The following is a 1,153,433-nucleotide window of genomic DNA, read 5'->3' as shown; positions in this document are numbered from 1 at the left end:
GGAAAAGTACAGAAATGTGACATGTAGCTTTTGGTTCACACTTGTAGCCAAAAACATGGTGAGACAAGCTTAAACATGTTTCTGTACACACATCATCCCCAGGCTGCATTCGGCTGCACATATTAAGCGTTATACAATGCATCTCAGTAATGTGTGTATGAATGCCAGAGCACTCCTCCTACCAAGAACTTTGTTGCATTAAATGCAGGCACCCTTGCACCATGATTCTGAGCAAGGCTCAAGTACCCTTGAGGCTGAATTACTACAGCCATACCACATGGTAGGATAATGAAATGAAGATCTAGATAGCCACATGATAATGTACACACACATGAACAGACACACATATAGCCATGCCATTAGTTTTCTGTAATGGGTCAAATACAATAATTATAAAGAATTGTGTTTATCTCCAAAAAGTATGTCAAAAATATCGTGTTCAAAATTGCTTAGATTGTGATGGCTACCTTGCTGATGCTGGCATACATATTTTCACAATCCTGCATTTTGTTTGTCATACTGCTAGAGGGAGAGGTATGTTGTCTACAAAACAATTAGATATAGCACAGCAGGTGTGTTTGGCCATCCTTAACAGATTTATTTTTAGCTGGAGAGCTGACAAGTATGAAGCATGTCTGTACTAAATTGGTGGAAAATGTATGGCATAATCACACACTGTGTGACTATGAGTCCATCATACCTACCTGCACATGCTTGCTATCAGTGTCTGTGTATTAGTATTGCACATCATCTGCACCTGTGTTATACACAGTTTTGGACTTATGCAACAGAACCCTGCCCAGACATGCTTAGCACACTTCACTGTGCAGCTACATACATCCATGATTGTTTAGCTGAGTGCTGCTTGCTGTAAGAGCTTCAGTTTAACTCATGCAGATACAGAACCAGATGATGGTTACTGTGCCGAAAAATGACTATAGATGCGCAAACATTAACACAAATGTAAAAATACTTACATCCTGTGAGCCTGCTCACATACACCCTACATTTACAATAAAATTATTCCTTATTCTATCCAAAGGAATCTGTAGGCAGGTTATGTTGTGTGACAGCAAATTGATAGTAGGTGATTATAACCTTCTACAACACAGAACAATGTTACATTTCACTTAGATTACAAGCAGACATAAAAATGCTACATGCATGTACTTAGAACACTTACTGGAAGCAGTAAGGTCCTGGAAGGAGTCCACCTCTCTGCTGGTGAAGGATAGATGTCCACCTGGAATACATGATTTTGGACATTGCATTGTAAATATTGCTTTAACATATGCTTACATTTATATCTTATAAACTATGCTATCCCCAGTATTTCAGATTTACACAATAGTTTAGACACCCATATCTAAATATGGACAGATTCTTGGACACAGTTAGGCCACTTTCATTCTGAGTTGGCTCGATAATGAAGTACAGATGTATCCATCATCAAATGCCAGAAACATGCCTCAGGCATGTGATGTATTTAGTAATGCTGTCAAGCATCATGTTAGACTCATTGTATCACACATCGGTGACAACACTGAACACTGAACCTCGGAATGACTATTTGGTGCTATACTAGAAAAGGATACGCATGCATCGTATGTAACATTATAAAGGAATACAAGGGATTACTGGCACTGGTGCACAGAGTGCTGACTAGTGGTAAATCTTTTTACCTTCCAACTTTGTGCAAGGATGTATGTGTTGTGAGCAAGTATAACATGTTGGTGTTGCCCTGAAAAAAAAAACAGTTCTGCACATGTAGGTATTTATGAGGCATATTAATCTGCGTACATATGTCACACTATGTAGCTCACATACAAATTCACAGACATGGAATTTGGACATAAATCCCCTGCTTTCCCTTCAACAGTGGGTGTGCTGGCAATTTTGGAGCATCCCATGGTCATTAATGTGTGTTACATGAGGAAATGCTAATGATTCCATGCATTTATTTTAGAACTACCAAAACCTGGGCTGCTATGGGAATTCACAAGGACATATTATCAACCCATTATCACCGCTTTAGCTGCAGTTTCCTGCTGATAAAGCGGCGATAATTTTATCACCTGTTCTTGATAATATGCCCCTATGTTCGCTCTGGACGCTGCTCTACTCAACTTGAAAGGTCTTCTGGTGGTGCCAGCGCACACGTTCCCACCGATCTTTCTTATCTTTGGCTTACCCTGCCTGAGCTGCCACCATTCTGGGCAGGTAATGGACAGTCAGCCAGATCAGTTCATCCAACTCCTCCTCTGTGAAAAGTTTGCCCCTCTCCAACATGCCGCTATCTCTCCCAAAGACACTATACCCAAACTAACGACGTTAACAACTATAACTTCCCTAACAGTTAAAATCCCAAAAAGACGAACTCCCAACAATACAGTGACAAATACTTGACATAACAATGTAAAAGGAAAAGATGGTATGACAAAGACACAATAGAGGGACAGAGCACGCACTGACAAGACCAAACAACCACCAATTGCACAGACACTCTCAAAACACCTCCAGCACCCAGCCAAAATTCACATAGAGTAAGAGAAAGTGATAGAAACTTCACACTTCCTGGTATGCAGCCTGCCACACCTATTGCGTATTTTTCGAATGTGTGTCAATACTGAAATTGGCATTGTGATGAATACACAGCACATTAGCACTTATGCAGTTGTATAGTTGCATTGGCTTTGATGCATGTCTTACGACAGTCCCAACTGGTGCAATGCGCCACACAACAGGGGCATTGCATGGTTTCTGACCCATGTTACCAGTCTAATCTGTGGGACCTAATGTAGAAGACTGTGAAATACAGGGACTCGCAGCTTAGACACACCTCCACAGGTTCTAGATTCATAGTAGACAAGTTTAATGTTGGGTTATGTGTGACATTTCATTGGTCATATTGTGCTTCTGTGTGACATAATACCTTCATACCTGTAACATCTTGAGTGACAACTTACTGGGAGGGCAACCAAGTAATTATTATAATGTATTGAGAGATTTTTAAGTTTATCTTCTTTTTGTGGTTTGAATTTGGCTTGTTTGGACTTGGGTAGCTGCAGTGATGCAGCAGTTATGTAATATATCTGTTTTCTACATCCAGTGTTGCATGTAACCTGGCACAGCTGTGGACTTGCTTGGCAGCACTTGACAGATCCATGTGTCAGAGGGCAGTGTCCAGGCTGATAATCTGGGTGGGTGTAATTAGTTCATGTCCCTGTCAGAAACATACAAAAAAGGACAGTGAAACCATACAGCACCTAGCACCGAACCTGCTATCCCCGATTTTATATCAACAAAGGGAAGTACCCCAAATATGTGTGCACACAATAAAAAGCCCCCCTGTCACGGTGCAGTCCACACCCAGACTTAAGTTAGACATGGGCCATGGAGTGAAACTGGGTTTAACGACTATATGTGCATTCCTCTTCACTCAGCCTGGGGAATAGCAGACAACATGACAGCACAGCAAGGCAGGAATCAGGAGGATTCTGATCACACTTAAGTTGTCACAGCCATTACCAGGATACTCACCAGAATGTCCCCCACAGTCATAGGTTCATGTGAAGTATGCTCATGGGGCCTATGTGCCACGCTACTGTATTCCCTATTCTGTCCAATATCTTTATGCATTTAGTCTGTCAAGGATCTTGTCATGGGATGTGACGTGCAGCACACACTTAGGAAGCCCAGAGACAGGCTGCCTCACCCATACTACCGTGTATGTCCCACCCAGCTTGCTGATTTACTGGATATTTCAAAAAGATATGTTATTTGTTCCAATATGGCACACTTTTTTTGCACACAAAGCTAGGAAAGGTTCGCCATGTGATGTGGTGGTAAAGACATGTCTGCATTCTGAGCTATATGCCTGAATCAATATATGTGGCGCTTGCACACAGTGCCATGGTAGATGTGTGGAAGAGGTGTGGCACAGCGGCCAGGGTTCCTGACTATGGACCACAGGGTTCACTGATCGATCCCCGGCGGCAGGTTAGCCCAGCACATTGTGACTCTAGGCAATAGCTTGCTTAATCTTCCCGGCGGTCCCCAGCGCCAGGACATCTCAGTTGGAGGTAGCTGTGCGCTTTGCAAATTCTGGCATTTACATTTACATCTGATTGCATATTGTTTGAGCCAAGCAAGTGCCATTAATCATGAGTGGCACAATATATTGCAAATCACTGCATTGGTTCACCGTGCACATGAGAGAGTCTCCTTGACCATCACATCCAATGGTTAAATAAGCATTCAGAAACATACCACACCAGATAAACCTGGGAATGCACCAGTAAGAACTACCTTCCCAGAGAGGCGTTCCAAGGACATGTAATATGGCTTACAGGTCCATTGTTGACATTTGCTAATTTAGCATGAGCTTCGTTGCCATGAGGCTGCTTTTGCACATGATGCTGCATGCATATATTTCGCAAGACCCTGTTTGTGCCCCTTTCACATGAGAACTGTCTACCTTGCGCGTTCTCTGCTGTGCTCTGAGGTTTAGTCTGCACATGATGTTCAAGGTTAAACAACAATGCACCTTGTTATTCTGTTCTGGTCAATCCCTCGCACCTAGAAAAAACCTGCTACAGACAGCTGCACTACTGGAAATCGTGCGCTTTAATATTGCAAGTGCAACATGTTTTGACACACTTGGAGAGACACCTTTCCAAAGAGAAGAGCTGTGTTTGTCCTGCAATGTGAACATTGCATCTAGGCCTTGAGGTATGGGGGTCTGCTGACAAAGCCCAGAGGTCTTTTTTTTTATAATAAACTATCTCTTACCACGGGAAGATTGGTTAGGTCATTTAGCCCTTTTCCATTTATTTTTATAAAATTATATCCCCGTTTGTATTCTATGGTATTGTAACAATGCTGACTATATTGTGTTTATGCATTTTGCTGCTTGTATTGGCATGTGTACTGCACCATAATGTACCTTAGATGAAATAAACATTTTAAACTATTCCGCATCTCAGATTAATCGCATTGTGGACAAGTACGAGTGAGTGAGCGAAAGAGTGTCTGGCTCCCGCGATTCCAAAGATAGAGTGACGTGTTCTGGATTGTCTAATCAGTGGTAGCTTCACCTTAGATGGTGAACGAATGAAATACTATAGCTAGTCGGTTTGGGATTTTGGGTACTAATGTGGTAGGTTGGTACACCCCTAAGCACTGAGGTCCTGTTTTCCTGTGCATAGTTCTGTATATGTGCAGAATCCCCGCAACATGGTGCCGCCAACGTTTGGTCTGGTTCTTATCTGTGAGAAGCTTGAGTAGTGCTTGTCCACAATACCCTCACTTCTGCCTCCGGAGGTGGCTGAGACTGTGTAACCTCCTTTATTGACTTTTTTATAGGTTCTTTCATCCTGCGTTTCTAAAAAAGATTTCTCTCTCTCATATTTGCCCTTGTTGTGCTGCTGACTATTAAGTTGTCCGATATTCTTTTGTGATGGGGCATAATATTGCATTCAATACACACGCTCCGCTCAGGGATTACTTGAGAACCTATGGCGTCCTTGATGCTGGTGTGGATTTGATTTTTATAGTAGAAGCAGATCCTGCATACCTGTTCGAGGTCTTTTACTCTTGGGTCACCTTTCCGGCGGTGAACGGAGACGACAATCTGTTTTGATGAATACATCTTCGGTGCTGTTCTGATTGCGTATCAACCCTATTTGTCCCTTGAGGTTCCGTTAACAGCTTGGCAACACCAAACCTGGTTTAATGGCGCCCTTCCTCACACTTTCCTGCCGGTCCGCTTAGGTCTTTTATCAATTGAAGGGGCCACATGGCCGTTGTTGGCTGGGTATGCACCTCACCCAAGTGGGTTGTCAACAGCTACGCTGCAAGAGCTTTGTGTGTTGCATACTTCTCTGACTCAAGTACATAGAGCTGTTATTTAGTTTGTGTCGCGTACTTTCCAGGTGGCTCCACCTGGAGTTGTTGCGCAATCTACGGGACTGGTGGGGTGACTCTCAGTCCTGTTATGGTTAATTTGGTAAGGGTCAAGTGTCCAACAAATAAGGATGAATTGCCTTATTGGCTTGCAGAGAAATTTGGACAGCTTGAAGCTGTTTTTCCTAATAACTCTCTTGTAGAAAAACACCAAATCTTGACTATCAGTCTGCCTAAAGACTTGATTCCCAAGTTAGCTGATTGTAACACCTGGAGCAAGGTGTTTGCAGCTGTGTATTTGAAGTGTTTTGGCACTCCCTCTATGACAGCCCTCCCCTCTGTGATTAGGCGTGTTCAAGATGAGCATGGTGCTGAAGCAGCTGTGTAACTGGGGATGCGTCTGATAGGAGTGTTCGACATGGAGGCTGATATGATCCTTGCTAATGTCAAGGGCGATGCAGTAAGCTTTCAAGTCGCTAACGGCTTGGCAGCAGTCCCTGATGGGGACGAACAATGCGAATTACCAAACATTATTGCAAAGGCTTATAAAACCATTGGCCACAATAGTTTGGGGGTTAAACCTTTTAGTCAAACGCAAATTTAGTCTCAAACACAATCAAAAGTTCCATCTGACACAGATGGACGCCCAGTCTTTTCTAAAAAGTATTTGAGGAACAAAAAAAAGGGGGCAGAAACAAAAACAGAAGCAAGGATCGCGTGCTGGTTCACCAACACATGATACTTCTGAGCGTACTTATGACTTGCGCGACCGCTCGAAAATTAAGACTCCTGATAGATTTCAGGTCTCTGATCAGCATTCTCCTTGTTCTTCACAGGACTCGTCTGGCTTGCAGGTCGGTGGTGTGGAACGCTAGGATTGTGGCGCGAGTCCTCCTGTTCCACAGGGACGTGATCAGCCTCGTCAGTTTGATGGCAATGGGAAGCAAGAGGAACAACAACGCTTCTGTGCCCCTTTTCAAAACAAAAAGTTGCTGCTTTGACAGCGAGATATGCCTCAGATGGTGAAAACCTGACTGCTGGACTGGACTTGGGTAGTAACCCTGATAGGCAACGCAGCGGAAGTTACCATAATGTTTGAGGCACTGCGTCCTTGTCTGGAGGTGACAGCAACTGAAACTTTCATTACTGTTGAGACAGCCGACACCTGGGTTGCCCCCCCGGATCGACTGTACAATATGGTTTTTCCTATAGAAGGTGACATTGAGCGTGTAATAACAGGGATTTTTTGGGAGAATCTAACAGGTTACTATGGCATTTTGCTAGCGGAGGCAGATTGGTCCCCACCTTTTGTTCTAGCCACGGCTCGCAGGGAGTACATGATACTTCTGAGTTTTTCGAGTTACATCCCCAAAGAGCATGCAGAGGCTTATGCAGCTGAGTGGGCTGTGGCCCCGGCAGCGGCACTGTACCGTAATCAAGTTAGCTGGGATAAAGATTCACCACCACATGATATTCCATTGCAGTCTGTGCCTCAACCACAACCCCAATATCCCATACGGCGGGAAGCCAAAGGTCCTGTTGCTGATATTCTCGCCCAGTTGGAGTATCAAGGAGTGATTGAAACATGTGTGTCACCAATGAACAATCCACTTGTTACTGTATCTAAACCTGATGGGTCTTATCGCATAGTTTTTTTGAATTCTCATTGTCGGACCTTTGCCGTATATAATACCCATAGCTCTGCTATAGTAGACAGCATAGTTCATAAAAAATATAAAATGACACTTGATATTTTCAATGGTTTTTACAGCCATAACCTGTCCCCTGAATGCAGTCAATGGACCGCATTCACGGCCAGTGGAAAACAGAAAAAATAATGGCGTTTGCCTATGGGGTATAAAATAGCCCCGGGGTTTTAGCCACATGTGTTGTCTCTCTGTTGGACAGCATAGACCCAGATACATACTCATATGTGGATGATATCTATCTCACAGATGACGAATTATGGCCACATCTGTGCCGTCTTGATCGCATAATTCTTGAATTTGCAGACTACTGCTACAAATTTAATTTTGCCAAATCCCACAACGTGTGTCATGCGGTGCTCTTTTTGGGCAATGAGCTCAACAATGAAAGTCGGGGCTTGGCTCCCCACTTTCTGAAGAAATGCGCAAGTTTGCATTCTCCAACTACCCTGAATAAACTTCAGTCTTTACTGGGATTTTTGAATTTCGGGTGTTCCTATAGTCCCGAATATGCCCAACGTATCAAGCCGCTTTATGCTTTTATACAACCTACATTTTCAAAAGCCAGCTGGTATCTGGAACATGCTGCTATTTTACTTTCTTTCAAATCTGATTTGCTTGAATCTAAGTACTTGTTGACGCGTGATAACCACACTAACCTGGTGATATGAATCATGCCAGTCACTTACTTGACGTAAATGAAGGGGACACAGTACCTATCGCATACAAATGAACCCTGGGCGAAGTACTACGCTACGCTCGCGTAGTTTGCAAAGTTTGCGCTCTTCGTACTACGCAAATTGCACGTAGCACAGTGCAAACATGCAAAGCATAGCATAGCAGTCATTTTTTGCTTTCTCGCGGTCAAGTTGGTGACCGTGAGTGAGCAAAATGACATCCCGGTGAGACTTGTACCTCGTTCGCGATCAAGTTGCCGATCGGGAGGGTAGAAAATAAACCTCCCGGCAAGATTCTCAAAGCGGGGAAGTCAGGTTTCTCATTGCGAGTGGTCACGTATGCTCACGTCCGCTCGTGATGAGAAACTACCAATCCGATTTGAGAAAGCTGCTGCTCAAGTAGAAATCTACACAAGTAGCAGAAATTGACCGCTTGCACTGTGCAAGATGCGGTTTGCACTGATTGCACAGTGCGGAGAAGCACCCAGCACTGTGCAATCAGAGCGAACAGTATTTTGCACAGTGCACTACACAGTTCGCGTAGCTCACATAGTGCGAGGTGCACTTCACGTAGCTACGCATAGCGCTACTACGCGAATTACACCCAGGTTTAATTCAAATGACATTAGTACACTTCAACCGAGATGAGGTTTTCAACTGTTGAAAAAGTTTTGACAGCTGTGCACTGGCACAGGGAAAAGGCATTTTAGTGGTTACACCTTACCCTGCTTTGGAAGCAGTGACAAAGGCTAGTGTGTCAAACTCAAAGGCTTTGCTTCCCTGTTGGATACAATGGGCTACTTCTTTGCCATCCCCGGATGTCACCTTTATCTCTGACCCCTCTCTTCAGACACAGGAGTTCTTGCAGTATGAACCCATTCATCCAGCTCCCCTGTCTTTGCTTCCTTTGGAGGAGTACGCATGTATCATTTACACCGATGGTATGGCGCAACCGGCCACGGATTCTAAACATGCTTACTCAGCGGCTTGTGCTATTGTGGCAGGTACAATGGTGAATGGAGAATTCAAATCTTTCATAGTGCATACTCAGGCACTCGGAGACTGATCAGCACAATTGGCTGAGCTGCGCACTCTGGTTCTTGCTCTCGAGTTTGCTGATCTAAATGTTTCGACTCTCATTGTCTGCGACTCTTATTACTGTGTTCAGTCTTTCAATGACAACTTATTATTTTGGTCTCAAAATGCTTATCGAGATACTAAAGGCAGCACAATTAAGCATAAAACATATTGGGCTTGAGTGGCAGATCTTAAACAGCATCTACCGCTCACACATGTTATACATACTTTTGCAGCGCTCCTGAATCTGGTGGTCACTGGCTTCCTAAAGTTGGCGATCTGGTCCGAGAAAAGGTGGAGAACAAAAAAGAATTTGGTCTCTCTTATAGTGCACTGGTTCCAGTGCTTGGACTAAAGGATACTCAAACAGTAATTTTACCTCCTCTTCCAGGTCGCAAAGACAATAGATACATCTCAGTGGACATGCTACAACATCTGGCCGATCCTGAATAGTGTGACACAATTTTGAGGACTCGTGAGAGCAGAACGTCTTCCAATATGCCACACGACACTGTCATCAAGATGGATGCCACACAACACTTTCATCGAGATGGACCCTGTTGTTGACCATTCTTCTGTTCCCCCAGCTTCCTTAAGCAATGTGGAGGCTGTATGCACATATACCACAAGTGGGTCTTTACATGATTTGTTGGATAGTCCTCTGCACCATGACAGTTTTTCTTTTGACTCTTCCTCCACCTCCTCCAGGAACCAGACAAAATTGTCCATTTTTTATCCTGGTTTAATCACACTTATTTGGTTCCTCCGTGGACATACATCTGGTTGATACTCATTTTTTTTTGTTATGTCAATTGGATTCGTAACTGTTTTATTCCTACTCTTCAATGGTCACTATTTGCCTGAACGCTCTGCTGTGAACTCTGTTGATGGTATTTTGGAACCCCATTCATCTTCCCACAAAGCGTGACCAGACTCTTGTTAACATTTTGGCGTTCCCAGTTTCAGATGGTATAGTTTGTGATAAAGTGGATTTCCAAGTTCATGGTCCGACAGAGCTCATTAGTGTGCCATACATCTTTAGTGTCTCCATGGGTGATGTGGTGACACAAGACATACGTTCTGATGATTGGGATGTGCATGCAATACAAGCCTTGTTTTTAGATTTAAAATATTATGCTGCCTTTGATGCTGAAGACTTGTATATGAATTCTGCAAATTATGCCGACCTGTTCTGTTATCAACATTATGGGCATCATTTCCTACACAGGACCAATACATTACATCCTGTCATAAATTACACTCAGTGGGAACATTGCCCTACACCATTAAAAGGCAGCTCAAAAAAATTTAAGAAAAGGTTAGCATACTTTACAGATTTTGATAAATCAAATCCTGAGTCATAGTACTTCAAATTAGGGAGCCCGTCCTCTCAGAAAACCATGTTAACCCATTGTAAGTTAGTAAATTCCAACTCTCTCTTTTCGATAGGTTCTGTCCATAAAGGGTTATGACCATTGAAAGGACACCATTGATCTAAAATCAATTTGGGGTTCTAAGGATTGGCAGATGCGAGGCTCTGAAGCCTCGCACTGTTACTGCCTCATCCCAACACAAATTTTGTTTTTAAATAATACAGTATACCAAACCACATGCTTTGGTTTGGCTACTGCTAAGAAAATGAATGCCCCAGTCATTCCAACATTAACTTAATATAATGATTGTCGCACACATACAAATTATACCATTGAAGCTTTATAAAGTTTATTTCAAAATAATTCATTTAGTGAATCTACCATAAAACCCTAGGTTGGCTATTTTGACAAACTAGTTTGAATGCCTGCCAACTTCATTTCCTTAACCCTAGTTTAGGTTTTGCGCAACACAGACCCGACCCTAGATTTTCTGATTCTCATACTGTCACAACCTATTCTGTGGGTAAATTATGTCAACAGTGGTTACAGCACTCTACAGTCTCGTCCGTTAAACAGCACTTGTCGTTGTTGTCCAACAATATTAATTTGGCCAATTTCGTCTTTGGACCTAGAGCTCCTAGAACAAAATGATGGATATATGCTACATACAATGAAATTTGGAAACTTTCTCAAATTGAAGCAGCATCTTGTTTGCAGGAAATAGACCAGGCAAACTTAGAAAAAGTTTTTGTTGTTGTCGATAACAGCATTAATACACTGTCTTCACACATATATACATTATATAATATTGTTTCCTTTGTTATTGACATTGTACAAGAAGATATGACTCTGTTATATAATAGTCAGAATCAACTGTGTTCTGTAATGCAATTTACATGGACTTTGCAAAATCTGAAAATGGGAAGAGTACTATGGGATTATTTGAATGTAACTGCTTTGTTTTCTCCCTTTACCCTAACAGACAAACAGCAATTCATGTCCATGAAAGATGTTACCTACACGCTTCTGCACATTGAAAAAATAGACCCTTTACCTTTTTCTGTAGCAGAATCTGACACTGCTGTTTGGTTATTCTATGGGGTAATATCTTTTAAATTTAGCTCCTGTATGAAACATTACCCTGTAGGCCGCTCTTCACCCCTTGGAAGTGCTTTTCTACATGAACTTTGGTCCTTGACTGTCACTTATCGATGTTTAAGGGAAGAGACAGAAGGTTACCTTAGCAGGGAGGATTGTGATTCCACAGTAGGGTATTCCCTAGTACGCAAAAACCTACAATTGCATGGAGCATGTAATCTGTCAGCTCCGAACCTCGCATGTGTTTAGAAAGGTAAAACAGTGCCCGCAATCATTCCCACGTTCACTCTGCTTGCTAACGGTAGCTTTCTTATTTTACAAAACCAGGAATGCTGCGGCTTGCTTGCTGGCATACCATACATTGTAACGGTTTCCAAGCGCATCATTTGTTGCAATAATGTGCTTTTTCCACCCTAGAGTGGGCCACTGGATAGTTCAGTTTAGCCTACAATACCAACTTTGAAAGCAGATTTCAACCAGTTGAGCAGATTAAAAGCACTTTTAACGCAACAAGAAGTTGCACTGACTTCCGCACGAGAAACCTTCACCCTCCAGGTGCCTAGCGCGGCCACTGAAATTCAAACACTTGTGAATATAAACCTCCCACTACTTTTTTGGGAGTTAATCCATCGCATTTTCAATGCGTCGACTACTCAAGGCCTAGCATATATTTTTAAAGCTGTGTGTTCTTGCCTTGTGTCTTCTTTTCAGACTATATTTGGTGTAATACCTGCAGTCATTCATTCTATCTTTACCAGCGTTTTTGGCGGTTTTCCTTTAATATTGCCATTAGCTGCTGAAATCTTGCTTCTGCTGTGCCTGCTATGCAATGGCTGCTCCTCTTGTGGTACTGCACAGACTGGGCCCGCTGCAATTGCTTCGTGACCGGATACATGAATGCTTTGGTACACTGCCACTTGCGAAACTCGATAATGTGAAATATGCCAGCAAGGGAATTTGTTTTATAAGAATTAATCACAGATTGTAGACATATGTATTATTCACACCTGATAGTCTATTCCAATCTGATTGGTATCTGTTTGCTGTAATTTCAGTCTCACAATTAAGACAAAGATAAAGAAGTGAATCAAAAGAAGAAAAAGCAACATGGGGAATTAGTTATACGAAAAATTGATTATTTTATATATATTTTGAAAAGGGTACAAATCAATATTTAAAATTGATCATTAAATGCATTCAAATGAACAGTATTCAAATCACTTTCTCCTTTAATCCATCTGAACTCAAGTCCAATCTAACATCAATTATAACCAACGACTCCTGTATTACAATAAAGAAAACGTTGTTTTCAAAAACTTAGTCAAAACATGAAAGATATGGACGTTCAAGTCGACGTTTCGGTCTTATGTTCGTTCACTCCTTAAGACCAACTTCAGGACAACAAGTATTTACATAAAAATGTGACCCCCTGAAAAGATACAATGTAAACATTGTTATCTTTTAACAGTAATTAAATTATAATAACCCATGTGCAACAAAAACAGTTTTGACCTCATCTAAAACCCTATATAATCTCAAATACATAACTCATTCTTTACAAAAAACATTAATGTCAGTGGTAATTAAAACTCATCTCAGAAAAAATTATTATCTGGTTATTAGAGCTACAGCTCACTTTTCATTTAATTGTAATATATTATACAATTATAAAGGTCTGGAGATCCCTCCTTTTTTAAGCGTAATGTCTAAGAATAATTTACTAACCAAGTACTGCTTCTAAAGAGAACGTTTTTATTAATAAATCAAACTTGGAACCTCAACATACATTGTTGTGGGTGATTCAATATCAATAGTTGCATGCTTGTTCTTTTATGTTTAATGTACCTGGTCAGTCTTTTTCTCACTTTAGACTGGTGGAAGGTTATTCGTAATTTTGCCTCAGTCTTCACGAATATTTAAAAACCTGAGAAGATAAATTTATGGAGTGAAATTTACCCACAACAATGCATGTTGAGGTTCCAAGTTTGATTTATTCACTTGACACGGAAGGCATTCTTTCCCTCTCTCAAGGGGAAGGCAGTGCAGGTGTTTACGGACAACACCATCACCATGTGGTACTGCAACAAACAGGGAGGGGTGGGGTTGTGAACCCTTTGTCAAGAGGCTCTTCATCTTTGGACATGGCTGGAACATCAGGGTATTACCCTGGTGGTTCAACACCTGCAGGTTCTCTGAGCACCAGGGTGGACAAACTCAGCCGCCGTTGCCTGGGTGATCACGAATAGAGCCTTTACTCAGAGGTGGTATAAGGTCTCTTTCAGCAGTGGGGAGAGCCTTGGTTAGGTCTGTTTGCCACCAAAGGGAATGCACAACGTCAGCAGGCGGCACTCTTTCTGCAACTCTTTTCATCATGAGTGGAGCTGCGGCCTCCTGTAAGCCTTTCCACCTGTACCACTTCTGCCCAAAATGCTGAAAACGATCAAGCACAACTGGGTCCAAGTCATTCTTGTGGCTATGGACTGGGGACAAAGAGTTTGGTACCTCAAACTCCTGAGCATGGCCATCGATCCTTCAACCAGACTACCCCTTTGACATGATCTTCTATCGCAGCAGCAGGGGCAGTTCTCCACCCGAACCTGTCCAGCGTCCACCTCCTTGTGTGGAGATTGAGCGGCGACAGTTGACAGCTTTTGACCTTCCTCTCGAAGTCAGTAATGTCATCTTGGCAGCCAGGCATCCCTCCACTAAGACGGTATACGCCTGTCGATGGACCAAGTATGTGGCATGGTTCACAGCAAAAGCTGTGGATCCCCTTTCTGCCCCTCTTTTTGAGGTTCTTTTTTTGTTCCTTTTCTCTTTGGCCCAGCAGGGCTCTGCTCTGGGCACTCTTAAAAGCTACCTGGCAGCCATTTCTGCTTCTCTTCGGCTACCAGATAGGCCCTCTCTGTTCAAGTCTCCTATTGTAAGTAGGCTCTTTAAATGCATTATTCATCTATTTCCTCCATCTCTTTTCATAATGCCTCAGTGGGACTTGAACCTTGTTTTGACTTACCTTATGTGCACTCCCTTTGACCCACTTCACAACTGTCCTCTTAGGTTTTTCACTCTTAAGACTGCTTTTCTTGTTGCCATCACCTCTGCTCGCAGAGTGAGTGAGCTTCAGGTTCTTTCTCCTAAGCCCCCTTTCTTCTCGGTCCATCCGGACAAACTGGTGCTTCAAACGAGGGCCTAGTTCCTACCTAAAGTTGTCACTCCTTTTCACATCAGACAGACTATTACTCTGCCAACCTTTTTCCCACCTCTGCACCCTTCCAGGGAGGAGGAGAGACTCCAAGGTCTGGACCCGAGACGTTTGCTGTCTTTCTACCTTGACCGCACAAAGGATTTCCGGGTGGACGATCAACTCTTTGTTGGCTATTTGGGTGGCAAGAAAAGTCGGGCTGTGCAAAAGCGTACCATCTCTTGATGGGTTGTCCTTTGTATCAAGATTTGTTGCGCTTTACCTAAAAAGGAACCTCCAGTGGGGCTGAAAGCTCATTCCACTAGAGCTACGACAGCAACTACTGCTTTGTCGCGTGGAGTTCCACACATTGACATCTGTCAAGTGGCCATGTGGGCTTCTATGCGCAAGTTCACCAGACATTATTACTAAGTATGGGCGAAATTTGCGAATTCGCAATCCGCGAATTCGTGCAAAAGCAAACTCGCAATTCGCAAAATTCTCAAATTTTTGCGAATTTGCGAATTTGCTGTTTTTGCCAGTTCGCAAGGGTTTTTTACAAGTTGGGGAACGCAAACTTACTTTTGTGGTCGCAACGGTCGCGACCATGTTGTTTCTATGTGTCCAGCCTGTTTGCGACCCTGTGGTTCATCGCAGCCACCCTCCGGTTCATCACTGCCACCCTCTGGTTCACCAATGCCACCCTCTGGTTTGCCACTGCCACCCTCTGGATCATCACTGCCACCCTCTGGTTCACCACTGCCACCCTCTGGTTCATCACTGCTATCCTTTGGTTCATCACCTTGTGGTTCACCACTGCCACCCTCTGATTCATCACTGCCACCCTCTGGTTGATCACTGACACCCTCTGGTTGATCACTGCCACCCTCTGGTTCGCCACTGCCACCCTCTGGTTCTTCACTGCCACCCTCTGGTTCATCACTGCCACCCTCTGGTTCCGCACTGCCACCCTCTGGTTCACCAGTGCCACCCTCTAGATTATCACTGCCACCCTCTGGTTCATCACTGCCACCCTCTGGTTTGCCACTGCCACCCTCTGGATCATCACTGCCACCGTCTGGTTCACCAGTGCCACCCTCTGGTTCATCACTGCCACCCTCTGGTTGATCACTGCCACCCTCTGGTTCAAGGCTGCCACCCTCCGGTAGATCACTGCCACCCTCTGGTTCATCCCTGCCACCCTCTGGTTCATCACTGCCATCCTCTGGTTTGCCACTGCCACCCCCTGGATCATCACTGCCACCCTCTGGTTCACCAGTGCAACCCTCTGGTCCATCACTGCCACCCTCTGGTTGATCACTGCCACCCTCTGGTTCAAGGCTTCCACCCTCTGATTCATCACTGCTATACTCTGGTTCATCACCTTGTGGTTCACCACTGCCACCCTCTGGTTCATCACTGCCACCCTCTTGTTCATTATTGCCACCCTCTGGTTCGCCATTGCCACCCTCTGGATCATCACTGCCACCCTCTGGTTCATCACTGCCACCCTCTGGTTGATCACTGCCACCCTCTGGTTCAAGGCTGTCACCCTCTGGTTGATCACTGCCATCCTCTGGTTCATCCCTGCCACCCTCTGGTTCATCACTGCCACCCTCTGGTTCTGCACTGCCACCCTCTGGATCATCACTGCCACTCTCTGGTTCATCACTGCCACCCTCTGGTTCATCACTGCTACCCTCTGGTTCAAGGCTGCCACCCTCTGGTTGATCACTGCCATCCTCTGGTTCATCCCTGCCACCCTCTGGTTCATCACTGCCACCCTCTGGTTCGCCACTGCCACCCTCTGGATCATCACTGCCACCCTCTGGTTCATCACTGCCACCCTCTGGTTTGCCACTGCCACCCTCTGGATCATCACTGCCACCCTCTGGTTCACCAGTGCCACCCTCTGGTTCATCACTGCCACCCTCTGGTTGATCACTGCCACCCTCTGGTTGATCATTACCACCCTCTGGTTCACCACTGCCACCCTCTGGTTCATCACTGCCACCCTCTGGTTCATCACTGCCACCCTCTAGTTTGCCATTGCCACCCTCTGGATCATAACGGCCACCCTCTGGTTTATCACAGCACCCTCTGGTTCACCACTACCACCCTCTTGTTCACCACTGTAGATTGTGGGGGGAAAGCAAAGCACACCTTCCCAGCCTCAACTGAGATGAATTCATTTGGGGCTGGTTAATGTGTCACTGAATTTGAGCTTTAAGTCTGGCACCTGCTTCCTTAGCTGTAAGTGCTTCCTGTTGCAGTTACATTTATTTTACAGGAGCATTGTGCCATACTTGTAACTATTCTCTGACCCAGCTTTGAGGGTCAGAGCAGGGTCAGAGAATAGTTGCAAGTAGGCAACTGAACTCTGGAGGGGCCCCTCAGGAAGCACTACAGGGAATGGTTACAAATTAGCTTGAACTTTTGCACCTGCTGAGTGCTTTCAGTTTTGCAAAATTTGTTTTTCTGCAATTTCGCGAGATTCACGGGGCGCGAATTCGTGCTAAATGGAACTCGCAATCCGTGAATTCGTGCAAATTTGCGGATTGCTTTTTTTTGCTTGTTCGCGGGTTTTTTTGCGTCTTCGCAAGCCGCTTGCAGCGCACCGACCGCGAAGTTATCCATGAGGTCGTACATGGGCGCGGCCATCTTGTGCGCATTGCGTATTTCCGGTTCCGGGCGCTATTGGCAATCTCGCGTTGATTGCGGCACGCTATTACGAGTTCGCCTGTGTTTTTGCGTGCTCGTGGGCAAAATATTGCGCAAACTTACCCACGCGGTCCTCTATGGGCGCGGCCATCTTGTTTTTCATTCATTGCTATGGTTTTTGGGCATGCTACCTTTCGATCCACCTTACATCTTTGTAATCCTATGTTTTTCTGAACTTTTTTTTGCTTTTTTTGCTTATTATCTATCTCTACAATTTCCTACATCTACATTTTGTGTTTTTTTATACTTTTTGTTACTTTATTACCTACTTTATTTCTTTCGCTCTCTCTCTTACTTTTTTTTAACACCTATTCTTCTTTCCTTTTTCTTGTGCCCAGGACCATGGCAAAGGGAACCGTCAAGGGTAAGGGGAAGGGCCCAGCACCCCGTACCCGGCTCCCTTGCGGGCGTTTGAGGGGGAAGCTAGTCCAGGCCAGGGAGATCTTCTCTGTGGTGGAGGTGGCCTCCTTGATGGTGTTTGTGCAAGTCCACCTCCCCAAGACCGTGGCAGCAGGTGGGCGGATTGCTTCTGGTTACGGCCTCCGGGAGCGTCGCCAGCTGTGGGAAAAGGTGTGCCGGCGCATGTGTAAGGAGTCTGGGGTCCGGCGCACCTACCAGCAAGCAACGCACCGGTGGACTGACATCCTGGACCGGGAGCATGATATTTTCGACCTGCTAGGATTGGAGATCCCTGGCCTTGGTAAGTAGCTATTTAATAACTACTTTTTTTTCTTTTGCTCTGTTATATTGCTAATCTATTTCTTTCCTGAAGAGTACGAATGCTGCTGATTCGATTGCATTGCAGGTAAATTAATCTTTAAATAGCTTCTGTCATTGCAGGTGCTCGCCTGGTTATTGGCGTTGCTACTATGCTTACTTGTTTGCAACTTTTTACTCATTTGAGAGCATTACTGCATAATGGTAGAGAGAGTACACTCAATTCTAGTCCTTCTTTGTACTCCTGCATGCTGCTGCCACTTTGAAGAGATAGTGGTGGATTGATACGTTGAGTATATTATTTATTACTTGTTATAGGACATTTGTTAGTGGTCTGCAATCATGATGACGGACTGTGTCTGTCACGTGACGTCTCGTGCTGCTGAGTGATGGCAGTCGCACTAGAACCTTTTTGTTGTTGGTGTAGTTAGTGAATTACATACCTTTCCTATTAGACGGTCTGCGAATCCTGCAATACTGTACTACTATCCTCCTAGTTGCAATTGTTGTTAATTTGTTTCCCCGACATAATTTTAGATTGTGTTCAAAGAAATCAAATATTTCCCAAAAAACAATCATCCATGTTGTGTTTCTTTATTGCATGTTCAACAGAAGCTCCCAGGGGCAAGGCGGCGACGGCGACTGAGACTCCGGTGGAAGAAGGTGGACAGGATCAGTCCCTTGCAGGCTCTTCTGCTGGCCCCAGTAAGTTGTTCTATTGTTATATTAATACTTATACTTCCCTAACGTTTACAGCTCCTATTCATTACAAACTGTTTCCTAATAATTCTATGTTTTACAAAATAGTCTTTGATCTTCTTCTAATGTAGACTACTTTCTACATTCTTATCCTGCCTCTACCATCACTCTCTGTGCTACTACTATTTACGATTATGAGTCGGTCTATGTAGGTAGCTAAGTTTGCCCATTCGGCAAACGGTGTGAAACAAAACTCTGATCCAGCAATAGCTCTAGGCACTGAGTGCAGTCCTCTGGGTTGCCCGTGCTGTCTATTCCAGTCTTCTTAATGTAAGTTCTTTGACAATTTCCAACAACAAAATGTCATTGTTTACACCAAGTAAAAGGTAGCAGTTGCCTTTTTGATTTGAGAGGAGCACATCCCATACCGCTAGTGTTTCAGGGACTATTCTGCACACAAAGAAGCATGGACAAGAGAAATAGGACATTGTTGATGATAGGTGCAGTTTGACTTTCGACATAGCTCAGTCCGAACAGAAGTTGAACCCCCAATCCCCTGACCGACTATCTAGTGTGTCTGACCAATGATTTTACGACCCCGAAGAACAGAAGAAGACTACCACCGAGTCCCTGCCTATCTGAGTCACTGAAACATGACTGCCAAGTGCAGTAGTTGAAACCCTTCCGCACACTCACTCGTGAACAAAAACCACACAGTGTTTGTTAGTTTTAAAGTTTTATTTTCAATTAAGAAATGAAAACATGATTTCTTTATTTTTAATAGCGTAGTATTCGGAGCGAGCAATGGTGATGGATGAAGATGACGTTAAAGTTTAAACAACATTCCCATGAATGAAATTAGTATTACTAAAACTTAATATTAGTTAACAGACACATGAAATTATTAGAATAACTGTGCGGGAGCCCCCACCTTCTTTAGAGTACTTAAAGTACTGCTGGTGATGACTTACTAGTAGTTGGTGAATGGTCTGGCAAAAGGGCAATGGAATCTTCTTTCTGTAATGAGAAAAATGGTGCACGTTAAGCAATCATTCATCAGTTGTCATAAGAAGAAGTGTAGCATTTAATGGAATAAGCATATAAAAGGTTAACACTTCCTCCACAAAACCGTTACTTTTTTTCAATCCCAGTAATAAAAAATGTGTTATGTAACATTTTCTTCCATTACGAGATAAAATAGGGGGTTGTGTATGGCATCTGAAAATATGACATGTTTTTCCTAGACGTCACAACATCTAATGCGGCACAGATGACCACCAGTGCCGGGGCCAGCAGTGCGGAGGGGTCCACTCTGGATGCGGCGGTGCCAACAGGAGGAGCTGGGGGGGGAAGACTCAGCGGCGGCGGACGGTGGTAAGTTATTATACTCCTTACTCATTGAAATGTTTTTGAGTAGGCTCGCAAAGGAGTGTATGATGTACTGTACAGTAGTACACAGTACACTAGTATAAGTAGACTGTACTGTTAATAACAGTTACTAATTTAGAACTACTTTTTGGGCTACTCTCACGGAGAAGACAGTCAACCTTCACTTGTAATAGCATTAGCTGCGGTACTTCTCGGGTAACCAATGGCCCCCTCTATTTCACTTCAACTCAGCTGGCAAATTTTTATTGTGAAGCCAAGTCATATCAGATGTAGTTTAGGGATGTGTAGAACGAAAAGTTAAAGGGTGAAACGAAGGACGAGCGAGTCTTAATATTTATGACTGTAAAGAATGGTTTTGTTGAATGCAATTCAAGATAAGAAGACGGCGGTTTCCAAAATATAATGAAACGGATGTTAGTTGGTTGTTGACAAAAATACATTTTGGTACATTTGAGACATTAAGAAGAATCATATACGTACTTTGGAAGCCTGGATGTTATCTTCTTTATCCTCATCGATAGCAGAGGTGTATGATAGTAGAGCAGACGCTGAGTGGATGAAGTATGGCCAGTGGCAGTGCCACCCCTATAGAAAAGTAAGACATTCCTATCCCCACCTGCATGTACTGCTTAAAGTACTGGGAGTCTGCATCATCATGGCCTGTGTCTGTATTTCTTGGGTGAAAGCTGAGTGAGCTGCCATTATTGCGGCTACCACAAGTTCACGTACCAGTAATTTCTTTTGCAACACAAGAGAAAAAAAGTAAAAAAGGCCTTTTTTAGTACTCTCTGACTATGTATGTAGTAGTGAGTCCACCCATAGTGCTGCTAGTGGAAATCCTGAAACTCCCAGTAATGTCACAGGCTTACAAAGACGGCGGAAAGATACATGCCAAAATGTTATACTGTTACAACAGGTATCTGTGCACACGTCGCCTTTTACAGAGTAAATGCTGTAGGTAATCAAACAACACAAGCAATAGACAAACAATGTGGAAGTAGTCTTGATGGAAGTTTTTCTTCAATTCAGATTTTATTCACCACGCCCAGCCAACACGTGTTTCGTCAGGGCTAGTAGCCCACGACTTCATCAGGGCTCCCGCGGGCAGCGGCTCCAAAGCTATTGCCACAATGGCTGTGTGCTCTCAGCCGGTTCTAATTCCGACCCGGCTACCGGGTACTGTGAAGGTTCTCGCTGATTCGTCTCAGCCGTCTCAGCTTTCCAGCGTCTCCGCGTGTAAATGACTTCCGCATTTACACGCGGAGACGCTGGAAAGCAGAATGGCTTAACCTGCCGCGCACACGGATACTCCTATGGTGTATCGCATCTTTGGTATTAACCATCACACGGACGGCTGAGACGAATCAGCGAGAACCTCCACAGTACCCGGTAGCCGGGTCGGAATTAGAACCAGCTGAGAGCACATAGCCATTGTGGCAATAGCTTTGGAACCGCTGCCCGCGGGAGCCCTGATGAAGTTGTGGGCTACTAGCCCTGACGAAACACGTGCTGGCTGGGCGTGGTGAATAAAATCTGAATTGAAGAAAAACTTCCATCAAGACTACTTCCACATTGGTTGTCTATTGCTTGTGTTGTTTGATTACCTACAGCATTTACTCTGTAAAAGGTGACGTGTGCACAGATACCTGTTGTAACAATTATCTTTGGATCTTGGTCCTAATTGGAGGTTTAGGTTCTTCCTCCTATCTGGGGCACCGTCAAAATAGTGGTTAAAATTATAAATAACGTCACACACGGGAGGCGCCAGTTGTGGATCGGCAATCAAAAAACCTGGTCCGTTATCTTCAAAATGTTATACTGTGTTTGCTACTTGCTGGTGTTACTGATGCTGGTGTTACTGAGTGTCAACTTTACGTTGAATTATTTTGACTTTATGGTAAAGACTATTGGCTACAGTATTTTTCTTTCTTTCTTCATAGATGCTACTCCTAAAAAGCTAACCCGCGCGGAGATGGCTGTCCGGGCCAGGGCCCATAAGCTGGAGGCTATTTGTGCCGAGTATCGGCGGTTGTGGGCTTGGGAGCATGAGGACACATCAACAACAACCAGTACATCCTCCTCCACTGCCCCCGGGTCCACCAGCCACAAGCCTCCAGCCAAACTGAGCCGTGGCCCGATAGCCTCCCGCCGCCGCCGCACAGCAGCAAAAACAACAGCTGCCCCCCCCCCAGAGCCTGGATGGCATGTGTGCGCCGCCTCCGAAAGCGAGTGGACTACCTGGAGCGGTTGGGCGAAAAACATCAGCGACAGCTCCGGACCTCCGCAAAGAGCTGCGGGACGTGCAGCACCAGCTGTCCACACTACGCCACCGGAGGAAGTGACTGTCCCTTGCCCCTTTTTTAAAGACTGTTGGGGGGGTGGGAATTGGGTTTTTGGGAAAGGGGACTTTTTAATTTTTGGACATTGGTTTGGTTAGTGAGGGGGGGTGAGTTGGGGTAATTTATTTTATTTTTGTGACAACAACATCCATAATTTATATTTCTTAATAATTATATTTTTCATACCAAAACACAGTATATGTGCTCATATTATTTTGTGTGGGGGTTGGCGGTGGTTACTGGACGTTTGGTTTTTCAAACTTACCAGCATGAATGAAACATATTGTCCTGAAATGTACCAAAATGCAAGTAACCGAGTTAGTCAATTCAATAGCCCTACTACTGTACTTTACTAGTAGTACTGTCAGTCTCTGCTCTCCTCCCAACTTAGTCCTAGCCCATTATTCTACTACCTCTCCAATAGGCTTATCTTACCTGTGATTTGTGAATCACGGTTGGTGAATAAGGTTGGTTGTTGACTTGAGTCCTCGACGGATGCAATATCATTGTTGTGCTGGTAGCAGTAGTGGTACACACTGGCAGTATCACCATATGAAAAAAAAGGAAATGAAACATTGAGTGGGCTGAGCGTAGCATTAGAAACAGTACATTAGATAGTACGGTAGAGAACAGTGCCCTAAATTGTTGCCTAAGCAGTGTTAAATTAATGTAAATATAAGTAGTAGTTGCGTGGAGTTGGACTGCTATAAGAAATTAAGGCAAAGGACACGTCATCAACGTAACGTAAGCATTAAGCATTTGATTGTTCACGTCGTGTAGGAGGAGGATGTTCTTATCAATCCACGATGGCGCACATGAACTTCTGATTGTAATGATTTTGGATGCTTTGACCTTATCCTCCCCAGCAAGTGTGTGGAATTTATTGTTGTTGTCAGTCACACCACAATGAAATACCACACAGCCCGGGGGAAGAGGGTTAGGGTTTGAAAATTGGATGGGAATGGGTTTTTTTGGGAAAGTTTGGTAGAGAGGAAAAAACACAGCATGGACAGTCAAACAACAAATGAAGAGAAACAAATCTTTGGATTTGAAGATATTGATAAATCTTTAAAGGGACATAAAGGAAGTGCAGTACTGCATGCCAGAAGTTGTTTACTAAATGGATGGTTAGGTTACTGCAAAGTAGCACTACTACTTACTGCAACTTACTAGTAACAACGAAGAAACAAGTTGAGAGTACAGGGCTGCAGTCATTACGCAATTTCACTTGCCTCTCTGCCCTCAGAGAGAATAAACACTTAGAACATTAAAGTACTGTTAAACATAGCAAAAACATAGCAAATTTAGAAGCAGAGAGCAAAGAAATGCAGAGTCACACTCATAGAAGTTCACAGCAATAACATTACTTAAAAGATAAGTAGAAATGAATGGATACTGTTACTGTATGTTGTTGTACTTGTCCTGTTGAATTTGGGAAGTTGCATGCATCAAGCCATTCCTCTTATTTGCGGTACTCCTCCGTTCCATCTGACGCTTCGTCGATCAATATTGGTGACCAGAAGACACCCTGTCCACTGCCTGCCCGGCGGATGCTGAAGTGCGGGTCGCTAATGTGAAGCCTGACTTCATCCTTTTTTCCATTGCACAGGGTGAAAGCCGCCCTGTAAATGTTGATGCAAAAACAGGAAGTGATATTAAAACACCACTGAGAAAAAAATATAAGGTACGTACGCTGTGTAGTGCAAAAAGTCACACTTTCAGTTTCAGAATCGACAGTACGATAGTTTCGAAAGGGCGTACTCTGAGTCTCCTTTTGAAGGATAAATAATTATGGGCAAATTTTGCCGATCTTTCCCCTCAAGCTAGGTGTAGTGTGCACTACGATTTTAGAACAAAATGAGACCTTCCCAGCAGTGCTCCCAGACCCTCAAACACAGACGCTAAAATGTAGAATACCCCAATCAGACCCCAAAAAACGTGCGATACTGCTACCTGTCTGAGGCCTAGTGGAAAATGGTGACAAAACGTACTTTGAAAGTAAAGTAGTCCCAAATCCCCCCTTTCCCACCATGGATTTTCTTCAAACCACTTGCAACCAAAATTACACATTTCTCGACAAGTGCTCCAAGAGTAGACCCCAGAACCCAGTTGCCAAAATCTCGAACACCCCCAAACACATTCAATACTGCTAACCCTAACAAGCCCTAAGTTAAAAATAGTGTCAAACGCTTTCTTCAACTAGGCCCTAACTCCCCTTTGCCACCATGGATTTCCGTCAAACCTCTTGCAATCAACAGTATCCATATCCAGCGTTGCTCCAAGACCCCAAAACCCACCCACAAACACCAGGAACCCCCCAAACAGCCCCCGAAAACGCTAAAGTGAGCGAAAGTCCTAAAAATGGAAAAACTTTTTCACCTCCGATTTTCACCAAACCACTTTTATCCAGTATTAGACCTTCACAGCAAAGCACCAAGACCCGTCAACCCCGGCGGAAACAAGTTTAACACCCCCAAACAGGCAAAAAGCAAAAATACAAAAACGGGGACTTAGAAATATTTAGCCCTAGTTCCAAAATCACTCCGTGCGCGCACTGCAGCTAGGCCGTAACTCCCCTTTGCCTCCATGGATTTCCGTCAAACATCTTGCAATCGAAAGTATCCATACCCAGCGTTGCTCCAAGACCCCAAAACCCACCCACAAACACCAGGAACCCCCCCAAACAGCCCCCCGAAAACGCTAAAGTGAGCGAAATTCCTGAAAATGGAAAAAGTTTTTCATCTCCGATTTTCTCCAAACCACTTTTATCCGGTATTAGACCTTCACAGCAATGCCCCCAGACCCGTCAACCCAGGCGGAAACCAATAAATCAATCAATCATGACATTTGTATAGCGCGCTACTCACCCGGGAGGGTCTCAAGGCGCTGGGGGAGAGGGGTCCACTACTGCTCGAAAAGCCAGGTCTTGAGTAGCTTCCTGAAGGTGAGATGGTCCTGGGTTAGCCGAAGGTGGATGGGGAGGGAGTTCCATGTCTTGGCTGCCAGGTATGAGAAGGATCTTCCTCCGGCGGTGGCTCTGCGGATGCGTGGAACGGCGGCGAGGGCGAGGCTGGTCGACCTTAGCTGGCGGGTGGGCGCGTAGAAGGTCAGGCGGTTGTTGAGGTACTTGGGGCCTTGGTCGTGGAGAGACTTGTGTGCGTGGGTGAGGAGTCTGAACGTGATCCTGTTGCTGACGGGGAGCCAGTGCAGGTCTCTCAGGTGGCCGGAGATGTGGCTGTGTCGGGGGATGTCCAGGATGAGTCGTGCGGAGGCGTTCTGGATGAGTTGGAGTCTTTTCTGGAGTTTGGCTGTGGTTCTGGCGTAGAGGGAGTTTCCGTAGTCCAGTCGGCTGGTGACGAGTGCCTGGGTGACCATCTTCCTGGTTTCGGTGGGGATCCATCAGAAGATCTTTCGGAACATGCGCAGGGTGTTGCAGCACGATGATGAGACGGCGTTGACTTGTCTGATCATCGAGAGGGAGGAGTCCAGGATGAAGCCCAGGTTACGTGCGTGGTCCGTTGGCTTGGGTTCGGTGTCCAGGGCCGGAGGCCACCAGGAGTCGTCCCAGGCGGAGGGGGATGATCCCAGGATGAGGACTTCCGTCTTGTCTGAGTTCAGTTTCAGGCGGCTGTTCTTCATCCTCTCGGCGACGTCTCTCATCCCTTCATGTAGGCTGGTTCTGGCGGTGGCTGGGTCGTTGGTGAGGGGGAGGATCAGCTGGGTGTCGTCGGCGTAGGAGATAATGTTGAGGTTGTGTTGACGTGCGATGGCTGCGAGGGGGCTCATGTAGACGTTGAAGAGGGTGGGGCTGAGTGATGATCCCTGTGGTACGCCGCAGATGACTTCTGTGGCCTCGGATCTGAACGGGGGGAGGCGGACTCTCTGGGTTCTTCCGGCGAGGAACGAGATGATCCACTCCAGTGCCTTCTCTTGGATTCCGTTGTTGCTGAGGCGCTGCACTAGGGTGCGGTGGCAGACAGTGTCGAACGCTGCGGAGAGGTCCAGGAGGATGAGGGTCGCTGTTTCCCCGTTGTCGAGCAGGGACCTGATGTCGTCAGTGGCTGTGATGAGGGCGGTCTCGGTGCTGTGGTTGGCTCGGAAGCCGGACTGCGAGTGGTCGAGGGATCCATTCATCTCGAGGAAGGCGGCCAGCTGTCTGTTGACGGTCTTCTCGATGACTTTGGCCGGAAAGGGGAGGAGCGAGATGGGGCGGAAGTTCTTGAGGTCGGTGGGGTCCGCTGTTGGTTTTTTCAGGAGGGCGCTGAGCTCGGCGTGCTTCCAGCTTTCCGGAAAGGTGGCGGTGTTGAAGGAGGCGATGATGACGTCCCGGAGTTGGGGTGCGATGATGGAGTCGGCCTTGTTGAAGACGTGGTGGGGGCAGGGGTCGGTTGCGGATCCGGAGTGGATGGTGTTCATCGTGCGGGTGGTGTCTTCGGTGCTGACCGGAGTCCAGGCGCAGAGGGTGGTGGTGGGGGGCATTGGTTCGGTGGTTGGGTGCGTGGTAGGTGCGCCAAAGCTGTTGTGTATTTCGGTGATCTTGCGGTGGAAGAACGAGGCGAGTGAGTCGCAGAGGTCTTGCGAGGGAGCGATGTCGTTGTTTCCGGCGCTGGGGTTGGAGAGCTCTTTGACGATGCTGAAGAGTTCCTTGCTGTTGTGGGCGTTGTTGTCCAGTCGTTCTTTGAATGCTGTCTTCTTGGTGGTGCGGATCAGCTGGTTTTGTTTGCGGGTGGCGTGCTTCAGGGCAGTCATGTTGTCTGTGGTCTGGTCGTTGCGCCAGGCTTTCTCGAGGGTGCGGCAGTTCTTCTTGGAGTCCTTAAGTTCGTCGGTGAACCAAGAGGCTTTCTTGCTGCCGTGTCCGTTGGGAGGGGTCTTCAGTGGTGCGAGGTCGTCTGCGCAGTTGGTGATCCACTGTGTGAGGTTGTTAGCTGCTTCTTTGGGGTCTGTTGTGCTGGAGGGAGGGTTCTGGCTGAGGCAGGTGGTGAGCTGGTCGGCGGTGATCTTGTTCCAGTTCCTGCGAGGAAACTGTTGCGGGTGGTGATGGGTCGTGGTTCTGCTGAAGTGGACGCAGCTGTGGTCAGTCCAGTGAAGTCCGGTGGAATGGCTGAAGGAGATGTACTTGCTGGAGGAGAAGACTGGGTCAAGCGTGTGGCCGGCGTAGTGGGTGGGGGTGTTCACCAGTTGCTTGAGTCCGATTGTGGCGAGGTTGTCCAGCAGGGTGGTGGTGTTGTTGTCCTTGTTGTTCTCCAGGTGGAAGTTGAGGTCCCCTAGGAGGATGTAGTCAACGGAGGGGAGGGCGTGCGGGCTGACGAAGTCTGTGATGTCTTCGCTGAATTGTGTGCGTGGTCCCGGGGGTCTGTAGATGAGGGTGCCTCTGAGGGTGGTCTTGGGGTCGGTGTGTATCCAGAAGTGGAGGTGTTCGGCGGCGGTGAAAGTGTCCCCTGAGCTGGTCGTGATGCGGATGGTGTTCTTGTGTACGATGGCGATGCCTCCTCCCGTCTGGTTGACGCGGTCCCTCCGGGTGATCTTGTATCCGTCCGGGATGGCAATGGCGATATGGGGCGCTGAGGAGGCGTTCATCCAGGTTTCAGTGAGGAAGGCGACGTCTGGTGATGTTGTATCGAGCAGGTTCCAGAGCTCGACGGCGTGTCTGTGGACGGAGCGGGTGTTGAGCAGGATGCACTTGAGGTGGTTGCTGCTGGTGCTCGGTTTGGCAGGTGCGGTGCAGGTCCGGAGGCAGGTGAACTTGCAGGCTTGGCAGGTGAAGGGTCCGTGGATGCGTTTCGGGGTGGCTCGGTAGCAGGCGGGGTTCCGTCCGGCATTGAGTGCGTGGAGGGTTGCAGCCTCGTAAGTTCGTCGGGTGTGCTGGCATCGGCGAGGGCCAGCGGTCCTGGCGCTGGGCGTGGTCCAGGCGCGGACGGGCGCAGACGGGCTTGCCTTTGGCGCGCCTTCGGCGCACGATCGGCGCCCCCGCTGCGCGTCCGCGCGGTCTCCATTTAAGGCAAAGTGGGAGGGAAGAGCAGCTGGGAGGTGGGAGCGGGGAGGACACAGAAGAAAAGGGGGCGGGGCCACAATGTCACGGCGGCGGGAAGCGGGGAGCGGGGGTCACACCAGGGGAGAACAGAGTTACAGAGTTACAGATTAACAAAAAAACAACAGAGGTAAACTGCAAAGTAACACAGCAATAATCAGGGCACAGGAGGGCAAAACGGCACAACGAGCAGCAGCGAGGGGGGCACAGACACAGCTGGAAGGCCGTGCGGCGCGGGGGTGTCGTGAGGACAGGTCACACTCACCTGCACCGCGCGGTCTCCATTTAAGGCCAAGTGGGAGGGAGGAGCAGCTGGGAGAGGGGAGGACACAGAAGACTAGGGGGCGGGGCCGCGATGTCACGGCGGTGGGAAGCGGGGAGCGGGGGTCACCCCAGGGTAGAACAGAGTTACAGAGTTACAGATTAACAAAAAAACAACAGAGGTAAACTGCAAAGTAACACAGCAATAATCAGGGCACAGGAGGGCAAAACGGCAAACCGGCAAAACGGCACAACGAGCAGCAGCGAGGGGGGCACAGACACAGCTGGAGGGCCGTGCGGCGCGGGGGTGTCCTGAGGACAGGTCACACTCACCTGCACCGCGCGGTCTCCATTTAAGGCCAAGTGGGAGGGAGGAGCAGCTGAGAGGCGGGAGCGGGGAGGACACAGAAGAAAAGGGGGCAGGGCCGCGATGTCACTGCGGCGGGAAGCGGGAGCGGGGGTCACACCAGGGGAGAACAGAGTTACAGAGTTACAGATTAACAAAAAACAACAGAGGTAAACTGCAAAGTAACACAGCAATAATCAGGTCACAGGAGGGCAAAACGGCACAACGAGCAGCAGCGAGGGGGGCACAGACACAGCTGGAGGGCCCCCAACAGGCAAAAAGCAAAAATACAAAAACGGGGACTTAAAAATATTGAGCCCTAGTACCAAAATCACTCCGTGCGCGCTCTGCAGCTAGGCCCTAACTCCCCTTTGCCACCATGGATTTCCGTCAAACCTCTTGCAATCAAAAGTATCCAGACCCAGCGTTGCTCCAAGACCCCAAAACCCACCCACAAACACCAGGAACCCCCCAAACAGCCCCCCGAAAACGCTAAAATGAGCGAAATGCCTGAAAATGGGAAAAAGTTTTCACCTCCGATTTTCTCCAAACCACTTTTATCCGGTATTAGACCTTCACAGCAATGTCCCCAGACCCGTCAACCCAGGTGGAAACAAGTTTAACACCCCCAAACAGGCAAAAAGCAAAACCGCAAAAAGCGAGACTTAGCAAAGTTCGGGCCTACCTGGAATTCTGTCCAAATGCGCTGTGCAGCTACGCCCTAACTCCCCTTTTCCACCATGGATTTCCTGAAAAACAAATGCAATCAACATTAGCTGTGCCAGCAGTGCTCCCAGACCCCAAAACCCACCCACAAAAACCTGGAAGCCCCCAAACAGCACCCCAAAGACAGGCAAGTGAGCAAAAACGCAAACATTTTTTCACCATGGATTTGGTCCAAAACACTTGATTCCGATATTAGACCTTCCGAGCTATGCCCAAAGACCCCTGCAGCCACCCGCAAAAAAGCAGAACAGCCCCAAACAGGCAAAAAACTAAAATGGGCCTACCTTCAATTCTGTCCAAATGGGCTGTGCAGCTAGGCCCTAACTCCCCTTTTCCACCATGGATTTCCTGAAAAACAAATGCAATCAACATTAGAATGTGCCAGCAGTGCTCACAGACAGGCAAGTGAGCAAAAACGCAAAAACTTTTTCACCATTGATTTGGTCCAAAACACTTGATTCCGATATTAGACCTTCCGAGCTATGCCCCCAGACCCCTGCAGCCACCCGCAAAAATGCAGAACACCCCCAAACAGGCAAAAAGCAAAAATGAGCCTACCTTCAATTCTGTCCAAATGCTCTGTGCAGCTAGGCCCTAACTCCCCTTTTCCACCGTGGATTTCCTGAAAAACAAATGCAATCAACATTAGACTGTGCCAGCAGTGCTCACAGACCCTAAAACCAACCCACAAAAACCTGGAAGCCCCCCAAACAGCACCCCAAAGACAGGCAAGTGAGCAAAAACGCAAAAACCTTTTCACCATGGATTTGGTCCAAAACACTTGATTCTGATATTAGACCTTCCGAGCTATGCCCCCAGAACCCTGCAGCCACCCGCAAAAAAGCAGAACACCCCTAAACAGGCAAAAAGCAAAAATGCAATAACTCATACTTAGAACGTTTTCAGCCAACCAGTCAACATCAGTCCAAACGCGCTCTGCAGCTGGGCCCTAACTCCTCTTTCCCACCATGGATTTTCTTCAAATCACTTCCAATAAAAATGATGCTATCCCAGCAGTGCTCCCAGACCCCTAAACCGTCCCCCAAAATATTCAAAACATGGCAAATTGCGCTGTTCACAAAACATTGCTGTTTTCAGCACTTCCACTACTTTGATCCTCTTGGAACTCACCTGGACAGTTACTTGTTCCAGCTATTCACAAGAATCTCAGCAAGGCAGAACAAAATCGAACTACTGCGCTCTTTGAAGAAGAAGAAGAAGGTCTACGACTAGTTTTCACCCAAACACACGCGCCTGCAAAACACCCGAAAAGGCCAAAATTCTGCCAATTCTGGACCAAAGAACACCAAACCCCCCTAAAACATTGCCAACATCATTATGAACGAGCCTGCATCGGGCCCGAGCCCTAGAATCAGCGTGAACCATACCAACTTAAACCCAAAAACCCTAGTAAAACGCACTGAACCCTAAACCGTAGATATGCTCTGTCTGTCTGTGTCAAAGAGCCTAGGTATGCTACATCAGGAGGATGCTTCACTCAGTGGTGCCTGCCTTGACCGTCTGCATGGCCCTGCCGCAAGCATGGCCCAAAAATCCGTTCCGCTCAAGAATTTTGCAAATATAACGGATGTTTGGCCCAAGCTTGAGGCAGTGCCATGCAGAGGGTCAAGGCAGGCACCACTGAGTGAAACAACCTGATGTAGTATACCTAGGCTCTTTGTCAGACAGACAAAGCATATCTAATTGTATGCAGCAAGCCACATAGCCCCAATTTTACATGAACTGCTGTCTGTAGTGGGTTCTGCCTGGCATAACAACAACAGTACACTGCCTCGCCCTCGACCAATACATACCACGAATAGACAGACATGTAGTCCTGCTGTAGTAGTTGTTGTAGACTGGTTTACCTGTTTGCCACTCACGAATTGGCCATAGTTCTTCCGTAAATCGACGCTGATGATCCATCCATCCCAGTGAGTGACTGTAAAGAAAAAAGATATATTATTTAATCAATCATCATGGTATATTGGCAAGTGAGTCCACTCCAAGGACATTTTGCATATTTTGTGAAAAGCAATATAGTGGCCCCTGAATTTGAAGTACAATTTTAATTAAAAAAGGTTAAAAAAAAGAGTTGTTGACATGAGTTACAATTACTGTGTGAAAGATTAGATAATAACTAAGACAAGAAGACATATGAATCATCATTTCATGCACAAAAAACAAACAGCAATTGGTTTCATCAGAGCCAGACAGCCATTGCTGTCCAATGCATGCCATCTTCTCAATTATTCATTACCTGTTCTACTTTTTGTCCGCATCTTCTTCGGAAATTGAGGGCCCACAGGGCAGCCTCTCCTGTCAATATCAAAAGTAAATCTGTCAGCAATCAGCAAGCATGTAGTCAGTCAGTAATTTCAGTCCAACTTGAGGGGACTCGTCGTAATCCATCTATCTGCCTTGAGGGAAATGGATAGGGGGAGTCTGGAGGAGGAGTATAAAGGAGCATGATTGAGTTGTGAACTTGTGAACCTCAGGAATGCAGACTGCGGCCCCTTCAAATCAATAAGGAATATAAGATGAAGACAGTGCTGCTAATGGACTTGTTGTGATTAGGTGATTAGAGTTGTGTTGTGGTAAAAGTTGCAAAACAAAGAAAGACACACAGGAATAAAAGTGAATAAGGACGAAAAAAAGGAAGTCATTTTCAGGGCTAGGTGTCAGGGAAGTAGAGCTCATCCTCCAACTCCATGAATAGAGACGGGAGTAGGTCAGGTAACAGAGAAGAACTTCCGTCACCTAAGTCGGTGTCCTCTTCTTCCTGGGTGCATTCACGTACTTTGTAATCTGGTGGTATCAAGTGCTGATTCATCTTGATCAGTGTTAACCTCTCCACATTTTCGGCCGAGAGGCGGGACGTTTTTGAAGTTACAATGGCACCAGCAGCACTGAAAACCCGTTCAGAAGACACACTTGCGAGTGGGCAAGACAAATAATTTAGAGCCAGGTTGCTGATCACTGGCCATAGAGCCATTTTCCAATACAGCAATGGGTTTGTATGAACAAAGACCTGTGTTGGCTCATCAAGATAGGCCTGCACCATCAACTCAAGGTTCTCCACGGTTGCTCCACTTTGCGTACCATCTGTGGCCTTCTCAGCACTGGAAGGAACAAACCCTTGATGAGTTAGCCAATCCGCTTCCGACAATATTATGGGTGGGCCTGGTGCAGGTGAGGATGATGATAGGGTTGCTGCTGGTGTCGTTAACGGCTGTGAGGGAAAGTTACTCCCTTCGCTCACAGATTCAGAAGTGGAACTTGACGCTGGATCGCCTGCTGATTCAGTTGGACTTCTGACGGCTCCTTGAATTTTCTGCCGCTCTTTTTCGAACCGACTGGCTGACACAGCTATCCAATGTTTGTACTTTGAAACATCTACCTCATCAAAAGGAATGAATGCTTTGCTGGCCACTGCCTTTTTATACCGTGGATCCAGAATAGTGGCACAAATGTAATGTTGTTCCGTATGTATCTTTTGAAGCCTTTCATTGGCAACTAGGTGGGTTAATAAGTTCTCCGCCAACAGATATGCAGCATGCTTTCCACCATCATCTCTCAACGTTGAAGACACCGCCTTCAGTTGGTGCTCTAGCATGCGCAACAATGGGATAGCTTTGCTCAAAGAACAGTCCTCCCTGCTGACTTCACGGGTGAAGACCTCAAAAGGACAAAGCATGTCTGTCAGGCTTTTAACTAGCTGCCATTCCTCCAACTCTAGCCTCAGGTCAATAGAACCTACTGTAAAGATATAGTCATTGATTACCATGCACTGCTCAAACAGACGCTCAAGCATGTAAAACGTTGAGTTCCAATGTGTTGCCACCTCCTGGATGACTCCTTTGACTGGCACTTTATGTACATGTTGAATGCTCCTCAGCTGCTTCCGGGCCTTAAAAGAATGGCTGAAATGTGTGCAGATTCTTCGGCAGGTAGACAGTAACTTCTTGATTTGGTTTTCAGTTTTCAAGAAATCTTGAAAAACCAGGTTTATACAGTGCGCCAAACATGGCACTCTGAAATATTCACCGTCCTGCATGGCCTTAACTATATTACTGCCATTATCCGTGGAAACATAACCAACCATGCGATTTCTTGGTTTCAGCCATTCAGAGACCTTACTGTTAAACTCATCCAAAATGTTTTTTACAGTATGAGGTTTCTCCATGGCAAACATGGCTAATGTTGCATGTTTCTGAGAAACTTGAAAAACTGTTTCCAGGTCAACAACTGCACTTGACTTGTCTCTAACCCCTGCAAAAGACCCTGAAAAAGAGACCAAGTGTGCAGTGATGCACATGTAATCAAGGGCTTGGCAACTGGTCCACATGTCTGTTGTCAAGTGGATAGTATGAACAGCACTCTTCTGCAAAGCTGCCCCAATCACCTCCAAGAAATCTTGATGTAGTGCTGGAACCGCAACTCTGGCAAAATAGGATCGGCTAGGAACCTTCCATTTAGGGCAGACTGTTGCCACTAATTCTAGAAACCCTACCCCTTCCACGAAAGAAAAAGGAAGAAGGTCCAGCGCTAGCATTTTAGCCAGCTTTGCGTTATACAGCCAGCGTTGCGTTCAAATGGCGCCTCCGACCACAACATTCTGCTAATGGTGGGCTGGATCATTTTACTTGATGATGATGATGATGACCTCTTCAAACCAGTTAGGCCCATTTATGTAGTTTTTTGCATTGGTGTCTCTACAACACTCTTAGTGTGCCTCATAGATGTTGCAGGGGTAGAGGGCGATACCACTGCAGTGCTGCTGCCAGCAGAACTGGGTGTACTAGAAAAAATGTCTGTCGCTTCTTCACTTCCCCCCTGCACAATCAGATTCTCGTCATCATCAGATGCAATATCAAGGGATACATTTGGATTTGTTTTTCTTTTGCCTTCCTCGATCTTCCTCATGTGTGCTTCCCAAATGATAGTGTGGTGTTGCTTGAGATGACCTCTCTGGCCTCCGGTACCATAGTTGGTACCAAGCTTACCCCGACTAACGGATACTTTACAAATCGAACAAACGACCATGTTTTCCGCCTTTGGGCTAACAGTAAAGGAGTCCCAAACTGGGGACTGGTGATGTCTGCTGAAGGTGGAGGTGCTACTTTGACTTTCAATGCCAGATGAAGTGGAGGATGGGCGTGGCTAAATTAGTTTCTGTTGTTCACTTACAGCACCACTACTTGAGGTCGAGCTGGATGGAGGTCCATGCCGGCCCTTCTGACTAATAAAGATGGAAGCTGTAGGTCGTGTTGGTGTTGTAGTTAACAGTGGTGGTACCAGTGCCACGCCGCCCATATCCCGCTCAGCAGCCATTCGGGCTAGGGTTAAAATGTCTGTCTGCTGCATGCCTGCTGGGGCTGGAGTGACGACTGTGATGACTGGGTCATCGTCAGACTGTTCTTCAGCAGAAGATACCACGTCTTGTTCGTCGTCATCAGCCATAAGTCGAAGCTTTGCGGGAGCCTTCCTTTTAGGCTTAGCTACCTTTATTGACTCATCATGGCGTTACTCACTCTCAGACTGCATTTGTGGTTTCCAATCAGGATCAAGGTCATCAGAAGGAAGGGGGCTTGAAGAAGAACTTGTAGTAGTAGTAGCCCTCCTTGACCTTTTTCTTGCTGGGGATCTGGAAGGCAATGAATCATCATCAGGAGGAGTGGCTTCCTCGGGTGATACCTCCTCTTGAATAGCAATTTCCTGATGTGCCCCTACTTCTGGAGGAACAAGCGTTGTAGGCAGTTGTGCCGCTCCATGAACCTCTAGTCGCACCTCTCCGTGCACCTGTCCATGCTCCTCTCCTTGCGGCTCCCCTTGCGGCTGTACTTGCGCCTCTCCTTGCGGCTGTACTTGCGCCTCTCCTTGCCCATGTACTTGCGCTTGTACTACTTGCACCTGTGTTTATGGCTGTGGTTGTTGAACACTCGTCAGCTGAGTTACACCCGGCGTTGATTGGATGGTACTTTCTTGTGATGAGCCAAGATCACTGGTCGATGGTGATTCAACAACCAAAGTGGCTGCCGCAGCAGCACTCATGGTGGTCTTGGACCTAACTTGGCGTGGTGGCACTGAGCCCAATGAAGCGGAGGTGCTGCTTCCAGCTTGGTCCCCGGCGGACACCGCTGCTGCTGCAGGCGTAGTTTTTTTTTCCCAAAAAAGGTTTCAGTGGGTACACCAGTCTCCTTGGTAGGTGGTGCCACTTGCTTCTTCTGCTCCTTCCTACTGGCAGTGGCACTGGCGACTTTTTTCGCTGAGGCGCTACGGCCAACTTTCTTTGGGGCCATCTTCTTGAGATGTCAGAACAGCAGGCCGCAGTTGCACGAGTTGCAGAGTTGTCTTGTCTGTGGCCACACGTGACGTCACGTGACGTTGTGCTGCACACACCGCTGCAGGACTTCTTCCTGGCACTGGTGATTCTCTTGTGCACCTAAAAGCAATGGAAGCCAGAGGAACATCAGTTACACACCCCAAAAACTCGAAAAACACTCAAAAATCACCACAATCCCATGCCATCCATGCCCTCAATGATGTTTAATTTCAAGACACCCCAGAGAAAGACTAGGCCCATGCACCACTGAGTACCCCTGGGCATAATGGTTGAAAGCAAGGCAAACTGGGTGCAGGCCTGAGCACACTGCCTGGGTTAAAAATGGCCCCTTGACCCCCACCACATGGCCAGGCCCTGCCTGTACCAGGCCTCAAAATGCCCCCCACCCACATGGCCAGGCCCCAACACCACCCCAAAAAGTCAAAAAAATCTCAAAAATCACCACAATCCCATGCCATCCATGCCCTCAATGATGTTTAAATTCAAGACACCCCAGAGAAAGACTAGGCCCATGCACCACTGAGTACCCCTGGGCATAATGGTTGAAAGCAAGGCAAACTGGGTGCAGGCCTGAGCACACTGCCTGGCTTAAAAATGGCCCCTTTACCCCCACCACATGGCCAGGCCCTGCCACCAGTCCTCAAAATGGCCCCAACCCACATGGCCAGGCCCCAACACCACCCCAAAAAGTCGAAAAACACTTACAAATCACCACAATTCCATGCCATCCATGCCCTCAATGATGTTTAAATTCAAGACACCCCAGAGAAAGACTAGGCCCATGCACCACTGAGTACCCCTGGGCATAATGGTTGAAAGCAAGGCAAACTGGGTGCAGGCCTGAGCACACTGCCTGGCTTAAAAATGCCCCCTTGACCCCCACCACATGGCCAGGCCCTGCCTGTACCAGGCATCAAAATGGCCCCCACCCACATGGCCAGGCCCCAACACCACCCCAAAAAGTCGAAAAACACTCAAAAATCACCACAATCCCATGCCATCCATGCCCTCAATGATGTTTAAATTCAAGACACCCCACAGAAAGACTAGGCCCATGCACCACTCACTACACCTGGGCCTACTGGCTAGTGAGGCTTTACCGGCACCCCAAAATTAAAAAAAAAACAACAACATATAACAGTGAGCTAAAATTCCATGACATAAATGAGAATTAAGTTAAAAAACAAATCACAGAAACAGTTGTATCATGCACCCATGACTAACCCTGGGCCTACTGGATACTGTGGCTACCCACTACAATATATATTTTGTTAAAGTTGTGAAAAAAGTTTTAGAACTGTAGTTGCCTCAACTGCAATGCCCCAAACAAACAACACCAACTTACTTGTAAAATCTCAAGTCCAAAAGTGATCCAAACTCCAAAGTCCAAAAAGTCCTCAGATACAAATCAAGCAGCAGTCACAGAAAGTATTCCTTCCAGCTCAACAGCCAAATGAAAAGTGACCAGTACATGCACAAAGCACTGGGAGGAGCCTGCTGGACAGGAACAGGAAGTTGGAGACTCGGAGGCACTTCCTTCCTCCCACCCCATCCCAAAAAATGGACTCCTGCACCAAAAAGTGCAGTCAAATGTCAATCTGAGGAGTTATTCTGATCAAAATCATCATTTTCACAAAGTTTATGCTTCCTGCGGTGGATTTCTTGTGCAGAATTGCAATTTTTGCAATTTCGGGAACGCGAGCTGTTCAAATCTCCTGCTGTAGGTCAGCTGCGTGCCGTTGCGGGCTTTTATGACGTACTCGCGTTGTCAAACTCTCGCCGTGCAAGATGGCAAGCCGCGATAACGTAATTGCGTTCGAAAAACTCTCGCGCGATCACGCATCAAGATCAAAAAAGGCGCAGCACACGCAAAACCTGAAGAAAAACAACTCGGCGGACTAAGAATCACGGTAAGACAACACCGCGCGCGCGATACTGTATTTCAAGCGCGACCAAGCAAAATAATTTGTAGCTTGCGAATTTGCGGATTATTGAGTACATTTTCCGCGATTCGTGGATCGCAAAATCATCAATAATCCGCAAATTCGCCCGCGAAATGGATTTTACGCCCACGCTTAATTATTACCTGGATACTCAAGTCCAGAGGGACGGGTACTTTGCCCGTTCTGTCCTCCAGGACTTTCTGGTGTGAACTTCATTTGCAGTCGATCCTCCGGGGTTGGTATTGCTGGTATATCTATTCTATTGTAAGGAATCTATAGCTAATATTCTCTTTCAGATGAACAAGTTACTTATCTTTGGTAACAATGTATCTGTTAGAGACATTTATTAGTTAAAATTCCTTACCACCCCACCCATCCTCCCCGCTCTGCGAACTGACTTCTAGGGATAGGGACTCCCTTGTAGGGCCCTAGTGTGGCACACTAGTGGTCAGTGTTTTTCATGGCTCTGAGCTTCTGGCATGGAAAGTTGTGTCAGAACTAATTTCAATGCACATGGGCCGCGTCTAAGTAGGCACTGCGACGCCATCCCGGCAACCACGACGCTGTTGACGGACATGATGTCTACCGACGCGCAGGAGTATTGCTAAAGAAAAATTCTCCGGATCCAGTCTGACACCTGGGGGTAATTCTAAGGTAAGGAATCTATAACTAATAAATGTCTATTACTGATACATTGTTACTGAAGTTAAGTAACTTGTTCTTCAGTTAGATAGAGCATATTACTTGCAATGTCCTTTCACATATTGCCATAGGCAGAGACTATCTATGCTACAATGTGTGGCTATGCACATTCTATGCCCCTCTGTTTACAATTGCAGTACATTAGGGGAAGTCTACTATGATCTACATGTCTCTGACGTAAACAAATATGATGTACCACACACACATTCAATCATCGCACAATATTTGGTTCTACACTCCCTTTAGGCAGTGCTTGAGTGTCAGAAGGTGAACACATTCTTGCAGCACTCACGCTTTCAGCATGTGCACATTGTTCCACATAGCAAGCTTTTTGTTGTGTATATCTTGAACAGGCACATTTGCTATACACATGGTGTTGTCATGCACACATATTTTTGTGAACATGATGTTGGGCAGGGGTGAGTGTGACACACAGCAACATACCTTTGGAATCGGTCTGTGAGCCATTAGGCCTCACTGCAGTGAACCAGGGTCACATGGTCATGTACACTACTAATGTTCGACAAACATCATTCTACCATACACACATGATCTCTGTCTCACTCCTGTCATAGGCTGTAGCAGTACATCTACTCTGAGGGCCGGTCTTTGTGTTGTGCTCCTGTTCCAAGAAGACGGCATTCCCTGACACAGGGCTATGTAATGGCACACTGTTAAAATAAACTCCCAGGAAGCAGTTTAATTGAAGAAAATGCGGAGTTTATTCAGAAGGATGGTTCCTCAGATTGCCTAGCCTAACGCTCTCAGGTAGGAATGCCAACATTCTAAAGTACACTCCTGCTAGCATTCTAGGAAAGAACACTAATGAGGGGAATGAATAATGGGGCATACCAAATGAATAAAAATGCACAGTATGAGGAACGCTTAATATGGGAAAATGTACAAGAATAGGAGGGAGGTTATAACACACACATTAAATGCCATTTCCTCATTGGGATGATACAAGATTTGTGAACCCCTCAACTATGTACTTGTACAGTCAGGGCAGGGCTAAACTACTCTACCCATACAGCAGTAAGTGTTTATCCAATTGCCTCCATCGCACCATGTTCAATGAGTGTGTGTGTTTAAACATATGGTTTTGTCTGACTCTGCACATGGACATATCACACTCTTGACATCTCTGTAATCTTCAGGTGTTGTGATGTTTGCAAAAAAAATGTATATTGTCATACTTCTAAGGGTGCAAATTAATCTGCTCATATTGTTGTATTACAGGACTTCGAGTCCCATAACATCATTGTGCAAGGCCTATGAAATGTATATTCTGACTACTGTAGCCTGAAGTGGTTTATATGACAATGTGGCCAGGAACATAGTCACATGTGTATTGTTTTGAGGATCCCCAGACATGTCTGTATACAATCTGTACAAACACAATTTTCATCTTGTGCACATCATACTTTGCTCCCTGTCCGTGACAACTGTCATTCAGGATCCATCAAGTTATGTGCTATAGCATTAGCTCCTGTAAAGTGCTGCCATTGTGCATGGTACCACATAGGTGAGACACACTACACTGAGTGAATTGTCTCAGGTATGGAAATATTGGATGGTTTATTGTCTCAGGTATTGACATATTGGGTGGTTTTTGTTCCAATACTCACTGAGTTCGATCTAAAACACACTCTGCTGCTGCAAAACACAGCAAGACTGCTAGCTAAGCAGTACTGTACTGTTCAAATGCATGAGGACAGGAAGAATCATTTTCAATGTAGATATGTGGCATGCCTGGCCTGTCCCCTTAGTGCACTGCATCACATTGCATTTCTGTATAGGTGGCTTGATTACCGAGCGCCATGGCCACATGTTGCTCAGTCGGTCTGACAACATGATTGATATATGTTGAGGTCTAATTTTAATTGTTGAGATGTGAGTGACTTGATTTTTACAGTGACTGTGACATAAAAAGTCAAGGTTATGAATATGTAAAAACCTTTATTTTCATGTTCTACATTTCTTTTAAAATCTGAGATTTTAGGTACACAGAGTAAAATGTAAACTAAGCAAGAAAGTCTGCACAGTGTGGTTGTATCGCCGCCTGACATTGGTGAACAGTCTAAATATTGAATTTTAAATATCAAGTTGCCAAAATATAGAATTTTAAATATAGAATCCCCAAAAATATTGACGTATAAAAATATAGTGGTGCAGAATATCTAAATGAAGGTAAGAAATATTGTTTTTAATAATATCGAAGTTAGTTACATTGAAATCCATAATATAGTTGTTAAAAATATCGATTTTTTTTGTATTTTAAGTGTTGGTATATGTCTTAAAAGTATATATTATGTTTGTAATGTATGTTGGAATTTTTTTAAAGTAATGAACTTTATGTTAAATTTTTTTTGTATTTTAGTTTTGTAGCGGGTTTATAGGGGAATAGTGTGGGAAGCAATTTATTTATAATATATTGATTAAGATTTTATTTGAATTAATTATTTACATGTTAATTAATTTTTGTGTAATTTTATTCCATAGCGTGTTGTAGGTTTATAGGGGAATAGGGTGGGAAGTAATTTCATTTAAATTAGTTAATTCATAAATTATTGAATTAATGATTTTTATTTAATATTTTAGATTGGTAATTGTGTTGCTTAATTAATTAATAAATATGTATCATTTGATTCATAATAAATAATAATTTATTGGTAATTATTTTTATTTTGTAAAAAATATTAAATAGTTAATAATTTGATATTAAATATAAATATTTAATTTGTTATTATGTTACAAGAGTACTTTTTTTAGGAGAGGGTTGTGGATTTATAAGGGAATAGGGTGGGAAGTAATTTAATTGTAATTATGTAAATATTACATTTTATGTATTGGTATTGATAATTAATGCATTGTTAATTATTAATTGGTAATTGTTTTTTTATTAATTAATTAATTGATAATTATATTAATTGTATTAAGTATTAATTGGTAAATAATGTTTAATAGTTATTATTTATTGGTATTGATAATTAATTTATTGTTAATTAACTATTAATTGATAGTTAATTTATATTAATTGATTAATTGATAATTATATTAATTTTGTGAAATTTTATGTGGAGTGGGATGTGTGTTGATTGGGGAATAGGGTGGGAAGTAATTTAATGTTATTAAAGGTATTATACATTTTTATTTATTGGTATTTTTATTTAATTTATTGTTAATTTATATGATATTTCATTATTTATTTACAAAAATGTTTTAATTTATAAGTATGTTATTTTTAACCCCTACGCCATCCAACACTTTCCCCACTGTTGCACTCACTGGAGTGGGAGTAGTAATTTTTACCCACCCGCTATCCTACTTTCCCTACTGTTGTACTCACTGGAGTGGGAATAGTAATTTTTACTTACCCGCTATCCAACACTTTCCCTACTGTTGCACTCACTGGAGTGGGAATAGTCATTTTTACCAGCCCGATATCCAACACTTTCCCTACTTTTGCACTGTTTGGAGTGGGAATAGTAATTTTTACCCACCCGCTATCCAACACTTACCCTACTGTTGCACTCACTGGAGTCGGAACAGTAATTTTTACCCACCCGCTTTCCAACACTTTCCTTACTGTTGCACTCAGTGGAGTGGGAATAGTAATTTTTACTTTCCTGCTATCCAACACTTTCCCTACTGTACCACTCGCTGGAGTGAATTTTAGAATTTAGAATTTATTTTATTGCACAGTTAATAAAAACTCACAATATTAAGCAATAGATAAAAAGTCATTGACTGCTTAAAAAACTTTTAGAAAAAGTATTGCACATTAATAAAATCACTAAGAGTCTGTAGTAAATCCAGGCGCAATAAAAAAGGTGACGGAGCCTCCCGTAAAAAAGAAAGCGGATTTAAAAGGGTTACTACTTGGCAATGAGCGCATCAAAGCGAGTGAAAAAGCGAGTGAAAAGGCAGTGATTATTAAAAGTAAAAACAAAGGGACCCCTCTCAGGCAGCCAACCCTACCTGAATCGTTCACCCGCCCAGACAGCTCAGACGGTGGGACATTCAATAGGAGCCAAGGAATCCCCGGCGTTACAGGGCAAGAGCTGGATCACGAAGATAATCAAAATAGCGTCCTCGAGGACGCAGCGGCAGTGACAGAGGCAGGTAGTGGAGCACGGAACGTGAGGGACGCCGAGACAGTAGTTGCCAAGCAACCAGCAGCACTGATTTCTTCGAAGCACGAGCAGGACGCCAGCAGAAGCAAACAGGAGGTAACAGCTGGGAATGCGGGACAGAGGGCTGGGATATGCATTGAAAAAGTCCAGGCAAAGGAGATGCCTCAGAGGGGGTTCATTGAAGTCAAGAATAATGATTCTAATGAAAGGGATAAGGAAGTGCAAATGGAGGCAGGAGGGGCAGGAGGACCGTGGGTACAGGAGAATGCTGATGAAATGATGCAGGCGATTATGCAGGTGGAGGCAGAACTAATGACTAAATCCCCTAATCCCACATGGGGAAGCACAGTTAGCTTGGTGGCAGAAAAGCCAGCATTCGGTCACCCCACAGAGAGGGGAGATGTATACTCATTCGAGGGGGACCGCTTTTTTTCAGTGGATGAGGATTCTGATTCTGTTCAACAGGAGGGAGAAATCTCAGAACTAGAAGAGGAGGAAGAGGCAGATAAGGAGGAGGATGAGGATGAGGAGGAGGATTCATGGGTGGCTTCTACCTCTTCAGAAACTGATATTGAAAAGGATTCTACACTAAAGAAGAAGCAGACAAGGCGACACAGGCACGAAAGGTCTCCCACAAGGGGGGCTGATAGGAAGCTGGACTGGGATTACTCGGCAACATCACAGACATACCAAGAAGAACCGGAATCTGGTCTGAACCAGGATGATGCACTAGGAAGAGTATTCAATATGCTGAAGCAAATACATTCAGAAGCGAGATCTACAAGTCGGAAAACAAGGCAGGACTTTTGGAAAATTCAAACGACGCTTAGAAAAACAAACAAACTTTACGAAGGTCTGGCGGGGAGAGTTTCCGAGGTTGAGGAGGGAACTGGCAAGATGGAGGATGACTTTCGCATTTTTAGCGAATTTAAATCACAACAAGAAAAGAAGGCGGATGATATCCTCTGGAAAATGGAGGATTTTGAAAATCGCCAAAGGCGCAATAATGTTCGCATTTTGGGAGTGGCGGAAGGGCTTGAAGGGCAAGATCCCAGGGGGTTTGTGATCAAACTATTAAAAGGGGCGTTCCCTGAGTCCCAGTGGCAGTGGGAGGCAGAGGTGCAGAGGGCGCATAGATTCCCCTTTGTCCAGCGGAAGGCATACGGAGCTGAAGGAGGGTCAAAAACACTCCCCCGAGCAATACTAGTGTACGTGGGAAATTTTTTACTACGGGAGGAACTTATCCAGAAAGTCAGGCCAGATAGTAAAAGAACTGTTGAGGGTGTTACATTTTTTACTAGACCTGACTTCTGCCACGTGACAGTAGAGAGGAGGTGGAGGCTCAGAAGAATGATCTCGGAGTTTCAGGCTTTAGGATCAGAAGCGTATTTGTTATTCCCAGCCAGGTTGAAAGTGGTCACAAAGGGCAAGGTCAGGATGTTTTCTTCGGAAGTGAAAGCACAGGAGTTTATTCAGGATTTGGAGAGGGCGAAGAAAGAGGGTCACTGAGATATAAAGGTACTTTCTTGAAGAAACGGGGGGGCACATTGGAGAAAGATGGGGGAGGGGTGCGACTAACACAACCAGGAAGCGCCCACATATAGGTCAGTATTGACCTATTTGCCTGTAGGGGGGGGGAAGGGTGGGTAACTCAGGGGAGGGGGGGGGAGGGAAAGTAAAAAGCAGCTGAAATGTATGGTTTTGATATGGCAGTTAGCACACATTGATTACATATTTTGTTTGTTGTTTATAGTTTTGAGTACAGAGGGAAGGAGGAAGAATGGAAGGGGGGGGAGACAGTTGAAAGAGGCAGCTGGGTTAGGAAGAGAGGGTCTTTTTTTCAATATAAAATGTCATACAAGATTGTCTCCTTAAATGTATGTGGGCTGAATGATCCAAGAAAGAGGGCAAATGTAGCAGCGTATTTAAGAACTTTACAAGTGGATCTTGTATGTTTTCAAGAAACGCATATAGAGGAGAAGCAGATTTATCTAATGAACCAATTGGGTTTTGATGTATTTGCAGCTAGTAGGCAAGGATCTAGGACAAGAGGAGTTGCTATCCTGGGGAGAAGAAGAGAAGTGGCAGTTAAAAGAAAGAAAGAGGACCGTTGGGGGAGATGGGTTATGGCGGAATTATGTGTTAAAGGGCTCAATGTAACATTAGTAAATATATATGGTTCCACTGAAGATGATTCAGAGATATGGGAATTTTTAGATATAGAATTAGCACAGTGGCCCGAACCAGTAATCTGTTGTGTTGATTTTAACATGCACGACCCCACAAGTTCGTTTATGAGTACAGGTGCAGCCTATAATGGTAGAAAGAAAAAAGTAAACAGAGCTATTGCCAATATGGTTAGAAATAATCTTTTGGCAGATCCCTGGATAATGCAACACCCATTGGTCGATGGTAGCACTTTTTTTTTCAGCACCTCACCAGGTGTTGGTGAGATTAGATTATTTCTTAGTTTCTAGGTCTATGGTACTAGAGACGAAGATTGAGAAGCAACCAAGAACTATTTCTGACCATAGTCCGCTAATACTGACATTTAAGGTCCCGCAAGTACAGATCAAGAGGTCTACATGGACGTTTGAGAGGAGTCTGCTCCAAGACCTTGAGTATAGGAAACATATGGAAGGCTGGATTAGGTTTTTCTGGGAGATTAATCATGGAACTGCCGCAGTAGGGCAAACCTGGGATTGTTTTAAAGCAGGTGTCAGAGGAGAAACACTGAGCTATGTGATGATCAGACGTAAGAAAGAGAGATTAAGGAATGAAGTTATTCGTCAAAAGCTGATTATCGAAGAAGAAAAACTAGTTGATGCAGTAAGATCTAAGTCCAGCTTGGAAAATATATTACTAACATTAGTAGCACTGAAGGCAGATGCAATAGAAAGTCTCTCGAAAAGGTCTGCTGAAAAATATCTGGCTAAGAAAGAAGAGCTATATGAGTGTAGTGAGAAGGTGGGCCACATACTTGCGGTTAAAGTTAGACAGCAGAGGGTAGATGCAGAGATAAAGGAGATATTAGATCCAACGGGTGTTATTGTCACAGGCTCGGATGAGATAAGGGATGTCTTTAGAGGCTTTTATGAAAAACTATATACACAGGGCGACACAGAGGGAATAGTGGAAGTTAGAAATTATCTTAGAGGTGTGTGCTCACCCTCTGTCACAAAAGAAGAAGGAGAAATGTTAGACTCTACCCTAGGTTTGGAGGAATTTATCAATGCATTAACCAGCTTACCATCAGGAAAGGCAACCGGACCTGATCAAATTCCGGTTGAATTTTATAAAGTATTTCGCGATTCTCTGTTGATCTATATGTTTGAGGTTATGGTATATGTGCAGCAAGGAGGACCATCACCAGACTCATGGCGGGGTGCGGATGTAATCGTTATTGCTAAAAAAGGGAAGCCCGTAACCCTTCCTGGATCCTATAGACCCATCACATTGATGAACTCAGACAGCAAGGTTTATTCCAAGATGCTGGCAAAGAGATTAGCAGGTTGTATTGAACATTTGGTGAGCCCATCACAGCATGGTTTTATACCCGGGAAGGGTACTACACAGCACATTAGGACATTGATCACTATGTTTGATGCGGCAGATGTTACGGGTGATCCTATTTCAGCACTGTTTTTAGACGCCGAGAAGGCTTTTGATAGGGTCGACTGGGAATATCTATGGGAAGTTATGAAGTGGTGTGGTATCGGTCCAGGTTACATACGAGCTATGCAAGCCCTATACAGAGACCCGGTGGTTAAAATCAGAGTAAATGGTGGGCACTCAGATCTAGTACATATACAGCGGGGGACTCGCCAGGGCTGCCCGTCTTCTCCACTGTTATTCGCCCTGTACATAGAGCCATTATTACGTAAACTAGAGGGAAACCGTATTATTCATCCTATGTCACTAAATGGTTGCACTGTGAAAACTTTGGCCTATGCCGACGACGTGGCTATATTGACTCCAAATCCGGACATAGCCATGGTTGGAGTCGAGGCAGAAGCACAGGAGTTTGGGCTGATCTCAGGATATAGTCTAAATAAAGCCAAAACCCAGATTATTGTGAATAGGTTTGCATCAAGTTTAGATAGCAGAGTGGTAAATAATGCAATATACTTAGGGATTGACATATCTGCAAAACTGGAGGAATTAGTTGAGCGCAATATGGAACCATTGATTGCGAAGGTTAAAAAGGATCTGGAAAGGATAAACAATCTCCATCTCTCTTTGGTTGGATGCACAAATGTGTTGAAAATGATGGTCCTGCCCAAATTTTTGTATTTATTCAGGTCAATACCATTGATTTTCGACAATAAATGGTTCAATAGGTTGGAGAGTGTGGTGAATAGATTTATCTGGGCACGAGGAAAAACTCGTAGGGCTTATAAATTTATCACCTTGCCAAGAGATAGAGGGGGGTGGGGTGCACCAGACTTTAGATTATACTACCTGGCTGCTGCTCTCCAGTATATGCAGGGAATAATTGGGGGAGGTGGGGGGTCATCAAAGACCATAAATATGTCAAACGAAGCTTATACAATGGTATTAGGACAAAATACTGTTAATGGTTTCCTGTATTTTACGGATCTGGGTTATCTCAGAAGGCAGACATATAAGACTCTTAGGGCGGCACTTAAAATCTGGAGTATTTTCTTGAAAAAGACCGGTATGGGTAGATTTAATAGGTACACCAAAGTCTATAGAAATAAATCCTTCCCTGAAGAAATTTTTGCTGATTCAGTAATGGCGGATTGGGAGGGCAAAGGGATACAGCAAATCGGGGATTTAGTAAATTCAGAGGGTGTCATACAATTTGAGGAATTGATTAAAAAACATAGCATAAACAGAAGGGACTTCTTTAAATATCTCCAGATTAGGAGTTTTCTTAGGAATAAACAAGGAGGGCCATTGGGCTTTCACCCAACCGAATTGATGGAAGGGCTAACTACGGGAGAGGAATACTCCATTAGGCTAATATACGCTGCACTGGCAAAAAATAGACCTGATGATCTAGATAAGCATAGGGTTAAATGGGGGGAAAGGATAGAGGCTACCCCTGAATCATTCAATGAATCACTGGAACTAGGCCGGTCTATGCTATGTTCTGCCCCTTTGCAATCCCAACACTACAAAACATTATTTTCGCTATATTATACTCCAGCCAGGATCGCGAAGTGGGGGGGCACCGAGGGTACTACATGCCCCAGATGTGACTCTACTGAGGCAGATATTGTCCACATGTTCGCTACATGTCCACAATTATATACATTAATCAAGGATGTTGAAATTTTTTTAATCAATTCATTAAAGATAAGGACAACCTTCACTGTAGGTGTAATTTTGTTGGGTGTGGACGTAGGAAATGTACAAATAGATTCAGGCGATGCAATGTTTGTCTTTATGGCAGCGGCTGTCTTTAGATTAATGCTAGCCAGAGTATGGTTAGATAAGACCCCCCCGACCTTGCAAATATGGCTATCTAATCTCATTTCTATACATAATTTAGAGAAATACATATATGCTAGGAAGGGTAGGATAGGGAGAGCCCGAGGTATTAAGATATGGGGACCTCTGGAGAAGTGGAGAACTGGAATAGGATGAGTCATTTGGTTGTTGACCTATGATTGCAACAAAAAAAGGAAAAAAAAAAAAAAAAAAAAAAGAGTCTGTAGTAAATTAGTGAGTCTTTTTCCTGTTGGCCGTGACCTTAGTACTTGTAGTTCTTATGATTTGTAATGCCGTTGGAGAAGTCGCTATTCTCTTGAAATGATTGATTGTTGCACCCAACTGTATTTTCGTTTAGTCTTATGAGTGTTTCATCTTTTATTGTGATTGCCGTGGCTTTGGTAGATGTGGCCTTGTGGTTTTTTTTTAAGGCCATTAGTGGAGTCCGCTATTCTCCTGATGCGATTGGGTTATTCCACCCAAGTGTTGTTTCATTTAGTTTTTTGGCCACTATGTCGAAGAATTTGACTGTTCTACAGTTTAACTGGGTCTCTTTAGGGTTGAAGCAGAGCATCACTGCCTGCCTGCAGGTTTTTACTCCCTTCTGGTTCCATATGGGCCGAAGCATGGAACGCCTTGTGTCCACGAGAGCTTTGCAGATACAAATGATGTGTATAAGGTCCTCCTTCGCAGATTGGCAAAGGCGACATGCGTTTGATGGATTAGGCCTTTTCCATGGTGCCAGATGACGTGCTATGGGTATGTTGCCTAAGCGCATGTTTAGGAACTTATTTTTTGTTTTTTGTGTGAGGCCCGTTGATAAATTCTCTTGTGGCTTTGTGGTTCTGTACCCTTCGAGCACAACCCATCCCTGCGCTCTCTTGGATAGGGTGGCTGTGTCCTCAAGTGAGGAGACCAATTTGATGACTTTTGACACAGCTTTTTTAAAGGTCCCAAAATCCATTCTTGTTTCCCAGAGCGTTTTTAGGCCTAGGCTCTCCAGTGAGTTAGTTAGGTGGGTCCTTGCTGGTGAAGTTTCTTTGGCGGTAAGTTCAATCCATAGGTTGGCGTTTAAGGATCCTTGCTCGGCCTCTTTAATTTTACGCCAGCTTTTTATATATTGACCTTTCCTCTCCACTGATTGTTTCAGCAGTCCGAATTCAAGACGAATTTGCGCGGGCGAAGAGTTTTTAGGAAGATGGAATATTGCCCTATATGCACGGCTGATTGTATTATCTAGAGTGCTTGCATCTTTACCTCGCATTGATTCGCTGCCGTAGGAGAGCATGGGCTGCAGGTGACCTTTTATTACCTGTAAGAGAGGGGCTAATGTCCTGTCAGGGAGAGCTTTCTGCAGGGGCCTTGTTGATATTTGGAAAGTCATGCCCTTCCGGCGAATGGCCTCTAGTTGTTGCTTGAAGGAGCCTTTGCCATCTATTATGACTCCTAGGTATTTATATGAGGTCACCAGTTCTAATCTTTGATTGTCCAGGAACCATGCGGGTTTCCGTTTTTTGTTATGGTTCATTGGCATGACTTTGGTTTTGTTCAGATTGATTGTTAGAGAATTTGCTTTCGAAAATGCAATAGTTCTGTCCAGAAGGTTTTGGAGGCCGATAGGAGACCGGCTAATGAGGACCAAATCGTCTGCGTAAAGCAGATTTGAGAGCGTAATATTTCCTAACCGAGGTGCGTGTGATGTTACTGTCTTTAGCTTTTCGGGAAGATCCGCGAAGAAGAGATTGAACAAGGTTGGGGCTAGGACGCAGCCCTGTTTTAGTCCTTTGCTTGTTTTTATTTTTCTTGATAGATGTGTGCCAGATCCCAGTTTTATTCAGACCCAAGTGTCGGTATGTAGCATTAACAGCTGCTGTAGGAGGGGACCAGGGATTCCCCATGAGCTCAGCTTCCGCCATAGTTTGTGCCGATCTACATGGTCGAATGCGGCAGTGTAATCAATGAAGCACACGTACAGGGAGCTTTTTGCCGTTTTTACTGCGTCGAACAGTAGGGTTAACGCCATGATGTTTGATAGGGTACTCTGGCCCCTCCGGAAGCCCGTCTGTGTAGCTGGAATGATGTTCTTTTTTGTTACCCATGTTATTAGATCCTTCAGGATGAGGCCTGCGTAGTACTTTACCTCTACGTCTATCAGGGCAATCAGACGGTAGCTGCTTGGATTGATCCTAGCGCCTTTTTTATATATTGGGCTTATTATCGAGCCGCTCCAAGATGTTGGTATTCTTCCTGTTTCCCTTACTTCGTTGAATACTGGAGTCAAGGTAATGCTCCAAAAAGCTGGATCCTGTTTATATAATATCGGAGGGATTCCGTTTGGTCCTGGAGCCCCCTCAAGTTTTCCCTTGGAGATTTGTTTAAGAATAATATCTGCTGTTTCCTGAGCTGATGGTTCATTCTCGATTATTCTAGGCTCAGCTATGGTTGGACCGGCTTCGTCCTCTGTTGGAGCGTGGGACACGGTTGTTTTCTTTTTGAGCGCCCGGTTTGCATTTTTGACGAGTGTGACAGTTTTGCCCATTTGGTGGAGAGCTCCCTCTTCCGAATCTACCCCTTTGACTTTCTTCATTGCAGGGTCGCTTGTGTTAAAGTGCATTGTTAAGTAGTTGGCCCAGTCGGATTCCGGTATTTCAGAGTTGATGCCGTTGTGGTCTGGCTGTTGGAGCCTATGGATGGTCTTCCAAAAACTAGAGCTGTTCTTCTGCTTTGAATTATGCAAAATTTTAACACAAAGTTCTTCGTTCAATTGCCTTTTCCTTTCCCAAGTTTTCTTTTGTAACAACGCTTTTGACCTGCAAAGCTGCAGTAGAATTTCCATGTTGTTTGGATCTTGACGGAGTTGCCTGAGGGTCGTTTTTATTTCAAGCTTGATATTTTTTGTTTCTGCAGTTGTTACTTTGCCAAGAGTGAACCTTGTGGTATTCCCTTTTTGAGTTTTCTTCCCTGTGGCATGTTTTTCTCCTAATGCCGCTGTGAAGTCTTCCCAAAGAACGAGAGGATTGTCGGTTGTATTGGATATTTCTTGTATTATTGTTTTTACACTGGTTGCTAGTGCTTCCATATCCGTGATCTTACATCGTAACTGCTTATAATTAGCGGTATATTCTGTACACATGCTTCTTGTTTCTGCTGCTTCGTTCTTACAGGTCAGGGCTAATTGAGCTTCTAGCGGCAAATGGTCGCTCTGAGCTCTGTCTCCTATCTTGAATGATTGTAATTTGTCATACAGCGGGAGAGTTACTAGCATGAAGTCAAGGTAGGAGGAGGTTATTGACGAGTAGTATGTTGGTGCTGGAGGGATATCCTCTTTGAATCGTCCATTGAGAACGCGCAGGTTCAATTGCTCTAGAGCTTTTACTAGCTGGGAGGCTGTGTTGGTTTGTTTGTGTCGGGAGGGGATTGATTGAGTTGGAATTTTCCATACTTTATCCATTTCCTGTGTCATGTCATTGGTTGCTGGTTCACCAAATAGATGGAGGTTGAAGTCGCCGGCCAGTAGTATGTTTTCCGTTTCCCCATCCTCCATGAGTCTTGTTATCTCTTGAACTAGTTCGTTTGACCCGGTCAGCTTATTCTTAGAGTGGATATATGTGTTTACGACGTGTAACTGACGGCTTTCTTTGGTTATTATCAATTGTGAGTGATATTGCCTGTATTGCGTGCGGTGGGGTAATATTTATGCTTGTTGTTTTAATTTCTCCAGTAACTGATATTGACGCGAAAATTGCAAGGCCGCCAGAGCAGCGGCCATACTGTGATTCTTTGCTCGCTGGAGTGGGAATAGTAATTATATCCCCTACGTTATGCCCCGAGCCCCATATCCGGCACTGATGCGTCTAAACCGCATTGGCACAGTGTCTATTTTACCCATTTTGTAGCATAATGAGTATTCCCTGTCAGCGCCGCATATGGCCCCGATTTGTTGTACTAGCGCTCTGCCTAACCCCACGGGCGCCCACCCGAATAAGTGATATTTCTAAATCAGCAACACTACTTGACTAGTAATGCTAAACCTTTAGCAAAATCAGGTTATTTTCCGATAAAGGGTAAAATAATTGGTTTTATTGGGGTTTATACCTTCAAGAAATGACATGGTTTTTGTCGTTCTCTTTTCTATTTAAATTCTATTCGAATCATTAAAGTATGTTTGGAGAACATTGTGACCATGATCCTGACTCCATACAGGTGTCTGCCACAGTCCGTTTTTACATAAGAAAGCAATTTTCCGATTACTGATTTTTTTGCCTTTTCACATGGCCACTAGTATTTACTATGAACCGCTCATTGTGCATTTCCAGAATGATGCGAGGCATGCATTGAACCAGAGAAATTTTGCCACTAACTTGTGATCCAGGTGCAAGAATATGCTCGGCCACAGGAGCATCGCCCAAGTAAGTCTCCCCCCTCATTACCCACCGTTTAGGGTATACGGCACATGTGCCAGTGATCTATATCAAGAATTGTTTTTCTCTTTAGGAAATTAGGAGCCCACATTGGCCCACGCAGTGACGGTACAGACGTCGACCGTTTAATAGTTGTAGGTATTCCCCCAATTACAGCCTGTTCTTATAATTTCAGTTCACCACAAGCATTTAATGCCCGATCCATTATTATATTTTTTAGGTGCTCATTTTTCGCATTTGTCCTGACGAAGACCCCAACATGAGGCAAAATTAACCCTTCACACTTAAGGGGGTCGAAACGTAGACTACACCAACCCAGCACGCCATAGGACCCAATACAATGGATTTGCCTAACCTATGAGCGATGTGTTTAGGGAACATGTGTACTATTTTGAGTGTAAAGGCCTACTGATTTTAATGTGATGCTATCAATGTCACACCTCCTTTACCCAGTCCCTCACTAACCCGATCACATCCCCTCCCTCTTCCACTGAGAGCACCATCACTTTAATGTTTTTTGAAAACTATGCATTTATACTGTGAATATAACAAAGTTCCTTTTGTGATGTAGCAATTCATAACCTACACGATTGTAAGAATAAATACAATCATACTTTGAAAAATACAAGCTTTATTGTTCACTCGATTCAATAATGTATAATGAGATGTCCAGGTGGTGAACTTTCTGAATGTAGTGAAACAGAATATCGATAAATGATTGTGATAACTCAGACCATTTTCCTTGCACTGTACTTAGCAACCCAGGTCCACGAGTTTTTAGAGTATACCCCGTCTAAGACTCAATATGTTGCACTCACTGGAGTCGGAACAGTAATTTTTACCCACCCGCTTTCCAACACTTTCCTTACTGTTGCACTCGGTGGAGTGGGAATAGTAATTTTTACTTTCCAGCTATCCAACACTTTCCCTACTGTACCACTCGCTGGAGTGGGAATAGTAATTATATCCCCTACGTTATGCAACATTTCACTATTGTTATATTTAATGTGCTGTAAAATATTAATTTAAAAAAAATATTTGTAATGTTTTAACTTATTATATATAATGTATTTTTATATATATTATAGGTTTATTTATATATATATGTATGTAATTATCTTTTAAAATGTGTTTTTACCTTTTTAAAATTATAAATAATAATTACTTTTTAATACTATTAAATTATTATACATATATAAAAGATAAAATGTATGTTTATTTTTTATTAGATTACATTTTTTATGTATTAATTTCGACCTTTTATACTTAATTTTGAGTATGTTTTACTTAATTATATTTATTATTTAATTAATGTTATATTGTTTTTCAGACATTTAAAAAATTTGATATTTTAGCATTCTATATTTTTAACATCGATATTTTTTATTCGCTATTTTTGCACTTACCTGTTTGAAGTAGGGAGTCGATATTCTGTCATTCTATATTTTTACTTTGATATTCTGGTAAGTCGATATTCTTGTATTCTATATTCTGTCAGTGATCCCCAGCCATTGTGTGTTGGATCTCTCCTCCTTCCTCCTCCTCCTCCTCCTCCTCCCCCCTCAATTGGTTCCTGCTCCTCATGGTCCACATCCCATGGGTCATTTGTATATACACATACGTTGTGTAGAATGGCTCACACCAGGCTAATCTTGCACACCCTAGGGAGCGTGTATAGTATTCTCCCCTGACATGTCCAGGCATTGGACCTTGGACTTCAGCATACCAAACATATGTTCCAGTATGTTTCTGGTCTTGACCAGTGCATGGTTGTACTTACATTCTGGCTCAAGCCTGGATTTGAGCAATTGGGGTCATGACCCATAGCTACAGACCATATCCTTGGTAAGCTGAAATTAGAAAAGACATACTGCTGTCAATAATTATGCTTATTGTTACAGTGGCATTCTAGTCCTTATTTGTTAAGTGTACTGAATGATTCATACACATTTCCTACAGTATTTAAAAATGTATGTTACATATACATTTGGGCATTGGTTACATGTCTCTTCCAGTTCTCTGTGTAATAGCAAAAGACAAGCATGCTCTGATACTTTGGACTGGAAAAATGTTTTACAACGTAGTGCCTGGTGTTGGATTTTAAGCCCAACACCTTCCCTACTGATAAACCGACTGGAGTTTGAATAGTAGATTTAACTATTTCAATGTCCAACACTTGCCTAAAGCAAGTCATTGTAATGACTTGCATTGTAATGGAACTCGTGGTAAAGGCACAGTCGTGGTATTGACTGTGTTGCTAAGCCACACATTGTTTTGGCATGGGTGGTAACAGATGCTATTCACTTTGGACGCTTCTGTATGTAGACATTCATATTTGTCAGCAGCTTACTCTGATAGGTATTTTGAGAGGCTCTTGACCGCTCTATGTTATGTGCACTCACTGCATTTGCAAAGTGATAGAATAGTGATTTGATTTTTGGCCTTTTTTTCCTTCCTAGGTAGACCGTGACAGTGCCAGCATGTTTGACACTCCCACATACATATGTTCTTGTGGAACCACTGATGTTGCTGTTGCCCTAAATGACATTAACACAGCTTTTCAATTGTTCATTTACTTTCACATGTGAATTTGATGCATAAAAGTGGTGCGCTTAAAGCATGTCACATAGATAGTTGTACAATTTGTTATCAGCCTTCAGCTATTGCTTTTCACCAAACAAGTTGTCATGGTGCACTTGTATTGACACATAGGTATTACGATGTGAGCCATCATTATGTAGGACACACTACTCTTGTTACAAGTAGCTGTTGGCCACAGACTTGGGCACAATACTTTGGTTTTTCACATGCATGTGTATGACTCTAACTTGTAGGAGATTGTGTACTTCTGTGTCTTGATTTGTTCATCATTGCTATGGTAAATGAATGTTGAGATTGGTATCCCGAGTACACTGTGCAGCCTTGGCCACGTTGCATTTTATTGTATGTTCATAACTGATATATGACATGTTTGACAGCATTGTGAGCTTGACATTGCTGAATTCATATGCTTTTCATTTGGGCAACTTACACACCTCAAAACTGGTGATCTATCAAATTGGTTACATATGTCTATTTGTCTTGAAACCCATGTGTAGGTGTGCACATAGACTATCAGTATGGCTAAGACATATGGGTGTTTTGCACTGCTGGTGTCACAATGTTATCCAGTATTGACATTTACACATGTCCGGGGCCTACACTGACATTCCATGCCACAAATTGCCTTCCCAAATACTTCTTCCTGTGTTGCTCCTGAAACTTTGATCAACATACTAGTATACCACCATATGTGGCACACTTACTCATTTTCACAGTACTTGTTATCACACCATTAAATGTGTTGATATTTAACTGATACCAAGAGTAGGTACACCATTGAGGAGACACTCATCTTACACTTATCTACTGTGTAGCCTTTGTACTCATATAGACTGGTCTGGCATACCACATGGTATTTGTCGTGATTCATTGCCCAGTGCAGATGATGTGATTCCGTCCATTTTCAAGGAGTAAAATGACACATTACTACTCACTGATGTTCTGTAGCTCCTGCCATTGACAGATTAGTGAGGGAATGTCAATGTGGGAAATCATAAGCTACATGTTGCAGTATGTTGTTCCCACTATGTTCACATGACACAAGGGCACAGATATTTGGAGAGGTAGCACGGTGCAGTGCAGAAAGTCACCTATCTGCGCGTCACTGCGTCACTGGTAAGAGGCAGTAGTGCACAGTGTTTTGGCCGTAAAGCCCATTCCTGCCCTTTCACCCTGCACTGGCACACAATGGGCTGCCTAGCACAAACCAGGCACACTAGCACCACAGTGAAAGGGTACCTGCATTGCATGGCGGATTGTCTTTTCGCAGGAAGGGACACCTTCCTGCACATAATGAACTGTTAGAGGCATAGTTGTCTAGGTATGTGTGCCACGATATGCAGTACACATAGGAAGCGGGAATTACTTGGATGACGTAAGTTATTTATACTTGTCATACATCACCTGGGGAGGCCAATTCATTTGATCATTTTCAGCTGTATCTGGTGTGGTGTACATGACATGCGTTATGAACCATGGCAGTTGCATGGAAACACCCATACAATGCCCATGGAAACTAGCCCTGGGCAAAGCACTACGCTACGCTCGCGTAGTTTGCGAAGTTTGCGCTACTTCGCACTACGCGAATTGCACGTGGCACAGTGCAAACATGCATTGCGTAGCGTAGTGCAGCAGTAATTTTTTGCTTGCTCGAGGTCCTCAACGTCAAGTTGGCGACCGCGAGCAAGCAAAATGACAACCCGGCGAGACTTTTTCCTCATTCGCGATCAGCAACATCAAGTTGCCGATCACGAGCGTTGAAAATAAACCTCCCGGCGAGATTCTCAACACGAGGAGGTCACGTTTCTCATTGCGTGTGGTCGAGTATGCTCGCGACCACTCGCGATGAGAAACTACCAGTCCGCGTTGAAAAAGCTGCAGCTCGAGTAGAAATCTGCTCGAGCGGCAGAAAATGCCTGCTTGTACTGTGCAAGATGAAGTTTGCACTGATTGCACAGTGCGGACAAGAATCCGGCACTGTGCAATCAGTGCGAGCAGCATTTTGTACAGTGCACTACGCAGTTCCTGTAGCTAAGCGTAGCTCGCGTAGTGTGAAGTGCACTTCGCGAAGCTACGAGTAGCGCTACTTCGTGAACTATTCCCAGGGTTAATGGAAACCCTTCCTTGCACACAGTGATGCAGTACTGCATTTTGCGCAACGTTGCATTGCTCCAAATATTCACACCATTCAAAGGCACCCAAAGTAGCTTTGCTTGTCGTAAAATATCTGACTTAAGGGTTTTCATTACACATGTACCATGATGCATGATGCAAGTACGAGGCACACCCCTCATACATATGGCCCTAGCTCAATTGACAAATGTATTATATCACACATTTCTGAATTTTAGCAGGTCTGCTTTGGACTTGAGATTTGCTTACCAACAAGTACACCATTACCATATCGCGCATTCTGGAAGCGCTCATTTATGATGCAGTGCCTGAAGATGTAGGCATCATGTGCACTTCCCGCGTATTTTGCTAGCACATTGGTGAGCATCTCCAGATGGTCCTCGATGGCCTGGACATTGATTGAGTAAATGTGCTTCCGGTTCCTGTACAGGTGTGATGTTTCTACAGGGGGAACTAGTTCCACATGTATGCAGTCCATGGCACCTAGCTGAACGGGAAATCCCGAAATGGCAAAGAAACCTTGCTTGGTCTCCAGCTGTTGTTGGTGAATGTTGGGAAAGAGGAGGTACTGGGGTGTGAGGTGGATGATGGCTTCCAGGACAGAGGGTAGGAAGGCAGAAAATCATAGCTGCGAAATTCCTGCCACTCTGGCTGTTGTGATCTGGAAGGAACCAGATGCCAGCATGTGAAGCACTGCCATCAGCTTGACTTGCAGAGGGATGTTTGTGGGTCTGGCAGATGGTGGCTGGAGCCTTAGCACTACCTTGTTCGGCAATTCCATGATGGAGTCCTTCCTGAGTCTGTGATATCTGATGACCTCATTCACCCTGAGGTCAATGAGGGAAATCCACTGCCAAAACAAATGCTTCGTTCTCCAGCACTACCTATATGGTGGCGATCTCCTCATAACTCCCTGCTGCATAATGATGACCACCATGGCATAGTTGTGCATGCCAAATTGTTGTGTGTGGCTTGTCTTTCTGTACCACGCCTGAGTTATCAATGTGTAGGAATTTTTGCATATTACAGGCTTGGCGCGCCCCTTGCCGACGATGCTGCACGCATCGACAAAATCATTGATATCACTGCGTAAGTTTTATATTAGAATTTGGGGTTTAACACCTACCTTGCATATTGTATTGTGTGCATGAAGCAGCCAGTTTTGGTGCTGCTATTTTTCTACGTAGGCCTTTGAAAAGTGGTGCATTTGGTCACATATGTCAGCTTGTAGCTATGTAGTACTGACACAACGGCAGCACAGCCCTCTCATAAATATGCCCCTAGATGTCAGGCATCTGATACTTACAATGCCAATGTACCTAAATGTTAGGCAGGAGTAAGCGAAACTGCAATTGTTTTCTTGCGTGATATGCATATTTTCACAAAGTGTATTTGTTTTACATTCAGTACATTTCTACAGTTAGCACCAAGAAAATTGTATGCAAAAGTGTAGCTTAAATATAAAACTGATACAAGATACCAGAAGACCAATTTGTTTCAGTTTCACAGTTCCTGCGTGAAATTTTTTCTTCAAATGGGTATTGATAGGGGAAAAAATATGGAAAACTAATTCTAGAAGGAGAGATGTTTTCTTCTGACCTTTTCAATTTTAAGTCTTGAATGATATTTTTATATCATTTTTTAGTTAAACTTCTTGTAACCCCTTAAGAATTCTGACCGTAGTAATAAGAGTGTGCCCCTGCTTACACTTCATGCTTTACATGAATTTGAATGTTTGCTGTCAGTTTAAAAGAAATGGCATCACATACACTTATTTTAACTTTGTGGAGGTTATATGATGGTCTCCTTGTTTTCAGAATAGTACATACTTAAGCTGTGTCTGTCAATTAGTGACATCCAGCTTCACTTGAATCTAGAGGTAAGACCAGGACCTATACAAATAGAACTACAGGCATCGAAATGTTAGCTCTCTACATTGGTTTACTCTTTGTGCTCAGGGTCTGAAACATTGTGGGTTGATGGATGAGGTGTTTACTCTTCACTTTCCTGTAACATGTTTTTAATTTATTTATGTGTTTTTTCTTAGGTGTAATATGTCCAGGCCGGGCGTAATTCGCAGAGTTTTGCTGTGTGGAACTCAACGAAGTGACAAAAAAACTCCAAGTAGTTCCTCAATTGAAAGAGTGCAGTGCAAACTGCTGTTTGCGCTGATCTTACAGCTGCTCGGGTAGAAATTCTACCCAAGCGGCAGCTCGCACTTGCCAACTTACCGTTGGCGAGCGCGAATGGGGAAAAAACTCTGCTGCACTACGCGAAGCAGAGTTTTCTTCACTTTGTGAGCTCTGCGGAGTGCAGAAAACTCATTGAACGGAGCAGAGTCCACCATCCAGGCCTAAATTCATTTCACTTGTGACACAATATTATCTATCAGTGATTGGTGATTCACTGCATTCTGTAGTTATAAGGATTTGTAATGAGCGATTCTCTTCATTTATTGTTACCCCTGATGAAGGGTGATTTACACTTGAAATGCTTTTGGCTATATGAGCACATGTCTGGGATATATCTGCTTTACAGACTTGACTTCCTTGTAAATTGTCAGATATGATGATAACATTTGCAAAGAGATTCATTTTGCAACAAGCGACTGAATAAATCTGCATTTTTCTTGGAGCAAGACTATTTACATGTTCATGCACACTGTACCAAGAAGCCCAATGCATTGCTGTGTTTCTAGGACAGTACTGACCTAGTTTTCTCGCAGTTCACCTTGGCCCACTGTGGAGCCCGTCTTTAGCAGTGTATGCAAAGTTTGTTGAAATTCTTTTTAATATTGTAACTTATTTTAGTAACCTTTTTTAATACAGTGTACTTGAGTGAATAACAACAATTCTTTCTTGTTGATGGGAGTATCCCATATCCAGAATACCAATGATGGAACAATAGTGCCAGAATAGAGAATGACTATGCATTTAGTATTCATGCTGCACATTTGGAGGTTAACGTCCTGTACTACCAAACCTAAAAATGTCAAATTTAAATAAAATGTACATAGAGCACTCAGAAATATGTTCCGAATCAACAATTTATCTTGCAACTGACCAGTACCTGTAAACTATAGGACCTAATATTTTAAAGCACTGTTTAGTGTAAAAGTAGAACTAAAGAAAAGCTTTTTCACATGTTCTTACATGCCTTTATGAATCAGCCTCAAAATGTCCAACTCTCAATTAAAAAGTGATGAGGGTATAGTCAATTCTAATTGCACTACTTGTATATGAATATTCGCTGAATATTTAAATGTCATTCTCATGTTAGATGATTTGAGGTCAATTCACAAAGGTGCACAAGAGTATGTAAAAGGGTACTACCGGAGTACTGTTTTATGTACTCTTATATGGCTTTGTTTAAATTCCATATGTGTTTGTATTTGGCTAATTAATCATTTTCCTTAGACAATGTACACTCGAAAATTAGATAGATAGATGGATAGATAGATAGATAGATAGATAGATAGATAGATAGATAGATAGATAGATAGATAGATAGATAGCCTTTTTGTAGCTCAAAAATATATTCAATATTCTCTTCTATTTCTGTTACAGTGATGATGTTGTTAAGAAGACAGACCCTATTTCTGTGTACGCATTTGTAGCTGTAGCAGCATTCTTTACATAGATTATCAACAAACACTGGAGACTTTCCTGTTATTAAATTTAGCCTTCAAACTCACTGTCCAATGGCTCGCATCCAATCAACTCAAACTCAACACAAAGAAAACTGAATTTCTCCTGATCGCCCTGCCTAAAACCAACCTTGAAATTCAATCATGGATTAAGGCTATCACAGCCCTGAATTGCCCATCAACCATCGTGGATTCGGCCAAATCCCTGGGAATCACCCTCGACAGTAATCTGAACATGCGCAACCACATCAATTCAATGGCCAAATCAGCAAGATTCCACTTGAGCTATCTTAGAAAACTGAAACCATTCCTCAATAATCTCGACCTAAAAATGGCAGTCCAAGCACTTGTCATCTCTAGACTGGAATACGGCTGCTCTACCCTCTCGGGTCTACCCAGGATCTCCCTGGCACCTCTAAAAGCCTGCCTGAACGTGGCCGCCAGTCTACTCACCGGCACGAGGAAATACAAACATATTTCCCCACACCTGAAAGCTCTCAACTGGCTTCCCCTGGAGGCAAGAATACAGATCAAAGTAGCATGCATCACACACAAGGCCTTATACTCTAACTCCCTGGCATATCTGAGGCAGAAACTTGTGATGTCCGGAGGAATCAGAAACTCCCGATCTGCCAGAGACCTCCTGCTCCAACCTGCACACTTTCGGAAAAAAAAAACCTACAACCGGATTTTCTCCGGGGCTGCTCCAAGAATAAGGAACTCTCTCCCACCGGAATTCAGAAGAATGCCCTCTCTAACTCGCTTCAAAAAGGATGCCAAATCATTCCTCATGAGCAAATATCTTGTTTAAACTTTGCCTCCACCACCACCACGGCCCTGATCTATAGCCATCTATCACCTCCCTCAGATTATCAAACTCACCCCATCAGAAACCAGGGGCCTTATCGCGAACATTGGTTAACGAAATCCTTAAATATGTTATATCATCTTGATTATTTGGATATTTATTCTGTAGAGATGTGCCCTATCTCCCTTATGTACCCTGCACCATGCCCTCCGTCCTTCCATCTGTAACTTGATGATGCTATGCCTACTCTGACTATGTTTTTCCTGTAAAGCCCTCTGATACCCTAACGGGTCAAGTTTGCGCTCTATAAAACACATAAATAAATAAATAAATAAATAATATGTGATTTTAAAAACGTCCATCATAGCACATCATCTTTAAAAGATAAAAAGTAAATGCCATCCTGTTTACTTTAGGTCTTGCTGATACATCTTTAGTTACCTGATGTCCAAGAACCTATGATGTACACTACAAACACTTTCTGGTGAATTTCAGTCTTCCCATTACTTATCATTGTTGGGCTTTTTGTAAATCTTATTTGTTGTCTCATTGACTTTCCATTGTCTTCTTTTCTTTATCCTTTCACTCCCTCCCAGTGTTTCAAATTGTATAAGTGGTATCCTTCCACTGCTTGTGATCAGGGCACTACTTTTTTATTTTTATTTCAGCACCTTCTAGGGAGTGACTGTGTTGTCCTCTCTCTGTCCCTTTTGTGCTTGTTTTGTTTCTCAATTTGCTTCCCTCTTTTCACTTTGTATCTTTACCCTCACTTCCTTCATTTCTTTCTGACCCTCTGCTCTTCCATTGCTATTAATCTCCCAATAGTTCGTACATTGCTCTTACATTCCTTCAATGGTCACTTCCCCGACCACCTCCACCTGTTACTCTAATTTATATTGCAAGGGCATGTCAGCTGCACACTACTTTCTGGTTTGGTTGTTCCTTTATTTTTGCTCTCCCTGATTACTTTTTCGTAATTTAATTTAGTGGTTGGAAATGGCCAACAGCCATCTTGGAATGTAAAATTAAGCATGCAAACAAATCCATAGTAGCCGCAGATGCTTTACACACATACACATGTGAGACTATGCATTACAAGCAAAAATTGCAAAAGCCAATAACTTAGCCCGTCATTTTAAAGGCAAGACCTGTTGGTTCTGCCAATATATGTTTCCTTTTGCTGCCAAGTTTCCAAAAACATTTTTAAATCATATAATAATGAGAGGAGTGGCCAGGGCTGGTGCATTAACATTTGTTGCCCAGAGAGAAGTGAACATTTCTATATCTGCCTTGCCACAGATGCAAAATGTTATGCTATTGGGGAGTAATCTTATACCTCTGGTGCTGTGCTCTGGGCAATGCAATGTTTCCTAGCCTAAGACACCATTCTGACATTGTGATATTTGCTAGATGCAATGTTCATGTACCAATGATACTTATAATTGGGGATTGTATCACTGGTGTGACCTGGCCATACTAGATGGTGGGCACTAACTAACTTCCTTCCTGAGTGGGACAATTGACCTGACACCATCAGGAAAGCTTTGAGATATCCTGGGTTGAGGAGAGACATAAGGCATGGCTGATCAGTGGTGACAAGCGTGAGGCACTCAAAGAAGCCCTATGGTCAACGCAGGAGGAGCTGGGGCAGCAAAGGACTGCAGGAGCAGAAGCCTGATTGCAGCTGCCGCAATTGTAGCCAAGAGACCGGCAGCACCCTGTTGGGACTGGGGGCCATTGCAGGAACTTGACTCACCCATTGCCAGTGACGATCGGCGGTGAATGCCAGAGGGGGTTCTGAAGAAAGAACTGAAGGGGTTGTGACAGCAGCAAGACACAATGGTGGGCACCTTAGTCACGATTGAAGGATGTGGGGCCCTTAGTAACCTCCTGTAACCAAAGCAGACTGGTGGAGATCAGCCCCCACCCCAATGCATTCCAAGGTGGTAGGTTTGTAGCCTCACCTGTGGCCCACGGGGAGAGTAAACACATACCAGTAGCATGGGACGACCTCACCAGGAGGACTGTATTGTTGAGGCAGGGAGAGGAGTCAGCCACCAAGTGCATCCCGAGGGAGGGCCACTTGGGAGGGCCTCCCACCTCTTGAGAGGCACAAGTATTGGTAGCTTGGAGGAAGGTCTGATGCATGGCACAGACTGTGGCACAGAGTGGATCAGAGTAAGCACACTTGTTTGCATGTGGCTGGGCCCACACAAAAACACAGATAACTCCTGCGTTAAGGCCATGGGATCTGCCCTTCTTTTTTTGCTCACCCTAAGCCCTGTCTTGCACTGGTTAGCTTTAGACCTGGATGCCCAGCGTCCCCTTTATGCACCTGATATACCACAAGACTGATCATACCTCCCCAGACTAGACTAGCCTTGTAAATGAGACAGGGGGATGGTGGATCTCAGTCTGTGAAGTGTGGAGCCCACCTGGAAACACATCACTTGCTCCTCCTAGGAAAACTGACAAAGGTCAAACTGTGCACTACAGTTAGAAGAAGGGTCCAAGGGCGAGTTTAGTCACATACCCCATACAAACCATATATAATACCAAGAGTAACTGTGGGTCTACAAGTCCAGTCTGCTGTACTGTGTCTCGTACTCAACGTTTACAAGAAGAAAAAGGGAACTAAAGTAACTAAAGTACCACAGGATAACTCCACATTCGTGAAAGTACCCATCAGTCATTGGTCTGTTCCGCCCTTTGCATCATATGGGCCTCCTCACACAGAGGAAAACAATCCTGTAACTACTTTAAATCTGTAAAAGTAGATGCCTCAGTGTTTATGGAGGTATGTGGCAGATACTCAGGAGACTGATGACTGAAAGCAGTGCGTGCAAAACTAGAAAAAAAATGATGTGAAAGTATAAAATTGGAGAACTAGGAGAGGAACATTTTTAATATAGTATCTCCTGAGTTTCCAAAGTTAAAAACCAGTGCAGAAGTATAGTAGGTGATAACAAATAACTACTATGATCTAAATGGTCGACATGTTTCTGCAGACTTGGGACCCAAAATGGTGTCCAGCTGCTTTCTTCAGGACCAATTTCGCTACTGCTTAATCTAAAAATGAGAAGTGAGAACAAAAATGAGTGAAAACCTTACTTTAAATGTATTTGTAGTAAGCCAGGGAGTCCTTTAACAGGTACTCATCCTCCTTGTAAGTATGGAGAGGGGAGAGAAAAACACAGACACAGACGACAGACAAGTACAAACATAATTATAGTCAATATAATGTAAACTTTGACCATTGGTAGGTATGTATTGATCCAGTGCTCCTACTAAAATTCTGCATAAATGATGTCACTATCTACCACCATACTTACCAATCAATACCAGGCCCATAAAATAACAGAGCAGCTGAATCATGAGGTGAATGGATCTGATATGTTGTGTAAACTATCTACAATAAACAAGACCAGCTTGTCATTTTAAAAGTTTATTCAAACATATTCAAGAAAACTTAGGCTTTGGAACTTTATTAAGCAAGCATTTAAAAGGTCATAAGAAAGTTTTATTCAGCATTTATAAAGAGAGCTTAATTCAAGAAAATATTATTCATTAGCAGAAATAAGTGAAAAAGAGCATTTCCAAATCCTAACTAACTCTCTGTCTCTACCCTCATCGCCTGAAAACAAAGTCTTTTAAAGTCAGCTTTCCTTACGTGTATTCATCGGACAGCAGAACACGTCCCTCTGGAATCAAGAAGCGTAAGCCAAAAATCTGCTCCTAGAGCCTATTCTTATACCCTAAAACTATGCCTAAACTAACTAATTTCACATACCATCAGCTGAATTCTGGCTCCCCATTGACTGAACCACCTCACGCCACAGTAAACTGTGACATCTTTCACCTCAAGTCCAGGCTTTTACACAAAGCCATTGTTCATGCACAGAGTCCTGGCAGCACTTCCTTAGGCTGCTACATTTTGTAGCAAAGATTGTTCATGTAGTGCACAAAAATGCTGCGACTCACATCCTGGCCTTGAGCCTGTCCGTTCTGAGCTTCTCGTGGCACATTAGCAAAACCTCTCCACAGAGTGCCTTTTGCAGTTCTTTTCAAAAAATTTTCACAATAAAAGTTCATAGGCTTCTGATCCTTTTTAAAATAAGTTTTTCTCATGTGGCTTTTCATCAGCAGGCCTCTTTTCAGAAAGCGTTAATTTTTCTGCGCCACTTTTGCTTGCGTCACTGCGCCACTTTTAGCTCGCGTCACTTTCCAGAAAACTATTATTTAAACAAACACAAAACAATAATTAATTCAGGAAATGAAAGTCATTCTGTTTCCAACCTACATAGCTAATGTTAACCCATTATTATAAGTCACCTAGCAGAAGCACACAAATAAAGCAGCACATTTAAAATCTACCATTCTTCATAGAGTCCAGCTGGAATCTTGATATATCTGAAAGAGTAAACAGATGACAAACAAAACATATATAAACAGGCACAACATAGACAAACACATAAGCACACATAATAAAAGCACATGCCATCAGATAATCAGCCGCATTAATGTTGACAAAGACCATAGGACTAACAAAACAATATTAGTTATGTGTTACAAAACAGACTTGCAAATGCAACATAAAGCACATTAGTTCTGTATAATGATGTGGAATTTTACTCTAGGTTGGTTTAGTTATAACAAGTCATGCAAAAACTCATTAATATATTAATTCAAGTTATGAGAGTATGACATCACGAGCTAGAATAAAATTATTTCTAAAGCTCGCTCCATCAACTCCCTCATCTGGTGATTTCAAAATCACCAAACAACACCCAAAAATTTTACTTAAAAATTTTATCTATTGAACATGTTTCAGGCTTACTCAGGATTAGTATTTAAACTCTAATTTCATCTATATTTCTGCAACTCTCATAATGAGTATTGAGTCTCTCATCCTACTAATTCTGTATCCTTTACCCTTTCTTTATTCAGCTAAGTTGGATCCTTTCCACCTTTGAATCCCCAACCCCCCAATGAATTTATAGGTAACTAAGTTTTAAATTGCATAACTACATTTTGAATTGCACCAACAAAACAAATATCAATCTGAGTAGTATAAAACAAAACAAAAAACAAAAAGTAAATTTTGAAAAATTAGTATATACCCCCTCTTTTTTTTTTTTTTTTTTTCAAATTCTAAAACATGTTTTCTTCGACCTTGCGTCTTACATAAAAGAGTTTCCAGCTGACACAATTTCTTCGACCTTGTGTCACCCTAACAAAATTTCTTCAGCCTTATGCAAAAAATAAACCTCAACTTACCTCAACTTAAAGAAAACTAAACCTAGTCATTGTCACCATTTTGACTGCTACTGCGCTCCTCAACTATTGGAGGGATAGTTATGTAGGCCCATTCTGGAGACTTGTATTTTACATTTGGTCTCAATGGTCTTTTGCTCTTCCTGGTAATCATTTCAATTTTCTCTTCAGCTTGCTCTTTTTTTTTGTCTGAATCACTCTTCTGACTTGACACTTCGAATTTGAACTTTAAATCTTTTGGCCAGACATCACCTTTTCTCAGAAGCTTCTTCTTAGGCTTCATTTCAATATGTTCAGCTTTCCAAGCCCTTCCTCTGAATTTTCTTATTTCAGACTCTTCATCACTCCCGTCTGTATCATTTTCTGAGACTTCAAATCTGTACCTAGGAACTTCTTTACTCAGCAGCTTCACTCCGTTAGGAACATCATCCTTACAGCTGGTACTTGGTAATTCTTCCTCTTCTTCAGAGATCACCTTTAGCTTCCCAGTTTCAGAATTCTTGCTCCTGCACACAGAGCTACTCCTTTGCCTTTCAATATCCTGTATTACATTTTCGTCTTGCTCAGAATTTTCTGCTTCCGAATCTTCTTCTTTTTCTTGACATTCTTTTTCCATCAGATTTTCATCATTTTCTGAATCTAGAATCACAATCTCTAGATCTTTTTCATTCAATGTTTCATTCACATTGACATCATCATCCAGATGCCGACCATCTTGTCGATCTTCAAGATCTGGATTTTCTTCAGAAATTTCTTCTTCAGAGTCTGAATCAGTTGCAGTGTCTTCACTAACTTCATCAGTGTTATCAGGTGCAGGTACACAAAGGGTATTACTGATATGCATCCACCCAGTATCTGTTGTGACTAGTATCACCTGTCTTGCTTTCTGCCACCTGGGTACAAGACAGTTCTTCCTCCGATGAACCTTTGTCCTGACCAAGTCTCTTGGCAATAGATCATGAGCCTGCTCCTTTTCTTTTGCAATTACATCTGTTTCCAACTGATGGAATACAGAAAATGTATCATTTTTTCTTGTTGGAAAAGCTTCTACCCATTTTGAAAATAAACAAATGATGACTAGGACATATCTCAGTTTGTTATGTTGGGGCATTTCAAAAAGAACTGTTTGAATATTTGTAAATGAACCACCCTCCCGGCCTATGGTTCCCAAACTCTCAATTGGACCATGGTACATCCGTGCCATGTCAGCAATCATGCAATTGGGCATAACAGGTCTGTCAGCTTTGTAAACCCAAATTCCATCTTCCTCTCACTGTCTGAAACCTTCTTTGAGCCATGTGTTTTTCTCCTCATCATGTGCCTCATCTTGTAATTGTTTTAACTTTTGCCATGTCTGTATTGCAAAGATTAGTATGAGGATGCTTGAAACATGTTCATTGAATTTTTCCCCATTGATTGCAACCCACTCCTGAGCACAAAACTTAACAATGGTACCTGCGTGCTCATCGCCTTTTGAGACATAATTATTTTTCTCTCCATTTGCAGCACATTTTATCACTGCTATTTTGTCAAGAAGCTCAATTCCTTTGTTGAAATCTGGCATGCCCTGAACAGGAGCTTCACTCAAACTCTTTTTAAATTGCTCAATGGCTTCGAGCTCAATTTCTGTCAGGACAATTTGGTCTCTTATATCTGCTTTTGTCAGTCTTTGCAATGGCCTCATAATTACTGAGAAACCATTAATCCATTGGCAACAGTAACCAACCATGCCTAGGAACATTCTTACCTGTTTTTGTGTCTTTGGGGATTCCATTGCCTGAATCATTTTAATTCTCTCAATAGTTACCTGACTGGGAATTCTCTCTTGGAACCTGAAAGCAAAAATTATTTGACTCTCTGGGTGCATTGGGACCCAATACCACTCAGCATCATGTGGTATCTGACAAAGGATCTCTGCTGGGTTGGGCACAATAGGACAACAAGGGATAACTATCTCGTTAACCTTTCTCAGGTCCTGTACTATTCTGTACGTTTCATCTGGCTTTCTAATACCCATATTTGGTGAGTTACAAAGACTGTTCTCAATCTCTTTTAGGACACCCTGCCTAACGAATTTTTCAATAACAGGAATTGTTTCTTCAATTTTTTCTGACTTCATCTTGTACTGTGGAACTTTAGGAAATGAGTTTCCCTGCTTGTTTGCAATTTTAACTGGATTAGGTCTGTTTTCCTGGTCTCCACTGAATCCTGTATCTGTATTGTATTTCTGCTCATTAACATAATTTGGAAATGGCAGCGGAGGTATCTCATTCTGCTGAATCACCTCCTGTCGCTGAATTTGTAGCTGTTCATTCAGTAGCTGTTGCTGCTGATTTATCTCACTCTGCATCTGTGGATTTTTACACTCTCCTACAAAAGCTAAAGTCGCTTTTTCCTTCTCCTTTTTTTTCGTCCATTTTGTTTTCCATTTTTTCAGACTACCGCTTTTTCTCAAAGTCCAAATTAAATCTTTTATATGGGTAGGGGCAATCCTACCTGTATTGTTCAAGCTTTCCATGTCCTCATCATCCTGATATGTTTTTAATCTGTCTGTACTGATTGTATCATTTAATAATTCTTCTAAATCACTTTTTAATTTTGCAACATCCAGTAATTTGTTCTTATCAGGCTGTGTCAGGTCAATCAGGTCAACGTCAGAGTTTTCACTAGGTGAAACTAGAGTCATCACTCTCTCTTGCTGAGTTGAAATCATTACTAGCTCATTTTCAGGTACATTAGAATAAAGTTTTTCAGCAAACTTTTGAATTTCACAATTCAATGGGACCGTTAAAACTGTGGGACTAGTTTAATCTTTTTTAAGCACTGAGAGATCAGGTCCAATTACCAAATGAACTGTCACTGCTTCCATGCCTGACGTTAACTGCTCAATTAAATCATTTGTAAAATTTACATGATCAGGAATATTAATTCCAGAAGTACTAGGCATCTCATCATACCTACCTGTTGTGACACCTTGAGAAGGGGTCTGGGCTGGGACTCCATTAATCTGAACTGGTACTCTTGGCTTTACATTAATCTGCTTTCTTGGCGTAACATTAATCTGTTCTGGGGATCTGCTTGAATTTCTGTCCTTATCTGTATTTACAACATAATTTTTACAATGATCAATTAATTCTTCTCTGACAGGTTTATTATTTACATTCGCTGATTTGGGAGTCGATTCTTCATCTAAAATTATTTCAACAACCTTTTTAACCTTTTTAAATACATTTTTCACTTTCTGATAGCAGAAAGACGTTTTCTTCTTCTTTGGATAATAATTATCCATGATTTAAAATACTTACCTTATTAAGATTGATCACAACGCAAAAATTCACTAATTAGTCCACCAAGCCAAGCGTTTGTCAGACTTTACTTTCTCAATTTGGGCAGTAGAAAAATAAACCAACTGAAAGTACCAATGAAAGTAATCCAATTAATAAATCAAAAATAAGGACAGAACTGGGTATTTTAAAATAATATTTCTGCGTGCGCCACCTTGAACACAGCACAACCTTCCTAATGCACTTCGTCTATTTTTATGCTGCTATCAATAAATCATATGCAGCTTTGTGGGACACTATAATTACACCAGTAATTAATACAGTAACAAGCAAAATGCGTGGAAATATTTATTTATTTAATTTTGCTGCACAACCCTCCGTTCTCCCCCTCTGACAACCAGCTTTAAAATCACAGCTGTGGCTTATGCTATGATACTTGCTAATTAGGTAAAAGTGTCTCTCTGAACTATTTCTAATGTCTAGTAGATAACGCTATAGACAAGAAATAGCAATATACAGAACCAAAAATTTGCTTGGAAAGACCCTGAGCTTCTATACAGAGCCGATCAATACTCAACATGAACAGATTTTTCCTTACACTGAGGTATTTGCCAGCTGCTCTCATCCATCAATTAAACTATAAGCGCACACAGCTTCTGAAGTGCTTTATTAAAATTCACTTCACTGAGAGAACATCAGGCAACACTCATTTTGCTGAATTAGACACTGCAAGGAAACCAAATCGGGGACATTTACAACTGTAAATAACACAATAGCGCTTCAGCCAATCACAGCGCGACTTTGCTGTGACATCACAAAACACCTCAGCCAATCGGAACGCAGCTTTTGCGATATTCAGTCAATTTCAGCGCTGCTGTAGCTGAAACGTACGCTGCTGCTAGTGCAGTCTCTCTCTCTTGCGCTCGTCACACATCAGCTGTGACACGAAAACGATAGCGCGGCGATGAAGGGAACCGAAGTAGAGACAAATATGCTTATTTTATTAACCACACCGGTGTTGCAATATATTTTAAATCAATGCCGAGACACTCATGATGTAAATAAGCAACTCGGCAGTCAGTTGCAACACGGCATTCACAGCACGATCCTGCTGTGACACTACAAGAGCCACAACTAATCACAGCGCAGCTCTGCTGTGACACTGCGGCACCTTAACCAATCAGGGCGCAGCCCTGCTATGATGCTGCGGCACCCTGACCAATGAGAGCGCGGCGGCTGTGACGTAGACAGCCGCTGCAGCTGACAGCTCTCCCTCGCGCTCCAAGCAGCCCAACGCACAACACTCGTTACACGCATTAGCTGTAACACGCTTCTTCTTTTGACTCAATAGCGCGACAAGGAAGGGAACTGAAACGGGGACTTATCTCTATTTTCGAGTGTGTTCTGTAAACTTGAGGACACTTGTTAAATATTAAAAATCTTGACAGGCAGTGGCGCGCATCAGCCAGTCACGCGCAACCACTTCTTAACACTGAAACGCTCTACAGCGAATCACAGCGCTGCTTTGCACGACGCCTCATCCAATCAGAGCGCGGCGGCTATGACGCACAAAGCCGCTGCAGCTCCAAGCTCTCCCTTTCCTTTTTCACTCACAAAAACAGCCCCTCCCTTACAATTTTCGATCGGGACACTTTTCAATGGATTTTTTTAGCGCGCAATACTTTTAAATGTATTTAAGTAACGCGAAGCACTTTACAATGCTTTTACTTTACCCTGAAGGCTTTAAAAACACTTTCCAATTACTTTTTTTTTTTTTAAACTCAATTAGTAACTACATAAAAGAAACCATTTGCCTGCTTCTCTAAACAAAGAGATAGTTTTATACATTCATTCAAGTATTCTCAGCGTGGAATAGACGACGCTCTTCTCACAGAATAGTCTCAATCGCCAATAGAGCAATTCTTACCCTACCCTTCTAACAGATAATAACCAATCGTGTTATTACAAAACATTCACGCACTTTCAAACAAGAAAACCGTAATCATACACCCACAAAATCTTGGCAGGACTTGAACCAACCACAGAAAACGTCACACGTTAATAAGAATAGACGACGCTATCTCATCCTTCTCTCAAGCTTGGATAAATTCTACTACTCTTTTCACAAAAAGTTTTAAAACGGGCAACAAGTCCCTATACTTAATGCTACGATTTCACAGGCAATCCTCACTATACATTTAACCAGACAATCTAATGTCCCTAAAATTGTGTTGTACGTCCACAACACGTGATATATTCTATACCACAATTTTGAAGCAGAACAAATGCACTGTGTAACTCTTCTAGTCACACTACTCTTGCCATGGCAAACCAGGAATTTTTCACACTGCTGGAAAAATCCTTAAGACTACATATAACAATCTGACAAAATCAAAAACTCAACATATGTTAAACATTAATCCTATGATTTATACTGACATGTATGTCAAAAACAACATATAACCACTGACTTCACATGGACAGTAATCGAGCAACCTGTGATTCCTGCCCATGTTGTGGACATCAGTAAATTTCTTTTTAAAAAAGAACAGAAATGGTGTTATAAATTGAATAATGACAAGGGAGGGTTGAACGAAGATATCCCATGGATAGCATTATAATTCGGTAACACAGAAGATAATTGTTACTAAGGTGTCAGGCAGATAAGGATTGGACGACAGCTTTGTCTATACGTCCTCCATCACATATCCATAATACACCTAGTATGCCACAATGAGGGTAGCATCTCCTAGCTGTATACACTTGTCGTGCTTAGAGCGCTCCACAAAATTACAAGTGGTTCTGTAGGCGTGACTGTATTTAAAAGCCAACCTTTTGATAGGCTATATAAGACAAACTCAACAGAACTCAGTATGCTGGCGTCAATATCTTTTCAATCTAGTGTAGCGGGGCAGTCTGATTTGGCCAATTACTTTATCTGCTCCTGAATATGCTTTCTTAAACCAGGTTTCTTGATGACAAACAAGTTCCGCTTTTGAATGTTACTCAAAGGGACTACATCGCCCAGCATGCACTGTAGCTGTGTGAGTCTATACATCAGTGTCGGTATCGGATCTGACGCTTTATCTGTAAGAACTTTATTCAATTTCTCAATACATTTAACACTCTTACGATGTGTGTGGGTTGCATTTTGCACTTCGACATTATGACAACATTACGGGTTCGCATACGAGGTCTATTTCATCGGAACCTCACTTCCCAGAATACACAGCAGTCACGTGTGAAGAGAGGCGTGGCTTTGGCGTGTTTACGCGACAACGCGACTTGCACTAGCTACAAAGATGGCACCCACTGCTGCGTCGGTACCTCCCCGAGACGGCCCAGAGGGACGCCCGTAGTACCGACGGGCAGGTGGGTCAGCGCTTTGCTTTGATTGCTGGTTTGTTTGCTTAAGTCAGAACAGCCTAGAGGATCTGTGCGGGACCATCTTTAACGTATATATTGATTTGGTCAAATTTACTTGGTCACCCGAGCCCTTGGCAGTTTAATCACTTAGAAAAACAAGCTCGTTGATGTGCCGTATAGTCGTTAACTTTGCTGCATTATGTGATGTGGCATTCTGACAGAATACATCTAGGTGGTGTATATACTGAATAATAGAACATAAAGTCTTTGAAAAGTCAAAACGGGACAACAGGAAATTGTAACATAATGGATACAACATAAACTTGCGACTCGATTGGCTGCTTTTTTTCGAGTTGGTGAAACAATTTGGCTTGTTGATCCAAAGTAGTCTCTACACATGCCATGAGATATGTTGGGGATTACAAAGTCTTCTCAGTGTGTTATGACCTATTTTGTTGATGTGGTGTCCTATGTCTGTTTGTTGTCATAGCGCAGTGCTCCCTTCTACCTGAGGCGTGGCCAGGTGAGGCGTAGTGCTTACCTTCTATTTACAAGGTAAGCGAGTGGGGGCCATCATAACGAGCCCTATATGTACTATAAGACATGTGTCTAGGGATATGTAAGATAGATACCTACCAATGGTCAAAGTTTACATTATATTGACTATAATTATGTTCGTACTTGTCTGTTTCTGTGTCTGTGTTGTTCTCTCCTCTCTCCAGAGTTACAAGAAGGATGAGTATCTGTTAAAGGACTCCCTGGCTTACTACAAATACATTTAAAAAAAGGTTTTCACTCATTTTTATTCTCACTTCTCATTTTGAGATTAAGCAGTAGCGAAATTGATCCTTAAGAAAGCAGCTGGACACCATTTTGGGTCCCGGGTCTGCAGAAACATGCCGACCATTTAGATCATAGTAGTTATTTGTTATCACCTACTATACTTCCGCACTGGTTTTTAACTTTGGAAACTCAGGAGATACTATATTAAAAATTTTCCTCTCCTAGTTCTCCAATTTTATACTTTCACATCACTTTTTTCTAGTTTTGCACACACTGCTTTCAGTCATCAGTCTCTTGAGTATCTGCCACATACCTCCATACACACTGAGGCATCTACTTTTACTGATTTAAAGTAGTTACAGGATTGTTTTCCTCTGTGTGAGGAGGCCCAAATGATGCAAAGGGCGGACCAGACCGATGACTGATGGGTACTTTCACAAATGTGGAGTTATCCTGTGGTACTTTAGTTACTGTAGTTTACTTTTTCTTCTCGTAAAAGTTGAGTACGAGACACAGTACAGCAGACTGTACTCGAAGACCCACAGTTACTCTTGCTATTATAAAAGGTCAAACTGTGACAGAGCCCTGAGAACCCCCTGGTATGGGACGACAGAATGATGGGAAGCCTCTCCCTGTGGTGTAACCCACTACAGAGCCATCTATTGGTGTTGAGGACACAGCTAATGGCCCAATCGCACTGACAGAAGCACAGCAGAACAAGTCGGAGCCCATGGCGGCAAAGCTGGACATGATCCTCACACCATTGCTGAGGCCAGATTGGACCTTGGGGGCACAGTAGACGCAGTGACAGTTAAAGTGGGCCTCCTACTAGAATACCAGCGTAAGCACTCACAGAGTCAAACACGCAAAATCTGTCATACAATACCACTACCTTCAGACTAAAGCCCTTGAGAAGCAAGTCATGTAGCTCATTAATAAAGTTTGCTCCACTGAATACAAGGTTGTAGATGCAGAAAGGAGATTCTGGTGTATCAATATATGTATAATAAGTTTCCTGGAACCTACTACTTTCTTTGAGGATTGGCTCTCCATGCAGGTGGCATCCCCATTTCACGACACAGAAAGCCCATCCAGTATCTATCCTGCGCCCTCCACCTAGCTTTACTCAAAGACCTGTAGTAATTAAATTACAGCACTACAGAGATAAAGACTCCTTCCTACAGGCTGCCAGACATAAGGCCTGCCTAGCTTATGAAAATGTTCAGATCTGCTACTCCCATACTATACTCTTACAGTTCAGAGGCTTTTTTGGCTGTGCGACACTGGCTTTCATACTCCCTGTTATGCCTGTTATTTCCAGTGAAACCAGGAAACTCGCTGATGCCTAGGACTGGGTGAAACAGCAGCAGTATGACTCACTGGAGAAAGTAACTACTGCCCTGTGAAGGTGCCTGAGGCTCCAGTGGAGGGGACAAGTCATGCTTCAAAAACCAGTAACATGTATATCCACCTCAAGCACACCATGAGAGAATCTCAGCATTGGCCACAGCATCTTATCTAAGAGAGCCTGACATGGCCTGTTCTACAGATGTATCGGGGGATGCCTCTTCAGAGACTTCACAGGTAAGCATGGCTTCTGTTATACCTCCCTCCATTATGCTCCAAACAGCTGAGGACATAATTTGATTGTGTACATTGCTTATGTGCCTGACCTAAACCATTGAGATGTTGTCTACCTTCGACAGCCATGGAAGAGCACTATAGGCTGACATTAAATTGTTCCCCTACACACAGTGGCCTCTGAATCTGTCAAAATTGAGCTGCCTGTGCCTGTGTCATGCTTGGACCCCCTCCCATTTTTGTTGGGCACAGCGGTTGAGGGCTACTCATGGGGACCCCTGCTGGGCCCCACCTCCATGCATACCCAGACACATTGTTCATCTGTGCACCTCAGCAAGCTTGAATGTTCCCACACACCCTACATCTACTTCAAAATGCTGGGTCCCCTCATGGCCCCACTGTGGCCACATCTACCGGGTCTGTCCAGTTGGGCACCCACTTCCAAACTCTGGTCCCTGCCGCTAACAGTACACCATTCTGTAGGTTTCCCATTGTTGTACTAATATATTAATTGTATGGGCAGATGTTGCTCTGCTGTCCCTGGTATGGGAATTGAGTAGTTATTACCACTGAGCTTGATTCAGATTATGCACCACCAGTTGTCCCCGGATGGCACATCAATCTGAACATTACTCCTCCTCCTTTTGCCCCTCTCTACTATCCTGCCATGCTACCACATACATAGTATAGGCAAGTTGTCATTTATAACTTGAAATATCCGCAGTATGGACACTGCGCAGAAGTAATACTCTAAACACCTGTACCTTAAGAGGTGGGGGCACATAGTCTTCTTACAGGAGAGTCATTTTAGAAAGTGGGAGAATCTCGGGCTCCAAAGGCACTGGTGGAGTCAATGTGATGGTACTAGCTAGTCAGGCTATTCAGGGGGTACTAATTTGGAATTTCGTTGCACGCACTGCATCGCATTTGGGGATGCAGTGCACTCAACAAAATTCACTTTATTTATTTAAATGTTTACTTACCTGGGAAGCTCCGTAATCCATACATTACTACCCCACACCCTGCCCCTCCCCCCTCCCCCACGTCACCACCCTGCAGGTACTCCCACTGCCGGCAGCGGCTGCCTATAACCACTACTGTGGGTCACCGGTCTACACGGTACCAGCTTTCTCGACCTGGGCAGCACAAAATGGATGCTGCCAGCCACAGACACGATTCTGCTCTCCTGCTGCTGAGCCAAGCTAGAGCAGAGGAAGGCATGACAATAGGCATCCTGTCACAGGGAGGTGTGACCACCTCCCAGGCAGGGTTTAGTGTATTGGGGCTGGGTGGGTGCACTCTGAGAGTGCCAGAAAGTCTGCACTGGGGGCGCATTTGTTGTCCCTGTGCATAGTCCAGCTCAAACCAGTCCTGGGAGCCATTGGCCCCTGCTCTGGCGCGAGACTGGACAAAGGACATGGGTGTAGCCACCCCTCTGTCCTGCCCCACCCCTAGGAGGGTCCACAGAATCCGTCCAACCCCTTCCCATGGGTAGAAAGTGGGTTACCTGACTACAGGACTTTAGATTTTACCTGGAGAAGATTCTGCTAAGTAGAAACCAAGTACTTTGACTGCCTGCACATCGATTGTACGACTAAAGAATCTCCCCTGGAGTAAAGGAGTTACTCCCCTGCTGCAGCAGGCACCTAAACGCATCTGACCTGCTTGCTTCTCCAGAGCTCCTGCAGACTCTCAAGACTTCAGCAAAATAGGAGGTGGTTGCAGAAGGTCCCTGACCTAGATCTGACCTCTCAGCAATTCTGAGACCAGTATCCCTCGTGGGGGCCGTACAACCCAAACCCCTGTGCAACACATACATTTGCAAGTGCATATGCCTTTTGGTGATCCCTGAGCCTGTGCATTGAACTCCATGTAGTCCTGACAACGAGCAGTATTTACACTGAAGATATCCGACCTCCACTCACCGAGTGATCTGTGGGCTGGTGCTTTGTAAACTTGCTTGAGGTATCCTCGCGATCCAAAGTCCATTGGCCTGTGGATCCTAGCGAGGGTAACCTTGTTTGTTCTTGGGTAAACCTGGTTGCTCCAGACATGCCATGACTCTCCATTGCTTGGAGAGTCCCCTGGACCTTGCTGTTCTACACTGTAACCTGTTTCCTCTGACAGCATGGGTTGCATTTGCCAAGGCTTGTTGGTGCTCCAGCCGGACACCGACCCCTCAGCACTTGACATCCTTCATGGGACAGCTTACCTCTGAATCCTGGTCATCCTCAACATCTCCTGGTCCCCGTGGCTGCAGAGTCAAGCATCCCTGCTTTACATTCCTTCAAGATGAAGCCTGAGGCTGCTCTCCATAGCCACCACTAGGATAGCTTTCAATAAGGTTATCTTTGACTTCATACATCACAAGGGTCATGTGTCCTGGTACAAGGTGCCCACTTTAATAAGTGGACAGCATATACCAACCCACCTTCTCACAACACCCACCCCTCCCTAGCTCACCCACATCGCATGTTTCAGCTTATTTGTCACAATGGATGGCTCATTGGTCCCTAGTGCACAACTGGAAAGGCGCACCCCCAGATGCACAGGAGCATTCCTTTAATTCCCCCATGCATATGATCCACAGGTGAGGTTAGCTCACTTTCTATGCCACCCTGTCACACAGCTACTAGTCTCGCACATTGAACACTTGGGTAAGACCCTCTCGTGAACACTGCCCACTTTTACTCTTGCTTAACTGGGGGAGACACACACCTCTGGTCTCCATCTGAGGATTGTAACCCGGATCTGTAAAAGACAAAATATTCCATGGAACCACGCATGAAACTATCACAAATTACATTACTGAAAATTACAATACTGCCACTACATGACTAATATAGTGGGAAGAACTGAAAACAGTGGTAAGGGGGCACTGCATCCACACAACCATGGGTGTGAGAGGTGTGTGACACCACAATCTAGAGCAACTCAAAGCCGGTCTGTGCAACCTAGAGGTGGTTGCATTGAGAGAATACTCTACCTGAGATTAACTCTTTGCTGCGAAAGAATGCCATGCCCGACTGCTCAAGTCATTAAGCTGCATAGACTACAAGGCCCGCCAGGCAAGGATGTATGTGGAAGGAGAAGAACTGGGCGCTTATTAGCATGCTTTCTCAGGCATGAATCAGCTACTACATCAGTGGTTACCATCTGCAATTCCCCTAACCTCACTGTATACTCCCAGGATGCGACACAGAGTGTTCTACTCACCCAATCAAGGATTGTACTTCCCCTTGATTGTCCCTCAACAGCCCAGAATAGACTTCCTCCCCACTGTAACACTGCAATCCAGTGCCAACAGAGCAGAGGGATGCCCTGGATGGCTTGATTATGGCTCAGGAGATTCAGGGCATCACACATGACTCCCCCACATGTAAGATCTCAGGACTCAATGGTTTAACTGTTGAGTTCTACAAAAAATATCAGGACGTACTGGTCCTGAAGCTATCTGAGCTATACACTACCACTCTCATCTTTGGACTCCTACCGCCATCCATGCGCAAGGCAATGTTGGTCTCTCTTCCAAAACCAGGTTGTGACACCCTTAATGTTGCATCCTACAGGCCATTGGTTGTGTTAGGAAGTGACTATAAGATCCTCATCAAAATCCTAGCAACTAAATTGCTGGAACATATGCAGAGGCTTCTCTACTCTAACCAAAACAAATTCATACCTGGTAGATCTATGTCCCTCAATATTTATAGGTGCACAGATGTCTTGAAGAGGCCCACCACTTTGCTCCTTTCGGCCTGCCTGGTGTTAGACCTGGAAAGGTCTTTCAACGCACTAGACTGTTTGCGGTCCTTCGAAAGATAGGCCTTGACAAAATGCTGCAACTAATCAAAGTTCCACACACAGAGCTGATGTCCTGGGTCAAAATAGGCCAACTGATTACTGATCCTTTTCCGGTTATCCTTGGAATGCACAAGAGGTGTCCACTCTCTCTGCTACTTTTTGCACCGACAAGGAAACCACTGGGGCTGCACCTTCATCAGTCCGGGAGCACCTTGGGCATGCTTATCAATTGTGAGACAAATGTTATCTCCCTCTGTTCTCATATATTTAAGAGACATATGAGCCGGAGTAGACACCATAGCACATATCTTAGGCATCTTCAATGTGGCCTCTGGGCTGAGGGTCGATTTGATCAAAACCTGCTTGTTTCTGCATGCTTCCTGCTTGTCCTGCATATGACCTAACAGTTGAGACCCACCAAAACAAGTGGGAGCCTCACAGCTTTCGCTATCTGGGCATTGACATGTATCATACAACTTGCAATTTGCTAGACGACAGCCTCATGAAGGCAAAATCCACTCTTTGACCCCAAATTGCCTTCTGATGCTCCCTCCCTCTTTCTGTACAGAGCTGAGTTGCATTGTCCAAGATGGTAATTTCGCTACAACCATTACAACCAATTCCCCATCTTGCCAATCCTCACAGCATGTTCTATTTACTAAACTGTATGCTAGGCGATCTGATCTCAAGTAAAGAGAGGGAAAGAGTAGCCATGGCCAAACTGCAGCTTCCCACTGAGAGTGGAGGACTGGAAGCCCTAATCTTCCAACATAGCTAACCTAACTACAACTTAGTAGTGGTGGATGTTGGAAGGTGCAAAGCTCCGTGAGTCTCCCGCCAGAGCGATTTCGCCAAAGGTCGACTGTACCTACTGCCCAAACAAACTGCTCTGTGTGGTGTATGGTAGCTACCTACTCTCATTTTAAGGCTCACCAAATCTAAAACTGTATGCACTGGAAAATCCCTTGCATAAAAGATGCACCTTTAGGGCGGCCTTGGGCCAGGAGGGGATGGAAACTAGGGAGTCCTCTGGGGAAGGCAAGTTTGGTGGTCTGTTGCAGGAGGATACCTTGATTCCATTACATCAGTTGTCTGAACAATATGGCCTCGCAATGGTACAGTTCCTGACTCACTGGCACTTAATCGCAGAACTGGGACAGCGTGAGAGGTCACAACCTCGGATCCCACTGATCACCTATTAACCTGGGTGCTATACACAATGGGCTGTGGACAGAGACTGATCTCTTAGATTGCTAGAGCCACAAAGGAGAGGACTCTAGACCCACTAGCTATCTTCCAGCAGAAATGGGAGTTAGATGTAGGCTGCCTCCTAACCCCCAAAGATTGGGACATTGTGCTCACATATCCATGTAAAGTCGCCTGTAATGCGAGATTCCAATGCATATAGCACAACATCTTACACAGAGCTTAGTAAAAGCTGACCAGACTCCATAAAATCTATCCCACGGCATTGCCCGTCTCCCCCGATATCACACCCCCACAGTGGATCTTCTACATAGGTTTTGGGCTTGCCCCATAGCCTGCTATTTCTGGGATGGGTTCTTCATGGCCCTCGCATGAACCATTAACGGCCAGGATCTCACTTGTTGACAGCTGCTTACAAGGCCTCTATAGACACCAGAGGGCGGAGGGAGAGGCCAACCACTTTATCAACCTGCCCTTCATTCAAGCCAGGCATATAGTCACAATGCCGGGGCTTACAGGGGTTGCACAATGGCAAAATACCATGGTTCATTGATTCTTGTCAGAGTCCACGGTACAACACAGGGAGGAAATTCAGGGTCTGTGGAAGCACCAAGTTGTGGCTGCTTGGAATGACTTACTAGTCATGTTACTGAGCACCCCTAATGACAACACCAGGCTGTCCTATATTGGCACATAAATATAATTAAACCTCCCTGCAAGCCCTCCACCCCTATGTAACATGTTACATGACCTAACCTTTCCCCACTACACCTTAACTATTGACATGGGGAAGAACCTTCATACTGCAACTTACCACCTGTGGACACTGCCTTCCTATATTCATCTAAACTATTGCACAGAATCAGGTTCACAATTTTTTTGTTTGAATTCAATGATACCTTACTTGAGTTCTAGCTAATGGTGACATTTCCTTTTGTAAAGTTGTAAGAATGTTCTGTTCCTGGGGTACTGTCACTGTCATAACAGAACATCTTAATAAAGATGGCTTATTTAGGCATTGTATTTACAACTGTTTATGTAGTACTGGTAGGAGCCATATCGATTTTTCAACATATCAATTTAAATTATTCAATCAATCAATCAGGGTTAGTAAAGCGCACTACTCACCTGTGAGTGTCTCAAGGTGCTCAGGGGGGTGTGAGCAGCTTCATTGGGGTCATTCAAAGAGTCAGGTTTTGAGGACCTTTCCGAATTGGTGAAGTGTCGGGCTTCATCAGGGGTGAAGCAGGAGTTTGTTCCACGTCTTTGCTGTGAGGTAGGAGAAGGTTCTTCTACCTGCTCTGGTCCTGTAAAAACAAGGTACATATACAAAAAGGGGTCCCCGCAAGGGAAGCGTATTGTAAACTACATACACTAAAAGTATTCTAGACTAACAACCACAAAATTAAATAATAAAGAGGGATTTTCAGGTATTGTCATTTATTTATCAACACCGGATATCTACCATTAACAACATACAATCACATGAAATTAATAGCCCCAAAGGGGGGAGGAAGGTAAGGGAGGGAGGGGTGGTGCTCAAGGAAGTGTAAAGTCAAGGAAAATGACACAGTCCAAGACAAGTACTAATTACAATATTACAAATAGAGTCGTGACAATTCAGATACAAAAGCCCAAAGTCAAGGCGTACATTGAAACTTATTCAACTAATGACATTCAACGGTCACATACAAAATTCAGAATTATCGGGGGCATGTGCCGGAGGTCCAAGAAAGGAACAAACCGTCGACGTTTCGACCCTTGTCTATAGGCTATGTTAAGTCCTTTATCGGGGTCTTCATCAGGACATCTACAGGGAAGAAATGGAGTGGGGCAATCCTATCATGGAGTAAAGGCCCAGCTGAGCTCTGAACGTAGGAATTGAGTAAGCCACGCAGGATGTCGTGGTCGATCTCAGCGATAATATTTCGCAAACATGCTTCAAACGTTAGGACGAATGGTAAGTCAGTTGTTGAACCACAGTCGTCATTTATCGGGTTCAAGGAACTGAATGGGCCGAGGGTGCAAACAAAATGCACGGGATGAAAGAGCGGTGGGGGCCAGCAGCCGCTGGTTGAGTTGGAAACATGGGGCACAATTCGATTGCGGTAAAAGTCGCTCCGAGTTGACAGCGGGAGGGAGACTCAGTAGCTGAACTTGTTTCCGGCCCGGTCTGTTCTAAGGCAAAGCCGGCTTAAAATCCGCAGGTCAGCGAAGGCACAGTACGGACACCCGTTCCGTCAGCCTTAGTGGGATTTAATCAGATGCCCAAAGGGGCCGCTGCAGTCTACGCCGGTCGTTCGAAACTCCGCAGGACTGCGGAGTTTCGAACGACCGGCGTAGACTGCAGCGGCCCCTTTGGGTATCTGATTAAATCCCACTAAGGCTGACGGAACGGGTGTCCGTACTGTGCCTTCGCTGACCTGCGGATTTTAAGCCGGCTTTGCCTTAGAACAGACCGGGCCGGAAACAAGTTCAGCTACTGAGTCTCCCTCCCGCTGTCAACTCGGAGCGACTTTTACCGCAATCGAATTGTGCCCCATGTTTCCAACTCAACCAGCGGCTGCTGGCCCCCACCGCTCTTTCATCCCGTGCATCTTGTTTGCACCCTCGGCCCATTCAGTTCCTTGAACCCGATAAATGACGACTGTGGTTCAACAACTGACTTACCATTCGTCCTAACGTTTGAAGCATGTATGCAAAATATTATCACTGAGATCGACCACGACATCCTGCGTGGCTTACTCAATTCCTACGTGCAGAGCTCAGCTGGGCCTTTACTCCATGATAGGATTGCCCCACTCCATTTCTTCCCTGTAGATGTCCTGATGAAGACCCTGATAAAGGACTTAACATAGCCTATAGACAGGGGTCGAAACGTCGACGGTTTGTTCCTTTCTTGGACCTCCGGCACATGCCCCCGATAATTCTGAATTTTGTATGTGACCGTTGAATGTCATTAGTTGAATAAGTTTCAATGTACGCCTTGACTTTGGGCTTTTGTATCTGAATTGTAACGACTCTATTTGTAATATTGTAATTAGTACTTGTCTTGGACTGTGTCATTTTCCTTGACTTTACACTTCCTTGAGCACCACCCCTCCCTCCCTTACCTTCCTCTCCCCTTTGGGGCTATTAATTTCATGTGATTATATGTTGTTAATGGTAGATATCCGGTGTTGATAAATAAATGACAATACCTGAAAATCCCTCTTTATTATTTAATTTTGTGGTTGTTAGTCTAGAATACTTTTAGTGTATGTAGTTTACAATACGCTTCCCTTGCGGGGACCCCTTTTTGTATATGTACCATATAGCGCCCAGGTCCCCGCGACTGCATGGATTCAACCCCCCTTTTTGTAACGTCTGTAAAAACAAGGGGCAGTGGCTAGTGCGAGGTCAGCTGAGCGGCGGTTTCTCTTGGGGCGTGGAAGAAGATTCGGTCATTGAGGTATTGGGGTCTAGTGTTGTGGAGGACTTTGCAAGAGTGTGTAAGCAGCTTCAAGGTTATTCTTCTTTTGACGGGGAGCCAGTGGAAGTTGCAGAGGTGTTGGGTGATGTGGTTGAGCCATGGAATGTCGAGGATGAGTCCGGCTGTGCCATTCTGGACGGTCTGGAGTTTGCAGAGGAGTTTTTTGTTGATTCCGGCATAGAGGGCATTGCCATAGTCCAGTCTGCTGGTGATGAGTGCATGGGTGATGGTTTTCCTGGAGTCAGGGGGATCTACATGAATGTCTTGCAAAGTATGCAAAGGGTGTTGAAACACATGGAGGATACCGCGTTGATATAGCAAAGAGTGAAGAGTTGAGTATTATGGAGATATTGTGTGCATGGTCCGTTGGGGTGGGTGGGTTTCTGATGATGGGGGGCCACCAGGTCTTGTCCCATGGAGAGGGGCTGGAGCCAAGGATGAGGACTTCTGTTTTCTTCACGTTAAGCTTCTGGCAGCTGTTGCTCATCCAAGTTGTGATAGCTTTCACCCCTTCATGGAAGTTGCACCTGGTGGTGTCGGGTTTCTTGGTGAGGGAGAGGATGAGCTTGGTGTCATCGGTGTAGGAGATGATGTTGAGCCTGTGGTTTCTGATGATGGTTGCGAGGGGGGCCATGTAAATGTTAAAGAGTGTGGGGCTGAGGGAGGATCCTTGGGGTACTCCGGATCTAGTCTCTGTCGGTTCTGAGAGGAAGGGCGGGAGTCTTATTCTCTATGTTCTGCCTGAAAGGAAAGAATATATCCAGGAAATGGCTTTTCCTTGGATGCTGGCGTTGTGTAGTCTGGTGGCTAGTGTGAGGTGGAAGACGGTGTCAAATGCTGCTGATACTTATAGGAGCATGAGGGCTGCTGTGTGGCCTTGGTCGACAAGGGTGTGGATGTTGTTGGTGGCAGAGAGGAGGGAAGTCTCGGTGCTGTGGTTGCTATGGAATCTGCACTGAGAGGTGTCTAGGATGCTGTTGGTGTCTATAAAATATGCGAGCTGGGTGTTGACGGCCTTTTTGATGACTTTGGCGGCAAAAGGAAGCAATGAGATGGGTCTGTAGATATTGAGGTCTGTCGGGTCTGCGCAGGTCTGCAGGGCTTCTTTAGGAGGGGGTTGACTTTGGCATACTTCCAGTTGTCGGTAATGTGGCAGTCTCAAAGACACAGTTGATAGTTTGGCGTAGCTCGGGTGCAATGGCAGTGTAGAAGATGTGTGGTGGGCAGGGGTCAGAAGGTGCTCTGGAGTGTATGCTCTTCATTGTCTTTAAGGTGTCTTCTGTGGTGAGAGGGGTCCAGTTGAGAAGGGTCTGTTGGATGGCATCATTGGGCTTGAGAGTTAAGGTGGTGTCGTGGTCTTGGTCGTCAAAGTTGTTGTAGAGCATCTTGATTTTGAGTTGAAAGAAGAAGAAGAGTTTGTTGCAGAGGTCCTGGGAGGGGGGACGTTGGGTGCTTCCCTGTTGGGTTTGGTGAATTCCTGTATGATGGCGAAGAGTTCCTTGGAGTTGTGGGCATTGGAGAGGATTCTGTCTTGGATGAAGTTTTTCTTTGTTGATTTGATGAGTTGGGGGTGTGCAGTGATGGCTATTTTGTTGGCAGTGCGCTTCTAGGGTTTTTCTGTTTCTCCACGTCTTCTCCAGTCGTCAGCAGGAGCAATTGAATTTACAGAGATCCGTGGTGCACCAGTTGGCTTTCTTGTTGTGCCATCTCGTGGTCTTCTGGAGGGGGGCGAGAGTGTTGGAGCAGTTGGTGATCCATTGGTGGAGGTTGCTTGCCGCTGTGTTGGCATTTGTCGTAGTTCGGGGAGGAGTTCAGGTGATGGTGGAGGTGTTCTTCTGAGACTTTGTTCCAGCTTTTGCAAGGGAAGTGCATGTGTGCTTGTGTGTGGTGGGTTTCGAAAAGGAGAAATGGATGCAGTGGTGGTCTGTCCAGAGCAGATCCGTGGTGTGGCTGAAGCGAATGTTGCTTCCTCTAGCGATAATGAAGTCAAGTGCCTGTCCTACTGTGTGGATGGGGGTGGAGTCAAGTAGCTTCAGTCCTATGTTGGTGAGGTTCTCTAGGAGGGCGGTGGAGTTGCGATCGCTGTGGTTGTCTAGGTGGAAGTTCAGGTCTCTGAGTAGTATGTAGTCCATAGAGGCAAGGGTGTGGGGTGCGATGTGGTCAGTGATGGTGTTGGTGAAGGGGGGTGCGGGGTCCAGGAGTTCTGTAGGCAAGTGTTCTGTGGAGCGTCGTTCTGGGTTTGGGCTGGATCTGGAAGTGTACGTGTTCCATGGGGGGGCATGGCGTCATCTGAGTTGGTGGTAGTCAGTCGAAGGGAGCTTTTGTGGACGTTGCCAAGGCCTCCTCCTGGGCCATTGGGGCGGGTTTTTCTCAGGAACTTGTATCCATCTGGGATGGCGGTTACGATGTTGGATGTGGAGCTGGCACTTATGCAGGTCTCTGTGAGGAAGGTCAGGTCGGGCAAGTGAGTGTTGAGGAGGTCCCATATATCTACAGCGTGTCTGTGCAGGGAGCCTACATTGAGGAGGATGCAGCTCAGTGGCTTGTGTGCGGTGGTGTCCAGCGGGTTGGGGGTAGCTGCTGGGGTCTGGAGGTGGGTGAAGGTTTCGGCAGCAGTGTCTGCAGGAGATCAGGCCTTGTTGCTTGGCGTCGAGAGCTGGCAGTTGTTGCTGCGTCTGGGGTTGAGTGCACGGAGAGTGCTGGGGTCATAGCAGCTGGGGTGTTGGGGGCTAGGATCTTTGGTGCTGGTCGTGCACAGGCTTACCTTTGGCACACTTTTTGCACACCAGCAGCAAGCTTGCTGTGTGCGGCCACCATTAAGTAGGGGTCAAAGGAGGGTGATCAGCTGGGAGACAGGAGCAAGATGCTGGGGAGAGGGGCCACAGGGCAGCAACGGTGTGGAGTGCAAGGGAAAGGGAAAGGAGGCAAAGAGACGGGCATATAGAAAGAGACAAGGAAAAAAGGAAAAACACAATGGCAAACAGGAAAAAGGCAAAGAGGACACAACAAGAAAATGGCAAAAAAGACACACACAGAGCAAACTAGCAGAAGAGCAAGCTCTTTAACTAGACAACCGGGGATGAGGCACAGGCACTAGCCTGTGGGGGAGGAGGGCATTGAACACCTACCTGGCTGGGAGCTCAAGCTGTGCTAAGGGCAGTCTGACAACAGTAGAGCTGCACTGGGGAGAGCAGTGACTCTGACCTGGAGGTCAGAGGTCTTGCTCTTTTTGCTGCGCAGCATCTGTCATTAAGTATGGTTCTGGGTGGGGCGATCAACTGGGAGGCAGGAGTGGGAGCAGGAGAGACACGCTGGGAGAGGGGTCACGGGGGCAGCAGTGGTGGGGAGCACAAGGGAAAGTGGCAAGGAGGGAGGCATGCAGAAAGAGGAAAGGAAAAAAGGAAGAACACAGGGTAGAAAGGTAATACACAATGGCAAACATGAAAAAGTCAGAGAGGACACAACAAGAGAAAGGCAAAAATGACACGCACAGAGCAGACTAGCAGAAGAGCAAGCTCTTCCACTAGACCACCAGGATGATGAACAGGCAGAAGCTTGTGGGTGGAGGAGGGCCTCAAACACCTACCTGGGAGGGAGCTCAAGCGGTGCTAAGGGCAGCTCCACAACAGTAGAGCTGCGGGGGAGAGCAGTGACTCTGACCGGGAGGTCAGAGGTCCTGCTCTTCTTGCTGCGCAGCGGGCGCCATTAAGTCGGGGTCGGGCGGGATTTCAGCTGGGAAGCGGGGGCAGAAGCTATATGCTGGGGGAGGGGCCACGGGGCAGCAGCGGCAGGGAGCACAAGGGAAAGGAGGCAAAGAAAAGCGTAAATAGTAAGAGGCACGGAAAAAAAGAAAAACACAGGAGAAAGGCAAAACACAATGGCAAACAGGAAAAAGGCAAAGAGTACACAACAAGAAAAAGGCAAAAAGGACGCACACAGAGTGGACTAGCAAGGGAGCAAGCTCTTCCACTAGAAATGAGGAGCCTGCGGGTGGAGGATGGCCTTGAACACCTACTTGGAAAGGATCTCAAGCGGCGCTAAGGGCAGTCCCACAACCGTGGAGCTGCGCAGGGGGAGAGCAGTGACTCTGAATAGGAAATTATTCCTCTTCTGTCTGTCTGTGCAGAATTGTATCTTTTTCGGATATCTAGAAAATGTAGCACTTGAATAACATTAAATGACTCCCTTATATTATGTCATGGGTGTATATATTTTTCAATTGGCACGGTTTTCCAAGAAAAGGTCACACTGCCTGGAATTGAGAAGCCTAGTTGTGGTTTAACTGAAATCGGTGGTGTGGCCTTCAGAAGACTGGAGTCTTATGTGCAGCAACTTCACCTCACTTTTACATGTTTGTGTCCCTAATTGATTGAATCCAAGGCATCGGCAGGGTTGCATCGTGAAAAAACAAGTTCACCCCTTCATCACCTGTCTCACTTCATATAGTCTTTTAGGAAAGAGTAAAAAGGCCATCCACAAATAGTGACATGAGTGATAGGTGTGTGGTGGTGTTGTAGTCAGGAAATACGAGGGAGAGTGCATGGATGCTGGAATGAGGAAGAAGTAAGCAGCAACATCTCGACGCCATTATACAAATGAATTCTGGTAGCAGGTACAATTTAAGTAAATGCCTGCTTGTGCTTACATAGTTTGGGAAGGTTAGAGAACATTGCTAATACTAGTACATCCACAAAACATAACACAGTTTCACAAATAATCATCTTAAGTGTATAGTTATAAAAGGATGCTAGGAGCTCAAGAAGTGACAGGGGACACGAGCATATAGTCAGTGCACATGGACCCTGTGAACAACTGAAGGAAAACTTGGCATTTATGACAGTAAATGCCTACTTTATTAAGTGTGGAATGGGGGAGGGGAAGGGATATGTGTATCTCTGTTATCCGAAAAGGAACAGATCGGGGTTGCTTCATAGGGTTAGTCTAAATGATCAGGATTACTTTGTTATTACAGGGCAAGGCATTCAAATCGCACACTTTTCTGAAATATAATTTCAGGCTATCAATTATTGTGTATGAACATTGCATCCCGGCTCTGGGGAGCCTTTAGCAAGCTGTAGCAAAAATCAATCCCGTTTTACAACTCTCACTCTGGCAGTGAGCCAACTCTTCATCCGCTTCCTACTTTAACTATAACATGCCAAAGCTCTCCTGCAGCAAATATATTCAAAATGTTAATTTGTTACATATAATATAACTGTGCTTGAATTGATGTTAGTCCGGCCTTTTTGATTGTTTAGACCAATTAAAGCAAACAAATAATACTAGATGCACTGAGTCCATAGGCAGATTGTTTATTCCAAATGGCACTGCCCTAAGACTGCATGGTACTGCATATATTTCATGTCGATTTCGAGGCCTTGCACGATCGCTAGAATTAAGCTTATTTTTTATTCTTTTCTTTTCTTGTAGTGTGGTCAATTAAATATAGCTTCATGACTAAACTTGCGCTTGTATTTCGATTCATGCGGACAATTGACCAGTGGCGGCTCCTCCGCTAAGGCAGAGGAGCATCTCCCCACTCCTCTTTGAGCAGTGCAAAAAAAAAGAAAATGTCAATACCAAGACATTATTATCATTTTATTTTTCTGTGCGGGACTCAGATCCAGGTCAGGGCAGGAGAGGGCAGGGCCAGACCGGCAATGGCGGGCACCGGGCATTTCCCCGGTGGGCCGGAAGGGTGGGAGGGCGATTTTGTACCGGTGGGGGCAATTTTTGTTGCCGGGGGGCGGTTTTGCAGCAGTGTCCCTTCCTGCAGCAAATCCATAATTATGCAGAAAACACTGCAGTTGCAGAACCCCATAATTCCAGTGGTCCTGAGCATGGGAGTACCCAGAAAAATATAATGCACCCCACTTTGAACGAAATGGCATAAAACTTGTGAGCAAAGTGAAAGATTTTGGCCATTTCTATGTAGGTCTGTGATAATTGTTTCCCCACTCCTATGGAAAGAATAGTGCAAAATTATGCGATATTTACAGTGTGATTTAAAAAAAGATAAGCAAATAGCAAGCTTTTGCTTCTTTCTTTTCTTTGCACCTTATATGTATGTTATCCTTTCTTCTTTTTTCTTTTTATTCTTCAATCATTTTTTCCTTTTCTATTCTCCATTTATTTATACCTGCTATCGTTTTACCTTTCCTTCCTTATATCATAATTTCTTTTCTACTATTTGATTCTTCTTTCCTGCAATATTCCTTAGCTTCGGCTTTTAACCTGCAAATCACTGATAAAAGACAATGTGCCAGATGTGCAAATCATTTTATATTTCTCAAACAAAAGGCATTTTGCCATGTACAGATGTCAAAATGCAACATGGTAACTTGTTACTGAATCGCATATTGCTTATGCGATTCGGTATTAGGAAAGAGGGTGTTTAGGGTGTCCCTTCCAAATACTGAATAGCACTGGTATATAAGAATGTTTTGCGACCGGGAATGAGGTCACAAAACATTTACAGTTTCCACCAACTTCACGTTGGTGGTAACCCATTCATGAACATGAAGGGGTCCAGGGACAACTTCCTTTTTGTGAATGTGGGAGCCAACATTTTTTAAGAGCAGGCAGTGGTCACCTGACCCCGACCCCTGCATTTTTAATTTTTAATTGAATCCTGTTTTCCTTTAGGGAAAACAGGCTGGATTAAAAAAAATATATATTGCTTTATTTAAAAGCAATCACAGACATGGTTGTCTGCTGATCCGAGCAGGCCACCATCCCTGTGATTTTAGCCATTCACAATGGGTTTCAAATTGAGACCTGCCTCATGAATATGAGAGAGAGAGAGAGAGAGAGAGAGAGAGAGAGAGAGAGAGAGAGAGAGAGAGAGAGGGGCAGAGACAGAGACAGAGAGACAGAGACAGAGAAGGACAAGGACTTCACCAGTATCCACCAGGATACATAGTTAAGTTTGAAGCAAGGTAAGGTAACAAGATAACCTCAGTAGGTGGACCTTGCATATTGCTGTAAATACATTAATTTCAATCAATGAGAATAAGCAGTATTGCATTAATGTTTGATCTGCAACAATTTTGAATCCAGGACCACTGCAGTGAGGAAGCTGCAAGAAGTTGGTCTGAGGTAATGTCGCCTTGTGAATATCTCTTTAGATGGAGGTAGATTGGTTGAGTCAGATGGTTAGAGGAAAGGGATAAGAAGGGAACAACACAGGAACTCCTTGAAAAAAAACAAGTGGACTGGAGAAGAAGAAAGAAAAAACATGAATGGAAGCAAGAGCAGTGCGTTAACTGTGGCAAAAATGGACAAGGCATGCAATGAGAAGTGTTGCTAAGTATTGATACAAGTCATTACCCGATCTAAATCCTTTTAGCCTATGTTTCCCAGAAGTTCCTCCCCCAACCCACCCTTTTCATCAAACGACTGTCAAACCAGTCTTTCTAAAGATATTGCCCAACACATCTATGTTAATATTCTTGTCATATACCATTGCTAATTCTGAAATATTGATCACACATAAGCTTATAGAGTATCTCGCTGCCTTCAAGAATATATACTCTATAAGATGCTTTTTTGTGTACATAAAATGCATTTCCTCTGAACGAAGACAATTATTATTTTTTAGAAGTGGTGTGCATTCTGTATTCAACTGCATGACTTTTTAGAATAGTATTTATTTTAATTTTGTTTTTTGATACAAGCAAAATTATAGTTCCAAGAAGAAATGTTTCCTCATTGGTTAAGCATGTTAGTCGGTTTTAACTGCTTGACACTGCAAACCCCAATCTCAGCGTAGGCCACTGGACCAGAGTGTCGTCAGGAGAGAAATGTAGAAGTCAAAAGACCATCAACACAAAAACAATACAGATGAACTTAGTTGGCTTTGGTGAAAAAAGAGAGAAGCACGGAATGGGAAGGTGATTAGGTAAATGCGAAAACTGATAACATTTCAAACATTGAATACAAGCAGACCACAGAGTGATAAAATACATTATCTATTTCCAGTTGTGTCGAAGCATCTGTATTAGTAGATTTGAAGGATCTGGTTTGCCCAGTAAAATCAGTGGGTTTCAAGTCTGCAGGATGCACAGATTTGGAGAACCAGAAAATCCTAGAAGTTATAGAAATCCAATAGCTATCATGAACTCAGGTATTGACAACCTTCCCATACGTTAGGAACCTAAATGACCTACAAAATATTTGATATGTGGAAATGGCACTCGGAGCTATAAATGGAGTGTAACAAAGTGCAAAGTTGAAATTTAAGTCTGGGGCAAATATTCCAGTTAGATGTTACAGGGCAAAAAACCCAAGTCAGGGTTCACTTATGTCAGAATTGTACACATAGAGAATAACTAGCATTGATAAATTAATTAGGCACAATTACTGAAAATATTCTTATAGAAGATTTGTGCCTGGAAGAAATGTAGTTGCTAAATGGTAGTCAGCTATGGAAATTAAAATTCATCAATGATACATGATAAAGAGATCTGCCAGTCAAAAGTTGGGATGAGATTACATTTTGGAAATACAGTCCTCACCGTTTGAGTGGGAAAAGAAGGGATTTGGCGATGCACCTAGCCCAAGTAAGGCCTTATGGATAGATATAGAGAGTATGTTAAATGCAAGAAATGTAAGAGATTTGGCAAAATATGGACCAATGAACCAGAATATCTATTACCCTTGTACACAAAAAAAATTATACCAAAACAGAGCAGGTACATCAGCAGTGTTGTTCAACATGGGAGAAAGGCCGCTCATTGTCAAAGAGCCAGGAATAAAGGACAAGTACTGGTATGGGCAGGCAAGATAAAACTATAAGTATTGACCTGACTGATCTGCCCAACAACCTTGAGTTCTGAGAAATACATTACTATATAGAACTAACACATGTCCGATCCAACTCTTCTGCCATTCAACAATCACCGCTCTGTACCAATTATGTAGAGATTTTAGGCAGGACCCATAAGAAATGTGATTGTGGTGATTTTTTGAGCTAGTAACTACTCTTGGCTGAAGTATGGCAAGATAAAACAGACCTAAAAGTGGAGTTCCTGCATTGTCCAAAGGGGTGAAGACAGATATAACGATGTCACAGATGCAGTCAATCAGTCAGAGCTAAGTGGAAAAAGAAGAATTGGAAACAGAAAAGATGTATCAAGAGATTTCAAGGGACCATTACTAGGACAGAGAAGGAAGGATGCCTACCACCTCAAGAACTAAAAGTAGGGGGACACTAGTTCCATCTAGAATTCACACAAATGATGATAAACGTTATAAGAGACAACATCCCAGTAGAGAATACAGTCTGCAGTAGGGGATGATCAGTAACATATTTGAATTAAAAATCTTGAATAGTCGAGTGGAAATGGCAAAGACATAAGCAGCACTGCGTTTGAAATCAGGATGTACCAACCCACGGAAAGATAATATGAGGCTCACAGAATGAACCACCATTCTAAATAATTTGCATTGAGTCAATTATAGCGGGTGGTGAGATCAATGTCTGGAAAAAAATAATCTGAGAAAGATTTGTAAAGTCTAGCCATGATATCACTCTTCAATATGGTAAAGTGCATTTCCAGCTTGATGATGTTCAGCTTATACCTAAAGCCCTTAGCAATTGGGAAGTCTAAATAAAAACAGGCAGCCCCTGGAGCAGAAAAAGCAAAAAGAAATGGGAGACAGGAGGATTCAGGCAACATTCCTTCACCCTTTTTCATCGGCATTTTACATAAACTATATTCTAGGGGTAAAACAGTTGCCCAAGGATGATTTTAATCACAGCTCATTAACAATTGTTCTCAGAATAACGAGAAGCCTTCCATTGAGAACCATTCCAATGTTCAAGAAAACCATTCAACCACTGAGAAAATAAACGACAACTGCACTGCAAACATTATTAATGTGCTGCCAAAAACAAAACATATTTATATGCTGCCAACGAGAAGAACCAGAGGTAAAAACATTGGGATATGTGGGAGCACCATGTTGAGGTCTCCTGTATTCAGTTGCCAACATGAGTATCCCTTGGTGGCACTACATTTTTTGTGCATGGGTCGCAAAATCAGGAAAACAGTTGAGATATCACCATTGTTTTGCTAAGATAGATAAGTGTGTATTTCCTACTTCTACTGTAGGGTTTTTGGGCAGCATAATTACACCCAAGTGCATTAAGATATATGAGAAGAAAGTGTCAGCAATTGGTTGGTGGTCAACACCAGCATTTCTGAAGGCTATAAAAAAGGTTTTGGGGCTTGCCATCGTTTATTGGAGGTTCATTATTCAATTTTGTGCAAAGTTTTAAGACCCATCACCAGATTACTTCGTAAAGGTGTAGATCCTGGGCAGGTCCAACCAGTAGCTTTTGGGTTTCAAAGTTTAACATCAGCAGAACTAAACTATACCATCACTGATAAACAGCTTGTGGTGAAAAAGAGGTACTTCAAGTGGTAGAGGAATTACTTGATGGGGGCCAAACACACCTTACAGTAAAATACTAATCACAGATGTTTGAGATTGTTGAGATCAGGTAGAGCATTGACTCCCAGACAAAATTAGATGGACCATGCTATTTTCCAATTATGATTTTCTAGTTAATTACAGGCCCTATCCCAACAATGGTAAAGCAGATGCTTCATTCAAGCAGAAACTACCTGAAAATGAGAATTAACTGATCAATGGTCCACTTGTTATGAAGTCATTCAAAATGTGGAATTATGATTCTATCACTTTGCAGAACAGGAAGATAGAAATGATAAATATGAATTACTGTATCTAGACATGGCGAGTTCCTTCCCTTCAGTTCAGCTAAGTTAACAGACTATGAGTTGGCTTAATGATTCGAAAACTGTTGGGCATTCTGAGATCACTAAACAATTAGAAAACTGTTAGGAGATATATTTGGTGGCAAACCCTGGTTGCAGATGTGAACCAATTTGTTCAAATGTGTTCCATTTACTATTTGGGAATTTTGAGACCATCACATGATGAACTCAAACCCTAGTCTTCAAAATCAATTGCTTTTTATAAGAGTTACCTACAAAATAAAATTGCAATAAAATCTTTGTGGTTGTAAAACATTTAACTAAAGTAGTTCATTTGATTTTGTTACCATAATTACTCACTTCAAAGGAGGTAGCACAAGTCCATGTACACCACATCATCTGACTAGAATTTATACCACAATTCTTAATGACTGATGTGGGTCTCAATTCACCTCAAGTTTTCATCTGCTTTGTGCAAGGAATGTAATATATGGGCATCTATCTTGCTACCAATTATCACCCCCAAAAAGAAGGGCATGCTGAAATGTTGATTGAATGTGTCTAACAATATTTAATATTAAAGATGCAAGCATTGCAACAAAAAGAAAATTGAATTTAGACATTGTCATTAGTAGAATTAACTGAACATTCAGATACTGGGATGTCACATTTATTTTCTATGTATGGACATCATTCCAGAGTACTACTATTAGATTTGTATTCAACTATATCAGGTCCTTCAGCACAAGAAGATTTAACTGAGTTAAAAAAAATCAGCACAAGAAGCCTGAGCAAGATAAAAGCTGTTTGCTGACTGCAAAAGAACCCCTACACCTAAATATATAGTGGGTGAGAACATATGGTTACACACATTGGACCTAATTCACAAGGGTAAACCGAGACGAAAGTCTAACTACACATCTTTCGGTATTCACAAAGGGCATTTGCGAGTAGTAAAGTTAGACTTTTGTCTCAGTTTTGGTCTCAGTTAAACCTAAGACCAATACTTAAGTTAAATTGTGACAAAAGTTTAACTTTATTACTTGTAAATGCACTTTGTGAATACCAAAAGTCGTAAAGTTAGACTTTTGTCTAGTTTACCTTTGTGAATTCGGCCCTATGAATTTAAATTTGAAAAAAAAGTGTAGGGCATTGCAATGCATATGCTTTTACCACGCATGCCTTTACAATAAACGTCATTGTAAAAGCATGCACGGTAAAGGCATATGTGTTTCACATGTAAGTATAAGGTTTTAAGGCTTAGAGTGGGTTTGGGTTTTGGGGTGTAGGGATAAAGGTTTTGGAGTTCCAAAGTTAATTTTAGGGTTTGGGGTGGATTTTGGTTTTGGGGTGGCAAGGGTAATTTTAAGTTTTGGGGTGGGTATGATTTTGGGGTAGCAAGGCTAATTTTAAGGTTCAGAGTGGGTTTGGGTTTTGGGGTGCTAAGAGTAATTTTAGGGTTCAGTGAGAGTTTGGGTTTTGGAGAGTCAAGGGAAATTTTAGGGTTCAGGGTGGGTTTGGGTTTTGGGGTGCCAGTGGTCATTTCAGGGTTCAGGTTGTGTTTGGATTTTGAGGTGCAAGGGTTCATTTTGTTGTAACAACACTTGTGTTGTAACAACCGCTTATAGTGGCATGCAATAAATTTGTATGAGATGTATCATCATACATTCATTCCAGGTATCCTTGTTGAAACTCTGCACAAACAAGTCTTTTTCAAAATCTTATGCCTCTTCAAGTTATGCTGAAAAATAATATGAAGTAAGTAAATGTCTAGATGCAACAATTGTGAGGAAAGAATTGCATTATTTGGTAGATTGGAAGGGATTCTGCCCTTAGGAGTGATCATGGGAAACAAGATTTAATCTTCATGCTCCATGCTTATAAAATACATTTTATGCATGTATGCGAGAAGAATAGAACCAGAGAGAGTTAAAGCAACACAAACAGAGAGAAAGTGAGGTCTTCTTTCAGACCATGGCCAGCACATTATGCTTTTGCTTATGACAGATGTTTAACTGAGCCACTAAACCAGGGGATAATCTTGGAACTCCTTAATTTCCCTTTGTCAAGGTAAAAACTGTGCACGAGCACTGGAACTAAGGATGCAACAGGCATTGCAGAACCCCCATACCTGGAGGCAGTTCAGAAAGAAACTGGAAGCTAATGAGATCTTTCAGTCAGTATTCTTTTCACTGCAGCATTAGCTGTCTGTTCAAATGCAGTGAATGGCCAATGGGTATTAAGGAGAGCCCTGAGAGCAACTTTTAATAAAATCACTGCACCTTCGCTAGTCATGTATATCTGGATGTAAATCACAGGGATTCAAATACATGGCACTTGCCAACAAACTTGCATCACTCATTGCATGGGGTCATATGCAGGATGAAAATGTAATTTAAAAATTGCTGCCTTTGAAAGTTTTTCAAGAATTAAAAATAAGGCTTATTTGGACCATTGCATTGTAGAATGTTATGGCAGAAGTATTCAGAGCAGGGTGAGAAAACAAACCAATACTCTTGTTTTCAAAACTTCTGTACACTTAGAGATACTACCACATTGATTTAATAATGGTGTCTTTTAGATGACTCTTTCAAATAAAAAATAACACAACTGTATCCATGTAGAAAAATATTGCATCATAATGCACATTTGATCCACATTTTCACAAAAAAAGCCTCAGACTACAATCTCATCTATGTCTTTCCATCCCGACACAAACCAAGCTCAATTTAAAAGTGTTTTCTTCATTTCCTACACACGTCTGTTAAGTAAAACCATGATTTTTAAAAACTCCTACAATTTTTGTGAGCTGATACCACTGGGGCGAAACCCCATTCAAGAAAATTGTTCCAGCAGCATTGAAATTTTGAATACCTCTGGGGTGTCCTCATTCTACTTTTACATTATATTTTAGGTGATTGTGACTAGGATTTTCCTTATGAGAGAACTGTATCCATTTGTGCTAGCCAAATAATATGGAAAAATACGACTATAAAAGATCCAAGTAGGAAGTCAGAGCTCAATCCACAGACTGGCATACATGTATAATGTGGACCACAAATTGTCCCAAATATCCATAATCTTAGAGGTGTTTTAGGCGTTTCTCTCAATATTAAAATCACCTAAAAGCTGGCTGCACAATTGCAGATGAAAGGACAGAGCTCCTGACTCTTTTGCTTACTTGAATACACCTTATGTATGCACAGTTTACAATTTCTAAATCCTATTCGTGATTTACACTTTCAGATATGGTATAATTGTGCAAGTAAATCAACTGCTGGGGGCAGATGTGTCAGCTTTCCTGATTGGGCTCACATGGAAAAGTTGGTAAACATCCACAAATGCTGAAGTGCAGTTTACAGATAGGTTGTCATCTCAAAAACGCTCATACATAACCCCTTGTCAGGGCATACTTTTGAGGTCTGAGGCTGAGGAGGACCATAGTCAAAATATATGGGGCTGTAAGCTAAGTCAATTCTACTTTAGGGAAAATATTATCCTTGTGAAGAAAAAAAAATACAAAATAGTTTTCAAGTGCAAATGCTACTTTGAGCCTTGTTTCCGCATAACAATAGGAGCATCTGTTACATTTTTATATGCAGAGACGTTTTATATGTAAGTTCCCATGGAAATGTGTGAATATTGCACAGTGCATGGAATAGTCCAGAAATATTTTGTGAAATCATAAAAAGTCGAAAATCATTACCAAAACTAGATGTACCCTAACAGGAGAAACTTTCAAATTTTGTCCAGTGAAGCTTGTGAATCGGAACTGCAGTGTATAGAGTGAGATGAGCATTCACAGGTCAGATGGTCACTTATTCGGTATCTGACTGTTTCCTTAGCATGAGCAGTTCAATGCCAGAAGGTGGTTCTGGGAAAGGTATGAGATATATTCCTCCAGGGAAGACACATGCAGATGTACATTCTGAAGTTATATGTCATGATGATGATGATGATTTTGGTGATGCAGTAACATGTCTGTCTATATTGAAACATCAATTTTTTACATTCCTTTTATCCTTTTTGTATTATTCCTGCTCTCTTTTGTACTTAGTCACACTCTCTAATCACACTCACTCTCTAACGCCCCACAGATCCAAAATCCATATCACTAATTCCTCCTCAGTTTGAAACATATAGAATTTCGAATGTATTGTTATCATATGGTCATGCTTGAAAATACGGGACTGTAATACATCCACTTATGGCATTATCATCCACTTTTCAAATATTTAAGATTTATATGTTTTGTTGTGGCTGTTCCTATCCTTCCCTTAATTCCTTCTTATTCTCCTTTCTAGAGCCTCAAATTCTTATAGCTATTAATGAAGCAAGGTTTCATATGTACGAAACTTGCTTGAACTCAACCTTCTCGAAATGACATGTAATAACGTAACCAACTAGTTTTGTGATTACCAATAATTGCACCATACGACATTTTCTTCATCTAGGGGAAGCTTCTCAATGTGCTGTAGTAACCAGTAACCCGAGTGTCTTAATGTGGCTGCCGAAAACGCGGGAACTCTTCTGCGCATGTGTCTACTGCATCAACGTCGTATGACATCCTTTGCTTTTGGTAGGAATTCTTTGCAGCTGCGTAGTAGTATTTAAGATGGCAGCTTTGAACCTCACATGCTAAAGCATATGGCTATGCTTAAACTAAACTTTGCATGTTTTACTAATCTGCTAATGCACTAGTTAAAAAAATAATGGGATTAGAGTAGGAATAAGTGTTATACAGCGCATTCATTTATTTCTGTATTCTAACATGTTTCTCTTTGACTTTATAATTAGTTTGTATTTGGGCCTGGATGGTGACTGAATTCTCCATCTTGTCTAACTTTGTACATGCGTACTGGAATCATTCTGAACGCTGTGCTGTGACATTTAACCACAGCCAAGGACTTTCGAACCAGCAAGAAACTTGAGAACCTCACCTCTTGACCCAGAGCGAGGAAGAAGAAACTGGGCAATTTATATACATTGTACATACAGTAATGTGAATGTTGCTGGGAGGAACAGTTAAACCAAAGAAGATGACTTCATATTAGTATGGTGGGAGGACCTCTCCCCATCCCACTGACCAATCAAATTAAGGGAATACACAAATATTGAAACATTGGAGGGAGGTACATACACTGAAAATAGTATAACTAAGGTAGGCTCAGTCAGTTAGGTTGTCCGACTTGTCACAGACGTGTCACTGACCCAACACTGCAGAAGAAGACGGCAGATGCCACGGAGATCAAAGGGCTGGTTGAGACTCTGAGAGAAGAATGAATCAGTAAATTGCTGAAGGAGAAGAATCTGTCTATCTAGAAAGGGAAAGAGAGTAACACCAGAGAGGGGTGTAACGCTGGTGTTGCAATTAGAAGAGGTTACCTGTCCTATCCTGCACCTGTCCTGAGCTGCTGGCTCCTGACTATTCAGGAGCACCCCTTTTCCAGCCCTTAGCCAGGGGTTGGTCCTGGCACCATTCTAGGTAAATATAAATCAGTGTGGTATGTCCTTGTACCGTTTCCTTATCCTCCCTTTCCAGGTACCAACGTCATGAGATTTTATTAAGTTTTTCTTTTTGTTGTCTTTACTTAAATCACAATTTCTCTTCGGAGGTTTGGTGTTTTTTACACGTATTGGTATTTGACTCACATAATTATTGCTTAGATGAAGGTTTTAAAAAAAAAAGAGTCTGTGGTCATTCAAAGAATTTAAAGTAAATGTTGTTTAATGCCTATTATGCTAACAGCCTGATTTATTGACCAGAGGAAATAGAGAGCTGAAGTAATAAAGGTAATGGTAAGAAACAGTGTACAGGTATAAGTCTCTATAAGGTTAAAGTAAAATTCCTGATTGACTGTGGTTGAATATCAGCTAATTGTATGTGTGTTTAGGAGCCCAGGTGAGTATGGGGTTTAGAAATAACCCAAGCTGTTAAAAGCTGCACCATCAGTATCCGTATGTAGACCTTGAGATTCCCACTCTATGATCCATCACCCACTTGGTATCTCCTTTAAGATTCACACGCTTGATGTTCTTCCATCCATGTGGCTTCTAACACAGTCTCTGGTCTGTTTTATACTCTGTGTCCCCTCACCCACTCATTGCCTCCTAACTTGTGTCCCCTAACAACCTCATGTCTTTTTTTTAAACTATGTACCAATTCTATACAATGTCATCATGAAGAGCACTTACACAGTGTTTCCCCATATTCTTTTTTTTTTTTTTGCAGTTTTATATTCGGCAAATTCGACCCAAAGGTATCAGAGCGCTTTACATGAGTACCAGTTGCGTTACAGATGGACACATTCATTTTAAAAAACAAAAGCAGGAATGGGGAGATTAAGTGATTTGCCAGACTCGTCCCTGCTTCATTAACACTCATTAAAAGTTCTCTAACCAATTATTGTTACCTAACGCATTCTCTGCCCACTTCATGCCATCACCTACCCTGTGGCCTCACCATCATTCTAATCTTAATCACCTATACTGCGTCCTCACCCACTCTGTCTCCTCATTCATAACGTAACAGATACATGCAATATTCAATCACCTTACTTTCTGTTGCTTAACTTTGTACTTTCTCACTATGTGCCCCTTCACAAAATCAGTACCCTGATTCACGGTCTGCTACCACCTGTATATCCTTGCAACTGTGGATTCTCCTATCCAGTGGTCTTCACCCACTATGTGTACCCTCACTCATTCTGTGTCCCATTCTGCATTTTGCATCCTACCTGGAACTATCAGCCAGATTCATCAATGTCAAATTCTGCGATTTCTAAATTGCGAGAAAATGCGAATCGCAATTAAGAAATCGCAGAATGGCATTCATGAATATTTGCGAGAAAAAAACCGATTTGCAATGGGCCGCAATCGCCGATTGCGAGTTCCCAAAAATTGGTAAATATTCGCAGAATCGGCCAATACCCGTGTTGAAATTGTGATCTCGCAATTACCGAAATCGCAAATTGCGATCCCGCTAATTGCGAGATCGTAAAAATGGGAAGTCGCATCCTGAGCACAGTGATGACATCACAACCAGGAAGTAGGCAGGTTCCACCATCATTCAGCAGTGAGAGCCTGAAGTGGAAGCAGCATTGCCAGAGCTCCCCTCCACAGTGCCTACAGGGGAAAACCAGGAGACACCCCAGTGGCCAGCATGTCACAGGAAGCTGCAGGTGGAACTTCCAGTGAAAGAAAAAGAAAAATTAAATTTTCGGAGCAAGAGCTCGAATATTTGATCGAAGGAGTCTGCAAGGACCACAATCGGCTCTTCGGTAAAGACTCCAGAAGAGTGCCTCAGGCCGATAAAAGGCAAATATAGTTGCGCATCCGTGCAAAAGTGAACTCTGTGGGGGTGACCCAGCGTTCCGTGGACGAGCTCAAAAAACGTTGGTACGACCTCAGAGGGCGGGCAAAGGAGAAGATTGCTGAGAGGCTGGGGGAGTGTGTTGCGACAGGTGGAGGGGAGCCCACTCTCCCACCAAACACACCACTCGAGGACAATGTCCATGACTCCAGAGCATCCTATTTCAAACCCCAGTCATGCAGCCAAGCACACCACTGAAGCGCTATTGCATTGTGGGACATGTAGTCTGACCACAATTACCATCTAGCCCCATAAAGCCAGACATGCTTAGTGAGAGTCAATCCTGCAGCGAGTCAGGGAATGGTAGTCTGCATGCATGTAGGAAGCCTAAATGTGGAAGAAACATGTCACTAATCAACGTCCACTTTACATCACAGGTGGCGCTGAAGTCCCCAGCACAGACAGTGATGCCCTGCTAATTGAGGACATCACAGAGGACACAGAGGGAGACACACATCTATCCCCACAGCCCGGACCATCAGGGCAAGCTGCCGCACCAGCGGTCATTCCATCAACTGCCCCTGTGGACAGTGCCATCCCTGCGCCAACAGGCGCTGCAGTACCACAGCGCGTCACCCAACCACCAGTGGGGCTTGCAACACCAGCAGCAGTTCGCCGACCAACCCGCCGCCCTGCGGCTGTAAGGAGCCAGTCAAGCGGACTGGTGAGGGAGCAGCGCAATAACAATTCCCGCGCTGGCAGGGGACCAAACGTGCAGCCAGGTGACCTCTCCATTGAGCGCCGTATTCTACATGTCCATCAAACACAGGCCCGTCATCTTGCGGCTATCCACCTCCAACTAAACAAGACCGCCCGAAATGTAGCACAAATGTCAGACCGCATGGACAGGATGACAGCTGCTATGGAGGCCAACACACAGGCCATGTACAGCCAGCGGGACCTCACCCACCGCAGACACCGGCAGCTGCTGACCCGCCTGTCAGCATGCACGCGGTCCAACTACATTATTGGCAACGCAACCTCACAGCTCTCGCGCAACGCTCCTTGGCCATGCAGGTCCAAATGGTCCAGTGCTGTCAGGACATCGCGAGAGCTCTGGAGCAGGTTATCAACAGCAGTACAGGGCATGCAGGCTACCGGCCATGGCCAGGCGGGGGGGTGACGACACAAGTGAGGCTACTTCCAGCCATAGTAGCCAGTCCGTGCCACCGGGGTAGCACCCCGCCGCAGCAGCAGGCCCTCTGCTGCCTCACGGCCGAATCAGAAGGAGGATGTTGAAAGGAGGTTGGGAGCATCTGCCTGGAGGCGGCATTAAACATTTGAACATTTACATGAGGGGCCATACTGCTGCTACAAGCATGCCCTCCAGAAGAACAGACATATGACGCAATATGTCATTCATGTGCCAGTTTGGAGAATCCCCACTTTATTGTGCTGTAACAATAACAAATATTCTGTCTAACTTAATCTGACTCATGTCATTATTAATGTTGTCATGCATGAGTGAAGTAATGGGTGTGGGGAGTGGGTGCACTAGATATAGTTCATGCAGATTTGGTTATGGCGCCTGTGTCCTTCTGCAGGATTCTCCCCGCGCGCGTGACGCACATGTGCAGGTGGTCGGTTGTTCCCTTCCGACTCACTGCCAGAGATGTCTACAGGTATCCTGCGCTTGGTAGCAATGTTGTGGGAGATTGCACACACGGCCACGATGTGGCAGCAGACCTCTGGCTCGTATTTGATGGCCCCACCAGTCTTGTGCAGTATGCGGAATCTGCTCTTCAAAAGGCCAAATGTTCTCTCAATGCAATTTCTTGTGCGTATGTGTGCTGCATTGCAACGCCGTAGCTGTGGTGTTGCAGGGTTGAGGTATGGTGTGAGGAGGTACTCATGGAGAGTGTAGCCGCTGTCACCTGAATGATAGGAGCAGAGGGTGAGTGCCTGTGCTGCACAGCTACATTATCACAGTGTAATATTGTGGGGAATGTGTACTTACCTAGTAGGTGTCCTTCACCAAAGTCTCCCCTGGCCAATCATGTGTGAATGCCGCTGTGCCGGAATATGAAGGAGTCATGTGTGCTCCCCGGGTACTGTGCCACTATGTCCGTGACGATTGTCTTTGCATTGCACACCATCTGGATATTGAGAGAGTGGTAGGACTTGCGGTTGCGATACATGTATTCCGTTTGTGCTGGTGGGCAGATGTGGATGTGGGTACAGTCAATGCATCCTATTATATGTGGAAATTGTGCTACGTTGTAAAATTGTAGCTTGGTGTCATTCAAGTCCTGTTGGCTGGTGGGGAATGAGATGTAGTGGTGTAGCCGGGTCAGCATGGCCTCCAGGAAACTCCTTAGGCAGCGGGACATGGTGGGCTGGGATATCCCCCCTGCAACAGCGACTATCCCCTGGAAGCTTCCGGAGGCCAGAAGGTGCAGGCTGCACAATACCTGGACATGTGTGGGCACGGCATTGGTCCTCCTTGTTGGGTGCTGCATCAGGGGGTCTAGGACCTGGATTAGCTTGATGATCATTGGCCCATTCAGGCGGTACTTAGCGTAAATTTGCTCCCTGGTTTGGCCCAGAAGGGTGACCCGCTGGCGGAATATCCGCTCCTGGATCCTACGTCTGTTCCGTGCTGCAAGCTGTAGCCTTCGCCGCCTGACCACCATGTAGAGTCCTGGCATTGTGAGAGTCCTAATGCACCAGTTGCATATCCTTAAGTGTGTTTGGTCAGGCCTGCACCTGTTGGTACTTAGTAAACGTTTTTTTGTGACTTTTTTTTTCCCTTACTGGTTACCACCTGGTTTGGGTTCTCCTTAACTTGCGCGTCACAAATAGCGATTCTCGGGAATTTTGCTTTTTGCGATTTTTCATGAATAGCGATTCGCAGATTCCATGGTTTCTCGCAATTTCAGAATCGCTAATGGGCTTCTTCCAGGAGTCTGCGAATTTATTTGTGAAATCGCAATTTTTCTTTTGCGAATTCGCATTTTTAGGAATTACACTGTCATGAATTCTTTTTCATCAAATTGCGATCACAATTGCTTATTCGCAGCTATTGCAATCGCAATTTGGCTTCATAAATCTAGCTGTATGTGTCATGTCACCAACTGTTGTCTGCTCACTCACTTTGTTCCTCTCACCCCCCATTCTGCTCACGTTCAAAGACTCTGCTCTGCTCCCCTCTCCTCCAATCTCCTCCTCGCCTCACTAAGACAACACCAATTCTGTGTGACACCCACTCTGTGCTCTTGCCAAGGGCTCCTATTAACTTAATGTCTGCCTATTTAAAATCGATATTCCAGCACCATAGCCACTAATCTCAACCTGTTCAATAAATTCATTTACATTAAAATGCTTTCCTGGTTTCAAAGTTAATTGAAATTAAAATAACTTATGAATAGCATTGAGGGTTTTAATAACAACTGGTGCTTTTATTTGCAAAGACTTCGTTTTTTTTTATTTACACTTTGTGGCTTCCTCAACCTACATTTAGTTTCTCTCTGCCCTTCTGAAGCTTATCAAAGGAGTGTACACAAACAGAAGGGCCCTCCTTACTGTCAAAGAAAGACTGGTCATGTTGACACTTTAACTTTGCACCCAGCAGTATTCATTTTAATGGAATGCTCAAATTGTCCCGGCATTTTCTTTTCATATGACTCCCATTTCAATGTATAGAGATCAATATCAATCACAGTGAACAGTTCATGCTATTATATATTGAGCCTGCTCCCTTCGACATTGCTATGTGATGCTTAAGGGGGCACTAATAACGTAACACACGGTTATTAACAAAAAAAATGTATTAATAGGTGGCCCTTTTCATTAGACCCACAAACAATGACTTGTCTTTACTTCTCTTTTGACAAAGCCACTTCTCTTTCAGAGCAAATGCACCTTTTTGAGTCCCTTGCTTAGGCATTCAAATCCTTGTGAATGGCTTAAGCAAAGGTGACATTATTTCTCACAGTCCCACTGCAACGGGGAACATCCTTTACAACACGGATGTTACCCCGCAGTGCAGTTACGAGGAATAAGGAATAGTAGATTTACTATTCCAACACCTTCCCTACTGTAAGTAGGCTGGTGTTGGAATAGTAAATTTAACTATTCCTACGTCCAGCACTCCTACAGCGCAAGTCGTGTTAACAACTTGCGTTGTAAAAGACGCGTTGTAAAGTACCGCAATGTAATACATTGCATGGTAACAACATCCATCCCACTGCAACCATCACCAGATTAACCCTCTTAGAGCTTTATTATATCTTCAGATATCTATCAACCTTTTTTTACAAGTCATGTGCATTCCATAGATAGCCTAGTACTAAGGGCTTGGCGGTCATTTTTAAGTTTGTGGGGACTTCGTCATTGCAAATGAGAATTATACTACAGAGCCCTGAAAGAGATAACCCCATCCGCCAATAAATAATTCAGACCCTAAGACTCAAGCTTCTCCAATAAAGATTCTGGAAAGACTGTGGCACTGGATTAGTGATTCACTGTTTCATGCAAAGGTCTGCTCCTGGATAGATCATTAAATAATTAAAATTCATATTACAAGACTAAAATGAAATGATTAGCACTCCATTGACGTTTGTAGATTGGACGTGTGATAAAGTCACAGATACAGGACCACTGATTTAAACATTTCAGTGGCGTAAAATACTGCCTCTCCTCAAGAACTGTTGAGTTCTGGAGGACAGTAGGAAAATCAGGGTCAAATCTCTTGCTTCCACTCTTCCAATAATTGCCGAAGCTGCAAGTAGAATCTGAGCAACCTTCCCATGCAAAAATCCATCGCATTTGATATTTGAATTATTCATAGGAAGGGTCAAAACAGCCGAAGAGCCAGTGGTTGTAGAGACTTAGGGCCAGATGTACGACCATTTTGCGAGTGCTAAATCGGTCGCAAAACAATTTGCGCATGCAAAAATGGTTGTCTGCAATGTACAAAAGGCACTTGCAAATTTCAAAATTGCTAAGTGAGCGAATACTGACTTGCAAAAAATGTGCCCGGTCTTTACGTTCTGAAAATAGCGACTCGTAATTTGAGAGTCGCAAATGACCATGTACATACCATTTGCAGATGGGAAAAATTTGCAAATTGGCCCGTTTGCATATGCAATTTACCATTAATTAGAACCAGGTGGTAAACAGGCCGAGCCTATGAAAACTGGCCCAAAATGCATCTGAAATCTATCCACAATGACTGCCCTGTATGTGATAGCGAGGAGGATGCGAATACTGGCTGCTCAGCAGAGGAGGCAGAGACAGGATCTTATTTTAAGAATCAGGCTGACATTGTTTGAGAAGACAGAGGAGAAGATTAATGACCAGTACAGGCTGAGTAACACTGTCATCCTAGACCTCATGGACACCTTGAAGACACAATTGGAAAGCAGAAACATGCGCAGTGCATTTGCAGGTGTTGTGCTCCCTCCACATATTGGTCATGGGTAGCTTCCAAGATGTCATTGCAGTGGACCGAGGTGTGACGTAGAGTTCGCTTTCACGTTTCTTAGACAATTGCCTAGATGCCATGCTACACCACATACATCAACACATCTACCTGCCCAGGAATGATGATGAACTTAAATTAAATTTAAAACACTGAATCAGAAAAAACTGCACCACAAAAATAGGCAAACAGACAAAATTTGTGTAAAAAATAATTCCTTGCATCTACAGACAGCATGTGGGGATATGGCACGTGGGATTAGTGGCTGCTGACTGCTGCTTCACCGCTGCATAGGGGTTTCTGCAGTGGAAACACTGCAGCGGCTGGACTTCTGGCTGTCTGCTGTCTTTGTGGTTCCTCCAGCGGCAATCATGTTTGTTTGGATTGCCTCCACTGCAGCCCTCATGCAACGCCACCACTGTAGTGGACCATTTCTATCTGCAGAGCCAGGGTGCGCTTGGTGTACTGTGTTGTTGCTGTTGCTAGCCTACTGATTATCATGTGTGCCTGGCTGCGCTCCATTCTCCTCTGCTGCTCTCTCTCCTCAGCCAACAGTGTGCACAGCTGCCCAATATCCCCTGTAAGGGCATCACATTTTCCCTCAATGCGGAACTGATTTTAAGCCATTTCTTGTGTAATGTTTAGGAACCCCTGGCTCAGCTTCAAATTGATCAGCCTAACCAGTTTTTGTTTCAGGTGCTGAATCTTCAACATGGCTTGCTCCAGGCCACCAAACACCGCCTGAGAGGCTGCTTCAGTATGGGTGGGAGTGTGCACCCTAGCTTGAAGCCGCCTTCCTAACTGCTGTGTCGGACGCAGAACCCGGCATCCTGATGCCCAGAGTGCGCTGGAATGGTGCTTGCTGCTGTGGTGCTGGTATGTCATGTGCTGTAGCCTGTGATGACCTGTATGCAGCACTTGCCTGGACATTTGAAGTACTTGGCTTAATTGCTGTTTCCTCATCCTGCCCTTCCTCCATCTGGACTTGCTCCTGCTGTGCGTCACTATCATCTGCCCTTATCTCTCCTCCCAGAGGTGTATCTATGTTATAAAAGTGGAAACAAAGAAACACAATCTGAGTCACTATCTCAGTGGTGGTACTATGTTCTTCAGCTCATGTCAGACCCCAACTGCACTGTTTATGTCACATACTACATTTCTCATAATGCACCAACTTTGACTTTTGGATCATGTAGATGGAGCATGTAGATGCAGTTGGCACTGGTGTGTGTCATGCATGTGGGGATCAGGCTTTTGGTTGACATACTAATATGGCACACATTTCACACTTACCAGGGGCTGGGGGAGGTTGGGATGTGTTTTGGGTCCCAAATCTCACTCCAGCCGCTCTCTTAAGGGTACTTTCCACCATTGCACCTGTTGTTGAAGGTTTCGAAACATTTGATTGGCCTCCTCCTGTTCCTTGTACTTCAGGCAGCCATGCTGCCACCCTCTCCTTGGCCCTGGAATGCAGATCATACCACCTTTTCTTAATGACCTCCAGGGACCGGTCAGCCACACCCAGGGCATTTATGCACAGCTGAATCTCTCTCCAGATTTTCCTTTTCTCAGAATCTGGGACAGTAGAGGATGATCTCCCAAATAGCTGCTCGTGGTTGTTGCAGCATTCTTCAACTAGTATGTCCTGTTCCTTCTCTGAGAATTAGAGATTGTGCAGCCTCTCCTTCCTTGCCTTCTCACTGGACTTGCTGGACATCTTGATTTTCTTCGGTTAGATGACTTGTAGTGTTGAACAGTGCTGCTGCACCGTGCCATCTGTTGTAAATTTTGTTCTGAATTCTCCAGGGACTCTACCTGCTGTGTAGGGTCCTTCTGCTCTCCCAGGAAGAGTTTTTGCTTTCTTTTTTTATCGTGGTTACTATTTACAAATGCAAAATGTCCTTTTCAGCTGCATACCCAATTTGCACTTGCTAAAATGGCTGTTCCACCGTGAACTCTATCTGCGTGCAATTAGCGAGTTGCAATTTGTCTCCTTGCTAAATTGTGATGCGAGTCATTTGCAACTCACTAATTGGGGACCAGTTGGGTACGTATATTGATTTTTGCAACTAGCAATTTGCGAGTCGCAATTTGGTGTAATTTGCGACTCGCAGATTCATGCGGTCATACATCTGGCCCTTAGCTCTTGATGTTCCACTTCTCCTGTTGTCACAGAATGACAGTTGATACATAGGCCATGAATGTCTCCGTCTGCAAATGTTGTCGGTGAATTACGGAAAATAGCTTCTCTTCCATCAATGGAGTCCTAGGGCAGACGTTTGACAATATACCCTACTGCATATATCTAGTATTAAAAGCTCCCTAGGTTTTGATGTTCAATTTCAGCTTTGGCCAATAAGCTGGGGATGGCATTTAATGTGTGCATAAACCATACAATCCTTCCTTTTAAGTCACCTCGCACAAGAAAAATGGCTAGAGTGAACAGAAGAAAGGTTGGGTGACATTGCTAACAAAGTCAAGTGCACAGTGTTACTGACCTTGTAGACCTAGTAATAGGTCAATAATGCAAGTTATTATCCACTACTCTCCTAATATGCTCTCACGGTATGTAGAAATATTGCTGTTCTGGCAATAATGATTAATTAAGGTCCTTTATGGATCTAGGATAGAGGAACAACATTAGCTTGGGAGAATCAGGTGATAAAAAGAGCCTGTTTAAAAAATGTTTATGAATGCTTCTGTAGACATTCATCATCTATATTATAGTTTCCGTACGTATTTAGAATTTTCAATGTCAGTAACACAATTTAACTTACATAACTACAGTTTCTCTGACACTCTTTTCTATAAACATACCACAGATGAGGGCATCTCAAATAGTCAATTCTGAGAATCTGTTCAACATTGCATGTGTTTCACCCGGTTAGAGGGGAGTGTTGCAAATGGGTTCCACCCATGCATTACACCAGGATTTTTAGTTTTTGAATCACCCAGTTTTGAACATTTATTGAGGGTGAGTATCTTTAACTGGGTCTCACTTCAGTAAAATCATGGCAAATTGGACTACACATGTTTACCACCAGCATGTACCTTTTTATGAAAAGGCTACTGCGACACAGCTAGGGTAAGTGGCACTGGTCTGATTACATGTGAAAACTTAAGCACACACATTTGCGCATGGGCACCGGCTGCACATGAGAGACTACAGTAGTGCACAGCTAACCTGCCTGTTGCAGTTTGAAACTGCACGTTTGACCTGTGAAAATCTCCTTTTTTACAGGCCTAAACCTTCCTTCTAAATATTATTACCTCACCTATATGTAGGCCTTAATGTCCTTAAAAGCAGTGTGCAGATATTTGATAGTAGGGCATGTCTAAATTAATGTTAAACAAGTCCTTACAATGGAATATCCCCAAAAAAGATTATCACTGTAGCAAGGCTGCCATCTGCCATAGGGAATCATAGGACTACATTGTTACATTTATTCAAAGTTAAACTTAGTTAGGTAGCAGCTAGAAAAATATTTCTTCTACTACAAAATATTCTGTCAGGTAAAGGTGCCTACAAGGGAATTTATTTAAATATATGAAAACATTGCTTCACACTGACTTTTAGGAGTACCCAGATAATGGCCTCAAACATATACAGTCTGGAAATTAATTCATACAAACCAAAAAATAGAATAGATCAAAACAAGAAAGCAGATGTATTGTTTTTTGATAAAATATATATTACAATATATCAAATTCAAGAGTAGAAAAATGTTCTCATACACAAGAATGACAGAGATTAACAATCCTTTGATCCACTATCTACTTGTCACTCATGTAGAATACTAATTTCTAATCACCACTTCCAAAGAAGTTTTGTTAAACATATAACAAAAAATTCTTGTCCAGACTATATGCTGACTCTTTTGACTACGCGACAAACGCTGAAACGTCATAGATCATTGCTTTGTTTCCAAAGATATACCGACCGTCGACAGAAAAAATATTGCAAAAATTCAAATATCTTCATAGGACCAATAAATGAAAGCAAAAGAATGGGGAAAGGGGTTTTAAGCACAACTGCACCTATCCTAAGTGCTGCCTTGTTCTTTCTTTTTTGGTGCCACGGATCAGAGATTCTGTTTCCCCTAAATCTCCAAGAACAACTGATTGTTCCAACATACAATTTGTTGACAATATTGATCCAGCACACAAGTCTCTTTTTTGTAAATATATACAATGGTAACCACAATTTGTAGATCACAATGGAAAAACGTTCAGTAGCAGAATCAAGGATGTTTTTTTTTGATGTTCAATCTTTATTTATTCTTCACAACACACTGTAGCCAACGCGTTTTGTCCTCCACGGACTTCTTCAGGTCAAAAAAAGAGAACTCTTCTTGAATGTAAGTGTAGACAAGTATTCTTCCGTCCAGTCAAAGGAGTACTGGGTATCTTCTCTTATTTAGTGAAAGGCACTGTGTTTTCGAAATCAAGATCACTCAGGTCGGATAGCCCGGTGTGGTTGAGAATTTGGGAATGGATTTAAGCCGGCTCCAACGCGTGGCGTCTTCCGCTACAATGGAAGACGCCACGCGATGGAGCCGGCTTAAATCTATTCCCAAATTCTCAAAAAACACCGGGCTATCCGACCTGAGTGATCTTGATTTCGAAAACACAGTGCCTTTCACTAAATAAGAGAAGATACCCAGTACTCATTTGACTGGACGGAAGAATACTTGTCTACACTTACATTCAAGAAGAGTTCTCTTTATTTGCCCTGAAGAAGTCTGTGGAAGACGAAACGCGTGGGCTACAGTGCGTTTTGAAGAATAAATAAAGATTGAACTTCTAAAAAAACATCCTTGATTCAGCTACTGAACGTTTTTCCATTGTGATCTACAAATTGTGGTTACCATTGTATATATTTACAAAAAAGAGACTTATGTGCTGGATCAATATTGTCAAAAAATAGGACCAATAAATGTATGGTTCTACATTGATTTATTTCTCAAAGAGTCTTTTATTCTACATAAGAAGATTCTGTCCTGAAGATGGTCTTATAGATGAATTCATAACAAGACCGAAACGTCATCCCACATACTACCCATTTTCACTGCTGAAATAACTTTTGTGTATAGGAAATGTTTTCTTCAATTTTTATCAAACCTTCTTTGGAAGTAGTGATTAGGATTGGGTATTCTACATGAGTGACAAGTAAATAGTGGATTGAAGGATTGTTAATATCTGTCATTCTAGTAAATGAGAATATTTTTGTACCCTTGAATTAGATTTATTTGACTATACATTTTATCAAAAAAGAATACACCCATTTTCTTTGAGGCCACTGTCTGGATACTCCTAAAAGCCGGTGTAAAGCAATGTTTTCGCATATTTAAACAAATTGCCTTGTAGGCACCTTTACCTGACAAGAAAACCTTCAGAAAGTTTACATTTTTCTGCCTACTTTTTCTGGGATTTTCCAGCTGCCTGGAATTGTGGTAGCTCTTCCACTGGGATATGTGTATTTGAGTGAGAGGGTGCACAAAAGGGGCCTGAGTGTAAAGGGAGTGGGTCTTCCAGAAAGGAGGGCTGGGGAGGAGGTACCCTAATTACACATCAAAGACATTTTTCCCATCACACTCCAAAAAATCTGGAACCAGCCTTTTGCTTCACTGGGTGTGCCGGAGCTAACCCAGGAAATGGGAAAATTAGACCAGGGGGAATCCCCCATCCACAAGCCAGAATAGGCATAAAAGTGGCACCCTAGAACATACAGAAGAGCAAGTCTGTAGCCCCAGACTGCAACAGCAGCAACAACATGGACATCCGGAAGAATAAGCACCCTGAAGACCCCAGAACCAATGGGTCTCTCCAAGGCCAGTGATGCTGGCTCCCTTACTCATCCTGAGGATCAGTTAGGGGAATACTTTGACTCATCTGACCCTGCAGATACCCTGCAAGACTGCCAGAAGGCCATTGGTGTTTGTTGAGGGCACAGGAGAGTAGAAGGCTAGTACAGGGAGCCAGTGAAACCAGGTCCTCACAGAGTGCGTCCCTTTAGAGGCCTGCTGAAAGGGCTCCTGGTGACTAGAGCTCACCACTTGTTGAAAAATGAACCCAATATCATTGAAATTTGCCCAACGGGGCTAGAGATATCCTCTGCTAAACACCGTATTTTTGATCCCATGGACAAAAATCAGAATGTGTGGGGGCATCTGCTGCAATTAATTATATTTGGCCACAGAGAGGGTGTGCTTGGACCCCTGTTCCCAGACTCAATCTTGCCTCTAAGAACCTGCATCTCCTTGCTGGATGATGCATGAAGAAATCAGAGGCCTACGAACCCACCCCAAGCTCCGAAGTGCAGTATTGTGTAGGGGGAATGCCTTAGCACCCCCCAAGCGATGATGGGTTCTGTCCCGCTCTCGTGTCTGGGGGAGCGGGACAGCCGGCAATCCTGGACCCTATCTGGATGTAGTGGTCAGAGAGAGAGCGCACACAAGCCCCAAGCTGACTCACAACACCATTGCACCTGGTGGAAAGCTGGCTGGGCCACGCAGAAGAGGGCTGTCTGCACTGCCCCAACACAGAGCACCTTCGTGGGACTATTGTGATCAGGACCTCAAAGTGTCACTTGTAGGTCATAGTTTCTGCTGTACCCAATGCTATTTCACTTATCTTTTTTATTTCTTACCCATGCTTTCATTTGTTTTTTGCGGGTATGAAAGGTCTGTCTGAATGATGCCATCAGCATTGAGTACCATGTATTTGGCTTTGGCTGTGTGTGTTATTTGCTTAAACCCCATAAAAGCCATCAACAGAAACAGGGGCATTGCAGACGTCAGTATTTACAACTTTGACAAGAATGTAGTTTACTCTTAAAAATAGTATATAGCAACTTTGCAACACGTATGCATGTACCTTAGTCTGCGTGCCCAATCTTAATTATCATTGTTCTCTGCGTGTTTGTCTTTCAATCGTTTTTATCTGAAAAGGGAGAAAGAACGCCTTTCAATTAGTGGCAGATGACTTCAAGTGGCCTTATTGCAGTGGAAGTTTGCTTCCTTATTACACTATTTTTATTTCCTCTTATTCTCACTGGCCAGACTATGCTTTATTATCCTCTCTTAGCCGCTCACTCTGCTTTAGCCCTCAAGTAATCTTCAATATGTTGGGGATTTGATGAGTCACAAAAAAGCTACATATGTGGCTAGCCTGACTCAAGGTGCTTGCATTGTCTATGATTTGCTAATGGGAAGCCATTAACCTACTACTTAACTGCTTTCCTGAATGGGCATGTTTTCACTCTATGCATACATTTACTATATAACCATCCTCATATGCTGCTACAGGGTGAGCAATCCACATATTTGTGCTGATGTAAATTTGCATTTAAAATCAACACATCGTGACTCACTCACAATACAAGTGTGGTGTAAGACACACATAAAAATGCTAAACATTGGATCTAGGGTTGGCTTTCACAAACAAACTTAGGGGCATATTTACAAGGGGTTTGTGCCACCAGAATTGCACTGTATTTGGCATTCCACTAGCGCCAAGCCATACACCATATTTACAAAGTGGCACTAAGCCAATTTTTGTGGCGTAACGCCGCTTTGCATATATGGTACGCTTTCATGCAGGTATCTGGGTGTTGGTGTGGGCGTTCTGCTGAAACACCCATCGCATTTTGACGCTGCCCCAGATTTACACGGAGGTGTTGTTAGAAATGGGGGTCTCTAGCTGGCAAAGGTTTGCCCCTTTTTCCAAGTAGGAACCCTTCTTCCTGATCAGAGTAAGGGAGATACACTTCAGAAATAACCCCTTTTCACCCTCTTGGTAGCTTGGCATGAGCACACAGGCTTATCTCAGAGGCAGTGTGTAAGGCATTTGTGCACACATACAAAACACTACAGTGTAGAAAAATAAGAAATCTTTCTCTAAATCAAACAGGACCAAAATGACAAAAATAATAAATAAATTATAAAAATATGACTTTGAAAAGGTAGAAACAGTTCTGTCCACAGCAAACTATAGATATGACACTTTCAACATGTGGTAAATATTTAATTTACCGTCTTAATTTCTATGCAGGTAAGTACTTAATCAATAATAACTCAATCGGAAAGAAAGAGGCAGAGTCCGTGGTGTTAGAGTTCTTAGGGGTTTTATTCCTTAAAAAGGAATCGTTCTAGAACTGGATATCATGTTCCTGCAACCACAGGGGTTCAGGAAGGGATAGAGCAATATTTTATTGACAATACATAGCTTATATACTTGAGTTACATTATAGACACCAATGCAGGAGGCGTAACAGCTGAGAGAAACAAGATAACAGCATGATAACAGCATCCACGTGTTAGCAATACGTAATTAGAAGGCGTGAACTGGGCGTGAACACAGAGGTGTGTGCTAGAAACGTCACAAGTAGGTGGCAACAAAGCAGAATCTTGTAATGTCAGCAGAAATCAGAGGCATGGATGCGCGCGCAGCTGCATGACGTATGATTGACGTGGAACAGACGGGTGCAGGGAACTTGACATTTACACTGGCGGAAAGAGACAGAAGTCTGGCATGTCAGATCAACTCGTACTTCTATCATATCTGATATCTGATGTTTGGGAACCATACTATCTAGAGGGAAAGGTCTCTGGGGCAGAAGCTACTCTATACTGACTGTGAGTGCGTGTATAAGCGCCTGAGTGTCTGCATGAGATGCGGGGGGCATGGGCCTTCCATGGAAACAGAGGCTATGAATTACTTGCACAGAGACAGCGAGGCCGGGCCCTTCGCCCTGCATCTGGGGGAATGTTTACTTGAACTAGTAGGCAGGAATGCATTTTCAAGGAGCGGAACAGATAATTTCGAAGGTTGAATACAGTCTTGGCAGGCAGCAGGCTGAGCTAAGCGCCATGAGCCGCACAGGGAGTAAGGCAGAGTTCAGAGATACAGGTGGGGGCTGTGACTTCGGAGCGTTTCAGGAGGCTCGAGGCCTGGACTTGCATCTGGGCCTTGCGGAGCCTTAGAAACGGGTGCAATTTGACCATACATGCACCATATAAAGACGTTGGCATGGCATACTTAGGAACTGAATTATCGATCCATTCATGGCGGATCTGAAAGAGGACATGTTAACGTTGGACGCAAATGTATTTGCGTCTTCATAGCTGGCACAGGAGGGAAGTTACATGCACTTTAGGCTGGTACATGGAGACGGTGGGGTACACGTTAGGGAACATTACTTGACCATAAAATTTATATTTCCTCATTCCCTCCTTGTTCCCTACGGACCCTTCATGATATATCGATTCTCATAAACCGATCAGTCTGTTCTTGTAACATCATTTGCTCATCTTTCTTCTTTTCGCGTTTTAAGAGAAAACTGGAATGTTCAATGCATGAAGTGACGCACAGGCCACAAATCGCTGGCCCACACTGTAGGCACAGACAACAACTGAATACTATGACAAGGGCAATGCCCAGGAAGGATAGGAGCTTCCATCCCCAAGCGGTTAATGTTGTCCAGAACCAACCGGACCAAGTCCAGGTGCCTGGATTCTGATGTATCAGATCTGCAATTTTATGAAGACGTGTAATAGCTTGATATACTGTTGGCGCGTTTTCTGGAATGAAAACACAGCAACTTGACCCGATGACCTTACAAGCTCCGCCTCTGTCTGCCAAGATGACGTCAATAACAAGACGATTCTGAAGGACAACAATCCGCATGGCGGACTGCTCTTCTGTTAAGTTACCTAGGGCGGAGGCAGTTTCATTCACTACTGCTTCAAGTGTTCTAGTTAATCTGCGAATTAGTTTACTATTTTGGACGGGGCCTGTGAAGAAAAAGAAACCTTTATTGAAATCTGTGTATTGCTCCCATGCCGTTTCAGTATAGTCGACAATCGGGAGATCTCTTCGGAGTCTATTCTTTACTAGATTTGTATTTCTGTGATAGTCAGGAGGAGCTAGGAAAACAGGTGGCAGAAGGAATGCAATGTAACAGGTACCATCCCAATCTGGAGGTAAGCGTATGTATGCGGTATGACCACAAACAAAGTAAGAATGACGGGTAGCTCTAAAAGAAGATTTGCCTTGATCACTGAATTCGACCACAGTAGTACATTTACTATGACCTAAGTGTACGGAACCTTTCTTACTGACACATAATTCACCAGTGACTGGTAATACTGACATAGCAGAGAGAACTGGTGCAGTTTCGGATTCAACAGTAAGAATCATAAGGTTAATTGTATAATTACCTAATCCATATACTTCATTTTCTAGATCAGTTCCTATTCTAATGGGAAGTCCCTTCTTGTCAGGATAACAGGCATTAAGCAGAACTAAGTTCAAGTTTCCCCAAACCCAGCTCCCTTTAAAAACAGCAATATCAGGATCTACGGAATTAATTATTCTAAACCATGCTCCACAGGAGCCATTGTGAGTGAATGGATACGGAAAGAGGGGCAGAACTCCCTTGTATTTCTGATAGGGAGGGAGTCGGCCACATATCCAACAGTTTGTAGCATTGTTAGTCTGATGGGAGTGATGTAACATACTAATGAATGTGTTGTTGCGCAGCGCAAGTCTGTAAGATAGTTCATGGGGCGGTAACTCACTAAAAGAATGTTCAGCAGTGACATTGTAAGCAGATTGTTCACGCTTGAAAATAGGATAATATATAGAAAGCAATATACTTGCAACAATAATCAGAAGACTTAGAAAAAACATAATCAATAATGTCACCATACAGTGACTACGTAGTGATTTACAATATGCGTGTTTCTTGAGTTGTTTCTCTCTCTCTCTATCTCGATCTAGGGGATACATGTCAGAAACTATTTAACCGATTCACCTAGGGGAGGACTTAAACAATTAAACTGTCTGACTTGCTAGATCGGAGTTTCATTTTATACTCTTCTTGGGGAGTTTTCTCTTGTTTCAGAACTTTAAAGTCACTAGGTTCGATACAGTCTTTGGAAGGGGTGGACGAGTCTTTTCCTGGCATTAGTTCATTGTATTTTTTCACATGACTTGTGTGGATCCACCCCTTTCTGCCTTCGATCTTAATAGCGGTCCTCGTGGTGAGAAGGACGATCTTCGGCTCTTTCCAGCGGGGCTCCAGCGGACTTTTCCTGTCGAAGTTCCTTATCAAGACCAGATCGCCTGGACGGACATCATGCGGCTTTACATCAGTGTTGTCAGGGAAAGCTGCGGCAACCTGTGAACGACATGATTGGAGTGCAGACATCAAGGAGGCAAGGTAATCTGTCAGCATATTACAATCAACATCGGTAATTTTCTTCGGTATGGGCGTCCCCCACATATTCGGTGGCCTGCCAAAGACCACTTCATACGGGGATAGTCCTGATCGCGAGTGGGCGACCATCCTCATGTAAAACAATGCAACTGGCAGGGCGACTATCCAGTCGACCCCTTTTTCTTTACAAACTTTAGCAAGACGGGTCTTTAATGTCTGGTTATGCCTCTCTACAAGGCCTGCGGCTTCGGGATGTCGGACGCAATGGAATCTCCACTGATATCCTAGCAGCAAGGAAACCTGCTTCATCAATTCGGATGAGAATGGCTGTCCGTTATCTGAGTACACGACACGAGGCAAGCCGTATCGTGGGAAGAATTCTCGAACCAGCTGCCTGGCAGTGGTCGGAGCAGTATAATCTGGGACTGGATATGCTTCGGTCCAACGGGAAAGTGCACAAACAATTACGAGGACATATTTGAATCCTCGACAACGGTCCATCTGGATATAATCCATCTGGAGGACTTCAAAAGGGTGATCAGGAGGATGAAATCCACCTTGCTCTACAGGGACGCTTTTACCTGGATTGAACTGACAACAGATCATGCAAGTACGCACTTTCTGTTTTGCTGCTGCTCGTAAGTGTTTGTTATACCAGAGATTCTGTATACTGTCTAACATTGCTTTCTCTCCTAGATGTGCTGGACTATGTGCTGTATTGATTATGACTTGAACCATAGAGTCGGGGAGAAACCATGTAGATTTTCCCTTCGTCATCCATCCTTGATCTGTCTGAATCCCTCCTAGTTTGGTCCATTTCTTTATTTCATCTGCAGTAGCATGTGTCTGAATATCGATTACATCTAGGGCGGGATCCCTAACTGTCATACAGTGTGTCGGTACTATTGTCTTTGTCATATCAATTGTCTGAGTGTGAGTCAATGCTGTATGTTTTGCTGTCTGGTCTGCCAGGTCGTTACCCTGGGAAACGGAATCGGTAACTTTAGTATGTGCTTTACACTTCATGACGGATATACCTCAAGGCAGATGTATTGCTTCTAACAGTGCTTGAATGAGGGGACCGTGTTGGATCTTGGCACCGTGAGAGGTCAGGAAACCTCGTTCTTGCCATAACATTCCGAAGTCGTGTACAACTCCGAAAGCATAACGTGAATCTGTGTATATATTAACATTTCTGTTCTTGGCTAGTATACAGGCTCGGGTCAGAGCAATAAGCTCTGCCGCTTGAGCGGACAGTGTAACAATACGGTATGTTTCTTTTACTTCGGTTTCAGTGGTCACGGCATACGCGGCCACTAATTCTCCTGTACTTGTTCTCATACATGAACCATCCACATAAAGTGTCAGGTCTGGATTTGTCAATGGAACATCGGTTAAGTCTCGTCTGGGCTTTGTTACTGCATTAATGATCTCTATACAATCATGCGGGACTGAATCTGTCATAATTGAAGGTAACAATGTTGCGGGGTTCAGAATACTGCAGCGTCTGATTTCTATGTGTGGCTGGAATAGCGTTAATTCATAACCTGTCAGTCGTGCTATGGTCAAGTGTTGAGTCTGGGTTCTGTTTAAAAGAACCTCTACAGAATGTGGAACTTGTACTGTTAATTGATGTCCTAGAACAATTGAGTCGCTCTGTCTGATTGCTAATGCTGTTGCTGCTACTGACTTCAAGCACGCAGGGAGTGCCTGGGCTACTGAATCCAATGTACTTGAAAAATAGGCGCAAGGCTTATGTGAACCTGCTTGATCTTGAGTGAGGACAGACAACGCTGTACCATCACGTTCTGTAACAAAAAGTGTAAAAGGTTTGCTGTAACATGGTGTTGCTAAAACTGGTGCTTGACATAAAGCTTTCTTTAATTCTTCAAAGGCTTGTGTATGTTCCTGAGTCCAAGGAAGGACAGTCGAAGTCGCTGCCTCCTGTGTTGTCAACTGAATGAGCGGTTTAGCTAGAAATGCATACTGAGGAATCCATTGTCTACAGTACGAGGTGAGGCCTATAAAGGCCCGCACTTCCTTTTGTGTCTGGGGTTGTGGCATATTTACAATTAACTGAATGCGATCAGGAGTGAGCTGTCTCCCCACTTTGGACAGCAAGTGACCCAAGTACACAACTTGCTGAACACAGAATTGTAGCTTCGAAGGAGACACCTTGTGTCCCTTGTCGGCCAGAAAATGTAAAACTGTCAGTGATGCTTGCTCACATTCGTGCTCACTTCGTGCGGTGATCAGTAGATCATCGACGTATTGCAGTAAAGCGGTGTTAACTGGCATCTGAATACAATCTAGTTGTCTTTTCAGTGCTTGACTATAGATGCTGGGGCTTTCTGTGAATCCTTGAGGTGCGCGTGAAAATTTGAAACTTCGTCCATTTAAACTGAATCCGAAGAGATATTGGCTCTCTGGATCAATAGGCACACTGAAGAAGGCGTTCTTCAGGTCAATTACAGTAAAGAACGTTGCTTCTGGATCAATAGCAGTCAATAGGGAAGAGATGTCGGGAACCACAGGGTACTGTGGGACGATACATTTATTCAGTTCTCGTAAATCAATCACCAGCCGATATACTGGTGGAGCATTGGGATCAGTACGTTTAAGAATCGGAATGATAGGGGAATTACAGATATTGGAGTCGGTCTCTACGACCACTCCTTGGGCTATGAGCTCTTCAATGATTTTCAGTAAAGCCACTACAGCATCGGGCGGTAACTTGTATTGTCTGATTCTCGGTAAAACAACACCTTGTTTCAATGTAACACGGTATGGGGTAATGTGCATGCAGCCTACATCGGTTGGGCCTTGTGCCCACAGGTGTTTCGGTACATTTTTCAATCTGGCATCAAATTCTCGTAATACATAGTGACCTTTAAAGTCACGCAAGAAAAGTCTCACTCCTTCTGGAGAACAACATATCACTGCTCCTAGAGCCTTCAATGTCTTTATTCCTAACAAGTTTTCTGGACATGATTTCGTAAGCAATAAGTCTGTAACACGTGATAATGGACCCACAGCCAAGGGAACTGGTTCTGATACCTCGTTTACAATAGGCTGTCCTGAAAAACCAAGGGAAACATTCTGTGAGCCTGAGAGGGGTGCCCCTGGGACTTCGTCATGGCTGATTGTTGTGCGGCTTGCCCCTGTGTCAATTAAAAATTTTCTGTCTTTTCCCAATACTTGACTGTGTACATAAGGACCTTCTTGATCTACAGGAATCTCAATAAGAGGCAAGCCAACTTCCCTCTCTAGGCTGTTTCATGTGTATCGCTGATAATCGGGATAATCAGATTGGGCATACTGATACATTTGTTGTGAAACTTGCTGCGTTGCGGCAATGGGCTGTGGCTGTGATACCGTTGCGGTCTGTGCTGTATGTGGAGCATGCATAGGTTGGGAATTCGGTGAAGTCTGTTGCTGGACCTGGTCTTGTCTAGGTGGATGCGGTCTTTCCTTAGTTTTACCTGTTGCTATATTATGTTGCAGGACTGGACATTCATGTACCTAATGACCTGGCTTCTTGCAATAGTTGCATGTCCCTTTAACGGGAGCTACGGCATTTCCTGTCTGGGCCGTACCCTTTCTCTGGCCGTCGGCTGGAACCGACTGGGCCACTAACATTTTCATTTTCGTGTCTTTCATACGTTTCTGTTCGTGATCCTGTTCTTCTCTAATTCTGTTCTGATGATATTGTAACATTTGTAACATCTGTGATGGCGTATTTGCTTGCCATGTACTCTCAACCTTGTATACACGGTTTTTAACTGCTATCAGAGAATTTTCTACTAACTTTGATACAAAAAGGTGCGGGTACGACTCGCTACTCGGTTTAAGACCACTATTAATAATGAAACATTTCTCGAATCTTGAATAGAAGTCACTAGTATCTTCATCTGGTTTCTGTTTACAGGCTGAGATTGCATCCCAGTCTTCCTTTCTAGTTGTCAGTAATCTTGGCAGAACCTGTACTATTAAACCTGGTAATGCTTTAGTTTTCTCCCCAAGGCCTAGCCCTGGGGTACGTTTTTCCTCCTCGTCTTCTATTTCTGCCCATACAATCTTTTTGTCTCCCACCTCCCATTCTTTTTCCTTGAGTTTCTCGTAGATGCCCGTGGGCAGCAATACCTTTAACATTTTCATGATATCTTCATATGTGTAATCCCCCATCAGTAACATGTCTTTAAGTTCTCTGTGAAAACCTGCAGGGTCTTTATCGTGGCAGGGTACTAGCTTTTTCATTTCCAATAATTCTAACTTGGTCAGAGGTGTGTGTACATACACACGTTTCAGATTATTATCGGTACCCATAACTGGATGTACTTCTCGTAAAGGGTTCTGACTGTCAATACCATGTAAACGTTCCATATGATACATTTTTCTTTCTGGGGGCGGAGCGGAAACATATTGTGAACCTAAAAAGGTATTATATCTGTGTCGTTGTTCTAGAATTATTTGTATTAACTTGGTACTCAGACCTCTCCATCTATCCATGAGTAGTGCTTCTAATGTATCGTGTAAGGGACCTGGATCAGAATGTTGGTTTCTGTATAACGTGAGGAGGTGCTGAATCATGTATACACCTGCTAATTTCTGTTCGTCTGGAGATAGGTTCAGAAATGTCTGCGCTACTGTGTCATCATTATATATATTAGGATTGTCAGCCCATAATACTGCTGACCGTGCTAGTTCTTGTTCATCCATAGAATTGAGTACGTGGTACCCCATTCGTTCTCGAAGCATTTTATCAGTGTCTTGGAACTGATGTTCGGGAGAATTCGGTTTTGATATACCAGAGAGAAAAACTCTCTTACTTTCTGGACGAATGCCTTTCCTAAGGTAAGTTCCCTTACCTACATACGCTATCGTATCTGTAGTTTTTTCTTGTTCTTCAGATTCTTCCTCCTCCTCGGAGGAGGCTTTCTCTTTTTCTCTTTCATGTATTTCTATTATTTTTCTTCTTATTTTCTTGTACATACTGGCTATGCAACCCCCTTTGTCATGTTTTCCTTCGGATATATTTTTACCCCACTTATTTAGTGCTTCCATTTCATCCTGATCTGTCTCGGGCCTGTCTCGTTTTCTTATTAGACAATTTATGAAAAAACGTAATATATATGCTTGAGTGTCAACTTTCTGATGCGCCATGGCCTCCTTAATACTGTCAGGGTCTTCCCCAGTCTGGACAAAATGATATATTCTATCTAGGCGCTCTTTCATTCCTGAGAATAATGTTAGGTAATCTGTAGCTTGTCGCAATCGTAGTGATGCTATCAACATTCTATCGTCTTTACCGGGTACTGGATCGTATCTACAAACTGGAAGCGGTTCTTTGAGTCTGTCGAGACGGGGTGATTGAAGCGTGAACGGATTCTGTAGGTCCCTAAGGTGTAATCTGTGTGTTGCTGGCGGGGTCTGGAGACCCCCTGTTGCACCTCCTGAGGCGGAAGCTTGGACATTATCTCTCTGTGGAGTCTGTATGTGTACTTGAACTTGTCTTTTAGTAGGATCAGGTAGAAGCGGTTTCGGTATATCACTTTTAGGTGCAGGAAGTGGTGGAGGTGGGGGAACGACAGGCTGTCGGACGGGATAACCTGATTGCAGTAACGGTGGGTTCTGGTCTGGAGGCGGGTTGCCATCTTCGTCACCGTCAGTAGGCGGGACGCGGACACGTGGATTGGTGTAAGCGGGTGCTACATCCTCTAGATAGGAATTCAGAAATATGTCTTTAGTAGTTCTATGATTTACTTTGGTTGGAACCAGTGGTGGCGGCAGATTTTTCGGTATTTCTGAAGTGGCCTCAGGCGAACCCTCGGCCACTAGATACATACCATTTACGAGATTATTTCGTGCACGGTCTACTTGTTCTTTTTTTACTCGGATTCCTTCAGTAACTAATTCGTTTTCTTGGGCTTTAACTGATTCTTTAAGTCTGTCTTCTCTACGGAGTGCTTTTTCAGCACGCTTATGTGATTCCTTACGCCAAAATTCTATGGCGTCTTTCTGAGATTGTCTGGCTTTCTTTTTCCATAGTGCTTCTTCTACCTTCATGATGCACTCGGCATCCCATGTTCCTGTAACAGGCCATCTGTGTCTCTCGTCTAGATGCTTAGTATAATCGGCCCATAAATCTAGATACAATATGGCGTCTAAACCATGCTTGTGGTACATGAAATTTCCAGGAGTGTCCCTAGGGGGGATCGGAATTTCTTCTTCTAGTATCCCTTTCCTAGTTCCTATCTGCTTTAATTTGTTGAAAAACGGCATCTTGTTTACTTAATACTGAATGCTCAATCTTTGCTACTTAATTCTGAATACAGCTAGTTACACAAGAACACAATAATGCACATAAGAAAACAATCACACTCATACCACGACATTAATCACATGAAAACATTTTGGAACATATATCTCTACCCTAGATAACTGATGTACTGCTAAACAGCACAGATACACTGCCAAGAACAGTGCAAAAACTTGAAAATAACTGATATACTGCTAAACAGTACAGATACACTGCCTAAAACAGTGCAGACCGCGTTTGTGTACCCAAACCCGTCTTGATACGTCCCAGCAATGGTACTCACCGGGAAGCACGGAAATCGGAAGGCCTCGGAAAACTCGACTGGACTGGACCGGACTGGACTCGACTCGACTCGACACGTGGATACTTCGGAAAACTGGTGGGCCTCTTGACACCTCGGACCTTGCTTCTTTCAGCTAGGCTCTGGTCGGGATCCTCCGCACTCCTCACCGCCTCGTCTGGGTGCTGATCGCAGTCTTCGTCACCTCCGTGGGCCAGAGGGAGATACAGGAAATCCTGCCAGTACGCGTAGTTTCCGTCTAACTGATGGCAGGGGACAGAGCTTGCAACGCACCAACCGGCGCGTGGGGTGGGGGAGGGGTCCCTGTTCGGGCGCCAAAATAATGTGGTAAATATTTAATTTACCGTCTTAATTTCTATGCAGGTAAGTACTTAATCAATAATAACTCAATCGGAAAGAAAGAGGCAGAGTCCGTGGTGTTAGAGTTCTTAGGGGTTTTAGTCCTTAAAAAGGAATCGTTCTAGAACTGGATATCATGTTCCTGCAACCACAGGGGTTCAGGAAGGGATAGAGCAATATTTTATTGACAATACATAGCTTATATACTTGAGTTACATTATAGACACCAATGCAGGAGGCGTAACAGCTGAGAGAAACAAGATAACAGCATGATAACAGCATCCACGTGTTAGCAATACGTAATTAGAAGGCGTGAACTGGGCTTGAACACAGAGGTGTGTGCTAGAAACATCACAAGTAGGTGGCAACAAAGCAGAATCTTGTAATGTCAGCAGAAATCAGAGGCATGGATGCGCGCGCAGCTGCATGACGTATGATTGACGTGGAACAGACGGGTGCAGGGAACTTGACATTTACACTGGCGGAAAGAGACAGAAGTCTGGCATGTCAGATCAACTCGTACTTCATTCATATCTGATATCTGATGTTTGGGAACCATACTATCTAGAGGGAAAGGTCTCTGGGGCAGAAGCTACTCTATACTGACTGTGAGTGCGTGTATAAGCGCCTGAGTGTCTGCATGAGATGCGGGGGGCATGGGCCTTCCATGGAAACAGAGGCTATGAATTACTTGCACAGAGACAGCGAGGCCGGGCCCTTCGCCCTGCATCTGGGGGAATGTTTACTTGAACTAGTAGGCAGGAATGCATTTTCAAGGAGCGGAACAGATAATTTCGAAGGTTGAATACAGTCTTGGCAGGCAGCAGGCTGAGCTAAGCGCCATGAGCCGCACAGGGAGTAAGGCAGAGTTCAGAGATACAGGTGGGGGCTGTGACTTCGGAGCGTTTCAGGAGGCTCGAGGCCTGGACTTGCATCTGGGCCTTGCGGAGCCTTAGAAACGGGTGCAATTTGACCATACATGCACCATATAAAGACGTTGGCATGGCATACTTAGGAACTGAATTATCGATCCATTCATGGCGGATCTGAAAGAGGACATGTTAACGTTGGACGCAAATGTATTTGCGTCTTCATAGCTGGCACAGGAGGGAAGTTACATGCACTTTAGGCTGGTACATGGAGACGGTGGGGTACACGTTTAGGGAACATTACTTGACCATAAAATTTATATTTCCTCAAACACAAGATGCTTCAAAATCATGAACAAAAAAAGCCACAGGGAAGGTGATGCGTCAGTTCCTTACATACAGGGAAGGTGATGCATCGGTTTCTTACTCCAGGGGAGGTGATGTGTTGGTTCCTTACTGCAATGAAGGGGAGGTGATGCGTGGTTCCTTACTGAAAGGCAGAAGATGCGTCGGTTTCTTACTGAAGGGGCGATGGTGCGTCTATTTCTTACTGTGGACCCAGCATTGATGTAGACTTGGCACCCCGGTGCAAAGCATGAGGATCAGAGATGCGTCCGTCCTCGATGCGGTGGCAGAAACAGCACTGCGTTGGTTTCTCCGGCCGCGGGCCCAAGATGCATTGGTTCTTGCAGTCGCACACAGGGCCTGCATCAGAATCGGTGCGGTGCTCTGAGACTTCATAGTTCAGTGCACTTGATGCGGTGTTCTGATTTATCCCACCGCAGCAGGCACCTCTTTCCAGGTCAAAACTCCCAGAAAGGAAGTTCAGGGGATCTGGGGGTGAAGTCTTTGTATCCCTGAGACTTCAAAGCAGAAGGCAAGATCTACCTCAAGTCCTTTGAGATCTTCCCCAAGCATGGGACACAGCAAACAGCAAAGTTCTTGTCCTTTCCTTGGCATAAACAGCCACTGCAGGCCAACCCCAGACAGCACACCGCAAAGGGGCAGTACTTCTCCTCAGTTTCTCCGGCTCTTCTCCTTGGCAAAGGTTCCTCTTGAATCCCAGAAGTAATCTAAAAGTCTGGGGCTCTGAGCCCCACTTTTGTAGCACAAATGCCTTTGCTCTTTGGTGTCAGAGAGGCTCTGTGCTTAGTCAAAACCAGTTCTGTCCTCTACGGTGCAGCTTCCCGACAAGAGGTGGAGACAGCATTGTGTAAGGCAGAACAAGCCTATTCAAGTGCAAGGAAATCTCCTCCCTCTACTCTAAATGCAGCCAGGTCTATTCAGCCCTGGCTCATTCAGGAAAGGCAGGACACACATCACCTGCAGTGGCTTTCTGAGAGAATGCACATCCCCAGCCCCTGTCACTCCAAAGCCAGACAGTCAATATGCAAACTTAGCAGAGGCACACTGGATGGCCAAGCAAGAAGAGACCCACTTTCTAAAAGTGGTATTTTCAAACCCAGAATATAAAAAGCATCATTATTACAAGTTGCATCTTTATATCCTGAGTTCAGAAATACTAAATTCCAACTTTTTACCTTGTCCCAGTGGGAAGATAAATTTATAAGATGGTATAAAAAAAACTCCCATTCTATCCATTGGGACAGATAGCCTTTCAATAGTGAAAAACAAAATTAGCAGTATTTCACCATAAGAACATGCCACACACATCAGTGAATGTCCTACCTTTCCCATACATTGCATACTGCCCACAGGGGTACCTTGGGCCTACCTTAGGGTTAACTCACATTTAAGAAAAGGGAAGGTTAGGTCCTGGCAAGTGGGTGAACTTGCCGGGTCGACATGGCAGTACCAAACTGCACACAGACACTACAGTGGCAGGTCTGAGTTACATTTACAGGCTGTTCATGTGGGGGGCACACTCAGTGCTGCAGGCCCACTAGCAGCATTTAATTTCCAGGCCCTGGGCGCACACAGTGCACTGTACTAGGGACATAATAGTAAACCAAATAAGTCAATTATCGAAACACCATTCCATGACAACAATTTACAGAGGGAGCACTTGCACTTTGGCACTGAAGAGCAGAAGCAACGTGCCCAAAGCATCTAGACCAGCAAAAACAAAGTCCAACACACAATAAACCCTAATAATTCCCATGCCACCCACAAAAACATACCCACCTTAAACCCTAAAAATATTGTTGCAACCCAAAACCCCACAACTACCTTAAACCCTAAAAAGGTCCTTGTCACCCAAAACGCATAGCCAACTGAAACCCTAAAAACACCCTTGCCACTTTGTGTTCCGGATAGATATACCTGATGTTTTATAGAATAAGAAAAATATATGGGAATGAATGATGTGGACAATATTCATACATGTGCACTTTATATTATGATGATCCGGCACTGTGACAGCATTTAAGGGACTTGCACTTTAAGATCAGGAGGTGGTTTCTGCATCTACAGTTCATTTACTCCACATTCAGGGGCAGCTCCTCCACGTGGGTAGAGGGGTGTCGCCCCACTGCTTTCTCGCAGTATGAGAAGAAGAAACATAAAATGGTATAAATATAATTTAATGTTTCTGCTTCTCGCACTGTGAGAAAGCAGAAGAAGGGTTTGTTTGGGGACAGACGGGTGGGCGGGTCGGAGTGGCTAGGCCAATGTTGTTGGCGCTGACTGTTTGGTTGGCCCAAAATATATGTTATATGTTATGTCACTCGTATAGGTTTCTACTTTCACTCTTGATGACACATTTTTATATATTACCTACTGGCGGTCACCGGTAGGTATTTATAGTTACAACCTAGTTGCCATAGGAAGAGCATTTTTTGATTTTCTAATAACTTTTGCCTCGTTTGACGAATCTTTGTGAAATTCTCCCAAAAAAAGTTTATCCAGGTCAGCTCCTATCCTGAAAGTTTAGGGGTGATTCGTTATGCGGGGGCTGAGAATAAAGGGGGAGTCCCAAAACGCATTTTCCCCATTTTAATTCCCATAGGAAATTTTGCGACGAGCTACAGCCCGAACTGCTGTACGAAATTACCCTAAATTTGGCAAAAAGGTAGAGCTTGGTTCAGAAAGCAATCTTTTTTTAAATGATGTAAATCCGTTCAGTAGTTTTTGAGAAATTCAAAAAATAAGAGTCAAAAAAATAATTTCCCATAGAAAAGTTTGGGCAAGGCTACAGCCGAAACTACTGAACGGAATTACCAGAAATTTGGCGAAAAGGTAGTGCTTGGATCAGAAAGCGACCTTTTTTTTAATGGTGTAAATCCGTTCAGTAGTTGCTGAGAAATTAGAAAAATAAAAGTTTCAATATTTGGGCAGAGCCTAAGTCCAGAGCACGAGCTTCACTATGATTGGCTGCTTCCAAACCAGGAATTGTTGGCAGCCATCTTGTGACTCGGTAGTAGCGAGTCAGCAAAAAACAGAGAAACAAAGATATAAAACAAGAGAAGGGGGCAGGGTAGAAACACCCTGAACCCCTAGGCCTGTTCAGGGGGTCCAAGAAGGACCCCCAGGGCCAAAAAAAGCATGTTAAAAAAATAAATCCGGTGCAATTCGCGTTGGGGTTGCGGTTTCCAGTGTTTTATTTTAATGAGGCCCCTGGGTGGGCTAGGTTCCTGTGGCATTTCTTAAAAAATATTATTGGGGGCTCGCTGGGGCTGCGAGGGCCCACTGGGGTCCCCACAGCCCCGGGGCTTCATTAATGTTGGGAGGGGGGTTGCACGACCCCCTCCTGGAGCCCTCCATGTGCTTATAACTTTGGCGTTGTTCGACAAATCTTTACTAAATTTTCCAAAAAGTTTCTCCTTTTTGATCAGCTCCTATCTTCAAAGTTTGGGAGTGATTGGTCAAGGGGAGCTGAGAAAAAAGGGGTGTCCCAAAACGTGTTTTCCCAATACTTTTACCATAGGAAACTTTAGACAAGTCTACAGGTCAAACTGCTCAACGGAATTACGCCAAATTTGGCAGGGAGAAAGGTCTTGGTCCAGAAAGTGTGCTTTTGTTAAAATGGTGTAAATCTGCTCAGTAGTTTTTGAGATATTAAAGGAAATTTATATATATATATATATATATATATATATATATATATATATATATATATATATATATATATATATATATATATATGGGTGGGGTCTAACTCCCAAGCATGAGCTTGCCTCTGATTGGCTGCTAACCCTTCAAACCAGGAAGTGTCCTCTGATTGGCTGCTGACACTTCAAACCAGGAAGTGTTAGCAGCCATCTTGTGCCTTACATCTAGTGAAAATATAAGAGAAAGGTCCCAGGGGCAATTTAATATACCCGAGCTCTATCTGTGTGAGATAATCCTTTCACGCTCCCTCTGCCCAACATCACCACCTCACAGCTATGCCTTTAGAAGCCAGTCCATCGGCTTAGTTGCGGCTCTATACCTTTGCGAGCTAGTACGCTGCTGTGCCTCTACCTTTGCAAGCTACAACGCTGCTGTTCCTTTGGGAGTGGACGGCCTGTAGTTCTCCCTCTGCAAGTTGATCCCACGGGCCGCAGTTGTCTCTCTGCGAGATTGGGTGCAAACTGTTCATAAATCACATTATATGAGCATTGAAAAGCCATTTTGTGATTCAGTCAGTCAACTGGCATCTGTCCGGGCATCTCTGAAAACAAACCGGAGCTCTGTCTGTGCGAGATACCCCTTTCACGCTGAGTCTCCCCACATCAGCAGATAGCGCATCCTCTTCCCACTTCACCAGCATACCCCAAACAACCTATTTGGGCCTGCAAGTCTACCTCTGCAAACCATGTGTCGGCTCGCAGCTCTTTGTGTGCGACTTCTCGGGCCCGAACTTGTATCTGTGAAGCCAAAACTGGAAATAAACTGCAGCTCTGCTAGACACCTCTTTCACGCTTCCTCTCCCCACATCACTGTTCCGCAGCTATACCTTTGGAAGCTGACGGCCTGCACCTTTCCCCTATACCAGTCGGCCCACAGGTGTTCCTCTACGAGCTAGCCTGCAGCTCTCCCTCTGCGAACTGACGCCCTGCGGTACTCCCTCTATGAGCCAGACAGTCGGCTCGCAGCTCTTCATCTACGAGCCAACCCCCCGGCTCATAAGTCTATCAGAACAGATGCAATGGAGGCAACGATCATGCAGGTCGGACACCCAACACTGCTCCAACATCCCCCAGCAGTAGCTCCTTGTGTGCCATCCCCCCTCACCCCCACCCTCCACAAACAAATGTGACAGTGACGGTAGGGAATCTGGAACGTAAAAAATTGGGTAATGTCATACAATTATTAATAAGAAGATGCTTGCGAGGTTGGACAAATAAGAATCTTAGTCATGTATGGATTTACATATAAAACATTTTATTAAAACAAAACAATAACACATAAAACTATGTACAGCCATGGTGTGTTATCTCATCGCTGGACCATTTGTGAATCACAGCCTGCAAGACAAAAAGAAAGATAAGATGGTGTGTCAAGCGTCCAGCAAAGGCCAGAGGGAAAGAGAGAGAGAGTGAGCGAGAGGAAGAGAGAGAGAGAAAGAAACAAAGAGTGAGAGAGAGAAGAAGACAGAGAAAGAGAGAAAGAATGAGAGGGAGAAAGAGTGAGATACAAAGAAGAGAGAATGAGAGAAACAGTGTGAGAGAGAGGAAAAGAGAAAGAGTGAGAGAGGAAGAGAGAGAGAGAAGAGTGAGAGAGAGGATGAAAGAGAAAGAGTGAGATACAAGGAAGAGAGAAACAGTGTGAGAGAGAGGAAGAGAGAGAGAGGAAGAGCGAGAGAGAAATAGTGAGAGAGAGGAAGAGAGAAAGAGTGAGAGAGAGGTAGAGAAAGAGAAAGAGCGAGAGACATGAAGAGAGAGAGAGAGAAAGAGTGAGAGAGAGAAAGACAGAGAAAGAGAGAAAGAGTGAGAGAGAGAAAGACAGAGAAAGAGAGAAAGAGTGAGCGAGAGAGAAAGATAGAGAAAGAGAGAAAGAGTGAGCGAGAGGAAGAGAGAGAGAGAAAGAGTGAGAGAGAGGAAGAGAGAAAGAGTGAGATACAAGGAAGAGAGAAACAGTGTGAGAGAGAGGAAAGAGAGAGAAACAGTGTGAGAGAGGAAGAGAGAGAGAGAAAGAGTGAGGGGAGGAAGAAAGAGAAAGAAAGAATGAGGGAGAGAGGAAGAGACAGAGAAAGAGAGAAAGCGTGGGAGAGAAAAAGGAAAAGAGGGAGAGGGAGTGTTGACACTGGAGAAAATCTTCGCAGCTCACCTTTCTGCCACCGGTGTGTCTCCAACCACATGCCGGGACATAGTGCAGCCTCAAGTTTAGTCATCTGAAAGATGGTAAAGAATTAGTAATTGCAGAGTACATACAACTGCACACGCGTAATTCTCTGTTTCGCCGCTGGGCACTCAGGCTGCTGTACCCAATCCACTCCCACTCTTCTTAGGTGTCTGTGCGCTCTTGTGCGCCCAGGCTGCTGCACACTATCTACTCCCACCGCCCAGAGGTGACTGCCCGCTGCTGCGGAAAAAAGCCTCTCTGCTCACCTTCTGCCACTGGCATGTGTGTAAGAGGAGTTGCGTACTCGCGGTAAAGCAGAGCGCAGAGTTTTCTCATCAATAATTTTACAGAAAATGTTGCAGTGATGTGAGCAATGATGTCAATGATGTCATAGAAGATGTCATGAGTGATGTGATATGTGGGCTAATTTGCGTTGCATGGCGAGGGCACAAGTTATAGTTACCGTAGGGAAAACACTTTTTTGACCCCCAGTCGGGTCCTTGTGGCACCCCACCATCATGCCCAAAGGGGTCAGGATATTCCTACCTTGCCCCCTTGTGTTTTATTAGGTGTTTTTTCTGCGACTCGGACCTGCAGACCCTCTAGGTCTCTAGATATACATAAAACTGTTTTATTACAAAAAAATACTGAATGGATTTACACCAAATTGCAAAAAGCAATCTTTCTGGACCAAGATCTAGCTTTCTGCCAAATTTGGTATAATTCTGTTCATTGATTCCAGCTGAAGTTATGTCTTAAAATATGGGAAATTAAATAGAGAAAACACACTTTGGGACCTTTCATTTTCTCATTCCTCACTTAAGAAATCACCCCAACACTTAGGAGACAGCAGCTGAAGTGAGTGGCAAACTAGTTTTGAAAATTCCTTGAAGATTCATCAAACAGCACCAAAGTTATTAGCAAAATAAATAATGATTTTCCTATGGAAACTAGGTCCTAACTATAACTGCCTACTGATGACCGCCAGTTCATATAGACATATTACCTACTGGCAGTTGCCTGTAGGTAGTTTCAGTTAAGACATCTTTCCACTTCCCATGCTAATTCCCATTGGGATTTTGAAACATGACTACAGCCCCAACTACTGGATAGAATTGCATCACATTTGGCAGAAAGGTTGCTCTTCATCCAGAGAGTATGCTTTTTGTTATTTGGTGTAAAAGTGTTCATTCGTTTTTGAGAAATTAAAAGAAAATCTAATTTGTATATCTAGGTATGTGGATCCTCCGAGGATCTGATAGGCTAGCGCTGGTATCTGACTGACTGTCAACACTTCAACCAGGAAGTATTGCCAGCCATCTTAAAAAAGCATTTTAAAAAAGAAAAGGAGGCAGGGTAGGAATACCCTGACCCCTAGCCCTGGTCCTGGGGTTGCTGTGGCAACCCGACTGGGCAAAACAGCATTTTGTTTTGCATTTTTGGCAAAAATCCCATCTGATTCACAAATTCAGTGAAAATTTTTATAATTTAGCCCCCAGTTGGGCATGGTGCTGGGGGAATGTGGTAAAACAGGAGTGGGGTACACAAGCCCCCCTCCTATGGATGGCTCTATTGTGCCCGGGGACATCCACCTCCCCGGATCTTTATTATTATAATGGAGGGGACCGTTGGACCTCCCCTTCATAGGCATAAGAGAGCCCCGGGGGCCACCACCTCCCATGACTTTGGAATTAAAATAGAGAGGGGCTACGCAGACCCCCTCCTGGGAATGATCGAAGCCCTAGGGACCACAACCTCCCCAGGTCTAAATAAATACAAATGGGGGCTCTGCTGACCTCCTCAGGTCTCAGGGCCCCCACCTCACAGGGGGCCAAATGCCATTTAAAGAATGGTAGGGGGACTGTGCGGCCATCCTCCCAGGCCATGTATGGTCCCGGAGACCACCACCTCCCTGGGGCCGTCCTGTGCTATTTTAAGGAGGGGTACTGCATGGCCCCCCTCCTGGGGCCATTAATGTACCTGGGGACCTCCATCCCGCAGAGCTGGCTCCTCCTATCTCCTGAAGTGCCCACCCTCAGGACATAGCTGTTTGCTTTAGCTTTTCAGGAACTGTGACAGCTGCCTCCAAGTGAGCGCAAACACTAACTCTGCTCCCAGGAAGCGGGAGCTGTCAAACTGCTTCAGCTGGCTGGGAGCAGAGTTTTCATCTGTTTCACTTCCCACTGGAATGCAGTCAGGGAAACAAATGAAAGAACTACTCCAGCATGCAGGGAGCTACATTTCTATCAGTTCACTGCATACAGGAGCAATGCTGGCAGCCACAGATGGCAGGAAGCTGGGTGGGAACGCAGGGGCCTTGATGCTCCCCCCGTGGGCCCCAACAAAACACACTGGGTCCCCTGGGTGGGGCTAGGGCACCCAAGGAGATGTGGCCGGGCCCTGGGATTCCTTGGGCCACAATTGGGCCCGGAAGGGGGCCTCACGGTACCCTTCCCCCATTGAATTTTGGCTGGGCTCCGTGGGATAGAGTCCACTGGCCCAGGAAGTGGAGCACCCCCTCACAATTGCAGAAGAGGGAACAACTGAGGGCAGAAAAGTAAAAACATGAGCAGAAAAGGCAAAACAGAGGGCAGAAAAATTAGTAGAAAAAGGTAAGCCAGAGGGCAGAAAAACAAGCAAAAAAGGTAAAACAAAGGGCAGAAAAATTGGATGAAAAGGCATAACAGTGTCAAAAAGGCAAAAGGGAGGACAGAAAAGCAAGCAGGAAAGTCAAAACAGAGGACAGAAAATCGTGCAGGTAAGTCAAAACAGAGTGTAGAAAATCGAGCAGAAAAAGCTAAAACAGAGGGCAGAAAAACAAGCAGAAAAGGCCAAATAGAGCAAAAGAGGGCAAAAAGACGAGCAGTGAAAACAAAACGGACAACAGAAAAATTAGCAAAAAAGGTTAAACGGAGTAGAAGAGGCAACTCAGACACTTACACAGCCATTAACAACCACTCAGAGACTCATGCACCCACTCACAGGTCCACTGAGGCACTCATACCCCTACTCACAGACCCACTCAGACACTCACACACCCACTCACAGACCCACTCAGAGAATCACGCTCCCACTCAAAGACTCATGCACTGACTCACAGACCCACTCAGAGATTCATGCACTCACTCACAGACCCACTCAGAGACTCATTTACTCACTCACAGATCCACTCAGAGACTCTCACACCCACTCGCAGACACACTCAGAGACTTACAGACCCACTTAGACACTTATGAACTCATTCACAGACTGACTCACACACTCATGGATGCACTCACAAACCCACTCATCCACTCTGACACCCACTCTGACACCCACTCACAGATCCAGTCATCCACTCATATACCCACTCAGTCATCCACTTAGACACTCATGCACCCAATCACAGACCCACTCAGACAAACACCCAGTCACACACCCAGTAACACACTAACTGAGCCACTCCGAGACCTACTCAAACACCCACTGATACACTCATGCACTCACACACACACTCACTCGCAAAGAATACAGCTTACAGTTAGGAAATAAAATTAGAAAACCTTAGAAATTCACCTAAAAAAACAAAGGTACTGGGACATTTTAGGTATCACAGAACATTTTTTGTAAAAACCTTAGAAATTCACTAACAAAAAAAACTGGTGTGGGATTATTCATCCACGTCCAACGTATACTGTGAGGATGAGGGGGCACAAACCCCCACAATGGACCTACTATATACAACGCTGAAACAAATGCAGGGTGAGGCAAGGTCAGAGTCCAAGATATCAAAACAGGTTAACAAAAAGATTGAGGGCGCTCTTAGCAAGATGAACAAACTATATGCTGAAATGGCAGGTCGGGTGACGGAGGTGGAGGAGACGACAGGGAAACTTGAAGATGAGGTGTCCCGTTGGCAAGAGTTCAGAGCCGCACAGGAAAAAATCAACGAGGATACGCAGTGGAAACTCGAGGACTTTGAGAACAGGCAGAGGCGCAATAATTTTAGACTGTTAGGTATTCCTGAGGGGGCCGAGGAGCAGGACCCCAGAACATTTGTGGTTACCCTTCTGAAGGAGGCATTTCCAGAGATCACTGGCTGGAACTGGGAGGTCGAGGTCCAGAGGGCACACAGGTTTCCCTTGGTCCAAAAGAGAATATATGGTGCCTCCCAAAACGAGAAACCAAGAGCCTTGTTGATTTTTGTGGGGAACTATCTGGCCAGGCAAGAAAACATGGACAAGGCCAGACCACAAGACAAACGCTCCTTCAAAGGAATAACCTTTTTCGCAAGACCTGACTTCTGCCACGTGACAGTAGAAAGGAGATGGAGGCTAATGCAGTTAATCGATCCCTTTCAGAAGATAGGTTGTGAAGCCTATCTCTTGCTAGGCTGAAAGTCATACTGAACGGACGGACTAGAATGTTTTTCTCTGAAAATAAAGCAGAGGGTTTTTTGACGGAGTTAAAGGAAAAGAGAAATTGCGGGGAGGCTGGGGCACCTGCTACTAAATGACTAAATGTCTAAATGATTATTTTTTTCAGGCAGTGCACTAGGTGGAGAAGTGTGGCTCAATGGTGAGAGCGGCAGACCCTGATGCAGAGTTCTAGCCCGGAACCAGGGTTCAATTCCCCACCTCGACGGGTCTTGGGCTCAAAATTCCATGGACCTGATAATTCTCGCCTCTGTGCCTATTCTAATCATAGAGTCCCACTTTGCAACTATGGGCAATAGCTTGCTTAATCTCCACAACGGCCCCCACAACGCTAAGGATGCCTGACCTCCACCCTGGGGGTGCCCAGGAGTGAACGCCTCACAGGGAAAGCCAGGACGGGTTCCACAGCGGTATTCGTACAAGTGCCTTGAGACCCTTGTGGGTGAGTAGTGCGCTATACAAGTATCAATTTACATTTACACTAGTTTAAATGAATGGGGTATTAATAATATGTAGTCGGAGATAAGACTGATTTAATTTATCAGCCAGACACGAGGCTAGACTTATTGGGGTACCTGGCACACGCATTGTTGGTTATGGAGTTTGTTTTTTCTCTTTAAGTTGGTTTTTGGAACTTTGGCACTAAGGGAGAGAGGGGGGGAGCAACACTCTAGGGGCTAGGAGGCAGTCCCACTTAGGTCAGAATTGACCTATTTGCCTGTACGGGGGAGGGGGAAGGGGCACAGGGCAGAATATAGGGAAAGGAACTAGGACATATCAAAACGACAAAACTATGCAAAAGGAACTCAGGATACATGTAAGGGAAACAAGGGTTGCATTCACGCTTAAATAGTTAATCTTGGCTAGATTATATAGCTGGAACTGGCAAAAAATTAGACGAAAACTTAAAGGCAAAGATAACGCCACTCACAGTAAGGGTGGTACTGAGGGTGGAAAAGAAATTCTTTCTCTTTCGGTCAAAAGGTTCCGAAATAATAAAGACTTAGGATGAGCTCAAAAGTTAAGGTGTTAACGATGAATGTATGTGGGTTGAATGATAGGCTGAAAAGACAAAAGGTAGCCCTATTAATGAAAAACACTCAGGCAGAATTTATATGTTTACAAGAGACCCACATAGAAGACAACAAGCCTTTTTTGTTGGAACAACTGGGGCTGCGTGTGCTGGCATATTCAAAACAGGGGGCAAAGGTCAGGGGGGTGGCCATTCTAACTAAACTATTTAATATTAGTACTAGGAAGAAACTAGAAGATCCTTGGGGTAGGTGGGCCCTGATTGAGTGCCTGATTGGAGAGGACTGGGTTACACTCGGGTCAATTTATGGGTCAACAGAGGATGACCCTGAAATATTAAAAGTTCCTGGATATAGAACTGGCTACCTGGGCACCAAGAGTGATCTTCGCAGGAGATTTCAACATCGACGGGGCATCAGGTTAGGGACTGAACACTAGGGGCATATAGCAAGGAAGGAAAAAGAGGGTGTGCAGAGCAATCCTAAGTATGGCTAGCAACAACGCCTTGATGGATGTCTGGGAAGAGCTTAAAGTGGGCGAGGACGGCTTTATCTACTACTCGGCCCCCCACAGGAACTGCGTCCGTCTGGATTACTTCATTACCTCTGGGTTACCTTTAAATACCCTTACGATAGCAAGGCTACCCCGTATTTTGTCCGATCACAACCCCCTAATATTGACAATAATGGGTAGTGGGCTTAGAAGACAGGCTAAATCATGGACATTTAAAAAGGGAACTTTTGACGGATATAGACTATATTACACACATGCACGCTTGGATAAAGGGCTTCTGGGATATCAACAGAGGGAGCACTAATTCAGGAAATGATTGGGATACTTTCAAAGCCGGGGTGCGAGGTGAAACACTGAGCTTTAGCCTAGCCAATCAGAAAAAGGAGAAAGCTAAGGTAGACCAGGTAAACAGCGACCTGTTGAACGTAGACCAGAGACTTGAACAGGCTATTGCAGAGGGGCGGGAGCTGGAACAATATTTAATGGAGGCCATGGTGGCTAAAGCAGATGCATAGGAGAGCATAGCAATAAAATCAGCTAAAATGTAAATGTAAATGTAAATGTATGTGTCTTGTAAAGCGCACTGCTACCTGGAGGCGTCCTGGCACTATAGACCGCTGGGGGACCCATCCTGGCTTTCCCTGTGAGATGTTCCCTCCTGGGTATCTCTAAGGTGAAACCAGGCATCCCCGGCGTTTGTGGGGGGCCGTTGTGGAAATGAGGCAAGCTAATGCCCAGAGTTGCCGAGTGTGATCCCTGGTTAGAGTAGGCACTGAGGCGAGAATTATCGAGTCCGCTGACCCTGGTTCACGACCCTGCCGTGTCGGGAATTGAACCCTGGTCCCGGGCAGTCCTCTGCTTCCGGGTCTGCCGCCTCTAACCAGTGAGCCACAAAAATATATAATGCTAAGAGAGAGCAGTGCTATGAATACAGAAAGGGTAGGGCGGACATTTGCAGCACGCACGTGACAGAGGATGGCAAAAGGTGAAATTAAGGAGATAAGAGACAGCGGGGGCAATATGGTTTCAGATAGGGAAGGTATCCTCGAGGTCTTTAGGGAGTTCTATAGCAAACTTTATGAGGAGGAGCAGGATAGGGATCCTGCCGATATTCAGAGGTACCTGCAAGAACTACCAAGTAAGGTTCTACAGGATTTAGATAGGGACTCTCTCGAGGATTGTTTAGAGGCAGAAGAAATGAAGGAAGCTATGCTCAGCCTGCCTTTTGGCAAGGCTGCCCGGCCGGACCTCATACCCGGGGAATTTTCCAAAGTATTTTATGCATCAATCATCTCAGATCTAGTCAGGACACTTAGGGAGGCACAGGCAGGGCATTCTATACCAGCCAGCTGGGCAGGGGCAGATATTGTTGTAATCCTTAAAAAAGGGAAACCCCTGCAGAGCCCGGGTCATACCGCCCGATTACATTGATTAATGCTGGCCTAAAAATCTTTTCTAAAGCATTAGCGAACAGACTTGCTAGGGTAATAGTACAACTAGTAAGCGTTAACCAGCATGGATTTATTCCACAAAGAGGAACTACACCTCACGTTAGAAAGATGATAACGCTATTTGATGTACAAGGGGTGGAGAGGAAACCAAGGGCGGCTATAGTATTAGACGCTGAAAAGGCCTTCAACCGCGTGGCGTGGGAATTTCTGTGGGCAGTGCTAAGGAAAGGGAGAATTGGAGCAGGATTTATAAAATCAATGCAATCACTGTATGCAGGACCAACGGCGTGTGTAAGGGTGAATGCAGGTCGCACCATGCCATTTAGAATTACACGGGGCACACGACAGGGGTGCCCGTGCTCACCCCTGCTCTTTGCATTTTACATAGACTCATTTATTAAGAAACTGGGGCTAAATGATCGAATTAGGCCGCTAGATACTAAAATGGGACCGATAAAGGTACTAGCATACGCAGATGATATCGCGATTATCAAGCCCTCACCGGCAGAGGCTATTAGTATAATAGAGCAGGATGTGGAGCAATTTGGGCGGGTTGCGGGGTACGCATTAAACAAAGCTAAGACACAAATTATAAAGAATACATAGGCAACATGCACAGATTCACGGGTGGTGGGCGAGGGAGTCTACTTAGGAATAACTATCACTGCTGACCTGGACAACTTAGTGGACCTAAACACCTCTCCTATCATCGCGAAGAAGGATTTGGATAGGGTACACAATCTGCACATGTCCATAGTTGGCAGGGTAAATTTTATCAAAATGAACTTCCTCCCGAATATCTATATTTATTTAGAACTATCCCCTTATTTTTTAGCCCACTTTTGTTTAGTAGAATAGAGTTTATAATAAACCGGTTTATTTGGTCACAGGGCAAAACAAGAAGGGCACTAAAATTTATGGCATTACCAAGAGAGAGGGGGGGGTGGGCACTACCGGATCTGAGACTCTATTATTGGGCAGCAGTGCTGCAGCAAATAACGGGCCTCACTGGCGGGGCAGAGATGGAAGTAGAATTTTACACCGCCTCGTCACAGAGATTTTGGGTTTGATTCTAGGCGAGGAGGCACAGAATGTGTTTCTCAGATACACTGAACCGAGCTACTTTAAGAGGACCAGATTCAAGACACTGGAGGCAGCCTACACGGTGTGTAAGGCGTTTAAAAAGAGTTTTGGACTGGGTAGATGTCATGCATATACTAGGTTAGGAAACGACCCACATTACCCCAGAGATCTTTAGTGATACTGTTTTCAAGGAATGGGGACGGCTAGGAGTAAAAAGAATGGGGGATCTGATAGGCCCGCTAGGAGTGCACCAATTCGCAGAGATACAGAGAGAATTTGGGGTCAGTACAAGGACATTTTTTAAGTACTTGCAGACAAGAAGCTTACTGGCTGGAAAGAGAGGAGGACCTTTAGGATTTGGAGATAATACAATACTACAAGTAATAGAAGGGGGACACAGCTGCACGATTAAAAGGTTCTATGCCGAACTTATAGCACACAGGGGAGACGACTTGGGTAAATTTGAAGCAAAATGGATGGATAGGCTAGGGATTACGGAGGGGATCTTTGAGAAGTCATTGCAGATGGGACAGGAGGTTCTCCACTCTTCATCATTGCAAGCCCAACACTACAAGACCCTGTATAAGCTATACTACACCCCAGCCAGAATTGCACAGTGGGGGGGCCACACAAGAGATAACATGCCCAAGATGTGATAGCCAGGAGGGAGACTTTGTGCACCTGTTTGTCGAATGTCCGAACCTGGTCCACCTGATAAAAGAAATCGAAGGGTTTCTAGATAGATCGCTGAATTGTAAGTTAACAATGACACCCGAAGTGATATTAATGGGATTGGATGGGACTGGAGAGCAACTACAGTTGGAGAACTTTGTGTTTGTAGCCATGGCAGTATTTCGTCTATGCATAGCTTCGGCATGGTGAGATAAGCTCCCCCCTACTATGCAGCAATGGTTGGCCAGGCTTTTGTATATATACAACATGGAAAAAGCGTTATATGCCAGAAAAGGGAAGAAGGGCAGATACCTTGGTCTTCAGATCTGGAAACCAATAACAGACTGGAAGAATAGGGTGGCGGGAAACACAGAACCACCGTAGGGTTTATTGGCGGCTCTGTAATGTAAATCAGGAATATTAATTACGCTGTATTCATGGGGTTATGTATATGTTTATTTTATCCTCCTTCACAGTTTTCTTTTCCAGCTGTTCTGATTGTTCTGATTGATGCTCTTGGTTACCCTTTATATTATGTTAGGCCAATATATTGAAACCTGAGATACAGAAATGTCCTAGAAAGTCGAAACTGGATTGTATTCTTTGTTTTTTTCATTTCCTGTGCAGGGGGGGGGGGGGGGGTTAAGGGGAATACATGTTGTAAAAACCTTTGAATAAAAAAAAGAAATTCACTAACAAATCCAAAGCATGGAGGGGCATTATAGTTGGGAAATAGAATTAAAAAACATGAGAAATGCACTGAAAAAAAACAAAGGTTACAGCGATGTTATAGTTAGTCTCAGATTTCACTGGTACAGATCCACTGGAATTCAGCAGTTATGTTTACCTCAGCTAACTATACTTACACACTGACAATGCACTGCTCATGACCTCACATATTGCACCACTCATTACATGGTCAGTGACATCACTGATGACATCTCAAATGACATCACCAAGTGAGTGTAAGTGTTTCTAAGAATTTATGGGTGTTAAACATATATACTAACCTACTAAAAAGTTAGATTAGTATGCTAGTTGTACTACTAATGAGTGATACTATCTGTAACATGTGTAATCTGAGTGGGTGTGTGACTGTATCAATGTGTGAGTGGGTGTGTATGGCTGTATGGATCTGTGAGTGCATGCATGAGTGACTGTATGGGTGAGTGAGTAGATTTCTGACTAGGTCTATAGGTGAGTGAGCGTTTGTATGGGTGTGTGAGTGGGTTTCTGATTGGTTGTATACGCATGTGAGAAAGTGTGTGAGTGGTTTTGAGGGGGAGTGTGAGTGGCTGTATGGGTGTATAAGTGACTGTGTGAGTGGCTGTATGAGTATATAAGTAGGTATGTGAGTAGCTGTGTGGGTGAGTGAGTGGGTGTATGAGTGACAATGTTTGCTGAGTGAGTGTATCATTGGCTGTATGGGTGAGTGAGTGAGTGGCTATGTGAGTGACTGTGTGTGTGAGTGAGTAGTTGTATGAATGACTGTATGAGTGAGTGACTAGGTATGTAAGTGGCTGTATGGGTGAGTGAGTGGTTGTTCCAGTGAGTTTTCGGTTATGTAAGTTGGTGTATGAATTGGTTGCAATCTAAATTTGCTTGGTACACTCCAACCAGGCTGCTTCGCTCTTCATCGGCTAGACTGGTGAGAGTGCCTAGGTTTAGGAAGGTTAGATCAGGGGGTAGATCTTTCGAGGTGGCAGCTACCAAATTATGGAATAAGCTCCCGTGCGAGATCAGGCAAATTAAGGAGCTTCTTCCCTTTAGAAAAAAGTTTAAAACCTGGCTATTTCCTGAGTAACTCAGTCTGGCCCACCTATTCTGACACTCTTCCGCCCTCTTGAGCCGCCAGCGCCAGGATGCCTGTAAGGTGATAGTGCGCTTTATAAGACTAACAAATAAAATAAATAAGATTGAGTATCCGTGTGAATGACTGTATGGGAGAGTTAGCAGATATGGGAGTGCCTGCAGGGATATGTGAATGGGTATGTAAGTGGTTGTGTAGTTGTGTGAGTGAGCCAGTGAGTGCTTGTATGGGTGAGTGAGTGGCTGTGTTGAGAGTCTGTATGGGGCTGTGAATGGGTGTGTGACTGGCTGTATGGTAAATAGGTCTGCAAGTGAGTAGCTGCATGGGTGAGTATATGGCTGTGTGAGTAGCTATGAGGGTGAGTGACTGGTTGCATGTGTGGCTGTATGGGTGAGTGAATGGTTGTGTGACTGGTTGTATGAATGTGTGAGTTAATATATGAGTGGCTCTATGGAGGAGTGAGTGAGTGCAAGTACTTGCATGGGTCTGTGATTGGGTATGTGAGTAGTTGTGTAGATGTGTGAATAGGTGAACAAAAGGTTGTATGGTGGTTTGAGTCAGTGTGTGAGTGGTTCTGTAGATGATGTCATCAGTGATGTCATCAGTGATGCCACTGACCATACGATGAGTGACGTAATATGTAAGTTCATAATCAGTGCATTGCAGGGGCGTAAGTTATAGTTAGCTCAGGTACTATAACTGTAGAATTTTATGCTTTTGTACGAGTAAAATCTGAGCCTAACTATGCTGTTCCTGTGACCTTTGTGTTTTTTTCAGTGAATTTCTATGTTTTTTTAATTCTATATCCCAACTGTAATGTCCCTGTAACCTTTGATATTTTAAGTGAATTTCTATGCTTTTTTAACTAGTAGTCGCAGTCACAGAGTGGTGGAGAAAACGGTCTGGGCCACAGACCAGCTATTGGGAATCCCGCTGTGTCAGACTTACTGGAGGTAACAGGAGAGCTTTTTGCCCCTCAAAGACCCTTAACATCCAAGGGGGCCTCATCCCCTTACTAGTAGTGCGCCAGGATGTGCATTTGCAGAGTGGTAGAGAAAGAGGGAGGCTCTCTGACCAGCTCACAGCAATCCAGAAGTATGGGACTTACTGGAGGTAACAGGAGGGGTTCTTGCCCCAAAGACCCTCAGCATCCAAGGGGACTTCAACCCCCAACCAGTAGGGCACCACTAGGTACATTTGCAGAATGGTGGAGAAAGGTGGCCTGGCCTCCAAAGACCTCGCCGCAATCCTGCTGTGTGGGACTTACTGGATGTAACATAAGGGCCTGTTAGACCCCAAGGACCCTCAGCCTCCAAAGGGACTTCATCTCCCAACCAGTAGGGGGTGTGTTTGCAGAGTGGTGGAGAAAGGGGGTGCGGTCTTCAAATACCTCTCAGTAATCATGCTGTTTGGGACTTACTTGAGAAACAGGAGGGCTTGTTGGCCCCCAAGGACCCTCAGCCTTCAAGGGGACTTAATTCCCCAACTAGTAGTGCGCCAGGAGGCACGTTTGCAGAGTGGTAGAGAAAAAGGACAGGACCTCTGATGACCTCTCTGCAATCCCTCTGTGTGGGGCTTACTGGAGGTAACAGAAGCAGTAGTTGACCCCAAAAGACCCTCAGGAGCCAATGGGAGATTCATTCCCCAACTAGTAGTGCACCAGGAGAAAAAAGGAGGAGCCTTTGCAGAGTGGTGGTGAAAGGGAGCGGGTTCTTTGGTGACTTGTACGGGATGGCTCTTTTTAAAAAAATTGTTTTATTAATGAAGAGGGCTCTTCCCTGAGCGGATTTCGGCCCCAGACACCCCATCCCCGGAGTGCGGCCTTTTAAAAAAACATTTTTATGTAGGGAAGGGGGGACCATGAGGCCCCCTCCCCAGGCTGATTTCAACCCCCCGGGACAGTTTAAAGAAAATGTAAATGTTTGGGAGAGAGGCACATGCACCGCCCCTCCCCGGGCTGATTTTTTCGCCCCAGTGACCCCAACCCCTGGGGCCTACCCTTTCCAAAATAGAGGAGAGTTGCCATGCGGCCCCCCATCACAGGCCAATTTTCACCCCATGGACCCCATGCCACAGGCCCCGGCCTTGTCTGCTGGATGCCCCCTGGGCACCCAGTCTCCACTGGGACTGCAGAGAAGCCTGGATGCCCCTGCGTTCCCTGGCAGTTCTCAGCCTAATATTGGAGTCACCATTTATTTCATACACAGGGAGCTGCTGGAAAGGCAGTTCCCCATGTGTGAGAGCAATTCTGAGCATGTTCAATGCCCTTGCTTGCTGGAAGCAGAGTGTTTGCTGGAAGTGGAGTGTTTGCTTTGGCAAGCCACAGCAAACAGCTATGTCCCAGGGGTGGGCAACCCAAAACATAGCAGGACCTGCCCCTGGAGGTGGTGGTTCCCAGCCCATTATTGGCTCCAGGATGGGGGCAGCGCAAGACAAAGTTCTATGAGCACAAGTCCACTAAATTACACAATAGAAGTTGCAGAGATGCAGAGCCTAAAATCTATAACAACTTAGAATGTTTTCAGGACTGTGCTCTGAATATACGTATCTAAAATACAATAACTGGGTAATCATATACTTGAAAAATGTTTTATTCAATTACAGCAAATAATGAGTAATTGACACTAGAGAATCCAGGGGGTTTTGTACAAAAGAAGTGGTGGAGTGAGGTGTTAATTGTCATGGCTTACCGCCTCACTCCACCACTCCAGAAATGCAAGCCTGGACCATATTTACAACAATATGGTGCAGCCTTGCATTTCCCTGACGCTGGTGCTACACTCAGCTGTGTAGCGCCAACACAGGCACCTTTGCACCATAGTGCAAGGGTGTCTGCCTGCAGGGGAAAGATTGTTTATGTACAGAAAGGTTCCCCTTCCTGTGCATTTACAATTTTGAAATGCCATTTTGTCACTTCTATGTGTGCTGCTTAATGCAGCAAGCATGGATGTCAAAAAATGTCATTTTTTTAATGATCGTTTATGTGCAGGAAGGAAGACCTTCCAGTACATAAACAATAAAAGGCTTTCTTTTTTCTATGTGTGTTGCACAAGGCAGCACACATGGAAAAAAAAAAACAAGGAGAAATATAGCATTTCTCTTCGTTTCACCAACTTAAGACCAGGTTTCACCTGGTCTTAATTTTGGCGCTGCCTCCTATCTATGCTGCCCATGTAAATAGGGGGCAACTTCAAAATCAATGGGTGTTGCAGTGGAATGCCCACCTGGTAGCTGCACACAGGTAGCCTGTCTGTGGCAGTTTTAAACTGCAAATTTGACCTGTCAAAATTATTTGACTGGCCTAATCGTTCCTTTTAAATAATAAAATGGCACCCCTCAATAGGACTTATTGCCCATGCATGTTTTTTTTTAAAGTAGAGCAGGTAAATATGAATGACCTTACAGTGAAATATCTCCAAAAGCTATGTACATAGTTGCAAGACAGGCTGCGTCCATATAGAAACATTGGGCTGCATTGGTACATTTATTAAATTGTATTGTATTGTATTGTATATTGGATTTATATAGCGCTTATCACCCAGGGGTCTCTAAGCGCTTGCCTTGGGAACCCGTCCTTGCTTTTCCCTATGAGATAGCCCCTACAGGGCACCCCCAAGGTGAAAGCCAGGTAATGTTAAATTCGGATTGGTTAAATTCAGATTGGTAGCAGCTAGATAAATAATTCAAGTTCTCATTTTAGTTCTAATTTAAAATCCATTATAATGGTGAAAACAAAATTTGTCTGAGTATTGAGTGAAAAGCTCTTTTAAAACGTTATCACCTGCCTGCTATATGGATCCACTGTAGTGAAATGTGTGTAGTCCCAGAAAGTTGAAAAAGGGGCCTGGGTGTAGGATAGGAGTTATCCTCCTTGATAGGATGGCCTGCAGCTAGCCCCAGTAACTTGATTATCTTCAAAGGGGTTCCCTTGCCACAGGCAGATGTAGCTGGCACCTGTGTCTCCGCTATCTAGTGTCCTGAAAGCCAGTGTTGCTTCAAATCCAGCGAGGGGAGGGCTTCCCAAGAACTGGTCTGGAGTGATCATAAGGGAGTATTTGCTTATTATCAAAGCCACACCTCTGGATGGCCATGGGACATCTGAGCAGGGGAACAAGGGTTCAACCGTATTCGGATGTCCTAGAATGATGTGCAGGAGGGATGGGACAGGGATGAAGGAATTATATGGTATCCAATGATTGGTAAGGGATGCCTGGCATGTAGAACTTTCCACTTACACTTATAAACCCCTGTACAAGGGAGACACATAGAGAAAACCCTTGGACATGGATAGCGATGGCAGGAACACCAGGGAAAGCTGGAAGGGGGAGCCACCTAATGCCCCTAATGGACTAAGGACTTTGCCACTGACACCCAACACTTGATGGGGCTATCAAGATTTCCCAGGGGGGAAATGTTGCACACCCACATCAAAACAAAAACACAAAAGAAACCATGCACACAGAGCTGCACAGTGGGCAAACCCACTTATAAAATAATAACTGCTCCGACTGGAAGTGCCCCATGATGCCCTGCGAGGGTATCATTTTAATATCTTTCTTCCTTGTGGTGACCCAAGGAAAGTCAGGGTCAGCATCAGTAAAGTTTGTGTTTTGGTGGGCTGCATTGAGAGCAGAAGTCTGTTCCCCCGGGAACTCATGACTCCAGAAGAGTTTTCCATTGTTGTTAAAGCACTCCATAGCTGGTGTTTTTATCCTATAGCTTATGTGTACAGAGACTAATAAAGGTTGGTCTTTTTATGTGGCCTGAGTGTGTAAAAGAACATTTTGGAAATATGTTATGTTGGCATGCAATGCCTTATTTACAAATACTGCCAATGAATATTGCAATGCATTTTTATTACAAATGAATGCCTTTGGCTTTTATATTTCATCATAACTTGTGGTCACTCCTTTGCAAAGCTATATGTTTGATTACCCCTTGGCAAAACCAATTGGCTTGCCTTATATATTGATGGGATGCCCCCTTGACAAAACCAATAGGCTTATCTTATATTTTAATGACACCCCTTATATTGTGATTCTATCTGATGTCAGTGAGGTGTATTGTGATTTTGGAGTTCCTATCCCACTAGGAGTCAAATGTAATTTCAGAATGTCATCAAAGGTTTTTCCATCTGCCTGAATATAAATTGTCAATTAATGTGTAATATTTAGTAGTGTGTGTATTAAATCTACTTTTCCATTTTCAAAGAACAATCAATGACTGGAAAATTATTTATTCAATGTTGTGTGCCAGCCGGGGACTGCCACTTCCCCAAGGCTTAGCTTATTATGCGCAAGGGGCACTCGGCCCCCCTGCAGCCCCGGGAACTGCCAACTCCCTGGGGCTTTTTTATTAAAATGCGTGGGGGGCTCCTCTCCCCCATGCTGCCCCGGGGATTGCCACCTCCCTGGGGCATTGGTAATTAAAAGCAGGGGGACCTTGTGGGCCCCCCCGAAGCCCCAGGAATCGCCACCTCCCCGGGGTTTTATTCTAATAAGATGGAGGGCCTCAAGGGCGACCCCAAGTTGTAGGTAACGCCACCTCCCCAGGCCTTTCTCAAATAATTAGTGTGGGGGTCTCGAGCCCCCCACACTGCTCTAGGGACCACCACCTCCCCGGGGCATTGCTTTTTGAAATGCGGGTGTCCTCAGGACTCAAGTGGACTTCAGCCCACAAGCAGCAGGGCGCTAGAAGGTGCCTTTGCAGAGTGGTGTAAAGAAGGAGCGTGGCCTCAGACCACTCTCTGCATTCCAGCTGTGTGGGGCTTACTGGATGTACCTGGTGAGCTAGTCGGCCCCCAGGAACCCTCATGAGGAAAGGGGACTTCATCCTCCAACCAAGAGCATGCCAGGAGGTGTGTTTGCAGAGTGGTGGAGAAAGGGGGTGTGGCCTGTGTCCACCTCTCAACACTCCCATTGTGTGGGGCTTACTGGAGGTAAGAGGTAGGCTAGTTGACTCCTAAGGACCCCAGGCAGTGAGGGGGACTTCAATCCCCATCCAAGAGCACATCAGGGAGCACATTTGCAGAGATGTGGGCAAAGGGGACATGGCCTGGTATGAGAACTTAGCAATCCTGCTGTGTGGAAGGTATAGGAGAGGTAGTTGGCCTGCAAGGGTGTCCTTGGGGGACAGCTACCCCTCTTGTTACATCCAGTAAGACACACAGTAGGATTGCTAAGATGTCTTTGGAGGTTACACTCCCTTTATCCACCACTCTGTAAACGCGCCTCCTGGCAGACTATGGGATGGGGATAAAGTCCACTTTACTCCTGAGGGACTTTGGGGCCAAGAAGCCCTCCTAGTACCTCCTTTAAATACAATGCAGCGGAATTCCAGAGCGCTGCTCGGAAGCCCAGCACCCTTTCTCGACCAATCTGCAAATGCAACTACGTTAAAGAAGCATCTTTCTGCACCTCCGACTTAGAGGTAGTTTTAACCCCCGCCCCATTATGTACAAGGGCCTTACAGGGGAGGTCATGCCAATCACAGGGCTACCCCAACCCATAGGTATGTAGGTGTTTTCACTGTATTCTAAGTGTCTTTTAGCATAGCACTGGTTCTAGGCCTGGTTAGTCAGACTAAGTTACCACCAGTACCCATCAGCAAAAAGTTGGGGCATAGGATGCCTTTGCAACATTGCCCCTTTCTTCCCCTCTGTTGGTTCTTTCTGCATATCTCTTGCTTCTTTCGGCACCTTTCTTTGTCTTTCTGGACTTCTGTTACCTCTTTCTGCATTTCTCTTGCTTCTTTTTGCGCCTTTCTTCCTCTTTCTGCATATGTTCTACATATGTTGGCAGTTTGAAATTAGCATTTAAAAAACCTTTGAAATTCTCAGAAAAATACAGGTTTCAGGGTCGCTATAGTTAGAAAGTAGCATTTAAAAAACCTCTGAAATTCACTGAAAAAAACATAGCTTTCAGGGACATTATAGTTAGTTTGAAATTTCACTTGTACAAAACCAGAGAAATACAGCCATTATAGTTAGTTGAGATAACTATAACTCGCGCCCCGGCAATGCACTGCTGATGACGTCACATATTACATCACTCATGAGATGATAAGTGACATGAGTGGGAGGTGGCACCATCTCTGCGATGTCATCAGAGAGGCTGTGCTGTCGAACTGGTCTGCGGCGTATACAGCAATTTGAAGTTGGGACAATACTTTTCAGAGATGCCCTGAATCCTACCAAGGAGAAATAACAGCTTTTTAAATCATCTTCGACAGGAACCACTGAGGGAATATAGTCGGCTCGAAGAGGAACTGTGTTTCCCAGCATGCAGCATAATCATTTTTGCATGCTCAAAAGCAAAATAAAAGAGAACCTATCCTGTGGGAAGAGTGTAGCAAGCCTCTGATGAGATGTGCTCTGCATCAAAACGCGTCAGGCAAGAATACGCAAATGAGGGATACCTCAGAGAGCCTGAACTACAGACCGGATGGTAGACTTCAACCTGAGTGCCCTCCCGAATGCTGAATATATATATATATATATATATATATATATATATATATATATATATATATATATATATATATATATATATATATATATATATATATATATATATAACAAAATGATTGCAATGACAGTGCTCTCCCAAAACGGTGCAGGAAAAGTGGGTGGAATACAATCCGTGAATTAATTCAAACATCAAAAAAGAAATGGGGCACTCCAGAGATCCATATTTCAGAGGTTTTAATTCACAACCACTCCCACCAATGTGTTTTACCACCAGGGCTTGTTCACCATGAACAAGCCCTGGTGGTCGCCAGTAGGTAGTTATAGTTAGGACCTATTTTCCATAGGAAATCCGCAACATTCTATTTGGAATAACTTTGGCGCCGGTTGATGAATCTTCGCAAAATTTTCCAAACTAACTATTAGCTCTAGTCCGCTCCTATCCTGAAAGTTTTGTGATGATTCGTGTAGCAGGGGCCAAGACAAAAGGGGTCCCAAAACGTGTTTTGCCCATGCAACTTTCCATAGGACCCTTTTGATGTAGCTACAGCCCGAACTGCTGAACGGATTTACACCAAATTTGGCAAAGAGGTAGTCCTCAGTTCAGACGCGTGCCTTTTGCTTAAATGGTATCAATCTGTTCAGTATTTCCTGAGAAAATGACAGTTAAAATCATTTATATATCTATGGCCGCAGTGGATCCGCCCACCCTGAGCGCAGGATGAGCGCACCAAAAGCGCACCATAAGCGCACCCTTCCGATCACGCGATGAATGCTAATTGGCTGTGAAGTGGTTGTCAACATTCGAAAACAGGAACTGTTGGCAGCCATTTTGTGCCTCAGTAGAAGCAAGGCTGAAAAAGTCAGTAGAACAAGTGTGCAAAACATATAAAGGGGCGGGGTAGAAATATCCTGATCCTCAAGACCTGTTTAGGGGACCCCTAGCTCTTTTTTAAACATGGCAGGTGTGCGTAGGGTGTGCGGATTCTTACGTAAAAAAATATATATATAACGTCGCTTCTTTTATAATTAGCCCCCTGAGGGCAAAATCCTGGGGGCAAATTAAAAAAAATGTATAGGGGCCCACTAGCCCCAGGGACTGCCACCCCCCAGGGATATAAAATAAATGGGTGGGGGGCTCCAACGACCCCCCTGCAAAATTGGTGGTTGGGGGCCTCAAAGACCCCCTCAAGCCCTGGGGACCATCACCCCCGGGACTTTCTGTATTGTGGGATGGGGGCTGTGTGGCCCCCCTCCTGGAGCTCTTGAGGGCCCTTGGGACCGGCATCCCCCAGGGCCAGCTCCTGCAGTGTCCCGGGGCTCCCACCCTCCCATAGCAAACTTGGGGCCATATTAGCAAGAACCTTGTTAAAATTATCGCCGTTTTAGTGGCAGTAAACGGTTTCTGTACAGTCAGTACCTTTCAACCCTACCTCCAAACTACTTACTGCCTGTTACCATAGTAACAGTTCATGGAACACTTAAGTGAGCACAGAGGTTAGAAGTTCACCATGCAATGTTGCTGTCGAAACCGTTACTGTGATGGAGTTTTAAAATTTTTCCATAAGAACCGTCAGTCGTACCTATAGACTTTGGTAAAGGGCTGTTTAAGAGTTAGCCTCAGTATTATACTTCTAGTTATAAATATCATTTGTATTTTTAAATGTTTTCTAACTATATGATTATCACACTAAATATTAGTGAAATGTTGTCAGAAGAAGACGTATATACTTTTTTAAAATGAACTTTTATTGAAACAACAATAAATAACTGGAAACGTAACTTTAATATAACAATATAATAAATAACTAGAAATATAACTTTAAGAAAACAATATAATGAACAAAATGTGATATGGACTCCAATAGAAGTAGGGTAGGTAATCTGCAAAACAAAAATGAAAATAAGTGTTTAAAATAAGATCAATGTGACTGAAGGAGGTCAAAGATTACAAGTTAAGGTTATACTTGGCAATATTTGTTAATTTACACGTCTGCAGTGTGCCTTATACATTCCACCTCTCTTATAGGCCCGTGTTCAAGAGGTGTCTGTACGGGAGTGCCTACTGTGTCAGATTTACAGTATGGACCAACAGGTCTTTAAAATGATTCAGAGATGAGATAGAATTAGGTGAGAGATCAAGTCATTATGCAGGACAATATTCTTTGGGGCTTATTTACAAGCCCCTTGCGCCACTTTTGCGTTACTTTACCCATGTTAAAAGTGATGCAAAACTGGCACAAGGAGCTTGTAAATAAGTCCCTTAATTTCTAACACATTTAATCAGAGTTGTTGTGTATCTAGGCCGCTCTGCTTACCTTCTGTAAACACTGTAGCGAACAGACTTCACAACTTGAACTCAGCTTTGGTTGTACACTGCAGACTGTATTACATTCAGCTTTGATTTTTTTATGGGCAGAGTAAACAGCAGCGTCCATAACTTTAAAAGAAAAAGAGAAACGATGTGAGAGAGAATGAGAGAAAGAAAAAGAGAAAAAAAACATTAAAACTGTGAGAGAGAGAAAGTTATAGATGGAACAGTTAATACTGGAGAAAATCTTTGTAGCTCACCTTTTTGCCTCCTTTGTGTGTCCTAGCACATGCCGGTTCATATTGCACCCTGTATTTTAGTGATCTGAAAGATAGTATAGAGTTAGTAATAGCAGAGAATGTATAACTGCACAGGTATATTTTTACTTTATGTCTTTGTAAAGACAGGATAGTGTATTTCATCAACTTCCACTGTAAGGAGGTGTTTTTCTTCCAAAGTACTATATCCCATGCGCTCCCACTGCATAGCAGTGAATTCTCAATACTGCATACCCAGACTGTTGCACACCATTGACTCCCAGAGTCCGGAGGTGAGTGCTTTTTCCAGCGCACTCAGGGCAGATTTACAAGCTCCTTGCGCCACTTTTCCCATGCTAAAATTGGCACAAAAGTGGTGAAAGGGACTTGTAAATCTGCCCCTGTAACCTATCTATTCTCACTGCTCAAAGGTAATTGCACATTCCTACGCAGTGAAGCTGCTGCTCACTACCCACTCCCTCCATCCACCGATGACTTGTCATTGTTTCAGAAACAAGCTTCTTTGCTCATCTTGTGTCATTGGCATGATTCAAAGAGGATGCACCACGTGTCGAAGCACTCTTCTCAGACGTTGTTACGATGGCCACGCATCATCGCAGAAACACAACCTGTAAGATAAAAAGGAAGTTAACATTGTGTGTCATTTCTTTATCAAAGGAGAGAAGAAGTGAGAGTAACTGAAAAAAATATTCTCAGCTCATCTTTCTGTCACCGGTGTGTTTTTCACCACGTGCCGGGACATAATGCACCCTGAAGCTCTACATCTAAAAGATAGTAAAAGAAACATGTTATGATTTGGTGTTTGTTACTATCTTAATGTGGATTAGAATTACATCGCCCTTTCACACACCTTCCCTCCCGGATTTAAAAACAACTATTTGTACAGTTCCAACTTGCTTAATAGGCTTCGATTTTTGAAAAATTACTGTACTGGTAATGTTTTTATCCGGTTGTGAAAACAAGTGGTGCGAAGTGATACATGTGGTTTTGGACATTTGACCAATTATAAAAACGTTCATGCTATTGGAAAAAAATATATAAATGTAATAAGATATGGTATATAGGACTGTGTACGCCTAAATCGCTGTGTCGCCTTTTTGTATCCAGTCTGCTGCACCAAATCGACTCCCTCCGATGCGCACCCAGGCCTCATTGCTCACCTTTTTGTGGACAGGACTCCTTCTACATCATGCAGTCCTGCTCCGCCATCAAGAAGTCTGACATATGGTGCTGAGTCTTGATATCGTTATGGGAAAGGACATACTCCTGCACCTATCTTCATCGCAGGTTCTTCACCCGCTCAGTCCTTGCGGTACCACTAACTCAGTGACCAAAGAGGCCATTCATGTGGTAGTGGGTCCCCCTACTCGGTGTTTTGGGCCTACATGAGGCACCCAAACCACTAGGACGGGCCATCACAGTGCTTGCGATGGGAGCAACTCTAAAATGGCACAGAGCATGTGCGCCTCGTCTTTTTTGTTGGTAGGGTCACGTGTGTAGTGACGCATTTGCTGGATAGGTGTGGCGTGGGTGTATACAAGCCATAAGAGAGTGTGTGTGTACCATTCTGACAACTAGACCTAGAACTAAGAAATCAGTACAATGGAAATCTGGGCAATGTTGCATTTTTGTTTTTTCCTGGAAGCATAAGCGGAGTGAGCTGGCCTGACGTATGCCAGTGCTGCACTAGGCTCTGAACCATGATTCTGGAGCTATGGGCATGGTTCTGTCGTGAGCTATATGAGAAATCAAGTGATTTGGGTGTCCGCCTTGTACTGCTGATGTCACCCAGGTCTTAAACGCAAATGTGTCATTATATCTATAAAGTTCCGCAACATGGTCAACATGGAAGGTACGGGATAACACTGATTCTATATTCATTCATAGTTGCATACATAAAAGATGATGGACATGACACATTTCTGCGATTATGAATGTTTGTTGTACATTCAGTGGAGTGTTGTAACTGTAGTAATACAGGGCTGTGAAAAGTTTAAGTTGCAGTTTTTGGCACATGAAAGGCAGATAATATATATATGTATGTGGTCATTCAGATATACTGTTGAACTTGGTGCTGGAAATCAGTGTTCAAGGCTCGGAGTTGCATCCACATCCTGTTATTGTAGAGTAATTACGCAATCTACGCGTGCCTGAAAATGTACTGTAAATACGGTGGTCATGTAAAGTGTTGATATAGTTTTGGGTTGACTTCGCGCTATATAAATATGCACAAAAAAAAAAGGAGGAATAGCCCACACTTACTGTCAGAGGTAAGATGGTTGTATACGATATTTATATCACAACATAATGTGGTAGGGCATATGAGCAGCATTTTACAAACATAATAAATACACAGACACAAATAGATAGTTGAAGTGTGTACGGGCACGTGTGCTTGACTCCATTTTATCACGTTGCTGTTGGTAATAAGTAGAATAGTAATCATGATATCATACATAAATATTCAATCGTGAATGGTTTATGACTTCTGCTGTACAAAGGTAGGACCACTACATGTGAAATAATACACAGAAGATTTTATCGTAAAGGGTTCATGAGTTGTGGTGCTCTAAGGTAGGGTCGGTTTGTGTGGAACCTGCGATGATGTGTGGTTCAGGCAGACCACACTGCTAAGAATGTCTTTTGGCTACTGAATTTTTCCTTAATAAGGCCACGTGGCGATTATTTATGGTGCACTGAGTTAGTGGTACGTCTGGTAGTCAGCGTGTTCCCTACTGGACTGCATAATCTGTAATCACGATTGAAATAAAAGATGAAACATGTATGGAATACGTTGTCGAAATGTGTATGTTTCAGGGGCGTTATAGTTCAAGTTGTGACCTGTGCTGTCCACAGTGTAGACTTCCATTGAGTGTGCCTTTGCACTTGCAGCATTAATTTTGTTTTTCAACTAAACCTAGAACTGATAAAGAAGAAGTTTTTGAAGGAAGGCTACTAAAGGGATATTGTATAGGGTTTGATAGATGTGTTATTTAGTTTGGTACTGCACTCGGCTAATAATGAATGAAGAGTCAGTTGAATTCTGCCTGAATATGGCCACGTGGCGATGAATTATGGTGCACTGAGTTAGTAGTACCTTTGGGACTGAGCGTGTACGTAACCTGCGATTATGCGTGGTCCGGACAGACCGCACTGGGGTTAATGTTTTTTGACTACAGAATTTTCCCTTAAAGTCTCAGGGCGAATATTTATGGTGTACTGAGTTAGTGGTACATCTGGTGTTTAACGTGTGCTCACGCTGCGATGGTGCGTGGTCTGAACGGGTTGCACTCAAAGCATTGAATGTTGCATACTGGATTGCATGTACTTTGAAGGGGAAAAAAAAATCTACCACCAATAGTTATCCGTTGGTCTGCAACCTAAGTTTACTGATTGCTCCCCATAACAAATTAAACGATTGCACTTCACGCTGTGCATTCTAACTTTCTCAAAATGGGGACGTATGTCTGGTGACGATGTTGCAGATTGGGGGCATTTAGTTTCCTTAACCGATTATAGTCTCTTACACAATTTTCATCAGTACTAATTTTGAATTGTGAGCCCTACTGTTCGCATTATGGGCCGGAGGCAGTCGTCAGGAAGGGCCACAGCCATGTGGCATTGATTTGAGCTGTATAGAGTTAGTGGTAGGTTTGGTTCTCAGCATCTACGCAGCCAGCGATGATGCGTGGTGTGGGCCAGCCGAACTGGGAGCAATGTTTTTTGCCTAGTGAATTCTGTCTTCATAAGGCCACAGGGGGATGACTTGTGATGCAGTGAGTTAGTGGTACCTGAAGAACTCGGTGTGTGCGTATCCTGCGATGATTCGTAGTTCAGGAGGGTCGCACTGGTACAATGTCTCTTGCCTACTGGAATGCGTCATGTGCCATCGCCATTCCACCTGAATCGTGAGCCCTCACAATGTAGATCGAAAGCAGTAGTCATCACAAACATCAAGAAATTCTTTTTGTCATATCTTTAAACAAAATCTGAGGACATAAAGTACAATTATCTCCACCTTAAATAAATCAAGGCTAAATTTCATGCTGTCTGTAGTATAGATTCAAAGCTGAATTGAAGTTGTGAACCCAGCTGTCCGCACTGTAGATCGAAGGCAGTACTGAGCACAGATATGGACGAGTGATTTTTGTCTCTTATTTTAACAAAAGCTGAACACATACAGTATAATTGTCTCTGCATTAAATAAACCAAGGGTGAATTCCCTACTGTTCGTAGTGTAGATGCAAAGTTGAGTTCAAGTTGTAAACTCTGCTGTCCGCAGTGTAGATCGGAGGCAGTATTCGACACAAACATTGATAAATGCTTTTTTGTCACAGTTAACAAAATCTGAGGACACAGTACAATTGTCTCTGCCTTAAATAAATCGAGAATGAATTTAATGTTTAATGTAGTGCTGATGTGCCAGAGGTATCATATGGTCAACTCTGTTGATCGCAGTGTACATTTGAAGTCAGTAGTTATTATAGCTATTGAGCAATGTTTTTTGTGGCATCCTTTAACAAAATTGTGTCTGCCTTACATAAATCAAGGATAACTTGAATGCTGTCCGTAGTGCAGATGGAAAGCTGAATCGTTGTGAACCCTTGCTGTTCGCAGTGTAGATCTTAGGCGGCACTGCATTATCTGTAATGTACTCCATACATTGACTGTTGCATACCGAACTGATGAACTGGTATCAAGTAGTAAACTCTGTTGATCGCAGTTTACATTTGAAATCAGTACTCAGTACAGATATTGAGGAATGTTTTTTGTCGCATCATTTAACAAAATTGCCTCTGCCTTACATAAATAAAGGCTAACTTGAATGCTGTCCGTAGTGAAGATGGAAAGCTGAATTGAAGTTGTGAACCCTGCTGTCCGCAGTGTAGATCGAAGGCAGAAGTTTACACAGACATGGACAAATGTTTTTTCTCTCTTATTTGAACACAATCTGAAGACATATAGTAGAATTGTCTCTGCATTAAATAAATGAATGATGAATTTCCTACTGTTCATACTTTAACAAAATCTGAGGACATAGTACAATGGTCTTTGCTTTAAATAAATCGAGACTGAATTTAATGAAGTCTGTAGTGCTTAAGCACCACTGGTATCAAGTTTTAAACTCTACTGACCGCACTGTAGATCGAAGGCCGGAGTCACTACAGATACCTACGAAGTACTTTTATCACTTATTTTAACAAAGTCTGAGGACATAGAGTAGAATTGTCTCTGCCTTACATAAATGAAGGATAACTTCAATGCTGTGTGTAGTGTAAATCCAAAGCTGAATTCAAATTGTGAACCCTGCTGTCCGCAGTGTAGATCGAAGACAGAAGGCAGTAGTCGATACAGACATAGGTCTGTAGTGCTGTTGCGCTGAGTTTGCAATCGGCCTGTATCGAGGAGGCACGTGGTCATGGTGGCAGCCATGTGGCAGGGTGAGGACCTTTGCTGTGGCAGAGTCTTTTCTCTCTGTGGAAGTGAACCACGCTCAAGGCGTAGCCTAAATATTTATACTCTTACACTGGAGTTGCATACGTTGGATCAGCCCACTCCACTTCTGCTTCAAGGGGGGGGAATCAACACAGCCACATGACCGAGAAAATCCCCAGAGTCTGAGATAATATGGTTGCGTCCACACTGCAGTACACACGTATCAATGGTATATCTACACATGGAAAAGTTTTTATTTTCTATAGTGAGTTGGATATAGCATTTCACCGGTAGTCTTGGAATTGTGTAAATTATTGTTGATGTGCAAGTTCCTTCCCTTATACATAGTTGGTTACCACATCTCTGAACATTGAGCAAGTGTGCTGTTGAGGGGATATATTATCTTGGGAAGTTCTGTTGTCCTGTTCTGCGCTGCCTCTGAGGTAGTAGAGGGAGAGGGGTGAGGAGGGGTGGTTGTAATGGTGGTGACGCTGGGTATTGTGATTTTATTGGGTGTCAGAAGTGTATAATTAGTACCTCTATCACTTACTGCTCTTTAATTATGGGTATGAGTTTAATGTAATTCATGCAGTACATAGTCGACGTCTTTACACTAGTTAAATGTTGATGGTAATTTGTTAGTGGAAAGTGAAACTATTGCTTGTTTTTTAAGGTAGCATTGCAGATTTGGTTTCTAGTTGAAAATATGGGGAAGTGGTCAACATTAAAATTAGGAATTGTCATTTAAAAAACCTTTGAATTTCAATGAAAAAAACCATAGGTTTCAAGCAGGTTATAGTTAGGAATTATCATTTAAAAAACCTTTGAAATTCACTGAAAAAACCTAGGTTTCAAGCAGGTTATAGTTAGAAATTATCATTTAAAAAACCTTAGAAGTTCACTGAAAAAACCATAGGTTTCAAGGGTGTTATAGTTAGCTGGATATTTCACTCATACAAAACCATTGAACTTCCTCTGTTATAGTTAGTTGTACTAACTGTAACTCTCGCGCCTGCAATCCATTGTGATGATGTCACATATTGCATCATTCATTACATGGGCAGTGACATCACTGATGACATCACTGATGACATCTCAAATGACATCACTGATGACAAAGTAGAAAAAATGAAAAGGCAGTGTATGTGACAGTTCTTGTATATAAATAAATATACATAAAACTCATTGATTGCATGAGTGACTATATAGATAAATGTATACTAGTAATAGTGATTTCATAGCACAGTAAGTATGAGTTACTATCTATATGAATAAAGGAAGTGCTATTTGTATAAGTGTGTAGCTGAGTAAATGTAAATAGGATACATTGTTTGCAAAGCTGAGTAGGATGACCACAAAACTGAATAGAATGTTTGCCGGTGTGTAATGTCAATATTGGTGTATAAGTATGTTTGATAGTGTTCCATTGATCATTGACAACATGTATGAGTGAATCTATAGGAAATTGATTAGATGTGTGTGTTGATCTAGAAATCACTGAGTGGGTTTTTAGATACTTGTATTGCTGTGTCAATGGATTCAAATATGGTACTCTGTATTTTACAGTGAGTGATGAAAGGTTATACTAGTGTATGATACGATGTATCTGATTGTCACGTGGATGATGTCATCAGTGATGTCATTTGAGAAGTCATCAGTGATGTCATCAGTGATGTCACTGACCATGTCATGAATGATGTAATATGTGACATCATCACCAGTGGATTGTGAACGTGAGAGTTACAGTTAGTACAACTAACTATAATTGAGGAATTTCAATGGTTTTGTGTGAGTGAAATGTCCAGCTAACTATAACACCCCTGAAAACTATGGCTTTTTCAGTGAATTTCTAAGGTTTTTTTATGATAATTCCTAACTATAACCTGCTAGAAACCTATATATATATATATATATATATATTCACTGAAAAAAACATAGGTTTCACACCAGTTATAGTTAGGAATTAGCATTTAAAAAACCTATTAAATTCACTAAAAAAACCATAGGTTTCACATCAGTTATAGTTAGCAGGAAATTTTACTGACATAAAACCATTGAAATTCCACGTTATAGTTAGTTGGACTCACTATAACTTGCGCATGTAATGCACTGCTGATGACGTCACATATTACATCACTCATGACATGGTCAGTGACATCACTCATGACATCACTCATGACACCATCCAGTGAATGTGTGCCTTTCAGAAAAATAAATATGTTTTATTTAGTATATGTAAAGGTCGATGGAAGAATAAATGTTTAAATAAGTGTGTAAATGGATGTTTTTTTTAAAAAAATGATTGGTTAACTGGCTTATTAAGTGTATCTTAGTGAATACATATATTAACGAGTAATGTTTAAATATTTAAATACATGTATCAGTGTTTCACTTTGTGTATAAATGGCTGCATGGGTTGGTGAGTAGCTACATGTGTGTGTATATGGGTTATTAGATGTTATTTTAGTATCAGTATGAGTGTCTGTATGGTGTGGTGGGAGTGTTACTCAGCACATAGATGCATCAATGACTGACTCACTGTTTGTATGTGTTTTGAAGACGGCATATGTGCAGGACTGTATGGGTGGATGAGTGTGTATATGCGTGTGTTAGTGAGTGAATGACTGTCTCATTAGTGTCTTTATCAGTACCTACATATGTTTTAATCTAGTATATGTGAGTATTGATGTATATGAGTGAGTATATGTGAGAGTGAGAGATTGAAAGAGTTCTTGTTTAAATAAGTATGTGTTTCTATAAGTGATTGTTTAAGAGAGTAAGTATGTGTAAGTTTCCTTAGAAGTAAGGTGGTAGTGTGTGTATAGATGTATATGCAAATAAATGGATGTTCAATAGTTTATTTGCATGTGTGAGTATGTGCGTGAGTAACTTTTGGATGACTGTCGGTGTGTAACAGGATGTATAGGTGTATCACTACATATGATGAGTGTATATATGTATGAGTGACTATATAGAACTGTTGGTGAATGAGTGAATGTGTATATAGATGGTGGAATTATTGAATTGGTTGTGGTAACTGGTATGGGTATCTCCATTTAAAAAAAAAATTAAATTTATATTTTTCAATATGTGTTTCATGGGTTACATTACAGTGAAAGGAGGTCTGTCACTCTGTCACAAGGATGATGTCATGAGTGATGTCATGAGTGATGTCACTGACCATGTCATGAGTGATGTAATGTGTGACATCATCAGCAGTGCATTACACGCGCAAGTTATAGCGAGTCCAACTAACTATAACGTGGAATTTCAATGGTTTTATGTCAGTAAAATTTCCTGCTAACTATAACTGATGTGAAACCTATGTTTTTTTTAGTGAATTTAATAGGTTTTTTAAATGCTTATTCCTAACTATAACTGGTGTGAAACCTATGTTTTTTTCAGTGAATTTCATAGGTTTTTTAAATGCTAATTCCTAACTATAACTGGTCTGAAACCTATGGTTTTTTCAATGAATTTCATAGGTTTTTTTAATGCTAATTCCTAACTATAAGTCTCACTTTATAAGTAATACTGTTAGCGCTCTAGTTGTTTAGAACACTCTGATACATTCTGTCATTGGGCTACAGTTGGGCTATATTTGAGCTATATTTTTTTTTGTCTCTGGTGGCCATCTTTGGGCTACATTGGGCTACATTGGGCTACATTTGGGCTACATTTTGGCTCTAACATATATATAGCCCAATGTAGCACAATATATATTTTTTCAAAGGTAATTTTCGTAAAAACCACTTAAGAATAGGGCTCCAAGTCCCTACAATTTTTCCCATTTTTTTTTATTTTTTATTTTTGGAGCGCTCCGGGGAGCGTCCCGTAAGCGCCAATATCGCGAACGAAAACATGATCGTGACGTATCGCGTAGCCGCGTCCGCGTGATACGCACGGCGTAAGCGCACCCGGAAGTACTCGAGCAAATACTATCGCGCAACGTAAACATCCGCCGCGCTTACGCTACCCGGGGCGTGCCCGGGGGCTCGTAGCGTAAGCGCGTTTGGTCATGTGACCTGAAAATAACACTTTTCATTGGTTCATAACAGTTTTGGTTTCATAATGATGAAGCCCCTGGTCTTGTGACCTGAAAATAACACTTCTCGTTGGTTCAGGACAGTCTTTTTTTCCAAATGATGAAAGACCCCACCTTTTTTCCTTATTCTGACTTTGTCCTTTGACTTAGGAAGACCTGTTTGTACCTCTCTGTACCTTTTTGATCTTTATAATGGCTTCAGTAGCAGCAGCAGCTGGTGCATCTGCCCCACCACCACCACCACAACAACCAAGAGGACCAGCTCAAGATTACATTGGTGGTCAACAAGAGGAGGAAGAGGAAGAGGAGGATGGTGGAAGATGGCTGCCTGAACAAAGTACCCCATACAAGCCCAAGTCACACATTGTATGGGAGTTTTTTTCACTCCCAGAGGGCAAGAAAAAAGTGAATGCGGCCAAGGTAACTTGCCTAATCTGTAAGAAAGAACTGTCAAGGGGCAACCCAAACAAAAAATATTCCTTTGGTAACCATACCATGATTCGACATATGACCCGTAAGCACCCTAACAACTATTCTCGTGCAGAGCTCAGGAAACTGGCCAGTAACCTCCCCCAGTCATCAAGGACCACCTCCCAAAGAAACTAACCCACTTCATCGGGACCAGAAACATCAGAGATGATGCCTTGTATTCAGCCACGATTTGCTGATTTTAAAATCACTTGTACTGCATGTGGCAAGCTTATCGCCTATGGTGAAAAGAGCGTAAAGCTCATCGTCCTTGCAGGTGACAATCACAAGTGCCCCAAAAAGAAGTAATTTTTCGGGTTTTTTGTTTTTTTGCTCCAGTTGAGCCAGTTTCAATTCCCTTTTTTTGTTTCTCCCCCTAAAAAAATACAAAAAAAATATAAAACTGTTTTGAAAAGCCAAAAAAAGTACAAAATGTTCAAAAAACACAAAAAAATATAAAACAACAAAAAGAAGAAAAAAAAAGTTCTTTTTAGAACTACATCCAATTTCTAAAAAAAGGCTTCATTTTTTAAAAACTCTGTCATTCTTTTTTCCTCATAGTACGCTCCCCGGTCCACTCCCCGGTGCACGTACCGGGCGCTCCCCCGCGCAAAACGAAAAAAAATATATATTTTAAATGCCCCGCGGGGCCCTTTTATAGCCCCCACATCAAACCTAGGGGGTCAGAGGGGGTCTATCCCTGACGCCTTATGGTCATTTCCCCCTTTGTTTTAGCCACCTCTTGTGTCTCGATTTTACTGAGACACAAGATGGCGGCCGCTCCGGACTGTTTCGAATGTTTACAGACACCTGGGAGCCAATCAGCTTTCCGTGTGCACCTCGCGTGGCACGCCCAGAGCGCTCCCATACCGGGGCGCTGCCATAGATATATATATTTTTTTTTAACCTAAATTACTCAAAATCCACTGGAGCACATATCTTGAGACATAGCAAAGGCACATCGGGCTACCAGTCCCTACAATTTTGCCAAATTTGGTGGAAATCCATTCAGCCGTTCGGGCTAAAAGTGAAATCGACCGCTCTATGCAAATTAACATGGGAAAAATGCGTTTTTGGGACCCCCTTTTATCTCGGCCCCCGCTTGACGAATCCCCCCCAAACTTTCAGGGAAGGACCGGAACGCCGCGAGGCCATTTTGAGGACATTTTCAGTCCGATTCGTCAACCGGCGCCAAAGTTATTCCAAATAGAATTTTGAGATTTAACATTGAAAAAAATCCTAACTATAACTACCTACTGGCGACTGCCAGTAGGTAATATATATATATATATATATATATATCCAAACAAATTACCGTCTTTTCTTTCACAGACAGAGAGTCGAGGCCCAGATAGCTTTTCAAGTGTTTTTAATCTGCAACACTAACACTGGACACAGGAGTGTTAGTGTTGCAGATTAAAAACACTTGAAAAGCTATCTGGGCCTCGACTCTCTGTCTGTGAAAGAAAAGACGGTAATTTGTTTGGATTTACAAGGGGAGTGGCGATACCCCGTCGAGGCCCGCCACAAACTGAGAAGGCGCCGGCATGACTTTCGCTGAATAGTATGGATATATATATATATATATATATATATATATATATATATATATATATATATATATATATATATATATATTACCTACTGGCGGTCGCCAGTAGGTATATATAGTTAGGATTTTTTCTCTATGGGACTTTTGAAAATTCTATGTCTAATAACTTTGGCGTTTGTGGACGGAATCGGCTGAAATTTTCAGGAAAATGGCACATTTTGTTTCTGAGCAGCCCCTGAAAATTTGGGGGGGTTCGTCAAGGGGGGGCCGAGAAAAAAGGGGGGTCCCAAAACGCGTTTTTCCCATGTTAATTTCCATAGGGCGTTTGGCCTCACTTTTAGCTCGAACGGCTGAATGGATTTGCATGAAACTTGGCAAAATTGTAGGGACTGTTAGCCCGATGTGCCTTTGCTGGGTCTCAATATATGTGCTCCAGTGGATTTTGAGAAATTAACGTTTTAAAAAATTTATATATCTGTGACAGCATCCCAGATAGCGCTCCAGATCGAGTACTTTTCGCGTCACAGAGCTTTGCGAAGCGATGCTGATTGGCTCTCCGGTGTCTGTCAACATTCTAAACAGTCCGGAGCGGCCGCCATCTTGTCTCTCGGTAGGATCGAGAGACAAGAAGAGGTGAAAAACGAAGGGGGAATTTAATGAAAGGGGGCAAGGTAGACCCCTCTTGACCCCCTAGGAATGATGTTGGGGTTATTAAAGGGTCCCGTGAGGAAAATTAAAAAAATTAGATTTTTCACGGTAGAAGCGCTTCTCGGTTCGCAAATTAACGGCTGAATGGATTTGCACGAAACTTGGCAAAATTATAGGGACTGTTAGTCCGATGTGCCTTTGCTGGGTCTCAATATATGTGCTCCAGTGGATTTTGAGAAATTAACGTTTAAAAAACAGCAAATATCAAAAGCTGTAAAATGTCAAGTACGTGGTAGGTAACATTTTTTCGTATTTATGCACGCTGATGTGCTTTCAACGCTGCCCCCCCCCTCCTCTTTTCTTTTAGGAGTATTCTCTCTTTGCAGATAGTGAAGGGTAGGTAACACAGGCCTTTGCCCCCGTTGTAATCCGTCGTGCCTGCTTCCCTCTCCATTTGATTGATTGTTATCCTAGCATTTATTGTTTTGGAATTGGTTCTCTTTGGTTCATTCTCTATTTACCACCAAGCACAGAGTCGCAATACTCTGTTTAGTCTTTTCAGATAGTGAAAAATCGTTAAAAAAACAAAAGGAATCAAGCAAAATCAGTAGGCCACTAATGGGATCTCTTTTTGACCTCGCTAAAATAGAAACATTATGAACAACCCCTCATGACAAATACGAAACTAGTGAGAGGAACTGAGCTCGACACCATGATGGCTGCAAGACAGCTCGGCTCTGCCGCCCACCCCACCCAAAATAACGACAAACACTATGCAAATATTATAAATATATACAACACACCAGCAAAGTAACAGGCTAAAACGTTTTATTAAATAACTATTTACATGGCAGCCTGCTGCAACATCGATCCAAACAAGCCTTTGTATTTTGGGCTCAAAATAAACCATCAATAGTAAGATTTTCATAGGTGAGTGTAGGTTCATGGTTTTCCATCCACAGACTAAAAGCCTGGAGTGGGAGTGAAAGAAAAATAACTAGGTAAGAAGGAAGGCAGAGGTTGTGGGAAGGACTCTGGATATGGTATGTTGCTTGGTCCCTGAGATGCTTCGATGTCACTGCCTTGCACAAATGGCATAAGTCCTGGATGTTGGGTGCAATAGTTAAGGGTTCCGAGCAATGCTTATAACACTGTCTGAAGCTTATTTGCACCTGCTGCAGCTTCACTATTCTCAAAGTAAATGGGGGCTGTTTGTGGACCTGACTGCATTGGAAAACAATGTGATGCGGTGCCTCCCTGAACCACTTGACGGAGGCCCCCGAGATAATTGCGCCTGCTCCACACCTTGTCCCACAATCCGTTTGACCTGAAGACACGTCCTGCGGTGCCCTGGTCCGACCATCACATATACCTGTGCCAGGAGAAGGCATGGGGTGCAGTAGAAGGGAGAGGCGGCGCGAACGAGCCTCCCCCACCTCCCCAGGTGGAGGTTTCTCAGCTACACCCCAGCGCTTCACTCGACCAGCTGACTTGCGCCCGCTCTTGCGACACAGTTCCTCGCTTGGCCAGCTGAATTGCGCCTGCTCTTGCTATTACAACGTCTCACCCGCCATCCAACGGAATTGCACCCAATCTTGCGGTACAGTGACAGGCGGCTGCTACGGAGCTCACGAAATGGCGGTCGGCTCCACAGACTTGGGCCTGGCCTGCAAAGTTGGCTCTAGGCAACCGTGGAGCTCGGACGCTTGACTGCTAGGGCATGGGCCCCATTCCCAAAAGAGTCCCCTCAGCCTTGAAGATTCTAAAACAGTCACCGGGACCCCTGACTCCCGTAGACTTCCGGTGAGGAGCGTCTGCCATGATTGCTCGCGGAATGGCCACGACGTAGCCACGAGATGGTGGTGCTCTCATGTTGACGAAAGCTTCAGTCTGAAACATCCAGAAACACTGTAGACTACCAATTCGATCAGTTCCAGTGGAGCCCCAACGTGACCCGGTAGAGAAGAACTTGCCCTCCCCTCTTTGACTGATGGTTCTTGTTGCCTGTCCCTTCTCTTGTCATTTAACAGAACTTTTTGGACTGCTGAAAGGGGTTGTGTTCCGACCGCTGGTTGGTGGAGACATTTTGACTATATTCTGGACCTGCGTTGTCGCGTAATGCGTCATATGACGCGCCACGTTAGCGCACCCGGAAGTGCTCCGGTGCGCGAGGCGCAGCTTCCCGGAAACGATCCAGAGCGCGGCGCGCAGCGCGTAACGTAAGCATAACAGGTCATGTGACTTGTTAATAAAACTTTTCATTGGTTCATTTTACTTTTGTTATTCTAATGATGAAAGGCTTGGTCATATGACCTAAAAATAACGCTTTTCATTGCTTTCGAACATTTTTTTTTCCTAAATGATGAAAGCCCCACCTTTTTTTTTCTCGCTCTGACTTGTAAAGCAAAGGACCCAGATGCATTTACAGTTTATCACTAACAATGTTCCAGGCTAATGTATTTTCCCGGGAAATTTACAACTGTCCTGCAAGTAAAATATTCCTATTTCGAGAAAAAGGGCGTTTCTTCGTCCCATGAGAGAGCCGTTAAGCAAAAGAGGCTCGGCCTGCTGTCTTAGTCGCTGATAGGCATGAATATCTGATTCTTATCGATCACTTTATGTTGCAGGAGTGGAAAACACAACAGCCCTTGACCATTTATCTTTACTGCGTTCCTGCGTATTATACCTTTCAACCGTCATGTAATCGGGCTGCTTTATTTCACTTGCCTTTTACTCATTCGAAAACAGTGGCTATTATTCAAAACTATACCAAAAAAGGTACTACTACCATGTTTTGTTTTAAAAACCTTTATTGTGAAAATGTCAGTATACAAATACGGGCCTATAACCACGTGGGCCGGCCACGGAGCAAACTGGAATCGTATATGATGAGGGGACATTTACACTGTAGAAGAACGTAACGAGCGGGCCATTAGGTTGCAAGAACTAAGGTGTCTAACAGTTGCGGAATCGGGGAACGTACATTTTATAATTAAAGTACGACAGGGCCAGTTACAATAAAATTATCTAGATATACATTTGCGGCCAAGTACCATGAGTGACGTTAATTCGAACTTTCAATAGTACAGTAATCAATAACACATCAGAACTTAATATCAATAGGGATGTCCAAATGTTCAATCAATTCTCGTCCCCGCCCGCCATGTGCTTCGAAACTGCATACGTATCTCGTGATATCAAGGTTGGGCAACCAGTACACAACAAGGAGTTACGAGTCCCATTTATACCGGCGCCATTTTGTGCGAGGCCGGGCAGGTCCAGGATATAGTCAAAATGTCTCCACCAACCAGTGGTCGGACCGAACACCTTTGGGCAGTTCAAAAAGGTTCCGTTAAATGACAACAGAAGAATTAGGCAACAAGAACAATCAGTCAAAAGAGGGGACGCTTTCGTGAATGGGGCCCATGCCCTAGCAGGCAAGCGTCCGAGTTCCAAGGTGTCCCAGGGCCATTTTAGTGGACCAGGCCCAAATCCAAAGAGCTGGCCACCATTTTGAGAGTCCTGATGCAGCCAGCTATCACTGCACCACAAGGGTAACCGCAATTCAGCTAGATGGCGGGTGAGTCACTGTACCGCAAGAGCGGGCGGAACTCAGCTGGATGGGGGGTGAGGCACTGTGCCGCAAGAGCGGGCGGAACTCAGCTGGAAGGCGAGTGAAACGCTAAGAGGCGCCCCACTGCAGTTGAGGTGCCTCCACCTGGAGAGGCGGGAGAGGGCCGTTTGCGCCGCCTCCCCCCCCCCCCGGGCACCCCACGCCGTCTTTCGGCGCAGCATTGTAGGATAGCCACACCAGTGCGGCAACTTGCTGGACACCACCTCGGTGCCATCCGGATCTCGGCGCGTTGTGCTGCCTTCGGCCTATTCACACATCGGTCTGCTACTGACGCCGCCTCACAGGCCAACGGATTTTGTAGGCTTTTTATAGCCCAAAGCCGCATAACAGGTCATGTGACTTGTTTATAAAACTTTTCATTGGTTCATTTTACTTTTGGTTTCCTAATGATGAAATGCTTGATCATATGACCTAAAAATAACACTTTTCATTGGATTGAAACATTTTTTTTTCCCAAACGATGAAAGCCCCACCTTTTTTTTTCTCACTCGGCAATCCAAAAAGGTTCCGTTAGATGACAACAGAGGGGACAGGCAACAAGAACCATCAGTCAAAAGAGGGGAGGGCAAGTTCTTCCCTACCGGGTCACGTTGAGGCTCCACCGGAAGTCATCGAATTGATAGTCTACAGTGTTTCTGGATGTTTCAGACTGAAGCTGGCATCAGCATGAGAGCACCACCATCTCGTAGCTCCGTCGTGGCCATTCCGCAAGCAATCATGGCAGCCGCTCCCCACCGGAAGCCTGCGGGAGTCGGGGGCCCCCAAGACTTTTGTAGAATCTTTAAGGCTGAGGGGACGCTTTCGAGAATGGGGCCCAAGCCCTAGCAGACAAGCGTCCGAGTTCCAAGGTGTCCCAGGGCCATTTTGGTGGACCAGGCCCAAATCCGAAGAGCCGGCCGCCATATTAAGAGTCCTCTGGCAGCCGCCTATCGCTGCACCGCAAGAGTGGGCGCAATTCAACTAGATGGTGAGCGAGACGCTGTAGCCGCAAGAGCGGGCGGTAAACAGCTGAATAGCGGATGAGGCACAGTGCAGCAAAAGCGGGCGGAAAACTGCTGATTGGTGACTGAAACGATAAAAGGGCGCCCCACTACAGCAGATGAGCCTCCACCTGGGGAGGCCCGTTCACGCCGCCTCCCCCCCCCCCCCCCCGGGGCGCCCCACACCGTTTTTCGGTGCAGCATTGTAGGATGCCAAAACCAGTGCGGCAAGTAAAGGACATCACCTGGGTGCCGTCCAGATCTCGGCGCGTTGTGCTGCCTTCGGACTATTCGCACAACAGACCGCTACTGATGAGACACAGTGCAGCAAAAGCGGGCAGAAAACCGCTGAATGGCAAGGGGGTGCCGTCCAGATCTCGGCGCGTTGTGCTGCCTTCGGACTATTCGCACAACAGACCGCTACTGACCATTGTTGCTGTGTTTACATTTTTTTTTTTACGTGTTTACTGTTTTTGGTGCTTTGTATATATTTATAAGTTATTAAAGTGTTATAATCCTACTACTTTGTTGGAGTGCTATATATATATATTTTTTTTTTTTAAACCTTTATTGTTCCGAAAAGGCAAACAAATACGGGCCTACAACCATTCGGCCGGCCTCGAAAACATCATGAGCACAGTTGCAAGTAGACGGATCCCAGCAGCATCACAATTCAAGTTACCAAACAGTCCAAGGTACACTGAACGTAGGAGAACTGCCGGGGAACAGGAGGGATAAAGGTTAATTTTAATAAGTTTTAATAACATACTATAAAGAATAGAGACTAAGTAGGATCAGGGACCAAACAACCACCCAGGAACGGGAGCGGGCAACGCCATCAGCAATAAATAATCAGGCAGAAACATAGGCGAAATAGCGGCATGAATCAATGCAGAAGGACAAAAAACCACTATCCATAACACGTGCCGATCGTCACACCCCCTCCACCCAACCACCCCACCGATCCAAGGAAAAGGGGAGAGAACAGTAAGACCAATAGAGAGGAAAAACAAGGCCCATAGAACTAAAGACAAACAAAACCCACCCCCCAACCCCCCACCCTACACGCATGCAGAGACTACGGCCTACCCCCCCTTGCAGTGTGCCTGTCGCCCAATAAAGAGTACCCGAAATACAGCTAGAGAGAAAGGAGGAAAGGAAAAAGAAGTCACGAATGAACCAAGAGGAGGGCCAGTTCCATATACTCCCGGTCACCCCGGCCCCACACACATCCTCCACCCCAAGTATCATCAACACGATAGCAAATAGCAAACATTATTACAAATGGGGAGAGTCATCTCTTAGTGTGCAACCGAATCATACATAAAACAGTCCCAACCTAGTCTCCGCCAGCCAGTGAATCAATTCCACGAAAGAAACCGCCTAGCCCTGGCCCGATCTTGGATGTCCCCCCAAACACACCCTCCGTGGAAAGCCAGTCCCCTCTGAGACAAAGAAAAAAATGGCCGCAAAGAGAGAGGGGGAGGTTCATGAACACAAAATGGACGTCGCCAGCCTCCAAGAAGTTCGTTGTCCTCAATGAAAAGCCCCTCCGATATATCCTGATGGCACAAGTTCCATAACAGGGAGAATGAAGACCACAAAGAAAGAGCAAACGAGGGGGCGAGAGGCCGTGTATCCAGCGCCCAAGACAGTGGTGATGTTAAGTGAAACAAAGACTCAGTCCCCGAATGAGAGGGAAACAAAGTAGCACAAATAGACCTGACGGACGGCCGTCCATTGGTGCAAATACTGGCAATAACAGTACCATGATCGCTGTGAGCACGTGGAGACATTGCATCCCATTCAGTCATCGGCAAAGGCAAGTCTAAGCGTTGCCGGGAACAGACCCTCCGCTCCCGCCCCAGATCGAACACAGTTCCATCAAGCTTCTCACCAAGTGTGCGGGAGCCTTTTTCCAGCGCTGACCGTAGTTCACCAAGGGCAGCTAAAACGTCCCCATAAGACAGTTTGGGCTGCGGTCCCCCTGTCTCCAAATCACAAGAGGATGCATGTAATCCGGCCCCCAGCTCAGACATGGAATCGCAGTTCCAGGGCGAGGGTGGGCAATCTTCCCCATGCTGCGAGTAATCAGGCACAGCCATCCTGCCAATAATCCAGTGTGAGAGCTGGGGGGGGGTGCGCGGCACGACTGAGTTGCAATCCAATCCCCCGATGCCACCAGGGCCAACTACAGGCAAGCGTTCCTTGCAAAGAGCAGCATCGACTCAGTTGAACAGCCGGGGCGGAGGAGCAGTTCGCCGATACCAGGCAAGAACAGCGATGGGGTCCAAGCAACACACCGTCAGCGCCAAACAAAGGAGCCTCGCGCTCAACACGTCCCCGCCTCGCACTCGCGCTATAATCCCAATGCACAATAAACCACGGCAGGCTGTGCAGTCCAGTCTGTGTCCCGGGCAGGAGGCAGCGCTTTCCAGTCTCCGGCACCACGCGAGCAGCCCGGCCGCCACTGATCCAGCGAGGTCCGGCGGCGCGCGGCGATGTAAGCAGGGGTCCAGGGCTGCGAGGCGGTTTCCAGATATCTCCGGTCACCGGACAGGCGGAGAACTCGGAGGAACGCTGGCGAAGTCAGCACAACTTCCCGCACGTCCCGCCGCTAGAATGCATCAGGATATTAAGCAGGATTCCGGTGCGGGGCTCAAGGGCCGGTGGAGCCGAGAGCCTACACGTCTGCTCCGGTCGCCATCTTGGCTCCTCCCGGAGTGCTATATATTTTTAATGTGACACATAATTGTGAAGACTTTGATGTACAAAAAGGCATCCCTGGAATCTTCCGCTTCAGGCTCGGTCCCACACACCCTCACAGTGAGAATCCCCTCCCCAATCACAATACAGGATCGTTATCAGATAGTAGGAACGCGTGTGGTGTGACGGATCTCATGGGGTGGGGGCCTTGATCTACTGTAACTCCTTTGAAGAGGGGTGATTCTTTACAGTTGAGGCCATAAACTACATCCGCAGGGCTAGGTGATAGCCTGGGACCGGCCTGGACAAACAGACACAAAGGAAGAGGAGTGTCAGAGGGTGCGGTAGTGAATAGGGTGGAAGGGAGGTGTCGGGCGGGCACAGGGCGTGATTCTCAGGGAAGAGCAGCGCAGATGGGGGGAGGTTTATGGGCCATGCATAAGAGAGAGAGCGGGGGTGACCAATGCGTGGGGGAGATGCTTGCGAGGGTGGGGAGCCATGCTGAGGATCGGCGGCGTGCAGAAAGTGGGTCTGTTCAAGGCATCTAAAATGGCTGCCGTGCACGACAAAAGTGTGGCATTGGAAAAAAAGCAAGATGGCGCAGACAATGTTTATCAATACGGATTAATTTATAACAATTATTTTTAACAATATATTTACTCGCAGTGTCAAAATGGCGGTCAACACTTCCTGATTTCCTTCGAATCGAACGTTAACAGACGTCACGATCGGCGTCGTGCAGAGAGTGGGTCTGGTCAAGGCATCTAAAATGGCTGCCGTGCGCAACAAAAGTGTGGCATTGGAAAAAAAGCAAGATGGCGCAGACAATGTTTATCAATACGGATTAATTTATAACAATTATTTTTAACAATATATTTACTCGCAGTGTCAAAATGGCGGTCAACACTTCCTGATTTCCTTCAAATTGAACGTTAACAGACGTCACGCAGCATAAAAAAAAAAAAAAAAAAACGCTCATGCGCAGCCGCTGGAAGACAAGTATCAACATATATGAGCATCCTCAGCCACCCTCAGAAAACATAGGGGGTCAGGATACGTCTCCCGTACCCCCTTACACCCATTTCTCACATTGTTTTTCCTCCATCTTGTAATTTAATTAAAACGAAACACAAAATGGCGAATTCCCGTTTCGCGTCTCGATTCGCTACCCGGTTCGCGAACCGGAAAGCGCTTCTACCGCAAAAAATCAATTTTTTTTTTATTTGCCCCACGGGACCCTTTAATAACCCCAACATCATTCCTAGGGGGTCAAGAAGGGTCTATCTTGCCCCCTTTCATTAAATTCCCCCTTCGTTTTTCTCCTCTTCTTGTCTCTCGATCCTACTGAGAGACAAGATGGCGGCCGCTCCGGACTGTTTAGAATGTTGACAGACACCGGAGAGCCAATCAGCTTCGCTTCGCAAAGCTCCGTTACGTGAAAAGTTCGCGAACCGGAGCGCTACCCGGGACTCTGTCACAGATATATCTGTTTGTTAAAACGTTAATTTCTCAAAATCCACTAGAATTTTCAAAAGTCCCATAGAGAAAAAATCCTAACTATATATACCTACTGGTACTGGCGACCGCCAGTAGGTAATATATATATATATATATATATATTACCTACTGGCGATAGCCAGTAGGTATATATAGTTAGGATTTTTTCCCTATGGGATTTCTGAAAATTCTATGTCTAATAACTTTGGCGTTTGTGGACGGAATTGGCTGAAATTTTCAGGAAAATGGCACATTTTGTTCCTGAGCAGCCCCTGAAAATTTGGGGGGGGTTCTTCAAGGGGGGGCCGAGAAAAAAGGGGGGTCCCAAAACACGTTTTTCCCATTCATTTTTCCATAGGGCGGTTGGACTCACTTTTAGCCCGAACGGCTGAATGGATTTGCACGAAACTTGGCAAAATTGTAGGGACTGTTAGCCCGATGTGCCTTTGCTAGGTCTCAATATATGTGCTTCAGTGAATTTTGAGAAATTAACGTTTTAAACAAGATATATATCTGTAACAGCGCTCCGGTTCGCGTACTTTTCGCGTATCGGAACTTTGCGATGCGAAGCTGATTGGCTCTCTGGTGTCTGTCAACATTCTAAACAGTCCGGAGCGGCCGCCATCTTGTCTCTCGGTAGGATCGAGAGACAAGAGGAGGCCAAAACAAAGGGGGAAATAAAGGAGAGGGGGCAAGGTAGACCCCTTCTGACCCCCTAGGATTGATGAGGGGGATATTATAGAGCCACGCGGGGCAAAATTTTTTTTTTTTTTAAATTCCGATTTTTTCGCCGTAGAGACGCGTCCCGGTACGCGAACCGGGCAGCTAACCGGGCAGCTAACCGGGCAGCTAACCGGCAGCGTAACGGGAGTCTGAGGAGTAGCTGATTGGCTGTCAACATTGTAAACAGTCCGGAGCGGCCGCCATCTTGTCTCTCGGTAGGATCGAGAGACAAGAGGAGGCCAAAACAAAGGGGGAAATGAAGGAAAGGGGGCAAGGTAGACCCCTTCTGACCCCCTAGGATTGATGAGGGGGATATTATAGAGCCACGCGGGGCAAAAAAAAAATTTAAAAAAAATTCAGATTTTTTCGCCGTAGAGACGCGTCCCGGTACGCGAACCGGGCAGCTAACCGGGCAGCTAACCGGGCAGCTAACCGGCAGCGTAACGGGAGTCTGAGGAGTAGCTGATTGGCTGTTAACATTGTAAACAGTCTGGAGATCGAGAGACAAGAGGTGGAAAAAAAAAGGTGTAAATGAAGGAAAGGGGTAAGGTGAACCCCTAGGATTGATGAGGGGGCTATTAAAGTTGCCCGCGGGGCAAAAGAAAAAAATATTGCGATTTTTCGCGGTAGAGGTGCTTTCCGGTACGTTAACCGGGCAGCTAACTGGCAGCGTAATGGGAGTCCGACATATTGTGTTTTTGGAACGTTTGTGATATGTGCACGTGTGGATTTTGTCTAATTAAGGTAAAAAAAATATATATATATCTTTAAGCGTGCTCTGGCGCGCTTACGTTATGGGTTTGGTTTGCGCTGCAGAGACGATACGTCACGGTTATGCGATGCATCATGAGGCGTCTCACGGGCTACGTGATACGTCACGTAATAAAGAATATATTTTACAGCTATAGATATTAGCTTTTAAAAAACCAATGAAATTCACTGAAAAAACCATAGGTTATAGACCATATATAGTTAGGAATTTGCATTTACAAAACCTTGAAAATTCACTGAAAAAACCATAGGTTATAGACCATATATAGTTAGGGATTAGCATTTACAAAACCTTATTTTACTCGCACAAAACCATTGAAATTCCATATATAGTTAGTTGCACTAACTATATATCGCGCACCCGCAATCCATTGCTAATGATGTCACATATTACATCATTCATGACATGGTCAGTGACATCACTGATGACATCACTGATGACATCTCAAATGACATCACTGATGACATCACTGATGACATCTCAAATGACTTCACTGATGACATCACTGATGACAACACCCAGTGACTGTATGTTTCTGTAAAGTTAAAATATGTCTTACATATTGAAGAATGAGTGGATGTATAAGTGTCTGGATGAAGGATTTAGTAGGTGCATGACTGACTGTATGAGTGAGTGATTAAATGTGTCTCACTGAGTGCATGGGTTAGTGACTAAACTGTCTTAATTTGGCAATCATTATATATGTTGTTCTGTAAACTGCTGCATGTTTAAATCAGTAGCTATATGAGTAACTATATGGGTTATTGAATGGTTGCCCAAGTATTTGTATGGGAGACTGAGTATGTGTGTGGGTGGCTGGGAGGTGTATGACTCTGTGCATAGATGTGTGAGCAGTTGATTAACTAAATGTATGGGTTCAAAAGTGCATGTGGAAACAGCTGTATGGGCGGTCGACTGACTGCATGAGTGTATTGGTGAGTGAATGGATATCTCAGTGCTACATGTCAAAGTAAGTACATATGTAAAACACAGTCCATGTGAGAGTTGACATATATAAATAACTGAACATAAGAGCTAGTGAATGTGAGAGTGGCTGTATCGATCATTGTGAACTTGTATCAGGGATTGTATAAGAGAGTAAATATGTGTTAGTATATGTTTGAATAAGTAAGGTGTGTATAACTGTATAGTTGAGGAAATGGAGGTGTGATTAATCTTTTGCATGACTGAGTAGGTGTGTGAGTAACTCCATGGATAAGTGACAGTCTGTGAGTGTCTGTTTATACTGATTGTATCTAAGGTTATATTAGAGTCTGAAGATGTTCATTGTATTATCACATAAATGATATCATCAGTGATGTGATCAGTGGAGATGTGTGGCTCAAGTGGTTGGAGCGGCAGACCCTGATGCAGAGGTCTGGCCCGGACCAGGGTTCAATTCCTCGCCTCGGCGGGTCTTGGGCTCAAATTTCCCCGGACCTGACAATTCTCGCCTCGTGCCTATTCCAATCATGGAGTCCCACTCTGTAACTCTGGGCAATAGCTTGCTTAATCTCCACAACGGCCCCTCGCAGCGGGATGCCTGGCTTTCACCTTGGGGATGCCCAGTAATGGGTTATCTCGCAGGGGAATACCAGGACGGGTTCCCTAAGCAAGCGCTGGGACGCTTCCGGGCAGCCATGCGCTCTACAAATCAAATTTCATTTCATTTCATTTCATTTCATCAGTAATGTCAAATGAGATGTCAGTGATGTCATCAGTGATGTCATTTGAGATGTCATCAGTGATGTCATCAGTGATGTCACTGACCATGTCATGAATGATGTAATATGTGACATCATTAGCAATGGATTGCGGGTGCGCGATATATAGTTAGTGCAACTAACTATATATGGAATTTCAATGGTTTTGTGCGAGTAAAATAAGGTTTTGTAAATGCTAATCCCTAACTATATATGGTCTATAACCTATGGTTTTTTCAGTGAATATATATATATATATATATATATATATTACCTACTGGCGGTCGCCAGTAGGTATATATAGTTAGGATTTTTTCCCTATGGGATTTTTGAAAATTCTATGTCTAATAACTTTGGTGTTTGTGGACGGAATTGGCTGAAATTATCAGGAAAATGGCACATTTTGTTTCTGAGCAGCCCCTGAAAATTTGGGGGGTGTTTGTCAAGGGGGGGCCGAGAAAAAAGGGGGGTCCCAAAACGCGTTTTTCCCATGTTAATTTCCATAGGGCGGTTGGCCTCACTTTTAGCTCGAACGGCTGAATGGATTTGCATGAAACTTGGCAAAATTGTAGGGACTATTAGCCCGATGTGCCTTTACTAGGTCTCAATATATGTGCTCCAGTGGATTTTGAGAAATTAACGTTCAAAAAAATATATATATCTGTGACAGCGCTCCGGGTAGCGCTCCGGTTCGCGTACTTTTCGCGTAACGGAACTTTGCGAAGCGAAGCTGATTGGCTCTCCGGTGTCTGTCAACATTCTAAGCAGTCCTGAGCGGCCGCCATCTTGTCTCTCGGTAGGATCGAGAGACAAAAGGAGGCCAAAACGAAGGGGGAAATGACCATAAGGGGGCATAGTAGATCCTCCCTGACCCCCTAGGTTTGATGTGGAGGCTTTAAAAGGGCCCCGCGGGGCAAAACATTTTTTTTTTTTTTGCGTGGGAAGCTCCTGGTTCGCGAACCGGGAAGCGGCCTGGGGAGCGTTCTATGAGGAAAAAAGAATGATAGACTTTTAAAATATTGTATGTTAATTGATTGTTTGTTTTGTTGATTTTTTTTTATTTACTATGTAACACAAAAAAGTTGCACAGTATATTTTAAGTCTCATTTTATATAATATCCTTTGGGTACTTTTTCAGCATTTTCAAATAAAAAAGAATAATGTCTGAAACAATTTTAACTTATAAAATTTAAATTTATTGCTCCGATTTCTCAAAATCTAAAAGTATTTGCAACATTATTTCATCTGGTATGTCGTCCTTTTCATTCCATTCTTCAATTTCATCAACACATTTAATTAATTCTTGGTCCACAGTTTCATCCAAAAAGTCTATTTCATCTATTTCTTCCTTAGGATTGTTATCCATATTTATTTCAAATGAAATATTATTTTCTTTTGGTAGGGCTTCCATTTTCTTGCTGTAAATTGCATAAAAAATAATTATATCAGTAGAGATAGGGCACTGTTGGGTTTATATTCAGAGAGGTACTTGTGAGTATATAACAGAGAAGTTATCTTTGGGCAGTGTATGGTTTCAGGCGTGAAGTAGTACTATTAAAAAGAGCCTGTGAAGAAGTCTAAGTAAATTCATAATTATACAAGCCTTTCTCAATGTTTAACTGTTACAGAGGGACAGTATATAACTATCTGAAAATGTTTTTCCAAATTCATTTAAAGTGCATAACATACTTCTCCTTCCAAATTTATAAAATAACATCTTACCTTTAAAAAGAAGTTGAAGTTATCAGTGAAAATCCTATTGAAATGTACACCAGGAAGTAGTAGTCAAAATGGCTGTGTTTCCTTCTCTTCCTTTATATATATTCAGGTACATAACCAATCAAATGTCAGGTAAAAAAAATGAAAATGAAAGTAACATTTTCATTGGTTGTCAATTCCAACACTTCATATGTGTTTTGTGAAGTAATTTACCTCAGGGTATTTACAGAGGTCCACAGGTTAAATGGCTAAATGGATTTCCAAATAAATTTATGAAAATGGTAGGGATTGGTATGTAGTATGAGCTAATCTATATTTGGTGAAAGTGTTTCCAGTCCTTTTTTTGTAAATTACTTTCCCACCTTTTTTAATGGAGCGCTTTCCGGAAAGCGCCCCGGTACGCGAACCAGCAGCATTACGGGAGTCCACCATTTTGTGTTTCAGTCGAATTAAGATACAAGATGGAGGGCAAAAAATGTTCAGAATGGGTAGAAGGGGGCACGGTAGACGTATCTTGACCCCCTAGGTTTTCTGAGGGTGGCTGAGGAGGCCCATATGTGCGGGCAAAAAATTTTTTAAAAGAAATTTCGCGCGGTTAGCTTCCGGTTCGCGAACCGGGTAGCGCTCCGGGGAGCGTAGTTTGTTGAAAATTAGTGAAAAAAGTTAGAGAAAAATAATAATTGTGAGTGATTAGATGTAGGGTAGCTCTCAGTAGAGCTTTTGGGTTTATGGTACATTTAGGTACTTATAAGTAGGTACCAATGCACAGTCTTAAATTCAAAATGAAAATTCTGTTGCCCTCATCTGAGAAGTGAACTCCATCTCCTCTGTACATATCTTGCATGCAAAAACGCAAGTTATTGTTGTACATGGAGCCCATTCCATGGTCTTTCATGTAAGCTGAAACAGATTTGTTTACATGCTTCCTCAACTTCTCAATTTGTGGACAAAATTGGTTCGACCACCTCCATTTCTGTCTTTGGCATATATTTGAATATACCAAGGCAGTTTGAGGAAAAAGTGCCATTAATTGCTCAAAGGTGTCCTTTAAAAGCATTTCTAGACCTACCCCAGTCCAAGTGCCCAAATCATTACCTCCACAGTGCACAATTAACAGGTCAGGTTTTGGCAAATGCATAAAGGTTTTCACCAATGGTATCAATTGGTGACATTTTAATCCTCTGTGGCCAAACCACTTAATTTCCACATCTTGTAAATTGAGGTTAGGTAAATTTCTGTTCTCAGCATACCTTTGAGCCCAGTAGATGTAACTATGTCCAACAATCCAGACAGTAAACATGGTGAGTGAATTTTCTGCTGCAGTCAGATGAAGTGTGGTAATGAAATGGCAATTGAAACAGTAGGAGTTTGTAAAGAAAAACAAACTGTGGAGTTTCAGTGCTAATGATTCACTAGCAGTGATTGGTGGATTTCCATTTCTGAAAAGAGAAAGTTAGGGTGCATGGATGTGTTCTTTGAAAGATGTAATTTGAATGGTCAAGGAAAAAACATTTAATGAAAGATTGCACTGGATACGCAGGTGCACTGAGAGTTCAGAGTTCAATTGAAACATTGTTGTGTGAACTTGCAAACATCAGATGTCTTTCAGGAGGTGGTTGCTATGCAAAAAAAGCAGAGAGGGCAGAGGGGGGAAGGGTTTTGATTTGAAAAAAGTGAGGGAAGAGTTTTGATTGGCTAACATGAGAGATATGTGTAATGAATATCAGCATTTCTGTGCTTTCTATAGCTGCAGCCTCTGGAGTGCATACTCTCTGTTCTGCTGAAGACAATTTGGTGTATTTCTGAGACTGTTTTAAAACTCATTAAGAATTTGCTAAGGTGAGAAAAGATTTATTTAATTTAGATAGACTATATTATGCTTTAAGGACAAAATTATGAAGAAAGCTGTGTTTTTAAAATGTTGCTTTGTCTAAAGTGTTTTACAAATAGATGTTGTTTCTTTGAGAAATTGTAATTGAAAATAATGTGAAGTATTAGCACTGTCAGGGTGTTTTTGTACATAGGAGCTGTGCAGTGTTTTCAAATTATTACTTGAAAATCGTTTTTGAGGAAAAGGAATGCTTTTAAAATGTATCACAAGGAAAAATGGTGTCTGTTTCTTTATAAGGCATTTGAGTATCTCTGATGTTATTTTTTCCATTTTAAATTATGAGCTTTCGCCGTGGGGCTTGTTCCTTGTAAATATGCTCCCACCTGTGCTTGGCAAATTTAGATTTTGATTCTCTGAGTTACATAGCCATGTTAAAAGTGTCCCAAAAAATGGTGCAAGGGCAATCAAAAACCCCTTTCATGTGTCTTAAGGACATTTTAAGTCATTTCCTCTTGAATGTAGGTATACAATTGATTTATATGTTGTGTTTAAAAACGTTTTTTTTTTTAAATCAATTACATTTCTGGATATGTACTGCTAGAGCTTCATAGGTTGTTTGGGGCATATTTATAAGGCATTTAAGTGTGTCTGATGTTATTTTTCCCATTTTAATTTAAGACCTTTCCCCGTGGTGCACGTTCCTTGTAAATATGCTTCCATTTGTGCTTGGCAAATTTAGATTTTGATTATTTGACTTACATAGCCATGTTAAAAGTGATCCAAAAATGGTGCAAAGGCTTTAAAAAAACACTTTCATGAGTCTTAGGGCATTTTAAGTCACTGAGGAAACACAGGTGATGTGATTGTGCAATGAGGAAAAGAAACTCCAGATTTTTCAATTAAATCACCTGTGTTTCCTAAGTTTATGAATAACATTGTGCAGATGAAGAGCTTTTGCCGTGGGGCTTGTTCCTTGTAAATATGCTCCCACCTGTGCTTGGCAAATTTAGATTTTGATTCTCTGAGTTACATAGCCATGTTAAAAGTGTTCTTAACAATGGTGCAAGGGCAATCAAAAACCCCTTTCATGTGTCTTAAGGACATTTTAAGTCATTTCCTCTTGAATGTAGGTATACAATTGATTTATATGTTGTGTTTAAAAAAGTTTTTTTTTAAATCAATTACATTTCTGGATATGTACTGCTAGAGCTTCATAGGTTGTTTGGGGCATATTTATAAGGCATTTAAGTGTCTCTGATGTTATTTTTCCCATTTTAATTTAAGACCTTTCCCCGTGGTGCACGTTCCTTGTAAATATGCTTCCATCTGTGCTTGGCAAATTTAGATTTTGATTATTTGACTTACATAGCCATGTTAAAAGTGATCCAAAAATGGTGCAAAGGCTTTAAAAAAACACTTTCATGTGTCTTAGGGCATTTTAAGTCACTTAGGAAACACAGGTGATGTGATTGTGCAATGAGGAAAAGAAACTCCACATTTTTCAATTACATCACCTGTGTTTCCTAAGTTTATGAATAACATTGTGCAGATGAAGTTTAGGTCTGTCCACGGACACAAAAGAGGTCTGGCCTTTGTTCCAGAGTGAAGTGGACATGACTTACTTCATTGGTAGGCCTTCACATGTATTATCTCCTCTGTACTCTGCAGCGGTGGTGCAAAAGATTTGCTATGTGGCGACATATTTTCAACTTGATGCATCTAGACAGATGTGTCATGCTGTAAAGTCCTGTGCCACATGAAACTTGCGTCAGGTTTCATATAGGTGTTTTGTTGCAGGGTGGGCATTCATTTGCATGAAAGCCCTGTAAAAGTAACACAGTGAAATTTAGAAGATTTCACTGAGTCAGCTTTATAGCATTCCTGAATCAAATCCTTATGGCTGTTTGAAACAGGCATAAGGAGTGAAGCACCATGCAATGTGTGGCTTCCTCCTGTGCATTGCAGTAGACATGTCGTGTTTACGACGTGACTTGTGCAATATGTTGCTTTTGCGGCACCGATGCGTGACGCATCTGTGCTGTTTTTATTCAATGGTGTTCCACAATGTAAATGTGCCACACCATGAGTAGCAGAGCAGTGGTGCACATTAACTGGTGCATTCCTGGGGATGTGTCAGTTAATATAAATCTGTCCCTATACATTTAAGTATGTGTAGGGGACACAGAGTCGGTGAGGCTTATCCTAGGTTAAGAAGAGATGAGTCCTGTTTACTGAAGACTTAGACATAGGCCTCACCTCTTCAGCATCGCTGGACATGGCTAAATAATAGCTGCAATATGATTCTCTTGTTAAACAATTTTACTATTCTAGCCTCTGAGATTTGTGTCTTAGTCTCCAACATCTCATTGTTGTTCTCTTTTTTTAAAGATAACGACAACATCAAGCATGAGTGATAATGAGCAATCAGTTGATCTCGATCTTATCGTTGAACTTGTCATTGAAACGTCAGTGGAAGTAGATCCTTTAGATCATTTAAATCCTGAGGATGATGAAGAATATGATGAGAATGCTGATTTGTCAGAATTGTATGATATAGGGTGGGAAGCTGATCTGCTTGAGCCTATGTAGTAAAAATGTAAACCATTTCATTTAAAATTAAACAATAGTTCAAAAATAGTATGTGTGTAGTTTCTTTATTAAAATAATCAAATATGCTCGTAAAATTAGTTCAGATTCACATATAAAACAACACAGGTAAAACAATTAGCAATTGCTACTATTTGTGATTTCTAAATTTGCCAATGCACTAAAAATTATTCTATGTTAAAATAACAAGCAGGGTGTTACGTTTTTGATGACTGTTATTGATTTTCTGTTTGGTAATAGTGATTAATAACATTTTTTATTATATTTTAGCACAGATTCAACTGCAGATTATTTCAAAATTTGAAAATGCCAACTAAGAATCGAATTAGAAAGGCTACAAGACGTCAAAGACAGCTGGTCCATCAATTACTGCAGCAGTCCTCTACAAAAAAAACTTGTCAAGTCACCAAGAAAGCACCGGGTAAGACCACGAAAACATTCATAAGAAAAATTTGTAGTAAAAAAAGTATTTCTACAGAAAATGTTTCAGTCCAGAAAAAGAGAAGCAATTTAAACGGAAAGGAAGGGCCAATCAAAAATGTTACTGCTAGAGCAAGAGATAACTCTGTGCATGATAGCAGAAGGAAAGAACAGTTTAGGGACATTCGTAAACGAATGTTCCGCAACAGGATAATTGGCAATTTGTTAAAAAATATTAACAAAGGTCAACAGAAAGTGGTTTTTTATAAGAGAAAAAAAAAAGTTGAGAAAGTTATTGATCAAGCATTTGAAATTAAACGAAAGTTATTTATTTTGGTAGTCAACAGAATTAGGAAGGTAAAAAAGGTAATTTATGATTTCAAAACAAATAGTAGATGGAAGAGAATAATTAATCGTAGTAATTTTTGTGATGTTTTTTCAGGAGACTGGATGCATAGTTCAAGTTCTGAGGCATTTTTTAATGAGGAGAGTTATTTCCAGGATAATGATTTGGTGCATGCAGTTGACACCAGTGGTCGAGCTTATGAAGTGAAAGATGGATGTCCAGTTGAAAAATAAAAACTTGTAACAACAGAGACAGAAGAGGTGTTAGGTAATGAGGCTTTAGGAAGACGTCCTAAGGGTCCTGTGTACACCTGGAAGTATAGTAGTATTTGCAGTGTGCGACAGGATTCAATCGATTTGCTTTGTGATTTTGTACAGACATTTAATAAGAAAAGTTTGAAGCAGAAAATGAAGTTGTTGCAAGAATTAGATCCTTGCAGAGTGAGAGAAGTGACAGGTTTGCATGGTCATTCACTGGCTTGTCTTTCCAGGAGAGTATGCCAGAGTGTTTTTCATCATTTTAGGATGCTAGCAGTGCATCATAATAAAGTGAGGAAATTAATTAGAATGTTGTATTATGCTAAGAGTCCAGCAATTATGCTTAAACAATTATGTGCTGCTCTTTTCCATGGTTCTGAAATAGATGTGAAGAATATTTGTGAAGAAATTGAGTTTTGTTACTTTGGAAGTAAAGAGGAGAATGTTCAAATTGACCCAGAAGAAGAGGGTAATGTTGAAGATAATGTACAGGTTTCCAGTACAGATAATTTTCAGAAAGAAATTGCCACGTTTCAGGTGAAATCAAGTGAGAGGCCTAATTTCACTTGTGTGTGTTGTCGACGCACTTATTATAAGAATCAGACTAAGTTAGTGGATTTATATGCAAAAAGTGAAAGGGAAAATAATAGTGAATGGAAGGATTTCGCAACATACTTGATGGTAGAAAATTGTTTTGATTTGGGATCGGATCAACGTGTGTGTACTTATTGTTGTAACAAATTAAACCAAAACCAGATGCCAGCTAGGGCGGTTCATAATAATCTGGAATTGGTAGAGATTCCTTCTGAATTGAAGGATTTAAATACTTATGAATCTATTTTGATTCAAAGTATCCATCCCTTTCAGGCTATTGTAAGAATGGAGCCAAAGACAGGGAAGTTGCCTCTATCAGATTTACAGAGAGGATTAAAGGGAAGAGTTGTTTATTTGCCTCTAGATTTGAACAAAAACATTAACACAATTGGAGTAGAGAAAGTGGAAGAGGAACCTCTAGTTATCATAGTTAATGGTGTTCCGACAAAGAGTAAGAAAATATGGCAAGATTTAGTGGATGTTAGGAAAGTCAAAAAGGCAACATTGTATTTAAAAAAAAATAATAAGTACTATAAGATTGTATATGTTGCAGAAGAGGAAGTAAGTGAGGAAGAGGATAGCGATTAGTGTCCTGGTCAAATTGAAAAAGTAGAAGTCTCTAAAAAGGAAGAAATTTATGAACATTATAGTGTTCATCCTTTGCATTCCAAGGAAGCTATGGGGAATGCTATTGAGTTGTTTCAAATGAAACAAGCCAAAGGGAGTCCCATTAGTGTTTGGGAGGAAAGTTTGGAAGCTCGTGTTTCCCACAGCTATTTCCCACAGGTCGAGGAGGACGATAAGATGAGCGACCTGTTCAAATTCCTGCTTCAGAATACCGGACTTTACGATTGTATGCAGAAGATGCTAGGTTTCGACAATGCATTCCCTATTTGTTTCATCTCCTGTTTGAAAGCGATCTGTCAGGACTGTCATATGCAGTGAACCACTTCTTGAAAAGTGGTATACAGATGCGAAACATCTCGGCAAGGGACTTTATGGATAAAGTCAATGTCCAAGACAGTATTTTGGATTCTCACCTAATTAATCTCATGGCGTGTCAGCGTGGTACTAATGAGTACTGGTACCGTCGTCATGGTGATTTAAAATGTATGCTGAGGAACTTAGGAACTCCAACATGGTTCCTCACTCTGAGCTGTGCCGAGTATAGCTGGGAAGACTTACTTGAATTTCTACGAGAGACAAATGGAAACATTGAAAATATTGAATTCAAGACACCCGGAGAACTGTGCTCTTTGGATCCAGTGACTGTATGCAGGTACTTGAATCATAGATTTGAAGCTATGATGTCTTTCATCAAGAATAAGAAGAATCCACCTCTTGGAGAGGTGTTGGATTTCTTCTGGAGAAAGGAGTACCAAGCAAGAGGTGCTCCTCATATACATATGCTGCTATGGATCAAGGATGCACCTAAATTTGGAACAGATCCGGATGACTTAGTGATAAGTTTCATAGAACAGTATTCTACGTGTGCTGTTCCAAACGCAAAGGAGAAGAAAAGCCTAAGAGAACAAGTTCTACGTTTCCAAAGCCATCGTTGTGGAAAGTACTGTCGTCGTAAATTCAGAAACAAGGACAAGTTCTACACCAAATGTCGTTTCAACTTTCCACGACCGGTGATTTCTAAAGGAAGAGTAAACAGTTTGATGTCTTCGCTGCGACATAATGTGACGAGGAAATCACCCAAAAACACATACAATTTGAAAAGAAACGAAGAGTCCAAATACATCAACGACTACAACCCTGTGATTTTGTCCATGTGGAATGCTAACATGGATATACAGTTTGTGGCTGACAACTGTATGGCTGTGGCTCGGTATGTGACATCTTACATCACCAAAAAAGAAAAGACAGAATTGAAGAATATGTGGGAGGATATTTCCCATGAAAAGAGCCTCAGCAAGAAGTTGTACAGTTTCAGTTTGAAGATGTTGTCGCATCGAGAAATCGGAGCTTACGAATGTTCTGACCGGTTGTCTTCAGCAAGTCTCTATGCCAAATCCAGGAGTATCGTTTGGGCGAGTCTTGGTCTTGCTGCAACGCGAAATCGAGTTCTAAAACCTGTCCGGGAAATTGAGTATTTGGCGGAAAAGGAGCCAAACAGTACCGACATTTTGAAGACCAACATGTTGGATACATATTATCCAAATCGAAGCAGTCACCTCGAGAATGTTTGTCTATATGAGGTTCTACAAAATTACATATTCAAGAGGAACATCAAAGAAGATATTGAGAAAGGAGTGTATGCTGTAATTGGAAGTGAGGGATGTCTGGTCAAGCAAAGAAAATGCCACTTGGTAAACCATCGAAAATTGAGTGGCGAATCTCCAGAAAAAAAAGAGTTTTTCTATTTAGCACTCTTGCAACTTTTCAAGCCTTGGCGTGCAGAAGAAGAACTGCTTGGAGATTTTCTTTGTTACGAAGACTCTTTTAATGCCGCCAAGGAAACCATAGAATGTTCTGCTTTTCCCAAATATCTAGAAATGTTGACTTTGGAAATCGAGCAGGAAGCAACGATTGCAGCCGAGATTGCTAGAGACAGTTCTCAGGACAGTCAGAGTTCTGTTTCAATGAGTCAGGATCCACTAGGAGGACCTGCTATCGAAAATGAAGCCGCCACTGCTATGAATGAAGTAGAAAGAGCCATGGCACATGCTCAGGAGGATGCGGTTAACTTAGAAGACTTGGAAAGACAACTCAACGTTAAGCAGAGGAAAATATATGACGAAGTTACCAAGCAAATTGAGCATGGATTAAGTCATGAGAAGAAAGAGTGCTCATGTACGTCGTTGAAGCCTGTCCGATTGTACGTGAGTGGAGAAGCGGGAACTGGAAAAAGTTTCCTCATTAAAGCAATTTCTTGTTATTTGCAGGAAAGGACTGAGTCATCGCTGTCTTGTGTTGTCACCGCTCCAACTGGATTGGCAGCACATAACATTAAAGGAATTACTTTGCATCGTCTACTGATGTTGCCAGTGGAGCATGACAACAAATTACAATACCACAAGTTATCTGGAGATGCTTGTTGTGAAGTATCAAGAGTCTTGAGGAAAATGAAACTTCTTATCATTGACGAAGTAAGCATGGTTTCAAATCTCATGCTTGCCTTTGTGCATTTGAGAATGCAAGAAGTTCTTAAAACAGAGTATGATGTGTTATTTGGTGGCAAACACATCATTGTTTTCGGAGATCTTCTGCAGCTAACACCAGTGAAAGGACAACCTGTGTTCAAAATACTCACGCATGAAGATACCAGGAAGTGCCTAGGGAGCATTGGCAATGTCAATATATGGTTAAACTTCAATTATGCTGAACTGCATGAAAATATGCGTCAGGCGAAGGATGAAGATTACAAGAATATTTTACAAGATGTTAGAATTGGAAAAGTGACCGAGTATGCGAAAGAAGCTTTACATGCACGATTACTGTCAAATTTATATCCAGAACAAGACATTGTGCCTGAGAATATTTTTAAGAAAATTACTGAGAAGAAATCTGGAATATGTTTGATGCCAACTCTTGCAGAATGTGCCATCTTCAACAACAAAATGTTGAATTTAGAAAAACAAGAGATTGTGAAACTTGAAGCTATTGACAAAATAGAGCATATGGGAGCAACAATTATTTTGTCTGAGAATTTGAAATCTAAATTGGATTCATTAGAGAAGACTATATCTAAAACTGCGGGTTTTGAAAAGACTTTGAATGTGTGCTTAAATTGCCGAATCATTTTGAGAAGGAATTTACATGTTGAAAGAGGTCTGGTAAATGGATCAATGGGTAATGTTGTTGATTTTGAAAAATACAGAAATAGAGATGGTATTGAATTTTTAAAAATTAAATTTGATCGCATTGAGGAAGTACAGCTAATTGGTCGTTCTTCTGCTAGATTTTTGCTTGTAAAAGACTTATATGTGCGCCGTAAGCAGTTTCCTGTTTGCTTGGCATATGCGGTGACAATCCATAAATCGCAAGGTTTAAGTGTAGATAGTGCTTTAGTGAATATTGGCAGTTCTGTGTTCAAGGAGGGTATGGCTTATGTGGCATTGTCACGAGTTAGAACTTTATCGGGATTGTACTTGATTGACTGTGATGTCATAAACATTTGTGCAGATCTAGATTGTGTTAAGGAATACAATAGGTTAAGAAGAGAGTATGCGCCACATTTGCCTCAATATCCTTTGTTTGAGAAACGTGTGGTAGGCCGGAAACTAAGAAATGTGACCAATAGTAGGGAGGTTATAGCAAAAAGACGAAAAGTTGATGAACCTGAAATTATAAGCAGAAAGAAAATGGATTCTGTTGAAGATGTTGTTGGTTTTAAATTTGAAAATAGTTCTGGTGTCAACTGCTATGCTAATGTAGTGGTTAATGTTCTCTTTTCACTAGAGACTTTCAAAGAACAGATTGTGATCAATTCGGAACAAAGTTTATGCTGTTTGTTGAATTCTGTGTTAGAGAAATGTAGTGCTGATAAAACGAGAGTAGAAAGTGTGTCTGAAATTCGTTTTCTGTTAGACGAATGTTCAGGTCAAACAGAATTCTCTGAAAATATTCAGCAGGATTGTCAGGAGTTTTTAATGTATATGCTTGATGTATTGCAAGATGAGGGTGTAGATGTAGATTATCTATTTGGCCTTTCTTATCAATGGCAGCATGACTGCGAGAATTGTAGGCTATCAAGTACTACTAGTGTAGATTCTGAAAGATTTATATATTTAACTTTGTCAGACAGTAAATCAGTGTCCTTTCATAAGCTAGTAAAAGCAGCTGATCACAACATGGAGTGTAGCCAATGTAAATCTGAAATGATGTCAACATTATTTTTACGAAGATATGGCCTGTATGTCATTTTAATGTTCCAACGATGTAGGACTGATGGAACAAAATTGACAACTTTAATAAAAAATGTTGTTGCTTCGCAGTTGTCAATATCAGGAAGGACTTTTGTAACTGCAGCAATTATATTTCATGACGGTCCTACAACAACATCAGGACATTACACAACTTATTTAAAGTCCAGAAACGGCTGGTCATTCTGCAACGATTCTGCTTTAACTTTCAAAAAGAAATTGCCTTTTGACCTTAAAAATTCTTACCTGGTGTTTTTAAAACCAAAATTTTAGGGACAGAATCTCGGGAATCGTTCTGAGCAATTTCTAGAGGTTCATGGAGTAGAGGGAATGTAAGTCTGCAATGCTGTCTAGATTATTTATCCAAACTTTGGATCATAATGTCATTTTAAAAATTCAAAAATATAAACCTGATGCAAGTAACTCTGCTTCATAGTAAGCATTATCAGTGTCATAGGAAATGTAGAACATGAGTGAGCAACAAGGGTAAGATATTAATAGTCCAGGATTGTGAAAGTAATCTTAAACGGTTTCTTTCTGAAAGTTGCTAAAATAGAAAATGACGGGATTTGCTTACAAGAATTCCAAGAGTTGTAAATCGCTCTAACATGATTTGGCCTTGTGGAAACATGTGGTAGAATGTGAAAAGTCTTTTATCGTATGTAACATATTTTTCAAAACGATAGAGGTTTTCTTTCAGAAAGTGGCGGGCTGAAAATATTAACAGCACAACAGAGTGTAAGCTGTTCATAGGACATCCTTCGACATCATGGAAAGTAAGTTAATTTTAAGGAGTTTTGAATTCTGATTTCTTATGTTGTATGGGTTTTTTAAACACAATCATTTTGATTGTGTTTTTTTTCCCCGCTGTTACATGATGAATACTTTCAAGTCACTGATTTTAGTGAAATTTGATACATTCTGAGAACAGCAAAAATAAACCATTTAACATGTATAATAAATTCTCTACTTTTTGTACTTATGATATACATTTAGAAATGTGAGGTAGACATGGAGAAACTGAGGCTTCCAAAGTGTCAAAGTTAATGCATACAGTGCTGCACTTCTGGGTACTGTTTTATTTTGAAACCTGAGTAGGCCTCACCTCAAACAAACCTCTGGAAAGGACACATCTTATTTGCATCCTGAAACAATCATTTAAAATGTTAGGGACAATTTTATGATGGCTTTACATCTCTTTTGCGCTGCCATTGCATCACTGTTGTGAGACATCAGCAGTGCAAAAGATGCACCATGTTCCAAAATAGGCCTCACTTCATCAGCATCAAGATACTGTTAGTTTAAAATATATATCTTTAGGACTGTGTAGGGGGCCTAGAGAAGCAGAGGCTTCTGTAAATGTCAAAGTTGTTGAAAAACTGTTTGTCCTTCAACCTTTTCCCTTGTCTTTTCTAATTTTTAAATTCATGTTTTAATATTTTTCAAATGTTTGTTCTCTCTTTCACAGATTGAAAGTATGAAAAAAAAAGTGAATAAGTTAACAACAATTATAAGGTAAATGTTTTCTACTCTTTTCGTTACATTTCTATCACATTCACCTACTATAGGGCTTCAGACTATAGAGCTTTAAACAAAGTTTAACTAAATGTGGAAATTTGGAGCTGTGCCTGTGGCTTTTAGGTCAATGCGCAAGTGCATTGACCTAAAATGCGTGTGCACATTACCAAATCGCCGTCTGTTCCCTCAGCCGCACTCCTCCCACACCTTTGAAGTGAAGATTAGCTTCACTTCAAAGGCCCCGGCTGCTTTACACCCTCATTCTGCTCTCCCCGCTCCGTCCCCTCCCCTGTCCGCCGTGTGCATTTCTCGTCCCCCCCCTCCCCACACTAACGCCACTCACACACGCAACGCCACTCACACACGCAACGCCACTCACACACGCAATGCCACTCACACACGCAACGCCACTCACACACGCAACGCCACTCACACACGCAACGCCACTCACACAGGCAACTCATCCACGCAACGCCACTAATCCACGCAACGCCACTCATCCACGCAACGCCAATCATCCACGCAATGCCAATCATCCATGCAATGCCACTCATCCACGCAACGCCACTCATCCATTTGCAAAACCAAAAGGACAAACTCTTCTATTGTGTGACCTATTGCATTTTCAATGCTTGATTCTTTCACTTCCTTATCTATTTTGTTTTCTACAATTATATCCTCTTCCATCTTTTCTTCGGTAAATAAATCTATTAAACAGCATCTCTGGTTTAGTCCCTATAGCTGTCTTTCTTTTAACATTACTCTCTGTTTACTTCCCTTGTACTTACTCCTTTATTTTTTTTAAAAAAATTTTGGGGTTAGCTCCCGGTTCGCGTACCGGCGAGCGAACCGGAAAGCGAACTAAAAAAAAAACAGCTTGCCAGAGTGTTACACTTTCTAGCAATTTTTGTATAAAGGGGAGGTAGTTCTGAAAAGAACTTTTTTTTATGTTTTTGTTGTTTTATATTTTTTTTTTCTTTTTTGAACATTATTTGTTTTTTTTGTATTTTTTGAACAATTTTATGTTTTTTTTTTTTTTTTTTTAAAGGGAAAGAACAAAAAACAGGTATTGAAAAGGTCTCAACAAGAGCAAAAAAAAAAAATATTTCTTGTGACGTTTAGGGCATTGGTGTTTTTCAAATGCTAAATTAACTAACTTAACACTCATATTCGCACATGAAAATAAGGCGCCACAATATAAACAAACAATTTTCATATGCACAAAATTTTTCGGGATGTTTGGCACTGTATCTCGTTCCTCTGCAACCGACAAAGATATTTCTGCTGATGTCCTGGCCACAGAAGTTGAAGGGTTATCTTTGCGGTCACGCATCTCTGCCCGGCTATAATTCAGAGGATGCCACCTCTGCATGTGACGATGCATAGTGTGGTTCCCATAACTATACTTCTTTTCAGTGCCTCTAGATAACTCATCCTTGCAAATTAGGCACGTCACATAGCGTGCATTAACTTTTTTCTTTCCTGCTGGAATTGAAAAAAACTGCCAAATAAAACTATTTTTATAATGAGATACCCGGGGCAACTCTTTTAAAAATTGTGGTGCCTGTTCTTCCTCTTCTTCTTCTTCTTCATCCTCTTCCTCCTCTGGGTTTGCCAGGAACTGTGGAGGTGGTCCTCTCTTCTTTTGAGGAGGTGGTGGTGGTGGTGGTGGGGATCCAGCAGCTGAAGCAACTAGTGAAGCCATTTTCCAAAATAGGTCTTCCTTTCTCAAAGTTGAAAGTCAGAGTGAGAAAAAAGGTGGGGGCTTTCATCATTTGGGAAAAAAAATAGTTCTAAACCAATGAAAAGTCTTATTTTTAGGTCACATGACCTAGTCTTACATCATTAGGAAACCAAAAGTGAAATGAACCAATGAAAAGTTTTATTAACTAGTCACATGACCTGTTCCGCTTACGTTACGCGCTGCGCGCCGCGCTCCGGTTCGCTTCCGGAAAGCTGCGTTTCGCGCCTCGTTCGCGGTCCGGAGCACTTCCGGGTGCGCTAACGCGGCGCGTCATAAGACGCATTATGCGGCAACGTGATATGTCGCGCTTCCGCGACACGTCACGATGTTGATTTCTAACGCGGCAGTTACGCAAACGGAACGTTTACCGGTTAGCGGACCGGGTCGCGGCATCAAATTGAGCTAACGGAAAGCTTCCCGGTTCGCGAACCGGGAGCGAAAAAAAAATATTTAAAAAAAATTAATCATAAACATATAAAATATATTTTTGGATTTAAAGAAAAATACATTTTACAGCTACAGATATTAGCTTTTAAAAAACCAATGAAATTCACTGAAAAAACCATAGGTTATAGACCATATATAGTTAGGAATTAGCATTTGCAAAACCATATTTTACTCACACAAAACCATTGAAATTCGCATATATAGTTAGATGCACTAACTATATATCGCGCACCCGCAATCTACTGCTGATCATGTCACATATTACATCATTCATGACATGGTCAGTGACATCACTGATGACATCACTGATGATATCTCAAATGACATCACTGATGACATCACTGATGACAACATCCAGTGACTGCATTTTTATGAAAAGTCAAAATATGTCTTACATATTGAAGAATGAGTGGATGTATAAGTCTCTGGATGAAGGATTTAGTAGGTGCATGACTGACTGTATGAGAGAATGATTAAATATGTCTCACTGAGTGCATGGGTTAGTGACTAAACTGTCTTAATTTGTGCATCATTATGTCTGTTGTTCTGTAAACTGCTGCTTATGTTGATCATTTGCTTTATGATTATGTATATTGGTTAATGAAAGGTTGCCCAAGTATTTGTTTGAGAGAGTGAGTGTGTGTGTGGGTGGCTGTGAGGTGTGTGACTCTGTGCATAGATGTGTGAGCGGTGGATTCACAAGATGTATGGGTTTAAAAGTGCATGTGGAAACATCTGTATGGGCAGTTGACTGTGTGCATGAGTGTATTGGTGAGTGAATGGATATCTCAGTGCTACATGTCCAAGTAAGTACATATGTAAAACACAGTACATGTGAGAGTTGACATATATAAATAACTGTGCATAAGAGCCAGTGAATGTGTGAGTGGCTGTATGGATCATTGTAAACTTGTATCAGGGATTGTATAAGAGAGTAAATATGTGTTAGTATATGTTTGAATAAGTAAGGTGTGTATAACTGTTTAGATGAGGAAATGGAGGTGTGATTGATTCTTTGCATGACTGACTAGGTGTGTGAGTAACTCCATGGATGAGTGACAGTCTGTGACTGTCTGGTTACACTGAGTGTATCTAAGGTTTTATTAGAGTCTGAAGAGGTTCATCGTATTATCACATGAATGATGTCATCAGTGATGTGATCAGTGATGTCATTTGAGATGTCATCAGTGATGTCATCAGTGATGTCATTTGAGATGTCATCAGTGATGTCACTGACCATGTCATGAATGATGTAATATGTGACATGATCAGCAGTAGATTGCGGGTGAGCGATATATAGTTAGTGCATCTAACAATATATGCGAATTTCAATGGTTTTGTGTGAGTAAAATATGGTTTTGCAAATGCTAATTCCTAACTATATATGGTCTATAACCTATGGTTTTTTCAGTGAATATATATATATATATATATAACCTAGGTATATTTAGTTAGGACCTAGTTACCATAGGAAGTTCCGAACATTCTATTGGGAATAACTTTGGCGCCGATTGCGGGATCTGCCTGTAATTTTCCTTAAATTTGCCTCGCTGCGCTCCGCTCCTTCCCTGAAAGTTTCGGGGGGATTTGTCAAGCGGGGGCCGAGAAAAAAGGGGGGTCCCAAAATGTGTTTTCCCCATGGTAATTTCCATAGGACCATAGGGACATTCTGACAAGGCTACAGCTCCAACGGCAGAACGGAATTACCCCAGATTTGGCAAAATGGTAGGGACTAGTATGCAGCAGTGCCTTTTGTATGTTTGGTGTAAATCCCTCCACTAGTTCTTGAGAAAATTGAATTTGAAGTTTTTCAAATGGCATTTTCTATGGGACCTTTAGACACGGCTACAGCCCGAACGGCTAAACGGAATTACACCAAACTTGGCAAAATGGTAGGGACAGGTATGCAGTAGTGCCTTTTCTACATTTGATGAAAATCCCTCCAGTAGTTGTTGAGAAAATTGATTTGAGCAAATTATATATCTATATGCGCTCAACATTCTATTAGGAATAACTTTGGCGCTGATTGAGGAATCTGTGTGTAATTTTCCAGAATTTTGGCCAGCTCTGCTCCGCTCCTTCCCTGAAAGTTTTGGGGGGATTTGTCAAGCGGGGGCCAATAGGGGGGTCCCAAAACGTGTTTTTCCCATGTTAATTTCAATAGGGACCTTTAGACACGGCTACAGCCGGAACGGCTGAATGGAATTACACCAAACTTGGCAAAATGGTAGGGCCTGGTATGCAGATGTGCCTTTGCTATGTTTGATGAAAATCCCTCCGGTAGTTCTTGAGAAAATTGAATTTGAAATTTTTCAAATTGCATTTTCTATGGGACCTTTAGACACGGCTACAGCCCGAACGGCTGAACGGAATTACACCAAACTTGGCAAAATGTTAGGGACAGGTATGCAGTAGTGCCTTTTCTATATTGGTGAAAATCCATCCAGTAGTTGTTGAGAAAATTGAATTTGAGCAAATTATACATCTATATGCCCTCACCGTACGCGCACCGTACGCCTACGGTACGCGTACGAGCGCGTACGTGCGCGTACCCTATCGTGTGCGAGCGAGTTTCTGATTGGCTGGCAATCGACTGTCAACATTCCAAACTGTCCAAACCAGGAAGCGTTGCCCACCATCTTGTTTTTCAGGAGAACTGAGGCACAAGAGAGCCCAAAACAAGAGTGGAAAACACGAAAAGGGGGCAGGGTAGAGACCCCACAACCCTCTAGCCCTTCTCAGGGGGTCCCTAAAGGACCCCCAAGGGCAAGACATTTTTTTTTTAAATTGCGGGGTACGCGCACCATACGCTTACCCCACGATTTAAAAAAATATATATTTTTTTGCATTTGGTGGTCCTTCTGGGACCCCCTGAGTAGGGCTAGGGGGGGTCAGGGGGTCTCAACCCTGCCCCCTTTTCGCGTTTTCCACTCTTGTTTTGTGCTCTCTTGTGCCTAACTTCTCCTGAGAAACAAGATGGATGCTCAGGTGGTCCCAGAAGGATAATAACATATATAAACGTTATCCGCTAATAGAATTAGCATTTACCAAACCTTTGAAATTTATTGAAAAAAAATATAGGTTTCACGCCTGATATAGTTAGGAATTAGCATTTTAAAAAACCTTGCAAATTCACTGAAAAAAACATAGGTTTCAAGCTTTATACAGTTAGTAATTAGCATTAAAAAAACCTTGCAAATTCACTTAAAAAACCATAGGTTTCAGGCCTTATATAGTTAGGAATTACCATTTAAAAATTCTTGCAAATTCACTTAAAAAAACATAGGTTTCAGGCCTTATATAGTTAGGAATTAGCATTTTAAAAACCTTGTCAAATGACATCTCATCAGTGATGTCATTTGAGATGTCATCAGTGATGTCATCAGTGATGTCACTGACCATGTCATGAATGATGTAATACGTGACATTTTCAGCAGTGGATTGCGGGTGCGCGAAATATAGTTAGTACAACCAACTATATAGGGGCAATTTCAATGGTTTTTTAAATACTAATTCCTAACTATATAAGGCCTGAAACCTATGGTTTTTTAAGTGAATATATATATATATACTAGCAGCCCGCCCCAGCGTTGCCCGGGCAGAAGGGGGCTGGGGGCAGCATTTCAGGCTTGCGTGCAATCCCTCCCCGGCCCCCGCCCGCCACAACATTGTCTGTGTCCCGGACAATGTCGTGGCGGGCGGGGGCCGGGGCGGGAGTGCATGCAAGCCTGAAATGCTGCCCCCAGACCCTGAGCCTTACCGCAGTTGTTCCGGGCCAACATCCCGCACCGGCTCCCTCCTGTCCCGTGTCCCAGAGCCTTACCTGAGTTGCCGCTCCTCCCCGAGCTCCTCACTTCACCGCCGCTCCTCCTCGTCATCATGTACGTTGCGGCCAGCGCTACGTCGTGGCTGTCAGCGTCGCGGCCGGCGCGACTTTCAGGGCACTACTTTTTTTTTTTTTAAAGTTATATTTTTAAATTTACGTTTTTTTTATTTTCTATAGCCTATGTCTATCAGCACACCCTGAGGATTACAACAATGTATTGGGTGTGTGGATTGGTGCTGTGGTTCCCGAGTTTACCTTGTCAAAAGGTTTGTGTTCTCTCTTTATAATAGTAGTATAGATATATGTATTACCTACTGGCGGTTGCCAGTAGGTAGTTATAGTTAGGACCTATTTTCCCAAGGAAATTTGCAACATTCTATTCCCAATCACTTTGGGGCCAGTGGGCAAATCTTCGCGAAATTTTCAATACTTATGGCCCGCTCCGGTCCGCTCCTATCTTGAAAGTGTCAGGGTGATTCTGCAAGTGGGGGGCTCCAAAATGTGTTTTCCCCATGCAACGGATATACCCCAAATTTGGCAAATAGGTAGTTCTTGGTTCAGAAAGAACCCTTTTTGTTAAATAGCGAAAATCCGTTCAATAGATGCTGAGAAAATGATAATTGAAAAAGTTTTGATTTCTATGGCTGCGCAGGTTCTGCGCACCCTCCCGATCATGAGCTGAATGCTAATTGGCTGTCAACACTTCAAACCAGGAAGGGTTGGCAGCCATCTTGTGCCTCGGTAGAACAGAGGCACAAGAAATCAGTGAAATAAATCTGAAAAACACAAAAAGGGGGCAGGGTAGAAACACCCTGACCACTAGGTCTGGGGACCGCCACCCCCTGGGGCTTTAAAAATAACTGGGTGAAGGGGGCCCAAAGGCCTCCCAAGCCCTGTGGATGGCCAACCCTGGGGCTTTTCAAAGTTATATGCGGGGGGCTCACAGCCCCCCAACCCCGGACACTGCCACCCCCCAGGGGCTTTAAAAATACATGGGTGAAGGGGGCTCAAAGGCCCCCCAAGCCCTGGGGACTGCCACCCCTGGGGCTTTAAGAAAATATTTCTGGGGGCTCACAGCCCCCCGCAGCGCCGGGGACCGCCACCCCCCAGGGCTTTAATGAATTAATTTAAGTGAAGCGGGGGGACATGGACCCCCGCTGCCCCAGGGACCGGCAACCCCCGGGGATTTTTTAAATAAATAATCCTGTGTGGGGGGCTTGAGCCCCTGCACATGCTCCGGGGACTGCCACCTCCCTGGGGCACTAAGTATTTCAATTTGGGGGTCCGTTAAGGACCCCCAAGCCCCAGGGACCGCCACCCCGTGCTTTTTAAATGTTGGGAGGGGCCGTGCGCCCCCCCCCCTCCTGGAGCCCTTGATGGCCCTAGGGACCACCACCCCCAGGACTGGCTCCTGCATTGCCCGGGGTGCCCACCCCCGGGACACTGTAGTTTGCTATGGCAGGGTGGAAGCCTCATGGCAAACTGCAAACCTGCTCTCTCTTCCTAATACTAAAGATGATTGCTTTTCCACACGGGGAGCTGCATCTTAGCAGCTCCCCATGTGGAAAAGCAATCATCTTTAGTATTCACCACCCCCTTTTCTGAATCGTTTTTGGCCACTATAGGTGTGGCAGGGTATACTCAGACATGAGTCCCTTTCTCACTGCACCATCAGGATTCAAGCAAGCCGGGCCGAAGAAGGCTGAAATGCCAGAAACCGGTCCCCGGTCGCTTGTCTCCTTTCTGGTGAAGAATTGGCTTGGTAGTTTAGTCTGCCCTGTTCCCATGATGCACTGGGCCAGGGACAGACTGATTTGCATATAGCCAGGTTCTGAGCTGGGATGGTGCAGTGAGATAAATAACGGTGATGGATCAAGCCCTGATCTTTGGACTGGGTAAGAGTGGTCTGCCTAATTCAGACACTCTGTTCATCACCACCCCCTTTTCTGAATCCGCATGTGGAAAAGCAATGCCGGCTCCCGCAGGACGTGGGGAGCCGGTGGGAGCGTAGGGGGGTTGGGGACCCCCCACGGTCCCCAACGGAGCCGGACAGCCCTGGGTGTTGGGGTCCCCAGGGTCATAAGTAGCCTGGGAGAGGGGCTACGCAGCCCCCCTCCTAAAATGAGATTTAAAAAAAGATGGCCAGGCCCCGGGGATGGGGTCCCTGGGGGCCAATTATGGCCTTGAGAGGGGGGCACACCCGGCTCACTTCCAAATTCATATAAAAATAAAATAAAAAAGGGGTTAGGCCCTGGGGAATGGGGTCCCCAGGGCCAAAATATTAGGAAAAGAAGGGGGCCACACAGCCCCTTCTTAAAACAATAACAATTTAAATAGACTGACATTGCGCCGGAGGCCACGCCCCCTCCCTGCAGCACTCTGCAAATGCGCCCCCAGCACGTTTGCAGAAGGGGAACTAATTCCCTTTGAATATTGGGGGTCCCTGGGAGCCAACTAGCCCACCAGGAACCTCCAGTATGCGCCAGAGAGCTGCGTTGCAGAGAGGTGTTCTGAGGCCATGCCCCTTTTTACACCTCTCTGCGACACAGCTCTGTGGCGCTTAATGGAGGTACATGGTGAGCTAGTTGCACCCCAGGGACCCTCAGGATTGAAGGGGAGTTAATCCCCCAACTTAAAACGTGCCATGGTGGGCGTTTGCACAGAAGTGAAGGAAGTGGGCGAGGCCTGAGGTGATATATGTGCAAACACGCCATGTGGCGTGTTTTAAGTTGGGGAATTGATTCCTCTTCAATCCTGAGGGTCCCTGGGGGCCAACAAGTCCACCATGTACCTCCAGTAAGCGCCACGGAGCTGCGCTGCGGAGTCTTGTAAAAATGGGCATGTCCTCTGAACAATTCTCTGCAACGCAGCTCTTTGGCGCATACTGGAGGTACTGGTGGGCTAGCTGGACCCCAGGGACCCTCAGGATTGAAGAGGAATTAATTCTCCAACTTGAAAGGTGCCACAGGGCGTGTTTGCAGACATGTCATCTCAGGCTCCGCCCCCTTCCTTCACCATTGTGCAAACGCGCCTCCTGGTGAGTTGTAAGTTGGGGAATTAATTCCTCCTCAATACTGAGGGTCCCTGAGGGCCAACGAGCTAACCTGGTACCTCCAAGGTGTGCCAGGGAACTGAGCTGCAGAAAGGTGTTCAGAGGCCACGCCCCTTTTTACAACTCTCTGCAACGCAGCTGTGTGGCGCTTACTGGAGGTACCTAGTGGGCTACTTTGACTCTAGGGTCCCTTAGGATTCAAGGGGACTTATTCTCCCAACTTAAAATGGCCACAGGCCGTGTTTACACAGTGGTGAAGGGAGGGGGTGGAGCCTGAGGTGACGTGTGCATACAAGCCCTGTGGTGCGTTTTAAGTTGGGGAAATAATTCCCCTTCAATCCCGAGGGCCCCTGGGGGCCAACTAGCCTACCAGGTGCTTCCAGTAAGCGCCACTGAGCTGCGTTGCAGAGAGGTGGTCTAGGACGTGCCCCTTTTTACACCTCTCTGCAACGGCGTTTACTGGAGGTACCTAGTGGGCTAGTTTGACCCTAGGGACCCTCGAGATTCAAGGGGACTTAATCTCCCAACTTAAAATGGCCCCAGGGCTTGTTTACACAGTGGGGAAGGGAAGGGACGGGACCTGAGGTGAGATTTTAAGTTGGGGAAATAATTCCCCTTCAATCCTGAGGGCCCGTGGGGGCTAACAAGCCCACCAGGTGCATCCAGTAAGCATCACTGCGATGCGTTACAGAGAGGTGGTCCAGACCATGCCCCTTTTTAAACCTGTCTGCAACACAGCTCTGTGAGGCTTACTGGAGGTACCTAGTGGGCTAGTTGGACCCTAGGGACCCTCAGGATTCTAGGGGACATAGGGCCAGTTGTAGGTAAATGTAATTTGCCGATTCTTAAATACCGAATTTTACCGAATCGGTATTCAAAAATCGGTAAATGAGATGTACTGAATCGTTAAAATTCGGTATCGTACTTTCGGTAATTACCGAATCGGTATTTACCGAATCGGGATTTACCAAATAGGTATTTCCCATTCAACCCTATGGACCAAAAGGCCCATAGGAATGCATTGGAAATACCGAATCGGTAGATACCAATTCGGTAAATACCGAATCGGAAAGCAAGCAAAAGTGAAACTCAATACAACAGCCAATCAGGTGCAACCACCCTCCCCCTTCCTACCAGAAAGTGGCTACACAGGAAGCTGCAACTAATTAGAAGGTTCTGGAGAGGCAGTTGGAGCAGAGAGACTGGGAGCAGCAGCAGACAGAGTTTGTGCACCTTTAAACCTCAAACATGGCAAGCAGCAAGGACACAGAGCAGACAGACAGAAAAAGAAAGCTCAAATTCAGAAGCATGGAGCTCCAGGTCCTTGTGGAGGAGGTGGTAAAGGTGGACCACAAACTTTTTGGAAGGCAGTCCCTCTCGGTGCCTGAATCTGCAAAAAGGAAGATTTGGCATGAAATCCTTGATAAAGTCAATGCAGTGGGAGTTACCACCAGAGTCACTGAAGTTTTAAAAAAGAGGTATTATGACCTAAGGAGCCTCACAAAAAAAAGTTGCATACCACAACAAACAGTCCTCGCTAACGGGTGGAGGAAAGAACACAGCACCCCCCCTCACTGACCTGGAGGAGATGGTGGCCACAACCTTGGAGCCAGAAAGCGTCTACGGACTGGGAGAAGTGGACAGCTCGGCGAAATCTGCAAGTAGAAAAGGTAAGATGCATGCACAGCAATCCCCCTCACACCCTCATCCATCCCACCCACCCCTTGAAGCTAAGTTACCCCAGTCCCAGTGTGTCTGTGCAAAAAAGTTGCAATGCATCATGGTACATGTAGTCAGTAAATGAAAGACCATGTCATACAGCACAGTAACCACCAAGTCAGGCAAATGATTGCAGACACAATGAAGGGCAGGCAGCATGTAATAAGTGCAATTTCCCAAGTTTAATTGTAGTGGCTGTGAGACATTTGCACCTAGCTGATATGCGCTCATATGTCCACAGGTCACACATCCAGAAGGCAGTCACAGGAGGCAGAAGGCACAGCACCCGAGAGGGATGAAAGCCAGGTCCCAGTGCATCACAGGACACAGGTGTACCGAGTGGGCAGCCACCTTCCCAAGAACCTGATATCACTGAAGAAATGTAGGCATCCCCAAGACCTTCACAGTCCCCACTATTGGTATCTTCACCAGAAATACCAGCATCACTGGATATTGAAACACCTGTAGCACAACCTAGCAGGAGGCATGTCGTTTCCCCACTGATGGAAATGGAGTCAGCTGCTGGTGAAATGGTGGGTGAAGACTCACACAACTTGCCTGGAGCTGACATCTCTGCCACACTGCAGCCCAGCGCAGAGCCTGTACCTAGTACCACTAGATGCCGCACAGTACAAGGAAGGAGTGTAGGTGCACGTGGGGAGGGGTCCAGTGGCTTCCAAGGCCTGGAGGGATCCATGGTCAAGATTCAGAGGATGCAGGGTAAGGGCATCATGTCCTGTCAACGACAAATGCGCAACCTCAACATCAACATGCAGGAAATTGGCAAGGGCATCAGGGAACTGGTGGAAGTTAACAAAAACATGGCCACAGGGATACATGACATGACCCAATCCATGCAGCAACTGTGCACTAAACTGGACTCTGAAATCACATCAAGGCGCAGGGAGAAGCAGCGTGCACAGAGAACTGACAAAGCTATTCACCGCCTGGCAACAGCTCCATCCCTGCTACGCAGGCGTAGCATGAACAGTCAGGAAGTCCTGACTCAAAAAAGCAATCACCTGACAAGGGGCATAGCCGGAATGACCGGTGCGCTAGAGGCTCTAATCAATGCTCAATCTGCACAAACTGCTGCTATTGATGTGCAGGAGAGTGAAGGTAGCACCAGTAGGAGCAGCACGCCAAGCGCCCTTGTTGTAGAGACAAGGAGGAGCAGCAGGCGACAGGGTGAGGCTACAGGCCAAACGCCCGGGGAACAGAGTGAGACACATACATCTGCCAGTGCAAAGCGTGGCCGCAAATGACCAGTTAATAGTATGGCCTACTGCCATTGGACATACAATTTAGAAATCTGAAAGTCTTTGTTGCACATTTGTGCTATTGAAACCTGCGTAGTGACAATATACAACTACGGTGGGTGCATTCCACACCTGTCTGTGTGTGTTTACTCACTGTGAGCATTGCAGTGAAATGCTTACTGGTGCACTTTTGTTCCTTAACATACCTACATATGTTCTAAATTAAATAAAATATTGTGCTTACAACATTGGTCTCAGTCTCCTTACTTACTCGGAAATTGTTGTGTGTAATCTCCTCATGTCTGTATCTGCCATCACTTGGTGTTGACACTCCAGCAGGTTGTGTTTCAGGCACAGCAATGTCATCATCATGATCCTCATAGTCTGACAACTCAGCCTCAGTACCCTTCTTCACAGCAAGGTTGTGCAACATAGCACAGGCAGCAATGATCTTACAGCAGGTGATGGGGGTATACTGCCTTGCACCTCCACTCTTGTGCAAGCACCTCAACCTGCTTTTCCAGATACCAAAGGTACGCTCAACGACATTTCTTGTGCTCTTGTGGGCCCGGTTATATCTTCTTTGCCTGGGTGTTGAGGGGTTGAGGTAGGGGGTGAGTGTGAAGGAGCGGAGGGCATATGCACTGTCACCTAATAGGAAATGGGAAAACATTACTCACATGCATACATGTACTTTTTACTGCAATTGGGGTTATAGGGGTCGCACGCTGTGTCTTACCTAGGAGGTATCCTTCACCAAATTCCCCTGCAGTCAGCCGTGCATAGATGCCGCTGTTTTGAAATATATAGCGTGTGCCCTTGGGGTAGTGTGCTCCAACAGTGGTTGGAGGTCCCTGATGAGGTCCAAGATGGTGTCTGAGTCCAACCTGTACCTCTGGAGAATCTCTGCCTCTGTGAGCATGAACAGGGTGATCCTCTGTCTGTAGACCTGCTCCTCTCTCTGCCATTCCCTCTCTCCTTCCTCCTGTAGCCGTAGCCGTCTTGCAATGACATAAAATGCCTCCATTGTGCAAGAAGAATTGCATTTTGGGTCCATTTTTATAGGCTGCACCTGGTTACCACCTGATTCCAATCCATGGTAAATACCGACTCTTAAATACCGAATTTGAAGCAAATTTGGTATTTCAGTGCTTACCTACATCTCATAATTCAATTTTACCACTTCCTATTTACCGATTCGGTATTTTACCGATTCGGTAATTTTACTGATTCGGTAAATATTCCGATTCTGTAAATGTACCGATTCGGTATTTTTACCGATTCGGTAACTTTTCCGAATTGGTAAATTATCCGATTCGGTATTTTACCAATTCGGTAACTTTACCGATTCGGTAAATTTACCGATTCGGATGATTTTCGGACTCCTACATCCCAAATGCTCAATACCGGTCGGTAACGGCCGAAAATACAGATTTTCGGCCGTTACCGACCGGTATTGGGCTACCTACATCTGGCCCCAAATCTTACAACTTAAAACAGCCACAGGGTGCATTTACATAGTGTTTAAGGGAGGGGATGGGGCCTGAGGTGATGTGTGCAAACATGCCCTGTGGCGCGTTTTAAGTTGGAGAAATAATTCACCTTCAATCCTGCAGGCCCCTGGGGGCCAACTAGTCCACCAGGTGCTTCCAGTAAGCACCACTGCATTGCATTGCAGAGAGGTGGTCCAGGCCGTGCCCATTTTTACACCTCTCTGCAACACAGCTCTGTGGCGCTAACTGGCGATACCTGGTGGGCTAGTTGTACCCAAGGGACACTCAGGATTCAAGGGGAGTTTATCCATCAAATTAAAACTGCCACAGGACATGTTTGCACACGGCAGCTCAGCCACCCCCTCCCTTTACCAGTGGGCAAATGCGCCCTGTGGCGCGTTTTAAGAGGTAGTTTTAATCCCCTGCCCTATTATGTACTAGGGACTTACAGAGGAGGCCATGGTAATCACAGGGGTACCCGACCGCATAGTATTCCCTAGGGTATGTAGGTGTTTTAACTATATTTTAAGTGTCTTTTAGCATAGCACTGCCTCTAGGACTGGTTAGTCAGAGTCAGTTACCACCAGTACCAGGTTTTCTGGGACTTGTAGTCTTCATTTTTCAATGGTGAAGAAGGGACTGTTCATCACAGAATGAGAAGCACAAGCACTTACCCTCCATGAGTCAGTCTAGATGTAGCTGGCCTGGGTTACTAAAAGCTCTGTTAGGGTGACAGCTCCAGACCTTGAAGTCAGAGGCATGCCTGGAGGCCAGTGGGCACAAGGCAGCGCTAGAAAGACTCCAGGTGCTTTCGGGCTTTGAAAATACTTGGCAAAGCCCTTCTCCTGCTGTACAGTGGGAAACAAGATATATTTTGGATTCCTAAGCTCTTTTGAGAGCAAATCCAAACCTCAGATGTGCATGTCTACAGCCAAAAGTGATAAGAAAGTGGCCAATTAATCATTTTATAGAGTCAGTTACCACCAGTACCCATCTGAAAAAGTTGAGGGTACTGGATGATTTTGCAACAAGGCCTCTTTCTGCTCCTCTGTTTGTTCTTTCTGCACGTCCTCGATCTTCTTGTACTTTCGTCATCTTTGAGGACTTCTGTTGCTTCTTTCTGCATTTCTTTTTCTTCTTTCTGTGTGTTTTTTCCTCTTTCTTCACATGTCCTACCTCTGTAGGCATAGTTAGAAACTAGCATTTAAAAAACCTTAAAAATTAACTGAAAAAACCATAGGTTTCAGGCCCGTTATAGTTACAAATTAGCATTTTAAAAACCTTTGAATTTCACTGAAAAAACCGTAGGTTTCAGGCACGTTATAGTTAGGAATTAGCATTTAAAAAAACTTTATAAATTCACTGAAAAAGCCATAGGTTTCAGGGGCAATATAGTTAGTTGGACATTTCACTTGTACAAAACCATTGAAATTCCCCCGATATAGTTAGTTCAGATAACTATAACTCGCGCACCTGCAATGCTCCGCTGATGACGTCACATATTACATCACTCATGACATGGTCAGTGACATCACTCATGACATCACTGATGACATCGCAAAGGACATCACTGATGACATTACTGATGACATCATCCTTATGATAGAGTGGAAGACCTCCTCTCACCCTAATATAACCTTTGATACACACACTCAAAAATAGAAACTAACATTTTTCAAAACAATGGACATACCAGTACCACCTACAACACACCTATTTAGTAATTCCAAGATCTACACACACATCCACTCATTCAATAACAGTCCTATACAGTCACTCATACATGTACTCACTCATTATATGTACTCATACACCTATACATCCTGTTACACACCACCACTTATCCATAGAGTTACTCACACACATAGTCATACATGCAAACAAAGTATCAAACCTCGATTCACTTGCATATACAGTTATACACACACCACCACACTTACTTCTACAGAAACTTACACATACTTACTCTCTTAAAAAATCACTTATAGAAACACATACTTATTTATATAGGAACTCTTCCATTCTCTCACTCTCACATATACTCAATTATATACACCAACACTCACATATACTAGTTTAAAACATATGTAGTTACTTATAAATACACTATTGAGACAGTCATTCACTCACTAACACACCCATACACACACTCATCCACCCATACAGTCCTGCACACATACTGTCTTTAACACATACAAACAGTAACACACTCATTCATGCATCTATGCGCTAAGTAATACCCCCCACCGAACGATACAGACACTCAGACACTCATACTGATACTCAAAAAAACAACTAATAACCCATATAGACACTCCTGTAGCTACTCACCAACCCATGCAGCCACTTATAAACAAAGTGAAAGACTGATACAGATATTTATATATTTAAACATTACTCACTAACCCATGTATTCACTAAGATACACTTAATCAGTCAGTTATAGAATTAATTTTTTATAAAAGAAATAATCCATTTTTACACTTATATACCCATTTATTCTGACCTTGAGATATACATATATAAAACATATTTAGTTTTCAGAAAAACACATTCACTGAATGATGTCATAAGTGATGTCATTTGAGATGTCATCAGTGATGTCATGAGTGATGTCGCTGACCATGTCATGAGTGATGTAATATGTGATGTCATCAGCAGTGCATTGCGGGCGCACAAGTTTTAGTTAGCTGAACTAACTATAACAGGGGTGCTGCACAACCATGAAAATATCCATAGCATCGAAGGGAAAGAAAATGCAGAGTTTATTGGTGGGGCAAGTGTGTGTGTAAAACTGAAGGGGCAGTGAAGTGGAGGAGGAAGTAAATACAGTTAAAGAGGAAATAAACTGTAAAGTGTTGGTAGACAAAAGGTGTAAGTAAATAACTCAGACAGAGCATTTGCAGAGGAAGGCAGTGTGATGGAAAGAAGAGACAGTCTTTCGCAAGTCATTGTAATGTTTAATTCACAACATTAGTTTCAGAATTTTTCATAATCTCTTTTTTTTCTGAATTGATTCACTTTTAATTATCATTGTTCATTGCAATGAGTTGTTAAGTATGTATTAAATGTCCAATACAATTCAGTGCTAACGATCTTTGGCAAAGCCAACAGCCTGACTTGTTTTAGTTGTGTGGGTCTGTTTTGTTTTATGTTAAGATGTTCTTACAGAAACCAAGAACATAGGCACCCAGGTACTGTTCAGGTGACACACTGTGTCAAATAAAGTCCTGGAATCTGCAGTCCCGGCTGGGCCTGGCCACAGGAGCAGGCCTCGGGCTCACCGGCGGTGCTGTGGTAACAATGGCTGCTGCGTGCGTGTCAGTGCAGAGGAGGGCTGCTGAGAGGAACTGGTAGCCAGCACATTCCTTCTGCTGTAAACTCTTGGCTCGCACATCGTCGCACAGCGCCACTTGAACAAACACCCCCGGAGCCAGGGCACTCTAAACACGGGGCAAAGACCGGTCTCCAGCACTGCCGAGGCCACAACCCGCGCTTTACTCCTGACCTTTATCTAAGACACAGGAAGCGGTTCTGCCCCCATGAATGTACCGCTGGCTGCCGGAAGCCGCCAGGCCAAAGGCCTGAGAACTGACAACGCTTCATGAGGTGCCCTCCAGCTTTCCTGCACCAGTCCAGGTTTTCTGGGACTTGTAGTCTTCATTTTTCAATGCTGAAGAAGGGACTGTTCATCACAGAATGCGAAGCACAAGCACTTACCCTCCATGAGTCAGTCTAGATGGAGCTGGCCTGGGTTACTAAAAGCTCTGTTAGGGTGACAGCTCCGGACCTTGAGGTCAGAGGCATGCCTGGAGGCCAGTGGGCACAAGGCAGCGCTAGAAAGACTCCAGGTGCTTTCGGGCTTAGAAAATACTTGGCAAAGCCCTTATCCTGCTGTACAGTGGGAAACAAGATATATTTTGGATTCCTAAGCTCTTTGGAGAGCAAATCCAAACCTCAGATGTGCATGTCTACAGCCAAAAGTGATAAGAAAGGGGCCAATTAATCGTTTTATAAAAACCCGGTAACAAAACAAGGCATACCCAACTAGGAATGTAGCGTTGTTGTAAGGGGTACCGAGCCTCATTAATCCAAGGCAGCCCTTCTAGGCCACATTAGTTAGAAATGGCCGGAAGGAAGCTCCACGTGGTGGGTGCGAACATTCCAGGTCTACCGCAGAAGCCTGCGCAGAAGCCAGGGAAGAAGAATCAGAGCAGACCGGACCGAGGCCTCTGGGGCTCTTCCTGAGAAATAATGTTCAAAAGTAGGAAGCGCACAGCTGATTAACACAAAATTATTGAGAACGTGATGTTCTTCAATGTTATTAGGGGATCGGGTGCTCCCAACAGGTAACGTGTCCGTCCTTAACACGTCTATTTAACAATGAATCATGTGTCACCATGTGACCATAGTGACATCCCTGAATGTCGGGCACTCCTTAGGTTCTCATGGAAGTGAGACTCCAAAAGTAGTTCAAAAAGAAGTTCAAAAAGAGAATTTTAATCATTCATCTTGAATTCATCAATCAAATTTTCACTCAGTAAATGCATCCAAAGAAAGTTATCCCAATGCTCCAATGCATTTCGGGCAAAAGCGAGCCCTTCATCGGGGAGCCTCTGCAATTAAACCAAACATAGCAATCAAAATCACGATAGAACAAATGAAAACGAATTGAGTACAACAGAGTGGGTGAGAGGGTGAAAAAACTGAAAATCAACATGAATAAAATCAGCGTGCCGGTTCATTCTAAGAGCGTGTGATGACGGGTTTAATTGTGAAGAGTTACGATGTGCTCGAAAAGTAAACGTGCCTAGCGGTATACGCGGGTGAAAAATAATAAAAATCCGGGTGAAAAGTGAACGTGGAGGGGAGTTTAAATGTGCCTAGCGGTATACGCGGGTGAAAAATAATCAATGTCCGGGTGAGTTTACAAGGACGCGAGCAGCGTTTTAACTCAAAAGGTAAACGCGGAGGACGCGGGTGGAACATGCTTGAGTTTACAAAGACGCGTGCAGCGTTTGACAGCGCTTACTAATGTTAAGAAAACGATTAGGAAAAAGAATCTTAGAGTTGCAGTGATTCAGTTACTCACAGTGAATAGAGTGGTTGCGAGCTTCAAACGCCGGTATCGGTGAGACAGGAAGTGTGGTTAGTTTAGTAGAGAAAGAAAATGAAGATCAAGAAAGGACTATCGCGGGTGTGAAAAAACGTGGTGGCCATCTTGGAGAAGTTACCAAACGGGTGAGAGTAAATCAAAAAGGTGCAAAATAACAAGGAAATAACAAAAAGGTTATCTAAAATACTCGCATGTAGGGAAACAATGACAGTTATATTTAAACAAAGCATGAAAACTCCAGGCGATCATTAAGACCGGTAGGTTTCATTGTCTGCATACGATAAATCCAAGCCACTTCCCTCTGAAGTAAGTGCTTGTTGTTGTCCATTCCTTCGATTTTGCGCACTTGTTCCAAAATCAAAAACTTAAATTGGGAAACATTATGTCTATTTTCGTTGAAATGCACAGCCACATTAGATTTGGTGTTCTGGAGTCTGATGTTGGATTTATGCTCGTTGATACGAGTTTTGATCTTCCTTTCAGTCTTTCCTATATAGCATTTTCCACAAGGACATTTGATCATGTATACGACGTTAGTTGAGTCGCATGTGGCATCTACAAACAGTTTAATGGGGTTACCTCTCATTGGGTGATTAACTGTGGTTCCTGCAATAATATTATTGCAGTTCCCACAATTTCTACATGGTCTTGTGCCTTTAGATGGTGCTTTTTCTTGGTGTTTGCTTGTCAAGAGTTCTTTGAGGTTGGCACTGCGGGTATACGCAAAAAGCGGAGGTTCCTTAAAAGTGGTACCAAAATCTGGTTCAACGCTCATGATGGGCCAATGTCTTAGAATTATCCGCTTGTATGTGGAACTCATGTTGGAAAATCTGGAAACAAGTACCATTCTGTTACTGGCTTTAGGAGGAGTCTTAACAAACAATGACTCTCTCGGAGTGTCCATGGCGTTCTTCTTGGCACTTTCAATGAGAGTGGGAGGATATCCCCTGGTTAAAAACCTTTTTCCCATTTCGTGTAGTCTGATCTGAGTTTGCTCAGGGTTAGAGGTGATCCTTCTAATCCTCAACATTTGTGATGCGGGCAAATGTGTTTTCATGGATCCTTGATGGTGGCTTGAAAAGTGCAATGTATTATTGCGGTCGGTTTTTTTTCGGAACAGGTCCGTTTCAAGGCCATTGGTGGTGATTGTAATCCTAACACCAAGAAAGGTGATGGATTTATTATCAATCTCCCAGGTGAGTTGTATGCGTTCATTGGCTTGATTTAAAACAGTGAGGGCTTGTGACAAGGATTCTTTTGTGTCTTTCCATACGATGAAAACATCGTCAATGTACCTTGCGTACATTTTTGTGTTGTTGGTCCAGGTCGGGTTATCATAGATGTGAGTCTGCTCAAAGTACTTCATATAAATGTTGGCGTAGGTACGCGCAGCGCAATTACCCATAGAGGTTCCAGACAGCTGTAGATACCAGTCGTTATCTAGTTGAAAGTAGCTTTGATATAAGGTAAACATGGTGAGTTCCATGAGAAAGTGTTGCATATCAGGTTCAAGGTCGCTCTCTAGGATGGATTTTTCCCTAGCTTCAATGCCCCCAGCAGGGGGGATGGAAGTGTACAGGGAGCGGACATCCGCTGTACATAATGTTATCTGTTCATCCTCTGTGAAGTTTGCTTCAGCCAGTTTTTTCAGAAAATCAGCAGTGTCCTGAATGTAACTCTGCATGTTCCTGACGCTGTGTTGTAAGTATCGGTCAATGAATTTTCCAACGGGTTCATGCAGTGAGCCCTTGGTGGAAACTATCGGCCTGAAAGGGGGATCCTCTAGGCTCTTGTGGATCTTCGGTATGAGGTAGATGATGGGACTCTTTGGGAACGGTTTAAGTAAGTATTTCTTTGTCCTGTCATCTATAGTTCCATTTTCATAGGCTTTTTGCACAATGTTGGTCAATATCTCCTTGAATTGCATAGTGGGGTTGCCTGGTAGTCTCATGTATGTTTGCTCATCCTGAATATGTTCTTGCAACTTGCAGTGATATAGAGATGAGTTCATTATCACCAGGGCACCGCCCTTGTCTGCCTTAATGCATTTTATTTCTTTGTTTTCGGAAAGTCTTCTCAAGGTATCCTGGTCTTTTTGTGTGATGTTTTTTTGTTTTTTCTTCTTGTAATTTAATTTCAAGATGTTTTGGTTCACCAAATTCTCAAATAGGTCAATACTCTTGTGACTTATAGGTGCTTCAAAGGTGCTTGTAGGTCTAAGGCCCATGAGTAGATCTTGTTTACTGGGTAGTGGTGGTAATACATGATCAAAATAGTGTCGCAGTTTAAGTTTCCTGATGAATTTGTATGTGTTGACTTGTAGTTCTAGAGGATTAGTTCTGTATGTCGGTACAAATTATGTACCTTTGGATAGTAAGTCCATTTCGTGTTTATTTAGAGGAGTATCAGAAATATTAATGATCAAGTGTTCTTCTTCTTTTTGTCTTTCTGTGTGCTCCGTGTGCTCGGGTGAGTTGATTCTTTCTCTTTTTCTTTTTCCTTTTCTGAGACCCCGCCTGGGTCGTTTATAATGTCTCTGCTCTCGGCTAAAAAAGGAACCGCAGTGGAGGAACCTGGTTGTTGACTTTGAGGTTCAACGTTTATGTTGGATTCAGTTGACTTGTTTGCAGGTGTGGGAAATTTCCTGAGTGGACGGTTGGAAGTGTCACTCCCAGAGGAGGATGTGTCTGTTTGAGAATTAGGTGGTCTGTTTCTCCTACGTTGGGCATAAACATCTGCCCACGTGTATACTTCTCCCAATTTATAATCTTGGGTGTCTCTCCTGAATTTCCTGATTTTCCTATCGTTAATTTCACGAGAGTGTTTGTCAATCTGCACCTTGATGTCTTCCAATATCTTACTCCATTCCTCAGTAGTGGTCATCTCAGATAATTCACTCTCCACATCTTTAATCTCCTTGTTCAATTCAGTTAAAATGCATGAGAGTTCTTGAATAATAAGCAATATCAAGTCTAAGCTGCATTTATTTAACACTGCGTTCCATTTCTCTTGGAAGGGCTTAGAGTTCTTGCATAGCGACGGAACCAAGACATCTTGAAATTAAATTACAAGAAGAAAAAACAAAAAAACATCACACAAAAAGACCAGGATACCTTGAGAAGACTTTCCGAAAACAAAGAAATAAAATGCATTAAGGCAGACAAGGGCGGTGCCCTGGTGATAATGAACTCATCTCTATATCACCGCAAGATGCAAGAACATATTCAAGATGAGCAAACATACATGAGACTACCAGGCAACCCCACTATGCAATTCAAGGAGATATTGACCAACATTGTGCAAAAAGCCTATGAAAATGGAACTATAGATGACAGGACAAAGAAATACTTACTTAAACCGTTCCCAAAGAGTCCCATCATCTACCTCATACCGAAGATCCACAAGAGCCTAGAGGATCCCCCTTTCAGGCCGATAGTTTCCACCAAGGGCTCACTGCATGAACCCGTTGGAAAATTCATTGACCGATACTTACAACACAGCGTCAGGAACATGCAGAGTTACATTCAGGACACTGCTGATTTTCTGAAAAAACTGGCTGAAGTAAACTTCACAGAGGATGAACAGATAACATTATGTACAGCGGATGTCCGCTCCCTGTACACTTCCATCCCCCATGCTGGGGGCATTGAAGCTATGGAAAAATCCATCCTAGAGAGCGACCTTGAACCTGATATGCAACACTTTCTCATGGAACTCACCATGTTTACCTTATATCAAAGCTACTTTCAACTAGATAACGACTGGTATCTACAGCTGTCTGGAACCTCTATGGGTAATTGCGCGGCGCCTACCTACGCCAACATTTATATGAAGTACTTTGAGCAGACTCACATCTATGATAACCCGACCTGGACCAACAACACAAAAATGTACGCAAGGTACATTGACGATGTTTTCATCGTATGGAAAGACACAAAAGAATCCTTGTCACAAGCCCTCACTGTTTTAAATCAAGCCAATGAACGCATACAACTCACCTGGGAGATTGATAATAAATCCATCACCTTTCTTGATGTTAGGATTACAATCACCACCAATGGCCTTGAAACGGACCTGTTCCGAAAAAAAACCGACGGCAATAATACATTGCACTTTTCAAGCCACCATCAAGGATCCCTGAAAACACATTTGCCCGCATCACAAATGTTGAGGATTAGAAGGATCACCTCTAACCCTGAGCAAACTCAGATCAGACTACACGAAATGGGAAAAAGGTTTTTAAACCAGGGGATATCCTCCCACTCTCATTGAAAGTGCCAAGAAGAAAGCCATGGACACTCCGAGAGAGTCATTGTTTGTTAAGACTCCTCCTAAAACCAGTAACAGAATGGTACTTGTTTCCAGATTTTCCAACATGAGTTCCACATACAAGCTGATAATTCTAAGACATTGGCCCATCATGAGTGTTGAACCAGATTTTGGTACCACTTTTAAGGAACCCCCGCTTTTTGCGTATACCCGCAGTGCCAACCTCAAAGAACTCTTGACAAGCAAACACCAAGAAAAAGCACCATCTAAAGGCACAAGACCATGTAGAAATTGTGGGAACTGCAATAATATTATTGCAGGAACCACAGTTAATCACCCAATGAGAGGTAACCCCATTAAACTGTTTGTAGATGCCACATGCGACTCAACTAACGTCGTATACATGATCAAATGTCCTTGTGGAAAATGCTATATAGGAAAGACTGAAAGGAAGAACAAAACTCGTATCAACAAGCATAAATCCAACATCAGACTCCAGAACACCAAATCTAATGTGGCTGTGCATTTCAACGAAAATAGACATAATGTTTTCCAATTGAAGTTTTTGATTTCGGAACAAGTGCGCAAAATCGAAGGAATGGACAACAACAAGCACTTACTTCAGAGGGAAATGGCTTTGATTTATCGTATGCAGACAATGAAACCTACCGGTCTTAACGATCGCCTGGAGTTTTCATGCTTTGTTTAAATATAACTGTCATTGTTTCCCTACATGCGAGTATTTTAGATAACCTTTTTGTTATTTCCTTGTTATTTTGCACCTTTTTGATTTACTCTCACCCGTTTGGTAACTTCCCCAAGATGGCCACCATGTTTTTTCACACCCGCGATAGTCCTTTCTTGATCTTCATTTTCTTTCCCTACTAAACTAACCACACTTCCTGTCTCACCGATACCGGCGTTTGAAGCTCGCGACCACTCTATTCACTGTAAGTAACTGAATCGCTGCAACTCTAAGATTCTTTTTCCTAATCGTTTTCTTAACATCGGTAAGCGCTGTCAAACGCTGCACGCGTCTTTGTAAACTCAAGCATGTTCCACCCGCGTCCTCCGCGTTTACCTTTTGAGTTAAAACGCTGCTCGCGTCCTTGTAAACTCACCCGGACATTGATTATTTTTCACCCGCGTATACCGCTAGGCACATTTAAACTCCCCTCCACGTTCACTTTTCACCCGAATTTTGATTATTTTTCACCCGCGTATACCGCTAGGCACGTTTACTTTTCGAGCACATCGTAACTCTTCACAATTAAACCCGTCATCACACGCTCTTAGAATGAACCGGCACGCTGATTTTATTCACGTTGATTTTCAGTTTTTTCACCCTCTCACCCACTCTGTTGTACTCAATTCGTTTTCATTTGTTCTATCATGATTTTGATTGCTATGTCTGGTTTAATTGCAGAGGCTCCCCGATGAAGGGCTCGCTTTTGCCCGAAATGCATTGGAGCATTGGGATAACTTTCTTTGGATGCATTTACTGAGTGAAAATTTGATTGATGAATTCAAGATGAATGATTAAAATTCTCTTTTTGAACTTCTTTTTGAACTACTTTTGGAGTCTCACTTCCATGAGAACCTAAGGAGTGCCCGACATTCAGGGCTCTTCCTGAGAAAACAAGCCCCGAGATGGAGGCACCCAGCTGCTACCACGCCAAACATGGAACATCACCGTCATTTCCTGCCTGAATACCTGAGGCTCACCGGGTGTTGATTCAAGCAGAGGCATGTGAGCCAAGAACGGCTCCAACCCCGCTCGAGCCAAGCCCCTGCCTGGCTCTGGGCCGCAGAACGGTACAGTTGTAATTTTAATTCTGGCGTGAGCCAAGACCCTTTGTTTTTGGCACACTCTTCAATGAAACAAGCGCTGAAACACAAACGCTGCCGGTGGCCGTGAAAGTGAAACAGTACTGTAGTGGGAGGGGAGGGGGTGTGCGAGAGAACACACAGCGATTCCGTTGCCAAGGCTCGCTCCCGCAAGGGAATCGCCAAAAGTGCACGCATTGCCATTGAAAGCAAAGCAATGCGTGCACGTTTTTGGCTGAAAAGCCGAAGCGAGTTCTATAAGTCTTTCTCCTATGCAGCGCATGCGCTGCATAGGTGAGACCTAAAAACTGAAAGCATTTCCTACTGAGGAGACTGCAGTAAATGAGGAAATTAGGAAACTTCATAACAAATAAATCTCCCAAGATGGTCACCAAAGACAAAAGAGCCCAAATGTAGCGCACATATCACCCAGATGTAGCCAACATGTAGCCCAATGACAGAAGTGTGCAAAACACTTTTTCTTTTTGTGTTTTTGCAGTTTTAAATAGTGCAGACTTGTCAAGTATTGGAGTGCTTCACATGAGCATTGGTTACATCAGACAAGAACAAATTCATTTTGGTTGTAGACATGGGGAGATTAAGGGCCAGATGTAGGAGATCAAATACCGGTCGGTAACGGCCGATTTCGGCCGTTACCGACCGGTATTTGGGTATTGAAATATAAGGGGCCATTATTTTAGAGTATCGTAAATTTACCGATTTGGTAAATTTACCGATTCGGTAAAATACAGAATCAGTAAATTTACCGATTCTGTAAATCCAGATGTAGGTCACACTGCAAACAGTGCCACAGGCCCCTAAGAATTCGTTATTTACCATGTAATGCTATTGCATGGTAATTAACGAATTCCTGTGTACATGCACATCTGTGCATGTACACCTGTGCCATGTTACACACATACATGCCCTTAGGGCATGTATGTGTGCCACATGGCACACAAGCCAGAAACAGGGGTGCAACAGGGTGTCAAAGTGACACCCTGTCCCCCTTGGCAATTCAGTATTTTTACTGATTCGGTAATTACCGAATCGGTATTTGTCATTGATTCCTATGGGCTTCAAGGCCCATAGGAATCAATGGCAAATACCGATTCGGTAATTACCGAATCGGTAAATACCGAATCATACCGATTCGGTATTTGTTACCGAATAATTACCTACATCAGATTTACCAATTCATGAATACCGAATCGGTAAAATTCAGTATTTATGAATCGGTAAATCTGATTTACCTAGATATAGCCCTAAGTGATTTGACCAGAATCACAGAATGTCGAGCTGAAGCAGAAACTCCAACCTGGTTCCCCAGTTGCAAAGTCTGCAGCACTGGAAGTAACACCACATCCTCTCCCCTAAGTGCAACATTTAATCAAGTGGTCAACTGGATAAAAAAACATAAAGATAACAAATAATTTAAAAGTACTTTGTCGCTATTTTAAATCTCAGAAAATATGTCCTAATTTTAGTTTTTTAGAGCACTAACCATAATTTTGATGCAAATAAGACCCTCTCATATATGTAATTTCTAAAGGCGTTCCACACTTTTGTAATACATATAGAATGTTAGCAATCTAGTTGTTCATTAGGATACTATTGAGAGGCAGAGGCCAAGGGCACGGACTTTGAACATTGAAGGCAGGTAGCAGGGTGCAGAGGCAACAATTTGACCACACTAGGCAGTCAGGAAGGGCAGTGGCAGCACAACAGACTATGGAGGGCAGTGGAAAGGGGGCAGGGGCAACCAACCAACAATACAGGACTGGCAAGAGAGGCTGTTGCAATATAATAGACCATTGTAGGCAGAAGGAAGAGGCAGTGGTAGTACAACCATACATGCCAACAGACCCGAATCAGCCAGGAAATGTCCAATGTTTTTAAGCCCAAATGGGATTTAGTTGATCTGTCACCTGTCTACAATCTCCTCTTTTTCAATGGAAGTTGAAGGGGAAAATCAATACCCGTTTTCTTTCAAAATCTCTTTCTTACCAAGTTTAAAATGTTAGCAATTATGGTACATTGGATCATGGAAGGCAGGAGTAATTGGGGTAGGGACATGGACTCGGATAACAGAGGACAGGAGGGACATGGAGAGGTGCACCAAACTGACCCTACAGGGCAGGCATCAGGGTTAGCAGCAGCACAATACACAACACAGGGTATGCGGGCTCGGGAGTGCACTACAACAATCCATAGAAAGCAATAGGGAGGGGACAGGACCATGCACATGGACAACAGAGAACGGAGGGGAAAGAGGCAATGGTAGCTAAATGACCATAATGGACAGACAGGGTAGAAAGCTGCAGCATAACAGACCATAAAGGGCAGGGGGGATGGATCAGGGACATTACAATGAAACAGACAAGCCATGAGGGAGGGACTAGGGTTCTACACATGGAAACAGAGGGCTGGGGGCAAGGGGGAAGGACAGGAGCAGCAAGATGACATGGAGGTCAGGCAGGATGGGCACTAGAAGCAAGACACACCATGGAAAGCAACAGTGAGACTATAATGGCATACACACAGACCATGGAGGGAAGGTGGGAGAGGGTCAGGGGCAGCTAGCTGACCACACAGGGAAGGTGGGAGGGGCCGTGGAAGCACAGAAGACCATGCATGGCAAATGAGAGGGCTAGTGGCAGCAGAATGGCTGTGATGGGAAAGAAGGAGGGTGCAGGGGCATGCACAAAGGACCATGGAGGATAGAAGGGAGGGTCAGGACATGGGCAATGACAAGAGAGTTCAGGGGAAAGGGCCTCACAACAGACCATGTGTGGCAGGCAGGAGGAGCAGTTGCAGCACAACAGACCAGGGAGGGCAAAAGGGTGCAAACGTAAAATGGGCCATGGGGGACAGGAGGAAGGGGATAGGTGCATGGAATGTGGACTGGCATGGTGGAGGTGGCAGGGACAGGTTAGAGTCATCTGACAATGCTAGGCAGGTGGGAGGGGAGTGGCAGCTCAACAGAACACTCAGAGTAGATAGGAGTGGCAGGTCCAAGAAACCTGGAGGGCAAAAAGGATGGAGAAGGGGCATGCACACAGACATGGGAGGGCAGGGGGAAGGAGTAGGGGCAGTAAGCTATGCACAGAGGCTAAGCAGGAGGTCAATGGTGGGGCATAGAGTTGAGCAATGGAGGGCAGGAGGAGTGGAATGGTACATCATGCTAAATGGAGGGCAGTGATAGCATATCAGACCATGTATGGCAGGAGGGAGGAGGCTAGTCCATGGATTCAGACAACAGAGGATAGGGAGGAGGTGGATTGGGCAGCAAGCTAACTGTTCAGAGAAAGCGGGAAGGCCAGTGGCAGAACAACGGCCACACAGGACTGTAATAAGGGAGCAGGGACATGGACTTGGACAATGGATGGCTAGGAGGAGGGAAGGCAAGAGCAGCAAGCTTGGGTGGGGGCATTACAATGCCAGGCCCTGCTTCCAGCCCCCACCATCCACTGTGATATGCATCTTACTTAACGTTAAAAAAGACCTAGGAATTTGCTGAAAAAAACAAAGAGTACAGGGACGGTATAGTTAGACTCAGATTCCACTCATACACAACCAGTGAAATTCAGCAGTTATAGTTACCTGAGCTAACTATAACGTACGCCCCCGCAATGTACTGCTAATGACCTCTGACATTACATCATTCATGACATAGTCAGTTACATCACTCATGACATCTCAAATGAGCTGTGAATGGAATGGAACTATAATCGCTAGAACTTTATTTAGGGATAGTATGTGTATATTAACACCCCTTTTTTTTCTTTTCTTTCGTGTAAGAACCATTATAATACGCAACGTGCCCAGATTAATATGGCCGATAGCCTTTCACTTTAAAGTAATGTGTAGTCCATTGTTTATGTTGATGTTTGCAATGTTTTACAGAAGTTATAGTTAGGAATTAGCATTTAAAAAACCTTAGAAATTCGCTGAAAAACCATAGGTTTCAGGAACGTTATAGTTAGATGGATATTTGACTCATATAAAACAAGAGAAATTTGCTTGTTATAGTTAGTTGAGCTAACTATAACTCGCGCACCCGCAATGCACTGTTGATGACGTCACATATTACATCACTCATGTTATGATCAGTGACATCACTGATGACATCACTGATGACATCTCAAATGACATCACTGATGACATCACTGATGACATCATCCAGTGAATGTGTGTTTCTGTAAAGTTTAAATATTTTTCATATATATTTATGCCAAGGTGTATTGAAGAACGAGTGGATTTACAAGTGCCTGAATGGATTATTTAGTAGGTGCGTGAATGACTGTATAAGTGAGTGATTGAACATTTCTTACTGAATGCATGGGTTAGTGACTAAACTGTGTTAAAGTCTGTATTATTCTCTCAGTTGGTGTGTAAGCGGCTGCATGGGTTGGTGTGTAGCTACATGAGTGTCTACATAGGTTATTGATTTGTTGTCTGAGTATCTGTATGGGTGACTGAGTATCGGTATGGGTGCCTGAGTGTCTGTGTGGGTGGGTGGGGTGTGTGTGACTGTGCATAGATGTCTGAGTGGGTGATTTACTAGTTGTATGGATTCAAAAGTCCATCTGTAAAGGGCTGTATGGGTGAGTTAGTGTGTTTATGGGTATGTTGGTGAATAAATAAATGTCGTAGTGGAATATGTGTAAGTAACTACATATGTTTTAAGGCATTATATGTCAGTGTTTAGACTATATAAATGAGTATACATGAGAGTAAGATATTTGAAGAATGGTTGTATAAATCACTGTCTGCTTGTATCAGTGATTGTATGATACACTAAGTATGTCTTAGTATCTCCATAAATAAGTGATGTGTTATGTGTATAAATAACTCAGTTGGTGTATAAAACAGTATACATGAGTAAATGAGTATGTAATCCATTCTTTGCATGACTGACTAGGTGTGTAAGTAACTCTATGGATGAGTGGTAGAGTGTAACTGTATGTATAGGTGTATCAGTATGTTATGTTATGTTACTGGAATTTTTAAGGGGCTCTGTTACCCTGGGGTGTCCCGGCGCTGTACGCTACCATCCCATAAAGGAGCTGTGACTGTTGGCAGGATAACAATTTATATGAATAGCCACATTTTTAATCCCTTCCTAAAAGGAAGACGCTCAGTTGAGTTTCTAAGAAGGAAGGAAAGGCTGGGATAGAAGAGGAAAGGGGGAACCTAGGGGTCTTGAGGTGGATGACCTCCTCTCCCTCCCCCTCCCTTCCTGGTTATTCACCTCAAGGAGTATATGTACAATTCCATGGGCCCCTCGAGATTGTCTAGGAATTTGGGCACATGTCAGTAGTACCTTTCAGATGGTACACGTTGTATTTTGCAACAACCATTAGTCCATAAAGAATGCATTGTATATATTTTAGATGTATGTACTTCTCTCTCTGGACTCTTCTCTAATATAAGCTTTTTTATTCTCTCTTTCTCTCATTCACAGGAGGAAAGGAAGGGACTATGTCTCAGGCCTGCGGCCTCCTGTTCCCTGACCTTTTCTTCGTAATTCTTCCATCCATTTCTCCTCAAAACGATAACAATTTTATAAAAGGACTTATGTATATTTCATACCTGCACTTCACTTTTAGTTTACTTATTTTGTATATTGATTTACTTCACTTGTGATATTTTGTCTTTTGACATGGGAGGATGAGAGGTTTCATTATCAGTTCGTCTCTATGCCATCAATTAACTGGATAGGACTGACGCAAGGAACATATACCCACTAATCCGGAATGTATAATTAGCTGTCTTGCAACAGGATGCTCATAAGACTTCTCCCACTAGCAAGGAATGTACACTGAGCCTTAGATGTATCAGGTACTGTATTTTCTCCAGAAGTTTGCTGTCACTTTTTCATCCACAACGCACTTTGGCGTTCATTCTTTGAATGAGCGGAACCACCAGGGATACATACTTGGTCGACAGGTCATCCACCTCTACACCCCTAGGTTACCTTAGTGACAGACAAACATTCTGGGATGTCTGCCTTAACATCAATACAGGCACGGGCGGACTACCTTTCCCATCAGACACTTTGGGCAGCAAACAATCCCGTGTACAGGGTGACATTTTTTCCACAAGTCTTTATCAGTCTCATTATTCCCTTGACAGGTTACTTATACCTTGGCAGCATGTGTTTTATATTTAATAAATACCTTTAGATTACTAACAACAATTTAAGTCGACTAAAGTACCGCCAAGCATTTTGCAGTTACCGTAACGTAAACATCTACATACACACAATGTAAAGGATGACATTATGTTTACCCGCATTATTTAATGTATTTTACTTTTGCAATGTTGTTTTGCAGTATTGTGACCTACGATTTCTCTACTTTGCAAAGATGGCGCTTAATTGAATGTTAACCCCTGTCAGTCCTCTTTCCAATGTTATTGTCTTTATTGTTTCATGGATATATAATGGATCAACAGTTTGCATTAAGTCGTGGGAACAAGCCCTTTTGGGGGGAAACGCGTCACAATAAGTTTATGAATACAATAAACCTTTTGGTGTTGGCATAATTGCGGAACCTTGTTGTTTATTTTGGACCTGAGTGCTTGATTGGACACCATTCTGCTAGCCATAGACTTCACTGCTGGACATTTCACTCATACAAAACCATAGAAATTCCTCCGTTATAGTTAGTTGTGCTAACTGTAACTCACGCGCCTGCAATGCACTGCTGCTGATGTCACATATTACATCATTCATGACATGGTCAGTGACATCACTGATGACAGCACTGATGACATCTCAAATGACATCACTGATGACATCATCCAGTGAATGTGGTTTTGTTTGAAATTTAAATATCTATTATATTTATACCAATCTGTATTGAAGATTGAGTGGATATATAACTGTCTGGATGGAGGATTCAGTAGCTGTCTCACTGTTTCTTTAAGTGAGTGATTAAATGTGTCTCACTAAATATATGCGTTAGTAACCAAACTATGTGAATGTGTGTGTCACGGTCTCTGTTGTTGTATAACCTGATGCATCAATTAACTATAAGAGTGTCTATATTTGTTATTGATTAGTTGGCTGAGTATTTGTAAGGGAGACTGAGTGTATCTGTGGTTGGGTGGGGGAGTTGTAACTCTATGCATAGATGTGTGAGTAGTTGATTGTCTAGGCATATGGGTTTAGGCGTGTTTATGTTAACAGTTTTTTGGGTGTCTGAGTGTGTTTATAATTGTGTGACATGCGTATTATTGTACTCGACGCTTGCGCGGTGGTGGGTCCACGTGACATCATATACGTGCTGGGGCGCGCTGGGTGCGCGACTCCCGTGAAACTTTTTATGTTCTAAAATGATACGTACGTGTCTTTAATGTACACATTATGGCAAAAGATTATCTAAGGTATTCATAAAAACAATATATTTCTACTTCTAATAAACATATTATTTGTAAATATCTTTTCGCGAAGTCGCGTGGGGTTCGCAGTTCATGAGCACACGTTGCGTGGATCCCATGTGACCTAAAAAAAAAAAGATTTGATTGGTTCATAACATTTCCCACTGTAACTATTGAAGGACCCCACCCATTTTAAATATTCTGTTTGGAGCAGTTGATTGATGAGAGACATCTCTTCTTCTTCCAGAGCTGGTTTAGGAATTTTGTTGGTGTTTTAAAAAAATTGCATTAGAGAAATGGCATCTGGTTCGCAAGCTCCTCATCATTCTTTCAGTCTGTTTCATTAACTTTTATTCGATTATCATTTCAATAATCATAAAAAGTACATAGTAAAAAATTTTTAACACATAAATAAGGAGCACGATATTAAGAACAAAAAAAAAGGAAATAGGGTTTGAAATACTGTTCAGTTCTCTTTTAACTGGAAATGCTGCGACGTATTGTTAAGACTTCTTTGAGGAAGGTCGCTATGAATTTGGCTTCATGCATTGACTTTAAAGATTGCAAATAAAGATATGCTGCCTGCGTTTGTCTGTGACCACTGATTCGAAGAATCGGAATAATCCATTTTTTCCTTGATGTTTTATAATATTTACAAAAAAGGACTACATGGATCGTAGTTTGTGTGGAAATTCCGTCACAGGGACAGTTCAGCAACTTTGGCGACCAGTTTTTCGTTTCAGGGAATGTAACTAAACGAAAGAAAATATTGAATCGAAGTCTTGTTAATAGATACCTTTCATAATTTGATAAAAAATACGTCAGATAAGGCTGTATACATTTTCCAGTTTGTTGGGCGCCGATTTTTTTGTTTGATGGTTTGGTAATCTCTGTCTGGTTCCGTAAATCCCTTAGGTGGTCCAGACACATTACCTTTAACTGTTTCCTGGAGATATCTTCTGCTGAGGGTGGTTCTTCAAAGTAGGAATCGCGATCCAAGTCTTTAAAGAAGTTGGATACATAGGTTAACCATGGGATTTTACGCCAATTTGCCAGGGCTAGACAGTCAGCGATGAGGGAGCGGGTTAGATGACATTCAGGGTTGCACCATATTCGATGCCACAAGAGGATAGGCTGGCATCGAATGGTGTCAACGATATATTCCATGCCAAGCTCCCGATGTGAGGCTAGTGTCGGTGAGCTTTGAGGGAGGGACAGGATATACTTTACAAAAGAGTTTTCAGTGACCTGTATTTGGTCGATACGTCCGTAGCCCCAAATTCCAGCACCATAAGTGGCCACGCTATGACATTTTGCGTAGTATATAGTCAAAAGTTCAGATGGGGCTGGTTTCCCCAGTTTCCGTGAGAAAGATGTTAAAGCTGAAGTAGCTCGCCGAAAGTGAAGATTCCTGGCCTCAATTGCCTTCCGCCAATTCAATGCGTCGTCCACTAGGATACCCAGGTATGGGTAGACCTGGGTTTTTTTCCAGTTTGATGTTATCTACCATTATTGGTTTTGTGGTTTTGGTCCTTGGGCCGAGGTGCATTGTGAAGGTTTTCTTGATATTTATTTTGAGACCAAGTGAGTCCATAAATGCTGTGTACTTGTTGGTTTGGATCTGGAGTTGGTTTAGGGTCCGTGCTAGAATCACTGAGTCATCAGCATACAACAGCGTAGGTATCGGGCGATGATTTATCTGTGGGAGATCCTGGCTCCCTTCCAGCATAGCCTGTTCGAGTCCATTCGTATAGAGATTGAACAGGAAGGGAGCCAGGACACAGCCCTGTCTTACTCCCTTCGTTATCTGAAAAGGACGTGACAGCTCGCCACTGGTACCATATCAAACTCTGCCTTCAGCATTTGAATAAAGTTCTCGCAGGAATGTTATTATCGGGGGATCCACACCCAGGTCGCTTAGTATCTGCCAGAGTTTCGCGTGCTGGACGCAGTCAAATGCCGCACTTAGGTCGACATAGACGAGGAAGATGTTGCCTCCTTTGGCGTGTACATATTTACCAGCCAATAAAACGAGATTCAGGGCCTGCTCCACAGTCCCAAGCCCCTTCTGGAAACCATATTGCAGATCGGTTAGGATGTTGTTCTCCCGGGCCCAAGATTGTAAACGGTCCAGGAGTACCCGACCTGCAATCTTGCCCAATGAGTCCAGAAGGGAGATTGGTCTGTAGCAAGCGGGATCATTGCGGTCTCCTTTTTTGAAAATGGGCAAAAGGATGGAAGTAGACCACGAGTGGAAAAGAACGATCTTAGTTACTGCTGACATGACCCGGGTGATTAACTGCGACCAGAAGTCCACATCATGGAGGAACAGGTCCATTGGAACACCGTCAGGGCCTGGGGCTTTGCCGGGTTTGGAGGCCCTGATTGCCTTTATGATTTCATTTAGATGAAAATGAATCTTAATTGGGTAGATGTTGTTACTTGTTGACTGGACCTCATATGTTTTGTTTTCTGTTGCAGGGTCTGGGGCTGTTCCGAAGATTTTGGCGAAGTGGGAAACCCAGTTTTCCTCTGAAATAGCCACATCAAGGTGTTCAATGTCTGTGTTGTTGGCCAGGAAGGGCGATCTTATGGTTTGCCAAAATGCAGTAGTATCTTTTCTTTGGGCACTATCGTGTAGGCGCAGCCAGAGATCATTTTTGATTTGTTTTCTGCGATCTTGCCTTGCTAAGTTGTAAATCTTCCTCAGATAGGAAATTTCCTTGGGATCTCTGGTGGGCTTATGCAAGGCGTCTTTGAGTGATGAAAGGGCCTTTCGACAAGCGGTGTCAAACCATCTCGCAGTAGGGTGTTTGATCTTGTTTTTTATTTTGACAAATAACTCATCCCTAATTGTTTCCTGAATGTTTTGGAAACTGCTGACAATCGTCTGCGGTGATGCATTCAGAGACGTGCATTTAGATAGCCACTGACCTGTTTTTTCAAGGACCCTCTGTGTCACCTCTTCAGGGTCGATGTTAGCCCATTTTACTGTGTACCCGTTCAGTTTATTCATGGAAAGAGTTTGTTGTTTGAGGGAACTCAATTTTGTAGTATGGGCTCTTTTCCGTTTGATGTTGATTTTTATGCTGAGCGGGTAGTGATCACTTGTTGGATTTGACCCAGTTTCAAAGTTCGCTAATTGCCCTTTGAGTGAAGTTGAGGCTATTATGTAGTCTATAATTGTACAGTAGCCTCGCCCGTGGAAAGTAGGCTTGAAATCCTGCTGCGGGTTAACCAGTTCATTCGCATAGTCCATGTCTAAGGAGAATAGGATTTCATTGAGTTTGTTACCGCATAGTGAATGAGCAAAGTGAGGTATGGGGTTCCCAAGTTCGTTTTGGAGGCCGCAATTTCCGTTCTTGTGGTTTGGACACAAAGGGAGATTGAAGTCACCACCCCAAATGGTGTGATTTGTGGTCTTAGTATTGTCAATTTGGAGCGCTATTAAGGCTGAGGTGATCTCCTCTAGGTTTGACCAGCTGTCCAAGGTACCTAGATTATTATAATAGTTTATGAGTATATATTTGTTGTTTTCTTTGGATGCTGTCAACTGGGTAAATTCAAGGATTTGAAATTTTGATGACTCCTTTATTAGTTTCATTCTAAGGGCGAGGGTATTAGCTACGTACGTCGTGAGCCCCCCTTTAGATCTGCCCATATTTCCCTGTACTGCTGTGGTGAAAAAAGTTTTGTAACCCGCAAGGTGGAGTGGGATTGTGCACCAAGTTTCTTGCAGGCACAATATCTGATGTTCTCTAGCTGTTTCTAGCCATGGCTCTAGTGTTATTTTCGATAGCAAGCCTGCGATGTTCCAATATGCAATAGAGATGGTCAGATTTGAGGAGTCTGCGGGGAAATGGGGTGAATCTAGCGGGATATTTACAGTTAGAGTGTCCTGAGGTTGGCAGAGTTCAATCTGCGGGGAGTTTGCAGGAACTTTGGGAGCTGTGATACAGTGGTAATGCAAGCCAGTGTTATTTCTATCTGAGACTGCGGAGGTTTTATCAGTAGCTTTATTGGAATTGCTTGTAGAAACAATTGAAGTTTCCGGGAATGAGTTGTCAAAGGTAACAATATTGATGAAGCTAGAGGGAGCAATTAATGTTTCTGGAACTGGGTTTCCAGTATTACAATAAACTGGCTCCGGGGGAACTTGATGCTGGATGGGGTTTATTTGTTGTGATAGGGTGGGGGTGTTTATGTTCCTGGAATCAGCCCTGGGTGGTCAATCGACCATCTCCAGACAGTCAAAGCGGTTTTGCGTTGGGAAGCCCTGCCAGCCTTCGTAGGATTGTAAAGGCCTATCTTGCCAGTGTTGCCTTGGCCATTCTCTCGGAGGGTTTCTGCCTCCCTGATCATAAGTGTACTCCGGCTGGAACCAAGGCTCTCTTGGGGGCTGGCGCCAGGAATCCCTAGGGGTCTGGTGCCAGTTCCAGGATGGAGTATGGCGGTGTTGTCGCGCAGGAGGGTAAAAAAAGGAAAGGTGACGAGCGTCAATTCCCCCCTTTTTTTCCAGTGCGGGCCAGGCACAAATATGATCCACTACGGAGGGGTCTCTGCAGGTTACTATTATGCAGTCTCCGCGGGTCGTTTTTGTTGTTTTGCCTACCCATACTACCCTGCGGACTGTGGATATCCCTCCCGAATGGTGGGGTTCTAAGGGCCTGTTGATGCTTAACCACTGCATGACCTTGTTTTTAAGAGACCATGCAGTTTCAGGTGTATCATCGGTTAGCTCTGGTACACCGGTGAGTACAAACGTATATGGAGTGGCTTCTGGGGGCAGGTGGACTGATCGTCTAATAGCTGGTGTTTTGTTAGGATTATTTTTAGGAGAAGGCTGGGGGGCCGCTGACTTTGGCTGGGGGGGTACTGGCTTTTTTGTTGAGTGGGGTTTGCTGGATTTACTAGTCACCGGTCCTGGGGTATCTTGATTTGTCAGGCCTGTGCTAGACGTTGGCTGTTCTAGTACCACGGCGGTTTTATTCTGATGTGGTTGGAGCTCCACAGTATGTGAGTTATGATTTGTGGTACTTTGTATTTGGTTTTTTGGGGGTGGAATAGTCAAATTTGGTCGTTTTGTAACTTTAGATAGTTGTGGGTGTGGATGATTTTTCGAGGACTGGGGGGCTTTTCGCTGGCCTTTTATTTCTATACGTGTGTTTGTATCGAGTAGTGATGCCGAAAGGATGGTCATCTGGGCTTCCAGGTTCCTAATACTAAGTTGGATGGGTTTTAAGTACTGATACAGTAAATCTTTTACCGTTGTCAGGACTTGTGAGGTGACATTGCATGTTCTGCAGAGGTTTGGAGTTGCCTCTTTCAGGGTTGTTTGATGGGGAGTGTTGACTGCCGGGAGAAGTGGTATGCTTTGTTGGGGAGATTGTACTTCAAAATTTAAGTGGTCTGTATCGTGAGCGGGAATAGGAGCTAATTCTGGTGCACTATCGGTAGGTTTTGTACTGCCTTTTTTTGAGATGGCTCCTTCCCTATCTCCTTGGGAAAGTGAGATAACGTTACACTGGGATTCTGTCTGGGTTTGGGTTTGGCAGGCCGCTAGGTCGGGGGTTGCCTCGAGATTGTCCAAGGTTAGTGAAAGGTCAGACTCTGTCTGAGTGACTGAAAGGTCTACTATAGATGGTACTGTAATAGTTTCAGAGGCTGACAAGGTCACAGGTAAGGAGCAGTTTTGGGAGGTGAGGTGGATCGGGGACGTGGCAGTTGCTATAGGTCCTAAGGATGATCGCTTTGCGTTCATAAGGTCCAGTGACACTCTCTTTTCGAGAAGGGAGATGCTCTGGTTTATTACCTCATGGGTACGGGTGATAAACAAATCAATGGGGCCGGTTATTTGTGCTACCTCCTGGGCATTTTTAGATTTGCTTTTGGTAGTGCTCCTGGTTTTCGGCGGCATGTTTATAGTCTGCTACAGGATTTGAGAAGTCAGGGGGATGGCCCGGTCCGGTCACTATCGGGCACTAACGGGCAACAACGGGCCCGCCCTTGTCCCGGGCTTCTCCCGGCGCGCTCCCGGCGCGCTCCCGCGCCGCGGCACTTAGGAGTTGATTTATTGCAAACGTGGGAGGGGAGGAGCCAGCAGGGAGAGCGTCGCAGCTGTGGTCAATGCAGAGGGGCAGGCGCTCCTGGGACTTGGAGTCCTGCGCCTGCCCTCGCTCGCAGCCCTGCACCTACCGCCGCCCCAAGGTCACAGTTCACAAGGTCCAGGAATCCCGTAGGCGAAGCTCGAGGAGTGACAGCAGAGGGAAGAGCAATCCAGTGTAGAAGTGCTCGCAGTCCCCAGTCCTTTGGCAGGTGAGAAAGGAAAGAAGCAATCCAACGATGACCTCAGGCACAAAGATTTTAACAGGGCTGAGGCGGGGGAGGAGCCAGCAGGGAGAGCGTCGCAGCTGTGGTCAAAGCAGAGGGGCAGGCGCTCCTGGGACTTGGAGTCCTGCGCCTGCCCTTGCTCGCAGCCCTGCACCTACCGCCGCCCCAAGGTCACAGTTCACAAGGTCCAGGAATCCCGTAGGCGAAGCTCGAGGAGTGACAGCAGAGGGAAGAGCAATCCGGTGTAGAAGTGCTCGCAGTCCCCAGTCCTTTGGCAGGTGAGAAAGGAAAGAAGCAATCATTCTTCAGATGAAGATATCTTGGAGGAAGATCCACCCAAGCAGAGGCCTGAATCAGTGATATGGAGATTTTTCACATTTCCTGCTGGAGAAAAAAAGGTCAACGCAAGAAAAGTCACATGCTTGCTGTGTGACAGGGTTCTATGGCGAGGCAGTGACAAAAAATACTCCTGTGGAACAGCGAGTATGTATAAACATCTGCGGACCATTCACCAGAAGAATCTAGCACGAGAAGAAATGAGGCATGCAGCAAAACATCCACCACCAGGCATTGCTAGCACCTCCGGAGCGTTCACTTCAACACCACCAGTAGACATTTGCCCAGAATTTGCTTTTCTGCAGCAGCACTGCACTAAGTGCAAAACCACCATCTGTGGTAAACAGTCAGTGGAAACTATTTGTGCAGTTCAACGGAACCACAAATGCAAATTGTTTTATTTTTTTGTTTTCTGGAATGATGTTGAATTTCAAAAGCTAACTGTTTACTTAGTTCCTTTTTTGTTCAATTTTTAAAAAAACACCAAAGAAAGTACAAAAATGTTAAAAAACTACAAAAAAAATACAAAACAAAAAATAGAAGGAAAAAAAAGTTCAGAACTACATTATCTGGTTTAAAAAAAGAACTATAATTAATTGCATGGTAATGTCTGAAAGTTTGGTTGAATGTATGTGTAGAGCATGATTGACTGAAAGAATGTATTAGTACTGTATGGTGAATTTATAGGGGCAGATCTATGAGGAAGTGTTGCAGCGCGACACTGCAAGCCCTTTAGCTGCACCGCGCTGCGGCACTTCTGAAGCACAGGGATGTGACATATTTACATTAATATTATGTCACAATTCTGTGCTCCCTCTGCACTAGCACACAAACTGCAGCCATGCAGTGACGCAGGCACCCTTGCACCATTGTGTAAGGATATCTGTGTCGTGGGGAGATTGTTTTTGTGCAGGAAGGGACTACTTCCTGCACAAAAACAATCACTAAAGGCATTTTCCTCCTTCAATGTGTGCTGTGGAATGCAGCATGCATTGAGAGAGGAAAACACAAGGAGAAATGAAAAGATTTCTTCTTGTTGTGCCTCGCTACACCACCTCTAGGGTGGCACACCATTCACACGTATCTACAGATTTACACTTTCTCATAAGTCGTGAGATGTGTTATTCCATCGGTGTTGTGTGGGAACAGACACAGCAACACCCATGGAACGGCCCTTCATGCAAAGTGCTGTGTTTGAATCGGTTGTATTTCCAAGGAGAGGAAAAGCCACGCAGGGTGGCTTTTCCTCTCCTTGTAAATATGGAGGAGTCCCCAGCACCATCACTATTATTATTATTATTAATTGAGTTTTATTAAGCGCAAACAACCCGGGGGCCTCGTAGCGCTAAGTGTTGCCAAACTGGACAGAGAGCGTAAAACTAAAATTAGATGAAAAGTAAAGTTTTCAGTTTCTTCCTAAATTTCAGAAGGTTCGATTCGCTGCGCAGGGTAGTGGGCAGGGTGTTCCAGGCCTTGGCGGCATTCCAAGAAAAAGAACGTCCGCCCCATCTGGTTCGTTTGATCTTATTGATGGTGGCCAGAAAAGCAGTGCTAGATCGCAAAGTTCGATGGGGGAGATACGGAGTTGCTAAGGAACGAATCATTGCTGGCGCGGTCTTCCACATGGCCTTGTGCATGATGCACATAGATTTGAACAGTACTCTGGCCTTAATAGGAAACCAGTGAAGTTTTTTGAGAGCCTCTGTGCCTGATTCGCGATGGTTAAGGCCCAACAAAAGGCGGGCTGCCGCATTTTGAGTGACCTGGAGCTTCCTTGTGGTAGATACCGGGGCCCCAAGGTATAAGGAGTTTCCGTAGTCCAAACGGGACAAGATGATGGCTTGCACCGTTATTCTACGGGCTTGGGGGGGAAGAAGAGGTAACACCTTCCTAAGCATGCGCATAAGGCCAAAGCAGGTGGCAGACAGAATAGTTGCTTGTTGTGTAAAGTTTAAGTTGGCATCTAGCCAAATGCCCAAGCTTTTTATATGGGTTTTTGGTTGTGGTGGGGTACCTAAGAATGTAGGCCAATCCAGCAGAGGAGTAGAAATAGAAGGATTGCCCAGAATCATTAGCTCAGTTTTTTCTCCGTTGAGCTTCAAACTACGTTACAAAAAGTGATGTACTGGTGGCACAGGGGGCTTGTAAATCTGCCCAATAAGTGCTTAGGTATTGGCAGAATGATACAATAAGAACATAGTGCTGGATGGCTGATTGACGAACTGCATGAGACTGACAGGAGGTATCCTAGGGTGCATGAGTACTACTTCAGTATTTAGTGGAGTGTACCAATAGTATGTATCTGCTTAGAGGTTTGTAGGGATTTGCACAGAATATTGAACATGTACTTGTGTTGGTGCCTAGGTCATTCATTAAGAACATCACTAGTAACTAGAATGATGACTGTGCTTCAAATAGAGTGGTCAGTTAATGTATAAGTGCTTAGGTATTGCATCAATGCTTGAGTCATCATGCAAGTGCATAGACAGTGACTGGGTTCCTAGAGTGCTAGTAGTTGACAGCAGGATACGTTTATAAGGACTTATGTTTCAGCAGAGTGATAAGATACAGACATGCTTCTGTCAGAATGATTGTAGTAGTGGACACAGACTCACAGTGTGATTCCAGACAAGCATGACTATTACCTGGACTTTTGCAGGACTGACTCATTAGTCTGCAAGGGGTTAAGGGACTACATACATTTTGAACATTTGACTTACCACTGCTTGTCTCAAGGCCTGAGTCATTCTGCAAGTGCATAGACAGTGACTGGGTTCCTAGAGTGCTAGTAGTTGACAGCAGGATAAGTATATAAGAGCTTATGTTTCAGCAGAGTGATTAGATAAGGACATGCTTCTGTCAGGATGATTCTAGGAGTGGACACAGACTCACAGTGTGATTCCAGACAAGCATGACTATTACCTGGACTTTTGCAAGGCTGACTCAGTAGTCTGCAAGGACTTAAGGGACCGCATATTGTGCACATTTGACTGTACCACTGCTTGTCTCAATGCCTGAGTCATTCTGTAAGTGCATAGATAGTGACTGGGTTCCTAGAGTGCTAGTAGTTGACAGCAGGATACATTTATAAGCTCTTATGTTTCAGTAGAGTGAGGACATGCTTCTGTCAGAATGATTGTAAGAGTGGACAGAGCTGCTTTAGAGCCACAAAACAGGTCAGCAGAGCTGCTTTAGAGCCATTGAACCAGAACATCAGAGCTGCTGTAAAGCCAGAGAAACCAGGTCCGCTAAGCTGCTTTAGAGCCAGAGAACCAGGTCAGCAGAGCTGTTGTAGAGCCAGAGAACCAGGTCAGCAGAGCTGCTCTAGAGCCTAAGAAGCATGTCAGCAGAGCTGCTCTAAAACCAAAGACCCAGGTCAGTAGAGCTGCTCTAGAGCCAGGGACCAGGCCAGCAGAGCTGCTCTAGAGGCCGAGAACCAGGTCAGCAGAGCTGCTGTAGAGCCAGAGAAACCAGGTTAGCAGAGCTGCTTTAGATGGAGATAACCAGGTCAGCAGAACTGCTTTAGAGCCATAGAACCAGGTCAGCTGAGCTCTTTGGAGGGAGAGAACAAGGTCAGCAGAGCTGTTCTAGAGGCAGAGAGCCGGGTCAGCAGAGCTGCTTTAGAGGGAGAGAACCAGGTCAGCAGAGCTGCTTTAGAGCCAGGGACCCAGGCCAACAGAGCTGCTCTAGAGGCCGAGAACCAGGTCAGCAGAGCTGCTGTAGAGCCAGAGAAACTAGGTCAGCAGAGCTGCTTTAGAGGGAGATAACCAGGTCACCAGAACTGCTTTAGAGCCATAGAACCAGGTCAGCTGAGCTCTTTGGAGGGAGAGAACAAGGTCAGCAGAGCTGTTCTAGAGGCAGAAAGCCAGGTCAGCAGAGCTGCTTTAGAGGGAGAGAACCAGGTCAGCAGAGCTGCTTTAGAGCCAGAGGACCAGGTCAGCAGAGCTGCTCTAGAGCCAGAAAAACCAGGTTAGCAGAGCTGCTTTAGAGGGAGGGAACCCGGTCAGAATACCTGCTTTAGAGCCAGAGAACCAGGTCAGCAGAGCTACTCTAGAGCCAGAGAACCAGGTCAGCAGAGCTGCTTTAGAGCCATAGAACCATGTCAGCAGAGCTGCTCTAGAGGCAGAGAACTAGGTCTGCAGAGCTGATTTAGAGGGAGAGAACCAGGTCAGCAGAGCTGCTTCAGAGCCATTGAACCAGGTCAGCAGAGCTGCTGTAAAGCCAGAGAAACCAGGTCAGCAGAGCTGCTTTAGAGCCAGAGAACCAGGTCAGCAGAACTGTTGTAGAGCCAGAGAACCAGGTCAGCAGAGCTGCTCTAGAGCCTAAGAAGCAGGTCAGCAGAGCTGCTCTTGAACCAAAGACCCAGGTCAGCAGAGCTGCTCTAGAGCCAGGGACCCATACCAGCAGAGCTGCTCTAGAGGCCGAGAACCAGGTCAGCAGAGCTGCTGTAGAGCCAGAGAAACCAAGTCAGCAGAGCTGCTTTAGAGGGAGAGAACCAGGTCAGCAGAACTGCTTTAGAGCCATAGAACCAGGTCAGCTGAGCTCTTTAGAGGGAGATAACAAGGTCAGCAGAGCTGTTCTAGAGGCAGAGAGCCTGGTCAGCCGAGCTGCTTTAGAAGGAGAGAACCAGGTCAGCAGAGCTGCTTTAGAGCCAGAGAACCAGGTCAGCAGAGCTGCTCTAGAGCCAGAAAAACTAGGTTAGCAGAGCTGCTTTAGAGGGAGGGATTCAGGTCAGAATACCTGCTTCAGAGCCAGAGAACCAGGTCAGCAGAGCTTCTCTAGAGCCACAGAACCAGGTCAGCAGAGCTGATTTAGAGCCATATAGAGGAAGAGAACCAGGTCAGCAGAGCTGCTTTAGAGCCAGAGAACCAGGTCAGCAGAGTTGCTCTAGAGCTTAAGAACCAGGTCAGCAGAGCTGCTCTAGAGCCACAGAACCAGGTCAGCAGAGCTGCTTTAGAGCCATATAGAGGCAGAGAACCAGGTCGGCAGAGCAGATTTAGAGGGAGAGAACCAGGTCAGCAGAGCTGCTTTAGAGCCAGAGAACCAGGTCAGCAGAGTTGCTCTAGAGCTTAAGAACCAGGTCAGCAGAGCTGCTCTAGAGCCAGAGAACCAGGTCAGCAGAGCTGCTGTAGAGCCAGAGAAACCAGGTCAGTAGAGCTGCCTTAGAGCGAGAGAACCAGGTCAGCATTGCTGCTTTAGAGGGAGAGAACCAGGTCAGCAGAGCTGCGTTAGAGGGAGGAACCAGGTCAGAAGACCTGCTCTAGAGCCATAGAACCAGGTCAGGAGAGCTGCTTTTGAGCAATAGAACCAGGTCAGCAGAGCTGCTCTAGAAGCAGGGAACCAGGTCGGCAGAGCTGCTGTAGAGCCAGAGAAACCAGGTCAGTAGAGCGGCTTTAGAGGGAGAGAACCAGGTCAGCAAAGCTGCTTTAGAGGGAGAGAACCAGGTCAGCAGAGCTGCTTTAGAGGCAAGGTACCAGATCAGCAGAGCTGCTCTGGAGCCAGAGAACCAGATCAGCAGAACAGCTTTAGAGTCATAGAACCAGGTCAGCAGAGCTGCTTCAGAGCCGGAGAACCAGGACAGCAGGGCTGTTGTAGAGTCAGAGAACTAGGTCAGTAGAGCTGCTCTAGAGCTTAAAAACTAGGTCAGCATAGCTGCTCTAGAGCCAGAGAACCAGGTCAGCAGAGCTGCCGTAGAGCCAGAGAAACCAGGTCAGCAGAGCTTCTTTAGAGGGAGAGAACCAGGTCAGCAGAGTTGCTGTAGAGCCAGAGAACCAGGCCAGCAGAGCTGCTTGAGAGCCAGAGAACCAGGTCAGCAGAGCTGCTCTAGAGCCAGAGATTCAGGTCAGTAGAGCTGCTGTAGAGGGAGAGAACCAGTTCAGCAGAGCTGCTATAGAGGGAGACAACCAGGTCAGCAGAGCTGCTCTAGCGCCAGAGAACCATGTCAGCAGAACTGCTTTAGAGCCATAAAACCGGGTCTGCAGAGCTGATTTAGAGCCAGAGAACCAGGTCAGCAGAGCTGTTGTGGAGCCAGAGAACCTGATCAGCAGAGCTGCTCTATAGCCTAAGAACTAGGTCAGCAGAGCTGCTCTAGAACCAGAGAACCAGGTTAGCAGACCTGCTGTAGAGCCAGAGAAACCAGGTCAGCAGAGCTGCTTTAGAGGGAGAGAACCAGGTCAGCAGAGCTGCTTTCGAGACAGATAACCAGGTCAGCAGAGCTGCTTTAGAACCAGAGAACCAGGTCAGCAGAGCTGCTCTAGCTGACACTGACTGACTGACACTGATTGACACTTATTGACTGACCCTGACTGACATTGACTGACTGACACTGACTGACACTGATTGACTGACACTGATTCACTGACGCTGACTGACTGACTGACACTGATTGACTGACACTGACTGACTTACACTGCCTGACACTGATTGACTGACACTGATTGACTGACGCTGACTGACTGACTGGCACTGACTGACACTGATTGACTCACAATGACACTGACTGACACTGACTGACACTGAGTGACTGATACTGACGGACACAGACTGACTACTCTCTACTACTCTACTACTCACTCTCTACTACTCTCTTCTACTCTCTCTCTACTACTCACTCTCTACTACTCACTCTCTACTATTCTCTACCACTCCCTCTCTACTACTCTACTTATCTCTACTACTCACTCTCTACTTCTCTACTACTTTCTACTACTCACTTTCTAGTACTGCTCTCTACTACTATCTCTCTACTACTCACTCTCTACTATTCACTCTCTACTACTCACTCTCTACTACTCACTCACTATAACTCTCTACTACTCACTCTCTACTACTCTCTACTACTACTCTCTACAACTCACTCTCTTCTACTCACTCTCTACTGCTCACTCACTACTCTCTACTACTCTCTACCACTCACTCTCTACTACTCTACTACTCACTCTCTACTACTTTCTACTAATCTCTCTCTACTAGTCACTCTACTACTCTCTACTATTCAGTCTCTACTACTCTCTCTCTCTACTATTCGCTCTCTACTATTCACTCTCTACTGCTCACTCTCTACTACTCACTCTCTACTACTCTCTACTATTCACTCTCCACTACTCACTCTCTACTACTCGATTTCTACTTCTCTCAACTACTCACTCTCTACAAACTCACTCTCTAGTACTCCACTACTCTTGACTCCTCTCTCTATTAATCACTCTCTAATACTCTCTACTACTCACTCTACTACTCTCTACCACTCACTCTCTACTACTCTACTACTCACTCTCTACTACTACTCTCCACTACTCACTCTCCACTACTCTCTCTCTACCACTCACTCTCTGCTACTCTCTACTACTCACTCTCTACTACTCGCTCTATACTGCTCACTCTCTACTACTTTCTACTACTCATTCTCCACTACTCACTCTCTGCTACTTGCTCTCTATTACTCTCTACTACTCACTCTGATACTCACTCTCTGCTACTCTACTACTCTCTACTACTCTCTCTACTACTCACTCTCGGCTACTCTCTACTACTCACTCTCTACTACAAACTCTTCTACTTGCTCTCTACTAATTGCTCTCTACTATTTTCTACTACTCACTCTACTTCTCACTCCCTACTACTCTCTACTACTCGCTCTACTACTCACTCTCTACTACTCCACTACTCTCTACTACTCACTCCCTACTACTCACTCTCGACTACTCTCTACTACTCACTCTCTACTACTCTCTCTACTACTCACTCTCGACTACTCACTCTCTACTACTCTCTACTACTTGCTTTCTACTACTTTCTCTCTACTACTCACTACTACTCACTCTCTACTACTCACTCTACTACTCACTACTACTCACTCTCTACTACTCGCTCTACTACTCATTCCACTACTCACTGTCTACTACTCACTCTCTACTACTCTCTACTACTCACTCTCTACTACTCTCTCTCTACTACTCTCTACTACTCACTCTTTACTAGTCTCTACTACTCTCTTTCTGCTGTTCGCTCTCTACTACTCACTCTACTACTCACTCTCTACTACTCTCTACTACTGTCCACTACTCACTCTCTACTACTCACTCTCTACTACTCACTCTCTGCTACTCACTCTACTACACTATACTACTCCCTCTCTGCTACTCTCTCTACTACTCACTCTCTATTTCTCACTCTCTACTCTCTTCCTCACTGCCTCTCTCTACTTCTCTCTACCTCTCTACCTCTACCCCTTTACCTCTACACTTCTAGCCTCTCTACCTCTCTCTACACACATACATATGCACATATATATATATGCATTTATATATTTGTATGTGTATATATTTATATATATACATACATATATAAACATTATGTATACTCTGCATATCTATATAAATACAAATATAAATGCATGCACACAGATACATATACATATATGCATACATATGCATGTTATGTACATGAACGTTTGAAAAACACTAACAAAAGCAAAGCTAAAAAGCCACCTAATTACAAACAGAACTGCTTTAACTTAAACGAGGGTGAGACATATTGCATGTTCAATGCTTGTTTACTTTAATTCCATCAAGAGGGCACTCAGATGTGTCACACATTTGCCATAAATTCTGAATGTTAGCACTCTAGTTGCTCATTAGATCACTGTAGTAAAGATATTGCCTGTCAGGGAGGTCTGCTGCTGGTATTCAAAGTGCATGTTTCAGTCTGCATGTTAGAATTTTTTAATGAAAAAGAAGAGTATTTGAGAAGTCAAAATGTGCTCTAATTTTTCTTTCTGCAGCACTAATCATAATTTCTATGGCAAAAGGAAGCCCCTCATTTTGTTCCTTTGCAAATTAAATGTTTTAAGTGTTGCCACTTTATTCCAACGAAGATGGCTTCAGGTGTTCCATACTTTTGTCATAAGTAAGACTGTTAGCGCTCTAGTTGTTCTTTAGAACACACTGGGACATTCTATCATTGGGTTATACTTGGGCTACATATGGGTGATATTTGTGCTACATTTGGGCTCTTTTGTCTCTGGTGGCCATCTTGGGAGACCTATGTGTTATGAAATTTCCTAATTACCTCATTTACTACAGTCTCCTCTGTAGGAAATACTTTCAGTTTTTTACTACGGTTCCATCAAGAAGGCATTCAGATGTGTCACACATTTGCCATGAATTCTGAATGTTAGCACTCTGGTTGCTCATTAGATCACTGTAGTAAAGCTACTGCTCACCAGGGAAGTCTGCTGCTTGTATTGAAAGTACATGTTTCAGTCTGCATGTCAAAATGTTTTTAATGAAATAGAAGAGGATTTGAGAAGTCACTCAAAATTTGCACTAATTTTTCTTTCTGCAGCACTAATCATACTTTCTATGGTAAAATGTGTTCATGATGTTCCTTTTAAAATTAAATGTTTTAAGAGTCACCACTTTATTCCAATCAAGAGGGCATCAGGTGTGATACATTTTGTCATAAGGCTGTTAGCACTCTAGTTGTTCTTTAGAAAACTCTGGGAAGCTGCAGTAGAACACCAAGGAATCATCTGACAGTCTATGTCCTTGTTGGATGTACATGTTTTACTGAGAATGTCAGACTTCATTCTCACATGACTGAGAAAGATAATGTGAATTTACAGAAAATATGCTCTCAGTTTATCTTATAGATCACCTTCCAAACCTCTGTGGGAAAAGCACGAGAAAATAGTTTTCTCTCAAACATGATTCATGATATCCCAGCAGAAGGCTTTTTCACATGGTAAAATCACCTTAGAACACACCACAATTCCTAAAATGAGTATGGTACCATCAACAAAGGATTTATAATATAACTAAAGTCTTAAAACCTTCTATTAACTGCAATGCTTTTTAATGAGGGGCTATCATGTATATTGGTCCCAAGATGGCTGCCAACACTTCTTGGATGAAGTGCTGACAGCCAATCAGATCTCACGATGAGATGTGTCATTAGGCTCCGCCCAGATATATATGTATTTTTTTCCTTTAATATCTAAAAAACTACTGAACAGATTTACACAATTTAACCAAAAGGCACGAGTGTGATCCAAGGACTACCTCTTTTCCAAATTTGGTGTAGTAGCAGTTCAAGCTGTAGCTGAGACAAAGGTTCCTATGGAAAATTGCATGGGGAAAACACATTTTGGGACGCCTCTTTTTTCTCGGTCCCTTCTTGATGAATCACCCCCAAACTTTCAGGATAGGAGCGGCCTGGAGCGCCCCACGAGTTTTGATATTTTCACTAAGATTCGTCGACTGGCGCCAAAGTTATTGCAAATAGAATGTTGCGGATTTCCTATGGAAAATAGGTCCTAACAATAACTACCTACTGGCGATCGCCAGTAGGTAAAATATATATATATATATTCACTAAAAGAACCATTGGTTTCACACATGTTATAGTTAGCTGGACATTTCACTCATACAAAACTGTTGAAATTCCCCCGTTATAGTTAGTTCAGCTAACTATAACTCGCGCACCCGCAATGCACTGCTGATGACGTCACATATTACATCACTCCTGACATGGTCAGTGATATCACTCATGACATCACTGATGACATCTCAAATGACATCACTGATGACATCATCCAGTGAATGTGTGTTTTTCTGAAAAATAAATATTTTTATATATGTATATCTAAAGGTCGATGGAAGAATAAATGGGTAAATAAGTGTCTAAATGGATGTTTTTTTTGTAAAAATGATTGCATAACTGACTTATTAAGTGTATCTTAGGGAATACATGTATTAGCGAGTAATGTTTAAATATGTAAATATTTGTATCAGTATCTCACTTTGTCTATAAGTGGCTGCATGGGTTGGTTAGTAGCTACATGAGTGTCTATATGGGTTATTAGTTGTTTTTTTGAGTATCAGTATGAGTGTCTGTATGGTTCGGTGGGGGGTATTACTTTGTGCATAGATGCATGAATGAGTGACTCACTGTTTGTATGTGTTTTGAAGACAGCATGTGTGCAGGACTGTATGGGTGGATGAGTGTGTGTATGGGTGTGTTAGTGAGTGAATGACTGTCTCAATGGTATCTTTATGAGTAACTAAATATGTTTTAATCTAGTATCTATGAGTATTGATGTATATAAGTGAGTATATGTGAGAGTGAGAGATTGGAAGAGTTCCTGTGCACATAAGTATGTGTTTTTACAAGTGATTGTTTAAGAGAGTAAGTATGTCTACGTTTTTGTAAAAGTAAGTGTAGTGGTGTGTGTATAGCTGTACATAGAAATACATGGATGTTTGATGTGTGAGTAAGTGTGAGAGTAACTCTATGGATGAGTGTCAGTGTGTAACAGGATGTATAGGTGTATGAGTACATATGATGAGTGACTACATGTATGAGTGACGAAATAGAACTATTGGTGAATGAGTGGATGTGCATGTAGATGTACTTAATAGGTTGTTGTTACTGTTATTGGTATCTCAATTTTTTTTAAATTCTAGTTTCTATTTTTGAATGTGTGTATCAAAGGTTATATTACGCTGAGAGGACATCTGCCACTCTTTCACAAGGATGATGTCATCAGTGATGTCATCAGTGATGTCATTTGAGATGTCATTGGTGATGTCACTGACCATGTCTTGAGTGATGTAATATGTGACGTCATCAGCAGATCATCGCGGGCGCGCAAGTTAAAGTTAGCTGAACTAACTATAACAGGGAAATTTCAATGGTTTTGTATGAGTGAAATGTCCAGCTAACTATAGCATGTGTGAAACCTGTGGTTTTTTCAGTGAATTTCTACGTTTTTTTAAATGCTAATTCCTAACTATAACGTGGCTGAAACCTATGGTTCTGTCAGTGAATTTCAAAGGTTTTGTAAATGATCATTTTTAAATGTATTAATAGTTATATTTTTATTATAGTGATTTACTACATTATTTTAAAGTATTTATTTTTAGATATTTTATCTTTTAAATTACATTACATATTTTTAATATAAATTGAAAAAAAATGTTTTTACAAATATTGAAATTGTAATCATTTTTTTTATTTATATATTTTTTTATTGATATATATATTTTATATAGCAGGAAATGATATCCTATACAAGGAAATTCAAGTTACTGGTAAGTACGGTTAAAATTACTTTTCAGGGACAGTAGTGAGCTGAAAGATGCAGCACTGAGGTCTTTCCTGATAACAGGTGAGTAAATCGGAAGTCGTAGTTTGACTGATTTTAAAGGAATTTTTTTAAGTTCCAAAACTCCACACTTAGAAGAATTTCCAAGTGAAACCAGTCAATTTTAGCCTAAGGAAGGAAATTCAAGTTACTGTAAGTATGGTTAGAATTACTTTTCAGGATTAGTAGTGAGCTAAAAGATGCAGCACTGAGATATGTCCTGATACCAGGTGGGTAAATCAGAATTCGTAGTTGGGCTGATTTTAGAGGAATTTTTTAAAGTTCCAAAACTCCACACTTAGAAGAATTTCCAAGTGAAACCAGTCAATGTTAGCCTAGGCAGGGAAATTCACGTTACTGTAAGTATGGTTAGAATTACTTTTCAGGATCAGTAGTGAGCTGAAAGATGCAGTACTGAGGTATCTCCTGATAACAGATCAGTAAATAGGAATTCGTAGTTCGGCTGATTTTACAGGAATATTTGTACGTTTCAAAAATAGACACTTAGAAACTTTTCTGGTGAAAACCACACAATAGATTCCTATGGAAGGAAACACAAGTTACTGGTAAGTACGCTTAGATTTACTTTCAGGATCCGTACTGGGCTCAAAGATGCAGCACTGACGTCTCTCGTGATAACAGGTGAGTAAATCAGAATTCGTAGTTCCGCTGATTTTAGAGGAATATTGTGCTCAATAGTGAAGGAAGGGGGCAGGGCCTGAGTTGACATGTGAGCAAACACGCCCTGTGGTGCGTTTTAGGTTGGGGAATTAATTCCTCTTCAATCCTGAGGTTCCCTGTGAGCCAACTAGCCCACCAGGTACCTCCAGTATGCGCCAGGGAGCTGCGTTGCGAAGAGGTGTTTAGAGGGCACGCCCCCTTTTTACAACACTCTGCAACTCAGCTCTGTGGCGCTTACTGGAGGTACCTGTTGGACTATTTGGCCCCTAGGGGACCTCTGGATTGAAGACGAATTAATTCCCCAACTTAAAACGTGCCACAGGGCATGTTTGCATACATATCACCTCAAGCCCCGCCCCCTACCTTCACCACTGTGCAAATACGCCCCGTAGCACGTTCTAAGTTGGAGGATTAAGTCCCCTTGCCTACTGGGGGTCCCTGGGGGCCAACTACCCCACCAGGAACCTCCAGTATGCCCCAGGGGGCTGCGTTGCGGAGAGGTGTAAAAAGGGGCATGGACTCATTGCACCTCTCTGCAACGCAGCCCCCTGGCATGTTTGCAGAGGGGGAACTAATTCCCCTTGCATTCTGGGGGTCCCTGGGGACCAGCTAGCCCACCAGGAACCTCCAGTATGCACAAAGGGGCTGCTTTGCAGAGATTTGTAATGAGGCCACCCCCCTTTTTACACCTCTCTGCAACACAGCCCCATGGCACGTTTGCAGAGGGGGAACTAAATACCTTTGCATACTGGGGGTCCCTAGGGACCAACGAGCCCATCAGGAACCTCCAGTATGCGTGAGGGGGCTACGTTGCAGAGAGGTGTAATGAGGCCATGCCCCTTTTTACACCTCTCTGCAACGCAACCCCCTGGTGCGTTTGCAGACGGGGAACCAATTCCCCTTGCATATTGGAGGGTCCCTGGGGGCCAACTAGCCCACCAGGAACCTCCAGTCAGTGCCAGGGGGCTGCGTTGCAGAGGGGTGTAAAAAGGGGCGTGACCTCATTGCACCTCTCTGCAACGCAGCCCCCTGGTGCGTTTGCAGAGGGGGAACTAATTCCCCTTGCGTACTGGGGGTCCCTGAGGGCCAACTAGCCCACCAGCAACCTCCAGTATGCGCCAGAGGGCTGCATTGCAGAGAGGTGTAATGAGGCCACACCCCTTTTGAAACCTCTCTGCAACGCAGCCCCCTGGCGCGTTTGCAGAGGGGGAACTAATTCCCCTTGCATACTGGGGGTCCCTGGGGGCCAACTAGCCCACCAAGAACCTCCAGTATGCGCCAGGGGGTTGTGTTGCAGAGAGGTGTAATGATGCCCCTCCCCTTTTTACACCTCTCTGCAACGCAGCCCCCTGGCACGTTTGTAGAGGGGGGACTCATTCTGCGTGCATACTGGTGGTCCCTGGAGGCCAACTAGCCCACCAGGAACCTCCAGTATGCGCCAGGGGGCTGCATTGCAGAGAGGTGTAATGAGGCCACACCCCTTTTTACACCTCTCTGCAAGGCAGCCCCCGGGCATGTTTGCACTGGGGGAACTAATTCTCATTGCATACTGGGGGTCCCTGGTGGCCAACTAGCCCACCAGGAACCTCCAGAATGCGCCAGGGGGCTGCGTTGCAGAGAGGTGTTCTGAGGCCATGGCCATTTTTACATCTCTCTGCAACGCAGCTCCTTGGTGTGTTTGCAGAGGGGGAACTAATTCCCCTTGCATACTGGGGGTCCCTGGGGGCCAACTAGCCCACCAGGAACCTCCAGTACGCGCCAGGGGGCTGCATTGCATAGAGGTGTAATGAGGCCATGCCCCTTTTTACAACACTCTGCAATGCAGCTCTGTGGCACTTACTGGAGGTACCTGGTAAGCTAGTTGGCCCCCAGGGACACCCAGTATTCAAGGGGAATTACTTCCCCCTCTGCTAACGTGCCAGGGGGCGTGTTTGTAGATTGGTGCAGGGAGGGGGCGGGGATTGAGGTGACGGATTGCACCACTCTGCAAACGCACCCCCTGGTGCGTTTGCAGAGGGGGAACTAATTCCCCTTAGATACTGGGGGGCCCCAGGGGCCAACTAGCCCACCTGGAACCTCCAGTATGCACCAGGGGCTGCGTTGCAGAGAGGTGTAGAAAGGGGCGTGGCCTCTTTACACATCTCTGCAAGGTAGCCCCTTGGCACATTTGCAGAGGGGGAACTAATTTCCCCTGAATACTGGGGGTCCCTGGGGGCCAACTAGCCCACCAGGAACCTTCAGCATGCGCCAGTGGGCCTCGTTGCAGAGAGGTGTAAAAAAGGGTTTCAGGGACGTTATAGTTACTTGGACATTTGACTCATACAAAACCATAGAAATTCCACCGTTATGGTTAGTTCAGCTAACTATAACTCACACCCCCGCAATGCACTGCTGATGACTTCACATATTACATCACTCATGACATGGTCAGTGACATCACTCATGACATCACTGACTACATCTCAAATGACATTACTGATGACATCACTCATGACATCATCCACATGATAATCTGATGCACATACTGATGTCCTACTATATAAAATTTGATACACCCATTATAAAATACAAACTACTATTTTTGAAACCATACACACAAGAATGCCATATACTGTATACCACTCACTATTTCCTAGGTCTACACACACATCCAGTCACTTATACATGTAGTTACTCATCAATACAGGACTATATTATGCACTCATACATCTATAAATGCAGTCACACTCCGCCACTCATCCATAGAGTTACTCATAAACCTAGTCAATATTGCAAAGAATCAATCACATACCCATTTACTCATGTATACAGTTATACACACCAGCTCTGTTATTTATAGACACACCACATCACTTACTTATACAGATACTAACATATATTTACTGTGAATGTGTGTTTTTGTGAAATTTAAATGTTTTTATATATGTATATGTTGACGTTGATGGAAGAATAAGTGGGTATATAAGTGTCTAAAAGGATGAGTTTGTTTGTGTGAAACTGATTGTATAACTGACTGATTAAATGTATCTTATTGAATACATGGGTTAGTGAGTAATCTTTAAATGTGTAAATATCTGTATCAGTCTCTCATTTTGTGTATAAGTTGCAGCATGGGTTGGTAAGTAGCTACATGAGTGTCTATATGGGTTATTAGTTGTGTCTGAGTCTCTGTGTGTTTTCTTGGGGGTATTACTTTGTGCATAGATGCATGAATGAGTGACTCACTGTTTGTATGTGTTGAACACAGCATGTGTGCAGGACTGTATGGGTGGATGAGTGTGTGAGTGTGTGTATGGGTGTGTTGGTGAGTGAATGACTATCACAGTAGTGTCTTTATGAGTAACTACATATGTTCTAAACTAGATATGTGAGTATTGGTGTATGTAAGTGAGTATATGTGAGAGTGAGAGAGTGGAAGAGTACCTGTAAGAATCAGTATGTGTTTCTATAAGTGATTGTTTAAGAGAGTAAGTATGTGTTAGTTTTTTTAGAAGTAAGTGCGTTGGTGTGTGTATAACTCTATACACACGTAAATGGATGTTTCATACTTTCTTTTCATGTGTGACTATGTGTGTGAGTACCTCTATGGATGAGTAGCGGTGTGTAAGTGTATGTATAGGTTTATGAGAACATGTGATGAGTGAGTGCATGTCTGAGTGACTGTTTAGGACTTTTGGTGAATGAGTGGATGTGTGTGTAGATCTTGGAATTAGTGAATGGGTATGTTATAACTGGTATTGGTGTGTCCATTGTTTTGAAAATGGTATTTTGTATTTTAGAGTGTGTCTATCAAAGGTTATATTAGGGTGAAAGGGGGTCTACCACTCTATCACAAGGATGATGTCATCAGTGATGTCATTTGAGATGTCATCAGTGATGTCATGAGTGATGTCACCGACCTTGTCATGAGTGATGTAATATGTGACGTTATCAGCAGTGCATTGCGGGGGCTCAAGTTATAGTTAGCTGAACTAACTATAATGGTGAAATTTCTGTGGTTTTGTATGAGTAAAATGTCCAGCTAACTATAACGTCCTTGAAACCTATGGTTTTTTCAGTGAATTTCTAAGGTTTTTCAAATGCTAATTTCCAACTATAACGTGTCTGAAACCTATGGTTTTATCAGTAAATTTCTAAGGTTTTTCAAATGCTAGTTCCTAACTATGCCTACAGAGGTAGGACATGTGAAGAAAGAAGAAATAATGCACAGAAAGAAGCAAAAGAAATGCAGAAAGAAGCACCAGAAGTCCACAAAGACGAAGAAAAGTGCAGGAAGAAGCAAAGCTTGTGCAGAAAGAACCAACAGAGAAGCAGAAACAGGCCTTGTTGCAAAATAATCCTGTGCCTGCAACTTTTTCAGATGGGTACTGGTGGTAACTGACTCTGACTAACCAGGCATAGAGCCAGTGCTATGCTAAAAGACACTTAGAGTACAGTGAAAACACCTACATACAGTAGGGAACGCTATGCGTTGGGGTACCCCTATGATTATCATGACCTCCTCTGTAAGGCCCCAGTACATAATAGGGCAGGGGGATTAAAACTACCTCTTAAAACGCGCTACGGGCAGCATTTGCACAATGGTGAAGGGAGGGGGGGCTGAGTTGACATGTGTGCAATCAAGCCCTGTGGCGCGTTTTAAATTGGGAGATTAAGTCCCCTTGAATCCTGATGATCCCTGTGGTCCAACTAGCCAACCAGGTAGCTCTAGTAAGTGCCACAGAGCTGCGTTGCAGAGAGGTGTAAAAATGGGCATGGCCTGGCCCACCTCTCTGCGACACAGCACGGTGGAGCTTACTGGAGGTACCTGGTGGGGTTTTTGGCCCCCAGAGACCCTCAGGGTTGAAGAGGAATTAATTCCCTAACTTAAAAAGGACCACAGGGTGTGTTTGCACACATGTCACCTCAGGCCTCGCCTCCTCCCTTTACCACTGTGCAAAGGCGCCCCATGGTGAGTTTTAAGTTGGGAGAATGAGTCCCCTTGATCCTGAGGGTCCCTGGGTCCAACTAGCCCACAAGGTACCTCCAGTAGGCACCACAAAGATGTGTTGCAGTGAGGTGTAAAAAGAGGAGTGGAATCTGAACACCTCTCTGCAACGCAGCTCCCTGACGCATACTGGAGGTACCTGGTGTGCTAGTTGGCCCCCAGGGACCCTCAGTATTCAAGGGGAATTAATTCCCAAACTTAAAAAAATGCCAGGGGGCGCGTGTGCATAGTGGTGAAGGGAGGGGGTGGGCCCGAGATGACATGTGTGCAAACACACCTTCTGTCGCATTAAAAGTTGGAGAATTAATTCCTCTTTAATTCTGCTGGCGGCCAACTAGCCGACCAGGTACCTCGAGTAAGTGCCACTGCGCTGCGTTGCAGAGAGGTGGCCCAGGCCACACCCCTTTTCACACCATTCTGCAATGCAGCTTTGTGGGTCAAAGTTTGCTATGACAGGGCGGGAGCTGCACAGCTCCTGCCCTCCATAGCAAACTGCAGTGTCCCGGGGGTCGGCATCCTGGGACACTGGAGGAGCCGGCCCTGGGGGGTGGCAGTTCCCAGGGCCATCACTGGCTACAGGAGGGCCCCCCTCCCAACAGTGACAACGCCCTGGGGATAGTGGTCCCCGGGGGTCCATTATGGACCCCCACATTTAAATTGTAGTGCCCCGGAGAGGTGGTGGTCCCCGGGGCGTGTGGGGGTGGACGAGACCCCCACACAGGTGTTTTTATTTTTTTTAAAAGCTCTGGGGTGGTGGTCCCCGTGGCTTGGGGGGACTCCAAGGCCCCCCCACAGATTTAAAAACAAGCCCCAGGGGTGGCAGTCCCTGGGGCTGCAGGGGGCCATGTGCCCCCCGCAAATATTGTTGCAAAGCCCCAGGGGCGGCGGTCCCCAGGGCAGGGTGGGGGGATAGGTGGCCCCCCGACGCATTTTTTTACTGCCCCCGGGACGTGGCCCACCCGGGGGCTTCAATTAAATGAAGCACAGGAGACTGCTCGTCATTTTTTTTTCTCTGGCCCGGATTCGTGCACCCAGCGTAAATTCAGCTGATTTAAAAAAATATTGCTTTTTAGGGATGTATGATGTAACAACGCGTATTATTACAATGCGTGCTTTTACATCGCAGTTGTTACAACAACTGCATGTTACCACGCTATGCCTTTACAACGCAAGTCTTTACATTGACTTGCGCTAGGTGGCGTGCTAACATTAAAAAAGTGTATTTTACTATTTCAACTCCAGTCCACTTATCAGTAGGGAAGGTGTTGGGATAGTAAACTACACCATTTTTAATGTTAGCACGCCATCTAGTGCAAGTCGATGTAAAGACATGCGTTGTAATGGTATAGCGCTGTTACATGTGGTCGTTGTAACGACGGTGATGTAACAGCATTGCGGTGTACTAACTGCGCTGTTAAGGATGTTTCCCGCTTTTTAGGGCCATGGGGATCCTTGTGCAACCCTCTGTGCAGTCCTAGTGGGTCAGGGTAATTCTAACCTGCCCCCTTTTCTTGTTTTGCGCCTTTGTTTTTCTGTTTTCTTATGCTTGGTTCTACCTAGACACAAGACGACTGCCAATACTTCCTGGTTTGAAGTGTTGACAGCCAATTTGAATACAGCTCATGCTCGTCAGGGTGCACGGATCCACCGCACCTCTATATATCGATATTTTTATTTTTTGATTTTCTCAGCAACTACTAAATGGATTTACACCATTTAAGAAAAAGAGTTCTTACTCAGGAAAGGGCTACCTTTATGCCAAATTTGGTGTAATTCCGTTCAGCAGTTCGAGCTGTAGCCGTGTCTAAAGTTTGCTATGGGAAATTCATTTTTTGACCTCTTTTCTTTTATATTTCTCAGGAACTACTGAACGGATACACACCATTTAACAAAAAGGGCTCTTTCTGAAATAAGGGCTACCTTTTTGCCAAATTTGGTGCAATTCCGTTCAGCAGTTCGGACTGTAGCCATGTCTAAAGTTTCCTATGGGAATTACCATGGAGAAAACATGTTTGGGACCCCCCTTTTTCCTCAACCTCCGTTTGCTGAATCACCCCGAAACTTTGTAGCTAGGAGTGGACCAGAGCGCCCCACTGGTTTTGAAAATTATGCAAAGAGTTGTCAACCGATGCCCAAGTTATTGGGAAAAGAAAAAACGCTTTTTGAATAGAAACACAATCCTAACTATAACTCATAATATATATATATACTTGAAGATGAATGATCACAAGAAAAACAACTGCCAGCCAGGGCAAAAATCTGGATCCCAAAGGATACAATGAGCCTCAAAGAAATAAAATATCCAAGAAAGAAGTGACTCAAACACATAGATTCACCAAAAAGCAAAAATAAATTTCCACTACAACGTTTTAGATTCCGCCTTCCTCAGGTAGTACAAGATGGTTTGCTAAGTGGCTGCACATATGACACATCTGAATTTTCAAAAGGCATCATGATTGAAGATTCTATTTGGAATATGGAATCAATGCAGTTCTGAGACCTCTTGACATATGTAGTAATCAGGTTGTGTTGCCAGTAATGTTCAGTCCATCTGGATACAGTGACTTTAAATGGTACATCCAGAAGTTTTCCCTGGAGTCCAGTGGTTCTTCCTTTGAAACATGCTCCACTGGGAAATCTTCAAATCTGATAGTGAATGAAACACAAGGTTAAAAGGATTGGCTACAGCCTGCTCAATTTTCTTTTTAATTATTGCTGATTTGTGGTTCCTGAATCAAGTACGGAGGTCATTTAATGTATTGTCTACATATTGTTTTTTACAGCTCTGCCGTTGGCACTGAATCACATAAATAATGCATGTTGAGATACATGTGAGCTGCTGCCTTATTGCATAGGTCCTTCTTGTAATAGAACTAGTTATTGATTATGTGTGTAAAAGATATTCACATGTGATGCACCTTTTAGAGTCACAGCAATGAACCCCTGCATTTGTTACAGCTTGCTTGAGTTCGACTCTCACAATAAGGGATCATAAATTTAGAGCATTGTGGTAAGCAATGACTGGCGGTTTTGGAAAAACATTTTGCAATTTTTCACAAGTGGACAGTAAGGGACTTGTTTTTAGCATTATATTTCTGTATTTCAACTACAAATGGAGTTCTGTCACTTTTGTTTCTGCCTTTGGTATTCCAAATAAGTGCTTCTCTGGGTAATTGCAAAGACTTGTCAATTTGTTGCTGTATGATACGGAGAGGATAGCCTTGCCTTTTAAATAATGTAGCAAGCTCCTGTAGATGGTCTTTACAGGTTTTCTCCTTGCTGCAGATGCATATTGTTCTTAGCGCTTGGCTGTAGATGATGCTCAGTTTAGTGTGGTGTGGGTGACATGAAGTCCAGTTTAGATACAAATGAGAATCATTAGGCTTGTGGTACAGATCAGTTGTAATTTTCTGTTCATGAATGGTGAGTAGCACATCCAGAAAAGGGAGATGGTGCTTCTGTTTAGTATTGCTGCTGGTTAATTTGATGGTAGGATGGATATTGTTGATATAAGCTTTGAATTGTTCCAATGTTCTACTTTCTGCATCCCATGTTATAAATATTTCATCAATGTATTGTAGCCATACCAGTGGTTTGATGCTAGAAGTAGCAAGACTACAGTTCTCTAGTTTGCCCATGAAGATATTTGCATAGTATGGAGCCATCTGAGTGCCCATGGTATTCCCTTGTATCTGCAGATAGCGTTTACCATTGAATGTAAAAATGTTGGTTTTAAGGATAACTCTTGCAAAGTTGGTAAGCACATTTGTTGAGGGTTTTTTCACAGTTCTTTTATTAAGAGCTTCAGATAATGCCATAAGCCCATCCTCATGTGGTATATTGGTGTATAATGATGTAACATCAAATATAGCCAGAAGAGTATCATTATCAAATGTGTAGGTTTGCTTTAATTTTTCAATATTCTGAAGGAAGTGACTGGTATCTTTAACAAATGATGGAAGTTCCTGTGCAGTGGGCTGGAGTTGCAGGTCGACATATAAAGATAGTCTTTCAATGGCTGTGTCATTGCCAGAGATGATGGGACGGCCAGTATTGTTCATTTTGTGAATTTTGGAAAGCATATAAAATCTCCCGGGTCTTGGTTTGGGATGAGCAGGTATATCTGTTGTTGTTTAATCAATGAAGTTTAATCTCCTGTACCTTACAACCATGTTCTTAATTTCTTTGTTCAAGTTACTGTGGGATCAGTTTCTAAAGGTTTGTATGTGTTGGTATCCATTAGTTGTCTCATTCCTTCCTCAATATAATCACTTACTTTCATGGCAGCCACTGCACCACCTTTGTCTGCTGGTGTTATAATGGCATCCATTCTCTGTTGAATGAGGTGGAGAGCTTTTCTTTCTTCTTGGGTAATGTTATCAAAAATCCTTTTAGGTGTTGATTGCTTGAAGATTTTGTTGATGGATAAAATGTATGTATCAAGAACAGGATTTCTACCACATTGAGGATTCCATGATGTGGGATGGTGGAACTTCTTAAATGGATCTGGAAGGTAGCTTGGCAGATCAACATTAGAATTATTGCAAAAGTATTCTGCAAGTCTGCATCTTCTCTCTTGTTTTTATGTCCCTCATCATGTTGGCCGTATTATGGTCCTTCGGTACAGGCCTGAAATAGAGGCCTTTGCTCAAGAGGTTCAATTCACCTGGTGATAGGAGCCCTTCAGTCAAGTCAATAACTGGGTCGGATGTCTGGAGGGGTTTTAGCTGGCTGATGCTATGCAGCTATGTGTGTCTTATAAATCTTCTATTCTTTTTATGTTGTTTACTGACAGAGCTTACACTGACAAGAAAATCTCCAAAAACAGAATGATTTATGAAGTGGTGAGTTGGAAGAGGAGGTATATGAAATCTTACCATAACTCTTTTTAGTTTTGCAGATTTAATTTTAATAACATTCCTGGAAGTCATCTTTTTTACTACTGCAATCCTCTGTAGTATGTGTGCCACTTTAGAGTCACTTTTTATGTTCTTTTAAAGTTCCAATTCTTTTTGTAGCTTGGCTTCAAGCATCTGCATTTTTTGAATGGTTACTTTAATAGATACCAATAGTAGGACTATTGATGAGTTATGCAGTGAAATATTTCATGTAGCGGACCGTTCACAACTAGTTAGTTTAAAAGGTGGCTGAGACTTAACCTCCAATCCCATAGGATAGATGTTACGTTTTTTATAGATTTGTAAATGTGCTAATGTAAATCGGCACTTACTGATTTTCTCCTGAATGAACAGTGCATATCTAGGATGTAGATTTGTTCTTGACATGGTGGTTGCCTCTGGCTTGAGTGTCGGATCCAGGGATGATACTGGTTTGTGATTCCGAAAACAGTATACTTGAAGATGAAGGATCACAAGAAAACAACAGCCAGCCAGGGCAAAAATCTGGACCCCAAAGGATACAATGAGTCACAAAAAAATAACATATCCAAGAAAGAAGTGACCCAAACAGATACATTCACCAAAGAACAAAAATATATTTCCACAACAACTTTTCAGCTTCCACCTTCCTCAGGTAGTACAAGATGGTTTGCTCAGTGGCTGCACAGATGACACAGCTGAATTTTCAAAAAGCATCATGAGTGAAGATTCCATATGGAATGTGGAATCAAATCAGTCCTGAGAGCTCTTGAGATATGCAGTAATCAGGATGTGTTGTCAGTAATGTTCAGTCCATCTGGATACAGTTATTTTAAACGGTACATCCAGAAGTTTTCCATGGAGTCCAGTAGTTGTTCCTTTGAAACATGTTCCATGGGGAAAATCTTCAAATCTGATAGTGAATGATCCACAAGGTTGAAATGATTGGCTACAGGCTGGTCAATGTTCTAATTAGTTATTGCTGATTTGTGGTCCTGAGTCGTGTACGGAGGTTATTTAATGTATTGTCTACATATTGTTTTTTACAGCTCTGCCGTTGGCACTGTATCACATAAATAATGCATGTTGAGCGACATGTAAGATGCTGCCTTATTGCATAGGTCCTTCTTGTAATAGAACTAGTTACTGATTATGTGTGTAAAACATATTCAGATGTGATGCACCTTTAAGAGTCACAGCAATGAACCCCTGCATTTGTTGAAGCTCGAATGAGTTCAGCTCTCACAATAAGAAATCATACATTTGGAGCTCTGCGGTAAGCAATAACTGGTGGTTTTGGAAAAACTTATTGCAATTTTTCACAAGTGGGCAGTAAGGGAAATGTTTTTTTGCATTATATTTCTGTAGTCGGGAGCTGATGGATGATAGTCAACTAAAAATGGATATCTGTCACTTTTGTTTCTGCTGTTGGTATTCAAAATAGGAGTTTCTCTGGGTAACTGCAAAGACTTGCCAATTTGTTGCTGTATGATATGCAGAGAATAGCCTTGCCTTTTAAATAATGTAGCAAGCTCCTGTAGATGGTCTTTATAGGTTTCCTCATTGCTGCAGATGCGTCTTATTCTGAGTGCTTGGCTGTAGATGATGCTCAGTTTAGTGTGGGGTGGGTGACATGAAGTCCGGTTTAGAAACAAATGAGCATCTGTAGGCTTTTGGTACAGATCAGTGGTAATTTCATATATATTAAAACAAAATTCAGTGCTGTTGATAAACTCACAAAAAATACTTTCACACCAGGGTCACTTTTGAAGTCAAAGTGTATTTAACAGCATCAGCTCTACCGGAAGGTTTCTTGGAGATACATATATAGAGTCCATATGAAAGAGAGCAGGATATAATGTTGGGGAGATTCGGGCATCCCGAGAAATACCTTTATGTAGCTAGAGAAAAGGCTGCCATACAGAATAGATCAGCCCTTTTGGTTAAAAGGCCTGGGACCAGGAAGGAAGGGAACAGCATCAGAATGATTACCACCTTTAATATTGGGGCCACAGCAATACGTGGCACCCTTAAAAATCATTGGCATATTGTGAAGAATGATCCGGTGATAGGTTTGTTGGTCAAGACACATCCTCTGGTTACATACAGGAAGGCATGAAAAACACGGTGGGTGGGGGCCAAAGGGAATATTTAAAGACCAAGCATATACACAATCCCTAATACTGTTGTGTCACAATAAGAATGTCTATGGGTCTAATCAAAGGAAACCTTATACCTTAAAAAATGCAAAGTAAACAGAAAAATAGGATACAGAAACAGGGAGTAACTAATCCTGGAGAGATCCTAAAAGATAAGGATACCCACCACACCACACAATACCGCCCTTCATCATTTGGGACACCTTTAGGACCTTTCCATCTTGTGAGAGATAAATGATGTATGAGGACTAGATAGAATGTCCTCCATCCAGATATGAATCACTATGCGGTCCTACTGATATCAACTCATGGTGTGAATTGGTGGGTGACAGAATTGCAGTGCTAGTGAATGTGACAGAAAGTGAGTTGAAATTGGGTGAAAGAGTAACACATCTTTTTTATTATTTTCACTCAATCCTCCAAAATTAAAAAACAGAGCAACAGAGGGCAGTTTTAAACAAATATCCGCCCTGATAGTAAGTAGGTCGACATGTTTCAGCAATATAGTGGACCAAGTAGTCCTTGCCTTCCTCAGGACCTTGGTAATTAAGTGCTACTGCAATGTGCTAATGTGAATAAATAGTGCTGCCTCTGCATTCTCTGATAGCCAGTGATCAAGAGTGATACAGCACTAAAAACGCATTTGGCAGTATTTTTCAAGGGGAGAAAATGCTGGAGATGTGGCGGCTTCTACCGGGGGCCGAGTGCTGTAACCACTCTTCGTGTGATGTCTCTACTTGGGCAACCTTGTTTTTTGATGTTAGAGCGACCAGCCCGGTCGCGGAGATGTCCCGCCGCCTGCTTGTGGGATCTTGGTTGCTCGCAACCACGTGCACCTCCGGGAGCTGAGGGGGCTTGACCTCCGGATTGTATTGGCAGGCGCTGCAACCTTCACCCGTGCCTTTCCACACACTTGGGATAAGACATTGTACAAACCCACAAGGGCAATATTTTTAATTAGAATGCAATATCCAAACAGGGTTGTTTAAGGAACTCGAGTCTTGGCAAAACAGTGGAACTACTACTACCAGAATGCCCTGCTTGCTGACGCCCATTGGGGCGGGACTTTTACTTCAATAAAGCATGTTCCTATCAAAATCGCTGCCTCTGCCTTCGCTGATAGCCAGTGATCAAGAGCGATACAGCGTAAGAAACACTTTTGGCAGCATTTTACAAGGGGAGAACGTGCTGGAGATGTGGCGGCTTCTACCGGGGGCCGAGTGCTGTAACCCCTCTTCGTTTGATATCTCCACTTGTGCAACCTTGTTTTTTGATGTTAGAGCGACCGACCCGGTAGCGGAGATGTCCCGCCGCCTGCTTGGCGGATCTTGGGTGCTCCTAACCGCCTGTACCTCCGGGAGTTGAGGGGGCCTGACCTCCGTATTGTATTGGCAGGCACTGCAACCTTCACCCATGCCCTTCCACCCACTTGGGATAAGACATTGTACAAACCCACAGGGGCAATATTTTTAATGAGAATGTGTAATGACCGACTTTTTTCGGCCCTCTTTGGAGGGAGAATGATGGAAGATGACTCCAGCCTATTACCCTTTTAGTACAGGGATTAGGACTATAAACAGGACTTATCCATGAGGCACAGTAGTGCATTTTCGTACCCTTTTCTTTAGATCAGGCCTTATAAATTTAGGTTAGGGGATAGATTCACTAGTATTAGTGATGATCCGTCCTTTTGCAAGAGTGTTAGTATACCTTCTATGGAGTTATGCTTATTTCGGGCCTTGTAGGCCTCAAACGGGACAGACTCCATTTTTGCTTTCTGCCCGGCAGCTTGAGAGGCTTTCTAGGTCAAGTGTAATGTTTTAGTTTCGAGGTGTTGTTCGCTTGGAGAGAACCGGCTCAGGCTGGCCCTTATCGAAAGACTGTATTTTTCTCCACTCCGAAGACACAACTTCAGGCCGGCCGGCTGGGAACGTGTCCTTGGTACGGGGAAGTACAAGAATTTGGTGGGCGGCAGGTTACTGGCATCGTAACTTTCCATGAAGGGACAGGCTTCGATATTAGCGAAAGTGTTAGGCAATGAGTCAGTCAGTCTGTAGGCGGCTACTAGCCGTTAGCATCTATGCCATTAATTATTTCCAGGCAGACAGTCGCCATTTTTGAAGTCCGAGAAGATCATGAAACTGAGACTCTCTGAGAAAGACTGAAGGAAAAGGAGAAGTAGCGCAGAGAGATCAGAGACAGAGAGAGAGAGAGAGACAGCAGCTAATAACGAGAGAGGTTCCAGTGACTTGGAGGGAAGCAGAGGAGATCAAGCATAGCGGTGCAGACGTGTACTCGTGACTGCTAAGGTGTAATTCCGAGACGAGCCAAGACACAGACGAGAAGGGAACCTAGATGACTGCCGAACCCCGACTTCACGTTAATCAGGTGACCTCCGCCCTTTCCCTTATAGAGTGCACATTCTAACCTTTTACTTTTCTTTGCAGAATATATATGCTATCGTGTAGTATTGTGTTTATAATTATTGTAATAAAAATACCCCAGTTCTTAGTGAACCGACATGTGCCTTGTATTCTTGTTCAATCAGGGTAACCTGGTCTTCTAGTCAGACATTGTTTGCATGAACGGATGCGAATCCCGATCAGGTAAGAAGTGACTGAGCAATGAGGGAGAGAGGGAACGTTTGATGCCAAGAGCAGAAGGTACATATTTCAATTTGGAGAGCCGTACTAAATTCTATTATCGTAGTTTTATCCTGAGTAGACAATGAGAGATTTCTTCCATAGGTGTTTATAGGAAAGTGATCGTCGTTGGTACGCAGCGTTAATGAGAGCACCGGGGGGAGACGGTGTGGAGGTCCGCCGGATTGTGGACCGGATGAATGAATGAGAGCACCGGGGGGACACGGTGTGGAGGTCCGCCGGATTGTGGACCGGATGAATGAATGAGAGCACCGGGGGGACACGGTGTGGAGGTCCGCCGGATTGTGGACCAGGTCCGCCGGATTGTGGACCGGATGAATGAATGAGAGCACCGGGGGGACACGGTGTGGAGGTCCGCCGGATTGTGGACCGGATGAATGAATGAGAGCACTGGGACTGCAGGCCCGTGTGTAGGCCCACTGGATTGCGTGTCGAGTGAGCACTGATAGTGATCAGTGTGTAAGGGTACATAATCAGACCTGCCCCAGGGTATATTAGTCTGGGCCTAAGTGGCCGCGAGACTGACTGGTATGAATAGGATATTGTAGAAAATCTATGCATGTTTATTGCTATTTGCCCCATCCTTAGGTACGAAATGTATATACATATATCTATACCCATTGTAAATAGGTTCTAAGGAAGGAGGTGATTACGTTCCGACTGGGTTAGAGGGGCTCCTAGGAGCTGATTCCATCTGGTCCAAAAATCCGGTTGTTACAGAATGTGATACCCAAACAGGGTTATTTAAGGAACTCGAGTCTTGGCAAAACAGTGTTACTACTACTACCAGAATGCCCTGCTTGCTGACGCCCATTGGGGCGGGACTTTTACTTCAATAAAGCATGTTCCTATCAAAATCGCTGCCTCTGCAATCTCTTATAGCTAGTGATGAAGAGCAATACAGCGCTCGAAACGCGTTTTGGCAGTATTTTACAAGGGAAGAACGTGCTGTAGATGTGGCAGCTTCTACCGGGGGCCGAGTGCTGTAACCCCTCTTCGTGTGATGTCTCCACATGGGCAACCTTGTTTTTATATATATATATATATATATATATATATATATATATATATATATATATATATATATATATATATATTACCTATATATGGGTTGGACCTAGTTTGCATAGGAAATCCGCAACATTCTATTGGGAATAACTTTAGTGCTTCTTCCCTGAAAGTCTCGGGTAGATTCGTCAAGCGGTGGCTGAGAAAAAAGGTGGGTCCCAAAATGTGTTTTCCCCATGTTAATTTCCATAGGACGATTAGACACGGCTGAACGGAATTACAAGAAATTTGGCAAAATGGTAGAGTCTGATTCGCAGATCGCCCTTTTGTTTAAATGGTGTAAATCCCTCCAGTAGTTCCTGAGAAAATCAAAAGAGAAAAAAAATTATATATCTATAAGCGCGCACTGTGCGTGCACCGTGCGCGCACCTTCCAGTACACGAGCTGCATGCTGATTGGCTGCCACTGTCTGTCAACACTCCAAAACAGAAATTGATGGCAGCCATCTTGTGCCTCGGTAGACTGAGGCACAAGAAAGCAGAAAAACAAACATGTAGAACTCAAAAAGGGGGGCAGGGTAGAGGCACCCTGACCCCCTAGGCCTGCTCAGGAGATTCCACAGGGACCCCCAAGCCAAAAAAAATAAAAAAAAAATTTTCAACTTGCACCCCGCGATTTTCCCAAAATTTTGTAAAAACATTTTGGGCCTTAGGGGTACTTGTGGGACCTCCTGAGCAGGCCTAGGGGTCAAGGTGCTTCTACCCTGCCCCTTTTTGAATTCTAAAACTTTCCGAGCAGGAGCTGCATGCTCATTGGCTTTCAACACTTCAAACTAGGAAGTGTTGGCAGCCATCTTGTGCTCGGTAGACCGAGGCACAAGAAAGCAGAAAAACAAACATGTACAACACAAAAAGGGGGCAGGGTAGAAACCCCCTAACCCCCTAGGCCTGCCCAGGTTGTCCCACAATGACCCCCAAGGCCAATTTTTTTAAACCCAGTTTTTTTTTCAAATTACCCCCCGGGGGACAAAATCATGGGGGGCATAGTGAAAAAGAAGTGTGGGGGGCCCAAATACCCCCTACAGTGCCCGGGGACCGCTGCCCCCTGGGGAAAAGCAACGCAGCCCCCTGGCGCATAATGGAGGCTCATGGTGGGCTAGTTGGCCCCTAGGGACCCCAAGTATGCAAGGGAACTTAATCCACCAATTTAGAACACTCTACAGGGCGTGTTTAAGTTGGGGAATTAATACTTGTTCAATCTAGAGGTCCCCCAGAGGGAACTAGTCCAACAGGTATCTCCAGTAAGCGCCATGGAGCTGCACTGCATAGTGTTGTAAAAAGGGGGCGTGCCCTCTGAACACCTGCCTGCAAAAATGTAGTAAATCAGTATAAAAAAGTAACAATTAATACATTTAAAAATTGTCATTTAAAAAACCTTCGAAATTCAATGAAAAAACCATGGGTTTCAGGCTATATATAGTTAGGAATTAGCATTAAAAAAACTTGCAAATTCACTGAAAAAGCCATAGGTTTCAGGCCTTATATAGTTAGGAATTAGCATTTAAAAAACCTTTGAAATTCACTGAAAAAACCATAGGTTTCAGGCCTTATATAGTTAGGAATTAGCATTTAAAAAACCTTTGAAATTCACTCAAAAAACTATAAGTTTTAGGGGTGTTATAGTTAGCTGAACATTTCACTCATACAAAACCATTGAAATTGCTCCTATATAGTTAGTAGTACTAACTATATTTCGTGCACCCGCAATCCACTGCTGATGATGTCACATATTACATCATTCATGACATGGTCAGTGACATCACTGATGACATCTCAAATGACATCACTGATGACATCACTGATGACATCATCCACGTGACAATCACATACACCTTTTCATACACTAGTAAAATCTTTCATCACTCTTTGTAAAATACAGAGTATCATATTTGAACCCATTGACACAGCAATACAAGTATCTAAAAACCAACTCAGTGATTCCTAGATGTATAGTTACACACATCTAATCACTTACCTGTAGATTCACTCATACATGCTGTCAATGAACGATAGAACACTACCAAAAATACTTATACACCTATATCGACATTACACACCAGCACACAACCTATTCACATATGAAGTTATCCTACTCACTTATGCAAGCAATGGATTATACTTACATACTTACTTAGCTCCACACTTATACAAACACCACTTCATCTATTCATTTAGATAGTAAGTCATACTTAGTGTATTATACAATCATTATTACAAGTATACAGTTATCCATACAGTCACTCACACAATCATTGAGTCTTATGTATACTTATTTATATACAACAACTGACACATACACTGCCTTTTATTTTTGTAGTTTGTTGGACATGTACCATTGAGAAATATATTTGCTCTTCACCACACCCATAAAGATATTCACTCACCCAAACAACTGTTAGAACATGTAGTTTTAACTTCATATATCTACTGAATCAACTATTCACACATCTTTGGGCAGTCAACCCCCCCCCCCTCCGAACCACACACACATTCACTCTCCCATACAAGTACTCAGTTAACCAATCAATAACTAATATAGACTTTCACATAGCTAGTAACCAACTGGAGAACCAGTTTACACAACAACTGACAAAGTGATACAGATATTCATGCAGTTTAATCACTATCCACTATATTTAGTGAGACACTATAAATTGGTAAAGTAAACAGTCAATTACACTGCTACTAAATCCTCCATCCAAATTTTTATTTTTATATATCCACTCATTCTTCAATGCAAATTGCTATATATATAATGCATATGTAAATAACGAAGCAAACCACATTCACTGGATGATGTCATCAGTGATGTCATTTGAGATGTCATCAGTGATGTCACTGACCATGTCATGAATGATGTAATATGTGATATCATCAGCAGAGGATTGCGGGTGCGCGAAATATAGTTAGTACAACTAACTATATAGGAGCAATTTCAATGGTTTTGTATGTGTGAAATGTCCAGCTAACTATAACACCCCTAAAACTTATAGGTTTTTGAGTGAATTTCAAAGGATTTTTAAATGCTAATTCCTAACTATATAAGGCCTGAAACCTATGTTTTTTTTCAGTGAATTTATATATATGTATATGTGTGTGTGTTCCACACACCAGGTTGAGCATATAGCCATTGATCAAGGGCGAAGAGCCCGAAACGCGTATGGCGCTTCTGTTGGAGGAGTACACGCGCTTTACCTGCTACCTACAATAAAGAAGGAAAATCTCCATCTGTGTTGGCGTTCCCTTGCAGGGCAACTTTTGCAGGGCAACCTGGTGTGCGGAACATTGAATTGCGGCACGCCTCGCCGCTGAAACGCCCCGCTGCATACCCTGCGGACCGCAGCGCCTTACAGTACGGGCACTTTGAGGAGATGTGAGAGCCGATGTTGTGGGATTAGGACATTGCAGGTCCTGTGTTGTTGCCCCTCCACAGTTTACAAAATACATTAAAACCAATACATCCATAAAAAAAAATTCCTTAAGGCAAAATATTAAAATTACAAGATGAATAAAAGCTCAAAAGTACTGAGAAGTCATGAAGAATTAAAACAGACAGACAGGAACAATGTAAGCCTTTTACAACAAGCATAAAACAGTATCCACTCCCAATACTAATCGTAGTATGTGGCCCAAATTTTTTCGAACTTCTTGAGCCTTACTACTCGTAAAACATAAGTACGTTCACTTCTTTCAACACCTTTCATCTTAGGGGCCCATTCATGGACAGAAGGTGTAAGGTCAGTCCGCCATCTTTGCAGCAAAAGTGACCTGGCTACTGCCATTCCAATGTATAAGAATTTAACAAGCTTGTCAGGAAAAAGAAGATCTGGATCAAAACCTATAATTATTAACAAATTATTCACTTCTAATAGAATACTGCATTCAGATTCCAAGCGACGAAAAATATCCTCCCAGAACCTCTGAATCCTAGGACATTGCAACATGATGTGTGACCAATTAGCTGTAGGATGATTAATACAGCAAAAGCAGTGCACCAATTGATTGGTATACATTTTAGAGAGGGAAAGAGGGGTTCTGTAAAGTTGCCATTTACTAAAGAACATCATCCTTTGCCAATTTACACCTCTTAGCGTACTGAAATTAAGTTTATTAATGACTGACCACATACTGGCGTAAATTTCTCATTCTTCATGTTTCATCCATTTTGTAATTGCCTTCTGCCCAAGATCGGGCCCTTAACTGAGGCTAAACGCTTTTTCCATGCTCCAGGTTTTTTACCAGCCGTATCCTCTAAAAGTTTATGAACTAGATGATGTTGTTTGCAAATTTGGGATAAGTCTAATTCAGTAAGGAATTTACTGAAAATGCTTTATGACCCCAAAAGAAGAAAATCATTGACAATCAATTGTGACATTTCAGTCAAAGTCAACCATCTTCCATTCCTCAAAAAATCAGGGACTTTGCGAAATACAGTGGTGGCCCACTTTAGTGTAAGTTCTGAAGATTGTCTAATCCCTGATAATAACAGAAGGCCAGATAGCGAGATAGCAGAATTGACCACAGGAATGGAATATCTTTTATAGAGAGCCTGACGTTTAAAAAAAAAACATTGTAGGCACCGCACCAGTTTAGGAGATTTAAAGATTGACAAAGGGGAGTGGATCTGCCTTTCCTTACACATTAGATTCATAAAACTATTGATAAAAAGATGTGATTGTTGTTGGGACTTAAATCTTGATGTATATTGTGCAAAATAGGCAAAGTAATAGTTCCTGAGATTCGGAAGAGCTAAACCTCCCTGTTCCAACTCTTCGTATAAAGTGCTGAGTGCAATTCGCGGAGGTTTTGCCCAAAGGAAAGTTGTAAACATAGACTCTATTCGGGTAAAAAAAGAGCCTAATAAAATACATGGGATGGTCGAGAACAAAAAGGTAAAATGAGGAAGGACAGATATTTTATTCAGTGCAAAGCGGCCCAAAATAGATAGTGGAAGAGAGTTCCAGCGTGAGAACAAATCCTGAGATTTTTGTAAAATTCTAATGATATAAAACACTTATACTTTCTGAGAAATAAACACCCAAATATCTCTTAGGTTTGGTGTTTACGCAAGAGAGAATATCAGGGTGCAAATCCAAGCTCGCTCTGCCGCACTGAATAACTTCAGATTTCTTTTTATTTTTTATTGATTCTATACCCACCTAAAACCTTAAAATCCTCAAAAATCTGAAAGATTTTTGCTTGAACTTCTATCTCAGGTTTAATAATAAGCATAACATTGTCCGTGTATAATTTAAATTTTGCTATAGATGGAATTTTGGGAAAAATATCAGCGCAATTCCTTATTGCAATCACCAATGGCTCAATAAAAAAGGCAAATAATACCGGCGATAAAGGGCACCCCTGTCTTGTGCCTAGTTTTACTTTAACCTGACCGGCAACTGAAGTATTGATAATTACATTGGCTTTAGCATTAAGATATACATTTTGGATCAGGACCATGATCTTAGAAGAAATACCAACGTTTTGTCAAATAATAAACAGGGTCTCCCACAACAAGGTCAAATGCCTTCTCGGCATCTAAAAGAAGGACTAATGCGGGTATCCTCTGGGTCTCAAAATAATCCAATGCCTCAGTTAAATAATGTGTATTAGTAGCAAGCTGGCTGCCAGCGATAAAACCATTTTGGTCCGGATGGATCAAATTTGAGGCGTATCGATTAAACCGAATAGATAACAGTTTGGTAACAATTTTATAATCCAAGTTTAATAATGTAATCGGAAGATAAGAGTTCTGATCCTCACTATTTTTAGCCTTTTTTTGAAAACGAACTATATTGCCTTGTCTAATGGACCCTGGTATCGCCTCACCTTCTAACATAGAATTTACTAACCAAAGAAAATAGTCTGAAACTGAACTGTAAAAAACTTTTTAAAAATTAAGCCAGAAAACAATCTGGACCACAGGCCTTACCATTTGGTAGATTCTTAATAACCCAGTCCAACTCATCCTTTGTAAAAGGTCTTGCCATAGTTGATTTTTCAATATCCAAAAGCGTCTGTAATCCATTTTTCTGCAGGAAGTCTCTCAGAGATGTAATATCAACAGTCTGTGGTTGACCATTTATAGACCCATAATGCTGTAGCATTATGTCGCTAATTTTTACTGGTTCATCCGTACGAGAGGCGGTTAAGGGGGATTTTAACGCATTAAACTGATTAGAGGCAGCCTGCTCCCTAGCCTGCCAGGCCAAAAACCTATTCCCCGGGATTTACCGCGAATCGGTGATTATTAAAGGTTTTTCTCCCCCACTCACACTTCTTCCATTCATGCGTCTTTCTTCCTATTCCTGCGCTGCAACAAAGTATCACTGAGCGGCGAACTGGTTTACCGCGCTCAAGAATGCCAAAACTCTGGCGCTATGCTGCCCCGCCATTGCCGGTGAAGGGGACGTAGTCACCTTCGGCTACACAGAGGCGTGGTTCTCCGATATAGCAGTGCCAGGTAAGCAAGGATTGACAACGCTTTCTTCTGGCCAAATAATTTATTAGATTAGCAGAAAAGGATGCATTTCGCCTGACCAACAGGCTTGTTCACTGATTGGTCAGAACGTCTCCTAAGTGAATCTCTAAGGTTTTTTTAAATGCTAAATTCTAACTATATCAGGCTTGAAACCTATGGTTTTTTCAGTGAATTTCGAAGGTTTTGTAAATGACAATTTTTAAATGTATTAATTGTTATATTTTTTTTATACTGATTTACTACATTTTTTAAACTATTTATTTTTAGATATTTTACTTTAGTTTAAATACTTTGCAAATAGGCAATAGACTTTTAAGTACAGTAGTTACAGTTGTTGCAATGGGCAACACAATTTCAAACACAATGCAACATTGACCTCAATGTGTTTTTTTAGTTAAATGAAATTAGTTTCTTTATGGATTACTTTTCTAACCCCAGGACTGGATCCTAGATTCAGTCCTTGGACATCTCCTGTAAATGATTGAGTAAATTCTTTTTAGTTACAGTAGTGATTTTTAAGGAATATTATTGCATTTCAAAAGTTGACACTTAGACATTTTTTCACATAGAATCACCAATGTTATCCTATGAGAGGAAATTCACTTAGCAGGTAAGTAGTGTTATCATTACTTTTTCTTACTCAGTGGTGGATCCTGGATCCAGCACTGGTGCATCTCCTGTAAACAGTTGAAAGAATGGTGAAAACCAGACAGTGGATTCCTATGGAAGGAAATACATGTTACTGGTAAGTACGGTTAGAATTACTTTTCAGGGTCAGTGCTGGGCTAAAAGATGCAGAACTGGGTTCTCTCCTGAAAACAGGTGAGTAAATCGGAATCCGTAGTTCGGATGATTTTAGGTGAATATTTTAAAGTTCCAAAACTCCACACTTAGAAGAATTTCCAAGAGAAACCAGTCAATGTTAGCCTATGGAAGGAAATTCAAGTTACTGTAAGTATGGTTAGAATTACTTTTCAGGATCATTAGTGGGCTGAAAGATGCAGCACTGAGGTCTCTCCTGATAACAGGTGAGTAAATCGTAATTCGTAGTTCGGCTGATTTTAGAGGAATTTTTTAAAGTTCCAAAACTCCACACATAAGAATTTCCAAGTAAAACCACTCATTGTTACCTGATGGAAGGAAATTCACTTAGCAGGTAAATAGTGTTATCATTACTTTTTCTTACTCAGTGGTGGATCCTGGATCCAGCACTGATGCATCTCCTGTAAACAGTTGAAAGAATGCGTTCAAGTCATACAGGCGATTTTTAAGGAATATTTTTACTTTGTGAAAATAGACACAGAAACTTTTCTGATGAAATTTAGACAATGGATTCTGATGGAAGGAAATATAAGTTACTGGTAAGTACGGTTAGAATTACTTTTCAGGGTCAGTGCTGGGCTAAAAGAAGCAGCACTGGGTTCGCTCCTGATAACAGGTGAGTAAATCGGAATTTGTTGTTCGGATGATTTTAGATGAATATTTTAAAGTTCCAAAACTCCACACTTAGAAGAATTTCCAAGTGAAACCAGTCAATGTTAGCCTATAGAAGGAAATTCAAGTTACTGGTAAGTATGGTTAGAATTACTTTTGAGGATCAGTAGTGGGCTCAAAGATGAGGCATTGAGGTCTCTCCTGATAACAGGTGAGTAATTCAGAATTCGTCACTGAGCTGCGTAGCTGAGAGATGTAAAAAGGGGCACGGCATGCACCACCTCTCTGCAACGCAGCGCAGTGGCACTTTCTGGAATCACCTGGTGAACTACTTGGGCCCCATGGTCTCTCAGGTTTGAAGGTGAATTTTTTCCCCAGCTTAAAACGTGCCAAAGGGCGTGTTTGCACACATCACGTCAGGCCCCATCCCCTCCCTTCACCACTGTCTAAACACGCCCTGTCACCGTTCTAAGTTGAGAGATTAAGTCCCCTGCAATCCTAAGGATCTCTAGGGTCAAACTAGCTCACTAGGTACCTCCAGTAAGCACCAAAGAGCTGCGTTGCAGAGCGGTGTAAAAAGGGGCATGGCCTCTGAACACCTGTCTGCAATGCAGCCCCCTGGCGCATACTGGAGATACCTGTTGGGCTATTTGGCCCTCAGGGACCCTCAGTATTGAAAGAGAGTTAAATCCCCAACTTAAAATGCACCACGGGCGCGTTTGCACACTGATGAAGGAAGGGGGTGTTGCCTGAGGTGACATGTCTGCAAACATGCCTGTGGCGTGGTTTAAGATATAGAATTAATTCCTTCTCAATTCTGTGGGTCCCTGGGGGCCAACTAGCCCACCAGATACCTCCAGTATGTGCCAGGGGGCTGCGTTGCAGAGAGGTGTTCAGTGGCCATGCCTTTTTTACAACACTCTGTAACGCAGCTCCGTGGCACTTACTGAAGGTACCTTGTGGGCTAGTTGTCCCCCAGGGACCCTCAGGATTGACAAGGAATTAATTCCCCAACTTAAACCACGCCACAGGGCTTGTTTGCACACATGTGAACCTAGGCCTCACCCCCTCCCTTCACCACTATGCAAATGCGCCCGTGGCGCATTTTAAGTTGGGGGATTAACTCCCCTTGAATCCTGAGGGTGCCTGGGGTGCAACTAGCCCACCAGCTACCTCTAGTAAGTGCCAAGGAGCTGCATTGCCGAGAGGAGTAATAAGGGACGTGGCCTCAGAACACCACTCTGCAACGCAGCCCCCCTTGCGCAAACTGTAAGTTCCTGGTGGGCTAGTTGGCTCCCAGGGACCCCCAGTATTCAAGGGGAAATCGTTCCCCCTCTGCAAACGCGCCAGGGGGCCCGTTTGCAGAATGCTGCATGAAGGGGGCTTGGCCTCTGGCGCAATGCCGTGTTTTTCTTTTTTTTTAAGAAGGGGGGCTGTGTAGCCCCTTTCTTTTTCTATTTTATTTTACCTGGGGACCCCATCCCCCAGGGCTTGCCCCCTAATATTTTTTTTTAATAAAAATATGGGGAGGGGGGCTGCGTGGCCCCCCTCCTGAGGCCTCTTTTAGCCCATGGGACCCCATCCCCCGGGGCTCTGCCAAACTTTTTTAAAATCATTTTTTGGGGAGGGGGGCCCGTGACCCCCTCCTGGGCCACTTCTAGCCCCGGGGACCCCATCCCCCGGGGCTGGACCTCCTCGTTGGGGGCAATGGGGGGGTCCCCAATCCCCCCACAGGTTTCCTTTTCTCTCTTCCAAAAACCAAAGCAGTTTGCAATGGTAGGGCAGGAGCCGCGAGGCTCCCGCCCTACCATAGCAAACTACAGTGTCCCGGGGTAGGCACCCCGGGACACTGCAGAAGCTGACCCTGGGGGGTGGCAGTCCCCACGGCCACCACAAGGCTCCAGGAGGGGGCAGCGTGGTCCCCCTCCCAACATTTAAAATACCCTGGTGTGGTGGTCCCCGGGGCTGGGGGGTCAGTCATGGATCCCCCTATTTTGAATATTAGAGCCCCGGGGAGGTGCCGGGCCCTGGGGGGTGTGGGGGGGGGGGCTTGAGCCCCCCACACAGATTTTTTTATTTCTTTTATAAGCCCCGGGGGGTGGCGGTCCTCGGGGCTGCAGGGGGAAGTGGGCACTCCATACATAATTTTAAAGCCCTGAGGAGTGGCAGTCCCCAGGGACACCACAAGGCTCCAGGAGGGGGCTGTGCGGCCCCCCTCCCAACATTTAAAAGCCCCAGGTGAGGTGGTCCCCGGGGCTGGGGGGGTCTGTCACGGATCCCCCTATTTTGAATATTAGAGCCCCCGGGAGGTGGCGGACCCCGGGCGTGTGGGGGGGCTTGAGCCCCCCACACAGGTTTTTTAAATTTCTTTTATAAGCCCCGGGGGAGGTGGCAGTCCTCGGGGCTGCGGAGGGAAGTGGGCACTCCATACATAATTTTAAAGCCCCGGGGGTGGCGGTCCCAGGGGTTGGGGGGGGCTGTGAGCCTCCCCGCATACACAATGTGAAAGCCCCAGGGGGTGGCGGTCCCCGGGGCTAGGGGGCCCTCTGAGCCCCACGTTATTATAAAACACATTGCCCCCGGGACTTGGCCCCCCCATGGGGCTAATTAGAATTAAAGCATGGGAGCCAGCGCTACGCATATCCTACACGCATCCCGCGATTTAAAAAAAAATATTGGGGGGCCTTGGGGGTCCGTGTGGGACCCCCTAAGCAGGCCTAGGGGGTCAGGATGTTTCTACCCTGTCCCCTTTTCTTGTTTTCCGCTTTTCTTTTTCCGTTTTCTTGTGCCTCGGTAGCCTACTTCGTCTATAGATATATCTATAAGTTTACTTTTGATTTTCTCAGGAACTACTGCACGGATTTACACTATTTAACAAAAAGCGCGATCTGCGAACCAAACTCTACCTTTTCACCAAATTTGGTGTAATTCCGTTTAGCAGTTCGGGCCGTAGCCTCACTTAAAGGTCCCTATGGAAAATTGCATGGGGAAAACACGTGTTGGGACCCCCTTTTTTCTCAGCCCCCGCTTAACAAATAACCCTGAAACTTTCAGGATAGGAGCGGAGCGGAGCGGAGCGCCCCATCTTCTTGGAGAATTTTGCAAAGATTCGTCAACTGGCACAAAAGTTATTCCAAATAGATATATATATATATATATATGTATTACCTACTGGAAGTCGCCAGAATGTAGTTATATTTAGGATCTATTTTCCATAGGAAATCCGCAACATTCTATTTGGAATAACTTTAGCGCTGGTTGACAAATCTTCGTGAAATTTTCAAAACTGGTGGGGCGCTTTGGTCCGCTCCTATCCTGAAAGTCTTGGGATGATTCGTGAAGTGGGGGCTGAGAAAAAAGTGGGTCTAAAAACGTGTTTTCCCGATGCAATTTTCCATAGGTACCGTTCATCGCGGCTACAGTCTGAACGGCTGAATGGAATTACACCAAATTTGGCAAAGTTGTAGTCCTTGGTTCAGACTCGTGCCTTAGCTTATATGGTGTAAATCTGTTTAGTAGTTCCTGAGAGAATTACAATTAAAAGTACATATATATATCTAGGCCCCGGTGGATGCGCGGATTATGAGCGCACCGTCCCGATTGCACTCAGAATGCTTATTGGCTGCCAAGTGGTTGTCAACATTCGAAACCAGGAATTGTTGGTAGCCATTTTGTGCCTCCGTAGAAGCGAGGATCTAGAAAATAGAGGGACAAGTGTTTAAAAGGTATAAAGGGGCATGTAATAAATATCTTGATCATCCAGACCTGCTTACGGGGTCCCACAAGGACCCCTAGGGTCCAAAAAGAAAAAAAAATTGGGGGGGGGGGGTAATGTGTGTTGGGTGCATGGATACGCCGTAATAAAAATAAAAACAAAAACAAAGCAGGGGCTCCTGTACTTGTTTAAACATTAGCTGCCTGGGATGGCCCATTCCCGAGGTCTAAAATATTACATTATATGGGGGGCAAGAGGGGCCCTGTAGCCCGGGAACCGCCATTCCTTGGTGCTACAAAATAAATGGGTGAGGGAGCTCAAAGGTTCGTCTAAGCCCCGGGGATTACCACCTTCCGGGGTTTTTTATATTTTGGGAGGAGGGCCACGTGGTCTGCATTCTGGAGCAGTCGAAAGCCTTGGGGAACACCACCCCCCAGGAGCGGCTCCTGCTGTGTCTCAGGTGTCTACCCCCGGGACACCGCTGTTTGCTCTGTCATAGGAAACTTGAGTGCATATTAACAAGTACTATTTCAACGCAATTTTTTTAAAAAAATGCAGTGAAAATGATATTGCCCTATTTACTAGGCGACACTAAGATGCATTAATGCATGTTAGCAGCAGGTTTGCTAAGCGCTCGCCTCATATCTCCAAGGAGTTGCAATGTAGGTGTTGTCAGTGGGAAGGTAGGTGTTTCTATGAGAATATTAAAAGGAAGAGGGAGGTATGACAATAGCATTGTATTTACCAGGCGGCCCTGGATTTGAGGACCGATAGGAATACTATTGCTAATTGCGGTTTATGTCAGATCCTAACATCTGTTCTGAAGTAGACTTAAGCATGTTTATTATGCAATGTGGCAGATTTACAAGTTCCTTGCGTCACTATTGCATCACTTTTAACATGGGAAAAGTGGTGCAAGGGGCTTTTAAATCTGCTACACAGTGTTCTGTCTTAGTTTGCTTTCCTTTCTGTCATGTAGAGGATCCTGGGTAAATATAACGGTTTCTGTACAGCCAGTACCTTTCAACCCTACATCCAAACTGCTTACTGCCTGTTACCATAGTAACAGTTTATGGAATACTCAAGTGAGCACATAGGTTACAAGTTCATCAGACAATATTGCTAATCCAAACAGTTACTGTGCTGGAGTTTTTACAATTTTCCATATGAACCGTTAATCACAGGTACAGACTTTGGTAAAGTGCTGGTAAAGAGCTGGTAAAAAGTTAGCCTCAGTATTATACTTCTAGTTCTAAACATTATTTCTATTTTAATTGTCAAATGTTTTGTAAGCATATGATTATCACACTAAATAATAGTGAAATGTCAGAAAAATAATTTGTTATTAACTTTTATTAAAACAAAAATAAATACCTAGAAACATAACTTTAAGTAACAATATAATAAATAATTAGAAACATAACTTTAACATAACGATATAATAAACTAAATGTTCGATGGACTCCAATGCAAGGAGAGTAGGTAATCTGCAGAACAAAAATGAAAATAAGTGTTTCTAATTAGATCAATGTGACTGAATGAGGTCAACGATCACAAATTAAGGTAACACTTGGCAATATATGTTAATTTGCACATCTGTAGTGTGCTTGATACATTCCACCTCTCTTATAGCCCACGTTGAAGAAGTGTCTGTACGGAAGTGCCTAATGCTTCAGATTTACAGTATGGACTAACAGGTCTTTAAAATGATTCAGAGATGAGACAGAATTAGGTGAGAGATCACGTCATTATGCAGGACAATATTCTTTATTTGGAACACATTTAATCAGAGGCATTGTGTACCTAGGCCGCTCTGCTTACCTTGTGTAAACACTGTGGCGAACAGAGCTCACAACTTGAACTCATCTTTGGTTCTACACTGCAGACTGTATTAAATTCAGCCTTCATTTTTTTATCGGCAGAGTGGACAGATGCGTCCATAACTTTAAAAGAGAAACAGAAACAATGTGAGAGAAAGTGAGAGAGAAAAAGAGAAAAAACGACTTTAAAAGTGTGAGAGAGAGAAAGTAATAGATGGAGCAGTTAATACTGGAGAAAATCTTTTGTAGCTCACTGTTTTGCCTTCGTGGTATGTTCAAGCAAGTGCCGGTTCATAGTGCACCCTCCAATTTAGTGATCTGAAAGATAGTATAGAGTTAGTAATAGCATAGTACATACAACTGCACAAGTATCTTTTTGCTTTATGTCTTTGCACACTCAGGATATTGTATTTCATCAACTTACACTACAAGGAGGTGTTTGTGCGATATTATTCTTCCAAAGTACTATACCCCATGCATCCCACTGCATAGCAGTGAGTTCTCATTACTGTGTACCCAGACTGTTGCACTCTATTGACTCCCAGAGTCAGGAGGTGAGTGTCTTTTCTTGCACACTCAGGGGCAGGTTTACAAGCCCCTTGCGCCACATTTGTGTCACTTTTCCCATGTTTAAAGTGACGCAAAAGTGGCTCAAGGGGCTTGTAAATCTGCTCCTCAGACTGTTGCAACCTATCTATTCTCACTGCTCGGAGGTAATTGTACATTCCTACGCAGTCATGCTGCTGCACACTACCCACTCTCTCCGCCCACTGGTGACTTCTCATTGCTTCGGAAACAAGCTTCTTTGCTCGCCTTGTGCCATTGGCGTCATTCAAAGAGGGTGTACCACGTGTCAAAGCAGCCTTCTCAGATGTTTTTACGATGGCCATGCATCATCGCAGAATCCTTGAACGTTGAACTTTGGAGGTGTTGTGGGGACGCCAATTTGTGAAACACAACCTGTAAGATAAAAAGTGAGTTAATAATGTGCGTCATTTCTTTATCAAACGAGAGAGGAAGTCAAAGAGTGACTGAAAAGAATATTCGGAGCTCACCTTTCTGTCACAGGTGAGTCTTTCACCATGTGCCGGGACATAATGCACCCTGAATCTTTACATCTAAAAGATAGTGAAAGAAAGATGTTATGTTTGGTAATTGTTACTATCTTAATGTGGAGAAGAATTACATCGCCCTTTCACACACCTTCCCTCCCGCATTTAAAAAAAAACTATTTGGACAGTTCCAACTAGTTTAATAGGCTTCGATTTTTGCAAAATTACTATAGTAGTAATGTTTTTTATCCAGTTGTGAAAGCAAGTGGTGCGCAGTGATACACGTGCTTTCGATCATAACAAGTGACGGACATTTGACCGATCATAAAAGCTTTCCTGCTATTGGAAAAAAATACAAATGCAATAAGATACGGTATATACAAATGATTACGCCTAAATCGCTGTGTCACCTTTTTGTATCCAGTCTGCTGCACCCCATCTACTCCCTCCGCTGCGCACTCAGGCTTGACTGCTTACCTTTTCATGGACAGGGCACCTTCTACATCATGCAGTCCTGCTCTGCAACCAAGAAGTGTAACATATGGTGTTGAGAATTGATATCGCTATGGCTAACAACATACCCGTGCTTCCATTTTCATTGCAGGTTCTTCACCTGCTCGGTCCTTGCGGGACCACTAACTCATTGACCAAAGAGGCCACGGACGTAGTGGTTGGCCCCCCTGCTCTGTGGTTCGGGCCTACATGAGGCATCGGTACCACTAGGACGGGCCATCACAGTGCTTGCAATGGGAGCAACTCTAAAATGGCATAAAGCACGTGTGCCCAGTCTTTTTTATTGGTAGGGTCACGTGCGTAGTGACTCATGTGCTGGATGGGTGTGGTGTGGGTGTATATCAGCCATGAGGGACTGTGTGTGTGCTGTTCTGACAACTAGACCTGGAAGTAAGAAATCACTACAATGGAAATGTGTGCCATGTAGCGTTGTTGTGTTTTCCTGGAAGCGTAAGCGAAGTGGGCTGGACTGTCGTATGCCAGTGCTGCACGAGGCTGTGAACGATGACTCCGGAGCTATGGGCGTGGTTCAGTCGCGATCTATATGAAAAATGTACTGGTTTGGGTGTCCATGTGGTAGTGCTGCTGTCACCCGGGTCTTACACGCAAATGTGTCATTATGACTGTAAAGTTCTACAATATGGCTAACATGGAAGGTACGGGATATCACTGACCCTATATTCATCCATAGATGCACACATAAAAGATGGTGGACATGACACATTCCTGCGAATATGAATGTTTGTTGCACATTCAGTGGAGTGTTGTAGCTGTAGTAATACATAGCTGTGAGAAGTTTAGATTGCAGTTTTCAGCACATGAAGGACAGATAATATATATACGTATGTGGTGATTCAGGTAAACTGTCGAACTTGGTGCTGGAAATTAATGTTCGAGGCTCGGAGTCGCGTCCACATTCTGTTATTGTAGAGTAATGATGTAATCAACGTGTGCTTGAAAATGTACTGTAAATACAGTGCCCATGTAAATTGTTGATATAGTTTTTGTTTTAGGTCGACTTTGTGCTACATAAATATGCTAAAAAAAAAGAAATAGTGCACATTTATAAATTGACTATACAGTTTCTTTGTAGTATTGTAGTGATCCACTTTGTACATTCGTATTTGTTGAATGAGCGAGAGAAATTTATATAATCAAAGTTTTTGTTATTGGCAGAGGTAAGATGGTTGCATACACTATTTATAGCACAATATAATGTGTTAGGGCGCAGGAGCAGCATTGTCCAAATATAATAAGTATACAGACACAGATAGCTAGTTGAAGTGGGTATGGGCATGTGTGCTCGACTCCATTTTATTACGTTGCTGTTGGTAACAAGTGCAATAGTAATCATCATATCATACACAGATATTCCACCATAAATGGTTTATGACTTCTGCGGTACACAGGTAGGAGCACTGTATTGGAAATTATACACAGAAGATTTTATCGTAAAGGGTTCATGAGTTGTGGTACACTGAGGTAGGCGCGGGTTATGAAGAGCCTGCGGTGATGCGTGGTTTACGCAGAACGAACTGGTAAGAATGTCTTTTGGCAACTGAATTTTGCCTTAATAAGGCCACGTGGCGATTATTTATGGTGTACTGAGTTAGTGGTGTGTCTGGTGCTCAGTGTGTGCTCACCCTGCGATAATGCGTGGTGCTAGCGGGCTGTACTCAACTATACATCGCCTTGATTGCCCTCATGCTCCTATTCCCAAAACCTCTTCCGGCCAAGATCCCCCACAGACATTCCCAGGTCACACAGTCGAATGCTTTCTCCACATCGAGGAGGATCATGGCTATGTCCTCACCCGCGGCGGCATGGGCATCGAATAATGTTATAGCACGCCTTATGTGATCCGTGGTGCCTCGACCTGGCACGAACCCATGCTGCCACGGGGAGACCAATCGACCAACGATCCCCCCCCAATCTTTCCGCCCAGACCTTGGAATATAGTTTTTTGTCCGCATTAATAAGGGAGATCGTACAATATGATCCTGGATTGTTCTTGGGTTTGCCTTTTTTATGGAATATGACAATATTTGTCTCCTTCCAGGAATCAGGGATTAAACCCGAGCACACTATACCGGTGAATAGATCCAGCAGGATTGGGGCAATTTCGTCCTCCAAGCATTTGTATACTTCGAGGGGGATCCCATCAGGCCCCGCCGCTTTACCAGCTGCTAGTTCCTGTAGCGCCATCTTTATCTCAGTCAGAGTCATGTCGCGTTCCAACATCTCCCTACTTATCTCATCTAGTTCTGGGCCATCATCTTTGAGGACTGGACTTTGTACAGTCCCCCCACCCTCTTCATCATATAGTTTCTGGTAGAAGGTTTGGAAAACTCTCAGTATTTCTTTAGGCTCAGTATGTTCAGTCCCATTTACCTGTATACTGGAAATCAAGTTTTTAGATCTCTCCTCACTGATCCGGAGAGCTAATTGACACCAGCGTGCCATTCTTCCTGAGGCGAAAAGCCGGGAAACATTGCCCTTATGCACTTTACATTTTGCGTGTTAAAATTGTGACTTTACTTTTACTATAGTGATTTTACTTTAAAGCTTTTAAATTTGCCAATTTGCACATACTCGATATCTTGACACTGTTGACACTGTTTCCGCTTCCCACCTCGGACCGCACAGCAGATTGAACGCTGTCGCGGCTCGAACCGGGGGTCAGCCGCCATCTTAGGGAGGTGCAGGGATCGCGGTCTAGGCTTTCAGACCCTCCCGCCTCCCAGGTATTTAAACGCTCTTTTTGCACTGCCTGGTGATTGACACCAGCGTGCCATTCTTCCTGAGGCGAAAAGCCGGGAAACATTGCCCTTATGCACTTTACATTTTGCGTGTTAAAATTGTGACTTTACTTTTACTATAGTGATTTTACTTTAAAGCTTTTAAATTTGCCAATTTGCACATACTCGATATCTTGACACTGTTGACACTGTTTCCGCTTCCCACCTCGGACCGCACAGCAGATTGAACGCTGTCGCGGCTCGAACCGGGGGTCAGCCGCCATCTTAGGGAGGTGCAGGGATCGCGGTCTAGGCTTTCAGACCCTCCCGCCCTCCCAGGTATTTAAACGCTCTTTTTGCACTGCCTGGTGATTGACACCAGCGTGCCATTCTTCCTGAGGCGAAAAGCCGGGAAACATTGCCCTTATGCACTTTACATTTTGCGTGTTAAAATTGTGACTTTACTTTTACTATAGTGATTTTACTTTAAAGCTTTTAAATTTGCCAATTTGCACATACTCGATATCTTGACACTGTTGACACTGTTTCCGCTTCCCACCTCGGACCGCACAGCAGATTGAACGCTGTCGCGGCTTGAACCGGGGGTCAGCCGCCATCTTAGGGAGGTGCAGGGATCGCGGTCTAGGCTTTCAGACCCTCCCACCCTCCTCCTGTATAAATGTGCATCATTTCCCGTCCGCGCAGCGGGCGGGCGCAGCGGGCGCGCCGATGGCGCGCCAAAGGCGCGCCAAAGGCGTGCCCGTCTGCGCCCGTCCGCGCCAAACCGGGCCCCGGGGCCAGAACCCCTGGTTCTTCTCCATCGGCTCCGCGCCCATACTCCAGAAAACAATTACTTGACTTAAGACCTGTCAATACGCATATAACGCACTCCTTTGACCTGCTTGGAACTTTTCCTTTGCATTGCCCTGACTGCCCTTTCCTATTAAATACTCCTGATTTATGTAAAAGTCAACAACAATTAGTTACCACTCCTTCTCCTCCTGGCTTTCTCTTTATCAATCATAACTGTCGCTCTCTGCCCAAGCATAAACGCAATATTTTTGACTTGCTTACTGACGAGGCGCCTGATGCGCTGTTTGTCACTGAATCTTGGCTCCACGACAGCTCTGGCCCTGACATCGCCGAAGCACTGCCTATTGACTATGCCATTGTCCGTAGTGACCGTCCTGTAAGGACTGGAGGCGGTGTGGCAATAATTTTCAATAAAAAATACCAATGCCATTCTCATTCTATTACTCTGAGCAAATGTGATGCTCTTCACTTCAAGCTCACTCTAAACCCCAACTATACTATTACTGGACTTTTAATGTATTGTCCCCCTGGCACTACTAATTCTTGGTATACCCAATTTTTGGACTACATAGCTTCAGTATTCGTATCTTCCAGTAACTTTTTTGTCATTGGTGATTTAAACTTACATTTGGACAACCCCAACGATAAGGCTGCTAGAAGCTGTATCACCGATCTTGCTGCTATGAACTTAATCTTACATAACAAGGGCCCCACCCATAGGGGTGGGCATCTTTTGGATCCTATTTTTTCAAACTCTTCACTAATAACATGCTCTCCTGCTTTATCTGTCTCTTGGTCAGATCATTATCTAGTTAAATTCACTGTAGCTACCAATAAAACTCAGACCACACCTAATTCCTCTCTCAATTTTAAAAGGAGAATCTGGAAGAATTTGGATACTACAGCTCTCAACTCAAAACTGCTTGATCTTTTGCCTAAATACTGACCCAACTTAGACAACATGAACTCAGCTGCTAACTCGGTGAACTCTTGGCTCTCTGATGCTATAAATATCTGTCTTCCTTTTACAAACAAGAAAAATGTTGTCCATAATTCTCCCGCCCCATGGTATAATGAAACCCTTCGTCTACACAAAGCTCAATGTAAGAGACTAGAACGGGCCTGGAGGAAAGATTACTCTACTGCCGCCGGGCTTACGTATAAAGCCGAACTGAAACTATACCACAAGGCCTGTGTTCACACCAGAGCCACCTATGTCACAAATTTGATTACAGAAGCCATGAATAAATCAAATGTTTTATTTAAAGTGGTAAAAGACCTTGCTGGCTCACAGACAGTTGCTATACCCCCTCCTCTCTCGAGTAAGAAATGCGACGAACTTGCCCAATATTTCACATCTAAAATCGACACAATCTATAGAGATATAAAATCTCTTGAGGAATCCACTGCCTGCCCTTGGTCACCCCCTATTACCACTTGCCCTCCCCTGGCTTCTTTGCAGACTTGGCCTGACCTTGTACCAGCCACTCTCTTAGAAATTCTAAACAATATCAAATCTGGTTCACCCATGGATCCCGTACCTATTTCGGTTCTACGTCAGCTTGAATCTTCCCAACTTGAAGTGATCTGTTCTTTACTTAACGCTTCTCTTGCTTCAGCCACGGTCCCCAATTGCTGGAAGCATGCAATGGTTACCCCACTCCTTAAGAAACCCACTGCAGATCCTAATGTTGCTGCTAATTTCCGGCCTATCTCATTGTTGCCAGCCTTCTCAAAAATTTTAGAAAGACACGTTCATCTACATCTCTCACGCTTTGTCACTTCCAATAATCTTCTTCACTCATCTCAATCTGGCTTTCGCCAGGGCTTCTCCACAGAAACCACCCTATTAGGTGTTACTGAGAACATTCGCCAATTATTAGATCAAGGTGAAACGGCTGCACTGATTTTGCTTGATCTCAGTGCAGCCTTCGATACTGTCTCCCACAGTATCCTTCTCGATAGCCTTGCCTCTTTTGGCATTTGTGACAAAGCCTTACTCTGGTTTTCGTCCTTTCTTTCTGACAGGACCTTCCAAATCTTTTCTAATACTTCCACCTCTAACATCTACAATTCCCCTCATGGTGTTCCCCAGGGTTCTATTCTTAGCCCTCTCCTTTTCAATCTTTATGTTGTTCCGTTAGCTCATGTTGCACAGCTTTCTGTTCTCAATCTTTTCACTTATGCTGATGATTCTCAGATTGTGTTTTCCTTATCTCAAGCAGACCCTTCTTCTCCTTCCTCTCTGCAATCTGGTCTTAGTGACATTTCTCGCTGGATGAGCCGTAATTTTCTAAAACTTAACAGCGATAAGACGGAGGTACTCGTTTTCGGCAACAAGCCTGACCTTTGGTGTCCGAGACACTGGCCGTCAACCATGGGCGTTCTACCCGTTCCATCGGAACGTGCTAGGAACCTAGGGGTTCTCATTGACAGGGATCTGTCGATGAAAGACCAGGTCAATAAAGTCTCAGCCACCTGTTTTACTATTCTTAGATGGCTGAGAAAGATCTTTTGGATTCTGCCATCTGACACCCAAAAATCTGTTGTGACGGCCCTGGTGACCTCTAGACTGGATTACAGTAATGTGCTCTATCTGGGGGTTACCAAGGCGATCCTGCATCGTCTCCAATTGGTTCAGAATGCTGCTGCCCGGCTCCTGTGTGGATGCCGGAAATATGATCCAATCACGGAACGCATTAAGCAACATCATTGGCTTAATATTGAAAACCGAGTAAAATTTAAGGCACTATGCTTTATGCATAAGATTAAAATTGAAGTTGCTCCCATTTACCTTCGAGCACTCGTCAAGCCTTATTTACCTACACGCTCACTTCGCTCTTCTTCCCAACATCTGTTCTGCGTACCTAGGTTCAGGCTTTCCAGAGTGGGAGGCCGTTCCTTTGCTGTACTGGGACCCAAATTGTGGAACTCTCTTCCCGTGAACTTACGAATGGAGCAGTGCCATCTCCGTTTTCGAAAAGCCCTAAAGACCTGGCTGTTTGCCCAATAATCCCTTTCTTTCAGGATCAATCATGTTGTTTACTGTCAATTAGCGCCGGGAAACCCTTACGGGTAGCTGTCGCGCTCTATAAGATTAATAATAAAATAAAATAATGCTCTTCCTGCCTGTTCCCCCGTCTCGTAAAGCTTTGCCCTAGAAGAATGATACTCCCTAGACTCCTTCTGCATCACTACCCCCTGGAGATCTGCTTTGATGGTGGCCATTCTGTTTAAGCTTGCCTGACCATCAGCCCCTGCCCTATCTCTTTAATATGTTGTGTTTCTGCTGTTCCTAGCTCCCCAATCAGAATCTCAACCTTCATCCTATCCTCCTTCTTCAATCTGGCTGAGCAGCTTATTGTGTCCCCCCTCAGAGACGCCTTAAAAGTTTCCCAAACCACATTGCGGGAAGCGCTATACCGATTGATCTCATAGAATTCCATAGCCCATTGTCTTATATGTCTCACAAACCTGTCATCCGCAAGGAGCTTTCTCTCAAATGACCAGCTATTTTGACGCCTTTCGATATTATCTGCCTCACATATTAGAATCAAAGGGCTATGGTCAGATAGAGATTTGGGTACATTTTTAATCTAAACTTTACCAAGCTTCTCTGAGGATAGCAGAAAATAGTCCAGCTTAGAGTATTTCTGATGTGGGAAAGAGTAATATGTGAAGCCTGGATCGATAGGTTCTTTTGCACCCCAGACATCCTTCAGACCGTGCGATCTCATTAAAGAGGTCAGGGCCCGAAGCACTCTTGGTTTACCCCCTGAGTAGATACTTGGTCTATTCCAGTCGATCGAGATATTGAGGTCACCACAAAATATAATGGGAGTTGGCCAATCTGCAAGCTCCCCCTCTAGTATATCAAACACTTCCGGATCATCATGATTTGACCCATACACTGTACATATCGTATATACAAGAGTCAATTCCACTATTACCCATCTCCCTGAGCTATCGACCTTAGATCTCTTAACCCCACCTAGAATTTGTTTGGCAAGGATAGCCCCCCCCTAATCGTCGAAGTTTGCGAAGAGCAGGCCAATAGCTCATAACCCCTTATATTTAATAGGATTCTCCTGGCCCATGGAAGGTGGGTCTCCTGCACACACAGAACATCCAGAATATTAAATTTAGCAAAATGACATAGGCTTTGACGCTTTCTCAAGTCACTTAACCCTCCAACATTAATAGAGCAGATTTTAATGTGCAACATCCTCTTGAGATAATCTTTTCTGAAGGGGAATATTCGATACCCATAACTTAGCCATTGTTATCCATATTATCCTCTGATTGATACCAGAAACCTCTTTATTCCAAAACATCTCATTTTTTGCTTTTTTACCCTTCCCACTGCTCCCCTTTCCTTCCCATCCCCCTTCCGTCAGCCCCCCCCTACCTCCCTTCCTTTTCCCCCTCCCTCCCCACCCACACACCCACTCATGTGAGGCGCTCAGACCTGGTCTGTGCACGTAATGGAAAAAGCGCCTGAAGCAGTGGAGATGTGACCAAACAAAACCATACATAGAATCCAACCCCTGAATATAAATACACCAAAAATTGAAATCCCTAAATGCCGCAAAACACACCACACCACCCACCTGCATCCGTGAATGATAGTTTAACGTGAATTACATTTGACCCACTAGTAAGCTTATCAAGCTTATCAAGCTAGTCAATATTCCATTGAGCGACTCCTAAAGCAAGAACAAAAAACGAAGCAGGTTATTGTCCAGAATCAAACCCCATGAGAATCTAAATATTCTTTAGCCTTGATTTCAGAGGTGTTAGTGATAAGTAGAACTATTGCCTGTTTTTTTAGGTAGCATTGCAGATTTGGTTTCTTGTTGAAGATATGGGGAAGTGGTCAACATTATAATTAGGAATTTTCATTTAAAAAACCTTTGAAATTCACTGAAAAAAAGCATAGGTTTCAGGCAGGTTATAGTTAAGAATTATCATTTAAAAAACCTTTGAAATTCACTGAAAAAACCATAGGTTTCATGCAGGTTATAGTTAAGAATTGTCATTTAAAAAACCTTTGAAATTCACTGAAAAAGCCATAGGTTTCAAGCAGGTTATAGTTAGAAATTATCATTTAAAAAAACCTTAGAAATTCACTGAAAAAAACATAGGTTTCAGGGGTGTTATAGTTAGCTGGACATTTCACTCATACAAAACCATTGAAATTCTTCTGTTATGGTTAGTTGTACTAACTGTAACTCTCACGCCCGCAATCCACTGGTGATGATGTCACATATTACATCATTCATGACATGGTCAGTGACATCACTGATGACATCTCAAATGACATCACGGATGACATCACTGATCGATTTATTCACAACAAAACAGACACTGACGGTCTGTTTTGTTGTGAATAAATCGATTTGCGATTTGAAACTGTCCCCGTAAGTGCTTATACTCTTTTCCTGGTAAGGAGATAAGGAGTGTGGAGCTCAAATGTCATGTGATGCACCACCACATAGAGCACCCGCCCGAGAGTGACCTGTTTGGTGCAATCTGGAGTGTGATATATATATATATATATATATATATATATATATATATATTACCTACTGGCGGTCGCCAGTAGGTAGTTATAGTTAGGATAATTTTCAATGTTAAATCTCAACATTCTATTTTGAATAACTTTGGCGCCGGTTGACGAATCTGCCTGAAATTTTCAGGAAAATGGTCTCATGGCGGTCCGGTCCTTCCCTGAAAGTTTGGGGGGGATTCGTCAAGCGGGGGCCGAGATAAAAGGGGGGTCCCAAAACGCGTTTTCCCCATGTTAATTTCCATAGGGCGGTCGATTTCACTTTTAGCCTGAACGGCTGAATGGATTTCCACCAAACTTGGCAAAATTGTAGGGACTGGTAGCCCGATGTGCCTTTGCTATGTCTCAAGATATGTGCTCCAGTGGATTTTGAGTAATTTAGGTTCAAAAAAATATATATATCTATAGGCGCTCTCCCGTGCGCGCACCGGAGTGCGCTCCAGGCGCGACACGCGACTTGCGCGCAGGAAGCTGATTGGCTCTCAGTTGTCTGTAAACATTCTAAACAGTGCGGAGCGGCCGCCATCTTGTGTCTCGGTAAAATCGAGACACAAGGGGTTTGAAAAAAAAAGGGGCAAATGACCATAAGGGGGAAGAGTAGACCCCCTCTGACCCCCTAGGTTTGATGTAGGGACTAAAATAGGGTCCTGCAGGGCATTAAAAAAATTTTTTCGTTTTGCGCGGGGGAAGCGCATGGTACGCGCACCGGCGAAGCACGGGGAAAATCCAGGTCCATATTTATGAAGGCCTTGCGCTGTTAGTTTTGCGCTTCCTGTGCGTCAATTTTTGTGACGCACCAGCGGTGTAAAAAAATGCGCATTGTTATGCAATATTTAAAAAGTGACGCATCTATCTAGATGCGTCACTTTTTAAATATAGTGCAACGAGGTACATTTTATTACACTGCTGGTGTTATGCGTCACTTTTCTGTGCGCACTCCTTATGACATTCCAGATGTGTCATATTTAATGTATGACGAATCATGTTGCAAGGAGTTACAGATACGTCAGTATTTCTGACATATCTGTAAACATAAAAGTGATGCGAGGCAGGTGCAAGATTTTGACGCAACAGCATCCTAAAAGTGACGCAGAGAAATCTTATAGATTTCAGTACGTCGTTATTACCAAGCTTTTTGCGGGGGAATGCCCCCTTTGCATACATTATACCTGATGCAGATACAATATGGCGCAGAGTTTTAAAAAGTGACCCATGTACCTAGATGCGTCACTTTTTAAAAATAGCGTCAGGTATAATGCATGCAGAGGGGGTGTTCTCCCGCAAAAAGCTTTGTAATAGCGACGCAGTGAAATCTTTGAGATTTCACTGCGTCAGTTTTAGGATGCTGTTGCGTCAAAATCTTGTGCCTGCTTTACAGCAGGTGTTAGACTGAGGCAAGACCTTTCATATGCTGCTTTCCCCATTTGAAAGGACACATTACTGGAGTTGCGTCACTTTTGTGACGCACTCCAGCAATGCGTTACTTGGAATGTCATAAGGAGTGCGCACAGAAAAGTGACGCATTGCACCAGTAGTGTAAAAAAATGTGCCTCGTTGCGTTATATTTAAAAAGTGAGGTATCTAGGTAGATGGGTCACTTTTTAAAATCAAGCGCCACATTATATCTGCGTGAGGTATAATGCATGCAGAGGGGGTGTTCTCCCACTAAAAGCTTTGTAATAGCGACGCAGTGAAATGTTTGAGATTTCACTGCGTCACTTTTAGGATGCTGTTGCATCCTTTAAATATAGTGCAACGAGGCACATTTTATTACACTGCTGGTGTGATGCGTCACTTTTCTGTCCACAGTCCTTATGACATTCCAGATGTGTCATATTTAATGTATGACGAATCATGTTGCAAGGAGTTACAGATACGTCAGTATTTCTGACATATGTGTAAACATAAAAGTGATGCGAGGCCGGCGCAAGATTTTGACGCAATAGCATCCTAAAAGTGACGCAGAGAAATCTCATAGATTTCAGTACGTTGTTATTACCAAGCTTTTTGCGAGGGATTGCCCCCTCTGCATACATTATACCTGATGCAGATACAATATGGCGCAGAGTTTTAAAAAGTGACCCATGTACCTAGATGCGTCACTTTTTAAAAAATAGTGTCAGGTATAATGCATGCAGAGGGGGTGTTCCTTGCAAAAAGCTTGGTAATAATGACGCAGTGCGTCACTTTTAGGATGCAGTTGCGCCAAAATCTTGCGCCTGCTTCACAGCAAACCTTTCACATGGTGCTTTTTCCATGTGAAAGGACACATTACTGGAGTTGCGTCACTTTTGTGACGCACTCCTGCAATGCGTTACTTTTGTGTTTACAGATATGTCAGAAATACTGACATATCTGTAACTCCTTGCGAATTGATTAGTCATATATTAAATATGACATATCTGGAATGTCATAAGGAGTGCGTCCAGAAAAGTGACGCATCGCTATTTTCACGTAGCGATGCGTCACTTTTCAGAAATGAGGCCTCCAGTTTATTCACTGTGTCATAACTTTCTTTTCTAACACTCACCTTCTTTCATTCCTCCTACTTCACTTCCTTTCACCTCTCATACCTTTCTGTTCTTTCTTACTCATTCTCCTTTCAATTATCAATGCACTATATTTCACTTACTCTTCATTTTTTAAGATTATAGCTCTTTGATGAGAATTGGAGGTAGTTCTGAAAAGAACTTTTGGTTTTCTTCTTTTAACTGAAGAGGAACAAAAACAGGGAATAGAAACTGCTCAACAGGAGCAAAAAGAAAAGAAAAAAATTAGGGGTGGGAAGGGCAGTGATGGTTCTCCAATGCCCGAACCATGAGCAGGACACTTTGCTCCCCATAGGTGAGGAGTTGATTGCAGTATCTGCATCTGACGACCCCATGGTTGAATGCAGGTTGAATGTTTGCTACCTGCCCCTGAGATTGTTCTCTTCCAGAAGAAGTTGCTCCTCCTGTTGATGTAGAGGCCCCATCTCTGGGAACCTCCTGTGCCAGAGCCCTGACACTTTCCCGGGCAAAATTCTGGGGGTGCCTCCTCTCCACATGGCGAATCATGGTGAAGTTGCCAAAAGAGTATTTTTTTTGGGGGTTACCCCGTGACAGGACCTGTTTGCAGATCCTGCACTCTACTTTTGGTGCATTCACCTTCTTCTGGCCTGCTGGAAACTTAAAAAATTTCCAGATGAAATGTTCCTTCACCTTTGGGGTAGGAGGCTCTTCATCAATGAAATCATTGGAGTCATCTTCACTGCTGGATGGTCTGGCAGCCATGATGAATCCAGGAATATGGAGCAGCAAAAAAGGCAGGTCTTTCAGTCACAAAAGTGAAAGAAGAAGTGAAGGAAATGGGTGGGGATTTCATTCATTGTAAAAAAAAACTGTTAGCAACCAATGAAAAGTGTTATTTTAGGGTCACATGACCCGACGCGTTTACGCTGCGCGCTCCGGAGCACTTCCGGGTGCGTTTACGCAGCGCGATCGTAGGCGCTTCCGGGGCGCAAACGTGGCGCGATCGTAGGCGCTTTTCCGTGCGTTTATGCGCCGCGCACGTATGCGCTTCCGAGGGCACTTACGTTGCGCGCCGAAGTGACGTCATCAATCTTTTATAGAAATGCATAATCATTTTCCATATTAAAAAAAACAAATTTTATTTGTATGGTACGAAATGTTTTGCATTATTATTAACTTTTCATTCATATTTTTTTTTCACGAACGACAGTTGCGCTCTGGGTGCGCTTTCAGATGAGCTCTCGGAGAAGCTTACAGGAGAGCTTAGCTGAAAGCTTCCCGGAGCGCGCACCCAGAGCGCAAAAGAAAAAAATTATAAAAAAAAATGAATACTTAAAAAAAAACAGCAAATTGTAAAAAAAAAAAAGGTTCGAAACTCGATATACAAAGGAATTAGCATTTAAAAAACCTATGAAATTCACTGAAAAAACCATAGGTTTCACACCAGTTATAGTTAGGAATTAGCATTTAAAAAACCTATGAAATTCACTGAAAAAACCATAGGTTTCACACCAGTTATAGTTAGGAATTAGCATTTAAAAAACCTATTAAATTCACTGAAAAAACCATAGGTTTCACACCAGTTATAGTTAGCTGGAAATTTTACTGATATAAAACCATTGAAATTCCCACGTTATAGTTAGATGGACTCACTATAACTTGCGCGTGCAATGCACTGCTGATGATGTCTTATTAAGCCAGTTAACCAATCAATTTTTAAAAACCATCCATTTAGACACTTATTTAAACATTTATTCTTCCATCAACTTTTACATATACATATATAAAATATATTTATTTTTCAGAAAGACACACATTCACTGGATGGTGTCATCAGTGATGTCATGAGTGATGTCACTGACCATGTCATGAGTGATGTAATATGTGATGTCATCAGCAGTGCATTGCACGCGCAAGTTATAGTGAGTCCATCTAACTATAACGTGGGAATTTCAATGGTTTTATATCAGTAAAATTTCCAGCTAACTATAACTGGTGTGAAACCTATGGTTTTTTCAGTGAATTTAATAGGTTTTTTAAATGCTAATTCCTAACTATAACTGGTGTGAAACCTATGGTTTTTTCAGTGAATATATATATAGATAGATAGATAGATAGATAGATAGATAGATAGATAGATAGATAGATAGATAGATAGATAGATAGATAGATAGATAGATAGATAGATAGATATATCTATACTACTATTATAAAGGAAGAACTTTGAGGCTTTGAGGCGGGTAAACTCAGGAACCACAGCGCCAATCCACACTCCCGATACATCGTTGTAATCCTCAGGGTGTGCAGATGGGCATAGGCTATATAAATTAAAAATAAATATGTTATTTAAAAAATATAAATTAAAAAAAAAAGTAGTCCCTTCAAAGTAGCGCTGGCCGCGACGTGCGTGCTTACATTAGGAGTGGCGTACACGAGCGCGAGGAGCGGCGGAGATCAGAGCGGGGAGGAGTGGCGGAGATCAGCGCAGGGAGCAGCGGCAGAGATCAGCGCGCGGAGGAGCGGCGGAGATCAGCGCGGGGAGGAGCGGCAGAGATCAGCGCGGGGAGGAGCAGTGACGAGGAGCGGCGGAGATCAGCGCGGGAAGGAGCAGTGACGAGCCGCGGACATGAGCGGGGGACAGGCGGTGAGGATCGGCGGGCAGGCAGTGAGAAGCGACGGCGGGGAGGAGCGGTGAGCGACGGATGAGGTAGGGCGCAAAGTAAGCAGTGAGCAAAGCAAACGTGAGGGAGGAGCGGCGGCGGAAAGGAGCGGTAAGTGAGCCACAGACACCAAACGGAAAAAGAAACGTGTGCAGGTTACAAAAGCGTACAAAGTGGAGCGGTCAGCTGAAAGCTAAAATGACAATCGGGAGAAGGTAGCAAACGGGGCATTACAGTAGGAACAAGTGACTTGGGCAGTGATGTGGGCAGGTACCAAACGAGGCATTACAGGTGAAAAAGACACATGTGCAGGTTACAAAAGTGTACAAAGTGGAGCGGTCAGCTTAAAGCTAAAATGACAATCGGGAGAAGCTATCAAACGGGGCATTACAGGAGGAAAAAGTGACGTGGGCAGTGACGTGGGCAGCTTACAAAAGCGTACAAAGTAGACATAGAGGCATAATACTGCACAACGTCAGCGAGGGCGGGGGCCCTGAGCCATGATTGCTCCCGGACAACGTCGGGACGGGCTGCCAGTATATATATATATATATATATGCTCTCATGCATCCACAAATCCATATATTACCTACTGGCGGTCGCCAGTAGGTATATATAGTTAGGATTTTTTCTCTATGGGATTTTTGAAAATTCTATGTCTAATAACTTTGGCGTTTGTGGACGGAATTGGCTGAAATTTTCAGGAAAATGGAACATTTTGTTTCTGAGCAGCCCCTGACAATTTGGGGGGGTTTCATCAAGGGGGGGCCGAGAAAAAAGGGGGGTCCCAAAACGCGTTTTTCCCATGTTAATTTCCATAGGGCGGTTGGCCTCACTTTTAGCTCGAACGGCTGAATGGATTTGCACGAAACTTGGCAAAATTGTAGGGACTGTTAGCCCGATGTGCCTTTGCTAGGTCTCAATATATGTGCTCCAGTGGATTTTGATCAATTTGGGTTCAAAAAAAGATATATATCTGGGCGGAGCCTAACCACACATCTGATCTGATTGGCTGTCAGCACTTCATCCAAGAAGTGTTGGCAGCCAACTTGGGACCAATATACATGATAGCACCTCATTAAAAAGCATTGTAGTTAATAGAGGGTTTTAGGACTTTAGTTACATTATAAATCATTTGTTGATGGTACCATACTCGTTTTAGGAATTGTGGTGGGTTCTAAGGTGATTTTACCATGTGAAAAAACCTTCTGCTGTGATATCATGAATATTGTTTGAAAGAAAACTAATATCTCATGATTTTCCCACAGTGGTTTGGAAGGGGATCTATAAGCTAAACTGAAAGCATATTTTCTGTAAATTCACATTATCTTTCTCAGTCATGTGAAAATGAAGTCTGACATTCTCAGTAAAACATGTACATCCAACAAGGACAGAGACTGTCAGTTGATTCCTTTGTGTTCTACTGCAGCCTCCTAGAGTGTTCTAAAGAACAACTAGAGCGCTAACAGTCCTACTTATTACAAAGGTATGGCACACCTGAAGCCATCTTGATTGGAATAAAGTGGTAACTCTTAAAACATTTAATTTAAAAAGAAACAACATGAGGGGGTATATTTTGCCATAGAAAGTATGATTAGTGCTGCAGAATGAAAAATTAGGGCACATTTTGAGTGACTTCTCAAATCCTTTTCTATTTCATTAAAACATTCTGACATGCAGTCTCCCAAAATGGCCACCAGAGACAAAAGAGCCCAAATGTAGCCCAAATATCACCCAGATGTAGCCCAAGTATAGCCCAATGACAGAATGTCCCAGAGTGTTCTAAAGAACAACTAGAGCGCTAACAGTCCTACTTATTACAAAGGTATGGCACACCTGAAGCCATCTTGATTGGAATAAAGTGGTAACTCTTAAAACATTTAATTTAAAAAGAAACAACATGAGGGGGTATATTTTGCCATATAAAGTATGATTAGTGCTGCAGAATGAAAAATTAGGGCACATTTTGAGTGACTTCTCAAATCCTTTTCTATTTCATTAAAACATTCTGACATGCAGTCTCCCAAAATGGCCACCAGAGACAAAAGAGCCCAAATGTAGCCCAAATATCACCCAGATGTAGCCCAAGTATAGCCCAATGACAGAATGTCCCAGAGTGTTCTAAAGAACAACTAGAGCGCTAACAGTCCTACTTATTACAAAGGTATAGCACACCTGGAGCCATCGTAATGGGAATAAAGTGGTAACTCTTAAAACATTTAATTTAAAAAGGAACAAAATGAGGGGGTATATTATGCAATAGAAGGTATTATTAGTGCTGCAGAAAGAAAAATTAGGGCACATTTTGAGTGACTTTTCAAATCCTCTTCTATTTCATTAAAAAATTCTGACATGCAGTCTCCCAAAATGGCCACCAGAGACAAAAGAGCCCAAATGTAGCCCAAATATCACCCAGATGTAGCCCAAGTATAGCCCAACGACAGAATGTCCCAGAGTGTTCTAAAGAACAACTAGAGCGCTAACAGTCCTACTTATTACAAAGGTATGGCACACCTGAAGCCATCTTGATTGGAATAAAGTGGTAACTCTTAAAACATTTAATTTAAAAAGGAACAAAATGAGGGGGTATATTTTGCCATATGAATTATGATTAGTGCTGCAGAAAGAAAAATTAGGGCACATTTTGAGTGACTTCTCAAACCCTCTTCAATTTCATTAAAAAATTCTGACATACAGTCTCCCAAGATGGCCACCAGAGACAAAAGAGCCTAAATGTAGCCCAAATATCACCCAGATGTACCCCAAGTATAGCCCAATGACAGAATGTCCCAGAGTGTTCTAAAGAACAACTAGAGCGCTAACAGTCTTACTTATGACAAAAGTATGGCACACCAGAAGCCATCTTGATTGGAATGAAGTGGTAAGTCTGAAAACACTCAATTTAAAAAGGAACAACATGAGGGGGTTAATTTTGCCATAGAAAGTATGATTAGTGCTTCAGAAAGAAAAATTAGGGATCATTTTGAGTGACTTCTCAAATCCTCTTCTATTTCATTAAAAAAATTCTGACATGCAGACTGAAACATGCACTTTGAATACCAGCAGCAGACGTCCCTGGTGAGCAGTAGCTTTACTACAGTGATCTAATGGGCAACTAGAGTGCTAACATTCAGAATTTATGGCAAATGTGTGACACATCTGAATGCCTTCTTGATGGAACCAAAGTAAACAAGCATTGAAAATGCAATAGATCTCGCCCTCGTTCAAGTTAAAGCCATTCTGTTTGTAATGAGGTGGCTTTTTTGCTTTGCTTTTATTAGTGTTTTTTCAACTTTCATGTAAATAACATGCATCTGTATGCATATAAGTATATGTATGCATGCATTTATGTTTGTATTTATATAGATATACAGATGATATATGTTTATATATGTATGTATATATATATATATTCACTGAAAAAACCATAGGCTATAGACCATATATAGTTAGGAATTAGCATTTACAAAACCTTGAAAATTCACTGAAAAAACCATAGGTTATAGACCATATATAGTTAGGAATTAGCATTTACAAAACTTTGAAAATTCACTGAAAAAAATTATAGGTTATAGACCATATATAGTTAGGAATTCGCATTTACAAAACCTTATTTTACTCACACAAAACCATTGAAATTCCATATATAGTTAGTTGCACTAACTATATATCGCGCACCCGCAATCCACTGCTGATGATGTCACATATTACATCATTCATGACATGGTCAGTGACATCACTGATGACATCACTGATGACATCTCAAATGACATCACTGATGACATCACTGATGACAACATCCAGTGACTGTATGTTTCTGTAAAGTTAAAATATGTCTTACATATTGAAGAATGAGTGGATGTATAAGTGTCTGGATGAAGGATTTAGTAGGTGCATGACTGACTGTATGAGTGAGTGATTAAATGTGTCTCACTGAGTGCATGAGTTAGTGACTAAACTGTCTTAATTTGTGCATCATTATGTCTGTTGTTCTGTAAACTGTTGCATGTGTTGATAAGTAGCTATATGAGTAACTATATGGGTTATTGATTGGTTGCCCAAGTATTTGTATGGGAGACTGAGTGTGTGTGTGGGTGGCTGGGAGGTGTATGACTCTGTGCATAGATGTGTGAGCAGTTGATTCACTAGATGTATGGTTTCAAAAGTGCATGTGGAAACAGCTGTGACTGTATTGGTGAGTGAATGGATATCTCAGTGCTACATGTCAAAGTAAGTACATATGTAAAACACAGTACATGTGAGAGTTGACATATATAAATAACTGTGCATAAGAGCCAGTGAATGTGTGAGTGGCTGTATGGATCATTGTGAACTTGTATCAGGGATTGTATAAGAGAGTAAATATGTGTTAGTATATGTTTGAATAAGTAAAGTTTGTATAACTGTATAGTTGAGGAAATGGAGGTGTGATTGATTCTTTGCATGACTGACTAGGTGTGTGAGTAACTCCATGGATTAGTGACAGTCTGTGAGTGTCTGTTTACACTGATTGTATCTAAGGTTATATTAGAGTCTGAAGAGGTTCATCGTATTATCACATGAATGATATCATCAGTGATGTGATCAGTAATGTCAAATGAGATGTCATCAGTGATGTCATCAGTGATGTCATTTGAGATGTCATCAGTGATGTCATTTGAGATGTCATCAGTGATGTCATCAGTGATGTCACTGACCATGTCATGAATGATGTAATATGTGACATCATCAGCAGTGGATTGCGGGTGCACGATATATAGTTAGTGCAACTAACTATATATGGAATTTCAATGGTTTTGTGTGAGTAAAATAAGGTTTTGTAAATGCGAATTCCTAACTATATATGGTCTATAACCTATGGTTTTTTCAGTGAATATATATATATATATATATATAGCCTGCAAATCCGACCTATCTAAAACGCCCCACTACTTTCCTGATCTAGGTCTGTTGAAATGCTCATAAAATATCATATAAAAAAAATACATTGCAATTTTAATACTGTAGTATGGTTGATTATCGACATGGCATGGAGTGTTAACAACCTTGTGAGAAAATAAGCCAACGCTTCTGCAAATAGATAAAATGCTTTCTATTAATTTCGGATGTCTGATTCATATTCTACTCAAGTTATGTTTTTGTAAAGTCTTTCATGCAGCCTAGAAGCAGATATGTATGCACTATGTGTGCTGTGCCTGCTCCTTTATGCAAACTGGCCCGATTCTCCAGCAGATGGTGATGGTCACAATAAATCAGTGAAGCAACGTTATATATCTCTGCTGTGCCTGGCACACCCATTAATATTCATCTCTTTTTAGCAAGGGTCAGAGGGTCGGGCTATGCAATAAGCTATAAAAGCAAAATCAAATTAATATGACCAGTAGAGTGGGGAAAGCTATTTTCAAAAGATGTAATAAAATGTCGTCCCCTTTCTGAATTTTTGAACACCTACCAGAGTCTTGGTGGGTTCTTACCTTAGTCACACAAATAGAAACATGTTCTTATTATTATACTGAAAGGACACATTGTGTCATAAGGGCCATAGGAGTTAGCAGGAAAGCAGCGTCCTCTAGCATGAAGCTGCTGGCTGGTAGATATCAAAAGTTGACATAGCAAGAGGTTTATTTCCATCACTGTGCTCAAGAAATCTAGTTCATTTAGGAAAATTAAGCCCAATTATTCAAGTAAAGTTCGAATATGAAGTCTACTAAACTATAATCTCTTTTTGGCGCCTAACTGAAAAGCTTTTTATGTGTGTTTAAGATGTTTTGTTTTTGTGCTTTGAGTTCACTTTTTTAGTTGTCTTGATTCAAGTCTTGATTCAAGTCTTCATTTTAGGGGCACTTTACTTCATTTTCAAGAGACTTTCGTGTGAGGTAGAGGTCAGCTCTGGGAATCAGATTTCAGCGTGACATTGATTGGGCCGATTCAAACAGATTTCCTATGAATAGGTGTGACCCACTCTTGCAAATTCGAAATCCAGGAGTACGTCAAAAGTAGTGTTGGCTGACTGCTGGCTTCCTCCTGAAGTTCATGAGGCCAGGAGTACTACAAGAGGAAATCACTGCAAAATGTGAATGGGGCCTATCGTGAGGAACCTTTAACACGCTGAACAAGCATTTGCAATGCAATAGGTTTCGAATTTCGGAGAGTATAAGCTATTTGCATTGTAAATGACAATGCCTTTTAGTTATATGTTTTGATAATTAACACGTAAATGAAAGGCATTGTCATGTACAATGCCAATAGCTCAAACTCCTATAAATGCGAGACATATTAAAAGAAGCATCTGTCATTGTCCCGGGCTGCTTAGAAAGTGAAAGGGCGCATAGTGGGTGCACTCAATGTTGCAGGAAAGCATGTTGTGCCTGCAGTAGGATAAACTATTTAAAGAAAATAGCGTTTATGAGACTCCCTGTGTACCAACCTTTGTAAAAGGGTCAGTCCTCATGGGAAGTTACGAATGAAGACAAGGTGGTACTAAGGAGGGACTAACGAGCCAATTAATTAATCAGAAGCCAGCATTTACGGAGGAAAATGACACAAGCCAGTGACAAATATAGACAGGGAGTGGGCGAGGCTTCTATTCCATACTCCAATACTGCTGGCTGCCCGGGGTCCTCGAAGGAGACCCACTAAAAGGGTGGCCTATTTAGTGCCACAAGGGGCACAGGAGGCAGCCTCCCAGTGTTTGGGACCCTCAGGAGTCCAGGTGTGCCGAGTCATTTCTGGGAGTGGGGAGCGGGGGATGAGGAACATATACCTCTCCTCGCCCTCTGGGCGCCCTCTTTGCCCACTACCCCAAGGCCGTTTCGGTTGTGTCCTTTGTGTGCTGCGGACCAAGAGGTTAGTAGGCCAACCCCCTCCCCATGGGGTCCCACCATTTGGGCCAATCCCGGGAGGGACCCCGTCCCAAGTACTGGTGTCCGCCCGGCCCCCTTGTTAGATGCGCACCTTTTGGCCGTAGGGGGCTTGGGAGGAGGACCAGGGCAAGAGGGTTGTCTTCTTGGGGGATGGATCCGCTGTTCAGGAGATTTCCCCCCAGGCATAATTCCACAATGTTAACTTTGGTTTGGCTTTATCAAAACATGTCGTGTAAGGTGTCATACGATTTGGAATACTATCCCCTCGACAGTCCTGTCGACAGGGATAGCATTCCACCCCTCTAGAGGGAGACGACATGTTACTTTGCTAAAACGCGGTTGATTTTAAAAGGAGCCTCAGCACCACAAAATGGATGCCTCTGCCACAGACACGGGTCTGACCTCCTGCTGCTGACCGAACCTCAGCCAAGGAGGCCTGGACAAAGGGTTTCCTGTCACGGGGAGGTGTCACTCCACCCCAGACAGGAGATAGTGGATTGTAGCAGGGAGGTTTGAAAGAAACCAGACACTGCCTGGGGAGCACAAGGCTTCCCCTTGCATAGTCCGGTCAAACCAGTTCTGGGGCACACCAGCCCCAGTCCCAGCGCGACCTGGACAAAGGGAAAGGGGTGTAACCACCCCCTTCCTGGGTCCCACCCATAGGAGGGGACCTAGCAGGTAATCCAGCCCCCTAGATTGGTATAAGAATGGGAGCAGTGCCAACGCACTCAGATTATCCTGACTGAAACTTAAGAAAGGAAACTCTGGACCCTTCGACATCCTACTCGACGTAGAAGACTGAAGAATCTCCCTTGTGGTCAAGGAGTGACCACCCTGTGCAAACAGGCACCATCCAGCACCTCGACGTTTGCTTTGTTGCAGTTTCCGCCAGAACTCGAGCAACAGAGTTCAACAAGACCAAGCGAGCCTGCCTTCTAACAGCCCGATCCACAGTCCCTGCAGAGCTGAGACCCGTGGAGGCGACCTGAAGCGTGGGGCCCGCCATCTTGGAAAGACCACGAGACGCTGACATGCAGCCCACGAGTGCCCCTTGAAGCTGTGCATTGGGGTCTGAGAAGCCCCAGTCCTGAGCCTCTCTTGCACCGAAGCTCACCCCTCTACACTCCCCGAGTGCTGCGTGGGGCCCTTCTACATCTTTTGGCTCAACGCGTTGGCCCGGACACTTGCCCGTTGGCTTGTGGCCCCTGTGCCGATGAACCTTGAAAACCAACTTGTGAATCTGGTTGCTCAAGACTTGCACTCGCTCCACTGAAAAGGAGCGCCCGCTCTGACCCTCTTGGTCCGAGTGTAACGCCATCTTTAAATCCTGCATAGGTTGCCCTTGCCAAGTGTTGTTGGCTTCAATCCGGAAGCCAACACCGCCGACAGTGAGAGCCTGCGTGGGACAGCTCGTGATCCACTCCTGGACATCCTCGGTGCCCCAGAGTCCATGTGGCAGTGGAGAGAAGCAACCCGTCAGCGACCTGAAAGTGCCCGACATCGCCTGGTTCCATCTGGTTCCGGCCTGGTCACTGCTGAGTGACCCAGACTCTGTCCCCTCTGCTTTCAGATCATCTTTAACTTCGATCCACCCTTGGATGAAACCGGACACTTCTCGACTCGACGCCTGCAGCATCTTCAGCTCCAAGCACCATCAACCAGCGTGACAAAACCAGACACTACTTCGCACCTGTGCACCCGCTTCCTGTGGGTGAGGTAACTCATCAACGCCAGTGTTCCCACACTGGTACACACCTCTAGTGTATGTGTCTAAAGTTTCATCTTGCTAGGTTAAGCGGAAGTCTCCTTAAACTATAACTTTATAACTTTTACGCACCATTGACTTTGCATTGGTGCATGCCTGTGCTTCAAGCGCTGCACCTGAATCCCACGGGCTTTTCCCGACTTCAGCATTGCTAGTCCCGACTGCTCCCAGCGATTCCCTAGTCCCTAGGCCTTACCACTGTTCGATTGGTATCTCTTATACCACTTTTTTAATATATGGTTTGCGTGGACCCCCGGCCTCATCCATAATTGTGCAACTTTTATATGTGTAACTGTGCTTTTGTTTTAACGCTTGTGCCTCTGCACTCATAAAGAGTACAGAGGATTATTTTAGAAAGAAATACATATATTTTTATATATAACTTGTGTGGTGTCCTTTCATTTGGTATTACAGGATTGTGATTGGTAAAACAGCTTGCTTAACACGACCTCTTGAGTTTAGCCTTTAAGGCTGCTTAGTCCATGCTACCACTAGGATAGCTTGTCTATAAGGTTGACTTACAACCAGACACCATAAGGGATTGTTTGTACTGATACAAGGTGGTTTCAGAATTGGAAGCATCACATATCAGGCCAACTTCTCACAATGGGCAAGCCGTTTATCAATAGTTATGGGGAGGTGCATACTTAGTGGCCAGCCAACACGAATGCCCCTCAGAATAACTGGTGGGTACCACAGGTCATCAGTAAAAGGGATAAGCAGGCACCACGCAGCTGGCAGTAGGTGTGAGGCTAGCGTGCGATCCTCATGTTAGAAAGTGGCCATTTAACGGGGATGCCCCTCAACATAAGCAGTAGGTACCACAGGATGCTTCAGTTATGGTTGAGACTGCCTGCCCCATAGCTGGCCGAGCCAGATGGGTAGGAGCGGTTGCCCTTAGAGGAGGCAAGGTCCTCAGGGTTTGGAGTAAACTTGTTGGAGAACTCTTGATGATAAAGTGTAGTAAAGCGCCTACTTTTCCGCTACTGCATCAAAAAGTAAGGGCAGGCAAGTTATTTGGTTGATTTACTACAGGGCTTCACTAGCCACGAGCCAATTGACTATCTTGTGAAAGAGGGATCTATTGCAAGAGATGAAGTCCTCCATGTGTAAGTTTGGCTTCGATTGGGGGCATGTGAGTTTTGCTTGCCAGTCCACAGGGTGTTTTGAAGAAGATGGGGTTACACCTGCTAAAAGTGGGCTTGGACTTGTCTGCTGGACTGGGGAGAGACCAGCTGGAGGTATGTAAAGAGGCCTACCCTTGTCCAGAGGGGGCATGGACAGGTTTGCTGGACTTGGAGAGGGGCTCGAGCAAGCAGGATGTAGGTAAATAGGCTTAGGTGCAAACTGGAGGTATAGAAAGGTGTGCAGTGTGAAAATTAAGGGTGTTAAGCAACCCAGCATTTTTTTATTTTGCAAGGATCAATGGTTGGGTTTATGGCCTTTCATGCGTCTTCAGGTGGCACGAGGGGAGGAATGCAGGAATTGGAGACTGGTGTTGTTTCCACCACTGAGTTCATTTGGTTTGGGGGCCTAAGGCTAGCACTGGAACAGCTTGCTGAAGATAGCTGCTGCACAGACCGGGGGGTGTCTTCCCTCCTGACAGTGGGACATACACTTAAGAGGCAATGAGTTGTCTTTCCTGGGTAGGAAGGCACTACTGTAAGAAATGAAGTCCTCCATGCGTAAGATAGCAACTATTGAGGGACATGTGAGATAGTGGTCACAGATAACCCCTTGCTAAGTGAAGCAATGAGCGTGGTCAAGGGAGGCCAGGAAGCTTCGCGCTAAAGAGTTAACTGTGCCATGCATAAACATTATTTGGCTAGGATACCCAGGCAGGCGCTGGACCTGCTTGCTGTAGAAGATGCAGCAGAGTCTTGGGGGGGGGGGAATTCCTCCTCCTAATGTGCGGATGATACACCTGGCTGGGAATTATCTGGCATTTCTGTGGAGAAGGGAACTGCTTCAAGCATTGACGGTCACCATGTGTAAGTTTGGTAACCAGCTGGGGACCTGTGAGATATGGTGGTCTGAGATTACGCCCCAGCGTGTGGGGCAGAGCGCACAATCAAGGGAAGTCATGGAGGTCTCTCGCAGGAAGGCTAACAGCACCATGAGGAAATTCACTGAGCAAAGGGGGTTTGGCTTCAGCCATCCTGGGTTACTGCACACTAAGGCCATAAGGTGTTTTGATGAAGAGGGGGTACACCTGTCCAGAGTGGGTATGGACCTGTTATTACTTGATCTGGGGGAGGCCTTAGAGACAGCAGGGTGTATGTAAGGAAGGCTATATTGGTGGGGGGTTCTGGGGTGACGGTGGCCACACCCAGAGCTGGGGCGGAGTTACAGGGCGATCCAGAGGCTGTAAGGTACAAGCTGTTGTGCTCTGTGGGAGCACAACAAGGGTGCAAAGGCCAAATATCCACAGGGAGGTCCTCGCATTGGACCCTGGAGGAGCAACAGCGCCCCATTAGTCCTATGGGGGGTTGTGGACCTGAGAAACCGGGGGTTGCCTGCAGGCTCCACCCCCTTATGGGGCATGAGCAAAGGGGTGGGCTGTTGGCCCACCTGTGGGAGGGTTCTCCCCTCCCCAAAAATATGGCAAACACCGTTGGGCAGGTCCACAGTGTCATTTGGCTCATCAGGTGGCAGGCGGCGAGGGGCTGCCTGCCTTGGGATCGCCCGTAAGATAACCCACCAATGTTGCCATATTTGTAATGCTAATATACCTGCAGCAATTTTCTCCACAAAAAAAGGTGTCTTGTCTGGTTATTGCTCTAGGAGAATGTTGTATGGAGGAGGGTGAGTGTTTGCCGATATTGGCACTAAGCATGACTCGCAGAGCAGTGCATACGCTGCCAGGCTCGAACTAAAAACGGTGAGCATCCACTAGCTTCTGCCCCAAGTATGGTTCCTGGAAAAGCCATAACTCGGCACCCGGAGATCTATGACTAAGCATGGGTGTAGATTTATGACATTTTGCAAAGCAGACAACATTCCGGCAGTGCCCGTGAGGAGTCTAAGCTGTACTCCTTCAAAGTTTTAGTGAACTCCTTTTTACACGCAAAAATATACAAATGCACGTTTTGAAATGAAAGAAAGTGCTAATGTTCTTGCTAACTTTGGGACACATTAGCAAGAAGCTCGTTAAAATTATCGCCGTTTTAGCAGCAGGAAACTGCCGCTAAAGCAGTGATAATGGGCTTGATAATACACGCTATAGAATTCCAATAGAAGCCCAGGTTAAATGTCCTGCACATCTAACCTGGGCAGTTTCCTGCCGCTGAAACAGCGATAATTTTAACAAGCTTCTTGCTAATATGGCCCCCTATTCTTACTTCTTTTGCCAGTTGTTTTTGCCGTGGAGAAACCTCTTCCTCTACATCTTCACGTTCCCCATTTTGGGACTATTCCCTCTTCACACCCTTCCTGGAAAGGGATTTACTCCTGCCCTTGACAGGATTACATTTTTGGCAGGGTATGCCCAGACGAGCGTCCCTTCCTCACTTTGACACTGGAGTCAAGCTAGCCTGGCTAATGGCGCCTGATTAGCCAGAAACCGGTCCCAGGATGCTTGTTTCCGGTCCAGGGAAGACATGGCTGAGCAGTTCAGACTGGAGTGTTCCCATGAGGCACAGGGTCAGACTGATTTGCATATGGCCATGTCTGAACTGGGGTGGTGGAGTGAGCTAAAGAATGATGATGGATTAAACCCAGATCAGTAGACTGGGGGTGAGTGTTTGATTTGCTCAAACGCTCCGTCCATCATCCCCGTTGGTATGGCGTTGTTTGCCCTAAGTTGGCATGGTATGCCCAGACGTGGGTCCCTTGCTCACTCTACCACTGGATTCAAGATATCCTGGCTGATGAGGATTATGATTCCAAAACCGGTCCCAGGAAGCTTGTTTCCGGTCCAGGGAAGACATGGATTGGCAGTTCGGGCTGGACTGTTCCCATGAGGCACAGGGTCAGACTGATTTGCATATGGCTATGTCTGAACTGGGGTGGTGTAGTGAGCTAAAGAGTGGTGATGGATTAAACCCAGAGCAATTGACTGGGGGCGAGTGTTTGATTTACTCAAACGCTCCGTCCATCATCCCCTTTGGTATCGCTTTGTTTGTCCTAAGTTGGCAGGGTATGCCCAGATGTGGGTCCCTTGCTCACTCTACCACTGGATTCAAGATAGCCTGGCTGATGAGGATTATGAATCCGAAACCGGTTCCAGGAAGCTTGTTTCCGGTCCAGGGAAGACATGACTTGGGAGTTCGGGCTGGACTGTTCCCATGATGCAAAGGGTCAGACTGATTTGCATATGGCTATGTCTGAACTGGGGTGGTGGAGTGAGCTAAAGAATGGTGATGGATTAAACCCAGATCAGTTGACTGGGGGTGAGTGTTTGATTTGCTCAAACGCTCCGTCCATTATCCCCTTTGGTATCGCTTTGTTCGCCCTAAGTTGGCAGGGTATACCCAGACGTGGGTCCCTTTCTCACTCTACCTCTGGATTCAACATAGCCTGGCTGATGAGGATTATGATTCCGAAACTGGTTCCAGGAAGCTTGTTTCCGGTCCAGGGAAGACATGGCTTGGCAGTTCGGGCTGGACTGTTCCCATGAGGCACAGGGTCAGACTGATTTGCATATGGCTATGTCTGAACTGGGGTGGTGGAGTGGGCTAAAGAATAGTGATGTATTAAACCCAGATCAGTTGACTGGGGGTGAGTGTTTGATTTGCTCAAACGCTCCGTCCATCATCCCCTTTGGTATCGCGTTGTTCGCCCTAAGGTGGCAGGGTATGCCCAGACGTGGGTCCCTTGCTCACTCTGCCACTGGATTCAAGATATCCTGGCTGATGAGGATTATGAATCCATACCCGGTCCCAGGAAGCTTGTTTCCGGTCCAGGGAAGACATGGCTTGGCAGTTCGGGCTGGACTGTTCCCATGAGGTACAGGGTCAGACTGATTTGCATATGGCTATGTCTGAACTAGGGTGGTGGAGTGAGCTAAAGAATGGTGATGGATTAAACCCAGAGCAATTGACCGGGGGTGAGTGTTTGATTTGCTCACACGCTCCGTCCATCATCCCCTTTGGTATCGCTTTGTTCACCCTAAGTTGGCAGGGCATGCCAAGACGAGGGTCCCTTGCTCACTCTACCAATGGATTCAAGATAGCCTGGCTGATGAGGATTATGAATCCAAAACCGGTCCCAGGAAGCTTGTTTCCGGTCCAGGAAAAACATGGCTTGGCAGTTCGGGCTGGCCTGTTCCCATGAGGCACAGGGTCAGACTGATTTGCATATGGCTATGTCTGAACTGGGGTGGTGGAGTGAGCTAAAGAATGGTGATGGGTTAAATCCAGATCAGTTAACTGGGGGTGAGTGTTTGATTTGCTCAAACGCTCCGTCCATCATCCACTTTGGTATCTCTTTGTTCGCCCTAAGACTTGGGTCCCTTGCTCACTCTACCACTGGATTCAAGATATCCTGACTGATGAGGATTATGATTCCAAAACCGGACCCAGGAAGCTTGTTTCCGGTCCAGGGAAGACATGGCTTGGCAGTTCGGGCTGGCCTGTTCCCATGAGGCACAGGGTCAGACTGATTTGCATATGGCTATGTCTGAACTGGGGTGGTGGAGTGAGCTAAAGAATGATGATGGATAAAACCCAGATCAGTAGACTGGGGGTGAGTGTTTGATTTGCTCAAACGCTCCGTCCATCATCCCCGTTGGTATGGCGTTGTTTGCCCTAAGTTGGCATGGTATGCCCAGACGTGGGTCCCTTGCTCACTCTACCACTGGATTCAAGATATCCTGGCTGATGAGGATTATGATTCCAAAACCGGTCCCAGGAAGCTTGTTTCCGGTCCAGGGAAGACATGGATTGGCAGTTCGGGCTGGACTGTTCCCATGAGGCACAGGGTCAGACTGATTTGCATATGGCTATGTCTGAACTGGGGTGGTGTAGTGAGCTAAAGAGTGGTGATGGATTAAACCCAGAGCAATTGACTGGGGGCGAGTGTTTGATTTACTCAAACGCTCCGTCCATCATCCCCTTTGGTATCGCTTTGTTCGCCCTAAGTTGGCAGGGTATGCCCAGACGTGGGTCCCTTGCTCACTCTACCACTGGATTCAAGATAGCCTGGCTGATAAGGATTATGAATCCGAAACCGGTCCCAGGAAGCTTATTTCCGGTCCAGGGAAGACATGACTTGGGAGTTCGGGCTAGACTGTTCCCATGATGCAAAGGGTCAGACTGATTTGCATATGGCTATGTCTGAACTGGGGTGGTGGAGTGAGCTAAAGAATGGTGATGGATTAAACCCAGATCAGTTGACTGGGGGTGAGTGTTTAATTTGCTCAAACGCTCCGTCCATTATCCCCTTTGGTATCTCTTTGTTCGCCCTAAGTTGGCAGGGTATACCCAGACGTGGGTCCCTTTCTCACTCTACCTCTGGATTCAAGATAGCCTGGCTGATGAGGATTATGATTCCGAAACTGGTTCCAGGAAGCTTGTTTCCGGTCCAGGGAAGACATGGCTTGGCAGTTCGGGCTGGACTGTTCCCATGAGGCACAGTGTCAGACTGATTTGCATATGGCTATGTCTGAACTGGGGTGGTGGAGTGGGCTAAAGAATAGTGATGTATTAAACCCAGATCAGTTGACTGGGGGTGAGTGTTTGATTTGCTCAAACGCTCCGTCCATCATCCCCTTTGGTATCGCGTTGTTCGCCCTAAGGTGGCAGGGTATGCCCAGACGTGGGTCCCTTGCTCACTCTGCCACTGGATTCAAGATATCCTGGCTGATGAGGATTATGAATCCATACCCGGTCCCAGGAAGCTTGTTTCCGGTCCAGGGAAGACATGGCTTGGCAGTTCGGGCTGGACTGTTCCCATGAGGTACAGGGTCAGACTGATTTGCATATGGCTATGTCTGAACTAGGGTGGTGGAGTGAGCTAAAGAATGGTGATGGATTAAACCCAGAGCATCATCCCCTTTGGTATCGCTTTGTTCACCCTAAGTTGGCAGGGTATGCCAAGACGAGGGTCCCTTGCTCACTCTACCAATGGATTCAAGATAGCCTGGCTGATGAGGATTATGAATCCAAAACCGGTCCCAGGAAGCTTGTTTCCAGTCCAGGAAAGACATGGCTTGGCAGTTCGGGCTGGCCTGTTCCCATGAGGCACAGGGTCAGACTGATTTGCATATGGCTATGTCCGAACTGGGGTGGTGGAGTGAGCTAAAGAATGGTGATGGGTTAAACCCAGATCAGTTAACTGGGGGTGAGTGTTTGATTTGCTCAAACGCTCCGTCCATCATCCACTTTGGTATCTCTTTGTTCGCCCTAAGACGTGGGTCCCTTGCTCACTCTACCACTGGATTCAAGATATCCTGACTGATGAGGATTATGATTTCAAAACCAGTCCCAGGAAGCTTGTTTCCGGTCCAGTGAAGACATGTTTTGGCAGTTCGGGCTTGACTGTTCCCATGAGGCACAGGGTCAGACTAATTTAAATATGGCAATGTCTGAAATGGGGTGGAGGAGTAAGCTAAAGAAGGATGATGGATTAAACCCCAGATCAGTTGACTGGGGCAGAGTGTTTGATTTTCTCAAACGCTCCATCCATCATCCCCTTTGGTATCGCCAGGATAGATATGCGTGTGAAGAAAATTGGATATTTGGGGACATGTCTTAATTAGTCATGAGCTAAATCCAAACCCTGTTCAGTAGATAAATAGAAAGAATATAAATGCACCCACCACCAACTGTTATAAACTAACCTGACATTCATTGGTGAAGCGATTGTATACAATCGCTTCACCAGTGAATGTCAGGTTAGTTTGTATCAAATTGAAGATGAGTTTACCAATATGCCAGCACTTCACCCACTTGTAGAAGAATGCATAAGTTGTGTGACAGTTTATACATATGGTTTCGGTGCAATGCTGATCAGATGCAAGAGACTAAATAAGTAACAGTAGATTTTGCTGTGAGGTCACTGAGACCAACAGAAAAAAAGGTATTTCAGTACAACAAAGTACATTTTGGTTTCTGTTAAGGTTGCTGAGATGTTTCAGTATTTCTTCTTTGGCAGGCCATTCATTTTGAGAACTGATCCCAGGCACCAAGAAGCTATTTTGTAAGGAAATTCAATAAGAAATCCATGCTGTAGGTGTCTAAATCTGCAGCCACGCTTTTTAAATTTAATATGAGGGTGAGTACATTCTGTGGGCAGGAATGACAGGACCAGTTGTTTGTTAAAAAGGTGATAGGATGTGAAGGAGGATAAAGTGAATGACGCAGAGGAAGACATTTATATTTGTTTACAGCGCAGCAATTTTTAGCAAAAAAGTCAAGAAAGACAAGGTGTCAGCAAGAGCAATGTTGATGATTGACTAACGAAAAGGTTTTGAAGCAAGAGTTTCAACCATTCTGGAAGGTGGAAGATTTCTGATGAGTTGCTGATTGGTTCTGAGATGATGTTCAGAAATAACCAGATAGTTACACTAAAAAGCATTAGGAGTACTATCTTGGACACTGCACAGGAAAGCATTCTAGACATAAACCTCACCAAAAGAAAAATCAGGACTGGATGTTGAAGTTCAGAGGATGGGTACACAAATGTATAAAGTAACATTTTAATAATAAACATCTTGTAACTGACCAATTCTCAAGAAAGCTTTTGCTGTCTGTACTGACAGGGCTTGGCAAAGCGTAGTAGTGAATTTCTTTGTTTCATTTCAGAACTTATCAAAACAGATGAGAAATATGGTCTTGATTTTTGATCAGTCATCTAGATGGGTTGCGTTTAAAAACATGTCAGAATCTGCATTTGATCTAGAGTTCAAATTCTTCCAGGAGTGTTTGCCAAAGAAGTGGCTCCTGAAGTTGGCCATTTGGGTAATAACATTCCGTTCAGTTCACATGAGTGAGTGTTTTGATGGAAGTGGAATCATGCACTCCACTGCACTCCACTGCGCTCAAAGTAATGGTATGGCAGAAGAATTTTAACAAGCCTTAGTGGAATGTGTTTAGAGGGTTCAAATGTGCAAACTATACATGGCCAAGGAAACTTGGAAATCTTTGTGGCCTTGAGATCTTCGTCGCAATGGCTCCTGCATTTTACCTCTCTGAATCAGTGGCAGATCTTTCTTCTACCTTACTACAAAAACCTGAAACTCTCTTCCACACAGATTTCAAGATGATCTTCTTGCTTTCCATAAATCCCTCAACATTTTTATGTTATAATCCTGTCTTTATAATTCTCAGTCTAGGTTCTGTTAGCATGATCTGTAGCACCAGGTTGCCTATATGGATGTTAATGCACTCTCCAAATGTCTACAATAGAATAGTGCAAAAACCACAGGTGATGGACAAAATGCAGAACAATGTCATACATTCACCCCAGTACAGAGATCTGGGCCTAAATCCATCTTTTTTTTGCACTCCACACCATCCCAGTTCAGACATGGCCATATACAAATCAGTCTGACCCTGTGCCTCATGGGAACAGTCCAGCCCGAACTGCCAAGCCATGCCTTCCCTGGACCGGAAACAAGCTTCCGAGGACCTGTTTCTGGCATTCCAGCCGTCTTCAGCCCGGCTTGCTTGAATCCAGTGGCGTGGAGTGCATGGGACTCACGTCTGAGCATACCCATCCCACTCAAGGTGACAAATGCAAAAACCACAGGTGATGGACAGAATGCAGAACAATGTCATACATTCACCCCAGTACAGAGATCTGGGTCTAAATCCATCGTTTTTTTGCACTACACACCACCCCAGTTCAGACATGGCCATATGCAAATCAGTCTGACCCTGTGCCTCATGGGAACAGTTCAGCCCGAACTGCCAAGCCATGCCTTCCCTGGACCGGAAACAAGCTTCCGAGGACCGGTTTCTGGCATTCCAGCCGTCTTCAGCCCGGCTTGCTTGAATCCAGTGGTGTGGAGTGCATGGGACTCACGTCTGAGCATACCCATCCCACTCGGGGTGACAAATGCAAAAACCACAGGTGATGGACAGAATGCAGAACAATGTCATACATTCACCCCAGTACAGAGATCTGGGCCTAAATCCATCGTTTTTTTGCATGGATTAAACCCAGATCTTTTGACTGGGTGTGAGTGTTTGATTGATTCAGATGCTCCGTCCATCACCAACTCCTTTTGTACAATAGAATAGAACAGGGGTGATTAATTGGAATGAGGACATGCACACAATGCCACATAAAGCTCAAGTGATGCCTGATCTCAAGAAATCAATGGAGAAAGATAGATGAAGATAGAGCATATGTTGATGTCTGTGGGAACCAGGGTGCTAATAAAAGATCTCATTATGGTAAAAAGGGGGTTGTCTAAATTTAGGGAGGTGGTATGAATACAGGATGTTAGACTTTCATTGGGTGTACTGACCCAAACCTTTTCCCTCTTCTCCATTTTGCAGAAGCAATTTTTGTTGACCTAGGGCTCTGCACACTTTAGCGCTGCTACCCAATGCTAAAGTGGTTGCGCTCTCTCCTTAAAACATGGCAGAATTGGCTCATAACAAATTGGGAATTTATTTTTGGTGGGTCCCGAGTGGAGTGCCACTATATGTACCCAGGGCTGCAACTTAAATGCTGCTAGTGGGCCTGCTCACTGGTTGTACCACCCACTTAAATAGCAATTTAAAACATGTCCAGACCTGCCATTGCATCCTGAATGCAGTTTTAAACTGCCCTGTTGACTTTGCATTTGAACCCCATTAGCAAGCCTTAAACTCCCCTTTTATTACACATAAATCACCCCTAAGGTAGGCTATAGGTAGCCCATAGGGCAGGGTACTGTGTAATTAAAAGGTAGGACATGTACTTTTTTTTACATGCCCTGGTGGTGAAAAACTCCCAAATGTACTTTTCACTACTGTGAGGCATACCTCTCCCATAGGATAACATTGGAGTCCTTATTACATTATATAAGTGTAATTTCCAAATGGGACCAAGTTACCCTTTCATGTTTGATGTCTCTGGAACTGGAATTTAAAATCATACCTTATGGTGAAATCGGATTTTAAATTACAATTTTAAAATTGGCTCTTTTACAAAGTTGCTATTTTTCTTCCCTCAGCAATTTTGTGCCTGTAGCCTGTCTTGGGTCACATGACTGGGTGTAACTGACAGACTTGCTGATTTCCTCCCAGACAGTCACATAATATTTAGATTAGGTGGCCTGGATGGGCCATCTGCTGACAGGATGGGGCGGAGCTGAGCGCAACCTCACTTACAAGTGAGTAGCCTGCGCTCTGCCTTCACATAAAGGGTCTAACGACCATGCATTGTTACTGCAGTTAACTAAGAGCTAGGGCAGGGGGGCATGAGATTCCATGCACTTCGAAGCTGCTGTCTAGAAGTGACTTCCACCTTCCAGAACCAGAGCACCAGGGTATAAAAGAAGGACCTCAGATACCAATTCTTCAGTACACTTCTGGACCTGTAGATACTCAGCCAGGAAAAAGGACTGCTGTGCTGCAACAAGGACTGCCACTCTGTTGGATATTCCTCTCTAAAGGTACTGCTGCCTACTGTGCTGAGCTGGTGCCTGCCGCCCTCTTGCCTGGGGAAGAACTGCACTTCAACTTCATCTTGAACCCAGGACCCCTGAGTAACTCCAAGGGCTATTCTGCTGGCCTCCTAATCTGAGCATCAGGGATACATATGGCTCCCCCACCAGCTCCTGAACCAAGCTGCAGTGAGTTCCTATCCTCCAAGTGGTGCCTCTTAGATCCTGGACTCCAGATGTGGCTTATGAGGTCTTAAAGTGAAGCTTTGGGGCTCTTCTCGACCACAAACAGGCACATTTGCTAAGGAACAGTGCCACTGGCACGAAGTTAAGCTCAAGCCGCCACCAACCTGTTTCTTTGCACAGCAAGCATTGATCGACCATGGAGGACTGCCACATGAAGCTACAGCCTGCCCATCCACGAAGCTCGGCCAGCTATTCACTCTATTCTGACAACTGCCCTCATTGCTCTCCTTGCTCCCTGCAACCCTTTCCAACAATAACAAAACTTTTGCCATTAAACTTGAGAATGTAAAACTTTAGTGGGACTAATCTGGGACTGTACCTGACCTGGGCACCATTGGGGTTGGCCTGAAGTTTGAGTTTGGCCTCGTCCAGCATGACCAGATAGCCGCAGTTGGCGCTCTCTGCTTTTTGGTGCTATTTTACATCTTTATAAGTTCATAACTGCGGTTCTCCTGAACGGATTTTTGACGTTTTGGTCTTATTGTATTTGGTAAATTCAGATCTATTTTTCTAACCTGGTTTGGGAGTTTTTTGTGTGGTGTTTTCGCCATTTTACTGTTTGAAGTGTTGCACAAATAAATTCACATTGCCTCTAAGTTAAGCCTGACAGCTCTGAGCCAAGCTACCAGGGGGTTCAGAGCAGGTTAATTTGGGGATTGCTTGTGCCTTACCCTGAAGAGGATAATGGTTAATGTTTGACAAGGTTTCACACCCAAGTTAACCAGTAACCCAATTTCGAACACAAAACATCAGAGACAATGCTGTGAGAGTATTGCGTGGATAGTGATGGATCTTGAGCAGGGTGGTGAATGTGGATAAACAGTTCCCTGGAGTGGTGTGTTGGAGAAAGGAGAGAGTAGTGAAAGGTCCTGGTGTGCATGCCACATATGAAGGGAAAAGTGAAGGGGTTCTGTGTATTGCTCATGCTCCTAGGCCACCTTGCAGATTTAAGGGTACTGAAATGGATTGAAAAGCTCATGTACCTATTTGGCACACAAATTCTAAGCTGTGTTGTTTCTTTGTCACTTTTTCTGTTAATTGGTGAGCATTTCTTTTTTAAATCCTTCATGTTTTTTTTCAATTTGGTATGAGATTTGAAGCCTGTTGATCTAGGCTCACGTTTAAGTTGCAGTGCTTTGTCTACTTCTTCAAGAAGCCTTTTGTTCTGGAAGCTGTCTTCAACCAATTGTTTATGGATACTACGGTTTAAATTTACGACCCTGTCACATAACACTGTGGGCTGTGTAACAGGGTGAGAGAACAAAAATGCTTCATCTACAGAGATATGGCACCCTCCTACTCTCTACCTTGCACTAGCACACAATCAGGCAGCAGAACGCCATCTACATACCTTTGCATCATAGTGCAAGAGTGTCGGCTTGAGTCTAGCATAGATTTTGTACTAGAAGGGTACCCTTCCTTTGCAAAATACTATGCCTACACAAACTGTAAAACCTTTCCTACTTTGTAGTGGGCTATAATGTGCAGGACTATTTCCCCTTTTAATGCCTATTTGAAAATGGTATTAGTTCTTGGTGCAAAACCCTGTCTACTGCTGTAAGAAGATAGGGTTTTGAATCCAAAAGTATGGGTGGTTTTACTGGAATGCTTATGTACACCCATGTAACGCCCTTCTGACTCAGATTTGCCGTACTTTTAGGCAACTTTCCAGCACAAAACAAGTTTTGCGCTGGAAAGTAATATATCAAAAAACATTTTGCACAGGTTTGCGTCACTTTCGTGATGCAAGCCCAGTGCAGTAGGTTTGTAATTATGGCCCTCATGATTCTAGTTCTGGCATCTTGTTCCTGGTTTTTTTAGGCTTTTGACCTTAAATCAAATGTAAATGTACATGTATTTATATAGCGCAAATCACCGACCCGGTATCTAAGCGCTTGCTTAGGGAACCCGTCCTGGTATTCCCCTGTGAGATAACCCCGGCAGGGTATCCACAAGGTGAAAGCCAGGTATCCCACCACGAGCGGCCGTTGTGGAGATTAAGCAAGCTATTGCCCAGAGTCGCAGAGTGTGAACCCATGAATGGAGTAGGCACCGGAGCGAGAATTGTCAAGTCCGTGGACATTTTAGGACTCAAGACCTGCCGAGACGGGAATTGAACCCTGGTCCCGGGTTGACCTCTGCTTCCAAGTCTGCCTCCTCTAACCAGTGAGCCACACTTCTCCACCAAATCAAATCAAAGCACTTATGACTTTCAAGAAACATCTGTTTCGTCTCCATCTCATCTGAATACCTACTGATCTCCAACAGGAAGCTACCTCAAAGCATCTACATGTTTAATATTGCTATCCAATACTATTTACTTTTGTTCTGATTGCACATTGTAATTTCCTGTTTTCTGTAAAGAGAGGGAGTGTTATATAAAACTGATAAATACATGAAACAATTTTAAATCTTTGGGATTGTATTACTTCTTTAACAGTGAAGATGTGTGGTGTTCTTGATTTGTGTTCCACAGGCTTCCATTCATGTTGGTCAGCTTTCTGTCATTCTTAAATAATCGTTTGTTCTGGATGCCCTGTTGACCCAACTGTTTATCAACAATTCATAACTTCAATTCTGTCTTAATCCTACCTTTTTTTGAGGCCTGTTATTTGGATCAAAGCATATTTTACCCATTTTAACCATTTACCATTATAAGACATGTTGCAGCACAATTCATTAAAAAACATCACTATTCAAAAGTTAATTTTCTTTAGCCATTACTAATATGTAAAATGCAAGCAGAAGTCAAGCAAAACTGTGTGCAAAACAAGCTATAAATACATTAAGAAAATGCATGAAAACTTTCTTCCAGCTATATATATAAAACCTATATTGATAGAATAAAAGAGTCTTTAAAAAATGTTGCCTAGTTGCTTGAGGGCACACTCAGCAGTCTACCATGATTATGCCATACCGCCTGTAAAAATTTGATCGTAGCAATGGCTATTACTGGAGTGGTGTTGCTCCTTAATATTCTAAGTTCCACTATATATTTTGTTGATTTCAGAGTTTGGCATACAAGAATAATCCATTTCGGGGACGGGTCATGGTAACTCGGACAGAAGAATAATATGTGTGCCTTGTCTTCATCTGCCAAGCCACATGCCGAACTAGTACTAATACCAGGGGCCTTGTGCCATTGACTCGTTATTGATCTCAAAGGCAGAGTGCCAAGTCGAAAATGGAAATGAAGACTTTTGGCCAGAGGGGAGGAGATGAAATTTAAAAATTCCTTGTAACGAGAAAATGGCTTAATGTCTAAAAATCTGTTTGTTATTTGTTATTTAAGTGAATATCTTGGATGTAAGTCCAATAACTAGATTTTGTGATATTAAAGTCAGTCTTACACATTCTTTCTGGGTTAATCCATAAATGTGTCAGTCCCAACTTGTTAAACCAATCAGAGACAAATTGGACCCAGGGTATTGAGTTGGCAACCCTTATATACAAATGCCTATAGTTTTGGAAGCAAAGCCTGCTCTACCAAGATAGCCAGACAGTGCTCCATCTCACATAAATAAGGCCTCCTTACTCCCTTAACTATTGAGTTTTTTCACCCCACTGCTAAGACCTTTTTTGGTTATTTGTGGTAGTTCGCACCTAGGCCTCTATAACTTTCTTTCCACATTAGGGATCCATCCTAAATTTGCATCCTTTTTCTCGAACATACTAGGTATGCTGTATCCAGGATTTGTGAATTCCCCTGGAAGGGACTAAGAAAATAGCAGAAATAAAGCTACATTTTGAGTTTTTGGAGAAAAAGGAAACAAGAGCCTGTTTGTTTCGTTAAAAATAGTATTAATTAAAGATTTGCTATGCTAAAGTAACCATCTTCCTAGCTTTCAGGTACATGTACAGCTGAATCAAAAACCTTATTTTACCACAGTTTAGTCATTTCTTAAAGCAGTATCCCATTTTTAATAATTTTTGTGCTTTTAACCTACTTCCAGTCCTCAACTCCCATTAACCCTGGTTTGATCAGTTCCTATTGGGGTACTAGGCCCAGCCACACAAGTGGGGTAGCGTTTTTTATAGGGACAAGTGAGGAAACGCTGGGTGGTAGTATTTTCTGGAACCTTGTCGATTCTGGAAGTTTACATCACAAAAATGCAAGAAAGATTAGTGATTTTAGTCAAAGTTTAATGTTTGCAGGGCAGTGTGGGTAAGAAAACATTGTGAGATCTATGCACAGGCATGTCACCCTGGACTGCCCTTTATGTATAGTTTTCAAAAATGTATGGATCTGGTAGGTTTCTGCAGGTAGCGGCCTACCTAAGTCTAAAAAGTGGAGCTATTCAGCATGACAAGTGGAACAACATTGGGATTTGGCCACACTCTCCTGGCCTATGTGTAAAAATAACACCCAAAAGAAAAATTGTCCTCTCGCTTGCCATTAAGATTGGGATGTTTTAGTCTGCAGGGGAGCAGAAAGACTGTTGATACTTTAGGGGTTAGGGTGGGGCTTGCTGTCAGGATAGGCCAGACCCACCCCATTATTTTATTTAAAAAAATATACCTGCCATCCAGTGGGCTTTCTGCCCCCTGGGAGCAAACTGGTGCCAAACCCCCTCTCTGCCCTTGTGGGAGGCAAATAACTGGTTCATCTCCTTTAGGGGTGGAGTATTGCCCAATGCGAGGGTGCAACACCCTAGGAGGAGGCAGATTAAGACAAACCTCCAATCCACCCCTGTGGGGCAGAGAGACAGTTTCATCCTTTATTGGGTGAGGGCATGGCCTTGCCCATGGCGGGCAGCCCCCACATCTATGTATTTATTAACAAATATTAAATATTCTCTGGTGTCTAGTGGGCTTTATGACCCCCTCCCATCCAGGGGCGGCAGTTTGAGGCAAACCTCCAATCCCGGAGGCAGAAATACTTCCCCACCCTTTTTTTGGGTAGGAGCATTGCATGCCCATGGTGGGCAGCCCCCACCTTTATATTTTTTACTTATCTATTCCCTGGAGTTGAGTGGGCTTTCTGTCCTCCCGGGAAGGCAGATGAGGGAATCTCTTCCCTGTTGGGGCATGGCCATAGTGGACAGTCCCCACTCATATTTTGTTTTAGAGTTCCTTTGTGTCTAGTAGGGTAGATTGTGTATATTCTTGTGTGGCTTGGAAGGGTGGGGGTAGGAAAACTAAAACCTTTTGGGTGGGAGCTGAGGGGAGCACAAGCCAGTGCACAAAGGGGCGGCTCCTTCTATAACCAATACCTGGTGTCTAGTGGGTGGAACACAGCTTAGGGATCACCCTCCTGTGGCAAACTCCAATCTGGGATCCACTATGTATGGATAACGTTTTGAAAGGGGAGATTCTTCTCTTTCCAATGATACCACCCCAGTCGAAATCAGTGGTCAGGGGGCTGAACTATGCCCCCAAGCACCGATTCAGTCATAGTGAAATTAGTCAATCGGCTCATTTCAATTTCACTCTTACAGAAATTACGTCAGCATGCATGCTTTTCATACCTTCCTTGTTAAAAAATGTGATTCTGGTTGCTGAGGATGCACTTCCCCAGCAGCCAGAGCATAAAATTGCTGAGAGCACAAGAGGGTCCCTTCCAGCCCTCTCTTGTGTCATCCAATGGTCGTCCCATGCACCAGGGTGGTAGTGCAGGCACCAGCCATTGGCCAACACCCACACCAAAAGGGTTAAAGCAGATGCTCGCAAAGAGAAATGCTTTAATTTCTCCAAACATTTCACACATTGAATGTGTACTGCCTTTTACTTATACATACAGTGTGTGGAATATTTAAGATTATGTACTGGAAGGCTATGTTTTCAGCACAAATCCTATGCTAAACATTCCACATACACCTCTGCACTATGATGCAAAGGCTGTGTGTAGTATTAGCAGCCTGTTCGTTCAACTGCACAGCGGTAGTGAGCAACATTAGATCTTTTTTTGTTAATAAATATGGCTGCTTTCTCCCCCTTGGGCAATGCTATGCAGTGCTGCGTTGTGCTAAAAAATAATAATCTTCCCGGGTGTATTCTTTATCCTATGTTACCATGCCAACAGCGCTGCCATACAACTGTCTGATGTTGGATTTGCAGATGCACCGCAATCACCAGTGTTGTACAGGCAAGAAACTGCAAAAGCTTGGATACAGGCAAAAAGATCAATCAATAAATCATTTTTTATCTCTCACAAAATCCTGCTAGCATGTAGCTAGATCTTTCTGAAATCAATCTCTTTCCTTCAGTAGAGGATAAACAAGAAATGTTTCCCTTTTGATTGATGGGATGACATTTTTGGCAACAGGAAGCTCAAAATAGGTATACAGGGACTTTCAATGTTAATTTGAAATGCAATATATTTCAAAAAGTGTCTAAAGGTATACTCTATTTTCTTACCATTCTTTTTTAATCATTGGTTTTTAGGGGAGAGCACAGAAATGCTTCCTATCAAAAAGATTACAATTGTCTGCAGTATTATTCTGTTCCTAGAAATCATTGATGTCCGTCTCCATTGTTCCTTTTTCTACACCTGTGCAGGGGGCTTCCATCTATCCACCCAGGATCTAGAACAAAGACCCATACTCATCAGGACTGCCCACCGCTGCTTCAATTAAGGAAATAGTTGAAAGCGTACCTCTGTAAATAACCCTACATCACAATACATTAGCTGACCATGTCCATGATCCGATGTCCGCTCCCTTCTTTCATTGACTTTATGCTTGTCTTTGACCCTGTACAGCACTCCGCTGCCTTTTGGCTATTTTTGAGCTATAGAAACACAATATACATAAATAGTGCAGTGGATGCAGTGACACTCGTGGCTGTGGGTGAGTACCAAATTTCACCACTTCATCGTGGTATTTGGATAAGTAAATCCTTCCCACAAAAGCATTCTCAAGATGCATCTTGAAGGTCTCATGTATGAAAGTGTTGCATAGCTGTTTTCCCACACTTTTTAGTGTGCCCACCCTGTGGCACCTTGACTGCGCCATATTTACTGCACGGTGCTCCATGTTCCACGACATGACAACATCACCCAACACCTCTGCGACCTCCACTGGCTCCCCGTTAAAAAAAGAATAACCTTCATACTGCTCATACAAGTCTACAAAACCCTCCATAACACCAGACCCCAATACCTCAATGAACGAATCTCCTTTCACGCCCCGAAGAGAAACCTTCATTCCACTAACCTAGCCCTAGCCACAGTTCCCCGCACCACAGGACCAGAGCAGGTGGCAGATCCATCTCTTACATCACCGCCAATACCTGGAACAAACTCCCCCTCCACATCAGACGAAGCCCTATATTACACCTATTAAGAAAGACTCTCAAGATCTGGGTCCACGGAGCTGCTTAAACCCCCTCTCCCTCCAGCGCCTTTAGACCCTCACAGGTGAGTATCACGCTTTAAAAAAAGAAAACTGATTGACTTATTGAAGGATTTACAGATACATCAGGAATCCTGATGGATCTCTAGGCGCAAAAGTGACGCATTGCTGGAGTGTGTCTGAAAACAGATGCAACTCCAGCAATGTGTCCTTTCACATGGATCAAACCTCATATGAAAGGGTCTGTGTCACCCTTACGCCTGCTACGAGGCAGGCGTAAGGTATTGATGCAGTGGTGTCCTAGAAGTGGCGCAGTGAAACCTGATAGATTTCACTACGCCACTTCTATGATGCTTTCTTGCGGCAGAACGCCCACACTGCATACATTATACCTGACGCAGGTATAATGTAGTGCAGGGGTTTACAAAGTGAAGCATCCAGATGTACCTCTAGGCGCAAAAGTGACACATTGCTGGAGTGTGTCTGAAAACAGACACTACTCGAGCAATGTGTCCTTTCACATGGATCAACCCTCATGTGAAAGGATCTGTGTCACCCTTATGCCTGCTACGAGGCAGGCATAAGGTATTGACAGAGTGGTGTCCTAGAAGTGGTGCATTGAAATCGGATAGATTTCACTACGCCACTTCTACGAGGCTTTCTTGCGGGGGAATGCCCACACTGCATACATTATACCTGACGCAGGTATAATGTAGTGCAGGGGTTTACAAAGTGAAGCATCTGCCTAGATGTGTCACTTTGAAAATATGGCATAGCGCATTATTTACGCCGCCAGTTCATCAACAAAGTGACGGACCGGTGGCATAAAAGTGCTGTAAGGGATTCATAAATAAGCCCCAGGGTATCTACTGGTGAAAGACCTAAGAATGGCCTAGTCTTTCCATCCAGGCTATCAGGACTTTAACTCTCTGCAACATTTTGAATCTAATGTTGGTATATTTGATGGTGAGTTAGTGCAATAATCTGTCCAATGCTGCTGAATGATTAACTGTTTCCGCACCACCAATCCCAGTAAAAAATACTTTATTGCAACTTGCCCCTCCTTCTTATAGACACATTTGCCCCCAAGGCACTCTGAGCCCATCATCTGATGTTCCTAACCCAAATAAAATAAAAAATATTTAAATGGATAAATACCAACCGGGGACATTGGCGCTTGTTTTCATGAAATTGAAAAACACAAAGGGGCAGATTTACAAGCCCCTTGCGCCTCATTTACGCCACCGTTGCATCACTTTTGTGATGCAGCAGCAACGCAAATCCTGCTCCATGGTGCGGGGGTAGTTACAACTTGACGCATCTGGGAGATGCGTCACGTTGTAATGCCCTGCGCCACATGTAGGCGTTCCTGTGCAGGGGGGTGGGGGCGTTCCGGCGCAGGAACGCCTCCTAAAAGTGGCTGAGTGAAATCAACAAGATTTCACTCTGTCACTTTTAGGCCCAAGCTGTGTCAAAACCCTGCACCTGCCTGAAGCAGGCGTAAGGATTGACGCAGCATTAACTAGATAGTGCCCCAGGGCATTGCTGGAGCTGCATCGCGCTTGCGACGCAACTCCAGCAATGCTTCACTTTTATGGCACAGATGCGTCACGCATCTCTGCCGTTTTTGCCCCATTGTAAATGCGGCGCATCCATAATGGCGGAGCTGTGACGCATAATAACTGGCGCATCCCTGTTGATATGCAGGGATGCGCCAGTTATTGTAAATATGCCCCAAAGATTCGATAGCATGTATTTCAATAGATGTCCAGAATCCCAAAGTCGTGCATTGTAACTTCACAATGATTTGAGATGATTGCAATTCCAAATATTAGTATATTTCGGTGGGGCACGGTTATGTTTGAGTGGCCCAAGAAGCCACTCACGCGTGAAATAGGTGGGTGTCTTAAATGGACTTATTCGAATTGGTCAGAATGTCTGTGCTTGGATGTACATACACCTGGTTTGCTTTCTATATAGTGAGAATTCGGATGACGCGAGGGAGGCATTAAATTATGTGTGTTATCATTATTTAGCCAGACTGTAGACAAACAGATTAATGTACATATGCTGCATGCATAAGGCGCAGGGGGAAAATCTAAAGTGATAGTAGGTGGAAGACAGGAAGCAAATCTGTTCCTGGTTTCAGTGTCACGTGCCAATCAACAATGCGCACTTGCTAATGAGGCTGACATGTTGGAATGAGGTGAAACAATTTGCATTTGTCATGAAAGTGAGACATTATCTGTGTGAATAATGATGAGAAGGACAGATGTGCCCCAGAAAGGCTGCCACCTTACACAGCTTGCTGCTATCAACACCCACCGACTCTCCCGTCTTCGACGACACCACCTGTCCTCACAGGAGCAGGTGACCTGGCGACACTGTCAGTCAAAGGAGCCAAACAGGGCACTTAGGTTTTTAGTGATGGTATAGGATTTATTGCAGTAGGTCAGTAAATGTGGAAAAATATCATGATTTGAGTGGGTTTTATATTGTACACTGCACCTAGTCTTCGATGCAATTTGTACCATGAACTCAATATCCGAACATCCTTAGCATAATTACAGTATTAAACATACACACACTTATTATGAGTAGTAAGTGTTAGAATTAGTAACGCAGAACAAAACAAGCAATTATTGACCTACGAGCATCATCTGCTCAAAAACAACTCACAAACGTGCTTCTGTAGGCGTCTTTTTAGCACACAAATGCTTAATAGTGGAATTCTAAAATCTATCCAAAGGACGTTGTTAAAATAAACACATAATAACTATTTTGTTCATCGTATAAGGACTTACTGAAAGCTAGAAGCACATTCTTTGTCTAATTGCTGTTCATGATAAAAGGAAAATGGCATGCATGTCTATTAATCGTGCTTCCTTTTATTTTATATTTTTGTCCTTAATTAGCAAAATAAAGTGCTGTAATAAAAAGGGTTATGTTCTCCCTTTCATATTAATCTAAATTTAAGATCTCAAACACATTTTATTTTATGTAGAGTAGAGCAAAACAAAAGGAAAATCAATGTGCATTCTATATTTTCTTAATGTATTATTATAGCCACTACAGCAACGTACTCCTCTTCCAAACATCTTCTGCAGGTATTTCTGAAAAATTGCAAAGTGAGAAGCTACTAAATAATGTGTGAAAATTACAAAAAACAATTTGATTGGTCAGAATGTGGATCAATGTCTTACATTCACCCCAGTACAAGGATCTGGGCCTAAATCCATCGTTTTTTGCACTCCACACCACCCTGGGTCAGATAATGGCTTTATGCAAATCAGCTCTGACCCTGTGCCCCATGGGAACAGTCCAGTCCGAACTACAACAGCCATATCTTTCCCAGACCGGAATCAAGCATCCGAGGACCGGACCGGTTTCGAGGTAACACCTCTCATCAGCCCAGCTAGCTTGACTCCAGTGGTGTGGAGGCTCTGGGACCCACGTCTGAGCTACCCCAGTACACTCAGGTAGAAAATTACAAAAAACAATTTGATGGGCAGAATGTAGATCAATGTCTTACATTCACCCCAGTACAAGGATCTGGGCCTAAATCCATCGTTTTTTGCACTCCACACCACCCTGGGTCAGATAATGGCTTTATGCAAATCAGCTCTGACCCTGTGCCCCATGGGAACAGTCCAGTCCGAACTACAACAGCCATATCTTTCCCAGACCAGAATCAAGCATCCGAGGACCGGACCAGTTTCGAGGTAACACCTCTCATCAGCCCGGCTAGCTTGACTCCAGTGGTGTGGAGGCTCTGGGACCCACGTTTGAGCTACCCCAGTACACTCAGGGAGAAAATTACAAAAAACAATTTGATGGACAGAATGTAGATCAATGTCTTACATTCACCCCAGTACAAGGATCTGGGCCTAAATCCATCGTTTTTTGCACTCCACACCACCCTGGGTCAGATAATGGCTTTATGCAAATCAGCTCTGACCCTGTGCCCCATGGGAACAGTCCAGTCCGAACTATAACAGCCATATCTTTCCCAGACCGGAATCAAGCATCCGAGGACCGGACCGGTTTCGAGGTAACACCTCTCATCAGCCCGGCTAGCTTGACTCCAGTGGTGTGGAGGCTCTGGGACCCACGACTGAGCTACCCCAGTACACTCAGGGAGTAAATTACAAAAAACAATTTGATGGACAGAATGTAGATCAATGTCTTACATTCACCCCAGTACAAGGATCTGGGCCTAAATCCATCGTTTTTTGCACTCCACACCACCCTGGGTCAGATAATGGCTTTATGCAAATCAGCTCTGACCCTGTGCCCCATGGGAACAGTCCAGTCCGAACTACAACAGCCATATCTTTCCCAGACCGGAATCAAGCATCCGAGGACCGGACCGGTTTCGAGGTAACACCTCTCATCAGCCCGGCTAGCTTGACTCCAGTGGTGTGGAGGCTCTGGGACCCACGTCTGAGCTACCCCAGTACACTCAGGGAGAAAATTACAAAAAACAATTTGATGGACAGAATGTAGATCAATGTCTTACATTCACCCCAGTACAAGGATCTGGGCCTAAATCCATCGTTTTTTGCACTCCACACCACCCTGGGTCAGATAATGGCTTTGGATGCTTGATTCCATTCTGGGAAGGACATGGCTTTTGTAGTTCGGACTGGACTGTTCCCATGGGGCACAGGATCAGTGCTGATTAGCCATTGTCTAACCCAGGGTGGTGTGGAGTGCAAAAAAACGATGGATTTGGGCCCAGATCTTTTGACTGGGGTGAATGTGTGACATTGATCCACATTCGGTCCATCACCTGTTTTGTTTACTAAATAATGTGTGGCATAGAATAAAGAGTTGAACTAAGTGTTGGTATGGGTGAATACGATGTCAACGCATACCATGATATATGCAGGCCCGACAACAGCAATACCAATAAATGCTATCTCAACATATGCCATAAACTATACCCGCATAACAATGTCAATACCAATAAATGCAACTGTCAATGTATGCCATAAACAATGCCCGCATCACGGTGTCAATACCAGCAATACCAGTAGAAACAATGTCAATGTATGCCATAATCTATCCATGCATAAAAATGAATACCAGTAGAAATAATGTCAATGTACGGCATGATCTAGGCACGCATAACAATGTCAATATCAATAAAGACAATACAGATGTACGCTATAACAACTGTACCCACAATACAGAGAAGGTCAGTAAAAATTATATCAATGACTGCCACATTATTTGTAGCAGTTCTAACAAATATGTATAATTGCTGTTGGATTCACCCAAGGTGACCTCCCCATCAAACCTGATTCAGAGATACGTGGTCAGGCAGGCCCCGCGACCCCAACACATACCTATTGAGTTATAGTAGGTCACAGTTTGGGTCTCACTTAGCCTAAAGACTAAAAGCGCATCCAGAGAAAACCCTGATCGATCCCACAGATAGACAGTTGCACCACAAACAGGTCAGAGGAAATTGGCCCCACTAAAACATGTTTGGCCAGAGGCATGTATTCCACCAAAGCTAGATGCCACGTGTAGTTAGGAACACTCAGAAAACAGAAGTTTTAACGAGGGTCTAAGGGCAGGATTAACGACCTACATGCAGACACGGGCCCCAATAATACGCCATAACAACAAAGGATGTCTGAGGGTCAAAAGGAAAGAAAGGGTTCAGATGTGTATACAAGTTTGCTGCACAACTAGAGATGACAAAAAAATGGTGATAGTGCAAATGTGTGACAAAAAGCACTACATTCCTTAAGTTGGGAAAAAGTACCCATCAGTTTCCACTCCGTACCGCCCTTGTCATCATATGGGCTCTCAGTAACCCAATAGAGAGTGCTGCCCGTCACCAAATGTTACTGTGACAGACAATCGACTAGGGATGAATATATATTTTCATAGGTGATACCAAAAATTATGTATCAGATGTCAGTGAAAGGGGTAACTGATTTGCAGTGCAAAAGTGTGAAGTGAAAAATGTGAGATTTATAAATTAGATAGAAATGAGTAGAGGTAAGTAATTTAATGGTTTCTCTCAATTCTTCCAATATTAAAAACAATATAGTATGCCAACAGATTTAACATAATATCTGTTTGCAGAAGGGGTCAACATGTTTCAGCATATCTGGCAAAAAGATCCGCCACTGCTTTCTTCAGGACCAGTATGTAAATGCTACTGCAATAATAAATACAAAAGAATTATATCACCTGTATGTTTCAGGTCATAATCAACATCCTCCAGAACACTGAAGAAACGTTGCGCCCAAAAAAACAGGAAACAAAAAGAACCACAAGGAAAGGGAAAAGAAATAGGACAAACATTACTATACTGTCAAAACACATAATACATTTTGTTTAATGTGCCACTAGAATATGGTGGAATTTTGGTAGTTTAGTGTCCAGCCACGGCCGGTAGTAGGTGTAACTGCAGGGCGGAGACGTAGGGAGGGGGAGGGGCAGGGTGGGGGGTTGTAATGTATGGATTACGGACTATAACAGGTAAGTAAACATATAAATAAATAAACAAAATTTTGTTGTGTGCACTGCATCGCATTTGGTGATGCAGTGCACACAACAAAATTTGTTTTATTTATTTATAAGTTTACTTACCTTTTATAGTCCGTAATCCATACCTTACAACCCCCCACCCTGCCCCTCCCCTTCCCTACGTCACCGCCCTCCAGTTACACCTACTACCGGCCGTGCCTGTTAGTGTCACGTGACGTTTTGCAACACGTGCTTCGTGATCTGGCAAAACAAAAAAGCCGATCATGCACAGACCGGCGCCCCCCAGATTGCTCAGAGGATGCATCGGTGTACCGATGGACAGGTTAGTGGCTTAACTAGGCAACCGTTGACATCGGCGGCGGCACTTTAATATTTGTCACGATAGTTTCATCATGCTGGTACTCCTGCCATACCGCTGATATCGGTTTGAGTTAACATCTACTAATAATACAAGACCGGCGCTTTTAAAGCATTTACCCTCTCATGGGGGTATTGCGCCGTTTTTCTTGCAAGCTCCCAACCACTTGCCAATTAAAGAACATCACACGAGATGGATATGTATATACCTTTAGACATGACGCAATCAAATAACACTGATTGCGTGACGACAAAATCTTCTTTCACTATGCCCTATCTTTTAGCGCATGGCTTACCATTATTAACAACCGCCACTATAACATCTTGGCTATTTATTTATTTTATTTATTTATTAGGCTTATAGAGAGCGACAGCTACCCAAAAAGTGTTTCCCGGCGCTAACGAGACAGTGGGCTAGGCAGCTAGAAAATTTCCATCATGTAAGATCAAAGAGAGATCATTGATCAAATAGCCAGGTCTTAATGACTCTGCTAAAGCGGGCATAACTGGGTTCCCTTCGGATAATCAATGGCAGAGAATTCCATAGGTTTGGACCCAATAAAGAAAAGGACCTGCCTCCCATTCTGGAAAGGCGAATCTCGGGCAAGCTAAAAAGGTCAAGAGATGAGGACCGCAAACCGCGAGCAGGGGTATACAAATGCACCAAGGATTGTAGATATCTCGGGCCATACCCTATTTTATTTTGTGCATATAGCTGAGAGTTTTAAACTTAACTCTACTCTCAACCCTTAGCCAATGTAAACAACGGAGATGACCTGACAGATGTTCCCTTCATTTACATAGCAGCCTGGCCGTAGCATTTTGAACAAGCTGAAGGCGTCTGATGACCACCTGTGACGCCCCCAGGTAGCGGACGTTGCCATAATCTAACCTAGAAGTGATCAGGGCATTAACTACTGACTTCTGTGAGTCTTCTGGCAACATCCAAATGATTTTCTTAAGCCAGCGTAGAATGATGAAGCATAAAGCAGTTAACTTCCTAACCTGGGGCTGGATAGTCAGGGTTTTGTCAATAGTCATCCCCAAGTTTAGCACCTGGTAAGGCTAAAAACAAGTGACTCATGTTGCCACTTGCCGGTGGTGACAACTAACATAAGAGAATGCGCAATTTAGACGCCTGACAATAACAAATAAATTGATGCGATCTAATGAACCAGAGATCGCCCAGAAAAAACACTTTTGGTAATTAATATACTAGCGAGTTTGTGAATGTATGTTTGTTTTGTTTTGTCTTTCAATTAGAGCGGTGCTCCACTCGCCTGAGCTGCAGCCAGGTGGGGTGATGCATTATTCTCCTACCTATTAGGTAAGCAAATTCTTTGACTTGGGTAAAGGGATATTGCACCATACTCTAGTGGCTCTTTGTGTTTCCTGTTTTTGGGCGCAATGTTTCTTCAGTGTTCTGGAGGATATTGAGTATGACCTGAAACATACAGGTGATATAATTCTTTTCTATTTATTATTGCAGTAGCATTTACATACTGGTCCTGAAGAAAGTAGTGGTGGATCTTTTTGCCACATATGCTGAAACATGTTGACCCCTTCTGCAAACAGATATGTTAAATCTGTTGGCATACTATATTGTTTTTAATATTGGAAGAATTGAGAGAAACCATTAAATTACTTACCTCTACTCATTTCTATCCAATTTTATGAATCTCAAATTTTTCACTTCACACTTTTACACTGCAAATCAGTTACCCCTTTCACTGACATCTGATACATAATTTTTGGTATCACCTATGAAAATATATATTCATCCCTAGTCGATTGTCTGTCACAGTAACATTTGGTGACGGGCAGCACTCTCTCCTGGGTTACGGAGAGCCCATATGATGACAAGGGCGGTACCGAATGGGAACTGATGGGTACTTTTTCCCAACTTAAGGAATGTAGTGCTTTTTGTCACAAATTTGCACTATCACCATTTTTTGTCATCTCTAATTGTGGCGCAAACTTGTATACACATCTGAACCCTTTCTTTCCTTTTGACCCTCAGACATCCTTTGTTGTTAGGAAAACTCAGCAAATTCGGCCACAACATGCGCAGCACACATAGTGATCACACGCTCCCCATGCCAGACATCTGGATACATACATACTAGCACACCCTAGCTCTCCCCGAGGTCAAGCGCCACCTGTGTCACCCTAACAGATGATTGCACTTGTTATTTATGAGTAAGATGCTTGTCCAAGAATTAAGAAGTGGTTTACTGTACTTCACGTGATGTATATATTGTTAGTCAAAACTCTGTACAGGTAGAAACTTTCTTCAGACGCAACTCGGTTGATACTCTCCCCGTCGCTGCGTTTAATTAAACCAACTCATTTCTGTTTTGCCAAATGCCTCTCATCTTTTCATTTCTTTAAAGTAAATTCATATCTGAGCAACATAAGATTTCGAGTTAACATGCATTGGTGAAAAAAATTCTAAATTTGCCAATGCTTTTTGAGCACCACTGTTGGCTTTACCAAATTTCCAGTGCCAGATATTTTTTAAATGTGCCAATAGAGATGTGAGCACTCATTTTAAATGTCTATTTGCTATATTTTCAAGATGACCACTGTGTTGTGTCTTTCAGCTTGATATGGTGGACTGTTCCCATTGGACGCAGGGTCAAGACTGGTTTGCATTTTGCTCGGTCCAAACGGGAATGGCATGGTGAGTAAATAAAACGATGGATTTAGGCCTAGATCTCTGTACTGGTGTGAATGTATGACATTGGTCTGCATCCTGTCCATCAATTGTTCTTTTTGCATTTGTCACCTGGAGTGGGACGGGTATGCCCAGACGTGGGTCCCAGGCTCTCCATGCCATTGGAGTCAAGCTATCCTGGCTGATGAGGGCTGAAAGCCCGAAACCGGTTCTAGGATGCTTGTTACCAGTCCAGGGAGGATCTGGCTTGACAGTTCGGGCTGGACTGTTCCCATTGGGCGCAGGGTCCAGACTGATTTGCATATGGCTGGATTTAGGCCCAGATGTCTGTACTGGGGTGAATGTATGATTTTGTTTTGCATTGTGTCCATCAATTATTCTTTTTGCATTAATATGGTGGACATATTGAAAGTATGGGAAATACATTTTTTAAGTCCATCAATTGTTCTTTTTGCATTAATATGGTGGCCATCTTGAAAGTATGCTAAATACATTTTTCTAAATTTAAAGATGACCACCATATTGTGCAATGCAACGTGCCATGATAAAACATAACACCCATCTTAAAAATTTACAGAATACATTTTATTTCTTCAAGATGGACACTACATGCCTGATGCAGAGAAGTGTAACACTACTTTGTGGCAATCTTGAAGCCATGATAATATTTGCTGTACTTTCTGGATGGCCACCATGTTGCGTCATGTTCCACTGCATCTTGCACCATGGTGAACATCTTGAAAGTGTAAGAATTAGACTTGGCTTAGCCAGTTCCATTGCATTTACAATCAGGCAGCATACGCAAAGCAAGCTGTGGGGGGCAGCCTTGAGATTTGGCTTAGACAGTGCCATCATATGTAAAATTATACAGAATGAGAAAAGCAACTTTTAGGGGCCAGAGTGGAGCAGGGTAGTGCCAAAAGAATACGGGCAGGGAAAAATGGGAAAGCTGGGGAAGGTTAGAGGGAGAAAGGGTGGAAGGGAAGGGAAATAGAGACAGGGGAGAGCAGAGATAGAATGTTACATCAGGCCACAACATTGTTCAGTTTATAACCATCAGATGGAGAGTCGGAAGAGAGAGACCGGTGTGAGAGAGTTATAGGAGTGAAGGAAAGAGACTCTGTGCTCTTTGTCAAAGAAGAGCCAGAATAACGGGAAGGACATATACTCCAATAGAATTCTTAATTAGGAAATAATAATGCAAAATCATTTTTTTTACAATGTAAGTAGTGGACTGATGCAAGTCAGTGAACCAAACATAAGTGTAAAAGAGAATGCTCCAGGGATAGGACAAATGCAGTATTGGAGAGGATCAAGAACCTGAGATAGACAAGAAAAGCATCCAAAAATGAACAAGGGGAGGACCCTAAGACCCCTCTGTGGAGTTCTGTCTGCTATTTTGCCAGAGACAAACAGTTGTTGTTCGTAATTATTGGGCAGCAAAAATGGAAATGAGAGAACCAATGATAAAAAAAGATCTCAAAAACTATTGAACAGAGCAATACTCCAATATTGCATTAATTGCTCCACAATTTAATGGACTCAACAAAAATTGCAACCAAGCACCATCATCCACAAGGCTCCTGAGAACATTAAATATGGCGAGGAAGGGTAGAAATGTCTGTCTCAACATGTTCCTCAGATGTTTAATGAGTGTAAGTGAGACGGAAATCTCTTTCGGAATGTCACCTAAGGCCTTTGAGGATTTTTCTTGATTTTCTGGCTTATTCCCAAATTGCAGTACGATAATGGCAGATGGGATGGCAAAAGGCATGCCACAGCCAATATCCTCTACAAGTACCCATGAAAGAGGAAAAGCAGAGTGAAGCAAGACATTTCAGGGGTGAACTGAATGAGTATCAGGAACGGTCAGCAAAGAGGGCCACCAGCAGTAATAGCTCTCCTTCCTGGCACCAATAATATAGTGAAGAAAATATAGATGATGCAAGAGATAGAGCAGCACCAATAACATACTTTTTATTTCAAGATGGGAGAGCATTCACTTTTTTTTGTTGCAGTTTTTGTATAGAGCAAACTCGACCCAAAGGTATTGGGACGCTTTACATGAGCACCAGTTACATTACTCAAGGACACATTCCTTTTTTGGCAGGCACAGGGAGATGAAGTGATTTGCCTAGAATCACAGGATGTTGAGCTGTTGCCGAGACTCGAACCTAGTTCCCCAGCTCCAAAGTCGGCAGCTCTGACCGTTACACCACACCCTCATGCCTTTGCCTAAGGATGGAACAATAATCCCAGCCCGGTTCTTGATGTACACCCTTTGTATTAACATTATGTAGATATCAACAAACTCTGCAACTGGAACTTCTGATCGACCCATTACTAAGCACTTCACTGTCCTTATGGCCACTGAAATCGATAGAAAACAAAGACCTCTTAAACAGCTATGCTTTCTTTCTACAGTTTCTGCTCCTTTAACTTTCCCAGGTCTGGCAGCTGTCTTTGAGTTTTTAGGTTTCGCCTACTATCATTCGCTTGCGAATGTAATAGGCGAGAATTCAAGTGCTCCATCTACTCGTCAAACCACTGCGGTTTTTTCACAGTGCATGTGAGTCACGTGACCACAAAAGCGGGTCACGTGACCACACAAGCATGCGCATCTCCCTAATCCACCTGCCACACTTCTCCTCCCCTCGCTCGCATTTCCGCCCCCCCACCAGGCTCTCCCGCCCCCATCCGGCTTCCCTCCGCGCATCTCCCTAATCCGCCTGCCACACTTCTCCTCCCCTCACTCGCATTCCCGCCCCCCCAACCAGGCTCTCCCGCCCCCATCCGGCATCCCTGCGGCCATTTGCCAGCATTGCGAGGCCATTTGCCTTCCCTCCGCGCATCTCCCTAATCCGCCTGCCACACTTCTCCTCCCCTCGCTCGCATTCCCGCCCCCCCACCAGGCTCTCCCGCCCCCATCCGGCTTCCCTCTGGCCATTTGGCAGCATTGCGAGGCCATTTGCCAGGAGCTCTCCCCCGCCCGCAGCTTGACAATGTAAACTCCTATCGCTACAATACCTATCCGTTTGCAGTTAGTAATCTCTCTTAAACTGCCTATGCACTCCCACCCACACAGAAATAGTACTGCAACTTCCTCATTTCTATCTATGTTTGCATCTGTTTCTCACTAGAGCTAGGGGTTGCACACGCTTCCCCTGGCACAGTCGTACTCCGTTAACATATTGGATTCTACGCATGCCCGCCCAGTGAAGCCCCCAGGCACCTCGGGGTTCCCACCCTCTCGCAGATGCGGGACTGCGAGACAGTACACATGGACCTTGGAATGCCAGGGAGTGCACACGCGCCTTTTACGCAGAATAAGAAAGCCACTGCACGGCTCGCCTACCCTGCCTGCCCCGAGTGGAATCCCTTTCTGAAAAAAAATGCACCATAGAAACATTAACCCTGACGACACCTTGCAAGAGGCTGGCATGCGGAGAAAACGCTGCGATCGGCCGCTCATCGCTCTCTACCTGTCAGACACACCATAGCCTTGGAGCCACGAGAGGCACTTGGAAAAGGGCTGGTCGAATACGATGGCTCCTGCTGTAGGTTTGGTTTTTTTGTTGCAATTTTATATAGCGTGAAATCGGCTCGAATGTAATGGAACACTTTACACGAGCACCAATTATGTAACACAAGGATACATTCGTTTTTTTTTTTTTGGTATGCTCGGGAGATTAGGTAATTTACCCAGAATCACAGGATATTGAGCCTACTAAAGGATCCATCAACTCCTGATTACGGTTACTAAAGGACTTGTAATGCAGTCTGTTCTCTAGGAACGTTTTCCTTGCCATCAAGTCCAAACAGTATTTGAAATGTGCGGCAGTGTCCGACTGCATCACCACATGCCTCCGGAGCTTAACGCAGGAACTTTTAACCACAGCGGGCAGCACCTCATCTGTTTACTTGTTATGTAGTGAAATATGCGACAAGGTGCGTGGTAAAATTAAGAGTGGGTTTGTGACAAAATCTTAATTGAGGGTGGTCGCTCTACACGCATGACGCTGACATTCTAAGCATTGACTCGTGAGGCTAGAACCAAAATCGTTCATTGTGATGATATGAAAGTCCCGGGTTCAAATCCAGGCACCGCCATCCCACCCCTTCATCCAGTCAAGGTCAACCAAAAAATAACAGGCAGTCCCGTAAGAGCTCACCAGAGAGGGGAATCATGTACTCTCGGTCAAAGCGGTATAGCGCATTCCCGTTTGAGATGCTAATCAACAACCAGTCAAACATCACTGGCTCAGGTTTCATCATCGTGGCGGCCCCAGAAAGCAGGCACATAATTATATTATTGACATTTCACGGGCGGGGCCTTGTAGTACGCTTTACACACTAGAACCACCACTCCCCTCGGCCCCTCCCCTACAGGAAGGCTCTGACACGCACCACACCCCCTCCCGGGAGCTCCTGCCTGGCCTGTGGTGCAGGCGAGAGGCAGTCTTGACTTCTTCGCCAGTCTCTGGGCCACATAGATTTCTGTGGGAATCCAAAAAGGCCTTAAGCAAAACAAGCACTGCCGTTGCCAATAGGTTTTGCATTTGGAAAGTTGGAGCTATTGGTTTTGTAAATGACATTTTATATTTATATATCGTTATTGGCATTGTCAATAACAATATATAAATATAAAATGTCATGTACAAAACCAATAGCCCCAACTTTCCAAATGCGAAACCTATTGGCAACGCCAGTGCTTGTTGGGTGAGACATCTCTAGAGGCAGAGAGCAAATACTTTTCTTTTTGACCACTACTGGAAAAGTAGCAGTGCTTCTCGGTCTCTGCCTTCTCTCATCTTAACCAGGAGCCTCCAACGGTACCTCAAGCACATAATTCTCAGGGATACAACACTATTTTGAAAGCATAAGGTTTGAGGCTTGTGCTCTCTTTCCCTATCTAAGGGAGCCTTGACATCAACTGCACACCGAATGCCAATCAGGCCCACCTGACATTGGGAGAGAGCTCCCAAAATAATGAGAGGGTAAGGGATGGAGCATTTAAGGGGACTACAAAGTTGATCTGATAATATGACACTGGACTGTACTTATGTGACTGCACTCTTGCATGTGAGACTTCACTTTGACAAATGAGTCTATAGTGTAATGTAATGTAATGCAATGTAATGTAAAAGACATTTCTAAAGTGCTCTATTCTTCCAAGAAGTGTCCTGGTGCTCTGCACCTCTAATGGTATGTAGCTGAGAGAAGTAATACTAATCCTGCTCCCGAAAATGGGGGGGTAGCTGAAATGCACAGTAACTCCAAAGGGAGTTTGTTCCAAAAGGAAGGTCCCAAAAATTAAAAGGACCTGCCCCCAATTCTGGACCGTCAAATCCTAGGGATTTTGGCAAGAAAGAGGATGGATTAGGGCAAACACCTGGAAGGATCATGAAAGCAAATTCTTGCTCTGAGGCACCTGGCGAGAGACTGATGAAGTGCCCTGCGAGCCAATAGCAAGGTCATGAAAAGGATCCTCTTCCTAATGGGAAGCTAATGCATTTCCCTAAGATAAGGGGATACATGAGTCCTCAAGTAGCAAACTGAGAAGTGTGCGTGCTGCTGCATTTTGGACCACATGCAGCTTCCTGTTCAGGTAATCAGGCAGGAGCTAATGCAGTACATTGCTGTAATCAAGCCTATATGTTATTAAGAGGAGATTCCCCTGACGTGTGTAACAACTTATAATTGCTTATCTACCAGCGTCAGTAAATGCATAAACAGGCACTGGTCAATTCTTACAAGCAACAATCACAACTGGACCAAACCCCTTTTTTCCTACCGGAGAGCGAGACGCCTAAGAGACACGCTAGTACATACTCGACCTCCCACACACCCAGTACCCATACAGAGCACCGTACTTAATGCCTGGGGTCTTCCCCCGGTACTGGGTCACCATCCCTGTGGAGGGTGCAGTGTCTGTCACTTGACGTCCTCAAGCAGAACTCTGACTCTTGAACCAGGAAAAACTTGGCACTTACGTCAACACACCAATTGTAATTCCTGTAACGTAATCTACCTCATCACATGCCCTTGCGGCTTACGTTACATAGGAATGACGACACGGCGCATAAAGCTGAGAATTGGCGAGCCCCGTAGCAATATTAGGTGCAAAAAGAACACTACTAAATTGACAACCCATTACATTGAGGCCAATCACACTCCAAATGATGTTAGGTGGACAGTGGTAGAGCAGATACAGGCTGGCACCAGACTTAATGAATCCCTGTTCGAAAAAGAACAGAGGTGGGTATACCGTCTGGCAACCCACTTGAATGGCCTTAATGACAATATTCCTTGGGGCACAGTGATGCATCGATAAATCTGCCTTACCAACGCTATTCTGTATACCAACTTCACGATTAAGGTGTATGCCTCATTTCAATAAAGAGAGCCAAAATTGAATTAAGTCTTCAGCAGGTGGCCTTGTTGACCAAATGAGCTCTGCATAGTGGGTTGTGTATTGCACACTACTGAAATATCATCTTCAGCCCTCTATATACACATACATATATTGAGAGCCTCATACTGTTGTAGAACATGCTCCCATGAGCACATAATCAAAATAATAACAGCTGACCCAACGTTATTATTATTATTCTCTTATTTAAAAACTGATTCTGACTGGTTTATTAAATTATGATTTCCCATAAATAACATGCTGTGCCCTTTCATCTTACATGCACCAGTAGTGTGTGTGTTTTGTGCCTCCTAAGGGAATCGATAAAGTTAGGTTGGAAACTAGACCAAGACTGTCCCTTTAAATCCCGACTTCCAGTTCTCTATGGAGAGCCAAGTATGGTGATTCGTCACTTTACACCACGTGATCGGAACAGTTGCATTTTGCCGTTTCGACTCTCGGCATTGGTCACCATTCGGGCAGTGGTTGTGAACACTTTAGGTCACACGCGGGGAGCCATCGGAGCGCTGGTAAGTGCAAAATGCTGCCGTTACAGACAAACGCCGATATTTATATTCAGTGGAGTCAGTGTTGGCGTTTAGATTTTGAGACGGCTTGTTCATTTCTTTTTCACTCTTCCAGTTTCCTCTGATGTGAAGAAAACCCCCACCACTTGTACCCATGATGTGAGGCGAATCTTGGTTTCACGTAAATACAAATACTTTTCCTCTTTGTTTTGGTAGCGCTAATAGGTCCACAATGTTGGGTGTGATGACTTTACGCGGTACATTTAGTGTACTGCTGCATATTTAGCTGTTTGCACTGGGTTACAAGTCGTGTTTGTTTATTTCTTAAATGATATTTTGGCGATTTTGCAATGCCAATACGCCGTTTTTCCTGAAGTTGCATGAACTCATTTGGGGTGCTAATAGGTAGCCTAATGGGCTCAAAATACTTCCTAGGAAACTGACTCATTCTGACTTGCACCTTTTGGGGTCAGTATAATCATGCCAGCTCGGCAATACTTAATGATAGAATCACATTTGGTATGGGGCCTTGGCTAAGTGGAGTGCATGTGGGTTTACTGATAAGAATAAGGATGATGTTTACACATGTCACTAATGGAAATGTACATATGTGTTCTTCTCTCCTTGCTTCCTCTACAGATCCTTATCACCTGGAAATCCCAGGTTTAATCGGTATTAAGAACCGTGAGTTAAAAATATTTAACGATAACACTGAGGTTAGGGTGCACCTTAGTGAGTGCATACCGCCCAGTGTCCATTTCCTTTTTGGTCCTGATGAAAGCTCGGCCGACTTGGCCTTCAAGAGCAGAAACATGTCGACCCAGTGATTTGGATAATACGACTCAAACTTAAGGTCTACATTGTCCATCTCACCCTATTTTATTCAGATGCTCACGCCGATCTTTATTAAAGTTTGGTTTGGATCAGCGTCCGCACCTTTTTTAACTTTATCACTTTCACACTTTATTCACTGTTTTTATTCAATCCAGCTCCACTGCAAATGCAGGTGTGGTAGCACACCAGACAGGTCTTTTACTTGCCCGGTGAAAACTACCCAATGATGAAGCATGTCACCCAATAGTCGGGTGAGTGAGGGTAATATATAAAAAATCATTATTATTTTTTCCACATTTCACTTCACTTGAAATCTTCTTTTTTAGTCACTCCTTTGTTGTTAATTATAGATGTTATTAAGGCCTGTGCTACCAGTTTCTGAACAAAAAGACAGAAAATGGAGGAACTTCCCAAGCACGAGTAACAAACCAAAACAGGTCCCAACTACTGCATTAACCTGAGACAAAAAAGAGAGCTTACCATCACAATAAATACCTAGATTTTTGACAGAGCTTGTGCGAATTAGTGGAGGAGGAACACCCTCTGGCCAAAAGGACTACCAATGGCTCTTTTCCTACACCAAAAAAAGTCTTAGCAGCATTACACTTAAGCAGCCATTGAAATAGTGCTATCAAACAGATTAAAACATTTTCACCAGGGAAAACTTTATCCCTACACCAGGAAAAAGGTAACCGGGTGCCATCAGCATACAAAATAACTTTTGCTTCCAAAGGCTCTGATGCATGATGCTATGCTGTCAATAAGAAGCTGTACTGAGAATATAATGAAACACTTGTTCATACAAGGCTCTACTGTGCAAATTAATCTGCATATGTTATCCTAAGCTGTATTCAGGCTTATCTGTCTGTTCCGTTGTATTTCAGGCTTGGAATGAGTATCTGAGACTATAATTCCCATACTGCCTATTTCTGGGTATGTATAAGGTTATGCATGTGGGGTTGTACCTGTGATTACATACCTTTGTACACAGGGCTCTACTTTATATTATGAGGCTGTGCCTGGCACATGAGATGAGGGTCATTGGATTACTGTACTTTAGAAGTACACCTCACACATGAGACCCAACAAGGCTAAAAACTGTCTGGAATTGCATATGATCCCGTTCATCCAAAACAAGCCCTAACAGTTTAGGCTACTCTGTACATTTCAGGAGGGACCAAGGCAAGAATGGATGTGGATGGGCCATGTTCTAATGGTATAGATGAGATCAGAACTAAAGTAATGAAATGAAATGTTTCACTTATTAATTAGAATTGGCTGGGGTTAATCCAGCATTCAATTAATCATTTTTGGGCTCTCTAAAATAATCTTCCTAAGTGGAATGGACTGCCCAGATGTTAACATGAGTGTCATTGATGTATACAACATGTTTTGCATATAACTGTACGCATAGTGCATTTAATGCCCAGTATTCAACAGCATTCCTACTGTGGCTTTAATTCACCAAGGTAAACTTACTTGTTTGCTTCTCACGTAGGCATTTTACTAGTAGTGTCTTTACGACTGCAGAGCCACTGCACATACAAAAATAGGACAGTCCTATCTTTTTATGTGCTGATCTATAAAATAAATGACAGACTTCCTCAATTTGAGGTGGTGTGGGGAAGATATCTGAATGTGTAATATGGCAATCCTAAGATATGTCATAGAGTGTTGCATTGTGCTTGACCCTGGTTCTTTCTTTTCCATTCCTACCCCTTTCTTCCAGAGTAGAAACTAATGCCTCAGAGGCACAAATATGTAGGTGGTGGAGGTTAGTCAAATGTATGATTTCTTGCTCTTTGGGGCTTTGGTGCCTGATGGCTGGGAGATAGGAGGTGTAGTGCGATTTGTTTGGGGTCCTGTAATGCAAAGGTCGAGGGGATTTATTGGACTGTTTTATTTGACTACATAACAATCCTCTGTATTAGTGAATGCTTCCCCTTTGTCTAGGGTGACATGCTGAGAGGTTGTTGGGGAGGGATTATAAGGGTAAGGGTTCCACTGGTCCTGATTTTCTTAAGATATCTCTGATGCATCCTGAGACATGAACTCTTGGCTTGATGTTGCCACCAGACTGAGGTCTTTGTTGTGGTGGAATATAGATTCAGCTGCTATTGCTGATGTTCTGTATATATATATATACAACAGTGGTGTAACATCAAGTTATGTCCTATCTCCTGTACAATGTAATGCGCAGTCCCCAAATCTCCGATATCTCACAGATTTTATTTGACTTTGGCCTGAATGGGGCCCCCTGAAGTACTGGGGGCCCTTGATGGGGTGCCCCCTCAAGCTGCAGGGGCTTGTGTTACCCCCCGATATATAATGAGGCCATCGCAAGGGTAGTAAAAACAATAAGCAAAGGATACTAATGTTTTACTGGACAGTAACAATTTTGTGAAGAGGAAGCAAGGGTCAGATTAAACAATGGAGGAACACATAGGGCTCAATTACAAGTCAGGTGGTCCACGGACCGGCAGACTTGCCAGGGGCGCAGCGGTGGGGGTCTTCTGACCGCCCAATTACAATTAGGGCAGTCGGCCTGCCAATGCCACGCCGGTTCCCTGGCAGTGTTGTGGCGGTCTTGAGGACACAATATGCTTGGTGGGACCACCGCCGTCCCACCAAGCATATTACAAGTTTCCTCTCTGCCATGGTTTTTATGGTGGTTCCTACTCCATGAAAACCATGGTGGAGAGGAAACAAAGGGGACCCTACAGGGCCCCCTTGTGCCTCAGAGTCATGGGGTGCAAGTAGGGGGCAGAACATGTGCCTCCCTGTGTACATGCACAAGAATACAAGTAAAGGAGTTCACAGTGATAAGATATAACTCTTGAAGTACTGAGTCAGGAACTGTTGGTGAGGATAATTCTTTGCATGGTATTCCCCAAATTTTTGCCTTCCTATTCTGAACACTTTTTTGCTCGTCATAGCACTCCATGCACATTACCCTGCCAAACAGGGGTAAAGTGCATGTGCATTCCTTTCTAATAATAGGTAAATTGGCGGACACGTAATTGTCACACTTAATTTACTTATAAGTATCAAGTACATGGTAGTACATACTGCAGCACTTGTGCCACCCACTAAGCTAGTACTATACATGTCTCCAGGTCTGCCCCTGCAGTCTGGGTATGCAGTTTTAAACTACTATTTCAACCTGGCAAAATAAACCTTTATAGTAGGCATAAGCCTTCCATTTCAATACCTCGAAGTCACATCTAAGGGAGGCCCTAAATGCACACATAGCAGGGTGCATGGCACTTAAATGGAAATACATGTATAGTTCAATCAATCAATCAAATCAGCTTTATTCGATTAAAAAATGATTAATCATAAAAGCAAGAATACACTGTACATTAAACAATATGCAGAATTACATTCAAATTGATTTCCTAAGTTTTAAAATAGACTTTAAAAATGCACTAACAGAGGCTAATAATGTAGACTGACTCCAACCTTTGCAGGGCTATAATTGCTGGTCGACAGTGCCTCACACCAAAAGATTTCAAAACAGGGAGAATCCACCTTTTCCTACGAATAGAATAAAATTTACACAAAAACATAACTTGTAAAGTAGATTGGGTCGATACTTTGTCGCATGGGCAATTACATAGGAATTCGGACCAATCGTTCTGCTCGGGATAACTTAGTAACCTATGGATGATTCCCAAGCGGAAACAAACTAACAAAAATCTGTCAAAATCGCCCAATGCAGTTGTGATACAGTGTTGAATCGTTGGGCATATGTGTATCAGCTGGTGTGCCTGTACAGAGGTCTTCTTCAGTTCTATTTCAAGTCTACGCTCATTTAAATAGCCCATACACAGTTTTTTCAAATCCCTCCTCGAGATGGTACATAAGGTGGTGGGATCATTATAATACTCCTGGTGGTCTACATTCTGGAAAAAGGATTTAATGTATGCTAACCATCTAATCTTCGACACCCCTTCTAGCTTCATAAGATCTAGAATAATAAAACGAATCAAAGACAATTTTTCCGAAGTCCAAATGCTATGCCATTCTAGGGAAAAGGGCTGTGAAGGGTTTTTTGAGAAATTCAGAAACTTGGGGCGCTCTGCCTGGAGTTAACGTTAAGTTCCGTTGGGAAAAAGTGTGTGGGCGCGGTGCGTAAAGAGCGAACGGGGAAGCCCTTAACCGTTCATAAGAAAATCACAAGACTTTCACAACTTATAGAAAACAATGCTCTCGCAACCACATAACAATGTAAATTTAAGAAATTGTATCACTATGAAGTTATAACAAGCAGGTATTAAACAAAAGCAAATCTTTGTGTTAATATTCCTTATGGAAAGATGTTTATTAGGTCCACATTCAGCCGACACGTGTTTCGTCGTGTTCAAAGTTGAGTCAACACGACTCTTCAGGGCTGGTGGAGAGACCCAAATGTCTGTGGGTCGACAAGGAAAAATATTATTTTGGGTAGATGAATCCCGATGTAATAATTGCTGCGTATTCAGTATTAGTACTTGAAAAACCCTGCTCCGGGTTCGGAGTGAAGGGTTAGTCTTCTACGGATATCCTTCAAGCCAAGTATGGCTAGTTGGTATCAAAACAGACTAGACACGTGTTTGTGTCTGACTGTACCGGGAGGGGATCCAAAGGAACGTGTTATAACTGGTTAGTGGTTCGATCCATCTGTGGATTTACGAACTGTGGATTGGTATCCCTCCTCTGTGTGTTCCCGGTCGCCGTGTTCGAAGGACGGACCTTGGAACACGGCGACAGATGGATCGAACCACAGACATTTGGGTCTCTCCACCAGCCCTGAAGAGTCGTGTTGACTCAACTTTGAACACGACGAAACACGTGTCGGCTGAATGTGGACCTAATAAACATCTTTCCATAAGGAATATTAACACAAAGATTTGCTTTTGTTTACTACCTGCTTGTTATAACTTCATAGTGATACAATTTCTTAAATTTACATTGTTATGTGGTTGCGAGAGCATTGTTTTCTATATGCTATGCCATTCTAGTATCAGTTGAATTTTTATTGTGTCCTTCAAATAAACAATGCCCAATTCTGCATGAGATATATATGTTGAAGTAGAGTCTGGTACCGACAATAAAAATCTTAAAAATTTATTTTTCATGATGTGTAATGAGGTAACATCAATAATCCCCCAGACGCCTGCTCCATTGGAGGCAACAGACACGCATTTGGCGTTGTATATTTTTAATAACTCAAGGGGAGGACTCCTACTCAGTTTCTTGCTAAAATTGCAAAGGGCAGTCAGAGTTCTAGCAAACAAGATCCTCCTGGCTTTCACTGCTTGATGCCAGTTATAGTTTTGGTCAAACAATATGCCCAAATATGAGAACGTTTTAATATATTCGATGGGCTTCTTATATACAAACATAGTTTTCGGCCTCATATTCTTTCTATTTTAACTGGTCATAGCAAACGTTTTAGAAACATTTATAGTCAGGCCTAAGTTTGACATAAAGTTCTCAAAAGAGGTCATTAATGTTTGCAAAGCCATGGGAGTGCGAGCTATTAACACAGCGTCGTCGGCGTATAGGAGTGCCGGAATAGGTGCGGTGTCTATCTGAGGTAGATCTGTGCAATTTTGTACTAAATATTTTTCCATGCCGTTAATGTATAAAGAAAAAAGGAAAGGAGCGAGAACATAGCCCTGTCTCACTCCTTTTCCTATCTTAAAATCTGTAGTACATTTTCCCCCTGCCCCATAGCGTACCCTAGCCCTGGCCCCTCCATAAAGCTGTTTAAGAAAGGTGATTATTATAGTGTCCACTCCTAAATCCTCTAAAATTGTCCACAGCTTAGCGTGGACCACACAGTCGACTGCTGATGATAAATCGACGAAAATTAAAAATGTATCCCCCTTTTTTGCCTCAGTGTACTTATTAATTAAAAGATTTAAATTAAGGCCCTGATCCACTGTTCCCATACCCTTACGAAAACCATATTGGGTATCGCAAATTATTCCCCTATCCTCTGCCCATTCTTGTAGTCGGTTAAGTATGACTCTTCCAACAAATTTCACAGTGGAGTCTAACAAGGAAATGGGGCGATAACAGGCCGGGTTTGCTCTATCTCCTTTCTTGAAAATGGGGACTAAAATGGAAGTTAAGCAAGTTAGTGGGAAACCATATGAGCTACACACATTCAAAAATTGTGTTAAAAGTGATCCCAACAGCTCAATATTAAATTTAAAAAGATCTACAGGGATGCCGTCCGGCCCTGGCGCCTTTCCCCCTTTACTAGCTAGTATAGCTTCAGTTACTTCATGAAGTTCAAAAACTAGATTTTCCTGCATATCGACATAATGAACAATTAACCCCTACCATGCTGATGACGGCCCCCGGCCGTCATACATCACGGTGGGCGTGTGCTGATGACGGCTGGGGGCCGTCATGATCCCGCCCACTCTTTAAAACGGCCGCACAGCGCAAAAATTCACTGCGCATGCAAGGGGTTAAAATTAAGTATGGGCGTAAAATCCATTTCGCGGGCAAATTTGGGGATTTTTGACGATTTTGTGATCTGCGAATCGCGCGAATTTACCCAATAATCCGCAAATTCGCAAGCTACGAATTATTTTGCTTGGTCGCGCTTGAAAAATACAATATCGCTCGCGCGGCGTTGACTTACCGTGATTCTGAGTCTGCCGAGTTGTTTTTCTCTAGGTTTTGCGTGTGCTGCGCCGTTTTCGATCTTTGTGCGTGATCTTTTCGAACGCAATTACGTTATCGCGGCTTGCCATCTCGCACAGCGAGAGTTTGACAACGCGAGTAAGACATAAAGGCCCGCGAAGGTGCACAGCTGACTTCCGGCGCGAGATTTGAACAGCTCACGTTCCGGAAATTGCAAAAATTGCAATTCTGCACAAGCAATCCACTGCAGGAAGCATAAACCTTGTGAAAATGATGATTTTGATCAGAATAACTCCTCAGATTGAAATTTGGCTGCACTTTTTGGTGCAGGAGTCCTTTTATTGATGTGGGGTGGGAGGAAGGAAATGCCTCAGAGTCTCCAACTTCCTGTTCCTGTCCAGCAGGCTCGTCCCAGTGCTTTGTGCATGTACTGGTCACTTTTCATTTGGCTGTGTATCTGGAAGGATTACTTTCTGTGACTGCTGCTGGATTTGTATTTGAGGACTTTTTGGACTTTGGAGCTTGAATTTGAATTTGAATTTGAATTTAAAAACATTTGTTGAGCGCACTTATACCCAGCAGTTTCATGGCGCTTTAAGGATTATGACCAGCAGACAGCAGCAGAAAAGGGCATACTAAGTGGCAAAGGCGCTAGAAAAGAGAAAAGTTTTCAGATTTTTCCGGAACTCTAAATAGGAGGATGAAGTACGAAGCGCCAATGGGAGGGAGTTCCAGAACACTGGTGCAAGGGTCGCAAATTTCGCCCCGCCGGCTTTCTTTTTCTTGAAGCGGGGTGTGGTCAGAAGTGCCATGTGGGTTGAACGGAGTTCTCTGCCCGGTAAGTAGGGACTGATGGCTGAACTGATGAACTCGGGGGCAGTTCCCATCCTGGCCTGGAAAGTGAGGCAGCCTAGTTTGAATAGGGATCGCTCTCTCACGGGCAGCCAGTGCAGTGCCTTTAGCAATGGAGTGGCTCGATGGTATTTGGGCAATCCATGAATCAGGCGGGCAGCCTGATTCTGCACTAACTGCAAGCGATGTATGGCGTAGGCCGGCGCGCCATTGTAGATTATGTTTCCATAGTCAAGGTGCGAAAGCACCATAGCCATTACGATGACCTTTAACGCCTGGATGGAGAAAAAGCAAGAGATTTTCCTAATTGTCCTGAGAGAAAAGAAGCATGAGGATACCACCAAACTAACTTGGGAGTGCACAGAGAGTTGTGAGTTGAGCAGAATCCCAAGGGTCTTGACTTTAGGGACCGGGAGTGGGGGAACACCAAGTGAAGGGGGCCAAAATAACGGGGACCATGGACTGCAACCACCTCCAGGCAAGACTAACTCAGTCTTGTCAGCATTGAGCTTGAGGTGGTTGCAGTTCATCCAGTCCTGGATGAATAACATAACAGTTTGAACATTCTGAGCGGACGAGGGGGAATGGGAAAGATTGAGGATTAGCTGGAGGTCGTCGGCGTAGTTGAACACCGTGACCTCCAGCTGCTGCAACATAAAAATGAGGGGTTAATGTGTAGATTAAACAAAAGGGGGGAAAGTGATGAGCCCTGGGGGACGCCACACTCCACCTTACGGGAGGCGGCAGTGAAGCCAGCAAGGTGGACCGCTTGAGCCCTGTCACATAGGAAGGACTCAAGCCATGAGACGGCTAAGCCCTCTATGCCCGCCGCCCTGACACAGGTGAGGAGGATGGAGTGGTCCAACGTGTCAAAGGCGGCGGACAGGTCCAGGAGGATAAGGGCCTGCGAGAGATTGGTGTCAATGCCCTCGCGAAGTCCATCCATTACCGAAATCACTACCTTCTCCGTGGAGTGTAGCGGTCGGAAGCCCGCCTGGCGGGGGGAGAGACAGTGATTTGCTTCCACGTGAGCGCTCAGGGTAGTGGTGACATGGGTTTCCATAACCTTTCCCAAATAGGGCAGCAGGGAAATGGGGCGGTAGTTGGAAGGGGATGAGGGGTCAACACCAGGTTTTTTCAGAATTGGAATAACGACCGCTGCTTTGTGAAAGTTGGGGACAACACCGTTGCTGAGCGAGTCGTTAAGGAGTGTGAGGGGGGGACAGGACAAGTTAGGTAGATCTCTCTAAGGACGTGAGCAGGGCCGAAGTCCAGAGGAGAGCCCGATTTTACCCGTTGGAGCAGCGGGGGAAGGGAGTCCGTGGTCAGTGGAGGAATAATGGTCAGTTTAGAGGCAGTGGGAGGGGGAGAGGGGTTGACAAATGTAGGTGAGGGAAGGGGTATGTTAATTTTAATTTTTGCAACCTTCTCAAGGAAGAAATCATTGAGCGAGTTGCATAGATGTTGGGAAGGGGGGATCGTGGCCGTGGCTCTGTTGGATAAGGCTAATTCGTGTACCGTGGCAAAAATTTCTTTGGACTGGGACTCGGCCGCTAGTATCCTGTTAGAGTAAAAAACTGTCTTGGCCTCGAGAATGGCTTTTTTATAGGTCTGGAGGGCAGAGAGGTATGCGATTTTCAGTGTAGGGCAATAAGCTCTCCTCCAGGCTCGCTCAGCTCTCCGCGCATCTAGATTTTTTGCCTTGAGGTCAGAGTTGAACCATCTGTTGGCTGCGTGAGCCCTTTTAACCGTAATCCGTCTCAGGGAAGCGAATTCATTGCCTGATTGAATCAACCAGTTGTTGATAGTTGCCAGCTGAGCTGGGGCAGTAAGGCCTGAGAGGTCCGGGCTGGTCTCAGCCAAGGACGAGCAGAAGGAAGGCATGTCAGCTTTGCCCCATTTCCTGACCCAGATATTCTTACGGAGTGGAGGCTTAGCATCAGGGGCTAGGGCAAGGGAGAAAGATATAAGAGAGTGATCTGACCAGAGGCAAGGGGAAACAATAGGAGGTGATGTGGGGACATTTAAAGCCCAGATCTGGTCCAGCATGTGACCTTGGATATGAGTGGGACAGTGGATGTATGATGTGAAATTGAGACTGTTCATGAGGTCGGTAAAGTCCTTGGAGTGGGGACTTTCGGCTGGATCGTTTGGCCAGAAATTGAGGTCTCCTAGGACTAAGTTGAAGAGTTGTTTATCGCCAGAAGATCTTGAAAACTGAAATTAAAAGAAGGGGTAAGTTGGGGGGGCGGTAGATGAGGACACAAGTCAGGGGTGTTTGATAAGAGGTCGAACGTGCTACCAGGTAGTCCACTTCCGGAATTGGGGGGGAGGGAAGGATCTGAAAGTTGAGGTCAGTGCGAGCTATCAAGGCCACTCCTCTACCCCTCTTTCCCTCCGGCCGATCCGCTCGGATGGCAGAGTATGAGGGGGGCAATGTAGCTAGAATATTGGGTAGGGAGTCCGCCTTGAACCAAGTCTCTGTCAAAAACAGAAGATCGGGTGCATGCGTGTCGATGTAGTCAAATAGCTCGTGCTGGTGACTGACCGCTGACCTGGTATTGAGTAGTGTGGCCGAGATGTTAAAAGCCGGAGCTTGGGGAGTGAAGGGATGGTCAAGGGTCAGGGGTGATGAGACATGCGAGGGTATCATCTGTGACACGATCGCGGGAGGGGAACGGGGAGGGGAGGTAGACAAGCCAAGGGCGGACACATAGGTTGCTACAGAGGAAGAGATGGTGCCAGGCGTCCAATAAGAGCAAAGTTGACATGAGGAGTAGGTAATCAAACGGGCAGAGTGGGGTGCCCCTAGCCCCTGCCAGCCGCGGACGGGCGCAGACGGGCTTAACTCTGGCGCAACTCCGGCGCGCCTTCGTCGCGCCTGCTGCGCTCTTCCGCTGCGCTGACTCATGTGAGCCGTTTAAATGGAGGAGTAGCGTGGAGGGAGTGGCGTGGGTGGAGTTCGCCGGTCCTGCCCAACCAAAGATGGCGGCCGCAGCCGCTGTGAGCCCGCCTGGGACGATCAGCCCACAGCCAGCCACGGGCAGCCCCTGGAATGGAGAATGCAGGTTAGTGACCTGTTGATTTTCAGGGCAAGGCTAAGCACAGTAAAAGTACTGAAATTATAACATTAAAAAAGCGTGCCACCGCTCGCAATCAGCGGGACAAAGTACAGTTTTAAAAAATAAAGCAGCGACCATCCAGCTAGCGCCAGCAAGCCCACTGCCACCGGGCTGCTCGCAAGCTTGGATCACTTTTGGACTTGAGATTTTACAAGTAAGTTGGTGTTGTTTGTTTGGGGCATTGCAGTTGCAGCAACTACAGTTCTTAAACTTTTTTCACAAATTTAATGTAATGTAATGTAATGTAATGTGTCTTGTAAAGCGCACTGCTGCCCTGAGGCGTCGTGGCGCTGTAGACTGCTGGGGAACCCGTCCTGGCTATCCCTGTGAGATGGTCCCTACTGGGTATCTCCAAGGTGAAACCAGGCATCCCCGGCGAATGTGGGGGGCCGTTGTAGAGATTAGGCAAGCTAATGCCCAGAGTTGCCGAGTGTGATCCCTGGTTAGAGTAGGCACCGAGGCGAGAATTATTGAGTCTGCTGACCCTGGTCCACGACCCTGCCGCGTCGGGATTTGAACCCTGGTCCCGGGCCGTTCTTTGCTTCCGGGTCTGCCGCCTCTAACCAGTGAGCCACACCACTCCACTAACAAAATATATATTGTGGTGGGTAGCCACAGTATCCAGTAGGCGCAGGGTTAGTCATGGGTGCATGATATAACAGTTTCTGAGATGTTTTTTTTTACTTAATTCTCATTTATGTCATGTAATTTTAGCTCAGTTATATGTTGATTTTTTTTTTATTTTGGGGTGCCTGTAAAGCCTCACTAGCCAGTAGGCCCAGGTGTAGTGATTGGTGCATGGACCTAGTCTTTCTGTGGGGTGTCTTGAATTTAAACATCATTGAGGGCATGGATGGCATGGGATTGTGGTGATTTTTGAGTGTTTTTCGACTTTTTGGGGGTGTTTTTGGGGCCTGGCCATGCGGGTGAGGGCCATTTAGAGGCCTGGTACAGGCAGGGCCTGGCCATGTGGTGGGAGTCAAGGGGCCATTTTGAAGCCAGGAAGTGTGCTCAGGCCTGCACCCAGTTTGCATTGCTTTCAACCATTATGCCCAGGGGTACTCAGTGGTGCATGGGCCTAGTCTTTCTCTGGGGTGTCTTGTATTTAAACATCATTGAGGGCATGGATGGCATTGGATTGTGGTGATTTTTGAGTTTTATTTGACTTTTTGGGGTGGTGTTGGGGCCTGGCCATGTGGGGGGGGGGCATTTTGAGGCCTGGGACAGGCAGGGCCTGGCCATGTGGTGGAGGTCAAGGGGCCATTTTTAAGCCAGGCAGTGTGCTCAGGCCTGCACCCAGTTTGCCTTGCTTTCAACCATTATGTCCAGGGGTACTCAGTGGTGCATGGACCTAGTCTTTCTCTGGGGTGTCTTGAATTTAAACATCATTGAGGGCATGGATGGCATTGGATTGTGGTGATTTTTGAGTGTTTTTCGACTTTTTGAGGTGGTGTTGGAGCCTGGCCATGTGGGTCGGGGGCCATTTTGAGGCCTTGGACAGGCAGGGCCTTGCTTTCAAACATTATGCCGCGGCCTAGTCTTTCTCTGGGGTGTCTTGAATTTAAACATCATTGAGGGCATGGATGGCATGGAATTGTGGGGATTTTTTAATGTTTTTCGACTTTTTGGGGTGTTGTTGGGGCCTGGCCATGTGGGTGGGGCCATTTTGAGGCCTGGTACAGGCAGGGCCTGGCCATGTGGTGGAGGTCAAGGGGCCATTTTGAAGCCAGGCAGTGTGCTCAGGCCTGCACCCAGTTTGCCTTGCTTTCAACCATTATGCCCAGGGGTACTCAGTGGTGCATGGGCCTAGTCTTTCTGTGGGGTGTCTTGAATTTAAACATCATTGAGGGCATGGATGGCATTGGATTGTGGTGATTTTTGAGTGTTTTTTGACTTTTTGGGGTGGTGTTGGGGCCTGGCCACGTGGGTCGGGGGCCATTTTGAGGCCTTGGACAGGCAGGGCCTGGCCATGTGGTGAAGGTCAGGGGGCCATTTTTAAGCCAGGCAGTGTTCTCAGGCCTGCACCCAGTTTGCCTTGTTTTCAACCATTATGCCCAGGGGTACTCAGTGGTGCATGGGCCTAGTCTTTCTCTGGGGTGTCTTGAATTGAAACATCATTGAGGGCGTGGATGGCATGGGATTGTGCTGATATTTGTGTGTTTTTCGACTTTTTGGGATGTTGTTGGGGCCTTGCCATGTGGGTGGGGGCCATTTTGAGGCCTGGTACAGGCAGGGCCTGGCCATGTGGTGGGGGTCAAGGGGCCTTTTTGAAGCCAGGCAGTGTGCTCAGGCCTGCACCCAGTTTGCCTTGCTTTCAACCATTATGCCCTGGGGTACTCAGTGGTGCATGGGCCTAGACTTTCTCTGGGGTGTCTTGAATTTAAACATCATTGAGGGCATGGATGGCATGGGATTGTGGTGATTTTTGAGTGTTTTTCGACGTTTTGGGGTGTTGTTGGGGCCTGGCCATGTGGGTGGGGACCATTTTGAGGCCTGGTACAGGCAGGGCCTGGCCATGTGGTGGGGGTCAAGGGGCCATTTTGAAGCCAGGCAGTTTGCTCAGGCCTGCACCCAGTTTGCCTTGCTTTCAACCATTATGCCCAGGGGTACTCAGTGGTGCATGGGCCTAGTCTTTCTCTGGGGTGTCTTGAATTTAAACATCATTGAGGGCATGGATGGCATGGGATTGTGGTGATTTTTGAGTGTTTTTTTACTTTTTGGGGTTTATAACTGATGTTCCTCTGGCTTCCATTGCTTTTAGGTGCACAAGAGAACCACCAGTGCCAGGAAGAAGTCCTGCAGCAGTGTGTGCAGCACAACGTCACGTGACATCATGTGTGGCCACAGACAAGACAACTCTGCAACTCGTGCAACTGCGGCCTGCTGTTCTGAAATCTCAAGAAGATAGCCCCAAAGAAAGTTGGCCGTAGCGCCTCAGCGAAAAAAGTTGATAGTGCCACTGCCAGTAAGAAGGAACAGAAGAAGCAAGTGGCACCACCTACCAAGGAGACTGGTGTGCCCTCCGACACCTTTTTTGGAGAAAACAAAAACTAGAAGCAGCACCTCCGCTTCATTGGGCTCAGTGCCACCACACCAAGTTAGGTCCAAGACCACCATGAGTGCTGCTGCTGCAGCCACTTTGGTTGTTGAATCACCATCGACCAGTGATCTTGACTCATCACAAGAAAGTACCATCCAATTAATGCCGGGTGTAACTCAGGTGACGAGTGTTTAACAACCACAGCCACAAACACAGGTGCAACTAGTACAAGCGCAAGTACATTGGCAAGGAAAGGCGCAAGTACAGCCGCAAGGAGAGGCGCAAGTACAGCCGCAAGGAGAGGCGCAAGTACAGCCGCAAGGAGAGGTGCATGGACAGGTGCATGGAGAGGTGCGACTAGAGGTTCATGGAGCGGCACGACTGCCTACAACGCTTGTTCCTCCAGAAGTAGGGGCACATCAGGAAATTGCTATTCAAGAGGAGGTATCATCCAAGGAAGCCATTCCTCCTGATGATGATCTATTGTCTTCCAGATCCCCAGCAAGAAAAAGGTCAAGCAGGGCTACTAAAAGTTCTTCTTCAAGCCCCCTTCCTTCTGATGAACTTGATGTTGATTGGAACTCACCAATGCAGTCTGAGAGTAAGTCATTCCATGAGTCGACAAAGGTAGGTAAGCCTAAAAGGAAGGCTCCCGAAAAGCTTCGACTTATGGCTGATGACGACGGACAAGAAGTGATGTCTTCTTCTGCTGATGAACAGTCTGACGATGACCCAGTCATCACAGTCGTCACTCCAGCCCCAGCAGGCATGCAGCAAACAGACATTTTCACCCTAGCCCGAATGGCTGCTGAGCGGGATATGGGCGGCGTGGCACTGGTACCACCACTGTTAACTACAACACCATCACGACCTACAGCTTCCATCTTTTTTAGTCAGAAGGGCCGGCATGGACCTCCATCCAGATCGACCTCAAGTAGTGGTGCTGTAAGTGAATAACAGAAATGAATTCAGCCACGCCCATCCTCCACTTCATCTGGCATTGAAAGTCAAAGTAGCACCTCCACCTTCAGCAGACATCACCAGTCGCCAGTTTGGGACTTCTTTACTGTTAGCGCAAAGGCGGAAAACATGGTCGTTTGTTCGATTTGTAAAGCATGCGTTAGTCGGGGTAAGCTTGGTTCCAACTATGGTACCGGAGGCCAGATAGGTCATCTTAAAAAACACCACACTATCGAGTGGGAAGCACACATGAGGAAGATCGAGGAAGGCAAAAGAAAAACAAATCCAAATGTATCCCTTGATATTGCATCAGATGATGATGAGAATCTGATCGTGCAGGGGGGAAGTGAAGAAGCGACAGATATTTTTTCTGGTACACCCAGTTCTGCTGGCTGCAGCACTGCAGTGGTATCGCCCACACCCTCTACCCCTGCAACATCTATGAGGCACACTAAGAGTGTTGGAGAGACACCAATGCGAAAACCTACATCAATGGGCCTAACTGGTTTGAAGACGTCATCATCATCATCATCACGTAAAAAGATCCAGCCCACCATTCTCAGAATGTTTTGGTCGGAGGCGCCATTTGAACGCAAACACCCAACGGTACGCCGGTATAACGCAAAGCTGGCTAAAATGCTAGCGCTGGACCTTCTCCCTTTTTCTTTCGTGGAAGGGGTGGGGTTTCTAGAATTAGTGGCAACAGTCTGCCCTAAATGGAAGGTTCCTAGCCGGTCCTATTTTGCCAGAGTTGCGGTTCCAGCACTACATCAAGATGTGCTGGAGGTGTTTGGGGCAGCTTTGCAGAAGAGTGCTGTTCACACTATCCACTTGACAATAGACATGTGGACCAGTTACCAAGCCCTTGATTACATGTGCATTACTGCACACTGGGTCTCTTTTGCAGGGTCTTTTGCAGGGGTTAGAGACAAGTCAAGTGCAGTTGTTGACCTGGACTCCATTTTTCAAGCTACTCGGAAAACATGCAACATTAGCCATGTTTGCCATGGAGAAAACTCATACTGCACAAAAACATTTTGGATGAGTTTAACAGTAAGGTCTCTGAATAGCTGCAACCAAGAAATCGCATAGTTGGTTATGTTTCCACTGATAATGGCAGTAATATAGTTAAGGCCATGCAGGACGGTGAATATTTCAGAGTGCCATGTTTGACGCACTGTATAAACCTGGTTGTTCAAGATTTCTTGAAAACTGAAAACCAAGTCAAGAAGTTACTGTCTACATGCCGAAGAAACTGCACACATTTCAGCCATTCTTTTAAGGCCCGGAAGCAGCTGAGGAGCATTCAACATGTACGTAAAGTGCCAGTCAAAGGACTGATCCAGGAGGTGGCAACACGTTGAACTCAACCTTTTACATGCTTGAGCGTCTGTTTGAGCTGTGCATGGTAATCAATGACTATATCTTTACAGTAGGTTCTGCTATTAATGACATGAGGCTAAAGTTGGAGGAATGGCAGCTAGTTAAAAGCCTGACAGATATGCTTCGTCCTTTTGAGGTCTTCACACGTGAAGTCAGCAGGGAGGACTGTTCTTTGAGCAAAGCTATCCCATTGTTGCGCATGCTAGAGCACCAACTGAAGGCGGTGTCTTCAAGGTTGAGAGATGATGGTTGAAAGCAAGCTGCATATCTGTTGGCGGAGAACTTATTAAGCCGCTAGTTGCCAATGAAAGGCTTCAAAAGATACATACAGAACAACATTACATTTGTGCCACTATTCTGGATCCACGGTACAAAAAGGCAGTGGCCAGCAAAGCATTCATTCCTTAGAGGCAGATGTTTCAAAGTACAAACATTGGATAGCTGTGTCAGCCAGTTGGTTCGAAAAAGATCGGCAGAAAATATAAGGAGCCGTCAGAAGTCCAACTGAATCAGCAGGCGATCCAGCGTCAAGTTCCACTTCTGAATCTGTGGGCGAAGGGAGTAACTTTCCCTCACAGCCCGTTAACGACACCAGCAGCAACCCTATCATCATCCTCACCTGCACCAGGCCCACCCATAATATTGTCGGAAACTGATTGGCTAACTCATCAAGGGTTTGTTCGTTCCAGTGCTGAGAAGTCCACAGATGGTACGCAAAGTGGAGCAACCGTGGAGAACCTTGAGTTGATCGTGCAGGCCTATCTGGATGACCCAACACAGGTCTTTGTTAATACGAACCCTTTGCTGTATTGGTACAGGAAAATGGCTCTATGGCCACTGATCACCGACCTGGCTATAAATGATTTGTCTTGCCCACTCGCAAGCTTGTCTTCTGAACGTGTTTTCAGTGCTGCTGGTGCCATTGTAACTTCAAAAGGACCCGCCTCTCGGCCAAAAATGTGGAGAGGTTAACACTGATGAAGATGAATCAGCACTTGATACCACCAGATTACAAAGTACGTGAATGCACGCAGGAAGAAGAGGACACCGACTTACGTGACGGAAGTTCTTCTCTGTTACCTGACCTACTCCCGTCTCAATTCATGGAGTTGGAGGACGAGCTATACTTCCCTGACACCGAGCCCTGAAAATGACTTCCTTTTATTCGTCCTTATTCACTTTTATTCCTTTGTGTCTTTCTTTGTTTTGCAACTTTTACCACAACAAAACTCTAATCACCTAATCACAACAAGTCCATCAGCAGCACTGTCTTCATCTTATATTCCTTATTGATTTGAAGGTACCGTAGTCTGCATTCCTGAGGTTCACAAGTTCACAACTCAATCATGCTCCTTTATACTCCTCCTCCAGACTCCCCCTATCCATTTCCTTCAAGGCAGATGGATGGATTACAACGAGTCCCCTTAAGTGGGACTGAAATTACTGACTGACTACATGCTTGCTGATTGCTCACAGAGTTACTTTTGGGCCCTCACTTTCCGAAGAAGATGCGGACAAAAAGTAGAACAGGTAATGAATACTTGAGAAGATGGCATGCACTGGACAGCAATGGCTGTCTGGCTCTGATGAAACCAATTGCTGTTTGTTTTTTGTGCATGAAATGATGATTCATATGTCTTGTCTTAGTTATTATTTAATCTTTCACACAGTAATTGTAACTAATGTCAACTATTTTTTTTTTACCTTGTTTAATTAAAATTGTACTTCAAATTCAGGGGCCACTATATTGCATTTCACAAAATATGCAAAATGTCCTTGGAGCGGACTCACTTGCCAATATACCATTATGATTGATTAAATAATATATCTTTTTTCTTTACAGTCACTCACTGGGATGGATGGATCATCAGCGTCGATTTACAGAAGAACTATGGCCAATTCGTGAGTGGCAAACAGGTAAACCAGTCTACAACAACTACTACAGCAGGACTACATGTCTGTCTATTCGTGGTATGTATTGGTCGAGGGCGAGGCAGTGTACTGTTGTTGTTATGCCAGGCACAGTCCACTCCAGACAGCAGTTCATGTAAAATTGGGGCTATGTGGCTTGCTACATACAATTAGATATGCTTTGTCTGTCTGACAAAGAGCCTAGGTATGCTACATCAGGTTGCTTCCCTCAGTGGTGCCTGCCTTGACCCTCTGCATGGCACAGCCTCAAGCTTGGGCCAAACATCCGTTAAGTTTGCAAAATTTGCTGTTTTTCGGTATTTCGCAAATCTCGCGAAAGTTCCGAAAAATCGCAAATTCTGGAGCGGAACGGATTTTTGGCCCATGCTTGCGGCAGGTCCATGCAGACGGTCAAGGCAGGCACCACTGAGTGAAGCATCCTCCAGATGTAGCATACCTAGGCTCTTTGACACAGACAGACAAAGCATATCTACGGTTTAGGGTTCAGTGCGATTTACTAGGGTGTTTGGGTTAAGTTGGTATGGTTCACGCTGATTCTAGGGCTCGGGCCTGATGCAGGCTCGTTCACAATGATGTTGGCAATGTTTTAGGGGGTTTGGTGTTCTTTGGTCCAGAATTGGCAGAATTTTGGCCTTTTTGGGTGTTTTGCGGGCGCGTGTGTTTGGGTGAAAACTAGTCGTAGACCTTCTTCTTCTTCAAAGAGCGCAGTGGTTCGATTTTGTTCTGCCTTGCTGAGATTCTTGTGAATCGCTGGAACAAGTGACTGTCCAGGTGAGTTTCAAGAGTATCAAAGTAGTGGAAATGTGAAAAAAGAAATGTTTTGTGAACAGCGCAATTTGCCATGTTTTGAATATACCAGTATTGCATGTTTTTGGGGGGCTGTTTGGGGGTATTCTAGATTTGTGGGGGAGGGTGTGGGGGTCTGGGAGCACTGCTGGGATAGAATACATTTTATTGGAAGTGATTTGAAGAAAATCGATGGTGGGAAAGAGGAGTTAGGGCCTAGCTGCAGAGCGCGTTTGGACCAATGTTGACTGGTTGGCTGAAAACTTTCTAAGTATGAGTTTTTGCATTTTTGGTTTTTGCCTGTTTAGGGGTGTTCTGCATTTTTGCGGGTGGCTGCAGGGGTCTGGGGGGATAGCTCGGAAGATCTAATATTGTAATCAAGTGTTTTGGACCAAATCCATGGTGAAAACGTTTTTTGCGTTTTTGCTCACTTGCCTGTCTTTGGGGTGCTGTTTGGGGGGCTTCTAGGTGTTTTTGGGTGGGCTTTGGGGTCTGGGAGCACTGCTGGCACTGTCTAATGTTGATTGCATTTGTTTTTCAGGAAATCCATGGTGGAAAAGGGGAGTTAGGGCCTAGCTGCAGAGCGTGTATGGACTGAATTGAAGGTAGGCCCATTTTTGCTTTTTGCCTGTTTGGGTGTGTTCTGCTTTTTGGCGGGTGGCTGCAGGGGTCTGGGGCATAGCCTAGAAGGTCTAATATCGGAATCAAGTGTTTTGTACCAAATCCATGGCGAAAAAGTTTTTGCGTTTTTGCTCACTTACCTGTCTTTGGGGTGCTGTTTGGGGGGCTTCCAGGTTTTTGTGGGTGGGCTTTGTGGTCTGGGAGCACTGCTGGCACAGTCTGATGTTGATTGCATTTGTTTTTCAGGAAATCCATGGTGGAAAAGGGGAGTTAGGGCCCAGCTCCAGAGCGTATTTGGACTGAATTGAAGGTAGGCTCATTTTTGCTTTTTGCCTGTTTGGGGGAGTTCTGCTTTTTGGCGGGTGGCTGCAAGGGTCTGGGGGCATAGCTCGGAAGGTCTAATATCGGAAGCAAGTGTTTTGGAGCAAATCCATGGCGAAAAAGTTTTTGCGTTTTTGTTCACTTGCCTGTCTTTGGGGTGCTCTTTGGGGGGCTTCCAGGTTTTTGTGGGTGGGTTTTGGTGTCTGGGAGCACTGCTGGCACAGTCTAATGTTGATTGCATTTGTTTTTCTGGAAATCCATGGTGGAAAAGGGGAGGTAGGGCCTAGCTCCAGAGCATATTGGGCCTGAATTGAAGGTAGGCCATTTTTGCTTTTTGCCTGTTTGGGGGTGTTCTGCTTTTTGGCGGGTGGCTGCAGGGGTCTGGGGGCATAGCTCGGAAGGTCTAATATCGGAATCAAGTGTTTTGGACCAAATCCATGGCGAAAAAGTTTTTGCGTTTTTGCTTACTTGCCTGTCTTTGGGGTGCTGTTTGGGGGGGCTTCCAGGTTTTTGTGGGTGAGTTTTGTGGTCTGGGAGCACTGCTGGCACAGTCTAATGTTGATTGCATTTGTTTTTCAGGAAATCCATGGTGGAAAAGCGGAGTTAGGTCCTAGCTGCACTGAGCATTTGGATTGAATTCCAGGTAGGCCCGAAATTTGCTGTCTCTCACTTTTTGCGGTTTTGCTTTTTGGCTGTTTGGGGGGGTTAAACTTGTTTACGCCTGGGTTGACGGGTCTGGGGGCATTGCTGTGAAGGTCTAATACCGGATTAAAGTGGTTTGGAGAAAATCAGAGGTGAAAAAGGTTTTCCATTTTCAGGCATTTCGCTCACTTTAGCGTTTTCGGGAGTCTGTTTCGGGGGGTTCCTGTTGTTTGTGGGTGGGTTTGGGGTCTTGGAGCAACGCTGGGTATGGATACTTTTGATTGCAAGAGGTTTGACAAAAATCCATGGTGGCAAAGGGAAGTTAGGGCCTAGCTGCAGAGCGTGCACGGAGTGATCTGGGAAATATGCAGAAATTTGATAAAGTGCCCATTTTTCCATTTTTGCTTTTTGGCTGTTTGAGGGGGTTAAACTTGTTTCCGCCTGGGTTGACGGGTCTGGGGGCATTGCTGTGAAGGTCTAATACCGGATAAAAGTTGTTTGGAGAAAATCGGAGGTGAAAAAGTTTTTCCATTTTCAGGCATTTCGCTCACTTTAGCGTTTTTGGGGGGCTGTTTGGGGGGGCTCCTGGTGTTTGTACGTGGGTTTTGGGGTCTTGGAGCAACGCTGGGTATGGATACTTTTGATTGCAAGAGGTTTGACGAAAATCCATGGAGGCAAAGGGGAGTTAGGCCCTAGTTGAAGAAAGCGTTTGACACTATTTTTAACTTAGGGCTCGTTAGAGTTAGCAGTATTGAATGTGTTTGGGGGTGTTCGAGATTTTGGCAACTGGGTTCTGGGGTCTACTCTTGGAGCACTTTTCAAAAAATGTCTAATTTTGGTTGCAAGTGGTTTGAAGAAAATCCATGGTGGGAAAGGGGGGATTTGGGCCTACTTTACTTTCAAAGTACGTTTTGTCACCATTTTCCACTAGGCCTCAGACAGGTAGCAGTATTGCACTTTTTTTTTGGTCTGATTGGGGGTATTCTACATTTTAGTGTTTAAGGGTCTGGGAGCATTGCTGGGAAGGTCTAATTGTGTTCTAAAATCGTAGTTTACACTACACCTAGCTTGAGGGGAAAGGTCCGCAAATTTCGCCCATACTTATTTATCCTTCAAAAGGAGACTCAGAGTACGCCCTTTCTAAACGATTGTACTGTCGATTAAGCATGGGCGTAAAATCCGTTCCGCTCGCGGATTTTGCGGATTTTCGGTTAATCCGCAATCCGCGAACTCTCGCGGATTTACCGCAAATCCGCAAATCCACGCGCTGCGGATTTTTTGCTTGTGTTCGCACTGCTCGCGGCTTCCACGGTCGATTTCGCACGACGCCGCGCCTCGCGAATAGCGCGAAATTACCGAAAAACGATTTTTGCAAAAGCAAAAGCAATGAGCAGGTGCAAAAGTTCAAGCTCATCATTTGTAACCATTCCCTGTAGTGCTTCCTGAAGGGGCCCTCCAGAATTCGGTTGCCTACTTGCAACTATTGTGTGACCCTGCTCTGACAGTCACAGAATAGTTACAAGTATGCCATTGCCAACAAAGATCCTGTTAAAAAAAATTTACATTGCAACACAAAGTAAAGGGAGCAGACAAGCAGGTGCCAGCCTTCATTAATGTCAGTTGGGGCAGGGCAGGTGTTGTTGTAATTTAATTTTGCAAAACTTAAAGCACTTAGCAGGTGTGCTTTGCTTTGCCACAATAATGTACACTCACTGGTCAACCAGAGGGTGCTGTGATGACACCGAGGGTGGCATGGGTGTGCCAGCCAGAGGGTGGCATGGGTGAACCAGAGTGCCAGTGTTGACAGAGGATGGCAGTGCTTTGCTTTCCCCCAATAATGTACACTGGTGAACCAGAGGGTGCTGTGATGACACAGAGGGTGACATGGGTGAGCCAGAGGGTGGCATGGGTGAACAAAGAGAGTGCCAGTGGTGACAGAGGGTGGCAGTGATGAAGAAAGGCTTGCAAACAGGCTGGGCATGTAGAAACAACAAGTTCGCAAAACTGGCGACCCGATAAGTAAGTTCGCAATTTGCGAAATTGTACGAAACCCTCGCGAACTTGCAGAAACCCGTGCGAACACAAAAAAATCCACAAAATCCACGAGAATTCGCGGATTTTGCGGATTTTTGCAATCCGCAAATTCGCAAATCCGCAAATTCGCGGATTGCGAATCCGCAAAATCCGCCCATGCCTACTGTCGATTCTGAAACTGAAAGTGTGACTTTTTGCACTACACAGCGTAGGTACCTTATATTTTTTTCTCAGTGGTGTTTTGATATTACTTCCTGTTTTTGCATCAACATTTACAGGGCGGCTTTCACCCTGTGCAATAGAGAAAAAAAATGAAGTCAGGCTTCACATTAGCGACCCACAATTCAGCATCCACCAGGCAGGCAGTGGACCGGGTGTCTTCTGGTCACCAACATTGATCGACGCAGCGTCAGATGGAATGGAGGAGTACCGCAAATAAGAGGAATGGCTTGATGCATGCAACTTCCCAAATTCAACAGGACAAGTACAACAACATACAGTAATAGTATCCATTCATTTCTACTTATCTTTTAAGTAATGTTATTGCTGTGAACTTCTATGAGTGTGACTCTGCATTTCTTTGCTTTCTGCTTCTAAATTCATCCCTTCAGCCATTGTGTAGTTTTACTTTGCTATCTTTCGAACTAATTTAATGAACAAAGTGTTTCTCTGAGTGCTGAGATAGGCAAAAACGCATAATTCCTGCAGCCCTGTAATGTCGCATTCTTTAATTCATTAGAAAGTACTACTTAGTTTAAGTAACCTAACCATCCATTTAGCAATCAACTTCATGCCTGCAGAAGTGCATGCACTTCCTTTATGTGCCTTAAAATATGTATGGATATCTTCGTATCCAAAGATTTGTTTATCTTCATTTGTTGTTTTTCCATGCTGTGTTTTTTTTCCTCTCTCAACAAAACTTTCCTAAAAAACCCCATTCCCATCCAATTTCCAAACCCTAACCCTCTTCCCCCGGGCTGTGTGGTTTTCATTGATGTGTGAGTAAATGACAGCAATAATTCCACACACTTGCGGGGGAGGATAAGGTCATAGCAACTGAAAATTAATTACATTTCAAGGCTGGTGAAGGAATCAAAGGTTATATTCTTACTCAGCTTGACACAGACCCATGACTATTGGCAAATCAAAGCAGATTTTCATTTACGCCATCAACTGGATTGATCATGAAGAACATCCTCCTCCTACACGTGGCAAATGATTACGCTGCTGTGTCCTTCACCTTCAGTACTATTTCTTGTAGTAGTAGCCAATGTCAAATTCCACGCAAGTAGTAGTTATACTTTCAAAACTTTAGCATTTGTAAGGCTACATTTTGGCACTGTTCTAGTGTACTGTCACGTGCTATAGTATCTATCGTACTGTTCTAATGCTCTGCTCAGGCCAATCAAGGTTTCAATTTCTTTTTTTTCATATGCTGCAACTGCCACTGTGTTCCACCACTAGGCCCACCACAATGATGCCATTTCAACCGCCCAGCATTGCCATCCTTAATCACCATTTGCCATGCAGCCAGCCCTGTGCCTAGCCCTATTTTCAAACACGAATTACAGGTAAGATAAGCGTTTGGGGGAGGAAGAATAATGGAGTAGTATGAGAGACGAGAGACTGGCGGTGGTACTAGTAAAGTCATAGGACAATTGAATTCACTAACTCTGTGAGAGGCACTTACTTTTGTAAACATTTGGGCAATTACTTACACAATTTGAATCAAGAAGCCACTTAAGTTTCAGGAAAACAAACTTACAGTTAGTTCCAGCCTCAACTGCAGTAAAAACACGTACGCTATGTTTTAGTTGAAAGTAATAAATATTTATATCCCTAACAAAAATAAACTATCCCGCAAGACCCGACCCACCCCCCCTACCTAACCCCAATGAATGTCTGTGAAATAAAAAGTCCCCAAAGTCCAAAAAACCCAACTCCCAATTCCCACCCCCCATAAGTCTTTAAAAAAGGGGCAAGGGACAGTCTCTCCTTTTCTAATGCCGCCGGCGGCGTACTTTTTGGGCCAGGTGGTCATGCTCCTTGCGGAGGTTCTTGAGCAGGATTCTCAGTTTCGTCTGCTCCTGTTCAAAGTAGGACACCCTGAGGGTTAGGCAGTGCACGTGTGCCTTGCAACTGCACTGGGGGGCAGCTGATTTTTTGGCTGCTTGGCGGTGGCGGGTGGCTGCGGTACCACGGCTCTGTACCGCTGGAGGCCTGCGCTGACTGGCTGACCCAGGGAGCGCGGAGGAGGGTGCAGCTGTCCCTGTGGATGTTGTGGTCAACTACGTGTCCTCCTCCTCCTGGGCCACCAGCCGCCGATATTCGGCGACAGTTGCCTCCAGTTTCCGTTGCCGGGCCCGTCTAGCCAGCTCCTTCCATGACAGTTTTGAAGGAGTATCTATATGAAGAAAGAAAAACATAGTCTGTAACCAATGCTCTATAAGATTCACACAAAATAATTCAGCAGAAAGTTGTGTCACAGTAGAACTAGCAACTTGCAAGCACAGTACATAACATTTGTGGCCTGTTTCTAAATAACCTCCCACTTCTTCAGCCTTGCTCTAACATTAGTGGGAGTTTCAGGAATCAATTCTATGAGCACTATGGACTCAGCACATTAGAGTCGACTATGACAGTACAACAGTCTTATTCTGCTTCTTCTCTCTTGTTTAGCGAAATTGGTACTTAAACTTCTGGAAGCCAGCATAATGCCAGCGCAGTCAACTTGCATGCCATGATGACACAGGCTTGCGTTACTGTACCAGTCCAGTACATGCAGGTGGTGAAGCTCTTACTTTTCTATTACGGGTGGCACTGAGAATACTCTGTTACAAGGGCTACTGATTAATTAATTTAACTTTCACCCTACAGTGCCAATGACTACTAGAAAAGGAAAATGAAGAAGATAAATAATATGATTATCTATCCCTTCACAGGATATGTATTTGAATACATATGGGATGACTTTAGGTGCTTTGTTTTTTATTGAGTGAACACTGATAGGCTACACATGAATGACAGAGTTTTACTAAAATTATTAACAGAGGTAGTGAGTGGCCCCCGTAATCGCCGGATATATGCTGCACTTGCAATACAAAGTACTGCTACCATTCATGGTAGTATTTGGAAAAATTACAACTTCTTTTCCTTGCCTTTCCTACACTGGAACGGACGTGCGGGTGCTGTGTTACATGCTCTTCAAAGTAACACTTAGTTCATCCAGTGACCTTCCACTCTCTCTACATACACATATGCTATCTATGAGTCAGATAGTACCATGATCCAGGCATCCATCCATTCAAAGTAAATGTCAATCATTCTTCTTAATGTCTCAAGTGGACAAACCTTACTTTTTCTCATGGGAAAAGAACATTTTCATTTTATTTTGGAAACCGCAAGCCATGCACCCGTGCTTGACTTGCATTTGAATTTCAACCAAAAGATATATTGCGCACACATACAGTTTCTGTTTCACCCACCCAGGCAGTCCTCTTTCCTTTCTCCTTCCACCCATCCTTGCTTCATCCTTCAACCGGACATGCATCATATTCCCAGCCACCTCGGGCAGCATTCAAAAACACGTATCATTCTTTGCCAGTCATCATTACTTTTAACTCGCTTGTCCCTCCACACTTACTTACACCCTTCTTTCCCTTTCCGTTCATCCCATCTATTGAGTTCATCTCTGATCTGACTTGGATTCTCGAAAAAACTTTCACAGCTGAGTTGAAGTCAATTTAGAGGAAGCTACTACCTGGTTAATAAAAACTTAGTTCTAAATTTGTAAGTCTTCTTAACAGTATAGTATACTTGTACTGTACAACGTATACACCCGTGCAGAGAGCACACTCTGCAGTCTGCTATCTCAATAAGTAAGGAATATAATAGCTTACCACTACCGTGGCATCCCCCACAGCAGCTTCCGCTAGCTGTTGCACCGCCTCCGCCCCAGGAGTGCCCACCTCCCGCTGGCCCTGGCACCGGTGGGTGGTTGTGCCGATGTTCCGCCTAGAAAATACATTTCAGATTCTTAGATGCCATATACACCACTCCCTAGTATTTTGTCTAGGAATGAAAAAATGTCACTACGACTACACAAACAAATGTAATAATTTGTGACTGTCTAGTCAAAACTAAAAATTGCACTTTGTTTCATGGAAGGGTGTTGTCTTGCTACACTTGTTGGCACAACTGATGAATGCTTGCTTTTTAACATGCACCGTTTTTCTCATAACAGACAGAAGCTTCCCTTCTTAGAACAAGAGCAACATCAGATCATCATCAGTAGGAAGGAGTCAGCAACGATTCAGCACCACAAAGAAGATTTGAAGTTCCAACCAGGTGAGGGTTCGCCCACAATTAATGTGTGAGATCACTAAGCACTTTTCCATTTTCAATCCACCGTTTATGTTGTATGATGAACTTGATTTTAATAAATGTTTTTACTTTTAATAAAGCTTTAAAACTTACATAGACACTGTGGTTTTTAGTCATGAGTGAGTGAGGGAAAGGGTTTGCAATTTGCAAGCATGAGTCCGTGGCTCTGAGAGTTCTGGACTCTGACTCCGTAGTCTTATGTCCTGGGTTGGATGATCATCATTGGGGACCAATCAATGATGAATTAGGGAGCTAAATGACTCTGTCACACTAGTTAGTCAGTAAGGAGATTGGGGGTTCAAATTCTGTTATGACTGAGGTATGTGGAAAGTCTAACTGCGCCTATTATAATTGATAAACAATGCACTATTTAGTGTCCATAGTTCTGTTTGTGCAGAATTGTCCCTGCAACAATAGTAGTATGGATTGTCCTCCTATCCAATCAAAAAGTAAACTAGTATCTTATTCTTTCTTGGTGGTCATTGACAGTTTATTATTGGGAATTGTCAAAGCATAAACATTTAGAAGACTTCATAAGACATTATGGACAACCCAGAGGACTGCACTCAGTGCATAGAGCTATTGCTGAATTGAATGGGAGTTTCGTTAACACTTTTTGCCAACTGTGCAAGCTTAGTTAGCTACACAGACAGACTAATAATAATAATCTAGTAGTACCACAGGGAGTCATAGTAGAGGCAGGATAAGAATTTAGAAACCGTCTACAAGAAGATCAAAGACGATGTAGGAAAAATCGAATGTGGAAATTTAGTAAAAAAGAGGTACTCTAAAAGATAGGGAAGTATAATTATTAATATTAACATGAAGACTTACTGGGGCCAGCAGAGGAGCCCTCGCCTGACCGGTCCTGGCCTTCCTGGTCCTCGTCCGCCGGCGCCGCTACCTCCTCCTCTGTCCTCTTGCCCCTGGGGGGAGCTGATGTACGACATGAAAGAAAGACCCAAACATGGATGATTGTTGTCAACCAAATCAAACATTTCAAAAGAACAATAACAAATTATTTCGGGGAAATAGCAAATAGACAACAATTGCACTACATTTACTGACCTGTCTGATGTGGTCTACTAGGATATTAGTATTGCTGGATTCGCGGACCGTCGACTTGGAAAGTTATGTAACTCACTAAACAAACTACAAAAAGGTTTGACTAGGACTGGCAGGCAGCACTACGCAGCACGCGAAGTGACAGACAAAGTCCATTGTGATTGCAGACCAGTGAGAACACTAAAAAGTAAGTTTCCTACTACATAACCAGTCATTAAAATACTCAAACTATCCATCCACCACCACTATCTCTTCTTAGTGGCAGGTGTACAAAGGAAGAACTGGACTTGAGTCTCTAGGGGCAGATTTACAAGTCCCTTGCGGCTCTTTTGCTCCGCCATTGCGTGACTTTTGTGACGCAGCGGCAGCGCTAAAGAGGCGCCATGGTGCGGGGTATATTAACAATGTGACGCATCTTGGAGATGCATCCCGTTGTAAAGCCCTGCGCCATCAGGGGGCATTCCGGCGCAAGGGAGTGCGTTCCTGCGCAGGAACGCATCCTAAAAATGGCTGAGTGAAATCTACAAGATTTCACTCAGTCATTAGGCCAATGCTGCGTCTTTCAAATCCCTGTGCCAGCTTGAAGCAGACTTACGGCTTGACACAGCATTGGGGAGATAGGGCACCCCAGAGCATTGCTGGAGCTGCGTCGTGGTTGCGACGCAACTCTAGCAATGCGCTGCCTTTAGGGCACAGATTTGTGACGCTTCTGTGTCGTTTTTGCCCCATGGTGCGCCACATTGTAAATGCAGCGCACCATGGGTGGTGGAGGCGTGGCGCACAATTACCGGAGCATCTCTGCTAATTTGCAGGGATGCACCAGTAATTGTAAGTGTCTAGCATTACGCAGTTCTGTAAAGTACACTCATACATAATTACTCAGGCCAATGAAATGAGCAAAAAAAATAAAAAACAAATGAGCATAGTAGCACCGCCACTGAGCAGGAGAGCGGTGCACCTGAAATGCAATCACAGAACATTTTGAAACATAATTTACCTACAATCTAATCGGCAGCATTATTGCTCTTCGGAAAAAACAAAAATTTCCAATATGATAACACATAGAGCAGGAGAAAACAGAGTAGTGATTAAATAGCTACTACTACTCACCAAGCCCGGGGATCTCGACGCCTAGCAGGTCGCGTTCACGGTCCAGGAGGTCGGACCACCAGTGCGTGGCCTGGTTGTAGGTGCGCCGGACCCGAGAGTATTGATACATGGCCTGGCACACCTTCTCCCACCGCTTCTGACGCTCCCGGAGCCGTACCCGCTAGCGAACCTGCCGCCTGCCGCGATGGTCTTGGGGAGGCGGCGCTGCATATAGTAAACCAGTGCGGCCCCCTCCTCCGCGCTGAAGATCTCCCAGGCTGTGACTAGCTCCCCCCGCAATCGCCCGCATGGGAGCCGGGTACGGGGTGCAGGACCCTTCCACTTCTCCTTCCTGGCTCACTTTGCCATGGTCCCGTACAGCAGAAAGAAAAAAAAGGAAAGAATAGGGAAAAAGTAAAGTAAAAAAAAGTTTAAAAAAGTAGCTTTAAAAGTAACAAAAAGTTGAAAAATACACAAAATATAGTCTAGAAAAAAAGAGGGATAGATATAGAGTAGAAAAGATAAAAAAGTCCAAAGAAATAAAGGATTGCACAGTTGAAAGGAGGATTAGAAAGCATGCACAGAACCATAGCAATGAATGAAAAACAAGATGGCCGCGCACATTGAGGACCGCGTGGGTAAGTTTGCGCGATTTTTCCCCCGCGAGTACGCAAAAACACGGCGCAACTTCGTAATAGCGTGCCGCACACAACGCAACATTGTCAATAGCGCCGGGAAACGGAAATACGCAACGCGCACAAGATGGCAGCGCCCATGTACTACCGCATGGGCAACCTCGCGGTCGGTGCGCTGCAAGCAGTCCGCGAATAAGCAAAAAACTGGGCGAACACGCAAAAAAAAAGATATCCGCAAATTTGCACGAATTCGCGGATTGCAAGTTCGATTTTGAGAGAATTCGATCCATGCGAATCTCGCGAAATTGCCGAAAAACGAATTTTGCAAAACTGAAAGCACTTAGCAGGTGCAAAAGTTCAAGCTAATTTGTAACCATTCCCTGTAGTGCTTCCTGAGGGGCCCCTCCAGAGTTCAGTTGCCTACTTGCAACTATTCTCTGACCCTGCTCTGACCCTCAAAGCAGGGTCAGAGAATAGTTACAAGTATGTAGGTGTGGGCGGAAAATCCGTTACGCTCGCGGATTTTGCGGATTTTTGGGAAATTCGCAATCCGCGAGATTTGCGAATTTCCCGCAAAATCCGCAAATTCGCACGCAGCGGATTTTTTTGGCGGCGCGCGGCGTTGGTGATACAATTTTTGCGGCGCGCGGCGTTTATCATCGTTTGCCGAGTTGTTTTTTTCGATAGTTTGCGAGTGCTGCGCCATTTTGGATCTTGCTGTGTGATCCCGCGGGAATTGGCGAGCGCGATTACGTCATCGCGGCTTGCCAGCGATAGTTTGTCAACGCGAGTACGGCGAGATCACGTCTCGCGGTACTTCGCAATTGCGAGATTTGAGATGCGGCGAGCGAAAATATAAATTTGCAATTCTGCACAAGAAATCCACCAGCAAGCAGCATAAACCTTCTAGAAATGATGATTTTTATGTGAATAACTCCTTAGTTTGACATTTGCCTGCACTTTTCTAGCGAGGAGTCCATTTTGGGGAGGGGGGCAGGGGGGTGGGAGGAAGGAAGTGCCCCACAGTCTTCAACTTCCTGTTCCTGTTCAGCAGGCTCCTCCCAGTGCTTTGTCCATCTCCTGGTCACTTTTCATTTGGATCTGGAGCTGGAAGGATTACTTTTTGTGGATGCTGCTGGATCTTTGGATTTGAGGCCTTTTTGACTTTCTTTGGATCACTGTTGGATTAGAAATTTTACAAGTAAGTTTGTTTGGGGCATTACAGTTGCTGCAACTAAAATTTTGGAATTTTCGATTTTTGGGCTGTTTTGGGGCCTTTTGCCCAGGGGTACTCAGTGGTGGGTGGACTGAGTCTTTCTGTGGGTTGTCTTGAACTTAAACATCATGGAGGCCATAGATGAATTGGGATTGTGCTGATTTTTCTGTGTTTTTCGATTTTTGACCTGTTGTTGGGGCCTTGACCAGGGGTAGTGAGTGGTGCATGGGCCTAGTCTTTCTATGGGCTGTCTTGAACTTAAACATCATGGAGGGCATAGATGGAATGGGATTGTGCTGATTTTTCTGTGTTTTTCGATTTTTGACCTGTTGTTGGGGCCTTGACCAGGGGTAGTGAGTGGTGCATGGGCCTAGTCTTTCTGTGGGGTGTCTTGAATTTAAACATCATGGAGGGCATGGATGGAATGGGATTGTGCTGATTTTGCAGTGTTTTTCGATTTTTGGGGGTGTTCATGGGGAGGGACATGCCATGTGGCTGGTGGCCATTTTGAGTGCAGCTACAGGCACTGGCCATGTGCTGGCAGGCAAGTGGCCATTTTGAATGCAGGCTTTGTTGTTAGGCCTCCAACCATTTTGCCTACTTTTCAACCTTTATTTATGCCCAGGGGTAGTGAGTCTTGCATGGGCCTAGTCTTTCTGTGGGTTGTCTTGAATTTAAACATCATGGAGGCCATGGATGGAATGGGATTGTGCAGATTTTTCAGTGATTTTCGTTTTTTGGGCCTGTACTTGTGGCCTTTTCACCAGGGGTATTTGAGTCTAGCATGGGCCTAGTCTTTCTGTGGGCTGTCTTGAATTTAAACATCATGGAGGCCATGGATGGAATGGGATTGTGCTGATTTTGCAGTGTTTTTCGATTTTTGGGGGTGTTCATGGGGAGGGACATGCCATGTGGCTGGTGGCCATTTTGAGTGCAGCTACAGGCACTGGCCATGTGCTGGCAGGCAAGTGGCCATTTTGAATGCAGGCTTTGTTGTTAGGCCTCCAACCATTTTGCCTACTTTTCAACCTTTATTTATGCCCAGGGGTAGTGAGTCTTGCATGGGCCTAGTCTTTCTGTGGGTTGTCTTGAATTTAAACATCATGGAGGCCATGGATGGAATGGGATTGTGCTGATTTTGCAGTGTTTTTCGATTTTTGGGGGTGTTCATGGGGAGGGACATGCCATGTGGCTGGTGGCCATTTTGAGTGCAGCTACAGGCACTGGCCATGTGCTGGCAGGCAAGTGGCCATTTTGAATGCAGGCTTTGTTGTTAGGCCTCCAACCATTTTGCCTACTTTTCAACCTTTATTTATGCCCAGGGGTAGTGAGTCTTGCATGGGCCTAGTCTTTCTGTGGGTTGTCTTGAATTTAAACATCATGGAGGCCATGGATGGAATGGGATTGTGCAGATTTTTCAGTGATTTTCGTTTTTTGGGCCTGTACTTGTGGCCTTTTCACCAGGGGTATTTGAGTCTAGCATGGGCCTAGTCTTTCTGTGGGCTGTCTTGAATTTAAACATCATGGAGGCCATGGATGGAATGGGATTGTGCTGATTTTGCAGTGTTTTTCGATTTTTGGGGGTGTTCATGGGGAGGGACATGCCATGTGGCTGGTGGCCATTTTGAGTGCAGCTACAGGCACTGGCCATGTGCTGGCAGGCAAGTGGCCATTTTGAATGCAGGCTTTGTTGTTAGGCCTCCAACCATTTTGCCTACTTTTCAACCTTTATTTATGCCCAGGGGTAGTGAGTCTTGCATGGGCCTAGTCTTTCTGTGGGTTGTCTTGAATTTAAACATCATGGAGGCCATGGATGGAATGGGATTGTGCTGATTTTGCAGTGTTTTTCGATTTTTGGGGGTGTTCATGGGGAGGGACATGCCATGTGGCTGGTGGCCATTTTGAGTGCAGCTACAGGCACTGGCCATGTGCTGGCAGGCAAGTGGCCATTTTGAATGCAGGCTTTGTTGTTAGGCCTCCAACCATTTTGCCTACTTTTCAACCTTTATTTATGCCCAGGGGTAGTGAGTCTTGCATGGGCCTAGTCTTTCTGTGGGTTGTCTTGAATTTAAACATCATGGAGGCCATGGATGGAATGGGATTGTGCAGATTTTTCAGTGATTTTCGTTTTTTGGGCCTGTACTTGTGGCCTTTTCACCAGGGGTATTTGAGTCTAGCATGGGCCTAGTCTTTCTGTGGGCTGTCTTGAATTTAAACATCATGGAGGCCATGGATGGAATGGGATTGTGCTGATTTTGCAGTGTTTTTCGATTTTTGGGGGTGTTCATGGGAAGGGACATGCCATGTGGCTGGTGGCCATTTTGAGTGCAGCTACAGGCACTGGCCATGTGCTGGCAGGCAAGTGGCCATTTTGAATGCAGGCTTTGTTGTTAGGCCTCCAACCATTTTGCCTACTTTTCAACCTTTATTTATGCCCAGGGGTAGTGAGTCTTGCATGGGCCTAGTCTTTCTGTGGGTTGTCTTGAATTTAAACATCATGGAGGCCATGGATGGAATGGGATTGTGCTGATTTTGCAGTGTTTTTCGATTTTTGGGGGTGTTCATGGGGAGGGACATGCCATGTGGCTGGTGGCCATTTTGAGTGCAGCTACAGGCAGTGGCCATGTGCTGGCAGGCAAGTGGCCATTTTGAATGCAGGCTTTGTTGTTAGGCCTCCAACCATTTTGCCTACTTTTCAACCTTTATTTATGCCCAGGGGTAGTGAGTCTTGCATGGGCCTAGTCTTTCTGTGGGTTGTCTTGAATTTAAACATTATGGAGGGCATGGATGGATTGGGATTGTGCTGATTTTGCAGTGTTTTTCGATTTTTTTGTGCTCTATAACTGAACTGATGTTCCTCTGTCTTCCATTTTTTTTAGGTGCACAAGACTCAAGAGAACCACCAGTGCCAGGAAGAAGTCCTGCAGCGGTGTGTGTGTGCAGCATAACGTCACGCGACGTCACGTCTGGCCTCAGACAACTCTACAATTCGTGCAACTGCGGCCTGCTGTCTGACCTGCTCTGAAGAAGATGGCCCCGCCCCCAAAGAAAGTTCTCCGTAGCTCCTCTAGCAAGAAAGTTGCTAGTAAGGAGCAGAAGAAGCAAGTTACCAAGGAGGCTGGTGTGCCACCCGCCACTTTTTTTGGGAGCAAAAAAAAAAGTACGCCTGCAGCAGCAGGATCTGCTGGGGACCAAGCTGGGAGCAGCACCCCTGCTCCATTGGGTTCAGTGCCTCCACCACCACGCCAACTTAAGTCAAAGCCCTTGAGTGCTTCAGAGGCAGTCAGTGTACTTCTCCAATCACCATCGACCAGTGATGTTGGCTCATCGCAAGAAAGTAGCAGCAATGTCCCTGAATCAACACAGGTTGTTGTAACTCATCTGACAAGTGTTGAACAACCACAGCCGCAACAACAACACCATGTGCAAGTACACGCCCAAGTACATGTGGAAGGAGAGGCAGCAAAAGGAGATGCGCAAGCAAAGGTGCATGGAGGTTCACAAGTGCCCACAATAGTTGTTCCTCCCGAAGTAGGGGCACATTTGGAAATCGACAATGAAGCCGAGGTATCATTGGAAGCCACTCCTCCTGATGATCATTCATTGTCTTCCACATCCCTAGCAAGGAAAAGATCAAGGGGGGTGTCTACATCTTCTTCAAGCCCACCTCGTTCTGATGCAAGTGATCTGTCTTGGGAACCACAACTGCGGTCTGACAGTGAGGCACACCATGATCTGACACCGGTACCTAAGCGTAAAAGGAAGGTCGTCCAAAAACTCAAACCTATGGAGTGTGATGAGGCTCAACAAGAAGTGACAGATACTGCTGGTGATGAAGCCTCTCACGATGACGACGAGCCAGTCATCACAAAGGTCACTGCAGCCCCACCGGGCATGCAGCAAAGAGACATTTTGACCCTATCCCGAGAAGCTGCTGAGCGTGATGATGATGTCGGCGAGGAGGCAATGGAAATGGAATCATTAGATTTGGAGTTAAGTAGTACACCAAAACCTACCGCTTCCATATTTCTTCCTCGCAAGAAGGTACCCACCTCGTCCTCGACCTCAATTTGTGGTGGTGAAAGTGCAAAACGTACTGAAGTTCGGCAATCCACATCCTCCACTTCATCTGGCATTAGCAGCAGGACCACCACCACCAGTATCGCCGCCTCCTCCGGCCCCCGAAGACATTTCAAGTCTCCAGTTTGGGACTTCTTTAGTGTTTGCCCAAAAAATGAAAACGTAGCCATTTGTAGCATTTGTAAGCTTCGAGTTAGTCGTGGTAAGTTGGGTTCCAACTATGGTACCGGAGGCCAGAGAGGTCATCTTAGGAGAACGCACGATGTCCAATGGTTTGCGCACCTACACACGATCAAGGAAGCCGCAATTGCACGCAATGAAAACGTTGTTTTTTCATCTGGTGATGACGAGGAGGTAGAAGACGATTCAAACACTTCACTTACACCCAGTTCCCCTGTCAGCAGCACACCCCATGGGAGCCACACTAAGAGTGTGGGAGAGAGTGAGACATCAATGCGGAAAAGTTCATCAGCGAGCGTAACTGGGTCGAAGAGATCATCATCATCCCGTAAATCCTTGGTCCAGGGCAACATTAAAAAGATGTTGTTTACAGAAGCGCAATATGAACGCAACCTCCCAATGACCCGTCTGTATAACACTAAGCTGGCTAAAATGCTAGCTCTAGACCTTCTCCCTTTTTCTTTTGTAGAAGGGGTTGGTTTTCTAGAATTAGTGACAGCGCTCTGCCCTAAATGGAAGGTTCCTAGCCGGTTCTATTTTGCCCGAGTTGCGGTTCCAGCACTACATGAAGATGTTCTGAAGGTGATTGGGGCAGCTTTGCAGAAGAGTGCTGTTCACACTATACATCTGACAACAGACATGTGGACCAGTGGCGCAGGCGCTGATTACATGTGCATCACTGCACACTGGGTCTCTTTTTCGGGGGCTAAAGCAAAGCTAAACTCAGGTGTTGACACTAACATTGTTTTTAAAGGTGCTCGGAAACATGCAACACTAGCCATGTTTGGTTTGGAGAAACGTCACACAGCAGAAAACATTTTGGATGTCTTTAACACAAAGGTCCTTAACTGTCTGTCCCCACTAAAACGCAAGGTTGGTTATGTTTCCACGGACAATGGCGCCAATATAGTTAAGGCCATGAGGGACGGTTACTATTTCAGAGTGCCGTGTTTGGCGCACTGTATAAACCTGGTTGTCCAAAAATTCTTGGGTAATAAAGGCAGTGCAGCGTACAGTGTATTGGAGACCTGCCGAAAAATGTGCAAGCATTTCAGGCATTCTTTTAAGGCCCGGAAGCAGCTGAGGAGCCTGCTATATCAACATCAAATGCCAGTGAAAGCACTCATCCAGGAGGTGGTAACACGTTGGAACTCAACCTTCTACATGCTTGAGCGTCTGTATGAGCAGTATACGGAACTCGATCAATATTTCTTGAAAGAGGGTATAGAGGAGCTGAGGATGGGTGGGCCGCAATGGAACATAGTTGAAAGCCTGACACGCATGCTTCGTCCTTTTGAGTTCTTCACGCGTGCAGTCAGCAAGGAGGACTCTAATTTGGGAAAAGCTATCCCATTGTTGTACATGCTGGAGGACCAACTGAAGGAGGTGTGTTCTGTGTTTGGAAAAGATGACAAAAACCAAGACTCTTTGCTTCTGGCTGAGCAATTATTAGAGCTCCTACAAGGTGATGAACGTCTTAAAAAGATCCACTCAGAACAGCATTACATTTGTGCTACTATTCTGGATCCACGCTACAAAAAGGCGCTGGCAGGCCAAGCATTCTTTCCTTTTGATGATGAACATGTTCCAAAGTACAAACGTTGGCTAGCCTTGTCAGCCAAGAAGTTTGAAACAGAATGGCTGGAAATTGAAGGAAATGGCAGTACATCAGCAGGCCATCCCCAGTCAAAACAATCCACTTCTGCACCTGTGGCTGTGGCACAAGTGACCTCTCAGCCGTTAAAGACACCGGCAACCGGATCATCTGCACGAAAGACAACAGAAACATTGGAGGCTGAAGAGGATTGGCTAGCTCTGCGTGGGTTTGGTTCTCAAAAGGTCAGAGGCACAGCAAGAGCTAAGCAAAGTGGAGGAACCTTGGATGAGGACCTTGAGTCGATGGTGAAGGACTATCTGAATGACTCAACAGAGGTCTATGTTAATTCTGACCCATTGGCGTATTGGCATGGGAAAAAAGAATTGTGGCCACAGCTCACCAACCTGGCTTTAAACTACTTGTCTTGCCCACTCGCAAGCGTGTCTTCTGAACGGGTTTTCAGTGCGGCTGGTGGGATTGTAACTCCCAAACGGAGCCGCCTCTCGCCCAAAAATGTGGAGAGGTTAACAATGATCAAGATGAATCAGCACCTCATACCACCAGATTTCAGAGTACGAGAGAGCGTGCCGGATGAAGAGGAGGTGGCCAGCAACATAGATGAGGGAATTTCTACTCTGTCAGGTGACACTGAGCTCTCCCTGCCTGAATTCGCAGAGTATGATGACGAAGCCTTATTCTTATTCCTGGACCGTGATACCGACTTCGAGCCCTGAAAATGAGACAACGAATCAATAACTTTCTTTTTCATCCTTATTCACTTTTATTCCTGTGTGTCTGTCTTTCTTTGTTGTGCACAGTTAATATAATTCAAACTTTAATCAGATAATCACAAAAACAAGCCCATCAGCAGAACTGTCTTCACTTGTTTGCTAATTTATTTGAAGGTGCCGCAGTCTGCATTCCTCAGGTTCACAAGTTCAGAAGAACATGCTCCTCTATCCTCCTCCTCCAGACTCCTATTTCCATCAAAGCAGAGGGCTGGTTTACGCCCAATGAAGAAAGACTCAGCACTTGTGGGGGTGTTGTTCTACCTCTTTGCAGGTGAGTTGACGGGTCTGGGGCCATTGCTGGGAAGCACTAAAAGTGGTTTGGACCAAATCCGAGGCGGAAATTTTTTTGTGTTTTTGATGACTTGCTTGCCTTTGAGGTGCTCTTAGGGGGGGTTCCGTCTGTTTGTGGGTGAGTTTCGTGGTCTGGGAGCATTGCTGGGAAACTCTAATCTTGATTGCATTTGCTTTTCAGGAAATCCGTCGTGCCAACCCCGACTTATGGCCTAGCTACGCAGCGCGTTTGGACCGAAGGCCCAGAAATATTGCAAGTATGAGATTTTGCTTTTGGCCTGTTTGGGGGTGTTATGCTTCTTGGCGGGTGGGTTGCCGGGTCTTGGGGCATTCCTGGGAAGGTCTAATACCGGGTAGAAGTGGTTGGGACAAAATCCAGGCCGATTTTTTTTTTGGCTATTTCTGACATTTTGCTCTATGTAGCGTTTTCGGGGGTCCTGTTTGGGGGGCTTCCTGGTGTTTGTGGGTGAGTTTCGTGGTCTGGGAGCACTGCTGGGACACTCTAATCTTGATTGCATTCGCTTTTCAGGAAATCCGTCGTGCCAACCCCGACTTATGGCCTAGCTACGCAGCGCGTTTGGACCGAAGGCCCAGAAATATTGCAAGTATGAGATTTTGCTTTTGGCCTGTTTGGGGGTGTTATGCTTCTTGGCGGGTGGGTTGCCGGGTCTTGGGGCATTCCTGGGAAGGTCTAATACCGGGTAGAAGTGGTTGGGACAAAATCCAGGCCGATTTTTTTTTTGGCTATTTCTGACATTTTGCTCTATGTAGCGTTTTCGGGGGTCCTGTTTGGGGGGCTTCCTGGTGTTTGTGGGTGAGTTTCGTGGTCTGGGAGCACTGCTGGGACACTCTAATCTTGATTGCATTTGCTTTTCAGGAAATCCGTCGTGCCAACCCCGACTTATGGCCTAGCTACGCAGCGCGTTTGGACCGAAGGCCCAGAAATATTGCAAGTATGAGATTTTGCTTTTGGCCTGTTTGGGGGTGTTATGCTTCTTGGCGGGTGGGTTGCCGGGTCTTGGGGCATTCCTGGGAAGGTCTAATACCGGGTAGAAGTGGTTGGGACAAAATCCAGGCCGATATTTTTTTTGGCAATTTCTGACATTTTGCTCTATGTAGCGTTTTCGGGGTCCTGTTTGGGGGGCTTCCTGGTGTTTGTGGGTGAGTTTCGTGGTCTGGGAGCACTGCTGGGACACTCTAATCTTGATTGCATTTGCTTTTCAGGAAATCCGTCGTGCCAACCCCGACTTATGGCCTAGCTACGCAGCGCGTTTGGACCGAAGGCCCAGAAATATTGCAAGTATGAGATTTTGCTTTTGGCCTGTTTGGGGGTGTTATGCTTCTTGGCGGGTGGGTTGCCGGGTCTTGGGGCATTCCTGGGAAGGTCTAATACCGGGTAGAAGTGGTTGGGACAAAATCCAGGCCGATTTTTTTTTTGGCTATTTCTGACATTTTGCTCTATGTAGCGTTTTTGGGGGTCCTGTTTGGGGGGCTTCCTGGTGTTTGTGGGTGAGTTTCGTGGTCTGGGAGCACTGCTGGGACACTCTAATCTTGATTGCATTTGCTTTTCAGGAAATCCGTCGTGGCAACCCCGACTTATGGCCTAGCTACGCAGTGCGTTTGGACCGAAGGCCCAGAAATATTGCAAGTATGAGATTTTGCTTTTGGCCTGTTTGGGGGTGTTATGCTTCTTGGCGGGTGGGTTGACGGGTCTTGGGGCATTCCTGGGAAGGTCTAATACCGGGTAGAAGTGGTTGGGACAAAATCCAGGCCGATTTTTTTTTGGGCTATTTCTGACATTTTGCTCTATGTAGCGTTTTCGGGGGCCTGTTTGGGGGGCTTCCTGGTGTTTGTGGGTGAGTTTCGTGGTCTGGGAGCACTGCTGGCTATATATACTTTACTTTGCAAGAGGTTTGAAGCAAATCCATGGTGGCAGAGGGGACTTAGGGCCTAGCTGCAGAGCACGCGCAAAGTGATTTGGGAAATTTGTGAAAAATTGACTAAGTCCCCATTTTTGTACTTTTGCTCTTTGGCTGTTTGGGGGTCTTCTACTCGTTTTCTCCTGGGTTGACGGCTCTGGGGCCATTGCTGGGAAGCTCTAATACCGGATAAAAGTGTTTTGGACCAAATCCCAGGCGGAATTTTTTTTGTGTTTTTGATGACTTGCTTGCCTTTGAGGTGCTCTTAGGGGGGGTTCCGTCTGTTTGTGGGTGAGTTTCGTGGTCTGGGAGCATTGCTGGGACACTCTAATCTTGATTGCATTTGCTTTTCAGGAAATCCGTCGTGCCAACCCCGACTTATGGCCTAGCTACGCAGCGCGTTTGGACCGAAGGCCCAGAAATATTGCAAGTATGAGATTTTGCTTTTGGCCTGTTTGGGGGTGTTATGCTTCTTGGCGGGTGGGTTGCCGGGTCTTGGGGCATTCCTGGGAAGGTCTAATACCGGGTAGAAGTGGTTGGGACAAAATCCAGGCCGATTTTTTTTTTGGCTATTTCTGACATTTTGCTCTATGTAGCGTTTTCGGGGGCCTGTTTGGGGGGCTTCCTGGTGTTTGTGGGTGAGTTTCGTGGTCTGGGAGCACTGCTGGCTATATATACTTTACTTTGCAAGAGGTTTGAAGCACATCCATGGTGGCAGAGGGGACTTAGGGCCTAGCTGCAGAGCGCGCGCGGAGTGATTTGGGAAATTTCTGAAAAATTGACTAAGTCCCCATTTTTGTACTTTTGCTCTTTGGCTGTTTGGGGGTCTTCTACTCGTTTTCTCCTGGGTTGACGGCTCTGGGGCCATTGCTGGGAAGCTCTAATACCGGATAAAAGTGTTTTGGACCAAATCCCAGGCGGAATTTTTTTTGTGTTTTTGATGACTTGCTTGCCTTTGAGGTGCTCTTAGGGGGGGTTCCGTCTGTTTGTGGGTGAGTTTCGTGGTCTGGGAGCATTGCTGGGACACTCTAATCTTGATTGCATTTGCTTTTCAGGAAATCCGCCGTGCCAACCCCGACTTATGGCCTAGCTACGCAGCGCGTTTGGACCGAAGGCCCAGAAATATTGCAAGTATGAGATTTTGCTTTTGGCCTGTTTGGGGGTGTTATGCTTCTTGGCGGGTGGGTTGCCGGGTCTTGGGGCATTCCTGGGAAGGTCTAATACCGGGTAGAAGTGGTTGGGACAAAATCCAGGCCGATTTTTTTTTTGGCTATTTCTGACATTTTGCTCTATGTAGCGTTTTCGGGGGTCCTGTTTGGGGGGCTTCCTGGTGTTTGTGGGTGAGTTTCGTGGTCTGGGAGCACTGCTGGGACACTCTAATCTTGATTGCATTTGCTTTTCAGGAAATCCGTCGTGGCAACCCCGACTTATGGCCTAGCTACGCAGTGCGTTTGGACCGAAGGCCCAGAAATATTGCAAGTATGAGATTTTGCTTTTGGCCTGTTTGGGGGTGTTATGCTTCTTGGCGGGTGGGTTGACGGGTCTTGGGGCATTCCTGGGAAGGTCTAATACCGGGTAGAAGTGGTTGGGACAAAATCCAGGCCGATTTTTTTTTTGGCTATTTCTGACATTTTGCTCTATGTAGCGTTTTCGGGGGCCTGTTTGGGGGGCTTCCTGGTGTTTGTGGGTGAGTTTCGTGGTCTGGGAGCACTGCTGGCTATATATACTTTACTTTGCAAGAGGTTTGAAGCAAATCCATGGTGGCATAGGGGACTTAGGGCCTAGCTGCAGAGCGCGCGCAAAGTGATTTGGGAAATTTGTGAAAAATTGACTAAGTCCCCATTTTTGTACTTTTGCTCTTTGGCTGTTTGGGGGTCTTCTACTCGTTTTCTCCTGGGTTGACGGCTCTGGGGCCATTGCTGGGAAGCTCTAATACCGGATAAAAGTGTTTTGGACCAAATCCCAGGCGGAATTTTTTTTGTGTTTTTGATGACTTGCTTGCCTTTGAGGTGCTCTTAGGGGGGGTTCCGTCTGTTTGTGGGTGAGTTTCGTGGTCTGGGAGCATTGCTGGGACACTCTAATCTTGATTGCATTTGCTTTTCAGGAAATCCGTCGTGCCAACCCCGACTTATGGCCTAGCTACGCAGCGCGTTTGGACCGAAGGCCCAGAAATATTGCAAGTATGAGATTTTGCTTTTGGCCTGTTTGGGGGTGTTATGCTTCTTGGCGGGTGGGTTGCCGGGTCTTGGGGCATTCCTGGGAAGGTCTAATACCGGGTAGAAGTGGTTGGGACAAAATCCAGGCCGATTTTTTTTTTGGCTATTTCTGACATTTTGCTCTATGTAGCGTTTTCGGGGGCCTGTTTGGGGGGCTTCCTGGTGTTTGTGGGTGAGTTTCGTGGTCTGGGAGCACTGCTGGCTATATATACTTTACTTTGCAAGAGGTTTGAAGCAAATCCATGGTGGCAGAGGGGACTTAGGGCCTAGCTGCAGAGCGCGCGCGGAGTGATTTGGGAAATTTGTGAAAAATTGACTAAGTCCCCATTTTTGTACTTTTGCTCTTTGGCTGTTTGGGGGTCTTCTACTCGTTTTCTCCTGGGTTGACGGCTCTGGGGCCATTGCTGGGAAGCTCTAATACCGGATAAAAGTGTTTTGGACCAAATCCCAGGCGGAATTTTTTTTGTGTTTTTGATGACTTGCTTGCCTTTGAGGTGCTCTTAGGGGGGGTTCCGTCTGTTTGTTGGGGGAGTTTCGTGGTCTGGAAGCATTGCTGGGACACTCTAATCTTGATTGCATTTGCTTTTCAGGAAATCCGTCGTGCCAACCCCGACTTATGGCCTAGCTACGCAGCGCGTTTGGACCGAAGGCCCAGAAATATTGCAAGTATGAGATTTTGCTTTTGGCCTGTTTGGGGGTGTTATGCTTCTTGGCGGGTGGGTTGCCGGGTCTTGGGGCATTCCTGGGAAGGTCTAATACCGGGTAGAAGTGGTTGGGACAAAATCCGCGAGGAAAAGCCTTTAGTTTTGGCACTTTTTGTAACTTAGGGTTCGTTAGGGTTAGCCCTAGCAGCAGGATTGCATGTGTTTCGGGGTGTTCTAGATTTTTCCAACTGAGTTCTGGGGTCTTAGAGCACTCGTGAGAATGTGTAATTTTGGTTGCAAGTCATTTGAAGAAAATCCATGGTGGGAAAGGGGGGATTTGGCATAGTTAAAGAAAGCCTTTGCCACTATTCTTAACTTAGGGTTCGTTAGGGTTAGCAGTATTTCTATTGCATGTGTTTGAGTGGGGGGGATTTCGAGTCTTGGAGCGATGCTGGCTATAGCTACTTTTGCTTGGTTGCTTGCAAGTGGTTTGAATGCAATCCACGGTGGGTAATGGGTAATTAGGAAGGGGGTACTTCGGCCTACTTTTACTTTCAAAGTAAGTTTTGTCACCAGTTTTCTGCTAGGCCTCGTTTTTTGAGATTTGATTGGGGGTCTTCTACATTTTTGCGACTGGCTTTAGTAAGGGTCTGGGTGGGAGCACTGCTAGGAAGATCTAATTTTGTTCTAAAACACAGTTTACAGTACACCTAGCTTGAGGGGCAAGATCCGCTACATTAATTTGCCCATACTTATTTATCCTTCAAAAGGTGACTCAGAGTACGCACTTTCAAAAATATTGTACTGTCTACTAGGAAAATCAAATTGTGACTTTTTCCACTCCACAGCCTACATACCTTATATTTATTTATCAGTGGTGTTGTAATATTATATCACTTCCTGTTTTTCGTTGAATAATTACAGGCCGGGTTTCAGTCTCTGCAATGGGGAAAAAAGGATGGAGTCAGGCTTCACAGTAGCAAGCCACAATTCAGCATCAGGCAGGCAGTGGACAGGGTGTCTTCTGGTGACCAACATCGATGGACGAAGCGTCGGCTGCAATGGAGGAGTGCCGCTAATAGGAGGATTTTTTTTCTGCAGGCAACTTACTTACCACTTCCAACAGGACCACTACAACCACATAGATACAGTATCCCTTGCCTTTTTCTCTGACTGTGACTGCATTTCTTGGCTCTCTCTCGGCTTCTACATTGATCCCTTAACACATCACTTAGTCCACTCCACTATCACATCTGCACCACACATAGTCATTTGTAAGTGCTCCTACGTAATTCGCAAGTCGCAGCACGCCCCAGGCCGTAGAGGACTGGGATGGCCCCAATGATGAAGCATGTCACCAAGGGGCAACCCTGGTGAGTGAGGGGACACCTAGAAAAAAAGCAATTTCTCCTTTTCTATCTACTATACCTTCCAGACCAACCCCACTGAGTGTTGTTGTGAATGGATTTATAGTGACCAGCAAGGCTCTCGGGTATCTGGCTACAGAGACCTTATGTTGAATATCGTTATCAATAATTTACACATAGGCCCTTTACTGTTGCATTCTTTCTTCCACAGTTGTCGAATGTACTACTTACTTTTCACTGACATGCATGCAGTAGTGCATGCACTTTCAAAGATTGATGGATAGGTTTGTACCCAAAGAATTGTTTATGTTCAATTGTTTGTCTATGCTGTGCTTTTTTTACAGGGTGTCTTCTGGTGACCAACATCGATGGACGAAGCGTCGGCTGCAATGGAGGAGTGCCGCTAATAGGAGGATTTTTTTTCTGCAGGCAACTTACTTACCACTCCCAACAGGACCACTACAACCACATAGATACAGTATCCCTTGCCTTTTTCTCTGACTGTGACTGCATTTCTTGGCTCTCTCTAGGCTTCTAAATTGATCCCTTAACACATCACTTAGTCCACTCCACTATCACATCTGCACCACACATAGTCATTTGTAAGTGCTCCTACGTAATTCGCAAGTCGCAGCACGCCCCAGGCCGTAGAGGACTGGGATGGCCCCAATGATGAAGCATGTCACCAAGGGGCAACCCTGGTGAGTGAGGGGACACCTAGAAAAAAAGCAATTTCTCCTTTTCTATCTACTATACCTTCTGTCAGGTTACGCAGCCCCTAAGCGCCTACCGTACTATGAAACTACATTTCCCATGAGTAGGCGGGAGACTTGCAGGAAGTTTATCTGGGGAACAGACGCGCTTCCTGTTGCGCGTTATTCTGGTTTCTGTTCTGCACCGGCATGAGAGCGGACGCTCTGCATGCTTTTCTATCGTGTCTCCTGTGGACTATCACCTTCCCCCCCCCCCCCTGAGGCTCAGTGGGGAGCGCTTCCGTGTTCTGTCCTTGGCGGTAGACGGACTTCACGCGTCTTCAGGTAAAGCCGCTCCAAACTCTTCGGCCGCCCGTGCGGTCAGCTGATTACTGCCTGAACGGATTGTTAAGGGAGGTTCTGTGACTGTTTTCTAACAGAATTCTACCTTTGCTGAATTCCTGTTTGGTTGAATTGTGTGTGGCGGAGCACAGTGGCGGTCTATACCACGTGTTAGCGTTCACATCGGGGATCGTTTTTGTACTATTAAAACGGAGCGCGGTAGTAAGGACAACTACGCGTCTCCGTTGTATAACTGTGTATTTCAAAGGACCTCCATAACTGGGCATGTAGTGAGGTAACTACAGGCTACCCCAGTTCTCTTTGTGTAGTGCACCGTGGGGTGTGTTGTTGGCAGAATTCAGTGGTGGTCGCAACTACGTTTTTCTGTTTGACCTTCACCAAAGATTCTCTACTGGGTCATTACTTAGAGAGCGCAGTGTTGTAGTTCTTGCTTCCTACACACTACCGTTTCCCTCTTCCTTTTTGTTGGACCATACATCTTTGCTTTGACTATTTGGAACCCCCTTTGTACATTGAGTCCTCTACCATGTTTGTGGTATGTTGTGAGTAGTGGGTTTGATGTCTTAGTATAACGCGAGTGTGTTTGGTGCGACAGGAGTGTGTTCGTTAACTATATGTTTATGTGTTTCTTAGGCCTTCCTCACAGATTGTGGCAGAAGGGCTATAGTATTTCCTATCCAAGGTCATGTTTTCTTGGTGCTCAGGTACTTGTCTACTTCCTTGGTTATTTAGTGAGACTATATGAGAGTAGCCTTGTATGTTAGGACAGCACTTCACTGATGCCTGTCTTGTCTTCTGTTACAGGTATCCATTCCCTGCTGACCCTACCTTTACCCATCCCACATTTTTTATTTTAGTTTGTTATTTTTCTCCCCCGCCTAATGGCTCGAACACCCTGTGTTTACACTTCTGGGTGTTGGTGACATTTGGAGGTGGAACCATATTTGCATCGACTGGATCACGGGGAGTAAACCTGACACCTTCCAGACCAACCCCATTGAGTGTTGTTGTGAATGGATTTATAGTGACCAGCAAGGCTCTCGGGTATCTGGCTACAGAGACCTTATGTTGAATATCGTTATCAATAATTCCACACAGGCCCTGTACTGTCGCATTCTTTCTTTCCACAGTTGTCGAATGTACTACTTACTTTTCACTGACATGCATGCAGTAGTGCATGCACTTTCAAAGATTGATGGATAGGTTTGTACCCAAAGATTTGTTTATGTTCACAATTGTTTGTCTATGCTGTGCTATTTTTTCTTGTCTCCCAAAACCTTTCCCAAAAACCCCCGTACCCATCCATTTTTCAAACCCTAACCCTCTTCCCCCGGGCTGTGTGGTTTTGATTGATGTGTGACTAAATTATTATTACAGCAATAAATCCACACACTTGCTGGGGAGGATAAGGTGATAGCAACAGGCTGGTGAAGAAATCCGAGGATATATTCTTACTCTGCTTGACAAAGAACCATTGCTAATGTGAAAGAACTTCAACCGAATTAGTAGTTATACTTTACCATTTGTTAGGCTACAATGTGGCACTGCTCTACTGTACTTCTGTCACCTGCTATATTGTCAGTTGTACCGTTGAATTGCTCAGGAGGACAAACCAGATTTCATTTTCTTTTTTTTCATAGGCATGCAACTGCCACTGTGTCACACCACTAGTACCACCGCTATGAGGAAATTTTATCCGACCAAGATTGCCAACCTTATTCGGTGTTTCCCGTGGAGCCAGCCCTGGGTCTAGCCCTACTTTCAAACACAAATTACAGGTAAGATAAGCGTTTGGTGGTTTGGGGGTATAATGGAGTATTAGTACGAGAGATGAGAGACTGAAGGTAGTACTACTAAAGTCCTAGGACTCTTGGATTCACTTCACTTAGTCTGTGAGAGGCACTTAGTGTTGAAAACATTTGGGCATTTACACTTAAAGGAAGAAAATGGAACTAAACTGTAAGGAAAACAGTCAACGTTAAACCCCCACCCACCAGGCAAGCAGTAAAAAACAGGTATGCTCAGATAAAGTTTGAAAAAGTATATTTATATCCCTAACAAAATAATCTCCCGCAAGACCCTCCCTAACCCCAACGATTGTCCTTCAAAAGTCCCCAAAAACCCAACTCCCAATTCCCACCCCCCAAAAGTCTCTAAAAAAGGGGCAAGGGACACTATGGGTGGATGCTGTTAACTTTTTGGGCCAGGGCATCATGCTCCTCGCGGAGCAAGGCGAGCTCCTGCTGAAGGCGGGACACCATCAGGGTAGTGCGGCGCAGGCGTGCCTTCACTGCCTTGCAGGTGCAATGCCTGTGAGAGGCAGCTGTTGGCCTTGCTGCTCGGCGGTGGTGTTTGCCTTTGGCAGCCCGGCTCAGTCTGGGTGGACCACTGTGCTGGGTGGCAGCCCGTGGGGCCACGGAGGCCGATGCAGACGACGTTGTTGTTGTTGTCGACTGCACACTTTCCTCGTCCTCCAGGGCCACCAGCCGCCGATATTCCGCAACAGTGGCCTCGATCCTCCGTTGCCGGGCCGCTCTAGCCAGCTCCTTCCTCCTTGTTCGTTTGGAAGGAGCATCTATATGAAGAAAGAAAGACATAGTCTGTAACCAATGCTCTTTAAGATTAACTCAATCATTCAGCAGAAATTTGTGTTGCAGTACAACTAGCAACTTGCAAGCGCATTACATAACTATTGAGGCCAGTATCTATCTAACCTCACACTTCTTCATCCTTGCTCTAACATTAGTGGGAGTTTAAGGAACAAATTCTACGAGCACTGTGGACTTCCATTGGAGTCGACTATGAAAGTACACCAGTCTTATTCTTCTTCTTATCTCTTGTTTTGGAAAATTGGTACGTTATTTTCTGCAAGCCGGCATAATGCCAGCGCAGTAAACTTGCACCCGAGAAAAAGAGACGCACGCCATGAGGAGTGACCTAGACTTGCGTTGCGTTACTGTACCCGTCCAGTACATGCAGGTGGTGAAGCTCTTACTTTTCTATTACGGGTGGCACTGAGAATACTCTGTTACAACTCAAGGGCTACTGCTTAATTAATTTAACTTTCACCCTACAGTGGAAATGAGTACTAGAAATGGAAAATTGAAGAAGATAAATAATCTGATTATCTATCACTTCACATGGGATGTTTTTGCTTATATATGGGATGACTTTAGGTGCTTTGCTTTTTATTGAGTGACCAGTGATACATCCACACATGAATGACTGAGTACTACTAAACTTATTAAGAGAGGTAGGGAGTGGCCACCGTAATAACCGGATCTATGCAGTGCTTGCAATACAAACTACTGCTACTATTTATGGTAGGATTTGGACAAAATTAAAAGTTCTTTTCCTTGCCTTTCCTACACTGGAACGGACGTGCGGGTGCAGTGTTACATGCTCTTCAAAGTTACACTTAGTTCATCCACTGACCGTCTACTCTCTCTAGATCATGGGTACTCACAAACTTTCTCTCAGGGGCTACATTTACAGTGTAGTTTGGGGCCGAGGGCCGCACTGGTGGGGGCGGAGTCAGAGGGGGCGGGGCTAAAGCAAAACGATAACTTGTGACCATGAGGTTGCACACAGGTCCCTGCAGCAGATGCCCTCATCCACTGAGCCACCAGACCCAGCATTTACATACATCTCTCTCCCTCCTGCTCTCCCTCCTGCCCTCCCTCCATCTCTCTCTCCCTCCTGCCCTCCCTCTCCCTCCCCCTCTGTCATCTCACTGTGTGTGTGTCTATCTGTGTCAGCCTTCAGCCCGGGTTGAGACCGCTTCCTCAACGCGCACACACAGACAACAACACCAAAGTACTTAACAGGTCTTTAAAAGACCATTAACATATTATTGAGGCTTTGTTTGTTGTAGCGCCCCTGCTTCTCCACCCTGACAATCACTGCTTGCCCGGCCCCACAGAGCAGAGGCTTTGTTCTATTTCACCTCTTTGTGGCCTTGCATCTCCACTCTGCTCTGTGGGGGCCGGGGGAGCAGTGATTGTCAGAGTGGAGATGCAGGGGCGCTAACAGGTGAAATACAAAAAAGCCTCTGCTCTGTGGGGGCCGGGGGAGCAGTGATTGTCTGCAAGGTCTGCGCACCGCCAAGGAAGGCTTGCCGGGCCACCACCGGCCCGCGGGCCGTACTATGAGTACCCCTGCTCTAGATACACATGTGCTATCTAAGAGTCAGATAGTAGCATGATCCAGGTATATGGACACATACAGTTTCTGTGTCACCCACCCAGGCTGTTGTCCTTCCACCCATCATTGCTTCATCATTCACCCAGCCATGCATCTCATATTCTTGCCTTCCCAGCTAGTCTTCAATCTCAATAAGTAAGGAATATATAAGAGCTTACCTCTGGCCGCCACCACCACCGTCTCAACTCTCACAGCCGTCGCCTCCTCCCCTGAAGAATCGCCCTCCGCCTCCGTGTCGAGCACCACCACCTCCACACTGGCCCCGCCACCAGATGTTCCACCTACAAAGTACATTTAAGAATGTTAGAATAAAGCACTCACTAGTCTTTGGTCTAGGAATGAAGACATGTGAAAACAATGTAATTTGTGACTGTCTACGTTAAAGTTAAAAAAAATGTCCCTTTTTCCAGGGAAGGTTGTCTTGCTGCACTTTTTGGCACAACTGATGAAGGCTGTTTTTTTAACACGCACCATTTTTCTCCACACAGACAGAAGATGGACTTCTAACAACAAGATCAAGTTGAAACCAGGTGAGAGCTCGGCTCGACCACAAGAAATGTCTTCAATTAATCGTCAGCACTAACCACTTTTCCATTATCAGTTAAACGTTTAGTTTTATTATGACTTCATTTTAATAAATGTGTTTACTTTTAATAAAGCTTTTAAACTTAAATACAATCTGTGTTTTTTGGTCCAGACTAGAGTGACTGAGCGAAAGGTTTTGCAATTTTTGCAAGCATGAGTCCAGATAGAACACTTCAAAAGACATTATGGACAATCCCAGAGGACTGCACTAAGTTGATAGAGCTATTGCTGACTAGAATCATGGGAGTTTCGCCAACCGTGCAATCTTAGTTAGCTTCACAGACAGACTAATAAGAATAATCTAGTAATACCACAGGGAGTCATAGTAGAGGCAGGATAAGAATTTAGATACAGTCTACAAGAAGAGCAAAGACAATTTTGAAAAAAGTCAAATGAGGAACGCTAGGAAAAATAGGTACTAGTCTAAAATGAAAACTTACTGGGGCCAGCAGAGGAGCCCTCGCCTGCCCGATCCTGGCCCTGTTGAACAGCATCCGCCGCCTGCTGCTCCTGTGTCCTCCTCTCGCCCCTGGGGGGAGCTGACGTACAACAAGAAAGAAAGAACAGAAAACATGGATGATTGTTGCTTGTCAATGTCAACCAAATCAAACATTTCAAAAGAACAATAACAAAATATTTCCGCGAAATTATATTGATTATGGTTACTTTTCATTTATTTGCGGACCTGTGACTTCGAAAGTCACGTAACTCACTAAACAAAGTACTGAAACGTTCACCTAGGACTGGCAGGCAGCAGTCCGCAGGCAAGACGCAAAGTGACAGACAAACTCCATTGTGATTTCAGTCAGATCAGTGACAACACTAACAGTTGCCTGCTACATTACCAGTCATTTAAATAGTCAAACTATCAATCCACCGCCACTATTTTTCTTATTGTCAGGGGTACAAAGGAAGGGGCAGATTTAAGCCCTTGCGGCTCTTTTGCGCCGTTCTTGCGTGACTTTTGTGACGCAGCAGCTAAACAAAAAAGGGCGCCATGGTGCGGCGTATAATATTATAACAACGTGACGCATTTGGGAGATGCATCCCGTTATAAAGCCCTGCGCCATCAGGGGGCGTTCCGGCGCAAGGGAGGTCATTCCTGCGCTGGAACACATCCTAATAGTGGCTGAGGGAAATCTACAAAATATCAATCAGTCACCTTTAGGACAATGATGCGTCACACAAACCCTGCACCTGCTTGAAGCAGACGTACGGCTTGACCCAGCATTGGGGAGATAGGGTACCCCAGAGCATTGATGGAGCTGCGCCATCGTTGTGACGCAACTCCAGCAGTAAAGCTTCGGTGACGTTTTGGGCCCATGGTGCGCCGCATTGCAAATACGCCGCACCATGTTTGGTGGTGGTAGCGGGCCGCACAATTAATGGCGCATCCCTGCTACTTTGCAGGGATGCAACGGTAATTGCAATTCTGCCCCTTAGGGGCATACTTACTTACGCGTTCTGGCGCATCTCCAGAGATGCGCCAGATCAAATGCGTCACGCAAAACTACCCTTGCGACACGGCAGATGTGCCTCATTTACAATGCAGCGCGCCCTGGCGCAAGGGTAGGCACTTGCGTGACGCATCTCGTCACGTAAGAGCGGCGCATCGCTGGAGTCACGTCGCCAACGCAATGCAACTCCAGTAATGCTCAGGGCCACCCAATACTTAACATGCTGTGTCAGTCCTTTCGCCTGCTTCGAGCAGACATAAGGAATTGAATTGACGTAGCAGCGTCGCAGAAGTGCCTGCGTTAAATCTTGTAGATTTCACGCAGGCAATTTTGCGAGGCGCACAGCCACTGGACCGCCCACCCTGCGTACTAGGAACGCACCCATTGTGGTGCAGGCCCATGGCTTTATAACGTGACGCATCTCCCTAGATGCGTCATGCTGTAAATGACTCGCAGGGATGCGGCACGTTTACGCCGCTGTTGCGTCACGCAAGGCAACGTAAACGTGGCGCAAGGGGCTTGTAAATGTAATCTGCCCCCTAGTGTCTAGCATTACGCAGTTCTGTAAAGTACACTCATACATAATAGTTACTCAGGCCAATGAGACCACGAAATAGATAACAAATAAGCATAGTAGCAACGCCACTGAGAAGGAGAGCAGTGCACCTGAAATGCACAGAAGATTTTGAAATATAACTTAACTACAATGTAATCGTCATCAGCGGCATTATTGGCTTGCTCCATGTAAAAAACAAATATTTGCAATACAACAACACAGAGCAGGAGAAAACATCATAGTAGTGAGTGATTAAATGGCTACTACTACTCACCAAGCCCGGGGATCTCCAAGCCGAGCTGGTCCAGCAGGTCGCGCTCGCGGTCCAGGAGGTCCGTCCAGCGATGGGTGACCTGGCTGTAGGTGCGCTGGACCCCGTAGAGGTGGGATATGGCCCAGCACACCTTCTCCCACCGCTTCCGGCGCTCCCGCATGTTGTAGCCGCCGGCCGCGATCCTGCCGCCTCCCGCGATGGTCCTGGGCAGGCGGCGCTGGACGAAGTAGACCAGCGCGCCCACTTCCTCCGGGCTGAATATCTCCCGTCGCGTCACCTGCTCCCCCCTCAATCTCCCGCATGCTGTCCTGCCACTGGGTCCAGCACTACTCCCCGCCGCCGCTGCGGCCCTCAAGTGCCTGGGCAGCTTCACGGCGCCTGGCTTGACCATGGTCTGGGCAGGTAAGGTAGGAAGAAGTAGAAAATTAAGAAAGAATAGGATAGGGAAGAAGAAAAGAAAAGAGTTTAAAAAAGTAGTTTAAAAGTAAAGAAAAATAGCAGAAAAGACAAAAATATACAGCTAGGAAAAGAGAGGGATAGATAAGAAGCAAAATCGTAAAAAAAAAACTGAAAACAAGCAAAGGATGGCAAAGATACCAAGAGGATTAAACACCATGCCCAGACACAGGAAATGAATGAAAAACAAGATGGCCGGCGCCCGTTCACGAGCGCGAAAGTAAGTTCGCGCGAGATTTTCCTCGCGATCTCGTGCGAACCTCGATTTCCCGCGCGATCTCGTGCGAACCTCTACTCGCAATGCGCTTACTGCGCGAGATTATACATAGCGGGCGGAAACGGAAATACGTCACGCAAACAAAATGGCCGCGCCCGTACTCGACCTTGGGGTAAATTCGCGTGTTGCGCTGCAAGCGGCTCGCGAATACTGCAAAAAAACTCGCGAAACAACAAGCCGCAAAAAAATAAAATGCTCATTCGCACGAATTGGCGGCTTCCGCGGTCGGTTTCGCACGACGCCGCGCCCCGCGAATAGCGCGAAAAAAACGAAAAACGATTTCAGCAAAAGCAAAAGCAATGAGCAGGTGCAAAAGGTCAACCTCATGATTTGTAACGATTCTTTGTAGTGCTTCCTGAGGGGGCCCTCCAGAATTCGGTTGCCTGCTTGCAACTATTGTGTGACCCTGCTCTGACCTTAACTGTATGCCACAAAGGTCCTGATTTACAGCTAAAGGAGCAGACAAGCAGGTGCCAGGCTGGAACTTTAAATTCTTTCAGTGACACACGAGGGTGCTGGGAGGCTGTGATGATGAACCAGACGTAGAAACAACATAGTCGCGACCGTTGCGAGCCGACAAGTAAGTTCGCAATTGCGAACTAGTACCAAATCCTCGCGAACTGGCAGAAACAATTGCGAACACACAAAAAAAAAAAATCCGCAAATTCGCGGGAATTCGCGGATTTTGCGGATTGCGAGTTCGCAAATCTGCAAAATTCGCGAACGCGAGATCCGCAAAATTCGCCCATGCTTACAAGTATGGCACAATGCTCCTGTAAAAGAAATTAAACTGCAACAGGAAGCACTTACAGCTAAGGAAGCAGGTGCCAGACTTGAAGCTCAAATTCAGTGACACATTAACCAGCCCCAAATGAATTCATCTCAGTTAAGGCTGGGAAGGTGGTGAACAAGAGGGTGGTAGTGGTGAACCAGAGGGTGCTGTGATAAACCAGAGGGGGACAGTGATGATTCAGAGGGTGGCAGTGGCAAACCAGAGGGTGGCAGTGATGAACCAGAGGTTGGCAGTGATAAACCAGAGGGTGGCAGTGGTGAAACAGAGTGTTATGAACCAGAGGATAGCATTATTGAACCAGAGGGTGGCAGTCTTGAACCAGAGGGTGGCAGTGATCAACCAGAGGGTGGCAGTAATGAACCATAGGGTGACACTGGTGAACCAGAGGGTGGCAGTGCGGAACCAGAGGGTGGACGTGATGAACCAGAGGGTGGCAGGGATGAACCAGAGGATGGCAGTGATCAACCAGAGGGTGGCAGCCTTGAACCAGAGGGTGGCAGTGATCAACCAGAGGGTGCCAGTGATGAACCATAGGGTGGCACTGGTGAACCAGAGGGTGGCAGTGATGATCCAGAGGGTGGCAGTGGCAAACCAGAGGGTGGCAGTGATGAACCAGAGGGTGGCAGTGATGATCCAGAGGGTGGCAGTGGCGAACCAGAGGGTGGCAGTGGTGAACCACATGGTGATGCACCAGAGGATAGCAGTGATGAACCAGAGGGTGGCAGTGGTGAACCAGAGGGTGGCAGTGATGATCCAGAGGGTGGCAGTGGCAAACCAGAGGGTGGCAGTGATGAACCAGAGGGTGGCAGTGAAGATCCAGAGGGTGGCAGTGGTGAACCAAAGGGTGCTGTGGTGAACCACAAGGTGATGAACCAGAGGATAGCAGTGATGAACCAGAGGGTGGCAGTGGTGAACCAGAATGTGGCAGTGATGATCCAGAGGGTGGCAGTGGCAAACCAGAGGGTTGCAGTGATAAACCAGAGGGTGGCAGTGAAGATCCAGAGGGTGGCAGTGGTGAATCAGAGGGTGCTGTGATGAACCAGAGGATGGCAGTGATCAACCAGAGGGTTGCAGTCTTGAACCAGAGGGTGGCAGTGGTGAACCAGAGCGTGGTAGTGGTGAACCAGAGGGTGACAGTGGTGAACAAGAGCAACTGTCCTATTACCTAGAATCAAACTCTTTGTTCCATGATTCCCAATCAGGATTCAGACCGGACTTCAGTACCGAGTCAGCGCTGCTTGAGGTATCCGAGTCAATTCGAGAATGCACGGATAGGTGAGAGGAGGCCATGCTGGTCCTCCTTGACCTATCCGCAGCATTTGACACCATCTCCCATGACACACTACTTGCTCGCCTGCAAGAGGTAGGTGTCAGCGGAACTCCCCTCACTTGGGTCAAATCTTTCCTAACGAACAGATTCCCACAGGTGATGCTGGGCTCCTTTCTTTCCTCCAAGAAACCATTGATCTGGGGCGTTCCGCAAGGTTCTGCTCTCAGTCCGCTCTTATTCAATGTGTATCTAAAACCACTAGCAAAAGTGGTTGAATCCTGGGAAGTCAAAGTAACCTTTTACGCTGACGACACCCAACTAGTGTTCTCCTTCAAAGACCACTCCGAAAAATCATTCCACAACTTTCGCCACTGCATGATGAATATCGCTTCCTGGATGTCTGCTAATAACTTAAAACTTAATACAGACAAGACTGAAGTCCTATTTTTTAATCAGAAATCCCCCACACCTTCCATTCTCTGGTGGCCGACTGAACTCAACCCTCCCCCGGAACCAGTCCAAGCTGCCCGTAACCTAGGCTTCCAATTTGACACTGCCCTCTCCTGCAAGACTCAAATTAATAAAGTCACCTCGTCTTGCTTTGGAAAGCTCCGCATGATAAAAAAAATCATCCCATACCTGCCACTAGACTCTCGTAAAACAGTAGTACATGCCCTCATTACCGCTCATCTGGACTACGCAAATAGTCTATATGCAGGTGCCCCGGCGTACCTCATAAACCAACTACAGAGAGTCCAGAATGCAGCGGCCAGGCTGATTTGCAACATCCCATACGGCCACTCCATTTCTCCCCATCTGATCAAACTTCATTGGCTCCCAGTGAGTCTGCGCATTCAATTTAAAGCCTTAACCCTAGCTTTTAGAGCTCTTAATGATCGAGGACCTACCTACCTGCGTCATAGAATGAAGTTCTCACAAGCACCCCGAAACCTCGGATCCAACCATCTCCGCCTTATGATCTGCCCCGGTTTCCACCTGGCTCGCATGGGAGGAAGAGCCTTTGCCACCTCCAAGCTGTGGAACCAGCTTCCTATAGAGCTAAGATTTCTGACGTCAGAGCCTCTATTCCGAAAAAAACTCAAGACCTGGCTTTTTTCCCTCATCTAATCTACCTACTCCCTACCTCATCCCTCTGACCCTTTCGAGATAATGTCTTCAGCACCGGGACACCTCCGTTGGAGGTAGCTGAGCGCTCTACAAACTACTAAATAATAATAATAATAAATAACCAGAGAGCGACAGTGGTGAACTAGAGAGTGGAAGTGGTGAACCAGAGGGTGATGTGATGAACCAGAGGGTGGCAGTGGTGAACCAGAGGGTGGCAGTGGTGAACCAGAGGGTGCTGTGATGAACCAGAGGGTGGCAGTGATGAACCAGAGGGTGGCAGTGGTGAACCAGAGGGTGATGAACCAGAGGATAGGAGTGATGAACCAGAGGGTGGCAGTCTTGAACCCGAGGGTGGCAGTGATCAACCAGAGGGTGGCAGTGATCAACCAGAGGGTGGCACTGGTGAACCAGAGGGTGGCAGTGATGATCCAGAGGGTGGAACTGGTGAACCAGAGGGTGGCAGTGCGGAACCAGAGGGTGGCAGTGATGAACCAGAGGGTGGCAGGGATGAACCAGAGGAAGGCAGTGATCAACCAGAGGGTGGCAGCCTTGAACCCGAGGGTGGCAGTGATCAACCAGAGGGTGGCAGTGATCAACCAGAGGGTGGCACTGGTGAACCAGAGGGTGGCAGTGATGATCCAGAGGGTGGCAGTGGCAAACCAGAGGGTGGCAGTGATGAACCAGAGGGTGGCAGTGATGATCCAGAGGGTGGCAGTGGCGAACCAGAGGGTGGCAGTAATGAACCAGAGGGTGGCAGTGATGAACCAGAGGGTGGCAGTGGTGAACCACAAGGTGATGAACCAGATGAGAGCAGTGATGAACCAGAGGGTGGCAGTGGTGTACCAGAGGGTGGCAGTGATGATCCAGAGGGTGGCAGTGGCAAACCAGAGGGTGCTGTGATGAACCAGAGGGTGGCAGTGATGAACCAGAGGGTGGCAGTCGTTAACAAGAGGGTGATGAACAAGAGGATATCAGTGATGAACCAGAGGGTGGCAGTCTTGAACCAGAGGGTGGCAGTGATCAACCAGAGGGTGGCAGTGATCAACCAGATGGTGGAACTGGTAAACCAGAGGGTGGCAGTGTGGAACCAGAGGGTGGCAGTGATGAACCAGAGGGTGGCAGGGATGAACCAGAGGATGGCAGTGATCAACCAGAGGGTGGCAGCCTTGAACCAGAGGGTGGCAGTGATGAACCAGAGGGTGGCAGTGGTGTACCAGAGGGTGGCAGTGATGATCCAGAGGGTGGCAGTGGCAAACCAGAGGGTGCTGTGATGAACCAGAGGGTGGCAGTGATGAACCAGAGGGTGGCAGTCGTTAACAAGAGGGTGATGAACAAGAGGATATCAGTGATGAACCAGAGGGTGGCAGTCTTGAACCAGAGGGTGGCAGTGATCAACCAGAGGGTGGCAGTGATCAACCAGATGGTGGAACTGGTAAACCAGAGGGTGGCAGTGTGGAACCAGAGGGTGGCAGGGATGAACCAGAGGAAGGCAGTGATCAACCAGAGGGTGGCAGCCTTGAACCCGAGGGTGGCAGTGATCAACCAGAGGGTGGCAGTGATCAACCAGAGGGTGGCACTGGTGAACCAGAGGGTGGCAGTGATGATCCAGAGGGTGGCAGTGGCAAACCAGAGGGTGGCAGTGATGAACCAGAGGGTGGCAGTGATGATCCATAGGGTGGCAGTGGCGAAGCAGAGTGTGGCAGTAATGAACCAGAGGGTGGCAGTGATGAACCAGAGGGTGGCAGTGGTGAACCACAAGGTGATGAACCAGAGGATAGCAGTGATGAACCAGAGGGTGGCAGTGGGGAACCAGAGGGTGGCAGTGATGATCCAGAGGGTGGCAGTGGCAAACCAGAGGGCGGCATTGGTGAACCAGAGGGTGGCAGTGATGAACCGGAGGGTGGCCGCGATGAACCACAGGGTCGCAAACAGGCTGGACACGTAGTAACAACATGGTAACAACCGTTGCGACCACACAAGTAAGTTTGCGTTCCCAAACTTGTAAAAAACCCTCGGGAACTGGCAAAAACCCTTGCAAACGCTCAAAAAAAGAAAATTCACACAAATTCGCGGATTTTGCAAATTGCGAGTTTGCTTTCGCACGAATTTGCGAACCGCGAATTAGCAAATTTCGCCCATGCTTAGTTAAAATCTCCCACCACAATATAACTACATCGAGTCCTGAAGCCATACTAATCTACCCTTCAAAGACCTCAGGATACTTTCAAACGGTGGCACATTATTATAAAAATTAACTATGATCAACATTGGCAATGAATCACAAGATAGGCATATAACTTGATAATAGGAACCATCATAAAAATTACATTTGTCGTAATTCGACAAGTTTGAGAATGTATATATAAAGGCCACCCTTCGCTCTCCTGTGGGGAGATGGAACTGCTGGAGTATGAAAGGTTCTATATCCTTCCAAATGAATAGCCTCCACTGACAATGTCTCCTGGAAACAAAGGATTTTGAAGTTCTTTACAAAGTCCAACCATATACCATTTGACACCTTCAAAATCGGACCTGCGATGTTCCATTAAACAATTTGACATCCCTCTGCCCTAATTCCAGCATTATCACCCCCACATGTAGCTTCTAGAATAGATGTTGGTATCAATTGAGAAGGGTTAATGTGTGGGGTGGGTATATAATCTGTGCTAGTAGTTGATATAATATTTGCACTGGCAGGGTAGGACTCCCGTGGGTCAAAATGTTCGGTGTTAATTGCAGTTGCCGCTAAGGGTGTTATTGGGGTCGTGGGTTTAGTGCTGAAACTGCCAAATATGTTAGGGGGACAAGGCGGATAGCAACCTTACTTGTTCCTTTATCCCCAAACTTATTTTAGGTATGATTTAGGATAGGATCTTTCATGGAATCCGCCACGTAGGTCGTATTGTTGATATCATATGATATCACCCTGGTGGCGGGAATTAAATTACCCCCTATTCTATCCATATTACTAAGTCAATCTACCTCCTCAAGAGAGGGTAGAAGATCATAACGATTATGTGTTAGGACAGAGAACCTATAACCATGTTCCTCACTTGGAGCCCTTTTTTTCAACATACTCGGTTTATAGAAAAAACCCAAAGGGACCACGCCGATGTTACCCAGGGTCATGGGGTCATATTCCATTTTGCTAAATATCCAGTGTACTAACTGCGGGGTCTTGAAATTCAAGATCAAGCAATCACCTGGTGCATCTTTTACGCCTCTCCCCACCCAGCTAACCTTTCTTGCCATTTTGAACTCTGCAAAGAGTCTATCCGCTTCTCCTACCCTGGTCCCTAGCCAAGCTAGTGACTTATTTCTCAGCACATACCACGGTTCATGAACACCAAGACGCAATTTTGGAACGTTGATTAATATCACTGTTTATGGAGAGGCGGCAGATAGTAAGTCTAATATTGGGGCGGACTGTTCTGGATCTAGGTTTACAACCAAGTCTACATTACTCCGATTTATGCCTTCAGTACCATCTATTTGATTACTCCTCATAGTTTGCCTACAATTTGTATGGTTAGTAATATTATCTGGTGGGACACGGCCACCAGTATACCCAAAATTCACCTGCGTACTCCCCAAATTTGATGTGGCCTTTGTCTGGTCGTTATTAGCCCTAAAAGTAATTGAGCCAGGGTGTAATGTTGGAACCTCAGAGGTTTTTAAAGTTTTGAGATGGATTAGTAGTGACTCTTCAATCACTCCGAGTCTAGTTAGAATATTGCATATAGAGTCTCAAAGGAATTTATCCATAGCCTCGATTTTGCCTTTTAAAGCCACCAAATCTTTCTGTGTACGTGCCTGAACGGGAGTTAGTTTGGTTCCTCTGTTTATTTTTTTAGAAATCGAGGGAGGCTTCTTAGTACTCTTTTTTTGGTGCCATCTGTGTGACCACCTTAGCCCTCACAGTGTCTTCTAGCCGTATATCTTGATCAGAATCAGGATTTCTCGTACGTTTAGTGGGTGGTTGTAACTCTACATCCTGGTCGGTGAAGGAAACATGATCTGAAATATTCAGGACACACCCATTACTTTCTACATTTAAATCATATACTTTTTGTTTGGTCGTATTCGCGAGTAGGTCCCCTGAACCGGCAGTGCCCGCCGTGCTATCGCAAGAGATGGCTTCTTCCACTGACACGATTTGCTCCTCCAGGGCGCCCATTGCTCCCGTTAGGTAATTCAATATAGAGACACGTGGTTCCTCCCCAGTTTTAGGTACCTTCTTCAGCTGTGAACTTGATGCCTTTCTTTTCACCATTCTAATAATTGCACAATAACCTAAGGGCAACACAACTACAATACAAAACAAGACAGATCCACCTAGGGGGGTACTTGGTGCCTAGATGTTACCCATTCGTTAGCCAAAAAAGATAGCAATATCAGATAAGTTAGGGCCAGATGTAGGACGGCAAATACCGGTCGGTAACGGCCGATTTCGGCCGTTACCGACCGGTATTTGCAGATGGAGATGTAGGGGCCTGAAAATGTACCAAATCGGTATATTTACTGAATCTGTAAATTTACCGATTCGGTAAAATACCGAATCGGTATATTTACCGAATCGGAAAATCTACATGTAGGTGGCACTGTAATCAGTGCCACAGGCCCTTACTGATTCGTTATTTACCACAAAATACTATTTGGTGGTAAATAAAGAATTCATGTGTACATGCACATCTGTGCATGTATACCTGTGCCATGTGACACAAATACATGCCCTAAGGGCATGTATGTGTGTCACATGGCACACAAGCCAGAATCAGGGGTGCAACAGGGTGTCAAAGTAACACCCTGTCGTCTTGCAAATTTGGTATTTTTATCGAATCGATATTTACCGATTCGGTAATTAACATTGATTCCTATGGGCCTCAAGGCCCATAGGAATCAATGACAATTACCGAATCGGTAAATACTAATTCGGTAATTACCGAATCCTACAGAATCGGTAAAAAATACCGAATTTTTAACTACATCTCATTTACCGAATCTAGAATACGGAATCAGTAAAATTCGGTATTCTAGAGTCGGTAAATGAGAATTACCTACATCTAGCCCATAGTGTGGTAAGAAATAGTACATTAGAAAACACAAGTCCAAAATATAAAGCTAAAGTGCCAAGGTCCGTGGCCCAGCCCAGTCTACTCCTGGCTATGACGGGCTAAGACGGGTCCGTCTTGGCCCGGTCTTCACCCAGGCCGAGCCCCGGCACATCCCGCGCTGCGGAACCTGACCTCCTTGCTGCTGATAAGGGCTCCACCAGGGGCCATAGTCAAAGTGCACGTGCAGATCAAATTGCCCAGGGGCTGTGCAAAGACGCTGTGTGCCTGAAACTCCACTGAGGTCTCCCACGCTGCTGGACCTCCCCGCTGCTGATAAGGGCTCCACCAGGGGCCGTAGTCAAAGTGCAAGTGCAGATCAAATTGTCCAGGGGCTGTGTAAAGACGCAGTGTGCCTGGAACTCCACGGAGGTCTCCCGCGCTGCGGGACCTCCTCGCTGCTGATAAGGGCTCCACCAGGGGCCGTAGTCAAAGTGCAAGTGCAGATCAAATTGCCCAGGGGCTATGCAAAGACGCTGTGTGCCTGGAACTCCACATGTATAGTTAATGTTTTGCATGTCCTGCCAGTGTAAAACCTCCAAAGTAATTTTTCACTGTGGCAAGGCAAGCCCTACCATAGGGAAACACTGGGTTACCCTATAACAACTTACAGTGCTTAATTTCTAGTTTGAGAGCAGCTAGAAATATGGCTCAAGGACTGATTTAAATAGCAATTTAAAATCCAAGGTAATGGTTAAGTCAAATTTAGCATTATTGCTCGAAAATGACATATTTAGAAAGTTCTTTTGAATATGGATACAAAGTGGTGAGTTGCACACCTATATCATCACGTTTCTCCAAATAAACTAAGTTTTAAAATAAAGCGTGACACGTGGAAACATACTGCGTTCTTGTGCTTCTTTTGAAGAATTACGAAACAACAGAAATGAGTAAAATGAATTGAAGGAAATCAAGGAGTACAAAAGATAAATAGAAAAGGATAAAAATTGTGGAGAAAGCGTCTTATGGATTTAATTCATTGGATTCGTTCCGAATAAATGGTTGTGCAGCTTGATGGGAATCAAAATGCGGTTCCCTTGTGTTCTTATCATATTTAGAAAGTTGTCACTTTCCTGCCAGAGTGAAGTGTGCCTTTTTGCCACTGTACACTGTCACGCAGGAGCCAAATGGCTCCTTGATGAGGTGTTGAGTGGTTTCCAGAGCTTAGTCAAAGGGAGGGTGGTTGATCTTCTCCTGACAGGATGGGTATCTGGGTTGTGCCCTGGAACGTAATTAACGGCAAAGCGTGTCTCTTCTGTCATATGCCAATGTAGCTCACACCTGACATGCCCCCTCTATCTTCTGCATGCCAGCCAGGTACCAATCCCAGTGGGGGAGGAGCTACCTCGAGAATAGGTTTGGTGTGGCCCATTATCATAGCCAAATCTCTGGGTGAGCACAGAGAGCTATGTAGAGGGGAATAATGTTCTGCCATTTTGAATTTAGGTAGAGAAGGGCACAGTGGTATAATTTACAGTTTACAGTAATACACAGAGGAAATGCTGTGAAAGTTGGTACAGTCACCTCTTTTATCCCATTGGCTAGGACCTGGTGAGGCATTTCCCCCACCCACAGACTGACACTAGGCTTAAATGTGGCAACACCAGTACACTTCTCAGATCACTACTGGACCTTAGGAAGAAGAGAAGAGGACTGGACCTGTTGTCTGTGACCAGAGAATTAGTAAGGTCCTGGCCACCACATACCAATCCTACCTGGTGACCCTCGTACAAGAGGGACAAAATGGCTTTATACCTAACCGCTGTATGTCACACAACATTAGGCAACTCTACCGTGTATTAGATGTGCTGGTGTTCTCATTGGACATAAGGAAGATGTTCAACTTATTGCAGTAGCACTGCCTTCAGGTGGCCATGACCTGGATGGCCTTGGGAGAGGAATGGATTAAACTATTATATGTAGACGCGGATAAGCACTGGCAGGTGTATCTCAGACTCTTACAGGGTCCACCATGGCACATGGCAGGGCTGCCCGCTCTCCCCCATGATGTTGCAGCTTGCGGTCAACCCATTTGCATGCTTGCTGTGGGAGTGGGGCCAGGGGAAGGGGATCCTACTGCATGGCAGGGAACGTGCAGTTTTGCTTAACACAGACAATATGCTTCTTTTCTTGAGAGACAGGGGCACTGGTTTTCCATGGGGTGAGGCCCTCTCAAAGGAGTTTGGCCATGTTTCTGGTCTTCAACTAAACCTGATGATGATGTGCGCTTGCCCTTTGTCCCCTAGATGACAGAGCTCCCAAAGCCAGTGGTAAATATTGAACTACAGTGGGAACCGAGAACTCTCTAATGTCTAGGGTTGTGGCTCTATCACACAGATAATGATATCCAAGTGGGCAACCCTGGGTGAGCACTCTGGGCTCTCCGAGGCACTGTAGCCTTCTGGAGGATGCTGAAGCTTCTCTTTGTGGCTCAAGTGGACCAGAAGAAAAGGCTCATGCTGCCCAGAGTCCTTTATTACTATACAAATATGCCAATATGATTTCCAAGGGCATGGTTCAAAACATTGGTGTCTTGCTCCAGGAACTGATATGGGAAGGACAACATAACCGAGTATCCCTATGTACACTACAGAGGCCAACTACTAGGGGAGAACTTGGGGTCCCGGACTTTGAGCTTTATCACTTTGCTACACAGATACAGTGGGTTGCCTGCTGGATGAGTTGGAGACCGACAGACGCCTCCCGGGCACTCAATTTCTGACATATGATGCATTGGCCGCAGAAGTATGGCAGTTTTAGGGTGCCCTGGATCCAGAACCCCCTGCCCATGAGCTACTTCAGACTCTGTAGACCTTTGGCAGGTGCCGTCCACTTGTCTACTTGCTGTATAACATGACAACCACTATGGGGTGGATGACTTACTATACCCAAAAGCTAAATGTGAGGTCCTGCTTGGTAGGGCCTTCATGGGGAAGAAATGGGATCAAACCATAGAGCGGTCTTATAAGTTCTCTCACAACACATGTTTTAATTTTATCCAGTTCAACTACCTGCACTGTAAGTATCTAACACCATATAAACTGAACATCCTGTTTCATGCCCCCGAAATGAGCTGCTCTCAGTGCACTCTAATGGATACCGGCTATTCAAATATGGTATGGGGTTTCCCAGTCATAGAGCGCTTTTGGGCGCATTTAGCAACAGACCTGGAGTGTACCCTCAGTAGTCAACAACTCTGTAAGGTGGAATTTGAAGAATGCAACATAACGTTGCCCTGTGCTATTTGAGGGAAGGAACTATCTTTAGATGAACATGCACCATAGCATCCACTTCTGAAAGATTCAATTTTGACACATTTACCACATGTTCAAGTGTTCTTGACTCCCTGTTCAGAATTCCTATTTCTATTTCTTTGCCACATAATGTTTTACATCCGTAAGAAAAGAAATACTACAAGGCAGAATGACTTCTTAGATTATGCAAACATTTCACGTTAACGTTAAAGTCCACTAACCATACCAAAGCTCCCCTTTATATCTACCTGTCTGCCACTTTAAGATCTTTTCCTCAATACTGTTCCCCCAGTAATGCCAAAATATCCAATAAACTTTCATCTCTTTCCAATTTACAGTATATCTTTTTTAATTGAATCTATCATATCAAGTGTCTCTGCTACTTAGAAAGGGAGGTTTTAAACCTGGTCACCTTTGAGTTGACTTTGTGTTCATTGACAGTTTCTGCATTGGTTTTGTAGCTTAATGCATCCTCTTCAGTGTTCCAAATCCCTACTGCTTAGCCAGTGTGTGAGGTCATGTAGAATGCTTGGATTGGGTTGAGTGCCAGTTGAAGATATGGGCTAAGCAGCAAGGATGCTGCTCCTGGTGGGGGTTAGCTATCTACTAACCTACTTGTAGCTTAGCTATCTACTAACCTACTTGTAACTAAGATTTAATAAACCTTCTTATAATCTACACTATGGCCACTGGACTTCCTTTACAACAATCTGCTTATCATAATACCTTCATTCATGTAGCTCTTCAGACATCACTCTTGCAGTTTTGCAGCACTATAAATAGCAGATACTATTATTACTCAAGTATATGGTACTTATTTTTCCAACCTGGAAGCCATTAAACACTGGGGGGCAGATTTACTCCAGTGTCACCCAACACAGAACAGCAGCCAAAATTGCTGTGCCGCATGAAAATGAGGGAGCAGGAGAGCACCATATCTACAGCAATATGGCTCTCTCCTCTCCTCTCCCTAGCACCGGCGCAGAATGTTGCTGCTGTGCACCATGCCCGCACCTGTGCACCAGTGGTGGCTCCTCTGCAAAGGCGGAGGAGAGTTGCCCCCCCTCCGCCACCTGCCCCAAAACTTGAAAAATAAAACCATAATATCACAGGTTTATTCTCGTTTTACTTTGCAGCACAAATGAATCTTGGGGGGCGGGGGATGATGAAAGGGTGTGAGGCTGGAGGTGGAGTGGTGCGCAACACTTGTCAGCGCGCATGTGAGTTTGGCCGGCTGTCTCGGGCCAGCCAAACTCACTTGCGCACTGTGCTGCCTCCAACCCTAGCTGCATTGCCGGGTTGGAGACTGCAAAGCTCAGGCTCTCAGCCTCCCTGGGAGTTTAAATTCACAGCGCTTGGGCTGCTTTCAAACATGAGAGCATAATTTTAAGAGACAACGGTCCATTACAAGGTAAATCAATATCAATAGCTACAAAATTAAAATCAAGACTGGGTCTACTTGTGTCTAAATAGACAATATTTTGATATTTAATTCACAAACAATAACAGCATAACAATACATAACCAATAAGTGAGCAGGGTGTGAAAGGGTATTGGGAAATCAGCCGATTTCCTTACCCCAGGCAGGTGACTTAAAAGTAACTTTCGGGGTGTGGATGCAAATTAGCAGAAGTCCCAATCAAAAAAACATCTAGCACTCCACAAATTTCTTAATTTTCTGTTTAGAGTTTAAGATATAGGTGTCAACGGAGTTTTGATCCCCAACAAGGCTATGAGATCATCATCAGGACTAAAGCATAAAACAAATGCCTGGGAAGATGCCTGGATAAGCAAGGGAGAGGAAACGGGGGAAGGGGGTGTGGGGTGGGTAAAAAACAAGGGGAAGAGTTAAAATATCTTAGAGGTATAGTCACACACTACAATAATCGCTCTAAAGCCAGCTTAGATTAGTATTCACATAAATGAGCAGCACAACCTGGATCCCCAGTGTAGCAATAGTGTGACAGTCGGTAGGAACCAATTCAAATGTGAAGGTGAACTAATGAAGCCAATTACAGTGTGCATAAGTGAGACATCATGAGAAATTTGAATTAAAAGTGTAGTGCGAAGATCAAAATTAAAGGCTAATGTTCAGCACAGCCCCCGCGGGTCGGGCATAGGTCTAAACCAGGGGAGTCTAATGTAGCTCAGTTTGTGAGAAAACATGATGGTTACATGATGGATGTATTTGCTAGGAAATAATGTAAAATGCAACGAGAGGAGCTTACTCAGAAACAGCTTTAACAAATCAGTCCCATATAATCGCAGAATAGCGTATGATCTCGGATGGCGAATAAGGGAGGTGATTGGACGAGCAGGCAGCCTGAGTGGGAGGGAAGAATGGGTGGTGAGGATACTGTAGGTGTCGGGTGGGAAAGCCAAGGAGGTGCACTGTAATGTAGGGAGCTTATCGGAGGGAGTTTGTGGTCTGGAGCAGGGCCAAGCCATGCGAGTGCCCTGGGGAGGGGGGTTTGGTGCGGTGGAAGACCGTGTGAATCCTACGGGTTATTAAGCAATGCGGTATCAATAGCGGTAAGGCCAGTGGCAATGTGGCCGAAGTTACTTGGCAATGCAGTACCAGTAGTCAGTAGTGTAGCCGAAGTATTGTGCCAAACCTGCAAGAGAAGGAAGAGGAAAGCTTGAGGGTAAGGGCGGGGTGAGGGAGTGGAGACCAGCGGAGATAATGGAGTAAGTGGATGGGCGCTTACTTGTATTAGGCGAGAAAGGTCCGAGAAGGCATGATGTTGGAATAGCAGCTGCCTGGAACTGTGCACAGTGGCGAGTTTCGGTGTACTGCTTAAGGCTGGGCAATGACTCCTTTGTATGATGTAACGCGAAGGTGCGCATACGTGTAAACAAAACAAATAGACAACATTGCATAATTACAATATACCAGACATGTATGGAAACCAAGGTCTCGGAGGCCATCAATGATTTAAATGAGAGAAGTGATCACGATGTGCACAGGACAAGGTGGTCAATGTACTTATTATAGGAGATTGGTCCAGTCTTCCATGTGTTTTAGGCCTGTATGGAAGCTGTCCATGCGTATAATCCATGTGTGGCAACTCAAGATCTGTTTGAACCATCTGAAAGGGCCTGATACCGTTTCCTATAATAGTTAAGTTGTCAATATAGTGTATGCCTTTCTCCTTCCTTACAGCCTAGTCTGGTTCAATGACCCAATAGTGTGGTAAACAATATAGTTGACAAAAATATCGTTTACCACAATATTTTGCTCCTATACCTATAATTAAGGCCCCCAGTTTTCCGTTTTCACTGATTTTTACGGATAGATAGAGACAGAAAACAATGTGTTTCCTGTCTTTGTTTATTTTTAAAAGTTGAAAAATACTCAAAAGTGGGCTTCTTTGAGTGACTCTCCATTCTGTCTTTCATGAATCACAGGGCAACAGCTGAGCAGATAGACAGCATGGGGAGTTAAAAAACAAGGTAAGATATTCTTATGCACAGGCATACGTTAATATAAAGACAATATTTGGGTGTAGTGTTTTGTTATATCTGGCTGCCAAATTTGCTAAAATGCAACAGAGTATGAATGCATGTTCATCAGTTAAATAAATGTGGAAATATACTATTTTGCAGCAAATTTTTTCCCCAAAACACAAAATAAATATGGATAAATACCAATAAGATGGCCTAAAAATAAATATGCATCAATACAGACAGAATTGTTAAAAAAATAAATACCAAAAAGCAGGGAGCCCTACTTATAATAGAAATATCAAACATATTTTAAAAAATATAGTGGACAATAATATCATCCAAAAACATAAAAATATTGTTTTTTTAGTAAATTAAATATCTACAGTATAAAGTCATAAATGTTAAATATTATATAGCCTTATAGCCCACCGTAGAGGGCTATACCGGATATTAAAGGCCCTCTCCAGCGTTAAAGGCTCCGAGCCGAAGGCGAGGGCCTTTAACAAGGGAGAGGGACTTTAATAGCGGTATAGCCCATCTACGAAGGGCTATAAGGCTATTGGAACATTCTGTCACTAGAGGGCAGAATGTTCTAACAAAAAAAACAAAGCCTTTTGGGAGAGTGAGGGGATTGGAATCCCCTCAGGTTCCCTGAAACCTTTGTTCACAGCCAGAGCTGTAAAAACATTGGAATGTTGGAGCTCCAGGCTTATACCAGCCATTATAAGCCCAGAGCATTCCATTTTTTTCAATGTAGCTCCCAACATTCCAACGTTCTAATAATATATAAACTTAAAAAGACGTTACACTTACTATTCCCACTCCAATCTAAACAACAATACTTTGGACTTTGGAGGGGTTACATTTATTATTCCCACTCCAGTCTAACCAACAGGAGGGAAAGTTCAAGATTCAGAGGTTTTAGATTTACTGTTCACACTCCAGTCTAAGCAACAGTAGGAAACATCAGAGGAGATACATTTGATATTCCCACTACAATCTAAACAACAGTAGGGACAGTGTTGGACTTTGAAGGGGTTACGTTTAATATTCCCACTCCTGTCTAAGGAACAGTAGGGAAAGTGTTTGACTTTGGAGGAGTTAGATTTACTTTGCCCACTCCAAACTAAGCAACAGTAGGCAAAGTGTTGGACTTTAAAAAAACGCTCATGTGAGCCAATGAACTGACAAGGTCTCCTGGGTTGCACCTGTGTACCTGTGGAGTGGTACTGTGACCTGTGAAGACTTGGGCAGCGTTTCAGCAACCCCAGATGACTTTTCGCTGATCTCTACTTCTTCTACTGACCCCCTAGGTCTGAAAAACTTTCGACCAATCTCTCACCTCACTGTCCCTGCTAAACTCCTGGAGAAATTCATCAACATTGAATTGATGAAATGCATTGAATTACAGAAGATCTTGGCTCTCTCTCAGAACGGGTTCCACGCCAGGCAAAGCACCAAGTCTGCCCTTATTGCGGCCACTGACTGTATTTCAGGTTGATGAGGGGGGCTCGGCGGTGTTGATTATGCGCGACCTATCTGCAGCATTCAACACAGTCTCCCCGGTCCACATGTTTCAGCATCAGTGGGAGTCACAGGAACATCCCTGCAGCTTCTCCAGTCGTTTACATCAAGCAGAACCCACATCATTAGCTGTTGAGGCTTTAGAGCTAAGGACTTTGGCCATCCTTGTGGGGTGCCCCAAGGATCTTCTTTGAGCCCTACACTTTTTAACCTCCATATGTTCTCCTATTGCTGAGCTGGTGCAGTTGTTCGGATTCCAGGTGCTCTCCAATGCGTATAATACGCCAATTATTATTTCCATCTCGAATGATTTGCAATCAGTCGCAGATAAGTTCAATCAGTGCATTTCCAGCAATATTTGGTGGATGAAGGGTCATTCACTTAAGATCAATGCAGACAAGATCGGGGTGCTGGTATTTGGCTCACAGAATTCCATCTGGTCAAACGCCTGGTGGCCTGTAGAATGTGGTCCCCTTCCTTTCCTGGTTAGGACAGCAAAAAACGTGAAGGTCATTTTTGACGATGGGCTGACTTGTGATACACAGGTCAGCCGCACAGTTAGCACCTGCTTCTATATTCTAAGAACTCTTAGAAAGGTGTTGCTGTGTATGCCATCCGAACTGTATCAGTCGACCATCATTGCACTAGTCACCTCTTGGCTGGACTACTGCAACACTCTGTAACTTAACATCAATGCGGTGTCCCTTAACCTCTTCGCTGCTGATGACGAGCTCAGCTCGTCATCAGCTACGGCGCTCGTATGCTGATGACAAGCTGAGCTCGTCATGTAACGCGGTATTTTGAAAATTGCCGCACACAGCGGGGAAAGCCGCCGCAGCGATGCGGTTAGTAAGCTCCAGGTGGTAAGAACGCAGCATCAAGGCTGATTATTAACATTCCGAAGCATCAGTCTGCCAGGAAGGGGATTCACTCCCTGCACTGGATCCCCATTGGGAAGCGTATCTCCTTTAAAGTTCTGTGCATGGTATTTAAGGCCATGCACAGTAAATGCACACCATATTTGAAAACCATTTTCCAATGGTACACTCCTGGGAGGACCTTGAGATCCTCCACACAGAAAAAACTGGTGTCTCCTAGATCGGGCAGGTCCAGATGGGGTTGCCATTCTTTCTCTGTAGCTGCAACCAAATTTTGGAATTCCTAGCATACCTTCATTTCCAATGCGAACTCCTTCTAAGTTTTTTTAAAAAATCTGGAAACATAGCTATTTTCATCTTAGATGGCGGCAGGTGCGTTTCCCTCCTCCTTTGTATGCACAGCACCTTGACACCTTCGGGTATAAGCATGTCCTATAAACACTATCCTATCTTATCCTATCCTACTGATGAAGGGCTAAACCAAGAAACACGTGTCTAGAGATAACAGCACTACCTGGACCAACTTTGGTCAAAAACTACACCAACTTAGAAGTAAGCGTACTGCATTTTCCAGAGTGCAATGGGGTGAACTGTGCTGCGATGAGACACAGTGTACTTTCTCCCCCTTTGTACTCACTTATCTAAACTTACTTTAACAATATTTTGGCAATCAATATTCTGGCTATAATATTTTGGTGCTCTTTATTCAAGTGGTATACTACTTGCACATAGGTCCGTGGCGGTACACTATATTACATGGCATACATGTATTATGGTGGACTTGACTGCCCTTGTGAGAGCACTGCAGGGCAAATCCACCTGCACCTGGAAGAGAGCAGCATTTCTTTCTTACCTTGCCCAATGAACTACTAGTATTTGCCACTTATGATCCACAATGCTCCATAAATCAAACTAAATGCCTACATTTGCAATGAGATAAAATGCCACCAAGGTACTCTATGGGAACAAGCTCCACAGAAATTCTGCAAAATTTGTGTCAGCTAACCAGAGAGAGAAAATGTCCCACAAACATAGGACTGTCCAGTTTGGACTCTTCGTGAAATTCTCACTACCAAAATGCGTTTGAGTCAACCTCACAAACCACACAAAATGCCTGTTTTGTGGGTATATCAGGCAGTAGGTGTGGTTCTCTCTGGACCTCAATATGCCAAAGAGTACTAAGATATTGTATAAATGGTAAAATCCGAACATTCTCAATTTCACCTAGGGGACAAAATTGAATCATTTTGGTAGCTCAATTTTATTCTGCATTTAACTTAAAAATGGGCAAAAAAGTTTGATTTTGCATATTGCAAAATAATTTCTCACACCCTAAGGGCCTCATTTACAAGCCTATTGCGCCACCAGTTGTCACTTTTTTTTTGATGCACTGGTGGTGCAATGGCATGCCCATATTTACAAGGCCATGTAAAGTCACCCAGCATGACTTTTCATAGCCTTGTAAATATAGGCCCCTTTCTGGCATTACTCTACATGAAAGAGGCATTCCATGGGTGTTGCTGTGGGTGTTCCCATGCCACATCTATCGAACCTGACACACTCCCAGATTTACAACTGGTTGTAAAGCTGGGTATGCATCAGAATCCTATGCCTACCCAGGGGAGGAGTAGGAATGGGGCAATGAAGAGAAATACTTTTGTTTCTCCTTGTTTTTTCCCCTTCATACGCGTGCTGCCATAGAAAGAGGAAAATGCCATCAATTATTGTTTTTGTGCAAGAAGGTGTCCCTTCCTGCACAAAAACAAACATCCCTGCAACACAGACATACTTGCAACATGACGCAAGGGTTCCTAGTCGGTGCATGGCAGCCAATTGCAGTGCAGGCGAAACCCCACGGATGCATCATATTGTTGTTAATCAGACGGATCCCTGTGGTTTTAAAATGACGCAGCTCGGCTCAGCAAAATGGCTTGCAGCGACGCACCGCGCCATTTTGTAGTAAATGAGGCGCTTAGTCTGCAAATTGAATGGAATTACTATTAAAGAAATTAATCTTTTGTTGCTGTCAAACTGAAATGTCATAATGGTTAATAAGTAGAATAGGCCCAAATCACAAAGATGTTGCTGTGTGTAGGTATGACATACTCTTGGAGTACTCTTGGCTTAATAATGAGTTTCAGGAGTAAGTCAGGAGCATCCCAGGTTCATTCTACTCGCTGTGCCTGAAGACAATGGCCACTCAAAGGCAAGAGATAGAAACGGAGGGTGAAACACATCAATTTACCATTTTCAGGCTGCTGACTGTGCGCCATCGCCAAGCACATTTAAAAAGTAACAAATAGCCATTGTGCTTACTTCATAAACGTGTCAGAGCGTCTTCATTTTATTTTCCTGAACAAAACTGAATTTCTGTACAGCTCATCCCCAGCCAGTTAATAAATACATCACCCTAAAAAAGTGCTGTGGTGTTAAATTTGCAGCAGATAAAATATGGATGAAGTTCCTGTGCTTCAGGTATGTCAAGTGTGATTTAATATCTCTCACTACTCTTATGAGGAGTAAGAGATTACTCGGCTGCGGCGACAGCTAGCGGGAGACCTTTGCTCCCAAGTACCAGCCACTCAGCAAATAGCATCAAATGAAGAAGTTGAATAACATATAGATTTGCCATAAGAAAAAATTGATCTAAATGCGTATATCAAATCTGCTGATCGGTGCTTTGGTGAGGCGTCTCGCAATCCTTGGCCGTGCAAATGGAAAGAAAAAAAAAATACATTTCAAAACAAAAAGTACCTCTGTGAGGAAAAAAGAAAGAAAGCAAGAAAGCATCTCTCCCTATTTAGAATAAATCAGGTGACCTCCAAACACCTGCCTAACAGTTTGCAGCCACGCGCCACCTGCGAAGGGACGCTCCTTGAACCTTCGATAAAGAGCGAGACGAGGAGGCCGCCATTTCATGGCAGCGCTATATAAATGAAGGAGAGGGTCCCCCGGGAAATTTCGCAACAAGCTGATTTAATTTCTTTTTAAAAGAACAGTTATAGCTGAAGGTGATGGAATCCCCAAGGGTCACATTTGTTTGTAATGAAAATAAATCCTGTTGATTACCATTTTGCCATCGTGACTGCTGGCTGCTAAGAAGAAAAAAAATCTGTATAAAAATCTGTATGCCTGCGCACTTTTAACGGGTAATGAAAAACAGTGACAAAATAAGACTGTTTGAGCGTTTTAAGGTAAAGAGGAGGTGTGCGACGCCTGCTCCCTATGCGCGCTTCGCACTGATGGATGCACCTGAATTTGGGCTGGTACAATTCGTGACGCCATGCCCATTCATCTGGTGAGGAGCATTCCACCACAGAAGTAAAAGTAAGCAGGTTCAGTGACTAGCACTCTTAATCAAACGATTAAACGACTTCCTCCACATAGAGCCCAGAGTCCAGGGCTTGGGGTTACAATTATACCCCACTGGAACAACTGATTTTTTACAGAATGAACTCCAACATTTTACTCTCATGCTTTGTGGTATGGGATAGGCGATGGCCAATGAAAAAGGAACAGAACAGGTTCATTTCAAAACGATGTTGCTATGTTAATTTTGTGTTTGGTTAATGTGAGAAAGTGGTTTATTAGATGGTTGCTTTGGTGTCAACCACAAGTAATACATTCACTTTCTTGTTAGGTCCAGTTAAAAGTTTCAGTGGTTTAAACCTGAGCTCACCCCTGGTAGCTGTGGCATAGAACAGACAGGCTTAAGTTACAGAAAATGTGTGAAGCATTAGAATTGCTAAAACAGTTAAAAGTGGAATACACAACACAATAAAAAGTCGACTTCGTTTTTTAAACATAGAGAAAAATCTAATAAGCAAAGCGACAAATTTCCAATAAGGGGAACTGGTGATATGATTGTTTAAATATTTTAAGTGGAAAAAGAAGGAAGGAAGGAAGGAAGGAAGGAAGGAAGGAAGGAAGGAAGGAAGGAAGGAAGGAAGGAAGGAAGGAAGGAAGGAAGGAAGGAAGGAAGGAAGGAAGGAAGGAAGGAAGGAAGGAAGGAAGGAAGGAAGGAAGGAAGGAAGGAAGGAAGGAAGGAAGGAAGGAAGGAAGGGAGGGAGGGAGGGAGGGAGGGAGGGAGGGAGGGAGGGAGGGAGGGAGGGAGGGAGGGAGGAAGGAAGGAAGGAAGGAAGGAAGAAAGGAAGGACAAACAATTCGGGAGATCCTTACAGGTGAAGAATACCTAGAGAAATATTATCAGAGGGTCTGCATAGAGAGACACAATCTGTACACATAATATGTGAGGTCCATTGACACCAGCAACTGATATTTCAGCTGCCATGACCTCACAGTATACAACATGGTGCCAAACTGATCCAGATAGACTGGAAACTAAAAATGGCCCAACAAATGTTTTCCAAAAGTGAAAAGAGAGGGATCCAGCTTTTTTTAAAGCTCATCTATGGTATGAAGTGTGTCTGAAAACAAAATCTGCCTCATAGGTGGACTAGTAAAAAAAATGGTAGCTTCTATGTCCAACCTTGGGAGAACGGCCTGTGTTTGTGCTGTCCTCTCTCCTTGCATTGCACAATGGTCAAGGGAGGCAAGATCTGCTGATTCTTATTCTGGAAGCACAAACTAGTTAGCATTTCTGAATGACTTCCCTCATCCAATCAGAATGAGTGTTTGTGGGTAGATCATTCTGAATGTTTACTTGGAAGCCTCTCAGAACAGCCAAGTTTGACACATCCATCCCACTATGGACTGCCCGTGACAAATATTGACCTTCAACAATATTAAGTGCAGAATAGCAACTGCCACTATAAAGCCAAGGTAAGTATATATAGGTAAGTAGATTTACTATTCTTAACTCTAAATCCACATGCATTGAAGATGTACACTTTAAGAGGATTTCCGTAATTTGTACATTCATATCTGAGCCTGGATAGCCTCCCCGCTGTATCTCCCAAGCTCCCCCTCCTACAGTTATTTTAATAAAATGTCTCCGGTCCAGTTAGTAGAAGTCAATTACATCAATCAGGGACCTCCTAGAGAACAAGACAGTTTGGGGCAGTTGCCTGCTCGAAGATTTCTTTTAGGAATACAGTGTGTGGTTTTTAGGAACATCAACCTCCATTTATCTCAGAACTGTGAGGGGAGTTATCACTTACACCACATGGCCACCTGTATGATAGTCTAGAACTTTAATAGACTAATATTTATTTCAAAATAGGGCTCTACTGATTTCCTATCACAGTTTCCCCCTGATTTCCTATCACAGTTAGAGGTCCTCCACGGGGCCTAGTGTCTAGCCTGGCTGAGGTATTGAACCCTGGGGTGTCTAAGAAGGGAAGTAGGGCCCCTCGTTGCTCCTGGTACAACACAGCGTGCAGGAAAGCCAAATCAGAGCTATTGTTGTCCCTTAAACCTACTTTGTTTCCCTGAGCTAGCCTTAAAAACATTAAGGTACTGGCGCCAGCTCTGGGTTACACCGGAGTTCATCAATTACAGACAGGAGCTCAGAGAAAAAATGCTCTCTAGTATGAGCACATTCACAATTCCCTGGCTCACCTTCATTAAGAAGGAATTTACAAGGCTGGGATTTCCTGTCTTATGGGCTGATCCTGAGAGGGGCTGTAAAGAGATGTCGCGCGCGCATGCTCGCGAAGGCAGTTCGTGCTGAGAACCTGAATGCGGCCCTGTGCAATCCGAAAAACGGCTCTAGAACTGCTTCCTTCCTTATGGTCAAAGACTCCTACCACTTTGAACAATTCCTTGATGACATTTTACTAGTTTTAGCCAGATAATTGTATGTACAATGGAAGCATGGAGTATTACCTGTATGAGGCTTTACCAGTAACTGGTCTACTCCTGCCCCGGAAAAATGTCCTCTCTGTGAATGTGATAGCGAATCGGAGATACATGTCTTTTTTTTTGTCCTGCATATCATAAACCCAGGAAGCACTGGCTCGTTCCTTTGTGTAAAAATCTTGGTTTCCGGCAATGTACATATGCACTTAGAGTTTTAAAGACTGACACATCCGGACCCATCGTTTTTGCTGTTTCGCATTTTCTGGCAGCCATGTGGCGTATACGCATAGTTTTAATTACCCATGGTTAAGTTGGGCATATAAGTCTAGAGACTAACTCTCCTGTGCTTTTAACCCCTTGCGTGCGGGGCGTTTTCCCCGCCTGTGCTGACTCCGCCTTGCGCGGGCGGAGTCATGACGGAACGGTTCCGTCATCAGCACAGCTCAACCGATACTGATGACGGAACCGTTCCGTCATCAGCATGGAAGGGGTTAATCAGAAACTTATTTATTGCTCTAGTTTTTTTAACGTGGTCTGTAAAGTCTTTTTGCTATGTCTAACTGTTAATGTCATCTAATTGTACTACTGTTATACGTTTTTATTTGTGCTTTTATGGTATCTTACCGAAATAAAGATTTTATGATGATGACTATTCTTAACTCTAAATCCACATGCATTGAAGATGTACACTTTAAGAGGATTTCTGTAAATTTGTACATTCATATAGGAGCCTGGATATCCTCCCCGCTGGATCTCGCAGGCTTCCCCTCCTACAGTTATTTTAATAACATTTCTCCGTTCCAGTTAGTAGAAGTCAATTACATCAATCAGGGACCTCCTAGAGAACAAGACAGTCTGGGGCTGTTGCCTGCTCGAAGATTTCTTTTAGGAATACAGTATGTGGTTTTTAGGAACATCAACCTCCATTCATCTCAGAACTTTGAGGGGAGTGATCAATTACACTACATGGCCACATATATGATAGACTAGAACTTTAATAGAATAATATTTATCTCAAAATAGGGCTCTACAGTAGGTCTTCCTTTCAAGATGACCTTCTCATACTGGGAATGTGACTCTTACAACTATAAGTACCCTGGGAACAGAAATAGGCCTATTAGGTTTTCCACCAGTGGCACAAGGAAAGAGCCTCATTTAAGTTACTAGTCCATGTGTGGGCTAGAGGAAGCAGAGCTGGCCTTCTGCCATCCTTAGAGACCCGCCAGATTTATGTTTTCTTTGATTGTTTTGCAGTGAAATTACAAGAAGTACTACTAAATAGGGATGAACTGACACTTTCATAGGGTACGTTATCATCTGTCACCAACTGATGACTACTATAAGTTGGCCTCCCACCCTAGAGACTTTGGAACACAACTGAAATTGGTAGATTTGAAGAAGGTGAAACCTGTTGCTATTTATCTGGTAAAAGATTGAGGTCTCAGATCATGCTTTCTCTTGAACCCAAGTCTTGGAAGCACTTCTCAAGGGGCATACACTTGCGCATTCTGTAGTCCCAGGGAGATAAAGGACAAAAAAGAACATCTTTATGCAAGAACTATTGGAGGCTGGGATTTAGCTTGGCCAAGGCTGGAAAGTGTATTTGAGTCTGTAATTCCACCACTGTCTATGCCCTTGTATTTTGAGTGTTGACCATAGCAGTGTGAGAGCATTAATATATTCCAGGAGGAAGATATCAAGCATCTTGAAGAATTTGGAATTATTCAACAAGTTACCCAACAGAGGATCAGAACAAGGTCACCTATGAAAGACATAAACCTGATGAGTAGGATCTTTTGATTTGCTTAGCTTATTGATTATTCTTGCAAAATTTGGTTAGAACATATTCAGATAGTATTTGATCTCTTGGCACCCTATCTAGTCTTGGCTCAGATCTTGACATGCTGGAGGATTTCAACCTAAAAAATAGTGACGGAATCCAAGCATACAGGGACAAAGGGTGAATACAACAAAGACATCCAAGGAATAAGAGGACTTCTGTGGCTGTGATTTCCAAATGTGCTTGCCTTGATCTTATGGTGTTATAATTCAAGGCTTCAAAAGAACTTCTATTAGAGCGAACCCTAAGATTTACCCCACCTGCATTCCATGTGTGGTCAGGCTGAAAAGGTATGTTTGACCAGGTCGCTTGTGCATAGATTAACATTGACCTTTATTGTCCATCTTCTTTCCTATTAGTTCTTTCTGCAGTTTACTTTAAAAAAGTCACAATTCTTGATCCCCATAACTAATAAAAATTCAGACAGTGGGTGACCCTTAAACATTGTCATGTACCCCATCATATAATCAAAATTCACTGTTTCCCACTGGACATGAAAGTGTTCTAAATGGTTTATGACCCACACATAATTATCTGATTAGAAAGTTCTGACATTTCTGCGTGATGAACTTTAGCTTTATCTCCTTATCTGACTGCTTCAGTTTTCACTTGCTAACCTTTGGAAGGGTCTGGGATTAAAGCATAAATGAAAAGGATGGCTGCTTTTTCTATGTTGTTGATACCTGATCATGTTGGCAAATCATTCTAGGCTCTGGAAAAAGTCGAAGAAACACCTTTGTCAAAAATAGATTGTCAGTGGTTTCTTAGCTGATTTCCTTGATGTTCCTCTGCTCACTGTGACAGTAACCATAAGGAACTGTGGGGCATATTACCAAGGGGGCGATAGGCAATTGTCGCCAGATTAGCGTCCGTTTTCGGCTGCTAAGCGGCGATAATTCTATCGCTCTTTTAGCAAGCTGTCGCTAACTGATGTTAGCGACAGCTTTTAGGCGATAGCGAGTGGTTTGGGGCCCGCTTTGCATGTCAGCGATATTTATCGCTAATGACTTGCAAAGTGGGCATACACAACCTGTTAGCGACTGAGAGCAGTCACTAACGTCGCTATCGCCTATTAGCAAGGCGGGCGTAGCGATGGAAATATTCCTGCTATCGCCAAAAACTAACGCCTGCTCAGACCAGTTCTTAGTAGGTACAATAGTAATGGTCAGAGTCTATAGATTCAATATGACAACAAATGTAATGTATGCATTCAGTTATATAGGAAGCAAAAGATTGCTCAATCCAAAGTGTGCTTCAATTTTTATTCATTATTTAAGCACATTATTGCTTAAGTACCCAATTCCAGTCATTGGGTACCAGGATTGTGTGAAGTGTCTCTCAATTCAAACATATAAGATACAATATTCAATTACTTCATTGAATCACACAGTTGCCTTGAAGCATAATTCTCATTTGATAATATAGAATTTATAAGAAGAAAGCAGCACAATCAATATAAAATCATCGTATTTCAACGCGCTCGAAGTGATGGAAAAGGAGAAGTTAGAAGGGATAGGTGTGATGGGAAAGAAGTGAGGACTAGGTAAAGGTGGTTGTGACCTTAAAACAATCACAGTGCTATAAAATACATCCTTTACAGTCTAGATTACGATCTGTAGTTCCAATACACTCTTAAGCATAGGGTCCGTTTTGCTCTGTTAATTATTCCTATGCGTAGAGAAAAAGTATGGTTTGGTCTACGTTTCGACCCCCTGGTTGACGGGAAAGTTAAATCCTCAGGCTGGGGTCTTCTTCAGGACAAGGAGAAACAGGAGCGCTTATTATGAGGCCCTTGAGTGGCCATTGTCGTAGGACCGTCGAAGGTTCCTTTGGTTCTGGTTGTAGTTCTGCAATTATTGGGATCGGGGGATCGTTCATTCACGGCGGTTGCAGCGAGGAGGCAGCATCACGGAGACACATTTCACTGACAAGGCTGACGAACCACGTGGGTTGTGTGATTCTTATACCGCAACAACGTTTGGCCAGGTGTGACCATTGTAACAACAGGATGTTTGATATGGAAATGCCCCGATCCCAATAATTGCAGAACTACAACCAGAACCAAAGGAACCTTCGACGGTCCTACGACAATGGCCACTCAAGGGCCTCATAATAAGCGCTCCTGTTTCTCCTTGTCCTGAAGAAGACCCCAGCCTGAGGATTTAACTTTCCGGTCAACCAGGGGGTCGAAACGTAGACCAAACCATACTTTTTCTCTACGCATAGGAATAATTAACAGAGAAAAACGGACCCTATGCTTAAGAGTGTATTGGAACTACAGATCGTAATCTAGACTGTAAAGGATGTATTTTATAGCACTGTGATTGTTTTAAGGTCACAACCACCTTTACCTAGTCCTCACTTCTTTCCCATTACACCTATCCCTTCTAACTTCTCCTTTTCCATCACTTCGAGCGCGTTGAAATACGATGATTTGATATCGATTGTGCTGCTTTCTTCTTATAAATTCTATATTATCAAATGAGAATTATGCTTCAAGGCAACTGTGTGATTCAATGAAGTAATTGAATATTGTATCTTATATGTTTGAATTGAGAGACACTTCACACAATCCTGGTACCCAATGACTGGAATTGGGTACTTAAGCAATAATGTGCTTAAATAATGAATAAAAATTGAAGCACACTTTGAATTGAGCAATCTTTTGCTTCCTATATAACTGAATGCATACATTACATTTGTTGTCATATTGAATCTATAGACTCTGACCATTACTATTGTACCTACTTTTACTGACCCAGGTCAGAGAGTTCTTAGGGTATACCCCATTGTAACTCAATACAGACCAGTTCTTAGCCATGTTATCCAATGGGAGGTGGATAACATGGCTAAGAGCATTTCATCTCTAATGCGTGAATATCTCTGTGTTCTCAGGGATATTCACGCTATCGCCAGAAAAATTATCGCTTTGGAGATATACGTTGCTTTCTCAGCGATAATTTCCGGCGATGCTTAGCGATAAAAAAATCGTTGCAAAGCCTAGTTAGCTATACATATCGCTACTCGTTGGTAATATGCCCCTGTGTTTTTAACAAATAGTTTCAATAGACATGACATACAGCTGAAAGAGAAAAAGCCACACAGAGCATAGCATAAAGCAGAGTGATCAACCTGAAAAATCTGAAAATGTAGGTATCGCTTCCCTGGTATCTTCAATCCATCAGAAGATGACAGTCACCTCAAGCTGTAAAAGATTGAGTAGAGTGGCAAAAGTAGCTGGACCCTTGAATATCTGTGTAATTGTACTCTCCAGCAGATCAGCTTATGACACACCTCTATTCCAAAGTGTCTTTAAAAACATATCAGCCATTACAGTTCAGTGTGTGCTGCTGTCAAATATAATTAAAGCAACCAACATACTATAACAAAACATTAGTATCAACACCTTATTTTCCCACACCTATGCAAACTAAAGCAGGAGAATGAAAGACAAGCTTCACAATATGAGAAGAACAGCATATCCTTGGAACCTCAGTTACTTAGTAGCATAGCACACTACAATCAAGATGACGGATTCTGGATTCTGCCTAGTGAAGATAAACTAGATTATGAAGTAGGAATAGTATGTCAAGTTCAAAGAGGGATAATTTTTAAAGCAAAGGAATTATTAGTTTGCACACATTATTGTGCTCCTGAAACAGTCATGCGCATTATGGAATTTAGATAATGGAACTCAGCATGAGAGGCAACCACATTTGTGCTGCCAATTTTATTAGCTGTTAAGATACTCTCATTAATAATGTGAACAAGCTTATGTGTAAATAAAGCATGCTAAAATACAAAATTTGTAGCAGGCAATCTTACTTAAATGTTATAGGCCTTCAAATGAATAAAGGTGATAAACTAAGTTCGTCTAACTATTGATGCCATGTGACCTGGAAAATAATGTAGTAACACTGAAAGACCTGTTTTTCAGACTGAATAGTTGGTTAGTCACAATGTTTTTCTCTCTTTTTGCAGATGTTGTAATTTTCCAGAAGCCTTCTGTTAACTAGTGAATATTCACTTGTTTTGTACTTGACAACTGAGAGTTAGGTTCTCACCAGGAGGAGAGGAAGCAAAAGGAGTGGATGATTGAAGGGAAAAGGCATTTGGACCACAAGAAAACAATGTTGTCACTTTTCAATGGCTAATGTCTGAAAATCTATTATGCTCTGATGAGAAATTGAGAAGTTTGCTTACTCACAGGAGTCTGATGTGATTCTACTGGAGGATGAAGAAGATGGAAGAAAATAACATTCTAACATGGAATTTGTGTGTTTATATTATTATGTGTTCTTGGAGTAGCTAGCGGAGTCCAGAGACTCACCTTTGAGTTTTTGATGCTTTTTGTCATGGGAAGATGCCATACTTAGATTTTCTAAATTGTCTGCTGACATCTTTGAGCTGAGAATACTATCTAGCTTATAATGCAAAGGTTTTATGCTAGTGCACTGAGGCTCTCATCAGAACTCTTCATTGGGTTTCTGAACTGACACCTCTTCTTTTTCTCTCATTATCCCAGTTTATTTAGAATGAAGAGGTTTTTTTATGGAACACACTTGCTGTGTTATTACTATATTGACTGTGATTCTAACAAATAGATTGTCCTATTTTATAATCAAATATCGATTGAGGGATTATATTCATTTGTAATGCTGAATTCAAAAAGAAACGCCTAATGAATTAAAAGATGAAAGACAATATATTTGAAAAATAAAACCTTTTATGTCACTTCAATTTTCTTTATTGACTAAACTAAAAGTCTTTAATATTTTATTGTTATGTAGATGATTGTTTCTCATTTCTTTTTGTCAACCAACAAAGGCCCACACAATCAGTGGCTGGGCCTATTTAATGATTATACTCAAAGACTGAGATATAGAAAACCCCGCTCCCACACTTGCTTTAATATTTGGTTGATGTTTAACTGGTCTGATCCACATAGATACCCTAGAGATTATTGAAAGAAAAACGAGATTAGGATCCTTGAAAGACTCAGTCACAAGGAGCATGCAGTCTATGTTAGAAGGAAAGAGTATCACTAATTCAAGTCACAGGAGAAGCCATGCTCAATGTAGTTCAAGGTTAGCAAGAAACTGCATTTATTCCTGTACATAAGTTATACTTGTTAATTTAAGGACATTTTCCCGGCGTTAAAGACAGTTTTTCATTAATGTACATATACAATTTTACGGAGAGACAACTATTTATTCTTCTTTTCTTCTATATGCAGATATTGAGTTTTGTCTTAATTTTTTACAGGTGGCTTACATGTGTTGCAATACATGTAAGGAAATGTTTTTTTTTTTTACTTTCACAGACTTGTCCGTAAGACACAGCCTGTGAGTAAAATGCAAGTGTGCTGATGTCTAGTAAACAGAAAGCAAAATACTGGTTACCCAAGGGTGAGTTTTAGAAAAATATGTTTATTTAATATCCTGTATATCACAGAGGGTATTCCTTATTAAGTATGCTATTTTAAATGAAATATAGGCAATGAAGGTCAGAGCACACTGCTTTCCAAATTTAGGATAAGACATCACTGCACAAAACTTGGAGGAATTAAGATTTCTCGTAAAACAGAACAGATGCCGATTCACAAAACCATTTGTGCTCATAAATAAGATTTGCTGCTACAAAGAATTCACAAAAGATTACTTTGTTGTACTAAATCCTTTTCTTTTACGCAGGAGGGAACCCAATGCAAAAAGTCAAGATTGGGTGTTCTAAGGCATGGTTAGCCATGACACTTTGTGAGCACTTTGGTGTCTATTCACAAACTGCATTTTGTTGTAATACTATATAGTACTACAAATATTCTTCAAAATGGTATTTACAAACTTACATTCAGGGTTCCCGCCCCAACCTCTCCTATCTTTTTCTTTGTGAAGATCTCTGCCCCAATTGATGAGTCTCTGCACACGTAAGTATAAATTTTAGTAGCAAATGTGTAGGAGGGGCTAGTGTCTGGAATATGTGGAATACTTACCACTAAAGAAGAGGGGTTAAGAGAGCAGTAAGGATGGGTTGAGGCAGGGATAGGGAGGGGTTTAGGGAGCTACGTGCACTCACCCACAAAAAAGTAATCCCATTGCAATTCTCAAACTGCACTTCTAAAGCAACTAGAGCCAAAAAGGGACCCAAAAGGGACCCAAAACAGTTGTAAATTACTCCAACTCAGAACTAAAGTTAGTTCATCATTACTCATGGCAGTACTACCAGTACTGCACCACTCTCCCATAGAAAATAATCTAGGTAGGGTCTTATATTGTTTAAAATAGTTAAAAATATAAATGCATATAATTTAGTGCTAACACACATTTAATAAACAATACATTTTCATTATTTTAATTAAAAATAGAATAATAACATGTTTGTACTTTTTAGGGATATACACTTAGAAACAAACGGAGGAGAATCACATTACAAGTATTGCAGTACTTGCATCACATTGGTTAATGAAATTAGTGATTGTTCCCAACTCCACACCCATCTCCAGCTAAAACGTATTTCAATATCCTCCAATCACAGACAGGCTGAGCAAAAGAGAAATGAGCTCACACAACAAATAACTTTATCTGTGTTCACTATTTCACTGAATGTCTTTGTAGGATTGGCCTATGTTTTGAGGAGGAATTATTTGAGGAGGAAGTGAGAGTGGGTTAATAGGCAAAGGAACAATATATTTGGGATGGCCGTTGAATGGATCATTGCCTTGTACAACTTTTCACTTGATGTTATCCTCGACATGGTTGCTGACTGGTAGCTGGATTGGTCTACAGCCTGCTCCTTGCCTATGTCAAAATACTGGCAGCATTCCTTTTCATGGGCACTGGCTCTTTCCCATAGGGTCTCAGACAACATTGGCATCTTAAAAGTGAGGCAGTACCAATGCTTGCATTAGGTGCCGAGATGCATCATCAGAACAGTGTACCTGTTTATCACCATGGGACAGTCACTGGCGGGAAGGCAAAAAGTGAGAAGGACATCAATGCTTTTGCCCGCTTTCCTGGTGCACTAGGTGCCACTGACTACACCCATATTGCACTCCTGTCACCAACCTACACAGCACACCTTTTCTACAACAGACAACACTGGCAGTTCACCAACATGTAAGCTCTCTGCAATGCCATTAGCTGCTTCACAAATGCCCACAAGGCCTTTCATGGAAGAAAATGCAACAGTTACATTATCTGAAAGTCATTGTTTGTGCATTGCTTGGTTGCTGGGGATTTCAGTGTGGATTATTGATAAGTAACACAACCTAGTGGCATCTCAAACCTAATTAATAATCACAACAACAAAATACACACACATAACCATGGAACACGGTGCATGAAGTTAAGCATGATGTAGTACAATTTGAATAGATGCCCCTTTTGCAGTTGTTGCCAGATATACTCTCTCTCCCCATCTCTTCACATCCGCAGACGTCATCCTACAGTAGCTCAGCAGAGTTACAATAGATCAGACATACGTACATGAGCCATTATTGAATGCGCTTTTGGGGTCCTCAAGTCTCAATTATGATGTATTCACTGTACAGGAAGGTGCTAGTGTAGCCTGTTGTGTGCGGCACAACATCACCATATGGAGGGAGGGCTTACATATTGGTCTTGACCCTGATCTACCATACATTCAGGTGCCCATGATAGGGTACAATATAGAGGTCAGTGTATGCAGCTGGAGGATTGCTGGTTTACTAATTTGTCTCTTAAACTGCTAGTTTGCTTGCTCAATTTATGTGATTGGAGAGTATCTTCTCAATGATGAATGGTGATCGACTAACACACTGTCCATAGATACCATCCTCTGACAAATCTTTTTATTTCACATTATGTCACCAACTAACACACTATGCTCAATATTAAAAAAAAGTAGCTACTGAGTGGGAGGACAACAGAATTGCTGCTGCTTTAGATCAGGGGCTGCATGTATCAAGAAAGAAGAATGGATGCAGGTGTGTGGAGGTGATGTTATGCTACTGAAATTAGTGGAATACACTAAGTCAAGGTGGCCTAATAAATCCAAGATTTCTGCAGAACTGAGACATTATTGGGAAGTAAAACATGAGTTAGCTGTAGAGGATGGCATAGTGGGAAGGTGGGAAAGAGCTATTCCTCCGAGTAGCCTGAGGAGTAAACCAGTCAAATTGTGTCATGAAGGAGATGCTTTGATGCAGGTATAGGAAGAACCAAACAAGTAATCAAGAAGTTGTTTGGTGGCCTGGATTAGATGTGTTGGTAGAAAGGATGGTTAGAGTGTCTGGCTTGTGCTAATTCTGAAAAGTCTCTTAGGACTCTACGACCCAGTATGTGTGAGCCCATTGTTCCGCATGGTCCATTTAAGACTGTGGCTATTGATATAATGGGTCTCATAGGAAAGAGAAAAAAAGTATGTGATTCCCTTAATCAACACTTGTGAGGACTGGGGGTCTCTAGTTGGCTGAGGCAGTTACATTAGTCCAAATAGGGATCCTTGAATCTAGTCAGGGAAAGGAGGGACACCCTCTTTGATAACCCCTGCTCACACCCTGGTAGCTTGGCACGAGCAGCCAGGCTTATCTACAAGGCAATGTGTAAAGTATTTGCAACCACACTGCCAGTGACAGTGATAACACTACAAATGGACGCCACACTGATGTATGAAAATAGCGGTATCTTTATCAAGAAGAAAAATACGGTAAGACCAAACGATAAAAATCCAATATATGTGTATTCGTAATATTTCACTTAGCTGGTTATTAGGCCAACAAACAATTGTAGGTTCTTGCTGTATTAATGAGTAGTTCACAATGTTGAAATTCAGTCTTAATGCAAGGCTATGCAGTTTGTAATGCAGTTCGTATTGTCAGACCAATGCAGTTTGTAATACAAGAATAATGCAATCCTCAATACAAGTAAATAGGCCGTTCGTTATGCAAGAATAGTGTAACACTCAATGCACGTAATCAGGCAGTTCGTAATGCAAGAATAATGCAATCCTCAATGTACGTAATCAGGCAGTTCGTAATGCAAGTATAACGCACTCCTTAATGCAAGTAATAAGGCAGGTCGTAATGCGAGAATAATTCAATCCCTAATGCAAGTAATAAGGCAGTTTGTAATGCAGGAATAATACCAGGCCAATCGACGTGATTAGCGCGGGCACACCTAGGCACCAACCACAGACAACAGTCCTGAACTTCCGAAGGTGGCCCAGTACTACTGGGCAGGTCCGGGCTGCTCGAGGACTCAGCGCGTCTAAAGCGATGCAGCAGGAGAGAGACAGGAGCACTCCTGGACTCCTCCTGCATGCCTCCCCAGGCCACACATGCTAGCGACTCCCGACCGGAGTCCAAGTCTTACTTGGGGGATGCGCTGCCTCTCTCTCTCTCCCGCTTGTTGGATGTTTTGCTGGACGCTCCCAATGATGACGCAGGTCCAATGCAAGGCGACGCTGTAGTAGGACAGGTTACGGCACTGCCTTCTCCATTGCTGACGATCTTGTCCAGATTGCTCTTGCGAACAATCACGATTTCCTCATGACTTCCTTAGCTTTACGAAATCCTTCAGCATGTTGTGGCTAGGGCCGGTGGTGGTGATATTGGTCAGCAGCCCCCGTTACGATGGTGGCTCGGGCCACAAACAGCTACACAACAGCATGGATGATGATTCACGCTGCGGGGGCATTGCAGTCACGGGGCACTTCTCAACCAGCACCATGGACCCCATGCAGTCTTAGGCTGCACACACACAAAGCGGTTGGATTTCAGGCCAAACAGTCCCGGGACAATCCTTACAAAGGTCTCAGGCTGCAAAAAAGCACGGACACACAGCGTCGCTGAGACACACTCGGAAACTTTGATGTTCCTGTGTTTACACAACAGGGAGCCAGCTCTCTTTGGGCCCTTGGAGAAGAGTTAACTCGGGACACAGCACACAGCAAAGCCCTTTCAAGCAGCGGGACACATTAACGTCCCTTAGCCTCTCCTTAGTAAAATCAGCAAACTGCAGGCCAGCCCCAGAACACACAGCAAGGGTCAGTCCTTCTCTTCAGTCTCTTCAGCTGTTCTTCCTTGGCAGAGGTTCCTCTTGACCACAAAGTAGTTTCAATCCTTTTCAGTCTTGATCAGTCCAACATTCAGGGGTTTCAGCTCTCATAGTTATACCCCTACATGTCTTTGAAGTGTTTGTGTTCAGGGGGCACTGACCCCTGTCCAAACCATTTCTGGGTGTCTCCATGCCAGTGACACCTTCTTCCTTTGACAGTGGGGGTCTGGTCCACCATTCTTTTATCACAGCAGTCCAGGCCTCTTCACATCTATTGGGCTACTCCTCCCCCTACACTCGAGATGCAGGTCAGCCGGTTGCTGTCTCACCTACTCCTCCCCTGGGTCAGGACATTTCCCAGATCCTATCATATTCAAATAAATCCAGACAGTCAATCCACAACCAGGCAGAGACATACAGAATTGTTAGAACAAAAAAAACAGCTCCTTCTAAAAGCGTGGGGGCTCATTTGCCCTTGCATCACTTTTACGCCGCTGGTGCGTCACTTTCTGTGATGCACCACCGGAGTAAAAAATGTGCCTTGTTGCACCATATTTGCAAAGTGATGCATCTAGGTAGATGCGTCACTTTGTAAACCCCTGCGCCCGGTATAATGTATGCAAGGGGGGCATTTTGAGCTAAGAAAGCGTCATAGAAGTGACTCAGTGATATCTATAAGATTTCACTGCGCCATTTCTTGGACGCTAATGCGTCAAAATATTACACAGGCGTAAAACTGACACAAGCACTAACAACATGGGACTTGCCCATGTGAAAGTACACATTGCTGGAGTTGCGTCACTTTTGTGACACACTCCAGCAATGCGTCACTTTTGCGCCTACAGATACGTCAGAAATACTGACGTATCTGTAACTCCTTGCGACATGATGCGTCATACTGTAAATATGATGCATCGTTAGTGTAGGAGAGCCCAGTGGAAAGGGACGCATCGCTGTTTTCACGCAGCGATGCATCACTTTTCATAAATGAGGCCCCTGGTTTCTAAACACACAATTCAAAAATCACCTTTACAAAAAGATGTGTTATTAAAATATTAGTTCAGGCACACTAAACGTTACCTCTCCATCTTAAGACTATGGCAAGATAGGCTGGAAACATATAGCACTGGATTAAAGCAAGCCGGGCTGAAGACGGCTGAAATGCCAGAAACCGGTCCTCGGAAGCTTGTTTCCGGTTCAGGGAAGGCATGGCTTGGCAGTTCGGGCTGGACTGTTCCCATGATGCACAGGGTCAGACTGATTTGCATATGGCCATGTCTGAACTGGGGTGGCAGAGTGGGCTAAAGAACGGTGATGGATCAAACCCAGATCTGTTGACTGGGTGTGAGTGTTTGATTGGTTCAGATGCTCCGTCCATCACCACCTCCATTTGTACTGCAAACATATTACACAGCCTTCCCTATTCTGTCCTATGGAGAACAATTTTACATGTCTAAATTCAATTCAGTCCAAAAAGGACTGAAAATTAAAGAAGATTGGGAAAGAATAGTATGAGTACACTGAGTTTGTTTTCCTACAAACACTCAGAACACTGTGATGTCTCCTTTCCCCGGTGAGACCCTGCCTCCCTACAGTATTGGTATAAATTGTATTTTTTAGAGTAGAGTTTTCATGGCGGCAACTCGGTTCTGCATTTAAATTTTATTGTGTAAGTCACTAATACTTTGTTTCCACATTACATCATGTGAGTAACATTATCCAAACACGAACAGTTCGAATAAGTTTAACTAAGAATTCGTGTGATCAATACGATTTTGCCAAATCTTCTGATTTAGATGGCTGATTCAGTAAGTTTACAAAAATAATAACTGAGTTTAGCAACATCGTAAGATAAATAGCGATGATAACATGTAGGTATGACTCCCAACCCTATAATTTACCTGTTCCAAGATGGCCGACAACATTAGTAACAGTATCCAAACACGAACAGTGCGAATAACTTTAATTAAGAATTCATGTGATCATAACAATTTGGCAAATTTTCTCATTTAGACTGCAGATTCTGTAAGCTTATAATAATATTAACTTAGGTTAGCAATACCGTAAGATAAATAGCGATGAAAACATGCAGGTATAAATCCTATCGCAATATTTAATAGTTTACCCGTTTCAAGATGGCCGATAACATTAGTATCACGTGATCGGGTTAATTTTAGTGACCCCTGACCCCGAGGCGTTTATAACCAGTGAAAACAGAAGGCCTTTTGCACACCAGGAAGCTGTACCAAGACCGGGTTACAGGGAGGCTGCTGATTTTTATTAAGGTATGTGGAACGTATGCTACGCGGGCTTTCAGTTAATTTCTTGCTCGTAAGCCACTATGGTCAAATTCAAACCCTATCGAGTTTGCTAAACCGGCCCTATTAGAGTGTTTTGTTGATAAGAATCGTGCGCTATTGAACCGCGAGGTATGCCACAACGGGTTTCGCGACCTTGTGTGCATTAAGCCCATTATATTGTCCGGCGCAACAGAGATAGTCGCGCATAAAAAATTGGATATAAGCACAGGAATTTACTTAGCCCTGCGATATTGTTTTATCCAAATTATAGAGACATAATGTGTAGAGATAACTATCGTAGGATCCGATTTTAGAGGGTCTTTCAGTACGTATACGAGACATCAGTATTAATATTAATATGAGGTAACCTTTTCCTCTTAGACTAATGCCTTAACGCGAAGATACATATAGCGGCAGAGGTAACAAGCAACAAGGCGTTCCCTCTACTAAACTGTGCAGCAGTTTGATGATTTCCCAACTGCGTGACTCCATGATGGTATCGTGTTTAATAATCCAATAAGAGGTATTGATTTATGATTTGTCCTTTAACTTTATCTAAAGACTCCAGGACATGCCTAAAAACTTTTTTACTAAAAACAAACAACGTGTATTTCTGTCTATTTAGTACGATCGTGTTGATCCGACTTCCATTTATTCATACGGTGGTCACCCTTGGTACAGCATTTATCTACACCAATGAAACTCTTATCCACAGGTATGATTCTACTTGGCCCCTCAATATAGGAGTTAATAATGTGACAATGATAGGTATGAACATGTGTCCAAATAAGTGCCTCGACATATTTTATGCCCTAGGTGGATGTTAAAAAAACTCTCACCAACTGCAAGATACGACACTAAATGGTCAAGTAGCCGTATCGTTTCGTCACCATGTGTAAATTTTCATACTAATCTCTCAACATTTGAGGTATGTTTCTCTATGGGGGAATTGTAATGATTGCATACACAATGTAAGGTAAATTTGCTGTTTAAGGTATATTGTGTGATACCAAAAAAAATATGAGTGACATATGTGCAAGTATGCTTATAATAGCTACCCCTTTTTCTCTCAAATCTAAAGGTGTGCTCTTTATGGGGGAATTGTAAGGATTACATATACAATATACAGTAAAATTGTTGTGTGTGGCTCATGCATCAGTAGGCTCTTTTAGAATAGTAAAAAAATGATCACAATTAACAAATACCGCACCACCTGTATTTCTACTTATCTTGACATCAAGTTGTTGACTCTGGAAACTAAAAGACAATATTAAGAAAGTACAGCGCCTTGAAATATTTTCTTTATTCAATAGTTTGTGTTTCATAATTGCCTGACAGGTTTGTCCACGGTAAAGAAGAGGTTTTACTTGTAAAGGGCATTATGGTGTTCATGTATCTTGCAAAATGTGTTACAGTTAATTGTCATAGTAATTTTTTCTTTATCTCTGTGCTGCTGGTAATTCTCATACCTTTTTTATTCCTTTTCTACTTTGCATATTGATGCTTTAAAATTAATGGTGATTTTAATGTTAAATTGTGTTGAAATCTCTGCTTAGTAGGATTGTGATATTTTATGAGACTGTTCTTATAATGTTACTTTTTTTGTGCTTTTATGGCAGTAACAGCCGAAATAAAGTTATTTGACTTACTGACTTTTCATTCTCTAGCACTGTGCCTTAGTCTGATGATGAATAATAAGTTCTGGCCCCAAAAAATGAGAGTCTTTACACACCCGGGGCAACCACTGACAAAAATGAAGCTCTCGCAGCATTGAAAATAGAAATAGGCAATTGTCATTCTTTGCATTGACCTGTGTTGGGGGTCCCAAGGGGTTACAACTACAACCCCTTGGCAACAGACTGGGATCCCTTCCACTCTTCTTGCGACCCATGCAGCAGCAGCAGGTAAGCGCAGTGCAGTGGGGCAGGACGCGGAGGTGGGAAGTCGACAGGCGACAGAATAGTTATTATTTATTTAATTACACCTGTTCGGTCGTATGGCGACTTCCCCCCTCCCACCCTCCCCGCCCCCATCTATTCCGTCCTGTCTCACCGCATCACCGAGTTTACCTGTGCCAGCCGCCACTGGACCCATGTCACTCTTGGCTCTGAATCATGTTTGTCAGGACACATCCTGTCACATTTTTGGATAAGCAGGAAAAATAATAGCTTCTTTGGATTAAAATCATTGTAGTAGGCAGTGGGGCAGCTGTGCTATGCAGAACACATGCATTAGAAGCACTCACTCACTATTATGCATACATGTATGAGGCTGGCCATGTGAGGCCACGTCAGAAGCTTCAGTCTGGTGTGCAGCCCCTGATGGCCACTCCATGCAGGCCTTGCCTTGCTGATCCATTCTCATAGATCAATTGAGGGGGAAAGGATCACTTGTCCTGGTAACCTGGATTTTACAGGTAAGTGGGATGTCCCTTGGTAAAAAACCCTCATGTACGTGAGTAGATGTTTTCTGGTAGCGATATATCTTGGTTCTCCGCTATATTACTCACGTGTCTGCATATTCACAGGGTTTTATTAACTCTCCGAACGTCGTTGTCGATCTTATTCACTTACCAATTGCCCTTTGTCTTTGTTCTTGACATTTTTAAGATTAGGGGCGGCTTTTGTTTCCAATGACTATTCAGATTTTAGTCACGTGGTATATTAGGCAGTCAACCTTGCTAAGTTGGTATATTACGGTAATGTCCATATACATTGGCTGTGTGATGATTATACGTTTTATTCGTACCAGTTAACAGCATGCATTGATGGTAGTAATTTCTCATTTGACTACATTATTTAGGGTAGCTAAGATATAAAGAATAGTGTGTGTGCCAGGAGATTGGATGTTCATCTCGGTTCCACAGACTATTAGATAGTGTCTCGTGTATACAATTTTGTAGTTGTGAGTACTGTTCATAGTTATTATGCTTATCGCCCGCAGTCTGTGTGAAAAAGGCGGTTGGGATTTTTGATCCCTTGTTATCATCTATTCAAACTGGCCCATGGGATATTGTCATTGAGACCTCGTACATCAGTGCCCAGTCTGTGTACCCACCTTTGTTCTTTTTCAAAAAGGGTACGGTCTGCGTTGTGGTCCTTGGTTTGCAAAGTTTCCAGGATTAAATATTGTAGGTCGTCCACTGTGTGGCCTTTTTCTAGGTAGTGCGTCTAGGTAGACTGAGCATGAGTATGAAACATGAGTAGAGAATACTGAGCAACGGCTGGGATGGTCCTGATGTAAGATGAGAAAGCTTGATATGCAAGTGCTCCAAGAAAGGAAGTTCGAAATTTGTGAGAGATGATAGGTAAAGAAATTAATAATCAATGAGGGTGAACAAGAGCTGGATGAGCAGAACTTAAAGACACAAAAGGTCGGTGGTTGGCCCAGGCTGAAACTGCTGGTATTTATACAATGGCAATGTTTATAGTTATATAGAGGCGCCATGATAAACAAACAAAATTCTCTGCTCCCGTGGGCTAAGTTTGTTTGGTGCAACATGAGGTTAGCAAGGTCTCTGATAAGGGAATTAAAAACAAATAGGTGAAGCCTTTTTGTAGGATTATAATTCCGGAAGGGGTTGCTGAGCAAACCTTTTTAAACAGAAACTGCAATTTTCACTAACCGCTCAATACAGCAGCAGTATTAATGTTCTAGAGCTCAGCAAGGAAGGCAGAAAGTGCTTGAAAAATAGAAAGCACTTTGATGAAAAAGCAAATAATAAAGAGTCATAAATGTTGCTTAGACAATGTGATATGAAAGTAACAGATAATCTACCTGTGCTTAAATCTATAAAGTCTCTTATGCAAAAGAAATTGGAGCGCACAGGGTGTGCAAGATTTTTCTAAAAAAAATCTCTATTAAAAGGTATTCATTTTCTAAACAACATCCTTATTAAAAGGTATTCATTTTCTAAAAAATCTATATTCAAAGGTATTCAATCAGAATTTCCAGCAGTATTGAAAATAAATTCACTGCTAAGCCAAAGCAGAAGACTGCAGAGGGGGGACCCAAGGGAAGTAAGGGGGGAAACAACAAAGGGGCAGATAAGGAGCAAACCCTGGATGAGACTACGAAACGGAGAGCTATGCAACTAAGCTGTTGTAAGGCAACCGACAAGTGTTATTAACAGCTCCTAAATTCCCCTGGAACATCACATATTCCCTATGTGTTTTGCTCTGATTGGTCCCTCAGTGAACTTCACTTGGAAGGTCCACCTGATACCTTTGTGTTCCAGCCACCACTGACTAGCCTCCCAACTCCTCCAGACACACTTCCTCTTGCACTTTCCCTGCTGTCTCTATCTCCTAATCCTGTTGATCTCAAGTCTCCCACTACCTCTAATCATGACACAATTTAATATAGTAATATCAGCTCTTATAAAGCTTTCTTAAGAAGGCTTTGTCCCTGGAAAGTCTCACCACCTCATTTAGTAAAGTCATAATATCCGTGAGCAGAAAATAGTGCTTTCCTTGGAAGCTGACAAAGCATTTGACAGGGATGAATGGAAATACATGTTCATAATTCTATCCAGGGCTAATATTAGGCTGGATTTCATAGCAAATGTTAATGGTTCTACCAAGAACCAACAGCTAAAGTCAACTTTAGTGGATTTCTGTCAAATGTCATTCACATTTACTCCCATCCCTCCCTCGCCTTCCTTCTTAACCCATGATGTCCTCTGCCTCCCTAAGACTCATTCCCGGGCTATAAAAACACCCCCCACCCCACCACCTCCTGTACGTAAACAAGCTGAGTCTAGAACTCAGTTGGATTGCACCAGGAGGGCGGGAGGGACCGAGAAGGGAGGCTGGAGAGTAGGACTAGGAGTAATGCCATTATCATTAAGTAATGGACGCATTAGCAATTAAACTTTCCTATGTCACTCTCTCTGCTCATTCTGGCTCTAGAACCACTAGTAATAACTGTTAGGAAGTCTCAACAAGTGAAGAGCACACAGACGCAGGCAGAGGAGAAGTAACTTCTGTTTATGCAGATGACACTGATAACTCTCTTGAAGCTCGATAACTCAGTTACCTCCTTGATAGTTCGGATATTTAAATTTTCTTCTTCCTCAGACTATAAAATAAACCTGCCAAAAAGTGAAGCCCAATCTATGTCTGCCCATGCTACAGAGAAATCAGTAAAACAATATCCAATCTTTTGGGTCGCAAAACATTTGAAATATCTGGTGATACTATAAAATTAAGTTTTAGTTATGGTACATAACAATCTGATTTCCCTTAATACTAAGACCTCAGCACCCTTGCCAAATAGAAGCCATTATGACTCTCCTTATGGGGAATGTGCAGTCTTTTAAAATGATAATGACAGACAGATTTAACTAGTTGTGTAGTAAGCATCCTCCCAGAGTTCTGGATGGCGTAGCAAGGGGGAGCGTGGAACTAGTTTTGAGGACTGTGGCCTCCCCCCACTCCTACCTGCAGCAGTGTGGGGTCGCAAACACAGGATTTGTTTGCCTGCACCCCCGACTCTTATGGCCGCCACAGGGCGGTAAAGGCTGGGACCGCCACGAGCTGCAAAAGGCCTAGCTACGCCACAGAGAATTCCCCACCACCCGCTCTGGTACAAAATATTAACAATATACAAAAACACAGCATAGGACAACTCCCAACCTCGATTGCAAATGTTCAAACAGCAAATGTATGAAGGTACACTGTAGGCAGATTGAGGTCACTGCACATGCAGTCTTACTCTGAGGCTCACATCTTTTGCAGGTTGTGTATAGGAAAAGAAGCAATATGATCCCATGTCTCTGAATGAGACATCTTTTGCACCAAGGGCAAGCTTACATTGGAGACAGTACCATTATATGTCCCCCTGGCATTTCTTAATTACAATGCTGAAGCTTATCTGTTGAATCATCTAAGTGCCCTAATTTGTCTCAATTCAAGATTCCTAATTTTTGACCGCACATTGTTAGTACACATGTAAATCAAGAGGGATTATAATGATGAATCACTGACAAAGAGGTGGCCAAATCCAGACGTTTGGATCTCTACACCAGGAATTTCATTTGTCTAATGGCGAAAAAGGAAAATACTTAAATTTACCTCAGTGCCTCGGGAGGCAATTACTGGCTGAGGAACTCCCTAAGCAGAACTCAACGATCTACTCGTACCCGAAAAGTTGGTGACATTGTAGTGGAGTGCTGTCCGCTATACAGGTGAACATCATGTGAGAATGTCACTCTAAACCAAATGAAACTGGCCTATGAATAATCTAGCAGGATTAACTCAAACATTTTTATTGCACAAAGATTGGTCAGAGATGCTGTTGTTACATGACCATGACTTGAGTGCAGGCTGCCCAAAATGTGGTATCTTCAAAGTTATCCAAGGCTGCCTATGAATGATCCATAACCAGCATGCAAAAAGGGACTAATTCCCTCTCTTCTTTCTGGAGGTAGCACCAAACATACTATCACATTATTAACATACTGTGGTATTGTAAAACCCTTCAGACATGCTGACACAGCATTTGGGATTTTATAAAAATCTTTGGAAACTGAATATAATGCCCTCTGCATTCTTAGGCTCGCACCACAAAATGTTGGACATACAAGGACGGAATAATCATAGGTAAATGTAAATGTAAATGTAAATGTATAGGCATTTATATAGCGCACTACTTACCCGTAGGGTCCCAAGGCGCTTCGACCGCTGCGAAACCCTTCCTGGCTTCCCTGAGAGATGGTCCCTTAATGGGTATCTCCAGGGTGAGACCAGGCATCCCCGGCGGTCTGGTGGGGCCGTTAGTGAAGATGAGGCAAGCTAATGCCCAGAGTTGCCGAGTGTGATCGCTGATCAGAGTGGGCACCGAGGCGAGAGAATTATCGAGTCCGCTGACCCTGGTCCAGAAACCTGCCGCGCCGGGAATCGAACTCTGGTCCCGGGCCGTCCTCTGCTCTCGGGTCTGCCGCCTCTAACCAGTGAGCCACACTACTTCACTAGGTGACAATGTTTGGACACTTTGGGCCTCATTAGGATGGCGAGCGGGCTTTGACCTCCCGCCATCCCATCGGTAAACGGGACCGACCGCCATAAGGGCAGGGGTCCCATGGGGGGCATTAGGATGTGCCCGCCACAGTGGCGGGCCCATCCTGTATTTTCAGTATTGTGGTGGGCGGAGCAGCATTAGCAGCATTTACATTAACAAAGCGGGAGGCACCGCGCGGTGCCTGCTGCTTCGTTTATGCAAATGTGGGGGGGAACACAGGTACCCCCCATGTGCATGCCCCTACCCACCTTCACTCTGGGGGCCCACAGGGGGCCCCCAGAGTGAAGACTGCCTGCCTTTCCGTGGCGGCATTGCCGCCACGGATAGGCGTGCCAAAATGCCTCATTTTCTGCCCCGGCCGCAAGGCGACCAGGGCGGAAAAGTGGCGGGCGGTGTCTTGCTCCGCTGCGGTCCCCCCCGCCATTGTAATATGGCGTGGGGGAATTCAGGGACGAATGTCTAATTAATAACGATTTGACCTTCCGAAACGGGCCAAATAAAGCAGCACCGCACTCCCACATTTTCAAAATGCAGGGATACACCATATTCACAAGAATACGGTGCACCTCTGTGTTTCCCCTATCGCTGGTGCAAAAAAAGCTGCCTAGCGTCAGCACAGGCACTCTGCCGCCATGGCGCAAGAGTGCCTGTGCTGCAGGGACAATTGTTTATGTGCAGAAAAGGACACCTTCCTGCACATAAATAATGAATAATTGTAATTTGCACCTTCTCTGTGTGCTGCAGAAGGGGCAAAAAATGAGGAGAAATAAAAAAAATTAATGTCTAGTAGACCATGGCATTTCATTTTTGGCACTGCCTCAGCCTTGTAAATCTCGAGCAGCGTCAAAAAGCAATGGCTGTTGAGGTGGAATACCCACAGCAACATCCATTGCACATCCCTTTGCCGAAGGGGACTGTGGCAGAAAGGGCCATTTTTACAAGGTGACATTAAGCCACGCAAAGTGGCTTAGCTCCACCTTCTAAATATGGAAAATGTCACTGCGCCACCGGAGCATCAAAAAAAGTGAAGCTCAGATGGAGCTGAGGGCTTGTAACTATGCCCCCTTGTTCATACACATGTGGCCTAATTATGAGCAGTACATAATTGGTGCAATAAAAACCCGGCATGTGAAATTAATGTTGTCATGTGGCAAAACCCTGCCAGTACCATATAATTACAAGCTAATCCCCCCTGAATGGGGAATAACTGTGTGGCCCTCGTTTTACCGCCTGTAAATTCACTTGATTTTCCCAATTCCCAGAGGATTGACGCTCACATTTATCACCCGGTCTGAGCAAATGTCAAATGTGAGCCATGGGGTAAGTGATAGGCAGAGGGAAGGTAGGGGGGTTGGAAGGAAAGGGGGAAGGGGTTAAATGTCCCCCTCCTTGCTGGAAAAGAAGACATGGCACGGAAGGTAAGAGAGGCCTAGCTGCTTGTTGCTGCCAAAGCCACAAGTGATTTTATATGATGGGTTTTCAGGTTGATAAAATATTGTTCCTGCACCGGGAAAAACCAGGGGCGGGAAGAGCTCAATTCCACACATTAATCATGCCCCGCCGGACTTCTGATTGGGACCTAGGCCTGTAATGAAAAGTTCATTTAGATGAACTTGCCACATATAATGAAACACTATAAGGTACATTTTTACAGCATTAGACTGCAGGTTGCATTGCAAAAAAATTCGCTTCCCATGGAGTCTGAAGTTAAAAATAAAACTGCAGCAGACTCTGTCAAAATGTCCTACATGGTTTCCTAATAACCCCTAACCAAAACAAATGGGCCTCTGTGTTAATGGATGGTCCTGGCCTATTTTGACAGCTCTCCAGTATCATCACTGCTGTAATGACAGAATGGTGCGTGCTTGCTTTCTTCAGTGTTCACTCATATAGGCAGATACTACACACAATAGTCAAGGCTTGTTGGAAGATAAACTGAAAGATAAAGATTGACAAATCCTTATCTGTATGGCCTGCCACACCTCTACATCTTGTCTCCACAGATAGCATTACAGTTCCATCATGCCAATAACGTTTGGCACACTATTGAATTATCGTGACAGAGTGTTTTTATTTTGATGGATATTTCCAATTGAGGGAGATAGAAAAAAACGGCAGTAGGTCAAACACATAGAAAGTAATGTGTGTTATAATCTTTTTCAACAGGTTGCTTCAAGTAAAATTGCCACTATAAAGCACTTCACTTCATAGAAACGATCTAACTGTATACACTATGGCTCCCTGAGATGAACAACAAAAGAGTGGGGTATTGGATGCTTGAATTAATCGGAGGCATTGGTAACTATTTGGGTCATGTTTCAGTATTTTTTTCCCCTCACTGTGCCGCCCTTAACAGGGACCCACCTTATGAAAATCAGCTTTATCCCTGCTCCAATGGGAATAGTCCATCACAAACCGCTGGGTCACATTCTCTATGAACGATAAATCAAGCCACGCAGATGGGAACACAATCCAACAAGATCAGTATACATATTATTAGTTCTCATCAGGGTGCATCTTGATTCCTATTGTACAGTGAGATCAGAACTTACATGTCAACAGTAGATTGGCGGCCGGCACGGATCGGGGGTGTATAAAAAAAGCAGAAAGAAAAAACTTACCTCCTCGCTGCTTCCTTGACGTGTCTCTCCTCTGTAGTCCCTTGCTACGGCTTGAATAGGAAGCACACCCAGGCTCGCTCGAGCCAATTGCAATGCAGCATTGTGATTGGTCTGAGCGCCATGGTTCGGCACTCAGACAGGCAGTGGTAGCCTGGGCATGTTCTCCACTGTGGCTGCTTTACAGCCTGGGTGGAGAACGTGCAAAATGCGCCTGAATGTTTGGCCAGCCCTAGACTGTCGGCCAAATATTTATGTGTACTTACAGAGTGTGCCTACCACTCCTCCCGCTGTTCTGAGAGCACAGCAGCCCACCCCACCCAACAAAGTTGCTCCAGTGATACCAGATAAAATGATAAGAGCATCAAGTTATTCTCATTTTATTTTTCATTTATTTCACTGCTGCAAAGCAATGGAGCGATGCTCCTCCGACTTAGCGGAGGAGCAGCTACTGCAACAGTGCACACAAGTACACATACACAATGGCTGACTTCTTTGAGCGACGTGGCACCTGGCACAGACACAACCAAATTGTCTGCCTTCATTGGCTAAAATTCATTCAACAAGGTAAACTTGAGTAGAGGATGGCCATGCACATGCACTCGCTCTTGTCTACTAGTGTCTCTTACCCCTGTGCTGTTGACACCCATCACACAGTTACAAACTCAGAACTGGTCCATCAATGTCCACACAAACCATCATATATATCATACGTCATGAAAAATCTTTTATCCCACAGCTTGAAATAATGATGGGGCATATTATCAACAAATAGCGATATTTATCGCTAAGTAGGCTTAGCTGCAATTTTTTTATCGCCGCGCATCCCCGGATTTTATCGCTGAGATAACGTGCTATTAGCAATGTTTATCTCAAAAGCGATAAAATTCCCGGCGACAGCGGCAAAATCCGGGAATATCGCTGAGAATACAGCGATATTCACGCATTATCGCTAACAGGGTCTTAGCCATTATAACCACCTCCCATTGGATATAATGGCTAAGAACTGGTCTGAGCAGGCATTTGTTTTTGGAGATATTCGCGCTTAGCGCGAACATTTCCATCACTACGCCTGTGTTGGTAATAGGCGATTGCGATGTTAGCGACTGCTTTCAGTCTCTAACATGTGGGTACGCCCACTTTGCATGTCATTAGCGATAAATATTGCTGACATGCAAAGCGGGCCCCAAACCGCTCGCTATCGCCTACAAGCTGTCGCTAACTGCCGTTAGCGACAGCTTGCTAATAGGGCAATCGAATTATCGCCGCTTAGCGGCCGAAAACAGCCGCTAAAGTGGCGATAATTTCCTATCGCCCCCCTTGATAATATGCCCCCTAGTTCCTTACAGGCTGTGCAGTAGATAAACAGGTGGCTGATGGCACAGAGCAACAGAGTAATGTGCGATAAATGAATTGTGCATAATAGTTACTGCAGTAAAACACTAAGGCTGAATCAAATTTGAAAAGATTTTAAGGCAATTGATGCCCGATACATTCTCAGTCAATTATATTATGTTTAGTACTCAACAGTCTTGGAACTTCAGTTGGAGCACCTTGTATAGTGTAATTGTGGAAATACTATTTAGAATGAATTAATAAAAGCCCTTGCTCTCAACTATCCATGGACAGTTACAGCAGCTTTTCACCCCCAGACCATCTAGTTTTGCTTTACTCTACCTGTGCAATCATCCTATTCATCCATTGTCATGCCAATCATAGCAACAAAGAAAGATGTAGGAGGCTAAGGTGGCAATTGAAAGTGGAAGGGGGTGGCAAAAGAATGTCCATGGCTCCAAACCTCATAAGAAACATCATTGTGAGGGCATATTTTCCACTTTAAACACTTTAGAAAAGACAGCAAAACAGTAAACCTGCTCTTCCATAGTAAACAAAGAGATCACAAGAAGGATACAGTTGGTGTGACAGAGTCATAGGGCTGGTGGCTGATGATATACAGCCTCATGTATTAAAAAACCTATACCTCATCCAATTCAGAAAAAAACCAATGTCAATGACACTTTCTGTAAATGATGTTGCTTAAGCTGGCAAAGAAAAACCAAAGGAAATGATGGACGGAGAGTTGACAATACAAGCACTCACCCCAGTCAACTGATCTGGGTTTAATCCATCACCGTTCTTTAGCCCACTCTGCCACCCCAGTTCAGACATGGCCATATGCAAATCAGTCTGACCCTGTGCCTCATGGGAACAGTCCAGTCCAAACTGCCAAGCCATGCCTTCCCTGGACCAGAAACAAGCTACAGAGGACCGGTTCCTGGCATTTCAGCCGTCTTCAGCCCGGCTTGCTTGAATCCAGTGGCAAAGTGAGCAAGGGACTCATGTCTGAGCATACCCTGCCAACTTAGCGCGAACAAAGAAAAAACAAAGGAAATGATGGACGGAGCGTTGACAATACAAGCACTCACCCCCAGTCAACTGATCTGGGTTTAATCCATCACCGTTCTTTAGCCCACTCTGCAACCCCAGTTCAGACATGGCCATGTGCAAATCAGTCTGACCCTGTTCCCCATGGGAACAGTCTAGCCCGAACTGCCAAGCCATGCCTTCCCTGGACCGGAAACAAGCTACCGAGGACCGGTTTCTGGCATTTCAGCCATCTTCAGCCCAGCTTGCTTGAATCCAGTGGCAAAGTGAGCAAGAGAATCACGTCTGAGCATACCCTGCCAACTTAGGGCGAACAAAGAAAAACCAAAGGAAATGATGGACAGAGCGTTGACAATACAAGCACTCACCCCCAGTTAACTGATCTGGGTTTAATCCATCACCGTTCTTTAGCCCACTCTGCCACCCCAGTTCAGACATGGCCATATGCAAATCAGTCTGACTCTGTGCCTCATAGGAACGGTCCAGCCCGAACTGCCAAGCCATGCCTTCCCTGGACCGGAAACAAGCTACCGAGGACCGGTTTCTGGCATTTCAGCCGTCTTCAGCCCGGCTTGCTTGAATCCAGTGGCAAAGTGAGCAAGGGACTCATGTCTGAGCATACCCTACCAACTTAGGGCGAACAAAGAAAAACCAAAGGAAATGATGGACGGAACGTTGACAATACAATCACTCACCCCCAGTCAACTGATCTGGGTTTAATCCATCACCGTTCTTTAGCCCACTCTGCCACCCCAGTTCAGACATGGCCATATGCAAATCAGTCTGACCCTGTGCCTCATGGGAACAGTCCAGCCCAAACTGCCAAGCCATGCCTTCCCTGGACCGGAAACAAGCTACTGAGGACCGATTTCTGGCATTTCAGCCGTCTTCAGCACGGCTTGCTTGAATCCAGTGGAAAAGTGAGCAAGGGACTCACGTCTGAGCATACCCTGCCAACTTAGGGCTGATCTAGCAGGCCAAAGGAAATTCAGTCTTAAATAAACATCTCTACACCATGATACTCACCATAATTCATAAATCTAACACTAGGCCCATAAATGACTGAGACATGATTTTACTAACTGAATCATATGACCTAATTAATCAAACACTTTATTAACATTTAATTAAGTCAATATCATAGGCAATGGATTAACCAATGGTAACTCAAAGAAACAAACAAGACCAGCTTGTCATTTCAAAATCTATTTTATTAACTTTATTATCAGGCAAAAAGCTTTTTTTTTAAATAATTTAATTCTTTTATTTGCATTTAAATAAGCAGCATTATTTTATTGGAAAGGCACATTAGACTGTCAGTTTAAATCAAAATCAGCATGAGAAATGCTTAAACATTTAAGAACTCATTCCCTAAACCCTATTTCCCTAACTTAACTAAAGAAAACCTAAAGGGAAAAAGTAAAGTTCGAAGTATCTTACGTGAGTCAAAAGTCCGACAGCATCTCTGGAGCACAGGAACAAGCCAACAGTGCTCTTTCCAAGGGGGCAATTTTTATACCTTTTCTCTATCTAAAACTAACTAAAAGAATACAAATATCCGACCAACACGAAGCATGATTGGTCGAGAAATGTCACTCGATAAAGTCATTCGCCTTTCACATTGTAAGAATCACGTTCTTTAAGAGCGGCATTGTCCTTTAACTACGTGTGTCACAGGCTCTTCCGAAGCTTGCAACATTTAATAAAAAAATGTTTGTTGCTTCCTCTATCCAAGCTTTTCTGCCGCTACACATCCTGTCCTTGGCAAAGAAAGTTTTTACAAAGATTATCTCAATGCTCTGCACAGCCTTTTTTCCGCATGTGTTTTTCAAAGAATTATGAAGAAAATATTTTATTTTCATTCACTGCTGTGCAAGGCCCAACTCGACAGGACTTCGGACATCCATTTTAGAAATAGTCCACAGGCCTCTTTTAGCATGACTCTAGTATGCAAGGAAACACAAGGCATCAATTAATTCAAGAAATGATAATTATTCTGTTACCCACCCCCTTGACTAATGTTAACCCATTAGTCTATGTTACCTAGCATAATGCATAAAAGACAAACAAAAACTCTGTCACATGAAAGACACGACATAAACAAAAGCACATTTAAGAGAATGCACATGCTATTATTTAAAACAGCCGCAGTTAATGTTTGACAGAACAAAAGACAAGGTAAATATATTATTAAAAACGTATTGACAAACATGACAAGAGCACATATAATTAGTCCCATATGTTTGTGTAGGTGCACATTATTCTAGGTTGAATCAGTACGAAAACATGCAACACTCGTTAATAAATTAATTATGGGAGTTTAAATCAGCATACTGAATCTAAACTTATCTCTAAAGTCCGCTTCATCAACTCCCTCATCTGGTGATTTTTAAATCACCAAACAAAACCCCAAAATTTACTCAAAAATGTTATTTTTAGAAATGTCATATAATGATCTCTCTCTGTTTTAGTAAATCTAAACTCCTGTTTCATCAGTCTGTCTGGAACTCTCATATTGAGCCCTGCAAAATTCATCCATTTCTATCTCCTTCTCCTGAGCTTTTCTGAGTTTGTATACATGCTTCTTTTCCCTCACATGCTTCTTTCTCTTGTGAATCATGCAACTAATTTTTAACAAAAGTGTCACTATAACAATGATTATTACAGGATAAAGCACTTTGCCAATGATTGAACTGCCAATTTCAGCAAACCATTCCCTGATTGCCCCAAATCTTTTAGCCAAACGTTCAGAAAAACTGTCACTTTCCATTGGTTCTATTTCAGAGTGAAATTCAGTGATATTCTTAATCAGCAATTCTATGTTCTGACTCTTGTCTGGGATATATGTGCAGCAGTGCTGAACATGCAAAATCCCACAGACTCCTCCCTCTTTTGATAGGAGAATGTCTAACACAAGCCTATTCTGCATAACCATGCTTCTGGTGGCAATGAGCTCAGTATTGACCAATTGGAAACCACTTGCAGTATCAGTGGATAATCTGTCAACAATTGTGGAAACCTTTCTGTTTTTGATTGCATTCAGAGTTATTCCCACCATAGGAATTATTGCACCAAATATATCTCCCTTGATCTCAGAGAAGCTTTCTCTTTTATATCTATTCAGGTGTTTGCCAATTTCAAATGAACCTTCCCCATTTCTGTCAACATGGAAAATTTTAGGAAAGACTAGACCAAGGGAACATGTACCATACCAATGGTCAGGGAGACTGAAATATGCTTTGTTCCCATAGACAAAATAAATTCCTGGGAAAATTGGGTCCCTACCACCTTTAAATCCCCAACCCCCTACAATTCGATAAGTGTCCTCACATTGGCTTGCACCGACAAAATAATTGTCGTAAAGCGTGTAAATCTCTTCTAATGCAGAACTTTCCACTAACTGGATCATCTATATGAATAGCAGCAAATCTATTTTCACCATTAAACTTCTCATCTTCGAGCTGCCAAAACTTAGATTTAGTCTGTTTCAGCATTTCATTCCTTTTGTAAATCGCCCTCCTCTCCTCAACCAAATTGAGAAAAGATCTTTCTTCATCTCTCATTTTGCAGGTTAGATTATTTTTGTAAGCATACTCGTATGTGAGTTCATTAGTTACCAGGAAGAATTCCCTCATCTGTTTGGCAGGCCTAACTTTGTTAAGACTATGTACAACCTTTAGGTTAGCGAATGTCTCATCGAAGTCTGAGTAATAGTACTCCAGACGACCTGTTTGATAGAACAAGCTAGATATAACACTGCATGTTATTCCATAAGTAAGAGGAAGCATATTATACTTGACCCCTTCAGAAACTGAAGTGGGAAGCTTAACACACACATAACAATCTTTGACATCCATGACTCTAACATATTCTGATAAGAGTCTTGAAAAGGAATTAATAGAAAAATCACCAACAGATCTATCCTGATGGATCTCTGGTTTATGCTCAATAATCCTGTTAGTATTGCCTGCAACATCATGAGCAGCTTGTTTAGATTCAGCTTTGCTTGTCATGTTCACCTTGTAATCCTCTTTGTCTATACCAAGAGGAAAGATGACTGCTAAAATTAACCAAACTAGAATGATTAGAATCACACAAATGGAAGACATTTTACAACATCTTCTGAGGATAGCACACCTTGAATTGTCAGAATTAGGCATTTTACTTTTTTACTTAAAACAAAAATTTTAAAATTAGTATTATTGTCAGAATTAGGCATTTTACTTTTTGACTTAAAACAAAAATGTAAAACAAAAATTTTAAAATTAGTATTTAATTAAAATAATACCCTCCCTTTAAAAAAATTTTTTTTAGTAACCCTCTAACAGCTTTTCTTCGACCTTGCATCCATAAAAAGTGTTTCCAGCTAACACAATTTCTTCGACCTTGTGTCACCTAACACAATTTCTTCAGCCTTATGCCAAAAATAAACCTCAATTTAAAGAAAGCTAAACCTAATCATTGTCACTATTTTCTTCCAAGTCTTCCTGACTGCTACTGCTGATCTCAACTACTGGTGGGATTATTATATAAGCCCACTCTGGCGACTAGTATTTCTGATTTGGCTTCAATGGTCTTTTGCTTGTTCTGCAAATTACTTCAATCTTCTTTCCAACTTGCTCTTTATTGTCTGATTCGCTTTTCTGACTAGATATCTCATTGATCTGTTCTTTAGATTTTTTCACCAACTTGAACTTCAAGTTTTCTTTTGGCCAGACATCACCTTTTCTCAAGAGTTTCTTCTTAGGCTCAATTTCATTACATTCAGCTTTCCAAGCCCTTTTTCTGAATTTTCTTATTTCAGATTCTTCATCACTATCATCCGAGTCAGTTTCAGAGGTTTCAATACTGTATCTAGGAAATTCTTTACTCTGCAGCTTCACTCCGTTAGGAACAACATCTCTGTAGCTGGTACTTGGCAATTCGTCCTCTTCTTCTGGAATTACTTCTAACTTCCCAGTTCCAGAATTTCCGTTCCTGCTTTCAGAGCTTCCAATCTGCTTTTCAGTACTCTCCTGATCTTGAATCTTTTCTGACACAGTTTCTTTTTCAGTTCTTTTTTCTAGAACATCTTCATCATTTTCTGAATCAACAACGACAATGTCTAGATCTTTTTCATTTGATGCTTGATCTGCATCAGAATTCTCCAGACGTCGACTTCCCTGTCGATCTTCAGAATCTGGATCTTCAGGTTCTCCTTCTGAGTCTGAATCAGCTGTAGTGTCGTCACTATCTTCATCAGGGTTATCAGGAGGTGGTACACGAATAGTGTGGCTTGCATGCACCCACCTTTTCAGACCCTTACACTTAACAGCATTTGTTGTGACTAGTATCACCTGTCTTGCTTTTTGCCACCTGGGCACTAAACAGTTCCTCCTCCGATGAACCTTTGTCCTGACCCAGTCTCCTGGCAATAGATCGTGAGCCTGCTCCTTTTTTTTTTAAATCACATCTGTTCCCACTTGATGGAATACAGTAGTTACCACGTCAGACAGCTGCTTACAGTAGTCTAAAATTTATTGCTAACAATTTAACAACTGCAACAAAAGCCTGTCTCATAACTCTTCCCATGAGTATGTCATGAGCGCTAAGAACTGTTCTTTTATCTGGAGTGCTTCTCAAAGACATCAAAACAAGTGGAAGTACGTCTGTCCACTTTACTCCTGTAGCTAGGCACATTTTTGAAATTCTGTTTTTAATTGTGCCATTAATCTGTTCGACAACACCTGATGCTTCTGGTCTGTAAGCACAATGCAATTTTTGTTTTATGCCAAAAGCCTCACAAATTAATTCAAGCAGTCTGTTTTCAAAGTGTGTACCACGATCACTTTCACATAGTCACTGGAAATCCATATCTAGGTATGATCTCCCTTAAAAGCAATTTTGCCACAGTAACTGAGTCATTGTGACGTGTTGGGAATGCTTCCACCCATCTTGAAAACAGACAAACAATAACAAGGACGTATCTTAACTTGTTATGTGGTAGCATGTCAATGAAATCCATTTGCAACCTGGTAAAAGGACCACCCTCCCATCCTATGATTCCCATGCTTACAACTGTTTTTCTGTTTTGATTGATTTGTTGGCAGATCAAACAACGCTGGCAAAGTGACTCTGCTATAACCCTAAATTTTGGATTATACCAAGTCTCCCTGAACAGTCAGATCATTGTGTCTCTTCCTAAATGACCTGGACCATGATACATCCGTGCCATGTCAGCAATCATGCAATTGGGCATAACAGGTCTGCCATCTTTGTAAACCCAAATCTCATCTTCCTCTTGCTGTCTGCAACCTTCTTTGAGCCATGTGTTTTTCTCCTCATCATTTGCCTCATCTTGTAAGTATTTTACACCCTGCCATGTTTCTACCACAGATATTAGCATGAGAGAGTTCAAATCAAATCAAAATAGTCTTTATTCGATATTTTTCAATCATAAAAGACATTTACAAGTTCATCCCCCGCCCAATAGATAGTAAGATCCACAATTGATCATTTCAACTTTATCTAAAAAACGAGCTTACTAGCTCATTCATATTGACAAAAATTTTAATATATTATATTAAAAAAATAAAACAGTATTAAAAAGGTAATTCATTCAATGCTAGATACATCGGTTTCTCAATACAATTTACAAAATCGAATAGCAGCATATAACAACTGGTCCTGGGGTTATTGCAAACTCATTTTACGGGCCCGAATTATCCACATCCAGTGTACGAATTTAGACATGGCTATAACAACTGGCTGAGAAGTATCGGTTCTTAAAATCCTAATGGCCTCGCTAGCAGTTTTGAGGCCTAACTGAACACAAATCGGTTTAAGCCACGATCTTCTGGGTACGTTATATTCTGGGCAGGCAAACAGTGCATGCCCAATATTTTCCCTTTGGTCAGGGCAAAAAGGGCACACCGAACTTTGGTTCCCACGCCATTTTGCAGTTAAAATATTTAGTGGTAGTGTCCCCACCCTCATTTGGTGAAACTTCTTCCGGTCCCCTGGGATGGTAATCCAATCCCAGTAGGGTTCTAGGGCCGGTACATGCTTGAGCTCTAAGAAATCGGTGGTAAAAGATGATTCAATACGACATCCAAAAGTCTTGGCCTCAACCATGTTCCAATACAGATCACAAAGTGTTTTCTTGGGTGGGAAGACATTCCTCACAGGGTCATCCCATAATGGAGATAGACCCATAGCCATATAAATTGCTTTCACCTCCCTCATCCATTGAATTTTATGGGATTTATCTGAGTCTCTAACCTCGAGGAAGCCCTGGGCATACTGGAGGAGTCCTGGGGTTACCCATAATCTCCTCCAGTAGTCGACTGATCTATATTTTGCCATATCCTCGAAGCTATGAGATCCCAGATCATAATGGAGAGGTATCAAGGGGGTGGATACTGGTAAGCCGGTGATGTTGCGAAAAAAATTTGTTTTGAGCAACCATCAACTTGGTGAGGTTGCTGGGCCCCAGAGTTCAGCCCCATAAAGGACCGCTGCTCCAACCTTTGCATTGTGAATCTTTAAAACTGGAGTGATAGGCCTGGTGTGTGATGAGTAAAATTCCTTGGTGAGTGCTCCTGCCAATTGTGCATGCCTCGTAACCAGCTGATTGGTGTGCTGTTTCCAATCTAACTTGTATGACAGGGTAATGCCCAAGTAGTTAAAAACTTGGGTCTGTTCTAGTTGGACCCCGTCCATAACCACCTTCACTCTGACATGTTTCCGTTTGTGCAGAACCATGAATTTTGTTTTAGCTGTATTGATAACAAGACCATGGTCTGCACAAAACACTTCAAAGACTCCAATGGCCTTCTGGAGCCCCTGTTGTGTCTTTGATATTAATAAAGTATCATCCGCAAACATCAACAGGGGGATCAGTTTTCCGGCCAACTTAGGTGCGTCGGTCGGTTGCTGCTCAAAATTCCTGATCACCCTGTTGATGTATAGCGAGAAGAGGGTTGGGGCTAGTACACAACCTTTGTGTACTCCCCTTGCAATGGGAAATTTGTCAGTTACGCTACCCTGCTGATTCCATCGGACTTGGGCAAAATTATTCTCGTGCAATCTAATTAAGAAAGACACAATTTCATTTGGGATGCCCTGTTCTTGTAGAGCTTTCCACAACTTAGCACGAGGGACCAAGTCGAATGCTGATTTAAGATCAACAAAGGCTGCAAAGAGCATACCCCCCCAAGTAACACTACCCGTCAATATAATAAAACAAATCTAAAAACTTGATCTATGGTGCTAGTATGGCAGCGAAACCCTGCCTGTAAAGGTGACAAAATATCTTGTTCGTCTATCCAGCCATGGATAGGCTGCAGTACAAGTCTCGCCACTACCTTTTGGATGCATGCAATAAGGCTAATAGGCCTATAATTTCCTGGATCCGAGCATTCCCCTTTTTTAAAGATTGGGATAATCTCGGCTCCCTTCCAGGTCTCAGGGATAGGTGAGCCCTTTGCAATGCCATTGGCTAGCAGCTGGATATAGGAAGCCCAGAGGTCCTTGTTGTGCATAAATAGGTCTGCAGGAACCGAGTCCAGACCTGGGGCCCTCACTTTTGGCATGTTGTTCAGGGTTTTTAGAACATCAGCTTTAGTGAAAGATAGATAGCTAGCACTCGGATTTATATCCAAAAATGCTTCGCATCCATCTTCATCACTGTCCTCAGAAGCGAACTGGGACGCATAGTGGGAAACCCAAGCGTCTGGTGACACATGGTTCGTGGGTTCTCCTCTTTTGACCCCCCTTCCCCACTTAACCATATCCCAGAAGGAGGACATAGATCTTCCTTTACTGGCTCTCAGGAGATCCTTCCAGTAGCCATCATCCCATTCGCCTTTTGCCCTGATTTGTGTTTTTTTATACATGACTCAGGCATCCTTTATCTTCACTATATCTTTAGTCTTAACTGCATCTGACAAGGCCCTGTAAGCAAGCCTGCAGGATTTATCATACCATTGATCCTCCTTCCTTACTGGCCTACACTGTCTTTTAGTGACCTTTTTAACAAAGAAGGATCTCAATTTATTAAAAAACACATTGTGGATCCTACTAATGTTAGACACCGGATCCTCCACAGTGGAGTTACTCCTTAGATCTGTGATAGCCTGGGTAGTTAGGTCCCTCATAGCTGCAGCACTCTCTTCATTTGTTACACAGTTTGACCATCTAATACGTCTGTGGTCATTTGAAAGAGAAATTTGCACATTATCCCTTAGTACTTCACTATTTGATAGATCAAACAACCTAAATAACAAGACTAGTGGGTCATGATCACTTTTGGCCCGTGGCTCTATCCACATATCGACAACACTAGACCAGTTCTCCTTATTAGTAAGAATATAGTCAATGCGACTATGTGATATACCATTGTTGAAAGTAGGGGCACCCTGTGTGTCAGAACCCGTTCTTCCATTAGTGGCCCATAACCCATGCTCCACACATAAAACTTTTAATTGCAATGTGGCCTCTGACCACTTTTTTATAGGTAATAGGGACAGCTGAGGGATTTCCCAGATATAGTCTTCTTCCAACGTAAGATCTATGTCATAATTATCTAGGGGTTCAAAACAACAATTAAAATCACCAGCAACGATAACGTTGCCGTTCGAACAATATTGTTTAAAAAGAATATCTAGTTGGTCAATTGCCTCAGTGGGTTTACCGCCTGGAAGGCCCCTTGAATAAATGTTAAAGATGTAAAGATCCTTACAATGAAGTCGCTGGACTTTGACTAGCAGAATATCAGGGCTATTTGTAACCAACTGGAAAACACCCAAAAGTACCCACTGTTCTGTTTTACCCATGTGACCAGTCCCCCCTTTGACCTTCCCCGTAAGCTCGGAGTAGCCGAGATGTAAAAGTGTAGGTAACCTTGCTTTGGTTCTGGGGTTACCTGCCAAGTTTCCTGGAAAAGGATTATATCCTTAGTATCCAGGAAAGCTAGCCAGTCCAGGGATGTGATTTTACTTTTTAGGCCTGCAACATTCCATGACACCAGGGTAAAATGAGCAGAAGCATTAACATTAGATTCTTCCATGCTAGTGATTTGACTAACCCTACAATCTTGAGATGGAATACTTTCATTCATACAATTCTCAATTACCACCAAGTTAGAAAGTGTTTTTACATTTGCATTAATATTAGTATTGGATACAGGTGGGTCATAGAGATCATTAGTTCCATGTGAAACCTCCATAGTATTTTGTTTGCTCGTTACATTTATCTGAGGTGTGGAAATATCATTTGTTGATGTATTCAACTGAACTGTGGCATCTCCCACTTGGTATTTGCCAGGTGGGATAGAACATGCAACATTACTTCCCCTCTCAAGTCAATCACAATCATTTAACCCCGATAGGGCATCATATCTATTTCCTAGAGGCATTCCCCATTCGTTAGCTGGAGCCTTTATTCCTCGTCTGTTTCTCACAGTGTCCCATACTGGCCCCGGGGTCTTAGGGAATGTTAAATTTTGTTGTTCACCGTAGAAAAATTTTTAAGTGAGGGGAACAACAGTCCCACTTCTTCTTTGTGGCGGAAGAATATTGATCAACACATTGGGTAGAACAGCCGGGTGGGAGAAAGTCACCGCTACACAGTCTCCTGTGAACCTTTTTGGTCGGTTCCCAATCCAGGTGACCCTTTTCACTCCCTTGATTTCGCCCGCTAGTTGCTGTTTCCCTCCTGGCGCCATCTGCATATTCCCTGTTAACCAATGCAGCGCCTTGCTGGACAATGATGCTGGAGATTCCCATTGGCCGGTCGCCAGAGGTGGAACATTAGCCAACACCAGTACCACTGGAGAGGCTTCTTCTATAAATTGAAAGGGATCTATTTCTTGGCATAGTGCAGGCGGGATATTTGGTATTGCTAAACCACCATCTGTTACCGCAGGGTGATTGTTGGTCCTTAGTGGAGCCTGAGCCGGGCGGATAGGTGACATCGAGCCGCCCCCTCCATTGTTGTGCTCCCAGCATTTTCTTCGGTTGCCTGAGCTACTTTTGTCACTAGTATTGCCAATTTATCACCCTCGTCCACAACCTTAGTCTGGATCCCGTCCATTTTTTTTATCTCAGCGTTTAGTTTATCAATCTTGGCGACCAGGAGCTTAATGATAGATTTGATTTTGGAATCTATCATATCGGCTATCTTGTAGAACAGTTCATCATCCATAATGCATTTGGCGCTATCAGCCCCATACTCCATACTTCTAGCCTTAGTTTTCCCAGGAGGAGATGCCCTTTTCTTCCTTAGTCCTGATCGTAGGCCTGCTCATTTTGGCTGGGTTTTTCTAGAAGTTCTGGCAGGTTGAGTTTCCTCTTCAGAAGAGGAAGAGGGATCATCGTCCGTGATTTGAACACGTGTCTCGCGGTCAGAATTGACGTTATTTTCTGGGTCAGTTACAACAAGATTTTCTGAGTCAACTGCCGGGACATTATTTTGGTCATCATTATCACCTGGATGAATGTTGTTAACTATCAAATCAGTGGGAGCATCCAACAGTGGAGTTTCTACCTGTGAAGATGATTGGGTTGGACTCAGGAGTTGGAGATTAGGAGACTGGCTTAATCCCAGTGACTGTCTCCTGTCACTGTTTATTTTCGAAACCACTTGGACCAAATAGTTATCTAGTGTTTTGGAAACGATTGGCGCTGTTTTTTTTGGCATACTGGACATTTAAGTAGATAGGTACACTTGAAAGAAAATGTGTCAAGTCACAAGTGCTGCCGCTGCATAAGATGAAAGAATAGAATACTCAGCTTAGCTTCCCATGAACAGTAACATACATAAGTAATAGGTAATTTCCTTACTTCAGAGGCAAGAGGTATGGCCCAGTCCAGTCGCGGACAGTCTCAGACTGTCTAAGACTGTCCGCCCTTTGTCCGGGTTTCGTCCGGGTATCGTCCCGCACGCGTCCCACTTCGCGGAGAGCACAGACTGCTCTTGTAGCCCTCAGTAGTTAAGGGGGCATGGCCGCTGCAGGAAGAAGCTACAGCTGGTTCCAAAGCCTCGCAGTCCCGCAGCGGTAAAGCAGCAATCAGCGGCACTCTGGGAGAGCGAGTGCGGCGCTTGTGGCGTCCTTCCAAAGCCCCAGCAGCAGCAAAGCCAGCAGGACTCCTGGTCCTCCGCAAATCCCAGTAACAAGGTCCAGAGCAAGTAAGTTAGTGAGTGGCACCCGCGAAGCGGGTGCCGTGAAAGGTTATGAGCTCGGCAGATAAGGGGGCGTGGCTGCTGCGGGAAGAGGCTACAGCTGGTTCCAAAGCCTCGCAGTCCCGCAGCGGTAAAGCAGCAATCAGCGGCACTCTGGGAAAGCGAGTGCGGCGCTTGTGGCGTCCTTCCAAAGCCCCAGCAGCAGCAAAGCCAGCAGGACTCCTGGTCCTCCGCAAATCCCAGTAACAAGGTCCAGAGCAAGTAAGTTAGTGAGTGGCCACAATGAGAGAGTTCATTATATGGTCATTATTCTTTTCCCGATTAAGTGAAAAATTATTTTTCGCACAGTAACGTGCAGTTTTCATCTGCAAAGGCATTTCCTTTAGTTATATAGTCTTCTCCTTTCTTGTGCGCTCCACATTTGACAACAGCAATCTTTTCTGGTAACTGAATGCCATCGATCAATCTTTTGATTAATTTTGCATTCCTGATCGGAGTTCCCGCAGAGGTCAAATAACCTCTTTGAGACCAGAGCTGGCCATAGTCGTGGACTACGCCATATCCATACTGACTATCAGTCACTATGGTAACATTTTTCCCTGATGCTTTTTCGCAGGCACGAATTAAACCAACTTATTCTGCCACTTGTGCTGAACGAATTCCTTCAAGAGTTGAACCCTCAATTATTTCTGAAACTGTGCAAACTGAATATGCTGCTCTCAGAATGCCTTCATCTGTTCATAAACAGGAACCATCAACAAAGTAAACAATGTCTGACTCTGGCAATGGAACATCCTTAATGTCTTTTCTGGGTTTAGTACAGTATTCCAAAACATCCAAACACTCATGATCAACATCATCAGCTTCATTGTCAATTTCAGAAACCATACTATCTGGTAAAAGTGTAGCAGGATTGAGATTAACACATCTCGCAATGGATACATTATCTGATCCCAGAATAACCTTTTCATATTTGGTCAATCTGTTACTTGACAGATGCTGTGTCTTACTTCTAGTAAGAAGTGTTTCAACTGAATGAGGTACATACACTTTTACTGGAAACCCCATTATGATTCCTTCACTCTGCTCAAGGCTTACACTTGTTGCAGCCACTGCTTTTAAGCAACCTGGCAATGCTTTTGCAACAGGATCAAGAACAGCTGAAAAGTATGCTATAGGTTTTCTCATCTTTCCATGTTTCTGAATGAGAACTGATAATGCACAACCTTTCCTTTCACTGCAATACAGCTCAAATTCTTTGTCGTAAACAGGCATCCCCAATGCTGGTGCTTCACAGAGACTTTTCTTTAGTTTTTCTAAAGCCTCCAATTTTTGTCAAAACAATCGGGTCTTTTATGTCTGCCTTTGTTAATCTTTGCAGTGGTTTCGCAATTACGGAAAACCCACAAATCCATTGGCGACAATAACCAACCATTCCTAGAAACATCCTGATCTGTCTTTGTGTTGTTGGTGGTTGTATTGCTCGAATCATTTTTATTCTCTCAATTGTCACTTGCCTGATTCCCTTTGCAATTCTGTGACCAAGGTATTTAACCTCTTGTTTGCAAAACTGTAATTTCGCAGGTGACACTTTATGTCCCTCATCTGCCAATCGATTCAAAAGTGTAATAGTGTCAGTTACACAATTTTCTCTTGTTTTTCCTGCAATAAGGAGGTCATCTATGTACTGGACCAATGTTGACTCTCCAGGCAATATTAAATCTTCCAGGGATTTCTTTAACAACTGATTAAATATAGATGGACTCTCAGTATACCCTTGAGGAATAAGACACCATGCTAATATGCGATCCTGGAACCGGAACGCAAAAATTTGTTGGCTATCTGGATGCAGTGGAACTGTAAAGAAGGCATTACATAGGTCAATGACCGTGTACCATTCTGCATCATGCGGAATCTGATATAGAATTACCGCTGGGTTTGGTACAACTGGACAGCAAGGAACGACTATTTTATTAACCTTTCTCAGGTCCTGAACTATCCTGTAAGTTCCGTTTGGCTTTTTGATTCCCATAATCGGTGAATTACATGGGCTGCTTTCAATCTCTCTCAAAACACCTTGCTTAATTAATTTTTCAATCACAGGATTGACACCCTCAATAGTTTCAGGTTTCATTTTGTACTGGGGAATGTTTGGAAAATCTATTCCCTGTCTCACAGTAATTTTTACTGGGTCCACATGTTTCATTAAACCCATTTCATCACCAGTTAAATCGCAAATTTTCGGATTAACTGCCTCTTTCAATTCTTCAGGTAAATTGTTTTTATCAAAAGCGGGGAACATTTTATTTTCTTCGTCAACCATTAGCAATGCCAAATTATACAGACCATCTTCTGCTAAAGTTTGAAGCTCAATACCTTCCGGTGAGCAATAAATTTTGCAATTCATCTTGCACAACAGATCACGACCTAAAAGATTAACAGGACTGCTGTTACAGACAACAAATCTGTGCTTGTCTTTATAGTTTCCAATTTCTACATCAACTGTTTTTGTCAAATCAGTTTTAATTTGCTGATTAGCTACGCCAACTACCTGGATGGTTTCACCCGAGAGAGGAAGATTTTCTCTTTCCACTGATCTAACAGTAGAACGGGTAGCACCAGTGTCCACAAGAAAAGTGATATCTTTGTCATTCACTTTACCATTTACAAATGGACCTGACTGATCTACCTCAAGAGTGGCTCCAAGCACACACTCTTCTTCCTCTCTCAGGCACCGTCATGAGTAATCCTCTGAGTCACTGCTTTTCTTTTAGCCAAAATTGTTGAGAGACATTTGACACATTTACTTTTTGTGATCTTTTTACCTGTTCAGCTCCGCAGAAACCCGTCTCTGGACTGTATCTCTGTGTATTCATGCAATTGGCAAGGGTGGCTGTGGAATTTGGCTCTGCTGATTCAATTGGTTCTGCTGATTCACTAACTGTCGCTGTAGCTGTTGCTGCTGACTTATTTCATTTAACTGTTGCTGTAGCTGTTGCTGCTGATTTATCTCACTCTGCATCTGTGGATTTAATGATGAATTTTTTTAATTTCTGGGCAGATTTTTACACTCACGCTTCCAGTGTCCAATTTCGCCGCAATTAAAACAAGGTAGCTTTTGTTTTAGCTCTTCGATATTTATATTAAATTTAGGCTTATTTGTAAAGTTCCCTTTGAACTTTCCTGGATTCTGCTGCAAATTTTTATTTTCTAAGGTTGCTATCTGCTGTTCAGCTACCTTCACTTGTGCCCACATTGCCTTCTCCTTGAGTTTCTTTTGTTTCGCATCTAACTCATCACTGCAGTATTTTGCCTTCCTCAGGATATCATCGACTGAAAGTGATTGCCAACCGACAATCCAGTTTCTAATCATTTCCCCTATTTCAGGTCTGAGGCCATAAACGAATCTGTAAATGAAGTGGCTCATGTCACTTTCACTTAATTTTTCATAGCCTCTGTATTGTTTAAATACCAGGAGTAATCTTTCATAAAAGGAATGAACTTATTCCTTTGGTTCTTGGTTTGTCCTGTCTATTTTAACCCAATCTACTTCTTTAGCAGGAATCTTGTCTTTCAGCCAGACAATTACTTTGTCATAGAAATCCATGACAATGTCTGAAGGAGCACCAGTTACTTTATGTCGAGGCGGTTCCTCTTTAGGCCAACTAATAGAAATTTTACATTCTGTCCAAAGATCTGATGGGACAACAATATCAAAGAAACCATCAAGATCAATCCACAGAACTTTCGAGACCTCAATGAATCTGTCAACCTGACGATACCATTCTACTGGCTTTTCTCTCAGCCGAGGGAAATCATTTGTAAAGAGCAGAATGTCCTGTCTTGTCCATGGAACATGAACATAACCTCCACCAGCTATTTCCCTCATAGGAAATTCGCCAAAAACTTCTCCTCTTTCTCTCTTTTCTTCTTCTCTTTTCTTTGTCCATTTAACTCTCCATTTACTTAAATCACCTAATCTCTTTAGAAACACAATTAATTCTTTTACATGGGTTATTCGCCTGAGGTATTTAGATATTTAGATTCTCAATATCTTTCTCAGAAAAATCCACTCTGTAGTGTTTTTGCAATTGTTTCTGGCGACTCTAATTTATTTCTAATTCAGCAGCCACTTCTTCAAATTGTTCATATTTATTTTTAGTTTTCCACTGAATGCTCTTACAAATGAACAACAATTCATCATCCTGATATTGCTTCAAACAGTCAGTACCAATTGTGCCAATAATTAATTCTTCTAAATCTGCTTTTAATTTTGCAACATCAAGTTGTTTAGACTCAGGAACTTGCTGAGGAATCTGTGTTAAATCTGTTTTATTTGTGGGCTTTTCTAAAGAACCAGAATCAGAATCTGAAAATGGTGTTGTGACACCATTTGACAAACTTTGATTTAAAGTTAAATTTGACATTGTTTTATCCCTGTGCATTTCTGTTAACTCTGAATAAAATTTTTCAGCCACTTTTTGAATTTCTGCATTTAATGGATTTGTTACGACAGAATGTCTATTTTCATTTTGCTCAAAAACAGGTACTACAGGACCAATTGTAACTGGAACTGTTACCGCTTCCATGCCCTTTGTTAACTGCTGAATTAATTCTCCCTTTGCTTTTAAATATTCTGAAATGTTTGGTATATTTTCAGGTAACTCTGCCTTTTTGTCATTTTTCAAGAAATTATTTCTCGAATTGGAACTTTCTCTTGGAGTATTTGATTTACTTCTTGATCTCGCCCTTTCAGGTAATTTCAAAGATCTGGGTGAATTATCATCAATCTCTCTAGGAGGTGCACTAGGAGAAATTCCTGAAAGACTTCTCGGGGTAGAATGTGAACAACTTGGCTGATAAGGTGGAGGATTAATAAAAATTTCTTCTACAACTGCATCATCTAATTTTTCATCAAGATAACCTTTTTCTGGGAATACTTTTGACCTGATGTTTCTACAACCATTTCTAAAACCGGATACAAACCTTCATACATGTCCCCTTTTCTCCAACGACGCACTTTATCTTGGTGGGTTTCCTTATTTATGCCTCTTGGTGTTCCCCAATTTTCTCATTCAATCTCCATCATTTCAACTTCCCATTCAACTAAAGCTTCAAATTGAGTGGGTCTGGGTCTTGGTGAAAGAGCCATCATTTTATCTCTTACATTTTTTAAAACACCATCATTTTTAGTGTATTGCATCCAATTTTCAAACCAGAGAACAGTATGATAACCATATTCTCCTTCCATATATGCTGCGGGCGTTTTGTACTTATGAAGTAATTTTCCACCATGCGCTTCAATTTTCTTGTCAGGATTGAATACATTTTTAATTTTCTGAAACCATGAAGGCTTCTTTTCTTCTTTATACCAATAACTCATGATTTAAAACTTTTTTTTGTTTAATTTAGAAAAAGATTGTAAGTATTTCCTGTTGTTCCGCTACTCTAGCCATGCCGTGCGCGAAACTCACCAACAAGCCAATCAGGTTAAGCCACGTCACTACCTTGTTCAACCAATGAGAATCCTGTTTTCAGAAAGGACCAATCAGCTAACAGCGTGTTTTGGTCACGTGAACCTATCAGCGTGCTTGCTGTGACGTATGTTGACCAATCGCAGCACGAACCCTGTGACGTACACTGCCGCTGCAGCGAAGCTGCGCGTGTCAGTGTCACTCCGTAAACTCACCCCTCCTTTACAAAATATTTTCACAGCGCCATTTTAAAACAATCCTTTTCAATGGATTTCAGTTAATAACTACAGAAAAACAAACAATTTCTCCGTTTCACTAAACAAAGTGATAGTTTTACCAGACATTCAAGATTTCACTCTCGTGAAATAGACAAAGCTATTTTAACAAAAACAGTTTTACACATTCATACGGGAAAACCTATTCATGTATACATGAAATCTTCAGCAGGACTTTAACCAACCAATAGAAATCCACAAATGCCAGTAAGAATAGACTACGCCACCTCACCCTTCACACAAGCTCGGAAAAATCCTATTACTCTTTTCGCAACGAGTTTTAAAACGGGCTCTTAGTCCCTATACACGGAGCTACGATTTCATAGGTAAACCTCACTATACAAACAACCTGTCATACCTAAAAATCCCTAAACTTGTGTTGTACGTCCAAAGCACTTAGTAATATTTCAGTACCACTAATTTGAAAACAGAACAAATGAACTGTGTAACTTCACCTGTCACACTACTCTGCCGGCACATAAGATTTTTCTCACTGCTGGAAAAACCTTTCAACAACATATAACAACTAGACAAAACTTAACATGTGTTAAACATGTATCCTATGTAATTACCATGTAACATGTCAGTTACCATAGTAACCGAATTCTGCTACCAGAGATTTGATCCAGCGGGCCAAAGGAAATTCAGTCTCAAATAAACATCTCTACACCGTGATACTCACCATAATTCATAAATCTAACACTAGGCCCATAAATGACTGAGACATGATTTGACCAACTGAATCATATGACCTAATTAATCAAACACTTTATTAACATTTAATTAAGACAATATCATAGGCAATGGATTAACCAATGGTAACTCAAAGAAACAAACAAGACCAGCTTGTCATTTCAAAATCTATTTTATTAACTTTATTATCAGGCAAAAAGCTTTTTTTTAAAGAATTTAATTCTTTTATTTGCATTTAAATAAGCAGCATTATTTTATTAAAAAGGCACATTAGACTGTCAGTTTAAATCAAAATCAGCATGAGAAATGCTTAAACATTTAAGAACTCATTCCCTAAACCCTATTTCCCTAACTTAACTAAAGAAAACCTAAAGGGAAAAAGTAAAGTTCGGAGTATCTTACGTGAGTCAAAAGTCTGACAGCATCTCTGGAGCACAGGAACAAGCCAACAGTGCTCTTTCCAAGGGGGCACTTTTATACCTTTTCTCTATCTAAACTAACTAAAAGAATGCAAATATCTGACCAACACGAAGCATGATTGGTCGGGAAATGTCACTCGATAAAGTCATTCGCCTTTCACATTGTAAGAATCACGTTCTTTAAGAGCGGCATTGTCCTTTAACTACGTGTGTCACAGGCTCTTCCGAAGCTTGCAACATTTAATAAAAAAATGTTCGTTGCTTCCTCCGTCCAAGCTTTTCCGCCACTACACATCCTGTCCTTGGCAAAGAAAGTTTTTACAAAGATTATCTCAATGCTCTGCACAGCCTTGTTTCCGCGTGTGTTTTTCAAAGAAGTATGAAGAAAATATTTTCTTTTCATTCACTGCTGTGCAAGGCCCAACTCGACAGGACTTCGGACATCCATTTTAGAAATAGGCCACAGGGCTCTTTTAGCATGACTCTAGTACGCAAGGAAACACAAGACATCAATTAATTTGAGAAATGATAATTATTCTGTTACCCACCCCTTGACTAATGTTAACCCATTAGTCTATGTTACCTAGCATAATGCATACACGACAAACAAAAACTCTGTCACATGAAAGACACGACATAAACAAAAGCACTTTTAAGAGAATGCACATGCTATTATTTAAAACAGCCGTAGTTAATGTTTGACAGAACAAAAGACAAGGTAAATATATTATTAAAAACGTATTGACAAACATTACAAGAGCACATATAATTAGTCCCATATGTTTGTGTAGGTGCACATTATTCTAGGTTGAATCAGTACGAAAACATGCAACACTCGTTAATAAATTAATAATTATTGGAGTTTAAATCAGCATACTGAATCTAAACTTATCTCTAAAGTCCGCTTCATCAGGGCGAACAAAGAAAAACCAAAGGAAATGATGGACGGAGCATTGACAATACAAGCACTCACCCCCAGTCAACTGATCTGGGTTTAATCCATCACTGTTCTTTAGCCCACTCTACCACCCCAGTTCAGACATGGCCATATGCAAATCAGTCTGACCCTGTGCCTCATGGGAACAGTCCAGCCCGAACTGCCAAGCCATACCTTCCCTGGACCGGAAACAAGCTACCGAGGACCGGTTTCTGACATTTCAGCCGTCTTCAGCCCGGCTTGCTTGAATCCAGTGGCAAAGTGAGCAAGGGACTCACGTCTGAGCGTACCCTGCCAACTTAGGGCGAACAAAGAAAGACCAAAGGAAATGATGGACGGAGCGTTGACAATACAAGCACTCACCCCCAGTCAACTGATCTGGGTTTATTCCATCACCGTTCTTTAGCCCACTCTGCCACCCCAGTTCAGACATGGCCATATGCGAATCAGTCTGACCCTGTGCCTCATGGGAACAGTCCAGCCCGAACTGCCAAGCTTAAGCTGGCATCCACTGGTGCATGCATCCTAAGTGTTATGGTAGTGACTAAGAAGGTCATAAGAGGTGGATGGTAATAGGAATTCAGTAAAATGTGATGACTGCCACAACCTCCCTACTCATACACCTCCTTCGTTATTTTAAATTTGGAGAATTCTGTGTTTTTCTGACAGTGGAACTGTTACTCACTCTGTCACTGGATACATGTATTTTGCGCACAGAGAGGCTTTCAGATGCAATGACCACTCTCACTTCTCTGTCCAGTGAATGCCATATGTAACATGCTATACCAGGTATGAAATATGTAAAAAAAAATAATTCCAGATGCTGTGACACAACTCTCAGCTCAGTAGGGACTCCAGGTTTCGATTTTCTGAACACAGACCTCCTTTATGGACATGTGTCTTCAGAAAATGTAAAAAAAAGTGTCCTGTGTAACCATATCTCCAGTTCTTACAGCTGGAGACAGATGTATCCTCAGAAGTGAATCCGAAGAGGGACCTCCCCACCCCCTTAATGGGCCACAGCACACAAGTATAACAGGCTGGACAGATAGAGCTACACCTGGGGTACAGAAAAAGAGAGCACTGACATCTAGGGTCCTGCAATGAGATATGGGATTATGTCAGTAGGATGTCTTGGTGGTAGAACAAGTGCAGCAGTGCTTAGCCTTACAGCAACGGTATGGAGGAGCATCCATCTCTGTTTTTTTCAGTGAATCAGTTACAACAATTGCTGGGAAAGAGCTTTGCTAAAAAAAAGATTTGTCTGGCCAATAGGAAAGTCTGCATCGGGTGGGCTTGCTTTTGCAGAGTTGACAGGCACAGTGTCTCTGCCACCCTCCCAACTGCTAAACCCTAAATGAGGTCAAAAACACAAAATATTAGTTGTGACGCTTTCCTTATGAAGCCCTGATTGAGAAAGATCATGTAAGTCATTTAAACATAAAGCATGGCAATATCTAGTTGATACCTGACCAAACGATTTTTTGATTTATTAGACCTGCTTTGATGTATTTGTGTACTGAAGTGGGTCTAGAGACGTGTCTTATTAATGCCATTTTCACATTAATACAAATTTCAAAGACATCAAGCACCAATAAATCCATGTACAATTAATGGGTACTGTAGAACGGCATGATCACATCTGAAAAAAATGTCCTTACATAAAGGATATAATAGTTATATAATATTAGATTCATAAGTCATGCAAACTAATATTGAATTGTTTTCGACCTAACTGCACCATCGCCCATGGACCGGGGTAGGCATGTTCATCATTTGACAAAGAATAGAGTCAAGTTGTTAGGACAGGGATAGCTTCCAAAAGCTTATTGTCAGGGTTTGAATATTACTGAAAAATCAAGAAATCACGTTCATATGAATATAAGCCTAGAGTTTGGTATGAGAAAAAAAAAGCAAAAAACACTCATTAATAATAATAGTTTGGAGGAAGAGACACATTTGTATTAGTACAACATTCTTTTCTTCTTAATTCAGCTTATTCTTGCAAATTGATGTTGTCACATAATATAGGATAGGGTTGAATTAAATTATAAAGGCAAATAGTTTCACTCTATTTGCTCTTAAAACCAATGTATTCGGAAATAAAACTAATGAAGCTTAAAGATATTTCAAAAATGGTAGATTTCAATTTAAATACTATCGGCCTGAGTCACGAAGGTACATTTACACTTTTGTGTAAGCTTATGATTATTTGCTATTCACAAAGGTAATTTACAAGTAGTATCTACAATACTGCAGAGTCTCCACACATAAAAAGTTAGGGCTGTCCTATCTTTTTACATGTGGAGAGTCCACACTCAAAAAGATACTAATCATAAAATACCTTTATGAATAGTAAACAATCGTACACTTGCACAAAAGTGTAAGTTTACCCAGAAGAATCAGGCCCCATGTTATATAGTTAATAGCAATGGTAGTGCTAAGAGTTTGATGGTTGTGTGGTTGTCTTGCCCCTCGCCTCAATCAGACAAGATCACAATTTCAAGTAATACATAAACTTGGTCTAATTAATTCAAAGTAATTGTGATTTCAATGAATAAGTATAATTTCAAATTCATTGCAGTCAAACAAAGTGATTTGAGAAATTTGAATTCAAACCAAAGGGATGGCAACTATTAAGGTAGAGTAATCACAGAATAGGATACCTATCTCTTAAGTCAGATTGAAAATTGCTTACAGTAAATCCCAGAAGCAATAAGTCAGTACAGAAACAAAACTCTCTCAGGTATGATGATACCAAAATTATGGTTATTTATCCGTTTATGATGTGGTCTTCTATAAATATGTTTCTAAAATACCTGAATCATACTCCTTTGATTAGTCTGGAAGAAGAACAGAACTAGTCGCATACGCCAGACATGTTTATTGTCCATCCTTTATTAATGTGGGGCGGGCCTGATTAAGTCAAGAAAAAGAAATGCTAATATCTCCAAATGGGAGGAGGGTACGAGATGGAAGTGGGCAATATATTATTGCTCTTTCCCAATCATAATCTAGTATGGGAAAAGGCAATCAAGGCAGATAAAAGGGTCTTCTGTGTTAATGATACGTGAATAATAGAGGCGCTTACCACTCATATATATGGACAGTGATAATATGAGATTCACAAAGAAAAAGAAGGGGAACCGTCACCTACAAACCTTGGTGACATGATTCATCATAGGGTTGCCTACGTTTGTCAGAAATGACTACAGTGAGAAAGGGCCACTCCTATCTTTGGTGTGCTGGATCTGTTTTGCAAAAGGCAAAAAATCTCTGTAGCTCTGCCACATAGGAATTTTATTCTTGGGAGGCTAGAGGAACGGTGAAAAATGAGTAAAGAGGCTTTGAATGTCTACTACTCCTGCATCGCCTTGGTCAAAATGTTTCAGCCACAAAAATGGCCCATAGGATTCAAGGCTTTCATTAGGATCTAGATACCTGTAGATCCTGATTGATCACTCTTGCAGCATGCTGCATTCACACTAAATATCGATTATGAAATACGTGCTGCAATACTCATGGTTCTAGTCGAGTTCTTGGTGAAGATAATTCCTGAAATACAAGAGTTAAAGACCAATGAAGAGAACACCCAAGGAACCCTTATAGTCACACTGCTAAACAAGGCATCATCCTGTGATCATCCTATCCCATTGTTTGAGGGCTGCGGGTGTTCACTGCATGGGTTTCGTGACAGTGCTACAGGGATTTTAGACTTTCTTGCACTGGATCCCACACACCAAAAACATATTTGCTTTATTCAGGGAGCCCATTTGCCACAATATTATTTGTGACAAATGGGGCAGACCAATGATGAAGCATGCCACCAAGGAAGTGGGTGAGGGTTCACCTTACATTTTTTATGAATCCCAAATTATTTCTTTCCATATATATGAGTGGTAAAGGCCTCCATTATTCATGTAATGTTCACATATTCACATAGAAGACTCTCCTATCCGTCCTGATTCCCTTTTATATATTAGATTATGTCAAAATTATGTCAAGAAATGAGGCATAAATAATTTTTCAGTTCAGGAAATGAAAGACTTGTGACAAATCTAAACACATCCCCAATCACCGTTGTTAGATTCAAAAAGAATCATACAGGCAATATACCAGTTTACAAGGTCGAGATAGAACCATTATTTTGACTTCAAAACCAGCTGAAGAATGAGAGAAAATCAAAATGTTATGAAACCAAAACCATCACAAAGTGACCCATTACAATTAGGCTAGTAATATCTGTTCAGGTGCAAATGGGAGATTGTCCTAAAATCAGGAATACAAGTAATACAAAAATACCACAACCTTTTACACATGAGCAAATATGTTTCACTGCTCTCTTTCTTTATTGCTTCCTGGCCCTCACAATTGATGAAGGTGTATGTACTTGCTAATTCACAAGCAGCATAGGGTAAGACTGGGCAGCTAGTGTCAGGCATTGCAGTACCCTTAACATGATACATTGCCACTCTGTTTTAATCTTCCACATATTACATTCACAATAATCCATGATTTACCGCTTTTCCATGTGGTAAGCCCTCCATGCACCCACAAGCAGGAACCAGGCCTTACATGTAATTTGTGCTTCACTTCGTGTGAACGAAAAGATAAACATGGCCTGACACATTTAACCAATGTTTTGAAGTCAGACACATTTTCACACAACACAAAGTAGATGCTATCTGTATGTATAGACCATTTTCTTTGACTGAATGAATTGTACCCCATACACACGGTTTGATATAAATGCAGGTGGTCGAGTTAATGGCTCTTTTGGACACTGTGAACATGACACTTAGATGTGTGCACTGGTGAATCACATTATTTGAATATTTGAAAAATCATGGGTTACTATGATCTAAAATTTCATGCATGACTTCCATTTCTGTATGTGCATTGGTCCATGGCAGGATCATTCTGTGTGAGTGTGTGTGTGTGCATGCATGTGTGTATTGAGATGAATATATTAAGTGTGCTATATTTGTCCTCTACGATCATGTGATCTTGTCTTTCTTTTGTCCTGAGGAGTCCCATGATTTAACATGAACAAAACACAACCCGGGTAAATGGAGGAGTCTTTGTTTATGGAATGAACTAATTAATAAGGACATCAAGGAGCAAGTGATAAACTGGAGGGGTATTTGTTTCACTTCCTTGTGATCTTGACTCCAAAACACCTGCATTTTCTCTACTAATATTGAGAGACAATTTTTGGGAGGAAGTAATCTACGTTGTATGTCTGCTATATATGGTATTTAATGTACATACATTGTTCAGAAAAACAGAAACCTAAAGAAATATTAACTAAATGACATGATAAACATGTACACCTTCTAGACTAACATTGTGGGACAAGGAACAAATACTTTTTTTTTTCATTTATCTTTGTTGTATGTGTCAGCACCCAAAATTTGAGAGGCCAATTGATGACCATTGCAAACCCAGAGCACTTACAAAAATGTCCTCCTAATTTTCGCGTCACTCCATCTTCAGGAAAATGGATCTTTGCCACCATATTGGAATGAAGCTGTAATCAAATGCAGTTCAAATAAAATCATCAACTTTCAGTATCTTAATGTTCAGTCAATGATGAGAGGGTTAGAATCATTTCAAACCTTAATTTCTCATTAAGAGATTAGGAATGGTTTTTGTTGTTTTTATTCAGATTAGTCCAATTACAAAAAATTCGAGAAAGGTTTAGTTAGAGTCTGCATAAAATAGATAGTGTGTTCCATAAAGAAAATAGTTCCTATCTTAATCTAAGAGACCTAACCTAAAAAAGATCCCATAAAAAGATATTTTGGAAAAGAGCATGATTCTGGAGCTTCTAGCTAAAAAGAATGAACTCCCCAGAAAGAGCAGTTCCGGAAAACTCAGCTGAGTGCCCCAACAAGTTGCAGATGCAACTGTTAATAAATCAAAAGAAATGAATAACAGCAGAAGCACGATCAACATGAGGAGAAAGTTTCTCCGCCAAGGGTCATGGTTAAAGGAAATGGCCGTTAGCAGTAGCACACAGCAATTTGGAAAAGAATAAGGGAAAACCATGCATAAAGCATCGAGGATAAGATGGCAAAGGGTATTAGGGATCAAGGGGTCTAGCACCCTGGAAATTGAAACATTAAAAAAGCATGGATTGATCTGAATAGAAAAACATATATATGAAACATAAAACATAAATGCAACATTCAGCATGGCTAAGTCATTCTTGTCCAGTGGAAATGAGTCTTCTGCCGGTCTGTCGTCTCTCTTCCCATTTCCCATGGTAAGCATTCATGCCAGTGAGCAGTTATCTAAACATTTCTAAATGTCTTGCACTAGATACATGAAGGAATATACTCATGAGAACCTTTACAGGCCTATTCTGTTAGCTGTTGTCAGTGTCCCATAGTGTGGACAAAGGGCTAGTCTAAAGCAATTAAACATTTCTATCAGTAAAATCCTGATTAGACCATGCAAACAATATCTTCAGTAAGTTTCACATTACTAATACTCTATTGATTATAATAATATAGCAAAGTACATTGTTTAGAGAAATTAGCACATCATATGGTGTGGGCAAAACAAATAAATACATTTCTCTTGCAGCAGCACATTTTCAAGTGAAGAACGATTTTGCAGTTAGATGATTAGGTCAACAGTTTCTAAAAGGCATTTCATTTAAATGCAAAACAGAAGTCGAAAGAAAGTTTCACGCCTAGTTCAAGGAACGCATTAGGTATGAGGGCCTACTAGTTTGTTTAAGCTGCACGTTTGTTTGACATGTTTATCAAAGCATCTTCTCCTGCAGTTTAAAGCTGCATGATTTATTTATCACATTTTTAAGAAGCATTTTTCATTGGTTTTCTACTATGGTTATGACAAAAAAAACACATTTTCTAATGTCAGGCACATTTTCTTCAACATTAACCGAGGTCCATTTTTCATGGAAAATTTTGACTTTAACAGTCCCTCCCTTCGGATGCTTTTAAAATCATCACTCAATAAAGTTTTACATGCAAATTTGTTTCAGAATGCACTTTCTTTGGCAGATTAATCTTGTTTTCTTTTTAGTCCCCTAAATTTTAGACTTGACACCACCTCACCCACCACCTACTCTCATTCACGCCTCCCACCCTCCCATGTGTGCTCGTCACCCCATGCTTGCCAAAATTACCCCTTCCTTTCCTATCAGCCGTGCCAACATACTCTAATGTTATTCCCTACTCCCTCTTTGAAATAAAGATCAAAAGACAAGATAACCTTCATTATTGTCCCTCCTTTCGGTGTAGTTAAAGAAACTAAGGAAGGGCTATAATGAAGGCTCCCTTTCCATGTAAACTTTATTTGGAATAGAAACAAAAGGAGGACAATATCGTAGGTAAAAGAACCTTCAAAACTGTTGGATTGTATATATGCTCTCACGAGCCACGTCACGAGCATTCAGCTGTGTCTGGAGGCTCGTGACGAGGCTGTGCTTGTGGGGATGTTGTGATGTTTCAAAACATGTAGAATGCTTACAGTTAGGCCATGTTCTCGTTATTGCATTATTGACTTGAACTCCATGACTGAATGACCGGAATAAACTTGGTCTGCTTTTAACTACTTTCCGTGTTGTTCCTGACTTTCCTACACTGGCGACGAGGGTGGGATGATGAGTAAGGATTTGGAATTAGGACGTGTCAAGAAGTATCTTGTCCATGGTTGGCCTGAACAGAGGAAGTTATCTGGAAGTATGATGGTTTTTTGTAAGGTCCAAGAGGAACTTGCCTTGGAAAATGGTTTAATTCTGCGTGGTGATAAGATTGTACCACCATTTTCTATTAGAAAAACTCTACTTGACATTGCCAATGAGGGACATTTGGGGATATCCTTCACCAGAAGACGTTTAAAGGAGTCCTTCTGGTGGCCAGGTATTGATTCATGTGTAGATCAGTTTGTGCGTACCTGTGTGTTTTGCTCTAACAGTGACAAGACAGCTGTTGCCTTACGTCCTGAACCATGCCCCATCGATTTACCCTCAGGTCCCTGGCGTAAACTGGGGATAGACATCATTGGTCCTTTTAGTTGCTTACCTAAACAGGAAGCTTTTGGTATTGTACTTATAGACTACTATTCCAAGTGGCCAGAAGTTAAAATGGTTAAGGAGGTTACTTCTCGTCATGTGATAGAGTTTTTAGATGAGATTTTTTGCAGGGAAGGCATCCCTCAGGAAGTCGTGACCGACAATGGTCCGCAGTTTGTGAGCAAGGAAATGGAAGATTTTTTTGTAAAATGCGGTATCATTCATAGGAAGATTGCAGTTTTCCATCCTGAAGCAAACGGCCAGGTTGAGCGTTTCAACCGGGTTGTCAAGGAAGCCATACAACTTTCTATCAAAGGTAATTTAAATTGGAGGAATGCTTTGCAATCTATGTTGTTAGCTTACAGGACTTCTCCTAACTCAGTGACCCTGGTCACCCCATTCAAACTTTTACGAGGACGGAAGCCCAGTACCAAGTTAGTTCCTTGGTGGCTTAAAAAGAATTTAGTTGGTTCTGAAAATTGTTTAAAGGTAGATTTTGAAGCTGTTCAACACAGGGTTCAGTCGTACAAGGACAAGATGAAACATGATTTAGCCAAAAGAATTGGTTCTACCTCCTCTCGTTCTATTAAGGTGGGAGATTCTGTCCGTATTAAAAAGAAAGAGGGTGTCAGTAAGGGTTTGCCTGTTTGGTCTAGTCCAAAGAAGGTTATTGAAGTGTTTAGAAATGCGGTCAGGGTTGATGGTGGCTCTGTGTGGAATTTGAGCAGAGTCTCTTTGTTTAATGGACCTAATCAATCAGCGGATGATTTGGACAGCAATGTTTTTCTGGATCTGGGGGAACAGGGTGACCATGGGGAATCTCTTCATGCAGAACGTGATCCTAATAATATTAGGGCCACATGTTCTTATCCTTTACCAGAATGTAATTCTAAAAATGCTAGAGACACTAGAGCCACTCGCTCTCATCGTTTACCTGTTCGGTTTGATGATTTTGTAATGAACTGATTTTTTTTTTTTTTTTATTGTTTTTTTTTTATGTTTTTTTTTTAAGGGGGGAAGGTGTGTTGGGATTGTATATATGCTCTCACGAGCCACGTCACGAGCATTCAGCTGTGTCTGGAGGCTCGTGACGAGGCTGTGCTTGTGGGGATGTTGTGATGTTTCAAAACATGTAGAATGCTTACAGTTAGGCCATGTTCTCGTTATTGCATTATTGACTTGAACTCCATGACTGAATGACTGGAATAAACTTGGTCTGCTTTTAACTACTTTCCGTGTTGTTCCTGACTTTCCTACAAAAACAGTTTGCCTTCTTGTTCTCTGTCTGACGCAAGAGAGCTAACGCTGTATGTTACCAAATTAAACCCAAAGCTATTGACTTCGCCAATCTAATGATGATACATTGTTGGTTAGCAGATTCTCTGAAAAACGTTTTGGGTAAAAATAAATACAGAACAATGAACTGCCTACGCACTGAGGAAGAAGTAAAATATATTCACCATATTTTTGTGAATGGATAAATTGAGCAGAAGGACAAAATTAAAGATGGTGCTAAATCATGAACTCTGTTGTTGAATTGTTGCCCTTGTAGTGCATAGTGTGGAAAAATGCGAAAGGTGAAATCCTGGTCAAGAAGTATTAGGTGAGTCCTTTACAGATCAGAAAGAAGTTAATTAACAATAGGTTTTATTCTACTTTTCTAGATAGGGTTTATAATGTAACATATTGTGTGGCGGAAATCCAATACAAATAACCAAGTTCAACAAGCCATCCACAGCAGCAAGTGAAATATATGAGCATTTTACCCATCTTCCCTTTGTTTAATTGATACCATTAAAGGCTAAGGGGCATATTTATGGGAATGGGGGCGCAGGGCAGTGGAGCAAGTTACCTTGTTACCCTGCCATGCGCCACAGGGAAAGGCCAGGAATAAAGTGCCTTCGTATCCTTTTCCCCTACGTTGGTGCAGTTTCGGCAGCCTAGTGCAAAAGCAGGCACCTTTGCACAATGGTGTCCGGATGCCTGTGTGGTAGGCAGGATTGTTACTGTGCAGAAAGGGGCACCTTCTTGCACAAAAATAATCCATATAGGTGTGTTCCTCCTGCTATGTGTTCTGCAGAATACAGCACAATAGAAAGAGGAAAAACAAGGCGAAATAAACATATTTCTCCTCGCTGCGCCTAACGTCGGGAGGCGTAAGATTTTGACAAATTCCGAGGTCTTCAAGTCCTTGTTAATCTGGGAATGCATCAAAAAACAATGAGAGTTGTGTGGGACCTACCACCGCAATACACATGGAATGCTTCGCTTGCCCAAAGTCAGGCGACGCAGAGATTTGCACTACGTTGTCTTACTGGTTTATGAAGCCTTTCAAAGCCACGCAACGTGGCTTAGTGTGGCTTTATAAATCTTATTAGAGGTTTGCATGTTGCAAACTGTGATGCAAGCCTCTCATTAATATGTCCATAAGACACCAACTGCCTCAATATTAGGATGGCAGTAAGTGTGCGGAGCGAAAAATGTCCAGTAAGTGGATTACCAATTTTCCTCTCCATACCATTACCAACATTTCAGCTAACTGCCAGAAGTTGCAATTATAATACCCCACATTGAAACCGAATATCACACACCTACTGGTAATTACAATAAAGTGTCCAACTTCTTTTTACTGCTAGAGGTGACATGCGTTAATCACTAACAGAAACAATGTTTCTACCAGTTAGTCACTGAATTAACGGCCTGCCTTCTAATGTTTCTAGATGGTACAAGCTATTTCTTGGCCAGATTGTAGTGCTCAAGCTGGGCACTGCAAACCCAGTAATGGGCCAAACAAATGCAAGAATTGTTTTTTCTTCATAATGTGTAAAGCTTTTAAGAAATGTAATATAACTGAATTAGAAAATAAAGACCTTCGAGCACCACATTCAACATAAACTTGTGTTGTATTGTGTAATTATCTTAGATTACACATGCGTGGAGGAATACAAAATTCAATGACATTTGGTTTAATTATTATTATTATTATTAGTTTATTTTGCTTTTTTATACAGCAAGGACTATGCTCAAAGGCATTAGAGCACTCTACAAGAGAGTAGGAAGTAAGGGGATGATTAGGATGGCAGTGGGATCACCACCGACAATCTCATGGCTTGCAGTCAGAAAGACCAACCGCCATGCATCCGACGGGGTGCAGCGGAGGGGATTGCATTTCTTACCATGATGGCAGTGCCTGGCAGGCACCGCCGTAGGGATTACAATGTTCCTTTCCGCCGCCTTTTAATGGTGGTTAACCCGCCATAAAAAGGCAGACGGAAAGAGACTTTGGGGGCCTGTAGCGGGCCCCTTTCCACCCTGGCCCTGAGCTGTGGGTTGTGAGCGGCACCTAGGGTGCCACCCTACATATCCCTGCACCAAGGGGCAGGCACCGCATGGTGCCTGCCATGTAGTGCAGGGATATGTCTGGTGTCTCTATTTTGCATTGCAGCAGGTCCTGCAGCCAGCAGCACCCGAAGCAATGCAAAGCAAAGGCATTGTGACGGCAGTGGTGGGGGACGCATCATAATCCATATGTCGGGACAGCCGACAGCCTGTCAGGCGGTCCCGTTTTCCAATAGGGTGTAATCAGCCCCTAAATTCTGATTAACAAACATCATAAAACAACCAATTAGCACCATGAAAACAAGAAACAAACAGCTCATATCAGCAAAAACATGTGTTAGAAGATAAGAAGTGGCACAGAGAACATATATTTCAAAGTAGGAAAGACACGTCAAGTCTACACAGGAGAAGAGCAATCCCACTTTAACCAAGGTGTTTCTCAAATAAGTGGGTTTTGAGTTCCCTTTTGAATATAAACAGACAAGAGGCTTTGCGAAGGGCTGGTGGGAGGGTGTTCCAGAGCATTTGTGCACTATCAGAGAATAAATGGCTTGATGTCTAATGCTTTGTTCTTGCCTGAAAGTCAAAAATATGTCACATGTAAATTGAAATGTATGCAGTTACTGTAAGAACAGGTCCGGAAGTCAAACTCAAAATATATAGTAAAGTACGACCTGACATAACATTTGAACAATATTTATTTCAAAAGCAAATGAAACCGTTCTCATGTGTGTTGCTTAATAGAAGGATGCTCTCCAACCCCAAAACTTGAGGACATATTGGAGCAGCATACATCAAATGGCAAAACAGTAAAACCATGTCTTCACAAGATTTTATATTTAATTTTCATTAGAAAACTTGGGTAAAACAAATATTCTGGTAAAAAATACCCTGTATAATGTATTGATATAAACTTGCTATATAAAAATAAAAATGTGCTTGACAACAGACATCTCTTGAGGGTGTCAAGCTCTTAGAAATTGCCTCAATTTAATTAAATATTAAAATATCCAAGGACAGGCAATTGATGCAATCTGTGCACAAAACAAAAAAGCAATACAGCACAACAAAAGCATGTATTTGTCACAGTCAAAATAAAGCACATGGAACACGTTATTGGTCAAGTCAGCAGTGCATTACTACAGCTAAAATAAACATAATATCACCTTCAATTCGGCAAATCACACAAACAATGCTGTGATTAACAACTTGTATTTATCTATGTAGGGAATTAACCTTATCAGCATAGTACCATGAATTTTTCACTTTTGGTTGGATTCTATATTTTTGCAGGCTTTAGAACTTGGTGTACTTTACACTGTGCCACCGCTTTAAACATGGCTGAATTGGCATACCCCTAAATGGTATATTTAACTTACCTATAACTTCCTAGTATGTTGTACAAAATGTACCCAAGACCTGGATGTTAAATGCCACATAAATGCGTATGCATACACAAACACTTGTATGTGTATATGTGCACATGTACGTGTAAACATACACATCCCAGTATACAAATACAGATGCACATTTCCATGTACACTTACACATACACGTGTACTTCTTCATATACAAATGCATGTGTACATGTACACGCAAACATGTACATTTACATAGTTACTCATACATGTGTACCTTGTACATGTACACATGTTCACATACAAATATACTCTTAGGGGACACAGACACATGTACGTGTACACATAGACATCTATGTGCACACACACATAAACTTGTACACATACACATGAACACATACACATGTATGTGTAAACATACACACACTAGTACATAAATATCTGTATCTTACACATACATGTGTATGTGTTCACATATGTATACATGTCACACAACACATGTACACATAGCATGTACATGTACACATACACATGTACACAAACACATACATGTGTACACAAACACTTGCACATGTACACTTACCATGTACACACGTAGCTATACACATACTATTGTGCACCAACATGTGTACACATACATATGTACATGTACACATACAAATGTACACATGCATGTTTGGTAACTAGGCAGTGAAAGAAGATGGCGAGGGAGCCAGCCCTCGCATCTAACCAGACTCTAGATACCTTTGTTAGGTATTCATAATCAAATAAGTCAAAGGTTGTTGGAGTCCGACTAGATACCAGGACTGCATTCTCTCCAGCTTCTTTCACTGCCTACTTAACAAACATGTATTCAGGGAAAAAATGCCACTCATTATTTTACAAAGTAACCACTGCAGGAGAGATTTGCTTCTTTCCACCAACAGTGGACCATAATAAGAGATGGGTATTACTTTCATAAGAATTCATTCTGTAAAGGAGGAAATATTCATACAGAATTCAGAATCAAGGAAAGATATCATACCTTTCCAGGGAACCAATCCATCAAACAAAAACAGCACAAGCAGTTGGGTGGATTTCTAACATTGAAGGAGAGAGGGGGATGTAGTGATGTAAAAACGTCACAACCCGAAGCTGTCCTTCTTCAAACCTCTGTCGAAGCTTTGTTCATACAACAGTCTTTCAAGATTTTGAAACTACATTGTGGTTGCTTGGAGTCAGATGTACTTGAAGGTACTCTCCCAGCATGGTAAAGATATGACAGTCACACAAGTAAAGTTGATAAGAAGTACTACGTGCAATACAAACAGTGAGCTACAATCTAGCACTTCGAGGTAGATCCTTGAGCATATACAGTCCATGCCCTACACCAATATACTCTACGTTGATTCCAACTAAAGATGATTAGGGAACCTTTGTCATTGTCATGGAAGCAGCAACTGTCATTGTAGGTTTTTTCACATTTACAATTGAGAATACCTTGGGGAGAAGTTGTCCAATCCCTATTTATCTCTAATAGTTTGAGGAATTCTCTGGTCCTCACTGGTATTCCTGCATGGTCCAGGTATGCATGCTGGAGGCTCCCAAGATGCTGGTAAGCACGAGTAGTATTTACAATACCCACGCTATCATATTCCTTAACTGTTATATTCCAATATTGTCATGAGCCTGCAGATGGCATATCACTCTCTTTACAAGACATTTCTTGAGCTTTGGAGTTCAACTAAGCATTTTTTTTAAATGTTTTATTGTCTATGTCAGGAAACTGCAATTACAATCTAAGCCCTAACTTAGGGCCTGTTTACATGACGGATATCCTGTTCGCCAAATTACGCTTCTAATATATCCTACGGAACTGGTTTTGAACAAGTGAAATGTGAGCCTAACTATAACGTTCAAATAACCTTTGTTTTGTAACCTTTATTTTTTTCACTGATTATATGTCTATACTCACTAAAAAACCCAAAGATTACATGGTTACAGAGATGTTATAGTTAGGCCAAAATTTTCACTTGTGCAAAACCAGAAAAATTCAGCAGTTATAGTTACCTGAGCAAACTATAACTTATGCCCCTGCCTCATCAGTGAACAACAGGAGATAATATTCAAATAAATCACCAGTTCGGGTATTTTCCCAGATCCATGGAAGACAGTCTCATTCCTACCACTCTTAAAGAAACCAAATTTGGAAACAAGTGATCCCAGCAGCTACAGACTAATTTCCAAGATACCTTTCACAGCTAAGGTCCTGGAAAAGATATTGAACATCCAACTTACAACCTTTATATCATCAGCGGATCTGCTAGATCCCTCGCAATAGGGTTTCCAAAAAGGGCACAGCAGGGAAATGGCCCTGGTTATGCCGTGGAAGAGCTCAGGGCAAATCTGGACGCAGGGGGCAAGGCCGCTTTGATCTTATTAGATCTATCCATGGCTTTTGACACCATGAACCATGATATATTGGTCAAAAGGCTTTCTGAGGCAGGGGTAAAGTACTTAGCTCTTAAACTAATTAAATCCTATCTGAGCACCAGGTTTCAGTATGTGCAGTGCAGAACTTCTTCATCAGAGCATTTCATGCTTCCCTTTGTTGTTCCACAGGGCTCTTCATTGAGCCCCATGCTGTTTAACCTTAATGTGACCCCCTTGGCTGAAATAATTAGACAGTTTGGTTTCTCTGTGATATCCTATGCTGACGATGCAAAGTTAGTCGTATTAATCTCTAGCAATATGGAGGAAACAGCAGACCGATTAAACCACTGTATGAAACAGGTGAACCAGTGGATGAGCTCAAACTAGCTAAAGCTGAACGGGGAAAGACGAAGGTACTCCTATTAGGTTCAGACACCTCCTTTTGGTCACACAGATGGTGGCCAGATGGACTGGGTGATTTCCTGGTCCTAGTCAGGAAAGTGAAGAAACTGGGCATCATATATGACCATAATTTAGCCTTTAAACACCAGATCAGCAATCTTTCCCCTATTATTTTCTTCATTTTAAAGATGATTAGGAAAGTTCGCACCTTCATCCTGCAGAATTTTGTGGCAACCACTTGTGGCAGTATTAGCCCTGTCCAGAGTCGACTATGAAAATGCCCTTTATATGGGACTGCAAAAGCAGCATTTATTTAAGATGCAATGCCTGAAAAACACAGCAGCCAGATTGCTGCTAGATGTTCCTAAATTTCAGTCAATCTCTCACGGACTGACCAAGCTGCACTGGCTCCCAGTGGATAAAAGCATAGAATCAAAATCCTTATGCCTAGCTTTCAAAGCATTGCAGGGAATGGCCCTCAATACCTTAAAAAACATCTAACCTGGTATATGCCTACTAGAATGCTAAGATCATCACAGAGTAAGCTCCTACAAACCACCAAATTCAGCAAAGCTTGATGGGGCAGAAGAAGTTTTATTCTGGGGACAGTGAATTCTTGTAATTAACTTCTGATTGACATAAAAATTAGTCCAACCCTGTTTTCCTTCAGAAAGGCACTAAAAACGTGTCTCTTTGCCAACTAAATCTCCACTCCACTTCCTGTGGCATCTTACTGCTCAGCGCCTAGACGCCCTTGGGCACTTGTGCGCTAAAAAAACTTCTCAAATCAATCAATAAAATCAATGATCTCACATTTTACATCACTCATGACATAGTCAGTGACATCACTGATGACCTCTCAAATGACATCACACATGACACATCAAGTGAGTGTAATTGTTTTCTAAGACTTTATGATTGTTAAACACATATACTAACCTACTACAAAAGTTGAACTAGTGTACTAAGTGCACTAGTACTGAGTGAAAGTGCTTCTAACATATATTATGTGAGTGGTTGTGTGACTCTATGTATCTTTGTGTGTATGGGTGTGTGAGTGGCTATATGGGTGTATAAGTAGCTGTGTGGGTGAGTGAGTTGGTGTGTGAGTGGCTGTATTGGTGAGTGAGTGGGTGTGTCAGAGGCTGTATGGGTGAGTAGGCAGCAGTATAAGTGTCTCTATGGTTCGGTATGTAGGCATGTATGTGACTGTATGGGTGAGTGAGTGGGTGTCGAAATTGTCTGAATGGTGGTATGAATGACTGGTTGTGAAAGTGGCAGTATGGGTGAGTGAGTGGCTACTTGAGTGGGTGTTTGGTTAAGTGAGTTGGTGACTGAGTGGCTGTATTGGAGAGTGGGTGTCTGTGTGATTGGCTGTATGGGTAAGTGAGGAATGTGCAACTGCTTGTATGGAAGTTTTAATGGGTATGTAAGTGGTTGGGTGGGTGTGAGTGTGTGAGTGCTTATATGGGTGAGTGAGTGGCTGTGTAGAGAGGCTGTATGAGTGAATGAGTCAGTGTGTCAGTGACTGTGTAGGTAAATAAAGGGAGTGTGTGAGTAGCTGTATGGGTGAGTGTGTGGCTAAGTGACTGGCTGCAGAAGTGAGTGACTGCTTGTTTGAGTGGCTGTATGGGTGAGTGAATGGCTGTGTGAGTGGTTGTACTAGTGAGTGACTCAATGCATGAGTGCCTCTATGGAGGAGTGAGTGGATGTGTGAGTACTGGTATGGGTCTCTGAATAGATATGTGAGTGGTTGTGAGGGTGTGTGTAACGGGGAGCACCAGAGGGTGAAAGACCTCTCCCCCTCTTGCGAATGGTGGGTCGCTGATTATACCTCCCCTCCTTTCCTCCAGAGCGACTGGACTTCATTTCCATTGATAACCCACACGGAGGAAAATGAGGCCCTTTAACTGGGCGTATACAGAGAATGAAGCCACACCCCCTCATGACGTCAGGACAGCAGGAGTGGAGAAAACCCAGGAAATCCAACAGCCGGTGTGTGACGACACCCAGGAGGTTTTGGAAGGAGCGTTGCGGAGAGTTGACGGTGACGGGAGCGGAGTGCGGATTCAAGGGAGAGGAGAGAAGGAAGGCAAGCCAGGAGGCCAATGACCCTGCAGAGCGCCATGCCACACTCCCGAGGGAGGAGTGTGGCTGAGACAGGTATGGCAGCGGTTCGCAGGCTGGGTCGGGAGAAGGGGAGCCTCTCCTCCTTAACGCTGCGAACGCCTAAACACCGCTCTCTATATATCCTGTAAATATACACTTTTCCCATTTTTCCCACATCCTTCCCCCCTTTTCCCTACACGTTTTCCTCACTGCGTGACCCACATCACAGTCACTGCTATATAATGCACTTGACAGCGGTGATCCCTCACAACCCGGTTCCTCGTGGGTGCCTAGGTAAAGACCTTGAGGCATGACAGCCTCTCCTCTGTTTTTTTGTTCAACATCTGACCGGTGGGGAGCCAACACAGACGCCTGACAAAGAGGAAGACGGAAGACGAGCTTTCCAACCGACCCTACGATGGAAACCGCAACCACGGAGCCTGCCGACTTTGCTCGTGAAAGGCTAGCCTCCCGCACTAGAAAATCATTGACAAAAATAAAGCCCTATCTCACAAGAAAGAGTCTCCGGTCCCTTACTTCACCCACGTCACAGTGTGTTAGTGGGTATACGAGAGGTTGTATGGGGGTGTTAGTGGTTCTGTGGGTGACGTCATCAGTGATGTCATTTGAGATGTCATCGGTGATTTCATCAGTGATGGCACTGACCATGTCATGAGTGATATAATATGTGAGGTCATTAGCAGTACAGTGCAAGGAGAGTAAGTTATAGTTAACTCGAGTAACGGTAACTGCTGAATTTCTATGGTTTTTTACAAGTGAAATTTGAGCCTGAACTATAACATCCCTTTTTCCAGTACATCCCTTTTTCCAGTGAATTTATATGATTTTTTAAATTCTATTTCCTATTTCCTAACTATAATGTCCTTATAACATTTGTTTTCTTTTAGTGTATTTCCAAGGTTTTTCAAAATGTATTTCCTAACTATAACTTCCCAGTAACCTTTGGTTTTTGTTGTTGTTTTTTCCCATATAAACATAAAGAGGTTACTGTAAAAAAAAAGATATTATCATAGGCATAGATATATTACCAAAAGGAATTATTATTTCATCATAAATATACAGCCAAACAAATTCTTGACCAACAGCTAACAAAGATACCATGCAAGAATATACACAATTTCATTCTGTTTGAGTTCATCTAAGAGCACAGCCCTAAACAGACAATCCTAAGAAATAACAGCAGCAATTCTGGTAGGGCTGATTAAAAATCCCAATCACCTAATGATTTTAGTTTAAATAACAACTCGCTACTTTCTATATTTGCAGGGAAATCCAAGCTGTGAGTTGCCCCCAAATCCTATTTCCCTTAATCTTCCCCTTCCTACTTCTTCGTTCACACACAACTGTCTCTACATTGTAAATACGTAGGAAGCGCCCTATCTATTGCTGAAAAGTCGGTGGTAATGGATCCAGCCAAGTGGAGGCAACGCACAACCTGATGCCTGACATGGCAATAAAGATGAGCTCCTTCCGTTTTTTCCTATCAGGCTCGTCTATTCCTAATAGCCTAATCTGAGGTGATAGAGGGATATCCACCTTCAGTTCTGCCCTTAAAAAAACAATTATTTCCCTGCCTATTGATTCTATGCAAGGACAGGTGGAAAATATGTGACCCAGGTCCGCGCCTACAGCCCTGCATTTAAAACACAGAGTCCATTTCACTCCGCCCCATTTTGCCATTTTGGCAGGTGTTATATATAAATCAAACTAGGTTTAGAAAAGCTGTGACTGTGGGTTGGCAGAACACAATATAGAACCCCCCATTTATAATGATTCAAAAAAAGGAATCTGGAAGCCCTAGCCTGACATGACACTTCAGGGTATGTTTATCCAGATCATCTGGGGCCTCTTCCAGCAAACAGATGCATATTTGTGGAATTGAGGGGCTTTTGTCTTTTATTAATAGTTCCATTAAGGGGACCTATGAAAACCCTGCCGCTCCTCCAGCTTTTTTGAGTAAGAAATCCCTTAATTGCAAATATTTTAAAAGGTCCCTGGGGCCGATGTTGAATCTTTCCCTAACCACTTCGAAGGATGCAATATAAACTCCTACCAAGAGATCCCCAACCCTACCACAGCCAGCCGTTTTCTCACCTTGCCAAGCAATCATCTTACAAGGCCCTAGGTAGCTGTGTGGTGTATCTACTAAATCTGTCAATCCCAAGCTGTTTCCGAATCCCTGCACAGTTCCAGAAGGCAGTGATTACAATCTTAAACTTTGTTTTTTATAAGTAACTTGCTTCGTAGAATTTCACTAGGCAGCCATTAGCCCTATCCCCTATCAAAATCTCAAATATCGATGGGACATAGCTAAGATTGGGCCCTGCCCTTTCCTTGTTGCTAAAAAGAGGCCCATAATACTGCAGCACTGCTGCCATGTAATATAACTTAAAATTAGGAAGCCCCTACCCCCCTCTACCCCTGGGTAGACTTAGGAATACTTTGGCCCTCCTTGTTTTTCCATAGGACCAGATAAACCTAGCGACCTCCCTCTCGATTAGCTTAAACCAGTCGTTATGTATACAGAGGGGTATTGTTCGGAAGATGTAAAGTAGCTTTGGCAAGATCATCATTTTTACTAGGTTGCACCTCTCCATTATTGAGAGTCTTAAGTTATCCCACAGCAGAGATCATCCCTAATTTTCCCCATTATAGGATAAAGATTTAAATCCACTGTTGCCTCTACTTTTTCTGTGATAGTTATTCCAAGATAGACTGCTTCGTTGACATTCCTGCTATCAGAACCGGGGGTAAATCTTTTTATCAGGACCTGCGTTTTAGTCTTACTCAGTAAAAAGCCAGATTGGATCCTAAACCTATCAGCTATGTTTTCAACCACCTGTAACGCTCTGTCAGGGGCAGTAGTAATTATGGCCACATCATCGGCTAATGCCAATATCTTGGTATCCCAGCCCTGCAGACTAACAGGGATAATATCTTTGGGAGCTTCCAGTCGCCGAAGGAGCGGGTCTAGGTATAGTGCAAACAACAGAGGAGAGGAGGGAAAACCCTACCTTGTTTCTCTTTCAATTAAGAATGATTTAGACGGGAGGAGGAGCCAAGATGGCGACCTGAACGGACGTTCCGATTCCCGGCTCCGCGAGCCTGTACATCCAGCACCGACATCCTGCCTTCTATCCTGACTTTTAACCGCAGCGAAGCGATGCTGTGACCGCGCTGAATCTACCCGTGCTCTTCCGAGGTCCCTGCGTGCCGTATTGGGAGAGTTATCGTCGTGCTGACTGGACGACTGCCGTAGCCCTGGCTCTGGGACCCGTTTAGCTTCTCTCCGCCGACAGTCGCTGGACCGGCAACAGTCTGCTGAACCCGAGGTGTGCCGGTGCGATCATCCACGCCGCTGTCACAGGGGGAGTCTGACGAAACCTTGAACACCCGAGTGCCTCGCTCCATTAGAACGACTCGTCGTGCAGACGTGTACCCGCTGTGGACAACTCCCCTGGGTGGCACTGAGACTATTCTAAGCCGCTCCATCTTGTGGGTCGCCCCTGTGTTTGCCTTTGCCTAGGGACGGAGCGGCAATGACATCCCCCGTGCGGCGCTCCAAGGCCGTGTGCTGTGCCTGCAACGGCGACCCGGATTGCGGTCACTCGATACCGCGCTCGCCCCCTTCTCCGTCTACGCATCCCGAGGAAGAAGAAATGGCAGCTGCCTTCCCCGAGATGGCGAGGGCTATCTCGCATTGCAATTATACCACCCTGCCCGATAGCGAGCTGGGGGCTGCACTCAGTGAACCATCCCCTAATGTGGAGCTAGAGTGCCTGCAACCGAAGCCAACGTACAGGACCATTCTGGCCGCACTTGCCGAGCTCCGCCGTGACTGGCGTGCCCTCTTCGGTGAGCTGGGTGAGCAACTCGACGATGTCCTTCTCTCGGGTCAGGGGAGACCGGCCAACTCTCAGAACTGTATTGGTTTGCCTTTGTCTGTCTCTGTGGGGGACACCAGGATGCGGAGCGAGTGCGGGGAGGTGTTGACTTTCCCTATTTGCCGTGATGCTTGTGAATGGCCGTCCAACAGCTTCAGTGGCGCTACAATGTTTCCCCTTTTGTCGGGGTCTGAGACTTTGTCTACGGAGAGGTTAGTGTTTCAAACTTTGCCTTTGCTGGCATCGGTCCCCTTTGAACCTGCAGCCTCGCAAGCATTTTTCTCCAGGCGATGGATTGGATGTCGTCTCATGTGTTTGGGGGTGATTATCCTGTGTGCCTGCGGCTCGACAAGTGACTGGAAGCGCCCATTTTGTCTCTGCCTCCCTTTTCTTCATCGGTGGTGGCCATTTTGTCCTCCGGCTTTGTTTGGATCGGACCTCCCCCGGAGGCCATGTTTGAAGAGACGGTCACAATCTGGCCAGGGCTGAGGGAATATTTATCAGTGCTCGTTATAGACTGGCTGGCGGAGACTCGACTCGGAATGTTTTTACGATATATTCATTGGACCTGAATGTGCCTGATGTGCCAAATTGCCTGAGTCGTACTGGTTCTCTCTCCTCTTGTTTATGTTCCCCTGGACTGCCTAACTTTGCGCTGATTTTATCTACTTGGCTGGCGAAGACCTGAACTGGGATGCTTTCCTGGAACTTTTGTATGCGCTATTTGCAATGATCTTTTTCCATTTCAGGTTGCAATTGATGTGTCCGTTTTTGATCCTTCTTAACGGGGTGGATGTTTTTGCGGGCTGGGGGTCCGGGGGTGAGTGTTGCTGCTGGTGGTCTCAGTATTGTGTCTGATCGGCTGGCGGGGACCCGGATTGGAACGCTATTTCGCTATGCTTAGGGGCTCTATTTGTGATATCCCTCCCCACTTGCGGTTACAACTGCTGTGTTCTTTTTGACCTTGTGGATGGGGTGGAGGTTTTGTGCGGGCAGTGGAGTCTGGGACTCAGTGATTATGGCCCTCCTCCGGGGTTAGGTGTTTCATGGGAGTTTTAGATTAGGTTACTCTTTTCTTGCTCCCTATATCTTAGGTGTTATGGTACTTCTCTCTTTTTTCCTTCTCTCACTTTCTTCTTCTATATTTCGGGTTTATTGGGCGACAGACACACTGCTGGGGGGGGGGGGGGGTAGGCCGTAGCCTCTGCATGCGTGTAGGGTGGGGGTTGGGGGATGGCTTTTTATTTTTCTTTTCTGTTTCTATGGTGCCTTGTTTTTCTTCTCTATTTTATTTCTTCTTTTCTTTTCTACCTTGGGTCCGTGTCGATGTTGCTGGTGGGCGGGTGGCGGTAGACAATTGTTAGGATGTTGGCTCTGATACCCTTGCTGCACGCTCTATGGGCCGCCACACCGCCTGTGGGGATTTGACATTAGGGTTGCTGGGCTATGTGTGACTCTGTCGCTACTGTTATATCATGCCTACATGGACCCTGATTTCTTAGTTTATAGTTTCTATTTTCAATTAAAACGGAACAGTTGGACTTTAATAGCTGCTACAGAAAACTTTAAAAATTAACCTTCAATGCTCCTGAGGCGTGATAGCACGTGATTTACAGTGTAACTGCTGAATGCTCGCTTATTGATATTGATGTGCTATTGCGTCGCCGTATTGCATGCGCTAGTGCTTAACCCCTTCGATGCTGATGACGAGCTCAGCTCGTCATCACCCACGGGTGTCGTGTGCTGATGACGAGCTGAGCTCGTCATGGTGCCACTAAAATGGCATTTTCCAGCACAGGAGGGGGAAAACGCCTAGCATCCAAGTGGTTAAACAGTATTCGTGGCCGGCCTGAGGGTTGTGGGCCCGTATTTGTACTTTTATGGATGCACAAATAAAGGTTTTCAAAAATTTTAAAAAAATTAAAAAAAAAGAATGATTTAGACTCTTCCCCCATTAATCTCACTCAGACAGTAGGTTTAATATGCATAGCCTGTATTGTCTTAATAAAAGATGTGCCGAGGCCATTAGTCTCCATGATCGTCCAAAGATAGCGCCATGACACCCTGTCAAAGGCCTTCTCGGTGTCAAGAAACGCAACCCCCATAGACTTTGCAAGAACCACTTTGGCACCCAGTAATGTAATTACCCACCTAACATGATTCACCGTTTCCCTTCCCTGTATAAAGCCTTCGTTTTTTTCAATGATTTTCTATGTTTTTTTAACTAGTAGTTGTGTTTGCAGAGAGGTGCAGAAAGGGTGCGGGCCTCCTACCAGCTCTCAGGAATCCCGCTGTGTTGGACTTCTTGGAGGTAACAGGAGGGCTAGTTGGCCCCCAAGGACATTCAGCAACCAAAAGGATTTCATCCTCCAACCAATATTGTGCCAGGAGGTGTATTTCCAGAGTGGTCGAAAAGGGGGCATGGCCTCTGATCAGCTCCCAGTAATCGTGCTATGTTGGACTTATGGAGGTAACAGGATGGGTTCTTGGCCCCAACCAGTAATGCACCTGGAGGCGCGTTTGAAGAGTGGTGGAGAAAGGGAGTATGGCCTCCGAAAACCTCTCATCAATACCGCTGTGTGGGACCTACTGGAGGTAACAAGAGGGCTTGTTAGACACCAAGGGCCCATAGCATCCAAGGGGACTTTATCCCCCAACCAGTAGTACACCAGGAAGAATGTTTCCAGAGTGGTGAAGAAAGGAGGCGTGGCCTCCGAAGACGTTGCAGCAATTCCACTGTTTAGGACTTACCGGAGTAAAAGGAGGGCTTGTTGGCCCCTCAAGCGCCTTCAGCATCCAAGGGTACTTCATCCACCAAGCAGTAATGCACCAAGAGGCACGTTTGCAGAGTGTTGGAGAAAGGGGGTGGGGCCACTGATGACCTATCAGCAATCCCACTGTGTGGGACTTACTGGAGGTAACAGGAGGGGTCGTTGGCTCCCCAAGGACCCTCAGGAGCCAACGGGACTTCATCCCCAGCTACTAGTGCTCCAGGAGGCGTGTTTGCTTAGTGGTGGTAAAAGGGGGTTTGGCCCCCGGCGACTTGGTCGGCCGCCTGTTTTTTTCTTTTATGACTGGAGTGTGGCCACATTGGCCCCCTTCCCTGGGATGAAAACCCCATTCCTTGGGGCCAGGCCTTTATGAAATGGGGAGGAGGGCAGCACGGCCCCCCACCCAGACTGATTTCGACCCCAGGGACCCCATCCCCCAGGACCGGCCTTTTTTTAATTAATTTTTTTATTTAAGGAAGAGGGGCCAATTTTGGTCCCAGGGGGCCCATCCCCCAGGGCCTGGCCTGTCCTTTTTAACATTTTTAAAGGGGAGTGAGCCGTGCAGCCCCGCTTCCTTGGCTAATTACAGCATGATGAACCCCTTCCCCAGGGCCCGGCGTCTCTGTTGGGGGCTGCGCCTGCGGTCCCTGCTGCCTACCCACCTCCTATAGCAGCTGATTGCTTCGATTCACAGGGAGCTGCTAAACATGCAGCTCCCTGTGTGTCAAAGCAAATGCTCTGCTTACAGCAAGCTAGAGCATTTCTCCACTCTTGCTTGCCGAAAGTGAAGTTTTGGCTGTGGCTTGGTGGGAAAGCTCCCGCCAAGCCACAGCAAACAGCTAAGTCACAGGGGTGGGCACCCTCAATCAATCAATCAATCTATCAAACAGGGGGTTTAAAGTGAGCTGCTCACCCGTGAGGGTCCCCCGGTGCTGGGGGGTGCACCTCCGGTTCAGCCCTGGTTCAGGCAAAGAGCCAGGACACCCTGGGACATAGCAGGAGCTAGTCGTAGAGGTGGCAGTCACCGGGGCTAAGTATGGGTCCAGGAGAGGGGCCCAAATGCTCCCATCCATTTATGTCATAGGGCCTGCCCTTGGGAGGTGGTGGTCTCTGGGTTGTGTATTGTCAGAACAACAAAAAAGTGGTTTCAGCACTCTAAAAACAGTAAAGAATTTCTTTCAAATTACACATTCAGTATTCAGATTTTCTATCTGTTGACAATATGCACATAAGGAAAGAAGAAGTCCAGATTCAGTCGATGTATTTCTTGTTCCAAGATTTTTTCTCTTTATTATTCATATGACAGAAACTTCTCCCAGAATTAAAATCATCAAAGACATAGCCAACGCGTTTCGTCTCACTAGGAGACTTCTTCAGGGCTTCAAATCAGTAATGTATATAATCTTCAAGTTACGCAATTGAAAGGTATTCACAATGGTAGTTACAATGGAACGTTCATTAGCATATTCGAAAAATCGCAAAAAATGGCATGATAACCACACAATCTCCAATGCATTCGAGGGTTGCGTCAAATGCATTGGAGATCGTGTGGTTATCAGCCCTGAAGAAGTCTCCTAGTGAGACGAAACGCGTTGGCTATGTGTTTGATGATTTTTCTGTCATATATTTAGACTCTTCCCCCATTAATCTCACTCAGACAGTAGGTTTAATATGCATAGCCTGTATTGTCTTAATAAAAGATGTGCCGAGGCCATTAGTCTCCATGATCGTCCAAAGATAGCGCCATGACACCCTGTCAAAGGCCTTCTCGGTGTCAAAAAACGCAACCCCCATAGACTTTGCAAGAACCACTTTGGCACCCAGTAATGTAATTACCCACCTAACATGATTCACCGTTTCCCTTCCCTGTATAAAGCCTTCATTTTTTTCAATGATTTTCTATGTTTTTTTAACTAGTAGTTGTGTTTGCAGAGAGGTGCAGAAAGGGTGCGGGCCTCCTACCAGCTCTCAGGAATCCCGCTGTGTTGGACTTCTTGGAGGTAACAGGAGGGCTAGTTGGCCCCCAAGGACATTCAGCAACCAAAAGGATTTCATCCTCCAACCAATATTGTGCCAGGAGGTGTATTTCCAGAGTGGTCGAAAAGGGGGCATGGCCTCTGATCAGCTCCCAGTAATCGTGCTATGTTGGACTTATGGAGGTAACAGGATGGGTTCTTGGCCCCAACCAGTAATGCACCTGGAGGCGCGTTTGAAGAGTGGTGGAGAAAGGGAGTATGGCCTCCGAAAACCTCTCATCAATACCGCTGTGTGGGACTTACTGGAGGTAACAAGAGGGCTTGTTAGACACCAAGGGCCCATAGCATCCAAGGGGACTTTATCCCCCAACCAGTAGTACACCAGGAAGAATGTTTCCAGAGTGGTGAAGAAAGGAAAAAGAAAAAATCTTGGAACAAGAAATACATCGACTGAATCTGGACAGTGAACAGTGGAATAGAGCATAGTGGAGTGGGGTACAGTGGAGTAGTGTAGACTGGAATAGAATAGATTGGAGTAGCGTACAGTGGAGTATTGTACAGTGGAATAGCGTTCAGTGGAGTAGCATACAGTGTAGTGGGGTGCAGTGGAATAGCATAGAGAGGAATGGCGCAGAGTGCAGTTGCATACAGTTAAATAGCACAGAATGGAATGGCATACAGTGTATCACTGTACAATGGAGTGATGTAGAGTGGAGTGGGATGCAGTGGAGGGGGTAGAGTGGAATTGCATAAAGTAGAATGGCATGCAGTATTGTTGCGTATTGTGGAAGAACGTAGGATGGAGTGGAGTAGAGTAGAGTGTCATAGCGGAGTGACGTAGAGTGGAGTAAAATACAGTAGAATACCATGGAGTGGAGTGGGATAAAGTTGAGTGGTGTACAGTGGAATAGCGTACAGTAGAATGGCATAGAGTGTAGTTGTGTACAGTGGATCACTGTACAGAACAGTGGCATACAGTGGAATGGCATCAAGTGAAATAGCATACAGTAGAGTGGCGTAGAGTAGAGTAACATGCAGTGGCGTAGGGTAGAATGGGGTACCTTATACTGTAGTGACATACAATGGAATAGTGTCCAGTGCAGTCACGTAGAGTGGAGTGGCATACACTGGAGTGGTGTTCAGTGGAGTGGCATAGTGAAGTGGAGTACTGTCAGTAATGTAGAACATGGTGTGCAGATTAACACAATCATAGCCACCCTGGGTTGCTTTGGAAGGGTGACTTAATAATTGCATTTAAAAAATCATAAACTAATACATCATCTCTTTCAGCTGTTCTGTACCATATCCCTCACTAACATTGATGCTTAAGATTACCATTTTGTTACACCTTTCTTTAGATTTATAGGAAAAGGCTTTACCAATGGATTCCCTGTATTCATAATCCTGACCCTTTCTGGATTTGTCTGCAGTTGTATGTTTTTTTACAATCTTGTTCTGCCTATCTCACCTTTTCCAACTGTGCAACCTCCACAACCTGAAAAGCCCCCACCCTAGCTAGCTGGCCGAACCTGTTCTCCCCATCTCTCAGTGGCTCTTCCCAAGCCACAGGGGAAAATCAGCCCACATTTTTTCTGCCAAATAGTATAGGGAGCAGTATGCGACTGACTCTGCCCACCCACTGTGTACAGCAGGCGATAGTAGTGTAGGAATATCACGTTGATGTCACCTGTGCAAACAAGCTGACCTGTGGAATCCTGAATCTGAATCTGCAGTATATTGTGCCCACCCATCTCCTCACGGAGGAGCCAGGCATGCATGTTCCCTGACTTGTCTCACTCAGCATGGGCCCTCACAACTTATACCCTATAATCATAGTGGCGCAGGCATTCTACGGTTGTAAACAATTTACTGCATTTGGCACGCATCTGCTTTCTCCAGCAGGTGTTTTGCCCAACTCCGGGGGGAACCCAGGACCAATTCCTGTTGGCGTATATCTGAGAGGCCATGTTGCTCGCATCTCAGACGGTCCTACCTATCATCAAGAACCTTCTGAATGCCTCTATTGCTTCTGGTATTGTCCCTCCTGCCTGGAAACAGGCAATGGTCCGAGCACTGATAAAAAAGCCTAACCTAGACCCATTGGACTTTGCCAACTATCGTACGATTTCACTGCTCCCCTGGGTGAGTAAAATTGCGGAGAAGTATATCAATCTCCAGCTGGTTAGCTTTCTTGAAGATAACCAGCTGTTAGACTCTACCCAGACAGGGTTCAGACCGAAGCATGGAACAGAGTCCGCCCTCCTAATGGTCATCGAGGAGTCCAGGAAAATTCTTGATCAAGGAGGATCAGTGGCAGTGATCCTCCTTGATCTCAGTGCGGCGTTCGACACGGTCAGTCATAACACCTTACTGAACCGCCTTTTGAGCGTCGGCATTGTGGACAAGGCCTGGCTCTGGTTAAAATCCTTTCTAAGCAACAGGTCGTTCCAGGTGTTTGACGGACAGACAGTCTCCTCCAGCATACCCCTGAAGTGTGGAGTCCCCCAGGGCTCCTCTTTAAGCCCCGCGCTTTTTAATATCTACATGAGGCCACTGGCTGAGGTAGTTCGTCCGTATGGAGTTAAGATCATTTCCTATGCATTTCCTATGCGGACGACACCCAGCTGGTGGTCTCACTAGCGCAGGAGGCTCAACATCCACTCTCAGGTGGACTAACAAAATGCTTGGAGGAGGTGAAGGCCTGGATGACTCTGTCATCACTAAAGCTCAACGGTGACAAAACGGAGCTTATGCTCCTGGGCCCGGCTGATCCAACCTTCTTCTACTCACTATGGCCCACCTGTCTTGGCCCCCCCCCCCGGCCCCGAAAGAAAACATCAAAAGCCTAGGGGTATGGCTGGACAGGAGTCTCTCTCTTAACACTCAGGCCACAAAGCTTTCCGCCACCTGCTTTGGACTACTCAGGACATTGAAGAAAGTTCTTCCTTTGCTCCCAATGGAGGCAAAGCAGACAGCCATACAGGGCATAATACAGTCACGACTGGACTCTAATAACGCCCTCTATTTGGGTGCCCCAGACTACACATTAAAGAGACTACAACTAGTACAAAACTGTGCTGCCCGCACTCTACTGCAGATCCCTCGCAGAACACCAGTCAGTGAGGCACTGACCAGCCTACACTGGCTCCCAGTGCGCAAGAGAGTGACTTTTAAAGTAATGTGTATTGCCCACCAGGCCTTCTGGGACTCGGGCCCCAAATCACGCGCAGCCTAGTTAGCCAATATCGTCCAGGTAGAGACTTGCGCTCTAGCCAGGCTTTCATGGCAACAGTCCCTAGAATTAAAAGGACAAGATCAGGCGGAAGGATGTTTGCCTTCAACGCCTCTAAGATCTGGAACTCCCTTCCTTTTTATTTGAGATCCAACCCTGACCTCGTCTCTTTCCGCAAACAATTAAAAACACATCTGTTCATATCTCCTTAACAACTCAGCTTCACTCCCCTCCCCCCAGTCTGCAAGCCTCAATCATACTTCCATCTGGTTCCTCTAGCGCTTGGACGCCTCAGGGCAGCAATCACGCTCAAAAAATCAATTTTCATTCATTCATTCATTCATTCAGTGCAATTGGGCACACACTCCAACCTTGTTAGAGCTGCAGAAGCCACACACAACCACCATAAAGGTCTCTCATTCGCCCCCCACCGAAAATGATAAGCCCTTGTTCTCAAGCCAGAAATCTGTGATCCTCTTGTGATGCAAGGACCATGACACCTGGTCCTCTAGCAAGGCTGGGTCCAACCAGTAGGTCGGGATGCAGGACCAGAGAGGAGACCACTGCAACGTACATAAAAGGGGGCAATGGTCAAAGTATCTCCCTGCCAGGTTTTCAGGATCTATTATCCTCCCACATACTGCAGCACAGCCAAGTAAATTGTCCAATCGAACCTCCAGGTCATGTAAACCAGTGTAATACAAATACACCCACGCCCAAAGGTTCCTCACCCTCCAGCATTCTGGCAGGCTCCAATGCCATACCCGAGTGCAGAAAGCACCCGCCAATTTAGACACAGTTGTCAATCACAGAGGGGGGTCGGCTCTGCCCATATTGATGTCCCTGACACAATTAAAGGATCCATCCGCTATTTGAATGTACAGCAGCATGGACAGAAGGAGGAGAGACCAGCTATCCAGAAATTAAGCCTGACCAGTATTGGGAGCGAATACATTGAGCAGTACAGCATCCTTACCATCCAGTCATCCCAGTATCAGGACAAAGCTTCCCGACAGGATCAGTAATTGCCTTATGTAACTGGAAAGGTACCCCAGGTCTGATCCAAATGAAGGCCCCCATTGCATATGCAGAGTAAGCTGTGTAATATAATTGCACTCCACCAACTCCTGTGAAGTCCCCTGTCCTCAGCATCTGTCAGGTGAGTCTCCTGAAGAAATGCAACCTACTCGGCGCCCCTCCATTTTAGGTAAGCCAATATATTATAACGTTTGGATGGTGAAGAGTCCCCATACATTCCAAGTTATCACCCAGAGTCTATCAGCCATCCCAAAAACCGTCTGTGTGAGCTAGGGGCACACCACCTCTGCAGCAGGAGCCCCACAATAGCCCTAAGTGCCATCCTATCAATGTGTCAACACCTGCTAGAAACACAACAAAAAGAACAATCAAACAAAGCCCCCCAAAAAATACCTTTAACTTGCCCACAGATTGAGACACAAGTGCATCCTGTCCAAACAAGATCAACTGGGGCCCAACAACAAGGGCCGACCAGGTCCATGTTGGGAGTGCTCAAGAGTGGAAAGAGTCTAGCCAAACCAACAGTTAGATAGTATAGAAGGGAGTAATACAGGGTGCATGAAGTCCAAGTCCCCGCCCATTCCCAGTACCCCCTGCCAATGAATAAGATCGGAAATGCATAAAGTCACTTTGATTTTGAAGGATATAATTTGTCGCCACATCACAACGCTGAGCAAATTACAAGTCGCCCCCATCAGCATGTCAAAGGAGGCCGTCTACCATGCCAGGGGTAACTCACCAGAGAATTTCTTCCACCCCGGGCACTGTATAGCCCTCCGAACTCGAAGCAGATCCCCTACATGTACAAGTCTCAGAATAAGGAGAGCTCCCATCGGAGCACAACAAATTTGCTATCTCAACAGCCCTCATCCCTTCTGAAGCTGCTTGTTGCATGGTTGGACGATTCATCCCACAGCATTGAGAATGCCCACGCCTCTGATGCATCAATCAGCAAGAGACCTCTGACTCTGAGCGTGCCATCTCTTTATCGTAGCTTTCCACCCAGTCCCATGCTGCATCAGGATCTAGGAATAAAATGGGCGTTGTCCTCCACCTGCACTCTCATGGGGACTGGGAAGAGTAGGAGTATGTCAGCACCAGCTCATGGAGCCGCCTCCTGATGGAGAGGAACGACCAGAGAGGAGACCACTTCAAGGTACATAAAAGGGGGCAATGGTCAAAGTATTTATCTGCCAGGTATTCAGCATCTATTATCCTCTCACATACTGCAGCACAGCCAAGTAAACTGTCCAATCGAACCTCCAGGTCATGTAAACCAATGTGATACAAATACACCCACGGACCAGGGTTCCTCACCCTCCAGCATTCTGCCAGGTTCCAATGCCATACCCAAGTGCATAAAGCACCCACCAATTTAGACACAGTTGTCAAGCACAGATGGGGTAAGTTCTGTCCATATTGATGTCCCTGACACAATTAAAGGACCCACCCACTATTTGAATGTACAGCAGCATGGACAGAAGGAGGAGAGTCGAGCTATCCAGAAATTAAGCCTGATCAGTATTGGAGCATATATATTGAGCGGTACAACATCCTTACCACCCAGTCATCCCAGTACCAGGACAAAGCTACTGGACAGTATCTTTAACTGCCTTATGTAGCTGGAAGGGCACCCCAGGTCTGATCCAAATTAAGGCCCCCCTCAGATATGCAGAGTAAGCTGTGTAATATAATTGCACTCCTCCATCTCCTGTGAAGTGCCCTGCCCTCAGCATCTGCCAGGTGAGTCTCCTGCAGAAATGCAACCTACGCGGCGCCCCTCCATTTTAGGTAAGCCCATATAATATAGCTTTTGGATGGTGAGGAGCCCGCATACATTCCAGGTTATCAGCCGAAGTGTATCAGCCATTCCAACAAGAGTCTTTGTGAGCCAGGGGCACACCACCTTTGCAGCAGGAGTCCCACAATAGCTCTACGTGCCATCTGATGAATGTGTCAACACCTGCTAGAAACACAACAAAAAGAACAATCCAACAAAGCCCCCCAAAAAAACACTTTTAACTTGCCCACAGACTGAGACATGAGTGCATCCTGTCAAAACAAGATCAACTGGGGCCCAATGACAAGGGCCGACCAGGTCCACGTTGGGAGTGCTCAAGAGTGGAAAGAGTCTAGCCAAACCAACAGTTATATAGTATAGAAGGGAGTAATACAGGGTGCATGAAGTCCAAGTCCCCCGCCCATTCCCAGGACCCCCTGCCAATGAATAAGATGGGAAATGCATAAAGTCACCTTGATTTTGAAGGGTATAATGAGTCGCCACATCACAACACTGAGCAAATTACAAATCGCCCCCATCAGCATGTCAAATGAGGCCGTCTACCATACCAGGGGTAACCTACCAGAGAATTTCTTCCACCCCGGGCACTGTGTAGCCCTCCGAACTCGAAGCAGATCCCGACATGTACAAGTCTCAGAATAAGGAGAGCTCCCATCGGAGCACAGAGAATTTGCTACCTCAGCAGCCCTCATCCATTCTGAAGCTGGTTGTTGCATGGTTGGACAATTCATCCCACAGCATTGAGAATGCCCACGCCTCAGATGTATCAATCAACAAGGGACCTCTGACTCTGGACGTGCCATCTCTTTTTTGTAGCATTCCACCCAGTCCCATGCTGCAGCAGGATCTAGAAAAAATGGGTGTGTTCCTCCACCTGCACTCTCATGAGTACTGGGAAGAGGAGGAGTATGTCAGCACCAGTTCATGGAGCCATCTCCTGATGGAGAGGCACTATGTATGCTGAGTTTACACTTGGAGGGTAAAGTCAGGGTACAGTGAAACCTTTGCATTTTCCACTGTGGAGGGGCCATGGAGGCTGGCTTATTGTAGAAGTAAGTCTCTGTCCTGAAAATGAAGGAGATGAGCCACCACCGTAAGGGGTGGAGCCCCATGCTTGGCTGGGGAGGCTGGAACCCTGTGCACCTGGTCCATTTCGTAGAATTTAGACAGTCCCTTTGGGTCCACTACCTCTTTGAGCCAGTCTTCCAGAAAATCAAGCATGGTGTCACCCTTCACTCCCTCTGGGAGGCCAATAACCCTAATATTGTTATGGCAGTTTCCCCTCTTGATCGTCGAGCTGGGCAGCCAGCCGCCTCTGGTGTTCATCCAGTTCTGTGAGGCGGCATTCAGTGACTTGAGCGTCGCGTACCAGAGATTGCACCATTGCTACCAGGGCTGACACCCTCCCAGCCACCTATTAAAGTCCTCACGGATTAGGCCATGCTCAACCGCAATGCAGTCTATCTTACCATCCAGGCACTGTAGCGTTGATCGTCGCACTAATATATTGAGTCTAGAGTCCATGTTGGATGCATTTCTTCCCTTAGCGCCCTACTTGATCTCCTCTACGGGGACACTCAATGGAGTTTCATCCCTCATTCTCTGTGTGCAGCCCACATCCAGCATGTGTGGGAAATTGTCAAGGCTCCACCCCAAAACAGTACAGGCTACCGAGCAGGGCCACTAGACCACAAGGCACCACACTACCTCTATTCTCACTGCTCCCCAATGACCACAAAGTCAGAAGACGTGGGTCCTGTGCTCACTAAGCCACTGGAGTCAAGCTATCCTGGATGAAGATGGCTGATAGCCAGAAACCGGTCCTAGGATGCTTGATTCCGGTCCAGGGAAGACATAGCTTGGCAGTTCGGCTGGACTGTTCCCATGAGGCACACGATGAAGACTGATTTGCATATGGTGATGTCTGAACTGGGGTGGCTTGGTGAGCAAAATAACGATGGATTAAACCCAGATCTGTGACTGGTGATGAATGTTTTGCCATTGTGCAACATTCCGTCCATCATCTTGTGTGTTTTGCTGTTCACCCTATGTGGGAAGGGCATGCCCAGACGTGGGTCCTGTGCTCACTAAGCCACTGGAGTCAAGCTATCCTGGCTGAAGACAGCTGAAAGCCAGAAACTGGTCCTAGGATGCTTGAATCCGGTCCAGGGAAGACATAGCTTGGCAGTTCGGGCTGGACTGTTCCCAAGAGGCACAGGGTCAAGACTGATTTGCATATGGCCATGCCTGCACTACGGTGGCTTGGTGAGCAAAATAATGATGGATTAAACCTAGATCTGTGACTGGGGGTGAATGTTTTGCCATTGTGCAACATTCCGTCCATCATCTTGTGTGTTTTGCGAATTCCACATAGCATCATGTTCACTCAATTAGATCATGCTGAATGCTCGTTTTTTTAAAGATAATAATAACTACCAATGGCACTGGTGTCTTGTTGATTCGATATTTTGCAATGGAATTTTGTGATGCACCTCATATCAATGTTTTCTAATACTGGATTATTTCATGTAACAAATTGCATTTGTGGCAAACAATATTTTGATATTGAAAGGGATGTATTTGTATTGCAGCTTATCCCGGTGGCGATGTGTAAAGCATTTTCACAGCACACACAGTAACACCATACTAGGCACACCACAAAAGGAACTTCACACAAGGTTATATATAACAATAGCCTTTGTACTATCATAAAACACATTAGATGGTAATCACACAATATACACTGTGCCAACTGGCATTAGGCAATATTTACAGGGGATTATTTACACATGACAGGGCCACGTGGGCCACTGTCAGAATCATCACTAGGTAGAAATAGTAAGAGTAAGAATATATCATGAACTTAGAACACAACCAGTAATCACTGGCAGACACCATACTCAGCATCAACCTGTAACATAAATCATATCATGCACAGTATCACATAAGGTGAGAAATCTATTCTGCGCCAACCTCATAAGCCTAAACATAGTAGACCATAATCTCCCAAACATAACTTGTATTAGGAAACAAACTTACTAACATAAACTGCAGGAGGGAATAAATCAAACCTAAACCACAGTAGAGAATCAAATAAAACATAAGACAATAGGTAAAACCTGATAATCATAAACTCACATCTCTAAGCATAAATCAGGGTGCATAAAACATAGCATATACATTACATTTCCTAGCACCTATATAAATCCCACTTGGGCCTGGCGCCCTTCAAACCTAATAGTCCCCCGGGCCAACTGGCCATCTCTAAGGGGCTCAAATGCCCTCTGTCAAAAATAGTCAGGGCACGCTGCCAATGCAGCGACAGTCAAGGGTGCGCACCTTGCGCAGGCCTAAAGGTAGCAGCTGGCACTAAGTGCTGCGCAGCTGTGGAGAAAAAGAAGGGGGCGAAGGAGTGCGTCTCACTCCTGAATTCAAAACACGTCCCCTAAAAGAAAGAAAGACCTAAACAGTGCAGCTACCCACTACTTGCAGGGCAGCTGGAAATGAAAAATGAGGCATGGGCTCTTAATGGCCCTTTAAACAAATGTGCTCCCTTCGCTGGAGCAACAGGGTTCTGAAAACAATTAGCAAAACGTTAAAGCCACCTAGGTTCTAAAAATAATCAGGTCCCCAAGCACTGTGGAGCACCTAGGCGCTTTAAATAAATATGCACATGAGGTTGGAGCGGCCCGCTGCCATCCGGGGCCGCTCTAAATGTGGAACTGGCCCTGGGCTTCGAAGGGCACCACCCGGGGCAAGAACACAGGCTCCTCTGGCCCTGTAAGCAATTATGGCCAAATGTCTGGAGCCACCTAGGCTCTAGGAATAAGGATGCCCCCTCCTTGCAGCGGCCCGCAACTGCGGTGCCGCTGTGAAGGTCAGCCCCACACTAGGGGCGCTGAAAAAGGGTCACAGGCCCCTCATGCCCTTTAACCAACCAGGGGCCCCCTAATCAATAAAAGCATGGGCCCCTTTGGGCCCTCTAAGCACATACAGTAACAACAATGGTGGAGCAGCTGCTCTCTGGCGGGACTGCTCAGGATCGGGGCCTCGACCTGCACCACCCTGCCCCCTACCCCGCCCCCTCGGGACCTCACTCACCGGCTCTGGGGGCAGGACTCCGGTCCAGCTTCTTTCCTTTCAATTGTTGCGGGGATTCCGCCGGGCTCTCTCCTCCCTATGAAAGCCCCACCTGGAATCATCATCGGCACGCAGAGCTTCCTCTCCGCAACGGGAGCCCCGAAGGGGCAATGGCCGACTTCTGGGTCCCATTCCCTCGGGCGGGGGAAGGCAGAAATGACACCCACGGCCCGCCCTCAAACAGGCAATTGAGCCTGTCTTTCGGGTCGCACTAGGCAGCGGCCCGGGGGAGATTCCTCTCGCGGCTTGGGCCGCGGCGGTGAGACGAGGGGTGGGCACCATCTCCTTCAATATAGCAAAGTCGCGGGGTGGGCACCTGCGCACCAATCAATAAAGAACACGAAGACGCAGGGAGGGCACCTGCGCACTGTAACACGAATAAGTGGGGTGGGCACCCGAAGCTATTAAATGCGATGGGGATTCCCTCTTAAAGGGCAACGTCCAGGCTCTCCTCCTCTGGATGCAGCAAAGGAAAAAGGGGGCACAGCACTCCCCTGTATCAGGAAAAGAGCCAGGTGCTCTTAAAATCCAAGCAAGGACCTCACAAGGCCCAGGGAACAAGATATTAAGCAAGAGCTTCCAGGGCATAGCTGGGCCCAGGGAGGCAGCCCTCCTGGCAAGCCCTCCTGGTCCCCAGCAGCAGCACGCCCCCCCACAAATCAGGATCCAAGATTGGAACAACATCATGGGGTCACAGCCGCTTTTCTTTACAGCATTTCCCTTTGTTCTAACAGTGTAGGGCAGTGATTCCCAAACTTTTGACTCCAGAGGACCCCCACTGAGTCACCACTGGAAGCCAGGGACCCCCAAGCAATTTGTAGGATTTAAATTTCAAACATTAAAACAGTAATACGAAAAAAAAATAACACATGTGTGCACACAAAACAAATACTCAAATTACTAATGATTTTAGGTGCAAATTTACAAGCCCCTATCACCATGAGAACATCACTTTTTGCGACGTTACCTCGCCTTATTTACAAGGCAGCATTAAGCCACTTAACATGGCTTAACGGTGCCTTGTAAATAAGAACCCCTTTCACCCAATGCTTAGCGTGAAAGGGGTGCGCAGTTGGTGTTGCGGTGGGCGTTTCCCCTGCAACACCCATCGATTTTGATGCTGCCCCCTACTGACAAGGGCAGCGTAAATGGGAGGCAGCTCCAAAATTAAGACCAGGGAAAACCTGGTCTTAACTTGGCGAAACAAGGAGAAATGCTTTATTTCTCCTTGCTTTTGCAAAACGCATTGGTTTGTTTATGTTCAGGAAGGTGACCATTCCTGCACATCACCAATCTTTAAAAATAAAAAATAAATGATATTTTGTAACTTCCATGTGTACTGCATTAAGCAGCACACATAGAAGTGACAAAAAGACAATTCAAGATTGTTTATGTGCAGGAAGGGGGACCTTCCTGTACATAAACAATCTTCCCCTGTTAAGTTTAGCGCCAGCGCAGGGGAAACCCAGGCTTGCACCAAATTCTTGTAAATATGGTGCAGCCCTGCGTTTCTGACATGGCGGAGTGTGTTAAGCCAAGGAGGCTAATGACACTCTCCACCACTTCTGTTGTATTTTATATTGAAAGAATTTGCAAGAAAACAAAAAAAGTTAATGGGAAGGTTGGTGCTGCATCTCCGTGACTAACTTTTCAATGGTTGGTTTTATTTTGCAGTACGAGGCTCCTGCTCCTGCCAGGGCCAGCCTGGAAACCAAAAGCAGCACTGGCAAATGTTTTCAGACCAGTCCCCATACACTGCACAACAAGTGCAGTGAGTGGGCCTGACCACTACAAAGGAGGATTTGGGAGGCTCTCCCCCCAAACATTTAGGAAACAATGGTGCAGTCTACAACACATTTATCATTATATATTGAATTGTATTAGCTTTATAAAGAACAGTAAATGAAGACCTGACTATGCACCAGAATACGACAGTCTTTGTTGTTGTTCTTCAATGATTTCCTCACTATCACCCTGCAACAGTGCCTCTCATCTCTCCATAGCCCCTTTGTCACATGTATTTCTTTTGTCTTATAGCATCTCTCATACCATTGTAGGATGTCAGAGCACTTTAAATCTCACACATATATAGAGACAGTAAATCATACATGTAAATCAGTGTATAGAAAATGTTACATAAGGCAAAGGGGACTACAAGGTGTAGGGTTCACAGGCCATCCATACTGGTAGGCATTTTTAAAGAGTGCTTGGTCTGGAGAAGCACAAACTCAGGATTCAGAACATTACACAGTGATTAGCATTGACTTTAACAATAACAATGTATTTCCACCCAAATAAACCTTTTAAGCAGCATCAGGATAATGAAAGAGTGGGAAAAAACATAAGTCACTAACTTGTACCTTGCAGTTTGCAAGCAGCTGTTTGATGACAGTTTATAAGTCACTGTGCTACATTACGATTCTCACTTATGAACGGCACAGTAACAAAATAATCTCTGACAAAATCAGTAACACACTGACCTATGTATAAAAAATACTGTTTTATAAATGCATGGTACATGTTTTTTGCAGAAGGCATATTAACCCTCTGTGTCAGGGCCGTTTCTAGCTGTTTAGCCGCCCTAGGTGAGAATTGAAAAATGCCGCCCCCTCCTGTGTCCAGGTTTTTATGCTTTTAAAAGTTATAGCAAAAGCACAGAACAGTATCGTGACAAGTCTGGGAAAAGTCACAGGATTTGCCTCCCTGGGCACATCCTGTTCTTGCGCTCTGCTCGGGTCAGGGATTCGTGTACAAAACAGCTGCAATTTGAACCCAAGACACATGTTTACCAAGTGGAGCCCCAGGGCTAAGAAACACTACATGGCTTGAAGGGGGGCAGTGAGAGGAGGGGTGAAGTTGACCTAAAGATGTACCAAATGCTCAGAAACACTTGTTAAACACAAATAAAGGACCATCAAATATAAACTTTATGTAACTGACATTAACTCCAAATTGTTTCATACAGAAGTCCTAGCTGGGGAGTGAAATCAGATTAGGTATGTCTGCTTCCTCTGGATCGGGCAGGTGCATTTTGTAGATCTGTCGACTTCAGCTGGCCCCCCACTCCAAAATAGCACCTGTGAGGATTACAGCTTTGAGCTGTCTGTGCCAGGGTGGGAGGGAGCCCTACTGTAATTTTCTGAGCACATTTGGAGTCACGTGGAAGGGCCTAACGCGAGGCCAGATTTGTACCCAATGCGAGTTTACTTTTTGCAATTTTTAAAGGCAACATCAACCTAAAGGTATCGGAGCGCTTTACATGACTGCCACTTATGTTACACAATTACACATTCATTTTTGGTTGGCACTGGAAGGTTAAGTGATTTGTCCAGAATCGCAGGATTTTCAGCCGACGCGGAGGCTCGAACCTTTTTCCCAGCTCCCATGTTGGCATCTCTGGCCCTTACCCCACATTCTCTCTCCTTGGCACCAGGAGCATGTCATAAAAGGGGGAGACGTTGATCCAAAAATAAAACGACTGATCAGAAACACATTTTCAAGACAACACCATTAAAAATAACATTTCTGGTTGAAATAAACTTCATATTGTTTACCACAGAAGCCCTAGGCTGCGCTAAGAAATGAGGCCTGTCTCTAGTGCTTTCTCAGGACCGGGCACACCCTTCTTCTGTATCGTTGCACGTGCTACATTAGATAAGGCAAAGCTGCCACTGGACAACACTCATCTCTCTCCAGCAGGGACATTATTCACTGACGTTATCTTCTTGACACTTTTATTGTTCTTTAAAATCTACTAATTAAACATCATACTTTGCAGTGCTTTTAACTGCTGCCTGCGAACCCCCTGGGAATATGTCAGGGACCCCTGGGGGTCCACAGACCACAGTTTGGGAAACACTTGTGTAGGGCATGGCAGAACAAGATACAACTGGTTCAGGGGAGCTGCTGAGCACTTTGTTTTGCTCAGCTCCTCTCTCCCTCTCCCTTTCAAATGACAGGCCAGGGACATCAGAAGCACCACAGGGGGTGGAGCCAGCATTGTGGAGGGAAAGCCCAGCCCTATTCAGGTCCCAGGTGCAACTCCTCCCTCCCATCTACATGCAGATCTCCCAATTCACCCCTTCCAACAGCCACTAAGACGCAGTCTCTGTCTTCTATCTCTGTTGCAGTTGGGAGTTTAGCTACCATTCGCTTTTAAATTCACTCTCCTATGGCCAAATTTGCTTTCACAGTGATTAGTTTTGATGGTGACATTGGTCTATATAATGAATTTCAAACAAAAATATTGTTAGATAATGACACACCTCTATGCATGTATGTTTGTATTACACAGGAATTGAGTCTTTTTTCACTTTCAGAACAATTGGTTCAAAAGCACTTTTTTGAAATTATGTAATCATGTGACTGAAACCTGCATATAGGTGAAACGCATTGTTACATTGCCTTCTTCCGGCAATTGAGAAATAAATACAATATCCTGATTCCGCAGTGACCTGTGTCATTCTGTTGTTCTGTTATACGTGGCGGGTGTTGGATAGCTCGCAGCACGACCCCTCGCTATGCAACTATGTGTGAGCTTTGAATTTGAACATTCCCTTGAAAAAAAATAGATAGATGGACAGACAGACAAACAGTTAGATAGATAGATAGATAGATAGATAGATAGATAGATAGATAGATAGATAGATAGATAGATAGATAGATAGATAGATAGATAGATAGATAGATAGATAGATAGATAGATAGATAGATAGATAGATAGATAGATAGACATTCACTGAAATAAACATACGTTCGAACGACAATATAGTTCGATGAAAATGTCAGTTAACATATACTGTTTTATTAGAACAAAACCACTAAAATTCCCCAGTTATAGTTTTCTCAAGTAAGTGTAACTCGTCCTCTAAGGTAACTGTTCGAAATGGGATCTCTGGTTGGCTAAGGCTTGCGCAAAGCCAGGCAGAGACCACCACTCTAGTCAGGGCAAGGGAGTTACACGCCAAGATAACCCCTGCTCACCCCCTTGGTAGCTTGGCACAAGCAGTCAGGCTTATCCCGGAGGCAATGTGTAAGGTGTTTGCGCAACACACACAAACAGCAGCAAAACACTAGGCATACCACAAAAGGAGCTCCATACTAGGTTAAATATAAAAATAGCCTTTGTATTATAATAAACACATTAGATCATAATCACACAATGTACACAGTGCCAATTTGCACTGTGCAATATTTACAGGGGACTGTTAAAACACGACAGGGCCAATGGGGCCACTGTCATAACCATCACAAATCACCAATTGTAAATGTAGCACAAATAAGAAAATTAGAGCACAGCTAGTAACTACTGGTAAAGTTAGGAACTTAGCATGAGATTCTGCAATGTAAAACAGAGGATGCATGAATCACCTTGCGCATGAATCACCTTTGGCATAAAACTACATTAGACCCAAACCTCATTAGTATCACACATTACGCAATAGGCATTACTGTAGGCATCCCAAGCATACAGAAAGGCCAACTTCTAAAAGTGGCATTTCTCCACCAGTCACCATAAATCTGCGCACACCATTGAGCAGCATTTATTCTCATGAGTTCACACATACTAAACTCGCCATTGCACTCCTCTCATACCAGGAATTACCATGGACACACATATCCCCCATGCATTCCTAAGGGAGGGTAGGCCAATCTCATCACATGTGCACAGAGAGCGTACGCACTTTACACTAGGACACAGTGCTAACGTGCACAGAGGCTCAAAATCACTACCACTATGTCAGAGCTTAAGGCAAAAAGTTCAGGGGTTAACCTGCCAAAAGGGCCAAGTCCAACAGTAACTATAACTTGCTCCCTTGCCAATCATAATGTTGTCATCAATTATGTGATTTGAGATGTTGCAGTGATGTTATCAATGATATCATAGGACATGTCATGAGTAATGCAATATGTGAGGTAATTAGTAGTGTACGGTGGGGGCACGAGTTATAGTTACTGTAGGGCACAAATTATACTTACTTGAGATAACTATAGCTGGTGAATATCAGTGATTTTGTTAGCTTAAAACAGTATGTTTTAACTGACATTTTCCCTTAGCTATAACGTTCCTTTAACCTTTGTGTTTTTTCACTCAATTTATACATTTTCTTTAAATTTAAGTTTAGATAGAATTAAGATTCCGAGCTAAAGCGTCACTTTAACCTTTATTTTTTTTATTGAATTATTATGGTTTTATTAACCCAAAGTAAGGTGTACATCACAGTGTGTGATGTTGGCTTGGGTGGAGTGCCTGGCCTGTGGCCAAGGTCTATGCCCAACCCAACATGGGCACCCTACCTCCCACAGCACATGACTTATGGCTGTGCACCCATGGGGTTGGATGCAGGGACTCATCTGTGGCCAGACCCTGCACACAACCTCAAATGGATGCCCTATCCCCCCTGCGCATGGCCATTACCTATGTGCATTGTTAGTTTGGGAGCAGGCCAGGCCTGGTACCAAACACTCTCATGGGCGCGCTCTACTGACTATGTGATATAACAGCATTAAGTAAGGCAGACCTATTGACTTTGCCAAAAAGTCATCTAAAACTATAGTAAAGTCTACATTTTGTAAATTCAAGCATTGCAATGTTTAATAAAAGTAATTGTCATTAGCTATTTTCAATTAAACCTTTTTAAAAGAAAACATTAGCGTGTCTTTGAGACTTTTAAAAAACATTTTTAGGCCACAAAATGCAACCCTGCACTCCAGCTTAAGAACATACAGCTCCAGCTCGGAGTGCTCTAAACAAATATGGTAAGCTCTACTGCAGTCATAGATTCAATGATCCAGAAGACTGTGCTATTTAATGTTGCTGAGGGGCTACTGCACTCCTTCCAGCCTCCCACAACATTAACAAAGATGGTTGGTGGTGCCCATGCCTGTTCTATGGACATCACAAGGGTGAAGAAATATGATTTTAAAAAGTCCTTATTACTATATGGAGTGCTCCTTGCCAGAGCAGTGAATACTAAATAAATAGCTCCTACTGCTCATTTACTTCTTTTGTTTTGGTCTATGTGTTTTTAAAAAATGTCGATGCCCTGCTACCCTCCTGCTTCCACTGGTGGCTCCTCACCCAACACCATTGCCGGAGACAGATAATTTGTTATTACTTTGGTCAAAGTGGATGCCAACGGGGGCACCCTCCACTTCTTTAATAGTTAGTGGTAGCAGAGGGGCCCCTATGCCCCCATCGCCCAGCCAGCTCCCAGCCAGCACCTACAGTGCTGCCATCATGAGCCAGCTCCTTAACTTTGCTCCCACCAGGCAATAACAGCATTTTTCCCTGCTCTAGTTCAGGCAGGAGCAAAGTTGTGTTCCCTGGCTGGGAGAGTGCTGGCAGGGAATCACGGGGCATATTATCAAGGGGGTTTATCTCCGCTTTTTTGGCTTTAAAAGCAAAGAAAGCGGAGATAAAATTATCTCCCTATTACCTAGCTGTCGCTAACACCAGTTAGCGACAGCTAGTAGGAGATAGCGACCATCTTGGGCCCCACTTTGCATGTCAGTGATATTTATCACTAATGACATGCAAAGTGGGCGTGCCAAGATGTTAGCAACTGGAAACAGTCGCTAACATTGCTATCTCCTATTACCAACTTTTTGAGATATTCGCGCTAAGCGCGAATATCTCCAAAAGCTAACACCTGCCCTGAGCAGTTCTTAGCCATGTTATCCAATGGGAGGTGGATAACATGGCTAAGAGCATTAGCTCGGTAATGCATGAATATCGCAGAGTTTTCAGCGATATTCATGCATTGCGGCCGATTTTTATCGCATTTGCGATAAACCTTGGTAATACCAATGTTTATCTGCGATAAAACTCGCCGCAGCTCAGCTGTAAATTTTTGTCTCTAACCAAGCAATAGCGATAATTATCGCTATTGCTTGGTAATATGCCCCAACGTTTCTACTTCCTGCCTGCACTCCCCCTGGTAGGGAATACTGCTGTTCCGAGGGGTGGTAGATGGGAACACTGCAGCTGTATGCTGCCCTGGGGGAGTGGTCCTTCTGGCCAATCTATGGCTTTGTGAGGGGGCCACATGCCCCGTCTCAAAATTAAAATCACACCCCAGATGTCAAAAATGCTCGGGAGGGGGTTGCATGTTCCCCTCCCCTAAAATTAACATCAGCCCAAGAGATGGGGTCCCCGGGACCTCAATAAAGCCCGGGAAGCGGGGACAAGCACCCTCTCTGATAATTGGTTTATCGGCCCCGGGGAATTTGGGATACCTTGGCCTTAAGAAGGCTCAGGGAGGAAGCCACACAGCACCCCGCAATAAAATTAAATGTGCTGACCCCCCAGGACGTATCCCTCCCCAGGGGAGCTTAGTTTTTAATAGCGCTGGCGACTGTGCCTTCTTTTCAATACCTTGCCTCTGATCCAAGCTGGCAAGTAAAAGAAAGTTGTCTTAAAATAGACTTAAGACAGACTTAAGACAAATTCCTAACTTAAGTCTGTCTTAAGTCTGTATTAAGACAAACTTAAGACAAAATCCTAACTTCTGCGAATACCAAAAGTAGTAAATTTAGGATTTTGTCTTAAGTTAGTACTGTGAATCGGGCCCAGTGTGTCTATTAGGAGAGTTCTTTTCTGGTGGTATCTGCATGGCTGAAAAAAGTATATAATGTGTCTGAAATTCCTTTGAAGTGAGGCATTCTGCATGATATTTGTATTTTTTTCACATTTTATAACTATAAGAATAAGAGATATCAGGAGGTGATGGTTTTATGTGAATGATCCATGCCTGCCTACACGAAACAGAACTATTTTAGAAGATGCTCAGCACCTCAATGACTGCATTTATCTAGCAAAAGGATGAGGTCTTTCAATGCTAAAGAGTTTCTTCTTTGGGTTATAGCTGTTTAAGGAGACACATGATGTGCAGCAAAGCTTTAGACAGGCATTTTCTGTCACTGGCTATAATATTATTTTTTAGAAAACATTCCAAACAGAAAACACACTTAGTGTCAGGTTGAATTAACCTGTGATAGGCCCATTTATTGAACTCCATGCACTAATAGAAATTCATGAAATAAATTACCCCAAAGTATTTACCTTCAGTGTTAAATGGAAGAGAGAAGGATGCGAATCTATAGTGACTGAATTGCACAACCAGGAAAGCTGATCACAAGTCCCAGCTTCACCATTTGACAAAACGGTGTGATCCGAGGCAAATTGCCTTACCTCACTATGGGCTGGATGTAGGTAATCACAATTTACCAATTCCTAAATACCAAATTTTACCGATTCAGTATTTAAGAATTGGTAAATGTGATGTAGGTAATAAATCGGTAAAATTTACTGATTCGGTAATATTCCTTATTACCGAATCGGTAATACCGATTCGGTAATGAGGAATACCTTCCCATTAATTCCTATTGGCCTGGAGGCCCATAGGAATGAATGGGAAGCCATTCACTTTTACCGATTCGGTAAATACTAAATCGGTAATAGCGGGAGCATATTCAAGGGTGGCAGGGTGCACATTGACACCCTGTTGCGCCCCTGAATCGGGCTTGTGTACACATGTGGCGCACAGGGCATGTATGTCTGCCACATGGCACTTTTAAAAAAGCAAATAATTGCTTTTTGAAAGGTATTCGGTATTTACCACCAACTTGTAGTTGGTGGTAAATAACTAATCCTGTAAGACAAAATGCACTCACTTGAGTGCCTCCTACATAGCTTTTAAGGATTCGGTAAATTACTGATTCCTTAAAATAAGGAATCGGTAAATTACCGAATCATTAAAACCTGCCTGCTACATCAGAAAAGGCTAAATACCGGTCGGTAACGGGATAATTTCCGATTTTCAGCCGTTACCGACCGGTATTTAGCTACCTACATCTAGCCTTATATATTTTTTTCCTTACCCATTAAATGTGGTAACACATTGGAGTAATTAAGTTCAGAATCTGCTTTTTTACAAAAATCTCAAATGTGTTTAGTTAATGTAAAACAAGCTTGCTTCACATTTATTAGCAATATAAACTATATAGAGAACATGACAAGCAGCTACGTCTTGGGTAACTCTTGCCAATGTCAAAAGGGTGTGTGGGAATTCTTGCATGTTACATGTTTAAAATATATAAGTTTTGATTAGTGTCACTCAATGCAGTGATATAATTGTATGTATATAACTGAGATACTTAGAAATGCTAAAAAAAATGCTTTTGATTTCTTTTCTTCATCACAGTTTTTGACATTTATTTCTTGATTAACATGTTGAATGTTTTGATGTCTCTACTCATAGTATGACTCTTAAAGCCAAGCCAGACCAATGACTTGGCTCTCTCTATAAGTTTGCTGGCTTGACTTCTAGGCTGCGAAAGCTAGTTTTGTCATATGGTCTGGGTTTATAAGGTGATAGAGAGCTTCTGTGCTGGTGTGATGGCCAAACTTCCCACCATAATGCATGCAATACCCACTCTTACAGCCAATCAATCAATCAACCAGTATTTGCATGGCACGGCTGATTCACCCTCGAGGGTCTAGAGCCGGGGTCTCCAACCGGTTGATCGCGAGCTACCGGTAGCTCTCTCACACCCTGTTAGTAGCTTGCGACCCTGCTTCAACTTTTGTACCCTATTGTTATCATTTTGTTTGGTTTTAAGGCCTTTTGAGGCCTCTTGTCTGTGCTTCTCTGCCGCCATACGAATCAGCCGCTCACACTGTCTATTTGAGCCTATCCGGGGCGGGGCGAAGGGGCGAACGTTGGGCCAGCAAGAGACGCCTTAGCCTGCCCACGGAGAATCATGATGCCTGCCTTCTGCTGCCCGGAATGACAGCTGTGCCACATGCCAAGCAACTTATGTTAGTGTAACCTCTAACCGTCACGCATATTAGTGATATATGCACATCTCTCAAGGACTGGACAATATCACGCATGTGTCTGGCACTTGGCAGGGCTAAGCTGAGTAAATTAAACTCTCCAGGTAAAGTCCTTTCTTCTTCCGCCACCTGCAAGTGGCAGGCTGAGGTCTTTTTCTTACGCCTGGGATGAATCCTACAGACTCTTTGCCCACTAGAGAGCATTGGGCCAGCGACCCCCACCCCCTTTGCTTGCAATAAAGTCATTTGTTGGTACCCACGTGCGCTGTGCAAACTCTATGTTGCCTTCCCCAGCAGTGGCTCTTGTAGTGCCCTAGAATCAGTTAGCATTCTAGTGTTAACTATGTAAATACACTGTTCACCCACCCACCACTGATGTCAGTGGTCAGGTGACACAGCTTAAATAAAAGAGGCCAAGCCCACGTGCTCTGGGCCAGTTGCACCCAGTATCTAGCGTGTCTGTGTGTCCAGTCATTTCCAGCATGAGGGCCTAGGGTCCACAACTTTACAGCTCTGATACTCCTGAAAGCAAGAAAGCGCCGAGGAGAGGCAGGGAACACACTCCGCAAGACTGCCCTAAACAACAGGCTGAAGGAACCTGACCCCTCTCTAGACACACTGTCCTGGCCGGCTAAATACTTCTTCTTTGGTGATTTAAAGATCCAAGGCTAATGCCTTCTCCCCTGCAGCTGGAAGCCCCGGCACGGAACTATATGAGAGCAGCCGCCAAAGTAATCATAAAGTCGTAGAGGTAGGAAGTGTGCTCGTCACTTTACTCCTCCTGTTGTCAATGTGCATATAAAACACATGCTCAAACACACAGCTTTAATAATAAACTTTTTATAAAACTGCAAGCTTCGTTACGAGGTGCACGGACATTATTTGGAAAGACACATATTTCACTTTCACAATGGTGTTTCTTCATTAACATATTTTAAAGTCAAATATTCTGGAAACGACATATTTTTCCTTCAATCATTTCTCTTGCTGATATCGCTTTACATTAAAATAAGACACCACATATGTTCGTTAAACATTATGTGAAGAATATACTTTTTAAAGAGTAAGGGATATGGAGAGTAAGGGAGCAGTGATCAGAATAATCCTGATAATCGCGAGTTTGAAAGTGAAAACTTTTTTGTAATTGTTTGTTTCAATTCTCCCCACAATTAAAAGAACACTGATATTTTTGGGAAAAATTGCTAATTTCTGACATTCAAAACTTTGTTATCCCGGTAACAAAGTGGCACTCAAATTGTTAGACATAATACTTTGAAATGCCACACATAAAACCTATAAATATCAACCATAAAAAAACTGGACCCTTGGCAGTTATGGCTATGATCCTGCGTGATTTGGCTGCTGGAGCCACAGCCTTGAATGCACAATTGGCTCTCCATCCCGCAGCACAGGAGATGCAGCGCTTGCCACTTAGGCACAACCAGACAGGCATCAGGATTGTGGTCTAGAGGATTTTTTATAGATGCCTGTGCATTGCGTATTCAAGGCATCTAAAACGAGAGCAGTGCTTTATTTTTTTTTTTTAAATCCATTAAAAACACTTTTAATTTAATCAATAAATTAAAGCAGAGCTGCACATGATATTTTACTTTTAAATAATGTTCCTGGCCACAAAACGAAACCAAGAACATCATTTTGCATTACATTTTAATGAAATAATGCGAGAATTGTGAAACTTCCTGGCTCCGGATGGTGCCCAGAGAAAACTTCCAAGAGGTGCTTTATTTGAAAAACAAATATCTGTAAAACTATGCTTTTAATTTTCTGATATCATGGGAGAAATTTCAAATGAAGTGTTGATTTTATGGTACAATGTACATAAGACTTAACATTTCACTTTAAATTGATCCCATTTTAAAAAAAGTACCTCACCCTTGCATTGGCCATATTTTTCCATTGTAAATGAGGCCAATACATTTACAGGAAGAGCTGATCAACGGACTACCTTAGGTCTGTGACCCCGGCCTTGCATGAGCAAAGATTTGAAATTAATGTAAATATTGGCACAAAAGTCATTCAAAATATGATGGAATGTGTTGGAAAATCATGTTTATGTCTCCTACAGTATTTCATATGAATAACATATTACCTCACTACATTGAGAGGCATTTTTTAGAAGAAATAGCTTTTGATCGTGAAGCAGTCAGGGACTCCCACCATTCCGGACGACAAAGCTATAGTAAGGAACTAAGTGGTAAGCCATGTGCACCATTCATGTGGAATAGGTTATTATTACGTGGAACAAATGTATAGTCTGTTAGGAGAGAATTTTGTACCGTACACACCCTGAACTCAGGCACTAAAAGGTCTAGTTGTGTGGTAATGTAGACTAGCGAAAGGAGGGAAGATAAATAAAATAATTGTATTGCAGCATATAGTGCTTACAACCCTTATGTGGTGCACTGAAGCACTTACATGGTCAGCAAGCTAATTCTGAGTGGTTGGAAAGGTGTTGTTTTTATTTTGTGTTCCTATATGGGAAGTCTTTCCATGTTGTGTGTGATCACCACTGACGTACAAATACAGAGTTATGGAACACAGTAGTGTGGCGGATGAAAAGGTGTGAGACACAGATGTGCAGTTTTATGGTTTTTAGTATGCTGACCCCTTTGAACAGCACTGCAGGTCTGTATGATTTCTTGTGATAGTAGCCTTCTTAGCTGGTAACTACTGAGGTCAGGAGCACGCACGTTGTTGAAGAGGGAAGCCAGTACTAATACCAGGCTCTCTGGTTTCATATTATGCATTGCAGACACTAAATGGATATCTCTTTATCCCTAGTCAAAGAAGTTGGGCGTGGGGGGGGGGGGGCTTGGGGAATAATGTGCAAGTTGGATTGCCTTTAGTAGCTCATGATGATTTTCACAGATCATAATTGGCTTTCACTACAGAAAAGGTTGGAGACCCCTGGTCTAGAGGCTCTGTGGAGTCATGCTGTGCGATTGTGCTGCCTGTTCCCATTGGTTGAACGTCAAGACCTGGTAAAATATCAGTCAGGGCACCTCCTTCGCTCATCCAATAAGCTCCTGTTGAAGAGCCCCAAGGTGCGGACTGTAAAAAATGGGGACAGGTCCTTTTCCAAAGCTGCTCCCGAGCTATGGAACTCGCTGCCGATACAACTTCGCCAGGAAATGAACCACAAACAATTCCGAAAAGATCTAAAAACTTGGTTCTTCTAATCTCTGTTCTCCCCTCTAGTCTTTGTATTGGCAAAAGCGCTATGAGACTTATGGGTGAAATATGTGCTCAATAAATATCTACTAATACTACTACTGAACTGTTGGAGTGATGCTGAAGGGGAGGGTGTTTAAGGTCTTAGCCGCCAGGTGGAAGTAGGCGCAGCCTCTGTTGTTTACCCGGCAGATGTGCTGGGTAGCTGTGGGGAGTGGGATCTGGAACGTAGTTCACTGGTAGGCTGAAGGAAATGCACTCATTTGTTGAGGTACGCAGATCCTTCGTTGTGCAGTGCCTTGTAAGCGTGGGTGAGCAGCTTGAACTAGCATCTCTTCGCGACTGGTAGTCAATGGAGTTTCCTGAGGTGAGGGGTGATGTGCCAATGTCTTAGGAGGTTGAGGGTGAGGCTGGCTTCTATGTTCTAGATGGTCTGGAGTTTTCTCATGAGTTGGGTGAAGATTCCTATGTAGGGGGAGTTGCCATTATCAAGTCTGCTGGTGACGAGAGCTTGCTTGACAGTTCACCTGGTGTTGGGAGGGAGCCATCTGAAGACCCTTCTGAGATTTCAAAGGGTGATGGAGCAAACGGCAGCACTGACCTGCTGCCTCATGGATAGATGTCTGTCAAGGATGATGCCAAGGTTGCAGGTATGTTTGGGGGTAGGGCCTCGATCAGGTAGCCACCATTCTTTGTTCCATTGGGTGTCTTTGCACAGAAAAGCAGTTCCAGCAAATGCCAAGCTAAGGAATGGGAAAATGAGACATAAGTTTGCTCGCTGGGTGCAATAGTCGTTAGGCGATGCATAACAATTCCATTCTTACAGCCTTAAGAACCACAGAGGCAGGCTAAGGAGAGGGACATGATTGAGTGGGAAATAAAAGATGAGGGACGGTGAAGAGATCAAGAAAAGGCGAGAAATTAATGGAGAACCGGGTGGAATGGTCATCCATGATACAGGAGCTGTCTCATCTTAAGCATACCAGACCATCCTAAAAAGGGTACCTCTAGTTTACATTTTATGGCGAAAGATGGGGAAAGGGTGCTTGATAGAGTTGCACATTATCACTTGTGAAGAATGTGACTAGAAAAATCTGAAAGGAGAAGGATTATTTACAGAAAATGTATAGCTGGTAGGTGGAGTCTAAGGTACGAATGTAATAAATGCACTGCAAATATAATGCTCCATTTCTGTTTATTTTGGACACCGAAGTCTCACTGAAGAGTACTGATAATATGCTACTGCACCTAATTAATCTGTCACTGGGTTCCACGAACCTTGATGTTTTTGAAGTTTATATACGCTTTGTAGCCTAAAAAACCGTTTAAAAAAATACAGCCTAAGAAAATCTGCGCGAGCTATGGAGATTACTATATATACGCACTGGCAGCTTTTCCGGGCTAGCCAGGTGGCCCCCTTCAACTTCTGGCCGGCCTCTTCACGGATGCCTCTCCTACAAACTCCCATGGGAAAATGAAGATACACAAATGCGCCATTTTAGTCTGGGTTTGACCCCACAGCAATATGCCTATTGCTTTCCTGGTACCTGAATTAATATATTTGCATCTATTCAAGCTCAGCAAGAGCTAAATCAAATGGAAAGTCAATTTCACACCTGGCCCCCAGTCAGCCTGAATGCCAAACAGTAATTACATAATTTGAGAGCCCCAAAGTAATTGCTCGCCCATTCCTTCTGATCGTGAACTAGTAAAATTATATAATCTGAAAAAAACACCATGAATCCTCCTTGAGGTTTATGATGTCTGTAATTGTTTTGCTGCGTGAAAAACATTAGACATAAGCATGTTATTTGAAGAAAAAGGAAATAGGTTTCTTTCACACTCGGTATATGTCCTTATAAATGAAACAGGAAACATCTAATGGTAAACAATTTATAAATCTTTCGGCAACCATCATCTGGTGGGATTAAAAGAGCAATTACCGACTGATTCATTATGGTCTTAAAACAAAATCCCAAACCTCTGATGTTGCAGGCGGCTTTAAAAACAAATATGACATAGAGCCCAAAAACACTTCTCCTCCTACAAAACCACCTCCTATTTTCTAATGGTCAACATGAATGATATTGCCATCTCAAATACATCTACGTGTTTTTTTTTATTAATTTGTAATCGATACTTAAATATTGCATTCGTCTAAAGATCGGCTTGATAATAAAACTTTGGGGGACATATGATGAGCTTTATTACGCTTGCCAAATGTGTGGCTCCATGCACAAATCTGCCAAAACAACACAGTTTGATTCCCATTGTATTCTAATTAAAGCTTTAATGAGCCTCCTTGGATAGCCAAATCCGTAATCAGCTCTATCAAAAATATGTCTGCTCGGAGAAAGACTCCTGTTAATTCTGCTTAATTCCTGACAGTGGTTAAGCGCCATTAATACTCCATAATTTCCTTGTATGCCATTGTAATCATATCAGCGTATATCTCAGCAGCCGCAGACGGCTCGCGAGGCAGCGCGTGAATTATCAGTCACGTGACCGCCTTTCAGGAAGCGGCGATCTTCCATCACAGCGAGACCTCCCCTGCCCTCCGCGCCGCCGCGAGCCCAAGCAGATATTAATAAAGGTCTCCTTTTTAAAATTGCACTACTCTAAATGGTCTTTAAGGGACCCAGCGGTAATCTCAAGATCCCAATATTTCAGCAGAAAAGCAGGACGGAGGAATTAATAAAAGCTCTTTTTTTTCCCTGTGCAAACTGCTCCCTGCTCCGAGGCTATATCCTGATGTCAGGGCGCTAAGAGAATTTTAAATGCACAGGATGGATTGTTTGTGTTGCCAAAGCGAAACAGGGGGCAAAGGCTAAGAGACTTGAGAAAATTGAAAGACTGCCAGGGATGCTGGGATGCAAATAGCAACAAAACAGGGATAAATGCTCCCGCTCGCATATGCTGGAGTCCTGCAAGGAAGGGAGAAAAAAAAGTGTTATTAATTCACCGGGCTGCATCTTACAGCTGGTAGCTCAGCGTCAGTTTTAGGTGTAATGAAAATGGCCCGAGCAGAAGATAAATGGATCATAAAGTGGACCATTTAGATGCAATCGAGACTCAATCTGGCCAGTGACTAATCACGTCCCCCCAGTAAAGCTGAATTCCACGAGCAGACTTTTTTTTTTCCTGCTGTACCAGTGAATTGTAGTCAGGTCTAAGTTCAAGGCTGGCAGAGAATTATCTTGATTTATTGGAGCGCTGCCTGGCTGTGCCACTTGCTCTGCTCTGGCTTTGTGGGCTCCTGCCCTGTTGCTGTCGGAGTGTAATTTTTACTGTTCCCCTGTGACTAGCGCACAGCATCATTTTCAGCAGCTAGAAAAATGGGCTGCTTGCACACCTGCAATTTTTCTTCTCTTACGGCTGAAGGTGTATAATATATCTCTAAAGGGTATAATAAGTTTCAGAGGAACGTGCTTTTAAAGGGGATTGATTCCAATAGTTTACAAACCGGAGCAAGGCCGCACAGGGAAATGTACTGCATTGACAGTGTTTGTTTGGCGGAATGGGTAGCCATATTCGTCGCCATTTTTGGAGGTTGGGATTCCCCTGTTTGGAGATTGGACTCACTGCTGTTGCAAAGACGTTCAGTAGCAGAGAAAGTAATATATTTTATTTGCTTTCAGATTTTCATGAAAAATACATGTTTTGTGAGAGTACTTTAGGAGTGCAATATTATTTCGTGGCAAAAAGAGTTTCAGCTGTGTTTGGTCCATCCTCATTTACATGCTCTTGCATGTAAATGCCAGAGCATGTAGCCCGTGAAGGCCTCTTGTAATCAAGAAGGTGATTAGATTTCCTTTAATGTTTTTCTTCAGAGAATTGAGAGTGATCCATGTGCCCATTAATAACTGGTTCACCTGTGGCCTGAAGGTCAAGCAAGCATTTACAGAGCGGGGCAGGGGCGGGCGGTGAGAATATGGCCAATGAAAAACCAACACTGTCTTAATGAAAGGAAAAACAAGCAATGGAAAAGCCAATAGGCTTTTTAAAGTATATGTAGTTTTTATAATTATGGGCCAATTGAAAACAATGGTCATAGTAGGAGACATAAATAAATGTACAGAGAAAGGAATGAAGTGTATTGAAGCTGTACAACCGCTGTCATGCATGCCTTCTATCATGAAACCTACCATTGTACAAACACGTATCCATGCACATACACACTCACCCACTCACACCCACACACATGCACACACACACACACACACTCACTCACTCCTGAAACTCAAGATCAGGGTGATCAAGAGGAGCATGACAATGACTCCCTACAGCCTCACGGCTTAGGAGAGGTTTGTGAGGCACTTTCAAGAGGAAGAGGCGCTGCACCAAAACTTTGGAACGCTCTTCCACCGGAAATTCGTAGAATCTCCTTCAAGGTTGCTTTCAAATTGGAATCAAAAAGATTCCTCATGAATAAGTTCTAACCTTGACACAATGGACAACTGTAAGCCCTAAACGTTCTGCAAATACTACAGCATTGGTTAATAATTCTGTTTGTTACTATTGTATTTGCCCCCCTTACATCATTATGTATCATCCCTCCCATGATGTCATTTTGTATCTTTGACTATCCCACCCTACGTTACCCCTGGTTTATATAGGATCTGTTATGTTGGCACTATATGGTTTTATACCTATTAGATTCCCCATTTTAGTCTTGTTGTGATCTTTTTCCCTCCTCTCCCTCTAACTGTAAAGCCCTCTGATATCCTTCGGGATCATGTTCACGCTCTATAAAACTTTATAAATAAAATAAAATAAATAAGGATGACCTACTGGATTCCTATCTGGCAACACAATAATGGACACTACACTGAAGGGCTCTTCCCATGATTTGATTTTTGTATGGCTTTGTAAGCTTGGTTTGGGATGTATGTGATGTGTGAATGTGTGAGTACGGTATGAATGGCTGTGATGGCATGCGAGGTGTGATGTGATGTGAGGTTGATCATAATATGGGGAGTTGTATTAATCATGCTTACCATGTGTATACATTATAAAAAGTTGAATCACACATAAATTGTATTGTATAAAGAAATGCTTTTTATATCAAAAATCAATTTTTTTTTACTCTCTCTAAAAAATGATTATGTTAAATAAGATTGTAAATTAATCAAAAATTGTCTCATCTATTGTATTCCTATAGCAAACGGCAGCCCAGTGATCTATTAATAGCCATTGTTAAATTGATATAGGTCGGGTGGAAGTAATTCTCAGACCATATTGTTGCTTTACAAAGGATGAACCAGATGCTGACAATACTACCAAGTGTGCTTTAGCAAGGCATGGAGGCCTTTGGAGACGGAGCCTCATGAAAAACAGGGATTGCAAGGGTTGAGAAAAAGTGTAAGGCCTAACTGCATGATCCAACATACATAAATGTCCTGACAGATTAAATGGTTAACCTCTTCGGTGCTCATGACGAGACCAGCTCGTCATGAGTTACAGTCGAGTTGTGCTCATGACGAGCTGGTCTCATCATAATGGCTCTGCTCTGCCCACGCACAATTGATTCCCAGCCTGTTCGGGCGATTTAATAAGTGGGCGGGGTCGTGACGAGACCAGCTCGTCATGAGCACAGCTCCACTGTGACTCATGATGAGCTGGTCTCATCACGAGCACCGCGCTCACCCCCCCCGCACCATGGGGGAATTGCCTCCACAGGGAAGGGGTTAATACAGTTTGCAAGACAGGAAATGCACCAACCTCATAGGGTTTCATCAGATGAAGACTGAAAATCCCTCATGATGTGGGCAAGAAGGTGTAGAGGGCCACAACTGCACAAGGGAGAAAAGCTAACTCCAGGGCCCGAAAAATATATACAAACATAAATTATCGGAAGCAATTGTTGATACTACATCTTCCCTGTTTCTCTGCCGTTCAGCCACTGAGAGTATATCTTGTAATATTCTACAGTGGTGCGCATTCTTTTCCTGGATTATATCCCTGAGTGTGTGGAGTCATCCTGTAAGTACTTTTAGCGCGGTGACGCGCACACCTTCTTCAAAATATGTGACTTTTAGTTTTGACCTCTATGGAGCCATGTTGTGAAGTATTTCGGGGCATTATTATATTCTCTACAGCCTTATTGCCCTCGGACTAGAGACGCTTTGCAGTTTTCCTTGTTGCTTCACCTTAAGCGTTGATTTTCAGGTCATACTGGGTACACATGCAACCTGTTTTGCTGTCTCATTTTGCTCCTATATTTACAACGTTTTAAATTATACATTTTCTGTTTATTTTCGCTCATTGCATTTTCTTTCCAGTTATTATTGGTTTTTCATTCTTACAATTCTCTAATAATACATGTGTTGATGCTCATCTTATTTTACTGTAGTACTGCCATTTTATTCTGATGTTTTGCATATTACTTATTTGCTAGTATTGATTTATTCTTGGATGTACTTTTTAATCATATTTCTGTGTACATGCTACTGTGTCTTTATGTATTTCTTGCTTGGCATGCATGTTTTCATATGTTTTCTGTCTGTATCTTGATGTGGAGCTTTTCTCCTTATTCCTCTGATTCTTTACTTGATTTTTACTTACAGTGCATTTGTTGTACGGTGCGCAGGTTTTCATACGTGATCTAACTTGAGATGTGACTGTGCTTTAGATTTTCTGTGTGGTGCAGTTCATCCAGATTGCATTTTCTCTATATTTTCATTTGTGGTCTAACTTTAGCTGTGACTGTACTTTTGTTTTATGTGTGGGGCAGCTCTCCCAGATCACATTTTGCTTGCACTTTCATGCGTGGTCTAACTTGAGGTGTGATTGTACTTTTATCTTTTGTGTTGTACAGTTTACCCAGATCGCATTTTCCTTGCATTGACTGTTTAAGGTTTCACTATTACGTGTAAATGCATTTACTGTGTGGGGTTTCACTATTATGTGTTTTACCATTTTATACTTTTCACTACATGCCTTTCCTTTTGGATGATGTGTTGGGTGTATGCCACCTGTTTTGCTTTCTTGTTGGGTGTTTCCACCTTTTGCTTCTTTTCTGTTAGGGTGTAGTCACCCGTCATTTACTTATGATTGCTTTCTGGTAGGGTGTGGACACCCGTTATTTACTCATGTTTGCTTTCTGTTTGGGTGTTCATCACCCGTTGCTTTATTTCTGGTAGGTTGTAGACACCCATTATTTACTTATTACTGCTTTCTGTTTGGGTGTCTATCATCCGTACTTTATTTCGTGTTGGCTGTATGGTACTCTTTTACTTGCTTCGAGGTTGGGTGTTTTCTATTCATGCTTTTATAATTCACATTTGCTTGCTTTCAGTTTTGGGTGCTTGTCACTCATTGCTTACATTTGTTTGTGTCGTTTTCTTTCTTCCTGTTGCTGTGTTCAGTGTTTCCATCCTCCTCGCCAGTCTGGCCAGTTGGTGTGGCTGTGGTGGTTACATTGGTGCACTACTTCTTTGTTTTTTTTTCTGTGGTATACCTCTTTTTTGTTCATGTATGTCTTTTTCTCTGGTTGCTTTTCCGTTCTTTTACTATTTCCTTCCTTTTGAAACTTCCTGCTTCAATTTGTTGCTCTGCTAAGGAAGGAGGTACGTGTATTTTCTAGTTTTTCGATTCCCTTTACTCTATTTTCGTGTTTACTCATTGCATTGTATTTCTGTTCATATTTTGCATTTTCTTTTCCTTTATTCCTTCCTTTACATCACCTTTCTATTTGCTTATTTTAGCATGTTTTTCATAACTTATGTGCAATTTGCTATGTATCTTCTGTCAAGTTTTTCCAGTATTACTGTGATGTTACTGTAATGTTACTATTTATATTTGCTTTCTCTTTGTTCATTTTATAAAGAGGGAAGGTGTGTTATATATATAAGGTTTTTGTGTGAACAGAAATTCCTAGGCAGTTAAAATATGGGCAAACAAGTAACATAAAATGACAGCGAAAAATCATTCAGAGAAAATTTAAAATGAAAACAACCATGATTTTAATGAACACAGATAAAAATCATACAGGTAACTGGCTTAACAACCACCGTATGATAATAAAATTAGTTAAAAAACATACAATTCATACAAAAGTTATTTAATCATGAAACAAAGACACTCCGGCAAATTAATATCATTGGTGTCAAAAGAGACAACACAGTGGCGAGTGAAACTCGACGCGCGTTTCGGCGTGGACAACACCTTCTTCAGGAGCCACACAGTGATATTGTTTAGGAAGGATTACAGGACTTGTTTATGGGATACAATCAATTGAATCTTGAAATCTCGGCAAAATAATGGCCGGAACAAATATAGTCCTGGTAGATATCACCTTCCAACTTTAGTATAAATGTCCTATTTTCTCTGTGTATGTAGAATCTGAATTATTAATCTGATACAGAAAAGTTTAGGCGGCAAAGCTTCTAAACGTTGTGCCACAGATGTGATAATATCTCAAAGCACCAATAAATATTGTATGAAGATTCCTTCAAATGCAGAGCCGTGTCTTCTATATAACTGCATACTATTTATACGTGAATCTTCTTGGTTACCGCAGAAAGGTCTTTAACCCCTTCGATGCTTGTGACGGAACCATTCCGTCATCAGTCACGGTTGGGATGTGCTGATGACGGAATGGTTCCGTCACAACCACACCCATTTCAATGAGGAGCAGCACAGGAGGGGAATTCCATTAGCAGCGATGGAGTTAAAAGCCTCCTCCAGAAGGACAAACTCCAAAATCGGAGTAAGAGCAGGATAATGCTCTAGACACAGCAGGGTCGCGACGTGTGAGTCCGCCGAAAAAAAGAGATGATCGTCCATATCTAAGGTTTTTACCTTACATCTTCCCTGTTTCTCTGCCTCTGCTGTTCAGCCACTGAGAGTAGAATGTTAGTGTGAATGTGATGTCATTGGAATGTTTGGTATGCTGTGAGTGGGACCGTCAGTTGGATCCTAGGCTGAGCAGCAGAGAGGCTGCTCTTGATGGGGCTGATTACATCTTTACTGGAAAACCTATCTAAACATCTAAGATCAATAAACATATCATCTGTAACCTAACCAAGTCTACTGGAACTTCTTACCTATGACACAACATAATTAAGGTGTGACTAAATTATATATGCTGTGTAGCTCAGTTCACCCAGATCGCACTTTCCCTGCACTTTCATATATGGTCTAACTTGAGGCGTGACTGAATTTTATTTGCTGTGTAGTTCTATTCACCCAGATCGTACTTTCCTGTAGCATTTTCTTTGTTCCTTTGATTCTTTAAATGATGATACTTACAGTGTATTTGTCATATTGTGTGCATGTTTTCATATGTGGTCTAACTTGAGGTGTTATTGAATTTTATTCGCTGTGTAGTTCAGTTCACCCAGATCGCACTTTCCCTGCATTTTCACTTGTGGTCTAACTTGAGTTGTGACTGTACTCTTTTCTTCAGTGTGGTACAGTTTACCCAGATTGCATTTTCCTTGCATTTAATTTTTGTGATTCTCTTCAATGTGTTTTCACCATTTTCACTTCTCTCTACATGTCTTTCTTTAGGTTGATGTGCTAGGTGTACGCCACCTGAATATTATTCACGTTTTGTTCAGAAGTTTGCATTGGTTAGTGTACCTCTGAGAAAACTAGTGAGAAGTAATGTGAAATTAATTTGGGGTGTAGAACAAAATGTTTCTTTTAAAAATGTAAAAGACTTAATTATAAATGCACCTGCTCTTAAACCTTTTGATGAAAGTGTAATGTCTTAAGTTACTGTTGATGTCAGCAATTTAGGCCTTGGGGCTATTCTAAGTCAAATGGTTGATAATGCTGAAAATACAGTTGTATTTGCCTCTCGTAGGCGTTTTACAGCGGCAAAAAATTACAGTACTATCAAAAAGGAAGCACTTGCTTGTGTATGGGGTGTGCAACATTTTGCCACATATTTGTGGGGAAGAGAGTTTGTTTTAATTTCTGATCATAAACCGTTGGTTTTCATCTGGAATGACAAAGGTTTAAGTAATGCCAGTCCCAGATTGATTAGATTATTTTCTAAACTATATGATTACAATATCTCTATGAGACACATTCAAGGAGGGAAACATTTCAAAGCAGATTTCTTGTCCAGATGTCCTTCAAATACTTCTCATGATGATCTACTTACTGATGAAAAAGACATTGTAGTAGGTTTACTGGATGGGTTAGTGTTGGCTAAAGAGGTAGTTTCACACTCTGGTTGGAAACAAGCTTCCTTTTCTGATATTTGTCAAGTCACACTTAAGTCACCACACTACTTCTTTGTTTGTTTTCGTGGTATACCTCTTTCTTGTTCATGTATGTCATTTTCTCCGTTTGCTTTTACATTCTTTCACTATTTCCTTCCTTTTGAAACATTCTGCTTCAATTTTTCTCTGCTAAGGAAGGAGATATGTCTCTTTTTTTTGTTTCAATTTCCTTTACTGTACCTTCGTGTTTACTCATCCTTTACATTACCGTCGTGTTTACTCATTGCATTACCCAATTTCATTACTGTTTAGATTTTGCATTTCCTTTTCCTTCATTGCTTCATTTACATGATATTTCTACTTGCTAATTTTTGGTATGTTTTTATAGTTTATGTACAAGCAAACGCCATGGCACTATAAAATAGATACAAACATAAATTATCGGAAGCCATTGTTGATACTAAGTGTACCATGTCCCCGTTCTTGCCTCAAGTCATCTGTAGTTGCACCTGATATAGTCAGCCGACAGTTATGCACTAGCGCATTACTTTTTAGAGATGTATGGTTACGAATTTCAGGATTTATCCCAGAGGTCCAGGCAAACATTGTTAAAATACCTTCCAAGGGAGACAGTCTGTTTGTAGGATAGTTGATGACTTCAATGAACATATGAAGTTCGAGCTCTCTGGGCATCCGCTGAAGCACAATAAACCTACCTAACCAAGTCAGTAATGCTCTCATTTTATACATAAGTAATTTCAAAAAATCCAAACCACAGGGTCAAATTCCAATGGTGGCAGGCAGGGCAACCTAAACACCCATTTGGTGGCTGCGCAAAAGGAAGGGAACAAACAATTCAAATGAGTGTACAAAGAACAGTAAGCAACCCTGCAACCCAAGGTACCTGTAGGGGGCAGGCTAAAGAAGTTCCTGCATGAATGACAGATCTGCACTAAATATTCAAAAGCATGGATATTGAATAGAGTTGGAGAGCACACCACCAACAGTACCTTAAAAAAGACAGACATTCAAAAAATTCCATCACGGTATGCTAGAAAGAAGTGAAAAACTACTAATGAAAAGGGCATTAGAGCGAGTACTGTGGAAGGAATGGAACACAGGAATATACTCTGCCTGCTTTCTAATACAGGAGATCACCTTAAGACCCATTCTCGATCACAAGGTTGCTAAATCAGTTTGGGAACACTCAAAAATTAAAAATGGCACTACAGGAGGTCATTCTGTTGTTGAAAGAGGACAATTACTTAGTGACAACAGATCTCAAGGATGACTATTATCGCGTTGCTGTAAACAGGGAACATCACAAATAAATTATGTGTGATGGGGTTATCCATTAGCAAGCTAAAGTTTTATGTTTTGAAATAAAGTCCACATCAAGCATGACTGTCTGGCAATGGTGGCAACATATCTAGGTGTCAGCCCATCCATGTATTCACATCCAGACGATTGCTTGATAAAAGAGAACTCATTCCATCAATGTTGGAAAAGTATAAGTCAGTGATAAAAACCATATTCAAATTGTGTGCCACTGACAGTATTGAAAAAGCTGCTGTACATCCATCACAGAAAAGGGTGTTCTGTGAAGTTAGTTTAGAGACAATGACTATGAAAGAAATCCCAATCCAAAAGATGGTTTTAGCATTACAGGAACAAATTTGGCTATGTCACAGCCTCTAACAGCAAGGAATGTGATGACAATATTGGGAATGCTGGCATCATACATCCCACTAATACCCTTTACCCTTTCACATGCATACAAGAATAGCTCCCAAAGTAATGGTCACCATCCCACAGAAGATAGGATGATCAAGTATTTTTAACAAGCACGCAATGGAGAGAGTTGATGTGTTGGATTTAGGACAACCTAATGAAAGGCAGAGTTTTCAAAGCACATTCCGAACAATAATCATTACCACAAATGCTACACATGTGCTGGGGTATGCATGCGGAGAACTGTCACATTTGTGGTCAAGTGACAGCAGAGGAGGCAGACAGACCCATAAGTGTGTGGGAACTCAGACTATATTTGGCATGCAAAGCATTCCAAACAAAGCAAGTGAAATACCGAACTATACTATTGGGCTGTCTGTTAAAAAAGCAATGGAAAATAATTATTTATGCAATTAAGAATGTAGAATTTGGGAAAAGCATCCTTCTTTGCTAAAAACACATTATTTCTGTAGCAGGGAGAGATTGCTTGAGCTGTTTTCTGCAAAATGCATTTTTCCCTAGCTCTCAATTCCTAGGGGACAACTTCTTGCTTTCAGGGTACCAAACAAGGTTCCACCAGGGAAAAAGCACAGAATGAGCTCTTAAGTGCTATTTGTGATCACTTGATATATATACAACTGACTAAAACAGAGGTTCTGATTCGTAAAAGTAAAGTTAGAGCAAAAGTCTAAAGTTAGACCAGCGACAATCAGTATTCACAAAGGGACTTACGAGTAGTATCTTACAGCCCGATTCATCAAGCGAAATTGCGCTCGCAAAGGGCCAGATTCTAAGAATCTGGCCCTTTGCGTTCGCAATTTTTGCATTTGGGATTCATTATCCCAAATGCAAAAATCGCTATTAGCAAAATCGCATATTTGCGAGGAATTGGATTTAAGGAATCTCTAATAGAGATTCCTTAAATACAATTCATCAACCAATTTGAAATTGCGAATTCGCAATATTTGGTCGCAATTTACCACGAAGTCTGACTTTGTGGTAAATTGCGAAAAAAGAAAAAAAAGCACTTTAGTGCATTTTTTTCTTTTGCCTGTTACACACACACATGTCCTTTGGACATGTGTGCGCGCAACACCTATTTAAATTTGCATTTCAGGGGTGCCACAGGGTTTCCTTTGGACACCCCTGGCACCCTTGAAATCGCTATCTTATTTGCGAATAGCAAATTGCTAATCGCAAATAAGGAATACTCCCCATTCATTCCTATGGGCCTTTTGGCCCATAGGAATGAATGGGGAGTTATTCCTTATTTGCGATTAGCAATTTGCTAATCGCAAATAAGGAATGTGTAGGAATCCCATCTTATTTAGCGATTCCTACATGAATCCCGTTTTGCGAGTCTGTAATAGCGATTTCTTATGAAAGACTCGCAAAACGGGTCTTTGATGAATCTGGCTGTTAATGACTGTGGCGGCTCCGCACTCATGGAAGAATCTCTGCACTCGGGCAGAAGCTCTGCACTTATGGCGGAATCTCTGCACTCGGGCAGAGAAAGGTATATTACACACGCTTGCAAACAATTTATGCTACCTGCAACCAGTGCACTGCAAACCACATAAAAGCAGCCCACATCCAAGACTCTGTTTTTTCCACACACAGACGCCATCTGCCTGTTCTGCGCCTTGCCTTGTTATCTACCACCACCAGCATGTTAAATGTCAGGAGGAAGAATAATTTTACTGAGGGGGGGCCAATTAATTATAGGATTTGTTGTGGTGAACTACAAAAATCTACATGGTCTTCCTCCATTCCTCAACAGTGCAACACAGAAGGCAACCCTATGGCAGCATTTGGCTAATTCCATACCCCTGATGATACCTACAGAACAGAATCAGAAGATGAGCAGGAGTCGTCACTTCTTTAAGGATGAACCAGATTCTGACAATGTTACCAAGTGCGCTTTAGCAAGTCATAGAGGCCTTCGAAGATGTTGCCTCATGAAAGACAGGGATTTCAAGGGTTGAGAAAAAGTGTAAGGCCTAATTGCATGATCCAACATACATAAATGTCCTGGCACATTAAATTGTTAATACAGCATGCAGGACAGGAAATGTACCATCATCATATGGTTTCCATCAGATGAAGATAGTAAAAGCCGTCATGCTGTGGGGAAGAAGGCGGAAAGGGCCACAACTGCACAAGGGAGAAAAGCAAACTCCATGGCCCTACAAAACAGATACAAACATAAATTATCGGAAGCAATTGTTGATCCTAAAAGTACCATAGGAGTAGAGGAAGTGGGCAAGAACACCTTCAATTCTTGCCTCAAGTCATCTGTACTTGCAGTTGATATAGTCAGGCGACAGTTATGCACTAGCGCATTACTTCTTAGAGATGTATGGCTATGAATTTTAGGATTTGTCCCAGAAGTACGGACAAACATTGTTAATATACCTTCCATGGGGGACAATCTGTTTGTAATATAGTTGATGACTTCCTTAAAAATAAAGCAGTTCTAGCTCTCAAGGTATCTTCAGATAGATCAATCAGGGTTTTGTTTAAAACACGCTGCTCACCCGTGAGGGTCTCAAGGCAGTGTAGGGGAGGGGTGCAGTTCCGGATCAGCTGAAGAGCCAGGTCTTGAGGCTCTTCCTGAAGGTGTGCTGGGTGGGGGAGAATCTGATGTTGACTGGGAGCTCGTTCCAGGCATTGGCTGCGATGTAGGACAATGCTCTTCCTCCTGCTCTGGTTCTGCAGATGCGTGCTGTTTCTGGTAGGGCGAGGTCGGCGGAGCGGAGGTTTCTTTTGGGTAAGTAGAAATATACTCTTTAGTTGAGGTATTTGAGTCCGATGTTGCAGAGGGATTTGTAGGCGTGGGTGAGTAGCTTGAAGGTTACTCTCTTCTCGATGGGGAGCCAGTGGAGGCCTCACAGGTGTTGGGTCATGTGCTTGTGTCGTGGAGTTCAGAAGATAAGTCGGGCTGCTGGTTATGAGTTCGTGGGCGACGGTCTTTCTGGCTTCGGGGGGATCCACTTGAATGTCTTGCGGAGGATGCGGAGGCGACGGCGTTGATCTGGCGGTTCATGGCGAGGGAGGGGTCTAGGATGATGGCGAGGTTCTGGGCATGATCCGTCGGGGTAGGTGGGTTTCCGAGGGCAGCGGGCCACCAGGTGTTGTCCCAAGTGGAGGGAAGGGTCCAAGGATGAGGACCTCTGTCTTTTCTGAGTTGAGCTTTAGGCAGCTGTTGCTCATCCAGGCTGCGACATCCTTCATTACTTCCTGGAAACTGAGTCGGTGTCTTTTGGGTTCTTCGTGAGGGAGAGGATGAGCTGAGTGTCGTCAGTATAGGATACTATGCTGGGCCCATGTAGTCTGACAATGGCGTGAGGGGGGCCTTGTAAATGTTGAAGAGCGTGGGGCTGAGCGACGATCCTTGGGGTACTCCGCAGTTGATCTCGGTAGGTTCGGAGAGGAAGAGTGGGAGTCTTATCCTTTGGGTTCTGCTGGCGAGGAAGGAGTGGAGCCACTTGAGGGCGTTCCCACGAATGCCGGCATCGTGGACTCTGGCTGCAAGAGTGTGGTGGGAGACGGTGTTGAAGGCTGTGGAGAGGTCTAGCAGGATGAGGGCCATGGTGTGGCCCTGGTCGAGTAGAATGCGCATGATGTCGGTGTCAGCAAGGAGGGCAGTATTGGTGCTATGGTTGCTGCGGAAACCACACTGGGAGGGGTCGAGGATGGTGTTCTCTTCGATCAAGGTGGTCAACTGGGCATTGATGATCCTGTCAGTGACTTTGACTGCGAAGGGAAGGAGAGAGATGGGGCGGTCCTTTTTTAGGTCCATCGGGCCAGCCAAGGGTTTCTTGAGAAGGGGCTTGACCTCTGCTCGCTTCCAGTCGGGGAAAATGCCGGGTTCGAAGGAGGCGTTGATGGTGCAGCATAGTTCGGGTGCTGTGGCAGTGGTGGCTCTGTGGAAGATGTGCAGCCAGCAGGGGTCTGTGGGGGCTCCTGAGTGGGTGCTCGTCATGGTCGTGGTAGTATCTTGGGTGGTGACCGGAGTCCAGGTGGTGATGGTGGGATGGCCATCACCAGGTGGTGATTGTGGGATGGCTGTCATTGCTGGAGGTGGGGGTGGTTTCTGGAGTCTGTTTGCTGAAGTTGTCATTTTTGTAGATCAAATGGTTACTCTGGTTCTAGGCCATATACGTGATGATAAATGTGTGTGTGTGTAAGACAACTAGCTCTGTAAGACCTTCTGTGTAACATAGTATGATGTTTAAAGCATAGCTAAATACCTACTAATGTAGACTTCCATACTTTGAATCCAGCACATATAAAGAAAAACTCAAGACAGAGAGATTGTGTAGAAGAACAATGCAATTTTCTAAAATAATAAAATAAAATAAAACACTGTCTATTGGAAAGGGTGAAAGGAAATAAATTAAATTCTTCTTGCAGAAGGAGAAAGGGAACTTGGAGGGGGTTGGGCAAGTTAAACAAAACACAAAAGGAACAGTCAGAGGAACCAGTCTATGTACAAGGGGTAACAGAAATGTCCACTGTCAAAACATTTTTCAGTCACTGACCATCCTCACTATCATCCTTCATCTCAATATTCAAATCCTCTGCACCTGTGGATCCACTTTGGCTGGCTGATGCAGGACCACACACCCCACAGGAGCGGCAAACATGAAGAGGCACTTGAGGACATTACAACAAGGGTCTGGGTGGATTGTTGGGCCAACTCAGACAATATGGCTGCACCCAAAAAAGTGATGGAGGCAGTGAGGTTGTCAAAATGTCTAGACTGTGCCTCTCAAACATACGTCTCTCCTCCTCCAGCTCTTGGAAGCTCCAAGAGACCACAGTCCTGATATCCTCAACTGGCACCATCACTTCCTGGGATGCAGCCACAGGAGTTACAACACATGGAGGGGGGGGTTGGGTTGATCATGAAGTGTTTGAGGTGTCAGGGCAGATGTCTCTCTCTGCTCTTCTGGGCAGGCAGTTGGAGGGGGAGTGGTAACAGGGGGTGTAGCTGCAGGGCTAGATGGAATGTTGACCTCAAGAGTTAGAGAGGGGGCAGTGGCAGGCCCAGATGGTGTTGGGGCATGCTCAGGGTCACCATTTAAATATCCAGTGCTTGTGGGCCAGGGAGAGACACACATTTGTCTTCCCTCTGGTTGGTAGTGTCCCCCATCAACATCTCCCCCTTCAGTCTCCTAAGCTTCCACCAGGGCTACTTATGTTTCTGATGTTGGGTTGGCACACTCTCTCTGTCTGTTGTTTGTTCTCCCTCCTCCTTCTCTTCACTAGTTGTGTCCAGGGATATGCCTGCAGATGAGCTGAGGATGTCATACTCTGCTCCTGCTACCGTCCCAATGTTCCATTACCATCCAGGTCCACTGAAAATAAAGACAAATAATTATGATGTTTGTGTTCAAAATATGATAAAGTTTCCTACAACATAAAGCAAGTGCTAACGTTGTACTTCTTCTATCTCACTAGACAATAATATGTAGCATGGACCCCAACATAGGTGTACTGTCACTGTAATGTCCCAGAAATTACTTACAGATTAACACCTTCCTCAAGTTTGGTCAGTATACTATTCAGTATTTTCTAACCCTCACCTTCAGCATTAGTGCAATGTGAGGTCCCTGACATGTACATATAGTTACCAACAATGTATTTTTGCATCTGGATATAGTACACAGTCTGGATGAATATCTCCACACCTGAAAGCTGATCCATGTTCATCCTGTAATGCGAAGTCTGAACATTTGTACGCTTACTATCCAGTTTCATCTGTTGGGTAGCATAGTGATACACACCAGGCCTGCTAAATTTGGTATACATACGCAAATAAGGCCTTGGACATGTCCTTTGCTATGTAGTGATTCAAATGTTTGGCTCATTCCTTGACAACATCACACACTCTACATGGCAAGGGACATATTTTGCATTACAAGACTGCTTCATTTGTGCTGGACACTGGCAATCACGTGTGCTTGCTTAGTACAGCTACCTTTATATTTGATACATACATGCCGCTATTGAGAATATGTGTGTATTTATTACATCTTGGATATGGTTGTATAATTTTGAGTGAGACAAGTAACACAATGTCAGCCTTTACTACGTTTTACATAAATATAATAGTCATCATGCAAAAAACCTCAAAAACCATGCCTGATACAGCGTACAAGAACCACACCCCTCACATAACATCAATATACATTGCCCAAGCCATTAATTGACCATAATATGCAACAGTTATAACACCCTTAGTACACTAGTAATGATTATGTAAGTGCATTTCTTCACAGAAATGCAAATGTATGGACAATTTAGCCAGCTGTGTTTAGGACACCACAAGTCCCAGAATGCCCTCATAAAACAGCATTCCAATAGCTCCAATGAAGCATAGATCTTATAAGTACGGCATCCATTACTCTGATGAAGTGAAAGGTGAGAAAAGACACATGATGATACATCTCTCTCACCACTCACATCCTGCTTCAAGATACATAATGCAGTTCATGTGCTTACCAGATCTCTGCTGCTCAAACGGTCCTGTACAGCAGGCTAAGGCAGGCCCTTGTGAATGGGGCTGGGAGGACACGCAAATGATGTCCCAGGCCTTAATCTAAGTCCAGAGTCGTAGGTCCTTTCAGCGCTTTCAGCACATCTTGTCCCACCACTGGTACACACCCTCTGTTATGTTATGTTAAATTAACTTATTGAGCGCGCTAACACCATTAGGTTTCTTGGCGCTATACAGAGGGAGCAGGGAGGAGAGACAGAAGATAACATAACACAGAATGACGGCTAGTAATAAGCTACAGTGAAAAGGTGAGTTTTGAGGGAGGATCTGAATGTGGTGTAGGGGGAGGGCAACCTAAGAGAAAGAGGTAAGGTGTTCCAAAAAGACGGGGCTAAGAAAGAAAACCTGAGGCCACCGTGTTTCTTCCGCTTGAATCTGGGGACAGAAAGTAAGGCCAATTGAGATGACCGAAGAGTGCGGGAGGGAACATAAGGATGAAGCAAAGAAGAAATGAAGGAGGGACCATGACCAGTGAGGGATTTAAAAATGATGCAACCAAGCTTAAAGTTGCAGCGGGCAGAAACCGGAAGCCAGTGGAGACTTTTTAGGAGAGGTTGGACGTGCTGATCTCTAGGTTGATGATAGATCAAGCGGGCAGCTTGATTTTGGATCAGCTGGAGTCTCCTAAGTTGGTATGCAGGAATGCCTACGTAAAGTGCATTTACGTAGTCAAGCCTAGACATGACTAACGCAAGCAGGGCCAAAGTGAGGGCATCTGGGGTAAGTAGGCGCGAGATTTTGCGTATTTTCCTGAGCTGGAAATGGCTGGAGGAGACTACAGCGCTGATCTGGGGTGTCATAGAAAGGTCGTTGCTTATGACAACTCCCAGACTTTTTGCTGAGTTGACAGGGCAAGGGGGGCTGCCCAGACTGGCAGGCCAAAAGGAAGAGTGCCAGGGATTAGAGGGCCCCCCGACAAGCACCAGCTCAGTCTTGTCGGGGTTAAGTTTCAGATGGTTTGTGCCCATCCAATCGCTGATGAAGCAGAGGGTGTTTTGGAAAGTGGAGATGGATTGGTCACTGGAGTCGATAGTGAAGACCAGTTGAATGTCATCCGCGTAGTTGAACGCGGAGACATTGAATTGGCGGAGGGAACGGATAAGCGGGGCTAGGTATAAATTAAAAAGGAGAGGGGATAAGGAGGATCCCTGCGGGACACCACAGGTCAGCTCGACTTGAGAGGCAGAAAACTGGGACAGTCTGACAGCTTGATGGCGGTGAGTCAGAAAAGAGCGCACCCAATCCAGGGCAGTGCCCTGGATGCCAGCCTCTCTGACACGGTCGACCAAAATATCGTGGTCGACCGTGTCAAAGGCGGCTGACAGGTCTAGAAGAACCAGGGCCTGACAGATGTTAGAGTCGGCGCCCCTGCGTAGTTCGTCCATCACAGAGAGGATGACTGCTTCTGTGGAATGCGCAGGTCTGAACCCAGCCTGCTGGGGGTCCAAAACACAAGAGTCCTCAATAAAAGAAGTAAGGGTTTGAGTGACATGGGACTCCAGGACTTTGCTAAGGAAGGGAAGGAGGGAGATAGGGCGATAGTTGCTCATGGTGGACGGGTCAGCCGTGGGTTTTTTCAGGATGGCGACCACCTCTGCCCGTTTGAAGGAACCCGGGACCACCCCCGAGGTTAAAGAGTTGTTTAAGAGGGCTAAAGGGGGGTCCGGGCAGGAAGTAAAAGCTTCTCGCAGGGCAGAGGGGGGGCAACAGTCGCTAGGGGAGCCAGAAGAAACTTTGAGCAAAAGGGAGAGAAAAATCTCTTCTGGAATGAGGGGGAGCTGGGATAGGGTGTGGGTGATGGGGTGAAAGGAAGTGCTGGGGGGGAAAGAAGTGGATGAAACGTGAGCAGAAATGCTGGTTTTGATTTTAACAATTTTGTCCACGAAGAACTGATTCAGGGAGTCACACAGAGGCTGGGAGGGAAGCGGGGCAATGGTGACTCTCGCCGGGTTAGATAATTCCTCAACAATAGAAAAAATGTCTTTAGATTGGTTAGTAGAGTTCAAAATCTTATTGGAGAAATAGCTGGATTTAGCCCGGGCTATAGCAGACTTGTATTCCCTCAGCTGAGAAGAGAAGACAGCTTTTGTCTCGGGAGTATATCCTCGACGCCAGCGTCTTTCGGCCTGGCGGAGACTAAGTTTCAGTGCCTTGAGTTCCTCGGTGAACCACCTATGGGCGTCGTGACTGCGCCGCATCTTAACAGGTTTTAGAGGTGCCACCGAGTCAGCGGCGGAGACAAGCCATTGGATAAGATTATCAGACTGAGAGTCAATGGAAGTGGGGGGTCCCGTAGTAGAAGGGGCTGATGAGCTCAGGAGGGAAGTGAATTTGTTGAGGTCGGCCTTGTTCCAATTACGTGCCAGGAAATTAGATTCTCGGGTAATATTGGTCGGGGGAGGCTTAGCAAGGGAGAAAGTGATAAGTAGATGATCTGACCAGGGGCAGGGGAGGACAAAGGGAGTGGAGATGTCTAAAGAAGAAGTCCATACCTGGTCCAAAATATGACCTTTAGCATGTGTGGGTGTGTGTATGTGTTGAATACAATTGAGGCCAAGCATAAGGTCGGAAAAGGCGAGAGAATCCGGGGTTTCGTGAGGGTCCGATGGCCAATAATTGAAGTCGCCGAGAACCAAAACACTGTGCAGTGCACAGCAATATCTGCATTACTCAGCTGGTCATTAGGGCCCTCATAAATCTGAGGGTATTTATTAAGCACTCGATCAGTTATGATGCTCAATTTGGTCTCAATGAAAAGGGTGCCTTATCCTCAAGTCCCACAACCATGTTAGGGGCTGATTTGAGAAACAGAGCTTCAGGATGGCAAAGGATCTTGCTTGGAGGTGAGGATGGCACAGAATGACCATAAAATGGTTGCCTGCAACTTCCTATATTCAACTTCCTGGTTTTTATTTCCTGTTTGTCATTTCCTGTGTATAACCATTGGGTTCCAGTTCAACTGTGGAGTTTCTGCCCCAAATGTGGAGTTTCCCCACTCGGGACAGAAGTTCCACACTCGGAGTGGGAAAAAATTGCAAATACACAGGAATTACATTTAGGAAATTCAAAACAGGAAGTTGAATGCAGGAAGTTGAAGGCAGCCATTTCAGTGCCATTCTGTACCACATATGTTTGTAGGCGCCATTGTCCAAACATACAATGTGCCACACAGCAAACTGCACAGGAGCAATGGGGACGGTGTGATAATTTGTTGTATGGGTAACCCAGATTTCTACAGTTGACACTTATTTGTAAGCTCATTGGTATCACATTTACCTGTACACAATGCCACTCCTCACTGACTCTATGCATAGACATGACTCATTGTGACACTTGATGCTGACAAATTTGTCAGTTGTCCACGTCCAGGGAGGTCTTAGACTTGCAGTGACATTACTCCTGTAGGACAATGGAGTCCTTTGAGACTTTGCCCACAATAATCACTAATATATGCAAGAAATGTGTTGAATGGCCTATCTTTTGACTCTTGACAATAGCAGTTGTCATTTTGTATTGCTCACAGAGAAGTCTCAGGATGGAATGTATGGACAGAATGTTAAATGCCCACCAATCATCATTGACTGTAAAACCACATTAAGTCATAACACAACTGGTTGCTCAAGAGTTAAAATTGGGAACCAGCTGGTCATGCACCTGCATACCCTGCCCACTGTTTTGGACAATGGCCCGGTCCCCCGTATTCAGACCTCGGTGAGGGATCAGGAGCATGTGTAAGCCTGGACATACTACTATGTTGTGCAAGACACAACAGGCCACTATTAACTTGCACACAACTTCAGTGTAATACCGCAGCATAGGATACCAAAACTGCACTCTATGATGGCTCGTGTATGTATGTGTGCCCTATTGTACCTACACTTAGGTATAGTGATTGCACGTCTGTATGGTGTGAGGATACGAGGGGAGAGTGAATATGTACCATTATCTGAGGAAGAAAATGAGGAAATATTTGTATATGTCTCTCTTGCATCTGTAGAATTCATAATGTATGAAACGGTACATGCAGTGTCTGTTGAGGTCATGTATGTGTAACAAGAATCTTGCAGTTATAATGGTTGTCTATATTCAAACAACATTATTACATATTAGAGTTGTCTGGTACTTGAGTACTTACCCAGAAGCCACATGTTGTCAAAATCTACCTCTGCCATCTGCTGGGCAAAAGGTGACCTGCGTAATATGTTGCTGTCATGTGTACTGCATGGGAATACTGCATGCACATCACTAAAGCAGTCACTGGCATCACACTCACCCTGCACGTTGATGGAGTGCCAGCGATGTCTTTTGCAGAAGAAGTGTGCAATGTGGTGAGGTGGCAAAAGTGCCACATGTGTGCAATCAATTGCACCTACCACACGTTTGAAGTGGAAAATCCCCAGGAACACTTTGACTTCCTGCTAGTGTATGTGGCATACAGATGTGTGCCACATACACTGGCAGGAAGTATTTTGACAGCTCGGAACCTGATGCAAGCATCGGGACTGACTTGCTTGAGAAATGCCCACAATGTCACTGGACGCCCTCTGGAAAGACCCTGTAGCAGAGAAATGGAGAGCTGGAGCGGCATGTCTCTGAGTCAAGATCCTCCTCCCACTCAGAAGCCATGTCCAAGATAACATTGGGGGGAAAATGAAATCTGGAGATGACATCTTGGCTGGACATGCCAAAGAGGATAATCCTTTGTCTACAGACCCTCTCAGCTGTCCTCCTCCTGCCCCTTCCCTTCATATCATTCTGTTGCAACACAAGGGGCAAACAGACAAACACATTCAACAACATGTTGTAAGGTCTGAAAGGGTTTGCATGTGGCAGCTCTAATGTTATGCATGCAGTGAGGCTGGGACTGGATGTTAATCACTTTCAGCTGGGTGGGGGATGGTAAGCACTGACACAGGTGTGTTTAGTGTGCTTGGGAGAAACTTAGAAATCTGAGGTTTGCTCAATGGTTTTGGCTTGTATATTACATTCACACTAGGGCTGTTTGTGGAAGACATTACACAACACATCACTAATAATTAAATGTGCAACTCTAAAAGGGATGTTGTGTGATCCAATCTTTTGATGTTCTGGTGGCTACTTAACGGCAAATCAAAACGGAGGGGGAACTGGGAACCAATGAAGGTCTAGTGCCTAGGCTCTGAAAGCAATAATCCAACCAACAAGGAGGGTTACTGTTCCTATCAGAAACAAAGGAAGAAAGACAAAGCGGTGGACAAGACACAGGGTGGGAATCCTAAGGAGTATTTCTTGGTGCCCTCACACATCCCCAGGGATTTCATATCTCATCATCAGGAATTGCTTCTTGTAGGACCAGTGCTGCAATTCCCTATGGGCCCCACAAAGGGTCGCTTTGGCATTGACCTTTTCTGTTCTTGCCATTTGATGAAGGGTGCAAGTGGAAAGGTTTCCCAAATGTTCGGGGTGGAGTAGTAGTGTATTCAGGAGTGAGGAAACATTTGATGTCACCATCTAAGAGATACCAAGGAAAATATTTTAATGTGATGGTTCTCCTGGCAGGATTAAAAAAACAGTAAAAGGGTCAGGGTTGACTTAGTGGCATAATGTACCCAAGTAGCTTCAAGTGTATGAGTGTAGACAGGTCAGGTATAGTAAAGTCAACATGTTTCATGCCCTAAGGTCCAAAAGGATCCACTGTGCTTCTTCAGGAAATAAAAAAGGAAGGGTAGTAATCCTACTTCACATTTGAACTGTGATGTGTAGTATAGGTATTCCCCTAAAAGAAATACCTGGTACAGTGGTAATAAATTGATCATCCAACCCTTTGGATCAATCCCAAAATGCCCCATAGGTCAGAACAGATGTTAGCGCACAGGTGCTAAGTGGCTTCTATGCATGAAGAACGAGAGGCCTACCCTTCTCTGCTTGCCCAGATCAATCCCACCCTGTGTCTCGTCCACCGCTTTGTCTTTCTTCTTTTTTAGGTCTCGCCTGTCGATGCGCGTGCACATCGAGCAAGGCGAGAGTATTGGGACTTATCTACTCTTTATCCACACTGCAAGGAATCGTGGCGATTCCTTGCAGTGCCCGTGACTTTTAAGCTCAATGCGCATGCGCATTGAGCTTAAAAGCGCGTGCACGTCCGTCTTTGTTTACCCGCTCCGCCCCCTCCCCTTCCCGCCGTGTCGCATTTCTCCTCCCCTCTCCCCTCCGTCTTGTTTATTTTACCCGCTCCGCCCCCTCCCCTTCCCGCCGTGTCGCATTTCTCCTCCCCCCTCCCCTCTCTTCCCTCCGTCTTGTTTCGTGTATGACTTTTACGTGTGTGTGTGTGGATCAGGAGCCGACTTGTTCAGCAGCCCCACCCCTGGCAGTGCACGTCTCATCCACACGTTTTACCAGCTTTCCCTGAATGCAAATTGTACCTCATGCGAAATTTGTTTTTCACTACTCAACCCAATGCGATGCATTTCTGGCAAAATATTCCCCAGGCGCTTAACGCATTACTGACCGGCTTGCAACGGTGATGTATCCGTGACCCCTGCATACAACCAGCACGTGTGTGAGCCTGGCCCTGTCAGCGCTCATAGATGTTCACACCTGCACCCAGTAACTTAGGCAGATGTGACCTCACCCCTTCATCCGGTATGACACGCACCCATTAAGCTGGGCAGGACGCTTTGCAATAGAACTTTTTTTATTCTAATATTTCTGTTATTGCTACCGTGCCCTGCGCCTAGGCAGCTGCCTGCACAATCTAACACCCCCCCACTCCCCCCCACCACCACCACCTCTAATTGGCACAGTCCTCTCACACCCCCAAGAGGCAATTTCCTGTTTGGCTGGGGAAAGGAAGGAGCAGTCGAGCTTCCAGTGATGGCTGACGTGCTCGCACACTCACGGATGGAGTAGAGTAGTGTGCACTTGACTGCAGCATTTCCGGCGTCTGCTTCTCCTGTACCGCTTATGCAAGGTATGTATTGTGCTCAAAGATGGGGTGGGTTTACAAGACATGACATAGATGTTATGTCTGCGCTTGCCCTTGCTGGTGTACCTCTCTAATATTTTCCGGACTGTTGATGCTGGATTGTCTTTCTTTTGCTTGTTTGTTTTTACCTTTGATGGTTTTTTTACAAGTGCAGAATGAGGTGTTGTCCTTCCAACTCTAACATAATTAGTCCTGCCTCTCCCTCCGTTGATAGTTTGTTTTTCTTGTGCTTGACTTTCTTTTTAGCTTATGATCGTCTCCCCCTTGTCCTTGCGTTTTTCACTATGAAATAGTTTCACATTGTGTATATAATAATCTCTTGAAAAAGGCTTGTTATAGCCAAGTGATACCAGCCTGAACGGGTACAGACGGATCCTTCAATAGGAAATTTTACTTGAAATACAGTTTCCAGTCTCGGGTTTATCAAAGGTCCTACCATGTCCATGGGACTTGAGGAAAAGATCACATGCAAATTAAACAGTAGAGGTTGGGTACTCTGGCCAGAAACCTAGAGCAGACTAATTCATTCATTTATAGTTAAACTGAAAGTGCTGCACCTAGAAGCCATATATAGTATTTCCCACCACTTTCTTCCAAACATCCTCTAGGAGGCAGGATACAAACGGTTAATGTTGCCTGCATAGATTTTAATACGTGAGGAAAGTCTAACACGGCGCCCGATTATTGCCCTTCATATGTTCCCCGACTTTTTTTCTTCATTTCCTCATGTTTGTCAGTTCGCAGTTTTCCCTGCAAAATGACATTATTATTTCTCAGTGCAAGTTGGCACTGAAAGTGGTTGAACTCCTTTCTCGCAATTTTATTTCAACACCACTTGCCTCGCGAATTTGATGGATGTTGGAGATCTTTATTTTCTCACGACATTTTAAAAGGGAAGCAAAAGTCCTGATTTTAATTTGAAAACACAAATGTAAAAAACTCTGCTAACTCCAGGTAGCAATTATGCATTCGCAAGTATTACGAAAAGTTTACTAGAGAGACATTTTGGTTTTGCACATCCCTTATTCAATGCATGACTACACACTCACACTCACCCTCACTCACCCTCAATGCCTCACCCTCACTCACCCTCAACACCTCACACTCACTCACCCTCACCCTCTCTCACCCTCTACCCTCACTCACCCTCAATACCTCACCCTCACTCACCCTCACTCTCACTCACCCTCACTCACCCTCACCCTCACTCACCCTCACTCACCCTCACTCACCCTCACTCACCCTCACTCACCCTCACTCTCACTCACCCTCAACCCCCACTCACCCTCAACCCCTCACTCACCCTCACCCACCCTCACCCTCACTCACCCTCACTCACCCTCAACCCCTCACCCTCATACAGTGCAATAGGTCTCGGAGCATTTGAGTTAGAGCTTTTAGAAATGTTTATGGCTTTTTTTTTAATTCTTTAGCATTGGCTACAGGAAACAAAAATGCTAAAGATTTACAAAAAAAACCATAAACAATTCTAAAAGCACTAACTCTAATGCTGCGAGACCTATTGCATTTCCAATGCTTGTTTTAATAGGAACAGTACCTTCTTTTTTGGTTGGATTTTTGCTACTTGAACGGTCACATGTATAAGCTTCTGGTATTGTTTCTTACATGATATATCTGCACTGTTGTCTCAGTATGTGTTTTTGCCATCACCTTTGCCATTCCAATACACTCCCGACACTCACACATATGTAACAGACTAATGCCTAAAATTTGGCTCTGTGCTATTTTAAGTGAGGTATTTTGTGCTCTGTTGGTTGTACATCTAGATTTCATGGATCTGATGATGTGTGTATCTAGGCATTTGTGTTGGGGCATACACCAATGAATGTCTTCTTCTTTCACTGTGTTGTGTTCTGCCCCGATAGTGGAGTCTCTGCCCCAAGTGCGGAGATTCTGCCCCAAGTACGGGGATTCTGCCAAGAGTGCGGAACCTCAGCAGTCATAAAGATACTACTCGTAAGTTCCTTAAAGAATGCCATAAGTTGTAAAGTAAGTCTTTTGGTCTAACTTTAGGTTTTGGGTGTAACTTTACCTTTGTTTATCGGGGCCAGAGTGGCTGCACTATTAAATCTAGACTTTTCAGCACCTTTCTACATGGTTCATCATTAAATCTTAATTCTCAGACCCAAAGAAATTGGCATTGATGGCATAATTCTTGGCTGGATCTCCTCTTATCTACAAGACATAGCTAACGTGATTTGTATACCTCCAGGCAATTGGCATCTTGCAACTTAAAAACAGGCTTCTCCATGGATCTGCCATCATGCCTCTCCTTTTTAACACATGCAGTAAACCACTACCAGAACAAATAAACAGTTTTTATCTTACATGCTACAATTAGGCGGACGACAACCAAACAATACTCAAGCTTGAAAACCATAGAATCAAAGGAAACTCAAAACTCAACAACTATCCCATAGACATAGACCTATGGATGACATGAAGCAATCTGAAACTCAATGCAACAAACCGTGAAATGCTCACATGTGTTATGTTCCATTAAGAATCCGGCAGGACAAACTAGGACCAACACCAAGAAATATCTGAGGAAGTGCGAAATCTTGGAATTCTCATGTACTGTGCATTCTGCATGAATGCCCAAGTGCTAACCTGCATCAGCTTTCTGCACTATGAAAACACTTTGCTGTATTTTTCTGTATCTTGGACTCTACACAAGGTTCAATCAACAGCATCACTCCTGCTCTTAAAACTGGCTTATGTGTATGGACTATATAATGAAATTCCGTCTTTCAACTATGAAAAAACTCCAGAGAATTCATACCTCAAATACAAGACTGCATTTACATGTGTGTATATACAAACACACATATCACCTGTCTTGAAGGCTCTCCACCGTCTACAGGATCCAAGAAGATCAACATTCAAATTAGTATGTATCACTCAAAAGGCTCAGTAAAGGCCCAGAATTAAGCATGGGCGGAAAATTTGTACCGCCTGCGGAATTTGATAATTTTTGGCAATTTCGCGGTCCGTGAATCGGCGAAATTGCATAACAATTTGCGAGATGGCAAATTTTTTTGCTTGGTCGCGCTTCAAAAATACAATCTTGCGCGTGCGGCGTTGACTTACCGTGATTCTGAGTTTGCCCAATTGTTTTCCTCCCGGTTTGCGTGCGCTGCGCCATTTTGGATCTGGCTGCGTGATCGATCGAGACTTTTCGACCACAAGTACGTCATGGAGTCCTGCCATCTTGCACTGCGAGACTTTGAGAACGCGAATATGTCATAAGGGCCCGCGATCACGCATCGCGAGAGTAAACAATAGCGAATACGTAGATGTGACGTGCATCTGACATCCAGCGGGAGATTTGAACAGCTCGCTTTCCCGAAGTCGCAAAAATTGCAATTCTGCACAAGAAATCTATCACTGGCAGCATAAACCTTCTGAAAATGATGATTTGGATCAGAATAACTCCTCAGATTGACATTTGGCTGAACTCTTTTGTGCAAGGAGTCAATTTTTGGGGGGGTGGGAGGAAGGAAGTGCCCCAGAGTCTCCAAATTCCTGTTCCTGTCCAGCAGGCTCCTCCCAGTGCTTTGTCCATGTCCTGGTCACTTTTCATTTGGATCTGGAGCTGGAAGGATTACTCTTTGTGGCTGCTGCTGGATATTTGTATTTGAGGATTTTTTGTTCAGATCACTTTTGGATTTGAGATTTTACAAGTAAGTTGGTGTTGCTTGTTTGCGGCATTGCAGTTGCTGGAACTACAATTTATAACCTTTTTCACAACTTAAAAAAATATATATTGTGGGTAGCCACAGTATCCAGTAGGCCCAGGGTTAGTCATTGGTGCGTTATACAACTGTTTCTGTGAGTTTTGTTGAACTTAAATATCATTTGCGAGCCGGCATGGATGGCATGGAATTGGATAGCTCACTGTTATATGTGGAAGTTTATTTTAATTTTGGAGTGCGTTTTAAAGCCACTCTTCCCAGTAGGCCCAGGGATAGTCAGTAGTGCATGGACCAAGTCTTTCTGTGGCGTCTCTTGAATTTAAACATCATTTAGGGCATGGATGGCATTGGATTGAGGTGTTTTTTGTGTGTATTTTGATTTTTTGGTTGTTGTTGGGGCCTGGTCCAGGGTCTGGCCATGTGGGTTGGGGCCATTTTGAGGCCTGGTCCTGGGCCTTGGCATGTGGGTGGGGGTCTATGGGCCATTTTGAAGTCAGGCAGTGTGCTTTGTGCAATAGGCATGCACCCAGTCTGCCTTGCTTTCATCCATTATGCCCAGGGGTACTCAGTGGTGCATGGACCAAGTCTTTCTGTGGGGTCTCTTGAATTTAAACATCATTTAGGGCATGGATGGCATTGGATTGAGGTGATTTCTGTGTATATTTAGTTTTTTTGGGTGTTGTTGGGGCCTGGCCCAGGGCCTGGCCATGTGGGTGGGGACCATTTTGAGGCCTGGTCCAGGGCCTGGCCATGTGGGTGGGGGTCTAGGGACCATTTTGAAACCAGGCAGTGTGCTTTGTGCCATAGGCCTGCACCCAGTCTGCCTTGCTTTCATCCATTATGCCCAGGGGTACTCAGTGGTGCATGGCCCAAGTCTTTCTGTGGGGTATCATGAATTTAAATATCATTTAGGGCATGGATGGCATTGGATTGAGGTGATTTTTGTGTGTATTTTGATTTTTTCGGTGTTGTTGGGGCCTGGTCCAGGGCCTGGCTATGTGTGTGGGGGTGGGGGACATATTGAGGCCAGGCAGTTTTTGCCATAGGCCGGCAAGCTTGCAGGCCAGTAGGCCTAGGGTTATGAATGGGTGCATGAAACAACTCTCTCTGTGTGGTCTCTCTTCGATTAATTTAAACATCCGTTTTTGATTAGAATTGCAATTTTTATTTTGGGTCTTTCCGTTTTTGGGTGTGTTGTGTTAATAATAATAAATGCCTAGTTGCAATAGTATTAATTGAAGCACGACATATGCAACATTTATTTAACTGATGTTCCTCTGGCTTCTTCGCTTTTAGGTGCACAAACACTGAGAACCAGGAATCATCCTCATCCTCATCACTTGTTGTAGTGCCAGGAAGAAGACCTGCTGCAATTTGTGCACAATGTCATGTGACGTCACGTGTGGCCACAGACAACTCTGCAACTCGTGCAACTGCGTCCTGCTGTTCTGACATCTGAAGAAGATGGGCCCAAAGAAAGGTGGCCGTAGCTCCTCTACCAAGAAAGTTGCCAGTGCCACTGCCAGTAAGTAGGAGCAGAAGAAGCAAGTGGCGCCACTTACCAAGGAGACTGGTGTGCCGACCAACACTTTTTTGGGGGAAAAAAAAACTACGCCTGCAGCAGCGGTGTCCGCCGGGGACCAAGCTGTGAGCAGCACCTCTGCTTCATTGGTATCAGTGCCACCATGCCAAGTTAGGCTCAAGACCATGAGTGCCGCAGAGGCAGCCACTTTAATTGCTCTTTCACCATCGACCAGTGATGTTGGCGTTCACTCATCGCAAAGTAGCATCCAATCAATGCATGGTGTGACTCATCTGACGAGTATTCAACCACAGCCGCAACGACAACCACAGGAGCAACAAGGAGAGGCGCAAGGAGAGGCGAAAGGAGAGGCACAAGGAGAGGCACAACTGCCCACAATACTTGTTCCTCCAGAAGTAGCGGCACATCAGGAAATCGAGATTCATGTGGAGGTATCATCGAAGCAAGCCACTCCTGATGATCCATTGTCTTCCAGATCCCCAGCAAGGAAAAGGAGGGCTAGTACAACTTCTTCTTTAAGCCTCCTTCCTTCTGATGATCTAGATCTTGATTGGCACCCACCAATTCAGTCTGAGAGGGAGGCACCCCATGAGCCGACAAAGCTAGGTAAAAGGAAGGTTCCTGCAAGGCTTTCAGTTATGGGTGATGATGAGTCTGACGAAGAAGAAGTAGAAGTGGCGTATTCTGCTGCTGATGAAGAGTCTGACGATGACGACCCAGTCATAACAGTCGTCACTCCAGCCCGAGCGGGTATGCAGCAGACAGACATTTTTACCCTACCCTGAAATGCTGTGCGGGATGTGGGCGGCGTCGCACTGGTACCACCACCAACACAGGTAACTACTACACCAACACGACCTACAGCTTCCATAGTTTTTCTTCAGAAGGGCCGGCAGGAACCTCCATCCAGCTCGACCTCCATTACCTCAATTTGTGGTGCTGTAAGTGCACAACAGAGTCAAATTCCGCCACGCCCATCTTTCACTTTATCTGTCATTGAAAGTGGCACCTCCACCACCACCAGAAATCTCAACTCCCCAGTTTGGGACTTCTTTAGTATTAGCAAAAAGGCGGAAAGCCAAATCATTTGTTTGAGTTGTAAACAAGTAGTTAGCCGGGGTAAGCTTGGTACCAACTATGGTGCCGGAGGCCAGAGAGGTCATCTCCAAAAACACCACAGCATCCAGGGGGAGGCGCACCTAAGTAACATCCGGAAAGCCAAAAGTACAAATCTAAATGTAGCCATTGATATTGCATCTGATGACGAGGAGCTGATCGTGCAGGGGGGAGGTGAAGAAGCAAGAGACATTTTTTCTGGTACACACAGTACCCAAGGCAGCAGCACAGCAGTGGTAGCGCCCACACCCTCTACCCCAGCAACATCTAGGAGTCACAGTAAGAGTCTGATAGAGACACCAATGCGAAAAGGTACATAAATGAGCCTAACTGGGTTCAAGAAGTCTGGATCATCATCACATATAAAAACGGTCCAGACCACTATTAAAAGCATGTTTTGGTCGGAGGCGCCATTTGAACGCAACCACCCAACGGCACGTCTGTATAATGCAATGCTGGCTAAAATGTTAGCGCTCGACCTTCTCCCTTTTTCTTTAGTCGAAGGGGTGGGTTTTCTAAAATTTGTGGCAACAGTTTGCCCTAAATGGAAGGTTCCTAGCCGGTCTTCTTTTGCCAGAGTTGCGGTTCCAGCACTACATCAAGATGTGCTGGATGTGATTAGGGCAGCTTTGCAGAAGAGTGCTGTTCACACTATCCACCTGACAACAGACATGTGGACCAGTTGCCAAGCCGTTGATTGCATGTGCATCACTGCACACTGGGTCTCTTTTGCAGGGGTTAGAGAGAAGATAGCTGCAGGTGTTGACAGTGTCACAATTTCTCAAGCTACTCGGAAACATGCAACAGTAGCCGTGTTTGCCATGGAGAAATCTCATACTGCAGTAAACATTTTGGAGGAGTTTAACAATAAGGTCTTTGCATGGCTGCTGCCAATAAGGTGCATGATTGGTTATGTTTCCACGGATAATGGCAGTAATATAGTTAAGGCCATGGCTGATGGTGGCTATTTAAGAGTGCCGTGTTTGGCGCACAGCATTTCTTGAAAAAAGAAAACAGTCAGCAAGTTACTGATCACCTGCCGAAGAATCTGCACACATTTCAGCCATTCTTTTAAGGCCCGGAAGCAGTTGAGGATCATTCAATGTGACCGTACAGTGCCAGTCAGAGGACTCATCCAGGAGGTGGCAACACGTTGGAACTCAACCTTCTACATGGTTGAGCGTCTGTTTGAGCAGTACTTGGTAATCAATGAGTATGTGTTTCACGCATGGGGTGCTTCAATGGAAGACATGAGGCAAAGGGGAAGGAATGGGACCTAGTTAAAAGCCTGACAGGCATGCTTTGTCCTTTTGAGGTCTTCACGCGTGAAGTCAGCAGGGAGGACTGTACTTTGGGCAAAGCTATTCCATTGTTGCGTATGCTAGAGCACCAACTGAAGGCGGTGTCTTCAATGTTCCGAGTTGATGAGGAAAAACAAGATGCATATTGGTTGGCGGAGAGCTTAATAAGCCGCCTAGTTGACAATGCAAGGCTTAAAGCAATACATTCAGAACAACATTACATTTGTGCCACTATTCTGGATCCATGGTACAAAAAGGCACTGGCCAGCAATACATTCATTCCTTTTTCTGAAGCAGATGTTTCCAAGTACAAACATTGGCTAGCTCTGTCAGCCACTCGGTTCGAAAAAGAGCGGCAGGAAATTGAAGGAACCACCACAAGTACTACTGAAGCAGCAGGCCATCCGGCGTCAAGGTCCACTTCTGTGGCCGAAGGCAGTCACTTTCCCTCAGAGCCGTTACCGACACCAACAACCGTATCATCATCACCTGCACCAGGCCCAGCCATAATATTGTCGGAGGCGGATTGGATAACTCATCAAGAGTTTGCTCGTTCCAGTGTTGATGCAAAGGCAACAGATGTTACGCAAAGTGGAGCACCCCTGGAGGACCTTGAGTGGATGGTGCAGGCCTATCTGGATGACCCAACAGAGGTCTTCTTTGATCAGAACCCATTGGTGTATTGGTATGGGAAAAGGCCTCAATGGCCAATGATCACCAAACTGGTTATAAATTATTTGGCTTGTCCACTCGCAAGCGTGTCTTCTGAACGTGTTTTCAGTGCTGCTGGTGCCATTGTAATTTCAAAAAGGACCCGCCTCTCGCCCAAAAATGTGGAGAGGTTAACAATGATCAAGATGAATCAGCACTTCATACCACCAGATTACAAAATATGTGAATCCATTCAGGAAGAAGAGGACACCGACTTAGGTGATGGAAGTTCTTCTCTGTTAGTTGACCTACTCCCGTTTCAATTCACTGAGTTTGAGGACGAGCTCTATTTCCCTGACACATAGGCTTAAATTACTTACTTTGTTTTTTTCGTCCTTATTCACTTTTAATTCTGTGTGTCATTCTTTGTTTTGCAACTTTTAGCACAACAAAACTCTAATCACAACAAATCCATCAGCAGCACTGTCTTCATCTTATTTTCATATTGAAGGTGCCACTGTCTGCATTCCTGAAGTTCAGAAGTTCACAGCTCAGTCATGCTCCTCTATCCTCCTCCTCCAGACTCCCCCATCCATTTCCCTCAAGGCGGATGGCCAGATTACACAGAATCAAGAAACTGTCGCTTCGTAGACGAGTCCCCTCAAAAGAATTGGGACCCCAATGACTGACTATGCTGACTATTACTTCTAAAATTGACATGAGAGGCTACCCTGTGGCCCTTTACTTAAGAATAAGATGCTGACAAAAAGTGGGACAGGTAATGAATGATGAGATGGCATGCAGTGGACAACACTGGCTGTCTGGCTCTGATGAAAGCAATTGCTGTTTGTTTGTTGTGCATGAAATGAATCTTATTTGTTCTAGTATTATTTAATCTTTTAAACACTAAATGTAACTCAAGTCTACTCTGTTTACCTTGTTTAATGCAAATTGTACTTCTACTGCAGGGGCCACTACGTTGCATGATTTTTTAATATGGAAAATGTCCTTGGACTAACTGTGTGTAGACTGTGACTGCATGAACAACATTGAGTTTGCCAACACCATGATGATTGATGATGAGTCATGATGACCAAAGTTACAAAATATCTTTACAGTCACTCACTGGGATGAATGGATCATCATAGTCGGTTTACGTAAGAACTATGGCCATTTCGTGAGTGACAAACATGTAAACAAGTCAACAACAACCACAGCAGAACTACATGTCTGTCTAGTCATGGAATGGAGTGGTCGAGCCAGTGTAGTGTTATGCCAGAGTCCAGACAGCGGTTCATGTAAATTTGTGGCTATGTGGCTTGCTGTATAAAATTAGATCTGCTTTGTCTGTCTATGTCAAAGAGGTATGCTACATGGAGGTTGGTTCACTCAGTGGTGCCTGCCTTGACCGTCTGCATAGCCCTGGCCTGCTGTGTGCTAATTATTATCCTGGAAACAGAGACTCAGAGTAGGCACTTTAGAAATGATGCATGTATGTAATACTGTCGCCTCTGAAAGTGAAAGTGTTATTTTTGCACTACACACCGTACCTTATATTTTTCCTCTGGGGTGTTTTAATATACCTCTTTGTTTTTCCATCGACAATTACAGGCCGGCACTTACCCTGTGCGATGAGAAAAACATTAACTCAGGCTTACCATAGCAATCTGCAATTCCGCATCTACCAGGCAAGCAGTGGACAGTGTGGTCACCAAGATTGATCAACGGAGCGCCCGATGGAATAGAGGAGTACCGCGAATAGGAGGAATGGCTGGATGCATGCAACTTCCCAATTCGACCAGGACAACTACAACATACAGTTACAGTATCCACTTCACTTGTCCTTATCTTTTAAATATTGTTATTGTTGTGAACTTCTATGAATGTGACTCTGTGCGTTTGCTTTCTGCTTCAAATTCATCCCTACAGCTATTTGATAAGTTTCTTTGCTATTTTGAAAACTAAAGTAATGTACTACTAGGTGTTTATTCTCTCTGAGGGCAGATAGGCAAGTGAAATTGCATAATTACTGCAGCCCTGTACTGTCTAATTGTTTAGTACTAGTTAGTAAGTTGTAGTAAGTACTACTTTTCAGTAACCTAACCATCCAACTTCATGCATGCACTTCCTTTATGTCCCTTAAAAGATTTATGGATACCTTGTATCCAAAGATTTGTTTTTCTTCATTTGTTGTTTGCCCATTCTGTGTTTTTTTTTTTCTCCCTCCAAAAAACTTTCCCAAAAAAAACCATTACCATCCATTTTTCAAACCCTAACCCTCTTCCCCCGGGCTGTGTGGTTTTCATTGAGGTGTGACTAATTGACACCAATAATTCCACATGCTTGCTGGGGAGGAAAAGGTCAAAAGCAACAGAAAATCAATTTCAAGGCAGGTCAAGGAATCTGAGGATATATTCTTATTTTGCTTGACACACACCCATGAGTATTTGCAAATCAATTCAGAATTTCATGTCCGCCATCGAGTGGATTTATCATCAACAACATCCTCCTACATGTGATGAAAGCCTACGCTGCTGTGTCCTTCAGTACTAGTTCTTGTAGTAGCCATAATCCACACAACTAGTAGTTAGCTTTTGATTGAATACTTTAGCATTGCTTAGGCTACAATTTATGGCCCTGTTCTTGTGTACTGTACTATCGCACTGTTCTAATGCTCCTCTCAGGCCACTCAATGTCTCATTTCCTTTTTTCATATGCTGCTACTGCCAGTGTGTACCACTACTACTACCACCACAATGATGCCATTTCATCCGTCCAGGATTCCATAGCCAACCTTAATCGCCATTTGCCATGCAGCCAGCCCTGTGCCTAGCCCTATTCTCAAACACGAATCACAGGTAAGATAAGCATTTTGGGGGAGGAAGAATAATGGAGTAGGAGGAGAGGAGAGACTGACGGTAGTACTAGTAAAGTAGTAGGACAATTGAATTCCCTAACTCTGTCAGTGGCACTTTTGTACAAATTTGGGTGATTACTTAGACAATTTAAATCAACCAGCCAGTTAAATTTCAGGAAAACAAACGTACAGTTAACCCCCCATGCCTCCCTCAGAAAACAGTAAAAACGTGTATGCTATGTTTAAGTGGAAAATAAATAATTATTTCGACCCTAACAAAAATAAACTATCCCACAAGACCCGACCCACCTCCCTCCCTGACCCCAACCAATGTCCATGAAATGTCCCGAAACGTTCCCAAACCCCAACGCCCAATTTCCCCCCCCCCCTAAAAGTCTTTAAAAAACGAGCAAGGGACAGTCTCTACTTTGACCAGCGGTGTCCTGTGGCCAGGTGGTCAAGCAGCTCTCTCCGGAGGGCCTTGAGCAGTATTGTCTGCCTCTTCACCTCCTGCTCAAGGTAGGCCACTCACAGGGTAAGGCGGGGCACACGCGCCTTGCAGGTACTGTGAGGGGCAGCTGTTGGTTTCGCTGCTCGGCGGCGGCTGCCGGTCCACCACGCCGTACCGCTGGAGGATTGCGCTGGCTGTATGACCCAGGGGCAGTGGAGGAGGATGCAGCTGTTGTTGTTGACTGAGAGTCATCCTCCTACTCCTGAGCCGCCAGCCGCCCATATTCGGCAACAATTACCTCCAGCTTCTTCGCATGGCCCGGATATCCAACTCCTTCCTTGATAGTTTAGAAGGAGTATCTATATGAAGAAAGAAAAAAATACTGTAACCAATACTCTTTAAGATTAACACAAAATAATTCAACAGAAAGTTGTGTCACAGTAGCACTAGCAACTTGCAAGCACAGTACATAACATTTGTGGCATGTATCTATCTAACCTCCCACTTCGTCGGCCTCTGCTCTAACATTAGTGGGAGTTTCAGGAATTCTACTAGCACTATGGACTCACCACATTGGACTCAGACAGTACACCAGTCTTCTTCTTCTCTCTTGTTTAGCGAAATTAGTACGTAAACTTGTGGAAGCCGGCATGATGCCAGCGCAGTCAGCTTGCACCCAGAAAAACAGACACAAGCCAAGATGACGCAGACTCTCGTTACTGTTACCAGTACATGCAGGTGGGGAAGCTCTTACTTTTCTACTACGGGTGGCACTGGCCAAACTCTGTTACAAGGGCTACTGCTCAATTAATTTAACTTTCACCCTGCCCTGCCCCTGACTACTACAAAAGGAAAATGAAGAAGATAATATGATCATCTATCCCTTCAGATGATATTTGCTTATATAAGGGATGACTTTAGGCGCTTTGTTTTTATTGATTGAGTGAACACCGATAGGCCACATATGAATGACAGAGTTGAAAAAAAACGTATTAACATAGGTAGTGAGTGGTCCCCGTAATCGCCGGAGGAAGGCACTTGTGACTTGACTTGATAATGTGAACTATACAATATAGATACACAATATATGCTGTGCTTGCAAACTACTGTTAGTCAAGGGAGTATTCTGAAAAATTATAACTTCTACTTTCCTCTGCTTTGCTACTCTTGCACGGACGTGCAGTGTTACATGGTCTTCAAACTAACACTCTTCATCCAGTGACCGTCTACTCTGTCTACTCTACATACACCTATGCTATCTATGAGTAAGATACCATCCAGGCATCCATCCATTCAAAGTAAATGTCAATCATTCTTCTTACTGTCACAACTGGACAAACCTTACTTTTTCTCACTGAAAAACACCCTTTTTATTTTATTTTGTAAACCGCCACCCATGCATCCGTGCTTGACTTTCATTTGAATTTGACCCAAAGGATATAATGCGCACACATGCAGTTTCTGTTTCACACCTCCAGGCAGTCCGCTTTTCTTTCTCCTTCCACCCATCCTTGCTTCTACCGGTCATGCATCAGATTCCTACCAGTCACCTCTGCCTGCATACAAAAACACGTATCATTCTTTGCCAGTCATTAATTTAACTTGCTCGTCCTTCCTCCTTCCTTACACCCTTCTTTCTCTTTTCGTTCATCCCATCCATCAAGTTCATCTCTGATCTGACTTGGCTTCTCGATAAAACTTTTACAGCTGAGTTGAGGAGGCCATTGGTTACTCGTCAACTCCCGCCACTATTGCTAATGCGAAGTCAAGGGTAACTGTCTTCTACCTGGTTGACAAAAACGTAGTTCTAAATTTGTAAGTCTTCTTAACATTAAAGTGTACTTGTACTGTACAGCATACACCCCTGCAGCGAGCGTACTCTGCAATCTCAATAAGTAAGGAATGTAATAGCTTACCACTGCCCGCCACTACTGAGGCATCCCCCACAGCAGTTTGTGTGGCCACTGGTGGCCCCGCATCTGCCCCTGGAGTGACCACCCCCGCCCTGGCCCCGGCACTGCTGTTTGTCTGTGCCGATGGTGTTCCGCCTAGAAAAAACATTTCATATTTTTAGATGCCATATACACCACTCCCTATTTTGTCTAGGAATGAAAAAAAAATGTTACTACATAAATAAATGTAATTATTTATGACTCTCTAGTCTAAACTAAAAATTCCCCTTTTTGGAAGGGGAGGGTGTTTTTAATTATGCTTAGCCATAACATGCTACACTTTTTGGCACAACTGATGAATGCTTGCTTTTTAACGAGCACCTTTTTTCTCATAACAAACAGAAGATTCCCTTCTACCAGCAAGAGCAATATGTTACTCATCATCATCACCACCAGTAGTTTAAGTTCCAACCAGGTGAGGGATCTCCCACAATTAATGAGTAAATCAGCCACTGTTCAATTTTCATGAGTTCACTGTTTCTCTTCTATAAAGTTGATTTTAATAAATGTTTTTATATAATGCACAATTGAAAATTAATAAACAGAGTACACACAGAGCTAGTTGTTTTACTTTTAATAAAGCTTTAAAACTTACATAGACTGTGGTTTTTGGTCATGAGTGTTTGAGCCAAAGGGTTTGCAATTTGCAAGTATGATTCTGTGACTCTGAGAGGTCGGGTCTCTGACTCCGTAGTCTTATGTTCTGGGTTGTATAATCATTGGGGATCATTGCTGCATTCAGGAGCTAAATAATGACTTTGACACACTAGCTAGTCAGTAAGGAGATTGGGGGTTCAACTTCTGTTATGACTGAGGTATGTGGAAAATCTAACTGAGCCTATTATCACCAATGCCCTATTTCTTGTCCATATTTCTGTATGTTCAGAATAGTCCCTGCAACAGTAGTAGTATGTCCGCCTATCCAATCAAAAAGTAAACTAGTATCTTATTCTTGGTGGCCATTGACATTTCATTGTTGGGAATTGTCAAAGCATAAACATTAAGAAGACTTCAATAGACATTATGGACAACCCAGAGGACTGCACTCAGTGCCTAGAGCTATTGCTGAATAGGAGTTTTGTTTAACACCTTTTGCCAACTGTGCAAACTTAGCTAGCTACACAGACAGACTTATAATAATAAATAGTAGTAGCACAGAGAGTCATAGTAGAGGCAGGATAAGAATTTAGAAACACTCTACAAGAAGATCAAAGACGATTTAGGAAAAAATAGAATTATGATGAACGTTTGGAATAAATAGGTGCTGTAAAAGTTAGGGATGTATAATGATTAATATTAACAGGAAAACTTACTGGCGCCAGCAGAAGAACCCTCGGCGGACCGATCCTGGCCTTCCTGCTCCGCCGGCACCACCACCGCCACTTCTGTCCTCTTGCCCCTGGGAGGAGCTGATGTACATGAAAGAAAGACACAAAAATGGATGATTGTTGTCAACAAAATCAAACATTTCCAAAAAACAACAAATTATTTCGGGGAAATAAACAACAATTGCACTAAATTTATTGACCTATCTGATGTGGTCTACTAGGATAAAAGTATTGCTGGATTCGCAGACCGTCTACTTTGATAGTTATGTAACTCACTAAACCAAATACAAAAAGGTTCTACTAGGACTGGCAGCACTCAGCAGCACGCAAAGTGACAGACACAGTACGTCATGATTGCAGACCACTAAAAAATGTCCTACTAAATAACAAGTCATAATATACTCAACCTATCAATCCACCACCACTATCTCTTCTTAGTGGCAGGAGTACAAAGGAAGGACTGGACTTGAGTCTCTAGTCTCTCTAGCATTACGCAGTTCTGTAAAGTACACTCATACATAATCATTCAGGCCAAATGAGCACAAAATTGAAAACAAGTAAGCATAGTAGCACCGCCACTGACTGAGCAGGCGAGCACCTGCAATCACAGAAGCTTTTGAAACATAATTTACCTGCAATGTAATCGCTGCATTCTTGCTCTTCGAAAAAAAACATATATTTGCAATATAACACAGAGCAAAAGAAAACAAAGTAGTTATTAAATAGCTACTAGTACTCACCAAGCCCAGGGATCTCGACACCAAGCAGGTCGAGCAGGTCTTGTTCCTGGTCCAGTATGTCGGACCACCGGTGCATCACCTTGTTGTAGGTGCGCCGGACCCCTGACTCCCGATACATGGCCTGGCACACCTGACCCCATAGCTGGCGACGCTCCCAGAGGCCGTACCCTGTAACGGGCCTGCCGCCTGCTGCGACGGTCTTGGGGAGGTGGCGCTGCACAAAGAAGACCAGTACAGCCACCTGCACCGTGCTGAAGATCTCCCTGGGACTTACAGACAACCCCCTTAAAGGCCCACAAGGGAGCTGGCTGCGGGGTGCAGGACTCTTCTCCTTGGACTTGCCGGCTCCCTTTGCCATGGTCTTGGGTTAAAGAAAGGAAAAATAGGAAAGAATTGGGGAAAAAAGTAAATAAAAGAAAAGAAAGAGCTAAAAAAAAGTAGTTATTAAAGTAACAAAAAGTAGATAAAATACACGAAATATAGATGTACAAAAATAGAGAGATAGATAATGAGTAAAAAAGATTAAAAAAAGCTCAAACAAACAAAGTATTACAAAGATTAAAGCAGGATAGAAAAGGCATGCCCAGAACCATAGCAATGAATGAAAAACAAGATGGGCGCGCCCATTGCAACCACGCGGGTAAGTTCACGCGATATTTTCCCTGCGAGCACGTAAAAACGGACTCGAACACGCAATTGCTCCCGGGAACAGAAAATGCACAACGCGCGCATGCAACTAGCGCCCGGAAATGGAAATATGCAACGTGAACAGTGAAAACAAGATGGGCGCGCCCATATACGACGCATGGGTAACTTCGCGGTAGCCACGGTGAAAAAAAATCTTGCGAACTCGCAAAAATAAAAGAATCCACAATCTCACAAAAGTTTGCGTATTTTGCGGACTGCGAGTACGCTTTCACACGAATTCGCGTACCGCGAATTCGCAACATTCACCCATACTTACCCAGAATGCCCCCAACTGAAAATTACAAATACTTCCAAACTAGAAAGTTATATTGCTGCCTTACACCATGAGTTATCACTGATCATTATAAGGAAAAATCAGTCCTTCCCACAACTTTCTCCGAAAAGGCTGCCAGAGTTTAGAACTCCCTCTGTGAAAAAATCAGAGCCACTGACAATCACCTGAGTTTCAGAAGAATGGGCAAGAACTGGTTAATCCTAACCTGACCCTCAAAGACATTCAGTGGCCGTATTTCAGATGGTGCCCCAGGACACAACAAGCGTTTGCGCCCGCTAGCGTGCCCCTGGGGCATTTTGGTATTATAGAAGGTGACACAGATGCTTGTGCGTCCCCCTTCTATAATAGCGATAGTGCTGTCGCAAGGGGAAACTGACACTTGTGCATCCCCTTCTATAATAGCGATAGCGCTGGTGCACTTAAAGCTCCAGCGCTATCAACAGAGGGTGTTCCCTCATTTTCATAGGGGTGTGGAGAAGTGTGACTCACTGGTTAGAGGAGGCAGACCTGGAAGCAGAGGTCAGCCCGGGACCAGGGTTCAATTCCCGGCTCGGCGGGGTCTTGAGTCCTAAAATGTCCACGGACTCAACAATTCTCGCTCCGGTGCCTACTCGATTCATGGGTTCACACTCTGCGACTCTGGACAATAGCTTACTTAATCTCCACAACGGTCCCTCGCGGCGGGACGCCTGGCTTTCACCTTGTGGATACCCTGCCGGGGTTATCTCACAGGGGAATACCAGGACGGGTTCCCTAAGCAAGCGCTTAGATACCGGGTCGGTGATTTGCGCTATATAAATACATGTACATACATACATACATATGCAAATGAGGGAATTCCTTTGACTCTGCACCCGCGCCATGTTACAGAAGCGGGCCCAGAGTCAAAGAAGCCCTCAGGAGGCACACTGACAGAGCACCATTTAAAATTTGGTGCTCTGTCAGTGCACCTCCTGACAGCAGCCCTCTGCAGGGAGTTTAGGGGGTCCCATGGACCCCCCTAGACACCCCCTTGCAGGCAGGTGCAGCCACTGACTGTACCCGCCAGCAAGGGGATCTCTAAACCCCTTTGAAAGTGCAGGCGGGTGCTGCCTGCACTGTGAAAACATGGAGCAGCTGCTCCATGTTTTCACATGAAGCGAGTTCGCAGCTGCCATGGGGGCAGCGCATACAACATAATGGGGCACATTATCACTGTTTCTGCCCGGCGCACCTTTTGAAAGGTGCGCCGGGTGCAAACAGTGATAATGTGTAATATGGCCCATGATTAACTATCATCAAAAAGACAGGATACGGGGGCGTGGCAAGGCAAGATAGCTGAACGGACGAAATCTGTTCCAGCTCTCGGTCCGCGCTTGTCTCTCGCAGTGATAGCAGCCGGTATCTAGCAGCGCCACCGATGCCTTACAGAGCAGACGTCGGCCCCCACCACTACGGTGTGTGAGGAATCTCAATCGCAGCCCTAGAGCCAGAAATGAGGCAAGTGTAGAGTGGAGCCAGAGCAGTCCTGGGCCCGCGCACATCGGCAGCCGCCATTTTGTGATCTGCAGTGGCGCTACGTGCGAAAAGCGCCCATCTATCAATCAATCAATCAATCAATCAATCAATCAAAGCATTTATATAGCGCACTACTCACCCAGAGGGTCTCAAGGCGCTAGGGGAGGGGGGTCCGCTACTGCTCGAACAGCCAGGTCTTGAGTTGCTTCCTGAAGGCGAGGTGGTCCTGGGTCAGGCGGAGGTGGGTCGGGAGGGAGTTCCATGTCTTGGCGGCGAGGTAGGAGAAGGACCGTCCCCCTGTGGTGGCTCTTCGAATGCGGGGGACGGTGGCGAGGGCGTGGCCGGTCGATCAAAGCTGGCGTTTGGGAGCATAGAAGTTGAGGTGGCTGTTGAGGTATCCTGGTCCTTGGTTGTGTAGGGCTTTGTGTGCGTGGGTGAGGAGTCGGAAGGTGATTCTCTTGGTGAGGGTGGTGGTGGGGGGCGGTGGTTCGGTCGTGGCGTGCGTCGGTTGAGTGCTGAAGCTGTTGTGTATGTCCGCGATCTTGTTGTGGCAGTAGGAGGCGAGGGAGTTGCAGAGGTCTTGCGAAGGGGTGATGTCGTTGTTTCCGGCTTTGGGGTTGGAGAGCTCTTTGACGACGTTAAAGAGTTCCTTGCTGTTGTGTGCGTTGTTGTCCAGTCGTTCCTTGAATGCGGTTTACTTGGTGGCGTGGATGAGTTGGTGGTGTTTTCGGGTGGCAAGCTTGAGGGCAGTCATGTTGTCCGGTGTTGGGTCTCTGCGCCAGGTTCTCTCAAGGGCTCGGCAGTTCTTCTTGGAGCTCTTGAGTTCGTCGGTGAACCATGGTGCTTTATTGCTACCGGGTCTGCTAGGCGGGGTCTTCAGAGGGGCGAGGTCGTCTGCGCAGTCGCTGATCCACTTCTTGAGGTTGGTGGCCACTTGGCTGGGGTTCGTTGCGCTGGTGGGTGGGTTCTTGCTCAGGGCGGTCGCGAGCTGGTCGGCTGTGATCTTGTTCCAGCTTCTGCGTGCAACCTGTTGCTGGTGGTGGTGGATCATGGTCCTTCTGAAGCTGAAGTGGACGCAGCTGTGGTCCGTCCAGTGGAGTCCGGTGGCGTGGCTGAAGGCAATGTCTACATGTTATGTTATGTTATGTTATTTATATTTTTATAGCGCACAGCTGCCCCAGCAAAGGGGCGTCCTGGCGCTTTGACAGACACTATAACATAACACACAATAAAAGAAAAGGGCAACTAATCAGACACGGGAAACAAGAAAGTTTTAATCACCTGCCTGAAGGCGAGCAAGTCTTCAAGAGCTCGGATGTGTACCGGGAGCGAGTTCCATAAACCTGCCGCGAGCACCCTAAAGGAGCGGCCACCCATTCTGCTCAGTTTAAAACGTGGACAGACAGCCAGGTGGAGCCCCTCCGATCTCAAGGATCTCCGAGGAATATAGGGAGTGAGTAGGTTGGCAAGTGCCGGCGGCGAAGAAGATTTCAAAATTTTAAAGGCCAGGCACAGCGCTTTGAACTTGATTCGCTGTCTGACCGGTAGCCAATGTAAGGCCATGATGGTACCAGACACTGAACAATGTCTGGGGAGGCCCACAATGGCCCGTGCCGCGGCGTTCTGCACCCTTTGAAGCCTAGAGGCCTCCGCTTGATTCACCCCCAGCGAGCTGCCGTAGTCCAGCCGAGATAGAATTGAGGCCTGGACCACAAGCTGTCTGGTAGGGGGATCAAAATACTTTAAAACCGGCCTTATTCCACGCAGGATGCCATAGCACGTGGCAGCCACCTTCTTAGTATGATCCATGAAGGTGAGCGCAGAGTCCAACCTGATACCTAGATTTCTCACTCCAGATGCTGGAATAGGAGTGACACCCAACTCAGATGGCCACCACTGGTTACCCCATAGCTCAGCGTGCTTCCCTAGTACCAACACCTCCGTTTTGGTGGCATTCAGATGAAGGCAGTTGGTGCGAAGCCAGCTTGCTACTGCCACAAGACCCGCTCGGAATCTGGGGGCCTCCACCTCAGGGTCTCCACTAAGTGTCACCGCTAGCTGTGTGTCGTCCGCATATGAGGCCATCGTTAGACCCCACTGTTTGACGACATCAGCCAACGGTTTCACATAGAGGTTGAACATTGTAGGGCTCAACGAGGATCCCTGTGGGACCCCCAGCTCCAGGGAATAAGTGGCGGATTGGCCTGGTGGTATAGCCACTTTAAAGGATCGATCTGATAGAAAAGATCGAAACCACTGGAGAGCGACGTCAGTCACTCCAGCCTCCTGTAAGCGTTGGATCAGTATATGGTGGGACACAGTATCGAAAGCAGCGCTTAGGTCTAATAGTAAAAGCGCTGCAGTACGACCCGAGTCCAGTACCTGGCGGAGGTGTTCCGTGATGTAAAGTAATGCCGTCTCGGTACTGTGTCCCGGCCGGAAGCCATTCTGACTGGGATCCAATATCTGGTTACGAGCCAGATGCTCAGACAGAACAGAGTTGACGTGGGCTTCTGTTACTTTGGCTATCCATGGCAACAGGGATATAGGTCGATAGTTTTCTGGCAACCGGGGGTCTGAGTTGGCTTTTTTTAGTATAGGAGTAACCACCGCCTGTTTCCAAGCCGTGGGTACCGTTCCGTTGTACAATGACATATTGATAAGATTCAATATGGGAGCTCGGCACATCGGGGAAAGTGTGTTGATAAAGGCTGGCTTTAACGGGTCCAAAGGCGATCCTGACTTGACCCTGAGGCTAAGCCTGTCAAAGGTCTCAATAGACAAGTCTGGAAGCATAGCAAGGGTCTCGTAACCCACCGTATCGGGGTCGATAGCCTCTCGATTCTGGTGGTGTGTATCAAAACCTTGGTAGATTTTTTTCACTTTCTCCACAAAAAAGGAGGCTAAATTGTCACAGTGGGAGTCTGTGCAAATCACCTCTGAGGTGGATCTATTTTTCATAAGGTCCTTCAGGACCTTGAAGATCAGTTTTGATGGATTGGAACTGGTAGCAAATTCCTGAGCGTAAAATGCGGCTCGTGTTCTGCAAATAGCTCTATGGTAGAGCTTCAGCTCAGTAAAGTACCGAGTTTTCAGAGCAGTGTCATAAGATCTTCTCCATTCCCTCTCTGTTTTTCGGCAAGATTTTTTCAGTTCTGCGAGAGACTCATTATACCAAGGACTAGGTGTTTTTGTCCGGCCTTTCGACCACCGCAGAGGTATAAGAGAGTCCAGGGCATCGGTGATCCAAGCGCAGAACTGTTGGTAGCCTTGTTCCACATTAATAAAAGTGCTCAAAGGTTTCTGTTCCAATACACTGTAGAACTCTTCAAGTCTAAGCTTATGCCAAAGCCTTTTTAGAATAGGCCTGTCCGTCGCTATGAAAGGCTTGTCGTGGACCGAACAAAATGCTTCCACTAGCAAATGATCAGTCCACCCCATCAGCCTCGGATCTGACAACCTCACCCCCTCAAGTGTGGAAAAAAAAGGGGTCCAGAATATGGCCCCCTGAGTGGGTCGGAAGGGTAACAAGCTGAGTGAGTTGAAGGGCTTCAAGATCCGCCAACAGAGTGCTCACGGTAGCGGATGACCCATTATCAAAATGGATATTAAGGTCCCCCAAGATGTTGAAATTGGCACAACCGAGCGCTATAGGGCTGACCATATCAGCCAACGCGGACCTGAAGACAGAATCATTGCCGGGAGGACGGTAAATGAGCATACCGCTGAATGTGAAGTGATGGCTAAAAGCAACTTTAAAAATAGCACTTTCGCATGCAGGAAGACCCGACAGTTTCCATTCAGCCGGAAAGCAGGATTTGACTGCCATAGCGATGCCACCTCCTCTTGTGGTCCTATTGGAAGTGAAGACGGTATAGTTCTGAGGGAAAGCAAGATTTAAAATAGCAGAATCAGAATCCTGAAGCCAGGTTTCTGTCATTAGAAAGACATCGGGATCATCTTTCTCAATCAGCTCATAAATGAACAGGTGGTGCTTTACCAGAGATCTAACGTTTAAGCACCAAATACGAAGATCTCGAGATGCGACACACTTTCGTGTGACAGGAATAGCGTTTTCCAGGGACCGGATCTTAGTGGGGCTCTTAAGTGACCAGCCCTTACAGGCACAGCTATAAGGACCGACTAATGGGTCCACAGGCTTGCATACACATCCTCTGGACATTTGCCCTATGGCCAGCAGCTCTGACCGTGTGTAAAACACCATACCTGCCAGACACTGCAAAGTTACACCATGACGAGAAACAGAGCCTGCCCCACCTCGCGCTGCCTCGACGCGGACGAGCGCAGACAGGCAGGACTCTGGCACGACTCCGGCTAAGCGACGGCGTCCTCACCTACGTGTCCCGCTGCGCGGGAGAGGGGAGCTTTAAGTAGGGCCACCAATCCTAGCACGAGAGCGAGGACGCTCCAAGATGGCTCCCAAATCTAAAATTCCAGCCCTACCCAAAATGGCGCCCAGAGTGAACCACCCCCGGGATCCAGGCCCGCCAAAACGGCGGTAAGGGAGCCAATTATATGCAGAATGAGGAAGGGGGCAAGACCCTGCTAAAAACAGGGGAAAAGTGCAGCAAAATAAACAAATCAAATTCACAAAATCAGGAAGGTTAAAAAGGCAAAATCGCCAGCAGCAGCGCCAGCAACAGCGTGTGCGCGGTGAAATAAGCGTCTGTCAAGGCCGCCTCGAAACGGAGGTCCGCCTTAAGTAGGGCCACCAATCCTAGCACGGCAGTGACAACGAGGCTGGGACCACCGCGATGGCGCACCCAAACCTGCAGAGTCGCATGAAGCAGAGAGATGAAGGGGCAATTAGCGGCCACCCTCAGGAAGATTGCAGGACATGGCCGACCACCCGAGGTATGAAGGGCTGGTGTGGTGAGCTGCTGCGTGAAGTGGCCTGGGCAACAGCTTTGACTGGTGCGCCTTACAAGCAGAGAGGGGCACATTGAGTCACTCTTGCCTGTGAGCAGGGGATGGCATGAAGTTAGCGTGCCCGAGAAGATTGGATGACTGATTTCTGACTTCAAGATGGAGCCTGGGAAACGAGCTGGGAACCCTGCGTGGCATGCAATGGGGGCTGCCTGAGATCGATGTTTGGAGCCCACGTGCTGCGCTGGGGCCCTTATGAGCACACTGCTTGAGCATTTGTAAACTGCGACGCCCGCCCTTGGTGGTGAGACTATGGGGATCACCCTCCTGTGCAGGCTGAGCCTTGGCCTCTCCTGCACCTTTGCCTTAGGAATCAGTAAACAGGAGAGTGGTGGTGCTGCGGCGGGCCCCGGGTTAGTTGCATCCTACCTGGTGGGGACGACGGCCTTAATTAAACACACCTGGAGGTTGGAGACTTAAAAGGAGGTGACCCACGAGCTCAGAGAGGAGATGCTGAAGAGCACGTTTCAAGGAGCGGAGCCTGCACCTGGACCCCGAAGCGGCGAGTGTAGTACGCCTGAAGAACTTGATGATCGGTGAGGGATCACCGAGTGTACAAGCACTGAGAACTGCTGGCTACCTATACAGGCCGCCTATGGAGACCCTAGCAGGAATGCAACGGTGACGGGGTTAATGTTGGGCTCGCCTCTATGCCACCTAAGAAAACAGTGTCCATAGCCACGACCGGGGTATACCGTTTCTTCGCACCAGCAGATAAACTCCCATCAACAGACCGGGAAGTCGACTCCGACACAATGGCTTTCACCAAAGAGGATCTTATGACATCTCTATGCGATTTCAAAGCGGAGTTTCGGTAGGAGCTCATCCAGGACATTAAGGACTTCATGGATCAACTGAAAAGGGACCTCGATGATCGCATTGCCACCCCCAAGGGGTTGTGGACTCTGTGGGAGTCAGAGTGGTGGAGCTGGAGGAACAGACCCAGGAGGGAGACAAATGCACCTCCAACATACAGGACACAGTACGCGCCCTACAAGACCAACTGTTTCAAACCCAATTGAAGGCGGAAGACTGCGAAAACAGGACACAGCGAGACAACCTTCGAGTCCGAGGCCTGGAGTAGGGGGCGGAAGGGCCAGATCTGGAAGTGTTCCTAGAAGGCCCCTCCACAGAAATCATCAGTCCACAAGTCCCTAAAATCAAGCTTAAGGCGCAGATGCGAAAAGCCCTAGACGGTTGGGCTAAACACACTATTGTGGTTCGGTCGCATTGCAGCGGTCAAGATGACGCTATTGCTTTGTATTTTGTATTTATTCCAGACCCTCCCATTAACTCTGCCGTCTGGTACGGTGCGGACACTGCAGCTGGCTTTAAATAATGTTATCTGGGGCAAGAAGAAGGCGCGCCTTACATTGGCGCAACTTTCTTGCTCCAGGGACGATGTAGGGTTACGGTTATCTCATATTCATAGATATTTACAGGCTGCACATTTGCGCTATGTGATAGAATGGAATCGCCCATTGTCGGAGAAACACTGGACCTCATGGACCAAGTGGTAGCTGGCGTTAATGTCTGGCGAGAAATTTGGCTTCCCCGTCGCCTCTGTCCTTGGGACCTTTATTCATTCCCGGTTACGATGGCCACCATGAAGGTGTGGTATAAAGTAGCAATCGCAAAAGGCCTCACTACATTTCCTTCCCCTATGACGCCAATCTTGACCCCCCCCCGCTCCGACAAATACAATTATTTACAACTGCAAAACTGGGCTACCTCTAGGGTGTGCCTTTCACAGGCCTCGCGCAAGCTTACCCCTTTCGAACAATGGGTAGCAAAGAAAGAAGATGATAAACACCTCATAACGGAACTCTATTTGCTCCTCACTCCAGGCTAGAAAGGGACTCGCACTCGCAGACAACTTAGGTGGGAGGCAGAATTGGGCAGGGCCCTCACAAAAAAGGAATGGGATAACATACATTATAGAGCGCACCACAAAGCATATAATACAGCTGGGACAAAATCGGCATTTAAAGTCACGACCTTTTGTTATCTCACCCCTGCTAGTATGCTAGTAATCATTAATGGAACAAAAATCACACTAAGGAATGCTGGCGTGGCTGTGAGATGTCGGGCTCCCTAGCATACCTCTTATGCCACTGTCCATGGCTAGAGCGATTCTGGGAATTGGTTCTCAATGAAATTGATGCAGCATTTGACACAGAGATACCTCGCTTCCCAGCTTACACCCTTTTATGGCTCTCCAATCCCCTTACCTTCCCTCTGCGGTCGCTTTGCGGCAGACAAATGGCATTGGCTCTCCTTGCGGCGCGTCAGGCGATACTAATACACCGAGGCACTACAACGGTGCCAGAACACTCTGCATGGTTACATAGGTTGTGGAAGACCTTGGCAATGGAATGGCTCTCCCTAATTCAAACTCAGAAGGGCAAGAAATAAACTGAACTCTGGGCGCTATTCATTGCGTTGCTACTGAAGGATCTCTGTGAGGTAACCTGCCCCAAACTTCTGCAAGTTCTGCACTTGATACCTTCTCCATACGCTATGCAGACCACTGCAATAGCGAGATAGGGAGTGGGTGGGTTACTGGAATGCGGCTCCTCTATAGCACTTGTCACTTAGATACGGAGTCCCCCTTATTTTCCTTTTCTTTTGGCTTCTTGTTATGGGGGCGGGTGGGTAGGTGGGAGGGGGTTTCCTTTTTCTCTTAATTGTTGTTTTCACCTCTAGTTGACTCTTGTTTTAGGCCACACTGATTCTGAAGATACAGGCCACATAGTTGTTGTAGCCTTGATTCTATTTGATGCCTGCCTCCAGGATGTTTTCCCTACTACAGTGCCTCCTGTACACCCTTGATAGCACTGTTGGTAGCCGCCGGCCCACGTGGCTGTAGGCAGAAGGCTGTGTACAACTTATGAGTCACCTCTTTCAAATGTCTAATAAAACAGATTTGTTCCAAAAATCTCGCTTGCGCTGGCGCACAGAGTCAGCAAACCAACAGGCAGAGAATGGAAACGCATGAAAGATGTCCGTGCGAAATTTCACTCCTACAAGGTGAAGGAGGCAGTCCTCCCAACTGCTAGGATAAAGAACACGATCTCCTTCCAGGGGCACAGCTGCAGCATCTATCAGTACGTGGACCCCACAACATTAGCGAGGAGGCAGCAGTTCTGACCCATCACAATTAAACTATGAGACGACAAAGTCAAGTATCGCTGGACTTATCCGTTTGACCTGAGCTTTGAACTTAACAACAAACAACGCCACATAACGGATTTAAAGGAAGGCCTGGACCTAGTAGGCCCCCTGGTTATCCTCCACCACGTGACACGCAGAGTAGTTAAAACTTCAGTAGCCATTGTTACCGCTACCTTCCGGACCCGGTGGAGAGGGCAGGTCTATATCCGAGCATAATCTGCTTTAACCGCGAGTACTTAACAAACGTGATGCACGCCTGACCTTTTGTAAAACTTTGCCCCTTTGACATGCACGTTTAGTATTAAGTGTGTACGCGCCTCCACCGGCTCACAAAGTAAGCGCTGCCAGCTTTTTAATTAAACGCCCTTGACTGCATGTTTGCGTAACTTGAAGCTGGGCGAGTGTTGTATACCACAGTACCGATTTTTCAACTACGGGATTGGCAGAGTTCTACGACTAGACAAGGGCTTAAACAGTACTAGACGGGCTGTCCCCTCCAACACCATTAGCTCTGCTACTATCGCCTCGGGGTAGCCGTCAATAGATATAAATACTGACACCGGGCTACTGTGAGCCGGAACATCTGAGCTTACTTTCATTACGTCTTAACTGAACTTACTTTCATTACGTCTTAATTCAGCCGGACATAAAGAGGGTCTACCAGCTTTAATGACACTAAGGCAGCTTCCGTTAACCATCTGCTGACTTTAGCTCTAACATTTTTATCCAGCACACACCATGCATAACAGCCTAACTACATAGACACCGCTTTTCAACTTTGACATGTGCCACATCATTCAGGTGCTATTAGTACTCACCTTGAATCAGGCCAGCAGATACACTAACGCTTTTGTTTCTGAGGGGCAATCTGTTGAGCGTCAACCTCAAACACACCCCTGTCTCGATTAGTCAACCATCACACATTCGCATTGCTTGGTGTTTGCTTCCCACACTTATGACATATTATCTGAAGCACATTTACGTTTCAAACACCCAACCGGATGTGAGTTTGCTGCCATTTTAGATTAAAGAGACCACCTCTTACCGCATCAGAGATGACTAAAGCTGATGGAGTAATGAACCATGCTGCACAGAGTTTTATTTTTTGTCGTTTGTATTGTTTATATCTCCCCCATCCAGTCCAACATACATAGGAGCAAAGCCTTATGCGGGAGCCACCGGGTACTGTTGAAGCCTGGGTACTTTACAAATTGGGTGAGTCCTGACCTCTGGATATCTGCAGCCTCATTGTTGTTGTTTTTCCACAGGAGTATTTAGTCACAATAGCTCACCTTAGAGTCTCACCACATGATTTGAATCTGTTTGGATTTGTCCTCTCAAACGTAATTGCGTTCACTTCACTTAGATTAAATACAGGAGTCAGAGTCACCACAAGACTGTCTATTTATATGTTTTTCTATCTGGTCCTGAATTATGCCTACCATTTTTTGTCTCCCAAAATAGGTAGATCCAGGTCATAAAAGGTACATCTAATAATAGACAGCTTTAATGTGAATACACTAGATTGCATTAAACCATATGTGTAGATAGTTTTATCATTCCGGTCATGAAGAATCGCTAGTGAAATTAACTTAATAGCGAGAAACATGTTGACCCACACAGTCTGACAAGGACGCCACGACACAAGACATTGTACTCGAATCCGTGCCTTGTCTCCTTTGTTTTTACTTAGGGAGGGGGCCCCCAGAATAAACTTTGTCCTTTTAGGTACTCCCAATCCTATTTTAGATCACCTCACCACATCTACGCAGTTATGGCCCCACACCCGCACTTCACCAAACGGCTGTTGGATAAAAGATCTTCAATAAAGTGCCACTTCAAAAGGGAGCCCGTTGGGTATTGCACCGCCGACCCAATGAGGAGCAGCCCATATGATGCAGCATGACACCTGCAAGGGTGTGTGAGGGCATTACAATCTGACATATGGATTCCCAACACTGACCCCACCTGGGGCATAGTTGGTTTCAGTCTTTCCTGACTCTAACTCCTATCCCTGAGCAACAGCGTAATTCCATTTTTGAATACGCCTGGTTACTGAACCTGAAACAGCGGCAGGTGACTCACAGGTGACTGGCCGAAATAGCTCATCCTCCACGAAATGGTCCATGTCCACGAGAGTAAGCTACTTGCGATCACACAACTACAAGAGCATCAATCCTTGTTTCCGTGCCTAGAGAGTCATATCAATGCAAGCGAAGACCGTGTCTGCTTGCTCTCCTGGAGGGTCTTTAAGGTTGGGAGGATCCGGACGATGCTCAAGAGTAGTGACTAATGCAACCGGCAACATGAGCTACTTGGGAGCCCCTGAGGTGGGCGCGGCTGGGAACTCTGGTCACGCCATCCATCAACCCATCAGAGTAGGTGAATCCACCTACATTTGAGGATCCATCTTCCACTCAACACATGTTCCTGTTGGTATTATTGGGGGTTGTGTTTTTTTTGTTGGGAGGGGATGGGAGGGAGGTTTGGTGGTGGCATTTCTTACTCAATCAACATGAAGGCGTTATGGAAGATGCTTGTATGCTACAGCAGGTGCAGGGAGGTAATCTTCCCACAATTTTACGAAGGTGTAAGGGAGTGGTTCTAGGCGAGGGAGGGATGGGTTCCATTGGGGAAGATGGTAATTACTATAGCATTGTGGAACACTAGGGGCCTCAACTCCCTGCAGAAGGGGCAAAAGGTTTGGAACTACTTCACAGATTGCCACATTTGACCTAGTTCCAAGAGATTTGCTTTGGGAAAATTTGTTAAAACAAGGTGTCTCCAAAAATATCCTGGTGCAATGGATAAGACTTCATGATAATTACTACGCAAACGTTCGATGGGGTGCAGGCGGGGAACTAACTGAGGAGATCCCGGTGAGGAGAGGTGTGCGCCAGGGATGTGTCCTGGCTCCAACCCTCTACCTCCTTTATAACGATATGGTAGACTCCTTATTGAATTCAAAACCTGACTCGCCTGAATTAGGTGACTCCCACGTGTGCGCCCTTACCTTTGCGGATGATACTATCTTGCTTTCGCAGACTACCAGGGGGCTCCAGAATCTCCTCAACAAGCTGGAGGAGTATTGCACAGAAAAGGGCCTGGAAATAAATCCCTCAAAAACTAAGTATATGTGCATCAGGCCCCACAAAAGTTTTAAAAGCAATATTACACTTAACGGTGCAGCAATAGAGCGGGTTCACAACTTTGTCTATCTAGGCATGACCCTAGACTCTAAGCTTTCTTGGCGTCCTCATATTAAAAAATCAGGATTTGTTTTAAAGCAGAATTCGGCGCCCATATTGAAAAAAACTCCATGCCAGTTACACCAAATCTATTACTCCGGCATTGGAGGTATATAAATCAAAAGCTCAAACTGCCGCTCTTTATGGGTCCGAATTGAGGGGTGGAGAGCAAATGACTACACTTGTTACGGGGAAAACAGGATCTTAAGAGCGCTGATTCCCCTGCCCCAAAACACCCAGATGATTCAGTTTACATATGATTTAGGATTAAAACGTATAGAGAACAGAGCAGCTTTGATGACCCTACAATACTGGATCAGGTTATGGGCTACTGAAGAACTTTTTTATTTACAGAATGGCACTTAAAGAATTAATTGCACTAGATACACATGTATCCTTCCCTTGGCTGGTTAATGTGCGCAGGTGGCTAACAGATCTAGGGCTCAGCGTGTTTTGGCTCCACCCAGAAAACTTGACCCTTAGTTCAAAAAAAGAACTTAAGAGGATCTTTTGGGACCATGTTGTTTTAGAAATTGCATTGAATAGTAGCGCTGGCCCACTAACTAATGACTACCTGATGGTTAAACCCGTCCCTTGCTTTCAGGTTTTCCTGGATCAAATAGAACCTCAACTTGCAAAAATATTGTATTTAAGATTAAGGTACGGGACCCTTTTAGTTAGATCCTTTACGGCAAGGTGGGGACTTGTTTGTAATGAAGAGGAAGATAACAAGTGCAAAATATGGCAGCTGTCAACTAGGAAAAGTATAGCCCATGTTCTTTTATTTTGTCCTATTTACATGAAAGCTAGACAGAAATGGATTGCACCGTTAGGAAGAAAGCTGGGTGTGAGAAGGTATATGGAAATGTTGCGTATCCTGAAAACTGATAATACCCAGCTTGTCGTGTTTGGAGTCTCGAGATTCTTATTGGCTGCCAATTGTATTAGAATGAAGAATGGTCTGAAATTCTAAGTAGGATCTCTGTCAAAATACATCTGAAAACATTAAGATAGCACTTTTTTAAACTGTACTTTTTAACGTTTACAGTATTTATAATTTTACAAAACATATTTTTAACAATTTTTTAACTTGTGGAAAATATTGTGACGAAAGTTACAGTATCTTATTACTTGAATTGTATTCCTTGTGATTTGATGGCAACTGCACTTCAGTCTGGAGTTTGCATATTTGCACAATCGATCTTCCCCATGACCTAGTAATTTACACTTAAGTATATTACAATGGTTTCTAAGAATGGGTTCTCTCACGAACTGCATGGATTGATACTTAAACCTGCATTGTATTTATGTACAAATGTAATCTTGCACAAATTGGCACTTTATAATTATGAATGCACTTTATGCTGGATTTGCTTGAATATTTTATGCTCTGTTTCTTTTATTGTTCTTTGAATCGAATAAAGATATTTTGACTGACTGACTTCACAGATCAACACTTCGACATATAGGCACTCCAAGAGACACACATACAGAAAGATGACGAATTGAGGCTTGAGCACAAAATGTACCCCCTTATTTATAGATCATCAGCACATACCAAGCACTGGGGAGTGGCACTGATATTTCACGCTTCGACGAAATTCCAACCGCTAGTAATCCAGTCAGGCAAGGAGGAAAGGATGGTCTTGGTTAAAGGCACACTGAGGGGCACACTATGCACCTTTATAGCAGCGTATGCGCCAAATGCACTCACTCACACAGATCTGAAACTGGCTCCTTCCCTGCAGAAATCAAGCAAAGAATGCACAACTTTGGTCTGCGGGATGCTTGGCGTACCCTGTATCCCCAAACTAGAGACTACACATTTTACTTGCACGTACACCACACCTACTCAGGCTTAGACTACATTTTTAGCAATCAAAGATTGGTGGGCAAGTTTAGTGAGGCCAACATCTTCCCCCTTGCCATTTCGGATCATTGAGCGCTATCGATCTGCTTACAGTGGGGATCTGCCCCAACTACGTCCCCAAATGATACTTCCTGATCTCTCTTACATGAGAGAGTGTACTGCGTACTGAACTAAGGGAAGCAATCACAGAGTACTTTAAGGTGAACAGACCTAATGATACCTATCCAGGTAACACTTGGGACCCCTTTAAAGCAGTTATACAAGGGAAGTGTATAGAACTTAACTTCACCCTGAATAAACAATGGGCGAGGGAAAGGGAAGGACTAGAGAGGGAGTTAGAACAGGCAGAGCAGGCACACAAAAACATTCTGCACTCCCTCACAGCACTGTTTGACACGATGAGGGCAATCTATAACAACAGGACAGAATACACGCTCTTAAAACTACGCCACATCTCTTACACTCAAGGGAACAAAACAGGCAAACACTTAGCGAGGCAACTAAGAGAGAAACAAGAGAGGGAATACATTGGGGGCATGCGAGATGGGAATAATGGCCTAGTTCACTCAGATAGAGAAAAGGCGGGCGCTTTGGGTCATTTTATAAGACACTCGACACCAAGGAACCCAAAGAACCGGACCAGCAGGATAGCTATGGTCGGGCCCTGCGGTTCCCCCGAAACTCACAAGCCACGAAAGATAAACTTACGGCTCCTATCACTATGGAAGAGGTGGGTGCGACCATCACAGCTCTTATACTACAAAAGGCCTCAGGGTCCGAAGGCCTCACAGCCCACTTTTATAAAACCTTTGTCCCCTACCTCATCCCTCACATCACACACCTTTTTAATCGGATGGCAGAGACAGGTGAAGTGACCCCTTCTAAGCCGATGCAGTGGTCACGGTCATTCCCAAGCCAGGGAAAAATTTACAGCTCTGTGGCTCTTACCATCCAATAGCTCTCTTAAATCTAGATGCAAATATGTTCTCTTCTATCCTTTTGAACCGGATACAGGACTTGGATGCCAGATCTGATCCACCCCGATCTGTCTGGCTTTATCAAGAGGTGGCAAACACACAATAATATAAAACATACAATACATCTAATTGAGAAAGCCAACAAAAGGAAGATACCAGCGGTCTTGATGGGGCTTGATGCCGAGAAAGCATTTGATCGGGTGGATTGGGCATTCCTCTTCACGTCCTTATGTTATGTTATGTTATGTTAATTGGGCTCTTCTATAGCGCAACGGCTACTCCAGTCGGAGTGTCCCGGCGCTTTGGCGAAGAAGTCCTTTAATGGAAAGGAACATAACTGCAAAAAAAGGAACAGCAAAATTAACTAGTAAAAAGCCAGGTTTTTAGTGCCTTTCTAAAAGACAACAGACTGGGGGCCTGTCTAAGAACAATAGGAAGTTCATTCCAAGCGCGCGGAGCCAGGTAGTGGAAGGAACGCCCTCCTTGTCTGGTTCGCTTGATGGATGGAACGACCATTTTAGACAAGGAGGCAGATCGCAGAGCTCTGCTCGGCTTGTAAAAAGCAAGGCGCTTTCTAATATACCTAGGGCCTGAGTCATGAAGAGCCTTATAGGTTAGTGTCAGGCTTTTGAAGAGAACCCTCTTGGCTATAGGGAGCCAGTGCAGTTCCTTCAACAAGTTAGAGGCACTAGCTCGTCTGGGGAGTCCATAAATAGCCCTAGCGGCTGAATTTTGGACTACCTGCAGTCTCCTTATCAGATATTTTGGGAGTCCCAGATAGAGGGCATTTGCATAGTCCAAACGCGACCCGACAAGTGCTTGGACTATGACCCTTCGATGGTTCACCGAAATCAAGGGGAGAAATTTCCTGAGCATCCGCAGGATTCCAAAGCATTTCCCCGAAAGACACGCAATTTGAGGCCCAAAGGTTAACTCATTGTCAACAATGATACCTAGGTTTTTAGCCTTGGTACTAGCATTGGCAGGAGGAAACAGATCTTGTGGCCACCAACTTTTCCAGTTTGGTTCAGAGACACATCCGAAGAACAGCAGCTCCGATTTATCGGAGTTGCATTTCAAGCCGTGTCTTTTGAACCAATCAAAGACTGCCTCTAAGCAGCCTCTGATACGGATCCCATCGAACACCTCGTTCTTGTTATAAGTAAACAAGAGCTGGGTGTCGTCAGCGTAAGACACGATCTGAGCGCCAAACGACTCCGCAACCTCTGCAAGGGGGGCCATAAAGATGTTAAAAAGCAGGGGGCTAAGAATAGACCCCTGAGGGACCCCCACTTCCAGGGTTGCCATAGCTGCGGAGTGAGGTGGCGCCCAGATCGTTTGTCGACGGCTGGCTAGAAATGATTTAAGCCAGTTCCACACCGTCCCCCTGAGGCCACAATTCCAGAGTCGAGTTAGGAGGGTATCATGGGGAACGGTGTCGAACGCCGCCGACAGGTCTAACATAACCAACATGGCCTTTCCTCCAGTATCTAAAACCTCTCTAATGGCGGTGGTGACTTCAAGTAACGCGGTCTCTGTGCTGTAATTCGCACGAAACCCAGATTGAGTAGTGTGCAACAAGTTGTTATTCTCGATAAAGTCAGAGATAGATCTGTGCACGTGTCTTTCCGCCACCTTCGCCAGAGCGGGGAGGAGAGAGATAGGCCTATAGTTGGCATGTATGATGGGATCCAGAGTTGTTTTTTTTATTAATGGAAGGATGAGAGCGCTCTTCCAGGCCTGAGGGACTATGCCAGAAGACAATGAGGAGTTGAGAATGGAATTGATGGGGCCATTTAGCAAAGGGGCTATTTTGTTGAGGCAAGAGACCGGGCAGGGATCTAAAGGAGAGCCCGATTTCAAGCCTATCAGATGGTCTAATGAGGCAGCAAGGCTTAGCTGTGGAAATTCCCAGAGGGTGGGTTGTAAGGAGGAGGGGGCATCAAGATCAGCCGCCTGAGGCTGTTTGGAATAAGTAGCAAGAGAGGCTTGGATGGATGTTATTTTGTCTACAAAATAATGTGCGAGTTCATTCAGCCAAAGTTCTGAGTGAGACTGAGCCGAGATGCCTAGGGATGGAGAAGTGAAGTCCTTAACAATTTAAAAAATTTCCTTACAGGAATTATCAGATTCGTCTATCCGACGTTCAAGATAGGATTTTTTTCCACTCCAAATCATCTTGTGGTAGGATTTAGTTAGGTTTTTAAACTTTTCTTTCTCAAGAGGATTGTAGTCTTTCCTCCAGGTTCTTTCTGCTCTCTTGCAGTTTTGCCGGGCTTCTCTAAGCTGAGATGTGAACCAAGGAGCGGAAGGACGTTTGTTTCCGAGTTTGCGGCATTCTCGGGCACGAGATCCGCCAATATAGTTGAGAGCCATTCCGTGTAGCGAGCTAGATCGATTTCCACATTACCTGACAAAGTGCAAGGTGAACGTGCCATGGCCTGTAGTAGCGTCTCATTAGATAACAGATGAAAAGGCCTGGAAAGATGTTTAGTAGGGATAGTGGGATTAGATCTAAGAGGAGGGGCGCTTGATAGGCTAAAAGTGATTAAGTAATGATCCGACCATAATACCGGTTGAGGAGCAAGTACGTTTATCGGAACGGTGGAAAAAAATTGGTCTAGAATATGGCCCTTATTGTGTGTAGAATCATGGATGAAAGGTGTGAGTCCTAATGTTGCTGTGACCTCCATGAGTTTCATTGTATCAGGATTTGTAGCCTCGTCCATGTGTATGTTTAAGTCGCCTAAGAGTAGACAATGTTCAGATTTAAGGCATGGGACTGAAAGTGCTACCTGTAGTTCATCCAGAAAAGAGCCTAATGGACCGGGAGTACGATATGCAAGAATACCGGTGCATGCTTGATGGGGAGACAAGTGAAGAGTGAAGCCAAGTGCCTCGGTGTCCTGAATATTGTCTATCAGGAAGGTAGTGCAGTGCAGCTGGTTGTTAACTATAATAGCCACACCACCCCCGCGCCCAGATGTTCTATCCCTCCTAATGATGGAATAATTAGGTGGAATGGCGTTGACTAAATCCGGGGCTGAGGTATCACTAAGCCATGTCTCAGTGAGAAAAAGGCAGGATATATCGGAATTATCGAGCAAATTCCATATATCTAGCGCATGACAGCCTAAAGAGCGTGTATTAAGGAGTAGGCAAGTGGTGATGATCGGAGGATGAGTCAGTTTTGGTTTGTTAAATATAGGAACGCGCCAACCACAGACATTGCATCCTTTTCTGAGGATGCGACGGCCCGGAAAGACAGAGTGGCAGCGACCTACCGAAGGACGGAGATTGGAGAGGGTCTCTGACGAATATGAGATACACATAGCTAACACTGACAGCAGTAAGGTACCAGCCAGAGGAAGGTGCCAGCCAGCCGTCCTGCCCCGTCTGCTGCCGGAACGCTGACGGGCGCAGACGGGCAGGACTCTGGCGAGACTCCGGCACTAGGGACGGCGCTCACGCAAACGCGCCCGCTAGCGCGGTAGAGCGTCCGTTTCCTTTTATGGGGTCCACTAGAGCGCTCTCACCGCTCTGGGCCACACTCAAGATGGCCGCCGTGTAAAGATTTTACTATCCCCAAAGAAAGCCCAATAAAGCACAAAAACGGCCGCTAGAGCCGTGAAATGCTGACGAAAATGCGTGCAGGAGGCCTAGGGGTGTGCTGTCTGCATTACAGGATGAAAATAACAATTTTTTAAAAATGACGATTTTTCAATTAAAAAGCTTCAAACAGCTGACAATAACACCAGTTTTGATGTCCCTTAGCAGGTAGCGCTGCTAGATCGTTTTTAGCGCAGAATCTCGCGAGCGCCGACACAGGGCTCCTTTTATGGGGTCCACTAGAGCGCTCTCACCGCTCTGGGCCACACTCAAGATGGCCGCAGTGTAAAGATTTTACTATCCCCAAAGAAAGCCCAATAAAGCACAAAAACGGCCGCTAGAGCCGTGAAATGCTGGCTAAAATGCGTGCAGGAGGCCTAGGGGTGTGCTGTCTGCATTACAGGATGAAAATAACAATTTTTTAAAAATGACGATTTTTCAATTAAAAAGCTTCAAACAGCTGACAATAACACCAGTTTTGATGTCCCTTAGCAGGTAGCGATGCTAGATCGTTTTTAGCGCAGAATCAGGCTTATGGCTTATGGCTTTTGGCTTTGCAGACAAATTCATCCGCATGATGAAGGCCAACTACTTACAGCCCCGATCCAAGGTCCAGGTTAATGGAGTGCTATCAGCCCTGTTCTCCCTTACGAGAAAATTTCGCTCTATGCAGACGATGTGCTGCTGACACTCGCAGACCTGTCACATTCACGCCCTGCAACTGGAACTAGCAAATTCAAAGGCGTAGCCGGCTTCAAGTTCAATCTCGACAAATCCTATGTACTTAATCTTACACTACTGGACGCTGAGGCATGCGCTATCCAATCCCAATCCTCTTTGCAGTGGTCTAGCTGCTAACTCCAATACCTGGGGATTCAACTGACACCTCAAGTAGAAGGGCTGTATAAAGCCAATTTTACGACTGCGCTCCTCCAAATACAGAATGACCTTAAGCGGAGGAAGCCCCTATTATTTCCTGGCTTGGCCGCATTCATGCTGTCAAGATGCGACTGCTGCCCAAATTGTTGTATCTTTTTCAGGCCCGGCCCATAGACTTAAATGCTGCCTTTTTGCCTAAAATCAAATCTTTGCCCACAAAGTTCATTTGGCAGGGAGGACAAGCCCGATTAACCTTATCCATTCTACTGCACCCTGGAACGAAAGGGGGGTTGGGGCTGCCAGATATAGGTTTATATTATGAAGCAGTGCAATTGCGGATTGGGAATCAGGGAAGCATTGGATTCATATGGACAGGGGAGTGGGGGAGGACGGTGTGGGATCTGATTTGGAAACCCAAAAAAGAGCGGCCAGCCAATGTGTAAATAGGCACACACACACGCACTGTACTGAAGGTGTGGGACTCCATATCAGGAGGTGAGGCTTGGGCCACACTCCCTTCCCCATAAACTCTGATCCACTTTAACAGGGCCATTCCGCCAACCCTACACGAAGGCCCGTTCGACGCCTGGAAAGAGGGAGGGTGCATTATGCTTGATCACCTATTCCATAACTACGACATCCTAACCTTTGATAATTGCAGACAGGAATTCCACTTACCACCAGAAGAACACTTCCACTACCTTCAACTGAGACACTGGGCATTCACCCCTTACATACGGGATAATGACACTAGGGAGAAAACGGGGTTTGAGAAGTATGTGAGAACAGTGGGTTCAATGAAAGGGGTGATCTCCTTCCTCTACGATTATCTACTTTCCACCACACAGGCGGTTCAACCGAGATACATGGCTATGTGGGAGGGCCTGCTGCAGCGAGACATACCCGACAGAGAATGGGCGGCACTCTGGTCCAATACATCAAAATTCAATCACTCCCTAGAGCTCAGGGAAGCACATTTAAGAACTTAAATGGACTGGTTGCTTCACCCTGCCAAACTCAAAGGAATCTTCCAGCACACGTCAGATAGATCCTTCTGGGAGGAAATCTTAGCACAATTTAAAACCATGCTGGGATGTCCTATACCCACCACCATGGAGGGAGTCCTCCTAGGTATTCGAGATCCCTCTCTTGAACACTAGACCAGGGCCGGCAAAGGCATCATGTGGACGTGTATAGCTGCAGCGAAACTAATAATAGCAGCAGCGTGGAAGAAGAAGGCAGCCCCTACCCTCTCAATATGGCACGCGCAACTCTGGAAAATCCTCGGCCTAGAAAGAATGGCGGACATATTCCGCGTCAACTATAAAAGCTTCGAATATAAGTGGGGTCCATTAGTCACCTTCCTTACACGGGGCTAACCACTGGCGGTGTGCCTCCCGTCTCTTAGGGACATGCATCTCTTTCAATTCTAACATCCTACACTTCTGCCCAGCCATATATCCAGCCTTCATCAGTAGAGTCACAGCCACACACCTTGTTAGTGGGAGGGGGGATTATTGGGTTAATTGTTTTGAATTTTTGTTTCTCTTTGGAGTACCTTACTGGTTGGAAGGGTGGAGTGTAAATTTGTCACGATGCTATGGACTGTGAACTCACATAGTAGAGGAAAGGACATACTAAGCCTATGAACTGTCTGAAACTGTACTGGCCACTATAGATTGTCTCCTTTCCACTGATTGGCACAGCAGCATCCAAGACGTGATCCTCAGCTTTGCTTTCACGTGACATGTTGTATTGTACTTTATGACTCTGAAGCTCCTGTTATTGTAAAGTAAATAATGTTTACTTAAAACATATGCCAATAAACATATGTTTTACAAAAAAAAGACAGGATACACAGGATACAAGATGAAGCTAGGCCACACTTTCCATTTGACAGAAGTTTATTACGACTTGACACAGTCCCTATGGGACAATGAAATCAGTCTTCTTGGTAGATAGACCATAGGCTCACCTTTTGCGCTTATCAAAAGCACATTATAAAAATACTCTCTTAAGCACAAATAATGCAATTATTTTCCACACCTTACACACTTAAGATTAAGAATTTCAACTAACCTCCTGTTTTATTGCTAAAACCCTGCATTGAAAACGGACATTGGGTCAGAACTATTAAAGGTCTCTTAATCCTAACACCTATCAATATCTACCATCCTCTGTGTACCATACTCCCACTGTGGGATTCCTACTCTAAGCCGCATGCCCCTTTGTCTTTGTTTTCTCTTATGTATCTCTGTGAATTGCCTACACTTCATTCCATTGATCACAACCTCTCCTTCCCTTAAGCCCAGTAATACCTAAAGTCTTCTAGCCCTCTAATTATCCCACCAAACTTTTTCATGTTACCCTAAAGCCCCTCCTAATGATGTCATCCAACTCGGAGTAACTGAATTCACCACAAATGAAACTGAAGTAAATGCAAAGACTGCTTTCCCTTAGAGCACAAGACTAAACCATATAACCAATTACCTGCTGGATTTGAGCACTAACTTCCAATGTCTTGTTAGGGGGGTATGCACTTTATACATGAAATTAAAGTTCAATAAATCATGGGCACACTTGTGCAATTACATCAATATGCCCACTAACATATCTTCTTTCGTATGCATTCTGGGTACAATTAACAAAGGCACACAAAGTGTTACATTTTTTTCCGCCTCTAATGTTTTTACCCCTGCAAAGTGGTAACAAAGGATTTTTAATTCATACCCAGGCACTATAACTATAGCTGAAAGACATGCTAATAGCTATAGTGCAATTTAAGCGCAAGGCTGCACTCGCATTTTGTCTGCCACTATAGTTGAGTCTTTCTTTAAGTAGATACTTAAGTGCAAATCTAAGCTCACAGTCATACTTCAATCATTACCAAGGACCATATGTATGAAAACGTATTTTGGAATTCTCCAATTGCGATTTTTAGGGAATTGCAATTAGAGAATCACAAAATGCAATGTATGTAGGATTTGCTCAATATTTTGCAAATCCTACATATTCCTTACTTGCGAACCGCAAATTGAGATTCGCAAATAAGGAATAACTTCCCATTTATTTCTATGGGCTAGAAGGCCCATGGGAATGAATGGGAAGACATTCTCAATTTGCGATTCCCAATTAGAGAATCGCAAATTGAGAATGCAATTTCAAGGTTGCAAGGGTGTCAATAGGACACCCTGTTGCACCCCTAAAATAAGCATGTGTGTACATGTGGCGCACATACATACCCTAAGGGCATGTATGTGCGCAACATGCACTTTGAAAAATGCAAAAATTTGCATTTTTCAAAGAAATCGCAAATTACCAACAACTTGAAGTTGGTGGTAAAATGCAATTCCTTAAGCCAAAATCGCACAACTTGTTTGCTTCCTACATTGGATTTAAGGAATCTCAATTTGGGATTCCTTAAAAGCATTTGCAAAATAGGAATCGCAAATTTTGCGAATCCATATTTTGCAAGGGGGTTTTTGTGTGCTACATTTCACACTACCTAAATTGCAATCGCAAACACTGAAATTCTGAAAATTTCAGCGTTTGCGATCGCAATTTGGCTTCATACATTTGGCCCCAAGTTCTTTTACAATGTGGTTAAAACATTTTATCAATGGGAGTAGAAGCACAAGTGCAACTCCTGGTCATGCTATAAGTATTCTGTCAAACTAAGGGCCTGATTTAGGGTTACTTCATCACATCATAATGGATATCCCGTCCATCGCATTGCTGATGCCATTGGATATAATGCACTTGTAATGTGGCAGGCAGGGTATCTGACACATTTGAGATGGAGAAACCTGACCGTCAAACTTTATATCAGGCCTTAAGTTTATAGTGCAAGCTCTTCTTTTCAAACACTTTCTAATATCTATGTTTACTGTATGATAATATGATTTAAAAATAATTGTTACCCTAAGTAAATTTGTCTTCGCTTGAAGAGTTTTGAAACAGCCAAGAAAGCAAAATGTTGAAAGTGCTTCAGTACTTATTTAAAAATAAAAACATTTCCCTCTCATATAATGTTTAATACATTGGTGGAGCAATGGTCTGCAAATGCTTGCCCTCTTTCCTAGAGCTTTTAAAAGTTAAGCCAGCAGTGTTGTGAAGGGGCCTGCCATCCTTCATGGGGTGATTAGAAATGCAACACTGCACTGTCCTGCCCATTTGTGTACTTCCCAGCAGAATTGTTACAGTAATGCAATAAGGTCTTTTGAGACTGCAGATACCTGCAGGGCTTAAAATGTCTCCAGAGGGAATTGTCCTCGCATGTTATTTAAACTAATTACTGAATCAGTTCCAATCCAGTGTTGCACCCTTTATGGAGGCAGGTGGACTATTCTGAAATATACACTCCATTACTATGAGTCTCTGTCACTCACTACAATATGTGAGTGAACTGGGTTCAGTGTTCTTCTGTTTATTGATGCGCACAATGTACAAACTCAACGCCTACCAATTGGGAAACAATAGTGCCGCGGATTAGTGAAAAGTCTAATGTGTTTCACTGATTAGCAGATCACTTCCAAGAGTTTTGAAAATGCATTATCTCTTCGAGAGCCTTAAAACAAAACAGTCTCCTAGCCAAAATCATTTACATGCAGTAACTCGCATATCTGTAGTAGTCTGTGGCTTTCCATTCTCTGTATGTCTGAGCTGGTGCCTGGAATGCTGAGACTAGAATTCTGCAATTCACTGATGTAACAGAATGTTGGTGCGTGCTCTGCAGTGGGAGCTAAGAGATACGAACAGTTGGAGGGAAGATGGAGCCCTGACAGGAAGTACCTGCTGTTGCAGTAATTTAAAGGTCTAACATGAAATAAAGAGCTTGCCTTCTACCTGAGTGTCTACCTGAGTGTATCCAGACTTTTGTATGAAAACCCTGCTATCCAATATCAACATGAAGTGCATTATATCTCCAAACAAATCTAAAGCTCTCAATTGTGGAACTTATGTCAGGATTAAGGGCCATATGTAGGTAAAAGTGAAATTCCGAATTCTTAATACCGAATTTTACTGATTCGAGTCAATTCTTGATTTTGTATGATGGGTAGAAGAATAGAATGAATATTCCCTAGTAGTTGGGTTAGAAAGGCGCCAAGCGTCTAATAATTTATGCTGGGGTATGGCGTGAGTAAAAGATTTATGTGATTTATTGGGTACGAAGGACACTGTGGAATTCCTATCCAAAAAGGGATCAAAAACTTGGTTACAGTCTCCAGCCAAAATAAAATTATCGTCAATAAATTGAGAAATGTGTTTAGCTAAAGCAGGCCAAAAGGAGGCATCCCCGCCTGTAGGTGCATAAACATTTAGGAGAGAAAATAAAACACCCTTTAATGATAATTTAACAATAAGCCATCTCCCCTCAGCATCTGATTCTTGCGATAACAATGTGATTGGTAAGGATTTACTGCATAATATGACCCTTCCATTACGGTTGCCATCTCCCGGAGAAAAATATGCCTCACCTACCCAACCCCTTTTAAGTTTTAGAATTTCAATTTCTGTAAAGTGGGTTTCCTGTAAAAAAAACAATATCTGCATTCAATTTAGCCAAGTGTGATAGAACTCTTTGTCTCTTGATAGGAGAAATTAGACCCCTAATGTTCCAAGAGAATAATTTAAGTTACATAGTATATAAAATTGAGTGACAAAAACATCAATAAGTAACAATCCAATATAAAGAGATAAAAAAGTATAACAGAAGAGTGCTCCAAACATACAGCACAAACGCCTAATCCATTGCATAGAGAATAGCATAGTTATGAAAAGAAAAGAAAGAATAAGAAACGTTAAGAGGACTGTAAGCCAGTGAAAAACAGAGAAATTAAGTAAGCAGAGGTAAAAAATAATGATATGACCAAATATGTAAAAACCTAAGCTCGAAACAACTGTAATACACAGAGCAAGAAAAGCATGAAATCTGTCTTTAAGCATAACAATAGAAATACTCATAAATATGAAAAAAGGAAGGGATGAGAAGAATTGTGATACCGTCATGGGAGGTAATGCAGATTCGAAAAACAAAATATAGAAGAAAAGGTAAAAGGAGTACCGTAGGGGTAACAGTAAAAGCAAAGAGAAAGTGAAACAAAAACAAGAATGGTAATAGAGGAGATTCACAAAGGGGGAGTTAAGTAAGAAACGCAATATAGGGGTGTATTGTAATAGACAGAGTATAAAACAAAACAAAGAAGAAACTCGCAAAAAAGAAAAATGAGTATAGGTAAAAAGACGAAGGTCACCGTAGTAGCAATAAAGAGACAATTGTAAGACATAACCAAAAACAAAACAAACAACATACTTACAATGAGGGAACATGAAAGCAAGGGTAGGTGGAACCACATGGCACAAGTGGAACCCCGGGCAAGGGCCAGGACACCGAGGGAGGAATCCGTCATATCACGAACAATACTATAAAGACTGGATGGAGGAAAAGAGATACGAGAGAATACATAAGCAAAGAAAATCAGAGAGCATTAATATAAAAATAGAACGCCTAATCCAAAAAACATTAAATGTAAACAACTGGAACTATAAGTCAAAAGGCTACATGCAACCCTAGAAGTATATTAGTCATTCTAGCACTAAGGACTATGCAAACCAATTGAGATAAAATCAGACATTTGAGAATATAAAAAGTCAGGTGCCATGTGATGGGGAAGGGCTTCAAGAATCCATGTGATTCGACTTGTTTGAGTTGGTGAAGCTTTGCAGTCGGACAGGATTTGTGTAAGAGGATGTTCTGTTGTTGAAAGTAACTTTGAAAATGCAGGGGTGGAAGAGACCTTACCTTGCTCCCATAGCACAAAGACCTGATCTCATGTTGAGGAAAGCTTTGCGCCTAGCTGCTGTAGCTCTTGAATAATTTTATGCAAAGAATAACATAGACCCAGACCAGGAGATCCGCTGCATGGCCTTAGCAGCCGCCAAAACTCTCAACAGATCCGTATATTCTAATAAATAGAGGATAACACCTCTGAGCCTTTGCGTAGAAGAATTACCAGAAGGTCTACCCAATCTATGTGCGCGTTGGATATTGAGAATGGTGTCTACTGGCATGTTGAGGACTTTGGGGATAAAAGATTTGAAAAAAGAGATAGGGTCTGATCCTTCGACTCCTTCATTCAGGCCATAAATACGTAACTTGTTCCTCCTGTTACGATTTTCTAAATCCTCAACCTGTTTTTGGAGTGTTAAAACTTGTGCCTGCATAAAAGAAACAGTTTTGGAAGTTTCATCCAAAGCTGAGACCTTGTGTTCCACAGCTGAAATTCTAGTGTCAAGTTTTGATCAGCTGTCAAAAAGCATTTGCAATTTAGAGTTGGTTTCCTCCATGAAGGGTTTAAGAGCTCTTATTTCTTGCAATAAAAGATCCATGATACAGAGGAATCTGCTTTAGGTGGAGAAGGAGGATCCTGTTTGAGGCATTTAATGGGTGGTTTTGCTGGTATTGAACGTGTTTGATCCATTCTGTCGTTGCTGTCCTCAGACTCAAGATAACCAGAATCCTCCAATTTTGAGAGCTCTGAAAACAGCTTTGAGTTTTTAATGAAAACACGTTTCGGTTTGGACGTGGTGAGAAAAGATCCTTTCGTTCTACCCATCAATTATTAAGTCAGTCAATTAAAAGTCTTGTAACCAATTGAAGCAATACACTGAGAGAACATAGGAGATATGGCATGTAATGAGGGAGAAGTACAGTTATACTGTATTCCAGGAGAGGTCAAGCAACCTCAAAAATGACAGAACACCACATCCGCCATCATGAATAAATTATGCCACAAGTGAAGTTTGAATTCTCCTCATATTGAAAATAGAAGCAGACCAATTACAGTATTTAAGCTTGTAATGTCAAAACGATGGAGAAAAACCCCATAGAAAAAAACAAAATATCCATGGAAACAAATGCTGTTCTTTTTCCTTAACAGTTCATTAAGAGGAACCCAGGTGTCAGCATAAATGGCGTCTGTAATCTCCTCCGTTCAGAAATAGAGGAAATGCAAAAGAAAATAGAGTATGTGCCCCAAATAATAAAAAAAAGACGTAAAAGCTTCACTTTGAGGGCATTAGGACACATTTAATTGTAGGCACCGTGAAATTTACTTGGCTGCTCAGAGTAAATACGAGTGATGCCATCGCGCGTTCTGAAAATAAAATGGCGGTCGCGATAATCCTAACCCGCCTCAGGGCTTACTTCTTTAAAAAGAATTTGTTTTCCTCATGTTCGCGGTCAGAAATGTGCGTGCTCAGCTGAGAGGCTTCTTACATGCCAGTGCCTCTATTGTACATTGCGCTTCGTGTCTTTGGTGTGCTTCGACTCCTCCACGGGTCCGGAGCCCTACAGAAATTCCGCCATGTCCTCCGGCGCCAAGCCACGCCCCCTAAACTACAGTTAAGAAAGGTACCATCCATCTGACCTTCATGGACCTCAGCACAGCCTTTGAAACGATCAACAGATCAAAGCTCTGGGCTGAGCTGAAGTCCTTGGGGATGGATAATGCACTCATCACTTTCCTGCACAATTTGCACATGTGGCTTGAGGACTTGAGTCCTCTGTAAGTTTTGGCCCCAATGGGGAGTGCACTCATACTTTAAGTTAACCTGGGGAGTTTGTCAGGGCTGAATATTAGCACTTTGGCTTTTTATTTTATATATTAACCAGCTAGAGACTTTTTTACTGGAACAGTGCAAGGGTGTCGCCAAGGCTGGTGACAGATTTGTACCAGCCCTAGTATATGTGGACGATACTGTCCTTATAGCATGTATGGTAAATGGTCTTTGCACATTTTAGATCAATTTATTGTATTCATGGATAGCTTGGGCCTGAAAAACATTTTTTCCAAAACATATACCATGGCCTTCGCCCCATTAAAATCGAAATCTAAAAGCTATTCGATTAAATGCCATCAAATAGTCAGAGCTGAAAAATATTGCTACCTAGACATGTTACTAGACACTAAATTGAATTGGCAATTCCTGTTTAATGCCCATGTATAGTCTTTTAACAGAGTTGCCTATAGCATTGAGGAGTTTTCTAGATGGCTCAGCCGTTCCTACATTATGTTGACCTTTGTAAAGCCAAATGTATTCTGACAGTGAGTTTCAGCTGTGAGATTGGAGGATATAAGATATGTATTCCAATTCAGGTGGCTGAAAACAAGTTCCTGAGAAGGGTTTTGAGGCGTCCCCAAAGTGTTCCTTCGAAGATTGTTGATGAGGAATTGGGTGTAGGTTACATTTAAGATTACATTCAAGTCTGTCCATTATTCCTATGGTTCACAGTTTGACTCAAGGGGAAACTTTCTTTTAACAGAAAGATTTTAAGAGATTGACTGGGCCTGGATTAAAGGCTCCATATCCCTAGTTTGACCTATATGTTAAATGTACTTTGAGTGACCTTGGTAGACCCTATCTCTTCTGACGCAGACAATTTGACTAAACCTGATATCCCATAGATCAAACAAGCTTTTTATTGTAAATCTCAGGAAAAAGGGGGTGAGTTCAATGTCCAAAAGTTCTCATGCACACTATTATTTGGTTAAATCCCTGAATCTCATTGATTTATACCTGAGGATTGACATCTCTTTCCACCGCAGATGCCATTTGAATATTTTCATCTGAAGCTGTTTCCCCTACACCTGGGTGGCCGGCATGAGTCCTCTTAACCTCAGCTTTGCATTTGTGATCCTGCTGCTATATTTGATACATTGCACATTGTTTTTATATGTACTAAATTTTCTAGGCTGCGTTTTAAGTTCATTCATCCTCTTTTTGAATTTTACACACATAAAACCTGCCTTATTGTATCATTAATTTTTAGGCACACCTATATTATTTTTTTTGTGTCACGGTTTTTAGTGGGGGTGTTTCATTCTCATACATGAGATGTTTTGATGGACCATTTGTTTTCTTGCGTGAGAAGCTTTTCGGTACCATTGTCTGTACCACTGCATTTATGTGCTCTCATGATATATCTAATCCACATTGAATAAAGTGATTACAGACTGACTATAAGCGAAAATAATGTATTTATTTGTAAGGTTTTAAATAGCGCGAACAAGATCTCAAAGGATATCAGACCGCTTTAAAATTAGGATGGAAGGAAGGACATAAATGCAATATCGACATTGAGTAGAAGTAGGAAACAGGAATGATCGCAATTACAGGACAAATTACATCAGGTGAGTAATACTAAACTAAAATGATGGTAATACAATAATCAAGTATATAGCGAGCTATGCAGGAGATCACAATATGCTGTAAAGAAGAGCAGTATCAAATCATGGTACAATGGTTGTAGGATCAGTGACTTCGAGTAGGTGAACCTAGCCCAATTAAGGTAGGAATTTATTCATGAAGAATCTTTTAGCTTCCACTTTGAAAGCGGTAGTTGAGAAAATTCTGCTTACTTCCGGTAGAAGAGAGTTCCATATCTTTGGGGCAGTGCCGGAGAAAGCTCAGTGACAAGTTCTCTTTTTGTTAAGGATGAGTGATTTCAAGAGGAAGGTGTTAGTGCTTCTTGAGGCTCTACCTCCACAAGATAGTTCAAGCTTTTGGGCTAGGTACCTAGGGGTTTTGATATGAAGGGCTTTGTGAGCCAGAACAGCTATCTTTAATTGGATTTGTGCTTCGTAAGGCAACCATTTAAGAGATTTTAGGACTGGGAATATGTGCTCATTACGTTTGGTGCCTGTAACCAGTCTAGCCACAGCGTTCAGTGATGCTCCAAGTAGAGCCAGGGTGTATTTGGGAAGGCCACAGAGCGTAGCGCTGCTGTAGTCTAACCTTGGCAAGACAAGCACTTGTACCACCTGCTTGAAATCAGTTTGTAGGAGGAAAGGTTTGATGTTTCTAAGCGTCCTCATCTAGTGGTTAGCTCCCTTACACACATTACTGATATTAGTTTTCATATTTAAGCGCTTGGCCATAGTGATTCCAAAAGATTTGGCTGAGTCTATGATGAGAGGGGTGTAGTTGAAAGCAGTGAGGGGATTCAGCCAAAGTTCAATATTGGTGATGTGGATCGGAGGAGAGATGAGTAGGAATTCTGTTTTGGGGGTGTTGAGCATGAGATGGTTCTCAGTTAACCAGTGTTGAGTTGTTATTAGGGTAGTGTTAAGTGAGCTGATGTTTTCCGGGGATGAGATTTTCAGATAAAGTTGCATATTGTCAGCGTACATATCGAAGAGAATGTTTGTGGAGTTTAGTGAATTAGCTAATGGCTCCAAGAAAAGGCTAAAGAGGATAGGAGATAGGGCGGACTCTTGGGGACACCCAGGAGTACTAGAGAGGGCTGGGAGAGAACGTGGTTAGCCTTGACTCTGTGATCTGTGGTGGAGGAAAGACGAGAACCATTGTAGCACCTGACCCAAGAAACCCATCCTGTTCTTCAGAATGGATAGGAGGCTGTCGTGATTGACCATTTATAATGCAGAGGAAAAGTCAAGGAGGAACAGGAGGCAGGAGTCGTTTTGGTCAAGCACTTTTAAAATGTCTTCCATAACGTGAGTGAGAGCAGATTCGGTGCTGTGCCCCTTCTGAAAACCGGATTGATGCTGGTCTAAGAGATGGAAATTTTCAATGTGAGCACAAAGTTGGGATTGTACACATTTTTCTAGGAGTTTGGCTAGGGAGGGATTGTTGGAGGTAGGGCGAAAGTTATTGAGGTCAGCTTTGTCTACATTGTTTTTTTTAGTATGGTGAAACCTGAGCTGCTTTTAGGCAGTCAGGGATCTTGCATTGTGATAGAGAAGTGTTTATAATCTTTGTCCCGGTGGGGAGGAGTCCATTCTTAATTTCTTTGAAGATGGTCGGGGGCAAAGGGTTACTGAAATGGTTAGATGGGTTAATATTCTGAAGAATCTTGTTGAAGTCGTAAAAGGGCCCCATGATGCTTTATTCTTGGTGTTTTGACCGGTTGGTTTGCGTTTTTCAATGAGGTCAAGGGGTAGTGCCACCCCGGAGGATGGCAATAGGACCATCTTAGCGGCGAGGTCAATGGTGATGAGTCTTGATTTCTCATTGAAGAAAGCAGCACGTTTGTCGCATGAAGGTATCAGCCTACAGAGTCAGGGTGATTTGGACCTACCACTGATTGCTGTTTGACCAATTCGAAACGTTTTTTGGGGCGGTTTGCAGCTTGTTCAAGTTTGTGTCTGAAATAATTTGCCTTAGCGCTCTTGATTTGTTTGGTGTAGCGGCTCCTAACACCTCTAAGGAGTTTTAGTTGGTCCGAGGAGGGATTGGATTTCCAGGAACATTCAACTGCCCTAAGGTTCCGGCGTTCTGAGTTGAAATTGTTGTTGTACCATGGTTTGGATATTTTTGTTGAGGCATTTTTTTGTTTTTGTGGTGCAATGTCATCCATGATGTTGGAGATAGTCGAATTGTAGGAGTCGGTGAGTGTCTGAAACTCGACCAAGTTAGCTTGGAAGGAGAGAGCAGATTTATATTGGGCAGCTAGTTCACCTAAGTTTATAGATCTGAGGTCCCATTTCCATATCTTTGTTTTCTTTGGTTGAACCTTCCACATCGACACCTCACTGTTAATATAAAAGAGGAGGCAGTGGTGGTCAGACCAATCACAAGGGGTAATAAAATCTAACTTGATGTTCTACCCTTTTGAGATAATGAGGTCTAGAATATCTCCTTTATTATGAGTTGGTTGGTCACAGTGCTCAATCAATTCTTGATCATTTAGGAATGATTTAAGGCAAGATACAGTGTGGTTGTTGGGGTTAGACCAGTGAAGGTTGAAATCACAGAGCCAGATTTGTGACACAGCTGAGCCAACATTTACAGAAATGATTTCCATTAGTTGCTTAAGGAAGGGGAGATTGTCTCCCGGGGGTGGAAGAAAGTGTGAAGTTTGCAGATCGGTAGGTTCTTGCTTGCGATGCTGCGGCAAAGGTATTCACAGGAGGAAGGCGTAGCGGACTCCAAGTGAGAAATCGAGAGTGTATTCCTGTGAATACAGGCTAAGCCACCAGCCAACTTCCGTACTCTGTCTAGCTGTGAGTAGGAGGTACTAGGAGGTCTAAGATAGGAGTGGAGGCAGGATTTAGCCAAGTTTCAGTGATGATGATGGTGTCTAATTCATTGTGTTGGATGAGGTCGAAGATATCGGATGCATGTTTACTGGCTGATCTGCAATTAGGTAGTACACATTTAAGTCATGACGGATTGAGGGGAAAGGAGTCAGGGAGATGCTCACCCTTGTGAGGTTGTCATTATTGATGACTCTAAGATTTTGCAGATGTTCTCTGTTCGGGTTAGTGTGGATGGATTGTATTTGTCTCGCGGGATCATGTTGGTATTGGGCCTGGTAGAGTAGGAGTTGTGAAGGTCATAGAGATCGTTGGGCACAATGTGGGTCTCAAATCTTCTGGGGCAGGAGGGGGCATTGGTTAGAGGAGTAGTTTTTGAGTTGGAGGGGGCTAAAGGTTGGCCATACAATCACTATCCAAAGAGGAGGATCAGGGCAAATTCGCAGAGGTGAGGAAGGAGCTAATCACCAGGAGAAGATCATTTGAGAGGGCTTTCAGGTCAAGTAGCTCCGTAGTGATAAGGTGCAACTGGAGAGATATATCATCCAGGCGTGCAGCCAAATCTGATTGTTGGGCGAGGGGTGTAGGGTGTGTTGGAAAATCAAGCGGTGAAGGGGGGCCTCGGAGTAAGCCTGTGGAGTCCACGGTGATGGTGAGTAATTCCTGAGGAGGGAGTTGATCATTTGGGACTAGTGGAGTTCCAAGATCTTTTAATATTGAGGTTGTGGCATTAGCGAGGGTGCTGTGACCAATGGGCTGAAGGTTAGGTATAGTCAAAACCCGGAATGAGTGGGTTTGACCGATCAAGGTCAGAGAAGGACATTTGCTCAGACTCCAGCATAATATGAGGTATAGAGAGAGGGATGAAGGAAGAGGGATCATTTGTTGATGGCAAAGACAGTAGTTCACACAGGGATCACTCCACTCGCGGAAGAGGTGGAATCAGACTGGTAAGCTGTGCGCCAAGTGAGCCCGAGGGGTCTCTCCCCATCAAAGTCGAGGGTCTAGGGGGTTGGGGCATGGCTTCCGGGGACAGAGCCGCTCTATGACCATCTAAGGATATTATATGAAGTGATTGTCTCCTCAAAGTGGCGGGGGGACTAGCATTGTCCTCAGTGCTGGTCGTTTGATTGTAGATGTCATTGAATTTCACCAAGACGGCGTTTTTGAGTAAAGGGAAGATAGTGGTTATTTCTACTAGATTGACATAGGAAGCTTATATTAGGATGATACCTTTGTTGTAGAGGGGGGTGGTGTCATTGGCGTTGAGCGTAGACAAGAGTGCTGTTGTTAGCTTGAGACCATGAGGTGTTTTTCCTGGTGCCTGCTATTAGGAGCATGGAGTAGAAGATTTTTTGCCAACATGCTCTTTTCCTGGTGTAGAAAATACGGTCATTAACTCTAATACCTTTCTTTGTACAAAAGTAGATGTCAGAGATTAAAGTTTCAGGCCTAGCCCTTTGTAGGTGATGCTTGTGCTTCTTGGCAGTGTTTTTTGATAGGTTGGAAGGGTAGTTGATAATGAAAGCGTTGGATCTTTAGATATCGCAACTTAAATACATTTTGAGAGCGCGTCTATTGGTCGATGGTGATGTCTTATTAATGTCAAAATAATGGTGTTAAATGGAGAGTTCATGCACCAAGTGTGAGGGATAAGGTCAATTTGCCCATTCCAAGATGGCCACAACAGGCAGGGGGTTACCCAGCCCATTTCTCTTTCTATGTCCGGCCCTTTTCTCTTTCCAGCCCAGGTGTGTGGGATAATGAAAGAAACCCCACTCAAAGATTCCCACCAAAATAAGACGGTGTAACCATCCCTTTTCTCTTTCTATGCCCAGCTGAGCACAGCCCAGCCAACAAAATGGATGCCATAGAGCAATGATAATAACGAACAACAGATAGTTCAGCAAGGATTTTGATTCTTAGTTCAGCAAGGGTTTTGCAAGATTATTGTTTTATATACTTGGCATACTTTTGCTGAGACCACACTATAGTATCCCCCTTCTCATGTTTGGAATGTGTCATGAGAGATAGTTTTACTTTTTGCTTTGTTTCTTTCATCACTGAGATTTTTGTTTAGAAACTTGAAGCTATCCGTGGCACTGACATCTGTAAAATTTTGTGCCATAGCAGATTTTATTTATTTATTTAGTTTCTTGTAAAGCGCAGGAATTCGATCTCCGAAGAGTTATCTCCGCGCTGTGTTGTTCTGAAGATAAGTGAGAGCAGGAGGATTGTGTGACTTAGCTAGGGTTGCTGGGTGGGAAACAGATACGTTTTCAGATATTTTCTGAAGGTAGCAAGATTGGAGTGCGGTCTTATGAAAGGGGGTAATGAATTCCATAGGGTAGGACCTCTGAATGCTAGGGCTCGGCCTCCCTGTCTTTCTCTTCTGATCCTAGGGATCTGCAGCAGGGCTTGATTTTCAGATCTTAAGAATCTACCTGGCTGATACAGTTGGAAGATTTCATTTAGGTACCTAGGGCCAGTACCATACAAGCATTTGTGGATGGTACAACAAATCTTGAATAGTATAGGATCACCTCGTGGAAACATTGTTCCTATCGGTATGCGGTCGGGTGAGGATCGAGTAGGTAATACCGAGCGGGTTTACCGATAGGAACAATGTTTCCACGAGGTGATCCTGCCCTCGCCTGAGACCATGAAGTGCTAATTAGCACCTATACATATGCACCAATAAGATACAAAATCGTATGTATGCAACACGCATGTTTATTAATTAACAGCGTAAAGATAAAGATATTGTAATTAGATAAATTTATTTAATTAAATATAGGAGTGGAATATACAGGGCTGGACCCTGTATGGTCCTGATGAAAAGCTTGGGGGAGCTTGAAACATGTTGACCACAGAACACTGATCTAGCCCTAACTTAAGGCCAGATAACAGTGTCACCCCTTTTTAATATACCAAACTAGGAGCAGAATAAATTGTTGAGGCCCACTAGCACGGTATTTTTAATCACACACCACTCCACCATAACTACACTTTGCACCACACATAGCCCGTCACAATAAAAGTGCTCCTGCGTAGTCCGCTAGTCGCAGCACGCCCCTTTTCGTAGAGAACTGGGAAGCCCCAATGATGAAGCATGTCACCGTGGGGAAACCCCGGTGAGTGAGGGGGCTCTAGAAAGAAATTTTTCTTTCTCACTTTGGCAGACACTGTTAAAATTTAGCAGTTACCATACATACAAACTAGGTCTCTGAACCCTTCACAAGGGTTCCCTATTTTCTGATATAGACTGGAGGCCGACCTAGTTTAGTTTATCCTCCTTCTCCCCCCTTTTTCTAGTTTTGCATTCACACCAGACAGACACAAGGGGGAGATTGAGCTGTGTCCTGCCCTTCCTGAGTGACTCATAGCCAGGCTGAATAAACCTGGCTGCATTTAGAGTAGTTGGAGGAGTTGTTGCTTGCACTTGAATGGAGTGTGGCTGCTTCACATAAAGCTGTCTCCCCCTCCTGGATTGAACCTGGCCTGAGCCAGGCAGAACTGGTTTATGTATGCAAGAGGCATTTTTTTTGTACCAACTCCAAAGGGAAATGTGGTATAAATATTGGGGCCCTGACTTTAGAACTCTTTTGGTATTAAGAAACCTGTCAAGAAGAGGAGCTGGCTAAGTTGTGGGGAGAGATGACTACTTTGCTGTGTGCTTTGTATGTTCACCTGCAGTGGCTGCTTCTATCTTGGGTAGTGAAAGGTGTCTTCAAGGGCTGGAGGTAGAGCTTGCCCCCTATTTAAGAAGTCTCAGGAACAGCAAATACTTCACCTTTCTATGGGTACCTGCATCTGGAACTGTGTGTTTGAGCTGACACAGAGGGAAAAAGCGAACTGATGTTGTCAACATTACTGCTGCCGGCTCCGTGACCTGAAGACACAGCAGAAGGCACTACCGCAATTTGCACCGCAACCCTGGTCTCACTGACAACGCCATCAGATGCCGCTACCAAGCCATTGCTTGCATCGTGACATATGGGCACCGCACTCCGCACCGCCTTGCTTCACACCACTGCCCTGGTCTCACCAACGACATTGCTGCAAGCTGACATCGATGATGTTGCTTGCCCCATGGTTTGTGGGCACTGTTTGTAAGTTACATGATGTCCTGCCCCATCCCACACTGGTGTCTTGGCCCACAGACACCGGCACCATCTACTCTGGATCGTCTGCCGACGAGAGCTCTGCAGCAGCGATGAAGTCGCTGCTTGCAGTATGACCTGCCAGCACCGCAACAAGCACAGCCTCACTTCGCATTGCAGCCCTGGTCCGAGTGACCTTTTGTAGTGTTTTCACTGTATTACTGTGTGTTAAGTGCAAATGTTTTACACATTGCCTCTGAGATAAGTCTGGCGGCTCATGCCAAGCTACCAAAGGGGTGAGTAGAGATTATTTTAGAAGTGTAATCCCCTCACCCTGACTAGCTAGAAGGAAGGGTCCCTATTTCAACAGAGTGCACACCTCTGCCAACTAGAGATCCCAATTTCTAACACGTTTTGTGATTGATAGCTGAATTGGGATCCTGGTTCTGCAATGTATGATACAGAATTTCATTATTTTGTACGTAGTGTCCAGCATTTCCCACCATTCTTTGCTACATATGTTTTATTGCGTAATGCAGATTTTCTATTTAGAGTACGCCTATGTATTTCAAGTGTTTCTGTCTCCATAATAACCAACTTCATATCTACTTTGGTACATTTTGTTGAGATAGAATCTTTTACATATAGATTTAATTTATAACAGAGCCTTCTGGATATTAGTTTTTGGGGGAATTACAGTTGACAGGTTGTTTAAAGGACATAATAAGTTTAACTGTATGCATATAGTTTGTGCTGTTTATAAAGAGGTGCATCTCTTTTTGATCAATGATAATCATATTTATGTCATCAGGGTTTGTGGCAAATTGATAAATAACAATGAATATTAGAGCAATACTGATGGGCACCTCTAGATAAGGGGAAGGAAGGGTAACATATACTAGTCTTCAGGATACAGACTCTTAATTTGCTGTAAAGAATTAGAATTAGTAAAACACATTTTTGACGCATGTCCTAATTTCTGCCTCACTCTCACATCCCCACACATTCTCTGCACCTGCCCAAGCAAAAACGGGAGGTAACATATTCTCCTACGTTGCACCCAGGAAATAAAATGACCTCCTTCAACACATGAGTACCTCCTCCTCACTTCTTGAATTCTGTAAGAAATTGAAGACCTGACTCTTCTTATAATCACCTTGGGGACTGCAAACCTGCACAAGCACCTGGATACCCTCTTGGGTGAATAATGCAATTTACAAATCAGTATAACATAACATTCTGCTATCTCAAAGATGTAATTTTGGGTATTGAGAGCTAAATTTACAATACTCCATCACTGTTGAGCCAGCATTATATCACAAAGAAACCACATGTTAGAGTCTGCAACTATTCCCCTGATAAATCCTGGTCTTATAATGCCGAAATTGATTTGGCAGTTTAGCAAGTATCAATGATTTTAGTCTGTAGTTTTTTAGGTCTGTGGAGTTTCTATCTTTTCAGGGTGTGCAAGTACTCATTGCTTCTTGAAATGATCCTTTTTACAAGTTCCAGAGAAGTGCACAACCAATCTTAGTGCACTTGAATACCTTTTTGCACATTTTTCAGGTTCAGAAGGCAGCATCAAGGCAACCTGTAAATCTCAGAACATGGGCCTATACCTCTCCAACCTTATTAGAACTTAATTGGCTCTCATTTACTAGGAACATCTCATGTAATTCCTTCTGCCTTGCATGCCAAGAGCTCCAATGAATTGCACTGAGATTTATGAAAAGTATTTTAAGCTGATATCTGCCTAGTTGTATACTTTTCTCAGCACTACATGCTTAGGTGTAGACTTTGCTCAACAATTTAGCTCCATTCTGGGAACCCTCTTGTTGTTAACTTTTTCTGAGAGGTTCTTGTTTCTTTGCCCAGACTGCAAAGCTGTGAAATCATTCTCTAACAAATATGAAAGACCCCTTCTCTACCAGTAACACTCAGATGTTCCTGGAATCTTCTATGTGTAGCTAGTGCCTTTGTCTATCATTGACCAGCCTCACCTTTAAACATTAATCAACATCATATTGGAGCATTTAGTCTCAGAACCTGAACAACGACCACAAACATCCGCTCATGTTTTCTAAATGTCCTCTTGCGGTAGGATTTCTTTCACCCAAATTACTGATAATGACACAAGCAGGCTTAACCTCTTTGTTCACAGGAATTCCACATCATCTAGTAACATGGAACTACCAAATTTACTTTGGCGTAATTGAAATTCCACTTAAGCCCAAAACTAGTTACTTATAAGCAGCATCCAGCATCATGTTCTTACAATATGAGTATTGCAATCTCTGTCCCTCATGCATCATATGCAGATTTTACACATAAATCAACTTCCACCTATTCATCTTCTAACCACACATGCAGATTCACCTGTGTACACTGTACAAATAATATCTATATTAATAAATTAATAACTGGGGAGGAGCTTCGTATGCAACCAAGATGGCCACGTGAGCACAGGGCTCCCGAGACCCTCGCAACCTCCCATTTCTATCCTGAAAATTATCCTGATTACATTGACGGGCTATTGAAGACGAGCCATGGCTGAGGCGGACACCGTTGTCCAAATTTGAATCGGACTTCGGGAACTGGAATAACAACGATTTGAATATTGCGGCCTGCCCCTCGGAGATGCCCGGAGCTCGAGTACAGCGGCCTGAGAAAACACTGACTTGTACTTTCAATTTCGGTTTCGAGGATCCAGTCTGACCCTATCTGAGAGAGAACCTGCTACTAGCAGAAGCTATTTGATGACCTAGCGATCATAAGGTGATAACCTGACTGCGTATACTGGGCCTGGACTGACTGTGTCCTCTGGTTGCTGCTGATACTTTGATCACAGCCACTTTCTCTCGAGATACGCCACTTTGGAAGGCCTTCTTGTCTGTAATGGCGAACAAACCTGATGGCGACAAGCAAAAATCCAAGGCCACTCGGCGAGGTGGCTACACCCAAGCAAACAACATGGATCGGTATGCCCATTCTAAAGGATCCCCTGGTGGACCGAGCAGATCACTGGATGGTACTAAAGAGGACCAGTCCTCATCGGCAGAATTAACTTTACAAGACGTCATGGGCACCCTAGATGGGATGAAGGCGACCATCGGCCAACAATTTGAGTCTCTCGCCCACAAGCTGGACACGGTTTCGGTCGATGTGAATTTGATCCGTACGGATTTATCAAAAACCAATGAAAAGGTCAAATCTTTATATCTGAAAACTACCAGCCTAACGGGTGATGTGTCCGCATTGCAGACGGAGGTCCGCAACCTGCGGACCTCGAATGATCTTTTTGCGCACCGGTTGGAGGACTTAGAAGGTAGGGCCCGGCGTAACAACATACGCATTATTGGAGTCCCGGAAAAGTCAGAGGATCCGGCAGCTGATCTGTTTGTGGAAGACCTTATCACCAAACACCTCGCTCCTAAGGGTCTGAGCAAGTTCTCCGCAGTTGAACGAGCCCACAGAGTACCGGGTGGTAAACCGAAGGTGGGTGCCCCGCCGAGACCTCTCATCGCCAGAATCTTTAACTTCCGGGATAGAGACGCTATCCTGCAGGCCACATGGATGAGTGGACCCACAAAATATGAAAATACCACTGTAAGTTTCTACCCGGATTTTACACAGGCAGTCCAAAAGCAAAGACTTGGATTTCTGGGCGTAAAACGACGACTGAGGGAGATGTAAATGAAATACGCAATGTTATTTCCAGCCAGGCTGCGCGTGGAATTCAAGGAACGTACATATTTTTCGATCGTCCAGAGGTGGCGGGAGAATGGCTCGACACTTTGTCACACCAACGTGACTGGGAGGAACATTCTGGAGGAGCAGAAGGCGGCCCGATGGAGCAGGAATAGGAGCATGGTATCCAGCCCCTGAACTTTACTGATAACCCTGACTATGGTTCGATGACTTTTACTGTATGATTTGATGTGTCATACCCGGGAGTGGCGGGGCGATGGGTTGACTCTCTTCCTCCTCGGGGGTTTCATTTTGTAGACTTGTTTGATATAAGGGCGACAGGCACACTGCAAGTTGGGGTGGATATTTAGTCTTACCCAGGGGTGCAGGGTGGGGGGAGTTGTAAGGGGCTTCTGGATTGAGGGTGGGGGGATGTTCCAGTGGGTGTGTTTTGGTTCAATGCAAGGCAACGTATTGTTTTATCATCTGATTTGGATGTTGAGTTCCGAGGGGGGGGTGGATCTGCTTTCACTTTTGGGATAGGTTGTAGGGGATTGAGACTAATGAGTTGGAATGTGAATGGGTTGGGGGATAAGATAAAACGAGGGGTTGTGTTACAACTGTTGAAGCAACTGTCCCCTGATGTGGTATTGTTGCAAGAAACGCATTTGATCGGTAACACTTGTCGCGCCATGAACCAGAGAGGGTATCACCTGGTTGCTCATGCGGAGTTCACATCTTGATCCAGAGGGGTAGGTATCCTGGTTAGGATTTCTCTTTCCTTAGAAATAGATGCAACGGACCTGGATGATAGGGGGCATTACGTAGCTCTTACTGGACGGTGGGAGGGTAAAACTATATCCTTGATCTCTGTTTACGTCCCCCCGGGTCTACAGTCGACAACTTTTGCTGACCTGGGGCGAATAGTATTGGGACTTCCTGAGGGAATTCTGGTCATGGGCAGAGATTTTAACTCGGTTGTCTCTGGCAGGGAGGATCGGCACCCACCCAGGGGCTTTACTGGGTCACAGAATTGCCTTAGTGGCTTTATAGACACACTGGGGTTGGTGGACTGTTGGAGATTGTTACACCCAGCTCAGAATCAATACACTTTCCACTCGGGTGCACACGGTAGCCTTTCCAGGATTGATTACATTTTGATGCCAGCTGCACATGCCCCCTCCGTAACTGAGGTGCGACATCTAGCACGGGGGATATCCGAACACTCTCCACTGTGGATTCGGATAGACTTGCGTGTTGGGTCGGAGGGGCGGGTAGCCCCAAATAATCCGTGGTATCTCCGTAACCCTAAGACCCGCGCGGAGTTGGTCAAATCTTTTCACCAGTATTTTGTTGAGAATTTGGGATCGGTCTCCTCTGCAGTATCGCTCTGGGAGGCTTTTAAGACGGTCATCCGAGGTCAGGCGTTATCATTGATTGCTGGTGCGAAGAAGAGTAGAAACAAGGAGGTAGTTAGACTCGAGACAGAGATCACCGAGATGGAGCGTGATCTGGAATTGGGCGTCACCCGTGAGAGGATACATGCTATCCGTCTTAAACAGCTTGACTATAGGGTGTTGGTTACGGATGCCGCGAAAGTTATGGGCAGGGAGCAGCAGGGTCAATTGTATGATGTCGGGGATAAAGCTGGCAAGCTGATAGCATGGTTAGATAAAAAAGAGAGGGCTAGTCGTGTGGTTCCTGTGTTTGAGAAAATGAATGGTATGTGTGTGACTGAACCCGAGGAGATCGTCCAGAGTTTTGCGGAACATCTCCGGGAAGTGTATTCCCCCGTATCTGATAGGCCGGAAAAAGACTCCCATTTATTGTTGCGCGACATTGCATTGCCCAGCTTATCTGATTCTGATAGAGAGTTACTAGATGCCGTGATAACCGCAGACGAGGTGGTTCTCGCTATTCGCTCTATTTGTTCAGGGAAGGCGATGGGCCCTAACGGTCTCCCCATTAAACTTTATAAACTGCGCCACGATAAAATTGCGCCATATCTTCGTGACATGTTCCTGGAATCGCGAGATAGTGGCTACCTTCCCCGTGATCAGTGTCTTGCGACCATAGTGGTGATTCATAAGGAAGGGAAGCCAAGGGACCGCTGCGCCTCTTATAGGTCTATATCCCTCCTTAATGCGGAACCCAAGATTCTTGCTAAGTTATTGGCCAATCGTGTAATAAAGGTGATTAGTGACTTGATTCATCCAGACCAGTCCGGTTTCATCCCGCATCGGAATATGGCCCTGAATCTGCGACGTTTGCATGGTGTTCTCGCGAGGAATTCGTCATTGCGTGAACCGGCCATCTTGGCCTCATTGGATGCCACAACGGCTTTTGATACGGTGGAGTGGCCGAATTTGTGGGCTGTACTTGCCAAGTTTGGTTTTGGTCCTGGCTTCATTGACTGGGTCAGGCTCCTCTATGAAGACCCGTTGGCGCAGGTGGTAGTGAATGGTCGGGTCTCTAAGCCCTTCGTTCTCGGAAGGGGCACAAGACAGGGTTGTCCATTATCTCCACTCTTATTTGCTCTTGCTCTTGAGCCCTTTGCTGCCTGGATTAGATGGGAACCGTCGATGAAGGGTATTCAGTGGGCCACAGACCTCGAGGATTTTATTTCGCTTTAAGCGGACGATATATTGTTGTACCTGACTTCGCCACGGAAGTCGTTAATCGTTTTGTTTGATGTCCTCACCTCCTTTGGTAGGAACTCAGGTCTAGTCATTAATTGGACTAAGTCTTACTTATACGCCCTCTCGGGAGATGTCCTCTTCTGCCGCGTGATTGTCCCATCCAGGTTACACAGACAGGTTTTAAGTATCTCGGGGTTTATGTATCGTTGAACCCGGCAGCTCGATATGAACAGAATTTGCTCCCACCGCTAACCCGGCTGAAGCTGAATGTGGTGCGCTGGTGTAAGCTGCCGCTTTCGCCGCTCGGCCATGCGGCGCTCTTTAAGATGATGTCGCTACCATGCCTTCTGTATGCTCTTCAGAACAACTTTGATGTAATTCCCGCGAACTATTTTCGGACTATTGAGGGTCTCCAGAGTAGGTTGATCTGGGATGGGCGTTCGCGTATCGCCCTCGCCAAGTTGACCCTTCCATGGTATGACGTGGCATCGCTCTCCCTGACATCAAACGGTATTACTGGGCGTCTCAATTGGGGGCCATTAATCATGGCATGTATGGTCCCTGCGTTTGCCATGGACAGGTGGCTGTTGCCGGGGGGCGATTATTATAGAGCGCTTTATTCTAGATTGGATAGAGGGAAGCTTTCCGGGCCTACAAAGATTACTGTAAGGGTTTGACACTGCGCTAACAATGCTATGGGATGGAAAGATTGACTGACCCGTGCTACCCCGCTTTTTGCTTCCGAGAAGCTGGGTAACTTGTGGAAAACGAAAGGATTTGAGAAATGGGATATGATTGGTATCAGTAAGGTAGGTGACCTCTGGGTAAAAGGCAAGTTTAAAACCTTTGAGGATTTGAAGACCGAGTTCAACCTTAGTGACAGGGAATATTTTCGATATGCTCAGATCCGCCATGCCTTGCATTCGGTTTTTACTGAAAGTGCGGATATTCCGGAGTCCTCTTCGCTTGAGGATAGAATACTGGATGGATATGTGCCAGATAGTACTATCTCTTTGATCTATAAAAAACTGATCTGTTGGTATTTCTCCGGGACGCATGGACCCAAGACGGTCTTGAATTTGACGATGAGGATTGTCAGTCTGAGATCTCTTCTCCCAAGGAGGTCGCAATTCCGGCCCGTCTCCGGTTTGTGCAACTGAAAATCCTGCATAGAGTCTATGTGACTGGCCCACGCTTGATTAGAATGGGTTATTCAGAAGATGGTCTTTGTAAACGTGGCTGTGGGCTGCTTGGGACGTTTCTACATATAATTTGGGAGTGTCCTGCAGTTGCTGCTTTTTGGACTGGGGTACACAATAAGATGCAGGAGGCTACTGGTATTGATCTGCTGCCCGAGGCTAGACGTTGTCTCATGAATGTGTGGGAACCAACTGACTATAATGTTGCACAGATGCAGTGGGCAACCCTGGGAAATATGGTGGCTAAAAGAGATATAGCACAGTTGTGGGGTTCCCAAAGGCCACCCACGGTCGAGGCTTGGATGGAAAACATGGATTGGTGCATGTTCAGGAAGAAAACGGTCTATGTAGCATGGGGGTGACCCAGGAAATGGGGTAAGGTATTGGAACACTTACCATGGAGATATTTGCACTCCTCCTCTTATGGATGTCCCTGAACTTCCACTTTCCCCCTGACCTGCCATTCCTCGTAATGTAACAGATATAATCGGTTTTGTACTTGTCTCTCCCCTGCTCCCATCCCCTAATATGACTTGTACACCTTATTGTATGGTATTTGTATTCCTCCTTCCACACTTGGACTGGTATCCTATTGTATTGTGTGTATTGCCTTGTTTGTTTTTATTTTCAATAAAAAGATTTTAAAAAAAAAATTAATATCTATAGGTCTAATTTAGATTCTGACGGATGGAGATTAAACAATCGGTATGGCAGAGTATTCTACTCCCACCATATTGAGGGCCGCAAGCCCACTAAATTTAGAGATGTCTGTTGGCCCAGTGGACATCTAACATTGACAGGAACCTCTGTCACGGGAGTCCTATATCAATGTATTAAAAGTTTGCCGGGTGTCTCCGTCAACATGATGGTACTGTATGTCAAACTTTCAACATGTTTTTGTATCTTCAAAAAAAAAATCCCAAAGTGGGATTTTTTTTTTGAAAATACAAAACCTAATGACCCCCAACTGTCTCTCTTGGTATGGGGATTATTTTACAGATTTCACTGACCCTAACCTCCAGATGTTATCCAGCTTTGGCAAACAGTGAAAACTAGCCATTCAACCGCCTACTCTAAATTGTGCCGGTGGTCGAGTGGTCGGAGGCCTTTATTTCATCAGGTCAGAGGAGGAGTATTTCAGTGGTGGAGACAGAGTAACCTCTTCCCCTGAAATACTTATTATGGTCTGCCCATTTGTAAATCTGACACTATCTCAGTCCCTATATAACTAAATAATTATAAGAACTAAAAACAAGCAATACACATTACATTTATATACTTCTCAAAGGCCCTTGACACGCATGACATACTTTAAGAAATTAAGGAATATTACAGTAGATAGGTGTAACCTAAATGTTACAATAACACTCAATGCAAGCCAATTGGGTGAAGCAATGGGAAGTTAGTATCTTTGGTCCCGCCATTTTTTATTTTTTATGTCAAAGCCAAGTATTATCCAAAAAAATCCTCAATTGTTCAATCATGTTGGACCCACAAATGCATGAACATAATACCATAATCTGCAGGCAATTCCATCCTTATGTTGAGCATGGATAATGGACAGCAGAATCATCCGGAAGGAATGCACAAATATTTCCAAGTGAACAAACTGGAACTTCAAACAGAAAAGTCCAATACTGTACACTGAGGCCACAAATGTCACAGTGAAAGTGCAACTGGAAAACTTTGTCCTTGAAAAACTGTCTTGGGACAGACATATTCATGTAACTTGAAGAAGGTAATTTATTTTGTGTAATGTACTAGGGTATGTCTATCAGGCTGATATATGCGTATTGCAACACTGACACAGTGATCCGCGCTTCTCCTCCATCCTCTCTCAATGCTGCCGTGGCGCATTGAGAGATACATATACTTGTCAGCTCTGCGCTACTCTGTTCAGCTCAATCTACTGAGAGATGGCAGCAGCATAGTGGGTTGTGGCGACTCACGACATCTCTTACGGGAAAAAATGGTGAACATGAACCTTGCAGCTCATGACTCAATACATCAAGGTCCACATTACAAAAAAGAGTAGAGCAGAAAGAATAGAAAAATCTTCTCAAATATGGTGGCAAAAATTTTGGGGAGTTGAGAAAGATGTGAAGTGAATGTGCCACTCTGCAGATACATATACTCCTCAGCTGGAGGACTGTGGGATATACTTGTGGATGATATTAGGTCTTTCAGGTTGCTAACACTGTGGATTGAGTGCCTAATTTATGGAGTTTTTGCCCTAGAGCAGCGCAGAAGGCCTTGCTGCTGCTCTGCCCTTTGGCAAAAGAAAAGGGCAGGAATGTGCCGTCTCTATTAGACACGGCACATTCCTGTCCTTTTTCCCTGTGCAGTTACACAATGGGCTCCTGTTCTCCAGGCACTTTGCACCGTGTTGCACGGGTGCCTGTGTTGCAGGGTTGATTATTTTTGTGCAGGAAGGTTACCTTCCTGCACAAAAACAATCACAAAAAATATTTCTCCTCGCTGTGCCTCCCTTACGGCATACATTTTTGGAGCTGCCTCAGACTTACTATTTCTCGGAAATCTGGGGCAGTGTCAAAAAGCTGGGTGTTGCTGGGAAGAACCCCAGCAACACCCAAAGAACGCCCCTTTCAAGCAGTTTTTTTATGTGAAAGGGGCACATATTTATAATGCCAGGATAAGCCATGTAACATGGCTTTTCGTGGCTTTATTAAATATGCTAGTGGCACATTGCGCCACTGGAACATCAAAAAAAGTGACATTGCAGTGGAGCAAAAGTACCAGTAGGGCCTCTTAAATGATGCCCTGAATTTTTAATGCGCACATTCTACTGTTATGAGTGTTGTCTACAAGGCTTTCTGTGCTCCAGACATGGAACCCACTACCTGAAATGGCTACTGCTTGGTCTTCGATTGCTATATATCTAGATATACATTTTAAAGTTCACTTAGGTTGTTCCTGATGCTGTGCGGTGTTTAGTTTTTCATGCGTTGCCCATTTATAGTACCATATCTGTAAATGGACAGTGTGAAGTGAGCAGTAAGTGAGGAACAGTAAACATTGAACTCAGAACGTATACCACTGATCTCTGCAGAGGTGCACCTATTGATTCTGCTGTAATTTTTGTCATACTTGAAGATTTTTACCTGCTGATTGTTACAAGGATTTGGTGGGATAATTTCACCAAATGTGAAATGAGCGATCCGTCTCCAGAGAAAAATTGGGCTCATAAAATACCCAATATGGTGACCCAGGGAAGCCAGGGAAACAGGTGAGCTTAGGACACTTTATGCAGATAGATTGGTTCTCCTTGGCCAACCAAACACGGTCCAGGGAGAACCATAAGAACCACAAAATGAGTGGGCTACCATGTACCGGGCAGTTCTTGGTTGATGGGCTGTTGGTTAACTGCCTCCCACCTTTTTTCATCCATGGTAGACCAAAGTCAATTCATAAAAGTTGTGGATCCTGAACCGATCCAGTTCCACTTACTACAGAATAGAAACAAAAGGCACAGCCATAATTAGTTAATAAAAGAAACACCTGAGACCGTGGTACCAACTACATACTGGTGAAAAGTGGTCAAGTTAACTTAAATCAAGTCAAGTAGTAGCAGATCAGTTAGAAGCATAGATGATCGAATATTCCCTGAATGCATCTAGTTGATTATAGAAGGTAAGGAGAGGTACCTAATAAAATGCCTAGTAAAAGAAAAACCATGGAGGACTCTGACATGGACAGTGATGCCAATCACTCTAGCTGCAGATTCACTGTTTGTCAGTGATTGAAAATGTTATGAAAGGTGGCTCTGATAGTAAATACCAGACCATTGTGCTTTAAAACATTCAAATGCACCATAAAAAGTAATTCAGTGTTGAAACAGCTGAATAGATAGCACAAAATGGTGTGAATAAAACGACTGTAACTCGCAAAGTGTTGAGGGCCCTCAAACCGTAGATGGTCCAGACTTCAATCCGTCTGATTAGGTACAAAGACTGAATTTTAAAGATGGCGGAGGCAGCAAAAAACTGCTAACGACTAAACCAAAGAAGAGAGACTTTAAGAGTTTACGGCAAAGATCGACATCAAAGTAACATAAACAATCCTTCTAGGTTAGAAGGAAACTGCTGCTGCAAAGATAACCTATCTGTAAGACCCAAAATGTGGGTGGTAGCAAAAGGGCACAACTCTCTGGAAAGAAGTGCATGAATGGATGTGGGTCATATGGATAAAGCGATCCTAAATGGGCATAGCTCACAGAGTGCTAAAAGCCCAAACATCTCCGAGATGCCAAATGTTTGAACTAGAAGTGATGCTGGGGAGTGTGAAACCTGGTTCAGGAGCAGTGGGTAGGCAGATGTGCCACTCTGCTGCATGTACAGCTAGGACATTGATATGACAAATGTGTGAACAATGATTTTTTTTTATTACTTTTATCCAGATCCATTCTTACCATCAAGGGAACCAAACCTCATCCTTCTTCAAAATGAAAAGGTACAACCAGGTGAAGACCCAATCTAAGAATCCTCTGTATTGGATACAATTAAAGAATTAGGGAATCCATGTTAATATTACTACAGAATGGCATGGCTAATTTCAAGTAACAAAATGATATTTGACAAAAACCTCAAAGGTTTGGTAACTAATAATGGGAATCAAAAAGCTAGAGATGTATTTTCAGTAAGGCTGTCAGGCCTTCGCTTTTAGCAGGTGCAGTCTTATGTTCTGACACAGAGAGTAAGACAAATGAAACCATGAATGGAATTTTAACAATAAAGAGCCAACTGATAGAAAAGGAAAATACCATATATGAGCTGACTGTAGCAATCAATTTCAGGATTTGCTTTGGTAGTACTAGTAAGTAAAAGGTTCTTATCAGTAAATGAGGAAAACTCTATAGAGGATAACTCGAATGAGACCCCAACTTGATTAAGCAATAGTAAGAAGCTATGAGTAATAAGAGTCTATAGATGGAGTGGGGATCCATTCTAAGTTTAAACACTAAAAAGAGGGCAAAAATAAAAAGTAAAATCAAAGTAAATAATAATAGGATAAATAAAGACATTGAGAGATAGAATTTGAAGCTGACACGATTAATTACAACTACAGGGAACAAAAGAGAAGTGTTTTGAAATTCCCTTGTTACCTTATTAAAGCAATTACATTAGTTAAATATATGAGAAAATAAATGACTTCGTGTGTGTCAGCAAATACAACTTGGCCAGTGAGAATGGCATAGTATAAATATGAGATGTAGGGGTTCATGGTTCTAAAGACTTCTAGAAAGATGTTTCCTAAGAAAACATAAACGTACAATCAGTCTGATTAGGTAAAGGGAGAAATTACTGAAGAATCAGCCTAGAATTAAAGCAACTACATGACAAAACCAGGCCACACACAGCCATATGATTAGGCTGTTGGACTTCAGTTCTACAGGAATTCAGAAATTGTGATAATGCGTTAGTTGCTATAGGCCTAATTGAAAATCAGCGGTATTGATGATAAATTAGAATAATGACTTAGAGGGTGCAAACGCCAGTAGCTAAAAAGTTAGCACATTTTTTATACAATCCAAAAGTCCCTTTTAAGCTGCATTGAGGAGAATGGGCCACTAACAGAAATACAATGTTGCATTTCGTCCTGTCACTAAGAATGATTAACTTGAAGGATATTTTGCCAATGGCGATTGTTGGACTTGGCACTCTCTGTAGGCTCAACCCCAAAAGCTTTTCTCCTCCTGTTTTGTTGAATTCGTTTTGTTGGCCTTAGGGCTCTGTGCACCCCACCATTGCTAAACAGTGCTATTGTGCTTGTGCCTACTCCCTAAAACATGATAAAACTGGCTTACACCTGATTGGTATATTTAATATACTCACAAGTCCCTAGTAACGTGGTATACCATATACTCAGAGCTGGTAACTTTAAAATCCCCTAGTAGACCCGCAGCACTTATTGTGCCACCCACTTAAGTAGCCCCTTAAAATATGTCTAGGTCCTGCCATTGTAGTCTGCATGCAATTTTAAACTGAAAAATCAACTTGGTGAATTAAACTTTTTGCCAAGCCAAAAACTCCTTTTTTAATACATGTAAGTCACCCCTTGGGTTGGCATTAAACAAACAATAGGGTAGGATGCATTGTATTTTAAAGGTTGGACAAAACATTTCAGTTTTAAATGTCCTGGTAGTGAAAAACTCACAATTTCTTTTTCACTAGGTTGAGGCCTATAAAAAAGATTTTGCTTAGGAGCAGATGTAAATGTCATGTTTGAGGTCAAGGGAATAGAAATTTAAAATCCTCTTTGATGGTAAAGTTGGATTTTAAGTCACAATTATGGAAAATGCCACTTTCATAAAGTTACACAAAAAGATGATGGGCAAGATTCACAAAGGTAAACTGAGATGAAAATCTAACTTTACCACTTTTTGAAATTCACATAGGGCCTTTACGAGTAGTACAGTTAGACATTTGTCTCAATTTAACTTAAGGTTTGATCTTAAGTCTAACTGGGACCAAAATTTAAGCTAAACTGAGATAAAAGTCTAACTTTACTACTCGTAAATGCCCTTTGGGAATAGCAAAAGTCGTGAAGTTAGACTTTCGTCTCAGTTTACATTTGTGAATCGGCCCACAGGACGGAATGCTGAACACTATCAAACATTTACCCCCAGTCACAGTTATGGGTTAAATCCATCTCTTTTTTACACCCCAGTTTGCACTCAGCAATATGCACATCAGTCTTGACCCTGCTGTCCATTAGAACAGTCCAGCCCAAACTGCCAGGCCAGGTCCTCCCTGGACAGGAAAACAACTATCATGGGACTGGTTTAGGGGTATCACCCCTCATCAGCCCGGCTACCTTGAACCCAGTGGCATAGAGAGCACAGAATCTATGGCTGGGCATACCCTTCCCACTTAGGACAACAAAAAGAAGATGGACAGAATGCTGAATATTGTCAAACCTTCACCACCAGTCGCAAATCTGGATTAAATACATTGGGGCAGATTTACAAGCCCCTTGCGACACTTTTACGCCGCTGTTGCGTCACTTTTGGGACGCAGCGGCGGCATAAACAATGCGCCACGTTTTGACTTATTTACAACGTGACGCATCTAGGCAGATGTGTCACGTTGTAAAGCCCTGCGCCACATGAAACCTGCGTCAGGTTTCATGTGGGCGTTCTGTTGCAGGGTGGGCGTTCCCTCGCAGGAAAGCCCCTTAAAACTGACGCAGTGAAATCTACAGGATTTTACTGAGTCAGTTTTACGATGCTGCTGTCTCAAATCCTTACGCCTGCCTGAAGCAGGCGTAAGGAGTGACGAACCACGTTGAGTATGGGTGGCCCCTGTGCATTGCAGGAGTTGCGTGGCGCTTTCTACACGACTCCAGCAATGTGCCGCCTAAACGCCACAAGATGCGTCACGCATCTTCCCTTCCTTGCACCATGGTGCGTCGCATTGTAAATGTGGCGCATCTATGATGGCGGAAAGAGAGGATTGCATGACGCATCTGTTCTGGCGCATTCCTGCTGATTTGCAGAGATGCGTCATAACATGTTAATATGCCCCATAAGAGACAATCAAAGAAGTTTTAATAAATGGAAGGGAATTAAGCTACAAAATGTTTGTAAAGAAAACAATTTATTAAGAGTTAAAAAGAACAATGCCACATTCACAGATTTAATATGTACGTTAAAAGAGTATAGTTTAAACAAACTAGACTTAAAACAACAATCTATAAATCACATGGCATGAATCACAATGCAAATGAGAACATATATAAAGTTAAAAAACACTGGAAGTGGCAGATTGGTACTCTACGCGCGTTTCGGCGGCCAGCGCCTTCTTCTGGAGTAGCCACAAAAAGTTTCTAAAAAAAGAAATAAATATAGACAGAAATAAGGATTACACACATAGGTAAATGACTTTACAACAAGAGAACAGTTTACAGATTTTACAGTAGCTTAAAAATTGAACCTTCCTATTTAAGATAGTCACAAAATAATGATAAATCTTATCAAATTTTTTCATTTCCTTGTAATACTGACTAATATGGAAAAGTAATATAAATTTACTTGAATAGACCCTGTGGTAGAAAATAGATAGGGGCAATGAACCCTCTTTAAGACCATGTAGATATTGATGGCCTTTTAACAAAACTGGCAGAAAAAGATTAGAATGATAATCTATACTTACAAAAAGTTGTTGTAATGATGTAAGGAAAATACTTTTCTTTCTTAGTTTCTTTAGAGAGCGGTTCTAGCTGTCTGGTAACAAGAGTCTAAAGAAAAATGTATTTTCTATATTAATCCTAGCTTTATGCGACATTGATATATATATATATATATATATATATATATATATATATATATATATATATATATATATATATATATATATATATATTTAGCAATTATAAGACACTTACATGATATGTAGATATAGCGTGTAAAGCTCAATGGTGACGTCTAGTCAAGATAGTCAAGTCAAAGTCAAAGAATTTATATAGCGCACTACATACCCAGAGGGTCTCAAGGCGCTTAGGAAGGGGAGGACGATTACTTGTCAAATATCCACGTTTTAAGTTGCTTTCTGAATGCTAGGTGGTTCTGGGTAAGGCGAAGGTAAGCGGGGAGTGAGTTCCAAGTTTTAGCAGCCAGGTATGAGAAGGATCTGCCTCCCATGGTGGTCTTGTTGATGCGAGGTACCGTGGCGAGGGCTTGGCTGGAAGATCGTAGTTGGCGGGAGGGGGTGTAGAAGGACAGTCGTGAGTTGAGGCATTCTGGTCCGATGTCGTAGAGTGATTTGTGTGCGTGGGTTAGCAGTCGGAAAGTGATCCTCTTATTGACGGGTAGCCAATGGAGGTCTTTAAGGTGACCAGAAATGTGTTCGTTGCGTGGGATGTCTAATATGATCCTGGCTGAGGCGTTTTGGATTCGTTGGAGTTTCCTCTGGAGTTTAGCGGTAGTGCCTGCGTAGAGGGTGTTTCCGTAGTCCAGTCGGCTCGTGACCAGAGCATGGGTGACTGTTTTCCTTGTTTCGGTGGGGATCCAGCGAAATGTTTTTCTGAGCATGCGAAGAATGTTGAAGCAGGAAGAGGATACGGCGCTGACTTGTCTGTTCATTGAGAGTGAAGAATCCAGGATGACTCCTAGGTTCCGTGCGTGGTCTGTCGGGATGGGTGCTTTGCCGAGGGCTTCCGGCCACCAGGAGTCGTCCCATGCAGAGGGGGATGTACCTAAGATGAGGACTTCTGTTTTGTCTGAGTTCAGTTTCAGACGGCTTTGTTTCATCCATTCGGCAACTTCTTTCATTCCTTCGTGTAGGTTAGTTTTGGCGGTGCTGGGGTCATTGGTGAGAGAAAGGATTAGTTGAGTGTCATCCGCGTAAGAGATGATGTTGAGGTTGTGTTGGCGGGCGATGGCCGCGAGGGGGCTCATGTATACGTTGAAGAGGGTGGGGCTGAGTGAGGATCCTTGTGGTACGCCACAGATGACTTCAGTGGCCTCGGACTTGAATGGTGGGAGGCGGACTCTCTGGGTTCTTCCGGAGAGGAACGAGGTGATCCATTCAAGTGCTTTTCCTTGGATTCCGATGTTATTGAGGCGTTGTAAAAGGGTGCTGTGGCAGACTGTGTCGAATGCTGCAGAGAGGTCGAGGAGGATGAGGGCGACTGTGTCTCCATTGTCCAGTAGAGTTCGAATGTCGTCTGTTGCTGCGATGAGGGCGGTCTCAGTGCTGTGTTTTGCTCGGAAGCCGGATTGTGAGGAGTCGAGGGATTTGTTGGCTTTGAGGAAGGCGGCGAGCTGGTTGTTGACAGCTTTCTCGATGACTTTGGCCGGGAATGGAAGGAGCGAGATGGGGCAGTAATTTTTGAGTTCGGTGGGGTCAGCTGTGGGTTTTTTCAGAAGGGCGGTGAGTTCAGCGTGTTTCCAGTCTTCCGGGAAGGTGGCGGAGTTGAAGGAGCAGTTGATGACATCTCGGAGGTGCGGTGCTATGACGGAGTCTGCTTTGTTGAAGATGTGGTGAGGACATGGGTCTGTGGGGGATCCTGAGTGGATGGAATTCATCAGGCGGATTGTGTCCTCAGTGGAGATTGGGTTCCAGTCGTTGAGGGTGTTCACGGGGGGAGAATGTTCAGCAAATGGTAGGGTGCGTTGGTTTCCGGGTTGGTTGTCGAAGCTGTTGTGGATGTCTGCAATCTTGTTGTGGAAGAATGAGGCTAGGGAGTCGCAGAGGGCTTGGGAGGGGGTGATGTCGTTGGAGTTGGACGGATTCCAAACAAGAAAATATCACGCTGTAAAATCACAAGGGATAAAAATGATATTTAGAAAAAAGGCCAGGTTTGTTATCTTATTCTAGCCATATCATCATAGTTGAGTTATCTTTTTGTATTTTAAGGGTGATTTTATGAAAGGGTTCCTAGGCAGATTATCTGAAAGATTCATTGCTGGTTAGTATTGTTAGGTAATCAGTCTACAACTCATTTAAATCCAGGAGATGCAGGTATTGGAGTTTTTTTTATTTATCACCCTTATCTTATTCTAAGGAAATTAAGCGAGATAGCGAATGATAGAATCCATATTATTTTAGTTAGTGTAATGATCGGTTAGATAAATTAATCTCAATTTGAGAATATGGATAAACTACCAACCTATCATTATAATTAATCTATTTGGAAATTCGTGTTATTCTAATTATGTTGTTCTAAGGAAAATTTCAGTGAGTTACCTGTATGAAAAAAAGGGTTAATAACTGATCCCGCCGACCGGAACCTCTTATTAATTCAAGTGAAGGATATACTTGGTAATTTAAAATAGCGAGATCCTCCTGATGTGGAGATATTTGGTAGAGCAAAACCCCTGTATAATTAGAAAAAGGTAATTTTAATTTATTTAAAAAGAGGGGAGCGCAAAGAAAGCGATTGAGGTTCTGTTATTTTAATATTCCTAAGAAAGGATATCACTATACATACATATTATTGTATGAGAACTCTTGTTGTTTTACCTCTAATAAGGTGGTTCTTCTTCCAATTGAGATGATTAGTTAAAGGTTAAAATAACTCCGTGTCTGGAAAATAAAAGAAAAGGGAGATGTAGCTAATAGGTAAATTTAAGAGTTAAGATTGTGCTATTTAATCTAAAGGTGTACTTACCCAAAATGATTCAACAGGGCTCTCTACTTCCGGCGGCGGGACTCGAGGTTTGTGCAAGCGTGCACAAGCAGAAAGTGACTGAAAGTGTCTGCGCGGGTGTTTATATAGTGTTGGGAGGGGATTAGATGTGGCTCAGGTGTGCTTTACATAGAAGTAGAAAGCGGACTGGAGCCGCTGAAGAGATAGAAGTAGAGAGCAGACTACTGCCACTGATTACAGACTCCATATTGCTGTTTCATGTGTTAACAGGGTAGGAAAGGAACAGAAAAAGTATAGTTCAGTCCCAACATTTCTATTAAGTAGCGATTTAAAGATGAGATTTTTGAAATAAAAACAAAGGAAATTTTCAAAAGTAATTCGCTAATATTGGAATGGGCATTTAATAGGAAAAAAAAAAAAAAAAAACAGTAATGTACGATGGTATATGGAAATGAATGGAGGGCAATTACGAACAAGATATATTTAATATAACACGGGAAAAGGAAAGGGGTTCTTCTGCTTAACAGTGGAACGGAGACTATAACCACTGGCAGATGTCTAGTTAGGTTATTTCTTGTGAGATGTGGGTTAGGATTACTGGGGGGCCGGAGGTTCTCTTGCTTAAACAGCTTGTAAAGCAAGGAAGAATTGGAAAAGACTCATTATTGATAAAATTCAAAGGAGGGCCAGAGTTACTCTTGCTTGAACAGTTTGTAAGGCGAGGTAAGATTTAAAAAGGCTCATTATTGGTGGAATTCGAAAGGGGGGGGGGGGAATTATATAATGAAATAAATACAGGCCCTATAAGAATATAATTTTCAATTATTAGGATAATATATTCTTTAGTCTCAACTTAAACTATACAGCTCTTAATGGGAGAAAGAATAAAATGAATGGAACATAGGGAAATGGCTACTATATGGAATATATAATTTGCATCAAGGGAAATTCTATTATCAGCGGATATACCTAACAAACAGAGGGTAATTTAGCATATGGCATGTTCCCATGGTATTACGCTATTTAACCCCTGGCGGAAGGTGTTAAAGACAAAAATCCAAAAACACCTCCCTTTTCTTTCTTATTACTGATCCTCTATTTGTGTCAGAGGTGTGGATTTTTTCTAAGACTCGCCAAGAGAAGTCTTCAGCATTGTGCCCTTTCTCTAAAAAGTGTTTTACCATAGGGGCAGCAAGTTTTCTAGTTCTTATTGGAGAGCGATGTTCATTTAAACGTGTCTGAATCATACGGGAGGTTTCTCCTACATACCCCAGGAGACAGGGGCATTGTATAAAATAGATCAGGTTCGAAGATCTGCATTGGACATTTCCTTTGCAGATGTTTTGTGTCCATTGTGTATAAAGTCTTCTCCTCTCAAAATGTTGGTACAAGAGGAGCAAGAGGAACAAGGAAAAGTTCCTTTGATTGGATTATTTGTCACAATTGACCTTTGCATCAAGTTTCTTCCATTTGTAGTTTTATTAAAGCGAGAGTGGACAATATATTCTTTTATGTTTTTGTTTCTCTTATGAGCGAAGAGAGGTTTGGCCAGTTTCTGTTCAGAGGGGCAATTGCTGTTTAAAATATGCCAATTTGAATTTATTACTTGTTTAATTTTGGCATCAATGGTGGAATGTTTTGTTATACAAACAATCTGATCTTTTGGATTCGGACGGTTGGTTATAAGTAAACAGTCCCGATCGTAGTAACGGGCACGCTTGTAAGAATGTCTCACCAGCCGGTGAGGGTAGCCTCTCTCAATAAATTTACTTCTCATAATTAAAGCTTGTCGGTCAAAATCAGCTAAATTGGTACAATTGCGCCTAACTCTCAAGAATTGGGAGAAAGGGATGCTGTCTTTTGTGATCTTGGATGAAAGCTATTGTAGTGTAAAAGAGTATTCCTGGCTGTAGGTTTGACATGTAGATCAACAATCAGACTGCCTCTATCATTTATTATTTCTATGTCCAGGAATTGAACTTTGTCACAACTAATATGCGATGTGAAACGCAGATTGGGGTTCGCTGCATTCATCCATAGGATGAACTTGTAGGAGAGTAGGGACTGCAATCCTATGATCACCCGGACTTTTTGCTTTTGTTTCACTGGTTTACGACTTTCTCGGGCTGTGGGCCTGCCAATCGGACCCACAGCCTAGCTGTTCTCTCGCTAAATTGATATGTGTACCTTAGGTGCATTACCCAATTGGAACTGGGCCACCCTGTCAGACCCTGTAACTCAGGGCATCGGTGTACCCAGGGCCTACCAGGAGCTGAAGCATGTATTATGCCACCCCTGGATGGCCATCTAAATCTGACACAACTGGCTGCACGACAGCTGGGGCAACGTGGCGTACTCGCCCGTTGCTGTAGGTATAGTATCCCTATGCCTAACCTTAAAATGGACACCCGAGTTCCTATCAGTCACTCCTATGGCAGGCCTTGACAATCCTGAAGGCAGAGTGCATGGAACTGTGTGAATTGGACTCCGGCACGAGCCGAGCCCGGTTGCAGCTTGCGGAACCAAGACCCAATGGCTGTTCCATGATAACGCGTCCCATATCGGTAACTTCGGTATCGCGTTATCAAGACATGTCGAGTAAGGTGTCATACGAATCGGGGTGCTTCCCTCTCACCATTCCTGGCGACGAGGTTAGCATTCCGCCCTTCTAGAGGGACACGACATGTACGTAACTGTGAACCCCGGTTAAAGTTAACTGAAGCCTCAGCTCCACAAAATGGACGCTGCCACCACAGACACAAGTCTGACCTCCTGCTACTGGGAGTCCTTCCAGCGAGGAGAGCTTGGACAAAGGGTTTCCTGTCAAGGGCGGTGTTCGCACCGTCCCAGACAGGGTTTGTGTATTCTGGGTAGGTAGGGCTTTGCAAGAAGGTGACTGCGGAGTGGCACCCCGGTGCTCACTACGCATCTGCCGGCTAGAACCAGTTCCAGGGGCGCGCAGCCCCTGACCTGGGGAAAGTCCAGCAGGGGGAGAGGGGTGTAACTACCCCCCTTCCTGGTCCCACCCTTAGGGCAGGACCTAGTCATGTACCCGCCCCTCTCTTTAGGATAAAGGCCGGAGCGGGGACCCTTCCAAATTAGATCATCTTTGAATCAAGAATACTTTCTACAAAAGGACTTCGAGACTCTTCTCAAGATTTCTCCCTTGTGGCTAAGGAGTAGTCACCCTGCATCAGCGGGCACCATCTAAGAACTCTGCGGTTTGCTGCAAGTCCTTCCTCAAGGATCCGACGGCCCAGCTCGACGAGAACCGGCTTCCCTGGCACCTCTGACCTCTACCCACGTCGTCAGCTCAGCTGAGATCTGTGGGTGCGACGAGACCTCGAGGGACCGGCCATCATCAAAACCTGCACGCTTTCTTAATCAGCACGACCATCGAAGTAATTCTCTGGCGAAGTGCTCTGGGGTCCGAGAAGCCCCGACCCTGAGCAGCTCTAGCACCGAAGTGCAGTCTCCCAGCATCTCCACGATCTGCGTGGGGCCCTTCTGCTCGCTGCTCAGCATGTTGTCTGGTCACTAGCCGCTGGCTTGTGCCCTTCTTTGACGACATCCGACAACCAACGCTGCTGGTCTGGTTGCTCCAGATCGGCCCTTGCTCCCTTTTTCGAGAGGAGCACCCCGGACCCTCCTGGTCCACTCAAGACGCCATCTTAGGCCCACCACGTGGCCCTGAGATCTGCCAAGGCTTGTTGCCCCAATCCTGGGCCCAGCGACGCCGACAGCATCAACCTTCGTGGGACAGCTCGCACCTCCATCCTGGTCGCCGACAACGCCTCCTGGTCCGTGAGACTGCAGAGCCTAGCGTCGCCCACTCACCTAGTCGAGGTGACGGCCATCCGGTGCCTTCCTGGTACCCTCTGACTACTGGCTAGTAGTACGAACTTGGTCCCCTCTGCTTTCAGGTATCAACGATCACTGATCCAGGCTTGGATCACTACGAACTATTCATCACTGGTCGCTGGCCAGCAACTCCTTTTCTTCCGGCTCCTGGCTCGTCAGCGAAGACCCCCGACGCCTGTAAGACTTGTGCAGCCGCAGCCCTCGTGGCTAGGTAACTTCGGCATTTCGGTGCCTGCATAGCCTCCTTACTCTAGGGTCCCGAGTCCCTCGCTTCCGACTTGCCTTATCGGGTCCGCCCGAGACCACTAAACTTTCCGTGCCCTCGGGCACTTGTTTTAAATTGTGCACTTGAAGTATTTTCTAAGAGCTTTTGTTCTGTGCTTAGTACCCTTCCTCATAAAGAGTCCAGGGCTGTTGTGATTCTTAATAAATATACTGTTTATTTTCATAACACTTGTGTGGTGTCCTTTCACTTGGTGTTCAAGGGGTATGTGATGGTATAATAGCTGGCTTAACACGCCCTCTAGAGTTTAGCCCGAAGACTGCTCGTATCCACGCTACTAGGATAGCTGGTCTAAGGTTGACTTACAACCAATCACCATAAGGGTCGTTTGGAACGATACATAGTGGTCGCTAGAATAGCGAACGCTGCATATCGGGCCAACTTCTCACATTGGTGAGCAGCGGTTGGGATTTGAGCTTGCTGTTGTTTTACCACGCGTATCCTAAGAATATCTTGTGAAAGATCGCATAAGTACTCCAGGTACATATAACTTAGCTTAGAATACTCTGAGTTCTACTGAACCAGCTGTTGTAGCTCCTCAAGGCTTAGCACACCTTGGCTACAACTCTTAGCAAGGGATCAGTAGGTAAACCCATAGTGTAGGTAGGTGCATCACTTACACCACACTAGAAGCAGCATGTCAGACAAAGGAGGAAACTCTGAGTCTCCCCTTGTGTCAGTCGACCTTCCACAGGTCACCTCCAGATATGCTGCACTTAGCTTCCACGAGATGCGACAGATCTGTACATCTCGGAAGTTAAAACAGGGTGCAAACCCTACCATTCCGTTTCTGATTGGTCTCTTGGAGACTTATGATGCAAGGAGAGCGGGTAACACCGACCCTTCTCATCCAGAAATGGAGATGCCTCCCCTCGAGGGAACCCGAGGTGACCCTGACCTTATCCATCTCTCCGCCGAGGGTGAAGAGGAGGACGAGGAGCCAGAGACATCTGGGGACGAGGCAGACAAAGGTCCAGTCATAGTTAGTCAGCTAACTCAGGACAACTTAAGCCGGCACGAGATTGGTACTAGGGGACCCCTGGGCCCTCTCTCGGGCCAGCTTAACATTGGGAACGGACGAGTTAGGTCTCTGTCGAGAGGCTCTAACAGATCCGCTCGAACCAATGGCTCTCGAGGTTCTGCTCGAAGAGGGATGACATCACCTCAGAGGAGAATGTACGAAGCAAAGGAGAGGGAAGTCAATCTGCGGATCGAGAGGGAAGAACTTGCCCTAGCCAAAGAGAGACTCGCCTTTGCTCGAGAGCAAGAGTTGAGTGGGACAATTCCCACTGGTGGCAGCATTCCCCCACGGGAACCCAGGAGTTTAGACACTAAGCACCTGACTAAGATAGTGCCCCCCTTTAAGCAAGGGGACGACATCCACAAATGGATTACTGCTTTGGAGCAGGCCTGCACTGTACAGTGCATCCCCCAGAGTCAGTGGGCAGCTATCTTGTGGCTCTCCTTTGACGGTAAAGGTAGAGATAAGCTCCTCACTACTAGAGTCGAGGACGCTAACAATTACCAGGCCCTGAAGAACACACTGATTGATGGGTTCGGCCTAACCACTGAGCAGTACAGGTTGCTGTTCAGGGATACCCAGAAAACTCAGTCTCAGGACTGGTCTGATTTCGTTGATTGTGCCACTAAGGCTTTGGAGGGCTGGTTGCTGGGCAGTAAGGTTACTGATTACACAGGATTGTATAATTTGATCATGCGAGAACAGATGTTAAACAATTGTCAGAACCAGTTGTTGCATCAGCACCTTGTCGACTCGGATCTGACCTCTCCCCAAGAATTGGGAAAGAAGGCAGACAGATGGGTCAGAACAAGGGTTAAGCAAAACCAGGGCCAGAACCAGGGTGGTCAGAAGAAAGCACACCAGAAGGGTAAAGATTCGAAAGGGGAACAAACTGACCAGAAGTCTTCGACAGGTCCCCAACAACCCAAAGAGGGGGGGGGGGTCAGGCTTCCCAGAAAAAGAAGAATCAAGAAGGCCAATCGAAAAGGTGGTGCCAATACTGTAAAAGTAAAACTCATTGGTTTAGTGAGTGCACCAAGAAAGGAGGGCAGACTCCTGCTACTGCAGCCCCTAAGGCACCTGTGCCCCCTAGTACAGCCAGCAGTAGTAGTGCGCCTCCCAAGGGACTAGTTGGGTTAACCTTGGGTTCTGAGGGGTGTGACAGCTTAGCTGGTACGCTCACTCAGGCTTTCCTTGTCTGTACAGGGGATGTGGATATATCCCCTGATGTCAGTCCCAATACTTTGGGCAAATACCGACAGACGCCTTTAATCAATGGAAGAATGGCTCAGGCCTATAGGGACACTTGTGCCAGCGTCACCATGGTGACGCCTAACTTTGTGGACCCTGGACAGATCATGCCAGGTACAGATTTCCTGGTGACTAATGCCAGCAACGTCACTACGAGTCATAGTATGGCGATTGTTGCTTTCTCCTGGGGAGGGGTAAATGGTCAGAAAAAGGTTGTTGTTAGTTCAGACCTCCCAGTGGATTGTTTGTTGGGCAATGATTTGGAGTCATCACAATGGTCAGAAGTGGAGCAACGGACTCACATGGAGATGTTAGGCTTGCCAGCACACGTGTTTGCTGTGACCAGGTCACAGGTCAGACGATGCCCCACTGAACAGGTGCTGGATCCTGGAACAACGGACCAGACACCACCCAAGAAGAAGAGCAGTCGGGTTAAGGCTTCGCCTTCCCCCTTGCCCCAGGTCGAGGATCAAGTCTCAGAGGAGGCTGACCTCCAGGAATTGCGGGAAACTGAACCTAAAGAACTCGAACTTGATCAAGTTGAGTTTCTGGGCTCAGGGGGACCCACACGAGAGGACCTAGGGAAGGACCAGTTAGACTCCCTTCTCTTGAACCCCTCAGACAGCAGGCTGCTGCTGAGGCTGCTGGGAACGCCACAGGTACCCACAAGGTATACTGGGAAGATGGACTCCTGTAAACTGAGGCAAGAGACCCCAAGCCTGGCATGACCAGGAGGCTGGTCGTCCCCTTGTCTCAGGGTGGTTTCCTCCTTACCGTGGCCCACGAGATTCCCTTAGCAGGACACTTAGGCCAGACAAAGACGTGGGACAGGCTTGTCTCGCACTTTCACTGGCCTCAGATGAACGAAGATACCAAGGAGTTTTGCCGCTCCTGTGTCACTTGCCAAGCCAGTGGTAAGTCAGGTGGCACAACAAAGGCCCCCCTTATACCAATGCCTGTGGTTGGGGTGCCCTTTGAACGGGTGGGGATTTACATCGTCGGTCCCATGGAACCACCAACAGCATCAGGGCACAAGTTTATACTGGTGGTAGTGGATCATGCCACCAGGTATCCTGAAGCTATTCCCCTTAGGACCACTACAGCGCCTGTTGTGGCAAGAGCCCTAGTTGGAGTATTCTCCAGAGTGGGCTTCCCTAAGGAGGTCGTCTCCGACAGAGGTGCAAACTTTATGTCGAGCTACTTAACTGCTATGTGGAAGGAATGTGGTGTCAACTACAAGTTCACTACACCCTATCATCCACAATGCAATGGGCTTGTTGAGAGATTCAACAGAACCCTGGAAGGGATGATTCATGGACTACCTGAAAAGCTTCGGCGTAGATGGGACGTCCTGATCCCCTGCCTTTTATTCGCTTACAGAGAAGTCCCACAGAAGGGGGTTGGCTACAGCCCTTTTGAACTTTTGTACGGGCATCCTGTAAGAGGACCCCTGTGTTTGGTGAAGGAAGGATGGGAGAGACCTCTCAAAAAGCCTGCAACCAACATAGTGGACTATGTGCTTGGCCTCCGCTCGCGGATGGCTGAATACATGGAGAAGGCATCCAAAAACCTTAAGGCCAGCCAAGAACTCCAAAAAGCTTGGCATGACCAAAAGGCTGTCTTGACTGTTTACCAGCCCGGACAGAAGGTGTGGGTGTTGGAGCCAGTGACGCCAGCAGCACTCAAGTGAGGAAATATAAATTTTATGGTCAAGTAATGTTCCCTAACGTGTACCCCACCGTCTCCATGTACCAGCTTAAAGTGCATGTAACTTCCCTCCTGTGCCAGCTATGAAGACGCAAATACATTTGCGTCCAACGTTAACATGTGCTCTTTCAGACCCACCCTGAATGGGTTGAATATTCCGTTTCTAAGTATGCTATGCCAACGTCTTTTTGTGGTGTACTTTACACGTTTTTCAGCTCTGACGAAGTAGGCCCTGAATTCTGCCATCGAGCCTTTTTTCCTGCCTTCTGACTCTGAAAGCCTCAGCCCAGGCTGTCTCTGTACCCGTGACCTCTGCCTTACTCCCTGTGCGGCTCATGGCGCTTAGCTCAGCCCGCTGCCTGCCAAGACTGACTTCAACCTTCGAATTATCTGTTCCGCTCCTCGAAAATGCATTCCTGCCTACTAGTTTAAGTAAACATTCCCCCAGCTGCAGAGCAAAGGGCCCGGCCTCACTGTCTCCGTGCAAGTAATTCATAGCCTCTGTTACCATGGTAGGCCCATGCCCCTCGCATTCTCATGTAGACACTTAGGCGCTTATACACGCACTCACAGTCAGTATAGAATAGCTTCTGCCCCAGAGACCTTTTCCGTTTAGATAATATGGTTCCCAAACATCAGATATCAGATATGATAGAGGTACGAGTTGATCTGACATGCCAGACTTCTGTCTCTTTCCGCCAGTGTAAATGTCAAGTCCCCTGCACCCTCTGGTTTCACGTCAATCACACGTCATGCAGCTGCGCGCGCATCCAGGCCTCAGATTTCTGCTGACATTGCAGCATTCTGCTTCGTGCCACCCACTTGTGACACCTACCTGTGACGTTTCTAGCACACACCTCTATGTTCACGCCTAGTTCACGCCTTCTAATTACGTATCACTACCACGTGGGTGCTCTTATCTTGCTTCTCTCAGCTGTTCCGCCTACTGTATTGGTTTCTACTGTACGATTTAAGTATATAAGCTATGTATTGTCAATAAAATATTGCTCTATCCCTTCCTGCACACCAGTGGTGGCAGGAACAAGATATCCGGTCTTGACCATTCCTTTTTAAGGAATAAAACCCCTAAGAACTCTAACACCACGGACTCTGCCTCTTTCTTTCCGATTGAGTTATTATTGATTAAGTACTTACCTGCATAGAAATTAGGACGGTAAATCAAATATTTACCACATTATTCTGGCGCCCGAATAGGGACCCCTCCCCCACCCCACGCGCCGGTTGGTGCGTTGCAAGCTCTGTCCCCTGCCATCAGTTAGACGGAACTACGCGTACTGGCAGGATTTCCTGTATCTCCCTCTGGCCCACGGAGGTGACGAAGACTGCGATCAGCACCCAGACGAGGCGGTGAGGAGTGCGGAGGATCCCGACCAGAGCCTAGCCGAAAGAAGCAAGGTCCGAGGTGTCAAGAGGCCCACCAGTTTCCGAAGTATCCACGTGTCGAGTCGAGTCGAGTCCAGTCCGGTCCAGTCGAGTTTTTCCGAGGCCTTCTGTTTCCGTGCTTCCCGGTGAGTACCATTGCTGGGACGTATCAAGACGGGTTTGGGTACACAAATTCGGTCTGCACTGTTTTAGACAGTGTATCTGTACTGTTTAGCAGTATATCCGTTATCCTAGTTCTTGCACTGTTCTAGCAGTGTATCTGTGCTGTTTAGCAGTACATCCAGTATAGGGGGGTAGTCATATATGTCTCAAATGTTTTTCATGTGATCAATGTCGTGGTATGAGTGACTGTTTTTAATGTGCATTTTTGTGTTCTTGTGTAACTAGTTGTGTTCAGAATTAAGTAGCAAGGATTGAGCATTCAGTACTAAGTAAACAAGATGCCGTTTTTCAATAAGTTAAAGCAGATAGGAACTAGGAAAGGGATACTAGAGGAAGAAATTCCTATCCCCCCTAGGGACACTCCTGGAAATTTTATGTACCACAAGCATGGCTTAGATGCCATATTGTATCTAGATTTATGGGCCGATTATACTAAGCATCTAGACGAGAGACACAGATGGCCTGTTACCGGAACATGGGATGCCGAGTGCATCATGAAGGTAGAAGAAGCACTATGGAAAAAGAAAGCCAGACAATCTCAGAAAGACGCCATAGAATTTTGGCGTAAGGAATCACATAAACGTGCTGAAAAAGCACTCCGTAGAGAAGACAGACTTAAAGAATCAGATAAAGACCGAGAAAGCGAATTAGTTACTGAAGGGATCCGAGTAAAATCAGAACAAATAGACCGCGCACGAAACAATCTTGTAAATGGTATGTATCTGGTGGCCGAGGGTTCGCCTGAGGCCACTTCAGAAATGCCGAAAAATCTGCCGCCACCATTGGTTCCAACTAAAGTAACTCCCAGGACCACTAAAGACATATTTCTGAATTCCTATCTAGAGGATGTAGCACCCGCTTACACCAATCTACCTGTCCGCGCCCCGCCTACTGACGGTGACGGGGGTGGCAACCCGCCTCCAGACCATATCCCGCCATTACCGCAACCAGGTTTCCCCGTTCGACAGCCCATCGTTCCTCCACCTCCACCACTTCCCGCACCTAAAATTGATATACCAAATCCGCTTCTACCTGATCCTACTAAAAAACAAGTTCAAGTACACATACAGACTCCACAGAAGGATAATGCCCAAGCCTCTGTCTCAGGAGGTGCGACCGGGGGTTACCGGACCCCGCCAGCAACACACAGACTACATCTTAGGGATATGCAGAACCACCTTACACTACAGTCACCCCGTCTCGACATACTCAAAGCACCGCTTTCAGTTTGCAGATATGATCCAGTACCCGGCAAAGACGATAGAATGTTGATAGCATCACTACGTTTGCGACAAGCTACAGATTACTTAATGTTGTTCTCCGGAATGAAAGAGCACCTAGATAGAATATATCATTTTGTCCAGACTGGGGAAAATCCTGAAAGTATTAAGGAAGCCATGGCACATCAGAAAGTTGACACTCAAGCAAATATACTACGTTTTTTCATAAATTGTTTAATAAGAGAACGAGACAGGCCTGAGACAGAACAGGATGAATTAGAGGGACTCAACAAGTGGGGTCAAAATATATCCGAAGGAAAACATGATAAAGGGGGTTGCATAGCCAGTATGTACAAGAAAATAAGAAAAGCAGTGATAGAAATACACGAAAAAGAAAAAGAAAAAGCTTCCTCCGAGGAGGAGGAAGAACCTGAAGAACCAGAAAAGACTACAGATACGATAGCGTATGTAGGTAAGGGAACTTACCTTAGGAAAGGCATTCGTCCAGAAAGCAAGAGAGTTTTTCTCTCTGGCATATCAAAACAGAATTCTCCTGAACATCAGTTCCAAGAGACTGATAAAAGGCTTCGAGAACGAATGGGGTACCATGTACTCAATTCTATGGATGAACAAGAACTAGCCCGGTCAGCAGTACTATGGGCTGACAATCCGAACATATACAATGATGACACAGTAGCGCAGACATTCCTGAACCTATCCCCAGACGAACAGAAATTAGCAGGTGTATACATGATTCAGCACCTCCTCACGTTATACAGAAATCAACATTCTGATCCAGGTCCCTTACATGATACATTAGAAGCACTACTTATGGATAGATGGAGAGGTCTAAGTACCAAGTTAATACAAATAATTCTAGAACAACGGCGCAGATACAACACTTTCTTAAGTTCCGAATATGTTCCCGCTCCGCTCCCAGAAAGAAAAATGTACCATATGGAGCGTCTGCATGGCATTGAAAGTCAGAACCCCTTACGAGAAGTACATCCAGTTATGGGTACCGATAATACTTTGAAACGTGTGTATGTACACACGCCTCTGACCAAGTTAGAACTGTTGGAAATGAAGAAACTAGTACCCTGTCATGATAAAGACCCTGCGGGTTTTCACCGAGAACTTAAAGACATGTTACTGATGGGAGATTACACATATGAAGATATCATGAAAATGTTAAAGGTATTGTTGCCTACCGGCATCTACGAGAGACTCAAGGAAAGAGAATGGGAGGTGGGAGACAAAAAGATTGTATGGGCAGAAATAGAAGACGAGGAGGAAAAACGTACCCCAGGGTTAGGCCTTGGGGAGAAAACTAAAGCATTACCAGGTTTAATAGTACAGGTTCTGCCAAGATTACTGACAACTAGAAAGGAAGACTGGGACGCAATTTCGGCCTGTAAACAGAAACAAGATGAAGATACTAGTGACTTCTATTCAAGATTCGAGAAATGTTTCATTATTAATAGTGGTCTTAAACCAAGTAGCGAGTCGTACCCGCATCTTTTTGTATCAAAGTTAGTAGAGAACTCCCTGGCAGCAGTTAAAGCCCGTGTATACAAGGTTGAAAGTACATGGCAAGCAAATACGCCATCCCAGATGTTACAAATGTTACAATACCATCAGAACAGAATCAGAGAAGAACAGGATCATGAACAGAAACGCATGAAAGACACGAAAATGAAAATGTTAGTGGCCCAATCGGTTCCAGCCGACGGCCAGAGAAAGGGTACGACCCAGACAGGTCACGCCGCAGCTCCCGTTAAGGGGACATGCAATTATTGCAAGCAGCCAGGTCACTACGTACATGAATGTCCAGTCCTGAAACATAATATATCAACAGGTAAAACTAAAGAAAGACCGCGTCCACCTAGACAAGACCAGGTCCAGCAACAGACTTCGCCGAATACACAGCCTACGCATGTTTCATCACATACAGCACAGACGGTAGCGGTACCACAGCCACAGCCCATTGCCGCGACTCAGCAAGTTTCACAACAGATGTACCAGTATGCCCAATCGGCTTACCCCGATTATCCACGATACACATGAAACAGCCTAGAGAGGGAGGTTGGCTTGCCTCTTATTGAAATTCCTGTAGATCAAGAGGGTCCTTATGTACACAGTCAAGTATTGGGAAAAGACAGAAAGTTTTTAATTGACACAGGGGCAAGTCGCACCACAATCAGCCATGATGAAGTCCCAGGGGCACCCCTCTCAGGCTCACAGAATGTTTCCCTTGGTTTTTCAGGACAACCTATTGTAAATGAGGTATCGAAACCCGTCCCCCTGGCTGTGGGTCCGTTATCACGTGTTACAGACTTGTTACTTACGAAATCATGTCCAGAAAATCTGTTAGGTATCAAAACATTGAAGGCTCTAGGAGCAGTGATATGTTGTTCTCCGGAGGGAGTTAGACTATTTTTGCGAGATTTCAAAGGTCACTATGTATTACGAGAGTTTGATGTCAGATTGAAAAATGTACCAGATCACTTGTGGGCACAAGGCCCAACTGATGTAGGCTGTATGCATATCACACCATACCGTGTTACACTCAAGCCAGGAGTTGTTTTACCCCGAATCAGACAATACAAGTTACCACCCGATGCTGTAGTGGCTTTACTGGAAATCATTGAAGAGCTCATTGCCCAAGGAGTGGTCGTAGAGACCGACTCCAATATCTGTAATTCCCCCATCATTCCGATTCTTAAACGTACTGATCCCAATGCACCGCCCGTATATCGGCTGGTGATTGACTTGCGAGAACTGAATAAATGCATTGTACCACAGTACCCTGTGGTTCCCGACATCTCTTCCCTATTGACTGCTATTGATTCAGAAGCAACGTTCTTTACTGTAATTGATCTCAAGAACGCCTTCTTTAGTGTACCCATTGATCCAGAGAGCCAATACCTCTTCGGATTCAGTTTAAATGGACGAAGTTTCAAATTTTCACGCGCACCTCAAGGATTCACAGAAAGCCCCAGCATCTATAGTCAAGCACTGAAAAGACAACTCGATTGTATTCAAATGCCAGTTAACACCACTTTACTGCAATACGTCGATGATCTGCTGATCACCGCACGAAGTGAGCCCGAATGTGAACAAGCATCACTGACAGTTTTACATTTTCTGGCCGACAAGGGACACAAGGTGTCTCCTTCGAAGCTACAATTCTGTGTTCAGCAAGTTGTGTACTTGGGTCACTTGCTGTCCAAAGTGGGGAGACAGCTCACTCCTGATCGCATTCAGTTAATTGTAAATATGCCACAACCCCAGACACAAAAGGAAGTGCGGGCCTTTATAGGCCTCACCTCGTACTGCAGACAATGGATTCCTCAATATGCATTTCTGGCTAAACCACTCATTCAGTTAACAACACAGGAGGCAGCGACTTCGACTGCCCTTCCTTGGACTCAGGAACACACACAAGCCTTTGAAGAATTAAAGAAAGCTTTATGCCAAGCACCAGTTTTAGCGACACCATGTTACAGCAAACCTTTTACACTTTTTGTTACAGAACGTGATGGTACAGCATTGTCTGTCCTCACTCAAGATCAAGCAGGTTCACATAAGCCTTGCGCTTATTTTTCAAGTACATTGGATTCAGTAGCCCAGGCACTCCCTGCGTGCTTGAAGTCAGTAGCAGCAACAGCACTAGCAATCAGACAGAGCGACTCAATTGTTTTAGGACATCAATTAACAGTTCAAGTTCCACACTCTGTAGAGGTTCTTTTAAACAGAACTCAGACTCAGCACTTGACTATAGCACGACTGACAGGTTATGAATTAACGCTATTCCAGCCACACATAGAAATCAGGCGCTGCAGCATTCTAAACCCCGCAACATTGTTACCTTCAATTATGACAGATCCAGCCCCGCATGATTGTATAGAGATCATTAATGCAGTAACAAAGCCTCGACGAGACTTAACAGATGTTCCATTGACAAATCCAGACCTGACACTTTACGTGGATGGTTCATGTATGAGAACAAGTACAGGAGAATTAGTGGCCGCGTATGCAGTGACCACTGAAACTGAAGTAAAGGAAACATATCGTATTGACACGCTGTCCGCTCAAGCAGCAGAGCTCATCGCTCTGACCCGAGCTTGTATACTAGCCAAGAACAGAAATGTTAACATATACACTGATTCCCGTTATGCTTTCGGAGTCGTACACGACTTCGGAATGTTATGGCAAGAACGAGGTTTCTTGACCTCTCATGGTGCCAGGATTCAACACGGTCCCCTCATTCAAGCACTGTTAGAAGCGATACATCTGCCTTCAGGCATTTCCGTCATGAAGTGTAAAGCACATACTAAAGTCACGGATTCGGTTTCCCAGGGTAACGACCTGGCAGACCAGACAGCTAAGCATACAGCACTGACTCACACCCAGACAACTGATGTGACAAAGACAATAGTACCGACACATTGTATGACAGTCAGGGATCCCACACTAGATGTAATCGATATCCAGACACATGCTACTACAGATGAAATAAAGAAATGGACCAAACTAGGAGGGATCCAGACAGATCAAGGTTGGATGACGAAGGGAAAATCTACATGGTTTCTCCCCGACTCTATGGTTCAAGTCATAATCAATACAGCACATAGTCCTGCACATCTAGGAGAGAAAGCGATGTTAGACAGTTTACAGAATCTCTGGTACAACAAACACTTACGAGCAGCAGCAAAACAGAAAGTGCGTACCTGCATGATCTGTTGTCAGTTCAATCCAGGTAAAAGCGTCCCTGTAGAGCAAGGTGGATTTCATCCTCCCGATCACCCTTTTGAAGTCCTCCAGATGGATTATATCCAGATGGACCGTTGTCGAGGATTCAAATATGTCCTCGTAATTGTTTGTGCACTTTCCCGTTGGACCGAAGCATATCCAGTCCCAGATTACACTGCTCCGACCACTGCCAGGCAGCTGGTTCGAGAATTCTTCCCACGGTACGGCTTGCCTCGTGTCGTGTACTCAGATAACGGACAGCCATTCTCTTCCGAACTCATGAAACAGGTTTCCCTGCTGCTAGGATATCAGTGGAAATTCCATTGTGTCCGACATCCCGAAGCCGCTGGCCTTGTAGAAAGGCATAACCAGACACTAAAGACCCGCCTTGCTAAAATATGTAAAGAGAAAGGGGTCGACTGGATAGTCGCCCTGCCAGTTGCATTGTTCTACATGAGAATGGTTGCCCATTCGAGATCAGGACTATCCCCGTATGAAGTGGTCTTTGGAAGACCACCGAATATGTGGGGGACGCCCATACCTAAGAAAATTACCGATGTCGATTGTAATATGCTGACAGATTACCTTGCCTCTTTGATGTCTGCACTCCAATCATGTCGTTCACAGGTTGCCGCAGCCTTTCACGACAACACTGATGTAAAGCCGCATGATGTCCGTCCCGGAGATCTGGTCCTAATTAGGAACTTCGACAGGAAAAGTCCGCTGGAGCCCCGCTGGAAAGAGCCGAAGACCGTCCTTCTCACAACGAGGACCGCCATCAAAGTGGAAGGCAGAAAGGGGTGGATCCATACGAGTCATATAAAAAAGTGTAACGAACTAATGCCAGAAAAAGACTCGTCCACCCCCTCCAAAGACTGTATCGAACCTAGTGACTTTAAAGTTCCGAAACAAGAGAAAACTCCCCAAGAGGAGTACAGATTGAAACTTTGATCTAGCAAGTCAGACAGTTTAATTGTTTAAGTCCTCCCCTAGGTGAATCGGTTAAATAGTTTCTGACATGTATCCCCTAGATCGAGATAGAGAGAGAGAGAGACAACTCAAGAAACGTACATATTGCAAATCACTCCGTAGTCACTGTATAGTGACATTATTGATTATGTTTTTTCTAAGTCTTCTGATTATTGTTGCTAGTATATTGCTTCCCATATACTACCCTATCTTCAAACGTGAACAATCTGCTTACAATGTCACTGCTGAACATTCTTTTAGTGAATTACCTCCCCACGAACTTTCTTACAGACTCGCGCTGCGCAACAACACATTCATTAGTATGTTACATCACTCCCATCAGACTAACAACGCTACAAACTGCTGGATATGTGGCCGACTCCCTCCCTACCAGAAATACAAGGGAGTTCTGCCCCTCTTTCCGTACCCGTTCACTCACAATGGCTCCTGTGGTGCATGGTTTAGAATAATCAATTCCTTAGATCCTGATGTCGCTGTTTTTAAAGGGAGCTGGGTTTGGGGAAACTTGAACTTAGTTCTGCTTAATGCCTGTTATCCTGACAAGAAGGGACTCCCCACTAGAATAGGAACTGATCTAGAAAATGAAGTATATGGATTAGGTAATTACACAATTAACCTTATGATTCTTACTGTTGAATCCGAAGCTGCACCCGTTCTCCCTGCTATGTCAGTATTACCAGTCACTGGTGATTTATGTGTCAGTAAGAAAGGTTCAGTACACTTAGGTCATAGTAAATGTACTACTGTGGTCGAATTCAGTGACCAAGGCAAATCTTCCTTTAGAGCTACTCGTCATTCCTATTTTGTTTGTGGCCATACCGCATACGTACGCTTGCCTCCAGATTGGGATGGTACCTGTTACATTGCATTCCTTCTGCCACCTGTTTTTCTAGCACCTCCTGATTATCACAGAAATACAAATCTAGTAAAGAATAGGCTCCGAAGAGATCTCCCGATTGTCGACTATACTGAAACGGCATGGGAGCAATACACAGATTTCAATAAAGGATTCTTTTTCTTCACAGGTCCCGTCCAAAATAGTAAACTAATACGCAGATTAACTAGAACACTTGAAGCAGTAGTGAATGAAACTGCCTCCGCCCTAGGTAACTTAACAGAGGAGCAGTCCGCCATGCGGGTTGTTGTTCTTCAGAATCGTCTTGTTATTGACGTCATCTTGGCAGATAGAGGCGGAGCTTGTAAGGTCATCGGGTCAAGTTGCTGTGTTTTCATTCCAGAAAACGCGCCAACGGTATACCAAGCTATTACACGTCTTCATAAAATTGCAAGTCAGATACATCAGAATCCAGGCACCTGGACTTGGTCCGGTTAGTTCTGGACAACGTTAACCGCTTGGGGATGGAAGATCCTGTCCTTCCTGGGCATTGCCCTTGTCATAGTATTCAGTTGTTGCCTGTGCCTACAGTGTGGGCCAGCGATTTGTGGACTGTGTGCCACATCATGCATTGAACATTCCAGTTTTCTCTCAAAACGTGAAAGAAAGAAAGAAGAACAAATGATGTTACAAGAACAGACTGATCGATTCATGAGGATCGATATATCATGAAGGGTCCGTAGGGAACAAGGAGGGAATGAGGAAATATAAATTTTATGGTCAAGTAATGTTCCCTAACGTGTACCCCACCGTCTCCATGTACCAGCTTAAAGTGCATGTAACTTCCCTCCTGTGCCAGCTATGAAGACGCAAATACATTTGCGTCCAACGTTAACATGTCCTCTTTCAGACCCACCCTGAATGGGTTGAATATTCCGTTTCTAAGTATGCTATGCCAACGTCTTTTTGTGGTGTACTTTACACGTTTTTCAGCTCTGACGAAGTAGGCCCTGAATTCTGCCATCGAGCCTTTTTTCCTGCCTTCTGACTCTGAAAGCCTCAGCCCAGGCTGTCTCTGTACCCGTGACCTCTGCCTTACTCCCTGTGCGGCTCATGGCGCTTAGCTCAGCCCGCTGCCTGCCAAGACTGACTTCAACCTTCGAATTATCTGTTCCGCTCCTCGAAAATGCATTCCTGCCTACTAGTTTAAGTAAACATTCCCCCAGCTGCAGAGCAAAGGGCCCGGCCTCACTGTCTCCGTGCAAGTAATTCATAGCCTCTGTTACCATGGTAGGCCCATGCCCCTCGCATTCTCATGTAGACACTTAGGCGCTTATACACGCACTCACAGTCAGTATAGAATAGCTTCTGCCCCAGAGACCTTTTCCGTTTAGATAATATGGTTCCCAAACATCAGATATCAGATATGATAGAGGTACGAGTTGATCTGACATGCCAGACTTCTGTCTCTTTCCGCCAGTGTAAATGTCAAGTCCCCTGCACCCTCTGGTTTCACGTCAATCACACGTCATGCAGCTGCGCGCGCATCCAGGCCTCAGATTTCTGCTGACATTGCAACATTCTGCTTCGTGCCACCCACTTGTGACACCTACCTGTGACGTTTCTAGCACACACCTCTATGTTCACGCCTAGTTCACGCCTTCTAATTACGTATCACTACCACGTGTGTGCTCTTATCTTGCTTCTCTCAGCTGTTCCGCCTACTGTATTGGTTTCTACTGTACGATTTAAGTATATAAGCTATGTATTGTCAATAAAATATTGCTCTATCCCTTCCTGCACCCCAGTGGTGGCAGGAACAAGATATCCGGTCTTGACCATTCCTTTTTAAGGAATAAAACCCCTAAGAACTCTAACACCACGGACTCTGCCTCTTTCTTTCCGATTGAGTTATTATTGATTAAGTACTTACCTGCATAGAAATTAGGACGGTAAATCAAATATTTACCACACAAGGACAAATGGTCCGGGCCCTACACCATCCTGGAGAAAAAGGGAGAGGTCACCTACCTGGTCGACCTTGGAACTCCCCGGAGCCCCCACAGGGTGCTTCATGTCAACAGGCTCAAAGCATATGTCGACAGGAAGGACATGAGTTTGCTCATGGCCATAGATGAGGGACAGGAAGAGGAGAGTGACCCTCTGCCGACCTGCTCACTCAGAATCCTGACGATGGATCGGTAGATGGTGTTGTCTTTTGTGGCAGCCTCTCCGAACATCAACAGGAGGATTGTAAACAGGTTCTTCAATCCTTCCGGCATATGTTCTCTCTAACACCCAGTCAGACCAACTGGTGCACCCATGAGGTTGACACTGGTGACAGCTTGCCCGTCAAGAGTAAAATCTACCGGCAGCCTGATCACGTTAGAGACTGCATCAAGAGTGAAGTGCTGAAAATGTTGGAGCTGGGAGTCATTGAACCCTCGGATAGCCCTTGGGCTAGTCCCGTAGTTCTAGTGCCGAAACCTCACACCACGGGCGGTAAGAAAGAGATGAGGTTCTGCGTAGACTACAGGGGTCTCAATGCAGTCACTAAGACTGACGCCCACCCAATACCAAGGGCAGACGAGCTTATCGATAGATTGGCTTCGGCCAACTACTTAAGTACGTTTGACCTGACAGCTGGGTATTGGCAAATCAGGTTAGCTGAGGACGCCAAGCCCAAGACCGCATTTTCTACCCCTGGTGGGCATTATCAGTTTGTGGTGATGACCTTTGGTTTGAAAAATGCACCTGCCACCTTCCAACGGTTGGTGAATCACGTTCTCACCGGGCTGGATGACTTCTGTGCGGCATATCTTGACGATATTGCTGTCTTTAGCTCCACCTGGGAGGATCACCTGGTCCACCTGCGGAAAGTGTTAGAGGCTCTGCAAGCAGCAGGTCTCACTATCAAGGCTACCAAGTGCCAGATAGGGCAGACACAGGTTGTATACTTGGGCCACCTTGTCGGTGGAGGCCAAGTTCAACCACTGGAGAGCAAGATACAGTCAATCAGGGACTGGGCTCCTCCAACCACCCAGACTCAGGTTCGAGCTTTCTTGGGCCTGACTGGTTACTACCGGAAGTTTGTCAGAAATTACGGATCGATTGTGACTCCGCTCAATGAACTGACGAGTAAAAAAATGCCAAAAAAGGTTCAGTGGACAGCGAGCTGTCAAAAAGCATTCGATGACCTAAAACAGGGCATGTGCACGGCACCTATCCTCAAGAGTCCAGACTACTCCAAACCATTCATTGTCCAAACAGATGCTTCTGAGTTGGGTGTGGGAGCTGTTCTATCTCAACTGAATTTTGATGGTAATGACCAGCCCATTGCTTTTATAAGCAGACGGCTGACCCCCAGAGAGAAAAATTGGTCAGCTATAGAGAGGGAGGCCTTCGCTGTGGTGTGGGCCCTGAAGAAACTGAGGCCATACTTGTTTGGCACTCATTTCAAGATTCAGACCGACCATAAGCCCCTCCTATGGCTAAATCAGATGAAGGGTGAAAACACCAAACTGCTTAGGTGGTCGATTTCCCTACAGGGGATGGACTTCACAGTGGAGCATAGACCTGGCACTGATCATGGCAATGCAGATGGGATCTCCAGGTATTTCCACTTAGAACAAGAAGACTCACCTGGTCAAGGTTAGCTTATTGTCCCAACGTTTGGGGGGGGTCATGTAGGAGAGTAGGGTCTGCAATCCTATGATCACCCGGACTTTTTGCTTTTGTTTCACTGGTTTACGACTTTCTCGGGCTGTGGGCCTGCCAATCAGACCCACAGCCTAGCTGTTCTCTTGCTAAATTGATATGTGTACCTTAGGTGCATTACCCAATTGGAACTGGGCCACCCTGTCAGACCCTGTAACTCAGGGCATCGGTGTACCCAGGGCCTACCAGGAGCTGAAGCATGTATTATGCCACCCCTGGATGGCCATCTAAATCTGGCACAACTGGCTGCACGACAGCTGGGGCAACGTGGCGTACTCGCCCGTTGCTGTAGGTATAGTATCCCTATGCCTAACCTTAAAATGGACACCCGAGTTCCTATCAGTCACTCCTATGGCAGGCCTTGACAATCCTGAAGGCAGAGTGCATGGAACTGTGTGAATTGGACTCCGGCACGAGCCGAGCCCGGTTGCAGCTTGCGGAACCAAGACCCAATGGCTGTTCCATGATAACGCGTCCCATATCGGTAACTTCGGTATCGCGTTATCAAGACATGTCGAGTAAGGTGTCATACGAATCGGGGTGCTGCCCTCTCACCATTCCTGGCGACGAGGTTAGCATTCCGCCCTTCTAGAGGGACACGACATGTACGTAACTGTGAACCCCGGTTAAAGTTAACTGAAGCCTCAGCTCCACAAAATGGACGCTGCCACCACAGACACAAGTCTGACCTCCTGCTGCTGGGAGTCCTTCCAGCGAGGAGAGCTTGGACAAAGGGTTTCCTGTCAAGGGCGGTGTTCGCACCGTCCCAGACAGGGTTTGTGTATTCTGGGTAGGTAGGGCTTTGCAAGAAGGTGACTGCGGAGTGGCACCCCGGTGCTCACTACGCATCTGCCGGCTACAACAAGTTCCAGGGGCGCGCAGCCCCTGACCTGGGGAAAGTCCAGCATGGGGAGAGGGGTGTAACTACCCCCCTTCCTGGTCCCACCCTTAGGGCAGGACCTAGTCATGTACCCGCCCCTCTCTTTAGGATAAAGGCCGGAGCGGGGACCCTTCCAAATTAGATCATCTTTGAATCAAGAATACTTTCTACGAAAGGACTTCGAGACTCTTCTCAAGATTTCTCCCTTGTGGCTAAGGAGTAGTCACCCTGCATCAGCGGGCACCATCTAAGAACTCTGCGGTTTGCTGCAAGTCCTTCCTCAAGGATCCGACGGCCCAGCTCGACGAGAACCGGCTTCCCTGGCACCTCTGACCTCTACCCACGTCGTCAGCTCAGCTGAGATCTGTGGGTGCGACGAGACCTCGAGGGACCGGCCATCATCAAAACCTGCACGCTTTCTTAATCAGCACGACCATCGAAGTAATTCTCTGGCGAAGTGCTCTGGGGTCCGAGAAGCCCCGACCCAGAGCAGCTCTAGCACCGAAGTGCAGTCTCCCAGCATCTCCACGATCTGCATGGGGCCCTTCTGCTCGCTGCTCAGCACGTTGTCTGGTCACTAGCCGCTGGCTTGTGCCCTTCTTTGACGACATCCGACAACCAACGCTGCTGGTCTGGTTGCTCCAGATCGGCCCTTGCTCCCTTTTTCGATAGGAGCACCCCGGACCCTCCTGGTCCACTCAAGACGCCATCTTAGGCCCACCACGTGGCCCTGAGATCTGCCAAGGCTTGTTGCCCCAATCCTGGGCCCAGCAATGCCGACAGCATCAACCTTCGTGGGACAGCTCGCACCTCCATCCTGGTCGCCGACAACGCCTCCTGGTCCGTGAGACTGCAGAGCCTAGCGTCGCCCACTCACCTAGTCGAGGTGACGGCCATCCGGTGCCTTCCTGGTACCCTCTGACTACTGGCTAGTAGTACGAACTTGGTCCCCTCTGCTTTCAGGTATCAACGATCACTGATCCAGGCTTGGATCACTACGAACTATTCATCACTGGTCGCCGGCCAGCAACTCCTTTTTTTCCGGCTCCTGGCTCGTCAGCGAAGACCCTCGACGCCTGTAAGACTTGTGCAGCCGCAGCCCTCGTGGCTAGGTAACTTCGGCATTTCGGTGCCTGCATAGCCTCCTTACTCTAGGGTCCTGAGTCCCTCGCTTCCGACTTGCCTTATCGGGTCCGCCCGAGACCACTAAACTTTCCGTGCCCTCGGGCACTTGTTTTAAATTGTGCACTTGAAGTATTTTCTAAGAGCTTTTGTTCTGTGCTTAGTACCCTGTCCTCATAAAGAGTCCAGGGCTGTTGTGATTCTTAATAAATATACTGTTTATTTTCATAACACTTGTGTGGTGTCCTTTCACTTGGTGTTCAAGGGGTATGTGATGGTATAACAGCTGGCTTAACACGCCCTCTAGAGTTTAGCCCGAAGACTGCTCGTATCCACGCTACTAGGATAGCTGGTCTAAGGTTGACTTACAACCAATCACCATAAGGGTCGTTTGGAACGATACATAGTGGTCGCTAGAATAGTGAACGCTGCATATCGGGCCAACTTCTCACAGAACTCATTCAGGGTCTCCCTCCCATCGGTCCAGACAAAGAAGATATCATCTATGTATCTGGACCAATGGGAGACGGACTCAAAGAAGGGGGCTATAATGTTATCGATGTACCTATCCTCGAATGCTGCCATAAATATATTTGCAGTGGATGGTGCCACCGAAGCGCCCATACTTACACCTTTGATATGGCGGTAAGTATTGGATCCAAACTCAAAATAATTTTCCGTTAGGACAATTTCTAAGCATGCCATTAAGAAAGTTTTAGGGCAGGGTATATTGTGTAAGTCAATAAACCAGGAGGTAGTTTTCATTGCCTCTGCTAACGGAACATTACTATATAGGGATTCTACATCCATAGTAATGAGTAGGTCTTGGTTGGAATTGAAGACTAATCCCTCTATCTTTCTTATCATATCACCTGTATCCCGAACATAGGATTTAATTTTTGGAATAAAGGGGCGTAGATAGTTATCTACATATTTTGATAATGGTTCTGTGGCAGTACCTATAGTGGAAATTATTGGACGATAGGGCGGATCGTGTGGATTCTTATGGATTTTGGGGAGTCCATATATACATGCAATTTTACCAGAATTATGATTGAGGAAGTCAAATTCCTTGATACTAATTAATCCGTCTTCAAGAGCTATTTTTGTCAAGGACAGTATTTTTTTAGATAGACTTGAAACGGAATACGATTGCACTGGACTATAGAGTGCTCTGTCATCCAACATTTTAAGCATGTTTAATTCATATTGGGTGGTATCAATGAGAACGATACCACCTCCTTTGTCACAACTCTTAATCGTTAAATCTTTGTTAGAAGAAATGCTTAGCAGTGCTTTATGTTCTTCCTTATCTAAATTGTAGATAGGTTTAGGAATAAATCTAAGGGCCTGGTCTAGTTTTTTTAGGACTACCAATTCAAAAGTAGTTACCTCTGGTCAAAGTTGTTCTAAAGACGGGCTAAAAGTTGATGGAAGACTTCTTCTCTCTGATTTTCTGTTGCAAAGAACTTTTTTAACCGGATTTTGCGAAAGAAAGAGATGATGTCACAATAGAGTTCAAAAAGATTAAGAGTAGAGTGAGGTACATAGGAAAGACCTTTAGATAGACTAGATGTGTCCAGGTTGGTTTTTGAAAGATTGAAAATGGGGATTATAGTCCCTGTTTCCAATATTGCCTGTTTCTGGTTTCGCGTATGAATTGGGGTTCCTCCTGTTGTTGGTGGTGATGTTGGGGTGTGTAGTTCCCTCTCGGTTGTCCCTGGAAGTGGACCCGAGGGCGTCCCCGCCCCATCCCTCTGTTCCCTACAAAAGGTTGTCTACGGGTACCTCTACCTCGGGCCTGGTTGTAGTTTGGTTCTGGTTCATAATAGCCTTCATTTTCAATATCTGAGTCAGAACTTTGTGAAAAGGTATTTACCCTTTTTTGTTCATCTCTATTTTCTACAGTATAGTGGTTCTGTTTATAGAAATCAGGTTTTAGGTAGGGATAGGTATTTTCAATAGTGGCGAACCGTTTATCTTTTAGTAATTTGTCATTCTTTCTTTTGTCCAGATAACTTGAAAAAGACTCAAGTTCTTTATTGCAGTCTTGAATCTTTTTCAAAGCCTCCTCTATATTTCCTATTTTTTTGATTTTTTCCTCAAGTTCTTCAACTTCTGATCTAACTTCTGCTGCTAGTTCTTTGGCAGTTTCTACGATTAACATCATGAGGTCTCTTGAGCACCTACTTGCGATTCTGCTCCATTTATCTAAGAATGCTTTGTAATGAACAAAGAGACCAGGAATATTTCTTACACGAAGGCTCATAGGAATGATGCCAAGACGTAAATATGCCAACATGAATTCACCATGGGCTTCAATCCGTGTAAGTTTCTTTTTGAGTTCTAGTAATTTCTTTGTACATCATTGTGTCGATTGGATTCACCTGTGGTGTTATTAAAGGAACTGGAGGTGCCTACAAGCAGTTCAAATTCCTCATCAGTGAAGCCAAATGTTTTTTGGAGAGCCATGATATTGAGAAGTCAACAGATGTTGATCTTTGGAAATGGGTAATTTCAGGACTATGATTAGCAAGTAAAACAAGGAAATGAAAATATAATTGAATTGAAATGATGACAAGAAAAACTAGCCCTGCACAGACAAGCTGTGTGAAAATTAGCGTATATTTAACAAGGACCCCCTGAGTTCATAGAAAATAGATTCCTAGACCAGGGAAAAGTAACCATTTGATATTTAACAATCTAGGCAACCATAAGAGACAATCAAAGAAGTTTTAATAAATGGAAGGGAATTAAGCTACAAAATGTTTGTAAAGAAAACAATTTATTAAGAGTTAAAAAGAACAATGTCACATTCACAGATTTAATATGTACGTTAAAAGAGTGTAGTTTAAACAAACTAGACTTAAAACAACAATCTATAAATCACATGGCATGAATCACAATGCAAATGAGAACATATATAAAGTTAAAAAACACTGGAAGTGGCAGATTGGTACTCTACGCGCGTTTCGGTTTTGTTCTACCAAATATCTCCACATCAGGAAGATCTCGCTATTTTAAATTACCAAGTATATCCTTCACTTGAATGAATAAGAGGTTCCGGTCGGCGGGATCAGTTATTAACCCTTTTTTTCATACAGGTAAATCACTGAAATTTTCCTTAGAACAACATAATTAGAATAACACGAATTTCCAAATAGATTAATTATAATGATAGGTTGGTAGTTTATCCATATTCTCAAATTGAGATCAATTTATCTAACCGATCATTACACTAACTAAAATAATATGGATTCTATTTTTACATTTGGGATGCATCATCCCAAATGCAAAAATTGCAAATTGGGATTGCATTTAAGGAATCGCAATGTAAGATGGCATTTAAAAGAGCGATTTCACTTTTAGGGTCCGCTAAATACCGAAAAATTCAACCTGATGATATTTAGCGAAAACTTTGAAAAATGCACTAAAGTGCATTTTTCAAAGTTCCAGGTTACCCACACACATGCCCTTGGGGCATGTGTGCGCACCATGGGTGCACAAATCAATTTCAGGGGTGCAACAAGTGTCCTTTTGACACCCTTGCACCCTTGAAATTGCATGCGCAATTTGCGAGTACCGAATGGGTACTCACAAATTGTGCATGCAATTCCCATTCGTTCCAATGGATCTGTAGGCCCATAGTAATGAATGGGAAGCTATTGCTTAATTGCGATTTGCAATTTGTGAGTCGCAAATAAGGAATTTCTAGGAATCACTATTTTTTCATTATCTAGCGATTTTGGGGCAGTTTTACAAAATGTATTTTGTGTGCACACTGACATATTCAGAAGGCAAACATGTAGAGAATATTAATAGATGATAACAAGTGAGTGGCTGTTCCTCCCTGCAAAGGAACAGTGATTAACTGCACAAATTCATAGGGAGATGCCTGGGGAATCCCTGGAATACCCTTGCCCCTTTCAAGCAATGCCAAGGAGAGTGTGTGGCGTAACGGCTTGAGCTGCCAAATTCAGATCTAGAGGAACCAGGTTCCAGTCTTAGTGCTGGCTCAACATCCTGTGATTCTGGGCAAACCACTTAATCTCCCCGTGCCTACAGTCCAGCGCCTTGATACTCTCACTGGTGATTTGCCACGCTGTACAAATCCTGGATTTATTCATGTATTTATGCCCTCAGGGGCACATTGACTCATTATGTCCCCGTGCCTGCATCTGTAATATGGTGTGGGTGCAGAAGAAAAATGTTTTCTCATTTACAATGGGCCATACCCCCATACAAATGAGGGCATGACCCTTTGAGATCTCCCGGCACACATGCAGCATTTGGCTCAATTTGCATTACAGAAGGGGTGGCGTAAGTGTCGGAGGCCGTTTTCCAATACTAAAGTGCCTTTATGTGCAGAAATTGTGCACACAGGTCTCTTGTACACCTGAGGTACATAGTGTAATATGACCCTGGTTGAAGTGTACATGAAGTCCACTACCTTTCCCTATTAAAAATGCCCTGCAAACAAAACTTTGTCTTCCCCCTCTTCTGATAAAAAAAAAGTAACCCAATTGTGTGGGTAGGCATTTCATCTGGGTCTAAGAGGCCCCAAACTACAATGTGGAGGTATCAGAAGTTCCTTTTGGCACCATAGGAAACCTACCAACGCCAGGTATTTCCAAAAGTTATACGTCAAGGTGAGTCCAGGCATGGATCGTCCTACCTTTTCCTACACAGAATTCCCTGCAAAAGTGAAAGTTTTTTAAATTACATTTTACTTAAAACAACAGTGATCTGCTTGCACAATTTACATTCTTAATTTCACTTCTTTACATATATTCGATACATTTCAAAAACATTGGGTCACACATGCCTTCATCACTCACCTTCTGGGGGTGTGAAGATGTTTCCTCTATATATGAGCCATTTACCCCACACTCTCGCCCATTTTTTGGGGCATTTCCTATTAATAAATGTGGCCTTTTCCGCTACCATGACCATATCCATATCATTACACCATTGCATTAACGACGGTACATTCTCTACTCCCCACTTTTGCGCTATGGTTCGTTTGGCTATTGTCATGCCTTTCGTTGCCCATTGGCGTTCGGCGTGAGTAAGATCTGTCGGCCCCCATCTATTAAGAAGACAGCATTTAGGCTCTAGCGGGGCATGTTTCCCTGCAACCTCTGTCATGGTTCTTACCACTGACTCGCTAAGCGCGAATATCTCCAAAAGCTAACACCTGCCCTGAGCAGTTCTTAGCCATGTTATCCAATGGGAGGTGGATAACATGGCTGAGAGCATTAGCTCGGTAATGCCTGAATACCGCTGACTTTGCAGCGATATTCATGCATTGCGGCCGATTTTTATCGCATTTGCGATAAACCTTGGTAATACCAAGGTTTATCTGCGATAAAAATCGCCGCAGGTCGGCGATACTTTTTTGTCTCTAACCAAGCAATAGCGATAATTATGGCTATTGCTTGGTAATATGCCTCCTAGTTCCCAGGTTTCGGCAGATGAGTTTAATCCATTTCAGTCTTGGAATGGCATATGTGGGGCAAAAGAATAATATATGTGTCTCATTTTCTTGTGTGTTGAGTTGGCATAGAAAACAACTGTCCTCATTATTATTTGCACAAGTTCTTTGCCCCCATTTTACTGTGTTTGATTTAATTTGCACACTACCATAGCGAAATTTCATAAACAGAGTTTTTGCCAACTGGGGCTGTACTTCATCTCTGTACTGTTAAAAAATTGGGATTGATTCTGTAAGCAAGAACTGAGACATTAGTCTGCCTATGTCCAGTTTTTGAGAAACACTGTTCTGTATATACGCCCAAAAAGCAGTTTTAATGTCTTTTTAGCTGTAGCTGTCAATAGAGATGGAGTTTCTCAAAAGTGCCTTAGCCCGAATTTACCAAACCATGTCTACGCATGCCTAACCTACTGAGGAGTGTTACTTTTGTCAAGCCCTAAAATCTCCTCTCGCCCTTCTCTATAACTAGCTAGTTCTGTTGTAGTCCATACTCGTACCCACAACAGCAACAGTCTCAATATGGCCTGATGGTCAGTACGTATTATGTTTAGGTCCATAACAATGGGAATGATAGGTGTTCACTTGGGAAGACATAGCAGTGATCTGAAGAACTTATTTTCATATCTCGCAAATGTGTTCCTACAGGTAACCCCCCATATTTCTGCCCCGTAGGGGGTTGCTGCTTGTGCCCTGTATTTATACACTTCAAGTGTGGGGGACACTACCTTTGTAGCACTGTTCCCATGTTGTTTAGTTATAGGTAAGGAGTTTTGGGTCAGGATGATCTTGCTTTTCTCTAATTGTGGGTACCATGTCATTTTAGTATCTACTGTTATGCCCAGATAGTTGAAATTCATCACATATTCTAGCTTCTGTTTTTGGACAGTTATATTCTTCTTAAATTAACTATGTGGATTAACTCCCATATATTTTGTTTTGCCAGAATTACTTTCTAAGCCCTTGGAATCACAATAGGCACTAAAAGTATCTAATAGACCTTGAAGTCCCCTCGGAGTCTGTGACACTAAGATAGGGTCGTCTGCAAATAAAAGAGCAGATATTGGCACCTCACCTAATATTGGTGAATCATGTGTGTTTCACAGAAGGTAATTTGGAGCATCATTGAGGTATAATGCAAATAGGGTTGATGCCAGTGCACAGCCCTGCCTTACACCTCTTTTTACAGGAATTGCCTCAGTGAGCTTGCCCTTTGGACCTCATATAACCTTTGCATAGTTGTCTTCATGCAGTCCTATTATTTGCAAAAAAAGACCCGCTGGTATGCCTTGACTTCTTAAGGATTTCCAGAGCACATCTCTAGGGATGAGGTCAAGGGCAGCTTTCAGATGTATGAAAGGTATACAGGTGACCTTTTTCTAAATCGTATATTTCCAGCTCATGCAAACCAATCTAAAAACCTGGTAAATGGTACTAGTCTTGGCTCTGAACCCAGCCCGGTATTGTGATAAAATGTGGTTCTCCTCAATCCAATCATTTAATTTTGATCAAATCTGCCTAGCATATGTCTTTTGAAGAACATCGATTATACTTATTCGCCAGTAATTGGCAGGATCACGGCAGTCTCCTTTTTAGGTCGAGGACCGTCGCACTGCGTAGCAGTGGGCGTAGTCCGAAGATTTTATGTTTTTGAGTTAGGGGGGCTTGAACCCGCCCCTCCTCTCCATTGGCTGGCTTCCTAAACGGAGGCCAGCCATTGGAGGAGAGGGTCGTCACGCGGTTGAAGCCCCGTCTTTTTAGGATTCGGAGTCGTGTTTTTTGTGTTCTTTCTACCTGTGACGTCATCCGTCACTCAGAACGCAAAAAACACGCCCCGATTCCGAAAATTTAGGAGCTTTGCGCACACAGCTCCCCTCGAGTAGTTTCCGGGGCTTTGAGCAGCCTCTGCCCAGCGCTGTGATGCGACAGCTGAATTTGGGATTATAGGTCTATAATTAGAAGAAGGCAGCCCCCAGTTATTAAAACACTTCGCAACATACGTTGTTACGCAACTGACGTCCCCCCCTCTCAGCTGGAGCTTGGGAAGGGGCTTGCCTTGGCGTCATCATGCCACAGGCACCGATCTCCCCTACTTTTGTATAGGCAGCTGGCATTGTGTGGTTGTGTGGAATGCGGTTTCTTCCCGAAGTTGTTGTTATTGTTATAGCCCCCGCTGCTGTGACATCACCAACCAAGAGAAAAACAATCGCCCTTATGGGCATATTATACGTGCCAAACCAAGGCGACTGTCAAGCTATGGCGCTGTTGAACAGACAGCCAAGGGCTGGAGGGTGGATGGTAGGACAAAGGGAGAAGCCGAGATATCCCAAGAGAGACAGGCAACAAAAGAAGTGGCACACGAGTGCAGTCATAATGTTAAATAGGTGAAGAAATACAATCAATCTCCGACTTTAGGCCTTGTTTACAGCAACGGTACACAAGGGGGTGGTGATGGATGGAGCATCTGAATCAATCAAACACTCACAACCAGTCAAAAGATCTGGGTTTAATCCATCACCGTTATTTAGCCCACTCTGCCACCCCAGTTCAGACATGGCTATATGCAAATCAGTCTGACCCTGTGCCTCATGGGAACAGTCCAGCCCGAACTGCCAAGCCATGTCTTCCCTGGACAGGAAATAAGCTTCCGAGGACCGGTTTCTGGCATTCCAGCCGTCTTCAGCCCGGCTTGCTTGAATCTAGTGGCAAAGTGAGCAAAGGACTCACGTCTGAGCATACCCTGCCACACATATGGCGGCCAAAAGCGGTACACAAGGGGGTGGTGATGGACAGAGCATCTGAATCAATCAAACACTCACACCCAGTCAAAAGATCTGGGTTTAATCCATCACCGTTCTTTATCCCACTCTGCCACCCCAGTTCAGACATGGCTATATGCAAATCAGTCTGACCCTGTGCCTCATGGGAACAGTCCAGCCCGAACTGCCAAGCTATGTCTTCCCTGGACCGGAAACAAGCTTCCGAGGACCGGTTTCTGGCATTCCAGCCGTCTTCAACCCGGCTTGCTTGAATCCAGTGGCAAAGTGAGCAAGGGATTCACGTCTGAGTATACCCTGCCACACTTATGGCGGCCAAAAGCGGTACACAAGGGGGTGGTGATGGACGGAGCATCTGAATCAATCAAACACTCACACCCAGTCAAAAGATCTGGGTTTAATCCATCACCGTTCTTTAGTCCACTCTGCCACCCCAGTTCAGACATGGCTATATGCAAATCAGTCTGACCCTGTGCCTCGTGGGAACAGTCCAGCCCGAACTGCCAAGCCATGTCTTCCCTGGACCGGAAAAAAGCTTCCGAGGACCTGTTTCTGGCATTCCAGCCGTCTTCAGCCCGGCTTGCTTGAATCCAGTGGCAAAGTGAACAAGGGACTCACATCTGAGCATACCCTGCCTCACTTATGGCGGCCAAAAGCAGTACACAAGGGGGTGGTGATGGACAGAGCATCTGAATCAATCAAACACTCACACCCAGTCAAAAGATCTGGGTTTAATCCATGACCGTTCTTTAGCCCACTCTGCCACCCCAGTTCAGACATGGCTATATGCAAATCAGTCTTACCCTGTGCCTCATGGGAACAGTCCAACCCAAACTGCCAAGCCATGTCTTCCCTGGACCGGAAACAAGCTTCCGAGGACCGGTTCCTGGCATTCCAGCCGTCTTCAGCCCGGCTTGCTTGAATCCAGTGGCAAAGTGAGCACGGGACTCACGTCTGAGCATACCCTGCCACACTTATGGCAGCCAAAAGCGGTACACAAGGGGGTGGTGATGGACGGAGCATCTGAATCAATCAAACACTCACACCCAGTCAAAAGATCTGGGTTTAATCTATCACCGTTCTTTAGCCCACTCTGCCACCCCAGTTTAGACATGGCTATATGCAAATCAGTCTGACCCTGTGCCTCATGGGAACAGTCCAGCCCGAACTACCAAGCCATGTCTTCCCTGGACCGGAAACAAGCTTCCGAGGACCGGTTCCTGGCATTCCAGCCGTCTTCAGCCCGGCTTGCTTGAATCCAGTGACAAAATGAGCAAGGGACTCACGTCTGAGCATACCCTGCCACTCTTATGGCGGCCAAAAACGGTACACAAGGGGGTGGTGATGGACGGAGCATCTGAATCAATCAAACACTCACACCCAGTCAAAAGACCTGGGTTTAATCTATCACCGTTCTTTAGCACACTCCGCCACACCAGTTCAGACATGGCTATATGCAAATCAGTCTGACCCTGTGCCTCATGGGAACAGTCCAGCCCGAACTGCCAAGCCATGTCTTCCCTAGACCGGAAACAAGCTTCCGAGGACCGGCTTCTGGCATTCCCACCGTCTTCAGCCCGGCTTGCTTGAATCCAGTGGCAAAGTGAGCAAGGTGATCTTGACCCATATTACTAGTCCACCCGATGGTCTACCTCTTAGTGAGGGGATAGCATTGATACTGTATGTTTTATACCCACGCTTGTGTGGGGTTTCCAGGTCCCAAGTTTGCTGTAGCAAGCAGATTTCACTATAGTCAATATATTCTTGCCATTCTGCGTCAATCAACTTCCTTTTCAGGCGTGCAATATGCAATGAAGTAAATTGTAGTACAGGATGCAGACTTGGTGCATTGGACATATGTATGTTATCGGTTAGTCTGTCTGCCTCTAAAACGCTCCCAGTTTCTCGGACTTCATGATTTTCATTATGGGGGTCAAGGGAATACCTTCCAGTTCTCGTTGAATCCAGTTTTTTGCAATCTAGTGTTGTGCAAGTCAGAGTGTCCGGTGGTACCAGTCAGTCCACCTTATCTAAAAACTGAATCCAACTGTGAATGTGTGACAAAACCATTTTGCACTTGGGCCTGGAACATACTATATAGGTTATTTATCTGTATGCTTGTTGGTGTAGGTGGGCATTCTGTCACTTCCAGTGCTATTAAGTTATGCACCAGGTTCCCCTCTCTTAGATGTAACTCAATGGCGTGAAGCTGAGTGGAATGATGGGTCAGCCTTTTGGCCCATAATATGTCATCACAGATGATTGATAGACAGCCCCTAACCTTTTTGATCCAATGGATCGATTTGTTTATTAGGGAATTTGGTCTTCATATTTAATGTGTGTTGGTAATTTAGGCACATTAGTCAGGAAGACACTCTTTGGGGCAGATGGACAATGCAAATGTGTCAATCGGATGATTGTTGTTGTCTTTAGATCTATTATTTCTACCCGCTTTTCTACCTCCTGACTCCTGAATATTTGTGAACAACGCTTTGGTAGGGGGGCATTTAGGAATGGACATCAGGGGAATGATGTTAGGCATGGGAATTCAAGAGGCAGCATTTGTCTGATTCAAAGGAGGGAGTGTTACAGAGCCTGTGGAATAATCTGGAGCACAAGCTTTAAGTAAAGCCCTGCCCAAGAGTTGTTTGACCTGCTCTGCAAGGTCTGAGATTAAAGACTTAAGTGAATTAACTTCCGCTCTTAGGTCATTAATAAGCCCAATCGTGTTCTTCCTCAATGAAGATTCTCCTAACTTAGTCCCATTTTTATGATAATTGTCTCGTACACCTCTTGCTCCTCACATACAGGACCTTGACTGAGGGGGTGTGTCTCCATCTCTACCTTGATCTCCCTCTCTATATTGATATCAGCTAGATCTAGTAATGGAGAGAACCTATTAGTCGGGGGATGCTTGACGAGATATTCAGACTATCATTTTTTTCAGTAACACCACTCACCACAGCTATCAAACTTCTTTTATCAGTTAGAGAAGAGCCATGGGCTCATGGTTCATCATCATCTATGTTCTCTACAGACCTCATTGCCTTCCTGGGAATGGGAGATTTGTTCTTTGCACTCCTAGTAGCACGTTTGGTGAAAATAATGGGAATTCGTGTAGCGGGCTTATGTTTCATGGTCATGGAAGGAAGAATCACAGCTGGAGAGTGTGGATTAACTACAGGGGTGAATCAAGATCTGAGGCTAAGATACCTTGGCACTCCTCCAGAAGATCATCAATGCGGTCTAGCACACAGTTGTTAGCTGTCAATCTATGGGTAACTTTTGTTCTACTACATTTAGAGCGAGGTCCATCAGGTTGCGCAGTTCCCTCGCTAGTTGTAGTATTCCTTTTCCCCATTCCACAAAAGGGAGTCAATCCCAAGAAAATAAGATTTAAAAAGCAATCGTAGTCCATTGTTATCAGTAGTTATCCCAACAAGTACACATATATATATATTCACTGAAAAAACCATTGGTTATAGACCATATATAGTTAGGGATTAGCATTTACAAAACCTTATTTTACTCGCACAAAACCATAGAAATTCGAATATATTGTTAGTTGCAATAACTATATATCGCGCACCCGCAATCCACTGCTGATGATGTCACATATTACATCATTCATGACATGGTCAGTGACATCACTGATGACATCACTGATGACATCTCAAATGACATTACTGATGACATCATTGAAGACAACTGAAATGACATCACTGACGACATCACTGATGACATCATTCATGTGATAATTCGATCAACCTCTTTAGACTTTAATATAACCTTAGATACGCTCAGAGTAAACAGACACTCACAGATTGTCAGTCATCCATGGAGTTACTCACACACCTAGTCAGTCATGCAACGAATCAATCACACCTCCATTTCCTCAACTATACAGTTATACACACCTTACCTATTGAAACATATTCTAACACATATTTACTCTCTTATACAATCACTGATACAAGTTCTCAATGATCCATGCAGCCACTCACACATTCACTAGCTCTTATACACAGAAATTTATATATGTCAACTCTCACATGTACTGTGTTTTACATATGTACTTAGTTTGAAATATAGCACTGAGATATCCATTCACTCACCAATACACTCATGCACACAGTCAACCACCCATACAGCTGTTTCCACATGCAGTTTTAAACCCATACATCTAGTGAATCAACTGCTCACACATCTATGCACAGTCACACACCTCCCAGACACCCACACACACACACTCGTTCTCCCATACAAATACTTGGGCAACCAATCAATAACCCATATAGTTACTCATATAGGTACTGATTAACACATGTAGCATCTTACACAACAACAGACATACTGATGCACACATTCAGACAGTTTAGTCACTAACCAATGCACTCAGTGAGACACATTTAATCACTCTCTCATACAGTCAGTCATGCACCTACTAAATCCTTCATCCAGACACTTATACATCCACTCATTCTTCAATATGTAAGACATATTTTAACTTTACAGAAACTTACAGTCACTGGATGATGTCATCAGTGATGTCATCAGTGATGTCACTGACCATGTCATGAATGATGTAATATGTGACATCATCAGCAGTGGATTGCGGGTGCGCGATATATAGTTATTGCAACTAACTATATATTATAATTTCTATGGTTTTGTGCGAGTAAAATAAGGTTTTGTAAATGCTAATCCCTAACTATATATGGTCTATAACCAATAGTTTTTTCAGTGAATTTTCAAGGTTTTGTAAATGCTAATCCCTAACTATATATGGTCTATAACCTATGGTTTTTTCAGTGAATTTCAATGTTTTTTTAATAGCAAATATCAAAAGCTGTAAAATGTATTCTTCTTTTACGCCCCCCTTGCATACATTATCCCTGACGCAGGTATAATGTGGCGCAGGGTTTTAAAAAGTGACCCATCTATCTAGATGCGTCACTTTTTAAATATAGTGCAACGAGGTGCATTTTTTTACACCGCTGGTGCGATGCATCACTTTTCTGTGCGCACTCCTTACGACATTCCAGATGTGTCATATTTAATGCATGACGAATCATGTCGCAAGGAGTTACTTTCTCCTCTCATACCTTTCTATTCTTTCTTACTCATTCTCCTTTCAATTATCAATGCACTCTATTTCACTTACTCTTTTTCATTTTTTTAAGAATATAGATCTTTGATGAGAATTGGAGGTAGTTCTGAAAAGAACTTTTGGTTTTCTTCTTTTTCAAAACTGGAACAAAAACAGGGAATGGAAACTGCTCAACAGGAGCAAAAAAAACAAAAAAATTAGGGGTGGGAAGGGCAGCGATGGTTCTCCAATGCTCGAACCATGAGCTGTACACTTTGCTCCCCATAGGTGAGGAAAATTAAATTTTGGCCATGTTGTGTTCCCTAGCGCGTACCCCACCGACTCCATGTACCAGCTTAAAATGCATGTAACTTCCCTCCTGTGCCAGCTATGAAGACGCAAATACATTTGCGTCCACCGTTAACTTGTCCTCTTTCAGATCCACCTTGAATGGATTATGTAGTCCGTTCCTAAGTATGCTATGCCACTGTCTTTTTGTAGTGCACTTTTCGTATTTTTCCTGCTCTAGCAAGAGTAGGCCCTGAATTCCTGCCATCTGAACCTCTTTTGTGGCTCCTGACTCTGCCCAGGCTACCTCTGTACTCGTGAACTCTGTCCTACTTTCAGCGCGGCCCCTCGCGCTCAGCTCAGCCTGCTTTCTGCCAAGACTGACTATAACCTTCGAGTTATCTGTTCCGCTCCCCGAGAATACATTCCTGCCTACTAGATCCTGTAAACATCCTCTCCAGCTGCAGAGCCAAAAGGCCGACCTGTCTTAATGCAAGTAATTCATAGCCTCTGTTGCCATGCTTCCATGGAAGGCCCCGTGCCCCACGCTTCACATGTAGACACTTAGGCGCTCATACACGCATCCACAGTTAGCATAGAACAGCTTCTGCCCTAGAGACCTTTCCGCCCAGATAGTATAGTTCCTAAACACCAGATATCAGATATGATAGAAGTACAAGTTGATCTGACATGCCAGACTTCTGTCTCTTTCCGTCAGTGTGAATGTCAAGTCCCCTGCACCCCGTCAATCACACGTCATGCAGCTGCGCGCGCATCCAAGCTTCCGATTTCTGCTGACATTGCAACATTCTGTTAGCACCACCCCTTGGTGCCACCCACTTGCGTCACTTATCAGTGACGTGTCCAGCACACACCTCTAGTTCACGCCTAGTTTACGCCTCTTGATGATGTACTAGTACCACGTGTATACTGTTATCTTGTCTTCTCTCAGCTGTTACGCCTCTTACATTGATTCTTATGGTATAAATCAAGTATATAAGCTATGTATTGTTAATAAACGAGAGCGCTCTATCCCTTCTGACACCCCTGTGGTGGTCAGAACATGATATCCTGATTCCTTTATGAGGAATAAAACCCTTAGAAACTCTAACACCACGGACTCTGTCTTCTTTCATTCCGATTGAGTTATTATTGATTAAGTACTTACCTTCATAGAAATTAAGAGAGTAAATTAATTATTTACGTCATTTTGGCGCCCGAACAGGGACCCCTCCCCCACCTCACGCGCCGGTTGGCGCGTTGCAAGCTGTGTCCCCTGCCATCAGTTAGATGGAACACACGTGTACTGGCAGGATTTCCTGCATCTCCCTCTGACCCACGGAGGTGACGAAGACTGCGATCAGTGCCCAGACGAGGCGGTGAGGAGTGCGGAGGATCCCGACCAGAGCCTAGCCGAAAGAAGCAAGGTCCGAGGTGTGAAGAGGCCCACCAGTTTTCCGAAGTTTTCCGAAATTTTCCGAAGTTTTCCGAAGTTCCGAGTCGAGTCCAGTCGAGTTTTCCGAGGCCTTCTGTTTTCCGTGCTTCCCGGTGAGTACCATTGCTGGGTCGTATCTAGACGGGTTTGGGTACGCAAGTCCGGTCTGCACTGTTTTTAGGCAGTGTATCTGTACTGTTTAGCAGTATATCAAGTATTCCGAATTTCTGCACTGTTACACCAGTGTATCCGTACTGTTGAGCAGTACATCCAGTATAGGGGGGTAGTCATCTATGTCTTCAATGTTTTTATGTGATTAATGTTGTGGTATGAATGTGACTGTTTAAACGTGTATTATTGTGTTTCTCGTATAATATAGCTGTCAAGAGTATTAAGGAATAAGGATCTAGCATTCAGTAATAAGTAAGCAAGATGCCGTTCTTCAACAAGTTAAAACAGATAGGAACTAGGAAAGGGTTACTGGAGGAAGAAATTCCTATCCCCCCTAGGGACACTCCAGGCAATTTTATGTACCAGAAACATGGCATAGATGCCATATTATATCTAGACTTATGGGCCGATTACACCAAACACCTAGACGAAAGACACAGATGGCCTGTTACCGGAACGTGGGATGCCGAGTGCATCATGAGGGTAGAAGAAGCATTATGGAAAAAGAAAGCTAGACAATCTCAGAAGGACGCCATAGAATTTTGGCGTAAGGAATCACGTAAGCGTGCTGACAAAGCACTCCGTAGAGAGGATAGACTTAAAGAATCAGATAAAGAACAAGAAAACGAATTAGTTACTGAAGGGATCCGAGTAAAAACAGAACAAATAGACCGTGCCCGAAATAATCTTGTAAACGGTATGTATCTTGCAGCAGATGGCACATCTGAAACTGAATCAGAGATACCGAAAAACTTACCGACACCATTAGTTCCAACTAAAGTAATGCATAAAACTACTAAAGACATATTCTTAAATTCATATCTAGAGGATGTAGCACCAGCTTATACCAATCTGCCTGTTCGTGCCCTGCCTACTGACAGGGATGGGGGTGGCACTGCGCCCCCAGATAATGTCCCGCCGGTACCACGACAGACCTCCCCTGTTCCGCCAGCTCCGCCACTTCCCGCACTCAAAACAGACCTACCGAAACCAGTCCTACCTGATCTTACTAAACGACAAATTCCAGTTCAGATCCAGACTCCGCGGAGAGATAATGCCCAAGCATCCGCCTTAGGAGGTGCGACAGCGGGTCTACAGACCTCGCCACCGACACACAGATTAAATTTAAGGGACACGCAGAATCCTTTCCAGTCTCCCCACTTATCCCGGCTTGACGCATTTAAAGAGAAGATGTCAGTTTGCAGATATGATCCAGTACCCGGAAAAGACGATTTAATGATATTAGCATCACTCCGATTAAGATCTGCCACCGATAACTTGCTATGCTATGTAGGAATGCAGGAACTTCTCGACAGACTATATAAGTTTATACAGACAGGGAAAGACCCCGACAGTGTCAAAGCTGCCATGCATAAACAGAAAGTTGACATTCAAGCACAAATATTACGATTTTTCATAAATTGTGTAATAAGAGAACGAGACAGGCCCGGGACAGATCAAAGTGAATTAGACGCATTAAACAAGTGGGGTCAAAATATAGCCGAAGGAAAGCATGATAGAGGGAATTGCATAGCCAGTATGTCCCAGAAAATTAGAAAGGCAGTATTGACTGCACATCAGGAAGAGAATGATAAAACTTCCTCCGAGGAGGAAGATGAACATGAAGCATCAGGAAAATCTACAGATACTATAGCATATGTAGGTAGGGGAGCCTACCTTAGGAAGGGTGTCCGTCCAGAAAGCAAGAGAGTCTTTCTCTCTGAGTTAACAAATCCGAATTCTTCTGAACATCAGTTCCAGGAAACTGATAAAAGGCTTCGAGACCGAGGGGGGTACCATGTACTCAATTCTATGGATGAACAGGAACTAGCCCGGTCGGCCGTGTTATGGGCCGAAAACCCAGACATGTATAATGATGACACATTAGTACAGACATTCTTGAACCTTTCCCCGGAAGAGCAGAAAATAGCAGGTGTATACATGATTCAGCACCTCCTCATCAAGTTCAGAAACCATCATTCTGATCCAGGTCCCTTACACGAGACATTAGAAGCACTACTCATGGATAGATGGAGAGGTTTTAGTACCAAATTAATACAAATAATTCTAGAACAACGACATAAATATAACACCTTCATAAGCTCTGAATATGTTCCCGCCCCGCCTCCAGAAAGAAAAACGTACCACATCCAATGCGGTGGTGGCATTGAAAGTCAGAATCCTTTACGAGAAGTACATCCAGTTATGGGTGAGGACCAACGCTTGAAGCGTGTGTATGTTCACACACCACTGACTAAGTTAGAACTGTTAGAAATGAAGAAATTAGTTCCGTGCCATGATAAAGACCCTGCAGGTTTTCATAGAGAGCTTAAAGACATGTTACTGATGGGAGATTACACGTATGATGATATTATGAAAATGTTAAAAGTACTGTTGCCCACGGGCATTTACGAGAAATTAAAGGAAAAGGATTGGGAGGTGGGAGAGTCAAAGATAGCATGGGCAGAAATAGAAGACGAAGAAAGCAAACGAGTCCCAGGGATAGGCCTTGGGGACAAGACTAAAGCATTACCAGGTTTAATTGTACAGGTTTTGCCAAGATTATTGACAACAAGAAAGGAAGATTGGGACGCAATCTCGTCCTGTAAACAGAAACAAGATGAAGATACTAGTGACTTTTATTCAAGATTCGAGAAATGTTTCATTATCAATAGTGGTCTAAAAACTAGTAGCGAGTCATATCCACACCTTTTTGTAACAAAATTAGTCGAGAACGCCCTACCATTAGTCAAAAATAGAGTGTACAAAGTTGAAAGTACTTGGCAGGCAAATACGCCATCACAGATGTTACAAATGTTACAATATCACCAGAACAGAATTAGGGAAGAACAAGATCAGGAACAGAAACGTATGAAAGACACGAAAATGAAAATGTTAGTAGCTCAGACGATTCCAGCCGACGGTCATAGAAAAGGTGGGGCCCAGACAAATCATTCTGCCGCTCCCGTTAAAGGGACATGTAATTATTGCAAGCAGCCAGGTCACTACGTACATGAATGTCCAGTCCTGAAACACAACATCGAGACAGGTAAAACTAAAGAAAGACCGCGTCCGCCTAGACATGAACAGGGTCATCAACAGACCTCACAGAACGAACAGCCAATGCAGAATACACAGCCTATGCATGATCAGTCCCACACAGTACAGACAGTAGCAGTACCGCAGCCACAGCATGCTCAGACACAGCCCGCCGCCGCAACTCGGCAAGTCTCACAACAGATGTACCAGTATGCCCAGTCGGCATATCCAGATTATCCCCGTTATACATGAAACAGCCTAGGGAGGGAAAGTGATTTGCCTCTTATTGAAATTCCTGTAGATCAAGAAGGTCCTTATGTACACAGTCACGTATTAGGAAAAGACAGAAAAATTTTAATTGACACAGGGGCAAGTCGCACTACAATAAGTCACAATGAAGTCCCAGGGGCACCCCTCTCAGGCTCACAGAATGTTTCCCTTGGTTTTTCAGGACAGCCTATTGTAAATGAAGTATCGGAACCAGTACCACTAGCTGTGGGTCCATTATCTCGAGTTACCGATTTGTTACTTACGAAATCATGTCCAGAAAATCTGTTAGGAATTAAAACACTGAAAGCTCTAGGAGCTATAATATGCTGTTCCCCGGAGGGAGTTAGACTCTTTCTGCGGGATTTCAAGGGTCATTATGTTCTACGTGACTTTGATGTCAGATTAAAAAATGTACCAGATCACTTATGGGCAAAAGGCCCAGCTGATGTAGGTTGTATGCATATCACTCCATATCGTGTCACACTCAAGACAGGAGTTGTTTTACCCAGAATCAGACAATACAAGTTACCACCCGATGCTGTAGTGGCTTTACTGAAAATCATTGAAGAGCTTATTGCCCAGGGAGTGGTCGTAGAGACCGACTCCAATATCTGTAATTCACCCATCATTCCAATTCTTAAACGTACAGACCGCAATGCACCGCCAGTATATCGGCTGGTGATTGATCTTCGAGAGCTGAATAAATGTATTGTACCACAGTATCCTGTGGTCCCCGATATCTCCTCCCTATTGACTGCTATTGATTCAGAAGCAACGTTCTTTACTGTAATCGATCTCAAGAACGCTTTCTTCAGTGTACCTATTGACCCGGAGAGCCAATATCTCTTCGGATTCAGTTTAAATGGACGAAGTTTCAAATTTTCCCGCGCACCTCAAGGATTTACAGAAAGCCCCAGCATCTATAGTCAAGCACTGAAAAGACAACTAGATTGTATTCAAATGCCAGTTAACACAGCTTTACTGCAATACGTCGATGATCTACTGATCACCGCACGAAGTGAGCCCGAATGTGAACAAGCATCTCTGACAGTTTTGCATTTCCTGGCCGACAAGGGACACAAGGTGTCTCCTTCGAAGCTACAATTCTGTGTTCAGCAAGTTGTGTACTTGGGTCACTTGCTGTCCAAAGTGGGGAGACAGCTCACTCCCGATCGCATTCAGTTAATTATAAATATGCCGCGACCCCAGACACAAAAGGAAGTGCGGGCCTTCATAGGCCTCACCTCGTACTGCAGACAATGGATTCCTCAATATGCATTTCTAGCTAAACCACTCATCCAGTTAACGACGCAGGAGGTAGCGACTTCCATTGCCCTCCCTTGGACTCAGGAACACACACAAGCCTTTGAGGAATTAAAGAAAGCTTTATGCCAAGCACCAGTTTTAGCGACACCATGTTACAGCAAACCGTTTACACTTTTTGTTACAGAACGTGACGGTACAGCGTTGTCTGTCCTCACTCAAGATCAAGCAGGTTCACATAAGCCTTGCGCTTATTTTTCAAGCACATTGGATTCAGTAGCACAGGCACTCCCTGCATGTTTAAAATCAGTAGCAGCAACAGCGTTAGCAATAAGACAAAGCGACTCAATTGTTTTAGGTCATCAGTTAACAGTACAAGTTCCACATTCTGTAGAGGTTCTGTTAAACAGAACCCAGACTCAGCACTTGACTATAGCACGACTGACAGGTTACGAATTGACATTATTCCAGCCACACATAGAAATCAGACGCTGCAGTATCTTGAACCCAGCAACACTGTTACCTACAGTTATGACAGATCCAGCTCCACATGATTGTATAGAGATCATTAATGCAGTAACAAAGCCCCGACGAGATTTAACAGATGTTCCATTGACAAATCCAGACCTGACACTTTATGTGGATGTGGATGGTTCATGCATGACTGGATAGTCGCCCTGCCAGTGGCACTATTCTATATGAGAATGGTCGCCCATTCGAGATCAGGGCTATCTCCGTACGAGGTGGTCTTTGGAAGACCACCGAATATGTGGGGGACGCCCATTCCTAAAAAGATTACTGATGTTGATTCTAATATGTTGACAGATTACCTTGCCTCCTTGATGTCTGCACTCCAATCATGTCGTTCACAGGTTGCCGCAGCCTTCCCTGACAACACTGATGTGAAGCCGCATGACGTCCGTCCCGGGGATGTTGTCCTAGTTCGCAACTTCGACAGAAAAAGTCCGTTGGAGCCCCGCTGGAAGTCTCCGAAGACCGTTCTTCTTACCACGAAGACCGCAGTCAAATTGGAAGGCAGAAAGGGGTGGGTCCACCTAAGCCATATCAAAACATTCCCAGGACTGAAACCGGAACAAGACTCGTCCACCCCCTCCAAAGACTGTGTTACCAAAGACTTTACCGAATCTAAACGAGAAAAAACTGCTCAAGAACAATACCGTATGAAATTACGATCTAGCAAGTCAGACAGTTTAATTGTTTAAGTCCTCCCCTAGGTGAATCGGTTAAATAGTTTCTGACATGTATCCCCTAGATCGAGTTAGAGAGAGAGAAGCAAAGAAACGTACATATTGCAAATCACTTCGTAGTCACTGCATAGTGACACTAATAATCATGTTTATTCTCAGTGTTTTAATTATTATTGCTAGCATCTTATTACCTATCTACTATCCTATTTTCAAGCGTGAACAATCTGCTTACAATGTCTCTGCTGAACACACTTTTAGTGAGTTACCTCCTCATGAGCTTTCCTACAGACTTGCGCTGCGCAACAATACATTCATTAGTATGTTACATCATTCTCATCAAACTAACAATGCTACAAATTGCTGGATATGTGGCCGACTCCCTCCCTACCAGAATTACAAGGGAGCTCTGCCTCTCTTTCCGTACCCGTTCTCTCACAATGGCTCCTGCGGAGCATGGTTCAAAATAATTAATTCTTTAGATCCTGATATTGCTGTTTTCGATGGGGGTTGGGTTTGGGGAAACCTGAACTTGGTCCTACTAGACGTCTGTTACCCAGATAAGAAGGGACTTCCCACTAGAATAGGAACTGATCTAGAAAATGAAGTGTATGGATTAGGTAATTATACAATTAGCCTTATGATTCTTACTGTCGAATCCGAAGCCACACCCGTTCTGCCTATTATGTCAGTACTGCCAGTCACTGGTGAATTATGTATCAAGAAGAAAGGTTCAGTACACTTAGGTCATAGTAAATGCACTACTGTGGTCGAATTCAGTGATGATGGAAAATCATCTTTCAAAGCTATCAGTCATTCTTACTTTGTTTGTGGTCATACCGCATACATACGTCTACCTCCAGATTGGGATGGTACCTGTTACATTGCATTCCTTCTGCCACCTGTTTTCCTAGCTCCTCCTGATTACCATAGAAATAGCAATCTAGTGAAGAATAGACCCAGAAGAGATGTCCCACTTGTCGACTACACAGAAACGGCATGGGAACAGTACACTGACTTTAATAAAGGATTCTTTTTCTTTTTAGGACCTGTTCAGAATAGTAAATTAATACGCAGATTAACTAGAACACTTGAAGCCGTAGTAAATGAAACTACCTCCGCCTTAGGTAACTTAACAGAAGAGCAGTCCGCTATGCGGGTTGTTGTCCTTCAGAATCGTCTTGTAATTGACGTCATCTTGGCAGATAGAGGTGGAGCCTGTAAGGTCATCGGGTCAAGTTGCTGTGTTTTCATTCCACAAAACGCACCATCTGTATATCAAGCTATCACCCGTCTTCATAATATTGCAAATCAGATACATCAGAATCCAGGCACCTGGACTTGGTCCGGTTGGTTCTGGACAACGTTAACAGCTTGGGGATGGAAGATCCTATCCTTCCTAGGCATTGGCCTAGTCCTAGTATTCAGTTGCTGCCTGTGCCTGCAGTGTGGGCCAGCGATTTGTGGACTGTGTGCCACTTCTTGTATTGAACATTCCAGTTTTCACTCAAAACGTAACCGAAAGAAAGAAGAACAAATGATGTTACAAGAACAGACTGATCGATTCATGAGGATCGATATTTCATGAAGGGTCCGTAGGGAACAAGGAGGGAATGAGGAAAATTAAATTTTGGCCATGTTGTGTTCCCTAGCGCGTACCCCACCGACTCCATGTACCAGCTTAAAATGCATGTAACTTCCCTCCTGTGCCAGCTATGAAGACGCAAATACATTTGCGTCCACCGTTAACTTGTCCTCTTTCAGATCCACCTTGAATGGATTATGTAGTCCGTTCCTAAGTATGCTATGCCACTGTCTTTTTGTAGTGCACTTTTCGTATTTTTCCTGCTCTAGCAAGAGTAGGCCCTGAATTCCTGCCATCTGAACCTCTTTTGTGGCTCCTGACTCTGCCCAGGCTACCTCTGTACTCGTGAACTCTGTCCTACTTTCAGCGCGGCCCCTCGCGCTCAGCTCAGCCTGCTTTCTGCCAAGACTGACTATAACCTTCGAGTTATCTGTTCCGCTCCCCGAGAATACATTCCTGCCTACTAGATCCTGTAAACATCCTCTCCAGCTGCAGAGCCAAAAGGCCGACCTGTCTTAATGCAAGTAATTCATAGCCTCTGTTGCCATGCTTCCATGGAAGGCCCCGTGCCCCACGCTTCACCTGTAGACACTTAGGCGCTCATACACGCATCCACAGTTAGCATAGAACAGCTTCTGCCCTAGAGACCTTTCCGCCCAGATAGTATAGTTCCTAAACACCAGATATCAGATATGATAGAAGTACAAGTTGATCTGACATGCCAGACTTCTGTCTCTTTCCGTCAGTGTGAATGTCAAGTCCCCTGCACCCCGTCAATCACACGTCATGCAGCTGCGCGCGCATCCAAGCTTCCGATTTCTGCTGACATTGCAACATTCTGTTAGCACCACCCCTTGGTGCCACCCACTTGCGTCACTTATCAGTGACGTGTCCAGCACACACCTCTAGTTCACGCCTAGTTTACGCCTCTTGATGATGTACTAGTACCACGTGTATACTGTTATCTTGTCTTCTCTCAGCTGTTACGCCTCTTACATTGATTCTTATGGTATAAATCAAGTATATAAGCTATGTATTGTTAATAAACGAGAGCGCTCTATCCCTTCTGACACCCCTGTGGTGGTCAGAACATGATATCCTGATTCCTTTATGAGGAATAAAACCCTTAGAAACTCTAACACCACGGACTCTGTCTTCTTTCATTCCGATTGAGTTATTATTGATTAAGTACTTACCTGCATAGAAATTAAGAGAGTAAATTAATTATTTACGTCAGTTGATTGCAGTATCTGCATCTGACGACCCCATGGTTAAATGCAGGTTGAATGTTTGGCACCTGCTCCTGTGATTGCTCCCTCCCAGAAGAAGTTGCTCCTCCGGTTGATGTAGAGGCCCCATCTTTGGGAACCTCTTGTGCCAGAGCCCTGACACTTTCCCTGACAAAATTCTGGGGGTGCTTCCTCTCCACATGCCGGATCATTGTAAAGTTCCCAAAAGAGTACTTTTTCAAAGGATTACCTCGAGACAGCTCTTCTTTGCAGATCCTGCACTGTACTTTTGGAGCATTAATCTTTTTTAGTCCAGGTGGGATTATAAAAAAATTCCAAATGAAATGCTCCTTAACTTTTCGTTGAGGAGGCTGTTCATTGATGAATTCATTGGAGTCATCCTCACTGCTGGATTGTCTGGCAGCCATTGAAAAACCGAGAAATATCCTGGAGCAAAAAGGCAGTTCTTTCAGTCACAAAAGTGAAAGAAGAAGTGAAGGAAATGGGTGGGGATTTCATTCTTTGTATAAAAAAAACTGTTAGCAACCAATGAAAGGTGTTATTTTAAGGTCACATGACCCGACGCGCTTAGGCTGCGCGCTCAGGAGCGATTCCGGGTGCGTTTACGCGGCGCGAACGTAGGCGCTTCCGGGGCGCAAACGCACAAACGCGGCGCGAACGTAGGCGCTTCCGAGGGCGCTTACGTTGCGTGCCGAAGTGACGTCAACAAACTTTTTCCGAAATGCATATTTATTTTCCTTATCTCTACTGATATATTTATTTTTTATGCAAATTTCAGCACAAAAAAGGAAGGAGAACAGAACGTTTCCTTTGAAAATTGCCCTAGAGATGAACAATGAGAAAATCATTGAACGCATTGACTTGAAATTCATGGACGAATCACGAGACCAAGAACTTCTACAATGTGTAGAATCTGTGGATTTGTTACTTCATTATCAGGACGTTAAAATGTGGGAAGTTATGTTCACTCAACAAGAGGACATTTCGAACAGTCAAATATTAGACAGTCTATTAAATATTTGGAAAAGAATCATAAAAATCAGAAGAATAAATGTATATTTAATAATCAAAAATTGTTCGAGTCTTTAATCTTTTTTATATGTAATTCATAAACTAGTACCAAATTGATTATAATGTAACGTCAGACTTATAGTATACTGTAAAACTTGTTTATGTTACGTAGTAAATTTCCTCATAGTTACTTCCTTTCTCCAACTATATTATCTCCAATGTGTATTTAACATCTCTTTATCATCTCCTGCCTCCATATTGTTTCGGCTTTCCAGACAGACTATGGTATGAATTCCATATACCACAATAACTTCTGAAACAACTTGCAAGATATCTACAAAGGAGACGGCGTTTATTTATTTTTACACTCTGCATTGATACCTACATGTTGCTACGTAAATAAAAAAAAAAATTTAAAAAAACGAACAATCAATAAACATACAATAAGTTAAAAGTCAATCATTCTTGTTTCCTTATAGTACGCTCCCCAGACCGCTTTCCGGTACGCGTACCGGGTGCACCCCACGAAAAAAACATTTTTTTTTTCTTTTTGCACGGCGGGGCCCTTTTAAAGCCTCCACATCAAACCTAGGGCGTCAAGGAGGATATACTATGCCCCCTTATGGGCATTTGCCCCTTCGTTTTGGCCTCCTCTTGTCTCTCGATCCTACCGAGAGACAAGATGGCGGCCGCTACGGACTGTTTAGAATGTTGACAGACACCGGAGAGCCAATCAGCTTCGCTTCGCAAAGCTCCGTTACGCGAAAAGTACGCAAACTGGTTCGCTATCCAGGACCTGTCACAGATATATCTGTTTTTTTAAACGTTAATTTCTCAAAATCCACTGGAGCACATATATTGAGACCCAGCAAAGGCACATCGGGCTAACAGTCCCTACAATTTTGCCAAGGTTCGTGTAAATCCATTCAGCCGTTCGAACTAAAAGTGAGGCCAAACGCCCTATGGAAAAATGAATGGGAAAAACGTGTTTTGGGACCCCCCTTTTTTCTCGGCCCCCCCTTGACGAAACCGCCCCAAATTTTCAGGGGCTGATCAGAAACAAAATGCGCCATTTTCCTGAAAATTTCAGCCGATTCCGTCCACAAACGCCAACGTTATTAGACATAGAATTTTCAAAAGTTCCATAGAGAAAAAATCCTAACTATATATACCTACCGGCGACCGCCAGTAGGTAATATATATATCTATATATATATATATATATATATATATACATATATATATATATCTATATATATTAGGTTTCACAGTTGCCATTTGCGAGGCGCACTCCTCGTTGGTGAAATATTAGGATCAGGAGAAGGGTGTCAGGCATGACGGCGTCTGCAGCTACCTGACGCGTTTCGGGCATCCGCCCTTCTTTATAGGATACGCTGCTACCACACATTGCCACCATTTTGGATTTCCAGTGTTCACCCTTTTGTTGAAAATCGTTTCAATCAGCCAATAACACACAGGTAAGTTCTAATGTTGCATTATGGGACTGGAAGTCCAATGAAATAAATCCCAAGTGGGGCTGCTGGCAAGATGCAGTAAATTACCAAATAAATGTCCTCGTTATGCCTACAGCACCTTTTCAATACTGCCAAACACCAGTTCACTGAAAAAACCATAGGTTATAGACCATATATAGTTAGGAATTTGCATTTACAAAACCTTGAAAATTCACTGAAAAAACCATAGGTTATAGACCATATATAGTTAGGGATTAGCATTTACAAAACCTTATTTTATTTGCACAAAACCATTGAAATTCCATATATAGTTAGTTGCACTAACTATATATCGCGGACCCGCAATCCACTGCTAATGATGTCACATATTACATCATTCATGACATGGTCAGTGACATCACTGATGACATCACTGATGACATCTCAAATGACATCACTGATGACATCACTGATGACAGCACTGATGACAACACCCAGTGACTGTATATTTCTGTAAAGTTAAAATATGTCTTACATATTGAAGAATGAGTGGATGTATAAGTGTCTGGATGAAGGATTTAGTAGGTGCATGACTGACTGTATGAGAGAATGATTAAATGTGTCTCACTGAGTGCATGGGTTAGTGATTAAAGTGTCTTAATTTGGCAATCATTATTTATGTTGTTCTGTAAACTGCTGCATGTTTAAATCAGTAGCTATATCAGTAACTATATGGGTTATTGAATGGTTGCCCAAGTATTTGTATGGGAGACTGAGTATGTGTGTGGGTGGCTGGGAGGTGTTTAACTCTGTGCATAGATTCCCTAGGTGTATGGGTTCAAAAGTGCATGTAGAAACAGCTGTATGGACAGTTGACTGTGTGCATGAGTATATTGGTGAGTTAATGGATATCTCAGTGCTACATGTCAAAGTAAGTACATATGTAAAACACACTCCATGTGAGAGTTGACATATATAAATAACTGAACATAAGAGCCAGTGAATGTGAGAGTGGCTGTATGAATCATTGTGAACTTGTATCAAGGATTGTATAAGAGAGTAAATATGTGTTAGTATATGTTTGAATAAGTAAGGTGTGTATAACTGTATAGTTGAGGAAATGGAGATGTGATTGATTCTTTGCATGACTGACTAGGTGTGTGAGTAACTCCATGGATGTGTGACAGTCTGTGAGTGCCTGTTTACACTGAGTGTATCTAAGGTTATATTAGAGTCTGAAGATGTATTATCACATAAATGATATCATCAGTGATGTAATCAGTAATGTCAAATGAGATGTCAGTGATGTCATCAGTGATGTCATTTGAGATGTCATCAGTGATGTCATCAGTGATGTCATCAGTGCTGTCATTTGAGATGTCATCAGTGATGTCATCAGTGATGTCACTGACCATGTCATGAATGATGTAATATGTGACATCATTAGCAGTGGATTGCAGGTCCGCAATATATAGTTAGTGCAACTAACTATATATGGAATTTCAATGGTTTTGTGCAAATAAAATAAGGTTTTGTAAATGCTAATCCCTAACTATATATGGTCTATATCCTATGGTTTTTTCAGTGAATTTTCAAGGTTTTGTAAATGCAAATTCCTAACTATATATGGTCTATAACCTATGGTTTTTTCTGTGAATTTCATTGGTTTTTTAAAAGCTAATATCTATAGCTGTAAAATATATTCTTTATTAAGTGATGTATCACGTAGCCCGTGAGACACCTCATGATGCATCGCATAACCGTGACGTATCGTCTCTGCAGCGCAAACCAAACCCAAAACGTAAGCGCGCCAGAACACGCTTAAAGATATATATATATTTTTTTAACCTTAATTAGACAAAATCCACACGTGCACATATCACAAACGTTCAAAAAACACAATATGTCGGACTCCCGTTACGCTGCCGGTTAGCTGCCCGGTTAACGTACCAGGAAGCACCTTTACCGCGAAAAATCGCAATTTTTTTTTCTTTTGCCCCGCAGGGAACTTTAATAGCCCCCTCATCAATCCTAGGGGTTCAGGAGGGGTCTGCCTTACCCCTTTCATTCATTTACACCTTTTTTTTTTCCACATCTTGTCTCTCGATCCCACAGAGAGACAAGATGGCGGCCGCTCCAGACTGTTTACAATGTTAACAGCCAATCAGCTTCTCCTCAGACTCCCGTTACACTGCCGGTTAGCTTCCCGGTTAGCTGCCCGGTTCGCGTACCAAGACGCGTCTCTACGGCGAAAAAATCGGATTTTTTTTTTTTTTTTTGGCACCGCGTGGCTTTATAATATCCCCCTCATCAATCCTAGGGGGTCAGAAGGGGTCTACCTTGCCCTCTTTCCTTCATTTCCCCCTTTGGTTTGGCCTCCTCTTGTCTCTCGATCCTACCGAGAGACAAGATGGCGGCCGCTCCGGACTGTTTACAATGTTGACAGCCAATCAGCTACTCCTCAGGCTCCCGTTACACTGCCGGTTAGCTTCCCGGTTAGCTGCCCGGTTCGCGTACCAAGACGCGTCTCTACGGCGAAAAAATCAGAATTTTTTTTTTTTTTGGGCCCCGCGTGGCTCTATAATATCCCCCTCATCAATCCTAGGGGGTCAGAAGGGGTCTACCTTGCCCCCTTTCCTTCAATTCCCCCTTTGTTTTGGCCTCCTCTTGTCTCTCGATCCTACCGAGAGACAAGATGGCGGCCGCTCCGGACTGTTTAGAATGTTGACAGAAACCAGAGAGCCAATCAGCTTCGCATCGCAAAGTTCCGTTACGCGAAAAGTACGCGAACCGGAGCGCTGCCCGGAGCGCTGTTACAGATATATATCTTGTTTTAAACATTAATTTCTCAAAATCCACTGAAGCACATATATTGAGACCTAGCAAAGGCACATCGGGTTAACAGTCCCTACAATTTTGCCAAGTTTCGTGCAAATCCATTCAGCCGTTCGAGCTAAAAGTGAGGCCAACCGCCCTATGGAAAAATGAATGGGAAAAACGCGTTTTGGGACCCCCCTTGACGACCCCCCCCCAAATTTTCAGGGGCTGCTCAGAAACAAAATGTGCCATTTTCCTGAAAATTTCAGCCAATTCCGTCCACAAACGCCAAAGTTATTAGACATAGAATTTTCAAAAGTTCCATAGAGAAAAAATCCTAACTATATATACCTACTGGCTATCGCCAGTAGGATATGGATATATATATATATATATATATATATGAAACAACCACTTCCTCCGTTTACACCGGGACCTTAAAAACTGCGGTGCAATCCAGGGGCGGAGGTCGCCCTGTATATATTGTTGTCCACCAAGCACAGCAGCCGCTGTGCTGTGCGAATGCACTCCAACCAGTTAGTTCAAAGAGACCATGAAAACGTGCGTGTGCTCAAAAAGATTTAATTCTCCATTTGCGGTTCCAGCATACAATACACGGCAAGTATGGAACAACCAACCCAACGCGTTTCGGCGATAACTCTCGCCTTGCTCACGGGACCGTGAGCAAGGCGAGAGTTATCGCCGAAACGCGTTGGGTTGGTTGTTCCATACTTGCCGTGTATTGTATGCTGGAACCGCAAATGGAGAATTAAATCTTTTTGAGCACACGCACGTTTTCATGGTCTCTTTGAACTAACTGGTTGGAGTGCATTCGCACAGCACAGCGGCTGCTGTGCTTGGTGGACAACAATATATATATATATATATATATATATATATATATATATATATATATATATATATATATATATATATATATATATATATATATATATATATATATATATATATATATATATATTCACTGAAAAAACCATAGGTTATAGACCATATATAGTTAGGGATTAGCATTTACAAAACCTTATTTTACTCGCACAAAACCATTGAAATTCCATATATAGTTAGTTGCACTAACTATATATCGCGCACCCGCAATCCATTGCTAATGATGTCACATATTACATCATTCATGACATGGTCAGTGACATCACTGATGACATCACTGATGACATCTCAAATGACATCACTGATGACATCACTGACATCTCATTTGACATTACTGATCACATCACTGATGATATCATTTATGTGATAATACAATGAACATCTTCAGACTCTAATATAACCTTAGATACAATCAGTATAAACAGACACTCACAGACTGTCACTTATCCATGGAGTTACTCACACACCTACTCAGTCATGCAAAAGATTAATCACACCTCCATTTCCTCAACTATACAGTTATACACACCTTACTTATTCAAACATATACTAACACATATTTACTCTCTTATACAATCCCTGATACAAGTTCACAATGATCGATACAGCCACTCTCACATTCACTAGCTCTTATGTTCAGTTATTTATATATGTCAACTCTCACATGGACTGTGTTTTACATATGTACTTACTTTGACATGTAGCACTGAGATATCCATTCACTCACCAATACACTCATGCAGTCAGTCGACCGCCCATACAGCTGTTTCCACATGCACTTTTGAACCCATACATTTAGTTAATCAACTGCTCACACATCTATGCACAGAGTCATACACCTCCCAGCCACCCACACACATACTCAGTCTCCCATACAAATACTTGGGCAACCATTCAATAACCCATATAGTTACTCATATAGCTACTGATTTAAACATGCAGCAGTTTACAGAACAACATATATAATGATTGCCAAATTAAGACAGTTTAGTCACTAACCCATGCACTCAGTGAGACACATTTAATCACTCACTCATACAGTCAGTCATGCACCTACTAAATCCTTCAACCAGACACTTATACATCCACTCATTCTTCAATATGTAAGACATATTTTAACTTTACAGAAACATACAGTCACTGGGTGTTGTCATCAGTGATGTCATCAGTGAAGTCATTTGAGATGTCATCAGTGATGTCATCAGTGATGTCATTTGAGATGTCATCAGTGATGTCATCAGTGATGTCACTGACCATGTCATGAATGATGTAATATGTGACATCATTAGCAATGGATTGCGGGTGCGCGATATATAGTTAGTGCAACTAACTATATATGGAATTTCAATGGTTTTGTGCGAGTAAAATAAGGTTTTGTAAATGCTAATCCCTAACTATATATGGTCTATAACCTATGGTTTTTTCAGTGAATTTTCAAGGTTTTGTAAATGCAAATTCCTAACTATATATGGTCTATAACCTATGGTTTTTTCAGTGAATTTCATTGGTTTTTTAAAAGCTAATATCTATAGCTGTAAAATATATTCTTTATTACGTGACGTATCACGTAGCCCGTGAGACGCCTCATGATGCATCGCATAACCGTGACGTATCGTCTCTGCAGCGCAAACCAAACCCGTAACGTAAGCGCGCCAGAGCACGCTTAAAGATATATATATATTTTTTTTACCTTAATTAGACAAAATCCACACGTGCACATATCACAAACGTTCCAAAAAAAAACAATATGTCGGACTCCCATTACGCTGCCAGTTAGCTGCCCGGTTAACGTACCGGAAAGCACCTCTACCGCGAAAAATCGCAATATTTTTTTCTTTTGCCCCGCGGGCAACTTTAATAGCCCCCTCATCAATCCTAGGGGTTCACCTTACCCCTTTCCTTCATTTACACCTTTTTTTTTTCCACCTCTTGTCTCTCGATCTCCAGACTGTTTACAATGTTAACAGCCAATCAGCTACTCCTCAGACTCCCGTTACGCTGCCGGTTAGCTGCCCGGTTAGCTGCCCGGTTAGCTGCCCGGTTCGCGTACCGGGACGCGTCTCTACGGCGAAAAAATCTGAATTTTTTTTAAATTTTTTTTTTGCCCCGCGTGGCTCTATAATATCCCCCTCATCAATCCTAGGGGGTCAGAAGGGGTCTACCTTGCCCCCTTTCCTTCATTTCCCCCTTTGTTTTGGCCTCCTCTTGTCTCTCGATCCTACCGAGAGACAAGATGGCGGCCGCTCCGGACTGTTTACAATGTTGACAGCCAATCAGCTACTCCTCAGACTCCCGTTACGCTGCCGGTTAGCTGCCCGGTTAGCTGCCCGGTTAGCTGCCCGGTTCGCGTACCGGGACGCGTCTCTACGGCGAAAAAAATCGGAATTTTTTTTAAATTTTTTTTTTGCCCCGCGTGGCTCTATAATATCCCCCTCATCAATCCTAGGGGGTCAGAAGGGGTCTACCTTGCCCCCTTTCCTTTATTTCCCCCTTTGTTTTGGCCTCCTCTTGTCTCTCGATCCTACCGAGAGACAAGATGGCGGCCGCTCCGGACTGTTTAGAATGTTGACAGACACCAGAGAGCCAATCAGCTTCGCATCGCAAAGTTCCGATACGCGAAAAGTACGCGAACCGGAGCGCTGCCCGGAGCGCTGTTACAGATATATATCTTGTTTAAAACGTTAATTTCTCAAAATTCACTGAAGCACATATATTGAGACCTAGCAAAGGCACATCGGGCTAACAGTCCCTACAATTTTGCCAAGTTTCGTGCAAATCCATTCAGCCGTTCGGGCTAAAAGTGAGTCCAACCGCCCTATGGAAAAATGAATGGGAAAAACGTGTTTTGGGACCCCCCTTTTTTCTCGGCCCCCCCTTGAAGAACCCCCCCCAAATTTTCAGGGGCTGCTCAGAAACAAAATGTGCCATTTTCCTGAAAATTTCAGCCAATTCCGTCCACAAACGCCAAAGTTATTAGACATAGAATTTTCAGAAATCCCATAGGGAAAAAATCCTAACTATATATACCTACTGGCTATCGCCAGTAGGTAATATATATATATATATATATATATATATATATATATTACCTACTGGCGGTCGCCAGTAGGTAGTTATAGTTAGGATAATTTTCAATGTTAAATCTCAACATTCTATTTTGAATAACTTTGGCGCCGGTTGACGAATCTGCCTGAAATTTTCAGGAAAATGGTCTCATGGCGGTCCGGTCCTTCCCTGAAAGTTTGGGGGGGATTCGTCAAGCGGGGGCCGAGATAAAAGGGGGGTCCCAAAACGCGTTTTCCCCATGTTAATTTCCATAGGGCGGTCGATTTCACTTTTAGCCCGAACGGCTGAATGGATTTCCACCAAACTTGGCAAAATTGTAGGGACTGGTAGCCCGATGTGCCTTTGCTATGTCTCAAGATATGTGCTCCAGTGGATTTTGAGTAATTTAGGTTCAAAAAAATATATATATCTATAGGCGCTCTCCCGTGCGCGCACCCGAGTGCGCTCCAGGCGCGACACGCGACTTGCGCGCAGGAAGCTGATTGGATCTCAGTTGTCTGTAAACATTCTAAACAGTGCGGAGCGGCCGCCATCTTGTGTCTCGGTAAAATCGAGACACAAGGGGTTTGAAAAAAAAAGGGGCAAATGACCATAAGGGGGAAGAGTAGACCCCCTCTGACCCCCTAGGTTTGATGTAGGGACTAAAATAGGGTCCTGCAGGGCATTAAAATTTTTTTTTCGTTTTGCGCGGGGGAAGCGCATGGTACGCGCACCGGAGAAGCACGGGGAAAATCCAGGACCATATTTATGAAGGCCTTGCGCTGTTAGTTTTGCGCTTCCTGTGCGTCAATTTTTGTGACGCACCAGCGGTGTAAAAAAATGCGCATTGTTATGCAATATTTAAAAAGTGACGCATCTATCTAGATGCGTCACTTTTTAAATATAGTGCAACGAGGTACATTTTATTACACTGCTGGTGTTATGCGTCACTTTTCTGTGCGCACTCCTTATGACATTCCAGATGTGTCATATTTAATGTATGACGAATCATGTTGCAGATACAATATGGCGCAGAGTTTTAAAAAGTGACCCATGTACCTAGATGCGTCACTTTTTAAAAAATAGTGTCAGGTATAATGCATGCAGAGGGGGTGTTCCTTGCAAAAAGCTTGGTAATAATGACGCAGTGCGTCACTTTTAGGATGCAGTTGCGCAAAAATCTTGCGCCTGCTTCACAGCAAACCTTTCACATGGTGCTTTTTCCATGTGAAAGGACACATTACTGGAGTTGCGTCACTTTTGTGACGCACTCCTGCAATGCGTTACTTTTGTGTTTACAGATATGTCAGAAATACTCCAGTTTATTCACTGTGTCATAACTTTCTTTTCTAACACTCACCTTCTTTCATTCCTCCTACTTCACTTCCTTTCACCTCTCATACCTTTCTGTTCTTTCTTACTCATTCTCCTTTCAATTATCAATGCACTATATTTCACTTACTCTTCATTTTTTAAGATTATAGCTCTTTGATGAGAATTGGAGGTAGTTCTGAAAAGAACTTTTGGTTTTCTTCTTTTAACTGAAGAGGAACAAAAACAGGAAATAGAAACTGCTCAACAGGAGCAAAAAGAAAAGAAAAAAATTAGGGGTGGGAAGGGCAGTGATGGTTCTCCAATGCCCGAACCATGAGCAGGACACTTTGCTCCCCATAGGTGAGGAGTTGATTGCAGTATCTGCATCTGACGACCCCATGGTTGAATGCAGGTTGAATGTTTGCTACCTGCCCCTGAGATTGTTCTCTTCCAGAAGAAGTTGCTCCTCCTGTTGATGTAGAGGCCCCATCTCTGGGAACCTCCTGTGCCAGAGCCCTGACACTTTCCCGGGCAAAATTCTGGGGGTGCCTCCTCTCCACATGGCGAATCATGGTGTAGTTGCCAAAAGAGTATTTTTTTTGGGGGTTACCCCGTGACAGGACCTGTTTGCAGATCCTGCACTCTACTTTTGGTGCATTCACCTTCTTCTGGCCTTCTGGAAACTTAAAAAATTTCCAGATGAAATGTTCCTTCACCTTTGGGGTAGGAGGCTCTTCATCAATGAAGTCATCTTCACTGCTGGATGGTCTGGCAGCCATGATGAATCCAGGAATATGGAGCAGCAAAAAAGGCAGGTCTTTCAGTCACAAAAGTGAAAGAAGAAGTGAAGGAAATGGGTGGGGATTTCATTCATTGTAAAAAAAAACTGTTAGCAACCAATGAAAAGTGTTATTTTAGGGTCACATGACCCGACGCGTTTACGCTGCGCGCTCCGGAGCACTTCCGGGTGCGTTTACGCAGCGCGATCGTAGGCGCTTCCGGGGCGCAAACGTGGCGCGATCGTAGGCGCTTTTCCGTGCGTTTATGCGCCGCGCACGTATGCGCTTCCGAGGGCACTTACGTTGCGCGCCGAAGTGACGTCATCAATCTTTTATAGAAATGCATAATCATTTTCCATATTAAAAAAAACAAATTTTATTTGTATGGTACGAAATGTTTTGCATTATTATTAACTTTTCATTCATATTTTTTTTTCACGAACGACAGTTGCGCTCTGGGTGCGCTTTCAGATGAGCTCTCGGAGAAGCTTACAGGAGAGCTTAGCTGAAAGCTTCCCGGAGCGCGCACCCAGAGCGCAAAAGAAAAAAATTATAAGAAAAAATGAATACTTAAAAAAAAACAGCAAATTGTAAAAAAAAAAAAGGTTAGAAACTCGATATACAAAGGAATTAGCATTTAAAAAACCTATGAAATTCACTGAAAAAACCATAGGTTTCACACCAGTTATAGTTAGGAATTAGCATTTAAAAAACCTATGAAATTCACTGAAAAAACCATAGGTTTCACACCAGTTATAGTTAGGAATTAGCATTTAAAAAACCTATTAAATTCACTGAAAAAACCATAGGTTTCACACCAGTTATAGTTAGCTGGAAATTTTACTGATATAAAACCATTGAAATTCCCACGTTATAGTTAGATGGACTCACTATAACTTGCGCGTGCAATGCACTGCTGATGACATCACATATTACATCACTCATGACATGGTCAGTGACATCACTCATGACATCACTGATGACACCATCCAGTGAATGTGTGTCTTTCTGAAAAATAAATATATTTTATATATGTATTTGTAAAAGTTGATGGAAGAATAAATGTTTAAATAAGTGTCTAAATGGATGGTTTTTAAAAATTGATTGGTTAACTGGCTTAATAAGACATCATCAGCAGTGCATTGCACGCGCAAGTTATAGTGAGTCCATCTAACTATAACGTGGGAATTTCAATGGTTTTATATCAGTAAAATTTCCAGCTAACTATAACTGGTGTGAAACCTATGGTTTTTTCAGTGAATTTAATAGGTTTTTTAAATGCTAATTCCTAACTATAACTGGTGTGAAACCTATGGTTTTTTCAGTGAATTTCATAGGTTTTTTAAATGCTAATTCCTAACTATAACTGGTGTGAAACCTATGGTTTTTTCAGTGAATATATATATATATATATATATATGCATTGTGGGACCTGCTTGCAGCTTGCAAACTGTGCCCCTGTGACACTCCTTCACCAGCTGAGAAGCGGGGCCGGCTGAAGGCAGAGATGTTTCCTCCCATCCATTGTGATGTCAATTATGTTCGAGTTAAGTGAAAATGCTCCACTGAATTTTAACAGGACTTCAGATCCCACAACGCCACTGAGAACTTACATGCCCAGGTGGGCGGGGACTGTACATATGAAGGGGCGCTTTCAAGTGAATGAACCTGCGCCACTGATGAAGAGAGCTTGGCCTCTCGAAACGCGTTTGGCAGCCTTTGAAGAAACACCGATGCCAGAAGCCTGCTTGCAAACTGTGTGAATAAAGGAGATTTGAATCCATTTCGTGTGTGGCTCCCTCTGAATGGGGACCTGCGCTTTGTTGGATATATATATATATATATATATATATATATATATATATATATATATATATATATATATATATATATATATATATATATATATATATATATATATATATATATATATATATATATATATATATATATATATATAAGCCAGTATGAAGAGTCATTCTCGAGATGTGGATAGCCAGTGTCAGCTGGCATCCAGGACACCTATCAACCCCAAACATTTCTGAAAACAAGATACCCCAACAAAGGATACCTCACTTTGCCTCCTGCAGGGGCAGAAAAACTGACTCATAGTGAGGTAATTTGGGGCTGGCTGATGCCAGGACACACTGACTCCATCCAAATGTTTTTACATTTTTTTTATCTCTGATAGCCTAGTGGGCTTTCAGGCCCTCTGAGTGGGCAAATTGGGGTGTTTATTCCCAAAGTACCTACATAGTGGTGAAGGTGAAATGGAACCCCCATACTACCAGGGGAAAAAATGAGAAAAAGAATGGGGTGAGGGTCTTCACTTTCCTGAAACTGGGCTTCCCTCTCCAAACTAATGCACCAAAAGTCTGTCTGCCCCCCCCCCAATAGGACAGGAAGATTGGAAGTGAAAAAAAAAATCTCAGACTGCAAGTGAAGCTTTTCTCTTGTACCCTGAGGATGAGTTATGTAAAGAGGATCCCTCTGGTGCAATCACCAGAGGGATCCTCAGCGCTTGGTGCAAGGACATGATGTTCTTATTCTTGGCTATGCAGAAGGAGTGCAGGAAATGTGAATATCATGTTACCAATGCTCAAGTGGTTAATGGTCTACTCTCAACATTCATGCAAATTTTTTAATTAATTTAGTTCACTTCTGCACTAGTGTTACCCCCAAAAGTGCTGGTACATTTCCCTTAGAAGAAATGGAGGTGAATGTGCATATGAATGGAAGGCATGTTGCTTGTTTATTGGTGATAACTGGAGAAAGACTCCTACTTGTAACAGTTGGATCTGTGCAGTGTGACTTGCAGAAATCAATGATTATACTAGGAAATAATGTTACGGGGGTATGCTTTAGACAGGGTCTTCTGCGAGAGGCTGGGCGGATACTAAGGCATTTTAGTGAAGGCTGACTAGTCATGTGTGTGAAAATGTGGGGTGCTATTTTCTGTGTTTGAGAGCTAGAGATATAGTTCAGTCATGCTGAACTGAGCACAGAATTCAACTAATAGTTTTAGGTACAATTACATCTCACTGTGTACTTAGATGCAGTGCGAATTTTAACAGTTGATGATACATGATTATAGGCAGTTGACAGATTTGTATACTCATTGTGTTTTGCGGTTATGGTCAAATGATGTGTTTGGGAACATCCATAGCATGATGGCCCTTAACAGTGATGCCCAGACTCAATTCTCCTGAGAAGATAGAGACAACAAGGTGGAAAAACCTGCTTTTCACATGACTCAAATCTACTTTTGTTCTTAAGAAAGCAAAATGCAGATTGTTGGTGGGTGTTTTGCCCGTCATTCTTAGGGTGGTCTTCTTCAAACGATTTGCCTTTACCCTCCACTTTTTGCTAAAAATTGTTTCTATTTGCTCTAGGACTCTGTGCACTTTATCACTCCTTACCAGTGCAAAAGTGCTTGTGCTCTCTACCTTAAAAATGGCAAAACTGGCTTACACCTTATTGGAATATTGAATAAACTTTAAAGTCCGCTGTAGGATGGTATATCATATACCCAGGACTTGTAAACTAAATGCTACTAATGAGACTGCAGCACTTATTGTGCTCCCATGTAAGTAGCCACTTAAAGCATGTCCCAGCTCTGCCATTGCATCCTGAAGGATTTTTTAAACAGCCCCTTCGACTTGGCAATATAAACACCTAGCCAAGCCTTAAGCTTCCCTTTTTTTGCATATATGTCACCCCTAAGACAGGCCCTAGGTAGTAACTGATTCAGTCTTACATGTCCTGGTAGCGAAAAACTCCTAAATTCATTTTTCAGCACTGGGAGGCCTAAATAGGATAACATTCGGTGGCCTTATTACATTCAATAAGTGCTAACTTTTGATTGGGAACAGGTAAACATTTTGTGCTTGGTGTCTGGGAGTATGTCATTTAAAACCCTCTTCAATTGTAAAGTCAGATTTTAAGTTACAATTTTGAAAATTACACTTTTAGAAAGTTGCCATTTTTATGCCCTATTTGATGCCTGGAGCTTGTTCTTGTGTCACATGACTGGGTGTAGTTGGCAGTTGGACTTTATTTATTGCTCCCAGATAGCCACACAATAGAGGGTTTAGGTGTGCCTGGATGGGCCATCACTGTTAGGAGGGGGCTGAGCTGGGCACAGCCCTACTTGCAACTGAATAGTCTGTGCTCTGCCTTCACACAAAGGACTTGTCACCGCTGCATTGTTCATGCACCCAGCTTAGAGCCCCGGCAAGGGAGACAGGAAACTTCAAGCACTTCAAAGGGAATTCTTTGGAAACGTCTACTTCAAAGGCGGCACCGGGTATAACAATAGGATCCTCAGACCCACTCTTCAGTTCACTTTCTGTACCTGCGGAAGGACCCTCAGATGACTGCCTGCAACTGTGGCCTATTGTGTACTCCACAGGACTGCTTTGATGCACCTTAAAGGACTGCTTTGCTGCCTGTATCCTGCCGTGAACCCTCAGAGGCCTTCCCTGCTGTTTGAGCCCTATTCTGCTGCTGAACCCAGGACTACCAGATTAACTCCAATGGTTAGTCGAATGACCTTCAGATCAGAGCCTCAGACAGAAAAGGTTCCAACCATCTTGAACCCGGACCTGGACCCAGCATGAATGAGTCCTAGCATCTCAAGTGGTGACCCTCCAGTCCTGGACCCTTACGGGTGGTGCTAAAGGTGCTCAGCTAGCCAAAAGCCAAAACTTGGGCCTTAAAATATTTTTTGCCAGAAAACAAATCAGAGGGAAGACCAGGTCCTACCTGCTTGTCTATCCATCCAAGGTACATCACCGGTCGGCCTGACTATGTGGCAGCGCCTGCTACATTCTTCTTCACAGCAGTAAATCCTGTTCAGAGTCCTTCACCCAAGGGATATTCGGCCTCCAGCTTCATCCTGATGGATATTTTTGAGTTCCAAAATAGAGACTAAGGGCCAGATGTATCAAAGAGTTTTACCCATTCTTTGTCTATGGGAAAATGTGTTCATACATAAGGCCCTAAGTCTGAACATAGAAACCTTCACAACATCTTGGTCCAGCAGATTCCTAACAACGACACTTTCTCTTTCTCCCCGAAGACCACCTGAAGCCTTACCCACTGAAATGTACCTTTTTAAGCAACTTTTGCTGAAATTTCTTCATAGTACGAAGGTAAGTGCCAAGTGGGCCCAATCCGCTTTTTGTATCTGACTCGCACTACATCACCATATTTATGTATGATGTCCACAGTTGGCGCATTGACATTTTCGGTGCAGGTTTTTACATTAAAATGTAAAAATTCATAACTTTGGTTCTAATGATTGGGTTTTTGTTGTTCAGGTGTCAAATAATTGATTAAAATTAACTCTAATTTTCTAAATAGAAGTGAGACTTTTCTTGTGTTTTGTTTTCACTTTATTACGGTTTGTGTGATGCATAAATACTTTAGAAATTGCCTCTAAGTTAAGCCTGACTGTTTTTCTGCTTTGGTGCCAGAGGGTTAAGCATAGGTTAATTTTGTTACTTTTGTGGTTTACCCTGACAGTGACTGTGGCTGTTGCTTGAGCAGGGTTCAATTTCTCACAGTGGGAATAGCATTTGAATTTAGGTTTTCTTTCTGTTCTCATTGGAGTATTGCAATGTGGCTTTCTTATTGGATGAACTTGTTGTTATACTACGTGTGCAGCCATCTCAAGGAAGTAGTCTCTGTCTATAGTACCATTCTAGATTAGATCATCCTTGGAAATGTTGTGCTTCTTGCCTCTGAGAGAGTGCATAAATGCAGTGGTTTTTTTTGGCTGATGTTTTTTAAATGAGTCTTTATTGTGTTATCCAGATTTGCATAGCCTCATATATTTAACAGTATTTTTAAAATAATTTGGCATCATAAAAATTCTTTCCCTGCTTAAAAATAAACAGCAATCATAATGACATTCTCTATCCCTATTCATGTACGCACACCAAAGGCCACAAATATCAAACGTTCATGCCGTGCAGAAAGACATATTGCTTCACTTCAGTGCATGAAAGGGAAAGGACAGTAATGCGACGGATTTAACATTCTACGGTGCATTCCTGTCCTTTCCTTGGACTGGTGCACAAACTGCTCCCTAGCGCCACACAGGCACCATTGCGACATGGTGCAAGGGTGCCTGTGTTGCATGCAGGATTGCTTTTGTGCAGGAAGGAACACCTACCTCCACAAAAAAAACCCTGAGGGGCAAATTCCTCTTTCTATGTGTGCTGCAGAATGATATTTCTCCTCATTAGGTCTGTGGTAGAGTAACGCAACCCAGTGATTTACACTGCGTTGCGTTACTCTAGATGTATCAAGCTACTCAAGGTGGCCTTGAGTGGCTTGAAAATAGTACTTAGTAGCTGCTTCACCCATGTGCCCCATTGCGTGGCGCAAGGGCGATACATCTGCAGGATAAATATGCTTCTAGAAATGTTTTCAGGAAATAATTAGTCAAAAAAATCCAAAATAGAAAGGCAGGTTTCCTACCTGAGCCTCGTTCCATGTTTCAAGAGCCATTGCATGGCCAAAGTGATTTATAGTGTTGTTAAACAATTTTGGGCCAGTAGATACTGCTTCTAGGAGGTTGAAAGAATGCCAACTCAGGGGGCAGATTTATCAAGCAGTTGCGCCGCCCTTGGCAAATACTAAGGGGCAGATTTATGAAGGCCTTGCGCCGCCGGTGCGTCATTTTTAACATGGGAAAAAGTGACGCACCGGCGGCGCAAGTCCTTCATAAATCTGCCCCTAAGTAAGTACCTACACCTTGAGTGGCCCTGCGTGGCCTGATAAATCTAGAGTAATGCAATGCAGTGCAAATTGCTGTGTTGCCCAGGGAGGCCTTCTATGGGTGGAGTGTGGGTGTTCCCAGGGTCGAGCGGCCCAGTAGCACAGTGAGTATCTCTGGTTTACTTAAAAATGACATGCTTGAGGCAAACTGTCTTCACTTCCTTATTTTACTGTGAGTCACAGATCTGGATAATGGTTTAAGATTACTTTTGTAGCTCAACCGATTACACACATTGCAGAGAGGCTGCCGAGGCATTGTTGGTTAGGGGCGGCGCTTTACCACAACCGATATTATAACAATATAGCAAACTATACATACAGGATCGCACTGTTTATTTAGAGGGAACTGAAAAATGCCAAAGAAGGCAAGGCAGAAGTCTGAAGAGCAGCACCAGATATATTAAATAAATGCAACCAGTGAATTCCCGGGTCTATTGGTGTGTAATGCCGCAGCTACAATTTGTTTTATTAGGGCGGACAACTTAATGCGATTTGATAGCCTGATGTATTTAAAGACAGTAAGACTACCCAATGCAAACAGTTGTTTACAGTGGGCTTCTCAGCACAAAGCTGTTTTAAGGCTCAATTGTGCATTTTGCAGATAAAGTGGGAAAACTAACTGAAGGCTGTATTGTAAGCAGCGGTTGCTATGGAAACCCCAGTTTCAAGCGCGGGTTCTCCATTACCACTTAATTTAGGCTTCCTAATTGCATTCCACTAAATCGGCAGCGACACTATCTGCAGAGCAAAAACTGCATGCCCAGTCTAGCGCAAACCTCTTTGAAACCAGCTCTCTTGAAAGCCAGGAGCTATAAAAACTCAGCATGACGTGGAGCATATGAGAAACCTGCAGCTTCGATCTTCTGCGGTGCGCCTTCTCATCCCTGAGAACTTCAGACTGCTTCGTGGCAATCTCTCGGCTCAGTCTACCCTGAAGATCATAACGTTCTTGTGTGAAAACTCATCCGTCCAGTAACACATCGGGAAAACACATTTAATTGTACTCCGAGCCGCAGGCGGCTTTGAGCAGTTTTAAACAGGTGCCACGTGCACGGGAGTCCAACGCGCGAGACCTGAGCCCTACGCGCGAGACCTGGGTCCTACGCGCGAGACCTCGAGGCAGTGGCAAGCTGCTTCGTTGGGGGCATAATAGTAGAACTTTCTCCAAATCTTTAATGTCATGTCATGATGCCTTCAGCAAGTATTGACTTTTTAGCTAACATGATGTTGCTATCTAGTACCTGGGATTTGTAGTTTTGGATTTAAAGCTGCAAGTCTGGGGGTTAAAATCCGGGCATGGAAAGTGCTGGGGTCTAAAGAGAACAGGAGAGGTTCTCACACATGACATGAAGTCCCTTGGTGGCTATGCTTCTGGGTTAGTCTGTTAGGCTGTCAGCATGAACCCTGTGCAAACGGCAGTGGAGGTTGATGGCAAATCACATTGTTGGGGGGGGCGCAAAAAATGTGCACATAACAAATACACATAATAAACATAACATAAACATACATATACACATATATACACATATAAACATACAAACATAACACATATACACAATACACAAAACAAATACACAATAATATACACATTAACATAAATATACACATAAGAAAAATCACTAACAGTACACTTCCGCTCCACATTCTGCAGCACGTCCTCATTGTTCTGCAGCATGTCCTCCGAGCGCGAACCCCACCGCCAACTCTCTCATCCAATCAAGACGCAGTTCTAAAGAGTCTTGATTGGCTGGAGCGGGCTGGCTCCATGCTCCAAAAAGGCACTCTAGGCCTGTGCCTGGTCTTCACCCTGGCGGTCCAAGACAGCCAGGGTGCAGTGGCAAGGAAGCCGGCCAAACCAACATGCGCACTGCAAACTCAAGTGCCCACCCTGCCCTTGCACTATGTTTGTAGGCAGAAAGCGTCAAAAATAAAATGGTAATAAAACCATTTTATTGCCATTTAATTTTCGACCCTTTCTGTCCAGCAGTGTGGGGAGGGGGATGCTCCACCACTCTCATGGAGGGACCGCCGCTAGAAAACAGATGCATTACTGACTTGTCGGCCCACAAGCACAGAAATGACACAGGTACACCACATGCGTAGCCATCAGTTGGCATTACGTCTTATGACATCCCATCACCTTGTCCTGGCTTTTAAGTGGAGAAGTGTGACTCAATGGTTAGAGCGGCAGACCCTTATGCAGAGGTCTAGCCCGGGACCAGGGTTCAATTCACGCCTCTGCGGGTCTTGGGCTCAATTTCCGCGGACCTGATAATTCTCGCCTCGGTGCCTATTCTAATCATGGGTACCACTCTGCAACTCTGGGCAATAGCTTGCCTAATCTCCACAACGGCCCCAACAACGCTAGGTTGCCTGACTTCATCTTGGGGGTGCCCAGGAGTGGGCCCTTCACAGGGCAAAGCCAGGAAGGGTTCCACAGCGGTATGCGTACAAGCGCCTAAGATACCCATTTTGGGGTCGATTCGGTGCGCTATACAAATACTACTACATTTACATTTAAGTAATTTAACACTAACATGTGTTTAACCATATGACCAATAAAAATAAAAATATATTTCAAAAAACTAAAAAATAGACTACCAAAACCAACAAATTGATAGACAGCTATTATCTAAGTGGAAAGCATGCACTGTGAGTATGAGCTGAAGGAGAACCTCATATTTGAAAATAAACCTGCATATTCAACATAGCTAAAGAGATAGTTCATCAGAGCTGGTCCACTCCTGTCTGGCCTTCTTTCTCTCTCTTTGCACATATCTCTCCCCAATTATATTGTTCACCTCCTACCTCTGAACCCTTGCTATGTTCTCCCCCGTTACCATCACCATACATCAATGCTCATTGACGTTTCTGTCTCACCCATCTTACCATCACAGCTACCCCTTGAACACCATGGTACCACACCATGACCGTTGCTACACCCTAAAGTGCCTCAGTCCTTAAACACACTTGTTTTCTTTAAAAATGAAACCTAAAAATGACCACCCATGCTCAAACACAGTGACAGCATTAAACTACTAGGAAACTCCTACACATCGGACCACATCCGAGTACTCTTTCATCATATGAATGTACTGCTAATGTGTTAACTTATTCTCTCATTAAATTACTAAACTAACTAAATGATAAACTGTCAAATTTAAGTAACATAACATTCATATAGCAACAGGATAAATTAGACACAACACTGCCTGCACATCCGACACATCACAAGTATGCCATACACTTGGATATCAATGTACTCATAACCACACACATCTCTAATCACTCTTCAAGGCTCACACACATAACATTCAACATTGTATGTTACAAAGAATGGTGCAGCTAATAAATGACACAGTCCACAAAGTTGTATATCAGCTTGATTACAATAGCAGACATATCTTATCACATGCCACTTGCACCAATCCAAATAACACACTTCAGAATCTATATTGCTCACATATCCAACGCAGCACAAATATGTCAAATAGTTGAATATCAAAGTGATTTTAAGGCATGTGTCAATAATCGCACGCTACAAGTTTAACTTCCAGCAACATAATTGGAACATCCCACCCACATCTAACACACCATAGACATACCAACTAGTCATCAATCAATCTGGTCACCATAGCAATCTGCACCGTGACCCACCACACACTCTCCTACGACAGAACACATCAAGACGGAGCTCCAGAAAGCCATTCGACACAATCTTATACAATTAAATGGTCAGTTCCATCCGCTACCAATTAGTTGTCACATATTTGCATTCAAGAGAACATGGAAACTTCTACTGGCTAAGAAAATGCCACAGCAATTTAATATAGTTTTTTTGTTATCTCACCCATAAACCTCTAGGAACTTTTACAATCAAAACCCTGAAGTTGGTATACTTACTCATCCAAGCATAAGAACGTTCAACAACCCCATGAATCTCACACACTAACCTACCAAGAGATGCACTCTAATTCCCATTTCTGGCAATGTAATTCTGCAAGCAATAGTAGACTCCAGTGTGCGAATGAACTTTTCTAACCCTTTGCAAGGTCATCCTGAGGCTACTAAAAGCAGTGCACTGCCATACCAATTACAGGTGTGCATTATTCAAATGTAGTGCCAATGGCAATTACTCACTTTAAGTCAGTGACTAAGCTATAATTATTGCGGCAGGTGCAGCAGCACTAGGACCCAATAGTTTAAGGAACACATTGCATCCCAATTATTATTTCTTAACATCCAGCAGGGGTGCATTTCATTGATTGCATTTGGGCCCCTGGGTTCACTTGGAAGCCTGGCGAGAAATGTGGATGCTCCCACCTGCATATCCTCTGCATCCAGTGCTTAATTTGTGCCGGTGGTGGGCACCAGCAGCCATTTATGGGTACCAGTACTTACATTTCATCATCAGAATTTGACCCAGAGCAGGAGAAACAAAGGCAGAAAAAGGGTAAAGAACGAGTAAAGGTACAAAATTAGTGTCAAAATGAGAAAGCAGGCATTAAAAGAACCTGCAAGAGTGAGAGAAAGAGAGAAAGAGGAAGTGTGTGGTGGTGGAAGAACGAGACATGAAGGAAGTCAAAACTAGGCAAGCTGCTGTGGCATTTAACTGCAACAGTGGTGGGGTCCCAAGAAAAAGTTTGGGCCCATGCACTTATCCATTCTTTTTCTTCCCAATTACATATTGGACATGGAGTCAGTAGGCAGCCATGCACACGCTGCATTGGAAGAGAGGCACTCATAACAGCAAATGTGAATACAGTGCATTTTATGTTCTTAGTTTTCAATCTTCAACCTTTAAATACCTAGTTAGACCAATATAGACTGCTGGTTTAATTGAACTACCTTTCTCAGAGGCTCTTGAAGGATGCAACTTTATTGTTTTCAAATTTGCGCTATTTTTGTGCGTGCTACAAACTGGATGCATATCTGTAGTACAACACTTAAAGAACTGCTACACTTTCTTTAACTGGTTTTGGTTGAAAGTGTAAATCCGCATCAAATTTAAAACTCTAATGTATATGTTTAAAATCAAAACAGGCAAGGCCCCTCAATATTTTTACTCTATTGCCAAACCCTACGCCCCTCCTCGTTCTCTCCGGTCAGCAAATCAAGCAACATTTTCGTTCCCCAGGTATAGACTGGCAAGGGTAGGTGGCCGCTCTTTTTCATACCTGGGCCCCACCTTGTGGAATTCTCTTCCTCTGTTATTGAGAAATTAGACTAGCCTTGCTCATTTCCGCCGAACTTTAAAAACCTGGCTATTTAATCAATAGATCCTTTTACCCTTCTCTGGGTATATTCAGGCGGCGGCGGGGAAACCCTTGGGTAGCCGTGCGCCTTATAAAAGCAAAATAACATAACATAACATAAGGTATATCAATTATCCACCAACAAGTATGATGGCTTAAGTCATTCTGTCCTTGACAAGCTCTGCGTCACTGTCAGTCTACTCAGGGTTTTAAGTGGGCTGGGTTCCTCTGAGTCTCAGACCCGGTAGTAATTAAAGTTGGATATTTAAAGGGGTCCCTATCGGGCCCTGTATTGATTTGCTGGCAAAAAAACACTGATCAATTTCTGAACAATGAATGTAAAGGACGTTGAGGCAATCCATATCAGCAATTTGGTTTGTTTATATTTCAGATGTTTCACTTAATCTTGCATTTCCTAATAGGATTAGATTTTTCCAAGATTTTGGGTTTCTGCATGTTTTTCTTGCCGCATGGTACTCTTCTATAGAGTGTGCTATGAACCAAGTTGCCTCAAGATGTATATAATGGCCACAATCGAGCAGTCTGGATTTTAAGCTGAAGGTAGTACAGGTTTTCACAGTGCCTGTCAGTGGGTCATGAAGGTGTTCAGAACTCGTGGTCATCCAGTCCTTGGCCTCTCTGCAGATTGTACTGAGCAATGGTCACATCTTCCAGTTGCAATTATGATTCTGTGCAAATATGTGTGAAGGATAAACACATCTGTCAAAATACTGTGCTTACAGGGAGCGGGTGTGTAGTGTGTTTAGGGGGTGTTGAAGTTAAGGAGATGTGAGGGAGTGCATTCAGGAGAGAGGGAAAAGAGGCTGCTGAAAAGTTAAGAGATGAGGTGTAAACTATGCACATGTGGAGGAAAAAAGGGCATGCCTGTCTAACATGGAGTGAACATAACAGGAGTGATTGAGACAACCTTCAGACCACCTCCCCTTTCAGCAATCTCAGTAATGTTTAATACACAGTCTCAGAATTGAAACGTTTTCAATATTAATAATGTACAACAAAATCATTGGGGTTACTCATTTTTCTTAAACAGCAAATAACCATTGACAAAGCCAACAGTTCTGGCTGGTTTTAGGTGTGTCAATTGTGTTATATATTTGGATGCAATAACAGAAAGTTGAGAGAGGAACCAAAATACTGGTTGAGTGGCACAGTCTCTTTATAAGGATTTTGAGGACCCAAGTCAAGATATTGAGAAGCCCCTTCCAGTGACATATCTAAAATTCTTAATCCATTGCCTGCAAATTCAAGAACACTTTTTTCGAAAAAATACTAAATTATATGTTAAACTTTAACAGGATCGCACAAATAGCTGAAATATGTCTTGCCACGGACTCAAAAATCATTAAGATGAAACTGGGTAGATAGAATCAGCTGAGGCCAGGGCAGGGAGGCAGGAAATTCCAAGCACCTCTGGAGGTGGAAGCGTCTTGTAACTTCTCCTACTTCAAAGTGGGCACCAGATATAAATAATGGACGCTCAGACCCAACTCCGTACACTTCTGTGTTATGTTTTGTTATGTACCCCAATATAGGGCCGTTCACCTACATTTTCACTGCCATTGTACTGCATAACAGGAAGAGGAAGAGGTGTGTTGCAGTGACCAGGGTGCCTGTCTTTGGCCCACAGGGTTCACAGTTCAATCCCCAGCTCCAGCGACAGGTTAGCCCAGCACCATGTGACTCTGGGCAATAGCTTGCTTAATCTTCCCGCTGGAACACCTCTCCGGAGGTAGCTGTGCGCTTTACAAATGCTGGTATTTTATAATGGTTTTTGGTATTGACCTTTTACCTAGTTAGGTGCTGCATAAATGTTATGAGGTTTTCCCCAGAAAACTAACCTCATTTATTATGCACACGGATTCTCAGTATCACAGCAGGATTACCATTTCTGCATAATAACTATGTATAAGGGTTGTCCCATTCGTCATCCTCGACCGACATGACACAGCAAGGTAGAACCCCTGAGGGTACCTTCTTGTGTATATAAACATCATGTCTTTGCTGGAGCAGACAGAGGAGAAATGCTTCCATGCTGACACACTGACGGAAGGTGCTGAGGTTCCTGTACACAGACACTCCAGCACACAGTGGTATGACATCCCTTACGGGTGTAGATCTCGAGACCAAGATGGGGTCCTTCATTCTCTCCCACCAGGTAATGGGGTTGGCTTCAGCCTAGGGGGATTCTTGGCTCTATACCTACATACATGCTAGGTGCACTTAGGTACATCTAGGTAGGGTTGCAGAGTAGGAGTACACATTATTATTGTCATGTATTGATATACCTGCCTATATTCATTGTGTTAGCACTATGAAAGGAATCTACCATCCATTTACTCTATTGGTGCTTATAATCATGTATATCTTTTTCTGTCTTATGGTTGTTTCAGCACGCCTACTTTGCACTAGAATGACTCTGGTTCAATAAATGCTAATTGGAAATGTCCCCACCATTTATTCTATGTATCTCTCTGAAACAAAGTGAGCATCAGTGACTGAGCAAAAAGTACTGCACTGTTTCCATGATCCCTGATGGGACAGGGTTGTCATGTTAGATAGTTGCTAGAAACTCTTCCCTCCTTGATAAGAGGAGTTTACAGTGGCACTGTGAGCTAGGAGGTATGCAGGCTAACATACCCGGGGGGTGTCTGAAATAAGTCTGGACACCAATCCCACAGTCTTTGTTGTCTAAACGGGCAGATGCTATATCGATTTATCGGTACTACACAACATTGGACCTGTGGAAGACTCAGGATGACTTCCATGCTGTTCTGCAAGAATGTGTGCAACTCAGTTGCCCTGCTGTCTGAGTGAGAAGGACTTGACCTACATCTTGAACCCAGGGCCACTAGAATGACTCCAAGGACTAGTTAGTTGGCTGGCCTCCTGATCAGAGCCTCAGGGACAAAGCAACCTTGAACCCAGAATCTGGACTTTGTCTGCCTTGATTACTACCCCCAAAGTTGTGCCACCCCAGTCGTGGACCCTTGGAAGTGGGCCTGAAGGTGCTCTGCCAGCCCAGCTGTGGGCCTATTAGCAGAACTGACGCAGCACATCTCATCTTCTCACAGCTGCATTGGAGCAGCTGCTGTGCAATGCTTCCCTGACGCAGGACCTCACATCACATCCTGCAGCGTCCTCAGAACGCTCACTACTTGTCACATCCTTGGCGCACCCTTGATGCTGGACTTCAAATTGCAAGCTGCTCTTCGACGCCATCCTCATAAATGACACAAGACTCCACATAAAAGCCCTGCAGCTTCTTCAAAACTGCCACTGCTTGAAGCATCTACATGCTATCTGGCCAAGCTCAGCAAAACAGAATTTAAGGTACTTTGTTCAGTGGGCCTAACTTGTGCCCTGTGTCCGGCCTGCACTCCAGCATCGTCAGCCTGAACTTGTGACTTTGTCCCGATCCAGCATGACCAGATAATCACAGTTGGCGCTTTGTGTTTCTAGGCACTATTTTTATCTAAAACTGTGACATTGCATATCTCTGGTTCTACTGATTGGATTTTTGGTGTTTTGGTCTCAAATAATGTATTAAGTGTTACTCTATTTCTCCAAAGTGGTGTGGGATTTTTCTTGTGTTGTGTTTTCACTTTATCACTGTTTGAAGTGCTGCATAAATACTTTACACATTGACTCTAAGTTAAGCCTGACGTCTTTGTGCCCAACTACACAGGTTGAGCACAGGTTAATTTGGAGTTTGCTAATGTCTCACCCTGACAGAGATATCATGTGTATGCTGATGATACGCAGCTACACAACACACTCTCAACTCAAGAGGCTATCCAAAGACTTGATTACATCTTGAAGAAAACACAGGACGGACTGCCTGGCACACAGCCATCTAAACCTGAATTAGAGGAAACGCAAATTAATTATTTTCTCCCCACCCCTCCAATCCCTACAACTGCAACCATGCGCTCTTCTCCTCAAAACATTCGACTGCACCAGAACCATCTGTGAATCAGTAAAATCACTAGGAGTAGCACTACATTCAATTCTAAACATGCAAGCTCACATACAAGCTGCAACCAGAATCACTAACCTACATCTGCACCTTCTAAGAAAACTAAAACCCTTTATACAGCAAGATGACCTCCAAACGGTGGTTCAATCTCCTGTGCTCTCAAGACTGGACTATGAGAATGTAACACGCATAGGTCTAACTAAAGCCTGACTAGCCCAAATGGTAGTGACACTAAATTCAGCAGCATGACTTTTAACAGGCACATGTCAATCTGATTGCATTTCTCCATCACTCAAGACCCTCAACTGACTCCCAGGTGAAGCTAGGATCCAACTGAAGGTTGCATGATTAACACACAAAGCTCTACATAATTCTGGTCCCAAATACGTGGAAAAAGGATCGAGCTATCAGGAGGTAGAAGAGATTATAGAAGTGCTGAATCCCTCATACTAGAACCAGCCAGATTTAAAAAAAGGAAAACACATGGACACACTTTCACTGGAACTCCTCTAAAAATATGGAACTCCTTACCACCCTGAACAAAAACAATGACCTCACCCTAGCTTTTGAAGAAGAAAGTTAAAGCTATACTTCTAGATAAACTTGTGTGATAATTGAACTATTTTGAAACTGTCATTCACACTGTTTTATTTTGTATACTATTATTTACACCTAGCTCTTAGAACTCTGTGTACGGAAGATCTGAAGTAACTGGTGTGCTCTATGGTACAATAACAAGCATCAGCTCTCTTTCTTTTTGTCCAGCGCTCTAATACCTTGATGGTCATTTTCGCGCTTTATAAAATACAATAAGTAAATAAATAAACATGTGATTGCTGCGCAAGTAGGATCTCACCCCCTTCAAACAGTAACCCAATTTCCCTACAAAAGTTCCAGAAAGTATATGAATTGCGTCAGCGTAATTTAATTTTGCTGAGGCCTTATTGTATTCCACTAAACACACGCAGTTTCAAGTAATGTTTGCAAACATTATGCATACTACAAGCAGAGAAAATGTTGCTGTTTCTTCCACCCCTAAATAGGAATGTGGGGCTCACACTGGTGGCTCAAGCAAAATAATTTTAGCTTCTAGTAACCAATAAAACTCTGAATTTTGAGTCAGTGAAAGGTGAGCCCTGCTGAGGAGTGGTGAGGGCAGGGTGGGGCGAGGCACATGTACAACAAGAGTAGAGCAGAATGGGGTTTAAGAGGGAGCAAGGGTTCGGAATTGCTGGTGCAGGTTGGTGTGGGCTCGAGAAAAGGACAGCAGGTGGTAGCTGCCCTGGGGTCTTTAAGCAGGCAGATGTGAACTCTCCGTCCTGTTGAGGTCACCAGAGGAAGTCAGGAAACACTAGGGTGAAGGACAGAGGGTCAGCTGTGTGGGGACACACGAGTCCAGGGTTTCTTGAGACACCTTTTCCTATTGGATGGCTCTGATTCTCATCACTTCCCTCTTCCTGCAGCACGTACCACAACACAATGAAAGGGAACTACTTCCCTATTTGGCCCAGAAAACTACAGGGTCGCAACATGGGGTGAGGAACATGGTCTTTGCCTGCTGGAAGTCCTGCCTGTGCACGTCTGTTGGGATAATGCTTGTAACGATGAAACCTGTCAGGTGCGCTCATGGGGTTGTGCACTGAGGCCAACCACACCTTTACGTAGATCTATGCCCGGGTGCTGCTTACTGGGGCTTGAGGAGGCAGGATTTCTTAAAATGCCATGGCTCTGTCTGCCATGCAGCCTATGCCCTGTGTTCAGCAGGCGCTGCACTGAGCGTGTGGCTAGTAATTTCTGCTCCTGCGTTGATGCTCTGGCCTTGGGTGACATTCCTCTTCGCATACCTAAGGTCAGTGGATTCCCTGCCAGACACCCACCTGCCCACTCCAGCTCACCGTGAGAGAGGGGTCTCAACTTGTATGAGTTGGTAGCCAGCAAGATATTAAACTCACCCTTTCTGCCTGCCATCTTGAACTGCACAGCACGGAGCTGTTAATGTGTGCCTGTCCCAGAGAAGGAGCGGAACTCCGCGGATTTCCACTGAGTTTTTATGCAACTCCACGGGATTCCACGTAGTGCAACTCCACAAACTCTACTCACCCCTAGTATTTACTTCATCAGCTTCATGGTGATAGACACACCTTTTTGTAAAGTGGCTATCACTGACCATTCATGACGCTCTAAGTGACTGAGGAATGCAGCTCAATGATGGGCACACTGTCATGGTTTAAAGTTATCTTCACGGTGATAGGCACACCTTACCGCTCTGTGTATACTTACTGTGTACTTAGCAGTGATTATTGACACTTTTGGAACAGGGTTACAAGCCTAATATGGGGCGGAGGTAATAGGCTCATTGTAGTATTATTCTTCAGGAATGTTATGTAATTTAGATGTATTTTTTTAGTATTAGAGTGTTTTCTCTTATATAGTCGTCTATCAGAAATTGTATAAGTAGTATTTGTGCACTTCGTTAGTATTGTGTCAGTGTTCAGCATGCACAATATTAAACCACCTCCCTTCTTCTCTTAAATTCCCCGGGAGAACCGACGATTAGTCAAAATAGAAAAAAAGTGTTTGTTCATTATGTCAGTTTGTGGTACTTTAAGTGCTGAAAAGAAAGTTTCTTTACTACTACACTGTTTCGGCCCAGAGAGTCAAGAGGTATTTGAACATCTCCTGGATATTGAAGCAAGTGAAGCAGAGGGTTTATGTGAGCTGGGTATCTATATTAAGACACTTGATAAGCATTACTTCCCAAAAGTGAGTACTATCCTTGAGAGGTGTCATTTCGGTAAGCGTATGAAAGACCTCAGGAGCCAGTGGATGGTTATGTCACAAGTTTACGCAAGTTAGCTGCCACTTGCAAGTTTGAGGGAAATTTGGAAGACTGCATCTGCAATCAGTTCATACTAGGATGCAATAGTGAAAAAGCAAGAGACGAGTTGTGGCAGAAAGACGATCCTAAACTTGATGAAGTGCTTATGATGGCTAAGAAGATTGAACATTCACTGGCTTGTGTGGATATCGTAAGAAAGTAGCATAATCCTCCACTGGAGAAAATACATGTAGTACACAAGTCCATGTCTAAACATGAGGAATGAATTCCTTTAAAAAAACTTGCTGGGTGGGGAAATGTTTTAGTTGTGGTACTTTTGGTCATTTGGCCAATGACAAAAGTTGTCCTGCATTATTACCTTCTAAAATATAAGAAGACTTTTAACTGGAAATTGGTCAGATGTGGTGCTTCCAGTCATTTGACCAATGACAGGAATTGTCCTTCTCTTTTGGTTAAGTATCATATATGTAGCACGGTTGGGTACATTGCCTAAAGTTGCAGGTCTCAATGTAAGACTAAGATTAAGAAGGTAAAAGAAGTAATGATTTATGATGAGGGTGACGTTGTGTATGATGTTTTAGACTGTGGGTAAGTTTTTGTACAGGTTGGACAATGTAGCACTAGAGGTCCTTTCAATAAAGTAAATGTTAATGGGAAATATGTTGATATGTTGTTTGATTCAGGTGCTAACATGTCTTTGGTACCTAAGGACTTCTATACACATACATTTTCTGGCAAGGCCAACCTTTTCAAACCTGACATCCATCTATTAGCTTATGGCAGGCAACCTATTAAGTTGCTAGGTTATTTCAATTGAGTTTTTTAGTATAAAAGGGCATCTCACTGCTGGTAAAATGTATGTATCATGCATAAGAGACAGTGTTAGACCTGGCACCTTGGTGTGGGTCTCCCTTCTTTTTTATGCTGTTGCCTCATGTGTTTTTGCTGGTGTTAGATGCTTTGGGAACTGTGCCACTGCTGTCCAGTGCCACAGTGCAAGTGTTCCCTATTGTAAATTGATGTATGGATTAGTGAATCCATGATTGGCTGATTTGGTTTACTTGTCAGACCCTAGTACAGTGCACTGAGTGTGCACAGGGCATGTAAACCGGTATAGAGACAAAATATCGACTCCAAAATATCGACTGGACATAATATCGAGTTTAAAATATAGACTGGACAAAATATCGACTGGACATAATATCGACTACAAAAATATCGTTTTTCAGGTAAGTGAAGTAATATCGACTGTATAAAATATAGATAGCAAAAATATCGATTTTTTAATAATATATAATATTTTATAGTGTATTTTTATGTAATAATATGTGTGAATAGTGTGTATTAATGTTATTAAATATTTTATTACATGAATTTTGTTTTGATAATAATTGCGTAATGTAATTCTGTAGCGGGTTGTGGGTTTATAGGGGAATAGGGTGGGAAGTAATTTAATAATAATTAATTAATTAATATATGTTTGTTATTATTTTTAATTAATAATTAATTGATAATTAATTAATATTAATTAGTTAATTAATTAATATAATTTTGAATATATTTTGTATTAGTAAATAATTGTTAATTAATTAATTGTAATTAGTTAATTACATTAATTAGAGTACATTTTTTATATATATAATTTTGTGTTATTTTTAAGTAATTAATTTTGATAAAATAATATTAATTATTAAAATAATTACACCTAATGTTCTAATATATTTACTTTATTGTTATTGTTAATTAATAATTAATTGGTAATTAAATAATATTGATAAATTTTGGGTAAAGGAGCATTTTTAGGGTTCAGGGTCAGTTTTCAGGTCATGGGTAAAGGGGTATTTTTAGGGTTCAGGGTCAGTTTTCAGTTCATGGGTAAAGGGGTATTTTTAGGGTTCAGGGTCAGTTTTCAGGTCATGGGTAAAGGGGTATTTTTAGGGTTCAGGGTCAGTTTTCAGTTCATGGGTAAAGGGGTATTTTTAGGGTTCAGGGTCAGTTTTCAGGTCATGGGTAAAGGGGTATTTTTAGGGTTCAGGGTCAGTTTTCAGGTCATGGGTAAAGGGGTATTTTTAGGGTTTAGGGTCAGTTTTCAGGTCATGGGTAAAGGGGTATTTTTAGGGTTCAGGGTCAGTTTTCAGGTCATGGGTAAAGGGGTATTTTTAGGGTTCAGGGTCAGTTTTCAGGTCATGGGTAAAGGGGTATTTTTAGGGTTCAGGGTCAGTTTTGGGTTTTTGGGTAAAGGGGTATTTTTAGGGTTCAGGGTCAGTTTGGGGTTTTTGGGTAAAGGGGTATTTTTAGGGTTCAGGGTCAACAAATAATTTTTATTATTTTCATTTATTATTTTATTATTATAATTTAATTTAAGTCGTTTTAAGTATATTTTAGTAATTAAAATTTAATATTAATTTAATTTAACACTGTTTTTAATAAAGTCGATATTTTTTACATCTATATTTTTGTTAACGATATTTTGTACTCGATATTTTTGTACTTACCTGTTTGTAGATACAAACTCGATATTTTGACTGTCGATATTTTGTCCACGATATTTTGGCAAGTCGATATTTTGGCAGTCGATATTATTTCAGTGATCCATGTAAACCAAATGATGCTAGTGGGTTTGCAGCACTGGTTATGTCACCCACAGAAGCAGCCTGTAAAAGTGTGTCTCAGGTCTGCCATTGCAGAGCCTGTGTTCAGTCTTGTATTGCTATGTTGACTGGGCAAATGCACCCACTTGCCAGTCCCTAAACCTTCCCTTTTCTTCATATCACACACCCCTATGGTAGGCCCAAGGGCAGGCTGCATTGTAAGTATAAGGTCGGACAAGCCCTGATGTGTGTGGCATGTCCTAATAGTGAATTACAGCCATTTTCGTTTTTCACTATTGCAAGGCTATCTATTTCCCATAGGTCAGAATAGGCAGTTAGATTATTACATTTTATAATCCTAACTGACTCAGGGAACTAGGTGGAAATTTGAGTTTAGTATGCCGGAACTCTGAATGATAAAATACATCTTTTTGTGAAGTTGGTTTTAACATTCTGTGTTTGAAAATACCACTTTTAGAAAGTAGCTATTTTCTTGTCTAACTATCCAAGCCTGCCTCTGCTAGGTTGTGTATTCCTTGTCTGAAGTTTGAGTGACAGGGGTTGGGGGATTCCAGGAGACAGGGTGAGTCAGCCCAGTGGTGAATAGAGAGATATGCATCAAGATGGGAGTGAGGAGTTGAACCTGGGACCTGAATAGCACTGTGCCTGCCCTCCACAATGCTGGCTCCACCTCCTGTGGTGCGTCTGATGTCTCTGCCCTGTACTGTGAAAGGAAAGAAGGCGTCATGTCAACAGACTGCTCTAGGACTGACTAGAACTAGTTTGGACTAGGCAAAGGCCTCTCTGCCTTCAGAGAACAAAGAGAAACTGTGTATAAAAGAGGGGACCTAAACCCCAGAGAATTAGATCGCTTTGGACAACAACAAGAAACCTTTGCTAAGGAGTGGAACCAGAGAGACTGAGGAAAGACTATCCCTAAGCTGAAGTGCTGCTTAGGGAATTGGCCTGCATTGGTTGCCTGACTGCCAATGAAAGGAGAGAGGAACTTTGTGTACTTTATTTCAACTTGTGAAGGATCTCCAATGGCTTGAGAAAAGGGGTTGCCTCCTGCTGAAGTCTCAGGGGAAACAGACTTCACCCACCAGCTACCCAAGAGTTTTTAGGAAGTGCACTTTCTGAGGAACTGTGTGTCGCAAGGAGCTGGAAACACGACTCAAGAATAGGAAGCATGTTGCCGAATTGCCACTGACCCTACCGCTTCACAACCCAAAGTGCTTCGCATCGCCGGAGAAGAGGATCGACATCGCATTAGATGCCACTGCATCACCGAGAAGCGTATCGCAGAAGAATCGTTGAGTCAGCGCAGGGCCACCGAAGCGCCTCGCAGCGCCAGGGGAAAGGATCGATGTCGCAGCAGATGCCGCCGCATCACTGGATAGCATGTCACAGAGCCTGTCGCGGTTCATTGCCAGAGAAGAGGATCGACGTTGCAGCAGACGCCACTGCATCACCGGGAAGAGTGTTGCAGGGCCTGTCACGGCTTGCATCATTGTGGAAGCAACTCGCATCGCCAGGGGAGAGAATCAACGTCGCAGCAGACGCCGTCGGATCACTGGGAAGTGTGTTGCATCAAGAAGAAAGCTCCATCTTTTTTCATTGCACCAGATCTTCAACGCATCACCGTCCTTGCAACACTTTCATTGTCTTGCATTACGCATCTTTAAGGTACATTGAACCCAGAGTGTTGCATTTACCATCTTAAGAGAACAAACCTAATTCTACCATTTTAAGTACAGTATTGTGGATTTTTGTCATTTATGGTCTTGTGTTAAATCTATAAAAAAAATATATATATTTATACTACAACTTGTCTGGTGTCCATCTGTAGTGTTGTCACTGGGTTACTGTATGTGTTCACAAATGCTTTACACACTGCCTCTGAGATAAGCCTGTCAGCTCGTGTCAAGCTACCAAGGGGGTGAGCAGGGGTTATTTTAGGAGTGTACCCCCTTACCCTGACTAGATGCACATGTCCCTATTTGTCACAAATACCTCCCTGTGCCAACTACAGACCCCCAAATCTAACAGTCAGCATTATTAGTTCGTTCCATCAGAATGACTTAGGAATCATGCTAGATCTCAATAGTGAACCAAGTATAATTTTGAAACAACTGCCGTTTTCAGTAGCTGAAGTCAAAGGAAATGGGAATGGTGTACCACCAGATCTATGTCAACAATTTAAAGATAATTTTGAGGAGAAGTTGGGATGTTTGTCCAATTACACTTATTGGATTGTTCTCAAGAATTGTGTGTCCCCTGTGGCATGCACAGCACGTAGTGTACTCCTATCTTTGAAACAGAACATGTGGGTAAAACTTGATAAATTGGAAGAAGAGGGGATAATTTTAAAGACTGAGGTTACAGAAGGGCTGTGGCTGTAGTTGTAGAGTGCAAGTCTTCTGGAAAATCATGTTTATGTGTTTATCTAGGAGGTCTCAATAGGCTGTGGTGATAAATAAGTACACTATCTCAAATATATTGGAGATGCTTAAACAATTGGAGCGCGTGTGTATTTTCTCAACTTTAGACCTTAAGGCGATTTGACTATGTTTATCACACCATTTGGACTGTTCACATTTACTAGACTACTGTTTGGGCTCAATTCTATTGCAGCAGCTTTTCAGCGAGCCATGGAGGAGGTGTTAGATGGGGTTCCTGGGGTAAAATCGTATCAGGACGATGTGTTAATTTATGTAGCTATTAAAGAAGAGCATGACTGTAGGGTAAAGTTAGTCTTCGAAGGGTTCAGGGTGAGAGGTTTGACCTTACTGAAGAATAAATGTAAGTTTAATCGAATCAAAGCCAACTGCCTTGGTCATAGGTTGACCGAAGAGTGGGTGAGACCCAAACAACAATTGGTTAGAAACATAGACAATCTACATTTTCCTGAGGACAAGTAGGATTAAACTCTATGGTATTACACACTATGGTGTACTCTGTGTATTATACTCTATGGTGTACCAATGCTTAGCAAGTAGAATGTATTGAGAGAGTAGGAAATGTAGATTCCTGGTTAAGGTTGGAATGTAGAGGAGGCAGTTTACCTTCTGCCTTCTAGGTCGCTGGGACGTGTCCCTGGATTTCTTATATTTAATTAAATTATAGATCAGGTTGCTGTGTGGCAGACGGTCATTTATTACACCCAGCTGGCCTTGGGGTACAATTGGCTAGTGTGAAGTCCTTTCTCAGTGTGCTGGGCCAGTACCTGTGAAGTACAAGTGTGGTAGGTGACAACTTCCCCCTCCTATATAGACTGCGATGGCCCATCCTGACAGCACTCCAACTGTATTTTAACACTTTCTAGGAGGAATACAGAAAGGCCAACTACACCTAGTCATGTGACCCAGGAACAGGCTTTGGGCACCAAATGTTTAGGACAGGAAAATCACAACTTCCTAAAAGCGGAATTGTGACTTAAAATCTGAATTGTGACTTAAAATCCATTCAAGTTGGTTTTTAATTAGAATTCCTCAGACACCAAACATGACATTCCTACCTGCTCCCATAAAACATTATCAGTTTTTAAATCCAATAAGGTAACTCAATGTTATCCTACGGGAGAGGTAGGCTTCATGGTAGTGAAAAATGAATTTAGGAGTTTTTCACTACCTGGACATGTGAAACTTAAAAGTAAATGTCCAACTTTTTATATGCAATGCACCCTGCCCAATGGGGTTTGTAGGGCCTACCTTTGGGTGGCTTGTGTGTAATAAAAAGAGAGTTTTATGCCTGGTAAAAGGTTTCTTTTGCCTGGTCAAAGTGGCAGTTTAAAACTACACAGGCTACAATGGCAGGCCTGGGACAGGTTTTAAAGGGCTACTTAAGTGGGTGGCACAATCAGTGCTGCCGGCCCACTAGTAGCATTTAGTTTACAGGTCTTTGTTTGATACTGGTAGTACCAGTTTACTAGGGGCTGATAAGTAAATTAAATGTACCAATTGGGTGTGAGCCCTTTTTACCATGCTTAAGGGAGAGAGCACGCGCACCTTAGCACTGGTTAGCAGTGGTAAAGTGCACACAGTCCTAAAGCTATCAAAAGCAAGTTTAGCAAAACTGGAGAGGTAAAGGCAAACAGTTTGGGGGTGACCATGCAAAGAGGCATTCATGAATTGCAATATGTTTTTGATTTTTTTCTGTAATAATTAATGTTACGGTATTAAGGCGGAAAATGTTTTAAATCTGTTTTTAATGTATTTTGGAGGAACATCATATTTCTTGCCCTGATCACCCCCATTTTGTGACATATGCTGGTGGTTACTGACTTTAAAAGTGCCCTGGGCTCTGCTAACCAGGTCTGTGGACAGTGCTCTGTTCTCTAAATGCATTTGATAATTGGTATACTTCTATTTGGCCAAGACAACTTCCTGTAATTCCCTAGTATATGGTGGTAGGGCATGTAGGTTTTGAAACCCCAGGGGACATAATACACATATTTGTGCAGGCTGGTTTCAAAATAAAACTAGGTCCAAATTCCACTTGGAAATTGAAGTAATTCCAAATCCCAAAATAACCTTTTTTATACCTTATAAGTCACCCCTAAGGTCTGCCCTAGGTACCTCAAGAGTAGGGTGAATTGTTAGAAAAATCAGGGACAGTATAAAAGATGTCGCTGGCCCTTCCCAGGGTTTTACTTATTTATTTATTCTGTCAGCCTGGCATAGACAGGCTAAACTATATACATAGCAAAATATATACACCTATAAAATGTAAAACATAACATTTTCAATAAAACATGCAAATACATAGCAAACAACAGGCTCTAAAACACTAATATTTATAAGAATACATTCCTTAGTGCTGATCAAAGTGGCAAGAATTATGGAGCCACGTATATAATTAAAAAGTCACCAAATCAAATTGAGACATTGATAAAGTGGTCCTCCAAATGACCCTACTACTATAAAAGTGCTAATGCCTGGCCATTGGCCAGTTTTGGAGTGTTAATTCTTGTAAGGATACATTATTGCAGCTGAGCAGAAGGAATCAATTGTTGGGCCAGGCAGATATTTTTAGAACCAGCCAAAATAAATTGGCCTACTAATGAAGTGCATCTCAAGGTGGCTCTGAAACTATAAAAATACATGCTGTTGCAGGGCAGTCAATGGTATATACAGTTAACACAAATTAGCAAAAACTGCATTGAAAGCTCCTAACTAGCATGGATAGTGTAGTTGTCTAGTTATGCTCCAAGCCACATATATGTATGAAGAGATTTGATTAATATCTTGAGCAGAATCAGTGCGCATACACAATAATAAAGAATCCTTACCATTTATTTTGCCCTAAGCAACAAAAAGCGGCAGAAGTATTATCTTCTGGCTTTCAGTGTGAAAGTGAAAAACAACATAAAGTGTATTATAGGCTCTGCTCCCCCAAATTCACTTTCACAATTAGATGGACTACTACCACATGAGCTCCTTACATGAGCTACTCCTTCCATGAGCTAGTGTACTGCTTCACTGGAAGAATACCTAGCCTAAAATTAATATATAATGATCTATAAAAGAGGGGGTTCAGCTTTTCCAGATATGTGTCAAAAATGGGAGTGGGCTTCAATGTCCAAAGCGGTTTTATATTTTGCCCTGAGAGATTAACGGACATACATTGCCGACACGTTTCCTTCACAGCATGCCCATTATCCATTGTAATTTTTCCAGGTTCATACCATCAATCAGCACATTCTATGGTTTGCAGGGTATGAGCCACATGACTAAACCAGGGTAATTTAACTTGTTTTGCTTGCACCCACGTCTCTTGGATAATGTCTAGGTAAAGTTTCAACTCTGGTTTTGTCCATATTCTTACCTAATATTGGATGGGACATAGTGATTTAACAACCTCCTCAGGCCTCAGTGAATTCATCGAGTCCCAGGACCAAGCAGCAGTAGGCAACATAAGAATCTCTCTGCCTTAGGCAACCCTTTCACATTTTTGTAGCCCCATAACTCTGCCCCATATAGTCCTGCAGCAAGGGCTTGCATTCTATAGGTTTCATGGGTGGGGCCAATCTGTCTCTTCCCCTGACTTTTAGCAAAGCTGAGTACCCCACCAGCATATTGATTCAGTGTCGCCTCTCCTTTAAGTAGCTGGGTGGACCTGGCCAACTTGGAGTCAAACTTTACTCCTAGGTAATAAGCGGAGTACCCCACCAGCATATTGATTCAGTGTCACCTCTCCTTTAAGTAGCTGGGTGGACCTGGCCAACTTGGAGTCGAACTTTACTCCTAGGTAATAAGCTGAGTACCCCACCAGCATACTGATTCAGTGTTGCCTCTCCTTTAACCCCTTGCATGCGGCCGCGATTCTGTGCCTGTGCGGCAAAAATCGCAAGTGGGCGGGTTCATGACGGCCCCCAGCCGTCATCAGCACACGAGCACCGCGGTGCATGACGGACGGAGGCCGTCATCAGCATGCAAGGGGTTAAGTAGCTAGATTGACCTGGCAAACTTGGAGTCGAACTTTACTCCTAGGTAATAATAGTAGTCCACGCGATTTAGCGTGGTTCCATAGGTTTTGAAGGTATTCCTCAGTTTCGGGCTGCCGTTTATGATCATGCATTTTGTTTTCACAGTATTAATCCACAGTTTATTTTTGCTGCAGTAATTTTTGAATGCATTCAAGAACTTCTGCATAGCTAGGTCTGTTCGTAACAAACGCACTGCCTCAACGGCAGAAAGCAAAATTGCCAAGTTTTGGCCCCCACAAACCGATAGATCTAGATTTAGGACACACAGGCAATCACCAATTTCTTTAATGAAGATATTAAACAAGGCTGGCACCAAGACACACCGTTGTCTGGCCCCAAAACTTTAACTAAAGCTTTCAGTAAGTGTGCCTCTTGGGCTATACCTGACCAGTGAAGCATTATTGCTAGATAATTGCTTGATCGCTAACACTAGTTTTGCTGGGCAGCCCAGGGCTATTAATGTTTGTCCAAGTAACTCACGGCTTACAGTGGGAAAAGCCATTTTTAATCTATGGAAGTCTGATACAATTTTGATTTTTTAATGCTGGTATATTTCAGACCAATGTTAAATGGTAGCAATGCTCGGCCGATTTTTTACTTCCCCTTCTGGAAACCAGCCTGTGATGCTTTGATGATCCCATTGTCACTTAGACAATCATCTAAACGGGTGTACAAAAGCTTGGGATATACTTTCCGTACTGCATTGAATGGGGAGATTGGTTGATAAGTAGTGGCATCATCCCGATGTCCTTTCTTGTACAGGGCAGTTATTGCAGATTTCCATGATGCCGGTACACTTTCCTGGGACCGAATCGCATTGTACACTGCAGTTGAAATAGGTACCCATGACGTAAGCTCTGATCTAAACCTGTCTGCTACAATGTGGTCAGTACATGGGGTCTTGTTTTGTTTCTGACTGAAAATTGCTAGACAAACTTCACTTTCAGAAACTTTCCTATTTGTTGGTTCACTTTCTGATGGCTCCGTGATATAAAATTTTGAGTTACCTTCATAGAACATTCTTTGTTCTGTCAACCTTCATTCCAGAGTATTACTCCCTTACTACTAGCATTTCTTCGACTCGGAAGACTTATATAGCAAAGACACATTGTTGAACTAGGAAGCAGGCTTAATAGTACTCTCCCACTGTCTTTGAATATTTTGAAATTCCCAACTAACTAGCTCCCAGAAGTACTTGGTGTTCTTGCTTCTGAAAGCTTCCATAAGTGCTTGCCAGGCCTTTACTTGTACTTGACTTTTTTTTATATTTAACGAGATACTTGTACTTTTTCCTTATCTCTTATAGGTGGATTTCCCCATCAGGAGTGTCATGCCTTGTTTTCAATGCTAGTGAAAGTACATATTTTTTTTTACAGCACTTCTGATCAAACCATTCTATGTGCAAGGGATTACAGTTACTGGTGTGCTTATTTCCAGGGTCTAATTGATGACCACTATGCCTCTGAGTCAAATTGATTACGGTTTCAAATGTAGGAATGATATCCGGGTCATTAAAATCACATAAAATATGTTTTATATGCCCCTAGAAGGGAAACATTACCAAACTTGGTTATCCCTATTGTAGTGCTGCTATCCCTTAGTCTAACACAGGAAGGCTTTAGTAAACTTAATAAAGTCAATCTTTGCTTGGGATCTAGCCAGCAATTTCATTCAAAGTATAAAAATAATGGTTACAATAAATCCACCAACATGCCAAGGTCAGATTTACTATTCCTATTACAGGACAGTAGTTTTAGAATTTAATACCCTGAGGTTACACAAAGCAGACCTATAGCAGCTTCTTCTAATTGGTCAGCCTTTGACAGCCTGAGCCAAGCTGCTCCCTAAGAATCTGTGAAGAGGCCTTGGGCTGAAACAATACAGCCATTTGATGGGAGGAGATATGCTTCCTGGAGAAGCCAGGGAGAGAAAAGGGGCTAGAGAGATAAGCTGGACTTCAAAGACAGGAGAACAGATGTCACAAGACCCAGGCTTGCCCCCACTTCCTTCATGCCCATCCAGATGGGATACCCCCTGAATTTGATTAGGAGAGGGTATGGAGGGGGGGTGTAGTGAGTTGTTAGCCACGCCTTTGGGTTGGGTTACACAGACAGACACTCTAAGGAGAGATTTTCTCCATTTTTACTTTTATAAAAACAGTGTATTCTGGGACAAAACTATGCCACACTGCGCAGTAAGTGGTCATAGCATAGGGAAGTAACTTTGCCCCTATTGGTTAGGGTGTCCCCTTGCCTTGCTAGCCCAAAATGGAAACTAAATATGAGATAGCTGCAGGAACACTTCCTGGAACAAAAAAAGGATTGCCCTGCTGGACACTTGGACTGTACCACAGAAGACTCACACTCGAAGGACTGCAACTGCTGCCCTCTCAAGGCTTCACAAAGAAGAGGCTGTGCCTGACTCAAAGGAAAAGGAGTAGACTCCCTGATCAGGTACAGCAGCTGGAAAGAGTCACCTGCAAGCCGAAAGAGAGGATCACCCAATATGACCAGTTGCAACTCGATTTTTCTGGACTGTGCAGGTACATTGTGGAAGATTGAGTCCTTGCCCCCCAAGATGCAATCTAGAGTGTCTGAACTCTTGTAATGAGCTAGTGTACATTATTATTATGGCTCCCGGTTTTCCGTTTAAACGGATTTATACACATAAATACAGACTGAAAACATTTTTTCCTTTGTCTGTATTTATAAATAGACACGGAAAAATACTGACAAACCGTCTATCCGTGTCTGAAGTTCACAGGGGCCGCAGAAAGAAATTTGAAACCGTTACAGATTCTCCTGCATACTATTCTTCCATCTAAATCACCCTAAGCACTCCCCTGCTGAGTGATTTGTTTCCAGGGAGCCTCTACTACCACCCTGACAGCAGCAGTCCAGGAGCGCTTATCAGCTTTTTTTAATGCACACTCTCGGCTGTTTAGGCAGTAATTAGCTGTCTCTTTCTCTGGACTCGGTGCCTGTGGAGATCGCTGAAAAGGAAAAGGAGGGAGCACAATGGGTAAGTAGGGAGGGGACCCCAGGACACACTAAAATCACAGCGTGGGCATTGGCCATCACAGTGTCTAGCATAGTGATGTCACGGCCAAGTAAAGGACACTTTGGAAACTTTCAAACTGGGCAATTCGCAATGTCGAGTGCAGGGGGCACGGAGCGATACGAGGAGGGCAAAGGTGGTTATTACAGTGACTGTGCTAACATTGTTAATGCCGGGTGCTGCCCCGACTCACTAAAAAATAGTTTAAGCAGTAGGGCTTATCTATTTAGTTTTAAATAGTGTGAACTCGGCTGAACGGTATTGTAGTGCTTTACGTGAGCACCAGTTACATTAAGCAAGACTATCAACATTTTCTATATTTGAGCGAAGGGAGATTAAGTGATTTGCCCAGAATCACAGTATGTTGAGCCGGCGCCGAGAGTCAAAACTAAATCCCCCTGCCCCAAAACCAGCAGTTCTGGCCGTTACACCTCATGCTCTTCCTCGTTCGACCTGGATGGCCTGTTTTCTTTTAAGAGTCGAGTAAACTGATTCCGTTCGGCGAAAACCTGGCTACAGTGACCACTTCAGAGGTTCCTGCAGCCAGCGCCTAACACCACTTTACCTACAGGCACAGGTGTAAGAATGAACATACCACACAACAAAGCGCCAAGAGGTGAAGGAATGCCTTGTTACACTTGGCATATATACTTGCCAGTAGTGCTTGTAATACACAAACTTGTCGGCGCTTACTATTAGCCACAAACATACAGGACTTCGACTGCCTCCTCACCCTGACCCACAGTTCCAACTGGAAGCTCAGCCAGTTAAGAGCTCGCTGTTGACATCTGTCGAGATCAGCACAACACAACTTCACAACCCAGCCTTTTATTCTTCCGAGGTCGGTAAATGGCGTTTTATAAATTTGGATTTATACGACATGTGCTGCAGACCTCACAAACTGAAGTGAGAGGCACTATAGAAAAGGTTTTTAAAGTGTTGAATTCACTGCCCAAGGAGGACAGTAGAGAGCCCTGAAGTGCTTCCAGTGTGACACATGGCGCTTTACATAGCATTATGCATTCTGCATAAGGCCTTCTGGAACGAAAATTCAAGAGTTCTACAGAAATGGGGCCCACTGGGTTTCATACAAGCATCCGCCATTGCATAAAATACCAACATAAGGCAGCCAATCAAAATTCAGCAGTAACAAATACAAGGACGGGGAGCAAAGCCCGGGCTCAGGGGCACCTCTTAACCCAGCCTGGAACCGAACCCACCCAGAGACAGAAAACTTCAGAGCGCCCATCTTCAGAAAGGCCTTGGAAAAGAAGGGGTGTACTGTAGACAAACTTTGCACTGGTTCAGAAATTGACTGGATGGATTTGTACCACGCTAGCAGCTTGTGCAAGAGAAAGCCTGCTTGTACAAACGGCGGCAGCACGATAAAAGTATAATTAAAATTGATTTGTTCTACATAGCTGTGTTTACATGATCGAAAGTGGGAAAATGTGCTTTCCCCTTCCAAACCTGAAATACCACCTTGTGTTCGCCCAGTCCTTCATTTAGCACTTAGTGCCCCCGGAGTGAAAATCATTCTGTTCTATTTCTTTTAAAGGGTTATTCGAAGACTAGGATGGTCATTTGAATGTATCTGTCACTCTTTTACAATAAAATTCAATGTAATGCTTACACATATTTTCCAGGTTGTTAAAACCATTTTGTTCTTTTTATATAAATATTTATATAGTATGGAGCAGAGAAAAATATATTTGCCCCCATTCCTTGCCCGGCAAAATCGTAGGCAAGCAGGGCTCTCTCATTTGGTTAAGCCTCTTAGACTGGGCCTTCACGGGCAGCACTTCTATTTATCTTGAAGTGAGTAACCAGGCCCAAATCTCGGCGTCTGCTCACCATCCTGTGATCCTGGGCAAATAACTTGATTTACCGGTGCATGTAGAAATTAGAGTGATCTTGTGTAATCAGACTGGCGCTCATGTCAAGCGATTCAATGCCGTTGGTGCACGCTATACAAGACAGCCAAAAAATGCACAATGATGTAAAACAAAAACATTATTTTCTTTGAGAAAAAAACCCTCCCCAAGCAAAAGGTTTCCATTTAAGATGAACATGATAAATATGAAAAAATGGGAGAAATTAGAATACAATTTGAGTCTTGTTTACTTACCCATCCCGTGATTCTGGGCAAATCACCTAAAGTGAAATGCCGGCTCATGTAACGGGTACAAGCGCCAAGAGGCCACTTGCACGCTGTTACCTGGACAACTTTTGCTATGAATTGAAGGTGTTAACAGATGATAAAGTTGTAGATCAGAAGTCCTAACCGGGCTTAAACTTTACAGACCATATGGATAACTAGGACTTAGGGACTCCCTCAGTCTGTCCTCAAAGTCTCTTGAAATACACATTTTCTTATCCTACAATGGCAAAGTTTCAAAGTTTAAGTATTATGTTTATTTAATTTGACATATATATATATATATAGATAGATATAGATAGATAGATAGATAGATAGATAGATAGATAGATAGATAGATAGATAGATAGATAGATAGATAGATAGATAGATCTAAACCTATAACAACCGAATTCAAGTGTGCATTGTCTAATTAAATAAATGTGGAAAAATACTAGCTGCAGCGTCTTCTTCTGCTTGCAACGCAAATAAATGTGGATAAATACAGAAAAAATGACCCAAAAATAAATATGGATAAATACAGACGGAAATGTAAAAAAAATAAATACCATAAAACCGGGAGCCCTAATTATTATTCTCAAAGGAACGAAGAAGCTACAAGTTCTGGAAAGAAAGAAACTTTCTCCTGTGTTTTGCATGAAAGCTCCAAGAAGAGACCGGCTCGACGCCAAGAGTCAAGCCGCTGCAGTCAACTTGAGAATTGGCCTGACTTTCCTGCGTTGTCCCACTGAAAGCTCCAGAGCTCCTTGCCGTCCAGAGACTCACCAAGACATCGCGCTGCAGCAGGCTACCGTTGTTGAATCAAACTTCATATCCGAGAAGCCCAAGGACCCACTGACAAGTCCATCGATGAGAGTAAAGCTAAAAGGAAAAGACTATGGACCTGACTATGACTTTGGCGGTACTGCGCCGGCTTTGCACCGGCAGAGCATTCCCAAAGCAGCGCAAAGACCACCCGGCTGATCACTAGTTGAACTCGTGCACACAGACAGTCCTTTTGCCATTCTCATAGTTGTGCACTGAAAAAGAGCACAGCCATGGGAATGGCAAAACAAACATTTGTGAAGTCCATGCCATGCTTGAATTGGGGGTACTAGCAGACAGGGGGCACATTTTGTACCCCTCTGAATGCATCACCATGGCGGGCCCTTTGTTTCCCCACCGCCATCCAGGCTGTTGATGGAGGAACTCGAAAGATGATCGGTGGCGCTGCGCCAGTCCTGCTCAGCATATTGTATTGCCACTCTGCCAGGGAATGGTAGTTCCCTGGTGCAGTCGGCGGTCCACCGCCAAAACGATGCAGAAAATCGTAATCCGGCGGTTGAACCACCACCACAACGAGTCTGGTGGTCCATGGCAAACCGGACTCGTAATCAGCCCTTAAGTCCGAAGGTAAACTTTTGACTGTGACCTAGCACTCAGACTGTTTGATCTGCGCTCCATCGCTGTCAATCTAAAACTTTGACCCAATCCTGGCCCAACGCTACCAGATAGCTGCAAGTGGTGATTTGAGCTTTTTGGCACTAGATTGCACAATTTTTTATTACATCTTTAAAAATTCATATCTCTGGATCACTCCATTTGATTTTTGTCATTTTGGTGTCATTATAAAAATAAAAGTATTCCCTATTTTTATAAATTGGATTTGGATTTTTATTATGTTTTGTCTTTTACTTACTTAATGTTTTATTGATATTAAGTGCTTTACATATACCTATTTCCTAAGTTTTGCCAAGCTGTCAAGGGCTGAGCAAGGAGTAATGTATTGAGACTTGACTGGACTTGCTAGTGATTGTGGCAATATTACTAGTTGATGGTGAATACATCCAACTAGTAATAATCCACTTTCCTACATATATGATTTGTAAAAATATTTAATCTTTCTTTTTATCATTTTAATAATTTAACTAAATTATATCATGTTAAAAATAATATGTAATTTATATAGAGGTTTTAAAAGTTAGGAGTGGAAATAGTAAATCTGAGCCTTCCAAATCCGATCACTTGCACTCCTATTGCTTATGTTGGATTGGGAACAATACATCTGACCCCTCCAAAGTCCAACACATTCCCTAATGTTGGTTATGTTAAAGAGGGAATAGTGAGTTGGACCCCAATGTCACAATTTTTCTCTGAATATAAAATAAAGGAATATTTTTTATTTACATTTTAAAAGGTATTCTAATATAAAGTATTTTTATTATACTTGTTTTGAGTAATATTATTTGTATTGAATTATTTCTAGAATTTCATTTCATATATTTAAAATAAATCTAGAGTTTTCTTAAACATTTATATTATTTGAAATTGTAATTTCTTTGCATTTATTTTAAAGTATATTGTTTTAATTTATGTTTGTATTATTAACAATTTTTATAAATCTTTAGGTTTCCCCTGCACAGTGCTTGCACTGTGCTTGTGAAATCTATTGTTTTTAATATAAACTTAAAAGGGGCTTGCATCCCCTCCCTCTCTTTCCTGGCTTTTCATTGGTTTCCCTGCTTGCTACTTACTTTTCCTCAATTTCTATTGGCTAAAGCAGTGGTTCCCAAACTTTTGACTCCTGAGGACCCCCACTGAATCACTACTGGAAGCCGGGGACCCCGAAGCAATATGTACAATTTAAATTTCTTTTTAAAAACGCCTTTTGAAGCAGAGGCAATTTCAAGAGGGAGACAGCCTGAATTGGGTCTATTGGCATGGACATGTATGCAGTGTACTATTTAGTATTACCCAAGGGCTTGTGGAAAGTGAGCATTCAGACAGCAGCAAAAAAATACTACTGCTGATCCTGGCTGCATCTATTTTTACCTGTCTGCCAAGTAACGGTAACCTATACACATGTGCCTTTCAACGTTTTATTGCTTTTATTGTATTTCCTGTATTTTCATTGTTGTGTCTGTGACTGCTGTTGTCTGTCTTCCCCCGCTGCCTGTACGTGGTCCGTGCCCCTTTTTCTTCCCTCTGTTCCCCTCGCTGTCCCCGTGCTCTCTCTGCCCGGTCTTTCCTTCTGTTCCACTCGCTGCCCTGTGTCTCTCTTGCCAGTTTTCCCTTCTGTTCCCCTCGCTGCCCCCGTAACTCTCTGCCAGTACTGCCTTCTGTTCTTAGCTGCCCCTATATTTCTGTATTCTGTATTTTGCCTCTGTGCCATTCGTTTTTTGTGTCCCTTTTGCCTTCTGTGCCACTTGTTTTCCCTAGTTTTTTGTGCCTTTCTGCCCTCTGTTCCACTTGTTTTTTGTGCCTTTCTGCCCTCTGTTCCACTTGTTTCCCCCTCATTTTTAATGCCTTTCTGCCCTCTGTTCCACTCGTTTTCCCCTCGTTTTTTGTGCCTTTCTGCCCTCTGTACCACTCGTTTTTCCCTTGTTTTTTGTGCCTTTCTGACCTCTGTTTCCCTCGTTTTTTGTGCCTTTCTGCCCTCTGTTCCACTAGTTTTTCCCTCATTTTTTGTGCCCTTCTGCCCTCTGTTCCACTTGTTTTTTGTGCCTTTCTATCCTCTGTTCCACTCGTTTTCCCCTCGTTTTTTGTGCCTTCTGCCCTCTGCTCCACTTGTTTTTCCCTCGTTTTTTTGTGCCTTTCTGACCTCTGTTTCCCTCGTTTTTTGTGCCTTTCTGCCCTCTGTTCCACTTGTTGTTCCCTCGTTTTTTGTGCCTTTCTGCCCTCTGTTCCACTTGTTGTTCCCTCAATTTTTGTGCCTTTCTGCCCTCTGTACCACTCGTTTTTCCCTTGTTTTTTGTGTCTTTCTGTCCTCTGTTCCACTTGTTTTTCCCTCGTTTTTTGTGCCTTTCTGACCTCTGTTTCCCTCGTTTTTTGTGCCTTTCTGCCCTCTGTTCCATTTGTTTTTCCCTCGTTTTTTGTGCCTTTCTGACCTCTGTTTCCCTCGTTTTTTGTGCCTTTCTGCCCTCTGTTCCACTAGTTTTTCCCTCGTTTTTTGTGCCCTTCTGCCCTCTGTTCCACTCGTTTTTTGTGCCTTTCTGTCCTCTGTTCCACTCGTTTTCCCCTCATTTTTTGTGCCTTCTGCCCTCTGTTCCACTCGTTTTCCTCTCGTTTTTTGTGCCCTTCTGCCCTCTGTTCCACTTGTTTTTTTGTGCCCTTTTGCCCTCTGTTCCACTCGTTTTTTGTGCCTTTCTGCCCTCTGTTCCACTCGTTTTTTGTGCCTTTCTGCCCTCTGTTCCATTCGTTTTCCCCTCGTTTTTTATGCCCTTCTGCCCTCCTGTGCCACTCGTTTTTTCCTTGTTTTTGTGCCCCTTTTGCCTTCTGTTTCCCTTGTTTCCCCAGACGCTGTGCCCCCCCTGGCCCCGCCCCCTGACTGCCCACTTCCCATTCGCTGCCCCCGCCTCCCGATTGTTTTGTTGTGGTCTCACCCCCCCTGTGCCAACATTCACAGCTCTTGTGTGCTGTGAGGACGCCTGGGTGTTTCATTTTTCACTACGACAGGCACTCGAGTCCTGCGGACCCCCTGAGAATGTCTCAATGACCCCTGGGGGTCCCCGGACCACGGTTTGGGAAACGCTGGGCTAAAGCATACTTTCCTGCATTTACCAATGATTGTTCCTTGTCTGCTCCTCTTATCAGTTTCCCGTAGCCGAAATACTGTTAACATCCTCTTTTGTGGAACTATTTTTTCATAAAGTTTTGCCTTTTTCTGCTTTTTTGTCTTGCAGCAGATTTATATAGCACAACTCATTACCCGGAGAGATTAAGTGGTTTGCCCAGAATCACAGGATGTTGCCCCCTCAAGACTCAAACCGGGATCCCCATCTCTTGAGTCAGCAGCTCTGTCTGCTGCATCACATCCTCTCCACTCCCACGCTACTTTGTTCTTTTTGGAAGTACTGCTATTTTAGTCTGAAGGGGGCAAGGCATTTTTATAGGGGCCTGTGCACAGAGGGCGATGGGAGGACTGATGAGAAGGAGGATATATATGGCGGCTTCGTCCGCTGTCATTAATCATGGGTTCTTGGTGTTTCTTCTCTTTTTTTAACCTGCAAGCTGCTTCCTCTGTACCACTTCCTACTCCTTTAGAAAAGCCTCTGCAGCTTTTGTCACAGCAAAGCGAGAGGGTGATTTTGGGAAGGGGGGCGGGAGGGCGTGCTTTCCTTGAAACTGCCGAGCTGCATAATTCATCTTATGAAACGAGCTAGACTTGTTTACTGTTGACATGTTCTAATGTCAGAAGGTCTCTAATTTTATTAGAAAGATAATACTGGGATGATGAGTTCTCACAGCTTGACCTTACAAGTGCACCTAATTTGTTTATATTTTTAAAAAACTTTTTATTAAACACGCTCAATAACATTTCCCAAAGCATGCACAATGGAATTCCACTTACATGGGTTAGGATGTCACGTGGTAGGGTGGGGAAAACCCATTTTGCCAATTGGGAAGAAACATTGTTAAAGGAGTACCATTCTCTAATCGTCTAAGGCCTCTCCAGTGTCCACCTGGCTCTCAAGTAATCCCCTGTAAGCACGCCACAGGCCCATACCTTTTCCCATTTCCTAACACACCCTTTGCTCTTTTATACCGTTTCTTCTGCACTCTGCACCAGTCTTTAACCTTCTCCCAGTCTGTCACTAAAGGGGGAAGTGGTGCCCCCCCTGCTAGCAATATTACGTTTTGTAATTCCTGCTGCCAGCGTAAGACATATAGTCACATATTTCGGTCAGACTACTGCCCCCTTAATTATAAGCAGTCGCCATTTTGTGCCCAGCCGCACATCATTACCCACCACCCTGGCCATCAATGCCATGACCCTGCGCCAAAATTGCACTATCTTAGGACATTCCCACAGGATATGAAGGAACCTGCCCTCATTCTGGCAACCTCTGGTGCACTGCGGTGATGGTGCCCTACCAAACTTGTGTATCAGCATCTAGGGGTAATAAGAGAGATGCAAAATCCGGAGCTGAATCAGTAGGAAAGGCACTCGTATTGCTATCTCTTGCGGGCCTTGGAGCACCTCCTGCCACTCCTCATCAGTTATGTTGCCCAGGTCGTCCATCCAGGCAGCCCTTAGGCTATCAACTGGTCAGGCAGATTATTCATAAGCTTCCGGTATATTGTTGAAATTGATTTCTCGGGGATAGGGTCAATTAGAAGTCTGTCTTCAAGGGGAAAATAGTCAGGAAGGGAGGTGTCCCCCCTCGGCTGTGTCAACAGTGCATTTCTGAGTCTCAGGTAATGGAACCTCTGAATTTCCACCAGTCTAAACTCACACTGGAGTTCCTCAAATGAAAATGGAGCCCCTTCCCTCCACACTCACCCAGTCTCTTATGCCTATAGTTCTCCAGCCTGAGAACCCTTGATGCAAGCACACCTCTCTTAACCCAGCACTGTGCCAAAGCGACGTTCTGCTGGTCAATTTGTTTTGACACCCCAGCACCCGATTTGCCTTCCTCCAGCATGCCACAACTGTCACTGTGTGAGGGGTCCAACTAGGGTCATTCCATCGTGCATACAGCAGCGGCTCACAGTTCCCTGCCAGCATTGCGTCTCGGTCTACACTGTAAGCCGGTTCAGCTCTATCCGTGTACACCCAGTTGGTAACTACCAGCAATTGCTATGCCCAGTAATAGAGTCTTACATCTGGTATTGCCAGACCTCTATCGTATACCCCTCTTTGCAACTTATGCAGCGCTATCCTTGGCGGTGCCTCCCTGCCTTAGCAATTCCTGAATATCCTGAGCAACTTTTTGAAAAACCGTTGGTTGTATAGGATATGGGGTACTTTGCAAAATGTACAACAAGCGCAGTAGTTCCATCATCTTAAAGCGGGCCGCCCTGCCCACCAGGGACAATGGTAGGATTCGCCAATGTTGCACATCACTGTGGAGTCTCTTTAATTGAGGGTTAAGATTATTTTCAAAAGTGCACCTAATTTTGAGCAGATTGAGGCAGGAGTGATTGCTCCTCATCACATAGCATCTAGACTCGTGATGTTCAAACTTTTTAATACCGCACCTCCCTGTGCATGTTAAAAAAAATCGGGTGGGAACTCCACCCCCAGATTGTCAAACGTATTCTCATAGGGGAACAGCCATGACAACGCGAGGATTACCCCGCACTGCCATTACAACGCAGGAATTACAACGAAAGTCGTTACAACGACTTTCGCTGGAGGGCGCTGTTGGATAGGGAATAGTTTAGTTTTCTATCCAAAACCTTCCCTACTGTCAACGTGGGCTGGAGTTGGAATAGAAAATTAAACTATTCCACTATCCAGTGCCCTCCAGCGAAAGCCGTTGTAACGACTTTTGTTGTAATTCCTGCGTTGTAATGGCACGCGTGGTAATACCACGCGTTGTCATGACATACAACCATTCTCATAAAAATGGCATCCCTGAACATATTAAACAAACCAAACATTGCAATTACGTTTGGCTTTCTCTTTTAAAAATGCAATCAAATGCATGATTGCCAACATTTTATTTTCAGCCACCATGTGATCCTTTATCAGAAATATTAAACATGGACAGTTGTGGTTTGTTTGATGAGATTAAGTGATTTACCCAGAATCACGGAATGTTGCACCCCCGAGACTCAAACGGGATCTCCAGCTCTCGAGTCAGAAGCTCTGGCACTGTTCCACATCCTCTGCACTCTCATGATACTTGTCAGGGAGCTCTTCCGTTTGTCCCGGACTGTGATTGATAAAAACAACTTATTATTCATCACATAGGCGAAACCGGTGCATTACCAGTGCTTGTTTATGTTATCAGTATATATTTTTTTTCTCTAATCTTTTTCAAAGTTTATATTTTTGTTTTAAGTTAATATTATGTTTAGGTTTAAAATGTAATACTTTACATACAAACTGTGAAATTATATTTTTGTCCTCCCTCTGTTTTGGTGACAGGCTGCATCATAATATATATGTGTTGCTGACATTCAGCCATGCAAACCCAGCTGCTCTACTTGCACATTGCATAGATGGAGAGACATGTTTGCCTAAGGTTTAGATTTAGCCAATCTTACTTTCTTTCAATCTATCAGTTGTTAGCTGTATTGATTTCTTTTTTTTTATAGTGCAATGAAGTGGTTTTATGAAACAACTGAGGTCTCCCTCCATTATTGAAAGAAGTCAAAGCTGAGTACATTTAGATTCTTTTTTTCACTTCAGCAGAATGAACCTAATTGGGAAAGGACTTTGTTTGGTTTTGTAGTTGGTCTTTTTGTTCAATTTCGACCAGTGCTTAGTTTGAGCCGGTGGTTTCCGGTGCTCGACACCGGGAATTAATGGTCAATACTGACGCTTGTGACAGCCTGCCCAAGGTCGCGCTGTCTGGCTAATTTAGAGATGACCACAACAGTTAATTATTAATTCAATATACAATAGAAAGGACTATTACCTGATGCCCAAGCTTTAACCCTTTCCATGCTCCCGTCGGCCAACGGCCGTCGCAAGCACTACCTCGCTAGTGCTGCGCACGTCCGTTGGACGACACAGCCCTGCCCACTCATTAGAACTCCAGCTTGGCGACGGAATTTGCGCTGTGGTTAAGGAGTTAAGGGTCTGAAATAGTCCGAATTTTCACACTTGTAGGAGTGTGATGGTAAGTAGTTGGGTGGTTACTATCATTGGTAAACGTCGTTTACAAGGCGGTGTTTACACCGCACGACCTTTACCACGGTGCCATTACAACGCAAGTCGTTACTACGACTTGCGCTGGATGGCGCTGTTGGTTAAGGAATATTGTAATTTTATATTCCAACCTTCCGTACTGTTACGTGGACTGGTGTTGGAATAGAAAATTATAATATTACTCAATCTGCGCCCTCCAACGCAAGTCTTTGTAACGACTTGTGTTGTAATAACTGCGTTGGACAGTACCGCGATCTAAAAGATCACGTTGTACTGACATACATCCCTATCATTGGCAGCATGGAAGGGGCAATGTGTGTTGGAAGCTGCAGTGGCCTCCTGACGAGAGCCCTGGCACTTATTTATTTTTTTACAAATTAAGCACTGATTTCTACTGATCTGGACATAGTTGACAAGTTGTGTCCAAGTATGTGCTCGAAATATGAAAAATCATGATGATCCTCAAGTCGTTTACCCAAAGCTACAATGAAAGTTATGTATTCTACTCCTCATTTTCAGTCATCAAACTTATCAAGTGCTCATGTGGAATGCTGTTACACCGCTACTATGTATAATTCTTCCGGAGTCCAAACTTGTCGATCTTTCATTTCATAATATGATATAAATACAATTACAATACAGTATTATAGATGATGGTCTCTTCTTACAAACATCAGTGAAGGTGTTTGGTGAGTAGTTCACATGGTTTGGTCGGGCTTGTTCAGAGTCAGTAAAGTTACAAACTTCTTCATCTGTGCATAATATGCCTAAACACGTTGACTAAATCCGTCACAACTAAAAAAACAAAAACTGACATCGTCTGACACTGAAAACTCTTTGGGCAGGTCCAACTAGTGTCTTTTCTTTACTGGACATAAGTCAGGTGCCATCTGGCCTTTATGTCATGTATTTTAAACATTGACAAAATAGTGAAAAGGCACAAAAGGTGAAATCAATTAGCTGGCTCTAGCCAACCGTCTTGGTCTTTTTAAAACAAAAACACAAAGATTTTCTCTAGTGGCATCTATTGTCAATTTTCGCCTTGATTCCATCATGCCTAATGGATGAGCACTGATCTGTGGGGGAATTTGGAGATTATTTTGTAGAAGGCTAGTGCCTTTAAAGTTAGTCAGACAGCCGCGGTCGGCAGTCGGAGTTCCTGCAGGGCGGTGACATGGGAAGGGGCAGGGTGGGGGTAGTAATGTATGGATTACGGTGTTTAACAGGTAAGTAAACAAATAAATAAATAAAACGAATTTCGTTGCCGCACTACATCACCAAATGCGATGCAGTGCACGCAACTAAATTCATTTTATTTATTTATATGTTTACTTACCTGTTAAACTCGGTAATCCATACATTACTACCCCCCACCCTGCCCCTCCCCACATCACCGCTCTGCAGGATCTCCTACTGTCGACCGCGGGTGCAGTCAGAGGTCACATGCTCCCTGACTTGTGCATCATGAAGTCTTAGACATGGTGAATAAGACCTACCCTTCCATTCTGAAACAAAATAATAGGATTTCTCTTTGGGATATTGCACCTTTGCCCATAACTTCTGCAAGTCTCTTTTGCTCCTACCTAGGCCAGTTCTTGTTCTTGAGTCATCAGGTGCCACCAGCTTCCAGTCCGTCTTGCTGTTTATCCGGGGTTGGATGAACGCAAACTATCTGAAACTCAACCCGGATAAAACAGAGCTGATTCTGACTGGAGGCAGTGGCAACCCCTGGTCACCCTCCTTCTGGCCCTCTTCTTTTGGTCTTCCTCCCACCCCTTCCCATTCAGTTAAGACCCTTGGTATCACACTCAATCATCACCTGACACTCCACACCCACATTAGTTCTGTTGTCTCCTCTTGCTTTTTTACTTTACGTATTATTAGGAAAGTATCCAGATTTTTCTCTCCCTCTGCACTTAAACTGATTGTAATGGCCATGGTCTTATCCAAGATCGACTACGGGAACATCATTTATAACGGTGCCCCCGCTTATGCACTTCAACGCCTTCAGCTGGTGCAGAACTAGGCAGCTCGCCTGGTACATGGCCTATCGAAATATCATCACTCTTCCCCCCTCCTCATGGCCCTTCACTGGCTACCAATTAAACAAAGAGCCCTCTTCAAACTTGGCTGTCTCACTTTCCAAGCCCGGGCGGGCACTGCCCCCGTCTTCATTAACTCTGCTATCACCAACTACAGTCCTGCCAGAGACTTACGTTCCTCCACTAAATCCTTGTTAGTTATCCCCCGTTTCAAGAAAAAACGATCGGGCGGCCAGAAATTTTCGGTACTTGCACCCACTTTCTGGAACTCCCTTCCCCCCTCCATCAGATCCTCCCCATCCTACACTGAGTTTCGTAAAGTCCTTAAGACCTTTCTGTTCCAGCAAGCTTTTAACCTATAGCCCCCGACATTCTCCTCGGTTCTGAAATCCAAAGCGCCAAGAAACTGCCTAGTGAATGTGCGCTGTACAAATTGTTAAAAATTCAAAATTCAATACCCAGGTGTCTTTCGGAGTGAGCAGCAAGCCAGATTCTACCACGCCTGTACTTCATGAACATGTTGAGTAACCTGTTCTAGACATATTATAAAATATATGACTTATATTCAAGTGCTACCAGGCATTTGTGATTAAAGGGATTTGTTACAAATTACCAGATTTCACTATGGACAGTTTCCAAACACTAGCTCCTAGCCTTATCCCTATTCCAACAATTGACTCATACAGGCACCCAGACAATAAGAATCATTAGATTTGTGCCCCCCACCATGCCTCTCCCTTTGCCAATCCTAAATCCAAGACAATAGCATAAAAAAGAGTTTCAACTCACTTCTTTACTTATCTGAATATATATGCTTTCTAGTAAGCTAGCCTGGGATTAAAGTCACTTTGTAGTGCTGTCCATGCAGTCACTTCCAAGTTCTTAAGATGATCCACAACCTTCAAATATTCTTATTAAAGTGGTGTCTGTGAGGGTTAAAGGGCTGGAACCAAATGAACACATGTGGGTACTGTGCATTTTGGAGAGAGTTTTGGAGATGGGCAGATATCGTTGAAGCATTTTCTTGAATTTGCCACAATATGTTGAGACCTTAGATCTGGATTCAGTCTGGGTTCAATGTATTTGAAGCATTTTCTTGAAGTTGCCACATTAGGTTGAGACCTTAGATCTGGGTTCAATCTGGCTTCAATGTATTTGAAGCATTTTCTTGTAGTCGCTACATTAGGTTAAGACCTTAGATCGGGGTTCAATCTGGATTCAAAGTCTGTGAAGCATTTTCTTGAAGTTTCCACATTAGGTTGAGATCTGGGTTCAATCAATTCTAGAATTGTACTGTTTAGGAGTGTGTTAAATTTGTGTCATTTTCTTTTGTTTAAATACATGAATTAAGGGCATATTTATGTAAAATTACATGTTATTATGCGAAATGCAAATCCATCATATACCACTATATTTTGCCATTAAATGCCTCCTCATGTCAATTTTGGAGGACGGTCGTATTTAAACAAAATCCCTTTAAAAAACAGCTGCTCGTGTTCTGTTGTTACCATGTGCTTTCAGTACATTTTTATAGCAAATGGCTGGCATCATTCATTTCGGGAGTCTTGTGTAACAAGCGCCACACAAAATACCTGAAATACACAAAACGCACTGCCATAATTTTTATTTCACCAAGCCTAGATTTGCCAGTCACTGTGTAATTTCAGATTAAATATGTCTATTAATTATTAAGTGCGAATTGCAGGACTTCAGCCTTTGAAATGGTGGATCGTTCAGAATAGTGACCTTAGGTATTATAGGTAGTTGCCCTCCTGTGCTTTGAAAATGGTGTAGAGAATTGTAACCTTTATTCTCTGAAACCCTGGGAGCAAGTGAATAGCTTCAAGAGCTTGGGTGATGTACTCCAATTTATTGAGATTAAAGCACAGCTTGGATGTCTGGTTTTGAAGCCTGTGAAGGTTTATGTTTTATTTCTCAGGAGTGATGCAGTAATCCTGTCCCGCGTTCACCAAGGATGTAACCCGATGTGATGAGGTAACTGCAGCACTGGAAAGATCCTTCCCAAAAGTCTGAGGCACAAGTAGGGGTTTTTATACCACAGTTGAGCTTGGATGTCTAAAGGATAGAGTTGTGTTGAAGCACACCCCAAGGCAATTGAGCTGCCTGCATTTATTATTTTACCTGTCAAGCTGAACAGTAGATTTTTATCTGAGGATTCTTAAACTCAAAGAATGTCAGTCTTTCAACCATTTAGAATTTAGGCAGAAGTAGCTCTCCTTCATCCAAAGGTTCATGTGTTGCAGACAACTAATGAAAATTTTATGATAATCTTTTGGGTTGTCTGACTAAGGGGCCAATTACGATGTTGGTCAGAAAGGTTCCGAATAGCATTGGGTTCATCTGGATCTGTTTTGGAGCCATTCTTCCCGACCGAATCAGAAAGCCTTCTGACCGAACGATTACGAGAGTCGTAAACCGTTCTGGCTTGCCGACTCATTTCCGATTCAGTTCCAAATATCATTCGGAGTAACCGAGTCGTTTGGAGCCACCTCGTACAAGTCTATGGACCGCATTTCCGACTGACTCATTACGAGGTCTGATTTGGACAGCCTTTCTGAATCGGTTGTTCCGACACAGATCGGCTTTTGGAATCTGACTTTGGGGGTTCCTAGCAGGACCCCCTTCACCCTGAGCCTTCCGAATGGGGACCATAGGGGTACCTATGGGACCGCCCTTGGGACGATTTTTCCCACCCTCCCCTTTCTTCAATTGGAGCCAGTGTAGTCGGTCGGGACACAGGCTCCCGTTGAAGTCAATGGGAGTCTGACTGAATGGTGTTCGGTATGATCGTAATCAATTGGTCAGAATCCCCGAATCCAATTCGGCCAAAAACCATTCTGAGACCAAGTTGTTCGGAATGCTTTCCGACTGACATCGTAATGAGACTCTAAATGCTGTCCAATTGATGGTCTCTTGTAAATCTTCAACCAACAGTGGTAATATCTGTGGAACCCAACATCAGACAGGCTTTATTTTGGACTAGGTTCAGCCAATTTTCAATCAATCAATCATATAATTTGTAAAGCGCACTACTCACCCGTGAGGGTCTCAAGGCGCTGGGGTGGAGAATGCTGCGACTGCTCGAAAAGCCAGGTCTTGATGAGTTTTCTGAAGGTCGGCAGGCCTTGGGTCTGCCGTAGGTGTATGGGGAGAGTTTTCCAGGTCTGGGTGGTGAGGTGGGAGAACGATCTGCCACCGGAGGTCGCTCTTTGGAAGCGGGGGACTGTGGCAAGGCAAGGTCGGTGGAGCGGAGCTGGCAGGTGGGGGTGTAGAAGCTGAGTCGTCTGTTGAGGTACGTTGGTCCGGTGTTGTGGAGTGCCTTGTGTGCATGGGTGAGGAGCTTGAAGGTTATCCTCTTGTTGACTGGGAGCCAATGCAGGTCTTTCAGGTGGGGTGGGATGTGGCTGCAGCGAGGGATGTCGAGGATCAGGCGTGCAGAGGAGTTCTGGATGCGTTGGAGCCGTCTCAGGAGTTTGGCCGAGGCTCCGGCGTAGAGGGCGTTTCCGTAGTCCAACTTGCTGCTGACGAGGGCCTGGGTGACTGTTGTTCTCGTTTCAGTGGGGATTCACTTGTAGATTCTGCGGAGCATGTGGAGGGTGTTGAAGCAGGAGGAGGAGACGGCGTTGACCTGTTTAGTCATAAAGAGGGTGGAGTCGAGGATGACCCCTAGGTTGCGTGCATGGTCGGTGGGTGTTGGGGCGGTTCCCAGTGTGGTCGTCCACCAGGAGTCGTCCCAGGCCGAAGGGGTGGATCCAAGGATGAGGACCTCCATCTTGTCCGAGTTCAGCTTCAGTCGGCTGTTCCTCATCCATTCAGTGACAGCCTTCATTCCTTCGTGAAGGTTGGTTTTGGCAGTGTGGGGGTCCTTGGTGAGGGTGATGATCAGTTGGGTGTCATCGGCGTAGGAGATGATGTTGAGGTTGTGCCGATGGGCGACGTGGGCGAGTGGTGCCATGTAGATGTTAAACGGAGTTGGGCTGAGGGATGAGCCCTGGGGTATGCCGCAGATGATCTCGGTGGCTTAGGAGCAGAAGGGGGAAAGGCGGACGCTCTGTGTTCTGCCGGAGAGGAGGGAGGTGGTTCAGTCCAGGGCCTTCTCTTGGATCCCGGCATTGTGGAGGCGTGTTTGTGGTGTGTGGTGGCAGACCGTGTCGAAGGTGGCTGACAGTTCCAGGAGGATGAGGGCTGCCATTTCTCTGTTGTCCAGTAGGGACTAGATGCCATCGGTGGCGGCGAAGAGGGCAGTCTCGGTGTTGTGGTTGCTGCGGAACTCGGACTGGGAAGGGTCCTGGATGTTGTTCTCCTCGAGGTAGCGGGTCAGTTGTTCGTTGACAGTCTTCTCGATGACCTTTGCCGAGAGCGGGGAGATGGGCCGGAAGTTCTTGAGGTCCTTGGGGTCCGCCTTGGGTTTCTTGAGTAAGGTGTTGATCTTGGCGTGCTTCCATCTCTCCGGGAAGGTTGCTGTCTCGAAGGAGGTGTTGATGACTTTCCGGAGATGGGGTGCGATGGCTGTGCTGCCTTTGTTGAAGATGTGGTGTTGACATGGGTCTGAGGAGATCCTTAGTGGATGGTGTTCATGATCTTGATGGTGTCGTCATCGTTGATGTTGGTTCAGGAGAGCAGGCGGTTGGTGCGGATGGTGGTCTTGGGGGTGGAGATCACAGTGGTTGTCATGGCCGTCGTGGCGTTGAAGCTGTCATGGATGTCTGCGATCTTGCGGTGGAAGAAGGTGGCCAGCGAGTCGCACAGGTCTTGTGAAGGTGGGATGTCGTTGGTGTTTGAGCTGGGGTTGGAGAGTTCCTTCACGATGTTGAAGAGCTCTTTGCTGTTGTGCGCGTTGTTGTCTAGGCAGTCTTTGAAGGAGGCCCTTTTGGCAGATCTGATGAGGTGATGGTGTCTGCGGGTGGTGTTCTTGTGGGCTGCATGGCTGTCCGGTGTTCGTTCACAGAGCCAGATCTTCTCCTGCTTTCGGAAGGTTTGCTTGGAGGCCCGGAGGTCTTCAGTGAACCAGCTGGCTTTATTGTTGGTGTGACTGTTGGAGGGTTTCTTGATTGGGCGAGGGTATTGGCACAGTCATTGATCCACTGTCTGAGGTTCAGGGTGGCGGTGTCAGAACGGTATGGTCGGCGGGTGGGCTCTGGGCGAGGGTGGGGGTTAGCTGGTCTTCAGTGACTTTGCTCCAGCAGCAGCGAGGCATCTGTTGGGTGCAGTGGTGCGTGGCGGGTTTCTTGAAGGAGAATTGAATGTAGTGATGGTTGGTCCAGTGGAGTTCGGTGATGTGGTTGAAGAAGACGTGGGAGCTTGCAGAGAAGATGGGGTCAAGCGTGTTCCTGTCAGAGTGGGTGGGTGTTGTGACGACTTGTCTGAGTCTGAGGTTGGCTAGGTTGTCGATCAAGGTGGTGGAGTTGATGTTGTTTTTATTCTCGAGGTGGAAGTTCAGGTCCACGAGGAGGATGTAGTTCATGGAGGCAAGAGCGTGTGTGCTGACGAAGTCGGCGATGGAGTTGCTGAACTGTGGTCATTGTCCGGGGGGTCTGTAGATGAGGGTTCTTCTGAGGGTGGTGTTGGGGGTCAGTGTGCATCGGGAAGTGCAGGTGTTTGGCAGTGCTGAGGGTGTCATTGGTGTTGGTCGAGACTCTGAGAGTGTTCCTGTGGACGATGGCGATACCTTCTCCTGCTCCATTGGTGCGGTCCCTGCAGGTGATCTTGTAGCCTTCTGGGATGGCTATGGCTCTCTCTAATTTTAATTTTGTTGACACCCCTTAAGAGCTTGTTCTATGGTTTTCGACTATTTTTAACAGGTGCTCTAGTAATGTTTATTGATCTACAGTCTCACAGGCAGCCAATAGTTCTAATAGGATTCTGATTCCAGGGTGCCCCTTGGTGAGGCTTGGGAGCAAACATCTCTGTTTCCTGTAGCCATTTTAGTGCCTCTTCTTGATCAGAAACTAAATTGTTAGCTCTACCTATGTTTTGCAGATTACACTTCACTTTATCCTCCATGAACTGGCAAATTAAGGATATCCTGGATATGGGTCTGTAATTTTGTGGGTCAAATTGGTCTGTCATTTGTTTCCTCAATGAAGGAGAGATTATTGCTTGCTTAAGGGCACTGGATGCAGATACCAGATGAAAAAATAATGTTATCTTTAGCTGTGGAGGCTGAACAGGGCACAGATGAATCTGTGAGTCTTTAAGCATACTGGCAGTTTCATACACTTGCGTGAGGTTCAAAATTTAAAACAAGAGCGCTTCTAGGTTACTCAAGGTACAATTTATGCATATTATGGTGGATCTAACTTCTTTTGAATAACAGATCGGATCTTTTGGATTTTATTCTAAATGTAAAATCATCAGATTTTTCCAAGGGTATATTTGAGTTGACGTGCATACTATAACACTTCAATATTAGTGATTGCCCTGAAAATTCTGTACTGTTCTCTAGAGTGGATTGGGGCCTAGTTGATTGCTGTCTGAAGTTTTATTTTGCCTTTCCCTCCTGTGATATTAATCCATGCCATCCCCTGCTTGACTTTGTCCACAGTGTTTCTAGTTTCTCTGACCTCATATTTTCATGTTGGCCATATCAAGTTTGAACAATTCATTAGTAGCCTTCCGGCCTTTTGATTTTTTTTGTTGCAGTGGGGGAGACAGTGGGCCAAATTTCTAAAAAGGGCACGCAACTCAGCACAGCCCTCAAAGAGGCTGCACTGCATTGTGTGACAGGGAGGGAGCAGGAGAGAGCCATATCTACAAAGATATGGCTCTCTCCTCCCCTTTCCCTAGTGCCGCTGCTGATTTCACGTGCTGTACGCTAGACACAATCATTAGCACCATAGCTCTAAGATGCATGCCTGAGTCTGTCATAGGCTTTGTACAGTAAAGTTACCTCTCCTGTGCAAAATACTATGCCTAGAAAAGTGCAAACACTTTCCCCACTTTATATGTTTGCTGCACAGTGCAGCACACATGCAAAGTAGGAAAAGGAAGGAAAAATAAAAACATTTCTCCTCTTGACGCCTCCTTTCAGATGGTGTTACCTTTTGGCACTGACCCCTGTCTACAATTGTTTGTAGATAGGGTTTGGGGTCAAAAGGCTTGGGTGGTGGCATGGGAATGCCTAGTAAATTGGTAAAAAACATTTAGGGGCCTATTAATATGACGGGCGGATCTCACCGCCGGACGGCCATTTACCCCCGCCCCATTAGCATGGCGGGGGTACCACGGCAGAAGGAAAGTCTGTTTGCCACTTTTCCACCGGCAGGCAATTGTGACAGAAAAGGCCCATAATATGGTGGCGGTGCCTGTATCCATATTATGATGGGTGCGGTAGAATGCCTTTCCATGGCGGAGTCTCCGCCAAGGAAAGGCCTGCGTTCTTTGGCTTGGGGGCCCATTGTGGCCCCTGGGTGTTCGGGGGAGGGGTGCTTCATTGGCATGCACAAGGTGGCAGGCACCGCGAGGTGCCTGTCACGTTGTGCATGCCAATGCCCAGAAAATTCTGTACTGTTCTCTAGAGTGGATTGGGGCCTGGTTGATTGCTGTCGCAAAGTGAGCCTTCTTTGCCTTCTGAAGTTTTATTCTACCTTTCCCTCCTGTGATATTAATCCATGCCATCCCCTGCTTGACTTTGTCCACAGTGTTTCTAGTTTCTCTGACCCCATATTTTCATGTTGGCCATATCAAGTTTGAACAATTCATTTTTAGCCTTCCAGCCTTTTGATTTTTTTTGTTGCAGTGGGGGAGACAGTGGGCCAAATTTCCAAAAAGGGCACGCAACTCAGCACAGCCCCCAAAGAGGCTGTGCTGCATTGCGTGACAGGGAGGGAGCAGGAGAGAGCCTTATCTACAAAGATATGGCTCTCTCCTCCCCTTTCCCTAGTGCCGCTGCTGATTTCACCTGCTGTGCGCTAGACACACTCATTAGCGCCATAGCTCTACAGTGCATGCCTGAGGCGGAAAAGACCCATAATATGGTGGCGGTGCCTGCATCCATATTATGATGGGTGCGGTAGAATACCTTTCCGTGGCGGAGACTCCGCCATGGAAAGGCCTGCGGTCTTTGGCTTTGAAGGCCCATTGCGGCCCCTGGGTGTTCGGGGGAGGGGGTGCACATGGGGGGTACCCATGGTACCCCCCTTCATTGGCATGCACAAGGTGGCAGGCACCGCGTGGTGCCTGTCACTTTGTGCCAATGCACAACATGCCCTTTGAACATTGTGGCGGGTGCTTCTTACAGCACCGCCCGCCACAATGTTAAATATGCATGATGCGACCGCCAGGGTGGTGGTTGATTCCTAATAGGGACAGCGCCGCGGGACCACCGCATCTCTGGCTCTCGGCCCTGTTTACCGTAATGGGCCCCATAGTGTTGGTTCGCATTTTTTTTTAATCTGCCGTAGTGTTTTTTGCCATGTGCAATAGAGCAGGTCAGGGGTCATTGTTGCTAAAAAGAGATGGACTTGCAAATGTGGTGCACATTGCATGGAGCTGAACAACTGGAGTCCAAAATCAAACAATAATTATTTTTAGTTATGAGTAGATCTATGACAACTGGTAAGCTGCAAGTCACATCAGGAAGTGCTAGAGTTACAATGTCTGTAAAGTCTCAACAGTGAAAGAAAGTACCTTCATTTGTAAGAAAAAAATATATTACTTTTATTGCAGTTTACTCTGCACAATAACCTTGGCACACTTCACTATAGAGAAACTTTGATGCATCACTTTTCCATAGCTAAATGTTCACTGAAATTTCATACATTTCATAAAACTTGTAAAGTTTCTCCACAGGATTTCATAAAGTGTTTGGAAATGAAGTCTCCCATTTTGTAGCTTTCTGATAAGGGTTAGAGTTCATGTATGACAGGACTGGAGGTCAGGTACCAAATACTCAAGGAATTTGAATTAGGAAGCAGGAGGTGTGACCTGAATTCAAAGCTGAGGCTTCGAAACTGGGGGCCATATTTATCAAACTTTCATGCAGCACAGCGCAACAAGCCACCTTGCTGCACTGAATGAAGGGGAAGTGCAGAAATACACTGTATTTCACATTATACGATGCATTCATGTACTTTGCTTGCCCTGGTGCAATTTTGGCTGCCTTGCGCCAACACAGGCACCCTTGCGTCATGGTGCATGGGTGCCTGCATTGCAAGCAGAATTCATTTTGTGCAGGAAGAGTGGGTGGGTGTTGTGACGACTTGTCTGAGTCTGAGGTTGGCTAGGTTGTCGATCAAGGTGGTGGAGTTGATGTTGTTTTTATTCTCGAGGTGGAAGTTCAGGTCCACGAGGAGGATGTAGTTCATGGAGGCAAGAGCGTGTGTGCTGACGAAGTCGGCGATGGAGTTGCTGAACTGTGGTCATTGTCCGGGGGGTCTGTAGATGAGGGTTCTTCTGAGGGTGGTGTTGGGGGTCAGTGTGCATCGGGAAGTGCAGGTGTTTGGCAGTGCTGAGGGTGTCATTGGTGTTGGTCGAGACTCTGAGAGTGTTCCTGTGGACGATGGCGATACCTTCTCCTGCTCCATTGGTGCGGTCCCTGCAGGTGATCTTGTAGCCTTCTGGGATGGCTATGGCTCTCTCTAATTTTAATTTTGTTGACACCCCTTAAGAGCTTGTTCTATGGTTTTCGACTATTTTTAACAGGTGCTCTAGTAATGTTTATTGATCTACAGTCTCACAGGCAGCCAATAGTTCTAATAGGATTCTGATTCCAGGGTGCCCCTTGGTGAGGCTTGGGAGCAAACATCTCTGTTTCCTGTAGCCATTTTAGTGCCTCTTCTTGATCAGAAACTAAATTGTTAGCTCTACCTATGTTTTGCAGATTACACTTCACTTTATCCTCCATGAACTGGCAAATTAAGGATATCCTGGATATGGGTCTGTAATTTTGTGGGTCAAATTGGTCTGTCATTTGTTTCCTCAATGAAGGAGAGATTATTGCTTGCTTAAGGGCACTGGATGCAGATACCAGATGAAAAAATAATGTTATCTTTAGCTGTGGAGGCTGAACAGGGCACAGATGAATCTGTGAGTCTTTAAGCATACTGGCAGTTTCATACACTTGCGTGAGGTTCAAAATTTAAAACAAGAGCGCTTCTAGGTTACTCAAGGTACAATTTATGCATATTATGGTGGATCTAACTTCTTTTGAATAACAGATCGGATCTTTTGGATTTTATTCTAAATGTAAAATCATCAGATTTTTCCAAGGGTATATTTGAGTTGACGTGCATACTATAACACTTCAATATTAGTGATTGCCCTGAAAATTCTGTACTGTTCTCTAGAGTGGATTGGGGCCTAGTTGATTGCTGTCTGAAGTTTTATTTTGCCTTTCCCTCCTGTGATATTAATCCATGCCATCCCCTGCTTGACTTTGTCCACAGTGTTTCTAGTTTCTCTGACCTCATATTTTCATGTTGGCCATATCAAGTTTGAACAATTCATTAGTAGCCTTCCGGCCTTTTGATTTTTTTTGTTGCAGTGGGGGAGACAGTGGGCCAAATTTCTAAAAAGGGCACGCAACTCAGCACAGCCCTCAAAGAGGCTGCACTGCATTGTGTGACAGGGAGGGAGCAGGAGAGAGCCATATCTACAAAGATATGGCTCTCTCCTCCCCTTTCCCTAGTGCCGCTGCTGATTTCACGTGCTGTACGCTAGACACAATCATTAGCACCATAGCTCTAAGATGCATGCCTGAGTCTGTCATAGGCTTTGTACAGTAAAGTTACCTCTCCTGTGCAAAATACTATGCCTAGAAAAGTGCAAACACTTTCCCCACTTTATATGTTTGCTGCACAGTGCAGCACACATGCAAAGTAGGAAAAGGAAGGAGAAATAAAAACATTTCTCCTCTTGACGCCTCCTTTCAGATGGTGTTACCTTTTGGCTCTGACCCCTGTCTACAATTGTTTGTAGATAGGGTTTGGGGTCAAAAGGCTTGGGTGGTGGCATGGGAATGCCTAGTAAATTGGTAAAAAACATTTAGGGGCCTATTAATATGACGGGCGGATCTCACCGCCGGACGGCCATTTACCCCCGCCCCATTAGCATGGCGGGGGTACCACGGCAGAAGGAAAGTCTGTTTGCCACTTTTCCACCGGCAGGCAATTGTGACAGAAAAGGCCCATAATATGGTGGCGGTGCCTGTATCCATATTATGATGGGTGCGGTAGAATGCCTTTCCATGGCGGAGTCTCCGCCAAGGAAAGGCCTGCGTTCTTTGGCTTGGGGGCCCATTGTGGCCCCTGGGTGTTCGGGGGAGGGGTGCTTCATTGGCATGCACAAGGTGGCAGGCACCGCGAGGTGCCTGACACGTTGTGCATGCCAATGCCCAGAAAATTCTGTACTGTTCTCTAGAGTGGATTGGGGCCTGGTTGATTGCTGTCGCAAAGTGAGCCTTCTTTGCCTTCTGAAGTTTTATTCTACCTTTCCCTCCTGTGATATTAATCCATGCCATCCCCTGCTTGACTTTGTCCACAGTGTTTCTAGTTTCTCTGACCCCATATTTTCATGTTGGCCATATCAAGTTTGAACAATTCATTTTTAGCCTTCCAGCCTTTTGATTTTTTTTGTTGCAGTGGGGGAGACAGTGGGCCAAATTTCCAAAAAGGGCACGCAACTCAGCACAGCCCCCAAAGAGGCTGTGCTGCATTGCGTGACAGGGAGGGAGCAGGAGAGAGCCTTATCTACAAAGATATGGCTCTCTCCTCCCCTTTCCCTAGTGCCGCTGCTGATTTCACCTGCTGTGCGCTAGACACACTCATTAGCGCCATAGCTCTACAGTGCATGCCTGAGGCGGAAAAGACCCATAATATGGTGGCGGTGCCTGCATCCATATTATGATGGGTGCGGTAGAATACCTTTCCGTGGCGGAGACTCCGCCATGGAAAGGCCTGCGGTCTTTGGCTTTGAAGGCCCATTGCGGCCCCTGGGTGTTCGGGGGAGGGGGTGCACATGGGGGGTACCCATGGTACCCCCCTTCATTGGCATGCACAAGGTGGCAGGCACCGCGTGGTGCCTGTCACTTTGTGCCAATGCACAACATGCCCTTTGAACATTGTGGCGGGTGCTTCTTACAGCACCGCCCGCCACAATGTTAAATATGCATGATGCGACCGCCAGGGTGGTGGTTGATTCCTAATAGGGACAGCGCCGCGGGACCACCGCATCTCTGGCTCTCGGCCCTGTTTACCGTAATGGGCCCCATAGTGTTGGTTCGCATTTTTTTTTAATCTGCCGTAGTGTTTTTTGCCATGTGCAATAGAGCAGGTCAGGGGTCATTGTTGCTAAAAAGAGATGGACTTGCAAATGTGGTGCACATTGCATGGAGCTGAACAACTGGAGTCCAAAATCAAACAATAATTATTTTTAGTTATGAGTAGATCTATGACAACTGGTAAGCTGCAAGTCACATCAGGAAGTGCTAGAGTTACAATGTCTGTAAAGTCTCAACAGTGAAAGAAAGTACCTTCATTTGTAAGAAAAAAATATATTACTTTTATTGCAGTTTACTCTGCACAATAACCTTGGCACACTTCACTATAGAGAAACTTTGATGCATCACTTTTCCATAGCTAAATGTTCACTGAAATTTCATACATTTCATAAAACTTGTAAAGTTTCTCCACAGGATTTCATAAAGTGTTTGGAAATGAAGTCTCCCATTTTGTAGCTTTCTGATAAGGGTTAGAGTTCATGTATGACAGGACTGGAGGTCAGGTACCAAATACTCAAGGAATTTGAATTAGGAAGCAGGAGGTGTGACCTGAATTCAAAGCTGAGGCTTCGAAACTGGGGGCCATATTTATCAAACTTTCATGCAGCACAGCGCAACAAGCCACCTTGCTGCACTGAATGAAGGGGAAGTGCAGAAATACACTGTATTTCACATTATACGATGCATTCATGTACTTTGCTTGCCCTGGTGCAATTTTGGCTGCCTTGCGCCAACACAGGCACCCTTGCGTCATGGTGCATGGGTGCCTGCATTGCAAGCAGAATTCATTTTGTGCAGGAAGGGATTCTTTCCTGCACAAAGACAATCCTCTGAGGCGTTTTCCTCTTTCTGCAGCACACATAGGAAATTAAGATATTTCTCCTCGTTATGCCTCCCCTGGGGAGGCGTAGCATTTTGGCGGTAATCAACCCTTACTACGAATTTTTCATTACGAATAATATTATCACGCATACTTTCACTACGCAAAAGCATTCATTTTGAATACTTTCACTCCGCATATACATTCATTCTGCAAACATAATGCACGCAGTACTATTACGTGTTACTTTGTAATAGAGGTTTCATAGGGAAGAGAACAGAAAAGAACCAATGTGCGTGATGAATCGCTGCCTCATGTCAGGTGCAGCAACAAAAGGTTCGTAAAGCAAAGTGAAGAGATATAAAATTAGGGGATATCGGGGAAGATTGCAGCTGATTGTGTAACTGCTGTTTTTTTCAATACACAATGGTGAAAGGGGATAGTCAACCAGAAGTTGCATGCAGAAAACAGGTATTATCACTTTCTTTACCGGGCTCAAAAAGTACAAGAACCGTCCATGATAAACCTGCTATTGAAATGTTCTTTAGTGAACATTTGAAAACATATGTGACACAAAAGTAAAAATGTAAAAAGGATCCTTTAAGATTACTTTTAATTATAATAATGCTCCAAAATCGTAAAATTATGCTGTTGTAGATGTACTTAAAAAAAAAGAAAGGAGAAACTAGTTATTTAAAATAAAATAGACTAACAGAAATAATGTAGGGTGAATCTGTTTAATCAACGGTGCACTGCCTTGTGGATGAAAGATCGTGTATTTGTATATTTTCAATGTGAAAAAAAAGGATGAAACAAATTTCAGGAAAAACAAGCATTGGAAATGCAATAGGTCTCGGATTTTTTTGAGTTAGAGCAAATGGCATTGTAAATGGCAATGTCTTTTAGCCATGTGTTATGGAGTGTATGCATGTGGTGTGTAGTAGAATTATGTAGTTTGGATTGGAATTGTTCACCCTGCACACTCACACACTGTTCACCCTGCACACTGACACACTGTTCATCCTGCACACACACACTGTTCACCCTGCACACACACACTGTTCATCCTAAACACACACTCACACTGCTCACCCTGCACACTCACACACTGCTCACCCTGCAAACTCACACACTGCTCACCCTACACACTCACACACTGCTCACCCTACACACGCACACACTGCTCACCCTACATTAGGGTATATAGCACACAGCACTCTGGCCTCAACAGCGCTCTGCCCTCAACAGCCCTCAACAGCACTCTGCCCTCAACAGCACTCTGCCCTCAACAGCACTCAACAGCACTCTGCCCTCAACAGCATTCTGCACTCAACAGCACTCGACAGCACTCTGCGCTCAACAGCACTCAACAGCACTCAACAGCACTCAACAGCATTCTGCACTCAACAGCACTCAACAGCACTCTGCACTCAACAGCACTCAACAGCACTCTGCCCTCAACAGCACTCAACAGCACTCTGCCCTCAACAGCACTCTGCACTCAACAGCATTCTGCACTCAACAGCACTCAACAGCACACATCGCTCTGCACTCAACAGCACACAGTACTCTGCACTCAACAGCACACAGCACTCTGCACTCAACAGCACACAGCACTCTGCCCTCAACAGTACTCAACAGCACTCTGCACTCAACAGCATTCTGCACTCAACAGCATTCTGCACTCTGCACTCAACACCACTCTGCACTCAACAGCACTCTGCACTCATCAGCACACATCACTCTGCCCTCAACAGCACTCAACAGCACTCTGCACTCAACAGCACTCTGCACTCAACAGCATTCTGCACTCAACAGCACACAGCACTCTGCACTCAACAGCACACAGCACTCTGCCCTCAACAGCACTCAACAGCACTCTGCACTCAACAGCACTCAACAGCACTCTGCACTCAACAGCATTCTGCACTCAACAGCATTCTGCACTCAACAGCACTCAACAGCACACATCGCTCTGCACTCAACAGCACACAGTACTCTGCACTCAACAGCACACAGCACTCTGCACTCAACAGCACACAGCACTCTGCCCTCAACAGTACTCACACACTGTTCACCCTGCACACTGACACACTGTTCATCCTCAACACACACACTGTTCACCCTGCACACGCACACTGTTCATCCTACACACACACACTCACACTGCTCACCCTGCACACTCACACACTGCTCACCCTGCAAACTCACACACTGCTCACCCTACACACTCACACACTGCTCACCCTACACACTCACACACTGCTCACCCTACATTAGGGTATATAGCACACAGCACTCTGGCCTCAACAGCACTCTGCCCTCAACAGCCCTCAACAGCACTCTGCCTTCAACAGCACTCTGCCCTCAACAGCACTCTGCCCTCAACAGCACTCAACAGCACTCTGCCCTCAACAGCATTCTGCACTCAACAGCACTCGACAGCACTCTGCGCTCAACAGCACTCAACAGCACTCAACAGCATTCTGCACTCAACAGCACTCAACAGCACTCAACAGCACTCTGCACTCAACAGCACTCAACAGCACTCTGCCCTCAACAGCACTCAACAGCACTCTGCCCTCAACAGCACTCTGCACTCAACAGCATTCTGCACTCAACAGCACTCAACAGCACACATCGCTCTGCACTCAACAGCACACAGTACTCTGCACTCAACAGCACACAGCACTCTGCACTCAACAGCACACAGCACTCTGCCCTCAACAGTACTCAACAGCACTCTGCACTCAACAGCAGTCAACAGCACTCTGCACTCAACAGCATTCTGCACTCAACAGCATTCTGCACTCTGCACTCAACACCACTCTGCACTCAACAGCACTCTGCACTCATCAGCACACATCACTCTGCCCTCAACAGCACTCAACAGCACTCTGCACTCAACAGCACTCTGCACTCAACAGCATTCTGCACTCAACAGCACACAGCACTCTGCACTCAACAGCACACAGCACTCTGCCCTCAACAGCACTCAACAGCACTCTGCACTCAACAGCACTCTGCACTCAACAGCATTCTGCACTCAACAGCATTCTGCACTCTGCAATCAACAGCACTCTGCACTCAACAGCACTCTGCACTCAACAGCACACAGCACTCTGCCCTCAAAAGCACTCAACAGCACTCTGCACTCCACAGCACTCTGCACTCAACAGCATTCTGCACTCAACAGCACTCTGCACTCAACAGCACTCTGCACTCAACAGCACTCTGCACTCAACAGCACACACCACTCTGCACTCAACACTCAACAACACACAGCACTCTGCACTCAACAGCACACATCACTCTGCACTCAACAGCACACAGCACTCTGCCCTCAACAGCACTCTGCCCTCAACAGCACTCTGCACTGAACAGCACTCTGCACTCAACAGCACTCTGCACTCAACAGCACACATCACTCTGCACTCAACAGCACACATCACTCTGCACTCAACAGCACACAGCACTCTGCACTCAACAGCACACAGCACTCTGCACTCAACAGCACACAGCACTCTGCCCTCAACACCACTCAACATCACTCTGCACTCAACAGCACTCTGCACTCAACAACACTCTGCACTCAACAGCACTCAACAGCACACATCACTCTGCACTCAACAGCACACAGCACTCTGCCCTCAACAGCACACATCATTCTGCACTCAACAGCACACAGCACTCTGCCCTCAACAGCACTCTGCACTCAACAGCACTCTGCACTCAACAGCACTCAACAGCACTCTGCACTCAACAGCATTCTGCACTCAACAGCACACAGCACTCTGCACTCAGCAGCACACAGCACTCTGCCCTCAACAGCACTCTGCACTCAACAGCACTCTGCACTCAACAGCATTCTGCACTCAACAGCAGTCTGCACTCAACAGCATTCTGCACTCAACAACATTCTGCACTCTGCACTCAACATCACTCTGCACTCAACAGCACTCTGCACTCAACAGCACTCTGCACTCAACAGCACTCTGCACTCAACAGCACTCTGCACTCAACAGCACTCTGCACTCAACAGCACTCTGCACTCAACAGCACTCTGCACTCAACAGCACACATCACTCTGCAATCAACAGCACACATCACTCTGCACTCAACAGCACACAGCACTCTGCACTCAACAGCACACAGCACTCTGCCCTCAACAGCACTCTGCACTCAACAGCACTCTGCACTCAACAACACTCTGCACTCAACAGCACTCAACAGCACACATCACTCTGCACTCAACAGCACACAGCACTCTGCACTCAACAGCGCACATCACTCTGCCCTCAACAGCACTCTGCATTCAACAGCACTCTGCATTCAACAGCACTCTGCACTCAACAGCATTCTGCACTAAACATCATTCTGCACTCTGAACTCAACAGCACTCTGCACTCAACAGAACTCTGCACTCAACAGCACACCACACTCTGCCCTCAACAGCACTCAACACCACTCCGCACTCAACAGCATTCTGCACTCAACAGCATTCTGCACTCTGCACCCAACAGCACTCTGCACTCAACAGCACTCTGCACTCAACAGCACACATCACTCTGCACTCAACACTCAACAACACACAGCACTCTGCACTCAACAGCACACATCACTCTGCACTCAACAGCACACAGCACTCTGCCCTCAACAGCACTCTGCACTCAACAGCACTCTGCACTCACCAGCACTCTGCACTCACCAGCACTCTGCACTCAACAGCACACATCACTCTGCACTCAACAGCACACATCGGTCTGCACTCAACAGCACACAGCACTCTTTACTCAACAGCATACAGCACTCTGCACTCAACAGCACACAGCACTCTGCCCTCAACAGCACTCAACAGCACTCTGCACTCAACAGCACTCTGCACTCAACAACACTCTGCACTCAACAGCACTCAACAGCACACATCACTGCACTCAACAGCACACAGCACTCTGCACTCAATAGCACACATCACTCTGCACTCAACAGCACACAGCACTCTGCCCTCAACAGCACTCTGCACTCAACAGCACTCTGCACTCAACAGCATTCTGCACTCAACAGCACTCTGCACTCAACAGCACTCTGCACTCAACAGCACACATCACTCTGCACTCAACAGCACACATCACTCAACAGCACACAGCACTCTGCCCTCAACAGCACTCAACAGCACTCTGCACTCAACAGCACTCAACAGCACTCTGCACTCAACAGCACTTTGCAGTCAACAGCATTCTGCACTGAACAGCATTCTACACTCTGCACTCAACAGCAGTCTGCAATCAGCAGCACTCTGCACTCAACAGCACTCTGCACTCAACAGCACTCTGCACTCTGCTCTCCGATGCCTGCCATCTACTTTCAGGGCCCCGTCTGTTGCTGCGGTGTTTAGTTTGGCACGGCCGGGGAGCAGAGAGCCGGGCGCTGCTCCGGGTGACTTGCTCGGTTTCAGAGGGTGCTGGGACACTTCTCAGAAGAAACACTCCCAGTGCTATGCAATCTGCAGTTCCGGTGGCAGGACGGAAAGAAAGATTGTTTCCTAAACAGCAAGGTCGAGGCTCGGGAGGACGAGGATCTACATGCAGCAGAACGTGTCATTTGGTGATGTCATAGTTAGGTCAAAGCGGGTATGATGTCACTTCCGCTGCCCCACTTGCTCCTCTCACTTCGAGACACTCGTCGAGGCAGGCACTAAGCGATGCATGATAATGGTTGACGCAGAGCTACTTTACCAGGACTCTGCAGCATGTGCATTGACCAACTGAGGTGTCCCGCTCGGGCGGCACTATAATAAATGGCATCAGCCTTGTGCACACGCCTGTTCGCACCAGGCCATGCTCCGCTGTGGCATCATTATGTTAAAAGCCTTTCTGTTTCCCTCCAGCATGGACGCAGTCTCCTTCACCCCCAGTATTTCAAGGTCGAGGCTCGGGAGGACGAGGATCTACATGCAGCAGAACGTGTCATTTGGTGATGTCATAGTTAGGTCAAAGCGGGTATGATGTCACTTCCGCTGCCCCACTGGATCCTCTCACTTAGAGACACTTGTCGAGGCAGGCACTAAGCGATGCATGGTAATGCTTGACGCAGCGCTACTTTACCAGGGCTCTGCAGCATGCTCATTGACCCACTGAAGTGTCCCGCTCGGGCGGCACTATAATAAATGGCATCGGCCTAGCGCACACGCCTGCTTGCACCAGGCCACGCTCCACTGTGGCATCATTATGTTAAAAGCCTCTCTGTTTCCCTCCAGCATGGACGCAGTCTCCTTCACCTCAGTATTTCAAGGTCGAGGCTCGGGAGGAAGAGGATCTACATGCAGCAGAACGTGTCATTTGGTGTGTCATAGTTAGGTCAAAGCGGGTATGATGTCACTTCCGCTGCCCCACTTGCTCCTCTCACTTCAAGACACTCGTCGAGGCAGGCACTAAGCGATGCATGGTAATGGTTGGCGCAGCGCTACTTTACCAGGGCTCTGCAGCATGCGCATTGACCCACTGAGGTGTCCCGCTCGGGCGGCAATATAATAAATGGCAGCGGCCTCGCGCACACGCCTGCTCACACCAGGCCAAGCTCCACTGTGGCATCATTATGTTAAAAGCCTCTCTGTTTCCCTCCAGCATGGACGCAGTCTCCTTCACCCCCAGTATTTCAAGGTCGAGGCTCAGGAAGACGAGGATCTACATGCAGCAGAACGTGTCATTTGGTGATGTCATAGTTAGGTCAAAGCGGGTATGATGTCACTTCCGCTGCCCCACTTACTCCTCTCACTTCGAGACACTCGTTGAGGCAGGCACTAAGCGATGCATGGTAATGGTTGACGCAGCGCTTGGGCGGCACTATAATAAATGGCATCGGCCTAGCGCACACGCCTGCTCGCACCAGGCCACGCTCCACTCTGGCATCATTATGTTAAAAGCCTCTCTGTTTCCCTCCAGCATGGACGCAGTCTCCTTCACCCCCAGTATTTCAAGGTCGAGGAGCTATCTTTTCGCAGGCCGCTTTTCCCGCAGCCCAGCCGCAAACGTTAAACTGCACGTTCAAGGAAATGATCCCAACAACAGGGATTACAAGAAAATAAAAACATTTAATGTCAGACTGAAGTCAAGGTTTGGCCGGGAGCCAGCATGCGCACACACACAGCTGGGAAAAAAGAAACTCGAGAGTGTTGCACGCGTGCCCAGCATCTGTCTTTAATTACCCCGGTCCCTGACAGCTGGTAATTGAAGAAATATGGCCTTCGGATGCGCGTGTCGGCACGGAATATGCAGGAAGCAGAGCAACTCCACAGCCTATGGCCTATTGGGGGCTGGCTTGTAAAAACACAGCCATGCGAGGGCCAATTGCCATGCAGCTGACCTAAATAACGACCAAAAATCACGAGCTTCTCTGGAATTCGTAGGTTAGATTTTCGAAGTCCTCGCAAAAGGACTCTGAAGTCACGCCCACTTCGTGGGAAGTAGGCCGAGCCCTAAAAATGGATGGAGCGTGTGAAAAATGATGTGGAGTGGCTGAAGAATTGTAGAGATGGTGAAGCAGTTTACAAGGTAATAGTTGGGTGAAAATACTTTTTATCGAAAGTGGTAATTCATTATAACAACACTTTTACTTTGCAGAGTGTCTTCAACAGGGTAGGATGCAGGAAAGATCTTCGGAACGGTAAGTTAGATTTTCTTTACATTTCTGAGACTTATTTTCGTTGTGAAAGCAAACGTTGATCAGAAATGCAAGATAAATGTTGTTTTTCATGTAAAAATAGATTTATTCGTTGTCATTGCGTCGTTCTAAAAAAATGCAGGGTTATGGTATTTGCGGACTTAAAAATGCGTGGTAATGGTATGCGGGGTCATATCATGCGGAATACAGTCAGTGGTCTCCCACTAATGGAAAATCTGTGAACGTGCCAAAATCCATAGGCGGGTGGATGGAAACAGCAACACTCCACCCATGGAACGCCTCTCTCGGGCAGAGTAACACAAGGCAACGATTTACACTGCATTGCATTGCTCCAGATTTACAAAGCAATGGGAGGGGGTGCATTCTAGGTGATCTTGCTGACTTTGGTGTTGCACCGCGCCTGCCCCTGCGCCATCTTATGTGGCAGAAAGGGTGATGCAACGCTATGATAAGTCTGCCCTGGGTGTCCAGGTTCGAGTTCCGGTGTCATTTCAATCTCCTGTGTTTTACAAGAGAAAATCGCGTAATATCCGTGTACCTGAAAAAACATACCTACCCTTGTGTTATGTAGTCTGGTGATGATTTAAAACCCTCTGATGCCTTCGAGCCACCTTCATGATATATAAAATTGCAAATAAAGATTCATAGAGCATTGCTGGATTAAGATAAATATGCGAATCTAAGGATTTCCAGTAGAAATTTCAATAATGCCTTAAAAGAAATTACTTTCTGTTTTTTAAGCCATCGCTAACCTAGCTGCCCAAAGAAACACTCTTGAAGTTGTCATTGGCATCCATACCAAGGGCACATTTAAAAGTCATAGGTTGCACGATCTTGAGAAACCAAGGCCGCCAATGAAAAAAGTGCTGGCAAGAGAGCATTTTCAGTTATGCTGATTTCCTGCGGCGATTGAAATTGAAATACAGCCTGTCGGTGGAATTTTGTTTCCATTTCATAAGCGTATACAAAAGCCACTAAAAAAGTGAGTTGTATTTATTGGTAAGGGATCCCTCTGGAATAAACGGACTAAAAGTGATGCCTGATGTAGTCTTCAAAGTTATGCCAGAGATTTTAACATTGTACCCTAAACTTGGATTATTTTGAGCATTATAATTTCTGTGTGGTTCTAAAGAGAATTAAAAATGATGAACTCCTTAAAATCTAGTTGAGCATATGTCAAACTTTTCTGGTAAAATTTGAAAAGTATAGAGTACAGCTGACACCGTGGAGCCATGATTTAGAAATATGACAAGCACATCTAGTTATGTGATGATATTAAAGCTTCGGGCTAGGTGGAACATAGTGCAGAGCTACTGAATACAACTTTCTTGCGTATTTCCCAGAAGATAAATATTGCTTTTGTAATTTACGCTTAAATTCCAATTAAAATATATGAATGAAAGCTATTTCTCAAGCCCAAGCACAAAAAAGTATTTAATATTATAATTATAAGTAACTTCACAAATTGAATTTTCATTTCCTGTTTCATTTCATTTACATGGCATGTCATTTTTTAAAAACATCAACCTCGAACAAGATGTGTATGTCAAATATGTCAAATATACCATAAAGCTCACTGTTAAAGACCATTTCTGAAATATAGTTGCATTCAATTGTTTCCATAAAGAGCAAACCATAGGCATAGGTTTTGCTTAAAATGGTTTGTTCATTTTTACAATTAATAAATAAGTTCATGTCCAGGATAACACACATCAGTTCACTTTAGACGAGATAAAGGGAACAATTCATGGAACAGTGGTTGTGACATCCACCAACATTTGACAGACATTGTTCTACATTGTTGCCCCGCTGTTCGAAACTCAGGAAAAGGAGGGATAGCCCCAAAACACTCAGGAAATACTCCCAGCAAGTCACTGACATTAGTTTTTTATAATTTTATTTTTCAAGCAAAAACCCACTTTGAAGGTTTTTCTTTGAGAAACAAAAGAAAATGAAAATGCTGACCGGTCAGACAAGCTGCCATTATTTCGCAAGCCAAAGACACACAATTGATGGACAGAATGCAGAACAAATCAAGACATTCACCCCCAGTCAAAAGATCTGGGTTAAATCTGTCATTCTTTTGCTCACCATGCCACCACAGTTCAGACCTACCATATGCAGTCTTGACTCTGTGCTTCATGGGAACAGTCCAGCCGGAACTTCCAAGCCAGGTCCTCCCTTGTCCAGAAACAAGCATCCTAGGACGACCCCTCATCATTCAGGATAGCTTGATTCCAGTGGCACAGTGAGCCCGGGGCCCATGTCTTGGGCCTACCCGGCGCACTTAGGGCGAGAAAGCAAAAGATACACAATTGATGCAGAACAAATCAAAACATTCGCCCCCAGTCAAGAGAGCAGGGTTAAATCCATCATTCAATTACATAGCAAGCCGGCAGATACTGTGCCTTCTCACCAAAAGTGCTCCAGTTGTGTCAGTGAAAGAAATGTGGGCAACATATCTCACTGTGCCAGTCGCAAACAGTAAATTTGGCAGGTAAGTTGAGGTTGGGATACCAGAGACAAAACCTCGGAAGTCTCATCGCAAAACCTCAAGTGAAGCATACATTCCTAACAAGCTAATTAAATGCTAGAGCGTTTGTGGAGAAAGAATTCTAGGTAAATACAACTCCAAACGGTGGCATTATTTGAGCAAGTGGTGCAACATTCTGCACTAAATTCTACCCATTCCCTGACTCTCAGTCCCTGAACAGAAACTGATAGCTTAGCAGACCCGTACATCACTTTGTTCAGAAGCTAACGGTCTGATTAACTGAAATAGGTATAATATACAACATTAGTTAAATCCATATTTGTCTAATCTAAAGTTACACCTGCTGTGGATATTTACTAATTTCCCCCTCCCAAACAGGAGTAATTTATGACTGTCATAAGGAACAGTCTTACATGTGTGGAATTTGCAAACACCACACTTAGGTCAGTTTTCCTAGCCCTATGGGTCTATATTTGATTTGTCAAGTGCAATACATCAATTTAGGTTTAGGAATAGGTAAAATTAAATTTAGAAAATGTTTATTGTCTTAATAACATTTTGATTTTCTATACTCCTTTCTTTCTCTGCTAGGTAAATCTGGAGGTGACTGGTGCTTCTTCCAATCCTTTCAGAAGTGTTTCACCCACAAGACTTTCCAGTTCTAATATAAATGTGTAGATAACTGTGAAACATGCATTTACACATGGAATTATGTAGCCACATTTACACCAGAGAGAAAGTGCATCATATTTGTTTCGGATTTCCCGGTTCACTCGTCTGATACAAATCTGATGAGCAAGCATTTGAAACTGAAGGGAAAACAAAAAGTATGTGTTATGAATATACGTTACATGCTGGTATTTCACTTACTCCAGTTCTTTAGCTTTTGTAAGTGTAATGTAACTCTTACTAGCATAAAATACTCAATTACATCCATAAGTTTGTTGTAGGTCACAAAATGTCCTGTGTAAATTGGGTCTTAAATGCTTATGCACTGCTCTTAGTTACCAGAAATAGGGAATGTAGGGCTTTGTTTCCTGGTCCCAGCCTTCTGGAAAAGTCTTCTTTTCTCACTGCATTTTAACTGTAACCGTTGAGCCTTCCAAAAGCCCTAGAGACTTGGTAGTATACGCAGCCTAGAATTTCAGTGTCTCACAGATATGTGTCAGCACTAATAAACAAGTGTTAGAAATATAACATAACAGAATATAATATACTATAATATGATGTGATATAATATAATATAACATAATACACTATAAGATATAATATAATATAATATATATACTGCTATAATAAAGGAAGAACTTTCAGCCTTTGAGGCGGGTAAACTCGGGAACCACAGCACCAATCCACACACCCGATACACTGTTGGAATCGTCAGGGTGTGTAGATGGTTATAGGCTATATAAATTAAAAAACAAAACGTTATTTAAAAAATTTACAGTAAAAAAAAGTAGTCCCTCCGAAGTAGCGCCGGCCGCGACGTGGGTGCTCACGTCAGGAGCGCGGGGAGGAGCGGCGTCCAGAAGCGCGACAAGGAGCGGCGGACATGGCGCAGGGGAGGAGCGGTGACGTGAGGAGCAGCGGACAGGCCAGCGGCGGTGCGAGCAGCGGACAGGCTGGAGGAGCAGGGGCTGAGGTAAGGGAGCGGTGGACATGGCACGGGGGAGGAGCGGTGACGTGAGGAGCAGCAGACAGGCCAGCGGCGGTGCGAGCAGCGGACAGGCGGGAGGAGCGGCGGCTCAGGTACGGGGACCCATGTCGGGGCAGGCGGGGGTCGGGGCAGGCGGGGACGGGCCGGGTGGGGGCCCGGGCTGCTGCACAATGTCGGGGCGGACAGGGGTCGGGGAAGCCTGTTGCACCCGGACAAGGTCGGGCGGGCTGCTAGTAATATAATATAATATAATATAATATAATATAATATAATATAATACAATATAATATAATATAATATAATATATGTACCATTGACCTTCTTGTTTTGTGTTGACTTTCTTGTTTGGTGCATCATTTGGACCTTTATTTATAAAATATGACAGTGAGCAGGGCTCGAGTTGGGGGGTAAACGCAGATACATGGCGTCCCCCCACTCTTTTCACAGGGTGGACACCGTCACCCCTGCCAAGAAGTTGGGCCCCACAGAAATATGCTGAACTTGTCACCAGGACATGTTCAGCAGCACCTGCACGAATAGTGTGCAGAGGTTCAAGATTTACATTTAGCACTATATTATCCTTTCATAGCACTACGTCGTGACGTCATGGGGTCATTTGCATATTGTTTTACTTGCTCAGTCCCCCCTCGTCTTTTTATAGGACTTGTGCCCTGACAGTAAGTGAGTAGGCAGCTGGGATAACAAAGTACAAGCTGAGGGATGTGGTCTGCAAGACTGCACAGTTTGCGTAGGAACAATAATATTCAATATTGTAAGGCCGGTAACATGAAAATGTATGCTATAACAAAGGTAGTATTATATGATGTAAAATAGGATAAGGCATGCTGCATCGTTTTGGGGGCCGATTGTGAAGTGCTCTCAGCAGATGGTTTGCATTGATCAATACAAAAAGTATCTAAAAGTTCCTAAATGTTTGATATTCTTCTGCTTTTGAGCTAGCTGTAGTACTATTTAGACAAGAGCCGTGTTCTGTCTCGGGAGGTGAGGGAAGTGGCAAGATGAAAGATACCTTTTTTTTCAATGTTTGCCGGTGAGAGGGTTGTCCAGGTGTGTGGGAGCAATGTACTTTATTTAATGCACAATTTGGCTGGGCTGAGGCATGGATGGTCCCTCATATCTCTGTTTTCCAATTCACAAAATTTGCAGCACAAGAGGAGGTTATCTGGGAGGGATTAACCAAGATAACGTTGCGATTCATTTGAAATTAATTTTAAAAATTTAATTCAAGTACTTTACAATAATTAAGACACCGGCTCCTTAACCATAATGCTAACTTTTCGTTCGCTTAAGGGATACATCGCTAAATTGGGGAATTTTTATTTATCTATTCGAAACTCACGTAAACGCTTTTTAATAGAAAAAAAACGCGGGCAAACACTAGGATGCGCATGTCCCCTAACTTAAAGTAGAAAGCGTCACTGCAGGAGACAAGCAACATTTCGCGTAAATCTTATTATCGCCTCTCAGGTGTCTGTGACCGGGCTTTCTCGTCTTCTAATTGATATCTGCCCCTCTCTCTACCTCCTCCGCCACCTCCCATCGCCCCCATCCCTTTGATTTGTGTCTTCCCCTCCCTGGACTGTCACTTCTTCCAGTGTGCTACCTCATTCACTCATGTTTGACCCGGAGGTCAAAGGTCACGCTTCCCCAGTAGCATTCAACCTTGGACCTTGATTATTGTTCCAACACCCTGACCTCTGGTATTGCGCTGCTCTAACTAGGTAACCCCCACCCCCGCCACCTCTCTGCCCCCGCACACGCATTTCTTCAAGATATTTAACTCCCGCCTTTTATCACTTTCGGCCGCTCTTCCTTTCTCCGTTTCAGACCACCAAGCGCTTTGCTTTCCTTTGCCGACGCATTGTGCTGTCATGGTCTTAAACGTCGGGCCATTGTGCCGCACACCCTCTCCTGACCCCAACCGCAGCTCTCTGTACTCCAATTGTTAACTCATTAGGGTTGGGAAGGACTACTTAAAAACACGTACCCTTTCCCACAAGGTCCTGCAGTGAGCTGTAGGCGTTCACAGAAGCCCCGGGTGAAAGGGAATAGAGCTAATGCTGCTGGAAAATTAGCTCTTGTTATTTTATCTTATTGAAGGAAGCCACAAAATCCCTCCACCCGCCCCTCAGCAACCGCCAGCTCCACCTGAAGATGCCCATAAATAAAACTCCTATTGCGCAGTACAGTTTCGCAGCGTGCCGGGCAGCGTTCCTTTAACACTTGTGAACAAAAACGTAGTTTACTTGAAACCACTACTTTTTGGGTGTCATTCGAGCCCTTTCTAATAAAGTATGTGGCTATAAAAATAGTGCTGGGGAAGGTGGCACGTTTTTGGGTGATTTATCTGAAGAATTTGAAATGTAGAACATGTGCCACCCACCCAACCTTTAAACAAATGGAGTGGCTTGTTACTCAGATTTTGACATTTTCGCAAGTGCAACTCTAAGGGCTGCTTTTCTTCTTGCCATAAAAATCTCGGAGCAGATGTTCTTAGCCCTTTCCCATGCCTGAAAATCGGAATGGTGAGCACATTTCACACCTGGTAAATACCATACCTAAAGTATAAGTGGTTAATGGGTGCGCAAGTTGTGCTTTAAACAACAAGCACTCACAACGAGGCCCTATAGACTAACCCCCAGATTCATCATGGTCATGTTTTGCGAGTCCTTAATAGCGAATATTAAGGATTCGCTATTAAAAACTCGCAAAACGGGATGCATGTAGAAATCACAATATTTTATGCGATTTCTACTGCTTCCTTATTTGCGATTCGCTAATTGCAAATCGCAAATAAGGAATGGCTTTCCCATTCATTCCTATGGGCCAGGTCCATAGGAATGCATGGGGAGTCATTCCTTATTTGCAATTAGCAATTAGCGAATCATAAATAAGGAAGCAATTTCAAGGGTGCCAGGGTGTCCAAAGGACACCCTGTAGCACCCCTGAAATGGTAATGTACACTGGTGTTGCGCACACACATGTCCTAAGGACATGTGTGTGTGTAACATACAACTTAGAAAAATGCACTAAAGTGCATTTTTCTAAGTGTTTGCTATTTACCACGTAGTTAGACTTCGCGGTAAATAGCGGCCCCAGATTGCGAATTCGCAATTTTAAAAGGGTTCATGAATTGCATTTAAGGAATCTCAAATTGAGATTCCTTAAATGCAATTAATCGCAATTTAGCGATTTCTAGAATTGCGATTTTTGCATTTGGGATGATGAATCCCAAATGCAAAAATAGCGCTCGCAAAGGGCCAGATTCTCAGAATCTGGCCCTTTGCGAGACGATTTTACTTTGATGAATCTGGCTGTAAGTGAATTATGATAAGAATGAAAATTATGCACAAAATCCATTTTTCGGACGCAAAGCCCCAAGGTCATAAAATCACAGGGCCTGATTCACAAATGTAAAGTTACACTTCTGTGTAACTTTACAATTGTTTGTTATTCACAAAGGGACTTACGAGTAGTCCATTTACAAGTTAGGTCTTTTTATGTGTGGAGACTCTGCACTGGTGAAAGTACTACTTGTAAATAGCAAACAATCGTACACTTACACAAAATGAAAGTTTACCTTTGTGAATCAGGCCCACAGAGTTTGTGACCACAAAATGTCTCTAAATACATTTTGTAATTTGGTAACACGTTACCTAATTGTAAAATGGGTTTAGAAAGGCTTAACCAATCGCTATTTCGAAGGGGCGTGCTTATGGTACCCCTTCCCAGTAGTGACTCATTATGGTATGTATAAATTTTTATCAACTGTAAACCGGTCGCAAAACATTGAAAAGTTCACAAAAGGGAGTGGGTTCCCTTGGGACCCCTTCTCCTTTGGGAATGTATAAAAACCTTTGTTGGGAGGAAGGCAGTGGTTCAGGTTTCCAGATGGCCACAATCACAGTGATGGCATCCAATTGTAGTTAATGGTAATTTGGAACCTACATCCAGAACATTGATGAGGTAGGTTGGATTGCGACTCATTAGGATTGAGAATTTGCAAACCAACCTATTGGTTCACTGTATGGTTTGCAAAATTATTTTCATTCAGAAAAAGTCAGTGAACAATTTGCGCCCATATTTTGCTAACTTGAAATTCTGTCTAATCTATAAACCACATTATTCTGGCTAAGTACAACAAACAGAGTAGCCTCTTACTCGATTACAAAGAAGTATCTTGTAGCCACCTTGGTTTTATGAAGCACCACACAAATGCTACAGGACAATTATATACACATATCAAGTCTATACTATGCTGAAAGAGTGACTGTGAATGCTTGTTTAAGAATAATGCTGAATATTTTTATATTAGTTTTAATTTTTACAAGCATCATTGATTGAAAATCTTCAATATTCAAATACTGATATTTTCACAAGCAGATTCACTAAAAATTGCTTGCTACTGCTCAACAAGAATTTCTGCCAAATGTGTTGTATAAAAATAGAGATTTATTTTTCATTTCCATGGGCCTTAGTACCTGGGTCTGTATAGTCTTTCTTTTCTCCTACTTTTTATTTAGAGATGAGATGAGGCCTTATGTCTAAGATGTCAGCTATTAAATTCTGAAGTTGAGCCTAATCTTTGATGTGCCCTCTGAATATCAAATATGGAATATCGTGGTATTAAAATATTGCAGACAAAAAATTGAAACCAAAGTATCAAAACTTAGGTAAGTATCTTTTTGCTATATTTAACTCCACATATATGTACATTGATGATATATCAATCTTCAAATCTTCAAGGTACATAGATGTAGATTTAGGAATAGTAAATCTATACTATATATATAAGCACTTAACTTGCAACATTTTGGTATCTGATATTTTGTCTATGATATTCTTGTATCACGATATTCATATCCTCGATATTCAGTGGTACAATCCTAGTCTTTCATTCCTCACTTGACTAAGCTATTTGTAATCCATGGCAAGTAATTTCTCTTCTCCCCCATGCCCTCAATGTGTCTAGGTTCCGTCAAATGTCGACACGGTAGAAGCAGCATATCTACTAGCAATTAGCGTGATATAAGTTTAACTCAATGTTTACATGTGGTCCCTTCAGTATCATGTGTGACCTGGGTATTAACCTTCACCACCTTACAGGGTTGTTTGTGGCCATCAAATCTTTTGACTCAGAAATTGTTTCCCCTGTGTTGGGCAAGAGTTTAAAGTCTTGAGCAGATTGCACCAAATTTTGAGATTAGCATCGGGCAGCTCGTTATGAGACTATGAGTGGTGTTCGGTGGCAAGTTACAAGGTTTCTAACCATCCCAAGGCATAGTTCCTTAATTTGGGAGAGGATGTGATCTCACGGCTAGACTGACGACTTTGGAGCGGGGAAACCAAGGTTTGAGCCTCTGGGTCGACTCCACGTCCTGTGATTCTGGGCAAATCACTTAGGGTCATATGTAGGTGAGGGACATTTACCAATTCTAAAATACCGAATTTTACCTGTTCGGTATTTTAGAATCGGTAAATGCTATGTAGGGAAAAATTTGGTAAGTATTACGAATCGTTAAGATTCGGTATTTACTGAATCTATATTTACCGATTCGGTGAAATAGGGAAAGAGTCAAGGGTGGCAGGGTGTCCCATTGACACCCTGTTGCACCCCTGAATAGTGCTTGGGTGCACATGTGGCACACATACATGCCCTATGTATGTCTGCCACATGGCACTGGTGTAAATGCACAGATTTGCATTTACAGAGGTATTCGTTATTTACCACCAACTAATAGTTGGTGGTAAATAATGAATCCTTAAAGCACAGAAGCACTCTTCAAAGTGCTTCCTAAATGTCATTTACCGATTTAGTAAATACCGAATCGGTAAATGATGATTCAGTAAATACAGAATCGGTAAATACCGAATCAGTATTTACCGAATTTCCCCTACATAGCAAAAGGCTCAATACCGGTCGGTAAACCTGACATTTACCGATTTTCGGGTTTACGGACCGGTAATGGGCCACCAAAAAAAAATGAACGTGTCCTTGTGTAACGCAACTGGTGCTCATGTAAAGTGCTCCAATACCTTCGGTTCAAGTTCATGCTATATGAATCTGCAAAAAAAATAATCTAGAGAGGCAACGCTATGGCCTTTTGAAATGTGATGAAGGCTGATGCTGAGAATGTCTTCCACCGGAGAAAGTAAAACACTATCAACCCTAACAGAACAAGAAGCCATGTACATAATAGTTTTACTCCATTGTCTCTGGTCAAAATATGGATCAATTCGATGTCACACTATTTTATTGTATCACCTGATTGAGAATGGAGAAAACATAATATCTCTACTTTTCAAATGTGGAAAGAGGACTACATTTGGGGCAAAATAATTTTGTTGCATTTAATTACACACAGAGCAAAAAAGCGTGTAAAATCAGTTTTCTCTACTTTTTGATACAATGTAACGTTTAAAGGCTTTCTTTGTTGAAAACTACATTAACCTCATAAAATGAAAAAACAATGTAATTATGTGTTTAGCAATGTTTCCACAATATATTTTATTGTTTTTCTTTAGTGCAACAATGTCTCTGTAATATACAAAGGAGCAAATTCTGTGTACTCCGTCATATTCCACAAGCATGAAAAAAATCGAAAAAGTATTTACCCTGTTCCTTTGTATCAGTGCATTGTTTCTGTAAAACGGCTGAAGTCAGGATATTGCATTATGCTGCATATGTTGCAACTCTGGATATAAAATTAGGACTGTGCAAAACTGCATATTGTGTTTGCACAAAATTTTGCGAAATGTCATGAAATTATTTTTGTAGATAACAATGTTGTTCGCTGGTCACTCATCTGGCTTTTTTCATACAACCCCATTACATATGAATGGGGTAGCCCAACAACGACCCAAAGGACCTGGTTAAAATATGAAACGCAACAACAATGATCTAAGCGGAGCGACCAACAGGAAGGACAAGATTAAACCAATTAACTTATCCTGAATTGAATATTGTTTTCAAACAACCACATACTTTGAGTAAAAAAAAGGTCACCCATACCAACAGGAGAATGGTTTGATCGAGAATGTCTTTCAGCACGACATTCTCTGCACAAGCCCGTGTGCTGCATGCAGACTTTATGCAAAATGACATAATGAAAAAATAGATAATTTTCCCAGAGTTATTTAAATTTCACCCAGGCCTATACAATAAAATGTATCCATAAAATGTGGGCGGTTGCCTTGAAAAATTATATACCTAGAAGTATTTTGTTGGGAGCGTTTGACTTATGATCAGAAGGAGGAACCAGGAGCTGGTAATGGCATTTAGGTATATCAAAGCTTAATGGACATTGATTTAACGATGAAGCAGGAATAATTACTCTATGTACTATCCTTCCTTGTCAAAGTCCGTATAAGGAAACTGGATCTCAGCTATGAGTCACCAAACCTCACTTTAAATTGATTCAGAAAAATCACACCATCCAACCTGTCTAAATTGGGTGATTCAAGGCAACTTGGTATCCTTGGCATTGTTCTAAACATACACAAGACTTCCCAAGGCTGAAAAGTAAACTAAAGAAGGGACATGACAAGAAGCATTCATGGAACAGAGGAAGAATAAGGGTTGCCTGTATGAAAAGCAGAAGTTTTGTGCGGGAAACATCCTTTACAACGCAACTTTTACCACGCAGTGCCTTTACATCGCAACTTTTACAACGCAAACAATTACAACGCATTGCGCTGGGGGGCGCTCTAGGATAGGGAATAGATTTAATTTACTATCCAACACCTTCCCTACTATCCACGGGGACTGGAGTTGGAATAGTAAATTAAACTATTCACTATCCAGCACCCCTCAACACTATGCGTTGTAAAGGCATGCGTTGTAAAAGTTGCGATGTAAAAGCATGCATGGTAAAAGCATGCGTTGTAATGTCATACATCCGTTTCGTGCACATCCTGCTGCCTGGCCACAGTCGTAACCAATGAGTTATGCCAAAGCAGAAATATCTAACTTAGGTCCAAACGAACACCATTAACCTTGATACGTGAGAGTGCAGCAACACACAATGTAGCTTTCTTTCCCTTGTTTAACATGGAATTCAACTGAAAAAACAACTTGCAAACAACATACGAACCCAAACGAATTTGTCAAGTCAATATCAGACACCTCTGGGCAGTAATGATGAGCCAAGTTATGGCCAGATATACACATGGATGTCTTGCATAAATCAGATAAAGGGATGCTTTGGACTTCTCCTCATGAAGTATCCATTTTTGATCTAACACAATTTATTTATTTTATTTTGGGAGTTTTATTTAGCGCTAACATGACCCTTACGGGTATCAGAGTGACGTAAGTATAGCCATCAAGTCATACAATAGCAGTAAAAGAGACAAACAAGTGACAATCAGGAGAAACTTATCATGAAGTACATATATACAGTATGTTGTGAAGCATATCAGTTCTAAGATCCTCTGGAGTTCACACAGTGACTGATATATATAGAGAAGGTGTGCACCAGGGAATGCGACTGATTTTCAATTGGAAGCACTATTAGGCTATACATAATTAAAATTTGGCCAACTCATAGTTGTTTGGCTATTTTGGAGTCTGTTTGGTAGATTTGCTCCTGCATTCTGTCACACTTACAACTTCTGCAACGGCTGTGGTTGGAAAAATACCACATTTATAATTGCTAGCGAGCGAGGCCGAGATTTTAAATAATAAATATTACCCTATCGACCTTAGACAGAGCCTTTCTGGTGAAGACATATTTTCTTTTTGGTGAAGAAATATTTTTCCAGAAAAAGATCCAGAAGTCCAAAATAATTAAAAATCAAGCTGCTAGACGCTGAAATTGTAAATATAATTACTTGCATTGTTCTAGTGCTTAAAAACATCACTGGATCCTAGTGGCATGGAGAATGCAATTCAAGGTAATCTTCTCCATCTTTAAAGCACATCAGGGCCAAGGGCCAAAACTACTTACAGAAATTGACTCCACATTTCATACCCACCAGATAGATGAGCTCGAGTGATGCTAACATGATTGCATGGGCGGAAGTGATCATCAGATCTATGGAAGCAGATTCAATGTAATGAGTGCACACATATATAACTTCTTATGTTTAGATCTTAGAAACCAACCAGGGTATGAAAATAGGAGCTTGAGACCCACTCTTCAGTTCATTGCTGGACCCGAAGAAGGACTCTCAGAGGATCGCCTGCTGCTGTGACCTACTGTGCACTCTGCAAGGCTACTTTGCTGTACCTAGAAACACTGTGTTGATGCTGGAGCCTTCCTTGAACCCCAGAGGCCAGCCCTGGTGTTGAGCCCTGTATCTTCACTTGAACCCAGGGCTACCAGAGTGACTCCAAGGGAGGCTTGCTGGCTTCCTGTTCAGAACCACAGGGACACAAAAGGATCCTACCATCTTGAACCGCACCTGGATCCACTTGTGTGAGTTCTGAACCCCCAATTGGTGCCCCACCGGTCCTGGACTCTTGATTGTGGTTCCAATGGTGCTCAGTTGGCCAAATTCCAAAAGTGAGGACTTGGAAACATTTTGGCCAAAAACTGCTCTGGGAACCACTCGGAGAGGAGACAGAGAGAAACCTCCTTGTCTATCTGTCCAAGGTGAATCACCAGTCAGATTGTCCTGCTTCTTTTCCGAAACAGCTAATCCTTTTCAGTGGTCCTTCAACAAAGGGATACCCGGCCTTCATAGAACTGTCTTTGACTACAACCCTCAGCCTCATCCCGCTGGAGATTTTTGACTTCTATTTCAGAGACTAAGTCCGAATGTAGAAATCTTCGCTGTGGCTTTGACCCACGGCTATTGAATGGCAAATCTCCCTCCTCAGACAGCTCCTGCAGCCTATCCCCCTAAACCTTTCCTTGTCAGAACACATTTTCTCAGAATTTCTTCTAAGCCCGAAGTTAAGTGCTGACACGACCCAATCCACTTCTTTTATCCAAACAGCGCTCCACTGTGGCTGGTCATATTTGTTAACTTTGACTCGGTCTCGCGCGGCTAGATATCTGCCATTGGCGCTTTGATCATTTAGGAGCTTGTTTTCACTAAAAACCTTTAAAATTCATGACTCTGTTTCTACTTATTGGACTTTTGATGCTTTTTTGTCAAATCATTTATTAAGTTTTACTCTATTTTTTCTAAATTGGTTTGAGATTTTTCTTGTGTTTTTTTGTGCTTTATTAACGTTTGTGTGCTGCATAAATACTTTAAGTGTTTGTCCAATGTGGCGTACTCCTGTAGTTACAAAAAATGTTGTTGATGTAATAAACGGTCTTTCTGTTCTTCTCCTTATAGGTCATCTTCTTTCAGGAGGGCACCACCCAGAGGCTCAAAAAGCAAAAAGAAGAAGTGGGATGTAAGTATGAGTATTTAGTTTAATATAAATCACATCAGATTCCTTCACCACACCCAGGTGACATCGGGAGTCCTATCTATTGTAAGCAACGTGAGCCAAAGTAAAGGAAAGGAGAGGAGAGAAAAAAAACGAACATGGCTTTCCCTGATTGAGGTCTCTAAACTTTTACTCTCTGGCTCTTGGAGGAAAAGAAAACCACAAAGGGGAGACAACAAAGAAGAGAGAACCCTGATGGGATTTGAGTAGAATATCACTATCCACTATAAAGGACTTCCGCTGGTTATTCTGGCACTTTTGGCCCGTTTTCAGTAACACCCCTCTTGTCATTGAGAACCTACTCACTGCCATTTAAACTCGGAAGGGCTAATAAATGCCCAGTATATAGTTTCCAGCTAAATAAGGGCAGCAATTTTTAAAGTCATGAAAATAAAATAAAAAACAAAAAGAAACTTGCATACCCTCCCCGTATCCACAGTCCTCTCCCCTTCTCAATCACATACTGTTAGAACTGGGGGTCTCTAGTTGGCAGAGGTAGGTAACACTGTCCAAATAGGGACCCTTGATTCTAGTCAGGGTAAGAAGGAAACCCTCTGAGATAACCCCTGCTCACCCTCTAGGTAGCTTGGCACGAGCAGTCAAGGCTATTCAGGAGGCAATTTGTACAGTATTTGTACCAACACTCACAGTAACACAGTGAAAACACCACAAACTGACTCCACAACAGTTTAGAAAAATAAAGGTATTTAATCTAAACTACACAAGACCAAAACGACAAAAATCCAACATACACAGTTCAAGAATATGGTTTCAAAAGAGTTCTTAAGGTTGTAATAAAAAGTTCTTTAGGTTGCGATAAAATAATCCACAGTTGCGTGAAAAGTTCAGAGTTGCGTCATGTTTCAGACACAGTACCTTTAGTTGCGACAAAGTTCCAAAAGCAGAAGCTGGTGCGGTGGAAAACAAGCAATGCGTTGCTCCTGAGACCCTGGGGAGGCGATGCGACAGCCCCGCTGCAGCAGCGGGCGTGTTGCGACTAATCCGGTCTGTATGGGGAGGAAGGCCACTTGTATGGATTCCAGTGCGTAGGTTCCGTAGGAAGTTTGTTCTCGCAAAGGCACGATGCGACGATCTCTGGAGTTGCGACGATCTCCGGGGCGATGATGCGCGAACCCGCGGTGATATTCTCTCTCGCAGCTCCTCGACGCGATGGTTTCTGCGACGACACTCGCAGCGACGTGATGCGGTCCGCAAGCAAGCAGTGCGGGGATCTCACCCAGCGACGACAGGCTCTGCAACGACACTCGCAGCGATGTTAGGCTTCCCGCACCGATCGGGTGCGTCCCGCAAACGAAGGATGCGTCGGCTCTGACAGCGGCAACAGGCACTGCTACGATCTCGACCTTCGTAGCAGCGGGAAACTTCTCGCACTGTCAGGGATGCGTTCCGCAGCGAGCGATGCAATACTTTTCAATTGCAAAAGTCTCTCAAGCTTAGTTTCAAGCTTCCCAGAACAGGTACAACTTCCAGAGGCCCCACAACTGGATCAAGCACTCTAGGAAGGACAGAACTCTCTCAGCAGAGTTCAGGGAAGGTGGGGGTGAAGTCCTTTTGTTCCTGAGACTTCAGAACAGGGAGCCAGCTCTTCTCAGGCCCTTGGAGATTCCTTCAAGACAAGGGACACAGCACAACAGCAAAGTCCTTCCCCTCTCCTTGGCATCAAAGCAACAGGTCAGTCCAGCAGAGCAACAGCAGGACAGTCTTCCTTCTTCAGATTCAGCTTTCTCCTTGGCAGAGGTTCCTTCTTGATTCCAGGATGATCTAATTTTCTGTTGTCAGGGGTCCTGTACTTATACCCCTTAAAGTCTTTGTTCTCTTTGTGCATGTGGGCCCTGAGCCCAGTCTGAACCAGTTCTGGGTGTTTCTTGAGTACTTTGTTTTCCTGGCTTCTCCTTTCCTTTCAGAGTGTGGGGCAGGGTCGTCAGACGCCCAGCAGGAGGTGGAGCCAGCATTGTGGCAGGCAGGCACAGCCCTATTCAGGCCCAGGTGCTAACTCCTCCCACCACTCAGGTTGGAAATGCAGTCATTCAGCCTAGGGCTGACTCAGCCATCCTCCCGGGGAATCCCCAGCCCCTGTCACTCTCAAACCAGACAGTCAATACACAAACAGGCCAAGGCACACAGAAGGGTCAGACACGAGAACAGCAACTTTCTAAAAGTGCTGTTCTCAAACACAGGATTTAAAAACAACCTTTCCTAAAAGATGTGTTATTAAATTCTGAGTTCAGGGATACTAGACTCTTATGTCCTATCTTGTTCCTATGGGAAGAAATGCTGGTAGCCACTGTAGCCAGCATCCCCCATGTTAATCTATGGAGCAAGAGAGCCTTACAATAGTGAAAAACGAAAATGGCTGTAATTTACTACCAGAGCATGTCACCTGCACCAGTACATGCTCTACCTTTCACATACACTGCACCCTGCCCAGGGGGGTACCCTGGGCCTTCCATAGGGGTGACCAATGTGCACAAAAAGGGAAGGGTTAGGCCTGGTCAGTGGGGACACTGACCAGGAGGACATGGCTGTTCACAGACTGCACACAGGCACTGCAGTGGCAGGCCTGAGACACCATTTTAGGGCTACTCATGTGGGTGGCACAATCAGTGCTGCAGGCCCACTGGTAGCATTTGTCATCACCAGCCCTGGCAAACTCAGTGCACTTTACTAGGGACTTCATGGTGATACAAATAGGCCAATCATGTATATCCAATCATAATAACAATTTACACATAGAGCATATGCACTTTAGCACTGATCAGCAATGGTAAAGTATGCAGAGTCCTATTGCCAACAGCCGCGGGTCAGGAAAAATAAGGGAGGAAGAAGCAAAAAGTTTGGGGATGACCCTGCAAGAAGGGCCAGTTCCAACACATACCGTGACTGCCGCAAATCTCTTGAGTTGCGGCTGCTTTGTGCATCCTCCATGGGCATCCACCACTCCTCGCTCCACTCTTCCAGGGTCTCAGCGTCTCCGGTCCGTGATTCACCTGAGTGGGCTTCTTCTGTGTTCTCTGCGTTCTTGGTGTTTTACCACCACTATTCTGCAGATTCCCCATTCTCGGTGTGTTCCGGGTTCTTCAGGGTCCACCTTCGACTTCCGTCTTCCTTCCCTCTTCTTTGTGATCCATCAATTTCCCTTTCACTCCCTTCCGTGGAGTCTGATTGGTTCCTTGTATTCTCTGCTATGCCTTTCAATTGCATGGAACAGGAGAGTCCTTCCTCAGATTTGTGACTCCTTTCCTTTGTGTATTCCCGGTTCCACAATATTGTTAGGATGGTTGGGGAAGAGGCGTCGATGAAGGAGGTAAGTAGGGGGGTCGTATTGGTGTTTCCTGATCTCCCCTCACATCAGCACAATATGTACCACAGTCCCACTAGTAGCCTTTAGTTTGTAGGCCCTGGCTTAGTAGTATACCACCCTTCAAGGGACCTATATGTAAATTAAACATACCAATTGGGTATAAGCCAATTTAACAATGTTTTGGGGAGTGAGCCCATCACTTTAGTAGTGTCAGTCAGTCAGTAAAAGTAAGTTTATTAGACCGTAGGCTCTAAACAGCATGATACATATTACAATAAATAATTTAAAACATATACAAAACAATTTCAATAATACTTTAAAAAAGCAATACCTCAAAAAGGGAGTTCCCACCTCCCTCCCACAACTTAAAAATTTCCTATGACAATACACCTAGAATTACGAACAATACCGTCGAGCTATGACATAAAAATAGTGTTACCGCCTAAACATAATTTACTTTAAGCATTTTCCTTGGCGGTCCTTTTTACCGCATTCATATATTTTGCAATGGCGATTGCTACATCAAGATTTGACATGTCAGTAAGTAGCTTAATTGCTAGCAGGCACTCAGTTATACCATATTTTAAAAACATGGGTCGTAAAAACTATTTCCGCTGTGACACAAATTTTTGGCAGTCAAGTAAAATATGTAAATTGTAGCATTTGGTACCTAATCCACAGCGACATTTACCGTCGGCTTGTACCATTTCTGCTTTTCTATTTCCATGAGATACCGAATGGTTCACCTGAGCACTTCAGCTCGTAATCCAGCATTTGGTAGTGTATCCAAATAAGGGTACCACATATCATTCTCACAACTATTCATCATATAGTGGACTGATACTTTCTTTTACTTTAGTAATGGTTATCAATGGTAAAGTTCACTGAATTTTAATGCCAACAAAAACGAATTCAGCAAAAACAAGCATTTACAATGCAACAGTCTCGCCTTTGCAAAAACTAGAGCTTTTAGCATTGTAAATGACAACATTTTTATTTATGTGTTGGTTTTGAAAACAGATAAATAAATGGCCTTGTCATTTACAATGCCAATAGCTTAATCTCTCGCAAATGCGAGACCTATCGCATTTGCACCCACACACACACACAGAGCCGCACACACACACACACAGAGCCACACACACACAGAGCCACAAATACACACACAGAGCCACACACACAGAGCCACACACACACACACAGAGCCACACACACACAGAGCCGCACACACACAGAGCCACACACACACACAGAGCCACACTCACACACACAGAGCCACACACACACACAGAGCCACACACACATAAAGCCACACACACACACACACACACACCCACACACACACACAGAGCCACACACACAGAGCCACACACACAGAGCCACACACAGAGCCACACACAGACACAGAGCCACAGACACACACAGAGACATACACACTTACACAGAACCCCAGAGCATAATTCCAAGAGCCAATGTAGTTTAAAAATTACTTGTGGAGAAGCATCCGGGGCACCGTGGAGGCGCTGACAGCAAGTCTTGAAAGATTTCCTAAATAGCCGGAGTTCCACTACGCATGCATACATTCCGTGTTGGCGGTCCTATGACTGGTGCCTCTGTAACTACAACCTTGAAAACAGCATGCATTGCCTCTCGCACAAGAAAGGCCAGAGCTAAAAATAATACACAAAAACAATTCATGTGCAACACCCAAGCCAGGAATCCGGCACATGTTCTGTTGACACTTGGAGAAAGCACAGCACAAACGGTGGCATAGAGGCCAGATTCTTTGCGCAAAACGTGGAGTTTAATGGTTTACTCGTTTCATCCCACCACTGCCCCTCAAAAACATCAAAGTTGGTCTGCAGCCAGAGCGAGGAAGCCCCTCAGCTGAGCCCTTGAGCCCCGAGCGGCTCCCAGCATGGGCACAGAGCCAGCTTACTACTTTTTCAATTCTCTTTTTTTCTGTTTTTGCTGCACGCTTCTCCTTGGCAGGGGAGCGAGGAGGGGGAGGGGCTGGGCTGTTAATCCACACTTGCTGCGAGTCACTGGGTCTTAGACATCAATGGGTAGGGTGGTCAGAGGCAAGAAATGGATATTAAGGGGACAGAAAGAGTTTGGAGTGACTTTCTAAAAACACAATGGCAGACTGTGCAGTTCAGCAAACCATTAGCGAGAACAGCTCGCTGAGGCTGGTCCGTGTCAGGTAAAGGGCAGGGCACGGGGTCCCTGCTGGCCCGCTTTAACCTATTATTTGAGAGAGTGCTGCACGACAGCAAGCAGCACTGCCGGGGTGGGAGGCACGCAGCTTGCCATTTCTTCGAGGGGCAGGGACATTGTAGCTGCTCACTGCATGTAATATAGGGAATAGCGTTAGTGAAAGGCAGTTGCACCCCCTTGCCCCGCCTCTTTACCACAGTGACCTTCCCCCAGCTCCCTGCCATGCATGGTTTTAGACCTGCATTTAAACAAACGAGCAGTGCTCCTATTTAATAAGTAACTCACTCAGTTGCAGCATACAGCTGCCGCCCTTCACACACAAAGCTCGTCACTCCTGCAGCCATTTCATGCAGACATGCACACTGATTCAGATCTTTAGGCACACAACTTGCGCATTCCTACAGTCGATTGTAAGCACCATTGCACATCCGTTTCCACAGCCCTGTACCCAAAGTCAAGATGACAGGTATAGCCATGTACAAACGGGGGTGCGCACTCCTACAGCCTTTTGCAAACACTTGTTTAGCCCTTTAAGTACACATATTAACATTTCTTAATCCCCTTACACACACACACTTATAGTAATCTATTAATTAACCCTTTACTCAAAGACATGCACTTCTACATTTTTTCACACACCTTAGTCCTGAATCGCGTACCCCAAGCCATTTGCTCACACTCGTGCACATCTATGCACCCACCTCCCCGTAGGTATATGCACACACGCTTTACTTATAATCAGTGGCAACTGTTCACTGGCATACCTACCACCCTCCCTTTGCCCACCTTTCTCGTTTTCGCTAGCAGCTTTTCTCCCCTGCATTACTTACGTTTCTGTAAAACCCCAGTTCTTGCCCCCCCACACCCTTTCTTCCCGATGTCCCATCTCCCACACTCCGCGCACCCATCAATAATGTACCATCCACACCCGCCATCCTTGCCCCTCCTACGCACATCCTTCATCCCTGCCAAGGCATTTTGTCACCCAGCAGGGAGCAGCACTAGACCTCTCGGGTGGTGCAGTACCCCTCTGCAAACCCCCGAGCACTTGAATGATGAACCCCTCTGCACTGCCCCCAACCACAGCAGTAACAGAAAATGTATTGTCTCTCACATAGCACAGTGTTGCCTCAGGGTTCCTAACAGCAACAAAAAGGCTGTGCCAGAGTCCTCTGCACAGGATGAGCTCGTGGACACAATGTATCTCCTAGTATGGCACGTATAGACCCCAAGTAAAAGGACTCACTGCTTCCCATAAACACCCCACTGACACACAATGGAGGCACAAGCCACTAATCAGCTCCGTGACAGTAAATTGATATTTGTGCACAACACCCACTGTTAACCATGTTCCCCACAATTTATATGCTGTGGTCTCTTCGTACGTGCCCAGAAGTCTTTTCACAAACATACACACAGGCGCCACACTGGTCGCTGTGCAGGTTACATGCAGTGCTACCTGCCTGCAGCACTCACCCTTAGGTTATAAGCTTACAACAGCTTGCCACCTTGTACTGTGTGTACAGATCCCACATGCCTCCGCGGCTGCCCTTCTTTCTGTAAATGAGGTGTCGGCTACTCCATCACTTACCCTTAATTTTCCACGCAAAAAAGCCACGGTGGTACACAGTCTATGGGTTACACCATGCACACGCACATGCAGTGATACGTTTTACATATTTTTGCATACAATACCCTCACAGTTTAACTGTGCTTCTCGATGTATGCTACATTCAATCACAACCTTGCGCTGATCGAGGTGTGTATGAAGACCCTGCTTACACTGTATACGGCCAATTGCTATACGCATTGTCCGCGTCACACACTTTTAACCAACATCCTTCCCAAATTGCAAATTGCGTTTTATAAGTTACATGAAGCACCTTATTCGTAGACACCATGTGTACCTACCATCTCCCTCTTGTATGGTGCACGCGCTCCCCCCACCCCCACCGCCGTTCAATGAAGTTTCCATTTTCGACCTTGGACAATTCTTCTGCCTGACCCTGTCCCTGTCCATATTACAGCGCAGCCACGCACTGTTCAGTGGCTTCTTCTATGCTGATACCATGTAATCTGGTTCAAGTGCACACACCCCACTCTAGTAGCCGTATATTGCACACAGGCGCCCACTAGCCTGGCTACATCATGCCGCATGACAGAGCCCATTTTGTGCAGCCCGTTTTACACATATTAACACAGTCTGGACAAAGAAGTTTCTCTTTTAGCCCTGTCCCTTTCAGACTGGGCGCCCGACTTCCTGCTGGGTTAAAAGCTTCCTTATCTTCTTTATGGTGCCATCTGGACTCATAAAGAAGATAAGAAACCTTTTACTTCAGCAATAAGTCAAGGAAGCCAATCTGAAAAGGACGGGGCTTAAAGAGAAAGAAATACGCCATGGCGACCTCTTCTCCAATGGCTGGCCACCGTTTAGGAGGCCAGCCATTGGAGAAGAGGGGCGGGGCTTAACCCTCGCTATTTAAACTCACTCTAAAACATAAAATCTCGCGAGCTTGACTGCGCATGTGCGCAGTATGCCACGCGAGACCTAAAAATGGAGGGTAAATGGCAAAACATTTGAGTATGACCCTGCAGAGAGGGCCATGTCTAACAGTGTCCTCTTCCTCTTTAGCCTCAGAGATATCTCTAATAAATGATCCATGTCACAGGCAGTGTAAAGTGCCCTGCAGTGTGCAAACTCTATCTCGAATTTCACCATAAAAACAAGTGCATATGCAGCACACTTAGTGAACACTTTGTTAACAGATTTTAAATCCTTGCATGACTGCCTGAAGAAGGATTCTACAGTAATTCGGAAAAACTTGGAGATACTGGCAAAGTTCCTATCAGGCACAACATTTGATTCCCTGTGGTCCACAGCAACTGCAGCAGGTGTATCTGAAGTAGACAAAAGGTTTTTCTGGCCTAAGCTATTTAAGATGGATGTAGGTCAATGTTCCTTGATCGCTCATCTCCACTTTTCCAGCCTGGAACTTTTAACACCAGAACTCAATGAGCTGATTCAGAAGACAACTAAGGAAAAGAACATTTTACATCCATTCCAGACATTCCCTTCAAATAAATCTTTCAGCAAAGGAAAGTGATGCTGCCCATTCAACAGGAACAGTGTCCCTATTAGGGCTGAGCTCCTTGTTGATGGGTTCTACTTGCAGAACAGTCCTGGCAATACCAACCTTAATCTCAGCCTCTTAATGCATGAGAATCAAGGAGAAGCAATAGGAGCAAGACTCTCCAAGTTTTACAACAAATGTAAACAACTCATAAAGGACAAGGTGACTCTTTGAATGGTAAAAAAATGGTTATTCTAAAGAGCTAAAAAAGCAATCAGATCCAATGTTTGAAGAAACTCCAATTCTGACAACACCACTAAAACAGACTTACTTCTAACAGGCATTGCACACCTTGGTGAAAGGAGTGACAATGGAAGTGCCTAATCCCCAAAGAAAACAAGGGGTGTATTCAGTATTGTTTGTGACCCCAAAATCAGATGGCATGCATTACCCAGATCTAGGCCTGAAGTGATTGAACCAGTTCTTAAGTAGTTCCCTTTTAGAATGACAACTCTGCAAGAGACTATTCCTTTGATTGCAGAAGGGGGTTATTTGATGACTCTCATTGTCCAGGATGTATATTTCAGTGTGTCCATCCATTGTTAGGATGTGCTGAGATTTGTGGTAAGAGACCAAAATGTCCAGTTCAAAGCCCTCCCATTTGGTCCATCATGCTGTCCACGTATTTTCACAAAGGTACATGCACTAGTGGCGGTGCTTTTACATTTTGAAGGAATTTAGATCATGTCTTGCCTAGATGCTTGACTAATCTCTTCCACTTCTTCTCAAAGGCATGAACTGAAGTGGAGAGACTCTCCGACTGACTGCACAGTCTGGGATTTGAGTTAAATCTGAAAAAAAAGGACAGCCGATTCTGGCTAATTACTGGCTATTCATTGGAATCCATTTCTTTTGGAGCACTGCCAGGGTTTCCTTGATGTGGAAAAGATCTCAGACTTTACAGGGGGCCTTACGGAATCTTCTTTGTCTTCATAAACCTCTGCAAGATTGGGTCTGAGAGTTCGGGGGTAAAGGCTGCAATTTAGCCATGGGTTTCATTCCATTTCAAACCACATCCCCTCTACATTTTAGTTCATTGGTCCCAGGCTCCCATGAATTACTTGCTGTGATCCCAATACCCCAGACCTTAGAACAGGATTGGAGAGGATGGTTAACTTTAAAAAATATTCTCAAAGGAGTCTCACTATTTGCACCAGTTCCACTAGTGGTGTTAACAATGCAAGTCACTGGGCTTTGGTGGTACATCATGGGAGATAGTGGAAAAGACAACTGGTCACAGGATAAAGCTCTCCAATTCTCAAATTAGTGGGAAATGCAAGCAGTATGAAGGTCCTTTCAGTTCTTTTTCCCCACATTTTGAGATAGGGGTAGTCAGAACAGAGAATTAGGCAATGAGGAGCTACATCAACTGACAGGAAGGAACCAGGGTCAGTTATCTAGCAGAAGTGGCACAAACCATATTTCTATGGGAGAGACACATCGTTTGTCCCTAACACCAATGTATTTCCTTGGGAGGGACAACTTTCAGACAGACAGCTCAGTGAACTTACAACTGGGGAGGGAAGCCTTCCAACATGCAGTGGAGACATTCGGTCTTCAGAGACTCGTCGCATCTCCACCCAATGTTCTCTTCCAGACAGGGCTGCTCAGAGAGATGGGACAGTCAAGCAGAGACTGTGGCTGTCCTATCAGTCAGGTGGCACACAGGTCCCCTGTGCAGCATTCTTCTTGGACCCGAGAGGGTCACAGTAATCATAATATCCCCTACTATCCCAGATCTGGCCTAGAAAAACATTCGAACATGGTACCAACTTTTATCCAATCAGCTGGACAGAAATGTATCCATTTTGTGTCTCCTCTGCCGGTCAGACATTCCTTATTATATCAGAAGGCATTACAAGTTCCAAGGTTGTCAGGATGGAAGTGTGAGAAGTTGAGTTTCAGAACCTCAACTATTTTAGAGAAGTAGCCATCTCTATTCAAGAGTATTGGAAACTACCCACGTTGAGCTTGAACTCAAATCATTGGAATTTATGGGGGAAATAGTGTTCACGTAAGAACCAAGTGGCTACCACTCATGATCTATTTAACATCTTGAATTTTTTCAAGGAAGGTTTTCAAAAAAGGTTGTCTCCTTCTAACGTGTGGTCACAATGAGCAGTCATTTGGGGTTTCTGCATCCCTTGGACTGATTGTGCTAGAATCATTCCTCTTCTTAAAAGTTGCTGAAAAAATGTACACTTAATAGGCCTTTGTAACCATCAATGGTTTGTCTGTCAGAATTGGCTCACGGTTCTTAAGGATGTTCAGGGTTCACCTTCTGAGCAATTTAATTCACAAATCTACAATGGTTAACAGCTAAAATAATTTTCTCTGTGGGTATTAGATTGGCTTGAAAGTTAGCTGAGATAGAAGCACTATTGGCAACAGTTTGACTTGTCAGCCTTAGGGTGGTCTTGCCCTAAATATTTTGCCTTCTCCCTCCTGTTTTTTTAATACGTTTTTGTTTGCCTCAGGACTTTACCACAGCTAACCTGTGCTAACGGGCTTGTGCTCACTCCTTAAAATATAGTAAAATGGTCTTACACTTGATTGGCATATTGAATTCACTTAAGTCCCTAGTATATGGTACTACATGTACCCAGGCCCTGTAAATTAAATGCTATTAATGAGCATGCATCACTTAGTGTGCCAACCACTTAGGTATCCCCTTAAAACATAGCTACAGCCTGCCATTGCAGCCCGTATAAAGTTTTTTTTTTATTTCTGTAATTTTTTATTGAAAAAAAAGGATATATTTACATGAAGCGCAACATATACATGGGAAGAAGAGAAGAAAAAAAACGAGGGGGGGAAAGAAAGGAGAGAGAAAAAGGAAAGAAAAACGCCGGGGGGGGTCCACCTCGCTTTCAGCTTTTCAGTCTTATTGGTGTTAGTCCGGCCCCGAATCGATCGAACTCGGCCTTGTCGCTTGGGTCCTCCTTCCCCTTGTCTTGAATCGATTGTCGCTCATAAGCCCCCTCCCCGACCATGGACAGGAAAGATAGAGAGAGAAAGGAGCAGCACAGGTTTCCGGTGTTTGCACTATCAAGTGGGCTGGGTATTTGTCACCTATCGGCTTGGGTGTCTGGCTATATTGCCTATGGGGGTTTGTGCGATGATAGGTAGTTGTCTAGGGACTCCCACATATTTGACTGCCTGTGTGTCTTTGGTGAGTGTGTCGCTGTGATGGTGTCCGCCCCTCTTAGGAATGTGACACAGTTGAGCCATGCTCTGGGCGTGGCTTTCCCTGTGTCTTTCCAATTGTTCAGAACTGTTTTGACTGCCGCTGTCAGCAGTAACTCAATGAGGTCCCTGTCTTCTTTGGTTGTGATTGAGGGGGACGTGAACCCCAGTGCCAGGCTGTGGAAGTCTAGTTGCATGGTGTCCCCTGTGAGGTCGCTTATTAGTGTTTCGATTATGTTCCAGAACTTTCTAACCTTGGTGCAATGAAAGAGTAGGTGTGCGAGGTCCCCCCTTTGTTTGTTGCAGTTCCAGCAGGAATCACTGTCGCGGATTCCCATGGATGCTAGGCGGGGGTCCAGTATGCCTTATGTATGAGCCAGAATTTAGTCTGGTTTAGATTTGCCGTAACCTTTTTCCTGGATGTGGATCTCCATAATTCAGCCCTCTCCTCCTCAATTAGCACCCTACCCACTAGTGTATCCCAATAGGTCGTGACTTTATCGTTGAGTTTGGTGGATTTTGGGCATAGGGCCTTGTAGAGGTGTGCGACTTGGTCCCCTAGTTTATTAAGGTTAGTGGCGTATTGTAGGAGTGATGGTATTAGTCCGTTCAGGCCTGCTTTCCTTATTGCTACCTTAATCTTCAGGAAGTTGTACAGTTCTATGCTATCTAGATTGTGTTCTTCTTTGAGTGTGTCAAAGGTTAAGTTTGTGCCTTGCTACTGTAGATTGCTCGCTGTGGAAAGGCCGTGCTTGTACCATGAATGCATGTTCAAAGTCTTGTCTCTGTATTTTATTCTAGGGTTGTGCCATATGGACTCAAACTGGGTTTTCTTTATGCTTGTCCCCATTAGCTTGTCAACACTTAGGAGTGCCGTCTTGGTGTTCCTTAGGATGGGGTTGTCTTTGATTGCTGGGTGACGAGTGGCGGTAAGCAGGGCAATGTGGTTCATCCCTTTCAGTAGTCCTCTCTCAAGTGTGAGCCATGCCGGGGTATAATCTTGTCTCGGAGAGAGCCAGTATAGTCCCTGTCTAGCTATGCACGCTTTTTGGAATGTTTTGAAGTTTGTTATGTTTAGGCCACCTAGGTCTTTCGTCAGTCTAAGCTTATGTAGGCTGATTCTAGGCTTCTTCCCCCTCCACAGAAAGGTGTTCAGCATTTTATCCAATCTCTTATGGAAGTCTTCTGTATTTATCAATGGCAGCATGTTAAGCATGTAATTCACCATTGGTGTGAGCATCATTTTGATCGCCTCCACTCTCCCCCACCACGTGGTGAATTTGGGCGACCATCCCTCCACTCTTTCCTTTATTTTGCGTAGTGTGGCTTGTTCATTATGTTCTAGTGTGGATCTAAGGTCCCTCTCGAAAAGGAGGCCCAGGTATTTGATTGGTTTCTTTTGCCATGTCAGGCCAGATGAGCCTAGTACTGTCTTGGTGGTGTGGACGTTTAAAGGTTTGCACTCGGATTTTTCCCTGTTTAATTTGTATCCCGAGATCTGGGCATATTGTTCTATCGGACTAGCAGAGTGGTGGCAGCTCTCTGTGTGGTTTGCTAAGAGCTCGTGCAGATTGCGAGGGGACCCTCCTCTGCATGTTATCGAGGCCGGTCTGAAATGCTTAATTGCTGATCTCAGCGTGATTTTTAAAAACGTATTTTACTAGATGCAATTGATGTACGAATAGTATATTCTTGTTAATGTTCTTTTAAACTTAAAAATCTCACCACTATTGTTCTGCCCTTTGCACCCTTAGCCCCGTTCCATCGCGGCTCTGTGCCGTTTGTGTGGAGGGCAGGGTCAGCTCCATTGTGCCTCAGCGCTGGCTCACCAATCCCAACGGAGGTAGTGTTACAGCTGGGGGCGGGGCACAGGATATAAGAAGAAGCAGGATTGGGCAGCTCTGTTGACTAGCAGAGTGGTGGCAGCTCTCTGTGTGGTTTGCTAAGAGCTCGTGCAGATTGCGAGGGGACCCTCCTCTGCATGTTATCGAGGCCGGTCTGAAATGCTTAATTGCTGATCTCAGCGTGATTTTTAAAAACGTATTTTACTAGATGCAATTGATGTACGAATAGTATATTCTTGCTAATGTTCTTTTAAACTTAAAAATCTCACCACTATTGTTCTGCCCTTTTCACCCTTAGCCCCGTTCCATCGCGGCTCTGTGCCGTTTGTGTGGAGGGCAGGGTCAGCTCCATTGTGCCTCAGCGCTGGCTCACCAATCCCAACAGAGGTAGTGTTACAGCTGGGGGCGGGGCACAGGATATAAAATGGCCACCCGGAAGCGCAGCGGTAGAGCGCAGCGGGAGCGCCGTCTCCGCGCCGAAGCCGCGCCTAAGGGGTGCCAGTCTGCACCAGTCCGCGCTGGACCCGCGCCCAGCACCCCTTCCCCTGGCGGGTATCTCGCCAGTCTAGTAAGTTCCTGAAATATACTTTCTCTGACCTGCTAGATATAAAAAACACTACGTTTCTGAAAGAATACCCACATTTTAACTTAGCAGAGTGCTTTAATATGTCACATATAATCTGCCCAAACTGTAATTTTAAAGCAACGGGTTCCCTCACACAGATACCATTGATATCAGGAGCTTCTAGTAACAAGACTACACGCATTAAATGCGCACTGGTGAATGCCAGATCTATGTGTAAACATAGAGAAGATGTGGCCGAATTAATTTCGGCACACAAATTAGATATTCTGTTTATAACAGAGACATGGGCCGATCTGGCTTCTGACCCTGACCTTGTGGCAGCCATCCCGGAGGGCTACTATATCACCAGACAAGATAGACTGACAGGAAAAAAAGGGGGCGGCCTTGCTATTATTTTACGGCTAGAACTAGCACTAAAAACAGGGACACTAGATAACATTCCTGCAGAAACATTAGCCTTTTCCATCACTCTATCTCCCATTCAAATGTTTAATGGAGTTCTGCTCTATCGTCCCCCAGCTGCTAGAATGCCTTTTCTCCAATCTATTAGCACTTTATTAGAACCAGTGGCAGAAGCCTCTGATTATACTATACTAGGAGATTTTAATTTTCATCTAGAAGAAACAGCAGATAAAGACACACTGAGCCTTACTGAGGATTTTAAGGCCGTTGGCCTAAACCAGCTAGTCACTACAGCCACGCACAAAGCAGGTCATGTTCTTGATGGCCTATTTACAAATAACCAGGCCATTACTTCCCCCACTGTTGTCCCTATTGTATCGTCAGACCATGCAGTGGTGGTCTTTCATGTCCGTGTTAAAAATTATAAAAATCAACATTCGGCCAAAAAGCAACTTAGAACGTGCAGGGACTGGAAAAATATAGATATAAAGACACTATCTGAGAAATTGGAAAATAACAAACCATCTAGAACGCCAGACTCTCAACTGGCAGCAAATAACTATAACCAATGACTTACAGATACATTTAATCAAGTAGCGCCTCTTAAGAAATTGCGCCCAAATCGCGCAACACCATCAGCCCCTTGGTTCTCCGAAACTTTAAGATTAGAAAGACAGAAATGCCGCAATCTAGAAAGGTGCTGGCGAATCAACTACGACAACAATGATAAAGAGAAATACAAACAAGCATTATCAGTCTACAGGAAGCTGTTAAGACTGGAAAAGAGCAAATATTTTACCGAACAGATAGAAAAAGCCTGAATTCCAGTAAACAATTATACCAGGTAGTGGCAACATTAACAAATATACCAACAGCGAATACTACAGATGTTACTCAAGAGTTCTGTAATCAGATGGCTGATTTTTTCAGGACCAAGGTCACAGAAATCTTCAATAAATTCAACAATAATATAATGGGGGAACCATCAGAGAGCCACAAGAACGCACAATTCATATCCTCTTCTCTGAATGAATTCATCCCTCCATCACTTTCAGAAATAAAAGATCTTATCAAAACAACTATGTCGGGTTCCCCTTTGGATCCCTGCCCACCGACCATCATTAAATCAACAACCGAGGTAGTAGCTCCAATTTTGGAGAATATCTGCAGTACTATTTGCGAATCACCATTACTTGTAATGGGGTAACCCAGTAACCCTCAGAACCTGGGCAATCAGTATTACATAAAATTTGGTTCTGTCGGATGATAGTCAATTTCTTTGTTACTCTGTGTATATTCATATAACCTTTCTTACTTTGTTATACATGAAATTATTCACATAAGAAATTCACACACCACACATTGTTTATATCAAAGAAGCAAAGTTGTTATTCTTCAAACCCTTTGCAAATGTTATTTTTTTAAACCATTAAAAGTTTGGTTGTCCACACAATATAGAATATCAAAAACAAAGTGTACACGTGAATAAGTGTGATCAAGTGATTAAAGTGAACAATACAATGAAACAATTTATGGAGCTATAGCGACGTTTCGACCCTGGAATACGGTGCTGTCTTATTAGCGACCAGTTCGGGTCTTCATCAGGACAAGGGGAGGGAGAGGACAACCTGAGAGTTCGTTTTTAGGGGGCGTCCTATTCGTTGCCTTTAAAGGGGATTTTTACTTCTCCTATGATCTGCCGTTGAATCTTTGTGCTAAGGATTTGTCACCGTCCGGTGAACAATTCAGATCTGAAATATTGCAGATCGATGTTGTAAACGTCGACGTTATTTCACCAACTGGTCCTCGTTATATCTCAACAGAAAAACAGGAATAATTGCACTGTTTTGAGTAAATTGTAATTATTGCTGGACCTGTGTTTTTAACTATAGCTCCATAAATTGTTTCATTGTATTGTTCACTTTAATCACTTGATCACACTTATTCACGTGTACACTTTTGATATTCTATATTGTGTGGACAACCAAACTTTTAATGGTTTAAAAAAATAACATTTGCAAAGGGTTTGAAGAATAACAACTTTGCTTCTTTGATATAAACAATGTGTGGTGTGTGAATTTCTTATGTGAATAATTTCATGTATAACAAAGTAAGAAAGGTTATATGAATATACACAGAGTAACAAAGAAATTGACTATCATCCGACAGAACCAAATTTTATATAATACTATTTGCAAATCAGGCATTTATCCTCAAAAATGGAAAACTGCCATAATAAAGCCACTGCTAAAGAAACCCACTCTTAACACCTTGGAATTAAAAAGTTATCGCCCTATAGCAGCCCTCCCTTTTCCATCCAAAATACTTGAAAAAGTTATAAATAAACAGCTGACCATTTACATTGATCACAACAACCTGCTAGATAACACCCAGTTCGGGTTTAGGAGAGGCCATGGAACGGAGACGGCGCTTATAAAGGCTTCCGAAGAGATCAGACAGATCATGGACCAGGGTGGCACGGCAATCCTGATCTTGCTGGATCTCTCGGCGGCCTTTGACACGGTCGATCATAACATCTTGATCGACCGTGTCACAGCTATGGGCATACAGGGCAAAGCTGTGGAGCTCCTGGTCTCTTTTCTGTCTAACAGAGAACAGTTGGTAAAGATGGGGAATTTTTATTCACCTACATTTGTGCTGCCTTGTGGAGTCCCCCAGGGATCCTCGCTAAGTCCGACACTTTTTAACATCTATGTGCCGGACTTGGCGAGGGTCATTAAAATCCATGGAATGGGAGTGACTTCATATGCCGACGACACTCAGTTGGTGTTAGCAGTGCATAAAAACGGGAGTGAGGTAGCGGCCAACTTTCATATAGGCATGAGAGCCATTAGTCACTGGATGGACGGTAATTGTCTAAAACTAAACACCGATAAGACCGAGGTAATGGTGTTTGGAGACCTAAAACCAGCTTGGTCCCCGGTCTGGTGGCCACCAGAAATGGGTAATCCACCTACTCCAGTTTCGAAGGTGAGAAACTTAGGAGTGTTGTTTGACAGCAAACTAAGTTTCACCGATCATGCTAATGCAGTGGTCTCCTCCTCCTTTTACACGCTACGAAAAGTGAAAAAGTTATTACCTTTCCTTCCCCTGTCTGCCGGGAAAACACCTATGTCCTCCTTGGTGTTATCCAAGGTGGACTACTGCAATGGGCTTCTGTTGAATGCCCAGGAGCAGGTCTTTAAGAAATTACAAATGGTGCAGAACGCTGCTGCACGAATCCTGACCAAAACTCCTAAGTTTGCGCCCATTTCCCACATTGTCTACCAACTTCATTGGCTTCCAGTGAAAAAAAGAACCAAATTTAAGGCATTGTGCATTATTTATAAGGCGTTGAACAGCCAAGGACCTGGCTTTTTTAGGGAATCACTGCTGGTTTATGTCCCTAAGAGAGCTTTAAGATCTGCCTCATCTGCATCCCTTTGTATTCAACGGGTTAGAACAGTTACATGGGGAGACAGACGCTTCTTGGTAGCTGCCTCGAGGCTCTGGAATACCTTGCCCCATCAAATAAAATGCAGCCCGTCACTGATGATCTTTAGAAAGCAAGTGAAGACCTGGCTATTCAGTCAATAAATGTAAAGGAGTTGCCTCTTTGTCTGCCTCTCTGTCAGCCTAGCGCCGAGACACCATTCGTGGTATTTGTTTGCGCTCTATAAGTTTAAAAAATAAATAAATAAATAAATAAATAAATAAATCGTTCCCATTAGTGCCTTGATTGATTTCTCTGGGTTTTCGGTGATTATTAGGACGTCGTCCGCATATGCCGCTAACTTAAAGGTTTCTCCTTCTACTGGTATCCCTGCTATGTCTGTATTGGTTCTGATCATGTTTAGGAGTGGTTCTTTTGCCAGCAGGAACAGGGCTGGGGAGAGCGGGCACCCTTGCCTGGTCCCACGTCTAAAATGGAGTAGTTCTGATGTCCCCCCGTTTACTACCACTCGTGCTTTGGGCTCATTGTAGAGGGCTAGTACCATCTTCCTATAGTTGGGGCCAAGCCCGAATTTCTGCATGCACTGGTCTAGGAATGGCCAGGACACTCTGTCGAATGCCTTCTCAGCGTCTAGGGCCATCGTGACAGCTGCATTGCTGCTCTTGGAGGAGTGGTTTATTATGTGGCACAGCAGCCTTGTGTTGTCGTGGGACATTCGGTTTTTATGGTAGCCTACTTGTGAACAGTGTATGAGCTTAGGTAGGTGTGCGTTGAGTCAGGCTGCTAATACTTTGGCATAGATTTTACAATCTACGTTTATAAGTGAGATTGGTCTGAAGTTTTTTGCCTGGTGTGTGTCCTTGCCTTCCTTTGGTATTACTATTATGTTGGCTTCCGCCATTGACGGTGTCATGCGTCCATTCTGGACGCAGTTCGTGAAGACTTCCGTCATTGTGGGCCTGAGTATGTGGAGGTACTGCTTGTAGAAGCCGGCCGTAAAGCCGTCTGGCCCTGGTGCCTTGTTATCTTTGAGACTTGTTGTGGCTCTCCTTATTTCATCTTCTGTTATGTTTAGGTCAAGCATGTCTCCTTCCTTGTCTGATAGTGTTGGTGTGGATATGCGTTCTAGGAGTTCCTTGCCTCCGTCTTCTCGTAGGGTTTTGTCCCTCGTGTAGAGTTTTTCATAGAAATCCCTGAAGACCTCAAGTATCTCCTTGTTTGCAGTGTGGGATTTGTTATTTCTGTCTTTGATGGCCTCTATCGAGTATTGTTTCTGTTTCCCCTTGAGGTAGGATGCTAGATTTTTCCCTGCTTTGTTTGCGGTGCACAGGTTGATGGCTTTGTACTTATTTATCCAAGTTCCTGCTCTTTCACTCAGGATTTTGTTAAGTTCATATTTCCGTTTAGTTAGGGTGGTGAGGGTGTTCCTATCTTCTAGGTTGGCTATGTGTCCTGTCTCTAGGTTTTTGATTTCCTTTTCTAGTTCTGCAATCTTTTTGTTCCTGTCTTTGTTTAGCCTTCCTTTGATGGCCAGAACTGTCCCTCTGATGGTGGCTTTTAAGGTGTCCCAGAGCAAGTTCCTGTCTATCTCGGGGGTGTCATTAATTGCCAGGTATTCTTTTATTGCTGTCTCGATCTCTGCCCTCGCTGAGGTGTCGGTAAGCAGATTGTCGTCGAAGCGCCATCTGCGAGTTGGCTTCTCATTGTGTTTCCCTGACAGGACTAGGCTAATGTGCGAGTGGTCTGAGATGCTCCGAGGCCCAATCTCCGTGTGGTCTATGAGGTGGGTGTGTGTGTCTGATATGAGGATGTGGTCTATTCTGCTATAGGAGTTGTGTGGGTTTGAGTAAAATGTGTATTCTCTGGCGTCTGGGTTTTGGAGCCACCACGGGTCTTTGAGGCTAAGTTTGGAGCACAGGTTATTCAGGATGTTGCCCTTATGTGATGTTTGGCTTGGTCTGTGCGGGTGTTTGTCAATGGCTGGGTCCAGGACCTGGTTCATATCTCCTGCAACCACTAGAAGCTCGCCTAGTGGTAGTGTGTGTAGTTGTGCTCCTACCTTGTCCCAGAAAGACCTGTCGTCAGTATTAGGACCGTAAATGTTGGCCACATGTATAGCTTCCTCGGCTCTCCTTAGGCTGGTCACTAGAATTCTACTCTCGGTGTCTGCCTGCGTGTTCACCAGTGTTAGCTTGGATTTCTTGCTAGTTAGTGTCACAACCCCGTTTTTTTTGTTCTGTGCTGGTGACCCTGTTACTTCGCCTATCCAGCTAGCCTTGAGGCACCCTATGTCTTCGGTCCTAGTCTTGTCTCTTGCAGTACATAGATGTCGCTTTTAAGCTTCCTCAGGTGTTCTAGGACTTTCCTTCTTTTCACCGGGCTATTGAGACCGTTGACGTTTAGGGATACTATCTTGATATCAGTTGTGAGGTTGGTTTGGTTGTTGTGTGTCATTTGTGGTGATGTGCATCTGGCGGTCTATGTGGTCTCGATCTCTGTGATTCTCTGTGCTGGCCTCCCCCTTGCTCTTCGCTTGCATGTGAGTGGCTGTGCTTATCCCTGCGCTTGCTGCTCCTAGGTGAAAGTGTGGAAAAGTGAAAGATAGAGTAATAGAAAAAGAGAAAAAGAGTAACCCCATGTATGTGCACCCCGCGCCCCCCTCCCTCCCCTGCTCCCCCTCCCCTCCCATTCCCCTCCCCCCCTTACTTGCTGAGTGGGTGTGCGACGACAAAGTTCCTTTGCTCCGCATCGTCCCTGAGGTAGAGTTCGTGTTTATCGATGGCTGAGTGCAGAATAAAAAACACAGTCCTTCTCGCTTGCTTGGTGTTTTTCGTTCTTGTAGAGTCTTTATCAGTACTGAGGTAGATTGTTTCAAACATGTAAACTTAGCTGTAGAGCGCCCAAGTTCTCTTTGCGACAAAAGGAGAAACACAGTCCTTCTTGCTTGCTTGGTGTTTCCCGTCCATGTAAGGTCTTTGTCAGCACTGAGGTTGGTTGTTCAAAACATGTAAACTAATAGCAGCTCTCTTTGCGGGTGACTTGGCACTTGGGTCAGGTAGCTTGCTTGAGGTAGACGTGTTGTCCTGTTGCTCGAGTTTTTCATTCCGAGTGCGCGGCCTCGTCTGGTGAGGCGCATCTTTTGGCTGCTCCAGGGCTTTTTGTTTCCATCTCCTCTGTCGGCGGACCTTGCATGTAGCGTCGCAGGTCTTCCGGGTTTTCAAATACCATTGTTCTCCATTTGTCTGTGATCTTGAAGCAAGCCGGGCAGACGAAACTGAAGCTAATGCTTCTTTTGCGTAGGGTATGTCTTAGGGCTAAGAAGCCTTTCCTGGTTTCAATCGTAGGTTTGGAGTAGTCTTGGGTCAGCACAATCTTGCTGCTCGCCCATGTGAGGTTCTGATTCTTCATGGCAAAGGCGAAAATGGCATTGGTATGGCTCGTTCGCAGCGGATTGCATATTATTGGTCTGGGTCCCTTTCCCATCACTGGTTTCCCTGCCGGCACTCAGTAAGCTTTTTATACTTCGAACTTCCTGTCAAAATTGATGCCGGTAAGCTTTGGAATCATGTCCTCAAGCATGGCCGCACATGAGCCTGCTTTATCCTCTATTCCTTCCGGCACCCCTAGGATCCTCACGTTGCCTCTTCTGGCCCTGTCGTCCTGTTATACTAACTGTTTTTGTATGGCTTTAGTGGCTTTCTGACATTCTGCTATTGCCTTGGTGTTCTCTACAGTTGCGTCCTCCACAGAGCTTATGCGGCCCTCTGCGGCTTCCATTCGGGTGTTGGTGCTGTGCAGGTCGGCTCTTATTGCCGCTAATTCTAGCTGCATGTTGTCAATCTTAAGTTTTGTTTCCTTCGCTACTGCGTTGCCTTCATTGATCTTCCTGAGGATAGTCTCTAGGATGGCCGTTTCGCTTTTTGTCTTCAGTGGGGAGTCAGGGATGTCCTTCTTTACCTTTTTTAGGTCTCCTGCTGCTTTGCCTTCGTTGTTTGCCATTGTGCCGATGCCTCATCTCGACAGGATGCTTGCCAGGCGCCCCTCTTTTTGAGCTGATGTTAAGTTGCTGGTTGGGATTACTTTCGAGGTCTGGGCAGTTGTGTGGGTTCTGTACCAACTTGGTTCTCTAATGTGTCTCGTTCGTGTCTTGGCTTTTGCCCCTGCCAGCGTGTGCTTTGTCTCGTTCGCAGCCTGGCCCGGCTGCTTTTTATGAGTGGCTGGTCGAGGTTGGTAGCGGTTATGGCCCTGGCTCGCTTGGCCGATGGCACTGTTGGCTTAGTTGGCTTCGCTAGGCAGGCAAACTGGAATGGGCGGGTTCGCGCCCTGGTGTCTCCCCCTTCGGGGGTCCGCGTTCGCCTCTCGCCTTTGCGGCTTTTAGTCGCGCCCCCACACTTTCCCAGCGCTGGGTATTGCTCTTGTCCCTGATCGCCTCCTTCAAAAATTGGGCGGCAGTGGCTTGATTGTGGCTCGTTAGGCTCGTTAGGGCTGTATGACCTCGCCGGTTGGCCCCGAGTGGCTTTCTCGGCGTGTGCATGCAGCGATGTCAGCCTCCTCTGTGTTCTGCTTCCGCCTCTCACCCCTTAGAAATTCACTGTTTGCGTTTCCCCTTGTTCGCTCAACGCCCGGCTGCTGAGATTGGACCAGCATTGAATGTTTACCTCAATGCTCGCCTTTCCGCTTGTTGGTCTTCCGTTTCCTGTCGGTTGTTATTGACCGATTTCGTGGTTTCCGGTGATGGCGGCGCCCATGCGTGATGCTGGTTTCACTTTCGTTGGTCTTCCTAGCGGTGATCGGTACCCGCTCGGAGCCTTCCCGCTGCTTTAAAATCCCTCTTCAAGCCTTCTGGAGGTCCGCTCTGCGCTTCGCCTGCCTTTGATGCACCTTTGTTTCCTCGTCGCCTCTCGCCGCCTATCTCGCTATCGCGTTCGGCTGGCAGACCTGCTTGAGTGCCTTAGCTCGGCTGGGCTTGTGCCGGGGGGCCGGGAGGGTGGGTTAGCTTCAGGCGCTTAGCTCACCTCTTCTCCTCTTCGTTGCGATCGCTCGTTTTGGTGCCTGTAGGAAATTCTCTCTTTCCTACCCTCTGGGCGCCATTTTGTCCGCTTTGTTTCTGGGTCCTTGGGGCTTCGCGGTGTAATATCTCCGTTTTAGCGCTGCTTCCCGCGCACGCTTCTCGGCTCTTCATGTAGCCTCGCTCTTCCCATGCTTAATTCTTGTTTCTGATGTAAGATCAGACTTGTTTGGCGGGTAGTTAAACGCCATAGTTGGCCTCAGGGTGCGGAGCGAGTGGACTCCGACGACCATCCACATTGCCGTCCAAGCCACGCCCCCCGTATAAAGTTTTAAACTGCCGATTCGATCTGGCAAAATAAACCCCTTCCCAGGCCTAAAACTCAATTTTAATACATTTGTCACCCCTTACGTAGGCCCGAAACATTTCATTGGGTAGGGCACAGTGTATTTAAAAAGTTGAACATGTACTTTTATGTTTTACATGTCCTCACATAGGATAACATTGGGTTACCTTATTTAATGTAATAAGTGATAACTTATTTTTAGGAATAGGTAAAAAATTCATGTTTGGTGTCTAAGGAATTGTAATGTGAAACCCTCTTTAATGGTAAAGTCGGATTTTAAGTCACAATCTAAAAATGCTACTTTTAGAAAAATGCCGTTTTCTTGTCCTAACCATTTGGTGCCTGCAGCCTGTTACCTGTGTCACTTTTGGTGACGCACCGCTGGCACAAAAAATACGCCATGTTGCCCCCCATTTACAAAGTGACACATCTAGGCAGATGCATCACTTTGTAAAACCCTGCGCTACATTATACCTGCGTCAGGCATAATGTATGCAGGGTGGGTGTTCCCCCGCATCAAAGCCTCATAGAAGGAACGCATTGAAATCTATAAGATTTCAGTGCGCCACTTCTAGGACGCCATTGCATCAAAACCTTACGCCTGCCTCATGGCAAGCGTAAGGGTGACACAGTGCATTGAAGATGGGCCTCCCCCATGCATTGCTGTAGTTGCGTCACGCTTCTGACACAACTCTAGCAATGCATCAGTTTTGCGCCGACATATACGTCAGTAATACTGACGTATCTGTCATTCCTTGCCATATGGTGCGTAAACAGTAATTATGACACATCAATGGTGTCGGTAAGGAGGGCACACTGAGAAGTGTTGCATCGCTGCTTTGTTGCAGCGATGCGACAAGTCTCATAAAGAAGGTCCTAACTGTCTAAAGCTGAACACCAGCAAGACGAAATACTATTCTCCAAGAAGAGCAAATCACTGTGGACTCCACCTGGTGGCCAACATAGCTAGGACTGACAATGCCAAGTACCTTGGAATAATCATTCAGAGCAAACTCAACATGAATGCCTAAGTCAATTCCATCACAGCCTCATCCTTCTATACCCTGAAGATGCTGAGGAAGATTTTCAAATTGCTCCTATTTAACACACAGAAAAGGGTCATGCATGCTCTGGTCAAAAGAAAGCTGGACTATCGGTATACCCTCTATGCTGGATCAATAAAAATCTCACCAGAAGGCTGCAGACCACTCAGAATTCAGGAGCCAGAAGTACTCTCAACCACCCATGCTGCACTCACATCACACATAAAGGAGCTCCACTAGTTCGCCATTCACAAGCTAGCGCCAATCAAACTTCTCACCCATACTTTCAAGGCATTACATAACACTGGTCCAGCATATCTCAACAATCTCCTCTGCTTTCACAAACCTTTCAGACACCTCTCCTTGTCCGGACTCCTACTTGCACAAATCCCATGCATATGGAAAACTAAATGTGGTGGCAGGGCCGGACTGGCTACCGGGCAGTTTGGAATGCTGCTCAGCTGAGGGGGGGGGGGGGGGGGGGTTCGTTCATGGAGACCTGCGTGTGCTAAACGACATTCGTTTTGCATTAATTATTTTGAAGCACACGCAGGTCTCCATGAACTAAATCCACCCCCACCGCACTGAAATCAGCCCCCAGCTCGGCAGCATTCCAAACTGCCCGGTAGTCAGTCCAGCCCTGTCTGGTGGTCGAGCTTTCTCCTAAACCATAGAAGGACCTGCCTCTACACATAAGAGCCTCCTCCACACTTCTTGAATTCTGTAACAAGCTGAAAACCGCTTTTCAAGTAGTCCCACTAGGCCCTAGGTGTGCCTATACTCACATCGGTTCAGTGACAGGATACCCCACCAGGTGTATAGCATAACAAAACATGCCCATGTTTGGTACGCCATTGCTCTGGAGCTAGGTTTATGCTATATAAATATAAATATTTAAATACATACATACCTAAATACATACCAAACAATGCCTGCTACTTTCAAATATCACTCACTCCTAAAAATAAGACACAAAACCAAACACAATCTCCTCAGACCATTCTAAAGCACTTCTGGGCCATACAAGTGATGGAAAGGCACTGAACAATCATTGCCTAGTTGGTGGGGTAACTCAGTGGGTTAATCCGTTTTCTGCACTGTTCTATGTGCAGTCAACAGGGCAAGGGCTTAAATTCTAGCCGGTCCGACGACTTTTTCAGCGTTCCTGAGGTTGAAAAATTGATTATTGTTGAGTCGATTAATAGTAACGTCCATTATTCAATACACGGTGTCATAGTTACAAACTCCACTGGCAATTGCTTTCTAAAAGCACAAGCTAGTACTACCGTTTTTTTCAATTTTACAACGTATTTTGGTGTGTTGATGCAATACTAATCTCACAAAATAATGGAAATTAATTGGCGTCTTCAGCTTTTAATTAAACTTTTACTATGTAGTTCACTTAAGAATGTAGTGAGCGTCAACAACGTGCTGATACACAACAAAATGTATCAGTCACTACAAGTCAAACATTCCCATGTTTTTATTAATCTGTTATTGATGCCGTAAAAATCAAAACCGCATCACTGAAGTCAATATGATTTATTGAGGAGAAAATCGCAACCTTAACTAGTAAATGTTGCATTTTTCACGGGGGGAGGGCGGTATTGTTTTTAATTTCTCCTACAAAATGCACGTTTAACTGTTTGCCGTAAATATGATCAACACTATTTCCCTCCAGACCCATGAAGAAATAAAGTTTCCTATGTGGTATTGCATTTCTGGCTGTCAAGTCACAATCTCATGGTTAACTTTTCCTCATGTTTATTTTTGGTGACACGTTGTTAGCATAATAACTGTGTGGCAGGCCACAGTCTGGAGCAGAAAAAAATGAAATATCATCATTTAAAACATAAAATTTAAAAAAAACGGTATTTATGAACATTGAAATGGTGCTGCATGGCGCAGCAACAATTTAGTGGCGCTTTTATGGTGACCTCTGTGAGGAGCTCGGCCTGTACCAAGTGGAGGACTAGGCACTCCCACTCTAATCCCCTGCCTTGATGCGCGCACATAATGGCCGCACAATGAGCTTTCCCCACGCTCTTTGGTGAGCTTTGTGCATGAGAGATTCTTTGCCCTGCCAACCCATCCGTGAGCTAATCCTATTCCAGAACTCGGCGCGAAAGAAAGGAGCAGGCCTACGCTTTCCCGGCCAGTGGCATCGCCCAAATAAAGGCCCCGCTTAATGATTCCTCACATTCATCAAAAAAACCCGCGACTCCGAGAAACTCGCATCCATCCGACGAACAACTGCGACCTCAGATGGCACATGTGAGCAAACAAACCAGCAACCGATTTTAGTAAAGCTATGCAGCAAATATTTTTTTCTGAAATGTGTTTTCTTTTTCTATGAGTTGCTGCTGATCAACCAAACAGCAGTTTAAGGCGTTGAAAAATGTTTTTCAGCTCGCCAAACCCTTTACTACAGAAAAGATGTCATAACTGAATATTAGACGAAATGTTCGCCATCCATGCAGGACGGAAGTGCGGGATCAATGGCGGCCACGTCCAATGTAAGCCTGTCAAATGAGCATTAAAAAGGGAGGAAGCAAATGTGAGGCAACGAACACTGCACTGAAATAACCATCCTAACACCAAAATGGCAGGCAGACGCTACCTAACCTTTTTTTTCTGTAAACAGCTGAAAACCCTGGTCTATCACTCCAGCAGTTCGATCCAGACCCCTTCTGTTTTTTTGTTAGAGCAGTGTGAATACACCGATCTGGTAACTATGCACTTTATGAACTGTTCATTCATTCATTCCCCCATGCATTTCTGAGTTAACATGCCAAAAACGTTGTCCTACCCTTTCTGTTCCAATACATACACAAACAATAAGAGATGTGTATGCCACGCATGTCCTTCACACAAGCATTTAGTTTGTCTTGAAAGATTCAGAAAAGGATATTTTCCAAAGTGAATCATAGTTGTTAATAATGGTTTTGTCATGATTAACATAATCTCTCTTCCCACCTAGAAGTCCTTCTATTCGACCGTGAGTATGTTTTGTGATTAAAATCAGGGCACAAGAAGGGGGTAACGTGTACACTGCGGCCACCCACTATTTTCACAGGGTGGAGACTGTCCACCATGCCAAGAAGTCGGCCCCTCAGAAATATGCTGCACTTGTCTCAGTGTAATTTTCAGACACAGGGACACATTCTGCAGCCTCCATTTTGTCTGCTTTCTATACCAAGCAGCAACGTCCAGGCGGGGTGGGGGTGGAGGTTTGGCACTTTTGTAATTTCACCTCCATTTGGGCCAAAATAAAGGCCGAAGTTAAGGGCCCATCAGGCCTCCTTTTGGTTGAGTATCCTGACTGGATGAGGCCTGGAACACCACACTTATATGCAAATTCAATGGAGGGGAACCAAAAGCACAAAGCTTGTTATCTCTTCACAGGTACTTAAGAGGGGCATGCTTGTGACTTTGTTCAGTCCCTATTTATACAGATGCATGCACTGTAAGAATGTCAGATGCCTTGGTCTGTCTCAATATTTACACAAATAACAATTTAAATACCACTATTTTATTTCTTTTATAGCACGACTCATCCCAATGCAGGGTGTCAGAGCGCTTTACTTAACATATACATTATACATTGACAATAAATCATGTAAATCAATATGCAAGTTGGGTTACATGAGAAGTGAGGGTTACAAGGCGTAGGCGTCACATGTCCTTCATAGCTCACTGTCCTATATTAGAAGGATTACAATTTATGAATTGCAAGTAACAAAAGGACCTTGGGGTTCAAACAGTAACCCGCTTATCTATCTACAGAAAATAAAAATCTGTCATCTGCATGTTACATGATGTGCTTTGCAGGAGGCACATTAACATTATATACTACTTTGATTCAAATATAGGACTACACAAAACTCAGATCTCTCCATCAAATGCGTTAACCTCTAGAGTTATCTCACCATTTTTGTTATTCCCTGAGATTTACGGGCACCTCTGCAGCAGATGCCTTAACCTCATCAAATATTTTAAAATGCAGACTTTGCAACCAATTAAGCAGAACAGATCTACTACCATGCTTTTCCTTGTTGCCAATTTCTTTGTGGCAGGGTTTAAAAAAAAATACTTGTATCAGATGAGGCTCAAGTTTGGCTTAAGAATTCTGTCACTTTTTTTGGGGCAGGTTCCATGCAAAACCTCATTTTTTAAATCTCATAATGCACTCAAATGTACTCATGATATACCGGATAAACATGTGTGTGAGGTTATAATATCTGATGTCACTTCTTGCGATGTCAGTTTCAGTGAGGTGACTTCCTGTGATGCCATGTGCGATGTCACACGCTGTGACATCATGCACTGTGATGGCACGCGCTATGATGGCACTTTCATACTGCTTAACTTGGTTACGTCCCCCCACTTTTTTTTCTTAGGAGTTGTGCCCTGAGAAAAATAGGTCTTTTGACTGTCTCTGTAAGTTGTGTTAGCCTGAAATATTTCCATTTGTGTGTCTCACCTTCGACTGTATACAGTGGCTAAATGTGATGGCTTTAGCGTTGCCTCTGCAGAGAAAGCCACCCCCCCCCTCTCCCCCAGCCTGCCCTGACTGTAAATTTGCGCTTGATCCAGGTCCAAACATATTTTGATTGTAAATAGCAAAGACTTCTTTTACGAGGATGTTCACTTCACAGCTTGAGCGGTGTAATTTTTATACGGGTCCCAGCAATCAATAAAAAGCCACAGGAGGAATGATTTATCTGGCTGGTTAGAGAGGCTGTCACCGAGAGAAATTGTAAAAGATCAATTTACACAACCCAGTGTGAGAAATGTTATTGATATCACACGGCTGATCAGTCCCCTGCCTTCGCGAAGCAGTCGCCTGGGAAAGGGCACCACACTGTGATTGGCTCGCCGACTAAGGTCTTAATAGAGTTTGTGCTCCATAAAGTGCACAATAAGCCAATGGCGGAAGAGAGTTCATGCTCTCCCGCTTCTCCATTTCTCTGTACGGAAACCATTGGTCGCCCGTTGAGTCATTCAAAGAACACGGGTCGGCCTCTGCCTGCTTTCCTCTTCACTCACTACTGTGAGAACTGCGCACTTGTGGGCTTGTGGCCTTAATTACAATGAGCTGTTTTAGGCACAGGTCACGGGAGCCGGGTCACTTGACAGGAAATAGCAAAACGCACCGCCTTCCTGGAAAAAATCAAAAACTTCCACTTCTCAAATTAGTTAAAGGAAGCTTATCAGAGGTTCTGGGTTGATCATTTGAGAGTGAGTTAATTGGCGCTGAAGTATTAACTGTGTTTTAACTTGCTGGTGGGTGAGAAAAGCCCATATGCAGGAAGCAACATGTTTGCTTAATGAAGGCTACGTTACAAGTAAAGCTGTTCTGTGAAATGCAAACATATAAATTGATGAGATATTTCAGTTTATAAAAATAGGTCTGTTGTCAGAAGGCAGATTTTAGCTCCAGAAATATAACATAGATTGGGAACGTTGAAAGTCCATGGTTAGTAGAACCTCTTCTTCCATCCTATTAAAAAAAATGTCAAGCATTGTCACAGAATGCGTGATGCCGTCATGCACTGCACCTAGATGTTAAGGACAATATATTGGAAGCAGTGGTGTAACAAAAGATGAGCCCCCCCCCCCCCCCCCCCCTGCAAGATATGCTGAAGGGGCCCCTCAAACTCACATCAGTAGGAGCTGAACGGGCCTCCTCCAGTATTTGTAAGCCTGCCCCCCCCCCCCCCCTCCACCTCCAGCCACGGGGGCCTTTTTACGCCCTTGATTGGAAGGCGCACACACTTTTCCTGACATCACTGTCGGACTAAGCAGTGTTCAATCAACATATATGCATCACGTTACAGTGCCCCAAAAGGTAATATTCAGTGCCTATTGGCCAACCAAATGGGATGGTCAGTCGCTGCCCTAAGTTAAAAATGCACCTAAACTCGCCAAGGCCCTAGTGCGATTGCTGCGAATAAAAAAACACATGAATGTGATCCAGGAGTTGCAAAAAAGGGAAAACAGATAACCGCCAGTGAGAAAAAACCCACAGCAATTCAAGGATGAACATAGATAGGTGACCTTGAGCACTATATACAATGCCCCATTCTCCTTCTCTGCTTCTCTTTTACATGAGAAGCGCCTCCCACATACACTGAAACACATGGCCCCTGGCACAACACTGCTTTCCCCACACAAGTACAATGAGGCAGCCCAAAGCATTAGGGACAAGGCATCTGCAAACCCTGAGAAGCCTCTTCACCCTTCTGATAGCGCTGTTACTCCTTAGCAAACAACACTTAGGGCCAGATGTACGAAGCAATTTACTGGTGCGATAAAATGCGTTTTGCCATGTACCAACCCTATTTTGCTGACTCGCAAAATAGGGTTTGCGAGTCACTATAAGGAAAGGGACGTGCCAAAGGTGTTCCTTCCTAATACAGATTCGAAATGAGATATACGATTGCTTTGCGACTACAAATGCGGACGCAAAACAATGACACTTACCACCAATTTCAAATTGGTCGTACGCCAGTTGCAAATGGGAAGTGGTCCCCAGGGGACCCCTTTCTCTTTGTATTTAGCAGCGACATTTTTTTTTTAAGAGCAGGCAGTAGTCCACCACTGCCTGTCTTAAAAAAATGTAAAGAACACTTTTCATTCTTTCCTTTAAAAGCACCCCGTTTTCCTTTAAGGAAAACGGGCTTCATTTGAAAAAAACTTTTTTTAACTTAAAAAGCAAGCACAGAAATGGTGGTCTGCTGTCCCCAGCAGACCACCATCCGGGTGTTATTGCCCATTCCCAATGGGTCACACATTGCAACCTGCCTCATGAATACTGATGAGACCGGTCATTTGTGACCCTCATTAGGAATTACTAATGTGTCTGAGACACAATAGTACGTTCTATTTTGCGAGTCGCAAATTGCGAGTAACTGCCGAATGGAATGGCCGTACATCTGGCCCCAAGCTCCTCGTTACAAGTTGGTCATTAAATTGCATTGTGTGGTAACTCAGGTTTCTGCACATATCAGAAGTAGGAGTTTTTGATAAAAATGTCCCCACCCCCTGGTCAAACCCACAGATATTTATTGTGGAAAAAATAGCTGGTAAATACTGGGATATGCAGATTTTTGTGTGCTAATCACCAAAATGTTTATGTTTTTCTCCATTATTAGGGAAAAACTTGGTATTGTGTGGGATTAATTGCACTCAATACATTCTGACCCAGCAGAGTAGGATTTTTTTCAGGTGTAATAAATAAATATCGCTCAAATTAAAACCTCACTCATAATGAGGGTCTACGTAATGTCCCTACCAGTGATCGTGCAAGAGAACCATATGAGAAATTATCAGTTAGAGAAAGTTAACCAAACTGTTAAATGCCACTCATCCCCTGGTCGGTTACTGTCAAGCTCAAGCAGTGTTAATGACTACTCTAACGGACTGCACAAGAGATGAGAAAGATGCCTGACTCAACCAATAGGGACTCAGAGCCCAGCACCAATTAACACACAGTGCAATCCTTAAGAACTTCCTCTTCTACAAACACTTCTTTTCCTGTTGCTACTGGTGGGTTAAATAGCTTTTCTTTCTGTTCTCCTTTACAGTCCCTATATTTTGCATCATTGTTGTTGTCTGTTTGGTTTTTATAATCTTGAACCGAGTACTACATGTTTGGGGGTATCACAGGAATCTGTGCTTCCCGATTACATTTTAATCCATATTTTCATCTTATGTTGCTTCCTTTCCATTAGTTTCAGATGACATTTTGGCTGTATACAGATGAATCTCAGATCCTCCATAAACTGAGGGAGTAGAAACGGTCAATGTGACACCTTCAGTGCATGAAGCAGTACAGGAATGAATGACATTCTTTAAGAGTAATCAGTCGACTATGGAGGTTATTCTCATCTCTAATAGGTCCGCTAGTTGAAATATGAAATTATGGCCTTCTTTGCTGGGTCGTAGCACTCTGCTAGTTTCATTTATGAGAAATAACCACACTTATTATCTTTGATCTCTCCTTGAATCAGCAAGTGACATTGTAGGAAAAAGGGCTTTTTGCAGATGCACCCACAATTTTTGCCCCCATTTGGACTACTAGATGCAGTTTTTTTTATTCTGACAGTGCACTGAAGCCTGCTAACCAGGTCACAGTGCCAGCTCTCTCCATAAAACTGTTATGTATAAATTGGCACTCCCAATTGACAACCTTATCCCTCCTTATGAGTTCCTTATGGAGGGTTCCAGTGGTACCCAGGGCACGGGTGGTACAGGTGTCCCCAGGGCTTGCAGCACTGTGCCACCCTTGGTGACTCAAATAAAATACTGGCAGCAGGCCTGCCATTGCAGACTGCAGGAGCAGTGCAAACTGTTCAAACATGACTTGGCCCTCACCATGTGAAGCAAAGTCAATGCACTATCTCTGATATATGCCAGTCACCCCAAAGGAAGGCCTCCTAAAGCCCAGGAGGAAGGGTGCCTTATATCACACGTTTGGACTTGTAAGTGCAAGCTTATATGACCCTATTGTATCCTTTAACCTTAAAGAACACTATGAATAATAGACAGTCTATGCATTAACATGGGTTGGTACCCGAGCAAACCAGAGGTTGGCAAATCCATATTGGTACTACCTAAATGTATTGCATTTGGTATCAAACAAGCTGCCTTCTCATCCCTGACATGCCTCTTGTGTTGAGGGCGATGCAGCCTGCACCCAGTGGCTACTGTAGAGGTTGCCCACCAGTTGCCCCAGGTTCTCTGTGTTCTGGCTGTCAATGCAGCGTTTCCTGCATTTGCTGCTACCGAGACAGGATTTTGAGCTGTGTGATCACTCCCAGGAGTCAGAAACAAAGGCTTGGGCAGGAAGAAGGCCACACCTCCTTCCTCCCAAGCAGGCTAGTGAAGTGGCACATCAAGGTGTGAGCTTGATAGGCTGCACTGCCTTTGATGTGCATCAGGGCTGACTCCAATTGGATGAAACAGCCTCCCCCCTTCCCTCGGCACTTTTGCTCCCAGACAGATGAGAAATTCGTTAGTTGAGATGGTGTATACCCCCAGAAGGCTATCCACACCCTCAGGGTGAGAAGCTGAGATGGTACACTAAAATTTGATTTCTACCATCTTTAGGAGTGGCAGAAAATAGTGTTCTGGGTAGAAAAAGTGCCCTACACCTCCAGATGTAGTCACCTTAGGGGCAGTCTAGCTGTAGAGGCTAGCAGCCAATTGGCTCCTTGCTCCCACACCCCCAAGTTCCCTACATTGAGGATTTAAGGGACACCCCTGACATCAGAAGCTCCATTCTGAACCAACTTGCATCAAAGAGGAAACAGAAGAGACCCGTGTCATTGACAACAGGAACTTGCACAAACAAAAAGAAGGATACTCTGGACCTGTAGAAACACTTCTTAGAACTGTATGAATGAGGCTCTTCCTAGGCTAATGGTCAGTTCCCCCAAACTGAGGGACTCTTAAGAGAGCCAGAAGCAAACTCACACTCCCTTGGACTAGTGGGACTGCAGGTAGAATGACTCTCAAGAAACTAAGAATCACTGGCCATAGGGTCGTCAAAGCGATAGGTCAAATCCAGATGGATAGTGCATTGTGAGAACTGTAGTCTAGCTTTCCACAATGTTTCAAGCCGCTACCGTGTTTCCCTGGACCTCCAGACATTAAAGAAGCTCCCAGCTTAGCTTACCTCTGCCAAAAGCTTGTTAATTGCTAGACCCGTAACTGACCCCTTAACTAGACGCTGCATCAAGAGGGTATTTCACAATACCTGTGACTGACATTGGCAACAGCCCTGCTCTTGTGTTTTTGCATCTTGTTTTCAGCAGCACAGGGTAAAGCGGTAAAAGAAGCTCTCCTGTGGCTCCTGTTTAGCACCAAGGACAGCCAGGAGAACTTTGCAGCCTCGCTCCATGGGCTAGGTCAAATTAAACTGAATGTCGTGGCCTGGTCCTGTGACCTGCCTCACCATTAACCTTTAAGGGTACAATGCAATTCGACCTGCAAGTGACCAATTGTCACTAGTGGTTTTTCCCATTGACCACAATGTTACATTTTCACTGCATTATTTTGCACTGATTTTATATTGCTCCAAAAATGTATACATTTGGTTATATGTATGCTAGTCCGTTCTTTTTCGTGTCTTAATTAGGATAAAAATACTCTATTTTTATAGATTGGTATCAGATTTCTCTTGAGTCACGTCAATTACTTATTGCCTGTGTTGTTACTCTGAAATGCCTAACATATGTTCCTCTAGTAAAGCCTGACTGCCCCTTGATACTTTACCAGGACAGAGCTAAGGATTTATTAGTGTGAATCCAAGGATCATGTTTGACGTATTGTGATAGTAGTATATGGTGAAGACTAACCCCCACACCACATAATACTCCACCTTCCTACAAACATCTATTATGAAGACCATTTTTTATCATCTTGTTTAGATGGGAATGTCCCATTCTAGGTAATACAGACGTGCATTCCTGCCTTTCCTGGCCCATACAAGACATATAGTAATGAACAAAGATATTTAAGGAAAGAGAGCTACCAGTGAAATCAGTTTCTAATATTTATTAACATATATATTAAAAAAAGGAACACAAATTCCATATATATAGAAAATTCATCATCACATATCAAAGAATCAACATACAATAAAGAAGTATATGAATCAATATAACATAAAATTAAAAATTCATTTACTACATAAAAAGGGGAAGTGGCATAATAATTCTCGACGCGCGTTTCGGCGACCAGCGCCTTCTTCTGGAGAGCCACGTGTTTTATATAAAGTCGTTATAATGGGAACTGGACTTAAAAGAATTTGTTTCTTCAAATGTGTTTTCCACTTAACCAGAGGAGTCAGTGAATCCATAGCCTGATCGGTTTTAGAGATATAAAGTCGTTATATTCGGAAATGGACTTTAATAAATTCGTTCTTCGCAAGTGTTTTCCAATTCACAAGATGAGTCAGTGGATCAACAGCTTAACAGGTTTTTACGGCAAAGTGTGCTATACATTCAATACGTCCGGTTGAGTGTAGTCTGTAAAATTTGATTAGGAAAATCCGGATCTAAGAGGGCTGATTTAAGTGACTCAACGCTTCTCGCCGTTGATATAATGATATGGCTAACACTTCGCAGGGTAGATAAGACCGATGAGCCCCTGCGTAGATGTAGCAATGCCCTCGGATAGAAGGAGCTTCCTCCTGATGTGGGGAGATTCTTTATGTTCAGTTTCCTCTTGGCATAGTTTACGAGATGTAAAACAATCTGTCGGCGAGAAGCGTAGTTCTAGCGGCTGCAATGGTCAGGCAGCACGACGATTGCAGCCGCTAGAACTACGCTTCTCGCCGACGGATATGTTAGCCATATCATTATATCAACGGCGAGAAGCGTTGAGTCGCTTAAATCAGCCCTCTTAGATCCGGATTTTCCTAATCAAATTTTACAGACTACACTCAACTGGACGTATTGAATGTATAGCAAACTTTGCCGTAAAAACCTGTTAAGCTGTTGATCCACTGACTCATCTTGTGAATTGGAAAACACTTGCGAAGAACGAATTTATTAAAGTCCATTTCCGAATATAACGACTTTATATCTCTAAAACCGATCAGGCTATCGATTCACTGACTCCTCTGGTTAAGTGGAAAACACATTTGAAGAAACAAATTCTTTTAAGTCCAGTTCCCATTATAACGACTTTATATAATACACGTGGCCCTCCAGAAGAAGGCGCTGGTCGCCGAAACGCGCGTCGAGAATTATTATGCCACTTCCTCTTTTTATGTAGTAAATGAATTTTTAATTTTGTGTTATATTGATTCATATACTTCTTTATTGTATGTTTATTCTTTGATATGTGATGATGAATTTTCTATATATATGGAATTTGTGTTCCTTTTTTTAATATATATGTTAATAAATTTTAGAAACTGATTTCACTGGTAGCTCTCTTTCCTTAAATATCTTTGTTCATTACTGTATTTTAATTATGATTGCCTAGGTTGTTTTGTATCGACCAGTTATTTTCCCTGACCTAGGAATTTCGAATTCTATATAATCAGGAGGTCCTTGATATCTACACATTACCATACAAGACATATATACATGCATGTAGAGCACTATGCCTTATAATGGATCATGAGACCTAAGGTCTGGCTCTGAGGTCTAGAGAGGCACATCAAATATAGTCTCTGGGCAACACAGGACTACAGTGCATGTCCTGGCACATACATATTAAGCTGTGGTGACAGCATACCATTTTTCTGATTGACAATACTAAACATACCTACTTCCATTTGAGCTATGAGTGTGGGGCCTACATGCCCCAATTGAGTAAACTTCTGTTTGAATGCAATGCAGAGATCCCTAACTGACACAGTTGAATGGCTGTCATGTGCACGCTGTATGTTTCCTGACTCTTAGCAGAATCTACTAGCTAATGTGACTGTGTGGTTACAGAGAACAGTGGGGTACATTTTTGGTGGCCCTGGCAAAGTCTAGCACAAGATCGCAGTTGTAGTACAGCTTCCATGGACAGTAATACTGCATTTTTCACATTCCGGTGTAGAAAGGTGTAGCCTCAGACACTGAAGAATGGGAGGCTGGAGAGAGGGTTAATTTATAAATGCTGCAGTGACCTTTGTTAGCAAAGGCCTGGTGATACTCTTTTACTGACCACAGACATTTGGCTGTTGGTGGGTGTGGTTAGATGGGAAGGGGGCTCTCTTTTGCTGTGCAGAGTGAATCTTTTATGTGAGCCCACCTCTTTGCATCTTGCTAATGTGCTTCTCCAGAAAGCGGGCGACAATCAGGTGCAGACTCTTCACACTTCTTTGTGCTTTGGGTCCTCCTGTTTGGAGACTACATTGTTACTACCTGCTGTGAGAGCAAGCACCTTCAGCAGTGACTCTGTCTGCACTACAGAAGGAGAAGGTGCTTTTGAAAGGGAACCACGTCCCCCTGGTTCCTGACCACTAAGAATGGGATCAAAGACCTGTGTCTGGTGAAGGACGATAAGGGTGGCACCCAACCTATCCTATTTGCTTCCAGTTCCATTTCCTTCATGACCAGGAGATGGGGTGCTCCACAGACTACTTAAAAGACCACTGAAACCCAGGGCTGGTGTCCATGGCTCCTAGTCTTTGAGGTGTGAGAGTGAATCACATGAAGTCAGGGTCATCTTGCTGGAAGAGCGGTGGGTGTGCCTGATGCCTAGGAACCTGCCTGGCCTACTGAGAGATACGAAGGCATGTAGAACCCTGCAGAGAGCTGACTGCCTGAGGAGGGAGGATAAGTAAAGCCGTTTTACCAGGAGATTGGGGCAGCCAAGATAGCACACTAAACCAAGGGAGTGTAATCAGTGCTGACCAAAGGGTCACAGTAAATTTCCAGGCCAAGAATCCTATTTATGTGTCCGCACAGCTGCCACCCTGAGAGTATGACTATCAGCATGACTGCAATATTGCAACCCAAGGACAGAAGTGGACTGAGACTCCCAGCAGTGGTGGGGCTCCATGCTGTTTGGGTTATGCCACCAGCTTGGTCTGTGCTTCTGCTGGAGCCACCACTTTCTTCAGCAAACACTGGGAATATAAGGCAAGGCTGCCCTTCTGGGCCACTGCTGTGAACTGAGAGCAGGACCACTCATATTGCCGATGTCTGTGGGCCTCACCTTCATATCTTCCTAGTGCCCGATACTGCAGGCAAACAAACCAGGTGAAGTTGAACACTGTCTGTGCTTTTGCTAGAGCGCGCAGTTCCCCCGGGTCACCCGAGTTACCAATTCTTTACACGCACTGGGCCCTTGGCGTGAAAAAAAACCTTTTATTACCACACTAATTTGTTTGGGTGAACTGGGTGAGGATTTCTCCTCCTGCACGCTGCTAAGAGTAATCAAAGTTTGGATTTACCTCTGCTTACCATGTACCCGACTTACCACAGGCACAATTCTTACGACGGACCTAGAGCTATCAGGGAAAATAGTAGACAGGCCTAACATCAAATACTCTTTATAATCAGTAAAATACTTTCCACAATTCTGTAAAATGACCACAGACACCTGATGAAGTTTAAAACTTTATATAAGAATTCAAAGAGAAGATGCCAAGATAATAAGCGATACACAGAGTAATATATCAAACATTAAAATCAACACCAATAGGTAACTTTGCACCAAAAATATGACCATTAGGATATATGGGAAGACTAAAGGTAGGGTTTTTAGAACAAAACTAGTCACTGCACTTTTATACTAGAACATAGGATGTGGATGAGACCTAAAACATGTACTTAATCTAAGTGTTTAAACTATTCTTGCTAAGTTCACTGCAATCCACTAAAGGAAGGGGAAAAACGGGAACATGCTATTACCTTTATAAAATCAATGAACTCCTAAAGGAGAGGGGGAGAGAAGGAACCAACTAAAATCAGACACATATATTTGATATTTCAACGGCAATAGAGCAATATCACAGGTAAGAATGCTTTAATAGATCAGACAAGCAAGAGGGAGGAAAAGAGAGATAGAGATACGCAAACCCACGATCAATAATTACCTAGTTCAGATTGAAGACCAACCCTGGCCACGGGTCAGTTGGGAAGACGGGGACACAGGGACCCTCAGAAAAGGAATGCCAGAATGCGAGCAGGTACAGCTCACAGACAGTAAGGACAGGATACCCCTCAGGTTCAGGTCAAAGGACTGGGCCTCCCAGGGTACGACCGACACCCACAGCTTCGGACAGCAACGCCTGCGTTACCCCCTCCTGCAAGTAATCCGCCAGAAACCCCGATTGGTTTTTCGAATTCCCCAGCAAAGTGCTTCGCCAGCACTTAGGATTTTCCACCCCTTAGGAGATTGTGGGAAGTATGGACAAAGTGCTCCGCAGCACTTTCAGAATGAGCACCTATTGAGATCGTAGGGTCAGTGACAGGTCTGCTACTCGGACAAGTCGGACAATTTTCCTAAGCTAAACTAGGGCAATTATACTGTTTTGGAGACCCTTAGACCACCCACCAATGTTGCAAGTGACAGTTTCCCACATTGTGATTGGTCAGGAGAGGTGGTGCGGTCATTACCACCTCCTAGAATTCAACTTTCCCATCAAGAAATTTAAATTTTCTTGTCCGCCCCTCAGGTTCACGTTCCCATCCATAGAATACAATAGAAAATATGAGCGCACAGGACATCGCAACAAAGTCTGTTCATTTTCAAGGTGATTGTCCACATCTTGTGCTGGGTTCTCAGGCGCATTTGGCTTCAGGAGCCAGCTGGCTGGTTTCAGCTTCTGCGCAGTTAGGACTTTCCCTGGTCAGCTGACAGGGTTCAGAGGAGCCTCAGCATGGCGTCGCTCATGTATGCCCCAGCCCACAAAGACGCGGTACATGAAAAGTAAGCGAGAACAAATTAAAATCACACAAAAAAAATGATCGCACTGTATACCATGATAAAATCTAACCAACCCTTACTTTATAATGACTATAGCATTATGGATTAGTGCGAAAGGACAGATAGGCTAAAGCAGCAGTAGCAAGCGGAGAGCGTGGTGAGAGATAAGCGGCCATGTTTGCATCAGTGCGCATGAGCACAGAATCCCTCCAGAATGCGAGTGCGTCACATCACATGGGTATGACCGACGCATGCGCAGACTGAATTTCGGCAAAGCAGCCATTTTAGTGCAAGCTTCGTTTAGTACGAGAAGAGACAACCAAGCAAGCATCCTGGGGACACCCGCGTGTTGGGAAAAACACTTTATAAATGACGAATAATGAGGTTAATATTATTATGCAGTTTAGACAAGGGTTTTGCATACGAGCAAGGCGCTTTACGTGCGAATCCTTGCTCCATCAATCCCCTCTTTGATGATATTTACTATCATCACTACATGAAGGAAACAGATGCCAACTTTTCTCATTCATCCACATCGTCCATTTCAATTTCAATAAACTTATTGTTTAGTTTTCTTTCAGCTTCCCTATGAGAGTGGTGATTTTTCGCCTTTTTGTAAATTGCACTCTTTAACTCTTCTAGTTCTAGTTCATCAATGTTTCTTTTCACCCCCTCTGATTTACTGTATATTTCTTTTTGCACTTTTGGCATTTGCAGCAGATAAAAATGATCAACACAATTACACCTATTATAACTATTGGCATCAGTATTTTCCACAAAAGATTTTTACCTAAGTTAGTAAACCAACTACCTATAGAGGAGAGACCTCCAGTCAGTCTCGTCCAGGCACTGTCAACCTCCAATGGTTTGAGTTCTTTTTCCAAATTAGTTATGTTCTTTACATACTGTTTTAATTCGATACTTTTATCAGGAATGTAAGTGCAGCAATGTTGCGCTTTCAGCATTCTACAGACTCCGCCCTCTTTTGCTAATAGGGTGTCAAGGGCAAGACGGTTTTGTAAAACCATTGATCTGATCGCAACCATTTCAGTATTGACCAGCAGGAAACCAGCAGCAGTGTCCGTTGATAGCCGGTCCACTACTGTAGACAGTTTGCAGATTCTATGGGTATTCAGAACTACCCCCATTCCAGGTATCAGTGCACTAAAAATATCACCTATAATTTCACCTACACTTTCACGTCTACTACGCACTAAGCCATTAGTTTCTTCATCGCTTCCAGCTGCATTATTCACATGGTATATTTTCGGGAAAACAATGCCAAAGTAGCAGCTTCCATACCAGTGATCCGGCAATTTGAAATAAGCCTTGTTCCCACATATATAATATATTCCGGGAAACACAGGTTCTGACCCATTTTTGAAACCCCAACCTCCAATTACCTTGTAATTATGTTCACACTCGCTGGAACCGATGAATACATTGTTATAGTACTCTGTCTTTTCCCTATGGATACAAAGTTTCCCCTTTCTTTCAAAATCCAGCAACAAGGCAGGACTGGCTTCGCCTTCCGAGGTGTTATCCATGTGCTCAGCCCACCTAGGGATTCTATCCTTCTCGTCATTTGCCTTCTTCTGAAACTTTTCTCTCCTTCTGTCTGCCATCTTTATAAACATCTTTTCCTGCTCTTGCAGTGAACAGGTCAGATTATCTTCTCTTGCTTGATCTAAATCTATGTTACCTATAGTCAGGAAATATTCTCCCATATAGCGGGTCACGTCACTTGTAGTATGTACACGGTTCAAATGTCCTCTAACAGGAAGTTCAGAAAATACTACGTCATCATTTGAATAATAGTACTGCAAGGTGCTTCTATAGAACAAGCTAGCTAATATACTACAGGAGATTCCATAGGTCAAGGGTAGATGGTGGTATGTCACGCCTTCAGCCACTGAGGTTGGTAGCTTCATGCAGACATAACAGTCCTCTATTTCCATTGCTTCTACATAATGCACTAACAAGTTAGCAAAAACATTTAGATGCGTCCTGTTTTTCATTTTGTGAAAATGGAGTCCATCCTCATCTGGTGCTTCTAATTTAGGTCGTGTGTGTGTCAGTCCTACTCGTTTGTCGCGTCTTTCTAGGCTTTGTGGTGTTTCTGCAGTCTGTACAACCCCTACGTCTACTGCTTCGGGTTCAGTAGGGGACAAGTTAGGATTTTTACTTATCATAAAAGGTAGAAAAACTGTTAGTCCTATCCACATTACTATTAACATGGCTACACTACACAAGCATATTTTACAACAGGTTTTGAGACACCCACACCGGGATCTCCCAGAGACATTCGGATCAGACATATTTAGCTTACAGGTGGCTTTTGCTACCCCTCTCCGTTTCTTTGCACCAAAGGCTCACTTCAGGGCTCTCTCAAGGAGGGTCTTCGTCCGAACTCCGATCAGCAATGGACTCGTCGTCACTGTTGCCACTGTGGTGTGGCTCGTCAATTTCCTCCAACACAAAGTACGTCCACTCAGGGCTCCGATACAATCGGTTCTGTTTCTTTATTCTGTCGCTCTTTCTTAGCGATTTGCCTTGGGCTGCATTTCTTTCACTTTGAGCCCTTTTTCTGTCTTTCTGGTTTTCTTCGACTGTTTTTAGTCTAAGCCTCAGTCTCTTGACGTATCGGGGTGCACTTCTGCCTCCGTGCCTCCCAGTTGTTGAGGAAACTTGGCCTTCTTCGTGCACTCTTTTTACTCTTTGATGTGGCACTTCTGTTTCCCTGCCTGTCTGACTTGTTCCAGGTCTTTCATCTACTTCTTCTGCCTGGTCACTAATCTGTCCCTGCTCAGATTCAAATCGCACTTTCTTTTTATTTCTGGTTACTGTTGTTTCCGTTGTCTGAGCACTTTGATCTAGTTCTATCTGTTCCTGTTCATGCTCTTCGATCTCTTCGTTTTCTTCTGCATGAACGTCAGCTCTAATTTCTAACTGTCCCTCTCCACTCTCAGGAGTTGCAGGAGGAGTTTCGATGTCCTGATCTGACCCTACTTGGCCTACGTCCTGATCAGGTGTGTTGCGGCTTTCGTTGACCTGACCTTCTTCTTCTATTTCTGACTCACCTGGACTATCCCACTCACTGTCTAAGTAAGAATATTTCCGGGTTCGTATTGGATCATGAACCGGTTCGTCGGCGGGATACCATTCAACGTCTCGACTTGTGCTCGGCAGTTCGATGTCAGCTAGCTCCGGACTCTCTTCCTCGGAAGCCTCTTCAGCTGTGCTGCCTTCAGCTCCAGTCGCGTTTTCTCCAGATACCCGCTTTGTGTGGCTGGCGTGGATCCACTTCGGTACACCAGCGCACTTCACAGCAGTGGTAGTGACGAGGATCACTTGTCGTGGCTTTCCCCACCTTGGCTTCAGGCAACTGCTCCGGGTGTGTTTCTTTAACACCACCCAGTCTCCTGGTTGCAGATTATGCGCTGGAGTCTTTGGCCACTCGTCTTCTGTCTCTCCAATCTGCTGAGAGAGAGAACGCACTTGGTCACCCAGCTGCTTGCAGTATTCTAGCACCATATCATCAGAAATGCTTAGCAGTTTGTTTCCGGGTACCCATGCCTGGCGCATCACTCTTCCCATCAACACTTCATGGGGACTCAGGCCAGTCTTTCGGTTCGGGATACTTCTCAAACTCATCAGCACAAGGGGTAAAGCCTCTATCCAGTTCATTTTTGTGGAATCACACATCTTTCCCAATCTGGACTTCAGGGTGCCATTTATTTGTTCCACTACCCCAGAAGCCTCTGGATGGTAGGCACAGTGCAATCTTTGCTTCATTTTGAATGCTTTACAGAGTTCTTCCAATACATCGTTGGCAAAATGCCCACCTTGGTCCGTTTCGATTGTCTCTGGGATCCCATACCTAGGTATCAACTCCCTGAGCAATAGTTTGGCTGTGGTGATAGCGTCATTTTTCTTAGCTGGATATGCTTCCACCCACCTGGAGAATAGACAAACTATGACTAAGATATATCTATATCCTTTGCATTTGGGCATGGTTATGAAGTCTGCCTGCATTCTAACGAAGGGACCTACTGCCTTTCCAATAGTACTCTGCTCCACTACAGTCTTCTTTCCTGCATTGAATTGCTGACACACTAGGCACCTCTGGCAAAGCCTTTCCGCCTGGTTCCTGAACTTTGAATTACAGAACACCTGTTCAAACACCCGACACATCGCGTCTCTTCCCATATGTGTTGGCTCATGTATCATTCTGATCATGGGGTCGATCAAGCTATCAGGCAGTACAGGCACCCCATTCGGATTTACCACCACACCATCTTCTCGCAACTCGCATCCATTTGCGGCCCACCTGCCCTTTTCTTGCCTGTCTGTGGCTTGTTGCAACTCCTTTAATTCTTCCCCCGTTGACACATTCTCAAACAACATAAGTTGGCAGCTGGTTCCATCCCATAGTGCAATTTGTAGGGACATATGGTGTCGGGCACAAAACTGTGCAATTTGGTCAGCGTACCTATTACCGGCAGTCACATCATCATTTCCAGATCTGTGAGCCGCACACTTGACCACAGCCAATTCTTTGGGTAATTGGATAGCTTCCAGTAAGTCATGCACCACCTTCCCATTTCTGATAGGTGTGCCTGAGGAAGTCATGAATTCTCTTTGTAGCCACAATTGGCCGAAGTCATGAACGACCCCGAAACAATACTGGCTGTCTGTATAAACAGTTATTCTCTTGTTCTTACCCCTCTTACAGGCTCTGGTTAACGCAATGAGCTCTGCCACTTGTGCAGATTTCACCTCGCGCATGTAAGATGCTTCGATGGTTCCTGTCAGTGTAACCACAGCATAGGCAGCACTCAGACTCCCACTCTCATGTCTCAAACACGAGCCATCCACGAACATTGTTTTATCCCCGTCAAGTAGTGCTATTTCACGGATGTCTGGACGTGGTTTTGTGCTATATTCAGTTAGATCGATGCAATTATGTTCCCCGTCCTCATCAGATTCTACATCCAGAGGGATAGGTAACAGTGTCGCAGGGTTTAGGACATTGCACCGGGAAATAGTTACATTTTCAGCACCAATCAAAATTCTCTCATACTTAGTCAGCCGACTAGGTGTGAGGTACTGGGTCTTAGTTCTAGTCAGTAGGATGACAACAGAATGAGGAACATAGACAGTGACGGGATGTCCCATGACAATGTTCTCACTCTGTTCCAGACTGACGCAAGTAGCAGCAACGGCTTTTAAGCATCCAGGCAATCCAGCAGCCACCGGATCTAGGGTGGCCGAAAAGTAGGCTACTGGTCTTCTGACTAATCCGTGCTCCTGGGTCAGGACTGAAAGAGCACAATTCTCTCTCGTGTCACAGAACAGCTCAAATGGCTTAGTGTACTCAGGCATACCCAATGCAGGTGCGGTACATAGACAGTTTCTTAGAGTTACCCAAGCATTCATGCTTACACTGTCCCAGTGGACGGGGTCTTCTACTCCTTTCTTTGTCATATTTATCAGGGGTCGGGCTAGAGCCGCAAATCCTACAATCCATTGTCTGCAGTAACCCACAACTCCCAAGAACATTCTCACTTCTTTCTGTGTTCTGGGCAGTTCCATTGCTTTAATTATTTTGATCCTTTCGGTAGTGACTTTCCTGATTCCTTTTTCTATCTGGTGCCCCAGATACTTTACTGAGTTTTTGCAGAATTGTAACTTGTCAGGCGACACTTTATGTCCTCCTTTTCCTAAGTGATTCAGCAAGGCAATTGTGTCAGTGACACAGTCAGTCTGGGTTTTAGATGCCACTAACAGGTCATCTATGTATTGTACCAAAACAGACTCTTTTGGCAGCACTAGGGATTCAAGGCACTTTTTCAGTATCTGGTTGAAAATTGATGGACTTTCGGTGTACCCCTGGGGGACACGATTCCAGACATAGATATGGCTGTCAAATTCAAAACTGAAAAGGAATTTGCTTTCTGGATGCAATGGGATGGAAAAGAAAGCGTGGCATAGGTCAATGACAGTGAACCATTCTGCATTCCAGGGAATCTGATATAGAATTACTGCAGGGTTGGGCACAATAGGACAGCAAGGCACAACAATTTGGTTTACCTTGCGCAAATCTTGCACCACCCGGTACTTTCCACTAGGCTTTTTGATCCCAATGATAGGCGAATTACAGGGGCTGCTCATCACTTCTTCTATTATTTCTGCTTCGAGCAGCCTGGTAATTTCGGTCGCCACTCCTGCTTTTATTTCTGCACTCATTTTGTACTGTCTGGTTTTGGGGTATACAGCATTTGTTTTTATTGCTATTTTCACTGGGTCCACATTTGCCATCAGGCCTACATCCTTTCCTGTGAAATCCCACACTTCTGGTACTACTCTTAACTGGAGTTCTTCAGGTAAATCCTCAATTGTCAAAGGCTTGACATCAGCATCTTGTCTGACCAACATCAGTTTGTACAGGCCATCTTCATCGGGGGTCTGAATTTCTACGCCATTTGGTGTGCAGAAAATGGTACAACGCATCTTGCACAGCAAATCACGTCCTAGCAGGTTTACAGGACTGGAATCACAGACCACAAATCTATGCATTTCCTTGAAATTTCCTATAGAAATTTCCATTGGTTCAGTTACAGGGGTACTTATTATTTGATTTGAGACGCCCACTACTTGGATTGCTTCTCCCGAGAGGGGTAGGTTAGGAACATCCACTGTTCTTACAGTAGATCTGGTAGCACCAGTGTCCAACAGAAAGGTGACGTCTTTTCCCTCAACCTTTCCTTCAATGTATGGTCCAGTCTGGTCTACCGGTAAGGAGGCGCCAAGTACGCACTCCTCATCCTCCCCTCTCAGGCCCCGTCAATCTTGATCCTCACAAAGGAAGGTATCATTTAACAAGTACTGTGGAATGACTGCGTTTCTTTCACTCTCAACCTCCCATACTTCCGCCCTCTCATTCTGCTGACCCTGACTCTTAAAATTCTGTCTAGGAGCGCGGGGTACTGGAGGTAATTTTACCTGTTGCTGGGTTTTTCTTGTCCCCTCTTTCGGCACCTGTGGATTTAAACCATTTACAGGGGCATTACCGGCCTGTAGGTGTGGACACTCGTCTCGCCAATGCCCCATCTGGCCGCACCCATGGCACGGAAACTTTTTCATGGCTTCTTCCCGACTCATTTTAGGTCTGGGCTTTCCTCCCCCCCCCAGTAGTGGCTTTCTGAACATCATTATCAGAAGTCAATTTACTTAACTGTTTTTCTTGTTGTTCAGCTAATTTCACCTGTGCCCACATGACTTTCTCCTTGAGGGCCTTCTTTTTATTTTCGATTTCATCTTCGCAGTATTTTGCATATTTCAGGACATCATCTATGGGCTTTCCCTGCCAACTGATTTTGTTATCTCGAATCCATTGTGAGATTTCAGGCCTCAATCCTAGCACAAATCTGTAGCTGAAATGGGTCATGTCTTTCATGTCTACATTATCGATACCACTGTAAGTTTTAAATACCTGCAGTAACCTCTCATAAAATGAATGCACCGTTTCATCACGTTCTTGGGTGGTTCTATCTATTCGGGTCCAATCTGTCTCTTTTGCTGGCACTTTTTTCTTAAGGTACTGTATGACCTGGTCATATTTCCTCATTACATCCGGTGAAGGGGCTCCCGTTTTCTCATCTCTGGGATATTCATCATTAGGCCAATCAATTTCTATCTTACATTCCGTCCACAGATCTACAGGAACCACAATGTCGAAAAACCCATCCAGGTCTTTCAGCAGACATTTCTGAACCTTTATGAAACGTTCTACCTGTCTGTACCAGTCAACTGGTTTCTCACGTAATTTCGGGAAGTCGTTTGTAAACGACACAATGTCTTGTCTGGACCAAGGGACATGGACATATTTTCCTCCCGGGACCTCTCTCATGGGGCACAATTTTTCTGTTGGGGTTACCTCCTTTAATACGAATTCTGAAGTTACTGACCCAGCCCTGCTGCCTTCCTTTTTCTTTGCCCACCTGGTTCTCCATTTCCCCACTTCGCCCCATTTCTGCAGGATTTTCAACAATTCTCTTACTTGGATCTGTTTTCCCATCACATTCAGGCTTTCTAAATCCTTGTCGGAAAAGTCCACTCTGTAGGGTTTCTGAAGAATTTTGGAGCGACTAACATCAACTCCCATTTCTGTGGCGGTATCCATTATTTTTTCATGGAGCACCCTAGCACTCCGGGTAAGACTTTTACTGATGAATAGTAACTCTTCTTCATTATACGAGCTTAGGCGCTCAACTCCTACGTTCCCAGCCATCATTTCTTCTATCTCTATTCTTAATTTATATATTTCCAATGCTTTAGGTTGGGGAGGGGTCTCCTTCTCTAGCTCCTTTGTCCATCTGTCCAATTCTTCAGGGGAAACTAAAGTGGCACTCCTAACCCCAGTTGCACTTTCAATCACCACCTCCTTTTGTCTGGGTTGACTTCTTGTCCCTGCTATACTAGCCCTCGATTCCCTAATGGGCAGATCCATCAGAACCACAGAATCACACTCACTCTCCTGATCCTCATCTATGAATACTTCCTTCCTCGGGGTCGGGATGCTAGGAGTAGGCAGTATTGGGGTGATAACAGGAGGATGGGGACTAGTCAGGTCATTTCTATACAGTGGAATAGCAGGACCAATAGTTACTGGAATAGTCAAGGAATCAGGATGGGGATGCATCTGGGCAATGGTTCGAACTAAATCCTCTCGCTGTTTAGTCAGGGCTTCTTTCTCTTTTTCCTGCAACCCCCTTTCAGCAGAATTGCCATGCAATACCTGAGGTACTAAGGACGGATAAATACTCGGGGCAGTCGGAGCAACCAATCGAGGTGGACTTTCTCCGAATGGCTGATAATTTGGGACTGTGGATTTAGGTCTGCAAAACCCATCCCTTTCACTGGTTTTACTGCCTGTAGCTGTTCCGTCTGTATCACTGTCCCTCCTATTTCGGGGATAATTTGTAAAGGGATTTTGAGAATGCACCGGTTCTAATTCTGCAACATAGGGAGGTGGATTCTTCATTAACAAATCTTCCAGGTGTTCATCTTCTATGTCCCCCATAGGTGCTAGGTGATGGGTCTTTTCTTTACATTTTCCTCTCTTCTCTTCTAATACCCCCATCATAGGGAACAGCCCTTCAGTCAACATAGATTGCCTCCACTGTTTCATTTTCTGCTCTTTGGTTGGCGTTGGAAGCCTGGGATACCATTTACTCACTCCCTTATCCATCCGGGGTTTATCCCGCTCTGCAGCCTCAATTTCCCATTCCTCCAAAGCTTCGTACTGGGTCAGCCTAGGCCTAGGGTGTAATTCATTCATGCGGGTCCTTAGGTTAAACAGGATCCGACCATTAAATGTACCTTCAACAGGGAATGCTAGGACTCCGTCATCTACAGTATACTTTGCCCAATTTTCTAACCAGACACAAGTGTGATACCCTTTATCGAACAACATGAAAGAAGCAGGGGTATTTGGCGGGGGAATGAGTACGCCTTCCCTCGTTCTAATGGGCTTGTCAGTTTTGAAAAAATTCTTTACTTTATCGGAGAATGACAGTTTTCTCTTTATTCCATACATCATGTGCGGTCTACCTCGTAAAATCTGCTCCTTATGAAATCCTAGGTATTTTGGATTTGGTATGAAATCTGGATACCACATACAACTCTCCAGACTCGCTTCTAGCTCGGCTGGATTAATTTTGTTTACCTTTGTGCTTCCAATGCTAGCGCGACTTTTATTCCGCACCACCCAATCAGGTCAGAGAATACAAATACTGTTAACCAATGGGTGCGCGGCCTTTTCGCAAGACAGAGTCTCACGCTTCGGCACTCACCCCTCCTTTACAAATTCAGCTCCACTACCCACCCGCTGTTTTGACCAATACCAGCGCGGCACGGAGTGACGTCAGAGCAGTTCTCCGACTGACTCCCTCCTTCACAAGGTAACGGAAACTTTTTACTCTCTCTAAAGTGCGAGTGCAAGTTTTAGTTAATAACACGCAACGTTTGCCACTATGTCTGAGTGTTCTAAAAAGAGAAAAGACTTTTCTTTCGCTACTAGTAAACCACTTCTGTCTACTTTTCATTCACTCTGGATAGACTTCTTTGCCTGTCCCTTCACACTAGTAACATAGAACCCGTTATTCTTCTGGCTCATCCACCTTAGTCGGGGATATGTACTGAGCCAGGATTTCACCAGCGAACTATTTTACTTACCAGACAAGCCTCGGAGACCCTACTACTCCTTCCGTATGCGACCCTTACTAGGTGATATCGCAATGAAAGTTTTATAAAGGACTCGTAGCTATCATTCACTCTAAAACAAAAAGGACCTAATTAGTGCTTCCAGTTACTCTTTTAACCCTGCACTAATTATTCAAACCCTAGTGACTTCAACAGCTAACCGGATTCTACTCACCGTTAGCTAAAATACTTCCCCGGGGATTCGGACTACACTGAACACTTACAAACAATTCTGGGTTAATTCAACATGCAATATTTATAGCAGCAATACAAAATCATGTACATTTATATATAAAAAAAACACATTTCATAATTTTTGAGAGAGAAAAAAAACAGTAGAAATCAGCAGCACGTTTTATATTCAAGGTTTGTTTATGACTATCCTGTCTACCTAATCTAACTAGTCCAAACCATCCTCTGGCTGCCAGAAAATTACTGCTAGAGCGCGCAGTTCCCCCGGGTCACCCGAGTTACCAATTCTTTACACGCACTGGGCCCTTGGCGTGAAAAAAAACCTTTTATTACCACACTAATTTGTTTGGGTGAACTGGGTGAGGATTTCTCCTCCTGCACGCTGCTAAGAGTAATCAAAGTTTGGATTTACCTCTGCTTACCATGTACCCGACTTACCACAGGCACAATTCTTACGACGGACCTAGAGCTATCAGGGAAAATAGTAGACAGGCCTAACATCAAATACTCTTTATAATCAGTAAAATACTTTCCACAATTCTGTAAAATGACCACAGACACCTGATGAAGTTTAAAACTTTATATAAGAATTCAAAGAGAAGATGCCAAGATAATAAGCGATACACAGAGTAATATATCAAACATTAAAATCAACACCAATAGGTAACTTTGCACCAAAAATATGACCATTAGGATATATGGGAAGACTAAAGGTAGGGTTTTTAGAACAAAACTAGTCACTGCACTTTTATACTAGAACATAGGATGTGGATGAGACCTAAAACATGTACTTAATCTAAGTGTTTAAACTATTCTTGCTAAGTTCACTGCAATCCACTAAAGGAAGGGGAAAAACGGGAACATGCTATTACCTTTATAAAATCAATGAACTCCTAAAGGAGAGGGGGAGAGAAGGAACCAACTAAAATCAGACACATATATTTGATATTTCAACGGCAATAGAGCAATATCACAGGTAAGAATGCTTTAATAGATCAGACAAGCAAGAGGGAGGAAAAGAGAGATAGAGATACGCAAACCCACGATCAATAATTACCTAGTTCAGATTGAAGACCAACCCTGGCCACGGGTCAGTTGGGAAGACGGGGACAGGGACCCTCAGAAAAGGAATGCCAGAATGCGAGCAGGTACAGCTCACGGACAGTAAGGACAGGATACCCCTCAGGTTCAGGTCAAAGGACTGGGCCTCCCAGGGTACGACCGACACCCACAGCTTCGGACAGCAACGCCTGCGTTACCCCCTCCTGCAAGTAATCCGCCAGAAACCCCGATTGGTTTTTCGAATTCCCCAGCAAAGTGCTTCGCCAGCACTTAGGATTTTCCACCCCTTAGGAGATTGTGGGAAGTATGGACAAAGTGCTCCGCAGCACTTTCAGAATGAGCACCTATTGAGATCGTAGGGTCAGTGACAGGTCTGCTACTCGGACAAGTCGGACAATTTTCCTAAGCTAAACTAGGGCAATTATACTGTTTTGGAGACCCTTAGACCACCCACCAATGTTGCAAGTGACAGTTTCCCACATTGTGATTGGTCAGGAGAGGTGGTGCGGTCATTACCACCTCCTAGAATTCAACTTTCCCATCAAGAAATTTAAATTTTCTTGTCCGCCCCTCAGGTTCACGTTCCCATCCATAGAATACAATAGAAAATATGAGCGCACAGGACATCGCAACAAAGTCTGTTCATTTTCAAGGTGATTGTCCACATCTTGTGCTGGGTTCTCAGGCGCATTTGGCTTCAGGAGCCAGCTGGCTGGTTTCAGCTTCTGCGCAGTTAGGACTTTCCCTGGTCAGCTGACAGGGTTCAGAGGAGCCTCAGCATGGCGTCGCTCATGTATGCCCCAGCCCACAAAGACGCGGTACATGAAAAGTAAGCGAGAACAAATTAAAATCACACAAAAAAAATGATCGCACTGTATACCATGATAAAATCTAACCAACCCTTACTTTATAATGACTATAGCATTATGGATTAGTGCGAAAGGACAGATAGGCTAAAGCAGCAGTAGCAAGCGGAGAGCGTGGTGAGAGATAAGCGGCCATGTTTGCATCAGTGCGCATGAGCACAGAATCCCTCCAGAATGCGAGTGCGTCACATCACATGGGTATGACCGACGCATGCGCAGACTGAATTTCGGCAAAGCAGCCATTTTAGTGCAAGCTTCGTTTAGTACGAGAAGAGACAACCAAGCAAGCATCCTGGGGACACCCGCGTGTTGGGAAAAACACTTTATAAATGACGAATAATGAGGTTAATATTATTATGCAGTTTAGACAAGGGTTTTGCATACGAGCAAGGCGCTTTACGTGCGAATCCTTGCTCCATCACTTTCACCATTGGATTGATTGGATATTTCCTTCTTTCTGCATTGAAAACCTGAGACAAATTTTTGATAGAGGGATATGATTGAACTGACCTAGTGGTTACGAAACCATGAAGGCTGCTTGCACATAGTGAGCTCGCACAAGTGGCATAATTTCGCCTAATAATTTCCTGTGTGATTTTAAGCCTGTACATGATAGACCTTACCTTGGTGAATATTATATTGTGTTATGCAAATAAAGTACTGCTTTTTCTCCATAAAGAAGACACGTTTATTATTTGTGTTGCATAACTTTAAGTTCTGAATCTCTGTTTCACACATTAGCTCACAGAGAAGCTTTGTCCTTGTTCTACCTACCTTGAGTCAAGTGCAGAAAGTGTATACTGGCAACCCAGTTTGCAGTACCGTAGCAGGCCAGTCCCCAGGACATCAGTGGAAAAGGGCCTGAACCACTAAGGTTGATCCCTGCAGGTCCCATGGCTCCCAAACTGGGTCTTACACGTCTCAAAGTGCTACATAGGGGTTTCCCTGCCTCTGTTTGGCGCAGGGGGTTATGGCAGCTAATGCGTTTGCACCATGATGTTTGGATTTTGGTAACTCTGTTTAATAGGGTCTTACCAAGAAAAATATAACCAAATTAAATATATTCAGAATGCAGCAGGTAGAACCTTATTCATAATTAAAAGGCTTTTTGTCTTCTTCTTTGTCTCTCTGTGGCCAAGCATATTTTTAAAGCTGCTTTTATGGCACAGACATATTTTTTTAATCGATACATTTACTAAGTATATGCTACTAAGAACAATGATATCGGCTGTAATCCTTAGGCCCATAAATAAAAGCGCAAACATTGAGTTGCAGAGCCTTTGAAGTGCAAGGTGTGCAGCTGTGAGAGTCTTATCACTTCATATACACAGCAAATCATAACACCTGAATTTTCACAAGTCCTCTGCTTTTCTCATTAGTTATACCTGATTATCTAGCATCTGACTGTGTTTCCCATTGAGCTTAGAAACAATTTCAGGCTGAACGTTTCACTTGATGAACATTTTAGATGTATAATTACTAATAAATATTTAATGATTATTAATTGTTACATTATGCTCGTACTATCAGGGCGGGTCTCAGAGCCAGTCCACTAATGATGGAGAAGTAACCCAGAGTGACAGCTTGTGAATTTACCTGGCAGGCCTGCAGGCGAGCAAAGCTCAGCACCACACATGTAAGGATCAGGCCAAACCCTGGTGGAGCCACCTAAGCAGGACAATAAGATGATCAGGAGATGCACGTGTTCACTCAATTCTAGGGAATCGGCCAAGTGTTTATTAAGTCTTGTCAGCAGTCCTTTCTCAAATAAGGAGGTAGATGCATCAGGTGTCCAGCAGGCCTTTATTGAGTGCATTGAGATAGACCACCAATGACCAGACAGCTGTACAGTTCCTATTAACTGATCCAGAACATTCAATCTACCCATTTCAACATTACTGTATGCCATCATTGAGTTTTAGTATTCAGACTTGTATGCATATTATGGAAGTCTATAGCACATCAATTCTTTTGCCCAATGCAACAAAATATTAAAACACATCGAAATCAACCAAAATAAGTGTTGCAAATGGGTTCTGTCCATTTACTCCACCAGGATTTTTCACTTTTGATCACCTGGTTTTTGGACCTTCACTGTGGGTGAGCCTCACTACCTGAGTGTTACTCACTGAAATGTTATTGTAATTGGACTGAACATGTTTAACCCCAGAGTCCTCCTATTAAGATAAGGATGCTGCAGCGTGAATATCTGTGGACACGTGTAGTCTTGCGCGTGAGCGACTGCTGTCATGAACAGCCTGGTCGCGTAACATTACTGTGCCAGTTTTAAACTACAAATTCGACTTGTCAAAATAACACTTTTTGACAGGCATTAATCTTCCTTTTATATTGTCAGACTTGGCATCCATAGTGTGGTCTTACCCCAGACTTTATGCCTTCTTACCTCCTCTTTTTGCTGATTCTTTTTGTTGAGCACTTTACCACTGCTAACCAGTGCTAAAGTGCATGTGCTTCTCTCCTAAAACATGGTCTGTTTGATGAATCCACAATTGGTACATTTAATGTACCTGTAAGTCTCTAGTACAGTACACTACATGTGCCCAGGACCTGTAAATGGCACCTACACAAGTTGCGCTGTAATCTTGTTTCAGGCCTGCCACTGCAAAGCTTGTGTGTGCAGTTTACACAGCGATTTTGACTTGGCATTTAAAACCCTTTGTCAAGCCTTAAACTCCCCTTTTATTACATAAAAAAGGGGTGAGCGACAAATTTTGCTCTGCCGGCAGAGTTCGCAGAGTTTTGTCCACTCCGCACAGAGGAAGGAGTTCCAAAAAACTCTGCGAAGCAGCGTGGGGTGGAGTTTTCCCTCCTGCACGGCTCACCAACATGAAGTTGCCACCCGAGTGTGAAAAATCATACTCTAGACCAACTCAAGGTGAGATTTCTCAAAGCAGGACTTCAAGGCAGGTCGCTACCACTTGAGTTGAAAAACCTGCTGGTCGCGTTGAGGAAGCTGCTGCTCAAGTAGAAGATCTACTCCAGCAGCAGAAAGGATCTGTGCATTCTTGTGCTGCATGTGGTGCCGTTTGCACTGATTTTACAGTATTGGAAACACTCCAGCTGCTGAAAATCAGCATGAGCAGGCGCGTCTTACTGCACTCTGCCTCGCCCAGAACTCTGCGGAGCGTTATAGAGTTTTCTCAGCACTTTGCGGAATTCTACGTAGCCGAGGTCTGCAAACTCCGCCCAGGACTATATATAAGTCACTCCTAAGGTAGACTCTAGGCAGCCTATACAGCAGGGTGCTATGTAACGAAAAGAAGGACATGTACTTTTAAGGTTTGCATGTCCTGGTAGTGAAAAACTCTCAACCTCGCGTTTCCAATACTGAGAGGCCTACTGCTCTCAAAGGTTAACTTTGGGAATTCCTTATTACATTTAATAAGCAAAACACATTTTCAACTTTTGTCAAAACTTTATAATTGAGTCATCCTAGACCCCCATCCTAATTACATTGTTGAAATAGGATTCTCAAGTTCGGCCATGGGCCACTCAGTCTTCTCCACTGTTCTTTCATTGACACAGATAATTGAAATGTATTCCTCCTCCTCCATTTTGCCCTCAGTAGGTACTCTAGAAACAATCAGCTGCCTTTTTTTCTCTCCCACCCCAAAGTTAAACTCTCTAACTCTTTCCATCTACTTACTGATACTGGGTGGGACCCTCACAGTGCCCTTACATTAAAATACATTCACTAAAGATATATGTTCACTCCTGACTAGAAGGGAAATCGCCTAAAGGAAAAGCTTGAGATGCCGAATAATCTATGTACATGGCAGGCCTTCTGGTCTAATACTGAATAAATCGTTTTTGCTCAGTTAAGACAGTGAAAGGCGAAAGCTGCAACTCGTTTTTCCACCCCCCACATGGTCAACCACAGTAGCTAAGCCAAGTAAACAAGCATCTGTAGTCAGCAGCGTTTTTCTTCTCATGTCCAAATGTCTCAATGTGGGCAGGTTTCCCATCTATTTCTCAGCAGTGTCGAATTCACATTGACAGTCTTTTGTTCATTCAAACCCATTATCATCAGTGATATCAATGGATGCATAGTGCTTGCACCATTTTGAATACACTTTGATTATTACGCTGCTAAACCCAGAAAAGAATGCAACCTTGTCCCCGGGACTAGGAGCTCAAAATGTAGATTCTATCAGACCTTTGCCCTCACTATAAATGCTATGTCCCAGGTACACCACTAATACTACATGAAACTGGAATTTCTGTCTCTTAACCATCAACCCATTCACCAGTTACTTCAAAAACCTTGCCAACACACCGTCATGATATTACTTGTAAATCTCATACACCCAATTATCATCTTAGAAGAACATTACTAGTTTTATTCTTTTCAACACATCCTTCATGACCCTGTAGAAGCTGCTGCAGATACAAACCTGAATTACATCATAATGAAACTAAGTTCCCACAAGAATCACAAACAAAGTGAAATGCCTCAACTCTTCCGTCAATAGTGCCTGGTGGTAAGTTGATCATAAGTCCATCACACTAAATATTTGTGTTTTTCTGACTCTCTAACTCTTCATCAACCTTGGTAAGTGGTTCCCTGTTTACCCATATGTTAGGGCTCAGGTTCCTGAGCTGAAAACATATTCTAGTACTTTTGCCCCTAGCATTGTGTGCTAACAACACCAGCACCAACAGTTCAGGGGAAATAATTTCCTTGACTGACCACAACCATGCAGTCTTTCCAGTTGTGCCTCAGGCATTCCAGCATCAAGTGTGGGACCTATCGTACTTTATGTACAACTGGTCTTTCTCTTTTCTTCAGTACTCCTGTGTTCAATATTACTAAGACACTATAACCTTTCCTCAGAGTCCTTGGGGACCCTGTCCGCAATGCCATTATACTAACCTAGTAGCAAAACGAGCAACTCCTGATTAATTTATTTTAAAACAACATTTTATTATGTTCATATAACAAAAAACAAAGGACATCAGCTATCAAGACTTAGTACTTCAGAAACAGGAAATGATTTATGGACTGTGGTACAGGACATAAGAAACAGACAATGATCTATGCATAGTAGTACAGAGGAACACAGGTTAAAGCAGTGCACATCTTTCAAACTCATATTAAAACATACAATTTCGCCTCTTCTGGTAGCAACTAACAAGCAACAACTCCCAACACCCCCACCTTTAGTTACCCCTTACTGAACTGTCATATTTTTAGTTCCCCTTTGCCGAGCTGAGATATATAGAGTTCTATAACCCCTTGTCAACTTGAGCTCCCGACTGTAGTACCAAATCCCACACAAAGCTTCTCCCATAAAACCAATTACTTCCACCTTCTGAATCCTCCAGCAAAACCTGGGAGCCGTCAGATGTATCTGAGCCAATGTCTGGAGCTCATAGGTTATCCTCTAATTTTCCCATGCTCTAGCCCTTTCCATTTTCTACAACCTCTCTTCAATTCATGAAACAATACTGCACTCTCAAGTCCTGCCCATTTAACCAGCTCTTCTTGCTTGAGCAGTCGTGATCCCCCGGCAGATATTCATTGCATTGTCAATTTTCATTTTGCAAGTATCAATGACAAATTAATAAATCTAGTAGTGTTTTTTCACTTTTTAGGACGTGGGTAACCCCCAAGGAGACAGGCCAGGGGTGTATAAGTGATTCCTGTTGTGTGATATCATTAGCACAATCCACCAGGCTTCTTCCCAATACCCAGCTACAGAGGGACAAGACCATGCCATATGGAACAATTCTGGCCAAATCCCCTGCATCTTTGACAAGCTGCAGCAGCAGCCGCATAGATCCTATTGATTCTGACAGGTGTAAGTAAGCTCTATGCAGAAAATAGAAATTAATTCATTTGAATCTGGCAATACGAGAGACGATGTGTATGTGTGCTATGATCTTTTCCCAATCCATATCAGTAATCTGTAGCTCTAAATCCGTCTCCCATTTCACTTTCAAATCTGTGAGGATAGTTAAAATGTTTGCACGTATGTCTTGATATAGTGAAATGTCCGCTTTTGCATGACCTGTCATTGTACAGAGCAGATGACAGACTTTGTGCGTTGCAGGTTCCAAGTCTCCGTTTCCCCAGTGATTACTAACTTTGACTACCATTGCCAAGTGCAACAAGAATTGGCCGCCAGGAAAATCAAAATCCTCCACCAAGTTTTCAAATAAGCACAATTCTACATCCTGATACAAATCTCCAATACCCATAGGCAGTCCAACCCGAAATTCCACTCAAAGTCCCTTCACGGGCCACCATCTTCAACCATCTTGGTGGCAGATCTGGTGGGTAGGGCTTAGGAACGTGAATTCTCTGCCGACAACGTCACCAGCACAGCTGTATCACCAGGAACTCCTGAGAGGCAGCATGTAGTTGCCTCCATGGAACCAAGAGGACCTGCAATAAGTCCCTCAAGCCAGAAGGTGCACCAATAACACCCTCTTCAAGATGCAACCTATAATAAATCCACTGTTTCAACCATTGCATCTGTGCCACCAAGTAATATGACTCAAAGTCTGGAGCAGCCAGCCCACCTTCCGCTTCATGGTGCAGATCGGCTAGTGACAAACTATGTCTACCAGTCCTTAAAATCAGTTCCAATATCAGTGATTCCAGCTCTCAGAACAGCTGGTGAGGCGCCAATAGAAGCAGACTAGAGAAAAAATAAAGCAATCTCGGAAGCAACTTCGTCTTAGCCACCGCTATTCTACCAGCCACAGATAATGGCAACATCGTCCAAATGTTTATGCTTCTTCGAAGAGCTCCAACTGCTCCCCAACATTACCCTCCAATAAATGTTGGAGGTTATGATATATATTAACTCCCAAATAGTTAAGGCATGTAGGTTTCCAGGCAAGCCTGTGTTGGTTCTGAGGAGGGGCGGTATCCCCACAGAGAGGAAACAGATGTGATTTCTGTCAATTAATGTGTAGGACTGAGACTGCACCAAAGCGCTCCAGCAGCACATGAACTTGGGCAGTTCGGGCTGGACTGTTCCCATGAGGCGCAGGGTCAGACTGATTTGCATATAGCCATGTCTGAACTGGGGTGGCAGAGTGGGCTAAAGAACGGTGATGGATTAAACCCAGATCTTTTGACTGGGTGTGAGTGTTTGATTGATTCAGATGCTCCGTCCATCACCACCCCCGTTTGTACCGCTTTTGGCCGCCATAAGTGTGGCAGGGTGTGCTCAGACGTGAGTCCCTTGCTTACTTTGCCACTGGATTCAAGCAAGCCGGGCTGAAGACGGCTGGAATGCCAGAAACCGGTCCTCGGAAGCTTGTTTCCGGTCCAGGGAAGACATGGCTTGGCAGTTCGGGCTGGACTGTTCCCATGAGGCACAGGGTCAGACTGATTTGCATATAGCCATGTCTGAACTGGGGTGGCAGAGTGGGCTAAAGAACGGTGATGGATTAAACCCAGATCTTTTGACTGGGTGTGAGTGTTTGATTGATTCAGATGCTCCGTGAATCACCACCCCCTTTTGTACAGGTCAGATGTCCTGCATATCTAACCTGGGCTTCTATTGAAGCAAGTCCATTATCGCCGTTTTAGTGGCAGTTTCCTTCCGCTAAAACGGCGATAATTCTAACGAGGTTCTTGCTAATATGCCTCCACGTCTCTCCTGGCCAATTTTAAAACTGGGTCTCCCCTTATAGTTTTTCTTGAACATAAGGATTACTGGTGCATTATACCAACTGATCATGTATCAGAAAGCCTGTCAAATCAAAGTTACAAGACCTCAACATACTCCTTAAGGATGTGGCATAATCTCTTAATGTTTATGTTCTTCATTTTTGGTGAGCAAACCATTTGCGTCTTTCTAAGACAATAATACGTGCGCCAAAATATCAGAAGGCAGACCAAAACAGACTTTGGGGGCCCCTAGCACGTTTCCCATCCGTCCCCGGCCTTTGCTATGGGGTCAAGGGGGCACCTATGGTACCACCCTAAACATCCCTGCACCGTATGGTGCCTTCCATACGGTTCATGCAGCACAAACCACAATTGAAAATATACACTTCATGACTGACATGAAGGCTGTCGCTTCATTTTAGTAGAAACGGAAGGTACACAGTCAAAATATCGAGTTAGAAATATCGAAGTACCAAAATATCGTGTCAATAATATCGACGGTGCAGAATATCGAAGACAAGAATATCGTTGGACAGAATATCGACCCTAAGGTAAGTAATATCGAAATACTTAATATCGATGTAAGTAATATCGAAGTTAGTAATATCGATAGCATATATATCGATGTTACTAATTTCGATTACACTAATCTCGATATTTGTATTATTTCTGTTGTTTTTTATTATGTATGTGTTATATGTTTTACTTAAGTAATTAAAATAAGTACTATTATAAGTGTATTACATATATATATTAATACATTTATTTATAAGTTAATCATATGTTTTAGTACTGGAGCGGGTTGTGGGTTTATAGGGGAATAGGGTGGGAAGTAATTTAATTATGTTAAATTGATTAATAATTAGTAGTTAATATTAATTAATTATAAATAATTGGTAATTAAATTTAATTAATTGGTTAATCATTTTAATTAATTGATTAATTGATAAATATGTTTTATAGCAGGTTGTGGGTTTATAGGGGAATAGGGTGGGAAGTAATTTAACTATGTTAAATTGATTAATAATTAGTAGTTAATATTAAATAATTATAAATAATTGGTAATTAAATGTAATTAATTGGTTAATTATTTTAATTAATTGATTAATTGATAAATATGTTTTATAGCGGGTTGTGGGTTTATAGGGGAATAGGGTGGGAAGTTATTTAATTATGTATAATTAATTATTCATTAGTAGGAATTATCAAATAAATGTAAATAATTGGTAATTATCTTTAATTAATTGGTGATTAATTTTAATTGATTGGTGAATAATTTTAATTAATTCATAAATAGATAAATGTGTTCTGTTGTGGGTAGTGGGTTTATAGGGAAATATGGGGGAAGTAATGTAAATGTAATTATGTAATAATTTTTTATAAATGATTGTTTTGTAAATAATATAATTGTTAAATAATTAGTAATTGGTAATTAAATATTATAAAATGGTATTTTTAAATATTTATTTTTGTTTACATATATTTAGGTAATCATGTATTTTATAATTATGTATAGGTATTGTATATGGTTTAAATTTGTTCAATACTTTATATCATTATTTAAATAAAAAGATTTTAATTATAAGTATGTTATTTTAACCCCTACGCTATCCAACATTTTCCCTACTGTTGCATTCTCTGGAGTTGAAATAGTAATTGTTACCCCTACGCTATCCAACACTTTCCCTACTGTTGTACTCTCTGGAGTGGGAATAGTAATTTTTACCCCTACGCTATCCAACGCTTTCCCTACTGTTGCACTCTCTGGAGTGGGAATAGTAATTGTTACCCCTACGCTATCCAACGCTTTCCCTACTGTTGTACTCTCTGGAGTGGGAATAGTAATTTTTACCCCTACGTTATCCAAAGCTTTCCCTACTGTTGCACTCTCTGGAGTTGGAATAGTAATTTTTACTCCTACGCTATCCAACGCTTTCCCTACTGATGCACTCTCTGGAGTGGGAATAGTAATTTTTACTCCTACGCTATCCAACGCTTTCCCTACTGTTGCATTCTCTGGAGTGGGAATAGTAATTTTTACCTATACCCTATTCAACGCTTTCCCTACTATTGCACTCTCTGGAGTGGGAATAGTAATTTTTACTCCTACGCTATCCAATGCTTTCTCTACTGTTGCACTCTCTGGAGTGGGAATAGTCATTTTTACCCCTACGCTATCCAACACTTTCCGTACTGTTGCACTCTCTGGAGTGGGAATAGTAATTTTTACCCCTATGCTATCCAACGCTTTCCCTACTGTTGCACTCTCTGGAGTGGGAATAGTAATTTTTACTCCTACGCTATCCAATGCTTTCCCTACTGTTACACTCTCTGGAGTTGGAATAGTCATTTTTACTCCTACACTATCCAATGCTTTCCCTACTATTGCACTCTCTGGAGTGGGAATAGTAATTTTGACCCCTACGCTATCCAACGCTTTTCCTACTGTTGCACTCTCTGGAGTGGGAATAGTAATTTTTACTCCTACGCTATTCAATGCTTTCCCTACTGTTGCACTCTATGGAGTGGGAATAGTAATTTTTACCACTACGCTATCCAACACTTTCCGTACTGTTGCACTCTCTGGAGTGGGAATAGTAATTTTTACCCCTATGCTATCCAACGCTTTCCCTACTGTTGCACTCTCTGGAGTGGGAATAGTAATTTTTACCCCTATGCTATCCAACGCTTTCCCTACTGTTGCACTCTCTGGAGTGGGAATAGTAATTTTTACTCCTACGCTATCCAATGCTTTCCCTACTGTTGCACTCTCTGGAGTGGGAATAGTAATTTTTACTCCTACGCTATCCAATGCTTTCCCTACTGTTGCACTCTCTGGAGTTGGAATAGTAATTTTTACCCCTACACTATCCAATGCTTTCCCTACTGTTGCACTCTCTGGAGTGGGAATAGTAATTTTGACCCCTACGCTATCCAACGCTTTACCTACTGTTGCACTCTCTGGAGTGTGAATAGTAATTTTTACTGCTACGCTATCCAATGCTTTCCCTACTGTTGCACTCTCTGGAGTGGGAATAGTAATTTATATTCCTACGCTATCCAACGCTTTCCCTACTGTTGCATTATGTGGAGTGGGAATAGTAATTTTTACCTCTACGCTATCCAAAGCTTTCCCTACTGTTGCACTCTCTGGAGTGGGAATAGTAATTTTTACTGCTACGCTATCCAACGCTTTCCCTACTGTTGCACTCTCTGGAGTGGGAATAGTAATTTATATTCCTACGCTATCCAACGCTTTCCCTACTCTTGCATTATGTGGAGTGGGAATAGTAATTTTTGCCTCTACGCTATCCAAAGCTTTCCCTACTGTTGCACTCTCTGGAGTGGGAATAGTAATTTTTACCCCTACGCTATCCAACATTGTATATAATTAATTGTAAAAATATTAAAAGTATATTTCATTTTTTATGTTTTGTACATTTTATTTATGTTATTGTTTTATGTTTGTAAATGTATTAGTAAATTAGAATATATTTTAATAATTTATAAGTTAGTAAAATAATTATTACAACATATTGTTCAGAACAAATATATTATATATTTACAGTATATATTTAATTAATATCTTATTATTATATATGTATTATTTATTACGTTTAAACATTATTAGATACTTATAACTATGTATATTATATTTATTAGTGTTATTTAATTTATTTTACAATTATATTTTAAAAGAAAAATAACGACATTTTTAACATCGATATTTTTAACATCTATATTATTTTTTCGATATTTTTGTACTTACCATGTTGTAGATAGGATGTCGATATTCTTGCCTTCGATATTTTTGACTCGATATTCCTGTAGGTCGATATTTTGGAGGTCGATATTCTGTCAGTAATCCGAAACAGAACAGCAAACTCCTTGTTGGACACTCTTCCGACCAACATTGTAATCACGGCCCAAGTTTCCTTAATCACGAGAATCTATCTCCTCCACTTGCAATTAGATACGAGTCAAATCATTTCTTCCACGTTTTCCAGTCCAACAGTGGTTCAACTGCTTCAGGAAGAGTCAGTGTGGCTACTATCTCCAATACCACACTAAAACTCTGCAACAAATAGAACAAAATATATATATATTAGAATTTTAAAATGCTTCTCTGTACAGATGAAGTTTAAAGTCTCAGGCAGTCTGCTACTAATTGCTCGTTAAACTGTGTGAGCAAACACTACTGAGTTCTGTTGCATTTGAGTTTTGTGTTTGAGACCCTTCACAACACTGCTATTGTTTTTTACTCTTATTATTTTGTCTGTAATTATTCTGGTGACAATTATAAAATTATCCCAGGTTTTTTTTTGGGGGGGGGGGAGTTTTATGTAGTGCGAACTCGCCCCGAAGGTACCAGATCGCTTTACATATGCACCAGTTGCATTACAGACACATCATTTTTTTAGGCACGGGGAGATTAAGTGATTTGCCCAGAATCACAGGAGGTTGAACGCCACTGCTGAGACTCGAACCAGAGTCACCAGTTGTGAGGTCGACAACTCTAGCTGTTAGGCCACATTCCGTTCCCAAAAGGTTCAACTCAAGAGCAAAGACTGTTAATATATTTCAATCATTCACTTCCTTGGTCACTTGTTTCTCAACCGTATCAGAGGAAAAAAGTTATTTTCCCACTGATCATAAAGTTATAATTTCCTCAGAGTCTGCCACCACAGTTTTAGGATATCTTCCATCATACTTGCTCTGGGCACCTATTATTGGCCATATTCAACATGGTCGCTGCACAGTGTGATACGTCGCTTCGCTGCTCTGCCTATGTTCCTTGGAACAGCTCAAATGGAAGTTGCTTTAGTGTCCTTTCCTCTAAGTTAATGGCTGCGTTATGTTTATGACAATTAATTGGCTCACACAGGTGTCGCTTTTTGTTCTTAAAGAGCATTATTCATAATATTTATATAACTGGAACGTATACAGTAGTTACACACTATGATAGTTTAAGGAATTAGTTTAAGTTATTCTCAACTGCTCCTGTTTGTGCAATGGTCACCTTTCATAAGGTGTGCCAGGTGCAGCCCGAGATAATGCACCCTATTACAATGAATGTTCTACCCCTAGGGCAGCTGGGAAGTTAACTGCCGCTGCCCTGGCACAGTGCATTCCGGGAATTATGTAGAAGCTGCTTGCAAGCTGCTTAATGCCTGCACTGTATGCAGCCTGCACTTTAAAGTGGTGAGAGAGGCCCCCTTGCTGGCAGGTGCAGTAAATCACTGCACCAACGTGCAAGTTAGGGCTTCCCTGGGGTGTTCATGGGACCCTTTTCTCCCCACCAAAATCATCCCGTAAGAGGCCCATTCACAGTGCACAGCCTTTTTGTCTCAAGGGTATGCTTGCCTTTATGCACTGAACCATCATATGGTGTGAGTGCAGAGGCAACGTGATTCTCTGATTTGATTGGGGCCACACCCTCATGCAAATGAGTGAACAATTCTGAAGATAGCACTGGTGCTCCATGTGAGACTTCGCTATTAGTATTTCAGAAGGGGACACATATGTATCTACAGCCCCCACTTTAATACCATAATGCACACGCCTGTTGTGCCCCTAGACCACTATCTGAGATACAGCTCCTGAAACTATTTGAAAGCATTCTCAGGAGAAAAGCCTGCAATTTTCTTTCACGTCTATCAGGGGTAAAGCAAGGTTTCTAAGAGCACGAATATTTATCTAACAATGTGCTAGTTTGTTACAGTAGTGAGAGACTGTACCCCACAGATGTAATCCAGTTTTTCAATTACATATTTTAGAATAGGCCGGTATTATAACTGTCGGTGTTAATGTGCAAATATCATTAAATCAAAATTCAAAATAGCTTTGTTGCATTTCTTCATATTGTACATTTTTTTGTCAATGATATGGTCTTATTAGATCAGTGGTTCTTAACCTATGGTCCGGGGATCCCTGGGGGTCCGCAAAGCCTACTCTCAGGGGGTCCACGAATGCCTAGAAAATTAAATAATATTTAAAAATGAATAAAGTGGATACAAAGAAAGAAGAAATGTACAATTGAAAATGTTAAAACGTTCTGTAAATAAAAATGGAGGCAAAAAATTAAGTTAGTTTCCTCAGGATGATTCATGGGAGCAGTGCAAGTGTATCTAACAGAATATATAGTATGGACCGTGAGTAGTCCCTGTGAATTTTTTTACCATTCAAATCATTGAAAATGCTTAGGTCGGGGTCCTCTGCTACCAGAAAAGACTCAGTGGGATCCCCACATTTCATTAATGATTCAGTTGTGGGTCTCCGGTTTCCAGTAATGATTTAGTGGGGGTCCACAGAAGTCAAAACATGTACAACCACCGCATTTGATGATCTTTTTAAAGTAACATGTTTTATAGTGATCAACTGTTTGTAGCATTTTGAAGGCTTTGTCTGCATGGATAATATAAAATAATGACTTGCCCATAAAATGAAAATGTAGATGTTCCTAACTAAAGTGAAGGAAACTCTGAATTTATTAAAACATATGCAGACTTCACTTCTCCTCTATTTTTAGGTAATGTACCCCCCACCCCCAGAGTCAGTTTCTTCAATGCCTCCAGGGAACTGCCACGGGAAATGTGTTCTGCGTTTCATCCTGCTGACTGAAATCGGATCATTACATTCTTTCCATCTGATAATCTATGGAGAGATGGGTTCTTCCAGAGTACTTTTATTTTATCTTTTGCATCAGCAAAAAGAGGATGTGCTGGCTGTAGATCAGAATAAGAATCGTGCTGCCTTTGGACCGGTTCCTATTAGGAGAACTGGTTCCAGTTGCATATATTTAATTCTACTACCCTTACTTCTCCATCACTTTATCTCTCCACATTCACTTTGTGTTCTACAAAAGGTTGTATTTCGAATCTATTTTTTTATTAATTGAATTGCATTACATTTCATTGTTACTAATCCTAACTGGAATTAATAACTTTTTTGTAATCCTAATGCTAACCACAGCCCTATAATTAACCCGAATGAAATCCCTGAAAACACGTTCAATTAGCTTATATTGTATTTAATTCATTCTAACCATAGCCTTAACTTTCATTTACCTTCCATTATCATAAAATATAATGCTAACCACACATTTATAGATTATTAAATACCTTTATTTTAAATTAGTTATTATGCGATTGGTTTAAATTTACCCTAACCCAAGTTATCATTTATTTTTAAACTGAACACAGTTAAAATGACATTTAATGTCACTCTAATAATATATTTTTCATGAAAGTCTTTTTCCGATTCCTCATCCTGCCATAGAAGAACTGACCAGTTATTTTCCCTTATGTGTATATTGTTTGCCTACTTGTGTGCTTCTGTGTAATATTCCAACAGTCCAGTCATATAAATGAATTACCTTGACAATAGGTGATATGTTCATGCTATCAAAATCTCATGTGTGAAAACTCATACATGAATCTACAGCCCAAGGTTCTCTCCGAAGAAACAAGAAGGCAATAAAAAGATGAAACAAATAAATACAAGATATTTATTTTATTAAGCACTTGTTTACCATGAAGTGCATTCCTGCCACTGATAACAGACCTTTATGTTTGCCCAAGTCAATTGTGCTCATTTTACCAACTTTGAAAGGGTCACATTTTGATTTGGCCAACAGGATTTTAACCTGTGAACTGCAGACTGCATATAGATCTCTGCATGAAACATTTAGGTTATGTAACATAAAATGTTTACCTCCATTATTTTAGCTCAGATCATTTAATGTTGCAGAACTCCGTGAAAGGTGGATGACTTCCTTCCAAGTTGCAAACACCTACAAAAATAAAGAGATTCAGACCTGGGGTCGTACTTCTGGAGTTGCCCAGGGGAGCAACTGGTGTTTGCACCCACTTTGCGTGCACCCAGGGCACTTTGGTATTGCTGAAGTGGCAGACGCTTTTGCGTCCCCTTCTGTAATACCGATAGTTCTGGCACACATAAAGCACGAGCGATATCAGAGGGTGTTTTCTCATTTGCATGGGGGCGTGGCTCCATGCAAATGAAGGAATCTCTTTGCCCCTGTGCCTGCTCCTTATTATAGAGGAGGGGGCAGAGGTAAAAGAGCTGTGAGGAGTTGCACTGACAGTGCACCACCTAAAAGGTTTCCCACTGTCAGTGCACCCTGTGATGGCAGCCCTCTGGAGGGTGGAAAGGGAGTCACATGGACCCCCCAGACACCCCCTTGCAGGAGGATGCAGTCACTCACTAAACCCACCTGTAAGGGGATCTCTAACCCCCCTTCGAACTGCAGGTGGGTTGCCGCCTGCACAGTGAAACATGAGCGGCTTCAAAGCAGCTGCTCTGTTTTTCACCTGAATGCACTGCCCCCAGGCCATTACTAAAAATAATGGAGAAAAATGTATAAGCTGCTGTGTAGAGCAGAATGCTAAGCCCCAAGTTTGGTAGTGATGAAAAACTACACTTATAAGAGAGGTGGTACAATAAATGTAGGCAAAGTCTGAAGGCTGTGTGGAAAGGTAGGCATAGTTTAAAGTTTGGAACATGCAGAATGTAGTACTACCACCCTTCTTTTTAAGTAGCCCTGGAGAATCAACGCTAAGATGAAGCAAGTGGAAAAAGATGTTTGGTCACAATGCAGAGTGTCAGGAAGTCACCAGCCAACATTTAGATAAACCGGGAGCAGATGGAAAGGACTGTATACCTCCTTACATTTCCCCCCTCCTCTATTTTCAATATATATGGAGCAGAGCAACAGATATGCCTGCCGATAACACCAAGGAGTTTATTAAAGAGTGTGGCCCCTTTAGGAGAAGAGCTGCCACCATACACGTGGGAGTCATGTGACGAAAGAGGAGCCTTTTTACCCGGAAGAAGACAGGGCAGGTCGCTCGGAGGACGCAGAGTGGGAGACGCCGGCGGAGCGAGCACACGAAGGAGAAGCAGTGTTTACCGGGAGCGTGTTCCTGCTAAGAACCAAGAAGAGCGATCGAGAGGATGACGACATTGCGCCGCCCACAACAGCCGGGGCCCAAGCTTCCCAGAGGCCAAGTGAAGAATTCTGCCACGGCCCTGGAGGGTAGTGGCTTTCACAGGTGCTGGGGCGCAAACGTGGGTATTGGAGGCGAGGGGAAGGGACCGGGAAAAATGGGGAGGGCAACGGAGAGACGCGCTAACAGCTGAGCATTTGTAGATGCTGAGAAGTGTGAGCACTTTCCTTTTCTCGTTGAAACCCATCACTACCCCCTCCCTCACTGTTTTTGTTCTTTTGGGGACTGTACATTTTCTTGTAAAGACTTTGCAAGCTCGTTTTTTTTGTTTTGGCTATTGGTGGTCCCACACACGCCTTTCCCCAGCACCATAGGTAATAATGGAAAACTTACCTGAGCCCTTTCCCTTTTCTTTTTCACTTGGAGGAGAGGTGCTGGCCAGAGGGTGTCAGACGGGAGAGTACCAAAGAAACCCTGCAAAGGAGAGAAGAGAGAAAGAAAGAGACATTGGACTCTTTGATTACTTATTCATTTTTTTATATATACATACCTCTGAAATAAAGACTATTATGAGTTGAATAAGTCCTCTTATGGCCCCATGATTGAGTACACTGTCACACAGAGGTATGTGGTACCACTTTAAGTGCAGAATGGAAATGTGCTTTATTGCTCCATTGTTTTGGTGGGGAAGGTCAGGAAGTACTGGATAATTTACCGGAGTTACATAATGAAGAGCAAATATATCTCAGTGAATATGAGATTTGCATTTTGAAACTCGATAAACATTACTTGCCGCACATCAGAACAATTCTTGAAAGGGACAATTTTTGTCTGAGAGAACAGGGTAGAGATGAATCGATAGAATTTGTAACTGCGCTCAGGAAGTAAGATTCAAAGTGCAAATTTTAGGGGCCCTCAGTAGAGAGAACACGGGATCAACTGGTATTAAGGTGCAGTAGATACAAAATCAGAGATGAACGGTGGCTCAATGATGACTGTTAGACCTGGCATCATTGGCTTGGGTCCCCCTTCCATTTTTGCTGCTGTCTCATGTGTTTTTGCTGGTGTTAGATGCTTTGGGCACTGTGCCACTGCTATCCAGTGCCACAGTGCAAGGGCTCCCTATTGTAAATTGATGTATTAACAGTGGTTCCATGTTTGGCTATTTGGTTTACTTGTCAGACCCTAGTCGAGTGCACTGAGTGTGCCCAGGGCATGTAAATCCAAATGCTGCTGGTGGGCCTGCACCACTGGTTGTGCCACCCACAGAAGCAGCCTTGTAAAATGTGTCAAAGGTCTGCCATTGCAGAGCCTGCATGCAGTCTGGTACTGTCATGCTGACTGGGCAAGTGCACCCACTTGCCAGTCCCTAAATCTTCCCTTTTCTACATATCATTCACCCCTATGGTAGGTCCAAGGGCAGGGTGCATTGTAAGGATAAAGTAGGATAAGCCCTGATGTGTGTGGCATGTCCTAATAGTGAATTACATCCATTTTGGTTTTTCACTTTTGCAAGGCCACCTGTTCTCCTTAGGCCCTGATTGAATTCGAGTTTAGTATACCTGAACTCAGAATGATAAAATACATCTTTTAGTGAAGTTGGTTTTAACATTCTGTGTATGCAAATACCACTTTTAGAAAGTAGGTATTTGCTTATCTCACCATTCAAACCTGCCTCTGCTAGGTTGTGTATTACTTTGTCTGGTTTTGTGAGTGACAGGGCTGGGGGATTCCAAGAGACCGGCTGAGTCACCCAGTGGTGAATAGAGAGATCTGCATCTAGATGGGAGGGAGGAGTTGCACCTGAACCTTGAATAGGGCTGTGCCTGCCTTCCACAATGCTGGCTCCACCCACCTGGGGATCGGCTGATGTCTCTGCCCTGCACACTGAAAGAAGAGAAGGAGTCCTGTAAACAAAGTGCTCCAGGACTGTACTTGCCTTCCACAATGCTGGCTCCACCTCATGTGGGGCGTCTGATGTGCCTGCCCTGCACTGTGAAAGGAAAGGATATGTCAGGTAAACAGAGTGCTTCAGAACTGGTTTGGACTGGGCAAAGGCCCCTCTCTCCTCTGAGAACAAAGGATTTTGGGGTATAAATATTGGGAACCTGATCCCATGAAATTAGATCACTTTTGGACTACAAGAAAAAACCTTTACTGAGGAGAGGAACCTGAAGGAACTGAGAAGAGACTATTCCCAGGATGAAGTGCTGCTTGGTGGATTGGCCTGCAGTGGTTGCTTTACTCCCAAATGAAGGAGAAAGTAACTTTTTGTACTTTGCTTTCAACTTGTGAAGGATCTCCAAGGGCTTGGAAAAGAGCTTGCCTCCTGCTGAAGTCTCAGGGACAATAGACTTCACCCCCCAGCTCCGCAGAGTTCTTTTGGAAGTGCCTGCTGCTGGCCTGCTGAGGAACTGCGTGTCGCAAGGAGCTGGAAGTGCGACTCAACGAGAAGAAGCGTGTCACCGTCGCTGTGCCTGCCGTCGCAACTCCGAAGGAGAGTGTCGCCGCTGGAACTGTCGCACTGCACGGCATCGGAGAGAAGCGTGCTGCAACGAAGAGAAAGTGTGTCACCGTCACTGCTGCTGCCATCGCAACTCCGAAGGAGGGTGTCACTGCTGTAGCTGTCGCACTGCACCGCATCGAGAGGAGAGTCTCGCAACGAGGTCGGAGCGTGTCGCTGTCGTTGTGCCTGCCGTCGCAACTCCAAGGGAGGGTGTCGCCGCTGGAACTGTCGCACTGCACCGCATCGAAGAAAAGCATCTTGCATCCCCAAGAAGCGCGCCGCCGTCAGAGCTGCTGCCGTCGCATCGTGGATGTCACTGCTGTAGTTGTCGCATTGTGCGGAAGCTTCACGCATCGTGGGAGAAGAGTGTTGCAAGTGGATCTGCTGCCATCGCATTGCAGAACAAGGGTGTCGCCGCTGCAGTCCACGCATCGAACCGAGAACTTCTCGCATCCCCCGAGAAGCGTGCCACATCTGGAAGAACTTCACGTCTTTAATTCTTTGCACCTGAACTTTCCCGCATTCCAATCGCTGCGAAATTGCTTGTCGTGGAAGCGCAACGCAACCTGAGGGACATTGACGCAAAGTGGTGCATCTAAGAACTGAACAGAACTAAGCTAAATCTACCATCTTAAAGTAATACTATTGTGTATTTTTGTCGTTTATGGTCTTGTGGTAACTCTATATAAAGTCTACTTATTTATTATATAAAACCTGTGTGGTGTCCATTTGTAATGTTGTCACTGGGTTACTGTGTGTGCTTACAAATGCCTAACACAACACCTCTGAGATAAAGCCTGTCTGCTCGTGCCAAGCTACCAAGGGGATGAGCAGGGGTTATTTTAGGAGTGTAATCCCCTTATCCTGACTAGAGGCGAGGGTCCCTATTTGTCACAAGTACCTACCTGTGCCAACTAGAGACCCTCAAATCTAACAATGACCCACCATTGATACTGATGGCTACGAGGGTTGAGCACATAATGAGATGTGTGGCAGAACTAAAGGTTGAAAAGCGGTTACAGAATCACTACAACCAGAAAAGGTTGATGAGATTGTGTATGAGTTGAAGAAAAAATTAGGCCTTATAGAAGATGGTACGGATAGAGTGAAATTTGCATAGGGATGTTATAATTGTGGCAGGAGGGGTCACAAAGCATATGCTTGTGGAGTTGTCCAGTGGCAAATGAGATATGCCATAGCTGTGTGAAAAGAGGACATTTCAGTAGATGTTTTAGGCCCAAGTTCAAGAAAGACCTAGGAAAAGAAGTAAAAGCCACCACATATTAAGTGGTATTCCAGATTAAAGATGATGCTGGGAGGTAGCATCCGTGTGGTATGGTTAAAATCGATGGGGTTAAAGTGAATATGAAGCTTGAGTCCTGTTCATGCATGCATTTAGCTGAAGGATAGTATGTTTTAAGAACAATCTATATATCAGAGCATGCTGATAATTGAATTGGGTGGTCTCTTCAGCAACTTTTTAGTGTGACACTCAATCCCAATGCAGAGCTCCAAATCCAAGTAGAGGAAAAATTGGCGGATTTTGTGTCTGAGATTGCGCATCTGTTTACAGAAGATCTAGGATGTTTGAAGGGGTATAATCATCAAATAAGGGTAAAAAAGAAGCTGTGTTGTTTGAAGGTAAGGTGCATTCCTGAAGTCTTACAAGAAAAGGTTGAGCTGAAACTTAAAGTTGATTGATCTGGAAATAATTTCACTGTTCAAAAAACAAAATGTTTGGCACCAATTGTGGTAGTGAAAAAAAATACCAGGGACTTCAGACTTTGTGTGGACATGATAGCACTAAACAGAGGTCATAGTTGACACATTTCTTTTACCAAATATTGACAAAATCATTTCTACCTTAGCTGGGGCTAGATACTTTACTACACTGGGTCTTTACCTCAGCCTAGCATCAGGTGGAATTGGTGGAGTCATTTCAGGAACTTACATCATTCATCACATCTATGGGTGCATTTATTTAAATGCATGCCCTTTAGACTGGTGTCCACAGCTTCTGTTTTTCAGAAGGTGATGGCAACAGTTCTTAAAGGAATAAAAGGTGTGAAGTGTTACCAGTACGACCTGTTAGTGTATGGAAGTACTGTTCCTGAACACAATACTAGGGTGAGGGAGGTATTACAGAGGATTCTTCCGGCTGGGTTGCCTAAAACAAGAAAACTGTAGGTTTTTAGTAAAAGAAGTAAATTACTTAGGACATTTGATCTCAGGGGATGGTACAGCACCTAAACAAGAGCTTGTGGACACAACAGTTGGTTTGGCCAGCCCTATTTTAAGAGAAGACATTGTGTCTTTTCTTGGAATGGTAGAGTGTTATGAGAAGTTTATACAGAATGAAACTAGGAAGTCCTTTCATTTTAGAGGTCTGGTTGTGAAGAATACGGAATTTGTTTGGGCACGTGAATGGCAGCATAAATTTGTTACTTTGAAAATTAATTGAAGGCAGCACCCAATATGCATTTTTTTCGCACGGATTACACGTGGGGGTAGGTTAGCCGGCAGAGACCGCACGCCGTTTGGGTAAGTTTCTTTTTGAATGGTGTCAGCTCACCAATGGGTTGAGCTTCACTGTAATACTCGTGGCTTCCCGTGCAATTGCATGCTGTGGTCTTGTGTACAATCTGAGACAGTCTAATCTGGGGCACATGGGCTCATTCAGGAGACGGGGACCTTACTATGCTACTCCATTTTGGTGGATGTTATTTTGATAGGGGAACATGGCCATTTCCTCCCCTCATACTGTCACGTTTACACTCCCTGTTGACGTTGCAGACTCGAGGGGCATGGCGAGGCTCGGGGTTCTCCCTACCAATCACCACTAAACACAGGAAAGGCTGTACCTCCGGAATCCTCTCCTTAAGCCTAACTCTGCTACAGTTACCGCTCTGAGAACTGTACATTGGAGATCAGCAGTGGAATTGGCTAGGTTAGCCCGGCTGTGAATGTTCTATTCCTATAACTGAATACCGGCTCCCATTTAAGGAAACCAATTGTTCCTTTCCCGTTCCCTTACCTCCCCTAGGTCCCTGACTCCTTTGTGCAGGTCCCACAGGAGCAGACTGCGGGGCACCTTAGGGACACTCTTAGGGTAAGCACATTTGATCCAATCTTCTTTTGTTTTTGACTCGGCTGAGTCTTGTAAATATTTTAGTGTGTGTGTTCTGTATATAGTGAAATGCACCTAGGCTCGAGAGGAGAATTATGCTGACATTTCTCCCTATATGTTCTCCCTCTCTCTAGGTTGCACCTCTTGAGGCAGGACCAGTTGGCCTGCCCACCAGAGACCAATAAAAGAAGGTCGTATAAGTTTTTAATTCACAGTGTAGTACTTGTCACCAAGGTCCTGAGGAATTGCTAGATTAGCATGAAACATGTCGACCTAAACAGAGGGTTGTAGATATCTTCGCCACCAACATTGCTAGCGTCTATCTCCCCTCACACTATTTTAATCAAGGGAGTTAGCCATGCCATTAAAAATCTCTGTGGACTAACTTACCTTTTTTATTCACCACCACTTTCCCACGACTACACATTCTTCTGCCCTCTCACACGCATGCACCATATGGCTGGAACAAAAGATCTCCGCTAAAGAGCCCCTTCGCGGGTGCCCGTCAGACATTGCAGCGCCAGTCTGACTAGGAGCAGGACCCATATGATGAAGCATGACACCTAGCCTGCTGGGTGTGTGAGGGTTCTAGTTCCCAAGAGGGAAATTCCCCTTCTTCTTTCCCTCTTGGCCTTCTCTATCTACGCTTTACACACACACACTCCCTCTTTCTAGTCCTACTGGGGAACTTTGTGCTTCTTTTTTGTTACTAGCATCCAATATGCAACCTTTCACTCCAGAAGAAACATTTATAGTCACAGATGCGAGTTCCAACGGTCTGGGTGCAATTTTTAAGCAAATGCTGGTTATATGTGTCATTAGATGTTTACGTGGAGCAGAATCAAGCGGTTCTGTAATGAAGAGGGAGGCCTTGCCCATTTTCTGGGCATTAAACAAGTTTTGAAACTTTGTTTGGGGTGTGAGATTCAGATTTTTGCACAAATCATAAGTCTTGAAAATAAATGTTTGAGAAAAATGGTTTCGATTTCATATCATCTTGTATACAACGTTTGGTGATTGCTTTGCAAGATTTCGATTTTAATGTAGAATACTAACCTGGTGTTAAGGATTTATCAGCTGATTATTTTTCAAGACTGGTATCCACACAGGAACAAGATAAACAAATTAAGGAGGAGTTGAAAAACAGCGTTAATGTTTGTGAAATAATACTAGGTGTGTTGACTGAGGACCAGTGGAGAGAAGAGCTAGAGAAACATAGGGGCATATTACCGAGGGCCTTTTTGCCACTTTAGCGGGACTTTTTGCCGCTAAAGCGGCGAAAATTTCATCCCCCAATTACCAAGCTGTCGCTAACACCAGTTAGCGACAGCTTGTAGGCGATAGCGAGCATTTTGGGGCCCACTTTGCATGTCAGCGATAATTATCGCTAATAACATGCAAAGTGGGCGTGCCAAAATGTTAGCGACTGAAAACGGTCGCTAACATCGCTATTGCCCATTACCTACAAAGTCGAAGCGATGGAAATATCCGCGCTAAGCGCGAATATCTCCAAAAGCTAACGCCTGCTAATACCAGTTCTTAGCCATGTTATCCAAGCTAAGAGCTGTTTCACGCTAATGCGTGAATATCGCTGTATTGTCAGCGATATTCAGGCATTTCGCCTGATTTTTATCGCTTTTGAGATAAACCTTGCTAATAGCAAGTTATCTCAGCGATAAAAATCGGTGAAGCGCGGCGATAATAATTTTGCCGCTGACCCTACTTAGCGATAAATATAAATATCGCTGTTTGTAGGTAATATGCCCCATAGTGAGTAAATGGAGATAATGAAGGTGATGCGCTTGAGAAAGTGTAGAGTTTTAACAAAACCTAGACCCTCAATAAATTATTAATGTAAGTGAATAGAGGGTTGTTTTAAGGGGAACAAGACTGATTCCTCTGTTAAACATAAGGAAAAGTATTATTTCAGAAGCACACCAAGGTCATTTATGTATTGTCAAAATTAAGGAGAGATTAACATTTTTGGCGGACCAGGGTTGGATCTATGTGTTAAGCAAGAAGTAAGAGACTGTGTGGACTGTAAGTATAGCGACACTGTGCTTGTTTCAAGTCAGCTGCCATTGGTGTGCCATCAATTACAAACTTGACCATGGCAGGAAGTGGCAATTGACATAGTTGGCCCGTTGAAGCGAGAACAGGGTACACCCTACCTTGTGTTAATGGATCTGGACACAAGGTGGATGGAGGTCATCGGGGTGCGAGAAGTAGCTTCCAGTGTAGTGATTGGATTCCTAAGAGAGTTATTCAAAAGAGATAGAGGCTCACAGTTTGTTTCAAAAGTCATGGAGGTGTTTTTGCAAACCTTTGAAATAACTCATAAAAAAGCTTAATTTTTAATCCGAGATGAATAGTGCTTTGGAAGGGTTCAACATAGTCATCAAAGAAAATGTTCAATTGTCTTGAGTATATCGTCTGTAATTGGAAGGAGGAGTTGCAGAAGTGTATAACTGCACATAGAATGACACCACATACTTCCAATGGAAGGTCACCATTTGAGTTGTTAAAGGTAGGGCTCCCAAAACAGCTTTGTGTTCAGGGTGGGTGGATTGGAACAAAGGGATAAAGAACAATGAAGCAGTTAAGTGGAGACAACGGGAATTAAGATGGCAGAAGAAAAGAAAGGTGTACTTTGATGATAATAATGCTGTTAATAAACATATGGTAGAAGTAGGAGACTGGATAAGAGTAAGAGCACCTGTAGGGTGCATGATTTGGTCAAAATATATCAGAACGGTTTTTGTGATTAATTGCTTTAATAATGCAGTTAAAATAGTAGATGGCAGGGTCTGGAAGATAAGTCGTGGTGATATTTGAGAGAAGTATGAACTTGAAGGAAGAGAAACAGAAGATAGACAATTAATTGAAACTAAAAGTGAATTTAGAGCATGGCGAAAAAATCTTGTCAGGAGAAAAGATACTCGACAAAAGAAAAAGTGTTTGTGAACACAAATGTCCAAGTAATCTAAAAGAGCATGTTCAGTAATATGTTTCTGTCATAGGAATTCAGGTAGCATGATAACTATGTAGTTTAAAGCAAAGTTCAACTTGGAATAAGATGAAATGTGGCTATGTGACGTATTTTTATATATGTCCATCATAGGCTTGGTTGCAAACTATAATTTTATAACAGTTATCTGTTGTATGGTCTTGTTTAATATTTGCATTTTTTATATTTGATCTTACACATGTTTTAACATGTTTTTAATATGTTTCTATTAATAAGAGAAATTAAGTGTGATATTTTATTCCAGGTACTTTAGATGGTACGTGGAATATGGGGTTGAAATCTAGAACATGGAACACAACGTTCACCTCAGGATCTGGGCGACAGTTGCTGTAGTGTATACACTGAACACACAGGGTAAGAAAAAGAAAACAGGCGCTTCCATGTGAAGAGAAAAGAAAGAGTACCCTTGTGTGGAACGGTTAAAGTGTACAGGCCCTTTAATAAAAACGCTTGTTTAAGAAGCTTTTTTCCGCGGTGGAACAGCCACTAAAGGAGAGAGGAAAGCCATCGAATATGAAGTAAGGAAATTAGATTGACGAAAACGCCTTGCAGTGGTAAGCAATGGGCTGAACATAATCCCGTTCTAAGTAAGGGTATGTACACAGTCGGTAATTTCCAAAAGACAGCTAAAAGCAGTCTTCACAGGAGACCTAAAAATAAAAGCCATTGCATATCACCTGTAACAGCCAGCACAAATTAAGCACTGAGTGGTGCCAATGCCATTAACATTAGCATTTATATAATACCTCATAACCATGACGATGTCCAGAAGTTCCATGGACGGCTGAATGTCAGGTTACTCATTTGTTGTGCTTGTTGACTGTGGGATTATAATGTGGCTTATATGAGAAACGTTTAGATGTCTTTGCGATGCGCATAGATGCCCACAAATGAAACACAGGACACCCTCCAAAATGTCCTGAAATTCAAATTTGGCACTCACATGGTAGCATCAAGTTTACCAGGCAACTTGTCTTCAGCCTGTAAGCACTGTGAGTAGCATTTAATGTCATTTTAATTCCTCGAATTTAAAATGGGAATGTGTAGCATTGATTTAAAGAAACGTGCTGACTAAGACGAAAATGATTATTTTTGCGGATCCAGATGTTGATATTAATATGTAATATGAGCCACATGTTCATGCTTTTTTTCTCTGCTACACCGGATTTTCACTTTCTCGCTCTGAGTAAATAAAGCTTGACGGTTTGTATTTAAATCTTAAGTTTTCGTTCTCTCATCTGCTGCATATTTTTGAATACGTTAAGTGTGATATTTCCCGAGTGCGTCTCACGCTGTGTGTGCCTGAGACTCAGAACAAACTCCTTGCGTGGCATTACAACACATTTTAATTGCTACATGTCCAATTAATATGTCCTCTTTCTTTTTGGGTGCACAGAAGTGTGAATACATGCAATTTCGCATTTATTTTATTGCACACTTCTCCCCGTTAACTACCATTGTCTTTTTCATTTGTTAAAATTAGTTATCATATTTCTCACCATGCTCATTTGATGTCAACAAACAAACCACAAACACACTGCTGCTCATAATAAATGTTTTACATCAGCTCACTTAGAGTATGAAAGTATAATCATTATTTCTGTTTGTATCACGCTGCCTGAAATGATAGTCTGTGAATAAACCTCAGGGTGTGAGCGTTGCTTTCTGGAGGTTGTACGCTTGGTATGATGGTGTGTACCATGCTTGACAGTGAACTTTGAGAGTGTTCAACGCTGTTCATTGGATGATAGTAAATCCAGTGCCACTGCTGTGAAATAAAAGTGTCCGGGCAGAGTGGCGGGCAACGCGGGGGCAGGGTTGGGGGCAACGCGGGAAAAAAAATAAGAAAAAAAATAGCACTTACCTGGCGGCCACCGCTTCGGTGCTCTTCCGGTCCTCTGCTCCTCCCGACTTCCAGCACTCTATGCACAGGCTCCCAGACTCCCTACACCAATCCAGACACTGCATTGATGCTTGTAAAACCCAGCATGAGAGAAGCGCCGGGATTGGTCTGAGCGGTCTGTTTTGACGCACCGTCAGGCCCTAGGAGCCTGTGTCTGTTCTCCACCCGGGTGTGCAGCACAGCTCGGGTGGAGAGATCTAAGTGTGTGCATGTTTGTGTTGCTGTCATATGACAGCCCGCCAGCCAAAAAGATATCCACCACTCCTCTTCCCTTCTGCTGCTGCCCAATAGGATGGCCTGGCCCGCCCTGCTCTAGATTCGGCTCAGCAGGGAAAATAAAATGATAATAAGCTGTTTTATCAATTTACTTTTCATGTTTTCACTGCAGAGAGAGCAATGGGGCGACGCTCCTCTGCCTTAACGAGGAGCCGCCACTGTATAAATTCTATAACACATTGGGATGTATTCTAGATATCATGGGCCACAGAGTCAGTATTGGTCTAGGCGAGATGGACCCCGGCTGTGGTGCATCCATTCAGAGGGGTGCAGCAGGGAGATGCCTCACTTAAAGTCATGTAAACAGCAGCTTGTCCATCCCACTTAGTCTCAAGCGGGTCCCATTAAAGACTTTCTAATAAGTTAGCAACCCATCAACCCCCAGCCCCCCCCATCTTCCTCACACCTCCTGCTGTCACACCTCAACGACCCCCTGGCCCCCAATAAACATCACATTTTCTTTTCCCTCAGGGCCCCTTTAGGGCAGACCCTGATGGGCGGTATCATGAAATAAAACTGCAGGCCCAATTTCGAGCTGAGCATCTGTTGAAATAAAATGAAACAGTCTATAGCCATCATTATCAGTGGCTCACACATTCTCAGTGGGAACAATAAGTGACGTTATTTACAAACCAGGCCTCTCGAAGCATTAGGGATTCTCACTTTTCGAGATTGCATATAGAATTATAGATGGTTAACGATGATTTTTGATGTCTGAGTGACATCAAAAAGACAATGAGAGCGAAGCCGCCTGAGGTGAAAAACATCCTCATTCTTCACTTTTTACAAATGTATTATGTATGGCCCTCAAAATCATCAGCTCCTGCTTTCAACTGCTACAACGAAGGGGCCGAGAAGTAACGGGGAACTACACATAACGTAGTTTCTCCCAGTCAAAATCATAAAATAAAATATCTTGTTTCCAGCCACCCAACCAACCACCACTCTTTCACCCCTTGAAGCTGTGTCCACTGCCCTCCATCAGAGCAGAGAGCCAGTACTGCACTGACAGATTTTTCAGAGAGGCCTGCCAGAGCATCTTGGACATAGACTACATAGACTACACTGTTGTGATTACAGTAGAGCAATAGATTCTCCATCAAAATCATCAAATGGTGTCATATGGTCAGAGGCAAGGAAGGAATGTGGAGACATTGGCCCATACCGATTTATGTGTTTTTTCTGCACAATGTAATTGTGAGAAGTTGGCCTGGGATATGCTGTTCACTAATTAAAGTGGGCACCCTGCAGCAGTCCAAGATAAGCTTAGAAAGCTATCTAAGTGGTAGCTGTGGAGAGCAGCATTTAGGCTTAGTCTTGAAGGAGTGTAAAGCAGCTTGCTTTACGAGAATGCAACCTTATAGTATTGACTAAATAAAAAGGAGAACCACACAGCAGTTATACAAATATATAATTATTGGTATACCACTATCTAGTATGACACAGTATCTCCTACATGGAGATAATCACAAAGCACACAATACTTAAGCAAAGAAATTACAGTAAATAGCACAAATACACAGTCGGCCTGGGTGGGACCAACCATATACTAAGGAAGTGGTATAAAAACCACAGCTCGAGTCAAGACAGTGTTGAGAGGATGTAGAATTGCAGGGACCCCAGGGAACCACCCAAGGTGAGTTGATAGGGAAAACAACGGCGTACTCCGTGCAAGTCTATGGGAAAGACGTGGCTGAAGTCTTAGAGTTTACTGACCCTTCCCAGTGGACTTCGAAGAAACCCGGTGGAAGACAGAAGGTTGGAGAGCCACCCCACCCATGGATATCGAGTTACCCAAGTTATCAATCCCAGGGAAGCCAGGTGCTTAGGCCTAAAGTGGCATTGGAAACCGCTGTCAAACCCAAAAGGAGGACTTGAAAGAAGAGCCACTGCTGGAAGGGTGAAACGTAGCTGTTGCAATCCAAAGGCGGATTCTTGTTGAGGAGTACCTGAAAGCAGAGGGAAAAGAGTCTGGGTCACTTTGGAGTGAAAAGGTGCTCAGTAGACGAATGCCCACCGATGTTGGGTGCTTCAGGTTGGTTGATGGAGTCCTTGACTCTGCAGCTGTGGGGACCAGGAGATGTTGAGGATGACCAAGAGCTGAAGGATGTCAAGTGCTGAGGGGTCAGTATCCAGCGGGAGCACCAACAAGCCTTGTCAACTGCAACCCACGCAGAAGGTCAAGGAAGTGTACGATTCGGACAGCAAGGCCCAGGAGACTCACCACACACAGGGTAGTCAAGGGCAAGCCGGGAGCAACCAGGGGAGCCCAAGAAAAGCAAAGTTGATCCTCAATAGGACCCACAGGCTGGAAGCATAGGAGTCGTGGGAGGACCTTGATCGATTTCACCAAACAGTCCACGGAGCACTGTGCGAGGAGGTCAAAGTTCTTCATAGGAAATGGTGCCAGAGGTTAGGGCTACTTGTAGCACAATGCACTTTTTCAGGAATTGCCAACAAGCACATGCACTTGCAAATACACGGGGTGCACATGGGTTTGGGTATTGCAGCCCCCATGAGGAACACTGGCCTCAAACTCAGTAAGAGGGCAGCTCGAGCCTGGAGGGATATAGAAACCTACCTTCTGTGTTGCTGGACCCTTCAGAGTCCATAGAAGCTTAGGATCAGCAGACCGGTCAGCAGTGTTGAGGTGCCTGTGAATGCAGGGGAGTGACTCCTTCACTCCAAGGGGTGGCATAAGACATGCTCAAGCCCATGGGAGGCCTCTGGGGTACCTATACAATGGATACATGTGTATCATATACTAGGGACTGACACGGGTACCCCAGTATCCAATCTGGAGTGTACCTAAGTACATGCCATAACACAAGGAGAAAGCAGATAGACTGGGGTCCTGATTAGCAGAAACCCAGTCAGCCTAGTCAAAAACAGCATCACATCAAGCAAAAAGTGGGGGTAACCCCTACACTCAAGTTGTCTTTACTCTGCATTAAATCCTGAAGGTGAACCAGCTTCTGATGGAGACATGCCTTTAAGAATGTTTCAGTTTCATTGGTCTTTATTCTGATATGCACTATCCATAAAAGTACAAACATTTCATTTACATATCCATCATCTTAAAGTTTAAAACAAAATTCAACTGTAAAACTATTCAATGAGAACATTGCAGAATTATCACAAATATTCAATAGCAGCTTCAATACTAAAGTGCCAAAGTGCAAGGTGCAAATATTTCAGGAGGTAGCGGCAAAGATGGACAAATTATTAGGTCACATTAAAATTACAGATAGCAGCATCATATAAGGAAAGTGCCAATGTGCATAATACAAGTAAGGATAAGAGGAATAGAAGCAAAAATACAAACTTGTTAAATTCCATACATAGTGCTCTATACACCTGCATATTGTTCATATTGCATATTACCCTATTTAAGTATAAAATAAAAAAGTGCATATAGTACATCCTAATCCAACATCCTAATCCTTCCCCCAAGCGCCTTGGTACCCTGCCGGGTGAGTAGCGCGCTATAAAAGTGTTATGATTGATTGATTGATTGACATTCAGGAATTCATAAACAAACGTGAACGAATAGCCATTTTTAAAAAGGTGCAAACTCGATATATTAAATCATCATCATTAAGCTGGAGAATAGTTTTATATGCAACCTTGAAATCCGTTATTCCATTTGTCCTAAAAAATGGTAGTAACTGCATACTATACTTTTGATAAAAGGTGCAGAAAAACAGAAAATGCAGCAGAGACTGCCTTCCTAAGTTGCCACAGGGGCAAGCTAGATCCTCAATATTGGGTTGATAACCTATGGGGAAACACAGCAAATATTTTATTGTACCCGATCTAAGGCGAAAAAGAAGGCTTCGCTCCCAACAAGTGATGTCTCCTAGGACATAACTAACGGGTAAACAAGAAGGGGGTCCACCTTCTTCTGCCATTAATATATATTGTCCCAGGGATACTTTAGTGTGCTCCTTTGCATATCTTATATTCCCATAATGTTTATATAAAACTTTACGGACAATCTTTTTATCAATTCCATCTAGTTGGTCGAGTTTATAAAAAATATGGCCAAGATTAACCTCTGTCAATATTACCCGTACTTCCGCGAGCCACGGTATCTCGCTTCCCCTGTCACATTTTAAACAGTCAGTCAAGATCTACCTTGTTAGCGAGGCTGCCGGGTTTTGCCAGACCTTTAACCAAAACACGACAGGGCGATACCTAATATAATCCTCCAAGTAGGGTAATCTTAACGCATTATGACAGACAAAACTAGATGATGAAATTGGTAAACCCAGAATTCTCCTACAGAATCTATTTTCTTCAGCCTCGACCCTTTTCAGGTTTATTAAACCCCAAATTTCATCCCCATAAGTCATGATTGGTACACATTGTGTCCTGTAAATTTTAAGTAAGGACAGTACTACCTCAATTCTTTTTGGTTGAGGGAGGCTTAATACTGAGTTTACTGCTTTTAAAAATTTGGTCCGTCCATATGCCAAATGGGTTGCCCAGGATCCGTTATCCGAAAATTGTAAACCCAGATACGGAAAAGTGTGAGTGTGTAACAGGGAATCTGAGCCTGAGGTAATAGTATTAATAAGGCATTTTTTAGGGCCACATCACATTAAAAAGAATTTCTTGAAATTTGTACAAAGATTCAGGCTATTCATAAAAGCTACAAAACCCCTAAATAAAATACGAAGAGCATTGGGTGTACGCCCCATTAAAACAGCATCATCTGCGCATAATAGGGCAGGCAGTTTATTACCATTAATTATTGGGACATCTGTAGTTTGGTCGGACAATACATTGTGTAGCTCATTGACATATAAAATAAATAAAAGTGGGGCAAGAACGCACCCTTGTCTGATGCCTCTTTCAACCACTATGTCCCTTGAAACTGCCCCATCCATGCTTATTCTCACCCGTGCCCTAAGATCTCTATGTAAATACGCAAAAAATGCACCATATATTCGTCCAACCCATAATCTAAATGGCATTGCCAGAGCCTGGATCTATTGACAAAATCAAAAGCGGATGCAAGTTCCATAAATGCCAGGTAAAGGGGACTGTGTCGGGAGATGGTCTATTTCCCTATGATTAAATTAAGATTGAGACACTGCTCCACCGTTCCAAGATGACTTTGGAAACCCAGCTGGCATTTATTTATTATGTTTTCCTCCTCTGCCAAAGTTCTGATTTTGTTAAACAAGACCCTCCCCAATATCTTTAGAGTATTATCAATTAAAGGAATTGGGCTGTAACAGCTCGGGTTAGATCTATCTCCCTTTTTGAAAATGGGGACTAATACAGATGTGGACCAGGTTTTTGGAATTTTAGTTGATGTTAAATTATTAAAAATATTGAGTAGCAAGGGAGCCCAGAACTGGCCTAGATTTTATACGGTCAACTGGTAGCCCATCTGGGCCCGGGGCTTTGTTTCCCAGACTCTGGTTAATTGCATCCTCAACTTCTGACAAGGATATTTGGATTTGAGCAGGAGTGAGGTTTTCAAGAATATCTTCGCACTGATATGTGGCAGCATATATTTTTGAAAAATTAGTTACCCATGCTTCGCTTGTTATATTGGTATACAACGTTTACAACGCGCGCGGTACAACGAAGTACCATTACCACGCAGTTATAACAACGAAAGTTGTTACAACGAATTGCGCTGGGTGGCGCTCAAGGATAATAAATCCTTTAATTTACTATCCCAACACCTTCCCTACTATCCACGGGGACTGGTGTTGGAATAGTAAATTATATTTTTTAAATTTGCGCCCCCCCAACGCAAGTCGTTGTAATGATTTGCGTTGTTACAACCGCGTTGTAATGGTACTTCGTTGTACCGCGCGCGTGGTAGTGACATACATCCGTTATATTACAACTTAACAGGGTAGATATATTGCCAAACGCTCTCAGTGACTTGGTTGCTGATAAAAAGCTGTTTGTGTTGTTAAGTTTAGCAGCACAGGCCAGATTACTCCAGTGCTCTTTTAAAATCACATCTCCCCTATGTTTCACTGCACTTTTCTAAGTGTGCCTTAACACTTTAATAAGGGTAGGGTCTCTGGTGGAAGCTGATATGGCGGCTCTGAGTTCCCTATTAGCCCTAGAGCAAGTTTTGTTAAACCACATAGGGTCGGATTTGAGAGGAACTACAGGTCTAGAAATCAGTTTTTTAATACCCACATAATAAGAAAAAGGCAAAAACTGCCTCTGGGTTAGGATTGACCAAAGTGAGACAGATCTCACAGAGCGATGGATAGGTTTTTACCATCTTTTGGAACACCCTCGGGCAGTCCATGCCCTTCCATTTAACTCTTAAGTTGTCTGTAGAAGATTCTATGTTAAAGGCTCCTGGCTCCTTTCTAGGGTCAGGTCTGAGGGCAGCCCTAAAAGAGAGTAAGATTGGATTATGATCGCCAACGGTGGATGCCTTAACCTCTGCCAAAACTAAATCATCTTCTAATAGTGCCGATACAAAAACATAATCTATGGTTGAGGCCCGGCCAAAACCTCTATAAGTCGGTATTGGACGATCCTCGTTATTTACGGCTGCAATATCCATAACATTTAAAAAACTACTATTTGATAAATAATCTATTAGTTCATATCCCCTCTTAAACGGATTGACTGAGATATGCTGGGTGGGGCTCACAGTATTTCCCTCTGCAATTTTAGCATTAAAGTCGCCCCCCAAACATATCCCTACCGGTCTTTGCTTTTCCAACAGATTATCCATATCCGAAATAAAATTAAAAAGGTTGACAAAGTTCACATTAGGTGTGGTTAAAAAAATCATTGTTATAAAAATTAATAAAGCAAATAGAAACCCCCGTGTGCACATTAAAACTTGGAAGTTGGCATTTTTGGTGGGGATTGATTTTATACTGCCACCCGATGCGACACTAACCCATATCGATAGGCCACCTGAGGGTCTGCCTTTCTTGGGATGGGGGGAGATAATATTAAAACACTCATATCCTTCAAGATATAGCTCTTTAGTAGCCCAGGTCTCCTGAAACATAAGGATGTCGTATTTATTAGTCATATTGACCCATTCTTCGATATTTAATTTAGAAGCCAAACCGGTCACATTCCAGCTCAGCACCTAAAATAATGAATCAGAATAATCATTTGGAGAAATAATTTCGGCCTCAGGATCGTTATCATCTCGATTAATCTCCATAGATGCCGTAGGGGCTGGTTCAGTCGGTTGAGATTTAAGTAAAGGTCAGTCAAGAGTATCTAGGTTGGAGATGGCAGAAAACCTATTTACAGACTGATAAGATGGGCTGGTGAGTGCTCGGTGTGCAAATGGTGGTCTATAAAACAAACCAAGGGGTAGTGCACAGATGTTTGTGGGTAGGGGGCAATTAATGTCTCTAACAGCCCGTATTGTTCTGACGAGGCTTGGTCGGCAGAGATTGATAACAATACAATCACCCCGGATGTTTTTTTCTGCTGATCCCACCCAACCTACCCTTTGTACCATTAAAATATTGTGTATATCAGGCCTCCTGTACCCTTTGTGTTTAGCCAACCAATCCCCACTTTTGTTCCGTAATTGTTCCAAGGACTCCAATTTGTTTTCCTCTAATGGAGGTACCCCTGCAAGGATCAGAATATACGGACAAGATGCTGGGGGTAGGCTTAAAACATACATATTTGGCTCAGCGTGCCCACTAGTATTAATGCCGACAGCACTTGTGCAGGCTGTGGGGACGGTGTGGGTGCCAGTGTGAGTTATAGGATGCAAGAAAACAGTGGGAGTTATATTTTGAGTGTTAACAGAACCAGTGTGTGTTTTTAAAACTGTAGAATCTCTATTTTTCTATTAGTGTCGCGGGGGCAGGTAGCTGCTTTGGGGTTAAGGACAGTTGTTGCCCGCTCTGGGCTAAGTTTTCCTTGAGACTGGCCTGTTGAGATGGCTGTTTAGGTTCCCTACTAGGAGATTTTGCCTTAGTAGTTAGAGATTCCAGGCGGTCTAAGCGTTTTCATAAGTTTGCAAAAGTTTTCTCCACAAGCCCTTTAGCACGGTCATACAGTGTGTCTATAGTAATGTCAATGGCAGTGTCCCCAAGTGTAAAATTAGAGAAGGGAGTCTGTGTAGATTCCGTCTGAGTGTGTACAGAGTTACTTAAAATGTCCAATGAAACTAAATCAATTGGGTCACTACTGGGGATTGAATCCACTGGGGCCTTTGGGCCCTGAAACCATCATTTATTGTAGTACTTTGTAAGTTTGAGCGTGGAGGCTGTTTCCCTTTGGAGCAGACTGGTTTCGCTGTCTTCCTTTTCCTTTTCGCTCCGCATACTTCTGGGTTAGGGGATATGTCTGCAGTGGTCAAAGCTAGAATATCAGTTGGGCAACTCCCAGATACAGAGTCTACTGTAGATCCTATGTGGCCAGGTCCCTCCACACCCTGTGTATTTTCTCCCGTTGATGAATGTAGGCAGTGGTCAGCCTCGCTGTGTATCATTAATTGAGAATCGCTTATTTCAGGGTTCTCAATTTGTGCTGCAAAGTGGGGTTTTGTGAGACCCAGGGACAAGCGTCTCTCAGTCAACTCAATCTCGGTGCTGACTATATTCATTGCCCTCTCCAGCATGGTGTCAATAGACGTAGTGTTATGTACTGCAGGGGTTGGATTTCGTTTGCCCATGGTGTTGTTTTCCCCAGACATTCAATAGGTGCATAAAGAGAAACCCCACTCACCACTATAGGATCCAGCTGTTTTTGGAATGGTGATGTCAGGGGGGTGGCCCAGCCCGGCCTCGGGCGGTCTCGGATGGGTTCAGACGGGCTCAGACGGGCCCGCCCTTGGCCCGGGCTTACCCCGGTTCTGCCCACGCTCGTCCCACGACGCGGGTGCCCTGCACTCCTTTTAAGCACCTCCTGGTGCTTTCACCCCGTGCTGGCACTGGTGACGTGCGCGCCCGGAGTGCTGCCAGGCAGTGTAGTTCCAAACCCGGCAGCGATGGCGGTGAAGGCGGTGGTTGCGGCAAGGATCCCGGGCACTCCCGGTGTCAGATTCAGCACAGTAATCAAAGCAGAGAATGTTTCAGTCTGTGAGTTGGAGTCCATTTTGTTATTAAAGAATGATAGAGATGTGGTTTTGACATCTGATGCGTGTGATAATGCACTAAATGTGATAAACCATATATTTGAAACATTTTGAGTGGAATTAGCGTAGTATAAAGGATACTAAGGAATTCTGGAAGCAAGGGTTATAAATAGTTTGCATCAACTGATTTTGAAATTAGGATGTAGGTTATAGATTTTGACTAAGCATGGGCGAATTTTGCGAATCTGGCGTTCGCGAATTTGCGTATTTGCGAACTCGCAATCCGCAAAATCCGTGAATTCTCGCGAATTTGCGGATTTTTTTTGTTTTTATAGTGTTCGCAAGGGTTTCTGCCAGTTCGCGAGGATTTTGTACCAGTTCGCAATTGCGAACTTACTTGTCGGCACGCAACGGTCGCGACTATGTTGTTTCTACGTCTGGTTCATCATCACAGGTTCACAGCACCCTCTGTTTCAACACTGCCACCCTCTGTTTCACCCATGCCACCCTCTGGTACAACAAGGCCACCCTCTGGTTCATCATCATCACTGTAGATTATGGGGGAAAAAAGCAAGCACACCTGCCCTGCTTCAACTGACATGAATTAATTTGGGGTTGATTTATTAATGTGTCACTGTTTTAAAATTCCAGTCTGGCACCTGCTTCCTTATCTGTCATTTGCTTTCCGTTGCAGTGCAATTTTTTTTTCTAGGACCTTTGTGGCCTACTTGTAGCTATTCTATGATCCGGCTGTGAGGGTCAGAGCAGGGTCATACAATTGTTGCAACTAGCAACTGAACTCTGGAGGGGCCCCAGTCAGGAAGCACTACAGGGAATGGTTATGATGAATTTGAACTTTTGCACCTGCTGAGTGCTGTCAGTTTAGCAAAACTCGTTTTTCTGCAGAACAGCAAATGTAATGCCCCAAACAAACATACTTGTGAAAGTTGATTTCTAATCCAAAAGTGATCCAAAGAAAGTCAAAAGGCCTCAAATCCAAAAAAGGGCACTCAAATGTCAAATTGAGGAGTTATTCTGATAAAAATCATCATTTTCAGAAGGTCTATGCTGCTTGCTAGTGGATTTCTTGTGCAGAATTGTAAATTTTGTAATTTCGCGAGTGCGAGATTGTTGCTGCCCGCCGCACCTACATGTTCGCAATTGCGAACTTACACCGCACGCCGCAAAATTGTATCACCAAGAAAAAAAAGTCCGCTGCGTGCGAATTTGCGGATTTTCGGTAAATTCGCGAGCGTTCGCGGATCGCGAATTTACCAAAAATCCGCAAAATCCGCGAGCGGAACGGATTTTCTGCCCATGCTTAATTTTGACCTAACTTTATAGATTTAATTGTCACTGTTCAGATTGAATACTAGTTAATTTGGATCGTGGTAGTAGGTACGAGGCAGATGAAAGGTGTAGGGCTTTATGACAAACACTACCCATTATAATTTGACAATAGTAGGCTTTTATCCTCTAGATCTAGCAATCCCTCCAGTTATATCTTTGAGGAGATTGTATACCATGGGGAAACAGCAGAATTCTGCAGTTCTCCAAAAGGCTTGGAGTGCTGGATCGGCTTAGGCGCTTATGATTAAACAGTTGGCATCTGCTCGTGTTTGAAGGCGAACGCAGTGACTCATCACCAATGAGTCATAGCCACAAAGTGTTTTTTCTCTCTTTATGATAAAAGGACCCACTATTGATTGATTGCTGTTTGCTGTGTTGGGGCACCAGACTACAGCCCCAAGAGCCCTCACTCCAGCCAACACTGTTTCCTGCACCCCAAGGTACTCCAATTGGGGTCTCAACCCATTGGCAGCATGTTCTCTCCATTCTCCTATTTTTTAACTGCTGTTTTAAATTTCTACATCTAGTTGACGCAGTTTGATTTGTCAGTTGTTGCTATGTAAACAATGAATTACAGTGATGCATATAATATTGAATCTCTGTACTGTATGCACTTGCACTTTTATGTCGTAATGACCAAATAAAGATTTTTTGACTGACTGATTAAACAAACTACTTTTAGATGGGGGGGAAGAAAGAGTCATCCCCTTACTTTAGCTGTTTGTGTGTTTGTAAGTAAACATGGCTGTGTGTGAGTTTATGTGGACCCACATTGCCCTTGCTGTGAGGAGACCACCAGTCCTCATGGTCATGTAAAGTCTTAATGAGATAAACAAAAACTGCCAATATGTAGACCATGAGCTACTGTACTCATGCTCCATGGTATATTTAGTTAATTCACATTTTGTATTTTAAACTGTGTTAACACTGAAATGTTTACTTTAGTCATCTGAAATCATTTCTCAGTAGCCAATTGGCCTTGGACCAGTAAATGCAGAGTTAATTGATGTCAGCAGCCAGACATATATGAATGCACTAGTCTAGTAGAGAATAGTCTACTCAAGGCACAGCATGAATATAGCAGTGTATTTATTTTCCCAAATCTGTAAAGGACTTTGAAACCCCGGATTCAAAACAAGGTGTACAAAAGTGTTGCAGTTGGGGGCGTGGCTAGCAGCCGATGATGGCAGCAGCTTAGGAGACGAGCTCCGCGAGTAGAGCGGCCTCTCCTTAGATCCGTGAACTTATCCGACCATACCCAGGTCTCTTTCGGAGGGTCCCGAAGCCTAGGACCAGACAGCACCAGCGGCCGAAACTCTGACTGCGAGACGTGATCGGGTGGTGAAGATACTGCCGTTCACCTCAGCGGCCTGTGGGAGACAAAGGATCCGGGGACTAACATCCATGACGAACCCAACCGGAAGTGCCAACTGCGTGGATACGACTCGCCGGAAATTCCCGGTGGCCGCTGAGTGGAGATCGCGGCGACCGGACAGGTGACAAGCCAAGTAAATCTGTCAGTGGGCAACATAGGGAGTGCCAGAAATACCAAACCACCCCTAGTTATGGGGGATAGAATGTAGCCAATAGCGTGGGGCAGCAACACGTTCTGGGCAGGGTGCCCCCTTGAAGGAGAAGAGCTACCCGTGGGCCTAACACAGCAGTGAAGGGGAACATCTACCGGCCCAGACAAGACATTTATTGTACCACAAGGCACCGCAGGACAAACTGTGCCAATGGTCTGGTTGGTGCAGTAGGCACATTGTTGTGGACACAGCCGTCAGCGAGACAGGTGAGTGAGCAGCAGCTAACAGAAGAAGCATAAGCTCGTTGGGGGTTCCTTCAGTGACCTCCTGTACGGCAAAAACACCTGGGTGCACAGGACAATCGTGAACGTCGTGCGACACTGTGAAGTCACCATGGCGGGCAGGGGATCGAAAGGTGGCACAACGCAGACCCGGATTGACAAATATGCCTGAGACAAAGGCACTTCATCCCCCGGTGACGGGAAGGCACCTGCCGGAAAATCCGCGGACGGAGCAGGTGGGATAAAGGCGACATTGGACGACGTTATGCGGGCATTGACGCAGGTACAGGTGACAGTTGGCACGATTTCCACTGAGATCACCCTGATAAGAGCGGACTTCCACAAAATGTCTGAAAAGGTGAGCTCGCTGGAGGTGGTCATGAAGTCTTTAGTGGAGGATGTCTCGGAGCTGCAGACGGCAATGGAGCACATGACGGCTGAGAATAAAGCGCTGAAGGAGAGGCTGGACGATCAGGAAGGGCGCTCCAGAAGAAACAAAATCAGGTTCATAGGGGTTCCTGAATCCGAAGGTACTAGAGCGATGGATCTCTTCGTGGAAGACCTCATCAAGAAAGAGCTCCAACCGAAGGGTCTCTCCACCTTCTTCTCGGTTGAGAGAGCACACCGAGTTCCGGGAGGCCGACCAAAGCCTGGAGCGGCTCCAAGACCCATTTTAGCGAGACTGTTCAAATTTCGAGACAGAGACGCCATTCTGCAAGCGGCACGGGTGTCCCCTCCACGCTGGCTTTCTTTCCGGACTATACGGCGGAGGTAGCGCGCCGCCGCAGAACGTTCATGGACGTGAAAAGAGAGTTGCGGGCGAGGGAGATTCCATATTCGATGCTGTTCCCGGCCAGGTTACGGATTGTGGCGGACAATAAGGCATGGTTTTTTGACACTCCTGAAACAGCCCAGGATTGGTTGGAGGGATGGAGGCTGGCCACCCAGCCTCGTCGCTCACACAGGAGAAAGGAGAAATAGAAATCAGCATGCAGAGGACCGCGCAAGCTCCCAAGCCTCAGGTCATGATGAGGCGGAACTATCACCAGTACGAAAAGGCGGGGACGAAGACGCAGAGACAGAGTAATAGACACCCGAGGAAAGTAAGACAATTGTTGTTAATGTTTCGTGCCGAATGGGCTGCCACTGGACACTGGGTGAGGGGCCCCCGAGGAGGGTAAGAGGGGCTGCCGACTCCGGGGAGAACTTCACCACGAGGAGAAAGTATTTTGTGTGGGGGATGGGTAATGTGCTCTGCTAAGTTGGGGGGGCGGGCGGTTCAATGTCCGTGTAGCAGGAGGGCAGGGAGGGGGGGAGTTCAGGGGGGGTTGTTTTTGGGTTGTTTACCTCACAGAGCAAGGTACTGTTTTCAAATAGTTTGACTCATTTCAGTAACATACGATACCTTCTCAACCACACAATGGTTCCTAGGTTTTAGGTGTGGACTGCACGGAGGCCCACCACATATGTTAGAGCTCCTAACTTTAAGTACAAGTTTCGGTTTTGGATCCATATTTTACATTGACATCGAACCATTGAATAATGTTGGTGCAAGAACCTTGGAAATGACTACAGTTATGTTCATAGATTAATGGACTGTTAAGAGGGTGCTTGTGCAATTTGGTTTTCTCTCTTGATTCGTGGTATTTGCATTCAGTTGCATTGCTCAAACACCCCTGGTGGTGGGTGTCTTATCAAGTTCTCAGTGCACCTCTATATCTTTTTGATACCTCACGCATTACGTACCCGGGGAGAATAATTAACAACAGTAGGTGCGGACGTTTTCTCTGATGAGAAACACTACCGCCATTTTGTTTGTATAGACAGGAGCTATTAGAGCTGGAATTGAAACTTGGTGCGGCGAACGCAGCACACATGGCAGACCCGACTGCGGACACACTGCACTCACTTCAACTTTGTCAGCAACTCCATGACGGCCACCTAAGGCGACAGGCGGTAGGTGAAATAGAGGCAACCGCACATAGAATTTATGATGTGGGGGATAAGGCTAGTAAACTCCTGGCCTGGTTGGACAAGAAGAAGTGTGGAAGTAGGACTATATTGCAATTGATCGATAATGACCGGATGTTGCATACGCGACCGTCAGAGATAGTAGAAATCCTAGCTGATCACTTTCAAGAAGTCTACACACCTGACTTCGAAGTGACAGATGGGGCGGCGAAAATGGCGCTTCATGATGTGCCAACACTGACTCTCTCACAAGAAGCGGTGGAAGAACTTGAGGCTGAGTTGACGTCGGAGGAGGTGCAATTGGCCATCAACGCAATACATTCTGGCAAGGCACTGGGCCCCAACGGAATACCTATCGAGTGGTATAAGGCGGAATCGGAGAAACTAAGTACACCTCTGTTGGCTATGTATAAGGATAGCCTCGAAAGAGGTATCTTACCTCTCGATCAACGGATGGCGACTATTGTGGCGATCCCGAAGCCGGGCAAGCTGTCCACTGAATGTGGGTCGTACCGTCCGATATCACTCCTGAATGCAGAAGCCAAGATTCTGGCGAAGCTCTTAGCAACCAGATTACTGCCCCACCTTACACACTTGATCCAACCAGACCAATCGGGCTTTATGCCGCATAGGAGCACAGCGTTAAATCTTCGTAGGGTTCATGGAGCAGTGGCGCGCGCGCCACTGTTGACGGAACTGACTGCAATCCTATCTCTGGATGCCAAGATGGCATTTGATATGGTGGAATGGCAATACCTCTTTGCCGTGTTGGCCCACATGGGCTTTGGTCCCAAATTTATTTCCTGGCTCAGACTCTTATATACAGAACCGGTGGCGCATGTGGCCACATCTCTCGCGAGATACCATTGGCTAGAGGAACAAAGCAGGGGTGCCCGCTCTCACCGCTATTGTTCGCACTGGTCTTGGAACCACTGGCCACTGTCATTAGGACAACTCCGTTACTGAAAGGGATCAGATGGGGGGACAATTGGGAGTACAGAGTCTCCCTCTATGCTGATGACATGCTGATATATTTGACAGACCCAGAGAGGGGTGTCCCGGAACTGCATGGTAGGACATCGGGATATACAATCAACTGGTCGAAATATGAGTTGAGGGGTCCCTCTCCAAATCTCCCCAATGACTGCCCACTAGCCATAGCAGACACCTCCTTCAAATATCTAGGGATACACGTCACGCGTAGCGCGACGGACTTCTATGAGCAAAACCTGCTGCCGCTGCTTGCTCAGCTACGGAGCGATGTGCGACACTGGAAGACCCTTCCACTGACACTGTTAGGGAGGGCAGCGCTGTTTAAAATGATGGCGCTGCCGCGTTTTCTGTATGCCCTCAAAAACACGCCAAGCATCGTAACGCTGCACTATTTGCAAAAAGTGACGGCTATGGTGACTGGATTGCTGTGGGGCGATCGCCCGGCCCGTATAGCACATCTGAAGCTTAACAGAAGCTGGTACGACAGGGGTTTAGCCCTGCCGAATATCCAATTGTATTACTGGGCAGCACAACTTAAAGTTCTCAACCAGTGGATACACGCCCCGCAAGACGACCCGGCCTACCTCGCAGACAGGGCACAACTGGGCACACACAGCCTGCTGGCACCACTTTACCACAAGGGATTAGCAGCGAAGTTATCGGGACCGACTAAACACACAGTGACATTATGGCATAGGGCGCAGGCGCGGCTTAAATGGGGGGAGTCATAACGAAGCTCACACCACTATGGGACACTAATGCACTGGGTCACCTACGGCGCAGCAAGGGATTCACTCAATGGGACAATATAGGCATCTCCACGGTGGGTGACATGTGGTCAAAGGAGGGATTGGTCCCGTTCTCGCACCTAAAGCAGCACTACAACCTGGGTCCCAGCGAAACCTATCGCTATATCCAAATTAAACACGCATTGACAACAGCCATCACGGCAGGTACAGAGGTCCCGGAATCCTCACAGTTGGAGGATCGTCTCCTGACGGACAACATGCAGACTAGCGCGACCTCCCTCACATACCGCAAGTTGCTAAATAACCTGCCTGACCCACTGGATAAATTGCGGGAGAAATGGGTGGACGAACTGGGAGAAATGGATGAGGTGGACTGGAATGCTGCATTGGCGTCCCCGAGAGAAGCCGGTATCTCAGCAAGATTCCGACTGGTGCAGCTTAAGATACTGCACCGGATCTATTTTGTGAGGACTACATTACATAAGCTACACAGGGCGGAACACTCGTATTGTCTCAGGGGCTGTGGGGAAGAGGGCACCATCTTGCACACACTCTGGAATGCCCGGTCATTTCAGACTACTGGCGGCGGGTGATAAGAACCATTTCCCAGACTCTAGAGGTGCCAATTGCACCTGACCCCCGTATGTGCCTGCTAAGTATATGGAGCCCGAATAATCTGACACGCCAGGTCCAGCAGTGGACCACGATAGGTGTCATGGTCGCAAAGAGAGATATAGCGCAGAAGTGGGGGGCAGTGGAAACACCGAGTCTGGCGCAGTGGTGCAGGAACATGGATGCGCTCATGATGACTGAACGAGCTGTGTATAAAATGAGAGCTAACCCTCGTAAATGGAATAAGGTATGGCAGCCCTGGAACCGGTATCGGGGTGAAGTATGTGAGCCACTGTTGGAGGAGGACATTGAGAGTTCAGAGGATGAGGAAGAGATAGACTGAGTAGCTCCATTAGACGGCAGATAACGGCACTAGATGGATACGATAGGGGTTGCTAACATGACAGAACATATGCTTAAGGCGAGTAGCTTGAGGGAGAGATGGGTACTGTAAGAGTCCACACTGAACTACCACAGAACATGATTACTGGAACGGTAGCAATGTACTATACTGTTTAACACATCTGATTGAGTCATAAGTTGAGTTATGTTTGTATTTTTACAAGAAAGACAAAAAGTGAGACGAAACATTTGTATGTGAAGAGAAATTGATGAACGTATATGTAGGCATAATGCTGTGTTATTTTGGCAACTGTGAATAAAAGTCTTGCGACCAAAAAAATAAATAAATTTAAAAAAAGTGTTGCAGCTACTTAGTCTTAACAAAACATTTTGACCAGTATATGTTGCATTTTGCAACTCTTTTACCCCTTGGTAAAACTGTTCATTGAGTTGTCGGTGTTTATAAACCACATCAAAATAATTATTTACATGGTTTGACAAAGGTTTGTAAAAGATACCAATACAAACATCTGAAAACAGCTGTTCAAGACTTCAACTGTATTACTAACAAAGATAAGATCAGGTTATGTATCTGGTAACATCAGTTCTCCCCATGGCAAGCGTTCTGCAGGAATTTCCTCTGTTGTTTTTGCTGTCTTTAGGCGTTCTGAACCAATTGAACAATGTAGGAAATCCAAAGAAGATTAATGAATGGACAAGCACTGTACCTCAGTATTATGGCATGGCACCACCATCCTCCAAAATCCAGGTTTCTTGCATTAGTTAGTCCAACCGAGAGCTCTCGTGGAGCATGTAGAATCATGTCTATCTTTAACAAAAATCTAATCTATTATCATTAATTGGTGAAGCCCTAATCTTTTCATGCTAGTAATCCCAGATCTGTACTTATATTTGTAGACACTGGAACATCTTGTTGTGTGCTGGATCCCAGAAACAACATTATCTTTTCAGTACATTCCAAAACTACCTGCAATTCAAAAACGATTAAAGAAATATGTAGAGATATATCGATGTCTCCGCCTATTTTATTTTTACTATTTTATTAGCGGTGAAAATGAAAGGAACGCATTACTATAGGTATATCATCTTATGAAAAGCAAAGTCTGCAGTTACCAGAAAGCAGCCAAGAACCATTATTTCTTTAGGTTGTTTTCGTGATCTAGTCAAGATGTAGGAAGTTCTTAAAACTCTGTCCCCACTCCTTAGACTCTCTTGACAAGCTATGAATGTATTGAACATATCCATGACAGAGAACTGGAGTTGCAATTAAGTAACATATCTTCCATAATTTATTTCTAAAAAAGTCAAACTCTTGAAGAGACTCCAAAACAATGGTTGTTTTCATTTACACCCAAAAACCAAACAAATGATGCATAATCAATGCCATAAAATATTGTTTCAAATATATCATATTTAGCATAGAAAGTAATGCAATATCCAGCAAACCCAAAACTGAAAATAAACAAAATGTACACACCTACAATTTCTTAAATTTCCAAACAAACACTTTAAAAGTCTTTCTAAAGAGAAATAAAACTCATAATCATGTATCTACAATGGATAGGACCACTGTAATACCTTCCCTTTTACATAATATGACATAAAATTCTGTTGTGCTCCATGCTTGATATGGGGAACTCCATGTTACATTCCTATTGTACAGTTACTCTGTTCTGTTGCTTGTGACTTTCCTCTTCATACCCAGGCCTTGAAATCAGTTTGTCAAAGTGTTATGTCACCCTTCTTTAGCATGCTGCAGTACACAGGTGTCTGTCCTCATTCTTACAATTTCCACAATCACCGCAAACAACTCTCACAGTCTCATCAACCCTGCTAAAGGCTTCCTGCTCTCAAATGACTTTCTTCTCCTGCCTGGTATGGCCGGTCCAGGTGTGTAGCCAACTCCATATCAACACAAGCACATGCTACATTTCTGGTGTTTTCATTGTTTCTCATCTCATAGTTAAATTAGATCAGCTAAGGTTCATCAGAACTACAGTTTCCAGAATGCAGTAGCTTGTTCAAAGAAGGCACAGAACTGGAGCATGACTTCCTTGATAACATGAAGTCATCTGGTAACTCAATGAACATAAAAGCAGTGTAATGCAAGACCCCCTCATAAATAGGACTGGATTTGGCTTAGATATTTCTGGAACTCCTTAACATTTCTGGAAGACAATCAAACAGAATAGTTACGAAATAAGGCTCCCAGATGACTCAGTTCATTATCCAGTCCTGGGCTTTTTTTTCGTTAACAACAGTTGCATTCTTGTAGTTCTAGTCTTGGGTTATATTAACAGAATTAGTTGACTAGCAGAATTAAAAAAACAAGGATTTTCCAAATGAAAGTCCAAGACTAGAACATAATGTCCCCGGAGACTTGGAGTCATCTGGTAATTTTTTTTTTAAAAAGACATCTATTTTTAATATGAAGGCTAGTTGGTGTCCAGCCATTTTTGACAACTAAAACATAGAGGCACATACTTTAAGATGCTCTTTCACATGGTTTAAAAGTATTCAATTTGAATATTTGCTCAGGGTATGCCCGGTACCATTGAAACTGAAATTAAACAAACAAATAGTAAAAACTAATGGCCTGATTCACAAAGGTAAACTTAGACCAAACGACTAAGTCTAGACTTAAAGTCTAAGTTTAGACCTAAAGTCTAACTTTACTACTAGTAAAGTTAGACGTTTGGTCTAAGTTTGGACCAAAAGTCTAATTTTAGTAGTAATAGTAGTAAAGTTAGACTTTTGGTCTAAGTTAGACTTTTTCGCCTAAACTTAAACCGAAAGTCTAACTTTACTAGTAGTAAAGTTAAACTTTAGATCTAAGCTTAGACTTCAGGTCTAAACTTAGACTTTTAGTCTAAGTTTACCTTTGTCAATCAGGCCCTAAGTGATTTTTCCTGAATGTTTGGTGAGGGGTGGGAGGAGGGTCATATAAGCTTATGGCTTTGGATGGCTAGTCCACCAAATGCCAAAATACTAGAAGAAGGCATCCACGTTTCCATCCATCCCAGAAAATTAAAGACTACCAACAACATCAATGCAAAGTGATATCGCAAGAAAATACAGGGGATTATTGGATTTTGTGCCAAGCACAGAAACTAGAGAACCTGTGTTTTTAATCAGGAAATTGAAAAGAGGTGACCCCTCTCCATGTATGTCCATTCAACAAGTTGGAAGGGGTAACAGAAGTGACATTGTACACCTTTTGACCCCATGACATTAAAAGATTGACACCTTGGCCCATGCTTACCACTTCAACAACTGCTTATTTGCTTCCTAGGAGAAGGACTGGAAGCCAACAAAATAAAACAAGGTTCAAAGCGTACACTTTAATTTAGTTTCTTGCCACTGCTCTCCTGGCTTCTGAGGTGAGCATGGACAGCATTAAAAGACAGGGGTGGTAGTACTTATCCATGAGTTCTCCTATCTGTGACACCCATGCACCTTCTACAGATGTAGAGCAGAAATAAAAATAACCATAAGGATTCAATTAGTAATGTTACCAGAACCTGGCATGCTGCATATGTCATACACCGGAAAAAATTAAATAATTATTTACTGTCATACTGGAACAACCGGTACTGGCTTGCATCAGCTATTTTTCACGGAATTATTTTGGTAGCTAACTGAAGCTGCATATCTCACTCCTCACCAAACAAGACAGAAGAGGTGCCTCGTGCATGATTATGCCTGCACAGAAAGAGTAAAAAAATCTAATTATCATTATCTGTTCAACCTATAACTTACAAGAATGGTCTCCAAATCCGCCCTATATTCTAGGTGACAGATGTTGCCACTGTTTTTGAATGGAAGCTAAATCAAATCATTATTATTCAAACATCAATTTTAATCAATTCTTAAGTTCAGTCAATGATGAGAGTTTTGGATTGGTTTAAAAAACCTTTATTCTCATAAAGAGATTAGTAAATATTTTTCTTTTCGTTCAATTAGTAAGCTAGATAAAATCCATTTACAGAAATTCAAATGAAAATATAAGTGTCAGAGTCCACCATAAATGCAAAACGACAAGAGTATTCCATAAAGGAATTAGTCCCTATTTTAAGTACAAGATCAAAATCAAAAGTTACCAGCACCTGGAAAGAATACGAGAGAAGACCGAGATCAAGGGACATAAGTTCAGTATCAAATTTAACCAGTTGAACTCCTCAAAAAGAGCAGTTCATGAAGCTCAGCCAAGTCTCAATATCCAGAGGAGTATCAGCATTCAGCTGTAGTAGCAATCTGTACAAATAAAAACGAAAAAAGGAAATATGGGGATACAGATGCAGCAGTAGCTACGACCACCAAAAGCTAGGAATAGGAAGGGTTGAGTCTGGGAGCATCACTTTGAAAGTGGCAGGTAACGGTAACGGTCACAGCAACAGCCGTCAGCAGTAGCCGTCAGCAACAGTAGCAGATCAAGATAGTCTGCAGCAAAATTCAATAGCAAGAAAGGGTTGAGTCTAACTAGAAACACACACTACTATAAAAGGCAAGAACACATATAAATACAATGTTGCATGTTAGGTCATGTCCATCCAATGAAAAGACATTTTTCGAAGGTGAGCAGTCTTTGTTCTTCCTTCCCCACGGTAAACACATGGAGATGACAGTCTACTAACAAATAGAGAACAGACATCACTTAACCTTTGTGTATTTGGAATCACTAACCTTGGTTCCTAGGGAAGCCTGATGCAGAATCTATTCTGTCATTTTATTCAATGTTTCACTGTATAACAATGAGTTATACTAAAACAGAAACATTTACTTGCAGATTTCTAGTTAGGTGCTGCTTTCTGTATTTCAAGTGAGAGTTATTGTCAAATTGTACGATTTTCTATTCATTATTATATGAACACGAGATAGCTAGGAAGTTCATACCTAGTGCAAACGAGAAAATGTTGCTCTAGAAAGATAATTTAATATAAAATCAGGACACTCTACAGTTCTGAGAGAAATTCTAAGCATGTCACATTCAGGTCAAGATGTCAAATACTTTTTTGCATGGTTCAGCAATTTCTAAAGCTTTTGTTTGTTAAAGGGAAAGTTAACTGCAGCCTACCAATGAATATGGCTGATTTGTGCGTTTTGCTAATTTTACGTGCAGTTTCTACAATATGCGTTCACTTTAATGTCTAAGGCAAGCTATCAGGTTTATTAATAAATGCTTAATTTTGAAACTTTGACTTTCCAATTTACCCCATCTGATGGTTATTTTAACCATTTTAAGTAAAGATCTATAGCTAGTTAAGTCAAAAATTTGACGTAAGCATCACACTAATGTCATTTCACATGTGAGTTCTTTCAGAGATCACTTTCATCATCTGTGGAGTCTTGCCTCTTTCTTTTCTAGCCCCAACATTTCATGCAATCCTCATGGATGAGATGATTTAATGCCCATTTCGTTTTCAAATTTCTTGTTTAATTCCGTTTCCCTTCTTTTTTGGAAAATATATCTACAGCTCATGAATGAAGAATAAAGAAATAATAAAAAAATCCCTATGATCATTAGTGGCAAAAAACTGTTTTTATAATACCTCCTCCTGCTTTATAAACCAATTTCAAATTGTAAGAACTCCCTTTCCAAAGTTTTCAAAGACACTTGGTGTTTCAAAATCTTCTAACTCAGGTTCAAAATCAGAAATTTTCTGTGCAAAACCTTCAATTGCCTTACTTTCATCAGGTATATAGGAGCAACAATGAGTTAATGTAAGTATTTTCCAGACTCCTCCTTTCTCTATGAGCAATATGTTTAAAGCAAGACGATGCTGTAAGACCATTGAGCGAATAGCAATTAGCTCTGCTGTGTTTACTAATAGCAAAGCTCCAGAAGTCCTTGTTGCCATTTTTTCAACAACAATTAACAGCTTTCTAATCTTTTCACCATTTAATATGATGCCTAGAGGTGGAATGATTGCACCAAATATGTCTCCCACTAATTCAGCTCCAGTTTCTGCACTACGTTTATGTCTCATGTCATTGCTAATGCATGCATTGTACATGGTTTATAATAGGAATTAATACACCTAAATAACAGATATCTTCCCACTCAGCTGGCAGAAAGAAATAAGCATTTTGTCCAAAATAAAACTAAACTCTGGGGATTGCAGATTCTTCTCTGTGCAACATTTGCTGTGTTCCTCCTGTTAATTTGAATGTGTGTTCACAGTTACTAATCCCTACATATCTATTTAGTTTAGGTGTTCTCCTTCTATAAACACACATTTTCCCTTTTTGCTGACTACCTTATCTTAATTTTGGGGTAAATCATTTTCTTTCTAAATTCATCTTCTTTCTTCCAACCATTTTTTTAAAACATCACTATGTTTATCTTTACTGTGTGTTATATTATTCAATTTTTGTTCTAAAACCATTATGTAACTCTTCTCTATAGATCTCATTGCGCACTTTAAATTGTTTTGGAAGCCTTAACACTATTTATAGGTCTATGGGGAAAGAAGTAATACCATGCTGTGTCCATTTATTTTGCTTGCAGGTTTAAAGTTGTGCTTTCAAGTAAAGGCTCTCTTGAAAGTATAAGATCATAGTTAGAATACAGATATTCAAAATGTTCTTGCCTTTAAAAAAGTGCAAGCAGAATACTAGTATATGACTTTGCATCTATTGTATGAGTATATACCTGTACTAATCTAGAATAAGAGATAGTGGAAAATCATCTTTCTTGTAAATAACAAAATAAGCTTTACATTGATCTTCATCGTTAATGTATGCATTTGGTTTAGTTGTATTCTTTGATCTAGGCTCTACATCTGGGGTTAAATAAAATCCTACTAATACTATGGTATTCATTATTCAGTTATTACAAACATTAAACACATATTTACACTTGTTTCTAATTCAACACATTTCCCTAGAAACAAGCTAAGTAGTTAAGTTTTACAGTTCAATGTAGATTTCTGTAAGTTGCATTTCAAGACATTAGCTTTCAACAGTTCAGTTCCATAATTAGACAATCCTTATCCCTATTCTGTGTTCTTCTAAAAATGTTATCCCTATTCGTCTTCTGCTGATTTAGGCCTAGGTTGATCTTCACTAAATTAAGAAACTAAAATTATAAAGGTCTAATAGGACAATTCTCGATCATTAATCAGTTATTGTTTTTTTGGGGGCATTTTCTCAATGCTTTTCAGTTATTCAGTTTAGCTTTTACAAATGTTCTTTTGCTTTTCATGGGAGTTCATGCAGTTGATATCTCTCATCACACAACTCATCTAATGTGACTTTTAGTACTCTGTCCACATAATATGATCTTCTTAGAGATTGTTGATATTGCTCTATACCATTTTCATCACTTGACTCAGTCTCTTAAAGTATAGATCCTTGCATTTGATAAACTGATGTACTCCTACTTAATCTGTCTATTAAATATGTCTGTGGCCACTCAACTCTGTGAGTGACTTTCCTTATTCCAGTGTGTGTTCTGTCACCTGGCTCTTCTAGCTGTACTAATGAATTATCAGTATTATTCTCCACCTGAAGATCAGTTTCTGCTTCTATTTTATTAGAGGCGTTGATACCACTTTGTGTAACATCAGGAATTAAAATTTTTTCAGCAAAGTGCAAATCTTCACCCCTTTCTTCCTTTGGTTGCAGTTGTGCAAACGGTACCAATGGTCTTGGTGGTCTGTCAAGTGTTGGTACAGTTACCGGTGCACGTTGTTCAGGATCAAAGACCACAATTGCTTCTTCTGGGTTTCTCACTTTCTTGGTGTGAGAAACATGGATCCAATTCTGAACTTCACCTACTTAATGGCAGTATTGGTTACCAGTATAATTTGGATGGGAACTTTCCAACTCGGTTCCAAACAAGTTTTCCTACCGTGCTTCTTTATCACAACGAAATAAACAGGATTGCAGTCATGGCACTGTTCTTGCTGCAGATCTCTTGTGGCAGCTGTAATCTGGTAGGAGGCAGAATGGATCACATCAGCCAATCCTTTGCAGTAATCGAGTATCATATCATCTGTGATGTTCAAGAGTGCATTTGCAGGTACATCAGGCAATCTCATTGCTCTGCCCATCAGGATCCCATGTGGCGATAAACCAGACTTCCTATCTGGGATACTTTAAACACTCATCAATACCAAAGCCAATGCATCTGGACATTTCAGTGATTTTGAAGCACAAACCTTTGATACTCAGAACGTAATGGGTCCATTGACCAGAAGCCTCAGGAATGTAACTGAAATGCAATATCTGCTCAATCTGTAGTGCTGTACAATTTATCTTCAGGACCTCATTGTTAAAATGAGTCCCCCTATCTGATTCCAGACAAACTGGTATGCCATACCTCAGTATTAATTCTTGCAATGACAGTTTTTCAAAGTGAGGTTGTCATTTCTACTAGTTGGTTAGGCTTCCACTCATCTCGCTCAATCTGTAGTGCAGTACAATTCATCTTCAGGACCTCATTGTTAAAATGAGCCCCTCTATCTGATTCCAGAGAAACTGGTATGCCATACCTCAGTATTAAATCTTGCAATGACACTTTTTCAAAGTGAGGTTGTCATTTCTACTAGTTGGTTAGGCTTCCACTCATCTTGAGGGAACACATACTTTGACTAGGATATTTTAGCCCACTGTAAGCAGGCATTTTGATAAAATCCATCGGCATTCTGCTGAAAGGACCACCGGATCTCCCTATGTGACTTAGTGTGACCCGTGTTTTCTTCCTGCATTCATTTGTTGCCATATTACACATCTGTGGCAAATCTATTCAGCTAGTACTCTGAATCTGGGATTGAACCTATTTTGACGAAAAAGTCTGATCACTGCATCCCTGCCTAAATGCGTGTGTCCATGATAGTACTGTGTCTTTGTAAACAATAAACTATCTGACAACACAGGCCTCCCATCAGCTGACATCCATATTTCCTTTGGATTTTTCTCACAACCTGCTTTAATCCAGTTGTTCTGTTCTGCTTCTGAAAAGTTTCCTGCACCCTCTTTAATTCATCCCAAGATTCAGTCACTTTAATCAACACAGTGAATGTAGTTTCCTCTTCAGCCTCACGTGTTAAATTTTCTTTAAATGTACAGGCCAACAAAGCACAATAACGTGAAACTGAATCAGCATATCTGTTTCCCATGGCAATGAGCTATACAGTTAACTACTGCAATTTCTTCAGGTAACTGCAAAGCTTCCAACAAAGTTTTGACATACATTCCATTCCTAATTGGGGTACCTGATGAAGTTAATAAACCTCATTGTGACCAGAAATGCCCAAAATCATGCACAACATCAAAGCCACACTATCTGTAAATATAGCCACTCTCATATGAGCAGTTATAAGGGCAATCAATTTGTCAACTTGTGCGGAGGTAACTCATAGAAGCCAGGAAGCTTCCACAACATCATTTCTAGTGCACATGGCATATGCTGCTCTCAATATGCCCTCATTGCTTCTTAAAAATTAGTCATCTACAAAAAAAAACATGGTTGGGTTCAATCAGGAGTTCATCATTAATATTAGCTTTTGCTGGGTGCATAAATCTGTGACATTCAAGCAATTATGTTTAATTTTATCACAAACAACATCATTTACAGACAAAAGAGTTGATGGGTTAAGCATTTGGCATCTTTTTAGAACCACATTATTTGAAGACAGTATAGTCTGCTTATTCTTAGTCAAACGATTGCATGTCATGTATTAGGTTTTTGTTCTTGTCAATAAAAGCTCCACTGAGTGTAGGCCCATAGCAGTTAATTGGTACCCCATCACTATGTTCTCACTCTTTCCAGACTGGAGCTCAACATGGCAACCGCTTAAAGGCAGCCGGGCAGACCCTCAGCGATGGGGTCAAGAGTAGTAGAAAATAAGCCACAGGCTTTCGAGCATCTCTGTGTATTTGAGTCAGCATTGAGAGAGCTCATCCCTCTCTTTCACTGCAAATGAGTGTAAACTCTTTAGTATAATCTGGCATCCCTAGTGCTGGGGCTGGACACAATTTTTCTTTCAGCCCTAGGAAGGCTCTCATACAGTCATTGTCCCATGGATTCGGATCAGACACATCTCTGTGTGTCAACTTCAGTAAAAGCTTTGCCACCGAGGAAATGCTTGGTGGCCACTGTCTACAGTAGCCAATCATTCCCAAAAACACCCGGACGTCCTTTTGTTAAAACAAACTATGCAAAATAAAATAAATTTAAAATAAACCCTGACGTCCTTTTGAGTTTGAGGTAGATTCATTTGAAGAATTGATTCCACTCTCTCTGATGAACCTTTCTAGCTCCTTTTTCAATTGTGTCCCAGATACTGAACTTTCTTTTTGACAATGTTGCAGCTTTCCTGGGGATAGTTTATATCAGTTTTCAGTCAGGTGATTCAATAAGGCAATGGTATCTTGTTTACAAACTTTTTGTATTTCCAAAGCTACAACCGGATAATGATCTATAAGATATTTGCATTGACTCTAGATTTCTTTTCAGAATCTTGTTAAAAATTGAAGAATTCGCTATATAAACTTGTGGGACACAACACCACGCTAATACTCTCTGCTGGAATATGAAGAAAAAAGGAATTGGCTTTCTTCTAGCAAGGGTACTAAAAAGAAAGCCTGGCACAAATCAATAACTGAAAGTCATTCTGCAGTACATGGTATCTGGAATATTGTGGCTGGATTCATTACCACTAGACAACAAGGGGCCACTATTTCATGAATCTTTCTAAGATCCTGCACTATCCTATATTTTCACTTGAGCTTCTGCAAACCCATGATCGGAGAGTTACATGGACTCCCACGCAGTTTCCTCAAAAGTCCCTTCTTTAACATATCCTTTATTAACTGCATTTTTCCTGCAATTGTATCTGAACTCAAATTGTATGGTGGTGTTCTGGAATATATTGCATTTGCTTTTAAAGTAATCCATACTGGGTCTACAGCTTTGATTAGTCCTTATCCTTTCCTGCGAGATCCCAAACTTCTGTATTCACAGTTTCTCTCAAATCAGCAGGTAACTCTTCAACTGTTAATAGGGGAAGTGTCCCTTTAGCTGTCTGTTGTCAAATCATTTTATATTCCACATCCTTATCATGTGTTTGGGAGGCTACACCATCCAGTGTACAGTAAATAGTGCAATTTAACTTGCACAGCAAAGTTCTCACCATCAAATGTACAGGACTTGAATCACAAACAACAAACTAGTACTTTTCTGCAAATTACCCTAATTTAACTGGGACTTTCCCTGAAATCGGATTAGAAAACTGTTTATTTGTCACTCCTACAACTTTGATATTTTTCCCTGAGAGAGGTAGGTCTGGGACTTTCACTCTTCTAACAGTAGATCAGGTAGCACCTGTATCAGTAAGACATTATATGGGGTTGCCACGCACTTCAGCATCTACATATGGACTACTCTGGTCTACCCCTAAGACTGTGCCACGTATGCAATCTTCCTCCCCTCTCAGGTACCTTCATTGGGACACATTAGATCCTGAACCATATTAGTGTTCATTTTGGCATCTGATTTAAATAAAATCTGGGATGTACCATGCTTTGCTAGACTGTTAGAGCTGGTGGGACTGGCATCATTGGAATTTGTCCTTGCATAGGCACCTGCATCTGTTGTGTTGGTATATTTCGCATCTCCACTCCTCTTTGCATTTGTACATTCCCATTAGCATTATCAGGATTATATCTACACTCTCTCTCCTAAAATGCCCAACTCTGTGACGGTTGTGACACAGAGTAACCTTTTCATAGCAACAACATCTGGTCTTGAACCCACATTAACAGGAACACCTCTAACTCTACTTTGAGACACGTTCAATCCTCCTTGATTACCATGGCAGCCAATCTGTGGAACAGCAACAGCTTGCATACCCCCTTGATTTCCTGTAAATGAGGGATTCTGAAAACCTTCCTGTGCTAACCATGTTTGTACCAATATACATTTTCTTTTATGCTTTTCTGCTTCATTTCCAATTTGTCACTGCAGTATTTTGCATATCTTAGGACTTCATCAAGCCATTTCTTCTGCCAGCATATCACACTTTGAGTTATGGGCGTACTGATCTCTGGTTTCAGCCCTAAAGCAAAATGTGACACTTAAATTCCCATATCCTTTTCTTCAGGATAATCTCATCCACTATGCTGCTGGAACACCTATAGAAGTATTTAATAAAACTCACAAACCAATTATTTTGGTTTTTGGGTTGTCCGATTAATTTTAACCCAATTAAAATCTTTTTGAGGCACTTGGCCTTTCAGTAATGTGTTCACCACCTCATATTTCTCTATTACTACAGGAGATTGTGCATTAGTACTAGCATTCTTCACTGGTTCTTGGTGTTGCCATTGCACAGCAGAATTGCACTCAGCCCACAAATCAGTAGGTACTACAATATCAAAAAACATATACAAATCAGCCCACAACACCTTCAAAATCTTTTTAAATTTCTCTACGAAGGAGTACTACTGCACGTTTGGAAAAAATTGTTCATAAATGCTGCAGGATTGCATTTGCTCCAAGGTAAATGTACATATATGCTATTTATTTCCTGTTGCCTAAGCTTCCTTCTTTTTCTTTTCATGTTTCTTTGCCCAATAACTTTCCAATTTTTCAGCTTCCCTCTATTTTGAAATGCATTTTACCTATTCCATAATATGTAAACGCATTCCTGTAGCACTCATATTGTCAATTGCTGCATCATCAAATTGAACCCTATAGCTCTTCTACAAGTAAACATTTTTAGAAAGATCAAATTCATATTTTTGGGTAAATTCTGTCAATTTGTCATATATGACAACAGCTTGTCCTGTAATCTCTTTACTGAGTTGTTAGAAATGGGGTCTCTATTGGCAGTGGTTTGCACCCTATCCAAGTAGGGACCCTCCCTTTTGTCAGGGTAGGAAGTCAGACAGCTAAGGTAACCCCTGCTCAACCCCTTGGTAGCTTGGCACAAACCGTCAGGCTTATCTCAGAGGCAAAGTGTACAGCATTTGTACATACACACACAGTAACACAGTTAAAACACTACAAATGGACACCACACCCATTTAGAAACATAACCAATATTTATCCAAATAAAAGAAAACTAAAACAACAAACATTCAACATATACAAGTAAAAAAAATCACTTTAAAGGTTCAAAATAGTTCAGACCATAGGAAAATATGGGTGCATCTCTATTATCACAAAGTACCTGTGATGGATCCAAATCAAAGACAAAAACAGGCACATGGGAGGTGAGGCGCCGTAAAAGCAAAGCGATGCAACAGTTCCTTACTCTTTGGGGGGTGATGTGTTGGTTCCTTACTGCCAGGAGAGTTGATGCGTCGGTTCCTTACTGCAGTGCAGTGGAGGTGATGCGTTGGCTCTGTACTCTCAGAGGGGGAGATGCATTGGTTCCTTACTGTTAGGGGAGGGGATGCGTTGATCTCTGGACATGCATCCTTGGTTCCTTACTGCTGGCCCACGTCAATGAAGAACGTACTGCACAGGGAGGATGCATCAAAAAATACAGATGTGCTTGGTCAATGATGCTGTGGTGAAACAGGCGCAGCATTGATTTCCCAGCTGCAAAGCAGATGATGTGTTGATTTCTTCAGCCACACAGCAGGGCCCGTGTTGGAATCGAACGTTTTGGTGACACGATGCTCAGGACACAGGTTGTGGTGATCTTTAAGCTGCACAGCAGGTGCTGTGTCAGAAAAACAGTAGCTGGGAGAAGATTCTTGGTTCCTAGCAGCAAAACCACCTCCAATGTCTCAGAACTGAAATTGGCACCACTTGGGACATCAGAACTCCCACCAGAGGAGTTCAGGGGTTGCAGATGAAATATTTGTTGGCCCTGAGACATCTTTACAGGAAGCAATCACACACAAGCCTTTGGAGAGCCTTGGAAAGCAGGATGTAGAAAGCAAAATCCAGTCCTTTTGCTCACAGGACAGAAGCAGCAAGCAGAAGGCCAGCACAAGAAAGCAACCAGCAGAGTGCCACTTCCTCCTACAGCATCCAGCTCTTCTTGCTGGCAGAATGTCCTCTTAGTCCAGAAGTGTTCTGAAGGTATTGTGTCACAGATCCAGTACTTATACCAGTTTCTTCCTTTGAAGCAAACTTCAAAGGAAAGTTTTTGTAGAGCACAAGACCCTGCTTTTCCTGACCTGGCTCCAGACACACTACAGGGGGTGGAGACAACTTTATCTGAGGACAGGCAGAACCCTATTTAGGTGTCAGTGACAACTCATCCCCCCACTCTAGCTCGGGATGGCCCATCAGCTTGCTGATGGGCCATCAGGATATGCAGGGCGCACCTCAGCTCCCTTTGTGTGACTGTCTAGAGTGAATGCAGAACCAGCCCCACTGTCACCCTCCCTCGGATGTGGATTCTACAGACAGACAAAGGCACAGAATTGTAAACCATGAAAATGCCTACTTTCTAAAAGTAAAAACATGAGAACTAGGACACAGTTCATGAGTACAAGCAGCAATTTTTTGCACACGGTCATCCCGGTGAAATCGTGGATCGAGCAGAGAAATGGGCTTTATCCCTTTATTGAACCGATTAAGCAGGTGACACCTAGGGAAGTCTTTGTATCAACCTTTTCAACACACTCTAAGACAATCAAGCATCATATTGAAACATTGGGACCTTTTGCAGTCTAAACCTGACTTCAAGGGGATTTTTGCCAATCCTCCACTATTTGCGTACAAAAGATCGCACAACTTAAAGGAGATTCTCAACCGGCCAACAGAAACTACCAAGGTCGCACAAAAAGGAATGATGAAATGTTTCAACTGCTCTCATTGTAACAATGTATTATTGGTAGAAGCATTTCTCATTCATGGCCAGGGAAACACATTTACTTAAATTTCACAGCTGACTGTAATAGCCAGCATGTTATCTATGCGATCAGGTGTCCATGTGGACAATACTATGTTGGCAAAACTGAGAGATTACAGAGCACAAAAGTCGGTTTAGAACCAAGACCTTCAGTTCTTCATTAGCATCACATTGGCACGAACATCAACACATAATCGCCCAGATAAGATTTACCATCTTAGGGGTGGTCAAAGTACAACTAGACAGAGACATGACCAAATTATTGTCTCAATGTGAGACACACTGGATACATGTTCTTGATACTCTGATATCGAAGGGTCTCAATGACAAATTTGAGTTATCTTGTTTTTTGTAAATTCCATGTCATCTCAACTAGAGTGTACTACATTTTTGACTCCCACTTCGTTTTTCATGCTTTGTTTTTACTATTTTGCATGTGTCTATGATCGGGCACGTGGTGTGTCTGCCATTATGTATTATCTCCTAATGATATGCTTGTAACTATTGCTGCACCAGCCTTTAAGCATTATGTCAACTGAAGCACTTACTTGATGTTTTTCTGAGTGCACTACAGTTTTGACTCCCACTTATTTTTTTGTTTTGACCATTTTGCATGTGTCTATGAATGGGCGTGTGATGCGCATAACATTTTATATTGTCTCTTAATGGCATGCTTGCCACTATTGTTACACCAGTTTCTGCTCTATTCAATTCAATTCAATTCAAATTCCTTTATTCAGTTTTCAAAAATACAAAAACATTATTAAAAAGATACACTAAAAGAATGATTAAAATGTCATCCTCTAATTATAATAAATCATTTAAAAAAATTGTACATTTGATCAGTGACAATACATACCAACAATATAAAGTGCTAAGGTACGAGCTCAATGTTGAGAGAACTCAAGTGCCTCATTAGAGTACAAAGAATGAAAAACAACAGTATTCTTGCACAACATATACAGCACCAGTCCTATTCTAAATTTGACCTGTGTCTGATACAGAGCTTCAAAAATTGGGCTATATTTTTTGCAAAACACTCCACTTCCAGAAATTGCATCACAAGGAAAGCTGGGCGGCATTGTTGCAAACCCAGAATTTTTAATATCGGTATTACCCAGTGCTTCCTTGGTTTTTTATAGAATTTGCAAAACAAGGCCACATGCATTGATGATTGTGTAGATACTTCATCACAGGGGGAAATAGATAACATTTTTGAACAATCATTTTTTTTAGGAAAAGTTACCAGGCGGTGGAAAATGTTCATCCTAAATCGCGTCAACAGAAACCTGTCATAACCACTTAAATTAAAAGTTAAATAAGGCTGTATGGCTAAAGTGGTTTGAATTGCTAGGGTATGTTGAACTGAACTTTTGTTTGCCTCCATAACCAATCGTAGTCCTTCCAAATGTGTCAAGCATAGTTTTTTTATCCCTTTTCTACAAATCTCTGATATCCATAAGGGGTTATGATAATATCTTGCCAAACCCAAGTCATACAAAAAGTTTTTAATATATAAGAGCCAACCAATTTTATGTGAATTTTCAAGAGAAAGACATTCATTCAGGAGCCCTTGGTTAGAAACTGTATGGTGGAGGAACAAATACGATGCAACAAAAGAATCGGTTGTATTTTCACTATATCAGTGACTTGTGGCAACCGCAATTCCAAATGGCAATTAAAGGTCGAAGTACCTCGCGGCACCGCAAGGAGATACCTCAAAAAGCTATTCTCTACACTCCATAAGTCACCGTGCTGATACATTTAGCTTGATACATTTGGATCATCTCCACCGGTGGCCTTTTACCTAGCCTCTGTGCAAAATTAGCTAATGCAGTTGTAGCCCTCATAAACAGAAATTTTCTGACCTCTATTGCCTGCCTCCATGAGCACTTGTCATCAATTAAAATTCCTAGGCAGGGGTTCTTGGTAGTATTCTCCAACTTAATGTTTTCAATAAAAATGTCCCTCGTTTTCTTATGTCTGGACCCTGTGGACATTACGAAAGTTTTTTTGATGTTAATTCTTAAGTCTAAATTGGCCATGTAACTATGGTGCCTACTGAGAGCACGTTGTAATTCTAAGGGGTTTTGTGCTATAATCACGGTGTCGTCCGCATAGAGTAATGCGGGTATTGGGCGGTTTTTCGAGTAGGGTAGGTCCTGCCACCCTTCCAGTATGGCCTGTTCCAGGCCATTTGTATAGAGTGTAAAGAGGAAGGGCACCAGGACACAACCCTGCCTTACCCCTCTCTCCACTCTGAACAAGGCTGTAAGTTCCCCTTCTAAGCTGAACCTCACCCTAGCCTTGGCTTTGAGTACAATTCTCGCAGAAAATTAACCAAGGAGAGCTCTAAAAATAGTCCATAATTTGGAGTGGCTTATGCAGTCAAAGGCTGCAGTTAAATCTACGTAAGCCATATACAAGTTCCCCACCTTTGCATTCACGTTTTTACCCATTAAGAGGGTCAGATTAAGAGCTTGCTCCGTGGTGCCCAGACCCTCCCTGAACCCGAATTGGAGGTCTGACAATTTCTTGTTATCATCTGCCCATTGCTGTAGACGCTCAAGGATAATACGTCCCGCTACTTTGCCCAAAGAGTCTAACAAAGATATGGGACGGTAGCAGGATAGACTCTGGCGATCTCCTTTCTTAAATATCGGGACCAGGATTGAATCTGACCACAATACATTGTGCCCCACTGAACAAGAGGCTTCTAGGACCTTAGTCAATATTGGGGTCCACAGATCTATGTTGTTTTTTAAAAGGTTTACTGTGACCCCATTGGGGCCTCGCACCTTTCCCCCTTTACTAGTCATTAAGGCGTGTTTAACTTCCAACTGGGTAATGTCAAGGGCTAGGGGGAAAATTGTAGGATTAAAATGGGGACTTACCCTCTCTTTTTCTTTTAGCACACTATCTTCCTTCATGCTTAGTCCGAATATCTGCGAGAAGTGTTCTACCCATGGTGTTTCATCTATGGCTATTTTTTTTTTTTAACTATCCCTGGCTTCCGAAAGAAATGAAGATTTGATGGTTTTCCAAAAAGCAGTACTGTCCTTTGTCATACAACTCTTATGTAGTTCTTCCCATAATTTATTTTTTAATTCGACTTTTCTTACTTTTATAGCCCGATTGTATGCCTTTCTAAGGAGGGCAATTTCTTTTTTATCCCTTTCTGCTTTCTGTAGAGCTGATTTTAGGTCAGAATATGCTTTAGTACAGGCCTTATTAAACCATCCTTTAGTTTTACCTTTTCTATCTTTCTGTTGGATGCACAGGGCTTCTTTTACTGCTATTGTTATATTCACTAAACTACTTAAGATCTCTTGATAAGGGGTGGTAATGTCGAAGCATTTCTCTATAGATTTAAGAGAATTTTTTACTACCTCTGTTGTAATCTCAAGTGGGTCAACTTTATCCCACTTGAGCGAGTACCCATTCAACCTGTCCAGGGTCAAATTTTTTTGCCCATCTGTTCTCGCTAAATTGCTCCTATCTAATTTGTGCGGATAAGATAATATAACACTTTAGGAAAGTGGCTGCTGGTAGCATTGTCATGAGTTTTAAAATTCAATATACGGGACGCAACACTACTTGATACGAATATGAAATATATAATGGCAGTGGATCCTCTACCATTAAAAGTCTGAGTGAGTGGAACTGGGGGTACCACTAGTTCATTAGCCAAGCCAAGTTCCAAAATAAATAATGTCTCATTCAGACAATCCCCACTTGTTGTGTGAGGAAAATGTGTTAGATTATTCCTTTTCTCGTGTGTCAAACCACAAGTTAAAATCGCCCCCCCATATTACAAAACATTTTTGGTATTCTTATTTTTGAGTTCCTGTAGGATAGAACAAATATCTTTTAGAATTGCAATCAACTGGACCTTGTGCATATTATTATAAAAGTTAACCAGCACATAAATATCGCGTTTATTCATATGGAGAGTTATTATTTGAAAATTAGGTTCCAATTTAAGGGGAACTATTTCTTTAATCTCTAAGAGATTAGAGATAAATATTGTCAAACCTCCTTTATCTCTCCCTGATGTAGAGGGAGTTGCAGGAGAGAAGTAGGTCTTATATCCCGTGATATGTATGGCTAGAGCGGTCCAAGTCTCTTGAAGGCAAAGCACATTGAAATTTGTAGCGAAATTAAGTCATACATCATTGGCGATTTAGGAACGCAGGCCTGCTACATTCCAATAGACTATATTAAGTCCAGATTCGCTGGGAATTCCTGTCTGTGTAATGCCTTGTTCAATAAGCCCCTTTTTGAAAGTCAGGATTTATCCTATTCCCTATTCTTCCCTGTTTTAACGCAATATTGCTATGTGACACTAAACCTGTACTCTCTGGTACACAACGATGATGAAAGATCTGAGGATCAGATTCACTACTGGTTGCCACAGAACAGAGCAGTGGATTAGGATGTAGGGCATATTCCACAGGAGGCAAGCCCGATTTATTAGGTTCTTCCTGTGTCCCAAGGTGTTTAGAGTTTGACTTAACCAGTCAATCTGTTTCCTCCAAGCCAGATAGCATATTGTACCTATTAAAAGTTAGAACATTGTAGGAGTAACCTTGAATTTGTTCGGCGTTTCTAGTACTGTATTGGCTCACATCCCTAATACTGGGTGGATAGAAAAAACCAAGCGGTAATACGTTGATCCCGCCCAATACTCGTGAATTATTTCCTTCCACCCAAAGGATTTTCTTTACAAGCAAAGGTGTTTTTAATGTTAAGACAATACAGTCACCTGGCAGCATTTTCCCACGATTGCCAAACCACTGGACCCTTCTCACCATCTTAAACTCTGTAAAAAGCTGTTTGGTTGGTCCTGTCCTCCTGCCTAACCAATTAAGTGATATATTTCTCAATGATTGCTGGGTTTCTTTTTCGAATAGGCCCTTTTTTGGCACATTTACCAGAATGATTATATAAGGGGTTGCATCGGGTGGTAAATCAAGATGTTGGTCTGTTCCAAATCTATCCTGGATTTGACCTGGGAGAGAGGGCCCTGAATGTTGGTGGATCTGTGGCACTCGGGAAGGGGGGTTGGACCTATTAACTTCTACTATCCTCGTGATGCCCCTATTCTGATCCCCGAACTCTGTGCTATTTGGTAGATTGCTCGTCCTGATCTGTGGGGGAAGATCCTTTCGGAGAAATTTGCACTATCTTTGGGGTTGGCCGTTCCCAACAATGAAAACTCATTGTCAATGGTTTTTTGGGAACTTGTTTCTGGCACACTTGGTTGCCTACTTTGCACGTTTTTGCCCCTATTCACCATTCCTGGCTTGGCAACTGTCGATTTCATGTTATTACCTTGGCTCGTGTCGCTGGATATAAAATCTTCGATAAGGGTCAGTCTGGCACCCATTTGATCTAATGTGACTCTCACATAAAGATCTAGGGCCATATGTATCAAGAAAACGATTTGCGATTCTGAATTTGCGAATTTTACCGAATCACAAATTCGGAATCGCAAATCGGCATGTATCAACACAATCGCAAATATTTAGCGATTCTGCCATATTTGCTAAATAATTGCGCGATGGCCAATAGCGATTCCATAATCTTGAAAAATCGCTAATTTGCGAGATCGCAGACCGAAAATCGCAAAAATGCGAGATCGCAGCCCGAAAATCGCAAAATAGCTAAGTTCCAACGGGAAAAATCGCTATTTTGCAATTTTCTGGACACATCCAATCGCAATCCTGATGCTTTATGATGACATCACCATCCAGGAAGTGAGTGATTTCCCATGGTACTTCAGGATTGATACTGAGAGAGTGTGTGAGTGTTGTTTGCTACTCAGGAGCCATGGCAGAAGGTGGAAATAAGGATGTTCCAGCAACCCAGCAGGAGCAGCAAGAGGGGGAAGCAGCCAGGAAGAGAAAGCTCAAGTTCTCTGAGGCAGAACTAGAAACCCTCATCACAGAAATGGTGCCAAACCATGAGGCTTTATTTGGGAGGAGTTCACACAAGGTGCCTGAAGCCAGGAAGAGAAGGATTTGGGAAGGCATCCAAGCCAAACTAAATGCCCTTGGAGTTACACACAGGACAATAGAAGTGTTGCGCAAGCGCTGGTACGACCTGCGCCAGCACTCCAAAGAGAAGTTGGCTGCCAGGCTGGAGCAGTCCCAGCTCACCGGTGGGGGAACCTCCAATGTCACAGACTCTATGCCACTGGAGGAACTGGTAGAGGGCACACTGCCTCCACAGAGTGTTGCGGGCGTGTCCCTGCTAGACAGCTCAGCCAAACCAGCTGCAAGACCAGGTAAGGAGCATGCCTTCCCACCCTAAACCACCCCCAGCAACCCCCTGCAGCAACCAAGGGATAAGGGGAACCACATGTCAGCCCAGAGCAAGTACACAGGCACTCACAGCAATGCATTATGGGAGATGTAGTCACAATAGTCAGTAATGTTTGAAGTAGCATCCAACTAAAGCAAATTTCACATGTGCAGGTCAGGAAAGGTGAATGACACAAGTAAAGTTAGGGAACACTGTGAAAGAATTTATTTGAACATCACATGACAGGAACAATATATTAATGTGTGCTGTTCTATCCACAGCACCTGCAAGTGGAAAGGCAACAGCCAGTGCAAGTGACACAGGACCCCAAGCCTCTGGAGAAGCTAGCCAGGGCAGGATACAGATGGGGAGGACAGTCCTTTCATCCAAACACAGGGACACAGAAGGAGGATCGTGAGGCCATTGAGGATCATGGAAGATGAGGATGAGGACAATGTGATAGTGCAGTCTGAAGCACCAGTTACCCAGCAGCAGGAGTCAAGACCACAGACCACAGGCAGGCGTAGACCCTGCATGGGCTTCAGCTCCAGTGAGCATCAGGATGAATCTGTGTTTGCTGGCCTCGAAATGCACATGCTCCAGGTACACCGCCTGCAAGCGAAACATATGAAGGCAATTCAGCGAGAGATTAGGGCAGGGAACAGGGGAATTCGCCAAGAAATCAGGGGGGCTTTGCAAGAGCTGACTGCCGAGTTGCGAGCAGAACGCGCAGCCAGGCGCAAAGAAATGGCCCGCATGGACCACTACACTCGCGCTCTTAACCGCCTGGCCTCCTCCACCAATATACTGGCAAGGCGTGCCATAAAGACCCAGCATGATTTCTCTCACGGAATCCAGGATATTGCCACTGTGGTAGTGCAGTCAACTGCTACCCTGGATGAACTGCGCGCACTGCGTACTGCTGGTCCAGGGGTGCTGACCCCCAGTGAGGAGGACTCACAGTCAGTGCGGAGCTCCAACACCCCACCACCCACTGTTGGCAGGAGCAACAGGCCTCTCACACACCAATAGGAACTGCTGCAAATGACTATTACACACAGGGGAGAAATAGGGCCAGCAACAGTGTTGCATTTACTGTGATTAGACTAAAATTGTTGCACTGTGAATTCAACATGTGCATTGGATTGGGAGAGTTCCTTTATGTTTATTTGGATGTGTGACATTGTTGCTATTGGGAATTAAACACATTAGCAAAGGCTTAAGTTGTCATTGTATCATTATTTCTCACCTAGAAGTAGTTGCGCATGATCTCATCACGCCTCTGTCGCCCAGCTGCGGCAGCAGCTACGCCAGCTTCCATGTGTACAGGTCCAGATCCCTCCATGTTGGAGGATTCTGAGTCACTCAACTCCATTGGTGTCCCTTTCCTGGTAGCAATGTTGTGCAGCATGGCACAAGCTATTACAATTTTGCAGCACGTTTCTGGGCTGTTTTGGAGGGCTCCTCCACTTTTGTGAATGCATCTGAACCTGCTCTTCAATATGCCAAATGTTCTCTCGATGGTGCCTCTTGTTGAAATATGTGCCCGGTTGTAGCGCCGCTCCCAAGCTGTGGCAGGATTCAGGTAGGGTGTCAGGATGAAATCCCGGACTGCATAGGCACTGTCCCCTGTGGGTGGAAATGTAGAAAGGCCAGTCACTGTCATGCACATGCTGGCCATTTGGAATGTGGGCTGTCATTGTGTGCTTTTACCTAGTAGGTATCCCTCTCCAAATTCCCCTCTTGAGAGTCTACGGTGTAGCCCACTGTGACGGAATATGAAGGCGTCATGTGTGCTTCCTGGATACTTTACCACTATGTCGGTGATTATGTTTTTGGCATCACACACCATCTGTATGTTCAGTGAGTGGTAGCATTTCCTGTTCCGGAATACATAGTCTATGTTTGAGGGGGGTGAAATGGCAACATGTGTCCCATCTACACATCCTATGACGTGGGGGAATTGGGCAATGTTGTAAAAGTCCTGCTTGGTCTGTGCTAGTTCCTGTGGGGTGCAGGGGAAGTGTATGTGGTGTTGCATCCTAGGTGTCATGGCGTCAAGGAACGCATAGAAGAAGCACGACAGGGCACTTTGTGACACCCCTCCTGCTGAGGCTATGACCCCCTGAAAACTGCCTGAGGCCAGCAGGTGTAGTGAACACAGGACCTGGATGTGTGTGGGTATGGCCTGTGTCCTGCAGGTGGGGTGTTCTAGGTGGGGCCTGAGTTCCTCAATTAAATCAAGTATGCTCTCTTCCTCCTGTCTGTAATGGGTGTAGATGTCCTCCTCAGTGTGCTGGAAGATGGTGGTGCGCAACCGGAATATCCTCTCCTGCCATTCCCTCCTCTGCGCCACGGCTCTCAGTCTTCGCCTCCTCACTATCATGTAGAGCCCAGACATTGTGGATAAGAGTGTGTTGCATTCTGGGCTTCATTTTATACTTTGCACCTGGTTACCACCTGCTCCCACTTGATGGTAATTGCGATTCCTTACTTTACGAATTCCCTTATTTCGCTATTTGCGATTGGTTGATACATTCCATTGCGAATTCTTAATTGCGATTCCCAGATTTGCGATTTTCGCTAACCGGTTTCAGCGCAAATTTTGAAATCGCTATGGAATTCGCTATTTACCACTTTCGCAAGGTTTGGAACTCGCTAAATAGCAATTCCTTCTTTTGCATGCATTTTCGCCTTCATACATTGGGATTTGCGATTTTTATTGTCGCAAACGCTATTTTTAGAGATTCGCATCGTTTGCGACCGGATTTCTGCTTCATACATATGGCCCCTAGTCTTTCAACCAAGGTCGTTAGATTCTTAATAGCATTGCTGTACGCGTTACACCTTCTACTGAACTCGTCTTTACCTTTACAAAAACCTTTTCTTGAACCTGCCCTTTTTTTCCCTTGGTAGTCCTATTTCATCGCGGTAGGCACGATGGCTTTTTTTATCACTATCGCCTGTAGCTTGTTCAACACTTATTTTCTCACCAGGAGCTGGATTCTTTAGTTTTTCTGGGAAGGTTGTAACGAGGAATCAGAATCACTCAGTAGAATCTCCTCAGAAATCTGCTGAATGCAACCATTTGGGACTATGTTGGACTTTAAGCCATGCCTCGAGGAATCTAAAGCATCAGGTTGTTCAAGTTCAGAGAAAGTGCGCGATGTTCCTGCCTCTAGTGACTCTTCTACAGAGGATATCTGTTTATTCAAAGCCCCCATTGCTCCTGTGAGGTAGCTTAGTAAAGTTTGCTGTATGTCACTAGGAGCTCTTTTTACTGCACAGGGCTTGGCATTTTCCTTTTGCCCATAGCTAGTTATATTATAAGAAACCGCTCTACGCTGGGTGCAATATATGGAGACCAAAGGTACTCCACGTGCTACTTCTTTCACCCTACAAACTAATAGCCAAATCCGCAGCCAACTCAAATAATATGACAGTAATATGAGTACTAGATTCCACTCAACAGAACCTGAACACAATGCAGGGAATTACCAAATTTACAATAAATTTAGTCACTTAATCAGGGAATTCAATTATTTACTGTATGTGTCCAGTTGGCTTGTATAAAAGCCAAGAGAATGGGCCCAGCCCAGCCTCATCCAGGCACAGACAGGCAATGATGGATTTTTAAAGGCCAGGTGCGATGACGCTACAAGACCCGCAAGAGCGCACTGCCTCCTGGGGATTGCAGTCCCGGGCAGTATGTGGTGACGCTCTAGTTGTTCACCATCCGGACACGGAAGGGGCGGGAACAGGAAGCGGAAGGCGGCCATCTAGGTCATTGGCGCTGACCGCGCAGAGAGAAGGTAGTGGTGGTTCCCGGCGCTCCGGGAATAAAGATAATTGTACTCCCCAACACGGCTTCAGCGTGGTTATTGTAGAACTCTATAATGGCGACGAGGCATGGGCTTTAACACCCACCACCCCGAACACCACGAAGTTAAACGGAGGAGTACGTCCATAACATTAACGGACCCGCCAGCAACCCAGAGCGTGGCAGCGGACCCGAGGCGATCCCGAGCGAGGGCACAACAACGCACAGGCACTCCAGGAGATCGCGAAGTGCCCAGAGGTACACCCATTAGACGCATAATAAAGCGGGAGGCACTGATGTTGTAGAGCCGGGCGGAGCGGCAGATTGAGCACCTGCACGGGGTCAGACGCAGCCCTCAGCGAACAGCACCACCCACAGAGCAAAGGCAGCACCCAGCACGCTGGCGGCGCGGCAAATAGGCGAGGGAGAGTCTGTTACAGCGGACCCAGCCAGAAGGGACGGCCAGCAAGCTCTGCCTAGCCCTACAGAGGTGGCTAGAAGGGGAGAGCAAGACAGTGATCCCAGTGACGAGGACACGGCCGAACAACCGATGCCGGGAAGCCCACCTAGTCGGGCTGTCCCTGTTCAAGCGAACCCAGGAGGAACAAATAAGATGACTACCCAGTCCACCTCCCTCACCCAAATGGTGCCATTCCTTTCGAAGAATGGGGAACCAGAGATGCAGTGGGAAGACTGGAAAAGGTATTTCCTTAACTACCTGGAGGCACTAGAAGAGGAAGGTGAGGCTCCGTTCTCGAGCCAGAGAAGGAAGAAGATACTACTGCACAACTTGGGCCCGGAGGGGGTTAGAGTATATGACACCATCGTCAAAGGCGTGAGGGACGCAGCGGACACAGACTTATTCAGCCATGCCATCTCGGACCTCGACGCGCATTACAGGCCAGTTGTAGGCGTAGCAATAGACAGACACAACTTCTTCCAACGAAAGCAGAAGAGCGAGGAGTCTGTGGACGAATATGTAGTAGCGTTACAAAAATTAGCCCTGACATGCAAATTTGGCACACTGCATGATGACCTAATAAGGGACCAGATCATCATGCATACATCCAGCACCCACGTCCAGGAGAAGCTGTGGGTTAACGGGGACGCCCCCCTAAAAGAGGTCTGGGCTTTAGTGAAGAAGGCGGAATTGTCCAAGCGCTGTGCGCAAGCCGCCAGGAAGGAAGCAGGAGGACCACAAACGGTATGCAAGATAATGACGCCGGTGAGAGGCAAACGAACGAGGCAGAGGGACCAACAAAGGAACCAGGACGGCAGACGAACCTCCCAGACCAACCACACAGACCAAAGGACGGGAAAGGGTGGACGTCTGAGCTGTTACAGGTGTGGAAGTACATCACATCTAGGGAACGAGAAAATGTGCCCGGCGTTCAGGGTGAAATGTTCTTATTGCAGTGTGTTCGGGCACTACGAGAAGGTATGTCGCCGAAAACCCAAAGGGGCCGTGGTCAGATATGTAGACCAAGAACACCAGGAAAACGCAGAGAACCAAGAAGAGGAAGATGACCTGGAAGAGGTCCTCTACATTGACGTCCAGATACTGGAAATGGAAGGGGCTGAGTCAGATAAGCCCAGGTTGAACATGTACATAGGAGGGGTGCCCATAGAGATGATTGCGGACAGTGGAGCGCCCATCTCCATCATACAGAGACAAGTGTGGGAGGAAAGATTCGTATCCAAGATAGAAGAGGAGTTACATCCAATGGACTTAAGACCTGTTACATACACGGGACAGAGGATTCCAATGTTAGGATACTGCCCCCTACTGTTCGAATTCAGAGGCCGTCAAGCGAGTTGCAAGTTGTACATTGCCAAAAAAGGCCCGTCAGTGCTCAGCTGGAAGGACCAAGCAGCGTTAGGGATACAACTCAACCCAGGAGGCATAGAAAAAATATTGCTGATGGATATGGAGAAAAAGGACAATGTTGAAGCCTGGCACAGGGCATACCCCAAGGTATTCAGTGGGCAAATTGGCAAACTGACCAAGTACAAGCACCTCATAAAATTAAAGGAGGGAGCGAAACCCGTCGTTCACAAAGTGAGGAACATCCCTTTCTGATGTAGGGAAGCGGTACAAGCAGAACTTGACAGGTTGGAAGGTGAAGGAGTGATAAGGGCCATCGAGAGTGCGGAGTGGCTTTCGCCCCTGGTGGTAGTGCAGAAGCCAAATGGAAAAGTACGGCTGTGTGTCAATCTCAGGGAACTGAATAAAAACATCATGATCGACAAATTCCCCCTGCCCCGCATAAATGAGATGCTGGCCAAAACTAAAGGCATCAAATGGTTCTCCACGGTGGACTTGTCGTCAGCCTACCACCAGGTGAAGCTACATCCATCCTGCAGCCACTTCACTTCGTTTATCACACCCTTCGGCTGCTACGAATTTGTGAGAATGCCGTTTGGCCTGGCCTCAGCAGCCGCAGTCTTTAAGAAGATGATGCATAGAATACTAAGGAATGTGGAGGATGTTCAATTCTACCAGGACGACATCCTAGTCACGGGAAGGTCCAAACAGGAACACAATGAGAAACTGCACAAAGTACTACGCACCTTGCAGGAAAACGGACTAACAGCTGAATGGTCAAAATGCAAATTTGGAGTGCAGTCCGTTACGTATCTGGGCCACGAAGTGAGTGAGAAGGGTATTGAGCCTAAAAGAGCCAACATGAAAGCCATTCTGGAGGCACCCACACCGAGCAAGAAATAGGATATTCGGTCATTCCTGGGAATGGCCGAGTATTACAGCAAATTCATTCCCCACTTTGCCACCAAGATGCACTACTTACGCCAGCTATTGAAAGAAAAGAACAGGTTCCAGTGGAACCAGGAAGAACAGGAAGAATTTGACGCCCTGAAACAGGAGATGAGTGAGACCATACCTCTAAAAGGGTTTGACCCGAGCGCGGAATCCATTCTGACAACTGATGCAAGTGACCGTGGCCTGGGAGCTGTACTAATGCAGCGGTCAGAGATGGGTGAAACATCGACGGTCAGCTTCGCCTCGAAATCTCTTACTCCCAACGAAGAAAAGTTTAGCGTCATAGAAAAGGAGATGCTGGCTGTGGTGTGGGCAATGGAGAGATTCAGGCAGTATTTGTGGGGAGCGAAATTCCTTGTGAGAACAGACCACAAGCCTCTGGTCAAGGTGCTGACTTCCAGTAGCCATGCTCATGCGACACCAAGGATCGCCAAAATGACACTGCGTTTGTTGGACTTTGTGTATGAAGTAGAGCACATACCAGGGCCGCAAAATAAAGTGGCTGACTTTCTCAGTAGAGCAGCAGCCATGGAAGAGGCGGACAAACGAGAGAACCCAAGGTGGGAAGGATACATAGTGGCCACCATCCAGGATATGGAGAAAGTGATCAGTGCTCAAGAATGGGAAGAAGCGTACAGTGCAGATGAAGACTTGGAGGCCACCAAAGGGTATATGGTCCATGGGTGGCCAGAAAAGAGACACCTCAAGGACGCGCTAAGAAGATACTGGGAAGTAAGAGATGAACTGTCACTGGCAGAAAATCTGATGTTCCTCCTGAGAGGTGACAAGGTGATTCCACCGCATGGCATAATTGATCACTTGATGGCCTTACTACACAAGGGGCATCAGGGCATCACGAAAACCAAGGCCCTCGCACTGCAAGCGTACTGGTGGCCAGCCATCGATGCTCAGGTGGAAGGACATGTAAGACAATGTGAATCGTGTGCCAAGGCAGACAAATCCCAGAGTATGTTGAGACCACCGTTGGGGAGGTTCCCAGTACCTAATGGGCCGTGGGAGATGATCTCGGTGGACATAATGGGACCCATCCTCAACAAAGAAGGGATTCAGAAATACGCGCTAGTTCTCATTGACAAGTATTCCAAATGGCCTGAGGTAGAGGTGAAAGACACTATTGATACTGACGCGGTGGTAGACTTTTTGCGCACCACATTTGTCAGGGAAGGAATCCCCAAAATCATCACGTGCGACAATGGGCCACAGTTCACGTCGGCGAAATGGGAGGCATTTGTATCTAGGAATGGGATAGAAGTTAAACACACCCCCATATATCACCCGGCGGGAATTGGACAAGTAGAACGCTTCAACCGGGTGATTATGGGCACCATACAAGCAGCCATAAATGAAGGCCTGGACTGGGAGAAGGTGTTGCCAAAGATGATCTGGGCCTACCGTATTACCCCGGGGAGCATGGGGTACAGTCCCTTCAAAATTCTGAGAGGGAGAGATGCCTTCACGAAGGACAACACGGTGTGGAGGAAAATGGTGGTGCAAAGTAAATGGTCGCCAGCGGTGGTTAGGAAGAACCTGGAAAAGGCACAGGAGGTGTACACCTAACACTTCAACAAGAAACGCAACGTGCAGGATGTGCCATTGGAGAAGGGCGAATGGGTAAGGGTGAAGCTAGCTATCCTCAAGAGGAAGGGGGAGAGCAAGTTCTCGCCTCCCCTACAAGTATTAGAACCCTATGCCAGATCGGCCCTGCTTAGTGACGGCAAGGTGTGGTCACAGGACAGAATGGCGAAATGCAGCAAGATTCTGAATTGGGGAGAAGAGACTGAAGAAGGAGCAGAGCATGTAGATGATGGAGCAGAAGCAGGTAGCGGGAAGGATGGAGAGGAAGTAGAAGAAGGCATGCAGTAGGTGAATGAGAAAGGAGAAGGAAGAGACGAAGGAAAGGAAGAAACAGGAGGAGTGGAAGACAGGTGCAAGGAAGGATTTGAAAGAGACATGATGAGAAGCGAACCGGCAGGCAGTGGAGAAAGGAATGGCCCGTGGAAACAGAAGAGCGAAGAAGAAGGTGGCATAATGAAGACGAGAGCAGGGAGAGTCGTCAAGATGCCAGGAAAGTTCAAAGACTTTGAGATGAACCCCAAGTAACCAAAAAGAATATACTAATGACTGTATCTTTGTTTTCTGTTTTGCATAAAAGGGGGAGATATGTGGTGATGCTCTAGTTGTTCGCCATCCGGACACGGAAGGGGCGGGAACAGGAAGCGGAAGGCGGCCATCTTGGTCATTGGCGCCGACCGCGCAGAGAGAAGGTAGTGGTTCCCGGCGCTCCGGGAATAAAGATAATTGTACTCCCCAACACGGCTTCAGCGTGGTTATTGTAGAACTCCATACAGTCCTGCGCTCCACGGTCAGGGTCAGCAGCGGATAGTTGAGGGTGGCAATTGGAGTCGGCAGGCTTCGTTCAGGCCCCAGGCAGCGCGACAATGCAGGAAACAGTCAAAGGCAAGTAAGTAGATTTGGGTAGTTTCTGCATAATGCTAACTCAAGCATTTACTCGAAGATTTTAGACGTTTTATAGTATTGTTGCGTTTATAATGTCTAATATTGCTGTTGTATTACAATTGTGGCGATTTTCTCATTAGCCACATCTGTTTTGGCAACATTACCGGTCAGCACCTTTGTGCCATTGTTGAACATACTTTTTGATATGCAACCTTTGAACTATTCACATTCTCGCATTTCGTTTACCACATTATTACACCGGCTTCCATGCTCTTGATCGTGTAGCTGGGCACAATTGGGAAAGGGGCTTTTTGTAGCATCACTCGATTTGGCTCCTTTTCTTTTTTTATTTTCTTTATTGTTCACGGCCACTTGCGGCATGTTTTAGTCCTTCTGTAGTGTCCATGAGCAGATTTTTGACGGCACTTTCGCATTTGTTTAAAAAAACCTGGCGCAGCGTCCATTAGACTACATGCCTGTTACGGATGGTTCCCTCACGAGCCGGCTCCGGATGTTAGTCACGGTGAGTGATTGGGTTTCAACCACATTACTGGCCAGTCACTGGCTAAAGCGTTCCGAGGGACTACTCATGTTGAATGTTTAGTATGGCTTTTGGTTCATCATTGCATGGCATGTTTAGGTGTTCTTCACCTCTACTTGTTAAACAAACATTTTTTGCACGGATACTTTTGATTTGATTTTTGTCACGCATGGCATGTGTTCTTGTTTCTCCTTTCAATAATGTCGGAGCAGATAAGCACTGTGGAGTATGTTCCTTTCTCGCATCTCACATTCTGGTTTCTGCACTATATATTCATGCTCTGGCGTTGCAGCTCCAGGTTTTTGACTTTTTGCATTTCTGGCCTTTGAAGATGTCACACAGCTTTATGTGCAGGGTCTTTCTCCACACATGGTATTGATCAAATGTAATGCGTACGTTTGAGCCTTTCTTTTATTATTTTGTGTTTGTATTCTAAGTCATACACACGACTATTTTTGATATTTGTGTTTATAGATACCCCTGACAAAGGGCTATGGCAGTGGTTCCCAAACTTTTCTGACCCATGGCTCCTTTGACCTAATCTGCAGTTGGCCGTGGCTCCCCACCATTTTTTTACCGGTGGGCGGGTGGGGGAGGATGTAAGCCCGACCTCTGGAGTACTTCCTGTTGTCTTCCTCAAAGTAATTGGGACGCAATGATGGTTGGAATGCTTGATTTATTAATATCATCCACTGGCAATCACTTTGGCTGCATCCTAATCCATTGTTTTTTCCCCAACTGAGTGCCGGGTCCCAAACCCTTATTTATGCCAGCTGCTGCTTTCAGTAGCTTTTGGTACTGAGACCTGCTCTGAGAAAATGGAACATTGAGTTTTGTCTGTCGTCATCAGTATCACCAGCATTATTTTTACACTAAAAAGGTGGCTTCACTGACCCAGAGTGATGCATGCAGTTGCAGGACTATTTGTCTCAGTACCTGCGCAAAGGCTTCGCGCAGGCCTATGAGGAGAAAGCTATGTGCCTGGCTTCAGAACTCATTCAGCGCTAGCAAGAGAGGAGCCGGGGTGAACCGGGGTAGGCAGCTACATGAAGTGCAAAAATAATCTATCAAACCATGTTTGCACGCAGATATGAGTGTGCTTGAAATTGAGACAGACAGAAGTGAGTGACTGCTATTTTGACTTAGAACGAGTGAGACTGAGAATGAGGGCAAGTGAGTGAAAGTGCATTGCACTGAATCAGTGTGAGTATGGAAGTGAGAGAGTGTAAGTGAGTGAGTTTAAAATGAGCATGAGTGAGAGCGTGTTTGTAAGTGTGCTGTATAGGGCTTGCGAGTATGGTGCTGCCCCTGGCATTCGTGGTGTCAACTTTAGTTGTGTTTCAAGCCGCTGTTACTATAATGGTGATGTGCAGTGACAGGCTCCATGTAAAGGTTAATAGGTCCTGATCAGACCAATCCAAATCAAAGTCTTCTTCCTACACCCAGAATAACATGGTTCGGAATAAATAACGTTCAGACCCAGAGGATAATTCCAAAAACATAGCGTACTCCGGAGTTATTCTACATCACCCAAACGTGGAAATATTGCAAGCCATCCCGTGTGGGCAGTTCCTTTACCAATCACACTCAGACCTTGAGAAGACTGAGCGTTAGGCTGGCTACTTACTACTTAAACTTTACCTCACTCTGCTGCTATGCCAATGCTTGTTGAAATTAGCTTTAGCCACTTTCCAAAATATTCCTGCTTCTGTACAGCACAGCTACAAAACGTCGACAAAGCAAATAACTCTCATAGAAAAGAGCTATTGGCTTTGTCAATGCTTGTTGCTGATGTCTGCTCCACTTGCAACAATAAATAATTATTTTTCAAGTGTTACTTTCCTTTGGGGCCAGGGGTTGCAAGAACATCTGCGACCCCTGGCCAACCGTAAATGACTTCTGAATCCCTCTCTTGGCTCTTCGCTATTCCTTTCTATGTCTAAGAGTCTGTCTCTCCCTTTATCTGCACCCCACCCTCCCTCTGTATAGCCCTGTCTCACTACCCCCTCTCCGTGGACTAGCTTCTTCACGGCTTCCTGCCCTCTGATATTTATGGCTCAATGGAGAGTGCAGGTGCCAGAATGAGTGAGCGGACCTGGAAAGAATCAAGAGAGGAAGCCGAACCAAGCCAAGAGCTTCCCTCCAGGTCCCAGGCACCCCGCCCCTTTCACACCAGCCTCTCTAGTACTAACCCCTTTCAGAGACTTTATCTCACCTCTTCCCTTTCCACACGTTCATAGGACGGGCTCCAGTCCATCTTCACGTCCCTTTCCTTGCCGTTCACCTATTTCCTTCTTTTTCCATATCTCCAAACTCTCCCTCCCTATCTTCTATTTTCCCTTTCTCTCCTTTATCTTAATTTATTTCTCCATATAATGTTCTCCTCCTCACTGTCCCTTTCTATCTTGTCCAATTATTTCATTTCCCTGTCTGGTGCTATACCTCTCTGTGTCTCTGTTTGTCACACTCCCTGTTTTTGTCCTCTTCTCTCTGATTTTTTAGTGTCGTTGTCTCTCCCTCTGGCACTCTTATCTATCTCTTGGTGCCTTTGTCTTTCTATGTTCCATCTCTCTCTCTCCTTCTTATTCGCGCTCTCTCTCTCTCACAGTCTCACGTTATGTGTGTGTCCTACTCCCACACACTTCCTTTTTTTTGTCTTTTCTCTTCCCACCCTCTGGGTTCCATTCAGTCTGTGGCTGGCGCGCGCTCTGTTGGCATTTCCTATCATTGCACGGATTGCCAAAGTGTTTTAAGTGTTATGGACTCTCCTCTGCCTCTTCTATTTTAGTCTCCTCTCTCCCTCCTGCACCCCCTCCCCTTTCTGCCCGTTCCTGGCTCTTAACTTCTCTCGTTACTTTTATCTGAAGATTTAAAGTTTTGGAAGTTTCTCCCAAGCAGTGGCAGACCCCTCCTGCCGCCTGACCCTGGATGCCTAAGCCTCCGGCCATACCTCCAACAGATGCTCCCTCCGTGTACTCACTCACTCATGCTCCGACGTAAAGTTACACAGCATTGAGCATTAAACTGCATCCAAGCTGTGCCCGCCGAATGAAGGACGGCTGAAGGTCGTTGGTAGCAATTTCCCACATTGTGCGCGCGGCGCCCCTGGCACCTCATTACGGCGCACCGGGGCGCCGCGGTGCAGTTTGGGAACCACGGGGCTATGGTAACGCTCAAAATGCATTGGGATTAACCGCTTTGATGTATCATTCTGTCATCATTGAATTTAGCAATTTTGAAGAATACTATTGGTCTAACATCATTTGAAAATAAAACTGATTGAGCAACAATCAACAATTTTGATTATTGTCTGAACCATGAACTGTGTTCACTTATTCATTTTTCATGGTTATTTCTACAAATTGTGATCAATTGTGAAAAACATGCTTTACATTACTGTGTTACACTGTTTAGACTATTATAGGGATTTGTGGTAGTGCACCCAGTGTCTAGGACACTCATCCTAGTTCTTCTGTGTTCTATTTCAAATCGGGTGGGTGGGCAGAGCCCCCTCACAGGGTGCACACCTGAGATACCTACCTTGTGGAATTTTGTTTAATTTTGCTAACTTTGTGTTTAGATTGAGTGTATCCCAGCTGAGGTTCTATTTTACATTAACTTTCTAAAAGTGGCATATTCAAACAGGCAATTTAAAAACCAACTTCACTAAAAGATGTGTTTTTAAATTGTGAGCTCAGGGACCCCAAACTCAAAATCTCTATCTCTTCCCAATTGTAAGAGGTTACAAGGCAGCTCAGAAGATAACTTGTGGAAGAGATAGTCAGGGCAATAGTAAACAAGCATTTACAATGCAATTGTTTCGCCTTTTGAAAAGTTTGAGCTATTGCCATTGTAAATGACAACATTTGTATTTATGTGTTGGTTTTGAAAACAGATAAATAAATGGCATTGTCATTTGCAATGCCAATAGTTTAATCTCTGGCAAATGCCACACAAAACACACAGACCCACACACACACACAGAGCCCCCCCCCACACACACATACAGAGAGAGACACACACACACACACACACAGAGCCATACACACAGAGCCACACACACAGAGCCACACACACAGAGCCACACACACACACAGACCCACACACACACAGACCCACACACACACACACACCCAGAGCCACCCACACACTCCCAAAGCCACACACACACACACACCCAGAGCCACACACACCCACCCAGAGCCACACACACCCACTCAGAGCCACACCCACCCACCCAGAGCCACAAACACCCACCCAGAGCCACACACACCCACCCACAGCCACACCCACCCACCCAGAGCCACACACACCGACCCAAAGCCACACACACACTCAGGAGAGCAAGCACAGCGAGGGGGCAGGGAAGCAAGCACAGCGAGGGGGCAGGGAAGCAAGCACAGCGAAGGAGCAGGGAAGCAAGCACAGCGAGGGGGCAGGGAAGCAAGCACAGCCAGGTGGCTATTTAATAAACAGGCTCCAACGTTTCCAGGTTTCAATTAATAGAAGTTATTCACTGAACGGGTCCTGAAGGGAACTGGAATCTGACATATCATCAGTTTTCAGGGACTATTTTGAAATAGTTTCATTACTGATAGGGGAGGGTTTATTGTGTTGCAATGTGTAATACCTTCTTAAACATATGCGTCTTAAACCATCCTTGTGTAGAGTTGTGCCATTTTTACTCTTTTTTTTGGAGCAAATTACTCTTGTTATTCACAGAAATGAAGGGAGTGGGAGTTGGGCTTCATGGCATAGGTTCAATGCCTGCGCAGCTTAGAGTTTAAGTGGCCCAGGCCAAAGTTCACTGACTGGCCCAGGCCTAGCTCCACTGAGCGGCCTAGGCCAAATTTCACTGAGCGGTCCAGGCCTAATTTCCCTGAGCGGCCCTGGTCTAGCTTCACTGAGCGGCCCAGGTCTAGCTTCACTGAGCGGCCCAGGCCTAGCTTCACTAAGCAGCCCAGGCCTAGCTTCACTGAGCGGCCCAGGCCTAGCTTCACTGAGCGGCCCAGGCCTAGCTTCACTGAGCGGCCCAGGCGTAGGTTCACTGAGCAGCCCAGGCCTAGTTTCACTGAGCAGCCCAGGCCTAGCTTCACTGAGCGGCCCAGGCCTAGCTTCACTGAGCGGCCCAGGCCTAGTTTCACTGAGTAGCCCACGCGTATTTTCACTGAGACCAGACCAGACCCTACTTCTGCTTTGGCATAAAAAACAAAATAAATTGTTAACATGGAGCGATGTGGGCAAAGCAGTCTTCCGGCGGCGGTCGGCCTGGAGAAATGACCAAAAACAACCTTCGAAGGAAAAAAAAAAAACAGGCCCACAGCCGCATGACGTGGGCAAAAGCCTAACATTCTCGGGAACGCCCACGAATCTGCTCCGGCATTGACGGACAGATCTCTGTTCCAATGGCTGGCCTCCATTTATGGAGCTAGCCAATGGAACAGAGGGGCGGGACAACACACACATACTGTAGACATAAGATTTCGCCAGCGCGAAAAGCTGCGCAGTGCGCAGCTTTCGACAGGCGAAACCTAAAAAGGAGGGTCATCTTAAGACGAGCACCCCAGTAAGTAACTTTCCCCTACTGTGACAAACAGGCACTGAACTCAGCACCGCGTCTGCAACTATTTATGTAACAAAGCTAACAAGGGGCAGAATCCTGAAAACGCCCTTAACATATCCAAGAAATACAGCAGGGCAATGACCCCAAAAGCTTGGAAATGTATGTAGCACAACCACACGAACCCAAGTCTTACAAATAACCCAGTATCGTGGTGGACAGTATGCCAGGGTCCTTGATGCAAGGAAGGAATTAGGCAACATGGTTGCGGTTTTAATAAAAAAATTAAAAGGTCCGTCAGGCATCTGTTTCTGCGCTATTGCACCTGCTGCACTAATGGAAACTGTGCCCCAGAAATAGCCATCATATTTATCAAGGAAGCTCACAGGAACCATAAACATAAAAGGGACCAGAAATTAACAAATCCGTTTTTCAAACCACTCCATGCTGCGGTTCCACTCTATATTTATGGCATGCCGTATGAAATAAAGGCGTACATGTTCCCCTCGCTGGTCCAGGCAGGTGGAACAGACAGCAGTCACTTCCAGCACGCGCCCGCTAAAGAATACCAGAGCGGACCAGGGCTATTGCAGTGCCCCGGAGTGCCCTCCAGGGGGCGCCAGTGGGAGGACTCAGCGCAGCCACTGAGACATCAAAGCCGAGCACATCATAACAAACACTGGAAGAGCCCCGCGGAGGGACGCCTGGACACACACATGTGAGCAGCTGCGGGGCAAGCACTCTGATCGCACGTTTAGCAGATACACGAGGACTCTGCTGTCGGCTTTGACAAATAAAGAGCTGTTTAGTCAAACCAAAGCGAAAAGAAGTCCCGCCAGAAAGAACCGTAGCGACTTGGAGCTCACTGCTCCTGCTTGTAGTGTTGCTTAAGTTAGGAAGTTGAATAATTGAATTGCTGCACAATGTGTCATCCTCCCTGTAGTTTTAGTAGATTCAGTTTCCCCACTTTTAGCCAATGGTGTCCCTTCCATGTATGACGTCCAACCCCCAACCCCCCCCCCCCACCACGCAGGGGGTCCCGTCTCCGCTGGGGGGGGAGGGGGTCGAGCGGAGACGGGATCCCCTGCGTGTCTGCAGCAAGTGCCTGTCTCACTCCCTGCGCGTTTTTAGCCTCTGACCTTTCAAAAGATATACAACAGCCCCGGGTACTCCACATCTGCTGCCGCCTGGTTTCAGCCAGGGACCTCCAACATGCAGGCATGTACCCAGACATCACCCCACATGTGTCTGCAGCCAGTACACCCCCCGTCTTTCCCTAGCATGCAGCCAGTGATTTACTCCCTTGGCTTGTTTGCATCCACTAACCTTCCAAACATGCCTGCAGCAAGTATTTCACCACATGCATGTCTGAAGCCAATGAACCTTACCCGGGATACTTATAGCCAATCATGCTGGACTGTCAACTGACAGTCACTGCCACAACAACTCTGCCACCAAGGGCCCCCGTACACGCATGGCTGACCGCCAGCATTAATTTCCAGTGACCCCTTGCATGTCTGCAGCAAGTGAAGTGACCAGTTTCCCTCCCTGCCCATCTGACTGACTGGCTCCATACATGTCTGAAGCCAGGAAAAGCCGTCGGTACAGTAGCGGGGTCCTTCCTTTATACATGCGGCCTGCCGCTACCTGAATATAAGCATTACACATCCCCTGCATGTATGCAGCTTATCCTCAGCCCTGCAAGCTTGCACCAAGTGCCTGTTTGTGCACATCTTTGTATTTTGCTCTGCACTTTTTCAGCAAGCGTCTGCTGCATGTACACAGCTTATCCTCGGTCCTGCATGCTTGTAGCAAGAGTCTTCTGCATAGTTGCAGCTTATCCTCAACCATGCATTCTTGCTTCAAGAGCCGCCGATTTGTGCACATCTTGTATTTGCTCTGCATGCTTGCAGCTGAGCTAGCGTCCCGCAAGCAGTGCAGTAACCAGCTAAGTAGACTATATCACATTAAATACCACAAATGATCTTGAAACACATCATGAAAGCAGGTAATGGCTTAACTGTCTAGTGATGGCATTTAAATTACAGATTTTAACAGCACACGCATTAACCGACAGAACTGTCTTACTGCGTTAAGGACGTTTCACCTATCGAGCACACCTTAGCTGTGCGTGCATCAGGCATATTAATTAACGAGCCTCTTTCTAGGTTTAAGATTTGTGCCAAACAAATTACACACAGCTTCCAGCTGTACACATTGGCAGGTATCTGGCTGTGTTTGAACACGTGACCCTCGGGGGAGACGTGCATTTTTCTGCAGCAGGAACGTTTACCTCCGGAGCTATGTTGATGAGACGGGAGCATGTGACCTGCAGACTGATACCCATAGATTTCTGCGGCATTCTCGGAGTAATGTTAGTAGGACTGGAGCACGCGCGTTGCCCTTCAAGTTACCCCCTTCCCCACCCGCCCGAACCGGCGTCCCCCGCATTTCTGTTGCAGCGCATATACCCTGCCGCGCCTAAACTGAATAACAAACAACACGGCGCCTTGTGAATTAGGCTGCCCCTTGCTTTAGTTTGTATCGTGTCTAGGTACATAACAGTTGTTTTAATTAAAATCTCTCTCCTAACATCGTTTTTTAACACCCACAAACGAAGTAAACAAATAATACACACACCTACTACGTACATTGACTAACGAGGGGAGGGGAAGGGACAGCGGGAGGGGGGAAGGCACACGGACAGCGGGAGGGGGAATGGCCTCACGGACAACGGGAGGGGGACAGGCTCACGGGCAGCGGGAGGGGGGGCGGGAACGGACAGCAGGAGGGGTGGCGGGAACGGGCACACGAACAGCGGGAGGGGGGGGCGGGAACGGAGAGCAGGACATCGCGCAACCCACCCCTGAATACAACACTTTATAAATGGCGAAAACAAAGCTTGAAAAAAAAAATATCACACCCGCCGACCGCCGCGATGATGATCAGAAAAGGGTGGAGAGGGAAGAAATCGCAGGAACGCCCACCAATCTGGTCCGGCCATGACGGACAGATCTCTGTTCCAATGGCTAGCCTCCATTTATGGAGCTAGCCAATGGAACAGAGGGCGGATTCCCAAGCCACATAGTTCTTCTCATTAGGTTTTCGGCTGCGCGAAAAGCTGCGCAGTGCACAGCTTTCACTTAGGCAAAACCTAAAAATGAAGGGGCATATTATCAACGGCCAGCGATAATTATTGCTGGCCTTGCTTACGATAATTTTATTATCGCAGGTTTTCTCCGGATTTTATCGCCCTGGTAGCGCGTTATTAACAACGCATTACTCCAGGGCGATAAAAATTCCAGCGATAGCGAGGTTATTGCCGTTTTGCAGGGAACATCGCTAGTTTTCCAGCGATGTTCCCTGCAAAATGGCGATAACCTTGCTGATAAGACCCACAGGGTCGTATCAGCATAATCCACCCCAAGGTTAGGGATAGATAAGTCTGCATTTTAGCAGACGTTAGTTTTTGGAGAAAACAGCGGATTTCACCAAAAACAAACGTGTGCTAAAATGCTGGGGCAGCCTTGTAAATATCGCAATGTGAACATCAGCGATATTAGCAAAGTTGTGCATTAGGGGGAACGCCCAGTGACGCCCACTTTGCATCTCATTAGAGATGCAAAGGAAGGCGCTGGGAAAAGGGGTGCGAACATGCAATTATGCATGTTAGCACCCTCTGGTAAATAGGGTGATAGTTTTATCTCCGCTTTTTTTTGCTTTTTAAGCCAAAAAAGCAGAGATAAAGCCCTTGTAAATATGCCCCTAAATTAGCAGTATTTCACTATCAGGACATGAAAAACACACCAATACATGTCCTACCTTTTAAATACGCTGCATCCGGCCCATGGGGCTAACTTTGGCCTACCTTAGGGGTGATTTACATGAAGTAAAAGGGAAGGTTTGCTTCTGGCAAGTGGCTGCACTTGCCAGTTCGACATGCCAGTCTAAAATTGCCCACTCAGAAACTGAAGTGGCAGGTCCAGAAACTGAAGTGGCAGGTCTGAGACATGGTTGCAGGGCTACTCATGTGGGTGACACAATCAGTGCTGCAGCCCCACTAGTAGCATTTGATTTACAGGCACACACTGTACACTTTACTAGGAACTTACCAGTAAATCAAATATGCCCATCATGGATAACCAATTACAGATACAATCAACACACAACACAGGGGTCACTTGCACTTTAGCACTGGTCAGCAGTGGTAAAGTGCCCAGAGCTCTAAAACCAGCAAAATTGAAATGCTGCACACAGTCAAAAACAGGAGGTCAGAAGCAAAAAAAGGCACAGGAAAAATACACCAAAGATGCAAGTTCAAACACTTGTCCCCCCTCCAGCTGAAAGTGGGGATAACTACCCAACCTCATGGGAATCCTCTTCACTAGGGGGTGGAAGAAGCTGGACAGACATCAGCATTGGTGTGTTCTGTGTCAGGGCGGTGTTCCACCATGAAGTCCATTTCCCGTAGGGAGATGGACCACCTCAACAATTTGGGTTTTTATCCCTCATTTGCATTAACCGTCTGAGGGGCCTGTGGTCTGTCTGAACCCAGAAGTGAGACCCAAACATGTAGGGTCTCAGCTTCAGTCAAAAACAGGAGGTCAGAAGCAAAAAAGACAGGGGAAAAACACACCCAAGATGCCAGATCTAACAACAGGTAAATTCATTCTTCCTTTGATATTGTTCCAAATGTTCTAATTCCAAACACCCTCTTAATATTTCCTCCAAATCCACTTTCAATTTAGCAATGTTGAATTGTCTTTCTTTTTCAGGATTGAAGTTAACTTGTGAATCTGTGCTTTACGTCTTTCTTAATCCTACCGCTTCCTCAAACCAGGGTGGAAAAACTCCAACCTCAATCAAATGTATTTCTCCTGGAGTTCTAGGTGCTGTAAAAACAAGCGTCCTTCCATCTATGAGTGCTTGTACTGACTGGGGTGGTCTCCAAACCACTATCTGAGAATTCTGTGATGGAGGAAAAAATCCTGTAGCTGTTGGGCCACCTACAGCTCCTTGAGCTTCTGGCATCAAATTAATATTTTGTGGGGAATGTGTAACTGACCTCTGTAAATTCTGTACATTTACGGGTGGTGTCTGTACTATACTTTGCAAAACAGATGTACCAGTCACTATGGGAACTGTAACTTGTGATCAAACCATAACTGGTAGAATATTTTGGAGTATCTGCATAGGTCTTTCATTCAGTACTACACTTATCTCTACAGGGGCAGCAGCCACTGTACTATTAGTACCGGTCCTTGGTACACTTTGATCAAAGGATGTGGCAAAAGGTGGCGGTCTAGCAGCTAACATCTCTTCCAGGACAACATCCCCTGAATCACCGTTGGTCTCTTCCTTCTTCTCTTTGTTCTTGTCTGTTGATTTTCTCTTATTTCCCTTTACTGGTGTTTCTGTTCAAATAACTGGATACAATCTAGTTCCCTTCGTAACAACTTTTCTCCTTCTATGCTGTTCTTCATCTCATTGAGCTCCTGCATAATAACACACTGCTTTCTTTGTCCTTCTCTGATATTTTTCCCTCTGTTTATCTTGTGCAACTTTTTCCCATAAATTCAAAGCATCATTTTGAGCAGGTCTAAGAGGTGGTCTAATTTCATACATTTTTCCTTTCAAATTCTCAAGAATTCTGGTTTCAAAGGTGCCATATTTTTTTTAACCTCAAGGGACCCTCATTCTCTGTGATTCTCCACCACTTATAAGGCCAAAAACATGTATGTAATTCATATTCTGTTATCATAATGTATGCAGGCGTACCCTCAGGAGGTGCCTCTTTACCTTTCTGTACAGGAACAGTAACATCTCCCTTCATCAAATTCTTAATTTCTTTAAAACATTTCATGATCGCAATAAATTAAAAGCAAAAGTAGCTTCAAATCAATATTTTGATTCTGTTCTGGATATGTCCAAACCCTATAATCCAATCCTATCGCAGCTAATATAGCTCAAACTTTTGACATCAAATCTCATTGTGGTGCACACTCAACCTCTGACCAATTTCAGCCCAGCACCTTGCCATCACCGACCAATCCCAGCGTGAAAGCATACCATCCAACCAATCCCAGCACGGATCCTGTGACGTATGCCTTCACAGCTCGCAGCAGTTCACCTCTCTTTTATAATTTCTCCATACTTGCACAACTACAACAAAAACGTTCTAATAAAACAAAAACATATATCAATTATTGTTTGCTCTACTAAAAGAAACAACAGTATTACAATTGTACAAGAAAACCTACAAACGCTAATAAATTCTCGATCCGAGGGAAATCACCCTAAGCTATGCTGTGTCACCCTTTTGTGCAATTTGGTTCTGCTAGCAACAATCAATGTTAAACAATCAGAACAAAGTTTTAGTATCTCTGTTTCAATGGTATAGATGATGGTACTTCACACTTTACACCTCAAACCTACGAACAAGAAATACCATGCAATAATGACTCTTGATTCTTATCAATCTATGTTATGTTATGTTATGTTAAGTAAATTTATTCAGCGCAACAGCTACCCGTAGGTTTCCCGGCGCTATAGGACGTCACAACAGAGAGGAAGAATGCCAGAGAAATAATCTATTGATTAAAAAGCCACGTCTTTAAGTCCTTGCGAAATTTATAATATTGTGGTTCTATACGCAGCAAGAGTGGCATGGAATTCCAGAGTACTGGGGCCAAATATGAAAAGGAGTGTCCTCCCATTTTAGATTTCTTAACTCCTTCCACGCTCATGACGAGCCCAGCTCGTCATGCAGTAGCCTGCTGCTACACTCATGACGAGCTGAGCTCGGCATGAACTAATGGAAATGAGACCAAGCCAGCGCAGCAGGGGAATTCCCATAGCATTAAAGGTGTTAATACTAGGCACTGAGAAGTAGTGCTGACGAGCAGAGCGAAGGGATCGTGAAGGGTGGTATTGATGCACCAACGCTTAAAGATAGTGTGGTGCAACTCCGGCATTTATCCTATGCATAAAGCAGAGAGATTTAAACTTAATGCGGCTTTCCACCCTCAACCAGTGAAGATCCCGAAGTGCAGCCGACACTGACATCCTTGCAGGAAGATTGCAAAGCAGTCTAACAGCCGCATTCTGGACTATTTGTAATCCGTTCAACACCTCCTTGCCAACTCCTAGATACAGCACATTGCCGTAATCAAGACTAGAGGTGACAAGCGCCTGAATTACCGTTCTCTGAGTGGGCAAGGGAAGCATCCAGAGTATCTTTTTGAGCCATTTCAGTATGACAAAACAAACGGAAGCTACTTTACTTGCTTCTTGTCTCATGATGAGCTGGTCATCAACCACAAAGCCCAGATTACGGGCAGATTGAACCGGGGTTGGAGGAGGCCCCATTTGAGAGGACCAATGCTGTGGCCCCATAAGATTTTATCTTTGCCTAAGAGCAGTAGCTCCGTTTTGTCCCCGTTTAGCTTCAGTTTGTTGTCGTACATCCAGCTTGCAATGTTAGTCAGTCCTGTGTTTAATGAGGAGGTGTTATTATTAGACTTGGTGGAGAAAGAGTAAATAAGCTGGGTGTCATCGGCGTAAGAATACACCGTGAGCCCTGCTTGTTCTGCTATAGACGCCAAGGGACTAACATAAATATTAAAAAGCAGCAAGCTAAAAATTGAGCGCTGGGGAACTCCATGCTGTGACCCATGTATCTCAGACTTAAAGAAGGTGGAAAAAACCTGAAAGGTACGATCCGTCAAAAAGCTCTCTAGCCACTTTACTGCGTGGCCCGTGATGCAGCATGATTGAAGGGTTTGTAGAAGAATAGAGTGTGAGACCGTATCAAAAGCGGCGCTTAAATCCAGAAGGATAAACGCCACAGTTTCACCGTTATCCACTAGGCGGCGGATGTTATCAGTAACGCCTAGCAGTGTTGACTCAGTGGAAAAACCTGCACGAAACCCTGACTGGGAGTCGTGCAGTAGATGGTGTGTCTTAATATGTTGAACCAACTGGGTGTTAATGTGTTTTTCCAGAATTTTGGAAAAGATGGGTAAGAGTGAGATAGGACAAAAGTTAGATAATACTTCTGGGTCGGAGTTTGCTTTTTTTAGAAGGGGCATGACCATAGCGTGTTTCCACGCTGGTGGCACAACGGCTTCTTTTAGAGAGGCATTTAGTAATTGCATAAATAAGTTAGTTGTTGGGAAACTGAGAGACTGTAGGATAGACGGGGGAAACAGGTCCTCTGGGGAGCCAGACTTAACTCCATTCAAGATTTTATAAAAGGAGGTAATGTCCAGTTTATCGCATTGAGTTAGAAAAGCCTGATTAGGATTAGAAATATCTGTCTTCATGGGAGAAGGCTTTTCTAAAAGGGCGGATCTTCCTAAATTCTGCATTCCAAAGTCTTTATAGATGGTTTCAATCTTGGAGACAAAAAAGACCGCAAGATCATTGCAGCATTTGGCATCCAAACAAGGAGGCTTGGGCTGACATGTGGCTCCAGAAAGCTCTTTTACTACTTTAAAAAGGATTTTTGGGCAGTTTGAGCTTCTTGGATGGTACGTTTTGTATGCTCAGCTTTGGCGTTGCGGCAAAGTAAATGATAGCTGCTCAGAGCTAGTTTATATTGTGTTTTTGTTTTAGGGTCATACAGCTTCCGCCATTTCCTCTCTAGATTTTTACACTTAGTTTTTTCCTTTTTTAAAGTCTCTGAGAACCAGGGGGCCGGGGCATGGTGGTAAGTGTTCACTTTCTTATTAGAGACAGGGAGACATACGTTGATGGCTGATTTAAGCCAGGAATGCATGACCACTTCCTCTTCCAAGGAAGAGATTGAATCAGCTGGTTTTGTATTTTCGAGAAGCAGATTAAGTTTTATAGTATACAAATTCTTCCAATTTCTGCCCTTGGACCGATCGACTGTAAGTTCTTCCATTGTCGTTGTTGCTGGATTTGAAATTGTATTAAAAAATGGTCAGACCAAAGAACAGGGATTGCAGGTTTACACACAATTGTGTGTAGATTGGAAAAAATTGGATCAAGCAGGTTACCCGCCTTATGAGTAGGCCCTGAGTTATGAAGAGTGATATTTAGTGATGCCAAGTCCGCTATAAAATTAGCATTGATGGGTTGAAATATGTCATTTAGATGTAAGTTTAGGTCGCCCACTAACATAAAATTGGGGGCTTGGAGCATAAAATAAAATCCTAAAAGGATGCCGCCCATATATTGGCTGGTCCTGGCAGGCGATACAGTAGTACACCAGAGAGAGTAAAGTTGGGCGAGAGACCAAGCTTAAATAGGCCTGCTTCACAGTCGGGAATGATAAGATTAGTCCACTTACAGTTATACTCGTTCTTATATATAATAGCAATTCCACCACCCTCTTTATCCACCCGATTTTTTCCTAGCAAGGTGTAGTTAGGGGTAGGGGCGCTAGCGACATCTGGTCCAGAGCTGTCGCTTAGCCAGGTTTCAGTGAGAAAAATGGCATCTGGTGAGAGATCAGACAGAAGGTCGTTTATTTCATTCTTATGTTTAGGGAGAGATCGACAATTAAGACTTAAAAAAGTACTTTCTACATGTTTTTTCTTGCTGACAGGACTTTTTGTACTGGGTTTTTTAGATGTAGTCGGGAAACCACATACATGGCAATGAAATAGTTCAGCATCACAACTTAAATGCATCAAGGAGGCACATGTGTGATGTCAAAGAGATAAAAGCGACTTACGTGAGTATATTAGTCTGCTGCTGGTAGTTTGAGCAGGGAGTGAAGCCCCCAGCCCCGTCTGGCCGCGGACGGGTGCAGACGGGCTCGCCTTTGGCGCGCCCGCTGCGCACGCCCGCTGTACTGCCGGAAGGGGAGACACATTTAATGCTATCAGCTGTTTTGCTAGCAAAACTGGTGCGGCACCCCGGGGCTACTTCCAAGATGTCGGCAAGTTTCCAAGCAGTCCCCCGAGGCAGCACCTCAATCGGCTGCACGGGTGGAAATGCGGCGAAGTGAGGGTAGGAGGGAGGGTACGTGTATCAATTACAGGTAAAAACAGTATTTTAAAATTAAGCAAAATGCTCTTGGCTTTCCGCCTCAAGAGCTGTAGACGATATTGATATGTTAGACTTCAGCGAGTCTGAAACTCTTAAACCTCTTCAAACAAATAACATCTCCATCCATCTACTCATTCAAATCCAAATCACAATTTACTTCCAAACAAATGACCAAAAACACACTTTTTTTGAAAACCTTTATTGTGCAAGTAGAAGCGTACAAATACGGGCCTACAACCAATCAGGCCAGCCACGACACAATATAAGCGCACAAAGTCAGCATTGGAATTCCCCAGCAGTTTCTCAGCAGTATATAAACGAGCAAACAACATTAATAGGCCGAGTATAGCCGCTAGGAGCAGGATCAAAGAAGGTTAATTTTATAATATAATAGGAAGTATAGCAGGAGCATTAGCAACTTTTGACTTCTGAAATCCTATGGCGGGCAGTTGGTAAAGCATCAATACAAAGGAGCAGTGAGAAGCGGAAGTAGTAGCAGCAATTGGCAAAAGTCAACATAGAGTCGCCCCGTTTCAAATCAGTTCCCACCGCTGCCCACCATCCACCCGTCACCACCTGAATGTGTGCTGCTACAATACAAAGGAGTCAGAACAGCAACGCTAAGATAGCCATCCACTATACTAACCCAAATAAAGGGAAAAAGAGGGGGGAAGGGCAGAAAAAGGAATATTAAAAAAACAGGAAAGAAAGAACGCAGCGCCGCTATACGCGTCCCATGGCGAATAAAGTACACAGAACTAGGGACTCACAATCGGGGTCGAGGCGAGTAAGACACGATATATGTGCTATCATTATCATGGACGCGAGGAAGTCATACCCCACACTGCCGGCTAACACTCCATGGAGGACGCGCGCGGTCACAGCGCCCCGATAAAGGGATACAAAAGAGCCATAGAACTAAGAAAGAACTGACAATATAAAGACCCCATCCCTCCCACACCACCCTGCACCCCTGCCGAAGGCTACGGTCTACCCCCCCAGCAGCGTGCCTGTCGCCCTAAGTGGAACCCGAAATATAGAAGAATCAGAAAGTGAGAAAAGAACACAACAGACAAAAAGAGAAAGGAAGGGGGAAAGAAAACCAGTGGGAGAGGAGAACTGCAATCGAACATTCAGCTCCTACCCCCCGCCTTAACACTGCTGAAACCCACATCGGAACGAGATCGACACAACCTCAAATATAAGGAACATGAAGAGGAATCGGTCATATTATTACAGCTGCGATCAGTCCTCATCACCATACAATAATTAGCAGTCCGCCGTGGCAATTCTGTCTCACCCCTGTCCTCTCCTGGCCATAGCTTTAGCACACAATAAAATAGAATACAGCAAGCAGTTCGGCATGAAGTGTACACAGGATCGAAACAAGGAAGGCCAAGGGTGCAAAACAGGGGATCCCAGTCTCGAGCAGCAATGCAAACAATGGCGGCAGAAGACCAAATTGTCAAAGAGCAACATCAGGAACAGCAAACAGTCTGGGTGCGGTCCCGCTGCCCAAGGGGGCAAGGTATCCCCCGCGGGGCAGCAATGGGACCCCACCAAAGCAGTTCGAGTCAAACAGCCGCCGAGCTCCCCAGCCAGACTGACCTGGACGGGCCCCGACGTTGGGCCCTCACCCATGTCCGCCACAATCAAAACTTCCTGGAGGTCGGGGGTCACAGACATACGGTCTCCCAGATAAGCGGCGGCATCACTCTCTGCAACAGCCGAGGGAGGCAAAGCAGCACACTTCTTCAGTTGGGCCGCATTCATGGAGGACGGCCCAACGGGCATGGCGGCAGAACCGCTATCTTGCACAGCTGCGTCAAAGGCCATGGCCACACGCCAAGAACATAGGGCGGCGAGGACATCGCCAATCGTGGGCTCCCTCCCACAAGCTTCAGCCATCGTGCATTTCGACAGACCAGACTCGCCGCCCCAAACAGGTCCGGGACCCAGGGCGACGGCCGCCATTTTGTCAGTGCAGCAGGGACGCTCCGCTCCTCAGCCCTCGGACCGGGCCATCGAACCAGGCCCACCGGAGTTCCGTCGAGCCCCGGTAATGGCAATCTTGGTGCAGAAAGATGGGCCGCCAAAAGCAAGGGGTCGCCGACACCACCGTCTCACGGGCGCCGCCCGCCGATTCCGGGCGAAGGGCTTCAAGATGGCCGTACAGGACAACAAAGGGGGGACAAGCCTCCTGTACGGTCTACCCCCATCCGAGGCGGGCCGCGCCCCGCAACAAAGCCCCCGGGCCACCAGACCGGGCCCGGTCAGTCGCCACCGGCACAACCGCACAATGGCCTCTTCAGCCGACCCCTCTCCTCCACCTGGGGCCGGCGTCGAAGCCTCGCTCCGGCCGAGCGTCACAGGCGAGCACCCGGCCCGCACGCCGCAGAGGCACCGGAGCAAACAAGAGCACAACTCCAGATCTGCGGCACCCCGGAACCCCCAGGCCAGACGGTAAGTGCGAGCAGCGTTTCACCTTCCCATATTCCGCCAAATGTGTCTCCTCGGGGCAGGACGAAGTACAGGATATGTGTTTCAGGCAGGAGGTGGACGGAGCCGAGCTACAATGCGGCCATCTCGGTCGCGAGCTTGGCTCCTCCCCATCGACCAAAAACACACTTACCATAAATAACGCATCACCCTAATAATTCTCACACCTCCAAACCGCAATCGCCTCCGAATGCCGCCTTGTCAGATCTTCAGGTTTGGGGCATTGGATTTAGGGATTTTTTTAAATTCTAACTTGAAAATTGTTTTGTAGCTCCATTCAAGGTTTAAACTGTACTCTGCTGATAGCGAAGAAAGAGCTTAACATTTAATTATCATTATTGGTTATATATATAAGCATATGTCGTATAGGCAACAGATCTTTGACACCATTTTTGAATGGAAGCTAAATAAAATCATTATTAGTCAAACATCAATTTGAATAAATTCTTAATTTCAGTCAGTGATGAGAGTTTTGTATTGGTTTCGAAAAATTTTATTCTCATAAAGAGACTAGTAAGTATGTTTTTTTTATTCAATTATTATGTCAGATAAAATCTGTTTACATAGATATAAGGTTAGAATCAGCCATAAATGCAAAAGGATAAGTATGTTCCATAAAGGAACTCGTCCCTATTCAAAATAAAGGATCAGAATCAAAAGTTGTCAAAACCCATAAAGCATTCAACGCATGTAAATACAAATTTTGCAGGTTAGATCCAGTCCATCCAATGAAAAGACATCTGTCGATGGTGAGCAGTCTTCGTTATTTCTTTCTCAGGAAAAACACATGAAGTCAACAGTCTACTATCAAATATGTAACAGACATCACTAAACATTTCTGTATTTGGAATTGTTAACCTTGAAGCTCAGGGAGGCTTGCTGCAGAATCTATCCTATTATTTATTTATTGCTTCACTGAAACATTTACTTGCAGATTTCTAATTAGGTAATGTGTTTCTTATTTCGTGTAAGTGAGAGTTTTTGTTAAATTGTATGATATTCTAATCATCATTACATGAACAAAAGATAGTTAGGTAGTTCCAACCTAGTTCAAACAAGAACATGTTGCTTAAGGAAGATAATTTAATATAAAATCAGTAGATTCTACAGTTATTACAAAATTTCTAAGCAAGTTACATTCAGGTCAAGCTATCAAATACAGTTATGCAGTGTTTAGCAATTTCTAAAGTTTCTATTTGTTAAAGGGAGGATTTACTGTGGCCTACCAATGAATATGGCTGCTTGGTGCATTTTGCATACTTTTTATGTCTAGTTTCTACAATATGTTTTCACGTTAATGTCTAAGGCAAATTGTCAGGTTTATTAATAAATGAGTAATTTTGAAATTTGGACTTTCCCACCTGCTACTGCAGCCCAACTCAGGGGGTTTAAAAAGGCACTGTCCAAGCTCGCAGCACTCAGCGGGCATGCCTGCTGGTTAACACAACAGTAACAAATCCAGGCCAGCCGCCAGTATCAAAACAACCCCCACCTAGGCATCCTCCCGTGGAAGTGCCTAGCACCTCGTAGTGTCAGTCCAGTCATGATCCCAGCAAGATGCCCCCTGCTTCAGGCATGGCCCAGGTGGCTAAATTGGATATCTTTGGCTGATAAAATATAAGCTAGACAATAAGTGGGAGGTTTCCATTCAGATCCTGACTTTAGTTAGATGGAAATAAACTAGGCCAATATATCCTTGATAACAGTGTGAGGTCACTAGAGTCGGTGGAGGTGGATTCAATGATTGACCATTTAGATGCATGCATGGGAAGTGTTACTTCAGTTTTTTCCTAGGGCTCCAAGTAATACCAATATATATCCTCTTGACAAGGATGCCCCTTTGCACATTATTGAAGGATATTGATCATTTTCAGTAATGTCCATATAAAATAAATTATTGACACTCACATTGAGGTGAGTGGTTATTTTGTATCTGATTGGTTTCCTTGGTTCTCAAAAAAGTGAAAAAGCTGTACTAGATGTGTCACCATTCTCAGAAAAAGGCAGAAAAGCACTGGACTCATCCCCTGATGAACACACCAGGGTTCACCACCTCAGGCAGTGAAATAGCATCTCTAATGACACCACAGATTATGATGCTCTTCATTATCCTTTACTTGGACGTTAAATTACACCCAACTTCTTGGGAGGCCATGTCACTTTGGGATGCTGGTGTGCACCAAAGGCTATATGTGTAATGTTCATGTGATGTGACTATAGGCCTAATTACGGTGGCGGTCAAATGAGTGTCAAACCACCATCACAGCGGGTAGAAACTGACTGACATGTAGTCAGCAGTTCTACCCAACAAATGTAGATGCAACCGCCATGCAGGCGGTCGGAAAAACCCTTTTTCCATCACAGGTTGTGATGCCGCTTGGAAAAGGGTTGCAGCACGAGCCGCAGGAGAAAAGGGCATGTTATGAAACATCCATGCCCTGTGTGCCTGGCATACAGGGCATGGATATTTGAGGAGCACCACAGGTGCCCTCTGGGCCTCATAGTGGTGGTCCATTGGGGACGGGGCCCTGCTAGGGGCCCCAATAATCTCTTTCTGACAGCCTTTCTATGGCAGTCTGACCGTAATCCATGCATCGGTGCCTGCGCAGATACCACCCCTTTGTAAGGAATATGATCTGATGGGCTCCTTGAGACTGTCGGAAGTGTCGGTCGGTTCCTCTGAATGTTGCTGTCCAACCGACCACATCCTAATGCAGTGGACGGACTGCTATGCTGAATGTCGGTTGGACCTGCACCAATGGCCTATTGGTGGCAGTCCCACCTACATCCTAATGAGGCTCAATGTTTCTACTGAGCCAATAGTATGCTATTAAATAGCAAACAGCAAATGGCAACCCCTGTAAAATCCATCTCTAGACAGGCATGTATTGCAAGGAAATTAATAGGAATTTGCTTATAAATTCCATTTATGTTCTGGTGTCACCTTTTCTTTTGGCTATTTTACTAACTTGTCTTTATAATTTGACACAGTGTTTTCCAGTTTACGGGTGACAAGTATCATCCCTATCATGGTACATTTCTGTGTAACTGGTGTCTATTCTCTACTAGCCGTGCCTTTACTTGCTACCTTTTTATGTCAGTACAATTTATGTCGCTAATTTTTACATTTGTTGTTTCTTAGGATCTTCTACCTGTCTCCTCGATTATTCTGAATATGTTTATTATTAACGCTGCTCCTTCCGCTTATTGGAACCCAATTTTGAACTGCTCCAAAAAGCAAGATTTGACATGATGAAAATAAAATTGTTTGCTCCTTGGTATCACTATAGATGCAGCTTTTAAAAGGTTGCACTAGGTTATATGCATTTTACATTCAGTTGAGTGGGTTTGTAAATAAATGTCACCCAAGCAGCAGCTTGCATGCACAGTGTTAGGTTGCATTTCAGGCTGGTAGGCATTCTAAGGGGTAGACAGTCAAAATATCGAGTTGGAAATATCGACCTACCATAATATCGAGTCTGAAATATCGAAGGAGCATAATATCGAAGGCAAGAATATCGTAGGACAGAATATCGACCCAAGGTAAGTAATATCGAAATACTTAATATCGATGTAAGTAATATCGAAGTTAGTAATATCGATAGCATATATATCGATGCTAATAATTTCGATGACACTAATATCGATATTTGTATTATTTTATAGTTTTTTATTATGTATGTGTTATATGTTTAATTTAAGTATTTAAAATAATTACTATTATATGTGTATACATTTTCTATAATAATATATAAATTTATAAGGAAATTTGATGTTTTAGTACCGGAGCGGGTTGTGGGTTTATAGGGGAATAGGGTGGGAAGTAATTTAATTATGGTAAGTTGATTAATAATTAGTAGGATTAATTAATTAATTATAATTATTTGCTAATTAATATTGATTAATTGGGAAATAATTAATTGATTAATTGATATATATTTTCGGTAGCGGGATGTGGGTTTATAGGGGAATAGGGTGGGGAGTAATTTAATAATAATTAATTAATTAATATATGTTTTTAAATATTTATAACTAATTAATTGGCAAGTAATTAATATTAATTAGTTAATTAATTAATATAATTTTGTACATATTTAAAATTAGTAATTAATTGGTAATTAAATAATATTAATTAGTTAATTACATTAATTAGAGTAATTTATTTATATATATAATTTTTAGTTACTGTTAATTAATTAATTGGGGGAAAATGATATTAATTATTAAATTATATTAATTACAGCTTATGTGCTAATATATTTACTTTATTGTTATTGTTAATTAATTATTAATTGCTAATTAAATAATATTATTTAACTTTGGGTTAAGGAGTATTTTTAGGGTTCAGGGTCATTTTTGGGTTTTTGGGTAAAGGGGTATTTTTAGTGTACAGGGTCAGTTTTGGGTTTTTGGGTAAAGGGGTTTTTTTAGGGTTCAGGGTCAGTTTTCAGTTCTTGGGTAAAGGGGTATTTTGAGGGTTTAGGGTCAGTTTTCAGTTTTTGGGTAAAGGGGTATTTTTAGGGTTCAGGGTCAGTTTTCAGTTTTTGGGTAAAGGGGTATTTTTAGGGTTCAGGGTCAGTTTTCAGTTTTTGGGTAAAGGGGTATTTTTAGGGTTCAGGGTCAGTTTTCAGTTCTTGGGTAAAGGGGTATTTTTAGGGTTCAGGGTCAGTTTTCAGTTTTTGGGTAAAGGGGTATTTTGAGAGTTCAGGGTCAGTTTTCAGTTCTTGGGTAAAGGGGTATTTTTAGGGTTCAGGGTCAGTTTTCAGTTCATGGGTAAAGGGGTATTTTTAGGGTTCAGGGTCAGTTTTCAGTTCTTGGGTAAAGGGTTATTTTTAGGGTTCAGGGTCAGTTTTCAGTTCATGGGTAAAGGGGTATTTTTAGGGTTCAGGGTCAGTTTTCAGTTCTTGGGTAAAGGGGTATTTTTAGGGTTCAGGGTCAGTTTTCAGTTTTTGGGTAAAGGGGTATTTTTAGGGTTCAGGATCAGTTTTCAGTTGTTGGGTAAAGGGGTATTTTTAGGGTTCAGGGTCAGTTTTCAGTTTTTGGGTAAAGGGGTATTTTTAGGGTTCAGGGTCAGTTTTCAGTTCTTGGGTAAAGGGGTGTTTTTTGGGTTCAGGGTCAGTTTTCTCGACTGTTGCACTCTCTGGAGTGGGAATAGTAATTTTATCCCGACGCTATCAAACGCTTTCCCTACTGTTCCACTCTCTGGAGTAGGAATAGTAATTTTTACCCTTACGCTATCCAACGTTTTATATAATTAATTGTTAAAATATCACATGTTTATTTTATTTTTTATATTACTTACATTTTATTTATGTTATTGTTTTATGTTTGTAAATGTATTAGTAAATTAGACTATATTTCATTAATTTATAAATTAGTAAATTAATTATTAATACTTATTGTTCAGTACATATATATTATATATTTACTGTATATATTTAATTAATGTATTATTAATATATATGTATTATTTATTAATTGTAAACATTATTAGATACTTTTAAATATTTATATTTTATTTATTAGTGTTATATACTTACTTTTACATTTATATATATTAAAAAAATCGATATTTTTAACATCGATATTTTTTACATCGATATTATTTTTTCGATATTTTTGTACTTACCATGTTGTAGATAGGATGTCGATATTTTTGCCCTCGATATTGTTGACTCGATATTCTTGTAGGTCGATATTTCTGAGGTCGAAATTCTGTCAGTGATCCATTCTAAGGGTGATGCATGGGCATTCCGGTGCATCCACACATGAATATGACACAATTCTGGACTTCCAAAGGTTTGTAAATCTGGGATTGCTTCAAATCGGTGCGCTCTCAGAGGACTGTGTAACAAGGAGAAAGATCTTTCTTCTCCTCGTTATTTCCTCTCCCTATGCACAATACATACTGCATCATGCATAGAAAGAGGAAAATGACTCTTTGCACAAAAAGCCATCCTTCCAGTAATGCAGGCACCATTCCAACATGGCACAAGGGTCACTGCGTTGGCACTAGGCAGCATACAATGAGCTAGGAGGGAGCAGAAGTGCTTAATGCATTGTAGATATGGCACATTCCCGCTCTCTCCATTTCACGCAATGCAGTGCAGCAACCTTGCTTGGTGCCCTGCGTCACATTATACTTTAGTAAATATGCCCCTAAATATTTAATGTTCCCTAGCAAAGACCAAATGCAACCATAAAATCCCACAAAAAAGGAAACCCAAAAATCTATATTTTAAAGATGGTCCTGATTTGAAGCTTTCTGTCTTTCGATCTGCACTGGAAGATCCATGATGGATGTAATGGAATAACACGGTGCAAAGGTTTCCTAGCCAAGAGACCAAGGGCCAGGTGTACAACCGTTTTTAGCGGTCACAAAGGGGAAATCGGGCTGTTTGTGACTTCTAAAAAGGGTTGTAGCATGTACAAACCCTATTTTGCGAGTCACTAACCTATTTGTAAGTCGATATTAGGAAGGAGCATGCCACAGGCATCACTTCCTAATAGCTAGTTGCAAGGGGATGTGTGATTGTTTTACGACCGCAAATGGCAGTTATCACCAATTCGGAACACTTTGTGTTTGGCAGCGAAAATATTTTATAAGAGCAGGCAGTGGTCCCACAGACTACTGTCTGCCCTTAAAAATGAAAAAAAAAACTTTTAATTTCTTTCTTTTAAAGGCCTCCCGTTTTTCTTTAAAGAAAAGGGACGGTAATTGCGAAAAAAAGTTGCTTTATTTAAAAAGCAAACACAGACAGGCTGGTCTGCTGTCCCCAGCAGGCCACCATCCCTGTGAGTGTAGCCCATTGGCATTGGGTCACAAATTGCAACCTGCCTCACGATTATTTGTGAGGCAGGTCAATCGCGACCCCATTGGAAATTGATAAATGTGTCTGAGAGTGCTTAAGTGAGAGACACCAGAGCTGCATTTGAAAGTCGGCGTGACTTAACAGTATATAAAGTGGCACTTCTCTCAATGGAAGAGGAAAGGGAAGATAAAACAAAAGAGAAACGCCTACCTTTTTCTGTCAAAGGGCCTTTCTGGTGAAAATCTCTTCCATTTTCTCATGGGTCAGGTGATAAAAAGCTGCTCGAGCACATTTGGCCTGGTTCCCCTGGGCTCCCAGGCCTGCTTCACAGCACCACATAAAAACGCGTTTCTCAAAGTCTCATCAAATGGCTCTAGCACGGTACACCTTAACGTGAACAGCTTCCCCGACCGGGTGGAATAGATGTGACTTTAATAACTGAAGTGCGATTTTTCTTTCTTTTACAGGGGTCAGAAGGTTTCGAAACAAACTAAATTTATCAATTATTTAGCGCTGATTTGTTTTGAAGTGGTATTGCTAAAATATCATTTGTGGATGAATTCAATGTCCTGGAGGCCAGCAGCGGTACTTTATTCAGAACAAAATCCCACTAAACGAATTTTTTCGGCGGCAACTTAATTCTCACCATTTTGTTTGTACTGTTTATATTTCAACTCTAGGCTAATTTGGTCTAAAATGGTGGGATTTTCAACAAGGAAATGAAATAAGGAGTTACTTCATACCACTATAAAGTGTTCTTATTTATGTACGTAAAAGATGGATTTTCTAATCTGTGTCTGTGACAGAAAGCGTTTTACCGCAAAAATTCCTCTGAGCGGAATAGACAAAAAATGATCAGTGTGCCATGATTTAGTAAAAGCAAAAGTTTGATGGCGCGATCATAAAGCATATATAACGAGTAAGTGAATCAATTTGATGACAGCATGCACAGAGCAAAACTGACTTCTTGTAGGCCCGGTACCAGCAATCCGCTGAAGAAAAATCAGTCTAAGATTGATAAACAGATTAAATATAGCAGCATTTTCAGTCACTGCAAGAAGTCATTGCATGAAATTTGACTGCAATGTAATAAATATACAGTTGCACCGGTCATAAATCAAGCCACCATAACTATAACCTGTGGAGGTTAAGTCCCCACACTGATTCAGGGAGGTAGCATGGGTTGCACAGTTTTCTTTTATTTTGAAGTTTTTCTGTTGCAATACTGTTTTCAATTCAAGGGCAAACACAAAAAGTGGGTTCTAATCTATATATATTTAAAAACGAAAGTATGTCAGTTTGTCCTTTATGCATTACTACGCCATTCATCCGATCAACATAAAACTTTGGGAAGTTGTTGAGTACACTCCCGCAAAGGTTTTCGGCAAAAATAAATAAATAAATAAATAAAATAAAATAAAAAAATAATAATAAATTGGTTAAAAGTTGTTGAGTACACTCCCGCGAAGGTTTCTGGCAAGAAAAAAAAAACATATGTTAAAAGTTGTTGAGTACACTCCTGCGAAGGTTTCAGGGGAAAAAAAAGACAAATTTGTTAAATATCGGCCCCCAGCCCCCCAGGGCCCTCATAATCTTTCCAATACTGAACGTTTACAGTTTCCGGTGCGACTCGCTTTTGCAATGACCATCAACAAAGCACAAGGCTGTGTGGACTAGATTTTGAGAATCCGTGCTTCTCACATGGGCAGCTGTATGTGGCCAGCTCACGCGTCGGAAAACCTTTTGATTTATTCGTGTTCGCAGCAGCTAAATTTAGGAGTCTAGTGCCAAAGCAGGCACCCTTGCATGATAGTGCAAGGGCGCCTGTGTTGAGGGGAAGATTGTTTATGTACAGGAAGGTCCCCCTTCCTGCACATAAACAATCTCTAAATGCCATTTTGTAACTTCTATGTGTGCTGCTTAATGCAGCACACTTAGAAGTTGCCAAACTGCTTTTTTTGTAAATGATTGTTTATGTGCAGGAAGGGGGAACCTTTATGCACATAAACAAGCATTGACGTTTTGCTGTTTCCATGTATGCTGCCTAAGGCAGCACACATGGAAACAGCAAAAACGAGGAGAAATAAAGCATTTCTCCTCATTTTGACTGTTTAAGATCAGGTTTCCCTGGTCTTAATTTTGGTGATGCTTCTTATTTACGCTGCTCTTGTAAATAGGGGGCAGCATCAAAATCAATGGGTGTTGCGGTGGAATGTCCACCGCAACACCCATTGCCCTCCCCTTTCAAGCTATTTTTTTTGGAATATTTTTTTATTTTCAATGGCAGAGGCATACAAAATACAAGGATGAAGAAAAAAAAAAGAAACAACAGAGAAAAAAACATTGTAACCAGTGAATCATTCGCATAATTGCTAATACATTATTAACAAAGCCAGGTAAAAAAATTAGATAAGAAAAAAAAGAGAAAATAAACCGGTGATATATAGAAAACATGAGATATCTCTTTTTACAGATGTGGTCGTTAGAGAAAAAATTAAATCCAATTATCAATAGGAGACCATAATTTCCTAGCAAATATCTTCTTTCTATGTCCTTTCAATTTATACACTGCTTTATCCATTCTATATACATTTAACAACTTTCCCAACCATTGCTCAAATGATGGTGGGTCAACATCTAGCCATCTTGAGGTGATACAAAAGCGGTAAATAGACATTCCGATAAACAGAAAATGCTCTTGATCGACAGATAGACTCTCGGGAGGAACATATAAGCCAAAAATTATCACAGATGGACATAGCTTAATATTAATATTAAGCAAATTAGTCAAAAACTTTTCTATCCTATCTATATATACAGATAGTTTAGAACAGCTTAAAAACATATGACATGAGTCTGCTGCTAAAGTACCACATCGGTTACAATTAATACCTTTTGTAGCTTTCCATTTGGCCAGTTTCGCCGGTGTATAGTAAAGGTCTAAAGATGCCATATAATGTTGACTTTTAAGAGAGCTGTTAATTAATGTTTTATTGCTGATCTCGAACGCCCTTACCAGATCTATCCCTTCTATACACAATTTCCTTTCCCATTTCTGGGCTTGTTGGTCGAGATCATCATGCAGCCTGTTGACCATTAGCTGATAGATTGTGCCAATACGGCTATCCCTCCTACCGCTCTCCATAACAACATTGGTCTCCATTTCGTCGCTATATAAGAGATTTTTTTTTCCAGAAGGCTGCGAATTTGTAGGTATTTAAAAAATTCGTTTCTGGAGAGACCAAATAAATCTTGAAGTTCAGAAAAAGACATTAAAGCCCCATTTTTATACAATTGTCCGATTAAATGAATCTGTCCTAGACGGAGTCGATTCGTGGGGGTATCCTGAAGGGAACCAGATAACGAGATATTACAGCAAATGGGTGTATAAAAATTAAATTTTGGGATTATACGTAAAGCTTTATTTATTTGTCTCCAAACCAAAAAAGCAGAAAGAAGAACCTTAAATTTTGTTTTTTTGTAATAGCTCGGCTCCATGAATATCAATAAACATTGGCGCACATGGGCTCCCAGAAGCATTTCAAAAATGGATGGTGACAAGAAGGTTTCATTGACATGATCATGAAATAGTAAAACCTTAATTGTTTTAAGAGTTATAGCCCAGTAGTACATTCTAAAGTTCGGAACTCCCAACCCACCACGCCCTTGCGGTAAAATACACCATTTTAAAGATCTTCTTGAACGGCGGTACCCCCAGAGAAATCTGGACAGCATCCTATCTATTTTATTAAAAAGAAACATAGAAAAAAATAGGGGAATGGTTCGAAAAAAATAAAGAAATTTTGGGAAAATCAACATCTTAATAACGTTGGTCCGTCCAAATAAGGATAAATGTAGATTATTTATCCTTTCTAAGGTTCTGTTAGTGGATATGAGTAAAGGATCCAGATTTAGTCCAACAATATCATCTATTTTGGATGATATAGTTACACCAAGGTATGTAGCAGTATCGTTTATTGGGATATCGGTAGGTGAACCAGTTTCAGAATGTACAATTTGGGTTTTTGAGATGTTTAATTTATATCCAGAGAATTTTCCAAAATCACTAGCAATTTCTATTATTTTAGGTAAGGCGGAAGAGGAATTAGAGGTTACAATGGCCACATCGTCTGCGTAAGCTAGGACTTTGTGGTCAATCTCATGGAGTCGGACAGGTGGGATACCAGGTTCTGTGATTAATCTATTCAAATAAGGTTCTAAGTAAAGTGCAAATAAAAGTGGAGAGCAGGGGCACCCTTGCCTGGTCCCCCTGGTGATTGAAAATGGACTAGAAATATCCGCACCTAGCCTTATTACACCCTTTGCATTTGAATAAAGTGACTGTACAGCTTGAATAAATTGTAATGGAAAGCCCTTCCATTTTAGCACAGACCAAAGGAACCCCCAATCGACTCTATCGAACGCTTTTTCAGCATCAAGTAGAATAACTCCGACTGGGGATTCCTTTGCCTGAGCCCAGTCCAGCAGTGCAATAACACGTTTAACGTGATCTGTGGTGTCCCTATGTTTAATAAACCCGTGTTGAATATTGGAAACCAAACGGCATAACATCGTTTAGTCTATTTGCAAGAATTTTAGAATAAATCTTACTGTCAGCTGTAATCAGGGATATGGGCCGATACGAGCCTAATTCCTTTGGATCCTTGTTCTTTTTAACAAAAACGACTATAGTAGCCGTAGACCAGGAATCAGGGGCTTTGTCTTGAAATGCTATATTAAAAATTTTAAGCAACTCTGGTTTCAGCAAGAATCTGAATGTCCGATAAAATTCAAGAGGGATCTGATCGGGCCCCATAGCTTTACCAGCTGCGAGGCTCGTAATAGCCCTTTCAATCTCTTCCCAGCTTATTGACCTAGCAAATAAATCCATATCATCTGTACTCAAAGCAAGTTGGTTAATAGTTTGAAAATAATCTGTAGGATTAAGAGTCTTATCAACTTCATTGTTAAAATCGTTGTATAGCATCTTATAGAAGCCCTGAAATGCCTCTAATATGCCTTCCCTGCTTTCGTGGAGGGCTCCGTTTGTATCTTTAACACATTGTATTTCATTATAGGACGATTTTTGTCGTAAACGCTGTGCTAAAATTTTTCCTGTGCGTTCACTGAATTCGTACCGTTCCGTTTTGAATTGTATAAATTTTGCGGCTATTTCTTCGGCAATATGTATTCTAAGACCTGAGCGTTCAATGGTTAATCGTGTTTGTACATCCTCTATGTTAGTATTATTTTTGCATGCGGTAGATAAATCCAACTCAACCTGCCTAATCTTGTTTAATCTGTCCCTAAAATCTGTTTTTTTTTTTTTCCTCTTGTAATTTGCAAAGCTGATTGTCTCGCCCCGTACAATGGATTTAAAAGTATCCCAAACTACTTGTGGAGAGGCGGTATCGTTATTTATTAGAAAGTAATCTTTAATAATATTAACCATGAATTGAAGATATTCTTCATCTAATAATAAATTTCTTTGAAATGACCAGGATCTAGTAGAGTTTTGGTGATCAGTAGAAAATTGCATCTCAGCGATTATGGGATTATGATCTGAGATGACTTGTGGTAATATTTCAATACGAATTTTCTCCAAAAAAATTAAGGATGCAAAAAAATAATCTAAACGAACAAATTTATGATAAGGAGTAGAAAAAAAAAAATATCCGGGGTCATTATAATGAAATTTATTCCAGACATCAGTTAACCCATTATTAAGTACCAGGTCTCTAAGTGCTTTATAAGTTTTAACCTTCCGACCCCCCTTTCAAGCTAAGTGTAGCGTTAAAGGGTGCCTTATTTACAAGGCAGCGTTAAGCCACGTTAAGTGGCTTAACTTTGCCTTGTAAATAAGGTTAAGCTCCTATCACCATCACAACGTCACTAAAAATGATGCTGTGGTGGAAATAGGGCCTTGTAAATATGCCCCTTAGTTTCAGGCCTTCTTCTCTACACATAGGTCACAAGTTGCAGTCTGTGTTCTCTATGGCTTCTCTGAAGCATTATTTAAATCATACTCAACGCTATATTTGACGCCCTCATTAATGTAAAATATTATGTCACTTGTGATGTCAGCTGTGGTGTCATGTAAGAGGTTATAAGCAATGGATTAGGGCATCTGTGGGTGATGAACAGGTATATTTTATGGGCCCAATCACAAGTGTGCCTACGTATTCATGAGTTCTTGGACTGGTCGCATGACCGGTGCAGTGAAAATTCCAGGGATTATTTTGCTGTTTTTTGTGTATCATTAAACATATAGGTGTACCTTTTTGGTGTTTCACTCATTTGCCTACCCAAGCCTTAACCCTTCTGGCAATTCATCTATTGAATAGGGAAATAGAGTTTCTCCTCTTTTTTAGCCACATTTCTCGTACCCTGTCCCATTCTTTCCATGCACACAAGTTCCAAAAGCCTTGTACAGATTATTTTCAGCCACATCCTTGCATGTCATTCTTTGTGTATCATGCAACTATTGTGCAAACAGATATTGTGCTATTTTCTGGTAGCAGGAATTTGCGTGTGCAAAATATCCTTTAATGAATGTAAGCACTCAGGTAAGTTCTAACAAATCAAAGCACCTTTTTAAAATAATAGCATCACGTTTGTTGTGCAGAGACCTAACAGAAATTGAAATAAAGTCATCTACCAATACATTCTACTAATAAATTCAGTTTAGACAATAACTGTATTTTTCTGTTTTTTCTGTGTCCCAAGTTATAATGTGGGATTGATAGCATTTTAGAGCATCTGTTGGTATCAGAGCACTAAGAAACATTGGTGTACGAGCAGTAAATAAATAAATGAATATAACAAGAAACTTATCATAAGCAGTGTAGGCCATCCAGCATTGCTCTAGTGTGACTTTGTTTTTTTTGTAAAAACTGTTACACTCAACTTTTAATGACCCAACTGCTTTGGAATCATACTCCATCAAAACAGTTATACAACAACTGAAAAAGGAGCACAAATAATCACAAATAGTATTTCTCAATTTGAGCAATGAAACTTCAAGGTATGATATTCTTTCATCCAAAAGTTGCAAATATCATCCATTTAATCAAATTCAGTCCACCAGGAGTCGTGTACATTTATTTATGTTCAGATCCAATAGCACTTCATAATAACAATAATAATAAGCAAGCTTATAAAGCGCATGGCTACACTCACTAGTGGGTTCCCGCACTGCGGCCCAAAACTCTTACGGAGCAATAACATCAGAAATGTAAATGTAAAATGTATACAGAAAACATATAATATATGTATGTAAGTACAAATGTTCAACAATTATTCATATAATGATCAAATACAATACATAAAAAAATATTTACAAACACTACACAACTCCCTACCTATATACATATATACATCCTTTAACCCACAGGGCACAAAACAATTTTCTCACACACCTCACACTATTTATATAAGCATCATTATAGATTCATTATGACCACATCCCATCAAAAGACCAATATTGTTGCTTTCAATATGTCCTAAGTTATAATGTTTTGATCCCTCCTTTTATTTACAAAACTTCCCTATATTATGGTGCCTGGTAAGACTGTCAATATCTAGATGATGATTACAAAAACTTGACTTACTTGGTATATCCATGTCAAATATTCCAGCATGGTATGAAATGTCTCCCATATCCAGAATCATAAGGAACATTGTATTAATTTCAGGTGGTTTAGTACCTCCAATGAAATCTAAAAATCAATTTAAAATACAGTCATAAGAACCCAATATTTGAAAAGCAGACTTCCCATAAGAAAAAAATTCCTCACTTCTCATTGCAATCACACCGTCATAGCCATCATGTAAAGCACAGTTCAATTACAGTTGAATCTGAGGCCTCAACATAATCCATTCATCTTACAATTTTACCCAATTTATAAATCTGTGATAACATGAATCCTTGCCTAAAGAACAGGACAAGACTACAAAGAGGGGAATCTCCACCAAACAAAGGTACTTTCTCCTAACTATATCAACTAAGTGCTTCGTTGTTTGCTGAAGCTGTCCAAAAAAAATTCCTCTGCATCAAGAACGTGTCACCACAATCGGGGCGAAATGCTCTCGGAGGCATTTCAGTAAGCGTTCAGTCAGCGTAGGAAAAGGCGGGAAGATATTTGCATACTACTAAGGAAAATGGGCCAGAGCCTAACAGGCGCACCTTGCAGATGTTGTTAGGCATTTGCATGCTCAGGGTAATTCAAGACAATAAAGAATCCACTCATTACAGTCACTACAGATCAGATTGCGCTCCAATAGATCAACGATGCATTCACCTTCGTTAAGGATTTCAGATTGCTTTTCAACTTGGAATTCACTTGCTTTGCCGTTGCCAAGCCCAAGAAGTTGGATTGATTGTGCTTTTACAGAAGTGGAGCTTCAACTAGGGTACCTGCTGTATTTATATTTGTATATGCTTCCTGCTGATTTTTTTTTTCTGTGAAATGAGCATCAGGGCCAGAATGTAACCTCATTTCTTCTGAGAAGAGTCTTGCCCTAAACGTCTACCTAAGTAGTATATTTTACTGGTTACTTAGCAAGTGCTACCTTGTTGGGTAAATGTCTGTTGCATATTCTTCACTACAGCTTCATAAAGGACCACAAAGCAATGTCTCCATTGACCTTGTGTGCATGTAGTTTTGGCACTGTGATTGTAGCGTCTTCATCCACAAATGCGTTGTAACATGAATCCTCATCAAGAGAAGACAACAAGACTACAAAGAGTTAAATCTCCACCAAACAATTGTACTTCCTCCTAACTACATGTAAGTACTCGTTTGTTTGGTGGAGATGGCCTTGTTTGCCTGTGCATCAAGAACGCATCACCCAAATCGTCCAGAAACACACATGAGGGTCTTTTAGTAAGCTGCCTATCACCTTGGGAAAAGTAAGGAAAATGGGGTAGGGCTAAATGAGCTGAGATTGCAGATGAATTTGCTAATTTGCATACTCGGGGTAATTAATAGGGAGACCCATGGGCTCTATTTTTATATTTTTCCAAGGGGGGCATGGTCTCCCCTCCCTGGGCCAATTTCAGCCCCTGGGACCCAAAGTAGCATGGCCAAAACACAATGAGGGCCACAGGGACCACATCTACAGGGGGCCAGTCAAACATCAATTTTGGCCCTGGGGACCCATCCCCCAGAGCCTGTCCAAAAATAAATGGGCTAGGAGGGCCGCACATCCCACCTCTCCAGGCTGATTTTGGCCCCATGGACCCCATTCACCGGGACCTGGCTTTTTCATGCTTGGTGCCCTGGAGTCCACTCAGGGAACCCGGCCTCCAGCATTATGGACCGCAGGGAGGAGCATTAATGTCCCCATAGTCCCTGTCAGTTCCCCACCTCCAGTGGGAGGTGGCATTGCTCCCACACATAGAAAGCAGCAAAGAATGCTGCTTCCTGCATGTGGATAATTGTTTTTATCTGTTTTCATTCTGTTTTCATCGATCTGGAGCAGTTTTCCTGCTCCTGCCGACTGGAAGCAGACTTACAGTCGAAAAGCAACCTACAGTTGAAAAGCGAAAGCAAACTGCTATCTCCCGAGGGTTGCCACTTTTCCAGGATAATTAACTTATAGAAATTCAGAGGGCCACATGGCCCCCCTGGAGCCCTGGGAGCCACCATCTACCCGGGGTTCAAATAATATAATGAGGGGTCCGTTGCAGACTCTGGGCCCTGAGCACCACCACCTCTGCGGGGCTAAGGTAAAGATAGGCAACCTTCTGCAACCATGCATGGCCCTGGGGACCACCCCAGGGCTATGTACTGGGGTATCTACCCCCTCGACATGTTTGTTTGCTATGGCTTGGCGGGAGCTCCCACCACCCAGAGCAAACTGTGCTCTGCTTTCAACAAGTGAGAGCATAAAAAATGAGCTCACTTGCTGGAAGCAAAGCACATTTGCTTGGGTAGAGAGGGAGCTGCATGTTCAGCAGCTCCCTCTATGTCAAAGCAAAGTTGGCTCCCACAACAGGCGGGGAGCTGGCAGAGACTGTGGGGGACTTCAGGCTTTCCCCACGGTCCCCAACACTTCAAAGTGGGGGCCCTTGGTGCGACCAGGGTACCCACAATAGAGGCCAGATCCCAGTGGAGGGAAACATCCTTTACAATGCAACTTTTACCACGCAGTGCCTTTACGATGCAACTTTTACAATGCAAACCATTACAACGCATTGCGCTGGGGGGCGCTCTAGGATAGGGAATAGGTTTAATTTACTATCCAACACCTTCCCTACTATCCACAGGGAGTGGAGTTGGAATAGTAAATTAAACTATTCACTATCCAGCGCCCCAAATCACTATGCGTTGTAAAGGCATGCGTTGTAAAAACCGCGTTGTAAAGGCATGCGTGGTAAAAGCATGCGTTGTAACGTCATACATCCCCCAGTAGATGAGGTCCGTCAGGCCAAAATCGGCCCAGAAGGGGGACTGTTCGGCCTCCTCCCTGTAAGTTTTAAAAAATTGTTTTTAAAAAAGGCCTGGCTCTGCGTGATGGGGTCCCCGGGGCAAAAATTTACCCAGTAGGGGGCACTGGTGAAGTCCCCTTGGCTGCTGAAGGTCCATGGGGGAGAACAACTCCTCCTGTTACCTCCACTAAGTCCCACACAGCGGGATCACTAAGAGGTCTTTTGAGGCCATGCCCCCTTTCTCCACAACTCTGCAAATGCGCCTTCTAGCACACTACTGGTTGGGGGATGAAGTCCTCTTGGATACTGAAGGATCTTGGGGGTCTAGAAGCCCTCCTGGCACCTCCAGCAATTCCTACACAGTGGGATTCCTTAGAGATGGTCAGAGACCCCACCCATTTTCTCCACTACTCTGCAAATGAGACTACTACTTAAAAACCCATAGAAATTTACTGACAAAAACAAAGGTTACAGGGACATTAAAGATAGGAATTAGCATTTAGAAAACCTTGGAAATTCACTGAAAAATCTAAGGTTACAGGGACATTATAGTTAGAAAATAGTTTTTTTTTTAAACATAGAAATTCACTAACGAAGGACTGATGTGTTGCTGAAAGGGCTGCCACTCTGCTGGACTGTTGCTCTGAAGGGTCTGCTGCCCTTTGGTGCTAATCTGCTGGCTGCTGCCCTCTTGCCACGGTGAGATGGGCTGGACCTGCATATGTTGAACCCAGGACCCCAGAGTGACTCCACTGGCAAGTTGGCTGGCCTCCTGATTTGATCCACATGGAAAGAAGGCTCCAACAACCTCGACCCCAACAACCTTGACCTCAGCCATCTGTGATTCTACCCTGCCAAGAGGTGCCACCAGAATCCTGGACCCTTGGAAGTGGGCCTTAGGGGGGGGGGGGGGGTTCTGACAGCCTCTGTGGATCCAGTGGAACTGACGTGTCTTCTCTGTTGTGCAGTGCAACCCAGGGTAGAACTGACACATCCCACCATTTTGTGGCTCTTCCCCATTACAAAGACCCGCATCACATTGCAAGTCTCATCGGAACCACCACTGTTCAATGCATCCTCAGTGCAGTCCTGTGCAATCCTCATCAACAGCAGCCTCAACAACCATGCCGAACTCCACATCACTGCCTTGCAGCTCCATGGAACTGACACACCGCTGACTGTGCGACACATCCCCAATGCTGCACTTCGCATCGCAAGCCCCCATGGTTGTGATCCTCGACGACAATGCAGGCCCTTGCATCGTAGCCTCGTCAGTGCCCACTTGAGTGTTGCTACTCTATATGAATTTCTTTGCCTTAATGTAGGGAGTTTGTTTCGGATACGTGATAATCCTTTAATCTAGGTTGGTCAATCATCACTGCCCTTGTAGTATAATGTTGCAGGTCCTCCAATTTTGCATGTCACTTTATTTTATTATAACGTTTGCAACCATAAAGTTAATTTCTGTATTTTCAACGTCTGCCCACTTCTGTCCACTCAATAGCACATCAGGTCAGAGGCTTCATGTGCTTCTAGTTCACGGCTATCTGGTGATTAGCATGCAGCAATTCCATGTGCTGAAAATACCGAAAGAGCTTCCCTTTTTATGCCTAGGCATCTATCCAAGAAGCCCAAGAAGGCAGGTTTCAATAGTCTAGTTATGCGATTTGCTTGGGTGATCATATCCAGCCCTCTCTTCAAGTATTCAGATAGTACTGATCATGCCCACATCTAATGGCAAAAGACAACATCCGGGGTGTCCCTCCTGGCCTGTTTAGTGTGCTGTAATTTAGCCTTCCTCTATGGCTATTCCTTGCAGTGAAGCCATCTGTAAAAAGGGTGGTAGAAGAAAGGTGGCTGTCAGTTTGGCTGAAAATGCTAGCTGGTGTAGGGTGGAGCACTAGACAAAAATATTATTGCACTAATACAGTATGTCAATCACTTATCAACAAGTAAGCATTGCAGCTGTTTCATGGGCCAAGTGACTTAAATTTCAATGTCAAAATGATCTTGTGGCATTTATGGCCCAGGTGATGCCCTGCATGGCTACAAGCATGTTTGCTGCAAAGAACAGACTTCCAGACATATCCGGCAACCTTCTGGGCTGAGAGAAAATAATATGAAGAGTAAGTCTGGAGGAAATATAGAATGAGTTATATATGATTTATCTTTTTAAAAGTTTTCTTAAGACATTTAAATTTGCTACTTTGAAATCACTGAATTGCCGTAAAGTTTCAGAAGCACAACTATCACTACTTGATCATGCACGGAATCATAGGTTTTGTGGGGGCATATTTCCAAGCTCCTATCACCACCACAATGTCACATTCAGTGAAGTTGTGATGGCAATAGGTGCCTCGCCTTATTTACAAGGCACCTTTTCACACTGTATTTAACTTGAAACAGGAGGGCAATGGTTTTGGTGAGTGTTCTACCACAACACCCATTGAGTTTGACACTGCCCCCTATTTACAAGGGTAGTGTAAATAGGAGACAGCGCCAAAATTAAGGCCAGGGAAAGAACAGGCAAAATGAGGAGACATGTTTTATTTCTCCTTGTTTTTACTGTTTGCATGTGTGCTGCCTTGTGCAGCACACATAGATGCAGCAAATTGAATATGATTGCTTATGCGCCAGAAGGTGACCCTTCCTGCATATAAACAATCATTTAAAAAATGCTGTTTTGAAACTTCTATTTGTGCTGTATTAGGCAGCACACATAGAAGTTATGAAACAGCATTTAAAGATTGCTTGTGTGCAAGAAGGAGGACCTTCCTGCACATAAATAATCTTCCCCACAATGCAGGCATCCTTGCACAATGGTGCAAGGGTGTGTGTGTTGGCGCTAGGCAGCTGAACTCAGCGCCAGCGCTAGGGGAGACGCAGGGGTGCGCTGTATTCTTCTGAATACGTCACGCCCCTGTGTTTTCAGAATGGAGAAGTGTGGCATTAGGAAAGTTTGCTTAACGCCACGCTTCTCCATTCTGCTGTAAATATGCCCCATGGTGTTTGCCTTAGCTTGCTTATTCTTCGGCACAAATATTAAACAAACGTAGCTATGTTCCATAAAAAAAACGTAATTTACTAGGCAGGAATGGTGGAAGGATTTTCAGCACTGTACATAGACTGGAAAAAGTCAGTTTTCAGATATTTTTCAGTATTTTCCCAACGCTATTAGGTGGCACCTTTAGGCCTTGGAAAAGTGTCAGCCTTGCTTCTAGATAATGTCAATAGGAAACGTATACAATATATAAATGTAGGGTGTTTGAATCTTCAATGTCATTTACAGATAGTGCAACAAAGTTGAGGTGTGTGAGTCATGGCAGGCTGAAGTCTGGCACAAGCCTGAGGTCCTATGAAACTCTAGAACTAAATGTAAGTTGAGTCTTCTAAAAGCGTCTGACTTCCAGTTGTGCTCCCTCACCATCAGTTACAGACATTCCACAAGCCATCTGTGTGCAACAGATGAGGGTCCGGCCCTGAGATATGGGCTTTTTGCATTTAGATTATACACAATGTGCGTTAAGATATATCTGCTCAGTCGTCCTTATACTGAGGCCTTCTGTCCCAGAGAAATATTCACTTTGAATGGGTTTGAGGCATGATGGATAACATTTTCATTGAACTGGCCTACATAAATGCAGGCCAGACTCGGGGCAAATGTAGCCCCCATTGAAGTTCCAGATACCTGGAGATACAGTTGATTCTTGTATTAAAAATGTTTTTTGTAAGGGCTAACTCAAAGCATTGCAAAACAAAACCCCTTCAAAGTTAATATTTCTCTTTGGAGGAGGTATATTGATGATGTCCTCTGTATCTGGACTGGTTCAGAGGACCTCCTGATGACATTTTTTGTGTGGCTAAACCAGGCTGACGACTGTTTGCGGTTCACCTGGTCTTACAGTAACACCTCTGCTGTATACTTGATAATATAGACATTACAGCTATTGATCATGGCTTTGTAACTAATGTTCATCAGAAGCCAAGTGATAGGAACTCTCTGCTACACTATTGTTCCTTCCACCCCAGATCCCTCGGGGATAATATCCCAGTATGCCAGTTTTTGCGTTATCGATGCAATTGCTCCACTACTGATAAATTTGTTTAACAATCAGAGGAACTGGTGGAGAAGCTTAAAGTAAGAGGGTACCCCTTCAAAACTATCAGATGAGCCTGCAAACGGGCACTGAACACTCCGCGTGATGCCCTCCTGGAGAGAAATATGAAATCTAAAACTGAATGCCTCCCAGTTGTGACCACATTTGATCCCCTATCCACTAAAGTGAGATATAGTAAGGAAACATTGGTACATTCTAGATACTGCCACCAACAAAATGCCCCCACCACGATTTGCCTTTAAAAGGGCACCAAGCCTTAAAGATAAGTTGGTACATACCCGCACATTAACATTGTCATTGGTTTCAAATCTTCCCTATCGTCATTACCCGTGTGGAGGGTGTACAGTATGTGGGCTGACCAAGATGACCAAAAGTGTGATCTTGGAGGGTGGGAGAGAGTGGTTCCTGAATAGTTTCAGTAACTGTAACACCACCAATGTAACTACAGACTTACGTCTAACTGTGGATTGCACTATATTGGTCTGACTTCAAGGAAGGTTAAAATTAGGATACAAGAACATCTTAGTACCCTTAAGGCAAAAAGTTAACCACACGGCTGGTCCAGAACTTTCCAGAAAAACAGCACGACCCCAGGGACCTGAAGTGGACTGTCCTTGAAAGGGTTATGGGTGATACTCATAATATTGAGTCAATTTTGGCAAGAAAGGAAGCTAAATGGATTTTTTTCAGAGAAAGTGGGATTGAATGATTTCATTGAGTGGAACAAAATTAGCAGATTTTAGACCTTCAGTATGAGCTTTTTGTGTTCTTAACACTGCCTTTATTTGTTGTTGATCAATACACTACATTTCCATCAGAGTACATTAAAAATAGTTTTTTCCTACGGCTGGATTTGTTGTATAACAGTAAGGGCTGGCATTCTGACTGTTCCATTGTTGCTCTATTGTCATAAATGTGCTTGCAAGTGTTCATTTGATTACACTCAAGATCATTTTTTTGTGGCTGGGCCTAATGTACAAATATTAACTGTTGGCGTCTTGCCGAATTGTTTGATGCCTTAATGTCATCTCCAGTGAGCCCCCTTTAAGGAAAAATTGCCATTTGGGCTGTGAGTCCCGATTACTTTCATGTATGACAAGTTTAACGGGTTACTTTAGTAGTAACTTTTATTTTTGTTTACCCGTTTTAAGATGGCCGCCACAGTGAGCGTTTACCCGCGAGAATCACGTTACTCACGTGATCGGGCCGTGATACTCTATTTACGCGAGTCCCTCGCCGCCGGAGTCTGAGCTGGATGATTTCAGACACTGGAGGGACTCGGTAGCGGTAAGCGGGCTGTATGTATGCAGGAAATTGGGAGTCAGAGCGATGCTCTGACTGACTCCCGGTGTGACACAAGTGAGCCACTTCTTCCCGAGTTCTGAGCAGGGATGCTCAGGCTGGATTGTTTTTAGGGATGATGAGAATGTGGAGTTTGTATCGTCCTATTTATGCTCATTGAAGGGCATGCCCTAAAGTTTTGGTATTGAGTGGATGTGTACAATTGAGTAACACTGCAGAATATATGGCGATGACAGTAGATGTATTTACATAATTGTATGCCTATCAATGATGAAACGTGATGCAGGAAGAGAATAGTAATTACTAAATGTTGGTCAAATGGGAATGTATAAGATATTGAGGGGCTGCTATTTCATTAATTCTTGCAGGTGACAGGACCTTTGGGCGGTCACTGAGTGGACACGCGATCAGCTGACGCGTGCTGCCCCTTTTTAGAGATGATTGCAGGTATGCAGTATAAACGCTACCAGCTGGTACGGGAATTTTATTTATTTGAGTGGAGTTTGATTACATCACTGGTGTGTACGGATTTTTACAGCTGGCGCTTTCCCCCCTTTTTTTCATTCCATACCATCATAGGTTTGATGTGGAACGTCCCATGAAGTTTAATCTGGAACCCCACTAGCCCTGAAGAAGTTTCTATAATTGTTCTGGGCAACGAAACATGCCGGCTTATGAAGATTGATTATGGTTGTATTAGAACCATTTTTAATTTGGGATAGCTTACAGCATTTAATAAAGTTACTTTCAGCCAGTAAGCTTTACCAATTTTTAATGGTGAGGATTATTTGTTTATAGTTTCGCGGGGTCCAAGGGGTATGCACTATAATAGCATACATAGATAGTACATTCACATTTAGGTTTTTCTATCTTTTTTCTTTTTATTTCATGGGCTTGATATTTCTTTATGACATCACACACGTTTGTTTTCCTTAGAGAGAAAGTAACCGACGATGAAAAGCGGGCTTGCTGGCGAGTACCAGCCAGCGGCCCCCTTGGTGCCAAGACCGTGAGGTGCTTTCTCTCTTTTACACGCCTTTTTTCAGTTTATGGGTGGGGCTATGAAGGTAGGTTACTTTAATCGAGACACACCACAACACTTGGACTAAAATGTTTGAGAGGGGAGTTATAAACATTTATGAGACCCCTCCAGTGTTGGAACTACAAATGTGGGTGTGATCCCACTGGGGCAGGCCTTGATGTGATTTATAGTGCGTTGAGTGGGGGCGGGCCTGTCCTTTTCATCCCCCTGTAGCTCCTATTGTTTTGTAGCTATTGTTTTTGTATTACCTTCACGCAGTGATGTGACAGTTTCCATAAATAAACCCTGGAATGTCTGTGTAACATAAATTGTGTAATCAGTGTGCATTCTTGTTTTTAGCTCCTTCTTGCATATTTTCTTGACAAATGTTTTGTTTGGTTTAATCATGCCCAGGCTTTCACATCTTTTTAATAGCTTAGGTAGTGACTTCTGAACTGGGACAGTACAACCTTTCACATGGATATTTAATTTGCATCTGACAGAAAGTGCACTGTCTGAGTTAAGTGGGAAGGCCCAATGTGGTTCAAGGAACGCTTGACGGAATTGCCATGAAGGAGAGAGAAATGAGAAGATAGAGAGGTGGAGCGAGGGTGTAGCACAGGGGGTGTGTGGCTTTTTTTATTAGCATCCACACCCAGAAGTCTTAGGGCATTCTGCACACACTACACATGAAGGTCTCATCAATGGGATAAAAAGTCAGCAAGTGTGGGTTTGAAAGACAAATATAATGTACAGTGAAGGGAGTAAGTAGGAAGGAGACAAAAGGAGACATGGACATAGCAAAGCAGAGTTGGAGTGGAGAATATTGAGGGAAGTGCCAGTTACTTTAACTTATAGAATTTCTGTAATTGTTAACATATTCTATTTCCCTGGACTCACATGATGATTGTCTGCTCATGCTTTGGCTCATAGACCCTGGGCTCTCTACCTGCTGGTCTCTTCCCATGCATTCTCAGGCTAGCTCAACTCTGCATCATGCTATGCACTTTATTTAGAGTTTGTAGGACAGGCTACTCAGTCACAAATGTGATGGATATTTAATTCGTTTTTTTACAATTGGAATATGCCGTAATGTCCTTAATTGTACAGCTCTGTCTCACTTTCTAGGCCCTGCCCACAATGTTGTCCTCCTGGAAACTCCTATATGGATGTGATGACTGCAGTTTCAATTTTGTTTCTTGTACAAGTTCTGTATTCATTATTTAGGTGTTTTTAGTCTTCTTAATTACCTTGCAACTTCTTCTGCACACAATTGTGTAAATTGTAGATAACTTTCATATTTCAGAGGACCGGGTAATAAGATTTTAGCTTAATGTGTTTGCCTGGCTGTTAACGTAGAATTCTTCCCTAATTACATTGTTGCAATTAGAGTATTTAGCACGTGGAAATGATCCAAATTTGGCAGTGCTTCAGAAACTTTGTTCTTCACCACTGTTGCATTAAAATAAACTAATAGTTTGGAAGATACTGTGTAAAAACAAAACATGGATTTGTTGTCAATTATAGTTACTGCTATTACAATATTTTGTAGTGCAGACCTCAGCTACATTCACGTTGTTGAACCACACTATTACGTTAAGTAATCAAATAAAATGTTTCTTTCTTTTGTGACAAAAAGTATAGATATTTTTTATAGACGAAGAAATATTATAGCTATTCATCATCATCAAAAAGCTTTATTCGAGGTTTGATCTCATAAAAGCATGAACATGCATTTAAAATACAATATTAAAAATGTACATTATAAAATACAGTTTTTAAATAAAATTTGTACAAACATAAACAGTTGATCAAGGAAAGGGAGCACAATTACTTTTATACACAATTGCACAAATGCCAAATTGGGTGCCACAACATGAATACTCTAAAGAAGGAGGGCCCTCCGTCTTATAGACCGTGCCCACCCCAGGTACTTAGCTGTTGCTAAAACTACAGGGAAATGGGTGGAAGTGCAGAGGATTCGTAGGGCCTCCATTCCCCTGGATTACCCTACATTTTTACAAACAGGGACTAACCAGACTTTTCTCGGGTGGCATAGGCTTTACAAGAAAATAGGAAGTGGCCTATATTTTCGTTTGGTGTACCACAAGCTGGACAGCATGAGGTGGAGGAATTCCTCCACCTGCCTGTCAGTGATCTCAACGGAAGAGTACCCGATCTTAACTGGAAAAGAAGCTTCCTATCCCCAGGATTAGTTATGCTATCCCAATAAGGTTCTAGTACTGGATACAGCTTGACTACCACAAAACGCCCCATCATAGAGTCGGATTTGGTTTTGTTCCAGACTCTTTCGGCAACCCTATCCCAATATAGGTCTTTGATTGCTTTTTTACTTGGAAAGGGTGCCCCAGTAGGGTTATCCCATAGATTCGTAAGACCGAGGTCGCCCAGAGCAGACCTAAGATTTTTTAGCCAAACTATCTTATGGAAGGTGTCAGCATTTATTATGGCTAAAAACCCCTCCGCATAATGCCGAATCTCCGGGGTAGTCCATAGGCGTCTCCAGTAGAGAATCGGGCGCAACCCTGCCAGGTCGCTCACTGTTCTTCTCCCCAGATCAATGCCAAGGGGGACCATTGGGGTGCTCTGCGGGAGTCCAGTAATACCCCTTAGAAACCTGTTCTCAGATGTCTGCAGGGGGAGGAGCTTCCCAAAACCCCACAGCTCTGCCCCATGAAGGGCAGACCCTAGAGCCTTGGCATCATATACAGCCAGAGCAGGTTTTATTGGTTTGGACTGGGATTTTTTGTGTTCCACCCGAAGTGCCCCCGATATCTGTTGGTGCCTCAAAACCGCCATTTCCATGTGTTGGGACCATTTCGAGTCGTTTGCTATCTGTATCCCAAGGTAGGTAAATACAGTTACCACCTCTAACAGGCAGTTATTCAACAGTATTGTAGGCCTAGGTGTTCGTTTTGGTGCAAAGGCCATCAACTTAGTCTTTCCGATGTTGACTTCCAGACTGTGCTCCCCGCAAAAGGTGTCAAAAATATTCAGAGCTCGCTGCAGACCGCCAGGAGTTTTAGATAGAATTAGCGTATCATCGGCGAACATCAGGATTGGAACCCTGAGGCCCGCCAACGAAGGCGCATCTGCACTGGCGTCCAGCATTCGGCCCACTATCCCATTTATGAATAGAGAGAAAAGCAGGGGAGCCATTGTGCACCCCTGACGCACTCCGCGTTCAACCGGGAAGTCAATAGAGGATTCGCCATGCATACCCCATTGGATTTTAGCAAAATTGCACTTGTGCAACCTCATTATCAGGGTAAGTAGCATTAGTGGGAGACCCATTTCACTCAGAACTGCCCAGAGTTTTCTCCTTGGGACTAGGTCGAAGGCAGCCCGCAAGTCAACGAAAGCAACATACAGGCTGCCTTCGCCAAGCACCACCGTCCCCCACTGTAGCAAAACAAAACGAAACACCTGGTGAACTGTGCTAGTGGCCCACCGAAAACCAGCCTGGTAGGGGGATAGAGCATTGTTCTTGTCGACCCAGTCCATCAGTTTGTTGACCACCATCCTTCCTACCACTTTTTGAACAGTAGCAATCCAGCTTATCGGCCTGTAGTTGGCTGGAAGAGATCGATCCCCTTTTTTATATATGGGAATAATAACCGCTCCCTTCCATAGTTCCGGGAGAGCCGAACCCTTCGCAATAGCATTTCCCAAAAGGAATATATATTTAGCCCACCTCGCTTTGTCATTAATAAAAACGTCGGCTGGTACGCCATCTAAACCTGGGGCCCTTCCCCCAGGAACAGTGCATAGAGCATCTCCGGTTTCTTTGAGGGTAAATAAATTCCCAATAGGATATACCTCCTTAATTACATCCGCATCCTTGTACTGTGAAGTCTCGGCATATTGGGGTTTAAAATAATCTACCCAGGCACCCTCTGGAACATTATTGTCGGGTTTATCTGGAAAACCGCCTCTCCCCCACTTGACAATATTCCAGAATAGCCTGGAATCCTTAGCCCCCGAGGCCTCCTTTAGATCGGCCCAATGCTGTTCATCCCATGATTTTTTAGCTAGGGATAGGCTGATCTTGTAATGCTTTCTAGCACCGCTAATTATTACCCTGTCCCTACTCTGTATTGCTCTACCTAGTCTTATCCTAGCTTCCCTACACTGGTGATTATACCACTTAGCTAGTCTGGGTGGTTGTTTATTGTTTGTCTTACGAGGCCTCAGGAAGTGCGGTTTAAAAGGGAAAATAGTCTATCGTGAGTGTCGGTTATATCCCTGGACCCTGGGATTACTGGAGTTATATCTTCCATAGCGGTGATTGCAATATCCACTTCAGAAGTTATAAATTTCATAGATTCCTCATTAGCCATTACTCTCGGCCAACTCAGCCTACGCATGTCATTAGACAAGTCGGGTAGCGGATCTTCGGTTGGTGGAAGGTTTCCGCTTTTAACCGGCCACCAATTATGGGCCACACAAAGAGGATTATGGTCACTCTCCAGCCTACCCTTTATTTCCATGTCGCATATTAAATGCCACAGATTCAGGCTACAGAGGTCATAGTCTATCCGACTTTGGCTACGACCATTATCGAATGTGCAGGAGCCTCCCCTGTCACTCTTCGTTCTCCCATTTAGGGCTCGCAGTCCCTGTTCCAGGCAAATAGCATTCAGGCGTATTATGTCATTTGTCCACCGCCTAACCTGGGTCAAATCTAGAATTGGGACGCCCCATTGCGTATCTTCCTCTCGCCCCAGAGGATCATCAGAAATATCTAGGGGTTCAAAAGTCCTATTTAGATCACCAGCAACTATAACCTTGTTACCCAAGGACTGATTTTCCAAAAGAGAAGACAAGGCCTCTATGGTAGGTGACTTCCCTCTAATGCTGCCCCTAACGTAGACATTGTAAATATCTAAACCTTCCCAATAATCTATTCTCTTTTTTCCTAATTACTCAGTCAGATAATAAAGTCAAAACTTGAAGTTTGTTGAAGCAACAGTCCCTTGCAGTCTTTTTTTTCAAACCAACAACATGCAGCGCTCTATCACTGCCTCCAATCCTTTGATGAAGTTATATAAATCTTTGAGGAACATATGCCACTTGACTGGATTTTAAGGGATACCTACTTTGAAACATCACAAGATTTAATATTAATTGTTGCTTCTTAAATTTCTAGTCACCTCCAAGAAAAAAAGAGAAAATGTATGTTTAAGATTTATGCCGTTTATAGTTAGTGCTAAATTCCTTTCCCTACAAAACTTCTATTTGTGCAGAGATTAGAGTTATGAGAAATCTGGTAAATCTCCCCCCCCCCAATTTTGTCCATGGTAATTTTGGCAGTTCAAACCAGCTAATATTAGATGGGAATGTTAGGAAGTGAGATGAAAGATGAATTCAGAGTACAGTAATGTGGTGCAGAAAGCACCAATATTGCAAAAATGGCCCATTTTTTTATGCATATGTATGTACATGTATGTGTGTGTGTATATATAAATATATATATTCACTGAAAAAACCATAGGTTTCACACATGTTATAGTTAGCTGGACATTTCACTCATACAAAACCATTGAAATTCCCCCGTTATAGTCAGTTCAGCTAAATATAACTCGCGCACCCGCAATGCACTGCTGATGACGTCACATATTACATCACTCATGACATGGTCAGTGACATCACTCATGACATCTCAAATGACATTACTGATGACATCATCTAGTGAATGTGTGTATTTCTGAAAAATAAATATTTTTTATTTATGTATATCTAAAGTTCAATGGAAGAACAAATGGGTAAATAAGTGTCTAAATGGATGTTTATTTTTGTAAAATTGATTGTATAACTGACATATTAAGTGTATCTTAGTGAATACATGTATTAGCGAGTAATGTTTTAATATGAAAGTATCTGTATCAGTGTCTCACTTTGTGTATAAGTGGCTGCATGGGTTGGTGAGTAGCTACATGAGTGTCTATATGGGTTATTTATTAGATGGATTTTTGAGTATCAGAATCAGTGTCTGTATGGTTTGGTGAGGGTATTACTTAGTGCACAGATGCATAAATGACTGACCCACTGTTTGTATGTGTTTTGAAGACAGCATGTGTGCAGGACTGTATGGGTAGATTTGTGTGTGTATGGGTGTGTTAGTGAGTGAATGACTGTCTCAATAGTATCTTTTTGAGAAACTACATATGTTTTAAACTACTATATGTGAGTATTGATGTATATAAGTGAGTATATGTGAGAGAGAGATTGGAAGAGTTCCTGTATAAATAAGTATGTGTTTCTATAAGTGATTGTTTAAGAGAGTAAATATGTGTAAGTTTCTGTAGAAGTAAGTGAAGTGGTGTGTGTATAGCTGTATATGTAAGTAAATGGATGTTTGTTAGTTTATTTGGATGTGTGAGTATGTGTGTGAGTAACTCTATGGATGAGTATCGGTGTGTAACAGGATGTATAGGTGTATGAGTGCATATGATGAGTGAGTACATGTATGAGTGACTATATAGAACTCTTGGTGAATGAGTGGATTTGTAAGTAGATGTTGGAATTACTGAATAGGTTGTTGCAACTGGTATTGGTATCCCCATTTTTTTGAACATTTTAGTTTCTATTTTTGAATGTATGTATCAAAGGTTATATTAGGGTGAGAGGAGGTCTGCTACTCTTTCACAGGGATGATGTCATCAGTGATATCATCAGTAATGTCATTTGAGATGTCATCAGTGATGTCATGAGTGATGTCACTGACCATGTCATGAGTGATGTAATATGTGACGTCATCAGCAGTGCATTGCGGGCGCACGAGTTATAGTTAGCTGAACTAACAATAACGGGGGAATTTCAATGGTTTTGTATGAGTGAAATGTCGAGCTTACTATAACATGTGTGAAACCCATGGTTTTTTCAGTGAATTTCTAAGATTTTTTAAATGCTAATTCCAAACTATTATGTGGCTGAAACCTATGGTTTTTTCAGTGAATTTCTAAGATTTTTCAAATGCTAATTCCTAACTATAACGTGGCTGAAACCTATGGTTTTTTCAGTGAATTTCAAAGGTTTTGTAAATGATAATTTTTCAATGTATTAATTGTTATATTTTTTTATATTGATTAACTACATTATTTTAAAGTATTTATTTTTAGATATTTTATTTTTGTAAATTACATTACATATTTTAAATATGAATTGATTTTTTTTTAAAGTATTCAAATTGCAATATTTATTTTATATTTTTTTAATTTATATATATTTTATATAGCAGGCAATGATATCCTATGGAAGGAAATTCAAGTTACTATATGTATGGTTAGAATTACTTTTCAGGAGCAGTAGTGGGCTGAAAGATGCAGCACCGAGGTCTCTCCTGATAACAGGTGAGTAAATCGGAATTCGTACTTCAGCAGATTTTCGAGGAATTTTTTAAAGTTCCAAAACTCCACCCTTAGAAGAATTTCCAAGTGAAACCAGTCAATGTTAGCATAGGGAAGGAAATTCAAGTTACTGTAAGTATGGTTAGAATTACTTTTCTGCATCAGTAGTGCGCTGAAAGATGCAGCACTGAGGTCTCTCCTGATAACAGGTGACTAAATCGGAATTCGTAGTTCGATGGTTTTTAGAGGAATTTTTTAAAGTTCCAAAACTCCACACTTAGCAGAATTTCCAAGTGAAACCAGTCAATGTTAGCCTATGGAAGGAAATTCAAGTTACTGTAAGTATGGTTAGAATTACTTTTCAGGATCAGTAGTGAGCTGAAAGATGCAGCACTGAGGTCTCTCCTGATAACACGTGAGTAAATCGGAATTCGTACTTTGGCTGATTTTAGAGGAATTTTTTAAAGTTACAAAACGCCACACTTCAAAGAATTTCCAAGTGAAACCAGTCAATGTTAGCCTATAGAAGGCTGATTTTAGAGGAATATTTGTACGTTTCAAAAATAGACAGAAGCTTTTCTGGTGAAAGCCACATTATAGATTCCTATGGAAGGAAATACAAGTTACTGGTAAGTACGCTTAGATTGACTTTTCAGGTTCCGTACTGGGCTCAAAGATGCAGCACTGAGGTCTCTCGTGATAACAGGTGAGTAAATCGGAATTCGTAGTTTGGCTAATTTTAGAGGAATATTTTGCTCAATAGTGAAGGAGGGGGGCGGGGCCTGAGGTGACGTGTGCAAACACGCCCTGTGGTGCATTTTAGGTTGGGGACTTAATTCCTCTTCAATCCTGAGGTCCCCTGTGAGTCAACTAGCCCACCAGGTACCTCCAGTATGCACCAGGAAGCTGTGTTGCAGAGAGGTGTTCAGAGGGCACGCCCCCTTTTTACAACACTCTGCAACGCAGGTCCGTGGCACTTACTGTAGATACCTGTTGGACTAGTTGGCCCCTAGGGACCACTTGATTGAAGAGGAATTAATTCCCCAACTTAAAACACGCCACAGGGCATGTTTGCTTACATGTCACCTAAAGCCCTGCCCCCTGCCTTCACCCCTGTGCAAACGCACCCCATAGCGCGTTCTAAGTTTGAGGATTGGGTCCCCTTGCATACTGGGGGTCTCTGGGGCCAACTAGCCCACCAGGAACCTCCAGTATGCGCCAGGGGGCTGCGTTGCAGAGAGGTGTAAAAAGGGGAGTGGTCTCATTACACCTCTCTGCAATGCAGTCCCCTGGCGTATTTGCAGAGGGGGAACTAATTCCCCTTGCAAACTGGGGGTCCCTCGGGGCCAACTAACCCACCAGGAACCTCCAGTATGCGCCAGGAGGTGCGTTTGCAGAGAGGTGCAATGAGGAAGCGTGGCCTCCTCCCGATCACGTTTTTTTTAAAGAATTGTGTAGCCCCCTTCTTTTTTGGCCCTGGGGACCCCATCCCTAGGGCCTTCCCCCAATTTTTAATCAAAAAAAAAATCGGGAAGGGGCCGCGTGGCCCCCCTCCCAAGGCCTTTTTTTTAATTAGGAGGGGGCTGCTTTGCCCCCCTCCTGTGGCCACTTTTGCCCCGGGGACCCTATCCCCCGGGGCTGGCGATTTTGTATTTTTTTTGGGAGGGGAGCCATGTGGCCCCCCCTCCCGGGCCACTTGTAGCCCCGGGGACCCCATCCCCATGGCTGGCCATTCCGTGGGGGGGGGTCCCCAAGCTCCCCAAGGTCCCTGCCGGCTCCCGGCTCCCCGCATCCTGCGGGAGCCAGCTTTGCTTTTCTGCTTGGAGAGCAGCTAGCATGCTGCTCCCCATGCAGACAAGTAATCTGCTTTGATTTTTGAAAGAGAGAGCAGGTTTTCTGCTCTCTCTTTTAAAAACCAAAGCAGTTTGCTATGGTAGGGTGGCCGTCGTGTGGCTCCCGCCCTACCATAGCAAACAGCAGTGTCCCGGGGGTAGGCACCCTGGGACACTGCAGGAGCCGGCCCTGGGGGTGGCGGTCCCCAGGGCCATCAAGGGCTCAACAGTTAAAAGCCTGTGGGGTTCCGTCACGGACACCCCTTATTTTGAATATTAGTGCCCCGGGAGGCGGTCCCCTGGGCCTGTGGGGGGGCTTGAGCCCCCTAAACAGGTTTTAAAAAAATGTATTTAAAAAATGAGCCCCCCACATTCATAATATTAAAGCCCTGGGGGTGGCGGTCCCCGGGGATGGGGGGCCCCTTGGGCCCCCCTTTACTATCAAAATAAAAGAAGCCCAGGGGTGGCGATCCTCGGGGCTGTGAGGGGTCCTTGAGCCCCCCACATTTATAACGTGAAAGCCCCAGGGGTTGGCGGTCCCCAGGGCAGGGTGGCCCCTCTGTGCCCCCCATTAAAATAAACAGGGTGTTTCTACCCTGTCCCCTTTGTGCCTTTTGAGCACTTGTTTTTCAATTTACTTGTGCCTCGGTTCTACCGAGGCACAAGATGGCTGCCAAAACTTCCTGGTTTTGAGTGTTGACAGACAGTTTACAGCCCATTAGTATGCAGCTCTTGCTCGTAATGGTACCCGTATAATCCTCGGATGGTACGCGTAAGGTACAACTTCGCAAATATATCTATGATTTTACTTTTGATTTTCTCAGGAACTACTGTACGGATTTATACCATTTAACAAAAAGCACAATCTACAAACCAAACTACCTTTTTGCCAAATTTGGTGTAATTCACAGCAGTTCGGGCTGTAGCCGTGTCTAAAGGTCCCTATGGAAAATTGCATGTGGAAAACACGTTTTGGGACCCCCTTTTTTCTCGGCTCCTGCTTCACGAATCACCCCGAAACTTTCAGGGAAGGGGCCTAGTGGAGCGCCCCATCTTCTTTGAGAATTTCGCGAAGATTCGTCAACCGGCGCAAAAGTTATTCCAAGTAGAATGTTGCGGATTTACTATGAAAACTAGGTCCTAACTATAACTACCTACTGGCGACCGCCAGTAGGTAATATATATATATATATATATATATATATATATATATATATATATATATATATATATATATATATCAGATTGAGAAACTCAACCTCGAATTGAATGCCATGGAACAACAAGAGGCAATTACCAAAGGGCGGGAAGACATCAAAAAACGTCTTGACAAATATGAAGAGACCATAAAAACCCGTAAAGCCTTCAAATTTGCCAGAGACAAGGCTGACTATGAGAATGGCAGAATTTTTACATTTTCAAGGAAATTTGAATCTGTTAAAAGGCAAGCTTTAACAACATCTGTGCCAGTGTCAGCAACGACATCACAAACCCCTTAAATTCAACAGGTGGGAGTCCCTGAGGGATCAGACACCGACATGAGTTCCATCTACAGCAGTGGGGGGTCTGATGATGAAACCAATGCGCAACATCTTGGAAGCAGTAGTTTCACACCATCTGAGGAATTGGTTTTTATGGTGGAAGATCGGCGAAACACCCTGAGATCGAGAGGGACACAGCCAACAGGAGGAAGAGGCAAAATAAATCCCGCAAAGAGAGGAGGAAACGCCAACAGCTACGGGAAAAAGAAAAGAGGAAGGGGGAATGCCCAAAAGAAATAATAAATAATTTGTTGAAATTACCTGCCATATCATCGTGTGATGGCTCAATGTTGTGCATGGATTTGGACGACCATCGTGATAAAAATAAAAATAATGCATCACATGAAAACGACACTAATGCAAAAGAAAAAGATAAAGAAAAAGAAAATAATTCTCAAGAAAAAGATAAAAATTCTATGAGCACTATTTGCCATTCAGGCAACTCCGATGTTGAAAATACGGTGATCAACCTGACGGAACTTGATCTCAATGCAGCAGAAAAGCAGCTTCTTTCATTGGGTCTTTCCTACTGCCCTAATAATGGATTTAAATATGTGCAGGCCAGAATAGACACCTTTAAATTTATAAGAAAACTAAAGCTTCTGAAATTCCACACCACCAACAAAAAAAGTGAAAAAGCAAGAGCAATTATCAGTGAATCACAAATTCAGAAACATTTCACCATTGCTGATACTTTGGCTCTTAAGACTGCTCATTCTCTTGCCAATGATGACGATGCTCCAAACAACACCCAGGATGTTTTAGGTGCTATGGGAATCAGTAGTGGCAGTGCTGGTAATAGTCCCTTTTGTCCAAAATCTACGTTTGTCCCGGTGATGCCTCGGGATGCCATCGACATCTTTAATGACAGGGTTGTGGAAGACTTAAAAGAATTGAATAAAACTGTGTCCAAGAATAAGAAAAGGAGAAGCTTTAGAGATAAACAATACTCTCTACTTATGCAAAAAATAAAGTCAAGAGGTGACATCATTGTCAATAAAGCGGACAAAGGTGGAAATATTGTTTTGTGGCCACGTACTTTATATCTAGAGGAAGCAGAAAGACAATTAAATGACCCAGCCTGCTACAGGAAGGCCTCTTTCAATGAACTGAATAAAGTAAAAACTCTTGTACATTCTAATCTAACTACTTGGAAGAGGGAAGGACTGATCAGTAAAAAAGAATTTGATTTTTTGAAGAAGGATTTTCCTATCACTCCAACATTGTATCTTTTACCAAAGATCCATAAAGGTACAACACCAATACCAGGGCGACCAATTATTTCCGCCCAAAATAGCTTGTTGGAACCCCTCTCCAAATATGTTGATTTCTATTTACATGAATATATGGAGGCCTTGCCTAGTTACCTGAAAGACACTGGTGACTTTTTGATGACATTGAAGGAAGTTATGTGGAAACCTAATTATCTTTTTCTAGTCATGGACATTACATCATTGTACACCTCTATTAATCATGTTGATGGTTTGAATGCGATTGAATACTTTTTATCTACTAGAGACATCAAGTATTATGAACATAGTGAAATGCTTATCAGCATGATTGACTTGTGCCTTAAAAATAACTTTTTTCTTTTTAATAATGAAATCTTCCAGCAGCTGCGTGGTGTGGCCATGGGTGCGTGCTTCTCCCCCAGCTACGCGTGTTTACACGTGGGCTGGTGGGAGAGGCACGTCCTGGGCAGGACCCGCAGTTGTTTGGAGGAAGATGAAACTGGCATTGTTAAGATGTGGCGTTTCATTGATGATGTTTTTATAATCTGGCAGGGGTGTAGAACATCAGCTGAAGAATCTGTTAGTAATATCAATAACAATTCCCTAAACCTAGAATTCTGTGCCAACATCAGCAATGTAAAGGTCAACTTCTTGGATGTAGAGGTTTACATTAAAAATAATGAAATCATGACTAGGATGTACAGAAAGTCTACAGCTGGAAACTCAATTTTACATGCTCAGAGTAACCATCCACATCATCTTATTAAAAGCATCCCTTATGGGGAGTTTTTAAGAATCAGACGCATATGCAATAATGAGATTGACCTCATGAATTGTTTGAACGGATCTTACCAGAGATTTCTACGAAGACGCTATGAAGTTACCAACCTCACTAACTCTCTTAAAAGGGCTTTATCAACTCAAATAGTGGCCATGGTAGAGCAGCCTGTTCCAGTTATTCCAGAAGAGGGAGTTGCTACAACTGAGAAATCTTCCATTCGCCTAATCACCACTTTTAACAATCAACATAAAAAGATGAGGCAAATAATTAAATCTAATTGGCCCATCTTAAAAACAGACATTGTGGTGGGCCCCTTGTTGGAAGACATGCCCAACATTACTTTTCGACGAACACCCTCTATGGGGGATGCTCTGGTCAAAACTAGCCCTGAAACCATTATTAAATCTACATGGTTCTCTAACAAAGCAGGTTTTCGGAAGTGTAGTTCATGCCGGGCATGTAAATTTGGTGTGAACACCAGCGAGTTTGTTGAGGGTCTGACTAATGCTGTGATTCCCATTGAGAATGTATATACCTGCAAAACAGACCATGCGGTCTATGTTCTTAAATGTACGTGCGATTTACAATATGTTTGCAGCACTAAGTTGCAGGTATTCAATCGAATCTTACAGCATCTTCGTGCCATTGTTAACTCTGACCCCAACTATCCAGTGGCACGTCATTTTAAGCTGGTGCACAGTAACAATCCTAATGACCTGCAATACTTTGTTATTGACGCGGTCCCCCCGAATAAAAGGGGTGGTGATAGAGAAAAAAGACTTAGACAATTGGAAAGTCAATATATTTTGCGGTTAAATAGTAAGATCCCTAATGGCCTGAACATGGGAGAAGATCCTAACAACTTTTTGTAAATATTTTATTCCATCATATGCATGACTGTTTTATAATGGATTTTATACCTATTTATATGGTTTTAATCTATTTATTCATGTTGAGGATGGTTTATGAAAATTTACACTGTTTACTCTGACAAATCAATTCATTGACAATACTGTGTCTATATATATATTTTCTATTTTTAATCCAGCTGTATCATTATGAAATTTAGGTATTCCCGAGTTTTTGCTGCTACATATGAATATAATGAGATGTGATTACCTTTTTCTCTCCCCCCTACTCAGATATATGCACTGTCGCACTTTTGCACTTTTTTGCTATTTTGCACTTTATCACTTAGATTCTATTCTGCTCCAGGTTTTTACCTGGGTAAATCGTGTTTGTTCCCAATTTTTGGGATTATGCACCCTGCACTTTTCTTCTTTGCACTACAAATTTATTAGTGGTTTTTGATATCTATTTACTGGCCATATAACATGTCCCACGGACATCAATTTTTGTATTGTTCAGTTTCTACATGCATAGTAATATTGTGGTCATCCATTGGGCACTTGCCCTTTATACGGTCAACAGTTTTTAATTGTTTATACCGTTGTATAGTGTTTTTTAATGTTGTTACATTTATGTACTCAATTGCACTGTACAGCTTATTTGGATGGTCCACTTTATATTCTGGAAGATATTTCTTCCATGTCTATTATTATGTGGGAGGAGTTCCGTTATTGTACCAGTACTTAACCACTCATGTCTCTGGGTCTTGTCATGTGATCAAGTCCGGGTTCCCCGGACGAAACGCGTCATGCTGCCATCCCCATTGATGGAATAAAGCACATTATTTTCTTCTGAAATCCTTGGTCTGTGGTCTGTACCTGGCTGTGTCCGTTTGGTGTCTTCGGCGCTTCAGGAACGTGGATTCTTATATATATATATATATATATATATATATATATATATATATATATATATATATATATATATATATATATTCACTGAAAAAACCATAGGTTTCACACCAGTTATAGTTAGGAATTAGCATTTAAAAAACCTATTAAATTCACTGAAAAAACCATAGGTTTCACACCAGTTATAGTTAGCTGGAAATTTTACTGATATAAAACCATTGAAATTCCCACGTTATAGTTAGTCGGACTCACTATAACTTGCGCGTGCAATGCACTGCTGATGACATCACATATTACATCACTCATGACATGGTCAGTGACATCACTCATGACATCACTGATGACACCATCCAGTGAATATGTGTCTTTCTGAAAAATAAATATTAGTGAGTTATGTTTAAAAATTTAAATACATATATTAGTGTTTCACTTTGTGTATAAGTGGCTACATGTGTTGATAAGTAGCAACATGCGTATGTATATGGGTTATTTGATATTATTATTAGTATCAGTATGAGTGTCTATATGGTTTGGTGGGGGTATTACTTAGCACATAGATGCATGAGTGACTGACTCTTTGTTTGTATGTGTTTTGAAGACAACATATGTACAGGACTGTATGGGTGGATGAGTGTCTATATGTGTTTGTTAGTGAGTGAATGACTGTCTCACTAGTGTCTTTATCAGTAACTACATATGTTTTAATCTGGTATATGTGAATATTGATGTATATAAGTGAGTATATGTGAGAGTAAGAGATTGTAAGAGTTCCTGTTTAAATAAGTATGTGTTTCTATAAGTGATTGTTTAAGAGAATAAATATGTGTAATTTTAAATAGAAGTAAGGTGGAAGTGTGTGTATAACTCTATATTCAAATAAATGGATGTCCAATAGTTTATTTGCACGTGTGAATATGTGTGTGAGTAACTTTTGGATGAATGTCGGTGTGTAACAGGATGTATAGGTGTATCACTTCATATGATGAGTGAGTATATGTATGAGTGACTATATAGAACTGTTGGTGAATGAGTGGATGTGTATATAGATAGTGGAATTACTGAATTGCTTGTTGTAACTGATATAGGTATCTCCATTTTTTTAAAAATTTCAGTTTCTATTTTTGAATATGTGTCTCAAGGGTTACATTATAGTGAAAGGAGGTCTGTCACTATGTCACAAGGATGGTGTCATGAGTGATGTCACTGACCATGTCATGAGTGATGTAATATGTGATGTCATCAGCAGTGCATTGCACGCGCAAGTTATAGTGAGTCCTACTAACTATAACGTGGGAATTTCAATGGTTTTATATCAGTAAAATTTCCAGCTAACTATAACTGGTGTGAAACCTATGGTTTTTTCAGTGAATTTAATAGGTTTTTTAAATGCTAATTCCTAACTATAACTGGTGTGAAACCTATGGTTTTTTCAGTGAATTTCATAGGTTTTTTAAATGCTAATTCCTAACTATAACTGGTGTGAAACCTATGGTTTTTTCAGTGAATTTCATAGGTTTTTTAACTGCTAATTCCTTTGTATATCGAGTTTCTAACCTTTTTTTTTTTTACAATTTGCTGTTTTTTTTTAAGTATTCATTTTTTTTTTTAATTTTTTTCTTTTGCGCTCTGGGTGCGCGCTCCGGGAAGCTTTCAGCTAAGCTCTCCTGTAAGCTTCTCCGAGAGCTCATCTGAAAGCGCACCCAGAGCGCAACTGTCGTTCGTGAAAAAAAAATATGAATGAAAAGTTAATAATAATGCAAAACATTTCGTACCATACAAATAAAATTTGTTTTTTTTAATATGGAAAATGATTATGCATTTCTATAAAAGATTGATGACGTCACTTTGGCGCGCAACGTAAGTGCCCTCGGAAGCGCATACGTGCGCGGCGCATAAACGCACGGAAAAGCGCCTACGATCGCGCCACGTTTGCGCCCCGGAAGCGCCTACGATCGCGCTGCGTAAACGCACCCGGAAGTGCTCCGGAGCGCGCAGCGTAAACGCGTCGGGTCATGTGACCCTAAAATAACACTTTTCATTGGTTGCTAACAGTTTTTTTTTACAATGAATGAAATCCCCACCCATTTCCTTCACTTCTTCTTTCACTTTTGTGACTGAAAGACCTGCCTTTTTTGCTGCTCCATATTCCTGGATTCATCATGGCTGCCAGACCATCCAGCAGTGAAGATGACTTCATTGATGAAGAGCCTCCTACCCCAAAGGTGAAGGAACATTTCATCTGGAAATTTTTTAAGTTTCCAGAAGGTCAGAAGAAGGTGAATGCACCAAAAGTAGAGTGCAGGATCTGCAAACAGGTCCTGTCACGGGGTAACCCCCCAAAAAAATACTCTTTTGGCAACTACACCATGATTCGCCATGTGGAGAGGAGGCACCCCCAGAATTTTGCCCGGGAAAGTGTCAGGGCTCTGGCACAGGAGGTTCCCAGAGATGGGGCCTCTACATCAACAGGAGGAGCAACTTCTTCTGGAAGAGAACAATCTCAGGGGCAGGTAGCAAACATTCAACCTGCATTCAACCATGGGGTCGTCAGATGCAGATACTGCAATCAACTCCTCACCTATGGGGAGCAAAGTGTCCTGCTCATGGTTCGGGCATTGGAGAACCATCACTGCCCTTCCCACCCCTAATTTTTTTCTTTTCTTTTTGCTCCTGTTGAGCAGTTTCTATTCCCTGTTTTTGTTCCTCTTCAGTTAAAAGAAGAAAACCAAAAGTTCTTTTCAGAACTACCTCCAATTCTCATCAAAGAGCTATAATCTTAAAAAATGAAGAGTAAGTGAAATATAGTGCATTGATAATTGAAAGGAGAATGAGTAAGAAAGAACAGAAAGGTATGAGAGGTGAAAGGAAGTGAAGTAGGAGGAATGAAAGAAGGTGAGTGTTAGAAAAGAAAGTTATGACACAGTGAATAAACTGGAGTATTTCTGACATATCTGTAAACACAAAAGTAACGCATTGCAGGAGTGCGTCACAAAAGTGACGCAACTCCAGTAATGTGTCCTTTCACATGGAAAAAGCACCATGTGAAAGGTTTGCTGTGAAGCAGGCGCAAGATTTTTGCGCAACTGCATCCTAAAAGTGACGCACTGCGTCATTATTACCAAGCTTTTTGCAAGGAACACCCCCTCTGCATGCATTATACCTGACACTATTTTTTAAAAAGTGACGCATCTAGGTACATGGGTCACTTTTTAAAACTCTGCGCCATATTGTATCTGCAACATGATTCGTCATACATTAAATATGACACATCTGGAATGTCATAAGGAGTGCGCACAGAAAAGTGACGCATAACACCAGCAGTGTAATAAAATGTACCTCGTTGCACTATATTTAAAAAGTGACGCATCTAGATAGATGCGTCATTTTTTAAATATTGCATAACAATGCGCATTTTTTTACACCGCTGGTGCGTCACAAAAATTGACGCACAGGAAGCGCAAAACTAACAGCGCAAGGCCTTCATAAATATGGTCCTGGATTTTCCCCGTGCTTCTCCGGTGCGCGTACCATGCGCTTCCCCCGCGCAAAACGAAAAAATTTTTTTAATGCCCTGCAGGACCCTATTTTAGTCCCTACATCAAACCTAGGGGGTCAGAGGGGGTCTACTCTTCCCCCTTATGGTCATTTGCCCCTTTTTTTTTCAAACCCCTTGTGTCTCGATTTTACCGAGACACAAGATGGCGGCCGCTCCGCACTGTTTAGAATGTTTACAGACAACTGAGATCCAATCAGCTTCCTGCGCGCAAGTCGCGTGTCGCGCCTGGAGCGCACTCGGGTGCGCGCACGGGAGAGCGCCTATAGATATATATATTTTTTTGAACCTAAATTACTCAAAATCCACTGGAGCACATATCTTGAGACATAGCAAAGGCACATCGGGCTACCAGTCCCTACAATTTTGCCAAGTTTGGTGGAAATCCATTCAGCCGTTCGGGCTAAAAGTGAAATCGACCGCCCTATGGAAATTAACATGGGGAAAACGCGTTTTGGGACCCCCCTTTTATCTCGGCCCCCGCTTGACGAATCCCCCCCAAACTTTCAGGGAAGGACCGGACCGCCATGAGACCATTTTCCTGAAAATTTCAGGCAGATTCGTCAACCGGCGCCAAAGTTATTCAAAATAGAATGTTGAGATTTAACATTGAAAATTATCCTAACTATAACTACCTACTGGCGACCGCCAGTAGGTAACATATATATATATATATATATATATATATACATATATATATATATATATATATATATATACACACATACATACATACATGTATGTACTGTGTGATCAAGCCCGCCGTGTCGGCTGAAATGCGTCATCGCTAACGTGCAAAATAGATGAAAAGATGTCATCAGTGATGTCATGAGTGATGTCACTGACCATGTCATGAGTGATGTAATATGTGACATCATCAGCAGTGCATTGCGGGCGCGCAAGTTATAGTTAGCTGAACTAACTATAATGGGGGAATTTCAATAGTTTTGTACGAGTGAAATGTCCAGCTACTATAACGCCCCTGAAACCTATGGTTTTAGTGAATTTCTAAGGTTTTTTAAATGCTAATTCCTAACTATAACATTCCTGAAACCTATGTTTTTCTCAGTGAATTACAAAGGTTTTTTAAATGCTAATTTGTAACTATAATGTGCCTGAAACCTATGGTTTTTTAAGTGAATTTCTAAGGTTATTAATACTAGTTTCTAACTATGCCTAGAGAGGTAGGACGTGTAAAGAAAGAAGAAAGAACACACAGAAAGAAGAAAAAGAAATGCAGAAAGAAGCAACAGAAGTCCTCAAAGACCAAGAAAAGTGCATGAAGAAGGAAGACATGCAGAAAGAACAAACAGAGGAGCAGAAAGAGGCCTTGTTGCAAAATCATCCTGTACCCTCAACTTTTTCAGAAGGGTACTGGTGGTAACTGACTCTGCCTAACCAGTCCTAGAGCCAGTGCTAAGCTAAAATACACTTAGAATGCAGTTAAAACACCTACATATACTAGGGAACACTATGCCTTGGGGTACCCCTATTATTAACATGACCTCCTCTGTAAGCCCCTAGTATAGAATAGGGCAGGGGGATTAAAACTACCTCTTAAAACGTGCCACCGGGCGTGTTTGCACACTGGTGAAGGGAGGGGGGGTTGAGCTGACATGTGCAAACAAGCCTTGTGGCTGTTTTATTTTGGTGGATAAAGTCCCCTTGAATCCTGAGTGTCCCTTGGGTATAAGTAGCCCACCAGGTATCTCCAGTTAGCACCACAGAGCTGTGTTGCAGAGAGGTGTAAAAAGGGGCACGGCCTGGACCACCTCTCTACAACGCAGTGCAGCGCAGTGACGCTTACTGGAAGCACCTTGTGGGCTAGTTGGCCGCTAGAGGCCCTCTGGATGGAAGGGGAATCATTTCCCCAACTTAGAACACGTCACAAGGCGTGTTTGCACACGTCACCTCAGGCCCCGTCCCCTCCCTTCGCCCCTATGTAAACACGCCCTGTGTATGTTTTAAGTTGGGAGATTAAGTCTCCTTGAATCCTGAGGGTCCCTAGGGTCAAACTCGCCACTAGGTACCTCCAATAAGTGCCACAGAGCTGCGTTGCAGAGAGGAGTAAAAAAGGGTGTGGCCTCTGAACACCTCTCTGCAACTCAGCTCCCTGGTGCATACAAGAGGTACCTGGTGGGCTAGTTGTCCCCCAGGGACCCTCAGGATTGAAGAGGAATAATTCCTCAACTTAAAACGCACCACAGGGCGTGTTTGCACAATGGTGAACGAAGGGGGTGGGGCCTGAGGTAACATGTCTGCAAACACCCCCTGTAGCACGTTTTTAAGTTGGGCAATTAACTCCCCTTGAATCCTGAGGGTCCCTGGGGTGCAACTAGCCCACCAGCTACTACCATTAAGCGCCACAGAGCTGCATTGCAGGAAGGTGTAAAAAGGGTCATTGCCTCAGAACACCTGTCTGCAACGCAGCCCTCTGGTGCATACTGGAGATTCCTGGTGGGATAGTTGGCCCCCAGGGACCGCCAATATCCAAGGGGAATTTGTTCCCCATTTGCAAACGTGCCAGGGTGCGCGTTTGCATAGTGCTTCAGCGATGGGGCGGGGCCTCCGTGCGATGCCGGGGTTTTTCAATTTTTTTAAGAAGGGGGGCTGTGAGGCCCCCCTTCTTTTCCTACTTTTTTGACCCTGGGGACCCCATCCCCCTGGGCCTGAGCCCTTTTTTATTTTATTTTATTTTTTTAATTTGGAAGGGGGACACGTGACCCCACTCCCAATGCCTTAATCGGCCCCGGGGACTCCATCTCCTGGGTTTTGCCTTTAATTTTTTATTTAAATATTTAGGAGGGGGCTGCGTTGTCCCACTTATGGCCCCGGGGACCCCATCCCCCAGGGCCGGCCTTTTAAAAAAAAAGTTTGTAAAAAAAATTATTTTGGGGAGTGGGGCCTGGCCTTTCTTTGGGGACCGTGGGGGGTCCCCAATAACCCCACGGTCCCAGCCGGCTCCCCGCCTCCGGCGGGAGCCGGCATTGCTTTTCCACATGGGAAAAAGCAATTTGGTTTGCATTTTGCATTTTGCATTTTGAAAGAGCGAGCAGTTTTCCCTACTCTCTCTTTAAAAATGCAAACCAAGTTAGCTATGGCAGGGCGGGAGCCGCGAGGCTCCCACCCTGCCATAGCAAACTACAGTGTCGCGAGGGTGGGCACCCTGGGACACTGCAGGAGCCGGCCCTGGGGGTGGCGGTCCCCAGGGCCATCTCAGGCTCCAGGAGCGGGGGCCACGCGGCCGCCCTCCCAACAATTGCAAAGACCCGGGGGGTGGTGATCCCCAGGGCTTGGGGGTCCATAATGGACCCCTAATTTAAATGTTTTAAGCCCCGGGGAGGTGGCGGTCCCCTGGGGCATGAGGGGGGCTCGAGTTCCCCCCCCCCAACAGGTTTCTTTAAAAAAATCCCCAGGGGTGGCGTTATATATATATATTTATATATATAAATATATATCTATTTATTACCTACTGGCGGTCGCCAGTAGGTATATATAGTTAGGATTTTTTTTTATAGGGATTTCTGAAAATTCTATGTTGAATAACTTTGGCGTTGATGGACACAATTGGCTGAAATTTTCAGAAAAATGGCACATTTTGTTTCTGAGCGTCCACTGAAAGTTTGGGGGGGTTTCGTCGAGCGGGGGCTGAGAAAAAAGGGGGGTCCCAAAACGTGTTTTTAACATTGAGTTTTCCATAGGGCGGTTGGACTCACTTTTAGCCCGAACGGCTGAATTGATTTCCACCAAACTTGGCAAAATTGTAGGGACTGGTACCCCGATGTGCCTTTGCTATGTCTCAAGATATATGCTCCAGTGGTTTTTCCGAAAATTAACTTTGAAAAATATATATTGGGCTACATTGGGCTATATATAGGTTAGAGCCCAAATGTAGCCCAATGTAGCCCAATGTAGCCCAAAGATGGCCACCAGAGACAAAAAAAACAAATGTAGCCCAAATATCAGCCAGATGTAGCCCAACTATAGCCCAATGACAGAATGTCCCAGAGTGTCCTAAAGAACAACTAGAGCGCTAACAGTCTTACTTATGACAAAAGTATGGCACACCTGAAGTCATCTTGATTGGAATAAAGTGTTAACACTTAAAACATTTAATTTGAAAAGGAACAAAATGAGGGGGTTCATTTTGCCATAGAAATTATGATTATTGCTGAAGAAAGAAAAATTAGGGCACATTTTGAGTGACTTCTCAAATCCTCTTATATTTCATTAACAAAATTCTGATATGCAGTCTCCCAAGATGGCCACCAGAGACAAAAGAGCCCAAATGTAGCCCAAATATCAGCCAGATGTAGCCCAACTATAGCCCAATGACAGAATGTCCCAGAGTGTTCTAAAGAACAACTAGAACGCTAACAGTCTTACTTATGACAAAAGTATGGCACACCTGAAGTCATCTTGATTGGAATAAAGTGGTAACACTTAATACATTTAATTTGAAAAGGAACAAAATGAGGGGTTTCATTTGTCCCAAAACGTGTTTTTAACATTGAGTTTTCCATAGGGTGGTTGGACTCACTTTTAGCTCGAACGGCTGAATAGATTTCTATGAAACTTGGCAAAATTGTAGAGACTGTTTGCCCGATGTGCCTTTGCTAGGTCTCAAGATATGTGCTCCAGTGGATTTTGAGAAATTAACGTTCAAAAAAATATATATATCTGTGACAGCGTCCCGGTTAGCGCCCCGGTTCGCGTACCAGACGCGTAACGGAACTTCGCGAGGAGAAGCTGATTGGCTCTCCGGTGACTGTCAACATTCTAAACAGTCCGGAGCGACCGCCATCTTGTCTCTCGGTAGGATCGAGAGACAAGAGGTGGAAATAAACGAAGGGGGAAATGAATAAAAGGGTTAGCGCCCGGTCCGCGCACTGGGTAGCGTTCCGGAAAGCGTAACAAGGGGAAAACCAAGGGAAACAGTAAAATAATATTGGTGGGTTATCCTGGAGGTGACGCACCTCAGCAACGCTATAATTGATTGGATGCCACCTCTGCATAGTATAGTTTCCAAAACTATACTTTTTGTCTGTGCCTCGGGACAGAACTGCATCGCAATGAGGCATGTCACCAGCCGGGCATTGACCTATTTTTGCCCTCGAGGGTAAGAAAAAAATTGCCATATATAATGGCCTAAGCGGTGGGATTGCCGGGGCTCTTCACGCAAGAACTGCCTCGGCTCTACCTCCTCTTCCTCTTCTTCTTCCTCTTCCTCTGGGTTTGGAAGGAACTTTGCAGGTGGTCCTTCCTTCCTAGGTGGTTGTGGTGGTGGTGGGGGTCCACCAGCTGCTGCTACTACAGATGCCATGACTGAACAAGCAGAAACAGGTCTTCATCTCACAAAGATGAAAGTCAGAGTGAGGAAAAAAGGTGGGGGCTTTCATCATTTGGGAAAAAAAAATGTTCTAAACCAATGAAAAGTGTTATTTTCAGGTCACATGACCTGTTACGCTTACGTTACGCGTCCCACTCCGCGCCCGGAGCGCTTCCGGGGTGCTGCGCTTCGCGCCTCGGGTCGCGCTCCGGAGCACTTCCGAGTGCGCTAACGCGGCGCGTCATAAGACGCATTACGCGGCAATGCGATACGTCGCGCTTACGTGACGCGTCACCATGTTGTTTTCGAATGCGGCAGTTGCGCTAACTGAACGTTTCCCGGTGCGCGGATCGGGTCGCGGCACCAAATTGAGCTAACGGGAAGCTACCCGGTGCGCGGACCGGTAGCGAAAAAAAATTAAAATAAATTATATACATAAAAAAACGTATATTAAATACATAAAAAATATATTTTTCCTTTAAAAGAAGAATACATTTTACAGCTTTTGATATTTGCAATTAAAAAACCATTGAAATTCAATGAAAAAACCATAGGTTATAGACCATATACAGTTAGGAATTAGCATTTACAAAACCTTGAAAATTCACTGAAAAAACCATAGGTTATAGACCATATATAGTTAGGAATTAGCATTTACAAAACCTTATTTTACTCACACAAAACCATTGAAATTCGCATATATAGTTAGTTGCACTAACTATATATCGCGCACCCGCAATCCACTGCTGATGATGTCACATATTACATCATTCATGACATGGTCAGTGACATCACTGATGACATCACTGATGACATCTCAAATGACATCACTGATTACATCACTGATGACATCTCAAATGACATCACTGATGACATCACTGATGACATCTCATTTGACATTACTGATCACATCACTGATGATATCATTCATGTGATAATACGATGAACCTCTTCAGACTCTAATATAACCTTAGATACAATCAGTGTAAACAGACACTCACAGACTGTCGCTCATCCATGGAGTTACTCACACACCTAGTCAGTCATGCAAAGAATCAATCACACCTCCATTTCCTCAACTATACAGTTATACACACCTTACTTATTCAAACATATACTAACACATATTTACTCTCTTATACAATCCCTGATACAAGTTCACAATGATCCATACAGCCACTCACACATTCACTGGCTCTTATGCACAGTTATTTACATATGTCAACTCTCACATGTACTGTGTTTTACATATGTACTTACTTTGACATGTAGCACTGAGATATCCATTCACTCACCAATACGCTCATGCACACAGTCAACCGCCCATACAGCTGTTTCCACATGCACTTTTGAACCCATACATCTAGTGAATCAACTGCTCACACATCTATGCACAGAGTCATACACCTCCCAGCCACCCACACACACACTCAGTCTCCCATACAAATACTTGGGCAACCAATCAATAACCCATATAGTTACTCATATAGCTACTGATCAACACATGCAGCAGTTTACAGAACAACAGACATAATGATGCACAAATTAAGACAGTTTAGTCACTAACCCATGCACTCAGTGAGACACATTTAATCACTCACTAATACAGTCAGTCATGCACCTACTAAATCCTTCATCCAGACACTAATACATCCACTCATTCTTCAATATGTAAGACATATTTTAACTTTACAGAAACAGACAGTCACTGGATGTTGTCATCAGTGATGTCATCAGTGATGTCATTTGAGATGTCATCAGTGATGTCATCAGTGATGTCACTGACCATGTCATGAATGATGTAATATGTGACATCATCAGCAGTGGATTGCGAATGCGCGATATATAGTTAGCGCAACTAACTATATATGCGAATTTCAATGGTTTTGTGTGAGTAAAATAAGGTTTTGTAAATGCTAATTCCTAACTATATATGGTCTATAACCTATGTTTTTTTCAGTGAATATATATATGTATATATATATTACCTACAGGCAGTCGCTAATAGGTAATTATATTTAGAAGCTAGGGGCATATTTACAAGATTTTGGCGTAGGACAGCACCGCAAGCAGGAATGAGCTGTATCTATGAGATACGTTGTATTCCTGTCCTCTTCAGCTGCGCTGGCACACAATTGGCTGCCGTGCACTAACAGATGCACCCTTGCACCATGGTGCAAGGATGTCTGAGTTGTAGGTTTGATTGTATTTGTGCAGGAGGGGACACCTTCCTGCACAAAAACAATCAATGGAGGTGATTTCCTCTTTCTATGTGTGCTGCAGAATGCAGCACACATAGAAAGAGTTACAAATGAGGAGAAATAATGTTATTTCTCCTCATTGCCCCTTCTTTTCATCTCCACTGGGGTGAAGTAGGCTTTTGACAAATTCCCAGAATTACAAATCCTTGTAATTCTGGTATTACATTGAAATCCATGGGTGCTGCATGGGAACACCCACCGCAAAACACTAATGGAACATGCCTTTGATGCAGAGAAAGGCAAAGCAGCAACTTGAGCTGCATTGCCTAACACCATATTTACAAACCCATGAAAAGCCACGCAGGGTGGCTTTGCATGGCCTTGTAAATATGGCTCTGCATTGTGTGCCACCAGAGCATCAAAAAAGTGATGCTCGGGTGGCGCTAAGGTAATGTAAATATGCCCCCTAGTTTCCATAGGAATTGAGTTTTTTGAGTTGCCTATAACATTAGCGCCACTTGAAGAATCTTCATGAAATTTTCCAAAAGAAAGTGCCATACTCTATCTAGTTGTGCATGGAAAGTTTTCGGGTGATATGTCAAGCGAAGGCAGAGAAAAAGAGGAGGTAAAAAAAAGTGTATTTCCCATGTTAATTCCCATGGGGATTTTGAACGTGGCTACAGCCCGAACCACTAAACAGAATTCAACCAAAGTTGGCAGAAGCTAGCTCTTGGTCCAGTAGGAGTGCTTTTAGTTTTTTTTGCAAAAATCCTTTCTGAAGTTTCACAGTTACTAAAAGGAAACCAAATTTGTATAGGGATCGAGAGATCTGATTGGCTGCCTAGACTTCAACCAGGAAGTGTTGCCCGGATTTTGGGACTCGGCTTCAGCTGAGTCTGAATATAAAATGAAACAAATAAAGAAAAGGGGGCAGATTAGGAATACCCTGACCCCCTCGCTGTGGTGCTGGGGTCCTCCAGAGACTCAGCCAGGGTAAAAAATAATTTTGTTTTTGCGGTGAAAATCGCAACAGATTTGCAAATTCACTGCAAAAGTTTTTTTAAGACAGGCGCAGTCTCTGGCACTTGTTTTCACTTTAGGGTGGGTCAGATCCCAGGAGTATGAGGTATATAAAAAAGAAAAGGAGGTGGGTGCGTGGGCCTCTCTCTCAACATGGCTTTATTTAAATATTGGAGGAGGGCCATGTGGACCCCTATCCATTAGGCTCTTTAAAGCCCTGGGGACCACCCCCTCACTGGGTCTTTATTTTAGAAAAGGAGGGGGTTGTGCAGGCCCCCCTTCTTGGGAATTTCCATGTCCCATGGACCACCACCTCCCAGAGGATACAATAATAGATATGATGGGGGACTGTGCGGACCCCACGAGCACCGGCGACCACCACCTCCCTGGGGCCAAATATAATTTTAAAAGCTGTAAGGGGGACCACACGCCCTCTCTCCTGAGTTTGGAGGAGGGAGTCACCGGGGCTGGCCCATGCAAGGAAGACCAATCTGTCCCCCTCCCGGGCTGGGAAGTGATCGTCCTGGGGCCAGCCCATGCTATTTAAAGAAATAGGATGCAAAGCCCCCCTCCTGGAGAGATTATTGACACTGGGGACCACCCCCCAGGGCCGTATTCTGCTATCCCCTGAAATGCCTACCCTCTAGAAGTAGCAGTTTGCCTTTGCTTGACGGAAGCCGTAAGAGCTCCGGCCAAGCAAGAGCAAACACTAACTCCACTCTACACCAAGCAGGAGGTGATTGGAATTTTTATCTTTTTCCCTACCCGCTGTTTTGCAGGTAGGGAAACAGATGAAAGATTGTTCCCACATGTAGGGAGCTGCATTTTTAGCAGCTCCTTGCGTGTAGGAGCACTGCTGGCTCCCACAGGAGGTGGGGAGCCATCAGGAACCGTGGGGACATTAAGGCTCCCTCACAGTCCCCATCATAGCACACTGGGTGATGTGGCCGGGACCCAGGAAATGGGATTTCGGGGGACGCAATCAACTAGAGAAGGGGGACATTGTATTTTGGCAGGGCCCAGGCAGGAAGAGGGAAGTAATTACTTTAAAAAGGCAAAACAGAGGGCAGAAAAACAAGCAGAAAAGGCAAAACAGAGCAGAAGAAGGCAAACCAGAGGGCAGAGTAACAAGTAGAAAAGACGTGACGGGGCAAGGGAGATGAGGTCCCCAGAGCTGAAATCTGCCCAGGTAGAGGAGAACTTAGCCCCCCAATGAATTTTAGCCAGAACCCGGCAGAAGGAGGTAAGAGGTGAGCAGAAAAAGGCAAAACAGAGAGAAAAAAAGCGAGCAGAAAAGATTATACAGAGGCCAGAAAAACAAGCGGGAAAGGCAAAGCAGAGGGCAGAAAAACTAGCACAAAAGGAGAAACAGAGCAGAAGGGAGCAAAATAGAGGGTCGCAGTGAAACCAAAGTGGAGGACAGAAAAACAAGAAGAAAGGCAAAAAGTAAGGTAGAAAAATGAGTAGAAGAGGCAAAACAGAGGGAGAAAAACAAGCAGGTAAGGCAAAAAAGAGGGCAGAAAAATGAGCATAAAAGGCAAAACAGAGCAAGAAGTAAGCAGGGGAGGCACAAACAGAGGGCGGCAGCAGAAGTTAGCAGACTGCGGGCAACTGGACAGAAGATCTGAGATAGGGGAATCTGGCATGAGGACCTGCTTAATTTTTACAGAAATTAAACCTCAATGGTGTGTTTAGGGTGGTGGCAGCTCCCTAATACCTTCGCTTAGCTTGTGGCCATGAAAATAAGAGCAGTGGTGATTTTAATACTGATTGTTCGAATTTTAAATACGGAAAAATCGCATTTTTGTTTTATGTGCATTTTACTTTGCCTAATCCTTTTGTTGTGCAGGAACACCTCGGGGGTGCTCTGACTCACCCGTTATTCCTTTCAAGCCTCTCCTGGCCCCTTTTACCGTGGCTGGTGCTCCGGTCGTGGCGAGGGTGGGCGGCCATCTTGTGAGTAGTCCTTCTCCCCAGCAGAACTGGTGGCAGCGTTCTAGCTGGGGGAGAGAGGACACGGCATAAATTCAGCTGAGGCTATTAGTCTTTGCGGTGTGTTTAGGGTGGTGGCAGTTCCCTAATACCTTCGCTTAGCTTGTGGCCATGAAAATAAGAGCAGTGGTGATTTTAATACTGATTGTTCGAATTTTAAATACGGAAAGATCGCATTTTTGTTTTATGTGCATTTTACTTTGCCTAATCCTTTTGTTGTGCAGGAACATCTCGGGGGTGCTCTGACTCACCCGTTATTCCTTTCAAGCCTCTCCTGGCCCCTTTTATCGCGGCTGGTTCTCCGGTCATGGCGAGGGTGGGCGGCCATCTTGTGAGTAGTCCTTCTCCCCAGCAGAACTGGTGGCAGCGTTCTAGCTGGGGGAGAGAGGACACGGCATAAATTCAGCTGAGGCTATTAGTCTTTGCGGTGTGTTTAGGGTGGTGGCAGCACCCTAATACCTTCGCTTAGCTTGTGGCCATAAAAATAAGAGCAGTGGTGATTTTAATACTGATTGTTCGAATTTTAAATACGGAAAGATCGCATTTTTATTTTATGTGCATTTTACTTTGCCTAATCCTTTTGTTGTGCAGGAACATCGCGTGGGTGCTCTGACTCACCCGTTATTCCTTTCAAGCCTCTCCTGGCCCCTTTTACCGCGGCTGGTGCTCCGGTCGTGGCGAGGGTGGGCGGCCATCTTGTGAGTAGTCCTTCTCCCCAGCAGAACTGGAGGCAGCGTTCTAGCTGGGGGAGAGAGGACACGGCATAAATTCAGCTAAGGCTATTAGTCTTTGCGGTGTGTTTAGGGTGGTGGCAGTTCCCTAATACCTTCGCTTAGCTTGTGGCCATAAAAATAAGAGCAGTGGTGATTTTAATACTGATTGTTCGAATTTTAAATACGGAAAGGTCGCATTTTTATTTTATGTGCATTTTACTTTGCCTAATCCTTTTGTTGTGCAGGAACATCGCGGGGGTGCTCTGACTCACCCGTTATTCCTTTCAAGCCTCTCCTGGCCCCTTTTACCGCGACTGGTGCTCCGGTCGTGGCGAGGGTGGGCGGCCATCTTGTGAGTAGTCCTTCTCCCCAGCAGAACTGGTGGCAGCGTTCTAGCTGGGGGAGAGAGGACACGGCATAAAATTAGCATGCCTTCATCAGCGCGCAGCGGTCGCGCATGGCGGGCGCGCCGAAGGTAAGCCAAAGGTCAGCCCGTCCACGCCTCGGACGTGGCGGACAAAGGACGGGCTACCTTACAGATATGGAGCCTGGATAATACTGCGATTAGGTACACTCGAAGGAGTCTGATGGCGCTCCGCCCGTCGCCTGAGGTAGGATCAACTTGTGTAAAGATAGATCCAGTTAGTCTTAACTCCTGCACTGCTTGCGGTTTTTCTTGCCGTATTATTGAGACTATTCCATCAGATTCCACCTTAGGTTTAGCCTCTATTTCTGCGGCTTTAGTTAATGCTCGCTCAATGTGTAAACATACAGCAGAAATTTTTTCTTTATTGGAAGATGGTACATTGGACCTGTTGTTTATTACAGAAACATGGCTGAATAGCTCATGTGCTCCCGACATTGAGCTGGCCATTCCCAGAGGGTTTAAGATACGGAGGAAAGAAGGAGCCAGCGGTAGGGGTGGCGGTTTAGCCATTATTTTTAGGGATTCTTGGGCCCTCAATATTGAAAATACTGATGATATAGCGGAGGGTGAGATTGTGAATTTCTCATTGATTTTGTCCCCTCATTTTACACTGGGTGGTTCCCTTATTTATCGACCTCCAGGTCCTTTGGGTCCTGTTCTTAAAGCTCTTCTAGAGACTCTGGTTCCCCGAGCAGTGAGGTTTTAGCGTTTTTTACTGCTTGGTGACCTGAATATCCATGTTGATCGTCTTGAACTTCAGGAAAGTAAGCTTCTACATGATTCTTTTGACCTGGCTTCACTAACCCAATGGGTTTCCTCCCCTACACATATGGGTGGGCACACTCAAGATGTCATATGTTCAAACTTTCCTTTGAAGGTTGATGCCCCTCAAATTCTAACTTGGACTGATCATCGGCTGATTAGATTTACTTGGTCGGCCATGAAAGATACGCCCAAGTCTTGCAGGAATACGTTCCCCCCGAAGATTAATGTAGGCAATTTTATTACCTGGCTCGATCAAAACAGACCGATCTTGGGAGGGGAATTGGATTCTGCACTTGAAGCTTTTGATGGTTGGCTGAGAGCAGGGATCTCCGCCTCATCGAAAGGGTTTAAATCAGGTAGAGATAGGACGACCCCCTCGCAACCCTGGTATTCACCCTAATTACGCATTCTTAAGCTTGCTTGCAAGAAATTGGAGCGAGTGTGGCGGGCAGCCTATTGACCGCAAGCCAAGGTAGCTTACCGCTCTGCACAGCGGGAGTACTATGCCAGTATTAAACTGGCTAAATCTGAATACTTTGCCAGAAGAATTGAGAAAGCTAATAATAACAGTCGCAACATTTTTTCCATTGTCAAGAGTTTTCTCTCCCCCTGTGCGGAACAAATATCGGTGAAACCCTCTATTGAGTGGTGTGAGAACCTTTCCTCTTTTTTTCTAACAAAAATTGCTACAATACAGCAGAGTCTTAGAGCGGTCAGTGGTGGGAGCAGGACTGCTGACAATGTTAGATCTATAGTACCGCCTACCTACACTATGGAGAGATTTACCCCCCCCTCAGTGGAAGACACCTTGTTTGCAAATAAGTCTCTGAGATCCGGTGCCCCTGGTGATACATGCCCGGCCCGGGTGTTGGCTGAAGTGGCAGAATCAGTGGCATTAGAGGTTTCACAAATAATGGGTCTATCCTTTAAAACATCTAAGGTTCCCGGGGAATGGAAACAGGCAAAGCTTCTTCCCTTGTTGAAGAAGACGGGTGCTGATCCAGCTGTGCCGGGCAACTATAGACCCATTTCTCTGCTTCCAGCCATGGCGAAAATTGGAGAGAAACTTGCCTTTTGTCAGCTGAATGCCTTTGTGGAATCATCGGAGGCTCTCCACCCTTCCCAGTCCGGCTTTAGTGCAGCACACAGCACGGAGTCAGCCTTGGTGGAGATCACAGAGGCGATTAGGGAGTGTTTGGATTGTGGCGGCAGAGCGGCTCTAATTTTATTGGACCTCTCTGCCGCGTTCGACACTGTCCCGCACTCACTCCTCCTGACTCGATTGGCTGAGATTGGTGTGCTGGGCTCAGCACTGGAATGGGTGAAATCTTTTTTGTCCGATAGGTCACAGCAGGTTTGGATCCCACCTTTTTCTTCCTCGGCCAAGCCTCTTACTACCGGGGTACCCCAGGGGTCTACATTAAGCCCCTTGCTTTTTAATGTGTACCTTACCCCACTCATAGTGCTGGCTGAACAAATGGGGGCCAAAATTATAGCGTATGCAGATGATATGCAACTTTTTACATGGCCTGATACAGCACTCAACACTGAGGTCATTTGTTCTTGTCTTTCTGCGGTTTTTAATTGGTTAGCAGTGGCACAGCTAAAATGCAACAAAGACAAAACAGAAATTTTGTTGTATGGCCAATTTCCGCCTAATTTTAGAGAACTCTTGTGGCCTTCGGATTTTCCCCAGCCAAGTTCAGTTACCATCCCTGCAAAGAACTTGGGAGTATGGTTTGGGGAGGATCTGAGATTTGAGGCACACTTCAAAAAACTTACAGGGGTGTGCTTCGGATCTCTCAAGGCCATGAGAAAGTTCTTTCCATATCTTCCATCTTCAGCAAGAGAGTCGGTTGCGAGGGCTTTAATACTATCACGGCTCGACTATGCCAACTCTCTTCTTAGTGGAACTCCAGCCTTCCTAGTCGCCAGATTACAGATTATCCAAAATGCGACGGCGAGACTTCTGTGCAATGTGCCCAGTAGAGAGAGCGTGCGAATCCATTTGAAGGAACTACATTGGCTGCCGGTGACTCAAAGGATTACTTTTAAAATCCTAACACTAGCATTTAAAGCAGTCAATGATCTTGGGCCTTCCTATCTGAAGAAAAGATTCAGCCGCTACACCCCCACTCGTTCTTTACGCTCAGCTGACTGTAATTTACTGAGTGTACCCCGCTTTCGGCGAGTGCGCCTTGGAGGCCAGTCAATTGCCGTCCTTGCGGCTTCGGCCTGGAACACTCTGCCTTTGTTCTAGAGATCGATCCAGAATTTTGTACCTTTTAAGAAGGCACTGAAGACGCATCTTTTTAGATCTGCTTATTAGACTTTTTAAATTTTCTTCTGTTTCCTTTTGGCCATCTGCTTGTTTTTTTTCCTTTCGCGCCAGGATACTCTGGTAGTAACAAAGCGCGTTATAAAACAGCGAAAATAAAAAAAATTTAAAAATATATCTATATCTATATATATATATATATATATATATATATATATATATATATATATATATATATATATATATATATATATATATATTCCTCGCAAATGTTCCCGTCCCAGAGGGAACGCTTCCTGTTGGTGCCTGCGTTCGAGACCGGGAACATGTCTCCTTTCAATTCGGAAACAAAAACTTACGCGGCACACTTCTTGGCAGTAGATATTTTCTTTTATTTCAGGTCAAATCGCAAAAACTCCTACGCGTTTCGAACAAAAGTTCTTGGTCACGGCATTGTTGTATGTTAGTCCCTTTTCAATTTCCACATTTTATACTCGATCTCATTACATTTGTAGAACAATGCATTGTGGGTCATGTAGTTGTCATATATTTTACATGTCATTTCGTGCCTTTTCACGACATTTCCATCTTTATCCCTTGAATCATTGAACCTACTATTGGACAGGACCAAATCGGCCTCTCCCCTTGATCCGATACCGCTTAAAAAACTGAAAGAATGCAGAAATTGCCTCCTTCCTCCCCTGCTTCAGGTCCTTAACCAGGCCATTTTTCAAGGATCTTTTCCCCCTATATGGAATAAAGCAATTGTTAAACCTCTTCTCAAGAAACCATCCCTGGATCCGGCCTCGCTGAAAAACTTCAGGCCAATCTCCCTCCTTCCTGCACCTGCGAAGATGCTTGAGGCACATTTGAACTTCCACCTGTCCTCCTTCCTTGACTCCTCTGAATACCTGGATAACACACAACATGGTTTTAGAAAACACCACAGCACAGAGTCCGCCCTTACCTGTGTGGTCGATAACATCCGACGCAAGGTGGACTCTGGCCAAACTACTGTTTTGGTCCTTTTAGACCTCACGGCCGCGTTCGACACCCTATCCCCCGCCATTCTTACATCTCAGCTGAGGGAAGCTGGTGTCACAGGACCGGCCCTGAGCCTCTTAAATTCCTTCTTGACCGGAAGGGAACAGAGAGTTATGCTTGGGAACCACCTCTGCCCTGCTAAGTCATTGCAATGTGGGGTGCCACAAGGGTCGGCCTTGAGTCCGACCCTGTTTAACATCTATGTGGCCCCCCTTGCAAGATTTGTGAAATCTCAGGGGATGGAGGTGGTATCCTACGCAGATGATACCCAGATCATGGTATCACTAGCCTACACCTCTGTTAGTACAACTGCCGCTAGTTTCAGGGTATGCATGCAGTATGTGGCTGACTGGATGACTATAAACTCCCTCAAACTAAACGGCGAAAAAACTGAGGTGTTGGTCTTTGGGAAGAGTCAAAATCTGTGGTCGAGCGAGTGGTGGCCTTCCTCTCTTGGCATCTGCCCCACTCCCTCCCCTTCCGCCAGAAATCTTGGAGTATTATTTGACACCTCGCTCTCTATGTCCCTGCAAGTCAACAGGACCGTGGTCACCTGCTGGGGCGTGATCAGGACACTTAATAAAATCCGTGGTTACCTATCCCCCCAGGCGCGTAAACAGGTTGCAGTCGCCCTGGTTGGCTCAAGGCTGGATTACTGCAACTCCCTGTACATGGAAGCCAATAAAGGCCTGATACATCATCTACAGATTCTCCAGAATGCTGCAGCACGCTTTGTTCTGGATATCCCGAAAGCATCCTCTGCCACCTCAGCCAGGAAGGAGCTTCACTGGCTCCCTGTGCAGCACAGAATTGCCTTCAAAATTCTCTGTCTCACCAATAGAGCACTGAAGGATGGTCCTGCCAGTGCCATCGGATCTCTTCTTATGCGTTATGTCCCCACAAGAAACCTCAGATCTGCGGCACTCTGTCAACTGGTTGTTCCTCGTTTCAAACTTGCCAGATGGGGCGCCAGAGCTTTTTCCGTGGTTGCTCCGCAGCTGTGGAACTCCATTCCCATAGAAATAAAAACGCTCCCGACCATCGAGTCTTTCAAAAAGGCTCTCAAAACCTATTTCTTTAAGAGGGCCTACCCATGAGCTAATAGGACTGCGTAGTTTGCTAGCTTCTGCATTTGATTTAGGCGCCTTGACGCCCATTGGGCTAAGTCCGCGCTTCTATAAGAACTGTTTCATTCATTCATTCATTCATTCATTCATTTGTCAGGGTAATGGTGGGGTCGCATATCATTAAGTGGTGCACTGTTACACGTTTACTCTTAAGTAGAATATATTACGTGTTTCACTGAAGAACAAAAAATTTGTATTCGTGTATTTTAAAATACTAGTGCCTTCCACTAAACTATGTCACTTTTGTTCCTCGGGCTGAGTGCCCTTTTCCCCCACTTTTTTACCCTTAAGTTGTTGTGTGTAATCGACCTTGTTCTACTTTTTACTGCAATTATTGCTAGAAATGCTTTCTGAACCAAACTATACATAATACAATAACGTTTTTCATTGTCATTTGTACAAATGGACATGCATCTCCTCATCTGCATTCAATCGCAAAGGATGTTTTGTTTTGAACCTAATTATCAGTTTAGACTCCAGTCTTCTTAGTTTGAGTAGTCTATCTCCCCCTCGTTCTTGTTTGGGGATTGTTGCAAGGCCTAAATACTTTATATCTTGCCAAGTTTTTCCTGCATGAGTTCTAATATGTTTGGCCATGGCGTATGCATTGTCCAGATTTTGAATTGCCCGAATATGTTCTAGTATCCTCTTTTTTAATGGACACTTTGTGCTGCCTATGTATTCTTTCCCACAGTAACATTTCAACATATAGACTACAAATGTTGTCTCACATGTTATTTTGGTCTTGATCACAAAGTCCTTGCCTGTGGGATCTTTTAAGGTAGTTGTATTTTGTCCAATTTTACATGCTTTGCATGTCATGCATTTTGTGAATCCATAACTTCTTTTTTGAAGCCAATCTGCAGATTTCTTTGTTGTTGAAAAATGACTTCGCACCAGATGGTCTGAAAGATTTGGCGCTCTTCGATATGAGATTAGTGGTCCAGTTCCTATTTCAGTTCCTATGTCTGGGTCTTTTTTAAGTACATGCCAGTACTTCGATAATATTTTCTTAATTTTGTAACTTTCTTTTGTGTAGGTTACGATCATTCGTGGTTGTTCTTCTTTTCCATGCTTATTTTGCATGTGCTTTTCATTGTCTATTGTACTGTCATCTTGGATTTCATTATTCAATGTTTCTATTCTTGATTTCAATCTTGCTTTTTGTTCCCCCTGAATGATATCAATGTGTTTGTATCCACGTTCTGTAAAACGATCTTTTGTATCTTTGAATTTCTTTTCCATTTCTTCATTTGTTGAGCAGTTTCTTCTCATACGGAGAAATTCTCCTTATGGTATGCTCTTTTTTAGTTTATGGGGATGAAAGCTTGATCCATGGAGGATGCTCTTTGTTGCGGTCTGTTTCCTGTGTGTGGTTGTCTCTATTTTGTTATTCTGTATAAAGACCTTTATGTCCAAAAATTCGATTTCTTTGGGACTGATATTGTATGTAAATTGTAATCCATCTTCATTGTTGTTAAGGATATTGAAGAAGGTCTCAAATTCTGTTGATGTTCCTTTTCATAAAAGAAACAGATCATCTATGAAGCGCACCCATAGTGCTACCTTGGCCATATGTTGGTCGTTTTCCTCTCTCCAAGCTATGCTCCTCTCCCACCACCCGATCATGAGGTTAGCATAGCTTGGAGAGAAGGAAACTCCCATGGCAGTTCCACACTTTTGCTGGTACATTTTCTGATTGAAAAGGAATCATTGTTATATAGACACATCCTGATCATGTCAATTATCATTTTTGAATGTTCTCTCTCTGTGATTGACCTTTGTTTCAGGAAGAATTCGATGGCACTGATTTCCTTTTCATGGCTTATGGAGGTGTAGAGAGACACCACATCTTTCGTTACTAAGAGATAGGATGGATGCCAATCTGTGTTCATTAACAATTTCAAAAAATCCCCGGTGTCCTTGATGTAGGATGTTAATGTTGGCACCAGGGGGGCAATAAAATGGTCTACATAATTTGCAACGTTTTCATATAGTCCGCCACAACTTGAAATTATAGACCTACTCTGTTGAGTGTTTTATGCACTTTTGGTAAAAAGTACATGGTCGGTGTGACCGGATTTTCCACCATTAGAAATTTCTTTTCATTTTCCGTGATTAAACCTTTCTGTAGCCAATGATTAAATTGTATTTCCAGCTCCGTTATGAATTCAGGAATAGGATTCTTTGTTAGTAATTCATAGTTCTTTTTTTCATTTAATTGGCGAAGGGCTTCATCGATATAATGCTGTTTGTCCATTACAATGATGTTTCCACCCTTATCCGCAGGTTTAATTTCGATCATGGTGTTGTTTCTTAAAGATTGGATTGCTGCTCGTTCTTTTTTTGTTAGATTTTCTTTCATGTTTGAGTGAACGTTGTTTTTCATTTCCTCTATGTCACTCATTACCAAATCATAAAATTGGTCAATTTTGTTGCCAGGATGTAGAATTGGATAGAATTTCGACTTTGCTTTAAAGGTAGTTTTTATGTGTTTATCAGTTGTAATTTCCATGTGATTCAAAATTTGGGTATCTGTTATTTGAGAACCTGTCACTTCATTTGCAAGTTCATAGGCGATGCGTATATGTGGTACATCTTCAATGTTGTATATATCACAGCCTGATTCACTGACTTGATCTTGGATAAGTTGTGATATTGATTGTTCCATCTCTCCTGTACCTACATTTGTCTGATTTCCTCGAGATATTTCTCCGTTTTCCACTGGTTCAGAGTTTGTTGTTTTTTTGGCAAAGAACTTTTTTAACTTAAGTTTTCTTATATATTTGTAGAGGTCTATCTTTGTATCGACTTGCTCATGGTGGATTTCCGGACAAAATGAGAGACCTCTATTTAATAGTTTTATTTCTTCCTTGGAAAGATTATATCTTGGCATGTTTATCACCAGGTTTGGTGTTCCTTTTTGTTTTGTAATTAGCTTTTCCCTGGTCTGGATCTCAAATTGTATCGCCCTCCTTTGTCGATTCCCTCGTCTTGTTTTGCGTTTTGTTTTCCTGAGTATTGGGAGCCTCTTCCTCTCGCTCTTTGTCTCCGATATCCTCGTCCACTTGGATTGTAACGTGGTGTCTGCTGCTCGTGATAGAGCAGCTCCATCTCCTCTAAAAAAGAAAACCTACGCATACCAGCCGCTCTTTGTTCACCCTCACTGAAATCAGACTCAGATCCACTAGTTGGTGGATTGGTACCTTTTTTCGTGGTGTCCCATTGTTTTTTCACTAAGTCAAATTTGCGTGCAAAGGTCAATATTGTTCCAAATTTATAGTCATCTTCATCTCTATGAAACTTTCGTTCCTTTCTTTTTTGAACTTCGTCATCATGTTTGTCCAAATTTTTATCCAATTCCATTCTGTGTTTTTTTATTGTTGCACTGTCTTCTTTTAATGCTGTTATTTCTGCTTCTGTTTCGGTTATTTTTTGAAGTAGTTCTTTCACTTCTTTTCCTGCATATTTTATGATTATTTTCATCATACGTTTAGAACAGTCCATATTATTATTGCCCCACTCTTCCAACATTTCAGGCTTGGTGTCTGGGTGATTTGGGAGAGTGAATATCCGGAGACCTCTAGGTACCATATTGCATTCCAGATATTTTTCTAGAGTTATTATCTCCCATCCTCGTGATATTTCTTTTCGCATTAGTTTTTCCATTTTTAGAAATAATTGTTTTGATATAGTGTTATTTTAAGGCGCTGTCTTTTCACCTCCTTCTGCGCCAGTTGTTTGTTTGGTGTTGCTTCTTTGAAACATTGTCTCTGCTTTTGCTAATCTTCGCGTCGTTCTCTCTTCCATTTTTGGTGTTTATTTTTTATTATTATTTTTCAGCGTGTATAGTTTGGGCAGTGCAGCACTCACAGCACAGTTGCAGTACTTTATATCTTTTTTTATTCGATTATTCAGTGGAATGTAGTAGTAAGAACACTGTTCCTTTAAGATGTTGTGGATACGGGTATTTGATCACCCGTTTTGCGTGACCTGATATTTTGCCAAGAAGGGTTGTATAAAGCAATTCGTATACTTTATTTACTTCTTTTGTAAAGCTCCTTAGCCTTTTGTTTTGACATTCAACCCCACACGGCTTCGCTATTATTGTCAATGTTCACACTGTTCACACACAGGGACTTACCTGGGAGACTCCCGAACGTGTTCGCGTCCTCTGACTGAGCACGTCGACGCTCGACCAGGGTGTCCGTGAGTTGTTCTTTTCAGGATCACTCCTTCCTGCTGGATCCCGTATTTGATTTTGATGTTTCAGGCTCCGTGCTTGATCCCAGAGTTTTCTGTGGAATCCTATGAGCAAAAGCCGGGTTCTCCTCTGTACATTCACATTCCTCGCAAATGTTCCCGTCCCAGAGGGAACGCTTCCTGTTGGTGCCCGCGTTCGAGACCGGGAACATGTCTCCTTTCAATTCGGAAACAAAAACTTACGCGGCACACTTCTTGGCAGTAGATATTTTCTTTTATTTCAGGTCAAATCGCAAAAACTCCTACGCGTTTCGAACAAAAGTTCTTGGTCACGGCAGTGTTTTACGTTAGTCCCTTTTCAATTTCCACATTTTATACTCGATCTCATTACATTTGTAGAACAATGCATTGTGGGTCATGTAGTTGTCATATATTTTACATGTCATTTCGTGCCTTTTCATGACATTTCCATCTTTATCCCTTGAATCATTGAACCTACTATTGGACAGGACCAAATCGGCCTCTCCCCTTGATCCGATACCGCTTAAAAAACTGAAAGAATGCAGAAATTGCCTCCTTCCTCCCCTGCTTCAGGTCCTTAACCAGGCCATTTCTCAAGGATCTTTTTCCCCTATATGGAATAAAGCAATTGTTAAACCTCTTCTCAAGAAACCATCCCTGGATCCGGCCTCGCTGAAAAACTTCAGGCCAATCTCCCTCCTTCCTGCACCTGCGAAGATGCTTGAGGCACATTTGAACTTCCACCTGTCCTCCTTCCTTGACTCCTCTGAATACCTGGATAACACACAACATGGTTTTAGAAAACACCACAGCACAGAGTCCGCCCTTACCTGTGTGGTCGATAACATCCGACGCAAGGTGGACTCTGGCCAAACTACTGTTTTGGTCCTTTTAGACCTCACGGCCGCGTTCGACACCCTATCCCCCGCCATTCTTACATCTCGGCTGAGGGAAGCTGGTGTCACAGGACCGGCCCTGAGCCTCTTAAATTCCTTCTTGACCGGAAGGGAACAGAGAGTTATGCTTGGGAACCACCTCTGCCCTGCTAAGTCATTGCAATGTGGGGTGCCACAAGGGTCGGCCTTGAGTCCGACCCTGTTTAACATCTATGTGGCCCCCCTTGCAAGATTTGTGAAATCTCAGGGGATGGAGGTGGTATCCTACGCAGATGATACCCAGATCATGGTATCACTAGCCTACACCTCTGTTAGTACAACTGCCGCTAGTTTCAGGGTATGCATGCAGTATGTGGCTGACTGGATGACTATAAACTCCCTCAAACTAAACGGCGAAAAAACTGAGGTGTTGGTCTTTGGGAAGAGTCAAAATCTGTGGTCGAGCGAGTGGTGGCCTTCCTCTCTTGGCATCTGCCCCACTCCCTCCCCTTCCGCCAGAAATCTTGGAGTATTATTTGACACCTCGCTCTCTATGTCCCTGCAAGTCAACAGGACCGTGGTCACCTGCTGGGGCGTGATCAGGACACTTAATAAAATCCGTGGTTACCTATCCCCCCAGGCGCGTAAACAGGTTGCAGTCGCCCTGGTTGGCTCAAGGCTGGATTACTGCAGCTCCCTGTACATGGAAGCCAATAAAGGCCTGATACATCATCTACAGATTCTCCAGAATGCTGCAGCACGCTTTGTTCTGGATATCCCGAAAGCATCCTCTGCCACCTCAGCCAGGAAGGAGCTTCACTGGCTCCCTGTGCAGCACAGAATTGCCTTCAAAATTCTCTGTCTCACCCATAGAGCACTGAAGGATGGTCCTGCCAGTGCCATCGGATCTCTTCTTATGCGTTATGTCCCCACAAGAAACCTCAGATCTGCGGCACTCTGTCAACTGGTTGTTCCTCGTTTCAAACTTGCCAGATGGGGCGCCAGAGCTTTTTCCGTGGTTGCTCCGCAGCTGTGGAACTCCATTCCCATAGAAATAAAAACGCTCCCGACCATCGAGTCTTTCAAAAAGGCTCTCAAAACCTATTTCTTTAAGAGGGCCTACCCATGAGCTAATAGGACTGCGTAGTTTGCTAGCTTCTGCATTTGATTTAGGCGCCTTGACGCCCATTGGGCTAAGTCCGCGCTTCTATAAGAACTGTTTCATTCATTCATTCATTCATTCATTTGTCAGGGTAATGGTGGGGTCGCATATCATTAAGTGGTGCACTGTTACGCGTTTACTCTTAAGTAGAATATATTACGTGTTTCACTGAAGAACAAAAAATTTGTATTCGTGTATTTTAAAATACTAGTGCCTTCCACTAAACTATGTCACTTTTGTTCCTCGGGCTGAGTGCCCTTTTCCCCCACTTTTTTACCCTTAAGTTGTTGTGTGTAATCGACCTTGTTCTACTTTTTACTGCAATTATTGCTAGAAATGCTTTCTGAACCAAACTATACATAATACAATAACGTTTTTCATTGTCATTTGTACAAATGGACATGCATCTCCTCATCTGCATTCAATCGCAAAGGATGTTTTGTTTTGAACCTAATTATCAGTTTAGACTCCAGTCTTCTTAGTTTGAGTAGTCTATCTCCCCCTCATTCTTGTTTGGGGATTGTTGCAAGGCCTAAATACTTTATATCTTGCCAAGTTTTTCCTGCATGAGTTCTAATATGTTTGGCCATGGCGTATGCATTGTCCAGATTTTGAATTGCCCGAATATGTTCTAGTATCCTCTTTTTTAATGGACACTTTGTGCTGCCTATGTATTCTTTCCCACAGTAACATTTCAACATATAGACTACAAATGTTGTCTCACATGTTATTTTGGTCTTGATCACAAAGTCCTTGCCTGTGGGATCTTTTAAGGTAGTTGTATTTTGTCCAATTTTACATGCTTTGCATGTCATGCATTTTGTGAATCCATAACTTCTTTTTTGAAGCCAATCTGCAGATTTCTTTGTTGTTGAAAAATGACTTCGCACCAGATGGTCTGAAAGATTTGGCGCTCTTCGATATGAGATTAGTGGTCCAGTTCCTATTTCAGTTCCTATGTCTGGGTCTTTTTTAAGTACATGCCAGTACTTCGATAATATTTTCTGAATTTTGTAACTTTCTTTTGTGTAGGTTACGATCATTCGCGGTTGTTCTTCTTTTCCATGCTTATTTTGCATGTGCTTTTCATTGTCTATTGTACTGTCATCTTGGATTTCATTATTCAATGTTTCTATTCTTGATTTCAATCTTGCTTTTTGTTCCCCCTGAATGATATCAATGTGTTTGTATCCACGTTCTGTAAAACGATCTTTTGTATCTTTGAATTTCTTTTCCATTTCTTCATTTGTTGAGCAGTTTCTTCTCATACGGAGAAATTCTCCTTATGGTATGCTCTTTTTTAGTTTATGGGGATGAAAGCTTGATCCATGGAGGATGCTCTTTGTTGCGGTCTGTTTCCTGTGTGTGGTTGTCTCTATTTTGTTATTCTGTATAAAGACCTTTATGTCCAAAAATTCGATTTCTTTGGGACTGATATTGTATGTAAATTGTAATCCATCTTCATTGTTGTTAAGGATATTGAAGAAGGTCTCAAATTCTGTTGATGTTCCTTTTCATAAAAGAAACAGATCATCTATGAAGCGCACCCATAGTGCTACCTTGGCCATATGTTGGTCGTTTTCCTCTCTCCAAGCTATGCTCCTCTCCCACCACCCGATCATGAGGTTAGCATAGCTTGGAGAGAAGGAAACTCCCATGGCAGTTCCACACTTTTGCTGGTACATTTTCTGATTGAAAAGGAATCATTGTTATATAGACACATCCTGATCATGTCAATTATCATTTTTGAATGTTCTCTCTCTGTGATTGACCTTTGTTTCAGGAAGAATTCGATGGCACTGATTTCCTTTTCATGGCTTATGGAGGTGTAGAGAGACACCACATCTTTCGTTACTAAGAGATAGGATGGATGCCAATCTGTGTTCATTAACAATTTCAAAAAATCCCCGGTGTCCTTGATGTAGGATGTTAATGTTGGCACCAGGGGGGCAATAAAATGGTCTACATAATTTGCAACGTTTTCATATAGTCCGCCACAACTTGAAATTATAGACCTACTCTGTTGAGTGTTTTATGCACTTTTGGTAAAAAGTACATGGTCGGTGTGACCGGATTTTCCACCATTAGAAATTTCTTTTCATTTTCCGTGATTAAACCTTTCTGTAGCCAATGATTAAATTGTATTTCCAGCTCCGTTATGAATTCAGGAATAGGATTCTTTGTTAGTAATTCATAGTTCTTTTTTTCATTTAATTGGCGAAGGGCTTCATCGATATAATGCTGTTTGTCCATTACAATGATGTTTCCACCCTTATCCGCAGGTTTAATTTCGATCATGGTGTTGTTTCTTAAAGATTGGATTGCTGCTCGTTCTTTTTTTGTTAGATTTTCTTTCATGTTTGAGTGAACGTTGTTTTTCATTTCCTCTATGTCACTCATTACCAAATCATAAAATTGGTCAATTTTGTTGCCAGGATGTAGAATTGGATAGAATTTCGACTTTGCTTTAAAGGTAGTTTTTATGTGTTTATCAGTTGCAATTTCCATGTGATTCAAAATTTGGGTATCTGTTATTTGAGAACCTGTCACTTCATTTGCAAGTTCATAGGCGATGCGTATATGTGGTACATCTTCAATGTTGTATATATCACAGCCTGATTCACTGACTTGATCTTGGATAAGTTGTGATATTGATTGTTCCATCTCTCCTGTACCTACATTTGTCTGATTTCCTCGAGATATTTCTCCGTTTTCCACTGGTTCAGAGTTTGTTGTTTTTTTGGCAAAGAACTTTTTTAACTTAAGTTTTCTTATATATTTGTAGAGGTCTATCTTTGTATCGACTTGCTCATGGTGGATTTCCGGACAAAATGAGAGACCTCTATTTAATAGTTTTATTTCTTCCTTGGAAAGATTATATCTTGGCATGTTTATCACCAGGTTTGGTGTTCCTTTTTGTTTTGTAATTAGCTTTTCCCTGGTCTGGATCTCAAATTGTATCGCCCTCCTTTGTCGATTCCCTCGTCTTGTTTTGCGTTTTGTTTTCCTGAGTATTGGGAGCCTCTTCCTCTCGCTCTTTGTCTCCGATATCCTCATCCACTTGGATTGTAACGTGGTGTCTGCTGCTCGTGATAGAGCAGCTCCATCTCCTCTAAAAAAGAAAACCTACGCATACCAGCCGCTCTTTGTTCACCCTCACTGAAATCAGACTCAGATCCACTAGTTGGTGGATTGGTACCTTTTTTCGTGGTGTCCCATTGTTTTTTCACTAAGTCAAATTTGCGTGCAAAGGTCAATATTGTTCCAAATTTATAGTCATCTTCATCTCTATGAAACTTTCGTTCCTTTCTTTTTTGAACTTCGTCATCATGTTTGTCCAAATTTTTATCCAATTCCATTCTGTGTTTTTTTATTGTTGCACTGTCTTCTTTTAATGCTGTTATTTCTGCTTCTGTTTCGGTTATTTTTTGAAGTAGTTCTTTCACTTCTTTTCCTGCATATTTTATGATTATTTTCATCATACGTTTAGAACAGTCCATATTATTATTGCCCCACTCTTCCAACATTTCAGGCTTGGTGTCTGGGTGATTTGGGAGAGTGAATATCCGGAGACCTCTAGGTACCATATTGCATTCCAGATATTTTTCTAGAGTTATTATCTCCCATCCTCGTGATATTTCTTTTCGCATTAGTTTTTCCATTTTTAGAAATAATTGTTTTGATATAGTGTTATTTTGTGGCGCTGTCTTTTCACCTCCTTCTGCGCCAGTTGTTTGTTTTGTGTTGCTTCTTTGAAACATTGTCTCTGCTTTTGCTAATCTTCGCGTCGTTCTCTCTTCCATTTTTGGTGTTTATTTTTTATTATTATTTTTCAGCGTGTATAGTTTGGGCAGTGCAGCACTCACAGCACAGTTGCAGTACTTTATATCTTTTTTTATTCGATTATTCAGTGGAATGTAGTAGTAAGAACACTGTTCCTTTAAGATGTTGTGGATACGGGTATTTGATCACCCGTTTTGCGTGACCTGATATTTTGCCAAGAAGGGTTGTATAAAGCAATTCGTATACTTTATTTACTTCTTTTGTAAAGCTCCTTAGCCTTTTGTTTTGACATTCAACCCCACACGGCTTCGCTATTATTGTCAATGTTCACACTGTTCACACACAGGGACTTACCTGGGAGACTCCCGAACGTGTTCGCGTCCTCTGACTGAGCACGTCGACGCTCGACCAGGGTGTCCGTGAGTTGTTCTTTTCAGGATCACTCCTTCCTGCTGGATCCCGTATTTGATTTTGATGTTTCAGGCTCCGTGCTTGATCCCAGAGTTTTCTGTGGAATCCTATGAGCAAAAGCCGGGTTCTCCTCTGTACATTCACATTCCTCGCAAATGTTCCCGTCCCAGAGGGAACGCTTCCTGTTGGTGCCCGCGTTCGAGACCGGGAACATGTCTCCTTTCAATTCGGAAACAAAAACTTACGCGGCACACTTCTTGGCAGTAGATATTTTCTTTTATTTCAGGTCAAATCGCAAAAACTCCTACGCGTTTCGAACAAACGTTCTTGGTCACGGCAGTGTTCTACGTTAGTCCCTTTTCAATTTCCACATTTTATACTCAAACAAAAGTGACATCGTTTAGTGGAAGGCACTAGTATGTTAAAATACACGAATACTAATTTTTTGTTATTCAGTGAAACACGTAATATATTCTACTTAAGAGTAAACGTGTAACAGTGCACCACTTAATGATATGCGACCCCACCATTACCCTGACAAATGAAACGAAATGACATGTAAAATATATGACACCTACATGACCCACAATGCATTGCTCTACAAATGTAATGAGATCGAGTATACAATGTGGAAATTGAAAAGGGACTAACGTAGAACACTGCCGTGACCAAGAACGTTTGTTCGAAACGCGTAGGAGTTTTTGCGATTTGACCTGAAATAAAAGAAAATATCTACTGCCAAGAAGTGTGCCGCGTAAGTTTTTGTTTCCGATAAATATATATATATATATATATATATATATATATATATATATATATATAAAAGTATCAGAAAATACTCTTCGTCTCCGCTTTTCCTTTCTGGATGCAAATGAAGAGCACGGACCATGCAATCCTATAATACTGTCAGGGGGTCCCTTGCTCGGCCCAGACTGAATTGCTTGGTTCTCCGTCTTCCCTACAGGCGGACTACTACGGGCCCTTTAAGGACAGCCCGTGCTATCTGGATGACCGCCTCGCTTCTGGACCACCTGACTTTGTAGGCGTATCCGGTGCGACCTCGCGCCATTTGAGGGTGGATCAGGAAGACGCCACGTCTCGTTTGGCAGACTCGTGGGAAGCTGCAGTTCTACACCAGGAGAGGAACGCAAGCCGGAACGGAGAAACCGAGACCACGACATCCGACACAGGAGTCGAGACCAAGGCGAGGAAGACCTTCACGGGAGCGGAAACGGCGAGAGGAGAAGGCACCGTTTCGGAAGCAGACGAGGACCCGAAACCATCAAAGAAAACGCCAGGAGGCCAACGATACTGCGTATCGCCCAGCCACGCCAAGGAGGACGCGTGGCTTACCCAGGTGCGTGCTCGTTTGGGTTCGCTTTTCCGGGTTAAAAAGGGTGGAACCGAGTAGAGAGACGGGAGGGGAGATCTGGCACCACAGCTATCGCATACTTGTTCACGGGAGGTCAGGCACTGTTGTCCCGAGCACTTTAACACGGTATCCACAATTGCTGGTGGTGGTTTTGGCTGTTCCCTTCACTCCCCTGTCCCTTTCTGGAAACATAATCGTGACCAGTGTCTTAAAGCCCTGTCGTTTTCTTTATCTTTCCATACATGGCGTGGTAACCCCGGACCTTCACCCAAGATCCGAAGCTGAGGCCCACAAGGAAGGACCCTCGAACCTTGTTGCATTGTTTACCAGGAGTGACCATTCTGTTGTACCCGAATAAAAGTAGTTACAAATGCCCATTTCAGTGTTGGCACCTTCCATTCTTGTGACCCAAAGGTGACAAGTGGCGAGCCAGCCAGGAGTCATTCCATCTGAAAACAAGATGGAGGCCCTGTTAAATCAAATGAGCGAAGGACAGTCCAAACTGGAGTGGACCATTGGGCGATCGAATGAACAAGCAGACACAGACAGAGCTACGTTTACTACCGCTATCCAACAACAGTCTGATCACCTTACCAAACTGGCAGAAGGACAGACACAGCTGTTGGCTGTATTGGGACAGAGTAGAGCCGCTCACCCACCGGGCGCAGTAGTTCCCCTTCAGAAATATGCTGCAGGTGATGACCCGGTTTCTTTTTTTTTTAATTTTGAAAGGGCAGCTAGAGCGAGCGCCTGGCCAGGTGATCGGTGGCCCTTCTATTTAGCTCCTTTGTTAACTGGAGAAGCACAGGCCGCGTATCAGTTAGCTAATAAAGACGGAACAGCCACTTATGGACATGTGAAACAAATTATACTGGACAGATTGGGGGTAGATGATGAAACCCATAGAATTCGGTTTAGACAAGAAAGGGGAACCCCCACAGACGCCCCCAAAACTCTTTTTTACAAGTTGAAAGATGCGGCGGATAGGTGGTTGAAACCACAGGATGGTGATATGGACAGTGTTATGAAAAAAATTTATCTGGAACAATTTCTTGAGGCTCTCCCCTATGGTACACAGAGGTGGCTTCGACAGCATGCAGGATTAACTCTAGACCACGCCATTGAGATGGCGAATTCCTATGCTCGTGCTCAAACCAAGCCGGTTTTTAGGGAACAAGAAAAACCTGTTGTCAATAGGGTTCCTCCAAAACCTGACAAAAAGCCATTCAAACCTCAAAACGAGCCCCCGCCTTTCAAACCCAGACCAGTGAAAGTCGAGCCGCCCGTCCTCGCAAGTCCTCAGTGCTATGAGTGCGGTGAATGGGGACATATAGCAAGGTATTGCCGCAAAAAGAAAGAGAAAGAGGAAGAACCCATGGAAGTTGGGTATGCTCCACGTGCTATCATGTATGCCCAAGAGACTGGAGCAGCGTTTTACGTAAGTGTCCTCGTTGACGGTAGGAAAATCAAGGCATTGTTGGACTCAGGTTGCAGACATTCGGTAGTAAGGAAAAGCACCCTGTCTGATTCTTCTACCTTGTTAAAACGTACAGTGAGAATTAAATGTGTACATGGGGACGTGCGCACCTATCCTTTAGCTCAGGTTACTTTAATGACTGAAAAGGGTACACGTTTACAGTGTGAATTAGGAGTTCTCCCAGATCTGCCTGAACCCCTTATTATCGGAACTGATAATAAATGGTTTAATACCCTCATGTCTGAAGTTTTGGACAAACAAGATAGCAACAAAGCGAGGGTGGGCCTGCTAGCTGAAGAACCCTGGTCCACTGATACAAACTTTAGGGCAGCCCAGTTAAATGATGCCTCCCTCGCAACTGCTTGGCAGAGTGCACACAGTAATCAGGGTCAGGCTCAGGTAACATATCCCTGTTTCATTGAACAAAATGGTCTCTTGTATCGAATAGCTAAAGACCAGGCTACTCCCCAACTACTAGTGCCCACAGCATTCAGAGACCAAGTGATGTTTTACGCTCATGCGCACCTACTGGCAGGACACTCCGGGGCAGAAAAGACTACTAATTCCATTGTCGAACATTTCTATTGGCCGGGGGTGTTTGCTCAAGTAAAGAAGTATTGTCAAGAATGTCAGATTTGCCAAAAGAGAAATCCTTATATTCCTCCCAAAGTGCCTCTTGTCCCTCTTCCTATTATAGGAAAACCATTTGAGAGAATAGGAGTTGACATTATTGGACCTCTACCGAAGTCACATAGAGGGTATCAATATGTCATGGTGGTCGTTGACTACGCAACGCGTTACCCTGAAGCATTTCCTTTGAGGGCAGCCACTACAAGTGCCATTTCCCAGAAGTTGGTTGAGTTATTTGCTAGAATGGGATTCCCCAAGGATCTTATCACAGATCAGGGAACTCCGTTCGTGTCACGGCTTATGAAGCAAGTATGTAGTATCCTAAACGTGAAACACCTGCGCACTTCGGTATACCACCCACAAACCGATGGCCTGGTGGAACGTTACAACGGTTTAATAAAGACCACCCTAAAAAAACTGTTGTCGGGAGACGGCAAACAGTGGGATCAACTGCTTCCACTGGCCCTGTATGTTCTGAGAAGTCAATACCAAAGCAGTTTACGGACCACACCCTTTGAGTTACTCTTTGGAAGAAAGCCTCGTACCCTGTTAGAAATAACCAGAGACAGTTGGGAAAAGACAGGGTCTCAGGATGCTGAGGAGTTACTAGACTACTCACAACAACTGAAAACCAGGCTACACAAATTAAGGACTTTGTCCTACGAAACATTAGAGAAAGCGCAGGAAAAACAAAAGACCTTTTATGACAAAGGCAAGAAGTGGAGAGAATTAAATCTGGGTGATTGGGCTCTTGTCCTCCTTCCCACTTCTACACACAAACTCCGCAAGGAGTGGCAAGGCCCATTTCAAGTCATAAGGAAGATAGGAAAAACTACGTATGCATTGCAGTTGTCTCCCACACGAACCCAGATTTACCACATTAATATTCTGAAAAAGTGGTTGGGTCCTCCTCCAAAAAATCCTGTAGCTGTTTCATTGGCTGCCCCTACAGAGCAGCATACCATTGACCAGACGGTCGTGAATCCTGACCTTTCTGACCACAGAAAGGAAGAATTGAGGTCTCTATTGTTAAGACACCACTCAATGTTTTCAGATCAACCAGGTAGAACTAGCTTAGCCGAGCATCATATTCCCACTACTCCAGGGGTGACTATAAAACAAAAACCATACAGGGTTCCCGAAGCTCGACGGGCACTGATAAAAGAGAAAGTACAGAAAATGTTAGAGGCAGGGATCATCGTGCCGTCCAAAAGCAACTGGTCATCTCCAGTTGTACTAGTTCCAAAACCAGATGGAAGTAAGAGGTTTTGTATTGACTTCCGCGCAGTAAACAAAGTGTCTAAACAAGATGGGTATCCTTTGCCAAGAGTGGATGAAATGATAGAACGACTTGGTGAGGCCCAGTTTATAACCACTATTGACCTTACTAAAGGTTATTGGCAGGTACCCCTTTCGCTAGAAGATCAGGAGAAAAACGCCTTTACCACACCGGATGGTCTTTTTCATTTTACCGTTCTCCCTTTTGGTCTGCATGGGGCTCCTGCTACGTTCCAAAGACTCATGGATACTGTGTTAGCTCCATACCGCCAATTTTCTGCGGCCTATTTGGATGACATAGTCATTCACAGTCCCGATTGGCAGACACATCTACAGCACTTGGAACAGGTCTTGGAAGCTTTAGAGAACGCGGGTTTACACATCAATGCCAAGAAATCCCGACTGGCCTTTTCTCAAGTCAAGTATCTTGGTTACATCTTGGGTAATGGTCAGTTGTATCCCCAGCAAGAGAAGGTAAAAGCCATACAGTGTCAAATCTTTCCCACGAACAGGCGAGACCTACGAGCCTTTCTTGGCCTGGTTGGGTACTACCGACGATTCATTCCTCACTTTGCGTCCCTCTCGGCCCCTTTGACTGATTTGCTGAAAAACAACGCTACTTCAACCCAGTTCAAGCATCCATCCCCTCAAGCCCACAGTGCCTTTCAGGCCTTGAAGGACGCATTGTCATCCTCCCCAGTGTTGGTAACACCCGACTTTGATAAGCCATTCTATTTACAGACTGACGCCTCTGGGGTGGGTCTGGGCGCTGTCTTGTCCCAACAGGATAATGACGGTAGGGAGAGACCCATTTTGTACTTGAGCAGGAAACTTTTCCCTAGGGAGACTGCCTATCCCACCATAGAAAAGGAGTGCCTGGCGGTGAAATGGAGCATAGAAAAGCTTCGTTATTATTTGGACGGCCGGCATTTTACCTTGTTTTCTGATCATGCCCCTTTACAGTGGTTACAGCGGAATAAGGGTCGCAATGATCGAATCCTTCGGTGGTTCTTGTCCTTGCAGCCCTACGACTTTGAGGTTTGCCACCGGAAGGGCTCTGCACAGACTAATGCTGACTATTTGTCTCGGTATCCACTTTCCCCCGATCGGGAAAAGTCTGACGGGGGGATTTGTCAGGGGGTCCCTTGCTCGGCCCAGACTGAATTGCTTGGTTCTCCATCTTCCCTACAGGCGGACTACTACGGGCCCTTTAAGGACGGCCCGTGCTATCTGGATGACCGCCTCGCTTCTGGACCACCTGACTTTGTAGGCCTATCCGGTGCGACCTCGCGCCATTTGAGGGTGGATCAGGAAGACACCACGTCTCGGTTGGCAGACTCGTGGGAAGCTGCAGTTCTACAGCAGGAGAGGAACGCAAGCCGGAACGGAGAAACCGAGACCACGACATCCGACACAGGAGTCGAGACCAAGGCGAGGAAGACCTTCACGGGAGCGGAAACGGCGAGAGGAGAAGGCACCGTTTCGGAAGCAGACGAGGACCCGAAACCATCAAAGGAAACGCCAGGAGGCCAACGATACTGCGTATCGCCCAGCCACGCCAAGGAGGATGCGTGGCTTACCCAGGTGCGTGCTCGTTTGGGTTCGCTTTTCCGGGTTAAAAAGGGTGGAACCGAGTAGAGAGACGGGAGGGGAGATCTGGCACCACAGCTATCGCATACTTGTTCACGGGAGGTCAGGCACTGTTGTCCCGAGCACTTTAACACGGTGTCCGCAATTGCTGGTGGTGGTTTTGGCTGTTCCCTTCACTCCCCTGTCCCTTTCTGGAAACATAATCGTGACCAGTGTCTTAAAGCCCTGTCGTTTTCTTTATCTTTCCATACATGGCGTGGTAACCCCGGACCTTCACCCAAGACCCGAAGCTGAGGCCCACAAGGAAGGACCCTCAAACCTTGTTGCATTGTTTACCAGGAGTGACCATTCTGTTGTACCCGAATAAAAGTAGTTACAAACGCCCATTTCAGTGTTGGCTCCTTCCATTCTTGTGACCCAAAGGTGACAAATACCTTCTGTTTATTTACAACGAACAAACAGTGTAGCCAGCCATGACGCGTTTCATCCCTCACAGGGGACTTGATCCCATGACGCCAAGCTACCTATGACATTCCTTTTAAGCAGTTACACTTTTTTCTTTTTTTCATTTTAAAAGACATGTGTTTTCATTGGGTGTAAACATACCACGTGATATAACGTGCACAAAAGTGCTGATTGCTAAACAGTAATTTTGACAAACTATGATAGGGTCATCTTAATCAAAAAATGCAGATTTTTCACATTTTTTTCTCATTTTTTTTCTTTTTCGGTTAGCAGCATTCTCTACATTGCACATGATTTGTAGGAGGATTCCTTAGTAGCGAGGAACACAATCATTTCAACAGATATTTGCATAAATGCATACGCTATTAGATATATCTGCAAATTTAACCTTGTGCTAGTTGAACAGTGATCAAACCACTTGTGTCGAAATGGATAAATATGTGTAAATATATGACCAGATAAATAAATACATAAATACATGGACATAAATATGTACGCAATAGTCTAAAATATATATAAATATATAAAAATATGCTAATACACATAGGAAAAATAAATAGCTATATATACATCTATTAAATAGTGAGTACCTCAGACTACACATATTTAAAAATAGTACTGCAACTATTGATAAATATATGTAAGCGTTCATTTGATCTAACAACGTCTGTCCACATAGGTATAACGCTAAATATCAACTGGTTAAAACGGGATAAATCCATGTCCTTTAGCTTCTAGTCCCTGAATCCAAATCATGGTATAATATCTCATCAGTCAGTGACTTTTACAAGTACTGGATATATCTGTGCAAATAAGTGCATGTGAAAAAAGTCCTCAATGTGTATTATGAAAAAGGTTACGATAGCTAAACACAACAAAGGTAACTTGGGGGAAGCTTATGTTCAAGGTATAAAATACAAGCTCATCAGGGCGGTTTTAGAACAAAGTTCAGTTCATCAATTTGTAATACTACTTATATCGTAGGGTGCGAAATCAACCCAGAAAAACTAGTACTAAAGATCAATACAGTCAGCAGACAGAAATAATAACCATAATAATTTTGAAGACTAGTACTTGGTTTCGGTCATGGTCTGCAGAACTTATTCTTATTGGACTAGGAGCCCCCATATTTATGAACTGGCATGAAGTTCTTCCGAACTATTAAGGCATTAGGATGCTTACTATGTAGACTTAAAATGTAATGCATCTCTAATAACCTAAGGCTCCTTTCTCTGTCACCCCCTCGTTTTCTCTTTGGGTCCGAGTCAATAAGAAAATATTTGAGTTCTTTAGAATATACCATCATGCTTCTCATAAAAATGTCGGGCCACCGGGTATGCCTGATCATGGTTTTTAATGGCTCTAATGTGTTGGAGCACCCTTTTGTGTCCTGGTAAGATGGTACTTCCTATATATTTTAGTCCACATGGGCACTCCAACACATATACCACGTGATCAGTTTTGCAATTTAACGATTTAGTGATTTCTCTGTTGGGTCCCCCAAAAGGTGTAGCATATTCCGTGGCATTGACCCCATGCTGACAGGCTTTACATATTTTACATTTATGAAACCCCTTCCTTTGCGCCAGCCAAGATCCCTTAGCTGGCGGTCCACACAGGTCATTATCCATGAGTACATCTTTCATGGAAACTCCCCTTCTATATGTTATCATTGGATTGGTCGGGACTGTCTTGCCAATTATGGGGTCCTGCTTAATGAAATGCCAATTCTTTTTGATAATCTTTCTCACAGCTGTGTGTCCCTCTTTGTAATCTAGTATAAATCTGAACGTGTTAGGGGTTTCATTTTTAGTAAAAGCAACATTTTGAGTTGAAAATAACATGTCCCTATCTACAAGATTACAATTCGTGAGGGCCTTCTTAAGACAATGGTTGCTGTAGCCTCTTTCCCTAAACCTTGAAATACATTCACCTTGCGCTTTTTGCAGTGTCTCATTATTGCTGCAAATTCTTTTAATGCACAACAGCTCACCGTAGGGAATACTTTGTATGAGGTGGGTGGGGTGAGCACTACTGGCATGCAGAATGGCATTGCCTGCCGTAGGCTTGCGATGTAATTTAGTTTCCATTCTCCCTTGATCTATATATATCTTGACATCCAAGAATGTTACTGTGGTTCGACTTATGGTAGCAGTGAAATTCAGATTAAGGTTATTCTGGTTAAGGGAGGCAATAAACTCACTTACCTCACTTTCATTACCATGCCAGATCAAGAAGAGATCATCAATGTACCTCCACCATCATTTTACCTGCCTAGTTAGTGTGTCTGAGTGTTTTGCCATGAGGACCTGCTCCTCCCACCAGCCCATGTGTAAACACGCATAGCTGGGGGAAAAGCTGGCCCCCATTGCAACACCCCTTAGTTGTTGATACAGTGCATTCTGAAACATGAAAATGTTGTTGGTAAGACACAACTCCACCATATTGACAAGCATTTTATTACGCTCCTCATAGTGAGGACCTTTCCTTGCCAAGTAATATTTTAAGGCCCTTAGTCCGTCACTGTGTTTAATAGAAGTGTACAGTGACGTTACGTCTTGAGAAATCAAAAGATGTTCATCAGTCCATTGGAAATCTTTCTTTTTAGTCAAAAAATCACCCATGTCCTTGGGCTAGATTATGAAAAAACTCTTGTAGGAAAAATCCACATATATGAATGTATTTTCAAAGATACTGTTTTTGGCTGATATGATCGGTCTTCCTGGTGGATTCATTCTATCCTTGTGCACTTTTGGTATGAAGTACAGAATTGGGATAGTTGGATTAGGATTCCACAAATACTTAAATTCGTCACATGTTAGCATACCCTTTTCTCACCACGCCATTAGTTTCAACCGCAAGGCTGTGTGTGTTGTGTTCCATGTCATTTTGTTGCTTTTGCCATAACAGGATTCATCACTGAGATGGTGTATTGCTTCCTTTAGGTAGTCCTCCCTTCTCCACAGGACCACATTGCCGCCCTTATCGGCATTCCGCACTACAACCTCTTTATTGTTTTTGATCTTCGTTATTAATTGATGGTACTGTAATTCCTTTTTATTTTTGTTTTGTTTAGATTCAGTTTTTGTTTTGTTGGTAGCTTTGCTTAAATTCTTAAGTTCAGCGATGACCTGTTCCAGGAACATGTCAATGTTGTCTTTTAACATAAGAGGGTAGAACTTTGAAGGTGGTTTGAAGGGTGGGGCTCACAGTAGTCTAGGATCTGATTGAGTGACTATGGAATTGTCATCAGATTGGTTCTGCTCTTGTATTAATTCAAACAGTGTTTCCACCAGTTCTTGCGAATCCGGATTGTGGGTAGTATTCGTTCCATGTGTCTGTAGAACATTTGTGTTTACCATTGATGGTATTCCCCCACTTGGTACTTTTTTCACTTGTGCATGGTATTTCCTAAGTTTAAGCTTCCTTACACTTTTATACACGTCAACTCTTGATTTTGTACAGTTAAATGTACTTTCTGGGCAGAAATATATATATACATATATACCACTTTGCCACTTCCTTCGAAGCATTGGGACTCACAACGTCTCTGTGCACTGCAGGGTCAGAGGTTACCCTGAATCGACATCCACTTTCCACCAAGCGCAAAATGCGTGAGTGCACTCCTTCCAGCAGAAATCACGTCATCATCACTTCCAGTTGGAAATAATATTTATTTCAAAGCATACAAGCCAGGACAAAACACCCTACGCATTTCAGAGATAAACGCCTTGCTCACGGGTAAAATAAAGTTTTTTTACAAAAGTGCATATATACAAAAAGTGCAAACTATGTGACATAAAGTGCATAAACACAAAAAGTGGACTCTTGGTGACCAGTTTGCATCGGCCATCTTAAGCTAGTGAAGTACTGCATTGCATTGTATACTATTGAAGTAAATTATCAAATTTTGCGCCGTGGAATTTCATATATTGAAAAAAATGTTTCATAACATGATAACATAGCAACCTGCTGCTATGTTAAACCTTTCATGTCCAATATGCTCCACACTCCGGAGCGTACCAATACTATGAAAAACAGGATGGACTGGATTAACAATCCTTCCCTGCATTGCAACCAATACGCTATGCATGCACGAGGGTTTAACATGGCACGGTGTTAAAATGTTCCTGGTATTTGCCCATAATAATCTAGCGAGCTACTGCTGCAACCAGACAAGCTGGTACAACACAATATTGCATACATCCACTCGCAGACATAAAACCGGACAATCTATTCTATTCCCAATGGCAACCTCCTATAATGAACTGTATCTGACATCCCCTTGCTTCCAACAATGCATCCCTCCTTCTTACGCCACCCAAGTGGGTATAAAGAGTATTACTGATTATGCAGGATTCTATTGCCCTCTTTCTCATGTCCCGTTTATTGTGGCACCTGCTTAAATTAATATGGGACATCCTCCCCTTTATTTATAGACCGTATTTTACTGAACCCCAGTGGGTAATCCATTAACAAACAAGAATAATAGCTAAGACACTTTCCAACGTGTACAAACATATTCAAGCCCCAGTGGGCCTTTCTGCTACATCTTCTCATTTGCAGACTACAGAAGAGGGGCCAATGTCCAGAACCTGGCATCACCTATACAAAGAAGAAAGACTATGAGTAGAATAAATCCGGGATCAAACAAAGGTCATAATGCAAACTGCGAACACATAAATTGCAATAAAAAGTGAATGACAAATGGTTAAAAAATACTAATGCAGAGACAAGCGCCAGGAGACATACTAGAACTTAATATGTTGCAACTAACACAGTTGTGCATCTGAATACACGACAGGGAGAGGAAGTGAGGGGACTAGCAGAGAGAAGGTCAGTAATACACCCACTAAGTGCGTGTTCATACCCCTAGCCACTCACAATTACATACTTCCTACACATGTTAGATGGGACTTTAGTCTCTCAAATGCCAGGAAAGTCCTTCTTCGGAGTTTAGCCCCCGTGGGATTTTTGTGTCTAAGTCCATGATGTATCTGGACTCAAGTTGTGGCAATTCGCGAATCCTGTCCCCTCCCCTCTTCGTTGGGGTAACCATGTCAATGACAAAGAAACTTAAAAGATTGTGATTGCTTTTGCGACACTCTTCAAAGTGTCTGGCTAGAGGTGGCAGTTTATCCTTAATTTGAATAGCCCTCATGTGCTCAAGAATATGTTTCTTAACTTGAAACATGGTGCTGACCACGTATTTCTTGGCACATAGGCATACCAGTACATAGATAAAGTAATCGGACAGGCACGTCAGATGTTTTTCTATATTCCGCACTGTGTCACTCACTTGGAAATGCACACTTTTCACATTAGAACAAAATTTTCATGCTTTGCATGACATGCAAGTGAAAAAACCATGGCCATCTAATGGATTACTTTTAGTCCGTGGTACCTCATTGTAACACAGCTTGTCTTGCAAAGAATCAGACTTTTTGTACGTGATGTTGGGCATAGGGCCTAAAACATCCTCCAACGTGGTTGCAGTTTTTAAATGTTCCAATGTTTATTAAGGCATTTGCGAACTTGCCATGAGTCGTAAGTGGTTACAAATCTGATGGCTTGTTCACTGGCTTCATTTTTGTCTCTGGGGACTAGCAGATCTTTGTGGGTAAGTTTGTTAGCTTTAACAAATGCATAATTATTCACCTGTTGGTTTTAACCCTCTCCAAAAAGCGTTCTGTCATGCAGAGCCCTTCACGTTTGAAATCATCGTCTGTACTGCAGTTTCACCGAGCCCGGAGAAACTCGCCAAAGGGAATGCTACGGATCAGAGTCTTGAAATGCCCACTGTCTGCGTGTAACAGAGTGTTGACAGCTGTGGTTTTGCGATAGAGTTTGGACACAAGCCTGTGTTCCACTATCTCAATGTGTAAATCTAAAAATTCAATGCTTTGCACACTCATGTTCCCTTCAAATTTCAGATTCACCTCGTTTAGATTAAGGATCGATATAAAGTCCTTGGTCAGATCTAATGAGCCCCCCAGATGATGAACAAGTCATCAATATACCACAGCCTTATTTTCACATGGCTGCGGTGTAGTTCCTGTGACCTGGACACCTGCTGCTCCCAGCAGCCCATAAATAAATTGGCAAAGCTGGGAGAAAAACAGGTGCCCATGGCAGTACCCTGCTTCTATCTGTAAAGAGTATCATTGAAAACAAAATAATTGTTTTCTAGACAAAATTACATCATCTAAAGTACCATCTCTGTGTGTTTAAGATACGAGATGGAACGAGAACTGAGGTAACAGCAACATGCCTGAATACCATCCTCATGTTTTAGAGTTGTATATAAACTGTAGACATCTAGGGTGATCAGTACGTAGCCATCCTGCCATTCAAAATCTTTGATCTTATTCAAAAATTCTCTACTGTCCCTGAGGTATGATGGTAAACTCTCAGCTTAGGGACAAAGGAAAAAATCAATATATTTAGATGTGTTTTCTAACAGGGAACCCCTGAAGACACAATAGGTCTCCCTGGAGGATTGGTGGGATCTTTGTGTAGTTTCGGTAAAAGGTAGAGGATTGCTACTTTAGGATTACGAATGAGTACAAAGGAATATTCATCCCACTCTAGTAAGCCACTTGAATGCCACCCTTTTAGCATTGTGTAATACATTGCATTAGATTTTTCCACATCATTACTAGTGACAAGTTCCTAACAATCCTGATGACCCAGTTGACGCAATCCCTCCTGTACATAATCCTCTACATTAAGAAGAACAACAAAGTTGCTCCCTTGTCCGAATGGCGGATGACAATATTATGGTCAAATATCAATGATTTCACAGCCAAGCATTGTTGTTTGGTTAAATTATCCAGTGTCCATCTCTTCGTTTTTGCCATAGATTTCAAATCTTTAATCAACACCATTTCAAAAGTATCAATGCCACACGGGGGTAACATGGGATTAAACACACAGACTTCGGCTTAAACTTATTCGGACAACTCAAGTCAACTTTGAAACCTAATGATAGAGCATCAACAGTTCCCTGATTGCTCCCATACCTCTTTAATTCTGCTTTGTACAATTAGGGTTTCAACCTCATTGATAGTTTCAGAAACTGGGCTGATAGCACTAGTTTCCCTGAGTGAGGTAATGTTTTTAACTTTCAGTTTGTGCCATTTGTGTAGCTGTAATTTCCTGGTGAAATAAAATAGATCTATTCTCTCTTGGGGGTATGAAAGGGCAGCAGTGGGACAAAAGGAGAGACCATATTGCAAAACATCATTCTCAGCAATAGTAAGAGTACGTAGTGAAAGATTTACCACATTTTTGCAGTTCATTTTCTTCGCCTATTTTGACCCCTTGTTTCTCCTCCCACTGGGGTTGTGCTGATTCTTCCACCATCCACCTCTCCTGGTTTGCTTGCAGATGGTGTTACTTCGCCTGTGTCTTTGCCTCTGCCTCGTCCTCATCCTCTGAAACCTCTTCCTCTTCCTCTGCTCCTGTCTATTTGCCAATTCTGTTAGCTTGATGATAAATTCATTACTCGAAATTGCTCCCAAATATGTGTCGGTTTGTTGGATACCTTTGCTGTTAAGGAGGTCCCATCCTCAGACACATCACTCTCACTGACATCACTCTCATTATCCCCAGTAGCTTGTGTAGTATCCAGATTCCCTAGAACACCTTTGCGTTTGAAAATATCGTATTTACTGCTGAATGTGAACACTCTTCCGGATTGATAATCAATTTTATCTCGCAAAAACGTTCTTTCTTTCTTTGCGATGATCTCCTCTTCATGTTTTCTACTATATATATAAAAAGACCAGGAAGTTCCTCCTGGGATCCCTGCCCGTAGTCTGGTGGTGTGCATGTGTCAGTAGAGCCAAGCCAGACCAATGATTCCCACTCGAGAGTCCAATGAATGCGCACACTTAGAAGTTGTTGACTATGAGAGAGGGAACGATTTTACCATATACATACCCTGGGACATTCTTATCACTTAGCTAGCATGAACCCCTGTGTAGGCCCTTCTGTTCAAAATTATAGGCCTTGGTTAGATTGGCCAGAGTACTGCCATTTTCTGTTAAGCAAGCACAGAAGGCATGTCTGATCAAGATGTTATTCAGCTCCACTGACTGCGAGGCTTCTCGCTCCAGTTAAGCCCCCACCCTGCTGGTGTGCTAAGTTCACGAATGTTAAGGTTCAACACCACCCCCTATTATTTCAACACATAATGGGCCACATCCTAAGATTTTGCATGAGAAAAGGGGAACTTCCCACCGCTGCCACGCCAAGCTGAAATGATGGATGTGGCAACAGGACGTACAGATTGGTACATAGACATATAAATAAAATACTTTTTGTGCAATAAAACACTTTTCTGCTGCCCAAAGCAAATTTATGACAAACTTCCAGTCTACGAGGCTTGACCTTTAGTCTAGAGCATACGTGCCGCAGTTACAGGAAAGGGTTGCACTTTAATGTATGAATGGGAAAAGTACGGACCAGGCCGTAAGTCACGTAGGTAGGATAAGTGGCATGGGGTGGCATGAGATGACGTTACCATAGACTTCTCACCACCTTAAAACATATAAAAATGAGGGTAACAAAGACCTCTTTGAATTACTCCTCGTAAGTGAGTTCTTCCCAAGGGTTACTTGAGAGCCCTTGTACATGTACTTTATATTTGCTGCTTTATTTTGTATTCTGTCTTATGAAATGCTGCATTTGCTATATACTCTGTTAACCTTGCTTTTTCCTTATTACATTTGAAGTGTTTAACTTGTAATTGCAGGATTTCTCACTTATAGGCAGATGTGAGTCTTCTCAGAAAAATGTACTTTGCTTTTTGAATGCATTTCTGCCACAAATGATAAATGTGTCTTTAACGTTTTAGACTCTTTCTCTCTAGCAGTTTAGAAGCTTGTATTCAGTAAATGCAATATTCAGTAAATGCAATGTTCAGTGAATGAAATCTAATCCACGTGGGTATCTGATAATGGGGAGCACTGGATTCAGAACTAATGTGATTTTTATGCCTTTATATTGAAGTTTCTAGAAGTTGCATCTTCTTAATAAATCTGTTAAACTTTCAACCTCAGTTTCCATGACTCACATATCTGTTTTTTCTATTTTTAGAGCAAGCGTTCCAGGACACCCCGGTACAAATTAAGGTGTCCTTTTGTCCCTTGATCACTCTCACGATCATCCCAGCGCAGGCTTTCTGAGCCGTTGCGCCCAGCCCTTTGACCTTCTGCCCCGTAATAAATCTCCCTCTAACAACTAAGTGCAAGAGTTTATTCCTCAGTTTTCTACGAGTTTTGACAGATGGATTGTCATAATCCCACACTGAGTGTTGTGAAAAATGCATTACATAGACAAATGCGGAGACATAAACATAGGACTCACAGCAAAGACCAGGGCACCAGGGGGCATACCTGGCAGCCATCTTAGAGCTGGTTGTATGTAGCATGAATACAAAGTAAATGGCACAGGTAAACATTATAAATTGCTCCTATGGGTCTACATATACATGTTGTTACTTCGCAGCATGAATGAAACATATTGAATCAAAATGTAATGTGGCATGGTGCACATCAGAGAAACATTGTACAAAAGAAAGAAGGATCCTCCAAAGACCACTGGCAAAGGTAATTGGCAGTCTCCCACCCCAGGCCAGCTCATGGCACTGATACACAATCCCTGGGGAATGCTGACAGGTTTGTGAACTCAAGGTGAGTGAACCGGGTAAGGACCAATGGGTAATCAATGGCCCCAAACGCGGCCATGATGGGATGTGCAGAATGTGGCCATCATGGAAGGTGCATTGTGTAGTGAGAGCGGTGGCCGGGTCCGCTCGGGAAAAAGGGTAGGTAGGGTACCTGTGTAAGTGCCTAGTGACAGGAAAAGCCACCTAATGGCCCAGACCCGGGCTATGCTCAAGAAATAGGAGTGGTGGAGGAACCCTCAAAAATGAAAGAACCCCGCGATTGAAGCTACAGATGGCCTGGTAAGCCAGGATGCACTGATCAGAAATACATACGCAAAGTGGCGGATACTGTGCTAGTTCAGTCTCGAATGCAATGACAGACACTCATAGATCAACTCAGACACTCATAGACCCACTCACAGACACAATTGTACACTGTTACACCCCCTCACAAACCCAATCACACACTCATGCATGTACTCATAGAACCACTCAGACACTCTCACAGACACTCACAGACCCATTCAGAGACTCATGACCCACACACTCACTCACACCCCTATACAATGTTTCACACACCCACTCACTCACTAAAGCAGCCTCACAACACAGCCACTCACTCACCCATACAAGCACTCACACAGTCACACAAACACCACACACAAACCCATTTCCACATCCATACAAAAATTCTCACATATGCTCACTCACCCATACAGCCATTCACACAGATGCTTGCTCTCAATGCAGCCACTCACATACCAACTCACTTAACCAAACAGCTACTCAGACAGTGACTCACTCACCCATGCAACCACTTACACACCCAGTCACACACCATACAGCCATCCGAACACCCACTCACTCACCCATAGCCTCACTCATACACCTACTCACCCACCCATACACCCACTCATACTGCCACTAACTCACCCACACAGCTACTCACACACCGACTTATATTTGCATATAGCAACTCACAAACCCATATAGCCACTCAGACACCCACTCACATATGGATACACACAGTCACACATCTACTCACATATTATATGCTAGAAGTAGTATCAGTCTTTAGTAGTAAACCTAGCATACTAACTTAACTTTTGTAGTAGCTTAGTATATACAATTAACAATCAAACTCTTAGAAAATACTTACACTCATTGGATGATGTCATCAGTGATTTCATGTGAGATGTCATCCGTAACGTCATCAATGATGTCACTGACCATGTCATGTGTGATGTTATATGTGGAATGTCTGACATAATATCGACGTCAAAAATATCGACGTCAAAAATATCGACGTCAAAAATATCAGAGGAGGAATATCGATGTCAAGAATGTCGAAGTTATATCTACATTATGATAAGTACGAAAATATTGGAAAAAATATTGGAAAAAATATCGTTGTTAAAAATGTAGTTTTTGTTTAAATGTTTAAAAATAATGTAAAATTAAATAAATAATACATATAATTAAAATAAACATAGTTAAAATATGTTTAAAATGACAAGTAATACATATAATGTAAATAAAAATAAACATATACATATCAAAAATTATATATATACTTACTTAATAATATTTCCAAATAATTACTGCAATAACTTATAAATTGTTAAAAACATCTTATAAATTATATATACATACATACAAATACAATAATAATATACACAAAAATATCAAAACAATATACAACAAATTATAAAAAAAGATTTTAAATAAATTAAACACTACATTAACTAAAACAGTAAATATTGGATAGCATAGGGGTAAAAAATACTATTCCAACTCCAGAGAGTGCAGCAGTAGGGAAAGTGTTGGATAGCATAGGGGTAAAAAATACTATTCCAACTCCAGAGAGTGCAACAGTAGGGAAAGTGTTGGATAGTGTAGGAGTTAAAAATACTATTCCAACTCCAGAGGGCGCAACAGTAGGGAAAGTGCTGGATAGCTTAGGGGTTAAAATTACTATTCCAACTCCAGAGGGTACAACAGTAGGGGAAGTATTTTATAGCATAGGGGTTAAAGTTACTATTCCAACTCCAGAGGGTGCAACAGTAGGGAAAGTGTTAGATAGCGTAGGGGTAAAAATTACTATTCCAACTCCAGAGGGTGCAACAGTAGTGAACATATTGGATGGCGTGGGGGTTAAAAATACTATTCCACCTCCAGAGGGTGCAACAGTAGGGAAAGTGTTGGATAGCGTAGGGGTTAAAATTCTTATTCCAACTCCAGAGAGTGCAACAGTAGGGAAAGTGTCAGATAGAGTAGGGGTTAAAATTACTATTCTAACTCCAGAGAGTAAAGCAGTAGAGAAAATGTTGGATAGCGTAGGGGGTTAAAATAACTTACTAATAAGTAAAATATATTTTTTTTCAATAATAATTTAATTATTAAATTACAATAAATTAATTAACAATACCAATAAAGAATTACTTAAAAATAATTAACAATTAATAATTAATTAACAATTAAATTGATGATAAATACAACTAAATAATAATTATTAAACACGTATTACCAAATAATAATGAAATCAAAAATAATTAATTTTCAACATCCCAAAACAATATTTATTAATAAACATTTAACAATTAATAATTAATTAACAATACATTATTGATAAATACCTATCAATTATAATTAATCAAATGTAATTACCAATTAATAATTAATGAACAATACATTATTTTCCACAAAAACATATTATTTATTAAAAATGTATTACCAATTAATAATTATTTAACATGAAATTATTTATCAACACCAATAAATAAAAATTTAATAATTACTTAATTACAATTAAATTACTCCCACCCTATTACCCTATAAACCCACAACCCGCTACAGAACTGAAAGGCAAAATGTATTTAAAAATATTTACTAATTCCCCCAAAAATTTAAATTATTTACTATAATTAAATTACTTCCCACCCTATTCCCCTATAACCCACAACCCGCTACGGTACTAAAACGCATAATTTACTTAAAATAATTATTATTAACTTCTAAAAATGTAACACATATATTCTAAAACTATTACAATAATTAACACAAATTATAAAAACAAACATAAAATACATAACACTAATATTAATATAGATATTAGTAACATTGATATTTTTGCTATCGATATTACTAACTTCAATATTAACAAAAACAATATTTCTTACCTTCAGGTCGATATTCTGGGTGTCGATATTCTTGATTTCGATATTCTGTCCTTACGATATTTCCAACTCGATATTCTTGTAGGTCGAAATAAAAAACTCAATATTTAGACTGTTTACCAATATGTGAGGCCATAAGCAGTGCAATGCGGGGCATAAGTTATAGTTTTTTTTAGAAATTATATATAGCGCAAACTCAACACAAAGTTATCAGAGCACTTTACATGAGCACCAGTTCCATTACAGACAGGCACATTCATTTTGTTAGGTCTCAGGGAGATTAATGATTTGCCCAGAATCACAAGATGTTGAGCTTCCCTGCCAAGACTCCAACCCAGTTCCCCAGCTCAAGATCCAACGCTCTAGCCGTTAGCTCAGGTAACTGTAACTCAGAGGTCTTCAAACTTTGTGATGCCAAGACCCCCTTGTAAAACCTTTTTTATATGTAAGGATCCCCTTCTGACAAAAGTTTCTCTAAACTGGTACTCTTCATCATCGACAACTATCGACAACCATAAATGCCCCTGTTAGACCTCATCACATCCATCCATCCATCATTCATCCACCCACACTTTCACACATCCATCCATCCTTCATCCATCCACCCTTTCATCCTTCCATCCATACATCCATCCTTCATCTATCCACCCTTTCATCCTTCCATCCATACATCCATCCTTTACCCACCTACCCTTCCGTCCATCCATCCATCCACCCATCATTCATCCACCCACCTTTTCACACATCCATCCTTCATTCATCCATGCAACCTTTTATCCATCCATACATCCATCCTTCATCCATCCATCCTTTCATCCATACATCCATCCTTCATCCATCCACCCTTTCATTCATACATCCATCCACCCACCCCTTCATCCATCTATCCATCATCCACCCATCATTCATCCCCTCACCTTTTCACACATCCATCCATGCATCATTCATCCATGCAACCTTTTATCCATCCATACATCCATCCTTCATCCATTTACCCTTTCATCCTTCCATCCATCCTTCATCCGTCCACCCTTTCATCCTTCCATCCATACATCCATCCACCCTTTTATACTTCCATCCATACATTCATCCATACATTCATCCTTCATCCATCCACCCTTTCATCCATCCATTCACCCATCATTCATCCATGCAACCTTTTATCTATCTATACATTCATCCTTCATCCATCCACCCTTTCATCCATCCACCCTTTCATCCATACATCCACTCATCATTCATCCACCCACCTTTTCACACATCCATTTATCATCCATCCACCCTTTCATCCTTACATCCATCCATCTACTCATCATTCATCCACCCACCTTTTCACACATCCATCCATCCTTCATTCATCCACCCTTTCATCCTTACATCCATCCATCCACTCATCATTCATCCACCCACCTTTTCACACATCCATCCACCCACCATTCATCCACCCACCTTTTCTGTGCCTCTCTCATGGGGGGGTCAGTATCTCTCTGATAGGACTCTTTCACTTGCTTTACTGGCGGGACCCACAGCTCCAGGTGCAATGTCCATTGAACTCAAGGGCTACAGCCTCCTCCCCCCCACCCCCTCCCTTGTGCATGTGAGCCTGGCTGAGACAGCTTAATGCCTGTGTTAACAACAAGGACCCCCTGATGTGGATCAATATCCTGGGACAGGGTAAACAATATATGCAAAATAACACTCCCAGGCATACATTTAAAGTAACTACACAATAGATTAAGCAAACAAACTAGTTCAGTTCAGAAAATATACATTTTTAATTTGATTAAAAAGAGATGATAAAAATCAGTGCATTGATACAAAATGATAAAATAACATTATAGTGATACATGTGTATTCACAAAAAAAAGGGGTTTAAAAGAGATTAGATGGTATCCGGTCGACGCGTTTCGACATAAAGACTATGCCTTCATCAGGACTTTTACCATCAAGTTTCAAAATTGTACTTTTGTACAAAGGCAATGTTGTTTTCATGTAGCGGTGCTTTGGCGCCAAATCCCTAAATGGATACTATAATTAAATTTTCTTGCATAAATATTTCTGTATCTGTTTCTGTATCTGTTATACGCCTCCAGTAGGATATTCAAAACATGGGTTTATATAAATCCTAAAAACGATAACTCCCCCAAATAAATAGGGATACTTTCTTCCTCTGGGGTCTCTCTATACAAAGGACATCACAGTTGTATCCTGATTTGTATAATGCGGTCCTAAAAATTAACAGGGCGCTGTATTTTTTAAAAAGAATGGGTAGGTTTCTCCTCGTGGTCAAGTTTAAACATATGCGGCGATGGCGGCGTGTTCTATATTCTTTTTTTCTGCCGTTCGCACGCTAAAAATTAACAGGGCGCTGTATTTTTAAAAGAATGGGTAGATCTCTCCTCGTGGTCAGGTTTGAACATATGCGGCGATGGCGGCGTGTTCTATATTATTTCTTTCTGCCGTTCGTACGCTGTTCCAGCATAAAGTCCACGAGGGTTTGGCGAGTCTGCAGGATATCTTGAAAAACCGACCCGCTAGCGGTGCATGCAGACTCGCCAAACCCTCGTGGACTTTATGCTGGAACAGCGTACGAACGGCAGCTGCGAGCACCCTCAATCAGCCCACCGCCACAAAGGCAAACCACACATTTCAAGGAACTGCAGGCTCTGACAGAATCTGCAACCCCCTTCCCCGGACTCCACAACCCCCCTGGGGGTCATGCCCCACAGATTGAAGACCTCTGCTGTAACTGCTGAATTTCACCGGTTTTGTATGAGTGAAACCTGAGCCTAACTATAAAGTCATTGTAACCTTTGTTTTTTTCAGTGAATATATATATATATATATATATTCAATGAAAAAACCATTGGTTTTAGGCCATATATAGTTAGGGATTTGCATTTACAAAACCTTATTTTACTCGCATAAAACCATTGAAATTCCATATATAGTTATAAGCGCTAACTATATATCGCGCACCCGCAATCCACTGCTGATGATGTCACATATTACATCATTCATGACATGGTTAGTGACATCACTGATGACATCACTGATGACATCTCAAATGACATCACTGATGACATCACTGATGACAACATCCAGTGACTGTATGTTTCTGTAAAGTTAAAATATGTCTTACATATTGAAGAATGAGTGGATGTATTAGTGTCTGGATGAAGGATTTAGTAGGTGCATGACTGACTGTATGAGTGAGTGATTAAATGTGTCTCACTGAGTGCATGGGTTAGTGACTAAACTGTTTTAATTTGTGCATCATTATGTCTGTTGTTCTGTAAACTGCTGCATGTGTTGATCAGTAGCTATATGAGTAACTGTATGGGTTATTCATTGGTTGTCCAAGTATTTGTATGGGAAACTGAGTGTGTGTGTATGGGTGGCTGGGAGGTGTGTGACTGTACATAGATGTGTGAGTAGTTGATTCACTATATGTATGGATTCAAAAGTGTATGTGGAAACAGCTGTATGGGCGGTTGACTGTGCATGAGTGTATTAGTGAGTGAATGGATATCTCAGTGCTACATGTCAAATTAAGTACATATGTAAAACACAGTACATGTGAGAGTTGACATCTATAAATAACTGTGCATAAGAGCCAGTGAATGTGTGAGTGGCTGTATGGATCATTGTGAACATGTATCAGAGATTGTATAAGAGAGTAAAGTAAATATGTGTTAGTATATGTTTGAATAAGTAAGGTGTGTATAACTGTATAGTTGAGAAAATGGAGGTGTGATTGATTTTTGGCATAACTGACTAGGTGTGTGAGTAACTCCATGGATGAGTGACAGTCTGTGACTGTCTGTTTACACTGATTGTATCTAAGGTTATATTAGAGTCTGAAGAGGTTCATGGTATTATCACATGAATGATATCATCAGTGATGTTATCAGTCATGTCAAATGAGATGTTTTCAGTGATGTCATCAGGGATGTCATTTGAGATGTCATCAGTGATGTCATCAGTGATGTCACTAACCATGTCATGAATGATGTAATATGTGACATCATCAGCAGTGGATTGCGGGTGCGCGATATATAGTTAGCGCTTATAACTATATATGGAATTTCAATGGTTTTATGCGAGTAAAATAAGGTTTTGTAAATGCAAATCCCTAACTATATATGGCCTAAAACCAATGGTTTTTTCATTGAATTTTCAAGGTTTTGTAAATGCAAATTCCTAACTATATATCCACTATAACCTATGGTTTTTTCTGTGAATTTCATTGGTTTTTTAATAGCAAATATGAAAAGCTTTAAAATGTCAAGTACGTGATAGATAAAAACATTTTCGTATTTATGCACGCTGATGTGCTTTGAACGCTGCCCCCCCCCTCCCCTCTTTTCTCTTAGTAGTACTCTCTCTTTGCAGATAGTGAACGGTAGTTAACGCAGGCCTTTGCCCCCGTTGTAATCCGTCGTGCCTGCTTGTCTCTCCATTTGATTGATTGTTATCCAAGCATTTACTGTTTTAGAATTGGTTCTCTTTGGATCATTCTCTATTTACAAACAAGCACAAAGTCGCAATACTCTGTTTAGTCTTTGCAGATAGTGAAAAATCGTGTAAAAAAATAAAAGTAATCGAGCAAAATCAGTAGGCCACTAATTGGATCTCTTTTTGACCTCGCTAAAATAGAAATATTAGGAACAACCCTTCATGAGAAATACGAAAATAGTGAGATGAACTGAGCTCCACACCATGAGGGCTGCAAGACAGCTCGACTCCGTCACCCACCCCGCCCAAAATAACGACAAACCCTATGCAAATATTAAAAATATAGACAACACACCAGCAAAGAAACAGGGTAAAACATTTTATTAAATAACTATTTACATGACTATTTTATACTTTTTATTGCCCGATCCGGCTAGCTCAATCGATCGAGCATGAAACTCATGCACTCTGATAGCAAGCGTTGCTACTGATGCTATGCAGACCAAAACTGGTTTTCAGTTTGTACATTTTTCTAGATTTTTCAATCCAAGGTTGGTTGACTTTGTAGAACGATGGCTTCAGATTTTCAACATACGGTGTGGTGGCGCGGACTGGGAGGGGGCGCTTCGCTCCTGCCCCCTCCCCAAGTAAGTTTTTCATACGTGAAAGTACGTTAATGGTTTTGGTCCCTGAGTTGCTTCAATGTCACTGCCATTCTCAAATGGCATAAGTTCTGGATGTTGGGTGCCATAGTTAAGAGTTCTGAGCAGTGCTTGTAACACTGTCTGAAGCTTATTTCCACCTACTGCAGCTTCACTATTCTCAAAGTAAGTGAGTGTCGTTTGTGGACCTGACTGCATTAGAAAACAATGTGATATGTTACCTTCCTAAACAGCTTGAAGGAGGCCCCTGAGGGGCGGTGTGATGGCCATGGACTCGGAGAAGACGCTTGGCTCCGACACCCTCCCCAAGTCTTATAGCACTGGTGTAGCCTGAGATCGCCCCCGGCCGGCTCCCGGGGTCCGGCGGCACTTTTTGCCTTTTGATGACTCTTCAATTCTGGACCTTGTCCCACAATCCGTTTGACCTGAAGACACGCTGTAGTGGGGCGCCCCTTTACCGTTTCAGTTGCCATTCCGCCCGCTTTTGCTACACTGTGCCTCTTCCGCCATTCTGCTGTTTACCGCCCGCTCTTGCGACTACAGCGTCTCGCTCATCATGTAGTTGAGTTGCTCCCGCTCTTGCGGTGCAGCGATAGGCGGCTGCCACAGGACTCTCAAAATGGCGGCCGGCTCTTCGGTTTTGGGCCTGGTCCACTAAAATGGCCCTGGGACACCTTTGAACTCGGACGCTTCCCTGATAGGGCTTGGGTCCCATTCTCGAAAGCGTCCCCTCAGCCGTGAAGATTCTACAAAAGTCTTGGGGGCCTCCGACTCCAGCAGGCTTCTGGTGGGGAGCGGCTGCCATGATTGCTCGTGGAATGGCCACGACGGAGCTACGAGATGGTAGTGCTCTCATGCTGACGCCAGCTTTAGTCTGAAACATCCAGAAACACTGTAGACTACCAATTCGATCAGTTCCGGTAGCGCCCCAACATGACCCGGAAGAGAAGAACTTGCCCTCCCCTCTTTGACTGATGGTTCTTCTTGCCTGTCCCCTCTGTTGTCATTTAACAGAACTTTTTGGACTGCTGAAAGGGGTTGTGTTCCGAACGCTGGTTGGTGGAGACATTTTGACTATATTCTTGACCTACGTTGTCGCGTAATGCATTATATGACACGCCGCGTTAGCGCACCCGGAAGTGATCCGAGGCGCGGCGCGCAGCGCGTAACGTAAGCATAACAGGTCATGTGACTTGTTAATAAAACTTTTCATTGGTTCATTTTGCTTTTGTTATTTTAATGATGAAAAGCTTGGTCATATGACCTAAAAATTACGCTTTTTATTGTTTTCGAACATTATTTTTTTTAAAACATATATGTTATAATATTCCAGGCTAATGTACTTTCCCGGAAAATTTACAACTGTCCTGCAAGTAAAATATATTCCTTTTTCGAGAAAAAGGGCGTTTCTTCGTTCCATGACGGAGCCGTTGAGTAAAAGAGACTCGGCCTGCTGTCTTAGTCGCCGATACGCCTGATTATCAGATTCTTATCGATCACTTTATGTTGCAGAAATGAAAAACACAACTGCCCTTGACCATTTATCTTTACTGCGTTCCTACATATTATACCTTTTATCCGTCATGTAATTGGACTGCTTTATTTCACTTGCCTTTTACTGATTCGAAAACAGTGACTAAAAGTAAAAACTTTACCAATGTAAATACTACTACCGTGTTTTGTTTTAAAAACCTTTATTGTGAAAATGTCAGTATACAAATACGGGCCTATAACCACGTGGGCCGGCCACAGAGCAAACTGAAATCGTATATGATGAGGAGACATTTACACTGTAGAGGAACGTAACGAGCGGGCCATTAGGTTGCAAGAACAAAGGTGTCTAACAGTTGCGGAATCGGTGGACGTACATTTTGTAATTAAAATACGACAGGGCCACTTACAATAACATTTTCTAGATATACATTTGCGGGCAAGGAGTTACGAGTCCCATTTATACCGGCGCCATTTTGTGCGAGGCCGGGCAGGTCCAAGATATAGTCAAAATGTCTCCACCAACCATCGGCCAGACCAGAACCCCTTTCGGCCCTTTATGCTACAAGATGGTGTCTTCCATTCAGAAAATATTGTTGGCAGCATTTTGAAAGGAAACAGAAACAGCCGTTCTCCTAGTGAGTTTCACATTGTTACATTTAGGAAGAATGTTGAAGAGTAGTATGTGGAAAATCTGAAGCCATTTTTCTACAAACTCTCAATCAGACTTGGATAGAAAAAAAAATGCTGAAGAATGTACAAACTGAAAACCAATTTTTGTCTGTATAGCATCAACAGCAACGCTTGAGTCAGCTTTGTGTCAAGCCGCCATTTTCATTCAATCAATAGTGTCCCCCTGCACACATTCAGGGACCTGGTCGTGTCTTCAGATGAAACGGATTGTAGGAAAAGAAGCAGAAAGGAAAAGGAAAAAAGTTCCGCCGGACCTCGGGAGCCGGCCGCCTATGTCATGTGCGACCTTTGGCCACACCAGGGCAATAGTGAAGCTGCAGCAGGTGCAAATAAGCTTCAGACAGTCTTACAAGCACTGCTCAGAAATCTCAACTGAGGCACTCAACATCCAGGACTTGCCATTCGGATCTTGGCGCCTTGTGCTGGTTCCGACCTATTCACACATCGGTCCACTACTGACATCACCTCATAAGCCAAGGGGGCACCCCACGCCGACTTTCGGCGCAGCATTGTAGGATGGCCACACCAGTGCGGCAAATTGCTGGACACAACCTCGGTGCCATCCGGATCTCGGCGCGTTTGACTCACTGTACCGCAAGAGTGACCGCAACTCAGCTGGACACGCCGTCTTTCGGCGCAGCATTGTAGGATGGCCACACCAGTGCGGCAATTTGCTGTACACCACCTTGGTGCCATCCGGATCTCGGCGCGTTCGAGTCACTGTACCGCAAGAGTGACCGCAACTCAGCTGGACATGCCGTCTTTCGGCGCAGCATTGTAGAATGGCCACACCAGTGCAGCAATTTGCTGGACACCACCTCGGTGCCATCCGGATCTCGGCGCGTTCGAGTCACTGTACCGCAAGAGTGACCGCAACTCAGCTGGACACGCCGTCTTTCGGCGCAGCATTGAAGGATAGCCACACCAGTGCAGCAACTTGCTGGACACTAACTCGGTGCCATCCGGATCTCGGCACGTTGTGCTGCCTTCGGCCTATTCGCACATCGGTCCGCTACTGACGCCGCCTCACGTGCCAACGGATTTTCTACGCTTTTTGTAGCCCTATGCCGCATAACAGGTCATGTGACTTGTTTATAAAAATTTTCATTGGATCATTTTACTTTTGGTTTCCTCGAAGATGGAAGGCTTGGTCATATGACCTAAAAATAACACTTTTCATTGGTTTAGAACATTTTTTTTTCCCAAACGATGAAAGCCCCACCTTGTTTCTGGATCATTCAGACTGAAGCTGGCGTCAGCATGAGAGCACCACCATCTCGTGGCTCTGTCGTGGTCATTCCGCGAGCAATCATGGCAGCCGCTCCCCACCGGAAGCCTGCGGGAGTCGGGGGCCCCAAGACTTTTGTAGAATCTTCACGGCTGAGGGGACGCTTTTCGAGAATGGAGCCCAAGCCCTAGCAGGCAAGCGTCCGAGTTCCAAGGTGTCCCAGGGCCATTTCAGTGGACCAGGCCCAAAACCGAAGAGCCGTCCGCCATTTTAAGAGTCATGTGGCAGGCGCCTATCGCTGCACTGCAAGAGTCGGAGCAACTCAACAACATGGTGAGCGAGACGCTGTAGCCGCAAGAGCGGGCGCAACTCAGCTGGATGGCCGCCACCTGGGGAGGCCCGTTCACGCCGCCTCCCCCACGCGCCCCCCCCCCCCCCCGGGCCGCCGCACGCAAATTTTCGGAGCAGCATTGTAGGATACCAAAACCAGTGCGGCAGTTTACTGGACATCACCTGGGTGCCATCAACATCACAGCGCGTTCTGCTGCCTTGGGACTATTCGCACAACAGACCGCTACTGACGAGGCCTCCCCCCGCCCCACCCGGGACGCCCCACGCCAATTTTCGGAGCAGCATTGTAGGATCCCAAAACCAGTGCGGCACCCAGGCGACATCACCTGGGTGCCGTCCAGAACTCTGCACGTTGTGCTGCCTTGGGACTATTCGCACAAAAGACAGCTTCTGACCATTGTTGCTTTTTTGGGTGAAAAATGTTTAAATGTTTTTACAGTTTTTGTTCCGTTCATTATAGTTAAATGTTAATAAAGTTTTAAAATCTAACTTTGTTGGAGTGCTATATATGTTTAAAAAATCGAGTGAATGGGGCCTTGAATCGGGTTATTGTCATGTGTGGGCTTTGCAAGTGTACTGCTACAAGATCGGACATTTCAAACTCAAATGCACGTTCTTTTTCTTACCTTTCCGAAGCATGGAGCGCAATAGCAGGCAGAGAAAGGGTGATGCACGTGTTGAACACTGCCTGGCCTGGCCAGTTGCTGGCAGTGCCCCCCCCCGCCCGCTCCTGAAAGAGGGCACACACACACCGCCGCCCCGAGTACTTCACAAATCTTTAAAAGACCATGCGCTTGTTCATGAGGCTTAAATGGTTTATCACCCCTTCTAGAACCCCTGCATCGACCCTCTGACGTTTCCTGGAAGAATTAGCACGTAACACAATACCAAGCCCTGTCAGCTGAAACCCCCGAGAAATCATGGGGCATATTATCAAGGGGGTTTATTTCCGCTTTTTGGGCTTTAAAAGCCAAAAAAAAAGAGATAAAATGATCTCCCTATTACCAAGCTGTCGCTAACACCAGTTAGTGACAGCTAAAAGGTGATAGCGACCATCTTGGGCCCCGCTTTGCATATCAGTGATATTTATCACTAATGACATGCAAAGTGGGCGTGCCAAGATTTTAGCGACTGGAAACAGTCCCTAACCATCGCTATCTCCTATTACCAACTTTTGGAGATATTCGCGCTAAGCGCGAATATCTCCAAAACCTAACACCTGCCCTGAGCAGTTTTAGCCATGTTATCCAATGGGAAGTGGATAACATGGCTAGGAGCATTTGCTGGATAATGCATGAATATCGCTGACTTTTCAACGATATTCATGCATTGCGGCCGTTTTTTATCGCATTTGCAATAAACCTTGCTAATAGCAAGGTTTATGTGCGATAAAATTCGCCGATGTGCGGCGATAATTTTTGTCTCTAAACAAGTTAGAGACAAAAATTATCGCTAGTTGTTGGTAATATGCCCCCGGGTTTTTGCTTGCAGGAATCGGGAGGCGGGAGACTAGCACTGAAATCAGTAGTCTCACGCCTGAATCGGGAGGGTTGGCATGTCTGGATACTCTACAGCTGGGGCCATAAACTACATCCGCAGAGCTAGGTGATAGCCTAGGTCCGGCCTGGACAATCGGACACAGAGGAAGAGGAGTGTCAGAGGGTGCGGTAGTGAATAGGGTGAAAGGGAGGTGTCGGGCGGGCACAGGGTGTGATTCTCAGAGAAGAGCAGCGCAGATGGGGGAAGTATATGGCCCATGCATGAGAGAAACAGCGGGGGTGACCAGTGCGTGGGGGAGATGCTTGCGAGGGTGGGGAGCCATGCTGAGGATCGGCGGCGTGCAGAGAGTGGCCCTGGTCAAGGCATCTAAAATGGCTGCCGCGCACGACAAAATTGTGGCATTGGACAAAAACGCAAGATGGCGCTAATCCACTAAAAGGTCAGAATTTCAATAAAAAGCGGTACACAGGCTTCTAAAAAATCATCCCATCCTCGTCGCCAGTTGTTAAATTGATGAAGCACACATCAATTAAGTAGAAAGTGGATTTAATATAATAGCAGAGCAGGTACACAGCCAGACAGGTTAGCAGTCAGGAGTAACTGAACACATTAGAATACAACTCATAGGAACACTCTGAGTAGAATGTGGAATGAACAGAGTTAAAGCAACATACCTGTATTACACAACATAACAGCGCAGACAATGTTTATCAATAAGGATTCATTTATAACAAAATATTTACTCGCAGTGACAAAATGGTGGTCAACACTTCCTGATTTCCATCGAATCGAACGTTAACAAACGTCACGCAGCAAAAAATAAAAAAAAAGCTCACGCACAGAGCAGTTTTTAGCCATGTTATCCAATGGAAGGTGGATAACATGGCTAAGAGCATTTGCTGGATAATGCATGAATATCGCTGACTTTTCAGCGATATTCATGCATTGTGGTCGATGTGCGGCGATAATTTTTGTCTCTAAACAATTAAAACGAAGCACAAAATGGCAAATTCCCGTTTCGCTACCAGTTTGCGGCCCAGTTCGCAGCCCGTGAAGCGCTTCTACCGTGAAAAATCATTTTTTTTTTATTTTCCCCACGGGACCCTTTAATAACCCCAACAACATTCCTAGGGGGTCAAGAGGGGTATACCTTGCCCCCTTTCAATAAATTCCCCCTTCGTTTTTCACCTCTTCTTCTCTCTCGATCCTACCGAGAGATAAGATGGCGGCCGCTCCGGACTGTTTAGAATGTTGACAGACACCGGAGAGCCAATCAGCTTTCTGTTATCCAATGGAAGGTGGATAACATGGCTAAGAGCATTTGCTGGATAATGCATGAATATCGCTGACTTTTCAGCGATATTCATGCATTGTGGCCGATGTGCGGCGATAATTTTTGTCTCTAAACAATTAAAACGAAGCACAAAATGGCGAATTCCCGTTTCGCTACCAGTTTGCGGCCCAGTTCGCGGCCCGTGAAGCGCTTCTACCGTGAAAAATCATTTTTTTTTTATTTTCCCCACGGGACCCTTTAATAACCCCAACAACATTCCTAGGGGGTCAAGAGGGGTATACCTTGCCCCCTTTCATTAAATTCCCCCTTCGTTTTACACCTCTTCTTCTCTCTCGATCCTACCGAGAGATAAGATGGCGGCCGCTCCGGACTGTTTAGAATGTTGACAGACACCGGAGAGCCAATCAGCTTTCTGCGCGCAAAGTTCCGTTTCGCGAAAAGTAAGCGGACCGGATCGCTGCCCGGAGCGCTGTTACAGATATATATCTTGTTTTGAACGTTAATTTCTCAAAAACTACTGGAGCACATATATTGAGACCTAGCAAAGGCACATCGGGCTAACAGTCCCTACAATTTTGCCAAGTTTCGTGCAAATCCATTCAGCCGTTCGAGCTAAAAGTGAGTCCAACCGCCCTATGGAAAAATGAATGGGAAAAACGCGTTTTGGGACCCCCCTTTTTTCTCGGCCCCCCCTTGACGAAACCCCACCAAATTTTCAGGGGCTGCTCAAAAACAAAATGTGCCATTTTCCTGAAAATTTCAGCCGATTCCCTCCACAAACGCCAAAGTTATTAGACATAGAATTTTCAAAAATCCCATAGGGAAAAAATCCTAACTATATATACCTACTGGCGATAGCCAGTAGGTAATATATATATATATATATATATATATATATATAACGAAAAATTTCTTAGGAGAAGAAATCAGAGGCCAGAGGGGAGTTCAGAGTAAACAGCATACTTTAATAATGAAATCATAGTTGCGGCGAATGCATTTCGGCGTAAAAGCCTTCTTCAGCGCCCAACACTATGGTAAGTCCTTCACCTCTAAAACCATGCTGTGTAAAGTATGTGCTTGCATCCATATCTCCTCCCCCTAATGCAATTGGCACACCTGTGTGAAGTTCGTATTCAGTCCATAGAATTCAATTTCCCAGCATGCACTGGATTGGTCTGCTGGGATGGTGGCGTGGGGGGGCAAATAGGGACGATAGGTCCATGCAAGCTGCAGGCGGGTGGTAACAGGACCCCCTGGATCACATCACAGTCCGTGGCTGTCTCTCATAGTCCCCTCGGACTACTACCGTCGCTACTCCCAGGAACAAATATGGGGAAGGACTGTCAAATGGAGACACCACGTCCATATATATATATATATATATATATATATATATATATATATATATATATATATTCACTGAAAAAACCATAGGTTATAGACCATATATAGTTAGGAATTAGCATTTACAAAACCTTGAAAATTCACTGAAAAAACCATAGGTTATAGACCATATATAGTTAGGAATTCGCATTTACAAAACCTTATTTTACTCACACAAAACTATTGAAATTCCATATATAGTTAGTTGCACTAACTATATATCGCGCACCCGCAATCCACTGCTGATGATGTCACATATTACATCATTCATGACATGGTCAGTGACATCACTGATGACATCACTGATGACATCTCAAATGACATCACTGATGACATCTCAAATGACATCACTGATGACATCACTGATGACATCTCATTTGACATTACTGATCACATCACTGATGATATCATTCATGTGATAATACGATGAACCTCTTCAGACTCTAATATAACCTTAGATACAATCAGTGTAAACAGACACTCACAGACTGTCACTCATCCATGGAGTTACTCACACACCTAGTCAGTCATGCAAAGAATCAATCACACCTCCATTTCCTCAACTATACAGTTATACAAACTTTACTTATTCAAACATATACTAACACATATTTACTCTCTTATACAATCCCTGATACAAGTTCACAATGATCCATAGAGCCACTCACACATTCACTGGCTCTTATGCACAGTTATTTATATATGTCAACTCTCACATGTACTGTGTTTTACATATGTACTTACTTTGACATGTAGCACTGAGATATCCATTCACTCACCAATACACGCATGCACACAGTCAACCGCCCATACAGCTGTTTCCACATGCGCTTTTGAAACCATACATCTAGTGAATCAACTGCTCACACATCTATGCACAGAGTCATACACCTCCCAGCCACCCACACACACACTCAGTCTCCCATACAAATACTTGGGCAACCAATCAATAACCCATATAGTTACTCATATAGCTACTTATCAACACATGCAACAGTTTACAGAACAACAGACATAATGATGCACAAATTAAGACAGTTTAGTCACTAACCCATGCACTCAGTGAGACACATTTAATCACTCACTCATACAGTCAGTCATGCACCTACTAAATCCTTCATCCAGACACTTATACATCCACTCATTCTTCAATATGTAAGACATATTTTAACTTTACAGAAACATACAGTCACTGGATGTTGTCATCAGTGATGTCATCAGTGATGTCATTTGAGATGTCATCAGTGCTGTCATCAGTGATGTCACTGACCATGTCATGAATGATGTAATATGTGACATCATCAGCAGTGGATTGCGGGTGCGCGATATATAGTTAGTGCAACTAACTATATATGGAATTTCAATAGTTTTGTGTGAGTAAAATAAGGTTTTGTAAATGCGAATTCCTAACTATATATGGTCTATAACCTATGGTTTTTTCAGTGAATTTTCAAGGTTTTGTAAATGCTAATTCCTAACTATATATGGTCTATAACCTATGGTTTTTTCAGTGAATTTTCAAGGTTTTGTAAATGCTAATTCCTAACTATATATGGTCTATAACCTATGGTTTTTTCAGTGAATATATATATATACATACATATATAAACATATATCATCTGTATATCTCTATAAATACAAACATAAATGCATGCATACATATACTTATATGCATACAGATGCATGTTATTTACATGAAAGTTGAAAAAACACTAATAAAAGCAAAGCTAAAAAGCCACCTCATTACAAACAGAATGGCTTTAACTTAAACGAGGGCGAGATCTATTGCATTTTCAATGCTTGTTTACTTTGGTTCCATCAAGAAGGCATTCAGATGTGTCACACATTTGCCATAAATTCTGAATGTTAGCACTCTAGTTGCACATTAGATCACTGTAGTAAAGCTACTGCTCACCAGGGACGTCTGCTGCTGGTATTCAAAGTGCATGTTTCAGTCTGCATGTCAGAATTTTTTTAATGAAATAGAAGAGGATTTGAGAAGTCACTCAAAATGATCCCTAATTTTTCTTTCTGAAGCACTAATCATACTTTCTATGGCAAAATTAACCCCCTCATGTTGTTCCTTTTTAAATTGAGTGTTTTCAGACTTACCACTTCATTCCAATCAAGATGGCTTCTGGTGTGCCATACTTTTGTCATAAGTAAGACTGTTAGCGCTCTAGTTGTTCTTTAGAACACTCTGGGACATTCTGTCATTGGGCTATACTTGGGGTACATCTGGGTGATATTTGGGCTATATTTAGGCTCTTTTGTCTCTGGTGGCCATCTTGGGAGACTGTATGTCAGAATGTTTTAATGAAATTGAAGAGGGTTTGAGAAGTCACTCAAAATGTGCCCTAATTTTTCTTTCTGAAGCACTAATCATAATTCATATGGCAAAATATACCCCCTCATTTTGTTCCTTTTTAAATTAAATGTTTTAAGAGTTACCACTTTATTCCAATCAAGATGGCTTCAGGTGTGCCATACCTTTGTAATAAGTAGGACTGTTAGCGCTCTAGTTGTTCTTTAGAACACTCTGGGACATTCTGTCATTGGGCTATACTTGGGCTACATCTGGTTGATATTTGGGCTACATTTGGGCTCTTTTATCTCTGGTGGCCATTTTGGGAGACTGCATGTCAGAATTTTTTAATGAAATAGAAGAGGATTTGAAAAGTCACTCAAAATGTGCCCTAATTTTTCTTTCTGCAGCACTAATAATACCTTCTATTGCATAATATACCCCCTCATGTTGTTTCTTTTTAAATTAAATGTTTTAAGAGTTACCACTTTATTCCAATCAAGATGGCTTCAGGTGTGCCATCCCTTTGTAATAAGTAGGACTGTTAGCGCTCTAGTTGCTCTTTAGAACACTCTGGGACATTCTGTCATTGGGCTATACTTGGGCTACATCTGGGTGATATTTGGGCTGCATTTGGGCTCTTTTGTCTCTGGTGGCCATTTTGGGAGACTGCATGTCAGAATGTTTTAATGAAATAGAAAAGGATTTGAGAAGTCACTCAAAATGTGCCCTAATTTTTCATTCTGCAGCACTAATCATACTTTCTATGGCAAAATATACCCCCTCATGTTGTTTCTTTTTAAATTAAATGTTTTAAGAGTTACCACTTTATTCCAATCAAGATGGCTTCAGGTGTGCCATACCTTTGTAATAAGTAGGACTGTTAGCGCTCTAGTTGTTCTTTAGAACACTCTAGGAGGCTGCAGTAGAACACAAAGGAATCAACTGACAGTCTCTGTCCTTGTTGGATGTACATGTTTTACTGAGAATGTCAGACTTCATTTTCACATGACTGAGAAAGATAATGTGAATTTACAGAAAATATGCTTTCAGTTTAGCTTATAGATCCCCTTCCAAACCACTGTGGGAAAATCATGAGATATTAGTTTTCTTTCAAACAATATTCATGATATCACAGCAGAAGGTTTTTTCACATGGTAAAATCACCTTAGAACCCACCACAATTCCTAAAACGAGTATGGTACCATCAACAAATGATTTATAATGTAACTAAAGTCCTAAAACCCTCTATTAACTACAATGCTTTTTAATGAGGTGCTATCATGTATATTGGTCCCAAGATGGCTGCCAACACTTCTTGGATGAAGTGCTGACAGCCAATCAGATCAGATGTGTGGTTAGGCTCCGCCCAGATATATATCTTTTTTTGAACCTAAATTACTCAAAATCCACTAGAGCACATATATTGAGACCTAGCAAAGGCACATCGGGCTAACAGTCCCTACAATTTTGCCAAGTTTCGTGCAAATCCATTCAGCCGTTCGAGCTAAAAGTGAGGCCAACCGCCCTATGGAAATTAACATGGGAAAAAGGCGTTTTGGGACCCCCCTTTTTTCTCGGCCCCCCCTTGATGAAACCCCCCAAAATTGTCAGGGGCTGCTCAGAAACAAAATGTTCCATTTTCCTGAAAATTTCAGCCAATTCCGTCCACAAACGCCAAAGTTATTAGACATAGAATTTTCAAAAATCCCATAGAGAAAAAATCCTAACTATATATACCTACTGGCGACCGCCAGTAGGTAATATATATATATATATATAACTTTGGCGCCGGTTGACGAATCTGCCTGAAAATTTCCTCAAAATGGCCTCGTTGAGCTCCGGTCCTTCCCTGAAAGTTTGGGGGGGATGCGTCAAGTGGGGGCCGAGATAAAAGGGGGGTCCCAAAACACGTTTTACCCATGTTAATTTCCATAGGGCGGACGACCTCACTTTTAGCCCGAACGGCTGAATGGATTTACACCAAACTTGGCAAAATTGTAGGGACTGGTAGCCCGATGTGCCTTTGCTATGTCTCAAGATATGTGCTCCAGTGGATTTTGAGTAATTTAGGTTCAAAAAAATATAAATATCTATAAGCGCGCCCCGGTACGAGCACCGGGGAGCGCACCGGGCGTGCTACGCGACTTGCGCGCGGAAAGCTGATTGGCTCTCGGGTGTCTGTAAACATTCCAAACAGTCCGGAGCGGCCGCCATCTTGTGTCTCGGTAGGATCGAGACATGAGAGGTGGCCAAAACAAAGGGGGAAATGACCATAAGGGGTCAGAGTAGACCCTCCCTGACCCCCTAGGTTTGATGTGGGGGTTTTAAAAGGGCCCCACGGGGCCCAAAAAAAAGTAATTTTTTGCGGGGGTAACGCCCGGTACGCGCACCTGGAAGCGGACCGGGGAGCGCACCAGGGAGCGTACTATGGGGAAAAAAGAATGACACTTTTAAAAATTGTATGTTTATTAATTGTTCTTTTTGTTGTTTTTTTTTTATTTAAGTACCAACATGTTGGTACCAATGCAGAGTCTATAATTTAATATACACCGTCTCCTTTGTAGATATCTTGCATGTTGTTACAGAAGTTATTGTGGTATATGGAATTCATAGCGTAGTCTGTCAGGAAAGCAGAAACAACATGGAGGCAGGAGATGATAAAGAGATGTTAAATAAACATTGGAGATAATATAGTGGGAGAAAGGAAGTAACTATGAGCAAACTTACTATGTCACACAAAAAAGTTGCACAGTATACTATAAGTCTCACTTTATATTTTGAACATTTTTGATCTACTTGATGAATCACATATAAAAATGAATAATGGCTCGAACAATTTTTGATTATTAAATATAAATGTATTCTTCTGATTCTTTTTCATAATTTAATACAACTTCTAATAATATATTGTCTGGAATGTCCTCATTTTTATTCTGTGATTCCATTGATTCCACACACTGAACTAATTCATGGTCCAGAGACTCATCCATAAAATCAAAGTCATCATTTTCAGCAATTCTTTCTTCTGTGTTGTTGTCCAAAACAATTTCAAAAGAAATATCCTGTTCTCCTTCCATTTTGTTGCTGTAAATTGCATTAAAAAAAAGATATCAGTAGAGTTAGGGCACTGTTGTGTTTAAGTTCAGACAGGCAGTTTGGATTTTTTAATAGTGAAGCTATCTTTGGGTAGTGTATGGTATTAGGCGGGAATTTGAAATATATAAAAGTGTATGTAATAAAGCCTAAGTAAATTTATAATAATACAAGGGAAGCCTAACTCAATCTATAACTATAACAAAGAAGCCTATCTCAATCTATTTCTATTACAGTGGGATAGTATATAACTAACAGAATATTTTTTCTCAAATTAACTTAAAGTGCACAACATACTTCACTTTTCCAAATAACAACTTACCTTTAAGAAAGCAGTTGAAGTTGTCAGTGTAATTTCTTTTCAAATGTACTTCAGGAAGTAGTAGTCAAAATGGCTGTGTTTCCTTCTCTTTTTTTATATATATTCATGTACATAACCAATCAAATGTCAGGAAATAATCGTAGAAAATGTAAGAAACTTTTTAATTGGTTGTAAATTCTAACACTTCATATGTGTTTTGGTCATGTAATTTACCTCAGGATATTTAGACAGGCCTACAGCCTAAATGTCTCAATGGAATTCCACCAAATTTGGGTAAATGGTAGGGACTGCTATGTAGTAGGGCCTATTCTATATTTGGTGTAAGTGTCTCCAGTGGTTTTTCTGTAAATGACTTTCCCACCTTTTTTTGGGAGCGCTTACCGGTGCGCGCCCCGGTACGCGCACCGGCAGCGTTACGGGAGTCCTCCATTTTGTGTTTCGGTACAATCGAGACACAAGATGGAGGACAAACAACGTTGGGAATGGGTAGAAGGGGGCACTGTAGTCACTTCCTGACCCTCTAGGTTTTCTGAGGGGGGCTTAGGACGCTCATATAGGCAAAAAATAAAAAAAGCGTACTTTGGTGAAAAATAGTGAAAAAAGTTAGAAAAAGATAAACGTTTTGAATGATCAGAGGTAGGGTAGCTCTGAAAAGAGCTTTTGGGTTCTGTGGCTGATTTAGGTACCTACAAGTAGGTTCCAATGCACAGTCCTAAACTCAGGAGGAATATTCTATTCCCCTCATCTGAGAAGTGCACACCATCTCCTCTGTAGATGTCTTGCATGTTGTAACGCAAGTTATTATTGCATATTGAACCCATTCCACAGTCTCTCATGTAAGCAGAAACAGATTTATTCACATGTTTCCGTGCTTTCTCAAATTGTGGACAAAATTGGTTGGACCAGTTCCATTTCTGTCTTTGGCATATATTGGAATATACCAAGGCAATTTGTGGAAAAAGTGTCATCAATTGATCAAAGGTGTCCTTTAAAAGCATTTCCAGACCAACCCCAGTCATAGTGCCCAAATCATTTCCACCACAGTGCACTATTAAGAGGTCAGGGTTTGGCAGATGCAAAAAGGTTTTCACCAATTCTACCAATTGATGACATCTCAATCCTCTCTGGCCAATCCACTTAATTTCCACATTTGATAAATCAGGGTTGTGATAATTTCTGCTTGCTGCATACCTTTGAGCCCAGTGGATGTAGCTATGTCCAATAATCCATACAGAATACATGATGTGAGAAGGTTCTGGTGCAGTCAGATGAAGTGTGGGAATGAAATGGCAGTTGGAACAGTAGGAGTTTACAAAAAAATAATTGTAGAGTTTCCCTGCTGTTGAATCACAAGCAATGATTGGTGGATTCAGTTAGTTGAAAACAGAAAGTTAGGGTGCATGGTTGTGTTGTGTGTAAAAAGCAATTTGAATGGTTAAGAAAAAGTCACTAAAAGCAATAATGCCCTGGATAAGCTGGTGTATTGAGAGGTCAAACATCCTTGCTGACTTAATTTGCAACATTGTAGAATAAACTTTTGAACCTGAGAGTTCAGTTAGGAGGGAGTTGCTATGGTAACAGATAGAAAGGTCTGAGAGGGGGAAGGGTGTTGGTTTGAAAATAGTGAGGGAAGACTTTTGATTGGTTGAAAAAAGGCATATATGTGTAAAGTTAGAGATTTTCTATGCCAGTCTTGGTTTCAGTGTATTGAGTGCACACCTTTTGCTCTGCTAAAGAAAAATTGGTGTGTGTGTCTTACACTGTTTTCAATCTCCCAAAGCATTTGTAAAGGTAAGTAATGATTTATTTAATTTAGATAGAGACTTGTTTGCTCTATGGAGAATATTTGGAAGCAGATAGTTAAGTTTCAGTAGTGAAATTGTATGCTTGTACATAGGTCCTGTGTTGTGTTTCTAAAATGTTATTAAAAAAACGATTTGGGGTGCAAATTAATGGTATTTTCATTTGGCCCTTATTTATGATTGCCTTGTGCAGCCGGTGCATCACTTTAAACATGGGAAATAAGTAACGCACTCGTGGCGCAAGGCCTTCATAAATAAGGCCCTGAGTTTGTTTGCTGTTGGTTTGTGTTTTTGCTTTTTGATAATACTAGCTATGAACATTTGCAAAATAGAGGATTTGTATTTTGGGAAACAGTGAGGTTTCAAAAGTGATATTGAGTGGTTGTACATAGGTTCTGCGCACTGTTTCTAAAATGTTATTCAAAAAACGATTTTGGGTGCAAATGAATGGTATTTTCATTTGGCCCTTATTTATGATTGCCTTGTGCAGCCAGTGCATCACTTTAAACATGGGAAATAAGTGACGCTCTTGTGGCGCAAGGCCTTCATAAATAAGGCCCTGAGTTTGTTGGCTGTTGATTTTTTTTGCTTTTTGATAATACTTATTATGAACATTTGCAAGATAGTGGATTTGTATTTTGGGAAACAGTGAGGTTTCAAAAGTGATATTGAGTGGTTGTATATAGGTTCTGCGCAGTGTTTCTAAAATGGTATTCAAAAAACGATTTTGGGTGCAAATCAATGGTATTTTCATTTGGCCCTTATTTATGATTGCCTTGTGCAGCCGGTGCATCACTTTAAACATGGGAAATAAGTGACGCTCTTGTGGCGCAAGGCCTTCATAAATAAGGCCCTGATATTTGTTGTTGTTGGTTTGTGTTTTTGCTTTTTGATAATACTAGCTATGAACATTTGCAAAATAGAGGATTTGTATTTTGGGAAACAGTGAGGTTTCAAAAGTGATAATCAGTGGTTGTACATAGGTTCTGCGCAGTTTTTCTAAAATGTTATTCAAAAAACGATTTTGGGTGCAAATGAATGGTATTTTCATTTGGCCCTTATTTATGATTGCCTTGTGCAGCCAGTGCATCACTTTAAACATGGGAAATAAGTGACGCTCTTGTGGCGCAAGGCCTTGATAAATAAGGCCCTGAGTTTGTTGGCTGTTGATTTGTTTTTTGCTTTTTGATAATACTTATTATGAACATTTGCAAGATAGTAGATTTGTATTTTGGGAAACAGTGAGGTTTAAAAAGTGATATTGAGTGGTTGTATATAGGTTCTGCACAGTGTTTCTAAAATGTTATTCAAAAAACGATTTTGGGTGCCAATCAATGGTATTTTCATTTGGCCCTTATTTATGATTGCCTTGTGCAGCCGGTGCATCACTTTAAACATGGGAAATAAGTGAGCTCTTGTGGCGCAAGGCCTTCATAAATAAGGCCCTGATTTTTTTTGTTGTTGGTTTGTGTCTTGCTTTTTGATAATACTTGCTATGAACATTTGCAAAATAGAGGATTTGTATTTTGGGAAACAGTGAGGCTTCAAAAGTGATAATCAGTGGTTGTACATAGGTTCTGCGCAGTGTTTCTAAAATGTTATTCAAAAAACGATTTTGGGTGCAAATGAATGGTATTTTCATTTGACCCTTATTTATGATTGCCTTGTGCAGCCGGTGCATCACTTTAAACATGGGAAATAAGTGACGCTCTTGTGGCGCAAGGCCTTCATAAATAAGGCCCTGAGTTTGTTGGCTGTTGATTTGTTTTTTGCTTTTTGATGATACTTATTATGAACATTTGCAAGATAGTGGATTTGTATTTTAGGAAACAGTGAGGTTTCAAACGTGATATTGAGTGGTTGTACATAGGTTCTGCGCAGTGTTTCTTAAATGTTATTCCAGAAACGATTTTGGGTGCAATTCAATGGTATTTTCATTTGGCCCTTATTTATGATTGCCTTGTGCAGCCGGTGCATCACTTTAAACATGGGAAATAAGTGACGCTCTTGTGGCGCAAGGCCTTCATAAATAAGGCCCTGAGTTTGTTTGCTGTTGGTTTGTTTTTTGCTTTTTGATAATGCTTGATATCAACATTTGCAAGATAGAGGATTTGTATTTTGGGAAACAGTGACGTTTCAAAAGTGATATTGAGTGGTTGTACATAGGTTCTGCGCAGTGTTTCTAAAATATTAATCAAAAAACGATTATGGGTGCCAATCAATGGTATTTTCATTTGGCCCTTATTTATGATTGCCTTGTGCAGCCGGTGCATCACTTTAAACATGGGAAATAAGTGACGCTCTTGTGGCGCAAGGCCTTCATAAATAAGGCCCTGATTTTTTTGGCGTTGGTTTGTGTCTTGCTTTTTGATAATACTTGCTATGAACATTTGCAAAATAGAGGATTTGTATTTTGGGAAACAGTGAGGTTTCAAAAGTTATAATCAGTGGTTGTACATAGGTTCTGCGCAGTGTTTCTTTAATGTTATTCAAAAAACGATTTTGGGGGAAAAACAATGGTATTTATTTTTAGCCCATATTTATGATTGCCTTGTGGCACCAGTGCGTCTCTTTTAACATTTGACGCACTCGTGGCGCAAGGCCTTCATAAATAAGGTCTTGAGTTTTTTTGTTGTTGGTTTGTGTCTTGCTTTTTGATAATGCTTGATATCAACATTTGCAAGATAGAGGATTTGTATTTTGTGAAATAGTGAGGGTTCATTAGTGAAAATGAGTGCTTGTACATAGGATCTTTGCTGTGTTTCTAAGATGTTATTCCAAAAACGATTTTGGGTGCAAATCAATGGTATTTTCATTTGGCCTTTATTTATGATTGCCTTGTGCAGCCGGTGCATCACTTTAAACATGGGAAATAAGTGACGCTCTTGTGGCACAAGTTCTTCATAAATAAGGCCCTGAGTTTGTTGGCTGTTGATTTGTTTTTTGCTTTTTGATAATACTTATTATGAACATTTGCAAGATAGAGGATTTCTATTTTGTGAAATAGTGAGGGTTCAGTAGTGAAATTGAGTGCTTGTACATAGGATCTTTGCTGTGTTTCTAAAATGTTATTCAAAAAACGATTTTGGGTGCAAATCAATGGTATTTTCATTTGGCCTTTATTTATCATTGCCTTGTGCAGTCGGTGCATCACTTTAAACATGGGAAATAAGTGACGCTCTTGTGGCGCAAGGCCTTCATAAATAAAGCCCTGAGTTTGTTTGCTGTTGGTTTGTTTTTTGCTTTTTGATAATACTTGCTATCAACATTTGCAAGATAAAGGATTTGTATTTTGGGAAACAGTGAGGTTCTGAAAGTGATATTGAGTGGTTGTACATAGGTTCTGCGCAGTGTTTCCTAAATGTTATTCAAAAAACGATTTTTGGGGAAAATCAATGGTATTTACATTTGGTCCTTATTTATGACTGCCTTGTGGCACCGGTGCATCTCTTTTAACATGGGATGCACTGGTGACGCAAGGCCTTCCTAAATAAGGCCCTGAGTTGCTGTGGTATAAACTTTAATATGTTGCAAATTAGTGTTTATATTGTTTTCTTTTTGTCATTACTTTGTTGTTTGCTAATAGTGGTCTTTAATGTGTTATTTTTTTCAGAACCACAGATTGAAATCAACATTTTAAAAGCAAGCAAACATGCCATCAAGGCAAAGGAATAGAAAAAATACCATACGTAAAAAATCCAAATCATCAAAGGAAATACAAGAATCTTCTACAACAAGTACTTCAAAAAACACCAGAAAAGCTCCTGGTAAGACAATTAAGTCTTTTCTTCACAATTTATGTAGATCAAAAAGTAATGTTAATGGTCATAAGAAGATCCAGAAGCAGAGAACAAATTTAAAAAGGAAGGAGAGGCCCTCAAAAAATGTCTCTATTGCAGCAGGAGATAAGACTATGGATAGCAATAGAAGGTTAAATCAATTTAGGGACATTCGTAGACGAATGTTTCGCAATAGGGTAGTTTTAAATTTGCTAAAAAATGAAAAGAAAGGTAAACAGAGAGCTGCTTTTTACAAGAAAAAGAAAAGTGTAGAGAAGATTGTTGATCAGGCTTTTGAAGTTAAGAAAAAATTATTTATTTTAGTAATCAATAGAATTAGAATACTTAATAAGGCAATTGATGTTTTCAAATCGAACAGTAGATGGAAAAGAATTATTAATCGGACTAATTTTTGTAAAGTATTTTCTGGAGAATGGATGCATAGTTCAAGTTCTGAGCCATTTTTTAATGAGGAGAGTTACTTTCAGGAAAATTATTTGGTGCATGCAGTTGACACCAGTGGTCGAGCATATGAGGTGAAAGATGGTTGTGTGATGGAAAAAGAGAAACTTGTGTCTAGAGTTGCATAAGAGGTGTTAAGTGATGAAGTTTTAGGGAGATGTACTAAGGGTCCAGTGTACACATGGAAGTGCAGTAGTATTTGTAGTGTGCGACAGGATTCAATCGATTTGCTTCGAAATTTCTTACATACATATAGTAAGAAAAGACTAAAACAAAAAATGAAGATCTTGAAAGAGTTAGATCCTTGCAGAGTGAGAGAAAGCACAGGTTTGCATGGGCATTCACTGGCTTGTCTTTCTAGAAAAGTATGTCAGAGTGTTTTTCATCATTTTAGGATGTTAGCAGTGCATCATAATAAGGTGAGTAAATTAGTGAGAAGGTTGTATTATGCAAAAAGTCCAGCACTTAAGCTTAAACAGTTAAACAGTGCTCTTTTGCATGGATCTGAAGTGGATGTGAAGACTATTTGTGAAGAAATTGAGTTTTGTTATTTTGGGAACAAAGAGGACAGTGTAGAAATGGATATAGTAATGGATGGTAATGTGGAAGACAATGTACAGATTTCAAGTACAGAAAAGTTTGACGAGGAAATTACCAAGTTTAAGGTGAAATCAAGTGAAAGGCCTAATTTAACTTGTGTGTGTTGTGGACGAACTCATTATAAGATTCAGACTAGGTTAGTTGATTTATATGCAAAATGTGAATTGGAAAACAATAGTGAATGGCAGGATTTTGTAAGTTATTTGTTGGTGGAGAATTCTTTTGATTTGAGTTTTGATCAGTGTATTTGTAATTATTGTTTGAAAAAATTAAATGAAAATAGAATGCCTGCTAGAGCTGCTCATAATAATCTTCAGTTGATAGATATTCCTTCTGAATTGATGGATTTAAATACTTATGAATCAATTTTGATTCAATGTGTCCATCCTTTTCAAGCTATTGTTCGCATGGAGCCTAAGATAGGGAAATTACCTCCTACAGATTTACAAAGAGGATTAAAGGAAAGAGTTGTTTATTTGCCTCTAGATATCAAGAAAAATATTGATACAATTGGTGTAGAAAGAGTAGAAGAGGATCCTCTGGTTATTCTAGTTAATGGGGTTCCGACAAAGAATAAGAAAATCTGGCAAGATTTAGTGGATGTTAGGAAAGTCAAAAAGGCAACGTTGTATTTGGTCAAAAACAATGAGTACTATAAAGATGTAAGTGTTGGAGCAGAGGAAACAGCTACAGAAGAAGACAGTAATTGTTCAGTTGGCCAAATTGAAAAAGTTGATGTGTCTAGAAGTGAAGAAATATATGAACATTATACTGTTCATCCTTTGCATTCCAAAGAAGTAATGGGGAATGCAATTGACTTGTTTCAAATGAAAGCAGCAAAAGGAAGTCCCATTAGTGTATGAGAAGAAAGTTTGGAGCTCGTTGTTTTCCACAGTTATTTCATGGGGAATTGAAATGTATGCTAAGAAATTTAGGAACTCCTACATGGTTCCTTACTCTTAGCTGTGCTGAGTATGCATGGGACGACTTACTTCAATTTCTACGAGAGGCAAATGGAAAACATACAAAATATAGAATTGAAAACACCTGGAGAACTGTGTTCTTTGGATCCAGTGAATGTTTGCAGATATTTTAATCATAGATTTGAAGCTATGATGTGTTTTATTACCAACAAAAAAAATCCTCCCCTTGGAGAGGTTTTGGATTTCTTTTGGAGGAAGGAATATCAAGCGAGAGGTGCTCCTCATATGCATATGCTGTTATGGATTAAAGATGCACCCAAATTTGGATTAGATTCGGATGAAACAGTGATGAGTTTCATTGAACAGTATTCAACATGCGCTGTTCCAAAAACTACTGAAGAAAACAGTTTAAGGCAACAAGTTTTAAGTTTTCAATCTCATCGTTGTGGAAAGTACTGTCGTCGAAAATTTAAAAACAAGGAAAAGTACTACACGAAATGTCGTTTTGCGTTTCCACGACCAGTGATTTCTAAGGGAAGAGTAAATAATTTGATGTCATCTCTACGACATACTGTGACGAGGAAATCTCCCAAAAATACATATAATTTAAAAAGAAACGAAGAGTCCAAGTACATCAACGACTACAACCCAGATTTTGTCCATGTGGAATGCTAACATGGATATTCAGTTCGTTGCTGACAACTCTATTGCTGTGGCTCGATATGTGACATCTTACATCACAAAAAAAGAAAAGACAGAACTGAAGGAAATGTGGGAGGACATTTCACATGAAAAGAGTCTAAGCAAGAAATTATACAGTTTCAGTCTGAAGATGTTGTCGCATCGAGAAATTGGAGCATATGAATGTTCTGATCGCTTATCATCAGCAAGTCTCTATGCCAAATCAAGAACAATCATTTGGGTGAGTCTAGGTCTTGCTGCAACATGAAACCGAGTTTTGAAATCTGTAGAAGAAATTGAATATTTGGCGGAGAAAGAACCAAACAGTACAGATATTTTGAAGACAAATATGTTGGATACATACTATCCAAATAGAAGTACTCACCTTGAGAACACTTGTTTATATGAAGTTCTGCAAAACTACAGTTATAAGAGGAACATCACAGAAGATATCAATAATGGAAAATATGCTGTCATTGGGTATGAAGGATGTCTAGTGAAGCAGAGAAAAGGCCATTTGATTAATCATCGAAAATTGAGTTGCGAAGCTCCAGACAAAAGAGAATTTTACTATTTAGCTCTTTTGCAACTCTTTAAGCCATGGCGTACAGAAGAGGAACTACTTGGAGATTTTCTGTGTTATGAAGACTCTTTTAATGCAACTAAGGATACCATAGAATGTCCTGTTTTTCCAAATTATCTGCAAATGTTGAACAAAGAAATAGAGCAAGAAACCACAATTGCTGAAGAGATTGCTAGAGACAGTTCTCAAGACAGTCAGAGTTCTACTTCATTGAGCCAGGATCCACTAGGAGGACCAATTATCCAAAATGAAGCTGCAACTGCCATGGATGAGGTGGAAATAGCTATGGAACAAGCTCAAGAGGATGGAGTTAACTTAGAAGATTTGGTAAAGCAACTAAACGTTGAGCAGAAAAAGATATATGATGAAGTCACAGAACAGATTGAACATGGATTCAGACATGAGAAAAAAGAGTGCTCATGTACATCATTTGAGCCTGTCCGACTGTACGTAAGTGGAGAAGCGGGGACAGGAAAAAGTTTTCTGATTAAAGCCATTTCAAGTTATCTGCAGAAAAGGACTGATTCACCGCTGTCTTGTGTTGTAACTGCTCCAACTGGTCTGGCAGCACATAACATTAAAGGGATTACTCTACATCGTTTATTGATGCTGCCAGTTGATCATGATAATAAATTGCATTACAACAAGTTATCTGGAGATGCGTGTTCTGAAGTTTCAAGAGTCTTGAAGAAAATGAAACTTCTTATCATTGATGAAGTAAGCATGGTCTCAAATCTAATGCTTGCTTTTGTGCATTTGAGAATGCAAGAAATTCTTAGAACAGAGTATGATGTGTTATTTGGAGGAAAACACATTATTGTTTTTGGAGATCTATTGTAGTTGACTCCAGTAAAAGGACAACCAGTGTTTAAAATGCTCATGCATGAAGATACCAGGAAATCCCTTGGAAGCATTGGAAACGTTAATATATGGTTACATTTTAAATATGCTGAACTGCTTCAAAATATGCGACAGGCAAAGGATGAAGATTATAAAAATATTCTACAATGTGTAAGAATTAGAAAAGTAAGTGAGCTTGGGAAAGAAGCTTTACATGCTCGATTAATTTCAAATTTGTATCCAAATGAAAACATTCTTCCAGAGAATATTTTTAAAAAAATGACTGAGAAGAAATCTGGGATATGTTTGATGCCAACTCTTTAAGAATGTTCCATCTTCAACAACAAAATGTTAGAGTTAGAAAATGAAGAGATTGTGAAACTGGAAGCAATAGATAAAATAGAGCATATGGGTGCAACAATTGTTTTGTCCGAAAATTTGAAAACCAAATTGGATTCATTAGAGAAAAGTATTTCTAAAACAGCTGGTTTTGAAAAGACTCTGAATGTGTGTTTAAATTGTCGTATCATTTTGAGAAGGAATTTAAATGTTGAAAGAGGTCTGGTAAATGGAGCAACGGGTTATGTTGTTGATTTTGTGAATTATAGAAATAGAGATGGAATTGAATTTTTAAAAATAAAAGTTGATGGTATTGAGTAAGTACAACAAATCAGTCGTTGTTCTGCTAGATTTTTACTTGTAAAAGACTTATATGTTTGCCGAAAACAGTTTCCTGTTTGTTTGGCATATGCAGTAACAATTCATAAATCTCAAGGTTTAAGTGCAGATAATGCTTTAGTGAACATTGGAAGATCTGTGTTTAAAGAGGGTATGGCATATGTGGCATTATCCCGAGTCAGAACTTTATCAGGATTGTACTTGATTAAGTGTGATGAGACAAAGATTTGTGCAGATCTAGATTGTGTTAAAGAATACAATAGGTTAAGAAGAGAGTATGCTCCACATTTGCCTCAATATCCTCTGTTTGAAAAACGTGTGGTAGGCCGAAAAAGAAGAAATGAGGATAATTGCAGTGAGGTAGTAGCAAAAAGACAAAGTGTAGATGAAACTGTAATTCAAAACAGAAAGAAAAAGAATTGTGATGAAAATGTTGTTGGATTTCATTTTGAAAATAGTTCTGGTGTCAACTGCTATGCTAATGTAGTGGTTAATGTTTTTTTTTTCTTCAAACTTTACAAGAACAGATTGTTGAAAATCGGGATCAAAGATTGTGTGGTTTATTGAATTCTGTGTTTGAGAAATGTAGCAGTGATAGAGCAAAAATAGAAAGTGTAACAGAAATTCGAAATATTTTAGATATGTGTTCTAGTCAAGATACATTTTCACAGAACATTCAGCAGGATTGTCAGGAATTTTTAATGTATATGTTTGGTGTTTTGGAAGATGAAGGTGTAGATGTAGATAATCTTTTCAGCCTTTCTTATCAATGGCAGCATGACTGCCACAATTGTAGTTCATCAAGTAATACTAGAATAGACACTGAAAGATTTATATATTTGACTTTACCAGACTGTAAATCAGTGTCATTTAAAAATCTAGTTAAAGCAGCAGATCATAATATGGTGTATACCCAATGTAACTGTCCAATGCTATCCACATTATTTATACAAAGTTATGGTCAGTATATCATTTTAGTTTTCCAACGATGTAGACCTGATGCAACTAAATTGACAACTTCTATCAAAAATGTTGTGGCTTCTCAGTTATCAATTTCAGGAAGAACCTTTACAACTGAAGCTATTATTTATCATGACGGTCCTTCGACAACTTCAGGACATTATACATGCTACTTAAAATGTGAAAAAGGATGGAGTTACTGCAATGATTCTCATTTGACTTATAAACAACGTTTGCCTTATGACTCTAAAAATTCTTACCTAGTGTTTTTAAAACCAAAGTTTTAGTAAAAGGAATTGGCCTTTGAAGATGGGAATAGATAATAAAAGTTAGTTAGTTAGTTAGTTAATCTAATGTTTCAAATTATTTATCTCATATAGGTACTGTAAGTGGATCTCAAAGTAAAAAATACTCATATATCAGACCTGATTTGGCCGTAAGGAAAGTGTAAGGTATGATGTTCTTAGATTTTTTTTCATAGGAAGTCGATGAAATGGAAGTTATAGAGAACAGCAGACTTTTTTTCCACCAAAAGGACCTTTACTATCTTCTATTTGGCCTCACGGAAAAGTAAGTGAATTAAAGATTAGTGTACTTATATGAGTTGTAAGTTTTTATGTTTTTTTTTAACACATATATAAACAAAGGGGGTCAAGAGGGAATATTTATTGACCAAGCATTGCTACCATCCCTGACGTGCAACTAAATAATACATGAAATAGCAACGGGTCAAAAAAGGGATAGAACTATCTAGAGAAACTGTGTAATCTCAACAAGGGTACAATCACGAAATCCACAAAGAGTAATTTGTGGTGAAAAAATTATGTTCCCATCAGATACCCATCCTGTACGGCCCTACATCATTTGGGATCCTTCACCCGAAGGAAGTGGTAAACATCCACTATGGATTAGGTGGACTGTGGCCTAACCTGGTCAAAGAATACACAAATGTAGTGGTAAGAATTAATGGCATCAGGGGGTAATCCGACTAGCAGTGCAAGAAAGAATGATTAAGTGACAGTGCTGTGTGCAAAAGTGGATGGTTACGATTGGGTTGTGGAAGTGGAAAAGAATAATTTTAATAAGATCCTATCCACACCCAAGGGTAAAAACAGTGCAAAGTAGTGTTTAACAAATGACTACTGAGATGGATTGTAGGTCGACATGTTTCTGCAGTTGGTGTGGGGTCAAACGATACCCTCCTGCTTCATCAGGACCTTAACATGATGCTACCTCTAATATGTGAAAGAAGTGAGAAAGAAAGAATACACAAAATTCATATCACGTCTTGGCTGTCCCTCAAAGACAGCCAAGACGGATGTCCGGAGTACCGACGGACAGAGAGGTGCTCCATTTTTACCTGAGCTGTAGCCAGGCGAGGTGGAGAGTGAATTCCCCACAAATTGGGTGATATGAATTTTGTGCAAGCGCTTCGGGAGGGCTCACCGCTTCATCCGACCCTCCGGGCTGTGTTTGGCTCCTCTGTAATGTTCACAGGTTCAACACCATGTTCTCTTCACGCTAGTCAAACGTGTTTTTGTTTGAACAGCTGGCGTCGTCCTCCCTAAGTGGGTGGAGTTTGGCAACACCGGGACTCATGGTTGACGTAGTCCTGTGAAGAGAAAGAAAATAATGACCTTAAGTAGATTGGGTGTCAGCACTTTCATTACTGTCATTAAAATCCTTAAGTAGGATGGGAGGGAAGCTGCTGGCATCACGTTATATTCAAATGGATGTTGCGCTGACAGGCAAGTGTGTTTGATCTTGCCTCAGTCTCTTAGGACAGGATACATGTTCCGCCATCAGAGTGGAGCTCCTTCCGCGACCGAGGCTGGCCGCCTGAATATAGTAGAGCAAATTGCGCAAGCTCTTCGGGAGGGCTCACCGCTTCATCCAACCCTCCGGTCTGTGTTTGGCTCCTCTGTAATGTTCACAGGTTCCCTTGAGTTAAAAATTGAGACCGACGCGTTTCGGGGCCAACAAACGCCCCTTCCTCATAGAAGTGCGCAGTTCAACACCATGTTCTCTTCACGCTAGTCGAACGTGTTTTTGTTTGAACAGCTGGCGTCGTCCTCCCTAAGTGGGTGGAGTTTGGCAACACCGGGACTCATGGTTGACGTAGTCCTGTGAAGAGAAAGAAAATAATGACCCTTAGTAGGTTGGCGTGTCTGCACTTTCATTACTGTCATTAAAATCCTTAAGTAGGATGGGAGGGAAGCTGCGGGCATCACGTTATATTCAAATGGATGTTGCGCTGACAGGCAAGTGTGTTTGATCTTGCCTCAGTCTCTTAGGACAGGATACATGTTCCGCCATCAGAGTGGAGCTCCTTCCGCGACCAAGGCTGGCCGCCTGAATATAGTAGAGAAAATTGCGCAAGCTCTTCGGGAGGGCTCACCGCTTCATCCGACCCTCCGGTTTGTGTTTGGCTCCTCTGAAAAGTTCACAGGTTCCCTTGAGTTAAAAATTGAGTCTGATGCATTTCGGGGCCAACAAACGCCCCTTCCTCATGGACTGTGCGCAGTTCAACTCGTACAAAACCATAGAAATTCCCCTGTTATAGTTAGTTCAGCTACCTATGACTCACTCACCCACAATGCACTGTCCAACTAACTATAACCTCCCTGAAAGCTATGTTTTTTTCTGTGAATTTCTCAGGTTTTTTAAATGCTAATTTCTAACTATAACATGCCTGAAACCTATGTTTTTCCTGTGAATTTCAATGGTTTTTTAAATGCTAATTTCTAACTATAACTTGCCTGAAACCTATGGTTTTTTCAGTGAATTTCAATGGTTTTTTAAATGCTAATTTCTAAGTATGTCACAAAGTTAGGACATGCTTACATTAATATATAAGATAATTATAAAACTACTTACCTTGTCCTGCCGCGTCCCCGAGGCTCCCGCTCATCATTGCGCCGCCGGCGCGCTAATGCGCATGCCGGCGACGCAATGACGAGCGGGCGCCCCGGGGACACGGCAGGACAAGGTAAGTGGTTTTATAATTATCTTATATATTAATGTAAGCATTTCGGGAGGGCGGGAGGGAGGCGGTTGGCGCATAGTGGGGCTACGCGAAGTGCGTGGTTGGGCGTAGTGTTTTGCCCACTTCGCGTAGCTTCGCGAAGCCCCACTACGCCCACTACGCCCAGGGTTAGTTATCAGTCTTTAATTTTGTTTTTAATTTTTCTTTTAGTCTTTTTTAATTTTTTTATTTTTTTATCTTTTGGTGATATTCTTTTGGTGAACATTTTCGCTTTGGTATCTTCCCTTCTCATGTTCTCATTTAGAGTTTTTCAGAGATGAATATATAACTCCTCCGATTGGTTAAGGCCGTGCGGGCTCAGAGTCCTGAAATTTAGGATATGACGTGACTCCTTCTTCCTTAGTTTTTTCTCGGTCACCTCCTCGGATGTTCTTCAGTATCGTCTCAATGCCAAAGAATTTTAGTTTTTGCCAATCTCCATTGTGTGTTTCCTCCATGTGTTTGGCAACAGCATTTGCCCTGTCTTTATGCGTAGTTGCTCTTGCATGCTCCATGATCCGTTTTTTTAATTCGCCTTTCGTACTTCCCACATACATCAGTGGGCAGGGACATTCTATCCCATATACGGTGAATTCTGTTTTACAGGTAATTAATTGGTGTATTTCCCATTTTTTGTTGTTTGGCATTTTTACTTCCTTTGTTTGTTTCGCAATTTGACACATTTTGCATCCATGACATTTGACAAAGCCAGTTGTTTTTAGCCAGTCCTTTTTCTTATCTTGTTTCATTTTACAATGACTGTGGATCAGTTGATCCTTCAAGTTTGGTGCTCTCCGATAATTTGAATTTAATTTTGAATTTAAAAACATTTGTATAGCGCGCTTATACCACGCGGTTTCATGGCGCTTTTCAGATTGCGAGGAGACAGCAGGAGCAGAGGAAGTTAGACAGCTAAAGCTCGAGAGAAGAGCAGGGTTTTAAGGCTTTTTCGAAACTCTGTGTAAGAAGGTGTCATGCGGAGTTCCACAGGGAGGGAGTTCCAAAACACAGGAGCGAGAACCGCAAATTTTGTTCCGCCAGCCTTTTTCTTTTTAAATCGAGGGATGGTCAGGAGAGCCATGTGGGTGGAGCGAAGCTCTCTACCCGGTGTGTAAGGCTTAATGGCAGAGCAAATAAACTCCGGAGCGGTGCCCATTTTGGCCTGGAAAGTGAGGCAACCAAGCTTGAACAAGGCTCGCTCTTTCACCGGCAGCCACTGTAGTGCCTGCAATAGAGAAGTTGCACGATGGAATTTAGGCAGGCCATGGATCAGGCGGGCAGCCTGGTTCTGCACTAGTTGCAGGCGGTGAATAGCATAGGCCGGCGCGCCATTATAGATAATGTTGCCATAATCAAGGCGCGAGAGCACCATTGCCATCACTATGATCTTTAGAGCAGGAAGGGAAAAGAAACGGGAAATCTTCCTAATAGTTCTGAGGGAGAAAAAACAAGAGGAAACAACAGAACTAACCTGTGAGTGGACAGAAAGTGAGGGATTAAGGAGGATACCGAGAGTTTTGACTTTGGGAACGGGGAGTCCGATAAGTTATAGTTGGATGTTTCCCAACTATTTTTCCAACTGCGTCATCCAGATGTAGGATTTTCCACTTCTTTCTTAGGATGCACATGATCTCCCTGCTACTTTCGGAGTAATCCGTAATGAGTCTGATCGGTTCCTGTTCATAATTTTTGTTTTTGTCTTGTTTTCAGATGAACGTTTTCGACAATCAAATCTTGGTTTCTCATTCGCCTTTTTCCAGCATGTTTCCACCTTGCCTTGGTTGTATTTTCGGTTCTTAAATCTCCTCTTCGTTATGGTGCTAAGTTCTTGCCACTCTGTTTCTTCACTGCATATTCTTCTAATGCGGAGAAATTCCCCATAGGGGATACTTGAAATTAGTGATGCTTGGTGGAAGCTCGTAGCTTCCAGCGTTGCGTTGGTTGCAATTGTCTTTCTGTGCAGGGTAGTCTGGATTTGGTTGTCCTTGATGTAGATACGGGTATCAAGGAAAGTTACTTCTTGATTGTCTATTTCATATGTGAAGTTCAACCCTGTCATGCTTCCATTGATGATCTTGTAATAGTTTTCGAACTCATTTGGAGATCCGTCCCAAATGATGAGTAGATCATCTATGAATCTTATCCAACAGATGGTTTTGTTGGTCATGTGGTCATTTTCAGTTGCCCAAGCAATTTCTTTTTCCCAATAGCCCATTGTGAGGCATGCGTAATTCGGGCTGAAAGAAAAACCCATTGCGGTTCCATTACTTTGCCGATATAGCGCCTCTCCAAACAAAAAGATATTTTGTGACAAGCACAATGCGATCATGTCCTGTAACATCTGATTGTGATTTTTGTATTGGATGTTCCGATCTTGCAAGAAGTAATTGCATGCCTTTATCCCTATATCATTGCTTATGTTCGTATATAGGGATACGACATCCATTGTGACCAGTTGGTAATTTTCCTGCCATGGAGTGTTTTCTAGTCTTCTCAACAGATCATTAGTGTCCCGAATTTAAGAGATCAATTGCGTCACATACGGTTTCAGGAAATAGTCTATGTAATTTGAAATGGGTTCTAATAAGAAGCCCTTTGCTGATAAGATTGGTCTTCATGGGGGTTTTTGCTGGTCCTTATGTACCTTTGGCAGGAAATAAATAGTAGCTGTTATTGGGTGATTGACTGTTAAGTATTTTTGTTCATCATCATCGATCAGATTGTTCAATTTCCATTGTCTTAATTTTTCATCCAGTTTGTTTTTTATCTCAGGCGTTGGGTTAGTTTTTAGTCTTTCATAGTATTTGGTATCTTTCAGCTGGCGATGAGCTTCAATGATGTAGGCACTCTTTTCCCAAATCACTATGTTTCCCCCTTTATCCGCCATTTTTATTTCAATCTGATCGTCGTTTGTTAGATTTCTTAGCGCCTCTCGCTCTTGCGATGTCAGGTTATCCTTATAAGTTGAGCCTTTGATCTTTTATAGATCCTGGATCACTGCTTCCTGAAAAATATCCACTTTATTTCCCGAAGGTAGTTGGAGATAGAATTTTGACTTTGGTTTCTTCTTGCTGAGGCCAGCTCCTGTTTGTATGATTGCTTGGCTGAGGGTTATTTCATTTTCTTCCATTGCATCTACATTCAGTAGGGTTGTATATGCATTGGCATCCCTTGCTGTTATGTCTGTAGTTGTTTCCTCTCCAGTTTGTGGTTTTTAATTTTTCATTTTATTTTCCTCAAAGAATTTAGCTAGTTTGATTGTTCTTATATACAGGTAAAAGTATATTCTGACTTGAGCCATGTTCATTTTCTTCTTGGGGCAAAGGTTTATGCCTCTCTTCAATAATGAGGTTTCAGTTTCTGTGATTGTTCTTCTTGAGAGATTAATGATTTGTAGTTCATCATTTATTTCCCCCTCTTCTGGCGCATGCTCCGAGTTTCCGTGCCCACTTTTTCGTTTGTTTCGTTTGTTCCCTTTCCCCCTTCTTGTCTTTTTTTGGTTGTTGTCCATTGTCGTCCTCGTCCTCTTCCCCTTATTTGGTTTTGCGCACCCCGATTCTGTTCCCACTGCCGTTGTTGCAAAACGAGGCGCCTATCCTCTGAAAAAGGTGGTTTTTCAGGATTTGTAGATGTACTTGGTTCACCATCACTCGCTTCCGTTGATATCAATGATGAGGTAATGGAGGAGGCACTATTGGACATATTCCCTGCTCGATTCTGATTGATTGCTGAGACACGGACTGTTGAGCCGTTGCTGAAGACTCTTATTAGGCATCTGGTGGCCTATGAGACTTAACGACCTAATTGGCGTATGATCGACACTCTCCTGTGCAACTCTGTTGTCCTGAAGATGGTCCTATGGATCTTTGTGACCGACGAGGACCGAAACGTCGACGCCTAACACCTGTCACGCAATATAACGTTCACTTCATTTAAAACTTAATGTGTGAATTGTACTTTGTATACTTGATTTATATGTGGTCTTTTGTTTGTATCCACATTATTTTGCTGAAGGTGTTGTTGTACTACAAAATTACTTTGTTGTACCGATTGGTAGTACCTTTGTTGCCAGACTTTGATCGTCCAAAAAACTAGTTATCTATACACCAAAAGAAAATATTAAAAAGATTCTATTTTTTGATACAACTGCTAGTGTTTCTTGTGAAACCCTCTGGTCGCCTTATTGAATTAAGTGTTCACGGACGTGACACTAAGAAATTGATAAATTGATTCCTGAATGATTCCTTCCTGGACATTTAGCTTATACTGTTACATCTCATTGAAGCACATCGCCAGCTGAAAGATACCAAATACTATGAAAGACTAAAAACTAACCAAACGCCTGAGATAAAAAAACAAACTGGATGAAAAATTAAGACAATGGAAATTGAACAATCTGATTGATGATGATGAACAAAAATACTTAACAGTCAATCACCCAACAACAGCTACTATTTATTGCCTGCCAAAGGTACATAAGGACCAGCAAAAACCCCCTGGAAGACCAATCTTATCAGCAAAGGGCTCCATATTAGAAACCATTTCAAATTACATAGACTATTTCCTGAAACCGTATGTGACGCAATTGAGCTCTTATATTCAGGACACTAATGATCTGTTAAGAAGACTAGAAAACACTCCATGGCAGGGAAATTACCAACTGGTCACGATGGATGTCGTATCCGTATATACGAACATAAGCAATGATATAGGGATAAAGGCATGCAATTAATTCTTGCAGGATCTGAACATCCAATACAAAAATCACAATCAGATGTTACAGGACATGATCGCATTGTGCTTGTCACAAAATATCTTTTTGTTTGGAGAGGAGCTATATTGGCAAAGTAATGGAACCGCGGTGGGTTTTTCTTTCAGCCCGAATTACGCATGCCTCACAATGGGCTATTGGGAAAAATAAATTGCTTGGGCAACTGAAAATGACCACATGACCAACAAAATCATCTGTTGGATAAGATTCATAGATGATCTACTCATCATTTGGGACGGATCTCCAAATGAGTTTGAAAACTATTACAAGGTCATCAATGGAAGCATGACAGGGTTGAACTTCACATATGAAATAGACAATCAAGAAGTAACTTTCCTTGATACACATATCTACATCAAGGACAACCAAATCCAGACCACCCTGCACAGAAAGATAACTGCAACCAATGCAACGCGGGAAGCTACGAGCTTCCACCATGCATCACTAATTTCAAGTATCCCCTATGGGGAATTTCTCCGCATTAGAAGAATATGCAGTGAAGAAGCAGAGTGGCAAGAACATAGCACCATAACGAAGAGGACCATAAGAACCGAAAATACAACCAAAGCAATGTGGAAAAATGCTGGAAAAAGGCGAATGAGAAACCAAGATTTGATTGTCTAAAACGTTCATCTGAAAACAAGGACAAAAACAAAAATGATGAACAGGAACGGATCTGACTCATCACGGATTACTCCGAAAGTAGCAGGGAGATCATGTACATCCCATGAAAAAACTGGAAAATCCTACATCTGGATGACACAGTTGGAAAAATAGTTGGGAAACATCCAACTATAACTTATCGGAGAGCACCAAACTTGAAGGATCAACTAATCCACAGTCATTGTAAAATGAAACAAGATAAGAAAAAGGACTGGCTAAAAACAACTGGCTTTGTCAAATGTCATGGATGCAAAATGTGTCAAATTGCGAAACAAACAAAGGAAGTAAAAATGCCAAACAACAAAAAATGGGAAATACGCCAATTAATTACCTGTAAAACAGAATACACCGTATATGGGATAGAATGTCCCTGCCCACTGATGTATGTGGGAAGTACGAAAGGCAAATTAAAAAAAACGGATCATGGAGCATGCAAGAGCAACTACACATAAGGACAGGGCAAATGCTGTTGCAAAACACATGGAGCAAACACACAATGGAGATTGGCAAAAACTGAAATTCTTTGGCATTGAGACGATACCGAAGAACATCCGAGGAGGTGACCGAGAAAAAACTCTAAGGAAGAAGGAGTCACGTCATATCCTAAATTTCCGGACTCTGAGCCCGCACGGCCTTAACCAATCGGAGGAGTTATATATTCATCTCTGAAAAACTCTAAATGAGAACATGAGAAGGGAAGATACCAAAGCAAAAAAGTTCACCAAAAGAATATCACCAAAAGATAAAAAAAGAAAAAAAGAAAAAGGATTAAAAGAAAAATTAAAAGCAAAATTAAAGGCTGATAACCCCAACAAGAAGAAATAAATAAATAAAAAGAACAATTCCCACTGAAGGGATCAAAACAAAACCAAAGACTAAAATTACATAGACTCACTAGAGAGCATTGAAATTCTAAAAGAAATCCAAGAACTGAACAAAAGTGGGACTTGGTTAAGAAGGTTTGAACAGACACCAAAAACGAAAATAAGGGGTTTATTATTTTCTGCAAATTGAGTTGTAAAAAATCTACCTACAGACTCTTTTTATATAAAAACCACAACATCCACAATGCTTTGCCCATCAAACACAGGAAGTTATGTAACACATATTTTTTTCAATGCTTTAAATGATTTGAAAAAAATGTAAAAAGTTGATCGTGAGCAAGATGCTTGTAGCATCGAAACGCGTAGATCATCTGCTTTAATGCTAAAAAGAAAGAAATAAACCAGATTGTGGAAATCTAGAAGGTGTGCGCCCAAATTCTTTTGTGAAAACGAAGGAAGTGTGAAATATGTAACGGCGTGGTTCTGCCGTAGGGAAACGCACCCGCGATGAGCGCTAAATGGCCGGGGAACTCTGAACTGGTGTGTGGACACTGTCCTCCTGCCCCCTTTGATTTGCTACTCTGACTTTCGGTGGACGAGACACGGGGACCCGAGGCAGCACAAGCAGTCACATTTGCGGGTTTCTACGCTTTGCAGTGCACCCTACCCCCGCTATTCTCTTATATTTCATCAAGAACGCCCGTCAGAAAAACTTACCTGGGAGCCACTGGTGCATCCTGGGGGATAGAGTCCGTTGACTTCCTCAGATCAGCTGAAAATCATTTCGAGATTAACATTGCTGAGGGGCGGAGCTGTTATAATGCACCTATCAGAGTGCGGTGTGGTGCATTTTACCTGCAGAACGTTGGGACTTCCTTTTTATTAACCGCAGGGGCTGACGAAGGCCAAACCGGCCGAAATGCATTCGCCTTGTTACTGCATTAAAAGTTGCTGTCTTCTCACCCCCACAGTGGCTTCTACTTCTTTCTGCGAGAGGAGGCGCTTGTATCATTCATTTCACGCGCATGCCAGAGGCGCGTTCAGAAGCTCGCTCGTGGCAAGTGGCCTGGAGAATCTGGTTCCTGCTACGGCATTGCTCGTTTCTTCACGTTTGTGGTAATCTCCAGACCCGCCGGCAGTCAGAGCAATTTGAATTGGCTTACTGAGACATTGCCTCTGCCAGGACGGGATGCACTGTCCTCCTGCCCCCTTTGATTTGTTACTCTGACTTTCGGTGGACGAGACACGGGGACCCAAGGCAGCACAAGCAGTCACATTTGCGGGTTTCTACGCTTTGCAGTGCACCCTACCCCCGCTATTCTCTTATATTTCATCAAGAACGCCCGTCAGCAAAACTTACCTGGGAGCCACTGGTGCATCCTGGGGGATAGAGTCCGTTGACTTCCTCAGATCAGCTGAAAATCATTTTTGAGATTAACATTGCTGAGGGGCGGAGCTGTTATAATGCACCTATCAGAGTGCGGTGTGGTGCATTTTACATGCAGAACGTTGGGCCTTCCTTTTTATTAACCGCAGGCACTGACGAAGGCCAAACCGGCCGAAATGCATTCGCCTTGTTACTGCATTAAAAGTTGCTGTCTTCTCACCCCCACAGTGGCTTCTACTTCTTTCTGCGAGAGGAGGCGCTTGTATCATTCATTTCACGCGCATGCCAGAGGCGCGTTCAGAAGCTCGCTCATCGCAAGTGGCCTGGAGAATCTGGTTCCTGCTACGGCATTGCTCGTTTCTTCACGTTTGTGGTAATCTCCAGACCCGCCGGCAGTCAGAGCAATTTGAATTGGCTTACTGAGACATTGCCTCTGCCAGGACGGGATGCACTGTCCTCCTGCCCCCTTTGATTTGCTACTCTGACTTTCGGTGGACGAGAAAAGTTGCTGTCTTCTCACCCCCACAGTGGCTTCTACTTCTTTCTGCGAGAGGAGGCGCTTGTATCATATATATTTATATATACACATATATGATGCATCGCATTGCTTCTTCTGCCCCATTAGGCCCATCGTGAATGGAGCGTGTCCGGCCGTAACTTACCGGGCTAATTGTTTCTTTCTACTGTAGACAAGGTAATCACGCTCTCTCAGGGAATGCGTCCCCTTGTGAGCAAGGGGACGGCGCTCCCCGAAACGCGTAGCTGGAATAAAATCTAAGCTATTGGAGTATCCTGAGAAAGCATGAATACTTTGTCTACAGTAAAAATATAGGTATATATATATTCACTGAAATAACCATAGGTTACAGCCATGTTATAGTTAGGAATTAGCATTTAAAAAAACTTAGAAATTCACTGGAAAAAACATAGGTTTCACACGTTATAGTTAGCTGGACATTTCACTCATACAAAACCATTGAAATTACCCCATTATAGTTAGTTCAGCTAACAATAACTCGCGTGTCATTTGAGATGTCATCAGTGATGTCATGAGTGATGTCACTGACCATGTCATGAGTGATGTAATATGTGACGTCATCTGCAGTGCATTGCGGGCTCGCAAGTTATAGTTAGCTGAACTAACTATAACAGGGAAATTTCTATGGTTTTGTATGAGTGAAATGTGCAAGTTATAGTTAGCTAAACTAACTATAACAGGGAAATTTCTATGGTTTTGTATGAGTGAAATGTCCAGCTAACTATAACACCTCTAAAACCTATGGTTTTTTCAGTGAATTTCAAAGGTTTTTTAAATGCTAATTCCTAACTATGACATGTCTGAAACCTATGGTTTTTTTCAGTGAATTTCAAAGTTTTTTTTAAATGCTAATTCCTAACTATAACATGTCTTAAACCTATGGTTTTTCAGTGAATTTCAAAGGTTTTTTAAATGATAATTCCTAACTATAACATATGCAAAACCTATGGTTTCTTTAGTGAATTTCAACGTTTTTTTATATTTTCTAATTACATTTTTTAATCTTTTTATTTTTAGAAATTTTATTTTTTAAATTACATTGCACATTTTTTTTAATGACATTTTTTTTACATAAAAAATAATTTATCCATTGTTTTATACTGTTTATAATTCCTTTTTTTTTGGAGTCACACACCCTACGAGCACCCTGCTCGTTTACTCCGCGAAATGTGTCCGCCATTTTAGGGTCGCTGTCTAGGATCCGCGTAGGGTGTGAGACGGATACGACTACTCCAACGTGGTTCCCACACGACTTGTGCGCGACTTCTGGCGCATATGCGAGATGTACGCATTACGCAACGTGACGGACGCTCGTTAGCCCGTGACGTCAAATGCAAATGCAGTGGGTGCGCGACTCCCGCAATTTTTTTATGTTGAAAAACGTATTTATATATATTTAATATAAATTTTAAGACAAGACGTTATCTGAATATTGTTTAACTTTCTTAAAAAGTACATCACTTTTTAATGCAATTTCACGAAGTCGCGCTGGGTGCGAGCACGGTACGAGAAGGGTGCGTGCTGAGTGCGCCCATCCTACGCGCACCCCATGTCACCTCAAAGAAAGAGATTTGATCGGTTCATTACGCTTCCTATAGAAACTATTGAAGGACCCCACCCATTTCAATCACACTTCTTAGACCTTCCATGGGAGAAGACCTCTTCTAAGAAGACCTTCTATTTTTTGGAGATTGCAGACCTGGCTGTGCTCTAACTATCAAGAATGGCTTCACAACAAGAATCTTCAGATTCTGAACACTCTCATCAAGAAGAATTTGTTCTAGAACCCCCACGTCCCAAAAAGTATGAATCGATCATCTGGGAATTTTTTACTAATCCAGAGGAACTTAAAAAAGTCAATGCCACGAAGGTAACGTGCACAATTGGCAAGTCTGTTCTATCATGTGGAGACCCCAACAAGAAATATTCTTGTGGAACTGCAAGCATGCTTAAACATCTCCAATGCATGCATCCAGTAAATCTTGCAACAGTGGAATTCAGAAGACTGCAGCAGAGTGTACGACCAGCACCGCAAGCTCCAAGCACTTCGGGGGCGTCCAGTTCATCATCCAATTTGGACATACGGCCTCAACTGGCTAACTCAAAAATACATTGTGTGAAATGCAATAGATTGCTGTACTACGGGGAGCAATCTGTTGATTTAGTTTGCAGGGTACTGGATAACCATCACTGTTAGTTTATTGTTTTGCCCTAAAGTTAATCGTTTTGTTCATCCCGGTGAGTTTTTTTTCATTTTACAAAAAAAACAAAAAAAATAAAAAAAATTGTGCAAAAAAATCCCCCAAAAATATTTTTTACCAGTCTATAATCTCTTGAATGATCAAATGAAAGTACACCACACAAGGTATATATCTAATATATATGTATTTATTCTAAACACAACCCCTCAGGTCTCTTTATGAGGTCAGAGGTAAAAGTACAATACAAGGAACTTAATTAGCATACAATAGGTTGCACAGTATATGTTATGCCCTAGGGGACTCACAAACCATATACTAAAATAGTGGTATAAGAACCACGTGAGGGATAGAAGTCAGGCCTAGGGCCTGTAGAACTGCTGGGGGAACCGGGAACCACCAAAGGTAGGGATACAGGAGGCCCACTGGGAAAGCGTGCAGTATCTAAACACAGCCGCGAATCACCATTGACTTTCTATGGAGAACGAACAAGTTACAATTTTAAAGATTAAGGGCACTTCTGGGTGAACTACGATGGAACCCTTTTAGACTTAGACACTTCGAGAGTCAAGACCCATGGGAGCACTGGAGTACTTGTGTTACCTCACCACGGAAGCCGGGTTCATAGGTGTCTTTTGGTGTCAGGTTTCGTTGTTGATTCCAATGTAGAGATGCGAAGAAGTGCTGCAGACAACCAGAAGAAAAGTGTCCGGGTGGATCCAAGGGTGGATCAGAAATGTAAAGAACCTGAAAGCAGAGGGGACAGAGTCTTGGCCACTAGCCAGTGACCAGGATGGCGACAGGAAGATGCCAGCCGATGTTGGGGGATTTCAAGTGAAATAGGTGAAGCTTGACTCTTCAGCCACAAGGACCAGGAGGTGTTGACGACAACCAGGAGCTGGATTCGAGCTGTCCCACAAACTATGTTGAGTGCTGCAGCGTCAGAATCCGGATTGGACCCAACAAGCATTGGCATTGGCAACTACAACCCTTGCAAGATGACAAGATTGGCTTCGGTGCAGACCAGCAAGGTCTGAGGGACTCACCCTTTGGAGGGGAGTCAGAGCACGTCTGGAGCAAGCAGGAAAGCTCAAAAAACAAAGGATTGTCCTTTGTGGGGGCCCACTAGACAACAGACTAGGAACCGCGAAGGAGCCTTGAGCTGCGGTGAAGAAAGGGGACTCACGGGTCACTCGGGGCAGGGGCTTCAAATACCTCAATGTGCAACTTTGGACAACTTCGGGAAGTAGATGCAGTTGCAAAAATGCAGGATGTCCAGGAGTTCCGGTCCCATGTCTCTCGTGTCAGCTACAGGTCTCAGCTCTGCTGGGACCTCGTGTCAACTTCACAGATGTCTGGAAGTCTGTATACTGTGTCCCAGATTCTTCGGGTTACGGCGGTAGGCTCGAAAATGCAGACCAGCACAGATACTTCTTTGGTGCCTGTTTGAACCGTGGGGTCACTCCTTGACCCCAAGGGAGATTCTTCAGTCTTTCAGTCGGAATGAAATGTTGAAGGTCCAGGATTTCTTCTTCAGAGTTTCATCCAGGGTAATCTAAAGTCTAGGGACTGGGTTCCTATAATTATACTAAGTTTAAGGGTTGGGCTAACTCTAAGGTCCCACCTATGGGTGGACCTGGGGAAGGGGTGGTTACATCCCTTCCCCTTTTTCCAGTTTTGCACCAGGGCTGGGTCTGAGTGCCCCAGCAACCAGTTTGAACTGGGAAATTCATGTAGCACCTTGTATGCCCTAGGCAGTGATTGAAAAACATTCACTGAATGCAACCAACCCTGCCCCAATACACTAAAGCCTGTCTGGGGAGGCTCTGGCACCTCCCTGGACAGGAAACCGATTGTCCAGGCCTCCCCTGCCGGAGTTTCATCCAGTAGTAGGAGGGCAGACTTGTGTCTGTGGCAGCAGCATCCATTTTGTGATGCGGGGGCTCTTTTAAACTTTAAGCGGGTATACCAGTGTGTACATGTCTTTTCCCTCTTGAAGTGTGGAATGCTACCCCCCCTCCAGAACTGGTGGGGGGGGGGGTAGTATTCCAAATCGTTTGACACCTTACACGACATGTTTTGATAAAGCTAGACCAAAGTTAGCATTTAACTATGAGGATTATAATGCACTTAAGAGTATATGGTATTGCTATATCATAGAACAGCTATAAGGAGATGTTTCCGAAAGCTGCAAAGGGGCTCAGCTCATGCTAGGGCACCCAATCACACAAAACCAAGCACACTGCCTTCAGGATTGTCAAGGCCTGCCATAGGAGTGACTTATAGGTTAATATGTGTTTATAAGTTAAGGTAGATATAGGTATACTATATCTAAGTAAGAGGTGCTTACACCACCTTACCCAGGTTGCAAGTGCAGACCTGTGGTACCATTTTGGAAGGTTACCAGGGGTGGCATAATACATGCTTCATCCCCTGGTAGACCTCTGGGGTACCTATGCCCTGCGTACCTAAGGTACCATATACAGGGACTCTTAAGGGTAACCCAGTAACCAATCTGGTATGTACCTAAAGTCCAGGGTATCAATTTAGAGAGAGAACAGCTAGGCTGTGGTCCTGATTAGCAGGGCCACAGCCAGACTAAAGTCGAAAAACCAGTGAAACACAGCAAAAAGTGGGGGTAAACCTAAGAAGCATATTCCTCCATCAATACATTCCAAGCCATAGACATCAGTGTTTTTCGTAAACCTCTGCATTCTTCTCTTTGTAGTTCAGCCACTTCTGCGTTACCCCACCTGACCATTTCTGCATGCCAGTCCTGCAAGGATGGCGCCCTAGTAGCTTTGCAACGTGTTGTAATGTTTCTTTTAGCTAGGAGAAGCGCAAGATTAGCGAACTTATGAGTTGGAGTACCCTTCTTCCCACGGGCCCCCAGGCCCAGTATACACTATTCCATTGAATCATTATTGTGCACTGGGGCAATATCCTTCATTATCTGACACACAGATTCACAGTATTGCCTATACCTCGGGCAGTCCCATACCATGTGTACCAGCTCCGCGATCGGTGCGTGACATCGTGGGCATGTATCCCTCGTTCCCGGAAACTTGGTGCATAGTCAACGTGGGATCAGATAGGCTCTTTGTAGCAGCATCAATTGGATGAATTTAAATTTGGGATTACGAGAAACCTTCAAAGCAACCTGCACTCTCATTGAATGGAAGATTTGAGGATTACATTGGACTTGTACTCTGTCACGTTTTGGTGCTAGGGCAATACGTGTGCCATCATAAGCACAAACCACATGTGATAGTGGAGCCAAATCATGCTAATCTCCCTTCTCATTGGCAAAATCCACATTGTGTGTAAAGTGTATGCAGCTGTGGATGTGTTTCATCTTTGTAGAATATTTGTCTCGTGGCACACCATTGAAACTTTGTTGTGACGTTCCACCAGATACTGGAACAATGGATTGGAATTATCCTATGTCTACAAAATGTAGTACTGGAATGTTTTTGTCTATTGGTGTTATTGATATGGGATTGCTTATGTGAACCAGGAGATATGTCTCCAACTGATGACATGAATCAATGGTCATTTTCCTATTCAATCCGATTGTTTTAGATATATCCCCTTCTTCCATATTGGAATTGTGAAAACTGCCACTGATTATAAGTGTTATGTATGGATTGTTATGTAAGCGAAAAATGCAACAAAAAATTATTGGGCAAATGGAGTGAACTTAGTAGTAGATGATGTAATAGTATTTTTTTATGAGTCATACTTGGGAACTTGAGAAAAATATTACCTTCTTGCAAATTAATCTGTTAACAATCTTTAAGAGATAACTTCTTTGAAAGATGTTTATATGTATTCTAGTACAGATTCAGCTCTGCAATTCCAGTCCAAAAATGGATCCATATAGTCCCAACTCAATATAAAGTCATCATTTGGATTCATTAATGTTTTGCAGAAAGCATTTTCTCAAAATGAGGAATTCAGGTGGTTTGGATGATACACGATCAAAACACATAAACGGATATTCTCAATTTAAAGATTTGCCAAGACCCATCTGCTACCTGAATTGATTTCATGGAAAATAACAAGCAATTTCACCTGTTATCGCATTGTATAACTACTCCATTCATGTTGTTAAAAGCATGTGAAATAGGAACTTTTCCTACCATTGTTTCTTCCACTTGCTGATGCCTTCATTGGTCAAATGTGTTGCTTACAATAAAACAATGTTAGCCTTCAGCTTGGCTAAATGGGCTAAGGCTCTCTGACATATAGCAGTATACATTAGGCCTTTAAAATGTCAGGTGATAACATTTAAATCGCAAATTAGACCTTTAGCCAAATAAGAGTAAATAATGGCATACCCTCTCACAAACCGCCATAAAAATAAACCAAACAGAAAGTAAGAATAATAAAATGTATACAGATAGAAAAACAAAAGGAGAGAGAGACAGAGAGAGAGAGTGAGAGAGAGAGAGAGAGAGAGAGAGAGAGAGAGAGAGAGAGAGAGAGAGAGAGAGAGAGAGAGAGAGAGGAGCACCATACAAAAAGCATCACGCAAAATACCTGAATGGTGATAAGACCACAAGGTCACAAAAATGAAATATATACTCCCAGATAGGATCAGTGATACACCTAAGATGAGGATGAGGCAAACTGCATTTCATCAAATATAATATATATATTATGGACAAAATATATATACCATGAAGAAAAATACCTACAACAATGATATGCAAAATACATAATGAAAAAAAGAAAATGACAAATATATTAGAAAATAACTTAATCAAGGTATCCAGAAGTGCTACATAGGAAGACAAAGACAGACAGGGGATACAACAAGGATATCTGAATCCATCAAATGTGATTACAAATGACCACATTCAAGCTCCCTTTGAAATCTACGGAAAAAGATCACTGGAAAAGCTAAAGATATATATAGCAAGTCAACATTCATGGTAAATGACAAAGAAAGGCAGCATTTAAATAAAATACGTACAAATAGGTTACAAGGTCACTTCTTCTCTGTGAAGTTGAATGAAGTCTCTTAACTGGGCAAGATCTTCTAAGGCGGTTGTCATATCTACATATGCAACTCAGAATATCATGGATTTATTATACCATATCTTGAATTTATTGCCTTCAGCAACAGATGAAAAGCCAAGAATTCTTTCTTTTGGTTTGCTGTAATTCTGGAGACTTCCCATGAGAAGAAGAGATTAGGACCAGACCATTGCAGTTGCTTCCTAAACCAAGACGCAGATAGTGCCATAAATAACCGGATGAAGATTTTTATGCCTCTATGTTTAGGAGGGGTAGGTTTCGGCGTATTCCATTGGATCCATGAATGTTGAGAGAGATTGAATAATCAGGAACAACCAATTGAGGGATGTCCTTTTTTTAAAAAAAAGATCACGTCAGGGCCTTCTGATTATTCTGGAATGCTGCATAACCTCAGATCGCTTCTCCTGTTCTTATTGTTTAAGTCTTTGGTAGTCTTTTAAGTGACCTTCACGTTAGCATCCTCAGTGTTCCATAGCCCCAGTTTAATGTCAATGCTTCTCTTTTCTAAACATGTCCATTCCTCCTCAATCATTTGCAATTTTTATTAGTATCAACCACAAATGGTTTTAGGATTATAATTTCTTCATGAAGAGTTTCCAGGGTCAGGAACATAGGAAATTTAGAAGGGGTTGTGATATCCAACTTACCTCTCGTTAGGAATTGTGCCAGAGGCATGAGTAGAGATACGTCCAACATCAGTATTTCTATTAATTTTGCCAGAAATAGAGGCTTGAGTGGCATAGCGCCAGGAAACCTGAATCGAAAGATTATGTTTTATTGAGGCTCTTCTATTTTTCACTAATGTTCATCAAAGCAACAAAAAATGGTTTGCTAAAATAGAGTTGATACTGTTGTCCTTTTATAAGAAAAAGTGGCTAAATTATTAATGTGTCTCAAAACATTGTAGGCTGAGTAGGAGTCCAATAAAGACGTTGAGAACAATCTCAAAAAATAAAAATACATCTGAAATGTGAATGCATATTACAAATGTTTTAATAGTTATAAAGAAGTCTGTGGATATTTTCAAAACAGGGTTACTCAGCCATTGTTAATAGACCTATATTTTCCCCATCATTGAGGACAAGCAGCCCAGGTACCGGCATGGAACGCCATAGATCCAAAATGGCCCGCACAACTTAGTGGGCTCCTGTAGAGGCATACAATTGTAAAATAAATGCGAAACCAGGCTGCAAATGTAAATGTATACATTTGGCCTCCTCAAAGGCACCACAGCCTTTGAAGTATTTATTTAAAAGCCTTGAAATTTGAGATTTTTGCTCATACAATTTCTGCATACATGATGCATTAAATTGAATTGAAATTGGATTAATAAAGCGCAGCTAATGCCCCAAGGCATCTTGGCATTGCATGTAAACTATTGGTCTTGTAAAGTTTTATTATGGTGGAGTAATACTCATGTTTGTGCAAACGCAGATTAAAGGCTGTTCCTATTTAACAAATTGCTTCCTAGATGTACTATATGGGTGGTTCCAAAAGGGCAGTCCCCTACTAGGTCTCTAATTCTCTTTACTATGATCAATATGTCTTCATTAACATTGATTAATTTTAGTTTTGATAACTTCTTTTTACTCTTGATTTTGCCCCATTTCTGCTCCCTGCTGTGATTCTCTGAATCATCAAATGTTTTTGCCATCTCAGATTTAATTCAATATTTTCCTAATTTTGAGGTGAGGGGCCTTTCAAATATTTACTTGACCACACTATCTTCCAGTTCACAATTTATAGCTGTAACCTTCACCTCTTCCATTTTAGATTTGAATTTGCTTATTCCTCATGTAAATTATGAAAGTGCTTTTTTGTATTTTTATGTTCTGTACCGATGGCATGACTTTTTATACCAGGAAATTCTAGCTCTATTTTTCAAAAACTCTCTTTACTGATAGCATTGCAGAGTATAAGAGAGTAACTTATATCAGTGTGCAGGCAAGAAAACTTATGATTAGCAAACATTTGTTTTGTACCAATTGTACAGGCAACAGCCACTTTATAGAAATAAAGCTGTTCACTCTCAGTACATTGCATTACATTTTAAGATGTAGGGAATTATCCGTAAGCTGGGAGAACCTAAGCATGACCGGTATAGTTTTTTCTTGGGTCCCATACTTTCTGAGATTTATGTGAACAACCATATCCTTCATAAACATATATTTTGGTGGTCATACACCAGTCTATATCTTAACTCCATTGTTCGGATAATGGTCTCATGTGGGATCGCCATAATTGGGCTATGGTACATCAGGTTATAACCATGCATTCATAGCATAATAAACATTGATATTTGGTGCCCATCAGGTCTCTCCTAATTCCAAAATCCATAGTTTCTGTCTCAGAGCAAGTGGTAATTGTCTTGCTCAACAGACACTCCATTACGAGTCCAGCATTTCCTGACCTCCTGACAGTTCGATATTGTATGCATAAATGTGCCTATAAATCCTCATCCCTGAAGGCATTGCTGGGTGTCAGTCAGACCAATTTTCATAATCAATTGTGTAGTACACTCTATGAAGCAACTTCAACTGTATTAGGCACAACCCTGCCTAACTCACTATCTCCCTAGGTCCCTGTATTTCTTCACTTCATTCTTCATCTGCTAGGTCCCAATATCCCGTTGCCAGGTCTCTCTCTGTCCCTCTGAGGCATCAGATAAGGTATTTATTATTTTCCTGTATATGATGGATATTGCTTTATGCCTTAAGGGCTCACCTAGGATTCGATCCTCCTGAGGATTAAGGTCCTCTATTTTTGTCTCTTTCCAAATATCCTTTTGTAGGGCATGTGTAAGCCCAAAGTATCTAAACACCTCCCACTGTAGCATCTTGTGTTCATCTTTAAGGGTCTGGAATATCTTCAAGGCATTCTCCAATTAACTTGCAGATGGGCAATTAACTGCCTATCTGATCCCATTCAGGTGGTTTACGTGTTTCCTGTAGGTGCTGGAAATCCTAGAGGGGAGTCAATTTTGTTAAAATCAATTGCCACCCCAGATGCCGGAGTGCCCTTCCCATATCTGTAGCACTACATTTAAATACATCTTCCACTTATGCCTATCTCGCTTTCCATAAATGACAGCTGGATAGCCCTGATGTCCCAACCAGTATCTATCATGTCTAACTGAGAGTTCTGTGAGGTTGGTGTATAACCAATAATTAACTATAACTAGTCGGGTGGCCCAGTAATAACTCTTTATGTTGGGGAGAATTATACCTCCATCATTTACACCATGTCAATTTAGGCATTGCAGTCCTTGGGATGCCATCCCTCCACAGCAACCTTTTAAGCTCCTCAGGGACAACCTGAAAAAATCCATCAGGTACAGCATATATAAATTTGGCGAGTACTATCATTTTAAACAAGGCAGGTCTCCCAAGCACTCGAAGTGGCAGGGTCTTCCAGAAGTTGGCAACAGCTCTAAATTTCTCAAGGAAACTATACATATTTACAGCCCAGATAGTGAAAACATTATTGACACGTTCATAGTTGGCCCATCAATGGAACCTTGGGAACCCAGGTCGACAAAGGAAAAATCACCATCTTAACCCAGTTAATACAGAACCCACTATATTTCCCAAATACCTGTTATTATCTGCATTATACATTTAATAGGATGCATATACTGAAACATGCTCCTCCTACTACTTCTCCCATCTCAAGCCCCATACTAAAGAATGACTTAACTCGCAAATCGCTCAATCACCACGGCAAAGAGCAATGGGGAAAGGGGGCAGCCCTGTCTAGTACCTTGCTGTAGTGCAAGGCACTAATACCTAAAACAGATAGGACCATTCAAGAGGTCAAATGCGTTTAAAGCACCCAGTGACCCCATCACCGCAGAGTCAGTACTTCAGTATGTGCCATACATCCATAAAATCATCTCAGATTAGGTTGTGTACTCCTCCCCATGATAAATCCAGATAGATGGGTGGATCAGATCAATCATTACCCATGTCAGCCTGGTTGCAAGGACTTTGGGCAGTATTTTAGCCTAAGAGCCTGATTTGAAACTCAGCGGATAGGTTACTCCGTCTCAACGGTGATGGATATCCCGTACGCCAAAATATAAATTCCATAGATGTTATGATATTTATATTCTGGCTGACAGTAACCCATCCGCTGAGTTCTAAATCAGGCCCTTGGTACTTAAGATAGATATTGGCCTTTAAAAGACACAGGAAATGAAATACTTACCAAGCTTGCAGATAACAACAATCATTGCTGAGCAAGGCTTTTCTGCTGTGGACCCCTTTTGTCATGGAGCATTATTCATATCTAGGAGATGTCATGCAGCATTATACATACCTAGGAGATGCTGTCAATGTTTTTGTAGATTTCTACTGGTAGGCATTGGAACCAGGGGTTTTCCTAGATTGCAATATTGTTATCACTTATTCTAGTTCCCCTATTGTTATCTGTGAGTCTAGGGAAGCCCATCTATGTCTTTGATATATGGCACTGCTACATGTTCAGGTAACCCCCCCACCTCTTCATCTGAGAACCCAGAGGTATGTACACTCTGATACTAGTCTGCAAATGCCTCAGCAATATATGGATTTCTGATCTTCCTTACACCTGAACTTGTCTGGATCTCACTCATCAATCTCACCTCCTCCTCCCTCTTGCCAATCCATGCCAGCAGTTTCCCAGCCTTATTGCCCACCTCACATAGATGATTTGGGTTGTCAAGTATTGGCTACAGGCTGTATTGGAAGTAAGCTCTTGGTTGTCACTTTGTTTAATGTCTAATTGGTGGTGCACAGCTACTCGTGGCTGCTGAATGCAATGCTGTTCCAAAGTTATTATATGTTCCTCTACCTTTTTTTTATCTCCGCTCATCTCTGTTTGTGCTTAACAGAAACTAGAGAATTCGCCCAATATGGCAATATTGCTTTATATGCAGCTAGATTCATCAAAGTCCCGTTTTGCGAGTCAGTAATAGCGATTATTATGGAATCGCTATCACAGACTCGCAAAACGGGATTCATGTACAAATCGCAATTTATTTTGCGATTCCTACTGCTTCCTTATTTGCGATTAGCTAATTGCTAATCGCAAATAAGGAATGACTCCCCATTCATTCCTATGGGCCTAAAAGCCCATAGGAATGAATGGGGATTCATTCCTTATTTGTGATTAGCAATTAGCTAATCGCAAATAAGGTAGCGATTTCAAGGGTGCCAGGGGTGTCCAAAGGACACCCTGTAGCACCCATGAAATGTAATCTACATTGGTGTTGTGCACACACATGTCCAAAGGACATGTGTGTGTGTGTAACATGCAACTTAGAAAAATGCATTTAAATGCATTTTTCTAAGTTTTTGCTATTTACCACGAGGTTTGACCTCGCGGTAAATAGCGACCCAAAATTGCGATTTCGCAATTTTAAAATGGTTCATGAATTGCATTTAAGGAATCTCAAATAGAGATTCCTTAAATACAATTCCTCGCAAATGTGCGAATTCTTTAATAGCGAATTTTGCATTTGGGCCTTTTTCGCATTGGAGAGGGGCATGGAGATCAAGGAGAAGGTCATGGGCAGTTGTCAGCATGTTGGTGTGGTGTGAAGAGTAGGCTGGATGTCATGGATGGGAGGGCTAGAACTTTGAGTTGTTGGTCTCACGTGGGCTGTCAATGTTTTGAATCGAAGAGATGGACTGGCGGATTCTTTCACTGTGAGTAGTGCAGTCTCGCGAAAAACAAGCCTGTTCGTAGTTGTGAAGAACCCAAAAGCTTGATTAAAGAGTGCTGTGCCACACCGGGGGTCCAGGACACTAGGGGCATCATCTGATGACAGGAAGCTGGCTGCATCTGGGCCAAGAGCTGGCTGGGGAGTCTTTCAAGTCCCTGAGGCTCAGATCAGGAGGTCAGTGGACCAGCCCTTGGAATCACTCTGCAGTCTTGGGTTCAAGATGAAGTTACAGATCCAGTTCTTTTTCCCCAGGCAAGAGGACAGGTCAGCTCAGCAGGGCAGCACTTCCTTTAGATCAGCAGAGTGGCAGCCCTTGTAGCTGCATAGCATTCCTCAGGTCCAGAAGTGTAATAAAGAGTTGGTATCTGAGGTTCACTATTTTTACCCAGTTGTGCCTTTGAAGTGTGGGAGAAGCTTCCAGAGGTTTCCCTTTGAAATCCTTAGGCATCCTGCCTTTCCTGCCCTGGCTCCAGACTAACTATTGTGGGTATGCACCACTTTGTGTGGAGCCAGGACACAGCCTATTCAGATGTTCTCATTCCCACACTGGCAGTGATGGCCATCCAGGCACACCTAAGCTTCATATTGTGTGTGACTGTCAATTAGGAATAGACAAAGCTCCACTGACCAGAGACTGGCTACAGGCACTAAATGGCTAAGACAAAAAAATGCCAACTTAAAGTGGCATTTTCGAAATTGCAATTTTAAATTGTGATTCCAGAGACACCAAACATGGACTAGTCATCTCTTCTCATTTGGAAATTGCACTCATAAAATGGTATAAAGCAAGTCCTAACGGTTTCCTGTTTCCGGAGGCGGAGCTAGTTCGAGCAGCAGCGCGGCGTGTTTGTGGCGTCCTCGCCGAAAAAATTTCCCCCTGCGGGTCATCCCGTATCCCGTATATCATGCCCGTGCCCCCTAGCCTGTATCCTGTCTTGGCCTGTCTTGGCCCGGAGGACGGAGGACGGAGCCCGGCGTCGGGGGCCTGGTGTCCGGTATGGTACAGTGCAGTCAGCTAACCAGCTAACCAGAGTGAGCCCTTAAGCCCGCGAATACACACGCTCGCGAGTCCCGCCAGTGAGACTTGGAGGAGGGGAGTTGAAGTGACAAGGAGTGGAGGGTCGGGGCTGAAGGCAGAAGTCTGGTGCTCATGCCTGAATCGGGGCACGCGTGTGGCTTCCAAACAGACAAGCGGCAGGAAAAGTGAGAGGCAGCAGTGGAGGCAGGCAGGCGGCCACGGCAGCCATGGCGACAGCAGTGGGGCAGCAGCGTCTGGAGCGTCTGGAGAGTGAGAGAGTGAGGTGAGCAAGGCAAGCAAGCGAGGCGGACAGGAGTTGTCGGCGTTCACCCCACCACTTGCCTGCCGCTGTACATCTGTGCCGTACGACTTGCTTGGACCTCAGGGACTCCAGGAATATTCTCTGTGGCTCCCTAGTGGTGGGTCTCCTATCAACTTGGGGGTCCTGACCCGGGCCCGGGGATTTGTGTGGACTCATGCCGAGTCCTGTCTCATTTTAAGGACACCGGAGACTGTACTTGAATAATCCTTGAATAGTTTTGATAAATCCTGATAAATCCCGATATAGACTCTAAACAGTCATTTCTTCAGTGCGAGCGGTGCATACAACGTGAACTGGCAATAGTATCCTGGCAAGCATTCAAACTTAGTACCCACTGAGCATCTCATTCTACCATAATCTTTGCCATAAATGTTACCATCAATTTGCAGAGTCTTCTACAGTTACCACGCCACCACATCCCCAGAGCCAGACAGGGGTCGGCGTGTGGCTCTGATTGGACTCTGATTGGGCCTCTGCTGAATCGCCCAGGCCTCGGGCATGGTGGTTTGTGAATAGCAGTGGGGTATCTGCGAGGCAACTGAGGGGTATTTGAGGGAGTGTGAACTCTGCCAACTCTGCCAACTCCTTCAGGGTTGTGCTTTACATTCATTCATTTAACTTCATACGTATTGTAATTTGCTTCCAACTTTTCTTATTAACAGCTGGAGGAGCAACAAGTCTAAGTGGCGTTAAATTACTGGGGCAATGGTAATGTCTGTTAGGCGACTGCGCTCACAGTCAAAAGCAAAATCAGCAGAAACCCCAGTAACCATCAATCAGAGTGCCAAAAGCTCCCTGAGTCCCCTAAAACCTCTGAAAACTATCCGTCGACGCAGAAGTGGTGCACATTTGACACTATTGAAATCCTATCCATCAGTAAGGTCAATGTTTACCAGAAAGGGAAGAAGTTCTAAGTATGGAACTGGTCTAAAAAATGGAGATGAAGGAAAAGATGGGAATCCATCAGAGGTTTCAATGGACTCCGAAATAATAGCCAAGAATGGAGTGGAGAGTCATATAATAGGACCAGAGGTGCTTTTTCCCATTGTAACTATACTAAAGATAAATGGCGATGAATGTAATGTAGTACCCCCTTTATCAGTAAGAAGAGCAGATCTGCAGCAAGTAGAAGGGGAGGATAATAATTCGGAAACGGAGATGGAGATGGAGATGGCCCTATCCAAGCTTGAGGTAGAGGGTTCTCCTCAAGCAAGGGCAGTGAAAGAAAAGAAGTCACCCCAATCTCACCACTAGCAGATCAGATATCCCTTTTTGAAAAGGCAAAAGACAATGTTAGCGTGTCTCAGAGGTTCATGTCGGACTGCTCATCAGTAAAAGTAAATGATTTCACTCCTAAAATGGAACAGCAGAAAGATTGCAGCTTACATAATGGGCAGGCGAAAATAGAGGACTTAACTCTTTCGGACATTGCCATCCCTTTAGAAAAGAATGCCGATCGAGTGAAGCAGCTAGAAAAATTGGATGCTCAAGGTTTGGACTCAGAGCCTCAATCTAATAAAGAAGTATTGACATCTCGAGAAGGAGTTCACACACACACGCCTATCATGTATAGTAGTGCTCCAACTAAATTATCTTTGGTTTCGGACTCACATGACTTTTCAGGTGAAGAACTATCAATGTCATGCGATAAAAGAATAAGGAATACCCTGTATTCATTGTTCGCAAATGAGAATGTAGGGGCAGAGGTGCTAACGAATACGTTTCTCAAGTTGCAAAAAATCCTATCCTCAATCTTGTCTTTGCTGGAGAAAAGTACTATTAACTCCGATCATATTCTTAAAGTCCTCACGCCCATTTTAGGAGGGGTTTTAGATCTTAAACATCAAAGACAAGCATGCGTGAAATGTGCTTCCCCTATATTCAGTAAAGCATGTCAAACGCATAATGTAATAAATAATGCTGATAAAGCATATGGGATAGAGGAGCCAAAAGATCTGCTGGTAAACTTTGAAAGTTCGACACGTGCAAGAAATTCACTCTCAAGCCTGTCCCAAGCTAACCTTAATGATTCTGTAAAGGTCCCCAATCCGGGGGAAATGTTAAATGTAAGTGTTTCACCAGTAATAGACACAGTGCGTGTTTTTCCAATATGTGTAAGTAAAAAAAAACGAAACCACAACAACCAGATGAAATAATTAACATCTTAGAGAGTTCTGATGTGGGGGAAGTCTCAATAGTAAGTAAAGGAACCACTAAAAATGGTCGCAGGAGGAAAAAGAAGATGAAAAATAGCCGGTTCCCAAAACGCAAGCAGAGAAAGCTGCGGTTCCAACCAGCAAACGAAAAAGAAAACACTTACATAGCCCTTATGGACGAAAAGAATACAATGTCTGTGGGGCAACTGAAAATGAGTACGAGTCTGAATCATGAGCAGGATCTTGCCCTTCAGCAGAATAGTTTGATCGCTAGGCCGAACACCAATCAGAATAATGATGGGGAAGGTGAAGACATGTTAAGAAGGGGCTCTATCCTACATAGTAGCTCAGGAATTAAAGAGGCTAATTTACAAAGCTCCGTAACATTCCTGAGTGTAGAACTAAGTGGTGCCGTACAGGAGTCAATTGGTCCTGCATTGTCATCAACGAATCCAGAATTAAGTAATAGTGGGGGAGTTAATCGGAGAATTATTATAGCGGGTACTAAAAATAAAGGGGGGAATTTAAATGACGATCTCCCCAGAAGCCTTCAAGATACTAATTTAATTAGGCTTCCCGAAATAGGAGCTCGGCAAGTGAATAAGACTTTAATTTTTATCCCTCTTTTTGATGCGGAGCTAATGACATTGAATAGAAGTGCCCTTCTTAGAATTATTTCTGAAATAGATGATCTAAAGTTAATTACCAGTAATGATATTGAACTGGTTCATTTAGATTGGAGGTACAAACCATATGTAACTAGAGCTACTTTTGCATCTGGGGTAGTGTATTCGCTCGTTTTAGCAAATGTGGACGGCTTCAGGAAAAGAGGAATAGATGTTCTTATTAGTACAGTACCACATGGTGTCCCGCCCAAAAGCCTCGAAATACCTTATCATCGGCAAGGGAAAGGATTCACTGAACATGAGGGAGAGAATACACCCACAAAATTTGAGGACTTGGAAATAACAGTAGGAAGGGTATCGGGTGCAAGAGAAATCACGTTTTCAGCACCCGAGGTCCAAGAGGTCCTTAGTATAGATGGAGGAGACGAGGTGTCTAAATGGAGCTGGATCGCAAGTACTTTGAATGGGGCAAAAACAACTAACACAAAACCCATAGAGCGGGTGTAGCCTACTGGGGACAATTGTGTCGTGGAACATGGCGGGGCTAGGAAAAGAAAACCATGAGCTTAAATCCTTAGAATACCTAGCCCTCTAGATAATTTTCCTCCAGGAGACGTGGGCAAGGGAAGAGTTTCAGTTAGAGAACTACTATGTGTACTGTAGTGTAGCAAAAAAAATCTATAAAGGGGCATGCAAGTAGGGGTTTAGCCATTTTGTTAAGTTGTGAGTTGGCATGGGACCCTGTGATATACATACATCCATCAAATTGCTGTATCTGTGCTAAGTTAAAAATGGAAAAAGATAATTTAGGACATGTAACCTTTTTGCTTTTGGTAAACGTGTATATTCCACCTGGGAAAGCGTTTACTCCATTGGTTGACTCCATTTGCTCTTTTGTGCAAGACTTATGTAGTAATGGAGAAAGAGTGTGTATAATGATAGTAGGAGACTTTAATGCTAAAATAAGTAACAGCTCCATTTTGTCTTTTTCCAATGTGGACTTGGAGGAGGTTTGGTTTATACCAGAGTAAATACTCTCGGCCAATTTAAAACCTGACAAACGTGGCCTTTCACTCTTGCAAAATCTTAGGAATCTTGATCTTGTATTATTAAATGGCAGATTCCCAGAGTATTCACTCGCAGCGCTCACCTTTCATGGGACATTTGGCAACTCCCTACTTGATTATATGGCAGTGTCTTTTCAATTGTTTGGGGCATGTTCACATTTTAAAGTGCTTCCCACTAAATTGAGCGACCACAACATTTTGGTGGTAAATTTAGTATTAAATTTCGAGAAACCTAAACTCTGGAATCAGAGGAATGACAACGTAACCTATTCTCTAAATAATGGTCGCACCTGCTGGTCACACAAGAACCTTCCGAACTTCCAGTGGGTATTTAAAAATACTGTGCCTAGTTTAATCTGGGAGAGCCCGATTGTGAGATATGAAAAAGTAATGGCTGCCATAATAAATCTGGGAAGAAAGAAGCAATGTGAAAGAGCCGCCCCTAAAGTAGTATTCCCCACTGAAATTAAAAAGCTTAATAATAAGATAAATGGGCTGATTAGAGCCCAATTTAGAGATCCTAGCCCATTAAGACAAAAAGAGATATACAGGTTAAAACAGGACGGGAAAAAAAACTTCCAGAAGACCGTAGGGCCTCGGAAGATGAAAAATGGGTTAACCTTCGGGAAGTGGCACTTTTGGGGGATTCTAGAAAGTACTGGGCCTTAATAGCCAAATTCTGTGACTCTAGAGAAAAATCTCAACCCATGTTAATTTCAGAAACAGAGTGGTCTATTTATATATCCTTATTGTATGCCCCTAATCTACTAGATGATGAGGGTGAGGGGGTCCATTAATACCATAGTACTGGCGGGTGATGTAGAAGCGCCATCAGTGAGGGAAATTAAAGGATACATTAAGGGGGCGAGATACTCGGGTGCAATGGGTCCGGATGATGTCCCTGTAGCCATAATAAAAAAGGACTGTGGCGATTGGGCAAATGTATTACAACCTTTATTCGTCCATTGTTACAATTTCGGGGACATCCCTAACTCCTGGAAGGGAAGCATAATAGTCCCGCTATATAAGAAGGGCCCTAAAAACTCTCCGGCAAGTTTTAGGCAAATTTCCCTTCTAGATGCAACGGGAAAATTGTTTGCAAACAGTATCCTGGTTCACTTACAAGAGTGGGCATTTGGAAATAATCTAATTCCCCTTGAACAATCAGGGTTCCCAAAGAATAGTGGCACCCGAGATAACATCTCTGTTCTTCAAACCCTAATTGATAAATATCCCGTTGGTCGGAGGACTCCATTGTATACAGCATTTATTGATTTCTCCACAGCGTTCGATGGGGTAGATCGGGGGACGCTGTGGAGGAAATTGATCACTATGGGGATTCCAGGAAACCTACTAAGAGTAATAATTGCTCTCCACTCCTCTACATGGACCCAGGTTTTGGTAGGGGGGACTCAAGGCCTTTCAAAGAAAATTTCTACTAACAACGGGTTAAAGCAGGGGAGCCTATTGGCCCCTTTACTCTTCTCAATCTACATAAATGACTTACAGAGTCGGATAGGGGAAAGTAAAGGGGATCCTCCACAAGTGGATGACCTAAAAATAAGTTGTTTGCTGTACGCTGATGACGCTATAATAATGGACTTAACCCCAATTGGGATGCAGAGACGATTGTCGGAATTTGTTAGGTGCACTAAGGAATATTTTTTAGAAATAAATGTTTCGAAGAGTAAAGTGATGATTTTTAGTTATAATGGTTGTAAGGTTAGATCAAATCTAAAATGGTTTTTAGGAGATGAAATAATGGAAATAGTAAAATTTTACCCTTACTTAGGAAAATTTTTCACAAATAGGTGTTCTGCTAACAGACACATGGACCATTGCAAAAGTAAAGCTATCTCACAAGCCTCTGCAATTAATCGCTTGCATTTGCAATGTGGGAAAAGACATTTTTCGCATACTATTGCAGTATATAAAATAAAGATTCCCCCGACCTTGAATTATGCAAATGAAACGATAGATGAATGTGAATGGGCAAAGTTTGAGAAAGTGGAAGGTAAAATCTGGCGACAATTATGTAATTTGAGTAATGCTGCGTCAATCGCGGCTCTTAGGCTCAAATTTGGCCTTCTTTCAACATATGTCTTAACAATGGCAGCATGTTTAAGGTGGGGTAGCGCATTGATAAATTGTCAGGAGAACCTATTAAGGTTGGCATTGCATAAGGACATTTTCGTTAATATGTTATCGAAAAGTGTAATTTTTAGGAATTATTTGAAGGCTTTAAGGAGTTTTGGTATAGATTTTGAAGTGGCAGCAGGTTTGGACAAAATAGCATTAAAACATATAATTAAAAAAACTATATATGTGATTTCACTTGAAAGAGATTTGAAAATATGCCGTGTGAATGGAAGGTTGGACTGTATAGCAGAGAGCTCTACAGTTAAAAATCCTCAGCCGTACATTCTTTGGAACTTGAATCATGGAGTTTGCAGAGTGATTTTATTATTAAGAATGAACCTGCTGCCTTTGAGGATTGTAACAGGTGCCTGGGAGGGTATCCCCAAAAACGAAAGACACTGTGATTTATGCAATGGCGGCATACAGGACCTTAACCATGTTCTGATTGTGTGCCCAGCACTCCTTTCAATACGCCGCAAATACTTAAGGCATGGTTTTTTACAGTATAAAATCTCAACAGCAGAACAGGCCCGCAACTTTCTTCTGCTCCCACCATCTGAATTGATTTGTTTTAAAATCTTTCGCTTTTTTAAAGAATTTTTGAATGTTTATTAAAAATTAGTGGGCGAGGGTGACCCTTAGGCTTTTATAGTATTGTGCAATGTGTTCTCATGCATTAGCACTTTGTTATGCACTTTAAGCACTTTAATTAGTTACTAAAAATGATAATCAATATTCAATTTTATTTGTGTATTAGCATTCCTGTAAGATAGTTAAGTTACTAAGCGCATTTCCTTAGAAACATAGCTCCTGGGTAATTATTTGTGAGAAATGTCCTAGAATAGGGTATAAATGCACTAGCACTTTTGTAATGCATTAGCACTTTATAAAATATTTGCTGCTATTTCTATTCCATGATCACCTTCCTAAAAAAGTTTTTATCTATTTATGTAAATTGTTATGTGTATATTGGATGGTAATTGTACTTTTTTCTTAACTAAGTGCCACCCAAACGTAGATTATTTTATAAATCCAGGGTCATAGTCAAAGGTTTTACTCACCTGATAATGATTGTCATTGGCCGCAAGTGTACTCTTCTAGAACATTGTTGCCCACCGTAGTGATGAACTTAATGAAGACAAGAGATTTCCACCTCTTGAAAGATGCAATTTAGGAAAACTGAACTTGTAGCTTATTGTGTTTTAGACCCAGACCTCTGTTGTCCACCATAGTGCAGAGTCTAATGAAGAAAAGTGATTATGTACTCTTGGGTGTAATCTAGGAAAATTGATGCTGTATCTTTTCGTGTTTTAAATATTGTGATTTGTATGAAATGTTGTTTTATTTGTATTTTATGTGGAATTCCTTGGAATTACAAATCATAATAAAATAAATTGAAATAAAGCAACTCCAATCCGTTGGGAGAGATAGGCCTTGCAGTAGTGAGATAGTGGAAAATGAATGTAATAGTTTTTCACTACCAGGACATGGTTAACTTCAAAGTACATGTCCTACTATTTTAACGCATTGCACCCTGCCCTCTGGCCTGTCCAGGTCCTACCATATGGGTGACTTATACGTTTTAAAAAGGAATGTTTGAGCCTGGGGCAAAAGGTTTATTTTTCCAGGTCGAAGTGACAGTTTAAAACTGCACACACAGGCTCTGCCATGGCAAGCCTGAGACATGTTTAAGGGGCTACCTAAGTGGGTGACTCAATCAGTGCAAGAGGCTCAATAGTAGCATTTAATTGATAGGCCCTGTGTACATGTTATGTTATGTTATTTTATACAGTTTATTAAGCGCACAGCTGCCCCAGCAAAGGGGCGTGCCGGCGGTAGTCCCAAGTGAAGAAACATAACTGAGGTAGAGAAAGACGGAGAACCACTATTTCTCTGGAAAAAAGGTGCATTTTGATGGCTTTTCTGAATTGCAGCACCTCCTCTATCTCTCGAATATGAACAGGAAGTGAATTCCAAAGCTTGGCCACCCGAAAACGAAAGGAGCGACCTCCTGCTCTACTACGCTTAAACCGGGGTACAGCCAACAGATTTTGTCCTGCCGACCGCAGAGACCGGGTGGGCATGTACAGATTAAGCAGAGGGCTCAGCAATTTAGGGGTGGAAAGTCTAACGATTTTAAAAGCGATACACAAGGTTTTAAACTGTATCCATTGAGCCTCTGGAAGCCAGTGAAGTTTCCGAATAATGGCCGGTGTTGGGCTAAAACGTGGCAAACCTATTAGTGCTCTAGCAGCAGAATTTTGAATGCGTTGAAGCCGGGTAATTTCCGCCTTATTAACATCAATAAGTAGTGAGCTCGCATAGTCCAGCCTTGAAAGCACCGTCGACTAGACTATTAGTTGTCTAGTAGCAGGGTCGAAGAATTTCAGAACTGGTTTAAGGCTGCGTAAGATGCCAAAACACGTGGCTGCAACCTTTTTTAGTATGAACAGAGAAACTAAGCTCTGAGTCTAGCCAGACTCCCAAATTCTTCACTTCCTTCTTTGGTATCGGGGCAGTCCCCAAAGAGGATGGCCACCAATGGTCGCCCCACAGGTCCACCTTCCTGCCAACCAGCAACACTTCCGTCTTAGCAGCATTTAGTTGGAGACAGTTAGCTGTAAGCCAGTTAGCAACTGCTGTCAGTACTGTTTTGAATCTATCATGATCCATAGTAGAGCCTTCGGTTATGGCAACCACTAGCTGCGTATCGTCAGCGTAGGAAACGATGTTAAGACCCCATGTTTTTGCGACCGCAGCCAGTGGTTGTACATCAAGATTGAACAGGGTGGGGCTCAAGGCAGAGCCCTGAGGAACACCCTGCTCAATCAAACGTGCCCTGGAAAGAAAAGGAGGAATGGAGACGCGGAATGTTCTACCGGTCAGAAAAGAACGAAACCAAGCAAGAGCCCCATCCGTGATCCCAGCCTCTTCAAGACGATGGGGAAGGATCTGATGGGAGACAGTGTCAAAGGCGGCACTGAGGTCCAACAGGACCAGCGCCGCCATTTGATCATTGTCCATAGTGGAATTAAGGTGTTCAGTCACAGCCAGGAGCGCCGTCTCCGTGCTGTGACCGGACCGAAACCCATGTTGGGTATCGTCCAAAACATCACCTACACTCAGAATGCTGGTAAGAACTGAATTCACGTGAGACTCCGCAATCTTCGCCGCCCATGGTAACAAGGATATGGGCCTGAAGTTTTCTGGTTTTAGTGGGTCTAAGGAGGGTTTTTTCAAAATAGGTGAAACCCAGGCCTGCTTTCACCTTAACTAAGGAATTATAAGCAAATTAAATATGCCAATTGTGGATAAGCCAATATTACCATATTTGGAGGATAAAGCACAAGCACGTTAGCACTGGTTAGTAGTGGTAAAGCGCAGAGAGTCCCACGGCCAGCAAAAACGAGATCATTACAAAAAATGGAGGAGTAAGGAAAAAAGTTTGAGACAAGACCACACTAAGGCTGGCAGGTTGGACAGATGGTTAAAGTATTTTTGGTGTCAGTGTGTGATCTGACTGATATGAATTACTGGAATGTCTGACTAAATATCGAAATCAAAAATATCGAAATACAAAAATATCGGGACAAAAATATCGAAGTCAAAAATATCGGAATCCTATCCCTAACAAGGTAAGTACAAAAATATCGAAAAAATAATATCGTAGTACAAAAATATCGTAATTAAAAATATCGTTTTTTTAAATGTATTAATAATAATGTAAAAATAATTATAAAATACATATAATGTTACAAATATTTAATAAAAATATTAAAACATAATTAAAAAATTAAAACTAATACATATACATTTAAAATAAATTAAAATCTTAATAATTAAATGTAATTTTATATTTTTTTATTTCATTTAATTGATTTAATTTAAATTTATTTTATTTTTACCCTGTACGACTGTACCCCAAAAACACAAAACTGACCCTGAACCCTAAAAATACCCCTTTACCCAAAAACCCAAAACTGACCCTGAACCCAAAAAATATCCCTGTACCCCAAAAACCCAAAACTGACCCTAAACCCTAAAAATACCCCTTTACCCAAAAACCGAAAACTGACCCTGAACCCTAAAAATACCCCTTTACCCATAAACTGAAAACTGACCCTGAACCCTAAAAATACCCCTTTACCCATGAACTGAAAACTGACCCTGAACCCTAAAAATACCCCTGTACCCATGAACTGAAAACTGACCCTGAACCCTAAAAATACCCCTTTACCCATGAACTGAAAACTGACCCTGAACCCTAAAAATACCCCTTTACCCAAAAACTGAAAACTGACCCTGAACCCTAAAAATACCCCTTTACCCATGAACTGAAAACTGACCCTGAACCCTAAAAATACCCCTGTACCCATGAACTGAAAACTGACCCTGAACCCTAAAAATACCCCTTTACCCATGAACTGAAAACTGACCCTGAACCCTAAAAATACCCCTGTACCCATGAACTGAAAACTGACCCTGAACCCTAAAAATACCCCTTTACCCATGAACTGAAAACTGACCCTGAACCCTAAAAATACCCCTTCACCCAAAAACTGAAAACTGACCCTGAACCCTAAAAATACCCCTTTACCCATGAACTGAAAACTGACCCTGAACCTTAAAAATACCCCTGTACCCAAAATTAATTAATATTATTTAATTACCAATTAAGTATTAATTAACAATAACAATAAAGTAAATATATTAGCACATTTGCTGTAATTAATTTAATTTAATAATTAATATTATTTTGCACAATTAATTAATTAAGAATAACAATAAATTATATATATAAAAAATCACTATAATTAATGTAATTAAATAATTAATAATAATTAATTACAAACTAATTAATAATTATAAATATGTTAAAAATTATAATAATTAATTGACTAATTAATAGAAATTAATTACCAATTAATTAATAATTAAAATATGTATAAACATATATCAATTAATTAATTATTATTAAATTACTTCCCACCCTATTCCCCTATAAACCCATAACCCGCTACAGAACATATTTATCAATTAATAAATTAATTAAAAATAATTAAAAATTAATTCTCAATTAATTAATTAATAATTCCTACTAATTAATAATTAATTTAACATAATTAAATTACTTCCCACCCTATTCCCCTATAAACCCACAACCCGCTACAGTAGTAAAAGACAATATTTAATAAAATAACATTAAAAATAAATAATAAAACATAATAAATACAATATAATATACACTAAATTTATTTAAAAATTGATATTAGTAACATCAAAGTTATTAATTTCGATATTATTAACATCGATATTTACAACTTCGATATTACTGATATCATACCAATATCGATATTTAGACTATCGATATTACTTACCTTCGATATTTTTGTATTTCGATATTTAAACTTCGATATTTTTGCATATCGATATTTAAAAATCGATATTTTGTCTGTGTACCGAATTACTGATATTGACACAGATTACAGTTGTAACGTTGTAAATCAGGCCAGCTTTGCTGCTTTGTACATTGGGAGTAATTGCCAACTGTTTTAGAATTCATTTAGCTTTTCGGGAGTTTGACAGGGAATGTGTGACAAGCCCATTTTTCCAGAGTACTCATGAAATGGTGTGTGAATAAACATAACGTAGAACTATCCATGGGAATTTTTCCGAACCATTTTACGGAAACATTTATTTATCCTTCCCCTTGACATAAGTACATCTCTGACCATATCAAGGGCAGAAATGGGTGATGGACATGTTTGCGTGTGTTCTGAAACAATACAGGGCATTCCTGCTCTGAAACAGCCACCTCACCACTATAAGATTTACTCACATGGAAAGCAATGTTTGAGCAAATTCGATTTTACAAGTGTAAATCCACATTTTTGAATCATAGACGTCCCATACACTTGCAAAAATATGCCATTTGCTTGTCTCAACTGTGCTTACTCATGTAAATGGCTCTATCAGTTGGGCAATAACTATGTATTCTTTTTGAGGGGAAGTAACTATCAATTATTGATTTATCTTTTTGTGTAAAATGTTAATTGAGCTTGAGAATCTAACATAAAGCCTTAGTACTTTGTTTAAGAAACAACGGGAATAGCACAGTTTATTGTAAATCGAATGTTTGATCACTATTTTTGTAATGTAATAGATTGAATATAGGGAATATAATCCAAATTAAATGTTTGAAGAGTTCAGTGATAGGAAATGTTCCCTCATCCAAGATCTGATTTTGGAAAAGCATGTCATGAAATACAGAATGTTAAAACAAGTAGGATTGTTTAAGAATATTTGATTAGTTTCTGCTTTTGTGAAGACTGTTGATACCTAGATTTCTGGAGTCTCAGCAGTTTTTCTATTACACGAACAGCTTGAGAGAAAAATTAGATCCTTTAAGACCCTGTATGTCTTGATTCTGTGAATCTGAAATTTGGAATGGCGATCATAAATCTAAAATTGTATTGTTGCCAGTGTTATGTGTGAGCATGATATATTTTTGTGAATCCTGCCTTGGGTGTTTAGCTCTTATTCAATTTTAATAGGGCCTTGGACTACAAAGTTATAATTTAGGCAGACTCCATACTGCGGCTACACTTTCAAATCTTTTATGATGGATTTCTAGATGCTGCTTGTATTTGCCTTGGGCACTGGAGACAGACTATCACTTCCAGCGTTTCATTATTATGGAGGACGACATGTGTGCTGTGACACCACTGAGTACCAAACCCTGCTGGTCACAGACTGGACATTTCCAGCACTATGCCTAAATGGTTGAATGGTGCTTGAAGAAAGCCCAGCTGCACCAGATGGATTCCCGAGGATGTGACCCGTCCTAATAAAGGCTCCATCCTCTCCCAAATAATGCTGAACCTCTACATGGAACTCCTGGGAACCACATAGGCGGACATTGAAGTAAATGTTCTCCAACTTGCCAAAATACCCTTGGATAGCTAGGAACAACTTTATACAACGTCATCAATGTGTCCTCTCTCTGCTTCTGATAGCAAAAAAGACCAGAGTCCAGGACTGCTGTGCAAAAAGAACTTGGAAGCCCTCTCACCATCAATCCGCTGCAGCTAGTAGTGAGTGGTTGTGAGTGGGTGTGAGTTGCATGGAGGATCCGGATGCCATCTTGTCCTGACCAGTGCAACATTTCTCTTCCGCTCAATGCATCCCTGCTTCATCATGGGTTGCATTCCCCTTCTTCCTCATTGCTATGTTTTTGGTGTATAAGTCCAAAAACATACAAACTGTTCACAAAATTGTACAATATGATTCAGCGTTTAGATATGGAGAAATGGAGAAATGCATCTTGTGTTTGTAATGTTTTCTTGACTCATTTTCCATTATGCGCATGGGGGATGTCTCAGTTCTCTGACAATGCCCACATCTGGTAGTATATGGAGAGTTATAACATTTTTGATCCTGTGAGTGTTTTTAGTCCTCTTCCCCACATACCATTTGATGCTTTGCAAATACACACTGTACTCCATCTCCAGGGCAAGCCACACCCCACCCTAACAGAATTGAAGGGCAGATCACCACCGAAAGCCAGCAGAGATTGTTTAATGCCCATCTACTGGCACACAGCAAAGAAAGGTCTGAGTATAGGACATTTTACCCCCCAACCAATTGCTTAAATGCTGCCATAAATGAACTCTCATACTCGGAAAGCATGCATGTTCCTGTGGTATCACTCTCCGGACAGCCTTGCACCATTCATCTACAGCTGGCGAAGTCTGCTCAATCGACTATTAACAAATTAAGTGCGTGGAGAAATAAAAAAACAATTTTCTTCATTTTGATCCAACGAACTTGATTTACTATTATGCACGCCAAACAGCACAATAGTTGAGCTTACTTTAAAACTCAGCTAGTCACAGCTGAAATGATACTTCTTACTGCTTCCCAAAAGAAGAATAGTGCTGGGCAGGTGGCAAACATGTGCACGTCCTCAACATGGGAAACTCGCATTTCATACATCTCAGAATTACCGCCATGTTTTTCAAAGTCCAGTAAACTCTATGAAGGATGAAAAGATGGTTCCTATTAAGAAAACTTGGGCTGATAGTAGTATTAAGAGTATTCAAAGCTACTTGCCACAACATTTTCTACTGCAGGCTTTATACATGGCAGGCTTCTCCATATCCTCTGCTTCAGACAAGAATCCATACCATCTTGCTACCTTTTTCTTCAAATCCATCTTGGCGTGGAGCTCTTCCAAAAAAACCCTCACTCTTGCATTTCATCCAACTTTATGTCAAATATCAGGAATACATTTGATTATGTTTAAACATGTAGAGATTCCCATTAGTCTCAACGTTTAAGAGACTCCAAGATTTTAGCCCTCCAGCTCTGCAGCACCAATCAGGTGGCGTGATTTTTAGCCTTCTTCAGTGGATTCCTCAAGGTACCTATTAGGCACTCAGGGGAACCAGGAGAAACCCAAATTGGGGAAAAAGTATTATAATATGACATCTTGCACCTGGACCTCATATTGGACCACACAATAGCAGCTGCCAAACCCTTAAGCTTTCTTTTATTTTCTTCGTAGACCAAAACGTATGTACAATTCTTCATTATTGTTGAGCGAGGAGAACATGGTTAGATACACTCTCACTTGGTCAGCCAATTTGGTGACCCCAATAGCATCCTAAAAGACGAGTTGGAAAGCCCAGCAGCATAGTTGTATATCCAGAATTTGTAGCCCTGCTTTCTTCAACTAATTTTTTAACTTCTTCCAAACTATATTAGGGCACTTAGAGGCTAAAAAAAACTGTTAATGCTAGACTGCATCAAACACACAAGAGGTGATCAGAGAAATGCTTGTGATTTATCTAACCACTGGCCATCACTTGGGGTAGCATCCCAACCAATCATTCTTTTGTTCACCATGCCACCTCAATTGGGACCCAGCCATATGCAAGTCAGACTTGACCCTGCTCCTCATAGGAACAGTCCAGCCTGAACTGCCAGGCCAGGCCAGGTCCTCTCCCAATCCGAACACAAGCAACCTAGGACCGGTTTTGCCCTGATAAGTGGTCATCAGCCAGATATGCAAGACTGCAATCTTTGAAGGGATTTTGAATCAAAACGTAAGGGGATAATGTTAAATAAAAAGGTGATATTGGGTAAAATGTGCATCTTTATTTATATAACTCTGCCATGGAGGGTCATGAGGAGATTATGCCATTTCACAAGAAGCTTTTTGCTTTCCCAAGCACTCTAGGTAAAATTATTTTTCAGGATCAGAATTAAGTTGTAATAAACGTCGATCCCAAGATGCCTCATTTTTCCGGTGTCCAGGATGGGTCCTTCTGATAACCTAGTCAAATTCCATGTCATAACCTCAATCTTATTCCTATTGATAGATAACCCAGGGAGAGAGCTCAAAAACTTCGTACTAGTTTTCAAAATTATGGACTGCCATCGCTGGGCATTTAGTGAACAGCAACAAGTCATTTGCTTACCTGGCCACTTTCTTCCTATAGTGCCTTTTTCTCTCAATTTCTCAACTAGGTTCAATAAAAAGATCAAAGTAGATTGGCAACAAAGGACACCCTTGTCACGTACCTCTATCAATTAAAACCTTTGAGCCAAGCGGTTGTTGACCAAATCCTAGCTGTGATAATGTGGTATAGACCCTTTAAAGCAGCGGTCTTCAATCTGTAGGGCGCGACCCCCAGGGGGGCTGTGGAGTCCTGGGAAGGGGGTCGCAGATTCTGCAGAGTGCAGTTCCTGGCATTGGGCTGATGGAGGGTGCTCACGGCGGAGGCCTAATTCACACCGAGGTGTGAAAAACATCAACGCCTCATTAGCAAGTAAAAGGTCTTTTAAAGACCTGTCAAGTACTTGGGTGTGACTGTGTGTGTGTCCCTGAAGCTGTTTCAGCCGGGCTCACATACACGAGCTGGGGGGAGCTGGGGGGGGGGGGGAGCTGGTCGAGTGGCTGTAGTTAAGCCCTTTGAGTTCAATGGATTTTGCGCACCTGGAGCTGTGGGTCCCATGACACATCCCCCGCCCCCAGCAGGAAGGCACAGAGATGCCCTCCCATGAGCGGGAAAGAAGAAGGACGACGACGCAGAGAGATACTGATCCCCCCCCATGAGAGAGGCACAGAAAAGGTGGGTGGATGAATGATGGGTGGATGGATGGATGGATGTGTGAAAAGGTGGGTGGATGAATGATGAGTGGATGGATGAATGAAAGGGTGGATGGATGAATGATGGATGTATGGATGGAAGGATGAAAGGGTGGATGGATGAAGGATAGATTGGTGAAGGATAGATGTAGGGATGGAAGAATGAAAGGGTGGACGGATGAAGGATGGATGGATGAAAGGGTGGATTGATGAATGATGGATGGATGGATGTGTAAAAAGATGGGTGGATGAATGAAGGGTGAATGGATGGATGAAAGGGTGGATGGATGAATGATGGATGTATGGATGGAAGGATGAAAGGGTGGATGGATGAAGGATAGATTGGTGAAGGATAGATGTATGGATGGAAGAATGAAAGGGTGAAAGGATGAAGGATGGATGGATGAAAGGGTGGATGGATGGATGGATGTGTAAAAAGATGGGTAGATGAATGATGGGTGAATGGATGGATGAAAGGGTGGATGGATGAATGATGGATGTATGGATGGAAGGATGAAAGGGTGGATGGATGGATGGATGGATGTGAGGATGAATGGGTGGATGGATGGATGTATGAATGGATGGGAGGATGAAAGGGTGGATGTATGAAGGATGGATGTATGTATGGATGGGAAGATGAAAGGGTGGATGGATGTATGGATGGATAAAAGGTTGCATGGATGAATGATGCATGGATGGATGTGTGAAAAGGTGGGGGGATGAATGATGGGTGGATGGATGAAAAGGTGGGTGGGTGGATGTATGGATGAAAGGGTGGATGGATGAAGGATGGATGTATGGAAGGGAGGATGAAAGGGTGGATGGATGAAGGATAAATGTATGGATGGGAGGATGAAAGGGTGGATGGATGAAGGATGGATGTATGGATCGGAGGATGGAAGGGTGGATGGATGTATGAATGGATAAAAGGTTGCATGGATGAATGATGGATGGATGTGTGAAAAGGTGGGTGGATGAATGATGGGTGGATGGAAGGAAGGGTGGATGGGTAAAGGATGGGTGAATGGATGGATGAAAGGGTGGATGGATGAATAATGGATGTGTGGATGGGTGGATGTGTGAAAAGGTGGGTGGATGAATGATGAGTGAATGGATGAATGAAAGGGTGGATGGATGAATGATGGATGTATGGATGGAAGGATGAAAGGGTGGATGGATGAAGGATAGATTGGTGAAGGATAGATGTATGGATGGAAGAATGAAAGGGTGGACGGATGAAGGATGGATGGATGAAAGGGTGGATGGATGAATGATGGATGGATGTGTAAAAAGATGGGTGGATGAATGATGGGTGAATGGATGGATGAAAGGGTGGATGGGTGAATGATGGATGTATGGATGGAAGGATGAAAGGGTGGATGGATGAAGGATAGATTGGTGAAGGATAGATGTATGGATGGAAGGATGAAAGGGTGGACAGATGAAGGATGTATGGATGGATGTGTGAAAAGGTGGGGGATGAATGATGGGTAGATGGATGGATGAAAGGGTGGGTGGATGGATGTGTGGATGAAAAGGTGGATGGATGATGGATGGGAGGATGAAAGAGTGGATGGGTTAAGGATGGATGTATGGATGGGAAGATGAAAGGGTGGATGGATGTATGAATGGATAAAAGGTTGCATGGATGAATGATGGATGGATGTGTGAAAAGGTGGGTGGATGAATGATGGGTGGATGGAAGGAAGGGTGGATGGGTAAAAGATGGATGTATGGATGGAAGGATGAAAGGGTGGATGGATGAAGGATGATGTATGGATGGAAGGATGAAAGGGTGGATGGATGGATGTGTGAAAGTGTGGGTGGATGAATGATGGAGGGATGTGATGAGGTCTAACAGGCGCATTTATGGTTGTCAAAAGTTGATGAAGAGGAGTACCAGTTTCTAGAAACTTTTGTCGGAAGGGGGTCCTTACGCCTAAAAAGGTTTTACAAGGGGGTCTCGGCATCAAAAAGGTTGAAGACCTCTGCTTTAAAGCATGTATAAACCCTGCTGGTATTCCAAAGTTTTCTAAACACACTCACAGAAGTGCCCAGCAAACTTGATCAAATTATTTTCCCGCATCAACAGCCACTATTGCGAGGGTGGACAGTCGGCAAGACAGGTAAATCAATAATTGCTATAACCTGTTCAGTCATCTTTCCTAACTGCCGCCGAGGAATAAAGCCCTTCTGGTCCCTACTAGCTAATTTCTTGATGACCCTAGAGGGCATTTTCGGCAATATACTTGCAAAGTCCTTATAATCAGTGTTTAGCAGGAAACCTGGCCCTCAAGACTCATATTTAACCAGATTCTTATTGGCTTTTAAAATGACCACTATATTTGCCTCACCCAAGGAAGCAGGCGGATTCAGGCTGCTGATCAAGATGTCATTAAATAATACTTTACAAATTGGTGTTAATTGCTTTTCATCAACCTACATATTTCCTACGAAATGCCATCTGGGACCCTGGCTTTTCCCTTATCTAGATGAGCTATGTCTGGCTAATTTCTTCCACTGTAATGACACTGGTCAAAGTAATCTGATCCTGCAAGTCGAGCGAGGGCATCTGGAGAGCACTGAACACTTTCAAAATATACCCTCTATGTGGGTAGAAACCTTCACTATGAAGAAACTGATAACATTTTCTAAAAGCCTCCCAATTTCTCTCTGCACTAGTGACCACAGAGCCCCCATGACTATCTGGATGCCTGCAATGTTATCTTGGTTTGGCTGTGTTCTAGTCTTCCATGCCAGGATTTTCCCAGCTTTTTCTCCATATTCGTGTGTCTGGATATTTCTTGCCCACTACTGACCCTCGACTTTTATTTCTAATCTCGCTCTAAGTAGGTATCTACTCTTATCAGGCTCTGCTATGAATCATGCTCTCAGATAGAATGTATAGGAATCCCACACCACAGCAATCATCTGACTGGCTAGGTTTACTTAAAAAAAGAACAGAGTATGTGATTGCATGCACGGGGACAAAGAAGGTTGCTTGATGAACCTCTTTACCATTGTCCATCTCTTGATCGCTTGTCTACCAAGGATTATTACAATGACTACCGGTAAGTAATCTGACAGAAAGCCTGGTTCATATGATACAATTATCACCTGCCCCAGAATCCTCTTATCCATCAACTGATAATCGATCCTAGAGCGATGCCTTTTTTTGCAATAAAATGATTATGCTCTCTTTTGCCCATTCTTAGCTCTTCAGACATCCATCAGATCTATATCTAGCATTATGTTTTCAGGCAAGAGGCTGACATAGGATAGTTGTAATGGGACCAATGTTTGGATCTATCAAACACATTTTATAACATAAAATGGTGTATTCACTCCTCAAAATGATAGCAGGATTCTAATCTAATAACTTTGCAAAAAATTGCATAATAGGGGATGTATCATCTGTGTTTGGTCTGTAAAATCTGACGCATGGGTAGTGTTGCTGGTCTATCTGGATTAGCGTAATAATCCATCAACCATATGAACTGACTTACGATCAATAACATGAATATTAAAATGGCTCCTTACCAAAAGTGTGACGCCTCCATTGAACCCTATCTGCAAATCATGTTCTAGACACAATATTCAGTCTCAGACAAAGCCCTTAACCCCCCTCTTTAAAATTAGTTTCTGCAATAGCAGCAGTTGGGCCCCACTTCCGCTCAAATACTCTATCAATCTCTACCTTTTTTTGTTCTCAGCCCCTTTACATCCTAAGATATTAATTTAAGAGTTTATCTAGTCACTTTAACTAACCTTCTTCAATAGAGAGGATGTTGCTAGGTAGGTGAAGAGGAGATTTTTTTAAATAATGTTTTCCCCAACATACTCCCTGCTAGGTAATGTCCCCCCCCCCCAGGGCACCATACATGAATCTTCCGGCTGATCTATATTCGTTTTTTCTGGCGGGGGAATGGTCGAGACGCCATTTCCCTTCTAATTTTTCACAGATGTGTTTCTGGTCTCTGAGTTCAGGGGAGTACCAGGACGCTGTCTTGCTGCTACGTTTAGGTATAATGGGTTCGATAGGGAGCACAGAGTCGAGTGATGCAGAGATCCAATTATTGAATCTCTCATTGGCCAGCAGGGGGCCGAAGGCACTGGGAGGTCTAGTGGATTCAAGGCCTATCCTCCACTCGGCTAAGGGGAGTTTTGACCAGTTGCGCCCTCTGCGAGCTTCTGGAGGTGTGAGGGTGTGTGGTTCGGGAGTGCACCAGGATATTGGGTTGAGAAAGTGGTCTGTCCATGGTAAGAGGAGGGGAGTTTCTGTATGCAAGTCTGGACAGTTGGAAAATATGGGATCAAGGAGATGGCCTTTGTGATGGGTTGGGTCAGACACTCGTTGTTTTAGCCGCAGGGCCGCGAGACTGCTGGTCATTTCTTGGGCGGTTGCATTTGTAGGGTCGTCAAAATGAATATTGAGGTCCCCTAAAAGGGTGAAGTTGGATGAGCTGAAGGCCTGATTTGCAATAATTGGTGGAAGGGCACTAGGGAACTGTCCTAGTGGACCCTGTGGGTGGTAGATGAGAATCCCCGAGAAAGTGCTGGTATGTGAAAGCTCTATGTTGAAAGCAAGGCTCTTGCAATCCGGGATTGAGAGAGGGGAGCCCTGGCATTTGATCCCATTTTTATAGATGACTGCTAGTCCCCCTCCCCTTTCCCCTTTGCGGTCGCTACAGAGAATATGGAAGCCCTGGGGAAGTGATCGTGCAGCCATGTCTCGGTTAGAAATAGAGTGTCGGGCTTAAGCTCTTCCAGCAACATTGTGATTTCTGTGGAATATTTAGGGAGGGACCTACAGTTCAGCAGATACATGTTGTGTTGTATTGCCTTAGGTGGGACTGTGGGGCGGATACCGAAGTCACATTTGGGGCAGCTCATGAGGTCTTGAGCTGCTAGGTCCCAAGAGCAATGGCATGAGACAAGGGAGCTTCTTCTCAGTTGTTGTAAATGCCTGGGGCTATATCTCCTCATGATGGAGGGCTGGCGGACAGGGATTGTGGCCCCTGGCTCCGGCCAGTCGCAGACAGGCGCAGACGGGCTTTCCTTTGGCGCGCCTTCGGCAATTATTGCAGCTTTAGCGGATGTTTTCGGCCTTAAAACGGCGATAATCCTTACAGGGATTAACAAGGACACGCTAACAGGCATTTGCGTGTGTTACCTTGTGTCATCGCACATTTCACTAATGCCTTGCATCTCATCGCTAATGAGATGCAAGGTAGGCGTTCCTGACATTCACTACATGGCAAAACGTTGATATCGCGGCTTCGCGCTACCCGCATTGCGACTATGAAAGTCGCGCAAGGACCCAAATAATGCTGGTTTCTAATGCCAGGTTAATTTCTGACTTAGCCAAATTGCCCTATGGGGGGTGGATTATCATGCTAAATCCACCATGGCTTATCATCAACGAATTCCCTATCGCTGATATTTTATTGCTGGATTACCAGCGATATTGCAGCATTTCACCGCAATCGTTGGATAATTTATCGCTTTGGAGATAGCCATTGATGATAACACACTATCTCAATGATAATATCCAGGGGACCCTTTTACAAACGCCGAGTGTGCTTACCGGCTGTTTGTTGGACCTTTGGGCGTTTTGTCTTCATTTCCTGGAGCAACTGCTAGCCGCACCCGCTCCGCGGGTGCCGCGTCGCTGCCAGAGACCTCGGGGCTGTTGGGAGCACTCTCGGCTCGCAGCCTAGGTGGAATCATTCACCTTTACCATCACGGTCACCGGAAGACCTGGGGCGGAGTACTAGTGGCGGCGCAGTAGCAGGGACTCGCTCTACCAGGAGTCCCTGCTCTCTCAGCACACCTGACGCGTGCTGTCCTGCTGCCCCGCCCACAAGCCGCTCTGTGCTCCTGAAAAGCGGCAGTGTCTTGTGCAGAAGGTGGGACCCTTTTACAAACGCCGAGTGTGCTTACCGCCTGTTTGTTGGACCTTTGGGCGTTTTGTCTTCATTTCCTGGAGCAACTGCTAGCCGCACCCGCTCCGCGGGTGCCGCGTCGCCGCCAGAGACCTCGGGGCTGTTGGGAGCACTCTCGGCTCGCAGCCTAGGTGGAATCATTCACCTTTACCATCACGGTCACCGGAAGACCTGGGGCGGAGTACTAGTGGCGGCGCAGTAGCAGGGACTCGCTCTACCAGGAGTCCCTGCTCTCTCAGCACACCTGACGCGTGCTGTCCTGCTGCCCCGCCCACAAGCCGCTCTGTGCTCCTGAAAAGCGGCAGTGTCTTGTGCAGAAGGTGGGACCCTTTTACAAATGCCAAGTGTGCTTACCGGCTGTTTGTTGGACCTTTGGGCGTTTTGTCTTCATTTCCTGGAGCAACTGCTAGCCGCACCTGCTCCGCGGGTGCCGCGTCGCCGCCAGAGACCTCGGGGCTGTTGGGAGCACTCTTGGCTCGCAGCCTAGGTGGAATCATTCACCTTTACCATCACGGTCACCGGAAGACCTGGGGCGGAGTACTAGTGGCGGCGCAGTAGCAGGGACTCGCTCTACCAGGAGTCCCTGCTCTCTCAGCACACCTGACGCGTGCTGTCCTGCTGCCCCGCCCACAAGCCACTCTGTGCTCCTAAAAAGCGGCAGTGTCTTGTGCAGAAGGTGGGACCCTTTTACAAACGCCGAGTGTGCTTACCGGCTGTTTGTTGGACCTTTGGGCGTTTTGTCTTCATTTCCTGGAGCAACTGCTAGCCGCACCCGCTCCGCGGGTGCCGCGTCGCCGCCAGAGACCTCGGGGCTGTTGGGAGCACTCTTGGCTCGCAGCCTAGGTGGAATCATTCACCTTTACCATCACGGTCACCGGAAGACCTGGGGCGGAGTACTAGTGGCGGCGCAGTAGCAGGGACTCGCTCTACCAGGAGTCCCTGCTCTCTCAGCACACCTGACGCGTGCTGTCCTGCTGCCCCGCCCACAAGCCACTCTGTGCTCCTAAAAAGCGGCAGTGTCTTGTGCAGAAGGTGGGACCCTTTTACAAACGCCGAGTGTGCTTACCGGCTGTTTGTTGGACCTTTGGGCGTTTTGTCTTCATTTCCTGGAGCAACTGCTAGCCGCACCCGCTCCGCGGATGCCGCGTCGCCGCCAGAGACCTCGGGGCTGTTGGGAGCACTCTCGGCTCGCAGCCTAGGTGGAATCATTCACCTTTACCATCACGGTCACCGGAAGACCTGGGGCGGAGTACTAGTGGCGGCGCAGTAGCAGGGACTCGCTCTACCAGGAGTCCCTGCTCTCTCAGCACATCTGACGCGTGCTGTCCTGCTGCCCCACCCACAAGCCGCTCTGTGCTCCTGAAAAGCGGCAGTGTCTTGTGCAGAAGGTGGGACCCTTTTACAAATGCCGAGTGTGCTTACCGGCTGTTTGTTGGACCTTTGGGCGTTTTGTCTTCATTTCCTGGAGCAACTGCTAGCCGCACCCGCTCCGCGGGTGCCGCGTCGCCGCCAGAGACCTCGGGCTGTTGGGAGCACTCTCGGCTCGCAGCCTAGGTGGAATCATTCACCTTTACCATCACGGTCACCGGAAGACCTGGGGCGGAGTACTAGTGGCGGCGCAGTAGCAGGGACTCGCTCTACCAGGAGTCCCTGCTCTCTCAGCACACCTGACGCGTGCTGTCCTGCTGCCCCGCCCACAAGCCGCTCTGTGCTCCTGAAAAGCGGCAGTGTCTTGTGCAGAAGGTGGGACCCTTTTACAAACGCCGAGTGTGCTTACCGGCTGTTTGTTGGACCTTTGGGCGTTTTGTCTTCATTTCCTGGAGCAACTGCTAGCCGCACCAGCTCCGCGGGAGCCGCGTCGCCGCCAGAGACCTCGGGGCTGTTGGGAGCACTCTCGGCTCGCAGCCTAGGTGGAATCATTCACCTTTACCATCACGGTCACCGGAAGACCTGGGGCGGAGTACTAGTGGCGGCGCAGTAGCAGGGACTCGCTCTACCAGGAGTCCCTGCTCTCTCAGCACACCTGACGCGTGCTGTCCTGCTGCCCCGCCCACAAGCCGCTCTGTGCTCCTGAAAAGCGGCAGTGTCTTGTGCAGAAGGTGGGACCCTTTTACAAACGCCAAGTGTGCTTACTGGCTGTTTGTTGGACCTTTGGGCGTTTTGTCTTCATTTCCTGGAGCAACTGCTAGCCGCACCCGCTCCGCGGGTGCCGCGTCGCCGCCAGAGACCTCGGGGCTGTTGGGAGCACTCTCGGCTCGCAGCCTAGGTGGAATCATTCACCTTTACCATCAGGGTCACCGGAAGACCTGGGGCGGAGTACTACTGGCAGCGCAGTAGCAGGGACTCGCTCTACCAGGAGTCCCTGCTCTCTCAGCACATCTGACGCGTGCTGTCCTGCTGCCCCGCCCACAAGCCGCTTCACGGTGTGTAAAGCGACGCCCCTTTCCGCTGTACGGGAGCACGCCGGGAGAAGCCCGGGACAAGGGCGGGGCCATCTGTGGCCATCAGGGGCCAGAAGAGGCCGGGACGGGCCACCCCTCTTGGTCGCAGGATTAAGGTTTCCTCTGTTGCACTGACCATGGCTTCAGGCACGCGATCGACTAAATCGCGTAAAGTTAGAGGGGATCCAGTGACCGGAACCATGGAGCAATTTATCACTCGGGCGTTTTCTATTGTGGAAAAGGAGATTGCCTTGACAGAACACAGACTATCCAGAAACTCGCTCGGCTTGCCAGAAAAACGTTCTTCTATGGGTAACCTGGCTCTGGTCCCTTCACCTGCCCACTCTTCAATCCCTGTACTTGCAGAAGACGTACCACCTAATGCTGAGGTTGATGAGCGGGTTTCGAGGATCAGGGCTAGTCTTGATAGATTGTCGTCCATCGCTAATGGTAAAACCCCACCGCCTATTCCTGCCCCCCTGGTCTCTTGTAGCATAGCGCCCTCTACCCCTATCAATATTAATAGGGTTGCTGTAGAATCTGCGGTAAATATAGGGAATACCGCTTGGGTTGGTACTAATCCTGACACTATTGTTCAGGACGTGGCAGTCTTTGGGAAATCCCCTTTCACTATCCCGCGCAAAAGGAAACGTCCTCCTAGTCCACGGAAGGGTAATACTTCTAAACCCTGTTGTAAGTCCAGAAGGAAAGCTGTAGCTAAGGGGAGCTTTAGTAACACTTTTAGCAAACTAGGGAAAGATCTTCTTAAATCCCAGGTGGCAAGGGGGAAGAGTTCTTGTGCCCAGGATCCTATCCCCGGTTCCTCACAGAACACAGCGCTCCAGACTCCTCTGGGTGATTCCTCACTTTTGAACAGTGTCGAATGCTTACTAAAATCACTGGTTTCACCTATTATGGATAAGATGGAGGGGCTCTCTAGACGGGTAGACTCTATAGAGCAAACCATGCTGGATGGCTTCTTTTCCATTAAATCACTGATTAAGCTTCATTCGAAACTTTGTGCAGAAGATAGGGCAGGAACGGAAGGAAGTGGCGTCACCCATAAGCCAGCAACTTCTACCCAGGTGCCTGTTGTAACCTTGGGCCGCCAAGATCATTCCCCTGGCCCTCTGCCCTCAATTCCTCCAGGCACCGGGAATCGCGTGATCACAGCTGCTACAATCCATTCGCACCCTAAGACGGTGAGCCCTCTTGCCCGATCCTCTGAGAAGGCTGTATCGGGCAAAAATCCCTCAACTCCCCCCCCTTTGATTACACCTAATAGTCAGTCTGTATCACCCAGTCCCCTAGCAGCTCCCCTGGTAGTTGCTCCCTCTTTAGTTGCCCCTAGGGTGACTCCTGCAGTCACGCCCCTAGCCCAGACACAAGCATGGAAAAATAAGCAGGCTCCCTCAGCAAGTCTTCCTCCGGGGTGTCAGCCATTTGTTGTTGTCTTAACAGGGGTTCCAGCCCTCAAAACAGGGGAAAATGAGTCTTTTGAGAATCTAAAAAATAAAACTTCCTTCTGGCTCAGGCAAAATAGACCCCTCCCAGGTTACATTGATGGGAGGATCATCAACGTCAGACGGGTGGGGTGGGTTGGAAATAGGCACAAAAACCTTAAGGATGACTGTGTATTGGTGAATTTCAGGGACCCAAGAGCTGCAGGGTTGATTAACAGGCAAGTTAACCATTATGATTCTAATGGTATACAGACAAGGGACTTGGGATACTTTTATCGTCCCCTGCCTACTGTGTGGACAAATCAGCCATCCTTAGAAGGGGGAAGAGGGGTGTGGTACCCACGACATGCAACTCTAGGCACTGATAGAATGGTTGGGAACCACCCTCAAACCTTTAGTCCACATGGGTGGGGATATTGACTTACTAATCCAGCCTCTTCGGATTCATTCTCCCATTTCCCTGTTTTAGCATCTAATTGTTGCGATTCAGTGGGACTAAGCCCTGCAGCAGGGGCTAATGTGGGAGCTCCTAAGAGCCCTTTTAGTTCTGGTTTGGATGAACAAAGTAATGATGTATCTCTGACTAGAGGCACAGGTATCCACGATCCACTAACCCCTGTCTTGAAAATAGTAAGCTGGAATATTGCGGGATTGAGCCGCAACCTTGATCTCCCCGACTGGACTTCTTTCATGGAAGCCTTTGCAATCTGTGCATTCCAAGAAACGTGGTCACTAACCCCGCAGTATAGAGTAGGTTCTACTTCTTACTTTGTACCTGCAAGTATCTCTGAATCAGGTAGAGGCCGGCCATCGGGCGGGCTACTGATCTGGGTAGATATTGCGTTGGGTCTCCAAATTAAGGTGCATTGTCCGAAATCCCCAGATCTACAGAGGAGTTCAGGGAGTGGTATTAGCCTAGAACTCTTTAATATCTACACCAGAGGGGACTCAGGGAGTGCCATATCTCCCACACTGCTTGTCCTAGATTCAGAGCTAAGGGACTGCCCTCCCAACTCTCTCATTCTTTTAATGGGGGACTTTAACTGCACTTATGAGCCTTTGTCGCATGAGGATATTTTAGACCTCAGTGAGGAAGACTCTAGGAAAGGTATTCCCTCCCTCAACCTACCCCCGTAAAAAGGTGGACACCAAGAGTTGTGCAACTAAACGCCCTGACACTTGAATTTGGGCTGAGAGCCAGCAACGGGAGAACAACCTCAGATCCCAATGGGGCTCATACCTTCAATAGGGTGGGATCCACCTCAAGAATTGACTATATACTTCTTAGTCTAAACCTATGGGCCCATCTTGTTGATATGAAGGTTGCTGCAACAACTGACAGCGACCATAATCCCCTGTGCCTGTCCCTTACCCCCGTATGGAAACCTAGGGGATGCCCTGCGAGAGTGTCCACCCCATCAGCTGTGAGGGAAACCAATGAGGTAATTCCTGCTAACTGCCTGAGGCGCCTGAAGTGGGATAGGGTAGCCCTGGATCCCCTTAAGATTACTAACATTGGGGAGATTATGTCGAATGCCATGTCAGAGCTTGGACAAGGCACACTAAATCCAGGGGATATTTCAACCCTATTCTGCAAAACCACTAGTCTAATGGGGGATTTGTTTACTGTGACAAGGAAAGCGAGGCAGGTGAACGGGCAATCCCGTGCAGCAAACAAAGAGGGCTGGTATACACCGGCCTGTCGGGCGGCCAAAAAAGCTGTCATTACAGCGGTTAAACAGGGGGAAGGGGCTACCACAACCTCTAAGCGGAAACTGTATAAAGCAGCGTTAATTATGGCGCGCAGGGATTGGGAGGATGTCTTCTGGGCCAAGTTAAAAACAGCTAGTGGGGAAAAGAATGCCAGAGGCTTTTGGACCCTTATAAGGGAGAAATCGAGACCCACCGATTCCCTTATTACCTGTAACATTTCTGAAGAAGCCTGGTTTAGTCACTTCTCCAAGTTGTATAATGTCGGGGAAGGGTTTGAGCTAGACTTTGCAGGTATTGGTTCCTCCCCTGATACAACCCCATGTAGCGAGACCGCTTTCACGCCTAAGGAAGTAGAAAGGGTTGTGACCAGTTTAGTCCCTCTCAAAGCCGCAGGTCCTGATGGCATACCGGGGGATCTACTCCGGAAGAATCCTGTTGAATGGGGAATCCTAATCGCATCCCTGCTCAATGCTTCTGCTGAAGGTGCCCCCCTACCTGATTCTTGGATGGGCGCAGAGGTTGTCCCGATTTATAAAAAAGGCAGTCGAGAAGACCCTGCGAACTACCGGCCTATTAGCCTTATTGATTGCTCTCAAAAAGTGGCCGGCAAAGTCGTATTGGGCCGTCTCCTGGACTGGATTGATGACAATAATATTTTGTCTGACCTCCAAGCCGGGTTTAGGGCAGGTACAGGAACAATCGATCAGTCACTACGCTTATTGATGTTGTACTGGAAGGTGGTAGTGCTAGGGAAGGGAAGCTTGTACCTAGCTTTCATTGATCTGCGCACTGCGTTCGATTTAGTTCCACGCCAACAACTCTGGAGGACATTACAAGAGATGGGTATGCCTCACTACCTTTTGTCCCTTATAGTCAGGCTCCACACGTCCAATTTTGCCCAGGTGCGTTGGGGGACACAGGGCCAGAAGACCGGGCGTATTGAGGTCGGCAGAGGAGTCCGCCAGGGTTGCGTACTCGCTCCCACTCTTTTCTCCCTTTACGTAAACGGGGTAGTTGACCATCTGCTGTCAGCTCCTGCTGACGCTCCCCGTTTAGCTGGGCAGCTTGTACCCACTCTCCTATTTGCGGACGACACTCTGCTGATCTCCAAGTCACCCGCTGGTCTTCAGCGCTTGTTGTCCAGCTTTGAGCTTTTCTGTAACTCGAGGGGGCTCAAAATAAATACAGATAAGACCAAATATCTCATCTTAAATCCCCCCAAAAAACGGGGTCCCCCACCATTGCTGGATAACGTCCCTCTGGAACGTACTAGGGAGTTCGACTATTTGGGGATTCGTCTGGTTGACTCCATGAAGTGGGATAGCCATTTAAACAAAATGCTCCTTAACCATAAGAGAATCACTGGAACATTGCTGAAAGAGCAGAGGGCATCTTCAATGAAGCCAATAGGCACAGTTCTTGAGATTTATGCAGCAAGAGGAGTCAGCTCGGCGCTTTATGGTGCTGAGCTCTGGGGAGCATTGAATATGAGTCAGCTCACCCTGTCGGAAAACAACTTCTTCAGAAATCTCATGAGCCTTCAAGCATCTGCCCCATCTATTCCGCTTCAATTGGACTTGGGTTGTCGTACCATCGAGGATCAGGCAAGGCTTCGCCCCCTTCTTTTGTGGGCCCGTATCTGGAGGGTGAAGGCTCTTACCAGCTATGCAGAGGGCCTACGGGAAATCTTGGACTCATCGAGCTGGGCCAAAGTGAGGTGGCTTAGAGACATTAAAGCCCTCCTTCTGAACTTAGGATTGGACGAGTCATGGGAACAGAGGTCCGCTCCACCTAAGTCAACACTTAAAAAAATGTACTGGTCCTGGATTACTGAGAAAAGGAACACCAAAACGAACTTGTGCAGAGCAACCAGGTCCTTTTTTTTATTAAGGATGCCCCATCACGTGAGATTTACCTAGACATCATCTCAATTCCCTGGGACAGAGCGTTATTTTTTAAATTTAGAACTGGATCTTTGCCAATCAGGGAATTTACCTCCCGTTGGAAGCCGCCCTACCAAACTGTTTCGTCTTGCCCATTTTGCCCTACTAGGCCAGAATCCATCGGACATATGTTCTTTGAATGCCCGCCTATAAATTGCCTCGTCGCAAATGGATTAAGCCAGTATGCTTGATACTGGGCGCCAGGCGGTGTGCCGACGCACTGAGGATTCTCCAGACAGATACCTGTGTTTTAATTGTTAGTGCTGTAGCCAAGTTCTTAGGGTGGACTTGGCGCATAAGGTCAAAGTGGCTTAAGCAAATTGTTTAATTAGGTCTGGTTTGGAGACTGTTTTAAATTCAAATTTATTTATTATGTTTTGGCTCTCAAAGAGGGCCACATAAAATATACAATAAACATCAACAAATACACAAGAAATCAAAATGTTTGAGGAACAAGCTTCAATCCACAATAGATACACACAAAAAGATCATCTACCAAAGGTCGGACAGGCAAAACATCTCCAGGTACATATTAATAAATGGCTAAAAATCCTTTAAAAAAGTTAAAAATATGGAAACAGAACATTTCGTTCGGAGGGCAATAAAGTGCATGAAGAAAGTCCTTTAAAGTGACAATGCCAAGGCGGAGACAAATTACTTTAAACCATCGATTGCGCAAATTACGGAGCATGGGACAAATTAATAGAACATGCATACAGTCCTGGGTGCTCAAGTTACATAAATTGCACAAAGCAGAGGAGCCATACCATTTGGATAACAGTAGATTTAGTGGAATTAAATCATAACGTAACAAAAACCAAAATCTACGAATACCATGCGGTAGATTCCATAAAGCATAGGGTTGTGGCCGCTTCAACATATAGGAAGTAATGAGAGGTTCCACGTTCCTTTTATCACCAATTGACTTTTTATCAGAGAGAAAACAAAACTCCCACGATGCCTCCTTTAGGACAAGTTTTAACTGTAAGGGAGAATAGGAGAACAGAACACTTTCATCTAGTTTAAGTAGCGTTACAGCCCTTCTAAAGTTACTTACAAGTTTAGAGAACTCTTTGAAATTGCCCAATAGTTCACTTCTAAGGAGGGCTCGCATGGTCCCTACTCCCGCTCTAGCCAAACTGGCCACCCATCTTATTAAGGCACATAGACCCTGTACCCAGGTACTCCTGAGTCCAAAGTCAAGCCTGCAAGCGGCTAGTGGGCAAGCAGTGTTTAGAGCAGAAAGTGATCTTAAGAGTTTCCCCTCAATCTTGTGGCAAAAGTCCCAGTTTTTCACCTCTATTAGTTCAATACCATACAAAATAGTTGCGGGAATTTTTGCTCTAAAAACCTCCAGAAGACTGGAAAAATGCCTTTTCCCCGTTGCCTGGTATAGAGACTTTAAACCATTGCCATGGGCAAGAGCCTTGTGGGTGCAATGCTCTATATGGAGCTTCTCACTCAAACTAGCCGTAAATATTTTTCCCAAAAAAGTATAGGAGTTTATGACCTCCAATCTATGTCCCCCGATAGCCCAACCGTAGTTTATAGAGCGGCACTTCTTCTTACCAGCTATACACATCACTTTACTTTTGGTAATGTTAATCTTCATGCGATGTCCTACAGCGAAAGCATGAAGAGCCTGTAGCCGATTCGCAAGACCCTTAGGAGTCAAGTCGAGGATAAGGACATCGTCGGCATACATCAGGCAGGATATTGGAGTCCCTCCCACCATCGGGGCAATCCCCTCACTGGCAGACACAGCGGCGGGAAGGTCCGCCGTATATAAGGAGAACAAAAGGGGAGCCAATAAGCAGCCTTGTTTAAGGCCATTCAGAGATGGAATTTGGGCAGAAAGCCCCCTTTCGCCCCCCATTAAAACCCTGCACCAGGTCTCAGTATGTAGAGACCGAACCAACTCCAACAGGAGGGTAGGGACTCCAAGCATCGCCAATTTTCTCCACAGCGTTCCGCGATCTACTTTGTCGAACGCTGTGGAGAAATCAATAAAGGCGGCATACACCACCCCTCCTCTCACCTGGACGTATTTATCTGTGATCACATGAAGGGCGGTGAGATTATCTAGCGTGCCATGGTCCCTACGAAAGCCGGTCTGTTCGAACGGCAAAATATTGCCCTCCTCGACCCAATCGGAAAGGGAAATAAGAAGACATTTCGCAAAGACCTTTCCGATGGAGTCGAGGAGCGCAATCAGGCGGTAATTGCTGGGGCTATCCCTTGTACCTTTCTTAAAAATGGGGACCAGAATGCTTCCCCTCCAAGATGCAGGTACAGTTTTGGAGAGATGACAGGCCTTAAACAGGGGATACAGGATTTTACTCCATCCTAAAGGACCCTGTTTAAGGACCGTCATGGGGAGTTTGTCCGGGCCCATTGCCCCAGAAGGACGCATATTTTTTATAGCCATCTCGATTTCTTTTTCTGAGGGATAAAATACAGGGTCTTCAGGTGCGGCATATATGGAGTTATCATCACCAGTGATCCCATTCCCTGCATAGAGCTCCCGGATATAGGAGGTCCAAACCTCTTCCGCTATAGGAATGGGGGAGGGACTTCGGCGCGTACCACACCCCTTCCCAATTATTGCCCAAAAATCTTTAATTTTACCATGTACAACAGATTCCCTCAGATTAATCCAGACATTGTCCTCCCTTTCCTTTTTAATTTTTTGCTTGAGTCTGCTTCTCTTTCTTCTTAACCTTGCAATTTCTTTCCCACGTTCCAAGACTCTGTCTAAGTACTGTTCGCGGACTAGTTTATTTATTTCCCTATTCAGAATGCGCAATGTATTAGGGACCACTTCCCCTTTCCTAGGGGGTACAGATTTTTTTGCGTAAAGTATAATATTTCGCATAAATTCTTCAAAGTAAACTAATTTGCTGCCATTCCACTCATTTATTACCATTAGGGTATCGGACAAAAAGTCCTGTACCCCATTAATAGCGGCGGAATTCCAATGGCACCTTCCAGAAGAAACATGGAAGGTAGCATCGTTGCCATTGAGTGACCAAGACATAGTATTCAAAGGATTTAAAGACATTGTTAAGAACAATATACTATGATCGCTGAGGGATGTGGGAATAATCTTAAGGTCCTGAATATAAGGAAACAGACCATAGTCTGCGATAGCATAGTCCAAAATAGACGACCCAAAGGGGGATTTATGAGTATAATTAGCGGGTATGTCAGACGGAAATCTTCCGTTTAAAATAAGACCATCACCAGTCGCTAATTCTTTTAACAAGATCTTCCCTCTTTTGTTTGTCACCAACTTATCAGGAAAAAGCGTCTGAGGAACAAAATGCACCTCTTCCTTAACTTTATTCCTGAAGAGTTTCAGACTAGCATTCGAGATTTTACAATTCAAGTCACCTACAAGCAAGATTTCCGGAGGTGATGGGGTGTTTTTAATCTGTTCAATATATCGGAAAACCTGCTGCAGACTGGCATTAAAACACTCCTCTGGGGGTATATACACATTAAAAATTACAATAGGAAACTTTATACCATTATGGAACAAATTTTCAATGGTTATTGTGTGGAAAAGTCTACTTGTATCAATATAGTGGGAGAATCTCCATTGCAGTTTATTTGACAATAAGCAAGCAATCCCCCCCCTGGCATGCCCTTTCTTAGAGGGAGCAGCGGGTACTTCCAAGACATAAAAATCTTTTGGTGGCGCTAACCTATCAATGCACCATGTTTCCTGAATACACAATACGTCAGCACCCAGAGAAGATAGGAGAGCAAATTTCTCTGGGCTACTGTGAATCCCAGCCGCATTCCAGGAAATTATTTTTAATGAGGTGTTAAAGATGATGGAACAATTTGGGGTTATCCTTTGTTTTTGTTGATAGCGCACTGTGGAGCCAATTCCACCGATTATTGTCATCTATAAGAGAGGAATTCTGGGTTAGCGGAAGTGGCTTCACGTGCGAAACTGAGCGTTTTCCCCCAGAGACCCAAATTTTTAGGTCTCTAAGGGGAGAGGCTGCCCCGTTTCGCTCGCCACCCCCAAACACCTTTTCAGACAAAAGATTTGTCTTGCCTGGGTCAGAAATAGGGAGAATGTCAATACCTAGGCGCTGAAAGTTCTCAGCTTGTTCTAGTATCAAATTTACTATAATAGGCGAGTAAAATTTCACCCGTATACTCAATACCCTACCTCCACCCAACAGAGATACCAATTCTATGTCCCTGGATTGAATATGATAGAGACTTTCAATCTCGCTAAAACGTTTGAGAAGCCAAGCTCTGTTTAACAATAGGTCCGTATCAAATAAAGGTAAAAAGTCTAACACAAGCACATCCACCGGGGCCTTAGAGTTGTTTTGAGGCCGGACAGGAGGGCAGCGATTTTCAGACTCTAGCGCTACAGTGAAAGGGGGGGCCAAAGGATTAAGGGCCCCAGATGGATATGAAATTGGTGCTCCTGATGCGGTCCGTAGGGGAGAGCATAGGAGAGAATCCCCCGTTTGAGGTGTAACTTCCTGTGGCATAGGTGGACATCGCTCATTTTCCCCCTTTACAGAGGTCGATGTAGATAAGTTCAAATCAGTGTCCACCTTTAGGGAAGTAGAAGAGGGCTCCACATCAATTTCTTCATTCTCCCTTGCCGCTGAAATATTTTGGAAGATGATCCGGCGCTGCTTTTTCTTTCTGTATTTTCGAATCGGTTTCCTCTTATTCCCTTTATTATTTTTATGTTTACCATTTTTTTCCTTGCCTTCCTTTACCTCCGGTTTATCATCCGGGAGTTCTTTACCGTTCTCAGGCATGAAAATAGGAAATAACTCCTGGGCCACTTTGGGGCCAGACGGAGGTTTGTCATCTTCCTCAATCTCCAGAGCTGAGTTCTTAATACAATTGGGAGCTGCAGTTAAAGGCATATCGATATGTGATTCCAAAGTCGGAGTGACAACCTTCAAATCAAGTTCCCCTCTGGAATCTCTGGTTTTCCCCTTGGGCAGGCTGAGTTCAGACCTGGAGGGGGAAGCACTCCTCATATCAGGCGATTTTTGCAGCAGTGTCTTTAGAATTTGGGTGACCGATTCCAAGATACAGTCCGAGCTGCCTACAAATTTCCCCAGAAGAAATAAGATTGAGGCTAGGAGTTGTTCCAGAGCGATCATAGACTCTGAGATCGGTTTTTCACGTGCTTCCACGGGGCAACGGGTACCCAAAAGATTAAGGTCAGGGCTCCTTGAAACATTTAACAGGTCAGACATTTCAAGGCCATTTAACGAAGGGGTGCTACTATACAACAGTAACCCAGAAGGGGTGGCTCCCCCTGAGGACTTAAACTGGTCCAGAGTCTCCACTTTAGCTGGGCTTACGTAGCGTCCACAGAGTTCCAGGTCGATCGATAATGCAGACAAGTCACCCCCCGGCCTATCATTCAGAGGGGATTGAGGCATCGGGGATATATGCACAGGTTCACCTACGGCCATCACCTTCCCCTCTAAAGAATCCCACGAGGGAGACCCCGCCGCCATTGATTGAAAGACCGCTGGCTGCGCCAGAGGCAGTCGAGGGTCTGTGGAGGGTGGTAAATGGGCATCCTGGGCTTTAATATCAGAGATTTCTGGAGCAGCGATTTTAGCTTTTTTTACAGCAGATAGGTCCCAGAGTTCAAGGAGTTGGCATTGACCCTTCAACGGTGGGTTGTTCATGGACTTATTTCTTGTGCGGGTAGTGACTAATTTTCTGCCAGATTTTTCTCCCACTACCCTTCCGGAGCGTAAAATTTTAGACATCTTCAGTACGCTTTTCCACAAAACAAACTTAATCAAAGTGTTCAACCTCCGGAGGGGAATATACAGTGAGTGTTTAAAATTACATAAAAAGTAACAGTTGTGTAATCCTGGAGAGGCGGCAATCCCTGTCCGGCAAAGGTATTATGGAGTAAGGTGTATTAATGTCAATACATGAGTCGTCCTCAAACAAGCAGGATTAAAAGCAAGTTCATATAAGCGAATATTGAGTGAAAATAACCGGGCCCAGCCCAGCCTACCTCGGCCACTGAGGGCCACAGAGGGCCCGCCCTTTGCCCGGGCTTCGCCCGGCGTCCCGCAAGCGTCCCGCTTAGCGTGGAGGGTGTGTCCTAAATAGGAGGAGCAGGGGCGGGAAGAGACTCCAGGTGCGCTCCAGTCTTCACGCGCTGAAGCCTGGGTCTCGCAGTCCCGGTCCCCGTCAACAGCCTCAGATACAATCAGGAGAGATCCTGCTTATCTCCTTTTCCTCCGTAAATGCGGGCAATGCAAAGTCAAGCTGAATCACGGCAAGCAAGAACAGCTGCGAGCGGCACCCGCGGAGCGGGGGCCGCGAGCTGTAAATAGGTGAGGCAGCGAATCTGGGTAGAGCAGGCAGCCAGCAAACAGGGCGGAGCAGGGGCGGGAAGAGACTCCAGGTGCGCTCCGGTCTTCACGCGCTGAAGCCTGGGTCTCGCAGTCCCGGTCCCCGTCAACAGCCTCAGATACAATCAGGAGAGATCCTGCTTATCTCCTTTTCCTCCGTAAATGCGGGCAATGCAAAGTCAAGCTGAATCACGGCAAGCAAGAACAGCTGCGAGCGGCTCCCGCGGAGCGGGGGCCGCGAGCTGTAAATAGGTGAGGCAGCGAATCTGGGTAGAGCAGGCAGCCAGCAAACAGGGCGGAGCAGGGGCGGGAAGAGACTCCAGGTGCGCTCCGGTCTTCACGCGCTGAAGCCTGGGTCTCGCAGTCCCGGTCCCCGTCAACAGCCTCAGATACAATCAGGAGAGATCCTGCTTATCTCCTTTTCCTCCGTAAATGCGGGCAATGCAAAGTCAAGCTGAATCACGGCAAGCAAGAACAGCTGCGAGCGGCCCCCGCGGAGCGGGGGCCGCGAGCTGTAAATAGGTGAGGCAGCGAATCTGGGTAGAGCAGGCAGCCAGCAAACAGGGCGGAGCACGGGCGGGAAGAGACTCCAGGTGCGCTCCGGTCTTCACGCGCTGAAGCCTGGGTCTCGCAGTCCCGGTCCCCGTCAACAGCCTCAGATACAATCAGGAGAGATCCTGCTTATCTCCTTTTCCTCCGTAAATGCGGGCAATGCAAAGTCAAGCTGAATCACGGCAAGCAAGAACAGCTGCGGAGACTGTTTTAGATAAACGGGGGGGGGGGTTCTTAACTTTTTAACATTTTAAATTGCGGGCTGTTTTAGATAAATGTTATTGTTTTTTACTCTGTCTGCTTTTAAAGATATAATTATATCGAAATAAAGCTCCTTTGACTTGACTTGACTTGATAATATCCAGCAATAGCCGGCGATAACTTTAATCGCGCTAAGCACCCTTAGCGATAATTATCGCGGGGCCTTGTAGATATGCCCCTCAGTTTTTTTATGTTATTCCTCATGGCCCTATTTTTTTCCCTTTCTAAGGTCTCTTGTATGGTTTTATCTCCCACCTCCTGTGAGTTATTTTCATCCTCTGCTGCAGTTTTCTCCACCACACCCTCCAAATGTGTTGTGCGCGAGGGCAGGTCTTCCAACTTTTGTTCCAGGGCACCACAATTCTCCCGAATGTCTGACTGGCTAAACTCAGATCCTTTGAGGAAGAGAGCTTGTAGGCGGAGAGTCATATATTTGTTTTAGCTGCTATGCAGATCCTAGCTATGTCTAATCAAACTGTGCAGACTTCCACACTCTCATTCCTCCAAATGACACCGTGCACTGTCGAACTCCTGTTGATGCTAGTTTACGCAATCCATTCATACATTTTCCAAAAATGTCCTGGATTTATGGATTGGTTTGAAACAATTTATAAGTGCTTCATGTACTACTTCGCAGGAAGAGGTCCAACTTAAATTCATTGGGCAAGCAGTATACAGCAAGCGGCTAGTTTCATAAGCACTCGGTGCCAAATAGCAATATTATGACAATGGTATACTTGTATTTTATATTAGTCTATTGTTGGCGTAGGTCTCCCTTCCATTTTTGACGCATTGCCTCCTCTGTTTTGATATGTTTTTGCTGGATTTATGCTTTGGGCACTGTGCCACTGCTAATCAGTGCCACAGTGCAAGTGCTCCCCATGTTAAATTGATATACTGATTGGATTCCATGATTGGGTTATTTGATTTATCTGTCAGCCCCTAGTACAGTGCACCATGTGTGCCCAGGGCTTGTAAGTCAAATGCTCCTGGTGGGCTTGCACCTCTGGTTGTGCCACCCACAGAAGCAGCTTGTAAAATGTGTCTCAGGCCTGCCATTGCAAGGCCTGTGTGCAGTCTAGCACTGCCATGTCAACTTGGCCAAGTGCACCCACTTGCCAGTCCTTAAACCTTCCCGTTGCTTCATATTACGCACCCCTATGGTAGGCCCAAGGGCAGGGTGCATTGTAAGCATAAGGTAGGACATGCTCTGATGTGTGTAGCATGTTCTAATAGTGAATTACAGCCAATTTCGTTTTTTACTATTGAAGGCTACCTGTTCTCGTAGGTTAGAATGGGCAGTTAGATTATTACATTCTTATAATCCTAACTGACTCAGGGAACATGTTGGAAATTCGGATTTAGTATGCCTGAACTCAGAATAATAAATTACATCTTTTAATAATATTTTTTATTTTAATATTCTGTGTTTGCAAATACCACTTTTAGAAAGTAGGTATTTGCTTGCCTAACCATTTGAGCCCGCCTCTGCTGAGTTGTGTATTCCTTGTCTGGGTTTGTGAGTGACAGGGCTGGGGAATTCCAGGAGACAGGCTGGGACAGCCCAGTGGTGAATAGAGAGATTTACATCCAGATGGGATGGAGGAGTGCACCTGAAACCTGAATAGTGCTGGGCCTTCCCTCTACAATGCTGGCTCCACCCCCTGTGGCTCGTCTGATGTCTCTGCCCTGCACTGTGAAAGGAGAGGAGGGATCATATCAACAGAGTGCTCCAGAGCTGAATCTTCCCTCCTCTGTGCTGGCTCCACCTCCTGTGGGGCGTCTGATGTCTCTGCCCTGCACAGTGAAAGGAAGAAGAGAGTCATGAAAACAAAGTGCTCAGGAACTGGTTTGGACTAGGCAGAGGCCTCTCTGCCTTCAGAGAACAAAGGATTTTGGGGTATAAATATTGGGACCCTTATCCCAAGAAATTAGATCCCTTCTGGAACAAGAAACCTTTCTGCCAAGGAGAAGAATCAAGAAAGCTGCAGGAATTTTGACAGCCCCTCTGCCAGTGTGCTGTTTTCTGGGTTGGCCTGCAGTGGTTGCTTCATTGCCAAGGGAAAGAAGAAGGAACTTGTTAAGGACTTTCATCTACAGAATATTCTCCAAGGGCTTGAACTGTGCTTGCCTCCTGCTGAAGTCTCAGGGACAAAATACTTCACCCCCAGCTCCCTCCTGAATTTCCTTGCTGGGAATTCTGACTCCTGTCACTTGCGTGCCGCTGGGAGCTGGAAGCGTGACGCATCGAGAAGAAGCGTGTCACCCCCGCAGCTGAAATCATCGCAATGCCGGAGAAGCGAGCCATCGCCTTATCTCCCTGGAAGCGTGTGTTCATCATAGTTGTCTGCTGTCGCATCACCGGAGAAGCGTGACAACATCGAGAGAGTCACCATCGTATCGCCGGAGAAGCGTGTCGCAGGGCCTGTCGCGGCTCCAAAGTACAGAGTCGTCGCAAGGCTGCCAGGGCGTCATCGCATCATCATTGCATCGCCGCATCAAGGACGCCATCTTCTCGCATCGCAACTGGATCATCGCATTGCATCAAGGCGCCATCTTGCGCACCGCAACGGGCCTGAAAGCCGAGAATCTACGCATCACCTCTGCCGGTAAGGCTCACGACGAGTCCCCTTCTCTGCGCAAGCATTGAGGCAGGACGCACCCGTTCCCCCGGATCATGGAACCGACGCATCTACCCTTTTGCGAGCCTTTTGTTCACTTTGTGTTACGCATCCAGGTACTTTGTTGAGAACTTTGTCGCATTTAACAGTAGCTTGATCTAAGAGACTTTAATCATCTTTTAAGTAATCTTAAGTGTAGTATTGGTAATTTTTGTCGTTTATGGTCTCGTGTTTAAGTCTAAATGAAGAATACTTATTTTTATAAAACCTGTGTTGTGTCCATCTGTAGTGTTATCACTGTATTACTGTGTATATTCACAAATGCTTAACACACTGCCCCTGAGATAAGCCTGTCTGCTCGTGCCAAGCTACCAAGGGGGTGAGCAAGGGTTATTAAGGAGTGTAATCCCCTTATCCTGACTTATAAGTAAGGGTCCCTATTTGGACAAAGGTGATAGCCATTGCCAACTAGACACCCCCAGATCTAACATCTATTATTTGCATTGTATTGCAAATAGTTCATCAATTAATTCAATCATTTTTAAAAGCGGTTCCTTGACTTAATACATATTTGGCGTTTGTTGGTCCTATTAAATTATTGTCGACCTATATTTTTTAGGGGAAATAGTTTCGTCCATTCCCCTCTGCATGTCACTTTTATTATCCCAAGCCAGCGGTGAGCATTGGTAGTCAGTGTCCCATAGCAAGCTATGATGGGTCAGCTTCACTTCTGGTGCTATTTGCTGTGTGGCAGAGTCCTCTACTTCCCCCAAAAAATGGCTCCACATGGCATTTTGATGGTATGCTGGGGAACTGTATGATCCTGTGCCAAGTGCAGGTGTCAAGTTTCACTCTACTGATGTGTGTGTATGTGCACATGTGTATGTGTGCATCTGGACAGAACACCGGACAGAGAGATTACCATACTCCAAGCAGGGCCCTGGCCACCATATTCGCCATCAGACAGCCGTGCATTTTAAGACTGTGGTGCTGCTGAATTGTTGTACTGTTTGTAATTACCTTGATAAGTCGATTTCGCCCCTTTTTCAAACCGCAGCTTTGATTGCTTTCTGTCTCTAAAGACACTATTAGCAATTGAAAATCACGCACATTGTTCTTGACCACATTTACATTTAACCACTGGGGGAGCATATTTATGAGCCCCTTGCGACTCAGTAGCTTCACTTTTTGTGATACAAATCATATTTATGAGGTCATGCAAAGCCACTTTGTGTGTCTTTGAATGGCCTCATAGATATGTAGTAAGGCAAGGCAGCACAAATTGCTGCATTGCCTTACTCTGCATTAGGAAGGCATTCCATGGGAGATGCGGCGTGTGCTCCAATGCCACACCCCTGCATTTTGACCCTTCCCCAGATTTACGAAACCATGTAACCCTGGGGATGCACCAAATGGTTGCGTCTTCCCAGGGGAGGCACAACGAGGAGTGATAATTTTATTAAAAGCCTTTCAAGATTGTTTTTCTGCAGGTGGTGCCCTTTCCTGCAAAAAAAGAAATTCTGCTGAAAACACAGGCCCCCTTGCACCCAGGGCCGTACTGGCAGTAACGGGCAACGGGCATTTCCCCGGTGGGCCGCTAGGATGGGGGGCAATTTTGGGCCCCTGATGGCCGTTTATGTTGCAGGGCCGTTTTTGCAGCATAGCTGCAAAATTGAACCCTGTAACAAAATCGTCCGAATCCGGCCCTGGCAAACAGCTCGGCTGCTCCCAGGGGGGCGAGCTGAACTCTTTGCCAGGGCCAGTTTTGGTTCCCATCCGGCCCTGCTTGCACCATGGTGCATTGGTGCCTGCATTGGCACTAGGCTGCTGAAACGCGATAGGGATGCACCATATTAGATATATACAGTGCATTCCTGCATTTTCACTTTGTCGTAGGGCACCATAGCAAGGTGGCTTTCTGCGCTGTCCTACGACAAATCCCCTTAAACGAGGCTCTTGGAGTGTTACAATGATTAAAATATTCTAACAATTTTTTAGTGCCTCGCATGAAGAAACGGTTTCTTGGTATCATTTGGAAACTGAAATTGCTGGCGTAGGACGACTAATTGCCATTTTTGTTTTCTTTCATTTCTTTTTTAGGTTTGATGTCTAGTGCCACTTGCACCATTCACGTCAAACATATTGTATTGTATATAAACTTTAGGGTGCTGTAGTTCATTCTCCATAGCCATTGGTTTTTCAGCCACTAGCTTGAGATATTGCTAATCACATTTTGGATCAGCCCACATTAATATTACAGTCTCATGTTTACTGGTCTGGCCTAGAGACAGTTTCAGCTGATTGCTAGCCACATGGTTTCTAAAAACAACGTAATAAAATATATGTGTATGCTCATATATCCAGGCACTTTCAGTCAGCCTACTTTATCCATGGGTCTGTGCAATTTTCATTCACATTTTACTTCTGCCAATCACAGCTTAGAGAATGCGGCAATGAGTCAGCCCACGTCATACATTAGTTGCCTTGCAGACACATCGATCATATGTGCGCAGCTACATAGGCACCTGAAAAGTAGTGGACTTTAGTGCCCAATATTTTACAGAGACTCCATGCTTGCAGAGGCCACACCCGTTTACTTAGCCAGTGCTATTTACTATTGGCTGTTTAGGTGTCTCCTTCAACCTATTTACTATTGGCTGTTTAGGTGTCTCCTTCAACCTCACGGAGAGGTACTATACATCTAGAAATTACATTCTGTCATCACTCATTTAATTTTTAACTCACCCAGGCATAGAATACAACAACAAAAAATGTGTTTGTTTTTTAATTGTTTTGGGAAGCTGCACCAAGTTTTTTTCTGCATTTGTCATTCCTCGCATGCAAGCATCAAACATATTGGCTTAGCCACTGCTTATTTGAAAGGAAAATGGCACTGCAGTACCAAATGTTAGCACTGGGCCTCGCATGTGAACTTCCAGATGATTTTACTGTTTGCAGTTGGAGTTCCTGAAATATTATGGGCCTGATTTTATTGTGTCAAACTAATATTGATTTATCACACTTAATACATCGACTGAGAACATTCACTGTGCTGTGAAAAGCTTTATATGCAGCAACAGGCCTTATGAAAACACATGGAGAGTGCTGTACTGCACACAGGCATCTCTTGTCAGTGAACGATTTACCGACTATGAATTGCAACACCTAGAAACCACTCAGGCCTCCGAGGGAAAAGATTTTGTTATTGATTTGAAGCACCGAGTGATTCACAAATGAAGAGAGCTGTAGTTCTCAGGAGTGCGCAATATTAATCTAGTGTATAAAAGTATTCATACCTGTTATTTTTGCATACGTTTATTATTCCTTGGTTGACTGTGTTTGCAGTTGTTTGATTTGTATATGCAACTTCTGACACATTCCTATCTGCAACATTTCCTATTTTCAAGTAGCCCTCAGCCTGTTGAGTAACTGCCCTCGAGAAAGTAAAAGGTCTTTTTTTTCAATTTTCGTGTAAGGCCCTGAATACATGTTGGCCGGGTAATTCAGTCACAGAGGTTTACTTACGCGCGGACGGAAGTACAATTTCATTCAATAATTATCGGATGCTTTAAATAACCCAACATTGGTCACATTTTGGTAGGTCAAACCTGTTGAAATTTAACTGGGGAAATGTGTATGGTACCTACCGTACCATATGAATTTCGGTGTGGTAAACACCAAAATCTGCATGTTATTCCCCAATAACTCGTAATAAGTGCTACTTACCTCACCTGATAAAAAACAAACCCCAGGATATCGCTTTTTTTTCTCAAGTACAATAAATAGTACCTTTACCTGTAATCAGACCCTCAGACTACAAAACAAATTATCTGTCTCTCGCTCTCTCACAAAATAGATCCACATTCACTAAAGTTTGGACGGATGCTCTTGTGACACAACGTAATTTAGTGCTGCCCAATAGGTCACAGATTTACTAAGGCCCTGCACCAGTGCAACTCAATACACAGTGGAATATGATATTTACTTTTCAGTGCAGAAAGCATTTTATGCTGGAAAAGAGCCATTTTCTGTGCACAAAAAGCAATTTGTGCTGCTCATGTCACTTTGTGTCAAGGAGGCATTAGTTGGATATTACTTAGACAGATCGTGGCAAAAACTCATTGATTTTGATGCAAAGACCCAGCTACTAAAATAATATGTTTGGATTTTGCATCAGAAAATAATGCTTCCTTGAAATTTTCTGGAAAAAAAGCCCATGCATTGCATATGTGCTGAAGTGCACAGCACATATCCAGTGCACGGAATCCTTCTATGTTTATCTAGATATAGGCAATCGTAGTGGAAGGGTAATCTTCCATTACAAATCCAGTACTCTACCTGCCTCTGTCACAGTTTAGTAATCCGTCAGGCGCTCTGCAGTGGCATAACACAAAATGATGGACCCCCTGAAGAATGCGATGAGTGGCCCCTGATTCCCCCATATTTCACAGATATTTATTGACCTTGGGCTAAGTGGGGCCTTCTTAAAGGATGGCATGCAGAGCCGGACTGGGAACCAAAACCGGCCCTGGCAAAGAACTGGGCTGCCACTCCCCCCTCCCACCCCCGGGGGGGTTTGAGGTGCGGCCGAGCTGTGTGTCAGGGCCAGTGTCGGCCGATTTTGTTGCAGGGCCGATATTGCAGGTAGGCTATAAAAAAGGCCCTGTAACAAAAACGGGCCTCAGAGGCCAAAAATCGCGCCCCACCCTAGCGGCCCACTGGGGAAATGCCCGGTGCCCACTACGGCCAGTCCGGCCATAATGGCATGCCCTTGGAGGGTTGGGGGTCCCCTGCACCACAGGGGCTGCAGGGGGCAGCGGTACGCCCCAGCTGCAACCCATTTTACCACCCACAGACTTTCACTTCTTCAGGGAGCTGAAAATGCCTTAGAAAATTGAATGCTTGTGATGCTCGCTATGCTGCTTAAATCATCTATCTGATTTTTCTTCGCGGAAGCGGACTGCTTTAAGAAGAACGACTACTAAAGGAATCCGTTGGTGGCACAAATGTTGGACCCCTGAGCCAATGGGATGCCGACAGCCAGCCTGAACTGAATGAGTTCATCAAATTTCTCCTTAATAGAATCCAAAACTGAACCCAGTTAATGACATTCATCCAAACATTTATACTGTGTCCTATACTAATAGTTGTACAGTTAATTTATTGCAGTTTATCAATATTTTATATTAATGTAACCAGTAGCCGAATACATATTAGTGCCAATGGTTCTCGAAAAAGTTTAATCTGACAACAAAAAATGTGTTTCAAAATATTTTGTACACAGTCAATCTAAGGTTTATCTTTCATGCTAACAATAGATATTTTGGTGATTATAGCTTGTATTTTGGATATTTGTAAGCCTTCTCTCGGTTGGTATTAAAGGAATTTAGCCAAAGGATTATGAATTTATGATGGTTTGCCAAGGATAAAGCAACATTATCTACATGAGGGCGCCAGGATTAGAACACGTCATTCTTTCTAAAATCTCAGAGTCCAATTAAAAAAATATTTTCCACCTTTTGATGTCACGTGCAGGTGTAATAACCATTGACAACGCCAACTGATTTGCCTTTAATGTACCAACAGATCTAAACAAACGCATTCACAAATATTGTGTGCATGTAGGCTATGGACGAATCTTATTTATCACATTAAAGCCTGTAGTGCTAGCTTGCCAATACTGGTAAAAAGTAGCGAAAATATTGCTTTCTGTGTAAAATGCATATACTGGGAAAAGAACTGAAAGTGACAAATAGCACTGTTTAATTTATTTTTCAGTGTTAGAATAATCCCTCATGCATTCTAATTGAAGCACTTCCTGAAAGGCCGAATGATACAGCACCAGCTGACATCATGAGATGAGTAATGATCATTTTGGTGGAGCAAAGCCAAAGCTGGCTTTATGCATATTTTAATGAATTGCTAAAAATATGTAATCTACACAGCTGCGAGACCTAAAAGCTGAAGTTTACCAAACCTAGCTAGAGTATTATTATGGTAAATGTAGAATACTCATGCACTAATGTTTGGGTCCAGATTTACTAAGATTTGCAAAAGGGTTGCACCACTTATGTAAATCAAGATTTGTCTGGCTTTGAGTGGGATGTTATCCCAAACATAACGATGCAAGGCAAGATTGTTACTTTTTAATCGGGATGCATTACATGGGTAGACATGAGTGTTTCTGTGCATCCACCCATTTATTTTGATGTAAACTCAATATACTGAAGTCGGTAAACATGGGTTTGCACCAAAATAATCATCCATCCTGTGACTGGCATAACAAGGAGAAATATCTTTGTTTTTCTCCGCTGATTCCTCTGTGTTCCTGCACATACAATATTCTGACCACAAAGCAGGGACCCTTTTGTCATGGAGCTAGGCAGCCAGAAGTGCCCCAGTGCTCCGAAAGAGCAGAAATGCACCATGGGCCACATTTATGAGGTAGTGTGTCACTTTTACGCCGCCGGTGTGTCACTTTTTGTGACGCACCAGTGGCGTAAAAAATGCACCTTGTTGCGCCATATTTACAAAGTGACGCATCTAGGTAGATGCGTCACTTTGTAAACCCCTGCGCCACATCATACCTGCGCCAGGTATAATGTATGCAAGGGGGGCGTATTGACGCAAGGAAGGGTCGTAGAAGTGACGCAGGGAAATCTATGAGATTTCACTGCGTCACTTTTAGGACGCTGTTGCGTCAAAATCTTACGCCTGCCTCACAGCAGGCGTAAGACTGACGCAGGCCCTTTCACATGGGGCTTGCCCCATGTTAAAGGATGCATTGCTGGAGTTGCGTCACTTTTGTGCACATTCCAGCAATGCGTAACTTTTGCGCTTACAGATACATCAGAAATACTGACGTATCTGTAACTCCTTGCGACATGATGCGTCATACATTAAATATGTCGCAAGGAGTGCGCACTGAGAAGTGACGCATCGCTGCTTTCACGCAGCGATGCGTCATTCTCATAAATAAAGCCCCATATGTTATTAGATATCCCTCACTAGCTCCAATTCTCACAAAAAAATTAAGCCAGCATGTTTTTAGAAGTATAAGTCACTGTCTGGTTTTATTTAGTCATAACGTGTACTAAGGAACTGACATTGCATGACTATTTTACATTTTTAGACAAATTCACACTATTTGGACCATGTCTGTTAACACTGATGGGCTTCCCCCAGGGCTTTGTTCCACCAGCCAGTGCCTCTGTCTTTGTAATTACTCAAAGTAAATGAGCTCAAGAATTATTGTACATAGGTGAGGTGCCATTGTATATTTGTTTTTACTCTTGGATTTATGTAGATGCTGTAACTAGATCCATGCAAACAAGTATAGTAACTACTGAACTGACTTGAATTATAATGCACTGTTTTTCTATGCACTCTTTTATGGTCGCTCGACCGAAATAACGTTTTATGAAAGAAAGTTATTAGATTTGGTGCATTTCTTCTCTTTCCCTTTGAAGCAGTGCAGCACAGCAACTCCCCTTGCTGCATTATTTTGCATTAAAGTTTAGTAAACCTGGCCCTTGGTGCATTTTGTCATTCATGGACGTTCTACTTTGGGGGTAATTTACAATGTGTGGCAGGTTGTAAAAGTCTTGTGATATGTGTGGATAGTGATTTGCAGTACATTTAACACTACTTTTGCATTAAGAGAAAAGAACTACATTCCTTGCCTATTAGTGAGAGAGCAAGTAAAAAGCTGGTGCTAATTTTACACCAGTACTTTTAAGAAACAGACAGAAACAGTGCATGGATGTTTATCTCTAAATTTGCAGTAATGTCATAATAACTGGCTGTGGTAATGCCGTTATCAAAATGTAGAATACCTGCAAAACATATGGCACTTTGTAGACGACTATTAGTGGGGCAATGCTCGCTTCTCTCAAAAAGCAATGCAGCATAACTCCACTGTACAAAAAAATTAGGTAAACGTCGTTTACAACGCAGTGTTTACACCGCACGACCTTTACCACGCTGCCATTACAACGCAAGTCATTACTACGACTTGCGCTGGATGGCGCTGTTGTTTAAGGAATATTGTAATTTTATATTCCAACACCTTCCCTACTGTTACGTGGACTGGTGTTGGAATATAAAATTATAATATTCCTCAATTCGCGCCCTCCAACGCAAGTCGTTGTAACGACTTGCGTTGTAAAATCCACGATGTAAAGTATCGCGATCAAAATGATCGCGTTGTACTGACATACATCCCAAAAATTACAATGTAGTCATGAAAGTGCTTCAACCGATTCCCTAAAAACATTCCTCTAACTCTTTAAACAGGTACCTTTTTCCATGTTGCTCGATGTCACTAGGGGCCTTACGACGATAAATTTGATATCACCTGATAACTCCTCTGCATAGTTCCCAATACCTAGGGCATTGATAACTGTAGGGAGGAAGGTAGCAATAGAAATAAAAGGTATCATAAGTGGGACAGTGGGTCATCATAAAAATGAAGAATTACTGGGGGAATCAGTATAGTGCCTGAGTGGAAGTGGACGTTAACAGGTGGTAAAGAGTTTACAGGTTTCAGAAAAGGATAGTATTATGGTGTAGTAAGGGACTTTTAGGGATCAGGGAAGGGTGGGATTAAGGGATAGTATGGAGTTTTTAGGATTCAGGGAAAGTTAGAGTTAAGGAGTAGTAAAGGTTTTTAGGGTTCATGTATGGGTATCATTAAGAAATGCTAATGGGTTTTTTGGTTTAATGAAAGGGTAGCATTAAGGGTCACTTAAGCTTTTTAGGGTCCAGGTTTGGGTAGCATTACGGGGTACATGAGGTTTTTAGGCTTCAGTGAAGGGTTTATCAAGGGGTAGAATAGGATTTTTAGGATTCAGGGGCAGTTAGCATTAATGGAAAAAATTCAACAGGACTGGGTAGCAATATGTGGTAGTATGTGTGGGTTATTGTTCAATTGTGGGTAGCGTTAAGGGGTAGTATGGGTTTGCAGGCTTTACGGAAGGATGGCGTTATGGAGTAGTAAGGCATTTTAGGGTTCTGCGGTGAATAGCAGTAAGGAATACAAAGGGGTTCTTTAGACAAAGCAAAGTAAAACTTCAAGAAAATAAATTTGTTTGTGTGCCACAGATTTTGTGTATAGATACAGTACAGTAGGATGCTGACACAGCTAAAGATTAAAGCGAACACAATGAGATGATGGACGGAGTGCTAAAACTTTTCATACACTCACCCCCAGTCACAGATCTGGGTTGAATCCATCATCGTTCTTTAGCTCACTTCGCCACCTCAGTTCAAACCCGGCTCTATGCAAATCAGTCTTGACCCCGTTCCTCATGGGAACAGTCCAGCCCAGACTGCCAAGCCAGCTCTTCCCTGAATCAGAAACAAGCATCCTGGGACCGGTTTCGGGTTAACACCCCTCATCAGCCAGGCTAGCTTGAATCCAGTGGCAAAGTGAGCAAGACCCCAACATCTGGGCATACCCTGACAACTTAGGACGAACACAGCAAACACAAGGAGACGATGGACGGAGTGCTGACACACAATAGATGGACAGAATGCAGAACAAATTGGACGGAGCGCTGACACACATTAGATGGACGGAATGCAGAACAAATCGAAACGTTCACCCTCAGTCAAGAGATCTGGGTTAAATCCATCATTCTTTTGCTCACCATGTCACCCCAGTTTAGACTTGACCATATGCAAATCAGTCTTGACTCTGTACCTCATGGGAACAATCCCTCCCGACCTCCCAAGCCAGGCCTTCCCTGGTTTCACCCCTCTTAAGCCAGTATGGCTTGAATCCAGTGGCACAGTGAGCCAGGTACCTATGTCTGGGCATACCCGGCGCACTTAGGGCGAGAAAGCAAAAGACACACAATGGATGGACGGAATGCAGAACAAATCAAAACATTCACCCCCAGTCAAGATCTGGGTTAAATCCATTGTTCTTTTATTCACCATACCACCATTGTTTGGACCCAGCTAAATGCAGTCTTGATCCTGCTCCTAATAGAAAGAGTCTAGCCCTTACTGCCAAGCCAGGTCCCCGCTGGACCAGAAACAAGTATCCTCAGACCAGTTTTATTGTATCACCCCTCATCAGCCTGGCTAGCTTGAATCCACATTGAGCCCTTGACCCACGTCTGGGCATACCCGACACACTTACGTCGAGAAAGCAAAAGACAAATGATGGACAGAATATGGAACGATGGATTTAACTCATATCTTTTCACTGGGGGTGAATCTTATTCAGCCGTCTGTCTAGCATTTGTTGCCGCAGCACGTATATGAGAATAAGAACCATGAAGGCGTCCTGGAGCAAAGTGACGGAACCCAGGGAATGGCGATGAAATCATACCAGTTATACTACAACGTCTATCCCTTCAGTGGGAGTAGAGGAAGCGTGACATGCAGGACTGAAGATGATCATTGGCCTTTGCATGCTGTGATCTAGATACTTTATAATACTTCATATTAGTGTGTGATAAGCAGATTTAACTGGGTTCAAATAATAGATTGTCAGACTGAATGTGCTTTAAATAACTCCCTACCTTAAATTTAAATATGATGCATTGAAAAGTGAATTTCTTGATACTGAAATCAGAATCCATAAAGTTAGGTTAACCTCTATACTATTTAGAAAGCAAACTTCCAGTAACTCAATAGTTGATGTCTGCAGTTTGCATTCCGGAGAATAAAAATAAAACGTACCTGACTGGTCGCGCGCTGCCTCTGCTCCTGGGCCGTGTCCTGCGTTTTCCTGCCCCTGAACAGGAACAGGCATGCTCCCTCCCCTCCAGTAAGCCAATCACAATGCTGCAATGGCAGGGTTGTGATTGGTGCGGAGTCCCGGACAGCTTCCAGCCGGGCACCTGTAGGTAGGCCATTTTCTCTATGTAGGCTGCATGCAGCCTACATAGAGAAAATGTAGAGTGCGCATGACTGCTTTAGTCAGCCCCAGAAGAAATACTTAGGTCCAATAAGGACTGCTCCATTTGAGTGAAGCTTACGAAATGAGGTACAGATTTTTCATACAACATTACACTACAAAAATGTACCTCTGGAACTAAACGAGACCGGTCATCATAGGAGGGAGGTGTTTTGGCTGATGCTCACACTATTAAAAACTCATCTTCCATTGCGTTTATTGCAACCTAGAGATTTTGTATGGAGCATCGGTACATTACAATACTAGATAATGGCTTGCAAAAATGAGTAGTGTTGAAGTCAACTTTAACTTATAAAACATTTTGCTTATGTTGTAAGTAGACGTAACTTATCAAAGTCTTGCTTCAACAGTGAGTTTCACATGTAAAATGATTCTATGTGAGTAACAAAATTTGTGAATTGAGCATTAATACATGTTAGCAGTGGCAAAATATGCACACAATTAGCAACCATGAGATCAGGAGCTTGGTAAACTGTCAGGGTAATTTGGCTGTATGCACAATGGTATGCCTCTGTAAATTGGTTTATTTTGGCAGCACAACACTTTCCCTGAAGGTTAGGATATCAGAACATAGCCTTGCTATACAGTCAACTGTCAGACATATTCGGTAGCACTACACTTCTTGGATAAACATGGCACTGACTCAACTTTATTAAAGGTTGTAGATTTAAAAAAAGGTCCTTGTGATGACACAGACGTGAGCCTGAGTTGAAGCTAGTACACGTTATGACCAAGGGAAAAGGCGGGTTCAACTTAATATTATATGTATTTTATGATCCTTAGATCGGATATGCTTTTCTGTTTTTGTGTATATGAATTTAAAGTGCACAAGGCACTAATTTGGTCCTTCAACGATGCAATTTCTTTTTTTATTAATATGGCTGTTATGGGCAGTTTTATCAAGCATACTTAGGAAATGTTAATTAAACATCAATGGGATGACAAAATGTAAAGATGAACAGGAATCTAAACATAATCTCCAAACTAAAATAATATTGAACAAAATGTTTAAGTTAGGGCACATGAACTGTGCAACAACAGCGGTAAGTGAATTACATTTTGCATAATGACATCATTAGTTTTTGAATTTTTCGAGGATGCACAGCCCTTACCATGCATTGAATAGAATGTGCACCCCAGCCTGCTAAGTCAGCTTAAGTACACTACATTAGTATGGTTCAGGACTTGTAATAAAAAAAAGATACATAAAAATATTATTAGCATAGAAACGTTTTTTTAAGTCATCCATCTTCAGAAACTGTTTTGTTAAAGTGTCATTCAAATGCTTGTTCAACCCAAAGTTGGCATAGATGAAGGTGAGCATTGCCTTACGGCACTGTTTAGTGTTAAGTATCATCTACATTCAGTATGAATACAGGACAGCTGTGAGGCAGTTTGTGGAGGATGAGAGACCAAATAAATGTGATTATTTGGGGTATCTTGCTCATGGAGCTTCATGGTTGGTGACAGAAGCAGAGGATGCATTACCACTGCTGCAGAATATGCCATCCCTCTGCTCCAGAAGTCAATCCTGAACAACACAGACATCAACACTCCGTGCTGTGTGGGCTGAGGATTTCCACCACCCTGGACCAGCTTTGGTTGCAGACTGTAACTAAGACTTGGCACTCCCACCCTATTAGTTGTCCTTCCAACTTCTTCTAACTCCTCACTTCCAGCCAAAGGTATGTCTTGCCCTGGTTGCTTCGACACCAGAAACTGTTGAAGAGACATTTCATTAATCACCTGCGATGCTCCACAATGGAAAAAAACAATGTTCTGTGTGTTGAATCATCCCCGAAATAACTTGAATACACCACTTCAGCATGTCATTGTGGGTATGGTTGTTCGGTGGGGCAATGGGATGAATGATGTGAGGAGTGCCAGACGAGTGTTCAGGCAATCATTAACCACTCTCACAAATCTGCCATAACCCAACCATCATCATAGTCACTGCCTACCTAACCCTGAGCTGCTATTGGCACGTCTCTCCTAATCACTACCCAGCATGCATAACTCACTGAACCACATGCAAGAACCCACACCTATCAATGCCATACCATTTGGGCTTTCCGTGGATTGCTCTGTGGGGCCAGCTTTTCCCTGACATACGGTTCCAGCATTACTTCAAGGAGTAAAAACCGCAGCATCCACTTCTGCGTTTGTCTGCAGTGAACTTGCCGTTTTGTCCCTGAAAGGTCAGATTTATTACAGTGTTGGTGATAATTGTCACAAAAGTGCTTGGGTGTGTTGTTTTCTTCTTTCTGATGCAGTCTGATGTGTCACTGACTTCACATGCCTCTCAAGGAATTGTTTAAATGTGATCTATTCTCTCTGAAATTTATGACAATCCATATTGGTAGCTTCCTAGCGAAAGAATGAAAAAGTTTGCAATCTCACAGTTTTTTTTAACACACATGACTAGTATTTCATAGAGTGCACCGGGAATAATCAGAGAAAATATTGTGGTAAACATTTATTGGGAGACATGGAAATTGTGCCAAAAATATTCTGATGTCAAGAATATCACGCGGCAGAATTTGGAAAGTAAGAATTTAGGGGCATATTATCAAGGGGGGCGATAGGCAATTTTCGCTGCTTTAGCGGCCGTTTTCGGCTGCTAAGCAGCGAAAATTCTAACGCCCTATTAGCAAGTTGTCGCTAACAGCAGTTAGCGACAGCTTGTAGGCGATAGCGAGCGGTTTGGGGCCCGCTTTGCATGTCAGCGATATTTATTGCTAATGACATGCAAAGTGGGCGTACCCAACCTGTTAGCGACTGAAAGCAGTCGCTAACATCCCTATCGCCTATTAGCAAGACAGGCGTAGCGATGGAAATATTTGCGCTAAGCGGGAATATCTCCAAATCCTAACCCCTACCCAGACCAGTTCTTAGCCATGTTATCCAATGGGAGGTGGATAACATGGCTAAGAGCATTTCGTCACTAATGCGTGAATATCACTGTATTCTCAGCGATATTCACACATTTAGCCGCTATCGCCAGATATTTTATCACTTTTGAGATTAACTTTGCTAATAGCACGTTATCTCAGCGATAAAATCCATCGAAGCTTGGCGATAGAAAAATTGTCGCTAAGCCTATTTAGCGATAATTTTCGCTAGTTGTTGGTAATATGCTCCTTAACTTTTTTAAGTATTTGATATTTTCTTTTTAAATGAAGTTACATATAATATTGTTTTATAGTTGTATACAATATTGTGTTTTAATTTGTTTGATACATTGTAGTTGTTTTACTGTAAATCAAGACAGTACCCTTTCAGGCTTAAAGTTTTAAATACATTACGCAAAAAGGCAAGTGGGGGAGTTCAGGGTAGCTTGAGCTTCAAAGTATAGGTGAAATGCAGTGCCTTTATATGGAGCATCCTACAACACCACCAACACTCTGAATCTGCTCATCTCAAATGTCTCTTTTTCTACCAGAGTTTTTTAAGCATAGGATAAGCACAGTGTCATCCATTATTTTAGTATAATAAGTTATTATCATTGTTTATGTGTTTATTCGTTTTAGTATATTGTGAAAGTTTTTATATGAAATGTTTTTTTATTTAATTGTTAATTTAGTAGTGGATTGTTGGGTTTATATGGGGTTGGACAGGGAGTGTTTTAATGTGTAAATCCTTATTGGATGTTTATCATTATTTTATTTAATGTATTATTTAATTGCTTATTGTTTACTTCAATTAATCAATTGATTATTCTGTTATTTGTTGATTTTAAATACATTTATACTTGGTTGTTCAATGTATTTATTTTTTACTTGTCTGTAATTTTATATTTTAATGTAATGCTAATAATGTATTATTTGTTTAAATATAAAGTTGTTTTACTAAATTTCATTGTTTTGTAAATGTATATTGAACGTAGTAGGATGGGAAGTATTTTGATTGACATATATAATAAAGATTTTTTTTATTTGTGTTATAAAATGTGTATTGATTCGATTTACTTTTGTTTCCTATATATTTTAAAGTTTTATATTTATGTTTACATATATTTAAATGCTTTAAAAAAAAATTGAAGCATGGGTATATTAAATATGACCCCTCCAAATTCCAACATTTTCCCTACTTTTGCTGTGATTCAGAAGTAAATAGTAAACTAGGCCCTTCGAAAGTCCAACACCTTTCCTTCTTTGGCTTAGGTTGGAGTGAGAATAGTAAATCTGATCCTTTCAAAGCCCAACACTTTCCCTACTGTTGCTTATGTTGGAGTGGGAATAGTAAATCTGACACTTACAAAGTACCTCACTTTCCCTACTGTTGCTCATATACAAGTGGGCAAAGTAAATCCTATCCCTTCAAAGTCCAACACTTTCCCTACTGATGCCAAACGTGGAGCATGAATAGTCAGTCTTATCCATTCAAAGTCCAACACTTTCTCTACTGTTGCTAAGATTGGAGGGAGAACAGCAAACCTAAACCCTTCAAAGTCCCAAAGGTTTCCTACTGTTGCTTCCATTCGGAGTGGGGATATTAAATCAGACCCTTTCAAAATCCAACTCTTTCCCTATTTTTGCTCACATTGAATTGGGAGTACTAAATCTGACCCCACCAAAAGTCAACATATTCCCTACTGTTGCTAAAGTTGTAATGGGAATGGTAAATCCAAGTTAGATGTGTATGCACGAGGTGCTAATACATCCCCTGGTGAGGCACTCCGTACATGATCACAGAGATGATTCGGAAGAGTTCAAAGAGAAGTTGTAGTTGTTTTTCACAGTTTATTTCGTGAACGAGTCTTTCATTGGTAAGATGTCATTAAGATGTTACACTCATTGAAGTTGCCATCATACATTTAGACTGCTCCAATGCATTTCGGGCGGGTGGCCCTTTATCACGGAGTGCTGAAAGGAAGACAGAACAGGAATCAGTACTCAAAGTGGTGTAATGATACTGAGAATTAAGTGCGGAGTGCTCAGAGAATGGAAAAATGGAATGGTGTTAGGGGAAGAGGGTGCCAGGAGGGTACAAGGTAAAGGTACATATGCAGGGTATACATAAAATACGATGTGGGGTGTGGGGCGCTAGGTGTGGGAGTTCAAGGAGTCAAGGGTTTAGGCATGAAACTTACTTCGTGTCAATGATGGTGGCAGCCACTACCTCAACGAGTCGGGACAAACGCGTGGCGTGTGACGGTTAGTAAGGGGTGTGTGTTAGATTTTTAAAGGGTGTGGGGAGTGGTGAAAATAGATGTGGGACTGACATCAAACGAAATGGGGGAGGGTGGGTTAGATAGACGCCATAATGGAATGGTAAAGGGGAATGAAGGGGAATGAAGTGAGGAATAGAAGAATGAGTAAGAAAAGTACAATGAACAATGAACAATGCAGGGCATGTATATAACTATATACAATAAAGTTACAGGTAACAACTGTATTCAATGCGGTCATTAAGGCCGTATGGTTTCAGAGTTTGTAAACGATAAGTCCATTCCAGTTCTCTTCTGAGTAAAGTTTTTCTGTTGTCAACACCTTCTTTGGGAAGGATGATTTCCAAGACGATAAACTGCAATTGTGCTATGGTGTGTCGAGCTTCTGCAAAGTGGGCTGCAATATTAGACTTCTCCTGTTTTAAACGAATGTTGGATTTGTGTTCGTTTAAACGTGTTTTGATTTTACGTTCAGTCTTACCAACGTATAGCTTGCCGCATGGGCACTTCAAAGCATAAATTAGGTTAGCGGAGTCACAGGTGGCATTGACTTGTAGATGAATCGCATGACCCTTCATGGGGTGTCTGATGCTGTTGCCCTTAATGATACTGTTGCAGTGGTTGCAGTTAAAACAAGGTTGGGTGCCTTTGTAAGTTTTTGGTTCAGGAGTTGGTTTAGAGAGGATTTATTTGATGTTTTTATTCCTGGTATAAGCGAACAAGGGTAGATTGGTAAACATGTCCCTGAAATCGGGCTCCATTTGTAATATGGGCCAATGACGAAGGATGATTCTTTTGTAGACATGGCTTGCTGTGGAGTATTTGGAAACCTGTACCATGCATTGTTCGTTGTTCTTTGGTGTTCTGCTGAGGCTTTGTGCTCTCGAAATGGTTGTTACACGGGCCTGGGCTTCTTTGATGACTTGTTCAGGATATCCTCTATCCAAAAATTGGTTTTGCATTTCTTTGATGCGTAGGTGATATGTTTGTTCATCAGACACTATGCGTTTGATACGCAACATTTGGGAAAAAGGTAAATGTTTTTTGAGAGATCCCTGGTGGAAACTGGTGTAGTGGAGGGTGTTGTTTCGGTCAGTTTCTTTTCTGTGGAGGTCTGTGGAGAAGCCTTGTGATGTGATGGAAATTTTGACATCCAGAAACGTAATTTCTTTTTCACTGATTTGCCAAGTCAGTTTAATGCGTTCATCTTTAGTGTTTAGTTCCAGAAGAGATTGGTTGAGACTTTCTTTGGAGTCTGTCCAAAGTAAGAATAGGTCGTCAATGTATCTTACATACATTTTTATTCTCTCGTTGAAATGAGTGTTGGCATATATGTGAAGTCTTTCAAAGTTTTCCATATAAATGTTGGCATAGGTCGGGGCAGCACAGTTTCCCATAGCCATTCCAGATAGCTGAAGGTACCATTGATTATTTACTTGAAAATAACTGTGGTATAAAGTAAAACCCATGAGTTCAATCAAAAAGGTTTGCATTTGTTGGTCGATGTCACTATTCAGTAAAGCGTGTTCAATGGCTTCAATTCCGCCCTGGTGCGGAATGGAGGTGTACAATGAGTTGACATCCGCTGTGCAGAGTATAAGAGTTTCGTTGTTGATGTATTCAATGGTAGAAAGTTTTAGCAGAAAATCCGTTGTGTCTTTGATGTAACTGGTGGTTTGTGTCACTAATGGTTGGAGGTATTTGTCAATGAATTTACCTGTAGGTTCGTGTATCGATCCTTTAGTAGACACAATCGGTCTGAATGGTGGGTTGTTGAGATTCTTGAGGATTTTGGGACACATGTTGATTGAATACATCAACAACGAAACTCTTATACTCTGCACAGCGGATGTCAACTCATTGTACACCTCCATTCCGCACCAGGGCGGAATTGAAGCCATTGAACACGCTTTACTGAATAGTGACATCGACCAACAAATGCAAACCTTTTTGATTGAACTCATGGGTTTTACTTTATACCACAGTTATTTTCAAGTAAATAATCAATGGTACCTTCAGCTATCTGGAATGGCTATGGGAAACTGTGCTGCCCCGACCTATGCCAACATTTATATGGAAAACTTTGAAAGACTTCACATATATGCCAACACTCATTTCAATGAGAGAATAAAAATGTACGTAAGATACATTGACGACCTATTCTTACTTTGGACAGACTCCAAAGAAAGTCTCAACCAATCTCTTCTGGAACTAAACACTAAAGATGAACGCATTAAACTGACTTGGCTAATCAGTGAAAAAGAAATTACGTTTCTGGATGTCAAAATTTCCATCACATCACAAGGCTTCTCCACAGACCTCCACAGAAAAGAAACTGACCGAAACAACACCCTCCACTACACCAGTTTCCACCAGGGATCTCTCAAAAACATTTACCTTTTTCCCAAATGTTGCGTATCAAACGCATAGTGTCTGATGAACAAACATATCACCTACGCATCAAAGAAATGCAAAAACGATTTTTGGATAGAGGATATCCTGAACAAGTCATCAAAGAAGCCCAGGCCCGTGTAACCACCATTTCGAGAGCACAAAGCCTCAGCAGAACACCAAAGAACAACGAACAACGCATGGTACTGGTTTCCAAATACTCCACAGCAAGCCATGTCTACAAAAGAATCATCCTTCGTCATTGGCCCATATTACAAATGGAGCCCGATTTCAGGGACATGTTTACCAATCCACCCTTGTTCGCTTATACCAGGAATAAAAACATCAAAGAAATCCTCTCTAAACCAACTCCTGAACCAAAAACTTACAAAGGCACCCAACCTTGTTTTAACTGCAACCACTGCAACAGTATCATTAAGGGCAACAGCATCAGACACCACATGAAGGGTCATGCGATTCATCTACAAGTCAATGCCACCTGTGACTCCGCTAACCTAATTTATGCTTTGAAGTGCCCATGCGGCAAGCTATACGTTGGTAAGACTGAACGTAAAATCAAAACACGTTTAAACGAACACAAATCCAACATTCGTTTAAAACAGGAGAAGTCTAATATTGCAGCCCACTTTGCAGAAGCTCGACACACCATAGCACAATTGCAGTTTATCGTCTTGGAAATCATCCTTCCCAAAGAAGAAAACTTTACTCAGAAGAGAACTGGAATGGACTTATTGTTTACAAACTCTGAAACCATACGGCCTTAATGACCGCATTAAATACAGTTGTTACCTGTAACTTTATTGTATATAGTTATATACATGCCCTGCATTGTTCATTGTTCATTGTACTTTTCTTACTCATTCTTCTATTCCTCACTTCATTCCCCTTCATTCCCCTTTACCATTCCATTATGGCGTCTATCTAACCCGCCCTCCCCCATTTCGTTTGATGTCAGTCCCACATCTATTTTCACCACTCCCCACACCCTTTAAAAATCTAACAACCACGCCTTACTAACCGTCACACACCACGCGTTTGTCCCGACTCGTTGAGGTAGCGGCTGCCACCATCATTGACACGAAGTAAGTTTCATGCCTAAACCCTTGACTCCTTGAACTCCCACACCTAGCGCCCCACACCCCACGTCGTATTTTATGTATACCCTGCATATGTACCTTTACCTTGTACCCTCCTGGCACCCTCTTCCCCTAACACCATTCCACTTTTCCATTCTCTGAGCACTCCGCACTTAATTCTCAGTATCATTACACCACTTTGAGTACTGATTCCTGTTCTGTCTTCCTTTCAGCACTCCGTGATAAAGGGCCACCCGCCCGAAATGCATTGGAGCAGTCTAAATGTATGATGGCAACTTCAATGAGTGTAACATCTTAATGATATCTTACCAATGAAAGACTCGTTCACGAAATAAACTGTGAAAAACAACTACAACTTCTCTTTGAACTCTTCCAAATCATCTCTGTGATCATGTACGGAGTGCCTCACCAGGGGATGTATTAGCACCTCGTGCATACACATCTAACTAGTATCGACTCAAGTGTTTTTGACGGAAACACCACCCTCGAGAGCACCCATAAACTTTTGAACTTTTCAAAACAACTTAACTCAACTGGTTCTAATCTGGCTGTGCTCCGCCCTTATCCACTTTCTCAATGGTAAATCCAACACATGCAAAGCTTAACTCTTTCCCTGCTGTCGCTTTAATAGAAGTGGTAATACTTAGCAACATTTTGCTACTTCTTTAATTGTTAAAAAAATTATTTATACTGCTATGTTCTAACTTTTTATTTTATATATTTTTTTACTTATTATATTTTATGTAGTGTACAACTATAGGTTAATTATTTAGTTTATGCTAAATATATACTGATGCAGTGCCCCCAAGGCAGCAGTGGAGGACACCAACTTAAAGGTGCATTGAGACACAAACAGGAACAGTGCACCCTATCTATAATGGGTCCTCTGATTTCCAAATTTCATGAAACATGCCTGGTTTTGTGGGAACCGCAGCTAGGGGACCGCCACTACAACTGTATTACTGTAATCTCTGCTTCAGTAAGCCGCTGCCCTGAGGGCATCGGAGTACTAATTGCCAACATTGCAGTCTGCCACAGAACAAGCGGGAACCCCTCTGTTGACAGCGGTCAGCAGTTCAGGCTGCATGCATCGTAATGGGTTGGGTGGAAGACCGCAGAGGCAGCAGTACAGCAATAAGACCCCCAAATTCGTAATTGGGCCCTTAGTTACTCCTGCACGGAGAGACCATGAGTTACAAAGTGAAAATATGTAGTATGTGCTGGCAGTAACTGGTTCTGCAAATGCATAAATTATAATGTGTGCAAATAACTTAAGTGAAAGCAAAACATAATTGGTGCACTGAGTTTGGCATTGTTTTAAGGAGTGTATCGAGGAGTAGTCAACGAAAGGTTAATTAAAACATAGCAACTTCCAAGCCCACAGACCACTTAAAGTTAGGAAAACAAGAATATAAGGCCTGCTCAGATGTTTTCGTTGTGCTAAAGTGCTTTTGGACCAGGCTTGGCAAATTATACTCACGTTATTGTGAGGAAAGTACTGTGTTGATTGCATTAGTATTTTTCTTTTACATGAACACTTCCATTCTGAAATATACCCTTTTAGCTCCTGCTATAGACAATTTCTTGCTTTCACAAAAGACAATCAGGCGTGTTGCTTGGTCAGTAAGATTAGGGTAGGTGGGTTAGATTCAGATTTTCCAACTATAACCTTGGCATATAATGTTTAAAAAATTATAAGACAAGCAGGGTGCATGAGAGGAAGGAACTTAAGGGGCAGGGGAAAGTACTATGTGAGAGAAAACACAATATATTGTAAAAGAAACAACATTTTTGATGACTTTAAAAACAGAGGGCCCGATTCACAGAACTAACTTAAGACAAAATCCTAAACTTACTACCATTTTGGTATTCACAGAAGGCACTTACTCTTTTTGATATTCACAGAAGGCACTTACTCATTTCGGTATTCACAGTAGTTAGGAGTCCTAACTATAGAACTCCTAAATGCCTTCTGTGAATACCGAAAGTCTTAAAGTTAGGATTTTTCTCAATTTAGGAGTAGTAAAGTTAGGACTCCTAAACTAAAAAAAATTCTAACTTTAAGACTTTCGATATTCACAGAAGGTATTTAGGAGTCCTAAAGTTAGGACTCTTAACCTCTGTGAATGCCGAAATGAGTAAGTGCCTTCTGTGAATACCAAAATGAGTAAGTGCCTTCTGTGAATACCAAAATGGTAGTAAGTTTAGGATTTGTCTTAAGTTAGTTCTTTGAATTGGGCCCAGAGAGAGAGAGTGAGTGTGTTTTTTGTCAGTGCACATGTAAAACATCCGAGAGGCACCTAACTATACTCGACTGAAAGCACCTATGCTCAACTATTTATCAGAAAATAATTTATTAGGGAATTTTAAACACCCCAAACATCCCCCTGAAGCTATGCCCCTTAAGGTAATGTCCTCAATAAATCGATATGGGGTAATATGCCACCACCTCGAGGGGCAGACTGGCCGTACGGGCATCAGGCGTTTCCCCGGGAGGTTGTAATGGTTGGGATAATTTTTCAGTGCTCGGGCTTGTTTTGTTACTGGGACCAGTTTTGTAGTGGTGCTGCAATATCGGCCCCCACTAACAAAAACAGCAGTGCACACTTGCGCACCCCTCTCCCCTCCACCACACCCAGGAGGTTGGTCTGACAAAACTGCCAGGGCTGTATTGGGTTTCCAGTCCAGCCGTGAGCATCCCTGGGCCGTTTTGTTTCATTGCAGGTCATTCAGATGGTAATTAGCCCACATTTCATCTGGTGGTTGTTTTATCTGTCCCTCAGGACACACTGTGTATAGATGGCATACAAAGTGCACTCTCCCCCCCACTGCATGCATTAAAGAGAGGCCCCCCTTCAACAATTAAACTTGGGAGTCTTGCTTGATTTTCTGCAGTGTGCATGTTTATTAAAAAAGGTTCACAGGTCAATTACTTCATTGACCCCCATTTCTTTATTTATAGTCCAAATTATTTTTACATCACAGTATTAAGAAAACTCGCACTTATATACATATACACTCTTTTACCGCCCATTCTCCAATGGGCCTTTGGTTTGACTTCAGGGTTGCGCCAGCAGGCCACAACCCAGATAGCCTGCTCTCTTTACGTTAACCCCCTTCCGGTCAACAGAGCCGCAGGTGAATAATGTGCCACCACTTGGGCAACCAGCGGCTTTCGGGGTAGGGCTGGAGAAGCCAAGGCCACCAGCAGGTCAGCCCCAACTCTCCCGCCAGCCCAGAGTCCATGATGATTTAGAAAACCTGTTCAGAGGTAAAACTGTCACTAGACAAGAAGTTCCCGTGGTATTCTTGTCCGGAACCCCGCTACTGCCCTGCCTGAAGTCCTAATTTTAGGGATGGGTGGGTGGGTGCCTTCTTCACGCGACGTCCGACTCCTAGGCGGTCAGCGGACAAAAGAGGGGGCCCCTAAGATGGTCGCAGGCTTTTAAGCCTCGCGCCCTTCGACTACTTCCGGGGCGTCAATAAGCCCCGATTCCATTGGTCTTCGCCCAATTTTCACTTCCGGGTCGGCTGACCCGGAAGTGAACCTCCTCTGGGTCGGCCCTTTGGCTGCCACTAACGACGCCACTCCCCGAAGGGGGGTGGCGCCCTGCATAGATGGCATACAAAGTGCACTCTCCCCCCCACTGCATGCATTAAAGAGAGGCCCCCCTTCAACAATTAAACTCGGGAGTCTTGCTTGATTTTCTGCAGTGTGCATGTTTATTAAAAATAAGTTCACAGGTCAATTACTTCATTGACCCCCATTTCTTTATTTATAGTCCAAATTATTTTTAAATCACAGTATTAAGAAAACTCGCACTTATATACATATACACTCTTTTACCGCCCATTCTCCAATGGGCCTTTGGTTTGACTTCAGGGTTGTGCCAGCAGGCCACAACCCAGATAGCCTGCTCTCTTTACGTTAACCCCCTTCCGGTCAACAGAGCCGCAGGTGAATAATGTGCCACCACTTGGGCAACCAGCGGCTTCCGGGGTAGGGCTGGAGAAGCCAAGGCCACCAGCAGGTCAGCCCCAACTCTCCCGCCAGCCCAGAGTCCATGATGATTTAGAAAACCTGTTCAGAGGTAAAACTGTCACTAGACAAGAAGTTCCCGTGGTATTCTTGTCCGGAACCCCGCCACAGGGCGAGGCGCTTACTGGCGGACTCGACCTCCCCCCCCCCCGCGCTCGAGAGCTTCGGAGATGGCTCCTAAGACTGTTTCTATAAATATCTCAGTGCCCGCCTCTGAAAGGTGCACTCCATCCTCCGCATATAAATCCGGCCTGGACGTTTGTATCAACTTGTGACGAATAGTTCTAATGCTGGATTTCTGTAGGATTTCTGCCACCGACTGGTTTAACCTTTTTATCGATTTATTCACTGCTTTCATGGGTGCGCCCCGCGACCATACCAGCCTCGGGATGACTTCAGACCATATTAATATAGTCTCAGGCAAAATATTTTTGACAGCTGCTAGAGTAGAAAACAAGAACTCCTTCACTCCTCTCCTTCCGGCCGGAATCATACCGTTGCCTCCACAATGCAACACGAATACATCTGGATAAGGCATGCCTCTGGCCAAGGCCGCCTTTAAATCCTTCGGGACGTCAGCTAGGAGCTGCCCGCCTATGCCCACCCAATGATGATCACATCCTTGCACCATGTGCACCCTTTTTTCGAGCGTCTCTTTGAAGATCACCCCCGCCCTGCGAATGAAGGAGTGGCTGCACCAACATATTTGGATTCTCTTAGGGGAGGTACCTATAGTAAACATTAAGAGACACGGTAAGAACGGTCTTAGGCAGAAGGGGCGGAAAAGTAATGATAGAAACTGTTAAACTAATTGCGGGCGGACATAACGTTCATAACATGTTGATTTCCAACGACCCAATCTCTTAATCGCCTGTTCGGGCAGCCCCAGGCCAGCAGCTGTTGTTGCTGCACCAATTCGGAAAGAATGGGATGTAAAGTCGGTTTGGTCAACCCCGATCTTTGCCAAGGTCATTTTTACTACCCTTGTAAACTGGAACCTGGTGAGGGGCAGACCATTCCTGTGAACCAGTAATCTATCATCAGCCCCTTGAGGCCTGGCTTGCATGAACCCTCTCATCAAGTTAACTGGACAGAAAGACTCCCCCTCTACTCTACCCAATTGTAACCAAGCCCCTTTACCTAAAGGGTCCGTTTTCGACCTTCGAACTCTGAGTCTCAGGACATCTTCTGACTCCATAATGTCTGAACACCTTAGGCCTCCTTCCCTATCTGTTTTAGATGCCGGGAGTAATTCAGAGATCCGTAGTGCTCCACAAAAAGGCTAAAACGTACGCCACCCTAAATAATTGGGTCTCGTATGGGGAAAAACAAACGAGCGGCAACGTCTCCAAGATTTTTACCAACTTCCCTACATCTATAGGCCTTCTGGAGTCCTTTGCCCCAGGCGTCAAGCGCTCCCAACCCCTCACAGCTCTTCTTACCCTCTGATCTTTCGTTGGGTCTGTGACTCCCTGCAACCCTGCATAGAATGCCAATGCTGATAATTGCCTCTTCATAAATGCCACTGATTTCCCCTTCTCTTTCTGCTGTACTATGAATCCTAACACGCTCTGAGGCACAAAAGCGTCCACTAGGCCCGCTCCCCTTAAGTATGTCTTATAACATTCCCAAGACTTTTGATACATACACTTAGTCTTGGGGGCCAAGGATGCTGCTATCAACTCGGAGGCAGTGGGGCACCAAACTTCCATAGCTCCGCTGGGAAAGCTGTCATTGTCTTCTCTGCTTGCGGCCAATGTGCACGGAATTCTGTCAACTTAAAACGAGACAAGGCATCAGCCGCTTTGTTCTCAACACCTGGAACATGCCTAGCAGTGAAATGGACATTGTGGCTCAGGCATTGCAATATTAACTCTTTTAAAAGACGGAGCACCCAAGTGCAGGTTGCTCTCTGGTTATTGATCACCATCACTACTGACATGCTGTCTGACCAAAATACAATGTGCCTGTTTGAGAGCATATCCCCCCACAAGTGCAACGCCACCACTATGGGGAACAACTCTAGGAAAGAAACGTTACGGGTCAGACCTCGTTCTACCCATTCATCTGGCCAGTGCTGCATGCACCACTTAGGGCCCAAAATCGCTCCAAAACCAATGCTTCCTGCAGCATCAGTGAACAGCTCAAGGTCAGCATTTGAGGTGCTGGCTGACCGCCACAACACCGTGCCATTGAATTCCTGCAAGAAACACTTCCAAATCAATAAGTCCTTTCTCACATCAGTTGATAGCCTCACTCTGTGGTGCTTTGCACGCAGCCCAGACATTGCCCTTGCTATACTCCTGGAGAAAGCCCTGCCCATTGGTATGACCCGCAAGGCAAAGTTCAGTTGGCCCAAGAGGACTTGTAACTGGTGTAAAGTTACTTTCTTTGCTCCTAGGCAGCTATCAATTGCGGCCTTGAAGGCATCTACTTTTGACTTTGGCAACCTGCACACACCTGTTCTGGTATCGATTTCAATGCCCAAAAATGTCAGACATGTAGTTGGGCCTTCCGTTTTTTCCGCTGCCAATGGCACCCCCAGAGCTTCAGTCAGGTGCTGGAAGCCCAGCAGGGCCTTCCTGCAGGACTGGGAACACTTAGGGCCCATGAATAGAAAATCATCCAAGTAGTGTACCAATGCATGGGATTTGTCTGAGGTCAGTAATTGCTCCACCGCCCATTCTAAGAACCTGGCAAAAGTCTCGAAAACTGCACAAGCAATAGAACATCCCATGGGCATGCACAAGTCTATGAAGTAGTTATCATCAAAAGTGAAACCCAAAAGCCTGGTATCCTCTGGGTGAACAGGAAGTAACCTAAACGCTGACTCAATATCGGCTTTGGCCATTAAGGCTCCCTCACCCAGCGGCTGCAATTTTCAATGGCTGTGTCGAACGTTGTATAGCGCACCGTGCACAGTTCTGGGTCTAGCTTATAATTGACAGATAACCCGGGGGGCTTGATAGATTATGTATCAGGCGGAATTTACCTACCTCTTTTTTATGAACTAATCACAACGGTGAGCAGACCAGATCAGGGTTAGGTAGATTTTTGAAAGGACCCACGACCCGCCCCAGAGAGACTTCTTTCATGATCTTGTTTCGCGCTGCCTCCATATTTTGAAGCACTGAGCTTTGATTGCGAGGCGGGACATTAGTAGGGGAGGCTGAAGACGGGATACGGAAACCAAATGTAAAACCATGAAGCAGGAATTGAGCCTCCTCAAGTTTGTCATACTTACTGAGGAGGTGTGTCAGGACATGACGTTTAATGGGAGATGGGAGCCTTGTCGGATGTTTTAGGTGGCTTTCCTTTTGGGGTGGTATGGGTGGACTGTTCTTTGGGATTTCCAGTTTTCTTGAAACATCTGATTTCTGGATGGGATGTTCCCCCGCAGTACGAACAGCAGTGTTTGAACCTGCACGAGGTCCCCCTAGTACACTCATTTCTGTTAAACTGCCACCAGGCCTGTTTTTTATCACTGACTCCTTTGTCACTCCGAAAGGACTGACTCTGAGCAGGAGAACTAGTCTTAGACGTTGAGGGCGAAGAATAAAACACTGTGTGCCATAGATTGATCTCCCGTTGGTCCCATGATATACCTGGGTGGACTGCTTTCATTTGCCTGAACATTTTATCATATTTTAACCACCCCAGGCCTGGAAACTCCGCTGCAGCACCATGTATCAGGGATATGTAACTCATCATTTGAGGACCCAACACGGGATATTTTTCCAGTATAACTGCGGCATAAATGGCAAATCCCGTGATCCAATTCTTCATGGACCACTCCACCCATGACTTCTTTTGATTATAATCGCCCTCTTTCCCTCCTCTGGACTTCCCTGACGCCACCCCTCCATTAATGAGGTCAAACACGTCCACATATTCACCTCTGAGTATCTTTTCTTTTATATCTGCTGGAACGTGCCAAGTGATCCCCGTGGATGGCGATAGGGTCATTGAGGATGAGCCAAACATTAACGGGCTGAATGCCAACATCGGGTGACCTGTCGGCTGCCCCCCAGCCCCCCCTTGTATCTGGCTATTAGGAGACACAGGCAAATCAACAACGGTGTTAGCTATTGGGGCCTGTGATGGACACCCTAAATTCGAGTAAGCATTCATCATTACGGGCCCCCCATTTGCCGGGTATGTCATGGTGGGAATTATCGAGCTTATAGGGCCATTACCAATTGCTTGCCCATGAGAACCATATAATTGCATCCCTGGTAACTGTGCGACCCCTCCGGGTTGTACCCACACTTGCGACACTCCGCTACCTGGTTGCGCCACTACTGGCGGTAACGTACCCTGTGAACAGGGCACCCCCACATGAGTGACAGGGATCCCTCCTATTTGTGTAGACTTAGCAGTAACATGCTGTCCCTCCACGCCGTCCTTGTCCTTATCTGCGACTGAATTCAGATCAATTATCTCTAGCACCTCCTCCTCTCCTGGTGATGCTGGTTGGGGCTCTGCCGCCCTGGGGCGCTTGCCTTTTGTTGCCTCTTTAAACCTTTCTGGCGTACGCCTCGCTCTCTTGCCTCTCCCTCTTTCTTCCTGCGAATTCGCGTCTGCTCTAGCCCCTTCTCGCATGTTCTTTAGCACCCAATCCACTCCTTTTTCTTTCGTGAACTCCAGCAGCTCCGTAAAAGCGAGGTACTCATCATTTTTGGCTGAGGGCTCTTTGCCCTTCCGAGCCCTTTTTGGCGGCATCCTGCACTTGAAGAAAACAAGCGTTAGAATTCTTTAAATGACATTACATGCATTTGGATAATCCGTGCTCTCCTTTACCCGAACCCTATTCTACCCATGCGTAAGCCACCGTGGCTTGGGCTTACTCAAGATGAACCAGGTTGTGTTTCATGCACATGCGCTTGCCCCCCTGGGTATGATGCCAAAAAGAAACCTGACTGCTCGTTTACTGCCCTTCTCTCCATAGCCCCATATGCTAAATGCAATCCTTCTTATAGCGTCATTCCCCCAGCCTTACATTGAGTAAAATGGGTTTGTGCCTGATATTGATAACAGCCCTTGCATAAACATCATGCCGTTATCCCCTACAAAGCCATGTATTAATTAAATAAAATTATTATTAACATGACCCTCTTCTAAAGGATGTCCAAATACCTCATCAAGGAGTGTGAAAGTTGAAGAAATTGATGTACATAGACAGCATTCATTCCCCTTCTTCTCCCACTCCTCTCCCTGTGGGCACCATGGATACTGTAAATTATTGACCGTATCACCCTGCCAGTAAGAGCCCGTACCCATATGCATATGTACAGCCATTCTAGGCACCATGGCCTTTTACCCATTGGAATCCCCGGCTTCCCACCTGCGCGTACCTTACACCCCCTCTCTCATGCATAGACCATGAAACCCTCTCCCTCTGCGCGACCCTGCTGTGAAAGGCAACTCTCCTGCTTGACCCGCACAAAACCCCCTCCATTCCCTCTTGAAGAGGCATCCTTCGCCTTAGCTGACATAGCCCTCCCCAGCTGCACCTGGCTGCCCCCGCTCTCTCATGTACGGGTCATAAGATCTCTCTCTCTCTCTGTGTGACTCTGTCCCTGTGTCCACCCTGGCTACCCCTCCCTTCTCCTCACATGGGCAAGTCATAAACCTTCTTCTTCTGCAAGACCCTGTCCTTGAGAGTCACGGCCGCGCCTGACCAACACCTCCTTCCCTTCCATGAATGCCCCTCTGTTGACAAGCCTTCCCTCCGCGCTTGATTGTCCACGCAGCATGAATACCACTCCTTGATGACCCCTTCCCCCGAGTCCGGCTGACCACACATGTCCGAGGCCATCGCCTAAGCCAGGAGATACCATTTACTGCCCTTATTGTATGAAGTCACTCCTCCTCAAGAGACCCACTATTGATCCTAGCCACCCCACCCCCTGGGCTATGATCAGGCGTACACATCCTACGAAACACTCAGCTGCGTGATTGCCCTCCCCTCTTATCAGCAGGTCAAGGGTCCCCATTGTGAACACATGTGGGATAGGATTGACACGAGGATTATAGGGATGTCTTTCTTTTGCGTCATACTGTCCTGATTGTGTTCTCAAGTGTTCTGTAAGGTATAAAAGCAAGAGTCTCAGCTCACTTATTAGAGCACCTCCCGAAAGACACTGTGTTTCATGTCCGAAATGACTGGCTCTCCTCATGAGAATTAAACTCTGTTCTTGATTCCTGCTTCCAGCGCCCGTCTCTTTATTTGGTAATTATTCAACATGGAAACTAAGAGGCGGTTTGCGCCAGCGGCCTGGGCATCGATAGGATTATGGGCTCATTTTCCACAATTGGCGTCCCAACGCGGGGTCCATCAGTGACATAGGGTCCGATAAGAGAGATCCAGACGAAGAAGTGAACATCTAAATGATCGGGGTATGCCTGCCTTGAGAGGGCCCTCGCCCGGCTGCCGATCGAAAGAACTTCACCAATTCTGAACTGACCTCTCTTGAGTGACCTATTGTCCTGACTGGAATCCCACAGGAATGCTACATGGAGTAAGAGAACGATCGGGCGCTGGAGGAGGAAGTCAAAGAACTGTCCGTATGGTCCGGTCCGGGTAAGATTAAGTAGGGCGTTTTTACGCCTGATTGGTAGGGTGGCTCTATCCACCTGATTGATTGATTGTTTGTATTGAAAATCGGTATTTGTATACTGATATTGTTGGTATTGGTTCATTTAGCTTTGAAGGCTACTTGACATATTGGTTCTCTTCTGGAGAACGAGACATTCTCTGTTTGCAAACAGCGGCGAATAGGAACGTCGTCCCTCTTTGCAGATAGAGAAGGGTAGGTAATGCAGACTTTTGTCCCCGGTGTAATCCGTCATGCTTACTTTTCTCCCCACTGATTGTTTGAAGTCGATTAATAATCGATTGTTGCTCTTTGAGATCTTCCCTGTCTACAAACTGAGACGAGTAGAAATATTCTGTCTTCCTTTTTGGATAGCGAAGGGCAGGTAATGCAGACATTTGTCCCCGTTGTAATCCGTCATGCCTGTTTTTCTCCCCACTGATTGGTTGGTTGCCTGGACATTGTTGTTCCAGGAATTGTTTCGTTTGAGGTATTTTCTGCCTGCAAACAACGTGGAATAGAAATATTCTATCTAGTCTTTGCAAGTAGTAAAGGGTAGGTTATGCCCCTTTGTGAATTCGTCAGTCCTACCCACTCCCCACTGTTTGGTTATTTGGGGGGTAGCTCGCATGGTCCGCCCAGGAGACTACCCTTATGGAGGACATATGCTCCCCGCTCATGGGCCATTTAGTGGAAGTAGACCATCTGGTCCGTCCAGGAGGCTACCCTAGTAAATGGAAGTACATCGCTCGGTCTGTCCAGGATGATACCCTAATGAAGGAATATATGTTCCCCTTTTGATCGATAATCTCGTTCCACCCCGGACCATTTATTGGAGGGAACTCGTCTGGTCCGTCCAGAAGTACCCCCTAGTGAAAAGGACACATAAAAAATATGAAGTGATCACCGTTCCCTACTAACAGGAAGCTTTAGCTCGAAACACGCTAAGGAAGAGAAAGAAAAATAAAAAGAAATCAGGCTAAGTCAGTAACCCCCTGATGAGCTTTTGACTTCACTAAAAATAAGAAACGTTAGAAATAGTTCGTAATAAGAAATATAAAATGGCGAAAAGTTTGACAGCAAAAAATAGCCACGAGGTAGCTAGGCTCTACTGCCTATTCTTGCTCCCAACATGTCTGCCTCATTGCCCGCCACGCCCAAAATAACGGTCACATGAAATAGAAACAATTCAATAGGTACCTACCCCCATTCCGGAAGCTCCCGAAGTGCAACAGGTCCGTGGTTACGCCCATCCGGAAGGCGAGGCCTCGAGGCACGAGGGGCTCGCCTGGCCACGGTCGGTAGGAGATGATGTTGGGCAGGCGGTCTAAAGAATGACAAAGACCTCTCCATCTCTTCTCTTCTGCTGCCCTGCAGGCCACGGGGGGAGGGAGCTGTCTCGCCTCAGCCGCCGACCACTCCCCACCCCCCTCTCTTGCCTGATCTGGCCATCAACGAGGACCGGAGCCAAGGCGAGGTCGGACAACCCTGGAAGTTGCAGATAGTCCCGCCACATGACCACGCCTGACAGTTCCAGGTGGTCCCGTCACATGCCATCGCCTGCACAGTTGCAAGTAGTCCCGCCACATGTCGACGCCTGGACAGTTCCAGGTAGTCCCGCCACATGTCAAGAGAAAAGGGGGGGCTGTCTTGCCTCAGCCGCCGACCACCCCCCCCATCTTCAATAGCCAGCACGGCCAATATCGAAGCGACGGAGCCGAGGAACGGCGCGGGGTCGCTGGAAGGGGGAGGTGACGCGAACGAGCCTCCCCCACCTCCCTCCAGGTGGAGGCTTCCAGCGACACCCCAATGCTCTTACTTAAAGAGGGTCAACATCAAAAAGCGGTCTTTTGCCCAGGACGGGCACATGCCCCATGCCTTCTCTCCTCAACTTTGAAGATTCTATAAGAGCCGGGGGGCACCCCGATCCCTCCGCATGGGCGCCCCCGCCCCCCTCACTGGGAACCACGACATCGGTGCAACTCCTGCCGGCGCCAGCTTCGGATTGGAAATGGCTAAAATGCAGCCACGGCACAGACTTGTTCAGTTCCGGTGGAACACCAGGATGACCCGGTAGGAAAATTGTTGCCGCCCTTCCCACTCTTTGACTCATGATCCATATTGTTAGACTGTTAACCACATAGCACAAAACTTTTTGAACTGCCAACGGAAGGTTCTGGGCCAACCATGCGAGACTAGAGACATTCTGACTATGCTGGAACTCGCCTGACCCCTCCCAAAATGGCGCCGACACAAAATGAGACGTTTTGAATAAACTTTGTTGCACCCTGATTGCGCAGCTTGTTGTCCCGAGATCTATATGCAGTATTTGGATAATGAAAGTAGATATGAAGGATGTTGAGTATGTACTTGGATAATGAACTGACTTAGGGTGGGTACTGATTATGATTTGGAGAATGAATTGGTGTAATTTAGATAAAGAATGAGTATTGGATAATGAATTTATGAATTAATTAAAACTGAATTCTTGACATGCATCATGCTTGCTCTGTAAGAAAATTTTAATACGATTTTATTGCACTGCTGCACTTTATGCAATGAACTGCCACCAATTTCGTTTATTAAAAGTATTTTGAAAAAGAAAGCATGGTTGTAGCAGTTGCATTAATGAGTTTTGGATGCCCTACTACTGTGAGCGAAGAATAAGTATGATGAAGGATGTAGATCAAAAGGGATCAGATATTTAGCAGCTACATTATGTATCGCATATATATTTACAAAAAGGGGTGGTGAGGGACAGAGTCTCTGAATTAAACAGAATACTCTCACCCAGTCAAGAGATCAGGGCTAGATCCAGCACCGTTTTTTAGCTCACTGCACCATCCCAGTTTCAGAACCTGGCTGTATGCAAATTAGTCTGTTCCTGTCCCAGTGCATGATGGGAACAGGGCAAACCAAACTACAAAAGCCAATTCTTACACTGGGAAGGAAACAAGCTACCGGGGACCGGTTTCTGGCATTTAAGCCGTCTTCGGCCCGGCTTGCTTGAATCCTGATGGTGCAATGAGCAAGGGACTCACATCTGAGCATACCCTTCCACGCTTAGGGTGGACAAAAATATTTACAAAAAGGGGTGGTGAGGGACAGAGTCTCTGAATTAAACAGAATACTCTCACCCAGTCAAGAGATCAGGGCTAGATCCAGCACCGTTTTTTAGCTCACTGCACCATCCCAGTTTCAGAACCTGGCTGTATGCAAATTAGTCTGTTCCTGTCCCAGTGCATGATGGGAACAGGGCAAACCAAACTACAAAAGCCAATTCTTACACTGGGAAGGAAACAAGCTACCGGGGACCGGTTTCTGGCATTTAAGCCGTCTTCGGCCCGGCTTGCTTGAATCCTGATGGTGCAATGAGCAAGGGACTCACATCTGAGCATACCCTTCCACGCTTAGGGTGGACAAAAATATTTACAAAAAGGGGTGGTGAGGGACAGAGTCTCTGAATTAAACAGAATACTCTCACCCAGTCAAGAGATCAGGGCTAGATCCAGCACCGTTTTTTAGCTCACTGCACCATCCCAGTTTCAGAACCTGGCTGTATGCAAATTAGTCTGTTCCTGTCCCAGTGCATGATGGGAACAGGGCAAACCAAACTACAAAAGCCAATTCTTACACTGGGAAGGAAACAAGCTACCGGGGACCGGTTTCTGGCATTTAAGCCGTCTTCGGCCCGGCTTGCTTGAATCCTGATGGTGCAATGAGCAAGGGACTCACATCTGAGCATACCCTTCCACGCTTAGGGTGGACAAAAATATTTACAAAAAGGGGTGGTGAGGGACAGAGTCTCTGAATTAAACAGAATACTCTCACCCAGTCAAGAGATCAGGGCTAGATCCAGCACCGTTTTTTAGCTCACTGCACCATCCCAGTTTCAGAACCTGGCTGTATGCAAATTAGTCTGTTCCTGTCCCAGTGCATGATGGGAACAGGGCAAACCAAACTACAAAAGCCAATTCTTACACTGGGAAGGAAACAAGCTACCGGGGACCGGTTTCTGGCATTTAAGCCGTCTTCGGCCCGGCTTGCTTGAATCCTGATGGTGCAATGAGCAAGGGACTCACATCTGAGCATACCCTTCCACGCTTAGGGTGGACAAAAATATTTACAAAAAGGGGTGGTGAGGGACAGAGTCTCTGAATTAAACAGAATACTCTCACCCAGTCAAGAGATCAGGGCTAGATCCAGCACCGTTTTTTAGCTCACTGCACCATCCCAGTTTCAGAACCTGGCTGTATGCAAATTAGTCTGTTCCTGTCCCAGTGCATGATGGGAACAGGGCAAACCAAACTACAAAAGCTAATTCTTACACTGGGAAGGAAACAAGCTACCGGGGACCGGTTTCTGGCATTTAAGCCGTCTTCGGCCCGGCTTGCTTGAATCCTGATGGTGCAATGAGCAAGGGACTCACATCTGAGCATACCCTTCCACGCTTAGGGTGGACAAAAATATTTACAAAAAGGGGTGGTGAGGGACAGAGTCTCTGAATTAAACAGAATACTCTCACCCAGTCAAGAGATCAGGGCTAGATCCAGCACCGTTTTTTAGCTCACTGCACCATCCCAGTTTCAGAACCTGGCTGTATGCAAATTAGTCTGTTCCTGTCCCAGTGCATGATGGGAACAGGGCAAACCAAACTACAAAAGCCAATTCTTACACTGGGAAGGAAACAAGCTACCGGGGACCGGTTTCTGGCATTTAAGCCGTCTTCGGCCCGGCTTGCTTGAATCCTGATGGTGCAATGAGCAAGGGACTCACATCTGAGCATACCCTTCCACGCTTAGGGTGGACAAAAATATTTACAAAAAGGGGTGGTGAGGGACAGAGTCTCTGAATTAAACAGAATACTCTCACCCAGTCAAGAGATCAGGGCTAGATCCAGCACCGTTTATAGCCAGGTTCTGAGCTGGGATGGGGCAGTGAGATAAATAACGGTGATGGATCAAGCCCTGATCTTTGGACTGGGTAAGAGTGGTCTGCTTAATTCAGACACTCTGTTCATCACCACCCCCTTTTCTGTATCGTTTTTGGCCACTATAGGTGTGGCAGGGTATACTCAGACATGAGTCCCTTTCTCACTGCTCCATCAGGATTCAAGCAAGCCGGGCCGAAGACGGCTGAAATGCCAGAAACCGGTCCCCGGTAGCTTGTCTCCTTTCTGGTGAAGAATTGGCTTGGTAGTTTAGTCTGCCCTGTTCCCATGATGCACTGGGCCAGGGACAGACTGATTTGCATATAGCCAGGTTCTGAGCTGGGATGGGGCAGTGAGATAAATAACGGTGATGGATCAAGCCCTGATCTTTGGACTGGGTAAGAGTGGTCTGCTTAATTCAGACACTCTGTTCATCACCACCCCCTTTTCTGTATCACATTATGTATCGCAGGCAGCCAGGAAAAGTGTTTTTAGACACCCTTAAAACGACACCACAGAAATGCCACCCGGCCGTCACCCTTGCACCCGACAGAAAGGGTTACGACCGAGTAACTCATGTAGATATGTAGATCATCAATGATCATCTATCTGACATTACTGGTCCCTCTAGGCTTAAACGCCGAGATGGTAAAGAAATGCAGTACGCGGAGATAGGTCGAGTAGGTGGTAGGTAAAAACTTTTTTGGACTACTACATGCTGATGTACTTTGAATGCTGCCCCCCCCACCCCTTCTTTTCCCTCCCTTCTGCAGGTCACGTCAGAACGTCGGCTGAAGTGTGGAAGAGCGACGGTCGGACCACCGACGGAAAAAGGGAAAGAAGGAATATGTGTGTAGTCGTTATAACGATAAGTTTTTTAAAGACGTAGGCTTAACATGACTGTTCCTCCTTAGGACATAGCGACTGAGAGGATGGACTGACATAGAAACTGGACAGGTACTGAATGACGAAAAATTGACTAGAAATGACGTGTTAAATAATGTAACTGGACGTTTGACTAGGTAGGGAAAGGACAAAGAAAAATTATACGGGTAAGGGTTGCCACGGCGCCACCCGTCTAGGAAGTTAGAAATGTTGCTGATGTTCAAAATGCACTACCCCCCTTTCTCACACTCTTATAGATATAGCCAAGCTGTCCGACTGTTCTCCTGATCAATACTTGCCGTTGCCTCAGCCTGGAGAACTCCCCACCAAAGGAGGGAACAGAAAATGGTTTAAGATCCAACCATGGGTAACTAGCACGACCAGGTTAATTACTGATCGACCAACCGAGGTGTGAGTATTGGTAATTGGGAACGCTCGCAGGCGTGACAAGCGAGAAGGGAAAGGGGGGAAGGGTAGAAAGAGCTAAGCACGTAGATAAATAGGGTAGTAAAGATACGTAGGATATATATATAAAACAGATCTTGTTGGCTAACAATTGTTTCCTGTCTTGTCGTGAATGTCTTATATATGTGTAATGCATGTGCCGTCTTCCCTGTCTGAGTTTGTGTGTGTGTCATGTACGAATTTATGTCTTCCCTCTGTCTGTATCTGCGTGTTACCTGACCTTTGCTGTTCCGTGTTGTGAGCGCACTAAATGACCTATTTTTGTACACGTCTCTCTCTCTCTGTCTCTCTCTCTCTCCACCCCCTTATCTCTCTCTCTACATGTCATACGTGTACCGAATGGCTCGTTTAGATTGCGGACGACTCTCACTCTCTATGAGAGTCTCCCTATTTTCTCTCCCTCTTTTTGGTAAAACTGTGCCCCACCGGCACCAGTCTGATTTGATACATATTGAACGCGAAGGTGTTCAGCGAAATTGACCGAAACTAAAATTGATTATATCTCACCATATTACTACCTCTCCTTTCTGCAAAATGAATGAACTTGAATTGGCTGAGAAGGAAAGGACAGGTAAGACGACTAAAGTCCCCCAAATCTGGCCATTTATAGGGGAACTGTATGTCAATGGCACCTTATGTCTGTTCTTCAGAGACGAACGCCAACGTCTAGATTGACCCCCAATGCTCAGATTGCCCCACCCCCCTTTTTTGCACCGAAGCGTAAGCGCCCGAAGCATCCCCGCCCCATTTTGATAGAACCCAGTTGCTGTCCCGAATATAAACATGATGACCATGAGTAGCTGTTGGCCCCCGAGAAAACCCTGTTTTGCCTGACTCTCGATGATGGCACCCCCGCCCTGTTTGAAAAGGTTAGCCAGTCCTGAAGGGAAATGCTCTGTAATGTTGAATATGATGTAATACACAGTTGATGGGAATCTCATTTACCTCACTTGACTTATAAATAAGACGATGAATAAACCTGCCATAAACTCAGTAGGAATGCTGACACATGCACTGCTTGGTAATAGGACCTCTGACTGTGACCAATGAGCGTATCTCCCAAATGCGTAGAATTGAGGGAGGAATTCACATGCGTAGATATCTTCTTTTGCCATTTCACTGAAACCTTGTCTTGTACCTATTCAAAGATTCACGATCACCGAAGGAGATGGGTCAGATGCGACATACAGCCTGATTGCAGATCTTGGGACACGTGTGACCTCGACCAAAGGTGGAGCCGCAGAGCAACAGGATACGGGACGAGACCGCAATTTCAACGTGGAAAAAGAAAAACGACGGGCCGCCTTGAAGCCCTCCGTCTGCTAACCCACGTGTGCCTGGAGTCTCCGTCCCCCCCCCTTCTTTGGGCTCGATTGATGGGCCTGCCTGCTTGTTATCCTTTGCTCCCTTGGTCCCTTTTGTGTGTCCCAGGAACTCTGACCCAACTCCCCCCTCTCTCTCTCCTATCGACTATGTGAACCACACTCACCCTCATTCCCACGTGACTTTTTGCCAAAGGAAAAGAACTGCATACCAGTGGGAATAGGGTGTTGCCACGGAAGTGTAGGTGCCGAGCATAAGGCGCCGCCAAACGGATTGTTTAGGGAACAGGACTGTGGTCTAACAGCAGAGGACTGACCGCACCCTGCAACGCGTAAGGATAGAACAGAGCTGGACCTATAGCTCCCCCGCCGGTGCTCAACAGCGCCAACGAAAGTACACGGACTAGAGCCTACCAGTGATGGCTCAATGATACAAAGACACTGTGACGAAGAAATCTTGTGTATTGAACTGAATTCCGCTCTCAACTACCTGGTCAAAACTGTTCATTGGTCACATTTTTAAGTTAGAAAGATTTATGCTGTGTAGTGCGTTTTATTGCCAGGAACACAACGAAAATGTAATTTCCTATGTGCCGCATTCTGCCCGTCACCTCGACTGTCTATGATTGTACGCCAAATGTTAGTATCGACAAAATGCTAATTCATCAACGATGCCTGTCTACCTGTAAACCCATCAAATTGCAAAAATGACTGCTGTTATGTAAAAAGGGGCGACTGTGAAAGTTGAAGAAATTGATGTACATAGACAGCATTCATTCCCCTTCTTCTCCCACTCCTCTCCCTGTGGGCACCATGGATACTGTAAATTATTGACCGTATCACTCTGCCAGTAATAGCCCGTACCCATATGCATATGTACAGCCATTCTAGGCACCATGGCCTTTTACCCATTGGAATCCCCGGCTTCCCACCTGCGCGTACCTTACACCCCCTCTCTCATGCATAGACCATGAAACCCTCTCCCTCTGCGCGACCCTGCTGTGAAAGGCAACTCTCCTGCTTGACCCGCACAAAACCCCCTCCATTCCCTCTTGAAGAGGCATCCTTCGCCTTAGCTGACATAGCCCTCCCCAGCTGCACCTGGCTGCCCCCGCTCTCTCATGTACGGGTCATAAGATCTCTCTCTCTCTCTGTGTGACTCTGTCCCTGTGTCCACCCTGGCTACCCCTCCCTTCTCCTCACATGGGCAAGTCATAAACCTTCTTCTTCTGCAAGACCCTGTCCTTGAGAGTCACGGCCGCGCCTGACCAACACCTCCTTCCCTTCCATGAATGCCCCTCTGTTGACAAGCCTTCCCTCCGCGCTTGATTGTCCACGCAGCATGAATACCACTCCTTGATGACCCCTTCCCCCGAGTCCGGCTGACCACACATGTCCGAGGCCATCGCCTAAGCCAGGAGATACCATTTACTGCCCTTATTGTATGAAGTCACTCCTCCTCAAGAGACCCACTATTGATCCTAGCCACCCCACCCCCTGGGCTATGATCAGGCGTACACATCCTACGAAACACTCAGCTGCGTGATTGCCCTCCCCTCTTATCAGCAGGTCAAGGGTCCCCATTGTGAACACATGTGGGATAGGATTGACACGAGGATTATAGGGATGTCTTTCTTTTGCGTCATACTGTCCTGATTGTGTTCTCAAGTGTTCTGTAAGGTATAAAAGCAAGAGTCTCAGCTCACTTGTTAGAGCACCTCCCGAAAGACACTGTGTTTCGTGTCCGAAATGACTGGCTCTCCTCATGAGAATTAAACTCTGTTCTTGATTCCTGCTTCCAGCGCCCGTCTCTTTATTTGGTAATTATTCAACATGGAAACTAAGAGGCGGTTTGCGCCAGCGGCCTGGGCATCGATAGGATTATGGGCTCATTTTCCACAGGAGCCTCAACCTTTAAAGCCCATAAATATCTTGCTGGCGCCGCGATGAAACCCTCATGCGAGCGCCATTCCTGAAATTCCTTGTGCAAAAACGCTTTACACAGGGACCTCCGCTGTCCGCATGATACTGATTACGAAGACGGGTATTTGCGGAGTCCTCATTGTATTTTAAAATTACCGCGCTGGACCCCCGATCACGGCGCTTCGTTATCGTTCCATACAATTTCGAAAAATAACAGAGTTAGGTAGGGAGCAGAGAGCGCTAAGGGATCCTAATCGCACTGCGTACGCTACACACCCGTTCCGCTGCCTTCCCGTGTGTGCGCAACTCACGATGCTTGCAACCCGTTCCCTCTTCAGATTTAAACGCGCCACCCCGAGCGGTACGCTTCCCCACCTCCATACGCTCTCTCGAATTAAAACACTCGCACGCTTTTAAGATATGCATGCATATCACTTCCGACAACCACGCAACACACTGCAAGGTCCGCTAACCTGGATCACGAGTCGGATTGACCCTCGCTGCTCACTTCCACGCGACGGTCCCGCGATGCCTTCTTCGCGCGACGTCCGACTCCTGGGCGGTCAGCGGACAAAAGAGGGGGCCCCTAAGATGGTCGCAGGCTTTTAAGCCTCGCGCCCTTCGACTACTTCCGGGGCGTCAATAAGCCCCGATTCCATTGGTCTTCGCCCAATTTTCACTTCCGGGTCGGCTGACCCGGAAGTGAACCTCCTCTGGGTCGGCCCTTTGGCTGCCACTAACGACGCCACTCCCCGAAGGGGGGTGGCGCCTTGCATTGGTTGCACACCACCCTTTTAATTGATAGAGCTGGTGAATGAGTCAGTATAGAGAAAACAATCCTATGCTTACTTTTGCGTTGTGTTCCTAAAATTTGACTGGAAAACGTATTTTCCAGTGCAATGCATTGTATGTGATTGCTATGTGAACAGATGTATTCTCTCCTGACGCACGTTATCTAGACTTTTGACTGCAACCTTAGTTTGGAAGGATTCCTCCCACAGCAACTTCAGTTGGGCCCTTTAAAGGTAAGTGCCGCAATTCCTATCCATCCAAGACCTTGGAACAGAGTATAGTCGCTGTGCTTTTAGTTGTACTTCACAACATTGGGGTTGTGTTATTATCAGCCGTGTGTTACTTGGTGTGGGAGTACGTTTCTGCAGTGTGGACTCAGAGTCTTCCAGCAATTACATTTCATACTCACAGTTGCAATTTGGAAATTGCACAAGTTACACAAAAACCTCAAAACCTTTGAACCTTTTCAAATCTGACCCTGTGCTTAAATCCCTTCGAACCAAGCAAGGGTAAAGTCATTTTTCTACACACAGGTAGACAAGAAGGGCAATTCCATATGCACTCTTGAGATGGAGGGAGATAAGAAATGCAACCTTGCATTTTTATTTTGCTATAAATTGACAAAGAGAACATCAGAAAATACATAGCAGTATGACACTCAGTGAGAGAGAAAAATTCTGTTGTCAAAAAATCTTGGTGGTATCCGATAGATATATTTAGACCCCAGGTAGTAAAAGGTATGCCAACCTATAAGTATAGAATGCAGAGAGTGGACAGATATTGCATGTACTCTCTTGTAAGACTTAACTGAAGAAGTAAAAGCATTTCTGGAACGACGGACTATCCTGGTATCGATAGGCATGTTGCATTTTCCCCTCAATCAGCACACAAAAAAATCAAACTATTGGCCAATATACTTAGCGGCTTTAGCTAAACTACTAAATGTAGTACACTTGTAAAGTGCACAGCTGCCCCCGCAACGGGGCGTCCCGGCGCTGTATAACGCTGTGGAACCCTTCCTGGCTCTCCCTGTGAGATTCCCCTCCTGGGCACCCTCAAGGTGAAGCCAGGCATCCCAGCGTTGTTGGGGCCGTTGTTATGTTATGTTATGTTATTAAAATTTGTAGAGCGCACGTATACCCGTAGGTGTATTGGCGCTAAAGCAAGAGGAGATTAAGCTATTGCCCAGAGTTGCAGAGTGGGACCCATGATTAGAGTAGGCACCGAGGCGAGAATTATCGAGTCCGTGGACATTGAGCCCAAGACCCTGCCGCGTCAGGAATTGAAACCTGGTCCGGGCCTGATCTCTGCTTCAGAGTCTGCCGCTTCTAACCAGTGAGCCACACTTCTCCACATATACAGATATACAGAATACATGCAGAACAATGGTGCCAAATATGACATGTATTATTATTATTAAAAACTAAAATTGCCATAAAAGTTTTTGACAGGAGATACATTTAAAAAAGTTATAAAAATAAATGTAATTCTCGACAGATAATTGTTAAAATTCCATCCTAAAAAAATCAACACCATTACAAATATGAATATGATATAGATATGAACATTGTTCATACTGGGGCAATATTACATAGATTACATTTTTTTTCATAAAATCTATTAAAAGCCACCTCAGATATTTATGACATTGAACCCTATTAGCTTGATTTAAGACCCGTCCTGGGAGTCATTGGACATCAAAGTCTCTTTATGTTTATATTGTGAAAGCTTAGTAGAACTATTTCTTGAAAACAATTGATAAGAGAAGTATCATTTCTGAAAAAGATTCCTGGTCAGCATAAGCTATTGTTTAATTTCAAACTCAGCAAATAATGGTCCAGCAGCAGTTTTATGAGAGAGCACATGCCTTTTAGGGTCCATGGATTGTTGAAGGAAGAAGGGCAAGGGCACATTGGCATGCCTGGAATAAGACTTACCAATTCCTGTTAAAGTATGTCTATGGACCTCTTCAGTTGCTCATTGCTAAATCTGTGTGGTTTGGTTTCTGAGTGCCAAAAATGCAGACCTCAAATACAGCATAAATAGGATAACTCGTGTAACTGTATTTAGAGAGTTGTTGTACACAGCTCACGCCTGTGTGCTTGTGAGTTTGTGTGCTCCATGTCAGTGTGCACATGATCATGTTTGTGTGCGCACACACTCGGTTGTGTATCTTGAGAAGTCATCGACTACAAAATACTTGTGCATGAGCATGTGTGTGTGAGTATGTGAGAGAGTGGGTGTGTGTCTGGGTGTGTGCGCGCGTGCATGCGCGCGTGTATGTGTGTGTGTGTCTGGGTGTGTGTGCGCGTGCATGTGTGTGTGTGTGTTTACCTCTTGTGCAGAGAAATGTTCATTTAACTTAATTTGGATAATACTTTCTGGTGCATTTTCTCCCCAAAAAATTCTGGAAGTAGCCATTGTTCAAAATAAAAAATTGTAACACTGCATAGCACAAATCTCAAAATATCTTGAACTTGTGGATTTTAATTGCACCAAAATACACAAACGTCCCTTAAGCCCGCTGTTCTGTTATAGTTCCAAAAAAAGGAAGAAAGGGAAAAAAAAGAACATCATTTGCGAGCGATAATTGGAAGGATTTCCTCCCAACCAGGAACATGTTCATGAATTCACCGAGCTTGCAAACTGCGAGATGAGCAACGCTGACAATAAATGGAACTAATAAACAGCAGATCGGTGCCCACTGTTTACGCGCAGACACAGAGAATAGCTAAGGCACAATATGTTCCTGCAAAATGCCAGCGATAGCATGGCGCAGGAAGCATGAGGCAGTATTACGAAGAGAAGAGCACAATACAGTATGTCAGCTTGAGCAAAAACCTGTTCTGTTTATGATTCCATCCCTGCCCATGCTTGAGTGGGTGGTACTTGCATATGCCACCCTGGTTGTGCTTTTCTAGCTAATTAGAGTGAATGAATCAATGTTCTCAGCACAATATGACTCAACGAAAAGCAAGGAGTGAATGCATTTGGAAGGCTATGACACGTAAACAGGAGGTATACTGTGCATATGTTTTTTATTTTTGTTTCTTTGAGTTTGTGTGCAGCGTGCGCGCGCGTTTTTTTCCTTACCTACTATTCCTATGCGCTGAAATCAAGTGGTGTCAAGACATTAAGACATGAGGGCCATTAAAACTTCATTAGCTGTTTTACTTCCGAAATTAATTAAAATGTTGTTGCAGATATGCTCCTATGACCTGCGCCATCTTGCGAAATTAAAATCAGCCTATCCCTCCAGAACTTGCAGGAGCTGCTGGAGGAGAACTGAAGACAAGATGGAACACTGAAGCTCGATGTAATGAGCACTTTTGCCTTCACAGGCACTGAAATTTGCAAAATCACAGGGCTTTGCTTCTGTAACAGCGTTATATGCAATGTACTAAACCCATTTTCTGTCCGAGTCGCAAAAGCCTTTTGCAATCCATTCCGGGGGGCAGATTTACAAGCCCCCTGCACCTCTTTTACGCCGCCATTGATTCACTTTTGTGACGCAGCGGCGGCGCAAAAGATGCAAGATTTCACTCAGTCACTTTTGGGCCCATGCTGCGTCAAAACCCTGCGCCTGCTTGAAGCAGGCGTAAGGATTGACGCAGCATTGTGTGGATAGGGCCCCCCAGAGCATTGCTGGAACTGTGTCACGCTTGCGACGCAACTCCAGCAATGCGCCGCTTTTACGGCACAGATGCGTGTGCCGTTTTTGCCCCGCCCAATGTTGCGCCGCATTGTAAATGCGGCGCATCTTGGGTGGCGGAGCTGCGGCGCACAATAACTGGCGCATCCCTGCTGATATGCAGGGATGCACCAGTTATTGTAAATCTACTCCCGAGTTTCTATTAAGAAGGAGCCGCCACGGCCCGTGCAGGTAAGAGCGGTGGGGCTGTGGGGCTGGGTTGGAGGGGATTTGACAGACGGCCACAAGGGTAAATTTAATAAATAATTAATTTTCACTCATCGTCCTCCCTCCCACCCAGCCCCACAAGCCCTCCGCTCTTACCTATACGGGCCACGGCTGGGAAGGAGCAAGAATAGCCGAGCCCTCTTCCAGGTTACATTCGACAAATCAAATGCGTGGGTGACGGTTTGTGATACTGTGGTTTTCCCATTTAGGAAATCAAATGAGTGGGTGGAAGTTTAGGATACTGTGGTTTTCCCATTTAGGAAATCAAATGAGCTGTTGAAGGTCTGAGGTGCCATGGAGGCATGGAGGCCACCATCCCTGCTTTCACAGACAATCATAGGCAACCTGCCTACTTGTGACCTGCCTAATTAATATTCGTTGGTCAGGTCATTTTCTGACTCCCATGAAACAATAATTTGGAGATTTGACCTACTAGTACATAGTTCCCATTACAAATAGCATTCTCATTTATAAACCAGTCAGTGTGCAAATTACAAATCCCATGTTTTGGAATGGAACTCGTCCATCTGGCCTCATATTTTTTGAAGAGGCTCCACATGAGGAACTAGCATTATTCCACCAGGCATGACCTCCTAAATTTGCCACTCTCTCAAAAGTTCTTACATTTATTTCCTTGAACATCAATGCTTTCTGAAGCAAAGCTCTTTCAGAGCCCTGCAACAACGTGATGAAATTGATGTGAGCCAGGAAAGGTTCGGGTGAGTGGTGCCTCTATAGATGTTTCAACTGTTAAAGCCTTTATGGCAGAGAAAAAAGATAGCATCCCAATTAGACATGTTTTCTAATATTGACTGGGGGTGGATGTATGATTTATTCAGCATTCCGTCCATCATTTGTTTGCCTAGCACTTTTCACCCTAAGTGGGATGGGTATGCCCAGACATGGGTCCCTTGCTCACTGTGCCACTGGATGCAAGCTAGACTGATTGATAAAGGGTAATACCCAGAAACTGGTCCCAAGGTGCTTGTTTCTGGTCCAGGGAGGGCCTGGCTTGGCAGTTCAGTCTGTGCTGTTCCCATGAGACACAGGGTCAAGACTGATTTACATATGGCTGGGTCTAAACTGGGGTGACATGTTGAGCAAAAGAACAATGGATTTAACCCAGATCTCTTGGCTGGGGGTTAATGTATGATTTATTCAGCATTACGTCCATCATTTGTTTGTGTAGGACTTTTCCCCTTAAGTGGGATGGGTATGCCCAGACGTAGTTCCCTTGCTCACTGTGCCACTGGATACAAGCTAACCTGGCTGATGAAGGATAATATCCGGAAACCGGTCCCAGGATGCTTGTTTCCGGTCCAGGGAGGACCTGGCTTGGCAGTTCAGTCTGCACTGTTCCAATGAGGCACAGGGTCAAGACTAATCTGGGTCTAAACTTGGGTGGCATGGTAAGCAAAAAAACAAAGGATTTAGCCCAGATCTCTTGACTGGGGGTAAATGTATGATTTATTCAGCATTCCCTCCATCATTTGTTTGCCAAGCAGTTAAAACCTTTATTCAGAGAAAAATATACCATCCCAATTAGACATGTTTTCCAATATTTGTGGTTATGTATTTAACCATGTTTGTTCTCTATTTGTGTAAGAAAAATCCAAAGAAAGGAAGACTGAGAGAAAGCTTTCACTGACACACAAGGCAGCCCTTTCATAGTGACCTCAGTCATAGGATGTAGTGTAAACTAGAGTAGAAGGCTCTATGGAACATAGCCATCAAGTCAATGGCCCTGGCTGTAAAGGTGTCAGTACAATAATGCAAAAATAGGTTAGCCTTCAATAGACCACATTGTTTTCTCCGGTGTCATAGTGCCTCACATCACAGTACATGTAATATGTGCCTGGCCTGCATGATGTAAGTAGGCTGCCTTAGTCAGATTGGGACATGAGCAGGTATGAGGATGGTCTGAATATTGATACAAATGTGTGTATCCACATATTAGTAGTGGGCAGCATGTGAAAACTACACAAGTTGTATGATAACTTTTGAGTAATAAGTGTCCTAAATGTATTTGCGATGTATCACATCACAACTGAGATACGAAAAGTTTCATTTACAATTTGGTTTTTCCTCTGTTGTATCCATACAGGTCAAAGCGCATCAGAAATGGGACATATGGAAAGGCATCACCAGGAAAGTGCAGAGACTGAGGGTCTACAAGCAGCGCAACGTCCATTGCCAAAATAGGTGGGAGAACCTGAGCGCTGGACCCGGAAGATCTCAGAAGTCCAGCTGGGGTAGTCCTCCCAAAGTATGAGGGGTGCACTCTGATCCCCTTAATGGCTCACATACTTGCAGTGGCCTATCCTGAGCTGGATGGCCAGTTGAGGGCCAACAGCAGCTACAATAGGGTAAGTCCTGACCAGAAATCTACATGTTACAATGCCATCTTTCTTGGTAACAGGCAGCCATCTCCCCATGAACATTGAGGGTGACTCATGTCCAAGGCACTAGAAGAGTTGTTGAATGAGTAGGTCTGGAAGTAGGTGCATTACGATGTACTTTACCTATTGTCTTTTTGACCAGGAACAAAGCAGAGTCCAATCAACGACCAATGTTCTCACTTGAGCAGACACATGGTTGACTAAAGTCATAAAACACCTAAAGTTGTTTGAAGTTCTTGGTGACAGTTGTCCCAAACAGCCCACTTCTCTTCATCGTGTCAGGGGTGATGCTCCCTCACTATTGTGTCTCATGAGATGGTGGCCTTCTTACATAGCATGCAGTGCACCTTAAATGCAGTGACTGGGCAAAACTTCCCATTGGTAAGTTGGGAATCTACAGTAACATGAGAGTGCAAACATCACGGGTGCCATCAGTATTAGTGGCTACAATTCAGCATTTGTACCTTTCCATGCTTTAGTATCATCTGTACTACTGTTTCCTACCTAATCTAAATATCTTCATAGGTTGATATATGATTCCATCACAAATGTGTGAGTAGGCCAAACTGTATTTGGAAATAGTTATTTGTGATAAGTATATCGTGTATGTGTTACCAAAGAAGGACTGTGTACACATTGGTGGGTGGGTGACACATACCCTAAGTCATTACTCAATGTCAGTAGTCACGTCCAAATGATGAATCAATGGAGGATGTGAGAGGTAGACATACAGTATTTTGTCACTATTGGAATTTCAATGGCATAGATGTAGCAGTATTCAATTATATGAACTGCACATGTAAATTTTGCAAAGTTCATTCACTGACTAGTAACATGCATCAGGGAGTGACATGCAAAAATGTAAAGATCATATGTGAGTGTCCATACTCAGTATTACAAGGCAATTTGTGTTTGAGATACAAAAAGGTACTGTGATGTGCCTTTCCACTAGGACAAAAGTGAAACGACCTCTTTATGTCATGGAGAGTCCTTGAGCCTCAAAAACCTTCAATGGTCTACTGGCTTTTTGGTTTGCAATGCACGAATGGTGTTCTCACCAGTACCAAGCTGGATTGGAGATGTGCCTAGGTGAATTCTTATGCTGTCGATATGTGTAGACAAATTTTTCAAAACTTTGACCCAAACTTTCTCCAGTCTACTTTTCAGTGCTACGAGTGATACATTACAAAGCTACTTATATTCAGCTTTAATTAGGCTATTCTGACATTGGACATAAGAGAACGTTTCAATTCGGAAGTGTCAACACTGTGAAATGAGCATTTGCATGTCACCTGATTTCTGCTACTGGATATATTGCTGCAACATAGCTTAATTACTTGACCATCATTTCATCATGGTGTGGTTTTTGGTATAGGACAATTGGCTAATTTCAGGGCTTGAGTGGATTCTGCCGAAATTAGTTTGTTATATGCATCCTATTTGATTACATCAGGTCACCATGGCATATTACAAGGGCCAATGTATGCAAGGTGATCAAGTATCCTACTAGATATTTGAGGACGGAGTTGAGACAAGTTCACTCAAGCAATTGGAGCTGTCTGTGGGTATGACATCACTGTGAGCAACTGTTTACTAGTCATGTAGCATGCATGTGTTTGCTCGTGCTAATAGTGAAGATAGTGAAGCCACTATGGTGGACCTTGTAGCTGGAGTCATCTGTTCACTTTCAAAAATGTTCTGTGGTCAAATCTCTTGGTCCAGTGTGTTCATGCAGAAGCAACAAACCTATTTTAACTGTCATTCAGCATCATCCCAGGCAAGTGAAGGAGACAGGGCCAAAATCATTGGGGAAGCAGCTGGTCACAGTGGTTCTGGTTGTGATACTACAGACACCAACAGGATGCAGACGCAACATCATCATCAACGGAGTCAACCCCCAGTGGATACTCTAGTGGTGGCAGAACACACAGGACCAGCACCAACACCATCCTTGTCTACTACTCCCCTTCCACCTCTACCTTCCCTGTTGCTCTCCACCCAGTTAGCTGGGCCCACTCCCCTAAGAGGGGGGCTGCCTCCTTCACTTCAGGTACCTCATCCCCTGCCTCAGTCCCCCCTGATGCCCTGAGTGAGGATGATATTTCCCTCCTGAGACACATCTCTGTAGGGCAGACTGCACTACTGAATGCCATCCAGGGGCAAGGCAGCTGTTAGAAATGGGGGTCTCTAGTTGGCAGAGGTAGGTACCTTTGTCCAAATAGGGACCCTTGCTTCCAGTCAGGCTAAGAGGATGCACTCTTTAGATAACCCCCGCTCACCCCCTCGGTAGCGTGGCACGAGCAGACAGTTACACAGTGAAAACACCACAAATGGACACCACACCAGTTTAGAAAAGTAAATTATCTTTATCTCAACTAAACAAGACTAAAATGATAAAAATCTAACATACACAGTTAAAAATATGACTTTAAAAAGGTTTCAAGAACATGTACCATAGAAAACTATGGATGCGTGACTTTTCACCAAAGTACCTGCAGATGAGTCAAAGTTCCAAAGCCAAACAGCCGCAGAGTCGGAAAACAATGAGATGCGACACTCCTGTGACCTTGGGGAGGTGATGCAACAGTTCTGACAATTCCAGTTCACAGGTGATGCGTTGGGAAAGCATGCCACACAAGTACGATGCGTGGAAATCCAGGATCCGTCAGCGATTGATGCGGCAGTGTCGAGCGGCGCTGCATCAGTCCTCTTCAGCCGCGATTTCTCAATGCGTCGATCTTAGCAGTTCTTCATGTTTCTTCTTTATTCCAGCTCTCAAACAGCAGTAAAAACCTCCAGAGGCCCAAACCTAGCACAGGCACCTCTTGGCAGGCTAGAACCCACAGCAGCAGAGTTCAGGGGAGCTGGGGGTGGAGTCTTTGTGTCCCTAGGACTTCAGAACAGGAAGCCAGATCAATTCAGGCCCTTGGAGATCTCCTTCAAGCAGGGGACACAGCACACAGCAAAGTCCTTCTTCTTTCCTTGGCAGAAACAGCAACTGCAGGCCAACCCCAGACACACAGCAAGGGCAGTACTTCTCTTCAGTCTATCCAGCTCTTCTCCTTGGCAAAGGTTCCTATACCCCAAAATGTCTTTGTTCTCTTTGTGCAAGGGGCTCTGAGCCCAGTTCAAACCAGTTCTGGGGGGCACTCTGCAAGTGCACAACAGCATCCATTGTCAGTGTGAGCCTTGGCTCCAGACACAACACAGGGGGGCGGAGCCAGCATTGTGAGAGGCAGGCACAGCCCTATTCAGGTACAGGTGCTACTCCTCCTACCACTCCAAATGCAGATGAGGCCTACTCATCCTAGTGCAGACTCACCCAGACTTCTGGAGCCACTGCACCTCCCCAGCCCCTGTCACTCCAAAGCCAGACAGTCCATCCACAAACAGGCAGAGGCACACAGGATAGTTGAACAAGAAAATAGCCACTTTCTAAAAGTAGTAGTTTCAAACACACAATTCAAAAACCATCTTTACTAAAAGATGTGCTACTAAATCCTGAGTTTAGTGATCCAAAACTCCATTTTCTATCATATCCCTATGGGAAGATGTGCTTCTAAAATGTTACAAAGCATTCCTCATTCTGTCCTTTGGGGCAAGATAGCCTTTCAATAGTGAAAAATGAAATTGGCAGTATTTCACTATCAGGACATGTTACACACACCAGTACATGTCCTACCTTTCACATACACATACACTGCACCCTGCCCAGTGGGGTACTTTGGGCCTACCATATGGCCTACCATAGGGGTGTTCTATGTGTATGAAAAGGGAAGGTCAGGACCTTGCAAGTGTGGGCACTTGCCAAGTCGACATGGCAGTTAATAAACTGCACAAAAGAACCGCTGTGGCAGACCTGAGACATCTTTTCAGGGCATCTCATGTGGGTGGCACAATCAGTGCTGCAGGCCCACTAGTAGCATTTGATTTACAAGCCCTGGCAGAGTCAGTGCACTTTACTAGGGACCTACTGGTAAATCAAATATGCCAATCATGGATAACCAATCTCATATGCACTTCAGCACTGATCAGCAATGGTAAAGTGCCCAGAGCCCTATAGCCAACAAACACAGGCTAGGAAAAAAATAGGAGGGAGAAGCAAAAAGTTTGTGAATAACCCTGCAAAAGGGGCCATTTCCAACAGCAGCCATCTGTAACAGTTAGCAGGTCCACTTGGAAGGTATCCATGCTACTCTGTGTGACCTACAGAGATCTTTTCAGGCTCTGGCCTCCTCACTCACGGCAGCCTTCTACCCATCCCAAACTTCTACCCCACCTCCTGCCTCTTCCCTATCCCCAATCCCATTACCTGTTTCCATGCCTGTCCAAAGCACACACATGCACACATCCACTTCAACAGCCCCAAGCAGCACACGCAAACAGAAACACCAAAAAACACCGAAACAGGCAACCACTCACCTGACAGTCACCCCCATCACCACCAGCACCTCCATCTTTCCTGCAGACACCACCTGCAGTCACAGACACATCCACAATACCCATCATACCCCTAGACACCACACCGCAACCAAGAACACATCCACAACACCCATCACACCCCTGGACACATACCTGAAATCACAGATACATCTACAACACCCAGCAAGCCCCCAGACACCACACCCATAGCCAGACACATCCACAACAACCAGCATGTCCCCAGACACCACACCCACAATCAGACACATCCACAACACCCAGCATACCCCTAGACACCACATCTGCAACCACAGACAGATCCACAACACCCAGCATAACCAGCACCTACACATCCCAAAAACACAAACACTCACATTCACCCGCACAAGACACCTACAAACCCCCAAACGTGCACAAGATACATCAAACACACAAACACCTGCACCAACACCTCACACACGCACACCTGACACGTCCGCTCCCTCTACCATCCCAACTCTTACTCTCTCCAGAATATCATACTCAATTTTGCCCTTGAGAGCTTGTTATCTGCCCTTGCCCCATCACAGCCAAACCCCCCTCCCAAAGCCAAAATGACCCCTTCTATACCCAAACACATCCCTTCCACATCCCAATCCACCCCTGACAAAACTGCTCCCCACCCCTAAATCAAGGCGTACCCCAGAGAAAAAAAGAACCCCTCCCAAATCCTACTATGATACAAAAGGACTGGGATGTAGACACAACAGATATTGATTTCTCTATTAAAGAAGTAGAATATGCCATTAGTACCATTATGCCCCAAAAGGCACATGGTCCGGATGGCATTCCTGGGGATCTATTGCGCTCTGACATTACGACATGGGGGAAATTCATCCACAGTTTACTTATTGCCATCTGTAGGGGCGCATCAGTTCCCACATCCTGGAAAGGGGCGGAGGTCGTCCCTATTTTTAAAAAAGGCGCTAGGGACGACCCGTCCAATTACAGGCCTATTAGCTTGTTGGACATAAGCCAAAAGGTAGTCGGTAAGGTATTATTAATTAGAATACTGGAATGGATCACTGATAATAATGTCCTCTCCAACTTCCAGGCAGGATTTAGAACAGGCACTGGCACAATTGAACAAGCCTTTAGACTGATGCTAGTGTACTAGAAGGTGGTGGTCATAGGCAAAGGCAATCTTTATCTCGCATTTATCGATTTAAAGACTGCCTTTGACCTTGTACCTAGGGAGACCCCCTGGAGAGTCCTTAGTGATATGGGGATACCGCATTATATTTTGTCACTACTTGTAAGGCTCCATGACAATAGGTTTGCCCAGATTAGATGGGGTACAGGGGTAGAAAAAAACACCAGCATTCCAGTGGAGAGAGGGGTTCGCCAGGGATGTGTTCTGGCTCCCACCCTTTTCTCTTTGTACATCAATGGAGTGGTTGAGCACCTGTTGAAAGATCCTTCAGACGAACCATCCCTGGCGGGGGAACGCATCCCCACCCTTCTCTTTGCTGATGACATGCTCCTCCTGTCTAAATCCCCAATGGGTCTCCAAAAACTTCTCAACAACTTCCAGACCTTCTGCGTGGAACAGGGCCTGGTAATCAATACCGATAAAACAAAATATCTTGTGATGAATCCCCCCCAAAAATCTGTACGCCCCCCTAAGTTGAAGGGTGTACCTCTGGGGAGGGTAGACGAATTTGATTACCTAGGCATCCGTTTGTCGCACAATATGCAGTGGGCCCCTCACATAGAAAAAATGTTGTTAGCCCACAAGAGGGTAACTGGGGCCCTTCTGAAGGAACACCGTTCTTGTGCCATAAGACCCATAGCCCCTGTCATTGACATCTATATAGCAAAGGGAGTTAGCTCAGCCCTGTATGGGGCAGAGTTATGGGGCTCATGTAAAATCAATGAATTGGCAAGATCTGAAAGGAAGTTCTGCAGGGCAATAATGGCACTCCCCCAAGGTACTCCCACAACTCCACTAATGCTTGATTTAGGTTGCCGACCTATTGAAGATCTAGCAAGGTTTAGACCCCATCTCCTATGGGCCCAGTTGTGGCGAGTCCCGCAGCTCGCGAACTACGCGAAAGGGCTTTCCGAAATAATGTCTCTACCAGGATGGCACAAAATCAAATGGTTAAGAGACATGAAATCCCTTTTGTGTGACTTGGGCATAAGTGAAGCCTGGACTAACAAAGCATCTCCACCAAAGGCAGTACTTAAGAGCTTGTACTGGAGTTGGATTCTGAACAAAAGGAGTACCGACCGTACATTGGGCAGATTGACAGAGGATTTTTTGAAATTCAAGGACTTACCAATTCGGGAACTCTATCTAGACATTATTGAGAAACCATTTGATAGGTCCCTATATTTCTAATTTAGAACTGGAATATTACCTCTGCATACTTTTACATCTCGGTGAAAACTGCCAACTCAGACCACAGATCTCTGCCCTTTGTGCCCACATAAACAAGAGCCAGTGGCACACTTTATGTTTTAGTGCCAGGAGTATGCCAAACCAAGAAGGAAATGGCTCAAGAATCTGTGTCGTATGTTGGGGACTAGGTATCATGTTGAGGCACTGCGTATTTTAATGTCAGACTCACGCCCATTGTATGTTTGCACCCTTTCAAAATTTCTATCGTGGGCCTGGCATATTAGGAGCAAAAGGCTTAAAGAAAATGTTTAATCCCTTTTTAACCCAAACTTTTACTAAATGCTTCTTTTAATGAAAAAGTAAAGTTTTTTAAAAAACTCTTATGTAATCAAATTGTTGTACTAAATGAATTTGTGTATATTTTTTATTGTGAAGCTTTTATGATAATTGTTATCAAAATAAAGCCTTTTTGACTTTGACTAAGCTCACTCCTCCCAAGTGACATAATTGAGGTGCCTACAATGCCCATTAGATGCCCCTTCCTGGAGAGCAGTGGTGGCCGGTAAGTTTTGGAAGGAGGGGGGCGGACATACATATACCAACTCACAGCCATGCATTCACTCGTGCACACACACACAAACACATTCATTCACAACACTCATTACCAAACATTCATACATACATGCCCACAGGCACCAATTATTATTATTTTTGTAAAACACACACACTTACCTGCATCTCTGCCTTGGAGGGTCCCAGGAGGTTTGGGACTGCTGCCTTCCCTCTTTGGCTGACCTAGGGTCACTGAGGGAAGGCAGCAGTCCCAACATCATCACAGAGTTGGATGGGGTCTGTGAGACTGCTGACGCCAACCCACTCTGTGATGAAGTGATATTCGACGCTGGGCGCTTCAGGGCTTAAAACTGAAGCTATAACCAATAGGTGACAGCGGAAAAATCCACTGGTACCATAGGGGGTAAGAAAGGTAGACGTATGGATACCTCCCCCCAATTATAAACTTTTTTCACAGAATTGTGTCCAAACCCAGAATGGCTCCTAAAGCCTCTAAAACTCCTCTTGGTGGTATATACCGCTGTTGCGGAAAGGAAACAATTCATTTTGTTTTGTATTCCTCACACACCCTATTGGTGTCACGCTTCATCATTGGGTTCACCCAGACTCCTAAAGGTCTGGGTGGGCTCGACCATTTTTCAGGGAGCTCTTAGGAGATGAAGGCCAGGGGGGTTTAAAGATTAAAAATCCTACTACTTCCCCATGTATCCCTTTACTAAAGGGGATGCAGTGGATATTAACAAAGGTAAAGGCGCCGGGACGCCCTTTGGCTGGGGCATCTGTGCGCTATAGAAGTGTTATTAACATAACATAACATAACATAACATAAAAGCGGGTCTTCATAGAGTTTATGGTCCTAAGACCCTAAAGGTTAGCAAACATGTTCAGCCCGCAGGCAGAGGCCAAAAATTGGCCCAGGGCTTTCGTCAGGCTTAAAAAAAAGGTCACTCCCTGTTTTTTTCCAAAACAAATTACTTTGGCCTATAATTTGATTTGTGAAGGTACAGATAGCTGTTCCCTTCATAAACACCATAAATTGTAGCTGTTAATCAAAAATTAATGAAAAAAATAATAATTTTAAAAGGATCACACATCACAGTGAGGAGAATATTTATCCTCTTTGCTTCTGTAATAGAAAAATTCCACCTATTAGGAGAAAAAAAAGAAAAAGAGACAAAAGAAAAAAGAAAAAGATTAAACATTGAATTCCAACAACAGTCTTGTAGTGCCACTCCTATTCATGTGTCGGTGCACTTTTCATATTGATACATGGTCAATGTTCATGTTACACCAACCAGCAGAGCCATAGTGAATTAAGTTAATTCAAACACCCAATTAAGGCGGTGTGCGCAATATCACATTATACCAATAATATTTATCAACGAGGAAAACACTTGATAAGAAATCACCATCTATGTTTTAAAAAACCACTGCGTATAGTGACACATTTATCCCACAACTGTGAATCTATGTATATCAGAATCACTTCCGTGATTTTTAAGATTTTAACCTTATTGTTTCATAAATCACAGTACAGTGTTGCTTTTTGGTATTTTCACACTCTCATACTCATGCATCAATAATTCATATGCAATAAAGGTCAGACATGATTTATTCACTCATACTCATACTCCACTGTCCTTACCCAATTTGAGTGAATAGTGCGTGTCCCGGGGTCGAGAAAGGGTAGGTTTTAAGGTTACATGCTGCTCGTAAAAATCAAGAAAACAGAGATGCTGTTCTCGTTAGAATTCAAATGATAAGGACACTTACCCCAATCTCAATAGTAGTAATGTCGGCATGTCCCCACTTACTATTTTACATGTCCTGCTCTGCGATACACGTAATTAGTATCTCTGCTCCCCGGCACTCGCATCCTAATGCTCCTTAGGTGCTCTCTAAATACCGTTATCTCAGTGCAATGCCGGTATGTGGGCGGAGGCAGTACAAACTGGCGCTCACGGAAGGACGTCACTTCTGGTGTGCCTGACGCTGGTAAACAATAGGAAAGAAGGGAGTTGGAGTTCTTAACACTACATCTGTAGTTTGTATTAGGTCTGAGATATGTGAAGTTCTATCACATCTCTCTGATAAGAAACATTAAAATCTAGGTGCACACGGCGCGCACAGAAGACACGTAACCTCTAATGCGCCGGAAGAGAGTAGGTCACAGGAATCAGGGACATGTAGTTCTTAAACCTGCTGTTGTAGTTTACATGTATCTGAGAAACTAAAACCTCTTCTACAGTCACCCTTGATCATACGTAAAAGTGTGTGATTTAGATATCGATGTAAAAATATATATCAGTGCATGAAGAATCATACCCAGAAAAGATCCCATCAAATGAGAGAACTATTAGCAATATTCCGGTTTGTAATAATCAAAATAGCTTATCTCCAGTTCGAGTATGAGTGGCACAAGCCATACCAGAGGGATACTTCATACACAATTGACAGCGTCTCTCTTGTTTTATAATCATATAAGAAGTGTGGTTTTATAGGAAATTGAACTCTTGTCAGCATATTATAAGAAGATATATCTCATTTATATCAAGGAAAAAACACACATAACTTCCGATTGGACCTCTGTAAACTGATTTGGTATTTTGTGTTGTACTTCAATCATTGCCTCAGTTTGTATTTAACACAGCAATAATCATCTTATCTGAGGGCATTCCAAGGTATGGAGTCATTCAGACCTTGTTCTTCAGTTCCCAGTCTGTACACCCAACTTTGTTCACGTTCAAGGAGTCTTTTGCTGATATTGGGACCATCATTAACTTTTTCAACCACTGTCCTCTCCAAGTCTTTGTCATTGTGTTTGTGCTCAACATAATGTGCTGTTAATTTGGTGGCATCTATTCCACGTCTGATTGAACTCCTATGTTCTCCAATTCGGAGTTTGACTTTACGAGATGTCATTCCGATGTACTTGAGTTTACACGGGCATATGATCAAGTAAACCACATTAGATGTATTACAATTTGTGTGGTCTCGCTCTTCCCATCTTTCCCGGATGCGCAGGTCAATGTCCCTGGTATGTTTAGTGAATGGACACACCGCACAGTTTCCACAGGGGAAATGGCCTTTCACCAGTGTATAGTTCCATAGTGTCATTTGTGTGTCTGTTACTGGTTCCCAATTATCTGTATGGATTAGTCTATTTCTAATACTTTTCTTTTTTCTGAGAGAACATTGGTTTCTCAAAATTCAGGTTGTTTGATGTCAAAATCCACCAGTTATTTTGTATAATTCTTTTGATGGAATTAGAAGATGAGTTATAAGTGGTGACACAAATGATAACTGTGTTTTCTTCTTTTGTGTGTGTTTGCAGTAATGCTTCCCGGGGTGTATAACGTGATCTTTTTTTTTGCTTTTTTAATCACTTTCTTGGGATAGCCATTTTCTGATAATTTGGTTGTTAGTATTTTCACCTCATTGTTGTAATCCTGTAAACTGGAACAGTTCCTTCTTATCCTTACGTATAGACCAATCAGGAGGTTTTCCCTTAAGGAACGAGGGTGCGCACTGTTGAAATGCAGAAGGCTATTGCGATCTGTCAGTTTTTTGTAGAGTGAACATTCCAGTTTCCCATTTTCGGCCATGATGTTAATGTCCAAAAACGATACCTTCATATTGTTGCTAGTATTGGTAAACTTCAGAAATGAATTGATGCTGTTGATCCATGTCATGAAGTCTTTGATGCTATTGTCATCTCCATGCCAGATGACAATAATGTCATCTATCTACCGTAGCCATTTCCGTACTCTGTCAGCAAATGGGTTGCTGTTCCATATGTGTTCTTCTACATATCTCATATAGAGACAGGCAATACTAGGGGAAAATGTACTGCCCATCTAAGTACCGCAGACTTGCAAATACAACTCATCTTCAAATCTGAAGAAGTTCTCTGTAAGTGCAATGATAATTAATTCCATAATGAATTGCAATGGAGCATTCCAAGGCCATTCAGTTTGGCTCAGTATGATTTGTATTATATGGATACTTTCCTCTTGAGGAATACTTATAGACAATGCTTCTACATCCAAACAAAGCATAGTTTCTACTGATGGATCATACTGCACTTCCGTCAATATGTTAAGAAGGTGCTTTGTGTCTCTGACATATGATTTTATTTCTGTCACTAAAGGACGTCGAAATAAATCTGCATATTGCGAAAGTGGTTCCAACACTGAAGCAATTCCAGACACGATTGGTCTTCCTGGTGGAGGGATCTTCCCCTTATGGATTTTAGGGACTGGTAAAAAATTGATGTTCTTGGTTCTTTTTTGTTTAGAAAGTCTTTTTCATTTTTTGAAATCCATTCTCTTTCAAATGCATTCTTCGTAATCTGGGTGATAGTCTTTTGTAATCGTGAGGTAGGGTCTCGCTGGATTTTCCTATAATGTCGACTTCAGAGAAGAGGGAGATGCATGCAGACCTGAAGGCATTTATACTTTATAGTACTATTGCTCCCCTCTTATCAGCGGGTTTTATGATCAAGTCCTTCCGTTGGCCCAATGAGCCTAGTGCTTTTTGCTCAATCGCACTCAGGTTATTGAATGTATTAAAATTAGGCTCTAATTATTCAATTTCTTTACTGACTGCTTGCTCAAAAGCTATAACCTTGGGTGGCATCGAGGAATATGGGGGTTGAAAGCTGGACTTCTCCCGTAATGCAGTATATCCAGTGTTTTTTTCTTGTGGTGGTTGTTTGTCAAAAAAAGTGTTTACCCAGATTTTCCTAAAATATTCTCCGAGTTCACAGTGCGTTCTGAACTTGTCTATATGCATGGTTGGAACAAACCCCAAACCTTTATTCAGTACTTTGAGTTCTGTTGTGGTAAGTGTTGCTTCAGTGAGATTGACTACCAGGTCTACTTTGATCTCGGGCCTGCTACTTGATCTTTCATTTTGCTTCGTGTGTTCATCCGTTTGTCCTCTTTTCACTGGGCATTTCGATTTCCACGTCTTCCTCTTCTGCCTCTCCACCCGCTCTGTCCTAAAAAATATTGTTGATTTTGATTAGGCTGGTAGAAGGACGTACCCAACAACTGAGGTGGTCCCTGAAAGGCTGGTGGATGGCATGCTCCTTGCCAGGGAAAAAGTTGTGGGGGGTATTCTTGATTGTAACCCCCTCTTCCTTGTCTTTATTGTCTGCCACACCAGCTTTTGTTGGAATTGTCACTAGACCACTCATCCTGGTCTGAATAGGATGAGCCAGACTCACTTGCATTTGAGAACCCCGTGTCGCCGTATATACGGGTACACCTTCTTGTGTGAGAATTTTTTAAGATCCTTCTGTAATTTGTCAATTTTACTTTGCATCAAGAATTCTTTGTGCTCAGTGATCTCCTTGTTCACCTCCTCTAGTTTCTTTTTATACACCGTGATTTTAATTTGGGTGTTCAAGACATCCTCACTTGTCTTTCTATTTATAAGGAGTGCCTAAGATAGTCTTTTGGCCATGTTTATTAGGAGGATCAACCAATCGCGTGTACACCGCCATGCCTTTAGTGACCACTCCTTTCTAAAGATGGGATCATCTAGAAAAATTGTGGGTTCATTTCTAACCAGTAGACCATTCGGAGCTGCGTTGCCTCTTAAATATTCAGTCATAATGGCCCTGTGAATTAGGGTCCTCATGTGATTACGTTTCAGTTCTTTAAGTTCATCCCAGCTCTGATATTGACCTAGGCATTGGTTTATGTTGGTGTCAGGTAACAATGATGGGCCAGCCAAAATAGCAGATGCCATATCGTCAGAATATCCTATTCCCAGCTGTTCTGCCATACCAATCTATGGTGTTAGCTCTATATATAGTTCAGTGGTTTATACTCCAATGGAGATGACTGTAGACAAGCTAATCCTCTTTTTTTAATACTATAGGCGCACTTATACTTTTATAAGATGTGGAAATTATCCAATACCCTACAGCTGTCCGCTGCTCAAATACTATATCCAATAGGTGACAGCAGAAAAATCCACTGGCACCATAGGGGGTAAGAAAGGTAGACGTATGGATACCTCCTCCCAAGTATAAACTTTTTTCACACAATTGTATCCAAACCCAGAATGGCTCCTAAAGCCTCTAAATCTCCTATTGGTGGTATATACCGCTCTTGCGGAAAGGAAACAAATCCTTTTATTGTTTAACCCTCACACACCCTATTGGTGTCATGCTTCATCATCGGGTTCACTCAGATTCCTAAAGGTCTGGGTGGGATGAACCATTTTTCAGGGAGCTCTTAGGAGATATAGGCCAGGGGGGTATAAAGATAAAAATCCTACTACTTCCCCAGGTATCCCTTTAATAACGGGGATACAGTGGATATTAAAAAAGGTAAAGGCGGGACTTCTCAGAGTTTATGGTCCTAAGACTCTAAAGGTTAGCCAACATGTTTCAGCCCACAGGCAGAGGCCAAAAAGGCTAAAAAAATAGTTCCCTCCCTGTTTTTTTCCAAAACAAATTATTTTGACCTATAAATTGTTTCCTTTTCACAACTGCGGTACACACTTAAAACTGAAGTGCCAAGGTGTGAGGCAATCAGTGACGCTACCCCTCATCACTGAGAGGAGGGCCTCAGGAGCCTTTGCTGGGCTGAGGAGGTCTCGTCCACAGGAGCTGTGCCTTCCTCAGCCCAGCAAAGTTCAGCTCAGGCAGCCAGGAGCTTGCTCATTTTGCATATGTCTGGCTCCTGGCTGCCTGATCTTAAATTGAGCAGCGTCTGTCAGGCTGACCTTTGCTCATCCTGATAGATACTGTTTGTGAGGGGCAAAAGGTGGGGGGTTGGCCCCTCAGCCCCAATGAACCGACCGCGCCTGCTGTTGAGGTTCCCTCAGGAGTGTTCTTGGAAGCAAGTGTGCCTCAGCACAACAGTCCACACGACTTGATTTGAAGAGAAACTATTGCTCATCTCTGTTCATTACTATTGCTTGAATTCATTTTTTTTGTATTTGTCTCCCCAACTTTATGTTCCTTTAGTAAATATAAATTCTATGAATATATTTCCTTTCTCTGTGTGTTCTCTTTGTACCTTCCACCTATTTACTTCGATTATGTACTGAGATTGATATCCTGTGGATACATTTTGAGTGTGTCACTAGTGCCAGCACAGGCACCGTAGCGCCAGCACAGGCACCCTAGCTCTATTTTGCTGTGGTGTCTGTGCTGCACCTAAATAATCATAACAGGCGATTAGCTTTATCCATATGTGCTGCATTCTGCAGCACACATGGAAAGAGCAATATAGGAGGAGAAATAAAGCATTTCTTCGCATATCGCTTATATTTCCTGGTGTTATTTTTGGCGCTGCCCCATACCTTGTAAATATGGGCAGTATCAAAAAGTAATGGGTGTTGTGACGGAACACCCACTGCAACTCACATTGCTGCCCATTAATGCATGAATAGGAGCATTATTTATGAGGCAGCATTAAGCCACGTTAAGTGGCTTAACGCTGCCCTGTAAATAAGGTGAAGGATGCAACGCCACCAGAACGTCGCAAAAAGTGGCATTCTAGTGTTGTTAATCCCTTGTAAATATGCCTCTATGTTTCTCCAGAGAAATGCCATCTGTGAGCGACAAGCATTAAACAACATTTGGAGTCAAAAGCCCCCATTTACCACACAGGATTTCGCCTGCATGCCAAATACTATACTTCAGACCAAAGAACTAAAGAAGAACTTCAGATCTGATACTTCCTGGTCACCAGTATGATCATCTGCCTCTTGGCTGAAGCTGTGAGACCAATGTATCTAATAAAACCTATATCAACAGAAGAATGTGAAGCGCCACACCCTTTTTTGGTTGAAAGGGTGCGACAATGTGACAGCTGAAGTTTAATAGTATTTGCAGAGAGATATGCCCTATGCTGCCTACCAATGCTGGCTTAGTTTCTGTAGGGACTGGTGAGGATATCAAGGAGGCACCATATTGGCACTAAGCTGTAGTAAAGACAACAGTAATTGAGAACTCTGTCACTTGACAGAATTTTCCATAGCTCTGATGGGTGGTAGATATCTGGTATCATAACCAATTGTAAGCACCCTAAGGTAGGTAAGTTGATTATTGTCATCCCAATGTGTTGGCAAAGCTTTATATCATAAATGTAAATCTTTGGGTAAAAAAATTAATTGAGTACTGATCGGGGCACATCATCGTGCCCAGTTGCACAAAGAGTGATTTGCAACGTGCACATGAGAACCACTTGAGGGTACGTGTTGCAGGAATCTCCTCAAAACATATCTGTTTACATTTTAGGGGCGCATTTTATACGGAAAGATGATTTGCGGATGGTATTTGGTGGGTTTGCTCTCCACAGCGCCTGGAACACACCGGGATGGCGTAACCAGGCGCTTTATAAAATACCTTATTATTATTATTATTATAAGAGACGTTCAGAGATAAGGTAGTATTGTTCAGTCTCTTATATTTTCTTTCTAGATAGCGCGCAACTATAACTCGCCAAGAACTTCAATCCACACGCTGACATTTTCCTGAACACTTTGCCATTATCAGATTAAGTCGTTATGATTAACCTTTCTCATAAGCCTCTAGCCTGTGAAGAATTTTTTCTCCCCAAAAGGATATTTTGTCTCTTTCTTCCTTATGTTAGTGCTATCTAGTTAATGCATTCCTGCAGTTTTCATGTCTACTTTAGGCCTCATTTCGTCCATGGCAGGGGGTAAAGGTCTTACCTCCGCCAGTCCCAGTGCAACCAGCCTGGTATATTTAACCATCCTTCCCATACAGACGGGAATCGTTTCCTACAAGTGCTCGCGCCAGCATGACAATCTCATTTTGTATGAAATTGTGCAATGCTGTATGACCCACCTAGTTATGGTGGCATGACTGACCGACCAGCATTTTTCATTGTTTTTCAAAGATGGAGATGAGGACAATGATAACGTTTTCTTGCCTGGGACTGCCATTTCATGTACGGCCGACATGGCCCTGAAAACGAAGCATAACACGTTCTGTACTAAATAGGCAGGACTTTTAAAACCGTGGTGTGAGCAGTCTTCTGGTAGATGACTTGAGGGGAAGGTGTTTCTGCAGTCAGAGCTGACTTTGGTTCTAAAGTCAGAAACTCATCAGGTAGTCCACTGTTGTGAAGTGAAAGGGTCCACAAGATTTATAGGTTCCAGGAAAAGGATTTATTGTAAATAAGGAACAGCTTAACATCCACAGGGACTGGCAACAAGCGCAGTCAGGCTCCAACTGATTCACATAGAACGCACCACAAGGAACCTTAGTAAGACATTCTGAATTCTAAGAAACCTGTGTGCTGGAAAGCACACAGGTAGCATACAACACACCTCCCACCGTTGAAAAAAAAAACACAAAAAAAAACCTAAGAACAAACATAATCTTTCATTTTTACAGGTGGATGAGAAACACGTGAACTTTTCCTAATTACACAATCAGCAGAAACATTTTGAGCAATAGGAACAGTATCAACAACACCACAATCACCCAAAACTTCAGAAACATCATCAGTGTTGTTAACAAAATCCTGTGAGTCAAAAGCAGTGACAAAAGGTTCATTAGAACAAACAGAATCATTAGGCAAAGCAATTTGAGAATCCGGCAAGGTACAAAAATTATCTAAGAAGTTCTGATCATCATCAGTATCACATACATGAATAGAGGATTTATTAGAATAAAGGTGTGATTTGTCAGATCTAACAATAGATACGCGCCTAAAATTCCAGATTTCCCCCCCTCAACACGTACAGCTTTGCTGAAAACCTCAGTCACTCTGACAGGATCAGACCACTTAGACCAACTTCTAGAAAGTGAATTTCCAAATTTCACACGAACCAAATCACCAACTCTGACCTTGCAATTAAACATTTTCCTGTTGGAACATTTACTCATTTTCTCCTGATAAGTCTTAACACGTTCTTTCACCTTTTCAAAATCAGGACGAGACACAACACATTTATCAGATTTCAACCACAAGGGTAACAATTTAGAACCAGCTTTGCGACCCCTTAATAATTCAAAAGGAGAACATCCAGTAACAGAATTGGGAGAAATCCGATAGGTGAGTAAATTAGCACGTAGAGCTTTCTTCCAATCCAAATCATTCTTAACTGCTAACTGAATAGACTCCTTGACCACTCTGTTAAAACGCTCAATTTGACCATTGGCCTGTGGATTATAATTCGAAACCCTCTTATGAGTAATACCATGCTCTCTGAAAAACAACTCAATCTCCCTGCTGATAAACTGTGTGCCATTGTCAGAGATAATCTCAGAAGGTAAACCCTCACGACTAAAAATGTTATTAAGAAAATCAATAACTTGACTGGAAGTAATCCTGTTGACAATTTTGACCTCCGGCCATTTCGAGAAATAGGCGATCAAGACCAAACCAAAAACTTCCCTACAATCATGCAAATGTAAAGGACCAATGATGTCAATCCCCAATCTACACCAAGGACCCTCTGAACACTCAATAGGAGGGACAGAAGTGGAAAGAGGTTTAACAATTTTATCACTATTGGAACAACAGGGGCAGTTCCTGACCCATCTATCAACAATAGCATCCATGGAGGGCCACCAATAGTACTCTCGCAAACGCCTCTTAGTCGTTGACATGCCCATGTGGCCTTCATGAGCAATTCTAATCAAATTTTCCCTGATAGAAAAAGGTGGAATAATCTTGTCGCCTCTGGTGATAATATTGTGAGAACACATAAGTTCATCACTGATCTTGAAGAAAGAACTCAAATCACCAGAAAGTTTCCTTTCTTCAGGCCAACCACACTTAAGATAAGTATCAACAAGACAAAGAATATCATCCTCTAACATAGCTTTCACCCAAACATCCTCTAAAATAGCATCCAAATTGCTCATGTTAATGTCTCTCATAGTGTAAGCTACATCACATTCTTCAGAGTGTTCATTATCCAAATGAGGCAAAGCCAACCTAGACATGCAGTCAGCATGTAAATTAAGTCTACCAGGAATGTATTCCACAGTACATTGATACTTTTGTAACTTGGCTGCTAACCTGGCCAAACGAGCTGTTAGAATCCTACCACCACCTGCAGCAAGCATATTAACAAGGGGTTTGTAGTCGGTCCTGAGAACAAATTTGGTACCCCATAAGAATTGTCTGAAATGCTGAGCAGCCCAAGTACATGCCAACAATTCTTTTTCAATTGTTGAATAATTATACTCAGCACCTTTCAACGTTCTTGAAGCGTACGAAACAATACACTCTTCACCAACACTTCTCTGCAGAAGTATAGCTCCTAACCCAGTATTGCTAGCATCAACTGAAACAATGCATTCTTTACCCACAACAAATGGTTTTAAAAAAGGAGCGCAACAGATTTCCCTCTTTAACTCATCAAATTGCAATTGTTGTTCATTTTCCCATGAGAATTTAGCATTCTTTTTTAGTAATACACGAAGAGAAGACACTTTAGAAGCATAGTTTTTGACAAATTTGCTAAAATATTCAGTTAAACCAAGAAAGGAAAACAATTGGTCCTTATTGATAGAAGCAGGAGCTTTGGAAATATTGGCAATATGATCAAACTTAGGTTTAATACCTTCCTTGGAAATCTCATGTCCTAAATATTAAACTTTTTGTTGCCTGAATTTACACTTTGTAAATTTAAGTGTTAACCCTTTCGATTGTATGTTTCCTAAAACAGCTTTAAGATTTTCATCATGTTGTAATTCATCACTGCCAAAGACAAGAATATCGTCTTGGAATGTGATGGCACCCTTACAACCTTCCAACATTTCTTTTATTAAGCATTGGAAGACCGAAAGGCATACATAGATAGCGAAACATACCTTCAGGTGTAACAAAAGCTGTCAAGTTCTTGGATTTTTCTTGCAGTACCACCTGATGATATGCGCTAGCAAGATCTAGGGTGGAAAACACACATGCACCTGAAAGAGTGGAAATAAGCTCATTGATTTTAGGTAAGGGGTGCATGTCAGTCCAGATTTCCTTATTTAAGCTGCGAAGGTCCACACATAAGCGGAGCTCGCCATTGGATTTAAGGGAAAGAACAATGGGGGAAACCCAAGGAGAAGACTCAATGGGTTCAATTATGTTGGCTTTAACTAAATTATTAAGAATATCTTTCAATTTATCCCGGTAGGCTAAGGGTACATTCCTAACCCTATGTCTAACAGGTACTGCATTGTCTTTAAGAATGATCTTGTGTTTGAAATGGGCATACTGACCTAATTTATCTTCAAACACTTTAGGAAAAAGATTTTTAATGTTGTCAACGAATTCAGTATTACTTGAAGTAACAGCTAAAACTGGCGGTGAAAAATTAGGATCAATATAAACTGGAGGTGAAGCATTAGGATCCAGTTTGATTCCCATTTCTTTTTGGTGGCGCCAACCCAAGATATACTCGCCTTTGCGAGCAATGTAAATTTTAGCATTAGTGGACCTGTCTTTGAAACATACTTTGGCCCAAAAGAAACCAATAAGTTCTATTTTGTGTCCAGTGTAACTGCCAGGTTTTATATCAGGATTGAAAAATTCCCTATTAGGCCATAAATCTTCAAACAAATCCTTGCTAATAATAGAGCACCATGCACAAGAGTCTACCAACATGGAAATTTCATTGCCATCAATGTTAAAAATACTAGAAGGAAAACTTTTGCAGTTATCAGAAGAAATACATGAAATGCAATTGAACTCGCTAAATTCTTCAACTAATTCTTCGTTATCAAAAGAAATACAGTTTACTTTTTGAGACGAACTACACATTTTCCCAAAGTGTCCTGACTTTTTACATTTGACACAAATCTTATTTAGAGCAGGACAATTCCTGAAATTCCCCACATGTTCAAAACTACCACATCTATAACATATTATAAATGTACGTCTGTTATTGAATTTATTCTCTTTCGTAAAACTATTTTTTTTTAAAGTAGAGGGAGAAATTTTCTTCTGAACAGGTTGACTTTTGACAAGTGAAACTTCAGGTATAGATTCTTGTATTTTGACAGAAAGACTTTGGCTCTGACCTCTTATTTCCGTAACAAACTTCTCTGATTGTTCAATACCTTTTGCTATATTTACAACAGCCTTAAGTGAGGTCTCAGTACCTAACCACAATCTTTCTTGTATTTTCTTGCTTTTGGTTTTCATCATTATTTGATCACGAAGGACCTGTTCATAATTGATAGTGTCAAAAGCACAGGATCCAGCTAGAGCACGTAAAGCAGAAATATAGTTCTCAATAGATTCGTTATCTTTTTGAGCTCTTGAATAAAACTTAAAACGTTCCATGACAGTGTTGACTTTCTTTCCAAATCTAATGGTGAGCTGTTTAACAGCAGTCTCAAACACATCAGATTCGGCATCAGAGTCTTCTAACGGAGGTAAATCCGACAATTCTTTAATGCCATGGCCTCCTAAAGATAAACGTAAAAGATCCAACTTCCTTTTGGAAGAACAACCATCTTCTTCAAGAACGCTAACATAAGCTAGAAACATGGGATACCACAAATCCCAATCCATTTTAGGATCACCAGCTATAGGCAGAAAATGAGGTGGAACCATAATGTTAGACATGACAGCAACTTTTATAAAAAAAAAAAATAGAAGTGGAATTAATACTTTAGAATCTTTCCCAAAAAAAAAATAGTTTTTTTAAAAAATCTCTTTAAAAAGAATACACATTAAGCGTGTGCATCGCTAAAAAAAAATACTTTTGTTAGAATGATAGGGCCCGATGTAGGTAAATCTACATTTACCACTTCATAAATACCGAATCATACCGAATCGGTATTTATGAAGTGGTAAATTAGAGGGGGGGAGATGTAGGTATTTCAGATTCGGTAAATACCGAATCTATAAGAATCGGTATTTACCGATTCTGTAAAAACCGATTCGGTATCCCCCATTGCTTCCTATGGGCCTTGAAGCCCATAGGAATCTATGGGCATTACCGAATAGGTAATTACCGATTCGGTAATTACCGATTTGTGCAAGGGTGCAGGGGGTGTCACTTTGACACCCTCCAGCACCCCAAAAAAAGGCATGTGAGCCATGTGGCACACAGACATGCCCTAAGGGCATGTCTGTCTGTCACATGGCATAGGTGTGCATGCACACATGTGCATGCACACCTGGATTCGGTATTTTAACACCCAATTGGATTGGGTGTTAAAATACCGAATCTGAAGGGCCTGTGGGCCTGAAAGTAGTCCCACCTACATCCCAAATTTAAAAAATCGGTAAAATTACCGATTCGGTATTTTTGCGATTCGGTAATTTTACCGAATCTGTAAAATACCGAATCGGACCAAAAAAGGTCCCCTACATCTCATTAGGCCAAATACCGGTCGGAAACGGCCGAAATCGGCCGTTTCCGACCGGTATTTGGTACCTACATCGGGCCCATAGTCTTTAAGAATGAGCACGCTGTTGAAAAACAAAGAAAAATCTCAGATTTAAGAGTTTCCCAATCCAAAATGGCCGAAACGTGAGGAAACGCGATGATATCACTCCCAGAATGCTCAGCGTACCCAAAATGCACTGCGGCAAGGAAGGCAAAGAACGCAAGGAGAAGATCGTTCGGGCATTCCAAATCTCGAGAAAGAAAAATGACTCTCGAGATGGTTCTCGAGACAACACGGCAAGATAAGGTAACGGTTATTTCACAAGACTCGTGAAATCTACTACAAAGTCCAAAAATATGCCGTTTAAGTAATCCAAATGTCTGCCGCAGGTGCTATCATGTGCACTGTTAAGTTTACAGCCGCTGTAGTATTAAAATACTAAATAATGATTAAGAAAAAATACATGCGAGAAAATAATATGGTTTAACAACCGCCGCTGGTGCAATCAAAGCACAAAAGTAAGCAAAGGCAGCCGCTGGTGCAATCAAAACACAAGAAAGGTAAAATAAAATGCCTTACTTTTGTAAAACACGCAGTGAACGCTGTATCCTTTAGAAAATCCAATTCTAGGAACAATGCTCCAACCTGTCGCCAATATGTTGTGAAGTGAAAGGGTCCACAAGATTTGTAGGTTCCAGGAAAAGGATTTATTGTAAATAAGGAACAGCTTAACATCCACAGGGACTGGCAACAAGCGCAGTCAGGCTCCAACTGATTCACATAGAACGCACCACAAGGAACCCTAGTAAGACATTCTGAATTCTGAGAAACCTGTGTGCTGGGAAGCACACAGGTAGCATACAACATCCACCTCTAAATGAGGCAGGATAAACGAGAGTCCAGCGGATGTTAAGCTTGTGACTTTTTATCAGATAACCTCAGTGCTTAATTTTTTTTAAGTGCCAGGAGCACTCGTCAAGAGACCACTGCAGCTTGCACCACACATTGTCCCTGACAGCGCTGCCAATAATAGTACCAACACAACTGGTAACGATCACACTCCTATACGTGTGACAATTCAGACTATTCCAGGCCTCCAAACCTTTAAGAATAGCTAAGGCAGCAGGTAAGAGCCATTTTCAATCTATATTGAATTAATAAAGAGCTGTTGTTGTGTTCAACTCTAAAGTAGACCGACAGCACCACCATGTGACAGACTATCACAAACACCAGTGTTGACAATTATTTGCCGGTGCCGAGCACCGAAAACCACCAGTTAAAATTAAGCACTGGTTAACCTATTACATCCCATCTCTAAATTTGACCCTATGACTTTATGTAAGGGACTGTATTACATTAATTGCACAGGTAACACAAAAAAAGACCTCATTACAAGGTTGTAGAAAAGTTTAGTTTGGCCAGTAACAGTGTTACGAGTTGGATCAGTATTGCAAGTTCTGCAAGAAAATCTGCATTATGTTAACCATGGTGAACTCTGAATGAGGAAAATTATTTAGTATATGGGGAAACTAGTGTGAATCTATGGACTATCTATGCCCTTACTGTCAGTAATTCATAGGTGTGAGAGATCCAACATCCTTAATGGCCGGCATTTTGTCCCACATGTGTAATTTACTATATAAAGTGACTTACAACTTTGTTTCCAAATATTCTTCACACCCGATGTTAACACTGTTCTAATTGAGTAAGAGTGGTGAGTGAACGCACTGCGCCTGGGCGCTTTTTGACAGGAATAAGGAGGTATTGTGGAGATGGATATTCGTTTCAAGGAAAGGACACAATAGAATCTACATTATAAATCCCATGAGGTAGTGGAGGGCCAGCCTACGATGGTTGTTGCATCATGATTACTAACAGGTGAAGGTCAAGGGGAAGAAAGTCTTGGTCATGAGTGTCAACAGGGTTTTGTAAGAAGTCCATTTCCCTTGGGAAGGTGCCTGGCAACTTTCAGTGTTGTACTGGCTCCTTCGCTATCGCTCTAATTTGCTCACCATATTTGTGTTCCTCACCTTTGTTGTTTCACTTCCCTTTTTTGTACCCTCACCTTTTCTGCCTGAACTTAAACTTGGCTTGGGTTTATGATTTGCTTTTGGTTGTTGACTGGTTGCCTGAACTCTGATTCCTGCCTGCACTATGAAACACAGAGTGGCTTCAAAGCAGCCGCTCCATTTTTCACATGAATGTCCTGTCCCCAAGGCAACGCAAGTTTGCAGCTTCCCTGGGGGAAGCCCATTCATCCTAATACAGCAAGTTTTCCTTGTTTGCAGTGGGTGCACCTTTCAAAAGGTGCGCTCCGCGCACACAAGGAAAATGCGCTGTATCTGTGATGCGACCACTGGTACTTCTCAGGGAGACCCTTGTGCATTCTAAGTATCCCATTATATCATGAAACAATGGTCCTTAGAAAAGCAATTCATACAACAACAGATAGAATATAGACCCAGATAAGCACTATATTTTTGCAATGTCCAGCCAGACAAGCAATTTTAATTTTCAATAGAATTAATTAAACATAAATGAGAGGACCACAATAGAGCGGGACGCAATCATGCATCCAGTACATAGGACAGGAAACAAAACATTAAAAAATTCCAGTCAAAATGAGAGAAAGGAAGCTTAGTTAGATCCAGGAATGCAAAAGCTATCCAAAATAGTGATCACACTACTTTTACACATTGGTTAAGGGTGGCACTATTTAGTTGGTCGACGACGTTTCGATCCCATGCTCAAAGAATAGTGGGATCATCATCAGGACTGAGCAAATAATTGCCTGAATGTAAACACAATGCTTGTTAGGGAGGAAAAAAGAAAACAAGGAAGCCTGTCAAAGAGCTGTGGTGTAAGAGCTTGTACATTGTCAGCAAAGGTCATGCACTGGATCATTCAGTGCTCAAATCCAAATGAGTTGGCACATGCGTGAGTGACAATAAACAGAAGTAATAGCGAAACTAACTGAAGTACTCAAAGTGTTATTTTTCGGCGCTAGGAATTAACGTCAGAAGAGCAAGCACGTCGAACAATTTGCTGAATGGCCTTGTAAAACAACCGATGGTTCTGGAAAAGGCGTGTGATGGCAGTGCCTATATTGTGTCAATGCAGACTATTGCCGGGTGTCCAATCAAGGCATAGGGCTGAGTGGTGTTTGTGGAATAATATAATAGAAGTGTCAAAACACGCAAGAACCGAAAACGACAAACCTCCTGGCAACACGAGGATCATTTAGTTCCAGAAAGGGTGGAGGACGAATAACATCTAGTGGGGGAGAATAAATAGCAGTGAGATTATGAACAGAAAAGATTGTGGATACCTGTGAACCGCGAAATGCATGCAGAGAAAATTACCTTATCCCAGCATGTAGCTGTAAAACAACAATTTCATGCGGCGGGGTAATACGCCGTCAATCAAGGAAATAATTGCTGGAAGCACAAGCAGTGAATAATTATGCTTGTGTCACTGCCCGGTCTCTCTGTAAGGGGAGAGGTGGGTTGGGGTTAGAGGCAAGTCAGGTGGAAAGTCCGGTTTCTTAAAAAACAGAATAGCCATAGAGGCAGGGCTTACAGATGGGGACGCTGGCAGAGATCTACCTCAGGTTCCAATGCAAGATGGCGGGAATCCGACAGCAAGTGCATGAGCGTGAATTAAATAGAATGTGTAGTAGGCGTGTGGCGGCGGCCATATTAGGTGAGTATATAGATGGAAAGGAAAGAAAGACTAGAACTGTGGAAAATACATTTGAGAAATTTGCAGCAATCATATTTTGCCATTAGCTATCTAGACATGTAACCTGGATAAACATACATTCTAGTGAAAAAACAGTCCTGAATTCACAACGAATTTACAGCAATAAAGTATTTGTTTAAAACATATTTTCAGTTATACATGAAATCGAGTGTCGGAAATTGTTAAAAAAAAATTGGGGGTTTTCCTTACAATAGTCTCTTTATACATGATTGGCAAAAAATTAGAAACCTTGGCATACAGTGAATAAGTCGTGGAAGTACTGGAGTCAGTCAGAAACACATTAAATGATAAAATTACATAAAGCGATCTAGAGTAATGATGTGCAATCCTCATGTTAAGCCCACTTCTAATGGTATCCAGGAGGATCATCAACCTGAGTTCCTCCCTGTTGAAGAGTTGGGCCATGTCGCCGTCTCTTTGAGGAAGTTTAAGCACTTTGAGCACTGTCCACCTGATGTTGTCTTCATTGTGGTTGGCCACAGAGAAGTGTTCCACTAGGGGTGCATTAGGCGTCTTGCACCTAACTCTGCTTTGATGCTGGCTGATCCTTGTCTTTACTTTCTGTGTAGTTTGACCGATGTACAGTTTTGGACAGGGACATTGGATCAAATACACGACATTGCAGGTGTTACAGTTCGAGAAAGAGCAACAATTTACAGTGACATTGTTAAATGTGAAGGATTTGCCTTCCATTGAGTATTCACAAACATTGCAACATCCACACTTGGAGTGACGCACCAAAGGCGCCATGCCCCAAAGAGAGTCAAGGATGGTGTGGGGACTAGGGTTAGGAAGTGCTGCTCTAACGAGATTATCTTTTAGATTGCGACTTTTACGAAATTCAAAAATTGGATGTTGGATGTTGAGGCTTCCTACATTGAATACTGACCAGTGTTGGAGTATAGACTTTCTGATTGCATTGGAGACTGGAGAAAATGTGGTGACGCACAATATCTTGTTGGTGTCTTTCTTAGGTTTAGGACTGAGAAGAATTTCACGTGGGCAAAACCAGGCCCTTTTTAATGCATTATGCACTAACTTTTTGGGGTAACCTCGGTCTTTCAATTTTATGGAAAGTGTGGTAGCCTCTCTAAAGTAATCCTCTTTGGCAGAGCAATTACGCCTTATCCTTAAAATTGTGAATAAGGAAGCGAGTCTCTGAGGGCCCTTGGATGGTTGCTTGTGTAGCTGAGTAATGTATTGTGCTCTGTGGTCTTCCTATAGAGGCGGGTCAGTAATTCACCTTCTGAATGGTAAAAGGTGAGGTCTAAAAATGTATGGATAGTTTTTCAACAGTGATGGTAAAGGTCAGGCCTAAGCAGTTGTTGTTTAACCAATGTAAGAATTGGTTCAGGCAATCGGTGTTAAGGCGCCAGATGACAAAAATATTGTCTATATACCTGCGGCACAATGTGATGCCAAAGAAAAAGGAATTTGAGGGAGTCAAAATGGTAGATATTTCAAGGTGATCCATGAACAATATATCCAGGTTTGGGGCAAAAACTGCACCCATTGATGTGCCCTTAATCTGTTGATAAAACAGGTTCTCAAAGGCAAAAATGTTTTGTGTCAGGCAAAGTTTGAGTAGTTGGAGAATGAACAGCATGAGGACGTGGTCTAGAGTCCAATATTCTTTGTATCACTAGTAAGGCTGCAGTCTGTGGAATATTAGTGTATAAGGATTCCACATTCATACTACACAGTAGATCAGTATCAGGGATGTAAGGGTGGTGTTCAACTAGATTTATCATCGCCATGCTATCTCTCACATAGTATGTGGTAGTAGGCACAAATAGTTTAATAAAAAAATCAACATGAAGACCAAGGGGCTTTCCGTTGTTTAAGAAACTGGACCTTCCACCCGGCTTGCCTCTAAGCCCAACCCACCTCTCCCCTTACAGAGAGACCGGACAGTGACACAAGCATATTATTCACCGCTCGTGCTTCCAGCAATTATTTCCCTGATTGACGGCATATTACCCTGCCGCATGAAATTGTTGTTTTAAGGCTACATGCCGTAACCTTATGTCATTTTCTCTGCGTGCATTTCGCTGTTCACAGGTATCCACAACCTTTTCTGATCATAAACTCACTGCTATTTATTCTCCCTCACTAGATGTTATTCGTCCTCCACCCTTTCTGGAACTAAATGATCCTCGTGTTGCCAAGAGGTTTGTCATTTTTGGTTCCTGAGCGTTTTGACACTTCTTGTTATATTATTCCACAAACACTACTCAGCCCTATGCCTTGATTGGACACCCGGCAATAGTCTGCATTGACACAATATAGGCACTGCCATCAAGCACCTTTTCCAGAACCATCGGTTGTTTTATAAGGCCATTCAGCAAATTGTTAAACGTGCTTGCTCCTCTGACGTTAATTTCCAGCACCACAAATAAAACTTAGAGTACTTCAATTAGTTTCACTATTACTTCTGTATATTGTCACTCACGCATGTGCCAACTCATTTGGATTTGACCACTGAATTATCCAGTGCATGACCTTTTCTGACAATGTACAAGCTCTTACACCACTGCTCTTTGACAGGCTTCCCTGTTTTCTTAGTTCCTCCCTAACAGGCATTGGGTTTACATTCAGGCAATTTTTTGCTCAGTCCTGATGATGATCCCACTATTCCTTGAGCATGGGATCGAAACATCGTCGACCAACTAAATAGTGCCACTCTTAACCAATGTGTAAAAGTAGTGTGGTCACTATTTTGGATAGCTTTTGCATTCCTGGATCTAGCTAAGCTTCCATTCTCTCGTTTTGCCTGGAATTTTTTCACGTTCGATGTTGTTTTGTTTCCTGTCCTATGTACTGGATGCAGGATTGCGTCCTGCTCTATTGTGGTTCTCATATTTATGTTTAATTAATCCTATTGAAAATTAAAATTGTTGTCCGGCTGGACATTGCAAAAATATAGCGCTTATCTAGGTCTATATTCTATCTGTTGTTGTATGAATTGCTTTTCTAAGGAGTATTGTTTCATGATATAATTGACACCCGGGGTCCTTAGCTACTCATCGGGATCCGTTGTTTGGTTCAAACTGCTAAGTATCCCAAGCACCTCCATTGCTCCCAAATCTCTTTGTGGTCTCAAGTGGGCAAGCCCATGTAACAGCTAATTACTCCTTTTTGTTCAGACCTAGGGGAGATGCTTACTGGTGCCTTGATAAAATTGAAGTCCAAGTGATTTCAACAGATTGTAGTGTCCTGTTAATAATTGTTCTTTAAGGAATGTAATTTTTACAAACATTATGCATAGTAAGTGCTTTTGTAACTCTTCATGAATGTCAGACAGCTTTATGGACATCACTTATTATCAAGACTATATGTAACTATACAAGAATATTTGTAGTATATGAATGATGTTTGTTGAATGGAGGAAGACTGTTTCCCGCAATAGACAACCTCATCCCCAATTCTTCTTCACTGTTCCTGTTTAGTGACTGTGCTTTAACTTGGTTGCTCAGAATTGTGAACTGTAATGATTCACAGAACACTAACTGGCAGTAGGTAACAGCAAACAGACTGGCTTTAGAAATGTATTTTAAAGCTGCCCTGCAGCGCAGAGGTGATGTTTTGGACTGAGCCCTTTGTGTTGCCTGTTGTTAATGATTTCCACTACAATCTGGCCAATGACTCCTTCAACAGCACACCCACCATGATTTCAAAGTAGGCTTTAGACCATAAGAGATGGGGCAAGGAAATAATTTATTATACGCTGTATGTTGTTCCTTGAAAAACAAAAAAAACATGTTCAGACCCATTAATGTTCATAACACTAAGGGCCTGATTCTGAGCTCGCTACGAATTGGATCCGGAAGGCTTTCCTAGCAAAATGCACTGTGTGAATCCAACAGAGAGAGTACGATCCAACCGCATGGTTAGGACTCGGTTTGCTCAGACTCCCATAGCACTCTATGGGAGCTTGTGAATTGACACATGCACAGGCTCCAATAGCTAAAAAAGGGGTCGTGGGGAAAGGCGTACACACTGTGCCAGGCACCCCATGTTGCCCGCCACACTGTGCATGCTTGGATCAGGGAGACCCATGTGCACCCCCTGACCAATTCGAAGGACTCCAGGTGGAGGGGGGCCTGCTCTGGCCCTCAAAGTCCTTTTTCGACAGCTTCTTTGTCTCGCTGAGACCGAGTCGACACAGATGTCCAAATCGTGCATCGTACTCGCTCGTTCGGAATCCAGCTCCATTGCGCAGTACAATTTGGCTCCGGACGAGTTGGACGGATAGATTCTAAGTCGGAGACGATTTGCTCATCACGTTCAGGATACCCGCATCGTACTTGCTCATTCGGAACAGGGACGATTCGATCGGAAACATGGGCTCTGAATTGGACTCGTACGCTACGGATTCCGTTCGGAGCCCTTCCCAGCAAGATCAGAATTGGGCCCTAAATGTATATGCCAATGTGGTTTTAAATACCCTCTGGTGAGGTGTAAGTGAGTTAAATGCTGAACCTGTGACATATTAGTTGGACTGCTTTGTTTAATAAAAGATAATCATTTATATTCAGAATACGGACACGGACAGAAACCAGGTAGAGTGGACATCGTTCCTGATTTCTTTTTCTAACAGCTTCATTTATCAGATTTTGACAGAGCAAATATGGAGAAAAGACTGTAAAAGAGTGAGCACAGAGAAGAGGAAGAAGAGAAGAAGAAAGTCTAGGGAAATGTAAAGGTGAGAGGATGTGCGCGCAACATATAGAATTTTAGATCGGTAACAGTGAATTATGGGGACGTTTTTCACCAAGGGGTCCTAAGTGACATCAAAAAGACAATGAGAGTAAAGCTCAAGTTGTCTATGATGTCACTCTGAACACCAAGGTAAAAAGCATCCCTGTAATTCACTTTTTAGCCATCTATAATTTATGTTATATGGCCCCCAAAATCATCTGCCCCTGTTTTCAACTGCTACGCAGTGACAGAGGCTTAATGGGGGAGCCATATATAACATGGCCTCTATTACGTAACTCTGTCCCAGAGGTTATAAAAACCACACCTGCCATCCTTGACCAACCCCAACTACCTTCCCTGCTTTCCTTCCCCCTCCTGAAACTGTGTTTTCTGCTTTCAGTCAAAGCAGACAAGCAGTGCTAAGCTGACAGGCTCTCAGGGAGCCCCTATATGCCTGGTCTAGAAGGTTTTATGACATCACAACAGAAGGCAACCAGCTTTGCTATCAACTGTTTCTATGTCATAGCATTAGGTTATGAGAGCAGAAACTGAAATAAACAATAGAGGTGCTCTACGATAGCCATACAAAACAATGCAATAATGGTCATAGTATTTCATTTTTGTCAGAGGATAAGCATTGTACATTTAACAAATATGTTAACAATTGGCATTGCCCTTGGGGTGGATAGGGGCAAAAACCTCCATCAATAAGCCCAGGCAAGCAATGGGAGAGACCCAACAAGGATTTTCTTTGCAAGGATGTCAAGAATATTCATGAACATTTCAATGAGAGTTATTCAATTATTAAAAATCCTTTATCCTCAACCTCCTCACTGCTTCTGATAAATTGTGAGCTGTTTCCCATGGAACGGAAACTGAAAAAAGTATTGACAAAAACAATTGTTTTTTCATATTTTGCTAATTTTTCATGACCTAGGAGGGATACATTCTTCTTGCATCCTAGTCTATTATAGGAACAGTGGAAGGGTTTCTGGGCATTTCCATTTTTGAGCTATTGCTTGTCTAGTTGCCAGAAGCGTGAAAGTTACCAACATGATTGCCGTGGACAGCAAAGGATGTTCTTTCCATTCTGCTATATACCCAACAATTCTAACAGTGGGTCTAATCTGAACCCAAGCCAAAATCTCACACTAGTAGGTATGAATTCAAGGTCAAAATCACAAGTGTACTTTTCAAGCGATACATCTTCCAAAATTTTGCCGAACTGCTGTGCATCTTGCTCACTCTGTCAAGAGTAATATAAAAACGCATCAACATCTATGGATTAGCTGTGTTTAACCAAAGGATCCATACAATATCTTCAAGAGTGGGCATTTCCAATTCTTCTTTCCAATTTGTCCTGTGCCCATGAACCTTACTAGATATGATTAAGCTGAATCCTTTCTGTAGCAATGATATCCCTCTCTTCACCCACACCACATCAAAAAACATCCTCTATGTAAGATAACTGCCTTGAGCCCCCTTTTGGGACCGATGTGGTAGGTGCCTAAAGCCTGACCTGTAAAAACGCAATCCTATCTCTTGTCACCAGTTGAAAATGTTCAAAGCAAGATTCTTGGTCTTTCAGAGCACCCTAATCACAAAGGGCTCTCAACTCCCCATGAAGCAAACCTGTTGTTGGTCATCCCTAGGGTGAATTCTAGGTTAAGTGATGATGGTATCAGGGACATAGGAAATATAGGTACCGTCCCATGCCAAAAGACCTTGTACCAATGATTCAGTACTGTACCAATTATGGATAGGAAGTATCAATAAAATTGTTGAATTTACTAGGAATCTGGATAAAATGACTAAGTGGAAGATCCAAGCATTCTTATTCTATTTTGGACCATGACTTACTTATGTCTGGATCTATTCATTCTGGTGATAGATTATTTTGCTCCACCAGGATGTTGGAGTGTGTATGTGAGAAACCCAACCCACCATCTCCAATCTATTAATAAATGTTTGAACTCCTTACTCTCACCCTTTCACCATCTCACAGAACAGATTCAAGTTTTTTGTATTTATGATTTATGATGGTACTCTGAATAGACAGGGAGAGGAAATGGGACATGTAAAAAGTCTGGGAGAAACTTCTTTTTCAAGCATGCTACCCTCCAACCACGAGATATCCAGCTTGCACCACTTGCCTAACTGTTTGAAAATAACATCTAAAAGGCCCCAAAAATGTATTGATAGACATATTTGATGTTCCTGGATAAGTAAATGCTAATGTTTTTAATATGGCTGTACATCCACAGCAATTATAGTGCCTTTAAATAGCCTATCCCCAAGTGATATCTTTGTTAACAAACACCCCTTCAGGTTTTGTCTAATTAATCTTAAAATCTTAGACCAAAGAAAATACTTTTAACAAGTCAATGAAGGCTGGTAGCGAAGTTTTGTTATTGGTTAGAAGGCACTGAGATGTTCCAATGCCATCTCAGTGCAAGGGGAAGTGGCTGGGCTGCATGAGTTTTGGGGGTGGCAGCATCCTCTCAACTCTTACCTGCCACCTATGGGGGCAATCGCCACCCCCTTCCTTCAATGCAGCGGGGCTGCAACAATCATAGGAATCTGCCAGCACCCTCCCCTTGCCACGCCACTGTCCTCCTGCCACATTAATAAATGGAGTATGATGTGATCCAGAGGGAGCCCTAACAAGCTTTTGTAAAGGAATTGCACTGGGCTCCAGAGAATCATAGAACAACATGAGCAATCCAGAAAAGCCTGTAATGCTCCTTTCATTTGGTGAACGAATACAAATCCCTAATAACTTCAACAACTGATCAGTCGGAATCAAAACACTCTTTGTGCCCCCTAAGAATTAACCAAACCCTTGTCCTGAAGAGAACCCCCAAAGAAATATGGGTTTGAAAAGCGTAGACCGGGATCAATAAGGGATCCTAGTTCAACCTGTATCAATATGGACGTATAAATTCATTTGCCTAAAGACACTAGTGCAAGCTCAAATTAGGTACCTCTGGACCCTTTATACGTTCCAGTAGTAAGAGCACTTTGTGAATGTAATGACCTGGTCTTGTAAAATCTTGGATTGGTGAAGATGCAATTTTAGCCTGGTTCATGTATAAATTTTGCGTTATCACAATGTATATTTGATTTAGCTTTCCGTATTCCACATATGTTTTTCAAATATTTTTCACTGTATATCCATCAAGTTGAATTTGGATTGTCCTTTCTTTTGTTGCACCAAATGTGAAAGTTTAAATTATTTTTGTGTTTAACCCTTTCGATGCTCATGACGAGCTCCGCTCGTCATGATGCACAGTTGAGCTGTGCTGATGACAAGCTGAGCTCGTCATGACACCAGCAAAATGGCAATTTCCAGCACAGGAGGGGGAAAACGCCTAGCAGCCAAGGTGTTAATCATTACTAAAACAACTTTTAGGTCATGATTATTGAGTAAAATGTACCTCATGCATAAGTAAAGATGTGTGTAAATCTCACAACCACCTGATTTTGTTTTGTGTATACATTTGCCTAAGGCCCAAGGTGGTTGTGGGTAAGGGCCAAACCACCCAATTCACATAAAATCATCAGATAATTCCGCATGTGTACATTAAGTGACATCAATTTAAGTAATCCAATATTTGAGATTAAAACTCCACACCAAACAGAAAGACCAGAAAAGGCCACTTCCCCGCCACCCCAGCTAGTGTACATAGAAACATTTTTCCAAGACCCCACCCAAACAGTCCTAAACAGACCCAGCCAGCTACTCTAAATTATTTCACCTTCCCATGCCCCCCACATGGAGGGAGAAAGGAAAAGCAGCTTGCTGAAAAGGGGAAAACTGCAATTAATGGCTCACCAGTATTTTGAGCAATTTGAAACAGACAAATACAAGGAGAGAAAAAACGT

Source organism: Lissotriton vulgaris, chromosome 8, assembly GCF_964263255.1.
Source record: "Lissotriton vulgaris chromosome 8, aLisVul1.2, whole genome shotgun sequence".
Classification (NCBI taxonomy): Eukaryota; Metazoa; Chordata; class Amphibia; order Caudata; family Salamandridae; genus Lissotriton; species Lissotriton vulgaris.
Note: the sequence above shows the minus strand (reverse complement) of the source record.